The 1,055,842-nt window shown below is 41.1% G+C and overlaps 11 protein-coding genes and 1 long non-coding RNA gene across 58 annotated transcripts; 7 read left to right on the top strand and 5 right to left on the bottom strand.

Annotated features, from left to right (window-relative positions):
- Nucleotides 1-23,190: 23,190 nt before the first annotated feature.
- On the bottom strand, nucleotides 23,191-31,185 carry LSM5 (LSM5 homolog, U6 small nuclear RNA and mRNA degradation associated). Its single transcript, XM_037890095.2, has 5 exons — nucleotides 31,051-31,185; nucleotides 27,352-27,447; nucleotides 27,069-27,096; nucleotides 25,847-25,919; nucleotides 23,191-23,447 (listed from the first exon to the last, which is right to left on the bottom strand). The coding sequence occupies exons 1-5, from the start codon at nucleotides 31,094-31,096 to the stop codon at nucleotides 23,415-23,417; spliced, it is 276 nt and encodes a 91-aa protein (XP_037746023.1). The 5' UTR covers nucleotides 31,097-31,185; the 3' UTR covers nucleotides 23,191-23,414.
- An 11,600-nt stretch (nucleotides 31,186-42,785) lies between these two features.
- On the top strand, nucleotides 42,786-111,165 carry AVL9 (AVL9 cell migration associated). 3 transcript variants are annotated; one of them, XR_006288879.1, is made up of 16 exons: nucleotides 42,786-43,053; nucleotides 56,696-56,816; nucleotides 65,351-65,436; nucleotides 75,015-75,086; nucleotides 76,510-76,599; nucleotides 77,004-77,070; nucleotides 77,848-77,888; nucleotides 79,127-79,165; nucleotides 82,490-82,559; nucleotides 83,470-84,017; nucleotides 91,801-91,935; nucleotides 93,236-93,455; nucleotides 95,705-95,811; nucleotides 96,776-96,829; nucleotides 104,119-104,207; nucleotides 105,172-111,165. XR_006288879.1 is itself a non-coding variant. In XM_037890094.2 (16 exons), exons 1-16 carry the CDS (start codon nucleotides 42,958-42,960, stop codon nucleotides 105,264-105,266), a joined length of 1,941 nt encoding a protein of 646 aa, XP_037746022.1. In that variant the 5' UTR covers nucleotides 42,786-42,957; the 3' UTR covers nucleotides 105,267-111,165. The 3 variants fall into 3 exon arrangements, 2 of the variants coding, with proteins under 2 accessions (XP_037746022.1, XP_043396575.1); XM_037890094.2 differs by having other exon boundaries at nucleotides 95,705-95,822; XM_043540640.1 differs by lacking the exon at nucleotides 105,172-111,165 and having other exon boundaries at nucleotides 104,119-104,212.
- Nucleotides 111,166-130,607: 19,442 nt separating this feature from the next.
- Nucleotides 130,608-149,620, bottom strand: KBTBD2 (kelch repeat and BTB domain containing 2). Of its 11 annotated transcripts, none has more exons than XM_043540634.1 (6): nucleotides 147,631-147,750; nucleotides 143,645-143,752; nucleotides 143,151-143,200; nucleotides 141,526-142,051; nucleotides 133,883-134,048; nucleotides 130,608-133,323 (listed from the first exon to the last, which is right to left on the bottom strand). In XM_043540634.1, the coding sequence occupies exons 4-6, from the start codon at nucleotides 141,693-141,695 to the stop codon at nucleotides 131,788-131,790; spliced, it is 1,872 nt and encodes a 623-aa protein (XP_043396569.1). In that variant the 5' UTR covers nucleotides 141,696-142,051; nucleotides 143,151-143,200; nucleotides 143,645-143,752; nucleotides 147,631-147,750; the 3' UTR covers nucleotides 130,608-131,787. The 11 variants fall into 11 exon arrangements, with proteins under 11 accessions (XP_043396569.1, XP_037746014.1, XP_037746018.1 ...); XM_037890086.2 differs by having other exon boundaries at nucleotides 147,531-147,732; XM_037890090.2 differs by lacking the exon at nucleotides 143,645-143,752 and having other exon boundaries at nucleotides 147,631-147,926.
- An 8-nt stretch (nucleotides 149,621-149,628) lies between these two features.
- LOC102934788 lies at nucleotides 149,629-158,792 on the top strand. Of its 11 annotated transcripts, XM_043540627.1 has the most exons (7): nucleotides 149,662-149,709; nucleotides 149,931-150,011; nucleotides 150,742-150,897; nucleotides 152,619-154,538; nucleotides 156,625-156,750; nucleotides 157,417-157,542; nucleotides 158,470-158,792. In XM_043540627.1, exons 3-7 carry the CDS (start codon nucleotides 150,750-150,752, stop codon nucleotides 158,505-158,507), a joined length of 2,358 nt encoding a protein of 785 aa, XP_043396562.1. In that variant the 5' UTR covers nucleotides 149,662-149,709; nucleotides 149,931-150,011; nucleotides 150,742-150,749; the 3' UTR covers nucleotides 158,508-158,792. The 11 variants fall into 11 exon arrangements, 10 of the variants coding, with proteins under 10 accessions (XP_043396563.1, XP_043396567.1, XP_043396561.1 ...); XM_043540628.1 differs by lacking the exon at nucleotides 149,931-150,011 and having other exon boundaries at nucleotides 149,629-149,709; XM_043540631.1 differs by lacking the exon at nucleotides 156,625-156,750 and having other exon boundaries at nucleotides 149,665-149,709.
- On the bottom strand, nucleotides 158,198-172,658 carry RP9 (RP9 pre-mRNA splicing factor). Of its 2 annotated transcripts, XM_043540639.1 has the most exons (8): nucleotides 171,087-171,118; nucleotides 169,814-169,844; nucleotides 169,099-169,228; nucleotides 168,726-168,817; nucleotides 166,590-166,651; nucleotides 165,066-165,245; nucleotides 162,498-162,571; nucleotides 158,198-159,090 (listed from the first exon to the last, which is right to left on the bottom strand). In XM_043540639.1, the coding sequence occupies exons 1-8, from the start codon at nucleotides 171,101-171,103 to the stop codon at nucleotides 159,041-159,043; spliced, it is 636 nt and encodes a 211-aa protein (XP_043396574.1). In that variant the 5' UTR covers nucleotides 171,104-171,118; the 3' UTR covers nucleotides 158,198-159,040. The 2 variants fall into 2 exon arrangements, with proteins under 2 accessions (XP_043396574.1, XP_037746021.2); XM_037890093.2 differs by lacking the exons at nucleotides 158,198-159,090; nucleotides 162,498-162,571; nucleotides 171,087-171,118 and adding an exon at nucleotides 172,318-172,658 and having other exon boundaries at nucleotides 164,003-165,245.
- Nucleotides 172,659-172,786: 128 nt separating this feature from the next.
- Nucleotides 172,787-196,008, top strand: LOC114020508. Of its 3 annotated transcripts, none has more exons than XR_005223955.2 (5): nucleotides 172,787-174,938; nucleotides 176,737-176,804; nucleotides 184,921-185,026; nucleotides 195,016-195,203; nucleotides 195,951-196,008. It is a non-coding gene; the product is annotated as an uncharacterized LOC114020508 (long non-coding RNA). The 3 variants fall into 3 exon arrangements; XR_003565344.3 differs by having other exon boundaries at nucleotides 195,016-195,179; nucleotides 195,951-195,984; XR_006288878.1 differs by lacking the exon at nucleotides 195,951-196,008 and having other exon boundaries at nucleotides 195,043-195,207.
- A 3,149-nt stretch (nucleotides 196,009-199,157) lies between these two features.
- FKBP9 (FKBP prolyl isomerase 9) lies at nucleotides 199,158-233,473 on the top strand. 2 transcript variants are annotated; one of them, XM_007064350.4, is made up of 11 exons: nucleotides 199,158-199,334; nucleotides 199,420-200,316; nucleotides 204,057-204,202; nucleotides 206,015-206,204; nucleotides 208,579-208,724; nucleotides 210,274-210,463; nucleotides 213,955-214,100; nucleotides 215,411-215,597; nucleotides 219,295-219,440; nucleotides 225,656-225,819; nucleotides 230,426-233,473. In XM_007064350.4, the coding sequence occupies exons 2-11, from the start codon at nucleotides 200,069-200,071 to the stop codon at nucleotides 230,606-230,608; spliced, it is 1,746 nt and encodes a 581-aa protein (XP_007064412.3). In that variant the 5' UTR covers nucleotides 199,158-199,334; nucleotides 199,420-200,068; the 3' UTR covers nucleotides 230,609-233,473. The 2 variants fall into 2 exon arrangements, with proteins under 2 accessions (XP_007064412.3, XP_043396556.1); XM_043540621.1 differs by lacking the exons at nucleotides 199,158-199,334; nucleotides 199,420-200,316 and adding an exon at nucleotides 200,918-200,936.
- A 2,884-nt stretch (nucleotides 233,474-236,357) lies between these two features.
- On the bottom strand, nucleotides 236,358-272,051 carry NT5C3A (5'-nucleotidase, cytosolic IIIA). 6 transcript variants are annotated; one of them, XM_007064351.3, is made up of 11 exons: nucleotides 271,670-271,808; nucleotides 253,998-254,278; nucleotides 253,482-253,588; nucleotides 243,984-244,082; nucleotides 243,402-243,471; nucleotides 242,571-242,617; nucleotides 241,972-242,057; nucleotides 241,416-241,505; nucleotides 238,634-238,796; nucleotides 237,997-238,197; nucleotides 236,358-237,024 (listed from the first exon to the last, which is right to left on the bottom strand). In XM_007064351.3, exons 2-11 carry the CDS (start codon nucleotides 254,146-254,148, stop codon nucleotides 236,923-236,925), a joined length of 1,116 nt encoding a protein of 371 aa, XP_007064413.1. In that variant the 5' UTR covers nucleotides 254,149-254,278; nucleotides 271,670-271,808; the 3' UTR covers nucleotides 236,358-236,922. The 6 variants fall into 6 exon arrangements, with proteins under 6 accessions (XP_007064413.1, XP_037746008.1, XP_027682560.2 ...); XM_037890080.2 differs by lacking the exon at nucleotides 271,670-271,808 and adding an exon at nucleotides 248,003-248,067 and having other exon boundaries at nucleotides 253,998-254,031; XM_027826759.3 differs by lacking the exon at nucleotides 253,998-254,278 and having other exon boundaries at nucleotides 271,670-272,045.
- Nucleotides 272,052-272,080: 29 nt separating this feature from the next.
- On the top strand, nucleotides 272,081-704,756 carry BBS9 (Bardet-Biedl syndrome 9). 16 transcript variants are annotated; one of them, XR_005223953.2, is made up of 24 exons: nucleotides 272,081-272,569; nucleotides 274,671-274,793; nucleotides 277,313-277,463; nucleotides 278,708-278,772; nucleotides 281,056-281,169; nucleotides 310,058-310,232; nucleotides 322,095-322,179; nucleotides 324,788-324,968; nucleotides 326,074-326,203; nucleotides 342,571-342,752; nucleotides 352,864-352,943; nucleotides 358,193-358,246; nucleotides 370,595-370,697; nucleotides 371,695-371,799; nucleotides 374,711-374,725; nucleotides 385,561-385,701; nucleotides 387,223-387,318; nucleotides 394,188-394,360; nucleotides 397,500-397,652; nucleotides 493,860-494,042; nucleotides 515,033-515,255; nucleotides 558,788-558,898; nucleotides 650,481-650,535; nucleotides 700,561-704,756. XR_005223953.2 is itself a non-coding variant. In XM_037890070.2 (23 exons), the coding sequence occupies exons 2-23, from the start codon at nucleotides 274,682-274,684 to the stop codon at nucleotides 700,599-700,601; spliced, it is 2,673 nt and encodes an 890-aa protein (XP_037745998.1). In that variant the 5' UTR covers nucleotides 272,081-272,569; nucleotides 274,671-274,681; the 3' UTR covers nucleotides 700,602-704,756. The 16 variants fall into 16 exon arrangements, 11 of the variants coding, with proteins under 11 accessions (XP_037745998.1, XP_037746001.1, XP_037745997.1 ...); XR_006288872.1 differs by lacking the exons at nucleotides 650,481-650,535; nucleotides 700,561-704,756 and adding exons at nucleotides 674,745-675,166; nucleotides 676,224-676,751 and having other exon boundaries at nucleotides 272,115-272,569; XR_006288876.1 differs by lacking the exons at nucleotides 278,708-278,772; nucleotides 650,481-650,535; nucleotides 700,561-704,756 and adding exons at nucleotides 274,965-275,048; nucleotides 674,745-675,166; nucleotides 676,224-676,759 and having other exon boundaries at nucleotides 272,196-272,569.
- Nucleotides 704,757-723,675: 18,919 nt separating this feature from the next.
- On the top strand, nucleotides 723,676-916,066 carry BMPER (BMP binding endothelial regulator). The gene is made up of 15 exons (XM_007064353.4): nucleotides 723,676-724,116; nucleotides 725,332-725,417; nucleotides 751,523-751,622; nucleotides 763,950-764,032; nucleotides 765,742-765,832; nucleotides 766,807-766,889; nucleotides 824,358-824,457; nucleotides 834,254-834,363; nucleotides 834,779-834,919; nucleotides 837,884-837,988; nucleotides 844,318-844,363; nucleotides 852,580-852,909; nucleotides 859,586-859,922; nucleotides 900,177-900,307; nucleotides 912,250-916,066. The coding sequence occupies exons 1-15, from the start codon at nucleotides 723,990-723,992 to the stop codon at nucleotides 912,429-912,431; spliced, it is 2,052 nt and encodes a 683-aa protein (XP_007064415.2). The 5' UTR covers nucleotides 723,676-723,989; the 3' UTR covers nucleotides 912,432-916,066.
- A 15,142-nt stretch (nucleotides 916,067-931,208) lies between these two features.
- FANCD2OS (FANCD2 opposite strand) lies at nucleotides 931,209-931,727 on the bottom strand. The gene has a single exon (XM_037891551.1). It carries the CDS (start codon nucleotides 931,725-931,727, stop codon nucleotides 931,209-931,211), a length of 519 nt encoding a protein of 172 aa, XP_037747479.1.
- A 79,539-nt stretch (nucleotides 931,728-1,011,266) lies between these two features.
- NPSR1 (neuropeptide S receptor 1) lies at nucleotides 1,011,267-1,055,590 on the top strand. Its single transcript, XM_037891550.2, has 7 exons — nucleotides 1,011,267-1,011,374; nucleotides 1,012,474-1,012,606; nucleotides 1,024,694-1,024,895; nucleotides 1,044,727-1,044,803; nucleotides 1,048,970-1,049,059; nucleotides 1,054,965-1,055,145; nucleotides 1,055,326-1,055,590. The coding sequence occupies exons 1-7, from the start codon at nucleotides 1,011,267-1,011,269 to the stop codon at nucleotides 1,055,588-1,055,590; spliced, it is 1,056 nt and encodes a 351-aa protein (XP_037747478.1).
- The last annotated feature ends 252 nt before the right edge of the window (nucleotides 1,055,591-1,055,842 follow it).

The following is a 1,055,842-nucleotide window of genomic DNA, read 5'->3' as shown; positions in this document are numbered from 1 at the left end:
TTCCCTCCTGGGATGGGAAGTGGAAGAAGCCAGCCAACAAACCCTGGACATCTTCTAAACACACACTCAACCCTTCTGCAGCCCAGCCCGACCCCTCTCTGCGCTTGGGGCTGAACAGGCAGTTGATTCAGAATTTGAGACTACAGGATCCATCCTTGATCCATTTCAGGCCAGTGAGCAGTCTAATATTCCAGTGAGGAATGGGCAGTGTAATAAAAGAGTAGAAGTATAAAAATATTGGCTAGGCCTTGGGTGGCTTTAACAGATGTGATCATTCTGCTGGTAAGACACCAGGAGTAAAGTAATATTTTAAAAATTTGTTGCTACCTTTGTCTTTCAATGTTACATTTATTGTAAAAACAGTCAAAGAAAGAGAGAAAAATAGCTTCTGGGAGTTCTGTCATGATTATAAGCAAAGAGGAAAAATAGCCCAGCAATTAGGACCCTCCCTGGGGATTTGTGAGACCTGGATTCAAGTCCCTCATTGATTACAGACTTCCTGTGGAAATTTGAAGTCACTTAGTTTGTCTGTGTCTCAATTCCCTGCAGGTAAAATGGGGAGACTAGCACATCCCACCGTCAGTGGAGTATTGTGAGGATAAATACATTAAAGGCACTAGGATACAGTGATAATGACGGGGGGAGAGGGAAGAGACACTGACATCTATCTAAGGAATGGCTAAGATGACCATAGTAATGTGGACACACGCTTTCCATACTTTGTATTATTTCTCCTGCTTCTTTACACATGCTTGCTGTGCTAGAACTAGCACTAACATTAAATCAATAACAATACAAGTACATCAACAAAAAAGAATCCCAGCTGTTCATTGCAGCCCATCATCCCCTATGTAGACTCTCTTCCCCTTTCCACTCATATAAAGAATTCATCATCTCCTAAAGAGGCTTATTTCCTTCTCCTAGCTCCCAGTTCTGAGAGCAGCAGACTAATTTCTCTCTTCTATTATTATGCTGTTTTGGTTGAGAGCAAGCCTTCCAAGACAACTCAGTACTGACGTATGCAGCTCTCAATGGGAATTTCCTTTGCTGGGGGAGTACCCTTTATCTGGACAAAAATAGTGCTTTAGTGAATAAAAAGCTAAAGGACTGGATTAGATCAACAGCCTTTTCTTTCTTTGCCCTATGCATTTAGTTAATTGTGTTTTCTCTCAATTTTTCTGTCTCTGTATCTTGTCCTTGGTTCTCCCTTCAGGGATCAGAGCCTCAGCAGCAGAGATAACATAACAGGTGGTGAAAATGTCTCCCTCCCTGAGGATGTTGCTTCACCAGGAGGGAATGTACTTTTTATTAGCACATAGAGAAGGGAATGAAAATAAATATCCCTTCGTGAATGACAATACCATTTCCCAATTTCCTTTGTTTTCAGGTGAGATGGGCGAGTTATTGATTATATTTATTTTAAAGTATTCCCGGAAAACATAAAAATTATATAACATGAGTGAAGGGGAGAGAACAAATGATCTATTCAGCATATAGCAGTGTTATAGGATTATGAAGTGGCACCTATGTTAAAGTTGCAAAGTAAAGCTTTCCAAAGTTAGGAAAGGCTAGAATTAAACTTGCCCATGCAATCTTAAATCTGCCAGTATGTCTGTACACATTGTGATACAGTCTTTAATTGCATTATCACTATGACACTGCACCCCATATTCATCACAGTGATATTATTAGGATATGATTATGACATAATTATAATGTATTTTATGCAAGATAAGTCATGTGAGAGGTCATTTAAAAGGTTATGATTTGCTGAATATGATTATCCTATTTGTATGCGTGTATTATTTTTGTATCTGAAGTTATGAATATTGACTATGTATCTGTATTTCAAATGTAGTTTCACGGGGATAACGCCAACTAGACAAGAGGCTTAAATCAAGATAGCTTGGGGGGGAAGGACCTATTCAGGGCAATGAGCCATTAGGAAAAAAACACAGGCCTTAGGAGATGTTTATCTCCCAGCTGGGGAGCCTTCCTGAGAAGGCTACAGACAGCCTCCAAGTAATGACTGCTATGACTCTACAAAGACACGTGACGTGACCATCTCTAGACTCCATCTTGGGATGTCTGTGTTTTTCCACAGACCAGTCTGGGAACCAGGCTTTGCAACAAAGGGTTCCCACCACATGCAAAAGCTATATAAGGTAAGAAGTGACATCATCTGGTGTTCTTTGCTCCCGTCACAAGAAGACTCCTGGAAGCACCTGAGGAACAAAGACTGAACTGGGGGAAGTGCTGGACCCAGACTAAAGGGATTTTTAGCCTGTGAATGAAACACCTGGGGATTCCAAGCTGTAAAGCAAGGGCAGCTTGCGACTTAACAATCTGCAGCCTGCTTGTATAATCTTTTAGGGTAAGAAATGGCTATTCATACCCAATCTAGTTAGTATATTAAATTTAATTTTCATTTTTTTGTTTATTTACTAGGTAATCTGCTTTGATCTGTTTGCTATCATTTATAATCCATCATTTGTAGTTAATAAACTTGTTTTTGCTTTACCTAAACCAGTGTCTGGGAATCATAACTCAGGGGCAAAAGGCTATTGCATATTCCTCTCCACATTGAGAGAGGGGTGAATTTTATGAGTTTATGCTGTACAGTTCCCTGTGCAGCACAAGACAGTATCATTTTGGGGTTGTACTCCAGAGAGGATGAGTGCCTGAGGAGCTGGGAGTAGCTTTCCCATGCAGGGGCTGGTCAGAAAGCCTGCTTGTAACCACAGCTGGGTATATCCCTACCTGTATGTATGCTGGTGAAAGTGCAGGCTGGAAGGCTTTGTAGCTTATCACAGCAATATGGTGTGAGAGGGAGCCCAGGCTGGTGGGTCAGAGGGCTCAGTGGTACCCCAGTTGCAGGTGGCACTCCAGGGGGAACCTATCACAATCACATACTATTTTTTCTTGTTTGGGTCATCATCATCATTTGACCCCAAGGATCTCCATATACTCAGCACCGAGTTATGATAATTGGGCCTCAAATTTACCCTAACTGTAAGATCAATTGTAAAAGATATTTCAAAATTCATAAAATTCTACAGTAATCTATACAAACAAATGCTGATGGAAAGTGGGTCAAGTTGTTTTCAATAATGAATGTTACTAACAGGTGCAAGAGAACCAGACACAGAAACTAAATCAGAGGAGAGAAGAAAAAAAGCACCCCCCATTGAAATGATTCAAGGGCTATGCTGAAGTCATGCTTGGTAAAAACAAGATGTGCAACAAGAAATGAATGAAACAACACTGATGTGTTGAATATTTGTCTAATTAGTGAACAAGTAATGAGGATGTTCTATACCACATCACTCCATTTTGGGTCCTTAAAAAACAGACAGAAGAAAGATGAAAGTATAGAGAGGCTACTAAAGCAAGTTTCACTATCATGGCTGCCCCCCATTCTCTCCTGGGACCCCAGGCCTTCATCACCCTGGATGAAATACGATGAAATTCAATAAGGACAAATGCAAAGTACTCCACTTAGGAAGGAACAATCAGTTGCAAACATACAAAATTGGAAATGACTGCCTAGGAAGGAGTACTGTGAAAAGGGATCTGGGAGTCATAGTGGACCTAAGCTAAATATGAGTCAACAGTGTAACGCTGTTGCAAAAAAAGCAAATATCATTCTGGGATGTATTAGCAGGAGTGTTGTAAGCAAGACACGAGAAGTAATTCTTCTGCTCTACTCAGCACTGATTAGGCCGCAACTGGAGTATTGTGTCCAGTTCTGGGTGCCACAAGTCAGGAAGGATGTGGACAAATTGGGAAGACTCCAGAGAAGAGCGACAAAAATGATTAAAGGTCTAGAAAACATGACCTATGAGGGAAGATTGAAAAAACTGGGTTTGGTTAGTCTGGAAAAGAGAAGACAGAGAGTGGACATAAGAGTTTTCAAGTACATAAAAGGTTGTTATAAGGAGGAGGGATAAAAATAGTTCTTCTTAACTGCTGAGGATAGGACAAGAAGCAATGGGCTTAAATTGCTGCAAGGGAGGTTTAGGTTGGACATTTGGAAAAACTTCCTAACTGTCAGGGTGGTTAAGCACTGGAATAAATTGCCTAGGGAGCAGGGCCGGCTCCAGGCACCAGCATTCCAAGCAGGTGCTTGGGGTGGCAGTTAGAAAGGGGTGGCATTTCCTCCGTCCACGGCAGCAACTTCTCTGTTCCGCCCGCTGTGGCAGCAAATCGGTGGCAGCTTCTCCCCTTTTCCGGCTGTGGGGGCAAATCGGCGGCAGCTTCTTCCTTTTGCCGTCCGCAGCGGCAGTTTTTTTCACTGCTTGGGGCAGCAAAAACTGTAGAGCCGGCCCTGCTAGGCTGTGGAATCTCCATCATTGGAGATTTTTAAGAGCAGGTTAGACAAACACCTGTCAGGAACCTCTTTAGGGCCCTTCTGAGGTCCCTTCCAACCCTGATATTCTAAGATTCTATGAATGGGCTAGATCAGTGGTTCTCAAACTAGGGCCGCCGCTTGTTCAGGGAAAGCCCCTGGCAGGCCAGACCAATTTGTTTACCTGCCACGTCCGCAGGTTTGGCCGATCACGGCTCCCACAGGCTGCGGTTCACTGCTCCAGGCCAATGGGGGCTGCGGGAAGCGGCGCGGGCCAAGGGATGTGCTGACTGCCCTTCCTGCAAACCCCATTGGCCTGGAGCGGCAAACCACGGCCAGGGGGATTCACAATCGGCCAAACCTGCGGACGTGGCAGGTAAACTTAGCAAAAATTGCAAAGACTTTTTGTCATCAATAATTTTATTTTTTGCTTTCATAGAAGATATTTACATATTAATAAGAGCCCTCACCCTGACAGCCAAGCTTCTGGCTCCTCCTACTCTTGGAATGAGGTCATCTTAACAATACGTTTATGACATCACAAGAAAATTATTATGATGCCACAAACAGCTGTGACAAGACACAGTCTTCTACACCTGTATACTCAAACAAATAGCTCTAACACCTCTATTTTGTAGTTTATTTGCATTATCTCACCCACCTCTGCCCTTGCAGTCCCATGCAGCAACTCTATTTACAGTGACATACAAATGTCATCTCCTTCTGCCAGGTAAAAAAAGATCTCTTCATGCAGAGATCTCCCTTTACCCTGACCCTACTACCCTCTCTTTCTTTCTGCCTTTATACTTCCTCCCTGTGCACCTTTCTACTCTTTCATTAATGGGTTAACTAGCTTGTTAGCTCCCTCAGCTCAGACTGGTCTAGTAATTAGCCTCAGCTTCCAGCAATCAGGCCCCTTCTTCCAGGAAAACTAATTAGACTTACAGTGACCAGAGTGCTGGTTCTGCTGCTGGTTCTCAGCACTCTGGCCCAGTAGCATTATGACTTAACAGCAGGATCTGGCAGTCAAAGATATGTTTGAATGGGTCTCTTCTCGATCAGGAAATTTTAGATGAAAGTGTTTTGCCAGAAAATGCTGATTAGACAAAACTGATTTTTGGGGGGGAATGTATCCAGTTCAATGCGAAAAGTTTGTCAGGATGGAACTGGTGTGGGGAAGAGAAAGTGAGAGTACAGCACTGTAGAATAGGCCCTAGCCTAATGGTTAGGATACTCAACTAGGATGTACGAAATCAAGGTTCAAATGCTGCGTTCATGTTGCCCCTCTCCCATATGAGTGCCCTAATCACCATGCTATAGAGTCTGTCTCAGTCTCTCTTCCACTTCATATACATAATTAAATACTGAGTGGTCCAGAGTGAGACTCGACTGTGATAACCCAGTTAGCTCTCTCTGTTATATATGTACATTGTGACAGACCCAGACCAGTGGGGTACAGGAGTCTGGCAGAAGGCAAATATACTGGCCACTGGATGAACAGTTTTCTGTTCCCTGAGTGACCAGAGCCGGGGCTGCACTAGAACAATCAAGAACCTGCTAGAACCAATTAAGACAGGCAAGCTAATTAAGACACTTGGAGTTAATTAAGAACATACTAGAATCAATTATGACAGGCAGACTAATCAGGACACCTGGTTTAAAAAGGACCTCCCATGAGTTAGGGCAGGGTGTGCAAGGAGTGAGAAGGTGAGCTGCTGGAGGACTGAGGAGTACAAGTGTGATCAGGCTTCAGGAGGAAGATCCTGTGGTGAGGATAAAGAAGGTGTTGGGAGGAGGCCATGGGGAAGTAGCTCAGGGAGTTGTAACTGTCGTGCAGCTGTTAAAAGAGACACTGTAGACAGCTGCAATCCACAGGGCCCTGGGGTGGGACCTGGAGTAGAGGGTGGGCCCGGATTCCCCTCAACTCCCTATTTCTCACAAGAGGAGGTGACCTGGACTATGGGTCCCACCAGAGGGAAAGGTCCCTGGCCTATCCTCTGACCCACTAGGTGGGTCAGCAGAGACTGCGGGGATTGTTCTCCTCCCTTTCCCCATGCTGGCAAGTGATGAGGTTAGCTGAGTGAACGGCAGGTTTGAGCCACTAGCAAAAGTGGCCAAACTGAGGGCTGCTGTGAATCTCTGAGGCAAGCAAATCTGCCAATAAGCACAGGACCCACCAAGGCAGAGGCGGGACTTTGTCACAATATATACATACACACACACACATAAAATCTCAGCTTTCAATGGTCTTGGTTTCATCTTGATGCCAAACTGGAATTTTTTTCAAAATCTCAAAATTTTTCCCAGGGCAGGAAACGCATTTCCCACCCAGATCTCTTTTCTTCCCCTCTCTTTACTTCCCTGCTCTGTTCCCCTCTCCTTTTGTCTTTCCCTTTAGTAAATCCCCTCCTAACAAAACCTCACCTCACCCCAAAAGTGAACAAACGTGATGTTTGCTGCAATCATATTGTTCACTCTTTGTATTCTCTCTCTTTTCCCACCTTTTGTCTATTTTGTTTCGTTAGATTGTTCTTCTGGGCAGAGCCATCTACTAATTCTGTACAAACACCGGTCACAATGGAGACCCATTTTCAGCTGGTCTCTTGGCACTACCATAATAAATAATATAATAAGAAGAAATACAAAGTTATTTGGTTTGATGCAGGAATCACCTACTGAAATTTTCTGGCCTATGTTATGCAGGAGCGCAGACTAGATGATCATAATGGTCTCTTTTAGTCTTAAAACCTATGAATGTTTCTGTTTCCACTTTATAGTAGGCCTGCTACTTGCAATTTATCAGTTTTAGTTGTCGGTTGATTTTTAAATAATGCAAAGGAGGATTAATTAAGCCATTTGGTCCCTTCCGCTTTGCCACTTGGGATCATTGCCATAGTGAAATTCTTTTTATAAACATCAGTCCAACAAAGACACACCAATTATATGAATTAAACTAGATATGTTTTGCCTGAATGCTTACCATGCTACCAGCCTTCCTTGCGGGAGGTGGAGGAGCATACCATATTAGTAAAAGTAAAGAATGAAGCATAAAAAAGTCAACAGCAAGAGCATGCATCCGATGAAGTGAGCTGTAGCTCACGAAAGCTCATGCTCAAATAAATTGGTTAGTCTCTAAGGTGCCACAAGTCCTCCTTTTCTTTTTGCAAATACAGACTAACACGGCTGTTACTCTGAAACCCAGCAAGAGAAGTGTGATCACTTATTTGTGACAGAGAAAAAGGGATAAGACTTAATCACTAACACTGAGTTCTTTCCTGGGAACTAACTCTGAAATTTGACTCATATATGGCATTTAGGCCCTAGAATCTAAGGGAGATACAAGGATTAGATCTAGTTTACTTTCACGCAAGTGAGTGTTGAAGTCAGCCTGCGCAGAGCTTAATGCAGGATCACAACTTTAGCTTCATCTAAATGTTCAACATGAGCTATAAAATACTCTTCTAAAATTGAGAAATGTCATCAGTTGTAAAATAATATCCTTTGCATCCTTCTGGTCAATTTTCAGAAGACTTGTATCTAATCTATTAGTTAAAAAAGTTAGCAAGGATCTTAAAGCCAATATAGGGTAGAGATATTGGACAATAATGTTTATAGTATATAAGATTCCTCCTATTAGCAGTACAGGCCTCTTCTAGAGGTGAAAAGAGAGCACTTTCCTCCCTGGTACAACAGAGTCTATTTGTGAGAGGAATTACAGTAGTAATTTAAGATTGGCATAACATTTCTACCAGGCTGTCATAGGCACTGCTGTCTCATAGCACCCCTGCTGGCTAAGCATGCCACTGCAAAGCACCCTGCCTCCATTTCCTCCTCAAAGGTGGATCCCTTCAGCCTTCCCCACGGAGTTGGTGTTTCTGATGTGGCTTAGCCCTCCAGACAAGTCACTAACTAAATCTTAAACAATGCCAGGGTAACAAAAGTCCAAACAAAAGAATTTTCCATTCTGCTTCTGTTCCTCTTCAGACCACCCTCTGGGCTCAGTTCCTATCCCTTTCCAGTCTCTTTAAGTCCACCTTTAAGTCTCTCTGTTCTGGGATAGAGCACTACCTCCAGGAGTCCCAACTTCTCCCAGGCCCTTCCATAGGAGCCTAATTTGCTCCCTTTAGTTCCTCTCCCACACTGAGTTATCTACCCTTTTATAAAAAGAAAAGGAGTACTAGTGGCACCTTAGAGACTAACCAATTTATTTGAACATAAGCTTTCGTGAGCTACAGCTCACTTCATCGGATGCATTCAGTGGAAAAAACCCTTTTATGAGCTCCAGGTGTTTACCAGGCTGTCATCTGAATCCATTTTGTCCTGCCACTTTAGCCTGGGAAGCAGCTAATTGTGGGATAGGTCACATTTCCCCTTCAAGAGGCCAGTCACCCTGTGACACAGCCCAATAGATCTACCTATAGTAAGGATTTTTTAACTTTAGTACTCTCATCCATTAATAATTTCCTTAGTTACTTGCCCTTGGTGTTCTGTATAATAGGACTATTGTTTTCTGTAAAGTTAAATTATGTGCAATTCTTCTTTGCGGGTGGTGCTCAATGTAGTAAATTGTAACTTCAATGTTAGAACTAGCTTCTGTTCTCAAAGTAGAGGAGAATATTTCTGCAAAGTTTGAAGAAAATGTCAGGTGTGGGGGGGTTGTCTTTTTTAGTAATAGGTCATCTTAACAAAATATCCTAAATTGGAGTTTTGACTTTGGTTTGGTTTTTTTAAGTCTCCCACAAATTCAAAAATGGCTTGCCACTATCCCAAACATTTAATTAAGTCTCCTTGAAAACTCATCTACTCATATTTGAAGAACACACATAATTAAGCGAAGTTAAAGATTTTTGTTATGGATCATTTGGGGCCTAGTCCTGCTTCCATGATTTCAATGGAAATTATCATCCCAAATTGGATGTCCCTGGGTTGTTGTGTTGTGACAAAATATACATTCATCTACACTTGCTAAACATAATGTGTTATCATGTGGGCAGTGTAAGATTTATAATATCATTAACTATTAATTTCCACTCAATGTTTTAATGCTTTCATATACTTTATATTTCTCAACCTCAAATTCGTAAAATGTATGATAAATGTATGTAATTAAGGCTTGATGATCCAAGATGCTGAGCACTCTGGCTCCAGTCCAGCAAAACACTTAAGTATGTGCTTATCTTGAATTAAATAGGAATACTCATGATCTTAAAATTTTAGCATGGATTAAAGTGCTTTGCTAGATTGTGGCCAGAGTGGTCAGCTCCATGCAGGACCCAGCCTCTGCTGATTTATTTCCCTATCCTATCATTACAGATATGAGAAAACCAGATTGAGATCACAGTGACAAAAGAGCAACAGATGTGAAAATAAAGCTCAATGAATGAGAGACCTGAGTTAATATTGACTTGGTGGTTGAAACTCAGGAAAGAAGCGTCATATCAGCAGAGTGGCCTTTGTCAAGTGGTAGTTGAAATGTACTCTTAAATTGTGAGGGTCCTTCATAGCTCCTGCTTCGTAATAATTACTGATAAAAAGGCTTCAGGTTCTGGATGAAATGAACAGATGCATTGTGGTAGCACCACCAAGACAGCTCTTTACTTCATGAATTAGAACACAGGGCCTTTGTTGTGTCTCCACTTCAAAACCCTGCTTCTCCTCCATTCTAGCCATTTTAAGGGGCTCCTTCACTGGGATTAAGAGTCCCTTCTTACACTAGAAATAGAGTGTATGTACTTTACTGCGGGAGAAGCTAGAGATCCTAACATAGAACAAGTAACTGATTAGAGCAACCTTGATATATAAAATGTTTGAGATGCATTTGTGTTTGGGTCAGATTATCCAGTTGCCTACGACTGTTTTTAGGATTTCTTTTAATTTTGGGGGAAAAAATAGTATGCTTGAAAAACCACCAGTGGAACAAATTCATCCCTGATGGAACTAATTTTATTATTAAAGTCATCTAATAGGAAAATTGAAAGGTGGATAGGGAATTGGTTAAAGGGGAGACTACAACGGGTCCTACTGAAAGGTGAACTGTCAAGTTGGAGGGAGGTTACCAGTGGAGTTCCTCAGGGATCGGTTTTGGGACCAATCTTATTTAATCTTTTTATTACTGACCTGGGCACAAAAAGTGGGAGTGTGCTAATAAAGTTTGCAGATGATACAAAGCTGGGAGGTATTGCTAATTTAGAGAAGGACAGGGATACCCTACAGGAGGATCTGGATGACCTTGTAAACTGGAGTAATAGGAATAGGATGAAATTTAATAGTGAGAAGTGTAAGGTCATGCATTTAGGGATTAATAACAAGAATTTTAGTTATAAGCTAGGGACGCATCAACTAGAAGTAACGGAGGAGGAAAAGGACCTTGGAGTATTGGTTGATCATAGGATGACTATGAGCTGCCAATGTGATATGGCTGTGAAAAAAGCTAATGTCGTCTTGGGATGCATCAGGAGAGGTATTTCCAGTAGGGATAAGAAGGTCTTAGTACCGTTATATAAGGCACTGGTGAGACCTCACCTGGAGTACTGTGTGCAGTTCTGGTCTCCCATGTTTAAGAAGGATGAATTCAAACTGGAACAGGTACAGAGAAGGGCTACTAGGATGATCCGAGGAATGGAAAACTTGTCTTATGAAAGGAGACTCAGGGAGCTTGGCTTGTTTAGCCTAACTAAAAGAAGGTTGAGGGGAGATATGATTGCTCTCTATAAATATATCAGAGGGATAAATACCAGAGAGGGAGAGGAATTATTTAAACTCAGTACCAATGTGGACACAAGAACAAATGGATATAAACTGGCCACTAGGAAATTTAGATTAGAAATTAGACGAAGGTTTCTAACCATCAGAGGAGTGAAGTTTTGGAATAGCCTTCCGAGGGAAGTAGTGGGGGCAAAAGATCTATCTTGCTTTAAGATTAAACTCGATAAGTTTATGGAGGAGATGGTATGATGGGATAACATGGCTTTGGTAATTTAATATTCATGGTAAATAGGCCCAATGGCCTGTGATGGGTTTTAGATGGGGTAAGATCCAAGTTACCCGGGAAAGAATTTTCTGTAGTATCTGGCTGATGAATCTTGCCCATATGCTCAGGGTTTAGCTGATCGCCATATTTGGGGTCGGGAAGGAATTTTCCTCCAGGGCAGATTGGAAGGCCCTGGAGGTTTTTCGCCTTCCTCTGTAGCATGGGGCACGGGTCACTTGCTGGAGGATTCTCTGCTCCTTGAGGTCTTTAAACTACAATTTGAGGACTTCAATAGCACAGATATAGGTGTGAGGTTTTTTTGTAGGAGTGGTGGGTGAAATTCTGTGGCCTGCGTTGTGCAGGAGGTCAGACTAGATGATCATAATGGTCCCTTCTGACCTAAATATCTATGAATCTATGAATCTAATATTAATAAACATTTATTTATATATTACACATAAGGTCATCTTTTTCTTTTCAGAGCATCCTTTTCTTGCAAAGTAGATCCGTTTTCTATTCTATAGAGAATTAAAGTTTATATTCTATAGAGAATTAAAGTTTATAAATTTTATATAGATGTACAAAGCAACAAAAACCTCATGCTTAAATCTCATGAAACCAGTCTGCAGACAAATGTTTTAACCTCACTACGAAGTATTCAGAAAATGAGCTTTTCTCCAGAGTTGTTTATACCCCAGAGTGATTTATCCTTTCAAAAGATTTTCTGAAAAATGACCAAAGCTTATACTGTAATAAAAGAGAAATATATTGTATTTTCAGCTGGTGTTTTCATATTTTCTTCTAATTAGTAACAATACAGAAAAAAATCTAGGTTGTTTATGCAAAAAAAGAAAATATTTGGTACATTCACACTATGATCAACATCACATTTCTTCAAACAGGCAAACAATGATCTCAGCCAACATCTTCTTTCATGAAGCAATATCAAATCACAAAGTACAGACCCCCACTCTATGAATATACTAATTATTGATGAATGAATGCATGAAGTTACCTCAGATTTAGAAACTACACACGCTCCACATTTTGTATATGAAATGGTCATTCTAATTTTTAGGGGTGTTATTAAAAGTGTGAAATTAAGCATTGTGCCTTCTATTTTTTCTTATTTTCAATACGTATAGCTCTGCATTTTCACATTTCTTGAGCAGCTCACTGGTGTAGAGAGGTTGCCCGGTTTGTTTCATGGACAAACATTATCTTAGCTCAACCTAACTACCAAATTCTATCAGGAGACAATCACTGTGCTCTGATTAATATTGCAAAGTCCTGAGTGGTATGAATCATCAACTTGCTTCCACCCTAATGGACAAATGCTATTTCTTTTTCCAGTAGGAAGTTTTCTACCTAACACAGATCAGATTTAGAGATTAGGCACATGCAACCTTGCCAATGGCTAACTGTCACACGAGGAAATTAACAGCTTCTGTGCTACTGGTCTGTGGGTAGGCTCAAGCAGCTTGCAAGTCTCCAAATTACAGTATGCCCCCTGTGACTCTGCACCCCATATTCTTCATAGAGATATGATTCTGGCATACCTATGATGTATTTTATGCAAGATAGGTCATCTAAGATATCATTGGAAAGGTTATGATTTACTAAATATGATTATTCTATTTGTATGCATGTATCATTTTTGTATCTGAAGTTAGGAATATTGACTGTATATCTGTATTACAAATGTGCTTACACTTGCAGAACGCCCACTAGGCAGAATGCACTCAGTTCAGATGGCTGGCTGGAGAAGGGCCCATTCAGGTTAATGAGCCATTAGAGAAAACAATAGGCCTTAGAAGTTCTTTATCTCCCATTGGGGATGGGGGAGAGGTCTTCCTGAGGATGCTACAAACAACCACTGACTCATGGCTGCTATGACACTACAGGGTCCTATGACCAGGTCAGCTGGTACTGGACTCCATCTTGGGCTACCAGTGTTTTTCCACTGACTGGTGTGAGAACCAAGCTTTGAAACAAAGGGTTCCCACTATATGCAAAATCTATATAAGCCAGGGGAGTGACATCATCGTGGTTCATCACTGACTCCCCCCTCAAAGAGACTCCTGGAAACATGTGAGGAATAGAGAGACTGAACTGGGGGAGGTGCTGGACCCAGGCTAAAGGGATTTTTAGTCTGTGAATGAAACATCTGGGGATTTTAAACTGTAAATTAGTGCAGCTTGCCCCTTAAGAATCCACAGTCTGGTGGTATCATCACTTAGGGTGAGAATTTGCTATTCCAGGCCAATCTCTTTAGTATATTAAGCTTACTTTGCGTGTTTTGTTTATTTGCTAGGTAATCTGCTTTGATCTGTTTGCTATCCCTTATAATTACTTAAAATCTATCTTTTATAGTTGATAAACTTTTTGCTTTGTCTAAAACTAGACATATGGAAATTATAACTCAGGGCAGAAAGCTGTTGTATATTTCCTCTCCACATTGATGGAGGGGACAAAGTTCAGAATCTTATGCTGTACAATTCTCTGTGAAGTGCAAGATGGTATAGTTTTGGGTTTACACTCCGGGGGTGGGGAGGGGGTGTACCTGAGTAGCTGTGGAGTGCCTTAGCTGAAGCCTCCCTCTGCAGGAGCTAGTTAAAAGGCCTGCCTGCATGTACTGCAGCTGGGTGTCCCTACCTGTATGTGTGCTGGTGAATGTGCAGGCTGAAGCCTGTGTGAGGACATGGCAGGTTGGTCACAGCAGTATAGTGTAAAGGGAGCCCAGGCTGGTGGGTCGGGGGGCTCAGTGGTACCCTAGTTCCAGGTGGCATCCCAAGGGGAACCCATCAAACCCCCTCAGGTATCAACTAATCCTAAACAAGGAGAGAAAACTTGTGCAGTAGGATCAGTAAAGACGGGAAAGACCTATCAAATCAGTCAGTCAGTCTTCCTGGATTCCACTTCCCTCCATATTGACATATAAAGGAACATGATCAGGTTCATAATCCCCTTGATGTGTCTTCATGAGTGGAGCATAGATGGGGTGTTAAATGACTATAGGAAAGTTTTTAAAGTCTGAAAGAGGTGTTATGTGCCCAACTCCCATTTGTGCCTTTGAAAATCTCCCCCTTAATTTCTTATTCGCTTCCTTGTGTGGATTGCTTTGTTTTGGCAGGATATACAGTCTAGCAAACTTAACTCAAAATTAACTCAGTCTAGCAAACTTAACTCAGATTTTGGTGGGAATGATAATGGACATATAAAAACCTCATGTTCAGAGCAGCAGATACCCCATGGAAAATATCAGTGTTCAAAACATTTTTAAGTGGTGCCATAATATTCTCTTTCATCACATCACTGGGTTACACAAATGACCTGTGGCAAGACATTTGAATTAAAGCTAACCTAATTGCTGAAACTCAATAAATGAGTCAAGTCATCAGAGACTTCAGTCTATATCATTTGATCTTTCTGGTTTTGTTTTGTTTGCTATCGTCAGTATCTTAGACATCATCATCCTGAACAGCCAACATTCCCAGCATTTCCAAGGCATTGCTCATATGACAATACCTAGGTTAAGGAGAAATTCGCATCCCTCCATACAGTCTCTCTCTCTCTCTCTGTTTTATGGCCTCTGTGCTTGGACACATAAGAAAGGTAAGTGAAAACTTTAATTTATAAATGCATGTGGGATATGATTGTGTGAGATTGTACCTGGTTTTCCATACAAGGCATGAAAGTGCAATGCAGCAGGGCTGTAAAGGATTTATTAATATGCATACACATTGAATGAGGATGGCTATGGAGCCCTGCCTCATTCAATGCTCAGTCCTGTTTACTCAGTGAAAATTGTGAAAAGAGGCAGCTGTTTGGTATTCATTTATTTTTTATGCTCAATTCTTGAATGTGTCCCCTACCTCATCACTGCACACCGATCCAACAACTTCACTGCACACCAGTGCAACACTGCAAGAGACAGGGGATACAGCTCTGCCTTATTCACTGTCCTACCTACATACTGAATAAGACAATGACCCTGCAGCAATAATTACAGACAGAATCTTGCACACCCATAGTAGGGTTTGAAAGTTAAGGATTTAGGAGCAATCTTAAGTTATGCATTTCCAGTCTATTGAGTACTTCATTTTGAAACCTTAATGTTATTTTAACAGGTTTTTTTATGGAGGGTGTGTAGGTACGTCTACACTGCACACCGCTGGTGGCAGCATATTGGGTAGGCGTAGCTACAAGGAACAGTTAAAAGTAGATTGCATCCATACCACATTGTGTAGCTACACACATCAGTGAAACACTCTAGAAGCGGGGTTTTCCCTCCAGCTGGAGTCTCACTGCAGTGGGGAAAGGCTCTGGCAGCAACCTGTGGCAGAGAAAAGCTCCAGCAGTGGGGAGGCAGCAGGACATTACACTGCTACAAGGCATTGCTTGGGCATCTCAAGTGCCACGTAGGGTATGTACTCTAAGGATTCAGGTGTGTCTTTACTTGTCTATACAGCTATTTATACTATTGCTAAGGGGGCGTGCAGTGTAGGTTTTTTCACACGGCTGTAAAGAGTACACAGTATAGATATATCCTATGTGAACTATATATGCACACATTACTATTGATGTAAATACATTTTCACGTTATTTTCATGGGCGCGTTACACAACTCCATCTTTAATGTTCAGTTTGAAGTTGGATGAATCATACCTTAGAAAGTCTGACTGGGTAAGCCTGTAAAATTATGGATGCTCATCTCAACAATCTGAGCCTAGTGAGTTGCAAAACACAGTTTAGAACCTCCAATTACCAACAATTCTTGTAATTTGGCCTGTCTGCTGCTTCCTCATTTTTCAAATGAGGAATTCGCATTTAAAAAATTTCCAACCTCAAAGGAGGTTTGGTTCAAATTTTGGACAAAGGTTAGAGTGAATCTTTCTCCTCTCTGAAGAGGTTTCCCTATCTGCACTTTTAATCTCTGACGGGTTTAAACATTTCCATTAGTTGCAGTTTCTATTGACATATATCAGTTTAACAGAAAATACCTACAGTAGGGAAAAGACAAGATTTAAGAACTGGAACACCTATAAAAAGACTTAGGGCCAGATTTTCATTTGCTCAGCACCAACAATTGACATCAGATTTTCAGAAGAAAAAAAGATGTTTTAAGGCACCTAAACTAGGGCCAGATTATCAAAAGAGCTTAGCACCCAACATGGAAATGCAGTCATTATTTAGGTGCCTAAACAGCAGATAAGATCCTATGAACGTGTCCCAGACTGTGCATGCTGAGCTCTATTGGAAACCTGCCCCCATGTGTCAGATTCAGGACTTTGGCATTCAGCATTTTAGCTTTCATGTGTAAAACATATTGGTGAAATATCCACCTTTATACAAACATTCCTCACCACCACAATCTAAAATTGCATACTCCTTCAAATCTCTCAAAGCCATGTGAAACCTTCTTGATGTGAAACCTTCCTACTGACCTCTTTATAAAGCATTTTGAAATCCGCTGATCAACAGTGCTATAAAAGAGTATTTATTATTATTCATCTCTTCACTGATGTTTCCATACCTTTATTCATCATTTGTCAGAGTACGCTTGTAGGGTAGACACCTTGTCTTTTTATGTCTTTAAAGTGCTACATACACTTCTTTCTCTAGTAGTCTGTTCACATAAGTATTATAGTTCCGTGCATGTATAACTAGGCTGATTAAAGGAAGAGTCTCCAAACCAGACGGATTATTCTGTGTATCAGAAAAGAGGGGGATGCAATGATAAATGATACCTTATTCCACCTCCATGTACACCTATACAAAAGAAAATATTTTTTCCTTAAAATTTTCCTATTTACATTAAATTTTTCTTTGTGCATGTGTGTTACCTGCAATCGATTAGAATTCAAACTCTGTAGCTGTAGTCAGGGCAGAAGCAAACTGAACTATCTTTTCTCACTATGAAGTCACTTAAGCTGCCATGCATTCATTCTACTGCCCGCTGCCTTTGAAATTAATGCATGAACAGCAAAAACTGGCTAGATCATTCAATACCAGACTGTTAAAAAACAAAAACCTGTTACAGTACCAGCTAGTCATTTCCCAACAGAATCTGCAAAATTAAGTGTGAGAATCCTGAAATTTGTCACCACTTAAGATACTAAAATTAAATATTAAACAAAAAACATTTCTGAAATTAAAATGTTTAGAAAAACATGATAAAATCACTTAATGAGGGGCATGACAGAAATACCTACTATAGACAGAAGAAACAACATTACAGGAGGATCTGTATTTTTCCACCGATAGGTAACAAGTGACCAGCTTTGTGCCTCCCACTGCATCTGGGGCATGCAGTTGCCTGGTAACTTATGTGTTATTGCATATTTATTGCATATACATATAGACACACACAGTTTACCTATTAGCTTTAGCAGACAAAATAATTTATGGGGATAGTACAGGACTTTACTTCAGTGAGTTTTAAGCACATCAGGTCTTAATTTGAATGTTTTTCCACAAAATTGTTTGTATGTGCATCTAAACTCTAAACCATAGAAGCAGCAGTCTAGAAACCAAATAGTGTCAAATACTAGTAATTTTAGTGCTCCCAGAATATCATGGGATTAAATTTTTGTAGTAAAAGTATTTCCTTACATTCTCTCTTTCAATCTCTGGGCTAGACCCTCAGCTGATGTCAAGGGTGCAGATTTACAGCAGCTGAAGATTTCGCCCCAAATTCTTACCGTGTTCCCAGTCACTGAGTGCTTTGGTTGACTAACTGCCTTATGCAAAGAGACAATATCATATTCACAAAAACAACTGTATATAGAACTATGCAACTACCCAAATAAGACAAACTAAGATTTTACCCTTCAAAATGATATTGTGGGGGTTCTACATTCATTTTGTCTCACTGATATCTAGATATAAAGTATACTCAGTTTGCAAGTTTAAAAAAAAGGCAAAAAAAAGCTCTACCAGCTTCACCAACTCAACTGGGCTATAGCAATCAAACTGGATTTCTTCCATCTGAAAAACCATTATATGTGCAGCCCTTATGCTTTTCATGTAACCTTGTTTTTTTCAGATTATATCATTAGTGACATTTGAACAAAACTTACTTACTTACCATGGGCTTTCAGTCAAGGTGGGTTCTTTCCATCTTAAGCATCATCACAACAGAAACTAAATTGGGTCATCTTATTTTTTTATGATTAAGATACTGTTTATTTCTAAGAGGCAACTAGATCACAGTGTTGAGTACAGCATATCAACCTATAGCCAGATCCTCAGCTGGTTTAAATCAGCACAGCTCCACTCCAAAAATGTGCATTCACATTTTTCTATGCTCAAATCTGGAGGCCATTCTTGAAAATTTGTCCTAAAATTCTTAATACAAAGACTCGCCACTGCACCTCTTCCTAGGCTTGCTTGATAGTGAATAAGGGTTAACAGAGCCAAGGGTACAGTAATACCTTTAGTATATATTGTATTGCTTAGTTATAGCTAATTGAAAGGGGCAAGAGAGCCTGCCTTGGTTTTACAGAAAAACTTTAATAAATCATAATATCCACAGTGAAAAGAAGAACTGAGAGTATATAAACAAGTTCTAAGACAGGGATAGTCAATTATTTTTTTGACAAGGTCTAAAATTTCTTGGTCAAGGTATATTCAAGCTTCAGACTCCAGAGAAATATAAAAAAACAACAACAAGTAAATAAAAAGATTTCGGGGTCCAAGTCAAAAGCATCTAGTGATCCGAATTTGGCCCACAGTCCACCTATTAACTACCCCTGTTCTAGGGTTTTGGATTAATGGTTTATAAAGTGTTAACAGGGTCTCTGAAACACAGATTAGCCCAGAGTGCCTTAACTGGAAACATATTTCACTCAGTTGCAAGAACACTTCTAAAACCCACTATGTTTTCTTTAAGGAAAATGAGTATCATTCTCTATTAAAATTAAGAATGTAGGCAAACCATTTTATTCTATCAGTTGCATAAGAAACAGCAAGTTTCAATATCCTAATATAAACTGTTGAAGCTTTACACAATTGAGGAAAGGATATGCACTGTATCACAAACAACTAGTCTACTCACAGGAAGATGATCAGTAAACAAGTTTTGGAACATAATCTCAGTCCCCGATAGCTACAAACATAATTCAGAACGCATAACAGATGCACAGCAGGATAACAACTAAAAATTATTGAAGATACCCCATAATGTATAAGAAGAGATTCATAGCACTGGATATTGAACTTGGGCATCAGAATGTCAAAACAAAAAAGAAATTTACAATTAGTCGATAATCATGCCTTCCAGTTATGGTTGGATAAGGCTGAAATGGACAGATGACCATAGTCAACATTTACTCTTGATGTGGGATGGTTTTGGTCAACTTTGGCTTGTTTTTAGAACCAATTCCAAGACTCCCCAAAATATTTAAAAAAAACCCTCTAAATTATATTTGTAGAGAGATTAAACTGACAAAAAATAATTGTTACCTGAAACTCTATTTGCCCTGTTCTTTTATTTTCAGTTTTCAAACAAACATCAAAGGTAAAATCCTAGTATACCAGAAATCAGTGCAGGTTTTGTCACTGATTATCATGGAACCAGGATCTGGCCTCGTGTTTCTTTTATTTTTATTTTATAAACCATCAAATGTTTCAGTCCGAGGGGATTTTCATAGCACACATTGGTATAGGAAACAGTCTTTTACCACAGAGACCCAGCCACAGCAGCTCTGTCAACTCTTGTCATTGAAAACCATAAATAACCGACCAATCCTGGCGTACATTTTGAAACCATTACCCCAATCATGTACCTGCTGTGGTTTTTCGCTTTGAAATCTAGTTGACGTGGGAAGATTGCAGACAGCTACATTCCCCAGGGCCACTGACTAGTTCTTTTCAGTCAGCTGAGTGGGGTGGGGAAATCATGTTTTTTTATAAAAATAATTCCACCACACAGCCACAAAACCATATACTCAAACTGTGTACGTTTTTAGTACGACTGCTTAACTTGCATGCAATTTGGCCATGATCAGTGATGGAGCACAGTCAGAGTTCAGCAAATTAATTGCTATGCACTTGACTAATGGAAAGCTTACATATAATTTAATACTTTGTATTATATCAGGGATCTTTTCTCTGTTTCCATCTAATTTGGTAAAAGACTCTGAACACTCAAAGAAAATGTCTCCAAATAAGAATGATCAAAAACAGAAAAATCTCTGAAGTCCTATTCAAGGGAATAAAAAAAATTTTTTTTATAAGAATGCAGTAGACAAATATAAAACCAACTCATATGAATCTTTAGTATTTGCTTTACATCTTTATCTGCTAACAAAAAGCAATATACAAGAGCTAGGTATTATTACATAAAACACTGAGATCAACTTAAAATCCTGAAACTCTGAAATACAGTTAAGACATTGGTTGGGTTTTCTAGTTCTTATTTGTGAAGTTCTGCAACTGATATGTCAAGAATTTTTTTTTTTTTGGGGGGGGGGGGGGGGGGCGGGGGCACAACTTGAGAGACAAGAAGTATAAAGAAGCTTGTGCCTGTATTAGAGAATAGTACTGTCAGAGTTTTGCTGGCTAGACAAGTTAAGGAAGTCACTACATCAGATAGCATGCAGGGAAAAAACTGGCAAAAGAAAACTGTCAATATTACTTTAAACTGTGTTCATAAAACAAAATGTATTGATTTTACCCGAGTCCTACTTTAACTTTTAAGACCAAAAAGTGCAGCCCTAATTTTAGATTTGTATATTTTATAAAGCTACATCATAAAAACCTTTTGGTTCTCAGCCTTGTATAATTTTAGTTCAGATATTGTCCCCTCTAGTGGTGACTTAAAACACTGTGTTCTGAAAAGCAAAGCGGGCTCAGATATTTCTAGGGACAGTACAGCAGCAATGTGATTGAAGTACAAGATTTCCAGAGAAACCAACATCATACATAATTCATTTAATTAAAAAGCTTATTATTTGCACTTCCAAAATGGCAATTGGTATAAATATTGTTTGAGAAACTGCACTGGAAGACAAATAATGGGTGTGGAATTTAATTCTTTAGCACAAAGTTGCAAGTAATCTCCAGAGCACTAACTCTGCTCCCTTGTAATCTGTGAATATTTAATACCATAGGTATACACACAAATATATCAAGAGGAACATATGCAAACTTCAGAAAGTGGTATACCAAAACACTCACAGAGATAACAGAATTAGCACTTCCTCTTTATGAACAGTAAGAAACTAACAGCAAAAAAAAAAAAAAAAAAAAAAAAAAAAAAGAATGAGGCAATATTAAATTTAGTTCTCATGAGAACACTCAATGCGTGCAGAGAATAGAATGCTATACATTTCACTCTTTATGTTCTGACAAAAGACCAAATGTTGATCACTCAGAACTCTCTTTGGACCAAGTTCTGCTAACATTACTCTCCCAAAATGTCTGATTTGCATGTTCAGTTTATACACATATATGCAAAACACCAAGTGCAATAAAGCCCGGTGAATACAGACAACTATTTATAGCACTTGATTTTGGAACAAGATTCTACAAAGTACCTCCTAACCTGCCAATACCCAAACGTGGGACACAGCATGTGACAGAGACTCAAAATGAGGGGAAAAGTATTTCAGGAAAACTTTAAAATGCTCTGAGATTCAGTCATGTAGCATAAATAACTTTCTAAGTTTCCTGATTCTTTATTTCCCATGTAAACAATTTGCAACAATACAAGTCCAAATTTGTGTGGAATGTAGGTATCTTTGGGACAAAAGGTAATGATATCCTTCAAAATGAGGTACAGTTCAGAGGTATGTTTTGCACTAGCCTATTTTCAGTGTCAGGAGAGTGAAGACTAGGATAGTAACTATGAGGCTAGAGAAGACTGAGAATTGTGCTGGCTGGAGCCAGTATCATTTAAAAGGAGTGAAGACAATTTTAGTAAATGAAAGAGAGAGTTTGGGGTTAAATAGCATGCAAAGGTAATCTTCTGATCAACTGAAAGTTAGCACTTTTGTAAAACAATACACAGAATTAAACCATTGTCACAGAAGAGGCTGGAGAGGGAAGGAGAGAGGAAGCCACTGAAGGATGACTGTCACAGGCCAATCTAAGCAGGACTGACAAAAAACAACTCACATTCTCAAAACAAATACACCCTGAGAAGTTTTACTGAAATAAGGCCTTTCCCCCTTTAAGATTAAACAAAGTTGCCCTCAGCTTACTTCAGCCAGGGTCCCAGCAAAGAGAGACCGTGGCTTACCTGAGTCAGATAAAGAAGAAGGACATCATTTGCTTCAGCATAGTCCAGAAGAACAATTTCTCTGGCATACTTTCCAACCTCTGGAGTCTCCTCCTTCACCAAGCCCTTCCCACTGATTCTCCTTCCCTTTTCTGGTGATACTAGGCAATTCATTAGTCACCCACACCAGGGTCCATCCCTCCCTCCTGCACATCTATGCAGTAATGGCAGGCAGCTATGATCTTTCTCCAAGGCAGGAGGAGACCAAAGGGAAAGAGTGTAAAGAAGGAATAAGCTGCAGGGGGCATACTTTAGAGCCAATCTCCATTTTTCTTGTCCATTACATTAAAGACTGCACCATTTTCTTACTTTATTTAGAAAAGCTCTAACAAACATGGAATCACATCCAATGAGCTGAGCCCTCTGGGCCTAGAGGAAAAGCATCCAGGAGAATCTACTTACTGTTGAGTGGTACTATTTTAAACCATATATAAGTGAGAATGGGCATACTTCTGAGCCACTTAGAGATTGAGTCTCAGCCTTAACTTTCTGATCTCAAGTGCCTTGTTTCTTCCTATTTTTTATTTTTAAAGATTATTATAACTGCAGATATCTTTTCTACTGCATTAAAAAAAACCAACCAGCATATTTAACAAAAAGAAAATGTTTGTTTTATTCTGAACAGCAGATCAGTCTTTATAATAAAGTCATGATTTTAACTTACAAAGTCAGCATCAGCAATGAATCTTTCCTGAATAGGAAATTTTACCTTTTATCAAATATCAACTTCAAATGTAAACAAAAACTAAAAGCACTCCATTGAGATAACAGAATATATAACAAGAGTCTTCACAGACGACAAATAAATCAATTTACACTTCAGGTCCTTCTCCTCCAGGAACCAGCTGTATAAGAAAAGGACAATTTAAGAGATACAGTATGAAGAAACATAGTACACGTTTGATTTCAAGATTTAAAGTGAGAATTGTCAGATATGGCTTTGTACATATTTATTATTAAACACTACTGAAAATATTTTTACAACAGATGGAAAATTTAAAGTAATACTAGAACATAACACATGTGTACTTTTATAGGTAAACTGACCCAATTTGAACTAAATCACCCCCTAATTCTACTCTTACAAAGAGCAGCTAAATAATCAGATAAAATGAGTGACATTATACCTTTTATAAGACAGTGAAATGTTGTGAAACTTCCTGTGCTTGCTAATCTCCTATTCCTCTTAAATTTTCTAGCCTATATTGTGTATCATTTATACCAGGGGTCTCAAACACGTGGCTGGCGGGGCTATTTCCTGCAGTCCGTCAAGTAACCCTTACACCCCCCCTCCACCCACGACCCACCTCCAGGCCAGGGGTGGGCAAACTACAGCCCCCACAGCACAACGTCCTGCAGCCCGGGGGAGGGGAGGAGAGGCGCGCACGCCAGAGGGCTCCGTGCATTGCCCTGGCTTCCAGGCACTGCCCCCCACAGCTCCCATTGGCTGGGAACGGGGAACCACGGCCAATGGGAGCTTCGGGGAGGTACCTAGAGGAGCAGCAAAAGCAGCGCACGGAGCCCTCTGCCTCGCGCCCCCCGCCCCCCCCCCCCCCAGACATGTTTCCAGCTGCTTCCCGGACGGAGCGGGGCCGGGGCCAGGGAGCCTGCCCTGGCCCCAGTGTGCACTGCTGCCACCCTGGAGCCACTCTAGGTAAGCGGCGCCGGGCCGGAGCCTGAACCCCTCCTGCCCCCCAACTCCCTGCTACATCCCAACTGCCTGCCCTGAGCCCCCTGCCTGCACCCCAACTCTCTGCCGCACCCCACACTCCCTCCTTCACCCCAACTCCCTGCCTTGAGCACCCTGCTCCTCAATTCCCTGCCCTGAGCCCACACCCCGCACCCCCTGAGGGCAGGGAGGGGGCAGACTTGGGGTGGGGACTTCGGGGAAGGGGTTGGAATGGGGGCAGGAAAGGGGTGGGAAGAAGTGGGGCAGAGGCGGGGCCTCATGGAAGGGATGGAGTGGGGGCAGGGCCAGCAAAGGGTGTGTGTCAGTGATGCAGCCCTCAGGCCAATGCACTAGTCCTCATGTGGCCCTTGTGGTCATTTGAGTTTGAGACCCCTGGTTTATACCATGACTGATTAGTACTTGAGCAGAACATTTACCAGTGTAAATGTTCTCATTTTATATATGTATTTTAGCCAACAAGTCATGATGGAATAAAACTTTTTCCTCACTCCAGTGGGAATCTGTTGCCACCAGATAAATGCACGCGTAGATATGTTTCAGGAATGAGAAACCAAGGAATGTAGGAACATTCAACACACTAAAAAGGAATGTCTAGATAAAAAACTGCTACTAATTTTCTTTGGCATTCAGTTGGTGGGAAGATTTTCAGTTTAAAAACACAATAGGACACTTTTAAAAGTAGGTAGACTATAAAGTTTGCTTCCTAAATGAGGAACAGTTTTTCTGCTCTTGTCGCCTCTTCTTCTTCGTCTTGTGCAGCAGCAACCCCAAATAGAGGTATACAGGTTGGCTGCTCATTTCCAGTGCTTTTATAAACAGACTTGCTTTGCAATGAAGAGCCTGGACATTCGCAGATGCAGTTGTAACAAATAGGCAAGACAGCACCACGTGCTCTCTTCAGAGTACAGTTTAAGAGCTGATGCTTTAACTCAATAAATATTAAAGAAAGAAATGTAAAAAAGATATAGGAACTATCATTTATTTTACTGACATTTCTTTCTAAGAAAAGAAACAAAAATTGAAGATGTTTTTTTCTTTAAAGACAATAGACAAAACGATTACCATGATAGGTATTTATTGTGCAGTCTTTAGTCCTTCATGCCCTCATCCTACAACACTTAAGCAAGTACTTAGTCCCTCTGATTACAGTGGGCCTTAAGCTTCTCTGGTGAAAAATCAGGCCCATACTCTCATAGCAGGCAATAGGAAAAATAAGATATTGGCTGCAGGATCAGACCTACAATAATCAATTACTGCTTCAGCCCTCATTCACATGCATCAGAAGTATTATGTTTTAAGTTTACTGTACATTAAGATACAACTAAGTTCATGTTTACATTTTCACTTTTGTTTTCAAAACATAACATGGAACATGTGTAATCAAGAAATTTAAGACTAGGATTACAGTATGAAATTTCATAGGATTATTCTGTCAGAACATGTGTTTAAAATTTAAAATAAATATGAGTTCAATCTTACTTGAATGAATTAGTCAATAACTGAATTCCACATATACTAAAAAACAGTCAAAAACAAGTAGTACACCTGACTTACCATTGTTATGTTATTTCCATTTAGCAAGATCTGATCCAATTTTGTGATTCTTCTTCCTTCAGGTGTGATTTCGCTGATCAAACATTAGGAAGAAAAATATTTAGTATATAAAGTTTACAAAATAAATCTGGATTTGTGGTAAGAGCTGTAGTTACACATGGCGCTATAACAGGCTGGGTTATTTACCAAGAGTAACACAGAATTTAGATGAATCACAATACAGTTTTGGGACACCCTCCACTGGCCTCAACATATGAAAAAGACAGGTTTCAGAGTAGCAGCCGCGTTAGTCTGTATTCACAAAAAGAAAAGGAGTACTTGTGGCACCTTAGAGACTAACAAATTTATTTGAGCATAAGCTTTCGTGAGCCACATCGTGAACTACATCCGATGAAGTGAGCTGTAGCTCACGAAAGCTTATGCTCAAATAAATTGGTTAGTCTCTAAGGTGCCACAAGTACTCCTTTTCTTTATAAGAAAAAGAGTTTCAACTGGCAACATGAATAACGTTGCAAGATAAGAGAAGAAAGGCCTTCTTATCCCAGACTACACCTACTTTTTAACTCTTTGTCTATGTGTCAAAGCAAACAAACTAATGGAGAATTCAACATGGAGTTCAGGGAAAAAAATCAAGGGTGCCAAACAGGAAAGGTTAAAACATTGAATATGACAAAATGCGTGGCAGCCATTCTGTGAGGCCGACTTCAGTACCCAAAAAAAAAAATTTAAAAAATCCTTAACCTGAGTCAACTAACAATGTGAAATCCTAGTAAAGACCAGGCAATTTATAGCCTTCACATGAGTTCACCAGGTTGAGTTCAAAAACACTTTCTTTGTTTGCAGTGAAGAAGAGGTACAAGATGTTTCACCTTTTGCAAAGGCAATACATCTTTAAGTGCTCTATAGCTGGTTTGCAGATGACCTGTTACCTACCAGTCAGAATAGAGAGCCAAACCACAAAGCCTGGATACTGGTGTGCTAAGCACACTCAGCACCTGACTTTGCCACCTGCCACACACAGCTATTTAAGAGCTGGCTGTACAGGATGAATTCCCATTGGATTATTTACAAATAGTTTAAATTTGAAGCCTAAATTACTCAGTTGTGTCAAATCTTTTAAAGAGGTCAAAATGGTTTGCTTCCTAATTCAATATACCTTTTCTGTAAATGGGAAAGAAAAAAAAGCACACAGTAGCCACAAAGAAACAGAAGCAATACTTACAACTCTGTAACATCCTCTAACACCATATCTGAAGTCTACCGTCAAGGAAAACAAAAAACTAAAATATCCTTGATTTAATAACTTTACCTGTATTTTAATTTTATAAAAATGGTGTGGCCTAATTTTTAAAATAATTTCAGCTAGAGTGGCATATTTATCCATGCAAGATGTAGAAGCATACATTCTAGCCACCTAATTCAAAATATCCAAACAAACAGCTAAATAATTAAGCTTATTCTAAAAAGAAAATTGGTAAATAGCAAATATTCCATTTAAAGGATACTGACGAAGTCATCAAATCCTAGGAGTGTGCCAACAATTTCTTTATCACTCTTCATCACAATGTGAATACGTGAACCTATACACTTGTCCACAAGCTCTGTAAATCAGAAAATATTTTATACAAGATTACAATCTAAATTTAAACATATACTAAATAGTCATCTTTTTAACACATTCCTTTTAAAGAATATGTGGCAAAATTGTACACGTTCAAAATTATTGCCAAGAATACTCAAAAATGTATATGCAAAAATAGTTTTTATTTTTATATCCGCTATTATACATAAGGTGCATCCTAAAATATCCGTAAAACACCTAGAACACATTGAGCACTATATATCGGCTTAGCAGAATTTAATTTTCACTTTTATAATTTTGACAGGTGTTTATTTTTAAGCTTTTTATCTATATTTTCACAGCTTTGCAAAATTATGGGCTTTAAGCATTTCCCCTCACCCCAATTTTTAATCCATTTAAATTTTCACAGCTACAGTAAATTATGGGGGATCTGACAATTATTTAATGACAGACACTGAAATTCAAAAACTTAAAGCTTTATAATGTAAAAATAAATTGTCAAAATATACAAATATCCTTATATCAAACTCTAATAAGTTCTCAAGCAACATTTTTCTTACTTTGCCCTTGTAAATTTAAAGTATCGATGGAAATATTTTTTTCATAAGTTTGTGTACAGTGAAATCAATTTTTACCTATATTTAGGGATAAAAATATAATCCTCCCAAGTTTAAGTATGCAGCAACTGACTTCGTAGTGAAGGTAGAATATTATTATTACTGTTCATCATCTGTTTTGGTAGTGCCCACAATGTGATAGGCACTTTCCGGGTATATCAATAATTTACATTTTAGGAACCTTCAACACATTTTCTGTCTGTATCCTCTTAATCATAAACCATTTTTTCTTAATGTTCCTGATTCTAGGAAATCTTTGGGAGAAATATAATCTTACATAAGGAAAAGTTAATTTGAGGAAAAATATTTATTTCTGTTGGAGAAACTAACCAACCAACCATTGGTCAGCTGCCAAGAGATTGCTCACCGAGGTTACTTTTCCTCCCCCAGCAACACACTGCTTTTTGACATCACCATCTCTTTGCTTGAAAGAGCATTCCCAGAACAGTTAAGAAAGTGCATTTTGCAGATTCAGTTTATTAAATGTTAAAAGAAAAGTTGCAACTTGTTTTGGTACTATACACAGTAGAACCTCAAAGTTACAAACACTTCAGGAAGGGAGACTGTTCATAACTCTGAAACGTTTGTAACTCTCAACAAAATGTTATGGTTGTTCTTTCAAAAGTTTACAACTGAACACTGACTTAATATAGCTTTGAAACTTTACTATTAAGAAGAAAAATGCTGCTTTCCTTTTTTTTTTTTTTAAGCAGTTTACATTTAACACAGTACTCTACTGTATCTGGCGGGTTTTTTGTTTTGTTTTTGTCTCTGCTGCTGCCTGATTGTATACTTCTGGTTCCAAATTAGGTGTGTGGCTGACTGGTCAGTTTGCAACTCTGAGGTTCTTCTGTAGTCACTCCACCCTCTTGTAACGATGCGTATGAGTATGTCTACACTAGAAATGCTACAATAACACAGCTGCAGCATAGAGACTTACAGCAACTGAAGGGGTTTTCTTACATTGTTATAGTAAATCCACTTCTCTGTAAGGCTGTAACTAGGTCTATGGAAGAATTCTTCTGTTGATCTAGCACTGTCTCTACAATGGTTGGCTTAACTCTCTCGCCAGGGCTGTGACTATTTCACACCCCAAACAGTATAGCTAGGTTGACCTAAGTTTTAAGGGCAGACCAGGCGTAAGTCACTTAAAAAAAAATAATAATTATAACACGGAGACAAGAGATTTCTCTTACTTGGCCATTAACAAAAGCCTAAACCCTGCATCAGATTCACACTGGGAAATCCCTTTTCCCATGCAGAGCCCTACTTATATCAATGGGTATATCTTACTAGAAAAAAAAAAGTGTACACTTAACTCCAGTTAAACTAGCAGTGAACTCTTGGCAACTCAGTATTTAACTCTGGCTAGCAGTTTCAATTAAAGGTTATATAGAGGAACCTGGGGTTAAACTCAAACTAGTCTGGTCTACACTAGAAAATTAGGTCAATTTAACTACTTTGGTCTGCAGTGTGAAAAATCCACACCCCTGAGCAACCTAAGTCCATTGACCTAGCTACCACCTCTCAGGGCAAGTCTACACTGCCACTTACATTGATATTGCTTATGCTAGTTAGGGGTGTGAAAAAACCTGTAATTTGCATCGCTCAGTGACCTAAGCACTGTCCATACCAGTGCTATGACAGTGGGAAAGACTCTCCCACCAACACAGCTTCTGCCTCTCGCGAAGGTGGAGTAATTATGCCACTGGGAGAGCTCTCTCAGCAGTGCAGATGCATCAGAGCAGCTGTGCCAATGTAGCTTTTAGTTAGGGATAGTCTACACTGGCAGTGCTTTAACATGGTTTGTGTAGTCAGGGCAGAGCACTGGGAGAGAGCTCTCCCAGCACTCTAAATAACCACCTCCACAAGGGGCGTGGCTCCCAGCGCTGGTGCACTGTCTACACTGGCGCTTTACAACACTGAACCTTGCTGCACTGGGGAGTTTTTTTCACATCCCCTAAGCGAGAAAGTTGTAGCACTGTAAAGTGCCAGTGTAGACAAGCCCTTAGACTAGCCCTCAGGGAGGTGGTTTAACTACAGCGATGGGAGAACCCCTCCCGTTGGGATAGGTAGTGTCCACTCTGAAGCGGTTTAAGTGTAGACAAGTGCTGAATTGATGAGTCTTCAGGCAGGTCTCTGCACGTGGGGGGTATGATTCCCCAACGGGAAGAGAGACAGTTGCACTAAATCTAAACAAGTTAAAATTGGAGCGTAGCCCACAGCCGGGCACCCCACAGACGCTGTCTGGGGACTCCGACTGCCACAGCGAGGGAGCTGGTCCAGAGTTGGCGGCTGGGGTCTCCTCGAGCTGGGAATCGCGGCCCCACTGCCGGAGGAGCCGGTCTGCCCCTCACGGCTAGCGGCGGCACCCGAGTTAAGAGCATGCTTTTGCGGAGAGGGGGAGGCACTGCAGACACGCCGGATGGGGGGGGGGGGGCTCCAGCAACAACCACCCCCACCTCGGCAGGGCCATCCCTAGCTATTCTGGGGCCCTATGCAGCCCCCCTTCGGGTGGGGGCAGGCCCCAGGCCTCCGCGGGGGGTGGGGCGCTGGCTTGCGGGGCAGGAGGGAACCACCCCCCCAGCACTCACCGGCGGCGGGGCTGGGTTGCTGCACTTCCCGCCGCCGGTTGAGAGCAGGCCCGGACCTGCTGCAGAGCTCAGGGGCGGGGGCCCTGGGGAAGCGCCGGAGCAGGGGCGGGAGCAGCACGCAGCTGCGCGGGGCAGCGGGAAATCTGGTGCCCCCGGCAGCTGCGTACTCTACGTATGGGTAAAGGCAGCCCCGCCGGCACGCGCCGCTTCGGGCGGGCGGGTCCCGGGGCCGGGCCTTGAGACGTCAGCGCCCTGCAAGTTCCCTCCTCTTTCAAAGGGCACCGAGGGCCCGCGAGACCCGCCCCAACGCGCTCAGGAGGGGAGCCCGAGACCGCCCCTCCCGCCAGCCTGCCCGACCCCGGACCGGAGAAGCCCAGCACCCCCCTGTCCCTGGGCGGGGGCGCTAGTTACCGAGCGGCAGGAGCTGAGACGGGTTGGTCGTCGCGTTGGCCGCCATCTTGAAACCAGACCTCACCAATCGCAGCTATCGGAAGAGAGGGCTTCAGCTCCCTCCGGCAGCAGCCCTGGCCAATGGATGGCAGAGCAATCGTGCTCCCGCGGGGGTGGCGCTGGGGGCGGCTGCCGCTACGAGGCTCGGGCTGCAGCGGGGCAGGGCCTGAGTGGCAGAGCTGCTGAGCACTCCGCCGCCGCCTCCGTCCAGAGTCAATGGAAAACACGGGGGCTTTGACAATGAGGCTCCAAATTAGGGTTGGCTCCTGTCCAGGCTCTCCCAGGAGAGTCCCTTTTTGGTGGTAGCTGCCCTGGGAAATCCACAAAGATGCTGGATATACCCTGCCACCAGCTGTCCGGTTTGATGGGCTCCGGGTCCTCCTGGATGGCCCAGGTTTTTGTTCCGCACGGGTGGCAATGCTACATCAAATACTCAGGCCTGGTCTACGCTAGGAATTTCCATTGGTATAGCTACATCTCTCAATCCACACCCCGAGAGACGTATCTAAACTGACTTAAACCCCCCCCAGTGTGGACAGCACTAGGTTGACAGAAGAATTTTAGCAACCACCTCTCGGGGGGGTGGTGTAGGCAAGGCCTAAACAAAAATGTCACTGTGGCCTTAACTCTGCACCTGTTACATCAATACCATATTATAACAGAGTGCCAGCTCTGCTCTAAGTTTAGGTTAAGCTTCACTTTCCGTTTAAAAATTGGCTCTTCTAAGTGGTCTAAAATTCCTGTGCTTACTCAGATTGGCTTGAAATTTGGTGTGCCTCATGTGGTTCTCTGTACACTGGTACAAATTTGGGATCATTTGAGTATGGGGTTCCTGAGATACAGCATCTACTATTTACAAAATCAACTAATTCTTCCAACTTTTTTGCGCTCATCTAGGGCTGAGACTATGGCTCTGATCCTCCCTAACCTGTCGCTCGGGATTTATCTCAGCTAGTGGATTGCACCCACTGCCCCTCTGGGACGGTTATCTTGAAGAAGTTATTTGGAGTTGTTACAAAAGTAGGTGGAGCCACAAAGAATGAAATGTGCACATGCCCATGCAGCAAAACTAGGACTCTGCTGAAACAAGATGGTTCCCAGGTAGGCTGTTGCTCCAACAGCTGGGTAGTTCAAAGGAATATGCTGTGGCTATTGAACCTAAGCTGCACCCATGCGCTGTGAATTTAAACTCTGCCTTTGTCAGAAATCTAAGAATGATCAGTGGGAATGTTACTACCATTTGTCTGCATCAAAGTGGTTTTATACTTTTGGGAAATGGGCTCTGAGTAATACAGCTATTTTAGAAGTGACTCCATTTTCTGGAGGGACCCTCTCCCTGACCCTCTTATGTGAGCTGACATTTGGAGGAGCCATGCCCCTCTGAGGGAGTCTGAGCCCCTTCCCCTCCCCCCTCATGTTAGACCCTCTCCTTAACTCCCTTCTGCCTCTGTGTGTCCAGATCGGGGAGGACCCTACCCCTCTGGATGGGGAGCTGAGAACAGGAACGTTTGGAGCACATGAGGAGGTGAAGAGTTGAGAACTGACAACATGCTTAGTGCATAGGACAGGTTCACAAGTACTGACACTGAGGAGCGGCATGAGAACACCCACTGAGATGAATGGTGCAGTTCATACATCTCAGACCTACTGTTTCTAGCTGTATTCATCTCCATGGGATGTTCTTATTCTGCTGAGAAAATCTAATTGAGATGAATGGGCTACTTCTCACCTCTCAGCCTCCTGTGCTGCAGATGGATAGGGAGAGGCCGCTCCACATATACTGGGCCCAGGTTTGAGGTAGGACTCTGCATCTCCATTCTTCTGCCCCTTGCTGTCTCTGACTGGTATAGGCACACTTCACAGCCCCACAACTTTCCCGCCTCTCTGTGGCCCCTCCAAGCTTATGAGAGGCATGGAGTGGCAAGGAGGAAAGTTGAGTTGGGGGTGCAGGGGGAAAGGCTCAAAGTGAATCATTCTTACTTGATCAATTCCAGTGGGGCTATTGCCAACTCCTGGGAGAGCAGAGTGAAGACTGTGTTGCATGGGGAAGCATAACTTTGTATTTCCTAATTTTCACATTTGTGTCACCTTAAGTTTTCATTTCTTGGTTTTCAGAAGCTTAAGTTATGCATTCTACACATTCTGTTAGGGCACGAGAGACCACTGGGCAACCTTAACTCTGCGTTAGCCAAGTTTTTTGGTCATTTAATTTGGTTAGCACTAACAATATGCATGTACACAAACTATAAACAATCCCAACTCAAAAAGAGTTTACAAGCTAAAGATGGACACAGGTGCCCCATCTTGAATTGGCATCCAAAGTGGCAATGCTTGAAGTGTGATGATGGTACTAAATATTGTGACTAGTCCTATTGACTCTGAGGTGCTGCACATCTTTCAGGAGTTGTGGATGCTCAGCTAATTGTAACAGCAGAACCAAGCAGACAACGCAAGTGTGGGAGAAAGGGTGCAGTGGAAGGCACTTTTTTAACCTTTCCTACTTTCTTGTACGTGTGAAACTTCATTTTTCATTCTTTTTTATTTTGTTATTTTTAAAATGTTTTTAAACTTTGCCTTGTCCACACTAGAAAGTTTACCAGCAAAAGTTCAGCCAATACAATGTCAACAACAAAACTATTTCAGCAGAGTGTGTTCACACTTGGCTGTTGGTGCCAGTGCATTCTGTCCAGACAGTGTCAGTTTGTACTGCAGAAGGCATACTGCACTGTAGGAAGCCATCCCAGTGTTTTCCATGCCATCTTCAGGCATACTGCCTTGTGGGAAATCATACTGTATTGTGGGATACCCACGCACTTCTTATGGAATGATAGGAATTTAGAGTTAAATGCTCACAATTTTCTCTCTGTTGACATATATACTTAAGTTTAAGCATTTGAACAGTCCAATTGATGTTATGGGATTAAGTACTCATGTACTTAATGCTCAGCTTGTGCAGGATAGGAGCCTTTGTTTGTACTTTTGTATTTTTTCCAACATTTGCCTCATTGCCTTTTTCTGTAGTTTTAACAAAATTGTAGACTTTTTCTAATGATCTTTTTTGTTTGTTTTTTTAACTGCTGCCTCTTTGGCTATTTTTAATATCCAAGTAGAGACGTTGTGTTTGTATAAAGCAAGTTTTGACTTCCTCATACTCTGTAGAACATGCAGACATACTATTGAACTCCACTCTCTGCTATCACTAACTTCCTTGTCCTTCCCTCCATTTCCCTTGTACGCTGGTGGCTGTCTCACCAGTCCAAAGAGGAATGAATGACACACCAGTCTATTTCAGGCCCTTATCTCAGGGCACAATTTGTTGTTTAAACACAAAACTCAAAGAATTCCCCTGACCAACATAGACTAGCTCTCAGAGGCTTTTTCCTGACCAGCCTCCCACTCTGTAGAACAATGCTCACCACTCTCCTTTCTGCTCACTATCTGCTCTTCAATTCCAGAAGGCAATTTTTTTGTTTTTTCACATGCTGTCCATCATGTGGCCCTTTTGCTCTCATTTCATTCATCTGGGGAGGTGAGTTAAGCCTGGCACAGGTGCAGCTGAGTCCCAACTCTTCTAAAAGCCAGCTCACCCTGTGATATGCCCTATCTCCACACATATAATTTGTCTAAACTAGAACCAAATACAAATTCTACACTAATTAATTCGGCAAATGGTCACACTACTAGCATATAAGCAGAATTACGTGCAAAGGTATATTCCAAAGTCGTTTGCACTGGAAAAGCTGAAGATAAAATTCTGCTGAATTTAAGCCTTTATCTGAGAAATAGAAATGTATGTTTGAGACTTCAACTAAGAGAATATTATAGTGGATGTGGAAATGTGTTTCTAATCAGAAAAATTTGATTTAAAGCATATCCATTAAAGAAGCATCACGGCAAATAAAAAAGGGTTGGCAATTCCTGGTTGTCATTAGTTAAGAATGCAGTAACAGACAAAGAAAGTCCCTCTAATTATTGTGCCAATGGTATAGTAGCAGTCAATATTATTAAAATATGACAGCTAACCATAAGAGGGCTATGGTTAACATATGGTTAATTGTGTTGTTTGTATATTAGCTATGCACAGAGTGAGTAAATTCCATAAGGAAGGTGCACTTTGCATGTGTCTGTGACTGTTCCAATTGTGTATATCACAGCATCCACCTCCCTTCCTCTTTCATAAGTATAAAGGTACAAAATGAATAGGGCAAGCTGCAGAATATGCAGAGAATATGGCAAGCAAGTTGCTTTAAAATATAGCAGCAGACTCCCTGTTTTATTACATGACCTGGCTTTTTGCAGAAGAATTTTTTATCCTTTCTGTTGCCTCACATAGCAGGAAAGAGAATTTTGAACAATGAAAAAAAAAATCTCATTCGGAAACAATAAGTAGGATTTATCCAATGTCTACATCACAAAATGCATAGTAGTGAGAGCAGTTTCAAACTTCATTTCTTTGCTGTACTGCATATGAAAAGTAGGTATTCCCCTGCCCTTTTTATAGTATTGAGTGATGTAGCTCATCACTGAAGGAGACAGTGGCTAATATTTCATATCACTTTTCTTTCTTGAAATTATACTAACAATCAAAAAAGTGAGACAGAAAAGGCCTAATAACTAATCATTTGGCTGCCAGGGCAGATTGTCCCTACAGACTTTTGTTCCCTAAAGTATATTTTATATATAATAGAACTTCTGTTGAAGCTAAGAAATATTATATAATTATAGGCTTTAATCTATTGTTATTGTCTGAGCCCTTGGGTATTGTGTTAATGCTGAGATTTTCCTGAAGCATTTTTTTTAATGCTTTTAGAAAGAGAGTCCTTTCATCTGATTTCCACAAAGAAGCTTAATGACTGAGAGCCTGTGTGACGCTCTGTACCTCGGGGAAATACTCTACACCCCCATGTTCATCTTTATAAAATGATTGTGTGGTATCCAATGCAAAGTTTGTCATGTTGGGTGTCTTCAGAAGGCTCATGATGCAGGCAAAAACTCTCCAAGAGCTGAGAGGCAGTTCATACCTCATCAGGGCATGTGTGGGACAAACCTAGCCCAGCCTCACAGGAACAAAGGACACTGGCCTAGACATCAACAAAATAATCTGTTGGACTCTCGAGGGAGTCACCCCCCCTTCCTTTGGTCAGTTTGGGACTGCCATGAGGTAATGCTCACCTGACTCTGGGATGGGGGTGGGGGGCAAAGCCAAGAGGGAAGAAAGGACATGATAAAAGGGAGAGACATTTGCCATGCTCTCTCTCTCTCTCTCTTCCCTCTACATCTACAGACACCACACCAAGTGACTGAAGTGCTGATCAAAGGGGAGAGCCTGGCTGAAGAGCAACCAGCCAGTCTGTGGTGAGAAGCATCTAAGTTTGTAAGGGCATTGAAAGTGTTAAGGTCAGCTTAGAATGCGTTTTGCTTTTATTTCATTTGACCAAGGCTGACTTGTTATGCTTTGACTTATAATCCCTTAAAATCGATCTTTGATATTAATAAAGCTGTTTGTTTATTCTACCTGAAGGAGTGCGTTTGGTTTGAAGCATGTCAGAGACTCCCCTTGGGATACCAAGCCTGGTACATACCGATTTCTTTGTTAAAATGGTGAACTCATATAAGCTTGCAGCATCCAGCAGGCATAATTGGACTCTGCAAGACGGAGGTTCCTAGGGTTGTGTCTGGGAACAGAGATATTGACTATTGTCATTTGTTTGCACAATCCAAGGAGCAGCTTACACGCCAGAGACTGTGTATGAACAGCCTAGGAGTGGGTGTTCTCATAACAGAGCAGGGTAAGGCTGGTTCCCAGAGTCAAGGATTGAAGTGACCTAGCAGATCACTGGTCCAGACAACAACAGAGGGGAGTGTCACAGCCTGATCCTGCAGCCCTGAATGACAATTTTACTATTGACTTCAGTGGAATATGTTCTGACCTTAAGAGAAAGCAGTTTGGTAGTATCCTGAAACCTGAAACTCCTAATTTTAAATTTTGTCTCTGACACTGAATCTCTCTGTGGCCTTTGACAAGCCACTTTACCTCTCTGCCTCATTTCCTCTATCTGTAAAGCAGAGATAATACTTACTAACCTGGGAGGCTGTTGTAAGAACTGTGGACTTGTTCTTGTATCTTTTACACATTTAATAGTCTCAAGTGAACAGACTGATTGAATTGAATGTTATTACTCATGTTTGGACTATTCAAATGACTGAGGAGCTGCAGGATGAAGCCCTGATTAGTTATTGCTTATAAAGCAACACTTTGAAGATCCAAATATTATATAAAGATGTCATTATTGAAGTTTATTAATTTTTTTTAGTCTTCAGGAAGACTTACCGTTCATGATCTTACCTATAGAGACTAAAAAGAATCTCACATCAACTGTCTCTCATCAGCCTATGGCTATGGTTCTCAACTGTGGTCCACTGCTTCTTCAGTGGCAGGCAAAGTTTGTTTACCTGCCACGTCCGCTGGTTCGGCCAGTCACGACTCCCACTGGCCACAGTTTGCTGCTCCAGGCCAATGGGGGCTGCGGGATGCCAAGAAGGCCAATGGCATTTTGGGCTGTATAAGTAGGGGCATTGCCAGCAGATTGAGGGACGTGATCGTTCCCCTCTATTCGACATTGGTGAGGCCTCATCTGGAGTACTGTGTCCAGTTTTGAGCCCCACACTACAAGAAGTATGTGAAAAAATTGGAAAGCGTCCAGCAGAGGGCAACAAAAATGATTAGGGGACTGGAACACATGACTTATGAGGAGAGACTGAGGGAACTGGGATTGTTTAGTCTGCGGAAGAGAAGAATGAGAGGGGATTTGATAGCTGCTTTCAACTACCTGAAAAGGGGTTCCCAAAAGGATGGACCTAGACTGTTCTCAGTGATAGCAGATGACAGAACGAGGAGTAATAGTCTCAAGTTGCAGTGGGGGAGGTTTTGGTTGGATATTAGGAAAAACTTTTTCACTAGGAGGGTGGTGAAGCACTGGAATGTGTTACCTAGGGAGGTGGTGGAATCTCCTTCCTTTGAAGTTTTTAAGATCAGGCTTGACAAAGCCCTAGCTGGGATGATTTAGTTGGGGATTGGTCCTGCTTTGAGCAGGGGGTTGGACTAGATGACCTCCTGAGGTCCCTTCCAACCTATGATATCATATTCTATGATTCTATGTAACCTCAGATGTGCAACAGTCTCTTCTGAAAATAACAGATGTTGGTGAAGAACAAAAGGAGAAATTTGTGAGAGGTGTCCTTGATTCTGATGGGACATGTAGCTTCTTCAACCCAGTCAAGAAATGTTGAATCAAAACATTTGCTGACATGGCCAAGAAGACCAAATTTAAGTTTGGCAAGGGCAGAACAATCACAGACACTCAGTCCAGAAATTGTTTTCCATGGAGCCCTGTCCTTAGCAAGATGCAGAGATGATGTTTCAATGGCAGTTGTTTTTAGTCACCAAATAGGACCTGCGCCTATGTCTCTCTTCCATGCTGATGGAACAATGAGAAGAACATACGAACGTGAATTAGAGTGTCAGCTGGAAGCTCAAGCTGAAAGAATCCATCAGTTAAGACAGGGGTGGCCAACCTGTGGCTCTGGAGCCACAAGCGGCTCTTCAGAGGTTAATATCCGGTTCCTTGTATAGGCACTGGCTCCGGGGCTGGAGCTACAGGCACCAACTTTCCAATGTGCTGGGGGATGCTCACTGCTCAACCCCTGGCTCTGCCACAGGCCCTGTCCCCACTCCACCCCTTCCCGCCCCCTCCCCTGAGCCTGCAGTGCCCTCACTCCTCCCCCCTCCCCAGAGCCTCCCAGCTGATCAGGAGGTGTGGGAGGGAGCAGGAGGCGCTGACCAGCCAGGCTGCCCGTGGGTGGGAGGTGCTGGGAGCGGGGGGTGGGGGGGGCAGCTGATGGGGTGTTGCTGATGTATTACTGTGGCTCTTTGGCAATGTACACTGGTAAATTCTGGCTCCTTTTCAGGCGCAGGTTGGCCACCCCTGAACTAAGAGCATGTAACAAAGAAACCACAGTGTACATCAGAGATGTAATGGCTGTCATACAAACCAAGGCTGAAGACAAAATGCACATATTTGATGAATTGGTGACTAAGTACTTGAAGCAGGTCCTAAAAGGATTTGACAAAGCTAATTCTGTAATCAGAGTCTTTGACAGATATAACAACAGAAACTGTGAAAACAGCAGAAAGACAGTGTCAGGCAGGATCTAAGGTTTGTGGAAGAAAAATGCAGTCTTCACTTTTATGTTGTTTGCAACAAGCCAGAGACAGTTTATTCTCAAGCTATTGCAAGGGGGAGTGTGTGCATGGACAAGCATTCCCCCTTCCTAGGCAGATCTCCACCCGATAAACAATTAGGGCAAGCATTTATACCTTTTGTTACATACAATAATGATCAACTGCTGAGTCTTGTTTATACATATTCCTTTCTGACATCTTACTTTTTCTCAGCAGCTCCTGCTACAGTCTGCGTTCCATTCTTATCCAACACAAGGTCAAAACAGCATCTCTTACAGTTTTCCCACTCTCTTCCCATTCGCCCAGGCCCTGCCTTAAAGTCTTGTGTTATTAGCGTTAGAGTTAACCTGACTCTTATTCTATTCCTAAGAAACTAAGATGTGTGCCTTTATTCCTTTTTTACTTCCACAGGTTGGATGAAAGAAATACCAGGTTGCTGGAGGACGCCCTGTGCCTCCATGGAAATAGTTTTTAAATGTGGTATCCAACAGTTACTTGTAAAATTCCTCTGTGACTATATGGTTCGAAATGCACCTGAGAGTGTGCAAGCTTACCCAGAACAAGAACTTCTTCTTGCTGGAGCCTTTTACAATGGTGAAGTAGCAAAATCCATTACCGGTAGAAAGTGCAGGGAGTTGAAAAAGCCCAAGAATTGTACAGTACTCAAGAGGAAGTGGACAGAAGGATACTTCTGCATGCTTTATGTGCCAATATGGCTTTTGGGTCTCTTGGTGTCAAAGGAACCATAGTAATTAGGTCTGCTGATACAGATGTCTTGGTTGTTGCTGTTCACTATTTTCCAAAAATGGAATACCTAGATAACATGTGGATTGAAACAGACACCATGACCGGCACAACTGGTGATCATTTCTTCATACCCACACATGCAATTTGTGGCACACTCACTCTTGACTTCTGCAACTTACTTCCTGTTATATACATTAACAAGATATGATTGTGATGCTCTGTACCTTGGGGAAACACCCAGGACCCCCATGTTCATCCTTGAAAAATGATTATGTGATATCCAATGCAAAGTTTGTCATGTTGGGTGTCTTTGGAAAGCTCATGATGCACTGAACATTGCTATTATAGTGATGTTATAGTAATTGTTGTTACAGTAATGTTATAGGTTATAATTTCATGTGCACAGTTATGAGGCTGAAAATGTATCCTCATGGCTTAAAATAAGCCCAGGCAAAAACTCTCCAAGAGCAGAGAGGCTGTTCAGACCTCATCAGGACATGTATGGGACAAACCCAGCCCAGCCTCCCAGGAACAAAGAACGCTGGCCTAGCTAGCAACAAAATTATGTGTGGGACTCTCGAGTGAGTCACCGCCCTTCCTTTGGTCAGTTTGGGACTGCGATGAGGTAATTTTCACCTGACTCTGAAGTGGGGGGCACGAAGCCAAGAGGGAAGAAAGAACATGATAAAAGGGAGATATGTTTGCCATGCTCTTCCTCTCTTTTCCACCTACATCTACAGACACCACACCAAGCGAGTGAAGCGCTGATCAAAGGGGAGAGCCTGGCTGAAGAGCAACCAGCCAGCCTGTGGTGAGAAGCATCTAAGTTTGTAAGGGCACTGAAAGTGTTAAGATCAGCTTAGGATGTGTTTTGTTTTTATTTCATTTGACCAAGGCTGACTTGTTATGCTTTGACTTATAATCACTTAAAATCGATCTTTATAGTTAATAAATCTGTTTGTTTATTCTACCTGAAGCAGTACGTTTTGTTTGAAGCGTGTCAGAAACTCCCCTTGGGATAACAAGCCTGGTACATATCAATTTCTTTGTTAAATTGACGAAGTCATATAAACTTGTAGCATCCAGCTGGCATAACTGGACACTGCAAGACGGAGATATTGGCTAGTGTCATTTGGTTGATAATCCAAGGAGCAGCTTACATGCCAGAGGCTGTGCGTGAACAGCCCAGGAGTGGGGGTTCTCACAACACAGCAGGGTAAGGCTGGCTCCCAGAGTCAAGGACTGGAGTGACCTAACAGATCACTGGTCCAGATAACACCAGAGGGGGAACGTCACAATGATTCTGTGTCATTCCTATTTGGTATTGGGGGGAAAAACAATCTGTGTTTCATGTCAAACCAAGGGACTTTACTTGTCAAATTGAAAGAGAGCATTGGACAAGTCAGAATTTCTGCAGCAAGGAAGTTGGTAGCACTGCTATATGACCATAGCAAGGGGGAAAAAAGAACCAAAGGGACCTGAATTACTTGTGCTTCAACCTAGCCAGCATGTAGGATAAGTTTCTGGCCAAACTCCCACCATGTGAGGACACTTTTGAAGATTATGTCAAAACATCTTGTCAAACAAAGACTTGGATGTCTTCACACGTTGGTAAACAAGATATTGGATCACCATTGCAACATGGATGGGAAAATGTGGATGATTAATTACTTCCTGTATTCTTCAAGGGCCCAATCCCTTCTGAGCTTCTTCAAGACCTTATTTGTGCCTGTATGGGTAGGGGCTTGCTGCACAATCAACTATGTCTGTAGTCTTTCCAGCACAGAACTATGTACATGCCAAGTTCAAGGCAATGAAAACCGTGGAAACCCATGCACTCTCAACAGAGATCATGATGATGATAATGATGTTAACTAGAAATGTCACCGGTCTTATTATTTTTCAGTGATTCCTGTACACATTGATTATTTGCTTATGTTTTATCCTTTGGATAGCTGCTGCGGTGCGTTGAGCTCACAAAGAAACCCAGTTGTATGCCTTGAAATAAGATATAGCATCACCCACTTAAAATAAATGACTGCAACTATTTCAGAGTGAAAAGAAAAGGAGTACTTGTGGCACCTTAGAGACTAACCAATTTATTTGAGCATGAGCTTTCGTGAGCTACAGCTCACTTCATCTTTCACTTCACGAAAGCTCATGCTCAAATAAATTGGTTAGTCTCTAAGGTGCCACAAGTACTCCTTTTCTTTTTGCGAATACAGACTAACATGGCAGTTATTCTGAAACCTGTCATTATTTCAGAGTGGTCATTTCAACCTGTTGAGGATGTCACTGTTTACCCCCGTTTTTACAGCAACGACTTGACAGCTCGTCCCCGTGCCTCATCTGAAAGTAGACAGAATAGGCTTCCAAAGGATGTAAGAGGCGGTGGGTGGGGGTGTGTGTGTAGGCGGGAGGGTACAGTACGGCCACCAAATGGGTGGTATCACATGCCGCTGGCCCTGTAGCCCCCTCTCAGCCCCCGTCCTTCTCCAGCATGTGAAGACGAGAGAGAGAGAGAGAGAGAGCGAGAGCAGGATGGAAGGAAGGAGAAGGAGAGAAACGAAGGAGAAGGGGAAGGCGAGGAAAGGGCCAGGCAGCAGCTGGAAGGGCAGAAGGACTCGCAGCAGGAGGCAGGCGGCCGGCCTGCCGGCCCTCGTGCTCTGCGCCGCCCCCGCCCCGCTCCACCCCCGCGGGGCGGGCCGGGCCGGCTGCGGCGCTGCGGAAGCGGAGGAGGGCGGCACAGGCAAGGAGAGTGGAGCGGCCCTGGCCGGCTCGGGGCTTATTCCGTGTCGGCCCCGGCGCGGGGGAGGCGGGGCGCGCAGAGGAGCCCGGCCCGCTGTAAACACCCTCCCGAGAGGCCGCCGCGGGGCTCCATGGAGACGCAGGGGAAGCCCCCGCCGCCCAGCAGCCAGCGGGGGCCGGTGCTGCACATCGTGGTGGTCGGGTTCCACCACAAGAAGGGCTGCCAGGTGAGGGCAGAGGCCCGGGCGCCCCCGCCCCTGCCCCCTCCCTCCGGCCTGCCTTGCTTCCTGCCCTGTGCTTCCTCCTCCTCCCCCTTCCCCGCCTGCCATAATTCCCCCTTCCCCACAGCCTCCCTCCTTCGCCTTTCACCCTTTCCTCCCCCCCCCCGGCTTTCACCTCTGTTCACCCCCTTCCAACAACATCTGCTTATCTCCCCAGCCTTTTCTTCCCCGCCCCCCGTCTTCAGTTCTTTATCTGCTCCCCTCCTACCCTGTGTGCCTTCCTCCATCCTTCTGCCCTGCCCTACGCACATCTTCCTTTCCCTTCATCTTCCTACCCCACAGCTAACCCCCTCCGCTTCTGGGTCCCTCTTCCTGTGTCTGTGCTTGTGTGTTTCAGCACCAGGATGAAGGATAAAAGTGTGCCTGCATTATTGTTATTTTTGGCAGGGGTCATTTGCTGGGTGTCTCACACTGCGGGGGGCGGCGAGACAATATAAATGAGATTTGGAAGTTTCACTCATTTATTGAAAATCTTGGTTGACAAATACAGCAAAATCCTTTCATCACCAAAGAGACTTTTAATGCTATCCCTAGAACTAATTTGGGTTCCTGATTTCTGTCACCCTTCCTTCCTTGAGTAGTACTTACTTTGGTGACCAGTCCCATAGAATTTAGTGTGAGTACTTCTGTGAGGTTAGTACTCTCCAGCGTGAATAAGGGTGATAAAATTGGGGCCCCAAAGGAGGGAGACTCCCCCAGATGCATGGGATTTAACAGGTCTGTTAGTTCTGTGCATTAATTATTTGTTATTTTTCAGTTCCATGTACCATACTGGTTTCTTTCTCTTTCTCTCATGCACCCTCCTCTCCCCCTCCCCTTCAATTGCAGAGACTGGTTATGACGGTACATATGACATCTAGGTCTTACGGTTCTAGGTTTTCTTGTTGGCTGCTCAGTGCTTTTTTGTCAGTGTGTATGCTTGAATTTTTTTTTTTTTTAAAAGATATTCTAGTTGAAACCAATACAAAACTTTTGTGGGTGAGGCTGCATTTGCTCTGACTGGCCTCTGAGAAGAATTAGTCCTTAGAGAAGCAATGACTCAATCTGCTTAATTGGTAAATGTTGGCTATACCAAGGTTAATATTTGTTCCGATGGATAAATGATTTTCTCTAATTTCAGACTTAAGGACTTCATTCTGAGGATAAAGTGATCTTAAACAGAGTTGGCAGAATAGGATTTGACTATGCAGACAAAAATATTTAAAACTAAAATAGCTGTTTACAATAATAGATACGGATCAGGAATGGGCTATAGGGGATGGGAGTGTCCCAAAAGGTAAAGAAAGAGATTTAAAAAACAGTATTGGAACAGATAAGCATTTATAAATGGAGGACAGCTTAAAAAAATAAGAGTTGAGTAAATTCTAGCTTACTCCACCTTCTGCCTTTGATAGCCCAATATGTCACTGCAACATCACAGGCATACCCTTAACAAAAGGATAAATAGTTCAGTGGCTTCAGAATATTAAGCTTGTATTAAATGTTAGGTATGTATATCCTTCTTCTCCGCTATGTTATGATTTTTTTTTACAGTTGTTTAATGGGGACTGTAAGGGGAAAGAGCATCATCCTTTATATTCCTTGAATTCTCTTACTTCTCCCTTTTTCAGAGCAATGATGCAGTGCAGGACTTTGGTCCAAACCTGTGTGGTATTTTGGCCTGTGCCATAAAGCAATGACTGTTTGTTCATCTTTTGCATCATCTTGTTCCATTGTTTAACTAAAAGAGCTTTTTTATCATGGTATTTAAATTTCTAAGGTCTGTATGATCGCTGGAGTCTGGAATGTCTCTTGTAGATGCTTTTGGGTATCAAAAGGGAGAATCAACATAAATGGCATGTTCAGAGTTGCTTCTCCTGTTGTCTCCCTGTCAAGAAAGACAGTGCTATGTCCAGATTTGCAATCCAGCAATTGGCAGACATTACTACATTGCATAACAGTGTTAAATGGCCTAATGCTGAATTACTGTTGCCCTGTAATGTACATTTGTTTACTGATTTTTAAAGTGAAGTTAGGTTGGTGAGATTAGTTTAGATATATCTCATCTCAAATCTTAAAATCCTGGACAACCCCTCTCATCTCTACTCCCAACAAACAACTCTTAAATAGTGCTGTCTTTTGTTTGTTACCTAAACAGTCATCAAATTAGGCTGCATTATCTTTATCTGCAGTGAGAGCCATAGTGAGACTATTTCTACTGAGTAAAAGATTTCCAAAGCTCAGTCAGTAGTTATAGTAAGCATTTTTTCAGTTATATTGTGAACTCTTGTTATGTCCGTGAAAGTTATTAATGGTTTTTCTTAACACAAATAGTTCTATCATTCTTTTTGTCCTTTTTTTTCCCTTTTTTCCCCCTCCTTCGCATTTTCTCTCATATTCACACTCTTTACAGGTTGCACTTTACCGTCAAGGTGATAACTGTTCTGTAGGCAATTTATTTTTGGCAGCAGATTTGGGGGAGGGAAATGAATTTTGTATTTCTGAACTGTTGCAGCTTGACACATAGAGTATTCCCTCATCCGTTTATCTACAGGACTGATTCAGCATGGACAATGGCATTGCAAGGTTCCCTACTCCATCAGTTTATGTCCATGCTGTCTTGGAAGGATCATTTCTAAAAATGAGAGTATAGTTCAGTCTCTGTGCCCATGCGATCTTTGCCCTCTGCTGAGACTCCTCAACAAGGATACCAGTTGTGATGGTGTGTTCTGTGATGTGGATGATTATTATCTGAGGATTGGTCTGAAGCCACCAGCTCATTTCATTAAGGCACCAAAGACCCATTGTTAATATTTTGGGATACGTTCTGAAACCACACAGTAGGGTAGGTAGAAAACAAAACAAAAAAGAAAAACTCTTAGAACTCCTCCTCTGATCTTACTAACAATGGCTGAAGCTTAAAAGCATTCATCTAGCACAAGCTCTGCTCACTGGAGAAACTTTTCAAGTACTGTGATCTGTGAGGTTCTTTTATGTTTTTTCAGAAAATTCATATAAAATTGAATCTCTTTGCAAATCTTGGTGTTATGTTGAAACACATTGGCACCTCTTCGTTGACTGTCCTTCAGTCTAAAGTAATCTCTTTTTGGTAGAAATTAAAATCTGTAATGCAAAACTGCTGCCTGTGTAGATGTACATTTTATAGATATAACACTTGGCATATATATTCTGGATTCTTTGTGTATGATTATTAATAGATAGCAAAAGTAATGGGACCTTTATGTGCTCTGAGGATAGACATTTTAATTAGATTGGAATTGCTCTGTATAGATATCTTTTGATTACCTAAGTGTCTGTCTACTCCCGTTGCCCTTGTTCAGGAATAGGAAGATAAATATAGGAAAAGTTAAGCTATATAGAATAGAAATTTAATTTATGTTAAAGATAATGCTGTAAATTATTTTTTTTTGGGTGTATTTTATTTTTTTCTAAAATTTTGTACAGAACCACAACTAGTTGTACATGAAAATGATTTATTTGGTGATTGTATAAAAAACCTCAGAGCATCAGCCCATTTGACATGATTTTATAGTGTGAGCTTATGAGGTTAACTTGTAATTTTTGCAATGCTCTTGTCTAAGCTAATTCATCTTGTGTTTTCTTCTGGGTAAAGCTGGCTTATATAACATGAGACAAATATTTACAACACATGAAATAGAGTGTTTGCTGAATAACTAGAGAAAGCTGACAGTTACATTTTCTGGGTAGTTGTGCAAATTTCAGAATTGCCACTGACCATTGAGATAGACTTGCAGTGCGTAGAAGCAGCATGAAATCAAGAATCCTGATTTCAAGAACAGATCATGGGCATCTCTCAGGCTAGTAGAGTTTAAGCATGTTGAGGAGCCGTATGTTCAGTTTCTCTGTAGCAGCAGGCATCTAAGTATACTCCTGGTTTAGCATCCATTATTGACTACTTTTGTAGTGACATTGATGAAATATTCAGAAAGAGCTACTTACCGTACCTCCTCACCACAAAGAAGATGTGGATATGATAATGACTTCTTAGAATGGGAAGAAGACACTGTCTTGGAGACTAGATCCCTCTGGTATTTGATATGTTCTGCAGCAATACATTAAGAAAGGCGATAATCTATTTGAATACTGTGCTATGATGGATTTCTGTGCAGCACTTACGGGGTGAGTCTACACAGCGAGCAGCATTGAGTCTCAGGGCCCGGGTCATCAACAAACTCAGGCTTTCATAGACTTTAAGGTTAGAAGGGGCCATTATGATCATCTGGTCTGACCTCCTGCACAACGCAGGACACAGAATCTCACCCACCCACTCCTGTGACAAACCCCTGACCTATGTCTGAGCTACTGAAGTCCTCAACTCGTGGTTTAAAGACTTCAGGGTGCGGAGAATCCTCCAGCAAGTGACCTGTGCCCCACGCTGCAGAGAAAGGTGAAAACCCCCCAGGGCCTCTGCCAATCTGTCCCGGAGGAAAATTCCTTCCTGACCCCAAATATGGCGATCAGCTAAACCCTGAGCATGTGGGCAAGACTCACCAGCCAGACACCCAGCAAAGAATTCTCTGTAGTAACTCGGATCCCACCCTATCTAGTGTCCCATCACAGGCCATTGGACATATTTACCACTAATAGTCAAAGATCAATTAATTGCCAAAATTAGGCTATCCCATCATACCATCCCCTCCATAAACTTATCAAGCTTAGTCTTGAAGCCAGATATGTCTTTTGCCTCCACTGCTCCCCTTGGAACTTCACTCCTCTGATGTTTAGAAACCTTCGTCTAATTTCAAGTCTAAACTTCCTGATGGCTAGTTTATATGGCTCAGGCTACGGTGCTAAAACCAGCTGTGTAGCATAAACCCCTCCCTTTGCTTCAGAGCCACAGCTCGAGGCTGAGCCCAAAGGGCCACTCAGCTGTTTTTAGTGCTGTAGTGCAAGCCTGAATCTGTCAACCCAGGCTCTGAGACTTGCTGCCACTTGCTGTGTAGATGCATCTATTGCAATAAATTATACGGAATGTCACTTTCTGTATAAAAAAATAAAATAGCAAATGTCATCCATCAACTTATGAAAGTTGCCGAAAGTCCCCAGTGGCATTAATTTAATCAAAATAGTTTTTTACTGTGAATAAAATTACTTAGAATATTTAATAACATCTAATGGGTTGTTTTAAAAATATTTAAAACCATTATCGTTAGTGCCTGTCTGGTCAGCCACAGAGCAGTAAGGCCGGAGGATGGATAATAGGGAGCAACCGCTTCCCCTTCAGCTTTGTTCCTGCCTCAGACTCTGTATAGTCAGAAAGACCAGCAGCACTTCCAAGATACAGCTTTATAAACTGTGCAGGCCTGATTCACTGCTATTCTGCACCTTGTGTAGTAGCCTGTGCCAATATGGAATGGATGTAAAATGTTACCATTCTGATTTGGTAGCATTTTACACCTACTTTGCACTGGTGTAAATGACTACACAAGGTGCAGGCCAGCCGTGAATCAGGCCTTGTGACCCTTTGTCTGAATCAAATAATCAAAACTGACTCCCCATAATTGCACAGTAAAGCACTAGTTATAAATATGATTGCTCCTGCTCTTCCTTGCCTTCTGTACAGTACAGGTTTTAACTTGGCAGCTCTCAGGGTTCCACTGAGACTGGTTTAGTTGTTTATTACCACAACCTACCCACACACACAAAATCAGAGCATGGGAAAAGTTACAAATATTAAGGAACAAAATCTTTCTTGGATTTCATTACCAAACAGCATCTCTGTTTGGCATGTAATTATCTAATTTCAGTTTGGGATGACATTCTAACACAAGATGACCAACTGGTGCTAATGTGTTACATTTAAGTTTTGGGAGAGCAATTATATGATGCCTGATTAAAAGACACTATTTTTTATTTGTGTGTGTGTGTGTGTGTATGTGAGAGAGAGAGAGCGAGCGAGAGAGAGGAAAAAGAAAGAGAGAGAGAAAATTTACTGCTGATGAAAGGTACCAGGTTGGCAGTCTGAGAAACTAAGCCACAGGACAGGTACAGCTTATGTAGTAGCAGTGAATGATTTCCCCCACTGCCCCATTAATGTGTTCTCCTGGAGAGATGACCTTTGGGGTCAGAAGATACCTATCTCCATGCCCAATTGGCCTCTGTGCTGGGCTTGCCAATAAGATGGACAAATTAAAATCAATCATAGTGCAGTTTTGGTGAGGTGGAAATCTTTCAACTAGGAACTGGACTGAGACCACCAAACTTCCTTCACCTGAGACTCTGAAGTCTAGGTGACTACTAACCTGTGCCAGATTCAAATCAGTGACTTAGAGAAGAAAGTAAGATATTTTTGAGCTTGCCTCTCTCCATCTGTTTCCCCCCCCCCCTCGCTCTCCATTTTTTGTTTACTTGTTTGTTTGTTTTAATGTCTAGTCTGCACCATATATAATACCAAATCTGCAGATTGTGTTCGGAGTCTATATGGATGAACATGGGAGGAGGAGGGCATAAGGAGCATTGCCCCAGTTCTTGTGTCCTCCACACAGTGCTCAGGAAGTAACTTCTACAAAGTGGATGTGGCAGGTTGAGAGTAGGGCCATAGCTTCCCCTGTTTGTATGAGTCAGCGTAGCTGGCTGGGGTAGGTAGATGTGGGAGAAAGCATTGAACAGAAGCTGCACTCCTTGGAACACCAGGAGATGCTGTGGCTGCCAAGGAGGACAGTACTGCTTGGAATTCTCACGGGGGCATTTTCTGTGGACTACAGTGTGTGTTCTGTGATCCACTCTGGGATATGGTGTTCAGATCTCAATCCCCTACTGTGGGATTGCTGCAGAGACTGCACGTTCATCCTCTAAGAGTTTTGCAAGACAGGCTTGTAACACCCTTACCCCTTCCCCTCCCAAGCTAAATGTGACTTTCTGGAAAGGCAACCTTTCTTAGCTTGTAGGAAAGTCACTGGTCTGACTAGTCTTCAAGGAAAAGTGTGCAGGAAAAGTGTCCTGAAGGACTCCTGCATTTCATTTACTTTTTTTTAACTAGTGCTCTTTATGAAAGCAAAATGTTTGAGTAACTGTAATTGAGAAATAGCAAAGAATATCCGAAAATGTTACTGGGAACATTTCTGAAGTCAAATATGAAGGTTTTGTTTGTTGGGTTTTGGGTTGGGTGTTTAAGAATATTTTATTTCATTTTAATTTTAATTATTTACACTAGCTACTGTATCTGAATGTTATATTAATATAAGAAGTCAGATTTTTGAGGGATACTCTAATCATAGAGTACCAGGGTTGGAAGGGACCTCAGGAGGTCATCTAGTCCAACCCCCTCATCAAAGCAAGACCCAGCCCCAATTTTTTTGCCCTAGATCCCTAAATGACCCCCTCAAGGATTGAACTCACAACCCTGGGTTTAGCAAGCCAATGCTCAAACCACTGGTATCTAAGTAGCTGTCCTATTTATAGTTTTGGTGATAGAGGGTGGGGCATGATGATAAAAGGTATTCAGGAAAGATTATCAGCTGTTTTTAAAGTCTGAAAGGGAGCCCGAAAGGAGTCTAAAGGGAGCACAAAGTCAAATTTATTATCTATTAAAATGAAGGGAAAACTTTAATTTGATATTCTATATATGTATCTGTCTAATAGAGTTAATGGTATTTGTGATGTAGTTGTGTAATTGTTTTCTCTGTCAACTGTTTGAAGTTGTTAACACTAATTCTATGGTTTGTTTGCCAGTACGATGGGAGGGAAATGTTAAAATAAACCAAGAATTGAGTCCAAAGTGTTTATAGACACTAATGCTACCTGGGGCTTGTTTTTTCACTCTATTACGTATAACAATTTCAGCAAGTGCTTCTGAAGGTTTAATCTGATTATTCCTCTCAATAGGAATAAAGTGAGTCTTTTGTGCAGAGCTTCTTTTCTTGACTTGAACTGTTTGTTCTACAAACTGTTAAAAGAAGATTATTAAGGTTGCAAAGTCAAGCACTCAAAACTTAGGAAATTCAGAATTAAGGTTGCCTGTACAGCCTTAGTTCGGCCCCCTTGTGCATATGCAATATGATACAGTCTTTAATTACATACTGTTTGTTCCACAGGCTCCTGCCTCATTCAATGCATAGGATGGAGGATGCTCACTTAATATTTTATTGTCTCCTCATTGTTCAGTGTGTGGCCACACACCTTATTTACTGCACATTGTTCAAACCGTGCTCTGGAGACAGAATTATTAATTTTCTCATGGGCTTGTCTGTGGTGCTCATCACAATAGTACCTGAGTGCTTCATAAATATACATTAATTGAGCTTCACAAAACCCCTGTGAGAATAGGTGGTATTATCCCCATTTTACAGATGGGGGAACTGATTCAGGTCAGAGAGAGATTAAGGTCAAAAGCTTCCACTAATTTTGGGTGTTCAGTCTGAGACTCCTATGAACTGATTTTTCAGACCACTTAGCATTATTTTTGTGTTCAAAGCACAGCTCCTATTGACTTGAGTTGTAGCTCTGAGTGCTCAGCACATTAGCAAATCAGACCCCAGGATATAAGATGGACACTGAGCAAATGAGGAACACACAGTCTGTGGTCATCTGTGAAAAGTTAGTTGTAAGTGACTTGCCTAATGTCACATAGGAGTTCTGTGGCAGAAGTAGGAATAGAAGCCAATTTTCCAGGGCAGCATTCAATTATGAAACCATCCTTTCTGTTCCTGCAGTTCCTAGCCTCATTCACTACACACCCTCCGCCTTCTGCAACAAATGAGGCAGGGATCCTACACGCACCAGTCTCCTTTGCTACAGAACCCTCATTTATCCCCAGGCAGGTCCATCCAGTACGCTGAATGAGGCATGGGTCCGTGTGATCATGTAACTAAAGACTGTATCACAATGCATCCACACCTGGGAGCTGAATTAAGGGGTGTCACAGAGAGCATATGCTCCCGGCTCTTAGTTCTGGTGCCTGTTCCCATACCAAACCTGAGCAACTGTGAACAGCTGTTAAATGAAAAAGCACTTATGCCCCCATAGCCCTGAGCTGGAGCCTACTCAATCTTTCTGTGGGAATGGCACATGCGTAGTCCAATCACACATGGAGACAGTGAAAGGCTTGAGAATGCTCAGCGTGGACAGAATCTTCAGAGTTCTAAGAAATTTCTTCTGCGCATGTGCAAACTACAATTTTTCATGGGTTTATACTTGAGCCAAATTTGGGCAGATTTTCATGGGGATGGCAGAATGTTTTTCCCTGGCACAAAAATCAGCTCCCTTCTCCAAAGCATAGAAGAGCTAGAGAAAAGATCTATTTTTTTTTTTTTTAAAGTCTTATTCTTGGAAATGGCTGAAATTTTCTAACACCCCCCCCCCCCCCCCCCCCGAAAAAAAAAACAAAAAAAAAAACTACCTCAGGCAGACATCTGGCATGAAAAATTCCAGCGCAAATAGATACACTTTGGCAAGCTGATTATAAGCAACTGAAAATAGAGTCTCATATTATGAAGTGTTGGGCAATCTTATTAATAAGCTATGCTACCAGTCCTGTGTATAGTTAAACTACTAAAAATGTTTTTTTTTTTTTAAATTATAATTGAGCTGTACATGGCTTTTAAACTTCTGTTCTATAATTGTTAGATGGCGCTAAAGTCAAAATATCAAATGTAGATATTAAGGTGTGTCTTTAGATATTTAATAATCACTATGTACACATTAAGTTCTTTTGCATACCAATACCAATTTGAAATTTTACTCCAGTGACACGTAGGCACCCAAAAAGTCTCTTAATGTAGAATTTTAGTCCGTCCAACTTTTGTTTTTAAATTATCCATTTGTCTAGTTTTCTCTCTCTCCTTTTTATTTTGTCAATAGTGTTTGAGGTTATTCCATCATATAATTTACAATCAAACTATATAGTTTTAAAGTTCTTCAGTTTGTTTTGAAATTAATAAGTCCATCACTTATAAGCAAGCAGAGATACTGACTTCCATATCCTTACTATAGTATATTCCTTGCGAGGAACAATGTTGTACAAACATTTGTGTATTAAAATTTATTTTTTGCATTTTCTATTTCCAAGGTTATATCGTGAAGGCAAACGACCATATTCCTCATTCCAGTAATATTTTTGTTAGCAGTTACTATTTGCAGCCAGGATATCTGAATTTTGGAACACAATCAAATTATACATTCTAAATCCCTTTCTCCACTGTAACTGCTCCAGCACTCTTTATGATGCTGTAATTTCATGGTCTATAACTTGGAAGGTATATAATAGACTATGAGTTTTTACTGACAATCTATCAAATTGCAGACAATTGCTACCTCGTGGATACACTATCTCATTCTATTATTCCTCTTTCATTTGGAAGCCAAATGCTTCTCCCGTTTATCTCGACTGCTGAGTTTGAACAAAACAAGCAATCTTTTATACATTTTCAGTAGAAAGGAGTTTTAAGTAGAATCCTGGAATACAATTGTCTTTAAATCAGTTATGTTTTCTGGTACGTCTTTTCTCTCTCTCTCTCTCTCTCTCTCTCTGTCTCTCATGTACTTTGTGAGAAGATTGTAGTGTTAAGTGCAGGGCGGCTGTGACCATAGGAAGCTTCGATTTTTCTCTGGCATTGCCTGGAGCTATTCCTTCATATGATGGTGTGAGATACAGTATGAATCGGGAATAAGCGAATTTGAAACCAACACTGCAATTTGTAAGGCTGTTTTTTTTTTTGTGCCCCCCCCCCCCATATAGATATGTCACACAACTCAACGACATCTGGAGTAAAGGTGACATAATGGAATTCCCATTTTATTTTCTTACTGATTTCTACTACTCTTGATTCCCCCTTGTCCCTCCCACACCATTATTATTATTATTGGGGTTTAAATTTGATTATCCATTGTGATGGGGCAAGGCCAGATGGCTATAGAAAAATAGTGGGAGATAGATATATTAGCTCCAGGCTAAACAAATCCCTGGTACCAGGTTAAGTGAAATGGAAGCTGCTCCAGGTCAATTAAGACACCTGGGGCCAATTAAGAACTTTCCAGAAGGCAGGGAGAATGCTAGGTTGATTGGGACACCTGAAGCCAATCAGGGGCTGGCTGAAACTAGTTAAAAGCCTCCCAGTCAGTCAGGTGGGTGTGCATGTCAGGAGCTGTGGGAGGAAGTTGTGCTGTTGGAGAGGCTGAGTAGTACACACCACATCAGGCACAAGGAAGGAGACCCTGAGGTAAGGGTGAAGTGGAGCTTGAGGAAGTGAGGACTGTTGTGGGGGAAGTAGCCCAGGGAATTGTACATGTCATGTTTCTAAAAGGTCAGCTATCATAGCTGATACTATTAGGGTCCTTGGGCTGGAGCCTGGAGTAGAGGGTGGCCCCGGGCTCCCCCCCCACCTTTGCCCCCTGATTAATCACTGAGACTGGGAGACAACAGAGACTGTGCAAGGAAGGATAACTTCTCCTCACCTCCCTCGCTGGCTTATGATGAAAACAGCTCAGTAGACTGTGACCCTTGTCTCTAGAGAAAGAAGGGTTACGTGGAGGGTCACAGTGAGCCTCTGAGGCTAGTGAAATCTGCCAGGAAACGCGGGACCCACGGAGGCAAGGATAGAGCTTTGTCACAACTGGTGTCAGCAGTGGGATTTGGTAGGGTCTCAATGCTACCTTGGCTCCAGGGATCGTGCGGATACGGTGATAGGTCTCAGTCGTCCGCCCTGGTTTTGTAGAGAACACCTCTCTGTTGCAATTAATCATGTTGGCTGCCTCGATCTTTTGGATCAGCGTCAAGTCGGATGATATCCTCACTTGCTCGTGTAAGTTATTCTCCTGAGGAAGGGTCTCCTGCATGACTAAGCATGCCTCTTGATCGTGCCTTAACCTGGTACCAGGGATTTGTTTAGCCTGGAGCTAATATATCTGTCTCCCACTACTTTTCTATAGCCATCTGGCCTTGCCCCGTCACACCATATACTATTGAAATGATTTCCTACATGATTTCTTTTGCATGCTCTTCTATGGAAGTTTACAATGTTTGAAAAATACTGTACTTTTACAAGTTTGACAACTGATTGATCTTCAGCTGAACATCTTCTATCAGAAATTATACTTTCTCCCTTAATAACCTCTGCTCTCTTTAATGATAAATGAAGATTTGGCTAGAGCTCTCACTCCCTCATTGTGACAAGTTGATTTAACTATTACATTTAGAAATTTCTGTGGGATTTTTTTAATTGGCAATATTACATTGAGTCACATTTATTATACTGTTGAAGATAGTACCCATAATGTCAGTGACTCTGTAAAGCAGAACCTCCATCTCACTCACTTTTCCAGTGATTGCTTGATTAGTCTGCACTACTCTTACTTTTGTAGAGTCTTGCATTTTAAGGGTCGTCCTTTCTCTTTCAGTCGCTGACAAATTGATTTGTGTACTTGAATTGAAAACATCTCCTTCCCTCCACCCTCAAAACCATATAGTAGGTGTAGATTTCAAATGCACAAAACAAGATGCTTTGTTCATTCTTCTACATTCTATTTTAACTATAACCAGTCAGGCAGAAGACCTAGGTGTCACTAGATAGCTTAATGAAAATATCTACTTGATGCACAGAAGTGATCAATAAAAAGTTAGGTTGCATAAAAAATGGGAGAGAAAGTACTGACTATATTATAATGCCGTTATATAAATAAATGCTATGTTTTTCCCCTTGAATGTATTCTGTTCAAGTCTAGTCAACCCTTCTCTAGAAATACACACCAAAAAAAAGAAGGGGTCCAGAGGTGGGCGATAAATGATTAGATGTATAGTGAGACTTCATATGAAGAGAGATTGAGAAGATTAGGATTCTTAACTAGAAAGATGATGAATAGGGGATACGATTGAGGTATTCAGAATAATGAATGAGATACAGATGGTAAATTGGAAGTTCCCATTTATCTCTTCTCCCAATACAAGAACAAAAGGCCTTCAAATGAAATTGAAAAGCAACACTTTTAAAACTGATAAAAATAAATACTCTTAGCACACAACTAACCTGTGGAACTTATTGCACCAAGAGATTACTGAAGGCAAGGGCTTAATAAGATTCAAAATAGTACTTAGTTATAAATATAGATATAGTAGAACCTCAGAGTTATGAACACCAGAGTTACCAACTGACCAGTCAACCACACACCTTGTTTGGAAAGGGAAGTACACAATCAGGAAGCACCAGAGAGACCCCCTCCTCCCCAAAAAAGGGCAAGTACAGTACTGTATTAAACATAAACTAATAAAAATAAAGGGAAAGCAGGATTTTTCTTCTGCATAGTAAAGGTTCAAAGCTGTATTAAGTCAATGTTCAGTTGTAAACTTCTGAAAGAACAACCATAACATTTTGTTCAGAGTTACGAACAACTCCCATTCCCGTAACTCTGAGGTTTTACTGTAGTGACATCATCCACAAGTAGATGGTATAAAGGATGTAGACCCTCATGCAGGTTGTTCACAATGGAATTTCTTGCACCTTAGTCTGAAGCACTTGGTTCTAGCCTCCAGTGGAGATAAAATTCTAGACTTGAGGCACTGCTGGACTGATCAGGTGTGGCAGTTTGTATCTATTTCTGTTTTGAATAACATGGCCTCCCCCCTGCCCCTTTTCAGGTTGAATTCTCCTATCCTCCCCTCCTCTCAGGAGAAGGACATGACAGCCACAGTTTACCAGAAGAATGGAAATACTTGCCTTTTCTTGCCTTGCCAGATGGAGCTCACAACTATCAAGAAGGTAAGAAAGCAAACATGAGGTTACAGCATCTGAGTGGGGATCTGTGGCAGTAGCTGAAGACACTGGGTCCTCCTGTGTGCTTCTACTAGGGGGGAAAGAATCCTGACACTTGAGCTATTAATTAACCAGGCTTCTGACTACTTGAATTCTATTAATCTTTATTTTGTAATTTAGTCCACAACTGCAGAAATGGATTTTACAGAAATGGAATCTGTAAAAAGAAGCAACTTAAAATACTTGCGCCTTTAAACTGAACCCTGATCACGAGAATGCATCCAGCAGCAGGAAATCTTCACTGGATACAGGGGGTTCCTTTAAAGGTTACAACCTCACTTGCCTATGGTTATAAAATAAAATAACCCACAGTCCCCAAAACCTTCATTAAGGAAATCTGGTCCTGTAAATATTTATGGAGGTAGGAGAAAAAGTATTCAAAAGTGTGTGAACAAAGCAATCTGTTTTTGCTTAAATAGATCTGTGGTTCTCAAAATGTGTTCTACAGATCCTTATGGACAGTCTGCAGAAATCATATAGTGAGAACCAACCAATGAGAAGGGCAGGAGGACTTGCTATGAAGAGTAGTGGCCTTCAGAATGAAAAGGTGGGAGAATCATTTTGCGATGTTGTTACTATTTAGGACTTAGCCAAGGCATAGCAGTCTACAGGTAAATATATCTATAGATGGTTTTGCTCTGTCTATAGATGGAAAAATTAAATATTTTATTTAACATTTTTCTCTTAATCTTGCTTTATGCTTCCTCCTCAAGAAGACCAGGTCTCTGAGAAACCAAGGATTAGTTTACACAAGTCCTATTGTCTGGGACATGCAGTTTCAAATTCTGAATCAGTATCAAAATAGCACTATAAGCGCCGGAGAAACAGGGATCACTTTAAAATGAACACTTGAAAGTGTTTTACTTTTACAAGTAATGCCAAAGGGTCCTATAACTGAAAGATTAGAGGGAAATTTTTTTTTTCATTTCAGATTTTTTGCTTTGTGCATTTGTGACCATACTTCTTATGTACCATGGTACCTTTCATTGTGTACTGTGGTGCCATGTACAGTCAATTGGTCTGTTTCTTCTTCGAGTGCTTGTTCATGTCAGTTCCAATCAGGTATGCGTGCACTGCGTGCATGACAGCCGGAAGATTTTTCCCCAGCAGTATCCGTAGGGTTGGCCTGGGTGCCCCCTGGAGTCGTACCTTCATGGCGCCCAATATAGGGCCCTGCTGACCCGACCCCCATTCCCCTCCCCCCCCCAGTTCCTTCTTACCGCCGGTGACGGCTAGCTGGAACTTCCCTCACTCTTGCTTTTGCAAGTGCCTTTAGTAGTGTCCCACTGTCAGTTGTATATAGTTAGTAGTGTTAGTAGTTTCTCTTAAGTTTCCGTTGCCGGGGCCTCTCCCCCCCGCCCCAGTTCGTTCCCCAACACTGGGGCATGCCTCGGTTGCCAGAGTTCAAATCGTGTGAAGTCTGTGGGAAATTGACGCCAAAGAGTGACCCACATACTTCTTGTTTGAAGTGCCTTGGTGAAAGTCACCAAACGGACAAGTGCCGCATTTGCAAGGGGTTTGCGAGGACCCTTAAGGATCGCGAGCAGAGACTCAGAATTCTCCTCATGGAGGCAGCCCTCCCTCTGCAGTCCAACCCCAGATCAGCGGAGCCTGTGCCAAGTGCCGCCGCCTCTGTGCGCAGCGCACCGGTGCCGACTGCGTGTGAGCTGGCACCAAGGAAGGAAGCTAAGAATTCCCGGCACCGAGACGGCGCTGAACATAAGACTTGTGGCAGGCGCTGATCTTCATCCCCGGTGCCCCAGAAGAAAAAGAAGCGGGAGAGGGGACGCTCTCCCCCTCCTAAGCCTAAGGAGCCAGTGGCAGCAAGGGCTCAGCCCATCCAGCTGGCTTCGGGCCCAGTGCCTCCTAGGGGCTCGTCGACTCCTGCCCTGCAAGGGGTCCAATCAAGCCCGGCCTACTACCGTTCTCCAGACTGTCATGGCTGGGACATTGAACTCCCCTCGACTATGGAGACTTTTGAGGTGGTGCAGGACCTTATTTGCCTGACGGCACTGCCTTCTCCAGGGAGGGACGAGGCACCAGTGATAACCCGGCCTCCTATCCGATCTAGGGGCAAGCCATCAATTATGTCACACCGCTCCCCATCTCCACTGCACCACTCCCCGGTGGCGACCGCCCACATTGGGGGACTGCATCAATCCCCAGAGGCTCAGCACCACCCCGTACCACTCCTCCGTGGTCTTCTTTTCCGGAGACCTCGGAGTCTGAGGTGGAGTCCTAGCACTCAGGTACGTCCAGCAGCAGGAGGTCTAGATTCTCCAGCACCCTGGCCACCTCAATGGCAACCACCAGCTCAGTGGCCTTTTAGGCCCAGGGAGTCCAATCATCAAGCCCAGGGTCAGAGCCGGGCTTCAAGATCCAGGTCAGTGTTGGTTGTGTCAGCATCCTTCACCCCCTTAGAGCAGATGGCACCGGAGACTATGCTGATACCTCCGCCTTCCGCTCGGACCTCAGCGCCGGCACCCATCTTGGTGCCGGCCTCTGTGGCACCGACCACCTTGGCACCAGCAATAGAGTAACCTTACGAACAGTGTGACCATCTTGGTGCCGAGGGCAGTGACCAAGGCCATTGCCGGTGCTATCATCCTTGTCCTCCCTAGATGAGGCCGTTGAGGGCACTTCAACAACCCTGGCCTTGGAGGATAACAGAGTTCTGCAACAGTTGTTGCGTAGGGTGGCCCAGAACCTGGGGATCCAGGCAGAGCAACTGGTAGAGGATGCTGATCCCATGGTGGACATCCTCGCCCCCTCTGGGCTCTCACATATTGCGCTCCCACTCATCAAGTCTATAAATGAGACCACAAAAACTTTGCGGCACACTCCAGTCTCTTTGCCCCCTACAGCTAAGAGAAATGAGAGATGCTATTTCAAAGGGATACGAGCATCTCTATTCTCATCCTCCACCCAACTCTTTGGTGGTGGATGCTACAAACCAAAGGGAGCATCATGGGTTTCAGGGACCCTTCCCTAAAAATCGGGAGGTGAAAAAGGTGAACTTGTTCAGGAGGAAAGTCTACTCCATCGATTGTTTACAGCTCCACATTTCAAACCAGCATGCCATCATTAGTAGCTACTCCTTTAACACCTGCGGAGCAATGGCCAAGTTTGATGAGCTATTACCACCAGACTCCTGCGGCGAATTTAATGCTTTGGTGGAGGAAGGCAAATTCATTTCCAGGGCCTCTTGCAGTTGGCTCTTGACGGTGCCGACATGGCCTCCTGAACCATGGCTACCGTGGTGGCCATGAGAAGGTCCTCTTGGCTTCAGGTCTCTGGACTCCCTCACGAAGGACTCCCCTTTGAAGGTCAGGCCCTATTCTCTGAAAAGACAGACAGGAGACTTCACAGTTTAAAAGACTTGAGGGCCACCCTCAAGTCCCTGGGCATACACCCCCCCGCTCCACAGTGCAGGCACTTCAGGCCGCAGCCTCCTCTGCGGTTTTACCAGCAAAACAGACCATATGGTTCCCGGAAGAGGAATAGGGGAGTCAGGAAGAGGCCACGCTCATCCTCAGGCCAGGGCTCTGGCCAACCCAAGCTGCCCTGGCCCCAAACCGGCCTTTTGAAGATGTGGTTGAGGACGGCACACCAGAACAAGAACTGGATCTACCCTGCCTCACCTTTTTGTCCCGGCTGTCCCTTTTCTACTGTACATGGTCCCGTATCCCTTCGGACTGCTGGGTGATCCGCACGGTAGAGAGGGGATACTCCATCCAATTCTGTGCCCCTCCCCCCCCCCCCCCCATTGCCTCCCTTCCCCATCCCTCTTCATGGACTCCTCTCACGACCAACTCCTTATACAGGAGGCGCACTTGCTCCTTTCGCTAGGGGCAGTGGAAGAGGTTCCTCAGGAGCAGACGGGCAAGGGTTTCTATTCCCGGTATCTCCTAATACCGAAAGCCAAAGGCGGGCTCAGGCCCATCCTAGACCTGCGAGAACTCAACAAGTTCGTGACGAAGCTCAAGTTCCGCATGGTCTCTTTGGCCTCCATCATCCCTTTATTGGATCCAGGAGACTGGTATGCCGCCCTCGACTTGAAGGACCCATAATTTCACATAGCAATAATTCTGTCCCACAGAAAATACCTCAGGTTTGTGGTGAACAACACCCACTACCAGTTTACAGTCCTTCCATTCGGCCTGTCGCAGCACCTAAAGTGTTTACCAAGTGCATGGCAGTCATGGCTGCGTTCCTGCGCAGGCAGCAGGTACAGGTGTTCCCGTACCTCGATGACTGACTCATCAAGGGCCGCTCCAGGTCTCAAGTGGAGGCACAAGTCGACTTCAAAAGAACAACGTTTGACAAACTGGGCCTCCTTCTAAACGAGGGGAAATCAAAGTTGTCCCCGCTTCAGAGGATAGAGTTTATAGGGGCAGTACTGGACTCAACACAAGCCAGGGCATACCTCCTGAAAGCAAGGCTTCAGTCCCTCGGCGACACCATACAAGGTCTCAGGCAGTTCCCCACCACCGCAAGGAATTGCCTGAAACTCCTGGGACACGTGGTGGCTTATACCTATGTAGTACAGCATGCCAGACTCAAACTTTGACCTCTTCAGTTATGGCTAGTGTATCAGCCAGTCTGGGACAACTTCAACAGGATTGTAACCCTGCCCGGTACTTGACTCCCTCCTGTGGTGGCTTGACCCACAGGTAGTATGTGCAGGAGTCCCTTTCACCAGCCCCCAGCTGTCTCTCTCGCTAGTGATGGATGCGTCAGCCTTGGTGCTGGGGAGCACATTTGGAAGACCTCAGGACACAAGGCCTCTGGTCTCAGGCGGAACTCGCTCTCCACATCAATGTCAGAGTTGAGAGCGGTGTGCCTCGTATGCCAGACTTTCTGAGCCCACTTGACAGGGAGATGTGTATCAGTTATGATAGACGACACCACGGCAATGTTTTATATCAACAAACAGGCGGGTGCATGCTTCTGTCCCCTGTGCCAGGAAGTGGGACTTCTGTGTAGAGCATTTGATACATCTGAAAGCATCGTACCTCTCTGGAGTACAGAACGAGTTGGTGGACTATCTCAGCAGGTCATTCCATGGCCACAAGTGGTCCCTTCGCCCGGATGTTGCAAACTCAATCTTCCATCAGGTGGGGTTTTCCCCAGATAGACCTGTTTTCCACGTGACGCAACAGGAAGTGCCAGCAGTTTTGCTCCCTCCGGAATCACAGCCCGGGTTCCATCGCAGTCACGTTCAGCCTTCCCATGGGAGGAGGCTATCTCCTATAGGTGTTTCTGCCTATCCCTCTCGTTCACAAAGTGCTCCTCAAGATACAGAGGGAACACGCTTCGGTGATATTGATATCCCCAGCCTGGCCTCACCAGCACTGGTACGCATCACTCCTGGAAATGTCCCTGGAAGCTCCAGTCACCATGCCGCTCTTCCCAGACTTACTAACTTAGGATCATGGTCAACTTCAGCACCTGAACTTTGAGTCGCTGCACCTCACGGCATGGAAGCTCCATTGCTGAACCCAACGGAGCTCTCTCTTGCGCGGACCCAGTTAGACAAGTCCTCCTTGGCCGTAGAAAGCCCTCCACCAGGGCTACCTATCTTGCCAAGTGGAAGAGATTTTTAATCTGGTTGGCGCAGCATCGTTCGTCCCTGACACTCATCTCTGTGCAACTTATATTAGACTATCTTCTCCATCTCAAGCAGCAGGGGCTGTCCATGTTGTCAATAATGGTTCACTTGGCTGCCATCTCTGCCTTCCACCCAGGCTCAGAGGTCCGGTCAGTCTTTGCCAGCCCTATGGTCAGCCGTTTCCTCAAAGGTCTCGACAGGCTATATTCGCAAGTCAGGAAGCCGGTCCCAGCCTGGGACTTCAACCTGGTCCTTTCCAGATTGACGGCGCTGTCTTTTGAACTGCTAGCGACATGCTCCCTGCTCTACCTCTCGTACAAGGTGGCATTTCTGTTGGCAATAACCTCAGCCAGGGGGGTGTCTGAGCTCAAGGCCCTAACATCAGAGCCCCCTTACACCATGTTCTGTAAGGACAAGGTTCAGCTCAGGCAACATCCAACTTTCCTCCCAAAGGTTGTCTCCCAATTTCACATCAACCAGGACATCTTCCTCCAGTGTTCTATCCTAAGTTACACTCGAGCGGCAGAAAGCAGAGGCTTCATTATTTGTATATCTTCAGACCCCCTGTCTTTTATATTAAAAGAACATAACCATTCCGGAAGTCCATTCAACTATTTGTGGCTGTGGCGGACAAAAGGGTCTTCCAGTCTCTTCCCAACAAATTTCGTTGTGGATCATGTCCTGCAGTTGACAGTGCTACAACTTGGCCCAGGTGCGAGCCCCTTCAATCACTGCACACTCCACCAGGGCGCAGGCCTCTTCAGCAGCTTTCCTAGCTCCGGTTCCTACCCAGGAAATATGCAGGGCAGCAACGTGGTCTGCAATACGCACTTTCCCCGCACAATATGCGATTACCCAGCAGGCCAGAGACGACGTGGCCTTTGGTAGAGCGGTATTCTAACTGGCGGACAACTCTGACCCCGCCTCCTGAAGGGCTTGTGATTCACCTGCTTGGAATTGATATGAACAAGCACTTGAAGGAAAAAACGGTTACTCACCTTCTCGTAACTGTTGTTCTTCGAGATACGTTGTTCATGTCCATTCCAATACCCTCCATCCTACCCCTCTGTCAGGGTACCCGGTAAGAAGGAACTGATGGGGGGGGGTCAGGTTGGGTTGGCAGGGCCCTATATTGGGTGCCATGAAGGCACAACTTCAGGGGGCGCCCAGGCCGACCCTATGGATACTGCTAGGGGAAAATCTTCCGGCTGTCATGCACACAGCGTGCACACACCTGATTGGAATGAACAGCACATCTAGAAGAACAAAAGTTATGAAAAGGTGAGTAACTGTTTTTCCTCTGCACAGCAACAGGGGAGAAGAAAACTTTTAAAAAGAAGAAATTGTAAAATCCACAAAAATACCCTGGTGCTACTTTTAGTTAGGGTTTTGTTATGTTTCTAATTCAAATTGTGTCTGACCCTCAAAATTTTAGAGGTATTTCATCTGGAATTGGTAGCAAAAGTATAGGAGTTGTATCAAAAGAATTTATCTTTGCATCAGTAAAAGGCCACTCCTTGACTCTGTGTTGGGTCCTGACTTTGTTTCATTTCTGTATAATTAAATATCAAATGATCTACTGCGTGCATTCTAAAGCAGGAAGTAGGAGCAGGTGAGTGAAATTGTTTCTGCATTGGCTCAGTGCCACAGTCCTATGCATGAAAGCTAAATAGTTGACTTTCTGTCATTTCATTACCACAGCAACAGGTCATTAATGCATATTTTGAAGTAAGAGAGATTGCTTCAAAGCTAGCATAGCAACAAAGCAACTAAACCTGGTTAGGTGTATATCCTTGAGTTTTATGGCCAGAAACACACTAAAGATTTCATTTGGGATTACCAAATGTATTTCAAATTAAGATTACTGTAAATTTACTATAACATATTGGGCCTGATTTTCCTGTGCAGGTTATGAGTAATTCACAGTGTAGGAGTTACTAGGGTTCCATGAAATGGGGAATTAGGCTACTTGTTTATTGGCTTGGAGAGACATTTATTAAAAATTCTACTAAACCCCTAGCCTATCTCTTTAGAATGCAGTGAAATCTAGAAAAGGGACTGACAATTTTTAGTACCTAGATCCTTGTCTCAAGAGACTACTCCATACTTTTAAGTACAGTTCTGTTTCATTTCATTATTACAAAGTCAGTAACCAATTTTAGTCACTCTCAAGACAGGGTTTGCTTCATAGTGAAATGTTGTGAACTGCAAAACAGAATTCTTCTAATGACTGCTTTGCCTTTGCTGTATCTGTAAATTAGCAATTAACACAATGGCTCTCAAACTTTTTTACTGGTAACCCCTTTCACATAGCAAGTCTCTGAGTGCAACCCCCCTTATAAATTAAAAATTCTTTTTTATATATTTAACACCATTATAAATGCTGGAGGCAAAGCAGAGTTTGGGGTGGAGGTTGACAGCTCACGACCCCCGCAATGTAATAACCTCATGACCCCCAGTTTGAGAACCCCTGAATTAACCGTTAGTGGCAGTAGTATATCTATCTGTTTGCATAATTATTAAACACTGTATAGCTTTGAAGTAAACCCTATAGGTTTAATGAAAAGCTCTTTTTTTTTTTTTTTAGTGCCCTTTGTCACGTCATAGCATAAATATTGCTTATTTGGCACCTTTGTATGGAGACAAAGTGAGTTGTTTAGTAGTTACTTGAACAGTTGGGTCACAGGTTTAGACAAAAAGACTTCAGCTCTACTTACAAAAGGGTAGAGCTGGTAGAAAGTGCAATTTCTTCAGTAAGGCTTTTGTAAATGAGAGTAATGTTGAAAAAGATGACTACAGAGCTGAAAATACAAAATGTTGATATATCATTCTGTTGGTGGCTGATGAAGCTTTTTCTCTCCTTTCTTAGATACTGTGTTTTTCCACTTGCCACCAAGATGTGGAGATCGAACCACAATATACGGTGTCTCTTGCTATAGGCAGATTGAAGCCAAGGTAATTTATAGTTGTAAATATGCAAGAGTAAAATTGTAGGCTTGATACAGAAATGAATGGGTGAAATTATATGACCTTCGTTATGCAAGAGATCAACCCTAAATGATCAGAATGGTCCCTCTGGCCTTGAAACCTATGAATCTGCAGAGTAGGCACCTTCAGAGCTGAAGAAGTCTGTCCTTTCACCACCAGGATCATTGTGGTCCATGTCAGTCTCCCTACACATCCCATTATATGTTTTGGTTACAGCGAATCTACCAAGCAAGAGCTCCCAGAAGCTGAAGTAAGCTGGAAGAATCTTTCAGACTAGCTAAGAATTTATATTGCCAGGGAAGTGCTGAAAGCAGGTTTAAATTATTCCACTAGCAGCCCTTAGAAGATCTTTGGGTACCTCTATTGTCTATTGCACAGACACAAATTCTTCCTTCATGTAACTCCTTTATTTCCAGAAAAGATATTGGTCTCCTTTGCAAAAAGTAAATTTTCAAGGTGGATCAAAATTCTCCTTTGCACAGGTTTTCCATTAAATGTGGTTCTCTATTGTCCAGACCAGTTAGATTTTCAGGGAAGTATTTTGGGGCTGTAAGGGCAGTAAGGAGGTTGTAGTGTGTATTGTCCCACTCTCTTTGGGGAAATTGTCTTGTACTTGATCTGATATATGTGCAACGTGCCAAGATTTTAAAAAGTGGTGGGCACATTATAAATGTTTGTAGTTATAATTACTCTCTAATGTTATTACACACTTATTTTAAAATATGTATAATAACCTTTCCAATGACATGCAACAACCTTGAATGTCTAATAGTTTTTAGAGGGAGTTCTGGATAACTTTTATTTCAGAAGTGCTAAATGACATGCTCTGTACTTTATATTGTCCCCCAATCACATTTGGAGTCCGTTAAAGTCTGTTTGTTAATTCTTGTACAATATTAAATGCATAATTGCAATGTTATTATTATTTTTGTATTGCTTCTGGTTTATTCAGTATTTGTACAATAGGGCCTTATTGTGGTAACCTGTGGTTAAAGTCTGTCTGTATTTAACTGTATGGTTGTTTTAACTTAGTTTTGTTATACTGATGATTTCAGTCTCTGCTGTTTACTAACCACTAAGAGGGTAAATAGATTTTAAATTGAACTGTTTTGGAACAAGTGGAATATAAAGCAATATGTGTTTTATGTAGCAACAACTTCAGAATTCTGCCCAATCTGGCTCTTTGATAGATATGTGGGCTGTAATCCACATTGTTGCTGTTTTGTACAGTATAAGAGAATCATTTGACTATATGATTTCTGTCTCTACCCTTTCTAGCCCTGCTGATAAATGTTAGAACTATTTCTTCTAGCTGAGAGAGTAGCTGACGCCACAGGTGTTGCCACTTCCATTTACAGCTGGCTAGAAGAAAATGCCCGAGCATGACACACTCTTTCCAGGCAAAAGCTTTTCAACTGGTCCCTTTGTATAGGTATTGTGTCAGAGAAGGAGGAGGGAGAGGTTGTGGCCTTTTGCTTGTCAAATCACCTGTTTCTTCCCCATCCCATTGCCTTCTATTTATGCTGGTGCCTTTTCAACAGTCTTCAGTACCAAAGACTGTGCATAGCATCTCAGTAATACTCAGCAAATTAGTCAAATGTGGTCTAGATGAAAGTACTATAAAGTTGTTGCATAATTGGTTGAAAACTTATACTCAAAGAGTAGTTTTCAATGGTTCACTGTCAAACTGAGAGGGCATATCTAGTGGAGCTCCATAAGGATCTGTTATGAGTCTGGTACTATTTAATATTTTCATTAATGACTTGGATAATGGAGTGGAGACTCTGCTCATAAAATTTTCAGATGACACCAAGCTGGGAGGGGTGCAAGCACTTGGGAGGACAGGATTAGAATTCAAAATGATTTTGATAAATTGAAGAATTGCTCTGAAATCAACAAGATAAAATTCAATGAAGACAAGTGCAAGTTATACATTTAGGAAGGAAAAATCAAATGCACAACTATAAAATGGAGAATAAACTGGCTAGGAACTACTATCCCACAAAAGGATCTGGGGGTTACAGTGGATCACAAATAGAATATGCAACAACATTGTGATGCAGTTGTGAAAAAAGGCAAATGTAATTCTGGGGTGTATTAACAGGAGTGTCATATGTAAGACATAGGAGAGAATTGTTCCAATCTGCTCTGCACTGTCAAGGTCAGCCTGGAGTATTGTGTCCACGTTTGGGCACCACATGCTAGGAAACATGGACAAATTGGAGAGAGTCCAGAAGAGAGCAACAAAAAATGATAAAAAGGTTTAAAAAAAACCTGACGTATAAAGATTAAAAAAACCTGTGTGTGTTTAGTCTTGAGAAAAGAAGACTGAGGGGGATGACCTGATAAATGTCATCAAATATGTTAAGAGCTGTTACAACGATTAGTTGTTCTTCTTATCCATTAGAAGTAGGACAAGAAGTAACAGGCTTAATCTGCAGCAAGGGAGATTTAGGTTAGATATTAGAAAAAACTTTCAAACTATAAGGGTTGCCAAAGGAGATTGTGGAATCCCCATCTTTGGAGGATTTTAAGAACAAGTTTGACAAACACCTGTCAGAGGTTGTCTAGGTATACTTAGTCCTGCCTTAGCATCGGGGAGTAGGGCTTTTTGAGGTCCCTTTCAGCTTAACATTTCTGTGCTCTGGTCTACACTACGGGGTTAGGTCAAATTTAGCCACGTTAGGTCAATTTTAAAATGAACGCGTCTACACAACCAACCCCGTTCCATCGATCTAAAGGGCTCTTAAAATTGACTTCTGTACTTCTCCCTGGCGAGGGGAGTAGCGCTAAAATCGACCTTGCTGGGTCGAATTTGGGGTAGTGCAGATGCAATTCAACGATATTGGCCTCTGGAAGCTATCTGATAGTGCTCCAATGTGACCACTCTGGACAGCACTTTGAACTCCGATGCACTAGCCAGGTACACAGGAAAAGCCCCGGGAAATTTTGAATTTCATTTCCTGTTTGGTCAGCATGGCGAGCTCAGCAGCACAGGTGACCATGCAGTCCCCCCAGAATCGAAAACGAGCTCCAGCATGGACTGAAAGGGAGACACTGGATCTGATTGGTGTATGGGGAGAAAAATCTGTGCAGGCCGAACTGTGATCAAAAAGAAGAAATACTAATATATATGCCAAAATCGCACAGGGCATGGTGGAGAGAGACTACAACAGGGACACACAGCAGTGCCGCATGAAAGTTAAGGAGCTGAAGCAAGCCTACCAAAAGACAAAGGAGGCAAACAGTTGCTTGGGTCAGAGCCCCATACATTCTGCTTCCATGATCAGCTGCATGGCATTCTGGGGGGGGACCCTACCACTACCCAACCACTGTTCGTGGACACCTGCAAGGGAGGAGTCTCACGCAACAGTGTGGAGGATTTTGTGGAGGAGGAGAAGGCACAGCAGACAAGTGGTGAATCCGTTCTCCCTGGCAGCCAGGACCTTTTCATCACCCTGGAGCCAATACCTTCCCCAGGCGGGATCCCCGACCCTGAAACTGGAGAAGGCGGCTCTGGTGAGTGCACATTTATAACTACAGTACAGGATTTAAAAGAAATAGTGTTTAATGTTTGATTTGCCCTGAAGAATTGGGATGCATTCACGGCCAGTAGAGCTACTGGAAAAGTCTGTTAACGTGTCTGGGGATGGAGCGGGAATCCTCCAGGGACATCTCTATGAAGCTCTCTTGGAGGTACTCTGAAAGCCTTTGCAGAAGATTTCTGGGGAGGGCTGCCTTTTTTCGTCCTCCATGGTAGGACACTTTACCATGCCAAGCTAGTAGCAAGTAGTCTGGAATCACTGCAGCACAAAGCATGGCAGTGAATGGTCCTGGGTTTTGGTCGCATTCAAGCAACATTCAGTCTATGTCTTTCTGTGTTAGCCTCAGGAGACTGATATGATTCATGGTCACCTGGTTGAAATGGAATTTTTGTAAGGGAACAGTAAAAGGACCCCGTTCATGCTGGGCTGTTCGCGCTTGGCTAAAATGGACTATCCCAGAGAATAGCAATGCGGTTGGGTGGGGGGAGATGTGTGCTGTACAATCACCCGAAAACTGCAGCCCCTCCTTTTAAATGGCAAACCCAACTGGCATTGCTTGCTATGGGAAAGGATGGCACTGCAGTTTGAAACCATTCTCACATGTTATGAAGGCATAAGTAGCCAACCCCGTGTACCAAAAGGCTTACCATGGCTGCCTGGAAACCGAATTCTGTTGCCCAACCATGTGTGATGTGTCAGCATACCGGCAGGCGCTCAATATAAAAGGCAAAATGCGACCTTGTACCTAAAGCACATGTGCTGTCTGCTGTGAATTGCTTGATTCACTGTGAAAGAGTCTCCCTTTTTATCTCCCCCGCCGCACCCCCGGTGCAAATGTTTCTATGCTCCCTCTATCATCTCCATCCCTGAGGTTATCGCAGATTAGAAGGCAAAAAAACGATGACATGTTTTCTGAGCTCATACAGTCCTCCCGCACCGGTAGGGCACAGCTTAATGCATGGAGGCATTCAGTGGCAGAGGCCAGGAAAGCATTAAGTGACCACGATGAGCAGAGGCAGGAGGCGATGCTGAGGCTAATGGGGGAGCAAACGGACACGATGAAGCATCTGTTGGAGCTGCAGGAAAGCCAACAAGAGCACAGACCCCCGTTGCGTCCATTGTATAACTGCCTGCCCTCCTCCCCAAGTTCCATATCCTCCTCACCCAGACGCCCAAGAACGTGGTTGGGGGGGAGGCTCCGGGCACCCAGCCACTCCACTCCAGAGGATGGCCCAAGCAACAGAAGGCTGTCATTCAAACAGTTTTGATTTGTAGTGTGGCTACAATAAGCAATGTGCCCTTGTCCTTCCCTCCTTCTCCACCCCACCCCACCCAAGATATCTGGTCAGTTATCTCACTTTTTTTTTTAATTAATAAAGAAAGAATGCATGGTTTCAAAACAATAGTTACTTTATTTCGAAGGGGGGAGGGTGGTTGGCTTACATGGAAATAAAATCAACAAAGGGGGTGGGTTTGCATCAAGGAGAAACGCACAACTGTCACACCGTAGTCTGGCCAGTCATGAAACTGGTTTTCAAACCCTCTCTGATGCGCAGCGTGCCTAGCTGTGCTCTTCTAATCACCCTGGTGTCTGTCTGCTCAAAATCAGCCACTAGGCGATTTGCTTTAACCTCCCACACCGCCATAAACATCTCCCCCTTATTCTCACAGATATTATGGAGCACACAGCAAGCAGCAATAACAATGGGAATGTTGGTTGCACTGAGGTCTAACCTGGTCAGCAAACAGCGCCAGCGAGCTTTTAAACGTCCAAAGGCACATTCTACCACCATTGTGCACTTGCTCAGCCTATAACTGAACTGTTCCTTACTGTTGTCCAGGCTGCCTGTGTATGGCTTCATGAGCCATGGGAGCAAGGGGTAGGCTGCGTCCCCAAGGATCACTATTGGCATTTCAACATCCCCAACAGTAATTTTCTGGTCTGGGGAGTAAGTCCCTTCTTGCAACTGCTCGAACAGCCTGGAGTTCCTAAAGATGCGAGTGTCATGCACCTTTCCTGGCCTTCCCCCATTGATGTCCCTTATGATACACCAGTGCTTGCAGCACCATTGAGAAGTACCTATTGCGGCTTACATACTGGTTGGCAAGGTGGTCCAGTGCCAAGATAGGGATATGTGTTCCGTCTATTGCCCACCCCAGTTAGGGAACGCCATTGCAGCTAATTCATCCAATATGACCTGCACGTTTCCCAGAGTCACTACCCTTGTTAACAGAACGTCAGTGATTGCATTGGCTACTTGGATCACAGCAGTCCCCACAGTAGACTTGCCCACTCCAAATTAATTCCCTACTGACCGGTAACAGTCAGGCATTGCAACCTTCCACAGGGGTATTGCCACTCGCTTCTCAACTGTCAGGGCAGCTGTCATCTTAATATTCCTGCACTTCAGGGCAGGGGAAAGCAACTTTCAAAGTTCAAGGAAAGTGGCCTTACGCATGCGAAAGTTTCGCAGCCACTGTGAATCATCCCATACTGGCAACACTATGCGGTCCCACCAGTCTGTGCTTGTTTGCCAGGCCCAGAATCAGCGTTCCACTGTATCAACCAGCACCACTGCTGCCATGATGTCCCAATTGCCACAGCCCATGCTTTCAGGAATGTCTGTGTCCATGTCCTCCTCACAATCGTCCTTGTGCTGGCGTCTCTTAGCCCAGTTCTGCACATACTCCAGTATAATGCGCGAGGTGTTTACAATGCTCACAACAGCTGCGGTGAGCTGAGTGGGCTCCATGCTTCCCGTGCTATGGCGTCTGCAGAGGTAGCCCAGGAAAAAAGGCGCGAAACAGTTTTCTGCCGTTGCTTTCACGGAGGGAGGGAGGGAGGGGCGACTGACAACATGTACCAAAAACCACCCTCGACAACGTTTTTGCCCCATGAGGCATTGGGAGCTTAACCCAGAATTCCAATGGGCAGCGGAGACTGCGGGAACTATGGGATAGCTACCCACAGTGCACCGCTCCGTAAGTCGATGCTAGCCACGGTATTGAGGACGCACTCCGCCGACTTAATGCTCTTAGTGGGGACATACACAATCGACTGTATAAAATCTATTTCTAAAAATTGATTTCTATAAAATCGACCTAATTTCGTAGTGTAGACATACCCTATGATTTTGTTTGCAACTACTGTCTGCGCAGCGAGTTAAGAACAACTGTGACCAATTGTTCTGACTATTTGTAGTGTTGTAAAGCATATTGCCTTAAGGTCTGATACTGCACCATTGAAGTCGATGGAATTTTCAGTGGCAGCAACATGGGGGGAGGGCCATAGATAGCAATGAACTAGGTGGAGTGGCATGCTGTCTATGTGTGCAGCACATGCATTGCATGCCTCAGAATTCACAAAAAATGTTTTATTCTACAAGCATATGAAAGCCTTGCACGTAATTAATCTGTTCATGTTGGCTGTTGTCTTGTTTTGCTGGCAAGGCGTGCAGTGCTCCGAGTTACATCACATTGCCTAGGCAACGTGACTGTAGGCAGCTGACTTCCTGACCAGCTGTGCACTGGAAAAATTAGCTTAGGCATCCAAGTGTAGAATTGTGTCATCTGTGATTGAACAGAGCTAGCAATGTCAACTCCTCATCAGGATGGAAAGTTTTGTGCCAAATTTGTTCAATAATTCATTTAGTGCAAGAGACTACAACAGAAACACACATTATAAATAATGGAAGCCCAAACCAAAATTGCAATTAGTGATCTGAAACTGTATTTCTGTGAAGCTGTGTATAAATGTGAATGGATCTGTGAGTGTGTGAAAACAAACAAACTATACTACTGACCCTGTCTACTTTTCATCAATGAAAAGAATGTATGGAACAAGGCAGGATACAACAACCTAAAGAACCATTATAAAGCTTGTGGTTGTCACTAGTAGCCAGCAACACCTATACAGGCTGTATACAGTTACGAACATTTGGACAAGCTTGCACTGATCTTCAGTTAGATGAGCTGTGGAGAAGTGCTGTGAGACAACACAATAAAAAGACTGTCAGAATCAGGCTATTTGCAAAGACTAATTTGTGTTTTATGTAACCTCATAGAACAAGAGCTTGTGTTTTTTAGGGATAACTAAACGGATGACTCCCTGAATCATGGCAATTATGTAGAAACCTTAGAATTAGTCAGGGAGTTAGATCCTTTACTCAAGCAGCATTTGGGAACCATCTACTTTATTTTCTGGAACATCGAACAATTCAGAATAACCTCATCAAAGCAGTAAGTAATACCCAACTTAATGCCATTGCCAAAGAAATTGAGGAAACACCATTTGTTGCTATTTTACTTGATAGAAACGTCAGATAGTCCCAATAAGTCCAGCTTTTGACTGTACTGCATTATGTGACCAAGAATGGTGATGTTACAGAACACTTTGTTGCTCTTAATGACATTAGTAACAATCAAACTGCAGCTGACTTTGCCAGCATGTTGAAACTGTGTGCCAGAAGTCTAAATTTGTTGACAAGGTTTGTAGCTCAGACATATGGCAGTGCAGCAGTAATGGCAGGTGACGTAGGTAGGTCTCAGAAACATGCTCATGAAAAGTTTCCTTGTGCACTTTTTGTTCATTGCTATGTGTGTTTTTTAAATCTTGTCCTCAATTTTGCAGCAAACAGTAGCAGACTGATTTTCTTCAAAAATTTAGAAGGAATATCTAGTGTTTTTCCTCTCAATCTTCAAAGGACTGAACTTCTTGGAAACCTAGTTAAACAGAGACAGCCTTCTGTTTGTACCACAAGGTGGAATTTTCATTCAAGGCTTGTACAAACTGTAAAATGGGCAGAGAAGCTCTGACCGAACTCTTCAAAAGTGTGGTGCAGAATCCAGTAGCTTGGGATGATCAGTCTTTTCACTCAGCCATGGGTCTGCTAACTGTGCTTGATAATTTTCAGTTTGTGTTTCTCCTTTGCCTCTACAACAACGTTTGAAGTGACAGAAGTGATGTTTCATGTTCTTCAAACCAAGATGTATGATATTGGGTTTTGTATTCAGCAGACTCCCGAGACGGTCAAGCCTATTAGTCGAAAGTAACAAATTTTTGACGAGTTTTGGAAAGAGGTGTCAGAGTTAGGTGCATGTGAACCTTGAGGGGGAAAAAAGAGCAAGTGAAGGCCAACCAATGTATAAATGTCTCTTCTTTGAGGTTGTTGACAATGTCAGATAATAGTTATTGGTACAATTTGAAAGTGTAGAGAAACTTTAATTTGTACAGTTGCTGAATCCAAAACAATTCAAGGAGTTCCAGACACATTTTCTGGTTAATGCTCTCGAATCTCTGGAAGAAGCATCTTATCCGAATATTTTTTACATTAGTAGATTGCATTCCAAGCTGTGTACAAATGAGAACAGTGGCACGAGAAAGGTACATTTGACTTGTATAGAACTATTCATGTGCTGGATTTACAAACTTGCTTCTCTAAGATCAAAAAATTGGCTACCTTAATTCTGATTATTCCCTACTCTGCAGCCACAGTGGAAAGGTCTTTTTTCAACTTTAAAGTGCATTTAGACATTCACATGCAACACCCAGAGTGGCAAACACCTGTCCAGCTTGGTTTCACTGACCATCGAAAAGGAACTGCTTATGTACTTGTGCAGCTTACTAGATTTTTATGACTTTGTCACTGAGGAGTTTCTTACAAAAGATAGAAGAATGGATTTTTGATTTCAGTAGAAATGTTAGATATGTATTAGTATAGTCTCAGGTTTCATTATATTTGGCTTACTAGTATTTGGCAAAAAAATGTATTTGGTTTATTAATCACAATCTGTACATTAGAAAAAAATCTTTTTTTCCGTCATCTAAAAAGTTATTGCATACCTTATTAAAAATGTCATTTGTATGTCACTGGGTAGGCCCATTCTGAAATAGCACATTCTGGGTTTTGTTTTTGATCAGTGGTGGTTTTCTGGTAACTGGCTTTAAAAATAATTTTTAAAATACATATATGTAAAAATATTGTAATACTTTTTTCTTAGGCACTGAAAGTGCGGCAAGCAGATGTCACCCGAGAAACAGTACAGAAAAGTGTCTGTGTTCTAAGTCAGCTGGTAAGAGAGTGACTAACAAATATTTAAACTTTTGTTTTTAAAGAATACACACAGAAAACAGGTTTGACAAATTTTTGTTTGGAAACTTTCATTATTTTAAATGTTCTTTGTTAGAAACACTTTAAAATGTAACAAAATGAGCACTGAAATCACAGCTGTGTTAGAAGGCCAAGGCACTCAAATTTTATTATAACTCCTTCAACTGGAGGGACAAGGTGAGTGAGGTAATATCTTTTGTTGGACCAACTTCTGTTGGTGAGGGAAACAAGCTTTTGAGACACAGAGAGCTCTTCAGGTTTGGGAAAGGTACTCCCAGCTTTTGCTGTGACACTAGGAGTTCCTTCTCCAGACCTGAAGAAGAGCTCTGTGTGGCTCAAAAGCATCTCTCTCTCACCAACAGAAGTTGGTCCAGTAAATATTACTTCATCCACCTTGTCTCTCCAAAATCCTGGGGCTGACATGACTACAACACCACTGCATGGAAAAATGCATGTACTTTATCGTGAGTCTTGATGTGATCTATTTGCATTTTTAATAATTGTTCCAGGAAGCCTGTCAGTAATTGTATATTCCATTCAGTGTATGTCTATGCTGCAATTGGAAGTGTGGTTGCAGCATGATTTGATGTATCCATGCTAGCTTTAGACTTGCTACTATGGCTAAAAATAGTGACACCATGATGGCACAGATTTCAGTGCAGGCTGTAGAAGCATGCTGGGGACCCTGGGTATGTACTTACTTTGCTAGCCCATGCTACTATGTCTTCACCGCTAGCTAGATTTAAGATAGCATGGGTATGCCAGCCAATGCTGCAACCATACCTCCAACTGAAGTGTAGATATGTCCATGGTGATACTTCTTATGGTGGAGGGTGGGAGTTATACACTATAAAATTACTAGTTAAGTTATCAGATAATGAAAAACCTAGCAATGGACAACTGTGAAATGAAGCTTCTTTCTAGCGGTTAGTGTAGTATGTTATGTGGAATATGACGTGTCTTCAGAATACATTAGTTGTAGCTCTCAGTTATCTGGGAGTCTACATTGCGATGCAAGCTGCTTTTTACGTTCAGACTATGCAACTACACTTTACAGGGAAAGAAGAGAATTCTTTATTGAGAGATGAATTCAACTGCATGAGCAAGATGAAGCAGGGAAGTTCCCGCTTATTCTATCCCCACAACACTACTGGCAGGATATTGAGTGATAATGCACTATCTGCCAATGAAACACAAGATAAAATTGTTACCTAATTAAAATGCACAGTGAGGGCTTTTGTCTTTAAAAATTACACTTTCATCTATCTGTATTAGAACATAAGGACAGTTGGGGGATATGGAGGAAGGACACTGGAACTGGAAACGTGCTTTTTTCATCTGCCTTTCATTCATGACATAACATGTCCATTTCTCTGTCTCACAAGCCTTTGTATGGATTACTTCAAGCAAAGCTACAGCTCATTACTCATGCCTATTTTGAAGAAAAAGACTTCTCGCAAATTTCAATTCTTAAGGTAACTTTTCAATATATACTAATACAGTATAATGCCCCTTGTGTATGACTATAAAAAATGTTTATAACTTAAAATCTAATCAATGTATTCTTGTATGTATTGCATTTTCATAGGTGATAATTCTATTCAGCTATTTTAAATAATTACATGAAATAATATATTATCCTATTGTGAATCTGAGAAAGGAACAGATTTCTGATTAGTAAAATATCTAGAAACAATATCTTCAATGACACCCTTAAAGTAACAATCCGGTTATAAGCAAAAATGTTCTTTGGTCTGTCCATCTCTTTGAAACAAATTATTTTATTTATTCTGGTCCCTTGGGTAGCTTTTTAGAACAGGTGTTACTAATTGGATGTGGTATTCATATGCCATTAATATTTTTTATTTAACTTCTACAGGAACTTTATGAGCATATGAATAGCTCTTTGGGCGGAACTACACTGGAGGGGTCACAAGTTTATCTTGGTAAGGGACGTTTTTACAAGCAATAATATATAATGTTATATCAGTCAAATCATTCCCTCTAAACTAGTTTGTTTATGTGCATTAAAATTTAGCACCATGGGTTTTTGTGCCTGCATGGGACTTTATTATTTTCCCTTTCATTTATGGAGTTAAATAATTTTCAGGTAAAATACCCTTTATCTATTTTTCCATAATATGGATCTCATTTTAGGTTGTAATCCATGATAGTTCAGTCATGCCTCTTGATATGATATACATTTAGTGAGTGAGCTGTTCAGCTCCTTCTGAAAACTATGCTGCTTTGAAAATTTTAATTGTGGAGGAAATTTTCAATGGCATAAATGGCAGTTAGGAACCCAGTTCCTCTTGACTTCCAAAGGGAGTTGAGCACCTAACTGCCCTTTATGCCTTGAAAAATCTCCCCCTACATCCTTTGCTCCACATACCACAGGAAGAATTGTGATCTAGAAAGAGAAATAAAAGTCGTTGTTTAATCAAATGCTCCCGTAGTGAAATGCTTTGGCTTCAGTATGACAGTAAATAGCCATCTTCTGGAATGCAGAGTCTCCATCTTACTTTCAGCTCTCATTCTTAGAAGGAAGAGAAGGTGGTTTGAATTCTTTTAATGAAATCACTAGCATGCTTTCCATGAGAATGGGAAAATATTGTGTGCCACTTTAGCTTATGTAATTTGGTCAATAGAAAAATGGGGGACAGGAAGAAAGGAGTTGATACCCTTGCAATGCTTCACTAATGGATTTGTTCTCAATGTTTTAGGTCTGTCTCCTCGAGATCTTGTCCTTCAGTTTAGACACAAGGTACGCTTTCTTCATAGGCCTAATAAAGTACACCAGCAGCATGCTTTTTTTACATGGTAAAAATGTAGGTTGCATGATGAGCAACTGACAGTTAAGCGCGCGCGCGCACACACACACACACACACACACACACTTTTTCATATTTTGAGGTCCAGACTCTCTGCTGTACCTAAGGGGTGCTGCTAAGGAGCTGGATACAGCCTCCTGGGACTTTCTGGCCTCAGATGCAGGTTGATGCAACCTGGGGGTTGTTGTTTGAGGGACCATATATCATCTGGAGATATGTTCCAGCCACTCACCCTTCCTGCCACCACATACTGCCCATATTTCCTTGCCAGGAGTTGTGGGGAAGGAGGTGTAGCAATCTGCTCTATTGGCCCTACCCTTGTTAGGGATTCTCTCCCTCTCCCTCCCCTACTAGAAGTATCTCCCGTACTAGAAGTAGGCAGGTTTCAAGTACTCTTCACTTCCTTTATGCATATATCACAAAAAAAAAACCCACAAAAAAACCCCCCACATACACCAAGGAGTAGGAAATGGTGGTGCCACCCCACGTAAACCTGTTATCCCAGTGGTTAGAGGACTTACGTAGGATGTGGAAGACTCGGGTTCAAATCCCCACTCTGCCTGATAGGAGCAGGGTCTTGAACCTGACTCTCCTACATCTTGGGCTGGTGCCCTAACTGCTGGGCTATAGAATCATTCTCATTCTCTCTCTGGCTGAATGAATATTTTGTTGTTTTATGCAAAGTGGAACAACTTCAGTAGTAGAGATTGAGAAACTTGCCTCAGAATATACCATAGTGCAGTGGTTAGAGCACTCCTTCAGGAGGTGAAGACCTGGGTTTATGTCCCTGTTTCTCTCAGGCAGAGGGGGATTTGAGACCAGGCCTTCCACCTCCTGGGTAAGTGCCCTAATCACTGGGCTATTGCATAAATTGTGGGAATTAGGAATGCTTAGAGCAGTGGTGGGCAACCTGTGGGCTGCATGTGCCCCATCAGGGTAATCTAATTGCAGGAAGCGAAACATTTTGCTGACGTTGACCATCCGCAGGCATGGCCCCCCGCAGCTCCCAGTGGCCATGGTTCGCCGTTCCCGGCCAATGAAATAGCTAAGGGAAACATTTTTAATGAAAGATGAACTTATGTGTATTACACACGTGTACACACATGTAAATGTGTTTTTCCACCCGTTTGTTAGTCACTCACCATGTTAATTTTCCCTTCTTATTTTGCAGATCTTAATTCTTTTTAAATTGATTCTTCTAGAGAAAAAGGTAGGGTCTGTGGGATGAAGGGGAGGATTGAAATGGAGATGTAATTGTTTATATGACTCTATAGAGCGTGTGTTAGTGAAAGATAAACACTACACTAAATATGTCTGGAGTAAAACCCAATGCTCAAGTATATTTACATGCAGGTATAAATAAAACTGGAAAACTTTATCCTCTTGCTTAACTGCTCTGTGTGTGTGCTGGTGTATAAATTCTTCTCACACACTATTAATTTTTTCCATTATTGACAGGTACTCTAGAGTAAAGGCAAGTAAGATTTGGTATGCTTGAGTAGGGAAATTTTCATAACAGTTTTTAATATCAGGACCTAAATAGTGCCCTCACCATTGCAGAGTGAAAATTCTTGGTGCATAAGGTCCAGCAAAATAGAATTTGATTTAAATATAAAACAAATAGTAATATAAATACCAAAGGAAGCAAGCTTTAGATTTTTTCAAGTTTTAGATTTTTGTGAATTGTATGGATACTTATCTGAAATATATATTTAGTGTCCAAGCTCATGTCTCTCTAGTCATGTTAACTTTGATTCACAGTCAATAAAAATAAATATTAAAATAAATAAGTCATCCTAGTTTAAATTCACAGAGAAGTGTAAGTCTCAATTATATTTTTCTTCAGGCTGTCTTACTGCCTAAAAGAGGTTCTGTCTTGGCAATTTAAGAGGAACCTGGAACATGTACAAACCGATAAGAAATAGAAACAAAAGAATACCAATTTGTAAATTCAAATGTTGGGTCAAGATCTTTCAGTAAAGTGACTGAATATCAGCTCACAAATACTTGCCCTCGGGGATCCTTTTTTCCTACAATGGTTTTTTTCATGTTAAAAGGAAAAATCTTACTTTGCTCCCCCAGTGAACAAGCTAAATTATAAGTTCATCTCCTTGATAGAAATGACTTGTAGTTGCCTTTATAGGACAACTACAAAAAAATCATTCATTGAAGGGCAGGAAGTAATATCAACAAATCAGACGTGAGCACAGTTTTTATCAAGGTTGCACAAAATAACTGAGAATTCAAGAAATGCATATATTAAGATTGCATGCACAACTTTAACTCTGCCCTATATGCATTGTGATAGCTTATAATTACTCAGATATAATACCACATTTTTTTCTACATCCTCAAGCCTTTTCTGTACAAAGAGCGTACTGTTTTCTCTAAATCAATTTAAAAAATGGATCTAGTCAAATCAGCTCAAATCTCTAATGTAAACACTTAAACCAGTTTAACCCTTGCTTATATAGATTTTTGCTTCAGTTGGTAACTTAATGACTCAAGGTCAACCAATATAAGCAAGGATAAAACTGGTTTAAGTGTCTGTTTTGGAGCTTTGCCACCATTTTAACTAGATTTATTTTGAGTAATTTAAAGTTGTAGAAAAAGTATTTTGGAAAACACGAAAGCGTAATTAGACAGGAAATGCCTTCATAGAAGTGGGTAGAACTAAGATTTGATGTGCAACCTTAACTGGAGCATTTTATACTATTTTTTTCATTGCTTAGCCTTGTTAGTTTAACATTCTTTCAATGTAGTTTTTTAAATAGATATTTCTAGTTTTAAAATAACTAACTGCTTAAGAACATGAGAATTAGTGGCCATATGTGATGTTTGGGTGTTTTAAACAACTCAGGCCCAAACCCTGCAATTGGATTCAGTAGCATAGATTCCTTTGTCCAAGTGAAGCCCCACTGCTTTCCTCTGGGCTATGTAAAGGCAAAGGCATCTGCCCTACCAGGCCTGATTGCATGATCAAGATCCCAGTGTCTCATTATGTACTTTTTCGTTTGCCAAAGCTGACGTGTTGAGTTTAATTCCAAAAAAGTGAGTAGCAGTGCCACATGGTAATCTTAGCAACAGTCTCAGAGTACACCAAAAAGCCTGTCAGTTTAAAATTACATATATAAACTCCTACATTTATTGTGTGTTATAAAACATTTAGTTTCAGTAATCTCAGTGTAATGATGGGGTGGGGTTTGTTTCACTTTCCACATTTACACTGGTCTGTTGAACAGTTTCCCAAATATTTCAAAAGTCTACTACAAATATTTTAAACATTAGAATTAAAAATAATTGTTTCACTTTACATTGATACAAGAAATGTTTTAGAAACCGCCTTGCCTATTTGATTTAAAAACTGATTATGGTAGCATTTCATAATTACAGCTAAACATTGTAGTTACATTAGTACTGAGCTACCATTCCATTCTGAAGGTGTACAGACCACAAGAGACACATTCACAGGAAAAGTGGAGAGAAAAGCTTTCCCAGGCATGCTCAAATGACTCAAACACATGAGTCTAGTCTGAAAAAGCTGGACATCTATTGAATAATGTGAGAATTCTTTCTGAATTTAGAAGTAGAAAGTGAACTATGGCATCTGCAAAAAGAGAGAGAGAGCACACTGTTTTCCTGTACTGCTTCTGAACAGCTGCTAAGGTTCCAGAATAGTTGTGGGGAAGCCTGTACAGTCAAAGATCTTAAACATACTAAGCCAGTATGCCCAATAATGCCACCCATTCTTGATCAGAAAGATGTCTTTTGTTCTGTGGCTCAACTCCCATTAATTCATGGGTTGATGCCTGTCCCACAGGTAGGAGGAAGCGTGTCTCAAACTCCAACTACTGCTGGGTTGAGACACCATATCCAGATGGTAGCCATTTGGATATTTATTTCCAGGATCACGTTATTTGCTGGCTTGTTGCAGGGGGAAAGGGAGTCAATGTGCACCCAGACAAACTAAAGGAAAAAAACACACTAGAATTATGGAAAGCACTAATCTTAAATATATAACGTACCATGCCACAAACAAAACTTTGGCCATGTGTGGGAAGAAGAGGTATTCCTTCACATGGATGGGTTTTTAAAACTGTTCTGACTGCCTGACTAGGGCAATTCTCCAGTCAGCTAAAGGCAATGTGGTATCACTCCCATTTTTCAACAGTGAGCACCAGCAAGGACCAGATTGGTTGACTGAATTGCAAAAATGACCTTCAGCCATCATTAAGATTGTAGCTAGTCATTCTCACCACCTCTGAAACTGATCCAACCAACCAGTATAAGATTGAATCATCCAAGTATAGTAAATGCCTTGTTATGCCATCTCTTTAAATATTTATCTGAATAAAAATGTTATGGGGACTTTTATCGAAGTGAAATTCTCCATGAACTGATTTTTTTTATTTTTTTTAGATAGATAGATATGGGTATTAGATGTCCTCAGATTCTCTTGTTTGTTTGTTTCTGTTTGTTTTTCTCTCTGACTTAAGCTGTCATTTTAATTTGCCCTTCATCCCCCTGCCCACAGGTGTTGTTTTATATTTCTCCAGTAAATAGACTGGTGGGAGCACTGATGACTGTCCTGTCTCTCTTTCCTGGTAAGTAAAAGCAGGTTTCGGCTATTTCTTGCTTGTGTAATTTCTGTTCATAACTGAAACTGACAGTGATATATTTGGGGCAGGGGGAACTTACGTGATACGGGGGCTGTATTGGTATATTGCCAGAGTACAATAGCCACAATGAATTCACACACAAAGCTACATAATATTTTCATGAAGCACACATGCGCACAACCTGATAACACTTGATACTTATGGAGTGCTCCTTACTGTAATAATAAGAAACTAAGTCTATTTTATCTCTGCGGGCTGCATATTGGACACCCTCGATATGTCTGTGAATAAGAAGTCATTGGTTCTGTGTTCCTGACCAAATGTTTATCAAAGTTTAAATAACACTTGCCAAGGCAGAAGGTCAGTACTGATCCATTTGGGCCGAAGTCATAGGCGCCGACTCCCTGGGTGCTCCACGCTGGAGCACCTATGGGAAAAAATGGTGGGTGCTGAGTACCCACCGGCAGTCTCCCTCCCTCCCCCCAGCGCCTCCCACCCGCCACGATCAGCTGTTCCACAGCGTGCAGGACGCTCTGGAGTGGCAGGGGAGGAGCGAAGTTGGGGTGTGCCCAGGGGAGGGGGTGGAATGAGGCAGAGCAGGGGCGGGAAGAGGCAGGGCGGGTGTGGGACCTTTGGGGAAGGGGTGAAGTGGGGTCAGGGTCTGGGGCAGAGCGGGGTCAAGCAGCCCCCAGCACATTAGAAATTCGGTGCCTCTGGCAGAAGTGGACTGGATTTTTAAAGTGGTAACGAAAATGCATGACAGTTTTTTTTTATATATATATATATATATATATATATATATATACTAAAAAGCATTTCCTACTTCGCTATTATCAAAAATCACTAAAATCTTTGGTGAGATGATATTGTGTGTGTTTGTGTGTTTGTCCTCCAGGTATGATTGAACATGGTCTTACTGACAGTTCACAGTACAGACCAAGAAAGAGTGTATCAGAGGATACTGGCTTGCGGGAAGTTACTCCCCCTTTAGATGATTATGTTTCTGTGTCTGCTGCTGACATTTCAAATACAAACTCAGGAATGGGTGAGGAAGGCAGGAAGCTATCAGGAAACCATGTGCGGGAGACTCAGAAAACAGATGTGCCTTTATCCCATTCTGAAAAGAATTGCAATGGATCACAGTCCTCCAATGGCACTGGACAACTTTTGAAACCTCCTTCACGCACTTCTCCAGAGTCTTCTGAAAGCGACTGGGAGACCTTGGATCCTAGTATTTTGGATGATCCCAACTTGAAAGAAGGAGAACATGAAAATATGACATCAGAACAGACTGAAATCCTTTCAAAGGAATGCATAACATCGGAAAGCCCTCCAATTACTGTGCAACCTCAGGCTAAAACAGGACATGTGGTTCTTGTTCCAGGACTGATATCGGGGTTGGAGGAGGACCAGTATGGCATGCCATTGGCTATTTTTACTAAGGTAAACATTTTGATAATTATACTTAGTAAATATTTACCAACACTTTCAGGCCTAAGTTTTCAAAAGTGACTAGCAATTTTGGGTGCCCAACTTGAAGCCTGTTTAAAGTACTGCTCCATATTCAAGTGGAGACTCTGACAAGTGACTTTATGTTTGTATAGTAAAAAAAACCCACTTTCCTGGATGTACTTTCCATCCCACATGCATATGCACTACTTCTCATGATTTATGACTGTTCAGCACAGCTGAAATTGGAGACACTATAGTTATGTGCATAGATGGGAAAGGGTAGGAGGGTAGAAGGAGTGTATCTGAGCATTAGGTGAGTCTGACCTTAGTTTTGAATCTCAGGATACTCAGCATGTCTATTTAAAAAGGCTCGTCATGTAATAGGACACTGATCTGCCATGACCACTTTTGCCTGATTTCTGAATCTTAGAAATGAATAACGTGAACACAAACTCATATTTTAGCATCATCCTTTGCAGCTATACTCTGAAATTCTCTGCATGTTGACAGAGCCTTGAGATGAGTTATGTCAGATATCTAAAGGTTTTTTGTTTTTTTTTAATATTTTGTGAATGTAGATGGGAAGTCATGGTAAATATCCAATCCTTTTAAAAATGGCTTTTGTGATGGGAGTTGGGACTGATGTTGATGATGTTATATCAATGGCTTTTTAGGGACTAGTGGAACTGTTTAGAATATCTTAAACTGGTAGTCATAGAATTAGAAGTTGATTTTATTAAAATATGTTCTCAGTGTTCTGATCCCATTGGATCGTAACTTATATTAGTAACTTATATTAGAAGCAACATGTTAAATTGCCCAAAGCTAACAGCTGAAATGCAACCTTCTCTGCGCTGCCATAACTCATAATAAGAAAAAGCTCTTTATCAGTGATCCACAATTAGGTGCTTGACCAAAACAAAAGTGTCAACCTTCAACGCTGGCTCTACAGACAACCAGAGATGCAAATTACACAGCCAAAGATTTGCCACAGAAAACTCAGTCTTTGATGTTCCGGAGTTAAAATTTAAGGAATGTCAATACAAGTGACCTGAAGCTGCAATCATGCCAACTAACATAGATATATAGAGGCCCTATGAAATGACAACCAAATGCAAAGAGACAAGGTGGGTGAGAAAATATCTTTTATTGCACCAACTTCTGATGGCAAGCGAGACAAGCTGTCAAGCTTACACACAGCTCTTCTTCAGGTCTGGGAAACTTACTCAGAGGGCAGGTTTACACTTAAAAGGTTGCATCGGCACAGCTGCACTGCTGTAGCTCTTTAATGAAGATGCTGTATACCGACAGCAAAGAGCTCCCCCGTCAGTGTAGTTCAGGGGTTCTCAGACTGGGGGTCGGGACCCCCCAAGGGCTCGTGAGGTTATTACATGGGGGATCGCAAGCTGTCAACCTCCACCCCAAACCCCACTTGCCTCCAGCATTTATAATGGTGTTAAATATATTAAAAAGTGTGTTTAGTTTATTAGGTGGGTTGTACTCAGAGGCTTGCTGTGTGAAAGGGGTCGCCACTAAAAGAAGTTTGAGACCCACTGGCGTAGTTAATCCATCTCCCTGAGAGGCGGTAGCTATGTCGATGGGAGAAGCTCCCCTACCGACATAACGCTGTCTGCACTGGGGGTTAGGTCAGTATAGCTACGCCACTCAGGGATGTGGATTTTTCACACCCCTGGTTGATGTAGTTATACCAATGCAAGTCTGTAGCGTAGACCAGACCACGGTGTCGCAGCTAAATACATAGAATCATAGAATATCAGGGTTGGAAGGGACCTCAGGAGGTCATCTAGTCCAACCCCCTGCTCAAAGCAGGACCAATTCCCAATTAAATCATCCCAGCCAGGGCTTTGTCAAGCCTGACCTTAAAAACTTCTAAGGAAGGAGATTCTACCACCTCCCTAGGTAACGCATTCCAGTGTTTTACCACCCTCCTAGTGAAGTAGTTTTTCCTAATATCCAACCTAAACCTCCCCCACTGCAACTTGAGACCATTACTCCTTGTCCTGTCCTCTTCTACCACTGAGAATAGTCTAGAACCATCCTCTTTGGAACCCCCTTTCAGATAGTTGAAAGCAGCTATCAAATCCCCCCTCATTCTTCTCTTCTGCAGACTAAACAATCCCAGTTCCCTCAGCCTCTCCTCATAAGTCATGTGTTCCAGACCCCTAATCATTTTTGTTGCCCTTCGCTGGACTCTCTCCAATTTATCCACGTCCTTCTTGTAGTGCGGGGCCCAAAACTGGACACAGTACTCCAGATAAGGCCTCACCAATGTCGAATAGAGGGGAACGATCACGTCCCTCGATCTGCTGGCTATGCCCCTACTTATACATCCCAAAATGCCATTGGCCTTCTTGGCAACAAGGGCACACTGTTGACTCATATCCAGCTTCTCGTCCACTGTCACCCCTAGATCCTTTTCCGCAGAACTGCTGCCTAGCCATTCGGTCCCTAGTCTGTAGCGGTGCATTGGGTTCTTCCGTCCTAAGTGCAGGACCCTGCACTTATCCTTGTTGAACCTCATCAGATTTCTTTTGGCCCAATCCTCCAATTTGTCTAGATGGAAGAGATTGTTTATCGTAAGTATTTAACACATATTTCAAGGAACCGTGAAGAGGCCCATTAACACCCCTCCAGTCATTGGGAGGAAAGGAAGGGAATGGCGGGAATGTAGCTGTGGAGGGATTATTAGTGAGTTAAGGATTGTTGTAATAAGCCATAAATTCAGTGTGTCTATTCAGTCCTTGATTTTTAGTGTCTAGCAAAGTTATGAATTTAAGCACCTATGCTTGTCTTTTAAAGTGTTGTGCAGGTTACCTTTGAGGATGAGGACTGAGAGGTCAGTTATAGAGTGATTACTTTGTGAAAAGAGTTCACCAACAGGTGATGTGGTGTTTTTGTCTTTTACCATTTTCCTGTGAGAGTTCATTCGAGAGCTTAGTGATTGTCTGGTTTCACCCACATAGTTATTTTTATTGGGGCATTTAGTGCACTGGATGAGGTACACCACATGTTTTGAAAAGCATGTGTAGGACCGAAAGATCTTGAAAGGTGTGTTGTGGGGGGTGTTGATCAGTTGGTGTGTCCTGGTCTGTGAGCAGTTTGCTTCTGATGATCACAAGAGGGAGAGGTTGGGGGGTTGTTTGTTTGAAGGCCAGAAGAGAGGGCAGGAAGGATTTCTTCCAGCCTGGAGTCCCCATTCAGTATGGGTTGTAGTTGTTTGAAACCCCGTATGGGTTCCAATGGGGGGGTGGCAGGTGACAACTAGGGGTGTGTGGTCAGAGAGATGGTTTTATTTCTGTATTGAAACAGGTTCTGTCGGGGTATTTGGGTGACCTGTTCCATGATGCAATTTACTTCTCTGGTGGAATGTCATTGTTCTGTGAAGGCGATTTTGTGTGTGTTCAGGTGTATATCCCAGACTTTCTCTTTGGAGCATGTTCTGTGGTATCTGAGTGCCCAGCTGTAGATAACAGATTTCTTGGGGTGTGTGGGGTGTTTACTGGATCTGTGAAGGTAGTTGTGGTGATCCGTGGGTTTCTTGTACAGACTTGTAGAGGGTTCCATTGTTGAAGCTGATTGTGGTGTCCAGGAAGTCGATGCTGGTATGGGAGCATTCCAGAGAGAGTTTAATGGACAGGTTGTGATTGTCAAAGTTGTGGTAAAAATCTGAGTGAGTTTTCATTGTCTGTCCAGAGGATGAAAATATCATTGATGTATCTCAGGTATATCATTGGTTTAATGATAGACAAATGATATACCTAGGATACATCGATGATATTTTCGTCCTCTGGACAGATGACTGAATAAAATGGTAAAGGACAAAAATACCACATCAGCTGTGGGTTAACACTTTTCACAAAGCGATCCCGCTATATCTGATCTATCAGTCCCCATCCTCAAAGGAAACCTGCACAACACCTTCAAAAGACACTGGATTTATAGTTTATTACAAAAATCTATAACCCACTAATAATCCCCTGCGAACTGCTTTCCTCCCTGTGACAGGAGGGGTGTTAACAGGCGACTTCATCTTGAATGGTCCCTTGAAATATATGTTAACTACTTATGCTAAACAATCTGTTCCATCTTGTGTTTAGCTGTGATACTCTGAGTAAATTTCCCAGTCCAGAAGAAGAGCTCTGTGTAAGCTCGAAAGCTTGTCTGTCACCACCAGAAGTTGGACCAGTGAAAGATACTACCTCACCCACTTTCTGTCTCTAATATCCTGGAGCTGACACGGCTACAACAACAGCTTTGAGCAGGGGGTTGGACTAGATGACCTCCTGAGGTCCCTTCCAACTCTGATATTGTATAATTCTAACAATGCATACAAGCAAATGCAAATTCATGTTTACTAGTTCAATTAGAAATACCAGTTTAAAGGGGGAAATCAGTGTTTTTTTCATTTGGTAAAAGGACAAAATCACTAATGGGGGAAAAAAATCTTGATGATTTTAAGATGGGTTTTAAAATGGAGAACTAAACAATTTAAATGTAAAAAGAAAAGGAGTACTTGTGGCATCTTAGAGACTAACCAATTTATTTGAGCATAAGCTTTCGTGAGCCACAGCTCACTTCATCGGATGCATACTGTGGAAAGTGTAGAAGATCTTTTTATATACACACAAAGCATGAAAAAATACCTCCTCCCACCCCACTCTCCTGCTGGTAATAGCTTATCTAAAGTGATCACTCTCCTTACAATGTGTATGATAATCAAGTTGGGCCATTTCCAGCACAAATCCAGGGTTTAACAAGAATGTCTGGGGGGGTAGGAAAAAACAAGGGGAAATAGGTTACCTTGCATAATGACTTAGCCACTCCCAGTCTCTATTCAAGCCTAAATTAATTGTATCCAATTTGCAAGTGAATTCCAATTCAGCAGTCTCTCGCTGGAACCTGGATTTGTGCTGGAAATGGCCCAACTTGATTATCATACACATTGTAAGGAGAGTGATCACTTTAGATAAGCTATTACCAGCAGGAGAGTGGGGTGGGGGGAGGTATTTTTTCATGCTTTGTGTGTATAAAAAGATCTTCTACACTTTCCACAGTATGCATCCGATGAAGTGAGCTGTGGCTCACGAAAGCTTATGCTCAAATAAATTGGTTAGTCTCTAAGGTGCCACAAGTACTCCTTTTCTTTTTGCGAATACAGACTAACACGGCTGTTACTCTGAAACCTGTAATTAAAATGTAGCTGACAGTATGGTTTTTAATGTTTACCTTCCATCCTACAAAGGCACTCTCTCATTCAAGTTTAACTAATGAAATCAAAGCAGAGGACTGGAAATTTCAGATATATCAGTTTCTAGTGATGAGCATCCTTCAATAACGTCTAGATCGGGGTGGGCAAACTACGGCCCGCGTGCTGGGTTCAGCCCATCAGGGCTTTGGATCCAACCTGTGGGATTGCTGCTCCCGGAAGTGGCTGGCACCACGTCCCTGCAGCGCCTCAGGGACGGGAGGGGGCAGAGGGCTGTGCACGCTGCCCTCACCTGCAGGCACCGCCCCTGCAGCTCCCATTGGCTAGGAACGGAAAACTGCGGCCAATGGGAGCTCTGGGGGAGGTACCCACAGGTGAGGGCAGTAAGGGCCTCAGGGATGTGGTGCCGGCCGCTTTTGAGAGCGGTGCAAGGCCAAGGCAGGCAGGCAAGGAGCCTGCCCTGGCACCAGTGCGTGCTGCTGCCACCCTGGAGCCGCTCCAGATAAGTGGCACCGGGTCGGAGCCCGCACCCCAACTCCCTGCCCTGAGCCCCCTGCCTGCACCCCTGCCCTGAGCTCCTTGCCGCACCCTGCACTCCTCCTGCACCCCAACCTCCTGCCTTGAACCTCCTCCCTACACCCCTGCCTTGAGCCCTCTCCCGCACTCTGCACCCATCCTGCACCCAACCCCCTTCCCTGAGCCCCCTTGTACACCCCACACCCCTCCTCTACCCCAGACCCTTACCCTGAGCCCCTCCCGCACCCCAACCCCAGCCCTACATTCATTGCCCTGCATGCAATTTCCCCACCCAGATGTGGCCCTTGGCCCAAAAAGTTTGCCCACCCGTGTTCTAGATTGTCTACTCTGAGCAAACAATTTAATTTAACATGAAACTGAACTCCATTTTAGATCTGGCAATTTTTAAATCACGAATGGATATTTTTCTAAAAGATATACTCTAATACAAGGAAATCTTATGTCCTGTGTTATACAGGCAGTCAGACTAGATGATCACAGTGGTCCCTTCTGGCCTTATAATCAGCGAATCTCTTTTGATAGGATTATTTACTAGTTTGTTTTCTTGTTTTTGTTTGTTCCTTCCATACTATGGAAAGAAAGTTTAGTCCACCGGACCAAACTTGGATGAATGAGATTGTGCCGAAAGGTCATGAACGGGCTTAATTGGTAATGCATTTCCTAGTATAAAAGAGCACAAAACCACAAGGAAAAAACAGGTTATGGATTTTTGTTGCTAATTTTAGTGCCAGCTGTATAAGGTCAGATGCTCATGTCATTTACACCAGTGTAAATCAGAAGTCGTCACAGTTGCATGGTGAGTTTGGAATCAGGCCCTCTTTATTTTAAATGGCAAAGCATTTCTAAAATTTTACAACTCGTCTGGTGGTTAAAATTACATGACAATTAAATATTGCATTGTCAACTTCCTTAATATTATTTTTCCAGAAACCTAATACTCCAGGTTGGTGACTCTCTAATACAGGACTGTTATTCTCTGACAAAGACGGTTCTGTTTTAGATGTTAGTATTTTTCATCCGGATAGCAACCCCCGTGTTTAATCTAGAAAAAAGGAGTAGTTGTATTCCTTTCCTCCCTGTGTTTCAAATTGCCATGTACTGCATGCTGATATACATTCACTCTTGTTGTTTTGTCCAATATGCCTGTCGTCCTTCTGCTAGTGTTAGTGAATGAACTGGACAATGCTTTATGTAACTGAACAGCTGGAATTGGGCTAGAGTTTCAAGGGGTACATTGATTCTATTTTAAAATGAAAACTCTAATGCTTCCAGCTGTATCACTAAAATGTGGGTGTAACCTACATCAAAGACTTAGACTTTCTTTAAATAGCAAATTTTCCTGGAAAGCATTGGTATAATTAGTATCATAAGGACACAGTGGTTAAAAAGCACAGAGCATCGTCTTTTTCTCCTGCTGCTTTTTTTCTTTTAAAAGCAGGCATGCACATGCTCACAAAAAGTTATCCCTGGAGCCTGAAAGTCCCTGTCCCTGAAAAACATGGATAGCAACAGTGCAAGAGTCTCTTAACTGTCCTGGAAGTATACCTGAGTCCTGCCAGAAGAGACTGCTGTGGAAGAGAGGATAGTCTGCCTGTCCGTTCAGTTCTTGTCCTCTTTACTGTGCATGCCAAGGACACGAGAACTGGATTGAGACCACCAAACTCATTTCACATTTGTCAACTCTGTTACCATCTGAAGGATGTTTGGGCTGGATTTCAACCAGTCACCTAAGAGTGAAAGCCGCCATAAGCCATTACCAAGTATACGCCATTTCTGTGAAACCTGGTTTGCTTAATGTAGCAAAGCAACATCAGACTCCAGTGGCAGTGTAGCTAGGAACATGGTGCAGAGCAATAACCAGGCTTGTTCTCTCTGTGTGGGGGTGATGTTGCCTTTGTTTAGCTCTAGCTAGGACTGTGGAGGTGGGTAAGTACAGTAAGATTGGTTTTGTGGGGGGTGTTTTGCCCTTCCCCTTTTCCTACTAATTATTTAACATTTCCATTATCTTAGGGTTACCTTTGCTTGCCATACATGGCACTGCAACAACATCACCTCCTCTCTGATGTAACAGTTCGTGGCTTTGTTGCGGGAGCCACCAACATCCTGTTCCGTCAGCAGAAGCATCTAAGTGATGCAATTGTGGAAGTATGAATTCTCTTCTTAAAAACTTTTTAAACTTAAAAAGTGGTTGCCTTATGAACATGTTTAAGTCAAAATAAGAGCCTTTGTTTACTAATGAAGTTGTTAAATACATTATTTTTATTATTTGTATTGTGTTGGTACCTAAGAGTTCCAGTCATGGACCAAAACTCTACTGTCCTAGGCTCTGTACAAACACACAACAGAAAGATAGTTCCTGCTCCAAAAAACTTACCTGCACACTTTCTTTTAAAAGAGCTTTTGTCAAAAAACAATATGTACAAAAATATTCCTAAACTTCCAGTTAGGGTCACTGAAATTTTCTGTACTTTGTTTAAAGTGGACAACTGAACAAGTTTTTATGATGTGTGTTCAGTTACCTATCTATGTCCTATGCTATGGGCTTGTCTTTCAAAGGAAATTGACCGAATCACCTGTGTGTCCACACAGAGAGCTATTCTGGAATAGCTATAGTGCTATAGTAAATTCACACCCTATCTTATTCCAAAACAACTTCACTCTGGAGACAAGCCCTTAAATACAATAGAGATGGAAAAGTCTCACACCTATGACGTTAGAATTCTGTATACTTGCATTTATATAAGTTATTAAGCAGGAAACCTTAACTTCATTCACTTTCAAAAATATTAATAAGTTTCTGGTGTAATACATTATATCCAGTATTTACACTTTATAGAATATTTTTTAAAGCTCCATATGACTCCTTGTTAGTCATGGTTTATTTTTCTCATAGTGAACTTTCATGGCTGCCTAATAAGATCTTAAAAGTAAATGTTTATAATTGAGAAGCAGACACAGTTGTGATAACATAAATATGCTCTTCCTCAGATTTATTTACTTTATATTTAAGCGGCAATAAAAAATGCCCAAACAGAAAGCTGTAGATGCCCTAAGAATTAAGTTTACAATTGCATAATGTTGCACAATGACCACCCAACAACATTAAAAAATTATATGCAGGTAGCAAATTAACTCAGTCAGCCAATAAATCAAAGTCTCAGAAAATAATCTCTAGGAACATACTCTATAAGAATGTACCCAAAATCCTGACAAAGAGCTTCCGCAGGTTTTGCCAGGAAGTTCATCAAGTTCAGGCTACTTCAGACCATCATCTCATATCATGAGAACAGTTGAAGCATAATTTGGTCATCAGTTTCTCCTTACCTGTGGTTGTGGTTGTGGTTATAGGTGCGGATGACTTACTCATTTGACCAAAAATAGTACAGGTTATGTATGCTGAAAGTCTTATTTAGACTGTTTCCCCCCTTGGGATTATTTCAATCAGATAGAGGAAGCCCTTGTCCAAATCCATGATCCAGAACTCAGGAAGATCCTGAACCTCACAACTGCTGACCTGAGATTTGCAGACTACTTGGTGAAGCATGTAACTGAGAACAGGGATGATGTTTTCCTCGATGGCACCGGTTGGGAGGGAGGAGACGAGTGGATCAGGGCTCAGTTTGGTGCCTATCTTCATGCATTGCTTGCTGCTGTGCTGCAGCCAGGTAAATTCTGGTAGCCTCTTTAGGGGCTGAGGTGAGGATGGGCAGGGGAGACTGAATGCATAGTAAACAATTGCTCCATTGCATTTTCAGCTTGGCTCATACTCATCCTTTATCTCAGTTGAAAATTTTCTTTTTTTTTTTAATCCCTTGACCATCTTCATTAATTTCTTGCTTTATTCTATGTTGTTAACTCTCAATGATTTAGCGATTATTATATTCCCCCTTTGTTATCTTCTTTTGGGTATTTGTGTTAATTTCCATTACACTTTCCTCATAAATAGAAGTACTTGAAATGTATACATGCAGACATCCTGCTAATTTAGGGTCTCTTTGTGGATTTTAACTATTCCCAATTGTTTATGCAGAATTTAAACAGCTTTTTCTCTGAATCTTTTAGGAAAAGTTCTGTTTGCCCAGTATTAATCCTTTTAATTGCCCTCCCCTTCATAATTATTCTCAGTAGACTGCCTGTCAACCAATTCTGTGTCCATTCCATGATATTCCTGAGCAAACACTGTATCAAGCTTCACTTCAAACATAGATATATTACATTCTCTGTGTTCTCTGTATCTCCAGCTTTGTACTTTTATTTAAGATTACTAACTGTTTGTGGCATAACATGCTTTTCATGAACCCCATGATAGATTTTACTTTTCCCTTTTGAATATTCTAGATTGATTTTCTGTATTTGTAAATATATTGCTAAAGGGTCATTAACATAATACACCAGTAGTATATGATGGTTCATTAATTCACACTTTAGTAACTCTCAGCTTCACCCTCAAATTGAATTTGCAGTTTAATGTAGTACAGTAAAGCAGGGTTCTGCTGTTAGGGCAGAGGTGGGCAAACTATGGCCCGCGTGCCACATCCAGCCCGCAGGATCCTCCTGCCCCGCCCCTGAGCTCCTGGCCCCGGAGGCTAGCCCCTGGCCCCTCCCTGGCTGTTCCTTCTCCGCCGTAGCCTCAGCTCACTGCGCTGCCGGCGCAATGCTCTGGGCGGCGGGGCTGCGAGCTCCAGGGGCAGCGCAGCTGCAGAGCCCGGCCTGAGCTGGTGCTCTGTGCTGCCCGGTGGCGTGGCTGGCTCCAGCTGGGTGGCGTGGCTGTAGTGCCGCCAGCCACCGGTGCTCCAGGCAGCGTGGTAAGGGAGCAGGGGGGGTTGGATAGAGAGCAGGGGAGTTTGGGGGGTGGTGGTCAGGGGACGGGGGTGTGGATAGGGATCGGGGTGGTCAGAGGGCAGGGAACAGGGGGGTTGAATGGGGGCAGGAGTCCCGGGGGGGCAGTCAGGAATGAGAGGTGGGGTTGGATGGGGCGGTGGGGGGCAGTCATGGGACAGGGGGGGTTGAATCGGGAAGGAGTCCCGGGGAGAGGCCATCAGCAGGCAAGAAGTGGGGGAGGCGGGGGCTGGGCCACGCCTGGCTGTTTGGGGAGGCACAGCCTCTCCTAACCGGCCCTCCGTACAATTTCCGAAACCCGATGTGGCCCTCAGGACAAAAAGTTTGCCCGCCCCTGTGTTAGGAGAAGATCAGTACAGGTGATATCATGTTCTTTGACTTGTTTCCTGCTGTCGGGTAATGCCTTGCAACAGAGCTAGGCCACTTACCTTCACTTTCAGATTTTCATGTGGTGGCACAGTGCAGTTTGGGTTCATTATATGGGGATGTTTAACAGCTTGATATCAAAAAATCAAAATAATTTTATTCATATTGATATTTTTTAAAAAAAAACTAAGTTGTATCTAAACTAAATTGTCAGTATCCAAGGGGTAGCCTTGTTAGTCTGTATCCACAAAAACCATGAGGAGTCGGTGGCACCTTAAAGGTGAACAGATTTATTTGGGCATAAGGTTTTGTGGTAAAAACCCCACTTCTTCAGATGCATCTGCGGTTCTTCAGATGCATCTGAAGAAGTGGGTTTTTTACCCATGAAAGCTTATGCCCAAATAAATCTGTTCGTCTTTAAGGTGCCATCGGACTCCTAAGTTGTCAGTGTTCCTTTAAATGAATTTCTTGGTTGTCTGAACTCCATTTTCCTTTCCTTAACTCTTTGTGTTGGGCAGTGGCATTTTTTTAAACCCAGAATAATGAGCTTGTTGCTTTGCTAATGTTTATGGAACTGGAACCCTGTGTTCTCTGGTTGACAAGAATCGAAGAAATTTCTATTTTCTTTCAAAACCTCCCTTTCATTTCTTCTTTTACATCCTCCGTGCATTGCTACAGGTTCATTCACCTTCTGTCTTTTATTAATCAGATAACGAAAAGATATTGTCGGACTTTGGAACAGCCTTTGTAGCAACTTGGAAAAATACACACAACTACAGAGTATGGAACAGCAACAAGCATCCTGCTCTTGCAGAGGTAAATTCTAGGTAAGAAACCAAGTTCAGAAAAAAGGGGGGAAATAAAGAGTTTATTGTGCTGTTCTTATATGGAATCAGAGCGCTTTTGTGTGGGATGTTACAAGGTTCTCTTTCATTGCTCCTCCCTACAGCCTATATGAGGTAACTCTGGGAAACTTTGAGATATTCAGGACTGAAATGCTATAAAGTTTCTGGAGGTACCTCCTTTTCTCCAGACCAGGGTGATGCAGCCTCTCTCATTACTAGCACCTGACTCAGATTGTGGGGCATAGATGAGAAGAAGCTTGCTAAAGCTCTGCCTGAAAACAGAAGTGAAGCTGGTAGGAAGTCTCTGAATAACTTTGTGAGAGTTGGCTGTCCTCCTTATGGGGGAGGGTAAGTGTGCAGAGGCTTCATCCACCTTTCCTTAGAGGTTTACAGTCTGCTGGTTCCTGTGCATTTTTGGTTGCATCTATTTTCCAGGGAGTAGTAGTGGCCAGGATCATCATTTGACAGCAGTGTTGTTGGTTCAGAGGTTGTATTCTTTCCTTTTTAAATGTAGACTTTGCCATAGTTTTTAATGCCTTGTCAGTTTAAAATTGCACTAGTTAAACCTAGACTCCATATGTTGCATTGGCTGTTGTTTGAGTTCAGTTTATGGCATTTTTTTTTTTTTAAATCTATGAAGCCCTACATGGCTATCCAAGACACCACTTCTCTCATTATGCCTCATCTTGTCAGCAGGAGGATTGTCTCAGCTGCCAGCTTTTATGAGGTTTGAAAAGAAGATGAAACGTGTAGTTTGTAAATGGATGGCAGATTACAGGTGATTCGTCAAAATCCTACAACTGAATCACAACTGGGACATGTATAACTAGATATTTTCTTTGTTTCAGTGGAGGACAACCAGCAAATAAAACCATTCTGTTTTTTCATTATGGAAAAAATGGCAAAATTAAAACACTATATTTTTCCCCTTCCAGCCACCCATTCCAGGGCCAATACTCTGTATCAGACGTAAAGTTAAGATTATCACAGTAAGTATATAATACTTTGATATTTTATTGTCTGTTGCTAAACTGAGAATATGTAGATAAATCGAGATTCCTTTAAAGATACGGGAATTGACCCTCTTTGTGAAATTATATGCTGCACTAAACTAGCAACATATAAGGATGTATACCGCAAATTAAAAAACACAGTAAAAGAACTCAAAAAGAGCCACATTGGCTTAACAACCATGTAAAAGAAGCAGTGAGAGATAAAAAGGCATCTTTTAAAAAGTGGAAGTCAAATCCTAGTGAGGTAAATAGAAAGGAGCATAAACACTGCTAAATTAAATGTAAAAATGTAATAAGAAAAGCGAAAAGGAGTTTGAAGAACAGCTAGACAAAAACTCAAAAGGTAAAAACAAAATGTTTTTTTAAGTACATCAGAAGCAACCAGTGGGGCCCCTGGACGATCGAGACACAAAAGGAGCACTTAAAGACGATAAAGTCATTGAGGAGAAACTAAATGAATTCTTTGCTTCAGTCTTCACGGCTGAGGATGTTAGGGAGGTTCCCAAACCTGAGCTGTCTTTTGTAGGTGACAAATCTGAGGAACTGTCACAGATTGAAGTGTCACTAGAGGAGGTTTGGAATTAATTGAGAAACTTAACAGTAACAAGTCACCGGGACCAGATGGCATTCACCCAAGAGTTCTGAAAGAACTCAAAATTGAAATTGCGGAACTATTAACTATGGGTTGTAACCTGTCCTTTAAATCAGCTACTGTACCCAATGACTGGAGAATAACTAATGTAACGCCAATATTTAAGAAGGGCTCTAGAGGTGATCCTGGCAATTACAGACCGGTAAGTCTAACGTCAGTACCGGGCAAATTAGTTGAAACAATAGTAAAGAATAAAATTGTCAGACACATAGAAGAACGTAAATTGTTGCGCAATGGTCAACATGGTTTCTGTAAGGGGAGATCATATCTTACTAATCTGTTAGAGTTCTTTGAGGGGGTCAACAAACATGTGGACAAGGGGGATCCAGTGGACATAGTGTACTTAGATTTCCAGAAAGCCTTTGACAAGGTCCCTCACCAAAGGGTCTTAACGTAAATTAAGTTGTCATGGGATAAGAGGGAAGATCCTTTCATGGATTGAGAACTGGTTGAAAGACAGGGAACAAAGGGTAGGAATAAATGGTAAATTTTCAGAATGGAGAGGGGTAACTAGTGGTGTTCCCCAAGGGTCAGTCCTAGGACCTATTCAACCTATTCATAAATGATCTGGAGAAAGGGGTAAACAGCGAGGTGGCAAAGTTTGCAGATGTTACTAAACTGCTCAAGATAGTTAAGACCAAAGCAGACTGTGAAGAACTTCAAAAAGATCTCACAAAACTAAGTGACTGGGCAACAAAATGGCAAATGAAATTTAATGTGGATAAATGTAAAGTAATGCACATTGGAAAAAATAACCCCAATTATACATACAATATGATGGGGGCTAATTTAGCTACAACTAATCAGGAGAAAGATCTTGGAGTCATCGTGGATACTTCTCTGAAGACGTCCACGCAGTGTGCAGCGGCAATCAAAAAAGCAAACAGGATGGTAGGAATCATTAAAAAAGGGATAGGGAATAAGACTGAGACTATCTTATTACCCTTGTATAAATCCATGGTACACCCATATCTTGAATACTGCGTACGGATGTGGTCCCCTCATCTCAAAAAAGATATACTGGCATTAGAAAAGGTTGCCCCCCCCTTCATAATCTCTTTGCTAAAATGAACAGTCCCAGTCTTTTTAATTTCTCCTCATATGGAAGCTGTTCCATAACCCTAATAATTTTTGTTGCCCTTCCCTGTAACTCTTTCAATTCTAATATATCTTTTTTGAGATGGGGCGACCAGAACTACACATAGTATTCAAAGTATGGGGATACCATGGATTTATATAGTAGCATTATGATATTTTTGTCATCTTATCTATCCCTTTCCTAATGGTTCCTAACATTGTTAGCTTTTTTTGACTGCCGCTTCACATTGAGTTGGATGTTTTCAGGGAACTATCCATGATGATTCCAAGATCTCTTTCTTGAGTGGTAACCGCTAATTTATAGACCCATCACTTTGTATGTATAGTTGGGATTGTTTTTTCTAGTATGCATTAGTTTGCACAAATCAAGTTTGAATTTCATCTGCCATTTTTTCACCCAGTCACGCAGTTTAGTGAGATCCTTTTGTAACTTTTTGTTCTTGGTTTTGGATCTCATTGTCTTGAATAAATACCTTGCAATTTTGCCACCTCACTGTTCACCCCATTTTCCAGAACATTTATGAATATGCTTAACAGTACACATCCCAGTACAAATCCTTGGGGGACCCTGCTATTTATCTCGCTTCATTGTGAAAACCTGACCATTTATTTCTACCCTTTGTTTCCTATCTTTTAATCAGTTACTGTCCAGGAGAGCACCTTCCCTCTTATCCCTGACTGCTTAGGTTGCTTAAGAGCCTTTGGTGGGGGACCTTGCCAAAGGCTATGCCTACACTGGAACATAAATGCAGAGTTCCAACTCGGGCTCAAACCTAACCCCCCTTCCGTCTACACACATATTGGACCCAGGACCCTACAGGGGTCTGAGCCTGAATCAACATCGTGCCATGGGTTCAAGCCCTATTGCTTTGCAGTGTAGATGCAGCCCCACTGGACTCGTGCTCTTAGAGTCCACCAAGAGTATCCCACAGGCCAAGTTCCTTTGTCCTCTGGAGAGTCAAGTTTGATGGACAGTCAAGTTTTCCCACTCTGCACCACAAACAAAGGGCTACAGCGGCTACATTCTGGTTCAAAGAAGTCTGGGATATGGGTGGACTTGGGCCCACATAATACTGTGTAGGTGCTGGAGCCCCATGCTAGAACCCAGAGTTCACCAATTCATAACTTGGGGTTACAAATGAGCATAGGTGCTAAAGCCTTAAGTTAACAAACCCAGGATCTGCTAACTCAATTTCTACTAACCTTGGGCTTACATTACAATGTAGACATACGCTGAAAGCCCAAGTATATTATATCGACTGTATCACCCTTGTCCACATGCTTGTTGATTCCTCAAAGAATTCTAATAGATTGGTGAGGGATGATTTCCCTTTACAAAAGCAGTGTTGACTCTTCCCCAGAATATCATGTTTATCTGTATGTCTGATGATTTTGTTCTTTATTATAGTTTCAACCAATTTGCTTGGTACTGCAGTTAGTTTTACCAACCTATAATTGCCAGGATTATCTCTGGAGCCTTTTTAAAAAAACACGTTATATTAGCTCTCCTCCAGTCATCTGGTACAGAGGCTGATTTAGGCTATAGGTTACATAACACTGTTAGTAGTTCTGCAGTTTCATATCTTAGTGCCTTCAGAACTCTTGGGAGAATACCACCCGGTCTTCGTGACTTATTACTGTTTATCAGTTTGTTTCACAACCTTCTGTAATGATACCTCAGTCTGGGATAGTTCCTCAGATTTATCACCTAAAAAGAAAGGCTTAGATATGGGAATCTCCCCCATGTCCTCTGCAATGAAGACTGATGCAAAAAAATTAATTCATTTAGCTTCTCCACAACAACCTTATCCTCCTTGCATGCTCCTTTAGCACCTCTGTCGTCCAGTTGTCCCACTGACTACTGCTCCTGATGTACCTAATGGTTTTTTGTTTTGTTTTGTTTTGGTTTTTTTGCTGTTAGATTTTGTGTCCTTAGTTACTTCCTTTTCAAATTCTTTCTTGGTCTGCCTTCTTATACTTTACACTTGACTTGCCAGAGTTTATGCTTCTTTCTATACTCCACACTAGGATTTGACTTTTTATCTTTAAAGGATGTCTTTTTGCCTCTAACCATTTCTTTAACTCTGCTGTTTAGCCATATTGGATCCTCTTTCTCTTTTTTATTATTATTATTTGGTGCAAACATTTAGTTTGAGCCTCCATTATGGTGTATTGAAATAGTCTTCATGTAGTTTGCAGGCATTCCACCCTTGTGACTGTTCTTTTTAATTTTTCTTTAACTGTTTTTCATTTTTGTGTAGTTCACCTTTTTGAAGTTAATTGCTACTGTGGTGGGTTTCTTTGGCATTTCTCCCCCATACGAATCTTAAATTTAATTATATTATGGTCATTATTATTAAGCAGTTCTGCTATGTTCACCTTTTGGAGCAGATCCTGTGCTCCACTTAGGACGATACTAAGAACTGCTTCTCCCTTTATGGGTTCCAGGACAAGCTGCTCCAAGAAGCAGTCATTTAATATGTCTAGAAATTTTATTGCTGCATCTCTACTCGAGGATCATAGTTGAAATTCCCCATTAATATTGGGTTTTCTACCTTTGTATCCTCTCTAATCTCCCTGAGTATTTCACAGTCACTGTCACCATCCTGGTCAAGTGGTTGGTAGTATATTCCTACTGCTATACTCTTATTGTTCAAGCATGGAATTTCTATCCATAGAGATTCTATTGTAAAGTCTGACTCATTTAAGATTTTTACTTTATTTGACTCTATGCTTTCTTTCACATAGAGGGCCATTCTCCTACCAGTGTGACTTACTCTCTCATTCATATATATTTTGTACTTGGTATTAACACATCTCACTGATTATCCTCATTCCACCGAGTTTCCATGATGTGGATTATATCAATATCTTCATTTAATGCCAGGCACTCTCGTTCATGCGCTTTAGTACTGAGATTTCTATAATTTGTATACAAGCATTTGTTCATTTTGTCAGCATTCAGTTGCTTGCCTTTATATGTTATATATATAAATGAGACTGTTTTGTTTGACTTTTCCTCACTAGCTCCTACCTGTACTTTACCAACTTCTTTCCTATCCCCTTTACTAGGTTATAGAATTCCCCCTTCAGTAAATGGTAGGAGAGAGGTCCCTGAGGCAGGGCCGGCTCCGGGCACCAGCTTTCCAAGCAGGTTCTTGGGGCGGCATTCAGAATAGGGCGGCAGACGGTGTCCTGCGGCAGCAATTCGGCGGCAGGTCTGCCGCTGTTGCGGCAGCAGCAATTCGGCAGCGACTGCTTGGGGCGGCAAAATTGGTAGAGCCACCCCTGCCCAGAGGACAAATTTAGGCTGCTAGGTAAGAGATTAAAGCCCAGGAGCTCCATGGTAGCACTCTCTGAAACGCTTCCAGTTCCATTCACAGGGCCAGAAAGACAGGCAAAACTACAGGGTCTCAATGCATGGATGAGACGATGGTATAGGGAGGAGGATTTAGGTTTATTACAGGAAGGATGGGCTCCATCTAAACCAAAACGGAACCAGATTGCTGGCATGTAAAATTAAAAAGGTCATAGAGGAGTTTTTAAACTAAGAGCTGGGGGAAAGCAACAGGTGCTGAGGAACACACAGTTTGGGTGGAGACATCCCACGGGCTCCTCCCCAGCACTGCACAGAAGGCTGTCTAAATGTCTCATGAGACATGCAACTTTTTTGCACCTGGTAGGCAATTTACTATGTTGGTCTCCTGGTCATCACAAACCCAGCTATCTTTATTTCTAATAATTGAATCCCCCCTTACCGTTACTGACTCTTCCTAGTAGCTGGGGTTCCCTCCCCAGGAGGGGTATCCTTAGTGGCCTGTGTTTAGAGTGTTTGTTAGGAGTATCTGCCTCTCATACTCAGTCTCTAAACTCCCTTGCAAAACTCCCGTTTGCTAGCTCTTCTGGTTGCTTAGGAGCTGGCTTTTTAAACCCCTGTTCTCCTTGAGTTAGCGCCGCCCTTCCCCTCCCGCCCCCCTTTAAGGGATCCTAACTGGGTTAGGGATCTTAAGGTAAGCTGGAGCCTCATTAGTAAGCTTTCAGCCCTTGGCTCAGCAAGTGTATGGCAAGCAAGCAAGCACACAACAAACAAACTCATTCAAGGGTGTCTCATCCTTCAGCTGGAGAATTCTCTTGTTTGCTGCTCTTGTTCGCTAGCTGTCACTCTTGTCACTAAAGTTAGCAGATGTGACTTTCTAAGAAGAGGGAGAAGATCTATGGAGGTACAAAGGTATCATTTTTACAGTCAATTTTTTAGTGTAGAAATAAAACCTGACTTCAAGGGACAGCTCGAGAGAGAAAAGGTTTGGTCCTTGTTGCCTGTGCTCATCGTAACAGTGGCTAGGTTTCCATGATGAAAACTGAGATCAGAAACCCATTTCACAAAAGCTACCTTACCATAATAGCAGTTGCTATCAATTTCAATTTAGACCTTGTTTTAGCCTGTAATCTGGAGATAAATCTTCTTGTAACTCCTTTCTAATCCCCAAAGCCATTGGTGTCCCCTTTTTTTTTTGATACAATTTTATCACCTAAACTTTTTTTTGAGAGGAGACATTAACACTTTGTGAAACTCTAAACTGAATTTAAGGGGATCAGTAGTCCTTAAAGTATGATTCTAATGAAAGAAATATTCTTGCAACAACATATTTATTCTCCATAAGTGACAGTGCTGTGAAAAATGCTCACCTTATCAAAATTAGACTTTGCTAATCCAGCCCAAACTGGTAACTGAAAAGAATCTGCTCTTTATCCCTTATACATCAACAATAAAGATTTAAGTTATTTGACAATTTGCCTGGAAGTGTTTTAAGTGGAATAGAACGCAGCTTGCTTTACTATAGCTGTATTGTTGAAGGTTTTGATACGTGTACATATATATGGAGTGGATGAGGAAACTGACGTTTTTATTTGAATGTTATATTGTAAAACCAAATGAGAGGATTTTACAACTGCTGCCATTTAAAATGAATAGAAACGAATTGCTTTATGCTTTTTTTTTTCCAGTGATAGTAACATAATTCTCCCTTCCTTGTTTGAAAAAGCATGAAATGAAAGGCATATTTGTTCAAAAAGTGGATTCTTATTGATAGAATCACAAAATAAAATTAACAGTTCTTCTGAATGGACAAAGCAATGACAAACATTCAGAACCAGCCCACCAGCCACATGCTTTTTAACAAAACTTATAGACTAAGGGTAACATTTTCAGAGGTACCTAAATGTAGATGCTGTAAAATTTTGTCTTGTAATCTACAACAGAAACACTTCCCACAAATGTCTTCGGGTCTTACACCAAAGAGCACAGTATGTTCCATAATGATGAATCTATTGTCCCCTTCCTCCGCCATGCCCAACACACATGTTTATGTGTGTAACTGGTCTGTGGTGGAATGAGGAGATAGATCTGAATCTTATGAGCTTGATTATACTTAATTGATATTTTAGACTAAATGTTGTCCCTTGAGCTGGTAGTGAGTCAGTTGACTAATGCACTTGCAACATTTCTCGTGCTTAGCTCTGTCCAGAACAGTGAACGTGGCAAGAAAATTGGAACTGCCATGGTCAATACCAGCCGGAATGTTATGCAAACAGGAAAAGCTGTAGGTAAGAAATTTGTCTGTAACCAGGTTGAAAGCATGTGCAGCTAGCTAGATACTGCAAGCATGATATGCCATGGTTATTTAATAATAGTGTATTACATTTCTATAGTGCATTTTATCCTAATGGGCTTTACAGATATATCTACCCACCACAGAAATGCAGCCACCTCTGGCCGGGGGGAGGCGGGAAGGCTGGCAGACAAGTTAATAATTGGGACACAGCACAATACACAACAATAGGACAACAGGATATTTTAGATAAGGACACCGGAGTAAACTTCTGTTTAAAATCCAGGCTTTGCCCAGAGTAGATATCTGTTTTTTAAGCTTTCAGATGAAAGATTGTTCATCCTCAGTAAGTGCCTAAACTATTAAGCCATACGCTCCAGCAATAACAAATTATTCTCATTTTGTGTTTCTCTGACAGTGCCTGATCTAAAGACCATTGAAGTCAATAGAAAGGCTCCCATTGACTTCAGTGGACTTTAGATCAAGTCTATACTGTTTTGATTGTCCAGCATGACCTCATCAAGTGGTGAAAGAGAACACAAGGCCCCCAGTTAAGGAGCTTCATAAGTGCTTGTTCTCTTGTGGCTTTGCCAAAGTTCTTGAACTGATTATTCAGAATGGAAGTGATCTGCCTGATCCCTCTTTCTCTCTTGGAGCCTCTGCTGCTACTGTTCTGAGATGAACTTGGGCCCTGAGAGCCTTTCGGGCTGGGACCTGAAGAGGCAACTTAAAGACTATAATTATTGCTGGTTAGCACAAACCATTTCTTCTAAGATGCCATCTTTAAATTCTTTGAGTGTGTCTGGGTATTTACATTTTAAGTTGCAAATTAAACCACTGAGGTGTTTGTAATCATTCTGTGCTGTCTTTTATATGTTATGGTGTATATACTATCTAGAAAAATCGTATTACACTTTCATGAGTAACTTTTTTCTCTTTTTTGTTTGTTTATAATGCAGGTCAGTCAGTAGGAGGGGCCTTCACAAATGCAAAATCAGCCATGTCTTCGTGGCTTTCCACTTTTACCCAGTCAACACAAGGCCTCGGGGACTAAAAGTAGAGTCTGAATACAGACTTTGCACTCTGCTGTTGAGTATTTCAGTTGTATCAGTTTCTCTCAGCTGTACAAAGACTGCTCCAAAATGAGGTATGGAGACTTCTTAGTCATGGAGGACCAAAATGCAGTGTGTTTGTTTACAGAGAAAAATGGAATGGTTACCCTTTGGTTTTACTAGAAGTATGAATGTCTCCAAACAGAGCATGAAGAATGGCATGTAAAGCTCTTTCACAGTACATTGGTTGTGTTTTTAAATGACTACTTTTGTTTAAATCTGAGCCTTTATACTCTAGCAAACAGGGTTTGTTGCAAGCAAAATGATAGGTTTGAATTCAGATTTGTACATTTTGGATGGTGATGATATCTATGTAAATTAGCTGTATTTTACAATTCAAATAGTCAAACATTTGCTGTAATGTTTGTTAGGATGAAGCAGTATAATAATGCTGATTCACATTTTAGGTTGGATCTGAGGGCATGTCTGTGAACTTAATGATGCAAGCCACATTGAAACCCTTCTTAGTTAAGCTTGCTTTAAGTTCCAAACTAAATTCAACACTGGTGTAGATTGAGACTGTTTCTGATTTGTGACTTTCTTTCCCCCCATCATATACATGTATTGTATTCATCTGTATCTAACTTTCTTCTCTGGACCTGCAGACGTGAGAGAGTAGACAATTGTGTAATCAGTTTTTTTTATATTGTCCTCACTCATTTCATAGGGCAGAATATAAAATCTCTTTCCTAACACTGCATAGTGTTGCCACCATACTTACCCTAGGACATAAGAGAAATTCCAGCTGAAGAGATTTATTTACATCATTCTTTAGGGAAAATGTCAACAAAATAGTTGGTTCTCTGAGATCAAAAATTAGAGCCATAGGCAACTCTGTGCAGACCTGCTCTATTTATGAATACAGTTTGTGTGTGTGTACGTACATACATACTGTGTTAAAATTGTCCCTAAAACTAACACAGTAGTTAAGAAACTCTTGAATTCTTTTTGTTGCAAGGCAGGCCATGAAGACCTTCTGAGTAAAAATTGGCCAGGTAGAGGACTCTTTCATTTAGTCAGGGAGTATCCATTTCACAAAACTGTTTTTGCATGAGGAAAGAGAGGCCTCTATTTTAAAAATAACTGAAATAGCTGAGTCACAATATTAAATAAGATAGCATAGCTCTTTGTACTACTTAGTGTGATACTCCTGTATTTTGTATACACTCTGCATGTGTTGTAATCTGTATGGGTATTTATCCTAAAACTGGAGCATTTCCTGTTCTTCAGACCTGAATCTTTACTATTACTTCCAATGATATATGCCTGCTAGAACCTTGATATGATACCTATTAACATACTTTCAAATTTGTATTTTCTAAATTATAGTAACAAAAATTCCCACGTTAAATAGTGAAGAGATTCTCATAGCATGAAATCATGACACCACAAAGATCAGTGGGAGTTTTGCCATTCTCTTCCAAGGGGCCAGGATTTCCCCGCACATTTATCTTGGACATCCCTACTCTTGTAGTTCTGTAAGGAGGCATGGGCTGAGTTGGTTGGAGCTTCCACGAGCTTTTCACCTGTCATTTTTTGGGGTTAAACAAAGAAAGTATCTAATGCTCCTTATGCAACTCTTTACATAAGGAATTAAAATTAATAACTTCTGTCTGAAAAGCTGTTGAAAGCCATGCTTTCATCGACCAGTTACTTTTCCGCCAACTTCTCTGTTCCAGTGTTATTGTTGTCATTCTATCTTTAGCTTTGCTGCTTCCCTTTTAACAGTCTAAAATAACATTATAGCTTTTTTTTAAAAAAAAAGATGATCAATTTTTTCAGCTAAATTACAAGTAGAAGAGCCATAGATTAAACTGAAAGCTTACAGCTACGTGAGTAGTTTCATTTGAAAAGCAAAGCAAATAATATCTCTAGAAAGCTGTACAATTTGTTTTTTTTCTGCTTGTCACACCAGCAAACATCTACCTTCTACTGAGATACAACTGGCACATACAAATAAGTGTAAACTTTGTTGCTTTCAGACTGTATATATAAATTTTGTTCTGTAACTTCTGCCGCAGTATTTGGATATTGTTCAGCTCCCTGTACCCTCTTGCTTTCTTTTGCATTATTCAGTCTTCCCTTAAAAGATGCTTTTATCTTCATAGAGACTGGGGCATACCCTATGCCACATGCATATCTCTGATAGAGTTAGTTTAGGTGTGTGATCAAAAAAGCTTTTCTTGGTTCCTAATTAGTGTCTACAGAGTTTTCCAGTTTAGGCTGGAGATTAGAAAACAACAATTTGCTATTGGGAGACACTTTTGTGAAGCAGTAAACAGTATGTATACTGTTGGCCTGTCTCTCTCGTAGTTGAACTTTTTCTGATAGTAAAGGCAGTCTGTGGCCTCTGGAACTTGAGCACCTCTGGGACCTTGTGTTGACCACCTCTGGGACTTAAGCATTCTAGTGCAGTTTAGGCTAGGAGCTTGGCAAGTAGCTAGGATTTACAGGTACAAAGCGTAGAAACAGAGGCACTCTTCTCTGTATTTTTTTTTTTAATACCCTTGTGTCTCTCTGCTACCCCTCCTTCACTTTTCTTCCTTCTGACCCAATCCCGTGTCTCCCCTTCCTCAAGAACAGGGGCTCAGAATGTCTGAGGACTGCTCAGAGCTCTTTATTCTGTGTTGTTTCTGGTCGATATCCTCTGCAACAGCAGGCACATGCTGCTGTGTAGTGGGACTTGCAGTGCTCCAGGATCCTGCTGTCATTAGCAGTCATTGTCTAGGACAGGTGCTCAAAACAGCTTCCCCCTCCCCACAATCTTGCCAGAGTTATGGGAATTAGGGGTACAGGCTTCATCAAGAGTATTTTCCTTTCTTCTATCCCTCAAAAGTTGATCCAAGATATAATACTGACAGCCTTCATTTCTGCCCCTAGGGTGAATGATGCGTAAGAAATAGGAGGAAGCTATTATAGTATATATATATTTTTAATCCTCTTTCAGATGAGCTTCCTTCTAGCAATTTGGACAGTATTTTCAGACTTATTGCAGTGGGTGTAGGTGAAGTGATTATTAGCACGTATTCTCATTTGAACAGCCACCTTAATTCCTTCTGGGCAGTAGAGCATGCAGCCACCAAAATTAACAAACTATACAAATGAATAAGTCCTTAAGCTTTCTTAAATTAACAGTTGTAGTAACCACTCTAGTAAATCTTAGACAAACTCCAAACTGTGTTTCCACCCTTCTATTTATTTACATGTCTTAAATCCCCAGTATGAACATAAAACCAGTCCAAAGAGACTAATGAAGTGATACCTCATATTGAAGAGCTGGAGTGCCATTTCTTCATTACCTGGTTTCTGGGCCACAGTATAACTTTGAAGACACTGCTCGTAATGACTGAGCTGTGACATTGTCATTTAGCATGTCTGGATGTCACTCCACGGTTTGGTGGCTGTCTGTGATTCCCCTCCAACATTTTCTCTCTTCCCACTTCCTGGCTATGTGAGTGCTCTTGTATGTGCCAAAAAGCATGGGGAGCTGTCCTGGTGATCAGACCTATAGGATATATGTGAATCACATACAAGTCCTAAAGAGAGAGACTGAGTACCACTGACAATGAAATTCTGATGGACTCAAATGTTCACCTTTCTTTCATCAGTCACTTGATGTCATAACTATAAAATTTTTGCACATCTGACATTAGATCATCTTAACTGTTACTCCATTTTAATAAATAGCATTTGAGAATCAATCTTCTAGTGCAGGGGTTCCCAAACTTGTTCCGCCGCTTGTGCAGGGAAAGCCCTGGCGAGCCGGGCTGGTTTGTTTACCTGCCGCGTCGGCAGGTTCAGCCGATCGTGGCTCCCAGTGCCCGCGGTTCGCTGCACCAGGCCAATGGGAGCTGCTGGAAGCGGCGTGGGATGAGGGACGTACTGGCCGCTGCTTCCAGCAGCCCCCACTGGCCTGGAGCAGCAAACTGCGGCCAGTGGGAGCCGCGATCGGCCGAACCTGTGGACGCGGCAGGTAAACAAACCGGCCCGGCCCGCCAGGGGCTTTCCCTGCACAAGCGGCGGAACAAGTTTGGGAACCACTGCACTAGTGTATTTCCCTCATTTCACCTTCTACAGTGTTTTAAGCATTGTTGTAATTTAAACTTAGTGTTTTACCTAAATAAAAACTTCTGATTTCAGCCAAAAAATTATTAGCAGATAAACTGTTCTATGGAAGTATTTAATTGTAAAAGTGAAAGTGTAAATGGAATTTTTAAAAATGAAAACTTAGTATTTGATAACTCTACACATGAAAAATCACAACCAGATATAGTATATATGTGTGGCTTGGAAATAAATATATCAAGCCTGTTTAAAAGCTTTTACTGTCTGCTCAGAAAGCTGTTTTATTGGAAGAATTTATAAATACCTATAGATAAGTCATTTAATGAGATTAATACTTGGCACACTGATAGTTGTCCATCATTCAATGATTGATCTTAAGCCATTAATCTCTGAAACTGGTGAAATATGAAAATCAACATTAGTTTTACTGATTATTCTTGTAATATCATAATGAGGCCAACTTGTGAGAAACTGTAGCTTATAGTCCATTTATACTAACTACTTGGTAAGAGATTGCTTTTGCAGATTTGGGGTAATAGGATAGTTCAGTGTGACTTATTTGAAATGTAAATACTTGTTTCATCTATTTGTGAGCTAGTATTTTTTTCCCCAAGTTTCCAGAAGTGACTGAACTGTTACATCTCGTCAAGAGCTTTCCACTGAAGAGAAGTAAAACAATTTAAAACTAGATACAGCCTCCTAAAAGTTAACTTTAAATTAAACAGCCTCATAAAAATGTAGAGATTATTAAGCATTTTAAATATCTTGTCAAATGCAGGAGGCTCCAAGTGACTCTTGGCAATCAGTACAACTTGCACTGGGTTGGCAGCAATAATGTTCTTCCCCCTCATTTGCTTTATGTAACATTAAGGGTGTCTTTTTGTTGTTGTTGTTAATTTCTTCAAACATGCTAAAGACTCTGATCAAGGTAAATCTTGAAGCCATTCTCAAATATATAGAGTTTTGATAAGTAATTCGTTCCCATTAGGAAGGGAAAGAAAATAACTCCCTTGAATAACAACTTCCAAATCAAAGATATGCATGCATAAATAAGTCTAATATTTTGTAAAATGGTGTTGCCTTTGTATTTGTCTACCTTTCTACTGACTCTCTGAAAGAAAATATATATTTAAACTGTGTAAATGACAGGGTTATAGCTGTTTTTTAGTATATTTATAACTGATCTCTTGCATGTATTTTTCATTATTGCACATTTCAGAAATGTAGAGAATGTGCACCTATCCATTTCAAGCCAGAAAAAAATTCTGCACTCCATTACAATTCCCAGTATTTCAAGTTTTCATAGAGAGTCCCTTCATAGAGATATGATAAAGTGCTAAGTTTTTTTTAATGTTAATATGGAATGGAAATTAACAAAAAGGCTTAAGTGATTCTCCGGTTTTTACTGTTTGAATTTCTTCTTTTATTTGTTACCAGATACACAGGAAGTAGTTTATTAAAGAAACATTCTGCAAATTGTTAAGAATTCAAAGTCACTGAACAACTGTCAATTTAAATCTGATCACTTTATTGGGTATAAAGCAATGTGTGCTGTAGTATGAACCAGTTACCATGCATAACATCTGATCATAAAACAGTTTAGTATTCTTTGCTGCTATTGTAATTTTAGCTAGACAGTTTGTCAAATCCTTTACCTCTGACTATTTTAAAATCAAATCATTGCCTAAATCATATACTGTGTTGAAATGATTCCATTGTATATTTTGTTCTAAAAGTGATAGAAAATAAAATTGTTCTGTTTATGCCCTTCTTGAATACGTTTTACTTGTATTTATGAAAGCACATGTTCTTATAGTTCAGGTATAATTACTGTGTGTCTTTGGCAGTAGTACAGGTCTTCTGTTAAATCTTCTTAACTTGTCTGAGTCTACAGCTTACCAAGGAAATAGTTTCTTTCTGGAGCCAGTCCAGCATGAAGAAAATTAAATTTTTACTAGGAACTGCCACCCAGCCTCCCTCCCCATGACTAATATCCTGTTGTAAATGTTTAGATTTCTGATGTTGTGTCTAAAGTTGACTGGAGCAAAGTACCTGTCTTCTAAACTTTAGTGTGCTGGTCTTTCCTCAGCTTTGCCAGTAATGGCAAAAAAGAGGTTAAAGATGACAGATAGGAGCCAGAAATAATGCCTGGCGAATCTCCAAACGTAAGCATGTAGTTGTCTTGCTGTCAGTGTTGAGCTTTAGCTTACTCCAGTCAAAGTTAACCTTAAACCTCAGATGAGATCTACCTCTACCACCACCCATGCCCACATATATTTATTGAAAAAACACCGTGCAAATGTTAAACTTCAGTACGCTTTGGGATCATTGAGTAATACTGTCATTGGGTATCTAAGGTAACTTGCCTGAGGGTATACAGAGCTGGGATTAAAACCCATCAATACCTGGTTTCAAGGCTTTGCTCAGTCAGCACATCAGAGTTACTCATAGAATGGCAACTTTCTTCTTTTACAGCTGAATAATTTACTAGTTTGTATTTTGCAACTGCTGTGGTGTTTAGATAATGGTATTTGGCTGCATCTGTTCAGTACATCTAGTGCTGTGTAACATCTGACTTACGTTCTTCAGACGACTTAGGGAAAATGAACCATGCATGTAGTACCCCTACTAAGCAGATGCTATTTGACTGGATATTCCTGACTGTGATACGGTTTTATATATGTACATATTTTAAAGCACTAGCTCACTTGTGTCTTCAATTGAATAGTCATAATTTTGTTCTACATTAAGAAGTGTGAATGACACTTGAGTACTCATTTGCTCAAACAAGGGGCAAGTAAACAAATTTTGCATTACAAATAACACCAAACCAACCACCAGGTTTGCTGAGCTTAAGCACTACCATTATCTGTACCATTCTTTTTGCCATCCTGTCTCTCTCAGGGCACAAGGAAAGGAGAAAGCATTCATCAGTATTTCCATTACTTCATTCTATTGGCTCATGCATCCACCCTTTCAGATCGTTTGCCACTGGTCCTTTATCTTTCTCTCAAATCTGTTCTCTCCTCCTGATCCTGAGATCAGTGTAGACCCAGACTATCCCATTGCCTGCTTTTTCAAACTCTTGGTCAGTCCCATAAGAATCTGCCTTTAGGAAAAAGAAAAGGAGGACTTGTGGCACCATAGGGACTAAAATTTTTTTGAGCATAAGCTCACAAAAGCTTATGCTCAAATAAATTTGTTAGTCTCTAAGGTGCCACAAGTCCTCCTTTTCTTTTTGCGAATACAGACTAACACGGCTGCTATTCTGAAACCTTTGGAAAAGTACCTGACAAAGTGAGTCTGAACTTTGTTTTATTAAACTGACACTAGAGATGCATACATACCTGTAACATCTGTAGGCCCCTTTAACTGTGCTCAGCCAGCCAACCGCTCCTTTTACCACAACAATAGGCTCTTTTAAATAAGACCTGTCTTTACTACCTAATAGCATTGGACTCCTGGTTAAGTACAATAGGAGAATGTTAAAATCATTTGAGCCAAATTAAATACAAAATTTCATATCTAGTCAATTGGAAAAAGAGTTTCAGGTAGTACTGCTGCCCTACAGTTCCACCGCTCCTAGAATCACCATTTTCAAATTGTCTTGTCCCTGTTGAATCCAGATAAACAAGGGGAAAACTGGCCATACACATGTGCTGTTAAACTAGTAAAAGAGGGGAAAAAAATCTAGCCTCATGGTTAAAGTAATCTTTTTTTTGTTAAGCAACAATCACTGGCAAGTCTTTGAGATGGTTTTGGGTTTTATGTAGTGGGTATCCCATGACGAGATTACCATTAGTGCAGGTCTGACATTGACTTGAGGAGAGGAAGAATGACTGTAGAGCACCATCTCATCTATTATCTTCCTGCATAATATTTTTCATGTCTTAAATGATTGCACTGCTCTGTAATAAGCACCTGGTGTCTAAGAGACATCTTATGGCTGACTTGGCTCCTCAGACTATAAGCCCCTTTGAACTGAGACCACATCTTCCTCTTTTCTTTACAAGGCCAAGTAGATTTTACTGCCCTAATTCTACCATTTGAGTATAAATTCAACTTGCTTTAGACTGTAAAGCCTGGTAATTATAAAAAAAATAGGTGATTTTTGTGACTTGGGACACATTAAACGCCTTTCCTTTATTATACTTGTCCAGGAAACATGATAGGATGAAGTTTAAACAGGAATTAAGAACTAGGAAGTGCTCCCTGTAAAAACAAATATAAATAGTTTTTTGCAGATATAATGAAATTTCCAGGGGATACATGCCTGGCTTGGGAAACTCATTTTCATCTATACACATACTTTTGGGAGAGAGATTCCAATGTGTTCAGTATTATGATGTTAGACTGAATATTAATAAGATACTTTTTTAAAATGTGCAAGCAATAGTCTCTCAGATCCTTCCCGTCTCTCTGTAACTGTGGGTCACAACTGAGGATGTCAAATTCAGGACAAACTGCTGAGAACTAGGGCAGATACACCTCAATATTGGTGGCTAAATCCCCACAGGATCCAGCAACAAAAGTAAACTTCTGTTTCACTACACTGGCTAACAAGAAGTCAGAAAAGCAGTTTCCTTAGGCATTCCAGTTCTTATATAACGACCAAAACCACTGGTTTTAAAGAACCACTCACCTCTAAATTCAATCTCTTCAAATAAAAGGTTCTTCTGACCCAGGGGACCAGCCACACACCCAGGTCAATATATAACTTAGATCTTACCCAAAAATCACTGATGCCAATCCTTCAGTATCAAAAGGTTTATTCATAAAAAGAAAGAAAGGTGAGTTAAAATTGGTTAAAGGAATCGAACACATACAATAATTGCAAAGTTCTTGGTTCAGGCAGTGATGGAATAAACTGCTGGCTTAAGTCAAGTCTCTGGCTGCTTCCAAATCATTGGAAGATCCTCAATTCCTTGGTTAAAATGCTTCCATTAATCTAAGTTAATAGTCCAGAGGCTGAAGTGGAAAAGAGGCTGGAGCAGGATAGAGGCAAAATGAATGGGTTTCCAGGGCCTTTTATATCTTCTGCCATGTGGAGGGAAACCCATTATTTTTCGAGTGCTTGCTCACGTCCATTCCAATTAGGTGTGCATGCATCGTGTGCACGATTGTTGGAAGGTTTTTCCACTAGTGGTACCCGTCTGTGGAGCCCACTGGAGTGGTGCCTTTATGGCGGTGTATATCGGACCTTGCCGACCCGCTGCCTGCTCTACTCCTTCTTAGTGCTAGTGACGGTTTTTGGAGCTCCTTGGTCTTGCATATTGCAAGTGCCTACTTTAGCCCTCTTTCTTCAAATAGCTGTTGTAAATAGTTCCCCCAGCTAAGTGCTATTCAACTAATTAACACTAATGGGTATCTTCCCCGATTTCCCTTTTCCCCAGATTGGGGCATGCCTCGGTCCCAGGGCTTTAAGCCCTGTGAGAAGTGCCTCAAGCCTATGCCACATGGCAATCCGCACAACTCCTGTCTCAAGTGCCTCAGGGAAGGTCATCAGGCAGATAGGTGCAAGATTTGCAGGGGGTTTAAGCCCAGAACAAAGAAGGAGAGAGACTCTAGGCTGAAGCTCCTCCTAATAGAATCTGCACTTTGCCCACAGCCAGCGCTGGAGCCAGCACCGGCAGCCTCGGTGCGCAGTGCACTGGCATCAGTGTGGGAACCCTCAGCATTGAGGAAGGACTCCAGTAAGGAGCATGAGCACTGTTCCCCAGCCCCAAAGCCCAGCTCCACCTTGCAGCACCATTCACAATTGCCGGTGCCACATAAGAAGGTGGCGGCGGACAGGGGCTGCTTGCCGGCATGGCACACCAGTGGGGTGTGTCCTGGGTTGGAACACCCCAAACCTGGCCTGCAAGTCCCAGAGCTGTCAAGTCAGGTGCAGGTGGACTCTCTGGTACAGGAGGACTTGGAGGGAGAAGATCTCGATCTTCCCTCCACACTGGACACATTTGAAGCAGCATGGGATCTAGCCACCATGACTGCTCAATCCCTGGGCCCATTAGCACCTACCATGGCAGCGACATCAACGGCTCCAAACAATGACGGCACCGACACCACCCCGATCAGACATTCGGGCAAGCCCATGATAAGCCATCGCTCATCCTTGCCCCAGCACTGATCTCCGGCACCGTTGGGTGCTGTTCGGCCTTGCTCCGCATCTGAGTACTCCTCTGAGTCGAAGGTGGAATCCTACGCCTCCAGGCAGAGCTGGTACCACTCTGGACGCTGGCCCCATTCCTGCCACCACTCGAGAAACGATGCACCCCAACCGGTGCCAACAGTGTCATGGCCTCTCCAGTGGCAGGGGCTGGTGCAGTGGCCCTTCTGGAGCCCATGGGCCTACCATCAGGCCTAGGGGCTGGGACCAAGGGCGACTTCGGTGGCCTTGGGACACTGCGTGACCCTGTTGGCCACATCGGTCTCAAGGGATGTAGGAGTGCAGGCTGTGTCCCAAGAGGAAGACCTGGGGCAATCTGACCCTCAGATGGGAGCTGTCGCCCCACCCTCAGTGCAAGAAAGGACACCTGAAACTGCCCCAGTGACCATCAGGTAACCGAAAGGCAAAAGGACCCAATCTCTCCCCAGGCATCTTCCTCCTCCTTACCCGATGAGGCGGTGGCAGGGACGACTACCTCTCTGCCAGCAATGGACACCAGGGCTCATCAGGACCTCCTTCGCCGGGTGGCACAAAACTTGAACCTATAGGCTGAGGAGGACACAGAGGATTCAGACCCAACAGTTAATATCCTGGCTCCTGAGGACCCCTCTAAGGTGGTCCTTCCTCTTAAGACTATTGTAAATACAACTAAAGTGCTCTGGCAGACTCTGGCCTCTCCCCCTCCAACAGCTAAAGGGGTAGAATGACAATATTTTGTTCTACAGAAGGGGTACGAGCACCTCTTCTCTCATCCCACGCCGGGCACATTGGTGGTGGACCCCGCCAATCACAAGGAGTGGCAAGGACAGCCGGGTCCCACTCAGGAGACCAAGAAGCTGGACCTCTTTGGTCGCAAGGTGTATTTGACCGGGAGCTCCAGCTTTGTATCGCCAGTCAGCACGCGGTTCTTAGCCGGTACGCTTACAACTCCTGGGCCTCCCTGTCCAAGTTCCAGAAGTTGTTGCCCACGGACTCCTGTTTGGAGTTCACCACAATATTCGAGGAGGGTAAGATGGTGGCCCAGAACTCCTTCAAAGTGACCCTGGACTCAGCGGACTCAGCTATGCAGACCGTGGCCACTGCAATTACTATGCGCAGAAATTCATGGCTTCAGGGGTCGGGCCTTCCTGCGGAGGTCCAGAATACCATCTGGGACCTCCCCTTTGACTGTGCTGGTCTTTTTGCAGAGCAGACAGACTCATGGCTGCACAGTCTGAAGGATTCTAGGGCATCCCTTAAGTCCCTGGGAATCCACACCCCTCTCCACAGAGGAAGCCCTTCAAGCCCCAGCCTCCCCAGTGCTTCTATGTGGGGAGCACAAGGCAGGACTTAACTAGAAGGCAGGCAGGAACACCACAAGGAGGCCATCGAGATCCTCCTCTGACCAGGGCCACGGTTCATCCAAACAGCCTCCTGGCCCTTAGCCTAATTTTTGAAGGTGTGCCTGAGGACGGAGCACCAGTCCATCTCCTGGATCCTTCTCCCGCCTTTGTGAACCATCTGTCCCACTTCTGCCATGCCTGGGCCTAGATTACCTCAGATCGCTGGGTACTGAGCATGGTAGAGGTAGGATATTCTATCCAATTCTGTTCCCTCCCTTCCCAGTCCCTCTTCAGGGACCCCTCTCATGAGCAACTCCTTTTACAGGAGGTGCAATCACTCCTTGCTCTCAGGCCAATAGAGGAGGTTCCTCAGGAGTTCGGGGGAAAAGAGTTCTACTTCCGATACTTCCTCATCTCCCCAAGGCCAAGGGCAGGCTCAGACCTATCCTAGATCTGCGAAACTTCAACATATTCATAAAGAAAGTGAAGTTTCGCATGGTCTCCCTGGCCTCCATCATTCCTTCCCTGGATCTGTGGGACTGGTACGCCGCCCTGCACTTGAAGGACGTGTACTTCCACCTCTCCATCATCCCAGATGCTTTCTCCGGTTTGTGATCAACACCCAGCACTACCAGTTTATGATGCTCCTGTTCGGGCTCTCGGCAGCCCCTTCGGTATTCACAAAATGCATGGCCATCGTGCTGGTCTTCCTCTGTAAACATCGTGTCCAAGTTTTCCTGTACCTGCACAACTGGCTCATCAAGGCCGGCTCACAAGCACAAGTAGAGGAGGCACCTAGCCCTCACTCATGGCACCTTTCTCAGGTTGCGCCTCCTGCTAAAATGTGCCCAAGTCCACAATAACCCCAACGCAGAGGACAGAATTCATTGGGGCTTTCCTGGACTCCACGCAAGCCAGGGCATAACTTCCCGAGGCCCGCTTCCAAGTTCTCAGGGACATTATTAAGAACCTCCACCAATTCCCCACAACCACTGCCAGAAACTGCATGAAACTGCTGGGGTACGGCGGCCTGCATATGGTGGTCCAGCATGCCAGGTTGCGTCTCCGTCCCCTACAAATGTGGCTGGCGCAGGTGTACAAGCCCAGTCGGGACTCTCTAGACAGAACAGTCTCACTCCCGCTTCTGGTTCTAGAATTCCTTGGTAGGTGGTTGCAGGCTCAGGTGGTCTGCCGGGAGTACCCTTTGCCAAACCGCAGCCTTCTCTAGAGAGTTAGTCACGGACACCTTGGCAGTCAGGTGGGGAGCGCATCGGGGCACTATCAGGACACGGCATGTGGTCCCATGCAGAACTATCGCTGCATATCAATGCCAGAAAGTTGAGGGTGGTCCATTGGGCATGCCTGGCGTTCCAACCTCACCTTTAAGGCAAACTGTGTGTTGGTACTGACGGACAACACCACAACAATGTTCTGTATAAACAAACAGGGTGGTGCTCGCTCCTCTCCCCTGTGTCAGGAAGCCCTCAATCTGTGGGACTTCTGTTTTGCCCATTCCATCCACCTGAAGGCATCATATCTGCTGGGAGCTCAGAACGAGCTAACAGACCAGCTCAACCACTCATTCAACAGGCATGAACGGTCCCTCAGAGCGGATATCACCCTGGACATCTTCCGGAGGTCAGGCTTTCCCACTTGGACCTATTCACAACATGGAGCAACAGAACGTGTCAGCGCTTCTGCTTCTTCCTGAACCACCGCCCAGGTTCCATCGCGGATGCGTTTCACCGGTCATGGGCGAATCACCTGCTCTGTGTGTTTCCGCCCTTCCCTCTCATACACAAGGTCCTCCTCAAAGTCCACCTGGACAGGACCTCATTGATTCTCATAGCGCCGGCATGGCCCTGCCAACACTAGTTCATCACGCTGTTGGACCTATCAGTATGACAGACCCATAGCCCTTCCCCTGTTCCTGGACCTTATCACACAAGACCACGGCAGGTTACTACATCCCAACCTGGAGTCCCTCTACCTCACAGAGTGGAAGCTCTGTGTGAACTTCAATGCTCTGACTTAGCTCAGGAGGTCCTTCTCAGAAGCAAGAAGCCCTCTACCTTGCCAAGAGCCACTTACCTCGCCAAGTAGAAGTGGTTCTCAATTTTGTGTATGCAGAAGGGTACTCATGCACGACAAGCCTCGATCCCTTTTATTTTGGACTACCAGCTCGACTTGAAATGGCAGTGATTGGCAACCTCTTCAATCAGGATTCACTTGGCCGCCATCTCTGCTTTTCACCCGGGGCAGAGCGTAGGTCAGTCTTTGAAAACCCGATGTTAGGCTGCTTCCTCAAGGGGCTGTATAGACTGTATCCACAGGTGAGGCAGACTCTTCCTCCTTGAGACCTCACTAGTTCTCGCCAGGCTTATGGGGCCCCCCCTTTGGGCCCACGGTGACATGTTCCTTGCTCTGTGTGGGAATGTAGCTTTCCTCGTGGCCATCGCCTCAGCCAGAAGGGTCTCTGAACTCAAGGTGGTGACATCCGAGCCCCCTTACACTGTATTTTATAAAGACAAGGTGCAACTATGCCCACACCCTGCATTTCTCCCTAAGGTAGTCTCTCAATTCCGTATAAATCAGGACATTTTCCTACCTGTGTTTTTTCCCAAGCCGCATGCCAATAACAGAGATCACATGCTTCATTCCTTGGCTGTGAGACAAGCCCTCACTTTCTATATCGAGCGCACAAAGCCGTTTCAGAAGTCCTCACACTACTTCATCACTGTCACAGAGGATGAAATGGCTTTCAATCTCCTCCCCGTGCATATCATTCTGGATCACATCGTGCACCAGGACTTCCTACGACTTGGCCAAGATTCCAGCCCCGACATTGACGGCGCACTCTACAAGAGCTCAAGTGTCATATGCCGCTTTCCTGCTCAAGTGCCTATTCAAGATATATGCAGAGCAGCCACATGGTCCTCTATCCATACCTTCACCTTGCATTACGCAATTTTGCAACAGTCCAGAGATGACGCAGTGTTTGGCAGGGCAGTGCAGCAATCTACGACCAGATGAACTCCGACCCTCTCCTCCAAGAGTATGGCTTGGGAGTCACCTAATTGGAATGGACATGAGAAGCACTCACATTAAAAATGGTTACCTACCTCTCGTAACTGTTGTTCTTCGAGATGTGTTGTTCATGTCCATTCCAAATCCCGCCCGCCTCCCCTCTGTCGGAGTATTCTGGCAAGAAGGAACTGAGCAGGCGGCGGGTCGGCAAGAACCTATATTATAAATAATTTCCCAACTTAAAGTGTTGCAGCCCACACAGGGGAGTTCTTAATTAGATCTCATCCGAACCGATAAAGAGAACTGATCGCAGAACTAAAAATTAATGGTAGCTTTCGTACAAGTCATCATGAATTGATCACATTTATAAGGTTCAAGCAGAGTAAAATCCAGATCAGTAATATATATACTTGGTGCTTTAATAGGGCCCAGTTCACAAACCTGAAAACAACGGAGAGCCAAGTCAGCTGGGAAGAAGAATTTAATCCAAAAAATGTGAACGATAAATAGGAGTTCTTTAAGAATAGCTTACTATAGGGGTGGGCAAACTTTTTGGCCTGAGGGCCACATCTGCATGGGGAAATTGCATGAAGGGCCATGAATATAGGGCTGGGGCAGGGGGTTGGAGTGCAGGAGGGGGTGTGGTGTGCAGAAAGGGGCTTGGGGCAGAGGAGGGGTGCAGGCTGTACGAGGGGGCTCAGGGAAGGGGGTTGGGGTGCAACAGGGGCCGTGGAGTGTGGAAGGGGGCAGGAGGTTGGGGTGCAGGAGGGGTGCAGGCTTCGGCCTGGTGCCGCTTACCTGTAGTGGCTCTGGGATGGCAGCAGCATGCACCGGGGCCAGGGCAGGCTCCCTGCCTACCTGCCCTGGCCCTGCTCCACTCCCAAAAGTGGACGTCCCTGTGGTCCTGGTGGGAGAGGAGGGCAGAGGGCTCCATGCACTGCCCTCTCCTGTGGGTACCTCCCCCAAAGCTCCCATTGGCCGCGGTTCCCCGTGGGCCGTAGTTTGCCCACTCCTGCTTTACTAGATTACCAGAAAGCCACAATCAAGGAAGAAGGCCAAATAGGTTTTAAAAAAAGACCTTATTTAGAGAGGAAGTGAAGCTGTAAAAAATAAACTAACAACAAATGGAAGAAAAGGGAAATTGACAGTAATGAATATAAATGAGAAGTTAGGAATTGTAGAAAATAGATAAGGGAAGGAAGGGACACAATGACAAATGGCAGCAGCATTAAGGACAATGAGTTTAATTTTGTTTCTAATATTAAAAAATCCTGATAAAGGTATTGGTCCATTACTAGATGGAAATGGTAGAATTATCAATAAGGCAGATGCTTTCAATAAATATTTTTGTTCTGGGGGGGGGGGGGGGGGAACAAATTCTATAGTCTTGCTATACGGCGATAACACATTTTCCATTCCACTATCGTCTCTGGAGGATGTTATTGGAATTTATGAATATTAATCATACAGGACACCACCAAACATTAACCATAAATTCCTTTATAAGTAAGTCCAAATGTTATCTAGTCTGTTGCTCTAAACACGCATAAAGCTTAGCTAATAAACATTACTACATTCCATACAACAACAAAACATACTACAGTACATACTTTCAAGAGGACCAGATGGGAGAAAATTCTTTTCACACTGGTTTTCTCAGCATAATTGGACTGGATCTAATAAAGAACTTTCAGCTTCCTGGCTCTCTCTATACCCGTCAGCCCACTTGCTAGCTTTAGCAGAAACACAGTTTGAAGCAGTTTATTTTCTCTAAGCCTTTTTTCTTTGTCTCCTCCCCTCTCCTTGCTTACCAGTAGTTTTTTGTTTTTTGCTTCTGTTGCCATTGGTTACACATAGGCCTCACTTTAAGATAGTACTGGTATGTAAGAAAAGAACTGGGCTTGCTTTTGAGAAGGGTTCTTCTTTGTCTTGGTTATTGCAGCTTCCTGTTTTATTAGTTTTTGAACCAGACATTCTTTCCTCGTTGCATTCTGGTCTTTTGACTTGTTATTCTCGTGGCCTTCCTTTACTGGATGATTAAGGCCTTATTCTGGTTACAAGCCACAAACTATAAAGCAAATATATTATTTCCTTAATCAAACTTAAGCTCACTTTAATTATTTATTTTAATAAATATCCCTACAACTGTTAAACAGAAGCTACTAAAGTTACATTCTTTGAGATCCACAGGTCTGGATATCTTTCATCCAAGAGTTTTGAAAGAGATGACTGAGAAGCTCGTTGGACTGTTACTGTTGATTTTCAGTAAGTCTTGGAGCACTCGGAAGAAAGCTAATATTGTGCCAGTTTTTCAAAAGGGTAAAAGGGATGACCTGGGTAATTATAGGTCTGTCAGCCTGACATTGATCCTGAGACAGATAATGGACTTGAGGGTAATATAATTAATGCAGATCAGCATTGGTTAGGGAAAATAGATCTTGTCAAACTAAATGATTAATTTTTTTAGATACAAGTTTGGTTAATAAAGATAATGATGGTGGCATAATATACTTAGATTTCTATAAGGTGTTTGACTTAGTACTGCAGGACATTTTGATTAAAAACTAGACATACTGTATATACTCGATCATAAGCCAATTCGTTTATAAGCCGACCCCCACAAGATGAATAAGTAAAAATGGAAAATTTTTTATGACCCATTCATAAACCGACCCTATAATTCAGGGGTCGGCAAACTTTGGCTCCTGGGCCATCAGGATAAGCTGCTGGTGGGTCGAGATGGTTTGTTTACCTCGAGTTTCCACAGGCACAGAGGTAAACTTAAGTAAACAAAGTGTCCCGGTGCGCCAGCTGCTTACCCTGACAGGCCAGGCCAGCAACTGGTGGGGAATTTTTTTTTTTTTTTTTTTTTTGGAGGGGGGGAGAAACTGGGGGTCAGGGGAGTAACCCATGACCGCCCCACACATGACCCCACCCCTAGCCCAGGACCTCCACACTCTCCCCATCTTATCCCTTCCCACCTTATTTGGGGAGGGGCAGGGGAGGATGTGTCTGGCCTGGCTGGAGCTGCTTCAGCAGCCTGGGCAGCACAGCCAGAGCCTCCTCCAGAGGGCCAGACCGGGCGTTGCAGCATGTTCCAGCAGGCTGGGCTGGGCAGCAGAGCCGCAGCCTGCTCTGGGGGTGGGGCTGAGTGGTCACAGCCTGCTCTGGGGAGTGGGGCCGAGCAGCACGGCTGCAGCCTGCCAGCCCCAGAGCTGCAGCTGCTTCAGAGGCTGTGGGGAGAGCAGCGTGGCAAGAAGCAGAGACACTCTGGCCCCACCTCTTCCCTTCTGGCTCTGCTGCCTCTCCTTGCTCTGTTGCGGGGAGGGGCTGCGTCCCACCTCTCCCTATACCCGTTCAGAAGCCGACCCCCTTCTCTGATGCTTCCCTTTTTTACTAAAATTCAGCTTATGAACAAGTATATACAGTATATAAAATTAACATGGCTCACATTGACTGGATTAAAAACTGGCTGATAGGTTTGAACATGAAATTGTAAGTGGAGAATCATTATCAAGTGGCTGTGTTTTCAGTGGAGTGCTAGTTAGCACTTTTATCAGTGAGCTGGAATGAAACAAAATCAGTGATAAAGTTTGCAGATGACACACAAGTTGGGGGAAGTGGTAAATAATGAAGAGGACAGGTCACTGATTCGGAGCAATCTGAATCACTTGGTATACTCAGGTGCAAGCAAACAATATATGTTTTAATACAGCTAAATGTATATATCTAGGGCAAAAAAATGTAAGCCAAACGTACAGGATGGGAGACTCTACTGGGAAGCAGTGACTCTGAAAAAGATGTGGGGATCATGGTGGATAATCAGCTGAATGTGAGCTCCCAGTGTGATGCTATGGCCAAAAGAGCTAATGCACTGCTGAGATGCATAAACAGGAATCTTGAGTAGGAAGTGAGAGGTTATTTTAACCTCCGCTGCAAAAGATCACAAGAAATTTAGGGGTAAGATTTGGGCCAGAGCCATACCTGCTTCAACCCTTGGGTAATTTGTTCTCTGTATTGTGTTCAAACAGTTCTTGATTTTGAACACTGGTGGATATAACCTGAGCCTTACTATGGCTACTAACAGCCATTTCTTAGGACTCTGGCTAAAGAGGGTAGATCAGAAGGAAGAAGAGTTGTGTACAGGAATTGTCTTGTACACAGCTACTCACTTTGTCAGTCATAGTAAAGATTTTGTAGAAGAAAATATTTGTTTCTTAGGAAAGATCTGCTTCTGATTTTTGCTTCTGCTAGGGAAATAAATACTTCTTGAATAGCCTGTATTAGAAATCTATTAGTTGTTATTATGCTGGCTTTTATAGTGGGGGGTGAGGCCTCTGCATTCTCAGTTACTAATTTGTTTCCCTTAGCTTCTCACCTGCAAACTAGGAGGCCCAGGGTATCAGTTTAGGATGACTGATAGCTATGCATGAGTGTAACACAGCTTCCTTGCCCCTGCTAGGAGCCATTGCTTGTCACTAGGTTTTGACTATAAAAGAACCACTAACATCTCATTCCAAGTAAAGAACATACCCTAGGTCCATGAGCCATTTTATTAAACATAGAAAAATTTTTTTGGTCTGAATGGCTTTAGCTGAGGCTTTGAAATGTGTGAGGCACATCTACACTTACGATTCTATAGCAGGGGTAGGCAAACTTTTTGGCCCAAGGGACACATCTGGGTATGGAAATTGTATTGTGGGCCATGAATGCTCATGAAATTGGGGGTTGGGGTGTGGGAGGAGGTGAGGGCTCCAGCTGGGGGTGCAGGCTCTGGAGTAGGGCCAAAAATTAGTTCAGGGTGCAGAAGGTGGTTCCAGGTTGGGGCAGTGGGTTGAGGGCTCCAGCAGGCGGTGCAGGCTCTGGGGTGGGGTTGGGGGTGCAGGAGGGTGCTCTGCATTGGGACTGAGGGGTTCAGGGCTGGGGGTAGAGGCGTGGGAGGGGTTCAAGGGTGCAGGCTCCAGGCAGCGCTTACCTCAAGCAGCTCCAAGAAACAGCGGCATGTCCTACGTGGAGGTGTGGCCAGGCAGCTCTGCATGCTGTCCCATCCACAGGTACTGCCCCTGCAGCTCCCATTGGCCATGGTTCCTGGCTACCCCTACACTTAGGAGCTGGAGTGGGGACATGCCACTGATTCTGGGAGCCATGGCACACATGGAGCGGGGCAGGTCCTGGACCTTACTCCCCAGCAGGAGCTCGAGGGCCTGATTAAAACATCTGAAGGGCCATATGTGGCCCCCGGGCCATAGGTTGTCCACTCCTGTTCTATAGGATGTTTTGGAAGGAAGTCCCCTTCTGAAGGTATGCCTGTCTCACTGGTGGAGCTGCAGCTGCACCAGTCTTAGGTTACTAAAACTTTTGAAGTTACTTTGTTTTTATACATTAGGCTTTTGGTTAGTATGTGCACAGTACTTCCCCTGCCTTTTTACAGAAGGGAGAGAGCATGCCGTGCAGCCTGGTCTGAGGATCCCTCAGCCAAGGGGAGGTACTAGTACAAATAGCTTGATTAGGGGGAACAGACTGCTGGATAGTACCAGGAGCTTTCTTGTTTCTTGAGGCTGGCTAGCATCCCTAGAAATACTTTAGGGAAGACTTACCACCACTCCAAGGTTTACACAGAAATTGGGAGTAATTTGAATATGAGAAGGAATTTCTCACTTACCTCCTTGTAATCCTACAATGGTGCAGCTGCATGGAGAATAGAGTCCTCATCTACCTTTGTTCTTGTCACAGACTAACTGAAGTGCTCTTTATGCTTTAGCGTGGAGCCAGCCTATTCAGAGGTGCAGAGAGGGAGGCCCCTTTCCCTGGCAGAGCAGGAGTTCATGGGCTGAAAACCAGCATGCAGTGAGTTAGATAGAGCGCTGACTTTCTGAGGAGAAAAATCTAAAACAGAGGTTCTCAACCTTTTTCTTTCTGAGGCCCCGCCAGCATGCTGTAAAAATGCCATGGCCCACCTGTGCCACAGTAGCTGGTTTTCTGCATATAAAAGCCAGGGCTGGTGATAGGGGGCAGGAAGCAGGGCAACTGCCTGGGGCCTCACGCCACAGGGGCCCCTGCAAAGCTACATCGCTCAGGCTTCAGCATTAGCCCTGGGTGGTGGGGCTCAGGGCCCTGGACTTCAGCCCCATGTGGTGGGGCTTCAGCTTTCTGCCCTGGGCCCCTGTGAGTGTAACACTGGCCCTGCTTGGTGGACCCCCTGAAGTGTGTTTGTGGCCCCCCCAGGGGGCCTCAGCCCCTTGGTTGAGAACCACTGATCTAAAACTCTGGGGAGGAGGGGGAGAGAAAGGGTTAAAAAATATCAGGGTTTAAACCTACATACTCATTGGCAAGGTGAACTGCCGCCTGATGGCTGTTTGTTTCTCTGAGACTCAGAGCCTCTAGGGTTTGCAAGACTGACCTGAGCAGGCTGTGAGGAATTTCTCCTCCCCCTGGGCATGCTTATGCTCCTGGCTGAGCCTCCTCTGTGGAGTCATGGCTTCAGGCAGAGGTCAAGGATTTACAAACTGTCCAACTGAAAACCTGTGTGGACAGCTTTCAGTAGCAGGGCATGGCTCCCCTCTGAGGGTCCTGAAAAGCTGCCTATACCACCTTTAAGTTGACCTAGCGCTTGTGAGGCTGCTGCAGTGAGTGGCAGAGGAAGCCTGCCCAAGGGGTGTACCACAGATGCCAGAGGATTACAGCTTCACTACATTGGTCGTTCTTCACCTCCGGAAAGTGAGAGGAGCTAGAAGCTGAAATGAACTAGCTACTCCACAAAAAAATTAGTTCTAAAACAAAGTGGTTGGGAGATAAACCACCAACTAATTCCACTGCTGGAGGCAGAGAACAGGGTAGCCTGAGGCGAAGGGCAGGGCTGAGTCCTGGAGCCTCCACCAACATTGGACTATGTGTGAGTTCCATTAAGTGGGAAGTCTTACCCATTAGCAAAGATTAAGGAGACGCGCCACACAGCAGAAGTTAAAGGTCATTTATGCTTCCCTGAACAATGCAGGTTTAAAAAGCCAGTTCTCCCTTCTGCTGTAGTTCTTTTAAAACTATTTAAAATTGTAATTTGAAAGAGTCTTCTCATAACAAAGGAATCCTCTCTGGGTCTTGACTGATGGATTAACCACACCCACAAAAGCAGATGTATGTCAGTTTCCATGCCAGACTGCTCCTCTATGAACATACTGGAACTGCATCAACTTTCCCCTGCCCCCCTCCTCCAGTTGAGATAGTGCCACAGCTTCATATTCTAGAAAAACATACATTTTCCAGGCTGCGCTAAGAATAAAGCTTGGATTCTGAGTGAGATTTATTTAGGAGATGATAGAGAAGGAATAGCCACAGCTGTTAACAGAAGATAGTAATGAAGCCTTTTTTCTGTTGGGACACCACTATACAGCAGCACAAGTACTCTCATTTAGTCTGCCAGGAGACCCTCATGCCTAGCACCCTCTCAGGGAAAGACCCTGCAGGCATGGAGCATTCACCAACCAGTAGTCACACCAATGAACGGTCAGAATGTGGCTGCATGCTCTACAGACCCTGTGTCAATGTCTGGTACCAAAGTTGGGAGCACAGCACCCCTATAACTCCCTGAATGGTCAGCTGTTACTGATGACAAAAACTGAGCTGGGCCAGTTTGACTGCTACCATGGATTCAATAGCTCTGTTGGTTCACAGATGCAAAGGGTCTCTCTTTTGCTTATGATCCAGCCACAGGACTTACCTTTCTCCATATCTCCGCAGAACCTCACTCAGCTCTCTTCTGAGACTAGACCAGTCATTTAATCCTTAGATAGGCACTCTGGACTCTGAAAACCTCTAACAAAGGGTGGCAAACCAGTCTTTTTCCATTAGGGCTCAACACTTTTGCTACCGAGGGTGCAGGTATCACCACTATTTCTTAGGACAGCTGGGAAGAGAAAATGTAAGGGTTTACATCCAATAACCTGTTGAGCAGAGCAGCTGAAGACAACTGTTGCAACTGCAGCAGATCAGAACGGTGAAGCAGTTGCAGGGCTTATACAGGGGAAGCAATTTAGGCACCATCACACTAAGGCCTGCTCTACACTTACGTTTTACCAGTGTAATTTTTGGCAAAGAAAATGACTGTTTGTTTAAATAAAGTTAAACTGGTCATCCTTGGGCTTTTATAAGAATGTTTGTAGGAGTAGAGCTTACTCCTCTTCCCCTACAGGAATAAACTGTACAAATACAGTTATACCAGTATAACTGAATCCATGCTAGTTAAAGCAGTACACCTTTTATGTTTAGATGAGCCCTATGTTTTATTTGCTTCCAAAGTGTTCGTTAATCCATCAGTCAGATCCCAGATCAGAAGATTCTTCCATGAGACTAAAAAGTTATTAAATATTGTATAGGAGAAGCTCTTCAGGAAACCTTGGCCTCCAGTGATTGATGGCATATTGAGAAATGCCCTTCTGTAGACCTACAGTTACCCCGGTTGTATTGCATCAGAAAAAAGGGCTGGATATTATTGCAGGCAGTTGTAGGTTATTGAGATCAGCCTTTTGTGAATTCCTTAAAAGGTAGGATGAAAACAAAAAGCTTAAACAAGTTGTCCTTTAATGTATGATCCAAAATCAGCATGTCTTAAAAAAGCTCATTCTCTCTACTTTGCGTGGAGATAGGTAACATGTATGGAGTCTCATTGTGAGAAGAATCAATCCTGCCCTCCCAACACCACATGAATTGAAATGACCTACGTAACAATAGTCTTCATTGCTGTGTTATATAAGCCCTTACTTTTAAGGAAAATCACAACTGAACCACACTAAAACAGTATCCTGAGTGAAAGTTTGCACAAGTTCAAACTATCAAAACCAACTAACCAGAAAAGCAGACAAGAGAGAATCCTTGTTAGAATGTTTTGGGAACCGATTTCCCACTGAATAGGGCTGTTACTCATGTATTAGTAAAAGGTTAAATAAGGCAACCAAGAAACTAAGTTAAAAGATCACTAAGGCATGGTTTAAAAAACACAAAAAAACCCTATGGTTATCATATACTGTTTAAGGACCATCTAAAATCCCGAGTTCAAAGAGTTGAGTCACAGATGGAGGCTTGAAATGTAGGCCAGATAAATTAGAGAGAAATGCGTATTTTCTGAATACAAGGTGATGCACTGTAGCTGTTATCAATGTATGCTTTGGATGTATTGGGGAATCCTGCAATGTGACATCTGAGGAGGAATATTTCGTAGAATACCTTTTACACAATGTTAACATGAATAAAGTCAGTAAGCGTGACAGAGTGGTGGGGCTGGGGAAAGCCAGATGACTTGGTTATGGTCCACTGCATCCACCCTAAGTATCTAAAATGCCACTGCTTTCCCCGCAGAGGCCCTGACTAAGTAAAGCCACGCTTACTGCAAATGACCCCAGCTTATGAACTCCTATGGTTCACCAGGTCAGCCTTTCAGTGTCTGCTGAGGCCTATCTCCCTAGTTCAGCAAGCTGTGTGCAGAGCACAAATGCAGTCAAGACAGTACTGGAGAATGAAATAGCCAGCAACATTAAAGTTCTTCATCAGCCTCTATTAGACCGAACTTAAGACAAATGAAGACAAACAAATCTGGGGCAACTAGTACAAGTAGTATGTTCCAAAAGTGTGGGTTTTAAAATGTCGCCAACACAAACATTAGAAAGGGGAAAAGATTGGTGAGACCATTACAAATCTATTTTTGAATAATTAAATGTAGCAACTTTTTAATCCATAAAAATACTTTGGAAAATTCTTTTAGGTTTGCCAAATTTGGTATTAAGCGCTTTCATTTTAGTCTGAAAGATTATTCAAATTGCTACTTTAAGTAAAAAATCTCAGTGCAACCTGAACTACAGAGCTACTACCACCACCTCTATCTACAGTAAGTGGTATGGTAGTTATTTATTCGGCCACAGTATTTAGGACAAGACCTTCATAGTTATGTTTTCCCACATGATAATGTTTTGCAAACAAGATATAATTTCCTGTAGTCCATGCTGGTTTGGTACTTGGAAGCTGCTCATTAAGTTTGAAATATCTGGTTCATAGGGGATAAAGTTAAACAGCAAAAAAAAATCAAAGGGACAGTGTAGATATTTCTAAGCCCCCAATCTGAAATATTAATATGGGTGCAAATGCCAAACATTAACACTGGATAGAAACTGCTTTATATATGTTCTATATATGAGCCACAATTTGAATTTTAACACCAACATTTTAAGAAGCATATCTTGTCTCATGAATGGCTGGAAGAGTCAAGGGTTACTCTACTATACCAAAAACGTACACAAGCAATGTAACCAAAAATCAAACTGTTGCTATTAAAATGTATACGTTATTTCTTGAAATTTTTACCTTTATTTCTAATTCTATTTATGAAGATCAAGGAGTCTGTCCCCTGACAGTGGGACTGTATAGTAGGACTTCTGAATTAGCATTTTATGGAGACCATTCCACACAACTTTTTCTTCTTACATTTGATAAGCATTATATGGTAATTTGGTGTAAGCAGACATGAATTTACTAATCTCAAATATGTCATCAAGCTGAACTTCCAGTTTCACTGAACAAGTACAGCTTTCAAACATGCACGGCTCATGACTCATCTTAACAGCCATTAAACAAGCTAACTCCCTATCACCAAGCCAACTGCTGAAAGTAGAGAAATTCATAGCTATACTCTTTCCCACCACAAAGCACACCAAAACTCATTTAGATTCAGTCTTTTTTTTAATAAATTAATGTCATTCAAAATACAGTGCCAGAACATGATGCAGCTGAACATGCTAGTAAGGTTGTCATGAAGCACCTGTGTTCATGTTAGATTGGCGGCGCCCCGCTACTGCTAGTGGTTCCTGGGATTAATGCCAGAGCAGCACTAGTCATCTGCTCTCCTGCACACAGCGTACAGAATATTCCTGAACAATTCGCTCCCCCCCAAAAAGTAAAAAACCTGATAGCTAAAGGATATCTATACACAATCACACTACAGTAATGCTTGTTATTAAATTAACAAAAAATAAAGACCTGGTTAATCCACACTAAAACTTTGTTTTACATTGGAAAAATACATCAGCAGCAGGAAGTATTATACATGAGCCAATGTTACTGTAATACAGAATGTGGAGGCATTTATTGATTAAAGCTCCACACAGACCCGCACTATGAGTGGCTGGCAATTCCTATTGCAAGCCCAGCAATTTAAGTCCACATCTGGTAAACCACCAGCTGCTTGGAAGACCTGTATTCTAAACAGACAGGTATAAGTTAGTGAAAATAGAATACATGCACTTAATACACCTTGACTGAACCCGCAGTCATTTTGCCCTGCATGTTACCATACAAAGGAAGATCTACCCTTCCTACCACAGGTAGATCCATGGGATTTGTTTATTTTTCTTTTAAATGACGTTACTATACCGATACGGATATTGGTGTTAAGTGCAGCACATTCCATTACTTAGGCCACATTGAAAATTATATAACGAGCACTAAAGTAGAATATCCAGAAGTAGTTCAAATATAACTGGAAGATATTTTCAGAACAATTGTGACATACCATCCTAGCAACAGTAACTGCTGTGATTCTTCTTGAACTGAAAGACTTCATAGGACTAGAAATTAATTCTTCAGACAGTAGTCAGATGCTTAAGCTCATGATATACATATAGGTTTCTCTCAATTATCAGATAGTATCTCAGATTATGGAAGCATATCTGCTTATAAAAGTCAATGATTCATACTGAATGACTGCAAATGTTAAGTAGGGCATAAAAATACAATTATGAAAAACAGGTTTAATGTTTCAATTTCCAGCCCTGTTCTTTCATTAAAGTTTCTATTTCAAGGTAACTGAGCCCAGAAGCAGGTGTGCAGTCTCTAATTTGGGAGCTATACGGGTGGCAGGGTAACCATCTCCCCATCCAGCTCAAACTCATCAGCCCCATCTGGTGAAAAGAGATATGTTGGAGGTTTCCATGGGGACTCTTCAAGGCAAGATGGGTACAGCTTACCTACAGTGCATCGGAAGTCTTTTCCTAAGTCCCAGAGCACACGTTCTGATATATGCTGTCGTAGAGACCACCGATCAAGCTCCAGATCATATTGGTAGGTGGCATACTTGGCTCTCTCATTCATGTGGGTTTCTCGTATGAAGACACATAAAGAATTGGAGATTACAACAGCTCTAACACAAGGGTCAGAATACCGTTTGGCAGGGATATTAGCTGCCATTCTCCATTCATTTTTATTCACATCATAGACTTCCACAGTTACGGAAGACCCATCTACAGTGCTAGTTGGGAGTCTTATACCAGAATTGCTGCCAATATGCAATCCTCCAATATAGAATATTTTGTCACCAAAAGCAGCAGCAGAAGCAAAGCATCTACTAGTTTGTCTCATAGCCATTTCTATCCAAGCATCCGACCTGGGAAAATAACAGTACATCAAGTTGTGGGCCATTACATAAATGCAGTTATGAACCGCTACTGCTGTACTCCACTGCCATGCACAAGGCAATGGGCTTACCATGGTCCATTCATCTTTCTCAGTATCATATCTTTCCACAGTTCTTCTGTTGAGTTCTCCACCTACGCTATCTCCTCCAATTGCATAGATGTATCCTTCACAGCAGACCAAGGATGGCTTTATACGAACAAACAACATTGGAGTCTTTGGAAACCAAGTGTTTTGCTGTGCATCAAACCAGTAAAAGCAATTCACAGTTCTGAAGGCAGCCTGAAGTTTGCTAGTTTTACTGTGATTGGTTTTTGTGTTTTTCAGAGGAACTTGCCCACCTGCTATATAGATATCATTATCAGGAGTTACAAGTGTTCCAACCTTATGCAAGTCAGCAGGAGGATTGCAAAGCTTGTAAACTTTTTCTGCCTGGGGGCTATAACAGACAGAAGAGTAAAGACTACCAGGGTTTTCAGCAGCAGCTTCAATGAATATCATCATCTCCTCTTTAGTCATACCAAGTCTTGGTTTGAAAAATTTGGGCATAGATTTGTATAATCCTTGCACCACCACCGATTTATCATTAGGTGGTAATCCTTGAAACCAGGATCGCTGTGTTACTTCTGAAAGTGCATCAATTCTGATTTGGCTAAGAACAGAGGACAAATACTGTGATCGTGATTCTGTGTTGTATTCCAGCCATAACATAGCAGCTTCACGAACTGTCTCCTCTTTTTCCACATTTAAGTTGTCACTGCTTAAAACATCTATCAGTAGATCATGTGACAGTTGCATGAAAGCATCTTGGTGGTACACAGCAGTGAACTTGTGCTCTACCATTCTCTTAGCACTTTGTTTTAACTCTTCACAGCTGAAGAGATCAGCAAAACTTAGTAACCGCACACAGTTCTCTGCATTTATTTTTTTAATTAAATATTCTCGGCATCGCTGTAACACATCTTCTACCTGTAATGCAAAAAAAAACAAAAAAAAAAACAAACAAAAAAGACAACTTAAGCACAGTAGACAAAGACCTATTCCTTTACCTACAAACAAGATGCAAAAAAATACAAAAAAGAAAGAATGCTGCACTGACACTGCTAGTCACAACAGGTTTCTGAGCCAACACCACGTCGTTCCACCCAGAAAGATACATGAAATTTGACTACACAATATGATTTTTTAAAACACTGCCATGTTTACCTGACACGCAAATTGTTTGATCCTCTACCTGTTTGTGCATTTTACTTAGCTTCGTACAAAAGTAAAGTGCTAGAAATTGTGTTTAATTCTATTCCTTCAGAAACCATAAAAATAGGTAGGCTGTGGGATTATTCTAGTAATGGCTGCCCACACTAATATGAACAAACTTGATAGAATAATTTTTAAAAATTACTCTTTTTTTAAAAAAAAGGAGACCGATGGGTATTTAATTGAAATTTAAGGAAAAAATTAGAACCAGATATTTTGGTACCGAGATTGAGCAGTTATACATTTTTACTCGAAATACACATGATGTTCCTACCTGTAAGAAGCAAGCAGTCTCATAAAGCTGTTCTACCGTGCTGTCACTTATTGCCAAGTTACCCGTGTATGCATAAGTTATTATAATTTGTAAAGTGGCTGCATCCACATTCCTTAGATGTACATGTGTTTGTTTACTTTCACTTAGCCCACTCATGAACATGGCCCTGAAGAGAAAAATACCACATTAAGACTGTAATCTTAAGTAACTGCTTTTAGTTATTTAGCCACTCCAACCAAAAAGGAGAAAGACGCCTAAAAATTTCTTGTCATTTCATTCCAACTTTAAAAATTCCTAATGTGATTTTCCATTTACATTAATGTAGTACTTACCTTAGATCACGCAGCATTTAAGATAAATGTTTTAACAAAGTTTTTCCAATTATATTAGTAACTTCCATGTTCTCTATACATTAAAATATAGTACTCAATGTTTATGTAAGCTACCACATCATTTTTACTCCCGCGGGAATTCTGCACCAAAAGATTAAAAATTCTGGGAACAATATTTTAGAATTCTGCAAAATTCTACATATTTTGTCAAAATAACACAATATAATCATACCAGTTTCAATTATTTTTGGTCATTTCAAAATGTTTTTTGACAAATAGATTACTCACTAGGCATATTAATACAGAACTCTGAGTAATAATTCATTTAAACTACAATACAGAACCGCATTTCCTGCACCCCTCAGAAACAGTGCAAAGGCTTGAGGGAGTCGGGGTAAGGGAGGAGTTGAGGAAGAAGGAAGCAAATTGCTGGGAAGGAGCCTGGGTGTGAACTTGGAGGGTTGTTGGGTATGGGCGGGAAAAGTATGGAACAGATTTTTTGGGAGGGGATGGGGAGGGATTGTTAGGGAGCTTCGCCCATGCAGACACTGGCTGACCCCTAGCCTCTCCCATTCAGTAAGGCACATCTGCCCCTGTCCCCATGCGTTCGTTCACCCCCATGTGTCCTTGAACCCTCTGTCCATGTGTCCTTCCACCCCCACTCAGACACCTACTCCCTCCATCCCCCTGTGGCCCTGAATCCCCTTGTGGCTCTGTGCCACCTCCCAGCCACTCCTCAGGCCCTATGTGGCTCTGTACCCCCTCCCCATGTGTCTGTGCCCCCACTAAGCCACCCTGTCCCTGGGTGTTCCTGTACACACTCCCCCTGTCCCCATGTGTCTCTGTGCTCCCACTGAGCCACCACCTGTCCCTATGTGTCCCTGCATCCCCTCCCCATGTCTGTGCCCCCACTGAGCCACCCTCTGTCCCTATGTAGCTCTGCACCCCCACCCCATTACTGTGTGACCTGGCACCTCCCTCCCCCCTCTGCCTCCACTCTCATTCAGCCCCTGCCCCAGTCTGTCCTCCTGCACTAGCCCTTATGAGCCCCTGTCTACCCCCCGCCCGCCCCCCAGCATCCCACGGTGTCTCCCCATAGCCCATGTCCTGACCTGGCATGATAGCCTGCCTGCCTTCGCAGTGCTTCTCTCTCTTTCCTAGCTGGCCAGGAGCTGCTGCTGTGTTCTATTGCAACAGTGCCCTCTTGTGGGCAAAAGGTGGAACTGCAGCAACATTTCAGCAACTTTTTTTCTCAGCCAAAAAAAATGCGCATGGCTCATTAAATATGTACATGCGCAGTAGTGCAGAATTCCCCCAGGAGTACATTTTAAACTATAAGCAGGGACTGACGTGACATGGTTGCATACTTTGCCAGAAAAATCTAGAAATATTTTATACTTTGTCATCTTACAACAAGGACAGGCGCGTTCTCCAGCAGAAGCTACTAGACACAAATGCAAAAAATGCTTTCTGAAAAATACATGTGGTTCTCATTTTGTTTTTTAAAGAAATTCATGTGGCTCAACCTTAACTTATGTTAGGTCAGGGGCATAGAAGGGTGCTTGGGTCAACAGAAGGGTACAACTGCCTTCCATGCAAGTCTTATGGCTTATTTACTATTTGTTAAACACAGTGAACTCTTTTCAGATTTGGAAGTCTGGCATATGTTTTTTCCTGCCACTGTTTTTCAGAAATCAGTATTTGCATAACTCCCTTCCTAAGGCTGGAAGGTCAGCTTTAAAGTTTTTAAAAAGTGAAACAGTTACTAAGAGAGAATGGTTTTGTATCTTTCTTTACATATATAATACATACCACTTACATTACTTGCCTAATTTAATTCTGACAAGTGTTGTAAGCACCACAAATGCTATGCTTAGTTATTGTACTTACTGGCAGCTGATGAGACAAAAACTTAAGTGTTCTTTTATTAAATCAGTATTTACAACAAAAGAGTACAAAATTTTGCTTGTGCACAGTGTAGCATTAAGGGTAGTGTTGAAAACTTGAATATGTGAATGTTTGTCTTTAGATCAACCTTACCTTTGCATTATAAAGATTTGATTTAAAAGACTATTTAAAATGAAAGCCAAGAAAATAGGGAAAGAGTGACACCATCACAAAACTTACATCCCTTCCATAGCTTGTGCCCAACTTCCCATTCTAATATATAAATCAAGCACATCTTAGAAAGAGGTCTGACTGCACATTCTAATCAAATACTTTATGAGGGCTTTCATAGTTTCCAACACTGGCATCTTGTCATTACTAACCATCCACAATGTGCGTTTGACCAAATTTAATGGCTTGTTATTTCTAGAATTGTTGCAACTCTGGAGCCAGTGACAAATACCATCTAAAAGCAGACAGAAGCATTATTAGTAGGCCCGTCGAGCGATTAAAAAATTAATTGCACAGTTAAACAATAATAGAATATCATTTATTTAAATATTGTTGGATTTTTCTACATTTTCAAATATATTGATTTAGGACTACCAATAGGGTAGTCCTAAATCTGCACATCAAAAATTGTTGAGAGACAGAATTGCCTTTTCTCCTCCACTAATAGGAGGCAATGGGTGGGGTGTGATAAGCTCCCCATTCAACCCCCAATCTTCCAGAAGCCAGAGAGATTCTAGGGCTTTAACATCTAAACAACCAGAAACTGAGTCCATGAGCAAGAGTCAAGGACAGCACCTTGTTATAATTTCCTTCTCCAGCAACTTTACCAAGGGAAAGAGATATGATAAGATTCTGGGCAGTAGGGCTTCCCCATCAATTTTTGGATAGCAAGTTTAGTCCTTTTAGGTGACTAAGCTTTTTGAATCCTGCAGGTGACTGAACAGCTATCAGGGAAAGGAAAGATCAGAAGTTACAAAACAAAAAGCATAATATTCTGCCTGTGTAAAACAGTTTATCTAAAAAATGGAAGGGGGCACAAGTAAACAATGGAAGAATGTAGAAGACAATGCAGGAAAAAGGCAGACATATGAAAGTCAAGATTGGTGGTATATTGCATTTAAAAATTTATAAAATAGATAAAATGTACATATTGTGACCAAGTTCCTGCTCTACCTTGGTGGGTCTTGCGCTTATTGGCGGATTTGCTCGCCTTGGAGCTTCACAGCAGCCCTCAGCTTGGCTGTTTTTCTGAATTCACAGTCCAGGTCGACTCCTCCTGTGTCTGACCAGGAGTTGGAAGGTTTGGGGGGAACCCAGGCCCGCCCTCTACTCCGGGTTCCAGCCCAGGGGCCTGTGGAATGCAGCTGTCTAGAGTGCCTCCTGGAACAGTTGTGCGACAGCTACAACTCCCTGGGCTACTTCCCCATGGCCTCCTCCCAACACCTTCTTTATCCTCACCATAGGACCTTCCTCCTGGTGTCTGATAATGCTTGTACACCTCAGTCCTCCAACAGTCCGCGTTCTCACACTCAGCTCCTAGTGCCTCTTGCTCCCAGCTCCTCACACGCACACCACAAACTGAAGTGAGCTCCTTTTTTAAAACCCAGGTGCCATGATTAGCCTGCCTCAATGGATTCTAGCAGCTTCTTGATTGGCTGCAGGTGTTCTAATCAGCCTGTCTTAATTGTCTCCAGAAGGTTCCTGATTGTTCTGGAACCTTACTTGTTACCTTACCCAGGGGAAAGGGACCTACTTAGCCTGGGGCTAATATATTTGCCTTCTATTACTCTCCTATAGCCATCTGGCACGACCCTGTCACATAATATTGTACCCCTTAAAATTGTTGTGCCTCCTTAAGCCATTTCCCTTGCAACCAGTAATTTTCACTGTGGATTGTAAGCTTTTTTTTCAGGCTAGAGGTGATTTTATTCAAGACAATCTTAATTTCAAGATTAGGGTCTGTTTCCTAATCATGTAGAAAAAACACCACTGTACTTTGTTCCAGTGGACAGAAAAAACCTCCCACACCACTTTTCCCCTTTCATAAATCAGCTAGCTGAGCAATAGAGGTTGGGGAAGAAGTGGAAGACACTCCTTTAGAGTAGTTTGGGATCTGATATTCCCATTTTGTTAGGAAGTATCAGCCAAGATAAAACCATGTCAGGCTGTGTATGAGAGCGCGCCAAGCACTTCATAACTCACCAAGACTGCCTCCGACTCCCCCAAAGGGACGGAAGCAGTCACCAGCAGATTTTGTTGCGGCCACATCAGCCTCCAAAGCATGGGCAGAGATCGCAAATAGCAAAGATCACGAACAAGGTCAGCTCCCAGACTACTGCACTGGGCAGCACAGCATGGGGAGGAGGCGATCAGTCCTCTGTGGAGAAAGAAGTGGTTCGGGACTATTTAGAAAAGCTGAACGAGCACAAGTTAATGGGGCCCAGATGTGCTGCATCCGATAGTGCTAAAGGAGTTGGTGGATGCGATTGCAGAGCCATTGGCCATTATCCTTGAAAACTCATGGCGATCCAGGGAAGTCCCGGACGACTGGAAAAAGGCTAATGTAGTGCCCATCGTTAAAAAAGGGAAGAAGGAGGATCCTGGGAACTACAGGCCAGTCAGCCTCACCTCAGTCCCTGGAAAAATCATGGAGTAGATCCTCAAGGAATCCATTCTGAAGCACTTGGAGGAGAGGAAAGTGATCAGGAACAGTCAGCATGGATTCACCAAAGGCAAGTCATGCCTGACTAATCTAATTGCCTTTTATGACAAGATAACTGACTCTGTGGATGAGGGGAAGGCAGTGGACGTGTTATTCCTTGACTTTAGCAAAGCTTTTGACACACTCTCCCATAGTATACTTGCCAGCAAGTTAAAGAAGTATGGGCTGGATGAATGGCTATAAGGTGGATAGAAAGTTGACTAGATTGTCGGGCTCAACGGGTAGTGATCAATGGCTCCATGTCTAGTTGGCAGCCGGTATCAAGTGGAGTGCCCCAAGGGTCAGTCCTGGGGCCGGTTTTGTTCAATATCTTCATTAATGATCTGGAGGATGGCGTGGATTGCACCCTCAGCAAGTTTGCAGATGACACTAAACTGGGAGGAGAGGTAGATACGCTGGAGGCTAGGATACAGAGGGACCTAGACAAATTAGAGGATTGGGCCAAAAGAAATCTGATGAGGCTTAACAAGGACAAGTGCAGAGTCCTGCACTTAGGACGGAAGAATCCCATGCACCGCTACAGACTAGGGACCGAATAGCTCGGCAGCAGTTCTGCAGAAAAGGACCTAGGGGTTACAGTGGGCGAGAAGCTGGATATGAGTCAACAGTGTGCCCTTGTTGCCAAGAAGGTCAATGGCATTTTGGGATGTATAAGTAGGGGCACTGCCAGCAGATCGAGTGACGTAATCGTTCCCCTCTATTCGACATTGGTGAGGCCTCATCTGGAGTACTGTGTACAGTTTTGGGCCCCACACTACATGAAGGACGTGGAAAAATTACAAAATGTCCAGCAGAGGGCAACAAAAATGATTAGGGGACTGGAACACATGACTTATGAGAAGAGGCTGAGGGAACTGGGATTGTTTAGTCTGCGGAAGAGAAGAATGAGGGGCGATTTGATAGCTGCTTTCAACTACCTGAAAGGAGGTTCCAAAGAGAATGGATCTAGACTGTTCTCAGCGGTAGCAGATGACAGAACAAGGAGTAATGGTCTCAAGTTGCAGTGGGGGAGGTTTAGGTTGGATATTAGGAAAAACTTTTTCACTAGGAGGGTGGTGAAACACTGGAATGCGTTACCTAGGGAGGTGATGGAATCTCCTTCCTTAGACATTCTTAAGGTCAGGCTTGACAAACAAAGCCCTGGCTGGGATGATTTAGTTGGGGATTAGTCCTGCTTTGAGCAGGTGGTTGGACTAGATGACCACCTGAGGTCCCTTCCAACCCTGATATTCTATGAAAGCAGCAGCTCCTCCCTGAAGTGCCCAGATGTTGCGCCTGAATAGTTGTTACCAAGGGCAGTGAAATGGGCTGCCTTGGTGTTTGTGCTGGGGACTCTGGGCAGCTCCTCTGGAGACATGTAGGGCCAGCGTGCATGGCACAGGAGGCAGCTCATCAGTGGAGGCGGCTGCAGCATTCGGTTGCCAAGGCATTCCCCTGGGCAGCTCCCCCACTTCCGACTGGCCGGGGCATGAGGAGCCTGGGACTCCGCAGACAGCTGGTGAGTTCCCAACCCACCTTCCCCAGGGCAGGCTCTTGTTGAAGGGCCATGGAAGGCAAGGACAGAGGGTGAGGTTTGTCAGACCAGCTACCAGCAAGAGTTGTTGGCCGCACTCTAAGGCCACAAAAGATTTTGTTATGAGAACCCCTATGCTACAGAGTACTCCAGAAGCACATCTTCAGAGATCACTGCCATCTTTGGCCAACCCAATTCTAGCTAGCTATAAAGAAAGGATGTATGTGACCTCCCAGGTTGGCAACCAGTGATACAGAAGATCCATGGTCATTACTAACTTATCAATCAGTTCCAGATTCTAGTTTCAAGGCTTTCACTTCCAGGGCTAGACAGACAGAAAAATGTTTCAGTGGCATCAATATGCATGATTAAGCCCTGCTCCAAAATGCCAGTATAGGTTAGTTCTTCTTTCTAAAACTTGGTATGGAGAAATCCACAAAGATAGTATGAGAACTAAAAAATGCACCTAAGAGAAACCCCTTTTAAGAGGGTAAACATAACAGGACCTAGTGGATTTAACACTACACTAGCAACACAGGAAAGGATTAGATAGCACTGGCACAGTAAGAATATCAAGATTAAAACAATGCTTAATCCTCCATCCCGATGGATGAAGTATTAAGGATTACATGAAGTTGTAAGCTTCCTCAGAAATCCCTGCATTTAAAAGGAGCAGAAGACACTTGTTCAAGGAGCACAGAGAACCAGGAGCATGTTGGGCGAGGTGATGAGGGGACAGTCTCCTCTCAGTGGGGAATCCCTAGTCACTTTAGCCTATTTTAGAACAGAAAGGACAATATATACTAAATGTCTAGCTTATCTGGAAAAAGCTGTTCCACATGCTGAAGACAGGAAATGAACTGCATTACACAGCCTGAATTAACCCCAGAATGGGGCTGCGGATGATGAAAAATTATTTCCTTTCTCCAAATGCTGGATGGTGATGCAATGTCCTTGGCTGGAATAAGTCATAAGATGCTAGAAAACCCTACTTTGACCTTTTAATGTTACTATTACTTGAAATATTTAAGAGCTCTGCTATTCACTTCAGATTTCCAGCACTAACAATCTTTAAATGGGCTGTACATTCATTTTTAACTATGTACGTCTAGCATTGCTTACAAAACAATACAATATGCCTTTAACTGAATGAATGAATCATGATTTGAACACTTACCTGAAATAAGAGCTGCATGTTGCAAGAACCATCTTATGGCAGGGGAATTCAGTGCCCTCAACAATCAACACTATGTCAGTTAGCAATTGCTGTTCATAGAACAATTTTAACTGCTCCAGCAAGGATACAGCATATTCGGTATTGATCTGCCTTTCGTCCTGAGTAGACATGACTGTGTTCCATTAATATTTCCAGACTAGATTATAGAAGCAAGGATCTTTCTGCAGGAGAAAGGTCAAATGAATGTTTCTGGTATAACAAGAAGAAACTGCAGGAGCTGCTTGTAGCATTTAGAAATTATATCGATACATTAGGCAGTGTTATCTTGGACTGCTGTATCACGAATGTTTCAGACTTCAACCTAATACTAGGTCATCACGCACTGATTTGGTGTCACAATCTGTTCTCTCGAGACTTTTTCAAGAGTGTTTGCAGAGCTCCTGCTGAGATCTGTAATGGTGCAGCACATTAATGAGCAAAAGTGAGGTCTGAGGTAGATTTCGTGGAAACATCTCATGATCAGTGGCTGCAAGCAAGAAAATAAAATTGGTTGACAAATTAATACCTTTTAAAAGCACAATTTCTTCTTTCACAGTTCTCCTGCCTAAAATGGTTGCCGTTATTTGAAATAGAATTTTAACCACAACACACACATTTCTAGAAAAAATACTGAAACAAGTATAAAAAACATCTAAAGGTTAAAAATAAAGATAGAGAAAGGCAGAATAGTTTGTACATGATTTTTCTTCAAGTTAGGATCCTAGATCTATGAAATAGAACAGAAAAAAAATTTTTTACGTCAATACATCTCTACAGTTGAAAAGTGAAAATCAAAGTTGGATGACAAAGTTAAGATTCACTTGACAATACTGCATATTTATGGCTGTATTCCTCTTTCAGGAGTACCTTACATTCTTAAAAAAAAAATTAAGTGGTAGGAACTCCTTTATTTACTCCAGCTAATAGTAAAGATAGCAACCATCTATAAATTTAGGATTTGTATTCTATCCCAGCATTAACAAAACTCTTTTGTCTGCATTATGTGCTTAAAAATAACACAGCAATATTTTTAACATTAGAGATGCTAGCCTTTCCATATTTAGGAAACTAGCTTCCTATTATTACTCGTCATATTTCCCACATCCCACCCACCCTTCAACAAAACTACACCCGTCTATCTGTTTTGCATGCCAGATCTAATCTTTTCAGAAAAAAATTATACTATAGGACAAGTGGTACTTGGGACATGGGGTTAAAATATACTCTTACTTTTTTCTAATTTTCATTTGGGTCACTAAATATCTCCAAAATGGCTTCACCTAACTTTACACTTGACTTATCTTTCTAGATTTCAAGAAGTGTCTCACTATATGAGGAAAAAAGTTTTAAAGAGTGGTTCAAGGCAAAGAAGTTTCTTAAGGTATCTCAGGGCAAAAAAAAAATCAAATTAAGGTTGGAAGAATCACTTCAGTTAAGAAGTCATAAGAATGCTATTGTATAGCATAATAGAACTTCTCATATTAAAGAGCCTGGAAGTACCAAGTTAAGACTCCATTTTACATAAAGAAATGTAATTGTACCATTAAGGTCACCTAAATACCCTTAGTAACAGCCTTCCAAATTACCTTATAATCTTAAAAATTGTAGAAGACGTGTTCAGTTTTCAGGTAGAATACTGAAAATGAAAAGCACTGGTTGAATAAATGCATCTACAATACCAAGATGATGCTTTGTTACTACATTAAGTGCTACAATTTTCAGATCTGGGCTTAGAACAGGGGTTCTCAAACTGGGGGTTGTGAGGTTATTACGGGGGGCGGGGTCGCGAGCTGTCAGCCTCCACCCCAAACCCCGCTTTGCCTCCAGCTTTTATAATGGTATTAAATATATAAAAAGTGTTTTTAATTTATGGGGGAGGGTGCACTCAGAGGCTTGCTATGTGAAAGGGGTCACTAGTACGAAAGTTTGAGAACCACTGGCTTAGAAAGTTTGTATACATATACAACTGCTCAGATGCAATGGCGATGGTCATTACAAAAAACTAAGCTATACAAATGGCCCAACTCCTTTAATGAGGAGTCTTTCTCTGGTCTGAGTCTCTGGTCTCATGACAAAATACCTAAAGAGGCACTGGTGGGGAAGAGTTGAGAGGCTAGAGTGAACTGGAAAGCATATTCAAGCAGAATGACCTCAGTTATCCACTGATCCACAGCAGTTCCACATCAAGCTGCAACAAAACCAACCAAGTGACAGGATGTATTAAAAATAAGTGACTTAATTAAAAAAATCTAATACATTTTTCTTTTAAAAACTGCTTAACTTTGACGTTTGACAACCTATGTTAAAACTAATTTATTAAAATCACTTAAATTAAAGATATGTTGCATCAATGAGCTCTCAAAACTTTAATGAGTTAAAGGGTGCTGCTTTTTTAATTTATATAACTTTTGGTGATCAACTCAAGTTCTGTGTTGACATGTCACTGTTATGGATGGCATTAAGTATCTGTTATTTTCAATCTTTATAATGGACCAAGTGCCGTGCTGAACAGAAAAATATTTGAATTTATTACCTTTGGTTTCAGTTTAGACAGGTGCAGAGAAAATATTTTCTTTGTTTGGACAAGTTCAGTTAAAGTTGAGTAACAGACTGAGTTGAAAGAGCAGGAAAGCCTGTTTTCCCTCTTCTCATGTATGAATAAAAACCAGGTGGGAGAGGATGAGATCTACTAATTCTAATAACTTGAAAACCATGGAGCCAGATTTTCAAAGGTATTCTAGGTGCCTTAAACATACGCACAGGCATCTAATGAGATTTCTCAAAAGCACTTATCCATATCTTTAGGCACCTTTGAAAATCTGGTCCAGGGTGACCAGGAACAATCCATCAATTCACTAACTACAATGAATACCTCCTCTTCTGCTTAATAAATCAGTTTTAAAAGCAAAATTTATGTTTTGACCAGCTTGGTTTTTCTTATTATCCAGCACATTTAAGACAATTAAAATAAATTTCAGTTTTCCCTTTTTAATAGAATTCCAATTTTCATCCAAATGCAGCTCACAAATAAGCAAAAAAAAAAATCTAGTAAATAAGTATGTCATTCGCCATCTTCTAACATAATGTAAGAGTTATGTGAATAAATGTTGAGCTACATAACTGCTTAAATAAGCCTGTATAGCTGTAGCTCATGAAAGCTTATGTTCAAATAAATTTGTTAGTCTCTAAGGTGCCACAAGTACTCCTTTTCTTTTTGTATCTTCCTAGTTCACAAAGTATCACCAAATTTGGTATAAAAGCTATATTTAGTTGCAAATCAACATGCTTTAATATAGTTATACCAACCAATAAGAAGGAACCTCTCAATGAAAATACCTGAAAAAATACAAATGCTAAATAAGATTAAAATTGTTCATTTAAATCAACCATGCCAACAGATCTCCATGACAAAAAGTGGAGCACAGGGAGAAGCAGAAGTTAAAACTAGCTCTGAACACTTGGGCAATATGTCAAATACGCAGCCTCGCCACTGAATAAGAAATAGGTGATTGATGAAGCAGTTCCATGTCTTAGATGTTTTCCTCTGCCTGTTCTGATACTGCCATGGCATCAGTTCTTGTAGAATTGTGTCCTAAAACCTGAAGACACCAGATAGATTGTGATACTGAAGGAGGAGGACATGGAGTTCCAAAGACCTAATAGTGGACTTTGAGACATCATATGAGCCAGAGTATCTGAAATATTATACACACCACTCTTAAAACATGCTTGGACGTTACTCAGTGGTTGCCAGTTTCTTCACTGTCTTTTTCTCCTCCACCTGGAGGAGGTTTACTAGAGAAAAATACCTCTTCACAAAGACGAAAACAGGAGAATACTGACAGCTTGGCGACTGGCCACAGAGATTACATCAAGAGGAGACTTTCTACCTCCACAAGTGAATCTTTCTAGCATTCTTATCCAATGGGAAGATCCAACCTGCCTAGGGATGTAGTTCACTGAGTCAGGATGTCCAGAACTGGCAGCCCATCATTAATGGGGAGAATGAATTTATCTTTCCTTGAGCTCTAGGATATTAACAGCCAGTCTCTTCTTGGCTAGCTGAAGTTTTCAATTCCAGAACCTCCATCATATATCTTAACTTCTGGAACTGTCCAAAACAGTATGATGATGAGACGAGAAATCCAAACATCTGAGTACAGAAATTATCTTAAACTTTGCCGTCAGTGATGTCCTAGAAAAATTTGAAGATTGAAAACTATCTTATCCTCCCCATAAAAGACCTCAGATTGTAAGAGCTAAAATAATTTAACAGCAACTGCACCAACACAGCCCTTCTTCACAATCATACAGCCCAATTAAAAGATTCACCTTAGCAGAGTGGAGTTTGCTATTTGTTTAGTGTCCCAATCTTGTAAGGTAACGAGGGTAGTACTCAGCATCTTGCAAAATTGGGCCTTGAGTGTTCATGAGCCGAACAATTACCCAAGTATGACTGGAAAAGAACTAAAGTGTCTCCACAGGCATGCCTTCTATGACCAGATCAGGTTTTATGACTTGCAGAGATAAGGTAATTAATACACAGTATGGAATTTTCAAATGCTTCTGTTTCTTGATAATTAACGTTCACTATAAGTTTCCTGACTTTTTAATGATGATCTCCCAACTCCTTAACTACAACATTCTTGTAAGGCTCTTTACCCTTATAGCCTCCCAGCCTTAATAAAGTTTGAATAGGAATAACCCTATTTGCTCTTCAGTTGAGCCTTCCCAAGTACATTTCTGAAGTAAAGAGACCAACGGAAATTTTAAAAATAAATCTTTTGAGCTTTCATTATATCACAAAGCAGCAAAAAGAGTCAACTTTTTTTTTTTTGGCTTTGCAGCTCATCTGATAAAAATAGAAGAATTAGAAAAACAGATATAGTGTTATAAATCATAACCAAGTTTCAATTTTTTTCAAAAGCCAATAGTGCATGTGTCCAATCATTTTCTGTCTGCTGAAGGGAAAACTCAAAAGTTTAGGATGGGGAAATAATTTGCACATGATGGAAGACATCAAAACTATTCTACATCTTGTGCTAGACATATTGTATGTTTAAGCTGTGTAGCCACATCCGAAAAGGAAGCAGTATGTTATATTAAACAGCAATCAATAAGAGTCCAGTTAAAGCCGAACACTACTAGCAATCCCTCAAGTTACCCGACGCTTGAGCACTGAGGGAGCCTGGACGTCACCGCAAGCAGCAGCCCTGGGCATTGATGCCATTCGAGGTCCTGCCTACTCCAGGGTCGCCATTAGCTCCCAGCGCCCTTCGCTCCAAAGGCTCCCCATCACCGCTTTACAGGCAAGAGGGTCTCAAATCAAAGTTTCACATCCTCCCCGCCCCCCCGGACAATGGGCATCCTGTGCACGGCACCCTGCTGCGCCCGCCCCACTGCGACGCTGAGGGGTTACCCAGGCACCGCATCGCCCACCCGCCGTGAACCTACACCTCTCCCGCCAATGGCGAGGATCCCCCGAGCGGCCGGCCCTGTCTCCGGGCACAGCCGGGCCGAAAAAGGGGAAAGCACACGACGACCCCTCCCCCCACTCTTCCCCCCGGGGCCCGCCGCGCTGGGAGCCGGGCTGGGGCGGCCCGCTGCCTCCTCCCCGCGCTGGCGGCTGTTATTGCCGGACTGTTCCGGTGCCCCTCGCAGCCGCCACGCCGGGCGGGGCCGCACCCAGGCCACAGGCCGCACAGAGCCCGACACAGCAGCGGCGCGGGGGCCTCCCAGCCGGGGAGCATCGCCAGGGGGCCCTGGGCAGAGCCCGGGGGCTACTCCCCAGAACCGCTCGCACGGCACAGGCCGCGGCGGAGCGGACGCTGCCCGAGGGCGGCGGGGGCTCGGTGCTGCGCTGTGGCAGGTCCGCAGTCTCCTTTCTCCTTCCCTCCCGTGGGAGGAGGGAGGGGGGGCGAACGCAGCCGCCGCGTCCCCCTCCCGCGCCATTTGCCCGGACAAACCTCCGGCCGCCGATTCCGCTTCAGCCTCAGCGCCCGCGGGGAAGGATCCGGTCAAACCCGGGCTGCGGACGGAGGCGGTCGCGCGCGCGTTCGTTCTCACCTCCTCCCTCAACGGCCGTTAAGATCGGCGGCGCACGCCCCCGCCATCAGGCGCGCGCTCGGCTGTGGGCGGCAGGGAACTCGAGCCGCGCTCCCACCGTCCCGCCCTCCTCGCGCACTTCCGTTCCTCGCGCACATGCGCGAGAGAACCACCGCCCCCCCAATCCCATCCCTTTCGCGCAGGCGCTGTTTCTCACGCGCGCCGGGCTGGGACCCAGGCGCCCAGCGCTACTGTTGACCTCCGGAAACCGACTGTTTTTGGGAGACTGGGCAGAAGCAGGGAGATGCGGGCAGCTCATTGCGGGGGTTGCTGGGAGGGAGGAGGTCACAAGAAGGGACCAGTGCGCCTGCGCTCAAATCAAACCGGCGGGCGGGGTAGGGCGGAGAGAGCGGAGGGCGCCCCCTGCTGGCAAACAGCGCCCCCTGCAGCCTGTGGCAAGCGCGTGACGCTGAGGTTCGCTTCGATTCCCGCCCGCTGGCGGGGGCGGGTCGCTCCCCGTCCTCAAGCCCTGCCTGGGCGTTTGGCGGCGCAGTCTCCGCGCTGCTTCCTCCCCCGCTCCTCGCTTGTCTGGTGCGGGCACATGATGCCGCAGAGGGAAGGCGGGAACCTCGAGGGGAGCGATAGCTGGGGTGTCCCGGAGAGAGGAGGCAAGGCACCTGCAGTGATGGCCCAAGGATGAAAAGATCATGAACTGGGCTTTAAAACCGGCCGATTTTTCAAAATAATAAATGTTCGGTGCTCTGTGTCTACCCTCTGGGGTTTGAGCCTTCAGGCTTCACATTTTCCAGCTTTCCTTTCTGCCCAGAGGAGGGCCAGCGATTTACTTTGGAAAACGAAATGGAAGCGGAGAGTCTCTTGCATGATCACATGACTCCAGGAGTTGGGGCTTAAAAAATATCGTGAGACTTGTGATCAAAACAGCTGGAAACACTGGAACTAAGGGACAGAGCGAGCCAATGGGGAGGTATGAGGAGAGTGAAATCATCATTCCTGCCCATACAAGAGCTCATTTCATGACTGGGGCCTCTTTTGGGGAAACAGAGCTGACCACCATAGTGTGAGGAGACAAGTTAAAAAAAGTAGGAAGAAAGTTCCCTACTTAGATATAGGCTTTGTCTAGACTGGAACCTGAAAGGCAAAGTTGTCATTCAGAGGTGTGAAACTTCTTACCCCTCTCTCCCCCCCCCCCCCCCAACAAAAGTTTTGCCAACGAAAAGGGCCAGTGTGAACTGACAGGAGAGCTGTCCTGCCAACAAAGCTACCACTGCTCTTTGGGGGTGGAAGTTTTTTGTCAGCGGGAGAGCTCTCTCCTGCTGACAGACTGGCTACACTGTGTGCCTTTTAGTGGCACAGCTGTGTCACCAAAAGGTGGGTAGTGTAGACATAGCCACAGAGACTCCAATTTATCCATATCTCTCCCTCCTCACATCATGTTTCCCTTTTTCCTCTCATTGTGTCTGCCAAGAATAATAGCTGCTCTGTGATTCACTGATATGTCTCAATGAAGTGACAGTTAAAATTCCCACATTTTTAGAGACTTTGGATTTGGATCCCAATCATTTTTTCTATCATTAATTTTCATACATTTCAAGTTGGAGCAAACACACCTCTTGCTTAAGCAGGTAGGATGTGAATTTTAGCTGTCTAATTCCCTGTGTTGACATATAAAACCACTAGTCTCTTACTTTTGTTAGTATGAACAGTGACCAATAAAATCAATAAATAAAATTTGACACAAATGTTTTTTATGCTTTCTGAGGACTTTTTTTCACAAAAAGATTCTGTTTTGAACTACAACTTTAAGTTCAGGATTGATCATATTTTGTTTTTGCCTGTGATCTACATCAGTTAGTTCACAGTTCTTCTACATATTGAAAATAAAATGCATGGAGGTGTTTGCAGGATTTGGGTACTGTTACCTGGAGTCTTCTGCCTGTGGGTTGGAACACTTGCTGCTCTTCCTGCTCCCTCCATTGGCTACCACTCCCATTGATTGATGGAAAAGGTCCCTTGATCCCTATTAAATGAGCCGCAGGTGGTGAAGGGAGTGGAAAGTGGTAGTTGTGTTCCATAAACAAGGTGAGGTGAAGGTGTGGTTAGTCTTTTGCTGGGCTGTAAGCAGCAGCATGGACCTTAGTTTTGTGAGGACTTTGGTGGGGGAGGAATAGCTCACCTTTGTAGGGCTTGCTTTCTTCAAAGTTCAAACTAGCTGTTTGAGTGTCTGGTCTTGAAGAGTGGGTGCAGTAAGAGTGCAGTAGGTTCATGGTGGCTAGTTAATCTGTGTTGAAACTGTGTTCTAGATGGAATCTGAAGAAAAGAGGACTCTGCCCTGAGTGCTTCTCTTTCTCCTGAGGAGTGAGCTGTGTACCAATCTGTAACAGGTTGTTGGTTCAACTTTTATTGTCACTTACTTTTATGAAGTCTTTAGCTCATCAAAATGTTTGCCTCACTGCATACCAGCTAGTGCCTATTGTCTTACTTTCTAACCCCTCTTTTACCAGTTGTAAGTTAATTGTGGACAGCAAGGTGCTTCTTGTGCAGGTTGTTTCAGAGGGGTCTGGTGATATATAATTTATAAGAAGGCTTAACTCTGCTCATCTAGAAAAGAGAAAAATTCTGTTGTGGTTTTGTTTTGGCTTCTCTAGATTCCAGGGTGTGTGTGTGTTGGTGTTTTTTTTTTTTTTTTTTTTTTTTTAAGAGTGGATGAAGTGGGTTTTTGTTGTTTGTGGGGTGTTGTTTTTTTTTTTTTTTTGGTTATATGCTCCTAAGTGGGGTGCATAAAGACTGTCTTGATTTTTGTCATGTGGCTTCCTAGTAAGACAAATGACAGCTGAGTGCCAAACTTCTTGGCTTGATAGAAAAATCAGGTTTCCTATCTCTAGATATTACTGTGGACTTTGTATCTTCTCTCCTAATGGGGGCAGAAATGAGGGCAAGTGGAAAATTTTCAAGATGGAGTTGCACAAGTGTAGGAGAATATTTTATTTTTTTAATTTGGACACTTTAGTCTGTTCATCCCTGCAATACTGTGACTTGTTTAGAAGTGTGGGATCTGTCATGTCCCTTAGCACTTTTTAAAGTGGCAAATCCTGATCACTTTTTGTCTTTCAGCTTAAAAAATGAACACTGCTCCAGCTTCAGAAAATGGACCATATTCCACAAACCACACAAGACCCTTTTTTTATGCGCAGCCAACAGCACAACAACCTTTCCCAAATCCATGGTACCTCAGTCATGTATATAATCCATACTGCGTACCTGCCCCAGGTAAGGCAAAATAGAGCCATCTGACGAAAACATGCTTTTAAAATTACTACCCGAGTGAAGGAAATGCAAATTTTATATTAAAGCACTTTTCATCTGTTGTGTAACTTTTGTATTTCCCCTAATATCATGGAGGCTAGAATTAGTGTATAAACTGAAGGCATCTCTCTTAAAATGTGCTCTCCTTGTCTGTTTATTCAGCTATATTGTAAACTGTTTTTTGATGTCTGTATCACGAGTGGGACAACACCAAATGAACTGGACAAGAAGAGTAAGTTTCCTAGGAAGAGTTTGGTAAACAGAAGCAGGCAGCTTCAGCAATTGGCAACAATAGGAAAGCCCATTTATAATGGGGATCACTACTATATCATTTGCCTATGAAGAATGTTGTGTAAAATCAGTTTGGCTAACTCTTTAGTCAAGGCAAAAACCTTGACATAACTCAGAGCTGAACTTGTAAGATAGTGCTGGTTTTGAAACCTTAATGGATATTGAATGAGTACCCTTGTGTGGTAAGTGTCTGTTCTTATTTACAGTTTGTGGAGAATGGGTGTTGATGAACAGACTGTCTTGCCCGAGGTCCTACAGGAAGAGTGTGGCAGAGCTGAAATAGAAACTGTCAGTCAACTTCCAGTCTCCAACCAGTTTCATGTTTGGGACACTTCTCTCACTGTGGGGCCTGTTAAAAGGTTCCATGCCAAAGCCTGCATTGTCAGGGATTTTAAGTGGAGGAAAATGTCACTTGAGCATTGTCTGGGAGTGTCTACTAAGATTTTTAGCTTAAAAACTAAACTACTGCTTTGACATCCTATCAGAAGTATGACCTCATAATGCACATTCTCCCTAATAGGCACAGGGACTACTGTTGTGGGATATTGACTACTTGCTACTGGGATAACTTAGGGCTCAAGAGAAACTGCAAATGCTTCATTGAATTGTACAGCACAATCCTCCAAAAGTCCATTGCTTTAAGCTAATGAAAAATGGGGGGACTATATGGAGGCTTCTAAAAACTGAGTGGGATTTTTTTAAATATCCTGTGTACTGTAATAGGAGGGAAAAGGGAGAGTTGAGAATGTTATGCCTGAAGCTTAGCTTCACTTGCCTTGTGCATTTAGTTAGTTCAGTCTTGTTTCTAGTAATTAAGTATAAATCTGACTCCATAAGAGGCTTTCAGTAGCTGTTTTTATAAGTATTGATGGCTTTCTGATTAGTCTTGGCTAATATGAGATTGCATAGTTTCAAGTAGAAACTTCTAGTGAAGATCAGATCTTATTAAAGTGCTCATAACATACTTTAAGAGTACATACTATTGCCCAATAAGTGCTTAGCAATGCACATATTAATTACATTTCTAACTGTAGTTAGAGATGTTCTTAAAAGGCATTCAATAGACAATAACTTAACAGATAAAAGCTCCAGCAGTTTGGATGGAAAATTTAAATCTTATGCTTCAGGAATTAGGAAGAAATGTAACCTATATGCATATTACCCTGTAATTGCCAACCTATGGAGTTCTTGCACTCTCCTCTTAAGTATTTGGTACTAGACAATGTTGGAGGTGGGATATTTGACTAGATAGCCCACTGATCTGAGCTAGCATGGCAGTTCCTATGTACCTAATGAATTCAGATGACTTTCAGCTTTTATTTCAGAAGATAATGCTGTTTATGTAGACAAATGCATCTCTCTCTCTCTCCTTTTTCCCTCTTTAATATCTGTAGGTTTCAGAAGTGGAAATCCATATTTTCCATTTTATTCTGTTGCACTACATGAGTACCCTGGATATCTTGTTCCACAACATCCCATGCACACAAGAGTTAACAGAAGACCTTATTTTAATGTTCCCCCACCCTCTCCTCTGTTTTATCATGCAACAAGGTTTAGACATTATAGTGGCCCTGGGAAAAAAACAGTGACCAAAGAAACACAGACTGATCCTAGACAGCCTGAAAACAAACCAAAAAAGCATCAGGATCTCCGTATAGAAACGAAAGGCTGTGAAGCAGGAAATATGGCCTGTGTTTCTTCTGGTAAGGGTACAGAAACTGAAAGTACTTCAGTGAAACAAGATTCATCTGGATCTTCTCTTGTGCCAGAAAGAGACCTTCAAAATATGGGGTCTTCCAGCTCTTCACAGTATAGAAACATTCCTTCAGGAAGCTATGCTTTTGAGAAAGAAGAGGTCAGAATAGAGTATGGAAATGGCTCGCCTGCAATTCAGCTGTGGAAGTCCTTTAAGGAAACTATTCCTCTGTATGATGTGGCAAGTGGTAAACCAGTCCCAGAGAATATTGTGCAACGTGACTTGTTTTCTGTTAGCTCTTGTGAAGGGGTAATATATAGTCCTCATGAAGGGGAGGAATTGGTGTCATGCACTTCTTATTCAGATGAACGAAAAACTGCTCTCTCTTTGAAGCAGAGTGGTGACGATGGGCAGGAAAAAGAGGTCCAAAATAATGAAGTAAAACTAGACGCAGAAAAGCGGGGAAATGCAAGCCAAAGGGTAAAATCTCCTCTAGATGAAGCCAGGGCAGTGCAAATTGCTGAGCTGGCCAGAACTGTTTGTAATGATCAGCTAGTGGCAAGGCAGGACACACTTTTTAAAAAATCTAGTTTGAAAAGATCTGCTTCAAAAACTTCTGAAGAGGAGTCCAACCTTGTTCAGCAAGCAGGATTATTTCCATCCAGTACAGAAATAACACATGACTCAAGTCCACAGCAGAAAAAGCTAAATCAGAGCCACAGTTCAACCAATGTAACGGATAAAAGCTTATGGTGTGAAGAATCCATGGAGAAGTATGTTCCTTCTAACAGCTGGCTAGCTTGCGTGGATGGCATGGACACTAACTACAACTATAATATTTGTTTGCCACAAAGGAATCGTCAAAGTGTACTCAGTTTGTCTTCTGATGAAATGTCTTCTAAAGATGAAGGATCATCAACTGATGATGATGTACCAGTGTCTTATTTTGTCCCTGACTATGTGCTTCAGAAGAGCATGTACGCTTTCCAAAAAAGTACAGAGGGCTCAGAGAAAGAGAAAATTAAAAGTGGTGGCTCCCTTAATGAAGATGAAGTGGTAGGAAGGGAGCAGACCAATATTGTCAATAGCCAGAACTTCAAAAGCTGTTCAGAAGTGAAGATTAAAAAGATGGCCAGCAGAGGTAGAAAGATTGGGGTCCTCCCTAGATCTTCTGGTCATAAGAAAATCTACTCCCTAAAGAAAAAAGCTGCTAAGAGTTTGTCTCTGTCAGAGGCTGAAGACTCTGAAGAATATTTTGTGGCAGAGGAAGAGGGTGACAGCGAGGATGAAGATGATGAAGTTGAATATTTCTTTCAAGAAGCCGCTCCATATGGACCCTTGATCCCTGATAAAGGCAGTTTCTATAGACAGATTGGACAGAGGGTGCTTTGGAAACCACCTAAAAATGCCATACCAGCTCACTTGATTAGCTGGCCTGCTCGGGAGAAAATAAAAACTAAGAGTGGGTTCTGTGAAAGCACTGGTCTGGCTTATAAATCAGGTGAGAAGGATCAGGATGAGGTTGTGTACAGTGATTACGGGTACTATGGAAAAAAGAGGCTTACAGCAAAACAAGAGGGATCTGAGCATCCGAGAACTTCACAGAGGTCTTCAAGAGGTGAGTTAATATGACTGGGATAAAAGTGCTGTGGGATCATAATTCAGAATACTTTGCAGCATGTGTTAATGCTCTAATTCTAAGTGCTAGCTGTATTCCTAAAACTGTGAAGGCTAAGAAAGAGAAAATGCTGTCACTTTCCTAAGTGACTCTTAGAGAATTGTAGCACTTCTGGCCTTTAGTTAAAGAACTATAGTGAACCTACTAAAACAAAAGGAAGTGGTTTTTTTTTTTTTTTTTTTTTTTTTTCTCCACACAATGCACGGTCTGTGGAACTCTTTGCCAGAGGATGTTCTGAAGGCCAAAACTATAACAGGGTTCAAAAAAGAACTAGATAAGTTCATGGAGGATAGGTCCATCAATGGGTATTAGCCAGGGTGGCCAGGGATGGTGTCCCTAGCCCAGTTGTGGGCAACCTGCAGCCCACAGGCTGCACTTGCCCCCTCAGGATAATCCACTGGCAGGCTGCCCGCAGCTCCCAGTGGCCGCAGTTCACCGTTTCCTGCCAATGGGAGCTGTGGGCGGCCACACAAATGTAAACGAACTCTCTGGCAGCCCACCAGCGGATTACCCTGACGGGGCTGTGTGTGGACGGCAGGTTGCCCACCACTGCCCTAGCCTCTGTTTGCCAGAAGCTGGGAATAGGCGACGGGATGGATCATTTGATTACCTGTTCTGTTCATTCCCTCTGGGCCCTGGCATTGGCTACTGTCAGAAGACCGGATACTGGGCTAGATGGACCTTTGGTCTCGCCCAGTGGAGCCACTCTTACGTTCTTATGTACTATTTTTGCCTTGTGCATAGCCAGCAAACTTTTGGCTAAGGCTAAATTTGAAATCTTTAATATTAGTAGACAGAGTAGAACTTTTTTTTTTTTTTTACACCCCAGGTTGAGCTTCAAGTGATGTCAGCTAGTAAACACATAACACTGTTGTTTGATCCCCATTTAATCTTTTTGACTTGGATAATATACTTGTTAAATAAACAAACAAGTTAAGTTTATTGAAAGACATTCTTGTTTACCACTGTCAAATGGCATCTTGGAAATATAATCTCTTAAATTTGTGTAAACACTGGCTACCATACCATTCCTCCATGTTACAAAATGGGCTTAGCTACGGTGGGGGAACTTTCTTATAAATTGATGACACAAGTGGATATAAACATGTTTCCTGTATCTATAGTAGGGGAGTAGAGGCCACTCAAATCCATGTGCTCCCCTCAGATTTGGCCCAACTGTTCCTCTGTAATGACTACAGCTGAGAGGTGGAGAATGGCTAGGCCAGATTTGAGTGAGTGGTGGTGTAGTCTGGCATACAGGTTTATAATGCAACTCAGGTTTGGCTCAGCCACCCCTCTGTTATGACAGAGAGGTGTCTGGGCCCAGTCTGCTGCCCTCAGCAGTTGCTTAGCTTGCTTAAAACTAGAGGAACGTCTGCAGGAGAACCAAAATATTGACACTTCAACAAGTTAGATTAAAAAGGAAGCAGTAGTTTATCTGAAGATCACTAAATAGTTCTAGCACACTTTTAAAAACCTAATTTAAAGTTTTGCTAAACTCCTCTTGGCCTGGGAGAGAATATTTCCTTTAGCTAGAAACAAAGACAAGCAAAGTCAGCTTCAGATAACTGAGCTCCTGTGACTAGCTAGTGATCAGTCTATTAATTACAGTAATCTGTTCTTGCTTTTTTCAAAAGCACGTCCATAAATGGCCATGATGTACTAGTATAATCAAGCAGTAACTGGTTCCATGTGAGGTTTTGCAGCCCTTTCACAATATCTATCAAATTTGGTAATACACAAAGGTACAATATGATAAACACGCATATTGAGTCTAATGAACAACATTTTAAAACGACAACATAAACTGCTGCCCAGCTATCAGTGATTGGTATCCATATAAATATTAGATTAGAGCTTTTTTTTTTTTTTTTTTTAAAAAAAAGCATCTTCAAATACTGGCCTCAGTGAACTACACATTTTGCCTCTGTATTGTAGGTCAACTGTAAAGTCAGTATGGTAATGTTGCTTATAGTAGATGCTTATTGATATTATTCAAATGTTTTACTATGTTGGTTTTAATTAGTAAGGTTACTAAAGGAAAACAGGGCGATGACAGCTGATGAGTACTGGATTAGAAGTGGCGCTAAACCCAAATTTGCCAGCCTGATTCATGGTAGCCTATCACCCCCAACCAAAAGCAAACAACAAGGTACAGCTGATTTCTTGTCACATCTCAGATCCTCTTCCCTTAAATATTCAAATAAACTGTTTTCAGCAGAATACTTTGCTATTTGGGTGGGATCTTTAACTATTGCTTTGAAGGAAATACATGTTTGTTTGTGTTCTTGCCACTCTGATGTGGCTCAGATAATCTATAAATCTGGCTGCTCTGAAGGAGGAGGAGTCTGCATATATAGAGAGTTGGGGTGGTTGTGGTGGACAAAACTTTTTTTCATTTTAAAGCTACAGCAGTATATCTTAATGTGGCAAGAAATGATGCCTTGTATCAATGCAGACTTTACTAGGACAATGTATTGCTACATAGTTAGATACTCTCTAACCCTGTCCTAACTAGACGCAACTCTTCTGTGCACCCTCAGCAGCAGTTTATTACTCTCTTGACAGGTGAACTTTACAGCTAAACCTCATGTTAGCCTATTCAGATACTGCTTTTAGAGAATGTTGGCTATAGCTGTTGATCCACGCTAATTGTATAGTGCGGCAGAAGAGTGTGTAGAGAAGAGAGAGAATCCTTGCTTCAGTAAAGAGAGTAAAAGTTATTAAATACTATGAACTTAAGTGAACCTGTTTTAAGCGAAAATTAAATATTCTGAATTGCTTGAAAAAGTAATGCTACTTTTATTTGGTCATTCAGGTAATCTGCTTTTGGATAAACCAAAAAGGAAAAAGATAGGCAAACCCCCTTACAAACGTAGAGATACAAGATGTGAGGCAGAAGACATTCAAGTGTGGGAAATGCCTAAACCCAGTGCACGCAAAGGTTAGCATACTGTTACATGCCATAAACACTAGATGTGTTCTAGCAGTAACTCTAAGCTTACTGGTGTGGTGGTTTTTTTGGTTTTGTTCTCCCCTCCCCTTCTTGGATTACAGTAACTCCTCACTTAATGTCCTCCCGCTTAATGTTGTTTCAAAATTATGTCGCTGCTCAATTAGGGAACATGCTCGTTTTAAAGTTGTGCGGTGCTCCCTTATAACATCATTTGGCTGCCTGCTCTGTCCATGGCTGGTAAGATTTTGTGGAAGAACAGCTACTTTATAAGGAAGCATTGCACAGGTTCCTCTTCGCCGCCGCCGCCCCCTCCCTCATAGTGCTTCTCCCACCACCAAACAGCTGCTTGGCAGCGCTTAGGACTTGGGTGCAGGAGGGAAGGAGCAGGGATGCAGCATGCTCCAGAGTGGAGGTAGGAAGAGTTGGGTCTGAAGCACTCCTGATCCTTTTTAGGAGGAGCATTCTCTGTCAATTTGCACGTTCCAAACTGCCTCCTGTATTTCCCTGCTAGTGCCAAAAACAGCCCATGTTTCCAGCCTGCTGCCTTCAGTTTCTGCAATTCATTTGTGTATTCCTGATAGTCCTGCACCAAGATTAAGGCACAAAATAAGAAAACTTAATATCAAACCAGTAATGCAAGGAATTTTATATTAACTGATTTATTTTAAAGATAGTTTGCTGAATATTTAATCAATTTCCAATCTTCTGTACTAGTGCTATGTAATCCAGGATCTGTGCTGCAGAACCTAGGTCTGCAGAGCTGGTGGGACTTCAGTATGTCTCAAACTCCTAGTTTACTACCTGCAATAGTATACCTCACTTGCTAGTTGCCTATTTTAAAGGAAGACTTTACAACAAGCATCGATGAAGGGAAAGTGCATATGTTAAAAACAAACTCTCAATTTTTTTTTTTAGGGTGTGGATCAAAGAGGTCTCTCTACAAAAGAAGATAATCTGATTTACAAATGAAGGGGGGAAATATGATTATTGTTACAAATGCTGGGGGAAGAACACAAACATACTGAGGTTGCATGTCTCAATCTTTCAAATGAGTCAATCAGTAGCTTTTTTTTTTTTGTATAAATCTTTCTAAGCTACTATGCACAGTTAAAGGGCAAGACGTAACACTGTAAAGAGTTGAAGTACACTATATTAAATGAAAGGAACACTTGAAATAAAGCACTCTAAATTGTACATAAGCACACTTGCTTAAAAGCAATAAAGCTAACAGAATTGCACTGATGTGTGGGTTTTCTTTCCTGAATACTGAAGTAAAAGCTTAAGGTAGGGATGGGTTGTCTGTACTGGTAAGCAACAGCACTTACCTGCCTACCTTCCTACCATATTGTTCTAAACTCTGTGCTAACTGCAAAGCTTGTTTTTGTAACCCTAAATTCAGTGCTGCTTTTCAGAGGTCAGGACTTCAGGTAACGAAATTTCTCTATCTTCAGAGAATAGAACAGAGGGGATGTTTGTCAGTGTTCTTTCAGGAGTACAGCCGTGACTTTCCCTGGGGTCCTCTCTTCTGTAGGAAAACTAGATGAAGGATTAATCTTCAGTGGAGAATACTAATGACAAAACAACTCTTCAGAATTCCTGAACCAAAGAATTTAATATACAGTAAATAATTCCATATCCCTTGGCTGCTTATGTAATGATTGCCTGGCAGATGTGGAGACTGTAGTGCTCTAACAGTTAAGTGATCCTCAGCATTCTGGTTTTAAGTGACAACTTCTTCAGCTGTTTTAGCATCTCCACTGCTGCAGCTATCTGTCTAATATGTCCACTACATTTAATGCTGAATCTGGGTACACCTGGCCTAATACCACTTTTACCTCTTAAATTCTCTTGTTATCCTAAAAATGACTTAATTCTGGCATCGCTGTAAAATGCCATGTCACTATACATGTACTCCAAGTAGCTTCCCTGCATGTTAAAATACCTATCTCTGAACTGTCTTGGTAGCAGTCTGTATGGGAATAAAACAAATTACTGGGGTACTTCAAAACATCTCTGATGCAGTAGATTCTGGGAGCTGAGTAGATACATGTGAAAAGAGATGCAGAGGGCCTTTCAATTTAAATGGCTCAGAACTGTGCTAGTGTGGCTATGGACCAAAATTGCAGTGGTTCAGAATAAAGCCATTATGATGTTCCTCTAGAGCAGTGGTTCCCAAATTAATTCTACTGGTGACCCCTTTCACATAGTAAGTCTCTGAGTGCAACCCCCCCACCCCATAAATTAAAAACTCTTGTCTATATATTTAACACCATTATAAATGCTGGAGGAAGAGCAAGGTTTGGGGTGAAGGCTGACAGCTTGTGAACCCCCCTCCATGTAATAATTTCACAACCCCCTGAGTGGTCACAACCCCCAGTTTGAGAACCCCTGCTCTACAGCTTTCTGAAGTGTGTCTGATTCAGCTAGGTACCTAACCAGCTTGGTGTGTCTGTTAAATCACCTTGTTGACTCTAGTGTCAGAAAATCAGTTGAACAGCCTGTTTGTACAGACTTCTCTATACTGCCATTTTAGGCAGTAGTGACTCAGATACAGGCTTATAACTACTGCTTTGTTGCATTTTACTTTTGGGGACTTCAACAGACTATGCAAGAAACCCTACACATGTAGGACTGCTGAAGGAAAAAAATCCCCTTTTTTGGCAAAGGAGGATCAAACAGACCCCTGAGATTCCACCATTGGATGTCTTGTTGGACAGACTTGTTGCCTGACTCAATTTCTAAAAGTTATGAGTTGCTAGCTAAATCTTCTGTCAGACAGTGGGTGGGGTATAATCACCAAATCTTATGGCAGTGGTGGCTTGACATGTCAAATTTGAATTCTGCATTTTCACATTCAGAATGTAGAATTCTTATGTATATTTGGTGTTATATAATTTCTCCCACTTCAATGTTGATTAAGAATTGTTTGTTCTTAGCAGCTGGGTGAAAAGATCAAACTACAGCTGTTTCAATTAAATACAGAGAATGTAAGAACCACTTACAAAAATACTCTTTGCATGCTGACTATAGATCTGCTAAGGAAAGACAGATGTATGTAAGACACAAAGTTCTTCCACAGCACATATTCTCTGTAGCTGGTTTGTTGTGCTAGCTGGCTATTAATCAACTACTCTGGAATGTCAAAAGTCATCTCTGACCTCTCACTGAATTTTCAGTAGCTTGTTATGCTCGAATCTTGTCAGTGCATACAGAACATAGATATCCCTGCTCCAAACATCTTTGTCTTCTCTACAGCTCTCTAGTAGTGCCACAACAGTTCAGGAGGAAAAAAATATTTAACTAAATAATCAGACCCAGAAAGTTTGCTAGGATGACTCATAGCTCTATGAGCAGGTAAACATGTTATAGCTACACTCCTCTTGATTTGTCTAGTCATGTGAATGTTTCATAATTCTAGCACTCATAAGTAACATGATAAACCAGAATCTACATGCACTGGAGGCAAGAAACTTGTTAAAAGCTTCAGTCTCTGAAGTAAATAATTACCAAGATGTCAAGTGCCTTAAATAAGTAAATGGTTAATCAAAGGTAGATGCTGGTTTCTCAGTTTAACACTTTATGGAACAATTCAATTGTTGTTGGTTTTTTTCCTCCTCCCGAGAGTAGAAAGGACCATTAGTTGTCTATTCTGACGTGCTTACCAAACCTGCCTTTTGCCCAACTTGTGATTGAACTTGAGAATCTTAGACATCCCATTTTTATTTTTAAAACTCTAAAATGTACCACATACCTTGCCAATTAGTAACAATGCCTACTTACACTGTTTTCAGTTTGAATTTGCATGACTTAATTTTTCATCCATTAGATTTCATGTGCTAAAGGCCTATCAAACATCTTCTCCCTGTATAGGTATATAAAAACTGCACTCAAGCTGCCGCTTAACTTTGTATTCAATAAACTGATTGTGCTGCTGTAGCCTCTTGCATTGTATTTCCTGGACAAGAAGTTAGTCTTGTTGCTCTTCTAAGCCTGCTCCAAATAATCATTTTTGAAGCACAGACGCTATAGTCCAGGAAGTGATATTAGTCATGTTGTCTACAGCAGCCTGTTTACCCTGTCATAGTATCACACTGGAAGCTCATGTTTGGTTTATGTACAGTGGCTCCTATATCCTTAACTGAGCCGCTGTTTTTAAGAATACAGTTCCCTACCTTGTAAATACTATGTTCTCTATTCCTATAGGTAAAGCTCTTTCATTTAACTCTATTAAAACGTGTTTGAGTCACATCACTCTGTAGCAGTGACTTGTCATCCTCATTATTTACTTCTGTATCATGTATGAACTTTTTATCAGTAACTATGATATATTCCAGGTCACTGATTAAAACTGTAAATAGTAGTGGGTTGACAACACATCCTTAGGGGGAAATCACATTAGAAACGACTACCTGTTGATTCCTAGTAACAATTGTTTGGTCAGTGAGCCCCTTCTTTTCCATCACTATTAAGTGTTCCACAGTGATGTACAGGGAGAACATTCTCACTTGCATATAGAACAATAATTATTCTGATAAGTTTATATGGCCAAAGATATTTTTTAAAAAGTGAGTGTAGCGAGAGATAAAAATCTTTCTAAATATTTTAAGGAAAAAATATTAAAAATAAATGTTTAACAAAGCTTAACCCTTATAGTAGAAGAAAGGCAACCAGCACCACCTCTATGAAAGATAAATACCCAAGGAAGTAGCAGAAAGGGATGGGGACATTAAGGATTAATGGGAAGAAGTTTTATAAAGAAACCTTAGTATGGCTTTCAGGATAGACTTCCAAGCAAAAACTCTAAGGAAAGATGCAATAACCACCATAGAGCCTCTGTTACGTTTTAAAGATTGGCTTTGCTGTAGCCACTGGTAGGAAGTTATGGAGTTGTTGCAAGACATCTCCCAGAACCTATTTGTTGTGTGGTGGCTTCTCATACCCACCTTCCCTCAACCATGCTGCAAACAAGCAAGCAACTGGATGCTCTGTTGACCATTCTTGTATCTCCACTGCAGCACTGTAAAGAAGGAGATCAATCAAGCCAAATCTCAGGCAGTTCTGACTGCTAAGGCTACTGACAAAGAAACTGCAGTTTTAGCCAGCTGTCACAGTTACCCTTTCATAGAGCATTCCTGAACTGTCGATAGTCACTAATAAGTAACATTAACTTTGCATATAAACAACTTGTTTACTAAATACTATTAGAGAAGATACTCTGTAGCCGCTTTTGGAACATTCACTTCTGGGACTTAATATAGAATGCAGATAATGTCATCTAAAAAGTTACATTGCTGTGATTTAAGAGAGGATTATGCACAGTTGTGATGACGGTGACATGGTCTATACTTTAGATTTGGAGGATGTCTTGTAAAGGAGAAGAAATGGATTTGTCCCCCTTTTTATTCCCTTTGCTTCTGTTGATATAAAAATCTAGCAAGGAAAAAAGTACAGGCCTCTTCTTCTAAGTAGGGTTTTTTCAACCCTGTTTCCAGTCATCCACAGTATCTTTCTGGAAGAACGGTAATAGCAGGTTTATGCAGACTTCACCTACTTAGTATACTTCCCTTCTCAATATTTATTCAGATTGTTTAAACTATTAACTCCAATGCCTGAAAATTATGCACAAGGGGAAAAAAAAGTATTTTGTTAGAAGTTCACCATTCTCACCCCCTTCCATTATAGGCTCAGAAAGCTTTCATGCCAAGAAGAAGTGCAGTTTTAACCTGTACTAAAGTGTTAGGGTGAAATCCAACCACCACCAAAGTCAACACTGTCAGGATTTCACGCTTGCCCCAAACAAGGCTTTACCATGTGATAGCTGTTCAGTGTAAGTCCTAATGGGGAGCCTAAGTTTGAGTCTACCTTGGGCAGCTACAACTGCCTTGTTCAAGTTCATGTTTTAAACACACCTTTTTCCTCCCAATGAGGGAAAACTCCAATTCTGTATCTGAGGTCTCTCACAAAACAAAGAAAAACCAGCTTTGACATTTCTGGTATTTTCAAAGTAAAACACTTTTCAGAGCTTCTTTCATTGTCATAAAGCAGTTCCAAAGAGTCCACAGGACAAACCCCTTTTTCTCTTGCAGGTTACTTTTAAACACCTAGACTTCCTGCAACCATAGGTTCACATCACAGTGAGATCAGTCTAGCCATTCATCTTGCAGGGGCAGATATATCTGGTATTATGCTGTTTACTGTTGTACAGATCTTTCCAGTCCTGTCTGCCTTGGGAGATTATTAGAGATCCCATGGACCTTTTTTGTAAAAGGAGGCATTTGTCCTCATGTCCTTGACCAAAGTATCCTTGTGTCCAGCCTGCTTTTTCTTTGCTACATTTCTATAGTACCAAGTGTACTGTATACACTTGTAAAACATCTGGAATTCCTTCCATATATTGATACAAGAATATCCTTTGCATTTTTCCGTATTCACAATGATTCACAAAATATTACTGTATTAAATATTTTACTAAATATGTAAAATTAAAACACATGTTTGTTTCTGAAAAGGTTTGGGGAAGTAACTTTAAACGTATCAATACAAAACAGATAGTGAACCATGCTCAGAAGAACATTGTTACCCATTCCATTTCCAACATGAAAATTCCTTTCTAAGCAACTAACATGGTAGCTTTTGTCAGCAAAATTAGTGGGAGAGTTTTATTATTATTTAGCAAGAGATTTTCACACTTGGAGCCCAATTTTGCAGTTCAGAGGATTATTTTAACGAGTAGGTGCTGGTCAATGCTGTAGAGTGGGGCTCAGAAATAATGTTGAAATTACAGAACTGAGCTTTTCTTCAAGTGAATAAAAATAAACCCTGCTAACAATACACTTTTGCCTGAAAGTAAAACCCCTTCATTAACATTAATAGGTTTTTCCTTATGTCACACATTTTAAAGCCTTGGCAGCTGCCATTCATGGGATGATCAGAGTGACCATCAGCATGCGGGGAAGATACACTACAGCCTGATTACAGTTAGCTTGGACATGGCAACATCCATTGTTGTTTGCTGTAAATGGGAAGTCCTAACATGTTTCAATGCTTTGCACAGTACAAACTGCAATTCCCATTACAGTGAAGCTCTGTGTGTAATTAAATTGTTTTATGGGGTAAACATTACCTCACTAGAGGGCTCTGCTGAAATATGTAAGCAGTCCCTTAGGGGGTGGCTGTTTTTTTAAAACAGGTGGCAGCATAACAGAGGTTTTATCAACCATCAAGGTAGATGATCATTAGCCAACGTTTCACAGTACATAGGTATGCTCAAGTAAAACCATTCCTTGTTAAACAGCCATAACTGAGCTCATCCCTTGCTTAGTGCACCACTGCAGAGAGGCAGAAAAGGATGGCACAAATGGGACATTAGACGTACCCGTTTGTATGTTCTCCTAGACTATTACAAAGCCCTTTTTGGTTGTTTCTTCCTCATTCTTTGGATGTTTCCTTACAGTTCACAATCTGGGGTCAAGAAGCACTTAGCAGGTGACTGCTGTCAGTCAGACTCTGACCTTTCATTTGATTTAGAAGATTTGTGCTTTCTTTTCTTTTTCTTCTTTTTTTCCTTTTTCTTTTTCTCCTTCTTTTTCTTCTTCTTGTGTTTTTCTTTACATTCTGAGGAACTGGAGCTGCCACTACTTTCATCTTCATCTGAAGTAGAGTCTTCCAGCAGTTGCTTCAATTGCTGTATCCTAAATACACAAAAATTAATGTGAAGGAGAATCCTTTCTCCATGTGTGCAGCAGTATGCTGCCCCCCCCCCCCAAAAAAAAAAAAAAAAAAAAAGTGAATGATGTAGTAGATTTGTGAGAACTGGTCACCAGATTCTCTTTGGGGAGGATCCCCGGCTATGCAAATCACTCCCTTCAATGTTCAGTCAGAGTCCAAGTTACGGCTTTGTGAGCTCCCGTTTTCAGCCAGCCATTTGTCCAACTCAAGGGTTTTTCGATCATGTGGGTGGGGTGGTTGATAAGGGGAGGGCCTCTACTACTACCCAGCAAAAGAAGTTATTTGATGTTTTTATATTAATATGTATACAGTGTACTCAGACGCAACAGCCATCAGTGTGCCCCCATACCAATTTTTATACTACTACTAACTGACATGCAGGGGAATCCGGGATGAATAAATTATGAGGTTCTGTTACAATGATGAAGAGGGGGAAGTCACTAGTATCACTGACATAAAAAGCAGGTTCTCCTTTCGCAAAACAGGTAATTTCTCCGGCAAAAGTCCCCCCTGTTTAGTTCCATACTAAGATGGATTCTTAACAGATAAGGAAAGTCTCCTTACTTGCTTCATTACTTCTATTTGGTACCATCCATTTCAACTTGGTGTTTATTTTTTTTAAACACATGCAACTGGTCACTTGCAACTATACTGAACCCTACCCCTTAAGCTCAAATGTTGATTGGACATTGCTCATCAGTGATGCTTTCCAGTGCAAGGAACAAGAAAGAGAATTAAACGCTGCTGCCCTATTTACTGAATAACGATTTAATAGTAGGAATAAAAGCCACATTTTTCAAACATGGGTACCTAAAGCTAGCTTCCTAAATCCTTACAGAGGTATCTAAATAAAACCAACCTGGTTTTCAGAACTGCTGAGAAATCTCATTGAAGTAAATTGGAGCTGCGAGTGCCCAGCACCTTTAAAAATCAGACTACTTTTACTAAAGACATAAAAAAAAATAGATTTAGGAGCCTTCCAGGTTTGAAAATGTTGGCAAAAATGAACATGTCTACTTTTTGAACAGGCAGTTCTAGGAATCATTAAATATAAATCACTTCAATTTATGAGCGAGAAGCAAGTAAAATAGCAAGTATTTATTAAAAAGGGACAAATGACATCTCCTCTTCTGCATTAGCTGTTTATTAAAATACAAAGCTTACCATTAAAAATTAACTTTTGTTTGGAGGTGATGAGCTGAACAGTGAGGGAAATTTTGCCCATACAATCTAATTTTCACAGCATAATATCAAATTAAAGTCTTACATTTTTTTTTTTTTTTTATTTACTACAAAGACATACTTACCTCATTTCCTTTTCATGGCGTTTATTTTCCCTTATTACATCATACATAGGGTCTTCATGTGCCTTTGAAAAAGAGGAAATTAAAAGCCCAATATCAGTAAAAGAGACTATCACTGGCACATATATTTATTACGCTTTCCTACCATTAAAATATCCAATCCAACAATAAACGTTTATTACAATAGAAGGGTCCCAATTAATCCCAAACTCTCAATTCACAATGATGCACTGATATTATTGCAAACCTTTTGATGAATTTGGGCTGATTTTTGACATCAGAAAAGGTTTATGCAACTCTAATCCAAAGACTATGTAGCTGACTGCATAGGGCTCTCCTTGCCCACAACACGTCTCCTCCTAGAGCTGAGGACTATCTCCTATAGATGCTCAACTATTACGGTGATATGAGACATAAAACTGGTTATAAATAAATTAGAACTTCTGCTGAACTCCTGAAATAATCTTAAATATGCCTCTAACACATTTGAACCTTCCCTCTCCATTGCTTCCTTTTTCAGTCACTGGGGACAACACTGACATCCTGCCTGTGAGTCAGAACCATAACCTGGATATCATCCTCTACTCAGACCTCCCTCTAGGTCCTCATATCCATGCAATGTCTAAATCTTGCAGATCTCTTTTCTCTAAAACATGACATTTCTGATCCAGCCACACAGCTACAACTCTTGTTCAGGCTCTTTTTATCTCATATCTTGATTACTGCAACATCCTTTCCTCTGGCCTTGACAAAGGCAATCTTGCCCCAGTAATATCCATTCAGAATGCTGCTGCAAAGATAATTCTCCTAGCTCATTGCTTTGACCATGTCACGTCCCTCCTTGTATCCCTCCACTGGCTCCTTCTTTTTTATTGCTTCAAACATAAGTGGCTTGTCTTCCCTTTCAGGATGTTCTTCCACCCTAATTCTATCATCTCTCATTCACTGGCGTCAGTTCCCATCTCTGATTAGCCCATGATGCAAGCCTCCACTGCCCACTTGTTAAATTTGCAAACAAACACCATAGTCCTTTCTCCCATGCTGCCTCTCATGTTTATGAGATGCTCCCTGTAAACATCTGCAAAACTCCTCATTATCCTCCTTCAAAACCCTTTTTTTCTGTGATGCCTCAAACAACTTGACCACAGTTAGTACACTGGTGTGCTTAAAACACAGCCTCCCATGTTGAACAATATCATCTCATTGTTTCCTCGTACTCCATCTGTCAGTATTATATCCTCTGTTGTCTCTTGGCTAAGCTTCTGGAGGCATGTGTTTGTACAGCGCCAAGCACAATGGGGTATTGGTCTATAAAGAGGATTCCTAGGCTCTATGGTAATAAAAATAATCTTCCAGTTTTTTCTCTACCACTATTTCTATGGTCAAGTGTATTGCAGAGACACCTATACATTAGCATAAAGGAGAATACCTACTAAGCACCAGCACTCAAATCCCATATATGGAAGGCATTTTGTCCATCCATAGTTAAGGAAGAAGCTAGCTTTCTATTTTAAATTTGATTCCCAACCCCGCCCCTTCCTATTTCTACCTAAACAATCCCCCTGAAATTTTACATACCCTATCTTATCCCAGGATAGAATTTTTCTGTGAAATGTATGCCAAATTATATGGGAGTTTTACAGATAAGGTATTTCTAAAATTTCTGCATCATTCACTCTTTGAACAACTTCCTAACTTTCTTGTGGCTCCTCATAGCTTGGCCTACAAACTCATTTGATGCGAGGTACTCCAAATCTCTTGATGTTACCTGGGCAACTCACCGCTGATTATTTGTTAATAGAGTTTTAGTTCATTGATATTTAATCATAAATAACTGATGTTGAAAAGATTAATGAAATATAATGGTTGAAAGTTTCTTGCAGACTTATAATTTAAATGCAAATAATTATTATCTTCCTTTTAAAGAGTGGGTTTTCTGCAAATTAGTAATATATTTAATCACATCTGTGTATGAAGAGAGACATTTTTCTCTAATAAGAGGATTATGGTCAGGTTTCAACATCAATATGATACTAGATACGGCAGATAGACCATAACCTAATAGACTTCTTTTCACTAGCAAGATTAGCCATCATCATTAATGAAAAATACAACCAATACTACAATATTTGTACTTACTACTCTGAATTGTTCCAATTTCTGATTGCCTTTAATAAAGAATGGGCATTCTTTATCTCCTGTTCTGTGTCCATAACGTTTACATCTCCAACCTTTAGTAAAACAGAAGCAAACTGAATCCTTGAGTCAGCTCACAACCGTTTAAAAACATTAATGGAAAACATCTTTACATAGTTGAAGTACAGTAAAGAGAAACAAACCATTAAATTCAGTCTGCAAATCTACAAAAGCCTTCAAGATGCTGGCTGCTATTATATCAATATGAAGTCAATATATCTGGAATAGTCACTTATTGCCAAGATTTTTTTGCCTGAAGTCAAAAGATTTATAAAAGAAAAAGGCACAATGAAATTTGGATGCTTCTTGCCCTTACACTGCATAACTTTGACTTCTTTTCCTAATGGCATCCAGAGTCCTTTAGTTGGGGCATGAGCCAGGAATTCTCGGGCATGTTCATTGCCTGGTACATCAGGAATGCAGTCTTCTGGCTTAGTTTCATCTTCCTATAGAAATGGTAAGCAAAACAAAACCCCTATTTCATTTACCTTTTTTTAAAGCAAATAACCCAAGTGTATATGTCATCATTTACTAATGGACCTACTTTCTCCCTTATATTCCTTTCCTCTTTTATATCCATAAAATAACTTCATTCTTTAACCCCTTTTAGTAACATTAACTCATTTTTCTTTTTTGCTACCCTTAACTTTTCCCTTCAAGCCTGAATATTCTTGCTGAATTGCTTCCCACCTGTTCCATTTAGTCCAATGATTACATTTCAACTTCTATTGATTTTCTCTTCTTTGTAATTGAATATAGCCTTTACAATACAATAGCCTTTATATGCGGCAGTTTTTGTTTAAGTTGCAAACACTAAATTATGACTCTTTGAATCTGGTAAGAGGAATTCCACAAAAGATCACATACTAATTTAATGTGATGTTAATGGCAAGGAGAGAGGGAATCATACAAGGTGGATCTGGTTCCCCAAAAGCCAATGGAAAAACTCCTATTGACTTTAATGAACCCAGGATTCCACCCAGTGTTTACAATTTCTTTTAAACACCAAACAGTTATTACAATTTACTAACCTTAATTAGCCCTGGAGGAGGTTTCTCATAGCTGGAAAACAATAAAAATATAGAATCATAGAATATCAGGGTTGGAAGGGACCTCAGGAGATCATCTAGTCCAACCCCCTGCTCAAAGCAGGACCGATCCCCATTTTTTGCCCCAGATCCCTAAATGGCCCCCTCAAGGATTGAACTCACAACCCTGGGTTTAGCAGGCCAATGCTCAAACCACTGAGTTGTATTAACATTATTTTCTACAACTTCGCATCAGACTTATATACATGGACAAAACAAAGCCGTTCAATGCTATAAAATTAAAAATTTCATATAATTTAAACGTACTTAGCTTAAAGCTTTATTTAATTACACTCCTTAAGAAGTGTAGCAGCCACAGTGCAACACAGAGATGCAAACAGAGTGAAGTGATGCTTGTGGTGTTTCTAAACAGCCAAAAAAAAAAGTCTTCTGCAAATCACACAATTCACTCTAATTTGCAAACATGCTTTCATTTTGTGTGTTTGCTTGGAAATGACAACTTCATTACGCTGCTTTACAGAGATGCTTCGTGCATCCAATTGAGCCCTAGCTGCCAGAAATTCACAACTCTCTCATCTTGAAAGTCTAGCTATGGTAAGGAAAATGACATCTTGCCACTCCATATTTATTTTTTCCAACACTGTGTCATAAGTATACTCAACTGACAATGTCAAAGCAAGAATTTTCTTACTGCCAGCACTACAAGCTCAACCTAATACAGGATAATCAAACTGTCTCTCTAGTACATTCATCATCACCAATAACTAATCTGAAGACAGCATCAGTGATAGTTTTGTTGATGACTCAGGAGGCTGTTCTGCAGCCATGTTGGATCAGCAGTGTTGACAGTAGAAAGAGAGACTTGTTTTTGTCCATACAGTAGGCAGATCTGACTTGGAAGACACCAATGGAGACAATGCACACATGGGTGTTCAATGCCACGGTATCATTTGATCATCTTCTTAACAATAGCAACACTTTAAGCACTGTCTGGAGTAATTCACAATAAGAAATCCCTACTCTCACTGTGAAGGAATTAACATTAAATTATGATTGCAGCCCATGATATTTCCATCCCTCTCAACCCCCTTTTCATAAATTAAGGCACACACATATTTTACAGGTTTCAGAGTGGTAGCCGTGTTAGTCTGTATCAGCAAAAACAACGAGGAGTCCTTGTGGCACCTTAGAGACTAACAATTTTACATATTTTGCAGCATCAGAGGAATCATTCAGCACATCTTAAGTCTTTTACATCGTACATTTTTTCATTCACTCCAAAGGGATCCTGCTGATCATGCTTTGCTGCCAAACTACAGGTCCCACGCTTTCTTTGAAATGACACTTAAAAAACAAACAGGACAGATACAAAGTCAGGGAAGGAGTTGGGGGAAGGACTGGTGACAGAATTTTTTTTACCTATCTTCACATGGACAGGTATATAGAGAATGGACAGACTGGCTGCCTTCTGTAAAATGTTCAGAGAAATTGGTGGGCATAGCAACAACAAATAATCCTGGACCTATTTCTATGCAAAATGGGCCATATTTGGAAGGTCACTGCACACAGGGGCCCACTAGAAGACTTGTGCACCGCAGGTGAAACACTGGCTACGTTTTCCACTCTGCTTCAAGTTCCCTGACCCTAAAGAGACCAGAGGCTGCACTACAGCCAACAGTAGCCACAGAGTGGTACACCTCTCACTCTGCCAAGGCCCAAATGTACAACACAAAGTGTGACAATGGCTCAAATTGAGACCATAAAAATATTATTCACGCAACAAAGTTAACAAGCGATGGGTTTGATTCCTCAGTGTAGAGAGCTCTATAGCATCAGTTTAACGATTCTGCATTTCTAACGTTTATAACTTTCAACTATAAAAGTGAAGGGACAGATTTTTTGGGGAACTTAGGTAACTTTGGAACTAAGTTGAGTGACATTCCTCAAAAAGAGGAACATATGAGAAGCATTTGCTGGGATAGGTCCCACTGGATTTTGTAAATAAAACTCCTACTCCAGCTTCATACACTGATTATTCCTGGTTACCTTTGTTCCTGACAGTACAAGGTCTTGGGCTGCACATGGGGTTACTTCCAGACAGGATTTTATTGGGAGCACATGAACATTGCTTTTGCAACATGTTTAGAGGCAACAAATGCTGCCCTCAAGTTTCATCCCGGATTTCCAGCGCCCTCCCGAGGACCCAGTTCAGCAGAGTGTTATGATTTGTTTGCAAACGCACCGGAGGCGCTCAGATACCAGGGGGATGGGCTAGGGTTTGGGTTCAGCCTGTGACAGAGGCAGGGGCTAGCCGTGAAACGGAGAGCTGCCTGCGGCGCAGGCCCCATCTCTGCAAGGACGGCTCAGCAACGGGTGGGGGCACTGGCGGGCAGCTCCCCAGCCCAGCCAGAGAGGGGCTTGTGGCGGGGACTCTCCGTCTGCTCCCCCCCCCCCGCCGCCGCCGCCCCCCCCTCCGAACCCCTTACAAGGACTCCAGGTGCTGGATCTGCTGGATCTGCTGCACCTCCCGCTTCTTCCTCTTCTGCTCGTGCCGCTGCAGCTCCCTGCCGCCGCCGCTGCTGCCCGCCAGGGGCTCGCGCTGGCTCCTGGGCCGCTTGTGGTGGTGGCGGCGGCGCCTCTCGGCGGCGGCGGCCTCCGCCCTCTCCCGCGCCCCCCGCCGCTGCGACATGGGGGCCCCGGGCGCGGGCGGCCCGCGGGAAGGGGAGGCACAGAGCCGAGCAGCAGCAGCTCCTGCGCCGACCGGCGCCTCCCCTCCCCCTGCGGCGGATTTCACTTTCACTTGGCTTCCCATCGCCGCCGCCGCTGCGGGCAAAGCAGGGACTTCCTCTGGGCGGCCGGGCCTGGCTAATCCCGGGCAGCGCCCCCTCCTTCTCCAGCGCTCGCGACGGCAGAGGGGCTCCCGGCCGAGGGGTGCGGCTGCTGCTCTCCGCCGGGCACAGAGCGGCCCTGCTGAGCTCAGCCCGTGCAACCGGGGCACCGACTTAAAGGGTTTGCGGGGGGGGTGGGGGCGAAGGGGAGGCGAGCTATTGCCTCCGCATTAGTTAGGATCAAAGCAACGAGCTAGCGCAGGAGAGCCAGGAGGGGGAGAACTGGCCCCACAGAAAAAGCCACGCAGCCCAGTCTGAGGCCCTGCCCCTGCAATCCCAGCTCTGCAGGTGCGCCCCAGCAAATCAGGAGCCATAGGTGCTGGAACTAGGGGTGCTGCTGCACCCCCTGGCGTGACGTGGTTTCCATCATACAGAGGGTTTACAGTTTGGTTCAGTGGCTCTCAGCACCCCCACTATACAAATTGTTCCAGCATCTCTGTCAGGAGCCCCCTCCTCCGTCCCTCAGGATCAAGTTGGAGATAATGGCTCCCTGCTTATAGTGCCCGTGCTCCTCTCATTTTCTTTTATATTCTTTGGTCTGCTTTATATTTTAAAAGCTATAAAGGCAAGCGACCCCAGCAGAGTTCATAGTAACTAATAACACTTAGCTCTTTTATAGCACTTTTCATCCACTGTCTCCCAGCATCTTACCGAGGGACACAAGTATCATTATCCACATTTGACATAGGAGGAAACGGAGGCAAAGAGCAGTGAAGTGACTTGCCCCAGGTCAGAAGCAAGTCCGTGGTGAAGCCAAGAATAGAAAGCAGGGTCCCAAATGGAGGAGGCTCAGGCCAAGCCCAGGCACAGAACTTTGCCACCTCTGTAGGAGTGTGAGTGCAGCAGGTCTGCTGGAGGCAAGGGGACATGTCGGTGCATGCAGGAGAGGGCATGGACACAGGCTAGGGCAGACCTGCATCCCATTACTTTTTCATTCCTGAAAGGTCCTGAGTGTGTGCTGAGGCTTGAAATCCTCCTCTACTACCCCCCAGCTTTTGAATAACCACCTCTCTTCTCTCCCTGTACCAGTGTCTACACCAGTGCAGGCGTGAATCTGCTTCTAGGTTTCCTGATTCCGAGCCCCAGCACGGCCTGTCCATTGCATCACACTGAGGATAAGGTATAGGCTGGATTCATGAAGGTTGGATCTAGATCACAACCGTTCCCACACCCCAAAGTTCTTGGATTTGGGGGAGTGATTGTAAATCAGTGAAATGCAAAAACTAAACAAATGTAAGTAGAGAAAGATGAGGTACCGTTTTAAAGTCATTGCAGTTTTAATAAGGTATTAAATAGGTGTGCTAGGTGAGGGGAGCTGTTCATTGATAATTGTTAATAAAACACCACACAGTGCCAAATTTATATAAGAATAACATGCTTCTGAGAAAACATGTATAGGCAAATATTTGTTTCTTATATCAGTTCTTATATCATGTATGTGATCTTGACCTTGACACTGCACTGGCGCTGCTGTAGTGTATCAGTGAAGATACTACTACCCTGATGGGAGAGCTTTTCCCATCCGCGTAATTAATCCAGCTCCACGAGAGCTGATACCTGTGTTGATGGGAGAAGCCCTCCTGTCAACATAGCATTGTCTAGATTGGGCGTTAGGTCAGTTAACTGCATTGCTCGGGAATGTGGATTTTTCACACCCAAGCGACGTAATTATATTGATATAAATGTATAGTGTAGACCTGGCCTCAGTCACTGCACTTGATAAAGGGAGTGCTGCTTGTCCTAGCAGGCACGGTAACAACTTCATTAACGTAAATATTTCTGAAAAGGCAGTGTACATTTCACTCCACATGATTTTAGGCTCTATTTGGCACAGTTTGAAGTCTTTGGTGCCAAAGATCATGTGTTCTGTTTTTCCACGTGCATCCAGTGAATGATTGCCATTGTAGCTCTGGGCTGTGGGTATTCATTTATTATCCAGTTACTTCTACCATGGTATATGGAAAGGATTTAGAGGCAAATTTAACTTTTAACAAAATAATCTAGCTTGTTGCATATCCTGGAGGCATAATCTCTGTGATCATGCTTAACTTGGAGATTTATAGAATTTTTAGGTTTGTTGGCAATGAAAAGACTACAATGACCATTCTGCTGCAAAGCCAACACCTGGAATCATGATCTTGCAGAAATAGTTCTTGAGAGCCCAACTTCAGATCTTCATAAACTGATTCCAGGATAGACCACAAGCATTAGATGGACAGGTAAGGGGTGGGAAAACCTTTAATGTGCCCTGAGGTATATAGTTTGTTAGCTCAGGGGAGAGGGCTCTTGTGAGGTTTTATTCACACCCATTTAATAGGCCTAAACTGAGGGACTTGAGTGAATAGTTAGTATGTATGTTCCATCCCCTCTCTTTCAGTCAGAGAGCGCACCAGCCCTCTGCGGTCAGTTAGATTAAGGCACCAGTATAAGCAGGACAAACATTCTGAGGTGGGGCAATTACAGTAAAAATATCTGGAAGAATTTAGACTAGAGACAATATCAACTTTTCATTATATTTATTTGTACATAGAATCAGGTGTCATGGATAAGCAGCTGATGTAATGATAATAGCTAAAAGCGATGTACTAGCTAGGCTGATGCTCACCAGATGGAGATCTGCGATTTGCATTAGTTTTGCTGCCATGTTTAGTGCTGGGATTGAATGGGACTCAAGTGGTGGATTGGGCTTTGTGCAGGTCCTCTTCATTATGATGAATGTCATCCATAAGTACTGAGGAAAATTTTACCAACATTTTGCTAATTTTAAGTGTCTTTATATATATAAGGGCCAGCTCCTCAATTGGTATAAATTGTCATAGCTCCATTGACTTAAATTGAGGATCTGGCCTAAGATATGTAGGGGTCAGATTCTGCACTCAGTGCTTTACAATGTCAGGAGAAGTGCATGAGTATAAGTGAGCACAGAAGAGAGACCATGGTAAAGGGTCCCATTCCTGCTCCCATTAAAGTCAATGGGAGTTCTGTCATTGACGTCAGTGAAAGTAAGATAAAGCTAAATATGTGTGGCATGTGCCAACATACATGTATTTAAATACGAGTTTTGATTATGGCCCTTACGTGGTAAATAATGCTGACACTGGCACACAATCCCCATAAAACAAATTCAATGGCAGCAGCCTGTAGAAAAAGATGATATTTTTGACAATGAGAGCTATGGCCTTAATGTCTTCCTTGCTTGCTGCCTTATTGGGATCCAGGAAGTGCCTGCCCACTGCTAAAGGATCCCCCCCAGCCTAAGAGAGGGGTCAACAGGACCTGGAAAACCAAATAATTGTGGGGGACAACTAATGAACAACAGGGACAGGAGTGCGGTCAAAGGGTCAAACGAAGGAAACCGGACAGGAACACCGAGCAGAGAACCGTGGACAGCACCCACTGTTCCTCGAAGGCGTCAAGGAAGTCAGTGGACGCCGCCCAGAGGAACTCTGCCCGGAGGCGTGAACGGACGGAGGATTGGAAATAGGCCCCACAGTCACAGGAGACTCCATCGGCCAACCTCCTCACCCTGATTTTATAGATGGCCCCTTTAGCAAGGGCCAGGAGGAGGTTGACCAGGAGGTCCCGTGACTTAGTGGGGCCACGGATAGGGCGTGCATAGATAAGGGGGTGAGGGGAAAAATGCAACCAAAATCTTAACAAAATATTTGTGAGGAGCCAGAATAGGGGCTGCAGCCTGGCGCACTCCAGGTATACGTGCGCCAGGGTTTCCCTCACACCGCAAAAGGGGCAGGTGTCCGGGATTGGGGTGAACCGCGCCAAGTACACACCTTACTCGCTGCAGCAGGCACAAAATCCAGACAGAGACTCCTAGCTCAAAGGCTGCTAATCCAAGTTCTGCTGAGTCCACTCTGTAGGCTCATGCCAATCTTTCAAGCTAGAACCAAAATGGAAAACAATTTTTAATGCTGTATAAACATCTCTTTATCCTTGTTTAATTGTATACGCTGATGGGCACAGGACCCTACAGAATCATATACTGATGTTTTTCCAAAACAGTGACAGAGACGGAGAATGCTTTGAGGATGACATATAAATGCTGAAAGCACTGTCTTCTACAGGACCAGGTTAGACTAATAAAATTAATCTAAATTACACAGGATGGTAGAATTATGACACCCCTGGGGATAACATAACATCTAGGCAAAATGGCAGTGGGTCAATGCTTGCCATGGAAATAATTTAAAATTTTCTGGTGGCCTGGGTGAAATGAGTTGTTAATTTCAATCCAGTTCCTAGTGGGCAGGTGTGTGCCTCGCAAGACCTGTCAATTAATTAGCATCCTTCCCCCCAGCCCGCAATCTCAGAGAAGTCAAAGATCAAAGATTCAGTCTTGCAAGGTTCTGAGCGCTCTGTCCAAACCAGTAAAGCATTTAAGCACATGCTTAACTTTTAGTATGTGAATAACTCCATAGGCATTAATTGATTGTCAGTGCTTTGTAAATAAATATTTTTACTTAAGCAAAGATGTTTAATAAAATGTGAAAGGAAAAATACAGTTAATAAATAAAGTAAAATAAAAGGAACTTACATCACTGGTGTCATGAGGAAAGGGGCTCTGAGGTGATCTAATCAAAGCAAACTCCAGAGACTAATAAATTGTTCAGTCACTGCTGTTGTTTATGCTCAATATTATAGTGACAAAGTGACATTTTTCCTATAGACTATTTAGTGTTTTTCATTTGAGGATCTCAAAGTGCATTATCAGCATTAATTAACTGAGCCACATAATGCCCTGTGAGGCAGATATTATTATATCCATTTTACTGATGGATAAATTGAGGCATTGAACAATTAAGTGATATGCCCCAGGGAGCATCAGAAATAGAACCAAGTAGCCTTTGTTCCCTTAATTAATGACAGGTATTTGTGTAGCCACTTATTCAAAGTGTTCCACAAACTGATTGGAAAGCAGTGTTAATAATGGTCTGAAATTCTAAGACTGTAAAATGTTTTATGAATTTAAGCTGGTACCTCACATTTTCCTATACTTGGCTGGGATAAGTACACCCTTAATACCTGATCTAAAGTATTCTTTAAGTATTGACTTTAGTGGACATTGGATCAGGTCCTAGGTTCAGTCTGGACCAGACAATGAACAAGTTTTTTCTTTTTTTATCACGGGTCCTTGGTTGTATTACCTCTCTTCTAAGGAAGGTTCACAGAAACCATGACTGACTGCCTGTAGTGTTCATTTGTTTTGGCAGAGTTTTCCTTGATCTCTAAGAACTCATCTTTGTCATCAGTAGAGTGTTTTACCTGAGAGCCATAGAATTTGTCCTTGTGCTACATCCTTGGATTCTGATGGGTTGTAAATATAAGCACTGATCCTGCAAAGGCCATGGCACTTGCTTAACTTTGTAACCTGCAGGTACTCAGTATGTAAAATTAAGCATATGCGTAAGTCTTTGCAGGATGAGGCATTAGAATGGTTGTTTCTTCAATTTGATTTGAATAGTTTTCTACTCGGTTTGTTCATAGATGTCTTATAAACATTTAAACACATTGTTTTGTTTCATCACACTGAAGCGACATTCAGAAATACATAGATGTGAAGAGAGTCTCCCTCCCACAAAAATCTATTTAGAATTTTACATTCATTTTTTTCAGGTTTTCTTTTTATCCTTTGCTGAAAAAGCCCTGGATTCCTCTGGTACTGTGATCATTACACTTACCCAAGGAACTGAGTGTTTTTTCTCCAGTATAAGTAGGGACAGTCCAGATATAAGGAACTGTGAAAAACAAGACAACAGAAAATGTGGAAAGATTACTTTTATTGCTATACATTTTGGAGCCAGATTCTCAGCTACTGTAAATCAGGTAGCTCCATTAGCTTCAACTGATTTACAGTAGTTGAGGATTTGGTCCTTCTGAGCTAATTTCTTTCATTGCTAAATAATGAAACGAACAATTAAGGATTCTTAGTTTTTATGTAATGTTATTGTTGTTTTACCATAGTTGCACACCACCATGGTGTTCCAATTCCTGCTTCACCAAAACACCCTAGTACAAACATTGCAATTGCAATGGCAGCTTGAAAAACCTACAAGAGAAATATTATATTTGTCAGTTGTGGAACGAGGATTGGAAGCTAAAGCCATTAAATAGGAGACTCTCCACAACCATCTTTAGCTGAAAAAAAAAAAAAAAGCTGAATTTTTCATCCATAAGTTATAGGATAAGGGCCAAGGGCTTCATTGAGATTCCAGTAAATTCAGCGCAGAATGCTCCTTTATTTAAATGGTCTAGAATTGAGCTCAAATCCTGCCTCAAATGTCTGGGTGCAGCTCCTATTGAATTTAATGGAAATTGCATGAGCATATCAGAGGCCAAAATTTGTTTGATTGTGTATATGGACTGGGCCAAATTCAGTTGCAAATATAGCTTTGTAGTCCCAAAGAAGCTGATAGGATTGCATGGAGATAATTGAGGGTGGAATGTGAGCCTGTGGAGTTACACGGTGATGAATCTGTTTTCCTGCGTATATTTCTGGCTGGATAGAGCTCTGGAATGGTATCTGACTCAGATTATTATGTGGCAAGTACTAAACACACACATCTAAAACAGATTCTAATTTTGTATGCAATCATTTTGTTTCTATGCCTGTCCAGATAAGTACATTATAACCATATCTTTAAAAATTCAGATTAAGGGTTAACTATTCTTGTGGTCACTACGTGGATTTACAAGGTAATCTTTAATTACTATTAGGGCTGTCAAGCGATTAAAAAAATGAATCGTGATTAATCGCGCTGTTAATAATAGAATACCATTTATTGAAATATTTTTGGATGTTTTCTACATTTTCAAATATATTGATTTCAATTACAGCACCGAATACAGAGTGTACAGTGTATATTTATTTTTGATTACAAATATTTGCACTGTAAAAAACAAAAGAAATAGTATTTTTCTATTCACCTAATACAAGTACTGTAGTGCAATCTCTTTATCATGCAAGTTGAACTTACAAATGTAGAATTATGTACAATAAAAACCTGTATTCAAAAATAGAACAATGTAAAACTTTAGAGTCTACAAGTCCTTGTTCAGCCAGTCACTCAGACAAACAAGTCCGTTTACATGTACAGAAGATAATGCTGCCTGCTTCTTGTTTACAATGTCACTTGAAAGTGAGAACAGGCATTTGCATGGCACTGTTGTAGCCAGCGTTGGAAGATATTTACATGCCAGATGTGCTAAGATTCATATGTCCCTTGATGCTTCAACCACTATTCCAAAGGACATGCGTCCATGCTGATGATGGGTTCTGCTTGATAACGATCCAAAGCAGTGCGGACCAACACAGATGATGAAAAAGAACATGAGTCAGATACCACCAGCAAAAGGTTGATTTTCTTATTTGGTGGTTTGGGTTCTGTAGTTTCCGCATCAGAGTGTTGCTCTTTTAAGACTTTTGAAAGCATGCTCCACACCTTGTCCCTCTCAGATTTTGGAAGACACTTCAGATTCTTAAATTTTGGGTCGAGTGCTGTAGCTATCTTTAGAAATGTCACATTGATATCTTCTTTGCATTTTGTCAAATTTGCAGTGAAAGTGTTCTTAAAATGAACAACATGTGCTGGCTCATCATTCGAGACTGCTATAACATGAAATATATGGTAGAATGCGGGTAAAACAGAGCAGGAGACATACAGTTGTTCCCCAAGGAGTTCAGTCATTAATTTAATTAATATATTCTTTTTTAACGACCATCATCAGCATGGAATTATGCCCTCTGGACGATAGCCAAAGCATGAAGAGGCATATAAATGTCTTGCAACGCCAGCTACAACAGTGCCATGCGTACACCTGTTCTCAATTTCAGGTGACATTGTAAACAAGAAAAGGGCAGCATTAGCTCCTGTAAAAGTAAACAAACTTGTTTCTCTTAGCGATTGGCTGAACAAAAAGTAGGACTGAGTGGACTTGTGGGCGCTAAAGTTTTACATTGTTTTGTTTGAGTGCAGTTACGTAACAAAAAACCCTACATTTGTAAGTTGCACTTTCATGATAGAGATTGCACTACAGTATTTGTATGAGGTGAATTGAAAAATTCTATTTCTTTTATCATTTTTACAATGCAAATATTTGTAATAAAAAATAATATAAAGTGAGCACTGTACACTTTGTATTCTGTGTTGTAATTGAAATCGATATATTTGAAAATGAAGAAAAATATCCAAAAATATTTACTAAATTTCAATTGGTATTCTATTGTTTAACAGTGCGATTAATCGTGATTCATTTTTTTAATAGCAATTAATTTTTGAGTTAATTGCGTGAGTTAACTGTGATTAATCGACAGCCCTAATTACTATGTAGTTCTTTAGCATTTTATTAAGCTGTACAAATTATTATACTGATGAGCCCAATTGGTAATACAATGATGACTAGCATTTGCAAATATAAATAAATACAAAAATATAATTTGCTGCTTTGGGGCTCAATCTCCCCTAGATGGATTGCTCCTATATAGGAGAATGGAAACTGCAAATTTCAGCCTAAATAATTTCTGCCATTAAGTGGGGCAATCTGTCCCTTCCCTTTCCTCTCCACCTGTGAAAAAGCCAAGGTGCCACTGCCTAGCCCTGTGAACCCACAAGATCCATGATAGTCTTGCGAATCCATCCAAGGCCTCTCACAATCACAGTGCTGCTCAGCTCCTTCCTGCCCCTAATTCCCTGCAACTCCTGGATGGAGTGGCTCCTAATGGAGCCATGATGTCAGCAGCTCCCCTGACTTTAACTGCCACCTGGCTTTGGTGGTGGGGTTTCATACTGTCCATGCACGTTGCTGTAGACTTTGTCCCAGAAGGTCTGGGGAGAGGGGAAAATCCAAACCTGTTCTCTGCACACAGATCTGGATGCCAAGGTGCCCCACAGAAAGGCTTCCTCAGTGTTGGAGTAAAATGATGGAACATATCATGAAAATGTTTCTCAGTCTCTCCTTGCTTCCACTAGCCAGATCCATGATCCTGGCTTCCCTCTGCTTGCATAGAGATTTTATTTAGAAGGCATGATAATAGACAAAGACTATGCAACAAGTACTTACAACAGGTATGATTGGATGCTGTTTTGTAAATTCTGTCTTCCAGACTTCTGGTAGTTCATTGCTTGTGTATTCCCCCTCCATCTTCTGTGGAGATTTTGCCTCAGTAGTTATTTAGTACATGTAGTGGTAGTATCAAAGGATCTATTCCAGATCAGAGCCAAAATGTCCAGCTTTTCTCCTTGAGCCACCACAGGCTGAAAAAGCTCTCTGTTTCTGAATCTTTGTTCGTCATTTTAACCAAACTCTGAGGTTCTGAACTACCTAAATAACTGTTGTTTCCATTTTTGTGAGCCTTTCCCTTTAAGATTCTAATTTTTATCATTAAATATAAATTACTATAATCAGTCCAAGTCATTCTGTATAATTATTCAGGAATAGTTGCTAGTCTAAAACTTGTAATATTGTAATTGGTAGGACTATATCTATGTCCATCTCCCTTCCTGTTAATACTAAGTCAAAGATTATAAGTATTTACTCCCTTTAACTTCAGTGCAAGTTTTACCTCAGTAATGATGTTGAAGATTCCAAAGTGCTTCACAAATTCTCGGTATGCAACAGTAGCACTTAAATGCAAATAGCCCATTGCACAAAAGTGCAAGGGAGTTGAAATGTTAGCCGAGGATACTTGGGCAACCCCTGCCAATCTCTTATGAAATGTACCAAATGATCATTAGTGTTCATGCTGAGGAGACAAGACCTTAAAAAATGTAGGCTTGCTCACAAAGTTAATGAGAGTTTTTCTATTGTCTTCAGTGAGGACTGGAGCCAGTTCCATTGTCTGGTAGCCAGTCTTTTACAATTGCAGGAAATTCCTCCTGAGCTTTGGTAATTCTTACATCAGTGATCAATTTAAAAGATCTTTTCTCCTTCCAAAGGGGATTTATAATTATCTGAAAACATACCAGACAGTGGCGATAAAGCACCTCAAGTTTAAGTCATGCCTAATGTGTTGGTTAAATGGGGCAAAATCCAACTTCAGTGCCCGCATCTGTAGTTGGTATGTTCTTAACAAAGTGCCAGCATTCTAGTGGAACAATGGGTGATGTGCTTAAAAGAGTACCACTGTCTCTAATGCATCATAGAAACGGCAGTGGTGCGAATTTATTATCTAAATGGTTTATAGCATTCCTTCTTTGTTCTCCCATCCATCTACATTAAAGCAGAGAAGATGGGTAATCGTTACAAGGTATCTGTTTGGTTAGTTCCACGTATAAAAGATGTACACATATAATAAATGTTGGTCCAAAAACCTATCTATAACAAGTTGTCCTCCTTCGTCACTCACAAAGGACTCACTGCCACACCTAGAGTCTCTTTCCAGGAAGTTCTGTTTTCCCTAGATTGGCAAAGTTACCAAAGCCAGTTCCTCAGTCCACCTTACGCTACAGCTCCCAGGGGATTTCCTCTTTACCCCTCAGTCCTTCGTTCTTCAAGGCTTCCTGCAGGAATGTTCTGTGCTCTGGTCACAAAGCCCTGGATGCCAGGTCTTCACTCCCTGAAGGCCCCTTTTCCTCCAGCATGTTCCCACTGGAACCTTGCAACCCAACAGGACCCGACTACTAGTGTTGGGTTTGGATCAGGTCTGACAACAACGCAGGCTCAGCTCTAATCACCACCTCCTGTTCTGGCATCATCATAGGGACAGCTGTGTGTCCCGCTCCTGCTGGCCACCACTACCTTGGTGCTGTGTGTGCACTGTGAAGTGAGTGTGTTAGTGAGTCACATCGCCTCTCACGCTGCAGCACACACAATGCGGTGGGGCGGCCGGTAGGAACAGGTCATGTAGCTGCCGCTGCTCTGACCTCCCGGAGAAGGAGGCAGCCAGAGATGGCCATGGGCATGGAGCATGGGAAGTCCCTGAAAGGCCAAGCCCCAAGGATGAGGAAGCAGCACTGACACAGGTTCAGGGGTAAGTGTTGGGTTTGGGTTGGGTCTGAAGTGACTCAACATGCTTGGGTCAGGACCGGTTAACTGTGCTCAGGTTGGGTTAGATTTGGGTGCAGCTCAGGAATTAGAATTGGACCTCTAGTTCTCATTGCCACTCCCTCCCAGGGGACTTCCTGCTGGTCATGATTTCTTGCGGCTCCTGGGCTCTGACTCACTGGATCTCTCTCAGCAGGCAATTGAGATTTTCCCAGGGGACTCTGGCAGTCAGGAACTTCTTGCTTCTGACCTGTCTCCCTATTCCCTGGGTCATGTCTGCTCTCTTTGCCCCTTTCCTGACTGATTCTCTGGCCTGAGTCACCCAGGCTTCCCTTTTCTTATAGCCCAACTGCAGGGTTGGCAATGTCTCAAGAAAAACTAGTTTAGGACATCCGTTTTAAACCAGGAAACTGGGTAAATAATTGCATCAGTGTCCAGTAAATTCAGCAAGCATAGAACGAATCTCTTCAAACTTTGGATCAGTCCATTCAAAACTGAGGAATAAGCTGAGTCTATCCACAACATCCAAGTTGGTATTTTGCTACAGAACGTTGCATGGCCAAATGGACCTGGACTGTAGTCTGCAACTCTGCACGCTTCTGATTGGTCAGTGCTTCAAGCCTACAACTCTGCCTTGTTGTTGTTTTTATATAATCAAATGGTTTCAACTTTTATTTATATTATATTGAAAACTGAAACCTGTCATGACATATATAACTTCCTTGAGAAAATACCAAACCAAAATGTAGACAGACATTTTGATGTTCAGTATTATGTATTAGTATTATGCCCACCTCAGTTTTACTTTTTATTTGTACAACCCAAATTAATGTACAACTCTCCTGCCTTATGTAACCATAATTTAAATATGTAACTAAAACTAAGTGTAATGTGGCGTGCATTAATAAAACAGTTTTTAAAATAGAAAATGTCTTAAACTGGGATTAACTAGTTTTTCTGAGGATGGTAAAAACCACCTCTTGTAAATATCATGCTGTCCCTCCCCAACTGGGGTTCAGTTGACCAGGCATGAGTCAATTCACCCAGCTCCCTCTTTAAGGGACACTGTCCAAACCTAACACCTCTTAAGCATTACGTTAACGTACTTGCAATATGTCAGGTTACAGCAGCTGTTTCCTATGTAGTGAAAAACAAATACACTGAAACTCACAGTTCTGTTGTTCTCTTTTTCTTTCTGTCTTACAGGAAGAAAATTCTGAATGTCGAGAGCCGCAGAGCAGGGTGATGAAGAAAGTTCTTCACTGACAAAAGCAAATCTATTACTGAGTTGACCAGGAAGTCTTATGATTAAGTAAGGAACACATATGTCATTGGTGTTGAAATTTTTTTTACACAAAGTGCATATAGAGAACATATCTCAAGGGAAGGCTGAAAGCCATTTGCTTTTATTTGCCGTTTGACAATTTCATCATGAACTACAGCTTAGAATCATAGAATATTAGGGTCAGAAGGAACCTCAGGAGGTCATCTAGTCCAACCCCCTGCTCAAAGCAGGACCAATCCCCAACTAAATCATCCCAGCTAGGGCTTTGTCAAGCCTGATCTTAAAAACTTCAAAGGAAGGAGATTCCACCACCTCCCTAGGTAACCCATCCCAGTGCTTCACCACCCTCCTAGTGAAAAAGTTTTTCCAATATCCAGCCTAAACCTACCCCACTGCAACTTGAGACCATTACTCCTTGTTCTGTCATCTGCTACCACTGAGAACAGTCTAGATCCATCCTCTTGGGAACCCCTTTTCAGGTAGTTGAAAGCAGCTATCAAATCCCCCCTCATTCTTCTCTTCTGCAGACTAAACAATCCCAGTTCCCTCAACCTCTCCTCATAAGTCATGTGTTCCAGTCCCCTAATCATTTTTGTTGCCCTCCGCTGGACTCTTTCCAATTTTTCCACATCCTTCTTATAGTGCGGGGCCCAAAACTGGACACAGTACTCCAGATGAAGCCTCACGAATGTCGAATAGAGGGGAACGATCATGTCCCTCGATCTGCTGGCAATGCCCCTACTTATACAGCCCAAAATGCCATTGGCCTTTGTCATAAATATAAAGGGAAGGGTAACCACCTTTCTGTATACAGTGCTATAAAATCCCTCCTGGCCAGAGGCAACATCCTGTTACCTGTAAAGGGTTAAGAAGCTCAGCTAACCTGGCTGGCACCTGACCCAAAGGACCAATAAGGGGACAAGATACTTTCAAATCTTGGGAGGGTGGGGGGAAAGCTTTTGTTTGTGCTCTTTGTTTATGTAGTTGTTCTCTCTTGGGACTGAGAGAGGCCAGACAGAAATGCATCTTCTCCAACCCATCCCAATCCAAGTCTCCAATACTGCAACCAGTATAGGTAAGCCAGGCAAGGCGCATTAGTTTATCTTTTGTTTTATGTGAATTTTCCCTGTGTTAAAAGGGAGGTTTATTCCTGTTTTCTGTAACTTTAAGGTTTTGCACAGAGGGGGATCCTCTGTGTTCTGAATCTGAATACCCTGTAAAGTATTTTCCATCCTGATTTTACAGAGATGATTTTTACCTTTCTTTTTTTTTAATAAAATCCTTCTTTTAAGAAAAAAAAGAAAAAAAAAGAAAGAAAGGTAAAAATCATCTCTGTAAAATCAGGATGGAAAATGGATTAGGATGGGTTGGAGAAGATGGATTTCTGTCTGGCCTCTCTCAGTCCCAAGAGAGAACAATTACGTAAACAAAGAGCACAAACAAAAGCCTCCCCCAAGTTTTGAAAGTATCTTGTCCCCTTATTGGTCCTTTGGGTCAGGTGCCAGCCAGGTTAGCTGAGCTTCTTAACCCTTTACAGGTAACAAGATGTTGCCTCTGGCCAGGAGGGATTTTATAGCACTGTATACAGAAAGGTGGTTACCCTTCCTTTTATATTTATGACAGCCTTCTTGGCAACAAGGGCACACTGTTGACTCATATCCAGCTTCTCGTCTACTGTAACCCCTAGGTCCTTTTCTGCAGAACTGCTGCCTAGCCATTTGGTCCCTAGTCTGTAGCGGTGCATGGGATTCTTCCGTCCTTAGTGCAGGACTCTGCACTTGTCCTTGTTGAATCTCATCAGATTTCTTTTGGCCTAATCCTCTAATTTGTCTAGGTCCCTCTGTATCCTATCCCTACCCTCCAGCGTATCTGCCTCTCCTCCCAGTTTAGTGTCATCTGCAAACTTGCTGAGGATGGGCAAAGTTTTTGGCCTGAGGGCCACATCTGGGTATAAAAATTGTATGGCGGGCCATGAATACTCACAAAATTGGGGGTTAGGGTGAGGGAGGGGGTGAGGGCTCCAACTGGGGGTGCGGCCAGAAATGATGAGTTCAGGGTGTCGGAGGGGGCTGGGAGGGAGTGAGGGGGTGTTAGGGCTCTGGCTGGGTGTGTGGGCTCTGTGGGGTGTGTGGGCTCTGTGTGTGGGGATGAGGGATTTGGGGTGCAGGAGGGTGCTCTGAGCTGGGACCGAGGGGTTCAGAGTGCGGGAGGGGTTGGGGCGCAGTTGGGGTTGAGGGCTCTGGCTGGAGGTGCAGGCTCCAGGCAGTGCTTACCTCCCAGAAGCAGTGGCATTTCCCTCCACCGGCTTCATGTGGAGGCGTGGCCATGTGGCTCTGCATGATGCCCCATCTGCAGGCGCCACCACTGCAGCTGCCAGAAGCAGCAGCATGCCTGCCTACGGCTCCTACACAGAGGTGTGGCCCCAGCCATGTGGCTCTGTGCGCTGCCTCATCTGCAGGCACTGCCCCTGCAGTTCCTATTGGCTGTGGTTCCTGGCCAATGGGAGCTGCAGGGGGTGGCGCTTGGGGGGGGGAGTGGCGCGCGGAGAGCCCCCTGGCTGCCCCTACAAGTAGAGCTGGAGGGGGGACATGCTGCTGCTTCTGGGAGCTGTGTGGCAAGCCCCAGACCCTGCTCCCCGGCTGGAGCGCTGGAGCAGGGCAAACCCCTGACCCTGCTCCCTGGCGGGAGTGAGAGGACCAGATTAAAATGTCTGAAGGGCTGGATGTGGCCCGTGGGCTGTAGTTTGCCCACCCCTGCCTTAGAATGTTTATTCGTAATTGCTCTCACATGAACATCAATAACATAATATCTGTCAGTTCCATAGTATCTTTCACCCTAAAGGATTCCAATGCACTTTACAAACAGAACTGGGTTATAGCTGACACTTGCTCACCTCGTCAAATCAGGGAAGGGCATAAGGAGTTTTTGATTTGGCTTTCCCCACAACATGGCTCTGATGTACTCTGGTCCCAAGCCAGTAAAGTAATTCAGCTGGTGTAGTTCTCACGTGGCGCTGGTGCGAGCTGCAAGTGCTCAGCACCTCTAAAAATCAGGCCACTTTTATGCTGAAACCCAACAGGAGTCTAACTTTAAGCACACACAGAAAATCTGAGCCTAAAGCTGTTGCTCATCCTTTGTAAGGAAGCTGCTCTATAGATAAACACTGCTTTGCTGAGCAAGCAGAAATACAGAAACACTCATAAGATCCTATGCTTTTGTTTCCTGAATATGACAGTTTGGGAGGATTAAACAGCAATCCCCAGTACAAATCGGTCACAAGACTTGCTGTATATGTATGTAATATCAGGATCTGCAATGACTACTGAAAATTTTAAATAATTTGTAATAACAAATTATGCAGGCAAAAACTTTCATACCTTAAATGGTTAATGCTCACTAGCCCTGATAGATGACTGCAATGATGCCAAGATATTGTTTAGCATTATTTTATAATAAATTTATACACAGTGGGCCAGATTGTGAATGATGTTTGTATGAAAGCTCAGAGCGGGAGAAGAAAGTTTGCAAAGAGTCCTCCCTCCCCACATACCTGTGCAAGATTCACTTACAGTTATTATTCTTGCATTCCAAGAAGTGATTTGACTCTCCTCACTGATCCCCCTTGGGAACAGACAGAATCTCAGGCCAGGTCTACAGTACCACTTACTTTGGTATAACTTACGTCACTCAAGGGTGTGAATAAGCCACCCCCACCCCAAGCGACATAGGTTACGCCAACCTAAGCACTGGTGTGAACAGCGCTATGTTGATGGGAGAGCTTTTTCCACCGACATAGCTACTGCCTCTCGCGGAGGTGGATTTATTATGCCAATGGGAGAACACTCTCCCGTTGGCTTAGAGCATCTTCACAGATGTGCTACAGCAGTGCAGCTGCATCGGTGAAACGAGTCAGATGTAGACTAACTTTCAGAGGAGTCAGGGAAGAGCATAGGAGGCGGAACTAGGGGTGCTGGGGGTGCTGCTGCACCCCTTGGCTTGAAATTGTTTTCATCATATTCAGGGTTTAGTTTGGTTCAATGGCTTTCAGCACCCCCACTATACAAGTTGTTCCAGCACCCCTGGGGAAAAGGAGGGCCCGTAGTTTCCATCCATGGAAAAAGTTGGTTGTACTTGGGGGAGCAGACACTGATGGAAAAACTTGCACAGTTCCCTCATGCACTAGGCCAGTGGTTCTCAACCCGTGGCCTGCGAGCTGCTTGCGGCCCAGTCAGTACACAGCTACGGCCAATGTGACATCCTCAGGGACATACAGGTAGTACACGTATTGTGTGGATGCAGCCTACATAATAAATAGGGAGCTGCATATATGGCCCACAATGGTAAATAGGTTGATAACCACTGCACTAGGCTATTTGGGGAGGAATTGTACCACCATCAGCACAGCGGCTGTAATGCGTGTCAGTAGTCAAATGCCACAGTTTGACCTAATGTGAGTCAAGTTTTCACAAAAGTGAAAAAGGAGAAGAAGGATGTTTGCTCCGGTGAAACTAGAAGATAATTTAGCCTCGTGAGTAATCAGCTGACCTACTAGTACAGTATTATTTGTTAGTTTGCAATAATGCCCACTATCTGCTAGGGCTAGATGCAGTGTAAACACAAAAGAAAGCATGGTCCCTGCCCAAAGAGCTTACACTGTAAGCCTGATGTTTGGTTTCACATTGGAATTTCTATCCAATAAATGATCATAAAATCATATTTAATACTTAAAATCACTATTAGTACTTTGCACCTCTATAGCTTCTTTAATCAGAAAATCGCAAAGTACTTTACAAACATTCTAAAGAAAGAAATTAATGTTGAGTATAATTTTTTTTCTTTCCTTTCCCCTTTAAATTCAGTTCAGAACTGACAGAAACATAAACTAAGAACTGTTCCTCAGAGTACCTGTAGAAAAAAAGCAAGAAGAGTTTTAAAGATGAGTAGTATTTGAGATCTGTGCAGGAGACAAATAATTTGAGTCTCTTCCCACAAGTCATTTATTTGCCAAAGATTATCACAAATATCATCTTTCTGCACATTACGTTGGGTGATTAGGATACTTACAGATTTTTCATCTGGCATTTATATCAGTTCAGAGGAAGTCATGTTTCTCGTTGCTCTCTCTCTTTTTTTTTTTATGTACCTCACAAATATCTGTTATAGCTCTTACATTGGAATTCCTTATCTAAATTTGCCTGTCACAGTTTATACTTATATGCAGCATGCCAAGCTTGACATATCTTTTCTAAGAACAAAGGACTGCTTATGTTCTGCCAGCTCTGTAGATTACAGAGCATTCTGAAGACATTAAAAGTTCAGCCAGTGTTTTACTGTCTCCGCCACATTACCCACATAGCATACACTGCACACAAACTTCAGGCATCAGGGGAATTGCCAGTCTTGCAATCTTTGCTATATGATGGGTTATTAAGAACCACTGGTGGTTGAATGCTGGACAAATCCACAAGCTATGCAGCAGAATATCTCATAGATTCATCTCCCATCTTGCTGGTGTCAAACTCTCCTATACTTATCCATGTGATGTGTTACAGGCATTTTCATTTACACTAGGGTTACCATCTTATTATAGTCTTGTAGTTCATTTCAAGCATATTCAAAAACACAGAACATGATCTCAAGTAACACAAGAATGATATCTTTTCATACTTCAGACTCAAGTTGGGCATTTAGTTCCCTTTCCCATGCTAGCATAAATGATTCTTCATGCTGAGAAGATTCATCAACACAACACAACACCATCTGTAGTTTCCCTGAAGGTTTCCAAACTCAGTTTGTGTAAGTAGCATCTGGAGAGATTTTCAGAGGAGCAAATGTCAGTTAGCTGTCTTAACTTCTTGCCATGTGCCCTTTTGAAAATCTCCTGTGAACTCAAATGGTAACACTACTCTCTGGTACATAATTTGTGACAGTGGATTGAGTAACAAAACATCTGTAACTATGAGAAGGGTAAATTGTCTGTTTTACTTTCTTTCTTACCTGTTCCAAGGAGAGAACGCTTGCCTCTCAAAACAATCGGGGCAGTGTATCAGCCCTTTGAGCTCCATTTTGGTCCCCTGCCTATTATATTTAAAAATCAAAACCAGATATTGTGCCATATCATGGTGGATGGGCTTAGGTTAGCTTGAGCTTTACATGGAATGCAAAACCGTGGCTGGGATGTGGTGGAGTGAATTTCCGCGTGTTTTTGGGCGTTCTTTTCATGTAACAGCTTTAATTCTTCTACCCCTTTTACTCCTCATTCCATGTCTATCCACTGGCATTCCTGAAAGACAGTTTTCCAGGAGAGAATGCCCTCTAGCTGTGTGGTGTTTTGAAGTCTGGGAATGACAATCCTCCTGTTAGGACAGGTTTCTGTAGTAATTTCAGGGCAGGTCTGTGCTCACCTTCCTGCCCAAAGGAAATTAGTCATCATTGTGGTTTTCAGGTTGGTGAAGAGTATGGAAGGCATTACCCAGAATAGTGGCAGGAAAGCCAGTTAATTTGCAATGCATTTGTTCTTCCTAACCAGCATATAAGTAGGGGTTTCTAAATGTTTTCCCTTTGAGAAACTAGTTAAATGGGTAAGAATAATTTCCCTTACAAAGATACTGGACATTTTCTATTCTGGTCTAGTCCCTTTATGCTGCCTGAGCAGCACTGAGGTGTCAGAAAGCAGCCAGATCTGTCCAGCTGAGAAATCCATTGATGTAGGGAGATGCCACTCCCTCTGTTTGGCCTTAGCGTAGGGCATGCCAGATGTGGGGAGGAATTGCGTTGGGGCATGGTTGAAGCATGTTGCTGACTATGCTTAGCTGACACATTGTCCTGTAAGGACCAATGCCAGCTAGTGTAAGTTACAGCAGTTTCCAGGCTTCCTTAATGTACACCATTGCACAGACCCTCCCTGAGAATCTGGGAGCAGTAACCATTTTCCTGTCCACCTTCCTATCTGCTGCAGTGAACAGAAGCTGGGTCTTAGGCCTTGTCTACCTCACCAACGGTATAAATTTTAAATGTAGACCAGGCCTTAGAGTGAATCAGCCATATTATGTAACATACTGGATGTCTGGCATAAGAAATATCCCAACAGTTTAACCTCATTCAGTGTCTACTGGAAAGATGAGATGGATAGAGCCCTGCAAATCCCTGAATATCCATGGACCATTTTTGTGGATCGTGGATCAGATGCAGATACAAATTTTGTATCTAGAGCCCTGCAAATCTGCAGATACCCTCTTTATGTCTGCAGATTATTTTTACGGATTGGCTGTGGATACAGATTTTGTATCCACGCAGGGCTCTAGAGATGGAGTAAATACAGAATTTTAAATCACCCAAAATCAGAAGAGAGAGGACTAGAGACTTTTTTTTATTGCATATTCCCAGGCACTACTAAATAGTGATGAGTGTGCAATAATCCTTTTGCCTAATGTCTAACTAACTTGAACATCATGGCTTCAAACGTTCAATTCAAAGTAAAAGATTATTGCATTCCGTTATGAAGAGAGTGGAAGAAAAAAAGATAGGCACAGAATTGAGCAGGTGTGAAGCAAATACTAAGGCCCTGATGCTGAAAGGCATTTAGGATCCTAATTTCCACTGCAAGTGTGTTTCTGTTGGAAATTAAGAGCCTAAACACCTTTGAGTATCTGGGCCAAATGAGGGACAAAAATTCTAATTAAAAAAAATACAGTGGCCAAGATTTGTGGGTATGCAGCTCCTTTTAACTTCACCACTCCTAGCACAATAGGGTCTACAACCTGATTACCCCCTTTGGGTGCTACTGCACAACAAATAATATCTGATGCATATTTTCTCTTTCTTTGGTATTTTTCCTTATCTTAATAGATCATCTCTTTTTGTAAAGGATTTTTAATTGATGATGATTGTCATATTTTGTAATCCTGATTTTATGCTTTGTGATTGGTCCCATTCTTGGTTGCCGAGTTTGGTTTGCGACTTCAGCAATCTGCCAGTGAGATGTGGTGGTGTTGCTGGTGAGGTTGATACCACACACTGGATGGGATTGTTGTTGCAAGCAGGTTGTGATTTGTGACCACAAATATGGCAATCTTCAAACAGCTGCCCCCTGCTATTTATCGATTAGAACCTAACAACGGCCATACTGGGTCAGACCAACGGTGTATCTAGCTCATTATCCTGTCCTTTGACAGTGTCCAATGGCAGGTGCTTCAGAGGGAATAAACAGAACAGAGAGTGTCAATCCCAGCACCTGGCAGTCAGTGGCTCAGGGACATCCAGTGAATGGGGTTGGATTCCTGACCATGAACTTTTCTAATTCTTTTTTGAACCCAGTTATAATTTTGGCCTTCACAATATCCCCTGGCAAAGAGTTCAACAGGTTGACTGTGCGTTGCGTGAAGAAGTACTTCCTTTTGTTTTAAACCTGCTGCTTATTCATTTCATTGGTTGACCCCTGGTTCTTGTGAAGGGGTGTGATGGGGCAGCTGCCCCACACAGGTAGACGGAGGGTTAAAGCAGTCCTCAGGGAGGCTGTGCAAAATCCAACCAATGGGAGGAGGGCTTGTAGAGAGCCAATCAGGAGAAGATTTGTTGGAGCCCATCAGGGCCAGGGAGGGCCCTATAAGAAGGGCTGCTCAACAGAGCAGTCAGTCTCTCCCTGGAGTGCAAGATAGAAGGACTGGCTGCCTTAGAGGAGTACCTTAGGTAGAGCAGTGCTGGGCAGGGTCAGGGGAGCAATAGGGAGCTCCAGCCTGAGGATTGCCAGACTGAGGCCCCGATACAAAGGGCTGGGAAGGTGCTAGGGCTACGGGGAAGTGGCCCAGGGATATATGTGGTAGGAGTTGGAGGAGTGGCAGTACGTGGCCGCTGGCTATAGGGTCCTTGGTTTGGGACCAAGAGTAGCTTCCTTTCCCCGCACTTGCCACAGAGCGGGTGACCAGTATTCGGACTGCAGTTTATACCTTGAGGTGAGGGGCTAGACCGAAGGCTGCAGTAGGCCATAGTGACAAGTGGATGGACTAGAGACAGCTAGTTCCCCCAATGGGGGGAGAAAGTGGAGTGGGGCACAGCCGGAGGTGCGTGCCCAGTGTTATACCAATAAAATAAAAACCAGCAGGATCTTATTAAAGGGGAAAAGGCAAAATGCCACATTTATTGTGAATACAGAAAGAATCATAGTAAGCAGTTAGTTATGGCTATAACATTCCATTCAATTTCATATGTATTCACACATTCTTTCATACACACACACACAGAGGTTCTTCAAGGTTGTTATCATAGTTACCAGCCTTAGAGTTGCTTATGCCGAGCCACTGGCCAGGTGGCCTGGACATGAGGAGGGAGCAGGGCCTTGTCAGATGCTCATCTGATGCTCCTGGAAGTTGGTTTGCAGAATCAGACCCCAAAGTTCTCACTTTCTAGAGTCCATTTTTATAGGAATTTATTCCTATGCCAGTCTATGGGAATTGATTCATCATGCTGTTGCTGAATCAATCAGCAGATGGCACATTCCTGATGGCTCCGTGCTGCTAGATGTTATCTTGTTCTTTGGTTCTCCCATCCTTGAGGCTGTTGGGTGGATTCCAGTCTGCCCTCCGGGGGTCCTCTGGTTGTTTCCACACAACGCCTTCTTCAGCCGATGGACACAGGATTCTTAGGCTGGAACCTCCCCGATCATTCAGTTATTATCCACACCAAGCATCCATCCACATACATCCTCTATCTCTGTTTTAATCACAAATGTTAACAAAGCGAGATAAATACAACAAAAGGGTGGGAAGTCTCTGTGTGCTGGTGCTGTTGCTGTTGTTACAAAGTATCACTTTGAGTCTCTCTGTGTGTGACTAGTTGTTACAAAGTATTGCTTTGAGAACAGACTCTGTTTTAGGATGTACTAACACAATTAGCAGCTTGCAAGTTTCACACAGAGAGGGAGAGAAACAGTAAAAATAAGAGACCAAGAGACCTCTTAATTAGTGATACCCTGGAATTTAAACTATGGGGAATCAAACTCATTTGTGATTTTAATACAGAACTTCTTTAATATGATCCAACACCAGAAGAGAATGCCATGGTCCAGGGAGTGACGCGGGTCTCAGAGGTGGAGCAGAAGTGACGGTGGTGAGATAGCACTAGAGGAAGGATCACCGGCAACCAAGAGCTAATTTCAGCACGGCCAGCAGGAGGTGCCAAGGTGGTGAGTCCCGCCCTGTCACAAGGGGTAAATAACACTTCCTTATTCACTTTCTACACCATTCATGACTGTATGGATCTCTATCGTATCCCCCTTTGATCATCTCTTTTCCAAGCTGACCAGTCCCAGTCTTTTTAATCTCTCCTCATATGGAAGCTGTTCCATACCCCAATCATGTTTTCCCTTCTCTTTGCCTTTTCCAATTCTGATACATTTTTTTTGAGACGGAGTGACCAGAACTGCACAGTTTTCCAGAACTGTATGTACCATGGATTTATATAGTGGCATTATTATATTTACTGTCTTATTATCTCATGGTTCCCAGTGTTGTAAGCTTTTTTTGACTGCCACTGCACATTGAACAGATGTTTTCAGAGAACTATCCACAGTGACTCCAAGATCTCTTTCTTGAGTGATAACTAGTTTAGACCCCATCATTTTGTATGGTTAGTTGGGATTACGTTTTCCAATGTGCATTACTTCTGCATTTATCAACTTTTAATTTCATCTGCCATTTAGTTGCCCCGTCAACCCAGTTTTATGAGGTCCCTTTGTAACCCTTCATAGTCTGCTTTGGACTTAACTATCTTGAGTAATTTGTTATTGTCTGCAAACTTTGCCTCCTCATTGTTTACTCCTTTTTCCAGATCATTTATGAATATGTTGAACAGCACTGGTCCCAGTACAGATCCTGGGGAGACCCCGCTATTTATCTTTCTCCATTGTGAAAACTGACCATTTATTCCTACCCTTTGTTTCTTGTCTTTTAACCAGTTACTGATCCAGGAGAGGACCTTCCCTCTTATTCCAGGACTGCTTAGTTTGGTGAGGGACCTTGTCAAAGGCTTTCCGAAAGTCCATGTACACTATAACCACTGGATCATCCTTGTTCACATGGTTGTTGACCCCCTTAAAGAATTCTAATAGATTGGTGAGGCACGATTTCTCTTTACAAAAGCTATGTTGACTCTTCCCCAACAAATGGTGTTCATCTGTGTGTCTGATAATTCTGTTCTGTATTATAGTTTTAACCAATTTGCCTGATACTGAAGTTAGGCTTACTGGCCTGTGATTGCCAGGATTGCCTCTGGAGCCTTTTTAAAAAAATCAGCGTTAAATTAGCTATCCTCCAGTCATCTGGTACTGAGGCTGATTTAAGTGATACATAGCATAGTTAGTAGTTCTGCATTTTCATATTTGAGATTTTTCAGAATTCTTGCGTGAATACCATTTGATTTTGGGGACTTACTCTGTTTAATTTAGCAATTTATTCCAAAATCTCCTCTATTGACACTTCAGTCGAGGACAGTTTCTCAGGTTTGATTGATTGGCAGCTCTTGTTTCCGAGCACTATGTTAATACCCTCAAAAATGTTGTACAGTTGTGCAGTATCTTTAAAGCATTTAATGTTTGTTTCACTTCTGTAGCTGAAATGATGGTGTTAACCCAGTACAGGGTATTACCAAAAGGAGATAACGATTTAACCACAACGCCCCCCTCCACACACATACAAACTACAGATCCATTCGCCCTCCCGTATCTGTCACCAGGGGTGATCAACACTTTAAGAATACTAAGAAGCTAGGTATAAAGTACAAACAGGTATTTATTAAACAGAACCAGCCAACAACAACAACCAACAACAAACAAGTATAAACATATAACAAAAGCACTCAGCTGTTAACCCCACAGATTGGCTTGAAGCCAATGACCTCAAAATAACACAGGTAGGTATAAAAACAAATCAAGGCGATCAATACATCACCATATCTGATGCTCCTACGGAACAAGGACTACACACAGGTTTGGGAGCACGACAAAACCACAGGGAACGCCAGGAGACAGGTACACAGGAACAATGCATGGGACCAGGAACGACAACACGACGGGATCAGGAACAATGGGTAAACAGATCTTCTTTTATTGACTCATAGTCTTGGCTAGGACACAGTACGCACTGGGCTGCCACTGGGGCGGACAGCCCTGTGCGCACAATCCTTATATAGAGTCTTATCTCTGGGCAGATTACATAGATCGGTGGTTTTCCATTTTTTTTTTCTGGGGACCCAGTTGAAGAAAATTGTTGATGGCCGCAACCCAATGGAGCTGGGAATGAGGGGTTTGGGGTGTGGGAGGGGCTCAGAGCTGGGGCAGAGGATTGGGTTGAGGGCTGTGAGTTGGGGCCATGAATGAGGTGTTCAGAGTGTGAGAAGGGGCTCTGGGCTGGGGGTTGGGGTCCGGAAGGGGGTCAGGGCTCTGGGCTGGGGGTGTAGGCACTGGGGGGCCTAGGGATGAGGGGTTTGGGGTGCAGGAAGGGGTTCCAGGTTTTGGGGGGGGATCAGGGCTGGGGCAGGGGATTGGGGCACAGGGTTGGGGCGCAGACGTACCTCCGGCGGCTCCCGGTCAGCGGTGCAGCCGAGGTGCAGAGGCAGGCTTCCTGCCTGTCCTGGCATTGTGGACCGCGCTGCGCCCCTGAAATGGCCAGCAGCAGGTCCGGCTCCTAGGCGGAGGCGTACAAGCAACTCTGCGCAGCTCTCACCTGCAGGCACTGCCCCTCCCCACCCCAGCTCCCATTGGCTGGGAACTGGCCAATGGGAGCGTGGAGCCAGTGTTTGGGGCAGCGTGCGGAGCCCTGTGGCCCCCCCGCCGAGAAGCTGGACCCACTGCTGGCCACTTCCAGGACACAGCACAGTGTCGGAGCAGGTAGGCATTAGCCTGCCTTAGCTGGGCAGCACCGTCAACGGGACTTTCAACATCACGGTTGGCGGTGCTGACCAGAGCTGCTAGGATCCCTGGGTGCTGAGAAAGCTGACCCAGGGCCTTACATGCTATGACCCAGTACTGGGTCGCAACCCAAACTTTGAAAACACTGATCGCATGACACTGTTCCCATCTTGAACAGAAAGGGCGCCAACTGGCAAACAAGAAGGGGTAACAATATGGAGGGCAAACTACAACTCAGGCAAAACAAAATGGTGAATTGGAAAATTGACCTTACAGTGGAGTCAGTGGGAGTTTTGGGTGCACAAAGAATGAGGATTTGGGCTCATAGTCCCTGATTCTACAATTTACAATGCACATGGACAGTCTTCTGCCTGTGCACCAAGCCCCACTGATTTGCATGGGTCTCTGCTTTGGCACAAGTTTAAGTTGCAAGACTGGGCCTTGGTTCTACCGTAACGATCAATAATGAAACGTATGATCAGTGAACACCAAATAAAGTGAGCTGTAGCTCACGAAAGCTTATGCTCAAATAAATTGGTTAGTCTCTAAGGTGCCACAAGTACTCCTTTTCTTTTTACCAAATAAATAGCATTGCAAAGTGATACTGTACCTGAAGTAGGTACCTATTCTAGCCAGAAAGCTCATGTTAGAAATTGATGGTTAGTCAAGTAAAAGGGATTATCTACCTTGCTTTCTCTTTGTGTGTGTGTGTAATAATAGGTCTACCAACGTTTTCTGCAGACAAAGGCCCCAGTTCTGCAAACACAAATGAACATGTTTAACTTTACCAATATGAGTCATTCCATTGACTACCAACAATGCATAAAGTTAAGCATGTGCATAAGTGTTTGCAGAATCAGGGTGTAAAATAAATAAGCAAGTGTTTACTCCTTCTCATAACACAAGAACTAGGGGTCATCAAATTAAATTAATAGGCAGCAGGTTTAAAACAAACAAAAGGAAGTATTTCTTCACACAGCGCACAATGTCTGTGGAACTCTTTGCCAGAGGATGTTGTGAAGGCCAGGACAATAACAGGGTTAAAGAAAAAACTAGATAAATTCATGGAAGATAGGTCCATCAATGGCTATTAGCCAGGACGGGCAGGGATGGTGTCCCTAGCCTCTGTTTGCCAGATGCTGGAAATGGGTACACCTGGCATTGGCCACTATTGGAAGACAGGATACTGGGCTAGGTGGACCTTTGGTCTGACCCAGTATGTCTGTTCTTGTGTTCTTATATCTGGCCTTAATTCTGATTCCAGCTTTGACACATACTGCTGTGGCCTTTGTCAAATCATTTAATCTCTCTATCTCAATCTCCACAGCTGTTTAAAACACTGGGGATTGTAACATTTACCGAGCCCAAAAGAATGTTCCAAGGATTAGCTAGTGGTTGCAATGGAATCTGAAGTTGAAAAGCAGTATTCAAGCGGTAAGTTACTATGAAAAATATTGCAGTATACTTTTGGGGGTCAGTTTAAGTGAAAATATTATTTAATAATTTTTGGTTTTTTAAGGATGCAAGAACTAAATATGGTACAATGCATGAATACATCTGTAAAGAAATGGAGACAAATGAAGGTTGTGATCACTTGTTCAACATAGTAGTTAAAAGTGTATGTTGGAGGAATTAAACCAAACCAAACCCTTGATCTAAAGCCTGAAAGAAGCAAAGGCACATGAGGTGGGGAGAGCAACACTCCACTGCACTCAGAATCAACGCCACGTAGCACCATGTGCACCCAGCCTTTCCTTGTGAAGGGTTCTGGGGATGTGCTGTGATGCCTCTTCTCCCTCCCTTTCCCCCTGGACTTTGAGGCCTGGATTCTGGCCTGTTCCCAGGAGAGCAGCGAAACTTAGGAACCACATGGAACAAAAAGAACTTGGGCGGGAGCGTAGCGCCTAGAACAGACCTTAGCTACCCAGTAGCAACAGCAGCGGTGCACCGACCACCCCGCCTGGGCACCCCCCTCATCCCCCCTCGGCTGCTGTCTCCTCCCTCTTGGAGGCAGGAGGCTGGGATTTTTTTTTTTTTTTCATCCACCACGTTTGCAAATTTTACAGCAGCCGTAGGAGAGGCCGCACGGCGCTTGGAGGCCGGGAATCGCTCGCAGGGCCCCTCGGATTCTCCCCCTCTCAGTCCTCCCTTCTCTCCCCTCTTGCTGCATGGCGGGCTTGGGGATGCTGCCGAGGCGGCGCCGCTGCTGCTCGCTGCTGCTGCCCGCCCTGCTGGTGAGCTGGGTGGCGTGCCAGGCTCCGCCGGTGCCGGCCGGGGAGCAGCCCTGGGACGGGCAGGATGTGCACATCGAGCGCAGCTTCGTGCCGGAGCAGTGCGCGCGCACGGTGCGCAGCGGGGACTTCGTGCGCTACCACTACCACGGCACCTTCCCCGACGGCAGCAAGTTCGACTCCAGGTACCGCCCGGCCCGCCTGGGGCTGCCGGGACAGGAGCCTGGGGTGGGGGCCGCAGGGAGAAGGGGCTGCCCACGGGGAGTTTGGGGTGTGGAGGTCAGCAGTAGATGGGGGGTCCGAGAGGGGAGTGGCCCTTAGGAGTTTTCAGAGGGGGCTGGAGTGGGTTATGCAGGGGGTGCTGGGGGCTGGTGAGGGGGGCTGGGTTGTTTTGGGGGTGATATGTGGGGGAAGGAGATCCGGTGGGTTGTATTTTTTTTGTGGGGGGTTGAAGTGGGGCCCTTGAGACCCCAGGAATTCCCAGACCGAAACAGACCCAATGTCCATCTAGTCCAGTATCCTGTCTCTGACAGTGGCTGGTATCAGATGCTTTGGAGAGAGGCGCAAGAAGCAATCCCCGTAGTGGGCAGTTATGGAATAAGCTCCGTCTAAGAGTTTCTCTCTCTCTCACTGCCTGAAGAAGTGGGGTTTTTTTTATCCACAAAAGCTTATGCCCAAATAAACCTATTAGTCTTCAAGGTGCCACCGGACTCCTCGTTGTTCTCTCAGCTTGGTCAGGTTTATGCTCTGAAGAGTGAGGGTTTATATCCCGTATAACATATTTTTTCTCTCTCTCTGATAAAAGGTAGGTGTTTGGCGAGCTCCGGGGAGAGTGCGGGGTTTTGGAGAAGGTGGTTTCCAGATGGGAGTGGGTTGGGGCTCCAGGGTTGCCTTGGATGAGGCAGTAGTTTTGGTTCATTTACCCGCCCCCCTGCAATCCCCTGGGTCATATGAAGTAATAAGTCTTTTTGCACTGCACAAAGGTGTGAGAGCTACATGGAAATATGGGACTATTGTATGTATATAAACTGTATAAAACATATATTTTTAATGGTTTCCAATTATTTCTGGTTATGGCTGAGGAAGCACCTGTGAAATGTGAAGCAGAAGGGGCTATCCATCCCAAATACACACCCATCAGACACACTCTAGGCATGTACTGAGGGCAGCTAGCCCCTCCCGCTGCTATCACTACGCTCAGTTTTTAGTGTGCTAACTTCATCAGAGCTCTTGCAGGCATGTTGCCTCAGGCTGGTAATCACACCCCCAGCTTGAATCATAGACATGCCCCCTGTGTTTATAAATCCCCAGCACAATAGAGCCCCAAACCTGTCTAGGTCCTGTGGGTGCTATTTTAATAACTAGTAAGCAATATTGATGAAAAGCAACAATCTATGTAGGAATATATCTGACAGAAATAAATGTAGAAAGTAATTGGGTCTATTTGTCTGTTGTTTTGCTCTAGATGGTAGTTTGTGGCTTACACTCTTGTGGTTTACTAATTTATAGTTTTAGAGTAATTTTAAACGTAAAAATCTGGCATTCCATCAAGTAATCAATTCTAGAAAATGAAGAGTTTTTTTATTGTTGAGTAGATTATTTGAAGACCTATTTTTTAAGGTTTTTCGTAATACCTTTTGGTGTTCATGCTTATTGTATAGGAATTAAAGATTGATTGAATCAAATATATACTTACGATTTATTTATTACCAAGTTTCTATTATGGTTCTTATAGCTGCTAGCTAGTTTTTTAAATTAAAGGTGCAAGAGAAGACTACATTAATGAAATAAGAGCAACTATATTCAGGTAGTGATTTGAAATTGCTTTATAAAAGACCTCTGTAGCCTAAATAGAGGCAGGCTTCTATGATGGGTAATTGTCAGTTTTATTTAGCTTTCTGCTTCAGTGATGAAAACTTTCATGAAACTTGGAAGCTTTTACTGTACAGCTCTTTCCAAGTTATGTCTCCTTGCTACAAATCACGTTTATAAAGACTTGTAAAATGTATTGCAGAAGTAACTGTTACATTCCATCTATGTTTTAAAAACAGAATTCATGTCATTTTGTTTCTTTTTCAAATATGTGTGCTTATTTCCATGCCCCTGTAAATAATTTGGAGTTTTAGGTCTGTCTTTAACTATAGAATATTGAAGAAATAAAACATATGCCATATGCGGAAGCTGTCAGTAAAATTAGTCATGCAGATCTGTTCTGGTCTGGTATAGTTTTGCTCAGTTCCACTGTGGAAACAATTTTTTTTTTTTTAAAGATACTGTGGATCTGTTTTGAATGCATAATATTTTTATGTGTTTTACTATTTTAAATTGATCCTTGACATAGTCAGTCATACATTCCCCAATTGATAAAATATGACAAGTATTGATTTCTCACTTAGAATCTTTAACGTATAAATTTAAAATCTTATTAATTGGGCGCTTGTAGATATAACAGCATTTGCTAGGAGCTTGTTTAAATTGTGTTTTCCAGCATAAGTTCTCTAGAAATTTCTGGGAAATATTGTTCAGTAGAAAGCAAATGATGTGTATCAAGTAATGTCTGCTCTAAGAAAAGTTATTGGCTGCTGCAAAATGGTGGAGTCAACAGGGAGATCGAATTTACAAGCGGTTTAGGAATTCTAGGCCTGGGACTATTAGGAGCCTCAGTGTGTTGTGGAAGTGATGTTATGCAAACTCTTGAAAGTAGAGCCCTGACTATAACAATATCCACCTCCTGGCTGGTTTTGAGAATGCTGCTTGCAGGCAGAAAGGAGGACATATCAACTTTTTTTTTGTTTAATGCTCTTGTTATTTGAAGAAAATGGCCTGAAGACAACATAAAGGCTTTGCAGTGGCAGGGGAGCAACGCAGATGGGGAATGTTTCAGAGGCTTCACTGCCTTCCTGTCATGTTTGTGTGTTCCCATTTTCCGTTAAACAAAAACAAGTGCAACATTTATTCATTCAAATAAACTGAGCTGAATTACTACATCAAAGCAAGTACTTGGTATTGAATTTAATGTGGTTAAGCTTTTGCCGCCCAGGCTTATACTGTTGGGGGGAGCCTCATATTTACAGTGCAGCTGTGACCATTTTATGGAAAACTTTATTATAAATCAAATTTACCCCAAACACTCCTACATCATCCCATTGGAAGATAAGTTCCCAGTATACGTCACATTCTTGGAACTGGCAAGCTTGCTGTATAAAGCAAATCTGTAAATTTTTGATGTTCGTCTAAGTCTTAATATCAAAGAAATGGGTGTGGAGGAGAAAAAATTAGCTAATTAGCACATCCTACAATTAGCATCAAAAATAGTGTCCCCCCATTTCTCGGGAAAGATATCATAGTAGCAATGAAATTTCATGTTACTAAGGCTTCATTATTTTACACAATATATTACATACATTGCACTTAACAGTATTTTTTGAAGTGTTATAAAATTAAACTACTCTTGTCAAAATAAATGAACAAAAAGTATATTATGTGGAACATTTTACTTGCTTTTTAAAAAAGTGTTTAATTTGCTTCTTAATTCAGGTTTCAGAGTAGCAGCCGTGTTAGTCTGTATCCACAAAAAGAAAAGGAGTAGTTGTGGCACCTTAGAGACTAACCAATTTATTTGAGCATAAGCTTTCGTGAGCTACAGCTCACTTCATCAGATGCATTCAGTGGAAAATACATGGAAGCATGTGTGAGGAAGCATGGGTGAGGGATAACAAGCTGAGATTGCATCGGGGTCAAATGAAGGTGTGAAGTTTAGGAGATGCTTGCATTTGTATAGACCTTTTTTCCATAGCAGGTGTGTGTAAAGTTCTAACTGGTTGAGCTCGGAACAAGATAAAATTAAACTAGGACAAGAGATGGACACAGAGCAGTTTGTAAATAACCCATTTATGTTTTTCTTTCTCTCTGTCCCTCTCGTTAGCTATGACAGGGGTTCCACATTTGATGCGTTTGTGGGAAAAGGCCAGCTTATTGCGGGGATGGATAAAGCTCTGGTTGGAATGTGTGTGAACGAGAGACGTTTTGTGAAAATTCCACCCAAGCTTGCCTATGGGAGTGAAGGAGTTTGTAAGTACAGCAATATGGTTATAAATAATTTGGTTGCATAGAATATAGGAGATTTAATTAAATTGATAAAATCTGAGGTTATAAGAAAGAATTGTAAAAACTGCACCTGATTTGATGTTTTTTGGGTGGGTGAGAGGGCGATTTTCAGATACCTGCCATTCAGTGTTAAAGAATTAAAATACAGGGGCTTCACCAGTGAAGTCCAGGGTCAATGCTATGGTAATAAGGCAACTTCACTCTGCATACTTTGCTAGACACAGACAACACTGCATCAACTTATTCCTGGGTCATATTTGTTTGGAAAGTTGTATCGACAACCATAAAGGCTAGAATTATTGTAAAAATGAGGATTCAGCTTAAAAATCAAACTTTTACGTGAATTTTGTTTTTATGTACTATTTTTACAAGTAACACCTTTGTTTACCATAACTGGAAAATATTAAAGAGAGCGGCTTTGATCCTGCAATCAGTTAAGCATGTGTTTAATTTTTAAGCATGTAAACATTCCCTTTGACTTCAGTTGGAGCACTCAGATGCATAAAAACTTGCAGGATCAGGGCCAAAATATTTTTCTCTATTTTTTGAGATTGCTTGCTTAGCATATTTGACAACATTACATATATAGTCAGTTTCTCCCTGTGTGGTTTTTCACACAAAACAGGAGAGAGGAGAACATTATGCGAACACCTGGCAGGGATGGTCTAAGTCGGGGTGGCCAACGTGTGGCTCTTCAGAAGTTAATATGCGGCTCCTTGTATTGGCACTGACTCCAGGGCTGGAGCTACAGGCGCCAACTTTCCAGTGTGCCGGGGGGTGCTCTCTGCTCAACCCCTGGCTCTGCCACAGGCCCTACCCCCACTCCACCCCTTCCCGCCCCCTCCCCTGAGCCTGCCGTGCCCTCGCTCCTTCCCCCCTGACCCCCGAGAGCTTCCTGCATGCCACGAAACAGCTGATCGGGGAGGGAGGGGGAGGCGCTGATTGGCGAGGCTGCCGGTGGGTGGGAGGCTCTGGGAGCAGGGTGAGGGAGCTGATGAGGGGCTGCTGACATATTACTGTGGCTCTTTGGCAATGTATATTGGTAAATTCTGGCTCCTTCTCAGCCTCAGATTGGCCACCCCGGTCTAGATAATACTGAGTCATGCCATGAGTGCAAGGGACTGGACTAGATGACCTATTGAGGTCCCTTCCAATCCTGTGATTTAAATGGAAAAAAGAAAATGTTGAAAAATCACAAATTGGCTGAAGACTCAGAGCCACTGTTACTACCTGAAGTGACTTAATGTTTTTAATTTTTTTTTTAACTGACTAGATTTCAAGTTGACTGTGTAATTTTATAAGTAAGCCCCCAGTTTCCTCAAGTAAAGCTTCTTACTCACTGCTCATGTGTAAAATTTTCAAGTCCCAAATGGAGGAGAATATTCTGAGTATCAAATAGTTACTTGATCTTATAAAGTGTTAAGTGCCCTCGTCTGTAGCAAAGGCAGAATTCTAGCAGAGTTCATAGGGGGTTGAGGAGCTCAGCAACATTCTGGATTGGGTCTTTACCAAAGATTTAATTTTGTTCGCTGCTTTGTTATCCTGGAGGTATAATTACAGCCAGTTAGTAAATATATGAAGTTATAAAGTATAAAGGTATAAGATTGTAAATAAATATAAAGCTATTGTTGGTTACCTTTTTTTGAAAACTTCTTTGTGGGTGGCAGACGTGTGATGCTCTCAGTGGCCCAGGTAAAGTTAGATGATTTTATATTCGTTTGGTACCCTGTGAAAGGGTAGCATGATAATAATTTGAACTTTTTTTTTTGTTTGCAGCTGGTGTAATCCCCCCAAATGCAGTGCTTCATTTTGATGTACTTCTGATAGATCTCTGGAATTCTGAAGATGAGGTTCAAATTCAAACTTATTTGAAGCCTGAAAAATGTACTCGGACAATCCAGGTGTCTGACTTTGTAAGATACCATTACAATGGAACTTTCTTGGATGGGACTTTGTTTGACTCAAGGTAAGGAGTTAATAATTTTCTGTGGATTTTTTAAATATATCTGTTCTGGGCTACTTAAAGGAGGCTTTTTCCTTTTTTTCCCAAGTGCATAATATAACTGATGTTAATTACTACGCTGTGGAACAAAGAGGAGGATTCAGAGTGGTAGCCGTGTTAGTCTGTATCAGCAAAAACAATGAGGAGTCCTTGTGGCACCTTAGAGACTAAGAAATTTATTTGGGCATAAGGTTTCATGGGCTAAAACACACTTCATCAGATGCAACATCCGATGAAGTGGGTTTTAGCCCACGAAAGCTTATGCCCAAATAAAAGAGAGGAGTTTGCAAGTCTGTTGAAGCAGCTTGGCTTCATAAGAGTTATATACATCTGTTTCTAGGGGATTATATAAATGTAGTACTGTCTTAAACCAGTAAAAGTGATATCCTATTACTCCATGCACATTAGGCAGCTTCTCTCCCTTTTGCACCCCATGATGACATTATTCTATAATAAAATAAATGAATAGGTTTTGTAACAATTTTAATATTGATATTTGTATGTGGTGCTAGTTTTATGTACAAAACTGTACAGGGTTGTTAAAGAAAATAAAGTATCATCTCCATTTCTAAAATTCCTCAGCAGGCAGGAAGCCTGCGTACTTCACTAGGGTTTCATGGAGGGTATTATTTTAATAATAGTCAGAGTTCATGTTGGGACATTATGCTGAGTGAGAATTGGAGACCATGGCAGGAATGGAAGTTGTTGTGGGTGGGCATTGGGAGGGTTATGTTTTAAAGTTAGTAATATTTTGTCAGTAACTTTTGTCTTCTTTTAGGTTAGTTATTTGGAACTTTAAAAATGGGGTTAGCCTGGTCAAGGTCTTCTGGTTTTTAACTACTCTTTTGGGAAGCCTTCCAATGTGTGTTGCTTTCCAACCGAGGATTGCCTGGAATATTGGCAGAACTTTGTGTGAAGCTTTTGCAGTGACTGCCAGGCAGGGTCTAGCCAGTGCAATTAATCCCACGCTTTCAAGAGCCAAACCTATTTCACAGAAAAATGAAAGAAATTTTGTGCTGCCAATGTCTTACAAAATCTAGGCTATTCATAAATTGTTTGATTAGTAAATTTAAGGCTTCCACCAAAGCTGGTTTTAGTGTTTTCTAGTGCACTTGCTTGTATGTATATGTACCAGCATTCTTTATAGGATCAAATGTCAGACTTGCTCAAGTGTGTGTGTGTGTGTGTGTGTGTGTGTGTGTGTGTGTGAGAGAGAGAGAGATTCTTCCCTTCTAAAGGCTTGTACTACCAATGCTGAAATATAACAGAGGGTAAAATATTCACAGGTATCTAAATCCTATACAGAAAATTCAATGAGGCACTTAAACTCCTAAATCTGACTCTGAGATTAATCTTCTAAATCACTTCTGAAAAAGAACTGAAGCTTCTAAATCAGGGGTGGGTAGACTACGACCCGGAGGCCACATCTGGCCCTTCAGATGTTTTAATCTGGTCCTTGAGCTCCCGCCAGGGAGCAGGGTCCTGGGCTTGCCCCGCTCCGAAGCTCCAGCAGAGGGCTTGCCCCGTTCTATGCATGCCGTGGCCTCAAGCAGCTCCCAGAAGCAGCAGCATGTCCCCCCTCCAGCTCCTACGCATAGGGGCAGCCAGGGGGCTCCGCATGCTGCCCCCACCCCAAGTGCTGCCCCTGCAACTCCCATTGGAGCCACAGCCAATGGGAGTTGCAGGGGCGGTGCCTGTGGATTGGGCACCGTACCAAGCTGCCTGGCTGCGACTCCGCGTAGGAGCTGGAGGGGGGACATGCCACTGCTTCTAGGAGCTGCTTGAGGTAAGCGCCTCTTGGAGCCTGAACCCCTGACCCCCTCCTGCGCCCCAACCCCCTGCCTCAGCCTCTGAACCTCTGATCCCCCTCCCACTCTCTGAACCCCTTGGTCCCAGCCTGGAGCATCCTCCTGTACCCCACCCCCTATCTCCAGCCCTACCCCAGAGCCCGTACCCCCAGCTGGAGCCCTCCCCCTTCCCCTCCTACACCCCAACCCCCAATTTCATGAGCATTCATGGCCCGCCATACATTTCTATACGCCATTTCCATTTCTATACCCAGATGTGGCCCTCGGGCCAAAAAGTTTGTCCACCCCGTTCTAAATCATTTAGGCACTTGGAAAATGTTACCCAGAATGTCTCCATTAGCTCAAGTTGTAGATGCCTGTGTTTTTGGAACAGAAGGTTGTAAATTGTATTCCTTGTGCCAAATGCGAAGAGCTCTAGTGACTCATTGTGATGCTTGTATGTGTGGCTTTTGGTTATTAATTTTCCTTATTTTTTTGATTGACTCTGTGATATTAGCTTTTCCTTCTTAATTCTTTGTTTTAATTTTTAGCCACAATCGGATGAGAACTTACGACACATATGTGGGAATTGGATGGCTGATTCCTGGTATGGACAAGGGACTCCTGGGAATGTGTGTAGGAGAAAAGCGCATCATCACAATACCTCCTTACCTAGCATACGGAGAAGAAGGAGATGGTAAAAGCAGCCCCTCTTCCAACCCCAAACTCTCGTTTTCTAACACAGATCTTTGCATTACATAGTTGGCATTGTGAAAGCACCATTATTTCAAATTATATATGGATGGAAAATATTTTTAGAAAAGTAATTCAGGATGTGGCTTATCAGCAAAGTACAGGTATTTTTCTCTTTCGTAAATAGGCTGGTTTATTGACAGATGAGTGCTTAGCATTGACTTAATTGTAATATATAACACGCATGCTGAAGTTTAATTTCTTCACAGGTAGTTTTTTCTATGAAGAATAAATTCCATGTGCTTTTTAAACTGGAAGTCAGGGGCTTCCTTATTTCTTCTAGACAACTTCCACAGCAATTTGACTTCTCTTAATAAATGGAAAGTCATCTTAGAGTTCCCAGTTTCTGTTTATTTCTTGTTGCTAGTCTCACTAATTAGCAGTCCATAGGTAGGCTGTTTCCTGGGCTCCACTCACACATATCTGAGCCAGTGTTTGTGAATCCATGCCCATCATTGATGGTAAAGAGTTGTCCGTGTTACTTCACAATATATCCCAGATCAGTTCTGGAATTTCCATCCTGGATCAGACCTAAGGTCTTCCTTATCCATCCAGTCTCTGGCAGTGAACAGTACTAGATACTTCAAAGAAAGAGGCAAAAATGCTGTAGAAGGCAGATATGGGGCACCTGTCCCCCACATTAAGTCTCATCCGAATCCTGAATAGTTAGAAATTGGCTCTAGCGCTGAACAGTGAGGTTTAATATCCCTTCCTCGATTTTTATCATCATGAATTATAACTCTGGATATTCTTCTTATCCATATAACTATCCAGTCTCTCTTTGAAACTTGCTTGACTTCAACGACTTCCTGTGACAGTGAGTTCCACAGCCTAATTATGCATTGTGTGAATAAGTAATTCCTTTTATCAATGTTGAATTTGCTGCTTTTAATTTCGAATGACCTCTTAGAATCATAGAACTGGAAGGGACCTCGAGAGGTTATCTAGTCCAGTCCCCTGCACTCAAGGCAGGACTTGTCCTTGTCTTATGGGACAGGGAGAACAGAAGTTCCCGTATATCTTCTCTATCCCATTTGTTGTTTTATATTTGTATATACACACCCTCAAAAGTATGGTGGAAATGCTCACTAATTCAGAAATCCTGGTCAGATGCATACACTGTACATAGACTTCTGTCATCTTTAATTGGAGAGACCAGTATTTTGGATGACTGGGTGTTATCACAATGGGCTCAGTATAAATATACCTAGAATAAATAAATTAATGGAATTCAAAGAATTAGAGGATAACCCCACCCCCTGATGGAACATTGGATGGATGACTGAAAGCAGATTTGGCTATGTGACAGGGGGCCATAATTCTGCAGTAAACTTTTTTTTTTTTTTAAATTCATTGTCCTAATAGCCAAATCTGCTATCTGGGATGTGAAAACAAAATATAAATAAAAACATAATGAAATAGATTGATCAAAAAGTTGAATTCTTTCTAGAACTATTGCTCTGACTTAATTGCTTCTTTCCCATCTCATGTAGGTAAAGAGATTCCTGGTCAGGCTTCTCTGGTTTTTGATGTGGCTCTGCTGGATCTTCATAACCCAAAAGATGGCATCACTGTTGAGAACCAACAAGTGCCTGAATCCTGTGAGCGAAAAAGCCAGACAGGGGACTTTCTCAGATATCACTATAATGGCACACTGCTGGATGGCACATTGTTTGATTCCAGGTAACCAAGCTACTAGACATTATATGGAGAGAGTGCTGGACTGGGACTCAGGAGACCTGGGTTCTATTACTGGCTCTGGCTTGCTGGGTGACCTTGGGCAAATCACTTTCCCTCGCTGTGCCTCAGTTTTTCCATTTGTAAAATGACGATAATTCTGGCCTCCATTGTAAAGCACTTTCAGCTCTGGTGATGAAAAGCAGTATATAAGAGCTAATTATTATTACTTCCAGTTTATATGTGTACAGTATACTCTGTGTGTGTGTGTATGGCTTCTTATAACATTGTCATAAGCAATCTTAGTGAGTAGGAATGCTCTGCAGTTCTTCCCATTTCCTATCCATTTGTAAAGCGTCTGGGACCTGTGGGTTTCAGGTGGTAGTTGGGAAGGGGGAGGGTTATCTCCTTATCAGAAGTAATTCAAAACTTTGAGTGTGTCAGTGGAATTAAGAGTTGTTGTTAATGCTTTGTATTGCAGTATTGCTTAAGAAACCACCTGAGGTTAGGGCCCCACTGGACTAGGTGCACTGTATACACATAGTAGAAGACAGTCCTTGCCTCAGAGAGCTTATACTCTAAACGGAGAAGACTGACAAAGGGTGGAAGAAAAAAAATATCCCCATTTTACAGTTGGAGAACTGAGGCACAGAAATTAAGTGACTTGCTCAAGATTACATGAGAAGTCTTTGGCAGAGCCTGGAATTGAACCCACATCTCTTAGTCCTAGTCCTGTGCCTTAACCACAAGAGCATCCTACTTCCCTCCTTTAAAAAATACTAAAATCAATAACAAATCTCTGTGATTAGAAAAAAGGACATAAATATGGGTCAGTTTATAATTAATAAGATGAATCTCTGTGTCCGGGAACACTACAATTTATAAAGCCATATAGTGAAAAATGTGTGCAAGGTTAAGTTCTTATCAAGAAGATGAAAGATGGCAGATGAAATTCAGTGTTGGCAGATGAAATTCAATGTTGATAAATGCAAAGTAATGCACATTGGAAAACATAATCCCAACTATACATATAAAATGATGGGGTCAAAATTAGCTGTTACCACTCAAGAAGGAGATCTTGAAGCCATTATGGATAGTTCTCTGAAAACATCCAGTCAATGTGCAGCGGCACTCAAAAAAGCCAACAGAATGTTGGGAATCACTAAGAAAGGGATAGATAATAAGACAGAAAATATCATATTGCCTCTATATAAATCCATGGTACAATCACATCTTGAATACTGTGTTCAGTTGTGGTCGCCCCGTCTCAAAAAAGATACACTGGACTTGGAAAAGGTTCAGGGGCAACAAAAATGAATGGCTGCCATATGAGGAGAGGTTAGTAAGACTGGGACTCTTCATCTTCGAGAAGAGATGACTAAGGGGGGATATGATAGAAGTATATAAAATCATGAGTGGCATGGAGAAAGTAAATAGGGAAGAATTATTTACTCCTCCTCATACAAGAACTAGGGTCACCAAATGGAAAATAATAGGCAGCAGGTTTAAAACAAACACAAGGAAGTATTTTTTCACACAGCGCACAGTCAACCCTTGGAACTCCTTGCCAGAGGATGTTGTGAAGGCCAAGACTATAACAGGGTTCCAAAAGGAACTAGATAAGTTCTTGGAGGATAGGTCCATCAATGGCTATTAGCCAGGATTGTCAGGAATGGTGTCTCTAGCCTCTGTTTCCCAGCTGGGAATGGGTGACAGGATGGATCCACTTGATGATTACCTGTTCTGTTCATTCCCCCTGGTGCACCTGGCATTGGCCACTGTCGGAAGACAGGATACTGGGCTAGATGGACCTTTGGTCTGATCCAGTATGGCCTTTCTTATGTTCTTAAGTTTTTTATTTTAAACCTGGCACAAACAGCTAAAAATTGCAACGAAACCATTGTAGAATAAATAGAGCAATACTACTTTATGCGTCTATGGCGTCTGTAATCTGATCTCAAAGTGCTTTCTAAACATAGTATTAATTTGTCTTCCCCAGGGGGAGATATTAATAGAATTATAGGATATCCACTTTACTGAGATACCGAGAGATTGAGTCATAATTAGTGACAGAGGTGCAAATAGAATGCCAAAGCCCTGAGTTGCATATTCCCCACTGGAGTACACTGTAGAGTTTAAGCATAGCATAGGAACAGTGTTACCTGTCAAAATTTTTATCCTCTTATAAAAATGTAAACTGATGTCTCATCTTTTCTGTAGTAACTCAGTTTTTGAAAATTTCCTTCGCATTTATATCTTGGTTATTGTGACTAAGTATTGAGAGATGTTGTGTAACCCTGTGTGTCTGAATAATTGTACATCATATTAGAGCTGACAAACATTAGTTATTCATTAAAGTTATTCATTAAAATGGCATGCATTCTTACAATGCCACTCCTCTAATTTCCTGCAGAAGTTACAAGTAAGGACAATATCTAACGTGTAATTAATCATCCAAAAGGAGCCAGCTGGGGGGACTTTTTCCACTGGCATAGGGAATGTGTCAGGAGTGAAGCTGGGGGTAGGAGATGTGTGTTAGGAGTGGGGCTGTAGTAATTATCTCTACACCCATTCTGGGCAATTCTAAGTTGTAGGGCTACTCACAGGCAACTCAGCCAGGGTTGCCTAAATTACACCAGGGGCTGCACTGTCATCTAGCATCCCAGGGCCATTATGGTGGCTTAACACCACTTCTGCACTTCCTCCCTTGGGCTGTGCATGCACTTGGCCTCCAAGAGGTGCAGCCTGCAGTAGCATCTTTTGTGGTAGATTTGTTCTCTTTAGTAACAGATGTTGGTCCAAATGCTTGGGATTGGCCTTTTGATGCTTGGCCAATAGTTTAGGAGGGAGGGATATTACCTGTTGGAACTTATTCATCTCTCCATTCCTCTAGTAGATGATTCAGGTGGCAGTCACTCAGATACCAATTTATTCTAACAGTAGTTATTCATTGCTGTTACAAAATAAGACAGTATGAGGGATGTCTGGTGAAAATGAATCCAGTACCTTATTTATAAAAACTGATTAAAGCAGTGCTTGAACTGAGGGGGAGAAAACTGTTATTTTTATTAAAATTTAATTTCATTTAATTTTATATACATAAGGAGAGAAATCTAGGGAGGTAATTCTTGACTTTTAATATTAACTTTTTGTATCCTGCAGAGATGTTGTTGCAAAAACGTTCCACAGCCAGGGTTCCTCAGTATCTGTTTATCCATCATAAATAAGCAAAATATGCACCTTTGACTGTCTAAACATTATGGGCCAGATTCACTGCTGCACAACAGCTGCTTTGTGCCGCTACAGCACTAGAACAGTCATGTATCTGGAATTAACTGGTTTAAAAAGAATGCTAAAGTTACACAACAATTTAAAAGACTACAGTCACAAAGTGGGACGAGGAAACACACACGTGTGTAAGTTTGCTATAGTGCTAGGTAAGTTACAAAATTGCTGATACTGATAATAGGGTCACTAAAACAAAATATTTTCTATAGCTATTCCCGGAACCATACATATGACACCTACATTGGGAAAGGTTATGTGATCGCAGGGATGGATGAAGGTTTGCTTGGGGTATGCACTGGGGAAAAGAGAAGAATAATAATTCCACCTCATCTTGGATATGGAGAAGAAGGAAGAGGTGAGCTCAGTTTTTATTTCAGTACAGTCTTTCATAGGAAGTATTGCTTCCTTTGTTCTTCACAGCAATTAAAACTAGCTAATCTCTGAAGTGTTTATCCCTTTCTTTTGGTATTCAAAAGGTGTGTGTATATTAATATAGTAGTCAAAGGGCGTAAAAGTCGCAGAATTAGGCCCAGAATTTTCAAAATGATTTTAGTTAGCTATATATAATTATACACAGTCTCAGTTGTCTGGCTGTAGGTGGGGACATGAAAATTATTTGGATAATCTATGGTTCAGACAAATGGGCTACTAGGGGGCCAGAAGTCTGCAAGTTTATAAACTCTGCAGTGAGAGCGTGTTTCCTGTAGATCTTAATAAACTGTGTCTGCTAAAGGATTTCTCTGTGTTAAGTTTTCTTCCCCATAGCTTCCACAGCCACAAATTTGTGGACAACTAAGCCGCCGCTGTAAACAGTGGATGCATGTAACAACAAAGGATGTGTGTATGTATAACATACAATTAACATTCTTTTGTGAAAACTCACTGGCCTCTAGGAAGGGTATTGCTAGAGTGTGATATGTCAGTTTCTCTAGTCAATTGCAGCTGTGTGCTTGTGTTTTAAGAAGCTTTTCCCAGTACATAAAACATTATTTTCCATTAATAACTTTTTATGAAATGTTTCATCTTTGTGACTACATTCCACTGTGCTAATTGGGAATTAGATTTATAGCAAACAAACCTATTGGTGGCTGTGGATGCATCTATCGCTGTTGGTAACACAATCACGCAATACTTTGGGTGTGAGAAAAAGCACATACTTGTTAAGATTTTTCAAGCAGTTTAACCCTTTTTCTGCTGCTATTCAGTTGCCAGTGTGTGGTGGAAGTGTTGATGTTCTGATACAATTTTGCTGCTTTAATAGTGACTTGGTAGGTGAGGTACCAATCAAGTGGCTAAGTTGGTCACAGGAAATGTAAACTTCCAACTTCACTGTGCTATTAAAAAGGCAAAGTAGAGTGCATAGTTTTGAAACTTTGAATTATGGAAATGTTTTCCTTAATTCTTGAACTGACTGCTAATATAGTACGTTTTCATTGGTGTCCTCTACGTTTTAAGTGTCTTTCATTGGAAGCATCTTGTATCTATGTTGTTGTGTGCAAAGGTGAAGCAGTGCTTTAATCCTGAGAAATGTAAACTTAAACCAAGAACAAAATCACTCAGTAGAAGACACAACATTTTATATATTCTCACTGCGTGAAGTATGAGGTCAGTATGTACTTGCGTAGATGCCGTTTGTTTCTCCTTATATGATTGCTTACGATTTAGGAAAGATTCCAGGATCTGCAGTATTGGTTTTTGACATCCATGTGATTGACTTCCATAACCCTTTGGACTCTGTCAACATTACTACTCGTTACAAACCTTCCAATTGCACAGTATTGAGTAAGAAAGGGGATTACCTGAAGTACCACTACAACGCCTCACTCCTGGATGGCACATTGTTAGACTCAACGTAAGTACGTCACTTGGCATATGTAATATTCTATGTAACTATGAAAGCGTGGGTCAAAATGAATAGCATACAAAGCAATTAGGATATTCAGAAAGGAAAAAGGTTAACAGTGACGTTAAAATATTCATGTTAACATGGGACCAATTTATTTTTCCTGTCTGACAATGTCTATAAAATCTTTTCATATAGTGGAGGAAAAAAAGGGGGGAGAGAGAGCAACCAAAGGGAAAGAGTTGGGGACAGCAGAAATAGGGATGTGAGAGAGGAACATAGAAATTGTCACCACAATGATAAACAAAATACACATGAATTAGGGTGTTTCATTAGGTTCTGTTGCAGCTGAGATCTTCATGGAGAAACGGTTGGATCGTGATCATGTTTGTGGTGGGTCAGGTTGGGGGACAAAGGGGTTCTGACAATGTTTACTTCCTCCCTACTGTACACATTAGGAGTGTGAATGGAGGCAAAAGCTGCTGGCAACCCTTCTCTCCTACGTTCAAAGGTCAGCTGAATCTCTTTGCTGTACTGATCCCTGATCCTTCTTGTCTGGTTTTATTTCCTTGTTGTGACATAAAATAGATTATTTTAGATGAACCACATTTTGGATTGAGCTGAAGTAAATTCAGATAGTGTTTGCTATGACTGAATAAATTCTCTTGTTCTATTTTTAGTTCTGTGCACACCTCATCTTTTTGAATAATATTAGTACTGTTAAATTTCCCTTATTTGTATTTTATTTGGGAGGTGAGGTAGGGAAGGAATACTTTTTAACAGAAGAACATAAACACCAGAAATAGTCCATAGTTTTCATTATAACTTGTACTGCTCAATATCTATCTCTCTGTGGAATTTATATGGTAATGGTGGCCATATATCTCAGCACCTCAAATATTTAATGCATTTATCCCCACAACATCTCTGTGAAGTAGGGAAGTGTTGTTATTCCCATTTTAGAGATGCAAGACTGAGGAATAGAGTGGCTAAGTGACTTGCCCATGATCACACAAGAAGTCCGTGGTGAAGCAGGGACTTGAACTGTGTCACGGTTCAGGGCAACTGCACCTGTATTTCCCCTCAGTGGTTCTGCAAGAGCACCCACTTGCAGGCTTCCAGCACTCTAGCCATTGCCTCTCTTGGGTGGAGACCTATATCTATCTACCTCCTGACCCAGGTATTTCCAGGCTGAACAGTTAGTTCCCTGTTTTCATTATGTTATTCTCAGCAAAAGACAGTCTGCCTAAGTAGACCTGCTTGCTTCCTCTTCAGAGACTGATAACAGTGCAATTGCGCACTGTTAAGCTACCACACAGCTCTTTCTATGCAAACTTATTTATTCTTAGGATAATAGTGTTACAGAGAACATACTAAACACCATAATAGAACCTACATGCATGCTAATAAGCTTACTAGAGTCCCCCCTCCCACCCCCAGTCTCCACCAGGGCTCTGGTCCTTGTCAGTCCTTTGAGCCCATCTCTAAGGATTGTGTCCATCCATGGACCAGAGGTCCTGTCCATTTGCTGGATCAGAACGAAGGCCCCGAATGTGTTTAAAACCAGGCTGTTTAAACAGAAGTTCTTTCTTTGTCTTTTAGTCCCTGAAGAATCCAGATTAGGTCTTTGAACTGTCCTACTGTAACAGGTGATCAGCACAGCAAAGGTCCCCTCCTCAGGGTAAGGGCTGAGTCAGAAGGTGGAGGTTTGCAATAGCGCAGCCTCCCCTCCCCCGCCCCCCCCCGTACCTCCTAGGAATTCTACTCTTATACATGCTGTCCCAAAAGATCAATTTGTCTCTGCTGTGTTGTTCAGCACAGTCTTTTGAAGTTCACCTTGTCTCCCAGAGATTGCATTAAATCCTCATTCCTCCTAAGTGGTGTTCCATACAACCACAAAATAGCATACAAAAATTTGCATTTTCAATACAATGGACCCCAGAGATATTAAACGTAATTCAGTAAGGTTTAACTTAATTCCATAAAGTTTGCCCAGGATTGTTGGGGTTTCCTCCCAGAGCCCCTTCCACTTGGGTCCCCAAGAACTCAGTTCAACTCCAATTTTGTCACTCAGATTCCTTTATTTGGAATACAGCAAAACTACGCTTAGTTGATCAGAATCAAGCACAGTGGATATAGGATGTACCACACATCCAGACCTACACAGTAAAACCTCTACCTTTGTATACATGTACGCAGTGCATTGCATTTACTATACGCTGCATGTTATGTTTTGGGATTGTCTTGGTTGCTTTGTAGGAATCAATTCCCGTACATTATGCTCTTCCACACAACGTCAATGTACAACTTTCTCTTTACATTCCGAATTTATTTTATCCATTGTAAATGGTTCCATGAGTGTTCTCCCCTTATCTTAGCTAGTACAGACATTCTGTTTCCAGCCAGCTGATACATTTACCTCCCTAATCCTATTTCCCAAGAAATGACACCTCACCCACCTCCAATGACACATGTCAAGCCAGGCCTATAAGGCTATTGCAGGGCACTGTCATATCTGTTGACACACAGGTCTTCAAAGTGCTAGGGTAGTGCCCTAATCACAGGACCATCCATCCTTTCCTTATAGAGGCTCTATACTTAGGGTCACACAATTCAGCAAAAAATGACAAAAGAGACTGACAGAAAAAGGGGCACTCGGATGCCGCAAGGACAGGTGCCAGTAAAAAGTCCTAAGATTGCAAACTTGCCTTTTAGAATTATAATGTATATTTAAGAGAGACAAGGTGGGTGAGGTAATATCTTTTATTGAATATATTGGGGATGGACATGGGTCTTAGAGATATGTGCATTGGAAAGAGATGGACAGGTATTATTCTGCCCTTTCTTGGTTATGGAGAAGCTGGCATTGGTAAGTAAATGAAACCTAATAAACAACCGGCGGTATAATTATTACCTCCTGACTGAAAGGTACAGAATCTCTCTCACCAACAGAAGTTGGTCCAATAAAAGATATTACCTCACTCACCATGTCTTTTTAATATCCTGTGACCAGCACAGCTACAACAACATTGCAGACAAAGTATATATAATGTATTTATCACTCCACAGAAATACATCTCAGAAATAAGACCCCAGTAGCAAGTCATAATTTATAACATGATAGGACTAAAATATTAGCAAGATTCTTAGAAACGATAAAGACCTCAGTTGCCTTGGGGTTCAAATTAGTTACCTCATATACTAGACACACAAACTGGGATTTGGAATGGAGCCTAAGGAAGGTAGGTGACCAAATCCCATTGAATTTCAATAGCAGTTTGATGCGTGGTTCCCTTAAACTCCTCTGAAAATCCCAGCCGGATTTATTTAGCCAAGGGGATTCCTCGTATGAGTAAATTTACTCATGTGCTTAAGCCTTTGCAGAATCAGGCCTGTGGCTTACAAAGTGTTTTTTCCCAAAGATATTTGCAAGGCAAGAAGCCCTTTTTTGAATGACAAAGTATTTCAGAGTTTGATTTGATTTGGGAGGATTAAAATCCTTAATCAGGTTTAATTCAAGTGACGATGATGTCTGTAAGAGATAGGAGCTACAATCTGTTACCTCAGCAACTACACCACTTGGCTATTTAGAGGCACATAGAATTAGGGGTAAACTTGATTTTTGGCCACATAGGGACTTTGATATAGAAACTGTACAGTTTGAGTGATAACTTGGAAGTAGTAAAAATTCTTTTTTATTTTTCAGGCTTAGTCTTGGTAAAACATATAATATAGTTCTGGGATCTGGACAGGTTGTTTTGGGGATGGACATGGGTCTTAGAGATATGTGCGTTGGAGAGAAGCGAACAGTTGTTATTCCGCCCCATCTTGGTTATGGAGAAGCTGGTGTTGGTAAGTAAATGCAACCTAATAGACAACTGGTGGTGTAACTTATTACCTACTGAGTGACTGATGTATATGTGTTGTTAGTCTTGTTTTTCATTATTTCTGGGGCAGGAGGGTACGAGTGGCTTGAAATGGTAAGGAAAAATACTATTTTTAAACGTATGGATTGTTTTTTTGTTTTTTTGTTTTTTTTAACATTTTTAAAATTATCCAATAGTGTTAAAGTGCTCTCTTTGGCGCTTTTCCAGGCCAGTAATTTAACAAAACAGTGTTTGGTTGAAATAAACTTTCCACCTTTAATAATATAGCTCTGAAAATGTGACATTCTGGCCAGTGTGCTGATTACCACGGGACACTACTGAGCGCCAGTGCCTCCATGTGCCAGGAATGTTTCTTTGTCTTAATGGAATGCTGTCGGCAGAAGGGCTAGATTCACAAAGCATCTTAGGGTATGTCTACGCTACGAAATTAGGTCGATTTTGTAGAGGTCGCTCTTTAGAATTAGATTTTATACAGTCAATTGTGTATGTCCCCACTAAGCGCATTAAGTTGGCGGAGTGCATCCTCAGTACCGTGGCTAGCATTGACTTACGGAGCGGTGCACTGTGGGTAGCTTTCCCACAGTCTCTGCTGCCCATTGGAATTCTGGGTTAAGCTCCCAGTGCCTGATGGGGCAAAAACATTGTTGCGGGTGGTTTTGGGTATGTGTCGTCAGTCTCCCCTCCCTCCCTCCCTCTGTGAAAGCAACAGTAGAAAATCGTTTTGCACCTCTTTTCCTGGGTTACCCATGCAGACGCCATGGCACGGCAAGCATGGAGCCCGCTCAGTTCATCCTGCTGTTGTGAGCATTGTAAACACCTCACGCATTATCCTGCAATATGTGCAAAACCTGGCTAAGAGACGCCAGCAAGAGGACGATTGTGAGGAGGACATGGACACAGACGTTCCTGAAAGCGCAGGCTGTGGCAATTGGGACATCATGGCGGCAGTGGGGCTGGTTGATACAGTGGAACGCCAATTCTGGGCCCGGCAAACAAGCACAGACTGGTGGGACCACATAGTGTTGCCGGTATGGAATGATTCCCAGTGGCTGTGAAACTTTCGCATGCGTAAGACCACTTTCTTGGAAATTTGAGAGTTGCTTTCCCCTGCCCTGAAGCGCAGGAATACCAAGATGAGAGCTGCCCTGACAGTTGAGAAACAAGTGGCGATAGCCCTTTGGAAGCTTCCAACGCCTGACTGCTACCCGTCAGTCGGGAATCAATTTGGAGTGGGGAAATCTACTGTGGGAATTGCTGTGATCCAAGTAGCCAATGGAATCACTGACGTTCTGTTATTGAGAAATATCTGGGAAATGTGCAGGTCACACTGGATGGCTTTGCTGCAATGGCGTTCCCTAACTGTAGTGGGGCGATAAACGGAACTCACATCCCTATCTTGGCACCAGACTACCTTGCCAACCAGTACATAAACCGCAAGGGGTACTTCTCAATGGTGCTGCAAGCACTGGTGGATCACAAGGGACATTTCACCAACATCAACGTGGGATGGCCGGGAAGGGTGCATGACGCTCGCATCTTTAGGAACTTCGGGCTGTTTGAGCAGCTGCAAGAAGGGACTTACTTCCCAGACCAGAAAATTACCGTAGAGGATGTTGAAATGCGAATAGTTATCTTTGGGGACCCAGCCTACCCATGGCTCATGAAGCTGTACACAGGCAGCCTGGACAGTAGTAAGGAGCAGTTCAACTGTAGGCTGAACAAGTGCAGAATGGTGGTAGAATGTGCCTTTGGACGTTTAAAAGCTCGCTGGTGCTGTTTGCTGACTAGGTTAGACGTCAGCACAACCAACATTACCATTGTTATTGCTGGTTATTGCTGCTTGCTGTGTGCTCCATAATATCTGTGAGAGTAAGGGGGAGACGTTTATGGCGGGGTGGAAGGTTGAGGCAAATTGCCTGGCTGCTGATTTTGAGCAGCCAGACACTAGGATGATTAGAAGAGCACAGCTAGGCATGCCGCACATCAGAGAGGCTTTGAAAACCAGTTTCATGACTGGCCAGACTACGGTGTGACAGTTGTGTGTGTTTCTCCTTGCTGCAAACCCGCCCCCTTTGTTGATTTTAATTCCCTGTAAGCCAACCACCCTCCCCCCTTTGATCACCCCTGGCAAAGGAAATAAAGTCACTATACTGTTTTGAAACCATGCATTCTTTCTTAGTGAGATAACTGACAAGGTAGCCCAGGTGGGGTGAGGGAGGGGGGAAGGACAAGGGCACATTGCTTATTGTAGCCACACTACAAATCAAAACTGTTTGAATGACAGTCTTCTGTTGCTTGGGCCATCCTCTGGAGTGGAGTGGCTGGGTGCCCAGAGCCTCTCCCTCCTGTGTTCTTGGGCGTCTGGATGAGGAGGATATGGAACTTGGGGAGGAAGGCAGGCGGTTATACAGTGGATGCAGCGGGGGTCTGTGCTCTTGTTGGCTTTCCTGCAGCTCCACCAGATGCCTCATCATGTCCGTTTGCTCCTCCATTAGTCTCAGCATCGCTTCCTGCCTCTGCTCCTTGCGGTCACTTAATGCTTTCCTGGCCTCTGCCACTGAATGCCTCCATGCATTAAGCTGTGCCCTATCAGTGCTGGAGGATTGCAGGAGCTCGGAAAACATGTCATCGCGAGTGCTTTTTTTTTCTCCTTCTAATCTGCGATAACCTCAGGGACGGAGATGATAGGGGGAGTGTAGAAACACTTGCACCTGCGGGGGGGATAAAAAGGGAGAGTAAAATTTAAGATGATACATTTCTGAGAACAAAAGGGAGACTCTTTCACAGTGAATCAAGCAATTCACAGCAGACAACACGTGCTTTAGGTACAAGGTCGCATTTTTCCTTTTATATTGAGCGCCTGTGGGTATGGTGACACATCACACACGGCTGGGCAACAGAAATCAGTTTCCAGGCAGCCAGGTAAGCCAAAGGGTACGCGGGGTTGCCTTTTTCCGCCTTCATAACGTGGGAATTGTTTCAAACTGCAGTGCCATCCTTTCCCATAGCAAGGAATGCCGGTTGGCTTTGCCATTTAAAAGGAGGAGCTGTGGTTTTCGGGTGGCTATGCGGCACACACCTCCCACTGCATGGCTATTCTCTGGGATGATCCCTTTTACCCAAGCGCAAACAGCCCAGCATGAACGGGGTCCTTTTACTGTTCCCTTACAAAAATTCCATTTCAACCAGGTGACCATGAATCATATCAGTCTCCTGAAGCTAACACAGAAAGACATAGACTGAATGTTGCTTGAATGCGACCAAAACCCAGGACCATTCACTGCCATGCTTTGTGCTGAAGTGGTTCCAGACTACTTGCTCCTGGCTTGTCGTGGTAAAGTGTCCTACCGTGGAGGACAAAATAAGGCAGCCCTCCCCAGAAACCTTCTGCAAAGGCTTTCAGAGTACCTCCAGGAGAGCTTCATGGAGATGTCCCTGGAGGATTCCCGCTCCATCCCCAGACATGTTCACAGGCTTTTCCAGTAGCTGTACTGGCCGCGAATGCATCCGAATTCTTCAGGGCAAATCAAGTATTAAACACAATTGCTTTTAAACCCTGTTCTGTAGTTACAAATGTGCACTCACCAGAGGTGCCTTCTCTGGCTTCAGAGTCCAGGATCCCACCTGGGGAGAGTATTGGCTCCAGGGTGATGAAAAGGTCCTGGCTGCTGGGGAGAACGGATTCACCGCTTGCCTGCTGCGCATTCTCCTCCTCCTCTTCCTCATCCACAAAATCCTCCTCCTTGTTGCATGAGACTCCCCCCTTGCAGGTATCCACAGACAGTGGTGGGGTAGTGGTAGGGTCCCCCCTAGAATGCCATGCAGCTGATCATAGAAGCGGCATGTATGGGGCTCTGACCCGGAGCGATTGTTTGCCTCCTTTGTCTTTTGGTAGGCTTGCCTGAGCTCCTTAACTTTCACGCATGTCCCTGTTGTCGCCTCTGTCCACCAAGCTCTGTGTGATTTTGGCATAAATATTAGTATTTCTTCTTTTTGATCGGAGTTCTGCCTGCACAGATTCTTCTCTGCATACACCAATCAGATCCAGTGTCTCCCGTTCGGTCCATGCTGGAGCTCGTTTGCGATTCTGGGGGGACTGCATGGTCACCTGTGCTGCTGAGCTCGCCACACTGACCAAACAGGAAATGAAATTCAAAATTTCCCGGGGCTTTTCCTGTCTACCTGCTAGTGCATCGGAGTTGAAAGTGCTATCCAGAGCGGTCACATTGGAGCACTCTGGGATAGCCCCCGGAGGCCAGTACCGTCAAATTTGCACTACCCCAAATTTGACCCAGCAAGGTCTATTTTAGCGCTACTGCCCTAGCTGGGGAGGAGTACAGAAGTTGATTTTAAGAGCCCTTTAGGTCGACGGAATGGGGTTGGTTGTGTAGACGCATTGCTTATAAAATCGACCTAGCGCGGCTAAATTCGACCTAACCTCGTAGTGTAGACCAGGGCTTAGACACTGAACTGTCACTTGAGTGAGGAACTCCCAGGTGAGTACCGTAACTACAGAGCTAAAAGTTATGAGGGAGCTCCTCCTCCTCTTGTAAGAAACCCCTTAGGCGCCTGATTCCAGGAGAGGGTTCACAACTGTGAATCCAAACTAGATTTAGGTGCCTTCCTGCAGTCCAGACTTGACTCCTAACTCCCTGTGAAAGGCAGGGCTTGGGGCACATGCCTTCCCTTTGCATCTCCCATTGGTTAGCTCGGGCGATTCCTCACTCAGCGTGCTGCCTCTTGTGAATCCCATTCTTTGGTGCCTGTCTTTTCCCATTCGTTATACAGGGAGCCTAGGTGCTGAACCCAGGATTTGTGAATCCCAGTCATTTTTCTAGGTGCTAAAAGTGAGGCATTATGATGGATTGTTTGATAATTTTGTACTTGGGCCTGCACTTCCGCTTGTCCGTGTGCACAGTCTTATTGAAGTCGGTGTAGCTCTGCATGGGATAGAGTTAATCTGCAGGAGGAACTTCATGGGATTGAGACTTTAATTTGGCATTATAGGGCTCCAAGAATTGATTATAAAACATAGAAACTTCAGAGGACTATCAGCTCCCAGTACATGGAGTTGGTATTGGCCTTTTAAATTAAAAGAACTTGGTGAATGGTGTCCTAATGATATCAAACTCTAGGCTCTGATGGAAGAGGATGCATCACCACAGCCCACTCTGACTTTGTTGATTTGGATTCCTAAAGAACATAGACAACTTCTGTTGTATAAAGATTCAGCGTCAGGCATCACACTGAGTTTAATGTAGAATTAATTTGAGAGATTAATTGAACACCTCTTTGATTTGTACGTGAATCCAAGACAACCACCATAAAATTATTAATTAAAAACACTATAATGTATTTAAGAATTCTACAAAATTATGTGTCGTTGATATTTGACACTATTGAGATTACATTGGATATATGGTCTGGAGTAAATGCTAGCATGATTCTGAATATATTAGTATTTTCTTACATATCTGGTGGGACTCCTTTATTCATTTTGGAACAGAAGTTCCTTTTTGATTTGTTTTCTTTTTTAAAAAAAACCCAATATCATGCAAATTCAGTCTCCTCAAAGAAGAGTCCCAGTGGAGGAAATATATCAGACAACAAAGGCAGTCTTGTATCTGTAGCTAGAGGCTATATGCAGCTGCCATATATTGCCATATACCTTTTCTTTTTTATTAATAAAAATTTGGGACACAGTTATTAAGGAAAAGTTAACTTTTATATTAAGTGTCTGGATTTAAAGTTGGCTAGGCCACCAATTCAGAAAAGCATCCCTATTCAGGAAGGGCACCTAAGCAAATGCTTAAGTTCCATTCAAGTGCTTAAATTAAAGGTGTTTATGTGCCTTTCCTGAGTCAGGGCCTTTAAGATTAAAACTCACATTACATATGTCACTTATGGCAAATATGTAGTGCTTCATGTGTCTCATATAATAAAATACTGTATGGTCTAACCCCAGTTTGCTGTTTATATAAGGCCTGATCCAGTTCCCACTGAAGTCAATGAAAAGACTCCCATTGATTTCATTGGGCTTGGATCGGACCCCTAGTGAAGCACTTGTTTGTTGTTGCACTTTAAGTAATAGATACGTTTTTTTAATTGTAAAAAAACCTAAATTGTCCTTTTGCCACTTAACTGAAAGTTAATACTTAACTGTGCCATTTGTTGTGACAGAAGGAGAAGTTCCTGGTAGTGCAGTATTAGTTTTTGACATCGAACTGCTGGAACTAGTGTCTGGTTTACCTGATGGCTACATGTTTGTCTGGCATGGTGATGTCTCTCCAAATCTCTTTGAAGAAATCGACAAGGATAATAATGGAGAAGTTTTTCTGGAGGAGGTGAGTTTAGGGGTAAAACCACCTGCATAGATTTTTTTTTTCCTCCACGCACCCCCCCCCCCCCACCCCCTTAGCTCCACCACCATCAAGCTCATGGATAAGTCAGGTTTTGTCTTTAAGTTTTTGAGTTTATCCAGCCCAGGCTATGGTTATTACCAAGTTAACAGGAAGCTGCCATTTTAAATGAAATTTACATTTTAAATTTTCAAAAAACCCTACGAAGAACAATATGGGCTGTCAAAAGGCAGAAAGACAAGTTAAAAGAATAAATTCCTTTCCCCCCTTCTTCCTATTATCTCTCTCTCCCTCTCTCCTATCGCTGCTCCATTCCTACCCTTACAGTAGGGCTGAAAGGCTCTTGTCTACAGAATAGATGTAATGTACGTTGTGTTTCAGAACTGAATGGGGAGGGAGAAGCTTGGATGTGATTGTTGGTACCTGAGCTCGATCTATAGAGGGGCTGGCGGGGGGATGTGAGAAAAGGTGTTGGGTCAAAATGTTTGTAAATGTCGAAAATCACATTTCTCTGTGAAGTTTTGTGGCTGCTATTGTTACAAATAGCACCTGAGATTATTGTAACTGAGATTAGAGGGGGAAAATGATCTAGTCAGTCTGTACAATTGCTGCATTGGACAGCAGTTTGTGCACAGTTTCCCTGCCTCTGTTTGTGTCAGTATTTTAGATGGTAACACGTAAGGGACATTTTTTGTTTTTTAATGGAAAATTTGCTTAAAAAAAGAGAGTCTAGAGGGCTCAAATGCAGGTGTAAAGCCTGAAACTATTTTTAATTCATTATTTGAAGCTGAGCAGATTTGATGTTACTGTCTCTCTTTAAAAAGCTTTCAGCAGTGTGATAGTTCCATTCTCTTTGCTCTCTGTTGTAAGACTGTGATCCTAAGTAACCCTGTATTTACACCCTACACACGATTGTAATAACCTTTCTACAATATATGCCTTGGGAGGTATCATTTGAAAACTAATAACTTATTGAGCATTAATTTTCTTGCATAATGTGTGTGTTAAGAGATGGATATATGTTGGAATTAGGACTAAAGTGTGATTAAATGAGGCATGTCAGGGGAAGCTGGTAGCCAGGTCTGCCTTAGACAAACGAATGTTTATTTGATTCTCTGAGCAGCCTGGTTTTCAAGAAAAGACAGTGAAGGTCCATTTTTACATATTAGGTAAACATAGTTATTAAGCTAACAAGTGCGGGAAGAAAGAACATGAAGTTTCCTTCACCACCAGACTCCATGTCTCCTTCCTCACAGCTTGAATAAACCCTACTTTCAGGGGTAATCCTCAGAAGAATCCATTTTAAAGGTTTATTGGCCTATAAAGACAGGGTGGCTGAACCTCAAGTGATAATCAATCGAATCAACTGCTGGTATACAATATACAGTATTATAAAACTGTTCGGAGTGTGGTCTTTTCTGAATGCTAATGGCACAGTAGTGATTAATATCATGGTGAAATATAATATATATATAATATAAACACTATAGGAGGAAATATGGATAAATAATATTAGGTGTTAAAGTCTGTGGCCAAACAGGAAGGAACAGGTTCCCTCCCAGACACGAGAGATGGCAGCTATTTACCTGTCTTCTATGCAAATTCAGCATGGTGGAATCAAAACAGTGGAAGCCCCACTTACACACACAGGGATGAGGAGCCCACAGGAAGGGAAAAATAGCATGAGGTCATCCTGCCTCTTAAAACAAGATCATTTCAACTTTGGAAGATGTAAGCAAAGACAGAAGCCATCTTTGGCATTCATCACTAGAGAGACACAAGGGAACAGAGCTCTTGCAAGTTGAGAAAGATGGGCTCTTCAACCAAAGAGGGGCAGGGGTTTGAAATCTCTAGAAACTGAATATAGGTGAGAAACCATCTTGAAAAAGCTTGTACCTTGCTAGATTAAGTTTTAGATGTTTAGATGCATGTTTTCACTTTTATTTGCTTGTAGCCCTTTCTAACTGTATTCCTTTTACTTGGCATCACTTAACCTATGTCTTATTGTTAATAAATTTGTTTTATTTTTACTATAAGCTAAATGCTGCATTTAAATAGAAGTGTGTTTACCCAGTAGGTTAATAAGCTGTGATATGCTTTTGTGTCTTTAGAAGAACAAATGAAGATATTCTTTCGCTGAATTGTCCAGAAGAGGGCTGGGGGTATGTTGGGGTCACCTTGCTGGTGGTAGCCAAGGCTGGTGGAAGCCAGATGGGGCTGTACAGCTGTAGACAGGCTGTTGGAGTCAGAGTTGCTGAACAGCACACGGCCACTCAAGGTGTGACCTGCATGCTTGTAGGCTGGCAGTCAGCATCTCAGGCTGGTAGCTACCACAGCAAAGCATTTAAGGCACCCAGGGTTGTAGGGCAAATAGTGACACAACCCTTTACTGATCTGGATTGGATCCCAAATCCCATGACAAAGACTACCTACAGTTGCATGAGAAAAAACTTTACGTTTTAGTGGCCTGATCCAATGGAAAAGTTTCCTTTGAACTGGGGCCTAGTTTAGGGGAGTGTGTGGTGGCATCTCTCTTGTTGTCAGAAAGCTTGGAAGTTCTCCGTTATATTGTTGCCTAGTCATAGAACTGGTTGTCAGCAGAACTGGCAGCTAAGTCAGGGTGTGCAGTTTCCGTGAGACAGCATAAAATAGGCTAAGGGTATAAGTACATACCCCTTTTAGTCACCCCTTATTTACTCTCTTTCCACCTTTCACAGCAGTTGCAATACCAACGATCCTCTTCCTTTCTCTGTTAGCTGACATAATTGCTTGCAAATAGTTCTTAAACAGTATAGTAATTTTTGTTTAAAAAAGGTTCACAGTTTTTAGTTAAAATTTGTGGGGGTTTAGCTGGTTTCAGGAAAGTTTTCTTTACTTTTTTTTTTTTATAGTTACTTCTTCAGCTTTTGAGTGATCTTAGTTGTGGCAGCATGGGCATGGATGCTCTGGTTCTCAATCCCTTAAACTGACAATATGGCGACTGGGATTCTAGGGCAGGATGTCTCATACTTATCTGAAGGGAGCCTGTTGGAGTCCTGAAAGCCTCCTACTAGAAAAAGTTAGCGTCCTATGGAATTGGTTTAAAAGATTTGCTCAAGGTAGAGGCCTTGTCCCTGTTTTTTGTTCCAGTTATTTGAGATTCCCTTTTGTCTCTTGTGTTGTCAAAGCTACCCCTGGCAACTGCAAAATTGTACTTAAAGGTTAGGAGGGTCTCAGAGTTGTAGGCCATGATAGCCAGCCAACTTTCTCCCAGAGTCTGCAAAGAAAAGGTGGTTCTGAGGTCTCCAAATTTTTAACCAAAATTGTGCTATTATACTGGACTTGCATCTTGATCAGTCTGTTACTGGCTGTTTTTTTCCTTAATCCCTCCGGGGAGGTGAGGTTACAGAATATGGATGTCAAAAGAGCAAATAGTTACTATTTAGGGAAGCCGAAGCCTTTTAAAGAATCAGACTTCCTGGAGCCTTTAGACAAAAATCTAAAGGTTACCTACTTAGCTCAAATGCCTGCATTGGAATATTAGATTGTGTTAGAACACATGCTAATTTACATGTTAAACAAGATTTCATCCCAGGGTTAACGATAACTAAGGCTGCGATTTAGTTACAGAGGTCACGGAATCCGTGACTTCCAAAGACCTCTGTGACTTCAGCCAGTGCCGGCTGGTAGGGGGGACCTCTGCTGCTCCTGGCTGCCGCTGGCAGCACAGGGGACCCCCACCACTCCCAGCCAGCAGGGGGGACCCCCAGAGCTCCCAGCTCTATGCAGCTGCCCAGGCTCCCCATTTTGTCACAGATATTTTTAGTAAAAGTCCGGGACTGTCACGGGCTTCCATGAATTTTTCATTATTGCTCGTGACTTGTCTGTGACTTTTACTAAAAATATCTGTGACACAATCTTAGCCTTAACTCCATAACCAGTTGATATGGTAAATATGACAGTCTTTACCTATACTGAGGCTCACAATTGTGTTAGAACAACTATAAACACACACAGCGGTTTTCAAACTTTAGCAACCCAAGGATCCCCATTTTGATTTAAAATTTTTCCACAGACCCCAAGTCCCCTGCTCAGCCCTTCTATGGCTCTAGGTATATGTTTTTTGTTTTTTTAAAGTCATAGGAGAAGTAGTTAAAGATAAATGGATTAATAAATTGTGTGAGGAAAATTTATTGAAATGTTACCTTTGCACTTGCTTCCATGTCAATTTTTACACTTGGAATTCCCTATACTTGTACACAAAACCAAACCCTCTCTTTCATTCATTTCCCTTCCCAAAACTCTTCTTATGCAAGGTCCTTCTCAGATAACCCATCTTCAATCTGTATTGTGGGTGAAATCCTGGCTTCACTGAAGTGAATGACCAAACTTCTGTTGACTTCAGTGTAGCAACATTTTACTTCATGTCTGATCTGTCCAATTTAGATTGTAAAATCTTAGGGTAATAACATATATGTTCTCCCGCCCCTCCAGGGGTTAGGACCCTGGTAGTTAGTATTGAGCAGTATGGGACTAATTGTTGGTCTTTCTAAAATATCCATTTAGTCTGTTGTTTTAATTATTCTATTGTGAACCGTTTTTTTCTCCCTAGTTTTCAGAATACATTCAAGCTCAGGTTGATTCTGGCAAAGGAAAACTAGCTCCTGGCTTTGACTCTGCAAAGATTGTTAAAAATATGTTCACAAATCAGGACCGAAATGGAGATGGCAAGATTACAGCTGAAGAATTCAAACTGAAAGACCAAGAGACCACAGAGGGACATGATGAACTGTAAAACAAAACAAAAAACCAGTGAGCTGACCTACTGTCACTGTGTGTGTACTGGAAGATGTTTGACGTACTGTGCATGTGCGTGTGTGTGTTTGAAGGGATGGTATTTGGAGAAGGTGTTTGTATACAACTCTTCATGTATGCATGGCGGTATATGTGGAGTGGGTTATTACACGAGAGAAGGTTTTCAGCTAGAATGGGTAGTTACATTTTAAAAAAAAACATTAAGGGCCTCAGTGTGGGATTTATAAAGAGATTGAGTGTACTGACAAACATGGTTGTGTGAACAATACGGTTAATTTTTATGCTTAGAATCACAATTTTATTATTGAATGATGTACTTCACTTGGTTGGATGAAAAGTAGAAAATATGCAATTGTTTTTTTTTTTAGTTCTTTAAAAAGCCTTTTTGTATTTAAAGTTATTCTACAGGTATGTAAACAAACAGAAAAATGTGTCCCACTAGCATACCTGCAAAATAACAAATTGCTGCATTAACAGATTAGAGTTACTGGTAGTACCCCTTTAGAAAGCATGTGTTCTTTTCAATAACTGAACAATCCCCTTTTAATAATCTCCAGTAGGATCTATCATTTGCAGATTACAAACAAATAAATTATTAGACATGCCATTGGAAAATTCTGGCAAGCTGTGAACAAAATGAGTATTTTAAGTTGTGCCCACATGTGTATGATGGGGTTTTACTGATATGTGACAGAAGTTTGCTACATTCCTACATCTTATTTAACTAAAACACTTCACTCTCAGAGGACTGTTAAAGCACTGTCAGGGTATGAATACTAAATTTTATATCATGTCTACTGTATGTTAAAGCCAGTACAGTCACCCAGTTGATCTGTAAATGTAGCAAGTTGTTTTAATCAAACAGACCAAATAAATACAATTAGATTAAATATTGTATTTTCTGGAAAATGACATGAACTTTCCTCAACACACACAGCAGAGAAATACCTCCCTAGTCATAGAAGAGTACAAAGGGAGGTGTATGTTTCCATTATATGCTTTGAAGTGAGACACCTGCTTCCTTGATCTGTACATGAATGGTGCTGGTTTTACACTTTCTGGCACACTCATTTGAAAAACTGCTATTTTTTAATTACAGAAAATGCCATGAACTTTTGTTGGGTTTGATACATGCTGATAATTGTTTTTTTTTGTTATATAAAATATTGATCAACACAGATTGTACTCCCCCCCCCCCCAGGGCTGGAGGTTTTAATAGATCTTGATCAGAACAAGAACCTTATACACACACCATATGCAAGATTGCTATCCTGAATCTATATACAGTTTCATTATTGGAACTAAAACCCTGATAAGAGAACACCCCTTTGGGCTGACAGTAGTTAAATAAAATAATTCTAACTGATTAGCTATAACATATTTCTGTTTTGTACTTCATATTAATAAAGGTTCTTTGGAAAGTCTGGAGTTTCTTAAATTGATCTCACCATTAACAGTCCCTGTTCAGAATGTGCTTTGACGTTTGCTTGTACTGAAAAATAAACACAGTTCCTCTAACTTTACATTTATATATAAACACCACCCTTATTAATGTCTCCATGCCCAGTGAAAGCCAGACTACCTTTATGTCTGAGGTTTTGCCTTGTGGTGCTAGGACCCTAGTTAAAAACTACAAGGAAATCCTGACTGACTACTTAGATATGGACTAATTTTAGCCCTTTAATGGCTGGTAGAAGATCCTAGGTATTAATGGATTGCAGTTGGAATCTCATGCATTATCATACAAATGGCCCTTCAGAACCATTAACATCTCACAAAAGCAGTGTTCTTATGGAGGCTTTAGTTCCTGATGTTGCACAGAGTTTCCTCCTCTATTTTGTTTCAAAATACAAAGATAGCTCACTAGTAACTGTAGTTCAAATATACTGCTTTTGCATATTTCACAAAAGGTGCCTTTGGTACACAGGAGCTATACAGCAACCTTCAAGGGAATCAGGGCACATTGGCTCCTCTTTTTGTGGCACTGAAAATGTGGGGACAATTGGGGAGGGGGAGAAAAGGGGAAATATTGGTTGTGCATGAAAATTTAGTTTAGGAATTTGGAGTATGAATAAACTCTTCCCCTGAAACTTGAATAAATAAATCATGCAGCTATCTTAAGTTATAAGAACTAAACTAATTTTTAAAAAATTGCTGTTTAAATTATAGGCACAATTTTAAAAAAAATGAAGTGTTTCAGCACCTGATGGGGCTCTGGAGATGAGTAGTATGTGGGACAGTTGGCTGGTCATACAATGCTGGTTCTTGTTTCTAGCCATCAGAATAAATTGGAAAAGGAAGATGGAAGCAGCTAGTAATTTTTTTTCCTTCCAAAAAAGCAAAAAAATACATAAGTATGAGTCTTAATCTTCCATGTAGCAAGATTTATGGTGCCACAGCAATGTTAAGAATTATTCCTGGGGGGAAGTCTGTGGCCATTACATACATGCAGAATTCATGTCCCCTGCACAATATTTTTTCTCAGCAGAAAATACTTTCTGTGGGAGAGGTGATGCAGTTACACCTTTTGCCCACCTGGGACTGCTGTGGTGGCAGAACAGAGGGCAGCCACTCCTGGTCAGGAGCAGCTAGCTGCAGAGAGAGGAGAGGGAGAAGAGGCTGTGTTCCTCACAGTGCCCTGTGCATGGGGCCAGGTTATATAGAGGGAGTTGGACAGCATAGGGCTGTTGGGGCTGGGGGGTTACACTGGGATGGGGGCCAAATGGAGACAGGGATGACTGAGTGGGGGTGCAGGGACACAAAGGGACAGAGGCAGAGGTGCCTGACAGAGGCTAGGGGTCAGCCAGAGTCTCCATGGGAGAGACTCCCCAACAATCTTCCCCCACCCCTCCAAAAAAATCCCGTTCCATTTTTCTCCCACCCATATCCGACAACTCTTCAGGTTAGCGCCCAGGCTTCTTCCCAGCAATTACTTCCCTCTCCCTGAGCTCCTCTGTTATCCCTGATTCCCTCAAGCCTTTTCACTGCTTCTGAGGGGGAAGCATGTGTCTGTATTGTAGTTTAAATGAATTATTACTGAAAGTTCTGTATTAATATGCCTAGTAAGGAATCTATTTGTCAAAAACCATTTTCTGAATCTTTTTTTGTTGTCCATATTGTTACAGACATACTTGCTGACAGATATTTTGAAATAAATTACCAAAATTATTGAAGCTGGCTTGATTATATTGTGTTATTTTGACAAAATATGCAGTATTTTGCAGAATTTGAAAATATTGTGGGCAGAATTCCCCCAAGAGTAAGTGATCGTAGAAGGAAAGTTTCAATTTATTAACATGCAGCTCTTCTTATGGAAATATTTTTGAACCCCCCATTTAGCATGTACTCAAGGAAAGAATGGTTGCTTATCTTACAGTAATTGTTGTATTGCCTTGGTGAGCCTACTGCCCTTGGAAGGGTGCAGAACATCCAACAATTTGTGGTCTCTTGTACCACCCCCAAATGTAGGTCAAGCTTCTGCCATGCGTTTTAACATCTTGGAACCACTTAAATAAGTCAACTGGAGAAGATGGTGAGGGGTTCACTGCCTCATCAGGGGCAGATGAGGAAATTGCAGGTGAGATGAATTGTTCTCCCTTGTCTGATCTTTGTCTCTAGTATCTGAGGCTGTTTTAGTTGACCTGCCTGCAAAGATCTATATTGCCTCTTGGGAGGGGAGTTAGCCCTGGTAGGGGGCAGTAGCTACTGGCTCACAGATATGGTATTGCATATCTTAATCGGTAGGGTTATAGGTTGATAAGCACATGGCTGGGACATAGACTGGTGGGACATAATGGAGGACAACAAGCGGCCTGTTCTTGGAAATCCTTGCCATGTCCTTTTGAGAGAGCAGTTCATGTTTCTCAGTGTGATCCCAGGGGAGGGAAGATGAGTCCCTACTGCACATCAACAAGGAGGATGAAAAGGAGTACACTTCCTCCAATGGTGGGGCTACTCTTTTCAGGTGTGCTGGGATGCTCTAATGTCCACTCTAGAGGGAAATGAGTCAGTAGTGAGGTCTCTGTAACTGATTGCTTACCTAGCAAGGGTGGCTGCACTATTGGGCCCACAGAAATCACTTCATACTGCATATGCGCTGTGCCAATAGGGATGGTGTCAATGAGCAAGGTATGAAGGAGCTCAGTGCAAAAGAAAGGGTGGTCCACAAGTTTAGTGGGTACCAGAGGCATATGTTTAACAGGTAGTACTAATGCACCAAAAGGACCTAAGTCTGGCCATTGGCTACCTTTTGCCTGTTGAGTCAGAGCCAGGGTGACTCTTGTGTTTGGATTTCATAGGCATGGCAGAGGATAACCAACATCTTAACCTGACTCTGAAGCTGTGTTCCTTCCTACACCTCTCAGGAGTCATCAATGCCAGAATGGAAGTGAACAAGTAGGGTCTCTTGGTTGACAGAGCATGGGTGCTTGGGGTAGATTTTTGAGGCACTGGGGCGCACTATAAAGGGAGGGATGTGATAACTGAGGTCTAGCTACATCCTTCCTTTTGCTATCTGAAGGCTTGTACAGAGCACTCCAAGAGAAAGTTTTAGGCAAGCCTCTCTAGCTTTTTGTTTGATTAGAGAGAGCATATTGAATGAGTGCCCAGCTGTAAGCAGGCACTGAAGTGTTACACAAGGAGCAGGTTAACAACCCTGGGGGTTTTGCTTCTATCATAGTGCTGGATCCCTTATACTTGTCTAGCCTCCAAGCCAAATATCTGATTGTCATTTGACACAATAGAATTTAAAGACTACAACTCACTCCTGAACTAATTAACATTACTAATACTAACAGTGCATAGAGCTGCAGCAGTGGTAAGAGAACAGAGGGATGGTTGGGCCTGCTTTGCGCTTGAGAGGAGACAGATACAAGGACACCTCGGAGTGGCCTCACTGACACTGGTGGCCAAAACGCACCAATCCTATGTGCATGGGGGACATGCAGATGAACAGTGTAATCCATATGGCCAGTCACTTCAAGAACTACCTTTACTTTGTGGGTGGGGAAAAATACAGACTGCCAACTCACTTATTGTTAACAGGAGTTGAATATATGTAGCAATCATCTATACCGTACTGGGCTCATGTTGCAGTCAGTTTGACAATGGGTGAACACCATGGTTAATCCTGTGAAAGGAGGATTTACATAATGAACTGTAATGGCACCGCTAATTAAACCAAAACTTAAGTTCACAAAAGATAATCAATAGGATAAAACAAGTTATGTAGGTACACTACTTGTCACTTTAGAGGTATTTAGAATCATTGTTATAACATGGGATGTGATTTACTACATATAAAGCAGCATAAAGAATGAAGCCCTGAGAGGGGGCTGATGTGCTAGTTTGTAAAGTTATCCTTACAGTACTGAGAAGTTTCCTTTGACTCAAGTGTAGTACTGATTACACCAGAAAAGCAAGCTACCTGTGTAATTCTCCCACTGCACAGCTGAACGTAAATAAATGTTAAAAGGTAACCAAAAGAGCAAACTGCTTCCCTTAACTGTATTTTACAGCCTGCCATGGGAGATTTTTTTGGGTAGCTATTCTCTGAAGCTGTTGTGCAAAACACCCAAAGCCAGTCACCTGTAAAGTTTATACTTGACTAACACTTAACTTTCAACTGTTACTGATAAGGCAGTGCTATTTAGTTAAAAGTAAACTTTAGCAAGTTTTTGAAATCATTAATTTGATTTAAAATAGTGTGTAAAGTGATACTAGAGTCCATATACAGTAACATTTTGTCTGAACCACGACATCTTTATGTTGTATCATTTTCACCACAGGAAAAACCCAATATATTATGAAAACTTACTGTGACACATTAAAATAACACCACTGCCCTCAAGTGCAACTATGATTCTTGAATATAGCTGTCTGTGTGAGAGACAACTCAGGACTGTACAAAATACAACACAGACCCCTGCACATTAGCTAATCACAGAATGTTTACATCTTAAATGTTACAAAATATCTCCAATTTCTAAAACACCCCTCTCATATGCATGATTAAAAGAACAACTTGCAATGTCCTCTAAGCCGTAAAGTTAATTACATCTGTTAAAACAGAGCAGGAGGTGAGAGACAGTGAGGGGTGGCATAAGAACAGTAAAGCTTCCAGTTGACAATGGATGCTGTATATTACTTTTAGATACCAAAATGATCAACATTTTTAAATTACGAATTACAAGAGTTCAGAAAATATGGATAATAAACACATCTCTAAGATAGCACAAGTGTGCTCTTCTGTCCAGTTGTCCAATTAGGAAAAGTAGAGTGACTTCAGGATGCAATTTACAGGATCTTCTGTAGGATGGAATTGGCCACATCCAAAGATTCATCTTTCACCAAAACAATATCATAAGAGTCCATGTATTTTTCCAGAAGTTCTTCTACCTTGTTAGCAGCATGAATGAAGGGGGGAAGAACACCCAGTTAACAGGTTTTAATGTAGAAAAGTCCGCCACCATTATAAAACTAGTATCAAGTCTCCTCCCGCCCCCCCCCATTATCAAGGTGAAATAAGCATATCCACTGCTAGCTACTGAGGGTTTGAGTTCCATAGTTTGTGGAAGTGAGACTAAAAGCAAGTTTAAAATTTAAACCACTTATTTAAGAGTATGTATAATAGGCGCTCAAGTACATGTGGCTTTTTTTCCCCCCAATATACATTTATGGCAGGCCGTACTCAAGACTTCATGCATAATGATGTTGTCAATGAGTAACAAACCAGGTAGAAACCTGTCGCAGCTCCATGACAGGAGGAGGCTGTGGAATTTGGGAATGGACTTCTATTGTGTCATTAGTGGATGAGAAGAAAATACAGGCAGTATTTTATACCCCTTGAATATGTTATATATATTTCAATTTGGAATGCATTTTCTCTTTGGAAGTGCCTTTTAAGTTTTGCAGCCGAAGTCTTGGGTCTCATCCAAAGTAGGAGAAAGTTTCTTGCTTTTAATATTGCAAGTTTGCTCAGACACAGATGTGGGACTGAAGGAAAAAGGGACAAGATTTAAGGAGAGAAAGAATCACTGCCTATGAAGGTGATTGATTACTTTATAGCCTTTCCCCAGCCCCTGAATTTCATATCCCAGCAAGACAGCTGCTTCAGGAGAAGTTCCAGTAAAGAGAATACTAAAGGATGGGGGAAAGTTAAGCTTGTGCTTTAACAAGTCATTGGTGTGAGGTGAGGAAACCCTTTCAGGGTCAACTCTTTGGAATACATTTGAACTGTAGAAGATATTAAAGTTACCCCTTTAGTAGGTACTTAATGCTTTATAGAATGTCTTTATTTTGCTGCTCCACAGTATGTGTGATTAGAAGGAAATATCCTACCCCAAACTTACCAATATGTAAACTACTTACTTTATCATTTAGATAGCCAATCTTAAGAATGTGTTCAACATTTGCAACTCCATCTGCCATAGTTAAGTCTCCCTGTGAATCTCCAAGCAATATGATGTTGCTGTTGTCTTTTAACTGTTTGAAGTACTCTGTGTTCTTCAAGGCACCATCATGTTTGTTATAAACATGAATCAATTCTCCTTTAAATCCCTTTAACACACCCTATTAAACAAATGCTAAAAGTTATTTCTAATGTTATGAGACCAGATTAAATTTCAGAGTGACATGTTTTATTTTGGGCAAATATTTATTCTTTTAATCCTCTTAGGTTTTATGCAAGACTCATTACTATCAGAGCTAAGGGGTTAGACTGTAAATCGGTGATCTGCCGTGAGCAAAAAAGGTAGCACACCATTGTGCTGCCCCAAGAACGGCCCACAAGTAAGCTATCAACCACACTGGTGGTTATCCTCTATTTGCTTTGTGCCGAGGACAAGGACTGACTACACAGTGCTCCTTTTCCAAATGGCAGGGCAAGTAACTGCATCTGCTGCATTAACATGCTCAATTAGAGTGGTATGCTGGATTATATGGGTAATACATACTTTCTCTCTCTGCTACCCGTTTCAACTCCAGCAATGTAGTATTTCATACTTACATTCTCATCAAAATCCATGAAATTGGATACTACTTTGACATTAGAATGGTAGACGCCAGCCTGATGGATGACTTCCTCTAGGATGTCTCCAATCCCAGCAGAAAATATGAACACAGGAATATTATGTTCACTGAGCTTATCAAAGAAGTTCTCATATCCTTCCCTGCAGAACAGGATGTAAATACAAGCTAAAACACAGAAAAAAATTGCCCAAAACATGAAAAGTAAATTTTCAAAAGACTTTCCCATCTTCATGGGGAAATTTCCTTAGGCATTTCACTGTATTTATGTTTTCATAGTTTTTTTAAGGCCAGAAGGGACCATTATGATCATGTAGTCCAGGGGTTCCCAAGCGTGGTTCGTGGCTTGTTCAGGGCAAGCCCCTGGCGGGCCACAAGACATTTTGTTTACCTTAGCGTCTGCAGGTACGGCTGCTCGCAGCTCCCAGTGGCCGTGGTTTGCCATTCCTGGCCAATGGGAGCTGTGGGAAGCGACACATCATAGACTTTCACCACGTAATTCTTGCACTGAGCCATAACTTCTGATTTAGCGAGAATATATCTTTTAGACAGACATTCAATCTTGTTTTAAAGGCTTCAGGTGCTGGAGAATCTACCACATCTCTAGGTAAATTGTTCCAATTATTAATTATTAGGGCTGTCTAATTATTAAAAAAATTAATCAAGATTAAAAAAAAGGCCCAATTACTTGCAGTTGTAATTGTTCTGTTAAACAATAATAGAATACCATTTAATTAAATATTTTTGGATGTTGGAGGGGAAGTGTGTGTGTGTGTGTGTGTTCGGGGAGTGAGACACTGTGTTTGTGTGTTAGATTGAGTGTGTTCAACACACTGTCTCTTTAAGCACTGCACTCACCAGCCTGAATGCTTGCTCAGACAGCAGCAGCTGCTGGCAGCTCCTACTCCTAACCCAGAGGCAGCAGCAGCAGACAAGCTCCCTGTCCCCCAACCCCAGCTCAGCAGAGACCAGGTACATGGGCTAGGAAATGGGGACACCCCAATATCACCCTCCACCCCATGTGCACAGGAGGCTCCTGGTCCCAAGCAGCTTTGCCAGGGGTGGCTCCAAGGCAGGGGTGAGGGAGTGTAGGAGCAGGCAGCAGCTGCAGACAGCAGAGCAGGCGGGGGGAGGAGGTGCCCTCCCCCCTGAGTGCGGTGTCCTGGGTGGTGGTCCAGCCCGCCCACTCATAAGGCCAGCCCTGCTCATGAGCCAGCAGCAGACAGGCTCCCTTTGTTCCCCCGCTCAGTGGTGACCAGGTACATGAGCGGGGTAGGGGACACACCAACATCAGCCCCTTTCTCCTACCCCACTCTGCACAGCAGACAGGAGGCAGGCTCCTGGTCTGGTGCAGTTTGACCACGGGCAGCTCCATGGGGAGGTGGGGGAGGAGCAGCAGTGGAGCAGGGCAGCGGGAGGAGAGGCATCCCCCTGAACATGGCGCCCTGGGATGGGATCAACGCTCATTACAAATAAATGCATTAATTTATTTTAAATTAATTGCATGCGTAAACTGCGATTAATTGCCCTCACATGGAATACAGTGCAGACTCTTCCACCATTGGATCCCGTTATGCTTTTGTCTGCTATATTAAAGGGTTCTCTAACTATTAGAAATCTTCTCTCTAGGTACACACGATTAAGTCACCTCTTAACACCTTCTCTTTGTTAAACTAAATAGGTTGAGCCTCTTTAGGCTCTCCCTGTTAATACAAGTTTTCCAGACTTGAATCATTCTTGTAGCTATTTTCTGAACCTTTTTCAATTTGTCAACATCTTTTAAAAAGTGACACCAGAACTGGACACAATATTCCACTAATGGTTCAACTAATGCCGTATATCACTTTCCTGCTTCTATTCTATATGCTCCTGCTTGTACAGCCAAGTATAGTATGTTATAGGTAATGCCTGCATTCTGAAAGTGTTTTGTGATGATGCAGATTCATGCAGCTGAAACTCATTTATATATGTGCACAGATGCTGCACGTGCATTTCCCTTTAAAAGCAGAGTCTTAATATAATGCTTCTTTGTGGTTAAAAAAGGTTTTTCTTATCTGATGCAACAGTAAAAAACAGTACCATAGGCAAGAATAAATAAATCCAGACAAATTAAATTCTTGCATCCTAAGGCTGATTTTTAAAATAACACCACCACACATTCCAAACTTACAGCCAGCTCTCTGGAAGATCTCTTTGGAAATGCTGATAGAAAAGCACAGTATATAGGAGAAAACACTGGAGCCTCAGTAATAGTAAGGACACTGGGGCAAGAATGCTGGTTATTAAACTTGTCTTTCTTCTTAGGGACAGAATAATATTCCACTATTTCAAAAATATATAGACATTCCTAAATTGTCTTGTTGCTAGCTTTGTTAGTATTTTCAAGGGCTTAAAGTCAAGTGCCTAAATCCCTGTGGTACTGTTGAAAACCTCTCCTGTATGTATATTTGTGAGGCAGAAAGTTTATAGGAATACCAACCATGTAAGACACCATGTCAAAAGTTGTCTGACACAGTAGACTATCTGTAGTTGCAAATATCTCAAGTGTTCATTCTAATACATCTTTGATATCATGTTAATGTATTTTTCAGATGCAAAATAGACACGAGTTATGTAATATTCACATCCAATTTCTTCTGAAAATATTATGTATTTACAGTTTTCAACAAAAATGGTTTCCTGATATGAGCAGTAAGCATAATAGCAATAGTGTGGAGTCCACGGAAACACTTTAAATAGATCTGACATGCAAAGAATCTTACTTCAGCATAACATCAGATTCCCGCACGATTTCTGCAAATTTATCCTTTTGTAAACCTTGTTCAACAAGTAAAGTATGTGATTTATTGTACCTAGGAATAATAAATAAAAAAAAGAGTCAAACTTCCATTGACTTAAGGATTGTAAGGTTTGCATTTAAGTCTGAATTTCATTTGTCTGTAGTAGCATACTACATTTAATTCTTGGTAAGATTTTTAAAATGATCTACTAATGTGAGAAACTCTAAAAATACCCTATGACCAAGTTATGATTAAATATGTATCCAGCCAAAACATGGGGAATTATATTTAGTGAATTTGTTCACAAATGTATCATTGATTTTTGAGGAGGAATACATTATACATTGTTCAGGATGCCCCAACTGAGCAGCGTCAGCAACACCAAAATCTCTTTTGTGCAACATTCCCCAAAGAGAGGTGAATTAAATTAACTGAATTAGCAATAGGTCAACTTTAGCCCGTATATTTTAGAAAGACTTTAAAAAAAAAAAAGTTAAATCTTACTTCATTGTGAAAACTGTAAAAAATAAACTCTTACCATTCAACCATGTAAGGATATTTTTCTTCAATGGTAAGATCAGGGTCAATTTCAATAGCATAATAGGTTTCTTTCAGCTGCAATAACTGAAAAGAAAACCAGAACTTTTAAGATCTTTCAATTATAAAAAAGCACTTAGGTGATTATTCCATGTCCAACCTCCATGCTTTGATCTAAATAATCAACTCAGTTTATCTGTGATTTTTACTAATTTACTTTACTAATTGTTTGTAATGGAATCTGAAATGCTTTATATTGTATTTTGTATGCCGATGTACAGATGAGTGCAAGAAGTTAGTTTGTATACATAAAGATGAAACATAAGTAAACTACACATTTTGTGAAACTAGATTATTTCTAGTTTTGATAGGAATATACATTTACTTACATTATGCGAGGTTAACAATTTGAGGGCTTGGTTGGTAAACTCCTGACTTCACTGAAGTCAATGAACAAACTCCCACTGAATTCAGCGGGGCCAGAGTTTCACTTCTGGTTTCTTACAGTGCAGCATAAATTAGATCACACTAGAACTAAAATATAACGTGAAATGAATCAGTCTGTACCAGTGATCAATGGCTAACTGATTTTCTGGTTACCTTTTTCCGACATTCTTCTGTGATGAGCTTACAGTTATCAATGACATCTGAAAAGATTATTAAAAAAAGTTACAAGAAGTTCCATCAAAAGGACTGAATTTCTCTCAACTTTTTATTTTTTATGCCTTGTATAATGCTGAAGAGCAATGTTTGAGTATGTACTACTATACCACAAGTTTGCTCACAACTGTTCATACCAGAGCCCACTAGAATGCATACTTGTCTTTCAAGAGTTTGGATTGAAAAAGAACATTTAATTGGAAAGAAAAAAAAACAAACCCAAAATAAAATACTGATGTCCCTTATTCTAAATTTTTAAATTGAAAAGTTTCTCAACGTATTATTGTAGCCTGACAACTTTAGCAGCTCGATTTCATTAAGACATATTACCTCGTTTCCTCTGCTTTAAGAGAAGGGTAAAGCATAAATTTCCAAGAGCTGCAGGGGGTTTTAACCATATGACTCTTCCTAATGTCATTGTTATAACCTTAGACAACTCTAAAAATGCATACCACGACATATACAACCCTGTGACCAATAAAAATCTTCTTCAGCAAGTCTAAATTATTAATGCAATGATAACGCTACTGGCGTTGTGCACTGTAACTTCAAGTCTGAGTTATTTACATTTGATCTCTTGATATACTGAAACACTGACTGAGAATTGTTTTTAAAGTGGAGAGCAATTAAGACATTCTAAAAACTCATTTATTAGACCGTACAACTCAAATAAATCAAATGCAGGTGAAATCTCCATATAACAGGGAAAAACAAGAAAGAAAACTACATGCAGTAGTTAAAAAAAAATCATTTAATATAAAAAGTACTCACTGTGACATGTTGGACATCTTTTTCCATTGTAAGAAAATCTACTTAATGTCATATCAAAATCTGTAATAATCTATTAAAAGAAAAAAAGTTATAAAACAGATGCACAGTATAGGTAAATGCCTAGAATCTGAATGATCACTACCGATAGCTGTGAGGACAATAGAGCTATCACAAGTCTCCTTATAAAGACTCTACTGAAATACTTTAGTGTGACGATAGAGAATTAGAACAACAGTTATGATAAATAATTACAATTATATAATATCATATTATAATTAGAGTAACGCATTGAAATAACATGCTTTTTGCATCCTGTCCTGAAGCTATCCTTTTACTATCCACAGTTTGGACATCTCCTGACTTGGCTACCTTATGTCACTCACTATTTAATGACATTAATGGAAAATGGTTAAGTTATACACTTGAATTTAGGAGGTGTTCTGAGATAGTTCAACAGATCTCCCAACTTTGAAGACTTATTGAAACTTGGCTCCTGTCATACACACATTTCACTTTCTGGCCTAGAACAAACAGCATGATTGTTTGTTCATATCTTGCACACATCTTTATCCCATTTTTCACCTGAAGTTTGGCAGCTCCACCTTTGATGAGTCCACAGATAATTTCTTCTACTCTTCCTGGGTCCTTGATATGGACAGTCTTCTTCTGAAATTCTGGCATCTATAAGAAATAGAACAGAGAAGGAAATAAATTATAAACTAAAATACAGATGTTTAATTGTTAAACATTAAAGGGCAGGTACTGCATATAGAGAGTTCTGTGTAACGTTGAGTAGGATAATGGAGAAGTAAAAAAAAAAAAAAAAGCCCTAGGACTGCTAGTGGTCCCCAAAGTGCATACAATCTCTGTTCATCCTTGTCAATGCTGCTTCCCAAATGATTTGTCCTCAATTAGCCACTCCTCCCTTTCCATGATCCCCCATGTATCAACTGAAAAGTAAGGGTTTCTAAGGAAGAAGAGAAACAAGATATGCTACTGCAGCACCACCTAGTGGCTGCAGTAAGGCACCAAGAAATAGAAAGAGCTGGGTTTAAGAGTGTGTCATGTGCTGTTGTATGCCCTTAAGACTGATGGTTTTATCATGGCTTTTAGTTGTTCCTAAGATGTTCAGTTCACTTATAAAGACTGACCTCAGAATCCACCTCATAATTGTGAGGACTGTGTACAAAACATTACTTGTTCTCCAAAGGTGTGCTTACAGTAACCCATACAGGGCATTCTATGATACAACAGGTCACATTTCAGTACTGCTGGAATGAATGTAAATTCAAGGAAACAAAACTTAAGATGGTACTGTTAGGAGATGGCACAGAAGTTTTGCACATTAACTTTTGAAAAATTGGAAGGACTGAGCAGTCTTACTGGCAGAGTTTTCAACTTATTCAGTTTTGGGGGAGAGGAAGAGACAGCTCAAAAGAACTTGACTTTGGGGAGAGGTAAAGTACAGTAAAAGTTAGTTCATTTACAAGTTTTCATGAGTTAGTACAGTGTTCCAACTGCATGGGTTGCACGCACTATTGGGGAACATTTATATTCAAATCCAAATCTAGTTTCAACTGATAACCCCTTGAGCATATTTGCAGGTTGTCTCCACTGCCAGTGATAATTTACGTTAGCGGCAAAAGTACCGATCAAGGTGTGGTGGTCATTCCAACCTGGTGAGCAGAAGTGCTCCATATATGTGTTGTTATGACTCTAAAGTTAGTAGCAGAAGCTGAAGCACTGCTTACACTGGTGCTTTTACCCTGTGAATTCTCTGTTCACTGCCCAGCATCATTCCTACCATGCCCAAATCCTCTTTTTCTTGCAAAGTCCCTATGCACCACCTATCACATGCACAGCAATATCACCTGCACCACCTATCACCTGCATCTGAGGCTTTCTGTAACCACCATGGGGACTAAGGGATGTAACTGGCCATGAGTTAATGTTTTCATTCACTGTTCAAACTCAGCCTGCATCAGTTCATGCTTAGCTCATTATCTTTGCCACATAAAAGCTATAAAATTTTTTTAAAAAAGAGCTTAGATTCTCAAGTAACTGATGGGGCTTCCAGAGAAATTCTTATTTGATGACTGATGAGCATCAATCTAATCATGCAACACTGATCTTCTTTCCTGTTCTTGACAATAATTTCTCTCATACTGTACCCTCATCAATGAGCCCTCACAGTGTGTTAAATATATAAGTCGCTGTAGAAATAAAACCCAAATAAAACTAAGAAAACCAACCTTCTTAACAGAACTTTTGTCATTTTCACCATGATGAAAAGTTATTTTGTTCGGCGGGGGCGGGAGGGGGGGAATAAATCTTGCAAACGCTGACAATGTAACTGACAATTAAGATGACTCTTAGATTTGTATTTAGACAGAGTGAAAGCATTATCCTCTGCTGCCAACCTTCAAAAATCACAAGACACTGGCATATATTGCCCCCAAACTGCACTGTTTCCAATTTGCTTTGTGATTAGACTGAAGACTTTAAATCAAATGGGTTTTGATAGCTGTTAGGAGGGTAACACTTCTTATTTTAGGATTGAAGAGCTCTCATTCTTTCCTTCTCCAATCATTTTTCTGCCTCTCTTGGGCCCCTCTCCCAATCTCCATTTGTAATTTATTTTCATTCTTCTGCCTCATGTCCCACAATTCTCTCATACCCATATTTTTCTTCCTTTTCCTTTCACTTGCTCTCTCAATCTTCCTTCAGTACCCACATTCCCTGGGCTCTCTCAGTTTTCAAATCATATAGCTGAGAGGGCAGATTAGTTTCAGTTCCACTGGAAACAATGAAGAGATGGTAATCACTGTTACTAGAGGCAGACCACCTGTAAAGACTATAAGGAAGTTGTATTCACCGTAACTGAGGTGAGTCTGCTTTCAGTTCCATCAAAAGTTACAGGAAATGGCAGCCATTTTGAATAGAGCAATGCTACCAGTAATCAAAAGATTTGGAGAAACTTTGGGGAAAAAAATGGACACCTAAAATTGAGACTTGCAATAATATCACAGTAGGGCAATTGTTGCCCGAGATTAACAGCAATTTACGAAGCAAACTACAAATTTTTTTTCCTGTGGTTGAAGGCGCTCCTCAGAAGTTAATAAAAATTTCAAATATTTATTACATATACATACTGAAGCCAGTTACACCAGCTCTCCGCTATGTGTGTAGGATTCTATACTGAGAGCACATTATAGGCAAAATATTTCAATACCAGTTGAGAACTGGTAGAACTCTGCACTGCTACTCAGATGACAAAAATCCATTTCCAGTTGCTCATGCAACAGGCTGGTTCCGGGTGGGAACACTGCCAAGACAGAACGCTCAGATTCTTTTGTAGGAAGTTAGAACTGTCTTGTTTTGCTCACAAGTGATCACTATGGCTCATGAAATTAGTTTTGGTGAGGAACGTCACTGTTAACACACACATATACACACCCACCCCCTTCTCAATTCAGATTTATTTTCTGTGTGGTTTCAGTGTCATATGCTGTTACCTTCATGAGCACTACATAAAAAAGAAAACTGTCTGGACTGGACTGCAATCCGGATGCATTTGTTTTGTACCATCACCAACAACACAAAGTTCTGTTGAGTAGTAAGTAAGGTGCCATTTTTATATAGTCACATTTCAGAAGAGAACCACTCTTTATACAGTGGTGCAGTCTAACTCAGCATCTGGACCTCTCTTGTCCCTTTTAAATGGATGGATATTCAGTGTTAGATAATCTGAAAGTTAAATTAGGAAAAAATAAAGAATGGGGAATCATTAAAGTTCTGACAAGGACACAGTAAACTCTTCATAAAAAATGCTTGTCAAATCTGTTGGTTAATCAAGAATCCTCTTGTGAGTCCTTTGAGAGTCACACCAGAGTTGCATATGTAATTCAGCTATAAAAAAGTATTCACAAGAACTATTGTCAGTACATCAGGTGAACTAGAGTCTTATGGTATGAAACAAAACATTGCAATTTTCAACTTTTTCTGAGGCATTTTACAGAACATATTAAAATTCATTTTGCAGTTTGTGGATTGCTGATAGACAAACTGGAATAAATGGGTATTTTTATGCCTGAGCAAGAGAATTCCTACAGTATTTGAAAGAAAAGAGTTCCTCAGTCTTGATCTGTGGTTCTTTCACTCCAGGAATCTGAAAGATTACTCACCTCTGAATCCTTCCATTTCAATTATATAAAATGGATGTGCATGTTTAGAAGGGAGGGAATGCAAAAATGATATAATTGTCCTATGCAAGTAATATTTCAGACATTATTAGGCTGGGTTACTTACCAAGAAGAGAGGGAAAGAGATCGGAGAGAGGTACATTTAAATTTCTTTTTAATTCCCAGCGATTTCTCTGGGCATAGTTCGAATATCTTGACACTGATAATGCTTTGCTTTGGACTAAACCAATTTCTTTTTAGGTTTCTGAAATACTTTTAAAATACTAGGTTTATTTTTCTGCCCAAAAAAGACTGTTCGTAAAGAAGAAAATGTGATTGTTTCAGTGCATGACATTTTCAGCAAGCATTTCTGGACATAAAGAAAGCATCATGCCTCATCTATGTTGCAAAGTGGCTTACCTCACTCTCACTGGTACTAATTGATGCTGAGAACTTGTGCTTCTCCTTTAGTTCCAATATAGCTTCTACATGAGAATCAAGGAAGAAAGGCAGATTCAATACTCAATATTTCAGAACAAAAGTGCCACTTCCAAAGAGAGGACAACTCATATTAGTTAATAAAATCCAAATTGTGTAATGTAGATATTTTCACAGGCAGAAGCAGGCCTGCATCATGGGTACAATCTGTGTCCTTCAATAGACTGGAAGTCTCTATCAGGCAGCCTTATGTTAGATCTTTAAATAGTTGAAACCAACGTCTCTACTTATGAAAAAGCAGTGAACTAATCACTTAAACTATAAGTGATAATTTAATTACAAATAAGAATACAAGCTATTACATTTTGACTAAAATATGTTGACCACGGAATTACTTTAGTTTTAGTACATTTTAAGTGCACTACTTTTTATAAGTGATCACTAGCTTCCTATTGGGTACTACAGAGAAAAGTATGTAGGACTTATACTTCAGTACCTTCCCCCCCATGCTCCCGACTATGGAGCTTATTGTTTTTTGCTGCATTTGTGTTCACGTTCTTCATAGCTGGAGTAGATAAGAGGATCCAAGTTGGGAGGAATTCAGAAGACATACAGAAATGAACTAACATAGGAATGCAAGGTAAAGCCCATAAAAAAAGTCATGTGAACACAGAAATTCTGAATTAACTGTAACCACTCAGGAAAGCTCTAGGAGTTAGCTCAATATACACAGGCGCATCAAAAGTTCTGATGTATTGGTTGGTTGAAAAAATAAGATGTTCCAAGAAACAGAGAACACTTATGAGCAATTGTATAATTGATGGTATATCACCATCTTGAATCCTGTGTTCAGTTTTTGTCACCTTGTCTAAATAGAAAGCCTAGAAAACAATGAAGATCATAAGAAACCAGGGGCTTCAAAAGGATTAGAAATATATGAGAAGTTAAGGTAAGTTTTATGGAAGTAGTCAGTTAGGCTCTCCTATTTAACACTTATAATAAAGATGTGAATGAAGATCCACAGCCCTGGAACATTCTATAGCGGATATGCAGAAGTTACTGGAGTAGCCCATCAGGATACAGTTATCTTTTGGGTGAGGGTGTAAAAGAAGGTGATGGTGTTGAAAGGCAATTCTGACATTGCTGAGGTAGGTTGTGTGTGAGCCTACATGTTGATGAATGAGCTCTAATTGACAGCACAGATTCAGAAAACTGTCAGTCTTACAGAGCCATAGCAGAAGACAACTTGTATAAAGAAGATATGGAGACAAGTTCTGAGAATAAGGGTAACAACTTGCAGGACCATTCTGTACTTTAGATCTGCATCTCACACATGGGTATGTAGTGAGAAGAATTACTTAATGAGAAAGACAGAGTTTTAAGTTTATTTAGTGTTTAATTTATGGAGCATGATGCTCCTGTTCTTTTGTTTGTTTTTACATAGTGTCCAAGGTATTTATATATATTATTCATGTTTTTTTCCATCATTGCTATTGCATATAAATAAGTTACATTACCCTGGTAGAATATGGTAGAGAGGGGTAGAGAGAAACTAAAATTAGATCTGATCACAAAATTCATACTAAATTTAAAGGGCAAAATCCTGGTTCCACTGAAGCCAATGACACCAAGTGTAAGCTTCAAAATAGAATAAAAGAGCTTACAGGAATCCAATCTGCCTGAAAAGCAACAAATAGAAACAGTACTTCTAGTGACAGTTGCTTTGTTACATTACAAAATCTACTTAAAAAACTGGTGGCAGATTTAGGTCTCCCAAAACTTTGTTTATTGAAAAGAGAGAGAGAGAGTTCTTAAAACTACGGGGGAAATCTAGAGAGCTGATCCAGGAGATGAGTGATAAAATTCATTTTAAGTAGTGCCAGCCTGACAATATTAGTGATGTGTTCATCCATCTAGGTTGTTTGACTGTTATAGTAGGGAGAATGTTAAAATGGACTAGTTTTGATTTATTGGGAATTTATATTCCCAGATATTGATCTTGTTTGGGCCTATATAAAAGGGGAAAAAACATTCATTAGTGTACAATCCTCTGCACAAGTACCTCTGGCTTATTTAGGATTTGCTTGCAACTGGAGTGATCCAATTTTATCAAAACTGATTCAAAATTCAAACCTTCAGTACTAATTTGGGAATGGAATACACAGGATAAGTAAATATCTCAATAAATCATCCTCCAGGCATGACTGTCAGTTTCCTCCACCAATTCCTTTTTCTGCTTTAATAATACAACGCTCTATTATACTTATCTGAGCAACACAGTCAGACACATCCATATTTTGTGTCCTGAGAGAACAAAGAGTGGAGTAGTTTTCCACTAACAAACAAGTATCTGTGGGACTGTGCAATTTCCTGATTTTGACATCATCCTTCTAGGCCACATTTAGTTAAGGCCTCAAACACAATACACTAAAATATTATACTTGGTCAAAGACCTTTTCTGCATCCACTGAGAATCATGAAAACGATTTGGGTTTTGCTGAAGTGGTGTATAAAATCAAGACATTTCTCCTGGCAGTAAATGTTGATATGGACTTTACAACTTGTGGGAATAATGTATCTGGGTCAGAGACTAGTATTTTAACATCTATTTTAAATGAGACTTGCAATTACAATTCATACTTTTGAGACAAATATGCAGAACCTCTATGGCTTGAAACCAGAGCACTGAGAGTGGCCTGGGGAGAGAAGGTGAGAAATTGCTTCCCCACCAACCCACTACTCTAGGCATGTCTTTCAGAATCTCCCAAGTGTTCAGAGAGTACCCACAGGAGAGTTATCCTTCCCTTCCCTCTAAATGAAGCTACATCTTTTTGGGGAAAGGAGAAGAGTAGGGTTTGCTGCACTGGTCAATATATTGGGGGAGGGCTACTGACAGTCACTGAAGCCAAGAGCAGGTATCTGAGGGGAATATATTGATTTTAAGGGGGAAGAGTAGGTGAAAATTCCACAGCAGGTCTCCCTCTACCTTTTGCTGGAGTTTTGGGGTGAGCATAGATCAAGATCTTGAGGGAGGTTCTTGTTACTGGATAGGTCACTCAATGAGAACACTGCTGGTCGCTTTACATTTTGAAGGCTATTGTCACAAGGAAGGCTTCACCCAGCTGTTTAAAAAACTAAATGAAAAATTTAGATAAAGTGAATCTTTTAACAACTGCAATGTTAATGACAGATATATAATCCCCAGGGGGGAATTCAGTGTCCCCAAAATTAAGGAATTCCACTTTGGATAATTAATTATATTAAAGCATTATTAATATATGTGGGGTTCTGTGCACATGTTCTCATTGAGGCCTAGCTAAACAAACTATTTGAACTTTACAGACCATACTTTTTATGTGTTAAGAGATCTCGGGTAGGGGACACAGTGTGGAGAATGTGAAAAACCTCAATTTCTTTTAAGTCCTACAACTCAAAAACAGCTTCTCAGATTTATTTCAGGCTTTCCAAACAAATCCCATTTGGCCATTGACTAATCAGGGGATATTTCAGGCTGAAGGAGGTTTTTCTAAAAATTTTATTACCTGTAAGTGATAGGAGCTCAAAATCTGACTTGAAACAGAAAATTATTTTCAGTATTAATTGTATGGAGACATAGAAGTAATTCCACAATTAGATCTAGGTGAACATCCTGAATAAGATTAATCATAATTCAGATTTTCATTATCAACTAGTCTACGATTATAAACACCACTGTTCTGGAGATACCCTGAACGAGGTCATGGAAAAATGGGCAGTGTATTTTTAAACTGATAGCCTCGTAACTCTACACTACTTAGTATATATAAAGTTCTTGCTTGTTTTGCCAAGACTAATTGTTATGCATGCTTCTCAAAAAGAAGAGCTGCTAGAACCCTCCCTCCTCTCCTGGATGGTATAATGATAAAAATAGAAGACAACCTGAGAATTGTACACAGGTTGTTTTATGGAGTAAGGTCTATTTCCATGTGTGTTAGTACTCTTTGTCAAGAGTCTTAGAAATTAGCTGTTTTCTTACTAAATTTGTTGAGAGATGCAAGCTGGTATGCATTCGCTTTGTAAACCTATAATAAAACTAAGGCAACCATATGGCCACCAAAAATGTTAAGATCTTGGACAAGAATTAAATCAGGTAAGAATTAGTTGTGTTTTAATGTGTATGAATGTTACTAATCTCATGAATTTTAACTGCTATTACATTTGTTTTCAGAATTGTGTGATACAATTTAAGCCTCAACAAAACTAGACAATCTTCCAGATTCTAAATCCATTAACAACAACTTTTAATTCAGAGGAAACAAGAAAATCTACTTTGATTCTTTATGCCATTTCTGAACAAGGAAGCTGCAACAGAGTTGTGAGGACTAAAAGTTAACTGCAAATTTTATTTTTATGCTGTGGTGGTGACATCCAGTAACATTTTAAAAGCCAAGAGGAGCTCTCACAGAGCTCAACTTGCAAAAGCAAACTAGTATTTTAAAAATTACTATGTGATTAGATTTATTGAGGGAATTAAAAATATCCTGGTCCAAGGCTTGGCACTTGCTATCGTATACTCAGTTATGTACCAGTACCAAAATGATAGCGCAAGATACCAGTGACAGTTTCAAAATCTGATATTTTGGAAACCATGGTTAATGCCACCTAAAAGTTGGAAATCTCATTTTCCTGATGACCTACAGTAATTGTTTCATGAAATCTGACGTAAAAACCCCACATCACTTTGATTACTTTCATTTAGTTTCTCCTAATCCCTTTTCACATTTGATATGATTGCAGGGACATTATTTTGAAATATGCTAAAGCTATAAACCAGTGCTGTATCTGTAAACTTAGACTGCAGCTTTCAGAAGGCATAAAGCCTCAGTTTCTAACTTCTAAAGTTTGAAAGTTAGTAGCTGTAAAAAGCCAAATTGGAATTTAAGTGTGTGTAGTAAAAACAAGAGTGCAGTAAAAAAAAAAAAATACGATTTTGAAGTAAGATACCTCAAATACTATGGCAAGAAATGCTTTGGTGACCTAGTAAGCTTTACTAAGTCATAGTCTTAGACTGCTGATCAAAGAGGGAAAAAACCCCGATCTTTGCAATTATGACACTCAGATATCAAAGCGCTGATTATGCTAATTTGTAGCATATTTTGCAACATTACTAGAATCCTAAAAAGTGTAGCATAACGGGACAGGGAGAAGTTTTTATTTAAGACCCAAGCATACTAAATATCGGAATAAGTATTTTAATAAAAAATAGAAGAAATAAAAGAAAACAAATTTGAATGTTCAGGAAATTAGTCAAAAGCGTTTTCCCCCATTTCAGAATTTTGTTTATAAGATTGATTACAAATTTCTGTGCTTACTGCAGCACTGGACTCTGACTTGGACATTTTTGGAAGAAGTGCATGATTTAAGAGGTTATTCTTGGACAATTGACTGACAGCACTTTTTCTCATGCATTTAAAAAGAGTACCTGTGCGTTGAGCTTAGGGCACTCTTGCTTCTTCTGTCCTTGATTTTGTCCTACTGCAACAGCATAGGTGGTAAGCAGCGTCCAGAGATGCAGGGCTTGCATACAGGCTGCCAACAAAAACCAAGTAAACCTCTTAAAGAAATGGTCTGCTACATTATCTGATTTTTTGAAAAAATAAAAATAAAAAATGATTTTTTGCTGTATATACCTAAAGACATGGACACTCACAGTGTATATTTAGACCAATTTGAAATTACCCATATTTTAAACGATACCAATGCACATTTTAAATATTCCTCTTCATATAAGAAATTAATCTATTAAATAACTAGATCAACCATTTTTTATTCCCTTAATGCTGTTTTGAAGTCTACATTATCAGACATTGATTTTTTAGAAAATGTATTAAGCTGTCAGAATAAGCAAGCATAAGTAACACACAACTGATAATACTGGCTTATAAAATGCAGACAGAAGACAGTGCCATTTCTGTTTACATGAATTGCACACACTTACCGGAGGGGTTTGCCGGAGCAGCTGAAGGAGTGAAAGAAAATTCTTCTTGCTTGGGAAACACTAATATAGCAGCACAAGGTGCAGTTGAGGGCGTTTCCAAATACAGCCTGACTAATCCCTGTGCAAAAACCCAGGGTCCTGTGACGCACATCAGCAATGCACAGCACTTTGTTATGCTCAGCGATACAGCTTACAGACGATCAGCTGGTGCACCAACAACAGAACCTTTGACCTTCACTGAATGAACAGCTTTGATGGATGCAGCAGGCAAATTTGGATTTCTGTAACAGAGTAAGGCACTTCTTGTTTTGCAAAGCAAAAGCCTATTTCTTTGGTATATTTCCAACCTTTTCCTACCAAATCTTTTAAAAGTGCCTTAGGACAGCAATGAATTCCCTACATCTCATTAATAAAAGGTATATGCAAGTTATTTAGTAGAAGAAACAAATTACAGGAAATTAAGTATTTACAGAGCCATTACTTATCTATGCAATAATGAAGCAGGAAATCCAGGAGGATTGTTTGTTAGTATTTGGGAGTGGACAGCCTCTATTAACATGCTTTAGCAATTTTGTCATTAGGAGCATTGCCAAACTGGATGAAGAAAAAAGTAATTGGGTGGGGTTGGAGAGGGAAATGGGATTGAAAAGAAATTATTTTCTTCTTGTAATGCAGTGGTTTTCAACCTTTTTTCATTTGCAGACCCCTAAAAAATTTCAAATGGAGTTGTGGACCCCTTTGGAAATCTTAGAGAGAGTATGTGGACCACAGGTGGAAAACAACTATTGTAAAGGATAAATATTTTCCCCCCCGGTCTCATTTCCAGACTCTTTAGAAAAATAATTGTCATGTGAATTCTATGATCGTGAAAGGTTCCAATGTGACAGCACAAGTGCAAGCTTCTCTATTGCCCCACCAAAATCTGCATATCCTTAGGTTTTTGGTGGCTCTTTCACACCCTCAGAACTTGTCCCGTAGACATCAGGGCAGTTGATGGTACAGCCATAGGCTCTACAAACACAATGTTAGAAGGTGCTGCAACTGTCACAACGGGAGAGAGAACAGCAGCAGCCAGGCAGGTTGCAAAAATAAAATTCTAGAGTTTCATCTAATGCCAAGTTTCATTTAGAGTAAGTCATTATTTTCTTCATTTTAAAACATATCGATACACATTTTTCAAATAGTAGAGTGGATCAGTGTATGTTGTATGGTACCATTCCAATCTCAGGTTTATATGCACGCATTAGTCAGCCTATTTACCATTGTGGGACGCATCCAATACTACCCTGAGGATGTTACATGGGCTGCAGTTGTGTGCTGATTGGGCCGCAGGTTGAGAACCACTGTTCTAACTAACCCAAAGGGACTACCTGCAGGATAGGCAATGGTTCATTCTTTGTGCCCACCATGCCCTGCCTCTGAGACTACTAACAAGGTCCCTAAGTGGTTATGTGGTCATTCTATCCGTTAGGAACTGAATAAAACCAAAACTTATTTCTCATAGGTTAGTGCACTCTTACACAAGCAGGAAATTTGTTCCAGGCCACATTCAAAATATAATGCATCCCTTCCAAAGGCTACACATTATGATTTAGAAAGTTAATTTGCATTGATGTTTACAAACATTTATAGCTTCTATAGGGTCCAATATCGATTTGAGAGTGTTAACATGCTTTTGGTTTATAAATGGTCTATAAGAATGTGTTTCAACTGAAACATGGTATACATAGTAATTTGACCAAGTCTGATTTATTTAATATAAAGACAGACAACTTTGCAGCCCATAATGGAGACAAGGATTTATATTTTAAATATACTTATGAAAACTGTGAAAAGTTGTCTAGTATATGAATATGTATTAAGGTAAGGGCTTCACTCTATATACTTTTAGTTCATCAGAAATGAATCAAGATTAACTAAGTCTGTGTCACCTTGAAGGCATGTTAAAGCTCAATGGTATGGATTGAAACAGGTCTCACAGGATGTCATTATCAGTGTGCTGGAGTCAGATATTGCAAACAATGGAAAAAATGATGGGATATCAGTACCACTAATGCTGCTTGGGTATTGTTTAGAGGGGAAAGATAAACCTCATGATACCAAGAATTTAAGGAGGAAAGAACGCTAGCTTGCTCCCTTAAAAAAGTACTACTGTACTTTATAAGTGAGCTGAAAGTCGGGCTGAATTAAGATTGAGGGGAAATGTTAAAATTAGCTCTTAATTTGTACATTGTCTAAAAAATGTAATACTAAAATATAAAACCAGCATAATCTTGATACATTTCAAATAAAAAAGCTACCATGTTATATTAGCAACACATTTCAAATTAGTAAGAGTACCCAATCTTAAATTTTTGAAAGGATAACTCAGTTGTGTTTTCACATTATGCAAGTGGGATAGCTAGAAATGAAAGACCTACACTACAATTAAAAATGACCTTGTTTAAAAAAAATAGTTGCCAGATACACCTGCTACTTTGACACAGGGTAAATGAAATAAAGCATCGCACACAGCAGAGGGTAACAGTAGAGCAACACGGTTATTTATTACAGACCAGATCCTGGTCACGCTGACTTCAGGAGGACCAGGATTTAGCCTAAACTTCCTTCAAACTTCTGTACAGAGACAAAATTAAAATCACTATCTGTTTATAACGAGATATGAACAAAGCCCAGCATGACCTCTGTACAATCTTTACTCTCTCAGTACTGAAGGTCATTTTAAAATAATTTAAGTAGCACAGAGGGAGGGATAATTATTTCAGCAGATAGAGGAGGTTAAAATAGAACCCTTCTGGCTGAGTACTGTAGTAGTACAGATTTTTCTGGAAACACACTTTCACTACAAAATATTCTGGGAAATTAATTAACAGAAAAATAAGTAGTCAGAAATGTTTGGTTTTTGCAATTAATATTTTAAAATTATGAATATGTTTTAATTTGAATTTTTACACTGTTGCTCTATGTCAGTGTTTCTCAGCTGGTAGGTCAAGATCCAGTGGGGAAAAAGGGGATGGGGTTGGGGCAAAGTTGGCATCATGATGGCACTGTGGGGTTGCTAGGCATTAAAAAAAAAAAAAAATTAACAGTCTGAAGCAAAGATAATCTGATTTTCCACATCTCTTTACCCTTCAAGGTCAGCTATTCTGTCAACCTCTTGAAACACATACCCACAAATTATGTAGATGGATCAATTTATCATTTTTTGCTGTTTTGATTTTTACATTTATAGTAAATTAAAGTGAGTTGTGAATATTTGGCTCTGAATAAGGAATTATCAACCTGAAAAGGTTGAGAATCACTGCTCTATGTAAGATTTACTTTTCTTTTGGTTAGAATCAACTTATTACCTTATGTTCAGTTCATGTGGTATTTTGAGATTACTGAATTTTGTTTTTAATACTCCATTTCCACTCAGTAGCTGTACATTGCTTTACTATTTTTTCTGGTGGATATACTATAGTTGGACAACTGAGTATATCCATATAGATATATTAGCTATTTTCACATTTCTTAAATAAGACAATATCATTTCTTGCTTTCTGTTGCAGAGAATTTTGTAATACATTAAGAAATTAGATTATGATCAGAAAACATATTTCTGTAAACACAGACTAAGATTTGTGTACATAGTTTTCAAGAACTTCATAAGAAACAGCTATTAGCAAGTGGATGAATTTCAGATGCTAAGAAACTGCTTGAATTATCATTTCCAGAGAAAGAAGAGTGCCAACTCAGCCTTACTATTCTAATACCAAATTCAAGCAAGAGAAAGAATTATAAAACAAGTCTATAAGAAGCCAATCTAAAACCGTATCTTCCCTTCAACCTTAATGGATAAAACAGATGGAATGGATATGCAGTAGTAAACTTGTATCTTGATACCAGCAGGATATTTGATATGGTTTCAGTTGACAGTCTCCTAGGGAAATGAGATGCAGGTTAAGTAACTGGAGGTAATATAGAGCTGCCAACGGGGTTCTGCAGGAGTTCTGGATCCAAAACCATTACTTTTTTCTACAAGAAAATTGAAGTGTGGAACAGAGATTACGCTAGTCACATTTGTGGATGATTAGATGCTGGGAGACACTAACGATACGATAAAATTTAGCATAACCTTTAGAGAAATAGGATGAAATCAACAAGTTACAATTCAGAGAAATATGAAGTGGCTCAAAAGTAATAACCAGACTCAAATACAGGTGGAAGATACTGCGTAAGTTGAAGGACCTCACAACTTAAACAAGCAAGATAATTCTGCTCTACTCAACACATTGTATGCCTCATTTAGAGTAAAGGATTCAGTGAGTGGCTCCAAAAGAACAGACAAATGAGAGAGGCAGATTTCAAAAGAAATAAACACCAATAATAAGATCTCAAAAAATAAAACCTAAAACGTGAAGCAAACTAGGCACATTAAACTGGGAAAGTCTGGATAGAACAGTCCAAAAATAAGAAAGGATGTATACAGAAGAGAGAGGTATTTTCATTAATCAGTAAAATCAAAGTATGATGAACGGATTAAAAGGTGCAGCAACAAAATTTTAGGTTACATACTCAGAAGATGTTTATATGCCACTAAACCATTCAAGAAAGTAAAACAAGCTACCAGGGGAGGTGAGGAATCTCCTTCACATGAGGTATTAAAAATTATATGCAATATCATTTTATCAGGGATAATAAAATTCCATCTCCACATATGATGCAGGAAAATAATCAGGTGACCCATTAGTCGTCCTTTCCAACTTAAATGACTGTATGATCATAAATGAATTAGAGAAGACATAACCATAAAAGCTATTCCCATTATGGCTGATTTTAGACATTAAAATTTTGGCTCAGTATGTTGTATATAATATGCCATTTTCCCAACACAAATTTTGAATCATTTGGAATTTCCAGAACTATAAGTCAAAGCACCACTGTAAAACAGCTGATGAAAGCAGTTGTGTAATCTTACAGTTGGTCAAAAGTTACATATAAATATTCAAGATGAATTATTATGTCATTTGAATGCCTTTTACATTATCTGTACTAAAGAAGAGAAGAGTCAGTTATGCATAGAATCATAGAATATCAGGGTTGGAAGGGACCTCAGGAGGTCATCTAGTCCAACCCCCTGCTCAAAGCAGGACCAATCCGCAACTAAGTCATCCCAGCCAGGGCTTTGTCAAGCCTGACCTTAAAAACCTCAAAGGAAGGAGATTCCACCACCTCCCTAGGTAACCCATCCCAGTGCTTCACCACCCTCCTAGTGAAAAAGTTTTTCCTAATATCCAACCTAAACCTCTCCCACTGCAACTTGAGACCATTATTCCTCGTTCTGTCATCTGCTACCACTGAGAACAGTCTAGATTTATCCTCTTTGGAACCCCCTTTCAGGTAGTTGAAAGCAGCTATCAAATCCCCCCTCATTCTTCTCTTCTGCAGACTAAACAATCCCAGTTCCCTCAACCTCTCCTCATAAGTCATGTGTTCCAGTCCCCTAATCATTTTTGTTGCTCTCTGCTGGACGCTTTCCAATTTTTCCACATACTTCTTGTAGTGTGGGCCCAAAACTGGACAGTACTCCAGATGAGGTCTAACCAATGTCGAATAGAGGGGAACGATCACATCCCTCGATCTGCTGGCAATGCCCCTACTTATACAGCCCAAAATGCTGTTAGCCTTCTTGGCAACAAGGGCACACTGTTGACTCATATCCAGCTTCTTGTCCACTGTAACCCCTAGGTCCTCTTCTACAGAACTGCTGCCTAGCCAGTCAGTCCCGAGTCTGTAGCCTTGCATGGGATTCTTCTGTCCTAAGTGCAGGACTCTGCACTTGTCCTTGTTGAACCTCATCAGATTTCTTTTGGCCCAATCCTCTAATTTGTCTAGGTCCCTCTGTATCCTAGCCCTACCCTCCAGCGTATTAACCACTCCTCCCAGTTTAGTGTCATCTGCAAACTTGATGAGGGTGCAGTCCACGCCATCCTCCAGATCATTTATGAAGATATTGAACAAAACCGGCCCCAGGACTGACCCTTGGGGCACTCCGCTTGATACTGACTGCCAACTAGACTGGAGCCATTGATCACTACCACTGAGCCCAATGATTTAGCCAGCTTTCTATCCACCTTTAAGTCCATTCATCCAGCCCATACTTCTTTAACTTGCTGGCAAGAATACTGTGGGAGACCGTATCAAAAGCTTTGCTAAAGTCAAGGAATAACATGTCCACTGCTTTCCCCTCATCCACAGAGCCAGTTATCTCGTCACAGAAGGCAATTAGATTAGTCAGGCATGACTTGCCCTTGGTGAATCCATGCTGACTCTTCCTGACCACTTTCCGCTCCTGTAAGTGCTTCAGAATTGATTCCTTGAGGACCTGCTCCATGATTTTTCCAGGGGTACACAGTGGGAGCCGCTTAACTGCTGTGACTAATTGTGTGGCTCCAAATCAAAACAGACTCTCCAATATACAGTGAATAGTTTAAAAAAAATTCTTAAATGACTGTGGGAAATGTAACAAACAAATAACGAGTTTTCTAGTTAATTGCTGCTCCGTGGAAAACAGTTTCTTAATAAATTACTTAAAGTTATAAAGTGATGTTACGCACAATGGTGCTGGAACTAGGGGTGTTACCATACCCCCTGGCTTGAAGCAGTAATAACAAACCATGGTTTCCATTAGCAACACCCCTCTATAAAAATTGGTCCGTCACCCTAGGTTACACATGGATATGGGCCCTGGTTCAGCAAGGTAATGACGCATGTGCATACTTTCAGAAGGTAAGTAGGCCACTGATTTCAATCAGCCTAAACATGTGCTTGAAGTACCTTGCTAAATTGAGGCTATAAGGAACCTCAATTAAGGTCACAGTGGTGACAGGAGTTACTCTGTGCTTGAAGGATGACTGAAGATAGTTCTTGGTTTGGCAAAACAAAACCCCCCAAAAACCAACAACCCTACACTGAGACCAAAACAAAAAAAGTTATTAATCAGTGACTGTAGTTAAAATAGATGTGGCCCAATTGTCCGTTCAAAACCTTCTAGAAAGCAACAAGTGTTGTGATTCCATACAGAGCTCATGTTATCATTTGAAGGCATAAAAAAGGACCACAGCATTAATGTCCCTCATTTCCTTCCACTTACCTAGAGCTTGTAATAGAATCTCTGTAAAAGCAAGGATGGAGCTATACTGACAATCAACTTGAAGAACTACAGTTTCTGGGAAGAGTGACCTTTCGTTCTCCTTTGGGTATTGACAGTATAGAGCCCCATTCTTGGTAGACTTATTAGCAGTAGCCACCAAAGGAAATAAGGATGAGAACTAGTTTAACTGCAGGATTTCTCTTCTGAACTGGGTATTACACTTAATTACCAAGTCAAAAGAACAACACACTGTTTGAACTGAGCTTCAGGTAAGTTTGTATGCAAAATTTTAATCCTCTACTGCTCTCCCTGAGCAAGTAATAACTAAGGCTCTAACCCTCTAATGAGCTCCAGATGGGTGAGCCCCTGAACAAGGCCTCACTGATTTCTTCAAGAGATGGAGTTTGGAATCTCACTGGCTGTGAGAGTTCCATGGGTAAGGCTCAAGAAGACTAAGGGTGAAAGCAGTGTGGATATGGCACAAGACTGAAAGTTTGAATATCTGGTTCTATTCTCAGGTCTGACTAGGTGACCCTGGCATGTCACTTCATGTCACTCTGTACCTCACTTTCCCTCTCATCTGAAACATGGGGATGATTATATTTTGAGATCTACTAATGAAAACCAGTATGTACCCTTAGTGATCAGTAGACATCTGGGAGTGACCTTTACTCAGGAACTGTAAGTATTGGGAATATTGGTCAATAAGTGACATTTTACCAAGCCACAATGTGTATCGCTTGATGTTTAGGAAAAAAAATTACTGGATGGCAACAAAAATAACTGAGCAAAAGCAGAGAACCGTGGCCAGGAAGAAACTCCAAATGGAACAGAGCTAGAGTTAACTACCGAGACCAAGGGCTGAAGGGTATGACATCAAGGTTCTGACCTTCACCCAACTGAGGCAAGAAGAAAATGAGCCATACTTTTGGCCCTTGGGTCTCAACCTTAGGCTTCATGTATATAGTGCTATCAAAGTAGGTTCCTGTGCAGCACCAAAGGCACAAGCCCCAAGAGTATGAATATATACAAAAAGTAGGTGGTTTAACTTTCCCTTTAGAGACAACCATAAATGAAGAACCTGCTTTTATGCAGAGACTTTCTACTCCATTTCTCTCTTTCCCCCACCCCCAACTGTGAAATTCAAAGAAGAAACTTCTGCTGGGCTTTAATATTTATATTTTGGAAGGTGACGCAACTCTCCTTCCTCCTGTATGGAGACAGGAATGCTATGATTTTTCTGGGCATGGCTTCACTTTTTAATTATTCCCTCTAGGTTTGTTCCCTCTTTCTTGCCTCTTCCAGTCTTTCTTCTAACAGATTACTCCCTAACATTCAAGTTCTCTGCATTTCCATCCTTGCCTGATCAATACTGAGCAGCTCCCTTTAACGCTGCTATGGTAATGGAGCAGCAGTGTTAGAGAGACCTGATCAGTTCTGACCTTTAGTTAGAGAACACCAGGTCTTTCAAGGAGAGAGGGAATTTTACAGCCAAAGAACTTCCTCCATCCCCCAACCAAAAACATGCAAACACAAAAAAACCCTGTACTGGAGGTAAATTTACATTTAAGGTTGCTACTGTGAATAAATGCTTACATACAATATTATAATATTAAAAACCTAAGCATGGAAGTTACAATTGGAAAAGGTAATAAGTTATGTAAATATTCTACTGCCCTTATAAGTCATATATTTAATTACTAAGAAATGTGAAAATTCATCTTGCACACTAGAAAAATGTAATTCTGACCCACACCGCGGCTTATGATCGTTTTCAGCACATAGATTGCTAATTACATATGGTACTTGTCACAGACCAAATTAAACATCTATTTGTTTGTATGTTGAAAGAGTTTGTAAATGCATTTTACCTAGAAAACACACCTCCAACACAAGACTTTATCTAGAGTGAAATTTAGATTACCTAAGGTCTGCACAGAAATGGTTGTTGCTGATTCTCTTTTTCTCTTATCTACCAGTAGAAAAAAAATCTGCTTAAAATCACTGAGTCTAAGAATGCTGTATCTAGATCAAATAAACTCTGACCCTTGAAAAGTAGAGCTGCGAGACTCAATTTGGAACTAAAATCCCCAGTCCAAAGTTTAATCCACAATGCAGTCCTAGACATCAAGCTTCATGCTAAATACTTGTGTAGGAATGTAATGGTGCTAACATATTACAGATAAAGTTACCTACTAAGGCTATCAAATTAGTTCCTTTCTTATCTTTTAGGATCCCTTATAGTATGTCTCCTTAAAAAGTTCCTTCAGATAATCCAGTAACACTAAGGGTGAATTTCACACTTCCCATGAACAAAAGGAGTACTTGTGGCACCTTAGAGACTAACAAATTTGTTTGAGCATAAGCTTTTGTGAGCTACTCTTTTTGCGAATACAGACTAACACGGCTGCTACTCTGAAACACTTCCCATGCCGACTCCAAGGAACCAGGCTCTGTGTGGTTAGGATGGTGATGAAATGTATCCCCTCCACCGCTTCATAGGTATCCCTGGTTACTTGATCCATGAAAGTGTGAATGACTCTGTAGTACAATAGGGCACCCACCTGGGGAGCAGGAAATGCTGAGTCAAGTCCCCCTGCTCCAATCACTCTGTTCTGCCTCTGAACACTCCCTCTGCAACCAGCTATTCAGAACTGAAATAGAGCTTGCCTTTGTATCACGCAGGGAGTGCACAGGGGCCTCTTGAATTGCTATTCTGCCTGGTCTCCTTCTTCCTCTCCAGTTTCATGACAATTTTTCCATGCTCAACTTCAACAGAAAGACCCCAGTCCATTTGAACAAAAGGCCTGAGATTATCCTATATCTGCATTTAAAATGGTATTACGGGTGCAGAAAATATCAAAACAGTTGACCATAGTAATGCAGTTCATTATTACAATAATTAATATTTAGGTTGCTAAATGGTAACTAATATGTTTGTAACAGGAAGGGAGAATATTAAAAGAAGCAGGGTTAAGGACAGAGACATTTTTATGGTATTCACTGTATATGAATATCTCGGCTACTTCAGCTATCTTAAATGCCAGAAAGTCTAGAAATAATTAAGTGCTACAGGGATTTTTTGCTTTTAAGAAATAAATGTTGTAAACTAATAGAATATTTACAGTTTTAACTATCCAACTGTTTTTTATCTAGGAATACATAGAAGCAGAAGACACATATTTCTTTCTGTCACCTTTCCTGCTTAAAACCATGATATCCAAAGAAGACTACAACACAGATATCACTATTTAAGGTTGTCTGGGTGCGGGTCAGCAAGAATTGTCTACTTGTATGCATAATCATTAGGTGTTAAGGATAGTGTCAGAACTGTAGCTTACTATGAGCATACTCTTAATTTTTAGTATTTTTAAGCAAGCGTAAAGATATGTCTTGCTTTGAACTGCACTCTAGAGCCTTAACGATAAGTTAGAGCTTGACTGGGAATTGGAATTCAGTCTGATCTGCTTCCAACATTTGAGAAAATAGCAAAGAAAATATTCTGTTACCAGTACAGAACTAAACAAAATCAAGAAAAGCCATTGCACTCTTGATGAGGTACAATTTAACAGGTGTCACATGACTGGTCCTTCCCAGGCACACACCTTGTTCAACACAAGTGTCTCCGGGTTGCTAAAACAGCATTTCTACCCCTCAGAACACTCACCTGTAAATATTGGGCAATCCCGACTGCTTCTCTTAACCCTATTTCAAGGGCCCTGCAGATCTCTTCAAAACCCACTGATTTGACTATACCACCGACTTCTGGGTTGGAAAAACCATTCAACTTTTATTTAACCAGATTAAACATAATTTCACCATAACAACAGCTTTCAGTAACCCTTCTACTTCTTACTCAGGGACTGGGAGGGAAAGCCTAGTCTTATCGGAGCCCCACAGTGCTTCCCTTCATGGTCAGTCTAGCTCGCTGACCTGCTCCCTGTCTCCAGGAGCCAGCCAGCGATCCTACAAATTCAAACCCCCCAAAGTTCCAAACGGGCAGCCTGGGTGCAGTGTCCATCCAGCAGTCCAAGCCTCTATTAGCCCTGTAGCATAAATTCTTTTTGGTTCTCAACCCATTCCATTATACAACAACATCATATCAAATAATTGCAATTTAATATAGTCCCTTTTCCAGGGATAAGCTGTATGTGAATGATCAAAAAGTCACTATTCAAAGAAGGAAAGGAGAGAGACAAGGGGGATGAAAAACAGGCCTTGTTCAAGACTCAAACATATGTTACGCTGACAAGCACTAGAACTATCAAAGAAGTCTTACACCAAACCATGGAAAGGCTCTACAAAGAACCATTTCAAAGTTCACATAGTAACAGTATTTGTGAAGCTCAACAGATCTTACCAAGTATTACACTGTTTAAGCATAACTGACAAGATGTAGGTCATGGACAACCAAGTGCATTATTATTACTATGTAGTCTCAGAAGCTCTGTGTCTCTTGGTGCCAAAAATGAACAGGATCTTCACAGAAACCAGAGGAAACCCGAACTCTTACCACATTATTCCACTCTGATTAGCTGTAATTTACATTGCTGGAAATATAATTGTAAATAGTCATCATTCTAGATTCTTTTGTAATATCATCTTTGTCAGTGGCTTTTTTTTGCCACTTGATATCCAATTCACGTGACATTTCCAACTATCTAAGAAAGTAACTCCATAAAATAAAATAAAAAATTTTTTAAAAAGCATGAGACCATTTTTTCCTCTTCCTGCAGTCTCTGGGTTCATTCACCACATACCTTCCAGCTTCTGCAATAAGCAAGGTAGGGATCCTACAGAAAACAGGTTCCTTCACTATATAACCCTGATTCACCACATTTCCAGAGTACAGTCCATCCTTTACAAAATCCGTATTTGTCTTTGAAAACTGAATAATACTCTCTCTTTCCAACATAAAAATAACAGCTCCACCCATCACCTTCAATAGGAACTAAAGTGAATACATTAAAGCAAGAATTACTGCTGTAAGTTTGGCTTATCTACCTGAACACCTCAAAACTAAGTATTTCAAGTTTTAATGTTATCTTGTTAAAGAAGGTGGAAAAACCCAGGCAAAAAGGTCTTAGTGAAATGGAAAGAGAGAGATAAGAGATCAGGATGAAAATTCAATAGAATAGGTTCAAGTTTTTAAGTGATGGTAATTAAACACAAACAAACAATTTACTTAGAGGTGTGGTGGTTTTCTATCACTGAAAGTCTTTAAATCCAGACTACGTATATCTCTTTAAAAGATGTGTTATAGCTCCAACAGAAGTTATGAGATTGATGCAACACTTACTTGGTGAGGTTCTCTAGCCTGTGTTATATAGGAGATCAGATTAGTTTATAATAGTCCCTTTCATCTTTAAAATCAATCAGTGAATGAATTCTCTGCAGCTTAATTCTATCCAGTGAAATTATATAACTTAATACAATAGAATGATTCAATTTTATTGATTCTTGATAAAACAGAATAAAATTCTTTTTTTCCCTATGTATTTGCAAACCTTATGCATCTGTGAGTGTTAACTGACAAATCATCATGGAAAACCTACAGTTTATAAAAAACAAAATTTAACATTTCAAATTCTATGTTTTAGGACTTAGTTTGCATCTAAAAACCTCTACTCAAGGATGTATGCCATCAAATATATAAAAATATCTTTTGCATAGTTGGCAGAGACGTGGGGAAGGAACGTACATTTCTTTAATGACAAGTTTTATTTTTTTTGGTTTAGAAGTTGTACACCTCCATAAAATATATATGGTGAAAGTGGTCATATTAGATTAATACAGTGTATCATAAGGTTTTAAAATTCAAGTTGGTACCATCTGCTGTTTTATTGTGTGCACTGCACCTAAGCCAGCTAGTGAAAGGAAAACCCTATATTTTAAAAAATTAATATCTTCCTCTGATTGATTAAAAACCACAGAATCCAGTAAAGAACTGATAATATGCTCTTCCCCGTCATTTCAGCTTAGCTGAGATTTCTCCAAAACTGCCTAGTTATTTTTCTTAGAGTGGAGTATCAGGACAGGAAGCAGTAAAGAGTCAGACATCTGAAAGACATACTACTCCTATCTGAAGCATCTGAAATGCTGGTCAAGTCAAGTAGCATAGGCACCAAATCAATGCAGGGAGGAAGCTGATGTATTCTTCCTCATGCAATGAATAAAAGTTATAAATGTCAACAGGCTGGCACCTCAATTTCTAGAAATAGTGATCTTCTCAGACTAAAAGTCTAGCAGATGCTTTAAAGTACCTTAAACACTGCATGTGCATTTAAAGCCACTGACTGTTTAATCCGCAAGGAGTAGACTTTCCCCCACAGCAATGTCACCTACAATCACCAGTTCACTTCCACTGACAGTAGCTCTAGTACAGACGAACTACCGTGATCTGAACCTGCTTAAAGTTAGGTGACATACTGATTTAAACACTGGCAGCTGGTCTACGCTAGCACTCTCATTGTTACAACTAGTGGTAAAAATCAAAAGGGGGGTGGGGAGAAGCCTACTGTAGAGAATGACTTTGTTTCGCCACAGCAGTTTTTTGCCTAAAGCTTATTCAAGAAATAATGTTTATTTTCATGAAAAGAAAATTACTTATTTAAATTTACTTTCTATCATTTGAACATAAATTTAAAAAAAGCAAAACCAACTAACATCCATTTCATTCATAAAACCTAGTCATAAAAGCATTGAGATAGATTTCAACTTAGTTCCTGCATTAGATTATCACCTGAATAATTCAAGGAAAAATGGAGCCAGTGAGTAACTTATTACAATGCAACTGCAATTAGCAACAACAAAAAAAATCTGAACTGATGTGGTATATGCCTAGAACTTTTTTTTTTAAACTAACATTATCACTGAACATTGAACAGTATCACTGAAAAAATATTTTACTGTTTTACAGACATATCTTCTACCCTCCTATCTCTTTCACCAAAAATGTGTTGGTAACAAGTTAGTAACGTTCTTTCAAAAAAAAAAAAAAAAAAATCACATTACTGTATGCACTGAATCCTGACCTTTACTATTTGGAGCTCAAATTGCAAATGTTAGCACATTTTATTGATAATTATTAAGACTACAGGAATCAATTTTCAAAGAAGATAGGTCAGTAATGGTGATTTCATCAACCCTTCCAGGTTTTATAAGAAGCTGTACTTCAAAACTGGTATTGAGCCAAAAAAGTTTAATCAATTTCATTTCTTGACTGGACTAAGTTCTATTGTAGAAAGAGAAGATCAAACTGATTCTTTAGTTGACTGTGGTAAAGAAAGTCCTATCTGAGAAAATATGAATAGGTTTTGTACCTATTTTAGAACAAACCCCAGAACTCTGGCATTTTGTTTTGAGGCCATATTTTTCCTCCCATAGGTCTCTAGAACTTGACAAAAATGCCTAAAAGAGCATTTTGGACTCTGGACCACAGAAACAGAATGTCTGAAGTCTCAACTCCTAGTTGGACCCCATCTAGAATGGGTGGAAAAAGCCAGTTAGGAGAACAAATGTTTAAAGACAGTTCATGCTAATATAGTGTAAATATGCTTTTCCTGGCCTGAATAGACCAGTTTTACAAACCATTTTCTAATTATCTACTCGACATGGGTCTTAGAAGAGTCTTCAGGCAATGCCAAGTTGTTTTAGTTATGCATGTCTTTGGGAATGTAACATTCAACACAGTAAAATGATTATTCTAGGTAGGCGCTAGTCTAAAATATAGTTTATAAAATGGTAGTGCCTGGTCTCCACTGGCCAGCTAAACCATGTTTAATACTGAAATGAAAAACATTTAAAAACCGTTCTGTTAATACTCTATTACCAGTAATGAGAGGGTTTTAAGGGTCACTGCTGCATGAGTGGGTCCAACATTAGCTCCTCAAGAGATATTCTCCAAATCACTACTTGAATCAGGCTCAGAATCTTCCCCTTCACAATTCTCCTTCTCTCAAATGGACCATCTTATTGGACATCTTTCAAAGTTCCCATGCTCTTGACGCCATGGTCATGCTAATCGGAGAGGGAGTGTGGCTACTGCAGGAGAGTAGGAGGCAGAACTCCCACATTCTTTTTCCTGATTGCCACTCACACTGGACAAGTGATTTAACCACTGCACCTCAGTTTACCTATTTATCAAATTGATAGAACAATGCTTATTTACCTCAAGGAGTGTTGGGAAGCCTCATGAATCTTTGTAATTAAGTTTGAGATGCTTGAAGGGTAGATGTTATGTAAGTGTGAAGTATTATACATTCCTTATTTCAAACAGAATGAAATAGATTGATTTCATCCTGCACTTACGGAGGTCTTCAAGCTCCCCTCACGCTAATGTGACATCATTGTTTCCATCGTAACTAATGTACATCAAATATAAAAAAGCGCAGACTAAAACCCACAACACAATACAAAAGGAGAAACACTGAATAGCATAAACAAAATATATGGTAGTGCGGTAGAACATTATTGCTACTCATTTGGGAAGACCTGCATTCTTTGGGGCAGAATTACTTTGTTTCGCCACAATTGACAGCTAACACAACTCTTCCCAAAAAAAGTAGTGTTACCTTTTTTCTTCCCCCCCCCGCTTATTTTAAATACCTCAACACTTTTTATACTTCACATATACTCATTATTCATATCCATGGAATACACTCCTTTACCTCTGCAGCCATGGAATGAACTGTATCTCTGACCACCTCACTTGCCCTCTTCTAACCAATTCATTTGCAAAACTCTAATTCTAACATTCCAGAAACTTATGTTTTCCTTCAAACACTTACAAACAAAAGTGACAAGCAAAAAACAAAGAAAAGGAGTGTTCTTAACCTGAGTTAGCTAACTCGAAGTAAAGTCTTAGTAAAGACAAGGGAGTCTGTGGTTTTCACATCAGTTAGTAGATGTAATTAAAAACTATACGCCCCCCTGTAAAGACATAACCCAACAGCGAAGATTTAAAGGGAAAAAAAAAAAAAAAAAACTATTTTAGCCACTGATACTTAGGAACATGCTTAACTTTAATCACAGTCCAACTGAAGTCAATGTGACTATTTATGTAAGAAAAGTTATGTACCTGCTTAAGTGTTTGTGGGTTCAGGGCCTTAATTTTCAGTAGTTTGAATTTTACAAAACTGCTATAAGCAATAAACAAAGATAACCTACCAGTAACAACATTTAAGAAAAATAGCATTTATAATTTAGTTTATTAATTTTAATTTACAGTGTCAATAGCACATTTTACAAAGCCTTATTTAAATCCTCCTACCCTCTTTCCAAATATTTTAGGAAAGTAGAGCTATCTGAAGCTACAAACCTCAACTTCCATACCTCCACAAGCAGCTGTAACAGGAAACCAAAACCATACAAAACAAAAACAAAACCCCATACTTTCTATACATTGCATGTGGCATGTAAAGATTTTTCACTGGGGGGGGGGGGGGAATGAGATGGTTCAGGGAGATTAGTGATAGCACACAGTGGATTTTTGCTGATATTCATGTTTTGATAAACATGTGATTTGCACATACAGATGGGAGTAATTGCACAGTCAAATGAACAGCTGAACATTTTACTATTTGCATGTACAACTGTGGTAACTGTTAGAACCAATTATGTATGAATAATTATAAAAATCTAGGCCTTAAATCGAATCTAGTGGCAGCAGTCCCCTGATACATCATACAGGGCTGGTGTGAAATACGTTGGTGGTCTCAGTCCAGTTCTTAGTGGACAAGTGTCCATATCACAAAAACCACCTTAACAACTGGTACTTTTGTCAAGTGCCTCTGTAAAAAGGCTAGTTACTAAATATACCATGGGCAGCAAATGACAGTTACTGGAGCTGGCTACTCCAGAACGAGCCTGAGGCAGTATGGATGAAGCTTGCGTGGATAATACACTTATTTGTACCAGTTTCGCACTACACTTTGCAGAGCTGTTGAGCGGACGCCTTTCACAAGCATTCCATTCACCGCTTCCTCATTTTTCGTCTCACCCAACCAACTCCACTGCAAAACTGCAACCAGTCTAGGTGCTGGAACTAGGGGAGCTGCCGCAACCCCCTGGCTTGAAGCGGTTTCCAGCATACACAGCATTTGCAGTTTGGTTCAACGGCTCTCCGCACCCTCACTATACAAACTCTTCCAGCACTCCTGGCGACCAGTTTGCAAACAAGCAAACCACAAAAACCCCTCCTAGTCTGATGTTCTCACATCAGCGCCTCAGAGCCCAGCGGCGGATCCCCCCGCTAGGACTCCAGCCGATCCCGTCACGCCAGCGTGAACCTGGAAGGACTTTAATCCCCACACACCTGCCTATGTAGACGTACCGAGCGATGGATTCGGACTCCCCCTCCCCACAGACTCAGGGTGAGCAGGCTTTGAAGCTGCCCGAAGCAGACGGCCAGGGGCACATGGGGGCTCAGGCGGCTGCCACGACGGACAAGCCCAACCCCGGGGGCAGGAGCCCTCCCAGGCCCCGGGCTGGGGGCAGGAGGGTGTCCGGGGCGCCGCGCGGTCCCGCTGGGACCTACCATCTCGATGATCTTGGTCTTCCTGCCCGTCTTCTTCTTCATGGTGAAGAGGTACTGGGCCAGGACGACTCCCCCCACCAGGGCGCACACGCTGGCGCTGGCCACCGCTCCCATTTTGGCCACCGCGGTCCGGTCCATGGCGGCTCCCCCCTCTGCGGGGAGGGTGGGCTGGGAAGTCTCGGTGTCCCCGCGACAGCAACACGGGGGCCCGCGAGCGGCAGAGGCTGAGAGATCCCGACGCTACCACACAGGAGGGGACGACGTTGGGAAAGACCATTCAGAGGGGGAGTTTTATCAGCCTCCCTCTTCCCCCCTGGCAGGTTGTGGCGCTTCCATACGGCGTCGTTTTCTCCATACGTCAAAAGAGAAATGCAGCTGAAATGGCTCCGGGTCTGGCTGCTCTCGGAAGAGGGGAGCTGCTCTCCCCTCCCTCAGGAAATGGTACAACCCCACCCGCCCTATCAGGGCCACTCTCGTGTCTTCCAAACTACATCTCCCGGGATGCTCCGGGGCAGACCGCCCTTCCGCTTCCGGTCCCCGCTCTCAGGGAGCGGGGTTGGTTGTTAAAGTGCTATGACAACGGGCGCGAAGATGGCCGCTGCGGCTGGCGGAGAGGGGCAGCTGGTGCCGCCTGCAGCCTCCCCTTGAGCAGTGGCTCCCCCTCCTCCACCCCGCGCCCTGTCCCGTCGGCGGGGCTGCGAGTGGGGAGGGCTGAGCCGGCTGGCGCCTGTTGATTTTCGTCCTCGGGGACCCGCTGAGCCCCGGGGCCGGAGCTTGGGAGGGACCCGCACCTCTCTGCTCGCGCACACCCCTAATGTAGACGCCTCCTCCGCCGTGGCTGCTGCTCAGTTTCCAGGGCAGGTACTTGGGGGTGCAGAGGCCCCTGCTTGGACGGGTCTGGTGAGTAGCCCGCTTGTCTCATGCAAGGCAGTGGTTTGTGCAGTGCCTGGAAACTTGCAGCCCTGTCGCTTGGGAGCTTTACAACTAGAGTGGACGAAGCCCACGCTCGCAAACGTACGGGTTCTGCACTGGCTGGGTGATGGAGATGGAGGAGCCCTGTGTAGTGTCACCCCTTCCCATATCTATGGAAAATATAAAGTGGTGCTTATATTTTCCCTGTTATTTTCGCTCAGAAATTCTCTACTCGCCTTACAGTGAGGAGAAGCAGAGGCAATTATCAAAAGATGTCAGTAGGGCATTAGGGGAAAATAATTCCCAGATCATCCTACTTAATCCCCATCTTCTGCTCTCTCCCATGACTGTGTTATTAACCCAGTAAAATGCCCTGCAGTACTTTTGTATGAATGTTGATTTATGTAAAGTAGAAGTTTATCCAGTTTAGTTAAAGGTTTGTATGTGTTTTGTTGCTAGTCATTAAATAGTTTATATTTTGGAGCTTTATACCCTCCGTACAGGCAACAGGCCTTAGGTTGGCTGTTTTGGTTAGCATGGTGTTGTTTGTATTTTTAATTAGAATAAATAAAACTAACAATGCTTGAGTGCCAAGGCAACAGGCATCATAGCAGTTTTTTTAAAAATAGTGAAAATAAATACTAAAAAAAGTTAAGAAATAATTCAAGAATTGTTGTGTATTCTGCATGGTGTGTAACTAAATCTAATTATTGAGATTCAATCTTGTACCTAATGCTTTAAAAAGACAACATATGGATTTAAACAATGGCAATCTTATACATATCACACTGCCTACAAAAGAATTATCTTCTCTCCAGTCTCTTCCACCCCCTCCCGACCCCTCCACCCAAGATAACAGCAGGCAGGTAGGGCACAAATCGGCTTTTCTACTATCAGACAGAGTCCCTCACTCATGTAATGAGGGCATCTTCTTCAAGGCGATTATACAGTGGAGGTCTTGATGCTGATTTGTTTTTATCTTGGTGTGCTCTGAGAAATAAGCTGCTGTTTAGGAAAACTAGACCAAGCTGATGATTCTTCTGATCCCTTGAATCAGAGGAGAAACCTCCTTTGGAAAGATCCCCTCTCCTGTATGGTGTTAGGCTGGTACTCTTTTAAAGGGACAGCTACCTTGCCAAGCAGCTGCAAGGATAATTCTTTGACATATAAAAGGTGCTAGAATAATGCAAGGAGTCTGCTTAGATTAATTTTCAAGAGCGCTTTTTGGAAAATGGTTCTTGTATTTGACTGAGAATTGTCTTTTGTTAATGATGTCCAGGTCCTGAAATGGGTTCTGTGATATAATCAGGTACAAGGAGCCCTGCAAAGACAGTAAAATCATTTATGGCTTGATCCATTTCATAGTGTTTTTAAGCTGTGTGATTGAAGTCCCAAGAATAGATATAACAGAACTTTTATACCTACCAAGTATTTTTTTTTTTTTTTTAAATTTTGCTTGTCGGATTTTGTGTGGACTCCATCTCCCACCTTAAGTTTCTATAATATGCTGTTAATTATTAACAACTTATGAATCTTGTACAAACTAATGTTTCTGAAAAATATGCTCCATTTGTATACCTTTGAAAAGTGTATGATGATATAAGAACGGCCATATTGGGTCAGACCAATGGTCTGTCTAGCCCAGTAGCCTGTCTTCTGACAATGGCCAATGTCAGATGCTTCAAAGGGAATGAGCAGAACAGGGCAATTACCAAGTGATCTATCCCGCTGTGGTCCAGTCCCGACAACTGGCAGTCGGGTGCTTAGGGACACCTAGAGCATGGGGTTGCAACCCTGACCATTTTGGCTAATAGCCATTGATTGACCTACCCTCCATGAACTTTTCTAATTCTTTTTTGAACCTACTTACAGTTTTTTTGGCCTTCACAACATCCCCTGGCAACGAGTTCCACAGGGACATCACCTCACAAATATTTAGAATTCTTGATTTAATTTGTTTTTGTGCTGATCTGATGTGGAATCAAAGCAAAAATAATTTAGGTTACTATGCTTCCTAGAAAAGCTAACATGATCTGTATAACTTGATATGAAAAGTATGGATTTTACCCCAGAGTCTGTTTCCTTTTAGCGTGAAGGAGAATGTCTTTATTTAAAGCCCGAGATTGGTGGTCAGCAGCTCTTGGAGAAAAAGAAGAATTTGATCAAGGGTGTTTATGTGTAGCTGATGTTGACAACAGCGGCAATGGACAAGGTAAACAGAAATTCTGAGTTGGCGTTCAGATTTTAAAGGTGACATAAACATGCCTGAAAATTTTATTGACTCCAGCAACATATGCTAAATGCTTATTAACGAGATGAAGTAGGAGGCATTTGGCATATACTACTACACTTTGTCCCCTGCCCCTTTTCTTTTTGTTTTCAGAGTTCACTTAGATATTCTAGAATGCATAATTTCATTTTATATGATGTCATTGCTTTCAAGAAACCCTGCTAGAGCCTGGAACATGTAAGTGGCATTTTTTCACAAGTATGTGGCACCATTTTCATATTTTTAATATTACCTTAGTGTGTACAGTATTAAAGAATTGTTGAAAACATTGCCATACACTTGAAGGGGAAAAACACTTATCAAGTATAATTGCAAAATACAGTTTTGGGCATCTTTTGGTGGGAAGTTCAAGAAAGCAACTGCTAGTTTAATGAAGCTAGTGCTAGCTCAACCATGAGAGGTTATGTTTGATGTCAGCTTGGGTTTGAAGTAGCTAGGGTTGCGTTTGGGACCTGCTACCAAGAGTTTTAAAGTGTTAGTTTTGACCTATAAATCCCTAAATGTTTTGGGATCTGCTTACCTGAGACTGCCTTTCTGTGCCATTCTGCCTCAGCTGTAATCAGAAAAAGTCCTTGCTCTTGATCCCCCCCCCCGAACTTGTTCTTTCAAAAAAAAAAAAGAAAAAAAGGGAGCTGCTGACAGAGTGTTCTCCTTTCCTTTGGTTTCAGAGTAGCAGCCGTGTTAGTCTGTATTCGCAAAAAGAAAAGGAGTACTTGTGGCACCTTAGAGACTAACCAATTTATTTTGGTTATTCCTTTGAAATGTCTTGAAATAGCTGGAATTTGTTAGGTTTTGTAGCATGCCCAAAAATCATCTTTCTGAGCAGGTATTAGCTGAAGCAATTGAAGGTGGAATTTCCGTCTAGTGGGAAAGTGCTGTTGCTGGGGGAGAAGAGCTTAAACCGTATAGGTCATATTACTGGATATTCAATAGTGCTAAGGTGGGAGGAAGAAGTATTGCTACTTTGGTTAATCGTTTTACTTTGCATTTACTATGTTCCATTGTCTATAAATATGTTATGGGTGGCCAGAGCACTTGATGGGGTACCCTTTGGTATGGAATTTGATCAAAAGTAAATAAAATAAGAGGTAAACCTGACTGCCTGCACATCTGGATGAAGGAAAAAAAATCCCTCTTTAGGCAAGTTTATCAAATGTAAGAAAAATATTTTGTAAAGAATGTGTAAATGAGGTAGCTTTAGGGAGCTAAGGGACATACAAATGTCTTCATGACTGCATCTTCATCTGTCAGTGTGATATACAGATAAATTGTGACAGAAATGGATGAGGTAGAGTTTAGAGAGCAAGGGGCAGAGGTCACGCTCTGAGTTGAATGAATTGCAGCATGAATGTTGTTTGCTACAGTAGAGGTGAAGATAGCTGCCTGCTTCTCCACCTGTGTGAAATGGGGTCCTGTGGAACTGTTCCAAATGGCTAAAAGCCTGGTAAACCTTGGCTGCCTCCACTCTGAAACAGTCAGATCTTTTATATTATGAGTATGTCCATGTAACTTATGGACAGGATTTATTGGATACATCTCAGATGCAGATCGATGTCTGGAGGAGATAAATGTTAGTGACGTCTCTGGAGGTTGTGAGCAGAACTGATCTCCTGAGGTACAGGGGACGTTCTGTAATCACTTTTGTTTACTTACTTCAGATTTGTGTTTCTTAAAAATCTTTGCTGACTTTTATTAAATACTATTTCATAATAAATATTATTACTATAGGAATCCTGAACCAAATCCACTATTTCTCCCCCCCCCCCCACCCCCCTGCTGTCCTGCTGGTAATAGCTCACCTTAAGTGATCACTCTCGTTACAGTGTGTATGGTAACACCCATTGTTTCATGTTCTCTGTGTATATAAATCTCCCCACTGTATTTTCCACTGAATGCATCCAATGAAGTGAGCTGTAGCTCATGAAAGCTTATGCTCAAATAAATTTATTAGTCTCTAAGGTGCCACAAGTACTCCTTTTTTTTTTTTTTTTAAGTCAAGGGGGGTTTCACCCACTTATGCCAAGCCTAAATTTGGCCCATTCTACGTTTTGGATACATTGACCTGAAAAAGTAATAATCAGACTTCAATTTCTCATCTGGATAGCATCTATAACATTGTTGTTACCAGATTTTTAAAAGTCAACATTCTGCTGCTTGTTTGGTGAGAAGAGCGTTGCCAAATCTCTAAGACTTGAGAACTGAACATTTGGAGGTACTGGCTACACTCAGAGTGGATTTCGGAGACTGGACTGGAGTTTGAGAACTATCGCTTTCTCGTTCTCACTGTTGAAATATTTAAGTCAGTTCGGTATTTAGGCTGCAGAACATCAGCATAATTATGTGTAAACATCCCATCATTTTAGGGGTACACTTTTAAACACATATGCAGAACATTTATTTCTCTATTTTTAATTTTCCTCTTGTTGGACATTTTTCTGCAGATAAAATAATTGTTGGCAGTTATATTGGATATCTTCGAATCTTTAATCCTCACCCTGTCAAACCTGGAGATGGAATGCAAGCTGAAGATTTGCTCCTGGAAGTGCAACTGCGAGATTCAATACTCCAGGTGGAAGTAGGAAAATTTGTTTCGTAAGTAAACAGTCCATGTTGCTGATAATGATTACGCTAATTAGGAGGCTTTAGGCTAATTTGTCATAGTAGCTAACTTGCCTCCCTAAAGACCATCTAGATCAATTTTGTAATGTGCCGGGGGTTTGGTTTGAGCTGTCTCATTTGAATCCACATCTCCTTCTTGGCACTGCAGTGTTTGACTCTTACAACCATTTAAAAAAAAAATCATGAACTCTGAATTATGCATTTCATCTGCTTATTGATTTATATAGTATAGAGCATAAATGGAAAAAAATGTTTATGCTCATTAAGGTAAAATCTTAGTCTAGGTTATATTAAAATCCCCAAATGTCCTCCACTTATGTTCTGATGCTGCATATAAACATTGCTGTGCTTCTTTAAAAAAGTACTTGTCTACTAAGTATGCAGCAGCCATGTTGCTTTGCAAGCTATTTTATTTATTATAAGCCAATTTAAGAGTAATGCCTATCTCTGTTCTTAACACCATTCATTTCTTAATTGGGTGTTCTTGAAGGTACTGCACAGATGCAGCAATGTCTTATCGTATTGGAACTAGCCAAAGGTGGCTGCTGCTGCTATTATTATTACTTTTTAATTATTTATTATTAATTAATTATTTTATTATAGTGCAAGAGCTCTTTTCTTTGCAGTAAATGAGATTATTTGTGTATTGAGGACGGGCACAGAATACAAAATATTGTGACTATCTTAGTATAATGAGGGTTTAATTTTGTATTGTGGATTAACTGATTCAGTCTACTGTTACTAAACTGTGTCTCATACAAACTGTAAAGTAGTATCCATATCTATCAAATGATGCTCATCTAAAGTGACAATCACACATTTGCCCCCTACTATTACTCTCACTGGAAGTATTAGTAGTAGCTTGTTAGATAACAGGATCACGCTGAATCAGAAAAAGCTTGCTTGCTTCATGTGCTCACATCTGCAAAATGTCTCTTAGGGATCTACTGAGAACTTAACAACTATTAGCTATCAAATATAATTTCAGATGTTTTAATTCTGAGAGATAATTTAGTTGCACAATATTTCATTTGGCTGGTAATTAACATTTGAGAATTTGGGGGCCTGATCCAAAGCACAGGGAAGTCCACCAGGAGGCTTTACGTTGACTTTAGTGTGTCTTAGATTAGGCCCTCAGTGCTGCAGTTTACTGGAAACTCACTTGCAAATTTTCTCCTTTTTTTTTCTCCCCCCCCCCCCACCCCCCTCATTGTCAGTGGTACTGAACTACTTCATCTGGCTGTACTGCATTGCAGAAAACTGTGTGTGTATGCTGTCTCAGGTAAAAAAAAAAACAAAAACTGCCCAGAATAGCTGTCTATCTCTCTGTCTGCCTTTTTTGTGTGCTATTGATCAGTTTAGCTATCTGGTCTGACTAGGCATATGTAGTGAAAAGTTTCTCTGGTACTGACAGTGCAAAGTCACAATCAAAGTGTTTGAAGGACTCTCAACATTCTGGACTGATGTTTCTTCTCTTACACACTCTTGGTCCTTCTTTGTCATACAGTAGCAATTATGTATAAAATGTACCCTCTGGCTAATAGAGAGCAGGCAGCTTGCTCTGAGCGTGCTGAATTGTTCTGTGCCAAGGCACTAATGAGTTGTAGTTATGTAGACTGCGCTCTTCAAAGAGAAGCACTAGTGTTACCTCTGCAACATTCCAAGTTCTCCTTAGCTTGAAGAGTGATATTGCAGATCTACCTTGTGGAAGCAGTTGCTCTGCTGCTGAACCATTTGGCACGTTCTGAGCTTTGTAACTAGCTTTACCATTCAGAGGATTATTTTAGAGCGCATGTGGAAGATTAATATTAAACTTGTGCATGGACAAGCAAATGTGTGTGTTTGTCAACAGAAGTGTGTCAATAGTAGTGTGTGTTTGTCAATAAAAGCTTCTTATGTTACAACTTTGAGTACAGAAGCTGATGCACAGAGCTCTAATGAACAAACTGTTGGCAGATAAAGATGCCCTGTAAATATAATTGTTTTAGAAAATGAACTAAATTGTATTAAACATTAAATGCTTGATACTTGCCTTAAAATAAGAGAGGCTCTGGGGAAGATGAATTAGTTAAGGCAAGGAGGCCAGAATAGCAAAATGAAAGGGTAAACCTGCTTATTCTTCCCCTCCTTTAGTGTGTAGAAGGTCTGAATGTGACAGAACTGATGCAGCTGTACTGTTTGCATTACGTAATCAAATATGAAACTGAATTCTTGGATCTCTAAGATGCACAAAACAAAAGAAACTTCTTTTGCTGGAGTTCTGCATAAACAGGAACAAGAGGAATTTGCCTCATTTTTCAACATTTCTTACATAGTTGCTAAACATGACTTCAGTTTTAGAGATTTTTGAAATAATCCCCAATTTGTAGGCCAAAAGGATCCTCCTTAATCTTGACCAGACTATATTAACATCTCACAAAGGATTACAGAAAGTTAGGTTTATTACTGTTCTTACTGATGGATCCACTGTCAGGTAGTCTGTAGCTGAACAAGTGGTGGTGTACAGGTTTGTTTACTATTGGAAACTTTGTGCTCACTTTGTTGGTGTAGTAGAGCTGGGTTCTGGGGCAGTTAATAGTATAAAATGGGGTGGGAGGAAACTTTTGGAGCTGCAGGGCTCAAGGCAGAAAAGCTCAAATCAACAATGGTTGGATTCAGTTTAGATGATGCAGCATGGAATATAGGCACTTCAAATGATGCTAAGGTCCATTTTAGACTACATTGTCCTTACATTGTTGAGCATTGCATCAACCACAGTTCTAAACTTACTATTCTGGTTCTTAAGAGATTTTCCAGATTTTGACAGTGTGATTTTTTTCAAATTTTATTAATTCCCCAAATATACCAACTTTAAGCTCTTGTAGATACCTCTGAGATATAGATTATATACTTCTGAAATATCTCCAGGCATCTATCTGCAGGAGCTTGAAGTTGTTATTATGTCTGGGGATTAACAAAATATGTATATGGCATCTGCAGCGTCCAGCACTACACTGAGTTACTACTTGGGAAATTATCAGTTTTCTGTCAACCATTAGAAACATACTGCAAAAATAGAGTCAAGAGCTGATGTGGCGTAATTTAGAGTCTCTCTTAAGGAGATTAAGATGTTTTGGCTGAAACAAATTGCGAGACATACTTTGTTTGTTGGATCCTAGAACTAGAGAATCGTAATGCAAAACATTTTGTTTTGCCTTCTTTGGGTGAGTAAATTGATTTCTGATTACATGGCTGAACCATATACTGTGGAAAGATGTGAGAGTCCTTTGCTCAAATAGTCTTCTTCAGGGCAGGCACTGTCTCTTATTTTGTTTTATACAGTGCTTAGTATAATGGAACCCCACTCCTGGTTTTGGCCTCTAGGTACTGCTGATGTACAAATAATCACGTTTGCCACTTTCCTAAAAATATATCATTGTCAACCCTCAGACCCATACCAAAGCAACTAATAATAGATAAGGCCTCAGCATATAATGTTCTTAAATCTAAAAAAGTTCCTGTTTTTCCTTCATGTGGACCACAAGTTAAAAATTAGACATCTATATTGTTCCTTGTTTCTTCATAGGAACTTTGGGAAATGTGGAACATGGGAACCAGTATCAGATCAAACTTATGTATGAACACAATCTTCAGAGAACAGCCTGCAACATGACTTATGGACCATTTGGTGGTGTGAAAGGTAAATTAATTCTAAGTGAATTTTAGCCTGTGGATTAAAGTTTATTCATTGATCAAGAACAACGTGGGCTTGTGGCATATGCAAGCTTTCCCACTTTGGGTCTATGTTACATTTAGCAGGGAATGTGTAGGAATCGAAGAATACTTAAAGCCCTACTTCAATTGCGGAATGATTGTCAAATAATTGTGGCTGAGTTGCGTACAAGACATGGAAAATAGCTGAAAAGTAATAATAGACCTTTATTAATTGTGGTAATTTGAAAAAGCCAGAGAAGATCTATTTGTTTAAGAGAAATTTTCTGGAACAATATAAACACTCAGGTATTATGTTATGCCTACTAATTTTTTTTGATAACAGGACATTTTGCTGCAACAATATTAGGGTCATTAGTGCCTGGGGCTCCGGCTGACAGCAGGACCCCCAGCCTCCCAGGCAGCTGATGCAATATTAGGCTTCCACCACAATTTTAAGATTCGCAATATTGCAAATTAAGTAGGGCCTCAAGAATAGTTCATTTTGATGCTCATTCAGTCCTGGGCCTCTTCTGAAAATGCTAGTAAGCTTCTGTTTTGGGAGTTTTTGTGGTGCTGCCATCTTTAGATTAGTAGTTGGGATGGGAACAGTTAGGAAGTATCATTTATTTTGCTTTTGTTTTTAACACATCAGTGAACCTAAAATAAGAAAGTTAAATACAGAGTATACTAGGGTGATTAAAGGTCAAGTGTTGAAATAAGGATATTGGCTCATGAGGACACTTATGTTAAAACTATATTAAAAAAACAAATAAAACCCAAATTTTCTTTCCTTGTAAAAATTCAGATGTTGAAAATGTCTCTTGTTTTAATACATTTAAGTCATGCTATGCATTTTGCCGAGATTGGACAATGAAAATAGAGTAGTCCTCTTTACTCTCCGGACTGCTCTGTGTGTGTGTGTGTGTGTGTGTGTGTGTGTTTTGGCTTCTCCCCTTTCTGTTCCATCTGCCCTATTAAATCTTTTTTAAAAGAAAGTCTATGTAATGTTATCCTTTGAAATGTTAAGCAGACATCTTGTTGTTCAGTATATTACAGTCTTCAGTTAACTTCTGCAGCCAAATTTTAAATGCTTTGCTCCTGTTATCCTGGAAGTACTTTTTTGCACATGCTTTATTTATGCACATATGTAAGTGTTTGCAGGTTTGGGGGCCTTACTGAACCATTATTTGCAGAAATCAATTTGACTACTTGTGAAGTTAATGCTACTCATTTTGAGTAGGGGGTATCAAAATCTGACTTTATGTAAATATACATGTGTTTAACCACTAGAGGGCTCCTATATTTTCCCCTGAATGAAAGGTAGTGTGAATTATAGGATGAAAATAAAAAGAATTGAAACTAAACAAATTGTGGTTTCTAACTTGAGGTTGTATACATAAATTTTTCTAGATGACTATTCAATGTCTAGTCATCCATTCCATAAAATAACACACACAACAATACATTGTTAAGGGCTGACAGAAATATTCAGGGGTAAAATGAGCCCAAACCTCTCCAGTCCTCTCCTTGAGAGGACCCCCCCCCCCCCCCCCCAAAAAGGCACTTTCCTGTATGTCTAGAAAGTTGACAAATTTGAGCTCACGCCCCAACTTGTTTGATCAGAATTCCAAAGTGGAAGACCCCTTCTGCAGGGCACTGCCAACCACTTTCTCCCTTTTAGTGGGGAACTCCAACTCAAGCTTCTCTGCTGATGGCAGTTGTGGTGGAGTGACCCAAAGAAAGAAGCAGCATCAAAATAACAGATGGTTTGAAATCATTATCTTGTATTCCGATTGGCAGCTAGTACAAGTTGTGGAACACCGGCATAATGTGCTGCCAGTGTGAAACTCTGTGTAATAATGACAGGTTTCAGAGTAGCAGCCGTGTTAGTCTGTATTCGCAGAAAGAAAAGGAGTACTTGTGGCACCTTAGAGACTAACACATTTATTTGAGCATAGGCTTTCGTGAGCTACAGGTCACTTCATCGGATGCATTCAGTGGAAAATACAGTGGGGAGATTTATATACATAGAGAACATGAAACAATGGGTGTTACCATACACAAGTAAAGAGAGTGATCACTTAAGGTGAGCTATTACCAGCAGCAGTGGCGGGCCTTTTGTAGTGATGATCAAGGTGGGCCATTTCCGGCAGTTGACACACTACAAAAGGTTCTCCCCTCCCCTCCCCCCTGCTCGTAATATCTCACCTTAAGTGATCACTCTCCTTACAGTGTGTATGGTAACACCCATTGTTTCATGTTCTTTATGTATATAAATCTCCCCACTGTATTTTCCACTGAATGCATCCGATGAAGTGAGCTGTAGCTCACGAAAGCTTATGCTCAAAATAATTTGTTAGTCTCTAAGGTGCCACAGGTACTCCTTTTCTTTCTGTGTAATAAGTGGTCCACCACATTTTATGTGAACTTCACTTTCTGCATGTTCTCAAGGTGTTGTCTCACAAAGAACGCTTTACAGCAAAGTGTCTCAAAGTCACAAGGATATGGATAAGTGTGGTAAGGTGCACATCAGAGAGAAAAGGCATGACTCATCTTGCCAGGTGGGGGGAAAATATGCTCCAGGCAACCGCTATTAGCTGGGCTTCCAAGAGAAGTCAGTCTCTAATAATAAACTTCGATTATATGCTTTTACAAATGGCATTGACTCTCTTTCAGTTATGAGCACCAATAAAAGCTTTACCAACTCTCTGGCTTCTTCCCCCAACCTACGAACTTTATCTCTGTCTTGTCTGGACTAAGTTGCAGTCAGCTAGCCTTTGTCCAAGCCTCAAACTCATGGTAACATTGGATTATTTATTGTGTTGATCTGGCTCGGTGAGATGTGTTGGAGAAGTAATTTTATATTGAATACCGTACAGCCCATGTTTCTTTACTGATGCTGTCAGCCTCATATACATGTGGAATTGGTGGGGTAACAGTGGTGGGGACTCTTGTGTTATGCTGTAGGAGAGAAGTCCTGGGATAGAGGAAATATTGCCCGTGACTGTCCTCTGGGTATAAGAATAGAGTCATTCAACAGCAACTTTATCCATTCCTATCAGGATTTACTAGTGAGTTAACAGAACTTTAGTATTGTTATCAAAAGCTGCTGACTAATCTAAGAGTCTGCTTGGACACATTTTGTCTTCATTCATTCCTAGGACCAGTGAATCAATTAATGCAACCACTTTAGTTTCTGTCTCATACCCAGGCCTATCGCCCAAATAATCAAGTTTTCGGAACTCTGCAGACTCAAGAAGCTGCCACAGTTGCCCCTCTACAAATTGATGATTTATTTCTAAGGAACAGCAGTGTATATTTATATTTGCCTTAAATAGCTACAGCACAATGGGAAGGGCATGAGATGTGGCCCAGCCACCACTAGATGGTCCTCTGGTTACAGTCAGTGGTTTTGCTACACTTTTATAACACTACTTCCGATGGTCTGGTTCTACAGGTGCATTTACTGTAAGACTTAACGAGGTGTGGAAAATACAAAAATACTTTTGCTGAAAACCTGCTCCGCAGAAAGTATTTTATTGACTAAAACCAAATGTTTTTCATGGTTTATGGGGTTTTTGTAGAAAAGGGGAGGAGGTGAATTTGACTTTCACCTACTGAAAAACCATTGGCGGGGAGGGGGGAAACTGTTGCAGATTTGGCTAGACTTCTGCTCCAGAAACTAAGCTTTCATTTTACCCACACCTTACCTGCCTCTCACCTTTTTGGTTGGAAGTATAATCTTCAGTATAAACTGATGCAGTGATGTCTGCCTAACTCTACCAGCAACTTTAAATAATATCTCTGAAAGTGGCTCCCAGGACTGTTAGTGTGGTGTTCAGTCTGAATTCTAATAAGAATAATTTAAATGTCAGTATTGTTAGTTATTTCGCTTCCAGTCATTTTAGGAGAATCCTTAAACTGAAAAACCCCATTATGGTTTGTAGTGCCAGAAATTAGTATGTGTATGTGATATTGCAGGTTGCCATTAAGTCTTGCTTGGGTGAAGAATGAAGAAGTCCTCCACCTCCTCCAAAATTGTAACCTCACCTCTGCCCACAAAGGTGAAGTGAAGGATGAAATACATCCCTTCCCAAGAAAGCCAAAGAGCTTCAACAGGCTCCTGCTCACCAAAAAACAAAATGACTTGCCACACCTACTTGAGGCTTTTAGCACCTAAATGCCCTGTCAGAGCTGACACCATTAACAGTGTGGCTATGTATTTAAAGAAAATTTTGCAGCATCTTGGAAATGTTAGGGAGAGTAAATTGAAATGAAATTTAATTTGAAAATAAATAGATGTTGCACCGATTCTACTGCAGTGCTGCATAATTTGAATCCAATATACCACTTGGGGCAGTGGCCCTGAATATTAGTAGTTCCATTTGCTAATTTAAAGCCATTGTGGAGTTTTCTATACAACAGCTGGGACATGTAATTCCCAATGTGGGCAGACATACACGCATGGTAGCTCTGCTTGAGCTACCACTTAAAAAATAGCCATGGCTGCAGTGGCATAGGCACTGCTTGGACTCACTTGAGCCTTCCCGGTCACATTGCTATTTTTAGGAGCTAACTGGGACATATCTAGCATGTGCCTGTTTACCTGTGTTGGGAATTACACCTTCCAGCTGCTATGTGGGCATAGTCTGTCTGCCACACTTGGAAGCACAGGAGATATTCCGTTTAAATGATGGAAAGTGCTTAACTGAACCTTTCAGCATGCCAGATTAGTGTTTCTTTCAGCATGCCAGATAGTAATGTTGATGCCCAATGTTAAATTTTGTGGCTCTTGTTAGATATAAGTTTCTAAACTCTGAATGTTTACCTTGATAAATTAATACAGTGTCAAAGTGTGATACAGCAGTAATAAACAACCTTTATGTGTCAATATCAATTGTGATAGGCTTGTGAGTAGGCAGTAAAGATATCATACTAATATAAGAAATTTAGCTGGAGGAAGGATAAACTTGCTTCTTAATGGAAAAGATGAATCAGAGGGTGTTGGCACTAAGTGAGACTTGTTCTTGGTTCAGGGCACGATGCATATGAGGACTTCAAGGTCTGGTGGAGCAGTGTTTCCTCTAATATTTTTCCTGAGGATGGAACAAATGACCATCCATGCCCAAGTTTTAGATCTGAGTGTCCTCTCCCACACACTCTGTCCTCTGCATTCACTTCCTTCTTTCCTCTGCATTCACTCCCTCTTTATTCATTCCATACTCCCCAATCATTATCACCTGCTCTCCATTCATTCACTCTCTCCCACTTTCACACATTTGCATTCTTTCCCACTGTACTCTCTTACTCTTTTCTCTCACTTTTACTTTGTATGAGAGAAACAGACAGAATAGTTCTACACTATAACCAATTACACATACATGGTTAAATAATACCACCTCACTCTTATATAGTGCTTAAAGTACAAATGAGGGTCCACATAGCCATGTGGAATGAGCAGAGAAGTCCTACATCCACAGTATAGTGTTCTCTTAAGCCTAGTTACAGTGTCCTAGAGATATTTATCTTGCAATGTACTAGACAAAGATGGGAGGGACAGCATCCTCTTACTGTCTCCCAGGCCTTGTCTTCTCATCTTTGTCCTGCAGTCCTCTTCCCCCTTAAAAATGCCCATTGATTCCATTTATGCCCCTCCAATAAAGCTCTGGAATGACTAATTTTCCTCTCCATGCCTAATAGGAGGCTACTTGCTGTCCTCCTGCAGCAGACCCCACTTATGGGTAGCTGAGAACCCCATTTTAACAAACAGTAGGTGGTTTCTCAGACCAGCACTTGCAACTGGCAAACCAGCTGTAGTTTGTAAGCTGAGAATATGGGGAGCTGGACCAGGGAGTCATTAATGGAGTCCCTATGCATAAAGAGTTCGTGAACTCTGGTTTTAATTAAAGTGTGGGGGGGTGGGGGGGAAGCACACTGGAAAAAATGCCTTTCAATCAAGGATTTTAATTTTATATTTTTCAAATTAGCCTGTAATATTACTAAAAGTTTACTGAATTTTACTGACAGTTGTAAAAACCCTAATAATTTTGTGTGGCTCGTAGACAACATGGAATATGTTTATTTGGTGTTTATTTTCAAAGCAGCCCTTTATTTTTACTGAATAAGCCTTGGTGGCTGTCTTTTTTTTTTTTTTTTTAGGAGGATTATTTTCTAGTTTAGAGAAGGTCTGTATAAAGCAACTGGCCATGCACTGTGTTAAAAGTGGATAGATATGGGCCATGCATGCAGTTCACAAGCAAAAGCTCTCCACTGATAATGTAAAGCTTCCACAAATTTCACTCTGAGGCCCTTCAACTTTACTGTTACTGTTTGTTAGCTAGGCCCTTATCCATTAAGGGCTTTAAAAGGACACCAGGATCTTGAAATCATCTTGAAAAGTTCATATGGTTGGTGTTCACTTAACATGTTGTGAGTATTATATGCCTCTATAGCTGCTTCAATTAATTTTGTTTTGTTTAATGCAATAGAGGAGACTATATAATTGCAATTATATTCTTTCCCCCACCTCCCTTCAAAATGATTTTTAAAAAGTAGTGAAATGTACTTCAGAAAAACTCTGGCATACAGATGTAAGTTTTAGTGTGAAATTTGTGCATATTTCTTTCTCGTCCTGCATAACTTCAGAATCGCTCTTATCCACTATTCAGCCCTATTTCTTGCCATTCCTTTTGCCTTATTCCTCCGCTTTTGTCCCCTACCCCACTTTATTTGCTTTCTATTTCTTACCTCTATGATTTTGCTCCTGTGTTAGGAACAGTCGTCCTGTCCTTATCCATCACACTCTCTCCTCCCTCACTCTGTTCAAATTCTTCTTTAACTCTAAGCTTTTCACACAGTCCCTTGTGCCTCTTTATCTGTAATCTCCACAGCCTCTAATCTGATGCTTAGATACCAGGTTAAGTGTCTTCTGAGAACAATACTTAAGATGGAAATAAATGTTATTCTGTGTCTTGACTTGTTTGTCTTGTCTTACTTAGGGCTAAATTGGCAGTGTGTGATCTACTTCATAGTAAGGGATGGAGTGGTGGTGTGCTTCCCCTGGAGCAGTCCTGGAGGGAGATTGTGGCTTTAGAAATCAGTCTCCCAGTTGCTCCAGAAAGAGTAAAATGCCACAACTTTATACTTGTCTCAGCATAGGCTCCTTGACATGGTGGGAAGGGGTTGGAATCAAGGCTCATTCCACTCTTATCCTTTCCCACAGATCTTAAGGGGGATATATATACCAGATCCGTGGACCCTGCTTCCCCTTGCATATAGGGAGTGGTAGTAGGATGCAGTAGAAGTAAGGGGATGCATATAGGGATGCATATAGGATGCATATATATGCATATAGGATGCATATATATATATATATATATATATATATATAATCATATATAGGATGCATCCTACTACCACTCCCTATATGCATATAGGATGCATATAGGGAGTGGTAGTAGGATGCAGTAGAAGTAAGGGGACATCTTATGCCCCCTATACTACCTTGTTCAGGACAGGCCACAATCTGCCCATTAGACCGTAAACTCTCCGGGCAAGGGATGTGTTAACTGTCAGTAAAGTCCTATGTAATGCCAAAGTATTTTATAAATATTTTTAATAATAGAAAACGAGTTTGAGATATTGATGTTTCTAAGTAAGATGAACAGATTTCTGATGAAGATGTATGAAAGAGTGCAGAAGCATTTTTAAATCATGAAATGATTGCTTGAAGTTTCTATAGGCTTATATATTGTGATATAAATAAAAATTCCTAAAATCCATGCAATCAAAGATGTGCCAGAGCAAATAGTAATCAGGAAAACAGCCAGTACATTTATAAACTAAAAATGTAGTGAGAATGTAATAATGAAGAACTGGATACTGAGATCCTGTGCCTTCCAAAGTGATTCCTAATTGTCTGACTCCTAGGTCTCTATCTAAAGTGCCTATGAAATGTGGCAATGGCCATATGCCATAATAGGAAGCAACATTTCCCAAGTGTCAGATGAGTTTTATGATTTTTGCGAGGGGAAAAAATGATACGTTGAGCTGCATATATGAACATCTTGAATACTTCATGAATTTAAAAAAAAAAAGATTATAAAAGTTTAATGTTGCCTTGATTCTAAGGACTAAATAGATAATGCATTGATAGCTCATGCCCCACTAGTGGGAATTGTTGACACTTAAGATAGAGCTCATTTTCTCTGTGTACATAAAGTATATTTGAAGTTGTTTTATAGTGATGTATATTAATTCTATGCATAATGTCTTTATTTTCACTGAAAAATGTTTATACTCCATTTTTATTTAGCTGCACAAAATGTGTTTGTACTAAATGGATTTAAAATGATCAGTGAATTCAGCTTGCTTCATATAGCTTCTTGAAATAAGTTGATAAAGTCTCTGTACAGGTCAGGTTTCAGAGTAGCAGCCGTGTTAGTCTGTATCGGCAAAAAGAAAAGGAGTACTTGTGGCACCTTAGAGACTAACAAATTTATTTGAGCATATGCTTACGAAAGTACTCCTTTTCTTTCTGTATAGTTCAGTCATCCTAGTGATCAAGTGTGTACTGATTTTGAAATTAGGATTCCCAGATCATAAAATAGCTTTCAGAACTGCACAGATTTGTTGGAAGTTATTCCACAGGTCCTGCATAAATAAAAGGAAATAATAAAAACAAAGTGTTTTAAAGAAAGAATATTAAAAATTATAGCATGAAAAAATTACAAGCAAAAAAAGAAGGCAAAAAGATTTAAAACCCACTACTCCCTCCCTCTACCTAGCTTTTCTCAGCAAATTGTCTGAATTCATTTTACTTTTATTATAGTCCTGGCCTAGAGGCAAAGTATATTTGAGTGTTACAACAAAGAGGGTGCTATAAGGAGGAATTTTTTAAATAATAAAATACAACATATGTGTAAACCATGCAACCTTGTAACAGGAAACTTTATGAGAAGGGTGGACTGTACTTAACTTTTCCACAATTCTGCAAGAATGAATTTTATTAGGTGCTAGTCAGAAAAAAAATTATCAACTGACTTTTATGCTGTAAGGTTAAATGATTCTTATAGCTATGTTTAAATAGAGCAGTGATATAAATTTGGACACTGATTTATCGGCTAGTTCTCTTAAGAAGCAGAGTGTTTAACTATTACCTTCCTTTTAAATTGCTTCTGTATAAAGAGAGATTATTCGTATACTCATTCTTTTGTGAATTTTGTTTAAAGGATAAATCTACCAATCTCTGCTCCTGAATGCCTCCCCATATAACATAACTTTGAAAGGCTATTAGCGGTGTGTTTTCTCTTTGAATAATGATGATATAACCTTTTCTGTAAGTTGAGCATGTGATGGGGAAAATAATTAAGGAAGATCCTCACTGCAGGAAGGAAGAGGAAGATCCTCACTCTTTCCAAACAGTTCCCCCTCTCTTCTTTTTTATTTTAGGTGATGGGTGAAATTTTGGCCCTGTTGAAGCCAGTGGCAAAACTCAAATGAAGTTCATTGGGCCAGGATTTTATCTCAGCTGACTATATAATTAGAGCCATCATTCATTTCAGCTGCTATTAATTGGAGTGGTAATAATGAAAACAGACTAAGTATAAGCTTGATAAATACAATGTACAAGGAAATGTGTAAAATTGAGTCTAGGAATCCATGAACTTGTGTGTTTGTTTTCAGGTCCTATCCAGAATAGTATGATCCTGGGCTTTTGTGCTGAACATATATACCCTTGAAAATCCTACATTCTGACTTTGTGTTAGATCAAACTATCCAGAAAAGGAGTTAGCTTGTCATGACAGCTGCTCAGTGGGGATGGATGGGAAACATTCCTCATATAACCTCCACAACTCTGCATTCTCAGGAGTTCAATGCTGGTCCTGTTCTGTATAGAAACAGATATCACTTTGCATGGCTATCAGTCTGGTACCTCTCACAAGTAGTAAATTCACTTTAAAAGCATCCCTTGGAATGATGCAGCATTATTTTGCTGTCTGATTGTTATTATAGGGTATTTTATGCTAATGTTTAATCCCAAAGTGTCCCATTAAAAAGAACTAGATAAGTTCATAGAGGATAGGTCCATCAATGGCTGTTAGCCAAGATGGACAGGGATGGTGTCCCTAGCCTCTGTTTGCCAGAAGTTGGGAATGGGTGACGGGATGGATCACTTGATGATTACCTGTTCTGTTCATTCCCTCTAGGGAACCTGGCATTGGCAACTGTTGGAAGATTGACCTTTGATCTGACCCTCAATGACTAATGAAAATAAATTATTCCTATGTCTTTATCATAGATGTTTTTCATATTTTAAAATAATTTAAGGCTCATTTGTTTCTCTTATCTCTAGAATGAAAGTCAAATTATTTTACCCTTTCCTCATTGGTCTTATTTTCCAAACCTTTCATAAATTTAGTATGTAACTGTATACTGCTTTGTAATTTTTCTTTAAAAATATTGTGTCCAAATGTGAACAGTTGGTGTACATTGCTAATGTGAAGGGTACATTATTAGTGTGCAGTTTGCCTACAGAGTTCTAGCTGTTTGAGTACTCAGGTCAAGGCCGAACAAGTGCCCAGAAGAATAATTCTCTCATTTGTTTTTAATAGGATTTGTCTACTAATATGACCCAATATAGCATCTGTCTTTTTGGTGACATCATTATATTGTTGACTCATATTTAATTCATCATCCTACTCTAATCCCCAGATTCTTCTCTCTGGTGCAATAGCGTAGTCAATCTTCTTCATTCTCCAGTTTCTGTGAGACAGTTGTGCAAGATCATATCAAATGTCTTACTAAAGTTTAGAGATGCTGTCCACTATATTTCCTTTATCCAGTATATTGTTATCCTGTCAAAGAAATAGTTACTTTGGCATGATTAGTTTTTGATTACTTCATACCTTTTGTATATCACCTTATTTTTTACAAATTCATTTCCTGTTTATCTGTGTTTTGCAATTTAGCAAGTATCAGATTTGCTGTAATTCTGTGGGTTGCCCCCTTCCCCCCCCCCCACATATAAAACAGGCACTTTTTCCTCTTTTCTAAATCTCTGAGAGCTTATCCATCCTCAAAGGACCATCAAAAGTAGGTTTGTAAAGATAGCAGTACATCTTCTCCTAATTCTTTTAGTACTCATCAGTGACTATCCTTAGGCTCTGTAGTACTTTTTTATTAAATATGTCACAGCTGTCTAGATTTTTTTTTTTTTAAACTGGTGGTTATCAAACCATGGTTCATGGTGGTGCTTCTCTCACAGTACTGATGCATCTTCTTTTTCAAGCAGTGATACTTTCTGATGGTTGTACTCCAGTCTAGGATTATTTTGTGGTCTCGAGGTGTTTTGGCCAGCTAACCTACCAAAAAAAGTGCATATTTTGGAGGAGATAGTGGAGTGATTCTTTTTGGTCACTGAGGTTATGTCTTCACTACTGCCTATGTTGTGGAATCTTATGTCGCTCGGGGTTTTGAATATTCCATCCCCCTGAGCGACATAAGTTACACCGACATAAGCACTAGTGTGCACAGCGCTATTTTGGCGGGAGAGCTACTGCTGACATAGCTTGTGCCACTTGTAGGGGTGATGTATTTTTTATGCTGACAGGAGAACTCTCTCCTGTCATCATAGGGCGTCTTCACCAGACATGTTGCAGCAGCGCAGCTGTATCAGTACAGCTGCAGTGCTGTACATGTAGACATGTAGATGGTTGGATATTAGGAAAAACTTTTTCACTAGGAGGGTGGTGAAACACTGGAATGCGTTACCTAGGGAGGTGGTGGAATCTCCTTCCCTAGAAGTTTTTAAGGTCAGGATTGACAGAGCCCTGGCTGGGATGATTTAGTTGGGGATCGGTCCTGCTTTGAGCAGGGGGTTGGACTAGATGACCTCCTGAGGTCCCTTCCAACCCTAATATTCTATGATTCTATGACATGGCTTGCTTGTTTTGTGGCTTGTGTGATTTTTAGGAGCTGAACACAGAATTCTGTTCTTGATTAATGTTTATTTCAAAGTTTTATTGGAGGGTGAGTGTCAATAAGTGATCTTAGCATACGCTCAGAATGGGACAAACTTTGTAAAACGAAGACAAAAATATACAGCTTCTAGATATTAAAGATTGTGGGGACACTAGGGAGAGGAGTTTTTGGAACTAAAAAAGCAAAAATGAAAGCATGTCTGGGTCACCCAGGGCCTTGAGGAAAACTCTCATAATGCTACACATGTTCAGATTGCTGCTGATTGTGGCATCTGTCTGAATGTGTCCGAATATTGTTTGAAAAAACCTTGTTAAAAATAAATTGTCTTAAGGCCAGTGTGGGTGGCAACTGGTAATTTTGGACACCCCATCCTGGCAGACTACTGACCATAATGACACTGTGTTGGGCCCATCACTGGACCACCAGGGACTTGAGGGACTCAAAAATTGCAAGGTAGGACATGTGGGTGGAAGAGACCTGTTTTATATTTCTTCTTGTTTGGGCCTCATGCAGTTTTTCCATTGATGGAGGTAGAGCAGCTGATACTGATATAACACTGCCATTTTTGGTTGCGAAATGAGTGTTTACTTTGGGGAAAATATTTTAATAAAAATAAAACCTGGTAGACCAAAACCAGAGAATTTTCTGTTGCCCTAACTCCTGACTATTGCAAAAGCTTTTTATAACGAGCATCCACAACCTCAAAATGTTGATCCCTGGGAGTCTTCTCATTCTTCACGTAGGCCGTGTGCAAGTTCCTCACATCCAGGTTATGTCTAAACCTTGCAGATTTTTCTGCATCACATCTCTAAAATACAGTCTTTCCAATCCATCCATTCAGCTATAACTCTCATCCAGGCTCTCGTAATCTTGCATGTCGTCTACTGCAACAGCCTTTTCTCTGGCCTTGGCAAATGCAGTCTTGCCTCACTCATCCATTCAGAATGCTACTGCAAAGATAATTTTCTTAGCCTGTTGCTTCGGTCAGATCACCTCTCTTTTTGCTTCGCTCCACTGGCTTGCTCTTCTCTATTGTATCAGACATATGTACTTGTATTCACTTTCAACCTACCAGTCATCTCTCATTCAGTATCTGAGGGTGGACTCCTATCTCCGATCAGTCCGTGACTCCAGCCTCAGTGGCCCACTTGTTAAATTATCAAACAAGCACCTTTTGTGTTCTCTCCCATGCTGTGCTTCACGCTTGAGAGGAGCTCCCCATAACCATCTGCAAAACTAACTCGTTATCCTCCTTCAAATATGTCCTCAAAACTTTCCTCTGCTCTGATGCTTATAAACAACTTGACAATGGATAGGCTGCTGGTGTGAAACCACAGCATACCATGCTGACCTATATTGTCTCATTGTATCCTTCTATTCTCCTATCGCTCTCTCTGTATCCATCTGTTGTCTCTTATACTTAGATTGTAAGTTCCTTGGGGCAGGGATTGTCTTTTTTGTTCTGTGTTAATACAGTACCTAGTACCATGGGGTCTTGGTCCATGACTGGGGCTACAATAATACAAATAATAATATCAGATGATAAGAATAAATTAATCATTGAAAGAAAAATGCTTGATCCAGTGCTGACACACCCTTATTCAGTTCCAACACACATTTAATATATATTATTATTAAAGTGGAGTATTTGCGTATTTAACTTCCAGTATTAATGGAAACCAGAACATGAAGCTATTTCACGGTTTAAATTAAAATGCTATCCTTGGCTGGGGATTTTTAAGTAAAGTAGATAATTTTTTACATTGCTTTTAAATTAAGTAGTGATGAGATAAACTAGAGATTAAACAATGTTTAGGTAGAGTTACTAGGTGACTTAATTAGTTTGGTATGTAGAAATGTTAAGCAGCTAAGCCTTGGGGGAAAAAAGGTTATGGTTTTAAACAGCTTTATTTCAGTGTCAGTGTGTGGAGCGAAGTGCTGACTTAAGATTTTAAGAATGGATCAAATGGATGATCCATTTAGCTGAATAATAGGCTGCATGAAGCAAACTGATGGACACACTGTTACGAAAATCTGGTGATGATTGTTTACCTAAATGAGTATAGCTGGGTTAGAATTTGATATAGAACCTCAAAAGAGTTGGTGAAAAATGCTGATGTTGGATGATCACAACAGCAGAATCTGAAGCGTAAATTACTTCATTTATTGTGGCTGCTAACTGGCTTTTCGCCCTTTTGTGGGAATAAATATTAAATAAGTTGCAAGTACATGCATTTTGCCAGTCCCACTACTCGAAGTCATGTGGCTTAGGTATCATGAATCTTTTAAAATATTTATTCACTATTGACTGTTGGAGTCTTAAAAAGAACATTTGTAGATTAATGTTGGGTATGACTTCAAATTTTTATTTTTCAATATGTGTTGTTCGTTTTCTCTTTGTTATGCTACTAGTGCCTTTTTTCTAAATTATACGTTTAGTACTTCTGAAAATGTGCTGGATTGAAAGAGCTGGATGTTGAAGTGTTCTGTTGGTCTATAGGCAAAGAGTTACATTGACAGTGATAAGTAATTATCATTTTTATAGTGCCCAAAAATATGCCAGGTGTTTGCAAAGGGAAGAAGATGACATGACGTGGTCTCTGCACCAGAAAGCTTGTAGTCTGATTGTAAGCATGATTTAGTGAATGAAAGCTACAAAAAACAGGGGAGTAGGGTAAGGTACAGTAGGGTTAAACAGCCTTGAAAAATTGCCATGAAAATTTAGCTATCCAGACATAAAATGTACTCATTTGCCACCTAATTCAATTGATAATGAAAAAATCCATGACATCTTACTGATCTGTCAAAATAATTACTGTCATACATGCATGGGCAAACAGACCTTTGCAAGGCTGGACTACAATAATAAGATCATATGGTTATTTGCAATGTGCTTCTACCCCATTCTGGAGGAACAAGGTAAAAAATTGTTCATTGCCCATTAAATCATGACCAGTCAGACTACCAAAAAGGTAATGAATAGTGATGGTGGTGATTGTGATAAAGACATAATCCACCAACTCCTTTAATATTTAGCCAGCAAGCAGCTGTTACTCCATTCTGTTGGTTATTACTATCCTGGGCTATAACTGAACAACTGACCTAGATGTGAAAGTGTCTGTATTGATTACCTGTTCCCTCAGTTTTATCTCTGTCTAATCACATTGTATGATTTGTTTCTAATCACAAATGTCTTGGTTTGGATATTCAAAATTCCTTTAAAGTGATATTCAGGCTCAACTTAAATCACTTTAATTTAAGGTGGCGCTTTTTTCCCCCCATTACAACTGTGAGAGAATGTATTACAAACTGCCTTTTAAAGAGTTCTTCTGCTTTCACTATATCCACAGGGGACAATACTCCTTTAGAAGAATGTCAGTGAATCTGTATTCAAAACTGTGATGTTTCTTAGAGAACCTTGGACTGTGAGTCACCCTGTTACTCCCTTGACTCCAGCAAGAGGGAGTCTTGCTTGTTCTTATGTGGGTGTTCAGATCTCAGATCCCACTAAACAACCCTTACTTTGCCTTGCAGGTTAACAATAGATGTACCCACTCCTTGAGCCCCTTTGAAGCGTTCCCCTGTAGTGGTCAGCCCCTTTTCCACTGAACACTATGAGAAGTACCAGGTCAGCTGTCCGCAAGAGGACATGTACACGCTAGTTTGTATGAGTCAGCTCAGGATTAGCACCTTGTTTAATACCACAACACTGAGATACATTTGTAGTGAAAATAACCATAAGTTTATTATCAAAGATTTGAGCGAGAATGAGTAAGGATAATGGAAACAAGTTACACATAAAACAAAATTATAACATGTTTTCTGGAGACTAGACTTAACTTAGCAGGATCACCTCCAGTCTAAATATGTTGATCTCGCCCCAAATATCCTCTGCAGCATTTCAGCCAAGGCTGATTTGACATCGTGTTTTCATGAATGTAAACATATTGCCCATTTACTTCCTAGGTGCATGATAAAGTGGTGACTTTTGCCTTCTTGTTACATTTCCCTGTAGCTTATTCTTCTGTCTCTTATTATTCTGTGCTGTCTCCCTGTAGATTTCACATCTCCCTATTGATTTAGTATGTAAATGATTCTCCATTGTGTTAACTTACAAGGCTTAATTTATGTGCCAGAGAGATAAGTGACTAAACATTATTATTATTTGTCAGAAAACGTATATGTCAACTCTGTCTTTGTACAGGCTTTAAAACATATTTTCAGGAAACATACATAATTCCTTACATAGTATCTGTACATTCATTTCACAACAATACTGAAGAACGACCAACATTTTAATTTAGACATCATATGAAAATCTTTGATGAATCAGAATGTGCATATCAGGATATTATTGTAATCCTTTTTTCTAGTTGGCATTGAAGGGCCTATGGGTCACAGAAACAACTAGGTGAAATATTTCTTTTTAATAGTTGTTCCTCAGCAAAACTATCACAAAATGGCACACGAGGTATATTGGGTTCATCAGACTTCCCACCTTCTGAGAAAGTGGAGATCTGCTACTTGCTGGCGAAGAGGGACAGGAGATGATAACGGATCCTGTCTTTGAGCTGCGCACTTCTCCTTCTGAGAAGAAGGAAAGGAACATCAGCTGAGTTCACTCTGCTCCAGTCTCTCAGTTTACAATTCTAAGTGTATGTGTCTTTTGGGTTTTAAAGATGAAGAAACATGAAAGAATATGTAGTTTTAAAATTTCTTTTGTGAACAAATTCCCTTGATGGCCTGGTCAAATATGCAACAAACCCCCCAAACCTCACTCGATGCTGTCTTCATACACTTATATATTAAGTGCCCCAAATTAGATTTCTATTTATAAAGCCAGCTGAGCTCAGAAAATAGTAATTGTGTCCCACTCCATAAAGAGGGAGGACCTTATCTAGAAAATTGACTTCTACAACAGCTTTGTGAGCCACCTACAGTCAAGGAAGCCTGTAGTCTCAGGCAGTGGTGAGGAGAACCACAGCTATATGTAAACTCTCTCCCTTGATCATGTTTAAGTCACTTTTATAGACCTGCTTCTGTTATGCTGTGTACAGTGAATCTGGTTTGACTTGTATTAAAAAAAAATAAAATCCGTATTTGATGTTCTTCGTTTTATGACCTCTGCCAATCTGAATGTCTTTTCTGAGAGTGTGTGCTTTGCCAGGCAGAGACTCTCTTCTTGAATGTCTGAAAAATGCTTAGCCTATTGTGAGGGCTACCATAAACAAATAAATAATAACTAAAACCTATTTAGATCAGTGGATGTTTTGCTTTTCTCATGGCTGTAGAATGCCAAATGTAGGGATTCTTCCAGTAGACACGCTTTCCTCAAAGCTGGAGATTGACTCTGATTGCCTGTATTGCATTCAGATACTTAGAGCACATTTAACCTGACTAGTAGTCTTTTCCTGTCTGCTAATGAATAGGCTGACCTGTTGCAGAACCAACATTTGTCCCTTGTTGGGATTTATGAAGACTCAACTAATTCAAGTTCCAATTCCATAGAAGCAGGCAAAAACTAGAAAATAATTAAAAATGTTAGTTCAATACATTAATTTCCTCAGTATCTGTTTTTCCTGGGTTGAGTTTTTTCTTAAATCCCATCAGCTCCTCTTATTTTCATTCCCTTACTGCTTCAGGGGCTCATGTTGTAGTAACCTGTGCTCCTAGCAGAAATGGACTCAACCTAGGTCCCGCAGGAGCCTGTGTACGGTGCTCCTTGCATTATCCAGGGGGATTGCTGGTGAGTGGCATAAGGCATTTTTCCTTCCCTCCTCCTATGTGGTCAGAGCACTGCCTCAGTAATGTTCTCAACTTCTGTCTGCCTGGAATGAAGAAACCCAGCTGAAGTCCTGAACTCTGATCCCCTTTGTGGCGGTGCACTGTGCTGCCATTAAACCACCAAGCTTGTCTTGTTTAGTATTCTTTCTGAATGCTCATGGACATGTTTCCTGGTTTGGGTTGGGGAAGTAACCTAAGATTTATTTTTTACTAGGCATAGTTTGTTTTAAGAACTCAGTGCTAAAAAAAACCCATTTTCCCATGCCAGAGCATGTGACTGCCTTCTCTTCCAGTCTGTGTGTGGGAAAGTAAGGTCATAGTTACTTTTGCATTGGTTCATGGACTGTAGGTTTGCCTCTTCCTGTGTAAATTAAGGCTTGTGATGCTTAAGGGAAGCACTCTTTAAGCCCTTAGATTCAGTATTAGCTGTGAAGAAAATGAACTATTACTATGTGAAAATGGCAACTGCTCTTTCCTTTTACCTTGAATATACCATTCTTTTGTCTTGCTTGTAGTGAGCTTTTGACTGACACTTTTGATGAGCATTCCTTAAAGAGTTGTGGAGTTATCTGATCTGTTGCTCGCCAAAAAGCTATAACTTTATGAAGCTTATTCTGATTTATAATTTATCCCATTTGATGCTGCAGGTTTTCTTACGGATTGTCACATGGTGCTCAGTCCTTGTGATTACATAATGTATTTATTTTTATGAAAATGCTTTGGTGCCAGGGGGAAGGCTGAGAGCACAGGAAATCATTCACATACAAGAAGAACTCCAGATCCAAAATAGCTTTAATTACAGGTTTGTTTCAAAGAGCTACCACCTGTCCCTTATATTGGATTTTCATTAAAATTAAATTATGTTTTTATAAAAAAAAAAAACAAAAACCTGTGACACAAATATATTCGTTTCATGCTAGAATAACAAACTACAAAACAGTAGTAGCTGGACTAATACTTAAAGTAACACTTGCTGGCTGAGGGACATTCCTCTTGAGGCTGGTGAAACTATGTAGAGTACACTAAGTGATTCCATCTGATCTGTAGAGAACACTATGGGTTACATTTTCACTTTATAAATATGTCACTGGCAAAGCCAACTGGCTGCAGTAAGCTTTTTTGAAATGGACATTTCTGGCTGAGCTTTTGGAAGACTGCTTTTTTTTAAGTGAAACATAAAAAACCCATTCACTGGTTACACATTAAAAACAAATGGCCAAAGGAAACAAAATGAACTATAAAAAGTTGGAGTATGAAGAATATCTAATTTTGTATGAACTTTTCATTTTGTTTTACTTGTAGTAGTTTTCATAATTGGAGTTTGTCATATAACAGAATTGTAATATTGTAAATTTGCATTTTAACTAAACTTGAAGTGAATAATATAGACGATGCAAGGAGGACAAACAAAAAGCTTAGTTGCTTTAGAACTTGAGGCTGCATCCCTGAAGTCAGTGGGAGTTTTGCCACTGACTCGTTGCTGGATCAAGCCCTATATGGATTAAATATCTTTTACTGCTTCTTTAACAAATACGGGTTACCTGCTATTCTACGTGCATTGAAGATCCCTGAAGACTCTAAGCACCTTGTCGTAAATATTATGTGGCTTTCAACCTGTTATATTACTGTACTAACAAGACATGTTTCAACAATGGTGTTTGTGTGAAGGGGTTCATGTGGGAACTGTGAGGATAAATATAATATCCCCCAATCACTGTTATACATATCTATTTATCTATTACAAGAGTGTTCTGTAAATCTTATTTCCACTCTTAGTGATTTATTATTTTTGTGATTTAACAGATTATGGTAAACATACATTTTAGATCTCATCATTTGCGTGAGATCAAAACTTATTGCTACTTCTGACTTGCCCTAACAATGTGGACGAACAACTGTGCAGACACCTATTTTTAATCTATTAAAGTAACTGAATAAGCGACTGTACAGTATTACTGCTGCCTGTAGTGTATCTGTGTGTGGTTTTTAAAGTGTTGTCACAGAAACAGAAATAATTAAAAACAAAACTTAGGGTGTTCGTTAGTTAAAGGATATAGCAAAAAATCTCTTTAGCTGCTTGCGGAAAAAGCCCCCCATTATTCACAACCAAGAAATATTGCTCTTTCACAACTGTGACGGCATAGCCAGAAATAGAAATAAATGCCTTCCTTTAAAATGGTAGGAGAGTATGAAGTACAAAACGTTAGAATGTGTACTATAGAGAAAACACTTCTGCTGTAGTAAGGGGATGGACCATATTATCTAATGTCTTTTCTATCTCTTATTTCTGTGATCTTCAGGGCAACTTTTATAGTATTTTAAACAATAGAATTATAGTACGTCAACAGACTGATTTCATTTGTATTGTAATCTAATAAACTTAAAAAAAATATTTACCTAGGGGGGTGTGTGTGTGTGTGTATTTATAAACTTTGTACCAGTGTCCCCCACCCTCCTGCATATCTTTTGTGTGGTTTTAAATAGTTATCTGCTATTTTTTAAAAAAAATCTTGTGTTATCATTCAAATACAAGAAAAGACAACAAAACTATTAATATGGCGTAAACACATATTTCTCTGGATTCTGATCACTTGAAACCAGGTTTATTTTTGCAGTTACCATACCTCATTGGAATGTTTTGGTGCATGTGTGTCTGATGCCTAAGACAGTAGCTCAGACACCTGTATAACAGTCTCCTTAAGAAGTAGGCCAAATTCTGTCCTATGTTACACCTGTGCAGCCCTGCTGATTTCAGTGAAGCTTCATGGGGATAACTGAGGGCAGCATTTAATGCAAAGTATAAATATTGAGCCAGAGTTAGCTGACAAGGTGGACAGAAATAAGATGCTCTACCTACTATATGTTTTCTCTTTGTGCATACTGATTTTTAGAAAGTTAAAACTGAGCAGTGTGGTTATGCCAACTGAGTTTGGACTAACTTCTGTTTCTTTCCCCCTCCATATTGTGGAAGGTCTCAGGGACAGTGATGGTAAGAGGACACCCAGGGAGCACAGTGATGTTGTCAAGGGGCAGCCAGGGGAAAAGGGAGAGAAGGCAAGAGGATGAACCTCTATGGAGACAGCCCTTGATTCCAGTGAACCCCAGAGATCCTTGAGCTTAGGGGCTGAAACCTATGCCGCATTTGTGGGAAGCTGGGGATGCAAATTCTTCTTTTTCTCCCCACAGATGGAAGAATAGAAAGGACATTCAGTGATTGAAACTCATGGAGTTTCTACTCCCCTGACCAGGAATAAGCCAAGATAGGAGCACAGAGCACCGAATAAAAAAAAAATAGGATTGTCCTAGATTATCCTATAGTGTTTCCTGAAAAATGCTTTTGTAATAAGCCAGTAAGACAGAGGAGAAATATTAAATAAGTGCTTGAAAAGTTTCTGCCCTCTCACTGGGGGAGATAGTACCAGAGATCATAGTGAGTGGTTCTTACTGTGACATTGTGCTATCTGGCTTCTAGAGCTTTGGGAGAGATACTGTGTGAGCATGCAGTCTTTTCTCCAACTTTGTGTACTTTGATTTCTTTTATTATTGCAAATATATGTAAATAGTTTTTTTTTTAATTTGAAACACCTACCCACCAAACCCTTGGAATTAATTGTATTTCAGCCAAGTTGATTGTCCCCCCTTTATTTAATTCTAAAATAAAAAATAAGTATTTTCTGTTCTTGGATGCCTATAGGATGTTCGCTGAGAAAAGTTCAAAAAGAAAGAGGAAATAAATGTTCATACTGCAGTTGATGCCTATGCAGGCAGGCAGTTGGAAGGACCTGATCAAACTAAGAGTCACAAGCTGATTGTCTCTGAGATTTCTGTGTCGGGGAGCCTGTATACATGTAGCTCCTACTCTTCTCATGGAAATGGTAACCTCTGAGATGCTGGGGATCTTAGCATGATCTTAGCATTACATGCACCATCACCCCAACAATCCCACTTACATTAACGCAACTGAATTCCTAATTGCAGCACATATGGGCTCTGCTTAAAAGTTCACATTATTGCTTTTTCCCCTGTAGGGTGCAATTGGTGGAGAAGTCTTTTGTGGCTAGAGATCAACGCCTGAGGGCACTGGGGCTGGTGTAGAAGCACCTGGCCTCCAGTAGAGACTTCAACCCCAAACTTCTTCCATGGAAGGGCAAATCCTGTCTTTGGTAATGGTAGAATTCTTAGGAAACTCCATGATGGGAGTGTCTGAGCTAGCATTGATACAAGTTTCTTTAGGGGTTATTATAGTTAAGGATCAAGGATGTAAAATGAACCTGGAATTTGATTGGTCACCAAGGTAGAAAGTTGAGGAGTTGTTCAATATGCTTTTGTCTGGCCACTTTATATGGCAGGTGGAGTAGTGAGTGCAGACTTATTTGTAATTTTTGAGTAGCCTTCTGTATCTTTTAGGGAGAGCACACATTGCAGTAATCTAATCTTGAGATGACAAATGCTTGAATAACAATAGTCAGGTCAGCATCTAAAACAGAAGGGCTTGCTTGCCAACTAGCTAAATATGAAAAAAACACTGCTGCTCTCTAATAGTTCTTGAGTAGATTTTAGTCCAGTTGGACTTGGAGGTTGTGTACCACCTTGACAGTGTACAGATGCCTTTTATTGAAGGTGTTATAACAGTTCGTGTGAGTTCCTCAAAATTCTTCCCCTTGCCAATTGACATCATCTCAGTTTTACCTGAACTGTTTCCAAACCAAGTTTTTTTTTTAAGAAAATTTTTCATTTTTTTAGACTAGGACTATCAAACGATTAAGAAAATTGTGATTAATCAGTTTTAATTGCACTGTTAATAATGGAATACCAATTTAAATTTTATTATAAATATTTTTGGATGTTTTCTACATTTTCATATATATTGTTTTTAATTACAACACAGAATACGAAGTATACAGTGCTCGCTTTATATTTGATTACAAATATTTGCACTATAAAAACATTTAAAAAATAGTATTTTCAGTTTACCTCATAGAAGTACTGTAGTGCAATCTTTTTATCATGAAAGTGCAACTTACGAATGTAGAATTTATTTTTTTTTACATAACTGCACTCAAAAACAAAACGATGTAAAACTTTAGAGCCTACAACACCACTGAGTCATCCTCCTTGTTCAGCAAATTCCTAAGACAAACAATGTTTCCATTTATAGGAGATAATGCTGCCTGCTTCTTACTTACAATGTCACCTGAAAGTGAGAACAGGCGTTTGCATAGCACTGTTTTAGCCGGCGTTGCAAGATATTTATGTGTCAGATATGCTAAACCATACACATAATGAGAAGAAAGTTCTGGTTTCAAAGAGCTTTCAGTCTAAATTTTCACTAATCAAGAGGGGAATGACTAGTGAAGTTCTCATGTTTTGACAGATTTTCCCTAGTTGTTTTAGAATCTCTTCTTGAGAGACCTGTCCAAATTCTGAGACTATGGCAGAATAGAAGCCTGGCTTATTGGCATTAACACTTTGATCTTCTCATTTCATTTTTCATTTGGTGCAGGTCATTGGTAAATCATGGTGATCTATAAGAGATGGTGTATATGTAAGGGGGCAACTAGGGAGCAATGTATTCTTAGCTGTGGACAGGAGATGGCTTTATAGCCTACCAGTACATCAATATCATGGTCCACTGGTTAGCCATTTGTTTCAGGGCATTCCAGAATGCCCTATTTGTCTCCAAAGATGGACCACTGCAGTTTGCCCATCTCCAAGGCTAGGTAGAACAGGACCAGGATATAGGCATATTGCTACTTACCTGAATAACAAGGATGTTGTGTATCTTAATTCATTAAAGTTTGTAGAACATTTTGATGTTCATGGATGGAAGGTACTACCCTAGTGCAAAGTACTTTATTTACCATGATGGTTGATTGGTTTATTAAACCGACAAAAGCTAGAACAAAGAACATCGTCTGCCATACTGTCTTTAGCTTAAATTGTGCCATTCTCTTTTTTTTTTCTTTGAAGCAGCATTAGTTAAGAATAGTGTCAGTGTTAAAATGAAAAAAAAAAAAATTGAAAATTAAGTGAAACCCTTAATATTAAACAGGTTTTAATTGAATTCAGGCACCTTGGTTATGATTTTTTTGTTCAAATATTGCATGTTACTTTATTAATATATAATTTTTCTTTTTGAATCATATGTTATTGAAATCATCTGCTCTGATCTTGGCTAATGCTTCAGAGCTTCTCGACCTTTAAACAATGAACCAAATGCTTCTCAGCTGTGATCAGTTCGGTTGACTTAACCCTTTGAATACCACATATCTCAAAATATGAGTGACAAATTATTATGAATAAATCATAAAATGAAGTGTTTGATCTTTTGAGCCATATAAATAGTATTTTAAGAGGTTAAGTAACTGGAAAGGCTTTTTAATAAAACCACTTCATACACAATTTCAAAAGAAACTTGTTGGCTGTCCACATACGGGGTGTGTGTGTGTATGCATATATAATGTGTACAATATAAAATATGTTTCTAATTTTATAAACAATAAAATCTAGATTTGAACAGAAGCCATAGACCCTGCTTTATAATTTAAAAAACATGTGTTTCAGTGTAAGAAAACCTGAGGAAATTCATAACTCAAAAACAATTGTACTTTTTGGAAAATGCTATCAGGCTTTTACATGTTAAACACATACCGTAATTCTATTAAAATTATTGAATTTACTAATAGGAAGCATTTGTTCGTTGACTTCAAACTGTTAACAGAATTAAAGAAGTCACATTTCCTAAAAAGGTGTGTGACTCTTATCTACTAAAGTAACAGGAAAGATTAATGTAGTACGACTGTTTGGAAACATGAAACAAACTTTAATATACTATAGATTAAACCTGATGGGACCAAATCATCAACTTGAAGTTGTCAGTGAACCTTGCAGCCAATGGCTTAAATGGTATGATATATTGTGTCTTTATCGCTTGCAGTTGTAAAGAAAGGCATTAGTTTGGCTTACTTCAGTAGCTGGCAGAATGTTAGTCTGAGAGCTTTTGAACATTGCTGTAATGATTTCCATGTTACAGATGCTTTTGTACAAAATATAGGTGATCTGTACAGATCCTAGCATGATTTAACTTGAGAAGATTGGTTTTCATTGTTAGCTTAGCTAAATTTCCTTTAGAAGCCATCATAGACCTCTTGATTAATGGACTATTTTGCTCTGTTTCATGTTTAATAAGGGAAATGGGATTTTTTTAAGGTTGAAGAAAATTATTCTCTATATGTTGATTTATGATTTTGTTAAACCAGAGTGCTATTGCTGCCTTATTAAAACAGTTGGTATAAGACAAATACGTTTTGCATCAGCAGTCAGTAAATCATCCCCCCAAAATATGTTGTGTTAAATATAAGACAGATCTTAGGTTTATGGTTTTAAGAAAAGAGACAATGAGGAGTCCGTTGGCACCTTAAAGACTTTAAGGTGCCACCGGACTCCTCGTTATTTTTGTGGATACAGACTAACATGGCTACCCCTCTGATAAGAGAGAACTTCTGCTTGAATAAAATATATTTTTTTTTATTTAGAAATCTATATTTAGGGTAAATAGGCCATTGCGATAGTTCAGATTTGGTTGAAATCCTATCATGATCCCCCCCTAAAATTACATTAATTTAAAAAAAAGTTGTGCCCATCTATCTAGTAGCACCAGTGTGCTTCCCTATGAAGTACTGCAGTTTGGTTCCCTTGTTTCTTAGGAGGTTGAGAAGCTCAATCTCTGGGAAAAGAACAAGACCGTATTTCATTCTTGAATGTCCTCTCCATCAAATGTGTGCAGCAGTGTTAATGGGAATTGAATGAATTATGTACAGATCTTCTTGGTGGGAAGGATGAAGGGACCATTTTGAGAGTAGTATAGAATGGGCAATCACAAAAGGGGGGAAAAAAGGGACCCAGTGTAGCTATTTACCTTCTGCTCCCCTTACCCGCCTCTGATGACTTGCCCTCAGATTCAGAGTTTTTACCCTAGTGATCCAAGTCTTGGGGGAGAGAATACTGATTCTCTTTTTTTAGTCAGGAGGTCAAAGATCAAGTAATAATGTATTAGTAATTTAGGTGAACTATTAACCCATTAACTACTTAGCATGCTCTGCTTCTTTTTAAATAACCATTGATATGCTTCTAATAATTTCTCTGAAGAATCAGAATACAAGGAGATAATTTTTCCATATGTATTTTACCTCCAGTGTTGCCATATATTGAACTGTTGCCTCTGTGAGCTTATATAACAATACTTGTCTAAGTGGGAAAAAGACATGATTTTTTTGTTGTTGCCTATATCTGAGGCCCTATATTAGAGGAGTAGGATCTGAGGGGAGGACATCAAGGAGGAAGTAATTTTTTTCTCTTTAAATCAAGATCCTGTTTTAATCCTGTATGCATAGGCTATAATCCCACAGACACTTGCAGATGTGAATAACTTTGCATGTGAATAGTCTTGTTGAAATAAGTGACACTATTTACTTACATGTTTGCAGGATAGGGGCTTGATCCAATACCTACTTCCATTGTGTGACAGGGTCGGGCCAGATGGCTATAGGAGAGTAGTAGAAGGCAGAGATATTATCCCCAGGTTAAGTAGGTCCCTTTTCCCTGGGTAAGGTAACAGGGAAGGTTTCAGAACAATCAGGAACCTTCTGGAGACAATTAAGACAGATAGGCTGATTAGAACACCTGAAGCCAACCAAGAAGCTGTTAGAATCAATTAAGGCAGGCTAATCGGGGCACCTGGGTTTAAAAAGGATCTCACTTTAGTTTGTGGTGCGCGTGTGAGGAGCTGTGAGCAAGAGGCACTAAGAGCTGAGAGTGAGAACGCGGACTGTTGGAGAACTGAGGAGTACAAGCATTATCAGACACCAGGAGGAAGGTCCTATGGTGAGAATAAAGAAGGTGTTGGGAGGAGGCCCTGGGGAAGTAGCCCAGGGAGTTGTAGCTGTCGCACAGCTGTTCCAGGAGGCACTCTAGACAGCTGCATTCCACAGGGCCCTGGGCTGGAACCTGGAGTAGAGGGCGGGCCTGGGTTCCCCCAAACCTCCCAACTCCTGGTCAGACCTGAACTGTGGGTTCAGAAAAACGGCCAAGCTGAGGGCTGCCGTGAAGCTCCAAGGCGAGCAAATCCGCCAAGAAGTGCAAGACCCACCAAGGTAGAGGAGGAACTTTGTCACAATTGGCTTTAATATTTTCATAGATTTCAGTGTGTGTTTGATTGGACCCTTTTGTGGATTTCTTTATATGAATGGGTGCTAAAAACTATATGCACATTTGAATTAATGTTCTTTTATGTAATGCTAAATCCACAACCTGATTCTGATCTCAGTTGACTTCAAAGTTATTGCTCTGAATTTATATCTATGTAATTGAAATCGACATGTGACCAGTAGGATCTTGCTGCTATTGTAGCTGAATTCTTGATTTCAGTATTAACAAGTATTTTTAACGCCTCACTACAGACTTAATATTTTTTAATCCTCGTTTAAAAATATAAAATAAAGGTAGGATAAAAGCAATGGGAAAATGTAATCGCTATAATATTAACATTGTTTTCATGATGATTTCTATTTTAGACCATTTAAAATACCTGGAATGAAATGATAGATTTAACAATTTGATTTTAGGGTCTATTTTTATTTTATTTTTATTTTATTTTAATAATTGTGTTCCCTCAGTTAAATTAGAATGTTAACTTAATCAAATCAGAAAACTCATTTTTTTGCTATCTTTTGGTTTCTCTTAATGTATTGTTATTTACGTAAGAAAGGAAACAGTTAACTAGTTTTAGTTTTAGCAAATAATGTTTTTACAATTTTTGGAGGGTTTAGTTTTCTTTGTTCTAGAGGATTATTTATACGTTAAAAAAAATCTGTTTAAGTAATAGGTTTGTGAGCCAAACTGGCAAAATCAATGAAATGCAAAGTACAGATGTCCTTCAAGTCACATCAGTTTACTTGTGGGTTAAATTATTTTATGGAAAGAACAGGTGGGGAATAGGATGAGCAGTGGTTCTGGGAGTTGTCAGGAATTTCCTTCCCCCACTCCCTGGCAAGAGTTTGGGATGGGGTGTAGGGCACCAAAGCAGGGAGTAACTTCTTCCAGGCATTATCTGAAAATGGAGAGGGATTCTCCCACTTCATGGGGTACCATATGCCAAATAGCTTTCCGGGGTGGTGAGAGTAGCACTCCTTGAGGTAGAGCCAGGTGGGAACCACCCATTCTCCATTTGCAGAGTGATTTTCACAGTTTGGACCCTTGTGAAGACATTGGATGTGGCTTTTTCTCTATATGCATTATGGATATTTTCTTCTCTCTGCCAAGATTCACTGTTTGCTCTTCCTTCCTTCGCTATCTCTTTGCTACCAGCATTGTTCTCATTGCCACTTTTCCTTTCCCTATCCAGTTTCCTTTCTTTATTACGTAGTCTCTTACTCTGTTAACTAATCCCCTTGTGACTTCCTCTGCTCCTATAATATATATTTAAAAATAAAATAAAGTAGAACTAACATAAAGTACGTCAACCATCACCCCATCATGTTACTCGTGTATTGTTTCCCTTTCCTCTATGCTTTGTCTATCTAGTCTATTTCGAATGTAAGCTCTTCAGGACAGGGTCTGTATCTTCTTTTAACTTTATACAGAACTTGACACAATGGGTCTCTAACTGGACCTTTGAACACTAGCCTCATATAAATAATGCTAATGGAGCGTCAGCCTCAACTTTGAACATTTTGAGTGGAATCCTGGCTCCACTGAAGTCAATGAGAGTTTTACAAATGACTTCAATGGGGCCAGTATTTCACCTCCTCTTTGTTTTGTGTGGGGGTCACAGCTGTTCTGTGTTGTTTATATCTAACTGTAGTGTAACTTCATTGTTAATTTCTGTAAATAACCTGGGCCTGATTTCCAGTTACTCTAAGGTCATTGGCAGCGTAAAGGAGCCTTAAAGTGGGAGTAAATTACATTTATTCCTACTTTAAAGCCCCTTGATGCTGCCAATATAGTAAATTAGTATTCATATACATTTAGTGTAAATGAGAATTCAGGCCTGTATATTTTCATAAAAATCTAATATGTGATTAACGGTGCTTTGTTTCCTTTTCTTTTAGGTCGAGATTTGATATGCATACAGTCCATGGATGGCATGCTTATGTTGTTTGAACAGGAAAGCTATGCTTTTGGCCGATTTCTACCTGGTTTTCTTCTGCCTGGTCCGTTAACTTACAGCTCTCGAACGGATTCCTTCATTACAGTCTCTTCCTGTCAACAAGTTGAGAGCTACAAGTATGTATAAATATTAAATAAGTAATTGTGGTTTCTTTTAGGACTGCCATCATATAACATGAATATACTGAAGATAAAAAATTAGCACCACCTATGAAAATATAAATAACTATAATATTTTATTTGCTTTTACTCATGTTGTACCACATATCTATTTTTTAAAAGAGGAAAGAACAGATGCCTTTCTTGGTGCTGTCACCTGAAGCTCAGACTTGAATTGTTGTTGTCCGGGTATGCCAGAAGGACGACAGGAGACACTGGATGTGTTTAATTAGGCCGCAACTTTATTACTAAGTGTATGGGAGTACCTGCCAGATAAAACTGTACAGTGCAGGTAATTCCATAATTATTTACATGTATCTTGGGGGGCTGCTGGCAGCCCTCCCCCTTACCCATCCTGATCCCCAGCTAAGACATTGCTGGGACCTTGCTACCTTCTTCCCCTCCCCCCTTGAATGAGAATCAAAGGGTATATAAAGGAGGTGGAGCTGACTCCCTGCCATACCAGTCATAGGAGCCCCAATTCCCCAATGGGAATGAGGATATGGAGGTAGACATTACCATATTTGAGGTAGAAGCGAAACTCAAACAGCTTAATGGGACTAAATCGTGGGGCCCAGATAATCTACATCCAAGAATATTAAAGGAATTGGCACCTGAAATTGCAAGCCTATTAGCAAGAATTTTTAATGAATCTGTAAACTCAGGGGTTGTACCGTATGATTGGAGAATTGCTAACATAGTTCCTATTTTTAAGAAAGGGGGAAAAAAAGTGATCCAGGTAATTATAGGCCTGTTAGTTTGACATCTGTAGTATGCAAGGTCTTGGAAAAAATTTTGAAGGAGAAGGTAGTTAAGGACATTGAAGTCAATGGTAAATGGGACAAAATACAACACGGTTTTATAAAAGATAGATCGTGCCAAACCAACCTGATCTCCTTCTTTGAGAAAGTAACAGATTTTTTAGACAAAGGAAATGCAGTGGATTTAATTTACCTAGATTTTAGTAAGGCATTTGATACCGTGCCACATGGGGAATTATTAGTTAAATTGGATAGGATGGGATCAATAGGAAAATTGAAAGGTGGATAAGGAACTGATTAAAGGGGAGACTACAACGGGTCCTACTCAAAGGTGAACTGTCAGGTTGGAGGGAGGTTACCAGTGGAGTACCTCAAGGATCGGTTTTGGGACCAATCTTATTTAATCTTTTTATTGACCTTTTTATTGACCTTGGCACAAAAAGTGGGAGTGTGCTAATAAAGTTTGCGGATGATACAAAGCTGGGAGGTATTGCCAATTTAGAGAAGGACAGGGATATCCTACAGGAGGATCTGGATGACCTTGTAAACTGGAGTAATAGTAATAGGATGAAATTTAATAGTGAGAAGTGTAAGGTCATGCATTTAGGGATTAATAACAAGAATTTTAGTTATAAGCTAGGGACGCATCAATTAGAAGTAACGGAGGAGGAAAAGGACCTTGGAGTATTGGTTGATCATAGGATGACTATGAGCTGCCAATGTGATAGGGCCGTGAAAAAAGCTAATGCGGTCTTGGGATGCATCAGGAGAGGTATTTCCAGTAGGGATAAGGAGGTTTTAGTACCGTTATACAAGGCACTGGTGAGACCTCACCTGGAATACTGTGTGCAGTTCTGGTCTCCCATGTTTAAGAAGGATGAATTCAAACTGGAACAGGTACAGAGAAGGGCTACTAGGATGATCCGAGGAATGGAAAACTTGTCTTATGAAAGGAAACTCAAGGAGCTTGGCTTGTTTAGCCTAACTAAAAGAAGGTTGAGGGGAGATATGATTGCCCTCTATAAATATATCAGAGGGATAAATACCGGAGAGGGAGAGGAATTATTTAAGCTCAGTACCAATGTGGACACAAGAACAAATGGATATAAACTGGCCACCAGGAAATTTAGACTAGAAATTAGACAAGGTTTCTAACCATTAGAGGAGTGAAGTTTTGGAATAGCCTTCCAAGGGAAGCAGTGGGGGCAAAAGATCTATCTAGCTTTAAGATTAAACTCGATAAGTTTATGGAGGAGATGGTATGATGGGATAACATGGTTTTGGTAATTAAATATTCATGGTAAATAGGCCCAATGGCCTGTGATGGGATATTAGATGGGGTGGGATCCGAGTTACCCAGGAAAGAATTTTCTGTAGTATCTGGCTGATGAATCTTGCCCATATGCTCAGGGTTTAGCTGATCGCCATATTTGGGGTCGGGAAGGAATTTTCCTCCAGGGCAGATTGGAAGAGGCCCTGGAGGTTTTTCGCCTTCCTCTGTAGCATGGGCACGGGTCACTTGCTGGAGGAGTCTCTGCTCCTTGAAGTCTTTAAACTACAATTTGAGGACTTCAATAGCACAGACATAGGTGTGAGGTTTTTTGCAGGAGTGGTGGGTGAAATTCTGTGGCCTGCGTTGTGCAGGAGGTCAGACTAGATGATCATAATGGTCCCTTCTGAACTAAATATCTATGAATCTATGAATTCCTTCACCCCTCCCACTGTTTCCACTCCTTAAAAGAATACCTCCTTAAAATGGATTGGGAAAGGGTTTAATCTGATCACTATCAATTCCTGCAGAGTACCTGCGCTGGATATCTGCCCCAAGTTTACGTAATGATTTGCAGCATCATAGCCTAACTCCCCTTTTGTTCTTTTCTCCCTCAGGCCTCCTACCCACTGTGGGGGAAGGTGAAAAAACCTACCTTGTGTTGGCCAATCTGGTGGTAAGGGAAAAATTCCTTCCCAGCCCCCTGAGAAAGGAGCAACTAATGTTATGCCCACAGTGGATAATAATACTTTCATGGATGAGAGGGTGGGTGCTGCTTAACCTGACCTTAAAAGAGGGCTTTCACTGCTCAGATGTGGGCATAAATATTCCCCCTCTCTTCTGGTCACCTGCAGGGGGGATGGGTCAGTGTCCCCATGCTGACCTGGAATGGGGCTACCTCCATGTTGGAGGTAACTCACTGGCTCTCTAGCTGCCTTTAAAGGGGCAGCTCACCTTGTCTGCCAAACCTGACAAAGGTCCCCACTGCTTAATGTGTGGTGAGGTCATTCAGCTTTGGGCACTCATGCATTAATCTGGTGAGGTCTGAATATGTCCTAGATTGGAATAGTGTACATTTTGTCATAATGTAGTGAGGTATAGATCATTGCTTTTAAGTATGGAGAGTGACTGAGGGGGAATGGCATCATCTTTGGAGTGAGGTGCTTTCTCAGTGAGAACTGAAGTGGCAGTAAAAGGGAGATGAAATTGATGGGTGAAGAAAGAAAGTGAAAGACTGATGTGGGAAAGAGAGAAAATATGTTGTTGCTGTTTCATTGGGTATCATTGATATGCTTGGTACTGTACAAAATACAGAGGAAAGCACCGTCCCTGCCTCAGGGAATTAACAGTTAAACAGAATGGTTTAAGGATGTTACACACCAGATTATCAGAACAATGTTAGATCTGAGTGCAGCATGATGGCTTTTTTTAGTGTTGGGTCGTGTACAGAGGATGATAGCTGTTTGTATTAGGATCGCTGATTGTATTATTGGCAGTTGAGTGAAGAGAGGGTCACTCACTGGTGGAAGGAAGAAGGGAGCTACAAGCTCAAGGGCCGTTATATACAGAGGCTTAAAGAGAAGAGAGTGTTTACAAAGGTAAAGGTTAAGGAGGAGTTTTGTATAGAAAAGGAAATGAGGAAGAAACAAGAGCAGTGATTTTGTGAATAACCTTAAATGGGAGAATCAGAAGAGATGTAATAATTTCACAGCCCTAGCTGATGTTAGTATTTTGCATTCAAGTTTCCAAGCAACACATCACTGGGCTAAATAAAAGGGGTTTTCTTATGGATGTGTTGGCCTCATGGTTCTATTTAAGAATGAAGTAGGCATCTATGAATTGCTTTAGAAAGCAACAAGAAACTATTGTGTGAATCTCAAGGGTCCTAGTACTTCAGCTCTTGGTATTTAGTTTTGAGTAGTAACAATTTAGCACAGCTTCATTTTTCCCTTATAAGTGACAACATACCTTTGTGAATCACTATTGTAGACAGCTACCAAAGAATCTATTATTCAAAAGCCCTTCAAAATTTGAAAGTGATCAGAGCCAGGCAGAAGTCAATTTAAGCAGTATATCATCGAGCCACGTTGCTTGTGCAAGCTCACAATAAAAGTCTGCTCAGTGGAGATGACTGATTAGCAACACAGCTAGTGGTAATAAATTTTAAAATATATATGTTATGAAAGATTGAGGAAAAGAGTTATACAAATGGTTCAAGTCTGCCAAAAAGTTAAGCAATGCTATGAAGCTGTGCCATTCAACTTTCCAAACATGCTGCTGCTAAGTAAACATGTTAGTACTGTAGCATTACCCCAACAATACAGACCTGTGATTGCCAAGTGCCAGCCTCCACCCTGACTTCTGTACAAATGAACACACTGTACACATATCTTTCTGTTAAAATCCTCTATCCTCTACTTTAGCCTTTTAACAGGAGTTAATTCTTATCTGTTAAAATATTAACAGGTTGCCTGCATCCCAAGTCCTTGGGTTTAACTATGCAGTTGTTGTAGGTGCCAATTTGCCTACGTCTTGTTGCCATACCAACAAGTTTCCCTCTTGACTTTTCCCTATGGAGGGAATTATACATGCTGCTGCTTTAATTATATTCTGGTAGGACCCATAAACCCCATGCAGGATAGAAGACCCGTGCTGTATAAACACAGATGAAGACCGAGTCCCTTCACTGGGAAGCTCACAAACTAAGTTATGTAAGATCCAACAGTAGGTTGGGCACATGGATATAACATACAGATAAATGTGTGTGATCATGACTGGCGCAGTATGATTAACTTCGTTTTGCTCCTGTTTGCATATTAGTGGGAGTGCCTCTAACTCGTGCCCTATATTGAGGCCTGTCCCTACCAAGATGATGTGGACATATTCCTAGACTCATGTTTCTGAGACCAAGCTTGGATTTGGAGTACTGGGCTAATAGAATTACCCTTTAGGAAAGATAAAAGAACAAAATTATATCTTTATTTATACAAAGCTGACCAATCCTGCTCAATAAGTTTAACACTCTATCTACCTGGTGGTGTGAATGGTAGCATTCAGAGTGCCTTCTGCCTGCAGGCTGTATATCAGGTATGCTCAAGGCACTCATGACTACAACAGTTCTAAATGAAATTGTGCCATATTTTTGCAGGCCATATCCCACCAGAGGTGACAATATCCTTTTTATTACCATCGTAAAGTGCTAGAGAATACCAGTCTCCCAGCCTTTCACATGAATAAATAGGCAACAAAGCACGTACTTTCCAGTGCCAGTGCTTTGATAGACCACACTGTTTTCACATACGCATGTATCCCTGTCCTCTGGTCAGTTTTTTAGAAGGGGAGGTGTGAAGTATGCTCCTTTTTGCCCCAGAGTCCTCTGAGATCATCAATTGATACGGTAATGGCGATGTAGCATCCTAATAAATGCCTAGTCAAGCTCAGGAGAAGCACATCTCTGTAACATCAAAAATAAGTTATTGTGAAGGGATCCTTAAACAATAGATGCTTCTATCCATTTAACAAATATTTGCTAAGGCCTTGAGATAACACCTGCAGAGAAGGTATGCAAATAGATCAGTGCAGATCCTCTGTGAGTTTTGCTCAGCTCCCATCTTGCCATCATTCTACACCCCAGAACTCTGTATTATGGGTTGGGGATTGCAGCCAGTATTAAATAAATAAATAAAATAATATTTTATACTGAAGTAGTACCTAGAGGCTTATGTCAATAACAGTTCAATACTGAGAAGTGTTAAAATTGGTGCTGGACTGCTGGCCTTTCTCTTTCAGAGAGGGATGCATAATCTGGCAATTGAGTGCTAACAGATGTGATGCTGGCAGCCCGAGTACCAGCTGTGGCCAAGGGCTAGACATTAGCTGAGAACTGACAAACTCATAGCTGGAAGCCAGGCCAATTCACTTGTGTATAGATCAAAGTGATCATTCAATGCATAAGAATGTATTTGCAGTGTAATTGTAGTTGTCAGTCCCAGGATATTAGAGAGACAAAGTGGGTGAGCTCTGGGTGGCTCAAAATCTTCTCTCTCTCACCAACAGACATTGGTCCAATTAAAGATATTGCTGCAGACTTTGACTTGCCATGTGCTAGCCCAGGGGCCGGCAGCCTTTCAGAAATGGTGTGCCGAGTCTTCGTTTATTCACGCTAATTTAAGGCTTCGCGTGCCAGTAATACATTTTAATGTTCTTTAGAAGGTCTCTTTCTATAAGTCTATAATATAGAACTAAACTATTGTTGTATGTAAAGTAAATAAGGTTTTAAAAATGTTTAAGAAGCTTCATTTAAAATTAAATTAAAATGCCAGGACCCAGGCAGCGTGCGTGCCACTGAAAATCAGCTTGCGTGCCGCAGGTTACCTATCCCTGTGCTATACCATGACGCTGCACTGGCCACCAGGGATCCCAGGAACATAGGCTAAAAAATCCTGTGTGATGAAACCTGCTTGCTCTTCTTTCGGGGAATGCAATCTCCCTAGTTTTGTGTGGGACTGACCCTTAATTAAAAGCACCTGCTACGCCTGATAAGTCCTCCGATACTTTGCAGTGCAGAAGCACTGGCCTGCAGAAGCACTGGTTGCATTGAAGGGAGCTGTGTTCTTTATAAGCCCTTGTTACCTGACTGAGGCAGTCTCTCAAGTTCTCCCCTAAAGGCAGCTAAAGCCTCATCTACTTGACCGCTTTCTTCCCCCAGAAATTACAGGACCTGCATTGGCTGCTATGACTTCTGGTGTTTGGTATACTGAAACACTCAGCTAGGGGGTTGGGAGTACTGGTACTAGTAAATTTATGGAAGTGCTCTTGCCTTGCATCTCTTTCACTCTCCACCCCTGTAAAGGGATAATTAAATGGATCTGGAGAGCCACAGTATTCACCCTATCAGACTGGTGATCTCTTCCCTGTTTTTGTGAGCCAGTCTGACTGCAGTTGTCACTGCTGATCTGTTGCCATGTCCTACATTCTTTTGCTGCTTGTTACTGAGAGTAGTCAAGAACTGCTTCTAGAGCAGCTCAGTGACCTGGTGCCATTGCTCAGATGTCAGACGTGCGTGCTGCCGGGGTTGACCTGGTGGCCGGATGGGAGCCAGGATTGACCTGGTGGCTGAGTGGGGACTTAGAGAAATTTCCGACCCTTTCCTGGGGGTCGACCTGGTGTCTGCTAGAGTCTTCGGGGTCCCACCTCAGCAAAAATGACCTGGAAGGCATAAGAAAGTTCCTGTCCGCAGTAGAGGAAGCAAGTTTCCTGACCAGAGGTCCAATGTTTCTTCTACTACTGAAGTAGCTGTCCTGCCCATCTCCTGTCTGCCTCATGGGCTTCCCCTGGGAATACTGAATATTTCAGCAAGTTGGAACGGAAATATTCCCTGCCATCCCAATGATTTTTAATTCCCCTTCCTACTACCCTATGCAGTGCTGGTCAATCATAGCAAGCTGCAGATTATGAATCTGCTAGTTATGTAGTCTCTACCTACATGTCACTAGTTCAAGTCGCATATAAAGCAAAATGTGCTTCCTGCAAAGGAATTTGGGCCTGATTACATCAGTGATATAGTTTAAGGGTAGTGTGATTAGTTTAGCAATTTTCTTTTGGCAAGAATTAATCTGCATGAAGCATACAGATTTCTATGAAACTCCTACCCAACATTCCAATCTGACAAGTTCATCTGCTTTCAAGACCAAAAATGCACATTTTCCTTCATCATAAGGGCTTATAGCCAAAATGCATCATCTTTGTGAGGGGGAGGAGGAATGAAGATTTTAGAGATAATCATAACCCAAAGGATTTAGAGGAATATAGCCATTTTTTTCTGTTTTGCATTTTATGCCTCAAGAGTACAATTTATCTAATGGTAACACAACCTGGTTTGAGCTTTACTGCCATAATAAATATTTACTGCTCTTGCACCAGAATTTCTATTATCTCTCAGACAACATACTCAGTTAATGGAGCCCTTTATGCTTTCTACTAGTGGGAATATTTTGTATTGACTCCTGGATACTAAATAGGCTGTAAAGTTTGTGCTGCATTGACCGGGGGAAGGTATAATGGTATAAAGATGTGAAATAAGTAGAAAATTGGCATGAGTCAGTTCTTTCCAAGATGGATAATTGATAGCAGTAGAATTTACTGTTTTTGTGAATTTTCCAGATGAGACCTTTTAAAAACGGACGTCTTGGTTTCTTTGGCTAAACTTTCCCTCTGTCTGCCTGGCTGTCACCATTCACTTCAATGGTGGCTTTTATCACAGTTTCAGGATTAACTGTGCCTTTGATCCCTCCCTCCTACCCCTTGTCTTCCTGGAGGGCACCCTCTTATGGCTTTAGGCTTCCTACCCATCACCTCTCTTGGGGTGGAGACCCAGTTGTCTCTCGTTTCAGATTGGGGCTTGCTTGCAGTACCTCTGTATCTCCTTTGTGATTTTTTTTTCCAGCAGGTCTAACTGAGGTCCAGCACATGTGGTTGTTAATGCTTTCTCCTGGGATACAACAGAGCACACTGGTTACCAATCAGCTTTCCCAAAACAAACTGCATTTATTCTTAGAGCAAAAGCGTTACAGAGAAAACCTATAAAAACAATAAGTTCCTATATACATGCAAAAAGCTTACCAGAGGTCATCCATCAATCTTATGGTATCCTGGTAGGTCAAAGTCTTTCCAACCCTTCTGCAAGGGCTGGGGCTCTTGGACAGAATGCCTTGTCCATTTGCTGCAGAAAGAAAACTCTGAGTCCATTTATACACAGCCTTTTTATGCCAAAAACCCCTTCTTTGTCTATTGGTCTCTGGAAAATCCAGTTTGAACCAGTCTACACAAACCTTCACAGGGGGTCGTACCTCTCTGAAGGTGTTTACAATGTGAGCAATTCATCTTAATCATCATCCATCGTTTTCATTTCTGTCCTGTGGAGTAGAACAGAATCATACATGCTATCACTGGCCTGCAGTGATACATAAACTTAATACAATATGTTCCCCCAAAGATACTGCATGTTGTTGCAATATCTGTCACAGGTTTGTTTTAGTAGTGCTGTATAGTTTGTGAAGTACTTTGAGATCCTTCAGGATTTTGATACATGTAATGTGCCACAATACTTTGAGAGAAAGACATAATGTAATATAATTATTGAAGTATTATGGTACATTGCAAAGTAGGATTTACTAATATTCTATCTAAACTAAGGGGAGGATACTGGAAGGGAGTTACACATAAGTTATATCTCAAAGCTGAATGCACAGTTGGGCCCTGAAAGGTGAGGGAGAAATAGGACCCAGCTGTAGCAAAGCACAAGAAATTTCATTTTTAATGTTTTACTTTGAAGAAATGATGTGTCTTTTTGATTTTAGCAAACTGAACATGCCGCCATCCAGACTGGTATTTTCTAACATGGCAACATGGAACAATTTGTCGTGCTCTGAATTTCTCTGCTATCCTGAGATTTGTACAGTACAGTGCCTTCACCGCAGCAAGCAAGGGTTATTAAATTGATTCTTATTTTCAAGCTCTGAAAGTTACCTCTCTCTCCATGTTTAAGTTATTTTACATGTGATGTGACATGAAAGAATGCTAAATAGCTTGATAGGTTTGTTTTGCCCTCTGTGGGTTCTGTGGTTTTAAGATTTTAGTGTCACAAGGAACTGTCATTCAGTTAGTCATTTCATAGATATCAATGCACTTTTGTGATTTGTGTGAGACTGGTCTGAAAAATGGAGATCACCCCCATGTTATATTGTAAAATAATACTGTATTTGGTCCAGTGTTTCTGCTTCAGTACTTTGAACAACGAAGTCAGGTTCCTAAGATCATGTAATTAAACACTTGTGTGGTGAAGAGAGATCCCTCCCTCCCCCACCTCAGAATCTGCAACATCTATTTTAAATGTTCTGTAGTTTGAAAACTTAGTGTTTTTGCTTGTGTGGAAGCAAAGTTGTAAAGAGATATGGTAATATTTGTGTTGTAGCTCCAACAACAATTTATTTAGTTTTTTATTTAGGCCATAGAAAAATTGCTTTTGAACAACTGTGTTTCTCAACTTGAATAGAAATTTTAAAATCTTCTTTAGTAATAATAAAATAAAGTTAAAACTACTAAGAAAAATCCTTTAGCAGCCATTGCCATGAATACAGAAATAAACCTGAAATGTTAGCATTGATCGTGTTAGTATTTAACTTTGTCTTGGAATAAACTAAAATATATTTAATATGATGTTAAGTTACTGAAATCATCAGGGAGAATTGTGGCACTTGGAACTCTCTGTTGGCCTGAGCCTGATTTTACTAGGAGCTGATTCAGTATGTTCCCAGTAGTGGGCCCTAATTTATAGGTACAGCTTTACAAAAATTATTAAAATACATTGATTAGTTTTTGTGGGGGAGTGTGATGTCTTAAAAGTGGCCAGTTAGAGTATTAAGAAAATTATCGACTTGAAGGATTGTGCGCTAAATGATAAACATAAGGGCATTTAGCATGCATGCCTAAAATCAACTATGTGCTGAATACCTATTACACTTACTTTTCGATACGTTTGGCTCATGATATTATGATAATACTTTACACTTTAATCTCAAAGTGCTTTAAAGTGTGCTGCTTCTCTGAAAAGTGATTGTAAAACTGGAAGTGTTACTCTTTCCCATCTATCCCATGTGTGTTAAGAGTAAGATATTAGTAACATATTTTTTTACTGTTTTTTATTCCTGTTGGATCTGCAGAGCCAACTGAGAGAGAGAGTGTTTGATTCAATTCCTCGTGCAACAGGAACAAGGTTGTTTACTAAGTTACACCAGTGCTAACCCAGGAAGGAAATGGAATTGTATAGGTCTCACTGAGGGCATAATTTGAGCATTGTGGGGGTTGCATAAGTGTAAATAAGGGCAGATGTAGGCCTGCATAATTTTTATTACTGTTGATAATGAATGAGTGAGAAGAAAGAAGCCAACTTGACTCAGTTTGCTGGGCTGTCTGTTATAAAATGACACCTATGCAACTCATCCAGTGCCATGTTTACAGAGACACATTTCCGAGTAGAACCATTTAATTCTCAAACATGTCTCTAAGGTAGGCAAGTGTTACTTTGTCTGAGCTTTAGTTTAAGTTTTTTTTAAAATTAGAGATTATTTGAAATGAGGAAAGTTTATACTTTTTCTCACTGCTGTAAGGTCCTATTTTCAAAATGCTATAATAAATTGTCTCTGGCCTCTCTCTCGTTTATAGCATCCACCTCGAACATTTAAATTTAAACAAACAAAATAAAATCTGAACTTTTTTGTGGAAAAAAAGGTAATGTAAATGTAACCCATGCACCTTCTGGGTGTGGTGTTCTGTCCTATCTAGTGGCACAGAGACCACTTAAATAAAATAGGTCTGCTCTACAGCCTTATCTAACAGGCGTTGGCTTTTAGCTTATGCTGTAGAGGCTCATGCGCTAAGCTCCACAGGTCCCCGATTCAATCCTGCCCCCGACAGACCGTCGGTGTTGCATAAAGTTAAAAAATTGAAATCTTCCACTACTACTAGATAAGGATGTATCCTTAAGGTAAAAAAAATCTGAATCTGCAGCATGTTTTAAATACTACTTTAAAATCCGTTATCTAGATACTATACTTCAGTGCGTGTGCGCTATAAGAATGATGATATCAACAGATACATTGTAAAGTAGATTTTCTGACAACATTTTTGGATTCTGCTTTTTCCATAAACCTTATAGTGAACATTTTTTAAACATTTGATGTAAAACTGATAAACTGCAAAGAGATACTATCTGTATTTTTTTTATAACAGGTACCAAGTGCTGGCATTTGCAACAGATGCTGATGAAAGACAGGAGACAGAGCAGCAAAAACTGAGTTCTGGAAAAAGGCTTGTTGTAAGACCTGTTTGTTTTACATAAAATATAACCTACAGTGCATAAATATTAAAAAGAGAGAAGACTAGCTGACAGATTGAAACACTGTGTTGTCACTAAGGGCCAGATCTAACTTCCATTTAAGACCATGGAAAGACTCGAGTAAATTTTATTCCTATTTGGATTGGGTCCTAAATACTCATTAAGCCCTCTGTTTTAAGAGAGGAGAAATTAACATAACAGGGTTAATTCCATGTTAATTCTTATCAAGATGGAAAGTACTGAAATATGTGTAAATGAAATTTTGCTTAGATTTTAAATGTAAAGTTTTTTTATGACTAGTTTATTAGATTTCTAAAATGCACCCTGTTAAAGTTGGGGGCTCATGTATATTGTTAAATAGAACACTATTTTACTAGGAAAAAGACATTTCCCCAAATAGCCAGCTCGCCCATCCCCGCCGACCCTTGCAGTGAAAAACCTGGGAAATTAATGTCTCTTACATCGTGCCTTAAGGCTAACATACTCAGGCCATTTTGGACTAGTGGGGAAAAGGAATTCCCGCCTCAGTGGTACTGCACTGACAACTGCTTGACCATTTAAGATACTCCAGAAAGTGCTAGCTTAAGTAGTCCAGCTGACCTCATCTTCCATTATGGCACATGGGGAGAGAGGTGGTCTCTGGAAGAGTCAGAACTCAAACATTTTTGTACTATATAAATCAAAGTCAACACCTTGAATTATACATGGAAGCAAGTAGAGAACCAGCTCTTGGATAACAAGTCTCTATGTTCCCTTTGAGTAACACTGCTAAGTAGGTGAGGACTGTATTCTGTAATATGTTTGGCATCAAAGAACAGTCTTCAAATGTAACCCCACTTAGAGTGCATTGCAGTACACTTTACCATAAACAATACCAGCTGATAATGTGTACAAGTATCCACACAGATGGAGAAATGCATAACTAGTGCAATTGCCTCTGCCTGTGAAAAGAAAATGAAAGAATATTATGTGCAGATTGCTGAAGATGTCATCCAAGAATGCAGAAAAAGGTACAAGAAGATCTTTTTTGTCTGAGGCAATAAAAATAGGACAGAAAAAAATGTGAACTTTGCATGTTCACTCATCCCAAATTTCTGATGGATGGGTGTCCAGAACTCTTACCTAAATCATGTTGAGAAAGGAATAATTGCTAACACAGTTCTAGACCTTGCCTACTCTCAGGGGTAGCCTCAATTCAGCAGCTGGTGGCCAGCAATAGGTGTAGCTGCACTGGACAGGGACATGAGGGATTTGCACTCTTAAATTAAGAACAAACAGTGCTAAGCTTCAACTAGCTCTATCAATGCAAATCTCTTCATGAGCTTGTGTAGGCTCTGGAATTCAGCTACATTGATTGTTGATATAGAGCCGTTCTTGAGGGTAGACAAAAGCCATGAACTACATTGTGAGTGTTCAAAAATTCTTCTGTAACTATCATCAACCTTTGTGTTACTTGACTGAAAAAGGAGGATTGGTGCCCCATGTTCCTGATGGCACTTGATAGAGCTTTCAAAAAGATTATGAATTCACCTTTGATGCCACTACCAGAAGTACGTTGAAATATGTGTTGAACGGAGGATGATACAATTTTACCAATGAGGGACTGTAAATTAAACTAGACACTAAACTTATAAAAGTAACTGAAGGACCTATGGGGGTAATTTCTGATAATTCTTGGTTGGAGTCTTAATGGAAATCTGAATCTATCAAATTAACAAAGTACTGGAATGTCACAGGGCAAAAAGAAAAAAAAAATCAAACACTTTATGGAATCTTTCTGTTTACCTATCATATTGCCTAGGTATCAGTTGATCCCAGAACAGAAAGAATTTTCCGAAAAGTGGATGATGTAACATAATCCTGATTTCCCTTGTTTTTAGCATTTTAAAATGGAAGGTGCACGTTATTACCTCAGCTCCACCAGTATGTTTGTGAAGGAGGTTATTCCTCATTTTTTTAATCACAGTGGTGGAAAGTTGTGATTCAAAACCACAAAATACAGGACAGTTGAACTGAGAATTTTATCAGCTCTCCTGTTAAACCAGCTTGGCATCAGTCAAGTGTTTGTTTAGCACATTTGGATTGGTTTGGATATAACTTCGCATAGGAGCTGATAAACAAGTTGGTGAAACGTATCAGTACCTAAGGGCAGACACAAAGGAGGTGGTAGACTTTAACTAGTTAGTAGAATGGGAAACCTTGTGTTTTATTTCCAGATTTCAAAGCTTTTTTTTGTTTTGGGACAATGTGTGCATTTTTATTTTTTTGAACAATAAATATGGTTACAGAGTGAATTGCATAGCATGTGTTTATGGTTTATTTCATAAAATGTTTGTGGGCTGGTTTATTTCCGCTTCCCCCAACAGTGTTTTATTTTTTGGAATCAGGAAAATCACAACATTCCTGAAGATAATATGCATCTAAAATGTAGAACATTTTACCTCTTTCCCCCTTACCGCCCCAAAGTGTCTTTTCACTTACATTGCTGAAAATTCATTTGGTTTGATGTAGACTGAACCTTCTTCTTAAGCCTTTTATTATACACATAGCTGTTAACTGATCTTTTGTTATGTTTTCTCTTTTGAAGATGGATTGGGTTTTAAACATTGGAGAGCAAGCACTGGATATATGCGTTGTTTCCTTTAATCAGACCTCCTCTGTTTTTGTGCTTGGCGAGAGAAATTTCTTTTGCCTTAAGGATAATGGGCAAATTCGATTCATGAAAAAACTTGATTGCAGTCCAAGTTGCTTCCTTCCTTATTGTTCAGGTTTGTAAAAGAAAAATTCAACTCAGAATCTTTGACCTAGTTACACTTAAAACTAAGAATTTTTTCCATTAGGAAGATACAACCTTTTGAATATATTGTGGATTAATATAAAAGCTTATGTAGAATTCAAATTGTACCTGACATTTTGTAACTGCAGTGGATAATTTTTCAGAGAACAGAAAGAATCAAGTTTCCTTAAATTTGGGTTCTATTTGCTACTTTTTCTTGCAAGTCACTTATGGATAAATAAAAAGAGCAAAATCTTGCCTGGATTAGAGTATAAGGCATGTAAGGTAGGGTTTAGAAGAGAGGTAAAGTCCACCAAGATTAAGCTATTCAAGCATGTTGCGTGGTGCCTCAGAGCAGCTGAGATCAATTAATTTTTCAGGGCTTCAAATGTAGCAAGAATGCAAGAGAGTCAGGGGTCTTGTAAGGATAAATGCTTGTGAGGTGCTCTGATTCTGTGGTTGAATGGTATAAAGCTTGGCTGACAAATTGATAAAGATCAGAATTAAGAATCTATAGTTCCATGTTGGTACCAGAATAGCAAAGAATAAGTTTTAAAATCTTATATTAAATTAGTTAATTTAAACTTTACAAACAATCTCATAATCATCTTTATTTTACTTTTTGTAATTTCTTGTGTAAACATGTGATAGACAGATGATTGATTAAAATTACTTAACCAATGTGTGTGTGTGTTGTGCCATGTCTAAACCAGTGCATTCATAGGGATGATGACAAATCCATGATATTTTACTTTTTGGGCATTCAGGGACTTCTGGTACTAACGCTTATGAGTGATAGTTCTGGAAGTAGCAGAAATGTCTCCGGCACTTCTTTTTATATTTCACACACTGATATAATTATAATCGGTGTCCATGATTAATCACATATATTTTTGGTTATTGTCTATGTAATTTTCTTGGGGTTTTTTGACTGCTTAATAATCTATAAATAAAAAGGAAAACAAATCTGTTCACAAATATGCAATAGTGGGTTCCCCTCCCCTCCCCCAAAAATGGAAAATAATGTAAACCTGAAAGGAAAACACTTGCTCATGAAAACATCTGTTGTCTTAAAACTGTTTTTATGTTTTTAACAGTGTCTGAAGGAACAATAAACACTCTGGTTGGAAACCATAATAACATGTTGCATGTTTATCAGGATGTGACATTGAAGTGGGCCACTCAGCTTCCCCATATTCCTGTAGCCGTAAAAGTGGGCAATTTACAGTAAGTAACTTTGTAAAAGTTTCATTTTTTTAGATTAGTTTCCAGGAGAAAAAAAAAAATTCCTACAGATGCTAATAAGCATTTCTATAGTATTTAACAAAAAAAAAGGTAGTTTATAAAAGGAAAAAATATAGTTTTGGGTATGTTGTGTGGTATATTCACTGGATCAATTTATGCTATTTCTGATACATTTGGAATAATTTTGTTCAATTATTAGTATTACTTTACATTTGTGTAAGTGAAGGCAAAACTTGGCCTCTGTTTCTGACAAAATAATGTCTTTTATGAAAGAATGATAGATGGGTCAAAGATTTCAAGAGAGCACTTCAGTCTAGTATGATCTTCTCTGAGACAAGAAAGTAGGGAGTGTCTATGGGAATTTATTTTTCATTATCAGTCTAATTTCAGCTGAATTACAGAGGCTATTGTTGAAATGGATTATTGTACTCTAAAGCTAGTTTTTAAGTTAATTTAGTAATCTGTTTAAATTATTCAATTTTGCATTCACAGCAAGAAAAGAAACTGTGACACCATTGCTTGTATTTGTTTCCTATCACTGACACACAGCAAGCAGAGCAGAAGAAAATGGGACACAATTGTTGAGTAGCCTTATTTCTTGACTTGTAGGTTGCATGTTTTTCACAAGTGCAGAGGCTCACAATCAAGGGGAAATGCAAAGTCTGAGTAGCTAGTTTTCTCATTAAGATTAAGATATATTAAGATTGGGAATCTGTGAAGAGGGCTACAAAAGCTTTTTGTTCTCTTCCAGTGGTTACCTAATGCTTTTTGAATAAATGAAAATTACAAAATTAACTTATCGTGGGACATGAGTACAAATTGTGATCTCTTTCATCAGGTGAGTGTTAGGTGTAAAAAGATCACTAAGTATCCTGCTGGGCCACTCAGTGTAAAATAAAAAAGTAAGTTAATGATACAGCATATTCCAGAGTAGCTTGTGTCTAAAACTTTTGAAGTCTGGGATAAAAATCTCAATCTGGTAAGAAATACATGAAGCTGTTAAACATTTATTTTTATGACAGGAAATCAGACTAACATTTTAAAAATAGAATACAGTATAGACAGTTGTGTGTGCATACAAACTTTATCCAAATGTTGGTTTTAATTGTGGCAGGAAGAAATTAGTGCAATTTTTAAAAACTTTTTTTTTGCTAATTTTTTGTCTGTTTCATGGATTTTGAAACCTCAAGATTTTGCTTTCAGTGAATTTTTGAGGAACCAATAATTTCCCCCAGATTGTCTTGCCAAGTACACTTTCACATCAATATTTTGTACTTTCACATATTCAGAATTTCCATGCCTGTCATCTTTCTCAGTATTGTTTTATGGAGAGAAGAGGAAGGTATACAGCAACAGTCACATGCATCCATTTATAATATATATTGTGTATACAGTACAAAGATATGAGAACATGCACATATGGACATTAGTTGAGGCAGAGATGGGAGAAGTTTGAAAGCATATGCATTTTGGTTCCACCTCCAGAAGCAGCATAGGATCTGTACCAGGATCTCTATCATGTGGTTGGCTGGGTAAAGGACTTAACTGAAGCATTGAGGTTTAAGGATACACAATGGCTTGCCAGATCTTTTCCTTGAGTGGAAGCAGGAAGTGGTCCAAATGAGAGTTGACTTCCATTGATTTGGAGCTCTTCTCAGAATGACTAGACACTGGAGGACTCTGAGCAAGCCCTAGAGATTATTAGTAATTCTGACTACTCAACAGGAGCTACAGATTGATTGGGTGTCCTTTGAGGTGGAGGCAGTTGGCCAGGATATCACATCTGCTGCTCCCATTACTGCCCTTACACCATGAGCTTCTCTTCTTCCTTTCCCTTACTATCCATGAGATGCAGCAAGCTCCCAAGAGGAGTATTCAGTCTGTCTTGCTCTTGAGGTGGAAATCTGGGGGTAAAAATCTGGACAGTAATTTACTCTCACGTGAATTTTTATAGGTATTTTATCCATGAGTGAAAGCACTGTACTTTGCCCTTCATGGGGGAGGGATTCTCTTTAAGCAAATGTAAAAGTAAACTCACAGAACTAAGTATTAAGAATTAAGTATTAAGCATTTTTAAAATTTCAGTGCTCCTTTTTAGACGGGGTAACAGGTAAGAACAAGTCAGTGAAAGTTACTAGAGTACAAGCTTCTACTTTCACTATCTTGCAGATCAATATAATTTTATTTAGTAATGGAATTGTGTGTTCACTGAAGAATAAATAGAAAGCATTTATTACCTTAAAAGAAAAGGTATCTATAGAACTTCTTAAAATATTAAATTCCCAGATGCAAATTTTTTTAAGATGGAGTTAAGGTAATAAATATGTATCAATCGTTTTAGGTGCGGAAAAACATATTTCTTTTTAAAAAGTTCAAATGTTTAAAACTCATGAAATAAAAGTAGGGCATATACTTTAAAAACAAACCAGGACCGCTTAAGAAGGTGAAACCAGACTTAATTCTCTACTGAACTTCAAGTCTGGCTATATTTGTCGCCTGAAAAATGGTGCTGTAAAAAATGACATTGTGGGGTTCCATGTTTATCTCATTGACACTGTATCAAATTTGCTTAGTAAACTTGCAAATAAAAAATCTTTCCCCCCTAATTGCCAACCCAGCAAACTCATCCTGGCATCTGAAAGTCATTTGTTTAGTCAATTATTTTCTGTCTTCTTCAAGTATGCTCTCACTTTAACTTACTAGTCAGCCTTATCTGTGCTTTATATCCTTACTCACCCTCCACTCAACTCCAAAAGACCACCATAGTCCTCCTGTACATCTTCTTTATCAATGGGATGAGCCATAACCCATATGACAGTGTGCCGTACTTAATGTATGAACACCTGCAGCAGCCAACCACTGCATGTGTGTCATCTACTCAGAGGCTAGTGTGTTAATATTTTAGGTCATGACTCTGTTTAAGGAATAGTAAAAAATTAAGCATCTGTTTGAAGTTTATAAGTAATATAGTAAAAACTTTGATGAAGAATTTTTTTACAGACTCAAATGTAGAAATGCAGTGACTACCGTATCACTTAAGAATTGTTGGCTGAAGAAATCTAAAGTAATCTAAAGTAGCAATATGCAATTTTATAACTTGTAAGACAACAGAAAGTTTTCAGATCTGAAATTTCTTTCTAATACTATTTATATGGGAAAGATTTTTTTTTTTTTTTTTGCTCTCATTTTATGTCTTTGTCACAAGACATTGGGTAGTAGTGGCTGTGCTATAGCATCTCCTTTTACCGGCTCTTGCTCTTAACTTTGAGAAAAGTTAAAATAGTTCACACAACTGTAATTCTCCCATCTATCCCTTAATAGAATTTACAGAAGGACTGAATATTCTTATGACCAGCATTGTAATTAAACATGATAAAATAAGGCTTGCCGTATTTTGTGCTTCATGGTACCAGTTGATCACTGCATGTGTCAGGCAGGAATTTCCCCTTCTCTGTACATATTGTAAAATCAGCTAGGTGCATTGCAAGAAGAGTTGTAAGGCAACTATTGGAGACAAGTACCCAATTTGCTGGCATGATAGTCTGCTGCAGTAGGCCAAATCATATGTTCTTCCTCCTACCAGCTGCTTTCCTTTTGTGATCCTAGTAGCTTTCCCCAACATCAGCATCATAACACTTATGGTACAACTATGAAAGAGGCAGGAAGTCTTGTCCTCAGCTCTTCAGTCATCCAACCTTTTTTTGTTTGGAGCCTCCTTTTGGGGTGAATATGTGCTCACCCTTGCACCATGCCCTTGCTGTTGCTACCTCTCCTCTTTTATTTTTGACCATTTTCTTGTTCTCACATGTATCATTCTGCCTGGTTTGATTTTATTTTTTTTCATTTTTGTTTTCTGTATGTATGTGTTTGGTGCACACGCTCATTCTGCTACTTGTTTCTGGTTTTCTAGCCCTGTTGTCCTCAGTCGGGGGCATCCATCAATGATAACCATAGCCAAGCAGAGTGCGTATGGAATGGAGAAGAGAAGCTTGATATCTGTCATCATGTGCACTATGTGCACATGATGTGCTTATGGGGTTGATTGCCTTATGACCATGAGAGCAGGGAGAATGACTGGCTGCTTTCAAGAATCTTCTTGCCACTTTATCTGCAGGTTCAAAAGCCTATTTGTAGAGGAGAGGTATGTTACCCTACCCGCCTGCTCCTGTCCTTTGCTTCCTCCTAAATCCCCAGACTAGTCTGGCACTTGCCCTATGAGGTTGGGTGATACTAAAAAGCAAGACAAATTGAGTACCTTCATCCAAGGGACTAGTACTGATAGTTCTTCCACTGAACTTAAACTTACATGTATGTTCATTTTCTTACATGTGGAAGGGAAACAAACTATTGAGAAGAAACTGCTATAGCATGTGATAAACTTACTACTTGCTCTAAATTAAAAAAAAAAACCAACCTGTTCCTATAAGTAATTAATTAGTAACTAGGAGATTACTTTATTATGTGTCAGTGGCTAAATAAAAAAAAGTTGCTTTCTTGCAAAATTATTTAACTAAACTTTGCAATGTTTTAGACTCCAATAATTTTTATTCCTAGAGCTACATAACAAAATTGTCTAGTAAATCCTGTAATAATTTATTTCTGTATTTTTTACTTAGAACAAGTAAAATGTGTGTGCTTCTTTCTAGACTTTTCAGTAGCCACCCAGAACGAGGCCTTATCTCATGCATATGATTATAACGTGGGCCCTGACAAGGCAAACGTTTAAGCACGTACATAACTTTATGGAACTACTTGTGAGTAAAATTATGTATGTGCTTAAGGCACCAATTCAGCAGCCTATCCCTGTTCACCAAAGCACGTGCTTAAATTCTTAGCTGAATTGAGGTACGTACATCTGCAGGATTGAGCTGTAAGTTTGAATCTGAATTGTAGCCTAGCAATTTGACTAGCACGTTTTTATGGAAAGTTTTAATCAAAATACTGTAGTTCAGAAGTATGAAGTTTAACTGTTAGTTAAAAAAATCAAATATGCTGGGTTTTATGGAGTTTAGGCTTCCAATAATTTTTTAAAAAGAAAATTAAAATGTGTGATTAATTTATGAGTGAGAAAATGTAAACCTGGTCCAAATTCAAAGTTGAAGTTATGACTTGTTCTCTACTGCAAAAATATAGTGGACTGTGTGGTTAGGTGAATGCATTGTATGCAGCTGTGTGTCTGCAAACACCACAAAGGCAACAGGAACTGAAGTTAATGAGAAAAATATGAAGAAAGATTATGGTTGAATGAAAGTATAAAAGATGTAAAAATGCAATCAAATAACGGGTAGTAGTGGGTGGAGTTAAAATAAAAGCACCACTTATTCAGTTTCTACAGCTATCCAGATGCTAGAAAATACTTTGTTCTTCACTCCAGCCCATCTGTTATTCCTTATTATAACTGACATCACCACAACTACCACAACTGCTAAAGCATCACCATATAAAAATGGCAAAACTTAACACTTACTACACAATTTGATGGAAAGAAAACTGCAGGAATCAAAGTCTGTAGTTTGCTGAAAGATTTTCTGTTTTTTTTGCAGGGTGGTGCTATAACAGAAGTGATGCCAGTTATGACACACAGTATGAACTGAACGGCTGTATTTTTTTAATTTGAGTATGCCATAATAATACGTTGTCTGATCTGAGAAGTTAAACACAAGGATTTTTAGAAGCTCTCTCTACATTTACACCTAATTCCACTTTAAGGAAATGTTTGGTAGGAAAGAAGAAAGTGATTAAATTTATATTTTTCATCAATTACTACCATACTGGCTAGAGATGTACAAAATATTGCCATTTTTAAAGGCTTCTTTGAAAAGATTGTTTTATGTTGTTTATAGTGCTACAAAATATGTGGTGTGATTGTATTTCTTTAGCTAAGTAGGGCTCTGAGCCTGCAGAAAATTCCATATGTGCCTAACTTTACACTCTGCGAATTCTCTAATGTCTGAGGACTTTCTGGAGAGGTAGAACTTGAAGAATTGAATGGGCCTACTTGCCGTGTGTAAAGAATAGCATCCACTGTTGCCAACTCTCCTGATTAAATTGCATGCCTCGTGATATTTGATGTTTTTTCTTAAAGCCCCAGCTCCTAGAGTCTTGTGACTGTGTGAGATTTTCAGCTTTTATTTAAAAAAGAAAATAAAAAAGCAAGTTCCTAGCTTGATCTTTGCAGGGGAAAGCTTGAAGAAGACAAATAAAAAGAATCCTAAATTTAATATTTTTAACTTTTTAAAATTGCATGATTTTTGAATGTTTGTGGCTGGCAGTGTGACAGGATGGCACATGTCTGTACCAACTTATGAACTCCACTTTGTACTAAGTGTTGAACACTAGGCTAGACTTGCCTAAGGGCAATTTACTGTAATGTATTTCAGACAGTTGTCCTGCCCTGAAAAAAATGCTTGGACACGTTGTTGAAAGACTATCACTGAGAACCATCTGGGGCTATCTATTTTGAACAACTCTTAACTACTGGTTCACCACTCACTGAACTACTCACTGAACAAAGTTTTTTCTGTACAGGGTCCGCAAGGTGGTGCAAGCATGATGAAAAAGTGTGTAATGGAGCATCCTACTGATGTCAAAGGGATAGAGGGTCTGTTTATACTCCATGGCGTGATTGCAGCTCAGGTAGAGATACCCAGGATAGCTTTACCCAAGCTAGCATTGCTAAAAATAGTAGTATAGATGGGGTGGCACAGACTTCAGCTACACAGTAGGTACCCAGGGTTCTGAGCGGGCTTGTACAGCCCACACTGAAGACTACGTTGCCACATCTATACTGCTAATTTTAGCCATCCAAGCACTGATAAAGCTAGTGCAAGTATGCCTACCTGAGCTGCAGTCACAGCTTAGACTGCAGTACAGGCATAACTTAAGTGCAGGGCTCTGCCTTTTGCAGGGGAGCCAACCATTGCCACGTATAAGCAGGACTTGCAGGAGAGAGAGGGCAGGATGGACTCTGCCCAGCCTGAAATGCTGACAAACTTCAGTCACAAGAAGGATGGGATCAGACTAGGGGAGGGTGTGTCTCAAGACTTTTGTTGTTTCAAGGACCTGCAACTCCTGAGTGCTTTAGAGTATAGTTTCTGTGGTTAAGGAATTCTTTTGGTAAGCCTGTGCTCCTTTCTTTTCTGCCATGTTGTCCCCAAAAGAGTTAAACTAGAAGCCCAGAGACCCCCACAGCCTCGGTGGAGCTCTGGGGGTAGTGTTTGTAAGTGGCTGGAGGAGCTTGGAAGGTCTCAGGTAGTGGTTTCATGGTCTAGGGTGGCTTGGTGGAAGTTCCACACAACCCAAAGAAGGGTGTCAAACGAGTTAGTGCCTGGGACTGTGCCCTATACACACAGAGCTAGAAACAGGGACTAGACTCTACTCAGATCCAGGCGACCAGGATGCATACAGGACCCACTGATTGGGTCCACTTTGAACAGACTGGTGACAGTACAGCGTGGTACTGGGTAAGTTGTCATAGGCAATACTATGAGTCTTTTCAGGATTAGGGCCTACGATGTAATTGTAAAGTAAGTGCACTAGTCATTGATTACACCTTTATTTTAAAATATATAATTCATTTTCTTTGTATCTTATATCATGTCTCACATAGAACATTACCAAGACAAACTCACAACTGTTTTTTTGATGTGTATTTATTTTATAGTGCTTCTAACACATCTATGGCTCATTAAGAATATCTTTTATGGTAAAATGTACTGACGTAATAGTTCTTTCGTCATGGCGGCTCTTTGTGAATCAGAATGTCCTTTTCCCTGGCCTATTTATAGCTAGTTGTTTAGTTTTGCTAGTGATATTGCTTAACATTAAAGAGCTAATCTGTTATCAGCAGTTAAGTGAGGTTTTTGTTATAATCAAAAACTCTCAAACATTGTGCAGGTTTTGCCAATCCAATATTTTACATCTCGTCAATTCCTTATAGCAAAAATGCCCAGGGTGTAGTGGATGATGGTAGTAACTGAATTATAGAAGGAGGGGGAGACTAGAGAGACAATGGATGGATGATATTTTTTTTTGGAGGTAGCTGATTATTAGGGGCTAATGGGACTAGGACCCACCAATGAAGTACTGCATACTGTGATTGATCTGCTATAGGGTGCATTACCACATGCTGCCACTAGGGGACTCCTGGATGCTGTAATACACCTGACTGCCAACTGGGGACTTCTGGACCTACATCACAGATTGTAGGCAGCCGAGGAAGAGGCACAGATGAAGGAATACTAGTTGCTGTGGGGCTTCCCACAGAGGCAGAGCGTAGGATTGTTTGCACATGCTCCCTGCTGGGTCTGCTACTACTTTTCCAAACCCAGCAACATGAGAAGGTGAGGCAGTGGGAGGTTTTCTTTAGGTATGTCACAGTTCTTCTTTATTTTCTCCTCACTGATAACTCCAATGTTGTCCTGGATAACACCACACTATAATTTTTATTTTTGTCCTGTTTCTTGCACGGTTAGGCTGGTGGCTCTGCTCTTTGTTAAAGTCCTCATGCTTTCTTATCAAACTGCATATCTGCTTTCACTTCTACTAATGCAGCTTACCCTCTTAGCTACTGCACTGCAAGTAGTGAGTGATAATCTGAAATATGATGATGTCATGAGCGTTCTGCTGAATTAATTATATTTTGGAACTTTGACTTTTAAATGTTAACTCTCAACATCTGCATAACTTTTTGCAAGATCTAGACCTTAGCCCTTAACTCATATAGACAAAGAAACAAAAAAGAAATCATAGTTTAAAGCTTCATGTTTTCTATGCCTTTGAATTTCCTGTCTTTTCTCTACTTTGTCAGGTTGTGTCAAAATCTTAAAGCAAACCAAACTTTTTAATCTGAATACACAGTAACCTTTAATACAAGAAACCACACATGGTAATTTTTTTCATTCCGTAAGTGTCAATTAAGGGCTAGGTTGTTAGTTAACAAGCTACCCAGAGTAATGTAGCTGCCCAGGAGGAGGGTGATTCTGAGTTAGGTAATTGAAATCTCTTTCCCAGTCTCCTTGCTGCTCCTGGGTGAGAACAAATAAGTTAGATTTATACCTGGTACAGCATATGTTCTCCACTTTGCCAGTGGAGCTATGCTACCATCTCCCATCTTCTAGAGTGGCTCTGCAGACCCTGTTACTCCCTGTGCACTCGCTGTGGAAGTGATTGTACACTAGAGCACATAGATTGTACACTAGAGCAAAGATGGGCCATAGTCAGGCCTTAGATTTGTCCACTTGAAGGACTAGTCAACTGCACCTTAAGTGAACTAGAAGAATGTTCTTTGTATGTTTCAGCTTATAAATGACAAAGGCTTGTCTTTCTGAAACACTTGGAGGCTGGTAGGCCGAGCTCCTTCTGGAAGTAATGTATTTGGCTGAATTAAAATCCAGTGTTTTCAAGAGGGGATCAAGACATGATGTAAAATTAACTACATTGGCATAAGTAACATTGTCATAATGCTTTCTTTTTCTAACAAGAGGCCTTTTTAATTTGATACGAGTTTTAAAGCAGAGGAAAAATGAGTGGTCTTTTGTGAATTTAGATAAATATTTTCATGGAAAGAAATACATTATTACATTTGGTTTTTTTGAAGTTTACTGTTGATCACTATATCGCTAATTAAGAGCGTGGTATATAAAATTATCTTTAATTTGTAATGTAGGCTTAACATCACTTGCCTAATCTGCCAGTGTTGTGTCTATTGTTCCAATGGAAAATATTAACAGGTTATATATACTGTATTGCTAGAATTTCATTACTTATAGATTGTCAGACTATTATACTGATCTTGTTTAAACAAATGAAAAATCCTGTTACTCATTTAATTTGAAACAGCAGGCATTTTGCATTTACAAGTTGCTTTATTTGTCTCTTTGGTTCCAGGCAGTAGCGTGGAAACATTTCGTTACACGGTATAATATTATGATCACCAGTAGACGGCAGTAGTAATTTGGTCCATGACCCAAACATAACAGGATTTTTTTTTTCAGTTGATAGGAAAAAGGGATGTCAATTCCCATCACTTTATTTTCTTCTGTCACTTGGAAAGATTTTTTTTTCTTTTTTCATCTTTCATTGAACGACCTTTGGTCTTGATGATTGAACTGCAAATTTTAAAGGCTCCTGGTGCCTGCAGGTGCCCTATCACAAAATAATTCATACCTGATTTGGCACCTCAGTGTGGTATGTTTATAGGCAACTACTTCTAATTCAACATTTTGTCATTATTTAAGAAATGCGTAATGCACTTGCCAGAAACAAAAGGTGGAAAAATCATATGGTACCTGAAAATGTTACTGTCACTTCACTTGTGGTTAATGTACCCCAAGTTCCGTGTTGGACTGAAGAGAGTATTATAATAGAACTGCAAGTTGGAGAGTCTTGCTGGCATTCCAAGTCGTGACATTTTGGCCAAATTCTGATCTTGTCCCCTTGAAATCTCTCCCTTCCCCATTCACTGGGCTTACATGTGTAAAAATGAGCCAAATTTTGCCGTCACTTTAATTAGTCATGACCTTTTATTCTTAACTTGACCTCTACCTTTCCCATGCTATGTGACATTATCATCTTCCATCTCTCCTTTTTTTTCTTTCATCAGGCACAACCCATGTGTCTCTTTAAGTGGACTTGTTTCTGGCAGTCTTTGAAATCACTACTCAAAAGCTGCCATGTAACCGAAAAAGTGGACTAGTCAAAAAGCACCACTTCAGTGCTACTCAAGTATTGTCTGTGCCTTGTGCTGGCCTCATCACTGATGTGCATTTCATCTTAAATACATAATATAAGTATCTTTAAAATAACTCCAATGTGTGTGAACAAATGGATTTTTTTTAAGACTGTCTCCATGGAACAGGATGGGGAAGCCTTACCTATGAGAGCATTTATTTCCTTCCTTTTACTAGAATCTTTCTCAAGGACTTCTCATAAGGAATGGGATTTTCAAAGGAGCCTAAGGGAGTTAGGTACCCAGATCCTATTAAATTTCACTGGTAGTTGGTGCTTAACTCCCTTAGGTCTTCTTTGAAAATCCCAGCCAAGGGTTCTAACCTCAGAGAGTATCTCAGATGAACAGGTTGTTTTGAGTTGAAGCCTCATTTTTTTTTCTCCCATTCCTTCATGGTAGATAGCCCTTTTCTCTCTCCATTCTTCTGATCTTTATCCTTCATTTTATCAAACACTTTACCCAGCTGTAGTTAAAGTGGTGCAAAGTGGTAGTGAGGAACTTTTCTGGGGACATTCTGGATACATGGTTTGTAGTATCTATAATCTATCTATAATTTTCACTTACACTGGTGTAAATCAGGAGTAAGTCCAGTGAGGTCAACAAGGTGACCAAAGTGAGAGGAGATGATCTGGACGAGCTTGTAAACTGGAGTAATAGAAATGGGATAAAATTTAATTGTGCAAATCATGCATTTAGGGACTAACAAGAATTTTTGCTGAGTTGGGGACATATTAGTTGGAAGTGACAGAGGAGGAGAAAGACCTGGATTTATTGGTTGATCACAGGATGACTATGAACTGCCAATGTGATGCGGCTGTGAAAAAGGCGAAAGCAGTCATAGGATGCTTCAGGCAAGATATATCCACTAGAGATAGGGAAGTGTTATTGCCATTATACAAGGCACTGGTGAGACCTCACCTGGACTACTGTGTGCAATTGTCTCCCTTGTTTTAAGAAATATAAATTCAAACTGGAACAGGTGCTGAGAAGGACTACTAGGATCATCAGAGGAATGGAAAACATACCTTATTAGAGGAGACTCAAAACGCTTGGCTTGTTTATCCTAACCAAAAGAAGTGTGAGGGGGAGATATGATTTCTGTCTATAAATATATCAGAGGGATAAATACCAGGGAGGAGAGGAGTTATTTATATTAAGTACCAGTGTGGACACAAGAACAAATGGATATAAATTGGCCATCAATAAGTTGAAATTAGGTGACGGTTTCTAATGATCAGAGGAGTAACTTTCTGGAACAGCCTTCCAAGGGAAGCAGAGGGGGCAAAAAACCTGACTTGTTTCATGACTGAGCTTGATAAGTTTAAGGAGGGTGTGGTATGATGAGACTGCCTACAATGGCATGTAGCTGGTCTACAACTGCTAGCAGCAAATATCTCCAATGGCTGGCGATGGGACACTAGGGAGGGCTCTGAGTCACTACAGAGAATTCTTTCACAGGTGTCTGGTGCATCTTGCCCACATGCTCAGGGTCTAACTGCTTTGTCCTATTTGGGGTCAGGAAGAAATTTCCCCCCAGGTGAGATTGGCAGAGACCCTGGGGTTTTTTTGCCTTCCTCTGCAGCATGAGGCACGGGTCACGTGGAGGTTTAAACTAGTGTAAATGGTGAATTCTCTGTAACTTGAAGTCTTTAAATCATGATTTGAGGACTTCAGTAATTCAGCCAGAGGTTAGGGGTCTGTCACAGGAGTTGGGTGAGTGAGGTTCTTTGTAGCCTGCAATGTGCAGGAGGTCAGACTAGATGATCATGTTGGTCGCTTCTGGCCTTAAAGTCTATGGGAATCAGACATAAAGTCCTTGAGTATTGCCTAGGAATTAATTTCTGAATTCCGTTCTTTATAAATGATAAATAACAACAATCAAAAGTAACACCACAAAGCATTTTCTAATTTAGCAGTTTACAACTGCCATCACTCAAATTAACAAAGCTGCTTCTGTAATTCTTGAAAGACTGATGTGAAAATAAGTGATATTGACTATTAAACTCTAAATACTTTAAAAAAATGTAAAAATTGATTGTGGCAAAAGTGATGGAGTAGTGTTTTAGTTTGTTTTTAAAATAAGAATCAGAGTAGTTGAATCTGTAATTTTATGAAGCCAGCTATTTGAATTACAGATTTGTTATTGTATGACTGGAAATATCCAAAGCATTTAAATTTGTTAAAAAATATGTTGTGAACAATTTGTTTTGTAAGAGAAGACCTACAAAAATATGCCATTATTATTGTTCAGAATCCAATAAAAGGTAGATTTTCAAATTATTCCCATATGTGTGTAGGAGTTGCTTTGTTTAGTAATGTTATTTTAAATACCAAAATAATTTGTTTCATATTTTGAGTTCTTCACTATTAGTGTCCCTTCAGATTCAGTGTTGCTTTGACTGTTGTGTGATGTATAGTAAAACAGTCAATAAAAGAAATTTAACAAGTAATTGAAATCGCAGATTGAGTGTAAAATGTGCCAAATGAAGCAATGGCCTTTGCAGGATATTGTATGGGTGCAGTAGCTATGCGGAAACTGCTATAAAACTATTAAATACATCTTTAAACAATATTTTAAAAGCCTGAGAAAATAAAGCAATCTGATTGGATGACTAACATTCCAACAGAAAAATTAATACATCATAATTCACTTGCTACAACTCATTAGCTACATCCCTGTTGTCATATTAATGTACCCACAAATGCACAGAAAGAATTAACAAGAGAAAAATCGTTAAGAAGGCTTTCATATAATTGTAGATATTTCATTTTAAATAAATATGAAACACCACAGATTTTAGGACCCAGCAGGAGCATAAAGCCGTTTCAAAAAGCTAGCCGAAGCAAAGGAAAAATATTGCTTGTTATGCTGCTTTCTTAAAACAACTCATTTGTTTCTGAGCCGTAGCAGCTTTAAAGGACTTAATGACTGAAAGAGCAGTTGGCCGAAATGGGCATAGTTTTATTTTTAAGGTTCAGATATTCAAAAGGTTTTTAAGTGAGCTGCTAAAATTGTGCTCACGATTTTTTGTGTATAAATATCTGGGTATACCAGAATTTGGCTATGTGAGAGCAAATTGCATTTGCAAAGGCAACAGTCTACTTAAGTGTGTAAATGACTGATTTGTGTGTTCAACTTTGGTTTGGCTCATAAATTAGATGTCAATAAAATATGTGGTTGCCAAACATAAATGTACCTAGGGAGAGCTACAGTTTCAGAGGCTACTTTTGAACATATTATCCCAGGTCCTCAGCTGTTTATATTGACTTAGCTTCATTGATAATAATGGAGTTGACTCAAACCATTTAGTACTTTAGACCTAGTCCCACTTAAGTACTAGTCCTTAGTATTTTACCCTTGAATAACTCTTTTCCTTACCCACAACCTGCTTCCCCCCCTGAAAAAACCCCCAAAGGTTAAACAAAATGTGTAAGCTTGAACTTTGTCGTGGATGCAAATGCCCAATTGTCAGAGAAATACCATTATTTTTGAGTTACTATTTTTATAAACCCAGAATTTTTTAATGGAAGGTATATTATGGTAGGCTCTCAAATGGCTGTCAAATACAGTAACTCCCCACTTAACTCTCGCTTAACGTTGTTTCGATCTTACGTCCCTGCTCCATTACAGAACATGCTCATTTAAAGTTGTGCAGTGCTCCCCTATAATGTCATTTGGTCGCCTGCTTTGTCCACGGCTGGCAGTCCCCTTATGCGCCTCCCCCCCCCAGGACCTCCTGCCTGCTGGCGGACCCTGCAGATCAGTGCCTTCCCCCTGTTCCCCCCGCCTCCTGCCCATGGCAATCAGCTGTCTTGCGGCATTCAGGAGGCTGGGGGGAGGAGCGAGGACGTGGTGCGCAGCCTCCTCCCTCCCTCCCCTGCCTCCTGAATGCTGCAAACCAGCTGATTGCTGCGGGCAGGAGGCAGGGGACGGAGGTGGAGGCTGCGCGCCGCGTCCTCACTCCTCCCACAAGCCTCCTGAACGCTGCAAGACAGCTGATTGCCACGGGCAGGAGGCGGGGGGCACGGGGAAGGTGCTGATCCATGGGGTCCACGGGCAGGAGGCGCTGTGGGGGGGGGCAGGTGCAGGGGAGCTGGTGGGGGGGCTGCCAGCCTGTTTAATACCTGTATTAAATTGCGTGTTTAAAATATGTATAATGCCTTTTGTCTGGCAAAAAAAAATTTCCCTGGAGCCTAACCCCTTTCCCCATTTACATTAATTCTTATGGGGAAATTGGATTTGCTTAAAATCGTTTCGCTTAAAGTCGCATTTTTCAGGAACATAACGACAACGTTAAGTGAGGAGTTACTGTACATGATTTACAGTATTTCAGTCATTTCTTAAAAGTAATATTACAGCATGAACTTGGTATAATGAAATCTTCTAGGCAGGCCTAGGTAGTATAGTGGTATGGTACATTAGCCTTGATCATCTAAGTGAAGCTTTGAATCTAGGAACTACCTGAAGTTTTGGTAGTTTCATCCTAGTCTCTACACCAGAAAATCACCATATTTGACAGCAGTGTCAATGTCTATTTTGGAGAGGCCTAAGGCTTGAATAAGAATATATTGCAGGCCAAGACTGTGGTGACTTATCATGATTTTTAAAAATACTAAACCTTAAAGTTGGTTTCACATATAGAATTTAAAAGTAGAATGGAAACTGGTTTATTATCGCCTTACATTAAAAGGATTGCTTTACTGTTTATTTAGTACATGTTGAGAAAGTCCTCTTCCTACCTATAACAAATTTCAAGTTAAGCAGAATGGGTGACAGCTTTCCTTTAATTACCAGTGACTTATTAAATACTTTTCAAAGATGTTTTATATGTATGGTACGTGATTAGATGGAACAAAATACAGACAAAATATTTGGTATACTAGTTGCAGAAAGCAGTTCAAGTAGGTATTGCTGCTCTGGGAGTGTGGAGGGTGTAAAATGGGGCCCACCCAGGGCCACCCGCCCCCCCCCTCCCCCAGTATCCACTGGACCCAGAACAGTGCAAGTGAGACCTCCTGGGGGGCACTAAGACCAGTATAGGGCATTTCCCTCCAAACAGCCAATTGACATTTGGGAAAGAAACTGCAGATAGTATCTTGCCAGAGACTGCCACTCTGAGCAGTCTCTCCACTGATTGGCTGTTTGTGCCAACCTGTCTCATTCCTCCCTTTCCTTAAGCTTTTCATTTAACTAATCCTCCTCCTAACCTAATATCACTGAATGGATTTAAATAAGACAAAACCAAAACAAACATGATGTTTTTCAACCATCTATTATTTACTCTGTTTGTTCTGTCCTTTTCCACTACCCTGTATTTAGTTTGTAAACTCTTTAGGTCAGGGACTTTATCATATTCTATGTATGTACAGTACCTAAAACGGGGGCAGTGGCAGCATTCTTGCTTGGTCCCTGGACAGTGTCATAATAAACATGATTGTTTTTATTATTAATGTGAATGTAACAAGTGTTTGTTTCTTGTTTGGTCAAATGATCTTAAAGAAAGATTTGTTTAAAATATCATTATAGCAGCAGACTGTTAGAAACAGTATCAGAGAGTTTTATAATTGATTGTGTGATTCCTCTCAATTTTTTAATGAGCTTTTGTCTCTCTTTATGCAGAGATTTGAAAGGTGTTATAGTTACTCTGAGTGACAGTGGGCACCTGCAGTGTTCCTACCTTGGTACCGATCCTTCTCTGTTCCAGGCTCCTAAGGTTGAATCTAGGGAAATAAACTATGAAGAACTTGACAGAGAAATGAAAGAGCTTCAGAAAATCATCAAGGAGTCCACAAAAACACAAGGTACATCCGTTCTTCATATAGTTGTACAGTACCACCACAACCACCTAACTTTTATATGGCAATTTTCAATACTTTTGTCATCGTTCTACTTTGACCATACTTAACAGTGCACAGAAAATGTAATATTAAATGTATTCAGGTCAAAGCATTTCACTGTCTCTTAATTATAAATGTGCAAACAAAACCATACTCTGTGGCTCTTGGACACATAAGGTATTTGTTTTCATCATGCCTGTTGGATCCTGTGGTAGGCCTATGTCAGATCTCAGAGCAAGCTTATTAGTGCTGTGCTTCAAAGAAAAAACTGACAGTGGGGTATAGTCTCCTATAAAAAGGCAAGAAAAATTCAGTAATTTCACAAATATAGTCTAGTGCACTTCTCAGGCTTCAGAAAGAACAAAAGTGTTGCCAGTTTTCTGTTTTTTATTAAACATGGTTTCTAGAATGTCGTGAAATTAACAAAGAATGAATTGTGTTAGTCACATTTCTGTTACCTCTTTCAAAATCGGAAATACTTGAATATGGCAAAGGAGTTACAAATGTGTTGCACTGCACTAAAGAAGCGATCATTTCAAACTGTGGAATTTAAATGCACACCTAATTACTTGACCAAATGTAGTGTAACTTATGGCACAGCATTTGGAAACAGTTCCATCCAAGGTTATATTTTTAGTAGCTGAGTTTTTAAATTACTCAATTATCTTGCCTGGAGAATCACAAGCATACAATTTTACTGGGAATTGTGAAAAAATAGTCTCAGCTAGACTTATGAAAGACAGTATTTTAAATACGTTTCAGTGCCTGCCAGGGTCAGGTAAATGAATTCTTAAAAATACACTGAAGAAAATCGTTCCTATTAAGGAAAATCAGAAATGAAACCCTGGTACCTACACATTACTGGATTCATGTTATATATAGATAACTGTATATATACTGCAAGTTATAGATCAGGAGTCGGCAACCTGCGGCATACGTGCCAAAGGCGGCATGCGAGCTGATCTTGAGTGGCACTCTGCTGTCAGCCAGGGTCCCGGCTGCCGGCCCCGCTCAGGTTGCTGCCCGCCTGGATGGACGGAGCCCTGGGCCAGCAGTGGGCTGAGCGGGGCTGGCGGCCGGGACCCCTGCTGGCAGGGGCCGGCGGCCAGAACCCCAGACTGGCAGCGGGCTGAGCAGCTCAGCACGCTGCGGGTCTGGGGTTCCGTCTGCTGCCTGCGCTGCCGGTCTAGGGTTCTGTCCGCCGACCCCTGTCAGCTGGGGTCCCGGCTGCCGGCCCTGCTGAGCTTGCTGTCAGCCCAGGGTTCTGTCCATCCAGGCCGGCAGCGGGATGAGCGGGGCCGGCGGCTGGGACCCCAGACCGGCAGCGCAGGCAGCTGAGGGAAGCCCAGACTGGCAGCACGCTGATCACACTGCAAGTTGTGAACCTTCAGGTTCAAATCATGTCTCCTGGAGAAATGTTAGTGAGGTTTTGATCTTGTTTTAATTGCATGTAAAGCTTCTCAGAAAATCCCTGTTAAAACAGAAATCTTTCACTTGGGAGGGGTATATAAATGCCTTTTAGTTTTTGCATGTTGTGGGTTACATTTAGTTTTTTTCTCATATCTTTGAAAAAACTCTTAAAATAACTGTTAATCAGGGATAGTTGAGTACCAAAGATTCTGGAACATAGGCAGTCATTCATACTGTATACATAACCTTTAAACTAAAGTGAACCATTAACTTTTCTGTCTTGTGGTTTCATGTGTGAGCAATGGTCTTGTGTTCTTTATTACTTTAACTGTTACATTATGTGAGAGCCTTCTGGATGGTTCAGATGATTGAGAATAGAGCCTTTCACATCTTAGCCACCAATTGAGTTTAGCCCAGCTGATAGTGACCAAAAGTTGGTACCATCTGACAGCTATTTGATGATCTGTGTGAGGTGGATTTGTGGTCTCAGTCCAGTTCCTAATGCAGAGATGACCATATGATAAAATTCTCACCATTGTAATGGGCACTAAGAAGAATGTTTTTAGAAATCTTAGCAAAAAGAATTGAATAGGCATAGTGAATGAACTGTCCTCTTATCCATACAAGTGGTCACTATAGGGCATACTTGAGTTCTACTTGTAGAAGAGAGTTGGGAAACTTCTTAAGTGCTGTCTTTTCCCCTCCTAGATAAAGAAAGGACTTGAATGTGACATCTCCCATTGGCTCTAAAAAATGAGCATGAAAATTGAATTGACACTCCTTTCTTCACCAAAATCTTTTTCTCTAGGCTATGTTGTCAATTAAGTGGATCAGGTAACTACATTTAATTTGTGGTACATTTGAAACATTTATGCACTCTAGATGTTAGAGTTTTTACAGGATTATGGAAGTATTGATACCCCATAATTAAGGTTATATTAATTTTTTTTTCCTGTTATGTGAGGGTTTCATTTTTTGTTTTTTAGGAAGGTATGCAACCTATTTTTTAAAATAGACTTACTATGAGGGAATAAAAGTAATTCTGAGAAAGATACAAGTAAATACTTCGAAGAGTTAGGAGTTGTCAAGGTTCCATCCCCACTCTGAACTCTAGGGTACAGATGTGGGGACCTGCATGAAAGACCCCCTAAGCTTATTCTTACCAGCTTAGGTTAAACACTGCCACCACCAAAGCGTTACACAAAGAACAGGGGAAGTGCCCACTTGGAAACGTCTTCCACCCCAAAAAAATATCTCCCCAAGCACTACACCCCCTTTCCTGGCGAAGGCTTGATAAAAATCCTCACCAATTTGCATTGGTGAACACAGACCCAAACCCTTGGATCTTAAGAACAATGAAAAAAGCAATCTTAATTAAAGAAAAAGTAAAAGAATCACTTCTGTAAAATCAGGATGGTAAATACCTTACCAGATAATCAGATTCAAAACATAGAGAATCCCTCTAGGCTAAACCTTAAGTTACAAAAAGACACAAAAACAGGAATATACTCCCATTTAGCACAGTTTATTTACCAGCCATTTCAACAAAACAGAATCTAATGCATATCTAACTAGATTGCTTACTAACTCTTTCCAGGAGTTCTGACCTGCATTCCTGCTCTGGTCCTGGCAAAAGCATCACACAGACAGAGAGAACCTTTGTTTCCCTCCCCTGGTGCCCCAGCTTTGAAAGTATCTTGCCTCCTCATTGGTCATTTTGGTCAGGTGCCAGCGAGGTTATCTTAGCTTCTTAACCCTTTACAGGTGAAAGGGTTTTTCCTCTGGCCAGGAGGGATTTAAGGTGTTTACCCTTCCCTTTATATTTATGACAGGAGTTAAAATTACTTTTTAAAAAATTGGGGCTGTCTCACCATTTTAAAGATGCTGCAACTTAAAATGCCTTCTTTTAACTCTTAAATCATACTATGCATGTTAATCTGCTTACAATTTCATACTGTACATTATTATTTATTACTACATCCCTTTTGTGAAAATAGGCACACAGGGCAGAAACTAGTCTGTTGCATTCCTCTCTGTCATTTGCTGCTGCTTCCATCTGCTCTGTGTTGTTGTGATTAGACTATTTTGCCCTCCCTGCTAAAAGTTCTTCTTAAGGTTTCTCTTGGGCATTCTCACTTCCTCACATCAGTTGGTTTTCACTTGACAGCTTCATTTGCGAGTCGGTGTTTTGGGATCTGGAGTACATGCCCCAAATACGTTCAATGCTTCCTTCTGATTCTGGTGGAAATGAGCTTATGGTTGGTGATTTCATGGATCTCTCCATTGGTAATAGACTTTCCAACCAATGCCCAGAATCTTTCCTAGACACTTATTTTTGAAGGTGTCTAGTTTTCTGTCTTATGTTTTGGTAGATCTCCAGCTTTTGCAGCTACATGTTAGCACTGAGATTATGTTTGAATTGAAAATTCTCTCTTTTGTTCTGATGTTATAGATCTTTGATTTCTGTATACTGTTAAGTTTAGAAAATGCAGTGGGTGTCTTGATGTCACTTCCTTTCTAAGATCTCCACTGGCCAATATGGTGCTGAACTATTCTACTTTCTTGATATGTTTGCCTTCTAATGTGATCTTCTTAGAGTGCTGTCCCTGTGGGTGCTCCACTTCAAGTGTTGGTGCGTCCTGGCGCCGTCTATCAGAGATTTATGGTAGCAGTGTCCACCTGGGTTGCACATGCGCAGTAGGTGTCTCGCAGTGCTGTGGTGCCCTGTGTAGTGCGTGCATGACTTGAGTCCTCCAATTCCTTCTCAGCTGTCCTCAGCTAAAGACGGAGCTCAGGGACCATGTTCGTTACTCTCACCAAACCTTTAAAAAAGATAGAAGTGTAAATAATTAGTTAATCTTTTACAAATTATAGTTAGTGTTAGTGATAGTTTTAAGGGAAAAAAAAGTCCCCACTCCGGGGTCAGTTAACCGTCAGAGGTGCCTGACTCCCCAGGCTTTAAGTGATGCGGCTCTTGCTGTGAAGTAATGCCGGTTTCGGATGGATACTCTTTGTGTCTGATGTCTTGGGGAGACGCGTATCCTGCAAAAATGCACCCACTGTGGTAATCTGAACGCGAGAGCCCGGCGTGACCAAGATCTCTCCTTGAAAATGATACTGATGAAGAAATCTCTCCAATCAGAGCCAGACCAGTGGACCTCCTTTCTGGGCTCTCCTCCCGGGAGGCACGCCTTCCTCTAACATACCGAGGAAGAGCGCACAGACCTCTCCGCAGAGAGCATCATGGAAAAATAGGCAGTCTCCTGCCAGGTTGCTACCCCCGATGCCGACACATGGTTTGGTGAGCACCTATGACGGTCCTGGCTCCGCCGAGTCCCGAACAAAGGAGACTGTGTTGAGCCATAGATGGCAACATGCCTCCTGCACAGCACCGAATTCACCCATAAGGGACCTGGTGCCGAGTGTCTCCTCAGGCATCATGTGTCCGCTCCTGGCACTGATATTGCGGTTGGCACTGACTGAGAAAACCAAGTTAGCACCGATGGCGCCCACTAAATCAATGCTACATATGATGGCACAAATGTCAGCACTGACGAGAGTGACCCCACCGGTGCTGACAGAAACTACCTGACAACAACAGCAGCAACAATATGAGTACCAAAGACATCGTCAATGGTCGCAGTGATGGAGAGCACCTCAAGCTCAAATGTCTACTTCTCAGTTGGCTTCACCCAAGCCAGAATTTTGACGTTTTGGTCGAGGGTCTGGACGACCTCCCTCACCAGGCAGTGCTTTCACCTGATCCATCCCCATGCTTTTGACACCGCCTTCGCCCATTCTACCACATCTGGGCATCAATAACCATGGACCAATGGGTGTTAAGAGATCATACGATCGGGATATACCATCTCTTTTACCTCCCGACCACCTACCCCATCCCTCTTCAGGGACCCTTCTCACGAGCACCTGTTACGACAAGAAGTTAACCATCTTCTACAACTAGGTGCTGTGGAATGAATACCTTCGCAATACATGGGAAAGAGGTTCTACTCCCACTACTTCTTGACCCAGAAGAAGAACGGGGGATGGAGACCTGTCTTGGATCTCAGGAAAGTCAAGTTCATATGCACTCAAAATTTCAAAATGGTGACACTGGGCATGATACTTCCAGCGCTGCAAAAGGGGAACTGGTTTCCAGCCCTTGACCTCCAAGATGCTTATTTTCATATTACTATACACCCAGATAACAGGAAATTCCTGCGTTTCACGGTAGGACATCAACTCTTCCAGTACAGAGTACTACCTTTTGGGCTATCCACCGCACCAAGAGTTTCCTCTGAAACGCTAGTGGTGGTAGTGGCATATCTGCAAACAGGGAATAATGATTTTCCCTTACCTGGACGATTGCCTTCTCAAAGGTCCAACTCAACAAGAAGCACTGGATTTGGTCTGGATGATGATCATGCTATTCAGGGATCTAGGACTATTGATAAACGAATGAAAATCCACTCTAGTCCCTGTCTGGTCTTCATAGGGGCACATCTCGATGCCCGGAGCCCTTTCCCCCTGCACCCAGCCCTGAGCCCCCTCCCACAGTCCGAACCCCTTGGCCCAACCCCCACCACATGAATTTTGTTATGTGCACCAATATGGAGTTGATGTGTCACACATCACCTCCTTATTGGTGCACATAACAAAATTCATTCTGCACATGGGTGGGAAAACTTAGAGGGAACATTTTCAATCTGGTGTTCAAATACCTCACCAGACCACCATTTGAACCCTTAGCCACCTGTTCCCTGCTGCATTTATCCATGTAAGTGGCCTTTCTGGTCACCATTACTTCCGCCAAATGGGTGAGTGAGATCGCGGTGCTCATGTCTGATCCTCCCTACATAATATTCTTTCAAAGACAAGGTCACGTTATGCCCGCACCCAAAATTTTTACTGAAGGTGACATAATCCTTCCACATGAACTAACCAATCCATCTTCCTATGTTCTATCCCAAGCCTCATGAGACTCCACCAGAGACCATTTTGCACATATTGGACATCAAGTGAGCATTAGCATTTTACCTGGAAAGGACCAAAGCTTTATGGAAATCTCCTAGACTTTTTGTTACCGAATGTTTGAAAGGCTACATAATATTCACTCTGACATTGTCTAAATGGATCTCCTCCACGCACATTCAACACAATCTATTTCTACCTCGATAGTGTTCTTCAACAATGTTCCAATATTAGAGATTTGTAGGGCGGCTATTTGGGCCTCTGTCTACACATTCACTGAGAAATATGCAGTCACTGAAGACTCCAGAGCTGACTCAATAGTTGGCCTAACCGTACTTACCTCTGTGACTCAAATGAACCCGAAGTCCCTCCTGCCTTCTGAGGGCACTGCTCTACAGTCACCTGAAGTGGAGCACCCACAGAGACAGCACTTGAAGAAGAGAAGGTTACTCACTTTGTGCAGTAATAGAGGTTCTTCGAGATGTGTGTCCTTGTGGGTGCTCTACTACCTGCCCTCCTCCCCTCTACCTCGGAGTTCGCAGTTTGGACTCTGTGGTAGACAAGAACTGGAGGTCTCAAGTCATGTGCATGCTAGATGCGGCACTAATGGCACTGTGAGATGCCTACTGCGCATGCGTGAGCCATGCAGACACTGCTAGCATAAATTTCCAATCAATGGCGCCAGGATGCACCAACACCTGATGTGGAGCACTCACAAGGACACACATCTTGAAGAACCTCAGTTACTGCCCGAGGTGAGTAACCTTCTTGTACTGCTTGATATTTGTCTTTCAAGGATGTTTGTTTTAGCATAACGAATTTTGAACCGTGTGGCCTGTTTTTACCAGGTTGTCTGTCTTTACTTGTAATGTTTTGAGGGTGTCACTCAGCACCACAATATTGTCAGCAAAGTCTGTCTTCTAGACATTTGCCATCTTACCACCTTATACCAGTTTTTATGTTGTTAATGCTGTACACTTCTTCATTACCCAGTCTGTGGCAATCCCACACAACAGCAATGATCATAGGCAGCTCTGTTTCACACCAGTGTCCATGTTGAACTAGTTTGTTATCTGGTTGTTCACCCCTACAGGGCACTTGGCATTTCTGTACATGGCTGTGATGATGTTGACGACGTTAGGTGGGGTCCTGTAGGACTGAATGCAGCCTATTTTTCTCCTCAAAGCTTTGCATCCATTGCCTGTGTCAATCTGTGTAGTGTGTCAGGCTTTTCCTACAACGAAGGGTAATGTGACTCCTCTACAGTTGTTCAGTAAAATCACCCTTTTTGATACTCTGACAATGATTCCATGTTTCAACTGGTCAGAAGGAGGTCTCTTTTTCAAAGACTTCATTCCCCAGCTTGTCAATTTCGTTAAGGTGGTGGTATCAAATGCTTTTAGCGTCTCTGCTCTGATTTGATCATTGCTCGTCTCTTTGTTACTTTTCAGCTTCTTGATTGTGGCCTGTACTCCTGACACCTTTACTTGACTAAAGTTCATGTGAAGGTGCTCAGGTTTGCATGTTTCATTGAAGTCTGGTGCTAAAATGGGGCTGGATGTATTGGGGATTTCTTTGAAATGCTCTGTCCATCTACTTTTCAGTTCTGTCTCAGTTGTTAGCATTATTTCATCTTTCCTTTTTATTGGCCCATTTCCTATTCTGAAGTTTCCTCATTGGGTTATAGTTGCTTTGTAAATGGCTCTGTGACTTCCCATCGTAGCAGCAGCTTCAGGTTCAATGGCTAGGTCTTCAACCTCTCTTCATTTATCTTTCCCTGCATCACTTTTCACTGCTTTATCTTCTTTCTTGTACAACTTCTTTGCTTTTTTCCAGTATTTCATTGGTCAGATATCATGTCGTTACACCCCATATTCTTTATGGAAATATGATTATGATATGGATATAGCATAACTGAGATATATTTTATGCAAGATGGGTCCTGTAAGGTATCATTAGAAAGGTTATAATTTACTGAATGTGATTATCCAATGTGTTTGCAAGTATCATTTCTGTATGTAAAGTTAGGAATATCGACTATGTAACAATTACAACTGGGTGTGTATTTGGGAAACACCCCCCAGACAACAGGCAATGAGCCTTGATGAGCAATTAGGAAGAAACAAGAAGACTGTGAAGATATTAATCTCTCTCATTCCTGAGAGATGTCCTGGCATGTAGCTGTGACACTACCAGGTTAGGTGGTCCTGTCACCTGGTACTAATATAATTTTGGACTTGTAGTAATTTTCTACCAAAAGGAGGAGTAGGAGGTCAAGACTGGGAAACAAAAGATTCCCGCCTTATGTAAATCTTATGTAAGGCAGGGGAATAAGGCAAACAGGACTCTTGTCCATTGCCTTCCTGCCCAAGAAGAAAGATTGCTGAAAGTACCTGAAGAGACAAAGGATCGGAGCGGTGGGAAAGGCAAGAGCTGAGTCCAGACCAAGGCAGGAGTCTTGTCTGTAAAGAGAAATAACTGGAACTCTAAGCTACAGAAACTCTGCAACTTGCCTAAAACAACATTTAGGGTGATAAATTACTTCTTGAAACCAGTCTCTTTAAGATCTTAAGCTTAGAATGCATGTTTTGTTTTATTTGCTTGGTAATCTGCTTTATTCTGTTTGCTATCCCTTGTAATCACTTAAAATCTGCCCTTTATAGTTAATAAACTTGGTTTTGTTTATTATTAAACCCAGTTTGTGCAATTTCTAACTGGGGGAGGAGGGGAAGAAGTTGTGCATATCTTCCTCCACATTGAGGGAGGGGGCAAATTTATGAACTTATGTTGTATAGATTTCTCTCGAGTGCAAGACCATTTTATTTTGGATGTACTTTCCAAGGGGAGCTGAACTTGAGTGCTGGGTGATTTCCTAGCTGAGTCTTCTCATAGAGAGCTGTTTGCAGACTCTGTGATTCTACAGCTGGTGTGTGCGTGCGTGCTGCTGGAGGTCGGAGAGCCTAATTCAGCAAAACAGGGAGAGGGAGCCCAGGCTAGTAGATTGTGTGGGCTCAGTGAAATTCCAGTACATCAGGTGGCATCCCAGAAGGGGGGTCCAACCCATCACAGATATATTAGCAATGTATGTGATTGAAACAAATATTTTAAGCCTTTACTGTCTTTTTATAATCCTTGAGGGTTAGAGTTAGGTGGTTGAAATATCTGTTATGAGATGTATCTAAATCCTTTGGCATCCATGAACCAGGAAATAAGGCAATCTAGTAAAGAGATCCAAGATTAAATAAATAGATACTGGTATGAATCCTAGAAAGCTGGAAGGTTTGCTTGGTGGAATATTCAGACAATCCATGAATGCATTTTTTTTTTTACAGACTTTTTTTCTCTTACCCCAAAATAACAGAATATTTTCCAGTGAACTGTGAGCATTATTATTAGTGAACTTGAACATCCAGCTCTCTGAGCAGTACTGTCAGGGCAGTCTTGTGGACTTCAAACATGTCACCTTTATAGATCTCTACTTGTTTGGGAAGAAGTGCACTTGGGATGCCTCTGAAGTCCACATTTTTGCTGATGAGCTTTTTGCTGTAGGTTCTGCTTTGGGAACATTTAATTAAAAAACAAAAGTGCTTTTTGTGCAAGGTTTGTGCCATTCACTGTAGAAATTGCTTTTAGGAATATAACTGCACACAATCTATTAAAGTAAGGTTCATTGTCTTTTCTTTTCTTCTTGCAGATATTTTGCCCAAATCTGAAAAAGATTATGATGATTTGAGAATCACGGCAGAAGTTTCACCTGACTTGGATGTAGACTCTGTAAGTAAATTTATAAATAGGAAAGTCTTACAAAACCAGTTTTTCTGCTCTGTTACATCTCTGAAGCAGCAATTTATGTTAGTGGTCTTATGTTATTGCAATTATGAATGAGAAGAGAATTTGACCCATAGAATGGTTTGTATGACTTCAGCTCAGATATTTGGGGAATGGCCAGTAATACAAATACAGACAAGGAAATTACCTTAGGCTCGGGCATTAAAAATAAATTGGTGGTAATACAATAATAATAATAATAGTTAGTGATTTAGATATTCCTAGCACTGTACAGATATTCATCCTCACAATTCCCCATATGAGATAGATGGGTAAGTGTTGCTCCTAGTTTACAAATAGGAAAACTGAGAAAGGAATGTGTTAATTGTTGTAGCCAAGTGGTTTCAACTGCTTACTAATATTTGGAAAAATAAACAATGTTGCAAACTATATAAAATGGCAATATTAACCTATTTGCAACTCTTGACAGAATGTTATAAAAACTTGTATTTTGTCCTATGTTAAGAACCTAAATAGATCATAACCAGGGTCACTTTATGACCCACTTGGTTTGTGCTGTACAAAGACTACCAGGAGTAGTTTAATACAGTTGCAGAGAAACCAACAAGGGAGCAGTTTGGCATCTAATTTTACCTTTCATTTGTATCACATGACCAAAACTAAACCTGTAAAGCTAGTGCAGGGACCATAGTCTTGTACTTTAAAATGTGGTTCTACTATGACAAGTGATTACAAAATATAAAAAGATAATGCCCTATTGAATAAATCTGAGTTCTGTATGAATTTAGTCTGGTTAGTAGCTATCACATCTTTTTATTACTGCGATTAGTGCTGCAAGAACAGCACAGCTAGGGGGGAGAGAGAGCTGGATCCTAATCTGGCTTCCACAACATCTACAGAATTAACTAAGCCCTGGTCTACACTGCTGGGGGGAATCGATGTAGGGTACACAACTTCAGCTATGAGAATAGCGTAGCTGAAGTTGACATACCTAGATCGACTTACCGCGGTGTCTTCATGCTGGTGAGTCGACTGCTGCCGCTCCCCCGTCGACTCCGCTTGCGATTCTTGTGGCGCTGGAGTTCCGGAGTTGACGGGAGAGCGCTTGGGACAGATTTATCATGTCTAGACTAGATGTGATAAATCGACCCCCGATATATCGATCGCTGTCTGGCGGCTAGTGTAGACCTACCCTAAATTTCAGTTGCCAAATTCTTTTCTCTATTACACCATGATCTTCAATGAGCTCCATTGTTCACAGATGTAAATGACGGCAGAATGGGAAGACTGTGAGGCTACACAGATGCAACTTAGGGCAGAATTGGATCTGCAGAATCTTTATTGCTGGTGATAATGCATTAGCTAGAAGGACGCAAATTTTAGTCAGTTTTACTTATAAACTAAGAACATTTGATATGGGGGTTATTGAGAGGAAATAAACATGAAAGCCCCAAATGACCTTTTATATTAATGGCCTACTTTTCACACAGGTTGAGTACCTGCAGCTCCCACTGACTTCAGTGGAAGCCACAGGTTCTCACACTTCCACACACAAAAAACGTCATCAGGCCATGCAACTATGCACTTTTCTGGGTAGGAAACACTAGTCCTACCAGAATAACTCCAAGTCTTCCTCATTTACAGATGGGAATTTGCAGACCCCATGAGAAGCTTTATAAAACTCACAAATTAATCAATAGGCTCCATAGACTTAGTCTAAATATCTGTGAAGCAATATGTGGACCTTCTTGTATAACAGACCAATCCAGATCTAGAAGGTGTGGTGAGGGGCTTGAAAATCCACATACGTTCCAAAGTTATTACAAATCTGCCTTTTCAAATCCCAACATTGGAAGAGGAAGCAGGGATATTTCTCCGGTGCCTTCTGTTCCCATGATGCTACCAGCCAGGAAAGGATATCAGGAGTAAGTCTAGATGGGATGTATGTGTAAATGCATGGTTGGGTACATGCTGGTGCTCTTTTAAAAACTAACAGTATATTACCCTGGCTAGAATATGTTGGCGATGTCACTGTGAACACTTGGCAGCTGACTACTCACCTTAGCTGGAAGATGATGTCCCCTTGGGACTGTGGAGTGTTGGTAGGTGCAATAGCTGAACACCTCCCCTGTGTTGAACATTAGGTACAGCAGGAAAATTATCATGCTGCTACACAACTAGTAAGCTACTACTTTACCCATCCCCCAGAACAGTAGAGTACCAAATGTGACCTCAGATGACTGCAGGTCATTTATATCACACTTGGACATCTATGACAAACTGCTACGTCCAGCTGCAGAATAAGATATGTGTCTCCACCCATTTAAGAATAAACCAGATAGGAAACCTGTCCTAGACCACGTTTATAATATAATGACAGCTGAAGGTATACAACATGACGGCCAACATCTTAGTAATTTTTTGTTAGTTTGTAGTTAACAAATATATGAAGTGGTTTTGCTATCAAGTTCTTTTCTGCCATTTCTGTCTTTACAATCTTTTCATGAGAATTCATCAGTCCAGGTGCAAAATCTGCTTGCTTCCCTTTTACTGTGATGATGACATTGCAAGAAACTAAAGATATTTTTCTTTGTATAAGTCGAAAAAGAAAAGTGAATGAATAAATATGATTTGCCCCAGACAAGAGGGCAAGTACAATTTTGAAAGGCTGTCTTTGTAATACCAATTTCAATAGCATTTCAAGTTGCTTGTGTTCACTATGCACTGGTTACTTTGGGTTGCATTCTTTTTGTAGGTTTGCTTGAATTGATACTTTTTTATGCTGAATTACAGATGGTAAAACTCATGGATAGGCTTTGAGGAATGGTATTTATGTGAAGAAATAGAATATGTGCATGTGTCAACAAGCCTTTTTGGCTGTAGAGGGATTGATTACGCAGGGTCTGCACTAATGTATGTGGATCCTTATTGAATAAAATAGTACTGGTAACTTTTATCTGCATTCCCACAGATATGAATGAGGCATTGAAGAATGTTGCCAAATATAACTATTCACTTATTTTGTATAATTGAGAGAGAGAGAGAGAGGAAAACAGATCCACTTTTCAGCTTGGCAAGCATCCCAGTTTCTTTTATACAATCTATCTTATATAGCATATAATCCCCTAAAATATAGTTAAAACCACCTCAGAAGTATGACATATTAATGTGTGTTAACTTGTGTAACTGACAGAGATCTTGTTGTATTTGATGCAAAGATGTCAATACATTGCACTTTGATTAATATTTTTAATTAAAATAACTGTGTTTCTCTATCTTAGCCCTTAGAAATTGGATGAAACTGAGCAAAGGAAAATTTTAAGATGAGTTTCTGGAATAATTTCCTAGTGGTGAGCTCTGTTACAGTATGTTAGTAGTCTGAAGAGAAACTTAATGATCTGAAGAGAAATAGCAGAAGTCCCATTACATGGGTCATTTGAAACTGTACTACACAAAGCATTCACAGATACCCTGTAGGGAGTGATCCTGCTTTGGCAGCGAGATTGGCAAGATGGCCTGATGGACCTTTGCCATTCTAACTTCTGTGATGCTACAGTGCAGTTTAACATATACAGAAGTGAATCAGTCATCTTGTACTGTTGTAGTGTTCCAGCCTACTGAAATCTCTTATGTCCAATTTTATTTTTTCCCACTAAAATTTAATATATAAACCTTTCAGAACATAGAATCATAGAATATCAGGGTTGGAAGGGGCCTCAGGAGGTCATCTAGTCCAACCCCTGCTCAAAGCAGGACCAGTCCCCCCAACTTGTTAATTGTTACATGTACAGTGCCAAAATAGCTGTTAACTAGTCATTTCTGGCTATGTATTTCGGCAAAACTGTGTTTACTGGGATTACTTGCTATTTGAAAAATATAAATGGAACTGCATTTTTAATATTTATAATTAGAAGTATAACTGTCATATTCCTTATCGAAAATGTTTTAATAGATTATTAATATATGCTAAGCAATGTAGGTTCCGTTTCTTTGTCTTAGCAGTTGTCCATAGGAAAGACTTCGTGCAAAAAAGAGGACAGAGATCTGGCAGCTTGGTCTTGCCTAGTTGTGATAATAACCTTGCAGATTTGGGATTCCTTAGGTCAATAGAAAACTGTCATGTTGTTGCACTGATGCATTTAACCTTTTGAATGCAAACTGATCTGCTTCAACCTTCTTCTGCAAAGAGAGCTGTGATATTGAGCATGGTCTTGGAAGCAGTTGTATGTCTTAGTTTCATGTGAGGAAAAGAGTTTCATGGTGGTTCTCATTGTGGTCATAAAGAGTGAAAATGCAGTAAGGAACTACATGGGAAGGAAAAAAGGAAACATATCGAAGTCCAGCACCTTTTGGATCCTTGCATCCAGAGGAAGCCCCATTGATTTTTGAATTCTGCACATGCACTGTGGACACTGCTACTGAATCCCAATGCATGGGTTAGGGAAGTAGCAGACAGTGTATCTTGTTTATGATGGCAGAAAGCATTGTTTTACTTAACCTTTTACCGTATGAAGGTATAATCTCCTGCAGTATATATTAGTATAATCACCTTTCAGTATGGTTAAGTTTTGTAAGGATTCTTTTGTGTGTGTGTGTGTGTGTGTGTGTGTGTGTGTGTGTGTGTGTGTGCACGCACAATATTGCACTATAGGGTCAAGCTAACTTTTGCTGTGGACATGGTTGTTTATTGAAATAGAAATAAGAAACCCCAATAAAAAAGCCTTCTCTCTCTCTCTTTCTCTCTCAAATTCAGGACATATACAGTATGCTATTTTATTTTGATTATAAGATAGTGTGTGGTGATTATGCATTATGTGCTATGGTGTGGTGTATATATACTATATGTAGGCAGATTGGAAGTCGCCTTTCCTTACTGAATAACACAAGGAGTTTCCACAGTTTGAATAAACTCTCAGTAGAAGGAACCATCCCAGACAAAACAGTCCCAAATATTCAAATACATATATAAAAATGTATTAGCTTTTTATATTCAAAATATTCATGGTCGTTGCTTATCCTTTTTGTGGGCAGTTTTAAACAGGAATTTTGTCTTTTCTAACGAAGGGGCCCAGAAATCTATTTTGTGTATTTCAATCTGTCATCAGAGTGATAAGTTCTTTACAGTTAACTCACTATTTAGCTAGTTGGTGGTGGGAGGGTAATACTGCATTCATTGTGTTCACTCATTCATGTGTGATACTGCATTTGCTCCGTTTTCATCTTTTTCTTCACAGCAAGCCATTGACAGTGAGGTGAGAGCAGAGGCAGTTCCTTCAGTCACAGTAAAGGTATTGTGCTTAGCTCAAACTGTAACACTTAAAACAGTAGCAACAAATCTCAGCAAACCTTTCACATTTGTTGTCCCTTTTACTTATGTCATGGAAATGAGAATAGAGCTTGAATGCCATATATATATATATATATATATATATATATATATATATATATATATATATAGTAAGTTATATATATATCTTCTGTGTTAATTTGTTTCTAAGGAAAAGTCAGATAAAAGATATGTAAAGACTATGGAGTTGAAAGAAGTAGTTTTTGGAGTTTTTCATAGTGGCAGCGTACTCAGAGTTTTAGATCCTTAACTACATTCTGTTGGAACCCTGTGTTTGTTTGCTCAGAAATTTTTAGAAATTCACCTTTGCACAGAGAAAACATTTCAGTTCAACAGGTGAATTTTTTTTAGAAAGTTTGAGCAAAATCTCTTCTAATGTCTTTTTAGTTATGAAAGAGTAAAAATAAATGAATTTGTCCTATTTGTAAAAAGTTTTTATTCATGCATTTACTTATAGCTACAGCAAAAATGAGAGGTTTTAATTTGAAACAACATGGTCATAGTCCTCAGTGAAGATTAATGTTTGTGCTTAGTTTTGAAGAAAAGATTTGTGTGTGCACGCAATACGTTTCTTCTGAGCATTAAATCAAATTGATGGTAATTTAGCTTCTGAACATGCCACAGTAACTTCTAAGATTATTAGCAGAGCAAAATGAAGGCCTTGCTTTTTTGTATCTCTGCCCATTCTTTCTCTCTCCAGACTGAGAAGCACAGGGACTGATGAGAACAAATCATAGGCTGGATTCTGATATCTTATTCTAATTAAGTAGCACCTTACACCATGAGTAGATGACTTTTGTAGAGTAAGGTACTCTGAGGAAGGGTTAGCAGGATCTGAGTCTACATAAGGGAGATTTTAAACATTTCATTCAAAACACAGGCAATAAAATTTGCAACAAAACTGTCTTAATAACAGCAAGAGGAGAAAATCATGTATGATGAAAAAAACCACCGTTGCCACAAATTTTATGGTCTCAGTAATTTCTGCTGGAATAATCTGTAACTTCTGAACTTTCACTTAAATAACTTTTCTATTTTTCCCACCTCCTCCTCCATTGGGGGCTTTGCCATTGACTTCAGCATGGCCAAGATTTTACCCACAATCATTGCAATGTAAACTGTTAGAAAACTATCTCCAGCCAAGCACCAGTATTAGTGGTAGAACTGGCCCCTCTCCACTTCTAGTCATGTACACTGAAGTGTGCACATCAAAGTCTAATTGGGGCTATTTAAATTCTAACATTGTTAACCACAAGCAATTCCTCTTTTTTTTTTTTTTTAAAATAAGCAAACCATCCCACCCCACAAAATTACATGAAAAAAGTTGTTGTTGCAATATTTGTCTCAACTACAAATAATAAACAGTTGTTGCTGGCAATTGGCGCAGCTAAAATAGCGCTGAATAGTTTGGCTGCTGGTGTAGACAAGGACAAACTATGTTTAGCACCAGTTGCCGTTGCTTACAGCTACAGATAGTAATAGGGAACTTCTGTAGTGTAGACAAGCTCTTTGGAACAGCAAAATCAGAAAAAGTGTGGAAGCACAGAAGATAAGGTTCCTAGGTTACCATGTTGCTCATGAGTAATGTTTTCTGTTCTTGTTTCTCTGGCCAAATGTGTAGCCTAACAGGATATTGTTTGTATGCTGTTGATAAGTTTAATATTAACTCTAGACCCTTAACTTCTGCATTTTTGGACTTTTTCTGACATTAACTGTTATAATATTAATGTTGGGTTAGCATAGCTTCTAAAATTTAATTTATGCATAGAGAAGCTAGGCTAATACTGGACACATTATGAAAAAAGATAAGCATATATTAAAATAAGGAAATAGCCATACTGATCAAGTCAATCCGTTCTGATTCAGCAAAGCTCTTAAGAATGTGAGTAATCTGTATTTATTCAGCCAAACATTTCAGGACCTGGAATTTAAGCATGTGCTTAAGTGCTTTGGTGAATATGGATACAAGACTCATGCTCACGGTAAATTGTATATCTATATATTTTGCTGAATTGGGATCTATATTAATATTTCTATGTGGCACCAAATATGAGAGACTTGAAAAAAGGATAATTCTATAAAACGAGGGATAGATGGCAGTCCTAGGTGAGATAAAAGATGTTTTTCCACCTTTAAAACTGCAGGACTAAAATATTAGATACAGTAATTTAAGGGTAGAAATCCCTCAAGCATTTTTTTCTGAGCAATAATCAATCTACTCTATATTTTGGGGGTGGGAGGTGGAAGCCATGGCCTAGGGCCTTTCCAAAGTCTATTGAAGTCAGCGGAAAACTTCTTCTGACCTGGGCTTTGGATTTGGGCCTTAGTGAACATTTGGATGTTTTTATTAGCCTTAGAGAACCACGTCAGGATGGCTGGGTTCCAGTTCATTTAGTTTACGCTGGTGCATAAATGCATCCCTATGTTGGAACTTAGAAGAAGACAGCACGCCATCATAGCTAACCAGTAAACTTTTTGGGAAAGGGTAGAGGAGGACTGTTTTGTTACTGGGAGTGCAGATAACTTTTCTTGTTCCTCTTCATCTAATCAGAACATCCATGCACATAATATAACTTAATCTGGAAAAGCCGAACACCGTTGGAAATCAGTACAGATTTACAGATTGTGACGGGACAGGCCAGATGGCTATAGAAAAGTAGTGGGAGATAGATATGTTAGCTCCAGGCTAAACAAATCCCTGGTAGCAGGATAAGTTAAACGGCAGCTGCTCCAGGTCAATTAAGACACCTGGGGCCAATTAAGAACTTTCCAGAAGGCTAGGTTGATTGGGACACCTGAAGCCAATCAGGGGCTGGTTGAAACTAGTTAAAAGCCTCCCAGTTAGTCAGGTGGGTGTGCATGTCAGGAGCTGTGGGAGGAAGTTGCGCTGTTGGAGAGGCTGAGTAGTACACACCATATCAGGCACAAGGAAGGAGGCCCTGAGGTAAGGGTGAAGTGGAGCTTGAGGAAATGGGGGCTGCTGTGGGGAAGTAGCCCAGGGAATTGTACGTCTCAGGTTTCTAAAAGGTCAGCTACCACAGCTGATACTATTAGTGTCCCTGGGCTGGATCCCAGAATAGAGGGTGGGCCCAGGCTCCCCCTCTTTTCCCTCCCACCCCCCCAATTAATCACTGAGACTGGGAGACAAGAGAGACTGTGCAAGGGAGGATAGCTTCTCCTCACCTCCCTCACTGGCTTATGATAAAAGTGGCTCAGTAGACTGTGACCCTTGTCTCTAGAGAGAGAAAGGTTATGTGGAGGGTCACAGTGAGCCTCTGTGGCTAGCGAAATCCTCCAGGAAACGCGGGACCCATGGAGACAAGGACAGAGCTTTGTCACAAGATGTATTTATAGACTCTACGTGGTGGGTAGATTTATAAATTTCATTTAAGTTTTATTTGATGCTGTAAATCAATCTAAATTACACAAGATGTTGCAATAAAAATTCCCAGGAGTAACTTTAGATCAATTAGAATGTATCAAATTTTCTTACAGGACAATTAATAGTTACTACCAATCATATAAACACACTGATGTCCCTACATCCTACTTCACTGATTTTTAAGTAGAAGCTCTTCATTCAAAATAAATATAGGTGATGGAAAAGCCCTTCTTAATTAATGGAATTTCATAATTTTATGATTAAAGTTATCAACCTTGGCTCTTATCGCTGTAAGAGAACATAAAAACTATTCACACATTACATTTGTACATAACAAAACATGTCAGATTAATTCAAACAAGATGACCTCCTGATTGAGTTTGACAAGTTTATGCACAATTTTCAAAATTAAATTTCTCCTTGGGTTCTGTTACAACAATTACCCCACAAGTTTGTGGACATATTTTTTTCTACTAGAGTTCTAAATAAGGGTTGTATTTAATTCTTCAAAAAGCCACTGGCCCAGCAGAAAAGACTTCTAAAATAGATGCTTGTAAAAATAGGTAATGGGCAAAATCCTCACCCTTGCCCTTTATGCCATCAAAAAGGCCAGAGAAGCATAAAAAGAGCCCTAAAGGCTTCAACTGGGAAAAGATTCCCAAGGTGCAGGCTGACAGCCTGACAATATCCTGTAGTGTCCTGGACAAATCTTATGGAATTAAGATAAACTTTACTGAATTAAATTAGATCTTACTGAATTAGGGTTCATACCTTTTTGGTCCATTGTATTAAAAATGCTGCTGTTTGTGTTGTTATGGAATTGTTTGTCTCTTTTCTAGAAGGAAGGGGATGCTATACACCTGGAGAGGTGTATATCTACTAGTTCAAACTGGATTCTCCAGGGACCAACAGACAAAGAAAGGATTTTTGGATAAATAGCTGAGTCAGCTATCTCAGGGCCTTTTTCCTTATCCAGCAAATGGACAGGACCACTGATGCCCAGAGAGCCCCAATTTTTAACATAGGGTTGGAAGGACTGGACCTTCTGAGGTCCCATGAAACTGGGTTCTTGTTCTGGCAACATCATATAGTGCTTCATGGATTCTTGTCAGAGTTTCAGCCCATTGTGATAAACTTGCAACCACAGGAATCCCCTTGGGTGGGGATTTGAAGGACTGCTCCTGTCAGAATCTATGTTAGGATGGGGGTGAACTTTGGGTACGCTTATTAGCATGCAAGTAGATGTAAACATCTTTTATTGTTTTTAATATGTTTTCTCTGCAGTCCTTTTTTACCTTAAGAATAAAATAGGCTTGTATAGACGGAGTGGCATTTGTAACAGTTGACAATCATGCTGCTATCAGTCTCTGAAGAGAAAGAAAGCAGGTGTGCTTTGGCTGCTTGGCTCTCTGCTCGTAATAAAGCATTGATGGCAGGTAACTGTGCAGGTTGGAAGTACTGTGGTCAGAAGGGAGTGAGACGTGGGTCTTCGCACAAGAAAGAAAATGGTTGGGAAGCTGGAAGTCTTAGAGTGGATGCCATTGCTGGACCATTGAGGGGGAATACAGGTGCCATTGCCCTGATCTGTAACACAGGCACCATGGAAAGTGACTGCCTCCAAAAGACCCATTTGCAATATGTGATGGAGGGGTGACTGGACTTGAGGTGGGCACAGGGCCATCCCTAGCAATTCTGGGGCCCTCCGCGGGGTGTGTGTGTGGGGCCCAAGGCCTCCGTGTGGGGGTGGCTTGGGAGGCATGGGGGGACCATCCCCCAGCACTCACCAGGAGCCTGACTGGGGCCGGGTCACTGCACTTCCTGCTGCTGGTGAGTGCAGGCCCAGCCCTGCTACACTCCTCAGGAGTGGGGGTGGGTCTGGGGCAGAGCAGGGGTGGAAAGAGGCGGGACAGGAAGAGCTGGAGCAGCACGCAGCTGTGCAGGGCATCAGGTGCCCTATGCAGCTGTGTACTTTGCGTATGGGTAAGGACGGCCCTCGGTGGGCAAGACATCAAATGCAAGGCAACATCATATAGTGCTTCAGGGATTCTTGTCAGTTTCAGCCCATTGGATAGCCCTCAGAGGTTGCTATAATTTAGACAGAGCTGTCTAAATTTACGCCAGTGCCCTCTCCAGCCCCCGTAGCTGCCCAGGATCAGGAAAGCGCAAAGGTAGTTTAAAATATCTTAGGTTTCAGAGTAACAGCCGTGTTAGTCTGTATTCGCAAAAAGAAAAGGAGTACTTGTGGCACCTTAGAGACTAACCAATTTCTTTGAGCATAAGCTTTCGTGAGCTACAGCTCACTTCATCGGATGCATACTGTGGAAAGTGTAGAAGATCTTTTTATACACACAAAGCATGAAAAAATACCTCCTCCCACCCCACTCTCCTGCTGGTAATAGCTTATCTAAAGTATCTTAGTCCCCATTCCTCTCCTGTGGGGTTGTGAATTCTGGCTGTACCTTAGCAGCACAGGAGAGGATCTCACCCAAAACATGAAGAAGAGCTCTGTATAGCTTGGATGCTTGTCTCTGTCACCAACAGAAGTTGATCAACTAAAAGATATTACCTCACCCATCTTGTTCTAGCCCTGGTCTACACTACGAGTTTGGGTCGGATTTAGCGGTGTTAGATCGGTTTAGCCCTGCACCCGTCCACACTACAAAGCCATTTTTTCTGACTTTAAGGGCTCTTAAAACCGGTTTCTGTACTCCTCCCCAACGAGTGGATTAGCGCTGAAATCGACCTCGCTGGGTCGAATTTGGGGTAGTGTGGACGCAATTCAACGGTATCTGCCTCCGGGAGCTATCCCAGAGTGCTCCATTGTGACTGCTCTGGACAGCACTCTCAACTCAGATGCACTGGCCAGGTAGACCGGAAAAGCCCCGCAAACTTTTGAATTTCATTTCCTGTTTGGCCAGCATGGTTAGCTCATCAGCACAGGTGACCATGCAGAGCTCTTCAGCAGAGGTGACCATGCAGTCCCACAATTGCAAAAGAGCTCCAGCATGGACCGAACGGGAGGTACTAGATCTGATTGCTGTATGGGGAGATGAATCTGTGCTATCAGAACTCTGTTCGAAAAGACGAAATGCCAAAAGATTTGAAAAAATTTCCAAGGGCACGAGGACAGAGGCTATAACAGGGACCCGCAGCAGTGCTGTGTGAAACTTAAGGAGCTCAGGCAAGCTTACCAAAAAACCAGAGAGGCAAACGGCCGCTCCAGGTCAGAGCCCCAGACATGCTGTTTCTATGATGTGCTGCATGCCATTCTAGGGGGTGCCCCTACAACTACCCAGCCCTGTGCGTGGACTCCATCAATGGACTTTCACGCAACAGTGATGCGGATTTTGGGGACGAGGAAGATGAGGAGGAGGTTGAAGCACAGCAAGCAAGCCTAGAAACTGTTTTTCCTGACAGCCGGGAACTGTTTCTCACCCTGGATCTAGTACCCTCCCAACCCACCAGAAGGCGGAGAAGGGACCTCTGGTGAGTGTACCTTTGTAAATATAATACACGGTTTAAAAGCAAGCGTGTTGAATGATTGATTTGCCCTGAAGACTTGGGATGCATTCGCGGCCAGTACAGCTACTGGAAAAGTCTGTTAACGTGTCTGGGGATGGAGCAGAAATCCTCCAGGGACATCTCCATAAAGTTGTCCTGGATGTACTCCTGAAGCCTTTGCAAGAGGTTTCTGGGGAGGGCAACCTTATTCCGTCCTCCATGGTAGGACACTTTACGTGCTGCTGGCCTGCTGTGGTAGTCTGGAATCATTGCATAACAAAGCATGGCAGCATATGGTCCTGGTGTTTACTGGCATTCAAGCAACATCCATTCTTTATCTCTCTGTGTTATCCTCAGGAGAGTGATATCATTCATGGTCATCTGGTTGAAATAGGGGAATTTTATTAAGGGGACATTCAGAGGTGGCCGTTCCTGCTGGGCTGTTTGCCTGTGGCTGAACAGAAATCATCCCTGCTGTTAGTCATTTGGTGGGGGGAGGGGTGAAGTTATCATCCCAGAGAATTGGGTGTCTGTGTGTGTGTTGGGGTGGGGGTGGGGGAGTTAGTTGGGTTTGTGCTGCACGTTAACCCGAAAACCGCAGCCCCTCCCTTTAAATGGCCAAACCATTTTAAAGGGCCAACGCTACGGGTGCTTGGTATGTGAAATGGGGGTGCTGTTTGAAACCATTCCCACATGTTAGGAAGGTTAAAGAAGCCAAAAGACTGTGACTTACCATGTCTGCCTGCAAGCGGAATTCTGATGCCCGCCAGCCCTATGTGTGTAGTCTCTCACACCATACCGGCAGGCCCTCAATATAAGAGGCGAAATGTGAACTTGTAAAGAAACAACCACACGTGCTATGTAATGTTAACAGCTTAGTTCACCATGGAAGAGTCTACCCATTGTTCTCTAAAATGTCTCTTTTTAAAAACTAATCTCCCCTTTTCCCTCCTGCAGCTGCAAATGTTTCAGTGCTCCCCCTATCATCTCCATCCCAGAGGATATCAAAGATTAGAAGCCACAAAAAATACACTCGCAATGAAATGTTCTCTGAGCTCATGCAGGCATCCCACGCTGAAAGAGCCCAGCAAAATGCCTTGAGGGAGACAATGTCAGAGTCCAGGAAAGCACAAAATGAATGCGAGGACAGGAGGCGTCAGTGTGATGAGAGGAGGCAGGATGCAATGCTGAGGCTACTGGAGGATCAAACTGATATGCTCCGGCGTATGGTTGAGGTGCAGGAAAGGCAGCAGGAGCACAGACCGCCGCTGCAGCCCCTGTGTAACCAACCGCCCTCCTCCCCAAGTTCCATAGCCTCCTCACCCAGACGCCCAAGAATGCAGTGTGGGGGCCTCCGGCCACCCAACCACTCCACCCCAGAGGACTGCCCAAGCAACAGAAAGCTGGCATTCAGTAAGTTTTGAAGTGCAGTGTGGCCTTGTCCTTCCATCCTGCCCTACCCCTCCCGGGCTACCTTGACAGTTATCCCCCCATTTGTGTGACGAATTAATAAAGAATGCATGAATTTGAAACAACAATGACTTTATTCGTTCTGCAAGCGGTGATCAAAGGGGGAAGGTGAGGGCGGTTGGCTTACAGGGAAGTAGAGTGAACCAAGGGGGAGAGTTTTCATCAAGAAATCAACAGAACTTTTACACCGTAGCCTGGCCAGTCATGAAACTGGTTTTTAAAGCTTCTCTGATGCACGGCGTGCCCTGCTGTGCTCTTCTCACCGCCCTGGTGTCTGGCTGCACGTAATCAGTGGCCAGGCAATTTGCCTCAACCTGCCACCCCGCCATAAACGTCTCCCCTTTACTCTCACAGAGATGGTGGAGCACACAGCAAGCAGTAATAACAATGGGAATGTTGGTTGAGTTGAGGTCTAACCAAGTCAGTAAACTGTGCCAGCACACTTTTAAACGTCCAAATGCACATTCTACCACCATTCTGCACTTGCTCACCCTATAGTTGTACAGCTCCTGACTACTGTGCAGGCTGCCTGTGTACGGCTTCATGAGCCATGGCATTAAGGGGTAGGCTGGGTCCCCAAGGATAACTAGGCATTTCAACATCTCCAACAGTTATTTTCTGGTCTGGAAAGTAAGTCCCTTGCTGCAGCAGTTCCCACAGACCAGAGTTCCTAAAGAAGTGAGTGTCATGTACCTTTCCTGGCCATCCCACGTTTATGTTGGTGAAACGTTCCTTGTGATCCACCAGTGCTTGCAGCACTATTGAAAAGTACCCCTTTCGGTTTATGTACTGGCTGCCTTGGTGGTCTGGTCCCAAGATAGGGATATGCGTTCTGTCTATCGCCCCACCACAGTTAGGGAATCCCATTGCACATTTCCCAGAGTCACTACCCTTGATAGCAGCAGCTCAATGATCGCGTTGGCTACTTGCATCACAGCAGCCCCCACAGTATATCTGCCCACTCCAAATTGATTCCCAACTGACCGATAGTTGTCTGGCATTGCAAGCTTCCAGAGGGCTATCACCACTCGCTTCTCAACTGTGAGGGCTGCTCTCATCTTGATATTCTGGCGCTTCAGGACAGGGGAAAGCAAGTCACAAAGTTCCATGAAAGTGCCCTTACGCATATGAAAGTTTTGCAGCCATTGGGAATCGTCCCGGATCCACAAGTCTATGCTGTCCCACCAGTCTGTGCTTGTTTCCCGGGCCCAGAATCGGCCTTCCACGGCATGAGCCTGCCCCACTGCCACCAGGATGGCCAAATTGCTGGGGCCCATACTTTGAGAGAAGACTGTGTCCACGTCCTCATCACCCTCCTCACCGCGCTGCTGTCGCCTCCTCGCCTGCTTTTGCAGGTTCTGGTTCTGCATATACCGCATGATAATGCGCGTAGTGTTTAGCGTGGTCACAACTGCTGCGGTGATCTGAGCGGGCTCCATGCTTGCTGTAGTATGGCGTGAGCAGAGTGGCAGCGGAAGCAGCGGGTGGATGACGATGCTGACAGCAATATGGCGCCTGCACGGAAAAAGGCACAAAACGATTGTTGCCCGTTGCTTTCACGGAGGGAGAGAGGGGTAGGCTGGCAGCAGACGGTGCTGCTGGCTGGGAGAGCTATCCCTCTGCCAATATTCCAGGCAGGACTGAATCTCTATTAGACAAAACTTAAAGAAGAGAATGACCTGAGTCACTCCCATTTATGTGCAGGTGCCCCTGACAGACTTTACCGAGGTCTGCCAGGAGCACCCATGTCTGCCCAGACGCCCCCGGCAGACCTCACTGAGATCTGCCAGGAGCACCCATGTCTGCCCAGGCACCCCAACTGCCAGAGCACCCAGGAGATGACGAAGACAGCTACCAGATGTACTGCACTGTCTGCTGCCACAAGGCAATGAGCTGCTGCTGTGTAGCAATGCAGTCCCACATCTGACAGCACTCAGGAGACATGGTGACGGTGAGCTGAGTGGGCTCCATGTTTGCCGTGGTATGGCGTCTGCACGGGTAACCCATGAAAAAAGGCGCAAAATGATCGTCTGCCGTTGGTTTCATGGAGGGAGGGAGGGAATGGGGGCCTGACAACATATACCCAGAACCACCCGCAACAATGTTTTTTGCCCCGTCAGGCATTGGGATCTCAACCCAGAATTCCAGTGGGCAGCGGAGACTGCGGGAACTGTGGGATAGCTACCCACAGTGCAACGCTCCGGAAGTCGACACTAGCCCCGGTACTGTGGACGCACTCCGCCAACTTAATGGTCTTAATGGTTTTAAGTGGGGACGCACACAACTGACTGAATAAAATCGCTTTCTAAAAATTCGACTTCTATAAATTCGACCTAATTTCGTAGTGTAGACATACCCTTCGGAAAAGTAAAGTATTTGCAAAGATATTTCTGTTTTATAAGCATGGTATTCACATATAACTTACCACTGAATTTAGGTGTCACTATTTTCTCTAACTTTCGCAATGTAAATAGATATACTCAGGCTCAGAAAACTAATTAAACTAACACCAACAAAGACATTAACTCAGCCCTTTCCAGCTCTGTTCGTTTCATTGAGGTTTACACTTCAAAGCATGGAGCAAACTTTGCCTTTTTATGAACGTTGCAAACATTACTAAGCATGGACAATCTCCACACAAAACTTGCACCTTTTTCATCAAAATAGTTTTAAAGATTGTTTTAGCTAAACCATTGCAAATCTCTCCACGGGGACTTTTATGTCAGTTTATAAGAAGGTTATATCTGTTTAACTTAGTTTTGTGCCATTTTTGTGTATAGATATATTTAACTGGAGTTGAAGCACATTTTAAAAACATTGGGCTAAATTCAGATCTAGGTCAACGACTGCAACTTAAAGTTGTACCTATTTCCTGAGCTTAGCTCATTACCTTCATCTTTATCCTCTTCATGGCTAATTTTCCCGTTATTCCAGGACAGTTAAAATGAGCTTGGACACTCAAACTAGCAGCTGAGACAGCTCCCGCTCACACTAGCTTCTTGCAACTGCTGTCTTGAGTGTTCTTGGTGGAGATCCCTTTATTCTGGAATTTGCTTCCAGCACTAGTCAGGTAGAGCCTGAATCTGGAGACCTTTAGGACACTGTGAAAAACTCATTTGTTTTTTGAAGAGCTTGTTTAAAGAGATGGTCTGTTTTTTGTGGGAAATATCCTTATTTTTCTGGAAAAAAGGCAAAAAATATGTTTTTATATATGCTAACTATGATAGGATGCATTTTATAAATCTAAAAATCAGAATAAATACAAGTTTTTATTTTTTGTCAATACATTTTATCTGTGAACTTTACTTTGAATGATGTTAGCATGGTTGCTTGAGATGTATATGGTTTCCCCAGACTGAATCTCCACATTACATGTAATGAAGGTATGTTACATATGCATGTTGGGGTAATGTAACACTGGAAAATAGCTTCTGCATGAGGAGTAGATTCTATCGTTGCCATGCCATAAAAAAAATAAGGATTCCATGATTTGGTGCTCACTGAACATAATGGCTGCTGAACAGAGTCCTTTTGGTGAAATAAAAATATAGAGTAATACCTTATTTAAATAATTGCCTAATTTTTTACTATTTATATTGACTACTGCCATTATTTTACATTGAAAAACCCAAACAAACTGGATATTTGCAAAATAGAAAACAAATCTAATGTATTGCAATTGGATAAGATAAATTAGTCTTGCGTGAATATTACCAAGGAATTTTGATAAACCATCTCACTTTTTTCTTCTCACTAGCTGTTAAGGCCTACCATTACATTTTCATGGAGTTTTCTTAGCTGCTTGTTATAGTGGAATTGTGCAAGTGCAAATCATCATTGAATGTGATAATTTTTGCTAATTATGCTGGTTTTAAAGTCATATGTAGATTAATGTGGTGCTTGTGTATATAAATACTTTTTTACTTTCAACTTCAGATCACACTACAGAGCAGATTGGCTGTGCAGAAAACAAAATTATCAATATGTGTACAACCTCCTTTAGCACTGACCCATGACCAGTTCATCTTTGATGATATAGGTAGATTCTTCTTTTACTGTTACAAAGTATTACAATGTATTGCTTTATCTGGGATTGTTTGAGCCTTATTCTAAGATTTACTTAGTGACCCTCTAAGTAGACATGCACCAAGCTTAACTTTTGACATGATGATGATGATTATACTCTGTTTTAGAAAAAAAGAAACGTCAGTTGCAGTCACAAAAACCCAACAGAATGTTAGATTGTGTGCAAAACCAGAAAGATAGAAAATAATGTTGAAAATAGTATACAATCAAATAATGTAATGGTACATCCTAATTTGCAAGCCTGTGTCCAGTACTGGTCACTCTACCTCAAAAAATATGTAATATTGTGGTTACTGTGCCAGTACAAAGAGCTTCTGCTGAGCAACAGGAGGGGAGAGAAGGTTCAGTTATTTGTGCCCAGTCAGGCATAAGCTTCCTTCTCAGCACTGCCCACTCTGACTTCCTTACAGCCTCTTTGAAATTCTGTCAGCTGCAGGCTGGATTGCTTTGAAAATTGCAGAGGGAGCTGCAGGCCCCAGAAAAGTGTCCTAGGGCCTGGATCTGGCTCGCGGACCATATGTTTGACAACCCTGCCCTAAAGCATCTAGCATTGGTCACTGCTGAGACAGGATAATGGAATTGATAGATCTTTGGTCTCTTCTGGAATGCCAATTCCTATGGTACTACCGCATGTTCCCTAAGGAACAGAGGGCTGATGGCCCTGATGCTATGACCTCAATATAGAATTGCATTTGTATTGAGTCTATCTTATATTTGCTGCACAGAGACATTTCACAGTTGCATTTTAAGAGAGTTTTGAATTGGAGCATCTTGTTTTGCTTTTAATAATATATATTGAAGAAAAAAATTATGTGCAGATTTGATTTGAATTAGTTCAATGGAAATGTATAATGTAACTTAACCTAAAAATATTTCCTTAAATATTGGAAAATGTTAGGTTTTCTTTCAATTGGCCATATTTATTTAATGTACTTTGTTGTTATTTGTAGAGTCATGTGGATCTAAAGCTGTAGCCCTGTCTGTCTTTCTGAAGGGGAATTGTCCACCAGCAGAGCTGGAAGGAGATGCTGTGGCTTCCTATAGCACACCCACAGGTGAGCAACATGAGATTTCAAAGAGTTTTTTTTCTTTTTAAAGGTTTTGATTCCCTTATGGCTCTTCTTTCTTTCTTTTTAATTTCTTTAAAAATATTTTAAAGTTAATAGTACTGTGCTGAAGAATTTGGTCTCTTTTGTTTTAGTTAATATTTTATATAGCACCATTAACTTGCCTGACCTGTTTACAGAGTTAACAATATACATTTACAACTTGGGAAACAAGCTTCCCATGTGCTGTCTCAGCAGTTTGCTTCTATCCTGATCGGAGAGGGACCTCCTTTGGGTGTGAGAAGTTAATTACCTCTTTATGACCATTCAGTCCTTGACCTCACTGCAGAGGCTGCCATCAAAAGTGACAATTACTCTCTCTGCACAGAGGAGGAGGATTAAATTGTTGCTGGGACTGATTATTCCCTCACCCTGTTTCCCTTTTAGTCTTTGGAATAGCATTTATGATTGATTTACTTGTTTAGAATAAATAAGAACAAAATGTGAATTGTTGCATTTTATAATGACCTAATCACCCCAGGCCATCCATAGTGACACAACAGGTCAGTTTGCTCTGACATCTGTTGTCTTTGCACATCTTGCTGGCTAATCAGATGTCAAGGACAAGGAGCTAAGTTGAATGATCCATGTCATGTCGGGACTGTCTCATGTTTAACCACTACTACACACACTGTTTAATTCTCAGTCAGAACGTGTATGTCTTGGAGAAAACTGGGTGACATTTTATACTACTGGTAAAAGTGAGTATGTGGAAATACATTGATTTATATCAGCTGAAGATTTGGCACCAAGTCTGCTTTCTCTTTTCCTCCTTCCCCACTGGTTGCAGGAACAGAATGGAGGGCATTTCTCCCACAGGGAATCTTTGTTTCATGTGCTCAGTACTCCCCATACTACCATGCGTATGTCAGGCAGTATGGGAAGCAGCATTCCTATAATGGGTGTTTTTCTTGGTCTCAGGAAGCCTAAGGACCATTGGATTCCACAAGAACCATAGCCCTCTTCAGAGGTTCTGAGAAATACATCTACACAATACTAAAAAGTGTTGAGGACAACATCTTTTGTTTTCCTTAAGAAATTAAACATGATGTCATCCAAAGCATTCTTCTGGCAGGCCTGGGATTTACTTTCTGAAGGACCTGAGTCTGCAAAACATTTTTGCTAGTGAACCCTTAGCTATGGGATTTCTCTTCTCTGATGGGCTATTAGACCCTGAGTTAGCAAAGCATAATATATTGGTTAAGCATTAATTTGAGAATGGATCATCACTGGAGAAGTTTTTCCTGTGATGGGTTGGGACAGTTCAAGGAGACATGCTGTGTTTGTGCTACCTATTTTGGCAGTTAGAAGTGCAGTTTTATTTGTAAATCTGACTATAAAAATGGCTCATTGTAACACAGATCTGTCCTCTCCAGGCTAGATTAGCTGGGTGTGCAGAGGGTAGAGAGCAAAGGATGCCGCCCCATGCTCCAGATCATCTGTGCAAGCAGCAGACACAGTTCCAATTCCTGCGCTCTAGGGATGTCAGAGATTGATGGCTTCTAGTGACTGAGCATGCAGTACCTTCCTAAGAGCTCTGTCTGGGACCATGTGGACATGTCTGCGGATAACCTCTAGCACAGAGCTATATGTAAATTGCACAGTCTGGTCTTGGGTTTCTTGAATCATACCCCCTGATTTTAGTGATGTGCATTTTTACTGCTTTTTGCTCCTATTAGCCCTGCAGAGCCAATATAACAAAGAGAGAATGAGCTGAATAGTTATTTCTTTGCATTATGTAATGAATTATTTACTTTTTTTAATAGTTAATAACAATGAAAGAAAAAATACCAGGTTAACTTTCAGATGTTGAGCTTGTAGGCCTTGCAGTTAGGAAACAAATACTTGTAACCTAAGGGTACATTTGACCTGAGATCTTTGAAATACAGTAATCATAGAACACTATTTAGCCATTTCATACAGAATCGCTTTAGAATAGGACCACACTTGAACATGTTGTGTTTAATTGTGGAATTTGCCCAGCACAAGGAGCATAAAATAATTAAATAAAATAAATGACTTAATGGTTCAGAAGTTCTGTTGCATCTTAGGCTTGGCTAGTTCAATAGAATTGTATACAAACACACTATGCCTGTTGGAGTTTGTAGAATCAAGTCCTCAGATAGCACTTAGGTCCATGAAAAAATATTCTTTCATTGTCTCACTATATCTGAATAGGAACCTTTCATTGGAATGGATTTTTGTTTGTCTAAATCAGGGGTCGGCAACCTTTCAGAAGTGGTGTGCCGAGTCTTCATTTATTCACTCTAATTTAAGGTTTCATGTGCCAGTAATATGTTTTCACATTTTTAGTTCTTTTTCTATAAGTCTATAATATATAACTAAACTATTGTTGTATGTAAATGTGGTTTTTAAAATGTTTAAGAAGCTTCATTTAAAATTAAATTAAAATGCAGAGCCCCCCCGTCCCCCGTCCCCCCGGACTGGTGGCCAGGACCCGGGCAGTATGAGTGCCACTGAAAATCAGCTCACGTGCCGCCTTTGCATGCGTGCCGTAGGTTGCCTATCCCTAGTCTAAGTGATCCAGCATTGTGGGTCAAATTTATGGTTGGTGTAACTCTGTGGAATTCAATACAGTTGAATTTAATTTGTTTTTACTGAGTTGGATGGAGTTACATGAGGGATGAATCTGGCCTTTCCTGATTATTTTTGGTTAGTGTTACGTCTTACATATTTAGACACACTAAAAAAAACACTTATTGGATTTTGCCTCTAACAAGTTACATTTATTTTTTCTAAACTGTTAATTATTACTTCTCTTCTTTGTTTCCTCTTTAAATAATATCTTACATATTCTTGCTTTTTTTCTCCCTTCTTCCTGTCGCTGATTATGCGGTAGATCTCAATCCTGAAGGTGAGTGAAAAAAAAGATATTAAAACTGGACAAAGTGTTATAACTGACAGCTGATTATCATTGAAGCAGAATTGGAAGTGAACTGTGAATGTAAGGAGGTGACTCTTACAAGCTTTTATATCCTCCTTGGAACAATGTGCTGGCTTGGCACTGCTCTAGGGATGACTGCTGGGAATTATGGGAGAGATTGAGGCTTAGACGTAAGGGGAGAGTTATCCCTAGGAAAAGTAGAATGCACCAATGATGATTTTTTAATTGACTTATTATACATTTACACCTGCATAACATTGGAATCTATAATATTAAAGTGTTTTATTCTATCTTGAGGACAGTGATGGCAAATACAGTAAGCAATCATAATATAATTGTATCTTCAGCCACTTTTCACCTTACAGTGCTATCTGTTGCTCATCACCTTCAGCTGAATTTAAGCATTATTTCATTTAACCTTTCTTATTGTGAAAAAGCCTTCAGGATTTGAACTGGTGCCATGTTATCTGTGCAAAGAGTGAAACAGTAGCTCTCAGAGTGGTGTGAATTGCCTCCATTCATCCCAGTTCTTCTTAGAATTGTCTTATGGAAATCTGAAAGTTGATTTCTAGATGATTAAAAATACTAGCACAAATGTTGTTCAAAATGTGGCCATGATTATGACAGGTATCATGGCTTCAAGTGGTGCCCAGCTATCAAAGTGACAATACACAGGAGGATAAAAGAGGGATAGAAAGGTAGCTAGCATCTAGGTAGGCTGAAAAAGAACGGTTCTTGAATTTTGGAGGCTCCCTGTTGTCTGGATATGTTTAAAGCATATATTAAGTCCCTGTGGGATATGCATTTATTTTGCTTATTTTATAAGAAATTTATTGGTTGTAAATTCCCCATTCACCCAAAAAAGTAAGAGAAACCCCAGTTTCTGGGAAGGAAGGAAGTCTCCAGCTGTTCGATTTCCCATTGGAGATAGGGTTGCTTAATGGGCATATGTTTGAAGTCTTCTCCTTCTCAGCCTCTCTTTCATTACCCATCCATTTTTGAGCAGTCTGGGAGAGGTAGAGCTGAAGCTGCTGCAACTAGTGAGTAGGTAAATGAGACTGCTAGTGGCTGCCTTCCTTCTCTGTCTCTTTTGCTCCTGGTTTTGCTGAAGCAATAGAAGCACTGCAAGAAATAGAGCGGCTCCAGCCCGGGGAACAGGCTGAGGTGCTATGCAACCACAATTCAGCCACTGCAACACTCCCTACAAACCAGGAGGAGTAGCTGCAATGAAAATACTGTTCATTTCCACCTGTTCTGGAGTGTGAGGTCAGCTACATGGGACCCAGGATGGAGAGTAGAAGCAGGAGTATTTCAAACCATCACTGCTGCTAAGAATAGTTCTGCCTTACTGCATAGATGTGTTTATTTTAAATGCAATTTGATAGGATCAGACATCTCTTAGAAATGAAGAACCAGATCCTGCAACCTTTACTCACATGGGTAGTTTTTACTCAAGCCAGTATTTCCCTCAGTTCAAGCATGAGTAAGATTGCAGAATTTTACCTGAGGATGTATTTATGGTAGGATTTTATTTGGGCTACTACAATGAGTACTGCAGTAGTTAAATTCAGCTCAATCAGTAACAGAAAGGTCATAAATTCTTTGAATATTTAACATCCTGAACGCAGACTCAGCTATTTCTTTCACCACACAAGGTCTTTTTATAAAGGTATAATTAAGATTAATGCATTTACTTATATCTTACATGCACACAGTGTATCATATTTCAAACAAATAGTATTTATATGATCTGCTCTGGTTACATTACCAATGAGCAATTCTGCTTTTATACACGGGGAAAAAATTGTTATTGCATATGTTTTGTTATCCATTATTACTGTGTTAAAGTTACGTGACATGTGCAAAGTATAATGTAACAGTAGATGAGGATGACACAAGGCCTCTTACCAGACATAATAGAAAGGGATCAAGGCAGTTCTGGCGGTCAGAGTTTGGTGCTTCTTTGGATTTCCTTGCTCCCGTGTAAAATTACTCTAGCACGCCCAAAGAAGTGTTCTGAAAGAATTCTCCAATATAAACTTTATACTCTAGTTATATATTTTTTTAGCAGCTTTTGGCTCTGCTTCCCTTTGATTCAGTGAGTTTTGGACTCTGTCTGTATATGCCAGAGATAATTGAGATTTTTGTTTCAGAAAGTAAAGTTCTGTCATGTTTAGTTTTGATTTACATTTCCTTTGCACATGTTGAAAAATATTATTTATGATGAGGCAAACTGAGAATTGGAGATCCAAGAGTAATTGGCATGATACTAGAAAAAAATAAACTTGCTTTCAATATGAAAGTATTTCAAAATCTTTGTGGCAAATTCTGTTAAGTATTTCTTGTTGGCAACCCTCTGAAATGTTTCAAGATTTAATATCAAGACTTTTGTATTATGTCATTATTGAGAGAAACAAAAAGATTTTTCACTAATTTTTCTAGTAGATTATGGAGAGATTTGTAAGAAAGTTATGTGAAGTTTGTTCAAGTCAGCATTTTGAAAATTCACAAGTTGATTGAGAAGCAAGTGTCCTGAAACCCTGGAATGCCCCAGTTTTTAAGGCTTGTCTCTGTGTCCCTGACAGTTTTATGTAAACAGGTTTTATTGTGATTTTTGTAAAGTGCTGGAGACACTACCAGCCAGCGGCTCTAGTGAAGTTAACAACAGGCCAGCTGAATGCATGTGTGTCTGTTACTTGGTCTTGATACCTAACCTGATTTTCAAGGCCTCCCAGTGACCTTGCCTCTGCACAAGTCCGTGAAGCAGCCCTTCCTTGCATGTAGAGCCAAATCCATAGGTAGCAAGAAAAAGAGGTGAGATGGAGGGGGATTGTTTGGCTGAGGAGAGGAAGGTTGAGCTCCTTTTTCTTTTATTACCTTCCATGCATGCTTCCCTGATGACTATCATAAATGTCACTTTCTTGCCTTCACATCTTTTCTGTTCCCACCCCAGCCATGAAAGGGGTCTTAGTTTATTCCCCCTGAAAATCTGGTCATGCTAAACGTTTAGGCTAAATTAAGACCTGACCAACTAATTGTCTGGAATGGTTTTGGAGATCAGGGGACTTAGGAGAGAATGGGTGATGTTACTGTGAAGCTGATACCGGTATCAGTATGGTAGAACTTTTTGCATACACAGGCTTTCCCCACATGAAAAAACAAAGATTCCCCTGATGGATGTTTTGGCAAAGGAAAGTGGCAGCTGCCTGCTCATTAGACCAAGGGCTTCCCATTTTATAGCTTCTAGGACTTCCATCATATATTATATATTCTATTCTATTATAGCTAAGATCAAGTGTTATATTTCAGACTTGTTACCAATTTCAAAAGCATTGAGTCTTGGTTTACATTTGTGCATATTCTTGACAATTTCTGATTTGCATTTGAAAATAAATTAAAAGAAATCATATCTATTAAGAAAAGTGTGTATTTCTGTTATGTAGTATAATTTTTCTCCCATTGTTGCTGAGTCCCAATAATGCCAAATGTAATTTTTCAGCAGTATGTTTCTAGCCAAAGATTTTAGCCAGTTCTGTCCATCTCTGCTTCTTTACTACGTTACCAAATGAAAGATAAACTTTAATATGCATTTGAATAATAACTCAGTATTGAAGCTGAATAAAAAGTGACTTGCCAGTTTCTTCAGTGCCACCATTCATTTAATGAATGGTTACCAACAGGAACTCAGTGTTAATTGAATGTCAATTTTAATGAAAATTCAATAGCTTCCATTGTTGTTTGCAGTGTTGTTGTAGCTGTGTTGGTCCCAGGATATTATAGAGACATAGTGGGTTTGGTAATATCTTTTACTGGACTAACTTCTTTTGATGAAAGAGGCAAACTTTCAAGCTACAAAGAGCTACACAGGCCAACCAGTCTTCTTCATGCTTCCCAACATATACAAACAATGGCTGCCTCTGTGAGTCATTAAAGCATGTAAGGACATGTGATATACTCATGTGACTCAGGACTCCATCTTAGGCCAATAACTTTCCACAGACAGGGACTGTGGGCTTCGTTTGAGTAAAATTCCATACATATGGCAGAGGATATGAAAAGGGACAGCTCCATTTTGTCTTCATTTAGTGCTTCATTTCTCTGGACTGGATTTCTAATAAGGAAGCTCTAAACAAGGACTGATGACCCCCAATCTGTTTGCATGATTCCAGATTATCACTGCTACAAACTTGATATAAGGACTTGGCAATCACTTGTGTATACATGATCTATTAACCATTTATAACTCTCTTCTTAGTTTCCTTTATTAATAAACCTTTACTTTTTACTTACTAAGGGATTGGCATCAGCATGATTATTGGGGAAAATCTGAATTACATATTTACCTGGCTACGTGGCTAGTCTCTTAGGATTGGAAGGACCCTCTAACTGATTAAATTGGTTTTCAGTAACCACTCATCATAAAGTCTAGTGTCTGGGTGGTGAACCAAAGGTTGGAATGCCTAAGCAGGCTGTATTTTTGATGTCTTATTAACCAAAAATGTGGTGATCCAGAAGTTCACTTTTGTTACTGGCTTGGTATAATCTAATGATAGAATAACCACCAGCTTGGGTGTGAATCTACCCCATTTCTCAGCAGTCTGTCCTGAATTTGGCATCCTCAGCTGTGACCCACTGAGGCATGGTGACACTGCCTGCCTCAAATATCTACAAGATAATGGACAATACTCAGATATCCACCCAAAGCATATTGCCAAACTCACCCATTTCATCCTCACCCATAACAATTGTACATTCCATAACAAACACTTTGTCCAAATCATGAGAACAGTCATGGGTACTAGAATGGCTCCCCATATGCCAAACTCTACCTGGGCCACAGTGAAGAAGAATTTCTGGACAAATGCACCACAAAACTAATGATATAACTGAGCTATATCAATGATATTTTCATCCTCTGGACAGATGACCCAGAGTACCTCATAGATTTCCACTAGAAGTTCACCAAGCACCACCAATCTATCAGATTTTCTCTAGAACACTGCAACACCAGCACCAACTTCCTGGATACCACAATCAGCTTCAACGATGGAACTTATATACAGTAAACCCGTGGATCACCACACCAACCTTCACAGATCCAGTAACCACCTCAAACACACCAAGAAATCTATTATCTACAGCCAGGCACTTAGATACACAGGATATGCTCTGAGGAGAAAGTCCTGGATCCATACCGTAACACACTTAAAACCATCTTGTAGCAAAGAGGCATGGATGCCCTTGGAGATTGACAGTGAGAGATGGCCAGATGCCCCCTGGTGGGTGGAACCAGGAAGGACACGCTCACCACGCCAGAAGCAGAGGGGACAGGAACAGGAGGTATAAAAAGCAGGTCCCATAGCTCAGTTGAACAGCATCTGCCAAAGGAGACAGATGTGTTCTCCCCACTGCTGATGCAGGAGTTCACAGAAGACTTCAGTTACCCTGAGGAGTCGCCCAAGCTGCTAGACCCAACCAATGCTGGGGAGCTGTTGGGTTTGCCACTGGCGGTGTACCCCGAGGAGACTCCAGGCTCTCACAATACTGGGGTGCCACCTCCTGGATCATTGCAGTGGAACTCCTAAAGATCTTTGCCTGGGTGGGCATGCTCCGTGACATCCTCACGGACCAGGGCACAAACTTCACATCCCAACTTCTCCGAGAGGTCTGGAGCCTCTTGAGGATCAAAAGACTCCAGACATCCGTATACCATCCACAGATGGATGGTTTGGTTGAGCAGTTCAACCGAACATTAAAGAGAATGCTCTGGAAATTCCCCCAGAAGAACTTCGCCAATGGGACCAACTTCTTCCTCCCCTGTTGCTCGCCGTTTGGGAGGTGCCACAGGCTTCCACTAAATTTTCTCCATTCGAGCTGTTATATGGCCACCAGCTGCGGGGATTGCTGGATTTCACAAGGGAGACATGGGAGCAGACCCCATCCTGAGCCCAGGGCATACGCCAACATGTACTGCAGCTCCATGAATGCCTGGCTCATGTAGGGGCCCTCATGAAGGAGAACCTCTGAGCTGCCCAAGGAGTCCAGGTGAGAGGATATGATCAGAGCACACGTGTGCGGACCTTCAAACCAGGAGACTGAGTCCTTGTACTGCTCCCCTCAGAGGAGTCAAAACTGCTAGCATACTGGCAGGGTCTGTATTAGATCATCCACCAGATGGGCCCCGTCAACTACAAGGTCCAACAGCCCTGACCGGAAAAAGGAAGTGCCTGATTTACCATGTTAATCTTCTGAAACCCTGGTGCGAAAGGGAAGGGCTGTTAATAATCCTGTCCCCCACCCCCGGAACCTGAACTGGGGCCACAGGCCCCCATGGGAACAGGACCTGAGATGTTCAGGGATACATTCTCAGAGGACCAGCTAAAGCAGGCCAGATGTCTTACTGAGGCTTTTCCTAGGACTTTTACTGCTGTGCTGGGAGAGACCACCCAGATCCACCATATCATCTACACCAAACCCAGAGAAGTTGTCTGTGGAACGACCTGACCACTCCTGTGCCACATGCGGGACACAGTAGAACAGGAGGTCTAAGCTACGTTGGAACTTGGGGTCATAGAGCAGTCCCCTAGTGAGTGGAGGAGCCCTATCGTGCTCGTCCCTAAACCGGACGGGACCCGTTGGTTCTGTGTAGACTTCTGGAGGGTTAATGCAATTTCTTGATTTGATGCCTACCCAATGCTATGGGTAGACGAGCTCCTTGACCTCCTGGGGGAGGCATAGTATGTTACTAACCTTGATTTAATGACGGGATATTGGCAGATCCCACTGGACAAACTTTCCACTGGAGCCCAGCTCAAAGGAAAAGACAGCCTTCGCCACCCCCAGTGGACTCTACCAGTTTACCAAGATGCCCTTTGGTTTCCACATAGAACCATAGAATATCAGAGTTGGAGGGGACCTCAGGAAGTCGTCTAGTCCAACCCCCTGCTCAAAGCAGGACCAATCCCCAATTTTTGCCCCAGATCCCTAAATGGCCCCCTCGAGGATTGAACTCACAACCCTGGGTTTAGTAGGCCAATGCCCAAACCACTGAGCTATCCCTCCCCCCCCCCAAATAAAAAAAATATGCCTCCTGCAATGTTCCAGCACTTAATGGACCATCTGCTGCAACTCCACGGTGAGTATGATGCAGTTTACCTGGACGATATGGTCAAATACAGTCACCACTGGGAGGACCACCTGAATCAGGTGGCGGCTGTCTTGAGGACTCTCTGCGGGGCAGGTCTCACTGCCAACCCCAAGAAATGCCAGGTGGTAGGAAACAACTTACCAAGGATACACCTTGGGGTGAGGCAAGCTGCACCCCCCTACTCAGAAAAATCCAGACTATCCAGGATCACTCAGCCTCAACCGCTATGAAACAGGTCTGGCAGTTCCTGGGACTAGTGGGTACTATCGGCGCTTCATCCCAGACTTTGCAACCATTGCTGCTCCCTTCACTGGGCTGCTTACCAAAGACCAGCCACTGTGGGTGCGGTGGAACCCTGACTGCAAGGTAGCCTGTCAGGCTCTGAAAGACCATCTCTGCAGAGAGCCCATACTATATCGCCCTGATTTTACATGCTGGTTCATCGTTCAAACCGATGCTTCAGCGGTGGGAGTAAGGGCTGTCCTCTTGCAGGACATTGACGGTGAAGAGCACTCGGTAGTATACATCAGCTGTAAGCTGTTCCCGTGGGAGCGGAACTACTCAGTAATTGAGAAAGAGGCTCTACTTGTCAAATGGGCCTTAGAAGCGCTTTACCACTACCTCCTCAAGAGCCCCTTTATGGTAGTGACGGACCACGTGCTGCTGAAATGGCTCCAGCAGATGAAAGATACCAACACCCGGCTGATGCGCTGGCACCTGACTCTATATCCATTCGCCTTTACCATTCAACATTGAGCTAGTAAGGAGCACACCAATCCAGACACGTTGTCACGACTGGGGGAAGGGGACCTGACCAGTCCTGGAGACTGGGAGCTGGGTTTGAGGGATGTGTGTATAGCAAAGAGACATGGCTGCCCACCGAGATTGACAGTGAGGTACGGCCGGATGCCCCTGGTGGGCAGAACCAGGAAGGCCATGCTTACGACACCAGAAGCAGAGGGAACAGGAAGTATAAAAGGCGGGCCCTGTAGCTCAGTTGAGCAGCATCTGCCAAAGAAGACATATGTGTTCTCCCCACTGCTGATGCAGGAGCTCGCAGAAGTCTTCACTTACCCTGAGGACTCGCCTAAGCTGCCAGACCCAACCAATGCTGAGGAGCTCTTGGGGTTGCCACTGATGGTGTAGCCTGAGGAGACACAAGACTCTGACTGCACCGAGGTACGAAAGCTAGAGAGAGTAGGAAGTAGCCCAGGGAAACTAGACAACAGTCTGGTAAAGTGCAGGCCTGTTACAAGGTCAGCGGGTGGATCCCCGCTGATCTAGTGGCGGGCCACTCTGCCACTGTTAGGGCCCTGGGCTGGGACGCAGTGGAGTTGAGTGGGCCTGCGTCCCCCTTTCCCCTGGGGTAGCAGCCTCCCCAGCTTCCGCCAGAAGGCCTGTAAGAGTCTACTGTCCGCTGAGCTAGGATGCTAGACTGTGTGGGGTGCTCACCCCTTGCCAGCGCCCCCTAGACTGTGTGTGGCGCTCATGCCTGCTTGAAGACCGGGCTCCTAGACTCTTACCTGCTCTACCCTGCCTGAGGGTTGGAGCTCTAGACCAGTGGTCTCAAAACTTTTTGGCTCTCACGCCCCCAGGGTGACCTGCCGCAGGCGCGCTGCCGACGGAAGAAGACCAGAAGACCCGCCGCAGGCAGGCCGCAGGAGGGGAACACCAGCCGTGGATGTGCAGAGCAGCTGCCGATTAAAAAAAAAAAAACAGCTGCGTGCCGTCCGGCGGTACTACTGCTGCTGCGCACCCCCTGGGATCATCGCACCCCAGTTTGGAGACCGCTGCTCTAGACTGCTTGGTGCCACGCCCTGCCTAAGGGCTTGGGCGCCTGAACTGTTCACTGCTCTACTGTGCCTGAGGGTTAATTTCCCCCTTGTACAGACTGCCATTCTAGGTGCATGACAGCAAAGAGGTGTGGCTGCCGTCGGAGATTCACGGTAAGGGACTGCCACTCACACCTACACACCTTTACCAAATAAGGACACTCTATGAGATAAGTAGATTGCATTATGGAATGGGCTACCCAAATACCCTGGGAAACTGCTTCGATACAGGGGAAAAAATACTGGTTGCACATGTCATCTGTAACCCCGCACTGAAACCCATACATGGCATCACCAAACAATTACAACCCATACTCAATGGGAATCACATCCTGAAAAAAATCTTTCCTGAACTCTCTCTCTCTCTCCTATCTTTCAAACAACCCCAGAATCTTGCCAACCTCATCAGAAGAAAGCTACCCACAGACCAGGGCCTATCAACTCCAAGTGCCACCAGCTCCTGCCAAACAACAGATGCAAAACCTGTATATGTATCTCCACTGCTATGATAATCAATACTTCCCATGCCACACGTTTCAAGATCCATCAGTCCTACACATGGCTATCACAACATGTGGTGTACCTCATCCAGTGAACTAAATGGCCCAATAACAACTAGGTGGATGAAACCAGACAATCACTATGCTTTCAAATGAACTCACACAGAAAAATGATGACTGCAGAGGTGTTAACAGGCTACTTCACCTTCAGTGGTCTCTCACAATATGTGTTAACTGCTTATGCTAAACAATTGATTCCACCTTGTATTTAGCTGTGTTACTCAGAGTACCTTTCCCAGTCCTGAAGAAGAGCTCTGTGGAGTTCGAAAACTTGACTGTTTCATCCACAGAAGTTGGCCAAGTAAAAGATATTACCTCACCAACCTTGTCTCTTTAATTTTAATTAAGAATTTTATTTTCAACTGGATTGTATAACTCACTGATGTTGAGGTGCGAAGTTTCAGGATGAGGAAAGTGGATGCAGCATTCTTTTACACTGGTTTAGCCAAATGTAGTACAGCATGGTGTGCAGTGATAATTTGCGATGTCTTATTGCTTATTCTGCAGCTCATTGTAGCTATAGTTGTAGCATGCTTAAAGTTGACATTTAATTTTTTAAGTATAAATGTCTGTTTTTGTTAGAAATTGCACCCAGCCCTTCATAAGCAAAAATCAAAAGGTATCTTTTCAACGTGCTGCCTTCTTTCTTATATATTCTATCAAAGGTTAGACAAATGTTAACATCTACTGGACAGTATTTTATTAAGCCAAAACTTGTTGCCATTTGATGGAGGACAGATTTTGTTTAATGGTATGACAAATAAACAAGCATGTACGTTCTGAAAAAGTGTGTAGTTGTCATGATAATTGAGAGGAGTGCATAATACATTGCTGCTGTATCCATACACTCCATTCAACGCATGAGGCATATGCCGTACAACTCGCAGTCATATTAAAGTGGAATTATTTGGCTGAAGGTCTGTACAAACATATAATATTCTTTAGTGCTACATAGTCACTATGAATACAGATATACAGCTTTAATTGATTTGGTTAATACTATTTTCATGGAGTCTGAAACCAAAACATTCAGTTTTAATTTGTCATTACAAGAGTGTTTTTCATTGTTTAGTTTTAAAACCGTGTTTAGGTTGAAAATTAACCTTAATCCAAAAGTTTGCATGGCTTGACCATTTTGTTTTAATGAGTTCCTGATCTACACTAAAAATATATATAGCTTTTTGATAAACAATGTCATGAAATGTCTTGCCCTCAGAATACAGATATTGTCACTGTCAATGCAAACTATCTGTCCTGTCATTTCAGGAATACCAAGAGTTGCTCAGTGCAAATTTAGACTACCCTTGCGGTTAATTTGCTTTCCAGCTCAACCTTCAAAAACAGCAAACCACAAACTAACTATCGATACCAATAAACCTCCTGTCAGTCTTGTGAACCTTTTTCCAGGTAGGACTTTTGATGGTGATGTGTCTGTAACATAAGAAATGTTAGGAATTCAGATCGGAATCTTTCATCATGAAGTAATGATAGGGTAATTATAAGATAATTGCCAAATGATAAATACAAAGCTGAATATTTTTGTTTGGCTTTAGTTTTCAAAGGTATGATATGTATTATCAGGATATCAATGTAGGGCTTTAAATTTTGTTAAAATATTATAATAATTATTATGGTTTACTGCATGGAAACCAACATATCAAAATGCTTCATTTGTGACTGTGATGTTGCATTACTTCAAGTTTGAATATTTTCCCTTTTATTTATATGCAATATAATGTATGTATTGATTTTCAAATGTATTTAAGCTTCAGGTAAGTAATTCTATAAAGACTTGCTTTTCTGGGTTTTTGTGTCTTCTGCGTTTAGGTTTCAGTATAGGTTCCAGTGTTACCTGAAAGCTTTGAAAATTTTTCCCTGTTATGAGTTTCTGTTTTATAGATATTTTTTAAAATAGTGCATTTTATTTTATAATTTTGCGATTCACATCAATATTTTATTGATCAAATTGAAAAATGTGATAAGACTGTTTTCAAAAAGAGAAATCTACATAGAGCAACATTTACAATTTGTCCAAAGTCGCAAAAACAATTTGTACTGGTTCAGAACAACACCTATAATTACAGTATTTAATTAAAACTTATGTTGCAGACTTGTGGCCAAAAGGGTGCATCAAATTGTGTAGCTTTAAATTCATCTTTTTTTTTACAGTGGCTGAATAAGGAGCTGAATAGATCCTCTGTGATCTATGAGGAAACTGGGTTTGTGTGGGTTCATTAATGCATATTGGCTATTGTCTCCTCTCCTCCTTCTGATTTTTTTGCGATTATGGTGGAGTTATGTAATACCCTTGTTCCAGCCCTTTTAAGACCAGATGTGCTTTACAGTGCACTTCACACAGTAATAAAATTGCATAATGGCTAATTTAACAAGGTAGATAGTTAAGAATGACTACGTACTGAAAGATGAGACTGAACTCTTAAAATCTAAAGGTCTTTTTCCAATAGGTTATACAGTTGTGGGGCTCATCTGTGAAATTTCCACAGAACTTTGAATAGAGGGCAGTGTGGAATTGCATCTCCCCAGGGGGAGCATTCTGGAGGTACAGTCTCTTCTGGGGCTGCAGTCGATTCGCCCTGTACTATCTTAGGGGATGTTGCAGATTGAAACAGTGCCCTGGTCATGTTCTGTGGGCTGGTGCATTGGGAGAAGGGGTCATGGCCATGCTTCATCTCTGCCGCTTTCTGGATTATTTACTTCCTGAAGGCAGCATGGACCAAGCAATCTCTGCTCACAGGGATGGCTGCTGTTCTCTGCCTTTGTGTGGCTCCCTTCGTATGCAGATCTCCCTCATATGTGTTACCTGTGCAAATACAGTCGAGCCTTTAATGTGGATCAGAAGTTTGCTGCAATCTTTTGTTGAATTATAGCAAGATACTTATGTAGTTCATTTTGAACTTTCTCTTGTAGACTTTGCTGATCAGTCTGATGAAGATCAGGTAAATGTTCTGGGATTCCAGTTCTTAACTGGTTCTAGAATCACTCTTCTTGCTTCAAAAACCTCACGTAAGTAGTATTGGAAATAATTGAATTATGGATTAAGATAAGATTATGGGCCAGATCATAAACTGGTGTGTGTTGATGTAGCTCCATTGAGGTCAATGGTGCTATGCCGATTTCAACGAGCTAAGGATCTGCCCACATGTAGTATACTAGTTGCTGCATGAGGAATTTTACGCAGAAGTTCTCTTACTGTGAATAGTAGGTCCCTGAGCAAATTCCCCTCACCCTCCAATAATATTTTAAAGAAGCAAGGAAATGCTGAAACTAAACAAAATCCTACTTAGTTATTGTACAGTAGTTTTCTGAAAACCACTAAAAGGGCGCCAGATAATTTTTTTTTTAAGTTATTGCATATAAATTTTATAATGTCACAGGTTTTTATTCAAGACTGAAAAATCTCAGAGAGAAAATGGGCTTTTAGCCAGGTATTTAGGTGCTTCAGGATGCAGATAGGCATCTGGTGGGATTTACAAAACACGCAAGCACGCCCCTTGACTTCCAGTGGGAGTTAGAAAAACACCTAACAGATTAGGCACCTGTCTGCATTTTTACATGCCTAAATGCCAAATTTCAAAACTAAAATACTTGTTGCACACTACTGAGTTCAAACTGGAGGACATAGAATGGATGATATGTGAACACTGTCTTGGTTAATGACAGACAGTAAAGCTAGTTTGTTGATCTGCAATATTTTTATCCAAATAAAATTACAGTAGAAACTCAGAGTTACGGACACCTCAGGAATGGAGATTGTCTGTAACTCTGAAATGTTCGTAACTCTGAACAAAATCCATCTCTGGCTCCAGCAGTTCAAACTCTGGGCCAGGTTCCAGAGGCAGCTAGGCAGCTTCCTTTCAGACAGCGTCTTTCCCTGGCCTGGACAAACTTGTACCCTCCCCCTCGCCGGGGTGGAGGGGTGAAAATAGTGCGTTCCCCTCTGGTGGGGGCGAGGGTGAAATCAGCATCCACGTTCTACAGGAAAGCAGTGCTGCTCCTGGTCTGGCTGTCTTGGGTTGGCAGCAGGGGCTCACAGCTTTGCCTGTGAATCACAGCATCTTCACTGTCTAGCTGTAAGTGGGTGCCCTGTGTGTGGGGATGGCGATAAGGGTGGGGAAAGGCAGCCCATATGTGCCTACCTTTCAGATGCAATACAGGCACTGTACAGTATTTGGTTGGGTTTTTTGGTCTCTGCTGCTGTCTAATTGGTTACTTCCAGTTTAACATGGTGTCCGGTTGACCAGTCAGTCCGTAACTCTGGTGTTTGAATCTTTGAGGTTCTACTATAATCCAAATGACTAAGAAATATGTGTTTTTAAAATCATTTATTCAAGATGGCTTTTACAAATATCAGTGGCATCAAGGTAAGGCATTCTAAACTGTGAGAAAATACTTAATACCTTTTTAACACCATCAAAGCCATTAAAGACTGGAAACATCTGGACAGTGGTTATTAAAGACCTTTTACAATATCAGTCATTTTACATTTATTGGATTCGTATTTGTTTGAATTAGGTTTGTGTGCAGTATTTGTGTGCTGTGTTTTATTGTTTGTTGACTTTTAATATTTAAGTTGACAGTAGAATTTAAACAGTTTGAAAGAACTGGAACATTCAGTAATAGTTTCTAGGAACCAGAGATTTTAAAGGATATGTAAATAGAGTTTTACTTATAAACTGAAGTTAAAATCAGTTACTTAGATTCCTGTTTTATGGAATTGTTGTATTACATGAGTTGATCTGACTGGCTAGGCTGAATGTATTTTAACATTTAGTGAGGACATGATTTTCAGTCCTTCCACTAGAACCTCCAGGTTTTTCCTTTCCATTCTGATTTTGTTTATTCACAAGCTAGGAATGATGCTTACAGTCTTAATATAAACTTTCCCACACTGCCTTATTTGTTTCCTAGGCCTGACCTGTAAGGATCACACTACATAGAAGATTTAAAACATTTATTCTTCCCCCTAATCTGACTAGGCATCATTTTTCTTGTCTTGTCTGGGAAGCCTTTTGAAAACGAATGAGGTGTTTCATGCCACTTTCCATGTAGCAACCTGTTGTATGGCTAATATCTAATTCACACTGGCAGGAGTAGCTACAAAATACATCAAATCTTTTTTGGTTAAGTTGTATCTTGGAAAAATATCTTTAATGTGTATGAAACACTTTGAAAAAATATTATGCATAAGGAAAGTCCATGTAGTGGTATTTCATTCTCAGGGCTTCTATGAGCAAAGGTAATCAATAATAGATTTAAAAATTTTATTAAAGTTAATGTTTAAAATCAAAGCTAAGAGGGAAGGTACTGTACATCTGGGGTTGGGCTTGGGTTATGCGGGATTGCAAGTATCGGTTACAAGGTTCACGAGGTACATATATATCACACAACCAGGATAGATCCAGATTGGGGTGTGGGAGTTTTCAAGTGTCAGTGGATATAAAATGGGCTCGGGTACGTCACCCATGGGATATATTAAGAGTCCAAGTCAGCATTGGTGTAGAGAATAAGTACATGGGTGGGGTGCGTCCCTCGGTTCGTCAGGGAAGGAAGTGGGTTATTTCCCTGGTCGGCTTTCTCAGTTACTCAACCTGGTGCTGGCAGTGTCCTGTGATGTGTTCCATGTAGATGTGTCTGGACCATCTGATGGTGTCGGACACCATGAGCTGTCTCATGAGCCGGGTGTAGCGTCGGTTGACTCTGCACACTCTCAGTACTGGCTCATTGTGGGGGTCCCATGCGCCCAGGGCTCTCGTGACCAGGGCGTGGATCTGCACCTCGTAGCCCTGGACTCTGAGTGTTGGCCAGTGGGGTGTACTTCAGAGCCTTCCGTGCTCGGGCCTCGTGGAAGGCCTGTGACCTGTTTTCAGATGGCACAATACAAATGCATTTAAAATTATGCTGTTTGGTAGAATTTCATGCTATTAAAATGAGTTGTGTTTGAATGGCTAAGTTGTGTGTGTCCTAGAGTGCAGAGTGAATGTGTAAGTGTTAGGGACTGCTCATTATCCTGTCACATAAATCATATATTAGCTATGTTTGTTTGTATAATAAAATTTTCCTTTTCAGGGAGATCATTTGGAAGTTTTCTTTTTTTAAAAAACAAAACAAAACAAAAAATTTGTAGAGCAAGTGACCTGTACCAGATGAACTGATGGTCCATGGGAAAATAATAGTGCCTTGAGACAAAGTCCTTTGCTGATGGAACAAGTACAGCATGGACAGAGGAAGTGCAAACTTCTCCTGTGTTCCACCACAAATGTGTCTCAATCCTGATCTGGAAGGACTTGGTGCAGTGGTGGTGAAAGTCTTTGTACCCATTTAGTTTATAGCTTCTTTGTTAAGGCTGCAAACAAGGATGCTAGCTACTGTGTCTGGTTTTTACAATGTATTAGCTAATCCATTTTAACTAAGAATTAAAAAACCCTAATGTAGAAAAAGCACGTCAAAATGAATCCTGGGGAGGAGCTGGAGTTTCACCTTGAATGTATGTTAAAATTCAGCTTGCCCTGTTTGCACTGAGATTTTAAAATGTGTTAGCCAAAATATTTTAAAAATTAAACCTTTTTATCCTAGTTGAGAGAGAGCCTATAGTGCTAATTGTGTTGGCATTTTTTGTGATATGGGTTCTTGTCTCCTACGCACTGGAATGGAACTCCTTTCAGATAAACTACCACTGAGTTTTAAACACTTTCAGTTACTCTCATCCTAGGTTGGATATGAAAGAGTTTGTAATCCATTAGTCCTCGGAGTGATCTGCTTTCCCATGTCAGAATTTTCTGAAAGAAATGTACTCATAACTTGCAGTGGAAAAGCTTTTTTACATTTAAACGTTAAATTGGTTGACTATTATAAAGGCACTTGGAAATACAGCTAATTGTTACTGCTTCCATTGAATTTCTATTTTGAGAGCATTGATATGGTACAATTAAGGCTTCTCAGTTCCCCTTGTTCATATATACTTTTTCAAATCTAATTAACCTTCTCCTTCAGCCAAATAGCTTACTAAGTCACATAGAGTAAATGACTACCTTGCCCCAAATAAAGTTAGATTGTGTTTGTATTGACCAGCAAAAAATGTATTGAAACTATTTTAGGGAAAACTAGGTGGGTGGTTCCCCACCCCCACTTTAACCCATTAATGTATTAGTTATGTCAATTATAAATGAAGTGGCTGTTGTTTTGGTCTGAAACTTTCCAAGCTCATTTCATTAAAAGGAAAGAAGAGGCAAAATCCAATGCTATATCCAGTAGGCCCAGCCATTTCACTGTGAGATTTTAAAAAATGGAAAGTAGGTTGAATGTTATCTTTAACAGATGGTGTTCTTGTCTTTTAATAGACATGTTTTTAAATAAAACTTGCTTCTTTCCTGTAACTTTGTAAACGGAATTTGTCATTCTCCCTTCAGTGAAATGTGTATTCTGGGAATGACGCCAGTGTTAATGTCAAACAGTCTTGGATTACTGATCCTTGAGAAAATGTTTAATAAGTATACTAATGTTCTAAAAACTCCTGGTTCATTTGATTTTACTATGAACTTTGCTAACAAGTAAAAAAAATTGATTAAAAACAATCTCTATTTTTCTGTATCCAAAACCTCAGTGCCCTTTTGCATCACAGCTGCGCTTTTGTATTTCCTCTCAGACAGTGTATTGATGGATGAATAATGAAAAGAAATATGGCAGTGTTTAAAAATGTCTCTCTGGATAACCATTATTTTTAAAAAAAAAAAATGGTTTTCAACAGCATTTTCTTTTCTTTACTTTTAGTTAGTGTTGATTTGCTGTACAAGAAACTGGAGAGAAAAGAATTGCATACAAATATGATGTAGAATCAAAAGTGGTAGCTTCTTTCTGTCAGCTGTATGATTTGCAACTTATTAAAATATTTAACTATGTGAATTTGATGTTAAGGATGACATGGGCTAATGCCAATAATTGGTTTTTGTCTTGGTTGAATATTTTATTCTTACATTAACACCTTTTATCCAGCAGGATCACAAAGCACATTACAAATTATTTCTATACATTGATATAATTCCCTATTATCTAAATTAACAACGTTTGAGGTGGTGCATGCAGCCATTCTTCATTAGGAAAGCAACACAATGTTTTTTAGGAGTTGAAGTGAAGAATGCTTTTCTGCTTGAAACTGTTGTGAGAATGTCGATGTAATGTAAAATGTAATTATTCAAAATGAAATTGCCATGACTTATATATATATTTATTTAAATGAAGGTTGTCAGGACCTTAAATGAGATGGGGCCTGGTTATGTCTAGTACCACAGCTTTGCTTGTATGATACTGCAGCAGTTTAGGTCACCAAGAGTGCTCAATCTTAACATTTTACCTGATTTAATCATGGTGAGGCTAGAGTCAGTGAATTTTAAATGGGGGATCTTCAGCTGGTAACTTCTCTTTCCCAGCTGGCTTATCAGAGCATAAATGAGCCAACACTGATCACACTGCAAGTTGTACCTGTTCTCCAGGGTTTTATCTGGATGAATATTGTAGATGGGTGATGGTGCTCAGAAAGATTTAGTTTTGAAGGGATTATCATATACTGATAAAATGTCATGGTGTAGTTTTTATAAAGATTGTGCACGAACCCATCATTTTAAAAAATGAGATGAATAAATAAATAAGAGAAAGATGCCGCCTCTGAGCACAGTGCTTCCTAATAAAACTGAAGTGAAACTTGGGGAAGGAACTGGAAGATATGGCAAGGTTTGCATCTGCCCCTCTTATTGAGGGTGCATATCTGTTGTTTATTCCTAAAGTTCACATTCTTGGTGCATTATTAAATTTCTAACTGCTGTTGAACCGCTGTTTACCAGTAATATCTAGGCAGGGCGCTCTTTCTCATTCTGTCCAGAAGATTTCAGCTGTTTCTTACAGATACAGATTTCAATACCATAATCCATGCTTTTATCAAAATTAATTTACTGCAATGCATTCTGCTCTGGGATCTATACTTGTTGCGTGATGGTTTCTGGGTAGAATTTAATTTGTTGGTTTTATCTATATCTTTGGACATACAGGTCTGAGAGAGCCACATGTTTGTTTCCCTGATTCTTGACCCACACCATAACTCAGAGCATCCAAAAGGCTACTTAACATTTCATTAATAGAGGTTCTGTAGGGATCACTGTGCTGGTCTCTTGTTTATTGGAGTGCATTGGGTTTCAGCTCTCATCCTAACCTGCACAGGAAAGCTCATTAAACCTGGGTGGTGGGAGTGAACAGCATAAAGCTAGTTGTATTAACTCTGTACCACCACCCGAGGATTCCCCATAAATTAGGGTATTCCCCATACATTAGGGGAAGCCCTGGCTGCCATGTTAGGGCAGTTCTCCATCCCCTTTGTGCTCCATGATGAAGCCCTTAGTTTACAGTAAATAGCATTCAAGCAATAAATACTTTGCTCTTGGTACAACAAAGTCAAAATATGGAGGTAAGTAGTCTGATGTTGCTCTTGTAGAATTAAGACTATAACATGACTAAAAAGAAATAGCTTTTAAGTTGTGTACTTATTTTGGTGAAATCATACTTTAGGGACTTAAAGTTCTGCATAAAACAACTGACCTGGTTCAGGTCCTGGAAACTTGGGAATCTGGCTGCAAAATTTTACTATTAAGTGTTGGAAAAACATGGATAAAATCACAAGGATGGGTAACTTAGAACTACCTTAGGTAGATGAAATATCAGAAATACTTAAACAACACTTACAAAAATTGTTTCTTTTATGAAGAGTTCTGTTAAAGATTTTGGAAGTATTTTACAACTTGGACTAATTTTTATATAATGACTTATCTACAGTATATGAACTAGTATATATGGCTTTATCTTTCTTTACTTCTTTTTTGTTTTTAAAGAGCGGTATAGAATCCAGAGTGAACAATTAGAAGACCTTTGGCTAATCACAAAAGAGCTCGCTTTTCGTCTTGAAGAACATTTCAAGAAGCAAAATAGCAAAGACTTCACATGTACCTTTTCTGGTTCAGTTCCTTTACAAGAGTATTTTGAACTAATTGATCGCCATTTTGAGGTATGTCTCATAATATTTAAGCTGTTGATAGATAAGTCATTACTTTCTCATAGTCAGTTTTGCTCACTATTAGTTGTCCCTAATCCCTACTACAGTATTTCTGTTTTTTTCAAATGTTAACCAGGGCAACCCCTCGCTACTTTAATGATGGGCTTCTGATCTAGTGCATTAGAGCCTGCAATTCAACTGTATTGAAGCTTGTCTTGTCTAGTGGTCTGAACTCAGGAATGGGAATCAGGATGTCTTATCTCTGACTCCCTTTGTGATGTTGGGCAAGTTACTTAACGTCTCAGTCTCAGCTTCCATATCTGGAAGATGGATATTTATGTCTCTGCATACTCTCACAGTTCAAGGCAACTACACCTGTATTCCCCTTCCAGGGTCCATCAGAGGCATTCACTCTAGGCTCCTGGCTCCTCAGCCATCACCTCTCTTCCGTAGAGACCTGCGTGTGTCTCCCTCCTCACTGGGGTTTTGCCAGGCTTCACAGTTCCCTGCCTACATGGTGATCTCCTCAGCAAACCAGACTTCCTAGAAGGCTAGCGTCTCCACTTCGCTTTCTCCTTAGAGGTTATGAACAGTGTAATTTCCCACAGTTACAACTTACCACACAGCTCTTTCTAAGCTAGCACATGTATTCTTAAGGTGAAAGCATTGCAGACATAACATATTAAAACAATAAAAGAACCTACGTGGATGCTAAAAAGCTTATCAGAGGTCATCCTAACTCCAGACTTGTGTTCTGGTGGGTATCAGTTCTTCAAAATCCACAATGGGTTTTCCCTGCAGTTACAAGTTCATAACTGTCTCTAATTCAGAATCAGAACAACCATGAATAGTTTGATTTTTCCCTTATAAAGCTTGGGCCTTTGATCTTGGTCTCATGTAGCAGGTGGCCCATTCCTCAGGGCATAGCTTCAAAAGGCTGGGATTTTGCATAATCAAAGGTGGTGTATTCACCTCACCCTAGACATTCCCCAGGAAAACCACTTAACAAGTTTTGTTCCAAAAGTCCCTTGTTGTCTGTCATATTGTTCAGTATAGTCCTTTGAACCCACAGGTCTAACATATGTCCCATTTCCCCCCCTGCCCCACCCCATCCCCCGGTGAGAAGTTATATGCAATCTCACCCCACAATAATACATAAACCATTAATTTAATACAGTGGACTGTGAAAAGACTTAAACTTAATTCTGTGAGGTCTCCCAAAAATATGGCAGGAAATTGCCATATTTCTCACACCTAGATCTCAGAGCTCTTAAGATTAATTAACTTTTTTATAAAGGTCTTTGACGATGAAAAGGTCTGTATTAGTGGTAAGCATTTATTTATTATGGAAGTTAATTTCTGAATACAAAATTATTTAAATCAATGATGTTTAAATATAATAAAGCCTAAAATTCTCTAGTAGCTCACTACTTTGGCCATTACTATCAAAAATTGTAAAGTGTTGTTGAAAATTATTCTAAAAACCCTTATTTTGTGTTTAATTTCTGGAAGGTGGAGCATGTGTTAGCCTTGAGCAGTCCTTGTGATTGGGGGAGCATATGGTTTCACTGGGCAAGTAATACAAGTGGGGATGATACTCTGTGCACTCTCCGTATTGTGCCTATGGTCAGGAGTTGACCATAATCTGGCTCTAAATTCCTCATTTATTCACATCATTTTAATGGTGAGACTGTCGCTGTCTTTGATCTGTCGCTGGTGATGTGCCAATTTACATTTGCTATTTTTAACAATTTAATGCCATGAAAATGAAGCCATGAACATTTGTTTTGACCGACTCATTTTGTTAACCATAAAAAGTCCCTTTAGACTGAAAAATATTGACTTCCCTTTACCTCTTTTGTTAAGGCAGCATTGCAAAATCATTACACACATTTTTTTGGCCCAGGCACAAAGCCTGCAGTTTTCCTCCTTACCATGAGAATAAAAAAAATCCCAACCTTTTAGCTAGCTTGTGTAAATTAAATAAATAAAATAAAATAAACCAAATATACTGTCCACCGCCCCCAGGTAAGTTAGAATTTGGCAAGCTGCATGAAAGAGAATAGCTCTTTGAATACTGTTTCTTTTCAAAGGTAAAATACTGCAGGGATTCTCAACCTTTTTCTTTCTGAGGCCCCCCACCAACATGTTATAAAAAAACTCTGTGGCCCACCTGCGCTACAACAACTTGTTTTCTGCATATAAAAGCCAGGACCAGCATTAGGGGGGTAGCAAGCAGTGCAGTTGCCCAGGGCCTCATGCCACAGAGGCCCCCAGGAAGCTAAGTTGCTCAGGCTTTGACTTCAGTCCCAGGTGGAAGGGCTCAGGGTCCCGGGCTTCAGCCCCAGGCGGTGGGACTTCAGCTTTCTGCCCTGGGCCCCAGTGAGTCTAACACTGGCCCTGCTTGGTGGACCTGCTAAAACCTAAACCAGTTTTTAGAATGTCTTTCTGTGATGTGATTGTTGTGTTATAGGGACATGTACTGGAAAATAACAGAGAGAGATCATTATACAGATAGCTGTATGAATTCTTATTGGCTGGATATTTGATATATCATTTTGCCAAGTTTTTGTGGTTATTTCAAGAAAATTGGCTGCACCACTTGGCCTCTGGCTATTTAGGGGGTGGGGGAACGTTTCCCCAAAAGAGAAAATCTAATCTCAGGAAAGGCAGAATGTATTACTTTAAATCATGTTCAAAGACAGTCATAACCCTTCTCTTTTTATGCAGTATTATATTTAATATGTTATAGGTATGTGCCACAGACACAGCATACTGAACTAAGGAGAAGTCCTCATATGCTAGTGGTGACAAGTTAATTTCACTCCTCTCATAAAACCTCATGAGATTTTTGTGCCTTATCACAGATTACCGTGGCTGTCAACAATTATTTTCAGTTTCAGTAATAGCTGGCATTATTGCAACCCATTGGTAGATCTCATGATGAATGTGAAATTAACCACACCAATAGAAGCTGATATAGTCATTGTGACCATAGAAGGCGGCTATTTGAATTTATAAATATTCTTAAGTCTTCCAAGAATTTTATTATTATTCTACCATTTCATTATAAATGTGTGTTTTGAAGGTAAAAAATCTATCTACTGGATCAGACTGTTAATCTGAATTTTTGAAACTCCATAAATTATAGCTTCGCTTGAATGCTGAAAAATTTGAAGAACTGTTGTCTGAAAGAGCCATACAATTTAGAGCTATTGAACGACGATTACTAACTCGATTCAAAGACAAAACACCTGCTCCCCTCCAACATCTGGACACCTTGCTAGAAGGAACTTATCGACAGGTCAGTGCTGTTTGTTTATGAACCTACTACATTGTTGCTAAAACTCAGTTTCAAGCATATAAGCTGTATTTTCCTGGTTACATTTACTAGCCAAGAGGCCAGGAAGCTGTAATTTGTTTAACCTAATATTCTCTGCAAGTTTCCAGATGATTTGCAGTAGTTTTATTTAATCTACAACCACAGAATTTCTACTCCTGGGTCACACCAACGTAACAGCACATCGTTCTTTCCAAACTGATGTGGATAGTGTAAATATTTTATAGTTCATAGCTTGTATAAATATTTTATGGTGCACTGTAAACCGGTGGGAATGGTTTGGCTGGTGAAACAGTCACAACAAAATAATCTGAGGTTGACCATGTTGTTCCTCAAAGGTAGTTATTTCCTGAAGGTTTCAGAATGCAAGAGCTACAATAAAAGTAGTAAAAACAAATAACACCAAATAACACCAAACTGGGCTTATCCTGCCAGAAAACACAACAGAAAAACCCCAGTTTTGGTTACTACCTGAGCCCATATTGCCTGAGTCATCCCTGTCCCAAGGCATGTTCCTCTTCTCTCTCCCAAGCAGTCACTTTCTAGGCATTTCATGCCTTTCTCTAGAAAACCTGATTAGTCTGTCATTTCCAGCCTGCCTTGTTGTTGCCTCCTGGTAGATGCATGGCTCCGAGATGTTTTTAAATAGCATTATTGAATTCTAATTTTTAAAAGAACTATCAAACTAGGGCCGATTCAGCACATGGATGGAACGCTGCACATATTGAAGTCAATGTGGCTTCGCATAGGCAAGCAGCCCTCCTGTGTCCTGAGAGTTGCTGGTTCGAGACCTAAGAATGTGATCAAAATAAAATAGTCTAAATGAACTGTATTTGATCTCACATTCTGACTTTATTCTTGTGTGGGCAATCAACTCAATATCACATTTCTGACTGATTTTTCTTTTAAATCTGCTATGTTGGAAATTATATGTAGAACTACTGTAACTGAAGGAGAGCAAAGGAATATTTCTCTCTTCAGTCTATATACTTTGTATATTTGACAGCATCTTCTGTATAAGCAGTTTCACTGTTTCCCCTGTAGAGTCAGTCAGTTGTTTTCTTTTGTTTGTGTGACTCTCACACTGCCCAGAGGAGAGAGGCTTTTTTAAGTTAGGAAAATATGGTACTAAAATCACAATAATTAGCATAGAGATTTGGGCTGGGTGTGTTGTTGAAAAATTACTAGATTTATTTTGTAAAATATACTGGCATCTTGGACAGAAAAGGTTATAACAGCATTCTTATTAACAGAATTTGTCTTGAATTAAAGTTAGAACTAAACTTTGGTGAAAGTTTGGTTCTTGTTAGACATGGTGTAGTGAAAGGACTTTCCTTCATAGAATCATAGAAGATTAGGGTTGGAAGAGACCTCAGGAGGTCATCTAATCCAACCCCCTGCTCAAAGCAGGACCAACTCCAACTAAATCATCCCAGCTTGGGCTTTGTCAAGCCGGGCCTTAAAAATCTCTAAGGATGGAAATTCCATCACCTCCCTAGGTAACCCATTCCAGTGCTTCACCACCCTCCTAGTGAAATAGTTTTTTTTTTCTAATATCCAACCTAGACCTTCCCCACTGCAACTTGTGACCATTGCTCCTTGTTCTGTCATCTGCCACCATTGAAAACAGCCTAGCTCCATCCTCTTTGGAACCCCCCTTCAGGTAGTTGAAGGCTGCTATCAAATCCTCCCTCACTCTTCTCTTCTGCAGACTAAATAAGCCCAGTTCCCTCAGCCTCTTTTCATAAGTCATATGCCCCAGCCCTCTAATCATTTTTGTTGCCCTCCGCTGGACTCTCTCCAATTTGTCCACATCCTTTCTGTAGTGGGGGGCCCAAAATTGGATGCAACAGTCCAGATGTGGTCTCACTAGTGCTGAATGGAGAGGAATAATCACTTTCCTCAATCTGCTGGCAATGCGCCTACTAATGCAACCCAATATGCTGTTAGCCTTCTTGGCAACAAGGGCACACTGTTGACTCATATCCAGCTTCTCGTCCACTGTAATCCCCAGGTTAACTTTTGTGTTAATTTGTTGTTGAAGCCAAACGTGAAGGACTGAGCATGAGTTTTAACCCTACATAGGCTGGAGCAGGAGACGTGCCTTCTGCTCATGTAATTAACCTGTCTAGGTATTTTATCTGATGCTCATCACCACATCTTACAAGAAAGTAAAACATGGTTCATTGCCCACTTCTGCAGTTATGGTTTTGTAATGGTTTAGACTAAAACTTTTCAAAGCATCTGTTTGTTCAAACCCAAAGCAATACTGATATCCTATCTAGTCTGTCTGCTGGTTCTTTAAACTGGTGTAAGTGATGATTGGTTGAGTCCTGAAGCTCCCTAACGAGTTTTGCTAGAATGGAAAGCAATTTATTGATTGATGTTTTTGTTTCATTATTTATTTTGCCGTTTGGGTCAGGGAAGGAAACAGTGGGTGAAAGTGGAATTGTTTGGTGACATTTTCTATATTTGCTTTGACCTTGCTTCCCTTTTCTTCTTCTTTGCAACTTCTTCTCAATCCTTTGTTTCTCTGGACTACTTGAGGAAATGTATCTAAGTAATAACAATTACTTAAAATATTGGGCAGAGGGAAGGTGATGTATCACTAAAAATGAAAAAGTCGAGCTGGGTAAATAGGAATAGCATCAACCTCACACTGTAAGTCCCCTTAAACGTGATCATTGTGATATTGGAATGAATGTTACAATACTTTTAAAAAATTTCATTAGAAATTTTAAACTAAGAGTAAATGTGTTTAAAATTTTCTTTGGGGGAAAAATTATTTATTTGAGGACCATAATTTTTAAACTATTTGGTAACGTTCTTTAATGCAGAACATCTGCCATGGGACTGAAGAGTGGTGGCCTGATTCAGCATACAGTGAAGTCAATGGGAAGACTCCCATTGACTTCAGGGGGCTTTGGATGAAGCCTTGAATGAATGAGGAAGTCAGCACAAAAATCTTAAATTTCTTTGTATCACAGTATATATTCTGGTGAAATGCCACTGATGAAGTCATTCAAATACTTACATAAAATAGGGTTTATTATTCTCATTTGCTATGTTTTATTAATCATCTCTCTCCTATTTATATTAAATCCACTAGGATAATATGGGAAATAAGATTTAAGTGCAACTCTGTTATTGCAGTTTTGTTGTAGCTGTGTTGGTCCCAGGATACTAGAGAGATAAGGTGGGTGAGGTAATATCTTTTATTGGACCAACTTCTGTTGATGAGAGAGACAAGCTTTTGAGAGACAAGCTGTCATTCTGTTGTTCTTCATTGGTGGTCAGTCACAAATGAAGAGTTTGTTTGCATTTTTTTTTATTGCCCTGTCTAGTTGGCATGTAGGGATAGGAAGGCGGTTCAGTTGCAATGCTATTTTTTCACAACTATGTTATCATGCAAACCTTTCATTATAATAGGGGTAGAAAAATTGAAAAGAATGAGAGCATCATATCTACATGTTGACAGAGTTAATGAAATCCATAGGAAAAAATATAAGCATTTGGTCTACACTGCTTAGCCCTTCCATAGAAGCATAGCTTGGAGGTAGGAGTAAGGAGTTTCTCCTTTCTGCTTTAGGTGGTTTGGGTAAAAGTGGAACAAAATTTCAGTGCCTGCACTTCTCTCTTATTACTGCTCTAGGGTTCATGGTATCCCAAATGGAGCAAGCAGTGGTGCAGGTAGAAATCATTTCTTGCCAGTACTGCACCCATGGGAGGGACACAAGGGGGAACATGTTACTCCACCCCGCCCCCAGACCGGGGCCCCGCCTTCTGCCAGGTGAAGGGAAATATGTTCTCACTGTGAAAGATGTGTTTGGAGTCACATGGGCAAGTTACACGTCCATCACCCCCACCCGCATTCTAGTTAGAGCGTTCACAGGAAAAGTCCATTAAGTATAGACAGTCGTTTTTCAGGGTCCTTTGTGAGCTAAGTGTTCTTTAATGGGCCATTCAACTTGACTTGTCCCTTCAAGTGCTGGCGAAACACCTTGTGAGCATTACCACAGGAGCAAACATGTAGTAAACATAGCTAATATTCATAACTTCAGATACCAAGATGATACATGCATAGAAATCGCATAATCATAAGTTCCAGCTATTTAACGTACAAGACTATTCCCAAAAGAGATTCTGAAAAATCACACCACTTACCTGAGACCCTATGTGCCAGCACCATGCCCCATTGGAGTTTTGTTATCTGTTATGTAACAACAGAGATGAAGCCAATGACACAACTCTGTTTAGCCTAAAAGGGCAAGGTTAATTTTTAGCTGTTCAGGTGTGACTGAGCCTTTAATCAGTGAGGGCACACTGGCTGGCGCACATTCAGGTTAATGGGCTTAAGCGTTCCTTTGCAGTTAACTTTTTCATGTTCATAAACCGGGTGCTGAGGTGGTTTAAAGCAGGGGTCCTCAAACTGGGGGTCGGGACCCCTCAAGGGGTCACAAGGTTATTACATGGGGGGTCGCGAGCTGTCAGCCTCCACCCCACACCCCGCTTTGCCTCCAGCATTTATAATGGTGTTAAATATATAAAAAAAGTGTTTTTAATTTATAAGGGGCGGGTCCACACTCAGGCTTGCTATGTGAAAGGGGTCACCAGTACAAAAGTTTGAGAACCACTGGTTTAAAGCATAACACAGGTTTTTAGGTTTGCAAATCTGTGAACCTCTGCTTCCTAGAGATTTTATTGTTATTATTTATTTTATTTAATTGTTTTGCTGGTCATAATGTGGGAGGGTATCCTCTGTGCCCTCTGCTCATGAGGTTATGTATGTGTTATGTAGCACTCTTCTGAATACCAGTTGGAAGCATTTTTTTTCCCAGTAGGTATGGACTGATTCCTTTCTCTTAGAAGGCATGTAATATTTTCAGATACACACTGATTAACAGCACTAATTGTTTTCTGTGTTAAACTTTCTTCAAATTCCATAGAAAATTAAGTTCAACTATATTTTCCAGTACAGTGATGAAATGGGTGTTTGTATATACAAACCTCAACATGCTTAACTACTCACTTTCCCCCCAAATATGTAGTATTTCTGTCTGTTTATATGGAATATGGGAGTTGGATGAGGAGCCATTTCAGCATATGTATGACTTATTAAAAGACAAATTTTAAATAGAACTGTATCCTAAACTACATAATGGTATTGTACCCACACATTGCATTTCAATGGGAGATTCAAGTTCCTTTATAGGAACAGAACAGACTCTTGAAACTCTTACCACAAAAGTGGTCCGTAGTCATGCAGATAGTCCCATTGTCTTCAGTGGGGTTGATCAAATGATTAAGGGTTTACAGGATTAGATTCCAAGTTTGTAAATTGTTCTGGATGAAACGGACAATGCCTGAGCTGTCAGATCAGAAGGAGCTTCATTCGAATAAAGGTGGGCAGATGTGTGATAAGTCTTAGCTCTGTTGCTAAGATGAGGAACATATTTTCAGCAAAGTTCTTAGAAGATTCCTGAGGCAGCTAGTTTAAGGCCATCAGTGTCTGGCATTATAATCTTCACTTATAGTTCTCTCACCGACAAAGCTGGAAAATGAGGCATTTGTTTTCTTTGTTTTGCTGCTCCAGTTAACAAAATGTATGTTAGCCCTGGTCTACACTGGGGTGGGGGGCGGTGGGATCGACCTAAGATACGCAACTTCAGCTATATGAATAGCGTAGCTGAAGTCGGCGTATCCTAGGTCGACTGACCTGGCCGTGAAGACAGCGGCGAGTCGACCACTGCTGCTCCCCCTTCTACTCTGCTTCCGCCTTTTGTGAGCTGGAGTTCCAGAGTCGACGGGGATTGCGTTTGGGGATTGATTTATCCTGTCTAGCTGAGACGTGATAAATCGATCCCCGATAGATCCATCACTACCCGCCGATGCGGCGGGTAGTGAAGACCTGCCCTTAGACTACTTTGGATGCAAAGAAGAATTCTATGTACACTGGGGACAACATAGGTGATTCCTGTCAGGCTGCAGAACTGGGCTGACATCAGAATCTAACCATCCTCTGGTCCGTGCAAGCAGAGGGATTCCTCTAATGATGTGGACTTGATGTGATGCAGTATGAATGTCATGGATAATTCAGACCAATGGAGAGAAACAGAATCAAAAACACTGTTTAAACACCTTCTGTCCCCACTCCCCTCTCCTCCCCTCTTGAGGTCTCCTGACCATCATAACAGCACAATACATATGCTAACAAACTTAAACAAAGCCTTTAAGTCTGTTAGCATATGTATTGTGCTGCTAAAGCCATATAAAGAATGAATGTCCTCGCAAGCCGCGTTCTGCTCCTTTAGTCTTTCCGGTACCCCGTACCCACTAAAAATCTCTTGCCCGTACTGCGTACAGGAGGGTACCGCTCTACTTGAACTACTGGGGGCAAAAGAAAAAAGAAAATGAGAAGAACTCCATGTCACCTGCACAACTTCCAGGAGTATGCTGCATGCATGTGAAGGTGCAGCAGTGCACATGTTGTCCCTCTGCCCCAGGAATGCTCCAGTAACTCTGCACTGCATCTAACTCAAAACTGTTTCCAAGTGCCACACTCTGGCCTTTGACTTTTCCCATTACCCTATAAAGATTTGGGGGGAACGGGGAGAGGATGATTGTAAAAACAACAGCTTCTACAAGTATTCCAAACTTTTTTCTCTAGAACTTGGCAATTTAAAGTTTGTGAGAATAGCTTATTTGGTATTACCCATTATACACTTTTTCATTCACTCTGAGACAGAGACTGTTTTAGCTGGGACATAGACCTGGACTGCTTAAAGTTTTTGTACTGTGGTATAATTATTTTGATTATGGATTGGACTTTTTACTGAAATAGTTATACTGGTACAACACCTACTGTAGATAGTTATAAAGGTGCCTTATAGTAGTATAGCTTATTCCCTCTCCTGTATGAGAATTGCTATACTGACATACATATAAAATATATTAAGACTGGGGGGGGGGGGTGTGTGTGTGTGAGAGAGAGAGAGAGAGAAATATAGGCCTAATGATGATTCGTACAGTTTACTTCCCAAATATGTTGGTATCTGTTTTAAATGAATTGTGTGTAATCTTTTATCTTTGCATTCCTTTTATGTCATTGCGTATATATTCAGAATGAACTTCTAAATCATGATTTCCATAATGCATGTGGAATTTAAATGCTAATTTTCAGCTTTACAAATTAATTAGATACAAAGTTACTTATTTGAGTGAAAATACAATCTGCTGAACCAGAGAAAATTAATCAAACCACACTTATTTCCTTTGTAAAAATACATTTTTATGATCTAATCTTTTTTTTATTAGTCCTTGGAGATGTAGAACTTGATACATCCTGCCTCAGTGTATAATAAAGCTATTAATGGGTCCATTATAAGGAAATGGCAATCTTACCTCTACATGATGGGAGAAAAACATATAGATAGCCTTCAACTGTCTATAATTGTGAGAGGTTTTCTTTTGATTGTGTTTTCTGTCTTCCTGTTTAATCTTGTCTGGTGTAATTATTCTTTTTGTATTAGTGTCCTATAAATGTAGTTCTAATAGATTTGATTCAATACTGGCAATTGTAGCAGCTACATATCTCTCTTAGACAGGAAAAAAAGAGCTATTACACTGGAAAGTATAAAATCATTATGAACAACAGAAGAAAAAAATGTCATTCTCTCATGAGGTTACCATGAAAATAGTGGGTCACAACTGATGGATTTGTGTGTCTGTGATTTATAGTGCCCTGAGCAGTGGTTGAAAGGACCAAACACAGCAGGATACGATATTAGCTCTCATTTTAAGAAGGGATTTTGTCTGACAAATGTATAGAAAACTGAGCAGCACATGAGGTTGTGTAAAGGTCTGTCCGCTTAAAAAAGGCTATGAATATGGAACAAGACTGAAACATTCTGTGTATATTTTTGTAAATTGTGTGTGTTGTTTGTAATACTCACTTGCGTCGTGCGTTTGCTTGAAAGGGTAATGTGGTCTTTATAATATGTTTTCAGCCATCCAAACTAAAAGCTTTTTTTGTAGCTTGATAATAGCTGAAGTCTTAATTGCCAGACAAGGAACCAGATCTTGGCATCTTGACATGCATTGTTAGGATTTTCATGTGTTAGCGGGAGTCACTAATAGATGTCATGGCGGAAGTAATGGATATGCCATTTGGTCCTTTTAGTCCACATGGATTTTAGCCCAGTAGATCTAAATGGTGTAAGGGCCCATCAGCCATGTCTAGAATGCCCATACAATGCCAATTTTGGGGGAAGCGATAGGGAGGATTATGGATGCTTTACTACAGAGATCTTTTGTGAGGAGTGGGATAGAGTCCCTTTCAGTGATATCTCTGCTATAGTCGATCCTGTACAATCAAGCTGAAATATTTGAGTCTTTGGGCCTTCTGTATTTGAGTAGTGTGTCACAGGAATTTGTCTCAGAATTCATAACTTCATTGTAAAGATTTTAATCATACAGAATGTAGGGATTTCATGGCAACTTAACTCTGTTCCTTTGCACATCTTTCCTCGCATAACCATAAAACATAGACTAAAACTTAGGAAAAATTGGCTATTAAAAGGTAAGCTTACCTCAGTCTTAACTATAGTGGTGCTCCTGGCCCACTATAAAAAATGAAATACTACCTAATGTAATGGTTCTCTACATTGTTTGACTGGTAACATACTTTAATTCACACATTTTAAGCCGTTCCTTTCTAAATTTAAAAGTCCCTACTTGCCATTAGTGGGGAAACCTAACTTGCTTTTTTGTTAGAGTTGCTAGAACTGGAGTTCAGTGGCTGTTAGTGCAAACTCAGTTGCTTTTTCCAGACTTCAGTTGTTCTCTTATGTTGTTCTTTATTTCCATCCTTGTTGAAAAGCTAATCTCTCAGGAATACATAGTTACAAACAGCAACACAGTAACACAGCTTGAGAGATACAGTTTCACTGTGTTTTCTCTATAAGCACCTAGAATTTGTCCAATGCCATTCGCTCTACTTTATCTTTAGCATATGCTCTGTTTATCTTGGCTAGTTGTTTTTGCTCCTTGAGGGAGTCTGCACGTGCATCACAGCTTGAACAGATTCATGTATACATGAGTTTCTCACCTAATATAGCTCTGTTACTTGCAGTGATGGAGAGTTGGTCATAGATTACGTTTCCAGTGTATCTCCAGGTTTCTCCAGTTAAGTCTGCATCAGCAGCGAATGGGAATATATCTGATTCCAGACTTCCGGCATCTAAATGTCATCTTCAAAAAGTTAATTTCATATGAAATCTACCATATGTCTAAACTTGCATTGAGTTGGTTCACATAACTAGCAGTATTGGCACCAAAAAATCATCTATTAGAAGGTCAACAAACATTGGTTCTTCCTGAAATACTATGAGTTCTCCCTTACTTTGAACAAGGAACATTCCCCAAGAGAAAGCCATCTTACTTCTGTATGTAGTAATTAGCTCTGATGGCCTGTTCCTTTATGCAACAAACCAAAAATGGTGAGGCTTCTGGTTGTTTACTTTTTGAGGCTGTCATTTTCACAACTGCCCAAACACTTACCTAAGTTCAGTGGGCACTGTTGTGGTAATACAGCATTTAATATGAAGAATGCAGCGAGTCACCAGTTTCAATGGATTTCTTTTTCTTTCCTTCACCATTGATCCCAGTCCCTTCATGTTCCTGTCGTTATAGCCATTCCATCTGTCCTGACAGCAACATAATTGGCCCAAAGAAGTCCTCCTTCTTTCAGGTTGTGACACTTCTTGGGACACCAAGGGCTGTGACTCATCTTGTTTCCACCTGTCTCCAATGTAAGGGAGTCTTGCCTGTGCCAGCTGGGTGTTAGCTTTCAGCCACTCAAGTACTCTTTCCTATCTAAGGAAATAGATTCTCACCCCAAAGTTCAGTCTCTTGTAGCATTTGCTGGCCCCCAGGGGCCATGACCCAATTATTTGTGAAGCACCCCCATTCATTCAAGGTACCTCATCAATTAATGGATGTTTCTCTCCACCTTGTGCTATACTGAATCAGCCTTTTATCTTTAATCACAGACAGGGCTATTCCTTCATAGCCATAAAGTTCCTTTTCACTTCCAAGCAGTTTCAATGTTTATAGTTTCTTTGATGGTTTTCCATTGACTTTGCTGGGTTGGTGTAATGATGGACAATTGAGCAAAACATTATGTAATCCACTGACTAGGAAGAGGTGATAACTCCCTCCCAATTGAATGCCATCACTGAGACATACTGTTCCCTAGCAACTCACACTAAGACCATATGGGCATAATTTTTAGTGTAATTACATTATTCCTTAAATATTCCCTGTATATGCATGTTGCAATGATTATCAGTATTGGTAAGTGTCAAGCTTTGAGATCTCACATACTACTCTAGATAGATAAATACCATGAAAGTGGCATATTAGGTGTAGTGAGTTTGTCAAGTCTGAGACATGAGTTGCTTGTAAAGAACGGTGAATCCTTTGCCAGTTGGCACCAATGGGCCTCTGTAACACAGGTAGACATTTGTTAAGGTTTTGAAAATATTTGCAAGTTGCCCACTCTGATGATTCCTTGCAAAAGAGTTTAGCTTTTTGATGCTGTCCTCATTCATGTCCTCACTATTTGAGGCCTATCTACGCTTATCCACAGATTGGTCCAATAGAAGTGCAGATCTTCTGGCAGTGCTTCTGTATTGTGGGCTGATGGTGAACTCTGCACATGTCTTCAGAGCACTGACTGATTGTGTCATTAAACAGTGGAACTTTAGAGCAGGCATTTATTTAGATTTACGTTTCAGTGAATTTAACTTTACACTTGAATACTTTTTTGCACAAATAGGTTATGTTAATTAAAACTACTGTTCTTTTAATCATGCACAAATAAAGCCTTAAATCTCCAACCCCACCAAACATCCATGTTCAAAATAGAACATCATGTGGTCTGCTGTCAAAATCAGCCAGTGATGAAAAGAGCATCCAGGTCCATAGGTATCCTGAAACCAAGATCGCTGTTTAAAAAAAAAAAAAAAAAAAAAGTCTTTATATGTTGTTGCAACCCTATATTCCTCACTACTGGTATCAGTATGTGAAAGAAGAGAGGCGAATGAGGGTTATTTCAGAGCTCAAATATCTCTCCATCCCTATTAGATATACCTGACCATTTCCCATCTTCATCGAGAATTTCATGTGATGGAATGGATATTGTTCCAGGGTACAGTCTTGACTTGCTCCCTAGCTTAGACTACATATGGGAAAGAACAGTTCTTTTCTTTGTGTGTGTCTTTCTCACTGAACTTGAATCTCATGGCATACTCAAGTTGTATTGGTGGCATATGGTTTGAGAACCACAGACTTAACAAAATACTTCTATGGTTATGTGGGGAAAGTGAGTTTCTTCATATTATTTGCTGAATGCTATGTGATCTTGCATGGTATTTTTTTAGTAATGTAGTAAGTGTCCCCCCACCCGTTTTAATATACATGCACTAGGCCAGAGTGTGTGTGTGTGTCTAGAAATCTTGACTTTGAACTTCCTGAGACAAACATGATTTAAATGCAGACTTTACTCATGATGGGGTACCAATTAATATCATGGAGAATTTTACTTGAGTAAGGACTGAGTAATTGGGCCTGTAGTGTTTTTTGCATGATTTCCTTTTAAAAAAAATCAAGCGCAAAAGCATTAAACAGATAAGGCATTATAGAGTTCTGATGGAGACAGTGTTTCCACTCTTACCTATAGCAACTCTGTTTCAAAGGAACAATTCTCTAGAGTTTATATTCAGCATGGGATAAAATTAAATTACAAATAAACAAAAGCTAATCATACATAAGTACATTCCGGCAAGAATACATAAAAATCACTAAGCCTTTTTAGGACAGTGCAGAATACATCAGTGGCCAGATTTTGATACTCTTACTCATGTTGAGTATTGCCTTACTCCACTGAATAATCAATAGTCCCAGTGGCCTGAGTGAGATTATGCTGCAAACTATCTTGAACACTGACAGTCAAATTCTCACCTGTTGTAAATCAGTGTAGTTTTATTGACTTCACTGGAACAATGCCAATTTGAACCATCTGAGGATCTGTCCTAGAAACTGAGCAAATTTGTTAGCCAAAAAGGATGCCCGGAAAAATGTACATAAACCTGGATATTTGTCAACAATTAATTGAATATTGTTTTTCAGTTAAAGATGCCAGATCTTCAGAGTTGTCTGATTCAGCTTCAGACTCAACATGTTGTTTGACATCCTGATAATGACTTGCATCCGAAACTAATTTTGTCTGATTTTATATCAAGTTTAGTCATGAAATGAACAAGAATTGCCACATGGCATTTTAAATATTAAAATACTTGCTTGACAAGGTTTCAACAGTCTTGCTTGTTCACAAATCTCCTTGTTAGGAATGCTAATGGAAAAAATGCTGTAATATAACAAGGCTAGAATGAAAACTCCCTGCAGTTGTTCTTGTTAAACAAGGTGAGTTCAAAGAGATCCTAGCTATGTATGTTCTGTCCAAAAATTCAGATTAATTTCACATTCTGCTCAAATCTCAAGAAACATAACAAACATTTAGTGAACTTCCTGTGGTGCCTCTAAAATTAACTTATTCATGTGGACTCAGAAGGGACTATTTTTGCTCCATAGATCTAACTTTGAAAGCTCACTGTATCATAGCTTTCTCTTTCTGGAGACTTTTCTAAAAATCCATTTATTCTATATTTTAGTATGAGATGAGTGCTGTTCAGGGGTGCGGAATTAATGAACTTGATTAGAGTTGCAAGCTAGATCATAGTTGCTTTATATCAGGTTTCAGAGTAGCAGCCATGTTAGTCTGTATTCACAAAAAGAAAAGGAGTACTTGTGGCATCTTAGAGACTAACAAATTTATTTGAGCATAAGCTTTCGTCACGAAAGCTTATGCTCAGATAAATTTGTTAGTCTCTAAGGTGCCACAAGTACTCCTTTTCTTTTTATATCAGGTGTTTTCTTAAAAAGCCAATACTATGCATTGTTGTTCTTTAAAAGTGAAACACAATGAAACTGCCATGTCAAGCAGTAGATGTGATATCTCTCTACTTTAGTAAGGCTTTAGGTATTGTGTCATGTGACTCCCTCATAAACCAACTAGAGACGTATAGCCTAGATGAACCTATTATAAGGTGAGCACACAACTGGTTGGAAAAGTTTTCTTGGAGAATAGTTATCAGTGATTCATAATCAAGCTGGAAGGGCATATCAAGTAGGGTCCGGCAGGGATCTGTCCAGTTCTGTTCAATATCTTCATAAATTATTTGGACAATGGTAAAGAGAGTATGCTTATAAAATTTGCAGATGATATCAAGCTGGGAGGGGTTGCAAGCTTTGGAAAACAGGGTTAGCATTCAAAATTATTTTGACCGATAGGAGAAATGGTCTGAAATAAATAGGGTTAAATTCAATAAGGACAAAATCAAAATACTAAATTTAGGAAGGAATAATCAAATACAAATTGAACAAATGCAACATGACTACCTAGAAAAGGATCTACGGGTTATAGTGGATCACAAACTAAATATGTCAACAATGCAATACTGTTGCAAAAAAAGCAAAAATTATTCTGGGATGTATTAGCAGGAGTATTGATAGCAAGACACAAGAAGAAATTTTTCCACTCTACTCAGCATGGATAAGACTGCAAGAGTAGTATTGTTCCGGTTCTGGGCACCAAACTTGGGGAAAGATGTGGACAAATTGAAGAAAGTCCAGAGGAGAGCAACAAAAATGATTAAAGGTCTAGAAAAAATGACCTATGAGGAAAGGTTGAAAAAACTGGGTTTGTTTAGTTTGGAGAAAGTAAGACTGAAATGGGACATAAGTCTTCAAGTATGTAAAAGGTTGTTATAAAGAGGAGGGTGATACATTGTTTTCCTTAACCACTGAAGACAGGACAAGAAGTAATGGGCTTAAATTGCAGTAAGGGAGATTTAAGTTAGATGTTAGGAAAAACTTCCTAACTGTAAGGATAGTTAAAGCACTGGAAAAAATTATCTAGGGAAACTGGAATCTCCTTCATTGGAGGTGTTTAAGAGAAGTTTAGAAAACACCTGTCAGGCATAGTCTAGATAATACTTAGTCCTGCCTCAGTACAGGGGACTGGACTAGATGACCTATTGAGGTTTCTTCCAGTCCTATGATTCTATGCTAACATACAATTTTATACAATCTTGCAATGTAGAGCCAGCATAGAAGCTCCCAAGTGCCTGACACCTGTTGCTGGCACAGGGATTATGCCAATTCTCTGTCTGCTGTTTTGAGCCAATGGGGCTATTAGCAACAGGCATAAGTTAGAATAGCCCTCAGGCTGCTCCAGTTTGTGCCTGGTATCCATGCTGTGCACACAGCATGTTATTCAGTGGGTCACAGCTGAGAATGCCAACTTCAGGAGAGATCACTGAGAAATGGGGCAGACTCACTGAATGCATCCGATGCTTATGCATCAAATAAATTTGTTAGTCTCTAAGGTGCCACAAGTACTCCTGTTCTTTTTGTGAATACAGACTAACATGGCTGCTACTCTGAAACTCAAAATGATGGTTATTCTATCATTAGATTATACCAAGCCAGTAACAAAAGCGAACTTTTGTCTCACCACAGTTTCCTTGGGCATTGCAGCCCTTGGCTCACCAACCAGACACTAGACTCTATGATGAGTGGTTACTGAAAACGATTTTTATTTAATATAAGGTCCTTCTAATCCCAAGTGATCAGCCACTTGGCCAGGTCAATATATAACTCAGATCTTACCCAGTAATCACGCTGATGCCAATCCTTTAGTAACTAAAAACTAATGGTTTAATAATAAAAGAAAAGAAGAGAGTTAAAAATGGTTAATAGATCATATTCAGTAGAACTTCAGAGTTATGAATGCCAGATTTACGAACTGACCAGTCAGCCACACACCTCATTTGGAACCAGAAGTACACAATCAGGCAGCAGCAGAGATATCCCACCCCACCCCCCAAAAAACAAATGCAGTATTGTGTTAAAAGTAAATGTCTAAAAAAATAAAGGGAACGTGTAAAAAAAAGAGACTTGACAAGGTAAGGAAACTGTTTCTGTCCTTGTTTCATTTAAATTAAGATGGTTAAGAGCAGCATTTTTCTTCTGCATAATAAAATTTCAAAGTTGTATTAAGTCAATGTTCAGTTGTAAACTTTTGAAAGAACAACCATAACGTTTTATTCAGAGTTATGAACAACCTACATTCCCAAGGTGTTTGTAATTCTGAGGTTCTACTGTACATACAAGTGATTTTTCAAAGTTCATAGATTATAGCAGTGATGTAATAAACTGCTATCTTACAAGAGTTTCTTTGGAATTACTCAAACGTATTGGGGGTCATCAGTCCTTACCCAAAGCTTCCTTGTTAGAAATCCAGTCCAGAGCAATGAGACAAAATGGAGATGTCTCAAGTATCTTTTTATATACTTTACCATGTACTGGAATTTTACTGTCTCAAACAAGGCTCACAGCCCAGGTGCCTGGAAAATTACTGGCCCAAGATGGAGTCCAGGCTCACATGAGCATATCACATGGCCTTACATGGTTTACTGAACCACAGGGGATGGTTGTTAACCCCTTGAGTCTGAGGGGTCTGCAGGAAGAGCTGTCTGGGCAGAACGAGTTTCTTCTATGGCTTATTGTGAGAGCTAAGTGTCATTGGGCCATCAATACATAGCTGTCTGGCCTTAATGTAAATTCTATCTGCGGGGTGTTACTCAGGAATACAACACATATATAAGATACCAGTACATACCAATATTCCTAACTTCAGATACAGAGATGATAGATGCATGTAAACAGGATAATTGTACTTAGCAAATCATAACTTTTCCACTGATACCTTACATGACATTTATATAAGTTTTGTTGCAATTGTATAAGAGTGGTAATATCAGTGGTATTCAATCATATAGCGTCACACCACTGTACTGCCCCTGATTGGATTTGGCCCAATCATGCATGCTGAAGCTCAAGAAGCTCTAAAAACTACAACCTAGGAAATGCATCCTGGTACCCACTACTAATTGAAATAGTCAATGCCTTCATCTGAGAAGCATGCCTTCCAAACTCCTTGAAAAATGCAGTAGTTCACCCAATCCTCAAGAAATCCTCATTCGATCTTGAAGACCTCCCTGACTACCATCCTCAGCAAATAATTGAGACATTTGTACTTCTCAGGGTCAATACAAGTTACAGAACTCAGGACAAAGCATGTAAGAGCTGGGGATAAAGCGTTCTTCGTAAAGGGGATCTGGCTATGGAATAAATTTCCAGAGGAGATTAGACCAATCCATAGCTTTTAGGATATGTTGTAGAACTTCCTTCTTCAAGAGGGCCTTTCCACTCACAACAATGATACCCTGTTCTCCCCAAACCAGTGCAATAAATAAATAAATGTTACCCTTAAACAAATCAACCTTAAAATGAATAAATCAAAACCCTACCTCAGGCAGAGTTTTTACCCTGAAAAGGAAGAAGTGCCAGAGATTCCATGAAGTCCACTAGGATTTCGCTATTGTTATTGGTTTTACATTCCAGGCACTAAACGACTACCATAATGGGGGTAGACAGCAGCTTCCAGATTAGGGGAGTAGAAAGAGGAGCTTTATGCCAAATTTACACACACACTCCCTTTCCTTGATTTATGCTCCATTTTCCACTGGCCTTATATGATCTAGGATGATAAATAACAGTGTGTAGGGGAAGGCAAAATTGTAAAAATAGCTTATTTGTTCCCTAGCTACATCATTATTTTTCTGTTTAGTTTTCATGACACTTGACTTCAGAATGAGAGTTCCTATTATAGCTTAGGCATGTAAACTATCAATTCTCTGACAAATGACTGAGAATCTTGAGAATACAAGAATCATAAACATTCATGGAATTTTCCTTTTGCCTTTTATTACATTTTTATTACACTTACCAAGCTGCTGTACTGGACTCAGATCTTGTGTCCCATGTGCTCTTGGCTTGCTGCGGATGGGCAGAGTTTAGGCACTGTCTGTCTGGCTCTCTGTGTCTAGATACGCACTCCAGGTGCGGATCCTGTGTGTGACACTCCCTCTTGGTAGTGGAGACCAGTTTCCAAGGCTCTGAAACTGGTGTTAGCTCTCACAAGCCTCCCAGTACCTGTTGCCCACTCCCAGAGTTCCTCTAAAACTGTGGACCTGCTGGTTTACTATTTCCCTCTCCATGGACTATGTAACAGTGAAAGCAAGCAACACACAGTCTCCTCAAAGAACCTTATAAACACATACACACCCTTTATCTCTTGTGCTGTCTGAGAGTATACACAGATCCATGGAAAACAACAAAACCTGCACACAAATACCGGCTCACTTTCCTCACCATACCAAGAGCCCTTTGGATTTGGTCAGTCGGTTTTCAGGGGGTTCAGGATTCTCAGCTCCTGATCAACCTTGTTTGCTTCTGGTCCTGTTTCTGCTCCACTTTCTAAGATTGCTGGGAAGAGAGCTGCCCTGTTAGAGAGTTCCAGTCCCACGCTGTCAGGTTACTCTCCTCAGTGACTTCATGTTGCTTGTCAGGTGATCCATTGCTTGGTTACAAGCTGACTTAGTTGAACTGGTTCCTCAGCGTGGGGACAGTTAGCTCATTGTCTTAGGGAGGGTGCTTCCATTTGAATGGGAGTCCCTCTATATTAGTGGCCTGGGAGGTTTCCATATAAAATGGACGTTAAAAGGCAAAAGTATAGGCACAGCACAGTCTTACAATAAAATGGCGCTCACAAAACAAAATGGAGTTTGTAGTTTCCTACATATGGACATCTGTCTCACCTTTGTTTTGGTCACCATTTCTAACTCAGTTTCTAAATCTGTTTTCTCAAACATCCCTTTCTCAGCATCATACATCCGGAGATTAGAGCCAGTAATTTACTACTTTGAAAACTGCTGCTAACTCAACTCCATAATCAGCTGACACAAAAGATGTTACAGGTGTGAATCAGGAGCATCTTTCTTTTAATGATCTTTCTTCTCACCTTGCTTGCTTTACTAGCCATTGATTTCGTTCAGGAAGATCCTTATGTGCCTATATCTAAATCTCAGTCTCTTAGAAGGGCAGTGAATGGTGGTGCTGGCGAGATGTCAAATAAGTATGTGTCACCTACAGTATTTTAAACAAATGCAGTTAATCTGTCTGTTTTTAAAAAAACAACAACTTTGAACCATGGATTATTATCCAACTTCTGAAGTGCTTTAAAATAGTTATTACTGGAAGAGTATAGAATAAAATAAGCTTCAATGATGAATGTGCTGTGATTATTTTTTAGACCTTCAATGCATAGGACACTGAACAAAAGTTATGGGGGTGGTTAGAAAAATCATTACATTTATTCATTAAAATAAATTTAGAATGGCAGTAAGGTCCATAATTCTTTGCCCAAGCCACTTAACTCCTTTACTTGTCTATTAATTGACTGATAAAGACCTCAGAACCAGTCATAGATGATTGAGTAGTCTCTGTAGATTCATACTTTTGACACACATGGCCCCAGAAACATGCCATTGTTGGAATGATTCATAGTTTGATTAATAAGGACTTTTACCTCAAAGGAAAAGCATTAGAGTTCACCATGCATGACTCAAAGGCTATCTATCACACCCGTTGGTGTAATAGTCATTTTCCCCTGATAATATCACTGAGATCTACACCTAGCACATAAATCGTCGGTTCAACTAAATATGCAGTTTTTTTGAGGAGTTATGTATAGCTTCTCTTGTTTTATTGCTTTTCCTGCTAGATATAGTATTTTAGTAGCCACTAAAAGTGGCTTAGTGGGTATTTAAAAATAATTAAAATATATTTTACTGCATTCAGAATAAGATTATATTTCTTTTTGCATAGGATCTATTTAGCTTTAAGTATGGCTTCATTAGGATGTTATCAGAGTTTCCCCCCCACCCCAGTTCCTTCAAAAGATATTCAAAGGCATCCAAAAGATGCTGGTCACTCTTGAGAAGTATATATCAAGATGGCTGGCACAAGAATTCTGTATTTTATTCCAGTAGCAATTACTTGCTCCAGTGACAGACAAAACCTTCACATAACATTCTTCAGCTTGCAATGCACTATCTTCAACTGATGAACAGTACTGGAGCAAGCAAGTATTTTGTTATGAGGAACATGAGACATGTCCAACCACTGAAAAGCAAGGTATTCTATGTGAAATGTACCTGTGTTTTGATGGCACAAAATGTTAGAGCCTCAAGGCCCTGGTTACAGTTGTTTTGCATCGCTAACCCTGTGTGGGTTGAAGCACTGTCGAACCAATGCATAGATGTGCTGAGGCACAACATAATGGTAACCACTTTTAAGGTCAAATCCTGTACCAAAGCCTTAGACCAAGCAGATAGACTGATCAATAGGAATCACTGCAGAGATTGGGAGAGCTAAATCCTGTCTACATTTGATGGAGTGAAAAAGGAACTAATCTGCAGCTCCTATAACAGTAGCTCCCAGGAATGGGGCATCAGAGTCCGTGACGAGAGGTTTCAGAGTAGCAGTCGTGTTAGTCTGTATCCGCAAAAAGAAAAGGAGGACTTGTGGCACCTTAGAGACTAACAAATTTATTTGAGCATAAGCTTTTGTGAGCTTCAGCTCGCTTCATCGGATGCATTTCTTGATGAAGATTAGCATATAGAGTGCCAAGTTTAGGACACTGCTGAAGCTTAAATTATGGACAGGAAACATTCAGTGCTCCTTTTATTGTGTCAAAATCAGAGGAAAAAGCTGTTACTGCCAGCAAGGGAAGGCAGAAAGTTTTGGTATTCCATACCAACTGCACAGTCTCAGCTCTAATATATTAATTGTTCCAGCAATTCACTGCACAGAGTAACAAAGGGATGTAAGTTTGCATTAGCTTCAGCCTTCAGGAATTTGGCAAGCAGTATCCATGTGGCAACTTTTTACTTCAAGTGAAGTGTTTGTAAGTATCACTGGGCATACATATATCCTCAGTACCTTATTCACATAAGAACTCAGTTGCTGTTTATCTCAGACATAACTGACGTGGAAGAACCAGTCTCAAGAACACCGGGTGCACTTTCACTTAGACATACAGAACATGATATTTCCATCAACAGATACGATAGCTCATCTTACTTCCTATTTCAGGAAGCCAAAAGATGGAGTTGAGCTGCGTACAGTTAATCCGTTTTAGTGACTACCTTTTTAAGGAAACTAATCTCCATAACAGACTAACTAGACTAGCGGTATCCATAAGTAATCTTTCATTTGCGAAGTGGGGATGAAAGAACTCTGTCATCTCCAAACAAAATATTACGGTGTTCTCTGCTCAAAGTCCAGGAAGTACTGTAACTGCAATGGATTTTTTCTTTCTTTAAAACAAGACTTTTGCACATGATTTCCTTCATTTAATCTCTTTGATATAGGGAGATGTCAGTATTGTGTAGCCTCCACAGTCCCTTGCTTGATATGAGAATTTGAATGATCACTACAAATGAAATAATTTTGTCAGTCACTCCAGGCTACAATCTTACTACATCTGATCACCGTACAATTAGAACATTGTCTGTATTGTAAACCTGGCTCTTTATCTCTGCTGGAATGGACTTGGTGAGCTGATGTTTACAAGGACTAGGTGCTCCAACTCCTCAGAAATACTTGGAAGGAATAGACAGAAACTGTGCATCTTCAAATGGAAAATGTCTGTAACCTGGCAGAATTTAATCTCCGTGTATCCCTCCCTGTGTTGCTTGAAGGAGCTTCTACACCTGTCTTGTGGTGGTATATGTTCTCCAGCTGTACTTTCACAATCTTTTTTTTCTTTTTTATTGAACTAGTGAGGATATTCTATGTTTATCATAGTCAATTAATGAAATATAAATACATCAATTAATGAAGCATCTTTTGGAACCACTGTATTTTTGTGCCTTTGTGGTGTCTTAGAAGTTATCCCTGGCAGAAGGCACTGCATCTTGTAGAATGAGTGACTTTTTTCCTCTTGTGACTGATGTGTTTTCATGAAGTGGTGCTGTGGAGTCCTCCTAAATCCTCCCAGAGCCAGTTTCAAAATTCCATGTTAATCTGTCAGTTACTCATCTAAAATTTTTTTTCCTCCTCATTCTAGTGTGTGCTTCTTGATTATGTCATTGATTAAAGGTCTCTCGGCTTCTGTCTAAAGTCTTACCCAATTTCTTCCAGTTTACATATTTCAAGATCAACACTTTGTTCAGCCTTGTCCAATAAATGTCTGTCTTTGTATTGCTTTTCTAGGTTATTAACCAGACTCATCCTTCAAAGATCAGTTATGATTTATTCTATGATGATAACAGCCTCAGGAGTTTTATAATCAAGTGCCTCAAGGAATTCTTGACATCTGTTTTCAATAAGTTAGTAATAATTCTAAATGGTGGCACAGTGGAAGATTATATTTCAATGACAATTTGATCTGTATATTGTAGTAGAGTACTTTGAGGAAGATTTTTAACACATAAGTAGGATTCTGACTCTTCCAGTCAAAGATTCACTTTGTCTGTTTTAATTCCAACCTCTTGAGATATGGCTATGTTTAATCTGTAGTTCAGGGACCCAGTTATGTCACCATGAAATTTTCATTGTCCCTTTGTCTATTAGTAGCCTGAAACAGGGCTAGATTAATTGTATTTCCCTTGTTAATTTTCAGGAAGTGTTAAGTTTTATCATTTTATTCATTTAGCTTTGTGGAATATGCTGACATTTAAAAATCTTCATTGCTTAGTGTTTCTTTAGACAACCGTTCATGCAGTATTATGTATGAATCATTATGCATTAAGTGTTTTTTCCCATTCTCTGAAATGATTTCTTCATTTCATTGGTTCATTGTTTCCCCATCCTTTTTTCTGTGACTCATGTTTTAATATATCCAGTATCACAAAAAATGAATGAATTCTACCAAAGAAGTTAGCTGCAGCGGTATTTGACATAGAAACACAAATTTTACTCTGTTACACAAGAGTAAGTAATTCTGGAGTGACTACAAAGGAATTACTTTAGATTTATGGCAATGTAAATGAGAAAAGAATTTGGTCCAGAGAATGTATATCAATATATTCAGAATGCCATCTCAACTAATTTCCCCTAAACTTTTTAGGATAACTCCTATTGAAAGAGCCTTTCGGGTGTTTTGGCCTGAAATGGTAATAGCTCTCTTTATGCTTGTATTGGAGATTTTTGTGTCTTTTATGTACTCATTCTAGTAATTGTGACAGTACTGGTTCTATTACCATAGCAACTAAGTGCTTCAGTTGCAAAAAATGTTTACATAAGTTACTAATGCTACCTCAAGAGGGATGGATACACAAACTGAAACTGCAGCCTCAGTAACTCTGACTAGCAAGTAGTGGGAAGGTCTTTCTGATACAAAATGCAGAACAGCGCAGCAGAACCAGAACAAAGCAAGCAAACAAAGTAACGTATACAATAATGAAAAATAAAATAAAGAGCAGACCAAAACATTCAATCAAATGTTGAATAAAATAAAGGGGCATTTGCTCATTTCCTGAAGCTCACTAAACCTGGGTTCTGTTGGATGCTGAAGAAAGGAAATTTCAAAGGCAGAGATGCTTCACTGAGCAACAGTCTACAAGTGTCCTAGCAACCATTAACTGCTTTGACAAGCTGTTAGGTTGGAGATGGTCTCTCAGGTAACCTGATTCCATAGCACGAAGGGTTTTAAATTTAAATAACATCAATTTATCCCTGCTGTTCCTAGGCGGAGGATTGGCCACGGGGGCACCAAGCGCTGCCCCTGCCCCAAATGCTGGCTCCGCAGCTCCCATTGGCTGGGAACCGTAGCCAATGAAAGCTGCGGGGAACAATGCCTGCAGGCAGAGGCAGTGCGCAGAGCTGCCTGTCTGCGCCCCTGCCTAGTAGCAGCAGAGACATGTCGCCACTTGTGGGGAGCACTGCCCGGATCCCGTGCCCCTGCCCCACACCCCCTCTCACGCCCAAACCCCCGGTCCTGAGCCCCCTCCCGCACCCAAACTGCCTCCCTCCATTGGTAAGTATAATTCTTAGTTTATCGCAATTTTTGACTAACCAGCACCCGCCATTCCCCCAAATGCTGGATAACAAAGCTTTTCCTGTACTTAGCAAGCATCCAAATTATGATATTGAATGGCCCATAATAATATATGCAGAGTTTTTAGTCTTTATTTTTCCCCCCAGAATTGAGAATTACTCAGGTTTTTTTCTAAGGTTTATTGCAAATAGATATTTAATTTAATGGGCAAATCCACGTCTTTTATGAGAATGGAATCAGAAAATTGTTGCTGCATGTTGGCCAAGCCGGGCAGAATGGTCATGGAAAATCTCAGACAGTGGGATCAGTCTTCAGTGGTCCCAGCCATGGAGAACAGCCACTGCTCCATGGTAATTCTTTTTATGCTAGCATGCAAAGGGATTTTGAGGGAGTGGTGGAGAGGCCCTTGTGATACAGTAGCAAAGAAAAACATTGAAACCCATCAGTTTTGACTTTCTGTGATGTATTCTGTTTAATAGTCCGTGGTAGGTGAAAAGAAAATTAACAGTAAATGAATAGATGTTGCATACTCTGGCATCTTGCCAAAGCTGGATAAGTTTGAGATGAGGGAGTCTAAACTTACTCCCAATATCTGTTTTGTGTCAAGAATCTGAAGCAAATCTCCTTGTTTGATACTTATTTTCGCATGACTGCATGCAGAGGGGAGAACACCATAATAACAGGCATTTTGATGCTGGAAGATGGGCTGCTTTCTATTCTAAGGAGACAGCTGCGTGGTCTGCTAAAGCAGCATGGATGGAAAGTGTAGATGGGCCACTAACAGGCTGCCAAAGTATTAAAAACATTTTAAACTCACATTCACTGCAGTAGAAAAGCTGATTCTGTAGCGAGGGGTGTATGTAGTATCATTTCAAGACTTTACAGAAGGGGAAACTGAGGCAAGGAGATGTGACATGACTTGCCCCAGGTCACCCAGCAGACCAGAAAATAGAACCCAGATTTCCTGATTCCCTATCCAGTGCTCTAGCTCCATGGTATATAAAATCATGATTATGGCACTCATTATGGGTACCCTAATAGATTTTGCTTCTAGTTAATTATGAACAATGAATTTTTCTTGATGCCACTCCCCAGATGCAGCATAATCCGGGACTATGGATCCTTGAAGAAAAACATCTCAAGAGAACTCTCCGTAGGAACTAATAACCCAACACTTACCTATTATGAACTACAAGAAAAACAGTTTTAAATAGCAGATTTTGCTCTACATTTATAACATATTTTGTCTTCCTCTGGTTCTGCATTCCTTAAAATCAGCACACTCTCAGCTCAAACTCCTGGTCTCACCACTACTTCTCTGAGGAAGAACTTAACTTGTGTGGTCATTTTCCCAATTTAGATCTTTTAATAAAAAGAAAAGTTTATGTTGGAGCTAAAATGTCAGTTAAATCTGTAAACTGACCAAAAAAAAAAGGGGGGGGGGGGCGGAAGCTTATTCTCAATTTATTTTTGCCAATTGGCATAGTCTAACAGACCTAACTCATATTTTAGGTGTGCTTGACAAGTAACTTTCATATTGTTAGTAATTCCACATTGGGAAGCTTTTAATTATCCCACTGTGGACAATTTTAGACAGCATTTTTTTAAAATAAGGTTGTTAGTGCTTGAACAGTGAGTGCAGTTCTCTGATGTTGGGGGCTGAGGAATAAGAAAACAAACTGAACGGTATATCCCATTATCTTTGTATAATTGCTATATTAAAGTTTTTGTGGAATAAAATATTTTTTTCTATTCTTATTTTTGAGTGAAAAATAAACCTTTAAAAATAAACTTACTTGCAGTTAGACATTCTGAAACGTGATGAAGGATAATGAGATTTCTTGATGCACTTGCAAGAATGCTACACTGTATTCAAGATGCAATAATGCATAATTCAGTACTGAATAATGTTGCTTTGCAATACATTTATTGTATGGTTTCGTACTGAATAATTCTTACAACCTTTTCTTATTTACACTGAATTACTTAGACCTGAGTTTTACTAATAAGTCATCAATAAATGATTAAACGACCATATAAGCCTTCGGGTACTCTGGATGTATTCTCTTCTCTCAATGTGCAATAAATTCCTGTTAACATGGCTTCTTTGAGCCCATAATTAATTAATTTTTTTCCCCTGATAATTCATTGTGGTGCAATTTCAGAACTAGTGAAACTTCTTTAAGTTAAGCACCTACTTAAGTGGTTTGCTGGATCAGGGCCCTAGGTCAACTGGATTTGACTGTGGTGTGGAGGCGCCTCTATCAGGGAGAGAGAGTACTTCATGTGTTTTGCAGAAAGCCTTTTAACCAATCTAGAAGGTGGTGCATATAGGCTTTGAAGGGAGTCCTCTCCAGTCTAAGTTGCTGTAGCATGTGGTTAGATAGAGGGGGATTGATGAAGAGATGGGCCATGAAAATCAGAGGAATGGGGGAAATCTTTTGTGAAGCTCCTTACAAAAGTCTGAAGGTAATTTGATATGAACAACATATTTTTATCTTGTTCAGCTACACTTTTTGCACACCTTTTTTTTTTTTTTAAACTTGTTAGGTACCTTTGAATTCAGAGTCTTTCATGTTACAATATGTCTATTTACAGCTGTCAGTAGGCCTATAATATGTTTAGCTTGAAGAGGTTAACAAGCATACCTTGGAGTGTTACTTTTATTTTCTGATCTGTGACACTTAGCAAAATCCCATTATACAATTGAGTCGTATTATAATGTTTAAATGTTAATTTGTTCTGCATTCCATTAAAATTGCATTTTTTTTCTTGTGCATTGGCCCATACGTTTTAAATAAAACCTATAATTTAAACACCTTACCGTAGAAATATCCTAAATAAGTAACCTTTTGCCCTCGCTACCTTAATTACCCCTCATTATTTAGTCTTTCTTTAAAGAGCAGAGTTTTAGGCATGGGTTAAATATTTGCTAGTTAATTAGAATATTTGTTATTTTAAAGAAAACAGTAGTCCTTGTCTCAGTTCTAATTTTAATTGGATTTTGGAATTTAGAGAAAAACTGAGCTAAGCTTTTTGCATGTAATCTTCTATTTTTGTTTACTTTCCCCCCTTTAATGAACACATTATGTTCTAATAAATGCATAAATTGTTCTTTAAATAAACTGAAAAAACTACTTTACTTTAAAAAAAGACTGTCTAGCTTGAATATATACTATCTTCTTATTACGATTCTTTTCAGTTTTAAAGATTATGTGAAGCTCTCACAAATTATTTTTACTTTTATAGAAACAAATATAAAGCAGACTACATGTAGGTGAATAACTCTTTTTTTATCTACTCTTCTTTGAAATGTCTGGATATTTCTTTGGTTGTAGTCATTAGGTATACAATTTATTAAAATGTCTGAACAATTATTTTTCCATTTTTTTAAATGTGAAGACCACAGTTTTGTGTTTCATCTCAATTTCACATCTATTTTAGTTTGTTGTGCAGAAATATATGCAGTCATTATAAACCACAATGTACAGCTTGAAGTGGGTCTTGACAATATTACCCAGCATATACTGTAGTGTATTATTTTTGCATTCTCTTTTGCTTTATCTAGCACTATCTTTTACTGAGCATGACAAATGTTTTAGCTGATTGTGGTGATGTGCATCACAGTTTAGATATATTTCTTCCTGTGGAGGCCACATTTTTATCAAGAATTCCACTGTGTAGAAGTACCCAAAATGTTTAAAAGGTGTGCAGCCACACATCTTGCTCATCACTCTTCTGAGATGCCACTATGAATCCATAGTGGTGGAATCTCTTGTTTGCTGCAAATCTGCATTACCTCCAAGTAATAAGGTGTGCTTTCAAAGAAGGTAGATGTCCTGCCAAAACCCACTCACCATCTGTGTGTTGTAGTCGTGAATGCTCACATCTTAAGGGAACAAGCAAACAGGGCCTCTTTTGGAGGTTCATTCAGACATTGGATGAAGTGAAGCCACCACACCCTATCAGCAGTAGTACTAATCTGACCCCAATTCCCCACCACTCCCTGGAATGGAGCAGCTCTGCAATTCCTTGTACAGGATCATATTCTCTTTCCAATTCAGCTTCAGTCTCCTCTGTGCCTCATATACATTAATTTGTTCCTCTGTCTTCTCCCTTCCTCATCCTTCCAACTGCATACCTATAGCTTCCCCCCATTCATGTTGGTTCCTCCCTTCCTCTTCCATTCCCTTGAGCTCTCCTTAGTTAGATTTGCAATATGATTAAGCTCCCCACCACTACTCCAGTTCAGTACCCAATCTCTGCTATCCCTAATCATTCCTCTAATTGTTGGCTGAATGTCCAGTTTGCCTTTAGAGGCTCAAAATCTTGTTTTGCCCTTCTATCCTCTGCCATTCTTACATGTTGAGTGGGGTTTTATACTTATACTTTCAGTGCAGGCAGAATTTCCTATTTGGAACAGGAATGGAGCATGCAGAGAAAACTACTGCACCTCATTCATATGCTGTTCTCCTCCAGCTCTGATTCTTTCATGGAGCAGAGGAACATTTTGCCCTTAGTGTTTGGGTTTGTTTTTCTGGGAAATTGTCTTCGCTGACTGAATTAACTTACATATGTCTTGTTAAATTGTTTTATTAGGCAAAAGAAATAGGAACAAACTCCCAGCTGTGCATTTACAGAAAAACTGCTTGTCTCCCCAATTTTAGGTTGGTAGTTCAACCTCTGAAGCCAGTAGTTTCTCTGATTAATATTTTTGTCATGTTCGCCTTTTTTACTGGCACCGTTTTCGGGTTTGGGTAGCTGTAATCGTTGAGGCCGTTTCTTCAATCCGTATATGTTTTTTGTGTTTTGTTGACCCTTGATTGCATTTGGTCTGCTTTTTGAGTTCAGCAAAGAAATCTGTGAAGAGGCAATTTTTGCCTCAGAGTTCTTTGCAAGAGAAATGTTCCACGGAAAACTTTCTCCATGAAGACTCTTTAAGAGATTTATGTAGATTATGTAGTATAAAGTATAGAGTCATTTTCTTTCCAAGCAAAGAGGCCAAGACATAATTTTAGCAGGTATTAGTAAAAATTGAGAAGTATGTCGTGTGTCCTGGGACCAGGGCCAGTGTGAAACACCATGACAGGACTCAGGGTGAAAGTTTTTTCTCATTGTGCTCAGAAGCTTGCTGAAATAAGCTTGCCATGTTTCTGTTCCTTTGCATCTGTTATTTATTTCCCCCTTTCTCATGAAGTTCTGGGCCAATGCAAATAGATTTACTTTTCATCAGAAGATATCCACTCCTTGTTTTAACACAGATGCATATTTGTGGGTGGGAATGTCAGAAGGAAGTTATGTTTAGTTTGAGACATGGCATGTTTGGGTCATTTCAGATTCTCAGGTGGAGTAAATTGTAATAGAGCTTCATTGAAGTCAATAGAGCTATGACCATTTAAACGAGCTGAGGGTCTGCCTCTCTGTCTGTTCCAAGCAAGCCTCATCAGGTTTTAGTTAGTAATATAGCAAATGGGACTAAAACTTATATCTTGCATAATATGGTCAGTGAAATTTAGTACATTTTAAAAAGATTAAAGTCTGGCATCAGCTTATGTAAAAATTAAGTCTATACTGATTTGTGAGCATTCACTGTTATGTTTTGGGGTAGAATGAGAAGTTGTTTTACATGTGTATGTTACTTTTTTTTTAATATGGCACGTTTATCAAATTAAAAAGGGATATTCAAAATGAAAGATAAAAGGCCAACGTTTTCCCATCTGAGTGCTTAAAGGACTTAAATGTGGAATTTAGTAGTTTTATTTTCAGAAGGGCTCAGCCCTCTCAAACCCTATTGAAGCTGATAGCACCTGCAGGGGTCTCAATACCTTTGAAAACTGAGCCACTCTTATTTGGATACATAAATATACATTTGGATGCCTAATTTTGGGCACCCTTGTTTGAAAAATGTAAAATGCTGAAAATAAGTCTAATTTCCCATGAGAATTGAGACAATGAATTACGTTATTCTCTTTGACTGTGCAATTTTACATTGTTTATTAAAACAATATATGGAGCACCACTGTTTTCACATGGAAAATGCAGTGTTCCAGCAGAGTGCAGCAAAAGACAATTATAGCAAAATATAACCTTGCTTTCCTTTCAAGTGCTTGCAATGTTGTGGAAGAAGGAATTGGAATAAAAGAAGTTCACAATTTATAAAATATCAAAACAAGTACAGAGATCCTCTATCAGAAGAGTGATGTTAACTAGGTTTTCTCTATCGTATAGCTTGCTGAAACTCACATAGAGAATTTTTACCCAGAACGAGCCAGGAGAAACAGTAATGCAGAAAAACTCATTTAAAGAGTTATGAATTTCTAATACTTAGCATGTTAAATCTATAGTGATCTATTCAGGTGTGATAAATACTAATACCACCTGTGTGTTCTAGGTAACTAAGCATTATTATTCCTGTATTACATGCACATGAGGTAATTTATCATAGACTACGAGGCAAATTGGTGGTAGATTTGGGATTAAAATTCAGGAATTCCTGCCTTCTTTTCCCACACACAATATACTAGACAATACTACCTTCCATAATCGTGGGCTACTTCTTTTTCATTTTAGCTACTCTGATGCCACTGCATAGAATTTATGATGCATTGTGTAGTACAGGGTTAAATGTCCTCACACCAGGCATCCAAAGGGGTTAGTGTTGGGACTGCTAGCTAATCCCCTCTTGCTAAATTGATAATTCAACCCACTTGTACTATCTCTTATCTTTATTATCTCACCTACCAGACTTCGAGGGATGCTGTGAAGAAGGAAAATAAACCTGTTGCCAGGCTTGCCTGGAAGGACATTTTTTTTCTGGTCCTAAAAAGTGTTCTGGTCAGACGTAAAACAAATCTGGAAACCCAGCTATAAATACTATACCACCGATAGGTCAGAGTAGGCTGACCAGCTTTAAGCAGCAAGAATGGCTGCTGCATGCCTGGAAATGCTTAATCACCAGTCATCTTCCTTTCCTCCCTGATGAGGCCAGTGGTGGCTAAGGGAGCTAAAGACTCCACTCCACTCTCACCAACCTGATCCCCCACTCATGCATGATGTGCATGTGCATTCTTGCCATAAGGAGGAGAGAAGGAAGGAAAGTCCCAGTGCAAGAAGGGATGCACTTCCTCTAACTAGGACTTCAAGGCATTGTCATCCCACTGTCAGTCTGACCAAACAACTCCTTCCTCTGCTAAGACAGGAAGGGGCATTTCGTTCTTTTATATAAATGTTATTTTGATGGTCACTATTATAGATAGATACTACAAGAAATAAATATTTAATGATTTAATGATTTTTTAATTTTTATTGGGTATTTACTTTTAAAAATGTATATGAGAGAGAGAATGGCAGTCCTCGTTCCAAGTAACTTATAATATGTAGTGTGAGAATAATGGGTTGTAGGCTGAAATGCATAGTTTGAGCCTGACCTGCTAGTTCTAACTCAGGCAAAATTTCTACTGACAAAAATCACCTCTTATATGAACTTTATTTCCTCCTTGATCTTAAGTTACTGAAGATATATGTGCATAACTGGCTTTGATGTTGGGCATTAAATACCTGAATCGAGAAGATATTCCATAGAAATATAGTCTTCTTTATCTTATTAAAGCTAACAATGGCTTTCAGGACATTTTCAAAAAAGAAATTGGGTCTTAAAAGGCATTTTAATAAGTGTTGGAGGTACTTGGTCAGCTGAGGAAAATTACATATATATTTTTGTCCAAAATGGAAAATGATAATGTGTATGCAAAAAATCTCAAAGGAATGTCCAGCTTCAACTGTACTTTCCATGAATCTACCCATTAAGATAATTATATAACTCAAATCTAGCCAAATGTTCATAATTAATATTATTTATATTACAAGAGCTCCTAAAGACCCTAATTAGGTTCATGGTCCCATTGTGCTTGGTGGTGTACAAACAGAACAAAACACGGTCTCTTCTCCAAAGAGCTTACAGTCTAAACTTAACACAATGCATCTCAGCGTGTCTAGAAAACAACAGGGTGAGAAAGAAGGAGGACGAAGGTTAGAGTGATAAGAACATGCAGATATTTAGGATAGCTATTACACAACATGATGATTTCAGATTCAAGTTCTGTAGTTGCTGATGTGCTGTTTATCTAAGTTATTGGATTTATCCTAGTCCCTAGTCTGAAGTGAATGAGTTATTGACCTTTCCCACACCAATTAAAACTTGACAGAGCCAAAAGAAAAGTGTTAAGATCATCATGTCTTATTCCTACCTCAGCTTTGTCCAGACTTTACAGATTTAGAGAAGGAGAAGGGAGGAAAACATTTAAGAATCTTTCAATCACTAATGAGAAAATGTGTGTGCTGTGACAATTATTTTTCATATGCAGAAGATAATTGCTTGCTAAGTTTTATAGAATGCATTGTACATCTAGTTGAAAACAGAATCTGGAAAGCTACAGTGTGGCTCTGAAGAAAATTAAATACTTATACTTTGGGGTGTTTTCTCTCTCTCTCTGTCTCTCTCTCTAAAAACCCAAAGTTTAAATAATATTATTATAATTACAATATTGCAAAATTATACAATAATGTGCAATATTATATAATATAATCTTGTGTGTATATCTGTTGGGCCTAGTTCATGGGTATAACTCCAGCAGAAATATGGCACATTTTCCCTAGCAATGTAGTGGGTGTACACAGAATGGATGGAGTGCTCTGTGGTATTCTTTTTCCATTTAATTTTAATTCTTTGATACTGTTTTAAAAGGTACTTTTATTACTGTTTTTATTAGTATTATTCATTTGCATTATTGTAGCGCCTAGAAGCCTTAATCATGGCCCAGAACCTAAGCATTCTAGGTGCTGTATGAACAAAGGCTAAAAACACCATCCCTGTCTCAAATGATCTGTTGTACTGTTCCTTGCTACCAGCTGTGAACAAATACTCACTTTGAGTTTGAATTTGAACAAACCTCAAAATCCAAAGCAAAACTTGCCTGAAACCACCTAATTTCACTAGCTTTCTTTCTTTCTTTATCAAAACTATGCAAAGCCTTGAATTTCACTTGCTTAAAATGTGAAATAAAAATTTGGCCCAGGCTCACTTGAAACCTTTGAGGCTTTCTGTGAACCCGGTATTAGCTTCAACTTTGTAATGAAATCAGTCAGAAGTGCTTCCTGTATTTTGGTTTTTGATGATAGTTGTGCAAAATGTTAATAATTAGTGTCCCTTTTAATTACCCCTCTTTTCCAAAAACCACAAATGATTGCTACTTTTAGCAACACATTAGCTTTAATCCTGACCATGTGTTTTGGCTAAATAGGGGGAAACCGTTCACAACCAACTTTATAAGAAGAAAAGGAGTACTTGTGGCACGTTAGAGACTAACCAATTTATTTGAGCATAAGCTTTCATGAGCTACAGCATCCGATGAAGTGAGCTGTAGCTCACAAGTACTCCTTGTGGCACCTTAGAGACTAACCAATTTATTTGAGCGTAAGCTTTCGTGAGCTACAGCTCACTTCATCGGATGCTGTAGCTCACGAAAGCTTATGCTCAAATAAATTGGTTAGTCTCTAACGTGCCACAAGTACTCCTTTTCTTTTTGCGAATACAGACTAACACGGCTGCTACTCTGAAACCCAGCTTTATAAGGTAGCTTCTGTTTGAGGACTTTCATTCTTGTCTGTATTTCACATCTAAGCAAGGGCTTTGGGCTTCAAAGGCTGCTAAGAATGCTTAATAAGTGTTTAAACAGTTACATAAATTGTCTTTCTTTTAATCTAGGCATGCAAGCAACCTTACAAAATAATCATAAAAAGTTCTATATAAATAGGGTGACCAGACAGCAAATGTGAAAAATTGGGACAGGAGCCTATATAGGAGCCTATATAAGAAAAAGACCCCAAAATCAAGACTGTCCCTATAAAATCGGGACATCTGGTCACCCTATATATAAACTTGCAACACAGTATTTTTGCAAAATTATTACTTTTTGTTATAAAATAATTTTAAAATTAGACAGTTGCTATTTTTGCTGTGTTCCTTGTTACTGTTGCTATGTTCGTTGACATGGTGTATGGCATTATAAAGATGTCCTTTATGGAAAACTGCCACTATTGTATGTTCTGTCTTCGAAAGAAAGAACTGTGACTCATGGGGTTGTGGGATGTTCTCAGTAAGGAAGGAAAGTATAGGACCTCTGCTTAGCAGGGAAGGAGAGCAAATAGCTGATGACATCAAGAAGGCTGAGGCGTTTAATACCAATTTTGCTTCAGTCTTCACAAAAAAGGTAATGGTGACCAGATACTCAACACAGTATTAACAAGGGGGGAAGGAATGCAAGCCAAAATAAGAAAAGAACAGGTTAAAAATATTTAAATAAGATATATTCAAGTTGGCAGGGCCTGATGAAATTCATCCAAGAGTTCTAAAGGAACTAGCTGAAGCAATCTCGGAAACGTTAGCAATGATCTTTGAAAACTCCTGGAGGATGGGTGAAGTCTCAGAAGACTGGAGAAGGGCAAACGTAGTAACTGTCTTTCAAAAGGGGAAACAAAGAGGACCTGGGTGGAGGATATTAGGGTTATAAGGAATAGCCAGCATGGATTGGTCAAGAACAAATCATGCTAAACCAATCTAATTTCCTTCTTTGACAGGGTTACTGCCCTAATACATGGGTGAAAGCAGTACACGTAATATATCTTGCTTTTAGTAAGGCTTTTGACACAGTCTCACATGATATTCTCATAAGCAAACTAGGGAAATGCGATCTAGATGAAATTGCTGTAAGGTGGATGCAGAACTGGTTGAAAGGTCATACTCAAAAGTAATTATCAATGGTTTACTGTCAAACGAGGGGGGCTTGTCTAGTGGGGTTTGGCAGGGGTCAGTCCTGGGTCCAGTACTATTCAATATTTTAATTCATGACTTGAATAATGGAGTAGAGAGTAAGCTTATAAAATTAGCAGATGATACTAAGATGGAAGGGAGTGCAAATACTTCGGAGGACAGGATTAGAATTCAAAACAATCTTGACAAATTAGAGAATTGATCTGAATTCAGCAAGTTGACATTCAATCAGGACAAGGGCAAAGTAGTTCGTTTAGGAAGGAAAAATCAAATACACAACAACAAAATAGGAAATAACTAACCAGGAGGTAGTACTGCTGAAAAGGATCAGGAGTTACAGTGGATCATAAATTGAATATGAGTCAACTATGAGATGCAGCTGTGAAAAAGGCTAATATTTTGGGGTGTGTTAACTGGAGTATCATATGTAAGACATGGAAGATAATTATTCTGCTATATTTGGCACTGGTGAGGTCTCGGCTGGAGTACTGTGCTGAATTTTGGGCACCACGCTTTAGGAAAGATGTGGACAAATTGGAGAGAGACCAGAGGAGAGCAGCAAAAATGATATATAAGATTTAGAAAACCTGCCTACGAGGAAAGGTTAGAAAAACTGGGCATGTTTAGTCTTGAGAAAAGAAGACTGAGGTGGGCACCTGATAAATCTTTAACTATGTTAAGGGCTGTTATAAAGAGGATGATGATCAATTGTCCTGCATGTTCACTGGAGGTAGAACAAGAGTAATGGGCTTAATCTGCAGCAAGGGAGATTTATGTTAGATATTAGGAAAAAACTCTCTAAATATAAGGATAGTTAAGTTGTGGAACAGGCTTCCAAGAGAGTTTGTGGCATCTCCATCACCGGAGGTTTTTAAGTTGGGCAAATGCCTCTCAGGGAAGATGTAGGTTTACTTGGGTCCTGCATATCTCAAGGGATCGGACTTGATGACTTCTTGAGGCCCCTTCCAGCCCTACATTTCTATGATCCTGTGATAAGGTTACTTTGAGACATACAGGACCTCATGCTCAGCTAGTGTAAATCAGAGTAGCTCCACTGAAGTCCATTGAGATTATATTGATTCACACCTCCTGAGGATCTGGCCCCAAATCTAAGTGGGTGGTGCTCTAAATTAGTTCATTTTTTAGAAGTCATGAAAAAAATCTCTACACAGATTTTTTTTCATTATCGGCAGTTATTATTCTATGCTGATTATGTCTATAGAGACTTCTCTCTAGGATTTTGGTCTTAAGGAGTTGTTTACCTGCAAAAAGGATTCTTTGAAAATATTATGGATCTACGGTCACCCAGCCCTCCCTTAGAGAGTTGAACTACTCAATAATTTAGGTCTTGGTTGAAAAGGAACTGACAGTTATGTGACCGAGACAGGTCTATATATCCCTTGAGGCACATTATATCAATCAACTAGCCACTTTGCCTAGAGGCCAAAAGCTATGAATCATTTCCTCAAATGCCACACTTTGGAAGATGAGTGATCTGGGGAATGTGGATACATAACAAGTGCTAAAGGCCAGTGGTATACACCCTTTCCAGCTTCAGGACTACCCCTATTATTTCAAAAAGAACAAAGGGCCTCAATCAACCCCTTTGGGAGCAGATTCTGGGGCATGGATGGGGGGAGTGAATGTACTATGCGTTCTCGGGGACCATAGCCCGCAGTGGAACTTTGGGGACTCTAGCCACCTGACACAAGTTAGACCGGCCCAGGCTACTCCGTCCTGCCCTAGGACTGGGATTGGGGCAGCGCAAGGACTGCAGGTGGCAGAGGAAAAAGATACAGAGCACTATTTCCATTAGCACCACTGAAGTGGAGTATGAGGTTGTTGCTGCTATTATTATAGGTGGCACGGGTAGCAATGCCTATAATTAAGGTATCCCAACATTTTCCATTATTTTAGCATTTATTTTGCAGTAGTGACTCGTAGCCACAACCAGGTTGGCCCCAAATAGCTTACAATCTAAAAAACAAAACATTACAGGTGGATGAGCTGAAACAAGCTGATGGAGTGCTCTGAAAGAGAACCAAAGGAGGGTGGAGTCACAAAAGCCTAGGGATGACAGGATTTTGAGAAGACGATTATGGCTGACATTGTCAAAGGCCGCCAGGGCCAAGGAAGGTGAAGAGGGAGTACTAGCTCTGAAATTTGGCCAGGAAGAGGTCATTAAAGACTTTAGTGAGAGTAATTTGAGTGGAGTGTATGGGTGGAAGCCAGATTTGGGGTGTGTGGGGGCATTTTCTAGAATGTAACAAGAGGACAAAATTGAAGACCGCAGTTGTAGACAGTACACTCACTGAGTGTAGAGATGAAGTGGGGCAGGGAGATGGGGTGATAATTTGAGTGAGAGGGTGGGGTCAAGGCCTTTTTTAGTTTAGTTTAGTTTTTCTTAAATGATGGGAGAGACCACATGCTCCTTCCAATCTTCAGCCCCTTGAGCCATTGTAGCACATGGGCTGCAAGTAGCAATGGGGAGGAGGCACAGAGCAGCAAATACAGTCTTCTATTGGACTGTTTAGACCACAGGGCTCCTTGCAGCCTCTGCTTTTGCTTCTCCAGGCACTGTAGCATATGTGTGCTGAACTGAGTAGTTTTGAGCTTGGTGATAATGGGTGTCAGGTAGGAGGGGAAGGAGTTCTGAGCCTGAGGATGAGTTTTCTGAGGTTATGTCTATGCTACAGCCAATGTTGGCATAACTTATATCGCTCAGGGGTGTGAATAAACCATCTCCCTGAGCGACATGAGGTACGCTGACACAAGCGCTCATGTGCACAGCACTGTATCGGCGGGAGAGTTTCTACTGTTTGCAGAGGTGATTTTATTATGCTGACAACAGAGCTCTCTCCCATTGGCATGGAACATGTTCACCCGATACAGCTGTGCCGCTGCATGTATAGACATGGCCTGAGTCTGGAAGATGGGGGTTTTGGCGTTGGGTGTTCTGAGCCTGGGGTTGTTGGAAGGGAGAGAGTTTGGAACTGTCTGTGTGGTTCAGCTGTCGAGCTGTTAAGTAGGAAGAGGAAGGGTTCTCAGCCTGAGTGTGTATGTTTCTGGTGTGTTGGGTAAGAGGGAAGTGCGGGGCAGGGAGCTTCCGAGGCTGAATGGGGATGGATTGAATGTGCAGGATCGAATACAGTGGAGAATAGTCAATTGAGAATGAGAGTGAGATAGAAGGGGGAAATAGGAGGGTAAGTGCTAAATTGGAAGTGGGGAGGTTAGAACTAGGAGAGAACAGCAAACTTGGATCACCAAGGGATAAATACTGGTTCCCCAAGCTGCCCTGTAGTGTAAGTTTTTCAGTCTGACATGGGAAGACTGCCAAGCAACTTCCCCCATTTCTCCCTGGAAAATGTTCTTGTGGGGCCACCCTTCCACTGAACACAGTGTCCCACTTTTTCACTTTGAGAGTTTGTGTAACTTGCAGGGGGTATTAGGAGGTGAGGGGCAGCTTGCTACCTGCAGCTCCTCCAGTAATGTATGGCACCAGCTGCCATTGGTCTTGAAAGGGGATTTTCAGAACCAGAATGATTAGAAACGATTTTAGAAAACTAGGAAAGCTTAGATTCTTTAAAAAGCCGCTAGGAATAAAATATAGAGAGGGCAGAAGCTAACCCAAGCTTCAGAGCAATAATAAATACTACCCTGGATGATTTGTAGATGAATAATTTGGAAAGGATAAAGTAACATTTATATTGCTTTTACATTCTTTTGTCAGCATTTCAACAGTTCCTTCTTGTTTTCATCCAGGAAAGAAAATAAATGAATTAACATACAATATTTGTGTTCAGAACTTCTTCCTCTGTTTTCCTGAAGGATATTTTCCATCAGTCCATTACACTGTAACATTGATTGGTGCATGTAATGTATTATTCATACTGTTCTAGTTTCATCCCATTAGCAATGCCAATATTATGCTACAGAGGTAATCTTTTGTGAAGAGCTTTGTAGAGAAACTTACGCTGTGGTTCAGAACCCATTTCACGTTTAGTGACAAGACAGAGAGAGCAGCAGCACCTTTTTGGTAGTACCCAGACTTCCTCCCCACTCCCCCCCTTTAGTGCAATGAGAATCAGAAATGAAGTGTGATGTAATAAACTAAACTATGAAAGGCAGACTGTGCCTCAAACCTGGGTTCGTTTTTGGTCATTATTCTGTATCTCCATCTTCCCAATAGCTCTCATCATCAGAACAGACAAGTAAGTGAAAGCATCACATTACAAAAATAAGAAAACAGAACTGAAAGCAGCATTCTGGTAAAAGCAGTCTGACGTTTTGGTCCATCCATATAATCCTTACGGTATAATTATGATCACTTAAATTATGTAGGTCCCTGGAGCTGACTGCATGATTAAGATATACAGTAAAGCCAAGCACATAGAGTGGTTACAACAATACTGTAGGTCTGCTTAATGCCGAAATGAAGAAATTAGAACTTCTTCAATTTGAATAATCATTTACATTTGATTGCACCGAGTATCTTCTCTTCCAATCACATTATCATTAGTATCACAATCATTAGTACTATATCCTTCTTTAGTGCACAACGGATCTGAGCCAATGCCCACTGAAGTCAGTGGCGGTCTTCCCATTGACTTCAATGTGCTTTGGATTTGACTCAGAGTGGTGGATTTTCAGGAGTGCTAAGCATCCACATCTCTGAAAATCCAACCCACAAATCAGTAAAATCTCTTGTTAACAAGATCAGTCTGAAAAGTTGCAAGTGGATAGCTTAAGAAATTTGTTTGAAAGTTTAAAAAAAATTACAAAATTTGTTTCTCTTCTCCAAACAGCTGTATAAACAGTGAAACAATCTCTTCCTGGCATGTGCACTAAAAATCTCTACCAAGTTTTAAGATGCACAGGTCATGGAAGGACAAATGGTTGGCAGCCTTGAGACTGTGCTTCCTGGGATTTCATCTCGGGAGGCAGGAACAGGCTGATTTAGAACTAGAGAGCTGCCTGGGAGAAGTAGGGAGCATATGCCCCAAAAGATCTCACTCACTCTTTAGGGATATGTGTACCCTGTAAAAAACACCCGTGGCTGGCCCATGTCAGCTGACTCAGGGTCGTGGGGCTTGGCTATGGGGCTATAAAATTCCAGTGTAGATGTTCAGGCTCGGTCAGTGTATCCTGGATTTGAGAACCCAAGTCTTGAGTATTTACACTGATTGCCAACCCTAGGTTGAGAATTTTTTAAACCGGACTGGGGCTCCGGCATCCACACTCCATTATGCAGACCAGAGTCGAACCAACTGTATCCCATACTTCCTAGCACCCTCCCAAAATGTGTCTGCTCTAGCCCTTTGTTCATGGTGCAGCGTGGAACAGCTTGACTGTCCTTCCTGTAAGTTACAGGAAGTTTGAACAGTCCGTCAACACATTAAACAGCCTGCCAAGCCATTATTTTGTTTTGTGTGCACTCAGCAACCGGAGCCAGCAACACGGAGGAGGCACCATTTGAAGAACTTCTCTCACTTGTGCTTTCACTCCCATTTCTGGAAATGGCCAGAGCTTCTGTGAGATGCTGGTGGATATTTCTCTGGAATTTTCTGCCTCTCCCTAGGCACCTGACAGAGCTAATGATGGAGCAGCAGGAGGAGGACGAGGATGCAGACATAGCAGACTCAAACTGGATGCTGCTGCTCATGACACTCACTGTAGCTACTGGTGCCCCCTATGTAGGCTATCACTTCTGGAAAAGGACAGAAGCACAGACTGGTGGGACCACATCATTTTTGAATACCTGTCACGCCCAGCAGTGCTACCAGATCTTTCGCATGAAAAAAGTTATATTTTTGGAGCTCCATGAGCATCTTGCCCCGGCCCTCCAGCATAAAGACACATGCATGAGGGCAGCCTTGCTGGTTCAGAAGCAGGTTGGTATAACCATCTGGAAGCTGGCTGCTCCTGACTGCTATCGGTCTGTGGTCAACCAACAGTTGACTGTGGATAAAGAGGTGGCGGAGGTTTCTGAGGCAATCAGGTGTGTGGTTTATGCCAAAGTGGTGGCATAACAGATATTCCTGAAGTTATTGCTTGCTTTGAGACAATGGGGTTTCCAAATTGCACTGGAGCCACTGGTGGGACTCGTGCCCATAGTTTGCCCTCCTCAAGGAGCACATGAATACATAAGCTGCAAAGAGTATTACTCCATTGTTATGCAGGTCCTCGTGCACCACAGAGGCTGATTTATGAACATCAACCTGGGCAGAAGTGGAAAAGTTGATGATGCCAGGGTTTTTCACCAGTCAGGAGTTTACATTCATGGACAGACTAGGACACTCTTCCCACCAAATGTCATTGTTATTGATGGAGATACTGTTCCCACGATTATTCTGGGGGACCCCGCCTACCCACTAGTGCCTTGGCTTCTGAAACTGTACCCTGATATCAAAGGCCCTGGCAAAAGGAGGTTTAATTACACTCTCAACAGGTGCAGAATGGTTGTTGAATGTGTGTTTGGCAGATTGAAATCTCGTTCAAGATTATACAGATGGACAAATTTTAAAACCCCAGTCGTATTTGGGACAAATTATTTAATCACCTATGAACTGCATGGACTACATTTAACTCACACGGACTAGATTTGTAAGTGGAACACATTTCTACACTCTCTCCCTTCTAGTTCAGTGTTTTCAGGCTGCTCGTTACACGGTTAAGTGATTACACCATTGAGAGAGCAGTGTACTCACAAGGATGGCAATGTAAGTTTATTATTTTAACAAACAGGAATGGGCTTGCAAATATGTGTGCTTTTCTATTGAAAATTCACTTTTCAAGGCATTTTTTTTTACAGTTTACATTTGCCAATTGCCATTTTGAATTCCATGTGATGGTGTGTGTGGGGGGGGGCGAAATGAAGGGATGTCAGCATGCTGGTATACAGCCTGCCATTATCAGATACATGCTGCTAGCTGGGGCTTGTAATAACTTTTTTGCGTTGATTCATTGAACAGAAATCTCTCTCATTCCTATATTAATGATATACATGAAAATGGAGTCCAACATTTACTAGGCTCTGGGGCAGTTTCTGCTATTTCTGGTGCAGGTTCCTCAGCAGGCTGATCCTTGGGCATCAGAAGGCTCCTCCAAGTACGGCCCCAGGATGTATTGTGGTTGTTCCTTCAGCAAAGTCTCTTCTGGGACCTGTGTCAGCAGCAGTGTCACTTCGCTGGGCTCATTCATTGCCTGCTGCTGCCTGCCATCAGTTCCCATGCTGGATTCTGGGGCCAGCAGATTGCAATTCCGGCTAGCTGGGTCACTGCTGTTGGCTCTGTGCGTGGTGCAGTACCAACACCCTGTCAAACTCATAAAACAGGCATGATGTCAGCGAGTTGCCCCAGGTGTGGCTCTGGACTCTTGTTTTCCTGTACTTGGTCTTTAGCCACTTAGTCCTCTCCCTGAGCTGGTCACCAGTCTGGTAAATTCCCAGCGCTGCCAGCTTCTTTGCTATTTGCTTGTATATATGGTCATTCCTGGTACCCGTATTAAAATCCACTGTTTTATTGGCCTCACACTGGAGATTAACCAAAATCTGGCTATGCTCCTGCAACCAGGGACAAGGCAAATCTGATCCAAACACTCCACGAGATTTAATGTGATTGGGAAGGGAGAGGATTAGAGAGAGCTGGGGAGAGATCTTGTGGTGGAAGAGAAATGGACTGTAGAGAGATTGAAAAGATTCCATGGAGGGATAAAATAGGTTTTAGAGAGAGAAAGAGGGGTGTCTGTGTCCATTCCCTCTGGGGAAAAAGGAATGCCTGTACCCTGCCTCCAAGAGGGGCTTGGCGATGGAACATTTGTGCATTCTCCCTGGCTGTAAGGAACTTTTGCAGCGTGAGCAGGGAATGTAATTGAATTAGTATAGTCTGCCCACCTCAGCTATATAAAAACTCAGCTTGTGCCAGTCAGCATCTGCTCAACACAGCAGCTGGCTGGTTCCTCAGCCTCTAGTGCTGCATTATATTCTCAGAATAAAGCCTGACATTGCTTCAGCTGAACCAGAATCTGTTATGAGTGTTCTCTTGTTCCAGGACATTGGCCTCCTGGAGAGATGGGGGTAGGGAGACTGAAAAGTCTTCCCTTGAGGTATTCTCGAGATGTACTGAATGTCTCATCAAAATGTTACTCAGTTTATTTTTAGATGCTTTGGGGGAATGAATCCAGATGGTCTCTACATCACTTTACCCCTTTTTCATTTTCCATTTGTGTTTTTCTGCATACAAGTTTCTTGGTTTAAAAAAACAACAACTTATGTTAATGAAACACTGAGGTTGCAAATTTAAATGTATTTAAATGAAAGAATGAAGATGCAAAAATTTAGATACTTATAGCCATTCTAGTTTTTCAATATTGTGGATATCAAATGTTTGCTTACTTGTTATACTCTTTAAATAGACGCTTTAATACAGGGTGTATGGGTAAATTAATTTGCTGCAAAAGTCTTACCTTCCCCCCCCCCCCCCCCCCCCACATTTTGTTGATTTGCAACCTTAATGTTATCTTAGGTATTTTTTGTATTTAATTCGTTGTTTAATTATTAGTGAAGAGGTATTGAGTTATTGAGTGTTTTAAGAATGCAGGATACTTGATCCTGATAAACTTCAGCATGTATACATGTAATTTCAGAAAGCTAATTATAACTACAGATTTTGAAATAATGTCTCAAAATCCTAATAAAAACAATGCAGAATAAGCCATGTTATAAAATTATTTGTACAAAGAGGAAAGATGATCCAACAAAATGGTTCAAGAATCAATAAACCACCAATTTAGTTGATATTTTTACTGCTTCATCTCTAATGAGATCCAGCAGAAGAGTGGAAAAAAAGCATAATTTTATAATGTGTTGTGTAGCATGTGACTTTCATATAAGCAATTACTTCTGAAAGTATTTCATATGAATAGGAACCACTGTCAGGAGTGTTACCTGATCTATTTTTTATGCATTAGTTAGTTGATCACTTAAGAATTCACAATTAACACTCTGAGGTTTAGGTTCTGGTCCCAGTATCAGGCCCAGTATCATTAGAATTACTGTTCAGTTAGGAACCCATAACGTACACGGTTGCAATACTCACACTTAAGAAAAGCCTTTTGAATTTGCAATAGTTGAATTAACACAATAATAAAGTCACAAACACTCCAGTCCATATACTCATGCCATCCCTGGCAAAAGGACCCAGAGTGTTAGTCGTCATCCTCATCACCACCAGTGGTCATCATCCTGGCTTCTCCCAAGAATTACATCTCCCAGGGCACACAGGCTAGGATATAACTATGCCCAATACATACTCAGTTGGGGTTTCACCCCTTTTCCTTGTATGTATTTCCTTACCCTACTAATGATAGGATGCCCTTCTCCCATAGGTTACTAGTTCATTTACTTCAAGCTTATTACAATATATGCCAGTTAGTTACCATGGTGCTTTGTGATCGGACATCTGCTGATGTTCCTAACTTGAAATATCCCAAGCAGATATAAACTAGCACCTTGTGGTTACCTGTCAGCAGTTTAGTCCTTACAACATTCTGTCTTGTGATAACTTATGATCTAGATCACTCCTGATTATGCAAAAACTTCTTGCGCTTTATGCCTTGTTTATCTAACTTTATTGTCATTATGGGCCTTGTAGGCACATTACGCTACTTCCTTAACTTATACCTGTGCCTTACCTAGCAAATACCTATGCCTATAGGCTACAGGGGCAAACTATTTAGAATCTGGCCAGTATAACATAGAAGCTTGTAGGATACGCCATAACAAACCACCATATTGGCTGCCTTCTCCCAAACCCCTCCAACTGCTCCTGATCAGCAGGAGTAAAAATGTCTGCTTCTAATTGATTGCTTTTGCCGCCATTTAAAGCAACAGGTAGCAGTAGCCAGCAATCCTGAGAATCAATAAGAGGAGTAAATGATAAAATAAAAATAAAGAGAAAATAATAAACTAAAAATAAGATTAAAAAGGGAACAGTCCACTGGAACCAAAACACAAGGGGGTTCTGTGCAGTAACTAAAGGGGAACCCCAGTATGGAAAACAGGAGAAACTATTGCTAGGACCTTGAGACCCACCTTTAATGTTGCAGCTAGAGAGCCACCCGGTTTATACATCCAAGGGATTGTATTAACCCTTTTTGCCACAGCATCACACTGGGAGAACATGTTGAATTGCTTGTCCTCTATGATCCCTAAATCCTTCTCAGAGTCACTGCTTTCCAGGACACAGTCCCCTCTTCTGTAGGTATGACTTGCATTCCTTGTTCCTCGATGCGTAACTTTACATTTGTCTGTATGAAAACACATTTTGTTTGAACGGGCTGACACAACTCAAAGATCCAGATCGCTCTGTATGGTTGCCCTGTCCTCATAATTATTGATCAGTCAGCCAATCTTTGTATCATCCACAAATGTTGTTAGCAGTGATTTTATATTTCCAGCTCTTTAAAGGAAATATTGAATAGCATTGGGCCTACTACCAATCGCTGTAGAACTCCACTATAAACGCCCTCAAATTCAATGATGATTCCCCATTGAAAACTACATTTTGAGGTCTGTTAACCAGTTTGTACTTCATTTAATGTGTAATTTATTGATCTATAGTGCTAATTTTTTAATCAGAATGTCATGCAGTCCTAAAACAAAAGCCTTACAAAAGTCTAAGTATATTACATCTGTGTAGTTACTTTACAACCAAACTTGTAATCTCATTAAAGAATTAAATCAGATTTGTTGCTTTCTTCCCACTAGCTATAGTAAAAACCCAGTCTTGTGTTACTGTGACTTGTGGGTGGTGGTATAGTGTTTGTGCGTTCACTGGGAGTCAAATGAGAAGAGTTTTAATGAACTTTTCTCTCTTCAGAGATGTGAGGAAGCAGTGGAATAAGAGAAATTTTGTAGTGTGATATGGGATTCAGAGTAGGAAGAAGAGTATAATATATAACAGTGGTCCTCAAATGTTTTATATCGTGCCCCCGCTTACCTGTAATGGAATCTGTCTGCCTCCCGGGAGTGGGGCCATCGGAGCTGGGGTCGGGAGCGGAGCCAGAGCTGGGAACGGAACTGCGGCTGAGGGTGAGGCTCGGGCTGGAGCAGAGCAGGGGGCAGAGTGGGGCTGGATGATACTCCCTCCCCACCCTGTGTGGGGATTGGCCCAGGCCCCTCTGTGTCGCCCTAGGGGGTACGCCCCACAGTTTGGGGACCACTGCTATATAAGATGTTTGTTTAGCAGTGTTCACAGCTCCCCGTGAAAATGATCAGTGGCATCACTCAGTTGACTTAATAATGCATTTATCCTTAATTATTCTGTTTTACTATGGCGTTGCCTGAGGGAGAAATTATCAAAAGTATGCAGAGGATGTTTGATGAATGACTTCTAGGAGGCAGCGTAGTGCAGTAGTTAGACTCTGTGACTAGGAGTTGGGAGACCTGGGTTTTGGTTTCAGCTTGGCCACTGGCTCACAGTGTGGTCTTGGACAAGTAACTTTACCCTTCTGTACCCCAGTGTCCTTTGTAGTTTCCTCTTTCAGATCTGTGTAAGATGCTATCTAAGAGCTAAGTATTAGTATTAATAAATTACAATGAATGGGAGAACTGGTTCTTTTAAAATAAGACCTCCCCCAACTTTCACCCTTCCTCTGAACGAAACCTTTTATTTTATTTTATTTTATTTTATTTTTGAGCTTTGGGAAATCTTCCCTATTACCCATCTGCCTTTCTTCACACTGTTCACTTTCTTAATTTTCTTTTCACTTCCTCATCAGTACACACACACACACTCTCTCTCCCTCTCTCCACTTCTCTTTCTCCAGTTTTTATTTCTTTGTAAATCTCCCCTCTCTGTTTTACAAGTTCTGTTTCATTAATTAATGTTTGTAACCTTGTTAGGCTCTGTCTCCATCGCTATGTTCCTTACCAATATATTATTTATGAATCTGAAATTAGCCTCTAATTCCCATCAAACTCTTATGCTGAGTCCACCACCAAAACAGAGGTGTCAATAGGAAGGGATAGCTATTGCTTTGATGTGAAATTTTAGGTGTGCCTTTTGATCCCCAGCTCTTGTGTTATTTTGCAGCAGTCCTTGTGTTTCACAAGGTTATTTTGGTTGCTAAAGTGTTGGTGGTGATTTCACATCATGTTGCATTGGCCCAAAGCTATTTAAGGCAGAAGTTTAAAGTTATGGATAACATTAGTTAAAGCAGTAGGTCAGTGGATTAAACTGTTATATTTATCCTCTGAATATGGAAAACTTGACTGGATTCCCCAGTCTTGTCTTTTCATTCAAAGAAGACTGTCTGTAACTTTCAAAAAAAGAAAAGGAGTACTTGTGGCACCTTAGAGACTAACCAATTTATTTGAGCATGAGCTTTCGTGAGCTACAGCTAAAGTGAGCTGTAGCTCATGAAAGCTCATGCTCAAATAAATTGGTTAGTCTCTAAGGTGCCACAAGTCCTCCTTTTCTTTTTGCGAATACAGACTAACACGACTGTTACTCTGAAACCTGTAACTTTCAACATTCCTTTTACTGTGATGGCAGTTGTGTGTGTGTGTGACTCCTTACTTCCTCACAATCCACTGCTGGATCACACGGTAAATTAGTTGAAGTCATAACCCCAAACCCATAATGCAATAGAAATGACTATAACATTTATAACAATAAAAATTGCCCTTATAGCTTCACAGGAGGCCGAAGTAGGAGCGGAAAATGGACTGAGCAGGGGTGAAATGCTTGTTTAAATACACACATCACTTTTCCAGTGTCACAAGCAATAGTCCATTCAAAAATGGAAAAATGAAGTTTTAAGAGATTAGGCTGACCAGATAGCAAGTGTCAAAAATCGGGACAGGAGGTGGGGGGTAATAGGTGCCTATGTGAGAAAAAGACTTAAAAATCAGGACTGTCCCTATAAAATCGGGACGTCTGGTCACCCTATAAGAGGTGGTCTGTTAATGCATGGTGAGGATACAGTGCTGAAGGAGTGGGGTTGAACTGGCCCATGAAGAGCTTTGTGGGTAGTGTAGTTCTTGTTGAGGGATTGTTCCATTTGTATTCCTATGCATTTTTACTGCAGAACTGGCAGAAATTCACGTATTAGGAATCTTCAGAGACTTATAGATGAGATAATAAGAGAAGCTGCCACAGGGACTATTTTTAGGCTGCTGCTGGTTACATTAGAAAGAGGGTTGCCTACTAATGGTTATTTGCACTGAAAAATACTGTACAAATACTTCCAGTTGGCCATATAGGACAGGAGGTGGTCACCTAGAAACGGTAGTTCGTATATTTTGGGATTGAATCAGAAACCATTTTAATACTTATATTTTCCTTTTTATCCTACCACTTTATTTAATTTTAGCTTTTCCACCTTCATGTCAGATGCATGGGAGTCCACCCCACCTCTGTTCCTTCTTCTTCTTCTGGAGGGAGCACTGCTTATTTTTCTCAGTCTCATTTTTATTTTCTACTTTCTTTTCCTCCACCATCTCTCAGTCTTGTCTTTGCTATTCTTCATTCCCTCTACGTGCTGCTTTGTTCTACATCCTAAGGTCTCTCCCTTTCAGAGTGGGTCAGAAATTTTTTGCTGGAAAATGCTGGTTCACTGAAGCCGAAACTGTTCACAGGGATAAGTCCATTCCAGTTAATTTCACATACTGAAAAAAATTCAAAATATTTTCAAATGAAAAGTTCCTTTTTTGGGGAAAAAGAGCTTTTTGTTGTGAAATTTAAGTTGATTTGTAGTAAAAACTAAAAAATCAAAATTGAAACAAAACAGTTCAAAATTATTGACATGAAATCTTTTTTTTTTTATCTGACCTGATTTGATTTGATTTATTTTTCCTGTTTGGTTTAAATTTTTTTTAAAGATTTTGACTTTTTGACCTGATTTGGGATGGGAAAATTTTTTGAAATCATGAAAAATCTTGCAGGATGAGAAAAATGTTCCCTGCCCAGATCTACTCCCTGTCTCATAGTCTAGCCTAAGAACCTTTCTAGTTTTACAGTTTTATCTCTCAACAAAAGTGCCCCAGTCTTATCAAGTTTTGCATCCAGACACCACCCTGTGATGATATTCCTATCCCAGCCATGAAAGCAATATGAACTGTGAGTACATGTGCTTGACTACAGGTGGGGAAAAGACATAATTTGGAGGCTCACAAAAATATTAAGCCTAAAATGTAGTAGAACTGATTTAATTGGAGAGGGATTTATTTTCTGGAGCAGCACTCTGCTGTGGTAGAATATATTGGAGTAGCAGCCGCAAACTGTTCCACCTTAACTTCTTCATTGAGGAAGATATAGAACACAAAGAAGTGTTAGTCAGCTTGCTATAACTAATGTAAACTACTGGTGCTTTGTTCTATCTGATAATCTTTTGAAGCCTTTGTTTACAAAGGAACAATTGCAGGTGTCATTCTACTCTTTTTTAATCAATGACCTTACCCCTGGTATAGTTCAAGGTACTTTTGATATTTAGTCCTTCTAACTCTTTTCAAAGAGTATCCTTCATATCTTCCGGACAGTTGGTCGATCAATCACAAATATTTTCCTGCATTACTACTAGAATATTCTTTTGAGCAATTTCAAGACTCAGTCAGTTTGACAGTTGAATCTGTGACATCTCAGTCCTACAGCACTCAGTCCTAATTACTATATTATGTTTGTCAAGGAAAAGGAAATAGATTAAGATCAAAACTACTTGTTTCCATAGTTCATGTCATAATATATAGTATATGAAAAGAAGACTGTGGTTTGTGGTATCTAAGCTATTTGCAATATAGAAGTGTTTGAACTTCTAAAAAATTTCTCAAGAGAATACTCAAATTTGTGTTTGAAATCTTTCATATACTTTGTTTGAAACATTTCCCCAAATAATTAAAGTTTCAAAAGAACAGCACAGAGTGATAAGTAAACAAGTAGAAATTTTGCTTGGATTCAAAGACCATATTCAAGTTGGATAAATGAGCAGTACAATAATTCCACTGATGTCTGCCAAATTTATTATTCTAAATAGGATTAAAATAATACTTTGCATTTATATCTATCTCTCCTTTTATCCATGGATCTCAAAACACATTACATGTAAATTAATTAATAGAGCTGCTCAGAAATTTTCAGATGAAACATGTTCCTGTGGGAAAATGCTGTTTTGTCGAAATTGAAACTTTCCACAGGCCCATGGTGCTTTCAGTTAAATTATGTTTTGAAAAAAAATTGAAATGAAGAATTTTAATAATGTCAAAATGTTCTAATACTTTTTGAATGGAACATTTTGATTTTTCATTCTGAAACAACTTTTTGTTTTGGACTGTCTTTTATATTATAAATGATTTTTTCTTAATGTTTCTAAAAGTTTTGTGGGACATTTTGAAATAGTTTTCATTCAGATTTTCAATTGCGTGTGTGTGGGGGGGTGAGAAAACCTGGATTTGTGCTGGAAATGGCCCACCTTGATTATCATGCACATTGTACGGGGAGTGGTCACTTCGGATGAGCTATTACCAGCAGGAGAGTGAGTTTGTGTGTGTATGGGGTGGGGGAATGAGAAAACCTGGATTTGTGCTGGAAATGGCCCACTTTGATTTTCATGCAGGTTGTAAGGAGTGTGGTCACTTTGGATAGGCTATTACCAGCAGGAGAGTGAGTTTGTGTGTGTGGTTTTTGGAGGGGGGTGAGGGGGTGAGAGAACCTGGATTTCTGCAGGAAATGGCCCACCTTGATTATCATACACATTGTGAAGACAGTATTCACTTTGGATGGGCTATTACCAGCAAGAGAGTGAGTTTGTCTGTGGGGGGGCGGAGGGTGAGAAAACCTGGATTTGTGCTGGAAATGGCCCAACTTGATGATCACTTTAGATAAGCTATTACCAGCAGGAGAGTGGGGTGGGAGGAGGTATTGTTTCATGGTGTCTGTGTATATAATGTCTTCTGCAATTTCCACAGTATGCATCCGATGAAGTGAGCTGTAGCTCACGAAAGCTCATGCTCAAATAAATTGGTTAGTCTCTAAGGTGCCACAAGTCCTCCTTTTCTTTTTGCGAATACAGACTAACACGGCTGTTACTCTGAAACCTAAATTTCCTGTGAAATAGAAATTGAAGTTCCTCAAAGTGCTATTAATTAAATCTTTCAACACTTGTGTTAGGAAGATACATTTTTATACTCATTAGTCAGATTGGGAAATTGAGGAGCAACCTTCAAAGCATATAACAAGGCAGTGATTGAGCTAGAAATAGAGCCTAGTGCTTGCTCCTATTTCTCTGCTCTAAACTCTCAAGGACACTCCGTCTACCTCTTGGTTTCTGAAAGGAATCCAGATGTTTAAACTGATACACTGAATACTCATAACACATTTCAACTACATTAGAGCTGGAAAGACCATAGATAGCTATCTGTCCCTATCTTCACTTCACACTACATTCATTTTGATGTTAACATAATTGTATTCATTACAGTGCTAGTAGTCATACTGTCTGAGATGGAGGGAGACGTTCTTCTGTAAGCAAGGCTTTATAAACAGGGAGGCTTCAGGGGTGTCTCATAAAGCTTGATGCTTTGAGTATTGACCAAGGGATTACAGAAGATGCTTTGTAGACTGTTCTGTTTAAATACTGCTGTCTTTAACAGTCCTGTATTTATTTGGAATTGCATTAGCATTTGGTACATCTAAAAAGTGGATAAAGTTTAAGATGCCAGTTGTGGCTCCAGGGTTAAGGATGAGATGAGTTTTGCACTTAAAACAAGGATTTTATTTCATTATATATGAAAAATACATAGGCAGTCACCATCTTTGGGAACAATGAGAGATGGTGTAGATTTTGAAAGAGGGCAATTGTTTGAGTTTCTCTGAAGGAGAAGGTTTCACACAGCAACCTCTGCTTCAAACTTTCAGTAATGAAGTATAATGGAAAAATAGCTACTAATTCTAAATATTTCTTTTCAAAAGATATCCATTGCACTACCTCTGCTCAACAGGACGGAGGGGGGAAAGTAGTGAATGTAGGTATCTGCAAGCGCATAGGAATATGAAAGTGTAGAAGGGAGTGGGAAATCTGTGTGTGTGTGCCGATTTGTACATGGGAATGTAAGTGGTGGAGGAAGGAGGAAAAAACGGTGATATGTGCAGGGGATTGTGGAGGACAGCGCAAGGTGGAATTTGGGAGTGTGTACAGGGAGATGGAAAAAGATGCAAGAAGCATGGGGAATTTGGGGGACAGGAGGGAAGGGGGAAAGTAGGGTGTACTACTTTGAGGAAAAAAAGCAGCTGAAAACCCAGTTTAACTGACCAGTATGCTCTGATGACTCTGTGCTGTATCAGAATGGGGTAAAGCAAAAAGCTTGATTCTTCATATCATTAGAGATATCCCATGGGTACAGTCTTTTTGAATTTGTTGTTTGTGTTTCTGTATGAAATTTTCAATATAAGACCCTAAATTAAGATGTAGTTAAGGTTGAAAATACATATCAGTAATCTAGGGTACAGTTAATTACAACAATGTTGCAATTATCCCCAAACCAAGCAGGAAATTCAGAGTTAAGTTTAATTTGAAAAGAAATCCAAGCAGGCTATGGAAATGTACAATTAAAGCATTCAAACAACTTTGACTCTGACCTGTAGTGACTTCATGAGAGAGAAAAGAAATCTAATGTGTTTTTAAAAATCTATAGTGCCAGATTGAATTAACTAACACAAAACCCCTTAATCATAATCATAAAGTTATTGTACGATGATACTAAAATGCCATACACACACACACCCTGCTCCCCTTATTGATTGTTCTGCATTTATTCTAAGATGCAGGGTTATATATTTAGATATAGTTTGTGGTAAGCAAAGATGTATATAAGGAACCTAACATATGAAATAGGAAAAGTTAGCAATAAAGCTCAAGGGATTACTGCAAGAAGGGAAGCAGGTTGTGTGTGCCTGGCACTTTGTGGACATTTAAGAACAACAAAGTCCTTATCCTCTGGAATTGAATGTCTGAGGAGCCTTTTTGCAGTGTCTTTTGCATCCCTACTCAGGCATTCCCCTTCCAGCCTGTCTCTACATTGGTATCACTGCTGAAAATCTTAGCTGTTCAATTCAAATCCTGGTGTCTGTGGGATAGTAACACAAGTTAGTTTGCCACATCACCAAATGGATATTCAAACATAATTTTCAAAATGAAAATGACCATTATTACTGGTTCTTTAATTAACTAATAATGCCTCGTGTATATAAATTGTTTTCTCCACTTCCCATTATATTTGGAAGGAAGTTCACTCAGTCATCCAGTCAAGTAGCACTGCCATCACTGTAGTGTCTAAGAATCTCAAAATAGATGTTTTTCATCTCTTTCTCGCTCTTCCTTTCAACTCAATAGGAGAAATAGCTTGATTAGCATAATGGGATTTTTGTTTGTGTGTTTAATACCATGTGTGGTTGTACTGAGTGTAGGTAACTATAGGAAAACCAAGCTGAAGAGCTGAATTTTGCATTTTGTTCTTAAAGTGATGAATCCTGTGGTCATTCTCATCTCCTATGGCAGTGAGCTCCATAGTTTAAGGCCAGCTCCTGTGAATCATCTGTCAGCAGTGTCATTGTTCCAGTGGAATATTGCCATGTAAGAGGTTATGGTTATAATGGGAGAGTCCATCTTTCTGGTAGTTAGGGTTAATCCTATGGTGGGCTTTGAATGGCAGGGCAGAGACCTTGAATTAGATTTTGTATTCAATCTGGAAGCAGTGCAGAGAGCTGAGCATTGGAGTGATGTGGTCACAGAAGTCTCTGCTGCTAAGCACATGCACTGGTGCATTTTGTATCAACTGCAGCCTGCTTTCTTGTTTGCTGAACTGAATAACAATAATGAGAAATGTTTGTCAGAAGAGAATATATATTAAATAATACAATCTTTGGGTCTCTTGCCATGTTTTCTGACATTTGGGCCATCTGCTTGTATCCAAAACACCGAAGAGAGATTTATAATTTATTAAAAGAAAGTGATCAATTTATAAATTCAGCTTGCTGAGTACTGTAATTTGAAATACAATGAAGCCTTTAAGTAAGGGCCAGGCTCTGTGTAAAGCTGTCTTGTGGCTGCTAAACTTTCACATTATACTGAAGTCGGATATAAACACCCCTTTTATAACTTGTATGTCACTATAATACACAGATGTCTTGGCTCTGAAAGCACATTTATGAAGCGAGTGCAGTGCTGGAATTTAGCCAGAGCTGAGACTCAGTAGTTTAAGGAGGAGTCCCAGTACTTCTCAGGATGGGAGGTCAACTAAATGCTAGTGAGCCTCCCTAATTCTGGCAGCAGAATTCCAACCCTGAAAGTGTGTGCTATAGATATATTGGCTACTTTCGCAAAAAATAATTTGTGAAAAGTCTGGTTTGTACTATAATACAGCTTTGGATGCCTCCTTGAAAATAGCTTCTTGGGCTTAGTGTAGGCTTGATCACTTATTCAGCATACTGAGAATATTTAACAATATTGTCTTAATTTTACAGGCTTTATCAATCCACCAAAAATATAATACACATGAATATAGATAGCCAATCAGTATATAGATTTTTCCATTGCTTATTTTGATAAGAATGCCTCTTTTATAGAGCAGATTGAACACACACACATTATAATATATGTTAAAAAAATTAAAATGTGACTTATAAAGGTGACACTGCAGGGGATCACTGCCAAAGTACACAATTTAGTTTGATTTACATAGCAGCTTTTGTATACAGGGTATTTTCAGGTACTTCACAAATGTGTGAATTAAGTATTCTTAATTAAGTAAGCTGCTAATATGCCTAACTAAACAAATAGAACACCCAGTGTCTGCAGAAGCTCAGCCTTCGATAGTAGAACCTCTTTTGTTGAGAGACAAAAGGTATTGTGGGGTTTAACAGAAATGTGATGTGATTATTCATTTTTCTATAGTTCAGATTGTAATTTTGTCTGTTACTTGAGATTGGGGTAGGAATTGTAGGTATTGTTACCCCATTTATTTCACAGATGGGAAGACTGAGGCATAGAGATTAAGTGCCAAGACCACCCTGTGGGTCAGTGGCTGAGCCTGAAGTAGAGTATAGGAATTCCTGACTTCCATTTGAAAGCTCATTCCAGAGTAACCTCAGTAACAATGCCTAATAAGTGTGATTCTAATATTAATGTTACAAACATATGTCTGTATTCCAACATTGTATATATTGGTCAGATCTCTGGCCCTAAGTGGTTGCTTTGTGCTGCTCCAGTAGTGCAAAGATGATGAATAGTTGATGGATCTGGACCTCTGAGGTGTCAGCCCCCTAAGATTTTCTGAGGGAAGTGTAGAGTCATTCTCTGTTTTGGACCCCATCATAGGTGCATGGCCATAGCATCTTTATGCCCTCATGACATCAGGCTGCCTGAATAGCCCCCAGGGAGCTGTGGGTAGCTGGTAGTATGTGGCTACCTTCATTTATGCTGAGATTTGAGCTGGTTCCAAGATCTATGAATCTGAAAAGTATCTTAAAATCCCATTTGGTCCCAGCCCCTAATCCTGTGTCAATTGCAGCTCAGCCAAAGTAGAGGATCTTACTCCTTGTTCTTTATTTATTCCAAAGTGTATGTGTGATCTCACAAATGTATAATGTAATAAAATGATTCTTCAGATTTCTTACATTTGACACTATTTATAAGTATTGTACATTTAAAAAAGAAGTAACATGTATAGTTTTTGGCTGAGAAGCTAGTGGTTGGTGGTTTATTGTTTGTATCATTTTTGTTGTAGCAGAAAAATACAATCAGGGTCGGATTAAAGCATAAACTAAGCAAGCTACAGTTTAGGGCCTCGCAATATGAGGGGCTTCTAAAAAAGAAAAAACGGACTCCATTTTAAATTTTATCTAAATCGGTTGATAAATAAAGGAGATATAGTAAAAAGAAGATTCTCTCTAAATATAGACATTTTTGTTCAAATATGGCAAAAATATACACATCTGGCTACACAAATACCCTTACCCTTCACTAATTATTCATTATTGACAGGCAGGAGGCCAGGGCTCAGAAAAAAAACGATAATTGCACTTGTAAAATTAGTATTTCTACGAGTAAGTCTGCTGTCAGTCTCCTAAAGCAGCGTTTTGTTGGCCAGCTGCTACTGGTAAAATTCTGACTGTGCCTTCATAACTTCTTAAAATAAATAAATAAATCTCACTGTCAATAAAATCGGGAAAAATGTGAGGTCGGAGACAGCAGTGTCATGAAGCAATCCTGCCAAGCTCATAGTAGTATGGGACTTGTCCTAGGATTGGCATCATGTACAGCGTTCCCCTTGGCTGGTAATAGCCGGAAAGCAGCCATCTTTTGTTTATGGTTCTGCATGCTCAGTTGTATAATGCTTTCACTCCTGTTCTTTGTTTTCTCAAGTATTAATATGTTCTTTCTTTCTTTTGATCTGTACATACATACAATTGTGTATTTTAGTGCGCACGCCGCTTCCTTCTTCATGTGCTATCCGTGGTTCACATGATTGAGTTTTCAGGTAATCGTTTTATGGACTTGGGTCGAGTGGATCTTGAGGAGGATAAATTTGTGTTGGCTTCCCTCCATCAGTGTCGGGAACCTTCACAGTAAATATCAGTGTGTGCTGATGAAAGGATAAATAGAGGGTTTTGAAAGAAGTGAAGGGGTGGGTGTGTGTGTAAAAATATTCTGAGTACTTGGTGAGCAAGTTATTTCAAACTATGTGCATATATGATTTATAGGCTATTAAAGCCTATAATAATTATATTTGCTTGAATATAGGCTTATTCTTCTTCAAGTGCTTGCTCATGTCCATTCCATGTTAGGTGTGTGTGCTTGCTACATGCATCAGTGCCAGAAGTTTTTCTCTCAGTGGTAACCATAGGGGACCGGCTCTGGAGTGGCGCGCACATGCCGCGGTATAGGGGGTGCTGCAGGCTCCCCCCACCCTCAGTTCCTTCTTGCTGCTAGTGACAGTACCGAAATGTCTGCTGCTTTGGCTAGCTTTTTTGCTTCCTTCATTGTTACAAACTTTTCTTGTAAAATAGTTAATAATTATCCCTTAGTGTCTTAGTGTATTTTACTTGGTTAGTCCCAAACGGGACTCAGCCTAGGGACGGGGCATGCCCCAGTCCCCAGGCTTTAAGCCTGCAATCGCTGCAAAAAAACCCGATGCCCATCTGCAATCCGCATAAGAGTTGTTAAAGACATCTGGGCGATTTGCATATAAGCGACAAGTGCCATATCTGCATGTCCTTCAAACCTTGAACTAAGGAGGAGCGAGACATCCATCTCAAAGCGCTTCTAATGGAGTTGGCTCTCACTCTGGCACCGGAGCAGTCGAGGTCTGACTCTGCCCCGAGCACCGCAGCGTCTGTGCGGAGCACACCACTGGTGCATTCAACAGACCGGCGCCAATCCCCCTCCTCGGCATCTGCCAAGTGGCAAAAGAAGACCAGGAGAGGAAGATCTCCTACATCCCTAAGGGGCAGGAGGGGAGCCAAGGCCCGAGGAGGGCGGCTCGGTACCTCCAACCAGGAGTCGGGCCCCAGCTCAGGTCGAGTGGTCTAGCCCTTTCCGACCCATGCCTGCCACGCCGGACAGTGACACAGGCCTTCGTCATTAGAGGTCCTGTCGACGCCCAAGGCCCTGCAGGCAGTGCAGGATATCCTGGTGCTACCGGTGCCATCCACACCAGCTACGGTGCTACCCTTATCCAAGGGTAAAACCGCCTTGGGACCTTTTTGTAAGTCCCTGTCTCAGTGTTACCACTCCTCCTCTCAAGAGACGTCCCACCAGCGCTCGCAACAACCCAGGTATGTCTATGTTTGCTGGATCACATGGCAGCATGTACGTCTGTTGTCTGCCATGCAAGGCTCAGGATGCAACCCTTGCACCAGTGGCTGGTGACAGTCTATTCCTAGTCCAGAGATCACCCGGACAAAGTTGTTACCATTCCACTGGTGATACTTACCTTCCTGCAATGGTGGACCGACCCCAAGACTGCCCTGGAAGGAGTTCTGTTCGACAGCCCGCGCCACTTGTCCAAAGCATCCGATATCAGTTTGACCATCGGCTGGGGAGCGCATCTAGGCGAGCTACAGATCCAAGGGACATGGTCCCTGGAGGAGATGACCTTGCACATAAATGTCAAGGAGCTCAGGGCGGTACATTTGGCCTGCGAAGTCTTCCAGCACATCTGTCAGGCAAGGTGGTGAGAGGGTTGATGGACAACGGCCTTGGTGTTCTACATCAACAGGCAAGGGGAAGCGCGCTCATCTTCTCTCTGTCAAGAGGCTTTCTGGTTGTGGGATTTCTGCATCAAGCACAAGATCCACCTGGAGGCCTGTCACTTCCCTGGCATCAGGAACACGCTGGCAGATGGCCTCAACAGGTCCTTTTTCTCTCACCACGAGCGGTTGCTCCATCCGGAGGTGTCCTGATCGCTTTCCCAGAGGTGGCAAACTCCCCGAGTGGACCTGTTTGCCACCAGACAGAACAGGAAATGTCATCAGTTCTGTTCCCTGCAGGGCCTTGGCAAGGACTCCCCCTCAGACGCCTTTTCCTTCCGTGGTCAGGGGGCCTGATGTACGCCTTCCTGCTGATCCCACTCATCGGCAGAGTCCTGTCAAAGATCAAGAGAGACAAGGCCCAAGTCATCATGACCACCCTGTCATGAGCACGCCAGCATTGGTTTGGCACGCTGATGGATCTGGCGGCAACCTCTCCCTGGCCCCTTCCTGACCGACTGGATCTGATTTCGCAAGATCATGGGCGCTGCCTGCACCCCAGCCATGCCTCCCTCTAGCTCATGGTGTGGATGCTGTGTGGTTGAACCAAGAGGAGTGAGCCTGCTCTAACGAGGTCCAGAAAGTCCTCCTGGAAAGCAGCACGCCTTCCACCAGAGCAACTTACCTGGCCAAGTGGACGAGGTTCTCCCACTGGACGTCTGAGCATAGCATCTCTCTGTTGCACTCCTCCTTAAATCTATCTTAGACTGCTTGCTTCATCTTAAGAACCAGGGGCTGGTCCTCTCTTCCATCAGGGTGTACTTTGCGGCCATCTCTGCTTTTCACCTGCTATTCCAAGATCAGACGGTGTTCTTGCACGACATGTCACTCAGATTCCTGAGAGGCCTCAAGAGATTCTTCCTGCAGGGCCAGGCTCCTGTCCCACGACCTTAACTTGGTTCTTTCTAGGCTCACAGCCTAGAGCCTATGGCCTCCTATTCCCTTTCCCACCTGTCATGAAAGATTGCTTTCCTTGTGGCGGTAACATTGGCGAGACAAGTGTCAGAGATTAAAGCCCTGACATCGGAACTGCTGTATATGGTGTTGGACAAGGACAAGGTTCAGCTGGGATCCCATCTGGCCTTTCTGCCAAAGGTGGTGTCTTCCGTCCGTGTCAGCCAAGGCATCTTCCTCGTGGTGTTTTGTCCCAAGCTGTGCACCACTAATGAGGAAAGGAGGCTACACACCCTGGACATCAGACGTGCCCTGGCATTTTATCTGGAGCGGACCAAGCCTTTCCGCAGGTTGACCCAGCTCTTCATCGCGACAGCAGACAGGATGAAGGGCTTTCCGGTGTCCTCGCAGAGGATTTCCACCTGGATCACCTCCTGCATCCGGACCTGTTACGAGCTAGCACAGGTCTCACCGCTGCCGATCGTGAGGGCCCATTCAACCAGAGCTCAGGCATCCTCAGCGGCCTTCCTGGCACACATTCCCACTCAGAGATTTGCAGAGCCATGATGTGGTCTTCAATTCACACGTTCACGGAGCATTACACCATCACTCAGCAGGCCAAGGATGATGCTGGGTTCGGCAGAGTTGTGTTGCAATCTACACATCCATGAGCTCCAACCAGCCTCCATTGGTACTGCTTGGGAGTCACCTAATATGGAATGAAAATGAGCGAGCGCTCAAAGAAGAAAAAACAGTTACCTGTTCCGTAACTGGTGTTCTTTGAGATGTGTTGCTCATGTCCATTCCATGACCCACCTTCCTTCCACTGTCTGGGTTTTTCGACAAGAAGGAACTGAGGGTGGGGGGAGCCAGTGGCGCCCCCTATACCATGGCATGTGCGCACCACTCCAGAGGGTGCCAGAGCTGGTCCCCTACAGATACCACTGCGGGAAAAAATTCCCACACTGGTGCATGTGGCAAGCACACACACCTAACATGGAATAGACATGAGCAACACATCTCGAAGAACAACAGTTACAGAACAGGTAACTGTCTTTTTTTTTTTTTTTTTTTTTTTTTCCCCCCTCACTTTCTCAATGCCTGTCTAGGGATTACCAGTCTTTTTTCTGGTAAATTCTTTCTTTCTCTTTTGCACATATAGCTTGTTGTCACTCTGTGTGTCCGAGGTGTTTACTCGAGTTTAATTAATGGACCTGGGGGAGACAGAGGATAGAGAAGCAAATGCAAAGAGAGTTGTCTGCCTAGAAAATGCTGCAAAAAAAGCTGTCTGCCCTAAGTATTCTGTGCATCAAAACTGACAAACTCTGTAACTTAACATTTGAGGATATCGTCAATGACTTTGCTTACCAAAAATCACGAAAGAAAATGTTTTAAATTTCAGTGTGAAAATTAATGTGATGTGCAAACAGACATACTGCAGGTTGTACCTCTTCCATTAAGTAAGATGGTCTGTGTAACTGTAACTGCTTTTGTGTTGCTGTAGATATAAAGTTTTCATATCTACAAATTAAGGAATCATAGACGAAAATATGTTAATTTGAAACTGTTTTATAATGCAAACAGGCATATTGCAAGACATGTTTTGGTTAGATACTTACTCTATTTTTACAACTTTGCCTTTGTATATATGCAAATATAAAGCTTTCGTGTTTATATATTCAGTTTCCTTTCTGTGAAAATAATAAATTAATTTTTTAAGGTTTGGGGCCTCTGACACTTTTGACATAGCTTAGGGCCTCAGAATGTCATAATCCGCCCTGAATGCAATTAAAGTATTTGTCCTAATTTTACAGCTCAGTGTGCTAATATGTCTGTTTAAAACCATTTTTGCAACGATTCAAGAAATATGTGTATATTTTACACATAAAGATAACCAAATGATTGGGCCTCAGGCTGTAGTAATAACTCACAATCAAGCTGCAGCAGTAAGCCAAAAAAATCATGAATGCAAGACTCAAGGATTACTGTAATACCAATTTATCTTTTGTAAACAATTCTTGTCCATTTGGAGATACTACAGTTTAGTTTGAGATGTCAGAAAATACATAGAGAGGAGTGGTATGGAACTGATTTTTGGTAGTGTTCTTTTTTCTGCTTGGTCTTCTTAACCTGTAACTTCCTAATATGTAACTTTTGCTTTCAGGTAGAAATGATTGTTTTAATTTTCTATGGCTTTGCTTTTTATAAAAACTTTTGAGGGGCAAATTCATATCATAATGAAAATGTTTTTCATTGACAAGTGGGGAAAAAGAGCCTATACAAATTATTTTAATAGATAACTGCATCTGTGCACTGGGGGAGAGGGCAAACCTTAAAGAAGAGAGAGGGTCCCATTCATTCAAAGAATAAATAAAATGATGGCCATCAATTGGGTCTTCTTAAAATAATTCAAGCAACATTTTGAGAATAATATTCTCTTTCTTAGAGGGCTTTCCTATATTAATTTCCATTAGTTTAAAAATACAATTATAATTTAATAACTGGCACTTTTTCTTGTGCTTTGTGCTTACAAAGCAGAAGGTAAATGTGAAGGGTTTTTATGTCAGAAAGTACCTGGCAGGCTCCAGGGTGAAGCAGATTCTCAGAGATTCTTGGTTGATATTGGATGTAAGCTGCAAGGAAGAAAAGCATAAATGCTTTATGGCAGGTTTGCATTTATATGTTTCAACTAATTGAACAGGCCTAGCAAAGAAATGTCTAGATACTTGTTGCCCTAATCAGTCTGAATTTTTTTAAAAGTAATTATTGACAGACCTCTAAATTGAATCGGATTAGTCGATGCTGTATCTGGCAATTTGTTGAGATTAAAAGTAGGGATAGGTGAACTGTTTCAGATAAAAATAAGAACCCAGCCTTGAACTTTGCCCTTTTATTTGGAGCTGAACTCAAACCAAACATTTTCTTTTCTGAGATTCTGAAACATCCAATATTGTGTTTTCACTTCTGCTTTCTGTCTGGCAGCTGGACTCAAAAGCACTGAAATACAGTGAAAGAGGCTGTTCTCATGCTCTTTTCATCTGGGATCAGGAACAGAGGTGTCAAAAATACAACAAAAAGGCTTTGTTTTAAAATATTTCTAGCCTGGATTTGGAGACTCAAGAAGGTTAGGATAATGTGAGGGATCTGCAGATAAGCTTCAGATAAGCAACTGAACATTGGCTGGTTCAGATGTGCATTCAAATCTTGGAACCTTTTGAAGTTTGCCCAGCTCTAGTTTAGAAGAGAGATGACTAATTTGCTAAAGTGGACATCGCCAGGGAGTAGTAATTATTCCCCTGTAGCAGGGTGTCTGGAGTGCTGGGGTGATGTGAGATTTCCCATTTGGTCCATTTTTTTGCTCATGTGGCCCTCAGGCATTGGTTATGCCAGTTTTTCAGATAGATTTGATAATACGGTGACAGGCCATTTCCCTAAATTAGGTGAATGTCTGACAGCACTGAGCAACAGAAAAAAAATGATTCTATTTTAACCAATATATTTTAAAAATATATTTCTTACCATTGTTAATATATATTTTTTGGAAAAGACTGTGGAAATACTGGGGTTGCCAAAAGGTAAAGTCCCCCAATGCTCTTTTGAAATATAATGTCTCTGCTTTCCTAGGGTAGAGAAGGGGATGTGATATCATGGAATAGGAACCTCTCGAACTAAACTTGCTTTTTATGAAATTGTATAAATTATGTTAATAGAGAAATTTCATCTCTTTTGTAGTGTCAAAACGCATGCAATAATTAGAGATAATATATGTAGAGCTGGGGAAAAAAATTCAGAAAAATAGTTTTATTTGCTGAAAAATGCAGTTTTGGTTGACCCCAAACTATTTCAGTTTGCTGAAAAATTCTGAACATTTTTGGAAACAAACATTTTCTTTGATTTGGTATGTACTTTTGAGAATTGATTTTAGTACTATCTCCTCCTAACACTTTCAGTGATTTATTATATCAGATGTTTCTGTGAGCAATGGCCTCACAATATTTCTTTTCAGATTTTAAATTAGACTGTGTTAGTCTGGATCTGTAAAAGCAGCAAAGGGCCCTGTGGCACCTTATAGACTAACAGATGTATTGGAGCATAAGCTTTCGTGGGTGAATACATGCATCCGACGAAGGGGTATTCACCCATGAAAGCTTATGCTCCAATACATCTGTTAGTCTATAAGGTGCCACAGGACTCTTTGCTGCTTTAACAGTTTAAGTTTGACCAGTAAATGATGAAGCATCAAAAACTAGCTGTCAGATGGAAATTGAAGAATCATTACATAAATATGAGATCAACAGTATTCCACAATAATTAGGTACTCAAAATACTGTATATTCAGTCCTTTGGTCTTGCTGAATTCTGGTTGGCACAAGACTTGAGGCGAGGGGAGAAAGGTGATGGTATACCACCATTCTGAACTCTCCTCTCCAAATCCAGGAGTTGACCACGGACCAATTTGGCCCTTGCTAAATTAGAGAAGCATTAGGATTGCTCTAAAGTGGTCTGGCTGCACTGGCCCCAATGGGGCCTTTGGTTCTGTCAGGATTACCAGACTCTGGCTATACTGGTGTCATAACTCCAGTGCTTGAGGTTGAGGATCCAAGGGCATGGCATAGAGCTGACTAAAGTGGCCCTACATCTCCCATGCTGGGAGAATACAGTAGTTAACTTGCAGTTGCTATGTGCCAGCTGACCACCAGCAGCTGCATGGGGTCCAGGATCTGGCCCCATATCTAAAATTATGTATCAGAATGTTTCATCAGTAGTTTTTTATTTTTAGTGCAATCTATTAGCACCAGGAGGTGCATTTAAACAAAGAGAAAACTCTTAGAGAAATGGGTGTTATAAAAATGAATGTAAATCTAACATATGCTATGAAAATTTAATTATAGTAAAAATACTGACACCAAAATTTTCAAATTTGGGTGCCCAAGTGTAGGTTCAGTACCTCTGAAAATCAGACTACTATTTAGAAGCCTACATATGGATTTAGGAGTCTGCTTTTGGAAACCCAGCTTTGAAAATTAATCCAGTGTCATGGTACTTGTCACACACAACTTTTTGGAGTTCGTTAAAAAGTAATTTCAGCCTTTGTCTATGAGTGAATCAACAAAAAATAGTGAAAATAAGCTTTAGTGGTAAAAAGATGATTTAAACTGCATACCTGAATCAGAAGAAAATGCTATTGATGATACAAGCTACATGTCATCCATTGACGCATATTTCTCAGAATAAAATGTTTTCTCTACGATGTGCTGACATATTTATTTATTCTTTTGATATTTAAGAAAGGATTTGGTTACACTATAAATGTGTATGACATCATCATTGTATCAATTAGACTTGCTGTATATGAGTTAACTTACCTCATTCATTTGTAGGTTTTGAGGGTGTATTTTTGTTAACTAAACTTGTGGCATCATTTTTCTGTGTGGAAAATGTGACTGCTGTCTCTTGCTTTCTATTTTCAGGCACTGTTTTAAAGTAGATAAGTAGTGAGAAACTAAAGGTTGCAATTAATTGTCCAGAACATGGGATTGGAATGCCAGTCCTGGCATAATCCAAATGAGTAACACTGAATTTGGCACAGAGCATAAAAGAAGCTGAAGTCACTTTTAATAACATGTCCTCATTTGTAAACAGGTGTTTGCCCAAGGGGAATACATCAGCATTACTTTTCAAGTGTTATGGAAGAGTGATTCACGGGAATATGTGAACATTTCTAACCTGCACACCCCAAATATATTATGTCAATCCTTTTAGCACTTTGTGTTCAGTAAGGTATTGCTTGAAGCAGTGGAAGAGATTGCATTCCAGAAATTGTGGCACCCTTTTTATCTATTAGCCTATTTAATGAATAGCGTTTCTAAATTTGATTGGCAGCTTCTTTTCCCATCCTAATTAAATTGGTCCTTTACCCAATGTCTTTGAAGGACAGAGCCTTTGTTAAAGATGTCAAGTTAGTCTTTTATTGTTTGTTTCCATGGGGAGTGCTTCTTGTTGACAACAGTTGAAAAAAGGTGTGGAATCAGGAATATACTCGTTAAAATACTCATTAAAACTGTCTTAATACCAAAAACCAGGACAAAGAGGAAAATGTGCCTAATGACATTACCTTCTCCTTCACCCTGAGAAGCTAAGAGCTCATAACATTTCAATTAAATTAAATTCTTTCTCCTAGACAAGGATTAAAAAGCAGGCAGTAAGTTTGTTCTGAAAGTATAAAGACAGCTAAGAACAAAGAGCAAACAACTCAATTAAAAACTATTATGTTTCTTTCTTTTTTCTTTGGTGCTAAGGGGGCAACCTGCACTTTATTTCCTTAGAAGAGAAAAGAATGTAATGAACTTTACAGAAGCACATCAGATTTGTTCAGGGGCAAGTTTATTTTATCCACTAATTCAGCAAAAGGTGGCAGTTTGTCTGTACTTAAAGGGGGGGGGCAGAGTTGAAGCAAAGAATTTTAATTTCACCAGTAGCAAGTTATTACCATGATCTGTTGAAATTTACACTTAGGAATAAACTCATTTGTTCCCCAACCACACTGGGCTTCTTGTCACAGTATAATGTTTTCATTTGCATTTGCAAATGATGAAGCTGAATTGCTCCACATAATACCCTAAATTCCTGTACCTTACCCTTTATGATGTCAGTGGGTTTTCTACATGCAGGGGTACCTGTAATGGTCAAAACAAGGCTGCCATGGCAAGTTTGTTGGAGAGAAGCGAATGAGATACCAAGAACTTGTCCTAAATTAAAGAAAATAAAGGAATCAAAGTATGAACAATTAGGACCAAATTGTGCTCTCAGAAATGTGCTTGCCATTCACACTGACCTTCAGTAGGAGTAGTAGATCTCCACTTCAGGTGAAAAATGACCCTTAAGGTCTTAATAAGATAATAACTCTGCTAACGGGTTGTAGAAAATATGGCTTACTTCCTGTTATCTATATTGCCAATATGTTAAAAAAAAAAAAAAATCCTGTAACAGCTCTGCTTTACTAAAATCTATAGTCACACTGCTTGGCATACTTCATACCTTGGACATGTTTTACATTTGCATTTAAAACCAACCAATTCTTTGTTTGCAATCATGTTTTAACTATGGTCATGTGCAAAATTTTTGATAAGGAACGTGATGCCACTTCAGGAAATGAAGTCATATAATTGCCCTCAAGGCTTGGCAATAAGGTATGTACTGCTTCAGTGAGTTTAACACTTTCTTCTCCCTGAATCATAATAAACTGTTACATTAGATGCATATGTTTCCAAGCATATTTCTTTTATTATTTAAGCAAACATACCCAGTATTTACAAAACCTTATAACCTGACAGTGAAAGTAAGCAGCATTTAGTTGAATGGGCCCTCATCTAAATCATGTACTAGAAACTGCATTAGGATGAGAACAAATCATACTTGTGACTCAGTCTGCATTGTTTCTGGCAGTGCCATGGATTAAATTGATAGAGGATTGCTGCCCTTGAATTAAACTTTCTTTCTTGGTTCTGTGCCTAAAGCAATATAAAATTGTTAGTATGGAATTATGAAAAAAAAGATTAAAAGATAACATTTGTTTTTTAAATCAGGAGATTTAAAAGAACTTTGTGAGACCCAAAGGAGTCAGAATAAGGTTGGATAAAGGAGGGGAAAGGTGCTACTAAAACACATGCTTTTCCTGCTGTCCAAGAATTAAATGGCATAGTGCACTAATGCACTAACTTTTCATTTATGGGAACCAAACTCAGCTCATATGTGAAATGTATTTGTTTTGAATTTTTTATTGGTGTCTATGGCCAAATCACTGCACAATTACATCAACAAAAGTAGTCGCAACAGAACTTAGAACAGAGCTTCCTTCTTATTAGCAACCCTCTTGTCCTTTATAAAGCTGATCAGAACCCTGCCCAAACAAGCAAGTCTTATGCTTTTCCCTGAAAGTTGTCCAAATAGAACTCTAACAGTCCTCTAGAAAGAACAGGTTTCAGGGCTGTTGATGTGCCACTGAAAGTATCCTCTCTAAGCTGTGGAGAAGCCAGTTCCAGGAATCAACAGCAAGACCAACCAGCAGCCCCATGGCAGGATATGAGGAGAATGAAAATCTCCCAGTGAATTGTGTCCCAGCCAATCTGGAGATTTATAGATCATAGCCAACATTCTGAACTACACATAGAGGTAAACAGGTAGCCAGTGACAATCACAGAGCAGTGTTATGGGCCCATAACTGCTTGCTCACTCCAGTGGTGAGACATTGCATTCTGGTTTAGCTGAAGCTTCCAAATAACCATCAGCAGCCGAAATAGTATTAATTAAGATGCAAAGCTTAGCAGCTATCTGTGCTATGAGCCCTTACGCTGATAGTGTCCAAAATAATCTTCCATTTTATCAAGAAGTCTGCCATCAGCATTACAATCATTAATGCCAAATGTGCTTTCAAATACATTTCACAGTGTATACATGGTATGTTAGGTTTTTTCACTGTATGAAATATACTCTGTGTGCATGCATATGCGTGGGCGTGCTTCTGTGTTAAATTGAACTTTAGGCTTTAAAAACCAAAGCACAGATTAAGGGGAAAGCTTTAAGAGCTTTCAGGTACAGGTGTGGATTGTCTTTCATAAATGGCTCTCTGTGGATTACAATGACCAGAAGCAGTATTAGTCAGACTAGAAACACAGGATGGCGATAAATATAAAAGGTCACTCCACAATAGGGAGGAAACCTATTGATTCTCCCCTCCACTTAAATTAGTTAGCAGGATAGTTTCTCTGCAGATTACTGCTGGTAGGAAATCAATTCCTCTGTAAGGAGCCCTTCCTTTGAAATCCATCAGTTGGCTGTGCTAATGTTCATCAGTTCTGGGTGGTTTTAAAATACCTATTTAAGATTTAAATTATGTCTCTTTGGATGAGATATGTTGCTCTTCTTCACTACCAGCTTTGCTGTTATACCATAATAATAGAGAAGGCAGAATTGTTCAATAAACATTTCTGTTCTGTGTTTGGGGAAAAAGGCAAATATTGTATTCATATCATGATGATGATGTTATATTTTCCATTCCAACAGTAACTAAGGATGGTGTTAAACAGCAGCTACTAAAGTTAGACTTTTTAAATCAGCAGTTTTGGATAACTTGTATCCAAGATTTTTAAAAGAGTAGTCTGGGAGCTTTTTGGACTGTTAATGTTGATTGATATGTCCTGGAAAACCAGGGAAGTTCTAGAAGACAGGAACAAAGCTAGTGTGTGCCAATATTTAAAGAAGGTAAATGGATGCCCCAAGTAATTACAGGCCTGTCAGCCTGACATCAGTCCTAGGCAAAATAGTGGAATGGCTGATGCAGGACACAATTAACAAAGAATTAAAGGAGGGTAATATAGTTAATTTCAATCAACATGGGTCTACGGAAGATAGATCTTGTCAAACTAACTTCATATTTTTTGATGAGACTACAAGTTTGGTTGATAAAGGTAATAGTGTTGATGTAGCTGGACTTCTGTAAGGCATTTGGTTTGGCACTGTACACATTTTGGTTAAGAAACATGGTACACATTAAATGGATTAAAAACTGGCTAACTGACAGGTCTCAAGATGTAACTGTAAATGGGAAATTATCATGGAGTGTGTTTCTAGTGGGGTCCCACAGAAATTGCTTCTTGACTCTGTGCTATTTAATACTTGAATCAATAACTTGGAAGAAAGCATAAAATCATTTCTGATGTTTGCAGTTGATTCAAAGCTTGGGGAAATGGTAAATACCAAAGAGGACAGGGGCACTGATACAGAGCAATCTGATTGCTTGGTAAACTGGGTGCAAGCTAGCAATGTCTTTTGATACTGCCAAATGAAAGGTCCTACATCAAGGAACAAAGATTGTAGGTCATTCTTATAGGATGAGGATCTCTCTCCTGGGAAGCAGTGACTGTGAAAAAGACGTGGGGGTCAGGATGGATAATTGACTGAATGTCATTTCCCAGTGGGATGCTTGTCCAAAAAGGCTAATGCAGTCCTTGAATTCAGAAACGTGAATATTCAGAAACAGAAGCAGGAGGTTATATTACCTTTATATTTGGCACCAGTACAACTGCTACTAAAATATTGTGTTCAGTTCTGGCATCCACGATGCAAGAAGGATGTTGAAAAATTGGAGAGGGTTCCAAGAATAGCCATCAGAATGACTGAAAGGATTTGGAAAACATACCTTATGATGATAGACTCAATGAACTCAATCTGTTTTTCTTATCCAAAGAGAAGATGATTTGATCACAGTCTCTATACATACCAATATGGGCAATGCAAATCTGAATATAGAGGGCACTCCATCCAACAGACAAATTTACAATAGGATCCAATGGCTGGAAGTTGAAGCTAGAGAAATTCAGAGCTGAAATAAAGAGCACATTTTTAACAGTGAGGGTAATTAACAACTGGAAAAACGTACGAAGGGTTGTGGTAGATTCTCCATCTCCAGAAATTTTAAAATCAAGATTGGATTTTTACTGAAAGTTATGATGTAGCTTAACCACAGCTACTGGACTTGAAACAGGAATTAAATCAGGAAGTCCTATCGCCTGCCTTATACAGGAGATCAGACTAAGTAAGTAGTTCCTTCTGGCTTTAAACTCTATGAATCTGTGAAAAAATATATTAAGACAATGCCTAATACTGTGGCTTATTTAGTACAGTAGACAAACAAATATCTCTTTTAATCCTTAGCACTTCTGAATTTGTTGTTTGATTCCATTCATCTTTAGGATGTGCTAAACAGTGCCGCAGTAAATGGCTGAATTTCTTCAGATGGTGGTGCCTGGTCTGTTGCCCACATTGTGAAATGTCTATAGTAGAAATGTTTTAACTGCTAATTGGACCTTCTATCTTCAAAATACCCTTTAATTGTTGAATTGTTGAAATTGTTGAAAGATGGATACAAGTAGTATCCATGGTAGTAATTGTTGAAAGATGGATACAAGACAAGAGCATATATTGCTGAATTCATACTTCCTTCTGAACCAGGCTCTAAGTATTGGCTTTTTGTAAGTAAAAGTGTATGGTTTTTTGTGGAGTTCCTAAATCAAGCTAACACAAAGGAAAAAAGAAAATCTTAACATCCCATCTTACATTGGATATCCTCTGGCTAGTCACAACCCACTTAAAAACTATGGAAAAAATATTTTCAGACCTGTTAATTATAAAGGTTTTTTATATTGTTATTTAAAAAAATTTGCCATCTTATTTTAAAGTGGTTTCCCTATGTGAATATACATTCACCCTTAACCTTTTACAGTAGATCAGTGGTTTTCAACCTGCGGTCCACGGACCCCTGTCTGCAGCCTATGCCTAAGATTTCCAAAGGGATCCACACCTCCTTTTGAAATTTTTTTGGGGGTCCTCAAATGAAAAACGATTGAAAACCACTGGTATAGATGATTCTATAAATACAGGGTGGCATATTCAGTCTGTGAAGAGCTGGCTTTATTTGAAATGTTGGCACATCAAAGATGAGTAACTAGGAATTTGGTGCCAGCTGTACAGTTTGCATGATATACTGGATTTGAAATGTTTCAAGGAAATTGTTATGCTTCTGTGTGTTTTACTTCTGCACTGAGTGATGACTCAGTAGAAAAGACTGCTGAAACGATATCACGCACAGATTTTTCTGCATCAGTTTTAGTCAAGCATTCCTTATTTGAAATTCTGAGAACATTCAGCATAGGTTGTTTCTACCTGTGTGCCATTCATGGGCAATAAAACTGCATTACGCTGTGATTGCTTCAACATCTATTACTTATTTGGTAGTTTGTTTACAATATGCAGTTGACCATTCCCTGAGTTAAATAGTGGACCCATTGAAGTCAGTGGCAAAATTCCCATTGACTTCAACTTGTCAATGAAGCCAGAGTTTCTCCTACTGAAGAGTCTTTCATTATTTCCCTATAATATAGGGCCTATATGGTCAGTTGGCGTGTCTCTCCCTATCTGAAAAGATCTGTTTAAACAGAGAGAAAAAAGTTTGTAATGTACCTTTTACTGCTTAGGAGATATGGTAAAAAGAGATGATTGCAGGATATAGTGACAAGCAGGTGTATGTTTGACTTAACACAATTTATGAGCTTATATGGACCAATGGTGTCTTCTTACCTCGCGGTTCATTTCTCCCTGAGTGTTCAGTAGCATTAGCAGCATCCTCTGAACCACTACTGCTTCCCTCTCTAGTGAAAATATAAACCGGATGGTTAGTGGAGCCATATGATAAATATTGTCAACCATGGCAGTGACCATAACCATATCATAAATTGTTTTTCCTCTTTGTCAAAAAAGTGAAGAATTGACTCATCCCAGACATATTCTTAGTGGGGACTGGATATTGATTTTTGTTAAATCCAATTACAGAGGTTTTTAGAACACTTTTCTGCTTTAGTGCAGTTATTATGGCAGTTAGGATGGCTATGTACAATATTTCCATTCCTGAACTGCTTGCTATTTTAATTCTGCTTACCATTGCTTGTGATTAAATGTCACTTTCAAACTGTGGCTAATTTCTTTCACAGCATCATAAAATCCATGTGCCTTCATCACAATCTAGTGTTTATCAATGGAGTAGATTTTTTTTATATTAGGAATGTATATAGCATTTTGTGGTCTGAGAAGTAAAAAATAAATTAAAAATAATTCTATGTGGTTGTTTATACATTGTCTTTGATAATATATCTTTTAGAAATAGTGGAATGTTGTGTTCCACAAATGGTCAGTAAGAATCCAAGTAATGGCCCTCATATTGTTGATGTTCTCTTGAAGATAATGATTTAAACCCAAGTAACCCAAAGCTATTTGTTTGCTTTGGGCAACTTTTGATTTTGTTACAAAAATGTGGTATGTAAATTTAAGTTAGACAGTCTGGCTTCAGTGGGAAAGGAAATATTCCTGCTTAACAATTGTAGAGGGAAATTTTTAATTTGTTTCTGACCAGAATTGTTTAGAGATCTATGGATCATGAATCCAAAACAGAATATACTAAAAATTATTTCCTATGGGAAGTAAAAATGTATGTGGTTACTTTGGACTGAACCACTTTCTTGGCTGCTTTTGCAGTTTTAAATAGTCTGTTATTCCCAATAAGGGAAATCATTGTGTACTTAGACCTTTAATACAAAATTAATTACACTATATTACATTTTGTAATTCTATTTACTGTTAGCATTGTAGAAGCCTTAAAAAGACATTTGTCAACTGTTACCAGATAGATGCTACAGAAATCTCCTATGCTAAGTGTAAGGGAAAGCTGTAGTAATGGTATGTGTGGAGGAGACTGCCATACAGTAACTGTTAATAATTGATGGGTTTTTAATAGCGAACCTGTGCACTGTTGTTCTATCATTCCTAAACTCCTTTTCCATCTATGGCTAGCGAATACACCACACCTTTATTTCCGTTGGATAAAGACTTAGCTATGATGATCCACACCTGCATACTGTGCCACCCAGAAGCTAAAATTGGTACTGCTCGCTAAGTGATGATGATGCATTTTATGCGATGGCCTGAGTAAGGGGCAGATGGAGAAAAGCACAATGCCTCTTCCCAGGCCACCTTGTATGCACCAGAGAGCATAGGTGCTGGAACTAGGGATACGGGGGGGTGCTGCAGCATCCCCTGGCTTGAAGTGGTTTCCATCATATACAGGGTTTAATTTCGTTTCAAGATCTCTGAGCACCCCCACTATAAAATTGTTCCAGCACCCCTGCTGTAGAGTGTGTGAGAGGAGGGGAGAAAAGTTGACTGCTACCGTATTTTTCAGGATGCAGCTTACTCTCACTGCACAGCCAACTAGTTCTGCTTGCTAGCAAATGGGGGGGATAGGCTTCATCATCTCCTTGCCCGCTTTCTTTCTGCATGCTTGCTGGAGGTAGCATCTGGCACACAACCTCTGTGCTCCTCCCAGTAACCAGAGCAAAGACGTGGCTGACCAAGTAATCATTATTCCCTTCCATTCCCGTGTATGGCTGTGCTAGGATTATTCCACAAGCGAGTCCTAAATGACTTGGATCCTCGCTGTTTCTGTAACAGCTTTTTACTTTCCACCTCAGAATGATAGCTGTTTTCAGGACAATTTGTCCTGTGCTCAGGAATTTTTGATTGGCAGAGACATACCTTAAAGGGGCCAGGGATAGAGTTTTCTTGGAGGAGGGCCGACGTCTGGGGAATAAAGTTCTGTGAGTGATTTTGTTGAGCCTGACCAACCTTAGGGGTTTGGTGCAAGCTGTACCTATTTCTGCATTCTCCAAAAGAAGGGGGCAGGATCCTTTTGTGACCACTTGAAGTCTACCCCCTATAAGAAGTGGCTATGGGAAAAGGTAGTGATGTGCTGTTATTCCTGGTAGTGGATAAATGTATGTGACAGCACACACAAACTACAGCAGAATACAGCACTATATGTAGGGTCAGATTTTCAAAGGGGAAGGGTCCTGAGGTAATTAGGCATCTAAATTCCTTTGAAATTCTATCACTTGGGGTAAAATCCTTGCCCTATTGAACTCAATGGGAGTTTCACCATTGACTTCACTAAAGCCAGAATTTCAAACTTGTGCTCCTTTGACAATCCCAGACATAATTTCTTGTTCCTATCTGGGTTTTAATATTTATCTTTTGTATTTTATTTTTGTAAAATGGGTAAGAGCATTGGAAAGGTTCTTGAAAGAAAGCTAATAAATAATAGAAAAATACATTGGTGGACATGTCACAAATGCATATAATACTAATTGATTTTTGGAGTGATTCCCCGACAAGCAGTTTAGCAAATGTTGCTAATGGTGTTGCGAACTGTTAATGTCATATCAAAAAGTTGTCCAACTTCTGCAGAAAAGGAGATGAGACCTGCCAGAGAGTTTTTTTTTTAAAATGCAACAAAGTGATCTTTGAATAGACCTTTTGAAATAAGTATTATGAATGCTCACAAACTAAAGGCATGGCATTTAGGATAGTATAGTGTATGAATTTTTTTTTATTTTTTTTTTAGAGTTCTTTTCTAGGAGAGGATTTTTACTGTAGACAGAATAATACCCACTTTAATTCGTCAAGGAAATTAGTTCAAGAAATACAAAATCTGCATTCATAGATTAATATATTATAAATAGCTATTAAATTGGTCTTTGCTTGTTTATGTGAAAATCTGATCTCTGTACAGGGCCATGAAAATATTCTTCCTAAGGCCCGGAGGGGCTTAATATCACAGATTTTATTCTTGCTTTACTTCTATGATATGTAGAAAACATTGTTAGCATTGGAGATGGAAACCCAACCCAACTCTTTTGTCAAACGTTGAAGAATTAGGGTAAAATTTTCAAAAGTGCCTAAGGATCATTTTCAGTAGCACTAAGGCCCAGATTTTTAAAGGTCCTTGGGCACTGCTGTACTAGCATTGTAATGGCTAACTTGTTTAGGAGCCCAAATTTCATTTTCAAAAGGGTTTTTGGCACTTAGGAAGCTAAATCCCATTGATAGTTGACATAGGCTCCTAAATCAGTTAGGTGTTGCAATGCTGAGCACAATATCTAAATACCTTTAAAAATCTGGGCCTAAGCCTCACTGATTTTCTGTGGGACGTAGGCTCTTAAGTTATCTAGAGTATGTTTACATGGCAATAAAAAACCTACAGCGCAGAGTCTCAGAGCCAAGTCAGCTGACTTGGGCTTGCAGGGTTTGGGTTGCAGGGCTAAAAATAGCAGTGTAGATGTTCGGCTTGATCTTGTTCAGAGATCCTCCTCCCTCATGAGGTTTCAGAGCCCGGGCTCCAGCTTGAGACCAAATATGTACACTGCTATTTTATAGTCCCGCAGCCTGAATCCCATGAGCCTGGGTCAGCTGACCCGGGCCAGCCGCAGGCATGTCGTGGGTCTTTTATTGCAGTGTAGACATACCTGTAGGCGCTTCTTAAAATTTTATCCCTAAAGTTCATATTGACACTTTCACAGTACCATTATTATATTGATATAAAGAATGTAATCTAAGCAAATAACAAGCAGTCTTGCTGGAATGTGTTATTTTCTTTCTTTAGTGATATAAAGTAGCTGTTGGCAGGGGAAAAGGAAGCAGAGTATCTATGCAGGCTGTCTGAGCTGTGCTAATTCTGACAAATCTCAGAGTGTGCTTATAACTACCCAAGTCTCAGTAGGATGTTCTGCATGGGAAAGAACTTGGGGCTTTAACAGTAGGGTTTCCACATAGGAAGTAATGGAAATACCTCAAAACAGTAATTAAAGTCTGAAAGCATACTGTGCTTAGAATAAAAAAGTTTACCAATATGTATATTCCTAAAATAAGTACTTTGTTGTGCTAATTTGTTCAACATGTGTTTTGGTACTTTTTTTATAAACTTAATAACATACAATGTGGTATCCGGTTACTATTTTTAAAAAGCTGTTTTGAATGTCAGTACTTTAATTTTAATGGAAATTTGAAAGATTTTCCTAATTACATGAGTTTTCTGATAAATGAAGTGTATTTATTAGTCATTCCATTTCTGTGTTCAGTAGGTTTTGCTTTTGTCCTGAAGAGAATACTAAATGGTATAGAAAATACTCTCTTTACTAAGCAAGCACCTGTATTATTTATCATAGGTATTTCATCAAGCACAGTAAAGTGCTGTTTCTTGAAAATCACTAGGCTCTCTCATTAGTGTTTGTGAAATGACCACAAGTTATGTAAACAAATGCTGGATAGATTATAACTAACAAGCTTTTCAAAAGCAAAAATAATGTAAATGGCCACTTTTGAAGATGTTTTTGAGGAGGAGGACAGGAGCGGAAAAGGAGCAAATCTGGAAATGTTCTAGTGTGAAATACAATACTTATGACTTCTTAAAAACAGAGACTTTACAGAACCTGTACACTGGGATATTTTACCATATGTCAGCATCTTATTTAGAAGTCTGTTACTTAGCTGTATACTATATTTATTTCCTGACAGTGTAGTTTGAGTCTAATGAGATTTCATTGTCCTTTGAAGGTATTTCACATGGATGCATGCCACAGGATTATAAACAACTTCCTTTATGTGGATCTTACAAATACCTGGGGAGTTTTAGGGTTTGGGTTGGTTTTTTATTATTATTATTAATAATAATCTGTGTTTGAGTGCCAGCATTTCTAAAACTGTTGCCTGGAGAAGAAAGGCTGATGTCTGAAAACATCTGTAACATTTGCAACCTGTATATATCATGTAGGGACTCTGCTGAACTTGGGTGATTATGTTTCAGTGACCCTAGCACCATGGGTGCAATGCAGCTGAACACCAGAGTTACGAACTGACCAGTCAACCACACACCTCATTTGGAATTGGGACTGTGCAATCAGGCAGCAGTAGAGACAAAAAAAAAAAAAAAAAAAAGGAAAAACAGTACAGTACTATGATAAATGTAAATTACTAAAAATAAATAAAGGGAAAGCAGTGTTTTTCTTCTGCACAGTAAGCTTTCAAAGCTGTATTAAGTCAGTGTTCAGTTGTGAACTTTTGAAAGAACAACCATAAAGTTTTGTTCAAAGTTATGAACAACCCCAATTCCTGAGGTGTTCATAACTCTGAGTTTCTACTGTACATGGCATGCCAAATGGTTTGTACCCCTATCTGATATACTGTAGTGTCTTTCAGAATCAGAAAGGACAATGCCAGTCTCTGTTGTGTTGGATCTACTGCTCTGGTCAAAAGTTATACCTTGTATGTTTCTTTTCAGTCTGTCTTAATAGAGGCATAGATATTTAAAGCAAAGGTTCCTCCTACTGGAATGTTTGCTGGACCCACCACATTCTCCTCAGTCTCTTTGCCTTCATATGGGGGAGCAGGTTTTTTCCTCTTCTGTTCTGCTGAGAGAGCCTTTTGCAAATTTTTTCACCACCACCACCTTTGAGAAATTAGTTTCCTTTTATATTTTCCCTTTGGAATTTTGCATTTGAAAAGGGGCATGGCCTTTGGTTCATGTTCCCTTAGCACAACAGGTTTTCCTAAGGACTTGTTCCCCCACAAGTGGTGTTCAGTAACTCATCACTGGGTCCTCCAGTTAACAATTTAGCTTCCTCCTGCTTTGCTGTACAACAAATTGGCCTCAGTAAAGTGGGTTTGTCACCTGATACTGGTCCTATGGACCACCATTATTCCTCCATTGTGAGGCATCCCTTCGTTTTGTGACATATGGCTTAAGATTACCAGGGAGGCAGAGCACATTTTGAACCAACTGCAGTCTTCTTCCTACCAGGACGTCCATGAAACCACAAATTCTGTGCATTTAAAATACCATCCCCATCCCCTGTACAGTGACAGGTGACAGCAACATAATTATGAGCCCTTTCCACTTACAATGGTGACAAGCTACAAAATAATAATAGAGGAAGGCTCAGAGCTCAAGGAAAAATATGGAAGATCATAGAACCTTGTGAACTCCTAACAAACTTCCTTCCATAGGCTCTCCTCATTTTTATCCCTGTTTTAATCATGCTCTCTCTCCAAAAGATGAATAGATTCTCTAAGGTGAAAGAGAATGCTGCTCTTACGTTAATCTCAGGAGATGCTAAAGAAAGACCAAGTACTACTCTTCAACAGACCTAAGCGTATCTTTTGGGTCATGTTCCTGAGTTCCATTAACTTGGAATAAAAAAGGACATGAGTTAACTCCTGAACTTGGGCCAAATTATTCAATCACCCCAATGGGCAATACTTTTTTCTGAATTTTTTGTAGTGTAGAGTAGTGGGTAGCCGGTAAATGGCTAGCATACTTAGTGTCCAGATGTCTGTTGATAACTTTGATACAGTACAATAAAGAGAACATGAATGAACTCTTGAATATTATTATGACCAGTAATGGGTGAAACAAAGTTAAAACTATTAGATTTGACTGAACGAGAGCATGAACTTAAAATGTCAGGGAAACCAGATAAAAGTGTTCAAATTGTACTTAACTTTTTTCTAGGATTTAAATTCTTCTTATCAGAAAACTTATCTCAGCCAAAATAATTAAAAGCATTTGTTGCCAATTTAGTGGTTGATGTGTGTGTGCATACGCAGACAGACAGACACAAACACAGAGAGAGAAAGAGACAGAGGCCTTGAAAAATGAGCCCTTTTCCCCATTCTACATAGTTCAGGGTACTCTTTGATGAAACATATCGATATGGTCTTTGCACTGAGGGAACTGCAAAAAAAAGTGTCAAGAACAAGAAAATCTCTCTGCATGGCCTACCTGGATCTTACAAAGGCTTTTGACCTGATTAGCAGAAAGGGCCTTTTCCAGTTGCTAGAGAGAATTGGTTCTGATTCGATCCTTCCATGATGGCATGAAGGCTACAGTCCAGTATGATGTTTATCAATCCGACAGATATGAAATCCTCAGTGATGTCAAACAGGGATATATTTTGGCATCAAAACTCTTCAGTATATTCTTCTCTCTGCTGCTTTGTAATGCTTTCTCATCTAGCACTGAGGGTGTAATCTCCATTCAAGATCTTATGGAAAACTCTTCAACAGTACTATCCCCCTATGATGCATCAGTAGAAGAGATTTTAGAACAAATTGATAAATAAAAACAGTAATAAGTTACCAGGACCAGATGGTATATACCCAAGAGTTCTGAAGGAATTCCAATATGAAATTGCAGAACTACTAACTGTAGCATGTAACTTATCACTGAAAGAAGCCTCTGTACCAGATGACTGGAAGGTGCTAATGTAACACTGATTTTTGAAAAGACCTCTAGAGGTGATCCTGGCAATTACAGGCTGGTAATCCTAACTTCAGTATCAGGTAGAAACTATAGTAAAGAACAGAATTACCAGACACTTAGATAAACATGGTTTGTTGGGGAAGAGTCAATATGGCTTCTGTAAGGGGAAATCGTGCATCACTAATCTTTTAGAGTTTTTTGAGGGTGTCAACAAGCATTTGGATAAGGGTAATCCAGTTGGTATAGTGCAGAAAGCCTTTGACAAGATCCCTTATCAAAGGCTCTTAAGGAAACTAAGTGGTTGTGGGATAATAGGAAAGGTCCTCTCATTGGTCAGTAACTGGTTACAAGATAGGAAACAAAGGGTAGGAATAAATGGTCAGTTTTTGCAATGAAAGAGTGAGGTCCCTCAAGATCTGTACTGGGACCTGTGCTGTTCAGTATATTCATTAATGACCAGGTAACCAGGAAGAACAGTGAAGTGGCAATATTTGCAGGTGATACAAAATTATTCAAGCTAGTTAAGTCCAAAGCTGACTGCAAAGAATTACAGGGGGAAATCTCACAAAACTGGGTGGGTAACAAAATGACATGAAATTCAGCATTGATAAATACAAAGTAATTCACGTTGGAAAAAATAATCTTAACTACACATATATAATGATGGGTTCTAAATTAGCTGTTACTACTCAGGAAAGAGAACTTGGAGTCATGGATAGTGGATAGTTCTCTGAAAACTTCAGTTCAACAGAATGTTAGAAACTATTAGGAAAGGAATAGAAAATAAGACAGAAAATAACATAATGCCACCAAATAAATACATGGTGAGTTCACACTTTGAATACTGTGTCCAGTTCTGATCGTCCCACCTCAAAAGGATATTAGTGGAACCGGAAAAGGTTCAGAGAAGGGCAACAAAGGTGATCACTGGTATGAAACCACTGATGTAAAAGGAGAAACTAAAAATATTAGGGCTGTTCAGTTTAGAAGAGAGAGGATTTAGAGAGGGATATGATAGAGAGATAAAATCATGAATGGTGGGGAAAAATGAATAGAGACGTGTTATTTACCCTTTCCCACAACTCAAAACCAGGGGTCACCCGATGAAATTAATAGGTAGCAGCCTTAATACAATTGAGAAAAAGTACTTTTTCACACTATGGACAACTAACCTGTGGAACTCATTGCCACGAGATTTAACGATGGTCAAAAGCATAGGTTTAGAAAAGAACTAGATAAGTTTATGGAGGATAGGTCCATAGATGGCTGTTAGCCCGTATGGTCAACATGCTCAGGGTAACCCTAAATTTCTGGCTGCTAGAAGCCAGCCGTGGAAGACAGCCGTGAATCTCTCCACAATTGGACCATTGGTCTGATCCAGTATGGCAGTTCTTATGTTGTAACATTGCACATCTAAGAGCAAGAAGCTCAGTTAAACGTCTTCTGATGAGAAAACTTCTTGTTGCTGACAACTCTGTTCACTAAACACCTTTCACACCCTCTATCTTCACCATATTCTAAATGTTAAGTGGGAAACCAAAATTTCTGCTACTGAAGTAATTGAGAAAGCAAGATTGTCAAGTCTAATCTCTACTCTCAAACACAGACATCTCAACTGGCTTTGTCTTCTGCAACATGTGAACAATAGATGTGTTCCAAAGGATTTCCTGTATGGAGAACTTGAGGATGCTCTAAAGCCACTGGACCGACCTAGGTCCAGGTTCAAGGACATTTTCAGGAGGAACTTAAAAACTTTCAACATTGACAGCCCAAGCTGAGAAGATACAGCTAGGAACAAGCCACACTGGAGGACTGTTCTGCACCAGGAAGTCTAAGAGGCTGAAGAGAGGTGAGCGAAGAGGAAAGTACAGTAGGCCTCAAGCTCTAGTAGTACACTGGCTTCTTCATCTGGCCCTGCACCTTTTGACTGCATTATCTGTGGTATGGACTGTCATTTGAGAATTGAACTTCTTAGCCAGTCACAATGTTGCAATATGTGCACAATAACTGAATTGCTTTGGCACTTACAGCATTGTCTTTTGAGATGGCCTGTTGCCATTGGATTTGTTAAAACCAAAAATTATGCAATAAAACTGTTCCTAAACCTTCACTGGGCAACCGGGAGGCTTGTACAAAACTAAAACGAAGGGAAACAGATGGAAAGTTAATATTTGTAGTTTGTAGCCATTTTCAAACAGTGGTGTGTACCTTCCATCTGCAGTTCCCACCCATATATCCCTCCCCATGAGACTTTTTCTGGGCAGGCAGGTCAGAAAACCTGGAGACCCTTTTAGGATTGCCAGCACTTTTTTCCTCCCTTCCTCCTGGGTACTGAGCTTCCTTGTGGGCTTAGGAAGGGATGCGGGGCTCCTTGGCTGATTAGCTGGATAGGACAGTGCAAAGTCCATTGACTCCTGTGTACCCAAGGATAAGCTCTTTTCCCTGCTCAAGGCACTGTTCTATGCCTTGGAGCAACAGTTCTCTCTTTTTTCCCCTTGGGATGAGAGTGTGGGGTGGGGGTGGGGCCTTGCTGTGGGCATCATGCTTAGTAGCTTTTGGAGGTCTGAGAAGGAATGTTTCCCTCATTGCTAGACTGGCCTTGGCAGTGTTTTTTGTTTTTGTTTTTTTTCCCCTGTCAAGGACCTGTTGGGTAGGCTAGGTAAATCCTAAGTACATCCAGGGCTGGCCTTACATAGAGGCGAACTGGTGAAGGCTGGGGGCACCTCCGGAGCAGGTATAAATGGGGCACCTCCGGAGCAGGAGTGCCCCTCACCCTCCTGCTCTGCTGGTGTCTGCAGCCCCGTGGCTCCTGCCCCCTGCCTTGGAGCCGCCCCGCAGAGGCTCCCGGGAGCTTCCTATCTGCTAGGGGGAAGGGACGGAGGGGCGCTGATGTCAGGGTGCCCCCTGCTGCCCCTGCCATGTACCCCATCTCTGCTGAGCGGGGGTATGCGTGTGGGGACAGGGCTCACCAAGAGAGAGATGGAGCTGCTGGCAGTTGCTGCTGTGTCTGAAGGAGTTTTCCTTCAGACTGGTGAGTGCCATTGTCTTAAAGGGGCAGCACGTGGTCTCTCACGTACTCCCCCAACTCTCTCACTCCCTGAGCTCACACACTCTTTCACACTCACCCCCCAACACATACTTATATTGTTGTTGCTGTTATTGTTACTTGTTGGTACTTCTGCAATGCACATACATTCTCTGTAATTTTATTCTTTCAAAGTGCTGTTGTTTTAATTTTTTGATCGGTCTATGCCGGGGATTGGCAACCTTCGGCATGCGGCCCATCAGGGTAATCCACCGGTGGGCCGCAAGACATTTTGTTTATGTTGACCATCTGCAGGCACGGCCCCCTGCAGCTCCCAGTGGCCATGCTTCACCATTCCCAGCCAATGGGAGCTGCGGTAAGCGGCGTCCAGCACGTCTATGCGCTTTATAATTTTATTTCTTTCTTATGCTTACATTTAATTCTTTGAGTAGTGAGTTCTAAAATGCCTAACCTGTCCTGGCTAGAGTAATTATCATTATTACTTTTATTATCATATTGTGCTTTGTCATTCATTATTTAAAATGGTACAGTCAAATAATAGTATGCTTCTAGAATGTAACTTTGGCTTGTACTAACCTTAGCAGCACCAGTTTAAAAAACATTAGCTAAACACACAACTTTAGACACTGGGCAGATGAAGATTGCTTATTTTCAAATTGTATTTTTACTTATATTTGTAAAATAACTTAAAATTTGCATGAAAATAAATGCAGTTCCATCTATGATACCAATAGCAATGACGGAGTCAAATGTTAGTGAGTCACATACATGATTGTGATCAGTAAACATAAATGCCAAAATAATTATAAAAATAAATTCCCTTTCTTAATAAAAGAGAAATAAAACCCTTAATTACATGTGTTAAAATTATGTTGTAGTGAAAAACAATTGACTGAAATAGAGTAGATAACGGTAGTAACACAGAGTGCCTGTTAGAGAAAGTAAAAAGATTTTATTTATTTTTATTTATCTCTACTGAAGATAGTGTACAAACTATTAAACGTGTGTTTCTAATATCTGTGTTACAGCTCCAGAACTGATACCTCAAGGCTTGGGATTCGGACTATCTTGATGTATTCTCTCCTAATTGTTCTAAATTTAAATATAAACTTTAATCGTGGCTTTAATTGGAGTTTGTATATATTTTTTCTTTCTTTATATAACAATTAGATACAGTGTTCCTGTCAGCTAATTCCTAAGTATTTATCTGCAAAAACCTTGAGTTTTCAAGTGCATAAGTAGTCCCTGAAATAATGATTAAAGTTTCCTCCCTCCCTACCCCAAATTTGAAATGGGGCCCTGGGTGAGCCAGGAGAGCTGTGGGTTCTGGCAAGATGCATCCCCCGTGTGACAGCGTGAAGCCTGCCTCAAGCCACATGCCGGCATCAGGCACCACGAGCCACAGCAGCAGTGCAGAAAGGTGGCAGTACACCATATACCATGCCAGCCTTACTTCTGCACTGCACAGGAGGTTCAGAGCTGGGTGCCTGGCCAGCACCCGCCAATATCAGGCTGCCCTGCCAGTGCTTAATTTGTGCCAGGGCTGAGCTCTAGCCTTTGGCATCTCTTTCAATATAAATTAAACACTGGGAGGCAGCGGGGCCCAGAGGTGATGGGGGGACGGAGGGGTAAGCCCAGGGAGCTTGTGGGGGCCAGGAGTGATGGGGGTGGCACCAAAATACAAGTTCACCCAGGGTGCCATTTTCTCTAAAGCGGCCCTGTAGGTCATAATATGTTCATGTTGTCATAACTTAGCAACTGTCCAGTACAGAGATTCCAGTTCCCCGATAAATGGGAATTGGAAGCAGGATTACGGGAGGGCATTCACTAAAGAAAGGGGTATGAGGCTGCAGGCCTTGCTAGGGGCCAACCCCAATATTCTCAGTCATTATATGCCTTTTTTAAATATCTTTTCACTTTTGAGAAATCCTAAGTATATCATAAAATCCTATCATATGACATGAATTTTAAGTATGTGGAAAGCCCCAAATGTATTACAAATAGAACAATGAAAATATGTGGAAGTATGGTGGTAGAAACTAAGGCCCTGATCCTGTGAACAGATATGTGTGTGCTTAATGGTAGCATTTAACTTACTGCACAGCAATGGGCACCTTTTTATGGCGAGGTGCAGAATTGTTCTTTCAAGTGACCTGGTGGTAAACACATCTGACCACAATGAGATAAATGCTAGCCTTTTGGCATGTGTCATTGTAGCACGTAGACAAACGTGGTTTTTTGAGTACTACTTGAAATCCAAACTCAAAGATTTAGAAGACCAAACACCCTGCATGCTGGGTTTGTTGTGCAGCCAGTGCAGGTGTGATGTGAACTGAGCTGCATCTGATCCTGTTCCTGCTGGCTTTGTTCTTGTGAACCATTAGGGAATTGAAACAAGAATTTTCTTACTCTGCCAGCTTACAAGAACAGAGCTGAAAGAAGGCGCAGTTCCAGAGGGATGAATGAACACATGTCATGTGCATGATTGTATCAGGAGAGCAAGAGACCCAGTGCCCTGAGTGTGTTTTCTTTTGATTACCAGCTGAAGAACTGTTATTAAGACTGTTGCAGCTGTTGTTTCACGTAGGGTTTTTCCCCCCCCTTCATTTTCTGAGATTTTTTTTTTATTATTTTTTTATTTTTTAGAGAGGCTGGATAGTTTAGGGAATTGATAATATGGATCATCACCTCTAGATTGTTGTTTTGAATCCAACTCAGGTAGGCTGAGTGAAAGATACTACCCTCTGATAGATCTTTGGGGGCTCATGAGTTAATGGTCCAAATCCCAGTGGACCAGTGTCAGCGTCACAAAAATGAATACCACCACAGATGACACTAATTGGCAGACTTATTGGCAGAGAGGTCAAGTATTGTGTGGCACAGATGTTGGACAGTTTTCCCACCCTTAAAGGGAGGAGTTCTGGGTCATTATTTGGACATTACTAGGGAGTCTGCACTGTCACAGTCAGTGCTGTAACTGGTCTGTGGATGGATAAAAGACTTGAGGCTGGCTGTGGCTGTCATTCTGGCATTAGCACCAAATTCACACTTTTATTTAAAGGAATATTTTGAAACCATTTTTCTTTTGTTACTAATACATTTTAATCTAATCTTCTTGCTGTGTTATTTAAGTTTTACACAGGTGCTGTTTTCTGTCTTACACTTTTATTTAAAATCTCCATTTGACCAGAGCATTCTTTGTATTGAAATGGTTATGCTTGCGACAGGAAAAAACAAACAAGAAAACAAGTTATGGGAATACTTCTTATTTTTCTTCGAGTAGTATCCGTGTGGGTGCTTCACGTAGCACGAGACGGGAAAGCGCATGTGCAGCCCTAACGGGCCCTGCTAATAAAAACCTCCGATCCTAGGCCCAGGGATGCAGATACACCTAAAGTGGAGCACCCATAGGGACACACATCTTGAAGAACCGCAGTTACAGCACAAGATAAGTAACCCTCTCTTCTTCTTCAAGTAGTGTCCCTATGGGTGCTCCACTTTAGGTGTATTTGTGTCCCTGAGCCTAGGATCTTTGTATTTTCATTAACTTGCCGAGGACTCTTAGGTATAGAATGGGCCTCCAACTGCCATTCTTTATTTGAAATAGGAAATACAACTCATGGAAATGCTCAGGTTGTTACAGCATGTGGTTCGGGGGTTGGGGGTGGGAGGCATCTTGGGGCCTTGACCAAATTCTCAAAATTGCCTGAAGTGGAGTACCATTAGGAACACACTTCTTGAAGAGCCTCAGTTACTGCACAAGGTGAATAACCCTCTCTTCAAAGTCAGGTATTCAAGCAAGCAAGAAATAAGTTCTTGTGCACTGATATGAGAAAACCCCTATTTCCAAAAGTTGTGGCACATTTTTTTTAAGCTTCTACTAACAATACTGTTAGGTCAGATGACCTGAAAAACAGCTCAAAATAGGGGGGGAAAAGCTTTGTATCATTAAGAAAAGAGAAGTCCTGGATATAGTTATATTTCGTAGAAAATATTGAGCTTCTAATTAGCTTACTGCTCTTTCTTTAACTGCTAATTTAAAAAAAATGTTTCCAGTGTACTTTTTTTAATTTAACAGTGGATGAGCCTTGGTCTTACCTCCGGATACTATATTAGGAACCACAATATTTTCAGTTCACTTGAAATTATATGGTGTTCAGCCCACATTGGAAATCTTGGGAAACTTCTCAGGTTGTGTAGCATAAGGCAGAAGTGAAAAAATTTCAAATGAGGTTGCCTTGGTGGGTGTAAAAAGAATTGGAATTTAGCCCGTGGACTTCGGTGTTTAGCTGAAAGGAGCCTGTTTTCTTGATCTGGCAGCATCTGTGCATTGATATTTTCATAATTTCATTAGGGTGGAATAGAAATAGGGTTTGTTTGTTCGTGTATGTAAATGAAATTATTGGTGGTATGTTACTGCTAGGGTTTGTTTGTATGAAATCTTTTAAAGGACTTGCTGAGCTAGAGAATACATTTATCCTATATTTATACAATACGAGTATGAAAAAAAAAAAAGACTGCTTTTGGAGATAACATTATGTGCTAGACACCCCTGTGAGACACTGATCATCTGTTTATTTAATCTCCTTTTTTATACTGCACTAGCACCCAGATCCTGATATCTAACACCCTGATTCTGCAAACACTCATGTGTTCCACTTTGTGCACATGAATAGCCCTATTGAAGTGAATGGGATTACTCATAGGGTGGTATCCTGGCCTCACTGGGTATGTGTACACTGTTCTAAAAGACCCACAGCACAGCCACAGCTCTCCCAGGTCAGCTGACTTGGGCCCACGGTGCTTGGGCTGTGGGTTGATAAAACTGCAGTGTAGATGTCTGGGCTCTGAGACCCTGCGAGGTCAGACCTGGGGGGACTCTGCTGATCTGAGTCTTGGTGCTATAGATTTTTATTGCAGGGTAGACAAACTCCCTGAAGTCAATGACAAAACTCCCACTGACTTCAGTGAAATCAGGATTTCATCCATAATTCTTAAAGTTAAGCATGTGAATAAATGTTTGTAGGATTAAGGTCCAAGTAACAACCAGGAGGTATCAAGCACCCTTAACTTGTAACTACCCATTCTTCATGGGAGTTGAAAGCATTGAGAATTTTGCAGAACTTAACACACAGTGAGAAAATATCTCTTTTAAATTCATTGTCTGATTTGACAGATTTATAAATAAAGCAAAATACTTTAAAATAAAAACAAAACCTCTTCATTATTACATAAGGTCAGAATGTATTATTCAGTGGTATAGAGCCATCTGATGTTTGGTTTATCTTTTTTTTTTTTTATTAGATAGCTGCTAATTCAGATACCAACTCTGCAGTGAAAGTCTCTCTGTCCTCTATGTTAATTGACTATTAGAAGTTCCTTTCCATGTATGTGTGTACATAATTTGGCACATCCCAGTACTTAACATTTTTGTTTTGAAAGTATAAGTAAAGGATTCATTGTAAGTCACTGGCTTCTCAAGTTCTATATAATTTGTACCAGATGTTCTTTTCCTTAGATAAGCTACTAATTTTATAACTCCACCTTTCAATTTGGATATACAGTAGAATTCACTTTTGAACGTATTGGGAAGAATTACGTGTATTTTGGAATAAACTATATCCACTGCTTTATTTTATAATCTATTTCCATTCTCCCTCTTTCCCTTATTTTAACAATTAACAGGCATTTGCCTGCTTGCAGGCTGAGATACTTACTTGTGGATAGGCTGGCAAGAGGGCGCTCGATATATTTATTAGTATTATTATTATTTATATTATTATTATAGTGCCTGGGAGCCCTAGTCAGAGCCCAGGACCCCTCTGTTAATTGTTCAGACACAGAACAAAAAGGGTCTCTGTCCTAAAGAGCTTACTCTAAATGGACAAGATAGACACAGGGTGGGGAAAGAAGTAAAACACATAAGCAGAGTGAAGAATAGGATGGCAGCAAACAGCATGTGAGTTCCTTGATTTATTTATTTATTTACTTATTTTGTGGGTTTAGTTAGGAGGGGATAAGCTGAAGAGAAGGGAAAGTGAGGGGAACTGGGAGGGAGAAGATGGTTAGAGGAGTGATTCTGAGGTAAAGAGCTGGTGATGAAGGGGTAGGGTTGGAGCAAAAAGACAATCAGCACAGAGCAGAGAAAATTTAGTCAAAACTGTAGCAAGTTCTCCAAAGGACTCCCAAGGTCCGTGCTCTGGCTGCTTCTGCCCTACCGGCTGGAGTCTCTGGCTGACTCCTGAATGCAGCTTTTTCCCAAGTCCACTTGTTGGCGGTGAGGAGAGAGACCACTCCTAGTGCCCCAGAGTGTGTGTGAGTTCTCCCCTTGGGGTCCAGGAGGGTAGTGGGGTGGGGGGCTGTACTTTCCCTCCTCTCCTCCCAGTGCACAGTCCCTACCTTGGCAGGTTCCTCTTTCAAGTATATTTATATTATACCTTCTTAAGTCACCCCCTTCTACTCAAAAACCCCAACCAACCAAACAAAAAACAAAACAACCTCCCCCGCAAAAGCCTCTGAAATAAATAATCAATTACAAAAAACATAAAGGTAAATGAATAAAATTAAACATAAGCCCCCAAATCCTATCTCAAACAGTTTTGCAAAAAGATGTGCCAGAGAGACTCCATGAAGTCAACTGGAGACTTCACTTTTGCTATTTATTTTACATGGAAGGCACATAGATAGTATGGTGATGGGCAACAATATAAAATCCTAAAATACATTTAAAAACCAAACCAAATATACAAGAAATCCAAGACTTACGTTGCAAGTGCTTTAGTATTGCCCACATGTAAATGGAACATTTCTCATTTTTTTATTGATAGGTAGAGCAGCACAGCAACACCTACTTTAGGTATATACTTGGTGCCACTGGTATCCATACATTCACATAAGGTAGAGCACGCCAGATTTGTTTCATTCTTGGCTTTCACTAGCCTGGCTTGTTTATATCCCCTGGTCCAGCCATAGTGGAGACTTCTTACTGAATTGCTTGACATCAGTCTGTTAAGTGAGTTCGTCTGGGTTTTTACCAATCATATCCCTTTTTTCATTCCACTGAGTAGAATCCATCTCTGTCCTATAGATAGTATACAATACCCCTTTGAAATCTTTCTAGTGATACCAAAGAGGTTTGAGGAATAAAACCTTGTGAATGAAAAACTGTTTGCTTGATGATTGTTCTTAAATAAATAAATAAATAAATAAATAAACCGAAAAAAACCGAAAAAAAAAGACTGTAATGTGCACTGCTGTTAAAGCACGCAGATTGTGTCACACCTTCAGATTTTTGTAACCTCTTTCTTTGAATGGTTGAAATAACAGCTCAGTCATTTTATCCAAATTCAGCTGCTTATTAACATCGCTGCTACTAGTGGCATTTCCTAGGAGAAATGGTTGATGGTCTATCTGGTTCATAGTGGACATGTGCTAACATCTCAAAAAGCACCATCACAGTTGTACTAACTGGCACTCTTATTTCACGGTCAGGTATTCATAGGCTGAAGTCCCAAATGAAAACTTAGGCTCATATGTAATGCAGTGCAGTACTATGGGAATGTTGAAGTGTTGGTAGTACTCTCCTTTGGAAATAATATATACATTAATGCCTGAAGTTTGTGGGCTGGGTGTAGATAAAGATCACTTTTTGACTATGGTGTCCTGGCCTACATTTCATAAAGCAGGTTCAGATGTCCAAGGTGCTGTGCACATTAATTGTTGAGTCTGCTTGTCTACACAGACTCTTTCCAGCTAGTGTTCATCTCATTGCTTTATAAACAGCTTTGAGTATTCTGCATGAAAGCGGCTAAGGAAAAATAAATTGTATTCTGAAGTAAAGGGCATTAGAGCTTTTAAAAATAAATTACCAATACTATCAGACAGTCGTATCTGTTCTAATAGTATTTATTTCTAGTGTGCCAGTCATAGTAGTTAGGTGCTATATACACAAATTGAACATTAATTCGGCAGAAAAAGATCATAGTTTGTGACCCAAAATGCCACTAGATGTGTAACACAAGATGTGTGACTGGTAAGTTTTTTTAGAAGAGCATGGAAAAAATTATAGTAGGACATAGTATTGAATTCTTTTTCCTTCTCCAAAATGTCTAGTGATAAATAAGTGATCTCTTTTCATAGGAATGAACTGGGGAATCTCTGACATACTATATTCTCTACTTTTATGCTTTCTATTAGCATAGGTATCAACAAAATCCTAAGTTCTGAGGTGCTTGACCTAATTATCTTCAAACATACTAGAAAGGGGTTGGATCAAGGAGATATTGGTGGTAGGTATGTTGTGAGGAATTAGTCTAAGAATAATTCTCAAAAGAGATCTATGAACTCATGATCAGTGTTTCAGCTTGCATGACTGTTTCCAAACATAGAATGACTTTGCCTTCTGAAGTAGCGTGAGCAAATAGTCTTCCACATAATTTCAGTTTTAATTGTGGGGCACTGTGACAGGGTGTACCAGACCTTTGTGGCCCCTGCTAGAGGTCCCTCTGCTCTGCTACACCCCATCCCAGGAAGCAGTGAGGTGGGAAGAAAAGAGTAGCAAAGATGGGTCCTCCAGGCCTGCCTAGAGAAACTTCATGAGGGCAGCCATCGTGGAAACTAGAGAGACCTGGTCCTCCAAGGGTTAGCAACAGAGCCCAGCAGGTTCATATAAAAGGAGCTGCAAGGCCTTAGCAGATCAGTTCCTGGCTGTCCAAAGGAGTCTGAAAAGTAGTCAGAATGTAGGGCTGGCTGAGTTTACACTGAGACTGCAGAGGGAGAAGAACCTGAGGATGTTGGCCCTGAGATAGGTCTGGAGCTAAAAGGGCACAGTAGGAAGTGTCCCATGGAAATAGCATCAGAGGGTTGAAGTTGAGCCATACATGGCAGCTGTTTATAGGGTCCCTGGGTTGGAACCTGGAGTATTGGGTGGGCCCGGACTCCCCTACCATCATAAATAAAGTGGCATAAACCCCAAAAGGGACAGAGCTTATTTGGGAACCGTACCAAAGGGCTGAATTTAAAAGGCCCAGAGCTGGGCTGAAGACCCTAGGGAGATCCAGAATCCTGGATTCTTTAATACCCTGGAAGGGGTTCATTTGGACTTTGTGACTTAGCCAAAGCATCAAGCCACTAAGGAGCTACCAAGGCCAGCCTGCAGGGGACACCAGAGGTGAGAAAGGAGTGCGGTACTACACCCGGCCACTAGGAGTCCCTCAATAGGCCGTGAGTAACACTGGTTGCAGAATTAATCGATACTCAATAACTGTTTGTTTTGTAATGGGTGGGCCCATGTCTCATCAGAATAATTATACTTCTAATGCATTCCTTGATGAAGACTCTTGCCTTACATAAATAACTACCAACCACTGATTCTAGGAAATTCCAGATACCTACAATTCCCATTCACTTCTGTGGAAAATAAGCACCTACCAGAACTGGCCTGTGTGACAGAAATAAACATTCCTATTTGGAGAAAACAGAACTCCCTGTGTGTATGTGTCTGTGTGTATATGTATATATAATATAAATACACTCAATTTGTTTTGTTCCAAAAGTGATTTTGAGTACGTACATTTAGGAGTAGGGGGTCTAGCTCTGAAAATCAGAACCTTTTAGGTGTCTTAAGTTGGGCAACCAAAAATTGAAGCACCCAAAATTCACTAGTCATTCTTCAAAGGACTAAAGGCAGTGCTTAATTTGTAATGAAAGAGATGCCAGGGATCAGGCAATTTGTTTACTTTCATAACTGATGCAGCAAGCCTAGAGGTGCCGGGACTACAAACTGCCAAGACTAGAGGTGCCAGGGCTTGGCCCTGACAAGCCCCGGCACAAATGAAGTACTGACTAAAGGTGACATGCAGGAAAACCAAGCAGTTAACCTTTGACACCTCTTTCTACGTGGATATGATATACAGAAATCATAACAAAGTCTCTTTACTTAGAAATTATTTGGAACAAATCTTGTTGGTATTACTCATGGAGGGTGAAGTCTATGAATTTCTCAGAATATTATAAAAACACTTCTGGAGTCGAGCTTTGCCCTTGCCAACTGTGAATGTGAAATTTAATGGAAGTGTGTTAAATGCATGACCTTGATGTAGAGAATATTTATTCTTGGGTGTTGTTTCTTTTTTACAATGTGCTTCCATTAATAACTTTTTTTAAAAGCAGGATTCCGCTTTACTGTAGATTGGTTTATTGGAACAGGGTTAGAATTTGGTCAGCCAGAAAAGAGTTCACACAAAAAAGGCCATAAATAAAAAGAAAATTATGATCAACTTTTAAACAAATATTATACGAGATGCTATGCTTTTGGCCTTTGCCAGTGCCTCTTTGATCTTTGCTTTGCCAGCCATTTTCCCATCTTCTACTGCTTTGAGTATGGAGGTTTTGTGAAACCTGTTCTTTTGGTTATCTTTTGGGTGAAGCCTTTGTGTTGCTAAGAAATAAGGGGACTATCCAATAATGGGCCCTGTATTGAATTGATGGATTTTTTTCTAGAGGTTGTATGATCAAATGAAAGTTCATGTACTACAGCTGTATTAGTGGCAGTAAGGGACAATGGGGCTAAAGCTTGCTTGCAATCATGAAGAAATAAGGGATGTAGAAAGGCCTCTACTGTAAGTGAAGAAGCGGTTTCCTTGCTTTGTTACTTTATGTATGTTTATACAGAAGGTAAAGAAGACATTATCTGAAACGATGAGCAGATGGAAAAATTGATAAACTAGAAGGTAGTTTAGAAATTAGAGAGAAATCACAGTGGAATCTAGGGAGACTGTAGAATCTCAGTTTGCAAAGACAAAGATTCTCATTTTTCCCCTCATTGTAAAATGGTTATTAGAAATAACATCCAGGTGAAGAGGAAATAGTAAAATGTGGAAATTACTTTGAGATTTTGGAAAAAATTCTAAGAACCTGTACTTTTAGAAATTTCCTAAGGGTCTGAGTAAAGCTTCTCAGAAGAACCTTTAAAGACATTTACCTGATGTCTTAGGAATTGTTCAAAGAAATTTTCCTCTCTAAGCAAAGGTTTATTTTTTTAATCCTATACATTGAGAGTGAAACCATGTGTGGATCTGGATGAGGATTGCGTTGCAAAGATTCTGGAGACTGTCCCAGCTGCTTTCTATATTATTAAGACATCTAGTTCAGAACAGACCTCAACGAGTATTCTCCTTGTAACCTTTGCCCTATCTAATTATAGAGATTGGGTTTTGAAACTGAGATTGTCAATGTAGACATATATTATTTTATGGTAATAAAATCTTTATAATCCCAGATGTTTCAGATCTTGTGAAGCTACATGTTTGCAATTCCTCATCTATAAGCAGAAGATTTTAGACTTAAAAGCTGTTTTTGCCTTTGGTTTCTCTGTAAGTGCTGGGTGGAATAGTGTATAATACATGATGGTGTGGTATAAAGATTTCATTGGCATGTGTTTGAGGGTTGCAACACCCCAAGACCACCCTGCCTCCTTAGGAATTTAAGCCTTTCAGTAATGCAAAACCAGATTGCATATTGTGATTCTCAGAACAGAGTAATTTTTGGACAAAGAAGAAAACATTCTTGTGGCAGGTAGATTTTTAAAAAGCTCCTTCTTAAAACTCTTCAGAGATTTGGCATGTTAAAAGTAGTTCTAGGGAGGCGGATTCATTTATTTATCATTGAATTCTTTTCTATTCTAGATATTTATTTAGATTTTTAAAACATAAAAAAGTATGCATCCCTTGCTTTGGACATAACTCACAATTGTATCGGAAGAGGCTGCCTCGCCTCATTGACAAATAAAACATCAAACAATAAGACCCTTTCACTGTAAGCAATGGTAATCAAGCCGCTCTAAGATTCAGCTCATCCCACTCTGCAAATCCTTGGAAGTAGATGAACCTGGTTGTCTGACTAAAATTTTACAAATGTGGGTTATTTTGAGACAAGTTTTAGAGCAAATTCCAAAGTGGAATATCCCTCATGTAGAAAACCAAGCCAACAGGTCCTTTTCATTTCTATTGAAGGGCTCAAACTCAAGTGAATCAGATGATGTCATTTGAGGCAGGATAGCCCAGGGTGTAATTCAGATAACCACCTCCCAGACTATTTAGGGTCTATAAGTTAAAACCAGCACCTTGTTTTCTCAAACAGCAATGTGCTGATGTTTGTGCTTATCCCAGAGTACTGGTCTGAAACTCCACTTAGTAAGTGGGATACTTCATTTTGCACTAGCTTTAGTTTTCAAGTGGTCTCAAAATGTAACTCATTACAATAGTGGTAATATTGAAGTATCGTTTTGAAGATAAAGCAGTAGATAACCGTGGCAAGATCTGTATCAGAGAGGAAAAAAATCCCACCCTGTTCATTTAGTGCAAATAAAAGAAAGTGATCTTGCCCACAGCTACTATCTGGGCATCCATGGGCAACTGCTTGGGATCTAATAAGGTACTCACATTGTGCACCGGTTACAAATGGCTGACACACTTTCTCAATTATGGGTGTTGATAGATTTGTCTTCTCTTCCAGCTGCTTCCTCCAACCCACCAACATTAGTTGCATCTAATCTAGGTTAAGTCATAGCCCTCATCCAAGCCCATATAGACTGAGTTATTCATTACACAACATTAGCCCGGTACGATATGATAGCGGCATAGTGCTGGGTGTCATAGAAAATACATCTCTGCTCCTCTTTCCTCTCTTTCACCAGTCTCAAAAACAATTGAACAGGAACGGTGAAAAAACAGATCCCTTTAGTGCCCCTGTGAGAGGGTTCTTGAGGCAAAGGAACAATTGCCTACAGTTGTCGTCTCAGAAAAATTAAAAACAGAGCCACTCTGGATTAATGGGTGAGGCGGTCAGATGTGCATAACAGTGCTGCATTTATCACAGAGTGCTGGCTGTGGTCCTGGGTTTGCTTTGTACCTTTGGAATGAGAGATTCTCTGTATTAAATCCTTTCTGAAGGATTTGAAGGAAATACTAGGCTTTTCTTGGTGTGCCCCAGACACGTTAGGGTTTGAGATGGAGTGAACAGGAAGTGGTAGTGAATGGGAAGAGTCTGACAGGATGTGGGATAGATAAACTAGTCACCTGTGTAGAGGATTATGCACAAGCATTCCTCTCTTAAAGAGGCTGCAGACAGAACTTTCATTAAAGTCCTGGGAACTGTAGCAACTCCAAAACTGAGTAAAATTGAAATTGGAGTGAATACAGAGCAAAATGCAGTTATGAGTGATGATGGGGCAACAAGTGCAATGTGACTTAAAATTAATGTCCAGTTCTTGAGAGGCCTGCTGAGGCCTCAGAGCACGTATGTAGCTTTTACCCCACTGTTCATCTTCAGTGACTGAGTGAGCATGTAGATTTTTTTTACCTGGACATATTGCTACTCTAGCCTTGTGCCATCTTTCTGTGGTTGGCTGGCAGTTGTGATGTGGTGACTGTACTGCATGCAAACAGTGCCATGAGATTGAGGTAAAGGAACTAGATGTGACCCTGTTCATACTATATGATTAATGTCTACGATGCTGTTCCTTTCCTGTAACCAATTTTAGAGCATATCAGGGCAGTTCTCACCATTTGGGATTAATATCACTCTACTTTTTGTGAGTTGAGCTTCTTCCCTTAGTGTAGCTAACTGGGTGTCTGCCTCATTATTTGACTTTAGTTAATATAGTGTTTGGACTTGGATGTCCTTGGGGTACTCCATGTTATTTGGAAACGTACACTTTAAAATAAAACAAAAGCAACCAACACTTTTTGTTTAAAATAATTTATATTTATTGTTTCCTAAAATTCACTATATCTTCAGTTCCATGTTCACCTGTAAACCCAAAGGGAACACCCCCATCTGTACTGCCAGTGTTGCACATTAAAAATAGTTTTCCTTCACCAAAGGCTCACAGCTGGTTGGATTTGTTTTCAGTCTGAAGATACATTGTATAGTATTTGTCCTTTTCACATAATGCTGAACTTTAATAGGTTGAGCTATCCTAGCTTTCCTTTGTAAATTAATTCTGTTTCAATACTAATTACACTTTGCACTTATATAGGGCCTTTTATGAAAACATCACAAAGCACTTTACAAAATTAAGTCTAATGACATCCCTGTTAAGTAGGTATCGTCTCTTTGCAGATGAGTAAACATAAGAAGAAAGAGGTTAAGGGCTTGATTTTGAAGAAGTGCTGTGCATTGATTTAAATGGCAGCTGCAGATGGTCTGAAAACCAGCCCTTAGTAGGCAATATGTAATGTCAGTAGCTGAGATTAAAATATGTCTTGGAAGTTGTGGCTCAAACCCTACTTTTAGCCTTAGCCACCAGATAATGCTCATTTCCTTTAAATTCAATCTATGTATAGCATGGAAAATCTGTTGCTGTTGCATAAAATTACATTGAAATGATAGGAAATTATCTTGAAGAACGCAATCGTAAGTTGCATAGATAGAGCCCTTAGGATTCTACACCTTTGTAATCTATATATAAAACAAATATTTTTCTCACATTTCTGCAAGGTAATGCCATGCATACATTTGTAGAAAATGGACAGTAGTGTCTGTAATGACAAAATACATCTAATATTAGTAAAATTCCATTGAGTAGTTTCAGGTTTTCCTCTCAGGTTCTGCTTCTAGCTTTTTCCACTGAGTACTGAAGAGGATAAAAATATCATGGCAGTTTACAGGAAAAGGAGCTGATATTTAAAGCAAGCATACACTGAATTTTCTTTTCAAGGTGTGTGTAGTCCAGTATTTTACATTGGTATTAAAAATGACATTACCCAACCAATCACATACCAGAGCATCTACATTATTGGTATAATGCTGAACTAGCCCATACTATGCATACAACCCCACCTAATAAAATAAAAACATGGCAGTTTTTTCCATATAGAAATAACTGACATATTAAATTACACTTTAAAAGAAATAAAATAAATGTAATACTTTTGACTGAGTTCTACAAGGATGTTGGTCAAACAGTGATTAACATCATGTGTGGTATAATCCTCAATGTTTACAGTTGGTTAGGGACTATAATATTACATTAGGTGATGGGAATCAACCTGGGGAGTGCCTTATTGTAGAATATGCATTAAACAGAATTCTCTCTGCACCGACTGAATTTATTGATTAATCCCACTGCCACATGGATTTTAAATTACCTTGACAAATGATAACTTATTTAATACCGTCTGTGACTTGTGTTTATGGAAGACAAAGTTCGTCGGGTCCTTCTAAAGAAAAACAACAATGTGCCAAATGTAATTTTAGTGTGGAGTGTTAAGAATGGTATAATTATATCTTACAAAAGTATGTGATTTTTTGCAGATAATAGCTCTAGCAGATGCGGCAGAGGAAAACCAAACCAATATGTTCCAGGCATTCACAAAGTTGAAAAGTGCCACCCAGCTGGTGATTATGCTGATTAGTCTGTGGCAGAAGCTCAGCACTGACCAAGTTGCTATTCTGGAAGCTACGTTTTTGCCATTAATGCAGGATACCCAAGAGCTGGTAAGGATCTGTGAGATTTACTGAAAATCTGGATATGTGGAAAAGTACGAACTGATCAATTAACTTGGTTTTCCCAATGTGTTCTGTAAATGGCCGTTCCTTATAATGGAATGTAATATTTCCCTTCCCACTATACTGTATTGAAAAACTTTATTTAAAAGGGTTGTTTTAAGATTTGGTTGAGTCTACTTTAAATCCATTCTTCCTCATCAACTGCGGTGAAGCCTTCGATTTGTACATCTCAAGGTTTGCATTCTACCAATTAACTTTCAAGTTAGCCAGTCCTTGCTTGTCAAACCAAATGGAAATATTTCATATATCTAATATAGCTGTATATACATCTATTTAAATGCTGGTGGCAATTGTGATAATAGTTTTGTAGTTTGTTGTTGTTTGAATGAGTTGTAATAGGTCTTATCTGCATTGTGGATTTGCTGCAGTTATAGTCGGTGTCTAGCCACCAGTGTAACTGCACTGGAGCAAACCCCTACTGTAAATAGGCAAAGTTGCTGTATATTATGATTTACCCTGGTTTTAAGCTTGGGGTAAGCACCACTTGTGCAGATAGCAGCTTTTTTAGACTATACCAGCTACATCATTGGCTGTTACTAAGGCAAATCCCCAGCCTACTCAAGGCCTTAGATTAAAATAGCACATCCTTAAAAACACATTCCGGATACGGGAAAATGGCATCTTGTTTTAAAAGACCTACTAAAAAGCATGTTTGAAAATATTGACTATATAGACCATATTGCTGGCATAGCGTAGTCTATATTTCTGTTAATTTTTCCTTTGAGCTTTTGCCTGTAAACAATCTTTGTAGTAACTTCCACAGCAGTCAATTATGACATCACAGACCGGATTTAGGATTACAATTTCATGTGGAGAATAAACAGGAGAAGGTGAACTCTTGAAAAGAATGTCATAAAAAAAGGGTTATTAGTGACAAATGGAGAAGAAGACCAGGTGAATTTTTAAGGAACAAAGGTTCTGTTAACGGTAATATTCAATATCTTATTAATAAAGCACAGGAAAAAGATTTCCTCTTACATGCTACTGATTATGATAAGTGCTTTACATTTTCAAAGCCTTTCACCAGTATCTAATTATTCCTCGTAGCACCCTACAGGATAGGTAGATTTTATAGATGAAGATACTAAAAAACATAGATGTTAAGTAGCTTGTTCAAGGCCACATAGAGCCTTAAACAATTGTGTCCTGAGGCCCATTTGTGATTCACTACTCTGTGTCAGCAACTTTTGTCAGGCTTGACATACTCACTGCACCGTTCACACTGGTGCCATGATATTTATTTAAAAGGTGATGTAATATATTGTTTGATATCTAATAATACACTGGTCATTAATGTCACTGTGAAATGTTTGTTCCAGTTCTACAGGTAAATTATGGATATTCTCTGATATTATGTCCTGTAAACAGACAAAACCCTCCTGCAATTTTGTAACAGGATTAGGTGTGACTGGGTAGATTGCTGTGTTAGAGCTGCTTAACCCAGCGACACTCAGTACAGACTAGTATGCTGGCTGGCAGCATCCTCATATGAGAACTACAGCAGCAGACCTTTTTAAGGCGCTAAGGGTTACAGAGCAGGCAGTGACATAACCCCTCACTGTCATGTTCTGGATTGTACCCCAGAATGTGACAATATTATCCTGTGCTTTATTAATAAGAAATATATATGGCACAATTTGTTTATATAATAGATATGAGTTACAGGACACAATCTTATTGAACAGTAAAATTCTCACGTCCAGTCCATACTGTGAATATATCATCTGTGTGCAGATCTCTATTGTATTCTGTACTTGTTTAATGTGTATAACTGTCTGAGTGTTCTATGGTTGTGTGTAAACATACAGACCATGCACTAGAAAAGCACATTACCATTAAGAAATCCATCCTAGAGTTTGAAGAGAAGTTTGACACACATCTCTTTTTGAAATGGAGACAATATTGTAAAACTCCTGTCAGAATTGAATGGGGAAATATATTTAATGAAAACAGAATGGAAAACTAAAAAAAAAAAAATCTAAAAATCCATTTGAATATTAAATTGCATACTCTTAATTCACAATTACATTATAATAAGCTGTGCTGATCTATTACAATGTAAACTGAATCCAGGTTTCATTATATATCCAAATTTTGGGCTGGTCAGTAGCCATTTTAGCAAGCTTGGGCTAAGTTCCAAACGCACCTAGGAATACTCGTTGTTTCAACTAGAAAACAAGTGAAACTTGGTGTTTCACATAGTTTTTACCCCAAACCTGGAAAAACAGTGGGCATTTGGGCTTTGGTGTTTGGACTTACTGAAACCTGAAACTCAAAGTAAAAAAGTCAGGGGTGTAAATTCACATGAGCTAAATCAGCAGAAGGTTCATTTGAGTCCCCTGAAAGTGGAAACTATCTGGTTTTGCATGGCTCACTTTTATTGTCCCATTAGGGCTTATACTACTGTATTGCTTTGACACACTTTCTGGTACAACATGGGAAAATCTGTTATGTATCTTAAAATAAGAGATACCACTTTAATATATATCTCGATGTGGTTTTGATATAGTAGTTCACAATTTTCCACGTTAAGATGCAAGACCTCACATATAAATGTTGTGGGGATGTGAATCCTGCAGAGAGGCTGGGATGACAAATGTAAACTTGAAATAATGGGTTGGAAATTTAAAAGAAGGCTTTACCGAACTATTGAAATGCATCCCATATTGTAGTTATTATGGTACTACAAAAATCTGAATGTAATTTAAAGAGAAGTTTAGATGGGGGGAGGGAAGCTTCTGACATACCAATGGTATTTACAGACAGAAGCTCCCAGCTAGTGTTCAGGTTTCCCCACAAGCAGTTGAGTGGAATGTGGTGAAAGAAAGTACTCTGAAGAATTTTTATTTACTCTTCAAACAATTCTGCACAATGGTTTGTTGTATTTTTATTTGGGTGGAATGTGTTAGAAGATAGTTTGGATACAATATACCTCTCTAGAATATTTTCTGCTTCATGAACATGAAACTCAGAAAGTGCTTTTTTAATAAAGGGAAAATGTTTAGAACATACCGTTACTGTAAAAAAAAAAAAAAAAAAAAAAAAAAAAAAAAAAGTTCTTCTAACCATAACGTCAACATTATTCTCATACATGCCATTCCATTTAGAAGAGATTGCTGCTTGTTTTCTGGACCTGCCAGGCACTTCATTTGGACACTTAGCATAAGAGTATTTCAGTGTTTCGAGTTCCCATTGACAATAAATAGCTTCTCAGACTAGTAAACAGTTCCTGTTGCAGACTATATCATGGTTCACATACTCTTAATTGAAGTAAAGTCTGGTTTTGCCACCTACAAAGATATATCAAAATAAAAAGAATAGTGCATTCTTTGAAAATAAAGTTCCTGAAAACTAAGGTTGTGCTTTTTTCTTGTGCTTTGGTAACCAAAGGGTCTTTAGGTCTCTGAAAATACCTATCTTTTCCCCTTCTCAATCCCTAAGGAGCTTTGGGCAGGCCTGTATTACCACATAAGTCAATCTAACTTACGTCACTCCGGGGTGTGAAAAAGCCCCCCCCCCCGAGCAACGCAAGTTTCATGCTGTCCACACGGCACTGTGTCAGCAGAAGACATTTACCTGCCGACATAGCATACGCTCCTCTCCAAAGTGGAGTAATTATGTAGATAGGAGAACTCTCTCCCGTCAGCATAGTGCATCTTCACCAGATGCACTGCGCCGATGTAGCACTGTAGTGTAGAGTTTCCCTGTATCATGGCTATCATTATACTTTTAGCTAACTTTATATACTAATACTAAAACTCCATCCATCCAGCCAAGGAGTGCTAAGTGAGATTCTCTTGGACATCTTCCTGAGTGGAAGTAGTATCTAGTTTGATACTAGTAAAGCAAAACTTTTCTCTGTGATTCCTTCTTTTATTCCATACAACTCCCGACATCTGCTTAGTCCAAGGAACATAACATCAGGATCTGTACCAAATTAAATGAGTTGGCACTAGAATGAGGCTATAAGGCTGTCCTTGCAAGATGCATGTTAAAAATTCAGTGTTATTTGACGTGATAAATTTGCTTGTTTTGTCTGACAAAACAAACAGTGTTGATCTTTCTCCCATTGAAGCTGAAGGCAAAACTCAATAGAGGGAAATCATGGTTGAAATCCATTGAAATCAATAGCAATTTTGCCCCTGGCTTCAATCGGAGTAGGATTGAGCCCATATTTAAGATATTGTGGAAGAACGTATATGCAATTAAGAGTGCTTCAGTTAAAGTGGAGCTCTATGGTACACCCTATTATACTTTAATATATATAATCTATGCTATTTTTACTCACTATTTTACAAGTTAAAATGTATTTTTTAAAAACTGTGTTTTGGGGTGGTTTTGGAGGAAAAAAATCTGACCATAGTATGTTTATTGATGTCTTGAGGTAATAAACATTTGTGGGTTTTTTTAATAGAACTGATGAATATTTTGCAGAGCTATCTCTTTTATTATTAGCTTACTAAAGAGGAGAACAAGAATATGGATGGGGGGGGGGAAATAAAAAAAGAAAGCATGGAGTTATTCTTCCACTGATTTTTTTTATTGTCTTGATTAAATTGATCTGGAGAGAGAGAGATTCTAAACATGTTGAGTTTGTGATAGAGAATATGTTTACAATAGGAAATCCTTCTGGGAGGGCAGGATATTTATCCAGGCTAATTTAAAAGGTTCAAAGGGTTCATACAGTGCAGGATAGTTGTGATATTATGGTTGTATGGCGTCTGGATTGAGTGATGATTCAGATGTCTTATCACTACAGTTATTAAAAACCTCTTTGTTTATAAAATTACAAAGGAAAAAATTCTGTCACTATTAACTGCATAATTTTATGACTGATAGAGGACCCTCATAAATGTAGTGGTTTATTTGAATCTAATCAAAGAATAAATATTTTTATGGTTCCCATGATGTTACCAAATAATGTCATCATAGGAATTTCACTGCACAAAATCACCCATTCTCTATTATAGTCAAATTTCTGATGTTATAGTTAACGTTTGCTAGGCGATGCCTTTTTGATTTTTGCTATCTTTTTTTTTTTTTTTACATTTGATATAGCTACCAGCTAAGTTGTTTCCACACTCAACCTTTAATTAATCTCATATTACAGTTTTAATTTGGGGAAAGAGAAATGTTTGAAGGTAGAAATAGTTATTTTTAAAATAGTTGACTATGTTATGTAATGCTGTGAACTTGAGTTAATGATCTTACTGAGTTACAGAGAAAATATGGACACCGTATATGTTAAAGCAGAATAACATGAGGAAAACACTGTGGCAAAAGGCCACAATGCCAAATAATAGTCCTATTGAAATTAATGTCAAGTGAAGTTAGAAAAGGATTTGGGTGTAAGTGGGAAAGAAAGAGAATAGGATCGCTAATTTGACAAAAAAGCAATCTCCTAGCATTTGTACATGATACAGGCTTTTTGTTTGTTGCATATTTTTGTTTCTTTAACACAAAGAGCTCCACTTTGTGAAAGTGGATCCCTTCGTGACTGAAAGTTCTCAAGATTAAATATAAGTTGTAAGTGGATTCATTTTGAGATGTACAATTTTCTCAAGGCTGCTAATGTTCAACATTTCTTGACTCCTTCCCCCAATGTTTGCTGCTGTTAAAAACTTGTGGAGAATGATTTAAACTTTTTGGACAGCAATGTTCTTTGCATAACCCTTTTTTTAACCTATCAGGAATCGCAGCTTTGCTGTTTTCACTAATTAGCATATATGTATAGTCCAGACTCTTGAGTTCAGTTGAACTACAGTAAATCCGGACCAAGTCCCTGGGATGTCTCCACCCAATTCATGTCTTCTATAACAACTTTTTAGAATGGAAGAACCAAAGCTGTCATGCATAGTGTAGTGAGATGGTCTTTTCCTGATTTTTTTGCACCATTCAGTTTCTGTCAACTCCTCTTTAGTCCTAGTTATTTTAAATTGTATTTCTTTTGTCCATAGGCCTATAGAGATTACTTGTGGTTTTTGCAAATATTTTTCCAGCACTCCAAAGATATATCACTAGGCAGTGGCAGTTGGTAATGTGGGGTTAACAATTATATACCCCAGATGCTGGAATTGCTGTCAAAGCAAAGTCATTGTAGACTTTAACATCTTTCTTGGAAGTCTTTTCTTCTTCCATTGATGGAAGCTTATTCAGGGCTTTACGTAATTGTTGGCATAAAAGACACTCTAACTTGTCTCTTTTTATTCCTTTTAATCTTTCATATTTGCAGTGTTCAGCAAGACTATGAACTGCAGTAATAAAAACATCCTGGCTCCTCCTATTAAATTTGGTCCTTACATATATCATATTCTGTCTGTGTATGAAATGGGCATCTAAATCCTCTTTCACTTTGGTTTATTCTTTCTTTTCCTCGTCGGTGTGGCACATAGGATATCAGCAGCAATCTCACCATTGGCAAATATCAGGGAATTTACCTGGTATTCTTGTGCTTTGCCAGTTAAACCCAAAGCCACCTGGAATTGCTCAGCTCTTTGGATCCAGTAGGTCAGTTGCAGGAGTTGCCAAAATTAAATTTTGATTACGTAGCCATGGGCTCCATTGCTGCACTGATACAGGGCTCTGTCTGCTTCATGGAGCAGCTTTCACAGGTCTCCTCCCTGATTTTCCATTTTCCCCACTTACTCACCACTCTGGTAGTCTCTTTGCTTTCCCAAATTCCTTCTTTAAAAAGAGGGATTCACTTACTTCTGACACCATATTAGAGTAAGGATATAACACAAAAAGCCATGCCTTAAGCACTAGCTAGTGAACTTCCTGACTGAGAAGTTCCTACATATATTAAGCTTCCCCTCCAAGACATCATGATTTTCTTTGCTAACTATGGTGGACCAGGCACTCTAACCACTACACAGTGTGTATTTGATGTATATATTTGGCAGGAGCTCTGTAGAGGGGGAACTTCACCACTTATTTTGAGCACAATCAGTAAATGCCAATAAATATCTGTAAATCATTCTCTTTTGACAGTTAATTTGCTTTAAGAGAAAATGGTACACAACAGAGGTTTGAGTGAGGTAGGACAAACATACCAAGTCAAATCACTCTGATTCTTAACTATGAATTTCATGGACACAGTTGAAAAGGACAAATTCTCTGCAGGGCAAAAAAGGAAGGATTAGTAGAACCCGTGAAATCCTGTGGTGACTTAACCTGTATTACAATACAGTTTCACCTGCTGCTTCCTGCCCTGAAGGGTTTACAAACAATCCTTGCCCTCTTTGGCTATCTCCTCTGGTATTTTCCAGTCTTTTTGTCATTCATCTGCTATTCTTGCTGTGGTTGGTACAGGGAGGGGGAAAAGTATATTTTTTCCCACAAGTTGTCTTGGTTTTGCCTGCTTGCTATAAAAAATATAATTAAAAACAAACTTTTGCAGGCATCAAATTAATTTGGTATTGTTACAGGGTGGCTGTGACTGGGTTGATTAAAGTAGGTCCAGTTCCCTCAGCCAGAGCAGATGCTCCTGTTTGGCCAATTAAGAGGGCGGGGCAATATCCAGCTTATAAAAGGTCAGGGAGAGACCCAGTGAGACAGACCTGGTGAATCGGAGCTGGCTGAGTGAGCATCAGGCAGGTGAAAGCTACTAGGGGAGTGTAGAAAGTCCAGGTAGGAAGCAGAAGATGTTTCCCAGTGGAAGGCTGAAAGCAAGGGGAACAACAAGAGGGTTTCACTGGCTGACATCTTCAAACTAGAGCTTGGGCCAGAGGGCTTCACAGGGTTGAAGGTAGGAGTAGCAGCAGAGGGCAGTGGCTGGTGGCTGTAAGCTGGAGTGCTGGAGCTAAGGGCTAGAAAAGGCTTAAGACGGGAGTAGCAGCAGAGAGGGGCTTACCTGCTGACATCTCCACGCTAGAGAGCTGAACCCAGGGGAAGAGTAAATGGGCAGAAGGGAGTGAGGGATGCTCACCTGGTTAAGGTGACCTCCCAGCAGAGAGGCTGTGGGGGTTCCTGCTATGAAGAGTAGGGTTTCACTCCACTCTTGAAGGGTTGGAGTGGCTGTCTTGGCAGAGAGACAGTAGAGGCCTAATGCCAGGGCGGCATGTCCTGAAAGCTAGAGCATGGTGAGAGATGCTGGGCATGTACATTTCATGTACTATTTGGGCTATGCTGGAGAAATTCTGTACGGTGATTGTGGGACTCTTTTTATGGCTTACATACATTGGCCTGTTATAATAAATTAACCCCACAATAGCCATTTGTACTAAGAAAAACTGGATTGTTTGGGCATGGGGGCAGACTCTGAAAGGGGAAAATGAGGCAAGTGCATCTGTCATGCTGCGGCCTGTCAAGGGGGATCATTCCAGGCAGGGCCACCCTATGACAGGTATATAGTTTTACAACTGTTATTACCAAAAGGGACGATTATGATCATGCAGTTTGTGCTCCTGTGTAACACTGTGGTGCCTGCATCAAGCCCATAACTTTTGGTCGAGTTAGAGCATAACTTTTAGACCGACATCCAGTTTTGATTTAAAGACTTCAAGTGATGGAGAATGCACCACATTGCTTGGAAAGAAGTTCCAATGGTTAATTACCCCTTACTAAAAATAAAAGCACCTTAGTTCTAATCTGATATTTGTCTAGCTTCAGTGTTCAGCCATTGTATCTTATTTCTTTGTCTGCTAGGTTAAACAGCCCTCAACTATCAGAAATCTTCTCTGTGTGTATTTACTTAACTGTGATCAAGTCACTTCAGCCTTCTCTTTGTTAAGCTAATTAGATTAATCTTCTTTAGTGTCTGATTTTACCTAAACTACAGAAGTGTAGTAACTGCTGAATGTGCAACGCACCGTGGCATTTCACAACAATTTTCATCTAGACTTCTTAGTGACATCGCTGATGCATTACAGTGAACAACAATTCTCTTTCCCAATATGTGCTTCAAAAGATCTTCATGCATTTGCAGTCCGTAATGGTATCCCTTTCATTTCTATTGATTTCATTTATTTCAAAGAAGTCAGAATAATGTCAATGGAGAGTCCTGTGGATATTTTTTTCTTGACTGAATGATCTGTAGATCCAAGGTAGGGTCAGCAGCATGATCTTGTACAGTATATTGCACTGCTGTTTTAAATGAACACTGGTTAAAATTAGTATTAAAAACACCCCAAAAATTTCCTTACCTATATAATTAACATTTTTAAAATAATTAAAACTGAAGGTACTTTAAAACATAACTTTACCCTTCATGTTTTGCATGCAGTTAGTTTACTTTTTTGCATTACATTAATCGCGGACAATGAAAGTAGACTGGTCAGTTTTTCTTTCTGGCTGTCTCACGCTAGCAAAGTGCTGCAGTACTTTAATTGTAAATATTGCCATGGAATGTTAACATCTAAATAAAATTGGATATCTTTGGCTTTGTTTGAGAAAATAAGATGGAAACATTCTCAACAATCTTGTGAAATTTTGTTTCATGACTGTTAATACACCATGGCTAAGTAGGTCCTCTCTTTCGAGAACCAAAGGCAGTCAGATCTGTTTCCAGAAGGCCATATTAGCACTCAGTCACCAAGGCACCTGTCTTCAAATGGTCTTCCCTTAACGGCAGGAATGATTAAGGCAGCAATAGGCTACTGTTTCTTTTGTAGGGTAAATGGCAGGGATTCTTAGCCATCCTTTTGCTTTAAACTCTCCTTTGGTTATTTTCACCTCTTTTTAGGGACAGATTTTTTCCCAACAAATGTTTATCTAGGAACATGTATCATGCATCCCCGTTCACAAAGACAGTGTTGTCTGCCAATGAGGCCAAGGAAGAAGCCAGGTGCTCCCCCCATCTCAGCCTTGCTTTAGAAGATCAGGCAAACATTTTAGTTTGTTAAATGATCCCTGAGATCATAGACAAAATTACTATCACTTATTTTCAACAAAGCGCTGCCATTTTTACAGATGATACGATGGGAGATTCCTTGTCCGCTGGTCCATGGAAAACATCTTTCTTAATTTCATAAATTAATAATGATGTTAGTTCTCCCTCAAGTGTCTGTAGAGTTGGCAGGGAGATTGCTGTACGTCAAACAACATCAACAGCCCCAGCAAGACAAAAATTCAATGGACTTGACTCAGCAAATAAAACTAAGAAAACTGAAGCAGTCCTTGATTGCCTGTAAGGATTTCTTGACTTTGTAAAATAATCCCTTCAGTGTTCTTCATGTGACCTGGGAACGTATTTGGGTGTACTGTCCTCTTTGCACTCTCACTCTGGCCCAAGCCAAAGAACTGAGACGCTGCCAGGACCATGGTACAACCTATTTCAATAATTCTGGACTGTATCTTTCAACAAAATGAGATTTCGATATACTCAGAGTCTAGGCTTTCTACCCAGCAGGTGAAGCAGCCGATTAAATTTAGAAAGGGGCCCAGGAGAGCCCATGGCTACCCCCTAAGCTCCAGGGTAGCAAGAAACAAAGAAAAAGGAATCTAAATATAGCAAAACCCACAAATCTAAGAAGTCCTAGTAAAGACATGAGACCAGTTTGGCATTCTCCTTCACCTTCTCAACTGAGGAAGGCGAGACTATCAGAATCAGAACCAGGAGAGTCAGACGCTGAAACAGTTAAAAACTATGGCTAAAAGCGCTATAGGGGGTCTGGGAATCCAAACATATACTTTCAGAGGATTAAACTGCCAACAGGTAAATGCTTCTCTGAACTCAAAGGGAGAAATAGGGATTCCCTGTGGCAGTGGAAAACGCCATGAAATGGAAATGGGAGCAACCCATTAAATCCAGATGTCTGAGTCGGCAGTGTTCCAAGTTTCACAGGTCCCAGAAACAAAGAAACTCATACATCATGCTTCCTTAAGTAGATGCTGTAGTGATGGTCCAATAAAGAATATTATCATAATAGAAGGGAAGTGATTCCCTAAGGACACCACTGCCATGAAAATAAAAGCTGTCCTGAGATGCATTGTGAGGCCTCAGGAGTATCTTTTCAAGTATCCATTTCCTCCAGTTGTTTCACCAGAGTAAATATATCATGGTCCAACAGGTGTTCTCCAAGTCAGGAAAATCTCACCGAGCATCACTGAACTTGTGGCCTCATTTGTGGCAGGCACACTGCTGGATGTATTGAGTTCTGCAGCAAGATCTAGAACTACCAGCATGTATGCATGCAGACCTCTTTGATGGTGGCTACAGAAGCCAAGCGGCACCTCACTTCAGCCAAATTTACCAGCATAAGGCTTTTTGGAAGAAAAAAAAAAGATAAATGAGGTGTTAGCTGATTCCAGTGTAAGGAAGCAAAACAAGATAGTTTGTAAGCCAGCTACAAAGAAGTTCAACACACACATATTATGCAATGAATACAACAGCTCCTTTTGTCCATCGCAGCTCCGTTATCCAAAAAAAGGACCAAGGATACTAGAGAGGCAGTACTAGATCAGGGCATTAAGAGAGCGAAAAGTCAATCAAAATATAGCCATAAAGCTTCCTCTAACCCTAGATCCATGCAGTGACTGGCCAATGAATCTCAGGAGACAGATACTCCTGATATGGGGTAGTCTGTCATGATGGACTCGTACTATTGCAGTTATTACCAAAGGCATACAAGGAACTTACCTAAAACGTTGCAAGGAGATACCTATAATTATCAGTATTGAAAGACCCTCTCATACACTCACATGCACATCAGCCACTCAAACATTTTAATCACTATTCAGTATCTGCTAGAAATGGCCCACAAAAGCATTTCCTCCAACTGGTCTTTAGGAAGTACTAAATAAATATTCTTCATGCTCCAGCAGAAATTAGGAAATATGAAAACAGTCCTGGACCTATAAGAACAGAGCAAATACATGCACTATCTCAGATACCTGTAATTAGTTTTGACATTCATAACTAACTTAATAGCCTGGATCAACCTTAAAAAAAAAAACAACTGGAACTAATTGTTCTCATTCTAGACTGTTCGCATGGATAGAAAAGAACATCCTATCAGAAAGGCAGGCCATGTAATAATTTAGCCACAGTTATCCAAGAACATTCAGATAGCTTTGCAAGGACCCATAAAATTACTATCTAGACTGGACCTTGATACATCAGGTTCCGATTTGTCACTCAGTCCATTCATCCTTGAACAGATCACTGAAAGGGAGAAGAGAATGGAAGTATAAACCTACTCTAGAAATGTGACTAACACAGTCTTCATTTAGAAAAAGACTTGCTACGTTATAGAGGGCATATGCTCTGATTTGGTTACCATTCATTGTATTGGTGCACAGACCACAGCACTAGCCAGAGAAAACCTACAATCTCGAATATCCATTTGTTTCTAGAAGTGGGACTTTCTGCAGGACTGTGTACCAGATACTTAATAAAATAGCAGCTATCAACTTCATGATAAAGGCTTTACGGTACTACATGCTATCTAGCCATCCTCATATTACTAGAGTTCTAAAAAATACCTACAGTTTGCACACTTCGGAAATTATCTGATGATCTTAGTGAACTGATTTGCTCTTGAACGTAAATATAGTTGTACAATACCCCTTTTTGAGCTTACAAGATTTTTCCATCAAGGTCACTAAGGTATTCCCATAAGGTATTGTTTTCCCAACAAGACCACTTTTTCGATTGGCAAAACAGCAACAATTGTTTAGGAGTTAGGGGCACAGTCAATAGAAGGCTAGTACTGATCTTGTATGAGAATAAGGTAGATTTAAGAATGCCACTCTGCTTCCTAGCCAAATTGATGCTCATCTTTCTGCTCATTCTCAAGAGAGGCTCTGGGACAAAGTGGGTGTAAAAAGAGCACCCAAAATACATGTCAGTGGACTAGAGCCCTTCAAAAAATATCTGTCTCACTTCTCGTGTCCTTACAACTGAGATCAAAGAATACAGTGGACCACAAGTTGCTTCTTAGAGGAGAAAAATACCAGAACAAAGATACTGATAAAAAGTAAAGAACACTCCCCAGGAAAAAGTGAGTCATATGCATTTATATGCTATGTATGCTCCCCTAGACAAAAGATGTAGTGCTGCCATAGGCATTCGTACACATTTTATTAACAGGATGAATTCATATTTGTCAGCTTCCGGAGATTGTTCTTCGCGCTGTGGTAGAAAAGGAGTGTTTTCCCATTGGACAGATCATGATTCCATTCCCTTTCTAATCTAGGACTAACTGCTGATTACATCCCAGTTGTATAGAATTGACAGGCATATTTCTGATGGAGGGGAAAAAAGCGTGACCTTAATCCCACTCCACCCAGAATTCTAGGTTTTACTGTTGGAATCAGATTCCTTGAAATAGTATGAAAATAGTTACTCTTGAAGATAAGTTTACTTAATAGCTATGCAGAGTACTCATGCGATTTAAGCAATGTCATATACCAATTCAGAGTATATTCTGGCAGGAAGGTATTAAGGGAATTCTGACCGCCTACGGTTCAGACTAGGCCTCTTTTGTAATGATCATTTGTTCACTGGTTCTTAATCTGTCCTTCCTTAAGTCTCCTCTGCCATGATGCTTACAAAAAACTTGACAGCGGTTAGGTAGTTGGTAAGTTGTTGCTGCTGATTTTTCATGATAACCTGTATTGTCTTCTTATTACTGTATACTTCCCTGTGGTCTTGTAATATTCACTTGTTGCCTCTCGTCTTATACTTAAAGTGCAAGCTCTTTGGGGAAGGGATCATCTCTTTCTTATATGTTTTCAGAGTGAGGCACTAATCCATGACTGGGCTAGGTGCTACCACAATACATGTAATTGATGATAATATGGTAAGACTTCAGATCTGATTGTCTGAAAAGAAAATGTTCCAATCTTCAGGTGTAGTTTTCCTCTGAGGTATAAATGAAAATGAAATATTATTGCTGCTATGTTTGATTAAAGAAATTTATCTGCAACCTGCTTGCTCTGTTTTGGACTATTATGCCAGAGTTTTTCCTTCTTTTTCTCTTGATTTTAGTTTGTCTTACATGACTAGGTTTATCCTCACTTTAATATAATTGATAATGCCACTTCAACACCTGTTGAAACCGAGTCAGAATTTAAACTAAGTAATAGTCTATTATTCAAATTCAAGTAGAAATTCTAATAGCTAAATGATATTATGGATAATGGCCATCTGGTTTGACCTCTAGATCTGATCACAGAGTAGAACTAGTGTAGCTTTCTGCTAGTGCTGCCCTTTTTTGCTGTTAAGTGCTATCTGTAATTGTGTCCATGAATATACTTTGTTCCTTCCCCCTTTAAACTATCAGAGATTATCCTGGTGGAACTGGAAAGCACCAACACTTGGGCCATTCAGCTGTATCCACATCAAGACCTGGAGTCTGATACATGTACAGTGGAAAGACTTAAAGAATTCTGTTGGTATGAAATATTCTACCAGTTCCAGAGATATCCCTTATCTTTAAAATGGGGAATTCCATTAGACCTAGTAAAATCTTTCAAACTTGTAGAACTTTTTAAGTGTGCCTATTGTATATGTATGGACTTGTTTTGAGGAAAACCCACATTCTACCACTGCAAAGAGGAAAATCCAAAAACAGCATAACCATCACGCCACTTGACTCTTAAGATAAAAGCTTTTTGTCATGAAAAATAAAGTTTGATTATACTTATCTTAACATGACTACAAACTTTGTTACTCATAAATTTCTCCAGCAACTTTTTCAAATCCAGGTATGTTATTTCTAACCTTGTTTTCTAATTTCAGCACTTACTGTATTTTATTCCCGTTTCCTGCATTATTTTTGCGGTTTACATTGTTAACAAGCATATGGTTTATATTGAGATTTTGCTCTTTATTTGCATTCTCTAAAAAGAATTCAGCTTGGGGGAGGGGGAAGAGATTCCAGCATATACATATATAACAGCCAAACTTTTAAACAAAGTGTTGATGTAGTTCTTGAGTGATAGGGATATCTATTAAAAATACATTGTTATACAGTGAACTGAATAATTTGTCCGTATTATAGACTTGATTGTGAATAAGCCTTTGATATTGATAATCTGGTGGGCAAACGTTTGTGTCTGAAGAGTTTAGATCATTCCCAAAGACATGATATCCGGTCTGGGCATTTTGTCTCAGCAGACTTTCAGGAGACAGTAACAAACAAAACAATCTTCTGTTTGTATTCTTCTTTCAGTGTTACGCTATCACAAGAGTAGGGGAATGCAGAATAATGTGGTGTTTTCTTCCAGGGCAAATCATTAGCTCATTTGTCTTCATTTCTAATTTTTGGCTCTTAAAACATCACTGCTATAATCTGCAAGCTAAATAATGAATTTTCTTCACTTGGCGTTTACATGTTTACTTTCTGTTGCTTTATGTTCCACTTTTATCTAGTTAGAAAGGAGATTCAAGGAAGCCTTTTAATCAATTTAGTATTGAATTGTACAATGCTTAATTCCATTGACCTGTCAAATAGTTTTCATGCTATATTAAAAACACTACAAAATGCAGTGGAGAGCAAACAGCTTTCATTCAAACAGGAAATCCTTGCTATTATTTTCTGTGAGGGGAAAATTGTAACAGTTGGCCAAAATTGAGTCACCTTGATTATTATCTATGTTAAAATATAGCAAAAATAACCAAAGTTAATATTTTAAACTGATATTTACTGTAATAAAGTCTGATCTGGCTATAATTATGAATACAAATGATTGTCCTTTAAGACTGGTCAGTGGTTATGTGTTGCATTTTTATTTAAAAAAATAATTAAACTAGCCAAAGTTTCTAGCTTCACAGCACACAAAATAAAAATGCAATTTCCCTGGTTTTAGCTTTGGACACCCTGTGAATCTCCTGTGCTTCACTGAACTGGGGACCAAAAGATTTTCTGCACTCTTTCCATAGGTCACAGTCTCCAAATGGAGAGCTAACACGCTTCATGCACACCACTTTATTGTACTTATGGAACGCTTTCTTCATCTGAGAGAAGTCTAATGACCAGGTCTACCATTAATATGTCCATCGCTGTTCAGCAAAGCACTTAAGCACATACTTACGTCCCAATTAACTCTGAAGCTCAAAGTGAATGAAGTTATGCAGTTGCAGTGCTCAAGTGTTTTGCTGAACTGAGGCCTCTAGTATCAGTGCTGTTGATGGTAGCTCTTTCCTATAAAGAAAATAATACTGGGTTTACAAATTAGAAATGTAGGATGTGGCTCTGTAAATGGGCCTTCGGAGTTTCTGGTTCAAAGGAAAGAGGCAACTGCAAGACTGGGGCATACCTGAGGATGGGGATGTCGTTTTATTATTGCGTATCTTTCTTGAAATAACTAAATAAATATAGGGTTATTTTTTTTAAAAAAATGTATCCTTTGCTTTGTGTGGTGCCCATATGTCTGAGGCTTGAGGCTTACCAAAATGTCACCTGGCATCCGTCTCCTTCACATTGGAGAGGAATGGTATGCCCATGTCACCAGATGCTTATGCCCTTATCAAAGGTTCTGACAAATCTGAGAGTGGCAAGTGTAATCCTGATAGAGAAATGAGAGTGGCTCAAACTATGAACTGAAAGAGTATGCAATAGTAAGATTCTCACATACCAATATATGTCCAAAGGTTTTAATGATATATTTTTATGAGTAAGTTGTATGTTCCAGACCAAGAAAACTTTGGATGCAATTAACTTTCAAAATTTCAAATAATTTCTGTGGTCAAAGAAGATGAATTGTGTACTTTGAACTGAATAATACAATGCATTGTGCCAGGCATTCTAAAATATACTTCATCCACAAATAGGGCAAATACCTCTTTTTTCCTTTCTTTCAGCCACTAAATTAGGTGGGTAAAAATTTTCAAAAGTGCCTAGATCTCATTTTCAAAAAAAATTTAATCCCAGATATTTAAAGCTGTATAGTCTTTGTGGCACTCGGGGTCGCAACACCGAAAAGACTTTTGAAAACAGGACTTAGGTTCTTAGATCACTTAGACACTTTCGAAAACTTTATCCTGAGCGTCTAACCATTTTGGTGACCTTCTGTATACAAATGTGGGTAGCTTTTAGTCAAAACAGATCCTTTGGGATGTTTGTAGGGCTAAGCTTTATTACTTTTGTTCTATTGATATCAACAGAGTTTAAAGCGCCTTAATGTCTTATGGTTGTATTCATTTTAGACTTGCATATATTGTTTCCTTTAAAAACTTGAAAACTGTTGTCTGGAAAGTAAATTTCTACATATTTTGCATCATTACAATTTTTGCCTTCCAGGAGCAAAAATCTAGCCAAAACCTGTAGTATTTTACTGGTGTGTATTCAGTGTCATGATTTGTGTCCTTTCAGTGGGGATGTAGTGCAAAGTGCTTAATAGTATATGTATGTGCACAAAGCTGTATTGCTTGTGGTCCAGGTACCAGGTAACGAAATAAAAGGAAGTATTGTATTTCTGGGAGGTTTTTAGCTATCTCTTGTAATCTGCTGTATCAATCTGATTGTCCACCATTAAAATTTTTCTTTAAGATTGTCTTGTATCCTGTGCCTGAAAGTCTTTGGTTTGAGCAACTGCTATTTTAAATGATCAGTGAAAACGGACTCTGCCTCTAACGGAGATCATTAGTAACTGTGGGCTCAGCTTGGCTGTGTTGATGCTGATTAGGATAGTCTGAATGGTGTTAATAAAGTTGAAACCTTTAGCTCCCGTGTGGAGCACTGATAAAATCAAATAGTTAAATACAGCATTAAATAGTATGGGATGGGTGGTTTATTGTTACTGTTTACTTATGGTTGTCTGCATAAACTCAGCTGAAACTTAGATCCAGTTAGCCACTTTTTTGATAACCACCTTTAAGATTAGCAATTAAAAAGCAACACATGTAGGTTCTTTTAATTTTCATGTTAAATGTATGTAGGATGGATAGTAAATAAAGTATCTTTATTAGGAGGTTTTTTTATAAAAGTCATATGAGACAGCTGGATCATCATATCTCCTTCAGTCTGTCACTTATCAGCTGGATCTTTTCTGTGTGGATGCAGGAGGCAGTTCAGCCCTATTGCTAGGGAAACTCTGGGGCACAACCATGCTTCTCACTTCCATGTGCCAGAAATTCTGCCTCATTAAACTCAACAGGAGCTGTTGAGTGCTAAGTGCTTTTGAAAGTTAGGCCAATTTACGAGCTTTGAAAGTAAGGTGCTTTCATAAACGTCAGTCTTGGTCCATATAGAAACTCTGTATGATGTAGGTGAACAGTTTCTACACGGCAACTCCAGCACAACAGCTACCTAACTTCCTCCCTTAGCACTTCATACATTAGAGTGATCTGTGAGTAATGTATATAGAGGCAGGAGGCATCTAGGAGTGTTTGAACGTTGATGATCACGGATAACAGAGGTTTGAAATGTCTCACCAGCTAGTCCAGGCTCCTGTTCATAGGGGATTCTGTTTTATTTCCTAGACTTTTGGAATACAGAAGGATAATCATCTACCTAAGAGAGAACATCATTTTAGATCTTCCACCACGTTAAGAGAGTGGGAAGGCCTTGATGTCATCCAAAGGTTATGCATCTAGGATCCACCCCCATGCCGAAAACCAGATCCACAGTTCATTAACTTTCACACATAGAAATCACCTGATGGTTTATATGGGGGTTGTGAGATGTATAATAACATATACTGATGAGTGTAATTCATTGATTTATGGGCTCACAGTCTTGCATATTATCACAGATCCATGTTAAATCTCCAAATTCTAGATTTGTATCTCTGATTTGGCTAAAAAGTATTAAAACACTATTTTACCTATTTTCCAAGTGAGCTTATCATTATATCTGGGCACAGAAGCAAAAGGAAGAAGACAAACCTTTCCCTGTTGGCTACAAATCAGAGGACGCTTGGTAGCATTGTTTTTTCCAGCAAGTCTGGAACAAATTATATTCAATAATTGGGTCTTCCTGATATGCCTGTTTCAGATGATGATAGGAAGAACTTGTGTGCTGTGCCTAAGCCTCTCAACAATGCCGCCTTTGTGATTCTGCTGTAACAACTGTGGAAAAGTTGCAGATCTGGCAATGTTTTCTGGAGGATAATAGACTGCCCACATCTGACCTGCCTAACATAAGTGTTTGCTGTGAGCTCTCAAACATATAGGTTATTTAAAAAATCAGAGTTCTGTGTTGTGAGCCTGAGTGTTGAATCAGACCTTTCTGTGGGGGTAATTATATATAGTAGTATAGCACACTTTTCCCTTTCAGACCTCAATTGTTTTTCAGCCCATACATGGTGGTGTATTCCCACTTCCTTAGTCCTCCATGCTCTTTCAGTTATAAAAGTTGCTAACAAATACTGTATTATTCAAGACAATTAATTCTTAATTGAACAAAGTCACCTGAACAACAATTCCATAGAGACATTTCATTTAGAGGTAGTTTTCATATTCCTTTGCCAATCATAAAGGCTCTTTTGCAGTTGACTTGACTTATTAGGTCAACAATCCTTGAATTGGAAAGAGTGGTTTTATGGTCTATTAAAACACCAGGTTTACATGGAAATTAAATACAAAAACTAGATTTACAAATTATTAAGGCTGTGAGACAAAATAAAACATACCTGTATGAGCTAAGGACAGAATGCTAACCACTTTTAATTTCCTGAGTTTAGTTGGTTTGTGTTTTGGTTTTCTTATGTAAATGATTCTTTTTTATTGTATTTCTATAACTTATTTGGATGGAAATACTGGACCCGATCCTCAGTTACTATAAATTGACACCAGTTCAGGTTCTGGCCCTTACCCCAGTTGTTAATGCTTGGGCTCAGAAGAGGCAGGTGATATGCTTAGGACCTTCCCAAGATTTTCATTGAACCAGTCTAAAAAATTTAGAAACTTTGGTGATGTAGAGAAAGATGCACACTTGACAAGAATATAACTATGGACATCTGTGTCTTCTAGTGAATCCTCAAAATGTATAACATTTTGTTCTATAATTTGTCATGTTTTGTAGCATCTCTGGAGGGGCTGGCTTTAGTGCTTTTTCTATCCCAACAGTGATTAGATTTCAGTGCCCAATATGTGGGTCAGAGATGGAAGAGTTTTATAGAATAGATTTTCATGATGAGATGAAAGCTCTAATATTTTATTTAATTTCTAAGAAGCTATATCAGTGGTTGCACATTCTCCCCTCGTAATATTTTTAGTCAAAGAAATCATTATTTTTTTCGCTGTTCATGCAAAAGAAATCAGGTTCAGAAAACCCTGGTGTGGTTTCGAAACAAATTCAGCCCTTAGTTTTACTCATGCAATCCACTGTACATAGGATTATTTGGGTACAAGTCAGGGCAGAATTTGCTCCAAAGTCATTTAGGCAATGTGCTTTATAAACTTCAGCACTAAAGAATTAAATGAATTTTTCTTGGAGGGGAGGACCAATGGGATAGCTATGAATATACTTTCCCGCTCACCATGTTGTTCCTGCTATTTACAAATATAAATTACATAACCGTTTCCTCCTAAATTTGTGGAATATTAGCTGGTAATTCCAAAAGCAAAATAATAGGGTGAACACAGCTCTGCCCTTTCCAATTTTTTTGGTAAATATTGTAACATTTGTGTTTACATATAATTTCTTCTAGATCTGTTTCTAAGTTTTGCTTATAGTAAATTCTGATTTTTATAATTTAATGAATATTCAGTTTGACCATCCTTCTCATAATTTTCCTGTGCAGATGATATTTGTCTCTGATTTGAACTATTTCTCTTTCTGACCCCATTTAGTTTTAGTGTTTGAGATAAATTTCATTTTTATCAGTTTTACTACTTATTTTTTTATTTCCACAAACTTTGAAAATTCTGTTTTCATGGCAGTTCATTAAACCAAAAAATCTATTTTATGTATTAGTATTGTCTAAAACTTTTCTTTATCATTTTGAGTTTTATTTATTTGTCAGTATGTTTAAAATCAGGAGGAGGATTTTACATTTCATTTTATCTAGTTTCGTTTTCCTTCATCCAGGGTTGGGAAGAAAGCGTGGATGCTGCCATCTCTCACTTGCTGAGAACATGTCTGTCCAAGAGCTCTAAAGAACAGGCCCTGACTCTCACCAGTCAGTTGAGTATACCCAAAGATACTAGCAGGCTGAAGAAACACATCACCTTGCTCTGTGATAGATTGGCCAAAGGTGGTCGCTTATGTTTAAGTACAGACACAAATATTCAGCAAACGATGGTCATGCCAGGTAAGATATTACTACATGTTCTTCATTCAAAATGTGTGCATATATTCAAAGTAAAAAAAAAAGTACCTTTGGTTAGATTTGGAGTTTATTTTACACTGAAATGAGAGAGGCCAGGAGAAATGCCTTTCCTTTCCCTCTCAGAAATTCCAGGATAACCACTGAATAAATATTCTTCTGAAATTTTGATGCCATGTGTTTTTAGAACAATATGTTTTCTTTTTCTGTGGTATTAAATATAATATGATCCATTATGTTTTTTTTCTAACTAATAAAAAGTGATTAGAGAATAAAACTATTTCTAGCTAAAGTTGGTCTAAATTTGATCACTAGCTACCATTTTTAAAGTACTTTGAAAGCTACCAGGTTCTCATGTTGGAGATGATGATACCTGGTAAGGATGCATGTAAGCTTATTTGTTGCATTATGATCTGTTTTCACTGTAATGCTTTCGTTCTGAATAGGTAATAGTTTGCTTTATGAATACTGGCTGTTTACTAGTTAACCCTGTCATTTCCTGTGGGAGGACAGGATGGCAAGTGCTGAACTAAAGACCAGCCTGCTGACATTATCACAGTGAATTGCAGAATAGCCTAAATCTTGGGGAAGAGAATTGGGGGACAGAGCAAGGTGATGGCTAGAGGTCTAATACCTAATTGGGGTGCCCTCAGGAGACTGTAACTGGGTCAGAGGTTCAGTTACCTCAGGAACTGAGACCTGGGTCAGGGGAAAAGGCCAGGTGTGCTTATGGAACTTATATTGAACTGTTTTATTGTGTTTGAAGAATAAACTGTACCTTGAAGGAAGGGCATGATCAAACTTTTAGGCCTGCCATTAGTCCTTCCTGGGCTGGAAAAATAGGCCGACAGCCCTATATGAATGCAATCAAGATAACACAAATTTGAACTGTTTTAAAGGAGTGTTACTTCTTTTGGGCAAGTGGAAGATGAAATTCAGTGTGTTGCAGGGTGGTTTCCGTTTGGATGAGAAATCAGTGACAAGGAGTCAGGGTATTTTCTTAGTATAATTCATTTATGTACAGTGTGTTTGTACATGCACACGTGTGTGTGTGTGTGTATATATATATATAATCTGTGTGTCTCCTGTTTCCCTGGACAGTGATAGGAACAAAACTGTATCCAGACAACTCTTGTTTGCAGAAGCCTTTGGGATAGGATCTTTGCCCTGTCAGAGTTAGTTTTCTGCCTTTTTCCTTCTCCAGAGACCCAAACAGACTTACAGGAAAAGTCAGACTCTCCTGTGAGCTCCCACAGAATATTTTTGCAGGTCCTGGGTTTAAAATGTTAAAAAAACCATTAGCTCCACTGTCCCCTGGGGGCCGTAGGATCTTGTCAGGTGGCTCCAGCCATCAAGCCCCTTCTTTTGTAGTAATTTTTACTACACTAAGTGCTTCAGTTGAGCATTTAGCACACCCATTTTCTTCCATAGGGTCAGTGATCCCTTAGCTTCTGAGACTCCCAGTGTCGGGCTATTAACACCATTTTCATAACAAGCATCATTGAGACAGTATTCAGTGCTGAAGCCCCCATGAGGCTGTGTCTTCCATAACTGATCCTGTTATATTATTGGAATCTTAGTAACAAAATGAATGAAAGCCTGTTATTATGACTGATGCAGCTCTTGCTGAATGAGTTTTCATTTGACCCTTAACAGTTATACCTGTCAGAGTAACAGTGAAAAGTTAAAGACAGCTCTATTGATGCAAGTGCTAGGAAAGTCTTCATTTAGACACAGGATCAGGCTAACCTAATGTTTCTGAGTTCAAATTAATCAAACTCAAAATATTAGGCAAGTTTTAATGATCAAATTTAAAGATTGACGCCTGATTGGGATGAAATAATATTGGGAGAATGCTAGTAGAAGGACAGTTTTCTGGTTAAGGTGGAACTTGTGGAGTAGATGAATCAGTTAAGTATGGAACTTTCTAATTCTAAGCATCCAAGCTACTACTAGAAACTTCTAGGACATGATCTAAAGCCTATGGAAGATGAGGGGAGTCTGTACATTGACTAAGATCTTTAATGTGCATAATTTAAGAATTTTGTGGCATGTTGTTGAATAAATGCCGCTCACTTACTTTTGGTAAGGTATAGGGCCATATTGTGGCCTATCAGGATGGGAGGGGTTCATATATTAGGAGTGGGAGATGTAAGGATGCTGTATTTGAAGCTGGAGCTCTCAGGTAGAGGGTTGGTGAGGTGGTTCAATGGGTGAAGGGAGGATGTTGGGAAGCAGAATTTAGTGTGCTTATACTTCGAAGAAAAACCAACAGTCATGTAATTGTGAAGATGCATGCCTATCATCAGCCTGAATACTTTGTTTGCATGTTGTAATCTCCTCCTCCCTCTCCACCCCCGCCCACCGCGGACTCCCTGTTCATTTGTCTTTATTTTTGTAGTTTGTAGATTCTTCATGGCAACCACTGTGATCAAAAAGTGTATAGCTCAGTTTGGGCCCTACCTTAATATAATAATAATAATAATAAAGTAATAATCTTTGTGGATATCCTATCATTTTGTTTTGTAATATCTGGCATTCATTCAAAGTCATTCCATGCTATGTGGAATGCCAAACATATATGCATACACAAATCTATAGATGTCTGGATAGATATAAATATTTCTTTGAGACAGGGAACATGTCCTTGAAAGTGTTCGATAAAGTTGCACAAAAGAGCCTTGATTTGATTAAGGACTTTGGTTGTTACTGTAATATGAATATCAAATAATAATTATGGAAATAATGTAATTTGGTGTGGTAAAAGGCTTAATCTGCATGAATATGGGATATCCTCGTTGCTCATGAATGATGTAGAGAGGTAATTCTAAAAAAGTGCTAATAAAATCTGCTCTGAAAATATCATAAAATTATGCATTCTGTACTGCACATACTGTATATTTTAAAGAGTAACTGTTTTATAAATGTTACAGATAAAATAAAGTACTGATACTTTCATAGCCATCTGCTTGAAGAGTCAGACTTCATTAGTTATCGTGAATTCACCTGTATGGAGTCCTTGGAGGAAAATTGTAAATATATAAATTATCTAAAATAGTTTTTTCATACACAGTAATATTGCTTAATATGTTTTAAGGTCCTAGGTTGTATCATGCCTGGAAGCAATCACTATACGTCTCAGTTGACAATGGGGAAACTGAAAAATCATTTTTTTATCTGACTTTTAAAAGGTCACCAGTATAGGATGGAATATTGACTGTCCTGAGGCTTGGCTTAGGGTTCATTTTGGGGGGGGGGGGGGGCAGAGAGTTGGAGAAGGGGTTCCACATTTTGGGAGGCGGGTTAAAATAGAAAATTTTTTCTGTCACAGGTTGTTTTATTCTTTTGACATGTTGGTTCTTTGACACTGCTCAGAGATTTAGAACAGAGATGAATTAGTGGGCAGAGCACAGATGAGATAGGCAAAAGTGCATAAAATGCAATTTATTAATTTATTAATTAATTTATTATGCAATTGCATAAAGTGCAATTTATTATATAGTTGTGCAATTTATTTATTGAATATCACCTCAACATATGTGGTATGTGTATATGTGAAATGTGTATATTAATTTCCAAAATATTCTATTCTTCAGCCACGTCAGCATGTAGTTCCCTTAAAGAAGTCTTGCTGGAATAAATAAATACATAAGCTTTCAAAACAGACTACCTTGAAGAGCTCAATTAATGGAGTTATGGAGGTTTAATGTCGGAATAATTAATAAAATAGAAAGAATGAAGTTGGGGGAAAATGGTTTGTTTGAAAGACTTAGTATGTCAAGCACTTAGGGCAAAAAGTGCTGAGAAGCCATTCTCCAGTGTGCTCATAGAGAACTGCAAGTCACATCAGGCTGTATCTTGCACTTTGTTGGCTTTGGCAAAGCCTAAACAGCTGGGGTAGAAGGAAGCTGAGGGGTTTGGGGAACTGTGCCAATCCTTAGTATGGGTCAGGGCCAGAGAAGTTCTGTTGAAAGGTGGTGTAGGCCACCCAGGTTGTTATGCACTAAGTTTAGTGGGTGGGAGAATTTACAGTATAAATCCAGGTTACTTACAGTGAATAAATTTTGTAGCTTTTCAAGTTCCTTATAATACTAATGTATTTTGCAGTGTTGGTTTTTAAAGTCCTAAGCAGTGTCAGCCGTGCCTGTAGTGAAGACTTCTTTGGGCCTCATTCTGATAGGAGCTGTATTTACAGTCTCATACCACCCACCACCATGACTTCGTTTTGGTCAGTGATCCTGCCTTTGCTGTGGTCCCGAATGTGTAGAAATCTTCCAAAATACATTTACTTCGATTCAACTCTCCCCATAAAAAATAATCTTTAAACTATATGCTATTAAAGGTGAGGGGATTATTTTTGTTTTTGACTAGGACCATCCTTTTTCTCCCTTTCTGTTTTGTTTTGTTTTTGTTTTATTCAATCAAGTATTTTTCTCCTTTGTGTTGTGTAGTAACTTGCTTTTAATATTCAATTTGACATGGCTGGAGCACTTTATAAATTATTTACTGAAACTGGAAGTCAGCTAGTGTGAATGTAACTTCATTAAAGTCTATGGAATTGCACTTGTGCCAGGTGTGAGGTTTACCCAGTTGAAGATAGTCTTTTCCTAGGGTATTTGATGAACAGACTGTGGACTCCTCAAGACTGAAAATTTAACAGTATGTATTATAGCTGCACAGTAGTTTCAGCTTTATTCATCTTTCCATAGTTATAACAGGTATCTTAAAATATAACTTGATAATGGCTTTCTTTAATTTCTTTAATCATAGATGAATGGTTCTTCCATCTGTATCTTTAGATGAAAGGAACAGACTTCTGGCTAACATATAACTAAGGTGTTCTCAAACTTTTTCTGTAGTGTAGACCTATTTAAATGTAGGTTGCCTCATGGATCACCATCCCTCTCATTCACAATTGCACAGACTGCCTGCTCCCATTTATGATTGTAGAACATCTCTGCAGGAACTCTTGCAGTTGTTTACCTGGAAAAGTAATATTAGAAAACTATTTAGTGTTTTATTTTTATATAAATGCTGTTTAGCAGTTTCAAATAAGGCAGAGAGGCCACCACCATGGACCAACCAACTCTCTGTAGACTACTAACAAGTACTCCACAGACCAGAATTTGAGGTCTTTTCTAGCTGAAGTGTTATTGCTGAATCAATGTGCATTTTTATTTTTATGTTGTGTTCTACATGGGTTCTGAGAAGCATCTAAGAGTGCTAATCTGTTCTTAAAATCAGGCATCTGACCCAAATAGAGATTACTTATCTCCCAAGATACCTACTCCCCAGTATGAAACCGAATTCCCCTTTAAAATCTTTTCCATATGTTTTCTGGAAAAAAAATGAATGCCAAACATTTTTTACTTTTATAACTCATCCCCCCCGCCCCCGCGTCTTCAGTTTATCACTTCTTCTTTAAAAAATAATACTTTAAAACAACCCCTATCCCACCCTCCACCCCTGGTAAATGGTTAATATTTGTAGAATGGGATCTGATGCATCAGTCCCTTTGTGGTTTGCTCGCTGCTGTGGCCATGCAGAAATACAGTTCTACTTCTGCTGCATCATGTACATTGTAGCTAAGACCTGATTGGCTATTTGCTTCCAATAAAACTCTTTTTATTGTACCCATTAGATTTCTCTTCTTAATTAATATCAGTGCTACTGTCATGTACTGATATGTATTGTTATCAGTCCAGATTTTTTTAATCAGTTCATTCAATTTACACATTAAATGCTTCTGGCAAATTTACTTTAGACTGCAGTATATTTTTTTGCAGGAGTAGGTTGTCATCTCTTTGATTCATATCCCATTCTAGCAATTCTTAAAGTGTGTTGGAATACGCTAAAGATTAATGTAATAAATCATATTTAAAAATTGTCTACTATATCTAGTTAAAGAAAAACTGGATTTAAAATTTTGTTCGCAAAACTATACTAAAATATACATTATTAGACTTGCCAGTGACACTGTATAATATAAGGATTTTGCATGTAAGGAGGCTGAAATATACATGACGGATGAAATCCTGGTACATTGCAGGCAATGGCAAAACTCCTAATGACTTCAATCTAGGCAGGTTTTCATCTGTTATTTCTCAATGTTGCTCATCCATTTTTATCATCTTATTGAATAAAACAAAGGGTAACTTTTGCAAAAACTCCTAAGTGACTTAGGTTCTTAAGTGAAAGGTACTTAGGAATTTAAGGCTTGGCCTACGCTACAAAGTTAGGTTGACATAAGTTGACTTTTGTTGACGGATATATGCATGCATCTGCACTGAGATTTGTCTGCAACTGACATAATCACCCTGTTACAACACAGTAACATTGTGTCCCTGAACATTGTGGAGCCCTGGTTAACCTACTGAGGTTGATGCAGTGCGAGTGTAGACATTGTCTGACCTGTGTCAACCCTAAAACTCCACCAGCAGCTGTTCTGCAATGGCCTGTTCTCTGCAACAGGGACTGTTCTGGTCACAATTGTTAACTCCACTGGCCAAGGGCCTCGAAATTCACCCCTCGCTTTCCTATTGTATGTGACCCAGGTCACGGCACCGTACAAGAGAGCAGGAATAACAACGGCCTGGTACACAAGAAGCTTGGTTTGATTCTTGATGTCATGATCTTCGAAGACCTCTTTTCTCAAGCATCCAAAAACTGCACTGGCGCATTGAAGGCAGCGTTGAATTTCTTTGTCAGTGTAAGCTTTCTGTGACAGAGAGACTATCACTAAATCAGTCCTTAAACTCCAACGTGCAACGACTGTGCCCCGTGTGCCCACTGGTAAGAAGATCTTCAAAAAATAGTCAACACTTTCTCCGAGGCCTACAACCAACTCAGCCTCACACTTAACACCAAGAAAACTTAAGTACTCCAGCAGCAGGCTCCGAATCACCAGGATCCTGCTCCCATAATTCAGATAAATAAAGAGACCCTGGAGAACGTCGAGCATTGGATCAGTATCTTAAATTTGAAGTTGGCAAATAGAGTACTAATAACTCATTTACAGAGTATGGTGACTGTGATCAGGGTCAATATCATAAGAAGATTAGAAAACCTTTTGTGCCATGTTTACTTTCAAACAGCTAGTAATATAACATTTTACATTTCTTTGGACACTGCTCAAGTGGCTCACTTACTTAAAGTATTACAATGGAAACTCTCACTCATTTTTGTTTCCAGCATCCTTTAAATCATATAACTTTGCCAAGACAGAACCTTGAGGTTTCCCACGGAAGAGGGATATAATCTTCAGTACATTGTAAAAAACCAAAACCTGTTCTGTCTTGTACATTCAGCTGATACATATGGTGGTGTTTCTGTGCTTATAAAATAAAGATAAGACAACTAATTTTTGTTCTAGCATTTGCTAACTATATTAAATAGACTTTTATTCAGACTGTACTATACTGAAATGTTCTCATGCCTTCTCTTTTGTTGGATTAAATGTTTAAAATCCACACACACACATCAGTGTGTAATCTGAAAATGTGTATGTTTATATTTTACCTGTTACATACTTTTGTCACTCATTCACCTCTAGACATATAAGTTTAAGAGTCAGGTTAGGAGTGCTTTGTACAGCTGTGAGAAGAAGTAGCACAGTGCTTCTCTGCACTATGCCTGGCTCTACCGGTACAGTCAGCTTCTCTCACTTCCAGAATTCTTTGGCATGCAGTGACCTTAAAACAACATTGGAACTGCTCTTCAAACTATCCCAGTTTGTCTCACCTATTAAGGACTAGCGGATCTCTAGTATTGAACTTGTTTTGGCCTTCACAAGGTGTGCCAAGAACAAACTCTCTTGAAACATAGTGCAGTCAAAAAGGATTGTAGCTGGAGCATCAAGGTGGAGTTGATTTAAATCAAATTGATTTAAATCACTAGTCAGGAAGACTCAATTTAATCATGGATTTCTACATAAAAGTCCATTCTTGTTGGCTGTTACCAGTAACTGAAGATCCTGCATGTTCAGACATGTTCCTTTCATCATCTTCAACGCAGCTTCCTCCTGAGAAGGAACACTTCTCATGATGCAAAAAAAAAAAGGAGTACTTGTGGCACCTTAGACAGGAAAGCTTATGCTCAAATAAATTTGTTAGTCTCTAAGGTGCCACAAGTACTCCTTTTCTTTTTGCGGATACAGACTAACACGGCTGCTACTCTGAAACTTCTCATGATGTTATTTCATTTGGGCAACCAGGCCTTGCATTTCTTTGTTGCACTGTTTGCATTTTGTACGCATGCCTGTCTTACCCACAGGTAGAGGAACTTCATTAATATATTCCCAAACTGGGTCTCTTTTACGGCCCGCGGCCATTATAGGTTTTCCCTTCTAGTGAGAGTATGATAGGGTAGATCTCAAATCAATGAAGGCTATACTCAGAAAGACCTCAAGACTTCTGGAATATGCTGCTCAAACAGTTTCACTTTTGTTTTTACTGCCTGTCCCTCCCTTCTCACATTTATCTCCAGACTTCTCCTTGTCCAGATCTATTTCGCCCCCAACAATCTTCTATACATTGAACTTTTTGAAACTTTGCACTTTTAGAGAGAGGTAAGGGATTGACTCTGTGTATATAAATTTGCAGAGGGACAATAGGGTTGAGGTCTCTTATTTCTCATCTCTATATTTTATTTATTTATTTAAAAACATTTTTGCTGTTAACAAGCATGTTATCTCTGGAGACACAAATCCACAGTTTGAGAACTGCAAAACTAAGCATCTCTGATGGTATCTTCCAGACTCAGCACTGAGTCCCATTGGATAGATAGAAAGATTAACCTAAATAATCTATACAGAAGCCACTGAACCCCATAAGATTGTGTCCCTAATCCATGAACTATTGGAACTCATTTACAAAACTTTTCTTAAACATTACATGAATATATTGTCTCATACTATAGAATTAGAATTTATAATGCCTATTCCATGATGAGATATCTTTGAGCTATAATGTATCTTAATTAAAACTATCTTTGGGTAGGTTTTTTTCCTCAAAAAGCATTTTATCAAAAAAAAAATCTGATTTAAATTTTAAAAAATCCAATTTTTTTTAAATCATTGATTTTTATCTACCCTGTAGAGCATTTAATTTACTGTACTAACAAAGCTAGAACACAGTAGAGGAATCATGAAAATAATATGGATTATACAGAAAATATATTAATTTTCTAAATCATTTTGGTAGTACAGTTAGAAAATGGAAAATGTAGTTAGAAAGGTAGAGTCCCATTCTCTTCGAGATCTGATCTCTTTTTTTTCTTGACGTCAGAGCACCTTTATCTTTTCTCCGGGAGAATTTAACAGTCAGGTAACCCTCTCTTAGGTCCTCTTGGCTAGTAGTGTTTAAATTACCTCATTTTGGGATTATCCTCTGGGTGTAGTATGCAAAGAAAATTATATCTCTTAAGTGGAATAAAGGTATTTTCATTTCTTAGAAGTCACCCATTTGTTTGTGGATTGCTCTTCAGTAGATCTAGGCTTTGAGTTAATGAAGTCTCTTGTCAACGAACTTCAATTTAAGTAGCTCATATGCCACAGGTATAGCTAACAAGTTTTGAGGAGCGAGTTAAGTAAGCAAGTTTGTTAACAGGCTAGGGTTCTGTGGAATGAGTGTCTCCCCAGGTAAAAATTGTAGTTTTGCACCCTTCTCTGTAGTTTGTGCCCTTAATTATGTTCCTCTTTACGCAGTTATGTTCTATTTCCCTCAATTCTCCAACTCTTCTTTACCCCATCTCACATATTATGCTCACTGTGATAAGGGCATGCTCAAACAGGGATATTACACCTGTGTCTGACCAGCTTCTTGATACTTCACCAAAGGGGGAAGATCATGTATGGTCTCTGACGAAAGCTAAGACTTAGCTGATTGTCATGGTTATTGCGAGATGTTTATGCAGGAAATATTGTAAGAGAGATGTAAAATGTAGAATATTATGTTCCTAAATGTTGGAGAAAATGCATGTCACCTAGGTGACGCAGGTATCCACTATCTACATCAAGAATGTGAAAAATAAACATCATTTGACCCAGCCTAGCCCCATATTTACGGTCTGGGGGAGATGAAGGGCTAAACATTTACAGAGACAAAAAGACTCTGAACTGGGGATCCTCAGGACTGAACTGAAGTTAATGACACCCCGATTATAAAAAGAAACAAAAAGTCTGGGATTGTATAAGAGAAGAAGGACCACAATATGTTATCCATTATGGTGGAAATATTCTCCCAATGTCTTATAAAAAGTGAATACCAGCTCTCTGGACTGGACAAGCGCTGTAGGGACTGATCATTGGGTGAGAAATACTTTATTAGACAGGAAAGTAACGTCCTCTTTGAATAATTGCACATGTCCATTCCATTGTAGGTGTTTGTGTGCTCCAGTGCACAGTTATTGGAGAGATTTTCCCTTAGCAGGACCTGCCAGGACAACATGAGTGCCTGCTGCTGCCTGGCACATCCTGTGCAGAACTAAATGATCAAGCTGTTCCCTCCTGCTGCCCATGATGGTTGTTGGAGTTTCCTTTCCTTGCTTCTGCAAGTCTTTAGTCAAGTGTGTAAATAGTAACTTATGTAGTCCTGTATAATTAGTGTGGTTTAGTAATTTAGTTAGTGTGGTAAAAAAAAATAATTTTGTTGTTTGTGTGGATCTGGCCCTGGTACCAGAGATATGTTGTGTTCTCCAGGTTTCAGCATTGCCACTCCTGCAGTAAGACAATGCCTAACAGTAAGGCTGTGATTTTATCATGGAGGTCAGGGAAGTCATGGAATCCCCTGGGAGCTCCCAGCCATCATGGGCAGCAGGAGGACCCTGCAGCTCCCAGCCACCGCGTGCAGCAGGAAACCCTGCAGTTCCAAAACCCCAGTGGTGGTCGGGGTCCCCGCAGCTGCCCAGCCACCATGGGCAATATGGGGCCCCCACAGCTGAGCTCCCCATTTTGTCATGGATATTTTTAGTAAAAGTCACAGACAGGTCATGGGCTTGCATGAATTTTTCTTTATCGCCTGTGAGCTGTCCGTGACTTTTACTAAAAATATCCAAGACAAAATCTTAGCCTCACCGAACAGTAACCCTCAGCCTAGCTGCCTTAATTTCTTAGGGAGGCTCATGTGCATGACAAATGTGCTACTCCTGAGACTTTGAGACCGTGAGAGAGTTGTTAAACTTCTTGGTGCCACTGCAACCAACAGTTCAGGATTCTTTCCCATCTCCAGGGCCCAAGGTAGTGGTGTTAGTGGCTTCACCTCTAAACTGGGCAGGTCCAGCTGCTTCAATCATCAGAATACTGATGAAGATGGTACCATCCAGGGGAAAGCCACAGATGATCTCCCTGGCTCCCCTTTCTTCAGAGACTGAACCGTCCTCATCAGTACCAACAGGTATGACTCCACCATGCTCTCAAGAAGAGTCATTTCTTCATCACAGTGTGAAATTGGATCTCTGTGTCCCTGCCTAGCCAGTCTTTCCATTAAGAGTATACCACTGCAAGCCCTGTATTCAGCCTCACTAACATCAAGGGGCTTACCAAAAGGACCCTTGGTCCACGCACAGTTGGGGATGAGGGCTATATCATTGGCCCTTTTGGAACTTGTGGGGGTTCCCCCCACAATTGAGAATGTCCCTGCATCCACCTCAGCTGGCTCCATCTACTGCCTGTCAGGAGCATCAATGCCTAAAGCACCCCAGTGTTAGTACCAAGCGCAACACCAAGCACACTCAAGACCCCTCTCAGGACCAGCCCCTGTTATCGCTGGCATCCTCTTTATCATCCCCAATTGTGGCAGAACCTATTTCTCTGCCTACTGAAAATTTTTAAGACTCATCAGGGGATGTTGAGGAGGATGGCTATAGTCATGTTCATCCACCCAGAGGAAGTTTAGGAAAAATCCTACAGGCTGGTGGACATGATAGGATCTGCTACCCCAGCTAGAATAGCTCTCCCTACTAACTGTGCTATTTTAGAGCCTACCAAGTTTCTTTGAGAGATCCCAGCTTCCTGCTGCCAACTGCAAAAAGGATGGAGAGGAGGTATTATAATCCCCTCATGGGTTCAAGTGCCTCTATAATCATCCCCCTCTGCAGCAGTAAGAGAGTCACCAGGCATCAACCCCAAAGAATAAAGAGGCCCAGAAGCTGGACTTGTTTGGGAGGAAGCTTTATTCCACAGGCGGGTTACAGCTTTGTATCAGAAACCAGCAAGCTTTGCTGGGACACTACAGTTTCAAAGGCAAGCTCCCATATAATGCAAAACAGGCATTCCAATCAAGAAGGGCAAGTTGGTTGCCAGAACAGCTCTGCAGGTGAGTTTGGATGCGGCAGATTCTGCAGTTCTTGGCATAGCCTCAGCCATCACGATGAGGCACGCATCTTGGTTACGCTCTTCTAGGCTCCCTCTAGAGGTGCAGCAAACAGTCCAGGACTGGATGATGTTTTGTCCTCACCAATCCCTGTGTTTTCAGGGGTTTGCCCCTCGAACCCAGGACCTGCCAAGGAGAAGAGGTTACGAAAGATGCCCACTGCCACCCTCTAATTCTGCAGCTGCCAGTTCATCAAGGCAGGCAGCATCCTCCAAGAGCTCATTTTGATGGGTGGCTCAACAGCAGACTACCTGTTCTTTTCTTCCACGTTTTTTGCAAACTACCTGTTTTACTTCTGTCATGCTTGGGTCCACATCACAGCCGGTCGGTGGGTTCTAAGCATGGTGGAAATGGGAGGTGCACTCCAATTTATTTCCACTCCCTCAATTTTCCCATCCCTCTTCTGTGACCTCTCTGTCGTGAGGCAGTGTTACTACAAAAAAGACAATCATTTCTCCTGGTAGGAGCTATTGAAGAGGTCCCTCTGTTATTCAGGAAAAGGAGTTTTAATCCTTATATTTCCTGATCCTGAAAGCAAAAGGGGATCTCAGGCCTATTTTAGATCTAAGACAGCTAAACACTTTCCTAAAAAAAATCAAAATTCTGGATGATGACTCTAGCTTCCATTATCCCTTCCCTGGAGCCAAGAGACTGGTATGCTGCTCTTGACTTAAAGGACACTTACTTTTATGGGGCAATTCATCAGAGCCACAGAAAAGTTCTGAGATTCACCATCAGCAGTCATTATTATCAGTTCACAGTTCTCTGGCTTCCTGCAGCTCCCATTGGCCGGGAACGGCGAATCGCGGCCACTGAGGGCTGCAGGGGGCCATGCCTGTGGACGGTCAACGTAAACAAACTCGCGGCCCTCTAGTGGATTATCCTGATGGGCTGCATGACGAAGGTTGCCGACCCCGACCTAGAGGCTTCATGGTTAACGTTGGGGGACAAGTCCTGCTCTAGAGAAGTTCAGGGTCTGTTCCTGAATAGTAGGAAATAATCAGCTAGAACTACTTACCTGACTAAATGGTCCAGACTGAAAGGGGTTTCCCCTGTTCTTAGCCTAGCACATGCTGAATAGAAACATCTTCTGTCCCTGAAACATCAAGGATTAGCTTGATCAGAGTACAGCTAGTGGCTATATTGGCATTTCTCTCACTTGTGGATAACTTTTTTTCTTTTCCACCCTGATGGCTGTAAGATTTTTAAAGGGTTTGGGTAGACTGTTTCCATGCGTGCAGAATGCTAGTCTACCATAGAGCCTAAATCTAGTCTTACCAAAGCAGATGAGTCTTTTGAGCCTTTGAGCCTCTAGCAACCTGCTCTTTGTTGTACCTTTCAGTGAAGGTAGCATTTTTAGTAGCCATTACGTTGGCCAGGAGAGGAGTTGAGGACTCTAGTATCAGATCTTCCCCATATGGTTTTCTGCAAGGACAAAGCCTGTCTTCATCCTCACCCAACCCATTTGGTTACGAAAGTTGTCTTCACTTTTCTTATTAATCAAACAATTTTCTTAGTGACTTTCTTCCCAAAGCCTCATAGTAAGAGAAGGAGGAGAGGGGAGGAGAGATTGTATGCTGTAGACGTTAGAAGAACTTTACTGTTTTTCTGGAATGGACTAATCCTTTCAGGTCTTCCGCTCAATTATTTATTACATTTGTGGACAGAATGAAGGTCAGTCTTCTTTCGCCACAAAGGATTTAATCCTGGATATCCAGTTGTATTCACTGTGTTACCAGTTGGCTAATGTGAAGCTGTCGGGTAGAGTATTGGGTCATTCGATTAGGTCTTAAATGACCCTTGCAGCTTTTCTGGCCAATTTCCCCCTGTTGGACATTTGCCCAAAGCAAGCCGGTCATCATGTCACTTGTTTGCCTCTCACTGTGCTATCTCTCAACAATCTAGAGACAATACTAAATTTGGGCAAGTCCCTGTTCAAATCAACTCTGAACCCACCTCCAGTTGGGACTGCTTGTGAGTCACCTACAGTTGAATGGATATGGACAACACATCTCAAAGAACAACAGTTACTAACCTTTCCAAAGAGAGAGCAAGAGAGTGACTGTATGATGATTTGGGTACTCACGTGGGAGGGGGAGACCCAAGTTCTAATGCCTCCCCAATACCTTTAAATAATATCTAAATTTTCTTTCTTTGGTGTTTGGTTTGAGGACAAGCTGTAAATTAACAACTTTGTGTAATAAATTTCTAAGGCAATGCATTTTTGTGCTCCAGCCAGACTGTAAACTATTCCTACATCACTGTGTGCAACTAGATTGTTGCGATTTTAAAAGTGAAAAGCTAGGATACCTGACACAGAAAGAGAGAGAGGGAGGATGTTCAGGGGACTGTTCAGATAAGTGTGAAAGAAAAGAATTTCCAATCCTCCCTCTCCTCAGCCAAGCAACCTCATTCCCTTCCCTTCATCCTGTGGATTTGATTCTGCGTGAGTGGGAGATATGGTTCAAGGGCTTGTACGGAGAAAGTTCTGGAAGATTAGGTCAGCGGGGGTAAGTTTTTAACATGAGCCAAATTTGGTGGGCGAAGGTCCTTGATGCACAAGTGTTTAGCCAACTACACGTCAGTTTGGTGGGGTCAGCTGGCAGCTGCTCGTTCAGGCGAGATCAAAAAACAGGCAAAACATTGTTTTTTGACAGACGAAGGTGCAGGCCCCGAACAAGGAATGCTGCCAGCTTTCTGGGAAACACACAGCCACCCTGCATGCATCAGATATAATTATTATGTTACATGCCTGATTTGAGTCTGTCCTCTTCCTCATGCAACTTTCAAGGATATGTATCTTCCCAATATTCCCCTCATGAAAGGAAGTAGAGAAGGGTGGAAGGGTAGCAAGACACATGAGTATGCAGTATCATGAAAAGCTTTTTATTATGTTGTTGGAAAAACAGTCCATTGCTCAGCTGATATTACAGCTAGCAAAAGCTAGAAATTGAAGGAATACAAAGGTTAAAAGGGCTAAAGCAATAACTTTTTTAAAAAATGAATAATTTAAAGAAGAGAGAGTCATGCATAATGAATAAAAGAAGAAATCCTGCTTGAGATTTGGGATTCAATCATTTGTTGTACTATATGAAATTTAGTTGGCAGCTCTGCAATTCCAACTCACCTCATCTAAGTACAGTTCGAATCAATGCATTAGTGCCTTGGGGTGTGGAATCCTATTGCTAGCTCTGTGTTGAAACCGATTAAATATTAATATGTCCAGCTTAAGCATAAGTGGTCACAAATGATTCATAATGTTGATACAGGCTTTCAGTAAAAATAATTGTCAGTGAAAGAATTTTTTTTCTAATAACCAAACTTGTCATTATGCTTTATTTTTTGTAATATTTTGTTTTCTTGGGAGACGAGGAGCAAATGTAATGTTGAATCAGAAGCAACAATCTAATTGCTCAAAACCACAGAAAATCAGCATGGTGATAAAGAATTTTATTACTCTGACTCTCTATTTCAGAATTCTTGCTGGTAGTAACCAGAGATAGAAAACATGGACAGTTATTTCAGAGGTGGTAACTAGTGAGGTGATCTTTATTTTTAAACTAACCCAAAATTGGATTTTAATAATGACTTCTTCATTTTGTTAAGGGCATGTTGCTAACAAGGGTGGTAGACATGCTTGTAGGATTTAAAATAACAACAAAACCCAACAACTTTACTGAACAGCTCAATGTAAGAGTGGATCAAGTCTGACAAACCAAGTATTCACCAGTCAGCAAAGTACCCAGGACTGACTGCAGACCTCTTTGGTGATGCTGGATTCCATTTTTTTTCTTGCTGTATTATTAAGATTACAGAGTTAAACACCCAGCCAAGGTAAGCCAAGGTTAATAGGCCAGATCCTCAGTTTGTATAAATGTGTGTAGCCCTATTGACATCAGTGTAGCTTTGCCCATTTACATGTAGTATCTGACCTCGTGATCTCCTAATAATTGTAAGTCATTCATTTTGCACAAAATTAAGGCAATGAGAATTGTCTATGCATATCTCAGGATGCAAAGGGTCTACTGTATATTAAGGTACACATCTAACCTTATAAGTATAAATCCATCTTTATGGGAGTGATGTGGAGGAATTGAAATTACTATGATGATTTTAGCTTTTGAATAATTGTCCCTACTGAAGTCAGTGGAAAATTTTCCATTAAATTCAATAGGGGCAGGATTTCACGCAGTGCATTTAGGGGAAAAATCTATAGTAATTTAAATAGTATAGTGTCTTATCAGATATATTGGAAGAGAACAGTGAATTGCACTAATCTGGTATTGAGTGGGTGTTCAGAACAGTTCTAACACGGATTTGACATTCTGTGGGAACCAAAATAGCAGCAGCCTAAGCAGCTACAGTGCTTGCTGAAGTCAACGAGAGATGATCCCATTTACACCAACAGATGTATATCTAGGAATCCAGAGATGATGCAGTATGAGCTAAAGTAGAGTACAAGAAGTCTTTTGTTAATTATTTTTCCTGGGACAACATCTTTTTCTACCCCCTTGACGTGTGTATGTTACATTATTTTGCATATCTAATTTACACAGCTTTGCCACTTTACCACCACTTGTTCATTTTCTGACCAATTTAGGTTCAGTGGGCTTGATTCTTTTCACTGTGGTGTAAACCAGGAATCTCCCTGTTGAAATCAGTGGCGTTACACCAGTCTAAACTAGGTGCAAGTGAGTGCAGAATAACCCTCAATTTTTAACTTGCAAAATTGTTTACATCACCACAGAATTTGGCCCAGAGATTTTTGATGGAAATTTCTTACTCCAAGTTTTATTGGACCTCAGTATTTAAAACTGCAGCTTTAACATTGCATTAATTATTTCTATCTTAATCCTGTGTTTTTTAAAAAGGTAAAAAATTGTGTTCTAGTATCTCTTCTGATTTAACTATGTACTTGCCAGGAACAACCTTAGCCATTTTGTCCACAAGGGTAGAGGACATTTTTTACCTCCTTCTTCCCCTTCACACAGAGGCAGAGCCAAAAAAGAAAAAAAAAAATGCTGGCCAATCAGAGCCTGGAGTGCAATAAAATAAAATAAAGGCTGAGCCACACAGTGGCGTGGTACCCCCTGGGAGTTGGCGCTTAGGGCAGCCTCCCTACTCACCGGCCCTTAGATCTGGCCCAATGCATAATGGAAAACATATGCAACTGTGAAATTCCACAATGAAATAGCAGCATAAAACCACACCTATATAACTAATGTAAATGTAATGTATTTGTCGTTCCACAGAGCTATAAAATAGCATCCTTCTGTAAATTTGAATTTCATATTTTGTTCATGTGCATAAAACTAATTTTTTCTATTACTTTGAACTCTGTTAGCACCTAATTCAAAACCTGATTAAATCAACAAGAGTCTTTCTATTCGTTTCAATGAACTTGGCTCAGGCCCTTAAGTATATCTACACCAGTGGTTCTCAACCAGGGGTACGTGTACCTCTAGGGGTATGTCAGGGTCATCCAGGGGGTACATCAACTCAACTAGATATTTGCTTAATTTTACAACAGGCTATGTGAAAAGAATTAGCAGTGTATAAAATTATAAAATTGCAGTGTAAACATTCGAGCCCGGGCTGGAACCCAGGCTCTGAGACCCTTCCTCTTTGCAGGGTTTCAGAGCCCGGGATCTGCCCTGTGCCCAAATGTCTGTGCTGCAGTTTTAAGCCCCACAGCCTGAGTTAGGTCATCCAGGCTCAGAGATTTGGTGCTGTGGGTGTTTTATCACAGTGTAGACTTAACCTCTATTTTTAATGTTTTCAGATTGGCTTGCCAAAGATTCACAGAGAGTATTAGGAACCTGGAAAGTTTTAACTTGTAAAGTGCAGCTGCTTTTGAGGTGTGTTTGCAAAGAAAAGGGTTCCTAATGGCTTTTTACAGCAGAAAAAGTATTTTTATGTCTCATAACTCTACTGGGTGAAATTAAACAGAAGTGGGACGACCCTGATTCTTTATTCATCTTCTCCTGCCTGGATGTGGAGAGGGAGTCTTGTCATCTTCCCATCTCTGGAAGGAAAGAAAAGGACCGTTGCTTTTAATTTGCTCCCATAGTGTTTGGGTAGGAGGAAGGCAATGGTTTCTTCCCTCTATCCAGGAAATGTCAGGTTCAGTTTCATTAGGTTTTACACCATAGGGATTGAATTCATAGCTTTCCTTATTCTTAAATAAATAAAGCGTATCCTAAAACCATTAAGAGTTAAAGGTGCACTGATGAGCTTTGTTAGCAAACATCCCTGCCATTTGCTTCTGCAACTGGTGTAGGTGCTTTCAGGCCCAGTATTTCAGGGTGGGAGTGCCAGGCCCAGATCCGTGAATCCAAGAGCGTTTATCCAGATTTGGCCAGTTCTGACACTTTAATCTGGCATTTGAGCTGGAAATGTAATGAAGTCAGGGATGTCGCGGAAAAATTAACCATGCGTTGTGTTTGGATCAGAACAAACCTGAGGTTCCTTTATTCAAGCATGCGCATACAGGGAGAGTCAGCCGGAGCTGCTCTGGCGTAAACAGAAAATACAGGCGCTTATATTACTGAAAACCATAATTTGTCAAACCCACTTCCTTCAACAGCATTTTCCTTATTTGGCATATAAGGCAAGCTTCAACAGTAGCTTTGCCTTACTTGGGGTTTAGCAAAAACAAGCTTTTCCTGTTATTGACAACTTGTTCTTTTGTGGTTAATGGTCTTTCCTAATTTCTAGCTGTTAGGGTGATATTTCTTAAGCTATGTTGCTGCAATTGCCCCACCCTGGAATTTTCCTGACTCTCTTTTTATGCTCTATATACACAGTTAGCTTGACCAAAGTTTTAGGCCTGCTTGGGTCCACTGAATTTTTCCTCACAGGCATGAGGAGCTTCTTGATTCTGGCACATTTGAACTACATCAAGAATAGCCTTTCTCATTATACTTTTGTAGTTCTACTCCTGACTGAAACCACAAAGTAGAGAGAGAGGGTGAAAAGGGGTGGGAGGAAGGGTGAGGGTGAGAAGCTGAACAAACCTGAATCTCAATATTTTTGATTTGGTTCAGTTGCAGTTCAGGGCAAAGATTTAGTTCACCCTTCCCTAATTAGAATGTTGCTGAAACACGCGGTAGTAAAAAAAAATAAATGTGTGGTTAAATTAACATTATTAATTTTAAAATAATTTCTTGTAGAGCTATAAAAACCTTCAGCTAAATGATGAAAACCGCAGATTTGATGAGTTTCATGTGATTAACATGGGAGGATGCCCCTCTGCTGGGTGTTTGCAGTATATTATAACTTCAAATACCACAGCAGAGTCCATTGCCAGTAGCTCTCGGTGTTTTGATGAAAGGCGTGCTTTATTAATTCTGACCTCAACTGAAGGCTGAATGTTGTTGCACTTGAAGAAAACTAGTTGACTGTAAATTAGAGTTATCATTGAAAGTGGTGTAACTTCAAAGTTGGGCTGTGATTAGGGGGATGTTCCACTATATTAATTGAGTTTCCATTTTAATGACATACTGTCTTCCATGTAACAATAAGCAGCTGTGCCATGCTGTGCATTTCAAAGAACATTTACTCAGCCCTTAAATTTACCACTGGAGATCAAAGAGAGAATCTGATGTGAATGGAATGACGAAGGATGCCTCAGTTCAAATGGATGGTTGGGCTGGAAATGTGCAACTAGAGGGTGATAAATATTATGAACAATCATTTTAAAGGTTTCAGAGTAGCGGCCGTGTTAGTCTGTATTCACAAAAAGAAAAGGAGTACTTGTGGCACCTTAGAGACTAACAAATTTAGTCTCTAAGGTGCCACAAGTACTCCTTTTCTTTTTGCAAATAAAATCATTTTAAAGTTGTCTGGCTTACTGGATAGTGGGTTATATTAAGTTTTACTCCTGCACTAAGAGTATTTTTATGATGTATTTTAAAGTTATGTCAGGGTACCTCAAGGATATGGATAGGTACCCCTTTTGTAGTATTTGCATACATTTGCAAATAAATTTTTAAGCCTAAAAAAAAATCCCATCAGCTACATTTTAAGTTCTGAGTTCTTGTTGCCTGGTGATAGATATTCTTAGAAATAGATGGATGCTTGAGCTACATCCAGGAATTGCTCGGTGAAATTTCATGGCCTATGTATGAGATCAGACTAGATGATCACAGTCCACAAGTACCTACATGGGAACAAATTTAATAATAAAGAGCTCTTCAATCTAGCAGACAAAGATATAACAAGATCGAATGGCTAGAAAATGAAGCTAGATAATTTCAGACTTGAAATAAAGTGCAAATTTTAAACAGTGACTAACCATTGGAACAACTTACCAAGAATTGTGATTTATTCTCCATCAAGATTGGAAGTTTTTCTAAAAGATCTGCTCTGGTTCAAACAGGAATGAATTCAGGGAAGAGACACACGAGGTCAGACTAGATGATGGTCCCGTCTGGCCTTAAAATCTATGAATCTATTAAATAAATTAAAGTATACTTCACCCCGATATAACGGGATCCTTGGGAGACAAAACATCTTACCGCGTTATAGGTGAGACCACGTTATATCGAACTTGCTTTGCCCCCCCCCCCCGTTCCTTGTTCCCTGACTGCCCCCTCGAGGGACCCTCATCCCTAATCACCCCCAAGATCCCACCCCCTACCCAACCGCCCTGCTCCCTGTCCCCTGACTGCTCCGACCCCTATCCATGCCCCTGCCCACTGACAGGCACTCACCGGCAGCGGTGGGAAGTGGAGCAACATGGCCCCAGCCCACTCCACTCCCCACCTCCCAGCCATGGGGCTCTGCTTCCCGCCACCGGTGAGTGCGGGGAGGTTGGGGAAAGGACGCCCTCTGCACTCAATGGCGGCGGGAGGCGGAGCGACGCAGCCCCAGCCCACTCTGCTTTCCTTGCCCTGGCCCCAGCCATGTTGCTGGACGGGAGTTGGGGAAAAGTCCTGCACTCACCGGCGGTGGGAAGCTGAGCGCCACGGTTGGGAGCTAGTGGAGTGGGCTGGGGCTGGGCTGCTCCGCTTCTGCCGCTGCTGGTGAGTGCGGGGGGAATCCCTTCCCCCAAGCCTCCTTCCCTGAGCGACATGGCTGGGGCCAGGGTGAGGGAAGCAGAGCGGGCTGCTCCCGGCCCCCCGCTAATCTCCTGGGCCACTCTGGGACGGCGGGGCCCCCAAAAGTGCCCCCCCACAGCTCCTGCCTCCCAGACCCTGTCCCCTGGGGGTATCTATCCAGACCACCCCCGAGACCCTCTGCCCCTTATCCAACCCCTCAGCCCCACCCGGCACCCTTAACACGCTGCTCAGAGCAGCGTGTAGGAGCTTTCTGCGTTGTATGCGAACCTGCGTTATAATTGGTTGCGTTATATTGGGGTAGGGGTGTAATTGGCTACTACTGTTTCAGTCTGTACTCTAAAACTGATGAGCTTTATGTAACTGAAATAGCCTCTGTGGATGTTGGGCTATTATTTAGCCAAATAGGGATCTACACTGGCATTCTTTCTTGAATTAGTAGTTGGATAATACAACCAACATTGAGATTATAGTCAAGATGTATGCCGTGCTGTTGGAGGTGATGGGATGGGTCTTCTCCCATGTAAGTCCGGAGTAACTCCATTGAAATGAATTGGAGTACACTGGTGAAAGTGAAAGTAGATTCAAGCCAGCTGTCTTCGTCATAAAATGTTAAACCAGTCCTTTTTGCTCAGATCTATATAATAATCATGTTGCTAGTTATAGATAAGAGATAACAATGATCTCTGGACTAAAATTCCTTCTAACAGTAAAACAGGTTCTTATAACAAAGAGTTATTGCTGTATAGTAACATATAATGTCTGCCTTGTTTCCTACAAAGGAACTGCATTATTTAACTAATTACTTTGTAAAGCTCTCTGAGTATGAGGAGGACTATATGAAACCAATTTCTTTTCTGATTTGGGCCATATCCCACATCATTTTAATCTGTGATCAAGGCATAAAATTTGTAGGGAACTTGTTCTTTCAGGTCAGCTGTACAATAGATTCCCAATATTTCAGAATAAAAACTGTGGGCCTTTTCCTGCCAAAAAATACCTTGTATTTTGATCCCTTTTCCAGCACATTAAAAGCAATGTCTTGTGTAAAATTGATTCCCGTGTGGATAACTCGATCCTCTGTGTCTACTGATTTGCACGTAAATGAGATCACAATGTAGTTTCAGTGTATATTGTAAGTCATAGCTATGTGAAGGAATGTATGAGGCGTACAGTATAATATCCTGGCTAATCTACTCTTAGTACTAAAATAGATTAATGAGACCTAGAACAAAAGCTTCTCTTCCAAACATTTACTGTGAGATCAATAAAAGATAAGGAATTCTAAACTAGTAGGGAAGTTAAGATTTAAATTGTGTGACCTGTCATTTCCAGTCAGAGAGAATCTTCGCTTTGTCAATGAGCAAATGTTGCCCTTTTTTATGTAGGGTTGCTCGGGTAGAAGGAGTCTGGCAGGGGACCCCAGAGCTCCTACTCACTGCAGGTGGCAGGATACCCCCTCAGAGCTCCCTGCTGCCACAGATGGTGGGGCCCCCCAGAGCTGCTCAGCCACTGCACGGAGTGGATTCCAGAAGTCCCACTAACCGCAGCGGCGAGGAACCCCAAGCCCCAGCAGCAGTCAGTGCTGAACCCACCTCCCCATTTTGTCAAGGATATTTTTAGTGAAAGTCAGGGACTGGTCATAGGCTTCTGTGAATTTTTGTTTATTTCCCGTGACCTATCCCTGACTTTTACTAAAAATATCTGTGACAAAATCTTAGCCTTACTGTTGTTTAGCCAAAGGAGTTCTGCTCTCTCTGACTTTCACTGACTGACTTTTCATATCCTCTTCTATTCACAACTTTGCTTTTCAACTTTAGTGGCAGAAATCCAGGCCAAAAACAAAGCAGTGGTCCCTACATTTCTCTAATGAAATACAATTATTGTCATGTTTGAGCCAAATGGAAAACTGACATGAGGCCAAGACATTTTTTCTTGTTTTGTTATGATGGACAGTCCTATTAATTATTCAGCCAAGCAAGTGTCCTATATAGTATTGTTAGCCAAGATTTTTCAAAAGTGGCTAGTGATTTGGGGTGTGTAATTTGAAACATCTTAAAGGAGCTTGATTTGCACACACTGTTGCACACCCCCCTTCTGAAAATCGGGCATCTTAAAGTGTCTCAAGTTGGGCTCCCAGATCTCTAGCCACTTTAGAAAGCCTTGACCTTGATCTTTTCAGACAAGAGAGGGTGGTTTAACTTGGTAATGTCACCAAATGAATTTACATCCACTAGTCCGAAAGAGATAAAGGACATGTAGGGAGAGCTCCATACAAGACAACCTGCACAGTTTGGTAAAGCAATCTCTGTTTTTATAATAAAATGCCAAGAATGAGACAAAGTGGCTTTTTGTATGGGGGGAACACAGGATTTACTGTACTGCTTCAACTTTTATAAAGTTGACAGCGCCTCTGTTGTACAAAAGAAAAATAAATTGAACAAATGACAGTGCAAGTAGAGTAAAGAGATGCTCTTTTCCAGCTATTTTCATGCCATATGCTCGTATAATTCACCTAATTCAGCTACTTGGTTTTCCAGGACTTGCTTTTAGCTCGTTGTTCAGGATTTTTTATTTTATTTTACTAACTGAAAGAAATAATGGACTGGAGCTATAAAACAGAAATAAGACCTTTGCTAAAACTGTCAAAATTTGCCTTTTTGAGATTGGAAGCTCTTTGGTACAGATAACCTATGCATCTGTACAGCGCCTAGCACAATGGGGCACCGACCTCTTTGGGGCCTCTACGTGCTATTGCAATACACATGTTAAATAACAAGAAATGATGATGATGAATGTTTACTATCTTTCACAAAAATGTGCTTGTAATCAAAACTGTTTTCCTTCCCTAAAAACATACAGTGTGTCACAGCAGAAATGATGCAAAAGGATGAAATTGTTCAGTCATGTGGTCTCAGTCTGAGTACTACCTATAAGATCATCAGTTAAAATCATATATGAGATGGTATCCAGAAGATCCTTTTTTAAATTGTCACTACAAAATAAAAAGGACTGCAAAAATTCAAGCCACATTTGAATTTGGGGTTTATGGTGTGCAGAATGATTTCTGATACATTTTAGTATTTCTTCAGCAGAACATCTGATAATAAATTTGCCCCAAGTTCATGCCATCTTACCTGCAGTACTCCAGTTAGTCAATCTGCACTTAGATTTTAGGCTGACTGAACATTCTGGAGGCCCTAACTACCATAACTTGCTCTTATTGGTTGAGACGTTAACCCCTGATTTTTTAAAGGAGAAGATAATACCTTCTAAATGACACCACCACCAATAAAGTGGCTCTTCAATGACAAGTCTGGTTTGTGGAGGAAAGCTGCAAACAATCAAGTTACTAAACTCTGTGCAGTAGACACTTGAAATCCCATTCACACTAGTATTTTTAAACCAGGTTAAAGAATTCACTATGGTTTAAATCTGGGTTGCATGGTTTATGTCCACAATGCACAGGTTTTAAATTGTGCTGCGTCTGTGTTACAGAACCATATTTAAATACTATCAGCGTGTGGAAGGGAATGATTCAGTGTCACATTAGTTAGTACATCTGACATTGGTATTGGAAGACTCGTAAAACTGTTTCAAACCCTGGCTCTCTTTTCACTAGCATGAACATGGTTTCAAATCCGAAAGTAGCTTCCTGTGTGTCATGAGTCTATTGCTTTGAGAATTTTAGTGATGTCCCTTCCTATATATTGGTAACATTACTACTTCCTGCCAGTTTCTTCAATTCCACTCCCCTCAATGCCCAAAAATGAAAAATCATGCATGCTTTCCCTCCTGCTTGTGCATCACTTCAAAGAAACTAATCTGAGACACTTGCATCTGGATGACAAAGCCAATATTTTCACAGAACTGCAAAGTTTGCTGTTTAAAAAAACTGCAGTTTTGTAACACAAGATGGGCATTTTAACAAATCTGATTGACATAATTTTACTATTTATAATTTCTCACATTGCACAAAACTCACATAATTTAAAACAGTCCCACACTTTTTGAAAGTCTTGCTCTGTTTGTTAATCCTAGCAACTCTTCTTTCACATGAGTCCAGCTACCACCATGTTTCATTCTGAATGTCAGCACATTTTCTGGTCATATTTTATTTTTCACTCACTGAGGGCCGAATTCTCCTCTCTGACACAGGGGGGAGAACTCCCATTAATTCAATGGGACTTCCAACCATTTATCAAAGGGACAGATTTGAGAGAAGATGATTTTTTAAAACTCTGCCTAAATACCAGACCAAGTCGTCATGTATTACAGATGCTGTGTTCTTGAATAGAACTTTGCCTTTCAGCCAAGCTTGCTGATGATCTGCAATATATTGAATCTTTTTGGTATTTTGAGTAGACGTATGAAACAAGCCTCTTTCAAACTCTCTTTATTTTTTACATAACTCAGCATATTGACCTGAGATGCAGAGTGAGCCACTGACCATTTCATATCAGGAAAGAAGAGAAACTCTCTGTGTCCCTTTGATCTGTCATAGAATACCGTAGACTGTTGTGCTGGCCCCTTAGTTCAGAATGAGATGTTTCAGAGGATGAACGTATTGGCCACTGCTACAGAAGCCTCCAAAGGACCAAGTTCATTCCAAACAAAGAACTGAAAATCATTGCTCTTCAAAAATGACTAATTTGTAATTTTGCCATTAAAAAAGGTACATATTTGCTACACTTTGGCCTCAGTTAATGTAGAAGGCTGGTAATTTGAGGCTTCGGAGTTTTGTATAGTTTTATGATAGAGAAATTAGCGATATATCATGTCTGATGATAGAAAACCAATGAAAACAGGGAAGGAAAAGAAAGTAAATTCACACTGACCATGTTTTCTTAGACCCTTTGAAAGCTTTTAAAATTAGTTCATGTCCTCGCACTTCAACATCTACACTATAGGGCTATTTTCTGACTTTCTCATACTTGCATGCAGATATCCTTTTCTTCCTCAAGTACAATCTGTGCAACCAGATGAGCATCTAACATACAACACATCCTGCCACATGCTATCAGGGACATTGAAAATGTGAGCGTATGCTGACCTGCGATGAGATTTTAAGAGTTATGTAAGTTCATCTTAACTGAGCATTAATTTAAATATATTGTCAGGCAGATTCCTTCTTCTCCCCCCAAGCCTGATCCACGGCACCTTGAAGTCAGTTGGAATCTTTCCTTTGACCTCAGTGGACTTTAGATCAGGCTCCAGAGGAGCACATATTTGATTTGCAAAATGTTACAGCTCTACCTTCTTTTATAACATGAGAAATTACACATCAGGATAAAGGATGAGAAGAAATGGGGTGAGGGGACCCTGCAGCAGCCCAGCCCCTGCAGGTGGGGCAGGGAACCCCAGAGCTCCCACTCACAACAGGTGGCAGGGTACCCCTCCCCCCCCCGAGCTCCCTGCTGCCACAGATGGCGGGGGCCCCCTCAGAGCTGCTCAGCCACTGGATGGAGGGGATTCCAGGGCTCCCACTGACTGCAGTGGTGAGCCTTGTGAGTAGGGTGACCACCTGTCCCTAATTAGGTGGGACAGTCCCAAAATGTACATTTCTGGTCCCTGGCTGAATGACTCTGGGACAGCTCCTCCTCTTCTCCCTGCAGAGGCCCTGGCCAGGGCAGAAGCCAGAGCTGGGCAGTAGTAAGTAAGTAGTAAGAGCCGCCCAGGAACAGGAATGCTGGGACAATTTTTATAGTGGGGGTGCTGAGAGCCTTTGAACCAAACTGCAAACCCTGTATATAATGGAAACCACTTAAAGCTGGGGAGTGCGGCAGCATCCCTTGCGGAAGCACCTATGCCCAGGGAGCGTGGGCTGCTGTAAGGAACCCCAGAGTCCTGGACCCTCCACCTTCCCTGTGCAGTGTGCCTCAGAGGGTGGGGACATGGGCCAGGCTCTGCTTTTGTGCCCCTGGCCCCCCACCTAGGGCAGGTGAAGAGTCCAGGGCTCCCCACAGCAGTCCGGGCTCCCTGGGTGGCTCCTATCACTGCCCAGCTCCAGCTTCCGGCCTGGTCAAGTGGCAGGGCCTCTGCAGTGGGAAGAGGAGGAGCACCGGGCAGGGCCACTGAGGGGGCCAGGGCTCCTGCATGTGTCCCGTTTTTGCATTTTGAAAAGCTGGTTGCCACAGAGGGCCTGATTGGCAGTGCTTCCAAGGTCTCTGATTGGTCCAGGCATACTACTTAAGCCTGCAGGGGACATTAGGACGTTGCCTGTACAGTTAGGTGGATCCCCCAGCTGGCTGTTACAACAGATCAGGCTCCAACCTCCAACTGCGGCTCCGACACTTGGCTCTGGGTCCTGGTTTCTGACCCTTGGCTCTGGCACTACCCACTAGGCATGATGACCCAAGCCCTGGCCTTGACAAGCTAGAAGAAAATATCCTCGCCACAATGTTGGGTCAAAAAGGAGCAATTAACACCACTCACCACCTGACGATAACCACAGCATACATGAAGGAGGTGGGTCATGTCTCCTGTGCGTAATCGGCCACCAGGCAATTTGCCTCAACCTCCCATCCCGCCATAAACGTCTCCCCCTTACTCTCACAGATATTGTGGAGCACACAGCAAGCAGCAATAACAATGGGAATGTTGGTTTCACTGAGGTCTAACCTAGTCAGTAAATTGTGCCAGCGAGCTTTTAAACGTCCAAATGTACATTCTACCACCATTCTGCACTTGCTCAGCCTATAGTTGAACTGCTCCTTCCTACTGTCCAGGCTGCCTGTGTACGGCTTCATGAGCCGTGGAATTAAGGGGTAGGCTGGGTCCCCAAGGATAAATACAGGCATTTCAACATCCCCAATGGTAATTTTCTGGTCTGGGAAATAAGTTCCTTCCTGCAGCTGTTCAAACAGACCAGAGTTCCTGAAGATGCGAGCGTCATGCACCTTTCCCGGCCATCCCACGTTGATGTTGGCGAAACGTCCCTTGTGATCCACCAGTGCTTGCAGCACCGTTGAAAAGTACCCCTTGCAGTTTACGTACTGGCTGCCAAGGTGGTCCGTTCCCAAGATAGGGATATGTGTTCCGTCTGTTGCCCCACCACAGTTAGGGAACCCCACTGCAGCAACGCCATCAGCTCTGACCTGCACATTTCCCAGAGTCACTACCCTTGATAGCAGCAGCTCAGTGATTGCATTGGCTACTTGGATCACAGCAGCCCCCACAGTAGATTTACCCACTCCAGTAAATTGATTCTCGACTGACTAGTAGCATTCCGGCGTTGCAAGGTTCCAGAGGGCTATTGCCACTTGCTTCTCAACTGTGAGGGCTGCTCTCATCTTGGTATTCTTGCGCTTCAGGGCAGGGGAAAGCAAGTCACAAAGTTCCATGAAAGTGGTCTTATGCATGCGAAAGTTTCGCAGCCACTGGGAATCATCCCAGACCTGCAACACTATGTGGTCCCACCAGTCTGTGCTTTTTTCCCGGGCCCAGAATCAGCGTTCCACAGCAGGAACCTGCCCCATTACTACCGTGATGTCCAAATTGCCAGGGCCTGTGCTTGGAGAGAAGTCTGTGTCCATGTCCTCATCACTATCGTGATCACGCTGTCGTCGCCTCCTCGCCTGCTTTTGCAGGTTCTGCACATACTGCAGGATAATGCGCAAGGTGTTTACAATGCTCACAACAGCAGCAGTGAGCTGAGCGGGCTCTATGCTTGCCATGATATGTCGTCTGCAGGGGAGCAGAGTTGTAGCGGAAGCGGTGGATGACAACGGATGCCACGAGAATAGATATTTATACAGAATGATGAGAGGACCTGCGAGGTGGATTCATGGCACCAGGAGAGCAGAGTTGCAGCGGAAGTGGTGGATGACGACAGTTAGCAGTCCTACTACACCGTCTGCTGACAGCAGTATGGTGTCTACACGCAAAAAAGGCGCAAAACGATTGTCTGCCGTTGCTTTCACGGAGGGCGGGGCGACTGACGACGTACCCAAAACCACCTGCGACAATGTTTTTGCCCCATCAGGCATTGGGAGCTCAACCCAGAATTCCAACGGGCAGCAGAGACTGTGGGAACTGTGGGATAACTACCCACAGTGCAATGCTCCAAAAGTCGACTCTAGCCACGGTACTGTGGACACCCTTCGCTGACTTAATGCGCTTAGTGGGGAGGCACACAATCAAGTGTATAAAATCACATCCTAAAAATTGACTTCTATAAATTCGACCTAATTTTGTAGTGTAGACATACCCTTACAGAAACTTTTATCCACCCCTTCATACTCTCAGCCCACCAAATACCGAATCAAACATGCCCAAAAAGTCATCAAATTCTGGCTATTTCAGGCCAAATTAACATATGAATCTGTTCTTGTGTAGTGATCTGAATAGCATGATTTGGCATTGTGTGCTTCCCTAATTTAGCAGCCATACTGTTTGTCCCTTGACACTGATGCAATGCAAAGTAGACTATGCGTAATCAGATTCTAAGTGAGATGGAAATACATGTTAATAGTTCTAGGAGAATTTAGAAGTCATGAATTTAGACTTTCTGCGAGTGTTGTCTTTCTAGTGCAGCATGCAAGGGAGGACATACAAGTATGCTGAGAAGCCAAGTGATGATGATGATGATGATATAAATCAGAAGAAAAAAGAAAAAGCTGCCATCCCCTGAATTTTTTGTGGTGAGAAGTCTTGTAGGAAGAAGTGATGCAGAATTTGATTCTCACGTTGAGAAGAAGTAATATTTTGTATACTGTTTGAGACGACAGTAGAAGCAGTACAGAGATGGATGCTACAAAGGAAATTTCTGAATTATTGTTAAGACTTCTGGTTTTGAGGGTGGGGGTTATTTTCATTTTGGGGTATTTATTTTAAGCAATTTTTGAGCTTTATGTAGATTTTCGATGATCTTGGTTTTTCAGGGCTTTCTATTTGTATATACTATGACGAGTAATCGCTTTGTAATATTCCTTAGTGCGCTTTAACATAATAACAAAAAGCAATATATTAAAGCACACTAGGGAATCTTTATTGCACGTTAGCAGAGTTTACATAGACTTATTAATGTGCAGCATGTTAATGTGCTTTAGAAATTACACCTCCATAATGTAGAAAATCCCCTAGATACAAGTAACCATTACCAGAGTTTTTCCAGTGTATATTGGTTATATTTGTTTTGTATTGGACATGTTTGATCAGTGTCTATCAGTTAAAACAGAAAATTAGAAGCCCTAATTTACCGTGTGTGTGTGTATTAGCCAGCCATTTTTGTAGTGCAGCTAGCCAGCAAAATTGTGTGTGCATGCTCTCTCTTTATATATACACACATCATATATATATATACACATACGTGTGTGTGTCTGTATATATATAGTGTACATATACTACGAAAAGCCAGACCTTCATGGTATAAAAGTTATTATGGGAGACTACTAAAAAAGTTGACCTTTCCCTTGTTCCCACCACCTAGCCCCCCCAAAATACAGCCATCAGGTATGGTTTACGTAGTTGAATGAGCAAAGTTATGCCCTGAAAATCCGTATCATTGAATTTGCTGGCAGTAATATTCTCTTACTTCTTTTTCCATAGTATTTCACATTTACGAAACAAGCCCTACACATTTTATGCTAAATACAAAATATAGTTGGGGGAGAAGGCACTCTAAAAATAAAGGTGGAGGGCCTGAGTCCCAGACCACAACAAAAACTGGGTGTTTGTGTCAGACAGTGCACTCTGAAGGATACTGTGAGAGCTTTATGCTGGCATTTGTCAAGAGTTATTGTCTGAGCTGATATTCCCCTTGACAAGGCCTCATTGTAAACTGATTTTTCATGCCATTACACAAAGAAAGGTGGGACTCTTCCCAAAGTCCTGCACAACTAAGAAATATTTACCTTCCCCAGCTCAGACGAGAACACAAGGAACTTATTTTCCAAGCAGTGCATGATTGTCAGGTGAATGCATTGTTGGATGAAACAACAGACTTATGTGGCTGAAGGGAGCTATCATTATTCATCCTTTTTTCAGAGCTAGTAAGAAACTTCTTTTGCTAGATATTGAATGGCTAGGTAGATTAAAATTATTCCACTCTCAGTGATGCTTTACTAAGGGTACTACAGAAAGTTGATTTTGGCAGAGTTTTTTGCATGATGTCCCATAATGATTCTTTAATGAAAACAACTGTTAGATCAGTTTTTAGTGGCATTTCCCAATGCCATTCCTATGACTTGCATACCACATGCACTCAACTTCTTCCTAGAAAAATGGCCAAGAGGATTTGACAACTTAAACAGCATATGTGCTGTCATAAGAGAGTTTTCTGCCAAAATCCCCTGCACTGATATAGGTTGAGGCAACTTATGAATTCAAAAGAAGTCATTGTACCCAAAATACATCTGCACATCACACAAACTTGCCAGGCTCTCGCATGATGGATGTAGATTATCTTCCCACTATCCAACCTCAGCAGTCACGCAGGTGAGATTGGGAGCAAGGGGTCAATTTCCCATCATGCAAGTTTCTGCATCCCATAATGTCATCTATATCCCTTAATTTCTCTTTTTAAAAAAACTGCATGAACCCGCATGGCCCTCCTTGCTGCCTGCCATATTTGACAAAAGCATGGAGCCTGCACACTTCTGCACTATTTTCATGAGCATTGCAATCACAGAATGTACAATCCTGTGATACAGCCAAATCAGCAGGGAATATGACAATTTTTGTAGAGGCCAGATTGCTGTGGAACATAGCAAGAACCAAGTCAAAGTTGTTGGTATCATTTATGGAGCAGCTACAGATCATGGAGCACCACTTCTGGCTCTGAGAAATGAGCACTGACTGTTCGGGTCGCATCATAATGCAGGCTTGGGATGACGAGCAGTATCTGCAGAACTTCTGGATTCACAAGGCCACATTCCTGGATCTGTGTGCCAGGCTCACCCCAGCTCTCCGGTATTAAGACACCAGAATGAGAATTGCACTGATAGTAGAGAAGCGAGTGGCGATTGCACTGTGGAAACTTGCGACACCAGACTCCTACGGGTTAGTGGGAAATCATTTTGGAGTTGGAAAATTCACTGTGGGGGCCATTGTCATGCAAGTGCTCAGGGCCATTAATGGTCTCCTGCTACACAGGACTGTGACTCTAGGCAACATGCAGGACATAGTGAATGGATCTGAAGCAATGGGGTTCCCAAACTATAGTGGAGCGATATATAGCACTCATATCTCTATTTTGGCACCAGTCAACCAGGCCACATAGTGCATAAACAGATGGGTTATTTTTCTATGGTTATGCAAGCTTTGGTGGATCACTGCGGATGCTTCACTAACATCAGTATTGACTAGTCAGGGAAGGTGCATGGCGCTTGCATCTTTAAGAACACAGGACTGTTCAGAACATTGCAAGCGGGGACTTCCTTTCCCAACTGGTGGGTTGCCATTGGTGGTGTTGAAATGCCAGTGGTGATCCTGAGGGACTCAGCCTACCTCTTGCTCCTCTGGCTAATGAAGCTGCATGCTGGCCAGCTCGAGAGCACGAAGGAAAGATTCAGCTACCGGCTTGGAAGTTGAACCTGCTTTTGATGGTATGAAGAGATGCTGGCATTGTTTACTCACAAGGCTGGATCTAAGTGAAAAAAAATCCTGATGGTTATAGCCGCCTCCTGCGTCCTGAATAATATCTGTGGAGCAAAGGGAGGAAAGTTGCTGCCGGGATAGAGGGTGGAGGTGGAGATGCTCTCTGCTGAATCTGAACAGCCAGACACAAGGGCTATTAGAAGAGCTCAACCCAGTGGCGTAGCCAGGTGGAGAAAACAGGGGGAGCAGAGATAAAAAAGGCGCCACCCGCTAGTACTCACCCGGCGGCGCTCTGGGTCTTCGGCGGCGGGTCCTTCACTCGCTCCGGTCTTTGGCAGCACTGAAGGACAACCGCCCCGCCACCGTAATGCCACCAAAGACCAGAGTACTTCGGCGTCGGAAGGACCCAACGCCGAAGTACTGTCAAAGACCCGGAGCGCCACCTGACCCGCTGCCCAAGACCCGGAGCGCCTCCTGATCCGCCGCCCAAGACCCGGAGCGCTGCCGGGGAGTAAAAATTTAAAAGGCGCCAAAGAATTAAAAAGGTGCCACTTCTGCTCGGTGGGAGAAGCAGCCACTGCCCCCCAGCTATGCTACTGGCTCAAACCTGAGCTATATGGCTCAGGAAGGCTTTGGAAGAGTACTTTAACAGCAAGCCACAGTAATGTGGTGTGGTGGACTGTGCTCTACCTGGCTCTGCAGTTTGGGGGGCATTAGGAATTGTGTGGTGTTCGGTGTACATCGATAAATATAATGCTGTCAATGCATGTATTAATTTTGTGGTGCTTGCTATACATTCATAATTATTACCCTGTGTTTGTCATTGATCCTATGAGTTGTGTCACACTGTGCAAAACCAAGTGGGTGCTTTCAGTACCGCTATGCACTCCGCAGCATATGTTGTGAACTAATAAAGATGAATTATTTTTCAAAGAATAGAATTTTTTTTGAGTAACAAAATCAGTCCAAAGAAAAATCTGTGCAATTTAAAAGCAAATACATTTAAAACTTACTAAATTAATGAAACTGTAGTTAATAAGGGGAAGGAACATTCATGTCCATTGTAGCTACACATGTAACAACTGTGGCTCTCTCAGGTCAGTGTATGTGAAGCTGAAATTGTACTTATTGGCCCCTGGTGTGAAGGGGTAGAGATGTGGCCTCCGGTGCCATGTGAAATGTAGGGGTGATGGTGTAAGGAGGTACTGAAATGGAGTTCTCCATAGACTGCAAAAGGAGATGAGCCCATGACTGTTGAATATGTAGGTCCACAAGAGTCTGCAACATCTGTATTTGATGCCAGAGAAGCCCCATTATGTCTTGATGCATCTCCCTCTCCTCTTCCTGTTGGTACTCCTGCAGGGGTGCTGGAACAATTTGTATGGTGGGGGTGTTGAGAGCCATTGAACCAAGCTGTAAACCCTGCATATGATGGAAACCACTTCAAGCCAGTTCCAGCACCTATGTACTCTTGGGCCCTTCTCCTGTCCACTCTTTCCTTTTCCAGGCTGTCTACAATATTCACCCTCCAGGCCATTTGCTCATGGTCTGATGCAGCACTGGCTTGCAGGACCTCATTGAACAGATCATCTTGAGTCCTCTTCTTTCTCCTCCTCATCTGGGTCAGGCATTCTGCAGCTGTGGAGAGGGAATCCCTCAAGGCTTCAATGGCAGCAGCTACAGATAAAACACACACAGGTACCATTGTCAGTATAGTCAGAACAGTAAGCGAAACTTAAGATTCAGAACTCCCTTCCCTAAAGTTTTGAACAAGACGTGCTTATTGACACTTCTGCTCTTCAGAGCCAGCCATGGTAAGTATGACCCAGGAGAGGTGAGGGAAGTGAGGAGGCAATTGCTTGGTTACATGAATCTATGAGTACAGGGCAATGGCAATGAGTAATGGCACCACGTTTCAGCTGCTCCTGGTTTTCCAAAGTCACCTGGGCCCTTATGCTGCTAGACTGTTTACTGCAATAGTGCCTGCTGAAGTTCTCACTGACTGGCATGGGAAAGTGTCCTACAGTGGAGGACGAAATAAGGCTGCCGTCCCTAGAAACTTTGAGAGAGAATTGCAGAGTACCTCCTTGAAAGTGTATTGAAATCTGTAAGGAGGACTCAAAGGACATAAACAAACTGGTCCGCATGGCATTTCCAGCCCCCACCTAACTCTGCAGTTTATTGAAAAAGAGATAATGCTATATTTTTTAATATGAGTAAATCAAGGAAAAGTTGATAGAGGTGTCCTGGTAAGTTGGGGGCATCATTAGTACATCACTGCAATGGGAAATACATTGATACACTTACCTGAGACTCCATCCCCTGAATCAGGCTTGCCCATGCTCGACTGCCGTGACTGATTGGACTGCAGTGGAGTCTCAAAGGTCTTGGCTCGTAACATAGCTGGATCCCCCGGTTGCATGTCAAGTATGGTATGCAAATCATTGTAAAAGTGGCAGGTCTGCATCTCGGCAACGGATTGCCTGTTGTCCTCCCTGGCGTTCTGATATGCCTGCTGCAGCTTCTTAACTTTCACATGGCACTGCTGCTGATCCCTGTTGTACCCCTTCTCCTGCATTCCCCCATGCAACCTGCTTGTAGACGTCCACTTTTCTATGGCTGGTCCATAGCTGTATCCCCACAGCCACATCTTCCCATAGGCCCAGGAGAGCCCAATATCTCCTGTCTGCGCCAGGCCAGAGCACGTCTGGAGCATGTAGCCAGCATAGTTAGCTGGGCAGTTGCACACAACAATGAAGAGCTGCTAGATGTGCTTGCCAAGGTGGATAGTCAGAAAAGGGCATTTCAAAAATTTGGGGGGTTTTAAAGGGTATGGAAGGGCTTCAGGTCTGTGACTGGGCAGTGGAGTTCACATTTGTGTCCCGAGTGGTCAATGTCAGGCATTGTGGGACAGCTGCTGGAGGACTGTTAGGGTCAATCTAGCTAACACAGTCTCACACTGAATTGACCTCAGTACATTGACCATGGATCAGTGCTTGCTTACACCAGTGGGAGTCAAATTTAAGTGTAGACACGTGCACGACTAGGTCGATGCAAGGCAGCTTACATCAACCTAACTTGGTAGTTTAGACCAGGCCTCAGTTTTCTACAGAACAATCTACCAAAACTACTAGTACAGGCTACGTTAATCAGTGAACAAACCAGCGAAACAAGGAAACAGCAGAACCATTTCACAGTGTATTCCCAACTGGAGATGTGTTTAGATTGTCCACAGTAATTTAGGACTATATATTTAACTCAGCAGAATGTTTTAATTGCACAAAAATTAGAAACATTTTCCATGAATCATTTGGGAACAGTGGGAAAAAACATTAATTTGTCTGAATTTGGTTTGTTCTGCAGTACCTAACTGATTAATCAGCTATTCCATTAGCATTTCCCTCACTGAAACTTGATGAGAAGACCATTTTCCATTAGGCAGATGTAAAACTATCTTTAAAAAAATAAAAATCTTTTTGGAAAAGCTTCCCATGCTTTTTCTGTTTCTTTACAATTGCAAAGAGACTATGCTGAAAAGGAGAAATCTCTAGAGTGAACAATCTGTTCTCTTCTGCTCCCCAAACAGTATGCAACTGGAGTGACCATTATGAACCCTTTAATGCATCAGTGGCACCTAGACTATAACACTATTGAAAACTGCAGTTTCTTTGCACTTTGAGAAGGATTACTGTTTTGCAGGCAGGCCTAAAAGTAATTGAATATGAAATTGCCCAGAACTTTGGGAGTTCTTCTGTGAAATAGTTTTGCTATTCAGTTTATCTCCAGTGGTGTACATAGAAAGGAAAGATCTGCTTTTTACAGAGCTTTTGCCTCATGTGCTGGCTTTCTTGCCACTGAGACTGAATGTGTAACATTTTTTTTTCTCCCTTCTGTAAGAACTCTTGTAAGAGTTAATCTCAGAAGGAGAATTCAGAAGAGAAATAAGAGTGGAAATGGAAACTCCCAGAAAAGAGATTTGATTCTGACTCTGTCTGTTTTGGGGAGTTTAATAGCTATGTGAAAATTTAAAATAATAGCACATGTCCAAATATCAAAGATCGTTCTTCTGTGCTGTGAAGAGGAGATCTAGCTGGAGGATAATAGACTGCACTTTTTGTTGATGAAGGTTTAGATATTGATCAACTGGAAAAGAAAGAGGAAACACAAATAGTCATTCCTGCCAAGCTCCTTTACTTACTACAGCTGTTTACTACTTTTGTTTTCCTGTTTTTGAGCTTTAAGAACCATATTAACGTGTAAAAACATTGTGATAGGACCCCGTAGCAAAACTATCAGTACTTCAATTAAAGAAAAAGTAGATATCATATGTTTAGGTTTCCTTGTGGGCGGGGGGGTGTCTCTTTCCAGCTTAAGAACTAAATGTGTTACAAAAACAGATGTAGTGAAAATAAACAAGAGCGGTCTCATTTCCTTCAGTGAAGAAAGCTCACAATTACTTGGCCGTAACATCGTACCCTAACAAACAATTTTGCTGACCACAGTTTGCGTGCCCAAAGTGCTGGATTTATCACAACTGATAAAAGATCTGAGGTGTCAGACAAGAATTCAGCTGCACAGAAAAGGGGGAAGAGTGGGTCATAATGCAATAACATATTCTAGGTGCTGTTCTTGCCAACAGTTAATGGGGAAATTCATTTCATAAAGCACTGTTTATAGACTGACATCTGGAGAACTTCTCAACCTGGATCATTTCCAATCTGTGAGATTTATATGCTGTTCTTGCTTTTTTGGTAAATAGCTCACTTTTCTGCTTGATATAATTTACTTAAATAATTATCAATGGATGTGAATGATTATGCTACTATGATTTTTTTCAGTCCTTGGGATGGACAAAAGTTCATAATAGTAGGTTGCTAAAATAGATGATCAGTGGGAACCCCTGAAACAACATGGACTCACACACGCAGGGACACACAAACATGACAATTTAAAGATAACTCTCTGAATGTAAAGATTAAGATCTATCAGATTTAAACGTGTTGACTAGCACTCATGCAGTCCGAAGGTGTGAAGGACTTGGAGGTGTAATGATATTTTCAGTTTGGTGATATTTGCCCTGTGGAGTGAAAAATGTTTCCAAAGAGTAAAAACTGAATCAAGTGCAGTTTAATCCGTATATTCACCTCCGTGCACGTGGGGCCTGATCCAGCTCTCTTTCAGGTCAGTTGAATGACTACCATGGCCTTCAGTGAAATTTAGAGCAGGCCGTTTCCATTTTGAAATGCAGAAAGAGAGACACACCATATATTAATAATTCTGTCCTGTGTGAGTGGAGGTATAGACATGTAGCTTCTAGGTGGATTTGCTCTGCTTGTGATAAGAACAATATATGTTACATGAAAAAATTTATTTATCCAAGCAAATCTGTAAATAATCCAAGGATTTGGTCCCACAGCATAGCAGCATTACACATTCAGTCTTTAATAAAGACCCCTGTTAACTAGTGTTAATGAGTTAAAGCCCTACTTTAAAAAATGTGCTTTATGAATAAAATTGTATTCCTTTTAGCACATGTATACATAAAAATGAAGTATTTTTTTGACACAGGATTGACATTGGGTAAAATTTTCAAAAGCATTTAAGTCTCATTTTCAGAAGTGATTTTTTAGGCACTTAGGAGCCTAATCCTATGTATGTTCAATTAGATTTAGCCTCATAAATGCCTAAATTGCTTTTGAAAATGAGACATAGGTTCCTACACTATGTAGGCACTTCTGAAAATTTTCCTAGTAACCATATAGCAGTACACGTTTCCCTCCTGTCTCCAGGAAATACAAAGGGACTGATGCTGCTGCCATTAAAGCCAACAGCAAAATCCATCTTGGATTTTACAGGGATGGGATAAGGCTCATAGTAAGGATGCATATAACAAGCAAAGTACAGCTATCTAATATGCAAACCATTGGATATTTTTTACAGGGAGCATTAGTGCCAAAATCAGTAGAAATTGAATCCATATGGTAGGGAGGCAGGATAAACCATAGAGAAACAAAAGAAAGTCAGATTATAGTATGTATGCATTCAGACTGGGATTTTCACAGCTGCCTAAGGGAGACAGGAGCCTAGCTACCATTGAATTTCAATGGGACTTTCTTAGTTGCTTGAAAATGCCGGCATCATATGTCAGAACACACTTGTTAATAGGGGGTCTTTTATAACATATCTAAAACATTGAAACAAAATAAATATTTACCAGGGTGGACACCTCTCCTTTCTTGAAGGTGTCCATGGCAGACAGAAAGCCGTGTATTCTTGTGGCGATAGAGTTCAGTGGTTCTGGAAATGTGGAGCACCATAGTATTCTACAGAAGATCTCTTTTATGTGTTAAGAAAAATTTGATCTCTTATTGTGTGATATGGTGGGTGTCGCACTCCCCCTCCCCTGGTACTTGGCCACCCCAGGAATTGCTCTTCTTTTAGTGTCCACTCTGTATAATTTATTCCCCTTCACCAGCACCTGCACAGTGCAACACTCCAGTCCTATTCCCTGTGAACTTCAGCCCCTGTTCATCAGGGCCCTGTGAGGAAAAGAGATCTGTCTTCCTTGGGATGGCCTTCAGTGTGGGCACAGTTAGCACTATCCTCCCACATCCTGATGCTTTGTTCCTGCTTTTTTATCAAGCTCATCAGCTGATGGGCCAGTTAGTTCCTTAACTCACCTAGCTTCCTTGTCTGTTTAGCTACTTCTTCCCTATTTCCTCAATCAGCCGTTGCTGGGAAAACTAATGGAGGCTACTGTGATCAGAGTGCTGACCCATCTATTAGACCTGAGCACTCTAACATGCTGAAGAACGAAATTCTCAATTTTTTCCCATATCTTGCCTCTTCCTTCCTTCAGTGATGCCAACCTCAGTGCATCTGTCATTTCGTTCTTCTGAGAAATCTGAGGTATAATTCTCTGCCCTTCCTGATGCACAAGTTTCACACTTTGTCTTCATTCAAATGCCTTCTGAAAATTCACTTTTCATGAGCTGAGCAAATTGTAAACCTCACTAATATAATACCACCATCATCGCAGTGTGTGGAGAAAAATTTCAGAGTTAATGGCATCTCCATCTTTTATGGTGTCTGATCTTTAACTTAAATGCTCCTTAGTTCAAGGATCAGGGGTAAAATCCAGCATTACTGAAGTAAATAGCAAAACTTCCATTGACTTCAGTGAGACCAGGATTTCACCCCCATGTTTTTGTTTGTGTCTTGTACAGCTGTGATCAGTGTCTACACTTACAATATTGTAATAATGTCTTGTTTTTATAAAACAGCAGGTAAAGTGACCCAACATAAAATACTGGTATACTTACAAATTCTGTTGAGTAGAGAATATATTAAATTTATGTGTTGTAAATGAGGCTGATAGTATGTTTTCCAGTTCTTTCAGAGCCTGTTTGCTTTGTGTGTAACCTATGCAGTCCCTCAAATTAAATGGTGAAATTCCATTTCTCACTGTTCTCTATCAGAAAAGTAAGGTAATGGAAAAAATGAATTTTGCTTTTAGTGCTGGTACATTTTGACAATATCAGTTGACAAGTAAATCTTAACAAACCTTTGACATCAAAACCAACAGCAGGAAGTCCCGCTTCCTTCCAACCAATAGCATGGGGTGCCTAAGGGCAAATAGACATTTTCCGACTCTGATTCAGTTACCATCAACTGGAAAATAGTGCTAATGACTAATGAAATAGTTTGGCATCAAAAGCCATTAATTCTCAAGGCCACATAACCTATAGAGTTTCAGTTTTTAGAGCAAACTTTTCAAAGTTCTTTTGTCTCCAGAAACCCAATATGCACTAATGGGTTATGTGATTTTTCACTCATAATCTCAATGTTTAATACATGATACCACTCTCAGGTTGTTATTTGTATTGATCTTGAATGATTTATCATGTGTTTACAAATTAGTGTTTAACAGGATAGATTTTATCTGAGGAACAAAAATTACAAGTATCCTAATTTGAATGTTAGAGGAATAGTTTCTGCTGTAGCTCACGAAAGCTTATGCTCAAATAAATTGGTTAGCCTCTAAGGTGCCACAAGTACTCCTTTTCTTTTTGCGAATACAGACTAACACGGCTGTTACTCTGAAACCTTCTAATTCTTTGAGTCATATAGTTTACATTTTACAGTCAGAGTTTGCAGGTGGGATTAGATGTGCTGGAGATTAACAAATACTTTATTTTCATTGGATGTATGTATATTTATATTTAACAATGTGTTATTCGGTAGCAATGTATTGCAATATATTAACATATCATAGTGTTCGTATTTCCTGTTATCAGATTTGCTATCCACCACAAAACAAAAGGTGGGAGGTTTTAGGAATCTCTGCTTGTGCTAATACCTCTCTTTTCACATTAGGTTTACCACCAGCACCCAAACCTCCTCCCTGAACTGAAAGGATAGGAGATTCAGCCACCTCTGAAACTACCTATTGAGTCCATGACATATCACAAATCGGCTGGCAGGGCATATTTGGTGTAGAGTAGCTCATGCCTTCTCCTGTTCCTGAAAACCAAAAATGCTGGGTCAGAGTTTCCAGTGGTGTAAATCAGCATAGCTTTATTACACTGAGCCATCTTGATTTACACCAACTGATATTACCAATCTTCACTGTGTTAAAAAGCAGGGGTCTCCAAGTTGCTGGAGAAGCTGGTTCTTGTGCCAGGCAGTATGCTCTCCAATGGCACTGGGCTGGCATGTTTAATTTTTGCAAATGCTTTATTCTTTTCTTTTGCAATGAGAGAGATGCTATATTGCCACAAATCAGGTATCCCATTCATGGGGCATGGAATAAAACATTTCTTTTCACAACAGTGGAAATGTATCATATACAGTAAGTATCTTTGTTGTTTTGAGTTAGGAGTTAATATGATGCTTTAAAAAATGCACACTTTCAGTAGACAATAAAGGATGATTTTTCAACACCAGGCGAAGAGGTTTGTTTGCTTGCTAGTGGTGATCTCGGGAGGGCACTAATTTTCCACTCAGAGAGTGTATTGTACATTTATTGATCCCTCAAAGCACTTAAGCAAAAGCTTAACTTTAAGCTGGTGACCATATGCTTGCAGTTAAGCACAAAGCCTTTCATGGACTTTTGATCAAGTGTTTGATTTGAAGCTGCTGAGCAAAATGAGAGGCCTGCACAGCTGCATTAAAACAGAAAATGCATAAAATATTCATCGCTTCTGCCCTGAGAAAAGTTTCAGAAAGACCACCATCTCTGAGCTGGGGTTAAAACCCAGTAACTTCATAAGTTCTTCCTTTCTTCCAGATCTACATGGGCAATGGAAGCTGCTCATGTAGCTTTCTACTGAAAACAACAAACAGCATGTTCAACATTCATGCTGTATGCTATCTTATTAGCTATGCACATACTCACCTTCTCTCTGCTGTTGGTCCATCTTTGTAATCAAGGACATGGTGTTGAAACGTAAAAGGATAGTGCTTGCTGTGTGTGATATCGTGTGTGCATCCAGTGCTTTGTGATGATGCATGGGTGTTCATTTCTGTTTTAGCCACACACATCCTGCAAGGAAATGTAAAACGTGGAAGTATATTTCTCCCATAGTCCTATTTCCATTGCTCTGCCCCTCCTCCCTTCAGCTTGTGGTGTCTCCTTCTCCTTTGTTTTCTGGCTTTCTTCAAGTCTCCCTAAAGAAGAGACAAGTGTGAGCCAGCAGGTTCATGCCTTTTCTCCTTTCCCAGAGGCACTGGTAGCAGCTTTTTCAAACAGACTTAAATCATCCTAATCCATTTCAAACTGCTTGCAGCTAGCTCCAGGTGAGCAGTGGCACTGGTAGACAGCTGGTTCCTTTGTGCTCGGTGATACTTGTACTAGATTTTCCCTTTAACATTTTTTAATAACCGTTTATATGTGTTTAAAGAGATAGTTGCAGGTAGTTACTTAAACATGCAGTGAAGTAAACAAGTAGAATATCTACATGAAGTCATACAGGTAAATATTGCAAACTACAAAAGAGAAATTATGTCAGCCTATCCTGGGATCACTTCTGACTTCAAGCATCCCTCATGGCAGTATGGTGCTGGGCAGTGCTATATGTCTTGGTGCTACAGTAGAAAGTATTGAAAATCAGTGTGTATAATCACACATCCAAAAAATATCATCCCAAGACACCCTTGATTGCAAACTAATGGTCTTTGCAGGCTTTGCTCACTGTAGAATTTTATTACTATACCAGTTTCCAGCGATGTGATACTTGACGCAATTCATTCTAAGACCTATTTCTATCCTTTTATATAAAGTGAGTTTTATTTATGCTATAAGTTTAAAACATTCCTTACATGGCACAAATGAGTAAAGTGAGGAATCACCAAGGCATAATCAATATACTAAACAGAATGGTGGCAGCTCGTTTTCTATTCAAAGTATTTTTCACCCAGGGTTAAACTGCAGACCATTCCAATTTTATACATTCTTTGGGACTCTTGCCACTTTGTTTATTATCTCTTGTTCTTGTTTATGCTCTGGTTGCCTGTGCACCACATGAAGGTATTCTATTCTATTTTCAACTAGGTGGTTGTACTCCCATCCAAGAATCTGACCTGGAGGAAAGGACAGGTGTACAGGATTCCACAACAATGTTTACCAACCACAGGCACCTCACAAAGCAGAAATCCAAAACTGGTAAGAGAAGGAAAATTACTCACTTGTATTTCGAATACAGAACAAATCTAACTCATACTTTGTGTCTGCAGGAAAAGGAGTAATTGACTGAGGTGTTTCCAGTTATGTTTTTTAAGTTTCTGGTTAGTAAATGAACAGCACTTTTCTAGAAATACTTTTAATTTTTTCCTGGTTCAATCAAATCTGATAATTTTATGGGAATCTTGTAATTCTTCAGATTTTTTTTCCCAGGGCATTCCCTTCAGAACTGCTGGCAATAGAGTAGAGACTTCTAGCTGAAGTGAATAACTTCCCCTGAATTGAAAAGATCTGGTGCTACAACACGATATGTATGAGGTAGCTGAGGACTTTAAACCTGACCTCCTTTCTGAAAGTTGAAGGTTAGGTAGAAATGCAGGTTAGGATATTTCAGTTTAAGGTTTTTGTTGTTGGGACGTAGTGCCAATTGATTAAACTTTGGTCATTATTTACTGTTTGTGGGAAGACTTCCTAGAATTTCAGAAAAAATATTACTGGATATATCAAACAATATTATATTGGATATAAAATACATTGCATACAGTGATACATTTTCTTAACTTATTTTGAGAGTAAGAATGGTAAACAAATGCATTGTAGTTTAATAAAGTGCCCCATAAGATGCTTTCCATTTTATTTACTAAATTATGTTTCTGTTAAGTGGCGTATATCTCATGATCAGTCATTCTAAACATAGGAGATCCTAAACGTGATTTGTTTATTATTGTATTTATTTTCAGGTTTCTCTAAAATATAATCAACTCTTTTTAGTGAATTATTTTATTTGTGTGTGTAGTTTTAAAACAAGGTAAAATTTACTTCATCAGAAAGGTAATACTGAGAGATCTGCTTAGAATGATTTTTAAAGTGGGACAAACATGTCAGCATTCTTTTAGTATACACATATGTATGGTATCTAATTTAAATGTGTACTGGTCATTCATACTTTTCTCCACAGCATTGCATTGAAAGTGGTTTTGAATGTTAGAATTAAATAAATTTACATTCATACTACCAGGATGGTGTCATGGCACAAATCTAAATGGATGATGAAGGCGGGGAAGAAGAATGGCAAGTGCACTCAGGAGTTGAAAGGCTAAGACCTGGTCTATACTTAAGACAGGTCAACATAGCTATGGCGCTCAGGCATGTGAAAAATTCACACCTCCTGAGCACTGCAGTTAAGCCGACCTAACCCCCAGTGTAGACGCAGCCAGGTTGATGGAAGAAATATTTTGTAGTTATTGCTGCTTGGGGAGGTGGATTGCGTACAGTGAAAAACCCTGTCCACAACTGGGGGAACCATGTACGCTACAGCGGCATCACTGCCGTGCTGTAGCTGTGCCACTGCAGCACCCGTAGAGTAGACATAGCCTAAATGGTGATACATGGATAGATACTGTGACAGGGTTGGGACTCACCCCTGCGGCACCTCCTGCTGGCACATTTGGGAATTAGCTCTGTCCTCTGCGGGGCAGCTTCTGCTGGCGGTGTCCCATCCGTCCCTTGCCCTGGTGGCGCCTGGACCCGCGTAGCTCCTCGCTCGGCGGCGTCCTCCTCAGGACACTGCCCTCCGGCAGTGCCCCCAAGTCCACACTCACCCCCTTCCAGGGGAGGGTTAACAGCAGTCTTTCCAGTTCGCTCCTGCCGCAGTGGCCAACCACAACCCCTCAAGTCTAGCCCCTCTGTTCGTGGGCAGGTTGCAGTCTGTCACGGCCACCCTTCCATGGCCAGCTTCTGTACAAGGAGGAAGGGGAGGACCCAAGCCTGCCCACTACTTTGGGTTCCGACCCAGGGACCCTCTAGTGGCAGCTTCCCTGCCCTCCTTCTCTCCCCTTGTCTAACTGTCGCTGGGCCACTTCCCCTCTGGCCCTTCGCACCCTCTAGGCCCTTTCTATCAGGGCCCGCAGTCTGGCAGGTATTAACCTGGAGCCCTTCTATGCTTCCCCAAGCCTGCCCAGCACTGCTGTGTCCAAGGTGCCTGTTTCCTGCTCAATAGACAGACCTTTCCCCATGAAGGTCTGGGACAGACTCACTGCCTCTTGTCTGGGCAGCCTTTATATAGGGCCTAGCCTGGCCCTGATTGGCTGCCTCTTGCTCAGCCCTGATTGGCTCCCTGCAGGCCCTCTCTGATTGGCTGCCTGTCTGTGCACCCATTCTGGCCTGTGATAGCCCAATGTGGCCTTTTATAGATACCTATAAAATCCTTGTGCGGTTAACAGAAACAGGTGAATTATGTGTGCAAAATAATATTTGTGTGCACAAAATGTATACTTACAAATGCATGATTTGTTTGGCTGACCAACAACTGTTTTGTTCACAAATGTATATTTTGCATAAACAGTTATCCCGTGGTAAGCAGAGTTTAAGGGCTATTTTTTACCTTAAAATATTTTAATTGGAAAACTTGTAATAATAGACAGGGAGGGAAGATGCAACAATATATAATATGATAAAAGTGAAAGATACAATGGGAGGAGTCCTGCATGTAGGTCAGCTAATAACTACATAATGTTAATTTTATTTAACATGCCGAGAGCAGGATGACGTTACATGGCTCTGTAGAGAGCAATACAGCTCACACATAACATAATTGCTTTGACAAAACCAAGATAAGAAAGAAGAGGAACATGGAAAATATAGAATTCATTTGATCAGGTGGACCACGTGGATGAAATAAGCAAAGGCTGACCCAGACTGGTCTGGAATTGGTAAGATACATTTAGGTGGCTATTTTTTTTTTAATTTAGCCCTCCATGTCTATAAATAATTAAGTCTTATGCAGTATACTGCAGCAAAATTTGTCCATATGTAACTGAACTCCAGAATTCTGAACTTCAGAATAACAATCTACTATGAAAAGGACAACAACAAAAAAACCTGTAGAAGGCTTAATGTACTGATTTTCCCTGTTGACTTCAGGGCATAAGACAAAAAGATACTGTCAGGGTTGACAGACACTCAGTTTAACCTGTGTTATGTTTTTAACTGTCCTTCTGATCTTGGAGAAATATATCAGCTCTCCAGAAGAAAGTCTGCAACCCAGTAAAATTCCACCTTCGCTGTTAGGAGACTACACCAAACTTAGGACATGTGCCAGGCTCTCCCTTCTCTCTGTTGTTGGTCCATCCTTCTGATCAAGGACATGGTGTTGAAATGTAAAAGGATAAGCAGGACGAACTCAAAATGCCAGTAAATAAAAACAACTATGACATAGTTGGCATCACAGAGCATTGGTGGGATAATATGCATGACTGGAATATTGGTATAGAAGAGAACAGCTTGCTCAGGAAGGACAGGCAGGGGGAAAAGGGAGGAGGTGTTGCCTTATATATTAAAAATGTATATACGTGGACCGAGGTTGAGATGGAAATAAGAAACAGACTTGTTGAAAGTCTCTGGGTAAGGATAAAAGGGGTAAAACCAAGGATGATGTTATGGTAGGGGTCTACTATAGACCACCTAACCAGAAGGTATAGGTGGATGAAGCTTTTTTTAAACAACTAACAAAATCATCCAAAGCACAGGACTTGGTGGTGATGGGGGACTTCAACTACTCAGACATCTGTTGGGAAATTAACACAGCAGGGCACGGATTATCCAACAAGTTCTTGGAATGTATTGGAGACAGTTTTTTATAGAAGGTGGAGAAAGCTACTATCGGAGAGGCTGTTCTAGATTTGATTTTGACAAATAGGGGGGAACTGGCTGAGAATTTGAAAGTGGAAGGCAGATTGGGTGAAAATGATCATGAAATGATAGAGTTCATGATTCTAAGGAATGGTAGGAGGGAGAACAGCAAAATAAAGACAGTGGATTTCAAGAAGGCAGACTTTAGCAAACTCAGGGAATTGGTAGGTAAGAACCCATGGGAAGTAAGTCTAAGGGGAAAACAATTGAAGACAGTTGGCAGTTTTTCAAAGAGACATTATTACGGGCACAAGAGCAAACTATCCCACTGCATAGGAAAGATAGGCAGTATGGCAAGAGACCACGCTGGCTTAATGAGGAGATCTTCAGTGATCTAAAAATCAAAAAAGAGTCCTACCAAAAGTGGAAACTAGGTTAAATTACAAAGGATGAATATAAACAAATAACACAAGTATGTAGGGACAAAATTAGAAAGGCCAAAACACAAAACAAGATCAAACTAGCTAGAGACACAAAGGGTAATAAGAAATCATTCTACAAATACATTAGAAGCAAGAAGACGACCAAGGACACGGTAGGCCCATTACTCAGTGAGGGGAGAAAAACAATAACAGAAAATGGGGAAATGGCAGAGGTGCTTAATGACTTCTTTGTTTCAGTTTTTACCAAGAAGGTTGATGGTGATTGGACATCTAACGCAGTGAATGCCAGTGAAAATGAGATAGGATCAGAGGCTAAAATAGGGAAAGGTTTAAGTAATTTTTAACTTGTTAAGTTAAATGTCTTCAAGCCACCAGGGCTTCATTAAATGCATCCTAGAATACTCAAGGAGCTGACTGAGGTGATATCTGAGCCATTAGCGATTATCTTTGAAAAGTCATGGAAGATGGGAGAGATTCCAGAAGACTGGAAAAAGGCAAATATAGTGCCAGTCTATAAAAAGGAAAATAAGGACGACCCGGTGAATTACAGACCAGTCAGCTTAACTTCTGTACCTGGAAAGATAATGGAGCAAATAATTAAGCAATGAAGTTGCAAACATCTAGAAGATAATAAGGTGATACATAACAGTCAGCGTGGATTTGTCAAGAACAAATCGTGTCAAACCAACCTGATAGCTTTCTTTGACAGGTAGCAAGCCTTGTGGATGGGGGGAAGCGGTAGACATGGTATATCTTGACTTTAGTAAAGCTTTTGATACTTACTCACATGACCTTCTCATAAAAAAACTAGGGAAATGCTACCTAGATGGAGCTACTATAAGGTGGGTGCATAACTGATTGGAAAACCGTTCCCAGAGAGTAGTTATCAGTGGTTCACAGTCAAGCTGTAAGGGCATAATGAGTGGGGTTCCGCAGGGATCAGTTCTGGGATTGTTTCTGTTCATCAGTGATTTAGATAATAGCATAGAGAGTACACTTATAAAGTTTGCGGATGATGCCAAGCTGGGAGGGGTTGCAAGTGCTTTGGAGGATAGCATTAAAATTCAAAATGATCTGGACAAACTGGAGAAATGGTCTGAAGTAAATAGGATGAAATTTAATAAAGACAAATGCAAAGTACTCCACTTAGGAAGGAACAATCAGTTGCACACATACAAAATGGGAAATGACTGCCTAGGAAGGAGTACTGCGGAAAGGGATCTGGGAGTCATAGCGACCACAAGCTAATTATGAGTCACCAGTGTAACACTGTTGGGAAAAAAAAAAAGCAAACATCATTCTGGGATGTATTAGCAGGAGTGTTTGTAAGCAAGACATGAGAAGTAATTCTTCTGCTCTACTCCGTGCTGATTAGGCCTCCACTGGAGTATTGTGTCCAGTTCTGGGCGCCACATTTCAGGAAAGATGTGGACAAATTGGAGAAAGTCCCGTGAAGAGCAACAAAAATGATTAAAGGTCTAGAAAACATGAGCTGTGAGGGAAGATTGAAAAAATTGGGTTTGTTTAGTCTGGAAAAGAGAAGACTGAGAGGAGACGTGATAACAGTTTTCAAGTACATAAAAGGTTGTTACAAGGAGGAGGGAGAAAAATTGTTGTTCTTAACCTCTGAGGATAGGACAAGAAGCAATGGGCTTAAATTGCAGCAATGGAGGTTTAGATTGGACATTAGGAAAAACTTCCTGTCAGGGAGGTTAAGCACTGGAATAAATTGCCAAGGGAGGTTGTGGAATCTCCATCTTTGGAGATTTTTAAGAGCAGGTTAGACAAACACCTGTCAGGAATGGTCTAGATAATACTAAGTCCTACCATGAGTGCAGGGGACTAGACTAGATGACTTCTTGAGGTCCCTTCCAGTCCTGTAATTCTATGATTGTGCTTGGTGTGTGTTTCAGTGAATAGCTTTCTTGTATGTTTGAATAACAGTCAGGCTGATAAGAATACAGCAGACAGGCAGAGTAGAGAGATGATGCAAAGTGTATGTGAACATCCACAATGGCAGTAATATGACTTGCATGTCCTGATGCAGGTCCTAATCCTTGACAAAAATTCAGCCTTACATTATATACTTGACTTTAGTTGATTCTTGATAACTTTCTATGAAGGACAGGTGATCCATGCAAAACTGAGTGAAAATTTTGAAAGCTTTAAATTAGTCTTCAGTTTATAACTGTGTTATATAAATGAGTTTGATTCATTCTTGGTCAGAATGGACTGCCCACCGGCCATGCTGCACTATAATGAGCCTGAAATATTTGCCACTGAGCGGTCTGGAAATTCTAATTGCTCCAAGTGCAAGAGCCAAGGGAGCTGCTTAAATCATAAAGTAACACTGAGAATGATATCACAGCATTGCAATGTTGTTCTGTACATGGTTTTTTGGACTGAATTTTAGCCTGAGCATCAGTGACAGAGGCCAGACCAAGGTGCTTAGGTTAAACTCTAGATGAACATTGTTTGCATCTTAGGTGTCGTCTTTGTGATTTTACATTGAGTTTTTTTAACTCTGATCAGCCAGTAAGAGATAGTGAGAGAAGGGAAAACCCTTTTCTCATTTTATTTTTTCCTTTCTATGAAGGAGCCTAAAACAAATATTTGGGCATGAGTTTAGGTGCTCTACTTTCTGTCTCCTTGGAGATTTTGTTTGTTATACATACATAAGGCTACATTTTAGACATAGGTATTTTTAGTAAAAGTCATAGACAGGTCACAGGCAGTAAACAAAATTCACGGTCTGTGACCTGTCCGTGACTTCTATTATATATCCCTGTCTAAACGTTGGGTGCTCTGGGGTAGGGAGAAGCCCAAGGCTGCGGTGGGTGCTCTGGGGAGGGGGCAGGAAGCAGGGTGTGGCCTGGGACCCATGCTGCTGCTCTGGGGGTGTGGGTAGCAGTATGTGGCCTGGGACCCCTGCTGGTGCTGGGGGGAGGGGCAGGCACTTGTGCTGGGGCTCCCTACCCAGCTCCACGTGTCCCTGCAGCTCCTAGGTGGCACAGGGGCCAAGGGGCTCTGCGCACTGCTCATGCCACAAGCTCTGGCTGCACAGCTCCCATCGGCCAGGAACCGCAGCCAGTGGGAGCTGCGGAGGCGGGGCCTGCAGATGCAGGCAGCAGGTGGAGCCCCCTGGCCCCTCCAGCTAGGAGCAGCAGGGTCATGCCAGTAGGAGCCGGGCAGCCCCTGAGCCAGCACTGGCTGCTACAGAAGTCATGGAAAGTCACGGAATCCATGACTTTCCATGACAGACTCGCTGCCTTATAAATACACAGAGACAGCAAAAATGATAGCACAGTAGCTTCTATTCTCTGCAATTGACAACTATGTTTCATTTAATATATCAACTTCAAGTTGCATAGAATCTTATCATACGTAGACATCTCAAGGTACTTTATAGAAAATCTTCAACAGTTTAATAATTGAGGATGTGGTGCCAAACAGTTGAAAGCAAAGGAGAGAACAAGTGTCTGTTCAGCTTTGGAGTGAACAGGTGCCATGATGCCCAACATTTCTATTCAGGGAATCCCAAGGCAAATGTTTGCAGTAACAGACGGCACTAGGAGGTGAAGGTAGGAATGAAAGGATTGAAGTGATCAAATCCAAGGTGAGATATTCCAAAGTGCTCTGTAGGTCAATTGGGAATCTTGAATCTAATGCAGACTCTGACCACCAACCAACGAAACTGAGCCAACCTTATCGTAATGTACTTGCTCCATGTGGTACCAGATAGAATCTTAGCAGCTGTGTTGTGTACTGATTGAAATCTACTAATTGCATGCATAAGGTGCCCAGCAAAAGGGTAGTGTAGTTGGCTAACTCTCAGTACGAGGACTTCTGCATCAGGAGAAAGATATGTCTCCAGCTGGAACAAAGCTCAGTTCTCAAACATGAAATGACAAAAACAAAAGTTGGGAGTGAACTAGAGAAAATAAATGCCCATATCCACTGAAGAATAAATTTTAGGGCCCTTTCTATATGATAATGAATGAACTTACACCAGTTGTCATTCACAGAATCACAGAATGTTTTTACACACAAAACAATGTTACAATAATGTTATTAAGGTTGCAAAAGTAAGGAAATGTCAAAATTAAGATAATCTGCACAACCTTAATTCACCTCCCTTGTGTGTATGTTTTATGACACAGTCTTTAATTAGGAAGAGACCTGGCTCCCAGTCTCCTTGTCCAACCAGTTCCCCCAACCCAACAACTCCCAGTCAGTTTCTTCCCCAACTCCAGTCCTAATCGATTCCTTTCCCTCCCATTGTTCAGCATTTGTCTCATCTCCATTTACATCAGACTGCTTTGTTCTCCACGCTACCTGGGTTCCAGCGGGGAACGCTCATTGAGAGCACCGGAAAGAGAGGCTCTCTGCTCTCAGTTCCAGTGCCCAGCCCCACCCTGGGCCAGAGCTGTTGGAAAGCAGCCTTTATAGGAAAAGTCCTTCTGAGTCCACATAGTTCTGGGGTACAGCATGCTCAGTCATTCTGTATGGATGGCACATGCACAGTCCCGTCAGCACCAGAAGCTGTGAGAGGATCAACTGTGCTCAGTGAGAATGGTAGTCTTGGGAGATTTTAGCCATTTAGCTCTGGCAGATGTCTACTGAGCATGTGAGAACTGATTTTTTCAAAGACTTGTGAATTAGCCAAATTTGGGTGGATTTTCACAGGGATGGCAAAAAGCACCCTGATGCAAAGACCAACCCAAATTTCAAGTCCTTGCTCCAAAGCATGGGGGCCGTAGAACAGTTCAAAGAAAAAGTGTCAATAATTTTTTAACATGGAGAAAGCATAGTTTTTCCTTAGCTTCATTCTTGGAAATGGCTGAACCATTTTGGCGGAAATTTCAGTAATAATAATTCAGACTGAGACAGACAGCCAGTATGGAAAATTTCACTCCAAATGGTTAAAGTCTGGCAAAGCTATAAGCAGTGGAACACAGGATCTTTTAATGGGGAGTGTAAGACAACTTGGGTAATAGGTGATAGTATTAGCCCCACCCTAATATCACTGGCTGAAGCCAAAATAGTCCCTTACTGGCAAGTCAGTGAGAGGAGGGAACAAATGGTTCTGGCTCCATCAATGAGCCACTTTGGGAGGCACATTTTGCTACTAGGATGCGCTCACTCCTTTCTGTGAAGCAGCTGTAAATTATCCACTAAAAAAGAAAAAAAATAGACTGTTGAAGGCTAGCTAATAAATCAACCACTGGACCGAATTCTAATCTCACACTGCTTTTTTACAATACTAGTGTGTTGTAATTCCACAGCTGAGGTTAGAATCAGGCCCACAGCATCATTAATGGGTGCTGATAATTAGTGGCATAGGTTTTGTAACTGGGGGAGCGAAAGGGTGATGGGTCATTGGTGGTGGCCTGGAGAGTGAGCCTGCTCCGTATATACCTGGCTGTGGCGGCTCCTGTCCTGCGGGGCTGGGCCCAACTCCGAACTCTGGGTACTGCAATCTGGTTTGCAGGGTCACAGTGCCATTTAAGTTTGGTCCAATCACCTTGATGGAGGGAGGGGGGGGGGGGCTGAGCCAAATTTGAGTGAGTGACATTGCAAAATGGTGAATGGGTTCACAGCACCTTTACACCCTGTGCACCATGTTGCAATGCTGGGAGTGGGCAGCTGGGCTTAGCCCCATGGGACAGGAGCCATTACTGCCAGGTAAGTGCAAGAAAGGCTCGTTCTCCAATCCCATGTGAAAATTCGTGCTGTAAACCTTCTTTTGTCAGTTATAGGATAGGCTTGGAAAGGCACACATGCACCTTAAGGCTGCCAGCGGGGTTGGTCACCCTCTCTACTAGCCCCTCTACTGCTACTACTGTAGTTTTGAGGAAGATGCACTTTCCAGTGGTTTTTGCTTTGGATGGGTGCAAGAATGATCAGTGAAACATTTTATAGACAAGTGATAGGAAAACAGTGCCTTTTCCTTTACTGTGCTGGTTTTTAGTGCCTTTCCTCCAAACTCTGTTTTTGTCTTGTTTACTTTCTGCCCTCTTTCATTTTCTTTCTGCCCTCTTTCATTTTCTTACTTTACTTTCTTGCTAGGCTCATGAAGAAATTGGTGCAAAAGCAATTTTATTTCAGGGAGAGGTTTTCACATATTCTGGAAGGTAATAGGACAGAGTTCTGTGAATCTTAATTCTCAAGCTTTCAGTCAGCTGTTACTGTGTAATATTTCTTTGACAGTTATCAAGATGAGCTGCTGACTGTGGTTTGTAAAGGATCATGATGGGGAATGATTCTAAATGTATGCCTGGTAAAAAAGTATATTTGAATATAGCCAGCGCTCTTGATGCAGGTGCTATTTGAAGAGTGAAATCATCATAAACAGATACTGAGTCTGAGAGAGAAATAAACAGACACATTATGATTGTAGTCATCAAGACTAGCTTGACAAACAAGTTTACTGTTTTCAGTTTATGTCAGCACAACATGTTGCTTTATGAAAGACTTTTAACAGCACACTTTGAACAAAAAGGACCTGATCCTCTTTTCCCACTAGTGTAAATCAGGAGTAACTTCACAGAAGTCAGCAAAATTTCCTTTGAAAAAGCAGTGTGAGCCAGAAGGTCATCTTTACCTCCTCACCAGCCATTCAGGATTTCTCAACATTCTGAAGTAGATTTGTTGAGTGTCATCTCATGCAGCTGTTTAAATGTTCACATGTGGTACGGTTTTTCCCCCCTCATTGCAGAAAATTTCACCAAAGCCTCCTCTAAGTATTTTAATCTAATCAACAAAATACAAATATTACTCTCAGATTTTAGGGCCAGATTGTGCTACCCATACTCTGATTGGTAAGTACTATTCCTGGTAAGGATGGGACAGATGTGGCCCATCATTTGCATTTTTTTGTTTATACAGTATAAAAATATTTAGCTGGAACTACTTAGAAGAGCAAGTATGACTCTCAACCCCAGTGAGAATCATAAAATCAAGCCCTAAATTAATACTTCTATCCAGAACTTCAGAGTTTGCACTTGCTACTGTGCTACCACAGTTTCTAGTTAAATAACTGTATTTTTCCATCATGAAAATATTTAGATGACGTAAAGATTAAATTTCAGAGTTCTCATTGGATATGTTTATATTTCGTAAAATAAATATCATTTCATAATCAGTGTCTCTAAGACCTAAAACAGTCTCAGAATTTATTGTTATGGACTGGAATAGATTTTTAAATCTCTTTAATTTGAAGCATCTGGCTTATTACTTTTGATTAAACACACAGACAACTATAACAAAATAATGGTAAGGTTGAGACATAAAACCCATAAATCAAAGACATTCAGGGCCTTATTTTCAAAGTAGTGTCCTAAATTGCACTTAGCAAGTATGCAAGTACAGTAATTTGTATGCCTGTTTACATACACTGTCACATTTTATTCACATAAATGCAGGGTAATGTTCATGCAGATTCTGTGGATGCAATTTAAGAGCCTCTTTCAAATTTGCCCTTCTAAACAAAGATTGCCTTGGACCTTCACTTTTCCTTGCTGTGCCTAGACAAGACAAATGAAATTACAGTACTTGGTCTGAATTCAGCAAGATAGTTATTCACATGCCCAACTGTAAGCATGTTTGTAGTCCTGTTGTCTTCAGTGGAAATACTGACACACACAAATTTAGGTACATGCTTAAATGCTTTCCTGAATCATGGCTTCTCAGAATGTCTAGCGCAGTATGATGCTGCAGTCCCCTGGATGGTTCATTAAAAAGTGACAGTACAGGATGAAATTTTGTACCCAGGATCTCATGTATTTGAGCTCTGAAAAGGATTATCCTGAAGTATTAGCTTTTGTGAAAAACAGCTGGAGAGCAGGAATCTTGAGGACAAATTCATGTGTCTGCTTGCCAACTGTCCAGATCCTCTATTGATTTACATATTGCACCTCCTTACTGGTGTATGTTACCTGAAAACACCGAAAGAGGCAGACTCTGAGGATACTTAAAAATCTGCTCTCAAGATTATTTTAATCTTTTAAAGATCTCCTTTTTTATAAAGAAGACTGATCTATAAAGATTTCAGTATTAGCTATATATTTAGATTTATGTTATTTATATGGGCTAAATTCTGAGCTGATGACATTTCAAATGGCAGAGAGAAGGATCCATAAAAGCTTTACAGCAAGCAGCTCAACTGGAGCGCCCTACGATTGCCATTATAATTGCCATCATAGCTGCTACAGTAGGTGTTGAGCATATTTGAGATTTTTACCACTGATACACATAGCATAATTTTCAATGTATGTAAGGTCAGTGGTTAATTTGTTCAGATTAGAAAGCATATTTAGAAGTACAGGAATCAGTCACATCACAATGCTGCATTATATGTCAGACGGAGTAGAAGGAAAGATTTGCTTAACCTGGAGAGCTCTTTGGAAAAATGTGCTTGCTGTCCAGGATAGTGTGCCATGTCTATAATGAGCTGGAACTTTTCAAAACAGTCAGTTTAATGAATATGCATTCTTAGGTTGTATGGCATTTGACCCCATTTTAAAAGATGATAGCCACAGTTTTTAAATGTAGGTTTTCTAAAGTTAAGCTATCAAATTCATGTTTCAGTTCCTTTAAAAAAAGGCCTGATTTCAAAGGTACTGAGGACCTGTAGCCTCCTTGACTTGATTCTTGAAAATTACTGAGGGCTGAATTTATCCCTGGTGTAACTCCAATGAAGTCAGCAGAAGGATGAATTTAGCTCTGATTGCATTAGTTCAATCTAGAAGCATTTTGAGGGGTGGGTTTGAACAGGATGGATTTTGTTTGAGTTAGCCAGGTGTCTCAAATTAGGATTAGAACAAATCAAGCACTAAATGTTGAGACCTGGGGTGACTCAGGTGAATGACAGCTCCATGAAGAAAGACTTAACCTTTTTAAAAGCCCACTTGCACATTTCCCATTGATGCAGTACCATGAGACTAAATCCTTTTGCCACCTGCCTCCAGGCCATCTCCACTCCTTCCCTGGTCTACTTCATCTAGTAGAGGTTGACATCAGCCCCATCAAGAGCAGCAGGATGCCACTTCTAGTACTGGGCTCGGTATCAGACAGGAGCCATCTGCTCTGGTGAACTTTCCCATGGAAGAATTGGAGGAGGCTCCACCTGAGCCAGCCTTGGCTTCCTCTTCCTCATTGTCCCATGAGGCAGTGGTGTCAGAAGGTTCCTAACCTCTGCTGGACATATATAGGGCCCATCAGGACCTTTGGAAGAGGATGGCCTCCACGTTAGATATTCAGGTGAAGGGTGTTCAAGCGAGATCTGACAGAACTGGTTGATATCTTGGCTTCTGTGGGGCCTTCTCAAGTAGCACTCGACATTAACAAGGCTATTCTGGAGCCTACTAAAATGCTGTGGCAAACTCCATCTTTCATCCCATCCACAGCAAAAAGAACTGAACAAAGACAATATGTTCACTCCTAGGGGTTTGAACATTTTTACACCCAACCTTGTCTGAGTGGTAGTCTCAATTGTTAATTGCTCCAGGGGCAGCAATCATCTACCCCAAAATCAAAGGATGTAAAGTAGCTCGATCTCTTTGGCAGGAAACTTTATTTAACAGCTGGGCTACAGCTCAAGAAAACAGCAAGCATTGCTGGGACTGCTATGATTTTAACCTCTGGGCTAATGTTTTGCAACATATGGACAAATTGCCAGAGGAGGCAAGACTGGAGTTCTTCCCCTACGGTTGATGAGGGAAAGTTAGTAGCCAGGATCTTGCTTCAGGATGCTGGGATGCTGCAGACTCTGTGGCTAGAGACATGGCATTGGCCATTACAATGCACAGATGTTCCTGGCTCCAGTCATCGGGTCTTTCTCATGAGGTCCAATAAACTATCCAAGATCTTCTTTCTGAGGTGTGGTCGCTGGTCTCAGAACAGACCAATGACAAGTTGCATCTCCTGAAAGACTGTAGGTATACACTCAGATCTTTGGGCATTTATATCCATGCCCCAAAGAAGAAACAGTTATGTCCCCCAGCAGTCTCATTGGTATACTTCATTTATGCCGCGTCACCAGGACCAAGCTAGAAAGAAGAGTAAAAATTAAAGGAGGAGACCACCCCCTTCTACTTCTTCAGTGGCCGCCAGTTTGCCCAAACAGCCTGGTAACTCCAAGCAGCCATTTTGACGTATTTGTAATGGACAGCTTACCCGTGTCCAGTTTGTCAGATTCTCCTACTCTGGTGTCTCTTACAGGCGGTCTCACTTCCTCAGTACTTGGACCCTCAATCACCACAGACCAGTGGACTCTAAGCACTGTGGAATTGGGATAAACCCTTCAGTTTATTTCTGCTCCCCCATTGCCATCCCCCTTCCCAGTCCCTTTTCAGGGATCACTCTTACAAGGAAGTTCTCTTTTGGGAGGTTTATTCTCTCCTCCAGTTGGAAGCTGTAGAAGAGGTGCCTCTACTTTGCAGAGGGAAGGGGTTTTATTTTCACTATGTTCAGATCCCAACAGCGAAAGGATGCCTCAGCCTATACTAAGCCTTTGACAGCTCAACAGACACCTAGAGAAAATAAAGTTTTGATTGGTCATCTGGCTTCAAATATCCCTTCCCTGGATCCTGGTGACTGGTATGCTGCCCGTGACATATAGGACATATATTTCCACATGAAAATATATTAAAGCCACAGGACATTCCTCAGATTTCTCATCAGACAATTTCACTACAAATTTACAGTGCTGCCATTTGGTCTGTCCTCAGCACCATGTGTGTTCACAAAGGGCAGCGTTCCTGAGGAGATCAAAAGTTCACGTTTTTCCCTGCTGGGACAGCTGGTTGGTGAGAGGCCATTCCAAGGTGCTGACCAGTGTGGCCATTATTCAGTCCACCTTCAGAATGCTAGGATTGCTCATCAACAAGGAAAAATCAATTCTATCATGTGTACAAAGGATAGAGTTCATAGGAGCGCTCTTGGACTCTATGGAAGCTAAGACCTTCCTCTCTCCTCTGTCAGGCCAGGTTCTAGACAATTCTGGCTATTTCTTTAGACCTGAAAGTTCAACAGTAAGGAATTTCCCCAGACTTCTGGGACACATGACTGAAGGGGGTTGAGTGGCTATGCCTTTCATACTATCGCACAGCAGCATGAGGCAGCAGAGGACACATGCACCACCCCAGCAGTATCTCTCAGGGAAAAATCTCCGACAACAGTGCACTGGATGTGCACACACCTGAAGTGGAATTGACATGTGTAACACATCTTGAGGAACAGTAGTTACAGGACAGGCTAGTAACCATTCCATATTTCACTTTTATGCGGTGATTCAGGCGAAACCTCATAAATTGTCTGCCTTGAGAAAATGAAGCAGATGACAGGTTGTAGATACAGAATCTCCACCTTTTCCCATCAATGTTGTTAGCAGAGATGGGCCTCAGTTAAGACCCAGTCTTAGAACTTTGGGATGTTTGGAATCTAATCCAAATGTTGTGGAATGACTGAATCTCTACATTCAATAGAAAAAATAATATTTACATAAGTAACCTTTGTTATCTGAGGATTAATAGGGGCATTCTGAAAATTGTTTGCAAAGCACTGGAGACAGAAAAATGAGAAACTGTGGGGCACAAAGAAACTGAAAACATGATCGGCCAATCCAAAGCTCACTGATGTCTCTGGAAAAAACTTCCATTGATGTCAGTAGGATTTGGATCAGGCCCTATATGAGAGAGCAACAGGGTGGACAATAGAAGATCCATTGTACATGACAGAGAGGATGAGAGGAAAGGAGATGCTTTTCAAAGAAAGAATAGGAAATTAAAAAGAAAGAAAATGTTATGGGTTAGGGATAGAAGAGGCCAGGCATGGATAGAGAGAAAAGAGGACAAAGAAATAGAAGAAGGTTAAAAAAAAAAAAAGGAAGAAAAGACTTTTAGGTAAGTAAATGATTTTGAGTTTAGTTTATTGCAGTTCCTTGGCAGACATCCCATATATCTGTATGGTTGTGGAAAGGGATGGATTGGCTATGAACACTTTTTTGCTAATATTTATTGAAACTGTTACTAAATTACAGTAGAAGAGTACCCATCCGATGCTCTGGGTGAATACGACAATTTAAATATACACTAATAAAAATGCTAGCTTCTGGGCTCTGTAGATACATTATTAGAGGAAAAAACACCAACGATTCACCTAGAAGTCACCAGAATGCCCACCGAACATTGCAGCCAAAGAGGGTTTAGTGATTGCCAGGGGCGCAGTTTGTTTCCTGAACTGACCCTTTGTAAAAGATTTTTGAACAATGGCAATTGTGCATGGACCCTAACATAAACTTGATGGGCAGAAGAAGGAAGTGGCTGCCTACAAGCATTATACCATATCTGTTTATGTAAAATGATTAATTTAGGAGTTGATATTCAAAGATACAAACTGGAGTGAGGCATCCAACTTAGGCCCCATTGAATCTTTGAAAATCTTAACTTTAAGTTTTAGGAAATCGTAACATTCATTTGGCTTAACCAGAAGTTTTGGGCTTGATGCAGTAATAACTGGGTGAAATTCTGAGGCCTGTGTTATGCAGGAGGTCAAGCTAGATTATGACAACCGTCCTTTCTGGCTTTAATATCTGAGTTTCACCAACCTTCCTAGAATCCTGATGCTGGTTCCTGTGTGTAAATGTGTGATTATGGTGGACAGGCATTGGTTAAGTTTAGAATAGGTCTGGAAAACTGCTTTACCGGATACCACAAAATGCCAAGGCCGCCTCTGTATCTTGTCAACATTGGCCACTGTACATGTACACAAAGAGAGAATAACTAAATCCTTAGGAAATGTTTGCTGGAAAAAGGATATTGTGCAGGTGCTGTAGCTTATTTTCCAAAATAGCTTCTTTCAGAAGTCATGTTTTTTTCCCAGATTCCCACATTATGAGCTAATATCTTAAATATTTATTTTTTAAAAGCCATTTTTGAGATTGCACAAAGGCACCTGAAGCTACTAAAATCTATTCCACTCTGCAAGGGCTGAGCATGCTCTGAAATGCTCTGAAAAATAAGATATTTGAATGGAAATATTGACTGTCTCTCAAAGAATTATTAGCCTGCCTGACTGAGAATGAGGGAGCATGTTCCCACATGCTCATTGTTGGAGTGGATTATTGAAATTGTGAATAGGTTTTCCACTTCATTTTGTAGGGAATCATCAGTGCCATTAAAAAAGCCAAACTGAGCATTGTCGCTACAGCTTTGTGATGACATCATCAAAGAATTGACAGCGGTGATATTGGGAATGATGCTTCCAGAGCATGAGATCTTCAGTGAGTATTACTGTGAATGATGCAGAAACATTTCCAAAGTGCAATTTAGGTTTTCAACAATTATTTCCTTTAACTGTTGGGAATACAAGATTGCAATTTGAAAATGTACTGTAGCACTGCAGTACTACTGCCCAAGACTTTCATGTCTAGGCAACAGGATTCCCATTGCTATACAGTCAGTGGATGCTTTCCTGCTATATCATCAAAGTCCGAGGGGGACACTGAAAAGCTGTTTCATATGTTCTTCTCTACAGCAGCAATTGTTTCTGACACAGTTAGTAACACTGAAGCCCTATCACCTGAGGCAGTGATCTTGTCAGACCTCATAAACAGAGTAGGGCTACTACTTGGGTGGGAGATAACTTAAAACTTGAGGTGCTTTCAGGAATTGATACTGAGTCAGGCTTGAAATAATGCCCCAGCATACCCACAAGATGTGAGGTGATAGTATAGTGCTGGTGTTGCCTTCTTTCCAAGGAGATTTAAATTCTAAGGTCCGACTCTCTGTGGTTGTTAAAAATTTTCTGGTATCTTGGAAGGCAGGGAGGATTCTGACCCTATTTCAGTGATTACATAATTGTGTCTGTATATGTAAAATGCATCCTTATAGTTACAGTTGGCTAAGGTATTCACTTGCTGTTCTAGATCAAAGTTATACGTCTCATTGGTGCTCTAAAGCAGTTATTACACTTCTCCCGAAAGATGGTTCTATTTTGTGTGCAATGTGATATATAATTTTTACATGGATCTGAGATGTCTCTAAAGTACTTTGGAATCCCTTTTGCAGAATCATGCTTTATGACTACAAGATCATCCTGCTTTGGTCAATCTTAAAGCAGTAATTTCAAAGATGTGGGACAGAACCAAATGACAGCCTGGATGCTGTGTGCATGAACAGACCTCTCAGATGTGCTATGGAGTCTCCTCTTTTTTTTTTTTCCTTTTTTTCCCTTTTTTTAAATGAAAAAAACAAGAAGTAAATCTCTAAGTGTTAGGATAGTGGAAAAAAACCTATTGCAGTATGACCTGAGTGCAGTGATCCAGGGAGTTCTTCCTGAGTTTGCAGAAAGCCGGAAACTATAGCTCTGAAGTATGAACAGCTCCGTTCATTTTACTGGTGCTAACTGATATGCCAGTGATGGTACTTTAGATGTCAATGTTGTTAACTATTTCACTGCTCATCAAAGCACGTAAGGAGAGAGAGAGGAAATATATTATGAAGATCTAAACCAGCATTTCTGAAAGTAGGGGGATTGGAGGATAGCTGAAAGACTGGCTCGGAGTGTGCAAAAGATATATAAATTCAGATATGTAAGCCGTTAACATCATATGGTGAGGTTGCACTGGGTGCATGCATGACTCGCTTCAGTTTCCTCACATAGGGCTCAACTTTCAAAAGTTTGGGAAACTCTAGCATAGAGAGAGAGAGAAAAAAAAGGAAATTTTAAATAGCAGACCAAAGTAAAGGATTAGTGTCTGCATTAATGTTCTGGCTAGCCTTATGCTAACTCCCAAGCTGCACATGAGCAATAATAGGGAGCTGTGCTACCCTGTGAAAGCACATTTACTTTTCTCATGCACAAGTTAATTGCAGCTCAGGCTGCCTTACATAAGAAGGGGAACATGTCCAGCAACAAGAATCATATATTGCTTAGCCTACTACTTTTTAAAAATAAGGATGGTCAAAAGTTTCTTGTCATCAGTTGTGTCAAATAATCTTTCAACTTGATTTATAGCTTGTATTTAGTAAAACAGCAAATAAAATTGATTACTTGAGGCTGTGTAATCAAATTCGCAAAGCAAATTTAAACAGGTAAGTGCTCCCATTCAGGTCAAAACTTTGCAGAATCAAGTCCATAATGACTTAGTGTGAGCACTTAGACTAGAACCCAAGATGCTATTTCTATTTCTCTGCTCTAACGGTTGTACGCACAGCCTCAGTAAACACAAGCATAAGATGTGTTTATTGTGGACTGAGTTTGTTACAGAATTGAATCATTGCTGTAAATACAACGAGCCTGATTTTTTTTTCATGCCTTTGTTTTTGCAGTCACCAGCCACTTGTGCCAGAACTAATTTATGCATTTTCCTGGCAATTTCTTGCAAGTGCAAAATTGTGGACACAGGCCCCAATCCAGCAAAGCACTTAGCACATGCATAACTAAACAGAGGTGTAATCTTATTGGACTCACAAGGGCATGGGGTGGGAAATCTCTAAACAGCCTTCAGGATTCCTAGAGTAACCTTGTTTTGTTTTTCCCAGAAAAGCATTGATTGTAGGCCTCATGAGAAACTCAAGTTGGGCCAGCTGCTCCGCTCATCCTCCTTAGCACTATGACATGCACTCCAAATGAGGGATAGGTAGTGGCATAATGAAAGATGAGTCTGAACCAATGCACAAGTACCTTAAAATAACGGCTCTAACATCTCTGGATTGTTATAGCCAAAATCTTAGCTTTTGGTTAACAAGATGTGTTGCTTGGTCCACAGACTCAATTTTTTTTCTGGCGGGGTAACAGACATCTGAGTGTGGACTGAAAATCAATCTGGAATGGTCTGGAATTAAATTACTGCTCATTGTTTTCTGATTCCCTTTGTAAAAAGGACATTGTAGCTGAGCTGCCTGATGCCTACAATGTAATACAATAAACTAAACAAACAAAAAACCAAAACATCTTAAATTGTATTTGATTTCCAGAATTTTGCTGAAGCTGTTATTGACTTAAAATAAACTGTCACATCCAGTGTTTCATTAGTTTTTGCAGGTTTACAAATACTTGCAATGTTAGCATTCAAGTTAGTGGATTCCAGCATGGCAGGGCTGATGTATAAAATAGAATTTTCAACATAAGGGCAAACTTAAAAACACAGAATATTGACACCAAAAGCAATGTATGGTGCCAGCAATTATCTGTATTGCCTGTTCTGTGTGTTTAAGAGCTTTTTGTCCTACCAGTTAGCTTCTCTTTGAGGTTGATCCTGAACTGAAGCTATGATCTTGTGGGCATTGTGTCATGTTATGTGTTTATTGTCACATAAAGGATTGTGATACAACAAGGATTGTGATGGCAACTTATTTATTTATTTAACTTATTTATAACTATTTATTTATTTATTTATTACTAGAGGGGCGGACACTGTGTTGCATCTGTAGCCTGAGCTCATTATGTACACTATGGGATCCTTGCATCTTTTCGTTCTCCCATATAAGCACCCTATGTGCCACTCTTGCATCCCCTTGTATTTCAGAGATTCCCTGCAACTCCCACATTCTCTCCCTCATGCCAGGGGCTTTCTGTATTCCCATTCTTCCCTCCCTCCATACCGGGGTCCCCCATTATCCCCCCTGTGCAAATGGCTCTGTATGCCTCCAATACCTCCTTCCCTTCCATACCCCCTATTATGCCCTTCCCCCACATCAGGGGTTATATGTGTCCCCTGTCTCCCTTCAGACAAATTTCAAGAGCTATATGTGTCCTCCATTCTCCCGCTCCCTATGCCAGGGGTTCCGTATGCCCCACGCTGTGTATGTGGAAAGCTAAGTTTGAAGTCCTAAACATGAGTATTTGCACCAGAAATCTGATTCTAGAAGTCACACCTTGCAACCACGGAACAGAAACACTACCAGATAACGAATCAAAACTGTAGCTAACACAGCTCAAATTTCAAATGTTGAATACTCAAAACGTGCAGCTGGCTCACAAACAATCTATAGACCAGGAGTTTATTCTCAGAAATTATTCTGCAAATAATTTCAAGTAGTGAAAAAGCAGCTCACAGACAATTCATAAATTAAAAGTATCTGATATATTCCGTGCAGTGAATTATCTTAAATACATTATGTGTCAGTCTCCAGCTCTGAAACTCTCTGGATGTCTTCCACCTAGACTCTTGGTCCTCAAAGGTGAGGATTTAAGATCCTTTTCCCAACAGCTTCTCCTTGACTTCCAGGTTATTACTAAACTTTGCGTTGTGGATTCACTCATTTTAAAAGGCCTTTTACAGCAGGCTTTCCTCCGATATCTGCCCCTGGAATTCTGGGAGAGGCAACCCCCTTGAGCCCTGTTTTGAATGTCAGCAACGTGACTGCTGTAAGATGTAACTTTATCTCTTGCAGCTAGTAAATATTTATTTCCTGTTATGGGATTTTTCCTCATGGCTTTCTCTTTTTTCATTTCTAAAATGGTGAAGGAGCCTCATGACTCCCTTAACGGAGGTGTTTCTAAAGTGCTGATCCTCCCCAGCTTCCCCAAAAGAAATAGGAAGTGGAGTGTAATTCTTACGACATTTGTTTCAGTGTTCCAATGCCCTTTCAGATTTATGTACTTGACGTCTGCTTGCTTGATTTTACAATACGTGCAGTGTTTGGTTATCAACTATAACAACAGAAATCCTTGTTGGCTATTTTTACTGTAAACAGAATAGATTTAAGAAACTACTAACATACCTGCAGTAACGTCTGCTGCCTGACTTTTTGCCACAGGAAAGTGTCTTCGAGGAGACTACTTTTGGCAGGCACTCCCAAATTTGGAGTTAGGATCATGGTGAGAGAGATCCCTGGGGGTCTGCTCTCTTCCTGTAGAAAAGTAGAATGTGCTTTCCTGTAAAAACATCCACAGGCATCTCCCAACACAAAAGATCTGTCCCCTCACTTTGCTTTCGTCTCTCCCTCAGAAAAAGTCTGTGCTGCACATGTCTGCTCTCCTCCTCCTGTGAGGCCTCCTGTTTGCTTCTGCCATCCTATTAGAGAATTCAGTCACTCCCTTGAATTCTTTCTGTTCTAAGACAGACCCTTTCCTTCACGAGATAATGTCTGTCTCATTTTAAGCTGAATTTAAGAAAAAAAAATGACGTGAAAAATCAAATAACTTCGATTTTGTGTTTCCAGCATTCCAGGTCTGACGAAAAGAAAAAGAGACAAATTTTATAATATTTTTTAACTTTTACTGAAAAGGTGGAAGGCTACTGAGACAGAAACAGTATTTAGACCAGGTTGCTTAGGGTATGTCTACACTACGAAATTAGGTCGATTTTATAGAAGTCGATTTTTAGAAATCAGTTTTATACAGTCAATTGTGTATGTCCCCACTAAGCGCATTGAGATGGCGGAGTGCATCCTCAATACTGTGGCTAGCATCAACTTACGGAGCGGTGGACTGTGGATAGCTATCCCACAGTTCCCGCAGTCTCGGCTGCCTATTGGAATTCTGGGTTAAGCTCCCAATGCCTGATGGGGCAAAAGCATTGTCGAGGGTGGTTTTTGGTACATGTCGTCAGTCGCCCCTCTCTCCCTCCCTCCATGAAAACAATGACAGACAATCGTTTTGTGCCTTTTTTCCTGGGTTACCCGTGCAGATGCCATACCACAGCAAGAATGGAGCCCGCTCAGCTCACTGCTGCTGTTGTGAGCATTGTAAACACCTCTCGCGTTATCCTGTAGTATGTGCAGAACTGGGCTAAGAGACACCAGCACAAGGATGATTGTGAGGAGGACATGGACACAGACGTTCCTGAAAGCACGGGCTGTGGCAATTGGGACATCATGGCAGCAGTGGGGCTGGTTGATACAGTGGAACGCCGATTCTGGGCCCAGCAAACAAGCACAGACTGGTGGGACCGCATAGTGTTTCAGGTATGGGAAGATTCACAGTGGCTGCGAAACTTTCGCATGCGTAAGGCCACTTTCATGGAACTTTGTGAGTTGCTTTCCCCCTCCCTGAAGCACAGGAATACCAAGATGAGAGCCGCCCTGACAGTTGAGAAGCGAGTGGCGATAGCCCTGTGGAAGCTTGCAACACCTGACTGCTACAGGTCAGTTGGGAATCAATTTGGAAAGGGCAAGTCTACTGTGGGGACTGCTGTGATCCAAGTAGCCAATGCAATCACTGACATTCTGCTGTCAAGGGTAGTGACTCTGGGAATTGTGAAGGATATACTGGATGGCTTTGCTGCAATGGCGTTCCCTAATTGTGGTGGGGCGATAGACGGAACACATATCCCTATGTTGGCACCGGACCACCTTGCCAACCAGTACATAAACCACAAGGGATAGTTCTCAATGGTGCTGCAAGCAGTTGTGGATCACAAGGGACGTTTCACCAACATCAACGTGGGATGGCCGGGAAAAGTGCATGATGCTCGCATCTTTAGGAACTCCAGGCTGTTCGAGCAGTTGCAAGAAGGGACTTACTCCCCAGACCAGAAAATTACCGTTGGGTATGCTGACATGCTAATAGTTATCCTTGGGGACGCAGCCTACACCTTGTTCCCATGGCTCATGAAGCCGTACACAGGCAACCTGGACAGTAGTAAGGAGCAGTTCAACTATAGGCTGAGCAAGTGCAGAATGGTGGTAGAATGTGAATTTGAACGTTTAAAAGCGCGCTGACACTGTTTGCTGACTAGGTTAGACCTCAGCGCAACCAACATTCCCATTGTTATTGCTGCTTGCTGTGTGCTCCATAATATCTGTGAAAGTAAGGGGGAGACGTTTATGGTGGGGTGGGAGTTTGAGGCAAATCACCTGGCTGCCGATTTTGAGCAGCCAGTCACCAGGGCGATTAGAAGAGCACAGCTGGATGCATTGCGCATCAGAGAGGCTTTGAAAACCAGTTTCATGACTGGCCAGGCTACGGTGTGACAGTTGTGTGTGTTTCTCCTTGATGCAAACCCGCCCCCTTTGTTTATTTTATTTTCAAACCATGCATTCTTTCTTTATTAATTAAAAAAAAAAGTGAGATAACTGACAAGGTAGCCTGGGTGGGGTGGGTTGGAGGAGGAGGGAAGGACAAGGCCACATTGCTTATTGTAGCCACACTACAAATCAAAACTGTTTGAATAACTGGGCCATCCTCTGGAGTGGCTGGGTGCCCGGAGCCTCTCCCCCCCCTGCGTTCTTGGGCGTCTGGGTGAGGAAGATATGGAACTTGGGGAGGAGGGCAGGCAGTTATACAATGGATGCAGTGGGGGTCTGTGCTCTTGTTGGCTTTCCTGCAGCTCCAACAGATGCTTCATCGTGTCCGTTTGCTCCCCCATTATCCTCAGCATCGCCACCTGCCTCTGCTCTTTGCTCTCACTTAATGATTTCCTGGCCTCTGCCACTGAATGCCTCCACACATTAAGCTGTGCCCTATCAGTGCGGAAGGGTTGCATGAGCTCGGAAAACATGTCATCGCGAGTGTGGTTTTTTTGCCTTCTAATCTGCGATAAAAGCCTCAGGGTCGGAGGTGATAGGGGGAGCATAGAAACATTTGCACCTGGGGGGAGATAAAAAGGTAAAATTTAAGATGATACATTTCTGAGAACAAAAGGGAGAGACTTTCACAGTGAATCAAGCAATTCACAGCAGACAGCACATGCGCTTTAGATACAAGGTCGCATTTTGCCTTTTATATTGAGCTCCTGCCAGTATGGTGACACATCACACATGGCTGGGCAACAGAATTCAGTTTCCAGGCAGCCATGGTAAGCCCTTTGGTATGCGGGTTGGCTTCTTTCGCCTTCGTAACATGTGGGAATGGTTTCAAACTGCAGCACTATCCTTTCCCATAGCAAGCAATGCTGGTTGGGTTTCACATTTGAAAGGAGGGGCTGCAGTTTTCGGGTGGATGTGCAGCACACACCTCCCCCCCCCACCGCATGGCTATTCTCTGGGATGATACCTTCACCCCTCCCACCACCGTGTGGTTATTCTCCGGGATGATCCCTTTTAGCCAAGTACAAACAACCCAGCGTGAACGGGGTCCTTTTACGGTTCCCTTACAAAAATTCCCCTATTTCAACCAGGTGACCATGAATGATATCACGCTCCTGAGGCTAACACAGAAAGATAAAGTCCAAATGTTGCTTGAATGTGATCAAAACCCAGGAGCATTTGCTGCCATGCTTTGTGCTGCAATGATTCCAGACTACTTGCTACTGGCTTGGCATGGTAAAGTGTCCTACCGTAGGACAAAATAAGGCAACCCTCCCCAGAAACCTTCTGCAAAGGCTTTCAGAGTACCTCCAGGAGAGCTTCATGGAGATGTCCCTGGAGGATTCCCGCTCCATCCCCAGACACGTTAACAGACTTTTCCAGTAGCTGTACTGGCCGTGAATGCATCCGAATTCTTCAGGGCAAATCAAACATTAAACACTATTGCTTTAAAACCTTGTACTGTAGTTACAAATGTGCACTCACCAGAGGTGCCTCCTCCAGCATCAGGGTCCGGGATCCCGCATTGGGAGAGTATTGACTCCAGGGTGATGAAAAGGTCCTGGCTGCCGGGGAGAACGGATTCTCCGCTTGCCTGCTGCGCATTCTCCTCCTCCACAAAACCCTCCTCCCTGTTGCGTGAGACTCCTCCCTTCCAGGTGTCCACAGACAGTGGTGGGGTAGTGGTAGGGTCCCCCGCTGAGAATGCCATGCAGCTGATCATAGAAGCGGCATGTATGGGGCTCTGACCCGGAGCAACCATTTGCCTCCTTTGTCTTTTGGTAGGCTTGCTTCAGCTCCTTAACTTTCACGCGGCACTGCTGTGTGTCCCTGTTGTAGCCTCTCTCCACCATGCCCTGTGCGATTTTGGCAAATATATTAGCATTCTTCTTTTTGATCGGAGTTTGGCCTGCACAGATTCTTCTCCCTGTACAGGAATCAGATCCCGTGTCTCCCGTTCAGTCCATGCTGGAGCTCGTTTGTGATTCTGGGGGGACTGCATGGTCACCTGTGCTGCTGAGCGCGCCACACTGACCAAACAGGAAATGAAATTCAGAATTTCCCGGGGCTTCTACTGTGTACCTGGCTAGTGCATCGGAGTTGAAAGTGCTGTCCAGAGCAGTCACAATGGAGCACCCTGGGATAGCTCCCAGAGGCCAATACCTTCGAATTGCGTCTGCACTACCCCAAATTCGACCCAGCAAGGTCGATTTTAGCACTAACCCCCTCGCCGGGGAGGAGTACAGAAGTCGATTTTAAGAGCCCTTTAGGTCGACGGAACAGGGTTGGTTGTGTAGATGCATTCATTTTAAAATAGACCTAATGCGGCTAAATTTGACCTAACCCCATAGTGTAGACCAGGGCTTAGTGTCTAGATGCTATGGTGATGGGTGCATGAAATATATCTAAGTTGGAAGGATCATACTAAACACTCTGGGCAGGAATCTCCACTCACTGATTTTGTTCCTCCATCAAATTAAGTGGAATTATTCCAGATTTATATCAGTATAAGTGAGATCAGAATCAGGCTCTCTGGCATGTGATGGTTAGTAGGCCAAAAAGGATGAAGGTTAACCCCGTTTGTGTGCTTGTTTTCTCTACTTGATTTTGTTGTAAAATTAAATTTGGCAACTTGTTAGTCCATAAAAAGACAGAGAAAATAATATTAAAAATATTTAATAATTTATCAGGGCCAAACTAAATACTAACATACTTTGTATGTATTTTCAATACATCTGTCCTAAATAACAACAGAGCTTTGCCTGATAGCGCCTTCAGGGACCCTCTGGTGTCATGGGAAACAAGAGTTTAATAACCTTTTATGAAACATTTTGTTTTTTTAAATAATAAAAGGGAAATTATATTCAAATAACTATATTTTAAATATAGAAAGCCATGCAATTCAAATCTGCCCCAAATTTATGCCAGTCTGTGGGGGTTTTATTTGTTTTTGTTTTTACCCCTAAGCAGTGTGAGTTAAGGCAGAGCATCATTATTTACCTCAACGATCTGGGTCTCCCCACTACCACCTTTGGTCATAATGTGATTTTTAAAATATATTTAATATGTAAGTGCATAGTGTTGATTAAGTACTTGGGAGGTCCTCATGGGAGCAGAATTTTAGGGCTGCCAAAAGTTGGTTGTGATGCAAGGGTCATAAAAATGCAATTTATTTATGAATAAAAGGGATCAGATTATTTAAAGGAGAAGGGGACAATCAATAGTGAAGTTTAAATCCCCTTCCAGAATCTGCAAATCCTGTGCTAAGTGAAACGTTTGCAGTCTGAATGTATATTTAGCCAAGTATTTAGTTAAGTGTACACCACAGTAAAGGAACTTGCACATACCTGTGTGTGTACAGTTTCTCTGCTTCTCATACCTCCATGATTTGAAATGCTTAATTATAATTCTTTTTCTCCCTCTTCCTATTCTACTGATCTCACAGGAGTGGAATGTATGAATGAAGAAAGGCTGCCAATATCTTAAATTTCATTCATTAAAACTTTAAAGAAAAAGGTCTTATTAAATTATAAACATTTTTAATCTTCTCTGGAATGAAACTCCAAGCTATTCTAGAGACAATTTATACTTGAGTGTTTTGAGTTTATGTAAATAGCTTTTCATTCTATATCTCGATCTATTTGAGAATTATTTAGAATGACTTAAATTTACTTGGAATGTTTCTCCAGCAAATCAGGTTATTGACATCATCCATATTAGAATTAGAAAGAAAGAGACTTGTTCCTTTCTTTTCCAAGGGCCAGATCCCTCAACGTTCCACACGCTTCCTGCAAGGAGGTGAGTATTGTCAACTTCTATTGACTTCAGTGGGCCCGACAGGCTGAACTGTGGGTCCCTTTGAAATTAATGGAACTTTTGACATTGCCTCCAGTGGGCCCAGGAATTAGCCTGTAGATAATAAATAGGTAGCTAAATCTTCTCTTATCTGAATTTTAAGGTGCATATTACTATGGTATATAAGGACATGATCCAAGGCCACTGAAGTTAATAGAAGGGAAATCACGTCTCAGCAATCTACTAGAATTCTTTAAGGTGGATCCAGTGGATATAATGTACTTATATTTTCAGAAAGCCTCTGACAAGGTCCCTCACCTCTTAAGCAAAGTAAGCTGTCATGGGAGAAGAGGAAAGGTCCTCTCATGGATCAGTACCTGGTTAAAAGATAGGAAACAAAGGGTAGGAGTAAATGGTCAATTTTCAGAATGGAGAGAGGTAAATAGTGGTGTCCCCTAGGGTCTGTACTGGGACCAGTACTGTTCAACATATTCATACATGATCTGGGAAAAGGGATAAACAGGTGGAAAAATTTGCCGATGATACAAAATTACTCAAGACAGTTAAGACCAAAGTAGACTACAAAGAGTTACAAAGAGATCTCACAAAACTGGATGACTGGGCAACAAAATGGCAGATGAAATTCAATGTTGAAAAATACAAAGTAATGCGTATTGGAAAACGTAATCCCAACTATACATATAAAATGATGGGGACTAAATTAGCGGTTACCACTGAAGAAAGAGATCTTGCAGTCTTCGTGGATAGTTCTCTGAAAACATCCACTCAGTGTGCAGCAGCAGTCAAAAAAGCTAAGAGGATGTTGGGAATCATTAGGAAAGGGCTAGAAAATAAGACAGAAAATATCATATTACCTCTATATAAATCCATGGTTCGCCCACATCTTGAATGCTGCATGCAGATTGGTCATCCCATCTCAAAAAATATATTTTGGAATCGGTAAAGGTACAAAACAGGGCAACAAAAATGATTAGGGGTATGGAAAAGCTTCACTGTGAGGAAAGATTAATAAGACTGTGACTTTTCAGCTTGGAAAGGAGACAACTAATGGGGAATATGATAGAGGTCTACAAAATGTTGACTGGTGTGGAGAAAGTAAATAAGAAAATATTATTTACTCATAACATAAGAACATGGGGGGTCACCAAATGAAATTAATAGGCTGCAGGTTTAAAACAAACAAAAGGAAGCATTTCTTCACAGAATGCACAGTCAACCTGTGGAACTCTTTATCAGAGGATGTTGTGAAGGCCAAGACTACAACAGGGTTCAAAAAAGAACTAGATAAGTTCATGGTGGATAGGTCCATCAATAGCTATTAGCCAGGATGGGCAGGGATGGTGTCCCTAGCTTCTGGTTCCAGAAGATGTGAATGGGCGACAGGGGATGGATAATTTGATGATTATCTGTTTTGTTCATTCCCTCTGAAGCTCCTGGCATTGGCCACTCTCAGAAGACAGGATACTGGGTTAGATGGACCTTTGATCAGACCCAGTGTGGCTGTTCTTATGAAAATTTTACATGGAACAGTTTTCAACTGGAAAATGCAGTTTAGTTGAAATAAATATGTTTCACAGAAAATTGTCAACATAAATTGTTTTGAATGTCGTTTCATTTCAATGTTGAAACAGTTCATTTTGACATTATTGTTTAGTTTCATTTTGGTTTGACTTTTATATTAATTCTAATACCATATTAGTTACATTTAATATTTTATCTATTATTATGTTCTGACATCGGAATGAAACTGTTCAATGTTTCCAAATCAAATTTTCTGGTTTTGATTTTTCAGGATTTCTTTTCTGTGAAAAATTTTGAAATTTTGCCTTTTTGTTCCAACTTGGAACAAAAAATGAATTTCAAAATGTTGGCATTTCCCACATTTTCCAACCAGCTCTAGCACTGAGCTACTTTTATACCCTTTACCATTCCATTACAAAATGACTCTGGCAGGATTTCAACATTTGTTTTTTGGGAGTCTAAGTATTTCAGACCTGAAGCTGAGGCCAAAATATACGTTCACTTGGTATGGCTGTGTGTACATCTGCAGACTTCGATGATGACCACATTTCTTTTCCCAGTAAACCCTTGTGAGAGATTTGTGCATCTGTGTCTTTTCTCTTGTATGTGTGTTTATGTATGTATAATATCCAGTCCACTTGAATAAACACCATATAATCATAATCCGTTCAGGTCAAGAGTTTGGGGAAGTGAAATGCATGCTGTCCACTGTGTATGGCTGATGTACTGCCCCTCTCTTTCCTTCTCCCATAAATTTCTGTTAGCTGGAATGTCAGCTTCAGCCCATCCTTACCAGTTAGCACTTAGAGGCTTCTGGATTTGCATAAATTTGAATCCTATGACTCTCTGCTCCCCCTCCAGTCAACCTCCACCAAGGTTTTTGCACTAGTGTATGAAAGAGTTGGCACAGGGACCATTTCCATAGTGTATAAGGGGCGCACAGGCTACACTACATGGCTTCTGCCCATATTCCATATAGATGCACTCTTTGTAAGAAGTAAGTTGTGCTGAAGGCCTTGTACATGATCCCCAAACCACAAGAGCATTTCACCCTATGATTCTATATATGAGTAACATACACACATGTTGCTGCTTATATACTTGTGTAAGCCCAGGTAGGATGTAGACCTGATATATATTTATCTTAATTGTTCTTCTTTCTTATGCTCCTGTTGTCTTTTACTTTATACCTTTTTAGGCTAATCAGTGTTTTGTTTTCTTCAAATCTGATTTAAAGGAACTTGTGCCCATGGAGAAGGGGTAAGAGTGCAGCTATGTCTCTTTAGATTTATGTGTCTACAAAGTGCTGATTTAAACAACTTTTCTTTAAACAGGAATTATTTTAGGAGAAAGTGTTTCTTCAATGGCACTCTCCCTTGGACATTTGTCTGATAAGCAGAGTTCTTTGTCAAGAGAATGACATCTCCTTAATGCAAGGGCAGGCTCTCCTTTAACTCACTTTTTCCTGATCTGAACTGAAGGCTCAGTGGTTTTTTGTTATGTCATTTTACATGGAAGGGTAAAAGGAGTTATGAAAATGATACCGAAAATGGAGATTTCCAAGTCTAATTTTTTTGATATATATATTTTAAAGTAATCATTCTAGTTTATTCATTTAAAACATGTTCTTGGTATTTCCCAACAATACAGTTTTTAAGGAATTTATTGTGTTGGGGGTTATTTACTGAGGGTTGTGATAAAACTTGAGGTCTAAAGTAAAGATTTGTTTTTTCATATGCAGTTGTAGCTGGCTTGCATAGCTGATTACAGCCCTTATTCTACAAACGCTTACCCATGGCAATAACTTTATGCATACAAGTAGTTTGAAATCAAGGGTCTACTCACATACATAAAGTTATTCAAAGCTGGTTGTTTCCTGGATTGGAACCTCAGCTAGGACCTATTTAGGGTTTTTTTAATATATCTTTATTTTCCCATAATTTTTGGATTTTAAACCTTGGTTATTTTTTAGTGAACGAAAGAGGTTATTTTCCATTTCTGGTGTGCGTGCTCACATGTGCGCTTGTGTACACACGTATAACAATTATTTTAATCATTTTGCAGCTGGAAAATAAAAAATATTTACATTTTTTTCTCTAGTCTTCATAGTTTATTCTCTCAAACATGTACCATTATTTGTTGGTTTTAATATTGCTTTGTTGAAGAATTCAGGTTTTTTTAATTGTCCAGGAAAGTAATGATCACAATAAGAACAAAACAAAGAAAATTGGGAAGAAATCTCTTTTTATACAGTGGTTCAAAGTAACTTTTCGTTTAGCTCTGAATACAAAGACACTAACTGTGAGGTCTATTTTGCACTGTTGCATTGATAAAATTAGCCTCTCTACATGAAATATTAGCTCTCTTGTATACATTTCCTCCTTACTACGTTCAATTATCTTAATGCATGTTGTAAATGACACTGATTCATGGGCTTAGTGCAGGCAGAAGTTCAAAGACCTACATCAGGAAAAGATCCGGGAACCAAAAGAAAAAACACCCCCGACTGACTCTATAATTAATTAACTTCACCATATAGCTTCATAGCTCTTACTTGACAGAAATTAGGGGGTTGGATAAAGAGAGAGATTTTTTTTTCTTGTGCTCCTCTTCGCATTGGACAAGTTGTGTGACTGTGTTGGGACTTGCAAAGAGACTAATTAAAGAATTCATGGGTTTATGGAATTGCTGGCTTGTAAGGAGAATATATTACATCTGTGCTAGGGGGAGGAAAACGTTATTTAATAACTTAAATCCAAAGTGCAGGGGGGTGGAAACCTCAATTAGAGTTACTATTTAATCTGATTTATAGATTAATTTGGCTCAGTTAGATCAGATTTGTGTCATCATAAAGCTATACAGCAGAAAAAAAACATACCTGTTACTAGCATGCCTCCGATAGCATGTCCTTTTCATTTTGAATTATTTTATTTGTTTGTTTCAAATTTCCTTCGAACAGAAAAGCCCTGTGGCAGCGGGTAAAAGGATCTGTTGTTTTGCAAATTTTAAGGAAAGTGAAAGCAATTCTCCTTTTCCCCTGAGGGGGCTGCTTTTGAAAGACGGCTTCTAACTTTGTAGGGGAGAATTTGCACCTGCAGTTTAATTGTACCCACATTGTTTTGCTCCCTCAATTAATTGAGCAGACATAGTTTGGGATTTGGCCATTTAAACTGCTGATGACACCTGCTGATCAGGTAGTTAGATGGCTAAACCCCATAATTTGCTTCTACAGGTGCAGGTGTAGAACTTCATGAGTGATTGGACGGAGGCCTATTTAAAATTTAGAACTCAGTTTCCACTCCTCCCCCCACTTATTTTTCAAAAGTTTAGGTTAAGGCTGCTTACCCTAGTTTTATTGCTGTATCCCCTGACCTTTGCCTTGGTAAAAAGTAATTTTATTGGTAGATGTTATGGTCTTATTTGCCTTGATAATGTAATTTGAAAAGTCTTTGTGTGTGGTATATTTAATTCAGATAACGTTTTATTTTCCATTTTATTTACGTATTTTTTGGTGGTATAGGTATGGTATTAAGTCAGACAAAGGGTGCTGGGTAGGCTTTCTGGAGCAAAATTGCATTCACTTTGCATTACTGGAGTGATTAATACATGTTGGCAGTACATCCTTGAAAGAAGAAAATAGCTTCTTGTCTTCAAGGCTCCTGATTGATAACTCCATTATATTAAGCATTGTATTAAACATAGCATTTCTTATTTATGCTGATCTTGATCCAGGAACGTGTAGTGAAACATCTGGCAGTGGGCAGACCAGGGGCCTGAGCCTGTGAGGGCCATCTTTGCACAGCAATAAGAAATTGCTTGATAATTCTGGGGCATATGGCAGCTTGTGCACACATAACTCAGCAAGCTAGCTTTCACCTCAGAGGCATACAGGGGTGGTTGAAGTCTGTTTACTGTTCATCTTGTCAACCAGTGGACATGTTCACTCACACACCTTCAGGCATCTTGTAATCCCTAGATAGGTGGATGGACCTCAGATTGTATGCAAAGGGGGTCTCTTTGTTCCTCTCCGCCCTTCGTGATTCTGGTCACAGATGTCTCCTCTCTAGAAGGGGGAGCTCATCTGGGGGACCTCCAGACTCAGGGACTTGGTCAGATCAAGAACTCTCTCTCCCCGTAAAGGTTTGAGAATTTTGAGCAATTCACCTAGCGTGTTGGCTTTTCCTTCTGTGCATCAGAGGTTGTACTGTGCAAGTCCTTGTGGCCAACACTGCTGCTATGTTCTACTTGAACAGGCAGGGAGATGCCAAGTCAGATTGTGTTTGTCAAGAGGCAGTGGAACTTCGGGATTTTTATGCCGCAAATTATGCTCACTACCTCACATCTCCTGGTGTTTAGGAGTCTCTGGCGGATCATTTCAGGAGAGCATCCAGCATGAATCACTAATGGTCCCTCAGAACGGACAAAGCCAAGTCCATTTTTCATCTTTGAGGAACACCACAGATAGACCTGTTTGCTACACAATTGAACAGGAAGTGTCATCTATATTCTGGTCCAGAGCAGGTCACAGTCCGGGCTTTATCTCAGATGCTTTCATTTTATCATGGAAGGATAAGCTGCTGTATGCCTTTCCACCCATTACTTTGATTTCAAAGATGGTTATGCAAACTCAGAGAGGCTCACACCGCTCTACTCCTGAGAACACCAGCCTGGCCTTGATCAGATGCTGCACCCCAACGCTTCCTGTCTCCAGTTTGGATGTTCAATGGTTAACACTTCAGGAGACTGAGCGTTCCGTAGACTGAGCGTTCCGAACATTCTGTTGAATAGCAGAAAATCATCCACCAGATATAATTACACGATGAAATGGAGATGTTTTTCTGTATGGTTCCAGCTGTGGCGTTCTCCTCCTACACAGTCTTCTCCTCAGTTTATTCTGGAATATTTACTCCACCTAAAGGGAGTAAAGGGCTCTTTGAGAATTCACTTGGTTCCTGTTTCCACATTCCATTCTCCTTTACAGCGTAGATCTGATTTTTTTTTTTCAATGATAGGATTTTTGAAGGCATTGAACAGGCTCTGTCCATCCGTGAGAGTACCCACACCTGCATGGGATCTAAATTGAATGGTTTTGGTCTTAATAGATCCACCTTTTAAGTCCATGGCTACTTATTCATTTTTGCATCTCTCCATGAAAGTAGCTATTACCTTGACCAGGAGGATAGCGGAGCTTCAAGCATTATTTGCCGACCCTCCTCATGTACGGCCTTTATAAGGACAAGGTTTAGTTGCATGTTCATCCTAAATTTCTGACTAAGGATGCTGTTGGACTTCCACCTTAATCAGTCTATATACTTAACCTTTTTTCCAAAGCCTCACTCTCATAAGGATGAAGAGAGTCTCCATGCTATGGATGCCTGCAGTGCATTAGCCTTTTACATGGGCAGGACTAAACAGTTTAGAGTGTCCCCATAACTGTTCATTTCTTTTGCTGACAGAATGAAGAAGGGGCAACCTGTTTCTTGGCAGAGAATATCTTCCTTGATCTCATCCTGCATACTGCTGTGCCATGACATCACTGAAGTTCCTGTACCTGAGAGAGTTTCAACACATTGTACAAGAGCACAGGCTGTATCATCTGCACTCTTGAGTCAGGTCCCCATCAGTGATATTTGCAGGGCTGCAATTTTGTCATCTGTATATACTTTCACTGGTTGTTATGCTATCTCCCAAGTCTTGAGAGATTATGCTAGATTGGGGATAGTTGTGTTGCAGTACTTGTTCAGATGGACTCTAAAGCCCTTCTCCATTCTGAACTACTTGGGAGTCACCTGGGTGGAAAAGACATGTGGAATCACTCAAAGAAGAATTTACCTGTTCTGTAACTGTTGTTCTTCGAGATGTGTTGCACATGTCCACACTATGACCCATCCTTTCCCCCTTTTGCACTGGAGTCTATGCTTACTGGATTCCAGTTTGAAGGAACTGAGGAAGGGTTGAGGCAGCTCTGCCATTTATGCCATCAGCTGCGAGCATGAATGTACACAGGGCACATGCATTGCCCCAACGGCTGCCATTATGGGGGAAAAAAATCTCTGGGTTGATGTGCTTGGTGCACACACATCTCCAGTGGAATGGACATGTGCAACCCATCTCGAAGAACAACAGATATAAAAAAGGTAAGTAACCATTTTTAGGAAAGGTAACCTCATGATCTTAGTTAAACTGAGGCTCTCCTGTCCTTAGAATAGAAAATTGCTATGTTATTTCCAGTGCCATAATATTGTGATGTTTGACAAATGATGCCTTTCTCATGACTTCTCTACTTTTTAAATTAAAATAATGATTTGTTGATCTTGGTGTTCATGATGCTGTATAATCATAGATGATGTGGTCCCTGTATTCAGGAGTTTACTAAGTCCCCAATCCTGCAAAAACATGTATGCATGCTTATATTTAAACACCAGTGGTTCCATTGACAGACATCTCTCAGAGTAAAGAAATTTATTTTGGGGTTCTAATCTCTTAGTTGTCCAGATTTATTTTTTAGTTTGTTTTTTGTGTGTTTTTTTGTGTGTGCACATTCATGGTGGATTATTGTTGGAAAGCTCTTATGGTAGAAATGAGTTTGAGGGAAAGATTTGAATTAAGAGATGGAGGTTGACCGGGCCACAAGAAATGAGAGGGAATTCCAAGTCTGGGGGAACTTTTCAAGAAGACATGAAACAGAGAAGGAAACAAATGAGACGTTAAAGAGAAGGAGTTTTGGGAGGAGTAGGCAGCAAGAACTGTCTAGGAAAATATGTGAAAAGGTGAGATCCACATGCATTCATTGCAGCCTGTTTTCCATTGCTGTGCTCTGCCTTGTTCTGTTTCATAATGATTTTCCAAGTACTACATAGTTTTTAAAATATCAGCATTTAATTTTAATTTGAGCAGCTGCAGTGCTGGTTTATTTTTTAAATACAGCTGCTGAGAATCAGTTGAGTGTTTAGGCATTTTTATGTTTTTCTTGATGAGTTATGGTCAGCTTCTTGCCAGCTAGTGTGTACACAACTTCAAAATGCGGTTTGTCATAAAACTATTAAAATGCAATTGATGAGCAAAACTGATATTTCACATTGTTTTGAATATGGCGTGTTTTCTCACATGGCACTATTTCAGACTGAATATTTTTGGTGGTTGATTTCCTCTGTGAAAAGTAGATGGACATGTCTGGAAGGGAGCCCTAAATGACATTGTAGCTACATACAATAATATCCTTCCTTGTTATGGAAAAGTTAAGTCCTACTGGGGGAACAAGCAAAAATAATAAAAAATCTAGATAATTTTGCACAAGTTTACCACCAGCGGAGTTCCTTCCATCATTGCTATTACTGTGTTAATCATCAGTATGGGAATGGGCCTGCTTTTGTGCAACTCAGTAGAAAGACTCCCTTTGACTTCTATGGGAATTAGATCAATCTCTATGGTTTTTAAAGGTAGTAGAGGCAAAACATTCAAATTTTGCCTTCCTTACAGACAATGTTATTTTTTAAATTCTCTTTCTTGGTTTCATATTTAGCACTCTTTGAAACAGTGCTACATACAAAGTCCTATGTAAAGGAAAAAATACTGATTCAGAGGTCTGACTCCTTCATAAAGCCATATTTCTACCAGTATTCTGTGTTTTCCTATGTGTAGTCCTTTATCGGGAAAAGATCTGTTGTTCCTGAGTATACAGGAAATGCTATGTAGTCAAAATACCACTTGACACTTTATCCTCCTGCAAGCAGCAGTGTAGCTGAAGTTTGACTATATCATGCATGTATGATTCTTGACAATTATATTACCAAGAATAACAGTCTCTGTGACAAAACTGACAAATTTATAATATGTGTTTAATCAGCTGCCCATAAGTTAAATAAATATCCGCTCAGCTAAATTACTTTCTCTGAAAGTGTCAGTGAGAGAAGATTTGCATTGCATTTGGCTTTAAACCTCAAGATCTGATTAGCTTCTTGTGTAGTCAGTAGCGAATAAGGCTATTTAAATGTGGCCTTTTCTGTTACTTGAAGCTTTGTAATATTTGAGTTTTGAGTTTTCAGTGTTCAACAAATCATCTTACATGATGGTTGTCCAGCAGCAGTAAAGATTTCAAAAGGAACAATGTACTGTATCTGACTGGTGTGTAGGTTCCATGTTTTAGTAAAAAAAAAAAAAAAAATAGCATTAGATTATTGGTTGCGAAGATTTGGAGGCCAGTCCAAAACCCATTGAAGTCAATGGAAAAACTTCAATGGGAATTGTTGAATCAGCATATGGTAAGCAATTCAAGTAGATCCTGAGGCTCGGGCTATCTCTTTATTAACATTATTGTAGAGCAGAGTTTGGGCATCCATATTGTCTAGGTGTAAAATACAAGATTTATATGTGAGGGGGCTAAAGAGCCATAAAGGGAGATCTAATGTTCAGTAATTGTATGAAGGAATCAGAGTGCCTATGTCATCAAGTCAAGTTTTAGAAGAATTCCCATAAATTAGTTGGGGGAGGAGAGAAGAAAGTTAAATATGGTGGAAAGACTATGCTATGTCACAGCAGTTCATTCTTGCTTTCTGTAGGGAATGGTGATGTTCTCAAGTAGCTGGGGCTTGGGATCTAGTGTTCTTTTTATCTTTCTTGGAAGGAAGTTTCCATAAGAGTTGAGAAGAGATGAACACTTATGACCTTGATATCTCCCTAGCACTGGCAATTAAAAAAGGCAGTATTTAATCCTCCCATGCAAAGGTAGATGTGATCATGCAGAATACCTTTTAGTCCACACTCTGTTTGTATGAATCTTGAATAAGTGGATATCAGACACCTCTCTAGATTTGCTAAAGCACGTTAGACTTTCCATATTGGAACTGAATCCATTTGAAGAACATGTAACCTTGAAAATTGGAAGAATTCCTTTATATAAGGAAAATATGAGACACTTCACTCTCCCAATTCAAACTGCTCAATTCCTCTTTGTGGAGTTGTTTATAGTATACTATATGCTACTTTCTTTAAATCTCATCTGGTAGCTAATTCATAATTATGCATTTCATAAAGTATTAAGAGTTGTGCATATTTTGGCACAGTCTCTATGTATTTATTTTACAAATTTGCACATTTTGTAAAATTTAAAATATAAAACCTTACCATTTTGAGATATTCCTGAATGAACTGAATGTTGTGATCTTTACAGCCTCATTCTCATGACTTGTAACAAGATTTTCTATAAAGTGTGATGTTCATCTGGTATTTTTTCTGCCGTAGGAGATGTCTTGGGTTTTGTTTTCAACCATTACTTCAGCTGTTAAAAACAATAACAGTATAAAATAAATAACTTTTTACTAGCTATCAATTACTGGAAAAGCCAGACCTTTCTAGTCTATTATATATTTTCTTTCTGACATGATACTACATGACTAGCTCTTTGGGAGATTCAGTTCAGCAGTTCTTCCCTATTCAACATTGCATTTAAGCAACTGAAGCCAATGGTACTTAGGCATGTGCTTAACATTAGTCATATACAGAAGCGCTTTGCTGAATCAAGGCCTGGTGCAGGAACTGTCTCTTTTTTTTATTATTGTGTGTGTGTGCAGGGTTTAGCCCAACTGGGCCTGGATCCCTGACTGGTACATCTAGGTGCTCCTGTAATACAAGTACTAATGTTCTTGTGCAGTAGCAACTTTCACTGGCATGTGGTTAATTGGAACCAAAACTTTTAGTTTAAATAGACTAACAAAACAAAAAAGAAGCTAGAATTAATTTCTGTTCTTGCTTGATGGTAATCTTTATTTCACACACCTTCAGTGCTACCTGAAGTGCCTTGGATGCACCAGAGCTCTGAATACTACTAATATATGAAACCATATATAGCTAGCTAGCTAGCTAGATATATATAAAGCTAACTACAGTATCTCACACAGTGTGAGAAGGAATTTATACCATAAATTTCCTTTTTAATGTTGGATATGATCAGGCTGCTACTCAACACTCCGTTTTTCATAGATCTGTCTGATGGCAGTCTGACATCAGAATTCCAGTTCAGCTAATCATTTATATTTTTTCTTTGTGTTTATAACTATAATTTTTCTCTAGGTATAACCCAAAGCAATTAAGTCCTAATAAAGTCCATTTAACTATGCAGTGTGTCCAAGACAACATTGTTTAAATGATTGGGGGTGGGGGTGTTGCACTGCTTATTGCTTTTCACATAAGAGTAAAAACAGAGCTGGTTCAGTGGGAAGTGTGGCAGCAAAAGTAGTTAAGACACCTGTTAAAATCATCAGCTGCACTGAGACTTGCAAGGCAGCCAGTCAATTCATTGCATACTTTCCCAAATGATATTGTAGTGACACTCAGTTTCCCAAAGTTCCAAATGTTCCTTGGCTTTGTTTTTGGTCTCATCTATTTGCAGAGTTACTGTATAAAAATTTAGAAAAAATGTCCTCATAGCCATCTCTGTTTCTTTAAAAATCTGTTTCCTCCCAGGGAGGGTTGCCAATTTTGGTTGGATGTATTCCTGGAGATTTCATCACATGACATAATCTTTAATTAAAAATGAATCTTTAATTCCTGGAGACTCCAGGCCAATCCTGGGGGGTTGGCAGCCCTACTACCAAGTATGCTAATAGCCTGATCCAGCAATGTGCTGAGTACCTTCTGTGTTGTCAGTGGGATCTGAATGCTTCTAGCAAATAACAGGAGCCAAACAATTGGGTTTGAAAAAATCTACCTAACCCCTGAATTTTCTGATCCCAAGCCATTTTGGGGTTTTGAGCATTTGGAACCCACCAGTGCTGCACTTGTTGCTTATTACCGCTACTATATCCTAGTATATTTGATATTAAGAGCACAAATAGGAAGTCTCCATAAGAGAGCACACCTGTGTCAGTCTGTACTAAACAGAACATAAAATAGTGCCTCTCTCTGTAGATAGTGCAGTCATTACATTTAAAGTTCACATAAAACAAATGTCTAATAATCACATAGATAAACATACCACACTCTCCACCAGGTTTCTGCTGTGTTCACAAATGCTTGCATTGCTTTTGGTCTTAGGAGATTTGAAACTTCAGTCTGGATCCAGATTCGCAATTAGGGCCCACTTCATCCCTTCAACCTACCTTTTAGAATGAAACTCATTAACTACATTACTGCTTTCCTATGGAAAGAGTTGTACTTGAGAAAGGCACACATGCAGATGTTTTTCTGTACTGGCTTTCAACTCCTAGCAATGCAAAAATGAAATTAATAATTGGCAAATGGACAAAAGCAATTTTTGTGGATGTCTGTGTCATCTGGTGATGGTGACTTTTGTTTCTCTTTAAATTTAGCATGTTTTTTTCCAACACCTCTTCTCATCAGTCTCTGAACATGCTTTGCCTTTATTATCTGCAAAGAGTGGATCTTTAATCACCTATCTTAGCTTGCTAAAGTAAATGTTAACACTGCACCTTTTTTGATCTTTGCTGTTTGTACGGAATAACCATAAACAGTAGCTCACACTCTTTATTCGGAATAACAGTAATCCTAATAACAAACCCTTTGAGTGAATGTGTGGCTGCTACTCTGAAACCAGTCTTTATGTTATTGCTGAAAGCAGTCAGTCTCTGATGTTTTCATGAGTGATCTGTCAAGTATTGCCCTGGTTGATGCAGTTTCCTTGTTCAGCTGCCCTATGGAGCTACTATAAATAGCCTGCAGTTTAAGACAATAGTTCAGTTTTTAGTCCAAGCATTTGGGCTGGAAATCTGCATTGAGTTTGCAAGTTTTGGAATATAAAGAAGAGGGAGTTGATCTTTGTAATGACTTCTGAGCAGTTCATAAACAACAACTAAGAGCACCTCAGCACTTACACCAACATGCCACCCACAAGAATTATTACTGGTCAATGTAAGTGTATCCACTTAGACAACTAAAAACTACTAAAGTGGAGGTGCATTAAGCTAAATAGCTAAAATTAGGTAACACACTGCTTAGGACAGCTGATTTGTGGGACGTAGGCATATTTATATTGATTTTATATTTCAGCCTGAAGGTGATGTGGTTATTAATCAATAATTCTCATGATAGATTTAAAGGAAAAGGGGGGCAAATAACAGTGAGAGGGCCTGTGGTACATAGCTCCCTTAATAAATAACAAAAGGTTGCACTTTGATTTAGGTTTAGAAGGATTAGATTTTTATCAGTAAATGTCGGTAAATGTCAGTTTTACCATACACACACAAACCGACGAAAAATATTTCCATTAATAATAACCAAAATTTACAGAGAGGAAAAGTAAACAAAATGCTGCTTTGGAGTTTATGAGAGATTAAGGATATTTAATTTGTGTATTTTGACATGTGAAGTTGAAAATTTGTGTTTGAACGGTTATAAAGCCTCAACTTTAAATCTACTCCCATTAAATAATTATTGTCTGCCCTCCCCTCATAGTTTCCTGCAACTGTGAAAATGTATATTGATAAAAATAGAAAAAAATGCTTAATACCCATAATTTCCTGGAACTGTAAAAATTTAAATAGATAAAGATTAGGAAAAATGCTTAAAAATAAACATCAATATTACCCATTGAAATTGTAAAAAAATTAAAAATTGAATTCTGCCGAGCCTACTTATATTGTGCCTTTCATCCAGAGAACTCAAAGATTTACAAAGATGGGTAAGTTATACTGCTCTCATTTTACAAAAGGAGGAACTGAGATACAAAATTTAAGTGACTTGTGCAAGTTCACACAAAGTCAGTGGCAGAGACAGGACTAGAACCCATGTAACAGGACAACTCCTTGTTGCCTTGTTAGAACCAATGAGTAGATCATGCTACCTCCCTCACATGATTTCACGTCCTAAAATAACAAACTTTAAATGATAAATCAATACATTGAATAAATAAAATAGTGACAGTTCCTTGAGGATCAAAAATAGTTGTTTGGACCAGTTTCTACCATCTGTATTCTTTTTAAGTAGTACCTTGTTGAATTAATTGTGGTGGGACTGGTCATGGAGTAAGGTATTACTCTATGAGTGAAATCCTGTCCCTTTGCAGTCAGTTGGAGTTTTGCCATTGATAGCAGGGGGATAGGTTGGCAGAATCTGGTTCATGATCTTTGGAAGCTGATGATAAAAATTGTGTACTTTATCCCTTCCAGAGAAGAAAATTATTTGGGGATCTAGATGTCCTATCACTTCCTCTGCTGTGTTCTGAAAGAAATGTCTCCTCCTCATGAGTTCAACCAAAGCAATAAGTAAATGACTTCAATCTAAAGTAACAAGTAATTTTGAGTGCCTCCATTTTTGGGTGCCCAGCCTGAGAAACCTGAAAGAGGCGGTTTTGCCCAAAAATGTACATGTTAGTTTGGGAAAAGAAAATCTGACTATCAAATTAACAATGAAATTGTATCCAATTCTCAGATCTCTTTTTAAGATTAACTCATTTTAACTCAAAATGACAAATTTCATAACTCAAAATGACTTTGAAAACAATCATATTTAACATTTATTTCCATAAGAGACTCATTTTGCACGCACCCAGTATTTGTGTTAATTTTAATTTGTGTTGTACTTCCATGCGTAAGAACATTTAAAAAATTGGAAAAATGTACTTTTACGTCTTCTTTTAATTTTTAAATTAAAAGATTCTTGAAGATGCTATTTTGTTTTGCAATTCTGAGAGCCAAAACCTGAAATAGTAGATGAACTGAGGCTTGCATTATCAAAAGGAATTAGATGCCTAAGTCCCAGTTTTAGGCACCTAAATCCCATTTTTGGGACCTCTGCAATGCACAAAACTCCCACTGAACCCCAGAGATGCTTAAACTCACTCAACATCTAAATTTTTGCTGCAAAAGTTCTTTAAGTGCCTGTGTTTCTGCTTCTGAGCATGTGCAATACTGCCTCCTTCTAGGTACCTGAATGCCTATATCCCACTAAGCCCCAAAGTGATTCACCAATCAGGGGAAGACAAGCATTTGGCCACCTAAGTCACACGTGGCATGGCCTGATCTGGTAGACATGGTCAGAGGGCCTCACTCATAACTTTTTGCCCAGTGGCTAGGGTACTCACTTGGGATGTGGGAGACCCCAGTTCAAGTCCCCCTCTCCCTGAAAGGAAGAAGGCATTTGAACAGGGATCTGCCACCTTTCAGGTGAGTGCTTTAACCATTGAGCTATGGGATACTCTGATTTGGGGTAGTCTCTCCTGTTGAAGCAGTTGCACTCTGGACAAATAATTAAAGTCATTCTATCGGGGGACAGGGTCTTGGGTCTCCCACCTCCCGGGTCAGTGCTCTAACCACTAGGCTAAAAAGTCACACTCTCTGACTCATTTTGGCCAGAGTGAGAGAAAGAGAGTGAGTGCACAAGTGTGAGACTCTCAATGCCGAACTCCTTTTGTGCATGGTTTTGGATGTAAAACCATGCTCTGAAATGTCCTTAGCCTCTGTTTGCCAGAAGCTGGGAATGGGCGACAGGTGATGGATAACTTGATGATTCTGTTCTCTTCATTCCCTCTGGGGCACCTGGCATTGACCACTGTCAGAAAACAGGATACTGGGCTAGATGGACCATTGGTCTGACCCAGTATGGCTGTTCTTACGTTCTTATGGTCGTATTCAAGCATGAGTCTTTCCTCTGCCAAAGACCTAGGTTAAAGTGATGGAGAGTGAGATATTTGGCATGAATGGTACCTGTGTTTTGCCTGGCCTTTGCATTAATAGACTGCACTGTACCACAACCCATGTAGTCCATTAACATTCATATTCACATCAGCTATCCAAAATGAAAAGTCACTTAAAATGCTGTTAACAGATGACTTTGTAGTTTCTGGTTCCCCAGATGCTCTGTAAACTTGGTTGAGGATTGCCTGATGGTCTAGGTTCTTTTTGGCAATTTAGACAGCAGAAGCAAGTACATAATAGGGCTGATGCTCAAGTACCCAGAAAAATCCAATCTAAAGAGCAAAAGGTTCAAAGTCTTTTCTGAATCTTTGCATCATGAATCACGTTCGCCTCATGTGGTGACAGCCTTCTATATGATATGCAGAGTCATATGCTTTGATACTGTGTTGAAACTGCCAGGTCATTAGCCCATTCCAATGACTTATGGCTTGATCCTGAGAGTTGCTGAGCACTCACAGCTCCTAATGAAATCATGGGGAATTGCTTATTATACCTCACACCCATCAGGATAAATCAAGCCATTAAAAATGAACTGAAGCTCTTTCTGAGCCTGGATTTGTTGTGTGGTTCAGGATCTTTTATGTAGCATTTAGCCATGAGAACAGACTAAGGGCCTGATGCAAAGCCCATTAAGGCCCTTGGAGTGCCTAATACATGTCCTGAGTAGTAATCAGGGCATCAACAGAGCAGGCACAGTAACCTCAATATCAGATATAAAAGCTGATACCTAATTGTTTTCCCCCACTAAAGTGCAATTCCTCTTTGTACAACATTTATTCAATTCCTGTATTTTTAGGGATGACCAAATATTTACAGCTGTCAGATTTAATGTAGTTCTTAGTTTTGTGCAGCACAATAATATCAAAGAGAGGAGCTTTGCTTAGAATTTTCTATTAAGAAGATTATTTCAAAATCCTGCCTTAAGCTGCCATTACTGCAGCTATTTGCAACATCTGCAGCTGAATGGAAATATTTGATTTTATTTATGACTCTTAACATTGATAAAATACAAGTCCAAATCAGACCTTAAGCCCCCATAAACAATGGTAACCACTGGTTGCATTGCTCAGTTTGCTTACGTTACTTAGTAGTAAATTTTAAAAATCCCAACAATTTGACATTGCTCCAAATTAAAAAAAACAACAGTCACTCTGTATGTCCTGGCCTGCCCCCCCACCTTTCACTGAGGATGAGAAAGGGTTTCTGTAATAATATTATTCACTATAACACTATTCATATTCAAAGCTCTTTATGGGCCTTATCTAATTGATTTTCAAAATAGTGCTGTGAAGTATCTATAACGGGGTAGCCAAATCGCAGCTCGCCAGCTGCGTGCAGCTCTTTTACAGTTAAAGTATGGCTCACAGAGCCCCTTATGACCCCTGCCCCATTCTCCGCCTACCAGAGTGGGGGAGGAGCTCTGGGCGTCTGCCCTCCATCAGGTTAGTGGGGTGAAAGACTTCTGCCAGAGATGACTGGTGCCTGCTGAGAGTGGAGGGGCACAATTTCAAGCTTTGCCCCTGCAACAGCTTGAGTCATGGCCCCCCTCTTACCCTCAGCGGCTCCTCCCTACAGCTCCCAGGTGTTAGCTGCCTGTGGAGAGGCAGCGGCAAACAGCTGGGAGTTGCAGGGATTGGTCACTGCTTTAGCTCCACAGGGAGAGGCAGCAGCAAAAGCAGCAGCTCTCCCTGCAGCTCCCAGCTGTTTGCCCATGCCTATCTCCATGGCTGCAGCTCCTAGCTTGCTGACTTTATCAGCTGCTGTATAGGGAGGGGTCCCAGCGGCACCATGAGACTGAGTGGGGCCAGCAAAGCCTGGCAAAAAATCAGGGGGGGGAACATGACCCCCACGTCCCCGTCCCCCCCACGCTGCTGCCCAGCAGGGAGGGGGGGTCTCAGGGCTTCAGCCCCATGGGGCACATCTGCCCAGGCAAGCTTCAAGGATCAGGGCTGAAGCCCCAAGTCCCGGCTCTAGAACTTGTGAAGATTGTCGTATGCAGCTTCAAGGGTCAGTAAGTTTGGCCTCCCCGATTAGGATAGTCACCAGAGAGGTTAAGCAACTTGCCTAGGGCTGCAAAGGGAATCTCTGGCAAAGCTGCTGTTAGAACTCTGGTCTTGTGGATTCCTAGCACTATGCACAGACTAATTAAACCATACCCTCTCCTCTATATATATAGAGTGAAGCAAATCGTTCAGTTAAAAAGCTGAAATTTAAGGCCATGTTCGCCAAAAAGTTTTCCTGCGATCTGTTATCATTTCGGCAAACCTTGGCTAACATATGTTTTCACATGGAATCCACACGCAAACTCAGTTAAAGAAAAATATTGTCAACTCTGATGATAAATCTGCATTTTTGATGCATATAGAAAAGCTGTTTCCACTTTTTCCTGTAGGCAGGATCTTTAATTGGTACCAACTGCCTTCTTTTAGCGTGGGTCAAGGTACCTATATCAGGAGAGATTAAAATCTGATTCTCTTTGCCTAGTGCCTGTCTCTCTCAACTCCCATCTTCTAAGACCCTCTTTCTATTCCTAGATTAAAAGATGCTGCAAGTGATTATAGGGAGTTGAGTGGTATTATGATGAGATTCAAAATGTACGGTATATGTGGTAGGGCCTTTTGATGTAGATTGAACCCACTGTTTTATCCAGGGTTAAAGTTAGGCACAATTTTTAAAAAAAACTCTCAGCTAAATCCTTGTCTTCTGCTCCAGATGGAAGGCCCAGAGTTCTTATACAGTTTGCCCAGACTTGGTACTCTAACATTGCTATCTAATTAACATTACCTGTTTTTTATAACTATTTTAGGACTGTGAATGCAGACATTTTCTTTTCCCCAGTCATACAAAGTTTCTGATCTGTCCATTTTTTTTTTACTGTGTCAGTCCAGTCTATCAAGTGATTCAATTTGGTTTCCACATTGGAAATCGTGTCCTGGATTCATTTGTTTTATTCTTTCCGTCTTGGAATAAATAGCTGCCTTTCTAGCCAGAGAAGGCATGCACTGGTTGGTGTCTTGTCTGGCCTCAGAGCATTCATCTTGCAGGAGGCTGCATTCAAAATACACCCGTGTTCAGATTGCGACTTGAAATGGAGCAATCTTCACATTTCCCGTTCATCACTCTGTCATCTAGGTATAGAAAAGGCAAGGCTTTAAAGGCTTTAAAACAATCGTTAAAATTTAAATTTATCTAAGGCCAAGCCTACATTTGTCTGATTTGCTCCAGAACTAAGCTTTTCTTCCAGAAAGTCGGTTACAGTCATGAGCTTGATTAGATTACTGTTTTCCTTCACACTGAAAGTCACTTTTCTTTCCTCAGCTGATGTTTTCCCTCCCCGAGGCCTGATTCAGGAAAACATGTATGCTCATATGTAACTTTTCTTTAGCTCTGTACATACTTAGGACCAGCAATATTCAGTAAAGCACTTAGGTATGTACTGAAGTCTCATTGACTTAAGCAAATGCCTAAAGGCTTTACTTAATAGAGATGCTTTTCTGAATCATAATCTAGTCACATGGGGCCTGATTATTCACCATTGAACCTAATGGGAGATTTGCAATTGATCTGAATGTGAACCACACTCAGATGCCTTTTGTTCCCCACCCAATCTCTCCTCACTTAGTCAGTTGTTTCTCCTTCTCTGCCACCATCTCCTTCCACATCACCAGCAGTGTCTGAGAGCAATTTTTCAGTACTTTTTAAAAATGGTTTCACCAAGTCACCACTGAGTTTGCAAATTATGGTAAGCCTGTGTTTTTAAACATACACCTTAAAATGGTTTTCTAATACTAGTAAAACTCCAGTGTAGACAGAGACTTAGTGTTAAGTTCCATTAATTGCAGGGAATATAGTATAAGCAAAAGTTCAAATGTCCTACAGGAATTCACAGACTGGGAAGGATATGGATTAAATTTTATATTTTGGAAAAGTGTTTTCCCCAGGGAAAAACACCAAGGACCAAATTGTGGAGTTACATCAGGGATAGATTTGGCCCAGTGCCTTGATTTTAAGAAACTGGGGCCAACCTCTCATTGCTCTGGTTTCTGCTTTGAAAATGAAAGTATATAAGGGTGAGACAACAGAGGTTACATATCACGAAAGTGTGTGTAAATGTAGTTTTGAAACAGTCCGCTGACACAGTATTAAATTTCAAGTCCTGGTCTCTGTATGAAAGCAGTGAATATTTATAATTACATGTTTTCACATGTGTTTCCCTGACTGTTGTATATTTTGGGCGTTGTTACTATATGTGAAATCTTTAAAAAGGACAAGTAAATTAGCAGAGACCTAAGATTCAAGTCAGCAGTGCAAGCTCAGTTTTTCAACAGCAATGAAGTATGGGGGATGGATAAACTAAGAATCATCTAAAATGGGAAAACTGATTTATTCCTGTTGGGAAGCTTTATTGATAAAGGGTTAACTGAACTGACCCCCTCAATGAAAATGAAAATCCTTGTAAAATTTGCTTGTAGCTCTGCAAGTGTGCTCTCTTTTACAGACAATAGCTCTTCACTGAAACCTTTTCATTTCTTTTGAAATCTTCAATGATAGTAGACATTGTGAAAATGCTGCAATGATTTCTGTCAAGAAGAGGGTGGTGCTAGTTAGGTCCAGGACTCACACTTACGAATAGTTTGTACAGTGACAGCTTAATTAATGCTTCTGTGTATTTGGGCAGTGTAGTAGGCATAAAAGGGAGGGAAAATCAGACAGATTTCAAAAGGTATTATTCCTTTTATTTGCTGTAAACTCACCCAGAATCTTAGACGGACAAAGTGAGTGAGGTAATATCTTTTAAAGAGCTCTGTGTAAGCTCGAAAGCTTGTCTCTCTCACCAACAGAAGTTGGTCCAATAAAAGATATTACCTCATCCACCTTGTCTCTGTAATATCCTGGGACCAACATGGCTACAATAACACTGCACTTTTTAGAATATGTCAGAAATCTATTTTGTCTGGAGAAAAGCTGATGAGAGAATGCTCCCAGAAAGATGGTAACTTAACACATACATGATATTCCAAATTACTATTTCATGAAGGATACTGTGTGATAGTTGGTGAATCTTCAAATAAAATGATACCCAGTGTACTACATAGTCCTGTGTAATAAAATTCACCTTTTAGAAGAACTTTAATAAAAACTTGTAAAAATTTAATGGATTGTTTCTCCTTTTGCTATTAAAAATCTGCAGTGAGGAAAAAATAGTGAAGTAGACACAGACTTAATGAGGTTATCTGTTTTCACTGAAATGCAGTTTTACTGTACAATAAAGATTGGAAATTAAAAGGAAGTTCATTGAAAGCACTTTGTGTTGGATTATGTTTTGTTGCTGTTTTTGTTTGCAGGCTGTTCAACACCTCAAAACTTTACACCCAGTTCTGTTACCCTTACATCGAGTAATATCTTACTTTGCAAGTACTACTGTTATCTTAGTGGACCATCTTGTAGAGAGAGCCTCCAGTCCAAGAAATACTTTGGATGGGATTTTTAAAAGTGCTCGGTGTTGGCCTAAGTCTGCTCTGATCAAAGTTAATGGTTAGTCAATTGATTTCAATGGGAGCACATTTAGGCCACCACTGAATACTTTTGAAAATTTTTCATAAATTTGCCCACGTAAGTGTTTGCAGATCAACACCAAAGTTACTATTCAAAGTGAGCAAGATTTACAGATTTGGGCCTTTTGCATTTGGATCTGTATCCAAATTTTGTTGCTGACCTGTGTCATTAATTAGCTAACCAACTTCCACATATCCACATCCAAATGTTGCAGTTTGGATTAATCTCTAGTCATGACTACTTCTGAGTGGAAATGAGCAGTGTCTGAGTTGCTTCCTGATCACTATGAAAAAGAATAATCTGAAAAGAATTGCACTTTATTTATAGTGTGCAGTGCAGTTTGTATATAGAACAGATTTTTGCTTCTTTCTTTTGACACACCCTAGGCAGTGATTTGGGAAAGCTCTGAAGCATGTCTCTATGAAACCCCTATTAGTTTAATATCTATTCAATTCTGTGGGACATTCCAAAGAAGATGAAAAATTCAGACACAGCAGTAGTACACGTTTTTCCATATTACCCCACCACTGTGTATTGAACATGGCCTGGACGGCATCTAAGATTGCCAAGAAGGGTGCAGTTTTGGTAGTCCTGTTAGCAAAGTTCTGTATAATTTAATAGGACACATACCATTAAAGTTAAATAGAAATTGAATAAGCTCATGTCTGTTTTTAGAACAATTTCTATAGAATGCAGTAGAGATCAATGTCCATTTTTAGGAGGTGGGAAGGTTGAATCATTCCATAGAAATCTAAGCCCAGAATATAATTTTCTATTAAATTCTATCAAATGGTCTAAAAAGCCCTTAGAGAAGTTCCTATTTTCTGTTAAATTCCTTAGCACTGTTCCATAAGACAGTATTGTTGTGATGTGGTTACTTGTCCACTGGGATTGTAGACTGAGGCTACCAAAGTCATTTGAATAGGTCACTGAACACCCAAATTTAAGACGCTACCAACCAAGGTCAGATTTGAACCAATCACCTGGAGGGGAAAAGTGCTATCGCCCATGTCTAGTCCATTTTAGCTATCCAGTCTATTGCCAGTGGGGCATTTTACAGTAGTTAGCTGTTATACAAACAGGCTACTTATATACTGCCTGGTTTTTAACTGGCCAGAAATCAGTGTGAATTTGAGAGGTGGTTGAGGAATTCATTTGAGAAATAATGAAAACCATAATAACCTTAAATGCTGACTTGTAATGACATTGAAGAGACCATATGCATGGCAATAATCAAGGTTTTAAAATGTTTTTATATCATTTCTTTTTCCTTTTAGTAGGTAGAAAATTACATATAGAAATAAATGTAAAAGAATGTGCATTATAACTTGTGTCTCAAGTCCCTTGTGAATTCTCTTTTTCATTGGCTAGGCTAGGAAAATTATTTACGTTTAAAAGCCCATTTTGCTTCCTTTGGGTCACCTTCTGGTGTATATTTCTTCCTTAAACTAAACTGATCAATCCATTATGATTGACCTCTGAAAGAAATAGGTTTTGATATTAATATGTTTTCAAGTAGGAGAATGACTCACCAAGGGAGCTATGCTTGGGAAAGAAAGAGTGCTGCTGTGGTAAGGAATCTGCATTTCTTCCCTTTGCTTGTTTTCTCTGTAACCCTTGGGCAGACCTACCACAGTCTAGGAGGAATTGAAGAAAGGCTAACTGGAAGAAAAGGCACACAAAAGATTGTTTCTGGATATATAATATGTGATGATTTCTACAAGTTTCACATGCAATCCAGAAAGCTACCTCATTAATGACTACCAATGGATACCTTACCATAATGAATTTTCTGTAAACTAATAGGGCTTTTCTGTTTCTGACTTATAAGATCTTAAAATGTTAGAACTGACAACTTTCCTTTCACCGAGGGATCTTGATGCCCACAAGGAATTTTAAACCATATTAATGATTTTAGGAGGTGAGGGAGAAGGACTGCATAGATGGGTCATCTATTTCTAAAGCACATCTCAAGTTATCGACACTTGAGTTAACTCCTCTCAAGTTAGCCTAGCTTGGGTGGGAGGAGTGGCTATACTGAAAAATAACACTCCAGCTATACAGAGTGGTTGTGTTAGCAGTCAATGAGTTGTTCAAACTCAAGTTGTGGCGGGCCAGCCAACTTGAATTAAAAGCACCACCGGAGCTAAGCATTTTTGTGTGTAGGCAGCATTCAAGTTAGGGGAAACACTCAAGTAATAACTGGAGTTACCTCTGTAGTGAAGACTAGCCCTCAGATGACATAGTGATTACAGTTATGGCAGCAGCTGGTAGCCTGTCTAGATTAGCTCTTTCCAGGTTGCCAGCACTGGTGGAGATGAAATGATGCAAAAGACCCATGTCCTCAGGAACTTTTAAAAGGTCTGTGTCAGTGGCAAAGTTCCCATTGACTTCAGTGGTTCAGGATCTAATCCACGGGTGTCCATTTTCACTGCTTCTTCAGTCTCTCCCTTTTGCCTGCAAATGAAGAAGGTGGCAACTCTCTCCATGGAACTCCAGCACTTCAAAGGAAGTCACGCTGCACAGGAGTAGCAGCATCAAAGCAAAAAAAGGGTCAAAAATTCTTCATAATCAACCTTTGTGAAAGTGCTATTATATTTCAGTGCTTTTTGGTTTGAGAAATAAGGCTGATATTAGCTTAATGAGAAAGTGGGGTCTTCCATAGCCGCCTCATTATTACTGGGATCACTCATTGGGTTTGCATTCACAGCGCTGATTCATTTTGTTCTTTACATTCTTACTCCTAAGAATTTCTGTACAAACACTACTGCAAAGACAAAGAAATTCAAATGAAACCTAATAAATCTGCCAGAAAAATATGAACTAATAGATTCATCCGGAGGGTGAGGGCTCTCCCATTAGAGGCTCCTGTGGCTTTTTTATGACTATTTTTTTAATGTTTGGTTCCTTGCTTCCATAAATTGTGCATGCTGGATTTTCATTAACTCAGAAGGCCAAAATAATTCTTGGTAAAGGATGCTTTAGTCACACATGATTCAGAAGTTCATAAAGATCAAAGACAGTTAGCATTGTGGCTGGCATGACACGGCGTATTTCATGTAAATGCTTCAGCTCCCTGCATTTTGATTTAGATTTTTTTCTAGTTTTGCATCTGTTTTTTTTCCTGCTATTGCAGGGGCCTCAAGCACTGGTGCATCTCAATCCCTCCTTTTCCCTCCCTGTGGCACAGAATGTCCAGATTCCTGTGGGCTGTAAAATTTGGTTTAATTTTGATTTTTGGGTTTAGTGTGCAGATGCTGGGTGGTATTGGTTGTCTGTCTGTGATATTCAGAAGATCAGACTGTGTGATCTAGTGGTTCCTCCTGGCCTTCAACTCTATTTTGCAGGCAAATTGGACATGCAGATACATTTCATAAAGGCTACCATCCGAAAAGAAACCTATAGAATATTACTCACAGTGGAAATATTTCAGTGAATCTGACATGGAAATTTGTTGTGTGCAATAATTATTTTTCACTATGATAAGCATTAAAACAATTCATTGTTCAAATGTCTTCAGTGTTGGTAGAAGGAAAGGATTCATGGGTATGGTAAAAAGGTGGGATTAAGAGCAGACAAAATAAAGCAAGACTATTAATGCTGGACAGGTCCCCCCCTGTAAGACTTCAAAAAAGTCTTACAATGCTAAGTCTTTTAGTGGAAAAATATGTGAAAATGGTGTTTGAGGCGTATGAGGAATAGCATGATGGTTCTTGCAATTTAAAAGAAAGCAATAGAAAGGAATTAAATGCCTTGTGTGTCAGAAAAGGAAGAGAAAGTTTTCTGTGCCATGAGTACAAGAAGAGATTGATTACAGCATATGTTTGGTAAAGAGATGACAAATTGCATGCGGTCTGGGAGAAAAAGGTCCCTAGTGTTTATATGCCTAGGACAAGGATTATAGTGCGTGTATGTAGAGCAGAATGATTATAGTACCGGTGATGTAGGATAGGTGGACTCATTAATGTGTATGACATGCGGGTTGGGGGGCAGCTAAGGTTATAATGCTCAGAGTAGTGAAGTTTAATAGCACCTGCAATAGAGAATGTGGATGTCCTTGGGCAGTAGCAGAAGCAACAACAAATGTCTTTTTTTCTATATGTTTATGTTCTTTAATGGCAATATCTCCTCATTCTGAAGTACCTGTTGTTTTGTTTTCTGAACCAAACACTATTAAAGTATAATTGTCAGTAGTTAAAATAAACCTATACCAAGAGCCAATAAGTTAATGGAAAGACACTTTAAATGATAAATACTAGTAAATCTTGCTGTAAATTATGAGACAAGATAAATAGATTCTGTACTCTGAGTGAAAGAAAGGACATGCTAAGTGTTGAGAAGGTATCACAGGATCATAGCTAATTAGGATGCCAGATGTTAGCATTTTTATAATTCATAGTAATATCCTCACTATAGGTCACTGTATTAATATTTTTGTTTAACAGCTATTTCCACAGCTCAGAAATTATGATTAAACTTGCTGTGTTTTTCATTGTTTTGAAATATTTATTTAGGTTGGCAAACATAAATGGGACCAGAATCTGCAATGGTGTAAATAATATACAAAAATGGTTAACTTCCACCCTCCCTTCCAGGTATACACAAATCTAAGGACTTGTCTACACCAGACTTTACCGCACTGCAAGTCAGGATGCAAATCTACAGCAGGGGTATAAATCTAGTACCTTAACCACAAGAGCATTCTTTCCCACAGCAAGGCTTGATTTTTGCCTGTGGCGCTTTGATGTGTTCCCTTTTAAAAGTTAGAATGAATATTTTTCTTGCTACATAAAATTTAAAATAGGTTGGATCAAAGTCACCCCGATATAACTGCAATGCAGTTACACCAGAGATAACTTTGGTACTTGATTCCTGACTGAACAAAATTTGCAGTTACCGTCTTGAGTTCCTCTGTCCTTCAAAATCCTCTCAACTGTAATGTCACTTTTTCTGTCAGCAGAATTCACTGTACAAATGAGACTGTATTATTTTACAAGTGTCTACAGCACATCACCTGAAAGGAGAGTATTTATAGTTGGGGTAAATCTTGGCAGTTGTCCTCAGTAATAATCTATACAGATCACATATTTAATGCTCTGTAATTTACCCATAAGATTACCCTATTAAACAAATAAATTGCAAGGTTGTATAAAAATAACATTGGTATCAAGTTTTTAGTTTTATAATTGAACTACTGTGTACAGAAGAGACCATCAGTAAAGATGTAATATGAAAAGGTCACCTTCGGTTTTCCATCCTTACACAATGGGAGAAATTCTGCTCTCATTGTCACCAGCATAAATCCAAAATAATGTCATTGGGCCTGGGTCTTCTCTCACTTACACCAATGTAAATGAAGAGTAACTGCATGGAAATCGCTGTAATTAGACCCATGTGAAACAGCGGTAAATGAGAGGAGAGTCAGGCTAAGTAGAATTATTACACTGATGTTACTGGGTACAGAATTTTATTCAAGTTGTGATGTTGGATGGAATAACTATCAAGTTTTGAAATTCTGGCACTGCCAGAATTCAAAGGTTTGCAAACCCGTAGGGTTATCTCAATCCTTCATCCTTCTTAGGCACATAAAGTGAACACTATACACTTTACTGTGTATAGACCTTTTGGCTGTGATTGGGCTGAAACAACCAGTACAGTCCCTATATGCTAGTTGTGCAGGATCCTGAGGCCACTGCATCTACATAAAGTTAAATCTGAGGTCTCAGGCAACCCCATTTGTGACTTTCTAAATGGCACTATGTGAGGCCAGCTCAGGCAGCTTCCTACAGAAAATAAGAGAGCGCAGAGACATCCTGCATGGCTCCTTCACTAGCTGATCCCTACACAGTCTGCATGTGGAGCTTAAGTGCTTTGGAGAGCCTTGAATTTCACCTTAGAGCACATCTAGAGAGGTTTTAGAACATTGCCGAATATTGAGCGTGAAAAATGGTCACAGCTTACCCCATGAGAGAAGAAAACCATGCTGCTCATGTTGGTAAATGTTAGCACTATTCAGCACTGTAGACGTGACAGATGACCAGATATTTATGGAAAAGTCAGAGTTTTAGGGAGGGGGTGAGTGAGTCAGGAGGAAAATGCTAACTTCTGTCCATCTGGTGCATTTTTCACCAGTTGGCTGCACACATGGGGCTTCTTCCAGTTTCCAACTCTGAGTAACTGGGTATCAGGCTCCCTGTGTACTATAGAAAATGTACAATTCTACACTGGTTAAAGGGAGATGATCCTAATAAACCCCACAAGAGATGAGAAATGAGATGCAGTGACAGGTCAGAGAGAGATGTGTATTGGGACAATGTCGGGTGCCATCCATATTTTCTGTTTCTATACCAGCTGAGGCTATAGACTGTGATAAATTGTGGAACACAGCGATACCGTAAGCCTTTTTTACTACATCACCTGTACTCTGACCATTAATCCATCTCAATATCCCAAATGCTTAAGCAGCTTGAAAGAGTTTTATTTACCACAGCCCGCCATATAAATATTTTTTTCCCCTGAAAAAATTGGAGCTACAGTATAAACAGGTATTAAAATAAGTACCATGTGCTGTTTCTTTTATGACAGTATTTGTGGTAATGGAAGTTAAAAAATTGCTCTGATACAAACTGTGCAGGCAATACCTTGGTTATGACTTGTCATCCTTTTCCTCCTCCTCCAGACTATTTAATTTCTGGCTGTCATAATAGTGTTTAGGATGTCAAACTGCTCTAGCAGTTTGTAGGATTTTCCTTTCTAAACATCTGTTATATTAGATGAAATGTCAAACCTATATTATTTTTGAAACAAGTCTGGTAAAACATTAAAAAACAGATAATTTCAATGGTCATGTGAAATAATGCAATGTGAATTCCTATAAGGTTTTTAACTGCAAATATATTATCAAAATATATGGGTGCATTTATTTACGTATATCTATATTATAAACCGAACTATTTAAATGCTTAATCCATTGCAGATGTAATGGTCAGTGAACTATTTCTGTAAGCCACTTCTGTTGGCATTCTGAGCTTCCTGTAGTATTGATTCAATTTTGGCCAACCCACTCAACTTTAACCAGAATAAGCTAGTGCCAAACTATGCATCAGTGGCATATGTATTCCTCGGAAATCCCACACAATGGCAAAATTCTCCAGCCAGTATGACCACCTTGTAAATAATTAGACTAGACGTGGTACTAAAGAGGAACCACAAACACAGCAGTGTGCCCTGATAGATATTAATATAGTCCAGTCTCTGAACAAAGTGAACAATTGCCCAAATAATGATTTCCTGCTGTGGGCTTTTTATGCTTTGTTTGTTAAATCCTATTTTCCTTCCTACTTTCCTGTTGACTGCAACAGAATTGAATTTTGTTCAGCCCATCTCTCACTGGGTCAGCAAAACTCTTCGCCTTTGTGGAAGACAAGTTAACTCCTTGAGTGCTGCCTGGTTACAAGTATATCTCATCAGAACAATTGGCTTTCAAGTTCCACCTACCGGCAAAGGGAAGGGGATAATACAGTGCTTTATTAAATGTGGGAGAAATGGGAGACTGAGATACATATTTGCTAATATGTTTAAAGCCAGAATCACAGTTCACTGTACCATGGTTTGGTTTGTTTTCAATTCCAAACACTTTGTTAAGAAAGAAGTGACTGTTCTTTTTTTTTTTCTTTTTTTTTCCCACAGTAGTTGATCATTGACTTAATTAACAATTGTTAATTGTTAAATGTTGTGCTAAATGTATATTATTGGCTATTAATACCATAAAATCACTGTAAGAAGTGAGAATATGATCGAAGTCACTTCTATGAAATTCCACATATATTTCAGTGAAGAGAATGGTGACATCTCTTCATATTTGTTGTGCTGCTAGCATTGGAATACTTAAGCCAAGGTCATTTTCTATCAGTTACAGAATTAGTCATGTTGAGTCTAATTGGTATTTAGAAAGTGCCTGTCATTATTATCAGTGCTGGGCAGAGAGAACAATATTTTTATTTAAATTTTTAATGGTAGCAAGCAATATTATTATACACAAATTTGAAGCAATTAGCATTATTACTGCCACTTCCCATAATTTTTGTATTCACAGCTGGAAAACTAAATGGATTTCTGGTAACTGGAATTACTGTGTTTGAACAAGTGGGTGTAGATGTTTCAAATGCAAGAAAAGGAAAGGGAAAGATCAGAAAGCTACTAATTTGATCAAGAACACTTAATCAGATTTTGATACTTTTTAATTATCTTCCTCATTCATAATAAAGTCCATATTTCCATTCTGTCAGAATATGACAAATGGCATGCTGAAACTGCTTGTTTCAGTAGAAAACTCTGTAAACAGTAGGCCAGTGTCAGTGAAAATGGTACTAGCTCTTTCACAGAAAGATCATCTAAAAACTATTAGATGGTCTCTTTGTGTCATTCTTACTTACCTTGGATTTTATTCTTAATTTTTGGCTGAAATAAAACCATGTGCCTGGCTTTCAACCCTAGTAATCAGCCTGTTTATAATCAACTGATGATAAATGCTTCAAACTGTAAAGTTAAAAAATGTAAACTGGTTCACACTTTTTCATATTAAAATCAGCGTTTTAGTGGGGTGGGGAGAAGTACCACCATCAGTAGAAATGCTCTTTTCTAAGCATTAAGGATGTGTTGAAAGTAGTTTCTTTGGTATTCTTGAGAATGAGTTTCACCTCATGGCTTCATCTGATCTTAAAAGCTACACAGAGACATCTGTGTCACATTCCCATTTTACCAATGTTTGCAGTATTTTCTGGGTTCTTTCATCTGCTCAGGTGGTATTGCCTGAATGCTGAGCTGTCTGATGAAAAAAAGGTTTGAGAGACACAACAAAGGGAAGGTCACTGATTATGTAGCAGAAGAAAGTCTAAAGCTAAGCCTCCCCAAATTGCTTCCAATATGGTGGTAGTTGCAGATGCTGTTGAAATTGCAGTAGCATTTTTCCCATAGTCTTCAAAAACCCTTTGAAAGATGAAACAACACGTGGCCATAAATTTTGGAAAGCTTGAATGAAAAATTCCCAGTTGCATAAAAATTATCACCTCCTGAATCAATTAAATGTGCTGTTCAGTGCATGTCAGAGGTAAAAGTTTGAATTTCCTTATTTAAAGCTACAGTTCAGCTGTTAAGTGAATGTCTCTATGTGTGGGCTTGTATAGGTATGTAGAGCAGGTTATATTGTCATTATATGTTGTCATGGCCAGAACATTGCTGTATTGCTATAGCCAGAACTTTAATTAGGATTTTTGAATGGGCCTGTGAATCCGTTTCCCCCCACCTCGTAACCATAATCAACTTTCGTCCACCATGAAAACACCACAGTGCACAGAGCCACCCTGCGGATTTGGTTGAAAGTAAGGTAACATCTATTGGGTGTACAAACTGACTGTAATTGCTTCATTTTCTATAAACGAGTGAGTATTGTGTATGTGTTGGGGGCATCTTTATTTCCCTCCTCAGTCTCCTACTACACAAGTGGCACTACCTGCTTGAAACTGTGCATAGCTGCCAATATTTAAAAAACTTCTGCAAGAGTTTGTTGTCCAAATAAATTAGGTCCTGGGGGCCTAGCAACCCCCATGATTTTGTGAGCATTCTGCTGAATATCAGCACTGACATCAGCACGTACAGACATTAATTAATCATGACTGCCCTCCCTTGGCATAGGTAACCATTATTATCCCCGTTTTACATATGGGGAAACTAGAGTCAAAGAGGGGAGTCAGTATCAGCAGGGATTAAAATGCAGGATTTCTCTGTCTTCAGTTCTGTGCTTTGTCCACGTGACTAGATCACTGTGTTAACTGAGTTGTCCCTCTTTGAAGCCAGCAGTTGCACTGACTGCTCAGCTACAGGCAGTTGCTGGGAGAGAACTTACAGTGCCCCTAATTAATGGGGCCTCACCATCAGAAGCTCATATGAGATCTTTCCAGAACTTCAAAGGACCTGTGCCCATGACTTTTACTTATCTCAAAGAATTTTTTTCAGGAGGGGGAATTGTGAATGACTGATAATATTTAGGAAAAATCAGTAATAAACTTTCAACCCTAGCAATAAATGTATGTTGCAAAGACTATCTTAGAGAGGGAATGGCTATAAACCTACTTTAAAAAAAAGAAGATGAAATTAGCCCTAACATTTCAGGTCCCTTGAAGTTGCAGGTTTATGGACCCAAAGGCTGGTCTGATTATGACACTTCTTTAGCATGTTTCGTTATCTGGAGAGTTTCCTTTCCTGAGTGGGAAAGTTACTCACGTATTGAATGTATGCTGCCAGAATGAGTCAGCCTCCCTACTCCCCACTGGAATATGCAGCTGATTTTATGAGCACCACGAAGAGGCAGCTCAAGGGCCTAAATGTCAGTTCTGGAATAACTAGACTCTCTGGAACCTCAGATTCAAATCCTGGGAGAGGTGATTCAGCCTTTCATTTTTCTGAATTATATAGAGTGAGTACGATGCCATTTGTTATATGGCATTCCATTGTAGATGAACCCCCCCAAAACTGCTCTTGGTTGACAGAAAAAAATGCTGTTCTGAATAGGAGGGGTTTGCGGCTCCAAATTTCCCCACCCTCAATGGTTCTGCCTCATGCCATGCACTGATTAGATGCCACTCTCCACCCCAACAGGGCTGCATTTCAGTGGTGGTGTTTGTGTGTACAGGTGGCCTGATTTTGGATCTTACAGGTGTACATCAGAGGGAGCTCTGTTTATATCAGTGGACCAGATTTTGCTCTCTGTTACGTCTGTATAACGCCAGCAAAACTCCATTCGCTTGGATTTTCAGCTCTGTATCTGAGAGCAAAGATAAGATCAGAATCAAGCCCAGTATATGATGTGTGGTGTACTTTTGTAATCATTGAGCCTATGAAAGGAACTATACCAGTATAAGATATTATGTAATTAAAGAAAATGAAGGGTAAGTTTAAGGGATTTTTTCTGGATTTTCTTGTTAATAAGTTTTTTTTTAGCTGTTGTTCAAACATATATCTACATTTTAATAAGTGTGTTCTCATTTCCTTGAGCCTTGGTAAGGCTGTCATACTCAATGGAGCATATATACCTGTCCTCAACAGACAGACACACTGTTCATTGAGTGAAAAGCCCATTGGCATCGAGTTAGAACACGCCCTCCATGGCACAATCATCAGCTAATCACATAGATGTTATATGGGGAAAGTATATCAGAACCTTTTGCTCTAAAAACCTGATGGGTAAAAGGAGCTAGCAAAGAGATCTGATATGCACAGAAAGTGGTCTGCCATTCTATCCAATAGAGTGCACTGATACACACATGTACACTAGCCAGCAATTACACTCTGATGTATAGAACTGGCTTGCACAACCTCTAGCAATCCTGATTAACTGTATATAGCAATGCTAACTCATCCAGTCATATACTGGACTTGGATCATTCAAAGGCAATCAGAGTCTCTTGGTTTTCAGTTTCTTTTTTTTAGATCATTTAGATTCTGAAGCCTATAATTTTTATTTTTGGTTTGAAGTCACCACCTTCCTTTCTTAAAGCTGGTGAGCTGTATAGTGTTTTTTTTCTGCTAGGGAATGCTGACTGAGTCCTGCTTTGTTTTCCCTGTGGTTTATATGATTAGCAATGTGAGACAGAGCACAATATTTTGCATGACTGTCTAGTCTGGGAATGATACCGTGAATGGCTCTAATAGCTGATTGTTACATTTATTAGATTATCAATGTAAAGTTATATCCATACTACACATTTCTAGTCAAATTTTAAATAGAAATTAGTAAGACCTTATTGATTTTCAGCTCTGAATAGAAATTAAAATGTTACTATAGGTGAGCTCCTCAGTGCCTCCCTATTGTGTATTCCACGAGTTTTGCTCTCCTGACTATATCCAAAGCTTAGAAACAGCCTTGATGAACCTTGGCAATCTCCATTCAAGCCATGGGTGAGACAGAATAGTTCAGACACAAACCTGACCTGTATCCAGGCTGAACAGGAACAGAGTAAGTCAGTTTCCCAGATTAGATGCATATGGAAAGTAAATGGAAAATACACATTCGTTCATTCTCCTTAATTGTGATCAGATTTATGATCTTCACATGTTTAAAAGCCCTTCTCTATCAGCACTGCTGAAATGAGACATATCTTTGAAAGTGAGAATAAGTTAACTGTAAATTATCTTTAATATGGCATAAAAGTTTGAATGAGGAAATTGTAACTTGTCTCTCATCTTGATTATGCTAGCAGGTTACTTCTCGAATTTCATTGGTTTTGCCCTGGTTTTTTTTTTGGGGGGGGGGGGGAGGTTTGGTGGTCAAAAGGAGGTGGCTTTTTTTTTTAATATTCAGTTAAGATTAGCTGTAAACATTTTTGTTCCTCTCTCCCTCCAAGACAAGCTGTTGTTCTATTCTACAATTTTTAAAATATGGAGTACATTGATTGGCAGGCATATGTTGTCACCTGAGGCTGAAAATAAAAACTGGCTCTCACCTCATTTTCCTTGAAAATATCTCCAAGTGCCAAATGTGCCCCAAATTGAACGCCGGGGAGAATACATAGTAGGGAGTACATTCAAGAGTCCAGATCCAAGCAGCACTGAAGTTTGGAAAATTCACATCCAAATGCTGTGGCTACTTTCTAACTTTATAATGAGCCAAACCAAACCTCAAGATAAGAACACCATTGAATTCTGAAAAATTTGACTGGAAGTCTTCACTTTTGTGGCTCAGGACCATCTGCGGTAAAAACAGTCTGGGGAATAGAGCAGCAGGCTGTAAATCATGAGAGCTGGATTCTGTTCCCATCTCTCCCATTGGGCCATTGTGTGATGTTAAGTTACATAGGCCAAAATTTTCCTAAGTGGCCTCTAATACTGGATACCTCAATTTTGGGGTGACAAACTTCAGAAACACTTCAGGCTTGATTTTTCAGAAGTGCTAAGCACCCATAACGCTTATTTATGACAGTGAGAGGAGCTGGTGCTCAATATATCTGAAAACCAAGTTGGGCACTCAAAATCTGAGGTCCCATTAGAAAATTGTGGTTTCTTTGTGTCTCACATTTCCTATTTGTAAAATGAGAACAATAGTGTTAACTGTTTTTGTAAAGCAGCTGGAGATCTGGTAAATAAGTACTAAGTAGCAATAATATTACACAATACGGTTACGTCTACACTGTGGATGGGGGTCTGATTTGCAGCTTGTGTAGACATATCCACAATAGCTTTAATTTAGCTAACTCACAAAAATAGCAGTGAGGATATGGCAGTGTGGGCTTCAGCATGGGTTGAATAAGCCTACCAGGCCCCTCTATGTGCTTGCATTGCTAGCCTGCACTTATTTTTACCAAGCTAGCTAAATTAAAGCTAGGGTGAATATGTCTGCACAAGCTGCAAATTACACCCCTGGTTGCAGTGTAGATGTAACTATAGACATGTATACTCTTCAAAAGTGCAATATGGGGCAGAACTGGCCAAGCTGAGCCAGAAGATTAATTTAGCAGGACATATGCAAAACATGCATTTCTTCACCTTTTCAGTGCCATTTAAATGCAGCTTGCCTGGCAAGTAGTGAGTTGGTTACATTTCACTTGCCCAGGCTTGTTTTTTGATTTTCCCAGGTTGCCTGACAATAAGATCTTTTCTAGCCTGGTACTAGTTTTTCCTTAACACAGTCCAAATATACAATAGTTACCAGCACTGAAAATAATTCTAAATTTGTTTTGTTTTGTTTTACCCTGGAGACTACAGCAACTATAACTGAACCCAGAGACAGGGCTAAATTGGTTACTTCCTTGTTCTGCTTTGCAGCTGAAATAATTAGCCAGTTTGTGGCAGCAGCAACAACAACAAAGTTAGCATTTTCACATGGTAAATGGCCATTTATTAAATAGAATTGGGGCATACTAATTGCTAGAGGCATTTAGAGATTAAAGCATTTTGTACCAGCACTGGCCGAGAATAATCACTCCACCAAACCAGTTTATTAAAATTGTGTTTGAATCCATCTGGCAGAGTTAATGGTGACTAATCTTTTCCCTGAGGCATGCAATGACACTTGCCACCTCTGTTGGCTTAGGCTGCAAAACAATATGGCTCCTTCCAGAGCTGGTTTGAGACCTTTGTAGCTTTTTTGGACTGACTGGCAGAGTGCACTCAAGGTGCATTTTTCTCACACTAGTCAAGACACTGTGGCGCTGATTCTGATCTTACCTAAGCTCTACAACATCCCTGACTTTGATGATGTGGCTCTTGATTTACACCAGTTTGAGTGAGATCAGATTCACTTCCTCTGTGAGAACATCTTTTTTTCCACTTCTGTCAGCCACTTCAGTCCACTGCTGGATCTTCTCAGCATAATCACTCTTAAAGTATTCTTTGCTGTTTAGTTATGAAAAAGTGACAAAGTCATCTTTGACTTAGAATATTAGGGTTCAAAGAGCCCTCAAGAGGTCATCTAGTCCAATCATCTGCTCCAAGCAGAACCAACACCAGCTAGGCTTGACTTAGGTACAACAAAGGCCTTTGTCCTACTGAGAGTGGAATTTCCTAGTTGTTTTGTGGTACAATAAAAAGCTGGAGCCAACAGATTCTCCTTACTACAAAGATCTGCTACTTTCTGACCTGCTTTTGAACTTGACTTTAGTAGCTGCCACTTCCCTACTATTTGCTGTTGTGGACAGACTGAGCTAGATAGATGAATATACAGCACTTCTCTGGGGTGCTGATGTAAGGTTTTGACAAATTCTGAATACATCAAAGATTAAAATGGGAAGAACAGCCAGTACATAATGGCCTGTCATCATTAAGCAAACACTCTTATTATCACATTAAATTAGACGATGGGCAAAAGTTCAGCTGACTCGACATGCAGCTACTGAAAACACCATTTCTTCCATTCAGAATAGAACAAAATGTAGAGATGAATGAGGAAAATAAACCCACTTGAAAATCTGTGCTAACCGCTACATCTGCGTTTGTCAATAATAATTAAGAAGCGGAAGCATATTGTCAGGGAGATGGGAAAAATGCTTTTGTTTGGAGTTCACTAGCTTAGTATTAGACTTTTTGCTACTTGCATAGAATCAGAACTGGGAATTTAAAGAGGTACTCGAAAAAAGTATTAAAAGTAATTTATTTTGCCAGTAAGTTTCTTTATTCCTCTCATTTTTTAGCATATGAATCTTTATATGTTATAAAGAGAAACAAACATTCAGATGCTCTTTGGTATTTGGGGAAATGTGAGTGTTTGTACAAAACCAGCCTCGCTATCTCTTGTTCCTTCTGAGAGGGCACAATCCTGTGTCTGTGTCGATCAAACATGGGTTACAAAACTATAGTTCTGATTGATCTGTCATTTAGGGAGAAGGTGGGCTGAGAGGATCTGTTTTTGAAATAACTTCCCAATAATTTTATACTTGTGTAATTATTACATTATTTATAAAGAAGGATGAACTGGACTCTTAATATACTACATGGGGTCAGCTCTAACCATAGTATTGTTCAGTGTTTCAGAATGACTTGTTATAAGGGAATGGACAATATGGATGTTACCTTTTAAAATGCTGTAGTTCTATTTTGTCTGCTGTTTCTTCTCTGCCCCTCCATAGGTACCTGCTGTGTGTTAACTGCTACATCTGTGTATAACTGTAGGAGTCCGAGAGCAAGTGTTAGTACTGTAGGGAGCCTCTCAATGCAAATATCTGTTCTTATAGTAAAGAGCTGAGAAAGGTATTCGGAAATTCCTTGTTGCTGCTGAAAAAATTTGGTTTAGTCTGCATCTGGCTCAGCACTGCTGTGAACGTTGTTTTTCTGAAGTTTAGGGCAGCCTACTGTGAATACCAGGAACTTCCCAACAATCTTCACTTACTTCTGTTTCGCATGGGATTACAGGTAATCCTTCATCTCTCAATTTAGCCTTCCTGCCTCAGACTGAATACCTGCACCTGTTAGGGCAGACAGAATCTTCCATGGCCAGTAATGTTCTGTAGAATCTATAGGCTCCATTGTCCTGTAGAGATGGTACATCTGACCTTCTAAATACACTTCCTTCCTTCGGACTGAGATCTCTTGTATGCATTGTGATTTTTGCTATGCTCTCAGAGTAACACAGGACCCGAAGTTGATGTAGCTAGAGGTTCAGAGACAGCTGGTGTAAATTATTAATCACCATTGTAGATATGACAGTTTACACCATCTGAAGATCTGCCTCTAAACATATATCATAAATAAAACCAAACCTGGGTAATTGGGATTAATAACTAGCTAATTCACTGCAGATGCAAATTTTGCAAATCAGTGTGATCAAATCATAGATTCATAGATTCCAAGGCCAGAAGTGATTGTTGTAATCATCTAGTCTGACCTCTTGTATAACACAGGCCATAGAACTTCCGCAAAGCAGATCTTTTAGAAAAACATTCAATCTTGATTTTTAAATTGTCAGTGATGGAGAATCCACCATAACACTTGGTAAATTGTTCCAGTAGTTAATGACTTTCTCTGTTAAAAATGTATGCCTGATTTCCAGTCTGAATTAGTCTAGCTTCAGCTTCTAGCCAGTGGATTGTGTTATAGCTTTCTCTCAGCAGCATGCACAAGGGAGGGCAAGCAGGGGCATGCCTCCCTCCCCCAATAATCAGCAGGGGCACAGAACTCCTCCAGTCCCGAGACCGAGGTGGGCAGAGCGAGCTCCTCCAGCCCCAAGGCCAAAGCAGGGGCACAGAATGCTTCCAAAAGCGGTCAAATTTTTATTTCTGCACACGTCCCTGCTCTCTCTGTTAGACTGAAGAGCCTATTATTAAATATTTGCTCCTCATGTAGATATAGACCATGATCAAGTCACCCTTTAACATTTCTCTTTGTTAAACTAAATAGATTGAGATCCTTGAGTCTGTCATTATAAGGCTTGTTTTCTAATCTTTTAATTGTTCTTGTTTTCTCTTTTGTGAACCCTCTCCAATTTATCAGCATTCTTGAATTGTGGACTCCAAAACTGGACACTATATTCCAGCAGGAGTCACACCAATGCCAAATACAGAGGTAAAATAACCTCTCTGCTCCTACTCGAGATTCCCCAGTTTATGCTTTGCAGGATCACATTAGTTCTTTTGACCACATCATCCCACCAGGAGCTCTTGTTCAGCTGAATATCCACCATGACCCCCAAATCTTTTTCAGCAATGGATTCTCAGGAGAGAGTCCCCCATCTTATAAGGATGTATGGCCTATATTCTTTGTTCCTATATGTATATATTTACATTTACCCTAATTAAAATGTACATTGTTTCCTTGTGCCCAGTTTACCTAGTGAGCCAGATCCCTCATAGGAATGTAGGGCTGGAAGCGACCTCAAGAAATCATCTAGTCCATCCTTCTGCTCTGAGGCAGCATTAAGGGTTAAGTGATGAGTGAAAGAAACTGCTTCAACAATCAAGGATAATGCATCACAAAATGTACTTAGTTCATTTGTTTTGACAAGCCTACTTTACATCTGTTTTCTACTGATAAGTCCCTCATGCAATAATATCTGAGTGCCTCACAAACAACAATGAGTTACTCCTCTAAATGCTGTGAAGAAAGGGACTTTTATTATCTCTGATTTACAGGAAGGGAACTGAGACAAAAAGAGTTTAAGTGACGTGCACAAGGTCACACAGCTTGTGGCAGAGCCAGAATTAAATCCAGGTCTCCTGAATACCAGGCTGGTGCCTTAACTACAAGGACATTCTTTAAATGTGTTACTTCATTTAATATATTAAATATTTTTGTCTTAGCAATAGGCTATCTCAATGCAACCCTCTGTCATTAAAGCTTTGCTGAGAGGCAGAGGTGGTGAGAATGCCTGTTTTCCTACCAGTGGTCACCAACCCATCGATCATGATTGACTGGTCAATCCTGAGGACTCTCCCAGTCTATCACGATCTCCAGTGGTGTAGCAGGACTGCCACTAAGGCAGTTTTCCTGCCTACCATGGCTCCATGCTGCTCCCGGAAGGAGCCAGTATGTCGGTGCGGCCCCAGGGGGGGAAGGGGGCAGGGTCTCAGTGCACTGCTCCGGCTTGCAAGCACCGCCCCTGCAGTTCCCATTGGCCGGAACGGGGAACTGTGGCCAATGCGAGCTTTGGGGGCAGTGCCTGCAGAGAGGGGCAGTGCGCAGAGCCAAAAGCCCACCACTGTCCTAGGGTCCGCGAGGCATGTTGCCGGCATTGGCCCTTTCCGGGAGTGGCATGGGGCTGGGGGAGACAGGGAACCTGCCTTAGCCTTGCTGCGCCAGTGACTGGGAGCCGCCTGTGGTAAGTGCTGCCTGGCCAGAGGCTGCACCCCAACTGCCAGCCCTGATTCCCCTCCCAGATCCAGCACTCCATACCCGCTCCTGCATGCCGAACCCCCTCCTGCACCCCAAGACTCAGCCCTGACCTCCCTTCCAGAGCCAGCACCCCATACTCCGTCCTGCACCCTAACCCCTTGCCCCAGCCCTAACCCCCCTCCTAGAGCCGGTATTCTGAACCCCCTCCTGCACCCCAAGCACCTGCCGCTGCCCTGAGTACCCTCCCAGAGCCAGCACCCCAACTCCGCTCCTGCACCCCAATCCCCTGTCCCAGCCCTGACCGCCCTCTCAGAGCCAGCACCCTATACCTCTCCTGCACCCCAATCCCCTGCCCCAGGCTCAACCCAGAGCCTCTTCCCACACTGCGAACCCCTTGGCCCCAGCCCAGAGCCTGCACCTCCTCCCAAACCCCTGCCCCAGCCCAGTGAAAGGGAGGGAGAGAGAGAGAGCAACAGAGTGGGGGAGGGGGGAATGGAGTGAGCAGGGCGAGGCTCTGGGGAAGGGGTGGGGCCTTGGGGAAGGGGCGGGGTAGTTCCTGGGTTGCCCTTAAAGTCAAAAAGTGGTCTTGGGTGTAAAAAGGTTGGAGAACACTGTAGACATTTAGAATTTTGAGAGTAGTGAAGTGAAAGTTAGTGATGTTCTACTTTAGGGGCTATTTTGGGCGTATTTACCTTTCTTTGGCCTTCTGATGAATTATTTTGTTCTATGTGATAATGAAACATAGCTCATGTCCTTTATCCCAAAGAGTATTACTGCAAGACAGGAGGGACTCATAAAGTAGCTTGAAAAACAACTCAGTACAATAAAGGAGTTTCAGGCTTGAATTAAATCAACATTTCTAATACTTTTTAGAAAACAGTTTTCGTTATCATTGTAATTCAGTATTCGATTTATATCTTTGGCACCCTATTCTGCTCTAGCAGCTTTGAGAAATTCATTTGTCAGGCTCTAAGTATTACAACAATTCAGTTGCTTTTCCTAACTCAATCTCAGTGTGTTCATTTTACACACAGATTTACTGCTATGCACCCCATGGTCTCTCATATTAATAAATTGTCTCATCTTCAAAAACACATATAAATAGATCCTTTGGATATTGCTTCATAGCTCTGTTACAGTTACATAGCCTCCATGTGGCCAGCACACGAGCACAGACATTCCTATTGATGTAAGAGCCAATTCAAGATATTGCCACTGATTGTAAGTGGACTCTCTATACTGTTGGGTTTAGGATAGCATTATCCTTATTTCATCTTGTGCTTTCTTCTATGTCAGAAAACTATTAAAAGCAGGTAGGAGGAGGCCTTTGTGGCAGAAAGTATTGCAGAAAGTGCTCAATTTCATCTTCTCAGCCAGCAGACATCTTTCTCTTGCACACTAAGTTTTATTTAATTTATTTTTATAATGGCTGACTTCGATGGCCGCCAGATGGTGACCACAGATTCTGAACAAGTCTGGTTTTGAAACCAAGCAGGAGTTATTCATTAACAGGTCAATTAAAAACAAACCAACAAAGCCCCGTCCCAACCAACCTTAGTTCTCTTTTTTTTAAAAAAAAGTTAAATTTCCCTCTTGTACTTCAGAAGAATTATACATTAACATCATTCCAGGTATTGGGGGCATTCTAAAGGAATCCTCTATATCTAATTGATTCCATTTTCAGGTTAAAAAAAGAGGATTTTTCTAATGGTCAGATCTGTAACTCCAGCCTGGGATGTGATAGTGTTCTAGATTCTTGCTGGCTCATGCATCATCACTAGTAATAAAGATTCTGAAATCAGAATTTAGCTGATATTTTTGTTAGTGGACATTTTTTTGATGATGTGGAAAATCCGCTTATCTATAAGTACGGCATATTGACTCTGCAGTGCCAAGTTGTAAAAACGTGGTTTTGTCACAGATATGACTGAAGGACACACATGGAGAAAAGAAGCTGTATGGAGGAGGGTAGAATATTTAGGACAAAAGCCTTTCTTTTTTCCTCCAAAATTACTTTTGGTCAAGTTCACAAAAAATTGAAAAATGAGAGCATTTTGCAAAAATTCTAGATTTTTTGGATGAAATTTAAAGTGAGAATTTTTAAAAAAATATTGGCTTTACTGTTTCTGGGCCTCAGTTTCTCCATCTGCAAAACGAGGATAATGTTACTTACCTATTTCATAACTAGCATTTGTAAAGTACTATATACGTCTACAGATATTCATTATCATTATCCTTATTCCCTTTCTGGGGAAACATACACAATTGTGTTGTTAAGACTTGTCAGTAGCAGGACTGATTTACTCCAAAATTTCACAGAATGCATTTATGACAAATTTTGCATGAATTTTTCACTAAATATGTCCTGCTCTTTCTTGAGAAAGAAGGTTCTTTCTTAGTCATTTTTCTGACCATCCCCACACTTTAAGCAATTGCTATATGTCTGAATATCTAATTTTATAAGAAAAGTTGCTAGTCTCAGCTTCACTTGTTTCTTTACAGCTGCCGGAATTACTCCTGTTATATTTAAACCATTGAGGAGATACCAATTATTAATTAATGGCATAAAGTGAATGCCTTTAGTCCCTTCAAAATGGGCAAAGCAAAAATACTGTTCTATGATAACTTGATCTTGTTATCCCTTGGCAGTTACTTGACACAGTCAACCATGCATTACTAGCTGCCTTTAGGTCTGTGTAAAAGCATGTATTATGTTCAAGTGGAAAGGATAACGGTTCTCTATTGTTCTGCAATGAAACATTGATGTATCACTTGTGTACCCCCACCCCCAAAAAGGCTAGACGCCAGGGAGACACTATATATAGTTTTTTCTTTGACTGCTTAAAAAGATAAGTGAGCTGAAAAAGAGACAAGTGTTATTTCTCTATAAATTGTGTGCCAGCAAGTTTATCACTGAACACTGCAGATTATGTTGAGTGGAGTAATCAGGAGGAAGAAAGGGAGGCTAAAATAACAGAGCGATAGGACTATTTTGACTCCACAATCAAACCCTCCTTGACTTCTGCCCTTTGGGTGGAAAGTGCTTATGTTTCAAAACAACATGAGGTTAACCTCCAAATACTGCTGTTATTTTCTTACTGGTATTTACTAAGACAGTAGTTGTCAAATATATTTCCATTCTTTGTTGTGTCAATGTTACCTGATACCACTGTGTGATGAGAATGGCAGCGGCTTCCCCTACAAAGTTTAGGTGACACTGAATTTAAGGATGAAAAGCTACTTGTTAGGATTAATGGGCCAATCCCAGTCATGTTCGGGAGACATCCTGAAAAATGTGTGAGATCCCATTTTCAAACCACCCCTTTCTGCAGAGAGAGTGAGCTGTGTGTGGCAGTTTATTTTTAGAGCCATTAAATCAGTACAGTTAGCTTGGACACACACAATTCCCCTAATAACGTCCTACAAAAATATTATGTTGAGAACATAAATCAAACCTTTGTAGTCTTGAGTTCCTTCTGAACTGTTACCAGCTCGTGGATAGAACTGCTTGATTAGTGATCCAGTGGTAGATCCGTGATGTGGAAAGGTGTGGGAGCCAAAGTGTAATTTTTGTAAAAGGCCATGGGACAGTGGTGGGGGCCTCTAACGGGAAGCAATAAAGTTGTTATTAAGTAGTGACTGTGAAAACATCATATTCAAGTATAAGGTTAAGTTGATACATGTAAATCATTGAATGTAAGAAGCTTAAATCCTCTCCTAACTCCTGTCCGCCACACACCCCTTTTATTGGGGTTTGGGGTTTTGGGTTTTTGTTTTTTTTTTTTTGGTTTTTTAAAGTAGGCCTCAGATGGTTACTTTCTTGATAAATGACCCCCAGGCCTAAATGTACCTAACCTACATTAAGTCATGGTTTGCAAAGCAGTCTGAAGAAGTTGGTCACTCAAATCCCTGTGAAATGAAATGGAATTTGGGCACCCAGTTCTCATACACTCCATTGAAAATGCCAGGCTAACTGGCTTGTTTACTTACGTTAAGTTTCATTTCTGAAGTTAGGTGACAAGAAAATTTTGATGTGTTCAATCATAGTATAAAAGTAACAGATGCACGCACACACTTGACATAAAAAACAGTCTGTGGCAGAAACTGACAAAAGCAAGCAAATTGAACGATTTAACAAGCTCTCCTTGTTGTGTCTAAGTATGGTAGTACATAACATCAACCACACTCTTCTGAAGCCCCTGCACAGGGCATATGGCATGACTTGAACTTTAAGCTTTGGATCTTTATTTCATAACATTCGTATTACTTAATTTTATTTTTATTTTATTTTTTTAAAAGTGAAAATAAATTGTAAATTCCTGGAGGCTGTCCTACGGCCAATGATATGAGACTTGAGTCAGCAAGGTATAACTTTAAACATGTGATAGGTCCATTGGCTTTAATGGGACTACTCACTTGATTAAGTACCTTGGTGAATGGAGGCCTTCAGCATAAAAGGACTTTAAGCATATATTTAACTCTTGAGCATGTGAGAGTAATCCAGTCCCTATTCAGCAAAGCACTTAACATGCATAAAGCCCATTGAAGTCAATGGGATTAAGCATATGCTTAAATGCTTTGCTGAATCAGTGCCATAATCCCTGTGTATTTATATATGCAATTTTACAAATGCTACCTTGGATTTTTGAGGGATGTAACCTTTTGGCTACCTTTGAGGTTTTGAAAAGCCTCTTTCTTTTTTCTTTGCAAAAGCATCTTTGAACATTGCCCATGTACAAAGAGGCTGTTCATAATTTTTTTAAAAACACTTCTGAACCAGCCATAATTTCCCCTCTTCAACATGGCAGTTTGGTGGCAGGCTCATCAGGAGGCTGCAAATTCCTACAGTTTGTCCCTTGGTACCATCATTCCTTTCGCAACTCTGTATGTGTACGTTTATACACACAGGCGCATATATGGGGGACAGATTTTTTTTATTCTCTGGGCTTGTAGCTACAAATCTTACCCTAGAATTTTTTTAAAGTTTTAATTTCTCTTAGGTTCCAAAATATTTATAAAATAATGTGTGTTTGTTAGATGATGATCTTGAACATTCTACTGTGATTTTCCAATGGAAACCGTTAAGATATTTTTTCCTGGCAAAACCCAGCACTCGTCAGGACAATGTTGAATTGTAGCAATATTTCACATTACAGAAATGTGAAAGACTCGCAAAAAGTAAAGACAAAAAGTTTTCTGCATAATATAATTTACAGATGTACCTGTACCGTCTCTGAGAATTTAATCTGCTGTGATTAGAGTGTAAATGATACTGTACACATCAGCTGTCTGAACCTGAAAATTATATAGCACTATAACAGCTCTGAAATGAACACAATATAAAACAAACTGAAACCGTCTTTTAAAAAGACAGTAGGATTCCACATAGATTTAAAGATGATTTTAGGTACTATGTTGTTTGACTGGGTGTTGATCAGTGAGTGCATGTTGCTTTTGTATCTGACCACACCCATAGCCCAGTCAGATTTTGACACATTAATTGTGTAGAATAAAGAGAAAATATAAGGGAATTTGGGTTCTTCCAATTACTTGGGAGGGCAATAGCTAAAGTGCAATTCTTAAATTATGATTCATTCTGCTAACTTTTGTCTTTTTGTTGTTGTTTTAGAAAATCTTACACTTTGTTTTCTTTTTATTAATACATGTTTTAAGTTATGAAGTCCTCTGGTGAATTTCAAAATGTATCTGTACGGTTGAAATAGAAGGAGAAATACCTGAATCAGTATTATACAAACCCATATCATCAGCACAAAAATGAAATTTGAGCTTGTTATCACATTATATTATTGCCGTACTATGTAAACTCAAGTAGGCTTAAAATAGAGTCTTGGGAACAGATTTAAACTGAGACACAAAACCATCAAATTTAACATATTGCATCTGGTGATTTAACCAACTGAGACAAGACTTGATTCCCAAACCCAACCTGAGATAACGTGTCATAAGAAATCACAGACAAGATTATCAACTGCTTTAGACCAATTCCATAAACGTTTAAATGCTGCAACGTAGTTTTAATTTCTCTTGAAAGCACTGATGAAATAATTTGTCAATTTAATCACAGCTCTAGTCACAATCATGTTTACAAAATGAAGACCGGTTGTTGAAAAATATTATAATTGTATCAAGGGAAAGAACGTTTAGTGTCCCGTTTCTATTTTTCAGACTTTGATACAAACCAAGTTCTTAAAAATTGGAGGAGTTCATTCTGAATTGCTGCCACCTTAAAACAAAATAGTTGAATGTAAGAAGTCAAAATAGACCAATTATACAAATTCATTTGTAGTTAAAAAATAATTGCCAAAGTCAGATTGAGTCTTATAATCCATAATCATCTCACAAAACCATTCTGTTTTAGATGCTGTAGGTTTCTCAGTTATAACATAGGATTAGTATTTTTGGGTACCAGATTTTTGTTTTGCATTTTAAGATATTGAGTACTATAAGAAGCTACATATTTGTTGTCTTACTGAGATTCATTCTAGACTAAGCCAAATTCAGTAAAACAATAATTTCAAGAAGCTATTGCTTTTTATAACCTTCAATAGATTAGATAACGTTGTTTAGACAAGTTGATTCAAAGTAATCCTTTGGGTAATTCAATTGAAACTAATGGAATTATTCCAGCAATTTATTGGGTTTATTAAATTTAAAGCTACTTGTTAATAATGATGGGCCCCATGATATATGTCCAGTTGAAATTTGATTTTTGCGAAAATTATTGGAAAAAATAGAGTCTGTTTTGTTAGAATTTTGTCATTTTCTATTTTTTTAAAAAAGTGTATTTCAGTTTTTTGGTTTCCCTGTCTCTCACTTTTTGAGAGTGAGAGAGGGAAAAACCTAGCACTTTCACTTAGGCTCTGGCTACACTACGAGGCTTTTCGTGACCCGGCTGTGCCGCTATGGCTGTGCCGCTGCAGCTGTGCTGCTAAAAGGCGCACAGTGTAGCTGCTGTTTGTCGGCAGGAGAGAAATCTCCTGCCGACACAAAACTTCCACCCCACACGAGCGGCAGTGGCTTTGTCGGCAGGAGAGCGCTCCTGCCGACAAAGCGCTGTTCACACCGACACTTTTAGTTGGTAAAACTTTTGTCGTCCGGGGAAATGTTTTTTTAACACCCCTGAATGACTAAAATTTTGCTGACCAAGTGCCAGTGTAGACAAGGCCTTAGTTTTTAAATTCCCATGGGGGAAAAAAAATTAAGTAAGAGATAGGGGAGGGGGGAAATCCCAAAACAGATAAAATGAAAATTTTCAAAATGAAACCATCTTTTTGTTCCTTTTTGGCTTGGAATTTTTGGGTAGAAGAAAAATGAAAAAACCAAAACCAAACCAGAAACAAACATTTCCTGTGAAAAATGGTTTCAAAGCCATTCTTTCTCAGAATCTTAGGCTAAGTCTACAGACTTCTGCCAGCACAGCTATGTTGGTTAGCTGTGTGAAAAGGGTGTGATCACTGACTGACATAGGTGTGCTGGCAGAAGTCTCTGGAATAGATGCACCTATACTGACAAAGCAGCACTTTTACCACTACAGCTTGTTTTACCAGTATAGCTGGGGGGTGGTTTTACTATACAAGTCCAAATCAAGGCTTTTCAGGTATAGCTGCATCTCCAGTAGGAATGCTTTGCCAGTATAATATTATTCCAATACCAGTAAAGCACTCTTAGGACTGGTCTACACTAGGAAATGAGGTCAGTATAACTATGTTGTTCATGGGTGTGAAAAATCCACATCCCTGAATGACACAGTTAAACCAACCTAACGCCTTGTGTAGACAGCGGTTGGTCAATGGCAGAATTCTCCCATCTTTTGGGGAGATGGATTACCTGTGCCGATGGGAGAGTCTTTCCCCATGGCATAGGTAGTATCTTCACTGAAGCTCTACAGTGGTGTAGCTTCAGCAGTACAGCTTCACTGCTGCACGCTTTTAAGTGTAGACAATCCCCTAGTGTAGACATGAACTTAGACAAAAAAAAAAAATTCAGCCAGGTCTAGGCATAACACTACAATGAATAGAGATGGTATATTGGCCAAAGCCATCAGGTTTAGTGAATTGGATTCGCCCATGACTTTATCATTAAAAGGAGCTGCTATCTATTGCTTGTGGGGTATGAGGTCTCAAAAATGAACCCCATATTGCTCTAGTCCTGTTTCTTTCTTCGGGAGTCAGAGAGGGGTGCTGCCAAGATAATACTGAGGCAAAGTGTATGATGGAGAGTAAAATACTGATGGGCTTTATAGAATGAACAAGAATGGGGAGGCGACAATATTTGAGGAGGATGAAAGTCTCAGGGAAAGAGAACATCCAACTGGAGGGGATGTTGGGACCCTCCTTCCAGATGATGATGTGGTATCTTCTCGCACTGAGGATACCTCTCCGGGGGAGGGAACTCCAGTTATTAGGAAGAGACAGGTATTAGTAATGGGCGAGTCAGTCATTAGAAACCTAGATAGCTGGGTTTGCGATGACCAGGAGAACCACATGGTGACTTGCCTGCCTGGTGCAAAGGTTGCAGATCTCTTGAGGCATCTAGATATACTGATGTATATTGAGGAGTGCTGGGGAGGAGCTGGTGGTCATGGTACATGTAGGTACCAATGACATAGGGAAGGATAGGAGAGAGGTGCTGGAGGCCAAATTTAGGCTGCTAGGTAAGAGATTGAAGTCCAGGACCTCCATGGTAGCATTCTCTGAAATGCTTCCAGTTCCATGCGCAGGGCCAGTTAGACAGACAGAAAGGCAGGGTCTTGATGTGTGGATGAGACGATGGTGTACTGAGGAGGGGTTTAGATTTATCAGGAACTGAGGAAACTTTTGGGAAAGGACAAGCCTATACAGGAAGGATGGGCTCCACCTAAACCAAAATGGAATCAGATTGCTGGCACTTAAAATTAAAAAGATCGTAGAGCAGTTTTTAAACTAAGGGCTGGGGGAAAGCGGAGGAGGTGCGGTTCAGATAGAGACATTCCTTAGGGGAGCATCTATAAATGGAGATTCTCTATGTCCTAGTAAGGAGGAGAGTATGGAAGATGATAAAATACAGGTAGGATCTGATGAGAAACAGTCAAATGAAAAATATTACATCATGTAATGGGAAACAGCTAAAAAGTAACAAGTTTTTAAAGTGCTTATATACAAATGCAAGAAGTCTAAATAATAAGATGGATGAATAAGAGTGCCTCATATTAAATGAGGATATTGATATAATAGGCATCACAGAAACTTGGTGGCATGAGATTAATCAATGGGACACAGTAATAGCAGGGTACGAAATATCTCGGAAGGACAGAACAGGTCGTGCTGATGGGGGAATGGCACTCTATGTGAAAGAAACGGGCAACAAGCATGTGGACAAGGGGAGTCCAGTGGATATTGTGTATTTAGATTTTCAGAAAGCCTTTGACACGGTCCTGCACCAAAGGCTCTTAAGCAAAGTAAGCAGTCATGGGATAAGAGGGAAGGTTCTCTCATGGATTGGTAACTGATTAAAAGATAGGAAACAAAGGGTAAATCGTGATTTCCCCCAGGGGTCTGTTCTGGGACCAGTCTTATTCAACATATTCATAAATGATCTGGAAAAAGGGGTAAACAGGGAGGTGGGAAAATTTGCAGATGATACAAAACTACTCAAAATAATTAAGTCCCAGGCAGACTGCGAAGAGCTACAAAAGGATCTCTCAAAACTGGGTGACTGGGCAACAAAATGGCAGATGAAATTCAATGTTGATAAATGCAAAGTAATTCACATTGGAAAACATAATCCCAGCTATACATATAAAATGATGGGGTCTAAATTAGCTGGGACTTTTCAGCTTGGAAAAGAGATGACGAAGGGGGGATATGATTGAGGTCTATAATATCATGACTGGTGTGAAGAAAGTAAGTAAGGAAGTGTTGTTTACTCCTTCTCATAACACAAGAACTAGGGGTCACCAAATGAAATTAATAGGCATCAGTCTTAAAACAAACAAAAGGAAGTATTTTTTTACACAGTGCACAGTCAGCCTCCATTGCCAAAGGATGTTGTGAAGGCCAAGACTATAAGAGGGTTCAAAAACGAACTAGATAAATTAATGGAGGGTAGGTCCATCAATGGCTATTAACCAGGATGGGCAGGGATGGTGTCCCTAGTCTCTGTTTGCCAGAAGCTGGGGATGGGCGACAAGGAATGGATCACTTGATGATTATCTGTTCTGTTCGTTCCCTCTGGGGCATCTGGCATTGGCCACTGTCGGAAGACAGGATACTGGGCTACATGGACCTTTGGTCTGACCCAGTATGGCCGTTCTTATGTTCTATGTATTAACAGTCTGCCTTGGCCATTTGCAGCTAAAAGACTGATTGCCCTTTTTCCTTCTGCAGCCCCTCAGGCAATTTTGTTATTCTTCTAAAGAGTTCAGCTCTATGGCTTCTGTACTCCAGCATAAAATGATTAGAAAGAGAAACTTATTTTGTGCACAAATAGCTCTTTTCACCCACACATCAAATCACAGTAGGAGTCTATAGGTAAGAGCAGCCCCAGGGCTGCTCTAACTTATGTCTGGCTGCCTGTCACCTCAAAGGGCTGTTCTGGCAGCTGAGAACACCCTGAGCTCAGCAGCTCTCCACCAAAGCTTCCTTCCCCTCATCTCTGAATCACCTTGAACCCTACACCACCTAGGGACTGTCCCTACACCAAGGGTGTTGTGGTAGCCTGATCCAGAGGAGTTTAAGGGGGTCTCACAAAATGGAGGATCAGTCTTACTCTGTTAGTTATAAGCATCGCCTGGTCTCAGAACTGGAACTCATATGTATTATAAACCAGCATCCAGATGAAAAACATTTTATTTGTAATTATTCTCATAAGCCCGAAAGCTGCTGAAAGGGCCATTCAAGAGAGCGGGATATAGGAAGTGGGAGTTCTGGCATTAAAAGCTTGTTCCTTCACTGTCTCTCAGCCTTGATGCAGATGATATAAATTGGTGATTTGAAACTGAAAGACATACATTAAAATGGAAGTTTGAAAAGAAAAATATACATACATGGTATGTATTTACCTAGTCAGTTCCGGACAAGAAACTTTAATTTAGAAATATTATGCTGTTAAAGATAAAGTTTTCAACAGTATAGCTAAGTGTTGAAATGTTTAAGATTTTTCCAACTCTCCAGGAATACTGAGTAGCTGAAAAATAAATAGCAAATGGTGAGGGAAGGAAATGGATTTTTAAGCCCCATTTAAAATTAAACCTAGTGTTTATTACTATCAGTATGATAATAGTAATACTTTTGTATGAATCGCCAGCATAGAACCTTTGGGCGTAGAGTGGATGTGCTGCTATCCAGACAGCTTCTGTGGCTTAGCCATTTTCAAAAGACATTGTAAACTGGGGCTTTTAAACGTAACTCATTTATTATTAAGGATGTGCAACCTTAAATAACATAAAATAAATTCCCAAATACCAGCCCATCTGGGGAACCCAAATGTTTAGGAAAACATTTTTGTATCAAGTATTTGGATTGCATACCCTGTCCCTTCTTGTGGGACTCACCACTTCACACCATGGGATCCTTGCTTGTCTTTTATGTTTTCTGAGGGTGCTACCAACTGTCCTACAATTTAGTTCAGGAAAAAAAGCAGAGCAGAAGGATGAAGCAAATGTAGACAAAGACATCAGTATTGGAGATATACTGCTATCTCTTCTCTGTTCCCTCTTCTCTCTCCCATCCCTCTCCACATGCGCCAACCTCCACAAAACTGACATAATTTGTCTATATGCAGTGTCACCGGCAGTGGAGGAAGTACTGCATTGGGGCTCAGTGCAACACTTCGTCTTGCTGATTGACTGGAGACCCTAGTGCCATCCAAGGCAGCTATTTCAGCTCAGCACAGAGCAAAGATACTTCAGTGGAATACTGGAGAATCGTGTAATAATGCACTTAGGGAAACGCTAAGTGAAATTCCATTGAAAGCCTACATCCTAGTTCTTTAATTTTGGATAGGCAAAACAGTTATGGAGAAATGAAGCATCTTGAACTTTGCCTGGCCCTAAAATGTGAACACAGTGCATAAGGATGTATCAATCAGCACCTCGTTCCGTTTCTGGAACCTGTCATTGGAACATCCATGGTATCACAGCATGAATTGTCCTCATTAATGAAATAGTCAAAACAGAGGTGTATTGGCACTAAATGTTAAAATAACATGGACAGCATATGAGAAAGTTAATGTGCACCATATTTAATTTTTTTCAGAAGGGCAGACTCAGTACTGCCACTGTATTCTTAACTAGACTTAAGAGTTTATTTCTTTTTAGTTTGGCAGCTATTTGACACACTTTTATAAATGAAAAGGAAAACTATTGCATTTATTAGCTCTACATCAAGAAATACATTTCCCATATGGGAGGTTTCAACTTGTAAACATCACAGATATAACAGAGGAAGTAGGAAATGTTGATTTATTATTTAGCTCAAGTAGTAATTGTTAAATACAGTGTCAAGAAAACAAAAGAAACATTGCAAGTAAAAGAATTTACAATTTGAACAGAAGAATGACGAAGTAAGAGGTTGCTTTTAGAGGTGAGGAGGTGGGCTTTGAGGGCTTATCTGGTAAAGTCTTGACACAGGTGGTAATTTGGAAACACGTATCAATTGTTAAATCATATGACAAGAGTTTTGTCATAAATAATTATTCTTAACACTGATTAATCAACATTTGTACATCAATTCCTGTGATGTTTCCATCTGTTCTCTAAGCTTTATTTTGACATGATGAGTTCCCAAAATAATTTTATACAATAGGGCAAATGCTCCTAGTGGTGCATTTTCTGTTGTAGCTAAATACCTTGTCTGCCTCAGCACTTCTCCCATGGGTGGTGGTGGGGCCTGGAGTAAATCAGTCTGACTCCAGAGAGTTTTTCTCTTTACTCTGGTTTTATTTTCCCTGTTTACATGGTAGGCCTCAGGGTAGGTTCAAGAAGTTCTCTTAAGCAAAACAACCCACCCCCAAACCAATACTTTTCCCTGCCCCCTCTCTGGGGGGTTATGTTACTATGCTGGTCCCAGTGGTCAGTCTTTCCCCAAGCAGTTGTTAGAATAGTTTTTTTCCCTATAGGGAAGAGAGACAGTGTTCCACTCAGGGGAAGCCTTTCCTTCCTGCTGCCACTACCCCTGCTGCAGCTTGTCTCTCCACTACTCTCACTCACCAGAAGAAGGGTTTTTGAAGGTCACTAGCAGCCCTTAAGTGGCCTCAAGTGTCTCTAGTTAACCTGAGGTAACCTTTTTTCAACTCATAGGGAATAGGGCCTTCACCATTCTAGGGTTGATATATCTGCCCTCACCACTCTCTTATATCTGTTAGCACTGACTTTGTCACACTGTGTTTAGAAAGGTTTCTGTCAGTGTTCTTCAGATATTTCAAAATCTTTCCAGTAGCAAGTGGTTACACTGTGAAAAAGAGAAGGGCCCACACAGCAGAGTTTGGATCCAAATATGTCCTTTCCAAAGGTTACAGGCTCAGATCTCAATGAGTAGAATCATTGTAGATGTAGAAAGTCCATTGAGCCACATCTGTTTCCAGCAGCTGAAGATCTAACTGCTTGGGCCTTCCATTTTTTGAGAGATAATCCCAAGACGTGGACCTACGCCATTTTCCACCAGTGGAGGATCTGGCCCAGGGTTTTAATATCCAGGGTGTTTTGTGTAGCCTGATGAATGGCCTGATCCTCTCTGGTGGAAATAGCTGTAGCTCCATTGACTTTATTAAAGTTATGCCGATCTATGTTGGCTGAGAAGCTGGTCCAAAATTTGGATTATGATCTCTGTTTGACCTAATTTATCAATGCTCAGGCTGGGTTTTTTGGATTGGGCCTCATTGCTACATTGAGCTACATTCTATGAGAAGTTTGGCTACCTTTTTCTACATCAACAGAATAGACTGCTAGTAATGAAGGAAGGGAAATAGCATGGTCAGAATGTTGTGTATGGAAAATAGAGCATAATTTTCAAAATCTCCATATTTGTGCTCACAGTTTATTCAGGCTTTTTCCTGGCAAGTCAATACAGGTGCAACTTATGCCTGAAAAAACAGAGACTTGGTTTGAAAATCAGGTTCTAAATTGTACTCAGCTGTATTTCTTCTTCTTCAGTTTATTTGGGAAACAAAGCCCTTAATTCCAAGTTACAGCACTTTCTATGAAAGGGGATAATGCTTTCATTTGATTTGTTTTATTTAGATAGGATGTGGGCTTTCATATTTGGCTGAAAATTGACAAATGGAAACCAAAATGTACTGTATTGTAGCCACGTTTAGTCATTTATATTTAAAAGCAATCACCAAAGCAAAAATGAAAGTGGAGTGAAGCACAGGTTTGTATGCTGAGTGCCTCTGCTAACCAGTTGTGAGAGGCATGCAGCAAATGCCTCGTTGTGTGACATCATTGGTACCATCAATTTTTTGTTGTTGTTAAACTTTATCTTCTATACTGCAAATGTCTTAGGATGTGTGCACAAAAGTTAAATAAATATTCATGATTGCTGCTTAGTTAAACAGCATCAAGGAAAGAAGATTCTCCATAAATATTTTTTTGCAATCAACAGTCATCGCATCTCCCAGACTACCTTCCCAGTCAAATGATTGGCTTGAGAAAAGAAAAGGTCAATGGCCTCTGGCTCTTTGGGACTCAGAGGGAGAGCAAATTCCTGAGACAAGGGCCCTACACTGAGAACTCCTATAACCAGCTGTTCATTCTGTAGCCTGCTAGATCAAATGCCTCTGATGCATTTTTGGCACATGAGGAGAAAGACAGTCACTCAGGTACCCAGGTGATGCCTCTGAATTGCACTGAGATGCAAGTAGGAGCTAGTGGTATTCCAGGAGAAGTTGTGTAATGTGCTCCTTACGGATGACAGCACCTCACACAGTGCTGTGTTCTGTAGCATCTGTGAAGTCTTCAAGGGTAGACACAAATGCGGTGTTCTGCATTAATGTAATCTAGGAGTTATGGAAGCATGGGACCAGATTGGGGGGGGGGGGGAATCCACAAGGTCTAATCAGAAGCAGATGAAAAAAGGGGCTATTAGCCACTCGTGCTGCCTGGGATCCCAGGAAGAGAGTGAGCTTCTCCCAAGTTGTAAAGCTCTTAAACTTGGGGCAGTCAAGATTGCTCAATAATGGGACAAGAACTAGGTCCCTGATTCCACACAGCACCTAAGCATTTGCTTGTCTGTAACGATGTAAGTAGTCTCATCAAATTGGATTATTCACGTGCTTAAATTAAGCACATACTTAAGTGTTTGGCTTGATCAGACCCATCCTTGTAGTATCCTCATTTCTTTCCCTGTGTCACCTCATTGATCTTCGGATTTAGCCTCAGCCTACTTACTCTCCTCCAGATTTTGAACTCACTCAGGTACTAGGAAATTAGACATTGCACAGTCTGGGTCTGATAGAAATGATCTTATTTGGGTGCAATTTAACAGCCAGTATTTCTGATTAAGGATGTCCAAGTGCCATAAAATTCAGATCTGGATCCAAAGTTCAGAGGTTTTCAGATCTAGGAGTTGATTTGATCTGTTATATGTAGGGGCATTCTGCAAATAAATCTGGTTACCAGTATGGATCTCCAATCAAAATATATTATAAATCAAGTATAAGTTAAACAATCATCTTTTGAAAGAAGCAGTCAACTTTCCATGTTATAGTTGTCTATATTTAAAGCTAGAGAAGGGGGTTTAACATATACACAATGGTACAATGGCACAGTTAACATTCATGTGCACCAGGAAATCAATATAATCCTAATACAAACCTTGTCTGTGAATAAAATACATATAAACACAGTATATAACACGTTTTTACATAGTTGGCCTATTGAACGTTTGCACATGGTTTTCATTTATGTGGGATTGTTCTCTCGTAGTAGATTCCATTCCATTTTTTTAACTCGATTTAAATGGAACAGACACCTTAAAAATCTTAACAAGCATAGCTGACCTTTAAATGGAATTCTACAAAAGGGATTGTATGTAACTGTGGTACCGAAAGTGTTCTTAGATCTGATTTATGGAAGAAATAATGTAAAAGAATTTACAGAGACGTTTGTGTAAAAATGTATAGCATAAATGCCAGACCTAAAGAAAATATTGGCCTTAGTGTAAGAAGTATATTAGTGATGCATATAATTTCCCAGCAGCATTAACATGCCACATTATACTGGTTAGCTGGTAACCAGAAGCCATTCTTTTTCTTTGGAAAGCAGAAACATTAACTCCTAGCATGTCAGAGGGACATGTCTATAGTGTAATAACATAAACATATGTCACCAGTGTAATGTAGGAGTGAAATGAAGATATTAAACTTGAAGGATCCTAGAACTATCTTTAGGGGGTTTCAAAACTGACAGTAGACCTTCCAGTTGTTTCAGGGGCTTGCTTTAATTTTGAAGATATGTCATAGGCACAAACATAAACACATACACATCAGCTGTACCTGCCACCTGAACTTTACCAATAATGTACAGTACATTCTAATTGAAGTAAATGTACATTTTATTTACATTATATCTCCTTCTCGGCCTTAAAGAGACCCATTTGAGTTTTCTACTATTCTGCACTCATCAAAATCCTTCTTAGATTTCCAAGAGTACATTATATACCTTTTTCAGCTCCCCTTCCCCCCCAAAAACAGAAAAACAAAAACCAGAACTTTACTTCAAATTATTGGTACTAAAAGGAATAATGTATATATATTCTATAGAACACAGATAGGGAGAATTCCTATATTTTGTTAAACAAAGACATTAACTGATAAGATATATAATGCACCCTATTTTAGTATTTTTAAACATAGGTTACCGTTTTTGAAGTGTCGTCGTATTTTTCTCTTATACATCGGTGCTTCATTATGACTGCTTTGGTGTGTATTTGACTGAGGGTCCCAGCTCTCAGTATGATGAAGTTCTGTGTTGTAGGCATTTTTAGTCATAGTGGGGTGTAATTTCCTATTCAAAATAAGACAACATCTTTTAAGTTCTTAAAACTCAAAGCAGCTTTCATCTAAAAGAGAAATAAAATTGGGAAGTGGTTCTGCTCTAATATGGTCGTGGGAGGAATGCTGCTTCTTCCATGTATATAAGGATTTTCAGGACAACAAACGTTTTTAAAAAATGCACATCACAACACTGTAAATGTGAAGTACACCAATAGGACAGAACTCAGCGTGCGGGCTCTGCAGGTTGCCTCCAAACTGTATGTGCCTGCATTCCAGACAGTGGAGGCACAAAGCACTACTAGTGCTATTTTAAAGCAGCCTATTTATCAGAATATAATATTTGTACATAGGCTGTGTACAGACTGCGATGCTTTGAAAAGGAAGTGGGCTCTTGTTCCGAGATGTTCATGGATATCATTTTTATTCAGAAAGGATCTTTATAAGCCAGCTATCAGAGTTGCAGCCCCCTTGGTGTGGAAATAGCTTTGGAGCTTGATCACACAAGATCCTGAACAACTCCTGGAGATGCTGGCCACACTCAACTCCCACTAAAGCCCAAATGGTCCTGCACACAGAAGTAGAGACTGTCTTAAAAAACAATGTGTATAAATAGATATAAACTCTTGCCCAAACTACAGAATAACAGCTAGGTCATGAGGGAACAGTCTGCCCTGAGAAACGGAACACACACTATTGTGCTGTCCCTGGAGCAGCCTGTGAAGAAGATTGTGACTTGGTTAGTCACAACCTCACCCCAGTCTCCCTGCTGCTCCATGGAAGGAGTAAACTGCTCCAGGTCAATACCCAGTGCAGTGTACGTCTGCCAATAGGCTGGCACAACTACAATACTGACTGGTGTATTGGGGGGAGTGTGGGGTGGAGCTAAGGCTTCTTTTCCTCTCCTCACCCCATCCACACCCATGTACCTGCATGGTGGGGATGGGAACATAGTGGCTTTGTGGAGCTTCTTTCCCCTTCCCAACTGCAAACAGCAGTATGGGTAGCCAGTTCAAGTTAATAAGGGGTCACCTTATGCCCCTGGGCTTCCATTTGTGGCTGTGAAAACTGGACTACAACCTTTCCCTAATCTTTTTGTGTAAGGTAGGTGAGGGGTTGAGCCATTGAACTCAACAGAAAGACTCCCATTGGAGGCTTTGGCTCAAACCCTTTCTTTTAGGGTCTAAAATTGGCATTGAAAATTTATAGTGTAGGTAAAGAAACAAGCTCCAGCATCTTCTAAAAGTGCTCACATAGCACAGATGGGAGTAGTCCAATAATTCCAGCCCTTCATATAACAGACTTCCAACAGTTTCCATCCGAGTGCTGCTACTGGAACTCCCAAATCACCGTTCCACACTGTAATGGTACAGGGCAATTTAACTAGGTAATGGCAATAAGTTAAATCACTTTCATCCAGTGCTAGTTAGTCTACTGATGGCTAATGTTCTATACTAACTGGAGTGAGCACCCATGAGGCAAAATCATAGGAAAAGCTGATTATATATATAAAACCTGATAAGATGATTAGAGGTCATTAGGGAAGAAGAATTACTCTTCCTGATGGAAAGCCTAGTGAGTGATCATAGAAAAGCAATGGGAATGTGTAGCTTTTTAAAGAAATGGTTAGGATGGACATAAGATTTCACAGCAGATCAGTTTTCCCATGGTGTTTCTTCAAATGAGGCAGGCTGTATTATGGGAGAATATCATGAAGTTCAGGATGACATCCAAGGGGTGCTGCTGAGTCGGGCATAGTATTACAGTGGTAATCTCAAGATTCCCATGTGTGGGTGGAAGGGTGGGGTGTGTGTGTGAGTGAATGAACTGCATCTACTCCCAAGTCCCCAAATTTGACTGTCAGGGTTGAGATGAATGTGAGGAACAAAGGGCTTAAGCTTACACAGTGCTAAGTGCTCTCAAGTCCCAATAAAGTCAATGGGAATTGAGGATATGCAGCATTTTACCGGATCCTACCTCCAAATAGATAGGTCCTGCTTAGAGCATAAACTTCCTCCAGGACCCAAACAGAAGGTCAGTTAAAAACGTCACGGGAGAGCACACTTCTGTCAAGGGATATATGACTCCCAAGTCACAGCTCATGCTCACGATTACTATAGGAGATGATAATGAAATTTAAGTTGATGCTAATTATAATATTTGCACTTTGTATTCCCTCTGAGGATGTCAAGGCATTTTACTGACATTATGTGAATTGAGTCTCAAACATCCCTATATCCGAAGTATATTGGCTTCCATTAAACATGCATCCTGTATTATGTCCTGATGTTTGAATTCACTGTAGTATTTTTGAACTTCCTTTAGCTAGAACAGTTGAATATTCAGAATTATCCCCATTTTACAGAGGCAGAGAGAAGTTAAATGGCCACTTAAGTTCATATACCATCTCTGCATCAGATTCTGGCATACATCAGAGAGTCCTGGGCTTATGAATCCAAGCCTTTTTAGAAGAAGGAAAGAACCTGTGACTTGTAAATGATGCTATCTTTATGCCATTACGCCCATACTGTAGTTAACCACTTTTTAAAAATATGTTCAAGCCAAATAATTATGGCTGGTAATGTTGGTTAAGTTCAAGAGTAAAAATTAGGCTTCTGTCTCAGGTTTGTAATGATTGTTACACTATATTCTGCAGGCCTTCTGAATTAAAACCTCTATTTGCAATATACTGAATTAGCCAATTTGCCTAAGTTCAGCCAACTACCTAATTCTGGCTTTCTTACAATGTCTCTGACAAACTACTGAATGAGACATCAAAGACTAACTGTTCTATTAATTTTGTGGTCTCACACTTGACTAGTCTCCTTCCCTATCACTCTAGAAGATCGAGGGGTTGCGAAGGGAGGACCAGACATGATTCATCCCCTAATATACAGCGTCGCCAAGCGACACATGAGCTCTTTTAAATAAATAGAAAAGCTGTGACTGAGAAGTGCAGAATGAAACTATCAGCAAGTTTTGTGCAGGCAGCAGAACACGAAGAACGTTAGAGCCTGATCTTTCAATCACTTACGCAGATGAGTAACTTTACTCATGTGAGTAATTCCACTGATAAGTCAAGATACTTGCATAAGTATTTGCATGGCTGAGCCCCTGTAAATGCCAAACCATTTTTGAAACACTATTAATCTCTTTGCCTTTTTGCAATGAGGTGCTCAGGCTGATTACTCTGGGAAACAAGTTAGAAAACCTTCTTCCTGCAGATGAAAGTCTGTACATAGGAAAGGAGCAGCTATTCATCACCACTCTCTGGGTTCTGCCAGAAAGGAATAATTGGAGCCATGTTAGCACCTCACCATCTACTTCCATTGTATCATGTAGGCTGGATACCTTGTGAATTACCAAGTCACAATACTGTAGAGAGGTCTGGAAGAATTAGTATGAAGATACAGCCTGTATGTATATCCATAAGGAGGTTGTCTTCTAGTGCTACTAACACTATGTCCATGCTGTGCAGTGCTCTGGAGCATGATTTGTGATGCAACCTAGCTGTTGGCAGATGTCGCAACTTGTTGGAGTGTGGTGCTTTTTCAACAATTTTGCTTAAGAATGGAAGTTTGGAGATTAAGCAATAGTTCCAGGGGGGTAGGGGGTATGGATCAGCGTTCACGTTGCACTTCCCATCAGTACTCGAGCCAGGGAAGCTAATGATCCAACCAGTGGATCAAATTCGGTGATGAATCCCTGTCACGTGCAACCTGAAGCAAGTTGTGCATATGCTAAGAAGAAGACTATTGCAGGGAGGTTAGTAGTTGTGTTTCTTTGAAGGTGGTGTTAATGATTTCCATTAGTAGTGGGCCTAGAGGCCCATGTGCTGTCAGGGATGGGAGAGTGGACAATGAATTCTGGTCAGGTTTAGAGTTTTCTGCCTTGGTTAGTTTCATGTGGTTCATATTTTATCAATTTTATCCCATTTTGAATATTTTTTGTTTTTGTTTTTTATGTTCTCTGCATCAGAGAAACACATTTTACTAGTTGCTGTTTCACTTATAGCCTGGCTTTGCATAGTGCTTTAGTTTTTGGTTTTTTTTTTCTTGAAACAGTATAGGTTTAGGAGAGCATAAACTTCTTGACTGAGCAACTTTCACATATGCTGGAAAGTAAGAAATAAAAATGGCTATTCAACAGTTAAACTAGGAAAAAAAAATGCTTCTGTTTGTTTCATATCCATTTAGTTGCTTCCTCTGATAGTTTCTACCAAAAAAGTTTCACATTTAAAAGTCTATAATCCTCTGGATTAGGATTTTTTTATTAAAAAAGTGAGTTTATCTTGAAATGCCACTAGCTAATATAAGATGCAGCAATGACCTTGCCTACTATAGAACTTTTGTTAACCATGTTTATTATCCTAATGCTAATGGTATGTTATTATAAACTTGCTGTGACTAATAATTTTTGTAATTTATACCACGCAACAAGGTGTGCTTTAAATACGGGGTATGTTTGGCTGCATGACTTAAATGAACTGAGAAGTAAGATTCTCATGTTCAGACACACAAAGCGTGTTCATATTGTTGTAATTTTTCAAAGATAAATTATTTTAAATGGGAGAAGATTAAAAAGTAAAAAGATTCCTTTGAATGTAATTTATAATCTATTTGTGATGGAACGTGCTGTAAGCAACTGCCTTGATTGTAATTGTAATGTCTGCTCTCATTTTATTTTTTAAGTGAACTTATATGTATATATGTTTTAAGTAAATTTTAGCTTAAAATTGAAACAGGACAGCCTTTAGGATCCTGTATTATATTTAAGGGGTAAATTCTATATTCCTTATTTGTTTCAATGAGAAGCAGTCACAACGTTGAATTGAAAGGGAGTTTTGCTTAAGAAAGAAGCATGAGGCCAGGTCCAAAATCTGGCTTGGAGGAGGAGAGCGGAGTTCATACTGGGATTACACCATGTATATCCACATCCACAAACTGGTCACCATGTTAGTCACTATCCAACTCAGCCGGGCTAGGAGAGGAACCTGGGACAGATTTTCAGGCGAGTAGAGAAAGTTGACAGTAGCTTAAACAGAGGGGACTGGGAACCATTTGAGAAAATATTTGTTACCAAATAACATGATCTTGCTTCTACTGGTGCTGAATTTTGAAACTTGAAAACTCTTCGTGAAAATTAGTGACATTGGGCTTGATTCTGCACCCACTTTGGTGAATGGTAGTATTTCCTATTGACTCTAATGGATACAGAATCTGGCTCACTGGGTGTTACTTTAATTACACCTTTCCAGTTTGATTATGCACCCTAATATGTGTAACTTTTCAAATATACAGAACATGCACACTGATGCAACAGCATCAAGTGAATTTATGTTTAGTGATAACAATGGAGCAAGTTCTATGTAGGTTGAAGTAGTGCAGAGGATTGGTAAAAGTCAGTTATTTCATGATGTGATAGCATGGAATGAGCTGTTTGTTGTTTCTGCATTACATAAGCTAAACACTGTAATAAACCTGAAAGTTTCCTTCTTTTTGCTCTAAGTAAATTGTGGAAAAGTAAACATGAAATAGCTTTTCAGATGCTTCCTTGCACAGTTACCCTTTTCTTTACATTGATGTATTAGGAACATTATCTACATACAGTACATGATGAATGACATCTAAAGGACACCTTACCTTGTTCCCTTTTATAATAGTAATTGATAGTAAAAGAGCTGTGGGCCCCAAAAACATTATAGGCCAGATCCTTCATGGGTATAACTCTGTGTAGCTCCATTGAAGTCAATGGAACTATGCTCGTTCACATGTGCTGAGGATCTGATCCTGTGCTTTGGAGCCAAGTGTAAAAGGTCTTTCCTTTCACAAAGTTTACTTTAATTCAAGCCCAATGGAAACATAACGGTGGACTTGTTACAGTTGCGTGCCAGTCAGTTATTGAAATTGGCATTCACTAGCGTTGTCTGTGGAATACGTAATAGGCTTGCTAATTGTATGTTGCTTGACCCATACCTAACTAGATAGAACTATGGACAGTTTTTGGCATCCAAGTGGTAGTAGGAGACCAAAATGTTAAACTTTAAGGTGTATTTCACATTTAACATTAAATATCTAGAGAAGTATGTTTCACTAACACTGTCTTTGCAGAATTGAGAGCCAAGTTCTGCTCTGCATTGAATGGAAATCAATTTATGAATTTACATTCATTTAAGTGAGAGAAGAATTTGGCCCTAAGTTTTATGTCTGTACTACTGATAAACCACTGGTTGTCTCAATCTATTGCTATAGTCTAGACTTCAGGCTTGAGATTGAATTAGGGAAGGTGAGCCGTGGAGCTCTCCTGAGTTTTGGATGGTGTTGCAGATCAGTCCTGTTCAGTCAATCCACATTTGTTAACATCAGAAAATATGATGGACTGGATTTAAATGAAACCATCAAGTTCTTAAACAGGATGGTTCCTTTTTAAGTTTAAAAAAAAGTTTAAACCACAGGATAAAATTTTGTGCCAATTATGCATAAACTTTTATACCACTAGAATAAAGGAAACCATAATTCAGTGAATTTATATTTTATTGAGATCATCTGTTTTCATTTATAAATAGAGAGAAAGAGAACAAGAGACTCTATAGTGGGGGACAGTGATATAATGCGGCTTCTAGCCACTTGCAGTGAAATGAACCATAACCCACACCTTCTTTCTTTGACAGGTTGAAAAGATTGAGAAAAGGCAAAAATACAAGATTGTCAGTCTTAGAAGTTACGGTAAATAGATGTTAAAATCAGCCTGAATGAAAGTACATATAACTTGTTCTGTAAAGAGGAGTTTCTGAGAGAGAAATCTTTCAAGAAAGCCTGTTAGCTCACCACTGTTAAACTCTGTATTTTGCTCAATACTGTTAAACTCTGTATTTTAGGAGACTACTTGAATATGTAGTATACACTGTATAGGATGGGTAAATACTCAGATAGGCCTATTAAGGACAGCCCTTCTATTTTCACAGCTTCATTATAATGAACTGATTATCAGTGTAGACTTGTATCAGGGCTACACAAAAATATTGTTAAATTGTCATCACTTAGTCATGGGATTATTACAGGCATATGTAAGGCACTCTAGTCACTGTGGTATCTGGGAGCATGTTATATAGATGTTACTTTAGATCAGGAGCAAGCAGCCTTTTCTCCAAAATAAGGTATATGTACTCTGTGAGCCTCCAAAGAAAGCAAACCGACTTCCTTGAAATGCACAGGTCTCAGGGAATACCAGTTTATAGACTGAATCACAGTATTAGTTAATACTTAGAGACAGTCTTGTTCAAATACTTTCAGGCCTAGTCATGAGGGGTTCTGAGCAATCTCAGTTTCCACTGGCTTTCTGTGATATTTGAAGGCCCCTTCTGGAACTGGGCCCTTAACCGGTCTGTAGTGATTTCAGTCATGGTTAAGAATATCTACTGATTGATACGGTGTGCATATATGATATCTATCTATCTATCTATCTATCTATACTCTATAAAATATGGTGATGTTTTGAGTAGCTATACCATTTTTATTGCTACGAGTGAAGAATAACTATATTACTCATGGCTTTAGCCAAAAGAGCATGTTCTCAGAGAAGTGTTTAAACCCGTGGGTAATATTTGACTGCTATTGCCCTTGAATCCAGTCAGTGGACCAAATCCTGAAATTTTTACTTTGTCTTTATTTACCTAAGCAAAACTCCCAAATGCGTGTACAGTGTGTTTATTACTTACCTGGATTGCCAGCCACTGATGTTATCCTCTTAGCTCGTCAGTAATTTTTGATGCCCAGAATCACTTCCCTCAGGGCAGCTCCAGTTTACATACAGCTAACCTTGACCCTAAAGGCTGTTGCAGCAGCAGCCCCCTTAGGGACACTCCAGCCATATCCTTTTCCCCCCAGCAAATCCCACTCCCTCCTCATGACAGGGGATGGCATGGATAGACGTGCAGAAGCCAGTGTGCTGGCCTTACACTGCCAGAGGATTCCTTTTCACGCAGGGAATCATCCACTTGCCACTCAAGCTGATTTTATTACCAAAGTGGCACAAAGCAGCCTTTAAAAGGTCAAAGATCTGACTCTGTATCTTACTGTCAGTCACTTTATTGAGCCACTAGGCAATAATTTCAACCTAAAGGGTCCTAGCTATGCATATTCAAGTGTCATATATTACTGCATGTCTAACACCCAATTTGTATTTGCAAATATTGTACAGACTTTATGTGCAAAAACTGTAGTTTCTTCGAAAATATGGCCCCGTGATTTGCTGTTTAGTCCACACGTGCTGGAAAGAGGTTGATATGAACTTAAGGCCAATTAACCTGCCTGGAGGGTGGGCTTGGCCTAATTAAAAATAAAGCCCAGCTGTGGGAGAGCAAGGATATTTTGCATTAAAAACTGGGTGATCCCAGTCAGGAGGAGGAGACCCAGAGGAGAGGGGGTAGAGAGCAGCAGCCTGAAAGAAGGATGGGAAGAGCAGAGGTGAGCTGGGTGCTTGACTGGAGATAGGGGCTTTGAGGCGCTGTAGCTTGCCTGAAACCCTGAGTGAGGGGAGGAGTGTGCTGGTCTGTGGGGTTTGTCCCCACAGAAGCCTGTGGTAAGAAAGGAGGACAGCCTAGAGCAGCAGAGGCATGCTGCAATGAGGTGGCGCCAGCTGAACCCAGTTAGGCTGGAAGTTTGGTTTATACACATTTCTGTTGGATATAGGAAAAAGGACTTGGTGGCCCCAGAAGGGGTGGGATTCTGCAGAGTGGTCTGGCTGGAGGGCCAGGACACTCTTATGGACGGACTTGGCCAAAGAACATTGGGGAAACTGAGGCCATGTCTACACTACAGGCTGTGGTCGATGCAAGTTATGTCGGAGTAAAGCTGTTGCAGTTAGTCTGTTGTTCCTGTGTGTGCATATTTGACCACATGTGTTGGCGCTGCATGTACACAACAGGATGCAAAGTGCAGTGTACCAGAGGTAGGTATCCCAGTGTGCCACTCCCCTCTGCCCAGCACAGTGCCTTTTGGGAAATTTTTGCAATGCACTGTGGGGCAGAAACAAGTCACTCAGACATGGCTGGAAGCAAGGGGTCAAGTGCCCATCATGCAACTTTCTCCATCCATGATGCTTTTTTTTAAATCCCACAAACCCACATGGCACTTTTTGCTGTTCTCCATCTGTAACAGAAGCATGAAGCCTGCAGGGCTCTTCAGTATTGTCTTGAATGTTGCAAACATAGGACAAATGATCTTCCAGTATTTTCAGAGCCTCAGGAAGAACCAGAACAATGGAAGACATGATGATCTATTTGATCCTGATATTGTGAAAACCAGTTCAAGATTGTTGGTTGAATTCCTGGAACAGCTGCAGATGGCAAAGCACCGCTTCTGGGCCTGAAAAATGAGCATTGACTTGTGGGATTGCATCATAATGCAGGTTTGGGATGATCAACAGTAGCAGCCGAACTTTTGGATGCAAAAAGGCCACATTCCTGGATCTGTATGCCAAGCTTTCCCCAGCCCTCTGCTGCAAGGGACACTGGAATAAAAGCTGCACTGACACTTGAGAAGCAAGTGGTGATCACACTCTGGAAATTTGCCATGCTGGTTTTCTACTGGTCAGTGTGAAATTATTTCAGAGTTGGAAAATCCACAGAAGGGGCTGTTTCCATGCAAATTTGTAGGGCCATTAATTGTGTCCTGCTATGCAGAACATTGACTCTCGGCAATGTGCAGAAAATAGTGGATGGATTTGCAGCAATGGGGTTCCCAAACTGCGGTGGGTGATAGACGACATACATATCCCTATTTTGACACCAACCCATCTTGTCACAAAGTACATCAACCGAAAGGGCTACTTTTCTATGGTTATGCAAGTGTTGGTGGATCACCAGGACGCTTCACCAGTATCAGTGCTGGCTAGTCAGGGAAGATGCATGACACTGACATATCCAAGAGCACAAGACTGTTCAGAAAGCTGCAAGCAGGGACAATATCTCCCAATTGGCAGATCACCTTTGGTGAAGCTGAAAAGCCAGTAGTGATCCAGGGAGACCCAGCCTACCCCTTGCTCCCTTGTCTCATGAAGACATGCACTGGTCTCCTTGACAACACCAAGGAAAGACTACTGCCTAAACAGGTGCTGAATGAGAGCTGGATGTGCTTTTGGTAGATTAAAGGGATGCTGGTGCTGTTTACTTTCAAGATTGAATCTCAGTGAGAAAAACATCCCAGTGGTTATAATTCCCTATTGAGCCCTGCATAATATCTGTGACACAAAGGGGAGAAAGTTGTCACTGGGGTGGAGGGCAGGAGTGGAGTGGCTGTCTTCTGAGTTTGAACAGTCAGGCACAAGGGCCATTAGAAGACTCTATGTGGATCTATATGACTGAGGGAAGCCTTGAAAGAGCACTTTAATGGTTAGCCATGGTAATGTGGTATGGTGGACTGTGCTCTACCGAGCCCTGAAATTTGGGGGTCTGTAGGAATTGAGTGGTGTTTAGTGTACATTTATACTTATTACACAGTGTTTTTCACTGAACCTATGAGTTCTGTGGTCCTATACAGTTAAGGTAGTAGGCATTTTGAGTAAGCATTCTGAGGTATGTGTTATGAAGTAATAAAGATGAATTTATTTCCAAAAAATAGAAATTTATTGCATACCAAAAGCAATACAAAAAGTGCAATTAAAAATACAAGACAAACTTCTAAAATAAACTAACAGAACAGAACTTTAAAATTAGAAAAGAAGAAAACATTCCTGTCAATTTCAGTCCATTTTGGCTATGTATACATCATGTGTGGCTCTTACAGCTCAGTGTAAGTGAAGCTGCAGTTGTCTTTACTGTCATTACAGATGTAGAGTGGTAGGGATCAGGTTGCAGCCCATGACGTCACAGAATATTGCAGTGCATAGAGAGCTGTTAAAAGGGAGTTCTCCATTGACTGCAAAGGGAGTGAGCCTGTAGGTCCACAAGAATCTGCAGTATTTGTGTTTGCTTCCTGAGAAGCCCCATTATGTCCAGGTGCAACTTGCTCTTTTTTTCTTGCTGGGACTCCTGAGCCTTTCCCCAGTCCACTCTCGCCTTTTCCAGGTGGTCTGCCATATTCACCCTCTGTTCATGGTCCAATGAAGCATGGGCTCGTAGGATCTTGCTGAATAAGTCGTCCCTAATCCACTTCTTTCTCATTTTCATCAGGGTCACACATTCTGTGGGTGTGGAGGGGGGACCCGTCAAGGCCATAATGGCAGCATCTACAGATAAAACAGACAAATTTATCATTCTGTTTACAGTTAAAACGGAGAGCAAAAGAGAATTTTCCAAACTCCCTTCCCTTATTCTGATTAGGGTTTTAAATAAGACATGCTTATTGATGCTCCAGTTTTGGAGTCCACACCCTAGAGCAATGTAGTTAAGCCTTGTAGATGGCTCTAGGTTGATGGAAGAATTTTTCCATCGATCTAGCTACCACCTCTCTGGGAGGTGGAGTACCTATACTGATGGGAGAATTCCTCCTGTCAGCATAGGTAGTGTCTACACTGAAGCACTACTGTGGTGTAGCAGCAGCTGTGCCACTGTAGCATTTTAAGCGTAGACAAGTCCTGAGTACTATTTTTCACAGGTGGTGGTGATTTTAGCTGATATTTCACTCCTGAGGGTCACAAAGTCACATAGAGCACAGCTGCTGATGATGTCCCAAAGCCACCTGGCCCGCATGACACTAGCCTGTTCACTGCAATTGTGCCTGACTGAGTGGAGTGGGAAGGTGTCCTACTGCAGAGAATGAAATAAAGCAGCCATCCCTAGAAACCTTTGGGAGACAACTGTGGAGTATCTCATGAAAGTTTCATTGCAATCTCTCAGGAGGATACAAGGGACATCTATGTACATAAACAAACTGTTCTCCATGTCTTCTACTCCCACCACTATAGGGTAATGAAAAGCGGATAACAACTGTACCTCTGTACTGGTATCCCTTCTCATCTGAGTAAAACAATGAAAAGTTATTATCTCTGTCTTGCTAACTTGAGGCTAGGCTGGACACTGTCTTTATATTTAAACATTGTAAGGAAAAATGTATATATACACTTCCCTTCAGCGGGCTCATCCATGCTTGTCTGGTGGGACTGGCTAGACTGCAGCAGAGTCTGAAAAAGATTCTGGCTCTCGGCATAGCTGCCCCCTGCTTGCATGTACCACCCTGCCCACTGTTCATGACAGAGTTCTGTGTTTTTGGCTCCTAGGAGGTATCCACGGTATTCTCTGGGAGATCTACGGTTGCGCTCTGTCGTGATATGCCTACCACAGTTCCTTTGCTTTCATGCAGCGCTACTGATCCCTGTTGTATTCCTGCATCCCCTGTGCAGTCTCTTCATAGATGTCCACATTCCTACAACTGGTCCATAACTGTACCTCCACAGCCTCTTTTCCCCATTGGTCCAGGTGATCCAATACTTTCGATTTGCTCCAGACAGGAGCGTGTCTAGTGCATGGAACTGGCATGGTCAGTTGGCCAGTTGCACACAAGGGAGAGATGCTAGGTGCGCTCACCAACCTGGGAAATCAGGAAAAGGCAGCTAAAGGAGAGGAAAGAGGGTGGCTTCTATTTTCCATGATCCCTTCATAATTGGGACCATAGTGTCACTATCGGACATTGTGGGACAGCTTCTGGAAGATTGTTAGGGTTGACATAGGTCACAGAGTGTCTATACTCCATGCTGCATTGACTTCAGTAAGTTGATCCCAGTTCAGCGCTGTTCAGTGAGGTGGTGTTACTGCGTCATTGCAATGGGGCACTTACGTTACAGATAAATGTGAGTGTAGACACATGCACAGATAGGTCAATGCAAGGCGACTTATGTCAACCTAGCTTTGTAATGTAGACCAGGTTTGGGGTGAAAGTGCTGCAATGCCACATCCAGCGATAAGGGAGTGTGTTGGAGCAGCAACTTTGCTACAGGCCCACATAATTCTGTCTGGAGACACCAAGGAGTATGGAAAGAAAGAACAGGAGTACAGTGAATTGTTCTCTTAGGGGCTGATCCAACTCCCATTAAAACCAAAGGGCGCTTTCCCATTGACTTCTGTGGGAGTTGGGACTTATTGAGACTTTAATATAAGTGTAAATAAGAGAGTAGACAACCTTCTGTTTAATTCCAGAGGAAAACGTTTACAGTCTTCAAGCCTTAAAATCCAACCTTCCTATGGAGGCATTTCTCACTGTACAGAGGGTATTCCACTGAATTTCCATTTTAAAATATGCCAGCACAGAGGAGTTGTAGATAGGTTCTTGCCCGTCCCGCCCCCCCCCGACCCTCCAGTATTATAGGGCACAGTTCAGCATGGGACTTCAGCACATGCCTAAATTCAAGCATGATTGAAGTCAAAGGGACTAATCACAGGCTTTAAGTTAGGCATGTGCTTAAGTATAATCAGAACATTAATGATCTTAGTCTCTCAGTTTGTCATGAATGACAGTTAATTAACTATCTTAGGGAGCTTTCCAAACCAGTTTAAAATGACATTAAAAATTTTAAATACTGCTAAATCAACAGCCAGTTATGTAAGTTTCTAAAAATGCTATCCATATAAAATCATTGTCTTAATTTAATTATAAGGTGAAAGTGTTATCAGTATTTTTTTTAAGTTATTACTGTACCATCCTATTTCTGAATAATAGAAAAGTGTACATTTGCACATAATTGTGTATTTCTTTCAGTTTTATATTGGAAAAAATTGGTAGCCCTTTAAAACAAAGTATAACATTGGCAGTTAGTAGTGTTTCAATTTCAGTGCACTCACCCATTATCGGATTTTGTTCAGCTAATGGGTTTATCATCGTGATAATTGTTTGTTTTTGATGCAGTTCTTTTGGAATTTATATTTTTTTTTTCTATTGTTTATTTAGGATAACAAATTCTGTGGCATTGAAGCTTTATATATCGAGTTGTGAGAAGTCAGTTGCTATAGTTTTGGTTATCTATCTCTTGTTTAAAATTCCGATCTTCTGATTCACTGTGCAGTTTTTTAATACAAGCGCTCAGCTCTTTCACAGAGTGAAATTACTGATTCATATCTTTATCAGTTTATCAAGGCCTGTTTTACTTACAGATGAGGTCTGAATATAGCATCAACCTGATAGGATTATTACTCTAAAAAGTGAATGCTATGTTGCTCCATCCAACGAACTGAATAGCATAATAATTTTGCAACCTCCAGACAAACATGATATTATCCATACTATCAAGATCATAGATATTGCATATATTTTCCTTTGAGAGACAGGAAAGAACAGAACACTGTATTCACAGAAGCATCTTTGGTCTCTTCAAGATATTTTGAAATATATTTGATGTAAGCAATTTGAATTCATATTCCGCTTAATCATTTTTTATAATTTACATTGACATTTCAGGTCACTGTTAGTTTTCAAAGGAAAGGATTGTGCTTGAATGACTAACGTGTAATCTCACATGAGCTCCAGGAGCAGGTGTTTTTCAGCCTCTGTGGCTTTGTCTATACTACCATTTATGTCGGTATAACTTATGTCGCTCAACCTGGTGTCAACAGAGCTATCAGTGGGAGAGCTTCTCCTACCAAAATTGCTACCACTGCTCCTGGATTAATTAAGTTGATGGGAGAGCCCTCTCCCATCAGCTTAGAGTGGCTACATTAGAGAGCTTACCGCGGCATGGTTGCATCGGTGCACACGTAGCCATAGCCTGTATCATGTAGGGTTGGAAACAGAGGGAATAACCCTATTCACATCTAAGTTTGCTAATATTTATTTGAAAAGTGTGCTGTAAAGATTAGTAAACAAAACAACCTAGTGAACCTTGAGAGGCTCTAGATTTTGCACATTTCTTCAAGTATTTTTGGAGGTTTGAAATATTCACAAAACTGGTCTGAGTCTTTTTCCTGTAATTTTTGTATATATTATTCCTCACAGGTGATTCAGTTTAAAAAAAATGTTTTCTAGTCGAAAGGCAGCCTTTGCTATCTATGTGTAAAAGAGGAACCCCCACAAGCCCTCCCCAAAAAGTGAGGAGAGTTCAACTGCATGGCATTCACGGTATGCCAAGTGTATTTCCATTAGAATATTTCTTCCTTGCCATTTGTATTTGTTTTTCACTGGCTCTCTCTGCTCCATATTCCCTGTGTATAACGTTCATTCTTTTCTGAGCACAGTCAGAACCAATTATTTATAGAATATGGCGGTTGGATAGACATCATATCTGACATCATATATCAAGATGTGGCAGGACAGATGGGTTGGTTGACTGGCTGGCTGACTTTCCTGAGGAGGCATTTCATTCCTCCACCAGACTATAGATAGGTCCAACCAAACCCCAGATCTGCACACTCCTAAGATTTGGGGAAATGTGTATCTCAATTCAAATCTGAAACGTGCAGCTCTGGCCAATCACGTACGTTCCATACTGTATGAGCAAAATGAGATCGGTGTTAATTCTTGAGATAGTTATGCTTTAGTATTCTCTGTTGTAATGAGGAAAAATATCCAGTGAAACTTTTTTTTACTCATTTGGAGGACCTGGGCTGCCATTGACTAGTCCTGCTAAACTCTACTGAGCATGTGGATTGGTTTGGAGCACTGTCAGTTATCCTTTCAAAAGCCAGCAGCGAGTGGTGGCAGCTTCATATTCTTCTTGTCTCCCAGACTCTCAATCTCAGTCTCTCACTCCTCGTCTGCTCTCTTGTCCTTATCTTGTTAAGTTCCAATACTTTTTTTCTCTATAACATCACCTAAATCTCCTCTTTTCTTCATGATCTACAGTGCTAAAATTAAAAGGAGTACTTGTGGCACCTTAGAGACTAACCAATTTATTTGAGCATAAGCTTTCGTGAGCTACAGCTCACTTTATCCACATTCTTATCTTATTAACTTGACTCTGATGACTGTCTCTGGCCTCCCTCTTATCACCTCTCCCCACTTACAAACTGTTTCTGACACAATTTTCCTCTCCCATCACTCTGACAACATCATCCCATCCTACCTCCTTGAATCCCATTATTACGTTCCTGTCTGTTACCACAGTCAGTCTCTCTGTCCTCCACTTTTAAGTCTCTACCTTATATTGCACCCATCTACATGTCTGCTGTCGCTTTCTACTTCACCCACCCTCACTCTTGAGGTTCTTCCTAATCATCTGACATTACCCATCCCCTTGTCTCTCTTTTGCACTTATGCCCCCAATACCAGAAATATTCTGTTGCTGCTTGTCTGCCAATCACCCTCTTTCCTCCTTTAAATATCTCCTAAAACTTCTCCTCAATAATTCCCCACATCCTTCTTCTCCTTATCTATTGTTCCATGCCTTCTCTTACCTCTCTTAGATCATAAGCTCTTTGGGGCAGGGAACATGTCTGACTGTATCTAGTATATCATGTTGTATGCATAGGCCCAACTGTCTGTGTGGAGTTATATGGACTTTTTATTTGTGTCTTCAGGATAAATGCTAATATTATTTGTTATTAGGATTGCAATGTATGGCTTTAGCCATTGGGCTTGGTTGTCTCAGTATCAGGGAATAGAGTCTGCACCTTCAAATGGAGCGGGTGTGTGCAGGGAATTAATTAGAGGATTGTCATTTTTTCAATCTTGGGTTGAGGGTATGCCATTCCTGTGGATTAAATATGAACACATCTTCTGGGCTGAGTGGAGTAAGTTTGTGGGAGCGTCCTATCTACTTGTGTCAGATATAATGATATTCTAGCTCAGTATCCTGTGGCCATATTCAAGTGTAGGATATCTAGCCCATGTGCGGCCCAGGGGAAATAAATCCATATTCTTATGTACTCTACAGTATGTTAGTGCAGAAAGACTGGAGGTTCTCCTCTTTTATCAGTTGCCAGGATTTCCAGCCTGTAGGGCTAGCTATGTCATTTATTTCAGTCATATGGCTGCTTTTTCAGATGTTTTATAAAACTCAAAATCCAGACTGGTCTCATTCATGTGAACTTTATTTATCTTATAAGGAAAGAAATGTCTTCACTGTAGTAAAGAATATAATGAGCATCTTTTTATTCATTCATTCATTCATTCAGTACCAATACCATTTGAGTGAATTTTTTTGGACAAGAAGCATAAAGAAATGCATGATAAAACAAGCTTATGCTACAGTAGGTTATGGTTTATTCAAAAATATATTTTGTTTATGATGTTGTTTTGAGTATCCATACAGATCACCCTGTTGTAACCTCTAAATACAGTACAACTGTAACACAGAGCATGTCATTGAGGGCACAAGTAATCTAACAACAAAAATGCCTGTGTTACAAAGTTTGAGTTCAAATGTTCAAGAGTGGAATTGGCTGTAATGGTATCTCTGTGGAAAAAAGTAAGCGTGTGGTGAAGTTGGAACCCCAGTGCCAAAGCACAACATATAATTGGGCCTAATTTTTTCCATATGTATCAACAAAAACAGCCCTTGCTTCCATGAGAGATGAAAGCTTCCCTTTTTGTCATATTTTTATTTTGTATATAATTCTAAACTCTTTGCAATTTGGTAGGCTTTCTAGAAAAAACATATCTGGATTTAGGGGGAGGTGAACTGTCTCCTTGGAATCAAGTTTATATTTCGAACAGAACCCCTACCCCTTTTTTGGTGTGTGTTTGCGGGGTGGGAGGACGACATACATATCTTTTTCTTCCTCACCACCAAAACAGGGGTTTTCTAATAGGGTATATATAGTCATTGTGAACTCTCCAAGTGGGAATGGAATAATCCTTTTGTGAATTAAATTAAATGCCTAATTGAAAATAAATAAACTAGTAGAATTTGTATCAAATTTTAACAGAACCAGCAGACTATTTAAATAGACTTGGTGGCGCAGGGGGAAGGCAGTGGTGGTCAATAGGCTTTAAGCCACCTTTCTGTTCCATGGACTCTGGGACTGCGTGGAGACTTGCCTGGCTGTTGTTGTGAGTTGTAGCAGCCTTAGGGGTGCTAGAATGTGTGGTTTGTTTCCTATAGCCTCCATCTGTCCTAGAAAATATTTGTAGTGTGGTAGACTCCAAACAGACTTCTTGAGCTGCTAGTTTTCTCTGTGTTATATGATAGCTGCTGTATCAGAAGTCATTCACAGAATAGGGAGGGGAATATACAGTTTATCCCCCTCAAATCCAGCTAGAGGACACCAGGTCCTGGAAGCCTGTCCCTATGTGCCGCCACCACTGATCGCTAAAACACTGCTGTGGAAGGCTTGTAAAAGGCACTGGATCCTCAGTAAGATTCCAGGCTAGGGAGTAGTGAGGTGAGGAAAGCTCTTTTCCCTTCCTCCTGCTCCAGCCCAGCTAGGAAAGCATTCTGTGGACACAGAGGGCTGGTCTTCACTACATTGTCAGATTGACATTCCCTGCATTAGGCTGAATTTAGAACGTGCATGCCTACACTACAGAACCCTTCCTGCCGACCTACAGGGCTTTTAAAATCAATGCCTGGACTCCACCTCAACGAGAGCAGTAGCACTAGATTCAACCTTCCTGGGTTGAATTAGGGATAGTGTAGACACAGCACAATGCATTTCGTCTTGTTTGGCCTCTGGGAGGTGTCCCAGAGTGCTCCAATATGTCTGTTCTGGATAGCACTTTCAGCTCCACTGCACTTCAGCCAGGTAAACAGGAAAAGCCCTGGGAACTTTTGAATTTCATTTCCTGTTTGACCAGCGTGGAGAGCTCACCACCACAGCTGACCATGGCTGCCCAGGTACGCAAATGCGCTCCAGGGTGAAGCACACAGGAGACACTGGATCTGACTGCTGTGTGGGGAGAAGAGTCTGTTCAGGCAGAGCTCTGAACCAGCAGAAGAAATGCTGACTCTATGCCAAAATCACACAGGCCACAGGGGGAAAAAGGCTACACCAGGGACACACAGCAGTGCCATGTGAAAATAAAGGAGCTCAGGCAAGCATACCAGAAGACAAGGGAGGTGAACAGTTGTTCTGGTGCTGAGCCACAGACATGCTGTTTCTATGAGCAGCTGCATGCAATTCTAGGCGGGGACCCCACCAGTACCCCAACACTCTCCCCGGGGGACCTGGGCGGCCACAGGAAACAACAAGGAGGGCATTGTTGATGATGCTGAGGAGGAGAATGCGCAGTAGGCAAGCAGAGGATCCATTCTCCCTGACAGCCAGGACCTTTTCCTAACTCTGGAGCCAATCCTTTCCCAGGACCCGCTGGTGCTGGACTGTGATGGCGGGGAAGGCACTTCTGGTGAGTGCACGCTTGTAATAACACTACAGGGGTTAAATGCAGTTGTGGTTCATGTTTAATTTGAGGTAAACAATTGGGATACAGTGGCGGCCAGTGCAGCCACGCAAAGGGTACTCCCCGGAAAAGCCTGTTCATGTGCCAAGGGTTGCCACACTAAAAAATGTCCCCGGATGTGCCCTCACACTGCCTACCCTTTCATGTGTGCTTACCATGCCTGCCTGCAGACTGAAATCTGCGGCCTCGCGCTCTGCCATGTGTTGTACCTTACTGGCAGGCTCTTCTTATAAAACACAGAATTTGGCTGAGTACCTCAGGGAATGTATTTACTGCTGTGAATTGTTTCATTCATTGCAACAGTTAACGTTTTGTTTTCAACAATGTAGGCTTTTCCTTGCAGCTGCAACATTTTCTCTGGGTGCTTCCTCCACTCCAGCACAAAGACTGTCCCAGATTAGAAGGCGAAAAAAGTGGACAAAGGAAGACATGTTCTGTGATTTGATGCGTTCCTCTGAGGCTGACAGGGCCCAGCTGAATGCATGGGGGCTCACAGAGAGCATGCGCTCTTAAGAGGGCAGGAAAGCAAGCAGGGAACACGAGCGTAACATGCAAGAGAAGATGTTGCGGCTTATGGGGGAGATAACAGACATGTTGAGGCATCTGGTTGAGGTACAGGAAAGGCAGCTAGACCTTAGAGTCCCTGTGCACCCTGTGATGAACCAGCTGCCCTCCTCACCAAGTTCCATATCCTCCTCTCCCAGACATTCTAGAATGCACGGGCGGGGGGGGGAGAAAAGCTTCGGTATCCCTTGAACTCAACTCCAGGGGATGGTTCATGGAGCAGAAAGCTCTTATTCCCCCAGCTTTGATTGCTAGACAGTGCAATTGTAATAAGCTATGTGTCCTTGCTCTTCGCTCCCTGTGTTATCAGGCCCTTAACTGGTTATCATTGCTGTCTCTGTTCAGTGTTTGTTAGCATAATAAAAATGCATGCATTGAGTACAAGAGGCTCTTTATTCACTGTGCACACTGTGGTTGGTGGGGCTTTAGTTTACAGGGCAGTGCATGCAAAAAAGGGGGCAGGTTAGTAAGGAACAACACACAGAACTGTCACATCAGTGTTGGATCATTCATGAAACTGGTTTTCAAAGCCTCTCAGAGACGTAATGCGCCTCGATGTGCTCTTCTTATTGCCTTGGTGTCTGGCTGCTCATAATTGGCAGCCAGGCAATCTGCTTCAGCCCCCCACCCCACCAGAAAATTTTCCCCCTTACTTTCACAGATATTATGTAGAACACAGCAAGCAGCAACAACAATAGGAATATTGCTTTTGCTGAGGTCTAACCTAGTGAGTAAACTGTGCCAACACCTCTTTAGACATCCAAAGGCACATTCTACCACCATTCTGCACTTGCTCAGCCTATGGTTGAACTGCTCCTTACTGCTATCCAGGATGCTGGTGTACAGCTTTATGAGCCTGGGAGCAAGGGGTAGGCTGGGTCCCCAAGGATAATTATTGGCATTTCAACATCACCAACAGTAAATTTTCTGGTGGGGAAGAAAGTTCCTTCTTGCAGCTTTCTGAAGAGACCAGAGTTCCTAAAGATGCAAGCATCATGTACCTTTTCTGACCATCCCATGTGGATGTTGGTGGAACGGCCCCTGTTATCCACTAGCGCCTGCAACACCATTGAGAAGTAGCCGTTCTGGTTTTATGTACTCTTTGGCAAGGTGGTCTGGTGCCAAGATAGGGATGTGCATTCCGTCTATCGCCCCACCACAGTTAGGGAACCGCATCATGGCAAAGCCATCCAGTATGTCCTGCACATTTCCCAGAGTCACTACCCTTCTTAGCAGAAGTGAATTGATTGCCCTGGCTTCTTGGATCACAGCAGCTCTCACGGTAGATTTACCCACTCCAAACTGATTCCCGACTGACCAGTAGCAATTTGGTGTTGCAAGCTTCCACAGGGCTATCGCCACTCGCTTCTCAACTGTCAGAGAAGGTCTCATTTTGATATTTCTGCACTTCGGGGCTAGGGAAAGCAATTCGCAAAGTTCCATGAAAGTGGCCTTATGCATTCAAAAGTTATGCAGCCACTGCTCCTCATCCCATACCTGCATCATGGTGTGGTCCCACCAGTCTGTGCTTGTTTCCCTGACCCAGAAGCAGCATTCCACAGTGTCAACAAACCCAGCTGCCACTGCCAGTATGTGCAAATTGCTCTGTTCCATGGCTTCCAATACAGCTATTTGCGTAGCATCACATTCTTCCACGCGGCTGCTCCTGGGTAGGCTCTGCAAATACTCCAGGATGATGCGCGAGGTGTTTGTCACGCTCACAACAACAGCGTACAGCTAAGCGGGATCCATGCTTGCTGTGCTGTGGTGTCTGCATGAGTAACCCAGACTTAGGCACAGAAATGATTGTTTGCTGTTGCTTTCAGGAAGGGAGGGAGGGAGGAGCCAAGTGCATCATGAGAGGCTGACAATATGAATCCAAAACACCTCACGAAAATGTTTTTGTCCCATCAGGCATTGGGAGCCTAACCCAGAATTCCAGTTGGCAGCAGGAATGATGGGATAGCTGCCCACAATGCATCACTCCGTGAGTCGATGCTATCCATGGTAGTGAGGATGCCCTCCACCGACGGAATGTGCATAGTGGGGACATACACCATCAATTTTGTAAAATCGGAGGCTACAGGTTGACTTTAATAAATTCGACCTAATTTCGTAGTGTAGACAAGTCCTGAGTGACCCCAGCTGCCAACTCGCACCAGTGGCGGCAGCTCGCTTCCAGGGACATATTTGAAATGGGTCAGCTACCCCAGAAGCAGGAGTCACTATCCAAGGAGCAGGGAGGTGAGTGTTCACAGCCTCCAGTAGTATTCTTTTCATCTTGTTCACTGTTCCTCTGATATCACTTGCTCCCAGGGGAGAGCTAAGACTGTTGCCTCATCTTTTCATCTTTACTGGATCCAGTCCAAATGTACTGCACAGAGGGCTAAAAATCCCCATACCACCACCTCAGCCACACAGGACCAGGACCCTAGGGATGAAGAAGCAGACCTGCCTCCCACTTCAGATCAGAGATGCTATTTGAGCTGCTGTGCTAGCCACAAAGTCCCTTGTGCCAGCTCAGTACTAGTTCACACCACCAGGCAACTCATCACCCCAGAACTACCTCCCACACCCTCATAGAATCATAGAAATGTAGGACTGGAAGGGACCTCAGTAGGTCATCTAGTCCAGTCCCAGGCACTGAAGGCAGGATTAGGTAATAACTAGTCCATCCCTGACAGATGTTTGTGTAACCTGTTCTTAGAAACCTCCAGTAACCATATCTGATTAAATTCACCCGCATATCCTGCATTTCACCAGCTGATTAACTCTCTGCTATCACTTGTTTAATTGCCACCCATTGATTTTACATGCTCACATTGCCCCACCATGCCACTTGAATTTGTCCTCCAGTTCCTTGCCTCCACCCTTTACTCTCTCTCCCTTTCACTTATACTGCCATCACTTTTCCCTATTTCTTCTACTTTCCTTTATATGATCCCCTTCCACTGTCTCTAGCTCCACTGTTTGGGTGTCTCATGCACTGAACCTTGTCTAAGATTATATTGTAAGATCTTTGACACAAAGTTACTGGGTGAAATCCTGGGCCCCATTTAAGTCAATGGGAGTTTTGCAATTGACTTCACTAAGGCCAAGATTTTACCCCCTATCTCTTCTTTGTCTTTAAAGCCCCTTACATGCTTTTGGGTGCTATCTAAATAGTTATTGTATACTGATCTTGTACTACACTGGTGGACTGCTTAAGAAAGAATAATCTACATCTAGTTCACGTTAGCATCGCCGTGTAGTCTGATGATGGCCACTGTAGACTTAAAAGAACATTAATAAATGTACATATTGTTTTGATTACCAAGATTTTAGAATGTCCAAAATGCAGTACAAGATGAATAACAAACATCAGATGTTTGCACAGTTAACTCGATAGAAGTCAAGGAAATAATGTTTAGTAGCAACTTGTTACAAAGACTTCATATTTTTATATTGATGGAAAATGGCACAAAGATGCCCTTAAACCAGCTCAATATTTGTATTAGTAAGTAACCAAAACTGTGTGTCAAAGTACTCACACACATACTAATCACTTGCATTTGTAACTGCTTCCTCTGTCTTCCTGGCAAAATATCAGCATTAGGAAATTGTGACTAATGGTAAGACGAAAGAACACTGGAACACTTATCTTAACAGGCACTGTATCAATAAGATCTTTAGAGGTGCCAAATTAAAAATTAAATATGGTTTGATTACCCCAAACAAGATAGGGTATGAATGAAGCAGGTGAGTTCTGTGAAATGAAGTGAAAGTGACAAAAAGGCTCCAACAGAGTTTGGTTTTATTACTTATTATTTTTATTGCATTTGTTAGGAACATGCACAGCATATATACTAATTTCTTCGGGACAGAATCAATCGAGTGCATGTGCAATGCATAAGGGGGGGCAGGAAGTCTTTACAATGTTGATCTGTTTTGATTTTTGGATATTTTTACTCTTTTTAAAATCTAATGTTCCTGGATAAAATTTTCATCTCTTTGTTTCCTTGTTTAAAAATAATGGGCTTTTTGTGTTGTTTTTGTGTTTAATAATTAGTTATGGCGTCGGATTGTATGAGAATTACTCTGTTGTTTGGGCAGCATGACAGTCTGTTGTGTCCGGAGGATTTTTTTTTCCATGCAAATGGCTTTTGAGAATGGCAGCATTTCAGGATTGTGAAACTGCGGCTGATGATAATGGTACTGTGATAATTAAACTGTCTGCAGTCTGCCTTTTTCTGAAACTGAGACAAGGTAGTTGTGATTTCATCAAAGGCTTTGGATGAGCTCTGTCAGCAGGGAAGGCAGAAAACTCCCCGTCCTGAAGAGTCTCCATTATACCTTTCCTTTGTCGGCTGAATGTTCTGCACATTTCATCTTTGCCCATCTAATAACAAGACTAGTCATCTTCTTGGTATTCTTTGTTGACAGAATTGCCAATTTGTCCTTCTAGTGGTACAATATTGAAATTGGCTCTTGGAGGCATCTTAACCAGCTGTTAACAGGTATAAAAGTCCCAAAGGCAGGAACCACATTCTCCTCGATAGTTGCTTTCTTTGCATAAACTTTTGTCCAAGGAAGCACAATAAACCAAAAGGTGCACTAATATTCAGCACAGGCTAGCAACCAGCATACATACCCATGGTCCCTGGGGGTTATGTCTACACTGCAGCTATGAGGTGTGATTCCCAGCGTGGATAGACAGACTTGTGCTAGTACAGCTTGAGCTAGGATGTTGAATACAGCAGTGTGGATGTTAACTTAAGCTAGCCACCCAAGTTCAGCCCCAACAGGTCAGGCAGGCTTGGACTCACGAGGCCAGCCTGAGCCACCACCTGTGCTGAGACGCCCACCCTGCTATTTTTAGTGCACTAAGTCAAGCTGAGCTAGCGTGAGTCTGTCTAACCATGCAGGGAATCACGTCTTATGTTCTCCCAGCTGCAGTGTAGATACTTGCACTGCTAGCCTGTGCTGAAGCCTGCACCTCCACCTCTACATTGCTACTGTTACCTGTGCTAGTTAGATTAAAGCTAGTTTGTGCATGCCTACTTGTGCTGCAATCACACCTTCACTTGCAGTACAGAGCTACAAAAGGCCCTTTTATTGCAGCTGTTGCTTAGCTGCTGTTCTCTCCCTTCCCACCAACTTTTTCCTTTTCTTTCAAGTTTGTCTGCTAAAACAGAGTAGCTGGCTCACTAGATAAGGTCAGGGAGGGCCAATAAATTGAGGATGTAATCATCTTTAAAAATCACCTCTGCTGCCATGCCTACAAAATACTTGACAATTAAGAGAATTAGCGAACCACAACGCTGCTTATTACACTAATTTTTTGATTTCCGTGATTCTGCAGTCACCTAGTTGTGCAACCGTAGATAAGTCACTTAACTTTCTATCAGTGCATCAGATTAGCTGTCTGTAAAATGGATATATCTTACTTGCTTTGAAAGAGGGGTATTGTAAATGGTTACTTAGTTCATGGGGTGGAGTGACATTTAATTGGTGTGTATTATGTTCTTTGAGTTCTTTGGATGAAAGGCATTCTATAAATCCTGTTTGTATTAAAGTTGAAAAACCTTTGGCACACTGATTACAATGTACAAATTCAGGTATCAAGAATAAACTGGGGGAAATAACTGTGGCTCTGTGTAGAGGCACATGTTGTTTTAAAAGAGGAAAAATACAGAAAGAGAGGTTACAGCAGAGCAAAAGGACAACCAGAATAATGCAGTGATTCAGGGGTCTGTTACTCAAAATATGCTAGAGGCACTAAGTATGTGTTCTTTGGGAAAGAAGGGGATCTCACTGAGGTAAGAGGGGATCCCACTGAAGTTGACATAGTTCTTAAGGGAATTGAAATAATGGATCCTCTAAGACTATTCTGAGCTAGAGTCAAGAACAAAAATAAGGGGTTACAAACAAGCTTCAGGAAAGGCAGGGTAGCAAAGGAATTCAGGCAGACTTGCTCTTTGGCACAGATGGTTATTAATACTGTGCAGCCTCCAGAATGAAAGTAACAGAGAAGCAACTGATATAAATAGTTTTTGAAAATGCGATGGATGGGTATTTGAAAGAAAATATGTGGCAGACATGTGCTGGCTTAAAGGAGGGGACTGTCCTAGATAGGTCTTCTGGCTTCCTTCCCTACATCCTGCCTTTCTGTGAACAGAGTTGTCTAGACAGATGTTTTGCAGCCCACAGTGGCAAACAGCGAAAGATGTGCCAGATTGTGGTAGAGGCACCGTTTGTTTCGGGGCATACACACCAAAGCAGTATATTGTACAACCACTATGGCAATCACACCCATGTTCCACCCTTAAAGTTGCATCTATATAGAACATGCTGTGTCTTGTTCAGCAATGCAGTTTACTAAATGTCATTTTGGTTTAGTGTTTAGGTGGTAATTGATACTTCAAAATTTTTCACTTCACGCACAGCATGATACTATGTGATTGTCCTCTGTTCTTCAAAACAGGAGGCATAAATATCTTCAGTCTATAGTCAATCAGACCAAACATCAATTTGTATATGCAGTTACGCTATGTGTATATATAGAGAACAAAGACTGGGATTTCCTTCCTTTTGATCAAGCCCTCTCCGTCCTCTATAATTACCACACAACATATAGGCACCCAAGCATTACTAAGATTAAAAATGGTTTCCCACATCAGTGCTATGCTACCATAATTATTTTTAAGTTGATGTCATACCCTAAAATGCATTGAAGGAATTTAAACACTCTTGATCTGCACTAAATAGAGTGATGCTGGAATGGAGAAGCCACATGGTCAGTCAGGCACCTACACAGTCTGGTGCCCTGTGGCAGATCATAGGATTTTGTAGTTTTCTTCTTCAGTATTGAACTCAAAGGGAAATAGCAAGCGACAGGCAAATCTCAAAATAACTAAAAGTTTGGTTTACTTAATTTTTCACTGTTTAGGATGTTTTTCCATATTGCTTTGATTTGCAAATCAGGCTGGGAATTTAATGAGAACAAGCTTTTTCATGAGATTGCTGGAATTTAATTAGCTTGTGTGGCAAACTGTTTGATATGAGTTTTTACATGCTATAACATGATTTTAATAATTGGTGTACTGTGTGTGTGTCTTATAAATATATCTGTCTTCAGCTATGGGGCATATAAATGACCAACCTCATTTGCATGGTAATGGAGTACTCCAAAAGGTGACGCTTATAACTGTTAGTCCCATAAAGAATCAGGCCTCTTTGAAGTGTCTCAGTTTAAGCACACAGAAATTGAGGCTCTCTAACATCACTAGTCACTTCTTAAAACATAGGTTGTAATCTTTAGATTTCACAACAATCCATAAAGATAACTAAGGCAGTGCCACTTCTCAGAGCTATTGTTTCTTGCTGTCTGCATAATCGAGAAGACAACACTATATCACTTCAAACTTGGGTCACGTTATCCAGGGTTTTTTCCAGCTATGAGGGCTAGACATTTAATTTTTAAAATGAAAACAGATTCTGGAGTACAATTCTTCAGCAAGGGATGGATTCTGCTGAAACTGTTGAGCTACAAAATACACAGGCCCTTGATTATTAGTGAGTTAGTAATTTTGCTTTTAGAGCAGCTCACAGGAATGGAAAAGGCCATGATTTTCCAAAGCAATACCATGAAACAGCTTGTGAAGGCCACTGAGAGTACAAATAAGGTAAAGGGACAGAAGGGGGATGGTATAAGGCTTTGTTACTCCTTGTTTTAGCTGATCATATTTTGGTTCTTCCAGCTGAAGATGAAATACTAAAGTTGAGAAGTATTTGGAAATGAAAACAAGAAGTTAATTGAAACCTTAATGAGCTTTGCTTTGATTGAAGTTTTATGAAGGTTTTTAGTTTATCCAAATTGCCACCCCTACAAGGTTAACAGTACTTTGGATTTCTGTAGCACCTTTCATCTGAGAACCTCCAAGCACTTTGCAGACATTAACTTAATTAAGTTTCACAGCACTCCTGCGAGCCAAGCAATATTTAAATAAGGATCACTTCACCAAGCACTGAAATGTAGCCATCCTTGGGGTGGAATGTGGTAACTATTTAATAGCGCATAGCACGCCAGTTTAGGTGGGAAAGTGGAGCAGAATCTATCAAATTGAAGCTGCAGGGGAAATCTAGCTAGGTACCAGGAATTACCTTTGTTGGAATTTGTTCAGGATACCAAGGTGAACACCCCTCTTCTTAATTGCATACAAAGTGCCGTTAAATCTTTGGCTACAAGTGATCAGGAACTTGCTGTTAGAGTTATCCAAAATATGGCTACATTTTAGTGCTGGGAGAAGTGCTCCTTTTGAAAACATGACTAGCTCACAGGAGTGCTGTGAAGCTTAATTAAATTGATTGTGTTTACTAGAGGTAACAGATCTCTCTCTGACCTGCAAGCCTCAATATTGGTTTGACACTAATTCGGAGAAGAACATGTTACCTGCTCTGTCATCAATAGCACTACCTGCAGCACCTAGTTTTCATTTGGAAATTTGCCATGCGGTCCAACCCTGCTGAATTTATGACATCTGACGGGATCATTGCACAAGGTAGTACTACTCTCTCAGATAGCTTTACATTGCAACGGAGGATGGACTGTAGTTTCTGAGGGTTTATTTAACTTTCACATTCAAACCTGTATGTGAATTTACCATTACTGCCATGTTAAACCCACAGTAAAGGATTTTGGGATTCTGTTGAGTGCTACACAATACAAACAAACTTTCTGGTGTTTCCCTTTTGGGGGCATAATTTTCAGTGATCTGTACTTTTAATGTGCACCCTACTACTTTTGTCATGATTGGGAAACTTCACTGAGGAGGGGTGGGGAAAAGAGGGATTGTGCCCATGGTGATCCCTGCTTGCTTCAGAAAGTTGAATTAGAACATTCATAGGTCAGCAATGCAGTGGCCTTTGAAACTCACTGTAGGTAGACAGAAAGTTTTTCCTACTCTGCCCAGTGATGACATCTTCTTTACATAAAAAGAAACTGTTATGTAGACCCTAGTTTTTCTAGATTTCATTTGCCTTACATTTAGCGTATGTTTTATTTTACTAGTGCATCCGGGTGCTAGGCAAACCAACAAGCAAAAGGGTTCCTCTGTGTTTACTTCCTTCTTAGGTAAATATTTTTTCTATTAACTTACTTTTGCTTTTTAGCAACTTATTGAAAGCCGTTTAAATGTGGGATGCAGGTGATATTATGGGAAACTCTGTTCTCATCATAATCAAGCTTGCAGCTGGTTTTCCATTATAAGCCAAGTTTGGATTTTCTCCTCTCCCAGCAGCTTCTAGACCAATTAGATCAATCCACCCAAAATGTCATGTTCCTAAACTTTTGGTTAGGGAATGCGTGGAGGAAATGGGACAAGACATTGTGAGATATGGGGATTACTTAGATGGTTTGTGTGACCATTACAGGAACAGGTTTGTGTTCAGTTAGGAATTCCATTTGGTTTTATGAACGCTAGCTGTACTTGTAAAAGTCACTGTGAATTAGATCATCCCTTTGGTAACAGGAACCTGGCATAGTAAGGAGCTATGTCTGCAAAGGTATGATAAAACACTCAAAGAGCATCAGCACTGAATGGCTCTCACCTGCTTAAACAATGGGGTTTCTGCCAGCGGGGTCATTGCCTTTAAGTGGATTATCTCTTCACAGAAACCTGTCTGGGGAATGGGGGCTGGAATCCTCCTTGGCTACAGCATGTGACTGGAAAAGCTACAATTTTATCCAGCTGTCCACCTTACAAAATTGGCAGACGGGGTGTGGGGGTGTGCTTAAAGACTGTTTTAAAGGGGGGGGGAGGTTGAAAGTGCAGTCACATATTAGATTACAACACTTAAACCAAATTTTTCAAAATTTTGTGTCTAAAGTTAGGCTCCTTAATTCATAGATAGACCATTTTTATTGAGGTGCCTGGATTTTCAGGAGTTCTGAGTTTCCAAAAAATTCCTAAATTGAAGTCCATAAAAACTCGAGGTATACAGCACCTTTGACAATCAGGCTGCTTGTATTTGGATTCCTAAATGTGTATTGAGCAGCCTAACACTAGGCAGCAATATGTCCTGTTATGCTCAGGGTTTTTATACCAGGTACATCACCATGCTAACTGAGCACCAAGCCTGGGATTTTCAAAGAAACATAAGGATGATAAACACCCATTGAATTTCAATGGGTTTGGACTCCTAAATTCCTTGACCTCCTTCGACAAACCCAGTGCAACTCTGAAAATGTTAGCCTTTGAGTTTTCTCATTTCGTGTGCAGTATTGTTAAAATTGCTCACCAAACACATTTGTTTAAAGGGGCATGTGGAGAGTGGGTTATGATTAAAAACTCAAGACTAATTGCGGAGAAAGAAAGAATCTTAAATTTAACTAAGTTGTTTTGAGGAGAAACTAACTTTGAGATAACTTTTAAGTATTACATTGGATCGGAAGAGAGCAGCTGTTTACAAAATATATGCACTAGTGGAAGGTGGGAATTATTATTTATTATTATTATGTATTATTATTTATTTGTATTATTGTAGAACCTACATGTCCTAGGCATGGACCAGAACCCCATTGTGGTAGGCGTTTTACAAACACAGAACAAAGAGACAGTTCCTGCCCCAAGGTGCTTCCAGTCTGGGGCCTGCTCTACACTATTAAGTTAACTAAGTCGCCTTGCAGTGACCTAGCTGTGCATGTATCTCTGCTCAAATTTATCTCTGGCCAATGTAAGCACCCTATTATGGTAACACAGTAATACTACCTCCCCAAACGGCATTGAGCTGTGGTCGACCTACTGAGGTCAACGCAGTACAAGTGTAGATACTGTGTGACCTCTTTTAATGTTAAGTCTTCCCACAGCTGTACCATAATGCCTGACAGTGGCCTCTCTGGTCACAATTGTGAACTCCACTACCCAGGGTTCACGGAGACCGGAAGCCACCTCCCCTCCCTTTTTTAACTTCCCCTCTCCCGCATATTTTTGAAATGCCTTTTCCTGATTGTCCAGCTGGGTGAGCACACCTACCATCTCTCGTTGCATGCAGCTGCCCAACCAACCATGCCAGCCTCATGCATTAGACACACTCCTGCCTGGAGTAGACAGGAGATGTTTGATCTCCAGGATCTGTGCGGGTACAGCTACGAACCAGTCATAAGAATGTGGACATCTACGAAAAGATCTCACAGGGGATGCAGGGATCAGCAGTAATGAAAGTGAAAGAACTATGGCAGGTATATCACAAAACCAGGGAGGCCAGTAGTTGATCTGATGCCCAGCTACAGACCTGTCACTTTTACAATGAGCTGCATGCCATATTTGGCAGAGACCCCACCATCCCCCTGCAGACCACTGTGAATATCTCGGTGTAGCTTGAGACACAGAACCCTACCGTGAACAGCAAGGAGGAAGAGAAGAGGGAGGCCATGCTATGCCAGGGAACAGGGGGCATCCAGCTACGCCATGTTTTTATGAGACTTTACTGTAGTCTAGCGAGTCCCCTCAACCGAGAACAGATGAGCCCGATGAAGGGGAAGAAACCTTGGGTAAGTGTGTGCATGCATTTTTCCGTCTAATGTTTAAATGTAAAGATGGTGTCCAGTCCAACCCCAAGTTAACAGGATTCCTGTATTAACTTTTCATCATTTTATTCATGTTAGAGGAGGTGGTGGTACAACAAACAGAGATTAGCATTGTTACCTGCTTTTCATTCCCCCGAAGTATTATGGAGGGGTGTGGGGTGTTGGGGGGCAGGATGCAAACCAGTTTGTTTCCATATATACAGACATAGGCGCCGACTTCTACTGGCACTGGAGGGTCTTCGACCCCCCTCTGCCCCCGGCCCTGCCCCGACTCCACCCTGCCCTGCCCCCTCCTGCCCCCATTCCAACCCCTTCCCCAAAGTCCCTGCCCCAACTCCACCCCTCCTTGCCTCTATTCTGACTCCTTCCCCAAATCCCCGCCCCGGCCCCACCTCCTCCCCTGAGCGCGCCACATTCCCGCTTCTCCCCGCTCCCCCCGGAGCTTGCTACAGCTGTTTGGTGGCAGCAAGCACTGGGAGGTAGGCTGAGGAGCGGGGATGCGGCACGCTCAGGGGAGGAGGCAGAGGAGGAGGTGAGGCCGGAAGGGGAGCTTGGCTGCCACTAATTTTTCCCTGTGGGTGCTCCAGCCCCTATGAATACAGATGTCCCTTGTATCCTCTTGAGAGATCCTAATGAAACTAGAGGTGTTTGCAATCCTCTCCCAAAGGTTTCTAGGAATGGCAGCCTTATTTCTTCCTCTGCGATAGGACATTTTCCCACGCCACTCTGTGATGACTTAAACTGGCACCATTGCAGTAAACAGGCGAGCAGTATACGGGCTTTTTATTATTTCATGCAACCAAACAATTTCCTCCTCATTTCCCCTCCCCCCCCCAATGCCTGGTGGGTAATACTCACCATGGCTGGGGCTGCAGAGCAGGGCTGTGCAGAGGCACTCCGTAACTGAAGTGTCAATAAGCATTTCTTGTTTAGATTATGGGAACAAGGGAAGGGAGTTCTGAAACTTATCTTTCAGTTTCCATTGTCAATCCAATGATATATCTATCTGTTTTATCTGTAGCTATTGCAGCCTTCAGGGGTATCCTTTCCACACCCAAGTGGAATGCTTGAACCTTGATGAGAGGAGAAAGAAGCGGACTAGGGAGGACATGTTCAGTGAGATTCTGCAAGCCAGTGCTGCACTGGACTGTGAACAGACAGCCTGGAAAGTGAATATAGCAGGCAGCCTGGAGAAGGAAAGAGTGGACAGGAGAGACCCAGGAGTCCCAGCAGGAGAAGGAGATGCATCAGGACATAATGGGGCTGCTCAGGAAGCAAACATAAATGCTACAGACTCTTGTTGGCCTGCAGATCCAACAATCATGGGCTCACCTCTCTTTGCAGTCACAGGAGAACTCCATTTTAGCACCTCCCTGTGCCCCCCAATGTTCCATGTGACACTAGCCTGTGGGAGCCCTGGTTGGTGTATGTGCATCTGAAATGGTCAGGAATGTTTTCTATCATTTATAATGTTAATGTTGTATTTCATTAATTTATTTTTGAAGTTTGTATTGTATTGTATTTCAGTTACACAGAATTGTTTTGCACTGGATTGTTTTGTACATCCCTCGGCCTGCGCCGCTTCCTGCAGCTCCCATTGGCCTGGAGCAGCAAACCGTGGCCAGTGGGAGCCGCGATCAGCCGAACCTGTGGACGTGGCAGGTAAACAAACTGGCCCGGCCCAGGCAGGGGCTTTCCCTGCACAAGCAGCGGAACAAGTTTGGGAACCCCTGCATTATGGGATAGAGACATTTTCGTGATGGGAACTGACCCCTTGCTCCCAGTGACCCCTGCATAAGTTGTTTCAGGCCCACCATGCCTTGCAAAAATTTCCCAAAATTCAGTGCGCTGAATGATGGGAAGTGGCACGATGGGATACCTAACCATGGCGCATTGACACAAGCACGCCTGGTGAGTATGCACAGCGCTGACACAAACAACCAAATATGTGAAATGCCAACAGACCCTGGTCATCGGCAGGCAGGATCAAACCTGGGACCTCAGTGCATGAGCCTCTACCGCATGAGCTAAAACCCAACTAGGTGTTAGCTAATGCTGTGGGGCAAACTCATTTAATTTTCTCTAAGTGGTCTCAGTGCCACTAGATGGGAAAGAACACCACACCCAGAAGGTGTGTGGGTTACATATGCACACACATGAATAATATACTAATGGTGGCAGCTTTAAGTTGACATAATTTGCATTGACCAACGTTTGTACTGTAGACATGGCCTAGATATTAGACAAGAAACAACAGATAACTATGGACAGATGGGGGAGTACAAGTAAACAGTGAGACAATATTGGTAAACAGAATAGGCTGTGGTCTCTGCACACTAGCAGCCGAACTGTTGTCAAGTTTATAGGCATCATGGCAAAGGAAGGGTTTGAAGATGGATAATGAGGTACCTTTGCAGATGTTTACAGGGAGTGCCTCCCAAGCATAGTGGTGCTTGTTTGAAAAGTTCACACATGGGCAATGGAAGCTGGCATCATGGGCCAACTGGAGGCAAGCATCAACAGCTTGATAGTGACTGAAAGGTGATAGGTAGGGTGGGGATTTTTTTTAATTCACCAACCAACTTTTTTAAAATTAATAATGGGCCTGAAATAAAACTCTAGCTCCAAACACCTCCAATCTTCAAAGAAGTTCAGACCATGCTCTGAATTTCACATGTCTGACCCATTTCTACGTTTGCATATATATTTATGTAAAAGGGCAGCAGTGGACAGACTTACAGGTGCAAACTTAAGACTCTTCCCAGTTTAATTTTCTTGATATGCCACAAATAACTGGCCTCTGAATCACTGGTTTTGAACAAACTTTCACATTGTTTACACAGCTGTCTTTTAATTCAGTTTCCTATTTCAGTGATGGGACAAATCCTTCTCATTGAGAGAATTCAGCATATGAGTCAAACCAGAAAGATTGGGTTAGCTGGCAACCACTTTGACTGTGGTTTGAGCACCAGAGGATGCATTGCATCAACTCTTAGCCTTGCTGGTTACAAACTCTGTTGTTTGTCCTTCAGGGGATTTTGTTTATTTTTATTTTTTTAAATCAAATACAAAACAGGTGTTGTAAGAATAAATAGCCAAACTAAAACCAGGAAGTGGTTAGAAACAAGTCAACAGTAGCTAGTTGATTTTGAGCCAGGGAAGAATGATCAGATGAACTGGTCCCACTGTCAGTGTATTCAATTTTGAAGTTGCTGGCTTTTGGTGTTGTAATAGTGCCCTCAGTAGAGTAGCTGTCAGAATCAGCCTCAGGGTTTTAGGCCTCTAGTGAGAGATGACTTAGTCAGGCTTCATTGTTCCTAGTCTGTGGATGAACAGGGTGACATGTTGTTCTTTATAAAATTGCGCAAGATGCTTGCACTTGAGTATAGCTCAGCTCACCTGGTCTCCCGCCTGCAGCTCTTTGTCTCCTCTTACATGGCCCCTAACTCTGGAACGTCCTTCCTAGTTCAATGTGCCATCCAACCTGTCAGTCTTTCTTCAGAGCACTCCTCAGAACTCACTTTTGGTTAGTTTTCATCTCTGACCTTCCTTAATTCCTGACACTATGGGGAAGGTGCTAACAGGATCCTTTCTTAACAATAAACCAGGACTAGGTGAGTGTTATATCTCAACTTGAACTCTGAGCTCTTTGGAAAAGGGACTTGTCACTTTTATGTCCTTCTACTGGAGAAAATTCCCAGTTTAATCAGTGGGGGGTTTCTGAGTGTAAATCCACAGGATCAGCCTCCAGCTCTTTATGGATCCAGGATTCTCAAGATCTCAACTTTTCAGTCTTCCAAAGGATTGGCATACAACTGTGCTGATGAGAACTACCTGACTGGTATTCCTTATGTAACACCTGGGAAGTACTCTGTTTAAAAAGTATACTGGTATTTTATGTTGGAAATTGTTTGGCAATGAATGAGTTAATAATCCAAGATTCTGTGTGGATAAGATCAACTGGCTTTCAGAATTTTTTTTAATAGGCCTTGTAAGGCCATTATTGTGCTTTGGAACAAAAAAATCCACTGCACCTACGTGCAGAGAGTTCATCTGGTGTCATCACTTATCTCCTTGGATCCATCAGCACTCACTGACAAATGATGAAACTGGATCCATGTTGGGCATAATTTGCTCAGATATGTATTTTGTCTAGATTTAATCCCTCTAGTATTGACAAATCGAACACACTGACTAACACAGCAATGACAGTTTCAGTAGACAGTGTATGTTAGATTTAGGATTATTATCCTTCACCCTGGAGATACAACACTAGAGATGGAATTAAGTGGTCTCTATTATAAATGCCTCAAACATCTTTTAGTTCCTCATGACTTTCTCTTACATTTGTTTTATAAAAATATAAAACTGATCTGCGTAAATACAGATTAATTATTGTAGAACCAAGCCATAGTACATGTCCGTGGCTGAAGCTAGAAAAATTCAGACGTAGAAATAAAATGCACATTTTGAACAGTGCGGAACAATTTACCTAGGGATGTGATGGATTCTCCATTACTTGTAATATTTTAATCAAGATTAAATGTCTTTCTAGCTCAACCAGAAATTACAGGTTTGATGCATGAATTACTCGGTGAAATTCTGTGTTCTTTATTATGCAAACTAGATGGTCATAATTTAGATTATCATAATCCAAACCCTTCTGGTCTTAAAATATGTGAATATAGAAAGAGTAATGGCATGTGTTATCATACCACTCTGGTGTATTCATTAGTCAGTTTATCTTTTTATTAATATTGTTATAAAGGGGGTTTAATAATTCAAAATACTCATTTAAAATAGTAAAAAGTCTATTTCTAATTATATTTCATTCTTTACAGAAATAGTCTCTAATGAGATCTAGCCCTTTCACACTGCTAAGGCAGCATTCTCTGCTGGCTTCAGATTCCCAGCAGAGAATTCCACTGGCATAAAGGAACTCTCTGCTAGATGTTACGATGTCTGACCCATATCTGCACCTCTGTTCTCCTCACAGTTCTCCCCACAGGACCCTACCTAACTGGTGCAATTTAGAATTATCTGGCAGCATCTCTAGGTGGTGCTGGGGCTAGGGCCACCCTCAAAATCAAGCAGCTATTCATAGCTCCCTGATGTTGCCCCCTGCCTCCGCAGGAGAGAATCAGGCCTATAGGCTCATTTAGTGCCTGATCCTGCACTGCATTTTGATCAAGAAGGCTACATTCTATGTTTTGACATTTTTGATTTGAAACTCATTCTAATTTTTGTTTCGCCAAAAGTTTCAATATTTTGACTTTCCATTCCAATTCAGAATGGAAACTAGTTGGGAAACGGTGACATTTTCCATGGGACAAATACACAATTTTCTGAATAGCTTTACTCTTAGGGGTTCGAACCAATACCTCTAATTCAGTTTTAGTGAGTACATATATGTTGTAGGCAATGTAAGCAGTGACAGTCAAACTTCTGGATAATCATCTGAGCTTGGTTATTCCAACCTCTTGGATCCTCAAAACTGATCAAGAAAACTCAAAAGAACAGCCTTTTTCCTGGCGCTATTTATATATCCTGCTTCCTGTCAAGTCGGAAATATCTCAAAACCAGCTTCTCTCACTGTATGTCAGCATTTTAATTTCTGACACCAGCCCGCAACAAGAATGGGAGATGAGAGTGAAAATAAAAAATAATGAAAAAATTAACTGGACTTTTTCATATATGCAAAAAGGGTCAGTTCTAGTTATGTATGAAGGTTTGGGTAAATTCTTATTTTATTTGAAGTAATCCAGCCATTTCTAGCTTTAGCATGTGCCACCTTGCTTGATTTTTTTTTTTTGTTCTGAGACATTTCTACCACAATTATTAGTTCTTTGCTTTTCATTTTGCAAACAATCTCTTATCTCCTGCTTCGTTTTTAAGTTAGCAAAAAACAAATGCAGTAAAAGTTTTGCTGTTGAGTTGTTAATCTTTAATGAGCATTCCAGATGGTAGCATATAATGTTTGCAATTGAAAAAAATTAGGCTTCCAATTATAAGATGAAAAATAAATAATATCCATCGAATAGACTTTGGTAGTCTGTACATGTGTGTCTGTGTGTACACAACTTACATAATTATATATTATAGTGTGTGTATAAATACATATGTTCTTAAGTTCTATTGTCAGTATAATATTCTTTTAAGTTTGTACCAAGACTGAAGTAAAAAATTGGAAGCAGTTCTGACCCCCCCTTCCTCCCCCACTTTCCTGTTGGTAATAGCTCACCTTACCTGATCACTCTCATTACAGTGTGTATGGTAACACCCATTGTTTCATGTTCTCTGTGTATATAAAATCTCCCCACCGTATTTTCCACTGCATGCATCCGATGAAGTGAGCTGTAGCTCACGAAAGCTTATGCTCAAATAAATTTGCCACAAGTCCTCATTTTCTTTTTGCGGATACAGAGTAACACGGCTGCTACTCTGAAACCTTTAAAAAATCTGTTTTTCTCTTTTCTTATCGATAATGTCTATTTGTAATGCAGAAATCATATAAATACAGCACAGTTAACTAGGAAAAGGAGCTTAGTGTTCTCAGTTCAGTCCAAGTTGGACAACACATAATTTGGCATAATTTGGTGGCTGAGCTTTAAAACAAGTACAAGACTGAGTAAGCATAGGAGACTTTATTATTTTTAGTGAGCTGAAGTATATGGATAGAATGGATGAGAAATCCTGGTCCTGTGCCCCACCTGCTTTCAATCGCTATGCTTTCATAAGCACTGCATTTACACTGCAAATGTCTCACGCAGAGATGCTATTGCTTCATATTACGTATAGAAGGAATACTGAATGGCATTGCCTTTTCACCTCCTGTATCATGTAGACAAAAATGTGGTTCAGTTTTCATAAGAACATAGTGAAAACATTTAGTAAAGAACATTATTAAATTAAAAAGATGAAGCCACTTCTTAAGAAAACTAATGCTGAAATATTTCCCATTTGATCTCCAGCTAATTTTTCTCTGACATTTCTGTGGTATCATTCTCCATACTGAACAAGGTCTATGTTAAGTTATTAAAGGGGAAATTTTCTTTTCTTTGTCTAATCTTAATAAACGAGTGGTGAAATGTCGGATGGCTGTCAAGGCATGGGTACGCTTAAATACACTGTGGAGGCTTTCGTGTTTTTATCTCATGTGGATTCAAGTGCTTGGAGGGTGAATTTCACCCACTGTGTTACAAACCTTCCAAAGCTCTTCCATGCGATCAAAGGGGCAATGTGTGGTGGAAGACTGGCAATGTAGGGTGATGTTTGCATCCTTTGTGTGTCCCTGAAAGGGGCTCATGACTACCCAGAATATGCTAGCAGATGGCAAGGTTCAAAGGACAAGATGTTGGGGGGGACGGGACGGCGCGGAGGAGTCAAAGATCCAATAAGTCTAACAATCTGCTTAGACATGTGACAGCATCTGATATTTCAGATTATGGGCTGGGATAAAAAAATGTGCAAGTATTGCATTGCAGCCAGCTCACAGCTTGAGGAGGGGTAGTTGAGTTTCATCCCATACAGCTTTTGCTCAGGTGCTCTGCAGATTTTGGGCCCAATGTTAAAAGGTGCTGGACGGCCCTGGAGAGGTGCTGAACATTCTCCACTTCAGTTGCCTTCTGGATGAGGGAAAGGTAAATTAACACAGTTTAAGTTTTAGCACAGTTATAAAGTGTCTGGTGAGAGAAGTATAAGGCCTTCTTTTGAGATAGTTTTGGCCTTTTCAGACCTGCCAGAGGAGGAACTTTGATATTAAGAGTGTTGAAAATATCTAGTAAACCAGAAGCCAATCCTAATAAACAGTCTTGGATGTGCTGGGAATGGTTTAAACCATGGTCTGGATTATTGTTGCTGCACTAAATCATAGCACTCAAAATGCCAAGCATTGCTTTGAATGATTAAGTGAAGTGGCAATCAATGAAAAAACTCCAAACTCTGTGGCAGACGCACACACAGGTGTGGTTATAGTAAGCTCTCTCAAACATTGCTTTGGACATTGTTACAGATACAGAACAGGGTGTTATATGATATTTTCAGAATCTGGCAGATTTTAGTTTGACTTGGATATTTATTATGTATTTTGGCAGACACGCATATCCCCTCATCCACAGAACAATCTGTATTAATGGCTGAAGTAACACCTACTGGTGAGGCAGAGTCAATCAGCTACAGACTGCTGTTGACTCATGACATCATTTGACGCATAACCCACTGAGCTTTGTAGTCCACTCTGGAGCCAATGCCAGTTTGTGTCATGATTTGACAACTCACCAACTAACATAAATTATCCTAGCTAACAGTGTGGAAAACTTGTTTTGTGGCTGAAGTGTGGACAGATAAGATAAAGCCTTTTATTATTTTAAATGAATTAAAAATCCTTTTTATTTATAAAAGCACCTATCCATGGCTCTAGATGCCGTATCCTTATTTAAAACTCAATAGGTCAAAATGGCATAATAAAAACTTGCCAAAAACAAGTTCTTCCTTCCTCTTTCCTTCTGGAAAAGCCTAGCTTATTACTTTAATTTACTGTTTCTCGGTGAATTCTGTGCTGTGGCACAAAGGAAAGACTAAAAGGTAAAAAATAAATAAATGAGATACAAAAATCAAAGTCAAATTAAGACTAAACATTATTAATATGTCCAGAAATAAGCTTGGTGAGTATAGGTCTCTATCCAGCACCTGTTGAAGTCAGTGGAAAAAATTCTATTGATTTCAATGGGTATTGGATGAGGACCCAAGTAAACAAAATGGAAGCACTCCAACAACCATACAAGCATCAGCAAAGACAGAACTTTTGAGGGAAACCACAGCAACACAGATACTCTCTTAACAGGTCTCCTGCTCTGCTACTTCTTGTTGCATCTATCATTGACCTGCACTCATGGGCAAGTTTGTAAAGTTTAACCATTTGTGGCAGAGAGGAAAGTTAAGACTCAGGGGCATGGAATCAGGTCTACTGTGTTTTCTTGTGTGTCTTGAGGCCACCTTTAAAGTATTTATTCCATTGCCATGAGATATGTATTTTTGAAGTAGAATTTTGCAGTATCTATGATATTGTTTAATATTAAATAACTAATAATAGCAATCAACTACCATGAAGCAAGCAAAACCTACTTAATAAAGCACATAAGATTATTGCTATAACTCCTGTCCTCTCACACACTTATCTGTCATCATTTCTCTTATATTTAAATTTAAACTACTGTGGTATGGGGTATGCAGAAATGCTCAGTGCACTATGGGTATGTCTGCATTTCAGCTGGGAGTGAGCTTCGAGCCTGGGTAGACAGACAGAGGGGTTTGAGCTGGCAGGCTAACAATAACTGTGTAGACATACCCTATAAGTACGAAATCTCACACAGTGTGTCCTGTCCCATGACAAAGGCTCTTGGGGACTCCCATAATAAATGCTTTGAAAATTCTTAATATTTTATAAATAACATGGGCCAAATCCTCTCCTGAGTCAAGTGGGGACAAAGCCAGTTTTGCATTCCTCTGATACCTGGGACTATTTGGGGTCAGTTTATCCTCCAGCATAATTTAGAACCTAAATGCTTCCTTCTGTCATGCCTCTTACATCAGGAGGGTTCTGAGGGAGTTCCGCAGAGCTGGCTATGTTAGCCAGCAGGAGATTCCCCCATGCTTGGGGGAATCCTCAACTAACCTGCCTTTTAGGTTAATGCTTTGGCCCTTTAGTGCCACACTGAGCAGGTGCCAGTCTCTGCACCTATTTCAAATGGACTTCAATATTTTTGCCTCTCTGATTGGGTGGGGAAGGGAAAGTGCTAAATAAAATTAGAATTTGAATTGATAAATACAGTTTTTGCTTCATGTTACTGCTTATTTGTGACTCCTTTGCACATTATTTCTATGTTTTATGCTTGTTGTGTGTCATTTGTATGTATATAATATCGCCAAAAATGTAATTTGCTTCTCTTTACCCTCCATCTTCACAGGCTGTTAGAATAACAATTTAATCTCAGGATTAAAAAGGCTAAAATACTGACTCTCACAACTTCACTTTATAATATTTAACATATGTGTAATGCCTTTCCTTCAATAGGAACATAAAATACTGTGTTTTACAGCAACACCACCTCTGAACTGCAACTGCTTCTGGGAAAGAGAGAGTAGCATCTAGCACATTAGAAAACAGTGGTAGGGGGATTTTATGGCTAAATACATTGGGGCTACCACCAGCTAGATTTTGATAAATCTTCATCTACAGTACTTGTATTTCATTTTTGTCGTCATGTAATCTGTCTCAATGGATCTCTAGTTACATCTTTTCTTAAACTGTCACTCTGAGAAACTCCAATGGAGCCTTTAGAGTTCTTTGTGAACTTTGATGTAAAAATCTCCTACAGTGAGACTTGAAATACCATATGTAAAACCCAAGATTCCTTTGAGAACAGTTTAGAGAAATAAAAGCCTCAGTTCCCACAGAAAGCAAGTTTTAAACAAAATTATATTGTGTTCAACTTAATATATATGTGGTGGGTATTTCTTAAAGGAACACCATCAAGTTTTTTAAAGTTAAAAAGAAAAAGAAACCAGAACATATCCTTACCTGCATTATTAATAAATTGCTTTGTGCTGTAAAATTTAAGGAATATTAAAAAATATAATTTGCCTTTCATCACTGTCTGCGCATGGTTTGCAGTTTGCATTTCATTCTGCTTGGATAATAAATCTAGACTGATTAGTTTGCATTTGTTCCTAGTCTCTGTTACATTTTCTGGTTCTTGTGCTACACTCAAAGGTAGTGTTCTAGTTTTGGGTTTTTTTAGTATTTGTCATCAGTGAAATTGGGGTGGGGGTTAGCACTGAAAATATTACCAGTTGTAAAGATTTTCTAAAAATCTTTATTGTTTGTAGAGCTGAGCCGTCAGGCCCCTATCCTGTAAAGATGTCCTGTTCGGGCAGAATCCTGCACCTATGCAGAGCTTAGCTAATTTCAGCAGAGTTCTGTGTAGGCAAAGGCGTCCACCTATATGGACAAACTTGCAGGACTGAGGCCTTGGCTTGTGACCTGAAAGTGTGCTCTTTGTTCTTTCAACTTTGTCAATTTTATAAAAACAAAAAACAAAAAAAGTATTTCCTAATGTTATGTTGATATCAGAATTTTAAAAAAAATAAAATTAGTTAACTGATTTTTTAAAAATACAAACCACACACTCCAACTGGACTTTTTAAGTTTAATGGAACTACTCATGTGCATAAATTTAGGGTAAGTGTTTGCAGTTCGCAGCATGCGTGTAAGTGTTTGCAGTATGCAGGCCTGAATTAAGATTCATATTTTTTTCTCCTTCACAATTTGTTTTGAGACATTTTAACCACAGAGTGATTTGGCATCTTCCTAGGCTGATGATGATTTTCAAAAATCCACTAAAAAAATTGAAAATAAATGCAGCGTTATTGAGAAATTGAAGAGCAATAGGCCCGCTGAAGCCTGAGTTTCACTATATTTTTTGGAAATTGTTTCCAAAATTACAAGTTTTCTGTTGCCAGTTAGTTCCATTTTGCTGGTATTTGGTAAATAATCTGTACCTTTGCTTTGTTAGAGAGACAAGGTGAATGAGATCATATGTTTTATTGGACCAACTTCAGTAAGAGAGAGAAACTTTTGAGCTTACATAGTGCTCTTCTTCAGGTCTGGAATATTTACTCAAAGTAGTAATAATATTTAGTCCTGCCAGCAGTGCAGGGGACTGGACTAGATGACCTATCAAGGTCCCTTCCAATCCTATGATTCTATGTCTACACTGCAGTTAGACACCTGTGTTTGGCCCGTACCAGCTAACTGAGGCTTCTGGGGCTCGGGCGCTGTTTACTTGCAGGGTAGACGTTTAGGCTCGGGCTGAAGCCTAGGCTTTAGGACCCTGCAATAGGGTAAGGTCCCAGAGCTCACGCTACAGCCTGAAGCTGAACATCTACACTCGCAATTAAATAGCCCCTTAGCCTGAGTCTGAGTCAACTGGCAGGGCCAGCTGCAGGAGTCTAATTGCAGTGTAGACATAGCCTCAAAGTGTCACAGCTAAATACAAGATGGAACAGATTGTTTAGCATCAGTAGTTAACACATATTTCCAGGGACCATACAAGGTGAAATGGCCTATTAACACCCATCCAGTCACAAGGAAGAAGGGAAGGGAGCGGGGGTGGGGGGAGAGGGAAGCAGATGTGGTGGTGGGGTTGTTAGTGGGTTATAGATTGTTGTAATACATATTAAGTTTCTCAGACCAGAAGAGCTTTGTGTAAGCTCGAAAGCTTGTCTCTCTCATCAACAGAAGTTGGTCCAATAAAAGTCATTACCTCACCCACCTTGTCTCTCTAATATCCTGGAACTGGCATTGCTACATACTTAATTCACATTATTGCTTACTAAGGAAATAATCCTGAACAGTTCATAATCAGCAAAAATCTAATTGTTTACTCTTGTTCTTCGCAGTGTTGTAACTTAGCCAAACGGCTTCTTTTTCATGGCAGAAAATATATTGATAATTCTGGTCAGTGCTGTTAGTGGAAAACATATATTTGAAATCAAGCTGCATTTGTTACTGAAGTTACTGAAGCAACTGTGAATGTATAAGTATTTAAATTTTGTAAGCATTGAATTTGTTAGCTCAATAGGGCAATAGCCCTTCTATAATAGCTGGACTTATTTCTCACAAAATTCCACCAACCGATAAAAGTTATATTGCTCCCCTGCATGCTAACTCTACTAAGCTTTTATTGTTTCCTGTGCCTCTGAGAAAAACCATGCTGCATTTAAAAATGCTACTTTCATCATTCCCGAGACTTATGTGCAGGCCCATTGGCTTCCGCTAATTGTTGTTTTTGTCTCAGCCAATCTTATGCAAGTGCTAATGAGCCTGATCTTGCAAAGTGCTATGCTCCCTCAACTCCTGTTAGCTGTGATGGGAGCTGAAGGTTCTTAGAACCTTGCAGGAGGAACCCAGGATCTCACAGATTTGGGAACTTCTTAGTTGGATCATCATATTTAAGTAACCTACTGCTGTTGTACTGTGAATATTGAAATTGGCAGCTCGGACACTGGCACCAAGATTTAGTTAGAAATAAGGGGTCTGATTCTCCTCTCACTTACATGAGTGAGTCAATGGTGTCAATGAAAAAGTGGTGCAAGTGAGAGGAGAATTAGGCTCTCGGTCTTTCAGTAGACTGATTTTTATGACATCGTTAATAGGGGATATAATATGATAACAAAAATATAAAATGTGTTGTTATTGGTTTTGTTCTTAAAAGCATAATTCTATCACCCTTCATATTTGCAAAAATAGGATTTTAGTCAAAAATCATGGTATAAAAAAAGCAAACAAAAAAAACAAACAAACAGGCATAGTATTTGGAAAAACAATAGAAAGAGGCTTGTTTTAAAGTCTCTGTAGAAGAATTCTCAGCTATTACTTTAATGTGTGCCTTTTTTTTCTTTTGCTTTTAAGCCAACACTGGAACTTATCAAAAGATTGCATTTGGAAAAAGGTCTCGGAGCATTTTTCTCATTCCTTTTAAGCTACAGTATATGTGTGAAATTCAAGATGGGAAAATATTACAGAAGTATTAGTTTGCCTTTGTTATTTTTTTAGACACATTTTCCCCCAAATCAGCCTCCCTTCCCTCAACCTTCCCACCCTTCCCAAGATTCCAAAGGAAAAATGACATCAAATGGTAAAGTCCTGTTGAATGTTATTTCCAGAAGAATCTATGGAAATTTTGAATATGATTTTAGCACTTGCACTATAATGTATCATTGTTAAACAGAACAGCATATTGAAGAGTATTCACTCCCTGAAAACTTGCTGGTAAGCAAAAGCTGATGTTTCTGTGCACATTACAAAACACTTAGGAATTTGTAACACCTCGGATTTGTTAAATGATATGTACAGAAGTAAGAGCTGGAAATCTCCTGTTAGATCATCTTGACCATCTCCCTGACACTGCAGGATTGTTCCCTCCATTATGGCACTTTGTCTATCTAACTTTTAAATGTGCCAAACTATGTGGCTTTCATCACCACCTCCTTGGGGAGACTCTACTTGCACATTAGGCAACCTAAATATGCCTTTTCTTGAATTTATTTCACTGCTTCTAGTCTTACCCCTTTGCATAATACTAAATTCCTAGATCTTTCTTTGCTATTCGGTTACTTGATTTCTCCCCCTCACATATTTTAGTGTTTCCTAATAAATCAGCCACTCAGTCATGAAGTGAGCTGTAGCTCACGAAAGCTCATGCTCAAATAAATTGGTTAGTCTCTAAGGTGCCACAGGTACTCCTTTTCTTTTTGCGAATACAGACTAACACGGCTGTTACTCTGATATCAGTCATTTATGGTGCTTGTTTCTGAATTTCTTCCAGTTTGTCTACATCTTCTGGTACTGGAGGGTACCTGTGGCAGGGGTACTCACTGGAGGTGGGGAGGCAGTGACGCTCTCTGTCATGGTGGCAGGGCAGCTGGCACAAGCCCAGGATTCTGCAACAGCTGTCAGTCACACCTCCCTGTGGGAATCCCTCCCCAGGGCTGGGACCTGGGTGGGCAGGCGGGCTTCGGCAGCTATGGCTTGCAGGGGAATGGACCAATCAACTGTGGCTTGCAGACCAATCAGGAAGTGGACCAACAGGGGCTCTTTCCGAGCTGCAGCTTGCCTGCTCTGCAAAAACCCCAAACATTTCCTGTTGTTTGAAAAATCCACCCGGACAGAGAAAGGAAACTCAAAAAAAGAGGCTATGTCCTGGAAAACCTGGACGCATGGTAACCCTATACTTAGGGCATATCTACACTATGGGCACTACAGTGGCCACAGCAACGGTGCTTCAATTATGACATTGTAGCACCATAGTGTAGATACTTCCTATGTTGACAAAGTATTTTTCCATCAATGTAGGTAATCCGCCTCCCCAAGCAGTGGTAGCTAGGTCAGTGGAAGATTCCTTCCATCAATCCACCAGGGGCTAGATTGGCTTAACTATGATGCTCACACCCGAGGGTGAAAAATTCACAACACTGAGTAAAGGAGCTAGGTCGATCTAAATTTTAAGTGTAGAGCAAGACTTGGATGGATGAAGAGGGTTGTAAGACTTTTTAACAAGGAGGCCATAAGTTTTCAAATGTCACTTCTGAAGTGCAATCAGCCTCCATGAACGGAAAATTTCTGTATGTAGAGTTGTTGTAGCCGTGTTGGTCCCAGGATATTAGAGATATGAGATGGTGAGGAATATGCTTCTCTCACCAACAGAAGTTGGTCCAATAAGGGAAAACTGCTGTAATTCACATATCCTTAAGGGGTCTTGACTCTTCCTTCAGGCAGGCACTGGATGGCTGCCTCTACAAGAAGCATTCATTTCACTGCCATTCATATGGAAATAGTGGAAAATCTTGCCCTCAAGGTAACCAACCCCTGCAGTTTTTCCTATCTATCATAGGGATCACTTGTCTGGGAAGACAAAGCAGTTGTTCATTGTCAGATGTCCAATCTTACACCTTTTTGGTGAAGACAGTAAACCATCAGAACAACCAATAATTAACAGAAGTAAGATAGCTAATATATTATAACTTCTTCCAAGGAAAAGACAAAATTACATATGCACTACAAATGCCTTACTCTTTGTGCCTGTCTAATCGAGGCATATGTGGTCCTCCTTATTATATCTGATAACTATTTATTAATTAGACAATAGTTTCTTATAAGGCTTATCAGCAATTCTGAATGGTATTGGATGTGAAATATCATGTGTAGTGAAGTATGATGGTGATGTTTTTGTGGCCACATTTATGTTTTTAGAATTATGTTATGCATATTGCATAAGCCCTCTGAGTGTATTTCCAACACTTAACACAGTTAAAATCCGCATTAGCTCCAGACTATCCTCACATTAAATACCAATATCAACCAACAACCAGAATAATCTCAACGTTCACAAAACCAGCATGGGAAGCAAACAAAAGGCTTTTCAGTCATTCCAATGCAAACTCTTTGTATTCATTTCTGAGGCATTTGTAACTTGGAAAAAACTATTTGTTCTAGTTGAAACTGGAAATTAAATCTGGGTCTCCTGTGAAAGCTGTGGATGAAAACATTTTTTTGTTTTGCTTGTTTTCCATCAGATTTTCTCGAAAAATGTTAAGGTTTTAATTGAAAAATCAAAACCCTGAAAACTGATTTTCATTTGTTTTGGTAACTGAATTTTTTGATGACAGCCCAAATACCTTTGATGAAAATGGAAAATTTTCAACCAACATTCTTGCTTATTTGAAAAGCCACTTTTGTTGCATTTGTGCCTCAAACTAAATGTTTTTCAATGACCCAACTACTGCTTCCCTTAATCCTCTAATTCATTCCATTGTTATCTTCAGATTAGATTGTTGTAAATGCACTCTAACTGGGGCAACATGTGGGGTGTGCGTATGCTGCAGTCTGAGGTGTGACTGCAGCACATGTAAACATACCTAAGTGAGGTTTAATCTAGTTAGTATGGGTACCAACATCAGTGACACTATGGCAGCATTGGCTGTAAAAGCCCACCTGGGACCCTGGGCAGTTACGTGGGTGGCTGGCCCATTCTACATCCTGTGGTGCTGCAGCTTCACTGCTATTGGTACTTGTGCTGTCTACATTAAAGATAGCTAGGGCATGTCTACATTTGCCGCAATCAAACCTGTGATGGCAGCCTAAACCTATCAATGTGGTGGCCCACTTCTTAAGCAGAGTATCTTGCTACAAGCGTATTCCACCACAGCTCCATGATCTGCACGGCCTGTCTGTGGGTTTTTAGGTGGAGTTTAAGGTCTTTTTTTTTTTCCCCACCTATAAAGCCCTACATGACTTAGCACCATCCTCCATGAAACATTGCCTCTCTCCTTCAGCTGTACTTCCACATTTGAGATCTGTGGAGTCACTAAAGCTAGACCCATTGTCCTTGGTATAAGGGGGCTGCTGGCAGGGGGTTTCTCCAAGAGAGGCTCCCTTTCTTTGGAATCTAATCCTTGGTACAAAAGAACCCAGATCTGTGGACCTTTATGGCATCCTTCAAGAAAGCTTCAGAAGAAACCCATGCTGCCTGAAGGCGATGCATAGGTAAAGTGAGGGATTTACTTACGTGGCTGCTGTTCATTTTGCTTTTCAATATATTGATTGTATTTTTAACCAGTTGCCTAGCGTGTTATAAGTGCCTCTTACTGTTTTTATAAAGCCAGATAGAAGAAGGCCCCAATCCTCAGTTGTGGCATCTTTATATTAAAATCGTAAGAAAAAACAGACAACTAAATCAACAGATCACAGTAGATAATGCCATATGGTCACAGAAAACTGCATGAGGCTACGTATATCATGTATATTAAAAAAAACCTGGGCACAACAAATTGACTTTTATAGGCAGAATTTCAGCCTTAAACCAGAACTTAACTCCCTTTGTTTACATCAAACCCTTAACATTGTTTTAATGTAGTTTAGCATGTCATAGCTGATTTTATTCTTATCATTTTATGGTATTATATAATAGGGATGGAGGTGCAGGAGTACTGTGCTCAATGGCAGCTCATTAGTTCATACCTGGTATTTTGCCTAAAATGTTACTGTGCTTCTAGTTTAGGGGCGGGCAAACTTTTTGGCCCGAGGGCCACATCTGGGTATGGAAATTGTATGGTGGGCCATGACTGCTCAAGAAATTGGGGTGGGTGGGTGAAGGCTCCAGCTGGGGGTGTGGGTTCTGGGGTGGGGCCAGAAATGAGGAGTTCAGCAGTGCAGGAAGGGGCTCCGGGCTGGAGCAGAGGCATGTGGGGTGGGTGAGGGCTCTGGTTGGGGGTGCAGGCTCTGGGCTGGGGCTAGGTATGAGGGGTTGGAAGTGCAGGAGGGTGCTCTGGGCTGGGACCAAGGGGCTCGGAGGGCGGGAGGGCTATCCGGTCTGGGGCAGGGGGTTTGGGTGCAGGAAGGGGTTGGGGTGCAGGCTCTGGGTGGCGCTTACCTCAAGCAGCTCCTGGAAGCAGCAGCATGTGCAGCCTCCAGCTCCTACCTGGAGGCGCGGCCAGGCGGCTCTGCGCGCTGCCCTGTCCACAGGTGCCCTCCCTACAGCTCCCAGTGGCCTCAGTTCCCTGTGTGGCGCCCCCTGGCTGCCCCTACGTGTAGGAGCCGGAGGGGGGACATGCCACTGCTTCCGGGAGCTGCACGGAGCCACGGCATGCGGAGAGTGGGGCAAGCCCCTGACCCCGTTTCCTGGCTTGAGAGCCGGAGCGGGGCAAGCCCTGGACCCCACTCCCCAGCGGGAGCTCTAGGGCCAGATTAATATGTCTGAAGATCCGGATGCAGCCCCCAGGCCGTAATTTGCCCACCCCTGTTCTAGTTGCTTTAAATCAGGTCCCTAAATTGTGTTAGAGGAATATAAACAATGTGCAAGGATAGTAGGATGCGCTCCAAACAAGCTTTTAAGAAATCTTAATATAGGCTGACTTGCACTGATTAAGGGATGAAACTCTAGTTGTAAGGTGAGTTTCCAGTGGAACATCGGTTAGTCAGGGAGAACAGAATAAGGAAACTCATGATAAATTTAATTGCTCCAGTAAAGGATCTACATTTTAAACAGAGCGTCCTCTAAATATGCTGAAAAAGATGACCACATTTCTAAATACCTGTCATCTTTTTGGTGTTTCTTGTGTATGTACTTGGTGGGAATGTTTTTCCATTACGAGGACAATCTCTATTTTGTTATGCCACAATTCCAGAAGAAGTCATGTTTTCCCAGCAATGTACAATACAAAGTCTTATTGCTAACGAAAAAGAAATGAATTTGTCACTCTGTTTAAAATGTAGATCCTTTACTGGAGCATTGAGTAAGCAGTTCAGCAATCTCTGGGAAGATGGCATTTTGCCATAAGATGAATCTCTCTAATTTGGGGGTTCTGCTGTGGCACAGCTGCACTCACTGACTGTCTGGCAACTGGGCAGGCAAGTTGCAGGCCCTCATTGCTCACACCATTCAAGGTGAAGTGGGCAGTTAACACCTCTGCAGTTGTAGGACAAAGCTACACTTATTACAGAGTTATGAAACACCTTTCACAAAACAGTCACTCATATCTGACCAGTCAGCCTTCATCCTCAAAGGAAACCTTCACAACTGCTTCAAAAGATGAGCCTGGGAGCTTACCTTCATAACTACTAAAATCATGGACTCAGTAAAGACACTGGATTTATGGCTCATTATAACAATCTGTAACCCCTTAACCCTCCTTTGTCCTACAACTGCAAAGGTTTTAACTGGCCATTTCACCTTGACTGTTCTCTTGCAACATGTGTTAACTCCTTATGCTAAACAATATATTCTATCTTGTGTTTAAAGCTGTGACACTCTGAGAACCTTTCCCAGACCAGAAGAAGAGCTCTGTGTAAGCTCAAAAGCTTGTCTGTCACCAACAGAAGTTGGTCCAATAAAATATATTACCTCACCCACCTTGTCGCTCTTATATCCTGGGATCAACACATAGATACAACAACACTACAAATATCAAATAGTCATGACTATCAGCTGCAGCTACCATAGTAGTTGCATTCAAATCAGTGACCAAGAGATGAAAAACACTGTATCCTGTTATCCATATTATGGTCTATCCAGTCCCCTAAGACAGACAGAAATGTGATGAATGAAGACCTTGCTCTCATTGCCACCACTTCCCAGACCAAAAGTAAAACAAACACTTTGAATTATACAGTTCTTTTGTGCATGTGGCAGTCTTGCCTTCCCACTCCTTCATCGAGTACCATGTCCCTTTCAAATGCAAAAGCCCTCACCACACTATGATGAAATCATATATCTATAAATTAATATTATAATCAATCAATGACTCAAAGAGGGTGTTGTTCACTCTTAATCAGTTCTTCCAATAATATGGTATTGAACACAGATCTGAGTCCTATTTCTATAGACGTTTCCCTTAAAGAAGTAAAGGAAACAATTGGTAAATAGCATGGTCTTATCCATCACCATGAGCTATCTTCATAACGACAGTAAAAATCATGAATTTATATCAATCCCCTAGGCACTTCAAACTACTCAGTCAGTTTTCTTGGGATTAATAAATTATTGTTACTTTCTTAGGCTTGCTGAAACACCATTTTGGCATATGTCCATGGGAGAAAGATTACATGTTAAGGAAAGGGAAGTTAAATTTTTTGCTCACACAGTTTTATAGTGATAATGAAAATTATGAACAATAGATGGATGGAGTTCTTAGAAGGAAATTATCATGATGATTTCAAGCATGGCTAAAAGGTGCTGGGAAAAGTCTAAGTTTTATCTTGCTAACAAAGAAGCAAAAATAACTATTATTAACTTTGGTCATTTGGTACCTTTGCCTTTTTTCCTCCTTTTACATATGTTAAGCAGTGACTTTAAAACTTTGGTTTATTTGGAGGCTATTCATGTATGGTCTAGGAATAGCGATAGATAAACTGTCTGTGAAATTGTGTGTTCCCTCCCCTTTTGTGTGGGGGAAGTGGTGACTCCTTTCTAGAACCTAATCGAAAACCAAAATAGCTTTTTGTTCTCCTGTTATAACTGTCCTGCCTCTGAGTCACCATACGAAACAGCGGTTGGGAAGTATTGAATACTGTAGATTAAGCACTTCCAAACCAGCTTTTGGCTAAGCTTTATGCATGCTATGAGCAAACTAATGTGCACGAGTATCCAGGATACTCAGCCAGTAATTCATGAAAGTCCAAAATATTCTGCTTGGAATGAATCATAACAGCATAGATGATAGGGTTGGAAAAGGCCCCTCAGGTCCTCCAATCCGACTCCTCTGCATCTTCTATGATAATTCCACTAGAATTTCATCTAATGAATCTTTGAAAACCCCTAATGTAGGTGACTCAGCTACCTCACTAGTCAGTTTATTCCATTGCCTAATTATCATGACTCTTACATGTTGTCTCATGTCTAACCTGAATGTTTCAATCTTAACTTTTACACCATTATGCCTTGTTTGACCAATTCATGACTGCAGAACACAGTCCTTTCCTCTCCCTTCTGCAATATCACTCAAGTATTTGTAATTGGTTTAAAAGGCTTTTTTCCCACTAGTCATATAAATAATTCTATCAAGTATCTTTCAGATGTCTTGTAGCACTTTTCGAGTGACAAGGTGAGTAAGGTAATAACTTGTGAGCTAATATCTTTTATTGGACCTCACCCACCTAGTCTCTCCAATATGCTGGGACCGACACGGCTACAACAATGCTGTATTCTAGCACTTTTCTCATTTTATTTGCCCTTCTTTGAACTTTCTCTCACATTTCAGTCTTTTTATAATGAGGGGCTGAAAACTGCACTCCATATTCGAAGCATAGATTTATTGTTATTACAAATGATATTTCTGTAGTTGATGACGACCTTTAAAAATATTTCAGTTAACGGTGAATTAACATAACTGCGGTATTCTGAATACTTGCTTGTATATGAAATATCTAGAGAACAGTGTGAACATTGTGGGGACATTTTCTAGTTGTCAAATGCAAAAAATGGTTTTCAGGACGGTCACTGAGCAGCTGAGGATGGCATCTCTTACATACTATTATGTTCAGTTTTTGATAATTGGAACTCCCAGCGTACTCCTTTAAGGTGAAAATCATATATGCTCCGATTTAAATCACTCCCATGCTTAAGCCCTATTTTGAGGATTTAGAGCTGGCACAGCACAGGGGTGAATTTCATCATTACTATTTCCTAAGTAAGGGTTTCCCAGTTTGTAGCTGTGTAGATTGTTAATCTTTGTATGTGAGTTAATGTAAATTTATCCATGACCATGTTTGCAGACTGTTTTTGTGGGAGATTGGTGGTCCATGGATGCTTTCTTGGTAGTCTGCGGAATGAAACATTTTGAGAACCACGCAGTGGGGGGACTTGGAGGGTGGAAAAAGACTTGATCGAGGGGGGTGGGGGGGGACTCTTTCTAAATGATCTGGAGAATCACTGATCTGTAGTATTTTAAATCTTACAACATATGTGTTTGTGTTTCTGCATAAGCTTGCCACAGCATGCTGATGATTAACCTCCCTGATATTAATTATCCATTGTATCATAATTTATCATATGCCGATTTAATCAATGGCATGTTACATGGTTCTTCAGGTTAATTAATACTGCACATAGAAAAGTATAGGTCATAGCTGGCAAGACTCATTGTTGAAGGACAAATCTTAATACACCGTTCCATGAGACGGTTGCACAATTTAATACCAGACATAATTTACACCTCATACATAAATGCACCTCACCCGTAATTTATTTATTGCATGATACTTTTAGTCATACAGCATCTAAGTTCTTTAAATTTGTATTTGGTGCTGTGTCAAAAAGGTATGTGAAATCAAGATAAATTATGCCCACTGAATTTCCTTTGTTCTGCATACCTATAATTATATCAGAAAAGGCTAGCACCTTTGTCTGAGATAATCTCCTATATATTTCCGGAATTTACATTGTTTATCATTAACACTATAATTTATCATGGCCATTTTTAGAAATAACAACATGAAGAAAACAATGTCATGAAAATATAGTTATTGAGACTCTTGGGTGTTACTTTATATCCCAAATAACGATTAATTTTCCATTTTTTGCACAGAATCAGTGCACAGAATCAGTCAAGACACAAAGAAAAAGATGTATTAAGTCATTCAGTCCATCTCCCTGCCAGTAGACCTGTCCCCTACAGTCAGACATTTTCTGGCCTGCATCTTCAAAAGTATCTAATGATTTTGCAGGACTCAAATTCTGGGTGCTGAAATAGAGACCTCTTAAATGAGCCTGATTTTTCAGAGGATGGGTGCTCAGAACTTTCTGAAAAATCAGACACTTTTAAGGTGTCTCAAGTTGGGCACCCACAATTCCTAGTCACGTTTGAAAATGTAGGCATTTATGGTTTCTATCCAGTCTAATTGAAAATGTCCAAATGATGAGTCTTTTCCCTTGAGGAACTATTCTGAAGACTACAATATCTCACTGTCAGGAAGTTTTTTCTGATATTTAGCTAAACGTTCCCTGTCTTCATTACATGCCACTCCTACTACTTATACCCTCCTGTCCCAAAGTAAATAATTACTCTCTCCGTGCTGTTTATGCCCTTCAGATACAGACTATCAAGTTCATATCCACCCTTTTGTTGTTTCTGAGCTAATCTACTAGATGCATAATTAGCTTCTGTAAGATTGTTCCGAAGCAGTGTTTTCAGTCACCAAATCATATATTTGTTGTTCTTTGAGGGCCTGGGCTAAAGCCCACTGAAGTCCCTGGAGTCTTTCCATTGATTTCAATGGACTTTGGATCAGGCCAATTTCTGGATATCTTTCTGAAGCTGAACACAGTATTTCAGGTGTGATCACAGCACAGCCATCCATAAACGGTCTGTTAACTCCCAGCTCCATGATGCGATGCCTTTGCAGTTCTAAATTGCATTGGGACTTTTTTTGGCCTACTATCACGTTGCAAACTTTTGTTTCGTTTTCTGTAATCTGTTACCTCAAGGTCTCTTTCAGCTGCTGCGTCTCTATCTCCCAGAAGCATGTGTGTTTCAGATTGTTTATTCCTCAAATGTATTTCAATTTAAATCTGACTTTTTTTTCTGTCCCTCTTGTTAATCTCTCTAGGCTTCATTGCAGTGTTTCTTTCTCCTCTCCACTATTTGCAGCTCATCTCAGTTTTTGATAATCTGCACATATAATTAACATGCTGCTCACTTCCGCTTCTAAATCATTAACGAAGGCCTACTGCTGATCCCTGTGGGTCCCCAGCATATGCTACATGCTAACAGTTTTGAACCAAGGAGCTACTAGGCCAGAGATGAGCTTTGTAAACCCAGATCAGCTCTCAACATGGAATTTGTAATTGTCCTCTTAAACAATAGACAATTTGGTGAGGGGAAACTTCATAGCTCCTTGGGGAATTAAAGCTCTTGCTAAGAAGCCTCAGTTTTGGTCTTTTATGTCACCAGGGTCTTATCCCCGAGCTCTTGCTCCCTGTTCGCCTTTCAGGCATTTTGAGGCTTCAGTCTCAAGGCTCTGAGTCTCAGTAAGGTTCATTCAACTTCTTGCCCTCACACCCAGCCATTCATTGACATGTCAAAATCCCCTAGTACCAAAAGATATAGCCAACCTAAAAAAATGAAAATCTGAGGGCTTGTCTACACACAGAGTTACACCAATTAAATAAAAGGTGTGTAATTTTAAACCAGTTTATTTAAACAGGTGAAAAAGGTTGTGTGGACATGGTTATCGAGGCGGTGTATCTGAGTGGACAAAGCAAAGCCTGGGGTATGTTCCTGACTCTGCCTCTGGCCTCCTGGGAAAATCATTTAACTTATCCGTGCCTCAGTTTCCCTATCCATTGCATGGGGTTAGTGATACTGACCTCCTTTGTAAAGTGCTTTGAGATCTATGGTTGAAAGATGCTATATAAGAGCTAGGCATTATTATGATTATTTATTTCTTTTATTTTGGCTTGAACCAGGTTTAGTTTGGTTTTAAGTTAGAACACAATAAGCTACTTTGAAGCTGAAATAAGCGTAAACACACATGGGTTTGCTCTGGTTTCACTAAACCAGTTTAATTAAACCATGCAAGTTTGTGTTTAGACAGGCTTTAATTTGATTATTCACTGTTCTCTTTTTCCACATTTACTTCAGTCTGGAAATTTTTGACCACTTACTCCCAGATTTCTGCTTTCCTTCAGGTTTGCTGTGGTGTGAATTTAGATCAAATTCAAATTTGACACACCTCCTGTTGTACTGTTGACATTTGAAAACAAAAGCATCAACAATACATTAAACTTCTCCAAGACCAGTAGTTTGCTACATCAGTCTCTCTAAAGTGTCAGCCTTGAATATACATATAGCCATTTAAAAAGATGCATTCTATTAATAAACGAAGTGCCTGATTCTCCACTGCTTTGCAGCTTGTGTAGGCATTTATACCTGGGCAAATTGTGGGTAAAATGCTACCAATTGTAGAATTTTATATTTACTTGACATGTGTGTCCTGTGTCATTGTTTCCTGTGGACAAAGTGGTATGTGATCATGTAAGTTTAAGACTGTATCATAATGCATATGCACACAGGGCTGAATTAATTTGCACAGGCAATCTTAATTCTGGTATTTCCTAACTTTTGAGTGCTTGATTTTTCAACTTTAACATTCTTTTAGCAAAGAGTTTTTTGTATGAAGTAAATTATTTCCTCTAGTATAACCAAGACTTTTCCAAACTGTGGTGGAATCAACAATGTATTGCGTATGCTTGCCAACTATAATCCAATTTTTAAGTATCCTTATCTATCTTTCTCTCCTTTAGATTTTCCGCAGGGTGCACTAGAGGAAGCAGAAAAGCCATGAAAATCTGAAGAGGATCCTCAGGAGGATTTTTCTATCTGATGTCAAAAGCATTTACAATGCAGCTGTACCAATCCATGTTACTCTATTCTGAATGGAGCCTTCAGAAGGAGAATGTCCCACTAATTGTACAAAAAAGTTTATTCCCATCAAAGTGATTAGATTTTCTTGCCAACCGTGAGTCTTAGCATCCATTCTGTGGATAAAGCCTAACCACTTATCCCTAACCACAAACTGTTATAGCAAATGTTTGTTAATCTGCAATATCAGCCCGTAATAAAGATCCTGTTGACTGATCAAAGACTATTTTACACACAGTTAAAAGCAACCTTTGTTTCATGGTATGTTTTATCTGATTTTTTAGATATTCTGTACTCCCTGTCCCTTTGCGGTCACCCGTTACCATTTTCTCATAATGTCACAGTTTGGACAAAAAATAGCTATCTCCTTCCCACCTCTGCAAATCAATCACAATTTCCACACAGGTGAATTCACCACGAGAAGAAAGGCAGATAATCCACCAAGGCTTCTCTAACCCCCTCCTCCCTGATTTATACTTCTGCTCTCAAGAGATACAGTGTAAAATATGGTTATGTCAAGGGCAAAATGTCTCCTTCCCTTTTCCTGTTACAGAAGTCATGTGAATAAGGTTTACATTGTAATTACCGTAAGCACACTAACACATGGATCTTCTTACTGTGCTTTTTACTGACATATTAAGTATGCTGAGACCCGTTATTCTTATGAATCAGTCTGTTCTGGTTAGGGACAAGATTTTCAGATGTGACTAGTGATTATGAGTGAACCCAATCTGAGACAGTTCAAAGGGGGTCTGATTTTCAGAAAGTTTGACCCCTTTGAAAATCAGGTCCTGTTAAGGTGTCTACAAATGGGAAACCCTAAAATAGAGGCACCCAAAATCGCCTTTGAAAATCTTGGCCTAGATTTTTGAAATGTCAGGCGCATAAATGAATTACTGAGAGTAACATGGATGCAGTGTCAATGTAAAGATGTATGGAAGGGTCTGAAAATAACTGAGACCTGGCTCCAAGTGTAGAAGATATGCAGCCAGCATTTGCTTCCTTTTGGTTTGGCCTCACGGTGGATCGTACAAAAGTACAATTTCCAGCCTGATCAGCAGCATATATGAAATGAATTGTTGATCTCAGCTTATTTCCTAGTGCACAAGTGTACACATTGCAAAAGCTGTCATCAGACTTGGCACCTGTGTTGTTTAGGCTATGTCTGCACTATCACTTTTGTCGGCAAAACTTTTGTTGGTCAGGGAGTGTTTTTTCAAGCCCCCGACTGACATAAGTTTCACTGACAAAAGGGCTGGTGTGGACAGCGCTACTTTGGTGGGAGAGCATCTCCTGCTGATGTAGCTAGCGCCACTCGCTGGGGGTGGTTTAATTATGCTGGCTGGAGAGCTCTTTCCAGCCAGCATAGAGCGGCTACACAGGAGACCTTACAGCAGCACAGCTGTGCCACTGTAAAGTCCATAGTGTAGCCAAAGCCTAAGTCAGCATAGAGATTCACTGTTCTAACTTCTCACCCATACAAGAGATTCCCTCAGCTCAGTTGTGAAATCTGCTGGCAGGGGTTGACAATTGCAAATTTATATTACTACTATTTGCCCCGTATCTGTGGATAAAGAGGGAAGTTTATTCTCCAGGACTTCCAGTCCAGTAACTTTCATAAGCACAAAATCTACTTTCAACCCCCTTCCCCCTCCCCCTCTCCAAAAATCATTTCCTCCTTCCTGTACCAATTGTGCATTGTCCATTAGCCTCCCATGCAGTTCCATGGTGCTGCTCCATCAGGAGTATCAATAATGTTTATATCACTGCAATTGTACAGGGTTGTCTTTTTTAGCCGACTTTTTAAATGGAGCCAAGCAGCCAGGGACCAGGTGGCCCTGGAGCTGGAGTGAAGCTGCAGGGCTTCCATCCAGATGGCCCTGTACCCTGGCAGCTGTCAGGGAGCTGCAGCTCATGGGGGCCAAAAACCTCCCTGGGGGAGAAACTCCACCTCTCTGGCATGGAAAGATTCCCCCTCCAGGAGTGTTCTTCCCTCTCTGTCCCTCCCACATGTTTTTCCCCAGGAGAGCAGTATGTGACCCATTGTAAGGAGACTCCACTGCTCTGCTCAAATTGCCCAATAAAATAATCTCCTGTAGTCTCCATACGCACCTCTGTGACCGAAGAAAATCCATGGGGAACTGATCAATTACTTTAGCTATTAGGCTTAAACTTTAACCACAGATTTCAAATCTTCTTCTGTGCTCTCAGTGGCTGCTAGGTAACCTAGAGAAATCAACTGCAATTACTATTAAAAATCCCTTCACTGTTCTGTAGAAGTGCCATTACACTGTAGAATCCTGCCAAAGAATCCTGTACTATTATATACATATATACCATATGTGGGAAAGAAAACCATAGGGCTTTAGTGGGATATATTACAAGGTAATAATTATCATTATTAGATCTGATCCAGTCACCCAAAACTGCCATTGACTTCATTGGGAGTTTGGGGTAAGCAGTGAGTAGAGGTTCGGGTGAGGTATGGGAAATGCTTCTTTTTATATTGCATTTATTTGACATCAGTGAAACATGTTTGTGTTGGTATTGCTTCTGTTTGCCTATTTTACTCCTCGCTGTGGGAGGGGAAGGTTCTGTAGAGAGTCAACCCATAACACTGTTGAAGGGGGAAAATCATATTGGTTATAAAAGAAAGAAAGAGAAAATTGTGCATAGTAGTATTTTATGGGCTCTTTATAATATGTTAAATTATGCCATTCAATAGTATCATCGGGATTTAAAGCAGAGATATTTGCACTGGGTACAAAAACCATTTGTTTTTCCCATGGCCAAATGATCCAGGTAATTCAGAGGAAATAAGTCACTGCAATTTAGTGGTTTAAAGAACAGTGCAACAGGAAATAGTAGGAAGAAGCTCTCAGTAGTGCTGAGACTTTCTATGAATTTTTTTCTTTTAAATCTGATCTTTGTGGCTGGGGGAAAAATCAAGGCGAAATTACAAGATACTTTTTTAAAAAAAAAGTTATCCAAGCCAAAAATACGAAGGAAGCACTACTAATTTCAGGGGACCAAATGTTCAGTTCTCAACATCAATGTTTCTGAGGCAAGGAAAGATCTTACTGGCCATGTCATTCTATAATGCACAGAACTTTGCACCAATACCCTGTCAGGTCTCTTGCTAATAAGTAGACCACATTATTTCAAAATGAGGTTGGGATGTAAATACAATTTTCTTATGTAGAATCCTAGTTATTTATACTATAAAATGAATACTCCTAGACAACTTCTTATTTTCATTCAACCAAACTTTAATATGCAGTGTGTCTATGCTTCATCAAGTTATTTGAAGAGAATGTTATATTTTGTGTGGTTGTTAGAGCAAAACAAAGTTTAAGCAATCATTTTGTTAAAATCAATTTTAGACAAATCTAAATGCTGAATTAGTGAGTGCATTGTGACATTTTAATACCATCCTATCAGCGGTACCAACTATTTTTATTGTTAATAGCTATGGCACTTTTAAATGTGTTTTCTAAAATAAATCATAATATGAAATGAAATATACATTAGATTTTCTTTGAACAGTTGCACGTTTTGTAAAATTTATTTGCTGAACAATATTTGTCCAAGGACTTTTACTTTTTTTTTTTTTTGCCCTTGCATTTTTAGAACAACACACTAATAGGATTATTCATCTAATGACCAAAATCCAGTTGAGTTTCTGAAAACTTGGGCTCAGTTTATCTTTTGGGGTTTGAATACAATCCTGAATTCAAACCAACAGACCCTTGTGGTTTGCGTGTTCCCGCATTGATTCTTCTGTCCAAATAGTATTCAGCTAAGACAAAGAATAACAAAATTTCTATTTTTCAAGGAACTGAATTTCACTTTAATAATAGTATGTGTTTTCTCCTCTTCAACATTTACTATACAGACTGTATTAGTGGTTTATCTGAATGTTCTTATACTTGTTCTTGTACTACATATGAAAAGTAATTTACTGCCATGAACTAAGGAATGCTGAGCAGAGATTGTAATTTCCATGTGAAATCCTTTCAGTAGAAAAAAAAATTACAGTCTATGCATCATGCTTAATAAATATCTTTCCTTATCAAAATATCCTGTTTACGAAGTCTATATTTTTAAGAAAACAAGCTGCAAAGGTATTTGCACAATATATGGCACAGTTCTGTTCCAAACTTCTGTTATAGCTTTGTTTGAAATTAGTCTTGAGTTTGCTGTTGCTTTGTTTACAAGTACTTTTTGACACAAAACTTTCTGTACACTGCCTAACCTGTAACACAGCATCCTTCCATTATTTATACATTGTTTTCACATGCATGCTGTAGTGGACTTAATGCCTTTGCAACCCTAGAGATCCTTAATTTTGCAAAGTGTGGATCATGTTTATTCATATGAATCATGATGTGACAAGTTCACTGAGTGCCCTCAATTCCTGTTGGAAGCTGTGAAAGATTTGGGGTCGTCGGCATCTCACAGAAGGCAGGATTGGCCCTATGATTAGCAAATGTGATCCAGAGCTTCCCTGTCTTCAGATACATCAGTTTTATGAAAACGGGCCGTTCAGATGCTGCTATGGATCATGAATTAAAGACAGGATGGCATTGGCAGGGGATGAGACTAGATAACCCCTGTGGTCCCTTCTAACCCTATGGTTCTATGATTCTGTAATTCATGTAAAGTTTGAAAGACATGGTTTGGTTTAGAGTCTGAAATCACTTCTCTAATTCATCTTCCTCTGTATTGTAAGTTCTTGCAATTTTATATAATAAACAATGTCAGGAATTGCTATACCAACCCTCTAACTCCACATTCTTCCAGGTGAAAGGAAGTTTAGAACCTGAAATATCAAACACGGGATTAAAAATAATGTTCTGAAAGCTTATTTATTTTGGGGTCTTGGTATATCTGCTTTGCTGATGTCCTGTGTGCCCACATGTCTTAACTGTGACCAACAGATCACAGCACAGATATCTTGCAGTTTTATTAGCATTAAATGTAGAACAAGTGATTTAATTAGTCACAGGGTAGAAGCATAACACAGTTACGTGATTTGACCTGGTATCCTCTGGCAACACGTCTTGGCCACCGTAGTCTGTACATCTGCTCTGGTCAGGAGCAGAAAAGAAGTGCACAAAAGCAGAGATATATCCTCACTCTTTACTTGTTATTAAATACTGTGGTATTTCCCAGATGTTTCAGTGTTGTAGGAATCTGGATGGGCAACATAACACACTAGTAGTTACACTCAATCATTGTTACAGTTCGAAATTTCCTTCATAGTCACTGCTTGTGACTACAGTAGCATGCTCTCTCTCTCTCTCTCTATATATATATATGCACACACACACACACACACACTACATTTAAAGTTTCAGTCTAAAATCCAGTTACTAAAAAAGGTGGAAGAAGGGTTGAAAAAATGAACCAGTTATCATAATAAGGACTAAATAAATAACAAAGAGTCCTGGAAGGGATATAAACCCTCAGGTTTCAGGGCATAAGTCAAACACTAACAGGGGTTAGGAAGAAACTTTTCCTCTAGGCAGCTTATTTCATAACTTCCTATTACAGCACTTCTTCCTCTAAAGCAGCTGGTATAGACTAATGTCTAAGAAAAGCTATTGAGCTAGAGGGACCACTGGTCTGATCCCGTATGGCAATTGCTGTGTTCCTCTTCAGTCTGCCAAAACAGCATTTTCCTCATGGGAAACAACCAGTCTGCTCCAATTTCCTGTTTTAAAGTTAATCTAACTTATTTATCTGCCCCACCCCACCCCGGTCTGTAATATTTAAGACTTGGTATAGTGCAACTACAGTATATTTCTGCCGTGCCTATCAGCACTGCTGCAGTGCTACATTTTCATTATAAAATCTTTCTTTGGAAAGTCATAGCACCTGTTTTTGAAAAAAAAAACAATTGAGTCCAGAGGAAAATTACACAGATAACAATGTTTGGTAAGAGCTTTTAATTCATCGCCTGGAGCAGGCTAGAGAAATGGAATGTTTCCTTAGCAGGAGTAACCAGTCCAGACCATCCTTCTCAAAACACTACCCACAGAAGCTGCCCAGATGGGTACTGACTGATACTGTATTCACCTAATGCAACATAAGCTACAACCTTTGTTCTGATTATGAATGCTATTGGCCAATCTGTGAGCCTGAGAGGAGGACATCGATATGAAGCCACTACTGCAAACTGATTGAGAGCCCAATCCTAGCTCTGCTGAATTCACGTAAGTATTTTGCCATTGATTTTGATGGAAGCAGGAGCAGGCCCAAACTCTTCTTTCATTGGTGGTGAATGTCACAATAGCACAGCTAGAAATAAATATTAGTCCTAGTTATATTTTGACATAAATAATGAGGGCCACTCAAAAGCGCAGCTCTCCCGGGTAAAATTTACAACAGGATGTCAAAGAAGACAGTAGAAGTATACTGTGGTGCACCATTAGTCAGTTACTTCATTCCACCTCAGAAGTGGCTGCAGCTTAATGGGGGGAAGGTTACGTTTTCTGTAGACCCTATTAGCCTGAAAAATTCCAAACCCTGGTACAATCTATAAGATGTATAGGAGTTACTTCACTCGCTCCTGAAACAGTCTCATTTCCAGGGTGGAATATGGCGCCTGCTGAACAGCAACAGCATCACTATCCAATAGGACAAGTTAAGAAGAATATCTTCTTCCATCTGAAACTGTGGAAGGAACCTATTTGCAGGAGGAAGGTTTGGTAAGCAAAATGCAATGGACCAATTTAGAATTTGGTCAGCACAGCAGGCTGATGCCTTCTATTCTAAAAATTGGCACGGTTCTCCTAAATAAACACACCCGTTATTAGTGTCTCGGTTTCATGTGCCATGCCAAAGATGGCACCTCCATCAGCACAATGCCATCTAACATTCAGGGACGTTGGCTCGTTATGGATTCAGAGGGAAGAGTGCCACTTATTGAATGTACTCTCAGCACCACTGCCTAAAATGCCCTGAATTTTCCTTAGGGGTCGTTCATCCACATACTAGCTAAGACTAATCCTATTTAGCTTGCTAGTTCTGATGAGGTGGTGTGGCAAAGTTTACAATGTGTTTTGGAACATCTGAAATGAAATAAATATCCTATTAGTATTGTATTCATTTACTAGTATTGTACTATTCCTTAATAGATGTACTATTTTAGCTGGGGAATATGTTGAGAAGTGGGTCGATTGATGATGTTAATCCAATTCATTAAGAGGCAAACATTCAATAATTAATAGTTACTTAAAGTGCCCACAACATATTTTAACCATGGACAGAATCAATTGCCAGACACATAAAGGAGTTTATTGTAAGTATCCTTCCCCTGATGGTACAGTGAGGTGGAGACAGTTGGGATCCATAAATATCAGTTTATTACATATATTATCAAGTGGGGTGGGGTGGGGGCTGTTTTTCTAGGAGCCTGAATAAAATTACTTCTCTCTGCTATGTTGTTAATTGTAACCAGAAACTCTTGCTGAAAAACACAAAGCTGCACGTGATGTGATTGAATATGTAACAATACAAAAAAGAAGAGTACATGCGAGTAACATATTTGACTTCTGTGTTTAGGAGCTACCTAGATATTTTGTTTACAGGGTGGCAAAGACTGGGCGTTTATCTTGCTTAATGGAGGCTGGGCAACTTCTTTGTAGAAATTATACATGAAGGTGTTTGTGGCCATGGAGGACTCCCTAGTCCTAGTGGCAGAATCAGTATTGTTTTGCTGTGCAGGAAGAGGAGGGGTCGGGTTTGGGCAGGAGTGTGCTTTGCTCAGCTATTTGGGATTGTATTGTGCATTTGGCTGTAGGACTGTGACTGGCCCCAGCATTGTGACTGGAAGGGATGAGAGAAGGGAAAAAATAGACAGATCCTAGGAGGTGCTGAGTGCATTCACCCATTTATCATCTTGCAAGAATGAAACTTTCCCTTATTGACTGCTTCACAGAACTGCAATGACTGTTGTCCCAGGACAAGACGAGGGAATGTGTGTCTCATCTGGACAAGACAATTCCCCCAGAATCAGTGGGAAGAAATCTTAAGACACCAGCCAACCTAGTCTTCAGGTTGGCAGCAATGGGCAATAGAAGAAGACACAAAATGGAATGCTTGAGTGCGGCCAAAACAATGACACATATACACAAAAATACAAATAAATTGTTCCTGTAAGATATTTTAAATCATTTACTGTTGTCGTTCGGGCTTGTTCTCTCTCTCACATCCCCACCCACTCACCTTCCTGGTTTTATACAGTGTCCATTAGAATGGATAGATGCCTGGGGATCACAGGAAATATTAGGATCCTAATAACGTGTGGTAGGAGTGCCAGAAAACCAACAGTTTTAATTGATTTTTGCTTACTAATTCCTAATTAAAGATCAATAGAATTGACGATCGTACCAATTCTTTTCTTACATAATTATTAAAAAGGGTGAGAAACACAAGGTGTAAGGTTATGGGGCAGAGTTGAAGTAGTATAGCTTCTTATGTGCTCCAGGAGGCACCACTTGTTTTTATGACAGTACACCAATGGTTTTGTTTTGTACCAGCTCATCTGATTTGGCTCATCTTTCTTCATACGGTTCAATTGTTAATCTGATAAAGGCATCAAGCCCCTCAATGGCTTTCATTCTTTTATTCTGGTCAACTACATTTCCATAAATGGGGATTTGCTTTTGCAATCATCTGACTAATGTTAAAAAAAAAAAAAAGTTTCCCATTGAACATAAAATGATGATTTCACTGATCCACCACAGTTTGTAGATGTATTTTAAGGCTCTGAAAGAAAGCAATAGTCTAGCTTACAGTAAAATGAAGACAGCATTTTGGTTAAACTTTAGCAATACAATGTAGCTATTCTTCTCTCTGATGAATAACATTGCTTCCAGCATCAGAAAAATAATAAATGTCAAACCAAATGAGTTCTAAAATAGTACTTTTCTTTAAAGGGCTGTGGCCCAAGTATGTCATCCAGCAGAGGAAAATTGGTAGCTGCATTGTTTTTTTGTAAGCCAGTTACGGAGACAGTGAACTGGTACCTTTATTGGACTAAATTAAAATTAGATCTGATCAGATAATTCCTACTGAGTAACAGAGCTGATGAATTGAACCATGCTTTCTGCTTATTAAGGCCAACATTTTCAAAACTAGCTACTAATTTTGGGTTCCTCATATACTGAGTTCCCAGCTTGAGAAATGTATTGAGAGGTCCTGATTTCCACACATGTTCAGCACACCCTGACTTAATCTGGAATATTTTTGACAGCCAGGCCCTATGTGTCTCACAGCGGACACAGACAAATGGAGAGACCCAAAATTAGAGGAGCCTTTGGCCCTGATTGTCCATTGTTCATATTTTTCTCAAGTTATTAAAATGATTGCCCAAATCATTTCTTCAAATATTTCTTGTTCTCTACACCACTGGTACTCAACCAAGGGTACTTGTACCTCTGGGGTACACAGAGATCTTCTGGGGTTACATCAACTCATTTAGATATTTGCCTAGTTTTACAACAGGCTACATAAAAAGCACTAGCAAAGTCAGTAGAAACTAAAATTTCGAACAGACAATGACTTATTTATACTGCTATATATACTGTACACTGAAATGTAAGTACAATATTTATATTCCAATTGATGTATTTTATAATTCGATGGTAAAAATGAGAAAGTCAGCAATTTTTCAGTAATAGTGTGCTGTGACACTTGTATTTTTATGTCTGATTTTGTAAGCAAGTAGCTTTTAAGTGAGGTGAAACTTGGGGTACGGAAGACAAATTAGACTCCTGAAAGGAGTACAGTAGTCTGGAAAGGTTGAGAGCCACTGCTCTACACACTGTTCACAAGCAAGTTCATTGTGGGTATTCAATTATACAAAATGTGAACCGTGTTGGTTAGATTTTAGGTCACATGTAATTGTTTCTGTTCCTCGATTGGACTTGAGTAACTTAAAATCAAGATTCCAGTACAAATATTCTTGTTTACAACTTTCATAATTTCCTTTCCATAAATATAGACTTTAAAACCCTAAGCCTGCAAAGATTTATGCGTGTGCATAATTTTAAACATGTGAGTGGGCCCTTTGATTTGAGTTAAGCATGTGCTTAAATCTTTGCAGGATTAGGGCCTCTGAGCTGATCCTGATCATTGACTTTTTATTGTAGCTCTGGGTTTGTTTCTTTCTCTGTATTGCACTCGCTCATGTAAATCTTCAGGAGCTCCCACAATAACTGCAGCTGGAAGACAGATCTTTTACAGCCTGCAACACTTTTGCTCTGGTTTGTAGCTACTTATACGCCCAAATTCAGCAGTGTCTTAGAAGATGGGGTAAAATGCGCAATGGATGTAAATTGGTCAGAAAGTGACTGTACGTGGCACAATCGTACGCCATGCACTGATTCAGCATTCAGTGGGTAAGGTAAATGGGAGTCACTTACTCACCAAGAAGGTGCAAAAGCAGTTGTAGCAAGAAAAAAACAACCAGAGGGTGTAAAATAGAGCTGCACCCTGCCACACCTTCATTTCTTATACCTACCTTTTCATTGCTTAGTTATATAGGGCCACACCGTTGCTGGTTGCTGGCTCTGTGCAGAAGTTGGGGCTGAGGGATGTGAAGGTTCAGGGGACAAATCCTCATCGGATATAAATTGTCATAGCTTTGTTGAAGCCACTGTGGCTATGACAGTTTACACCAGCTGAGTAGCTGGTGACCAAATGTAGGCAGGAGAAATAGAATTTGGAGGCTCATGGGCCTGCACGTCTTTTGGCCTAGCGAGCGGTGGGTGTCCATACTGCACTTTCGAGAAGGGTGAACCTCCACTTCCAGAAGGTGACTCCCCTCTGAGGAAACAGCTGGTAGCCAGCTGCTGCCAGAATTTCTTCTTATTCATCCAAAGCTCTCCAAGGACTCCTTCTGCTGTGTGAATCTCCCTGTCTGACATACAGCAGCCATTGGTATAAAGTCATAGCCTGGCTCTTATTGACTTATTTTACATGCTCCCATTACTTACACCACCAAGCATGCTTAGTAAATAATAATAAACACTAATGCCAGTTTATATCACACCTGACAGTGGCCCTTTGCAACCATTCACAGCACTCTTGAGTGTGCTCCCCCGGGGAATTGCTATGTGTTGTCACAAATTTTCTCTTTTGTGATAGGAATAGTATAACACCGCCATATTTGTGTCTAGCTCAGTCTCTGTTCTGCATCCACTAGGGCCCACATTTTCAAAGCTGAAGTTGATTTAGTTTTTAGGTGCTGAGCTGGAGACAACTTGGCCAAAAACCTGCAACTGCAAATGAAATGAATGGGAAATCAGCACCAAGGAAACTCAAGCTGGGCACACAAAAACTGAAGGACCTAAAATTAGGGGCCACTTTTGAAAATTTGGGTCTAAGTGAATTGATCTGGCTGTATTTGGGGGCGGGGGTCATCTGTCTATCCGCATAGCATATCTTTACTGCACATTAATATTCCATTGTATTTCTTACGTGTGTGAACGAATACTTAATTTGCCTCACCTGTTTTTTGTCTGCATAGAGAGACTAAACTATAGTTTCCAGATACCTGTTTTCTTGCTTATTTCTTCAGTCTTCTCGTAATCCTTTTCTGCACTAGGGCCAGCAGCAGAAAGACCCGCCTAAGACGTGTGCATTTTATCCCGCATATATCCTGTCACAATCGCTTTAAAAACCGTAGAGACTATTTTAAAATAAATGACCACTTTTTGAAATCCTATAATTATGAAGCGGAAGGGTGATTGCTATCCTTGGAATGCTTCAGAACAGCAGAAAAATTCCTCTCTTTTGGAAATTGTACTGTCTATTCATCCTACTGGAACTGATCCAAAAATGGAGTATTGAGAAGTTGCCAGTGGTAAGTACTCACTGAATGCTAGTTTGAGCAATGTACTGTCACTTCCCAAAATGTTACAGAAGTCAATTAATTACCATTTGGAAGGGGGTTAGTCTTGGTGTTTTCTTTTTTTGTTTAATAGTGAGATGCGTAAAGATGATCTTCAGAAAGTACAATTATGTTCATGTCACTGTACTAATGAAACCAGACGCAGCCCTCTTCTTATCCCCACAATTCGGTGCTTGATAGTTTGATTTTATGTTATATTTTAAAACATAAAAATGAACACATGACCTAAATGAAGAATATGCAAGGAATTAAATATGAATCTCAAGGAACGCACATGCAGTATGCTGAGCGGTACTGATAACATCCTGTGAGCGAGATCAATATCTCAGTCCTGCAATGTGCTGATTGCCTCTTGCAAAGTGCTGTGATCACCCAAATCCACGTGAAGTCAATAGACTTTGCGGGCACTAAGGTAGCATCTTGTAAAATGTCTTCAGCAGACAGAAGGATCGAGCCACATGTGATTTGTAATGCCAAATAGCTTGATAGATTTTAAGGGGCTTTGGGGCAGTTTCTCTTATTATATCTAACACTTGGATAAGAAATACAATTTTCAATTATTTTTTGCTTAGCATAGCTTTCATGCAACCCCTGCCCTGAATCTATAAACCCCAGCCCCTACATTGGTGTGCATCTGGCTTTCAATAACTTCCTCCACACTGTTCTACTGTATTTTGTACTTTTTCAGTGTGCAATTTTGGTGCTTATGAAGGAAATGTGCTTCAGGAGGTAAGTCACTGAACTATGAGTTGGGTGATCTGTGTTCTGTCCCTGGCTGCTATTGACTTGCTATATGACCTTGTGTGCCTCAGGTTTTGGGTGTTTGATCTAAAGATAACTAAGCCCACATTTTCAGAGGTACTAAGGACCTACAACTCCAACTGAAGTCAGTGAGGGCTCAATGGCTATTAGCCAGGATGGGCAGGGATGGTGTCCCTAGCCTCTGTTTGCCAGAAGCTGGGAATGGGTGACCGGGGGTGGGGGGGGGCGGATCACTTGATAATTACCTGTTCTGTTCATTCCCTCTGGGGCACCTGGCATTGGCCACTGTTGGAAGACAGGATACTGGGCTAGATGGAACTTTGGTATGACCCAGTATGGCCGTTCTTATGTTCTTAAGATATTCTGACAAAGTTTTGGGGTAACTGTCTCTGTATTTCCCCCTCTGTGGTCCACTACAGGAGAGGCCTGTCAGGTCTCAGGTTTCTAGGCATCACCTGTCTCTGGGGAGGGACCCTTCTCCCACTCCTTTCTAAATGAGGGTTTTTAGGCTGCACACATCCCTGCCATCCACCTGATATCCCCAGGTCTCAGGTTTCTAGGCATCACCTGTCTCTGGGGAGGGACCCTTCTCTCACTCCTTTCTAAATGGGGGTTTTTAGGCTGTACACATCCCTGCCATCCACCTGATATCCCCAGCAAGCCAGTCTGCCAAAAGGCCAAACCTTGTGCATAGCTTTCTCTCAGAGGACAATGACAGTGTTTTTACCAGCGATACCACACAGCTCTTCCAAGCAAGCATATTGATTCATCGGGTATTATAGAGAAAACATTCATATAAAAAATAAACAGATTGAAACCCACTTTAAACATATCAGAAATCATCCATCTTCCATACGGGGAGTCTGATAGGCCAACATCCCTTCCAACTCTTCAGCAAAGGTTGGGGCCTTGTCATGTCCATTTGTTGAATCAAAATGAAGGCACTGTGCCAGTCCAAGCACATCCTCTTCTACCAAAAGTCCTTTCTTTGTCTCCTAGTATCTGGAAAACTCAACTTGAGCCACTGTATACAAACCACACTGGGGTAGTACCTCTCTGGAGTTGTTTAGTCTCAGAGACCCACTTTAATCATTCCCCCCCCACACTTTTAACTCCTACAGGAGTTAAACTGCTCATAAATTTAGTACAATGGTCCCCAAAGATAGTGTGGAGTTGCAATAGCTGTCAGTCTCGGTATCTTGAAAAATCAGGCCATATTTGTCCCAGCTTGAGCACCCATAATGTGGGGCACCCAAAGTCGGTGGGCACTTTTGAATATTGGCCATAACCTCTCTGTGCCTGTATGTACTTTACACATTTTTTCACATTAAGGCCCTGATCCAGCAAACACTTGCATGAATACCTTTTCACGCATGATTTGAATAGTCTCATTAAACTCATTAGGGCTGCTCATATATATAAAGTTATCCAGGTGTGTAACAATTTGCAGGATTGGGGCCTAAATTATTTAGTCAGCTAGCTGGGTGGTCAGTTTTTAAAGTGTTCCCAATGTAGTAAAACTGTTTTGTTTAATAGTAGCTATGTTATTTACTATTAAAATTACCATAAATGTAAAAATTAGAATAACTCCCTGCAGGATGCTCTGGATTTGACCAAAAAGTATTAACAAAGTCAGACTGAACTTTATGACACTCACTGAAAAATAGTTTTATAGGTTATTATTCTCAAATCTAATTTCATTAAAATATGAATTCACTTCTAAAGAAAGTTTATCATTAAATAAACTTTTATAAAAATCAGAGAACTTTGAAGATCTTTCTTTGAGAATTCAGCCTATATTTAAAGATAAAATAAATAGCACATTCCACATGTAAATACATACCCAATTTTAAAGTCTATAAAACCTTAAACTTGTTAGTTAATTGTTTGTATCAGTCACAAATAACTCAAATGTCACTCTTGAGTTTAACCTATTCATGTGTTACTAATCTCACTTTTTTCTTTATCCGTTTATCTATATTTACAGATTTGCCCTTGGGAAAGAATTTAGGGTTTGGGCCAAAGCATCCTGAAGACCTCCATTCTAAAGAGGCATTGCAAGCCCTGTTCCAGCACAGTTAGTGATCCCTTCATCCCAACCTGACTGAGAAATGTTGTGGCAGAAAAGAAGCTCAGGCAAACCACACCAACTTTTTTAAAGTACATTTTCCTTTTCCACAAGTTTTTATGTAGAAAGGGATGCTCTAGGCTTTGATGAATAGTAGAGAAGGGAGTTGAATATAGCTATTTTCCTTTCTTTAGTGTATGTAACTATTAATTTCTAGTTCCAGTTTTGTCTACCACAGTCCCAGATCCACTCATGTATTGCATAAAGCACAGCAATTAGAGATGGAAAAAACCAATTAGATCGACCTATTCATCCCCCTGTAAATGCATAGTGCAGTCACTCAATAGGCCATATCAGGACTTGATCTAAACCAAAAGGCCAACAAGATTAGGGTGGCAGGAGGGATTGTAACAGTCTTTATTTTGTTTCTGGCATAAGATTACATATACTATACTACTTCAAGGGCAGTAAACCTGAAAGCATCTAGCCTTCAAAGTCAGATGAGTTAAAAAAAATAGTAAATCTTGAAAATAAATCAAGAGAGCATTTTTTTTACCCATGTAGGAATAAAACATTGGCACATTTGTATTAGATTGTTACAAACAGAACTGTGGTTCGGGTTAACTGTGGAAGCAGCTCCCTGTCTGCTCTGTCATATGGCTGCACAGAGCTAAGCCAATGGCTCCCAACACTGCCATCTGCCAGCAATTCTAACACACAACAGGGTTTTGTCTTTGCCTGTTAATATCAGCAAACGACAACTTTTTATTCTATGACTTAAAATTAATCAGCCTATTTGTCCTCCACTCAATTGGGTTCAAATCAGGAGACCAGTGCAAACTTGGCATGAATGAGAAGAGAACCAGATCCAATGTATTTTATTACTGGGGCATCAGCTCAGCTCAAAGAGTTTTTAAACCTTCAGCTGTCAGTCAAAAAGACCCCATAGAAATTCTTCTCTTCAGTACTAGCTACTGAATGAAGAAAAGAGAGATGTGAAAACTGACTTTAATATATCCTGAAAAATAGTCACTTGATCTACTGAGGCTTTTAAAAGCTGTATATGACTTCTCTTTGGCAGGAGTAAGAGCTACTGCCTTTCTGCAGTTGCAAAAGGCTGCTGCTGCTGAAGTTGCATCCTGGAAGGAGAGAGAACATGCCTTGTTTCTTATGCTATGGTGACTTCCAAGCGTGTGAGGAAGCTGTCATTATACAAAGCTTCCATAATAATCTAAAATAGCTTAACCTTCCATGCTAGAAAGCGTTTCTAGATTGCGCCTCACCTGTGCCATTTGTTAGCTCATTTAATATCTGGAAAAATGTAGACTTTAGTCTGTCCTGCAATTTCGGAACAAAGAAGCACCTCATTCACGTCACTTAGTGTGTTATTTCATTAACTCTTACCCTTTATCAGACCCACCAGATGCTCAAAGGTAAAACTAACACAAACACATGTAACTTACACAAAACACCTTTTATTATCCCTGGAAGACAAACTATTTACAGCAGCTAAGTAACAAAAAGAAATACAAACACGCTCCAGCTTATTCTGTTTGTTTTGTCTGCGGCCTATTTAATGGCATCCGCTAGCACTTCTAGTTAAGATTGCATCAGCATTTCTCTTATCATACCCAGTTTTCTGGGCTCTGTGAGTGAGAGATGTAAAAGGACAACTATCCATTGTCTCCATATTGACGTGGTTTCCCACCCCCCCTAACCCCGACTAAATCAAAATCACTTTTCTAGTTTAATATATTGAGGGGGTTTTTATTTGATTTTTTTTGCATTTGTATAATTAAAAATTGTAATGATTTCAACAATTAAATTTAGCAAGTAACCCATCCCTCTTGGGGAACAACTGCTTTTTGGTTTCCTGTAAAATATAACTAAATCAACCCATGTATGTAACTTTGAGATATACCTATACATTCCTTGGACATTGAATAGTATTCGTAAGGATTTTTAATACACCACTATGTATTTTTAGAATTAGATGTTGTGTAAATGCCAGATGTTTGTTCAAAAATGTCAGTATAAAAAGTTATTTGGTATTATTTACTAATATTTATTCAAGAAAGTGGCATTGGCAAAGGCCCTTTCAGGGCTAAGATGTTGGTAGTATCTTCATTTCTGGTACTCACACTTAATTTAATTGGATTAGTTTCTGTGTAATTTTTGGTCTTGACATAGTTTTCAGCAAACCATTGAATATTCACTGGATCACATATGAGTTTATTTCTCTGATTATTTCACAGGAGTTGGAGCTATATCTTCAACTCCTGTTATGTTTCAGAGTAACAGCCGTGTTAGTCTGTATTCGTAAAAAGAAAAGGAGTACTTGTGGCACCTTAGAGACTAACCAGTTTATTTGAGCATGAGCTTTCGTGAGCTACAGCTCACTTCATCGGATGCATCCGATGAAGTGAGCTGTAGCTCACGAAAGCTCATGCTCAAATAAACTGGTTAGTCTCTAAGGTGCCACAAGAACTCCTGTTATATATTTAGGCCTTTCTCTGTGTTTATAGGCTTTCTGTCTTGGAGAACAAATAGTTATGCAAGAAGTGCTGCTCCTTCTTAAATATGGTGTAAGGCCCTGACCATACAAATGCTTACAAATGCACTTACCTTGAAGTACATGAGTAGTCCCACTGAAATTAATGCACTATTCATGTGTTTTAAGTTAAGCACGTGTGGAAGTTTTGCAAGGTCATATCCCAGATTAGTAGTACTCAGCCATGAAGACCTAGACAACCACTTTGCCTTCTGGTGGAATCACACAGAGAGCCACAGAATAGCTAACGGGTGATGTCTTGCATGGCAGGGTAATGTTTACATGATGACAATTCATTATTACATATCATTGTTGCCATGTGTTGATGAACCACCACAATGAAAATATCACCAAAAAAGTTGGAATGCTATGCCTTGATTTTAGTGGCTAAAGATTACTAATAATTTCCTAAATAAGAATTTGACAGCATCTGACAAATCAATAATCCACATCTTAACAAATATCTACCACCCTCTCTTTAAATACTTATTAAAGCAAATAACTTCTCTGGTTAACAATTTCTGTTGATCTTTAATAAAAAGTTAGTAATTAAAATAGCTATAAAAGCATCATATGCATTTACTCTGTACATCATCACATTTGCTTTTTAAAGGACTGTAAATACATGGTAATGCAGTGGAACAGAACTCTGAAGCAGCCTATTGTGTCAGTATCCATAGCCTTCTACAAAATATTTTTCCTGGTGATATATTTCCTCCTTTATTTGGAAAACTACTATTTTGAAAAATAAATAAGGTACCTTTAAATAACACAGTGAAGATAGATATTCCTTTACTTGCATGTCTGATATATAAGATCTTGCACACTATATGATCGTCGACAGTGCCGCTACACAAGAGCCTTGCTAGGACAACAGAAATCCATGGGCACAAGAAAAATATATGAATATTGAGGGATTCAGATTTTCCATGAGATTCTGCAGAATGCTTGAGAATCTAAGAATGAGGTATTCCTAGCCATTTTGTTTTTGAGTCTGCTGACTAACCAGATTCACACTTAGGAAAGTATGAACTTCCTTTTTATTTTTTAATTTAATAATACTTTTAGAAATAATCTGTCACCTTTAGATGGGTGTTAACTTTGAAGCTGAATTAACATAATCTAATAACCAACACCATTAACAATTTACTGATCATAAGGAAAACATCACTCACAAAACATTCAGTTGATAGATGTATGTATATATTATGTCAATACCTAAAATTCCATCAGTTTGTATGGCCATTCCATAGACATAAAGCTGCATGTTTCAAATATTTGTTCTTCTGAATGTATGTTTTCTTGTTAGGGTGAAACTCTGTTACTGCCCCTACAAATTAAGTAAGTGGTTACATCATTAGATACATATGAATACTCTGTGTGCATCTGATAGCAGAATTTGGTTTTTAGTGTCAGGCTTTGATTCTGTTAAAAGGTATCACTTCCTGAATGTTACTAAGAAACATGAAATTCTGTTCTCACACGCATGCATCTTCAAAAACTAATACAAATGACAGTAGCATTTGAAATGTTATGTAATGTATTATAATACCAAAATAGGAGTAAAAAGGGCAAGATGTTTGCCTCTGATAAGGTAATAAGTGTGGGGAAAAGATGTGACTCTGTACCACGGAAAGGAGGAAGACAGGGGAAGTGTCACTAATATGGCATAGTCCTCTCCCACGTTGGGCTGAACCTTAACCCCAAGAGCAGCCACTCTGCATGGCATGCTAGCATCTGGCACCTTTGGAAATATCCCTGGGAAAGCTGGCAACTGATGCTACTTCTAGCGGCATTTATTTCCATTCCTCACAACTTAAAGAGGATGTAGGCACTTCTTCATCAAGTGAGTCAATAGCAGCATTACTTCTCAAAAAACCATGCTATCAGGAGGCTCTCAGGAAGTAGTGTAGATGTGTTGGTATCTGTAGGGTTACAGCTTCACTTCCTCATAGATCCTCTGCCTCTGCAGAGTTGGAAATCCACCACCCTGCACACTTTGTGCAAACCTCAAATGCAACAGTCTAAGGAGAGCATCAGTCAGGACTGTGAATTCAGCAGGGTGAACTGCATAGAGTTCCTATACAACCTTTTCTTGTTTCAGAGGTTGTTTCATCAGAGAGGTGCATTTAGGCCTAACTAATGTGCTGAACGATCTTCAGGCAGGATCATTAATAATTATTATTGTATTGTTTGTTTATATTACTGTAGCACCTAGGATCAAATATTTTTGGCCAAAGAAGGTAATTCTGTGCAACCAGTTCATTTCTTTTACTTCATTACTGCTCTCCTTCAAATATATGATGTTATATGCTTTATTTTAAGGAGACAGAGATGGACTTGCTCTGTTTAACAGAATGAGTTAAGTTGTGAGGTAAGTGTGCTTCCTCATCTACCGTTACTACCTATCAACAGCAAAATTTTATGAAATGAGAGAACATTTTCTCTTTAATCAAATTCTTCACTGTTACTTGAATATCACTGATGTTTCTATGCAACCTGAAGGTAGAGGTGCTTTAATTACTCTTTTTATTCATTTCTCACACCAGAAAGTATTAATTTTCAGTGAATGTTTAGTCTGTAAGGAAGACAAGACCCATCTTACTTATACCCAAATATATAAGTAATTGCCAGTAGTAGCTGTCACTCAAGAAGTTATCAGGAGTACATATGCTATAAGATATTTTAATCAACTTTCTACCATGCTGCTGCTTTAAAAATATTGTTCTTGTACTAGAATGGGAGCAGTGGAATGGTAGGGGCTGATTATGAATAGAAAGCAAAGGTTTGTCAAAAGCTTCTGTATATCTGTCCAATGGAAAAACATTCAGACTGATGAAAACATCTTCTAGAGTGCTTCTAGAGCTGCATCTACAGAGATCTGCAGTTAAACTTCTGTGAACTACTAAACAGCTATTTCCAAGAAATATCTTACATGCATTGCATACACTAAATTTACATAAAGATCACTTTTGTTACATAATATAGAGTAATCTTTAAATATTATTATGGACATTTAAGTTTTAGGAAAGGAAAAAGAGTACCTTAAAAAAACCCCTGTCATTGGGTTTTCCCATAATGGCACCTAGATTAGTATATCCGTCTAAATAGTTCTTGAGGGTGAATCTGATTCAGACTGAGGGTAGATGATATGGGTTTAATATTTATTTGTTGAATACAGTGGGGTTTTTGATAGTGACCATTGTAAGATTACCAATAACATTTTTAGACAGTCCCCATCTTCTGCAGTTGTAGATTCTGACATGCCTTCCAAAGTGAAAGGGAAAGAGAATATTTCTCTGGATGTGGGGAATAAATCCTATGCTATGAATAATTTCAGATTGTCCTACATTTTATAACAAAGATTCATGCTTCCATAGTAATTGTTCTTGCTTTTTTAAAAACAAGCATGAAAATCTGATAACCGTGTATTTTACTGGGTAACAAAAAGTCTTTCTATCCACACAGCCTGTGGTCATGCACCTGATTTGCTGCTACTCAAATCCCCCTTTTGCGTAATGACATTGAAACTCAGAACCATTTGAGAGGGAAAAAAGAGAGACGGGAAAGGAAAGGAAAAGGTATATCAAGCCGAAGGATCTTTTTCAAAGTGTCATCAAACGAGTTTAAGAGGTTTCCTTTCCATGAATGAAACATCGCAGTTGGATGAGAATCATTTGTGAGATAGGTTGCAAGATTCTTCCTAGAAGAAAACTATGTATTACACATACTACATGTATGTATATGTTTATATTATACTGTGTGAATGTGTATACTTCATCTGAGGTTATGCTAATAATAGCAATGGAAAATGTTAAGGAATAGCTCAGAAGATTAAGAATGGCCATGGAGTGAACTCAAAGCACATGGTCAGTTTTAGGAAAGGAGAAATTATCATCAGAACCTACCTATCTGATCTGCCATTGCCCTGCCCCTTGTAGGGTAACTCACACCCAGGCAAAGTGAGTGTTAAACGCTCCTCAGTCAAAACAACAGTATTTTACCCCCCTCTTAATTTGGTGTAAACGAGTATACAAGGTATGATCGGCAAACCAGGGCCAAAGCCCTCATCAAAAGCCCAGCTTTCTTTTAAAAATAATCGTCGTCAAGGAAGGACAGAAGGAAACATTTCGCAAAAGTATGCGTGCTAATGCTGCCTTCCTCCAGAAAGGACCGACTGGGTTTGCAAAGGTGCAGTTCCAGCCCTCCTGGCTGTGGGGGGGTGGTTAGAAATTGGGCTGTGTCAGGTTTTGTTGCGTCTGTAATGAGAGAGAGGGGCAGCGCAGGCAGCGGGGAGTACAGTGGGAGGATCCCAATGGGTAGACGGGGTTGTGAATGAATATTCCCTCTCTTGTCCTCTCTCTCGTGTCCCCTCTCGGCTGCTGATGTGCTAAATCTCTCCGGGTTGGAGCAGCTGCGTGGAGTAGCTTTTCCCTTGAGAGGCCGAGTAAATAAATGACTATTGTGGAATTTAAGAAGTCAGCCCCTCTCTTCCCAGATCTCTTGCCTTCTGCTCACTGAGAGCAAGCAAACCCACCCCTACAAACCCAAACCCAGCCGAACCAGACTAGGAAGAAGGGGCTGAGGATGAATCAGACTGACAGAACCAAACGTGACCTCCTCCTTCACCACAGCAATCCCCGTTTACACTTGCAGTGGGGATCAAACCGTTTCTCCTATTTTTATTTCACTTTAGTATAAATCTCGCCCCCCACCCCATCTTTAGTGCTCCAAATGCACATGGAAGGCATAGGGAATAACCTTCAACCCTTGGACCCGCAAAGGGATGGGGATCTAGTAAAGAGGGTTCAGGCAGAGGAGCAGGTGTGGGGGTGCTTGGGGGAAGGGGGGGTCTGTACTGGCAGAGAAGCGGGGTGTGATATGCTGGCAGAGGAGGGTGGAGGAGGAGAAGGGGTGTCAGGAGGGTTGCGGGAGGAGAGGTGCGGGCGAAGGGGGACTGGAGAGGGGAGAAGTGGAGAGGTGCGGGAAGAGGGGGAAGGGGGAGTGGAGAGGTGCGGGAGGAGGGGAAGGGGAGAAGTGGAGAGGTGTGTGAGGAGGGGGTCGGGGGAAGGGGAGAAGTGGAGAGGTGCGGGAAGAGGGGGAAGTGGAGAGGTGTGTGGGGAGGGGGACGGGGGAAGTGGAGAGGTGCGGGAGGAGGGGGACGGGGGAAGGGGAGAAGTGGAGAGGTGCGGGAGGAGGGGGAGGGGTGAAGTGGAGAGGTGTGTGGGGACGGGGGAAGTGGAGAGGTGCGGGAGGAGGGGGACGGGGGAAGTGGAGAGGTGCGGGAGGAGGGGGACGAGGGAAGGGGAGAAGTGGAGAGGTGCGGGAAGAGGAAGAAGGGGGGAGTGGAGAGGTGCGGGAGGAGGGGGAGGGGGGAAGTGGAGAGGTGTGTGGGGACGGGGGAAGGGGAGAGGTGCGGGAGGAGGGGGAGGGGGGAAGTGGAGAGGTGTGTGGGGACGGGGGAAGTGGAGAGGTGCGGGAGGAGGGGTGCGGGTGCCAGGGCTGAGCGGGGCAGGCGCTGACAGCTGCTTCCCCAGCCCCGTGCAGGCAGAGCCGAGAGGACTGACACTGACCCCCAGGCGCCCGAGCCCCCGGCGGGGCAGTGTCCCCTGCGGAGCCGGGCTCTGCCTCTCCCGCCCCCGGCGCTCTGGGGGCCCGGGGCAGGCGGAGGCGGGGGAGGCGGCCGGCGGGCTGGGGCCGGGGGCAGGAGGGGGCGGCGGCAGCTCCCTGGCAGCGCGGGCTGCCCAGCCACTCGCCCTGTCAGCGCGCGAGCCGGGATCCGCGCCCCCTGCCCAGCCCGGCGGCGCCCTGCACAGCCCACTCGGGCGGGGAAACGCCGCGCCGCCCTGGGGAGACTCAGAGCCGCAGCGGCAGCAGCGGCGGCGGCGGCGGCAGCAGGACCCCTCCTCCCTCCCGGCATCCCCGGCCCGGCTCCCCTCCCTCCCCGGCTCCTCACCCGCCGGGAGCCCCTCTCGCCGCCGCAGCCCGGGCTCGGCTCCAGGGGACGATGCTCTGGCTCCCCAGCGGCAGGGCTCCGGCTCCGCTGCTCCGCTCCCCCGCCGCCCCCTTCGCCGCCTGGCTCCTGCTCAGCCCCCTGTGGGTCCAGATGTCTCTGGCTTCCTCCTTCCTGACAGGTAAGGGGGAGACTCGCCCCGCTCCGGTCCCGCCGCCCACGGGCAGGGGCAGGGTGAGGCGGGCGGAGAGCGGCTCTTCGCCTTGCCCCGCCAGGGCAAAGCAAAAGCGACTCACGCCCGGCCAGCAGGGGCTGGGGAAACGCGCCGGGGTTCTGCGCCTAGCAGATGCATGATCCCTGGGACGGGCTCCGCTCTGCATCCCGGGGGGACGCTTGGTGCAGGTAGAGCCGCAAGAGAAGCGGTGCCCATTTACAAAGGATTTTACTAATGACGATGGGCAACCTTGACCTGCTCAAGCCCAGAAGCTCTTTGACATCAAACCAGATTCCCACCTCCCAGGGCTCTTGGAGTAATGACAAATCCTAATAATAAATGAGTGCCGTTGCTTTGTTTGTTGTATTATGTAGTGCATTGTTTGCTGAACGTACTAGATTTGCCTTACGTTCATTTGTTTTAAAAATGCAGTTCGGAAGAAAAGGTTCGTGATAGTAGGATATAATTACATGTATTCAGGCAGGTGAAGACCTACCTGCTGCTTCCCCCCCCCCCCCCCCAAGGACATACTTTACTGACACCTGGTGCATAAAGGAAAATGTTGAGTCAATTTCGAGTAAAACAAGCAAGACGTATTAGGTTTCAAAAAGTGATTCCAACATGAGATAATACAGGACAAATCGGGGTAGAGACCATATCTCTAATTTGACTCCTTTTGTAAATTGACTCTGATGGCAGTCTGTTCTTCATGGGTCAGAAAAAGGTGCTGTGTTGAGTTGTTGGTACTGTACTAAGGGCCTGACCCAAAGCCCACTGAAGTAGATGGAGTTATTTCCACTGATTTCAATAAGCTTTGGATCAGGTCATTTACAGAAGTATCCTATTATTAATGAAATATTCATTATTGCATCGGTCATCTGAGAGGAGAAAAAACATCTCTGCTGTAAATGGGGCACAGTAGGAAAGTCTAGATTTTGTACAGAATAAAAAGGCTAGTCATTTACCAGCTCTCATCAGGATCTTATAGAAACTGCCCCTTTGAAACTGAATAGTTTCTGTGCATTTGTTTCTGGTATTCTTGGTTATTTAGAGCAGGTGAGATTTAATACTGAAGGCTAGGGGCTCTACAGGAGTTTAAAACAGAATTAGGAATCTGGATACTGAAGAGAGCCAGTGAATTAAAATTTGAAAACATATTTTTTATTTTGATTTCTATCTCAGGATCTGTTGCAAAATGTGAAAATGAAGGGGAGGTTCTACAGATACCATTTATCACAGACAATCCTTGCATAATGTGCATTTGCCTGGTAAGTTTGGATTTCAGGTAATAAGAACACTAAGGGCTGTACTAAAAGTAACTGTACAAAGAAAGGAATACATTGTATAATCAAATCTTGGGTATTTGTTGCCTTTATGCAATGCAAGGTTATCTCAGTGCTGAGCTAACTAGAAAATATTCCAGTTCGCTATCTTGGAATCATCATTTTGACTTTAAACTCATAAATGACTTTAATATGACATTGTGAGACTCACTGATTACTACATTCATCATGTGCATACATGGTGAGAATTATTTTCACAAAGTCACATGTGCTCTAGCACAAAAGATTTCTGCATAGCCAATACCTATGAGCAGAGCAAAGAGGTTGAAATGTGGAGTTTGGGGGTGCTATTGCTTTCAACCTCCACAGATACTGACTGCTGAAAAAATGGGCCAAAATGAGGGATGCAACAAGTTAGTAAAGCAAAAAAATGCAGATGATTTAAAGTCCAAAACTTTAGTTTTGCAAGTACAACACAGTATATTTTCAGGCACTCCTGACTAGACTGATTGTAATAAGAAGACAATGCGAACACACATGATACTTTTATAAAAGTGTCATTCTGAGGATGTCACTGCCGTTTGTGCTGGGAATTCAGCTGCCATAGTCGTTAACAATTACACTACTTTGTAATCCTTTCCTGAGGAAATATCCCCTGTTCTTGCACTGGCTTTCAGTGTCACAGTTAAACATTTTGGATGCTTTTTAGTTGAGCAAACCTAATGAAGTCAATTAGAGTCTTTCCATTAATATTGATGGATTTTGGATCAGGCCCAATGATAACTTTTTAGATATCAATGACAAAGGGGGGAAAAAAGAGAGGCATGGAGATGAAAGAAATAAAAGGAAAAACAAAAAATACATGAAGATGGATTTTATAATGCGTCCAAGATTTTATGTTTCCCAAATATCTGCCACACAGCTCTAACTAACAGAAAGGAGTTAGTAGCAGTGAAGAAATAATTTACGAAGAAGTTCAATGTCAGACTAAAAGTAACACATTAGGGAAAAATATTTATATTTTTAGACCTCTTTATAGTTTGTAACATTGACTAAGTCGATGCACTTTTAGAAAACATGGATTAACATAGCATGAGCATATAACATAGCATCCAACAAAGTGGATGAACATTGCAAAAAATACTGGAAGAATTTTGACTCAAACTGGTCTAAAGCAGTGGTTCTCAACTGGGGTCCAGGGACCCCTGGGTGGCCGCAAGCAAGTTTCATGGGAGTCCGCCAAGCAGGACCAGTGTTAGGCTTGCTGGGGCCCAGGGCAGAAAGCCTAAGTCCCACTGCATGGGGCTGAAGTCTGGGGCCCTGAGCAACTTAGCTTCACAGTGCCCCCTGTGGCCTGAGGTCCTGGGCAATTGCCCTGCATGCTACCCCTTAATGCTGGCCCTGGCTTTTATATGCAGAAAACCAGTTATTGTGGCACAGGTGGGCCATGGAGTTTTTATAGCATGATCAGGGGGGCCTCAGAAAGGAAAAGGTTGAGAACCCCTGGCCTAAAGAACAGTTTCTCTCAGGCAGTACATGAACTAAAAGATTTTATATCTTTCCACTAAGTGAAATCTGATAAATTACTCTTTTGCTTTTGTGACAGGATGGAACTACTCATTAGTATTAAGTGTTTACAGGATCAGGCAACTAATCTGTAAAGAAGCAAAACTATGGCATTATAAGTGACTATAAACACTAGTTTCAATATGAGTTCTTACACAAAAATACTATGCATTTCTATAATGTCTCCCATTTAGTAATCTCAAAGATCTTTACTAACATTAATGAATTTAGCCTCTGCACTAATAGCCTCAGTTTTGCAGACAAGAAATGTAAAGTACAAAAGTCTCACAAGAGGTCTGGGGCAGAAGAGGGAATCGAGGCCAGGTTTCCTAGTGCCCACTCCAGTGATTTAACCACAAGACCATCTTTTTCCATCCACAAGACTTCCCTTTGTGAGCTGATATGGAGAGTATAGTGGCAGTATTAGCAAACAAACATTTATTTTCTCACCACAATGAAGGACAAATTATACCGTTAGTAGGACATTTTGGGGTCTGCTGACTGAGATCACTTTTAAGTTCTGGGTGGGCAAAAGATGGCTTTATGCCAGCTGTGTGACTTCTGGATTTTGAGAGCTTTAACTTACGTTCGGCTGGCAACATCCTTAAAGTGCAGTTCCATGTGTTGGGATAACTGAAGTTCAGAGGTGCTCTGACTTCCCCTTTGTACTAGCAACTCACCCTACATCTGTGGCCCTGTGCCTCCTGGGGAATACATGTATGTCAGGAAAATTCCAAATCCCAAGGAAGCTGTCTTGCTTGCTGTCTGGTTTGTGCCATTGGAGTGGTGCAAAGCAGGCTGAAGGTAACTAAAAATAGTTACCTCTGCTTTCTTGTATATGGCGGCTTCGGCAGTAACTGGAAAATGTAATGGGATCTGGACTTCTGTGTCAAAACAGTGCAGTGGACTTTTCCTAACACTAAGAAATGATAAACAGGTGAAGGTGACTGTCTATATCAGAAGTTAGTAGTAACAAAGATGAAGTAAACCAACCTTCTGAGAAACAACAGTAGAAAAAATATCGTCACTGTAAATTGAAAATCTACAGGAAAAATGATTACTCACATTTTACACAAGAAACCAAGTGTCCCTAGATGATACTGTATGTTCTACTGAATTATACCAAAAAAAAAAAAAAAAGAAAGATGGTACTTATTAATGAATTTGGCTACAAAATCAGTTTGTACTAACTTAATGCTTGAAAATTAAAATGTCCAAAATATTGCTCTTTCTGAAAACAAAAGCTGTGAAACTTTGTGGACCCTACGGTTGACCAGAAGAAGTCCAGGCTTTAAAGAACATGTATGAGTTTAATGCGATATGATGGGTAAAGATATATTTGATGATATTCAGATGTATACCAGCAAAGTATTGATTCAGTTCAAGGGGGTCATTTGTTTTTGCCTGCCATTAAATTCTTTAAGACTTTTGGGGATTATAGCTATAATATCAAATGTAAAATACAAGCTGCAGAAATTCCATTCTAAAAATATCTTCACAGATCTGTGGAAATCAGGTTTATTAATGTGAAAAAAAATCACCAAACCAAAAATACTCAGAGACTAAAGGACTTGATCATGCCAGGTAGTACGACCTTGTAACTTTGATTCAATGGACAGAACTATAGTATTGAGGCTACTCAGGTACAGAGGTGAAACCTGGGCTAGTGAGAAGTTACATAAATATGAAGACCTATCATGTAGGATACTGGTTTGAGTTTTTCAGAGTTCAGATATGTACTTTAGACTCAAGATTTTAAAAGGAAAGTGAAAAACCGAGTACTATTACTGAATGTAAAGGGAAGCTTAGATTAGAATTTGCTAATATGAATGGTCTGTATATAAAATGTGCATGGAATATTTCAAGTTAAACTATGTTATAAGTAAAGTAAATGGGCAAGTTTAACTCAGTTTTTGTTGGTCCAGAGTTTTGGCTGAGAGTGGTCTAAAGCTGAAAATAGGCTCACATCTGATATCATAGTATTTTCTTTAAATATATATATATATACTTCAACATAAGCTTGGAAAAGACATAAAAATGCTACAGTCTGGCAGAAATAGGTGAGAGGAGAGCCTGCATATAATTATAGTGCAAAAACTTAAAGTCCAACGGAATCAATTTATCCTGAATTAAACTTTTGAGCTCTGAATTTTTCAAAGGTGAGATGAGCTCATGGCAGCAGTGGTGGTGGTGGTGATGATGAGGATGATGATGGATGTTTGTGGTGGTGAAGAGAGCCGTGTAATTTCATTCTCATTCATCATCGTCTGCATATACCCAAACACTTTGCCAGAAGCAAGGAGGGATCCAAGAATAACCTTATTCGTTGGCTGGAGTCAGATGGATGTAATTTTAAAGTGAAAAAAAAAAATTAGCATACTAGTTCAAAGGGATAGGTGAGAAGTGCCTGTTGTTCTTAATTACAATGAACTGGGTGGCTAAACCCTAGACAGGTAATGATAAATTTGTTAGTCTCTAGGGTGCCACAAGTACTCCTTTTCTTTTTGTGGATACAGACTAACACGGCTGCTACTCTGAAAGATTGCCTGATGGTTGCAGGAGCTTATCTCTCATGTATTAGACCTACAGCAAAAATGGTTCTTATGCTATCAAGAATACTAGGGTTTTAGTGTGGGGGTGGAGTATTTTTTCCCCAGGATCCGTAAGAAAAATGTGTATGTCACGTATGAAATAACAGCTGATAAAAGCCAGTGGTAACCTTGACGAACCACATCTAAACCAGCTCCATTTCTTCCCTCCACTCTGCTCCCTGCCTTAAACCTGCCAGCTACACCTGAGGAGTGGTAATTGTACTTCTCAACCTTTTATCACCTAAATCCAGAAGAGAAGGAAACAAATGTGAGCCAGAAAGTCTAACCCAGTGATGGAAATCTGAGAAAAGCTTTGAGGCAGGATCTCAGGAAACTAGAAATCAGAGCTTTGCTTGGCATGAGTTTTATTTCGGCTTTTAACTCCAAATATGCAGTATAAGAATTTGACCTTTGCTGATAAAAATTATGTTAAATTCAGTGTTATAAGAACCAGTATTCTACCTAACTCAGCATGTTTTTGATCCACATATTAAATTAAACCAAACAAAAATAACCCACCCAAGAAAAAAGCAAGAAAGTTATCCTACCTGGATTTTCGGGATTCTTTACCTGTAAGTATCCCAGTTGGTTTCTATTGCACAAATCCATATCTGAGAGTGGATGGCCAGCAGGAGAGCAAATGTTCAGCACATGTTTGATGAAGATGGCAGTGTTTTACTACATCAGGATTCAATTTTTATTGTGTCAAGCTATAATGTAGCCCAGATGAATTTTAGTGGAAAAGTGTATATTAAAAAAAATCATCAAACAATTATTTCATACCTATTTTATTTAATATAATTTCAATAGTTTCATCTAAAGAACCTACCGAAAGAGCATCTTTTGTTAGTTTGAATGATCCTCTCCCTTTATTACTTTATTACCTCACAAAAACAACGCCACCCAAAGAAACAAAAGAGCCTCACTCACAGTGGTTTAATAGTAACTCTCATAGACTCATAGTGAGAGAATGTTGTTTTGATCAGTATTTGAAAGGCTCTTCCTCCAGCGCAAACTTGCCCCTACATAATGCTGGGTTTTATTAGTTTTTATCCAATTTAAAAAAAAAGGCAAATATACATTCTGTTTCCTAAATAGAAAAATGGTGTCTGGTGCAGCTGAGTGTCTGTGTATTTTTTTGCCAGAGACGTTGGAGGCCAGTGTGTGTATATAAAGATATTGGTGGGAGCGAGGATTTACTGAAATCATAAACTAAGGTTAATTACATGCTGTAGAAACAATTTGGTTTAGTAGACTCTGCAAAGGGATGAGTTAGCAGTTAGCTCATAGACTCTACTATAATTCTGCTACCATATACAGTAAGTCAGCGTAAGGCTAGATTCTGGCTTACCTGGGTGCATAGGCCAGAAAAACAGCACACAAACCAAACCAGCACTCTTTAGAAACACACGACACAATGTGGCCCATCTAGTTCCGGCTCTTCTGAAAACATATGGAGAAGTCTGCTCCTTGGGACTTCCCCAAATGGAGTTGAGGAGAGGTGTGATGTATATGTACTACCACATACAGATATGGGTACCCTAACCAAGCCACGCTGCCTGCATACAACCTCACATGTAATTTATTTTGGTTCTGAGTGAGAATATATTATGCAGCCAGACCTGTTCATAGCCAGTGTAGAGTCATAAATTATACTGCTTTTGTGACATAGTCCTTTGCGGGATTGGACCTATTTTCTGTTGTCAGCTAGTATTTGGTCTGTAATATCAGTTTAAGTTTGTAAAGTGCTTTGGAATCCTACCTGATGAAAGGCACTATAAAACTGTAAATGGTTAATTATTGTTATTTGTTATATGTTACTTGATGGAGCGAGGTTTTGATTTTTGTTATCTCTGTGCCTCACAAATTTTAAGTTGCTTCCAATCATCACATTTCTCCCTGCAGTGAGAGTGACACTGAGTCTTGCCAGGTGTCTTGAAAAAAATTCAAGTACTAGGTGAATTGTGGTGAATTTCCCATTTGCCCTGCTCTCATCAGTCGGATCCATTTCAGATTGACTCATTGCTTTGTACTGCCTGGTGAGATTGCACTCCCCACAAAGATGTGTTTGCCTTTACATTTCAGTTTATTATTCTGCATCATGACATTCACTTTTGTGATTTGTTGCAACAGGATGTAATGCATCATGAGTGACACAACGTGTTTAAACTGTGCCATAAATCTGCAATAACAGATACGTGAGGCTTGAAGTAGCTATTTCACGTTATCCTTGGACTATTTGGGATAGTGAATAATTCACTACTTGCACATCACTAACAATGAATTTGCTGCACTGAGCCAAACACACAGTGCTGGATTGGTTACAGATCTTGGCACAGTCCTACTGGACAGAAGCTGACAATAGAAACGCAGCACGTACGTCGAAGATTCAGTATAACAATTATGGGAAAAAGCTTCGCTGTCGCATAAGTAAAGGCTCTGAAAACTTGAGTACAAAAGATCATAATTAAAATGAATAAATAATAATTCAATAAATTGTGAGGGGCACAGAAATGCCATAAACTAAATGGAAAAATGTAATATAAGTTGCAAGTGTCTTTGGAACGTTTCTGTGGTAAGTACAAAATGGATCAGTCTATGTTAAGGCACTTTTTTTTAATTGCCAATAAGAACAACATTATTAAAAACCTGGTCCAATATCAAAATGGAGTTTTAAAGGCATACAAGTATCTGTACATGGATTTGATAGGCTTTCAAGTTTCTTCCATTGAGTTGTTAAAAGTCTTTTTAAAAGTGTGGTCCTGTAACGTAATGACTCACAGTATCAATGTTTCTGGTGTTCAGTTTTGTGCTGCCATACTGTGGGGGAAAAATATTTTTATAACTGTTTTTAGTTTCCCATCATGTTTAAATAGAAATTTTTGAGGGAAGAAAAAAGTTAATTTAAACAAAAATCAAGTGAAATGGAAACCTAGTGCTTGTGGGGGGTTGTTTGTTTTTTACATTAAGCTCATAGTCAAATAATGTCATGACAATACAAATTATATTGTGTAAAAATCTTTACCTGCATTACTAAACAGTAGGGTATTAAAAAACGTATTGTACTTGTATGCAATCATCTTGTACCTCATTACAATTATAACTGCTGCCTCTCATGCTTCCTGACTTTTCCTTCTATCTGGCAGGCTGCAGCTAAAATAATGTTCCTTTTAACCTGCTCTGGCCCTTCACCTTCACTGACTCCCTGAACCTCTCTGTATCAAGCTCAAACTCATTGTCCTCACTTTCAAAGTGCAGCCTACATCTCTTCCCTTATATTGCCCTACTCCTTGACTCATGACCTATGCTGTGCTAACTCTTCTAGCTTTCATATTCATTTTGTCTCTTTCTCCCAGTCATATCTTGTGTGTGTGTGTGTGTTTGTTTGTTTCTTAGTTAGTTTGATCCTCTGTGTCTGGAACAGTGTCCTTCTTTCAGTGTGCAACACATCTTTACTCTCAGTCTTCCAATCCAGGGTGGCCAACTTTCTAATTTGTGAAAACCGGACACTGAGAGCCAGAACCTTCCCCGCCCCCTGCTCCACCTCTTTCCCCCTAAGGCCCCACCACCCACTCATCTTCTCCTGCCCCCCGTCACGTGCTGCTCTCTCCACTTCCCTCCTGCCACCAGCTGAGCAGGGCTCTAGAGGTGGAGGGGTGATGTGGGCAGGAGGTTCGAGGGCGAGCCACACTCCAGAGGGGAGGGGTGACTGGGGCAGAACAGGGCAGGGAGAACCGCGCTCTAGGGGTGACTGGGGTAGAATGGGGAGGGAGAGCCATGCTCTGGAGGTGGAGGGGTGACTAGGGCAGGATGTGAGGGCAGAACTCCGGGACAGGGCACAAAAGAGGCTGAGAAGGGGACTCAGGTCATGAGTCTGGCCACTGGCCCCACTCCTCAAATGCCACAGGCTTCAGGATCCCTCCTCCTGGATGTTGGCTGCCGGTAATTCTGTCCGCCAGAGCCACGCAGGTCCTGAGTGCTCCTCCAGCTCCAGCAGCAGCTGCTTGTCCTGCCTTCCCTATGGCAGAATGGAAGCCGACTGCAGACGGTTACCCAGGTAACTGGACTTTTGGTGTCCGGTCAGTAGTGCTGACCAGACACTGTCGGGTCCCCATTTTTGACCAGACTTTCTGGTATAAAACCGGACACTTGGCAATCCTATTCAAATCTCTCCCTAAAAAACACCTGTTCTAGCTAGCATTCCAAAGCTGAACCCTATGCTAGTGCTATGCATTTCTCTCTCTTTATACCTTATTTTTAAATTTTAAAATGTCTTCATGCACATTTTACAATACTCCTTTTCTTTATTTGTTGTTACCCACAGTTCCTTGTCCATTCCCTACGCTCTCCCGGTCTGAGGTTGTCATTTCTTATGTTCTTCTATTTTAGACTTTTTTTTAGAAGAAGATACCACAGCGTTTTGCTCCTGTAATTGGCCAAGCAGATTGATCGTGCTGTTAATTAATATTGGAGTTGGAAATGTGTTTTGTTACAGTGAAAAATGTTGATGAAAATGAAAAAAGGTTTGGTTTTTGCTGAAGTTTTTCTTGAAATGTTTTTGGATTTTTGTTGAAAAACTGAAAGCCCCACAATGTCTGTTTTTTGTTTTTGTTTTTGACAAAATAATGTACAATTAGAACTGGCTGGAAAATGCTGAATATGTCAAAATTTGGGTGAAAGATCGAAGAATTTTCTGTGGAATTTTCAGACAATTTTCCTCTCTGTTTAAACCAGAAAAATCTTGAAATTTATAAATTTCAGTAAAAAGTGAGGGAAAAAGTAGGAACCTTTTTGCAATTCCCTCCCCTTTGCTCCTCCCTATCTTTCAGCCAGTTCCAACAGTAATAAAACTAGAGATGGGGTCAGCTGTGTAATGTTCAAGTTTAGTTTAGAGTTTGGGTTCAAGGATGAATCAAGTTGAGGCCAAGTTTAATGACGTCAAAATCTCGTAACTTGTTCTCATGAGTTTTCAGCCCAAAATGTGGGGAAATCAGACTCGACACATATTCATTTTTATTATGACAGCTGAGAATTTACAGAAGCTCTATAACTGTCTTGGGTTCCAGTGTTGCAAATACTTATTCAAATGAATAACTTTACTCACATGAGCAGTACCATTGACATAAACATTATCAGCATCAGGACCTTCCCTTTATCATTATTCACATACATCCTTACTATTAAGATAAAGGCAATAATATAATCTGGAAAATTTAGACTATCAAAACGAGTCCTCTATAATTTTGTCAGTCTCAGCCATGAACTATTTTCAAATAATCTGTAGAGCAAGCATTACTCACTGAAGAAATTCACAAGTAATTCTGAATAGGGAGTACATTTCAGAAAATTGCAATCTGCTCACAGACAATTCACAAACAGAAAAAAAAGAGATGATATTTGCATTATTATTTGCACACTTTATTTTTAAATTATCCACTTTCATCCCAGAGAGGTAGTGGTCAAAAACAACAGAAACACCACACTTTTAAGACTCTCTACACTGGAATATGTTCAATTTAAATTCTTTAATGATGATACCTGGTAAGGTATCTAGGTACTCAGGTCCCAATCCTGCAAAGACTTAAAACACATGCTTAGCTTTATGTACTGTGACTATTGTTTAAAGTGAAGCACATGACTAAAACTTTATAGGATCAGGATCTTAATAATGAAATATGGGAGTGATGGCCTGATAATTTGGATTTCTGACAATCCATAGGCTAAAACTTCTGGTTTTATTTGATCATACTCACTATTATAGACCTTAAATTTAATGGGAAATGGATAGGGCCCAAAGGCTGCAAACACTGTGCCTGATTATTCTGTTCTTCTGCTTGTTTGTGTATTTGTTTATTTATTTATGTGAGAGAGTCTAGAAGTGACTGGAGAGCTACAAAACAAGGAATTAAAGATCTTGATTGTCTTGATCTTGTGCTTTGTTTCTTTAGTCTGACTGAGTCATGGCTAGTGATTATGTATAATTGAGGAGGGGTGGAGAAGAAGACGAATTAATTGATAAACAATTGCTTGAAGGCAGGGTAATGATGGTGTTTTCATGATACCAGTTAGTGAAGCACCTGCAGGCTGTACCTTTTGGAATTCACTGCTACAGGAGGGTATCATCATGTCAAATGTTGTGGCTGGAATGGATTTTAAAAAGGACCATTAACTAACATGTAGCTGTGCAAGCTAAGACATTGACAAGGGTAATCAAATCACATACTTCAGAGTATTATTTAATGGCCTCTGGGGAAAGAAAATGTTTTTTCCTTTATAAGGCACAACTAATTTTCATGTTTATCACTTTTTTTTAACATCTGATGTTGGCTACTGCTGAAGTCAGTCTAAAAGAATTGGTGGATCAGTGATCTGAACTGGTAAATGCTTTCATGCTAAAAAAATTCATTCTGGGCTGCAAATGTAGCTTGCAATAGTTTAGCCTGGAAACGAGGATTTTTTTAAAGTAAATTTTTGAAAGAATTTTGGAAAATTTTAAAATTTTACTTTAAAATAATGAAAGAGTAACAGGTATGAATTTTTTTTTTTTTTGGTAAGACTTTTGCTCTAGTCTCATTAGGCATCTATGGGGAAAGGAAAAACATTATGATGCTGAGATTTAACAAGTAGCTAGTGTACACATGCAAAAGTATGGTTCGTTTAACTTTAACATTAGGAGTTTTAGGACACAGTGCTAATGCACCATCTATACAGTTGCTGGTACATAGTTTGATGGAAGTGCGGTAAGGTCTCTAATCCCCAAACAAAGAGCTCTGTTACCCCGATGCTAGCTGTGGCAGCAGCATTAAGAATTTCCAAAATTCTACCTTCTCTTCATTACACAGGTTGATGTGTTCAATAGCCAGAGTTATGTTCAATATCTTATTGTTTATAAAAGTAGGGGTCTCTTTGTCACCCTCAAATCTCTTGGTGTGTTAAACCAACCCACATGCTGAAATGTACAAATGTCAGAGTCAAAAAAGGGAACCCTATAACAAAGGGAAGCTCACTGGAAATCAGCCATTTTTGAGGGATGAAGATGTGTCCCATTGGCTCCTGTCTGATCACTGCTATCTGTTTTGTCCAGGCAGCATAGGAAGCTTTTTAGAGATTGGCATAGTTTCAGGCATACTGAGAAGAGCTAGATGGGACTTCGCTCCATGAAAGTTCTGTGTGACTCCAGAACCAGATGTTGAATAGCACTGTTTCTAAGGATTTTAATCATCTTTTCAAGATTTTACACTAGTCTTGTGTGTTTGTGGGTGTGATTCTTATATGACTAGGGCCCTCATTTCTTTTGGCTGAATGTTAAAACGTCTAAGGGGTTCTCATTGTTACACACCCCATTTAACATACCATTTAATGTCATCTTAAAGTTACTAAGGTCTCTTGTGCACTATTATTGTGGAATCTCTGAATTTCAGACTGACTTTTCCTCCTCCCCTTCCTTCCTGCGTTTTCCTTTCTGCTTATATAATAGTATTGCTGTGTGAATTCTGGCTCTTCAGACTAATCTGTGCCATTCCACACGGTGAAATCATTGGTGGCTGGGTTTCTAGCTCTGTGGATTTTTGGCCATGCGTAATCCCCTTTCCCGGCATTTGAGGCTTATTATTTGGGCTAACAAGATGCTATCTGCAGTCAATACCTATGTAAATATAACCAGCTAGCAAAGATCTTATTCACACCTGATATATCATACAGCCTTTACAACCATCAAGAGACATAACTGCAGGAGCCAGTTCTAAAGCAGGTTGTGTTCTCAGTCTCACAGGGCCCCTTATAGGCTGTAAGAATTGCTGGTGGTCAAGGCCAACCATGCAGATGTCTTTAAAGTGTCCCACCGGTGACCAAAAGTCACTTTGTCAAGATGACAAATGGGTTGTGCATAGCTCATTCATGCTGTTGCTTCAGTCTGATGTCAGCTCCATTTACTTGTCAAAAACAGGTATTTTTGTTACTTCCAGCAGTGCAAGTGGAGCCAGGGGTAGGGAGGAGGAAAAGGGAACACAGTCTATGAAAAATATATTTGTATTGCTTCTGCTCAATATATTATGATTATTGAGATTCATAAGCTTTAGACATTCTAGACTCTGTTTGTACATGTGTGAAAGAGAAGGGAATTTGCTTTCCAGAAGTGAGACTGGCCCTGCAGGGCTGAGATTTCAACCACTGAATTTTTCAGGCAGAACATGGTTGTGCAATATTAGTTCCTTCTTTTAGACACGGTAACTTTCTTTCCAGAGAAACATTTACAAATAAAAACGTAATTACCTGGGTCTGCTCAGCACCACAAGGCATTCTGAATATTTCTCCTTCAAAGAGCCAGATTTGAGCCTCTTAACTCATACTGGTGGTTTCACTGACGGCAGTGAAAGTACTCGTAAGGTCTGCACAAACTAGCCCAAAAGTAGCTGTGGCCCAGCCACAAAATGTGGTCATGAAGCAGAGACACACAAGGAGAAGACATGTCAAATAAGGTGTCATTTTTACATAGTCACTTTTCTGACCATGACCTCATTTGGGCCCTGACTCTGATCTCATTATACCAATTGGATGAGGATCGGGCCCTTTGAAAAGCCAGCCACCGAGATAAGCTATCCATGCAGTGATTAGCTCAACTGCCTCAATGTGACACTAATAACTGCAGCACAAAGCTCAGTCCTGTTTGACCTGAGGTTATGAAGTGCACAGGAAGGAGGTACTGCAGGGTGAAGGCCAGAGAGAAAAGACCCTGAAAATTCTTGCCTCCTTCAAAAAGTCCAGGTTGAAATGGCCATGTTCCTTGTACCTCCCTTTTAAACTGCTCCTCTATGGAAACTGGCACAGCACTGCTACCCCCTTTGTCTCAACAAGCCTCAGTGAATAATTATTTCTTTTTGTATCACAGGCAAGAAAACAAAAAGCAGGGTCAGCACTTAACAGACTTGAAGAGGGCTCAAACAGCAGTGTCTGGAGGCCATGTGCTTAGAAAACAAACTGTTGCTACTTTCTTTTGGACTACCATTTTTATTTATTGGCTGTTCCTCAAGCACTTTCGTCCTATTTGAAAATCTGCTTAAATGAAGAACTTCTCTGATGTTGTCCTGTTTTTTTGTAATCTACCATTTTTGGGAAATTTTTAGGACTCTTCTTGATTTTTGGGGTGGAGGGTGGGGTATGTGTATTGTGGGACTCCCTGAACAAAACCCAAAACACCATACTTTTAAAAGTCTTTTTGAAATTATTTTTAAAGGATAAAAAGAACCCCTTATGTATCCCCTGTTACTGCTTTTGGCATACATCATATTTTAAAGGATACAATACCATGACAACACTGTCAATTAGTGATGTATTGGGGTAATATATCATCAGAACATCTTTTCTTTAGAGGATACGGGCAGTAAAAGACCAGGCAGATCAGCAGGGAATCATCTTTTTTTCTTTCTTTTTCTTTAATCTAACTCTGTTTTTGGGTTGTACAGAAGTGAATTTCTTCATGGGATATGACTTGTTGCAAAATAAGCTAGGAGGCCCAGTGGGCTTTGTAAACCCTTTTAAAACTGCATGGCTTCAGGGGCTTCTTTGTTCAGAGTTTTTCATACAGGCTCTGGCCTTTAAGAAAGCCCCAAAAGGCCACTACCTGAATCTCCAGTGTAAAAGCTTAGCTAAGCAGACGTCAGATACAAAAAGCAATAAAGGTTGCTCTCAGACACAATGATGGGTATGTCATTGTTCAGACAATATATTTATACATTTATTTCATTAAAATAACTTAGTTAATGGAACTGTTTTAAATAAATGTTCAATAAAGTCACATTACAGCACTAAAAGAAAAATTAAGGACTATCCACTTGGTGTACATAGATCAAACAGAAACACAATGTCTGGCTTCATCAGAAAAGGGAAATCTTGAACTTGAGGACAGATGCTGATGTGTTTCTGAGCGTTTTCTGTATTTTCATGGTGGTGTGCTTCACTTTACTGCAATAAAGCCAACCCAGGGAAATAAACAGAACATGGGCAATGGGGCCAAGATGGGAAGAAACAGAAGTGGAAGGGTTGCTCTGCTGAAGGGTCAGAGTTGACGGAAGGTTTAGAGATTGAACAGACCTTGAAACTTTGGCTTGGTCAACATTAGAAAACTTGCACCAGTGTAACTACATTGGTTTTAAACCAATCTTATTAAACCCAAATCCCTAACATAGAAACACATCGAACAGTTTAACCCTTGCTTAAATCAGTTTAGTGTAATTTGGAACTTAGCTATGTAAACTTCAAAGGTTATTCTAAGCAAAGGTTAAACTTGCTTAAGTTTATCTACATTAGGGGTTTGTATCAGTTTAGCTAGATCAGCATAGTTGTACAGTATACGCAAGAGACACACAGCTATAACTGGGGAAAATATAATTTACTTTCTTAGTCACAGACTTAGATTCAAACTGACACACGTCCTATCTGACCAAGGTTCTACTTGTCTTACTGACTGCTAATTTGCATAAGATTCAGCATTGACAAAGAGCTATTTAGTATTTACTATTACTCCTTTCATAATGCTAATAACTAGCACTTTTATATAGCCTTTTCCAGCAGTAGATCTCAAAGTGCTTAACAAAGGAGGTCAGATGTAGACTTTAATAGAAATATAAAACATATTTATATTTAATTTTAAAAAATACCCTAATGGAAGATTGTAGCTAAGAATTTTAAATGCACACAAATCAGGAAAGTCAAAGGGTTGGTTCCCACAGAACCATAACATCACCCCCCAACTTTTACCTGCCTTCCAGTTTATATATACTATTTTGTGTTACTGTATATGCTGTTAAGTTTGCACTGAAACCTGAGGTTCACGTCCCTATTGACAGAGAGTTTCATATTATATTCTGTTGAATGGTGAGAAGCTTTGCTTTTGACTTCACTGGGACAAAGATTTGACCGTATCACACGGAAAAGGTTAAAGTGAGGAAAAATGTTTAAGTGGATAGGGCACTGACCTAGGAGACCTGGGCTCTATTCCTGGCTCTACCATTGACCTACTATGGGCAAATTACTTCACCCTTGTGTGCATTCGTTGTCTGTCTACCTTGTCTATTGTAATTATAACTCACCAGGATAGGAGCCATCTCCTAATATGTGTTTGCACACTGTCTAGCATAATAGGCTCGTGATCTCAGTTGTGACTCTAGGTGCTACAGTAATACAAATAAATGATCATATTAAATGAAGCTCCTCCTACTCATGGTGCTACAATAGCAGGCCACTGGGCTGTCTTCAGGGAAAATCAGGCTTGCAACTGACCACAGAGGTCAATTTCCCCAAGCTGGTGAACATTAGGTACATTGCAGAAATGGTATGTTTGGTCTAAAGGAGGTTGTGAGTGGTGAGTACTGAGCTACTTGTACATAGTACTGTGTTTTTTGGTTGTGGTGGGGAATACACATCTGCAGTGAAATTTTTGGGTCTTCTTTCAGCAAGCAAGGGCTTTGTTTTTAATGGTGCTTCCTGGGGGAGAACTGAAGTTCTGAAGGGAGTAGTTGATATTGGCAGAGCTCCACCGCGGAGAGATCTGTAGCACTATCCCTGCTCAATGTCAACAGTGGCCTGCTGCTTTGGGCATTGGGGACATAGGAGCCTAAGAGATTATGAAAATGTGGAAACAAGCAAGAAACTACTGTGTGCTGTATTTGGAAAAAAAGGTGGTTTTGTGTTCACAAGAGGAAAAATTTTGTTTTTGCAAGGACTGAGTTGACCTATTTGATTCATGATGAAATATCATTTGTATCAATATAACACAACTTTATGCTGAAAACCTGGTAACATTTTTACTATGAGCAAGCCCCCAGTGTGCAACATTTAAGCATATGCTTAGTTTTACTCATGTATGTACTCCTATTACAGTTAATGGAACTAGTCACTTGCATGAAGGTAAGCATATGCCTCAATGTTTGCAGGGTGTAGATTTGAATTTGTAAATCAAGACAATGTTATTGTTTTTTGCAGAAAATTGTCTGTTTCACAGACAAATATTTTTTCCATTTTGCACCATAACAGTTTTTTAGTATCCTTTTTTTTTGTTTTAGTGTCTTTTACCTGCAGAAACTTTCATTTGTTTAATTGAAACTAGATACAAGTTTGAGGGGAAACAATGAAAATGAGAAATTTTTCTTACCCCACTTGTCAGTGGTGAGACATTTTCTTACAGTCCACTGCTTTGTGAGTGCTTTCGCCTCCGTTTTCTCACTCAGGGCCTAATTTTTCAATTCTTACTCATGCAGAGCAGGGCTTACTGAAGAGAGTAATCCCACTGAACTCAAGAGGGAGTACTTGATTGTATAAGTGGTACTCGTGAGAGAACGTTGTAGAACTGGAATCTGAATCATAAGCTAAGCAACAGTACCAAATGATCAAGGGTGGGATTTTCAAAGGCACCTGACTTTGGAGCAGTTGTCCCATTGATTTTATATGGGAAGTGTGCTCCTAAGGCTGTGTCTATATTAGGGAACTTACAGCAGCGATGCAGCTGTACTGATGCTGTAAAGTCTCTCATGTAGCCACTCTACGCCAATGGGAGAGAGCTCTCCTGTCAACATAATTTAATCCACTCCCAATGAGCGGCTGAAGCTATATCGGTGGGAGAAGCTCTCCTGCCAACATAGTGCTGTGCATACTAGTGCTTATGCCAGTGGAATTTATGTCACTCAGGGGGGCGGATTATTAACACCCCTGAGAGGCGTACATTTTGCTGACATAAGTGGCAGTGTAGACATAGTCGAATTTATAGGTACTTTTGAAAAGTTCACCCCAAATTCTTGAAGGACAATTTTTATCCTTGTTTGAAAGCTTTCAGTGTGACTTACATTATTGTTTCAGACGACAAATGCACACACTTAAGCTCCTATTCTTCAAAAATTTAAAAGCATGTCCTTAATTTTATGTTGTGTGGGTTATCCCACTGAAATCCAGGCATAAAGTTAAGACTAGACTATCTGAAGAGTGCATTAGTGTGACCAGCATAACGTAAATAGTGGTTGGAAGTAACTGCAGGATTGGGCCTTAATGTCAGATCAGATTTCTATCCCATGGTATCAACCTTCTCAGTCAGTCTTCTTTGTTCTCCCTTTCTACATAGATTTTTTTGTTTTTATTTAAATGAAAGTTTAGGTAATATTTTTCCTGTTCAACAAAGAGGCAAAGATTAGATATTTAAAATCTACATGATTCAATATAAGCCTCAAAAACTAACAAACCAGAATGTCACAGTGGAAATTTACCCTTTGACAATCAGCATCAGTGATAACTTTACAGCCAATTCTACCCCTATATTGGCCAGTAAAACAATGGACTCAGAACATAGTCAACTGGATCACTCTGCAAAAAGAACAAGAGTACTTGTGGCACCTTAGAGACTAACAAATTTATTTGAGCATAAGCTTTGGTGGGCTACAGCCCACTTCATCGGATGCATAGAATGGAACATATAGTAAGAAGATATATATATATATACACACATAGAGAGAATATGAAAAGGTAGAAGTAGCCACACTGGTGCATCCACCAAGAAACAAGGACTCCTGATCTTTTTCTCTTCCAAGCCAAATGCAGGCTACAGAAAGTAGTCCTCCTAGTGGTTGTTCTGTGAAAGAGCAGAGACTCAACAGGGAATCCAGTAGGAATTTGGCTGCTGCTTCAAGCTGTGGTTTGGCACAAGTCCTGTGCAAGGTCTCTGCCAAACATTCAGTTGTTTTTTACTCTTTCTTTTCATGTTGACATTTTATTTTACTGTACCACATGAGCTTATGACTGTTAGTCTTGATATACTTTGTCGTTAGAATGGGGTACTATGCACAGAGTTCTTTGATGGAAGGTAAAAATATGAGCTATAAGTTGCAGATGAACAAATTATGGTGAGAGGAAGCTTCAGAAAAGGCAACATGAAGTTCTAGCCTAAAATAGCCTCTGGGTAACTTATCTTTTATGTAAATGAATTTTCATCTCCTTTGCACTTACTTTGAAGAAGAGAATTTCAGTGGCAAGTTTTGGGAGACGTGAGAAAAAAAAAAGTGGGTTCCAAACGAAATATTCTAAACTTCTCTTGAACATGTTAGAAATATAATTCTCCAGGTGCTGGACTCAATTAATACAGGAAAGAAGATTCAGTCAGACTCTGCAGCCCTTCATGAAGTCCTTTATTCCATGTGAGCCTGAGATTCCGAGCATGAACCCTACATGTCTTTGCTGTGTAGTCACAAGGGACTTACATCAGATGTGGCGGTATTGTTATGAATCAGCTTGACTCCTTTTAAAATATTGCTTTTTCCCCAAACCTAATAAAACAAACCTAGATGCAGTCTAGTTATGTTCTCTCCCTTTCTCTCTGAGTGTATATGAACATTAAATTAAAAAAAAAATCCCAGATGTGAATCCATAAACCATCTGTTTAAAATAACTATTGTGTAGGACTATAATTACAAGTTATTTATTATGAATCTTGGGATCCTATTATGGATTTTGACTGACTCCCAGGTTTCTGATTTAGCAAATGGTTTATGTATATATATGAGCTATGTGTCTCTTCTGCACTTTTCAGGGCCCAAGTGCATGTCCTTTTAATGAAACAAACAAACAAAAAAACACTCTTATAAAAGCTGGCTTCTGCATGTTGCAGTCCGATATTGCTGTTCTTAAGAGAAAACCTCTGAAAGTATCTGAGAGCTTTCAACAGCTTCAGAAACAATGTTGACAACACAGATGCAGATTTGGTAGTATAGCTCTCCTTCATGCTGCTAGTTAACAATTCCTTAAATGTATGGCTTGGACAAGTAATGAAATGTTATGATTACTAGAGGGTGGAACTTATTTGGAAGGAAAGGGCTTGCTGTTAAAATCCATTTGGCTCAATTGCTGGCTCACCCTGCTGCACCCTTGCAAAACTAATGGGGAGGAGAAAGAGAAATTTAAATAAGCAGACTGGTGGTACATGTTACAAGCAATATTTTGGAAGGGTGGGTGAAACCCCTCACCCCCTCAAGAATTCCTCCTTGTTTGGTAATGTTTTATCTTCTTACTCTTGCACACCATGGGCCTAGGAGATCTGCATTGTATAACAGACTACAATAGACTAAACAATGATTTACCAGCCCTGCTTTATCTTCTGTCTTGTATGAATGATATGAATAGTGTTAGCCCTTTCCTCCACATCAAGTCCCCCGGGTCTTGAGTTTTGCTAAGATGTGCTCTTATATGAAAAACTAAAGAACTATAACAGTATATTCAGCAATAGTTTAAGGGCTAAAATCAGTCATGGAAGAAACAAGTGCAACTCCATGAGCTTCAGGGGAATTATGCTTGTTTATGTTGAAAACAAGAGGGCTTTATGGTTAAGGCACTGGACTCAGGAGATCGGTGCTTAATTCTTGGCTCAGCCACAGACTTCCTGTCTGACCTTAGGCAAGTTGCTTAATCTGTCTGTCTGTGCCTCGATTTTTTTCCATCAGTAAAATGTATATAATAAATAGTCCTTCCCTTTTTCCTCCCTTTGTCAGTCTTGACTATTTAGACTGTACACTCTGTTTTATCTCTTAGTGTGTGTTTGTACACACAGTGTGGCCTGGATCTTTCTTGAGGCCTCCTAAGTCTAGATGCTACTGTAATAGAAATAATAATAATAATATCACAGCTGAATTTGACATAAGATGTTTGTCCTTTAGAATTTTGATGTTAGTGGTGCTTCCCCCCTTTCTATGTGCATGGAGAAATCTGACACACAGGGAGGCTTTCAATAGTATATGTTATATCATTACTTTGAAATTCAGAAAAAATTCTGTAAAATTCTATGTTGGGACTATCTTTTTCTTCTCGATTATTTCCCAGATTTGCTAATATGCCTTTTCTAACTCTCATATCTAAGAAGTGATCTTGGAATGTGAAGATCATCATAGGTTCTTATCTGCCTCTTCCATCATCATCATCATCATCAGTGATAAAGATTCTACAATCATGATGTAGCTGAAAATGTTGATGATGCATGAAGAGAATAGGATGCAACTTGTCCTACCATTGTTTTATTAGTTCTATGGTGCCAATGATAATAAAAACTTGTCTTTGGCAGTGAAGTAAACAGATTTAAATCAGATTTGTGGGGCCAAATATGAAGTCTTTAATCAGGACCCAATTGTACCACCTTTAAATGCAAGCAGAAGGCTCATCCTTACACCCATCTCCAGTCCTCGGCATGGAATGGCTGGGCAGCCACCTCCAAACTCAGAGGAAGGTCAGGATGTATGTGAGAGGAGAGGGAATTAGTGTGCTCAGGGGAGGAGTGGGTGGGCAGGATGTAGAGTTATGGTGGAGGAGATGCAGTATTCCCCTGGCAATCAGGAAACAAAGGTAATCCAAATTGGGGTGTAATCCTTTTTGGTAACCCTCCCTGCCATCTGCAATAGTGAGTCCCCCTTTAAATTGGGGTCCCATGTGTAGTTGCCACCTGGTGATGCTTTAGTAGCATGGCTCCAATGGAGCTATATTGCCACAGAGCAGAGGAGGCCCGTGGATACAAAGGGTCTTCCTGGATTGCCCTTTCCTCCTGCAGATACCCTGAGATTCATGAAGTCTATAAATCAGTTTATATGACCTGTATTATATTTGGGCAAATCCTCTCTTACCCCCATTGCCCCCAATGAAACAATTCAGCAGGAAAATTTCTAGAGGTCTAGTGTAGAGATTTTCTTCCCTTCAACTCCTCCAGTGGATATTTTTTCACAGGAGGGGGTGATGAAGCCCTCAGTTTTAACTCAGCCTTTTCTGAGGCAAACTTCCATTAAACTAAATGAGGATTTGCCTGAATTGTTTTGAATATGGATCTGAGGATTTGGTTCACAGGTAGCAGATACTGTAGGTTTGATTCTGTTCCCACTTACACTGATTTCACGCTGGATCAAATCAGTTTAAGTCAAGGGTGTTACATTGGTGTAAGTAAAAGTAGAATTTGGCATATTGCATTGAATAAAGAAAAGGAGTACTTGAGCTTATGCTCAAATAAATTTGTTAGTCTCTAAGGTGCCACAAGTACTTCTCTTCTTTTTGCGGATACAGACTAACATGGCTGCTACTCTGAAACCTGCATTGAATAAGAAGTTGTCGAGCCAATTTCACTAATGTGCTCTGATTGCTTTGTGTCAATCCAGCATTGCAAAACTGCCATAAACTCAGTTTAACTGGCCGATTAAATCCAGGTTTATGGTTGCTTTGCAACACTGGAGAGGTGCAAAACTGGAGTAGTGTGTCAGTGAATCTATCACACTAGTTACAATCTGTTACAATAGTCATGTTTCTGACTAAACTGCATGTTAGTTAACAACTTTAGGGCCTGATTCTCATTTGTGCTGATTTCGCATTGATTTAACTAGTTATTCCTGGTTTATGCTGGTGTAAGAATCAAGCCCTTTCTACTCCCTGCCAGATTAGACAGTGACTGTGAGAAGAATAAAGCTGTGATTTTAAGTCCAAGAGGCTTGTAATAAAAGCTTTATATCTTCCTTCACAAGCACCTTGAGCAAGACCACAGGAAGCAAAAGGAGGCAAAGGGGTGATGTGTGCAGAGCCTCTTGTGCTTCAGTTTTCTGATTGACATTTTTCTACCTCTTTGATTCTTTTCAGTCTCTAATTAAGCCATAAAATCCATTGAGAGAGACACTAGCATCTGGTAAATGGCTACCTGTGTCATTTAATGAACTGGACTAGTAATTATAGGTGGAGTTCACTTCAGAGGGTTAAATTTAAGACAGGAATTTCAAGTAGCAAAATTTTACTTTAAAAAATAAATGTGTTTGTTTTCTACCCTTGTTCAGTTCTAGGGTTGTTCAGTGTGGTTGACAATCATAGGGGAAAGCTGAAGGTTGAGGAGCTACTATTAACTAGGCAATGGAAAAGCTCCTTCGTTTGCAGTTTAAAACAATTTTTACTGAAAAATTCCTGGGTTTTACAAAAAGTGTTCTTCATTTTTTTGTGATTTTTCACCCTACTTTTGTATCATTCAAACATGTAAAAATAACTTGTTTTATTAGGAAAATACAATACAGTGCATGAGATATATGTATTACGATAATAAATTAGTCTGTGTGTATATGCAAAGCTGCCTGTTGAAATAAGACTATGTATTTGTCTAGAAGATGCACACAATAAACAAACAGGCACGCATGCAAGCTCTGAAGTGCGTGCGCATCTAAATGTACTGATGAATCTCACACCCACCATGTACATATTTCAAGCTGTTGGCAGATAACAGTTTAAAGATTTGACACTCTAAAGTGGGAAGAAAATGAAAATCTATATCAGAATACGTTTCAGAACACAAGGAAGTATTCAAAAGTTTAAAAAAAAACTAAAACAGGAGAAAAGGATGAAGCTGAGTGTACATGCTGCAAATGGTGTGGCCCAATTATTAAATGTAAATATTTATAGACCAATAGTTATAAGTCTACAACAGGAAACTGTTTATTCAAATGAAAAGTTTTATTTGGGGATTAGATACATTGTTTTCTTAAACTCAGAGTGGCATTGTGTTTTGAGTTCTGTTTTAGTTCTGCAGCAAATGACATTGATGAACAGAATTCAAAGCATTAATCCACTGAATATTCCCCCCCCCCCGTCTTTCCATCCATCAAAATAAACCCTGATATTTACCCAGAAAAATTATTAATAGTTTTTGACACAGATTGTCACCTGTTTTTGTTGTTGTGGCAATAAACACTGATAAATACCTGAGAAAAATTGAACAAAATAATAACTGAAAACGAAGGGCCCTACCAATGGATTACCTTGTGCTAAACATTCCTGTGTTAATTCTTCTTAGTATATTCAGTGGTATCCTCCAGCTTGGTAACTGACTTTTCTTTATAGGATGGTGGCAGTATAATATGCAATTATTTTACCCTCTTGGATAGTCTGATTTCTGAACAGTTTGAGGACAAGACATAAATCATAACAACCTCTTACTAAGAAAGGCTGGGATATTGCCAAGAATGTTTATCAACATTGGAACATGGCAAGAGGGTTGTGTGTTTTTCTTTGGGGTGCAGACCTCTCCACCAGTATCTGCGCTTTTGTCATTTTAAAATAGGATCACTAAAATGTGCAGTGTATGGGACTACGTCTTGAGAACCTCAGGAAATTGTAGAGAGTGCAGATTGTGGCTGCCCACTTAAGTGGGATTTCCCACATGGAACACATCAAATATGTGATCTGTGGTGGTTACCAGTTGTTATCTAAGTGGAGGTTAAGCTGTAAAGCCCTATGTAGTTTGGATCCTGAACAGTTTAGGAACCTGCATCTCTCATGATCCCAAGGCAGATGGGATAAACTGAGGGGTCAAGCAAACAGCTTCCTGATTTAAATGAGTTTGGGACTGCTGGCAGGTTGTTAAAGGAAGTTCTGCACCAGCTTGGTCGCTTGGAATGATAGATCCCAGATCTGATGGCCTTCAGGTCATGTTGCAAAGCTTATTTGTTTTCCTAGGATTTTCCTGAGGGGATTGGGAGTTGAGAAGGATTTCAAAATAGATAGTTTGGGGGACGGGTAGGAAGGGAGAACCTTTAACTGCTTTTGTGCCAGCTCATATCTGAACAACAAAAAAGATAGAATAATTTATTATATATTTCTAAAGAATTGTTGTTCTTAATTATTTGACCATGCACTGAGAGATGATACATTAGAACATTTTGGGCCATTGGTTGCTCCATTGAAGTCACTGTCATCACATTAATTTATATCAGCTGAGTATTTGGCTGTGTGTGTGTATGCTATGCAGTGTATAAATTAATATATGTATTGTAAATGAAATGCAAAAATAACCCTTGGAGTGGTGTCTTCTGCCTGGCACTTTGTGTAGTAATTTACATCAGTGAAGTGTAGGTGAAAGGCAGTGGAGAATCAGAACTCCTATGTTAACACAATGTAGAAACTGATATATTTAAACACAAAAATGTTAGGGAATGCAAAAGTTATACTTGCAAAGTAATCTTATGGGCCCAATACTGGAAGGTATTGAGTTGCTCCTGAGAAGAACCAAACCCCTCAATTCTCATTGAAATCCAAGGAGTTTTAGTTTACTCAGCACAGTGCAATATTAGGCCCTAAGTGAAGAAAATGTTTACTGAATACAAATTATTCATTACATCATCTTTTAGTCTTTATTTGCAAATTATGGATTCAGTGATTGAATCTTAGAATCTCCCATGTATGACAACTAGTTAAACACTGATTAACCCTTTAGCACTGGACAAATGAATCACCAGTAAATGGATTTGTTGTTGTTCGGATCACTCTCCCAATTAAGCAGCATTAATGATCATTTACTCTCATGAGGCATGAAATCTGTTCCCTGGGAGATGTTCAAACAAAGCAGCAATCCCAAATAAATGTAGCTGTATTAAGACCTTCATTTAGCAGAGCACCTAAGCATGTGCTTAATCCCATACCTATTTAGCAAATAATTGAGTAAGTGCTTAACTTTAAGTATATGCTTAACTCTCATAGACTGCAGTGGGACATAAGCATATATTTAAAGTTAAGCCTGTGCTTAACTTTATTAGGCCCTACGTGCATTGTTATGTGTGTGCAGGGCTTAAATTCTCCCTGAATGTTTCCCAGAGCCCTGGGGCTCAGGGCTTCAGCCTGTGGGAGGCACCGGTGCTCCCATGGGTTTGAAAATATTTACCGGAGCTTTGCTCTGGATGGCTCCAGCTGAATTTAAGCCGTGTGTGTATGTGTATACAGTAGAACCTCAAAGTTATAAACTAACCGGTCAACCACACACCTCATTTGGGACCAGAAGTACACAATCAGGCAGCAGCAGAGACCAAAAAATAAAAAGGGGGGGTGGGGTGCAAATGCAATACAGTTAGGGTGACCAGATGTCCCGTTTTTAAAGGGACAATCCTGTTTTTTGGGACTTTTTCTTATATAGGTGCCTATTACCCCCCACCCCCGTCCCATTTTTTCACAGTTGCTATCTGGTCACCCTAAGTATAGTACTGTGTTAAATGTAAACCACTAAAAAAATAAAGAGAAAGTTTAAAAACAAAGATTTGACAAGGTAAGGAAACTGTTTCTGTACTTGTTTAAATTAAGATGGTTAAAAGCAGCATTTTTCTTCTGCATAGTAAAGTTTCAAAGTCAATTATTAAGTCAATGTTCAGCTGTAAATGTTTGAAAGAACCACCATAATGTTTTGTTCAGAGTTACGAAACTTCAGAGTTATGAACAAGCTCCATTACTGAAGTGTTCATAACTTTAAGGTTTTATTGTATTTAAAACTGCTGTCACTTTAGAAATAACAGCAAATGAAAATGCTTGAAACACTTTTGTTAATATGGCCCTATTATCAGAGAGCTGTCCCTGTGCTATGAACTTTTCATAAATATCTCCTCACTTGGCATTTATATTTCTTTTTTGTTTTTTAAACTGAATCCATTCAAACCCAACTGAGTTATTATTTGGCTTGGAACTTTAGACGGTTGCACTTTAATTCACTGTACTACTCGGGACTGTTGGACAGTTGTGAGCAAATATTTTTTTTCACACAAGGAAGTCTTGGACAAGGTACTCTAATAGTTTGAAATATAATTTACAAAAATATTATCATTTCTACAGTATACCAAAAAGTAATATTAGAATGGGAAAAGGAATCACACGTTTCCTTTGGCATTACTTTATCTAGGTTAGATCTCCTTTTAATGTTGTGCTTTCCGCCCCCACTCGTCCTCTCTTCTCAGTATGTACTATGAGGGAAAAATACTGTCTGTTTCTATGAGGGAATTTTTGATTATTTTGAATCACAAAGGTCTCTTGTCAAGCAGGGAGTGACTTCCTAAACCCATATTTCAATTTTGGAGTGTCATGAAATGGAGAATAAATGTTTGATTTTTGCTTTCAACAACATTTGCCTTTTTTGCCTAGAATAAGGAAGTGACATGCAAACGAGAGAAGTGTCCGGTGCTTTCCAAGGAGTGTTCTCTGGTCATTAAGCAGAGAGGAGCCTGCTGTGAGCAATGCAAAGGTGCAGTTTCCTTCATATATTCTCTCTCTTTATTTATTTATTTTTTTTAAGTTTCTCAGTTCTTGAATTTGTTTTGCCAGATGTAGAGTGAAGTCTAAAGCTTTCCATCTCTGGCTACTGGTGGCCCCCAAAATGGCAGTAATTTTAAGAAATCCCCAAGTTATGGGGAGATACATAGTTTTATAATATAAACATGTAAATTAGTTAGTTTCCAAGATATCATAATACCTTAAAACACATTTTTGTTTCTACTTCATTAGTAGTACTTTATTATTATGATGAAATTATATTATTATTCCCAGAGGAAGGATGCCAATGTGAGGCTAAGCACTAAATGGAAACAAAATCTTAATAGAGTTAGTGAAACAGACTCCAAACATTTGGCAGGACTGCCAAATTTCCCTCAGAAGATGAAGAGCCCTTGCTGCTGCTACTTTATTACCCATATTCACTACTTTTCTATCCTGTCTTCCAAATAATTCCCCATTTGATATGAAGGAATTCACCCTTCCCTTTCCAAAACTTGTTTTCTGCATGTTTTCATTGTTTGTTGTCACGATCAACCAATGTAAAGAGTTGGCCAGGATGACCCCTACTCACCCCACCCAACCATCATTCCCACCACATCCATAAGAGATTGTTGTGGTCAGAAGTGAAGTGATAGCTGGTTTGAACATTCAAGCAGACCTCTAACCTTTCTTCCCTGTATTAGAGATTTCACACCTACGGGCTCATAGGTTTCTGGCTGGCTGGTATTCTTTGCTGTCTCCTACAAGTGAATAAATATGCAGATGCTTACTCCTTATGCTTCCAGAAGCACCCTTATCCCCTCTTTTTCAGTGAAGAAAAAGAGAAGTGCAGCTTAGAAAATAGCATGGCAGCTGCTGCTATTTCTGCATTTCTGTATAAAACAAACATCCCCCTCACCAACACAGTGTATTTTATGTTATTGAATTCTATTAATATACATGATAGCAATGAGCCATAAATCTTGTAAAAAGTTTAGACTTTAGTAAAAACTACTTGCATCTGGTGATAATTTAAACTAAAATGTCCTAAAAAGGGAACTCGGCAACAATGCAAACAGTACATGCTTAGTTCTCAGCTATAATTTTTCTTCAAAGTGCTTTAGAAATTGAATTAGCTAATTATTAAATTCCCACTTCTTCTTCTTTTTTTTTTTTGGTCCTCTACTATACAATAAACGGATTGTGGTAATAAAGAAATATGTTTTTTACATAATTACCATACTGATACAAGTAATACATTTTGTAATTAAAATCAGTAGAAAGTGTCTTTTTTTTTAATAGTGACACAGTGAGGTAATGTGCCATAAAACATGGTAAAACTGTTGAGAGACTGCTCAACAGTACTCAGCTGATGAAGTAAAGAATTTCCGATTCAGCCAGCTTTTACTTTCTCTCTCTTTCGCTCTCTTTTTTTTTTAATTTATCTTTTTTATTCCCCAGGGGTGGTCGGGGTGACTTTGGGAGGGAAGTGGGGTAGAATAAATTTCTGGGGAATTCTAAATCCAAAACCCAATGCAAACATTCTACCACCCTGCCGGAAAAAATATAATGGCAGGAAAACAGACTACTCTATAATTCAGGCAGAAGAGACATGATGGATATGTATTTTTCCTGGATGACTAAAGACATATGATGGCTGATCTATTTATGCTTTGCTTCTGTGGTCCAGTTTAGATTTCTGAACATGCCTGGCAAACCCAAATTCGTAGATTTGTCTAAAACTTTGACACTTTTTTTTTTAAGCCAAGGAAAGGGAGAGGCCCACCTTAAAATGACACTGAAATTAAACTGTTTCCTAAAAACGTATGAATTTATAGTTACAAGTTTCATTGACACGAACTATAAATTATATTTTGCTTTAGCTTTACAGCATAAAGTTCCTAAACTATGTTTTGAACTGATTGGAAATCCATTCCCCATGTTCATACCAGATGCATAGATGGTCGCTTTCTTGCATATGAAATTATGAAAAAACATTAAGATTATGAATTCAAGGACTCAAAAGTTAGGAAGTACAAAATGTAAGGTTGCCCATGGAACCTTGATTTTTCCCTCCTTGTGGGTCTTTGCTGTGTAATGAGTAAGGCAGTGGTTTGGTGAAAAAAGTAGTATGTAATTTAAAACTTGATCATAATGCATATGCACAAGGGGAAGAATTATGTTTGTAAGGGGGACCTTAAATTCTGGAATTTCCTATCTCTTAAGAGCTTGGCTTTGCCACTTAAATAACATATATTATATTGTAATTTCTTAGTATTTTAAAAGTTTTTAAAAAAGGTAACCCCTACTGTGTAAAATTGGAGTGACCCCCCACAGCATACATCATCAACAAGGTTTGAATCCTGAACCTTCAGCACTGCTTGAGCTACAGAACTAACTGGATTAGCTGGTAGCAAATAAAGGCTCTTCTGCCTGTTTGGGGAATGGGGGGCGGGGGCAGGGGAGGAAATAAGCCTCTGGGACGTGTCTTTGTGGGGAGCCTGTTTTCTTGCTTTATCTCTCTTTCCCTCCACCCAGGAAGCTGGGGGGAGCTCCTGTCTCATGTGGTGGCCCCCAAAGGGGTGTGTGATCTGCCGGGGCCATGTAGTGTGTCTGGGTGGAAGTTGGGGATCCCACTTCCCTCTCTCTTCCTCTACAGCTCCCAGGATGTACTCCTGTTTTGGGGGCAGCATGGGACATGGCCTCAGAATATTTGTATTCAGATATTGTTTTGGTAGGCTGTTTAAACCCCCCCCCCGCCCCACTCCCCCCAAAAGTTCCTGAGCAACTCAAGCAAGAGAAGTGAAATGATGATTTTTAACAGTTTATATCTCAGTTAAACCTGAACAACATTTCCTGGGACAAAGAAAAGGCACTTCTTGATTTCTCCAGTGGATTTCTCCATGCCTAATTTCAAAGGTCTGGTGCAAACAATAGTGGTGTTAAAGTTTCTCAAAAAGTCACCAGAATCTTTTATAATGGAAAGTGTTGGCCAACTGAAACATAGGGGTTGTTACTCATTTCCCTTGTAATATTCTTTGTTAATGCCAGTTTCCCAACCTTATGGAGAAATGGACTGTTGGCTATTGTCATTTAAAATATATAGGGGTCTATAATATCATGAACAAAAGGTAGGGAGTACAATTTCAAAATTGGCTTTGTGTATGAAACAAGAAGCCAGCTTCAGACAATTTGTGATGACCATAAAAATAGGCAGGAAATCTGGTTGTTTTGTTTTATTATGTGGGAGGCCACGTCGTGATTGGATTTGGGGGCTGTAATACTTCCAGTTGTGTAGTCCATGTCACCACAGCAGTTTAAAATGGGATTTTATGCATTTGATTGTGCATCAAGCTGAGCACTCTGCTGCATACCTATGCACACACAAATAATCTGAATTCAAAACATTGTGGGAGAATTTTTCCTTCTTCTAGCTGCATACTGAGCAGTGATCCCTTGCTACTGATTGCACGCTTGTGTGTGATATTTAAATGTCTTCTAGCAGTTCTTCTCCGCTTTCACTGAAACGTCAACAAAAACCTTACCTGCCTATGCAATGAGAAAGAAAATTAGTAGCAGGTGAAAGCTGCTGAGATAAAAACAATATATTACCCTAAAACCAGTGGTTTTCAGCCTCTGGACCCTGGTGGTGGTGGTGGTGGTGGTGGGGGCAGTCCGCAGATTATGCGGTAAGGGGTCTGCGAAAGGTTCTTGTTACCACAGAACAGTGGTTTTCAGCCTGAATCCCAGTCCAGTATGTCCTGTCACTGTAGCATTGTGGGTGGGGTGGAATTGCCTTTCCTCTTCTCTCATTTTATTCAATACATTTAATGAAAACATATGAGGTCACTGAGGATTATAGAAATGGATTTGGCAGATTTTTCGTATTTACCTGGACAGATGTCATTTTAATTTGGGGCTCTCTCCATTTCTAAAAATAAATTATTTTCTCTCTGAATAAGAGTTTGTTATTAGTGGATCAGAGATGGATAAGATGGGTGTACTATAACTGTGAGCCATACTCAGCTTTTTGTTCCTGCTAATGTGCATCTCCCCTGGACAGCTATGAGAGTGCCATGCAAAGATGTAGTAGCTGGGAGGGTGAAGGGGGTTTGTTACTCTAATTATGTTTTAAGTTATTCTAGGCTGAGACTGGTGCTATCTTTTACTTTTCTTTATATGCAATTTGTTCTGTCCTGCACTTGTTCACTGTTGATGGTTAATTTTATAAATATTTGGTAATGATTTAACTGTTTGTGACATATATGCTCCATTGATATTCATTAAGAATAATCCTATTTTGCCACAGAAGTGGATTATAGCACAGACAATGACACTGCAGGCCTTCTCGAATATCAAAATATCTAGAGTTATAATTCACAAAAACAAAATTTTTGGAAGGGATATTAAATTCCACGATTCAGGGCTTAAGATGGGCTGTAACTATTAGATATTAGAATGAGTCCTAACACTTGTGGGTAGGAGAGTGAAGGGGGTGGGCAGATTATCCTACATTTGCCTACTGTGGTGTTTTTACACCTTCTTCTGAAGCATCTGGTTCTGGCTGCTGTGGGTAGGTCTACACAGCAATTAAATACCCATGGCTGGCTCAGGTCAGCTGACTTGGATTCATGGGGCTTGGGCTGCAGGTCTGTCAAATTGCTTTGTAGATATTTGAGTTTGAGCTGGAGCCCGAGCTCTGGAACCTCGCGATACTTTTGTGGTAAGACTCTTACAATCTTTGCATGTGGATAGATCCCATTTTTTTGTGCAGCCCATACTGTATGAACTGTGAAATTCTCCATTGTTTAGAGACTGTACAAGTTCAGGAACTATTGGAGCTCTAATCACACATTTTGTTGTTTTACTGTGTTCATGTCAGATCATAAAAGAGTGGAATTCATTTGACCCCACATACAGGTGAAATACAGGGCATCTGCGAAAGTGAATTTCAGCTGCCGAGAGAATGGGGGCAGAGGGCAGACCTATATATCTGTTATGTCTACTTTCACTATGGTAGCAGCTGTAAGATCATTGAGCTTCTTGGGCAATGTTGTGGGGCCATGTAACGCAGATCCCATGGTCTCTCTCCTGACCCACCCTCATCATTGCCATGCACGTTGTACTACGCAGGGCTAGTGTGGAGAACTACTCCTTGACACACAGGACTGCAGAGGGCTCTTTATCAGTGGCCCTCATGCAGCCCCAATTCAAATTGAAATGTTGTGGTCCTCTGCACTAGGGGTAAATATGATCTCAGAGCATTCTTAAGCCAAATCCTCTGTTACCCCACACTGGTGGCTGGGTTTGGAGTTGGATATATGTATGGTGAGCTGAGGTAGCCTTCATAGATTACTACTGGGCAACTCCCTTGCCAGGAGGAGGAATAGTGAGGGATTTATGTAGATTAAATCCCTAACCCCATCCCACCCATGTGCTGGCGCCACACCCAGGTGCTGTTATGCTATGCTATTTACCCCGTATGTGGCTCCCCCACGTCCACATTCTGCATGCAGTGGAACTGCACTGTTTCAGCTGCAAAAAGGGACTCTGTGGCTATGCAGGAGGGAGCTGGATTTGTCTCTTTAATGTCGGGTGTAAATGGTGTGGAGGACATTGCACAGGCTCTCTGCTCTGCATGTATATCACACCAAGTGAGGTATAAGCAGCAGAAACAAATGAGCCTCTAAGAAACATGTTTTTTGCACATAAATAAAAAACAGAAGAGGAATACTAGCTACATTACTTATGCAGAATTTTCTCTACGTAGAATTTCAGCATTTGCCAGGAGGTGTCAGTGACTCTTTAACATTATGAAATATGTGAAAATAGATTTAATAATATCCACATATGGGATTTGCAGTTCTCTTAACTTGGCCGACAGGTTTAATGTCAGTGACATACAGCTGAATTTGCAAGGGGTTTTTGGCTTGATCTGATATTTCTGTGCTAGTTTGTCTGGGCTTTTCCCTGAGGAATAATTTATCAAAAAAATAAATAAAACCTGTCTTATGACTGTTTTCTTTATCCTGATGTTTATTTTTCATGCCAATAGAGAGGTTACTTTTTAAATAGAAGGGGAGGGGAAAAAAAGAAAAATAGGAGAAGTAGGATGCTTTAGAAACGGGGGACATGGAGCCAACCTACAGTATGTTAATCTGATATTTTCTCCTGGGACTATGGGAAATGACTTGTCTATAGAATTCCCATTAGCCTAAAATAAGCACAAATTCCTGCTGGAATCTTGTTGGGCACTGTCAAATTGAGTAATAAAGTCCTATTTTTAATGAACTTTCGAGGACACTGTCTAAGCCTTAGTATGCTAGTCCATCTTTTCCAGCCCATTTTTTCTCTTTGGAGTACTACTGTCACGTGCTGCTGGGGAGCAGGAGGAAAAAAGTTCCATTCAAATTCTTATTGGGGGTGGGATGATGAGTGCCTTACTGACTGTCCAGTTTGTCTCCATGATAAAATGGAACAAAAATAACTCAATCGGTTGTAATTCACATCTTTAATTATATCTGTTCAAATCTATGTGAGAACATGCTTCTCTTGGAATAAAAGCGCCCGATTCTTTATTTAAATGGAAAACTGTAAAAAATTGATCTAAGTTATTTCAAAACAGGGCACTCTCATTCCAAAATAAGCATGCCAACCCACACAGGGTATATCTGTATCTGGGAGAGGGCCTCCCAGCCTCGGTCCACAGACTCGCGTTAGTGGAGCTCAAGCTACCAGGCTAAAAATAGCTGTGTAGACATTGTGACTCCGGACTGGAGCTCGGGCTTTCAAGCCTGGGGGGTTGGGGTGGGTTGGCTTGAGAGTTCACGCTCTAGCATGAGTGACAATGTCTATACATCTGTTTTTAGCGTGCTAGGGCCGCCAATACAAGTCTGTGGACCCAGGCTGAGAGGCTCATTCCCAGTTGTTAGGTCCCAGACCAGATACTGGCCTGCTCCCTGATTAACTTTGCTGCTAGGCAACCAGTGAGCCCAGCTACACTGCCTTGGAACTGACAGAGTGGCCACAGCTCTGACTGGCTGCTAGTTTAGCAGCCATGCTTATATAAGCCCGGCCCCCACAGCACACCAGTGGCTGCTTAACCTCTACCATGCCTGCAGCAGTGCTTGCCCTTGTTCCATCCCCAGCTCCCCTCTGGCTTCTGACTCCAGTTGACCCTATCGTTCTAAAATTCGGCTGCTGTCTCTCTGGTATTGATCCCTGGCTCTGCTTCTGGTTTACACTTCTGGCTCTGGCCAGGAAATAACTGAAGCTATAATAACTGAAATTACAAGCGGTAATTTAGCTATATTGCCTCCATTTATTATGTAGATAGTCTAGATTTCGGTCCTTATCAGTTTGGCTTTATCAGGTTACTTTAGCAGCTATTGAGTAGTTTTCACTTAATAGACCACAATGGACCAACTTCAAAAGATTCAATGGTTTGGTTTGGTTCAGATAAGCAACTCAAAGCTTGTATGCTTATCCAAGACTTATCTGAACAATTTGGACCCAGGTAGCTTATAGGAACAAAACCACAGATAACGGAAAGTTAATATTTTACATTAATAATACACCAGCATTTCTAAGAGAAGAAATAGAAGGGACTGTAAATTAGGTCAGAATCTTAACTGGGTAAATCAGCATAGTTCCATTGAAATCACTCTAGTCTGGTCCTTTATGCTGTCCTTTAAGTATGTATTTAATCTGAAATAACTAAGTATTTAAATACTTAAACTGAATATTTAAGTTGAGCTCTGGTGTTCCTAGATTTTTATACATGGTTTCCTCCCCTCTTCAAATAATAAATGGTTAGCAAAAGTTGACTTAATGGGGTTTCCTGGTGAGAATTATTCTTTTAGGATCTTGAAGAGGGATTCCATCATGGTGTGTGATTGTGTAGAAGGGAAAGCAATACCTTCACTGATAACATTGCATATATTCAGAAATTGCTACTTTCTGAGCTAAATATGATGTGTGTTCAATCATGTAGTAGGCAGAATTCTACCTGGATGAATAAGCTTATTGAAGCAGAAAGGGTTTTACTCAGCTGATTTCAGGAGAGTCTCAAACTTCCATAGTATGATTAAGTGGATTCAAAAGGCCCTGCTTTGTGTTTGTAGTGTCAGCTGGAAGATGTATGTATTGAAAGTAAGGGTCTGGAACACTAGCTGGTATGTAGTCTGTTTTCTGTTAGTTTTGAAGAATGTGTTATGGGTGCAGTTTTGGGAAATACAAAGGACACAACTATGGGCAAAGGGGCATGCCTCGGGTCAAAAGAATATGAATATCTCACCTGGGCTATTGTAACTATTTTCTCTCCAGCCTTAATGATTTTATCCCATCTTCAAATCTTCCCAACATTCAGCAGCTAAAACAATCCTACCTTCCTAATGCTCTGACCATGTCAACCCTCCTTTGTTGGCTCCTTGTCTCTTTCACTTACAAAATTTTGGTCAACTAAAACCTCTGTCTGCATCTCACCTCTCATCACTGACACATGCACTCTGTCCACTGTTCTGCAATGTGGAGTAGTCGAATAAAAAACAAACTGGGATTAAATCCAAATAAAATTATTTACTGGTTTGTTTGCAGATATGTACTGAAATAGGAGTAGTATTTGTCACTTGGGTTCCTAAGTGAGAAAAAGACTGAGGGTGAAATCCTAGCCCCACTGAAATCAAAGGGAGTCTTAATTTAAAATTGCTAAAATTTTACCCGTTACCTGTAGTAATTTCCTAATTTGTTTTCAGATTTTGCACAGAAATATTTTTCTACTAAGAAGTTATATGTTTAAAATGCTCATCCATAAAGAAAAAGATCATTCCCAGTCTCATTAACTGTACATACAACACACACACACACACATATAAAACTGATAAGCAAATAGCCGGAGTTATACTGCAGCTAGTCACACATTCTGATATAGAGCTCCATTGTGAAAGGTGCTGAGCACTCTGTCTTTGGTCCTTAGCTTGCAGGATGTGAATGGTTCCATTGCAGTGCTTGAAATCAAGCACATGCTTGAGTGATTTCCTGAATGGAGACCAGAGTGCTCAGCAATATGTAGAACTGTGCCCATATTGAACTTCCAGAAGTCAAGAAGGCTGAAATGCTAAATCACTTAAGTACTTTTGAAAATCCCACCTTTAGGTGGCAAATTATGGTTTTAGGAGCCTAACTTTAGGCTCCTATTTTGAAAATGTTGGCCTCTGTGTACAAAACAGTTCAGAATAACAATGTTAATGTGTTGAGTCTCAATAAGTTCTCATTGTTAACACTGAGGCAATTTATTTTGAAGTGACAAAGGTTTTATGTCACGAAGACATTTTAAATAAAAAATACAGTTTTAGTCCCAGATGCTGCATACACTTATGCACATGTTAACTTTAAAACAATGGGACTATTCATCTGAGTCCCTTTCACATGAGCAGAGTTTCTTATCCGCTTAAGTGATTGAAGCATCAGGGCCTTCAGCTGCAATATTGTCTTTTTTGCCTATCACAGTTTTATGAAAGACAAATAAGAGACTGTACCAGTAGTGACATTTTAAAGAGGAGTATTTATAACGTAATGCATTATAAATGTTAATCTAAAAATGCCATAGCTAAAACTTTAAAATTAGCTTTACAAAACTCCAACCCTGATTTAAATCAGTGATTTAAACAATAAATAAATAAAAATCAAATTATTTGAAATTATAGTTAAATCAGTTATTCAAATTGCTCTACTTTGCCTGGTATTTCTGAGAATGGGTGATCGCCTCATGAAATACTCACATGAAATAGATTTATCAGAAAACAGAACAGCTCCCACCCATAGTACTGGCAATCTTGCCCACTGACACTGAATTGAGTGTATTCCCTAAAAGAATCCCAGGTTTTACTGCTGAAAGTTTTTGAAAAGAAGAACAAATTTCCCAAATTTATAAATAACCATTTTAGTGGAATTTAAGGAGGAAGGGCACAGATAATCTATGTCTGTTATGTAATGTATTTTCTTTCATTTTATTGTCTCTGTATATTCCTCTTTTGCTGTCCTGCTAAGGCTTTTCCACAGCTCTTTGGGAGTCTTTCCATTGATTTCAGTAGCTTTGGATGAGACTTTATCCTTACAGATCTGCTTTAAAAAAGTGTATGTTTGAAGAGACCTTCCCCAGCCCCCAGCAATCCTGTATATTTCATATAAAAGTCCCCCTCTGAGGCAACTGATCAGTGAGAATCAGTATTGTGATGGGCCCCTATTTTCATAAAAAGACCTGTCATTTCTGTATTGCCATAGCTTCCAGCTTGTTCTACACTAGCACTACTGCAGGGAAGCAGCAGAAGACTGGATGGATAAGTGCTTTAAGGGATTCTCCTAAAAAAGCATATGATCTTTAACAAACAAGAAAAGGCTGTTTGATCCTACAAGCCTGTTCAATTTTTGAGTGACATTGACCATTCCTCCCTCCCGCCGCCACCCGGCTGCTATTTTGCTATATCCTAACATCCTTTGCTCCTCCAGAAAGACTTCTCAGTTGTCCCTTAAATCCATTTTATGCCATTTACTCCAGCGGCCTCTCCTAGAAACTAATTCCATATGCACATCACTTTTTGAGGGAAAACATGCTGTTTAGATTCCCTATGTATGCTTAGCTTTCTATTTTTAATTTTTAAAAAAAGATTATGCCTCTTGAGTTATTTTTTTTTTCACTTTTCATCTGAGTAAAATAATTGCCTGGATTAAAATTATGAAGGGGACTGATAGTTAAAGACTTCTCTTTATTTGACTTTAAACCTCCACATTTACAAGGAAAACAAGTCCATCCTCTTGGCATTCTTCATTGCTTGGATTCTTGAGACAAAGACTTGAGCTTCTTTGCCCTGGATCCACATTTCTTCCATGGTTGGCCTGTGCTAGTGATTTTAGACCAGATCCTCAGCTAGTTTAAACTACCATAGCTTCATTGATGCTAATGGAACTATGCTGATTTACACCAACTGATAATATGACCCTTTAACTGTGACAGCAGTCCACATTACCCAGGTTTGTGATGCTATGCACTAGGGTATTATCTTTATATGGTTCTTCATTTAAGGTGACGCTAATGTTTTAACCTGATCCTCTTTGCATCTCCTTGGGAACATTGCTAAACTCCTGCCCATGATATTGTTACCATCTTTACACTGGCCAATCTGTGCATTGTAAATTCTAAATTAGGTTACTTGTTGATTTATGAACTAGAAGATGGAACTATTTATAGGTTTTAACTCTTACAAAATATTGCTTCCAAGATCCTTACATATACTTTTTTTTTAAAGAGATATCTTCAATTACTACAGCCAATTCCTAAACTAGTGGTCTTAAAAACATGCCAGTTTTATCTGTCCACTTCCAGACACCAACTACTCCCAATCACCCTTCCCTATACCTTTTCATTAGGTTCTCTTATAACAAAAGGTCCTCTTGCTATTTTCTTTCCAGGCTATTGAGAAAGTTCACCCTCAGTATCAGTGGGAAGGCTTCTATAGAAGATGCCTTCTTATCCTTAAGGAAAAGGGAGGGTGGCAACCGATCCTGGTTCTAAGGGTAGGTCTACTCTTAAAACTCTGCATTTGCACAGCTGCACCAATGCAGCCTCACTGCTGTAGGGCTTAAGTGAAGACATTGGTATGCTGATGGGAGAGAGCTCTCCCATTGGCATAGTTAATTCACCTCCCTGAGATGCAGTAGCTATGTTGATGGGAGAAGCTGTCCCACTGACATAGTGCTGTCTACACAGAGGGGGCAGTTAAGGTTGGTATAATTATGTCACTCAGGGGTATGGATTTTTCACACCGTTGGTAGTTATACTGACATAGGCCTGCAGCGTAGATGTGGCCTAAGACACCTCATAAAGAAGCTGAAATTCAGGAAGGCTACTCTGGCATCAGTAATCCCCACTCTGGAATCAAGGGACTGGTTCCCATCTTTCAGTCTTCAAGATGCATTCTTCAACATAGCTATAATCCTATCACATAGGACGTACTAAGATTCATGGTGGGCCAAGAACATTATCAAAATAGGGTGCTTCCCCTTTGTCTCTCAGCCACCCCAAGGGTGTTTACCAAAGTACTCATAGCATAGCTCAGGAAGAGAGACACCACAATGTATCTATACGTGGATGACTGGCTGGACTTGGGGAGATCTTCTCAGTAGGCCTTGAGCTCTGTCCTCCTTATACGAACCTTTTCTGCAGCTTGAGCTTGAAAATCTGTCTATAGAAACCTACCGATTCCCGTCCAGAACATCATGTGATCATAAAGTAAGAGACTGTCCTGCTTCTCTCTTTCTCTAGGTTGCACTTTTGAAGGAAAGAACTACAACAGCTCCATAAAATGGCAAGCCCCAGCTAATCCATGTATTGCATATCAGTGTCAGGTAAGGGCTGGAAGTCATGAAGTTAACAAATGCAGAATTGTTTGCTTTCTCTCGTGAAAGTCTGAATCTTTTGTATTAAATCCAAACAATATATTTAAAATCTTCAGTTTCTTAAGTCAAGAAAAACAAGAGATCATGTTCAGAGTTAAGGCTGCTGCTTTGTCCTTAACTCATCCAGTTGTGACCAGCTATAGTGCAACATTCAGAACAACAAGGTTACTTATCTTAAATACTGAGATTCTAATCTAAAACATACCTGGATGAGCTAAGGATGGAGGGCTAGCCTGAACACTGGAATTATTTTGCTTTTCTCAGCAATCATTAGACTTTTAACAAAATATGAGTGTGCACCTGTTTGTGAGAGACACACCAATGTGGAATACTAATTAAAATAAGCTAACAAACAACCCATTTCTTTTCCCTGAGCTACTGATTTGTCAACATAGTGGGCTGCATTTCTGATAGCCTTCCTGAGTTGCACCAATAAAATCCACAAGAGTATTCATCTGCAGACACACACATTGCATTTGTGTACACAAGCCAGGTAACTGACAAATTGATGTTTCTGCAGTCTCTAGGTTTGTCCATACAAATGGATGTGATCACGATCTTTCGGGGGTAAAAATACAAAGTTCTGCTAAAAACCCTTTACTAAGAGCTGCATTTTCTTCGGACCCAACATTGATGTCAGTACTGCCTTTAGAAATAAGGTAGATGCCCAAGTTTAAATACTCTGCACAAATATTTTGAAGGGGACTGGAAATATTCAAAGGGATCTTTCTGGGTACGTTTTGGCACCAGGTAGTCAGATACTAGCTCCTTTTTTGCTAAGGCCCGCCTGCTACATTAATGATTTTCATGGGCATCTAAAACTGGCTGTGTCCACAAAACCTCTTTAGAGAGGAAAAGTAAAAGGAAAGCATGCCCAGTTTTTAAATGTGCATACATTGAGAATGTTATGGGCTGCAATTAAACAAGAGCAACATAGCATATAACCATACATTTTCTTTATAATAAGATGTTCAAAGCTTACATTTGGATAGTCTGATCAGTGTTGGGCATGTGAAATGAGTACCTACTTGTCTAAGTGCCAGTCTGAATGTCCAAAATGCAGAACTGGGTAATCCTATTTACCCTACGTGCTCAAGATTTGAAAATTAGGCTTCCTGGGTTCACAAAAAACAGACTTTGCATCCAGATACTCTTGCCCAGATTCATTCAGCAGGACTTTGGCTTCTTCAACAAGAAGTGCAGGAAATGATAATTTACTAGTACCTATCAGGAGGTGCATCTTAGATAACAGGCTCTCATCTACAGAATGAGATGCTTTAATCTCCTTTCTAAGCCTTTTTTCTCTGAGGGGAGAGTGTAGGGAATGCTTTGTGTCTGTTCTGTTTACATCAAAGCTGCATGGCAGATTATTTCCAAGTTTCCTATGGGTGGGGACCCCTGATAAAGCAGAATTCCTTTTCCTAAGAAGGTTCTTGGTTTCTTACCTGACGCATTATAGGACAAATCTCATGGTTGGTGTCAGGGAGATTCAAGTGCTCTTTTGAGTGTGGATTAATCTGAATCCTGATAGTGACCTGCAGATACAGAAAGAAAGAGGGATTTGAAAAGGTTTTGCTATACAGCATATATCATGTCATTAATTGTGCATCCAGTTTTGCTCCTTATTATAGTGTTTGGTTTGGTTTGTTCCATTTCAGGAAGGAGTGGTAACAGAATCTGAGATGCAGTGTGTTGTCCATTGCAAAAACCCTTCTGAGCTGCCGGGAATGTGTTGCCCCACTTGTCCAGGTAAGATTTCCTAGGGATTCTACTCTTCCATCTGTGCTCAATATTTCTAGTTATTAGGATTTGGTAAGTATCCACTATAATGGAGAGATTAGGAAGGAAGTTACTGAAATGTGGACCAGTAAAATAGAATGTATTGAATGACATAAGGAATAGAGTGAATAGATATATATTTTTTTAACACCCATATTGGGACACATTTTTTAATGCTGTGGAGTAGGGGAGGGAGATAGTATAAGAAAGAGTTTAAACAGTTTAAAATGCAGCTTGTCTGGTTTTTCATGTGTGAGGTATTCCAGAGGTTTGGGCAGCTGTGCAGGGTCTGGCTGGGGTTCATGTTTTAGGGATGAATGTATAGAATGCGAATGGAGAGGGGCCAGGAGTCACATGTCACAGCATTGATAGGAAGGGGGTTGTTTTGGGAGTAGGAACATGGGGATTATGTTGAGTGTGCAGGGGATTATTTAGGCCTAACATATGATATGACAAGGCAATAAAGGAAGGAGATAGTTTGGAGGGTTGTTTTGTGGGTAGTTTTGTCATATTAGTTTTTACAGGACTATATAACTAGGAGACCATTGCTGCTCTAGTGGTATAATTGGCTTGGTATGTTTAATTTTTTATTATATCTATCCAAATTTAATGTGGATGAGCACCTTGTTAAAAAAGTGAAATCTTCTGTAAACAGAAGTTGATTAAAATGGGAGTCCTGGCACAATGTGGCACAAACTATCTGCCATGAAAGAAATTTTCTATGTAAATCCATGAAAGCGCTTCCTTCTCCATCCTGGCACCAAACTAACTTTTTAGGGCTCCCAAGGCTTACACAGGTTACTGCACTGCAATGCACATTTTATTGTTGGATGCATATCACTGAAAGGATAAAGTAATTCCTTTCCCCATAATTCTACAGTACGATCATGTAACAAACAAAGTGTCCCGATCTAAGTCACACTTACCCAAAGTCTGCTTTTCAGGTTGTATATTTGAAGGTAGACATTACCATGAAGGAAAGGAATTTCAGCCGGAAGGAAACAAATGCACCAAGTGTTCTTGTATTGTAAGTATCTCTCTCTGATATTGTAACTAACATTACAGTCTTCAAAAGGCATATTATTATTGTCATAACTTGCAAAATATTTATAGGGGAGGCAACACTAATGCACACTCTTCTCTCCTCTTATTGTTGGAGGTCAAGCTTTATTAGAAGATTTCATTACGCAATTGCTTTCTATAGCACTACTTCCATTCCCAAGTTGGCATACTTTTCATGGCTATGTGTAGTTGAGACGGTAGAGCAATGTATTTGGGAACTGGGGATTTGATGGTCCAGATGGGAGGCTGGTTCTGAGTGAGAGCTTTTTGTTTCTTGTTGAGATTGGATTATAGAGAGATAAGACAACCGTAGACAGGATTTTCATATGACATCTATTGGTCAACATCTGTTGTATGTGTCCTACTGATCTTGCATGGGATTTCATATCAGAATCATATGGCAAGGGGCATAAACTTATCCTGTGGGTTATGTTGCTTAATGAAAGGTGGATGGCTAATAAAGTCCTCACCACTATGATTAAAATATGGGGATGGCACCTGTCTTTGCTTGCCTTTTGTAGACCTGACTGTATAATTCTGTTGGTTTTGTGCTGGCACAGCTCTCACCAGTGAACTAACTGGCTCAGCATAAGCCTTCTGAGGGCAAGGAATAATGTATGGTTGTGCTTTTAGCATCCTAGGAATTGTCCCATTACAGAGAAAGTCCTCTGAGAGTGTCCATCTACAGTGTAAAGCCCCAGAATAGAGTTACCTTCAAACTTCCCAAGTTGTAACGACTGTCCTACTATCCCACTGGGTTCCTGGCTGAAATGACTAAACTTTTTTCTAGTTCATCCTTATTGTCCATAGTGTTTATGCAGATAATGCTCCTATATGTTGACTGACATCTTATAAACAGTTAACTTTTATATAGTGCTTTTTATTTGTGGGCCTGAAAGTGGCTTACAAAGGGGGTGAGTGTCATTACCCCATTTAACATGGGGAAAGTAAGGTGTAGAATTTAAGTGGCTTGCCCTGCATCACACAGCAAGTCAGTGTCAGAGAAAGGATTAGAACTTAAGTCTAGAAGCCAGGAGACCCATGTCCAACTGCTCTTCTTGGGGCTAACCCAGAGGGATTTTGATCTTGACGCTTATGAAAGGGCATACTCTGGATCTCGTCCTTGTCTTGCAATTGTGTATATGGAGATTAGCAATTGCATCCTTGTCATGATGAGATTATATACCTCCTTAAGGAGGTTTGGGAACAAATTGATAAATTAAAGAGTAATAAGTCACCAGATGGTACACACCCAAAAGTTCTGAAGGAACTCCAATATGAAATTGCAGAACTACTAAGCGTGGTGTGTAACCGGTTACTTAAATCAGCCTCTGAACCAGATGACTGATGGCTAGCTAATGTAATGCCAATTTTTAAAAAAGGTAATTACAGTCCAGTAAACCTAATGTCAGTACCAGGCAAAATTGGTTGAGACTATAGTGAAGAACAGAGTTATCAGACTTAGATGTACATAATATAATGGGGAAGAGTCAACACTGCTTTTGGAAGGGAAATCATGCTTCACAAATCTATTAGAATTATTTGAGGATGTCATCAAACATGCAGACAAGGTCAATCCAGTGGATATAGTGTGCTTGGACTTTCAGAAAGCCTTTAACAAGGTCCATCACCAAAGGCCCTTACACAAAGTAATCAGTCATGGGATAAGAAAGAAGGACTTCTCATGGATCAGTAACTGGTTAAAAGACAGGAAACAAAGGGTAGGTATAAATGGTCAAATTTCATAGTGGAGAGGGTAAATAGCTGAGTCCCCCAAGGATCTGTACTGGGACCTGTACTGTTCACCGTAGTCATAAATGATCTAGAAAAAGGGATAAAGAGTGAGGTGGCAAAGTTTGCAGATGATACAAAACTACTCAAGATAGTTAAGTCCCAGGCAGACTGCGAAGAGCTACAAAAGGATCTCTTGTGACTGGGCAACAAAATGGCAGATGACAGTCTATGTTGATAAATGCAAAGTAATGCACATTGGGAAACATAATCCCAACTATACATACAAAATGATGGAGTCTCAATTAGCTGTTGCCACTCAAGAAGGAGACCTTGGAATCATCGTGGTTAGCTCTGTAAAAACATCTGCTCAATGTGCAGCAGCAGTCAAAAAAGCTATTAGAATGTTAGGAACTATTAGGAAATGGATAGATAATAAGACACTAAATATCATAATGCCACTATATACATGCATGGTACATACACACCTGGAATACTGTATGCAGTTCTGGTTGCACCATCTCAAAAAAAGGATATAGTAGAACTGGAAAAAGCACAGAGAAGGACAACAAAAATGATTAGTCATATGGAACAGTTTCTCTATGAGGGGAGATTAAAAAGACTAGGACTCTTCATCTTAGAAAAGAGACTATCAAATGGGCATATGATAGATGTCTATGAAATCATGAATGGTGTGGAGAAAGTGAATAAGGAAGTGTTATTTACCCCTTCACATAACACAAGAACTTGGGGTCACCCCAGGAAATTCATAGGCAGGAGGTTTAAAGCAAACATAAAGAAGTACTTTTTCATACAACGCACAGTCAACCTGTGGAATTCATTGCCATGGGATGTTTTGAAGGCCAAAGGTATAACTGAGTTCAAAAAAGAACTAGATAAGTTCATGGAGAATAGGTCCACCAATGGCTATTAGCCAAGATGGTCAGGGATGCAAACCTCATGCTCTGGGTGTCCCTAAACCTTTGATTGCCAGAATCTGGGACTGGATGATTGGGGATGGATCACTCAATAGATTGCCTTTTTCTGTTCATTCCCTCTGAAGCATCTGGCATTGGTCACTGCTGGGAAGACAGGATACTGGGCTAGGATAAGGTCCATCTAGGCTAGTGTCCTCTCTCTGACAGTGGCCTGCACCAGATACTTCAGAAGAAGGTACAAGAGCCCTGCAGCAGGTAGACCTAGGATAATCTGTCCCCCATCTAGGTCTCATTATAGTCTCTAATAATTAGAGGTTGACTTAAACCCTGAAGCATGAGTTTTAATATCCATTACAAAGAAGGGCTGATGTATTTCATTATAACAGCTGCCGATATTTGTGATATCCATACAAAAGTCCAGTCCCTTTTGAATCTTGCACACAGTAACAAGGCAGTGTTCCTTTTGTAACTCATGCTCATTGTTATCTCTCTCACTCCTCCACCCCTTCCCCCTAACTGCTTCTTGCCTATTTTGTTTTCTTCAGAATTTGGGGCCATATTACCTTCTATGTAATTTAAATTGGAGGCGAACAATGGACCAGCTTAAGAACTGTGATAGCAGTTTACTGCCTGTTCTGTGCCCTTTTCCTTTAAAGAAGGGGTTTGTAGTGAATCTCTTATCTGAGTGGTCAGCGGATGTCTTATTTAAGATACCTATCTAGTCATGCGATAGTATGGGAACAGCCTTGTGAGTGATGTGCTGTAACATGTGAGGACTTTATTAGATGAAAGGTATTTCCTCACTCCTAATTAGATTTCTACTGTGAAGTGAGATTGGAACTATTCCACATGGCTTTTGGGGAAGAGGAGTGGAGATAAAGTGAAAAAAAGTTTCTGCAAGGATATTTTTTGTAGTGTTGACAAAGGACTTGTGGATATAAACACCTTGTGACAATCACATTTCAGTGTTAGACGAAACTAGGGACTAAGAACGTAACTTTTTAATGACTTATGGTAGGGGGTCCAGAATATAGATCCATCAGAGCTGGTAGGATAAATGGCCAGGGGATTAAAGTTAACTATTAAAGTTGGGAGAACAAGAATGAGTATTGTCTTCTCTGAATGATGGTCTGCACTCAGTAAATTCATCAAAAGCAGCTATACTGATATTACTTCCAAAAATCTACCTTAAAAATGTTAAGGTTGGAAATGTAAGCACTCCAAAGTTAGGAAAAGTCAGAATTCCTGCACATCTTCACCCAATGAAGTGGTGCAATTCTGTACTGTTTACAACAGAAGACTGCCTGTTGAATATGGCTGAGCCCAAAAAGCATAAGAGAGGATAATTATGACTTGTTTGTTTATTTATTTATTTATGTGAATTTAGTGCCTGAGAATAGTGCCAGATTGAGTGCACTGGAGACCGAAGTGTCCTTTTAATCTGTAGAAAATATACAGAGTAGGCAGCGGCTGAGCAATCTTCTTCACACTGCTATGCCCATGTTTCTTAATTCTGAACTAGACAGAATCCATTTCCATGGGTGTATAGGTAGTTCAGTCTCCAAGGATATTCAATCCTTATCCTCTCTGCTGAGCTCACTAATAAGGCTCCCCACTTAGCCCGATTTGTGGTGTTAGCTATTCTCTACTTGAAATTGGACCGAAACCTCCAGATAGGTTCCATCATACATTGGTGTATGGGGGAGTGAGATACCTGATGACCTGGTGAGTATATGGAGGAGCAGCGGGGCTGGGGGGTGGTGGTGAAGGAGCAAAGCAGGGAGAGGGCAGGGAGATGGGGAGCATGTAAAGGGCCGATGGGTGGACAGCAGAGGCGACACGTAACCAGCTGGCGTCTGCCCGCACTCACCAGCCGCTACAGTGCGCAGCATGCAGCCAGTGCCAGCTGGAAACGGGACAGGGGGGCAGGCTCCTTCTGGCCGAGAGCTGGCATGCAGTGGGGGATGCGCTGATTAACCAACAGGGGGGAGTGGCCTGGCCCCATGCACTGCAGTTCTGCCCCGCCACGCCACCAGCCTTGCACCCCCTCCCGCATCGTCGGCTACTGGACCCCCACTGCTGGTGGGTGGATGGCTGGTGAGCAGGGATCCGGCCAGCAGCAGGACCCACCAGTACTGATGGGGGGGGGGGGAAGAGACAGAAAATATGGGACAATTTGCCCATTTTTAAGAAAAGTAGGGACACCTGTAGAAGGGCTTAAATACGGGACTCTCCCTTTAAAAACAGGACATCTGGTCACCCTAATACTTGAACTTCGTGGCCTAATATGATTATCACAGGACAAGACAACAACAACTACCATCAGATTCATTTCACATGGGTCACTAAGCAACTACTAGCTAATAACTTTTGGGTTGTTGTTGAATCAGTCTGTATTCATAGTGCTGACATGGAGATGAAAGACTCTGTATTCTATTACCGCTTCACTGAGCTATCTAGTCCTTAGGGTGACTCATGTTTTTTGCTGAAAATGAAAATGTATCACCACTCTATTGCCTGTCAGGAGTGAGCTGGCTTGAAGTGACTCACTTTCTTTGGGGAAAAAAGTGATCAGGATAATGTGGATCTCTTCTCACATAGACTGAAACCCAGCTGTTGTACTGTAATTCATCTGTCTAGCATTAGTCTTCATTTCTTGATTTAGGCCAGTGGAGTGTTTTGGAGAAGACTTGGAGATTGTCCCCCTCAGTGAGCACCTATTTAAGTGAAGGACTGGTGACTGTAATCTGTTATTTCTCAGGTACTACTTCTACAAGACTGAGAGAGTGAGTTCCTGCTCACATACTGAAAAAAAGTTGGCTTACATGTTTGTTTTCTTACAGCCTATATTAAAATAGTCAGACTCTAATTATCTTAAGTGTCTTTTCTTTTGAAGTAGCAGGTTTTTTTTAAGCGGGGGCGGGGGAAGGCTTGGCAAGAAAGTGACTCTGTGTGAGAAACTTCTCCATGGTTACCATTATCTTTAAATAGTAGTTTTCCAAACTCATAACTAGGTCCTTTTGATTGCAGAAGCACTCATATACCAGTGTTACCCAGACTCTAGGCTTTGTGAGCTCTGGCATGTGAGGTATGTGGAGGTATGAGGTACCACCATGCTGAGAGAAGCAAGAGCTATTGAGTAGCGACAGATGAGGACCAGTTTTACATGAAATGTCCTGCTGGGGGAGAGGGAGAGAGGTAATAGGTTACCCCATAAGGAAAACAACTGGAGGCTGAATTACTGCATTGTTGGGATGGCTGAGTGTTGTACTATATCTGAACTGGGAGGAATGGGGAATAGGTATCTTCTATGGAATTCACAGGGAAGCAGTTACTGATGTTGGTCTTCCAAAAACATATTTGCCATTTGTTTCCATGCAGCTAAGTTTCACACAGGCAATACCCACCTGCTAAGTCAGTCTTCTGAAGTGATTAGAAACAAATGAAGTTTGACTGTGTTAAATTACTTAAACTGGGGCACATGAAATTGGAGCCTATAAGGAACAGAATTTAAAAGTGGCCCGAACCCCAACCTCATTTGTGCATGTGTAAATTTTTCACGCTATTTTTACCAGTTTGCAGAATTAATATGTAGAAAACTAATTTGCTCCTGATTTGCATGTGCATATGTGAGTCTGTGCAGGAAATGTGTGACATTTATGCGCATGAAATGCTAGTGTGCAAAAATGGTGTGAAGAAAGTTGTGCACAAAGAAATGGAAGTTGCACTGAGAAAATTTGGTTCTAAACCAATTAGTAGGCCACATATATTAACATTTTAGACATCTACAGTCAGTTAATAACTGATTTATAAAGTGCCAGGATACCATAATGGTTTGATTTTACAAATATTGAGAGCTACCGAAAAGTGATTCTTTTCCCACAAGAACTGAACTTGGAGGACAGGGGATTCTAAGAATTTGCAGACATTTTTTTTTTAAATCCCTATAGCTGACAACTGAAGGGGGCACAAACTGTTCATAACTCCACCTTTCAACTAACCCCCAATTTGGTGGGAGCAGTTTCAGATGTCCACCATATTGTTGTTGTTGTTGTGCCTAAGACCATTGCTGACTGTTCCATTCATTGGGTGTGCTCTGATGCAGCTCCAAATTGTGTGGATCTTTTGATGTATGGGGACAGAGAGCTTAGTGCAGAAATGGGACAGTGACCAGTTGGGTTTTTGGTAAGAGTAGAGTATTCACTTTCCATCCATCAGAAATGTAAGTATAAAAAAGATTTATATAGAAAAATGAGAATGGAGAACAATTAGCACTAATACCCGAGATTCTAAGGGATTTGCAGGGGAGGGAGGCCTTACTAGGATGTAGGGACAGCGTGAGTCACTCAAGGGCTGTTTTGGACCTTATGTAGCTATGTAGATACACACTTGCAAGTTTATTTTTCTAGATAGCTTCATTAGGGACCCAGTCCTGAGAGCTGCCTCTAATGGCTGAAACGCTCTGAATGTAGAGCAACCTGCAAGGTGAAGGGTTTAGTGTGCACTGTAATCAGCAAAACAAAAAATGCCCTCCCCCCTGCTCCCCAAACCCCCTCAAACAGTGAGCAGGAGACTTTCCCCTTGTTTATACATTATTTGTTTATTCAATAAATTTTCTTCAAACTTAGAAAAATATGCATTCCTCCCTGAAGACTCCCTAGTGTATGTGCCAAGTCTGAAATTTTAAATCCATTAAATTTTGGATATATCCAAGTACAAAAAAATGTTTGAACAATCTTTTCTTTAAAAACAAAATGGCTGGAAAAATACTGATATATATATTTTTTTCATGTTTTAGTATCTGTTTAGCCATTCAGACTGCCCTCAAAAATTCAGTGGGGTCTGAGAACAAGTCTGAGAACTTTTAGTCCAAAAGGAATCTTTGGAGAAAAGTTAAAAACCAAAAAAATAAGTCCATAGAGTAAAAATACAAGCAAAATAAACTACAATTTATTTGAAACACAATTAAACACTTTAATAATAATGCATAGAATCATAGAAATGTAGGGCTGGAAGGGACCTCAAGACCTCCCTAAGTCCAGCCCCCTGGGCTGAGGCAGGACCGAATAAATCTGCTACTTAGGCCATCCCTGACTGGTGTTTAGCCAACTTGTTGTTAGAAACCTGCAATGATGGGGATTCCACTACCTCCTTTAGAAGCATATTCCAGAATTTAACTACCTTTATAGTTATGCAGTTTTTGCTAATATCTAACCTAAATCTCCCTTGATGCAGATTAAGCCCAATACTTGTCTATCTCCAGTGTACATGGTGGACAATTGATCATCATCCTCTTCATAACAGTCCTTAATGTATTTGAAGACTGTTATCAGGTCCCCATTCAAGCTTCTTTTCTCAAGACTAAACATGCTTTATAACTTTTTCTCATAGTTCAGGTTTTCTAAGGTTTTTATCATTTTGGTAGCTGTCCTCTGGACTGCTCTCCAGCTTATCCATATCTTTCCTAAAGTGTGGCACCCTAATTGGACATAGTACTCCAGCTGAGGCCTCACCAGTGCAGAGTAGGGCAGGACAACTACATCCCATATCTTACATACAACAGTCCTGTCAATATACCCCAGAATATGAGCTTTTTTTGCAGCTGCATCACTTTGTTGACTGATATTCAATTTCTGATCCACTATAATCCCCAAATCCTTTTTGGCAGTACTACCACCTTGACGAATATTCCCCATGTTGTAGCTGTGAATTTGATTGGTTTTTCCTAAGTGAAGTACTTTGCACTTGGCTTTATTGAATTTCATATGTTGAATTTAGACCAATTATCCAATTTGTCAAGGTCATTTTAAATACTAATCCTTGCCTCCAAAGTGTTTGCCTCCCTCCTAGCTTGGTGTCACCTGCAAATTTTATAAGCATACTCTCCACTCCATTATCCAAGTCCTGAATGAAAATATTGAATCGTACTGGACTCAGGACTAACTAATCCCTATGACATTCCCACCCCTAGATATGCCTCCCAGTTTGACAGTGAACCACTGATAACTACTCTTTGAGTGTGGTCTTTCACCCAGTTGTGCACCTGCCTTATAGTAATTTCGTCTAGACCACATTTCCCTAGTTTTTTTTATGAGAATGTCATATGGGATTATCAAAAACCTTACTAAAATCAAGATCTATTACATCTACTGCTTCTCTCCTATCCACTAGGCCAGTAACCCTATAAAAGAAAGAAATTAGGTTGGTTAGGTATGATTGTTCTTGACACATCCCTGTTGTCTTTTCTTTATAACCCTATTATCTCTAAGTGCTTACAGATTGATTGTTAATAATTTGTTCCACTGTCTTTAGACATATTGAATTTAGGCTGACTGGTCTAATTCCCTGGGTCCTCTTTGTTTCTCTTTTTAAAAGATAGGTACTGTGTTTTACCTGTCTCCAGTCCTATGGGACCTCACCCATTTTTGATGAGTTCTCAAAGATAATTGCAAAACATTCTGAGATTACTTGGGCTAGTTCCTTAAGTACCCTTGGATGACTTTCATCAGGCTCTGCTGACTTAAATACATCTAATTTAGCTAAATATTCTTTAACCTGTTCTTTCCCTATTTTGGTTTGTATTTCTTCCTTCTTGTTAATATTGTGTTGAGTATCTGGTAACCATTAACTTTTTTTATTGAAGACTGAAGCAAAATAGGCATTACACACTTCAGCCTTCTTGATGTCATCAGTTATTAGCTCTCCTTCCCTGCTAAGTAAAGTACCGACACTTTACTTTGTCTTTCCCTTGTTCCTAATGTATTTTTAAAAAGTTATCTTATTGCCTTTTATGTTTCTTGTTAGGTGTAACCTTAGCCTTTCTGATTTTTGTCCCTACATGCTTTTGCTATTCTTCTGTATTCCTCCTTAGCAATTTGTCCATGTTTCCATTTTTTTGTAGGATTCCTTTTTAATTTTCATGTCATTAAAGAGCTCCTGATGGAGCCAGATTGGTCTCTTACTAGTCTTCCTCTCTTTCCTTTGCATCAGGATAGTTTGCAGTTGTGCCTTTTAATATTATCTCCTTGAGAAACTACCCACTCTCCTGAACACCTTTATCCTTTAGATTTTCTTACCTACTGGTTCTCTGAGTTTGTTGAAGTCATAGAATCACAGAATATCTGAGTTGGAAGGGACCTCAGGAGGTCATCTAGTCCAACCCCCTGCTCAAAGAAGGACCAACTCCCAATTAAATCATAAGTCCATTACTTTATTCTGCTGCTCACTCCTTTCTTTTCTTAGAATCATGAAGTCTACCATTTCATGTTCACTTTCACCCAAATTGCCTTCCACTTTCAGATTCACAACCAATTCCTCCCTGTTGGTCAGAATAAGTCTGAAATGGTGTCCCCCTCATTACTCCCTCCAGATTCTGAAACAAAAAGTTATTCCCAATACATTCCAAAGACTTATTGGAAATTTTGTGTTTTGCTGTATTACTTTTCCAACAGATGTCTGAATAGTTAAACTCCCCTCCCTTATTACCAGGTCTTGTGTTTTGGATATTTCTGTTGTTTGGTCAAGAAATGCCTCATCCACCTACTAGTTCTGATTTGGTGGTCAATAGTAGACCCCCTACAATGATATCACCCCTATTTTCCCCCTTTTATCTTTATTCAGAGGCCTTCATCTGGTCTTCCTCTCACCTCCTTCAGGACCTCAGAACAAGTGTTTTCTTGATATATAATGCAACGCATACTCCCTTTTTCCCCAAACAAGCTATCCCCCTCTATACCAATATGCTGGTCATGAGATTTATCCCAACAAGTCTCTCTGATGCCAGTCAAGTCATAATTTAGGTTAAGTACTAACACTTCGTGTTCTTCCTATTTATTCTGAATACTCCTCGCATTTGTATATTGACAGCTAAGATGTGGAGTAGATTCTCCCAATCATTTCATTCTTGTTGCTCCTGTGAGCCTATTGTAATTTTCCATTTCTTCCCCAACATTAATAGTTTGTTTTAGATCACCTTGTTTTTATGCTTACCTGTGGGCTTTTGTCACCTGCCCCCTTTGAAGCTAGTTTAAAGTCCTTCTCACTAGGGTGGTAAGTTGGTGCATGAAGATGTTCTTCCCCTTCTTGGATGTGTGGACCCCCTCTCTTCTCATTAATCATCTTTCCCACAGCAGCATCACATGGCCAAGGAAGCCGAATCCCTCCTATCAAAACCACCTGCACAACTATGCATATATTTCCAGGATGCATCTCTCTGCCTGTGACCTTATGCTCTACTTGTGCACCCCTGACTCCTCCACCCTCACTCTCAGAGCCCTGTAGATGCTACTGATCTGTGCAGAATCAGACCAGGCAGCATCATTAGTCTGTAACTAGACATAAAGTGCCAGCATTTAAAAAAATGCTGAATGTGTGACTGCTGGTAAAGGGTTAGGTATGAGAAACAAGTGATTAATTATTATTACCCCAAATTGTGGTTAATTAAAAGGTGATCAGCAGTTCCCTCCTGCTTTGCACTGAACCATCTTTGTCCTCATCGCTTCCATTAAGAATTTCCCAGTCTCATCTGCCACTAAGTGGGGGAGAAATGCGTTTTTCAGGACACCAAAGCTATTCACTTATCTGGAACAAATTTGGTGAATACTTTTGGCAAATAAAACTTTTGGAAATGTTGAAACATTGCGTTTTGGCATTTTCAAAATGAAATCTCAGAATGGTTCATTTTGAAAATGTCATTTCAGATTGACATTTTGTTAAGAAAAAGTTGTTTTGAAACTCCATTTGAAATATTTATTCAACCCAAACAATATTTTTTTGTTTTGTTTTGACAGAAAAAAAAAGAAAAATTGTTACAAAGTGAAACTAACCAATTTTTTTTTTTAGATATTTCAGTTTGGCCGCCAAATCAGAAAATCAGTTGTTTGCTCAGCTCTGTCTGTCGCTACAGCTGAGTCATCTGCCATGTTTGTTTTTTCAGGAAGGTGTGTAAGAAAGTAGTTTTACTCCCATCTTTCATAGTGCCTCTCTCACAACTTTATCCATGGCCATTTATAAACTGGATTACACTCTGGCTATCTTTTACAGAGTGCTCTTTCCCATGTACTTATGGCCTACTTGGTTTTGATGAAGGCTTGTTCTCCACTCTTGTTTACCTTCACAATGGGACAGCCATTGACAATGTGAATCACTGCATCTTCCTGGACCACATATAAGCATATTTGATTCAGCTCCTACCCAAACAAATCTTTTTGGCTCTATGGACTTTATTCTCCTTTGTACTAAGGCCCATTTACGTTGCTCCAGTAGTGTAATTTTCATGAAGTGGGTGTGTTTTTTCCAGTAGGGTCCCTCAGGGACTGGTTCTTGGCCCTATGCTAGTTAACATTGTTATCAGTGACCTGGAAGAAACCATAAAATCATCATTGATAAAGTTTTCAGATGACATTCACAAATTGGGACAGTGGTAAATAATGAAGCAACAGGTCACTGACTCAGAGTGGTCCAGTGGGATGACATGGGAGAAAGCCCGGAGGACTTTGAGGGAGAAGCTGAGTGGTGGACAGCAAAGGCTGGGTACACTGGTAAAGTAAAGGCAGTGGATTGGAGCACCAGCTTTGTCCTCTTGCTATTGTGAGAAGAGCATTCGTCTTTTCAGTTCCTGCCTTGTTGTATTGTATTTTTCTGCCTCAAAGCTATCACAAATCTCATCTGAAAAAAACATTTCTCCCTTGCCTACACCTCATAATTTCTGTCTCACTCTGCATTGATCTTGATTTTAGCTTTGGCCCTATCTACATTGAGAGAATTCATGCTGGTGTAACTATATTGGCAATAAGAACAGGAGTACTTGTGGCACTTAGAGACTAAAAAATTTATTAGAGCATAAGCTTTCGCGGGCTACAGCCTACTTCATCGGATGCATAGAATGGAACATATAGTAAGAAGATATATATATATATATACAGAGAAGGTGGAAGTTGCCATACAAACTGTAAGAGGCTGTAATAGATACAGACTAACACGGCTGCTACTCTGAAACCTGCCATTATATTGGCAACGTGTCTAAAGCAGATACACTGCAGTGACACAAAGTGGTGCCGACACCAGAGCCGTTTTCTTCAGCATGTTACCAGATAAATCAGCACAGCTGTCAGCCCTGCTTCGTGGTAGCACACCTCCTTTAGTGGTTTGAAGCAGATGTATCAATGTTGATATAGTTACATGACTGTAAATTTCCTTCATGTAGACAGGACCTCAGCAACCATGTTGTTTAACTTGCTGCAGCATTGTGGGCTATGGCTTGCATGAGAGACACTACACAGAATGCAGTTTTATGGGGTTTAAAAACTGAGATATAAGTGACCTTTGCTTGTTCATTTCATTTAAACCTCTGAAGGATGCTATAGACAAAATGAGTACACAGGGGAAGATACTTTTATGTTCTTAAAGTTTATTAACTGAATGCCACTTGAAAATTTAGGGTATGTCTACACTTAAAACACCACAGAAGTGCAGCTGCAGCACTTCAATGTAGATATTTCCTATTCCAGTGGGAGGGCTTCTACTATTGGTGTAGGCAGTCTACCGCCCTGAGAGGTGGTAGCTAGGTCAATGGAAGAATTCTTCCATCGACGTAGCAATGACTATGCAGGGACTTAGGTCGGCTTAACACTACCACTCAGGGGTGTGGATTTTTTGCACCCCTGACCAACATAGTTAAACTGACCTAATTTTCTGTGTAGCCCAGGCCTTACATGATGATGCTAAAGGGCAACAAGTCCTATGGGCAGATCCTCAGTAGGTGTAAGCTGTCGAAGCTCCCTCAGCTTCAACAGAGCCAACAATTTATGCCACCTGAGAATCTGCCCAGTCGTTTGTAAAACTTCCGAATTAACAAGCCAGAATTGATTGCTCTGATTGAAAAAGAAGAATTAAGTACACAAAGTTTTGGCCATAAAAGTGGGCTGTTAATAGGCTGCCTGTGATGAAGAGGATGCTTTTCATTGGCTTCCCTGAAGACGGCAAACACCTTTGCTGTAACTTCTGAGACAGTGTAAAAAGCTGTCTCCCAGAGAAAACAAAGCAGAAAGGGGGGGGGGGCATGCAAGTGAGGAAACCATGGGACCTGGTTAAAAAACAAACAAACAAACAAAATAAGACCCTGAAGCCAGCAGGGGATGGAAGGCGGGCCTTAGATGTGTCCAAAAATCGTAATGAGTTTATATTTGGCTGCAGTAGCACTTTTAATAAATTGCTTTAAATTGAATGTGTATGACATCTCAGGGGACAACTTGTTTGTAAAATTGATTTAGGTCTAAAAGATTCCCACAAGTTGTGGTAGGAAGTCATAAAAGCAACAGCTTGTCAATTATCAGAGCATTTGTTTGCAAAACATTTTATAAAGAGTCCAAGAGCCACTTGGCTGGTATTATACTGCGGTTCGGATACATTTTAAGATTCACATCTAGCTATTTGTTTTTTGCTTTTTAATGGCAAAAGCACTGTGCGAGCCACTCTACACTGTGCTAGACACTCTCCTTCCCCTCATGAAAAGTACGGTAGAAGCTCAGAGTTACGAACGCTAGAATTACGAACTGACCAGTCAACCACACACATCATTTGGAACTGGAAGTGCACAATCAGGCAGCAGCAGAGACCCCAGGGAAAAAAAAAAAAGCAAATACAACACAGTACTATACCGTACTATATGAAAACTACTAAAAAAAGGGAAAGCAGCATTTTTTTTCCGCATAGTAAAGTTTCGAAGCTGTATTAAGTCAATGTTCAGTTGTAAACTTTTGAAAGAATAACCATAATGTTTTGTTCAGCATTACGAACATTTCAGAGTTATGAACAGCCTCCATTCCCGAGATGTTCGAAACTCAGAGGTTCTATTATATGAGAGGGAGAGACCCTGAAGTGTAAGAGTGCTTGTTTCGTTGTCTGTTGCCATTGTGATTGAAACTGAATTTGTATTTCTTGAATCATAGAATCATAGAATATCAGGGTTGGAAGGGACCTCAGGAGGTCATCCAGTCCAACCCCCTGCTCAAAGCAGGACCAATCCCCAACTAAATCATCCCAGCCAGGGCTTTGTCAAGCCTGACCTTAAAAATATCTAAGGAAGGAGATTCCACCACCTCCTTAGGTAACGCATTCCAGTGTTTCACCACCCTCCACTGAAAAAGTTTTTCCTAATATCCAACCGAAACCTCCCCCACTGCAACTTGAGAACATTACTCCTTGTTCTGTCGTCTGCTACCACTGAGAACAGTCTAGATCCATCCTCTTGGGAACCCCCTTTCAGGTAGTTGAAAGCAGCTATCAAATCCCCCCTCATTCTTCTCTTCCGCAGACTAAACAATCCCAGTTCCCTCAGCTTCCCCTTATAAGTCATGTGTTCCAGTCCCCTAATCATTTTTGTTGCCCTCTGCTGGACGTTTTCCAATTTTTCCACATCCTTCTTGTAGTGTGGGGCCCAAAACTGGACACAGTACTCCAGATGAGGCCTCACCAATGTTGAATAGAGGGGAACGATCACGTCCCTCGATCTGCTGGCAATGCCCCTACTTATACAGCCCAAAATGCCATTGACCTTCTTGGCAACAAGGGCACACTGTTGACTCATATCCAGCTTCTCGTCCACTGTAACCCCAGGTCCTTTTCTGCAGAACTGCTGCCGAGCCATTCGGTCACTAGTCTGTAGCGGTGCATGGGATTCTTCCATCCTAAGTGCAGAACTCTGCACTTGTCCTTGTTGAACCTCATCAGATTTCTTTTGGCCCAATCCTCTAATTTGTCTAGGTCCCTCTGTATCCTATCCCTACCCTCCAGCATATCTACCTCTCCTCCCAGTTTAGTGTCATCTGCAAATTTGCTGAGGGTGCAATCCACACCATCCTCCAGATCAGTTATGAAGATATTGAACAAAACCGGCCCCAGGACCGACCCTTGGGGCACTCCACTTGATACCGGCTGCCAACTAGACATGGAGCCATTGATCACTACCCATTGAGCCTGACAATCTAGCCAACTTTCTATCCACCTTATAGTCCATTCATCCAGCCCATACTTCTTTAACTTGCTGGCAAGAATACTGTGGGAGACCGTGTCAAAAGCTTTGCTAAAGTCAAGGAACAACACTTCCACCATTTTCCCCTCATCCACAGAGCCAGTTATCTCATCATAGAAGGCAATTAGATTAGTCAGGCATGACTTGCCCTTGGTGAATCCATGCTGACTGTTCCTGATCACTTTCCTCTCCTCTAAGTGCTTCAGAATTGATTCCTTGAGGACCTGCTCCATGATTTTTCCAGGGACTGAGATGAGGCTGACTGGCCTGTAGTTCCCCGGATCCTCCTCCTTCCCTTTTTTAAAGATGGGCACTACATTAGCCTTTTTCCAGTCGTCCGGGACTTCCCCCCGATTGCCGTGAGTTTTCAAAGATAATGGCCAATGGCTCTGCAATCACATCCGCCAACTCCTTTAGCACTCTCGGATGCAGCGCATCCGGCCCCATGGACTTGTGCTTGTCCAGCTTTTCTAAATAGTCCCGAACCACTTCTTTCTCCATAGAGGGCTGGTCACCTCCTCCCCGTGCTGTGCTGCCCAGTGCAGTAGTCTGGGAGCTGACCTTGTTCATGAAGACAGAGGCAAAAAAAGCACTGAGTACATTAGCTTTTTCCACATCCTCTGTCACTAGATTGCCTCCCTCATTCAGTAAGGGGCCCACACTTTCCTTGACTTTCTTCTTGTTGCTAACTTACCTGAAGAAACCCTTCTTGTTACTCTTAACATCTCTTGCTAGCTGCAACTCCAGGTGTGATTTGGCCTTCCTGATTTCACTCCTGCATGCCTGAGCAATATTTTTATACTCTTCCCTGGTCATTTGTCCAATCTTCCACTTCTTGTAAGCTTCTTTTCCTCCACTGAGCCCTGTGATCATAAACGGATCGGGAGTAGTTAATAATTTGAAACTGGTACACATCACTTCTGAATTGCGCCATGACATTTTAATAGCAGATATTGCTACTAAATTGAACTTTCATATATGAACTAAATTCACTATATAGTTCATATCTGATTTCTTTTGATCTACACAGATTAGAAAATTTTAAAGATTAGAGGAAATACACTGTTGTTTGGGGTGTTTTGATTTTGTTTTCACTAAGGCTGATCTTTCTAGTGCTTCATATTTATTTTTAAAGCATATTTGAGTAAATGTAGGCATTGAAAATGTTCAGATTTAAAGTCTTTTGTATGAGACATAAAATGCAACTTGTCCACTTGTAATAATTAAAATTCCCATATATAAGAACGCATGTTATGCTCTAATGTCAGGGCCAAATTCCATCTTGTCATTACATTCTAGCTACTTAAATTCACATTGTAGTTTAAATTGGATACTACTTTTATTCTTTAATTTTCAGTCTTATGAGTGTTGTGTGCTGTTAAATTACTGCTGTGTTCCAACCTTGACATAGCTGAATGTTAGTCTAATCTATGCTAATAAAGCACTTTGAGATCCATGGACATTTTTTTTATGCTAACGCATTTATTCCTGATTTTCAATGCCTCTTTTAATGATGGGAGTCAATAAGTATTTGGGAGCTCAGTGGAGGAAAATAGTGTAAAATTAATGTGCCGGAAGATAAAGGTTGTTTGCAACATGCTATAACTTTGACACGTAACTGATCCTACCAGTCTGGCTGAGAGAGAAGCAGACAGAATTATTCAATAACTAATGAAATAGGTAAGAAAACAGAGAAGAAAAAAATGGCTTCAGTACTTGACAATAATTTGATCTTTCCTCTTTGCACCTATCTTGAGTAAAGCTTGGCTGCCAGCTAACCTAGCACAACACATTTGGCATTGAACTATTCTTGCAGTTCACTGTAGGTGTATGTGTCTGAAGGCAAGATATAGGAGCTCACAAGTTACTTGGTGCATGGCTTCCATCATCTTACTTCCTTTATTTGTTTCTCTTACTTTTCTCCTGTTCTATCTTCCCCACTCTGAGTTCCATGGCCACATTACTGTTGTTGCTTTTTCACATCACCGTTTAGCTCATAATTAGGTATATTGTCCATGGTTATGAAAGTTCAAGATACAGTACTGGGATTTTGTCACAACTCTCATCCAATGAAATGTCAATGACAAAAAGTTCAGTTGTTTTCAAGGCGTTCTAGATTCAATTCTTCTACATTTATTGTATTGTCGTCTCTGATTTTATCCAACATTAGGTTTTGAGCTGGTTGGAACATGTTTGTTTTTTCTGGCGAACAAAAAAAATATATACAAAATCACTTTCATAGAAATTTTCAGAGGAAAATTTTGACTTATTGAAAAAACAAACAGGTTTTGGTTGTCTGCTGGAAACTTTTATGCAATGTTGAAATTTTTTTACTTTTTCACAAAAACAGTGTCACAAACCCAATTATTCAAATAAACTTTCAACCAGCCCTAGTTAGGTGTCAAAATTAATGTTCCAGAACTAGAGAAAGGGCTGAGTTCTAATTTCAAGCAGGTTCAGATCTCATATTTCAGTTTGCACCCATATTTACCCAGAATAGGCAGGGTTTGGGTTTTTTTTCCCTCCAGAGTATAACACCTGGAAATTTGCTGTGAGCAGGATGAAGTTTAAAATGCCCTTTTCAATAACATTTTTTCACTGGAAAAAAAATGGGGGCTAGTCTAAAATCTTAACATCGAATAATTATGATAATACAATTCTTTTTATGAGCTTCATTCCCCCACCAGAGCATTCAGGGTGCTGCACTGCAATTTAAAAACAAAGCAATCTATAATCAAAATAACCAAATCCAAATAGTATGAAGAATTAGTGTCCATCAGCACTTTGGCCCCAGACTGCACAGTGTAATTCTCCTTCTCCTGAATAGCAATTAATCCTAACAATCCTAATGTAGCAATTGCTGATGCACTATTTCTCTCAGCAACCAGCCAATGGTCTCTCCTGAAGGCAACTCTTAACTCCCTTGGACTTTTTGCACAGTTCTGTGCCCGTAGGCTTCCTTAGATTTACATCAAGGCAAGGGTGTGTATGTGTTTGTCCTTGTGTTCAGCAGACTTCAGTCGTGATAGCCTACAAGTACAATACATTGGTTAGTCTCTCCTGTAATGTCTGTTTTTGACCATGAATCTGTTTCTATCACGTCAAACATTTTGTGAAATAGCTGAATGTGAACAAGAACCATAAATTTTGGCACCTGGAGGAAACCAAGCCAGCAAGACATTTTCTTTCACTTTGTTGTTACATTCCTGGCGGTCAGCTATAGGATTACTGCCTTCTGAAGTGCAGGGAGTGGAATTGTCCCACTAGTTTTACATAGTGTTCAGATGGGCATTACCTGAAGTTTCAGCAGTTGATTCCTTTGACAGGGGGTAGGCAGTGATATTGAATACTGAGGTAGTGAGTGTAGCAAAGATTAAAATACTGAACAGTTATACTCCTGAGTCTTCATAATAACAGTGAAGTCAAAGGATAAAACTTGCTTGGGAGAAGCTATAGGAGAACAATAAGCCAGATATGGTATCAAGTGTTTAATATTTCCGTGAGATGACTGCTTGTTTTGGCAGCATTTTCCACTGATATTGTGGCAAATTAGGGTATTTATAATATGTATATTGACTAGAAAGGCACATCAAGTTTGCATAATGTATGGTTAGGTACGTATTTCTACGTATCTTATTTTATCAAACTGCTGTCCCTAGAAGTCAGTTTCTGTGAAATCCTCTAAGGGTACGTCTACACTTCAGGATTCTTTCGGCAACATGTACTGCGTGTACATGCATAGCCTCCCCCTGGCACAGGTATAAACAGCAGTGGAGACTGTGAGGCATGGATTAAGCCAGTCAGAGTAAAGGTATGCCTGAAGGGTGCAGGTGTGTACCTGGAGTACATACTCTATGTGTTCTCTACTGGCCCAAGATGAGCCTCCCCTCTATATTGCTATTTTTAGCAGTGTAGTGTCCCGCTGCAAGAGTCCTTTCCGGTACAGGGAAAAGTTTCAGTGGGCAGGGAGGGGGAGGGATAGCAGGGAAGCTCCTCCGCACGGAAATGCTCACACAGTGGGGAAAGGCTGAGCCTTTCCCCCGCTGCATCCACGCGGCCTTAGTGGGGGAAAGGCTGTGGCAGTGGGAGCAGCTGAAATCTTTCCCTTCTGCTTTCTCTTTGCCATATAGCTATGCACTGCAGTGTGTATGTGGTTTGCTTTTCAGTGCTGCGGTCTGTAGTGTGGACACAACCTACAACATTGTTCCCTCAGACTAGAAGTTTTAGGGAAAGAGACAATGGTGGACACATTTCTGTTCCCAAACTGAACGGGGATTCTGCTTGTCTGCTCTCTTTCATTGCTCTGATGACATGTGAGGAGCAGTTGGGTGTGTATGCTGCAACAAAATTTCCACCAATATTTGTTCAAACTTCTACATGAATTTTCTTTTACTGCATTTGCTTCCTATGAATATTTTAGTGACCAAGTTTACTGGCTGTAATGTTTACTGAAACAGCAAGTTTTAAGTAAATATTGAAAAATATTTGCCAAGCACATTTCAAATTAACAATCATTTTTATTCACATAGGATGCCTGATCCTAGGGATGACCATTGCCAAATCAGAACACAGAAGAATAATATGTAATGTACCAAGTGTGTCCAGTGAAAACAGCTCAAATTTTGCCTCTCAAACACTGGCAATAAATCTGCTTGTGAATAAGCTACAAACCAAGAATGAATTAAACAAGTGATTTTTGTAGAGTGGATACATTTGAGTAAATCACACCCTTTCACAATTTATGAGCAATAATGGCCAAATTTATAAAGCATGCATTCACGAAGAATTATATTCCTGGTTCTAGTTGTATCAGAGATAGCATCAGACTCCAGCCTCTCTCTCCAACCTGGGAGCAAAAATAAGATTTGGAAAGTATCTATTCATTCTAGAATAACATTTAAAATGTAAATAAGCAACTACCCTCTCATCAAATATCCACAGTTCAAAAGTGTTTGGATAAAAAATTTAATTTTTATATGTGGTCCTCTTTACAAACATCTAAAATTAATAGTAAAGTAATCCCAAATCAAAAAATTGTAGAGGCATACATTTAAGGAATGGCAGTTTCTCTTTTAGTGGCTGGAAATTAGAATCAGAGTGCCCACTCCTCTCTATAGTATAGGAAAACTCTCAGGTTTTCCTTTAGCTTATTAATAGATGGAATTGCTTAGAGAACACAAGGTTCCAAAATTTCAGCGGAGAGGAAAAACACTAAAAAAGACTAAAGCCAACAGTTTTAAATTTGGTTGCTTAAGGTTATGTTCTTAACTCTACATTTAGATACCAAAATATAAAAGGCCTGATTTTTTAAAAGAAAGAGAACACCTTCAGCTCTTGTTAGAGTTGATGGAGTTCTGCAGCTGTAGCAGTAAGATGAGGAATGAAATCTTGGCCCCAATGGAATCAATGGCAAAATTCCCATTGACTTCACTGGAGTCAGGATTTCACTCCTTCCTTAATGCAATTCCCTTCTGTCTTCTTTTGTTGGAGTTTGAAATGTATTTATCTTTTACCTTAGGGAAACAACATGGCAACAAAGAGATCAGAACAGTAAAATAAAAATGGCTCCTCTAGTGGAATATTCCAGCATTTTAAGATTAATTTTCTTCGTCAACATTAGATTTCAAAGGCACAATGGATGTTATGAAACTGACAACTAAGTAAGCTCAATAATATATAATTTTTTATTACATATTTCTGACAGCCTAACTAGGAAAAGAGATTGGTAGTCACTAAAGAGTTGTCTATGCTATGTCTAGGTTATAAAAATAGGCCATTTTGGGAAATTTGAGCACAAAACCTCTGCAAATCATTGAGACAATTTAAGCCCTGGTTTATTACATTAATTTCAGTAGAGTTAATTCAGGGATGAATTGGATTTAGAATTTTAATTTATCGTTTTACTATCTGGTAAAACAAAAATGGGCAAAGCAAATGTCAAACATTATACAAAATCTTTAAAAAATTACTCGGACTAAATGGAGCATGGAAAATTTTGATCTGAAAGGATTCTTTTGCCAGTTTTTGACTGGTTGAAAATACACTTTTTTATATAGAGTATTCTTCTTGACTATAACATTACTAGTGCAATGCTAAATATATATATTCATGCACACATTGCATCTACAAGATGAGGACCCAGAGACTTTCTCTGCAGAGAGCCATGTATGACCATCTTGTTTTCCAGCACCACCTAGTGGCCTTCTAATGAAACTATCTTGCTCTCAAGGGAAAGCTGATTATCTCACCTTGCTAGAATGAGAATTGTTGCTGGTAATGAGGCTAAGAATTATAAAGAGAATAAAATGCAGACCAGACCAGATTGAAAGGACAAGGTGAAACCGCCCACTGTCTCATAACGGAACAGCTTAATCTCACTGACTGTAGTAAGAACCGCCCCTGTCACCTTCCCCTATATAAGGTTGGTAGGCAATGGAGACCCCATTCTGGGATATATATGTGTCCTGAGCCGAAGTCCAGAAAGAAAAATTTTAAAAAGGTTTTATATGCATAAAAATTAAGAGGTTTTAGTGTACACATGTCATTTGGCTAGTTTATTGCTGCTCTTAAAGCAAAATTAAAACGAATCAAAAAGGCACTCAATGGGCTGCACTGCACCATTCTTTTCCTCTTAATTTTAAAGCAAGTACAGAGAAGGATAGAGATTTGTGTGGTTTTTTTTTTTTAATACTGCCAGTCTTTTTTTTTCTTTGTATGTTTTAAAGGATCCCTGTGCACCTATATTAAATAATAAGACACATATTGCCATTTCATTATTGTTTTGTAATCATTTTATAAAATCCAAAATAAGGAGTGTTTCAGTGTTTGTTGCACATACCTAATGATTCTATTATTCATTTAATGAAAAAGATTATGTCCAAAGGAGTTTATGGGGTTTGTCCTTTTTTTCTGCTAGCGCCTTATAAAAGCTAAACAAAAGGATTTTAAAGCACTGTACAAATGTTACTGAACCATTTTCCCACATCACCACATATTTTTAACTACTACATTTCAAAAATGCTTTAAAAACATGGAGCAAATACATTTTATTGTATCACTTAACAGTATTCAAAGGCTGGAAAGGAAGGGGAAGTAGTTGTCCATTATCACCTTTACTTAGGCTCCCATTCTGCAAAGCAGTTTAGGTACATGCTTTAGTTCCATTGTCTTCCAGGGGATTTAGGCACATGCTCAAGTTAAGCATGAGCATAATAAACAGTACTGTCAACTGCAAGCATTCAAAACCATGAGTCAGGGGCCCAAAATTATAGAGATTATCATTAAAATAATGAGATTTAAAAAAATACATTTAAAATTTGCTTTCAAGTTTGAGTTTGGAGACTGACCAAATTCATTTTCACTTGCAATCTAAAACCAGTTTAAATCAAGATCTACAGAACTGAAAGGCACTGTACTAACTTCTGACATTTTTTCTGATGTGTTTACACTAATTCCCTTGTTTTAAAATGTTATCTTATGCATATTTGCACCTTGCTATTTGAGTGATGCTTTTTAATAGTCCTTTCCTCTTCCTCTTCTTTTCTCTAACAAGGAAATTCAAAGGTTGGCCCTACAAAGTTGTTGAATTTGATTACTAATGACACTGGTTTTTGAAATGTGTAATTTTTAATATTTAGGCGGATAGTTGCAGCATTGGAGTGCGGGGAATTAATATATGGGCTTCAGGTTTCAGCTACATTAAAATTAAAAGATGACAAGTGGGAAGGAGATATCAGCAACTAGGAAATTAAAAGGCAATATCTACATGAATTCTAGTTACAAGTATTGAGTTAAAAAAGTGCACACTGTTTTTATATAAATAACACTAAATTAAATCAGTAAATTGTTAGCATAAAATGGTTAAGGGTGAATTGAAAAACATAATCCCAACTTTACATATAAAATGATGGGGGGCTAAATTAGCTGTTACCGCTCAAGAGAAAGATCTTGGAGGCATTGTGGATAGTTCTCTGAAAATATCTACTCAATGTGCAGCGGCAGTCAAAATAGCGAACAGAATGTTGGGAATCATTAAGAAAAGGATAGGTAAGACAGAAAGTATCATATTGCCTCTATATAAAGCCATGGTACGCCCACATCTTGAATACTGCCTGCCGATGTGGTCGCCCCATCTCAGAAAGATATATTGGAATTGGAAAAGTTTCAGAAAGGGCAACAAAAATGATTCGGGCTATGGAACAGCTTCCGTCTGAGGAGAGATTAAAAAGTCTGGGACTTTTCAGCTTGGAAAAGAGACGACTAAGGGGGGATATGATAGACGTTTATAAAATCATGGCTAAAGTGGAGAAAGTAAATAAGGAAGTGTTATTTACTCCTTCGCATAACACAAGAATTAGGAGTCACCAAATGAAATTAATAGGCAGCAGATTTAAAACAAACACAAGGAAGTATTTTTTCACACAATGTACAGTCAACCTGTGGAACTCCTTGTCAGAGAATGTTGTGAAGGCCAAGACTATAACAGGGTTCAAAAAAGAACTAGATAAGTTCATGGAGGATAGGTCCATCAATGGCTATTAGCCAGAATGGACAGGGATGGTGTCCCTAGCTTCTCTTTGCCAGAAGCTGGGAATGGATGACAGGGGATGGATCACTTGACGACTACCTGTTCTGTTAATTCCCTCTGGGGCACCTGGCCTTGGCCATTGTTGGAAGACAGGATACTGGGCTAACTTGACTTTTGCTCTGACCCAGTATGGCCATTCTTATGAAATTTCCTAGCAAAGCATAATAACAAGACATGCAAACAGGTACTGCAGTATACATAATTGGTCCCAAACTGTGGCTGCTTTGGGCATAATTGTAGGAAGATAACCTCAATATCTGTCTTTACCGAAGAGTTCCTTTCAAGTTAGACTAGCTTGAGTGAATGCAGCCACACTGTAAAATGACGTGAGCTACAGAGTGATTGGGTTAGCAGCTGACTCAGCTGTACTAACTCACGCTGTAGCTTGTACCCCCAGACAGGTCAGCCAACTCAAGTTAAAAGCACCATGGCATACACAATTAAGGGGTTTTTGTGTGTGGACGGGACTCAAGTTAGGAGCAATACCAGAATTATAAATCAAATTAACTCTGCAGTGCTGGCAAGCTCTAAGTAGGGCTGCTGCAAGGCTGGCAAGGGATAGGGAAATAAAAAGGAAAGGTCCCTCTTTCAACCCTTCCCCTCTTCCCGTAATGTTTGGAAAACAGTGAATGATCAACTACTCACAGACCATCACTGCTCTACCCTCTCTAATCAGTCCCCTGTTTACGACTCAGGGAGAAGCTGCCTTTCCTTATTCTTTTAAATAATCTGGCTGGAGATTCCAACACATGAGTTAATTAATCAGTGAACCACTGATAGACAGCTTCAGACATACAATCAGACTCTAAACTAAGTGAAATATTTTTACTTTCTGGAGTTTGATTCTGTCAAGCAGAGACTAGAGCTTTGTTGAGCACAGAATTGTGTGACAGATGACTCTGTAGTCCAGGTGATATTGGGGATTCAAATAATCTCCCGAAAATAGCTGATTGTGACTTCTAAAGTTTAGCCCAGTGGGAAATCATTTATTAAGCAACTTCATAATTACCACTAATGAGGCTAGTCAGTACAGGGACATAACTGACATATTAACAGAGTTGGGGGAAATAGAGCAGTGGACGGCACTGGACTGGTCATGAATGAGGCCATGTCTCCCTCTAGTGGCTTGTCTCAAACTACACAAGCCTAGTATTTCACAGCTAGAGGAATGATCCGTGGATGGTAAAAGCCTGCGATTTTTAGTGCTGAAGGTCCTCAGTTTGATTATCATTTATGACTGAGGTGGCTGTAGGTATATGTGATTGTGGTTTGTAACACTGGTATATATTGGATGTATAATTACCATAGCTGTGGCTTGTAGCTTGTGTTGAAAAGCAGATATAAACATGTTAATCAGTAATCAGTCTGTAATTCTTTTACACAAGCGAGTGTTAGACCCTGCCCTATCACAGCTACTGTCAAGTGAGAGCTTTCCTGTATCTCTCTGCCTCACTGACTCCCCATAATATTCAGTTCTCATCTGATAATGTATATTTTCTCCCTTGCACAGACTTCTTCACTTCTTTCTCCCTCTGCTTTAATTTGTATAGTGTGACTCTGAAATTGTGTAATTTGATTCTGTAGCTCTGTTATTTTTAACATTGGCGGGGGGCTTCGTGGGACATCCAGAGCCTGCATGCTCAAATGGAATACAGGTGCATATAACTGACACTTCTAAAACTATCAGTTTTGTCAGTCTAAATATGAGTTTTGGGTACCCTATTAAGGCAGCTGTACTGAGAAAACTGGGTTGTGCAATGTTTTGAGATACAGTTTCTGTGAAACAAAATAAAGTGACGTTGCATTCTAAGGTCCCAATTTTACAGATGCGTATGTGTGTTTTTATGAAGACTGCATACTTTGACCCTAGACTAAGGCCAAGCTGTAAAAAACCCTAAATGCCTGCACAAGGCCAGTTTAAAATAGAAACAATGGGTAAGATTTTTCAAGATGTTTACATTGCAATAAAAGACCTGAAGGTCACGGCTGGCCGAGGTCAGCTGACTTGAGCTTGCAGGGCTTGGACTGCAGGGCTGTAATATTGCTGTCTAGACCAGTGGTCTCCAAACTTTTTGGATTGCGGGAAGTGGGAAAAAAAGCTCTAGGGAAGCGCAAAAAAAAAGAAAAAAAAGAAGAGCTGCCACCGGCGTGCGGCCGAAGAATCAAAGGTCCGGGAGCGCGGCTGCTGCCATGACAGCAGCGCTCCTTTGGCGGCGCTCCTCCTGCCGCACACCCCCAGGCATGGTCTTGCTCACACCCCACTTTGGAAACCACTGGTCTAGACTTTCAGGCTTGGGCTGGAGCCTGGGCTTTCAGGCCCTGCGAAGGGAGTGGGTCCAGAGCTTGGGCTCCAGCCTGAGCCTGAACATCTACTGCAATTTTTAGCTACCCAGCCCCACAAGCCTGAGTCAGCTGACCCGGGCTCTAAGATGCGGTGCCATGGGTTTTTTATTGCAGTGTAGACATACCTTGAGTGACTTAGGCATCTAAGTTCCATTGAAAGTCAACAGAATGGGAAGGAGACGGTGATCAGCTAATGGAAAGTTTCCAGAGGAGAACTACTCACTCTCCTGCAGTTGTGAAGTAGTAGTACTACCATGGTAGCTTAGTGCACTGCCTCGTTGGGGAAAGGACAAGTGACCAAGGGATTAGTTTACTCTAGGGCTCCACCAGAGCCAAACTCTGTGCAGGAGGAGACTTGTATTATTTCTCCCCATAAACGGCAACAGCCAACTGAAGCTGACTATATGCCTCTGAATGTCATGAAGTACTTTTTAGGAAAGAGGATTTTTCTCCCCTCTCTGTTGGACTTGAGAAATTTCCTTGGACCAAAGCCCCTTTACCCGGGATTTGCTCATTTGTCAGTATATAGGACCTGGAAAAACCTCATTGACTTCAATTAGGGTTGGTTCAGGTCCTTAGCCTTCTTCTGTCTGTGCTCAGGGAGACCCTTGCCAGCCGTTTTGTGGCATTATTTAGGAAGAGATGCTTTAGCTTTCTCCATGCCCATGTACTTGTACCCAGACAGCTTCCTTTGCCTTTGTTCAATGTCCTTTGAAAAGCTAATGTACTTTTGCTTTCTTGGAGTGCACCAGTCCTTGTAAAGTTAACCTATCCCAATTTGTTGGTCAGAATCAAAATGCATGTTTATTGGCAATCTTACAGAAACAGAGAGCATCATAAAATAAAAGTTAGCTAAACACAGAGATGTTTGTGTGGAAGTTTGCAGAAAGAACCACTAAGCTGGTCCTTGCCAGAAAAGAAACTCCTTGTGCACATATCTGTGGTTTAGCCCTAACTATCAGTTGTAAGACAGACCATTCAACTCCTTTCATATGGAGGTGTCCTTTCATTACACCAGATGATTGTTTCCTTGGAGTAATGTCTGCTGGATAATAAGACAAAATATATTCATTTTTGCATATCATTTTGTGCTAGCTAACCATGTGATACATGTTGCTGCCCTAACCACTGAAGTTGCTTGCATATTAATGATCCACCTTTTTGTTGCACTAACAATTCCACAACAACATCTTTGAGTAATATCTCAACACATTTGCAGAACAAGACTTGGCAGGAAGTGTTGGCATGCAACAGAGCAACAGAAAGAGTTATAAAGATATCAGGTATCATTAAATATCTAGAATTAAATCTGCCCAAGTGTGACATGTCTCTGACACACCCTATCATAATAGCAGAGAACAGCCTTGGATTAAAAGAAACTTTTAAAATATCACTTATTCAATTTACAAGAGAAATAGAGTGTTCAGAATCAACTGTTTTGAATGTTCAAAAATTCAATCTTAACTGCGGAAAATGTAATCTGCTGCTGTTTGGAAACACAAAAGTTTTCAAGTTACATTAAATTACAGGCCTAATGAAGAAGACTTTGAGGGAGTAGGGAAAGGTCCATGTGAATTATACCCTAGTTATATCCCTGGACTGGAAACACCTTCTCTGAAGAAAATAGGCACCAAGCCAACTGAGCTCTAGTATGAGCTCACCTTCCACCGGGACTGGCCCTTCCTGACTTCTTGAAAGGCATCTGCATGCAAGGTCTATTTGCAGTACTCTTTCCTCAGTTGTGGCTTGTCTTGTGTGAGACATCAGAAGAGACCTGACCCTTGCTTCACACCTTATCTTTCTCCCCACATGAAGATCTTGTGAAGTCAGGCAAAGAGCCAGCAGGAGAACAGAAAAGTACATTTCATTCTGGAATGCTTAATCGCTTTACATTTTCCCATGGTCTCCCTTTTAGTGTGCTTTCTGTCTTTCTTTTTTGGTACTTAATAGTGTCCATTAATCTAACATCCTTGAAATGTCCAAAATGAGACAGTTGTAGCAATTATAGCACTATTTACCTTGTAAAAAAGAAACCCCCCAAAATAGCAGGACATGTTACAGAAACAACCATTTGCATCAAGGTATTTAATCATAGAATCATAGCACAGTACACAGACGGATCTATCAGTAGCAAATGAAGCAGACATACTTAACCAAGCATGTTAAGGGGAGAAACACATCTATCTTCTGGTAACGGAAGGCACATAATTTCTTTGCGATTTTTAAAGTGTTGCCTCATCTGCATGGTCCTGTGGCATATAGTGGGGTGTGACTGGTGCACTCTGAAGGAAGGGAGGACTGGGAGGAACATACAGGCAGAGAACTACTTGTTTAGGAGACAGAACTGAATGTTATTGCAGTAAGACTGAAACAGTCACTTAGAGAAATGCTGCTTGTTGTTCCTTAATTTTCCTGGGCAGAGTTCACCTTTCTCTACAGAGGACTTCAAAACCCTGACTTGCCTGGAACTCCCTGTAGATTGGACTTCTCCAGCAAAAGGGAAATAGACCCCAGTTATGTTGAAGTGCTCAGTCATCTCCCCATAACCTTGCTAATCTCTACTTCTGACTCCTTTTTTTCTTCCTGGCTCAGTTTTTCTGTCCTTCACTCACACTCATGTTTCCCAAAATGGCACTGCTGTTCTGCCAGACAAGAGCTATACAGAAATTCCCCACAGTGAGTCTAGTTTGGAGACATCGGTCCCATTTTAACTCTCTCATAGATACTAAGGTCAGAAGGGACCATTATGATCATCTAGTCTGACCTCCTGCACAACGCAGGCCACAGAATCTCACCCACCCACTCCTGCAAAAAACCTCTCACCTATATCAGAGCTACTGAAGTCCTCAAATCGTGGTTTAAAGACTTCAAGGAGCAGAGAATCCTCCAGCAAGTGACCTGTGTCCCATGCTACAGAGGAAGGCGAAAAACCTCCAGGGCCTCTTCTAATCTGCCCTGGAGGAAAATTCCTTCCCGACCCCAAATATGGCGATCAGCTAAACCCTGAGCATATAGGCAAGATTCACCAGCCAATTGTACAAACCACTTAATTTAACACTGCTTTAAACTAGGATACAAATCTTACTGTACTCTGCATAAAAAACACTTGTACTGAAACTTCCAGGATCCTATATTAGGGGCTCTTAAGACTAGCACCTCCTGCATGGCTGTGCTGACCTACCTGCTATTCCTAGGTTGATCTAGGAAACAGGTCTGTTGGGCTGTCTGATCTGTGGAAATTACTTTTATTTTGGCTCAATTAACGAGGAACTGAATGTGAGTCTCAATTCTTGTACAAGTGATGTGAAAATCATAAATCATCTTTCTGCTGTACCATGGTCTGCTAAATGCATAAATTGACCCAGATGCTAAATGAATTCTGTTAAAAAGGCCTTGATAAGAACAAGAAGTTTTAGTACCAATGGTTTGAGAAGAGGACACCTTCAAGACACCAATCCTGGGGTCCACAATAGAAATGTTAGTTGAGATTAAAATAAGAACCGACCTGTCCCATTGTACAGAACTTCAGCAGAACCTTTTATTTAAACTTCAAAAACAGGGTTGAACTTATTTTTAATTTTTCACTTGCTTCTGCACTTCCTGGTTACAGCTGGAGATGGAATAAAATAATGAGAGAGACAGGCTGCTCTTTCAATGCTGCCCTCCCAGCAGAAGCAAGCAATACTTTCAGGGCAAACTTTGAGAGCATAAGATCAGGATTTTTCCAGACTGAAGAGATTTAGATAAGCTTTGGATAATAAATAGTCTCACTTAATGTTTACCAGCTGTGCTTACTGTACAAATGTTATAATATAATTAGAACTCTTAGGTAGAGATTGGCCTGAGCTTCTAAACTCCAATCAAGATCTGGGTTAGAACATGGAGCTGATGTTTTGGTTTGGGTCCATCTCTGCTCTTAACAAATGTCATTTAGCAGTGGTAGCATTTCCTAATGCATGATCCATGGGGCAACACAGATGTGGGGAACATGACATGGCTAATGATAGCATTAGCCTGGTATCTGATAGGCTTGTCAAATCCTCGGCAGTGCTCAGGAGAGGGCCCCAGAGGGTTAATAAACAATGGCTCTACTTACATATAGACGCACTGCTTGACAACTCATTTAATTACTAGCTGGAAAATGTTAAACTTGAGGGAACATATGTCATGGTTTTTGGAAAGAAAGCACTCTGAGGGAATTGCATCATTATTACCCTACATCTACAGTAGAATGCAGCATGGGTAAGGCTCTAAAGCCATGTGGAATATTTTTTCCTTCCATTCTACGGTCTTATTTACAGTGTGGCTCATCTAGACTAGCACTGCATTCAAGAATCAGTCAGACACGCCATTTTCTTAGAGACTGAGCAGATATTTGTATTATTTACAGAAGTGTCCCATAGGATGAGTCTGAGGGTAAGTCTACACTGGAGCTAGAGGTGTAAATCCAGCTTCAGCAGACATACCTATGCTAGCTTTGATTAAAAATAGAAGTGTAGCAGCAGTGGCATGAACAGCAGGATGAGACAGTCGCCTGGAGTACGATCCTATCTGAGACGGTAGGTACATACTCAGGCAGCAAGCCCCTTTTGCCTTTTGTCCTGCCTTGACTACACCAATATTTTTAGTGCGCTGGCTCTAGTGTACATACCTGTAGAAAGAGAGTGTTGCCTAGTGTTTGGAACACGAGACAGAGAGTCAAGAATTCTAGGGTCTGATTCTCAGTTACTCCATTCCTGTGCTTGGGGCAGGGATGGGGAAAAAGTAACTTTAAATCACCTTTGTGCTCCCCACATTCTAAGACTGGGCAAAGAGTGCCTGATCCCCTGTAACGAGAGCAACCTCTAGGCTGCTCTAACTGGTGTTTCTCATGATCTTATATAGAATATTTCTAGTGCAGTGCAGTCTGGCCGCACTCCCATCTGCTCATTACTCCAGGGGCTGGGAACAAGTCTGGCATATAACCTTTACACCAGATCTGTGCTGACTGGGGAGGCTCTTTTTCTGAGGAGGTTATATTCTTTTGAGGTGGCTGTTTCTGCTCACTTTACTAAACGTAACTGAAAATAAGGCCTATGGGTTCTATTTCTGACTCAGTCATGTGACTTTAATCTGCCTGTGCCTCAGTTTATCTACCTGTAAAATGGATATAAAATTACTTACCTACCAAGCCCCACAAGGATATTGGATGCTTTATTAACTCACAGTTATAAAGTGTTTTGAGATTCCTGGAGGAAATGTCCTATCTAAGTGCAAAATATTATTCTAATTAAGCCTACTGAATTCAGCTGTTTCCATACAGCTGTGTAACGATCATACAAAATCCAGCTCCTATGGAACAGACAGTTCAGTGAGAGAAAACAAGGGCCCAGTGTGGCACGGTGGCTGAAGGACGCAGCTAGAGGGCTGACTTTCAAAGCTGATTGTGGCTCAGTTCCCAGTTGTCCTTTTGCCAAGACACATTGGAAAGAGCTCTCTGGGGTTCCACAAGGGAGAATCCTGCAGCGATGTTGCTGGATGACATACTACTACTGGAAGTTACTCTGGGCAGTGCAAAGAGAACAGCTTAATACTATGTTTCATCCAAATGAGAAAAATCCTAGGGATGAATGATAAAATAAAATCAAAATTGAAGTTTATGAGGGAAAAACTATTGTGAAGAACACAGAGAGGGAGGGGGCGCAGAGAGAGAGAGAGGATGAGAGAAACATTGTATAGTAGTCTTTGGTGTAAATAATTTTATGTAGAGAATCTGAGCTTTCAAGTTTTCCTTATGTGTGGCTCATGATTGAGACAATCTGGTGAGTCCAGTATTCTGTGGTAAGATTTACAAGAAATCCTTTTGCAGTACGTGTATTACAAAAGCCCAATACATCACCTTCCTACTCAGCCACCATATTGTCCTACTGTTTTTGGGCAAAAATCGCCCTCACTAGTGTGCACTCCTGAGGTATCCATAGAGAAAGTCTCTATTGCATATTGTGCTTCATTTCCTGTCCAGAATTTTTGTTGCCTTCAGTAAGAGTCAGGGACATGGAATGTGTGAAGATCATGCAATAGAGATCCACCATTCAGATAAGAAAAGAGCAGTGATGATGGATCATAGAGGAAATGTATGAGGTTCTGAAGGCCTCCTATGTCAGGCCTTCAGAACAAGGAAGTGTCACACAACCCATTGACCACTGAGTTTTCAAAGTCATCTACATATAGAATCTCAAGTTTCTGAGGGGATTATATTCTTCTGAGGTGGCTGTTTCTGCTCACTTTACTAAATGTAACTGAGAATACGGTCTATGGGTTCTATTTCTGACTCAGTCATGTGTGACTTTAACCTGCCGGTTCCTCAGTTTACCTACATGTAAAATGGGTATAAAGCTACTTATCTACCAAGCAACAGGAAATGGAAATTTATTCCATGTTCCCCCATCCTTGCCATTCCATTTAATTCGTTGCCATCTAAGGAACTGTTTGGTGTATGGAGAGCTTTTCTTCACAAATCCTGGTGCAGCAGAAACAGAGAAGTGGATGTTGCTGATCTCTTTTCAGGCATAACTCTTGGGACCATGAAAAGGAAGTACGATATACTGTTTTGTTTAAGTTCACATAGTGAAACATTGCTTTACAAAACATTTTAACAGTTAACTTTATTATGCTCAAGGTTCTGCTAATTCCTGATGGATGTTGTGAGAGAAGTTTTAGTAATTCTATACTGCATACTCTAAGCAAGATTTCTTATTTGTCTAATTGGACTTAAAAATAGCTAGACATGTTGGATTGCTGTTTCATTATATAGTTCTATAATACCATTGAGAAGCCCTGTTTGTAATTAAAAAGCTTCACTATCAGGAACGAGCTCTCTCTCTTTTTATGGATTTGTAAATGTGACAGATGCATGCTGCAATCTACAAAGAATTTATACAAAAACAGTAGAATCCTTTTTTAATTGGTTTCTTAATGTTTTACAGAGGTTTGTTTTCTTTCTCTTTTGCTTTAGAAAGAGCAAATGGTGAATATTTAATTGAAAAAAATTAGCCTTGTTGTAAGTGACTGTAACTTCGTTGTGTTCAAAACAGACTTTATTAGAGTGGCACCTGGTTACACGGGTTTAAATTTGGCCCTAAAATTACACTGGCACACACTGGAAAGCATCATGCCTCTTCATAAGAATTCCCTGCATTAGGAAAATTCCTGTCAGAGGTCTTCCTTAAACAGGGTTCCATTGTATCTATTTAGCGGTTTTGGGGGGCTTTTGAAAAAATCTGAGTTAAATTTTGTGAGTGTTGCACTAAAACTTGGATGAAGATGGAAAGAAAGAAAATGCCTGCAAACATAATTCAGCCCTGTCTTGACTAAACGGATTATTATGGAGTGGACTGACTCCTTTAGGATTTGCCAAAAAATAAACAAAAGCCATAGGATCTATCAAACTAGGGGAAAATATACAAGGAGTCCAGAGTCTGACTGAGATACAGTAGTTGCCTCATGCTGTTGGTAGTGTTAACGTGACTGATCATCCTTCCTTGTTTCCTCTTGGACGGAAAAAAAAAAGAACAGTAATATATCTTCTGTTGCTAATGTTGATATGTGATTTAAAGGGATTTGAGCCAACTTGGAAAACTCTTTGAAACTAGCAGTAAAATGAATTAAGAATGTTTGAGAGGGCCACGGATGGAAGAGATAACACAGAGAAGGCTTCATTTAGCTTTGAAGAAGAGCCCTTCCGAAGCAAGTGTTTAACATTTGGGGGTGGGGGGAGAGGGATGCATAATAATTCCTCTTGCTTTACATTTATTTCAATTACTCCAGATTGTTTAAAACAGAGCTAGAAAAAAACAAAATGTTGTATAGAAAGAGTGATGGGATCTATTCAGTGCCCTTAGTAAAGATTTTTTCTCCTTTTTTGCTTCTTGTATCTGTATATATTTTTTGTATGTCTGAAGGAGGGGGCAGCATTTTGGGGGAGGCTTTCAGCATGAATCTTTAGTCCTTGTATTTTTTAATGTCTGTCTTCTGATCCATTTGTGCTTGCTTCAGCACTCATGTGATGAAGCAGCGCTACCCCACAGCTGCTCTGCCTATGTCATCTCTCTTGCTAGTGCCAGTTTCAGGTCCTCTGGCAGCGAAGAGGTAGTGGACACTTTCCACCATTGCAAAGCTTCCCCCACATGCTGGGAGGACCATGCCAGAGTAGATCTTTGAGTAAATCTGACTCATCGGCTTTACAGTAGTCCTAACTGGCTCAGGGAAATGCAGTTTGCATCTGGCAATCTATATTGTAGAGGCCCTGGGAGAAACAGAGAACCCAAAACACATGGTAATATTTTTTTCCTCTCCCCAAAATGTCATGTTTTTGCTAACCACCTGACTCAGAGTTAATGGTACCCAGGTCCTTCTAGGACCATGCTTTATACATACAAAAAGCTAAACCTGCCTCTCAGCAATATGAAAGTTTGTAAAGCAAAAAGCACTTCTCTCCATAAGTAAATTGTTACATGGTTTTGAAAATAGACTTTTAAATTGCAATTGACATGTTGGAGCCTTTGAAATACAGTAAAAGGCACTGTAATCCAGTGTCTCTTGTGTTTGTTTTAAATACTGCTTTAAAATTCATCAAAAGAAGTTAATTTTTTAAAATATTAAATGTTTCATGGTTGTTTTAAACAGGCACTGAAATAGGAGATTTGCCAGTGCTAAACATGATTACCACAAAAAGGAAACTCTAAAATGTCAATTACAACTAATATTTTAATATTAATTTCCCTTGGACAGGAAATCACATAGACCCTCCTATAGAATCCCCTGATTCCTATTTAAGCCCGCTCTTCTGCCACCTACTACTTCTACTTCATCTACTTCTAGACCTATCTTTAAAAATACACTTTTCCCAGCAAGCCTGTAAATGCAAGTAAAGGAAAGACACCCACATAATTAATTCAGACAAATAAAAAAACTAAGGCACTAACATGACATACACATCTTCACTGTTCAGTTGCACTGCCTTCCATTTCCCAGCCTTTGTTTTTATATTGTTTATTAAGACTGTAAGGCTCTTCAGCGATGTTTGGGCCTCCCCTCTGTCCCCATGAGTTTTCCACCTGCTTGTTTCAGATTGGTGAATCAGTGCTTGCTGAGTTAAGTGATGCTGTACAGGAATGCATTCTCTTCAGACCATTCTGTAAAGCACTTAGCACACTGTTGATTTATATATCAATACATTAATAATTTACTGAGGAAGGACTGCAGGATTTGGCCCACTCATATTAACAATGGAAAAGGTCTGCTATGTCATCTTGCTTCACTGCTTCTTTCTAGCATCTCTTAGAGTGCTAACCATACCAAAAATGTGCAGTCCTCTCCCCTTGACACCAGCCAGCAAAATGTCCAAAATGGTGGGGAGTGGAGAATATGATCTAGCCGCTACGTGCATTCTCCCTCCTGTAGAGGTTGTGCCTCTTAGAGGCAAACCAAGCACCATATTGCTCCCCCACAATGTGGTCTGGTGCCTTCAGTGCACAAAACCAGCCCTGTGTGTTCTGTAAAGCACTATACAAGTTTACAGCTCTCTCTAAATTATTTATAATACTATTACTACAATAAAATAATATGAAAATGATAACAGACTCTTAGGCCAAGCTAAATGGTTAGGCTTCATCTTAACCTCGGGCGAAATCTAGAGTATAATATTTTATTTGTGCTTTTGCAAATAACCTCAGGAGTCACCCAGTGGATTCCTGTACAAGCATCCCTTAATTCAGCAAATACTGACTCGCAAGTCTCAAACAGTCAGGTGGAAAACTCATGGGGGCAGGGAAGGGAGGGAGTGCAAACATCCCTCATTTGGAGAAGAATGAACCTGTTGAATCCAGCCACTTTGTACATCTAACCAGACCTAACACATGTAGCCCCAGTGACATACTAATAAAACTGTCAGGCCTCAGTATCAGTAATTCACACCAGTATTTTTAGATTCTCTGTAAAAAGTGGGGGAGACCCTTCTTCATAGATGAAAAATGAAGTGCGAATCTGAAAGGCTAGGAGGAAAAAGAGCAGATGCTGACATCTTGAGTTAATATATTTCCCTTAAAAACAGATCTGTCATCAGCCTCCACTCAGATGAGGAGAGGAGCACTTATCTAAATAAATATGACAGTGGTTTCATACAATGGACCTGCCTTTTAAATAGTGATAATAATTGTTATATCATTACGAAAGATATGCCCTGCCATTCACCATTGACTTAAAGTTATGGGATAGAGCACATAGCTCCTCTCTCTCCCTTTTACAATAATTTTAAGGGACACCTTCTCACACTATCAAGAAAAGCATTAGCACTGCTAGACCAAAACTAGTAGAAGGAGGGTTAATAATGGCGAGATTATGCAGCTGAGAATACTACAAACACTGAAAACATGCAGGGGGAAAAAAGAGGGAAATTCTTTTCAATATTCAATTAAACTAAGAAAAGAAAGTCTTCAAGAACTTCTGTTGTGTACATTTGTACAAATATTATATCTGAGTAGAGCTACTTACCTAAGAAATAGGGGTATAAATGAGTGGCATTTTTAGAAATATGTCCTACTAATTAAGATTACCATTCCAAATTAATACATTCTGGCAAAAAATTTCATTTAGAAATGTGTGTATCTGGTTCTGTTTCTCCTTATCTGTGCCAGCTATACAGTACTGAAGGATTCATAATGCAAGGGGATTCCTCAGCTGGATACTTACACTGGTTGTTGTAAGACCACTTCACACTACCATACTGGTGCAATGCAGACTTTACAAAGCAGAAGAGGCTCTGATCCCACAAACCAGAACCTAAGTTTGTTTCCCTGTTTGTTACCTGTATTAGGATTATTATTATCTCATGATAATGAGGTCATGGATAAAATCTGAGAAATGTTTTATTGTAGTTTTCCCAGTATTTGCATTTCCTATGATATGTGGCATGACCCCCAAATCCTAGACATTTAAGGAGGAGTGTAAATTGGTTGCATATGTACAAGTACACTTTTGAGGTGCTCTGCTTTGGTCTAGCCTGGTGACAGTTGGCTAATGCTCTCTTTGTATTAGTATGCATCTATCCACCTGCTTATCTGAGAATCTCTTAATTCTAGGTGCTTGGTGTGCTGGGTTGGATCATAGAAAACCCCTTGGGAACTGCCAGCTGATATGCTGGGACTACCTCTAAGTCCATTTTCCCTGGCAGCTTGGGACTTCAGAACCCTGCCTGGTTGTGCCAGACGCGCTAGCCTGCTACAAACACAGACCCAGGTCTGAACCACGTCCCACACAAGCTGCAGGCTTAACTGAAAAAAGCTTAAGAAATGCTCCTGTCTCCAACACACAGTGCCCAGTTCCCAATGGGGTCCAAACCCCAAATAAATCTGTTTTACCCTGTATAAAGCTTATACAGGGTAAACTCATAAATTGTTCACCCTCTATAACACTGATATAGAGAGCTCTTTGTCCCCCCCCAGGTATTAATGCATACTCTGGGTTAATTAATAAGTAAAAAGTTATTTTATTAAATACAAAAAGTAGGATTTAAATGGTTCCAAGTAATAACAGACAGAACAAAGTGAATTACCAAGCAAAATAAAATAACACATGCAAGTCTAAACCTAATACAGTAAGAAAGTGATTACAGATGAAACCTCACCCTCAGAGATGTTCCAGTAAAAGCTTCTTTTACAGAGTAGTCTCCTTCTAGTCTGGGTCCAGCAATCACTCACACCCCTGTCCTTTGTTCCAGTTTCTTTCAGGTGTCCTTTAGGGATGGAGAGGCTACCTCTTGAGCCAGCTGAAGACAAAATGGAGGGGTCTCCCAGGGGCTTAAATAGACTGTCTCTTGAGGGTGGAGACCCCCTCCTCTCTCCTATGCAGAATCCAGCTCCAAGATGGAGTTTTGGAGTTGCATGAGAAAGTCTCATGTCCATGTATGACTGAGTTCCTTACCAGCCAGGCCACATTTCCGGGAAAGCTCAGATGTGGATTGGCGTCTCCAAATTCATTGTTAGCTTAAAGAAAAGGAGTACTTGTGGCACCTTACAGACTAACAAATTTATTTGAGCATAAGTTTTCATGAGCTACAGCTCACTTCATCGGATGTATTCAGCACTCCTTTTCTTTTTGTGAATACAGACTAACACGGCTGCTACTCTGAAACCTGTTATTGTTGGCTTAAGTGTTTCTTGATTGGGCACTTACTGAGAATAGTCTTTTTTCAGCAAGCTGACCAACTGCTTCACTGAGGCTACTTAAAATTAAACAAGTACATAGCCAATATTCATAACTTCGAATACAAAAATGTTACATGCATACAAATAGGATGAATATATCCAGTAGATCATAACCTTTGCAGAAATATGTTACATGGCATATCTAGCATTAAACATATTCCAGTTATGTCATATTTACTTTCATAAGCATATTTCCATAAAGCATTATGGGGTGCAATGTCACACTTGGGTTGGGATTTTCAAAGATGCCTAAAGAAATTTGACTTTCAATGGGAGTTGGGCATCCATCGTTCAGACAGTCTTGAAAGTCCCGGCATTTGGAATAGTAGCTTTAAATAACATTAAGCAATGTGCATATGTTTGTGTTAGTACAGTGCACACCTTAGGTATTAATAAGATGGACAGCAGCACAAAGATATTATGGAAGTGTTTATCCAAAGGGTAAACCTCTTACGATTAAAATACTGCAAATGAGAAATCGGTAAATCAGTAATTAACAATATAATCCCAACAATAAACTATCAATGATGAGTGGACCTAATGTGATGATATATTTGAGAAGCCTTTGAAAACTTAATGGGAAGAGGAAAAAGGACACTGTAGGCCAGATTGTGACTTGGACCAGTCAGGGTAGTAAGAGGGAATAAGAACCCCCTTTACTGCTACATGGTGTACCTGGATGTTATATATGGGCCTGAAGGTTACTTCCTTCCCTGAGTAGCTGGTTTCAGAGTTGGCAGTGAAGGCAGAGCCTTGGTTCCCCTACCACACATACATTTCTTGTCCAGCATAGAAAAATGTTATAATTTGCTGCTGGTACAGGCTAGTAGCAAATTATTACCCCCTAGAGCAAGGAGGAATCAGCGGAGGAAATTGTGACTCACAGATGCATTTCTTCGGGCTTGTCTTTGACTCATCACAGTGTGGCCTATGGGGGTGGGGACTACAGCACACGCTCAAGTGTTGCATAGTAACTGACCACAGTAGACCCTGCTACAAACTGGACTACATTAACACAAACAAGGCTAGCAGGGTCTACAGAAGGCATTGCTTCACACCCCTGTCATCCACATTGCCTTGGTCCCAACGCCTCTCAAGGCTAATCCTGAAGCACTGCAGATTCCACAGCATCCTTTGCTCAGGCCTGTATCTAAACCAAAATCAAGCTTAAATTTTGCTACTTCACCTTAATCACATCCTAGAGCGAGGGTAGCAGTAGAAACAGCACCTGCCCTCTCCCAGAGTTAATGTAACCCTTGTTCTTCGAGTGTAACCGCCCTAGTTAGTGCACGATGAAGCAATTAGACACAGTCTATACTAGTAAGGGTACTGTATGGACTGTCTATAAATCCCATGGTGTTACATAAAATGTAATCATATACATTTCAGATATACTGTTCTTGATTCCTGAAGTTATTTTTGTGATAATTGTTCTATAGATCTAAGGAAGCTGGGTTTGTACATGTGTCAAAGATTCATAAAATATTCCAAGAAGTGCTTTGTGTGTTGCATTTTCTCTTGGTGAAGTAGGCATAACACTTTGCAGTGTATTTTTACCTCTCTCTTTGCTAAGTGCTTGGAACAAACAGGATTTCCTGTTATTACAACCCTTTGATGGGTGCATTAAGGAAGCAGCATATATGAAATCCCATATTTTATGAGGTTACATCAGTAATATGTGTGGAATACAAATGTTTTAAGTGGAGCGTGTATAAATGTCCTTCATCATGTCATAAGCACAGCATTCCTTTTGTTATATACAAGGCAGACCATGCACAAAGAAGAGAAATAGCTAAAATCCTATAATCAATAAGAATGTTCTGGTTTTACATACAAAGAATTGGGTACCCTAGCTTCAAATCCTGGGGAAAGGTAATCCACAAAGCTGTGGAAAGGGCAAGTAGAATGCTGATAAATGCAAAGTAAGGAACACTGGAAAAAATAATCCCAACTATGCATACAAAATATTGGGGTCTAAATTAGCTGTAACCACTTAAGAAAGATCTTGGAGTCATCATGGATAATTTTCTGAAAACATCTGCTCAATGTGTAGTAGCAGTCAAAAAAGCTAACAATGTTAGGAACCATTAGGGAAGGGATAGATAATAAGGAAGAAAATATCATAATGCCATTATATGAATCCATGGTATGCCCACGCCTTGAATACTGTATTGAGTTCTGGTTGCCCCAGCTCAAAAAAAGATATATTAGAATTGAAAAAAGTACAGAGAAAAGTAACAACGATGATTAGGGTTATGGAACAGCTTCCATATGAGGAGAGATTAAAAAGACTGGGACTGTTCATCTTAGAAAAGAGATGACTAAGGGGGGATATGATAGAGGTCTATAAAATCACGAATGGTGTGGAGAAAAAATGTTATTTACCCCTTCACATAACACAAGAACCCAGGGTCACCTAGTGAAATTAGTAGGCAGCAGGTTTAAAACAACATAAATGTACAGTGAACCCGTGGAACTCATTGCAAGGCGGTGTTGTAAAGACCAAAAATAAACTAGGTTAAAAAAAAACCCCAGTTCTGTATGTTCATGGAGGGTAGGTCCATCAATGGATATTAGCCAAGATGGTCAGTGATGCAGCCCCATACAGCAAATTTCCCTAAACCTCTGACTACCAAAAGTTGGGACTGGACAACAGGGAATGGATCATTTGATAATTGTCCTCTGTAAGGATCTATGGGACTAGAACTTGGGTCTGCAGAGCCCGGGTTAGTTGAGGGTCCCACATCGCCACCAAGAGGCTATACATAGGGGGCTGCGGGAAGGGCGGCCAGCATGTCCCTTGGCCCGTGCCGCTTCTCGCAGCCCCCATTGGCCTGGAGCAGTGAACTGCGGCCAGTGGGAGCCGCGATTGGCCGAATCTGTGGACGCGGCAGGTAAACAAACCGGTCCAGCCCGCCAGGGGCTTTCCCTGAACAAGCGGCGGACTGGCTTTGAGAACCACTGGTGTAGACCAGGCCTCACTCCAAAACTCTTTTTTTCTCTTAGAGGGGGTCTTGTGACTTAGTTATGTAAATTGAAGGGTGAGTTCACAGACATCAAGAGGTCTGTGATTCATCCAGTCATTAAAAAGAAAAGGAGTACTTGTGGCACCTTAGAGAAGTGAGCTGTATACAGCTCACGAAAGCTTATGCTCAAATAAATTTGTTAGTCTCTACGGTGCCACAAGTACTCCTTTTCTTTTTGCGAATACAGACTAACACGGCTGCTACTCTGAATCCAGTCATTAGTATCTCTCTATTTAACAATACAAAGCAACAATGATTTTTAGGAGGGCCTGTAACTTGGGAACCCCTTGGTCAAATGACACCAAATTTGGATTACCAATGCTACTCTATGCCTCCGTTAGGCATACCACATATCAAAGCAATCCAACTCTCTATTCGGATTTTTAAAGTGCTTACAAAAGTTGATCTTTAAAGAATATAAAATGGCAGGAATGGAAACCAATTAGTGGTTTTTCTGTACTGGTGGATGCACAGTGTAAAAAATATACATTTTCTTACATACCATTCTCAATTTGGGTCCCCAGAGATTTAGTGGGTGCCATGCACTACCTTGGGTAAAACTCAACAAATTGAGACTATTTTAACTTGCATCACATCAATAGTTTGCTCTTTAGCTGTGAGAAAAAGAAACCCTACCTAAAACTTCTTTGTAAATGGCTATTCTTCAATGGTCCCTATATGTATTCCAAACGTGGGTGGAGCCGGAAGGCTTTTGTAGCAGTGTCTGTGGAACCACTGGCTGAAATGACACTAACTCTGCCATGCACCCTCTTGAGGCATACTACATTTCAAAGTTATCAGACTAAGCATGCAATTTTAGAGGACCTAGAAAAGTCGACCTTTAAACAGATGTCGTGATGCAACATTAACTATTGTGATGCTACCACGCCATTATGATATACTGTAATTTGGGTGGTTTGCCTTAATGTTGAATTTACAGGAATAACGTCTGCTGTGATATTAGCAAAAGGCTCTTGTAAGTGCATATCACAAATCTTATACCGCAGTGAGGTAGATGAGTTACCAAAAAATCCTTGGAAAAACAACCTTTTGCACAAGTGAAACAGAGTGCTACTCATATACATATATTGTGACAGTGGCTATCACATTGTAAGTATCAAGTTAGTCTTTTGAAACTTTATGCAAATCCATTGAACTGTACTTCATGTGTTCCTATTGCCAATGAAAACAAAGTGTTCTCCAAATAATTCAGGGGAAAACTCACTGCTGGGAGAGGCTGGTATCTAGTTTTCAAAGCCACTACTTTGCTGAGCAGCTAAAAACTGAAGCTAGAGGAGTCTCTCTTGGCTTTAACTCTAACTTTCTCATTATCTGGAGGGGGGTAGGAGTAAACTGAGCAAGCTTTTAGTGGTTTGTAGTCATTTCTCTGTCCACAGACAGCTTCTAATATAACGTGTTCTATTACAATTTTATAGAAACAGTTCTCTTCAGAAAAGAAATAAATAACTCTGCAGTAGCTCATAGTAAAACACCAGATATTTCCGGAGTATATGGAAGCAACAGTGATATTAATCACAAATAATTTAGCTCCTCCCTCTATTTTCACTGACGTTTCTTAAAACATTTATTAAAATGTCAAAATAATTTTCCTTGCCAGCATCAGTCTATTACTTGAATGTCTTCTCTACGCCCCATCCACATCAATCTAAAGTTCTTGGTTCTTGTCTTCAGGGCCCTGAATAGCTCTTCTTGTGCCCACATTTTGGATCTCATTTCCAAATGCTGCCTCACCTTGTTCCCTGTCTCCCTGTTCAAGCTTCCAGTCTATAACTGCTCCTCCTTCCACAGACAAGGTGGGTGAGGTAATATCTTTTATTGGATCAACTTCTGTTGGTGAGAGAGACAAGCTTTCAAGCTTACAAAGAGCTCTTCTTCAAGTCTGGGACACATATTCAGGGTGTTACAGCTAAATACAAGGTAGACCAGATTGTTTAGCATAAGTAAACGCATATTTCAAGGGACCATACAAGGTGAAGTGACCCATTAACATCCCTCCAGTCATCGGGGGGAAAGCAGCATGGTGGGGTGTTGTTAGTGGGTTGCAGATTTTTGTAACAAGCCATAAATCCCATCTCTCTCTATTCAGTCCATGGTTTTTTGTGTCTAGCAAAATTATGAATTTAAGCTCCCAGGCTGGTCTTTTAAAAGTGTTGTGCAGATTTCCTTTGTTCCTGAACACCACTTTGAAAAGATAGTCGGAGAGAGGCTGTGAGGAGCAGCCAATCAGGGCCCAGCAGGTGCACATAAAAAAGGCCACAAGGCCAGAGGTAGTCAGTTGCTGCTGGGAGCTCAGGGATTGAGGAGCGTGTCCTTGGAAGGCTGAGAGAACTGCAAGTACCTTGGACAGAGGAGCTGCTGTCAGGGTCTGGGGGAGTGAGAGGGAACTCCTGGCTGGCTGCTGGGACTGAGCACCTGTGTGCCCTGAAGTGAGGCTGAAGAAGGTGCTGGGGGCCATGGGGAAGTGGCCCAGGGAAACATAGCGGCATTGGAAAGAGTTGCAGCTTGAGGCTGCTATCCATAGGGTCTCTGGGCTGGAACCCAGAGTAGTGGGCGGGACCAGGTCCCCCTCACTCGCCACTGGGGAAGTGGCATGATTATTGCCTGAGACACTAACCCTGGAAGGGGGAACATGGATGCTGACACAGCCGGAGGGCTGAGTTGTGAAGAGGGCACCGTGGTTCCTGAGGTGGCAGGCAAATGCAGAGATGGAGTGACAGTGTGTAAGCCATGGACAGGTGGCGTCAGCCTTGAGGTAATCTCCAGAGTGACCAAAAGGAGGCACCAGTCTGGAGGTGAGTGACATGCCCCATGACAGTGAGCAAGACAATGTTATCAGGATTAATATCCGAAACACTGGAACAGCTGAATAGGTGTTTGAGGAATACTGGATCCTAGACAGAATGAGACTGTAGAAAGGATTTTTTAACCCAAAACCAAGAAGCAGAAGTGGGAATAAATGCTTACATTATAGAGCTGAGAACTTTGGCATCTACAGGTAACTTTGGAGACATTAAAGATTCTCTAATTAGACACAGGATTGTTTGAGGGACATGTGATTCCAGCTTACAGGAGAGATTGTTGAGGAAAAACAGATCTAAACCTGGAGAAATGACTACAAATAGCAAGGGTAGCGGAACTGTCCTGGGAAAAGATCAAAACAGTAATAGCCACTAGTGCAGAACAAGTACACAGGCTCAAGCTAAAGGAAGCCAGGAGGCAGGTTAGAGACAGTCTGGCTGAGAATGCAGACATGGTCCAGTGCATATACTACTCCTGGGGCAAGTCTGTGCCAAAAATTCTGCGCACAATATTTTAAAATTCGGCAAATTTTATTTGTCAGAATAACACAATATAATCATGCTCCCGCTCTCAGCCCTGGATGCCTGTGCCAGGTGGTGTGGGGAGTGCTAGGGGGAAATAAATAAAATTTCATATGGAACATTAATTCTGCGCAAAGTCTGCATTGTTCAGTAGCGCAGAATTCCAGCAGGAGTAATATACTGTGAAAAGTAACAAGAAAGGCAGAAAGAAAAATTCCCACCTTATGGGCAACAGTGCAAGAGGCTTGGGAAACAAAACCACTTTCTATCCCAATGTTGCTACCCAGGAAGAAAAAAGCAGCATTCCATCAGTGACTGAGGATTTAGAGACTTCCAGTGAAGGAGAATATCTGCATTGTGACTTTAGTGGATCCAAAACTCTCAATATATGCACTGCAGAAGAAGGCTGCCAACCATTCAACTGCCATATTTGTAACTATGCTATTAGATCAACAACCAATTCAATTCCAGCTGGATTGCAGAGCCAGCTGCGATGTACTCCCAGCAAAACTGCTAAGCAGCAATATTAGATTGGAGAAATGTGATTAAGTGCTGGTGATGTACACTAAAACCATTCTGAGGCCAGTGGACAAATGCACGTTGTTAAAATGACCCACAAAGAAGTCTCCATGGAAGACTGTATCACAAACATGTTCAAGAATTCTAGGAACAGTGAAACCTTAGAAGCATTGTCTCTGTTTGCATTCAAGTAAAGGGAACTACTGTGTAACCCAAAGGCTTCATATTTAAGAATGCTCTCTTCAACTCGGAGCTTCAAGATTAAGCAACTATGCTTGGCCTTATCCATCTCTCACTTATGCAGGTGTAATGTTACTAAAGTAAATAAAATTACATCATTTTTAAACAAGAGGAAAGAATCAGGTCCTTTGGATACTGACAACTGTAAGATGGTAAGCATGGAGTGCCAGACTGGTGTGCCACAGGTTAGCTCCACTTCTTTGCTAAGAGAATAGTTTAAAGTTCTGAGGATGCATTTTGCAAGGAAGTACCAAACAGCACTTACACCTGAAAAGTGCTTTTTTCTCTCGGCCATCACCGAAGCACAGCTCTTGAGAACTGGACGAGCTGACAAGTGGCTGGATTGATTTGGCTCTTGGTACTAGCCACTTCATACACATTGCTGTTGGTTGTTGGAAAACATGACTGTAATTTAGAGGCTTGTCCTGATCTAAATTACTAGCTAATGGATAATTTAGATAATTCCTCAGCAGCTGGATGCAGCTATATAAAGATTAATTCCAAAAAAAGAAGGCTTGTCAGTTCATAGTTAATTTAAGTCAAGATGTCCTAACTTTGAGATATCAAAGACCACACCGGCAACTTGCTAGGAACCTCAGGAACACAGCTAATTTGCATAAAATGGAGCCAATTGGTTTAACTTTCCTATTAATACAGCCAGGTGACACATTTATCAATATGACTGGCTACTTGCATCAAAATAAAGCATTGGGATGATGAGGCCAGATCCTCAGATGGTGTAATCAGCAGAGCTCCATAGATGTCAGTGAGCTATGCCAATTTATACCAGTTGAAGATCTGACCTGTTGTCTCCACGGGATGCACCTGAACATTAGAGAGAAGGGCAGCTGTGATCCCCATTTTAGAACTCCATGGATTGCCTTTGGACTGCACTTTGGCTGCCTCTGCTTTAGATTTAAACTTAATGACTGGGGGAGGAGGAGTAATAACAGTTTGCTTCCTTTGTTCAAAGTGGTTTATTGCAACTAATAAATATGCTGTGTGGGTAGTACTACAGCTTTACTATCTGGCAGCATGAATACCAGTTCTCACAGATTTTTAAAAATACATCACAAGCATTTGATACTTCTAAACAAATGGCTTAAATAGTATTTTAAAATTCTGAAGCTATAACTTGTTTACTTGTGACTTGAGGCAGCTTTACTATTAAAAGCACTCTAATGTAAGTAGAGTGGTTTGGTTTTGTTTTTCCAAAACTTTGTCATGCAGGTTTTGGCTTTGCAAAACCAAACTTGTGAGTTATCCAGATATTGATCCTATTTTATCCATATCCCCCCAATAGTAGGAAAGCTCAAGTAGGCTATGTGTTAAACAAAATGTTACTCTTGTTGGCTCATCTCTAACTGTATGTGCACGTCTGAGTATACATAATTCAATATTACCTTCCTTCGGTCTATATAAACTATATAGACCATGGTTATTTTCTGTGTTCCACGAATGGTTAGTAAATCTTCCTGAATTATATCTTTTTTAACTCTCAGAAGATGGTAAGACCAGTGATAAATTTGTAGATAAATATTTGTAGATGTGGCATGATTCTGATCTATGTTCACCTTGTCACTGTAGGGCCAAATCCTTACACAGGCAAAGTTCTCATTGATTTCAATGAGAATTTTGTTGGAGCAAAAATGTCAGGATTCAGCCCATGATGATCTGTTACACATTTGTTCTTAGCTTTCATTCTGGAAGAAGTTTGAAAGGTTTCATGTGTCACCAGATAAGTTTTCTTTACCTGGAGGGAAAACCTATTAAAGTAGCATGATTCTAACCTCAGGACATACATACATCTAGAGATGCAGAACAATGTCAGATGCAGGCTATATTCACAACAGGTGTCGATGTACAAATTAAGACAGATCTTCAAGCTGTCTTGGGCTTTGCATAAGGATTTTACTCAGCTAGAGACCAAAACTAGCTTTTGATAGGCAGGGCCGGCTCCTGCTTTTTTGCAGCCCCAAGCCGTGGGAAAAAAAAGAAAAGAAAAAAAAAAACCCGATTGAGGGGCTGCTGAAGTGCCACCGAAGTGGAAGGGAGGGAATGAAGGACTCGCCACCGAATTGCTGCCAAAGATCCGGACGTGCCGCCCCAATAACTGACGGAGTGCCGCTCCTCTCTATTGGCCGCCCCAGGCACCTGCTTCCTTCGCTGGTGCCTGGAGCCAGCCCTGTTGATGGGTAAAGGCTCAATCAGGGCTCACTCCCAAGTGAACAGGCTCACCCCCAAGTAAGTGGCTAAAAGAAGCCCAGTGAATCTGAACAGATTAACCAATCAGATTGCTGTTCATTCTAAACTGCTCCCAGGTCCTTGCAGGGGACTAAAACCTATAATAAATATATGTTAAAACAATGCCAATTTGACAACATCAGTGGTGTAAATGTGGTGAGTGGAATCATGCTGATAGGGACATAAGCAAGTAAGAGAAATCTTCAGGTGGGATTCAGGTAATGACAGTATTCCTACTTTGGAAAAAAAAATCCAGACTTACAGGCAAGAGCATTTGTAACTCCTGTTTCATTAGGCTTGCTCCATTCGCTGATATGTTTGAGGGTTGAGCCCTGCGCAGATACAAAATTTGTACCTGCAAAAATGATCCATGAATTTCCGCAGATTTGCAGGGCTGTACATTTCAGAAACAGGAACAAGCTGGTTATGCAGAGAAGGCAGCTCACTTCAGCTACCCACAGATGGTTAAATAGTGCTCACGCCCTGAGCAGTTATTCCTTTTCTCTCCGCATGCCCGATAACAGTTCCATTAAATGGGACAGGGGGTTATTTTAAGCATTAGCAGGTAGTTTTGTCCTGAGAGACCCCTTATAATCGTATCTTCTTTCTCCTCTCAGGAGCTACAGAAAGTTTACACAGACTTTTATCTGTGTTGGGTGACTGTCTAGGGGTTCATATTTTTTTTAGCTTTGTGAGTTAAAGTCCTTCAGCCAATTCATGAATTGACAATTAATGTATGTTTTTAAAATGATAATACAGTCACTTAAAGTGTTTCTGCAGGTTTGAACCTATTTACCTGTTGTTTAGATATTTCTTATACATACAGTATGATAGGCCATACCGATAGAATCAGTAAACAGTCTCAAACACTTTTAAAGTGAGACCCTTGTACATGCACAAATGGCCTGATTTTCCCCTCACTCCAGTTTTATACTATTGTAGCTCCATTGACTTCACTGCGTTTCCTCTTGATTTTTATCAGTGTAAGTGAGAGCAGAATCAGACCCCAATTAGATTCTGACCAGCATTTTTCATAAATCTAATATAAATATATTGTTTATCCCACAACATACTTTCCTACATGATTAAAAGCTTACTCTTGGATTTTGTCAAAGACAGGTTCACTTCAGCAGAAGCTACTGTGTGAGGAATTCGTTAGCTAGTTCCACCTTGAAGTTAGCATCATTCACAGAGTTATAGAATCATAGAAATGTAGGAATGGAAGGGACCCTGAGAGGTCATCTAATCCACCCCCCACTCCCCATGCTGAGGGAGGACCAAGTAAACCTTAAACATCCCTAACAAGTGTTTGTCTAATCTGTTCTTAACCCCCCTCCCAGTGACAGGGTCTCTTCCTCTGGGGGGGTCTGCTAATAAGGGGCTCCACCGGGCTTTGCTCTCTGGTCGAGGACCCTGGAGCGGACATCTCGCCCATAGCTTCCCTCTCCTTTCTTAGGCTCTGTTGTCTAGGGGTTTTCTGCTTGGGGGTCTCTACCCCCTTCCTCAGGGAATCTCCCCTTTTTCTTATTTTGGGCTTTCTCCCTCTGCCCACCTTCCCTTCTGCCTGGGAAGGGGTCCCAATCCAAATTCACTACCACCGGATAAGACAGGCCCTTTACTACCCCGACCTGTGGCCACTTAAACCTGCCCCAAACCTCAAGGGGCACCTGGGCCATAGGGTATTGCCTCCTATCCCAGTGGATGCATTCTACATCCATCTTCACACTGGGAATCCACCAGTGCGGCCTCACCAGCTTCCTTTGTACCAGAGAACAGGCTGAGGCCAAGTTTCTTCCCCACCATCACTGGAATGGTGGACAGCTTCCACCCCTTCCCTCCAGCATTTGCCCAGCCACAAAACTCTGCCCACCCGCTATCCAGGTGTGAGCAGTCCCTCTTCTTGTGTCCCAGTTGCCTGCACTGCCAGTAGACAGCTGGTCTGGATCCTGTGGGAGCCCCTCAGGTGTCTCCAGTTTGTTCTCCGGGCCCTTCCCAGGCGGGGATTCTCTGGGCCTTCTCCCAGGCTCCACTTCCTTGCTCGACCGTCCCACCTTCCTGGGGAAGTCTGCCTCCATAAGCTTTACAGTCACCTCAACTGTATTTGGTTGGTGCCTCCTCACCCACACCTTTATGTTCTTGGGGAGGCCTTGTAAGAACTTCTCTAGGATGAGCACATCCATGATCTCCCCCACTGTGCATTAACTTTTGGGCAAATGCCCAGGGCCTCAAACCCCCCCGCCTCCCCCCATCCACCTCACCGACTGGAACTTCTGGTGGTAATTCTCTACGGACAGCCCCACCCAGGGCTGGATTAAGACCTTTAGAGGCCCTAAGCACTGAAAAGATTATGGTGCCCCCATATGTAATTCAAAATAAAAACAATACTATACTGTAAAATAAAATTTTATTTTTCGAAATGACACAAAACGTACATGTATGCTGAAATTAAAATAGCTTCTTTCTAGATTTTCTGATTGCAAAATTCTGGATCAGTTCATTGAAGCTGACTCGATGAAACATGTCCGCTTCCATACACAATAGGGAAAGTGAATCAAGTCTGTCCTGACACATTGTTGTTCTCTGAGGGTTTTTTATTCTTTTCGGCTGAGAAAAAGAGCATTCTGTGGAGCAGTTAGTAATCATCAATGTTAGAAAAATATGTACTGTGATCTCTACATTTGGAAATACACATTGTATTCCTTCTTTCAATATTGTGTCATGAAGATCAATATGACTGAATTTCATTTTTCCTGTTTCATTAACTTTGCGCTCATATAACAGTGAAACTGCTGTACTTCTCCACAGAGATTCATGTTCAAGTCAACAGGGTAGGAGTCAACTAGCTTTTGGGAACCTTGTGAATATTGTTTGTCAGATAAGCCCATATCGTTTAGAAAAGAAAATCTACTTGATACTACTTTGTACACTTCACCTATCCTCTTCATATGAGCTTTAAGTGAATCAATTATAGTGTAGTAAGTAGATACGTGAAATTACACAACATACACTATTTTAATGTATATATATATATGAATGAAAGAAAATGAATCAAGTATGTATAACTCAGAAGAATATATCAATAATAAAACAAATTTATTGCACGACATGACAGGATCTGATTTCCTTGCATTATTTCAGTCTACGTTAGTAGGACGCCCCCCTGGTTTAGGTGGGGATAAGTAATAAAAAGAGAAGAGAAAAACGGGGGAAGAGTGTGTAGTGGAGTGTAAGGAAGTCTAAGAAAGTTCTGATTTTTCTCATGATGACTACTTCGATGCTTTTTTTGAAATATCAAATATCAAATGTTTTAAAAAAAAAACTCTCATTTTTTTTGTGCCCCCTGCTTTGCTGGTGCCCTAAGCATGTGCTTCGTCTGCCTGTTGGGTAATCCAGCCCTAGCCCCACCCAAACCAGGACAGCTGCCTTTACTGCTTCATTCCTGGCCTGCTCTTCACTTACAGCCAGTAGGCCATTGGGCTTTGCTGGCTAGGTAGGAAGCCAGTCGCAGGGCCCAGGTTGCCCTGTCCCATCCAGCCCCCACGGCTACCTGCTTAAATGTGCCTAGGAAGGTGTTAGGGTCATCTGTTGGGCCCATTTTACATAGTCCTAAGCCCAGCGCCTGGACGCCATCCCCTCCCGTGGGACTCACCACTTTCTGCAGGAGCTGCTGTTCGATGCCAGCCTGCTCCCCAATGAAGTCCTGCAGGCTCTTCTGCTGTTCTGCCTGCCAGGTGAGCAGGGCCTGTCTCTACAGCTGGTGGGCTTGCTGAAAACTTTGCATTGCCTTCTGCACTCCTCCTGCTGCTTGACCAGCCACTGCATGGTCTCCTCCATCTCCAGGCTGCCAAACACTTGCTCTGTCACGGGATCCCAGACAAGCCCCCCACATGTGGCAGATTGCAGCAGGGCCCCTTGGCTCCTTTCTCTGCTAAGTCCACAAAATCACTCTGAGACTCTGGGGTTAGTATCCACTGCTGCAGTTTATTCACAGGCTTGTTCCCACCACCATTTCACCATGTACAGTTGGCCCTTCACCATCAGGAGGGCGAGAGAGAGAGAGGGACTCCCTGCTTTTTCCCTTTCTTTCTGCCTTCCCCAAGGCTTTTATACAGTCCCAGCTCTCTCTGCCTCCCCAGTTAGGGCCACATTATCTCCAGGCATCTCTAATCTAGCCCCCTAAATGGGAGCTGGCGTGACGGAGAGCTGAGTCAGCAACCCTTTGCCCAGCACCCTGTCACAGAATGTTATATGGCTCAGTGTCAAATTGAGATAAATCATGTCTACTGCTTCCCACCCCGTCCACTAAGCCAATAATCCTTTCAAAGAAGGAAATTAGGCTGATTTGGACTGATTTGTTCTTGACAAATCCACGTTGGCTATTTTTTATAACCCCATTATCCTTCAGGTGCTTAAAAATTAATTCTTTAATAATTTGTTTGAGCATGTCTCAAGGTATCAAAGTTAGACTGACTGGTCTATAATACCCCAGATACTCTTTGTTCCCCTTTTTAAGTTTGCCTTTCTTCAGTCCTATGGGACCTAACCCATCCTCCATGAGTTCTCAAAGATAATTGCTAATGGTTCTGAGATTGCTTGAGCTAGTTCCTTAAGCACCCTAGGGTTGAATTTCATCAGGCCCTGCTGACTGGAATACTTCTAACTTCTCTAGATAGTATTTAACCTATACTTTCCCTATTCTGGCTTGTATTATGGATATAGCCATTTGATTTTGTCACAGCAAAATAATTTGTAATTTTCTGTAGGAATTTTCAATTAATCAAAGTTAATACTGGGAAAGAGGACAACAAGCTATTTTCCATTTGCTTTTTTCTTGACCTATTGTAGCAACATATTGTATATGTACACAACTTCTTTTCATGCTGTTTGAAGCACTGGGGACTCCTCCTGGGATTTTGAACTCAGGACAAGTAATGCTACGTGTTTTTAGGAGAATAAAGGTCCAGATCATAGCACTGTACAGGTTTTGATGTTTTCTTAAAGCTTGAAACTCACCAACTCTCTATAATAGCTGAAGACCAGGTGGAGTTACTATTATTTTAAATTAAATAGGTTGATTTGTTTTATGTCTTTTTGAACATACACCATATGATGACATGTAAGTCTGGAATATCTATCTTGGGTAGCAGAGACCTGGAATGTTGCTTCACTCTTAGGACCTAAACAGCATAACAGCTGGAATCAGAAACCAGTGATAAAAAGCCAGACATGATTCAGTTTGAGAGAAAATTCCTGGATGGGGGAAAGGAGAGGTGAGCAGAATAGAAAAAGGTGCTGAGCACAAAGGAACTAAAAATAAAAGGCAAAAACAAACAACCATTTAGCATTACTTATCAATAGGACGCTACCAAATTCACCGCCATGAAAAACACGTTGCGGACCATGAAATCTGGTCTCCGCCCATGAAATCTGATCTTTTGTGTACTTTTACCCTATATTATACATATTTCACGGAGGAGACTAGCATTTCCCAAACTGGGGGTCCTGACCCAAAAAGGAGAGGCGGGGGAGGCAAAAGGTTATTGTTGGGGGGGTCCACAGTATTGCCACCCTTACCTCTGTGCTGCCTTCAGAGCTGGACAGCCGAAGAGCAGAAGTGGCTGGCTGAGAGCCCAGCTTTGAAGGCAGCGCCGCTGCCAGCAGCAGCACAGAAATATGGATGGCCTGGAATGGTATTGCCACTCTTACTTCTGCGCTGCTGCCTTCAGAGCTGGGCAGCCAGAGAGTGGTAGTTGCTAGCCAAGGGCCCAGCTCTGAAGGCAGCAGCGCAGAAGTGAGAGTGGCAATACCATACCATGCTATCTTTCCTTTGGCACTGCTGCTGGCAATGACACTGCATTCAGAGCTGGGCTTCCGCCCAGCAGTCCTGCTTTCTGGCTGCCTAGCTCTGAAGGCAGCGCTGCCATGAACAGCAGTGCAGAAGTAAGGGTGGCAATACCTTGACCCTTCTACGATAACCTTGCGACTCCCCCACAACCCCCCTTTGAGTCAGGACTCCTACAGTTACAACACCATGAAATTTCAGATTTAAATATCTGCAATCATGACATTTATGATTTTAAAAATTCTATGACTGTGAAATTGACCGAAATGGACCGTGAACTTGGTAGGGCCCTTCTTATCAAATGAAAACATATTTCTGTTTGGTGGAAAACACATGTCCTAGGGCCTTTTCTGAACAACATTTTGTGAGATTCCTGATGATAAAATATCCCCTAGACCTCTGTGTAATATCCTATATATTGGTTATGTTTAGTGACAATCAAGATTTACAAAAGTGGCTAGTGGCTTGGGGTGCTTTAATTTCTGGATACCCAACTTGCCACACCTCTTTGGGGGGTTGATTTTCAGAAGGAGGTGCTTTTAGGTGTTTGGGGGGATAATACCATCCCCCCATTTAATTAAGGTTCAGCTGGAAATAACCAGACCTTCTGTACCATGTGATATAATTTAAGCTGAGGATGTTTGCCAGTTGTGGCTTTGCGGCAGCCAATCTTGTTGAGGAGATGAACTGAAGCTGTTTTGTAAATGTGAGCCAGGGCTGAGGTGATCTGGAGGAAAAGAGAACATTTATGATTAGAGGCTCCCCCTTTTTTAGGATCTTCCTAAATTCCTGATTCACCAAGGGAATTATAAATCAAATGCAGAGATGATGAAATTTATTTGAGGTAGGATGAACAAAACTGCATTAACTCCCTTACTCAGCCCTGAACATGGGCTTGACAGGCTAACCTCAGAAACCACACAGTGGGTTAAAATATATACACACCTAAACTCTTCAATGCACTGTGAGGAGTGTAGTATAAAAACCTAAGCAGAACAGAACAGACTAGAAAGGGGTTTCTCCATGAAGGATTGCACCTGAGTTTTGGCTTGATCAGTCAAAGAAGTGGGTCTGCAAAACAGTTTGAGGGATGTGTATATGCAGAAAACAAAATCCGTAGGTGAGGCTGTGGGAAGGGGCCCTTTCATATTGCAGGGCTCTGGTCAACCAAGCTACTAGATCATTCCTTAACCCCCATCAGTGTTCTTCTCCCTCCCTCCACCCACCCCCATCTGATCAAGGGCTCCATGCTCTAATTACTCATTCACATTATCTTTTCAGGATGGGTTCTGTCTTCTATGAGCTTTCCCCTTGGTGGATTGACAGCACCATTTCCGTGAGCCAGGGAGAGAGATTTATTCTCTCATTCTGCACCTGTGCCTCTTCCTAAAGAGCTATTCCCTGAGCATCAGAAGAATCTTCAGTGAAGGAATTCATTTAGTTTTGTCAAAGTTTCCTGTCTGATCCATAATTTAGATCAGCAGTTTCAGCTTGCAATAAACTCTGTATTCCTGGATGCTGCAATGAAAGAATGATGACCAGGCCATAGCCATGTGCATTCAGGATACTTCACTGGCCCCCTTGGGGCAGATGGGAAAAATGTTCTTTTCAGAGAGTTCTGAGTCTGAAATCTTGTTACGGTATGTGATACAGACAGTACATTAATTTTTTTCGTAATAGTATCAGAATGGATTAGTCTGCTCTTGCTACATAAAAGCTAACTCATAGTTCACTGTACTATTGTACTGTTTGGGGGTGGAGTCTTGTACCATAATTTCAAACAGTGAACTCTTAAAAGAATGGCTTTTTCCATCTGTTTCAAGGGAGGTCAGAGAAGAATCCTAAAGGAATATGGCTGTGGACTACTCATAAATCTTTCATTGCAGCATCCAGGAATACAGAGTATATTGTGGATTGAATCTTTTGCTCTAAATTATGGATTGGGCAGGGCATTTAGATTAAACTAACTGAATTCCCTTCATGGGACAAAGGTGGCCAGATTTTAAAAGTGAAAAACCTGGATACCAGTCCTGGGTGTGGAGGACATTTTGGTTGAGGTCTTGAGATGTGCACAGAAAGGTTTTGGCAACAGAGCGGAGAGCGGAAAAGTCTTTCTTTCTCTCCATCTTTAGCCAAAATATCCCCTCCCCGCTAGAGTGACCAGATGTCCCAATTTCACAGGGGCAGGGGCTTTGTCTTATACAGGTGCCTATTACCCCTCACCCCTTGTTCCAATTTGTCACACTTGCGATCTGGTCACCCTACTCCCCACCATCCCCTACAAATCTCCCTTTTAGAATAAAAAGCAGGATATTATTTAGACTGAAAACTCTTTGAGACACAAATGGTCTTTTCTTACTATATGTGTGTACAGCATCTAGGACAATAGGGCCTGGCTTCCAAACTAGGGCCTTGAATCACTACTGCATTACAAGTAATAAATAATGTTTCAGTAAAGAATATTTATCTGTCTGTCACCTTCACTTTTTTTCCTCCAGTCCCAACGCTTTTGCCTCTTTCTCTACCCTGTATCTGGAAGACCAACTTCTTTTTCCTTTGAAATCGCCCCTGAACCAAGTCCTGCCTTATTTCTGCTCTTTCCCCCTTGTCACTATATTGTTGGTTGATTTCCTTCAACTGATTTCTCTATTCTTACACTTTCTATGCTGTTTCTCTTTTGCGTTTTTCTCGTTTTCTCCTCTACTTTCTCCTGCTCCTTCAGTATACAATTCTTTCCTCTCTCTTTCTATCTGCCACACTCCTTCTATCTCATTGACTACCTGTTCTTTGTTCTCTGAACAGTGCAGACTTTTTGGGTGTGCACAGTTTTACTGAGAATGTGCTTTCATGAATGATTGTGGCTACTTGGCATTCCTGAAGTGGTGGAAATACTTGGAGAATACCCATCCTCCTCTTACTTTTGTTGTTTAACTCTGCTTCCTATCCCAGGCAAGCTCAGAAGTCCTATGCAGCGGCATATGCGGTGAAAAATAATGGAAAAAAGTGTTCACTGGCTTTTTGGAACCTCAAGAAAGGTTCATGGGTTATGCTTTTATTCTACCTGATTTTCCCACATCCGTATTGAGAAATCAGTTAGCCAGGCACTTCTCTTTGTGCAGCTATCACTTGCTTATTGTTTACCAGAGTGAAAAACAGAAATACATGTAGAGATTCTGCAAGGAATGTAGGAAGTGCTGTATGACAGTTGCATAAAGTCTCTGTGCCAGGTATGAATAGACATATATGTGGGTAAATATTGCTTCTGCTAAGGCTTCTGTAAGACTTGTCACCAGTGTGTGTGTGTGCGCACGTGTTTTTTCTTTTTTCTAATTGAGCCTATTTTCCCATAGGGAGGCAGGACAAAGTGTGTACGAGAAGTCTGCCCCATTCTGTCATGTCCCCAGCATCTCAGTCACATTCCTTCTGGACACTGTTGCCCCAAGTGTTTAGGTGAGTTGTTCTTTTCACAGGCATAATGTAAGCAATGCAATATATTTCTGCATAGTGGCTTTCATACAAATATTTCACAGCCAATAAAAAGCAAAAATTAGTGATGCTTAGTAGTAAAGGCTACAATCTGCTTTTTATACAGGTAGTCTCAATAGACATGGTAGTGTCTTGAAGAAAGATACAAAGGACAAATTTTGGGAGAGAGGCTGGGAAATTTGTTGTGTGTGAGAGAAAAGAATGTTGCCTTTATCACACGTTTTGCAAAGCAGAGTGAGATTGGGGGAGGTGGCTCATTGAAATGTCCATAAATCCTAGAAAGATGCTTCACCTTTTGTTATTTTATTCAAGCTGGTTTCCCCATATTTGGTTTTGAGGAAATAGCGATCGAAGGAAGACCCTCAGCTGAAGTGTCGTTATTAAAAACTATTATCAGAATAGATAGGGACCTATTAATTTGTGTAATTGTTTGCTCCCTGGAGGGGCATCATAGTCTGAACTGGGAAGTTTTTCAGTTGGATTAAGATAACTCAGTACATGCTTTTGCATGAGATGGTTTCTTTTGCCCCAGAACATCAATCAATGTAAACAATATGAAATTCTGAGGGAGGAACATCTGCCCTCCAGTTGTTGACACTGGTGGGAGCCCAATTTGGACCAGAAAGAATCAGTCTGGCCATTTGTCTACATGCAAGGTATTAAAGTTAAATTAAAGATTACAGGGATTGGAATAGAAATGAGTTGCCCTTAGTAAAGTATTGTATGAAGTATTTACCTCTAATCTCAGATACTCCCCACCTCAGCTCACCTCTACTTTTGGTTCCAGAAGTGGTATCGTGATCTTCAGGTACAGCCTGGGGAGAGAGTGCTGTTTCCTTCTAGTGCCAAGAAAGCTTTTTAGAATTGCTTTGCCATCATTCTAAACGGCCAGCACCTTGAAAAGAGTCCAGAAACCCTTTCCCTTGAGGCTGAGGACAGTTGATGTTACCTAGTGGTCTCTCAGCTGGGCTCTGTTACTGGATGTCTAAGAAGTCGCAGAGCACATGCACTCTGGGGCTTCCTACACATTTGGGAGATGTCAAATTTAAGAGGAACAGCAGCAGGTTCCCGAAAAGAGACTTCTGGGTCTAAAAGACATCTTTGATGTGGAGACTCAAGGACTGAGCCAGACTCCTTTTGGAAAGGCAGACTGTTCCAAACCACACTGAATCTGAAAAAGGTTAAGACTTTGGCTTGCTCTTATTTTGTTCATACCATCTCCACCCACACCTTGATTCAATAATCCTCAGTGTATCACTCTAATTCAGATGCAAAGAATAGCAACAAGCTATCATGAAGGGAATCTGGGTTTTAATTTTGTCTGCTCTGTCTGACAGAGTTGGGACCATTAGAGACTTGATACAACTCCTCTCACCCAGTTAGAGGGGATTTTATTGTCTCAGCCATATCCCATATTAGAATCTTGAGCCTGTTTCCAGGGCTAGCTTAGTGAAAGGACACAAAGGGCCATGGCCCATGAGCCTCCAGGCCTGTAGATTGTTCCAGAATCTCATAATATTTAACATGTTTTGCCTGCTTGAAACACAGCTTTTTGTTTTATTTTATTTTATTTTATTTTATTTGAGAAGCTTTATAAATATCTGGCTTGGACATAAAACTGCAGCACCTGAGAGTATACCCCTGGTGTCACCTATCACACCACTGGAACCCATGTGGGATATCATCAAACAACAACAACCATACTCGATGGGGACCCCATTATGAAAGAAATATTTCTTTAACTCCCTCTTCTGGTCTTCAAACAACTCCCAACTTCTCAGCATCAGAGTCAAGCTCGCCACAGACCAGGACACACCAACTCAAAGTGGCACCATGTTCTTCCTGAACAGATGCAAAACCTAGAGACATATCTCCACTACTACAATGATCAACACCCTCTGTGACCCAGGGTGCCTCAGGCAGCCCACACTGGAAATGCCAAGGTCAGGGCAGGCTGCAAAAGGGAGAGCAGATACTCCCAAGACTGGTGGGTAACACTGAAGTTAAGCCTTCCAACCAGTCACAAACTGTGCTTCTGATCCCTCACACTGGTTATTAAGAAGCAAAAAAGAAATCACACAGCCTCCTTTATTGCATTCCAGTTCCCTGGCTCCCAATCAGCACCTAGGTCCAGTACAGTGAGAAGTTATTTTAAAACTCTACTGTGACGGGGCAAGGCCAGATGGCTATAGAAAAGTAGTGGGAGATAGATATATTAGCTCCAGGCTAAACAAATCCCTGGTACCAGAATAAGTTAAATGGCAGCTGCTCCAGGTCAGTTAAGACACCTGGGGCCAATTAAGAACTTTCCAGAAGGCAGGGAGAAGGCTAGGTTGATTGGGACACCTGAAGCCAGTCAGGGACTGGCTGAAACTAGTTAAAAGCCTCCCAGTTAGTCAGGTGGGTGTGGATGTCAGGAGCTGTGGGAGGAAGTTGTGCTGTTGGAGAGACTGAGCAGTACACATCATATCAGGCACAAGGAAGGAGGCCCTGAGGTAAGGGTGAAGTGGAGCTTGAGGAAGTGGGGGCTGCTGTGGGGAAGTAGCCCAGGGAATTGTATGTGTCAGGTTTCTAAAAGGTCAGCTACCATAGCTGATACTATTAGGGTCCCTGGGCTGGAGCCCGGAGTAGAGGGTGGGCCCGGGCTCCCCTCCCCAACTCGGTTAATCACTGAGACTGGGAGACAAGAGAGACTATGCAAGAGAGGATAGCTTCTCCTTACCTCCCTCGCTGACTTATGATGAAAATGGCTCAGTAGACTGTGACCCTTGTCTCTAGAGAGAGAAGGGTTATGTGGAGGGTCACAGTGAGCCTCTGAGGCTAGTGAAATCCGCCAGGAAATGCGGGACCCACAGAGGCAAGGACAGAGCTTTGTCACACTACTCACATATAGAAAATGTTCTTCTGACCCCAAAGGGTCAGCCACATTACCAGGTCAGTATAGGGTTGGATCTTACCCAAAATACCACACTACCAGCCAATCCTTTAGTGTCTAAAACTAAAGGTTTATTATAAAGAAAAAAGGAAGAACAAGAAGAGAGATGTTGAATGGTAAAGCAGTCACATACATACATACATACATATCAGTCTTCATCCTCAAAGAAAACCTGCACAACACCTTCAAAAGATGAGCCTAGGAGCTTAAATTCATAACTTTGCCTAGTCACTAAAAATCATGGACTGAATAGAGACACTGGATTTATGGTTTATTACAACTATCTATTTCCCAATAACAACCCTCCCCGCAGGTGCCTTCCACTTTTTTTTTTTTGCTTCCCCCTTCTGACTGAAGGGGTGTTAATGAGCCATTCTTTTTAGGTGACAAATCTGAAGAACTGTCCCAGATTGAGGTGTCAGTAGAGGAGATTTTGGAACAAATTGATAAATTAAACAATAATAGGTCACCAGGAGCAGATGGTATTCAGCCAAGTGTTCTGAAGGAACTCAAATAATGAAATTGCAGAACTACTAACTGTGGTATGTAACCTATCACTTAAATTAGCTTCTGTACCAGATGACTGGAAGATGCCAATTTTTAAAAAAGACTCCAGAGTTGATCTTGGCAATTACAGGCTGGTAAGCCTAACTTCAGTACCAGGCAAATTGGTTGAAACTATAGTAAAGAACAGAATTATTAGACACATAGATGAAAACAAATTATTGGGGAAGAGTCGACATAACTTTTGTAAAAGGAAATCATGCCTCATCAATCTAGTAGAATTCTTTGTGTGGGTCAACAAACATGTGGACAAGGGTGATTCAGGAGATATAGTGTACTTGGACTTTCAGAAAGCCTTCCTACGAGGTCCCTCACCAAAGGCTCTAAAGCAAACTAAGCAGTTTGGTTAAGAGGGAAGGTCCTCTCATGGATCAATAACTGGTTAAAAGACAGGAAACAAAGGGTAGGAATAAATGTTCAGTTTTCAGAATGGAGAGAGAAAATAGCAGGGTTTCCCAAGGATCTGTACTGGGACCAGTGCCATTCAACATATTCATGTTCTAGAAAAAGGGGTAAAAAGTGAGGTGGCAAAGTTTGCAGATGATACAGAATTACTCAAGATAGTTAAGTCCAAAACAGATTGCAAAGATTTACAAAGGGATCTCACAAAACTAGGTTACTGGGCAACAAAATGGCAGATGACAGGTTTCAGAGTAGCAGCCGTATTAGTCTGTATCCACAAAAAGAAAAGGAGTACTTGTGGCACCTTAGAGACTAACGAATTTATTTGAGCATAAGCTTTCGTGAGTTGCATCCGATGAAGTGAGCTGAAGCTCATGAAAGCTTATGCTCAAATAAATTTGTTAGTCTCTAAGGTGCCACAAGTTCTCCTTTTCAAAATGGCAGATGAAATTCAATGCTGATAAATGCAACGTAATGCACATTGGAAAACAATCCCAACTATACATACAAAATGATGTATGTTTGACACTCAAGGAAGAGATCTTGGAGTCATCATGGATAGTTCTCTGAAACCAATGTTCTCTCTAATTTTTTCCATCCATGTGTGGAATGAATTTTGTTATGTGGAGCACCAATATCGAGGTAATGTGCAGATGTGTGCCACCAGTAGAAACAAAAAACCTAGATATAATATATATATTTAAAAAGTTACCATAGGTATGGAAGAAGAAGAAATAATATTAAAACAGGGGATAATTAACAAGGTGCACTACTTAAGATGTTTGTTTAATATGAAATCAAATAAAAAGAAAATTAACACTGCAAAATTTTCAGTAGTCTCTCTCTGCATCATAGCCCAGGGGCTGGGGGGAGAGGTGTCTCTTCCCACCGCAGCCCTAGAGCTAGAGGAGAAGAATCTCTCCCTGCCACAGCCCTGGACTCCCCAAACTCCCCCATCACTGCCCCCCACCACACCCCACAGACCCCACCCAACACATATTCCCCACCTAACCCTACATATCCTCCAAGCCCACCTGTGGCTATGCCTCTGTGTGCGCGCCTGTGTGGCTGTACTAATAAGGTGTGTGGCCCTTGATGGGCTCTTGTGTGGCCGTGCAGGCACATAGCTTAGGAGGAACACAGCTGAAAACATTCCCTCAATGTGCAGCAGCAGTCAAAACAGCTAACAGAATGTTAGGAATCAGTAGGATAGGGATAGATAATAAGACAGAAATTATCATTATGTCACTATATAAATCCATGGTACACCCACACCTTGAATACTGTGTGCAGTTCTGGTCACCCCATCTCAAAAAAGATATATTAGAATTGGAAAAAGGACAGAGAAGGGTAACAAAAATTAATAAGGGTATGGAACAGCTTCACTATGAGGAGAGAATAAAAAGACTAGGACTGGTCAGCTTGGAAAAGAGGTGACCGATAGGGGGATATGATAGAGGTCTATGAAATCATGAAAGGTCTGGAGAAAGTGAGTAAGGAGATATTAATTACCCCAACACATAACACAAGAATGAGGGGTCACCCAATGAAATTAATAGGCAGAATGTTTAAAACAAACCAAAAGGAGTACTTCTTCACACAGTGCTCAGTCAACCTGTGGAACTTGTTGCCAGGGGATGTTGTGAAGGCCAAAACTATAACTGGATTAAAAAAAAGAACTAGATAAGTTCATGGAGGATAGGTCCATCAATGGCTAATAGCTAAGAGGGTCAGGGATTCAACCCAATGCTCTGGGCATCCCTAAACTTTCGACTGCCAGAAGCTGGAAATGGATGACCGGGAATGGATCACTTGATCAATTGCCCTGTTCTGTTAATTCCCTCTGAAGCATCTGGCATTGGCCACTGTCAGAAGACAGCATACTGGATGCACTATATGGCCGTTCTTATGTTAATGGGCCACTTCACTTTGAATAGTCCCTTGAAATATTTGTTAGCTACTTATGCTAAACAATCTGTTTCACCTTGTATTTAGCTGGTTCTCTCAGAGTACATTTCCCAGACCTGAAGAACAGCTCTGTGTAAGCGTGAAAGCTTGTCTCTCTCACCAACAGAAGTTAGGCCAATAAAAGATATTTCCTCACCAATCTTCTCTCTCTAATACCCTGGGACTGACAGGGCTAAACACTGCATTCTTTGACAAGAGCGTTCTTTTAACAGGGACTGATTTTAGCATTTGTGAAAATCTCATGTTAATTAAACAGATATTCTATTATCTGTTTATCTTTCTATTTAATCTTATCTTTGGACAAACTGGAAGCCTCTCGTTTAAGTGGTTTTACTCCTTTACCAGATATTAACTAAAAAGAAATTAATTGCAATTTGGAATATAGTGGAGAGCTATTAGCATCCCAAATGCCAAAATATGGGTTTCTCACCACTCTGAGAACTAAATTAATGGCATAATAATAAGTTAGTGCCATGCTGCACTTATTTGCAGTAATAATTTTATTCCTTGGAAATGACAGACAGATTTCTGTCTGACAGATAGATAAACTCTCAGAAGGTTACAAGATCAGAGCTTGGCTCTCACCAAAGAAAAAGTAGGCGAAAGCATGTTGTTGCTGTAGGTTTGCTTTGCTCAAAAGGGAAGATGAGGTTAGTGATTTTATTTGAGTCTTAAGTGGATTTTTGTTCATATCAGAGAACCAATATATTGTCCATCTGTTCAAAAGAATTCAATAAAACAGAATCTGAAGAACAGAAGAGAGACAGGTGGAGTAGCAAGACTGCATTGCTTGCAGAATTGCAAGGTGTTGGAAGACTGAGTTGTTGCAGAGCTTTGGGAGGGAATTGATGCTTCTCTAAACTTTACTCTGACTTATGCTGTCAGGTCCCTTACTGTCATGAGAACAAAACATTTCCATAATATTACCGTTCCTCCACTCCTTCCAAAGCCATGTAATTTGCTTCATGGAATGTATATTCTCCACACTGATTTCCTTTCCTTTATTTATTTTTTGATGGTTCCATTCTGATTAATATAGGTAACTTTAACATTCTGTAAATTCCTATAATTTCTGTAGACATGTTTGAGCATAATACATAAAGCTACAATAAATGAGTGTATCAAACATCTTTACAGAAACTAATCATTTAGTGGCTGTCTAGCGCATAGCACTTTTGCGCCAGTGTAACTAAATTGCAAACTCCTAATAGTAAACCAGTTTGAATCATGCTTTAACCAGTTTAGTTTAATTCCGTAATATACTGAATGAAGAAACATAAATGCAGTTTATTTTGGGGTATGGACTGGTTGATTTTAAATTGATTTAGGTACACGGGTGCACTTGTATGGTGGTGGGGCGGGGGAAGGTTTCCTAATAGAAACATGTCCTAATTCATATTAAAATCCCCTCCCTTAGGGGAAAAGTAGTTCTTCAAGTGATGGTCCCTATTGTATTACACTGAGCATTTACACATATGCACCATGCATCCAGATCCAGAGATTTTGAAAGTAGTAGTGTCAGTTGCTCCATGAATCTGCCTGGGCTCTCCTCATGGTTTCATCCAAGGTGATAAAAGGTGGGACAGACCAACCTTGTCTCCAGTTCCTTCTCATTGCCACATGGTCTGGGTCAGAACTATTAGTGTCTTGTTGCATGTGATGCACTTTAAAAATACACGATTGTACATAGTTAGTTTTAGAGTGGTTTACTGTTTTATTGTTTTTTATAGTAGTTTTTAGTAGTTTGGTAGTTTTAGGAGTAGAAGTGGGGGTCTTCTGAGGTAGCTTAGTTCCTTGTGACCCCCCCCCCCGGCCCCGCTTTCCTGCCCCTATACCCACATGCAGGTACTGGACTCTGCTAAAAATCCCAGGCTTTAAAATCTGAGCCTCCTGCCCATGTTCTTTCTCGGTCAGAGACAAACATCAATGCTGCCTCTACTGCTTAGGAGAAGCCCACATTTCATCCATATGCAGTGTCTGCCAGACTTTCCCCAGCTGTACCTGAGACCTCCGGAAGCACCTCATGGAAGTTGCCATGAGACCTGATTCGGACCCTATTCAGGCAACCCCCGTCCTTCCCCCTGTATATCGGTCTGAAGCCGCCAGGAGTGCACCTCCAGCTACTGAATCTGAGGCCGGAACTGGCAGTGCCACCAATATGGACCCTATGCTGGGGCCTACTCAGGAGGTAAGGAAGCATGCACATAAGCATGGCAGTAAGTCTTCCTCTAAGCCTAAGAAGAGAGAGACTCCTTCCACAAGTTCCAGTCATGGGGACAGAGTGTGCCCTAAAGCACACAAACATGTAAAGGAGCCACACAAATTGATGGATCCACTGGTACCAGGTGTGGACCCGCACATGCAGTCAACATTGGCATCCATCAGAGCTAGAGAGCCATCTTCTCCGGGAAGACCAGTGCTCCTGTACTTATTCCGGAGACTGAAAAAGTATCCTTGACTCCTGGGAGGTCTGCAAAAGCCCCAGAGCTCCAGGAAGTGTTTGCGTTGGGAGAACCAAAGCCTTCATGCTATCTGGGGCCCCCTACTTCCAAGTAGAGTTTATCCTCACCTCCCCCCTGCGGGCCCCCCCCCCCCCCCCCCCGGCTCCAGCTGTGTATTCCCTTCTGTCGGTACTGCCAATGGAACTGGTCTCTGCGTTGTTTTTGAAGGAATCAGATGAGGGACAGGCACCATCCATCCCTTTCCACCACTACAAGTACCAATGGAGACTTTCTACATTGTGGCAGTATTCCCCACTCCAGCTGCCACAGAGCCACTGGCTTACTATGTCATGAGGCCCTCTGTAACACCCTCTGGATCTATCATGCTGGCCTTATTGGGGATTCTGGCCCCAATATCCACCCTTGGAACTCGTCTGTTACATCAGTTAGGCTTCACCTACTTCACTGTGTCGGGTGCCTTTGAGTAGATGCTCGGAACCAATAATGAAAGATGAGCCACCCAGTGGGCTCTGACAGTACCCCTGGAACAGGAGAGATTCCTGTCATCCTCACCAGATCCTGCAGTGGCTTTGGCTTCCCATCCATCCCCTGATGACTACGGCCAGTCCCAGGAGCTCCTGTGTAGAGTGGTTGGAGAGCTGCACATTCCCCTGGAGGAGATCCAGCACACTCAGCGTAAGCTGCTGGACCTACTTCACTCACTTGCATCGGGTAGAGGCGATCTACCAATCAACAATGCCATCCTTGAGCCAGGTAGAATGGTTTGGCATATGCTGGCCAAATGTAGGCCTACCCCACGGGGGCAGAAAATTGTTACTGTGTACCAGCTAAGGTCTGAGTTTCTCACATCCTCTTCCGACTTAGGTACTGCTTGTTAATCACCCTCAGTGGAATACAATACACACTACCACTTGAAGAAGAAGAGGGGGTTACTTACCTGTAACTGGAGGTTCTTTGAGATGTCTGATCCCTATCTGTATTCCACTTCCCATGCTCGTTCCCCTCTGTTGTGGTTTCCTTGGATTTGCAGTGGAGAAGGAACTGGAGATGCAGTCAATCCAATTATCACCTTGGACAAAACCGTGAGGTGAACCAAGGGCACATGCATGGACCAACGGACGCTACTATTTTCAAAATCTCTGGCTCCAGATGCATGGTACACATGGCTAAACCCTCAGTGGAATACAGATAGGAACCACACATCTTAAAGAACCTCCAGTTATAGGTGAGTAACCTCTTCATTTTACTCAGATTAATATCTGCTAAATGAATAGGGAACTGTTTAAAAAACTTTCTAGACACCCAAATGGAAATATATAGCAAATGTCACATTGCATGTGAATTTGGGCTGGGAACAGTAAGCTGTGTTATTTTTGTTGACAACAAGGCATCCTTTCAACCACATTCTGTGTCTGTTGTTTGTATTCAGGCCAGAGGAAAGTGTTTGACCTCCCATTTGGAAGCTGCCTCTTTCACAGTGATGTTTATGACAATGGATCCTCTTTTGTTTATGACAACTGCACTATGTGTACCTGCAGGGTAAGTCAGTAACAACATTCCTATGCTGTGGGCTGTGGTTTTTATTGCCTAGGAGAGATGTTTGTAAGATTTGAGAACTACAGGGCCTTACTCTGTACTGATAAGTACCTTGTGTGGTCATTTACGTCCAGACAAAGGGAATGTAAAAGGCTACCAAATCAACATGGTTAGATTTTACATGACTACAAAAGCGCAAGTTCAGAATTACGCCCTGCTTGCATTATTAAACAAACACACTCTGAAAGATTTCCTGAATTCAATAAAATATTTTATTCTAAGCAGATCTGATCAAAGTAGCTATTAGCTACATTGGGTGGAAATGATTACCACAACACACGCAGATGTTACGATTGGGGGTGAACATTTTCCTAATAAATTAGTGTCCCCTTTGCTTTTCTTCTGTCCTTTTGCTCAGAATTCTACAGTGGTATGTAAGAAGAAGTGCTCACCTCCTGGAGAATGCAATAAAAGCAAGGAACACTGCTGCCAGGAGTGTGTCTCGTACGTCTCTCCTGACGAACTGAAAGTGTGCAAATTCGGGAACAAGATCTTTCGGGTAATGTTTTGGGTGTGGCTCAGTAATAGGTATCATTGTAATAGCTGAAATAGCACTGGATTACTGTAACTTAGTGTTGGGGCTTGCTTTTTAGCAGAATTTTCATTATGCTTATTGCCAACAGGTGCACATTTTTAATAGTGAGACTAATTAACCACTGGAACAATTTACCAAGCGTTGTAATGGATTCTCCATCACTCACAATTTTTAAATCAAGATTGGATTTTTTTCTAAAATATATGCTCTAGGAATTATTTTGGGAAGATTTGTGGCACTGTGGTATAGGAGGTCAGACTAGATGATCAAAATGGTCCCTTCTGGCCTTGGATTCTATGAATTTATCAACAGAATAGCTTGGAGGCAAATATTTGAAAAAATTGCCATCTGCTGTTGTTTTTTTATGGTTGTGTAAGTTCTGCTGACAGAAAAAAATTAAAATTAATTTCTCCTATACTTGGCATGCTGTCTCCCTCTCCCCAAACAGAGAATAAGGTGCTGCTTCACGCCGAATAATGCATTTTTAATCAGAGGGTTGTGCTTCCCCTTCCCAAACAAATTCTGATAGTCATAGAAAAGGTATTTTTCAGTGGTCTTTATCAGCTGAGTCAAAAGGGAGCCTCCTCCAGGTTGAGCCAGTAGGAACTGTGCTAAGCTTGTCGCAGCTGGAAGTTTTGAATATATCATCTGGAGTACTGTGTCCAGTTTTGGGCCCCACACTACAAGAAGGATGTGGATAAATTGGAGAGAGTCCAGCGAAGGGCAACAAAAATGATTAGGGGTCTGGAACACATGACTTATGAGGAGAGGCTGAGGGAACTGGGATTGTTTAGTCTGCAGAAGAGAAGAATGAGGGGGGATTTGATAGATGCTTTCAACTACCTGAGAGGTGGTTCCAGAGAGGATGGTTCTAGACTATTCTCAGTGGTAGAAGAGGACAGGACAAGGAGTAATGGTCTCAAGTTGCAGTGGGGGAGGTTTAGGTTGGATATTAGGAAAAACTTTTTCATTAGGAGAGTGGTGAAACACTGGAATGCGTTACCTAGGGAGGTGGTAGAATCTCCTTCCTTAGAAGTTTTTAAGGTCAGGCTTGACAAAGCCCTGGCTGGGATGATTTAATTGGAGATTGGTCCTGCTTTGAGCAGGGGGTTGGACTAGATGACCTCCTGAGTTCCCTTCCAACCCTGATATTCTATGATTCTATTACAGTTCACAGCTATGTTACAGACCGTGCTTCCTACACCCCACATTGGAAGGCCATGTAGCAATGATCTCCTCCTTCTCTCCCAACCAAAATTTGTAGATCTTTAATGATTTCTTGCAAAACACTTCTTATATTGCCAGGTCGCTGTTTGTTTTTTCAAGCTGGTGCAGCTTCTTTCACATTGTGTTGGAACAGACTCTGTCACCTTGTTGGCTATCTGTGAAATAAGAGAATCAGATCAAATGTTAAATCCCTTGAGTACACTAAGTTTACTCATTCCAAATTGCTTTCCATTAATTCTATTTTACTTGTATGTAGCTGAAATGTTTATTCTGTGAATTATATGTGAACAAACACCATGCTTAATAGGTGCAAAGAAACTACATTTGATCTGACTAGAACTTAAACAGTGGCACTGTTGTATTTCAGGTATGAATATCTACTTCTTGAGCACCCAAATGAAATTCTCTGCTTCTTGTGATTTATTTTATTTTGCTAACAAGTGTTTACAAAAACACAAAAAAGGGGTGTGTGGGAACTGGGTCTGATTTTTACCTTTTTTATACAACTGTTGGGAATGATTCTGTCTAAGTCAATGGAGTTACATAAGTGTAAAACGGGTGTGAGATCACAATCAGGTAACGGTTGTGTCTTCTTTTAGTTGCTCTCCTGCTTGGAGATCATTTCTTTTGCTCATGGTGTCTGTCAACTTACGCTGCACCAAAACGGTTAGGCAATTCTGCATCACCTCAGAATAAAAGACAAAGCAGGACAGCCCTTAAAAATCATGCTGTGCATAAAAAATCATAAAATTTGAGCGTGCTTTTCCTCTGATCCCAGCACTGAGAAACTCGAGTGTAGGTGGATCCACAATCACTTTCTGTCCTCTTGGACTGCCTCTACTCTCTTTCTGTCTGCCTGCCCCTCGCCCTTCCTCCTCAAGCATCCTGTAAACAGAAGGCTTGCACAGCCAGGCTCTCCACGGGCTAGCACAGGACTGTATGTGGGTGAGGTGGAATGCTTTAGAAACTACACTTGGCAAATGCCAAGACATGTAGAAAGGAGCCAGGACAGTTCCCCATACTTTCCTGAGTATGTTAAAAACAATATGAAGAGCATTCTGCTGCCCACTTAATACATTTTTAGAGACACAGGCTGTCTTCTGGAAGAATACCATTCCTGCTATACATTTGGGTAGTTTAGGATTGTATCTGTTCTAAACATTTTCAGATGTTTAGCAGATCCAGGATCTGTGAAAGCACTGTAAGTAATCTGAATAAGAATGCATGATTTGTCCATTCCTGTGGACCCAGAATGATGCCATATCTGGGAATAAATTCACTGTATTCTGGCATCTTAATGAAATGCTTTCACATGCAATAACTTAAACATGTCAGTTATCTGAAGGTAATGAATCAGAATTTTTTAATTATGTCACCTTAAATGAAAATTCACAATAGGTGTGATCACATCCCACTGGTGAGAGAAACAATACAACTAATCAGGTCATTCAAGGAAAAAGAAAACATGGACTTGGAAGAATGATTTTCTAACCTGAAGGATCAGAGGGAAGAAATCCCTGCTCATCTTCATCTTTAATCGGACTGGGTGTGGATGAGCACCTCATAATAATTTAGACTAAACAATGATGTAACTCCAAAAGGGAATGCAGTGCTTTTCTGTGCAATGAAAATGATACATTGTTGGAATAGCTTCCTTCCGCCACCCCAGCTGATAGCTATATCATGTTCTCCCTCCTGCAGGATGGAGAGATGTGGTCCTCTGTTAACTGCACCATCTGTGCTTGTGTGAAAGGCAAGACAGAGTGTCGCAAGAAGCAGTGCATTCCAGTCAACAGCTGCCCTCATGTGAGTTTTTAATGGAATATGTTCTCCCCCGCGACCCTCATTTATCTTTGTCAGTGTTTCTCAGTCAAACTGGTGTACACGAAGCCTGGGGAAGAGGGAACCGTCAAAAATTCTAGGGTCTATAGTTGACTAGAATTCTCAATTGTTTTGTGCAGTGTTGTTGTAAACTGTGTTGGTCCCAGGATATTAGAGACAAGGTGGGTGAGGTCATATCTTTTATTAGACCAACTTCTGAAATGTTCTGTATAAGCTTGAAAGCTTGTCTCTTTCACCAACAGGAATTGGTCCAATAAAAGATATTAACTCACCCACCTTGTCCCTAGAATTCTCAAAGCACTGTAACATCTCTTTTCAGGCTAGTTCTGTCCTCAGGCCTCTCTCTTTGCTCTGAAGGCTCCCGTGCTTTTGCTCCCCCTTTTATATCTGAACCAAAGCTGCTCTCTCTGCTCCCAGGCTTACTTCTCTCTCTCACATATTCAATAGCTTTATTGGTGTAGCAAGGTTGCCAAAGTCAATAGATCATGCCTGTGTACTATGGAGATGTGCAGCAAAGGTTGTGTTCACTTTTTCAATACAGCTGGGGGTAATCATTTTGTTAGGCATGAAAACAGAGAATGAGCTCAACCAAAACTATGTCACTTTCTCCTAAGGTGGAGACTGATTTTTTTTTTTTAGTGAAATTTCGAAGTGAATCCAAAGATTTTAGTGTAGTCTCCTATTATTTAATTACTTTAAAAATGATTCTTTAATAACATTTGGGCTGATGTCTAATGTTTTGTGCTTTGGATGCCTGTCATTTGCATATTACTTAGTTTTAATAGTGCAAGCTTTCAGGAGAAGCAGAGCTAAAATGACATCTTATGCAGAGAATCGTTTTAAAACAACCTGCTGAAGAGCCCTCCAAGTTATTAGCATTACTCCTTCTCAGTGTTTCCTTCTCTGTCATGGAAGCCAAAAGGAGAAAATATTAGTCACAAACACCTGTGTATAAAATTTTCAGTGAGAAACTCCTGTGAATAAAAATGTGTTTTGGTGAGTTTTTGACAGCCCAGGGCAACGGTAGAGGTGTTTGCTTGTACTTTGGATCTCCAAATGCTATAGAGGCAGGGTCACTGCACCAGTGAACCTTCGGAACTCTCTGCAGTAGAGGCAATCTTCTCCTGCTCATTTTTGGTGGTTCACAAGAGTTCAGTCCTTCTGCCATGGGCCTCCTAAGCTTCACAAGAGAGGAGCTCTGCTACTGTATACCTTAGAAATTGTGCACTAATGCAACGCTTCTGGGAATATTAGGAGGTCCCTCAGGCAGTTCTTAGGGAGTGCATAGGAAATGAATACCTGGGGCCACAGAAAACTTTTTATCTAGCCCATCAAGTTTTCTATGAGAATTCTTAGGAGTGTGGCAACACAGAAAAAAATTGGTGCCCCTCTGTAGTGTCCTACATTTACCCAATTTAAGCTTTTACGGCTCCTCAGAGCTCAGGTTGCTAAAGTAATTTAATACGACCTGTCTGCAAAATACAACATTACATTATATTTCATTTAAATAAACTTAAGTATTGAAAAGACTGGAAATGATCCATTAAGGTAATAAATAAATGTACTGTTGCCCTTGCTGTTCATACAATCAATTAAGAAAAACAATGCCACATGAAAATTCACCTTATACATTCCTATAATAGCTTTAACTCTCTGATCTATAAGGCACACTTACATGCTCGTTCAACATTTTCATACTACAGTTCTATCATGAAAGGTGTGAGTCCTAGACTCATAAGTGAAGTCAAGGGAAAAAGAGCAAAAAGAGTTAGAAGTCCTCCATTAAAAATATAGAAAATAAAGGATTTAAGAAGCATAGGAAGCATGTAAATTTAACTTACAAAATGCCGTTAGCAGCTTCATAAGAAATAAACATCCCTGTTAGGATAGAAAGGCTTTTACCTGAAACTGTTAACTAAGTTGTACCAGCTCTGGGTTCTAGCTGGGGTTGGAATCTCAATCCAAATTAAGCTTCTGAAACTGGGATGGGTTCTCAGGAATGGAGTAAACTCCCAAATCTAGAGTAAGCTTCTGAACTAAACTAAATTCCTAGGCTGCTGCAGGCTTCCGAATAATACTAAACTTCCAAGCGGGAGTGAACTTCTGAACTATGGTACACTCCTAGACTAAAACAAGCTCCGGAGCTTAAACTAAACCCCCAAACTGAGTTCCCAAACAAGAGTCAGCTCCTCCTCAGGGCTAAAAAAGAAAAGCTGTGCCATCCCTCCATTCCTAATAGGTTCTAACCAAGCCATCCTGTCCCGGGATTCAAAATGGAGTCTCACAGTCTGCAGCAAACACTGTTGCCTTTCCCAGCTCCAAAACCTCCCAGCCAACAAACCAACCAAAAAACCAGCCCTTCACCAAAACATCACCCTCATGTAAAAACACATTATTCTCAGGTTTTTTTTTTTCAAGATAAAGAATATTAGAAGGAAGAAAGGAGAAAGCAACCATATAGTGTTGGGTTCTAATTTTCTCTCTCTCCTTAAGGAATTTTAAAGCAAATAACACGTTACTCATTTGATCCTTTCACAAACCTACCTTGTGTCGAGGCTGTTCTGTCACAAACCTATACTTTGCATAATACAAGACATAGATTTGGTAGTGATCTGTTTGCTGCAAGTTTGTAAGTATACTATGAGCTAGGCTGTAGAAAAATTGTACAAGATAATACTGTATTGTTTAAGAAAAAATATGGGTAGGACCTTGATTTCCTTACTAGCTCTGAATAGCACTCTAGACCATTAGACCCAAGCTTGTGGGATTACTTGTGGAGTAAGGCACTGCTTGGTGCGAGTAAGAGTGGCCTCATGTGAGCATGCCATTAAATCCTGTGTCATAATGCACACATACAAAGGTGAAAGAGTTAAGGATTTGCAGGCAAGCTTACATATTTATACCTTGACTTATAAAAGCTTAACTCTTCAGCTTTAGCATTCTGTTCATGAAGTTTTCCTGATGCAATATTGATTCATTCATCAACCTAACTCTAAATTAATTAGGACTTTTCTATATGACTCGGAACAGGCTTCACACCGGTAAAGCTGTATATGTTTTTTATACCCAGTAACCACTTGTATTATTGTCTGGACTGGGAGCAGATTGCCACATTTTGTGAGACATTGCTTTCATTTTTCCCAAGGTTATACACATTTTTTCTTACTTTTTTTTTTTTAGTATCAAATCTTTTACTATTTCTGATAATTTCAGGAAGTGCCTTTCTGAGTTTCTTTCATTTGCACACTGAGGCAATATATGTGTCTCTATTTTAATGCCCTCCAGCAACACTGATAGCAAAGTCAGCCCTGCTTTGGGTTTCCAGTGAGCCTTTTAGCTCATGGTTTCTGTTTCCACTTTCTCATCACTGATTCTGCAGGCGCACTTCCTCTGTTTCCTTGGACTTCATTCTGCAATGTACTGAGCATGATCCTGCAAAGCATTTAAGCATGTGGGTAGTCCAGCTGAAGCCAACAGGCATGCACATATGTTTAAAGTTGAGCATGTACTTAAGTGCTTTACTGAAATGGAGTAAACTCATCCTCTTCAGGATTGAGTCCCTGTAGATATTCTCTAACCCTCTTCTTTTCTAAGGCCAGGTCTCCACTACAAACATATATCAGTATAACTACATTGCTCAGAGGTGTGAAAAATCCACACACCTGAGCGATGCAGTTATACCAACCTAATCCCCAAAGCAGACGGTGTATGTAGACGGTGTATGTTAACAGGAGCTTCTTCCGTCAACATTGCTACCGTCTCTCGGGGAGGTGGATTAACTACACTGATGGGAGAAACTCTCCTGTCAGTGTAGTAGCGTCTTCACTAAAGCACTACAGGGCTCAGCTGCACTGCTGTACATGAAGATAAGCCCATATTCTCCTTACTTACCCCTTTCTCCTCTCCACAGTCTTTACTCTTCCAAGTTCTTTGCTTCCTTTATACCAGCTCCATTCTCTCTCTCACTATCGTTTTCTACCTTGCTGCTGTCCTCCTCACACCACCAGGACATATCACACCTCTAATTAGTGATACCAGCCTGGGCTAAAGCTGAGTTGCTATAGATATGTTTCTTCCAATGCGACTATGAAAGCACATGGTGATTTTGAAGCATAAAATTGTCTTTGAGCACCATTTCCACGAAATAGTTAATCGAGCTAAGTTCATTGCACACGAAGCCTTTCAGAGGATTTGATTCTGTGAATAAATTTTGAACCCGTGAACTTCATGTGAGTTTAAAATTTATTCACAACACGTTCTCCCTTCCCAAGCACAGACAGTGTTTAATTTTATACACATCTGTTATTATTACAAACAAAAAGTTGCTGTGTTTACTGCAGTGCCAAATGAGGCACAAAAAAACAACAGCTGTTGCTATTGCACAACCAATCAACCCTCCTCCCCTCAAGCCCTAATTATTCTTGCCTTTACAAAAATCCCCCCTCAAACATAGACTTGAAAACTCATGAAAAAGAAGAAAAATCCTAGAAAATAAAGAGGCTTGAATGCAGTCTGCTTATAAATATTCATAGGTAAAAATGGGATCACATCACTTATCCCCACTCCTAAGGGAACCCTCAGCGCTAACGAACTCTTGCAGCACATGTTAGCAATAATGGGCTTCCTTATTGTACAAGACAAAAACAGGATCCCATGCCAACATAGTGGCTCAAGTAACCAGGCTCAGCAGGCTGCCTTGCAGATTCCAATTTCACTTGAATTCCTGCCATTTCGAGCTTGGCTGATGATTTCAACTCTTTTATTGAAATGGAGAGGTAAGAATATTAAGTATAATGTATGGGCATTAAGCTGCATGTCTCCCATTAATGCTAATAAGGGTTGCCCAATGAAATCTCTCTGTATATTATTTTGGGGGTTTATATGGCGTTTAGTTAAAGGTGTTTAAAAGTATTTTATTATAACAGGTGCTTGAGAGACTCAGAATCGCAGTCTGGTCCCTGGTTGTCCCAATTTTCTGGGAAAGAGGTAATCCGCATGAGCTCGGTACCTGCTGCTGATTACTTCTCCATTCTCGCCAGTTCTTCTGCTCTGGCTGGTGCACTGAGAAGGGCAGAGCCAAAGCTCTGCCTATTCACTGCCCAGTTGTAAGACAACCAGAGTAGCAGCCCTACAGAGGCTGCTCTCCCCTTCCATGAGCTGTTATCAGTGATGTGGAGAGCCAATGCAGGGGAGTAAGGAAGTTCCATATGCCTCTTGCCTCCTTGCATGGGTATGCTGGGTGACTTACAAAGCAGTTTCAGTTATAATCACCCTAGGTTTCACGAAGGGTTTGTCTACACAAACAATTAGTTCATGGCAAGCTGGGCTGTGAATCTACCCTGCAGTAGCCTGCTGCGGACTAACTCTTTGTGTTGGACAAACCCTCAGAAACATCCACCTTCCAGGTTGAGATGTTCCATGTTTATTCTCAACTTGAAGGTGAGTGTCAGCAAATTTGAACTAAATCAACCAAACTAAATTTTTTATTCAGTGAAGATTTTAAAAGAACACATACACGCGTGCGCACACAAACAAAAGCTCATATTTCCTAATTCTAGCAACTTCTATTTGAGACAGAACTATTTAAACACACACACACACACACACACACAACCCAAAAAACCTTGGCCTGGGCAAAGTGCATTGAGCCTTTGCTCAATATTACTAATATTGGACCAAAGTCTTTGCTGATGTAAATAGTACACCCATTGGCTCCAGCAGAGAATTTGGTTCACTATTTCTAGTTTAGTTTAGTCTAGTTTCTAGTTTAGTAACATGATTTTGTAAGGGATATCACCGTATTTATCCTTGGAAGAGAATTTGAATAAACTTGATTTGTACCAGTGAGATCTCTTCCTTGTATTTGTAGCTGGATGAATGAGTCTCTTTACTAGGGATTTCCCATAAGCAACTGAAGGGATACAAGCAATCTGCATCAGAAATGAACCATATGTATTTTATGGGGAAAAGGTTGGAGTCTTAGTTATATAAAACAACTAGTCTACTTTAGATAGCCATGAATACATGCGTACGAATTCCCCCCCGCCCCGCTCTCTCTCTAAGAGAAAAGTAGCAACAGAGAACCCTTTTAGTATTTTATTTCTTAGGGGACTGCCAGGAAGCTTTTTGAATAGTTCTGTCTGTTTTTAGCACCTGATATTTGAAGCTGTAACCAGGGCATTGAGTTCAAACACAACTTGAACTATTTTCAAAGGTTTATCCAGCCTTACAACATAACAGTCATTGCTCCAAAAACTCTTCCATTAAGCCAGTCTATCTTTTTTCCCAATTAGGGTAAGATCCTGAACAGAAAAGGATGCTGTCCTATTTGCACTGAAAGTGAGTAAGTTCCTTCTTCACATTTTAAAAATTCTCTTTTATTCTATCAAGAAAATGTTACAGTTGAAACGTGCTCGCATTTCATCTCCCTCTTTTTTGAGGAGGCATAGGCAGGCGCTTTTAGCAGGGGACAGAGTTAGTATAATATCTCCCATAAATTAAAAATAAAATATCTGTCAAAGGGAATTTTTAATCTCCCAATTACCACTTTTTGTGTGTGTCAAATTAGAGGAAACATTTCTCTCTTTGCAGTATAAATTATAGTTTTCCTGTGAAATTTGTAGCCAGAATGAATCAAATAACATTTGCAGTTATCTAAGCTAAGGTAGTTATATGAAGAAATGCAAAGCATAATCAGATATCATGCTCCAGGTCCTTCATGTTGATTTGTGGGAGTCAGAAAAGGTTTGCAAAAGTCAAACAGGAAGTCTGTGGCAGAGATAGGGAATACAAGGGAACACAGGTCTCTTGATATAATTCTGTGCTTTAGCCATAGCATCATCCTTTCCCTCTCATAGCCCTATTATCAAAATATTTAAGCATCCCTATTCAGCAAAGCACGTAAGCCCATACTTAACTTAAAGGTAGGCACATGGTTAAGTGCTTCACTGAATAGGGATGCACTGCTGAATCAGGGCCTTAGTACTTTATAACAGAGCAGTCCAAAAACTAAACATAATTTCTATGGAAAATGTCTGTTTTTGTCTAAATTTTTTAATTTTTTGAAATTTGCCATCAGCTGTACTTTATAATCATTTATGTTGGCTGCTATCAAATTATACAGATGATGTACAGTAAGTCATTACTTTTTCCACTATGCATCTCAAACGTACTGAGGCACTCTTAACATATTGCTGTTAGACATGTTTAGAGCAATTGTATAAACACCACTTGGCCTTCGTAAAGGAATTTATGGTTGAATTGGTGTCGTGGTAATATCCTGTATTTATAAATTAATCCAACATATCTCTTACCATATGTCCAGTTTTCAGTACTCCAAGGCTAGAATGAGTGACATTGATAGCTCAGTGGTTTGAACATTGGCCTGCTAAACCCAGGGTTGTGAGTTCAATCCTTGAGGGGGCCTTTTGGGATCTGGGGCAAAAATTGGGGATTGGTCCTGCTTTGAGCAGGTGGTTGGACTAGATGATCTTCTGAGGTCCCTTCCAACCCTGATATTCTTGACATTGGTCATAGAAATATGTGACATAGACTCAGAGTGAGAGACAGTAAAGAGGAGCAGATGGAAGGATCTTGAAATGAAGCAGGTTTTGCTTTAACAGATATAAATTTTCCATTTCAAAGGCACAGAAACTTTCAGAGACCTGGGTTCAAATACAACCTTTCACAAGTGCCATGAATTTGGTGACTTGAGTCTTGCCTCTAGTGGTCACCTTGTCAATTACAAAATCACAGCATGACTTGACGGTATGGGAAGCTTCCTGTAGAAATTCTTAGTCAATAATTAATAGTAAGGCAGCATCAGGATCATTTGAGAGGGAAGTAAATTAAAATCTTAAATGGATGATGCACCCCGTAATTCACTATCGTTGAAAGCCTTCCTGAGTTGAACTAAAAGTATTTGCAAATGGACAGTGTGCCCTTCTTCTGGAGATGGATAAAGGGGAGAGGGTGAAGTCATTTTTTCAGAGCTATTTTCATTGAATTACAAGGTGTTCTGTTCTCCAGGTGCCAGGGGAATTGCTATTTTTATTTAAAATAAAAATAATTAAATTAAGATTAAAATGACTTTTGAAGGTTACAAAAGACTCCGTGGTGATTTATGTAAGCAATAACCCTCAACACAAGTGAAACTAAAGGCCAAGTGCCTTCACCAGTGAAGAAGAGTGTGAAGCTTATATACCTGCTGTTATTGAAGTACCAGCTGTAGCTCATCAACTGACACCTTACTTAAGAACAGAGTCAGCCAGGCCCTGGGAAAGTACACAGACAGGGGAGTGCTAAAGAAACCATGCCCCTCTTGCATTTTGGGCCTGATTCAACTCCTCCAGAAGTCAGTAAGTGTCTTTCCATTCACTTCAATGGACTGTAGATCAGGCTTTTTCTGTGCAGGGCTCGGGAAAACGGCACTCCCTCCTAGCAGCTGTAGAGTTTCTAGCCAAAACAGACAGAAGGGGAGTTATGGCCCCATCCCTCCTGCCCACACTGGCTGGCAGAGCTGCCTGGATGCAGAAATGGGAGCATTTTACATTATCCTAAAAGTTGGTGCAGTAGGCATGCTCCTCTGGGCCGACTAAAAGTACAATTCTTCTTGGATCTCCCTTTGGGATGGTGTGTCTCAGCACTGGCCCCAATACTGAGGGGGAAATATCAAGCACAACGTAGCTTTTATAGAATAATTTTTTTTAAATTAACTAACGAGTTCCGAACTGTATAATTATAATGCAAAGTGCCAGATCATCAGAGGTCTTGCAACAGCAGCCTGCTTCTGATAAGATAAGATGTACACACATTACACCTATTAATACACTAGACATTTCTGGCGGTTCTAGCAGACGTGACTTCCCAAAGCAAAAACAACACAGGAGGTACAAGAACACACTGTGCTCAGGAGAGCTGAGTACTGATGTCCATAGCCAGTTTCTACAAACTGGGTCCAAAATAGTCATTGTTAAAAGACATATTTTTTTTTTAGTTTAAAATGTATTTTTCAAAACAGTTTGTGGCAGAGAGAAAAAGTACCTAGTCTCCTAAAGGGGTAGTAAGTCCCTTTTGTCTATTGCTGCTAGGATTAACTGTAGTTAGTTTTGGCACATCCTTTCCTAAACTCCATGGCTGGTGTACAGTTATTACTAATTAAACACAGTGGTCAGACCAGTGGAAAATGTCGTTTAGTTCAACAGTTTAGTTTATCCTGTTGTAAAAGTGTAATGAAATATGGTCTTTTGGGCCTGGTTTACAAAAAGTGCCACTGACGTCAGTTCCATAAATTAATAATCCTATGTTATACCCAGATCATTTTCATATACCCCGCAACCACCACTAAACTACATTCAAATGATATTAACAATCTAACCTCAACCCAAGACTAAAGGCAAGGAAATTTGGAATTCAGGTTAAATCTCTCATCCTTGCTTGGAAGGACTCACAACACTTGCTAAAGTTGTAGAGGGCATAGGCACTGTGAAAGCTTCCCACCACAGCTCTGTGGATATGCTTTAATCCTGATCAGTTATCACGTCTGTTATCATGACTGAGTCACAACCTCTCTGTACTTCAATTTACCTGTTGTACCTGCCACAATTTGGTGCTGTGTGGTTTCATTAATTAAGATTTTTAAAGCCACTCTTAGATCTTCAGATGAAAAGTGCTATACAAGTCTACTAGTATCGTTTATTTTTATTCCAGTTATAGGCCTTTTCTGGGCAGAGTGTGGCAGTCATGCCAAATCACTCTGTGATTTTGTAATTGACAAGTCATCACTATAGGCAAGAGTGAGGTCACCAAATTCTTGTGACATGTCATATTAGAATCCAAGTCTCTGGTAGTAACAACTGGTACCTTAATTTAGTATAGCACATAGCTCCCTTTTATAGTAATCACTTTTTAAAAAACTCCTCTCATGGAAGTGTGTATCAACAAAATAGACTGCAAGGCTAAATACCTAGAAAAACTGCATGTGATTTACCGATACAGACTTTTCAGCTGTCATGGTCTACTGCATGAGTACGTAATTAGACAAATCTGAATAGCAATTTTATTTATGAATTAGACCATATCTTCTCCTGCGGAGTTTTGTTTTGTTTTTTCTTTTTTTTTTTTTTTGACAAAAACACCCTACAATGTACATTATATCAAGCTGTACCATGGGGCAATTATGATGAAAGTATTATAGGGATTAGCATTTTTAAATTAAAAAATGAAATTCTGTTGTGCATGTGCCGTTAATAATTTGCCCCATTTAATTTAGGGCTTAGTTTACCATTTGCCCTAATTACATTCAAAGTTTCATTTTGGTTTTAAAAAGCTGAGTCCTTTATGAGTTATAGATGTACAAATAAATCACCTTAACCAGTAAACTTCTATTTTTTCCCCTCTCTCTCTTTACTTTAGAAATGTCCAAACCAGTTTCCTCAGAGCTCACTCCAGTGGCTAAATAATAATTTATTTAGGATATCTGCTCCCCACTGCATGACCTCTTGCTTTATGAATGCCAAATTTAAGCCAGTCTGCTAGGAACTGGAACGATCTAGGTCACAGGCAAATTTTAGATCCTTTAGGTGGGTGGAGACTGAGTATATTGTATGAGATGTACACAAAGGCCGCAATTTTCAACAGCAGAAGCCTAATGGTAGGCTCCTAAGTCCATGTTTAGGCTGCTAAATAAGTGATCTTATTTTTAAAAGTGTCAACCACCCAGCAGATCTCACTGAACTCAGCAGTTGGGAAAATAAGGTAATTTATTTAGGAGTCAAAATGTGGGCTTAATTTGGGATTTTCAAAGGACCCCAAGGGAATTAGGGATGCAACTGGATGATAATCACCTAACTCTGTTCTGCCCTTTTGAAAATCCCAAACTTTCTGAAAATCCTGGTCAAAGTCTTTAAGAGGTGAGGACCAAATGTGTGTGCATGTAAACACGGGGAGTATGCTAGTCCCTTTACATGTCCAGTTGTTGGTAGATCCACTGAGTGACTTCAATATTGCTGAAGAGGGCTGCTCATACACTGTTAACTAAAGAACCACTGCTTCCAATAGGTCTCATGGGGGATATCTTTGAGGGGAAAAGAACATAAACAATCTGTGATTGAAACCCTTCTGAGTGAGGAGGAAGGGGAAGCAAGCTACAAATGGTGGCTGGAACCCTTTTTGTGTCCTTTGCCCTTTACAATCCTGCTACACTCTGCATTTAAGCTTTCTTTTCAGGCCAACAGTCCTCCTTGTTGGCTCGTGTCTGAGGAATCTCTCACACACTCATGCAAACTGTTGATTTTTTTAAAACACATTTCTAACAGAACTTTCAGAAATATTTTATACAAAGGCACTGTAGTAGCAGATAATTTAGACTATTCCTCGGTAACTCTCTTTTTAAATTTCAGTTCTTAAAGTAAACAACAACATTTGCATCAGACATTGAATTGTCCAGCCCAGAATATATTCTTTTTTTATTGTAAGTGCACTGCACCAAGTTGACATATGATGTGACACGATGTAACATAACATAAAACAACATTACTCTGCATAACATGTTAGAAATTAAAAACAAATATTTCTTTTGGATCCTGTCAGTACTAACAATTTAGCTGGCACATATCTAAATGATGTTTGTTCTCTGTGTCTTGATTCTTAACCATGTCTGTCTTAGCTGAATAAAAAAAGACACTAGGTAATAATATGTACAATAACCCCATATTCTTGGCCTCCAGAAACACAGACAAAAAACAGTTCTTTTCACGGAAATTTTCCCCATGGTTTGGGCTATTTGTTGTTGCTGATTTCCTCATTTTCTTAGAAGTTCCCTGCCCACATGAATAGAAATAATATCTAATTTCTTAAAACAAATAAGGAAATAAATTTTATGCAAATAATTGCATTGGTACCCAGGCAAATGAAGACAAAATGCTAATATAATACTTACCAGTAGCATCAGAACCTGATGCTATAATTCTTTAAATGGGTAACTATCACTTGAAATCAATAGAACTAGTCATCGGTAAAATAAGACTCCTTTGAGGTGAATAGTATTATCCTTATCCTTTTCAGATGAAGAAACTGAGGCACACAGAAGTTGGTGCCCACATTTTAAAAAATGCTCCTTAATTTATTTATTTTTAGTGCTCATTTGGTAATTCGTAAGGCATGATTTTCAGAGGTGCCGAGCCTCTACAGCTCTCATTGACTTCAGCTGGTGTTGGGGATGCTCTTGTCTTTGGAAAATGTCAGACTCAAGGGGTCCTCAGCTGGGCATCCAAACGTAAAAAAGTGTGACTTAAGTGGCTTACCTAAGGTGGTAGCCGAAGACGGATGTATGGCATAGCTCCCAGCTTCCGATTCTATGTCTTTTCCACAAGGCCATTCTTCCTTCCATCTTTGTAGGTTTGTATTAGCCCATTTTAGACCCAAGAGGTTGCATTAACCAGATGGATCATTGATGAATGGTTTTTTTTTTAACTTTTCAAAAGATAAATGGTATTTATATAACTTCTTTATTCACTTTCATCTTTTAATGAATAGTTCTAGTGATAACTGCTTGATTGCTATGGGTAATATTTTGTTATTGCACCAAGTTCCCTCCCCAAACAAGTGTATGTTGATGCTTCAAAAGCAGCATTAATGTACACTTGTATTTTGTTGATTGCAGCACCATGTACATCCTTGCTATGCAGACTATTCCTGCCAGAAACTGCAGTAATCAGCTGATGGTAGTGTTACTAGTATTTATTGTTGCATCAGGAGGTGGAAACTCTAAAATATATGAGCCATTCCCCTTAATCCCTAGACCCTGCCACTGAAGTCTCCTCTATATCTCTGGTCATACATAGCCTACACACAGCCTCTCCATTGGAGGGGAGTTAGAATCTGTGGGCTGGTCTTCATTACGGGGAGATTGATGCAGCTGCAATTGATGCAGCTGCAATTGATGCAGCAGGGGTCGATGTTGTAGGTCTAGTGAAGACCTGCTAAATTGATGGCAGAGTACTCTCCAGTCAACCCTGGTATTCCAGCTCCCCGAGAAGAGTAAGGGAAGTCGACTGCAGAGCATATCCCCTCAACGCAGCACAGTGAAGACATTGGGGTAGGTTGACCTAAGCAATTTGTAGCGTAACTTAGGTGGACTTATCCCTATAGTGAAGACAAGCCCTTCCTTAGGCTATATCTACACTACAAATTACTTCTGTATAATTCACATCGCTCAGGGGTGTGAATAATTCACATCCCTGAGGCATGTAAATTATACCAACCTAAGCACCAGTGAATAGCTACCGCCTCTCGCGGAGGCAGGAGTTATTAAATTGATGGGAGAGCTCTCTGTCTGCTTGAACCATCTTCACCAGAAGTGCGACAGTGGTGCAGCTGCATCAGTGAAGCTGTGCTGCTTAGCACAGTGGGGTGCTAGTCTATGACTGGTTCCCCTATGTGCTACAGCAATACAAAAAATCTATAAAAATAATAGTCGGGGTGAAAAAAATGCACTTTGCTCCCCATTGACCTGTGACTTCTCTGACACCTTCACAGACGAAAACACCAGCCAGAAATTTGTCCTACATTTGTAGAAAATATTGATGTAAGTAAATCACACTATTAGATATTCACGAAGTGCTTGTTTTTCATCCAATATTGACTTAAACCAGGTATCAACAGAACCATATTGACTAAAAAATCAAAGTGGATAAATTATATTAGTGGTTAGATTATGTTTTATAGAATTATATAGTGAATGTGAGAGTACATTTTATGTGTAGGAATTAGATTCACTGGTAGGCAAATTTACAGCTACTTTATGTCTCTGGAGCAGAGCAGGCCAGCCAGAACAAACAAGTGAATCTGGCCAAACAACTATATCTGTCTATCTCTATAATATAAATGTTATGTATATAAATATATAGGCAAGTAAGGCCAGATCCAGAAACTGCTGAAGTCAATGGTACAATGCCCATTGATTTCAATGAGGTAGGATATAACTTGTTTATATTTATAATTAAAATTATATCATGGAACATATATATGTTCCATATTTCTGTCACTGTTAACGCCTTCAGCCTGCAATAAAACCTACATGCCCAGACCCTTGTGCCTGCCCAAAGCCCCAGTGATTCCACTAGGCTGTGCACAGAAACAAGGATTTGGGCACAGGCAAAGATTTGACTGCAGGATCAGGGCCTTTGGTTGCTGGAACTGAAATTTTTTAAATAATCTAACAGTTTATCTCACCTGCTTATTTCTTTTCTATGTTTCATTCAGCTTGAGTGGTGGAATTAGACTGGTCGGTTTGTCTTTTGTTTCTAGCTAGTTCCACAAATGTTGATGTTTATTTTCCCAACCCTGAAAAGAATGTTTAAATTGAAAAAATAGAAAGCAACAAGCTTGTCATTCAATTAAAAAAAACATTTATTATTATTAGTTGCCCTCCACTTCCACGTAACTGTGAACTTTTGGGTATATAAGGGTGGGCTGTGTCTCTTAAGTTCCTATCAACTGCTGCTTTTCAGACTTCAATTGGTCTTGATGTGCTTTTGTTTCTCACTTACCTGCAGAGCCTGGAGTTTGCACTGTATTTGGAGACCCCCACTACAACACTTTTGATGGAAGGACATTTAACTTTCAGGGAACATGTCAGTACGTTTTGACGAAAGACTGCTCCTCCTCTGCCTCGCCCTTCCAGGTGCTGGTGAAAAACGATGCCCGCCGGACCCGTTCTTTCTCCTGGACAAAATCTGTGGACCTTGTGTTGGGCAGAAGCACTATCAGCCTCCAGCAGCACCTCACAGTGAAATGGAATGGGACCCGGATATCACTGCCTTGCGAGACTCCTCAGTTTCAGATCGACTTGGATGGTTACTTGCTGAAAGTGACAACCAAAGCAGGTGGGGCTTGCTCCAAATCAGAAACATTAGAAGAAGCATAAAAGATGCTAATATGGTGGTGTCTCCCCTGTATCTAGTGAAATCTCCAAATGCAACAATTCCAGAATTGCAAACATGAAGAAACAATAATTTAGTGGCAATAATCATGTGCATTTTGTGCTTATGATGAGCTTTATGCTTGAGGATCTCAAAAAGCTCTATCAATATTAATTAATTCAACCTTACAACATCCCTTTGAGGCATGCAAGAGCAGAGATTCATCTGCAAATTACAATTTGTATGCAGATTCTCTTTTCAGAATGTGTTACTTTCTGCAAATGGCAACCCTGTCCATGGACAGTTTATGTATGTAAATGCATATATGAATTTCACTTCCAGTGACTTCTAAATGGTTTGCCTATGGTCACCATGTGACATGCTGTAACACTGAACAATAGGAAGCTGGTTCTCAAACAGGACTTCATGTTTTCAGTGACAGCAAAAAATTGTGCTCCATGTTAGTGTGTATATAATCACAACTCCACACCTGCAGTGAATTGCTAGGCAAAGACTAAATGAGTTGCATATGCAAAATTGTGGACAAAATTCACTGGGCATACCAAATTATGCCCACCAAAATGGAGGCTCCAGTTGGAAAACCAGGCCCTGGCTTGCTGTATTACCTCAGCTGCTTGCAGGGTTCTTTCTTTATCTGAATGAGAGCATATCTGTGTGGAGCTGTGATCCAGGTGTTTGGTCTCCTTTGTGTTGTTAGACCCAGAAGTGGGAACAAATGGGAACAGTCAGAACATCTGGTAACTTTTGTGAAGGAATAAGGAAGTGAGAGAGCAGATACCCAGGTCTGCTGAATCCTAGCAAATATGTTAATAGTCGAAATGTTGGACCATTGGGCATACAGCTGTTTTGATAAACTGATCTGAGACTGTAGAACCCCAACATAGATAAACAGAGGGTGGAAGTTAAGAAATTACTCATTAGCACGTGTCAGGTAGGTAGCAGTCCCGGGAAATTTCACTTATACAGTGGAGTACTGTTTCAGTGAGAATAATATTTACTGTTAATTCAATTAAATGTCATGTGAAAGCAGTGAAACCAGTCCCTCCGATAAAGTGATACAGTCACAGACATGAGGCACAGTGATACTCATTAGCTAGCATGATTATTTTACATGTATCATAGCATCCACTGCTGAGATGAGAATTGAGATCCCTATTCACATATCCACTGGAAATGTAACCCTGCATAATGTGGATCCCAGCTCTGGGCTTGTTCCTCAAAACGGCAAGGCAGATTTTTGTGCCTGTCTGTAAAATGTACACAAGATGACCATTACTCAAAAGTTCTAATTTAAAGCATCTTGAGGGTTTCTCTCTGCAGTCAGCTGAACACTGTGAATTCTAGTGATGTGGAATTCATTAGCCAACCACAGCCCAGAGAGAGGTTCTGAATCAAAGACGACTGGCAGCTAATCCTGCTGCTGTTCCATTTGTTGTTGACATAAGGCCAATAAACAACTGCATACATCTTTGTCCCTGTGGTGGAAGATGTAGTGCAAATATGACATTTTACAGCGTCCTGAATAATACGTAATTGCTGCAAATTATAGTCCGAATAATTCTTCCCTTTAATGGACAAGGATCAGATTTCTTTCACTGAACACACCACTAAGGGCCAATTCCTCTTTGCCTGGGCAAACAACATCTGAAAACAACAGAACTACCTGGCTCCTCTGCACAGTGGCAGAACTTGCTACAGAGAGGCTGTGCAGGGAGATGGAAAGTATTGAGCACCAGGAAGCAGCGATTCTGGTGCCACGCTCTCTAATGGTGCAAATAGTTGGTCAAGTGTACTGTAGTGGATCTGTGGTTTTGTAGAGACTTTGTCTAAAATTCCCATGTTGGAAACAGAAGGGAGCACAGCTGATATTATGTGGGAATTCTACTATCAGGATGGGAGAGTATTCTGTCTGCACAAACCTTGCACAGATCCTCTGTACAAATCCTATTTGCTGAGGCTTTGTGTACAAGTATTTGGACCTAAACCCTTAGAGCAGAATTTTGGCTGCCAGATCCTGAGGATGCTTTAACTGTGAAAAATCCTGCAGAACAATTGATGTGAGCCTCCAGCAAGTGAGACTCAGTGTGGGACATGCATAAATGAACAATGAATTTTTTACAATTCAGTATACTGTGCCAAGTTAAGCTGAGTAACAAGTTGGTTTAGCATCCCTCAAAAAAGGGAAAATTGGAAAACCCTAAAACGTAACTCAAAAAATGTTCCTATGCTGCACATCCCCAGATGGGACAGATGCTGCATCCTTTGGCTTCAAATCCTGCCAATTGCTTATACCCTGACTCCCATCCAAGAGAATGGGAAACTCATCTATTCAGTGAAAAAAAAATAGGCACCAAGTAATACTTTCAAACAGTTTCTGTCTGCCAAGGAGACCATTTCAAACATTATTCCATAGAATAATCCCTTTTGTTAGTTGGTTTATTTAAACAAATGAAAATTTCCACATATGCACCAACAAAAAGATACACATTATACAGTGTAATCAGGCAAGAATGAAAATATCCTGTATATTACAGTATTAGCTAATGTCATAATATAAACACGATTCCTCCTTATCCAAAAGCAGAAAAGGCTCCATTAGAGAGAGAAATCTTTATTTTGTTCATCAAAACCAAAGAAGCATCACTGAATGGTTGAAAAATAATGAATCTAAAAATGTAGCATTATACAGTTACAAAAGGTTCATTAAGACCTGAAAATTAAATCAGGAGATAGTGTAATTAAACTAAATGCAGTTTTAGAAAAGTCCTGTTTTACTAGTGCGACAGTTGCTATCTTGGTCAACGCTGGGAACCGAACCAGGAACTGACACATTTAGAAGTACAAATGTCTACAGCTTGTCTTAAAGAGCCAGAATTTGTAGTGGGAGACTGTAACTGACATCTTCTCTGGATGGGGCTCAGAGAGAGGGGGGCATGAACACACACTGACTAGCTCTTTAAAATATTGTAAAGCAGTGGTCTCCAACCTTTTAATGACCAAGATATCTTTCTGAATTTAAGGGCAACCTGAGATCTACTCTGCCCCTTCCGCGAGGCCCCACACCTTCCCCAAAGCCCCGCCCCACTTACTCCATTTCCCGCCCCTGTCATTTGCTGTCCCCCACCCTCACTCACTTTCACCAGGCTGGGGCAGGGGGTTGGGGTTCAGGAGGGGGTGTGGGCTCTGGGCTAGGGCCAAGGGGTTCGCAGTGTGGGAGGGCGCTCTGGGCTGAGCCTGGGGTAGGGGGTTGGGGTGCAGGAGGGGGCTCTGGGCTGGGGCAAATTGTTGGGGTGCAGGATGGGGTACAAGGGGGATGGGATGCTGGGTCTGGGAGGAGGGTCAGGGCTGGGACTTGGGGTGTAGGAGGGGCTATGGGGTGCTGGCTCTGGGAGGGGGCTCAGGGCTAGGGGTTGGGGTGCGGCCTGCCTCCTGCCGGGCAGCACTTACCTCTGGTGGCTCCTGGTCGGCAGCATAGCGTGGCTGCCGCTAAGACAGGCTCCCTGCCTACCTCAGCCCCACGCCACTCCCAGAAGGTGCCAACGCGCCCCTTTGGCCCCTGGGGGAGGAGGGGCTCCATGTGGCTCCACATGTTGCCCCTCTCTGTAAGCACCACCCGCACAGATCCCATTGGCCACAGCTCCCCATTCCTGGCTAATGGGAGCTGCGGGGGCAGTGACTGCAGGCAGGAGCAGCGCGCGAAGGGAGACCCCTGCCCCTCCGCTCCCGGGGCTACGCTGGCCACTTCTGGGAGCAGCATGGGATTGGGCTGGCAGGGAGCCTGCCTCAGTGGCTGCCCCACTGTGCTGCCGGAGATCACGATCGACTGGGAGATCCTCTAGGATTGACCCGTCAGTCACGATCGACCGGTTGGTGACCACTGTTGTAAAGGATACAGGCACATTTAGAATAGTTTATTTAGGGCTGGGCTGCACAAGCCTTATTAAAGCTGGTAATCATGAGTAGTTCCACTGACATCAATGAATCACTTTTTAGACATCAAATTGCTGATGGAAAATAAATATGAAATGCCTTAAAACACCAAGTTTAGACACCCATTTTTCAGAATTCAAGTGCTCACCAACATGAGTAAGGGCTGAGTAATCTAACCCTTTCTGAATTAGCATTACTCCTGAACTAGTTGGGTGTGGGCCATTCTCCCTTCCTGTCCCTTTGTGACTCCACTTCAGGTCAGCAGCCTCATGAAGCTCATTAAGGGAATGAGTTGAGCATAAACTCTTAAAGTAGAGTTATGTTCTAAACCAAGATGAACTAGAACTTAGATTTGGGCACCCCAAACTTTGGTGACGTTTCGATTTGGATTCAGATCTGTACTCTGTGGCTCGGTCCTATCTCTAGCTCTGAAAAATTATTCTGCAAACGTGATCTTCAATCTTTATTCTATGTCAGTGACTCTTCCATATGGAAAAGGTTCGGTTTAAACGTCAACGGCAAGATTTTTCCAAATGCCAGCACGGCAAGCTTTGTATGGGGTCTGAAAATCAAGCTGTATTTTATTTTGTGCAGTGTCGTCAGAAACAAAGATGGCTGGAGTGGTCTGGCAATCTTGTTGATGCATGAAGCAGTGTAAAAGAACTTTTTCCTCCTTGCTGCTCTGCTGGCTCTTTGTCAAAAATAGTGAAGCCTTTTTTTTTTTTGGTCAGCAAACTGCACAATAAATACATAGCGCCCATTATAGTGCTTTTTCTCGGTAAATCTCAAAGCACTTTACAAAGGAGGGAAGTATCGTTAACCCTATTTTCCAGACGGGGAAACTGAGGCACAGAGAGGGGCAAACAAGTTGCCCAAATTCACCCATCAAACCAGCAGCAGAGCTAGGAATAGAACCAGGGCTCCAGTATTTCGGTATATGGCCCTAGCCACTAAGCTACACTGCCTAGTGAATAGAACACGGCATGGAAACTAGAGTGCCACTGTGAGAGGACACAAAGGCCCTGTCCATGCTAGAACTTACAACGTCAGGAACTGTTTTCAGACATGATTAGAACATAACATTTTTGTAACATTGTTTACTTCCACACTAATGTGTTAGAGCCACAATAAGAAACCATACTATAGAAACAATCTGTGTGGGGAGGAACATTGGGCAGGTACTTGCAAAATCTTGCTTGCCAACTGTTTCCCAAAACCATTGTTGCTTACATGTCTCAAGACAGAGTGTGGCCAAGGCAATATATGCCAATGACAAAGCACCTCTTTTGCAGCCATTGTTCTGACTGCAATAACCGTTTAACCATATCCTGTTTTATTTGAGGGCTATGCACATTGGAATTGTAGTGTGAGCCAATGAGAACTTTTTACAGAAGAAACTGTGCCAGTTTTGAATGGAGTGATTAGTTTTTTTAGTTAGTTGTATACATAAACATGGCGGGGAATACAGATGGCATTATGAGTGATAAGACTGGGCGTAATGAAATCCAGGTTGTCTTCTGGACTCTGCCACTAACTTCTTGTGTGAATTTGACAGTCATTTATTCTCGCTCATGTCTCATTTCCAATAAAATAGGGATAGTGATACTTACTTTCCTCAAAGGGATGTTGGGAGGAGAAATTAATGTTGATTGAGTGCTTTGTTCTGCTTTCATGGAAACATGCTACATAAGTGTAAAGTATCTGTAAAGTATGATTATCGGGTGATAGTGGCTATAAGAATTAAAATAAAGGTTAAGAATTTCTGGTGGGAGTTGAACCTTAGCAGCTCCAAATGTTCTTTTTTTATCCAAAATAATAACAAAATGGTGGGGATTTATTATAATACTTTCTCATAGAAAACAATTTAAAATTCAATGTCCTGAAAGGGCAAAATCTTAGGTTTAAGAAAGTGCTGTCAGACACAGAATGTAGCAACCCACCTGGATCCCAGCTGCTGGGTGAGTGTTCGGTCCCTCTCCCCCTTTCAACTGGGTTGGTAATTTATGAAGATGAGTTGGGTCAAGGATTGGTAATGGGCTTACAGACCCCTTAAGCCCTTTTAGTTAAGTATTTTGAATCCATTTCAGGTTGGCACTGTCTGAACATTGTTACCCATCGGACATATCTTTATTGACCTGCGTGAGATGAATTGTTGGACTCAGACTAGATGTCCCTATCCAAAGGAGTTATCAGTCGGCAACATGAGGAGAGAGGGCACGGATTGAATGCTCTTTTAGAGCAAGTGGCTTCTCCAGAACTCGTTGGTGATGTGCTGTGGTGTAGGCAAAGTTTGTCCAGTGCTGTACCTTTTCCTACATAATGAGTGAAATCCTGGCTCCACTGAAATCATGGGAGTTTTGCCATTGACTTCAATGGGGTCAGGATTTCGCTTACAGTACTTCTGTTTCGTCTCCAGATCTGTCAATGAAGTACCTTCCACCAGAAAAACAAACATATCCAAATCCACCTAACACTTACAATTCCTTGTAATCATCTTTGATCCAAGTAATATTGCACTTACTGTAGAGGAGGCCCTTACTGAGGCATGTATAGATTTCATGAAGGAAACCAAATGTTTTCACTTAGGTTCCCTTCAAAACTCGTTTAAACGTAAACGTATAAACTCGTTTATAAACACAAATAGCTCTTAGTTATTAACTTTTCCCCCTCTTCTTCCTTTCTGAAATAGGCTTGGAAATCTCCTGGGATGGAGACAGTTTTGTCGAAGTCATGGCTGCACCACATCTGAAAGGCAAACTCTGTGGCTTGTGTGGCAACTATAATGGGCACAAGAGAGATGACCTGGTAGGGGGTGATGGTAATTTCAAATTTGATGTGGATGACTTTGCTGAGTCCTGGCGTGTGGAGTCGAATGAGTTCTGCAGTCGCCCACAGAAGAAAGCTGTGCCTGAACTGTGCCAAGGAACAGTGAGGGTAAAACTTCGGGCCCATCGGGAATGCCAGAAACTCAAGGCTTGGGAGTTTCAGAATTGTCACTCAACGATGGCTTACACTACGTTCTATCGGTAAGTGCAGATGGCCGAGGAGTGAGGGGGGGACTGGTGGAGAGCTGTTGTGTGGGAATGTGGTGATGCAAATTTGCACTTAGTTGGCCCTGATTCAGGAAAGTACTTAAGAAAGTGCTAACTCTAAGCAGGTTCTTAGCTCCAATTGACTTCAGTAGGACTCAAGCACATGCTGAACAGCTTTCTTGAATCAGGTCCTAGAACTGGAAATAGGAACAGAAAGTGCAACAGAGCAGCTACAATTGAAAAAGAAAGCTTTATAATTGCCAGATTAGAAGCCTGCTGTTTGAAACGCCCACAGAAGAGAGCAGGGGTAAATGCAAGGCCACAGAACATATTGCTGGAGTCAGTTGTAAAACTCCTGTTGACTTTGATGGGACCAAGACTTAGTTCACAGTGCTCCACGTTTCCCATGAGCTTTTTAGAACTGATTTTGTTTAAGACAGTTGTACCATCATTTCCTGACTGACGAAATGTGTGTGTTAGAGCTTAAAAGGATACAGTAAATAGAATGAGCCTGGTCTGCCTGTTTCACCCTGGGAGCAAAGGAAAAGGGAAGGCAACCAAGACACTTGGCTGGAGTAATTTATCTAAGCCTTTTTATCATTAAAACGCCCCTGGCCTAAACCACCGAGAGATTATTTCTGCTCTTTAATTGTCGTGAGTTTATTTGCTCCTCTCCCAGTAAATAAAATCCTATTTTCTTTAGATCGCCTGACATAAAAGATAAAAGCAAGCTGGGTCAGAATTGCATGATTGTGGATGGAACTGACTAACTTCATAGTTGCAGCTCTTTGTACTTGAGCACATCTGCTGAACTACTGGGCTCATTTATAATGGCTTTTTAAAATTACTGTATTTCCCTTATGAACTGCCTTTCTTCCTCTTCTGTGAGGAGACTGAAAGCCTTTTATCTATTCTAACAGAGTATGGCTGGGTGCTGGGGAATGCTAGAAAATTCAGCATATCCTGGTTTCCAGGCTGTGTCTGTCTGGGTCCTCAGTCTATTGCCTGGCTCACAAGATAGGGAGATAATGTAAGAATGAGGGAGGTCCTATCTGTAACTTTTATAATGTTTAATTTTGTTGTTGTTGGTGGTGGGAACACCAGAGAGTATTAGAGATGCTAACACACACAGTAGAAGTGTTGAATGTACTTCGACAATATTCCTATCTCACTTTTGCCATTATTTAAAGGTAAGTGTTGAAAATGAAAATAGAGAACAGGCACAGAAAGTTTAAGCTAGATTTTCTCTTTCATTTCACATTTAGTTTTTTTCTCTTTCCTTTAAAGTGGCTTGTGATTAATTTATTGCAATGCACTCTCTGAGACCATGAAAGAAAATGATTTATATCTGGCAAGGGCAGCCAGGAAAGATCTTTGAATCCTCACACAAAATACTATGGTGGATTTCCTTTTCTTGCGTTAGAAAATAGTATTGTGTCAGATCTGGAAACACAATGAAAGTTTGCTTGATTTAAGTATATGTCTTTTGTAGAAAAGGCTGTTTTACATAGAGCTGTGTGGGAACCTGAATGTCTATCCCATGGAAAATTTCACATTTCTGAAAAAAAATTTCATTCCTATTTGAAATGAAAAGTTGGCTATATGAATTTTTCCACTGTATGGACAGTTTAAAAAATTCTGGTTTGGGGGTTGGACAGCCCAGTGAGCCCAGGCTAGTTTCCATTGACAAGTTCCTGCAGAAAGTTTTAATTCAGTCTAGTTTGCATTTTCTGATAGAAAAGTGTTCTGTCAGCAAATTTTCTACCAGCTCAAGTTACACAGTTTAAAAGACTCTAATTTGGAATGAGCATCAAATTCTTCCGGAGTTCGTTTCCTGAAACTTTGCATTCATATTTTCAGACTTTAGGGTGACTCAGATACAGCTATGAGAATCAAAAGCAAAATGCCTAATGAAACTCAGTGCAGACATTACCTGTTACTAGAACCAAGTGAAAAGTTTGCTGTGAACAATTTATTAAGTGGATTTGGCACTTTTACATAATAGCAAAATTTCCATAACCAGATAGTGACTTTTGGAAATTTGTTCATTATTTGAAAAATGTTTGAGAAATGTTTTGCAAACAAATTTTAGCCCATGGATTTCTCATGAACTAAGAGGATTCCCTTGATCATTCAAATTTGTAAAATAAAATAAAAAATTGGTATTTTATATGATTAGTTCCATGTCAATTAATTTCTTTTTTACCTGACCCACACTACAAGATGGCCATGTGAACCTTTTCAACATAAATCTTCACCCTTCTTGAAAATTTATGGTATTTCAATTTTCCAGGAACATTCTGCTAAACAAAACATTATTGGCAAATGAACAGTTACAGAAATCAAATTATAAAGGTGTGTAAATATCACCAAAACAGTTTGATTCAGAATTAACAAAAATATTCACAGAATGCACATGATTCTATCCACAACACCTGTAAACAGAATTTCATTGTAGGGTTTTATTCAGATTTTTCCATCTGTGCATTTATAAAGAGAAACAAGGTTTTCTGGTGGACTATAAATGTGTCTGCTTGTTTCTTTCCATCCAGCGCTCTTTTCAACTGAGTAGCTTGGACAGATGGATTTGCATATCATTGCCTTCATTCTTCTCTATCATCATGCATTACATAACTTCTCCATTTGTAATATCATGTTCACAAATGTTAACCTTTTTTGGTCATTCTCATCTTCATCATTAACACTGCCTCATTTTTGGTAAGTTGCTCTTTAGCTTATCTGCTGTTAATAAGAATTCTCAGAAATAAACTCAGCAGGAACACTTCAAATTAGGGTGTGATTTCTTAAAAAAAAAAGGCTCTGAAAAGCGTGTTTCAAATGTTTATCTCACCCTGTGTTACTGAAAAGATTTCTCTGATGACATCTCAAGTTCAATTTAAGATTCCTTTTTTCATAGCTGTAGCTTATGCTATTGTTAGCTGTTCAAAAAACAAACTCAGTCTATTTGTCTGAATATGGGATGAGGAACCACTACTGAGTTCTGATCCTGATCTTTACACACTCTTGGTGTCCCATGGGAAGTCACTGAGCACCTCTGCCTCATTCCCACTTTATTAGGGTGTTGCGGGGATTTAGGTTTATTTGTAAACTATGCTGAAGATTAAAACTTTTCCTTTAATATATTGATTTGCAATAATCCTGTAATTCTTTGTTTTGAAACAAAAATATTTTATGGGCTCTTTGTTGTGGTGGTTTTGAAGCAGTGCTAGTAGTTCACTGCTCCTGAGCAACCCCGTAAATATCAGGGCTATTTGTCAGGGTTTGAGCACCACAGAGGAAAATTCATTTAAGTAGGGAAACAATTTCAGATTTCCAAGAGATGATGGTAAAGAATGAGTGGAGAAAAGATTTTTTTAAATGATAGAAAACACCTTTGTCATTTTAATCTATTTAACTGGATATTTGTAAGTGTCCTGGGTAACTCAGATGCAAAGTCAAAATGGAACTATACCGACTTAGGCTCAGATTTTTAGATATGTATATGATCTGTGCTTGCAAAAAAGCAATGCACACTGTTTGCATCTACAACTACTGTCATTGTAAGCATGCACACATGCCATGAATGCAGGGGACTGGACTAGATGCCTCTCGAGGTCCCTGCCAGTCCTGTGATTCTATGATTGTGTACTCAAATGACCAGTTAGATAGTATATAACAGTTAGTGGCTATGGTAGCATGCAAAAATCATGAAAGTGTGCATTACTAAATATCTGGGCCTCAGTGTACAATCAAATCTTTTACTTCAGGTTATACAGATTGTACAAACAAGCTCTTTAGGTTTTTTAAAAGACTTAATATTGTAATTTAACCATAGGCGAGAGCATACAAACTGACATACAGTACCTATTATTGTCTCTTGTGTAAAAGAAATTGCCATGAGACTAAGACCTGATTTTTTTTTTTTACCTTGAATCTCTATTTTTAATCATATCCAGTCTGGTCTAGAAAAGCAGTAGTTGATTAACAACATGGTAATTGGCCTCATTTGATTCAATCAGTTAATCAAATACATTCAGTAACTGCCAATTTATTTAATTATGACCCTTGTCATAAACATTCAAACTGACTGTGCTGATATTACTCAGTCTTAACTCTAATTAGATGATTTCCTTCAATGCAGTTAACTTTGCAGACTTTGCTGTTATTCTAAGAATTCCCATGTAACAAGAGAGAAGATTGTTATTCAGAATTAGAACATAAATTATAGGCATAATTTTCATCTTCTTATGCTATATGGGCACTCCAGTGATTAGCCTACAAAGAGTGCATAAGCCCTAGCATTACTTCAACTAATGATGCGTTTTCTTGACATTAAGTGGTAGTGGATTGTGGTTTTGAAGCAAAAGGTCCTAAATTCTAGACTCACGGTTGACCATGAAGTTCTATATCTGATGACTGATATCTGTGAGGCAAAGGAATCAATGCTCTATGCTCATCCAGTGGAACGGTGCAAAGGAAAGTCTTGTTGGAAGAGTGACTATAAACAAGGCAGTATCAGGAATTAAAGGATTGGGAAGAATTGGTGTATCTGTAACACTCTGTGTCCTGATAGCTCAGGGAGTACTACTGGTACTTGGTAAGTCTGACCAAAATTTTACATAATACCCAAAGTACTACCTCTGAAAAGTGGATGTTGCAGAGTTTGCCATCTAGGAAATTCTGGCATGGTGCTGCAGTTCTTTGGAGGGGAGAGTGTTTCCAAGATCATAGAGTCTACACTGTTTATCAAAGCAAATGCTCATAGTTGTCTCAGGCTCTTTGATCTCCCATACACTTGAAGCTAGCTGCTGTATTACAACTACACTGTAGCTGTGAGTCTCAGAGGGGGCTCTTGCTATGGGTCTAAAAATAGCAGTGTAGAAGTTTGGGCTCAGGCTGGAGCCTGGCCTCTGAAATCTGGTCTGGAGGGTCTCAGAGCCTGGGCTCCAGCCTGAGCCTACACTGCTATTTTTAGACCCATAGCATAAGCCACAAGAGCCCAGATCAGTTGACCCGAGCTCTGAGAGTCACTGGTGTGGGGGTTTTTTAAAATGTAGTTATTTAATTATTTGCAGTGTAAACATACCCTAGGAGTCTTCCCTATGTGGCTCATTAAGTGCTTGATAGTTCGTTTTCTTTAGCGAAATATAGACTCTGTTTTAAATCATTCTACTGATTTGCAGTGATTCTTTGCAGACTGACATTGGTGAAACGTGCAGTGGAATAAATCTGAGTGTGTAGGCATTTGAAGAGCTGGTGTTCACAACCCCTCTAGGAATCCTGTGGTTCAGAGTAATTTTTTTCTGGTGACTGTCCAGCTTGACCATCTTCTCTAATTTGTGATTGAATATGAATTCAGATCACTTTCAAAACCACTCAAATGCCAACTGTTATGGTCTGGCTGCATACTGGCAAATATCATATTGTCTTATTTATATATAGGCCTGAGGTACCATGATATACAGTACTTGCAGTAGGCTAATAATGCATGGAGGGGAAAACACAAACTTTGTGGGATCAGATGCATTTAATAAATTCCAACAGCAAGCATCAAATTCACACACCGAGATGCTGCTAATGAAGTGTACTACAGATATACTTTATTACATGTATATCAAACACAGAAATCACCACTGTTGTAAGCATCCTCCTTGCAGCATTTTTCATTTCATTTGACATAGCCAAGACCTGCCAGCAATACTGTTTAGATTTAAGGATTAGAAGTTTGGACTTGGACAAATAGGCTGAGTGGGCAGGGAAGATAAATCAACCTGAGTTGAGATCAATTATCCACAGATCATGACTCCCCTTCATCTTTTCCCCACACCCCTCCCCTGGTGGGGTATTATTCCCTGTACTGAGTCCCACACACTTGTATCTATTTAGAAAAATACCTCAGGAATCTTGGGCTAGAAAATACTTTTCTCTTTGGTTATTACAGCTGTAAAACATTGAAACAGTGCCAGAGGATTCGCAGATGTCTCCCTTCCTCCTGAGGTCTTGGGAGTGGGGTGGTTAGAGGCAGGGGGCTGGAGGTAAGGGGGCGAGAACTTTGGAATCTGACAGACTATGGTGTTGGACAAACACCATTCACCTGGGACTGTCCATGGCTCTCTTCCAGTCTGAAAAATGCATGCTTCTCTGATTACCCACTCTGAGCTTCCCTATTTGGAAAGATTTTTTTTAAGGAAAAGATTTTATAGGAAAACCAGATGAAACCACATACTATTCTGTGATTCTAATCCAGAGAAGCTTCCTTTGCATGTCTGGAATGTTTTTGCTTTGCTTACTCTAATTACATTAATGGGGATCATACCTGATACAATGCTCATACATTAAATGAGAGGTTGTTTTCTAATAGGTTGTGAGTGTAATCTGAGGCATTCTCTTTCCACTGGTTATTTCAAATAATTATGTGCGCAGTTTGTATGTGATTATTGCAAAAGACCACATATATCCAGTAAATCTTCACTGGCTTTTGGTTTGTTACCTGATTCAGTGAAATTCAAGTCAGGTGTTTCATAATAAAATGATGTCTCACTGGTATCCTAGTGTCTGACAGATGTGAGGATGTATATGTGGATGTGTAAGATCAATTTGAATAAGAGCAAATTGATCCTGATGGTGGGCGAGGGACGACATCTACAGGAATAACCTGGGGCCATGACTGCACTTTCTGTTCCCAGAGTGTTTCCCACTATGATTTGTAGTCTTGGAGTTATACTGGTGGTATTGCTGTTTTTGGATGGCCTGGTGACAGTGGTGGAAAACAGTGATTTTTTTCCTTCTACACTTGGCTTGGAACCTGTGGGGAAAAAACTGGCACATTTTAGTCAATTTGAATTTTGCTACTGATTTCAGTGGGGCCAAGATTTCACCTTGCGACTGCTCCTCTCCTATGCAAACTTTGTTACACTCATCCATGGCATGTTAGCCCCAAGTCTAGCTTTCTACAATTTGCTGTACTGTGGGCAATCTTTAAAAAGATCCAGCGGGTACAGAAGTGGATAGAACTCTGCACTGGGACTCAGGAGACCTTGGCTTTGAAATTGGCCTGCTGGGTGACTTGGGGAATTCACTTCCTCATTCTGGGCCTCAGTTTTCTCCATCTGTAAAATGGGGATAATGATACTGACCTTTTTTGTAAAGTGCTTTGTGATCTACTGATGAAAGGGGCTGTATAAGGGCTGGGTATTATTTATTTATTTTATTTATGTATTTATTTATTTATTATTTCTTGAGTGGAGTCAGCCTCTGTGAACACACCTCTAGGGACCAGTGCTGAGCCCAGCTACTTCTTTCTTTCTGGATGCAATTTAAGGTGTGGCTTTGTACATTGTAATCCTTACGTGACCCTGGTACCCTGAACAATTGCCTCTTCAACTACTGTGTATCCAACTTGGTTCCTGAGTATGAACTTCTGGTTCCTGAGAGCAAGGTGCTCACAGTGGAAAATCTGCACTTCTGTAACTTGCTCCATATGGTGGTCTTCCAAAGCCCAATTGACGGGCTTTTAAATGCCCTAGAAGCATTACTGCTACCAGTATATTAACAGGGAGCTCCCCCACTTGATTTTTCTCACTAAGGCTCCAATCCAGCAAAACCCTTATGTCGCTTCAAGCAGATGAGTGGTCCCAAGGATGGATGAAACACATTTGGCAGACAAACTTTATGTAAAGTACACTTACTGGAAATATTTATTTCTGATAAATTTCCTTGGTGTCCTGGTAGAATAGCGCAATATCCAACTTGTATAGCTAGATAGCATGGAGGGAGAACCTTGTAGGAAATCTTTGGGATAATCTTCCCCTCTGAAAAATGTTTTTTTTTTTAAAAAAACTGCTAATTAGTTCAATTTGATCCATACCCAAGGCAAAAGTATTTGCTGTTCAGAAGTATTGTTGCTAGCTGCACGGATAAATGTCATGGCTGACTGGGATGATTTAGCACTATCTGGAAAAGGGGTGAACATCATCAGAGGCAGTGAAAATCACCCCAAGTCTCCCTTAAATGTTTTAGAAGACTTTTAGCTACAGCTGCTAGAAACCCCAGGTTGTGGGCTCATTTTAAATTAACCTCTGTGACACTTCTGCCGCAGGGAATTTTTACTTTATTTTATTTTTATGTGTTTAAAATTTAATTTTAGACCTTTCTGTGGTGCTTTCTTGGGGCATCTGGAACAGGTAAGCCACTGTGTTTTACCCTTCTGCCTCAGCAAGAGAGAGCTTTGCTGGAACCTAAACTGAGTGTCAGCTCCCTGCCACACCATTCTGTCTGCCTCACAGGCAAACTTCTCAAGACTCTGCCAGTCATAACCTTGCTTTTCAGGTAACATTCAATGAACCCCAGTTCCCGAACCCCTGGAAGAGAATTCCTCTGCAGTATCCACCCCTATCACTGGGCACTCATAGAAATTAGCAAGTCCACTGCCTCCGAAGAGAGAGTGCACACACGAGTTTGTTAGTATAGCTGAGGACCCACACTGTACTTTAATACTGAGATGATTTAGGGTCAGACCAAAAGTAAGTTTATCAACAAAGAACAGAGATGTAAGTGATGGTAAGTAAGGATAATAGAAACAGAAAATAGTTACAAATAAACCAAAAATAATACATGTTTTCTAGTGTCTAAAATTTAACAGATTACAACCCTGGTGTCAGGCAATTTCTCACTTAGTCAGTTCTCGCCATCCTCAGCCCACATAGCTGGGGGATCCACCTTTCACAGATTCCAAAAGTGCTTTGTCCCTTAAGTGATGGATGACAAAATGGCTTTTCGTTTCTCTTTAAATTTCCCAAAACTTAGTGTTTTGTCCCCAGAGTCAGGATGACCCCTTGCTGTTCATCTCTTCCTGTTGACACACGTGTAAATGGGGCTTCCATAATGCTTAATTTACATTAGACACAGGGAGATAACTACCTTCCCTCCTGCCTGGGAGAAAACCTGTTTCTGCCTTTGTTTGGTCACAGACTGTAAAGCATAATTTCACTAGGTAGACATAATTCCACATATACTGCTTATAAATACATTTCACAATGATATTAATCACCAGTGTGTCATCCCATTTCATAAGACCTTACTCCAGTGGTTTTCAGCCTGTGGTCTGCAGTCCCTTGGGGTTCCACAGTCTGTGTCTAAGATTTCCAAAGGGGTTCACACCTCCATTTGAAATTTTTTAGGGGTCTGAAAATGAAAAAAGGTTGAAAACCAGTGCCTTACTTGATACACTTGTATAGTACAATAATATTGTATACAATCAGTTGATTCAATTATTCTGAGGTTCAGACCCGTTGTTCTTCCATGAGGTGCCTGTACCCTGATTGTCACACTATATTTTAAGTTGAAAACCCTGTTGATTCTAAATCTAGGGATGCTGAGGTGATGGGCACCATGCATAAATCAGTAAATAAATAACCATAGGGTTCACCATACCAAATGTTAGCACATCAAGTTCACTGTCCTTTCTCTGGTAGAGGCCAATATCTGGTGCTAGAAAGGTGAAGCCCATCCAAAATGTAGCTGACCAACTGTGTGGTGGCATACATTGGAGAGAAAATCCATTTCAGGCCTCTGAAATAAACAGTTTACATCTCAAAGCATGAAATTTTATTACCTTTCCCTTAATATGCGTAACTGCAAAGCCACTATATTTCAGCCCCTATTTAAAGCCAATGTATTGAGCAGCTACAAAATAAACTCCCAAAAGGAGTAGGGAAAAGGCATACAGGAAATAAGGATCTATAAAGGTAAGGTTCTTATGTCCAAAGTACTTATCTGTTTAAAGTACTTATCACCATGATATCTAATCCTTGATAATATAATATGTAGCATACTCATACATTAAAGGCTGAGTCCTGCTCTCACCCAAATGGAATGGGAGGGTTTTGCAGTGAGGAAGGATACATCATCATGTATGTGGTAAAATCACCTACCTCACTTGTCGCTAGTTAATTTAACAAGATTCTAGCATGGTAGCTGTGCATATCTGAGAGCAAGATTGATACCTGAGGTCTCAATATTCAGCAATGGAGACTATTTAAGTATCCTCCTGCCTCCCATTTAGCCCAGTTGAAATTAAATATGTTGGGGAATGTGAAAATGTTGAGAAGGGAGTTGAAGCCATACATGCTCTTGCATTCCTGTGTACTCCTACAACAAATGTTCTGTGTATATAATATTTATGAAGCATAAAAGCTAAAACAAACCCAGCATGTGAAAATTAATATCAAGTCATTTCTCATATGGCCAGCCCAGAGAAAGCTGTTGTAAGTGGTAAGGTATTCAGACAGCTGATATTTGTACATCATCTCTCAAGTGAGGTATGCAGTTTAGAGAGATAGTGAGTGGTTAGGTTAGGTGCTGTATGTGTATATCAAGAGTAAAAGACTGTGGAACAGAGTGGGTACCATGGCAGTGAAGAAAAAGTTTACAAAGTTCATTTCCTGAGGGATCATACTTAGCACCTTAGATTTTTAGACTGTTGTGCAAATATTAATTTATCTAGTCTCAGCACACACCCATTTTAAAGTTGGGGAAATTGAGAATGAGAGCCTAATGCTGCCTCCCTTCCCTGCCACCCCCAGCGGAAGTCAAGAGCAGAGCTGAGATTAGAATACACGTGCTCCTAGCTCCCAGCCCAAGGCTTCAGTCCGCTAGATGGTTGCGCCTGTCATTGCACAGCACAGGGTACTGCTATTTCCACTGAGAAAATCAGAGTCCCAAACAGCCACACTCCTAACTACTTTCACCCACAGAAATGTTCTTTAAGGAGTAGGGAAGTGCTTATCGCACCCACAGCAAGATGGATTCTTTTGCGTCTGGAGGAACCTGAATTCTTTCTAAATCCTTTGGCACAGAACATTGGTTTTACTGATGTAGTAGTAATAGGATTCTCAGGACCTGAGTCAAATGCTCTATTAATGTTTAATTAAAATCCCTTTAATTAAAGTTGTTTTTACCTCATTGTCATTTGAACAGAGAAAACCAATTCAGTGTGTTTTATGGTTTTTATTTAAGAGCTTAAACAATGATAAGGCTAAATAATTTATTACACTTCCCTAAAATACTAAAGGAATATGAAAATCAGATTGAGGTTACAACGTAAATGGAATTAATCAAATCAAAAAATTAACAACAGTACATTTTAAAATTGGTTAACTAGTATGAAAACAATTCAAAACCAACAACTGATAATATCATTGCATGAGCCTAGTCAATAATCATTTAACCAAAACCAATATAATACTAATGATTACATGTCTTAGTTAGTCTTTCTATCTCTATGCAGTTTACTTAGCAGCTTATACTTTCCCTTGTGGAAAGAATGGGTTAAGGTTAGAATCTTTACATACCTAGGGTGACCTCTAGTGATCTGTGGTAAGATTTGCTTTGAACCTAGGTTTACTGATGTCCACTGGTACTACAAGGCTTACACTTTCTTAAGGCCTGAGAGACCTCATGATCACAGTAAAAAATTACAGAACTGTCACCCTGCCTGGGGAAATAGGTAAAAGGTTATTTTGCTCTATCAAAGCTGAAAGCCAAGCTGCTCCAAAAGCTACTTGTTAGATCCTACAAACAGAAACTTATTAAAAGTACATCAGGTTAAAATTTATATTTAATGTCTACATAACAACAGGCTTATATGTCCTACGGGAACCGAAACCTTTGTGCTCCACTTACTATGCATGTTTATGGGTTATGAAACTTCCCAGGACTAGGTGAAACGTCAAAAATGAACAGATAAATGACAAATTACAGTGTGTGTCATAGGTGCCAGTATTTTAACTTGGGCACAGTTTGTTACAATGACACAGTAACCTTATTCAAAGGCAGTAACCTGTCCCTGGTAATTACCCAGGTGCTCCAGGCGTGGGCCATAAAAACAGTTGCTCTAAGAACAGGAAGAGAGACAACCTGAGAGAATCCTGGGGCTCTGAATCCAGGACTAGGGTGGCTGAGTTAGAAAGCCCAAACTTTGGAACATTTTTTCTACGTATATTGTGTTTTGTTAACTGTTGTTCTTTGGCTGATTTATAAAGCTGTCCTTGAGAAAAGTGACATTACCCCTGCTGACTCTGAGGGATATTTTTCTTTTGCTCAGTTGGCTCACCAGCTTACAATCACCATACAAGGTAAGCTAAGCACATATAGGCCCTGGTTTTCAGAGATACCAGCAATTTCCAGTGATTTCAGCTGGAGTTATGGTGCTCAACACCTCTGAATATCAGGCCCATGCTTTATATGGTGTGAGGAATATATGTCATGACCTTTGGCTCCAAAGAAAAAGCTCTTTAGCTGGCACAGTGAAGGAGCATCTTCATTTCAACCAGTGAGGGGACTGTATAAGGAGGTCTGAAGTAATCTGTCCAGTAGAAAGAAGTGCAAAAAGATTGCAGTACATAACAGTGGTTCAAGTCATTACATCTGGCACTGGAGTTTTCAAGGTTTCACCAGCTTCTGCATATCAGTGAATTACAGGTTATGTTTCACAACGCATTTGAATTTGGCAAAGATAATGCCTGTCATTTGAATTCTGGATTCCTAAAAGTTCAAGTTCAGATTCTCTGTTTTAAATATTTTATTCCAGTGTATCTCCATTGTCTTCAATGAAGCCCACTATTGTAAACTTGGAGTGATGCAGTGGCAAATCAAGCCCACAGTACTTCATACTTGGTTTGTCTTCTGATTCTTCTCTTACTTGCCTACACTGATCTCCACACTGCAGTCTTGGCCAATAAGAGAGATCCATAATCATAATCTTTGTTACAGGGTGTCTTGGTCAGGACAGTGGGTTACTATGTGATTTTGGAAGTTTGCCCTATGTGGGTCTCCTACCAGTCACATATAAATTTTGCAGTGACTAGCAGTGTGAGAATGTCATTTATCCATCTGTCATATCTCTTTTTGCTCTCAATACTGTCCATATTTTTGTCTTTGTAAATGAAAAAGTGCTTATATAGGATCCCTTTCTGGTAACCAAATACCACAGGGATTCTTGTCAACATTCTCCATGTATCGGACTAACAGTTTTATATGGGAAGGGGGAATTTGGATAAGAAACTGGAGTTAATTATTTTAGCATAAAAGAGAGGCTATTTATTACCTATACTGTCCTCACTGTCCTTAGAGTACATACAGTCACTGGTTTCAAAGTCTTATCCCAAGGTAAAGAACCTGTGTATGTACTAAATAATTGTAGGTGGAATATACCTATGTTCTATAATCAGGATGGGCCCAAAGGCAAGCAGACTATTCAAAATGGTTAAAAGCTTTTCCATATGAAAAGGAAACCAGGAGATTGAAATCTTCCTTCAGCCTTTATAATCAAAGCCAAGAAGAAGTTATTAAGCAGTTACTGGTTTCTATTCTGTGGTCAAGATTTATTGACTTGAGAACCAACATTGACTGTGGGGGGAACCTAGTTCATTATTTACCCTAAGGCACAATAAATATGGATCCTGACTGAAAACAGCAGTTTGCATGCTATTGCAATCTGTTTACAGTATAATTAGTAGTTCCTCCAATTTTCAGAACTACTCTGAAGTTTGCTGTACTCATCTGTACAACATATATAACATAAAAACCATGGCATTGCAATGGGGAGTCTTTGAAATGACAGCAACTACTGCAGGGCTTACAATATTTATTTTCACACTAAAAGAGGCTGGTTTAAGAGCAAAAGTACTATCCATTTACTGGTTTTGAGAACAATAGTGAATGGTAACTTTTTGCTCTGGATATGCAAGTTTCCTCATTTAAAAGAAAAAAAAATCTTTACTGAGGACAATATTTTCACATTTCTTAATTAGGAAAACAATTGTTTTAACACCCTTTATATGTGTTACTGTTATAGATCTACTTTAAGGAGCCTTTCAAACTGGGATGTGCAGCTTTAAGATGTATTTGTTAATATGTTACTTTTAGAGCTCATGGAAGGTGCTGTATTGGCAGCCCTGGAGCAAAAGCATCTATTTATCCTCAGAACAGGTACAATATAAATAACAGTAATGTAAGCTTCCCCACGCTGTCCTGCCATTATGTTTCATCCTTACTCTGTGAGAGGAATATTCAGGCCTGGTCGACACCTAAAACTTAGGTCGCCCTAGCTACGTTGCTCAGGGCTGTGAAAAATGTCACACCATATACAATGTAGTTAGGTTGACCTAAAGCCCACTTGCAGATGCAGCGAGGTCGATGGAAGAATTCTTCCATCTACCTAGCTAACGTCTCTCAAGGCTGGGGTCAGATGGTAGTTCACTCTCCATGCCCAGTCAGTCCTTGACCTCTTCTGAGAGTTCCAGCAAATGGGCCGATTAGCATCAATTATGGTGATGTCCAGAGCTGGCTCAAGCTTTTTTGCCACCCCAAGCCAAAAAAGATCCCCAAAAAACCTTCTGGAGAGCTGCCGAAGCGCCACCCCAATATTGGCCGAAATGCTGCCCTTTCACAGGGGCCGCCCCAGGCACGTGCTTCCTTAGCTGGTGCCTGGAGCTGGCCCTGGTGATGTCAATTCATGTTTTATAGGAAGCAAGAAGATACAACTGAACTCACTTCCTACAGAACAATGCACAGCTAATACCAGATAATCATTGATCTTGCTCCTGTGCTTGAAGTTTTATTTTTTGAAAAGCTGAACGCAAGATGAGCTTGAGCCAGGAATTCAGATCATGAGCTTATGAAACCAATGTATTACTTAACTGTCACTCCTACATATGTGGCACATGTATTTTTATCTACTTCTGACTGCTGCCTGAATTATGTACATTGCTAAAGATCTGAGCACAACTGTTTCTCGCATTCTCTATTAACATAATTGCTCACAGATGTTGGCTTGATGCTGGCAGCATTCTCCATTTTCAGGCTTTGCTGCTAATGAAATTCTTGAGTCTGCTATCCATTCGGATGTGAACCAACTCTCCAATCTGATGTGAACCAACTCTTTGATTCATCCTTTGTGGGGTGCTGAGAGCAGGGCTAACCCTAAGCAAGTGGATTGTTTGGGGGCTTTGTATTTTGTATTGTATTTTGTGGGCTAAGCCAACCTCCCATTCAGTAGCTGGACTGGGGAGGCAACTCATTCAGTAGTTCCATGACACCTCTTTTCCCAGGCAGCTTGGGACCTGCTAAATTATAAAGTCAGCCCTGTGTTAGAAAGAATTTAGGCTCCTTGATGATTGAATGCAGGGACTGAGTTGTTCTTTGAGTGTGGAATGATCCGGGGAGGTTTATTGCATATATGTGCAGGAATCAGCTGAAACCATCATGATAATATTGGTGTGGGGGTTGTAACAAACATATTTAGATCCTTTTCTAGTGGCATAACGAAATTGGCAAAGGGACGTGTGGCTTTTCATAAACTGATTTTTTTTTTTTAATGCCCAGTGTCTGTTTTGAAGAGGAGTGTCCTGCAGAGTTAGGGTGCTTCCAAGTGCCTCTTTGTTGCAGGAATGTGCATTTACCCCTTTCCTTCTGATGGTGCCTCCAAAAAGCTGTAATAACTATTCTTCCTGAGAAGTCTAACATGAGACCAGTTGCCTCGACTTTAAAATTTATCCCCTTGATAGCTTGTAAACTTTAATGCTGGCCTTTCTGCTCCAAAGCATGCAGACTATACAGAAATCGGCCTGCAAGTATCAGAGAGTCACAACATTTTTCTTTTACTGCCTTGTTTTGCCCTGTTTCAGTACTGATGTGATGGTGGTGGTGGTGGAACATATTTACGAGTCTGTGGGACTGCTGGAAGGAGAGATCCCTCCCAGGGTTATTCACAAAGTGAATCATTTGCCTGACGGTAACAATAAATACTACCACAGAGAACATGCAAGGCTCTATCCAAAGGTCAGACTCACCCAGAAGGCTTCTCTGTTGAAAGAGGCTCGCAGCTGTGTTAAGATTAAAGAGTGTTAGAGAACCACAGTGTGTGTGATTTGTTCACTCTGTGTAAAATATGAAGTGTTTGCCTAAGAGCCCCAGCTGAGAGATGCTGGTCCTCTGGTCCTGGGGTGAGACTGTCTTGGGGCTGCCATGCAAATTTCCACTGTGGTTTTAGCATTCAGGAATAATCTCCCTTTTGATGCATTGGTCAGACACATCCTAAGAGCCTCCAGTACCAATGATGTGATCTTCCTCCCGCTGAGAAAATTTAAGCAGCCATCATCAGGAAAGGGGACTATAATGTGAACAGCTTGCACAAATGATTGGATTCAAATGATAATTGGGTCCCAAACGTGGAGCTAGCCTAAACGAATCACTCTGCTTCTGTCCTGGATCTGTCTAACAAGCAGTGAGCCCGACTGTGGAGTCCTTACTCACTCCGGTGAGCATTTACTCATGGGAGGCCAGCTGGCTTTACTGTGGTGGTTCATCCATGCCTGGAAGGGCTCCATGTTCTAGCTCAGAGGTCCCCAAACTGTGGGGTGCTCCCCGCTAGTGGAGGCACTGAGGAATGTTTGCCTGCCCAGCCCCTCCCCTGCCCCCAGCTGTGGCCCCAGCCTAAGCCCCCTTTCCCTGTCCGTGTCCTCCCTTCCCGGAGCCTCGGCCCCGCTCCCAGCCCTGGCTCCAGGGGCGGAGGGGAGGTGGACAGGGTTAAGGGGGTGCATGAGGTAAAAGGTTTGGGGACCACTGATCTAGTTCATTGTTTGAATGGAAACATCTCAATGGCTAATCTATTAATTTGATTCTCCTCTTACTTAAAATGATTTAAGTCAGGAGTAACTCCGTTGCTATTAATGGAGTTTCACCAGTTTAAAACTGATGTGGGTGGAGAAGCAGCACCTACATCTCCACTCGTGCTCTACCAGTCACACTAGTGGTTCATATTATAACCCACACATACACCGTGGGGATCTCTACTGACCGCTATTCCTACCTACGTGCCTCCGGCTTTCACCCAGATCACACCACACGATCCATTGTCTACAGCCAAGCTCTACGATACAACCGCATTTGCTCCAACCCCTCAGACAGAGACAAACACCTACAAGATCTCTACCAAGCATTCTTACAACTACAATACCCACCTGCTGAAGTGAAGAAACAGATTGACAGAGCCAGAAGAGTACTCAGAAGTCACCTACTACAGGATAGGCCCAACAAAGAAAATAACAGAACACCACTAGCCATCACCTTCAGCCCCCAACTAAAACCTCTCCAACGCATCATCAAGGATCTACAACCTATCCTGAAGGACGACCCATCACTCTCACAGATCTTGGGAGACAGGCCAGTCCTTGCTTACAGACAGCCCCCCAACCGGAAGCAAATACTCACCAGCAACCACACACCACACAACAGAACCACTAACCCAGGAACCTATCCTTGCGACAAAGCCCGTTGCCAACTGTGTCCACATATATATTCAGGGGACACCATCATAGGGCCTAATCACATCAGCCACACTATCAGAGGCTCGTTCACCTGCACATCTACCAATGTGATATATGCCATCATGTGCCAGCAATGCCCCTCTGCCATGTACATTGGTCAAACTGGACAGTCTCTACGTAAAAGAATAAATGGACACAAATCAGATGTCAAGAATTATAACATTCATAAACCAGTGGGAGAACACTTCAATCTCTCTGGTCACTCGATTACAGACCTAAAAGTCGCAATATTACAACAAAAAGACTTCAAAAACAGACTCCAAGGAGAGACTGCTGAATTGGAATTAATTTGCAAACTGGATACAATTAACTTAGGCTTGACTAGAGACTGGGAGTGGATGGGTCATTACACAAAGTGAAACTATTTCCCCATGTTTATTCCCCCCCCTCCCCCACACACTGTTCCTCAGATGTTCTTGTCAACTGCTGGAAATGGCCCACCTTGATTATCACTACAAAAGGTTTTCTCCCCCCCACGCCACTCTCCTGCTGGTATTAGCTCATCTTAAGTGATCACTCTCCTTACAGTGTGTATGGTAACACCCATTGTTTCATGTTCTCTGTGTATATAAATCTCCCCACTGTATTTTCCACTGAATGCATCTGATGAAGTGAGCTGTAGCTCACGAAAGCTTATGCTCAAATAAATTTGTTAGTCTCTAAGGTGCCACAAGTACTCCTTTTCTTTTTGTCTCCATCTAGTGGCTGGAATATATAGTTTTATGAGTCTGCTACTGGTGATGAAGTAACAAACCTGGCATAGAGGCTCATGCTTCCAGATCCAGAGGTCTTGTCTTTGGTCCCTGCTGCTGACAGCCTGCCCAGGGACATTTGTGTTCACGAGCATGGGGAAGAGAGAGGAGTCTGAGATGTAGCTGTCCAATATGTTTTTTAGGAAGTTAATGAATGAGGCCTGTGGTTAGCACTCCATTTGTGGACAGTAAAATTAAAACAGATGAATTTTTACATCTGCATTGTAGAAACGTTAGAGCCTGACTCCTAAGGAAATTAATTCTAACCTTAATTGCCCTTTGTCATTTCCTGCTCTTTACTCTTTCCTTTTTTTCTCTTATCAGAGCCCCCTCCCCCCCCCATGAGAAATATGTGAGAGAGTCTGAGAGGGAAGAAAAGGGCTGCATTCTCCAGGTTCTTTTGTTCTTTACAGTTTGCCAATGTACATTGGAATTACGCTGGGTCTCAGCGCACTTATGTTTTAGTCTCACATTTCAGAGGAGTTTTAATGGGTTATATACATATAAAGGTAGCTACCAGTAGTACCCAGAACAGCTCGCACCCAAACCACGCCTATTGGAAAGTCAGCAAGAACATTTTATTATCCGTTAGCAATAACAGGAACTGGAATTTCAAAAATGAACACTTTCAATAATTTAGCCAGGCTGGGTGGTTGTTCAGATTTGAATTTGTATTATATCACAGATATCCCACACAGTGTTTCTTCACAAGTCTGGCCAGGCTGATCACATCTGTATAAGAGATGGGTTTCCATATGGGATATCAGCCTTCAAACATGGAGGACTGCCATCAAAAAAACACAGCCTGAAGAGCAAGAAAAACACCTGGAGCTGAGCTGGAGTCATGTTTCTATTTGACTTCCGAAAAACCTAACTCCATATCCAAATTACATAACACAAAATAGTTTAAGTCTGTTGTTTTAGCTTGGGATGAGCTCCTAAGAGGACACTGATGCAGAGCACACAGCTTTTGGCAGAAAACACAGGGGAGAGAGTTGTTTGTTTTTTTGATACAATTGAAATCCAGGGCTGAGTTATTTAGAAGAGGAGATGAAAATTACACACTTTAAATGTAATAATATTTACCCTGTGGTACTAAATAGAGAATAACATAAGCAGAGATGTGACTGTAGTGTAGCTAATTAGAGACGGAAAAGGAGAGAGTCCCAATTCATTTTCTCCAAGTTCCCCAAACTTTAAACTTGAATCTAGAATAGGAAGTTTTTCTCCAAACAAACACACAGTGTGTTTGTTCCTTACATAAAAGGTCTTTAGTAAGCATCACTTCACAACAGGGTGTGTGGTCTAGTGATTGAAGCACAGGTGGTCTGGGTCCTATTCCCAGCTCTGGCACTCATCATGTGAACTAGGTCAAGACGCATAAGGCAAAATCTTCAGACTTAAGTTTGCAAAGTCAGGCACCTAAATCCATATTCAGGCATCATTGGTTGGCTGTTATTTTCAGAGTTGCTGAGCACTTGCAGCGCACACTGACTTCAGGGGTATACACCAGTCAGGCAGTTGCACGTACAAACAGACACTTAGAGCCGTGCAATTACCTCATTGAGTGCAAATGCTCATTTATACTCACTGATACAGGGTTTTGCAGATGCACACATTGTGCCAGCAACTGACAATCTGGGCCTGAATCTCCAAAGCAAAAAGCACTTTAAAATGTATTTTGGATCTTAATTTATACTCCCTCCCTCCCCTTTTCCTCTGTATTTCTCTGAGCTTCCAGCCTCAATTTATACATGCAGACAAAAAAAAACCCCCTCTTTATCATGAGACCTTAAAGCAGTGACCTTCTTGTGAACTCTACAGCATGGTTTCCACTGGCTGTCATGCTTGGAACAGTTTGATATTTCCTGGTGGCTTATCCATTGGCTCAGTGCTGGGGTTTTTCACACCATCTTCATTGCCCATCTAGTGGGCAAAGGGCAGAAGTGACTTCGCACATATGGAGGGGGCTTGTTCTCCAGAGTTTAGATCTCTGGTAACAGCTCCCAACTGCTTTACATGTAATTATTTTTTCTTAGTTTTACAGCAATGGAGTGGGGTTGAGGAGGGAAAGTGGGAAAGGTTATTTATACAGGTTAGATTCTGCATCCTATTCAGTTTGATTACTGCAGCGTTGAGGTTAATGCCAGACTGTAAAGCCTCTAAGGGCTGGGGAGGGGATGTAGAGTTGAGAACAACAGCTGGGTGCCTGATCTGGAAATCACAACTGTAACATATTTTTTACTTTTCTGATCCTTGGTGTGTCTATTTTCTGACTTATGTGCTGTGCGTTCCTGTGATATGGAAGAAGCAATAAAAATGGATTTAGAATAGAATGGTCCAGTTCTGTTGTGTGACTGTTCAGAGTGTGATGGATTTGCTGAACAGATTTTGGGAGGAAGGTTGATACAAGAGCAAAAGGTGTTGGTGTAGGGTTTTTGACTTTACAGTCCAGTCTAAATATTAGGACGCTCACTAGAAATGAGCCCTAGAAAATGATTAACAAATAAAGATTCCTATTAATCATTGCTGGCTGAAGGAAACCTCAATCTATACAACATGGGCCACATTGCTCCCCACTAGTGTGGGTGCCTGGGAAGGAAGCAAGGATCCTCAACTTCCCCAAACATACCACACAAGGACCAGATCATTCCAATAATTATTAACGGGGGAGCACAGGGACTGCTTTCCCAAGCATTTCTAGATCAGAGCCTTGGTATCAGAGTAACAGCCGTGTTAGTCTGTATTCGCAAAAAGAAAAGGAGAGAGTGATCACTTCAGATAAGCTATTACCAGCAGGAGAGTGGGGTGGGGGCAGGTATTTTTTCATGCTTTGTGTGTATAAAAAGATCTTCTACACTTTCCACAGCATGCATCCGATGAAGTGAGCTGTAGCTCACGAAAGCTTATGGTCAAATAAATTGATTAGTCTCTAAGGTGCCACAAGCCTTGGTATAATTACTCCTATTTCTAATTATAATTACTTCCTACTAGCTACTTCTTGCTGTCCCAATGCAGACCAATAACTTAGTGACATAATCTCGCCCAGTATAGGTGAGATTGTTCTGCCTGGCCCCTATTCCCTTATGCATGTACTTAAATCCATCCATATTCAGAATAGCACCTAAGTACATGCCTAAAGTTAAGCATGTATTGAACTGCTCTCCTGAATAGGGATGCTTTCTTGAATCAGGGACCCTGCAAAGTCAGCTGTATAATATGATATAATGCTCTATTATTTGTACATGGACAAAGAACTACACCTAGCTTGTTAGCCTTTCACCTTACAGTCCCCTGTTTGGTTCTCATGTGGAAAAATATCTGTATGATTAGATGTGGTTTATTGACCTGCACAGAGGACAGGGAAAGGAAAATTGGTGTTGGGATTGCCATCATGACTGATGACGCTTAGCCAGTTTAACAGATTTTTACAAGGTTATTGGAAAAATGCAGCCTTTTCTATTCAGGCAGCACTAGCCTCTTCCATTGTCAAGACAAGCCTTTCATTAAGAGTTCAGCAATAGCCCTAATACCCACCTTCTTACTTGGACAATCCAAACAAGATCTGCCTAAAATGACACGCAGGATTCAGCCAATCTGATGAGGTGTACCAGGCCTTTCCGGCTCCCTCCAGGGGCCCCCGAGGCTCTGCTATACCCCGCCCCAGGAAAGCAGCAGTGGAGGTGGGTCCTCCAGGCATGCCTAGAGAGGCCTCACAGAAGCAGCCAATCAGAGCCCAGCAGGCTCAGATAAAAGAAGCTTCAGGGGCTTAGCAGGGTGGATCCTGGTTAGGGCCGGGGCCGGCTCCGGCTCCGGCTCTAGCTCTAGGCACCAGCCTAGCAAGCAGGTGCCTGGGGCGGCAAACGGGAAAGGGCGGCACTGCGGCGGGTTTCGGTGGCATGCCAGCGGCAGCTCCTCCCCTTCCCTCTTTGGCGGCATGCCTGCGGCAGCTCCTCCTCTGGCTCCCTATTTGGTGGCATTTTCCTTTGCCGCTTGGGGCAGCAAAAAAGGTAGAGCCGGCCCTGGTGAGCGCCCTGTCCCACCCCTGCCCCCCGGTACTTGAGGGATAACGCGAGTTTGGTTTTTGCTGCACTTGCTTATGCAGGAGGAGAGAAAGGACTTGAGACCTTTAACCCTGTGGTGTGAAGATAAAGGTGCCAGATGAGAAGAAGCAAAGGGAAGAAGCAGCAACAAATTGAAGTGAGCAGGACATGGCTGTTGTTTATAGGTTCCCTGGGCTGGAACCTGGCGTATTGGGTGGGCCTGGGTTCCCCTGCTGACCACAGGTAGAAGTGGCGTAAACCCCATGAAGGGGGCAGGCTGGTTAGAAACCTGAGCAAATGGCAGTATTTAAAGGGGCCCAGAGCCAGAACTAAAGACTCTTATTAAGAGCTGCTAGTTTATCAGACTGCTTAATGCCCTGGAAGGGGTTCATTTTGGCGGGAGACCTCCCCCACCCCCTCTTCCCTTCCAGCAGCAGCAGATCTTCCGCCTTCCCCCTGTAAAAGAGGTTTAGGTATGGGGAGGAAAGTGGGAAGGGTCACTGTCTCAGGGGGATTCTGAGGGGGGATTCAAGCTCAGTGCAGACTTTGTGTAGAAGACCTGGGGCTAGCAGTCTCATGGGTTGGTGATATTTAGGACAGTCTGTGTATGATGTGATTCCCCCCTAGCTCCCCAGCCCTGCTGCAAAGTTACTCAATTAGGGAAAACAAATTTAATGCTTTATTGTTAACCCAGCATTTGGGCAAGGAAAGTGTGGCAGAGATCCCAGCCTGGAGCTTCAGAGAACCTCAGCCACTTTTAGTGAAACTGGGCTGATTTATGGTTTAGGGTGGAAACTAGAACGGACCCAACATACAAGCTAGGAATCTGGATTCAGAGTCAAACTTCTGAGGATCAGCCTTGCATATGTGGAAGGGATGGGGCTGGTTTTGTCTGTTACTGAGATAAAGACCAGACAAAGTGTTTGGATCTAGATGTAGGTGTGGGAGTGCTCTTGGATCTAGGGTTTTGGTTCATGTCCCTCTGTCACAGGGCACCTGGCCTCTGGGGTGAAGTACCGAGCCTATCTGTAACAGACTCCACTAAGGAGAATGAGCCAATCCAGATCCACTTGTGGATGGTTAATTGCCTAAGTAGCTGGGTGGGAGTTAATTACATGGTAAGGAGCACCTTGCCTAGTTACATAAAGGCTTATGAAGGTTCAGTTAGGAAGCCCCAGAATTGAGAAAGCTCTGGAGGTGAGGGAGACACTCCTCAGGGGGACTGCCGGGCTGGTTAGGAAGCTATGCCCAGTGGGGTCTCCCTGGACAGCAGAGGCTCACAAAAAGGAACTGGTCCAGAGAGAAAGTGCTCCCAGGCAACAGACTGGAGGAGCCCAGGAGAACTAACTGCATGTGGGACCTCCTGTGGGACTACTAGGGACTTGCTTAGCAAAGAGTGATGCACAGTCTGGGGATGAGTGGCATCTGGACAAATGCCTGGAGCTTGGGTCTCTGCTCGGAAGGGAATTCAGCCTGAGAGCGCTCTGTGGCTATCGGGGCAAGACATAAGACTGATTAGCTCAGAGGTGGAGGCTTTCCTGTGGCATAGCTGAGTGAAGCTTTCGTTGTTTTTGTTCTGTCCTTTTCAGTTAAATAATGAGACCCTCTGAGGAGAGGATTCTTTAATACTGGAAAGCCTGTTGGACTTGCTTATGCCTTGGTAAGGGGGAATTGAGGCAGGTGCTCACCTGCAGTGCCATTCCTGACCAGAAGGGGGCATGCTCGGATTACCTCCATGCCATCACATCCTGCCTAATCGAAATGGTGCAACACTATGGTTTCAACCTGAATGCTCTGGTTTCAACACTGGTGGTTTCAGCTGTGTTACTCTGAGTTCTGGGGTTTTTTTGAACCTGAAACTCAAAGGACACAAGTATGGAGAACAAAACTGGAAAAAATAAGATTTGTATGAACTCCGCTGTGGACCAAAAAAAGTTCACACAGCTTTATTTGTGATATCATGAACCATTGCAAGGGAACTTAGATTTTGGCAAATATAGCAAAATCTGGAGGAGGAGCTACTTTCCTAATATTTTGTTGTAAAGTGTATTTTTAATGAAGAAAAATCTTTTTATTGACAACTTCAAAATATAGTTAAATTTGTGTATAGTTCATACACAAAATGAACATTGAAAACCAATGTGCAAGAGAGAAAGAAATAACAAAAACAACCAAATGAAAATACACTAAAAAGCCCTTTATTCATCCAAAGAACATGTTCATTTTATGGAGTATTTGAAGCTAGATAGTTGCTCCTGTGCTTCTTCAGGGCTCAGAGGGGCTTAGTAACTGGTACAGATATATAGCATGCATCACTTGAGAAAAGGAGGCAGTGATTTGGCTGGGGGCAGCTGTTACAGACTGCTTGTTTCAATGGGATGAGGAAACTAGGTATACAGCCATGGTATAACCACTCTTCTCCATGCCGGTGGGATTTTTCAAAGGCTCTCAACATTGGTCTAACTATTCTGCTGCTGAAGTCAGTGGAAGTTTTACCGTTGACTTCAGTCGAAGTAGAGTTAGGCCAGCACTAAGCACTCTTGAAAATTCTAACCATGAAACAAACAGCATTAGTCTCCCAAGCAGCCAACTAATGTAATTTCCCTGAACACCTCTGCGAAAAGGGGGGAAGCTGAGCTGAGGCTAACCACTTCATCTGATACCAGGTATTGCCCCTGCACAGGGTATATGTGTGCGAGAGTTAATAGTTTAACTTGTTTCCAGCTGCAGAATGTGTGAGATGCATTTGATAGCCAAAGTACCAGTATGTTTCTTAGCATTTATAAAGTATTAGCAACTACCTGCTCCCTCCTATACCACACTTTACTGCAACCTATACCCAGAAAACACAGAGAGGACTTTTAGTCAGATCGAAATACAATAATTTTTTGGATTTGAGGCCAACATTTAGGATGGTTTCTCCTGCACAATATTTTGTACAATTTTTCCATTAGTACTTTGCACCATCTGATTGAGAGTTGGTGTGCATTTTACATTGCCTGTTACATCATCACGTTCCTCATCACGGTCAGACTGCTTCCTCTGCTAACATTGCTGTTACCCTGAAAAGTGGTTGTGCTAAGAAGCAGACAGTGGAAGTCAGATTGCTCCCTGGGGTGCTTGTCTTTGGTAATTAAATAAATACTCTCCTTTTTGTTGTCTCCTCCAACTTCTTTTTTTTTTCTGCAGCCTTGTAGTGACATATATTCCACTCTCACAAACTGAGCAAGATCAGACCAGGCTATTACTCAGGTAGGAAAACCCTAAGAAACACACACAATGCTGTAGGAAGTGGGGTGAGTGACAGCATTCTTCCCTGAAAATCTGGGTTGAATCAATACCCCCAGTATGAGGTTGGGAGCCTGAGTGATGGTGGAAGTGCCTTTTAGAGGCTGATGTAAAGAACTATGCTAAGGGAGCCATTTGAAATGTAAAAAATAAGTTTTCTTGGTTTACAAAACCCAGAAACTATGTCATATGTTCCTGAGCACCATCTCCTGGCACCTCATCTATTAACTATTTACTAGTTACAGATACCCAGGGCTCTTATTGAAATGTCATATGACATAAAGCCAATGATTGACAACTTGTGTTTGTACTTCCTGTAACAGCAGAAAGGGGTTAATATCCACGATAACATGGCTAAATTTCAGTTCTAGAAATTACATTCTGCCTACCTAAATTTCTCCTGCTGTTTGAATTAACTATGGAACTTTCCTTACTTCCTATCCTGAAAACAGTTTGGTTGTGCTGTCTGTTGATAAACAGGTGTTGCATTTCACTCAGAGCCAGCTTCATTTCAGTGCTGGATGAAAAAAATCCTTCCGTTAAATATCTACCTTACAGTGGTGTTGTGAAGCTTAACTTGTTTGGAAAATGCTTGCAATACTCAGAGGAAACGCACTGTAGATATTTGAAGTATTGATATTCCTGCACAGCTGGTGGGCTACACACTGCAGATGTTTCTCCCATGTTGTTGCATGGTTACTTAAGTGGCTTCTTCCAGCAGATGTTCCCATGAGTGAGAGCGTGCATCCTCCTTCCATCTACATTTTTCAACACAAGAGGCAGATTTTATTGCTACCGGACTTTTGATCTCAAAGAATATTTCTACACCAGTCATGTTGGTTTTCTTTTTTGGGCTGCTGGATGCTACATGGGTGTGTGCTTTCCTCCTCACTGGTTCAGCCCTCACCACAAACAACTGCATCTGCAGATGTTTACTATGGGCCTTTCTATTTTAGCCTCCATTTCTTTCTGTGTCTTTTGTTCCCATGGTGTTTGACTCTGAGGACTCTGCCCCTTCTGCTAGTATCACATCAGTGTCACACTCTTCACATTTTGGAATTGTACCTTGATAATCAACTGTACCTTGATAAACAATTATCAATGCCTTAAAGAGATGGTAGACAGCTGGCTTTCCAGTCAGAAAAGCTGCCTCACACTTGGCTATATCAATACCTTCTGCCAGCAACTAAACCTAGTCAACCCAAATGCAAACTCTTTTTGACTTCACTGGTTTACTTGGAGAGAGAGATGCTTAACATCTCTTGTGTTCATGCCCTTAACAAGGAAGTCCTTCTGCCTTTCATTCTCCTCTTTTTTGCTTTACTCTTTCTCATGTTATGAAATATGTCCCATTTCCCTCTTCCTGCCCCACCTATCTGCTCATTGCTCTTTCCAGCCCCACAAGAACATTAAATTGTAGCTGCTTTTTATTTTTAACGAGTCTTAACAAATGAAATGGGAGAGCCATCAGCGCATGTATGTTACCACAGCTCTCCCTGGAACTGTGACAGTTCACACTAACTGGCGCTCTGCCCCTAAAACTCTAAACTCCTAGACACACATGAATTGAATGGTAAAGAACTGGCAATTTTCCCTTTATTTTAACATTTTCCTGAAGTGCTCGTTAATATTTTTATTGGTGCTTATGAAGTTTTCAAGAAAGGCAGCCCTGGAGAGCAAGCCCTCTTTTTATCCACACAACCAGTATGGCACTACAAGTTTCTTGACTTCCTAGAACCCCATTAAATGTACCTCAACCTTGTTCTGGGTGGAACTTGGCAAACGTAGCCAGCACTTACCCACTACTCCCTCCCAGCATTGCCTGGTGTCCAGGAACGTGGCCCTGCCCTCATCCCACCCTTTCCAGGGCTTCTTGTGTTGGTATTTCTTCTCTCCCTAATGCAATGCACCTATCTAAACTCTGGCTGTAAACTGCATCAATAAATGGGGTTGGAGGGAGGGGGGAATGAGCTTCCAGCAATCTCTCCTGATTCTAGCTCACCTGCCCTTGACCCATAAACTTTATTTCCTCTTCTTTTCTGTGTGTGGGCTTGTTGGTTGGTTTTCTTTGGTATCCCATCTGAGATGTAGCCACCATGTGGATAAGGTTAGATACATCCAAATGTTACTTCAGCTTTGTTCTTCAGCACTGTACCCATTGTGAGGTGATCACTTAACAGCCACAAAAAAGCAAACTTCTTTTGCATGTGGAAAAAGCCAGTTAAATTCTTGCTCTGAAAATCAGTGGCAGAAATTAGATGTGGCTGTTACTCCTGCCGATCTGGATGGAAATGTTTCGCACACAGTAGCTCTGCTAGGAATAAACTGGGCTGCCATGCTAACATAATAAAATGCAGACCACCCTGAGGGCATGAAGGAATTGCATTCCAAAACTTGCACTGCAAGGAACCAAAGTTTAATGGAAAATGCTGAAAAGACCCTATTTTTTTTTTTAAATTCCTTCTATTTATCATACTGTATTTTATGTTTTTTCTGTTCTCTCCTCTTTTCTTGCTAGGGATATTGGCATGAAAACAGGATCTTTGTTTTCAGAGAGTTAATCTGCTCACGATTTCTTGGTCACATGGGCCCTGAGGCACCCCACCTGTGGAAAAATCCATGGGAGCAGCAAAACTACTGCCTAGTTGGTACCACATGCACACCTTTCATCTAAGGTGCTCGATGTGCTTCATGTGTAGCAGTGAATTAAGTTTAACACCCCCACAGGGAAGTAGATTAGTAAATAAGTATTATAATCCCCATTTTACAATTGGAGAATCTGAGGCACAGAGAGATTAAGTGACTTGCTCAAGACCCTGCAGGAAACTAGTCAGAACTAGAGCACACAAATGGTTGAGGATTAGAATTCAGGTAAGCAGGATCAGATGGACTCTTATAATAAAAGATCCTGTTTTCAGTCAAATATTCTGAATATAGAACAAAGAATGAAACAGCTTTTAAAATACAGTATGGGCCTGCTCCTGCAAAGGCACTGGGAATTTGGCTTTTGTTTTCAGTTGGAGCAGGATCAGGGCTTATCTGCAGAAAGAGATAGCTGTCTAAATAGAATTTCCATCTGGAGACCGTGGCTTTTTAAATGCTCTGCAGCCACCTAGAGGAAGAATAAGTTTGATTTTCATTAATTTTGTGTGGGTTAAGTCAGGGAGGGTGCTGTAATGAGTAATGACTGTGAGACTTTAAACTAGACAACCTGTTTATTATTACTATCGCAAGACCTCCTAGGATATGAACACAGTGAATCATCATCAGAAGCTGATGATAACTTCAGTTGTGTTTATATTTTGGAAACAGTTCTCGCTCCTTGCTCTCATTTTGCTTTTCATTGCATGTGATGTATTTTTTGTTGGGCACTTCCAGATACTGCACCATTGCTTTTTTTTTTCTTTTTCTTTTTTTAATGGAAATAAGGAAATGATCTATTGTGACTTTTTTTTAAAATAGAGGATCTAAACTTTGCAGTGTTCTCACTATGGCAATAATCTCTTTATTTTGTTTATATTTCTCTGGAGCTGTGGCTTTAAAAATCTCCCAGCAATTTCTGAGGCTTTAAAAATTGTTTAGAAAAATCCTGAAAAATCTCTGGCTTTTGTCATCGTTTTTCAAATGAGTGCAGCCCTATACACTGGTGAGCTTTCTGACTAGTAGAATAACTGGTGCAGTGATAAGACTTGATTGATTTCCACCATGTTTGCAGAGTGTGAAAAAATTGTATCTTTTTTATGCCTATGAATATTTATGTCTCTCTCGCTCTGTAGATAGCATGAGTTTAAAAAAGAGCTTCTAGTTGTACCTGCAAAAACCCTAAGCCTGCTTTAAAAATCAAGCCAAGATGAAGAGAAAAATATAAAGTTATACATATTATGTACTTCCAAGGCTGCTTAATATTATTGATTTTTTTTCCCTGGCAGAGAAGACTGAAAATTTCATTATGTTGCAGTGGCTCTGCATCTGCAATGCAATTTGCGATAACAGCCTTAGTGTTGAGCATATACATATATATGTAATATAAGACCCTGAGACAGCAGAATAAGTAATAGGTAACTTTGATTGGTATAACACTGCAAAATAATTGCGTGGGGGGGGGGTTGTTGGGGGTGGGCAGGTTTGTCCAGAAGAGTCCAGCAATTATTACAGTCCTAGTTATACCCCCAATGAGGAAGTGATGACGAGAAAATACCTGTCAGGTGTGAGAAAGGGGTACACCTGGTCCTATGGAAGACCTATGAAAGATCTTTAAGAGCTGACCTATGTTTTTTATCATTGAACTTAAATATGCTTTTATATGCAATGCTCCCTCCTATCATTTTTCCTCCATGTGGTTTTACAGATGGACATACTCATCATTATCTGCATTACCAGACATAACATTGGAGCAGTTTTTACCACATTTTAGGATATATACTTGCAAACAGATGAACACAGATGTGAATTAGCGAAACTGATATGTGGTTTGCAGACACTGAGTTCCTGTATTGCAGATGGGAGTCGTAAAATTCCCTTCTCTTTCTTTATATTGGTCTACATATCCTATGCATGTTGCCTTTCTGTAACAAGATCAGGGAGATGCCTGCTCCAAAGCAGACTTATTGAGGTCCTTTTACTCTTCATCTCAACCACACATCTAGGTTGTAGATGAGTTCAGAGGGCCAAATCCTGTTTGCATTAGTTACACTGAAATTAATGGGACTACTTGCATGAATACTGCTAACAAGATTAAGATAAGCAGGATTTGACTGGCATGCTGCAGAGTGCCCAGCTATTGGCCCCTTGTCTGAAAGACGTTAAGATATGAACTCTACAGGCTTACTCTAGTCCAAAAATGTTCTTAATGAGGAGCCCCTTACGATGTTTCTCCCTTTAAGAGCTAGATTTTGATCAGCCCTACACCAATACACACAAGGAGGAAGAGGGCACAAAATGCCTCCTGTGTCCTGAAAAGGGGTGGAATGAGTGTGGGACCATGGCCCCAGACCTCCTGCACCCCAGTTGATGGAGCTGGCCGGCATGGAAGTAAGTGCCTGATGGACCGTTTCAAAGGGTGGTGGATCTGCTGCTGTACTGTGTGTTTCCCTGCAGCTCCAGAAAACATTCTGACCGAGTCAGGCAGAATTCTGCCTGAGGCTGAGTGTAGGGACCTGATTGTCTTCTTCAGCCCAACTTTAAGTGTTTTTTACTGAAGAGCTTTTATACAGGCTTTGCTTTTCAAGAACCTGGATTTTATAGCACAAAACAGACAAAGCCCACCCAGTGCATCATGGGGAGACTATTATGAGAAAATGAGAGGGCTTTTCTTTTCTTTTTTGTTTTAACTGCCTTTAACACTGGCTCCAGATTCAAAGAAGATTGAGGTGCGTGTTAGGGTTGTGCAATCCTGAGAACTTTATTTTGTGTGGTTTTAGAAAATGTTCCAGGGCATTTCATTATTCATTTTATAAGATTAATGCGGAGTATTGTTGGTTAAAGCAATAAAAGCAAATCTGGCTCAGAGTTCTCATTGTATAAAGGTTAATAATACATATATAATAGTTCTTGGCACTTTTAAGAAAGCCTTTGGTTAATATTTTTAGTAGCACATATTGTAGGTTTTTAGGGATGGGTTACGCAGCATACTATAAATTTAAAAGGTTTTACACTGGCCTGCATTTATTGCATTGAGTTGAAAAATAGCATATTTTCTTACATTTTGGATGGGAAGTGTGGGTTCTGAAATTGCACACCCAGAAATATGTTGAAAGGAATGGCATGTGCTGAGAAATCCAAAATGCATTGTAGGTTTTTTCCAGGACTTCGAAGGTTAAAAAAAAGTATCATTGAATTTGAATATACCCCTATACCCCAAATTACAAAACTCCTTTAACGAACATATTTGGAAGGATCCTTTGGCAGTGGAAGGGTGAATAGGGGCATCTTCTACAGTTTTAACTCAGAGTGCCAAGTGTATATATATATATATATATGGAACAGGAAGCTTGGCATTCACAGAAAGTTACATTAGAACTGTAGAAAGTATATTCGTGTAACACACATGCCCAGGAAACTTCAGCTCAGATGCAGCATCCAGTTTATAGTGAGATTCTGCATCTCACCAGATTTTTCATCTGGACTGTCTGAGGCACAAAGAGTTCAAGTAACTTAGCCACGGTCACATAGTAAGTCTGCAGTTTAGATAAGTTTGAATCCCAGACCCTTCTGGTTCCTAGCCCATTACTGTAACCTATAAACCACGGCTGCCTTTGCAACCTGGAATTCCCAGGAACAGTCGCAGAACTCTCAAACATTCTAGCCAATGCCCCTTTTTAAAAGAATGAGAGCTCCCTACAGTAGACATCTCTGGGCTGCAGTTTTCAGATCTGGCCAAGCCGTGCTCAACACAGGAGTCAAGGAGAGAGAGGTTGCATGAAGCCTTTATGCTCCCACACTCCCAGTGAGCAAGTTCAGCAACCTGGTGGCTGGGGGTCCAGAAAGGGGAAGTGAAGATTCAGTTATGCTGGCTTTATTCCACCTGGGGATTCCCCCATTTCAGAGGAATCCCTATGTGATGGATATACAAACCCCATACCAGGTAAGAAGGGGTTGAGAAGCAAGCAGCCTTGCCCCAATGCACCTACAGGCATGCTAGTCTTGGAGGAGGAGCCTTGAAAAGGAGAAGCTGAGTTCAGAAGGCCCCAGCCTAGGGAGGTATAGATCTCTCAGCTTCTGCTCCCAGAAAAGAGCATGGGAGAGAGTCACAGCTATGTTGGGTGGCCTGCAAGCACTGAGTGGTTGGGCAGATGGCTGGAGGATCCTGGTAGGATAGAGAAGTTGGTGCTGCTCCTATTTATGTTAATTTAATTTCCTTTCCTTTGTTGCCTTGAGAACTAGAACTAAGGTCTGAGCCCTGGGACAGACAACCCCACCCACCCAACTGAGAAATTGAGCTCCCCGAGGCGAAAGCAGGCTGATGTAGGAAGTAGCTCAGGAAAGAAGTGTGATCAGGGTGCCCTTAACCACTTGCTACAAGGATCCCTGGGCTAGAACCCAGGGTAGAGGGAGGGACTGAGTTTCCCTGCAGCCTTACCGGGAAGACCCCAAACACAAGGGGACAGAAAGAATATTGGGCCTGGACAGGGCTGTCAAGCTGGTGTGAAGCACTGAGATTACCCCGAAAGGGGTGAGACCGAAGGTGACCCGGCTGGAGGGTGAAGTCCCAGGGCAAAAGGGGACCACCAGTAGATCTGGTTGGCAGGACTACAGAGAAGAAACCTTGGAATGCCATACTTAGCCCCAAGATGATGTGCTGGATAGCGAGTCACTTTGCCACACCCCAGTTGCTTGATGTAAGGCCGGTTTATACTGTTCTTCAGTGTTGGAGCTGCCCAGACGGGATAAAGATCTGGCACTCTAGTCTTGAAAGAAATGACCCATGAAAAATGACTAATCTTTCGCGTACTAGGCAGTTCTGTTCTCTAGGCAGGTGTTTTGAATGCATTGGGAATGATGTAATGACTTCTGTATTTTGCTCAGGCTCCAAAATTACCTTTCAGCATGAGTTATTTGCTGCTCTGGTGTTAGTGTCAGTATCTTCCTGAGAGAGACTCAAGAAATAAGTATCTTCAGCTCCAAACACCAAGCTTCAGACTTGAGTAATTGTCCCCCCACTCCACCCCACCCCCACATACACACCCAAAAAGAAAAAGGGGAAAAGCCACACATACATACACAGTTTACATGAATAAAAGCGAAAGAGTGAACATTTCTATTATATTTTGGGGTGTGGCATCCTCTTCCCTTCTGAGCTTCCTTCTATACAGCACTTGGTAACAACAAATAATGAAAACCCTTGAGAGGCCTTTGTTTAAAACAAAAACAAAACCCACCAAACCCTTATAACAGTTTTAAAACAATGTTGATATTGATAGAAACCATTTTGTTTTCTTTTTTTCCTTATGAGGGAAGAAAAATGAGGTCTCATTGTGGATCAGGGGAAAAACTCCTGCATCTTCCTGCTGAACTGTGAGCACTGAAATGTGATTAAGGCAGTGACTTGCTTGGCTGCCATATAGACTTTGGATGTCTTCACTGCTGGTGTTAAATTAGTTGAGACAGCCACTAAATCTTGGATTGTGCAGTCTAGTAAATGGAGTTCTCCTAAGACAACTATCTCCCAGGATGCTGGGCTTGCTGAATGATCCTTGTCTTTGAAATGGTGGCTCTTCGAACGGTCTTCTCAATTTGTAAATGTGCAGCTAATCCCATTTTCCACCCATCTAACTGAGGTATGGGTTAGATTATGGAAGGCTACACACTGTAAAGGAAATGTGGTGTTTAAAATTTAGGCCTTCAGTTTGGCTGGTATCTGTTTTTAAATCCAAAATGTTCATGTCTTTTAACTTGACTTTCATGTTGCCTTTCATCTATGCAGTGCCTTTGCTTGGAGGTACTGATACGTTTTCATATGTGCTACACACCGTATCAGTGTTGTGAAAGGAAAGGAGTAAAATATTAAATGAAAAAGACATTCTCTCTTAGTGATTGATTTTTTTTTTTTGACTTCTTGTTCCCTGTGAAGTAAAGGGAACTGCAGATGTTCAGTGAAAAACACCAAACATCTGCAATTTCAATACTGCCCAGCATTGTAAGAGGCAGCAGCAACCACTGTGCTGCTCTTCTGTTCTGTTCTTTTCTTTTTTAATAGTACATTTAGCATAGGATTCATTTCTCTGCCCTCTTGTGGGACTTGGACACTTTCCATGGTTTAATGTGAAAAAGGCCTTTAGCTGAAGAAGTGCAGTCCTCTGGTTTGCTTTGAAGACGTGGGAGCAATGTGGGCTGTCTAATGCAAGGGTGTGTCTGACAGCTGCCGGATGCCTTCACTTTCATGGATTTCCCCTTGCAACAGTTTGTGATTATACACACCCTATTAGTGCCATCTTTCTCTCTCTCACACACACACAAAGTATATACAGCATCAAAAGGAATCCAGTTTGAGATATTTGTCCCCAGCAAAAGAGTAAACAACTGGCTGCTCCAGGCCAGTGATTTGAAAAGGGCCCCAGTTTACTCGGAAGTATCCTCAATATAGGAAGTTAAGGCAGAAAAGAATAGAGTTTAGGTCCTGAATGAACCCACTTCTTCCTCAGCCTGAACAAAATGCAAGCAGATTTGAAGTCCTGTTGTCTTTTCATTCTGAACTCTATTTAGTCTTACTCTCACCCTGTATAATACCACTTCCATACTTGGTAGACCTAAAGATGCATTCCACTGCAGTCTCATCTGTAGTAGACAAGAGAAGGGGTGTATCTTTCTAAATTGATCAGTCCCACTCCAGCCGCGGGCACCAGTCCATTATTTACATAAGCCCACAAATTAATTAATCACTTCTTGTTATCAAGAAGGTTCCTTTTTGAAGAACAGCACATCCAAACTGAAGTCGGAGAACACTGCAGGGTATACCGAAGGTTATAGGAACAGAATGAGGAGTTTCACTGCCCTGTTTGAATTCAGGATTGTTCTGATGCTTACAGAGATCATCTTAATGAATTTGGACACAATGTTTCTTGTAATATCACACAAGTGCCTGGTGGTTTGACAATAGGTGGTTATTTGTATGTACAGACGCTCCCCGGGTTACGCAAGACTCGACTTACGCAGATTTGCACTTGCGGAAAAGTGCATAAGCTAGAAATAGGAGTTAGGTTTTTTTGTTTTTGTTTTTTGCGTAACGTTTGGGTATATGTTTCCGACTTATATTCCGCAAAATTTGAGTTACGCAAGGCTTTCCAGAACGGAACGATTGCATAAGTCAGGGAGCGTGTGTATCCAAAAATAAACTAATTATATTAATTTACATAAGGGCAGTGTGCCTGCTCTTTCAACCAGTGCGTGCCCCTGAACCACCTTGTAGTGTCATCAGGGAGCTGTTTTCTAACCCCCATGTTGTGTAGTTTTTGATCCCTGTGTAGGATTTTGTCGTACTGCTAAAGGTGGTGAAACTGGGGAGCTGGGGTGGGGAGAAAGGGAAGATATATATTTAAAACCCTAATGTGTCTTTAAAATCAGTTTAATGTAATTTAGGACCACAAATACTAAAATGCCTTTATCATAATCATATTTTTATTGCATGGTGTCACTACAGCGCAAAATTAAGGCTGTTTTGGTTGCCTTACTGCACTTCCTTACCTGACACATTTGGATTTTTTTTTTAAGTGTAACCTTAACTCTGAATTTCCTGGGCTTGGTTATGGGAATGTTACAATACGTCTGTAATGTTTTTATCTTAGGTTACTGATATGTACTCTCAGGGCTGGTCTAGGGGCAGGCAATCATGGCCATCAGCCTGGGTGCCAACTTCTAGCTATATTGCTGTGCCACTTGGGTGTGTGGTGTGTGGCTTTTGCTCCACTGATTGACTGGCCACCTTTAATTTATTTATTTAGACTTGGTTGCTCTAGTGGAATAGGGGAGGGACACCGAAAAGGTTTTCTGCTCTGGTTGGCAAAATGTCTTGGACTCTTCCTGTATACACTCAGTCTTAAGTCTAATTAAACAAAAGTTTTCCCCTTGGAATAGAATTGGAACACTTCAGAGGACAGCAAAGTCAAAATGTTCCATTATTAGAGAATATACTATCATAAGAAAATGGTGTTTCTTTGGGTGAAACTGGGCTTCAGTTGTAGGGCATGGACACTCCCTAAGCCTCCAGATACATCCCTATAGCTATCTGTTTATTAGTGTCTCCTAATTTATTTGATAGAATCAGAGGAGATGCAAAGAAGAGATGGGGGAGGTGAGCGGAACTTTGAAATCATTCACTGGAGTGCAGGAAATGGCTCAGCAGCAAAATAGAAAAAAGAAAACAAAAATCAGTGTCTACATCACAAAGATTTTTTTTTTGACACAGATCAGCATTACAACTTGTAAATTGCATTCAAGAATCTATGGTTTGTTTGTTTTCTGGGCAGGGAGTAGGAGGCATGCTGCTTGTTTGGCAGGGGAAGTTTCAATAACTAAAACAAACCAAACAAAAACACAAACTCCCAATGGAAATCTAATAAGATTGAAATTAAGAATTTTACTGACATATAAGAAAAATATTTTTTTTAAAACTGACGCAGAGTATTTACCCTATTTTCTCTCAATCATTCGGGCTTCAGAGAAAAAGCATTTTTTGCCTGAAGTTCTCCCAAAAAGCTGCCCTTTCAATCACACAAAGGGATTTCCTGGAGTTCCCAGCTTGGACCACGAGAGGGAAGTAGTGACTGTATTTTGCTATCTAATAGGTCAAATACTTTCTCCCTTGTAGCTTCAGAAGTGATTTTTTTAAGCAAACAATTTCAATATTAATGTATTACTTTTGTTACTAAAGAATCTCATTAGAAAAAATGTCTCTATTTTGATGATGGACGAATATTAACTTTTATGCAGTTTTGCTTACTTTTAGTTTTGTTAAATAAGTACAAAAATGATCAGCAGTGATAATTAATTAACAAAGCAAAAACAACACACATACCCCTTGTGATTGTACCTCAGCCAAACCAGAGGATTGGGCCCATCAGCTCTTCCCAGGATTATACAACTCACGGAAATAGAAATAACTTGAAGCCAATAAGAGTGGAGTAAATTAGAGAACTGTTCATTCTGACACTCATATGTTATCTTTCTTAGGGAATATGTAATGTTACCCATACCAGCCTTGATGCTTATCCAGGCAGAAAGGAGTGGCTAAGAACTAGAGCTGTTTGGATCTGGATTCAAACTAGTCCAAAGTCTATGGGTGTTTGAAACTGGAGTTGTGGGTTTGGCTCATTTAGACACATTGTTTTGTGCATGGAGACTTATCTTTAACTTAAGGCAACTGATCTGGCTTGGTGTTGGAACTGGCATTCTTCTCTGTGGCCAGAAACTCTCACAGCAGGAAGCTCTGTGATTTTTGTGTTCTCAAAACCAGATGAAGTGACTCAAATGTAACGTTTTATAAGTCCCAAAGTGGAAACTCAGCATGCACACAGCCAGCCTACCATAAGCAAGCATGATCCTACCTCCCCCACTCCCCAACACCTTGGATATCAATAATATAATAATTATTGTATGAATAATTATACATAATAGTAAAAGCTGATAAGGCAAGGTTAGTTGAGGATAACAGGATGCCTAGGAGAGAATAAAACTATCTTGATATCTTAACAGGTCTTCAGGAAATACAACAGACTCTCTTTGCAACAGTAATTTCCTGTGATAGCACATCAGGAATCTTCTTTGTGAAATGAGATATATTGGTTGCCACATGTCTGGTTTTCAACTGGAAAGTCTGGTCGAAAGGGGACCTGTGCAGCTCCAGTCAGATGTACTGACCAGATACCAAAAGTCTGGTTACTGCGGGTGGGGGAGAGGTGCAGGCTCATCATCCCGCAACAGCCCCTGCTCAGCCAGGGCCACCTCCAACCTCCATCTTGTGGGCAGGCAGGCTCTGCATCAGGGGCTGCATCTCCTGACCCAGCCCTGGAGCAGAGGGAGCCCAGCTGGTGAGGGCGGGGAGAAAGGTGGAGAGGATCAAGTGACAAGGAAGGGGGAGAGGGAAGCAGCCAGGGATGGGGAGAGAGGAGTGGGTGGGGGCGTGGCCTTGGGGAGAGGCGGAGCCTCAGGGAAAGCGGCGAGGCAGGGACAGAGGGAGGTTCCTGTGCTCCTGCTGTGGTGTCTGGTTTTCGGACATTAGAAAGTTGGCAAGCCTTGAGATATACCTCCTAAATGATATGGGGAAGATGGAACCACTTTTGTTCAGTAACAGTGCCTGATGCATTCAGAGCACTGCTTTGGGATGTCAATGAAGATTTGCGGGCATGCTGTGGTAGGACGATACTCATCAAGGGGAACTTGTTCAGTGAATCGTACATAGGGCGGCAAGTCTGTCACGGAAGTCACGGATTCTGTGACTTTCCGTGACCTCCATGACTTCTGCAGTGGCTGGTGCTGGCCCAGGGGCTGCCAGAAGCAGCAGTTTGGGTGTGTGAGAGGGGTCTCAGGGATAGGGGAAAGGGTTTGGTGTGTGTGTGTGGGTGCTTACCTGGGGTGGGGGGGCCACCCTGAAGCTCCTGCAGGGCCTGCCCCTGCAGCTCTCATTGGCTGTGGTTCCCCGCCAATGGGAGCTGCAGCAGCTGGCGCTTATGGCGGGAGCAGCAGAGGAGCCCCTGCCCTGGCCCCTGCCTCCACCATCTAGGAGCTGCAGGGACAGAGCTGGTAGTAAGCCCCGCCAACCTCTCCCCCAGTACCAGCGGGGGTCCCAGGTCACCTCCCCCAGCACCCGTGGCACCCCTGGACTCCTCCTCCCTTCCTGAGCACCGCTGCCCAAGTTTTAGACATGGTGGGTATTTTTAATAAAACTCATGGAGAGGTCACAGGCCTGTGAATTTTTGTTTGCAGCCTGTGACCTGTCCATGACTTTTACTAAAAATACCCGTGACTAAAACATAGCTTTAATCCTACGTGAACAAAATAGGGGATGCACCTGAATACTAAAATGGGAAATGATTTTCAGATAGCTGAGCACTGCCACGGGCTCCCACTGACTTCACTTAGAGTTATGGATGCCCAGCACCTCTGAAAATCAGTCCCTTAACGTTTCCAGCACACTGCAACAATATAAAGCATACACAAACGGCAAACTTTGCAAATCCATTGCCTCTTATCAGTTCTTGTATTTTCAGCCTGTGCCTAATTGACACATGTTCTAGATGAGCTAATTTTGTATACAGACATGTGCAGCAGCAGATTTACTTACTCCAATGGTTTATGATTATTCAGTGAAATAAGATGGTTGAATTGAGAGATGAATGAATAATTGGTTCTTAGGGAGTTGTGTGGCTTTTGGTTTTGGGGTTTCGTTTTTTTTTCATGTTTTGTTTTGACTTGGTGATCGACCTGAAAAGTCCAGAAAAAAAAATTGATTTGTTTCAAGCCAAAACTAACATTTTTCAGTTTTTCTCACTGAAACAAAATTTTTTTTTTCAGGTTTCTAGCTGTTACATTTTTGAGGTATTTGTACATGTAAATCTCTTTAAAACCAACTCTAGGTAAATTTCAAAACAAAACATTTCAAAATGAAAAATAAAAAAATGTCAAAATGAAATATTTTAACATTTTCAAAATTTTAATTTTAATTTATCTGGCCAAAAGTATTTGCCAAATTTGAGCCAAATTAATTAATAGCTTTTGTCATCCTGTAATTGCATTTTTCAGTGACTTTACTATTCAACTGAAAATTTTTGCTGTGCTCTAGTTGTTTCATGAACCCTGAGGGCTTCATAGCATAGTAACTGTGTGTGTCTTCATTGCTCCTTATAATGCTCTTAAATCTGGGAATTAATCTTAAATGTTGTTGCAATAGACATTCTTCAGGAGAGCTGAGATGGAGCCTTTATGAAGACAAAATTGTCTTTGCTACAAATTGTCTTTGCCTTGCTCCCTAATTGCAGCGTACAGCCTTGGATCCTCATTGCATGGCAGCTCTTGACTCTCATGTTCTGGGCTCTCTACTTTGATATGACTCTCCCGTTGGTGTAATTGGGAGCTCTGAGCATATAGAATAGAGTGTAGCAGAACTGCAGAGATTAGATCCTCTATGTGGATTTGGGAGTAAAAAGTGTTCAACCTGTTTGCCATTTCTCCAGCACAGGTTATTGCAGCTTTAAGCTGTATATGATTATATAAAAAAATAATTCCAAACCTTGAGGGCTGTTTTTCAAAACTTTTTTTCCTTGTTTGTTTCTGGGCTGTTTTTTGCAGGTCCTGTGTAACAGATATGTGTGAGTGTCCAGTTCATAAAAACTGCTATTGCGAGTCATTCCTTGCCTATGCCCGAACCTGTCAGAGAGAAGGGGTGAAAGTCCAATGGAAACCTGAGCAGCATTGTGCAGGTAAGCATACTCTGATTGCTTTGTTGCAATTTAATGCACAGTCTGAAGGAAAGAACATTGAAATTTTTTATATCATTATAATGCTGGAGGGGAAAAAATAGAAATCAATAAATGGCTAGGCTAAAATTTGATAAGCAGCCAGCCTACATTCTAAGCTATAGGCGTGTGTCTATAAAATATATATAATCACACACTCTCTCTCTCTCTCTCTCTCTCTCTCTCACACACACACACACACACACACACACACACACACACACACACACACACACACACACATATTAGTATGGCATGTTTCACACACACACACACACACACATATTAGTATGGCATGTTATCGGTATATTGAGAGAGAGAATCCCAGCCTGTCATGGAAATATATAGTGTTCATGTGCATTAATTTTGGTCACTGAGGCAAAGTTCCCACGTGATTTGCACTGCTTTAATGGCAAGTAATTGTTTCCACAAAGAAGAGGAAATTACCTCCTGTAACTGGAGGTTCTTCGAGATGTGAGATCCCTATCTATATTCCACACATGGGTGCACGTGTGTGCCTTGTGCCTGAATCCGGAAGTGTTTCTTAGCAGTGTCCGTTGACCCGCATGTGTGTTATACGTCTACTCATGCTCCCAGCTGAGGATATAAGAGGTCGTACAGATCAACACCTCTCCAGTCTCTCTCTCACTGTAATGGAATGCAGTCCTCAGCGAAGGGGATGGAGGGCAGGTAGTGGAATACAAACAGAGACAACACATCTCGAAGAACCTCTGGTTACAGGTAGATAACTTCTCTTCTTCGACTGATGGTCTCTTAAGTGTATTCCACATTTGGGTGACTCACGAGCAGTGATCAGTGCGGAGGTGGGTGCGAGGATTCCAAGGGAAGTGCAGTCTGCAGTACAGCCTGGCCCATGGGATGTGTGTTGCTGCTGCTTGTGCGCTGGGATAGTGTGTCATGAACAGGTGAACGGAGCGCCACGTTGCTGCATGAGAGATGCCTTGTCAGGAAGCGTCCACCCTTGAGGCCGATGTGGGGGCTTGTGCTTGCATAGCATGTGCCATGACTCTATCAGATGTGGGTATGTTGGATTAGTTGTAGCTCGGGCTGTCAAGTGATTAAAAAAATGAATCGTGATTAATCGCCCTGTAAACAATAATAAAATACCATTTATTTAAATATTTTGGGATGTTTTCTACATTTTCAAATATATTGATTTCAATTACAACGCAGAATACAAAGTGTACAGTGCTCACTTTATATTTATTTTTTATTACAAGTATTTGTAAAAAAACCAAAAGAAACAGTCTATTTCAGTTCACTTAATACAAGTACGTTAGTGCAATCTCTTTATCATGAAAGTTGAATTTACAAATGTAGAATTATGTACACAAAAAAAACTGCATTCAAAAATAAAACAATGCAAAATTTTAGAGCTTGCTAGTCCACTCAGTCCTACTTCTTGTTCAGCCAATTGCTCAGACAAGCAAGTTTGTTTACATTTGCAGGACATAATGCTGCCCGCTTCTTGTTTACAATGTTGCTTAAACTGCAGCAAGGGAGGTTTAGGTTGAACATTAGGAAAAACTTTCTAACTGTCAGGGTGGTTAAGCAGTGGAATAAATTGCCTAGGGAAGTTGTGGAATCTCCATCATTGGAGATTTTTAAGAGCAGGTTAGACAAACACCTGTCAGGGATGGTCTAGATAATACTTAGTCCTGCCATGAGTGCAGGGGACTGGACTAGATGACTTCTCCAGGTCCTTTCTCGACATTATGGACATTATGATTCTAATCTCACCTGAAAGTGAGAACAAATGTTCTCATGGCACTGTTGAAGCTGGCGTCGCAAAATATTTATGTGCCAGATGCGCTAAAGATTAATATGTCCCTTCATGCTTCAACCACCATTCCGGGGGACATGCATCCATGTGGATGATGGGTTCTGCTCGATAACAATCCAAAGCAGTGCAGACCAACGCATGTTCATTTTCATCATCTGAGTCAGATGCCACTAGCAGAAGGTTGATTTTCTTTTTCGTGGGTTGGGTTTTGTAGTTTCCGCATCTAAGTGTTGCTCTTCTAAGATTTCTGAAAGCATGCTCCACACCTCATCCCTCTCAGATTTTGAAAGGTTCTTCAGATTCTTAAACCTTTAGGTTGAGTGCTATAGTTACCTTTAGAAATCTCACATTGGTACCTTCTTCGCCTTTTGTCAAATCTGCAGTGAAAGTGTTCTTAAAATGAACAACATGTGCTGGGTCATCATCCGAGACTGCTATAACATGAAATATATGGCAGAATGTGGGTAAAACAGAGCAGGGGACGTACAATTCTCCCCCAAGGAGTTCAGTCACAAATTTAATTAACACATTATTTTTTTTAACAAGCATCATCAGCATGGAAGCATGTCCTCTGGAATAGTGGCTGAAGCATGAAGGGGCATATGAATGTTTAGCATATCTGACACGTAAATATCTTGCTGTGCTGGCTACAAAAGTGCTTTGCAAATGCCTGTTCTCACTTTCTGGTGACATTATAAATAAGAAGAGGGCAGAATTATCTCCTGTAAATGTAAACAAACTTGTTTGTCTTAGCGATTGGCTGAATAAGGAGTAGGACTGAATGGACTTATAGGCTCTGAAGTTTTACATTGTTTTGTTTTTTGAGTGAAGTTATGTAACAAAAAAAATCTACATTTGTAAGTTGCACTTTCATGAGAAAGAGATTGCACTACAGTACTTGTATGAGGTGACCTGAAAAATATTATTTCTTTTGTTTATCATTTTTACAGTTCAAATATTTGTAATTAAAATAATATTCACTTTGATTTCAATTATAACACAGAATACTCTCTCTCTCTCTCTCTCTCTCTATATATATATATATGAAAATGTAGACAAACATCCAAAATATTTAACAAATTTCAATTGGTATTCTATTGTTTAACAGTGCAATTAAAACTGCAATTAATCGTGATTAATTTTTTAATCATGATTAAATTTTTTGAGTTAATCGCGTGAGTTAACTGTGATTAATTGACAGCCTGAGTTGTAGCATTCACAGATGTACCTAAGACCAATTTGGAAATGCAAAAGGGTTGAATCCTGGGGAGGCAGAGCACCAGTGCACGTCAGACATCAAGGGAGTGCAAGGCTTTTTCAGTAGGGGAGGTGTGTGGTTTGGGGAGGAAAACTGGTAGGTGTATGCACTGATTTAGGTGGAATTCAGACACCACTTTTGGGAGGAATTTAGGGGGCAGCCGTAAGACCACCTTGTCCTTGTGGAATATTGTGTAGGGAGAGTCCGCCATCATAGCTGTGACTTCACTGACTCGTGTGGGCGAGGTAATGGCCACTAAGAAAGTCACTTTTATCTAGAGGTGGGAGAATGAGCATGTTGCTCAAAGGGTGGCTTTGTGAGGACAGAGAGAATGAGATTATGATCCCATGGCAGCGTGGGCTTTAGTATTGGTGGAAAGGTGTTGAGTAAATCTTTCATGAAGCTGATAGTGGTGGGATGCATAAACACTGAGGAGCTATCCATAGGAGGCAGAAAGGCAGTGAGTGCTCCCAGGTGCACTCTAATAGAGTTGAGGGCCAGGTCTGACATCTCGAGGGCAAGGAGATAGTTGAAGACCAGTGGAATAGATACCGTGCTCAGTGAGTGGTGGTGGTGGCAACGGGCCCATGCATAGGCATCAACTTCTGTTCCTGCGGGTGGTGCTTGACCCCCCATCTGCCCCCAGACCTGCCCCACTCCACCCCTCCCAATAGGCCCTGCCCCCTTTTACCCCTGCCCCGCCCAAATTCCGCCCCCTCGAGTTGTTTGGTGGCGGCTGGGTGGGAAGTGCTGGGAGGTAGGCGGAGGAATGGAGACACAGCGCCCTCGGGTGGGGGGGAGGAGGTTGGCTTCCAGTGGGTGCAGAGCACCCACTAATTTTTCCCCATAGGTACTCCAGCCCTGGAGCACCCACGGAGTTGGTGCCTGGGAGTGTGCAGAGGTGGAGTGGTGTGCAGGCGGACAGTGTGAGGAAGTCCGTGAACCAGAACTGACAGGGCCAGAATGGGGCTATGAGTATAATGGTGGCTCTGTCCTGGTGAATCTTGTATAGCATCTCTGGCAGGAGGAGAATGGAGGGAAAGTTGTAGCGGAGGTTGCCTGTCAAGGGGAGGAGGAGAGCATTGCCCTGATAGTCCTCTCCTAAAGTCCTCCCTCTGGAGCAATAGAGGGGCAGCTTTTGGTTCTCGTGCGTAGCAAAGAAAATGGGGAATGCCCTACTTCATGAAGAGGTACAGGAGTGTGGCATCAGGTAGCTCTCACTCGTGACTGAGGTATAGAGTCCTGCTGAGCATGTTGGCCCAGGAATTCTTGGTGCCTGGTAGGTACACAGCTTGAAGGGATCAGACCATCATGCGAGGGAGGACAACATGGCCCTGGGAATGGTCCCCCTGGACTCTATATGGTCTCTGTCGGGTCTGTAGATGGAGAAGAGCCAAGCTTGAAGACAATGCACATGGAGATGTATGTGTGGTGTCATGTGAGGGCAGGCTGCCATATGACCAAGGAGGGAGAGACAGTGGTTGACTGTGGTGCGTGGTCTGCGACTCACATCTGCGATGAGGGCTGTCAGTGCTGTGAAGCGGTCTGCTGGGAGAAAAGCCTCACCATGCTGGAGTCAAGTCGCCCCCACCCCCCATGAAATATATCATCATGTAGGTATCAACACTGACTTTTCCTCATTGACGCAGATATCTAGGGATGCCAGGAGATTGCAAAGACAGAGGATTGCATAGGTTGCTTCCTGTTGCAATAGTGTGACCAGGAGCCAGTTGTCGAGATAGGGGAATACCGAATAGCCTAGGCAGCGCATCTGGGCTGCTACTATGGCAAAGATTTTTGTGAACACTCTTGGCATTGCCGCTATGCCACATGGGAGGACCCACAATTGGTAATGCTGATGCCCTACCTGAAAATGGAGTAACTTGTGGTGGGCTGGGTGAATGTCCATGTGGAAGTAAGCGTCTTTCACGTTGAGAGCCATGAACCAGGCTCCTTCAGGTAGGTAGGGGATAATCAATGCCAGCATGACCCTACCTTATTTGGACTTTTTGATAAATGCATTGAGCATTCGAAGATCTAGACTGGAACGATGCCCTCCGCCCTTCTTTGAGATGAGAAAGTATGGTGAGTAGAAGCCTTGCCCCCTGTAGTGAAGTGTGTCAGGCTCTGTTGCCCCCTTGAGGAGCAGAGCATACGCCTCTTGTTGGAGGATCAGTTGATGGGATGGGTCCTCAAGGAGGAGGCGGCTGGGGGGGCAGTGGTCCAGCAGGAAAGAGAGGAACTCTGTGGTGTATCCATGGTGGATGATCTCCAGTACCCAACTGTCCATGCTAATCTTGCCCCAATTGTGGGTGAAAATGGCAAGATGCTCCCAAAGATGACATGGGGCACTGCCAGGGATGACACATGGAGGGGAGGCACATGGAGATGCCCAGCAGCAATGAGGCAGCTCTCCCCCGGCAGTGGCACTCTCCCTGTGTCCCTGCAGCCTGGGGGAGGGAGGAAGTCTTATAGTTAAGACTAAGATTTAGTCATGGGTATTTTTAGTAAAAGTCATGGTCAGGTCACGGGCAGTTAACAAAAATTCATGGTCCATGACCTGTCCATGACTTGTACTGTATGCCCCTGACTAAATCTTGGGTGTTCTGGGGCAAGGGGTGGCCTGGGGACATCACAGGTGCTGGAGTGGGGGTGGCAGTGTGACCCAGGACTGCCACTGCTGCTGGAGGAGGGGCGGTGCGGGGCGGCCCGGCAATGCCCCTGCAGCGGCGGGTGCGGCTGGCCCAAGGCTGCTGCAGAAGTCCCGGAGGTCCTGGAAAGTCACAGAATCTGTGACTTCCGTGACCTCCATGACAGACTTGCAGGCTTAATTATAGTTTAGAAAGATGAGTGGGATACTCTCTGCTGGTCAAAGAGCTGTTACTCTGCGATCTATTCTGGTGATTGTGTGACTCAATGTCTACCCTTGCATCATAATTTTCCATTACATGGAGGATACAATAGCAGGAAGGGATGAATGAAACAGATAAATATATGAGTGCTCCTGAAATCTCTAATTATTCTTTACAAAGGAACAGAGAAATCCAGAGAGAATGTGCCTATGTGAATGTACTGCTCCCTAAATGTGGCACCAGAAAGCATTAATGACATGTGTCATTTTAATCCATTGATGCATCCAGTAGCAGGTCAGACTGGAGCCTGAAGAAAACAGCCCTTGCCTTGTTTTCATGAGCTGCCTGGATTCTCTTTACTTTTTATTATTGCAGGACTGCCTAGGATCTCTAGTAATAGACGAGGACCCCACTGTAATAGGCTCTGTCCAAACAGAACAGAAAGATGGCCTCTGCCCCAAAGAGTTTACAATCGATCTATCTCCTATTTTATACGTAGAGATAGAGTGGGGAGTATTAGGAACCAATGAGACCACATTAGTCGTCATGAGAGGCAATAGTTTCAGCACACCAGTGGCCTAACCTAACTTTTACAATCGTAGCAGCTAATGCTCTCTTGCTTCCTTTGAGACAAATGGGAAACTAATGCAATGTTCCCTGTAAGCATGAGCCGGTTGGAATGGTGCTGTATCAGTGAAAGAGACTCCTTTAATAAAGGGATGTCTATAGTGATAGAACGTTTTGCCTTTTTTTCTACAGTGTCATCAAAGATAAGAACTTTCCTAAGGACAAAACACCCCTTGAGACAACATTTTGAGCAAGGGGTGTCCATAAATCTTCTACCAAGGCCTTGAAAGGCTATTAGTCAAGACAACCCTACACCCCCCCCATTAAAATGGACATTTGTAGAAACTTCTCACCTCTGTAACATCCCCTCAAAAACACTAGCACCCTTTTCGTGCTTTTTTGGTTGAAAATCCTTGGGGATCTCCTCAGGAAAGTAGCATGTGTTTAAGTAAGGTTGCACTTGATACTCCATTTGGAAGGCGAGAATAAAGTATAGGGGCTGGACTTTTCAAAGTGGGAAGTAAGGCCATGTCTCCACAGACAGCGGTGCGGTGGCGTGGCTGTACCAATGCAGCTGTGCCGGGGCAGCACGTCTGGGGAAGACAGTCTATGCTGATGGGAGACATGAACACTTACGTTGGTGTAACTTATGTTGCTTGGGGTGTGAATAAACCACCCCCCTGAGCTACATAAATTATGCCAACATAGGCTGTACTGTAGACATGGCCTAAGACACTCAAATCTCATTGGGATCTGGGCCTCCTAGCCAGGACTGAGACTTTTTTCAAAGCCAGTTTGGTGATCTGTACGTGCGTTTTTCATTAATTGTAATGGAAGTTGTGTCTCTAAATTCCCTGGGATTTGAAAATCTCAGTGATGGCTCTGATTTGCAAAAGGACCTAAGGGGGCCCAAATCACAAAGGGCCTCTACAGTTCCTCCAAAGGGTAATCTTGTTCCCATTTACAAATATCCACGGGCCAGCAGATACTCTGTATTTGATCATCTGACCTTTATTTCAGCTCACACTATCAATATCTGGGTGGTGTCAGGATGGTACATTTTATACCACAAAACTGTATGGACTGCGCAGGGACCTCATAAAAATAAAGTGCCTCCATACACTTCTTATGGTAACAACAACCAGTATCAAGGTTTTAAGCTTTAGCTGCCTTTTGTTCAACCCTACCATTACCATTATTTCGTCCTATTTAGGGATAAACATTTCTAGTTAGGAAACAATATATATATCATAAAATTTAGTAATCTGTGACTTTCATTTCCTGTTTGACATTTCATAGACTGCAGGATATTTGGAAGGCTCGTGTTCTAATGGGAATGGAGTGTACTTATTAATAAAGTCAGGTTTTAATTATTCTTTTGTGTGTTATAAAACACAGGTCTCATGTGCTTGCCAATTCTTATACCCAGAATGCTGTATGCCTAGCTCAGGGCTAAATAATATTCTTTAGAATACTTATGCTGTCTGGACTGTCAGCCAAATGGGATGCGCAGGAGACTAAATATATGTTCTGTTCTCTACACACTTTTCCCCCCTCTAACCAGAAAGTGGATTCATTTTCTAAATGAATAGCACATGTTCACTGCTGTTTAAGGCATACAGTGCACAGGTGATCTAAGATGACACTAAGAGAAGGGTGTGGAGAAGACATTAGTGAATGGGAGATTTGTTACAAAAGGATAAAAAGGAAAAAGATGGGTTATGGTATGAAGGGGTTGGTGAGACCAATGTGTAAATTGAGAAGATTTGGAAGGGCAGGAAGGGGTGTGTGGGAAGCAGATGAGTTGAGGGGAGAGTGAGAAGCTATGAGGATGGATATGGGGAATAAGAAAGCATATGAGGGGAAGAGTAAGGAGCTCGGGATGGTGAGAGAAGGGGAGAAATAAGGGAAGGAGGTTGAAGAGGATAGAAAGAGAAGTGAGGGGGCTGGTGAGGGAATGACAGAGTGGGGAAAAAGGAGGTGACAGAGAGAGAGTGGGGCAGATGAAGACAGAGGAGAGGTGTTTATGGGGCTGAGGAAGGAAAAGAAACATCCCAGCCAGGATGACTGAGGGGAAGGCAAAGGTATTTGGGCAGTGGAGTATTAACTTTTAGCCTCTGGAGCTCAGAAGACATATGTAGAAGATTCAGTCTGGTAAGGGGGAAGTAATTCCCTGTGAAGGGGTGGCTGTGGCAATACTAAAGAAAAGGGAAGGCATGGTTTGGGCAATGATAAGGAGGGAGGTGCAGGTAGTAGAACTGAGAAAGCCACTTCATCCAGGGACTGGCTCTCACGAGCTCTTGTCAGCTAAGTGATTTTCTCCTTTGATTCCTGTGTATTAAGGGTTGTTGTTAGAGGGTGATTCCAGATGGCATCATTTCCACTTATATGTTGGTTTCAACCAGCTGTTTTGTCCTCCTGGTTCCCTCTCATTTGCAGAATTTAAGTCTAAAGTGCACAATTTTTTTTTCCCCAAATAATTTTGTCCCTGGTGGAATTTCTCCTAGATCTTACTCTAGTCAGTTTCCTCTGTGTGCCTCTGTGAGAGAGGAGATAGCTTCTAACTTTTTAATGAACATTTGATAGACGTTGGAGCAGTTAGAAATACAGGCAAAACTGTATAATTAAAGGGCTTCTTCAGGTCCCCTCCCTTCCACAGGCAAGAATGGCCCTGAAATGATGAATCCAAATTGTAAGCAGCAAGTACCATGAATGAGGCCCAGACTGGATGTCCTAAGAAACACCAGGAAAGGGAAGGCTGGGCAACAATAACAGAAAAAGCAGCACTCTGTAGTCATTTGGAAATCCTAACTCAGAAAGTTCGGTAGACTTTAGAATGCAGAAAAGCAGCTGGAGGCCGACTTGAGAAAGGCAGCAGTTTGGGACTCTTATTAGACATCAGACATTATCTTAATTAGATTTGTCAGATATCAGTGAAAAACAAAGCAGTTCAAAAGTTCATATTTGATATCTGTGTTTTTGTGCAGTGGAACAACAAGAGACTTTCTCTGCAAGTGGGTAACTAAAAGCTGTAAATTCCCATTAATGCAGTAATAGATACGGACAATTAGCAGCTAGTTGTTAAAAGCCTAAAGTCAGGACCAGATTGTAAGCAGCAATGCCAAACATATGTTTTTGAAGATGAGTGGAAAAATGCTAGTGGACTGGTAATAGTGCAAAATGCTGTATTATTTGCAACATTGATAGTAAGTTTTTGTTTTGTATTAACATATTAGGAAAGTTAACATCACTAGTGTTCAAATTTTTAAAAAGTATTTGCATCAGAAGGTGGATATGAAAGCATCCCTTCTGTTTTCTGTGTCTACATGGTAATGACCCATGTCAAGAATCCAGGGGAGGTTTTTAACTGTATATTTAACTTTTTTCCCCCTTTTTTTTCTTTTTTTTTAGTTGTTGGTCGACTTAAAGTCAAAGTGGAATGTTTTGGATCAATCACAATTTAAAATGTGAAATGCCCAAACAGGTTTAAATGTCAGCTATTGTATTTTTCAGTATTCCACTTGCACAGCAATTATCATTTAATTCCCATGCTGTGCCTCCCCCACCCCATCATGTTTCCTCCTGGGTCCTTGTGCCTGCCCGTTTCCTATACAACAGGGAGTGCGAGCAGGGGGGCAGGGCAAGGGGTGGGGTGGGGGGAAGAGACAGTGGGCAGCGAAAGGGGGATGGGGCAGGGGAAAGAGAAGGGAATGGGGCAGGGGACAATGGGCAGAAGAAAGGGGAGGGGAAGGGAAGAGGATACATGAATGGGCAGGGGGGAACAGGGGCCTGGCATGTGGCACCCCCTCGGCAGTAGCACGAGCAGGGAGGCGGCCACAGCAGCACCAGAGCAGCAATGTTGCCACAGCAGCTGGTGCCAGAGTGACCCCAGCCAGCAGCAGCTGGGGCTCCATCATTAAGCCGTCCCATCCCCCTCCCCAGACCGCCAGCCCAGGTGTCCAGTCCAGGTGGGGGGAGAGATCCAGTGAGCCATGGCTACAGTGTGCACATGTGTGTGTGCAGGGGCACACCCATACTTTGCACCTCCCCCACCTCAAAATATAGAGTCAAACTACACCTATGAGTTTAGGTCAGAATTTTTCACCCCCTGAGCTATGTAGCTGGGTCAACCTAGCTTTTTAGTATAGACCTGGCCTTAGTGATTAAAGTCCTAACCTTAGCATGACAGTACTACAAGATTTTATATTTTAATAAGAGTATCTCTGCTTGCTTTTTCTTTGCGAATAACGGCAATGCTGTAATGGCATTCTAAGCCCCATACATGGAGAAAATTAGCCCTGTTCTGTCTCTAACAGAATCGGTGTGACTTGCATTCTTTAAAAAGTAGTGGACCTGTAATACCTCTCAAGAGAGAAGCAACCTTTTTTGTGCAGCCACTTAACTGTAAATAGCAAGATAGGATTCTGGATACTTGTGAGTCTATTGCCATTTGTAAACCGCTTGATGGTGCTTTCTTCAGCACAGCCCTCTGAAAGAATAATAGACTTTTATTTATTGTTGAGCCATGTATTATTCTCCATACTGGAATAGAGTATACAATGTTAAGAGTTGAACGTTCTAATCTAGTAGTGGTAGCTTAGCCCTGCATAGTCATTTATATTGAAAATACATTGAAATGTCAACTGCATGGGGCACATACTGGCCTCACCAAACATAAGAAGCATTGACCTCAGTGACCCCTTGATATAAGTGGATAGCAGAGTTTTTCCCCCCCAACATGTGGTTTTGCTGTTGAACTCACAGCACTGTTTTGACTTGCTGCAATGTACAATTCTATTAGTGAAATTAAAAGCAATGCCTGTGAGTTGGAAGACTTGTCACTGTCAACTTTGCCACTGGTTGTTAATGGAAATTTGAGCAAGTGACTTCACCTTTCTGGTTCCTTGGTTTCACCATCTGAAAAATGGACATCATGAGGTTATTTATTTGCCTTTGTAAAATGTTGCAAGAATCTCAGATGAAAGGCATTATACCATCTATACAGTCAAAGCAGAGATAAGCCTAAACTATAAAATTCAGATCTGGTTCTAGATGTGAACTTTCCCCAAGTTTGGAGGTATTCTGGATCCAGAATTTTGTTTCTGCACTTTATACTGATAAAGACAGCTCTGAAGTTAGGATCCGGATTAGAATTCTCACAAAGATCAGGATTATTTTAGATATCTGATTTTGGTTCACGCTCATCTTTAGCACTATATAGCAGAATCTCTATATAAAGCACTTTTTCATATGATTGTCTCTGATGCTATGATGTTCTATTAAATATCTGCAACTATGACTAACATGTTATAGAGATAAAGGACTGCATTGTGGTTTTAAAAAATGTAATTAGAATGGCATATCTTTAATCCTAGTCATGTGATCTTTATCAATCACGTGTTTTGTTTTTTTAACTGCCTTTCAGCAACCCAGTGTAAACATGGTGCAGTGTATGATACCTGTGGCCCTGGATGTGTCAAAACATGTGACAACTGGAATGAGATTGGTCCATGCAATAAGCCATGTGTTGCAGGTTGCCATTGTCCAGCAAACTTAGTTCATCACAAAGGAAGATGCATCAAGCCAGTCCTCTGTCCACAACGGTGACATTAGTTCTATATCTGAGGACTTTAATGTTGGTATCTTTCATATCTTTGAAGCTCACAGCCAATGAAGGACTGCACTGTTTGTATGCAGATTCTGCAAAGTACACACATACTCAATGTTTGTGTATATATGTGTGTGTATGTATATTTATGTGTCTATATATACACACACAGGCACATATATGCATTTATTTATATATACACACACAAACGTATATACATTTATTTATATATAATGTATACTGTGTGTGTGTGTAAATACACATCTGTACACCAAATATAAATACAACATATATATATATATACACACACAGAGAAGTATACATCATTTATGTAAACAATGGAAGGATGAATTATTTTATGTATATTTTTTGCTATAAAGTTTATGTATTATTTGTAGGATCCTAATCTGTAAGCCATTTGAGTCATTGTATAAATAAAACAGGTGTTTTTAATACAATATAGTGGCATGAAAACATTGGATGACTTTGCCATTACATAAACTTGTAGTTTCCCAGGAAATTTTTCTAGGGCCAGAGCATTGCCAGACTGGATTATCTTCAACAGAGAACCTGGATTTACAGTTATACAGGAAACACGTTTCTCTGGAGATGGAGGATTTATCTAGGAATATTTCATGTTTATCTCAGAGCTGTCTAGTGATTGGTGACAGGGTTTAATGGTGCAGAGAAAGCTAGGGATTGGATTTTATGCTTCATTGAATCACTGTATAAAATGATTTCCAAAACTGGATTGGCCAACTGCCAAGAAAGAGAGATTTGTTTTTGTAACAGAACCAAAGAATCAATGGCCAGATTCTCAAAAGTGTTCAACATGCAGCAGCTCCCATTGAAAAACTGACCTCTTATTATTTAATAAATTAAATATCCTATATGTGTTATATTTGGCATTAACTGGGAATGAACAGTAAAGAAACAGGAAAAAAACTTTAGCCCCCTTGCCATGTTTTAAGCCATTGGTTTTGTTTCAGACATTCTTAGAAATATTATTGGATTAACAAAATCTAAATATTGTGAAGTGAGATGCAATTTGATTTTGCTGCAGCTTGATACTTAAAATAATGTTGGCTCCCTTTCTTAGTAACTCATTTAATTGGTCAGCATGTTTAGAACCTAAAGGCAAATTCTCCCAAAGAACAATGTAGAAAATATTAAATGATAAATACCAGCAGCTCACCAATTTCATCTATCTTCATTAACTTATAGATTTGTGAAGTTTGCTTGACTGCTGAAATCTTCCCAATGGAGATGCAGTGAGATGTGATTCCACCAGATATCATAATTTATGTTGTACGGCTCTCTCAAGCTGGGGAGCAGGGGGAGGGCAAGTTACACGTCCCTTACCATAGAAACCTCCAGTAGGGTCTGATCAATGGGAACCTTCAGTAGGCATTTGATGTGAACTTATAATGAAGTAACCTTTTTTCCCCTCAGCGCTACTTCACTATAATTGAAACTTCTCTAACTTGAATTGAAATTGCACTTCATAATGCCTGGGAAGAAAAATCAGGACTTTAATCTACTTCAACAGCAGCTTCACTGTGTCTGAATTCACTCTGAGTAAAAGGGCGTAACAGTTTCTAGTTATATATGGTTATGATGGTGTCATGGGTGAAGCTATTTGGTAAGCAGATCTAACACAGCATAATCATATGCAAAATGCTACATACACTAGTGTTAAAGAGAGCTGGGTCAATAAATCCAAAAGTTTTCCATGAATGTTTGTCTAAAATTTTTTAAATTTGACTTGGTCACTTCATGAGCACTCTGTGTTTGTTTTTTCTGTGAATATTCAAGTGATTAAGTTTTACAGGCAAAAAGCGTTTATGGAAAGCAAATTTCAAAGCCACACATGCAAGTATTTGTGGAAACCAAACTGTAAATGTGCAAGTGCTCATCCAGTTGGGACACAGAAACAATACTGTGTGACTTATCTAACCAATCACACAATGTAGCAATGCTGCTGAAATTCAGAATGTTTGCAATCAGTCCATAGAGTAAAAACATGAAATGATATTTGCTAACAAATTCAAATATAAATTAAATCTGAGGAAATAGCAATCTGTTTGGGATATTCCACGGTGGGGGTGGGAGTGAGGCTAATCCATTGAACATGTTATTTGCCCTGCTCTAGTATTAAGTGGGTATTTTTTATTTTTACAAATCCATCAATAAAACTTACTTAAAAATGAACAAAGGTTAAGCACAACACACACAAACTGCTCATGGTGAATACTGTGCATCTCCTGAGGATTTTTCATCAGATTTTGTTCTGAATGATCACAATGAATGAAAGGTAAAGAGACATGTCCTCAGTTGCTATACGTCAGTATAGCTCCACCGGTAAATAAAGTTAGGCCAGTTTACACCAGATGAAGCCTAGGTGTGGCCCAAAGTTTCTATGAAAAAACAAACACTTAGGCTAGACTGCTTCAGTTTGGACCCTGACCTGCGTATCATCTCAGATACATCGTAGCTTAGCTTTGCTTTGTCATACCTTCCTAGTTATTACACTCTGGGGCTGTAGGGTACCAACAGTTCCTTTGCCTAGCACTCAGGGGAATGGTAGGGCTGTACTGTGCCCTTCTCATGGGGGGAAAGAGGCTGCTTCATCCTCCCCTGAGACCCATGCATGACTGGGCAGAGTATCACTGTTAAGGTTCTAGTCAGCAGAACTTCCACATGAACATCTGTAATGCCCTGCGCCCAGCTGAGGAATTCAGCATCAATCTCAGCTGAGAATGCAGAAGCTATTTGCCTTTCCCCTTCCTCCCAAAATATTCTGGGGCTGCAGTCTTGACTTGCTTGAAGTCAATAGCACAACTCCCATTAATTTTACGGGAGCAAAAATTTCACCACAGATGCCTCCTTAATAGAGCTGCTCAGAGGTGCTGAATTCATTTGACTCCTGCCATCCTTCCGCTGTGAAATATTAATCCTGGTACACTAGAGCTGGAAACTTCTGGTATATGGCTATGGATGTTGTTTTTGTCATTTGCAAAGCAGATCCAGCTTTAATATGCCATGACGATAGCATATTTTTAGCCATTGGATCAGGAACAATGTACTGGTTGCTGTTTTGATATTCTTGGATAGAAATCATACTCCAATACCTGCAGCAAGTTTGTGCATTAAAACCTTGATATTGCTTATGCCTATCTGTTAGTGTGCCTTGGTGCAAATTCAAAGGCTGCTGCCTGTTTCAAGAGAGCACAGGTTCTAATGAAACAATGGTCTAAAAGAAAAGCCCATGGAGAGGCACTGTAGTCCAATGGGTGGAATAGAGGACTGGGAGTCAAGAGACCAGAGTTGTATTTTTAGCTCTGCTAATGACTTGTCATGTGACCATTAGCAAGTCATTTAATCTCTGTGCCTCTGTTTCCATCTCAAGAAAATGGAATTGATATTTACCCATCTTTGTAAAGTGCTTTGAGGTCAATTGATTAAAAACATAAATATAATATAAATGGTATATTGGTTCTCATTGGTAGACTGCAGAGTGTTATTTTACCAGTGTAAGAAGATCTGCTTTGGGTTCAAGCAATCCCAAATTTTTGCCATTGCCTTTGTTCCAAAGGGTCTCAATTTATTGACAAAATACATTAGTATAATTGTTTTTTCTTTCTGCTCTTTTTTGATCTAATCGGTGTCATTGCTGGGAGTTGTGAACCATGGAGAGGTAATACTATTCAAAATGAATAATTTGGGTGTATCACAAACCTCTGTAGATGTTTCAGTATTTCCGGCAAGGTCTTTCACACGGAAAAAAAGTTGTGAATCTGCTAAAAGTGAAAAGATGGTAATGAAAGGGTTCCTAATATCCTACCCATATGTAGCTATTTCCTTGCAGGAGATGAGACATTTCCAGCAGCGACCCTAGAAGATATAACTTGCTTCTCTGGTGCAGGAGAGGTACAAACACTGGAGAGCACCAGCTGGCCTCTCACAACACTTTAGTGTTACTAAAATGGACTTTGGGTGTCTGGATAGAAACCTTCTATTTGCCCTTCTTCAAAGTACACTAGGGGTCCATTGCAATGCATCACAGAGCAATGACAGAGTAACGTGCCATAAATATGCAGAGCCAGAAGAGTAGAAGAAGGATCAGATTTAAGCAGCAGAATTTGGCGATGCAGTGGTAAGATGGTCAAACCTTGGAAGCTCCTTTCAGCCTTGTTAGCCTCAGACGACTCTTACCTAAGAACGTATTTTTGACAAAGTCTCTACATTTGGGAGATGTGTTCTTTACTGAAACACATAGAATTAGGATGCATTTCTCCTGTGTTCCCTGATTCCACTGTTTCAGGAAGCCTTGTGTTGAGAGAAGAATGCTTCAGAGGGTATGCAAGGTAAGCCCATGCTGGAGCCCTGGCTCAAGGCTGACCCCTCTTATGGCTACATTGCAATTGACCCAGGGTCCCAGGACCCTGCAAGGTCCAAGCTTGAGTCAAGCTGGGAGCCAGGGTTCAAGCCCTATTGCTTTGCAGTGTAGCTGCAGCCCTGCTTCACTCAGGTCCTGGGAGTCAACCAGAGGTATCCCACAATTCCATGTGACAACTTCCTTAGTCCTGTCTATCCGAACAATCTGCAATCCACTCTATTGAAAATGGAAGCACACACACCTTGCCCCACCCCTTGGTGAATGGTAGCAACTCAGGTCAGCGTTAACCCATTGTGTTCTGATCACCCATCTGCAAGCACGCTATCAGAGAGCCTCCTGGGTTTGCAATGGAGAGCAAACCCATCTAGCCTTTTGCAAAGCAAACTGCTTCCTGGTAATGTGCAGGGTGAGCAGTAAAGATTTCCCACAGAGCTCCTCATTCCTAGGGCTAGAGCGGTCACATTTAGGGGGGAAGGGAGGTGCTAGGGACTCTGGGATATGGTTACTTTGACATGGGTCTGCACACTGCAGTGTGGATGCCTAGCCCAGAGCATGGGTCAGAAAAGTCTTAACCAAGGGATAAAAAGACAATGTAGATGCTCAAGCCCAGGGTTCCCTAATATGGCTCAGATGATTTGAGTCCCACTAACTCTGGGCTTACATTGTAGTGTAGACATACTCAGAGAGACATTTTCCTGTGTAATTTTTTTTCCTGGAAAAAGGCCTACACCTGTATGGACACTACACAATGCTTTTGTTCTCATCTTCCTGTCCCTAGCCAATGAAGATAGTTGTACATATTAGGAATTTTTAGTGCCTTTGTCACTGTGGTATTTGAGCTCCAAATACCATATTTAAGAATTGCATAGAATTATCCGCAGTAGATTGTAAAATCCAGACCATACCTGGATGCCTGAAATAGCCTTGACTCTGTGTTCAGAAGATGGTGCAATAACATAAGGCAATGAGAGAAGCAGCAGCGCAAACTGAAGCAAGGGGCAGAGAAGAGTGGGGAAAAAAGAACTTAAGTCATTGTAATCGGATAATTTTCCTCATCATGGTTACACTGTCATTCTCAGAGAATGCGTTCAATTCAGATCTGAACATGTGATTTCCTCTTCCATAAATGATACGTGACATACTTACGTTCTGCTGTGAGCTGGGATTGTGACCAAACATAGGAACAAGAGATCTGAAGTTAGGAAAAGGGTTTTATTTCCTGGGTCAGGATTAGGCATATGCCTGCAGAATTCAAAGAGGGCTGCCTGGTGCTCCCCCTATATAACAAGCATGTTTTGGTTCTCTATGGGATATATATTTCAATGATCATAAAACAATCCCCAATTGTTCAATTATAATTACAATAAGAGCTCACAAGTTTTTCAGCAATGCAGATCTTACTTTGCAGCTGTTAATTTGTACATAAAGCTGTATTTTAAAAATTGTAAGAGATTTTAAGTGTGGAATTATGAATCTGTATAGTCATTCATTTGTTTTCAAAAATCTTGTTATGATTTATGCAGATCCCTGTGAAGGGGATCGGTGGCTTTCACGGAGAGCAGAATATTTTATGGATTGGTACTATTTACTATGCCCCCATTTGATTCCTAACACCATACGATATCATTCCAGCAGCATCAGTATAATTCCTTTTTTGCACGTCCAAGTGAAATTATCGGAATATAAGAATTGCCAGACCTGACAAGCCAATGCTCTATATACTCCAGTGATAGATAGTACCATATTTCAGAAAAAGGTGTGTGAAACCTTTTAGGACACCCTAACTCCAGGTAAGTAGTTGGACCCAATCCTACAAAGCACATTTAAGGATGCACAATTTTGAGCGTATAAATAATCCCATTGATCATAGAATCATAGAATATCAGGGCTGGAAGGGACCTCAGGAGGTCATCTAGTCCAACCCCCTGCTCAAAGCAGGACCAATCCCGAACTAAATCATCCCAGCCAGGGCTTTGTCAAGCCTGACCTTAAAAACTTCAAAGGAAGGAGATGCCAATTTGGATCAGGGCCAGAGTGTTCAGTTCCTGGCAGGCTCAAGTCCTAAATTCTTGGGCTCAATAATACCATGATAGCTTGGTATCTCATTATTATTTCTATAATCAGAGCTTTTATAGGTGCATGCCACTGAGACCTGCTAGAGTATTACAGCTCTGCAGGTGTTTTCTAGCTTTAGTTGGCATTAAAGTTGTAAAGGGTTGGAGAGATTGCACCTGATGATTTTGTGCTTGAAGGTTTTGGACTGCCTAATTTCCAGCTTTATTTTCATACTTTTTGCTGATGAAAAGTAAAAATATAGTGGGCCTAATTCTGCTCTTGCATGGGTGTAAATCAGGAATAACTTCACTGAAGTCCCTGTAATTACACCAGCGTAATCTGGTTTGAGTTGAGAATAACACTACCATGGCTCTAGTGGAGGACCATCCCAGTCTTTGTAGTACTGCAAGTAATCCACACTACTGACCTGACTGCTAAAAATCCAATTGTCTTTCAAGAAATCACTTGGCTTATTAAGGATAACTGGCTTTGGCTTCTTGCCAAGCCTGAATCTCTGGTACTATTCCAGTGGAATAAAAATATCTCCCCATCCAACTCAGCGTATAGTTTAGAGACTAACCAATTTATTTGAGCATGAGCTTTCGTGAGCTACAGCTCACTTCATCGGATGCATACTGTGGAAATTGCAGAAGACATTATATACACAGACACCATGAAACAATAATGTCTTCTGCAATTTCCACAGTATGCATCCGATGAAGTGAGCTATAGCTCACGAAAGCTCATGCTCAAATAAATTGGTTAGTCTCTAAGGTGCCACAAGTCCTCCTTTTCTTTTTGCGAATACAGACTAACACGGCTGTTACTCTGAAGCGTATAGTTTGTTACCATCATTCTTGTTGTGGCTGAATTCCTCTGTGTGAGCGAAAGAAAGAGCAAATATTTTGAAAGCAATTTGCTATATTTAACTTATTTTCATGAAGGTGAAATGGGTCTTCAATTAATATAATAAGGAAGAAATAGGTGATATGTGTAACTTTAAGAAGGAAAGAGGATTTTTGAAACAGGAAATTAATTGTTTTCATTTAGTTCCAGTATTAGTCATCTTCATGGGCCTGATCCAATGCCCATGGAAGCCAATGGAAATACTCCCAGTGACTTCAATGAATGCTGGCCCGGGCCCTAAATGGATGTGTAATAGTGCAGAGGCAAAAAAGGTGAAGCAAAAGAATGGGTGTGGAAGAGAAACTGTCTCCTCATATGAAGGATTTTGGCTGCAGGTTAAGCTCTCAAGGGGACTTAGGCACCTAAATACATTTGAGAGTCTGAGCCTAAGTGTATATAGGAATCTGAACTCCACCAAACTGAACTTTTGTCCTGATTCTCCTTGCACTTACACAGATATAAATGAGGAGTCACTCCATAGGAGTCCATGGAATTACACTGGTGTCAAATCCGGAGACTGAAGCTCTTTGTGTCTCCCTGTTGGTTTAGAGTAGCTGTTTATTACCCTGAGAATGGTTAACAGAAAGAGAAAATGGAGGGATAATTACAGTGTGTACCATACATCTTAGATGTCCAGAGCCACTAATGTATATATTGGTTACTTGAGATATTTTACATGCAGTTTAAGGTTAATGCCCAATAATGTCAAAGAACATTTTTCTGGGATGTTTACAATTGAACGTTTAAAGTCGCTTATTTTTCTTTTGCTAGAATTTTAGTGGTATCTCCTGAGATTCATATAAAATGTATTTAAAATTTTACTAAATCTCCTTCTACAGGTTGTCAGAATTTATATCTCTGTTGAATTCTAAGTGATTATGTAGATTAAGGTACTGGATATGTTACTGTACAGTTTTCAAATGTAATTTGACATTAGGTATAAGGCTTGTTTATAAGTGTCTACGCAGTTTTGGCAGAATATTGTACAAATGTGATTTTGTAAGAATAGGATTATGAGAGCATGTTTGCAAAAACATTATTTATTCCCTTATAAATGTCATATTTATTATCTTTACACTGATAAAAATTGTTGCTTGATTATTTCCTACTCACCACCTACAACAGCTTTTCCTATTTATCTCCATAAAGGCCCTGATTCAGCAAAAACAACAACCCCCAAGCAACAAATGATACTATTTTCCATCAAGGATTTATGAGAAATTCTAATAGATCTGTGATGAGGTTTATGTATCCATCTCCTGTGAGAGGAGGAGACAGCGTGATCCACTGGTTCAAACACTGGACTGGGAGTTGGGAGGTCAGGATCCTATTCACAGCTGTTGTTGGCCTGCTTGGGTCACGTCACTCTACCCTTCAGTGCCTCCATTTCCCCAACTGCAAAATGGGGAATAGTTATCCTGGGGAATAATTATATAATTGGGGAATAATTATATAATTATATGTTGTAATTATACTGTTTGAGATCTAAGAATGAAAAGTCTTATATGGACATGATCTAAAGCTCATTGAAGTCAATGAAAAGATTGCTATTGACTTTAGTGGGTTTTGGATTAGGGCTTGTAATTGCTATGTATTCTTTAAAAAGAAAGGAAAATACCTGCCCTATCCCAAAGGGAGTGTAGGAGTCATAAGTCTTGAAGGCCAGAGCTGACAGTTGAGCCCCGTTAGGGAAGCAGGCCTTTGAAAGGAAATGTTATGAAAGGAACAGACTCCACCTGCACTAGGAGGGACTTTACCTACAGGGTTTAAGGCTGGATGACATAGAAGGTAAGAGACTCACCGCTTCAAACTCATGTGCCTGTTGGTATAGCATGTGCTATAGAATTAGGGACATTTGTTATTAGATAAAACCTCCAGTGAGCTTGGAATCATTGTGTCGTGCCTGGGAGTGTTAACCCCGGTGTTGGATGAGCCCCAGTGCCATGTTGGGGCTGCTCCAATACCCTATGAAATATTGTGTATGTTATAGGAAAGCTTGGATTGTGTTACCTTGTCTTATTTTCCCCTTTATCTGCTATTGTATCTAAAAACCTTGATGTTAAAAAATGTTAAGGCTTCAAAATAAGGCACTCAGGTTTGGGAAATACAGCCATAAGTAGTCATTATACTGGCACACTCTTTAATTGCACGATCACTTTCTTCCCCCTTGTCCCCTCCCGAATCCCTGCCTCATTCAGCAAATGAGGAGTTAATCAATATTCCTTTTAATCCGTATTCACTGTGTGTGGTCCCTGCCCTGAATACAGATTAATTTCCCCCTGTTTCTGTGGTGCTCTCAACATAGTACCTGATGGCTTCACAAACAGTAATAAATTCATCTTCACAACACTCTTTTGTTGTAATATTATTTCCGTTTTACAGCTGGGGAGCTAAGGCATGGTGAGATTAAGGCCAAAATTGTCAGGAGTGTCTGATTTTGGGGGCACAGTTTGACACATCTTGGGCCTAACTTTTCAGAGTATTTACACTTTTTTCGCTCATTATCTATTCAAAGCACAGTTGTAATCAATTTCAGTAGCAGCTGTGAGTGCTCAGTGCTTACGAAATCAGACCTCAGGTGTCTCACGATAGGATTCCAGAAAATGAGGAATACCCAACTGAGGGCCACCTGTGAACATTTTGGTTTAAATGACTTGCCCAACATCACAAAGGGATTCTGTGGGCAGAGGCAGGGACAGAATCCAGGACCACATTCAACTGCCTTAGCCATGAGACTCTCCTTTCTCTTCCAGCAAGCCGCTGCCTCATTCATGACACACTTTCCAACTTCTGCATGAATGAGGCAGGGTTCTACAGACACCAGTTTCCTCTATTACACAACCCTCATTCATCTTCAGAGCAGATTCATTCAGAGCGCACAATTCATGATGAGTTTTGGAAACTGGGGGGCAAGAAGGAGCAACTCACCGGCGAAGCCAATGTGGGAAGGGGAGGAGTCAGGTGATCCAGAAGTGGCAACTGGGCTCCCTGCTGACTTCTAGTCCCTGCCGTACACCAGGCTCCAACTCTACTGCCTGGTTCAGTTTACCAGACCCCATGCTGAACCTGGCTTAATGGTTCCAGTTCTAGTCCCACTCAACCCAGCCCCATTTCCTCTATCTGGGAAAAGCCTGGTGGAGGTAAGCTGGAGAGCTCCACAGGGAGCAGGTTAGCCTCCTGGAGGATGTCTAGAGATAAGGCCTGAAAGAAACAGAGTGGTTCTTGGGAGAAGCTGCCAGAGTCCTTGGAGAGGGGAGGCAGTTGGGTAACCTGCTATGAAGAATGACCTCCAGGGAAAAGCCCTGTGAGGCAGCGTTCAGTCAATGGAGCAAAGAAAGAACTCTGCAGTGCTCAGGAGTAGGGGTGAAGAACAGGGACCTTTAATGCAGCCCGAGAGGGGTGGACAGAATGTTTGGATGTTCATCTGGACTCTGTTAGCCTGGAAGGTTCACAGAACTGGAAGGAGGTGACCTGGCTGGAGGGTATAGCCAAAATAGGCCATCACAGGGCCAAAGAAGACGTCAACAGGAAGTGCTAGATATAAAGACCCCTGCAATGCCACACCCTGACACTAAGGTTTGCTATGGTGGTGAGTGGAACCTCTTAGATAGGGCAAATAATTTGCCTTTTTAAAAGGGCATCTGTTTGTCTTTATGGTGCTTTCCTTGTCATCAGTGTGTGCTGTCTATATTGAGTAAAAAGATTTGCCTTTTAACTGTTCTTTATGTGTATTTATTCTTGAAATAATTAGGTCACTCAGACTAATAAATATGTATAATTGGTTTTATTTTTTGAAGCACCTACAATTCCTAGTCAATAGGATCTGTAACTACACATTATTTTTTGACAATAAGCCAGGCCAGCAGGGTTGTAGGAAAGATCTTTATTTAGCATGCTGAGAGGCAAGTCTTCTGTGCTTAGACTTTAGAATCTGTATGCTAGCAGCTTGGCCCCAGCTTCTATTCCTGAACCCTGGTGTCACACCAAATTAGGTCCCTCCTGAAAGCTGGCCCACATTCCCCAGTTCTTTTAGTCATAGTGCACTCAGAAATGATGGGCGTGGTTTTCAGAGGTACTGATATTTATCGCTTGTCTTCTGCTACAGCACATGGAATTGTGTAGCATTGCTTCCTTCTATCAGTGCACCAAGTCTATCCATTCCCATTCACTTCGTTGTCTTTCTTTTTCTGTCTTTCTTTTATTTAAATGAATAATACCAAAAGAGGATTGTATAAATATATTACACTTTCAAGATGTGCAAGTAATGTATTGGATAGTATGAAGGAGACTTTAAATTACTTTATTTTAAATTAATAAAACATATGGTATAGAATGTGAACATTATGGTAACTTGGATTTTTAATCATTATTTGTTACTTTCCATTACTGTTTAGTATATACAAGTGCCATCTCGCATACACTTCTGAAATGGCAAACGAAGGTCTCTGAACTCAATGGGACTACTCTGCATAAAGGAACACAACGTGTGTAAATGTGTGCAAGCTCAGGGCCTAACCATGGACCTTCCAAAACACCATCTTGTGTGATAGGTCAATTTACTGTTTGTTGCTATTATCAACTTTTAGAAAGAAATTAATCCATAGGGAGAGTGTATTTCCCCTAATTTTGCTTGTTCCTCCAAAATCTGTTAATCAGGGTTAACTAGTATTATGCCCAGAGCCCCAGATAAGTAGATGATGGGTCATGCGTCGAAAATGCAAATAAATGATGCATACCAACTCATTCAAGCAATATAACTAAGTAGTTTCAAATATCAGTTCCATTTTACTTCACTAAATAAACTGGAAGAAATATGGCTGATGCATGGGTGTACATTGACCCCTTCTGGATTCTGGGTGGGGGTGTCTTTGTCTTTGGTACACCACGAGTGGATCGCACTCTTACACAATCACTTTCCTTTTTCTGATTCCCATTAGCAAGTTAAGGATGGAGCTGCAATTTTGAGAGATCGTTTACATTCAACAGGGTCGAAAACTTGAGATACATCTTAAAATATAGCAGCTGCCATTACATATTAACATACGTTGCCTTGAGTGAGAGCCAAAAGAATGTTAGGAAAGGCAGTGAGTTGGACTGTTAGTGAGACTTTAATGACACTTTTAGTTTTCGTACAAGTTTTATTGATTCTGTTTTAAAAATGAAAGTTCCTAGTCATTTTTAACTGAATTTATTTTTATGAGAATTTACTGCTGATGAAAGGAACCAAACTGATCATCTAGGAGAGAGAGAGAGAGAGAGATTATCCATCACAGAATCTGAATTAGCACTGGCAGCAGCAGTGCGAACATCCTCATCATCATCTTCTGCTATTGTATCTCAACCCTGACCTGCAAGGATCGCCTCTTGACATCAGAGGGTATTTCATTAGTGGTGGACTGCTCCGCAGTTGGTCTCTGCAGCATCTGCCACCAAGGTTGCTCGTTCTGATGCTGGTATTTGTGAAACACAGGCCTGCTCACAGACCATCACCATCACATTCGTTTCACAAAAGACACCCAGCAGCCTGATTCTCTTCTACCTGGTTAAATGCCAGTGGAATTCCATATTTTTAAACACTCTCTACATACACATTAAGTAGTCAGTAATACTCCAGTATTAAGCCTTCTTTAACTACAGTAATAAAATCTAAGCATTCCTTCTGAGTTATAGTAGTTTATCTGTTATTTTGGGCCAGATTCTGGTTCCTTATGCAAGGGCTGAGAAAATGGGCTTTGCACAGAGGATCTCCCCAGGGGTGATAATAGATGCAGCACAAACACAGCTCTTGGGCAGTAGCAGCCGATGCTATCTCTTTCCTACCCTTATGCAAGAGTAATGGGTTTGGGAAGTCCCTAAAGATACAACTTGACAACAGTGAATAGATCAGTGATGACGGTAGCTTTAGGAGCCTCTGAATTTGCACCAGTAATTCTTGCTCGTGTGATCACTTCTAGAAAGAAATGGCACCTGCATGCAGGTAACATAATCTTAATTTGCACGCACAAGTACTACTTGCATACACAAATCTAGGGTTTGGGCTTGTGGCAGGGTGGACTATGCCCAGAGGCCCTCTGCTGGAGGCCTCGTGGCCCTGCATCACCCTGTCCCAGAATAGAGCAGAGAGAAGTCCTCCAGGCAGCCAAAATGGCTGCACAGGAGTGGCCAGTCAGAGGGGTTGATGGAGCAGCCAATCTGGGGCCAGAAGGCCGTATATAAAACGAGCAGCAGCACAGAGAAGTTCAGTTGCTGTGTGGTGTTTGAGGAGTGAGGCTTTGGTGACTGGCTGGCAGAGCAGCAGTACCATGGACAGCTCACTGCAAACAAGACTGAAGCCCAGGGATGGCTACTGAAGATTTGGTGCCTGGCTGGTGGGAAGAGCAGCAGGACCAGTGGAAGGTCAGTGCAGGTGGGCAGGCTGAAGCCCAGGGGGACTGAGCACAAAACTTGTGCAGGCCAGCGAGGGCACCGAGATGGGTCCCACTGGTCTGGTTGAAGACTGAGTCCAGTGAGACCTGCTGAAACCCCACCAGTTGTGGGTACTGAGATGGGCCCTGGCTGAGTGGTCGAAGAAGGTAGGCTTCTCCCAGAAGCCCTAAGAGCTCCAGCCCCATACCAGGGCTGTGATAAGACCTTGGGACTATATACCCTGGAAGGCAGGACAGTGTGTGCAGCTTGGCTGGAGGGCTGAGCTGCTGAAAACCAGGCAAGGGAACCATCAGCTGGGGCGGTGCTCACAAGAGGCAGCTGCCGCCCTGATATAAGAAACAAGGAAAAGCAGGCTCACACCCAACCAACCAAAGGGAGCTGCCCACGAGAAGTGGGTGCCACCCTAGTAAAAAAGATGGACTGTAGATATATCGGGCAGAGAAAAGGGGGCGCTCATGCAAGGTGGATGCTGACCCATTACAGATACATACATACATACATACATACTAATGATTGTATTGCAGATCTAGTGGCTGGGTTAAGATTTATTTCAGAAGTAGTGTCTATAAATTTGGCTTAAAATTTACCTTATTTACACTTCTTGTATGTTAATGAGAAGTGTGCTACAATTAGACTTTTCCTCTGCATCTGCCTACAGATATGCATGATGACCTGCCAGTTGGATTTGGATTTAGAAGTCTAATATCTGCAATAGATTTGTGTCCAGAAAATGAAGGATTTGAAATACAGTCAAAAAACTAGGGGTCAAATCCCTTAGTCATTAATCAGTTTTTACTCGGGCAAAACTCTCACTGGCTTCAGTGAGTGTTTTGCATCAGTAACAACCAGGGAGAGTGTGTGGGTGAGGAAAGGGGAGGGGGGAATGAGCAACTACTTAAAGATTTACCTGATCAGATCAATTTTGAAAATAGAGATGCTTTAAGCCCTATCTAGATATGGGGGGTAGGGGGGGCAAGAGTCCAGGATTTAGAGCAGCAGCAGACTAGTCTATTGAAGCCCGAGACTCTTGAGATTTTATTGGAAAAATCTGCCCTAGATCCAGCAGACAGGCTGGGTATCTACGGGGTCTGTATGATACAGCTGTATGGAGGGGACCTGCTGCTTGCTCTGGAGTTGGAGTCGGAGAACTGTGCTTGTGGTCAATATGCTGCTAGCATCTCTGCGGTATGCCAGGGGATGAATGGCTTAGATGAATGTGAAGATAAGACAAAACATGTTAAGATCTCAGCTGGATCCAAACAAAGGTCAAATTTTCTGCTTGTGTAGATTTGTAAAATTACACACAGGTCAACAGAGCTCCAGCCACTCTCACCAATAGAGAACTAAAGGTGGCTCTGATTAACATTTCTGAGAGTAACTTGGGCAAACCTATTAATGCTTATTTTTCACTTGTTTGCAAATGAACCTGCATCCAATCACCATTTGCAATTGCTGGATGATCTTGCCCCTTTGTTTAAATCCTGTTCTCCTCAGGTAACAAAACAGCACACAAGGGTCCCTGGTGGGTGAATCACAGCACTGTTAGGCAATAATCAATAATGCTCTACTTCACTTCACTGTCAGTTTGTCACTGCCAAAGCCAAGTCTAATCCTTCTGACATTTTGATAGATGAAAGTATCAAAATGAAATTGGGAAACACATTGTGTCATTTAAGTTGCAGATTTCCTGTGACTATAAAGCTGTGCAAACAAATTTACTGATGTGCCTATCTGCAATTTGCCATCCCTACATAACACACATTCACAGTTGTGTGGTTTTTGTTGTTAACCCCATTTTGTAAAACTGCAGAGGAATTCCAGACCTGACTGTGACAGGACTATTTACCAGCTGCAATCAAAAAACATTATTGGTGTAATAAGATTTCTCAGTGCACTCTCTCTGGTGTATATGTGCTGCAGGGAGAAGGGGAAGAAGTAACTTTAGCTCAGGCACTCAACTGGGAACTAGTGCTAGGAGGCAAATATCAATCACTCTATTTCTATCCTAGCTAAAATAAATAATTTCCTGTTCTGATCTCAGCACAGGTGTAACTTTGGTTCTTTTCAGAGTCTGATGGCCATGGAGAACACTGCTGTGGTTAAGGCCAACGCAGCATTAAAAGATTAGCTGATCATGACTGTCATGAATCGGTAAAAAAGCCACTCTTTTCAGTTGTCTGTCAATAATTGATAGGGTGGTAGAAACAGGTAAACTTTAACATTAAACTTGCCACCCATCCTGCAGGTGTTTATGCTCTGCCACAGTTCCTGTTATCTATGTGTGGGTAGCAGCAGAAGTCGAGAACCAGTAGCAGAGACAAGCTGGGAATACAGCCAGGCTAGATTACAGCAGCATGACTAGTGAATGTATAAAGTAAACAATCCTTTGTTAGTTAAATTATTCTAAAACTTGCCTCAGTCATTACTAATTAAATCCATTCTGTAATATTTCAGCAACGTGGGGACAGGTTGGTTCAGAGTTTCAAAGGTATTTAGGTGCAGACAAGTGCCTAGTGCGATTTTTTTTTTTTCTTTTTTTTCCCCCCACCCCAGCACCTGTCTGTATCTTTAGGCACAGCTTTAAAAATGTGTGTATAGCCTGCATATTTTCAGAGAAAACAGTCTTGACCTGACAGCAGACCAGATGAGCCCAAAAAGGAGGCTGCCTCTGGCAGTATCATTAGGATCTTTGCTAAACTTGTCTTGTCTGGTAGCATACAGTAGCTAGCATACCAACTAACATTACAAATTGTATGACTGAAGCGTGCAGGGGAAACTTGGAAGGGAGGTATTGAAAGAATACTGTTCCTATTCCACCTGTACAGATATTTTCAGGTGTAATAATAGATACAATATGTGTGTTTTCACAGCATGCTGATACCATTTTCCTCCAAAGCAGAAATGGTAACTGGAGTAGGGGAGTCTGATTCAGAGCCAAAAGGGCCTATTCCTTTGCAGCTTGATCCTGAAAACATTTACGTACATGCTTAACTTTACCTCTGTGAGTTATTTATTTTAGTGGGACTACTCCCAGTGATAAAGTTACGTGTGTGTGTATGTAACACATTAAATTTCTAATACAGAAATGTAATATGTATTTTGTTTAAATACTGAGTGGGGCTCCTGTACTGGATACATGTTAGTGACTGGCTCTAAGGTATATCTGGCTTAGGGGATAGACCAGTATTGTTGGGCTAAAGGGTGTTAATGACTGCCACTGCCAGAAAATGCCCTTTTGATCTATGGGCAATCACAGGAATAGGTCTGGAGCCCCAATGCCCCCTAAGTGGGGTGTGGGGGGGAGAGTCCCTATAACTTACTGAGCAGAAAGTAAGAGGTGAGCTGTTGATAAAAGACATTTTAGTTGATAACACCAACATGGCTAGCACACAAACACTGAAGAGTAATTATCTTGTCAACTTGTTACATGCATAGTAACTGAACACATTAAAGCTTTTCCCTATGAATGAAAGGGAAAGGTGTATTTATAAATGTCATACACCTTTGATATAAAACAAAAGTTGCACTTTTAATAAATGGCCTGCATTGGCTGGAGACAAATCACAACTATTTTTACTTTGACTGTTATAAGATAAAGGTGCTTTTCTTCAGGGTTGTATCCATTCACTGTAAACAAATTATCAGGACTCTTCTTGGAATGTTTTAAGGCAAAAGTGCATTTCTTTGTAAATTACATCCATTAGCTGTAAACAAGTCATAAGGAATGTCTTACAGATTTTAAAGTATAATGATGCTTTTATCAGTTGCATCCATTTAGATGTAAACATAAGTGACTTTGAATACATAGTAAATTGTTTTTATTCATTTGGTTGTAAGTGCCTCTATTCCTTAGGAACAAATATTTCAATATGAGAGTTGTTTACTTCAATGTTGTAAGGTAAAGGGTGCATTTCTTTGTAGGTCTCATCCATTAATTTTAACCAATTCATAGAGATTTTACTTTGAACACTGTAAAGCAAAACTGAATTTCTTGTATGTTCATAAACTGTAAACAAGTCATAACAATTTTTACTTTGAACGCAGGAAGAAGCCACTAACTTAACTCTTGTTAGTCTTGGTGTTTTGTAAGTTGCCGTGAACGAGTAAGGATCCTTTAAATGTTCTATGTGAAAACTGCATGTCTAAGATGTTCCAGCTGGACAGTGAACTCCTTCATTCATTAGTAGCAAACGATAAAATTTATTTTACTATGAATGTTGCAAGGCAGAGGTCCAGTTGGTTGCAATTTGAATATTACTCTTACATGTTGTAAGACAAATTCGCACATTTGTATCCATTAACTAAAATATTTCATTCTGTAAATCTGCATGTCTGTCAAGTTGGAGTGGTTCAATCGGTTTGATTGTGAAGTCCTTCCTATACCAATTCTGAACCAAATTAATAGTATTCAGTTTGAACATTAGAAAGCAAAGTTACATGTGTAGGCTTCATCCTTTTGGGTATAAACAAACCATAAGGATTTAGACTTTAAATATTGTAGGGTGCACTTTATGCAGGGAAAACTTGTGCATGTTAGTTGCCAGCATATTTTAAAATTCCATCTTGTAATGCAAACCTTCATTTCTTCTAGGTTGCATGCGTTAGCTGTAAACCCAGCACTGTTGGGCATTGTATGGTAAAAGTAGGAATTTAGCGCACTCCCCCCGCCCCTTATATCAGTTTCAACTTGACTGGAAGCGCCTTCAAATTAGCTGTACACAAAACTAGATGGCTGCCGTTGGACTAGCGCCTTGCAAAGAGCCTCCGAGGCGCCAGGAGGGGGCTTGTAACGTGAGCCAGGCCCGCCGAGGCGCTCGTGGGGCGGGGCAGGGCAGCGTTGCGGCGTCGGTCAGCGGCTACGATCCAATCGGCGCCTGGCCCTGCGGGGGCGGCGGCCGCCTGGGAACCGGCCGCGCGGTCGGAGCAGCCGCGTGCGATGGGTGCGGGAGCGGCCCGGGGGAGAAGGCGGCGGCGCCCCGGGCCCGGCCGCTCAGCGGGAGTGCTGCAGGGCGAAGGCGCACTTCTTGTAGGCGGCGTAGAGCAGCAGGATGGCGCGCAGCATCTGGCGGCACATGGCCACGGCCACGCGGACCTGCGGCTCGCGGAGCCCGCGGGGCCAGCGCTGCCGGGGGCTGATCACTTGGCAGAAAGCCGAGCGCTCCGACACCCGGAACGAGCCGGTCCAGCGCGGGGGCTGCGCCGTCACCAGCCGCCCGAAGACCGAGTCCAGCCCGCTGAGCCGCACCGCCTGGGGCTTGCGCAGCGCCGCGCTCCGGCGCGGCTCCCCCGCCGGCAGGCCGGGCCCCTTGGCGCCCGGCTCCAGCACCAGGCTGAGCCCCTGGAAGCAGAGCTGCACCTCCAGGTCGGCCGCGGCGCTCTGCGGGCAGCCGCCGCGCGGCGCCGCCCGGAACGGGTGCTTGGTGCACGGCCGGGGGGTGGCGCCCCGCAGCCACTGCAGGGACTCGTCCAGCGGCGACCAGGGCGCCCACAGCTGGTACCCGCCGGCCATGGCCGCCACCCCGCAGCGGCTAGCGCCGCCCGCCCCGCTGCATCTTTCCTCCGCCGGGCGCCTGGCAACCCATTGTGACGCCGCGTTCGGCGCGGAACCCGCGCTCCCGCCCCATGAGCCCCGCCCGTCCCGCTCTGACGGCTCAGCGCGCGCCCTGCCGCCCCCCGGGTCTCCCGCGCCCCTAGCTGCTGCCACCCCCCCGAGGGCTCGCGTTTGCTTCCTGCCCGCTTTCAAACGCCTGTCTGCTCGTCGTGCTGGCTTACTGGAAGCCTCCTCACTCTCTCGTGCCCGGTGCTTGCGCCTCATCGGCTGAGATCTTGAAGGGTTGTGCTCCTAGCTGTTCTGGCTAAGATGTATATTTTTAATGTGATGCGTTTCTTCTTTATTTCTTAAACCAGAAGAGCAGTTAAAATGACTGCCTGCCTCTGACTGTAGCAAGCCTGGTCAGGTACAGGTCAGGACGCCTACTGCACTCTGCAAAGATGGTGCATGTGGTCAGAGGCAGCCAGCATCCTCTTTGGGGCCCGTGCATAACTCCTTGGACATCTGAAGGTGCCAGGGGTTGTGTGGAGAAATCATGCATGCAAATTCTGCACCTATGTGTAATTGCCATTTTCTGTGTAGTTAGCAGCATCTTTAAGGTCTCAGCCACTCACCCAGTTTCAATACCATTTTCACACTGGTGACTTAGGAATTTACCTGACAGTTCCTGACTGGTCTCCATCTATTTCTGCATCTCTCTCTAACATATCATCATAGATATCTCCCTGCTAATATGGGCAAAAAAGCTGGCTAGATCGTTGGGCTCATTGGTGTAGTGATCAATGGCTTTATCTCTAGTTGGCAGCCGGTATCAAGTGGAGTGCCCCAAGGGTCAGTCCTGGGGCTGGTTTTGTTCAGTCTCTTCATTAATGATCTGGAGGATGGCATGGACTGCATCCTCAGCAAGTTTGCAGATGACACTAAACGGTGGCTGGGAGGGTGGGGGAGAGGTAGATACTCTGGAGGGTAGGGATAGGATACAGAGGACTTTAGACAACTTAGAGGATTGGGCCAAAAGAAATCTGAGGTTCAACAAAGACAAGTGCACAGTCTTGCACTTAAGACAGAAGAATCCCATGCACTGCTGCAGACTAGGGACTGAGTGGCTAGGCAGCAGTTCTGCAGAAAAGGACCTAGGGGTTACGGTGGATGAGAAGCTGGATATGAGTCAACAGTGTGCCCTTCTTGCCAAGAAGGCTAATGGTATTTTGGGCTGTATAAGTAGGAGCATTGCCAGGGACGTGATCATTCCCCTCTATTCGACATTGGTGAGGCCTCATCTGGAGTATTGTGTCCAGTTTTGGGCCCCACGCTACAAGAAGGTTGTGGAAAAATTGGAAAGTGTCCAGCAGAGGGCAACAAAAATGATTAGGGGACTGGAACACATGACTTATGAGTAGAGGCTGAGGGAACTGGGATAATTTAGTCTACAGAAGAGAAGAATGTGGGGGGATTTGATAGCTGCTTTCAGCTACTTGAAAGGGGGTTCCAAAGCAGGTGGATCTAGACTGTTCTCCGTGGTAGCAGATGACAGAACGAGGAGTAATGGTCTCAAGTTGCAGTGAGGGAGGTTTAGGTTGGATATTAGGAAAAGCTTTTTCACTAGGAGGGTGGTGAAGCACTGGGATGGGTTACCTAGGGAGGTGGTGGAATCTCCTTCCTTTTGAGGTTTTTAAGGTCAGGCTTGACAAAGCCCTAGCTGGGATGATTTAGTTGGGGTTGGTTCTGCTTTGAGCAGGGGTTGGACTAGATGACCTCCTGAGGTCCCTTCCGATCCTGATATTCTATGAAAACTGGCCTTACTCTCCCTCCACGTCCTCTTCTCTACTTATCCTCTGACAAGCTTCTGAAAGTAAGACAGATGTTTTCTATCAACTAGAGATCATCTTTGGTTTGTCACATCATCCAAATATTCTCTAAATACTGCAGATTCTTCCTCCAGAATATCTCTCATATCCATTCTCTTTCTATCCCTACAGCTAAAATTCACCATGTCCTGTCTTGATCATTGTAACTTCCTCTTCTCTAGTCTCCCTGATGCCCATTGTTACAGAGTCACCGGGCGATGCTCTGGAACTACTCCATACAAAGCCAGTCAGGACTCTGGGGGAGCATGTCTCCTTTCTCTCTGAGCATACTGTCACCAGGGCAAGAAGCGTACACAGCTTTGACCTTGCTGGGTCTGACCTTGGAGCATTCAGCATCCCCTTCCACACTGTGCCCTACCCTCAGCAAGTCCACCTGGGCTCCTGGGGAAGCCAGACAGGCCTGTACCCCAACTCTGCAGTCAGATGTGACTCAGCCAGCCAGTAAAACAGAAGGTTTATTAGACGACAGGAACACAGTCTAAAACAGAACTTTTAGGTACAGAGAACAGGACCCCTCAGTCAGGTCCATTTTGGAGGGGTCAGGGGTTAGGGAGCCCATAACCCGGTTCTGGGCCTCCCTCCATTTCCTCAGCCAGCTCTAAACTGAACCCCCCCAACCCCTCCTGGCCTTTGTCTCTTTCCCGGACAAGGACGCCACCTGATCTTTGTTCTCCAACACCTTCTGTTGGAACCTTTGGCCTGGGCCCCTCCCCTGCATCAGTTGCCAGGAGACTGTGTCAGCCAGTCTCTGTGCAGACCCCTGCCCACCACCTAGATAATTAAGAAATGCATAGGGGAAACTGAGGCACCCACACAGTATTCAGAGAAAACAAACATTCCCAGTTCGTCACACCCATATTGCCTTCCTCCAGTCCATACAAAATATAGCCACTTAGGGCCTGTCTACACTGGCATTTACAGCGCTGCAACTTTCTCACTCAGGGGTGTGAAAAAACATGGCTCCCTGAGCGCAGCAAGTGTCAGCACTGTAAAGTGACAGTGCACCAGCGCTGGAAGCCATGGCCCTCATGGAGGTGTGTTTGTGAGGTGGTTTTTAAAGAGCGCTGGGAGAGCTCTCTCCCAGTGCTCTGCTGCAACCACACAAGCCACGTTAAAGGGCTGCTGCAGATGAAGAAGATGAGCATTGATGAAGATGATCTTAGGGCTCAACTCCTTTTTTGCTCCAGCTTCCTAAAGTGAATCTTCTGCATCAAGTTTTAAACTTTTTCTCATGCCTTAAAGGCCCTTGCAAGGTATTGAATCTCTACCAAAACATTTTTCCCCAAGAGTTTTAGCTAAGCAGGTATTACTTTTTAGTCAGAGTCCTAAAAACTTCCCTCCCAAATCAGATTTCATTTCCTGCATGCTTATGGGAAGTGTAATCTTTAACTCTCTATATCCAAAGAAAAAAAAAGGCAAAGGGTATAAACCAGGTTATTTTTCTTTACTGCCCATCAGATGTGCCTAATATCTGTAGGGTCAAATGTTTCCATTATAAACAGTTCCAGGCCTTGCGTACAGTAAAAGCATTGGGGTTCTAGGCCTAGGAGGAAAGATGCTTTATGGATTTGTGCTGTATTTGAGAGGTGATGCAAATGGAGATGAAATTTGGTGTAACTATACATGCTGGGGTTTTTGTTTTTGTTTTTTTGTTTTTTTTTGCTACCTCCTCCAAATGAGCAACTAACAGGAAGAATGTGTGCTTTTTTTATTTTAAAAAATAAAGCATCAGCATTAGCTTTTCCCACTACTTCATTTTGCATGCCTGTTAGTTGCTGTCGCTGCTGAACCCCTCTCTTCTGCCCCTTCAGTCAGTGTGTGTGCAACGGCACCCTACACTTAGTCACGTCAGTTTACCACTGTGGGACACCCAGTGTCACCTCTGAATGTGACCCAGTGTTCTGTCTTTCTTTGATTTGAAGGACATCCAGATAAATGTAAGAATCACCTCAGTCTTCACCAACACTGGCCCTAGTACTATAACCTTTTCTTGGGAAAAATTCCCTCTGACTCCAGTAGCTGTTTTGCATGAATAATTTCCAGATCAGGGTTTTTTCTCTCTCTCTCATCTCACTAGGTTTGGAGTGCTTTGACTAAAATGTTCTTTCACAGCTGACATTCTCCTTTTCATCCATATTGGGGTTACTGCAGATAAATCATGGGAGTTGTAGGGTGTCCTTTAAAAAAGCTTATTATACAGATGGCTACATTCCCTGGTTCTGTACAGATAGAGAAATGTTACAGTAGTTGCTGTAGAGAACAACAAAATGGTTGAAAATAACAAAACTCAGAAACGAATTGGCTCTCAAATGCTTATCTGGCAAATGCACAAACCCAGATAAGGTGGTGCCCAGGGAAGTTTAATGCCATACGTGATGTGCCTCAATTCATATTCAAGAGGGAATGTTAGATGCCTGTTTGGATGTGACTGGATGGCTAGAGCTGTGCTATGACCCTGGGCAGTCACAAAACTAGTATCAGTCTTGGCTGGCAGCTGAGCTCACAAAGGATAACTAAAAGTTTCCAGGGAATAATTTGCATAATTTAGTCAGGTTTGTTTTGATTCAGTGTTGGCTGGGTTGCTCACCACCATGAGGCTGAATTATTTCAAACCTTTTTCGAAGATCTTGTAATCTGTTGCTGTCTGACACACACATACTTGTAACTATCAGGACATTTTAGGCTACATCAAAAATACTCATGCCATTGAAAGTATGTTAAGCGTCCCTTGAAAACACAAGCACAGGAACATCTGAAATACTGCAAATCTCTATGCCTATGAGACAAAGTGAGTGAGCTAATATCTTTTATTGGACCAATGGCTGTTGGTGAAAGAGAAGCTTTCGAGCAACACAGAGCGCTTTCTTTCACCACCAGCCGTCGGTCCAATAAAGATCTTAGCTCACCCACCTTCTCTCTCATATCCTCTCTCAACATGACTAAAACACTGCAACAAACTTAGTATATAATTATTCACATTCCTAAGGTATATTTTACCTTCCATGTGATATCCAAACAGAACCAAACTACTTGACAGCAATGCTAGGATATTCTACTCTTACGTATTTGGCCACTTTTCCAGAAAATAGTGTAATTAGTCAGACACTGATTAAGTATTAGTCATAACCTGCCTTTTACTCATAATCAAGAATACGCTAATATTTAGTTTGAATAAATTTGTTTTGAATTTCTCAGGGGAGAAACTAATTTATTGTAATACGATGTAATTTTGCATTCAACATATCTGCAGATCAGTGCAAGGCAGGGGCTTTCTGTAAAAGCAATTGTGATATTCTTCTAAATGTTTTTTGATGTCAAGCATAATATGAATACTTCAGTATGAGCAGTACACTTTCATGACCCACAAATTAAAATATGAAGTACTTCAACTTTTACATCAAGATTTGTAGGACATACATGGCAAATTTTTAAATGTTTCATTTTACCTATTTTCAGACACATACACTCTTTGCTTAGATCAGTTGGTTTCCCCATGATGAAATATAGGTCACTGAAACATGTTCTACGTGCTTCATACATTTACTTAACTGCTTCCTGTTTCTCCATGCTGACTGCTACACACATGGCCTCTTCACCTACAATTCAGTCTTTTTTTAAACCTTTCCCACTGGAGAGACTTACTCATGTGAAACTGACTCTGCACCTCATCGTAACCTGATGGGTAGCCTTCTTTCTCATCCTTACCTCTCCTATCTCATATGAAATAGAAAAGACTATTTTATTGCCGCAATAAGTCTTTTAATGCTTTCCACAATTTTCAGTGACATGAGGAACAAGGTGCAACCCAAAAGTGATATTAGGAATCAAATGCATGGAGACTGGATAGATCAGGAAACTGGCAATAGGATATGAAACTTTTAATATCTAGGCCATACTTGCTTCTATGTCCAAGTCAGTAGTAACTTTAAGCCCAGATCGACAAAGGTACTTTGGCATTGCAACACTGAGCGTCAGAGCACCTAGAAAATCACAGGAACAACACTGATCCACAAAGGCACTTAAGCTTCCTATATAATGGATGGGGAGAGGTGGGTGCCTTAAACTGATCTACAAAAGAAAGCACACTAAGCAGGGAGCCACCTAAACCAGTCAGTGGGAGTTGCTGACGAGATCAGTGGCTCCTATCTTCAAGAAAGGGGATGGACTTAGCACACAAAGTCTGGGCTTCAGGGAGGCACCTAACCACAAATGGCAACCCACCACTTGGAGGTGGCTTAGGTGTGAAAGATGTTTCTTGTGGAAATGAGTTATGAGCCTGCCTCACTCCACACAACAGCCAGAGGAGGAAGAATGGTGTAACCACCAGGTTTCAGAGTCAATCTCTCTCTGATGCAATGATTCTTCCATTGTGGGTAAATAGTCACTGGTCCAGAGGGAGACTCTGTAGTCCAGTAGTTAGGGCATCTACCTGGGAGGTTGGAGGCCTCCCACCTCTTTCTCTTCTGCTGGCTGATTGGGGGAAGGGGGTGAATTGAACCTGGGTCTTTCACATCTCAGGCAAGTGTACTAACACCTGGGCTAAAAATTAAGAGATAGGCACCAAACGTAGAGCAGGACTGAATAAAAGTGGTTGTCTGAGGGAAAGATCACCCTTCTGTGGCTCGGTCTATCTGCTATGTGGCTAAATAGGAGTTCAGAGCTGATACCTTTCATGAGCACTAAATACACAGATTTAAAAGACAACATGCAAGAGAAATGAAACGAAAAGCAGGTGGCATTGCTAAGCCTGAGTCTATAAAGCTTTCCATTTAACAAGTTTTCTAAGTATTAATTATTATAAATGTCTGGGCTTTTTTTAAAGCACGTTGAAATCCTAGGGTAGTTGGAGGGTGTATCCAGGAAAAGAGGGGGTTGGGTCAAATGCCACTGCTCCAGCTGCTGGAACAGTCTTTTGAGGTCATAGGCAACTGGACATTAGATCATCCCTTAGCTAGCGAATTTTGCCAGGGACTGAACTGTTCAGCCTCTGGATCGGTGGACCGCAAAGGGGGTGTAATGCTACTTTTGTCCTTAGTCCCTTGATTCTATGCTGAGCATGTGTGGCCAACCCAGAGTATAGTTACTGTTCAGAAGCTAACAGAGCTGACCATGAAATCTCTCAAGAGTTTGGATCTTCACAGGAAAGTGCATAAATGCTGGAACTAGGGATGCTGCAGCATCCTCTGGCTTGCAGTGGTTCCCATTTTATATAAAGGGTTTACAGTTTTGGTTCAATGGTTCTCGGCACCCCTACTATAAAAACTGTTCCAGCACCTCTGGGAAAGTGCCTGACAGTTCAGATGTGTCTGGATTTCTTCCAAACCTTTTAAGGTGTCATCAAAGCTTCATCCTTTCTGTCCTTTTTGGATTCCCATATAGCCACCAGATCCTCTCTTCATTCCCATTTTCTTTCTCCCCAAATCTGTTACCCTTATTACGAAATCAGGAAAGCTCCATTTTCATAAACATCTGAAGCACAGTCCATTGAAATAATAGGGTTGTTTAAGTGTATGATCTCATGAACTTGAGGACATGCAAATGTATGCAGTTGTTTCTTGAATCTATAGGACTGTCTAAACAGTGTGTTCTACTGATTTAACTAGATCTGTTTTAGAAACAGATACATTGATGCAAAGACTGCATGGACAGCCCTTGGCTTTCATGGTTAAATTAGCATCCACCATGTGTGGTGGTGGTTCTTCTTCAAAGAAAATTACACTAACTGTTTCAACAGTTTTAAAAGCTGATACATAGCTAGTGACATGGGCTAGGAGGCTGAATTTCCTCCCGTCTCCCTCACATGCACACATTGATCAGCTCTGAGCCACTGTCCACCTATTAGTAAGTATTCCAGGGCTTGGCTTATTGTCATCAGCTCGGTCAATGTATTTTGCTTCCCATTTAATTCTATACAGGCAGTCAAATTCTGGTGTTTCTGTACTTTTTTACTTTTAATGGGCTAGATTCTTAGGTTCTTATTCGTCTTTCAGTTAGTCCTTATTCAGAAGGCAAAATACTTGTTGACCTCGAGTTTTGCTTGATTAAAGTGTGACTAGAAACTGGGTAAGGTCTTCAGGTTTTGGCCCAGTGTAAATTTCATATTCACATGAATTATTGGAGGTTCATGCATCTGTTTCCTTTCACAAATGTCCACTTTATTTCAGTTATTCATGTCCATCACTCTTTTTTCACTGCCTTTTGTGTGATGGGAATCCTTCCAAGACATACTCCTCAGATGTCCACATATGTAGTCAGTTTGTGCATTGATGTAGGTTGCCAGGTCACAGAGATGAATTCAGACATGAGAGCCAAATGACTTTGTGGACATTAAAATGGCAGCTGTGGGCTTCTATGAATCCCAGTTCTGTTCCATCTCATTAGTTTTCCTTGGATCTTATCTGTCTGACCATAAGGGTTTTTGGAACTATTTGGTTAGTTCAAAAGCTGTATCACCGTTGTGTTGCTCTTTGCAATTGTTTTATTGATTCTATTTGCTTTGACAAGGCTCGAGCTCCTGTTTTTCCCACTTAGGTTACATGAAAGCCATGTGTGTACTGTAATTAACTAGCTTTATTGTAGTTACCACTTTACCAACAAAAGAAGTCTATTCATATTTGATTCTTGATGTTCAGGCTTAATTTATGTTGACATACTAATTGCTGAAATCTCTCATTAACTTAACATCTTGGCTGTGCAACCTAAAAAGCAAACCTTTTCATAGCTAGAATCTGCACTCTATTGCAAAAAAAAAAAAAAGAAAAAAACATGTTTATCTTGATCTGTCATGTTTCGCTTCTTAATGGCTTACCCTTAAATTGTTCCATTTGCTTTGATTTTGACTTGGCTCAAGTAACCGATCTGTTTTTGTTATTCCAGTTCCCTAATTGTCACACTATCTGGAGTGGTTCATGACTATGAGTGCCAACCTCAGGCAGACTGTCAAAAAAACAGGGCAGACATCCCAAATTGATGGTGTTCTATAATTAGATTTCACCAATGCTATAACAAATGTGAACTCCTGGATCACTAACAGTTGTGGGTTGGGTTGTGTGGTTTGTTTTTAAAACCATGGAGTCTCAGACTGAAGTTCCCCAGGGGACTATCTTGCCACCCAGGCAAACTGACCTTAGTGATAAATGGTCACTTACACCAAAGATAACAAAATATTCATGTTGTGCCCAGTCTCAAGAGACCAGTCACTAACTTGAGGTCAACTTGTCCCTTAGGTCTCACACCAAAGACAACACATGTAGCCAATCCTGCAATAAACTAACTAAAGGAAAAAAGAGTTACAGGTTAAAGCAAGCAAACATGTAATATACATTATGTACACAAATGAGTTTGTCTGTGATTCAAAAGGTGCTAGAGTTGTCTTTCGGGGATCTCTTTGCTTATGTATAGAAATCTTTTGCCCTTCAGAGTATAGACCACATAAAGGAGATTCATGGCAGGTCTGCTCTATAATTGCTACATTGGCGCAGCTGCCCCACTTCTGACGAAGATGCTCTAAGCCAACCGGAGAGAGCTCTCCTGTTGGCTTAGTAACTCCACCTTGGTGAGAGGCGGTAGATATGTCAAGGGAGAAGCTCTCTCACTGACACTGTGCTGCTTACATGGGGAGTTAGGGTCGGTACAAAAATCCACACCCCTGAGCAAAGTGATTATACCAAAATAAGTGTCATGTAGACCTGGCCTCAGTTTTTCTTGTCGGGATTTTTATCCTCTCCAGAGTCAAAACTGATGAGTTCATTTGTATGTCCCTTCTTCCTGAAGGGAGTTAAGAATGCAATCAACAGGGCTTCTCTCCTCTGATGCTCCACCAGCCTTCAGTGGGCCATCTTGTACACAGGATGAGCCCTTCACCTTAATAATTCTTTTCCTGTTTGAGTGACACAATTACAGAGATTTACACAACAAATACTCCTAACTTTACACCATGGGCTAGAGAGGTTATAAGCAAGATCAATACATGCAGCCCCTACAAGCATTTTATAAAGTCTAAACACTAGACACATTCTTATCAACTTAACCACTAATATCTAGTTTTATAATGGTAACACACACAGGTAAGCACAACTGGCTTCCATCTATGCATGAGCTGGCCCTGGTTTCCAGTCTTGGCATGAGCTGGCACCTGGGCTGTCAGCATCAGTTGTTTCTTGGATTCCATTAGTAGTAACCAACCTGTTCGATCATTCATGCCAATTCCCTGCACCCAGTGTAGAATTGCCCACAATAATATATTTCTAGTGCTTCATCTAGTTTAAATTTTTTTAAATTTATTTTGGATTGCATGTGCTCAACTTTACATGTTCAAACACTTGTGTAATATTACTTTTCAAGCACTATCCCCTACACAAGGAGATGATAGCTTTGATCACTTGCAGGTGTAAATGGTAGTGCTTGAAAAGCGGGCATGCATATGTTTGCACAACCAAAGCTGCATGTGCAAAATAGAGGCTAAGATGAGGACCCTTTGAAAATTAGTCCTAAAATGTCAAGCTGTATGTCTTCCAGCACATCCCTAGTCCCCGCACTGAGCAGCCTTCAGCTGAGGGGCAAGATGATACACTAGAAAATAGCTACAAGAACAGAAAATCATGGCTCTAATCTGTGAGGACCAATGTAAGAAGGATTCTGGAAATGAGAGAACTAATGAAAGGAAGGCACTGGGATACTTGTTTGAGATGCAAGAATGGCATGTAGGGTTGGTTGAAAATCTTCGGTTGAAATGATTTTCCACAGAAAATGTCCATGTAAACTGAAACATCTTCTCCCCTTCTCCCCCCCCCCCCCCCCCCCCCCCCAAAAAAAAAATCCCCTTCAATTTTCTTTTAGAATTATTGGGTTTTTTGTCAGTGAATCTTTGTTTCTGGCAACTGAATTTTGGTTCAGACTTTTTTGGGGTAGGTGGAGGAGGGGGGAACAAACCTGGAAATGCTGATTGAAAATGAATTCTTCATTTTGAGATTTTTTTTTTTTCCTCCCACGCCCCTGCAAATTACCCAGTCTGCTTTAGTGGTATGGAGATAAGGTACAAAGCAAAAAGTGGGAGAAGAGAGTGAATACAACTGAAATACCTCTATGGCTGTAAACATTTTTTTTGTCTCCTTGGCATTTACCCCTTTGAAATACTTGTAGATTGTCACCCTTCGTCCTCATTTAACCAAGGAGTACTCTTCGTTAATTATTCCATCACAAGTCAGCCTTTCCAGTCCCTTAAGAATTTTTATTTTTTCTTTAGAACTCCTTCCAAATTATCTACATCTCTCCAGCAATGAGCCCCCCAGAAAAGAGTTCCATATCCACATACCAGAGAGAACTATTTTAACCTCTCTCATTTGTCAAGACCCGATTCTCTCTTCTCTGCACCTTGTGCAGTCACTTGTCCCAGTGCAAATAACAATGGTAACTTGTTTTTAAACCAGCAAAAAGTGGTTATATGGCCACTCAAGTTGCAAGGCAATGATGGAGAATCAGGATGACTGTCTCTTTACCAGGCTGTCATGTTGCAAACCTTGGTGGGGTGGCTACAGTGAATCTTTATGGGCCAGATTCTCACCTGGTGTAAATTGGCATGGCTTCATTGAAATAAAGCTCACTTCACTGGAGCAATGATAACTTGTGCCGGCTGAGGATCTGGCCCTATAAGTCACATGTAGTTTTTAATTGGAAAACTGTTTTAAAGGGGCAGATACCTCCCTGTTAAAGGGCCGGGGAACAGCCAGCCTTGTTCTGGAGAGAAGCCCAGCAGGCAGGTGCTAGGAATCGCCTGACCTAGCTGGACCACATCTAGTGACTGGGTCTGATTCCCAGCCTGGGGATATAAATGAGGGTCTCAGCACCATGAGGGAGCCTGGGTCCAGGAGATGGCGGAGAGTAGGCACCACGGAGGCCTCAGCAGAAGGCTGCAAAAGGGTAAGCAAGCTCTGGGGACTCTTCGCTGCTGTGCCACCCCCCGCCCCCCCAGCCCGCAGCCAGGCTGTCGAAGATCCAGACTCTAGGTCTCCAAAGATCTATAATCTCAGTTGAGAACTGGACTGTTGCTTTTTGTTTGTGTGCCGAATAAAGGGCTATACAGGGAACTGGAAGTGTTTATTCCAGGCTGGTGCTTGGGTCCACCATGCCTACAGAGAGACATGATAACTTGCTCGGTCAACTCCCCCTCCCCCTCACTGTTTGACCAAGTGTGTTTTTTCTAAACTTCACATCACATTTCATCCAAATTAGAGCATAACAAAATAAAGAACTTGAGAGCTGAATATGTCTTAATTCATTGGTGCTGGAAAGCTGGCCTGTAAATTGCACCCTTGACTGATTAGGGAAAAAATACAGCAATTCTAGGGTATCCTTGTATTAGAAAATGAAACTGTCAGAGACCAATAAAATTAAGCTGTTTGCTTCTTTCCACAAAACTGTGTGTGGAAGTTTGAATCAAATAACTATTATGAAAACTGCTTTCTATCATTTCCTTAATGACCTAACCTCTTAACTGAAGGGAAAAAATTAACAATGGTGGAGGCAGAATCTGGTAGGAGAAATCAGAATGAGGAGGATCTTCCAGGAGGTTATACAATCCTATTCCTGTATCTATAGATACTAGTCAATTCTAGAATATTAACAATGAAATTAATACCATCCCTGAACAAGGTTATAGTTACTCATGAGGAAGCCTAATAGAGACCCTTAGAAATGTAGTAATTCCAGAGCAGTTTTTGTTGTCAATCATAAAATACTCATAGATTGAATCCCCTCTAGGCTTGATTAAAATCACTGTGTGAGCAATTGGGTATAATTTGTGCCAGGGAGGCAAGATGTGGACCATTTAAGAGTGACCCATCCTATGGGAGACAAAAGACCTTGCAGACTTGATTGCAACAATGCCATTGAACTAGTCTTAAAGACTGACCAAACTAAATGAATTGCTGAATTTGTGGGTTTGGATTTAAATTTCAGTTGTTTTATTGAATCTATTTCCTAGTGCCACAATACTGATTTTCTTCTCTGCTGATAATGGTATACAGAACTCTTCAGACTGACTTATGCTATTCTGTTTAATCCTAAAATCCCTGCTTGTCACTCTGATAATCCAGCGCAAGAATCAAAGTCAGGAAACTTCTGATATAGGGAGATGACCGTCATGTAAATTGTCAAAATCCCTACTAAATCTATATCTAAAGACCTGGATTTAGTGATTAAAATTTGGCAGTTTCTCAAATAAAACTAGTCTAAATCTGTTTACCAAATAGTGCCCCTCTGCTCTTTACAACAACTGAAATATCAATTGGAGAATTAAGTACACGTTCTTGAGGATATATGATTAACTCCAGATTGTTGAATAGAACATACAAAAGGCCTGATAATTATCTTAGTTAACTCTGCTGAACCTCACACTCTGGGACACAGTAAGAGCAATCAAAATTAATAATATATTTGAAATGTCACCAATGCATATTCCAGCAATCTATTTTAAGCAATTAGAAAAGCTCATGTTCAGCTTGTTGTGGACTATAAGAAGGCCAGAAGTTTATATTTTGAAAAGTGGTGCCATCATATGGTTTTCAAATGTATGTAACCTACACGATACCAAATGTCCTTTAATCCTACACAAGTTTGCCATTTATCCTGCCCCTTACGTTCTGGAAAGGGAGAGCAAAATGGTATTAACTACAGTACTTGGAACCATCCTGCAGGAGTATTACAGGGTAGTTCATGTTGACCTTAGGGGAATATGTGATGGATGAAATCATGGAAGTACGGTTTTCCAGCACTGGGTTGTAGATGGGAAATTAATGGAGTTCATTGGCATAAAACTGGTACAACAGGATGGAGAATTGGACCCATATAGATGAAAGGTGGAAGCTGGTTCAGTTGCCAGTCTAAACAATCTTGGAAATCATGAATAAAATCACTTTTTTTTGTGTGTGGAATGTTAATGTTTAAAAGGGCTTCTGATACTGGCATATCAGGTGCCAGCTCATGTCAAGGTGTCCATGCCTTAGTTGATTCTGGCTATGTATTTGTCAATATTCAATCTGGCTCACCTGGGTGTTAATGTTATTAAAATAGGTCTTAGAATTATAAGAATCTGTTCAGTGTTTAGACTTTATTGAATGTTTGAGTTGCTGGTTTCATTTATCTCACTTATAACATCGGTATCCCATATTGTAATACTTGAGCATTCACATTGTAAGCCTCCGCCTGTGTAAATCAACAGACAGACATTAACTTGTGTGAAATGCTGGCCTCCAAAAGAAGGTGTTACGTGCTGCCTGACAAAATGTCCATTGACACTAGATGGACTAGATTGGAACACTAAAGAAGACGAGACTTTGGCCAGGTCTACACTATCAACTTACATCTGTATAATTGTCACTCAGGGGTCTGAAAAATCCACACCCCTGAGTGATGCAGTTATACTGACCTAACCCTCCCGCCCCCATGTAGACAAGGGGACTTCTCCCATTGACATAGCTACCACCTCTTGGGGAGGGGATTAACTATGCCAATGGGAGAAGCACTCCCATCAGCATAGCAGGGTCTTCCCTGAAGTGCTACAGGGACAGGAATAAAAACACTTAACAAAGAGGAACTCTTTCTGCCTGGACTCTGGGAGCAAGCTTTCTAGGCATAAGAAAGAGAACTCCAGCTGTTAGCCTGGGTTAGCACTAAAGGACACAGAAGCTTCTATAATAAGCAAAATCCATATTACAATCTTAAATTTCAAAAGGTAACTCATAGAATATCAGGGTTGGAAGGGACCTCAGGAGGTCATCTAGTCCAACCCCCTGCTCAAAGCAGGACCAAGCCCAACTAAATCATCTCAGTCAGGGCTTTGTCAAGGCTGACCTTAAATCCTAAGGAAGGAGATTCCTCCACCTCCTTAGATAATGCATTCCAGTGCTTCACCACTCTCCTAGTGAAAACGTTTTTCCTAATATCCAACCTAAACCTCCCCCACTGCAACTTGAGACCATTACTCCTCGTTCTGTCATCTGCTACCACTGAGAACAGTCTAGATCCATCCTCTTTGGAACCTCCTTTCAGGTAGTTGAAAGCAGCTATCAAATCCCCCCTCATTCTTCTCTTCCGCAGACTAAACAATCCCAGTTCCCTCAGCCTCTCCTCATAACTCATGTGTTCCAGTCCCCGAATCATTTTTGTTGCCCTCCGCTGGACATTTTCCAATTTTTTTCCACATCCTTCTTGTAGTGTTGGGCCCAAAACTGGACACAGGACTCCAGATGAGGCCTCACCAATGTCTAATAGAGGGGAACAATCACGTCCCTTGATCTGCTGGCAATGCCCCTACTTAAACATTCCAAAATGCAATTGGCTTCTTGGCAACAACGGCACACTGACTCATATCCAGCTTCTTGTCCACTGTAACCCCTAGGTCCTTTTCTGCAGAACTGCTGCCTAGCCAGTTGGTCCCTAGTATGTAGCGGTGCATGGGATTCTTCCATCCTAAATGCAGGACTCTGCACTTGTCCTTGTTGAACCTCATCAGATTTCTTTTGGCCCAATCCTCCTCCAGTTTGTCTAGGGCCCTCTGTATCCTATCCCTACCCTCCAGCGTATCTACCTCCCCTCCCCCCCCCATTTAGTGTCATCTGCAAACTTGCTGAGGGTGTAAGCCACACCATCCTAGAGATAATTAATGAAGATATTGAACAAAAACAGCCCGAGGACTGACCCTTGGGGCACTCCACTTGATACCGACTGCCAACTAGACATGGAGCCATTGATCACTACCCATTTAGCCCGACAATCTAGCCAGCTTTCTATCCACCTCATGGTCCATTCATCCCGCCCATACTTCTTTAACTTACTGGAAGAATACTGTGGGAGACCATGTCAAAAGCTTTGCTAAAGTCAAGGAACAACACATCCACAGCTTTCCCCTCATCAACAGAGCCAGTTATCTCGTCATAGAAGGCAATTAGATTAGTGAGGCAGGACTTGCCCATGGTGAATCCATGCTGACTGTTCCTGATCACTTTCCTTTCCTCTAAGTGCTTCACAACTGATTCCTTGAGGACCTGCCCCATGATTTTTCCAGGGACTGAGATGAGGCTGACTGGCCTGTAGTTCCCCAGATCCTCCTCCTTCCCTTTTTTAAAGATGGGCACTACAGTAGCCTTTTTCCAGTCGTCCGGGACTTCCCCCGATCGCCATGAGTTTTCAAAGATAATGGCCAATGGCTCTGCAATCACAGCCGCCAACTCCTTTAGCACTCTCGGCTGCAGCGCATCCGGCCCCATAGACTTGTGCTCATCCAGCTTTTCTAAATAGCCCCGAACCACTTCTTGCTTCACAGAGGGCTGGTCACCTCCTCCCCATGCTGTGCTGCCCGTTGCAGCAGGCTGGGAGCTGACCTTGTTTGTGAAGACAGAGGCAAAAAAAGCATTGAGTACATTAGCTTTTTCCACATCCTCTGTCACTAGGTTGCCTCCCTCATTCAGTAAGGGGCCCACACTTTCCTTGCCTTTCTTCTTGTTGCTAACATACCTGAAGAAACCCTTCTTGTTACTCTTAACATCTCTTGCTAGCTGCAACTCCAGGTGTGATTTGGCCTTCCTGATTTCACTCCTGCATGCCTGAGCAATATTTTTATACTCTTCCCTTTTCATTTGTCTAATCTTCCACTTCTTGTGAACTTCTTTTTTGCATTTAAGATCAGCAAGGATTTCACTGTTAAGCCAAGCTGGTCACCTGCCATATTTATTGTTCTTTCTACACATCAGGATGGTTTGTCCCTGTAACCTCAATAAGGATTCTTTAAAATACAGCCAGCTCTCCTGGATCCTTTCCTGTTGAGGATCCTGGTTCAAATACAAGACAGAACAAGGCTTTAAGCAAGCAAGCAAGCAGGCTGGTCTGCCGACGGGCTGGTCTGCCTGTCAACTTTCCACCCTCTTTTATTTCTCTCCCTCCTGCGCATTACATACTCCAACAGATAAAAGGAATACACTGGCTTTGTTTAATATTCTTATTTACCAATTTCTATCTACCACACTCCTTGCTCTCAGGCCTTGAGCCCAGTCCTGGGAGGCTTCCCACGGTTCATGTCATCTGGGCGAGATTCCAAGGTTCATGCCCTTGAGAGGAGCCGTGTGTGCACTGCTCCTACACAACACTTCGGGTGTGCCCTGAATGTTGCCAAGTGCATGAACCCCGTATGAATCCTACACTTTCCCCCTCATGTTGTTCTCCCAGGGGATCCTGCCCATCGGTTCTTTGAGGTTGTCCAAAGTCTGCTTTTTCTGAAGTCCCAGGGTCCATATTCTGCTGCTCTCCTTTCTTTCCTGTGTCAGGATCCTGAACATGACCATCTCATGGTCACTGCCTCCCAGGTTCCCATCCACTTTTGCTTCCACTAGTAATTCTTCCCGGTTTGTGAGCAGCAGGTCAAGAAGAGCTCTGCCCCTAGTTGGTTCCTCCAGCACTTGCACCAGGTAACTGTCCCCTACCCTTTCCAAAAACTTCCTGGATTATCTGTGCACTGCTGTGTTGCTCTTCCAGCAGATATCAGGGTGATTGAAGTCTCCCGTGAGAACCAGGGCCTGTGATCTAGTAACTTCCGTTAGTTGCCAGAAGAAACCTCATCCCCCTGGTCCGGTGGTCTATAGCAGACTCCCACCACGACATCACCCTTGTTGCTCAAGCTTCTAAACTTAATCCAGAGACACTCAGGTTTTTTTGCAGTTTCATACCAGAGCTCTGAGCAGTCATACTGCTCTTACATACAATGCAACTCCCTCACCTTTTCTGTCCTTCCTGAACAGTTTATATCCATCCATGACAGTACTCCAGTCATGTGAGTTATTCCAATCACATCATAATTCCTTGACTGTGCCAGGACTTCCAGTTCTCCCTGCTGGTTTCCCAGGCTTCTTGCGTTTGTGTATAGGCACTTGAGATAACTTGCTGTTTGCCTCATACTAAGAAAGCAGGACAGGAGCCCTCCCCTTTCGCACTCCCCTGCTTGTGCTTCCTCCCGGTATCCCGTGTCCCCACTTACCTCAGGGCTTTGATCTCCTCCTTCCCCTGGTGAACCTAGTTTAAAGCCCTCCTCACTAGGTTAGCCAGCCTGCTTGCAAAGATGCTCTTCCCTCTCTTCGTTAGGTGGAGCCCATCTCTGCCTAGCACTCCTTCTTCTTGGAACACCATCCCATGGTCAAAGAATCCAAAGCCTTCTCTCCAACACCACCTGTGTAGCCATTCGTTGACTTCCACAATTCGACCATCTCTACTCTGGCCTTTTCATTCCATGGGAAGGATGGATGAGCACACCACTTGCGCTTCAAACTCCTTTATCCTTCTTCCCAGAGTCATGTAGTCTGCAATGATCCGCTCAAGGTCATTCTTGGCAGTATCATTGGTGCCCACATGGAGAAGCAGGAAGGGGTAGCAATCCGAGGGCTTGATGAGTCTCAGCAGTCTCTCCATCACATCGTGAATCCTAGCTCCTGGCAAGCAGCAGACTTCTCAGTTTTCCTGCTCAGGGTGGCAGATGACTCAGTCCCCCGAGGAGAGAGTCCCCGACCACCACCACCCGCCTCCTCCTTTTGGGAGCAGTGGTCGTGGAACCCCCATCCCTAGGACAGTGCATCTTATACCTTCCAATCGGCAGAGTCTCCTTCTGTTCCCTTCCCTCAGATGTATCATCTAGTCCACTCTCTGCATTAGTATCTGTGGAGAGAACATGAAAACGGTTGCTTACCTGTAAACTCATTTGTGTTTACCTGTTTTAACCTCATAAATAACTCTTGTTTTCATTTTCCCATTTAAAAAAAATCTTTAAAGTGTTTTTTAAATAGGATCCAGTTGTCTTTTTGGTTGTGAAGTGTTGTCTTTTTGGTGTGAGATCTAAAGTGCAATTGATCTGGGTCCTGGAGTAAGTGACAAGACCATTGGGACTGAGAGTAACCTGAATATTGCTGTGGTCCGTGCTGTAAGGCAGTGGCTCTCAACCAGGAGTACGCAGAGGTCTTCCACGGGTACATAAACACATTCTTCTAGTTTTACAACAGGCTACATAAAAAGCACCAGTGAAGTCAGTAGAAGCTAAAATTTCATACAGACAATAACTTGTTTATACTGCTTTCTATTAAACACTGAAATGTAAGTACAATATTTATTAGGGCTGTTGATTGATTGCAGTTAACTCGCATGATTGAATTAATCACCTGAGAGCCCTAATTTATATTCCAATTGACTTACTTTCTCATTTTATCATAATTATAAAATAAGCAATTTTTCAGTAAGTATGCTGTGATATTTTTGTGAGGTGAAACTTGGGGTACACAAGACAAATCAGACTCCTAAAAGGGGTATAGTAGTCTGGAAAGGTTGAGAACCACTGCTGTAAGGAGCCATCTGTCAGAAAGATAAGCTCAAAATAAGCAAGACAGATCAGAGTACCTAAGGGGACTCCAGGTTAAGGCTCTTGTAGTGCCTGAGGAGTTTGCACTTGATTGGTTTGTGAATTCTATAGAATTCACAATCAGTTTGAGGTTTGTGCCTTGGAGTTTAACAGTCTGCCCTGAGGTTGGTACCTGGGCTCTGAAGCCACTGTAGGACAGCTTGACAGGGCCCTGTTATAAGAAGAACCCCCTTTAGTCCCCAGCAGCCATATCACATCAATAGACTTTTTTTTTTTTCCTGTTCATGCTCCATAGCTTTTCTTCAGGACATCCACCTAGATTCTCTTGAATCTAAGAACCTTCCAGAAATGCCTACTTCACCCCTCCACTCTTACATATATACTGCCAGATCAAGCAACTGATACTGAAGATAAATGGGTAGAAGATGATATTGCAGGGGCTGATGGACAGGAGCTTCCTGCCCTCAAGAGAAACATGGGAAGGAACTCCAAGAAGCAAATGTGGCAGGTTAAGCAGGTTTCTCACCTTTTTTTAGATTCTCTTCTCTGAAGGGCACAGTCAGGTTCTATGCTCCCAACTGACAACCCCAAAATGGACACTGCTCAGCACCAGTATTTGGGGAACAAAACTAAAGAGGTGGGTAGAGCATTGATCAAGAAAATCATTCCAACTTCATACCACCTGATGAAGTACAGCAGAGACTAGTGTCAAAACAACTCCTTAATATTGAGTCCTATTGCCTATTATGCTAGAATACTGAGGAAAAACAAATTAGTCCTTTTGGAGGGAAGAAAAAAAGTTGGAGGGTTTTTAATTCAGATGGTGTCTCCTCCCATATACATTCACAGTGTGTTTCTATTTCCTGCTATTTTAATTTCCTGTTATAAATGCAGCACTCCTCTTCAATCACTTCCCATAAATCTCAATATTCTCTTTTTCCTGAAAGTGCCTGGTTCTTAATCATAGAGGCTCCTCCTCTGCCTCTCCACCTCACCCCCCTTTCTTGATGCTGAAGCTGTCTGGAGAAAAACACAGTTGGTTGGTTTTGTTTTGCACCCCCTTTTCCCCCATATCAGAATGCATAGAAGTATTTGGTCTGGTAAATTAGATTCTGGCTTTAAAGACTGCTTTGCCTACATGTGGTTTATGGGGGAGAAATCACTCCATGTCAGTGTTTACCCTGCCAAATTACTATAAGGTTTCTGTGACAGGATCCCTGGGTGCAGCCTGTGACTGACTGTGGGACTGCTTTGCCCCCTTTAACTCTCCAGCCTGGACTGTCTCTCACAATGCTTTGCTAGTGACAAGCAGCAAACCTCTCCGGGCACTGTTATCACTCAATACAACTGCATGTGGAGTCCCACACCCAGCTAGATTGCATTAATGCTCCAAGAGCCACTCAAGAATCACACGGAGAAGGCACCAGCTGAATCCCCCCCAGCCTTGTGCCTCAGGAATATACCATCTTGCACTACTCAAGATAAGCAGTGCAAGTTTTTATTTATTGGTTCACCACTTCATCAATGGAAAGTAGATATACACCAGCCTTTGTAAACCTGAGCAGATTTACCAAATACTTTAGGCAAACTCACTGGTAAAGATAAACAGGTAAACAAATGTATTGACTAAAAAAAAGAGATTAAGTGATTATATGTGATAGGTAAAAAGTCAGTTAGTTCCCAAAAGAAAATGAAATATAAACAGTCTAAACTCTCAACCCCATTAGACTGGGCAATATCTAGATTAAGCAGTTTTTCTCACCCCCCTGGATATTGCAGTTCATAGGACACCACTTTCATCCTTGAAACCTGGGCCAGTCTCCTGTTGGAGTCTTCAGTCTTCTGAGTGTCCTTGTTGCTTGGAGCATAGGTGAGGGGAGGAGGAAAGGCCGAGCATGGGGCCACTGTGTTCTGTTTTTATATCCTTTGTCCATGTGCTTGGAGAACATGAGTCCAGGCATGCCTGGTGGGTATTGCTGTGTCCCCAGGGAAGGTTGAGCAATTCCCCTGGTGTGGCCTTATACAGGTGAGTCATTGAATTGTAGCTCTCTTGCTGGACAATGGCTGTTCCAGGTTGTTTGACACTGGCCTGGACATTGGTTACTTTCCTTGCTGTTGTCTCTGGGGAGCTAATATTTGGCTGATTCCCCAATTTAAAGCATGTTTTAGTGACCACCATACAACACCATTTTCATAACTTCATATGCATTAATGATCTACATATTTAGATAGAACAGTGACTTTCACCTTATCATAACCTTTTCCCCGATACCTTACATGGCATGCTTTAAATGCAAGATCACAATTGTATATACATGGGGGTTACAGGGTGCTCCCCCCAAAGCATAGAATGTCACTTTCTTGTCAGAGGATTTGTATGCAGGTTTTCTGTCTCTCTTGTAAGAGACAGTAAGGGAGTGGGAGAACTTAAAGTGGCAGAGTCCTTTTTAGATTCTTATCCCTAATGGGCCTCTGTTTGGAAATGTGATTGATCATAGAACTGTAGGGTTAGAAAGAACCACAAGGGTCATCTAATCCAAATCCTAGCAGGATTTGTTGTGGCTGAACCATCCAAGAGATACCTCTACCCAGCCTCCTTTTGAAAACCTTCAGCGAAGGTGCTTCCGAAACCTCCCTAGGTAATCTGGTTCATTGTCCTTCTGTTCTCATAGTATATACTGTAGTGGGAAGATGGATAGAAAACAAATTGTTCTGGGGCCTCCGCTGGCAGTCTTGATGGAAGAATTCAGTTCTTTGTGTCTTGATCGGGATCTTAAAATAAAAGTCCTGGGCTTTGTGAAAACTGTCTTGTTTGTATTCTAACCCACCTAAAAGTGAGTCTGGAAATGCTGATAGCCTGCCTCTTTGTGCCCAGTTACCACAAGCGTCACTATCCTGCAGGGACACTATGCTAATGTTAAAATAACAGGAGTACTTGTGGCACCTTAGATACTAACCAATTTATTAGAGCGCAAGCTTTCGTGGGCTACAGCCCACTTCATCGGATGCATAGAATGGAACATAGTAAGATATATCTGTACACACATACAGAGAAGTTGGAAGTTTCCATACAAACTGTAAGAGGCTAATTAGTTGAGCTGCTATCAGCAGGAGAGAAACCTTTGTAGTGATGATCAAAATGGCCCATTCAGACAGCTGACAAGAAGGTGTGAGGATACTTAACATGGGGAAATAGAGTCAATATGTGTAATGACCCAGCCATCATGTGCCAGCAGTGCCCCCCTGGCATGTACATTGCCCAAACCAGACAGTCTCTACGCAAAAGAATAAATGGACACAAATCTGACATCAGGAATCATAACATTCAAAAACCGGGAGGAGAACACTTCAATCTCTCTGGGCACTCAGTAACCAATTTAAGGGTGGCAATTTTGCAACAGGTTTCAGAGTAACAGCCATGTTAGTCTGTATTTGCAAAATTAAAAGGAGTACTTGTGGCACCTTAGAGACTAACCAATTTATTTGAGCATAAGCTTTCCGTGAGCTACAGCTCACTTCATCGGATGCATACTGTGGAAAGTACAGAAGACTTTTTTATACACACAAACCATGAAAAAATGGGTGATCATCACTACAGAAGGTTCTCTCCCCCTACCCTACTTTACATAAGCTATTACCAGCAGGAAAGTGGCTTACGTAAAGTGATCACTCTCCTTACAATGTGTATGATAATCAAGCAGGAGAGTGGGGTGGGGGGAGAGAACCTTTTGTAGGGGGAGAGAACCTTTTGTAGTGGTGATCACCCATTTTTTCATGGTTTGTGTGTATAAAAACGTCTTCTGTACTTTCCACAGTATGCATCCGATGAAGTGAGCTGTAGCTCACAAAAGCTTATGCTCAAATTGGTTAGTCTCTAAGGTGCCACAAGTACTCCTTTTCTTTTTGCAACAGAAAAGCTTCAAAAACAGACTCAAGAAACCCCTGAGCTTGAATTAATATGCAAACTAGATACCATTAACTTGTGTTTGAACAGAGACTGGGAGTGGCTGGGTCATTACACATATTGAATCTATTTCCCTATGTTAAGTCTCCTCACATCTTCTTGTCAACCGTCTAAATGGGCCATCTTGATTTATCACTACAAGTTTTTTTTTCTCCTATTGATAATAGCTCATCTTGATTAGCCTCTTACAGTGTATGGCAACTTCCACCTTCTGTGTGTGCATACACGCGCGTGTGCATAGAATGGAACATTTAGTAATATATAAAAAAATAAATCTTACTATATGTTCCATTCTATGCATCCGATGAAGTGAGCTGTAGCCCACAAAAGCTTATGCTCAAATAAAAAAAAAAAAAAAAAAAGTCTCGAAGGTGCCACAAGTGCTCCTGTTCTTTTTGCGGATACAGACTAACACGGCTGCTACTCTGAAACCTTTGCTAATCTTTAGCTGTGAAAGAATAGGGCTATAATCTTGATATGCCTGTTTATGTAGAGTACAATAATCCTATCCTAGAAGCATGTTTAAAATACTGTAAAATTGAGTCTTGTAGAAACACATTTGCAAACCAGATTCTTCAGAGAGGCACGCAGAACCATTTGCTTGGCATAGCAACAAGATGTACTGGTCCTACAAAAAACAGGCATCTAATTTCTTGAATGGCAACAGCTGGTGCCTTATCTAGTAACTATTTACATACAGACAGCTCTCTTTATAAACCACTCTTGTAACATCTCTTCGGATAACAAAACTGAATCTTGATTAACTTAACTAGTCTCTTAAATGACCAGGCAAAAATATACTGTTCTTCCACATTGTGGCTTTATTTTGCATCCTTCCTTTCTCTTGCCATGTGCTCTCAGGAAATTTTCTGTTTGGTTGATTTTTCTGGCATCACCATTGCCAAGTCCTGAAGGTGACTAATGGGTGAGCTCCTTTCAGTCATTGCCAGTTTCCTGTGTATCTGAAGTGGGGGGATGACTCACTTCAGCACAATGGTTCTTGGGAAATGACTTGCAGCAGTAGAGCTGTCCTTGAACATCTGCCATGTATGACCTTGCTGCTGTTTTTTGCCTACATGTCTCTGCCATCTCTTGTCTCTGTTTATGTGCTGGCTGAGTTTTTTGCCCCTTCTGTCAGTCAGACATAAGATATACAGTATACTGACCAGTGGATTTCATACTTCCTATGGGCAGAGGAAGCTCATCCTACACATCAGAGGCCCACAGCAGATTGAATGCTGGGTAAACCCACACCATTTGGGCTAATACTGGGGATTGAATGGGTGACCTCCAGTGCTAATAGCATGACTCTCTATAGTTTGAGCTAAAGAGCCAGGCAGTCAAGCTGAGACATGTAACAGACCCATAGCCTTTGTCGAACAGGTAGAGGGGGGCAGAATAACATATTAACAAGATGAGAAACATTTTTGATCATGTATATGATGGCCAATTTAACTCCGACAGCTTGTTTAAAATTGGGTCATTATTCAAGATTAGATTTATGGGTGAAATCCTGGCCGCATTCACTTCAGTGGGGCCAGGATTTCACTCATGATCTACATCAATTACAGCTGGTCAAACGAGGGGAACTGTTTGCCAAATCACAAATGAGGGGAGGGGTATAAATCTGTTATCTTTTTTGAAAACTTCCACACTTTACCAAAACCAACAAAGGTTCTAACCCATGAAAGCTTATGCCCAAATAAATTTGTTAGTCTCTAAGGTGCCACAAGGAAGCCTCATTATTTTTGCTGATATAGACTAACACGGCTACCGCTCTGAAACCTGATACTAGTAAATGAAACTTGAAAAGGCTTGTGAAATAGATTGCTAATGTTTATTAGCAACAGACAGAGGAGCAGAAAACTGGTTGAAGTTTGAAGAATTGGAGACTTGGGCTCTGGGAGAGCATGTATCATGAGATAAAAACCTAAAATATAAAACTTTAAAACCACAGTGGCTGAAACAGTTGTTTACCTACCCCCCCCCCCCCCACATACCCCTTTCCATACTTTATTCCCCCCTACCACCCTGTCTTCTGGAAGTTACATGAGAAGAAAAAACAAAAAACTCTGATTTGGTTTTTCTTTGAAAATCCAGAAAGTTTCAACCAACATCAAACTTCCCCCAAAGTTATTTTGTCCAGTTATAGGCCACTTTGATCAGCTCTGATAGCACTAGCTGAACCATAGTGACCTGAGCGATTTCTTGCCAGTCATAGCTTCCGTCCACCATGGAAAGGTGTAACAAACAGTCGCAGAGCGATCAAATAACACCTAAGTGTGCTAGAGGCAGAGGGAGGCTAGGAATAATGAAGGGATGATGACTAGTGCTTTCCATCTGAACATATACTGCTTTCCAAAAGTGGGTGACTATCCTCATTTTGAAGATAGGGGAAGGGGGACTGGGGCATACAGACATTAGTGACTTGCCCAGTCAGCCAGAGGCAGTCCATGGAGGGAGTTCTATTTCCATCTGTTAGATGGCACTAAATTTGCCTGTGGCTGCTCAGACTCTTCCTGCTAGCAGGGCCACACCACCTTCCCCACTCCTGTGGCTACAATTTAGTCTTTCAAAAGGGACGGTAATTATCAGGTGAATGAGGAGAACATGGTAGCAGCTTTCTGAGTTGAGACCTCTGGGGTTTCCCAAACACTTCCCCCTTGTGCACACCTCAGTAGAAGAAGGGACTAATTTAGGACTTAAGACTCTGCTTTTTAAATTGCCTAATGAAGGCAAGATGTTGAGAAATGGTGTGAGATCTACAGGAACTGGGTACTATCTCTTTGACTGGTTTGTGAGCCTGCTCGTGACACTGATTGTGTTCTATGTTTTAGACCCTGCCAGAAATCAGCCATAGCAGTCTAGGGTATATAGATAGGCCTTGCATATTTGTGTATAGTTAGTAACATCATTATTTGGAACCCACCTGTGTCCAACTATATAAAGAGGGAAAAAGACAGTGCGGTCTCTCTCTCGCTTTTTTTTTCATGCCTGTTTGAGAACTGGATAAAACTTTTACAACCAAACCATAACCTTAGGAAAGTACACCTGATTTCAGTATGAACTCTAAACCCAACACAACACAAACTTACTAAAGTAAGGTTTCTGTTTTGTGAAACATAGGACAAAATTGGACTAAGTTACAATGGATTCAGGATAGAGTTTCAGTTAAATCTCTTCTTTCTTCCCTTCATGTCAGGGAGGGATTTGCTTTCAGGTGCAAACTATAATGTAATGGATTTTGCCCTCTCCATTAGCTGGGTTGCAGGTGAGTGTGGTTTCAGAGCCAGGGACTGGGGGCATAGGAAGAGAAGAAAGTGTCCTTGGTTATGGTGTTTCCTATAGCCAGTTCGAGGGGAACCAACCCTTCTGTGTAAGGGTTCTGACTTCAGTTACGGTTTGCAGAGAAATAACATTTCCACCCACCTGTCTTTCCCTTTATCACCTGGCAGTGGAGAGAAGTGTGGGTATGATGCCCACCTGCAATAGCTCAATTTGAGCACAAACTGTTCTTTCACTTTTAATCAAAACCTCAGTAGCATGCTCTTCTGAACCTGAATAACACCAGCTTTTGAATCACAGAACAGATTTTACACCTGCTTGCCATTTATTTTTATTTGGCTGCCCTTTTGTAGCTGACAGAGGGAGACTGTGTAGGCAGTGGCTTATAACATAGAACTTAGACAAGATTTCTCCTAAATCTAGTTAATTCATAACCACAGCATCTTTATTATTGAACCCTTGAGAAATGAGTGATCTATAAATATCTGGTCACCAAATGTCTTTGCACCATGTGCAAAGATTGGACTAAGTTAACAAATGTGGTTTATAACACCACACATGAACTTATAGAAAGTAGAAGCTTTGTTTGATTAGTTAAATATATAATTCAAACAATAGGCAAATCTTAAAACTCTCAGGATTTGGTTCAGATAAGTATCCAAACTTCTGGGGGCTAATCTGAACATCTTGAGTTTTTCTTTCTTAGCCTTCTGATCTAATCCTTCTCTAGACAGCTTATTTTACACCTTTTTGTATGCCCCAACTTTCCATTTTGCATTTCTAGAAGTTCTGTCTTTGATGTCTTTTGTGTGGGGGCATGTGGTGGTGGGGGTGGGGCATAGTGGTATCATGTTTAGGACTCACTTGATGTACTCCTGGGTTACTGTTCTAGTTAAATGTAACATTTTCAGGCTTCTGAAGAATTAGGAGGTGGAACCACAAAATATTGTACACACCACTGACCTGGGAAGCTCCAGAATGCCTACATTTGAAGACAGCAGCTGGCCCAGCAGAAATTGACAGACCTGACACAGATTTCAGCAGGAGGTCTCTGACGTAAGAGTGAGGGAAGGTACTTACCCAAACACTGTGTACCTAACAGAGTGTGGGGCCAATTCATTTTGAGATTTTGGTCAGTTTATCCACTTCTAACCTACTGTACGTAACATTTATTAACTAATAACCTGTAGTACAACTGGTAACTAATACATTGCATTTTGTCCTATCAAAGGAGCTTTGGTTAGCTGAGTGCAGATGGCAACAGTTTCCTCTTAGTTTTTGACACCGTTTAGGTATACCTACACTCTCTGCCTTCAGCATAATGTCATCCAAAAGGCCTAATCTAATATTAGAGTGGCTGCAAATAGGATCCTGATGCAATGATGGGAATACTAAGATTGCATGTGCCCCAGCCTCCTGTAAGACATAGGTGCCGACTCTGTGGGTGCTCCAGGGCTGGAGCACCCACAGGGAAAAATTAGTGGGTGCTCTGCACCCACTGGCAGCCAAGGTCCCCGCCCTGCCCCACCACCTCCTCCCCGAGCGCACCGTGTCCCCGCTCCTCCGCCTACCTCCCAGCGCTTCCCACCTGGCTGCTCTGGGGGGAGGGGAGTGGGGAAAGGAGCAGGAATGTGGTATGGCCAGGATTTGGGGAAGGGATTGGAATGGGGAAGGGGTGGGGCTAGGGGGGTGGGGGCCAAGCACCCCTATGGGGAAACGGGAAGTCAGCACCTATGCTGTAAGATGGTAGTATTGATGCTGTTATCTGATTTTTAGCAGGGGTACCCTTTACCTTTGTAGGGTAGGGAAGACCTGTGTGCATGGAACTGAAGTTTAGAGTTTTATGCTTAACTGTGGGTGAGGGGGGAAAATAGTTGGTTACCTCAGAAATTGAGTACAATTCCTACAATGGCTCAATTTTATGAAAATACCTTGTACTTTTGCAACCTTTTGATAATAAGCAGTTCTGTTTTCTGGTAACACCCAGGGAAATTGGAGAATGGGGGCTCTATTGTCCCAGGGGCTGTTCAAAAACACAAGACATGGTCCTTCTGCCAAAGAGCTTACCATCTAAAAGGGCAGCAACATATGATGGATGCAGGAGAGGGAAATCTCTAATATACCCCACTTTTATTAGAATTAAATTCCTATAAAGAAAATTATCCTCCAAAATAATACTATTTTAAGTGAAAACTTCAGAATTACATTTTTGCATCTAAATCCACAACATGCTGATATTTTGCATGACACTTTTTTACAGTGTTTTTACAACAATGTGAAATGGCCCAGAATTAAGTTGCAAATATGTTGCATAACATTTCATTGAGAGACCGGCACTATTTCTTATACAGTCTTAGGAGAGAGAAATCAAGGTACACATGGGGGTACAAGAATGGCCATACTGGGTCAGACCAATGTCCATCGAGCCCAGTATCCTGTCTTCTGACAGTGGCCAATGCCAGATGCCCCAGAGGGAATGAACAGAACAGGTAATCATCAAGTGGATCCATCCCCTGTCACCCATTCCCAGTTTCTGGCAAACAGAGGCTAGGGACACCATCTTTGCATATCCTAGCTAACAGCCATTGATGGACCTATCCTCCATGAACTTATCTAGTTTTCTTTTTTTTGAACCCCGTTATAGTCTTGGCCTTCACAACATCCTCTGGTATAAACCCATCTACAAACCTCCTTATCAGTAATGGATTGCCTAATTATAAACCCAGTCTGAGCTGAAAAGCGAGCAATCTGTCTATTGTAATTTTTGTCTATTATCTCTCTTGTCCAGTGTGATACATCTTTAGGAACAAACCTACCAGGTCCTAATTACAGGATAAGATCACCTTGGGAAGCCGAATGATTAACTATAGTTAGCGAAAAGTATTAGCTACTGCTCCTAACTCACTGATGCTCAAACTATTGTAGGCATGAATATTTATTGGGTTTAAGTTGCAGAATTCTATCTTAACATTATTTCATGAATTACTGTTATGTTCCATTTTTTCAGCTTTGAAGGGTGTAGATGGCAGGCATATTGTAGCGAGGACAAGGACATTGGACTACGTATCCCATGATCGTTGGGGTTCAGAAAGGAATTAACTTTGGCTCTATGCAAGTTAAGGGAGGCGCTGGCTAAAAAGAGATGCTGCTGCTTTGGTTAGTGATTGGGGAAACAATAACCTAATTTGGGGTGGGCAAACTGTTTTGGCTCGAGGGTCACATCGGGGTTGCAAAATTGTATGGAGGGCCTATCCCACTTCCCATGCAAACCGCCCCTGCTCCTTGTCCCCTGACCGCACCCTCTATCCAACTGCCCTGACTCCTATCCGCACCCCTGCCTCTGCCAGGCCCATCCAACCCTCCCCACTCCTTGTCCTCTGATCACCCCGCCCCGGACCCGATCCCTAACTACCCCCCTATCCAAGCCGCCTGCTTCCTGTCTCCTGACCACCCCCGTCTGCCCCCTGGGAGCTCCTGCCCCTTACCCAACCCCCTCATCCCCCACCCCCTTACCATGCCACTCAGAGCGGCAGGACAGGCTTATTGTAAAGCCTGGGAGGCGGGCGGGCGCAAGCCGTGCTGCCCGCGTGGCGGCATGGCTGCAGGGGAGGGGCAACAGCGGGGAAGGGGGGAACAGCGGGGGACTAGCCTCCCCAGTTGGGAGCTCAGAGGCTGGGCAGGACGGTCCCGTGGGCCGTAGTTTGCCCACCTCTGACCTAATTCATTACAGTGCAGTTTTGTGATCCGTATTGGACAGATTAAATTATAGAGACCGATCTTCCTTCCACTTTGTCCTTTGCTACTAGGTGAGAATTTTAATAAAGAATAAAAGTTAAGATTATATTTTGCTGCTATAGCAACTGCCTAGCAGCCACCTGGGCCTGAAATCTATTAAATAAGCCTGTTTGCTGTGTGAACTAGCTCTCCTGATGTATTTTTTTTCAGAAAATGGGAGGGTTAGCAAATGTTAGCACTGTCGCTTTGTCCATTTGACTAAAAATTTATAGTGATGGGGTCATTTAATTGTTATAGGCCCTGTCTCCTTCCCAGCAGACTTTTTAATTGCTCCACTCGAGGTGTCTATCTGGAGAAATGTTGTGTGTGGGTTTGTTTTTTTTCCTAGCACAAATATTCAGTTATGGTTTCCCTGGAGTCCTGGATGTCTAAAACAGATGGATTCCCATCTCACATAGGATATGTGGCAATTACAACTATGATTGGGTTTTCAAAACCACATTACATTTCTCATTCAGATGAAGGAAAGCTAGGGTCTTTTCACTAACACAGTTAGTTTATGGCCAGATAGACTAATACTTATTGAATTTGTTCCAGTCACACTTGACACAAATATTGGAACAAAACTTGCAGCTCACAGCTGCTCAGTAGTGGTACAGAAGATGTCACTTCCGTATCTCATTTTGTGTCCTATCAGGATGCTTGCTAAAGTGTGTGGGTGGGTGGAAATATGGTGTTAATCCATATGGCAACATTTGGTCAAGCACTTTAAATTGTAGGATGGAAAAGCAAGTGCTCTCTCCATCCCCATTAGAAGTTTATGTGAAAATGAAAACTCATGAACTCTCTACTGTATAAACTGAAGCTTCATTAGTGCTAGCCGCTTCAGATAAGTTTTCAGTGCAGCGGCAGTACTTTACTTGCTACTTGCATGTTTGACTCCTGCCATGTTCATTCCTTTTCTTTCTGCAGTGCATCTTGATTATGGATTGTCTGTCAAAATAAGCAGGCTAGTCTGATTCGCCCTCTGTAGGATTTGAGTTCTTGACAGAATGGGACAGCTCTGACAGAGGAAATGTCATCATGTATCTGGGCCAGATTCTCAGCTGCCTAGCACTGTGTGTGAGCATTTACACCTCAGCAAAGTAAGTGTAAAACACTGGCATAACAGAGAGGGAGCATATCGCACCCACTCTCATCATGTGTAAATGACTACAAGAAGTGCAGGGTAATGGAGAATCCGGCCTTATGAATCTGGCTCCATTCTGGAGTCAGTGTGAGAGCATTTAGGCCATATAACATGTTACAATACAATCTTTAATTACATGTGTGCCATGGGGGCAGAGCTAAGGTTGCACATACATCTTTTATAGTCATTTTGTGTTTGTGATTGTTCAGTCTTCTCCCAACATAGTTTTTTCACAATCTTCCTTTTTGAAAGATAAAGGATTAAAAATAAATTCTACTGGGGTAGGCATTATCAGAATGCCCAATTCCCTACAGAGTACAAAATCCACAAAGGAAACCCCTTCTGCCCACCTAAAAAGTCCTGTGGACCTTAGGGGCTGTACAGCGTTTGTCACAAGATATGCAATGAATGAGCCACATCTCATTAAACTCTTAGAAGAAATCATGTGTGCCCAAAAACACAGCCTGCAAAACTTGAGCCAAAAAGGCAGAAGTTTCAGGAAGCTTATCAATGACTGAACTCTAAACCATGGGCCAGATCATCAGCTGAAGTAAACTTCACTCCATAGGAGCCAATGAAGCAACATCAGTTCACAGCCGCTGAGGATCTGGTCCTATTTTGGAAGGGAAAAACGTATATATTTGTCTGTCATCATGCTAACTCTCTCTGATAGTGTAAAGTGAATTAATGCTTGTCCGTATCCTTTTAATACGGATCCAGCACCATCTTTAATTTTGCTGATAAATCAGGTTACCTGGAGAAAACCTTTTGGAGGGTGGGGAGGGGGTATGTGAACCCAATAGACTGTAGCAACAGGCTGTGACTTGAAATCTCTTCACAGCAGCTGCCTGACAAGTTGTTGAGAACATCTATCATTTCCTCCCCTTTATTTTGATGTCTTTCTGCTATACAAACTCCCTGAACTCTCTCTTAAGCTATGACTTGCTTGGAGCATGCTCGAAGGGATATGGGTATCATAATCAGTGCTGCACACATTCTCCAAATAACTAGGAGGGGAGAAAATAGTGCAGTGTTCCCCCTGTATGTCTCTAATGAAACCCAGGTTAAGTAACATGAGCCAAAGGCTCACCCCCACTCCCAAAAGCATAGGGAGCAAAAAACAGTGACTCTGAGTGTGCAGGTGGGTGGCATGGAAGTGGGGAATGTTGGCTCAATGGCATGTTCCTGTATTTTCTCTGGCCCTGCAAAAGCACATCCACTTGAGCTCTGCAGATGGAGGAAGGAGCGGAGTCCAGGGAGGTTCCCCCTGCATAATGAGCTCTTGCCCCCAAAGAGGGACTCCCGCAGGGACCCGTTTATGTCATGTTTTCCTGCCCTAATTCTCCCTCTGAATTCTTTCAAAAGAGGGGAGGAAGGATGGTCCTATGGTTAAGGCAAGAGACTGGGACTCAGATCTTTTTAGTTCACAGCCTTGCCGCAGGCTTCCAGTGTGACCTTGGGCAAGTCATTTAATGTATCTGTGCCTCAGTTACCCATCTGCAAAATGAGGATTTTAGTGCATTTCTCCCACCTTCTGTCTGTCTTGTCTGTTTGGAGCACATACTCAGAGCACTTAGCCCAATGTGCCCTGATGCTGGTTGGGGTCTTTGTTAAAACAGCTTCTTAACTTTTTGAAAACTTGACTGTACACTTTTCTGCAATAACCATGTCCTTAATGTTTTAAAATACACATAATTACATTTATTTTGTAACATTTTAATTAACTAGAAAGATATTATTTAGTAATGATACTTGTATTTTATGAGTTAATTACTAAAGTAATTAACCATTGGAGCAATTTACCAGGGGCCATGATAGATTCTCCATCACTGACCATTTTTAAATCACGATTGGGTGTCTTGTCTTTTTTTTTTTTAAATCTGCTTTAGGAATTATTTGGGGGCAGTTCTATGGCCTGCTACCCAGCAGGTCAGACTGGATGATCACAATGGTCCCCTCTGGCCCTAGAATCTGTGAAAATATGCAGCCCTGGTAGAGACTACCTGCATGCGGTTGGGGAAGTCACTTAAGTCTGGTCAACACTACAGACCTATATCAGTATAACTATGTTGTTAAGGGGTATGAAAAATTCACACCCTTGAATGATGATGTAGTTATACTGACCTAACACCCCTTCCCCCCTCCTCCCGCCCCCCCCCCCCCGCGGTAGACAGCGCTACGTTGGCGGGACAGCTTCGTGGAGAGATGGATTAACTTCACCGACTGGAGAGCCCTCGCCTACTAGCTTACAGCATCTTCGTTAAAGCACTACAGCGGCACAGCTGTACTGATGTAGCAGTCTCAGTGTAGACTTGCCCTTAATCTCTTGTGCCTGAGTTCTCCAGCTATAAAATGGGGATGCTACTTGTGTACCTCCAAAGGGTACTGCGTATTCATATACATTAGATTGTGAGGCACTCGGATACTATGCTGCTGGAGGCTTGTGATGGGGTATATAAACCCCACACTGGGCCCAAAAGGGTTAAGGAGCAGTTCTGAGCCCAGGCAGCTCTGCCTGCTTGCACTTGCAGAGCTTGCTCTGGGTGGAGGATCTTAAAAGGGTGTCAAATGGCTCAGAATGGGGAAGACAGGCTAGGAAGTCAGACTGTCTTAGGAGCTCTTGCGTAAGGGTCCAGCTGGAATCATGGCTGCAAGTGGCAGCTGCCCCAGGCCCTAGAGAAGGGATTAGCCTTTTCCTGCGGAAACCTTCACTCCATCTTCTGGTGGATCATTTATGAGGCTTTTGACCACACCCTGGTCTGAGAGGGTAAGTGACAGGAGTTGGCCCAGGGAGTCAGCTCTGAAGCACTCCTAGGGTCCTGGGCCAGAGCCCAGTGGAGAGGGAGGCCCTGGGTTCCTCTACCAACTCCCATTCCACAAAGGGGGCAAGAACCCCTCCTTTCTCTCCTCCAGAGCTAAGAGGGATAGAGACACTATAAATCTTGAGGCAAGGGTGTGGGGGAAATTGGCCTTTTATATATTTATAAGGATGCTGTTATCTCCCATCCCCAGGAGGGGGTGGGACTCAACTGGTGACCTGGCTTGAGGCCTGAGTCACTATCTACCAGAAAAGAAACTGCAGCTATGTCAGAATGACCACTGGCTGGGGATGCTAAAGATGGGGGAGAATCATGAGCCAGGTGCCTAACCATTATGCAGTACCACTGGTAAGTGCAGCCCATCACTGGGTCAGATAAGCACCTTAAAATAGGCTGATGTTTTGCCCTTTGAAGAACCACCTCCTGGGACTCTTTAAAGGGCACACAGGGGGCGATCTGAATACTTCCTGTACAACAAAAAGCAAGGCCATCCATCTCCAAACTACTATGGATTACGGCGTGTAGCAAAAAGTGACTTAAAAGAAACCCACTTACTGAGGTAGAAAGGGTATATGAGTGTGTGGATATGTCACCTGGTCCCGGTGAGGAAGATGGCTGCCTAGTCCCAGACCTTCTCGCTCTCCACATAGCAATTCATCTGTAATAATTGCCTTCCTAGCAAATTGGCAATAAGTTTGTCATAAAAGTTTGAAGTTTATCCAGGGGATTAATTAATTTAAGCTGACTCTGGCTTCCAAAGGAAAAATGAGAGGCAACAAAAGAGCTAAGCTTGAGTCACCGAAGCAGCTGAAGTGGGAGACCGCAAGGCCACAGCAGAACTGAGGCCAGGATACCAGGGCACTGAAAGAATTCCTCACAGATCAAGTGGCTTCAATCTCAAAAGATATTTATGGCCTCTCTAAAGATGTATGTGATATAAAATCCTGAATGGCTCACTTGGAAAATGAACTACAAAAGACTGACATTGAAGCCAGGGAAATCAAATAAGAAACTGCCTCCTTAAAGCTTAGACTCACTAGACAAACTGAAAGGGAAAACTTAGAAGACACCCTTTGCCTGTTGGGCATTGCTGAGGGTCTAAGGTTTACCTGCAGCGTCCGCAGGTTCGGCCGACCGCAGCGCCCACTGTCCGCGGTTCGCCGTTCCAAGCCAATGGGGGCTGCGGGAAGCAGGGCGGGCCGAGGGATGTGATGGCCGACTAGGTATGACCATCACTGCCCCAGTACAGATGCGAAATGTGCTGCATGTAGAACTCCTGCATGTTCCTCCGCTACATACGTCTGTTGGTTGGAAAATCAATTGTAGTCAAGGGTGTGCCTCAGCGGGCTATTCCTGTTGAGTGTCCTATGACCCTTGGACATGATCCTGTCACAAGGACACACAGGGACATGGTAACCCTGACAGGGACTGAGAGCGCATGGCTCTGGTGTGGCATATCCGAGCTCATCATTGAGCAGATTGCAGAGGTCTCGTGTGGAGTCCCAGTTCAGCCTGCACCGCCGTATGCAGTCCTGCTCAGGTAGCTGAAGAAAGCTGCTGCAAGGCCAAGAGGTGGGCGTCTGGGCATCTCCCTTCCCCACTGGGCGTGTTACCAGATTCAATTTCCCTTTGTGCTGACTTTTAATCTCTATCGGGTTTGGGGCCGGGTGGCTGTTCCACATGATGCTCTGCTCTCCAGTCTCCCTTTCCCACCCCGAGGATATCCTCCTGGCCCTACCTACCTGGCTTCCCCTGCTGCACCCCATCTAAATACCCAACTGTCCCTATATTCTTTTCTTGTTCCCTGTCCCCAACCTGCTAAGCTACAACCTCTCTCTGTCTAACTGAAGTTAGCCTGGAATGGAACCCAAGATCCCCCAGTCTTACCATTGCTCGTCTGTCAGAAAATACCCGTAAAACCCACTGATAACGTGTGTCTGTCATCCCCTCTGGTGCTGGCCCACAAAGAGGATGACAACCTGTTCTTGCCATCAGTTACTCCTTTAGCGTAAGTGTCAGAGGTCTGTGTGGTGGAGCTAGAGGTTCCAACCCTGCCGACACCTATGTGGGGGTCTAGAGTGGCACATGTTGGAATTTCTGGGTTTTTAGTCTTCTCTTAAAGGAAAATTACAAAGGAAATTCTACACAAACTGTGTTTAAAAGAACATTATTAACATTGCAAAGTAAAGTGCTTGTTAGGAAAAGCCAGAACTAAGGCTGCCTGATGCAATCTTAATGTGCCCCCTTTGCATGTATACATTATGGTATAGTCTTTAAATACGTTATCATGCACTATTTTCCCCCCCACAGAACCCTTGCCTCATTCAGTGCACAGGATGCACCTGCTCTGGGCATAAATTAGGGTCATGTAGTAAAGGAGACTGTTGTCTGTTGGACCCTTGCCTCACTTGTTGCAGAAGTTGGAAGGTGTTTATTAAATAAGGCATGGAATTGCAGGTAGAGGAAGGACAGCATCATGGTGAAGGCAGTTGAATGATGCCCTGGAGAACTGGTTTCTATCCCTGTGCCAGTGCCACAGAATTCCTGTGTGATGCTGGGCAAGCCACTCTCACCAAACTTTTCAAAAGTGCCCACAGATTGCTCACTTTATGGATGCCCACCTTGATTCCCTGGGGTCTGAGTTGCAGAAGTGCTGAGCACTCAGCTGCCTCTGAAATCAATGAGACCTGAGCTTTGAACATAGAAAGTGTCAAGTATTCTAAAAACTCAGGCCCCAGATGACTCAAACTTGGCACACAAAATTAATGGATGCTTTTTTTGACCTTGTAAAACTCAGATAACCCTACCCCCTCAAATTCAGAGACGTGAAGACAAATTAATGGTGCTTGTCAAATATTAAGATACTATAGTGATTAGCACCATTTAAAAAAAAACCCATGAGGAAACTAAGAATTCTGTTTATAGAGCAGGGTTTGCACAGTCCACGGTAAATAAGGTCTGCGGCCACACACTGGTCAATGAGGAGAAAACAAAATATTGACTATTTTAATTGAGCACAATTAGGTCTGTGTAGTGAATGAGGCAAGGGTCTTGTGGGGAAAAAATTATCTGATGTAATATAAGACTCACAATGCATATACACATGGGGGGCCAAACTGTTGACTTATGTGTTTAAAGTTGGAATCTTAATTTTCTTTTAATGTAGCTCTATGTATGGATAAAATATATCATTAAGGTGAGCCAGATCTGGCCTAATCATTCTGGGATGGATTGAGCATGTCAGTCTAAAACAAATAATTTAAAATTGGGATGATCAAGGGGTGGATTTCTAACAATACAATCTGCCTAGAGTAAAGTGCAGCAGGTAGCCCCAAGACAGATCAGGGATGAAATTGTGACTCAGTCACCATTCAGTCCCTGGCTTCCCTCCTGGAATAAAGGGAGTGGGTGGGAAATGAATCTGCATGAGCCTTTTCACAGGCATAGGTTAATTCCTCCCTCTCTTCTGGCTCAGCTGCTCTGGCCAAGGTATTTGGGTGATGGAGTTAAAGCTCTTCTAGTTCATAACCACTGCCCCACACCCCCTTGGGAGAGGAAATAATGGCCACAGGGAGACTTCTTTCCCACCGGACTAAGTCCCATCACGCAGGTAGCCTGTACAGGAAACTTCTACATAGTCACATTAGACAAGAGCCAGTCTTGCCCTCAAGGAATATAGTAAATTAAACATTGTAACATCAAACAAATGATGTCTAACTCTTCAGAGACAGCCGGGGTGGGGGAGCAGTAGCAACATGCAAATAGATGTGGTTCTAATAGACATTTTGACTGTCAGTTTCATTAAGTTTCCTGACAAGTCACTTCCCCATGAATGTATAGGAGAATAATTCCTTATGAACAGAGCCAGAGATTGATCTTTAAAATGTAAAAAGAGAAAGTTCGTTCCAGTAGCTTGTGTCTGTACACTAACCATCTTCTGCAGTGAAGCATCCTTTCTATGAAATCTCATTCTCCCACTCCAGCGGGCTTCAGCCATACAGTAAAGGATGGGGTCTCAGATCAAACCCAGAACTGCGCATCTCTGATCGGTGGGAGAAATTAAAATCGAGATCTGAACTTTGTGGTAACAGGGGCACCACTAGCTATGAGCCAAGGGGGGCAGTTGCTCCACCGAGTTTTCATAGGTCTCCCTGCTCCACTTTTTACCCCCTGACTTTGCAGCATATAATGCAATAACATAGTGTTTTATATGCTGACACAATTTTGCCCTCCCCTTCTGCTCCCCAGAATTTTTCTGAAATGACCCCTCTGATCACCAAGGGACTTTTCACCCAGAGAGTCATAATGATAGGCAATCCTTTGTCCCAGTTCACTACTACTGTACTTACTGAGGATATGCATTAGAAGTTAGCTACCCATGTATAGAGTGCCAACTCAAGGCCTCTGAACCACTTTAACCCTCTTTTAACGACTTAAGTGTGGCATATACACCCATGCTGTATGAACTGGGGTGAATTTCATCGTAACAGAATGAGATAGCAGAACCTACCAAAAAACAGTGTAGCTGTGTCTCCCAGAAGACAAGATAATGAACTAAGGGAATCTTTGGTTCCTTCTACCCAGCTACAAATGAAGATGTTTCTGAGGTTTTCTTGTTGCTTTATGTACCTTTCATATCTTATTCTTTCTGATTATGAAGAAGAAACCTGAGAGAATATGGTTAGGCTTTAACAATCCAAAGAATAATAAGAGCTCAGTGTGTTTAATAATAATAATAATAATTAATACCTGAAAGCCACTTGAAGTGAAATGACGACAAAGAGAAATTAATTATTTCAAGGCTGTAGATTGGAGCCTAATCCTCCATCATTGTTCCAGTTTTACAGTGGTATAAATACAGTGAAATCAGTGGAGTTACAGTGGCATAAAATTTGAGTGATGTTCTACCGATTCAGGCCCTTATTTACATATTGCTGTAGGATGCCCCACCATGAGGGAAAATGCCTTCAGATGCTGCTCACAATGGAAAGAAGCTCCTGTGTAGTTCTAAAAAGCCATGGGATTAGTCTCAGGGAATGATGGCCAATCAACGTATCAGAGAGGGTAGTGGGCCTAAACCTTTAAACAAAGAGAGCCAGATATTCACACTCTCTACTCCCAGATGCCAAGAGATCTCAAAGAGAATAGGTTCTAAGTACATCTTTATCTGCCCTTTGCAACATTTTTGCCAACTAGTTCGCCACTTAGACCTGCTGTGTTGTAGCTTCTGCGTAAACCATGATATCATCACACTTTCTGTATTATATTGTGGGCCATATAAACAGTGGTCAATAAATGCTATGTGTGTAAGTCACTTGGCTGCAAAGTGTTGCAAGGGAGCTTGCTCTTGGCACACCTCTGGAAAGCAAGTTATCACCAACAGGTATTCATTAATCCTCACTAACAAGGACAAACAGTGGCTGGATTGCACAGCCAGTGTCCCAAACCATCCCACGTAACTCAATACAAGCCAGTGGCTTTTGCACTAATGTGGTATAATTTTGAACATTCATTGAAGCATTTCGGCTGCTTCCTAAGGTTGAATACTGATGAAGCAGGGGGTTGTGGCATCCCACAGAGAGTATTTGTTTCTGTACTGTCTCTCTGTAGGACACAAGGCACTGTAGGGCATAACTTCAGTAATGCTGCCGGGGGTAGCGTTTATGTTACTCTGTTGCTTTCTGAGAGTTTGTTCTTTCAGCTGCAGGCTGAACTGCCAGAGACTCACAGAAGTTAAAGAACAACTGTGTAGCTCCGTAGATGTGAAATAAATATAAACTCGCTCAGCCAGGAAATACTGACCTTTGGTACTCTGCTGAGTGAGTGGTACAATCAACTTACCCACCCTGGTTCCCAGATGGGTTTGTTTATGGAGCAGTATAGATCTTGAAAGTAAATTGACTACTGCAAGATTCATTTCATAAACTTGCCCAGGCAAGATAGGCTTAGTGGTAGGTCACTGGTTATTTGTCATAACAATAAATAGGGGGAAAGTCAACAAAACACCAAAAATGTTTCTTAAAAAAATTGATGGCAGAATCCTGCTTAGTAGCAAGCAGGCCAAAGTGAAACGGACTAGTGACCGGATCCTCAGAGCCATAATTCTGGCTTAACTGCCTCCTAGAGGCTTTCTTGTATGTAAGGGGAATCTACAGGCAGCTTAGAACCAGCAACTAACGGCTTTACTCCAACTCCCTCCTAGGAGTGTGGCTGTGGACAATGGGGCCTGTCCAGTGCACCCCACTTCTTCACCTGGCTACAACGGTCCATTGGGGCTGGATTGGTGAATATAACTTAGTTCTCCAGCGTACAGCTCCTCTGTCCCTCTTAGCTGCTACTAGTGCAAAGCTAGGTATTTAGAAAGCGTGCTTGAAAAAGAATAAGATTGGGGGACTGTATACTATGTTTTTTCTGGTCTGTTGTTGGAAAGGTTTCCCAAGAGTAAATGAGCTAGATTTGTTTCAAATTGTTACAGTATTTCATTTTTAGGTGTGTTTTTAAAAAAAAAAAAAAAAAAGTTGCTGGGAAGGAAAAGAGCTATCAATTTCAAGAGCTCTCTACAGCAGGTAAATGCTACAGAACGCTTCTGGCTTGCATCCCAGCATTTGAAATGAGCTGACAGAGGAAATAAAAGAGCCAATTTTTCCACCTGGGTAGCAGGAGAGCTATCTTGGCTCTGGAGAGCCTCTCTCTCGACAGTCATATTTAATGTTGTAGCAAGAGATGATATGGGAAAGTGGAGACCTCTAAATCTAGCCTTTGCAAATAGGGCAGTAGAGTAGAATCCTGGAGTTTTATTAGTGGACCGGAGAGAAACACCTGGACAAGTACAGGCTGGTCAGATCATTGTGTGTTTGCAAGAAAAGGGGTGACTGTCAGCGTGAGGTGGCCCATTAAGGGAGTTGTGGCCTAACTGCACCTGTGTCAGGCTTTTCCCACCTCCCCAGAAGAAGGGAATGAGACCAGGGGTCACATAATGGGAACATGTGTCTCAGGGCCAGGCCTGCTAAGTTATATAAAAAGCAGTTTGAATTATGGGAGAGATGCAAAGGAGCTGGTGGGCTCTTTGGGCTGCATATATTCACTCTGAGTGAGCTTGTCCTGCAGAAAATCTAGAGGGAATGGGGAAAAAAGTCCTCCGTACCAGCCAGAAGGAAAGGCCTGGCTGGAGCTACCTGCAGTTAGGGGCAGGACCAAACCATTAAGAAGGGTGTAATGGACTGCTGAGCTTAGGAGGAGGGAAATGAACTGGTGAGGCTGGAGAAGAGGGCTAGGCATTCCTTCTTTTAAGATGAACTGTTTAGATATTAATAAATCAGTACTCAGAAAGGGAGAGGAATTATTAAGCATTAGTTTGTGGTGGCTTTGTTTCACTGTGGAAGTGAGGAAACTGAAGAAACAGTGAGGTCTGACCAGGGTGAGATTCTGTTTCAATCATGCTCAATTGATGTAACGAGATTTGGGATGACAGTGTGAATTAATACAATACATATTTTGTAGATATTCAATCTTCAGATGAAAAGCTTTGTGTAAATGCACTAAACTCTGCAAAATGGGGTAGAATCACTTCACCTGGTGAAGGCAAAGATACTTTTTCAAGGCTGCAGAATGAATTGGTAGCAGAGGTGAGGTTTCCTGACAACAAGTCCCATGCTTATCCATTAGCAGATACTGCCTCCCCAAGGCAGTAGGGCTGTGCAAAACAGTTTGAGAAGAAACCAGAAATCTCACTAAAGCCACTTGGTTTCATCAGTGGTTTGTTCTTCAGATGTTTTACTGAAGTTCCTGAAACCTTTTTAGCAAATCTGAAGCCATTTACAGGTTTGCTCTGAAATCCTGGAAAACTCCCAGTTTTAACATGGTTTTCCAGAAAACTAGGTGGCACTTGTCACTTTCAACATAGTTTCACTTAGAATATTGGAGTTTATTTCAAATGAAGAGAATATTTGTGTCAACTCTGGAGAAGTGAAGCTGCTGAACAGACTCCAGATGCTTGGCTTTATAAAAGTTCTTAATACATTAGCATATAAGTGCTAGCATCAGGATAGTAAATGTGGAGAAACTCTCCTCAGAAATGTAGCCTGATTGAAGTAAAAGAATCAGGGTAAATGGAAACAGACTAGGTAGGATAGAAGTGACAAAGTGGAATCCCTCCAAAATCACTGTTAAGGCAAATCTGTTTTGCACTCTCCTTTGCTAAGGAAGAAATGCAGAATCAGGCTGTTAATCTGCAGACATGAAACTGACAAGCATGTTCAGTAATAGAGAAAGAGCTTATCTGAAAGGAACCTGGATATAATGGGGGCAATGGCTGACAAGTAACTTGTATGGCTCTACATTTTTTAGAAAGTAGATTAACAATTATATTCTAAATAGTTGTGTATATGGTTGTGTATATATTAGTGATCAAAACTGATCTATTAATGTCAGTGGACCAAATTGTAAAATTATGTCCTTCAGCTAGCTACTATAAAAGGATAGAACTAATAAGGCTAGTCTGAGAGAGGTTATAAAACACATTAGTTAAATCCATTTAATTAAACTAGTTGCCACTCTACTAGATCTCTTATTGTTCATCGGATCAGTGTTCCTTAGCTATAAGGCAGACTGGAGAAATAGTATAAATGTATGAGTTTTACTACCCAAAAAAGCTTTTAAAACACATAAAAATCATAGCAAAACAAAGATGGTTAAATGATAATGTTCACAATGTCAAAAATTAAACTCAATGTGGGCTGTTACAACTTTCAAGAGATAATAAATCAGTTCAGTTAATTTAAGGACATCACAATCTTATTACAAAGGCAAGCTTTTATTCTTTTACACTAGTCTGAGTAGTGATTTTGCTGCCAAAATGAAATGATGGATTTTTAAATAAGCAGCTATATACCAGTGGAAATAAAGAACTGCTTGTGTCAGTTCAATTATAAAGTAGGATTATAAAAAATTAGACAAATTACTTAATTATCAAAGAATGTCTATACAGTTCAAAATTACTTGCTAAGCTGAATTTGGTAATCAAGCTTTGCCTTACATATGCAAGATTAGCACACATTAAACCCAAAATAAAATATGTGCTCTTCTTGTTGTTTTTCTGGAATGTTACCATACTGTCTTATGACACTTTAACCAAAGGTTCAAATCGTGGTTAATATCTTTATCTTACCAGACAATTCAAAGCTGCTGTTTCTTTTTGTCTAAGAAACTATCAATTCTCTTGTCCACATAATCTGTTTTTTTTAAGACTGAAACAGTCAGAGTGCCTTGCAGTAACTACTGCTGATGGGAAATCACAGTTTCCTGTTACAAATAGTACAAACCTAAATGTAATACGTTTCACTGGTCTCAGTGCTCTCAATTACTTGTTAGCATAACTTCTAGGCAAATTAGAAAAATACAAGTACACAGCATACATTTAAGACATTCAGAGGTTTTGGTACAGATGTGTACTTTGAGAATCATCTCGGTTCTGAGAGACATAACCAGGCTGTCACTTCAGTAAACAATAAATCTCTTGTTTTTCCCCCCTACTTACCGGTTGGAATAGAAGGTGGGCTCTCAAAGATCAGCTTCACAGTTGCAGTGAGACTGGTTTCTCAAGACAGAGAAAAGTTCTTGCAGGTAATTCACTCAAGATGTTATGCAGATGTATTCTTATTGTCTTTCTGGATTTCACAGCAGTCTCCTTAGATGGGACTTTAAAAGACCGTTCATAGAGCACTTGTAAGCAACAAAACTATTCATGGTAAATAGGCCCAATGGCCTGTGATGGGATGTTAGATGGGGTGGGATCTGAGTTACCACAGAGAATTCTTTGCTAGGTATCTGGCTGGTGAATCTTGCCCACATGCTCAGGGTTCAGCTAATCACCATATTTGGGGTTGGGAAGGAATTTTCCTCCAGGGCAGATTGGCAGAGGCCCTGGGGGTTTTTCACCTTCCTCTGCAGCATGGGGCACGGATCACTTGCTGGAGCATTCTCTGCACCATAAAGTCTTGAAACCACGATTTGAGGACTTCAATAGCTCAGACGTAGGTGAGAGGTTTATTGCGGGAGTGGGTGGGTGAGATTCTGTGGTCTGCATTGTGCAGGAGGTCAGACTAGATGATCAGAATGGTCCCTTCTGACCTGCATATCTCTGGGTCTGAGTCTAGCTGTTACCAAGAAGGGGATGCTTTACTGGCCAGGCAATGACTGGGCTGCTCACAGTCTCTCTTGGCCAGATGTTCCCACTTTGTAGTGAAGACCGATGCAACAAATTCATCTTAGCTTCTCTGCAATGGCCTTGTCTTCCTTGAATGCTCCTTCAGCACCTCGATTGTCCACTGATTGTTTGGGAGACTTCCTGCTTCTGAAATGCTTTCAAAAACTAACAGCATTTTTTTTTTTATCTTTTGCTATTTGCTCTTATTCTTTTTTGGCCTGACGTATCAAACTTTTACACTTGACTTGCCAGAGTTTATGCTCCTTTCTCTTTTCATCAGTAGGATTTGACCTCCAATTTTTAAAGGACACCTTTTTTCCTCTAACCAGTTCTTTGACTCTGTTTAGCCACAGTGGCATTCTTTTGCTCCTCTCACTTGTGGTTTTTTTAATTATTATTTTTATTTGAGATATACACTGAGCCTCTATTGTGGTGGTTTTAAATAGCTTCCATGAAGCTTGCAGGCATTTCATGCTAGTGACTGTTCCTTTTAATTTCTGTTTAACTAGCCTCCTCATTTTTGGGTGATTCCCCTTTTTGAAGTTAAATGCAACTGTGATGAATTTCCTTGGTATTCTCCCATCCCCCCAAAGGATGTTAAATTTAATTACATTATGGTTGCTATTGCTGAGCGGTTCATCTATAGCAGAGGTGGGCAAACTACGGCCTGTGGGCCACATCTGGCCTGCGGGACCCTCCTGCCCAGCCCCTGCGCTCCTGGCCTGGGTGGCTAGCCCCTGGCCCCTCCGCTGCTGTCCCCCTACCCCCGCAGCCTCAGCGCACCGCGCTGCTGGTGCAATGCTCTGGGGGGGCTGGGCAGTGCAGTTGCAGAGCCACGGCCTGACCCGGTGCTCTGGGCGGCGCGGCTGGAGCGCTGCCAGCCACCGGTGCTCCAGGCAGCGCAGTAAGGGGGCAGGGAGCGGTGGGGTTGGATAGAGGGCAGGGGAGTTGGGGGTGGTGGTCAGGGGGCGGGGGTGCGGATGGGGTCAGAGCAGGGAATGGGGGGTTGGATGGGGCAGGGGTCCCGGAAGGGCAGTCAGGAAGGAGAGGGGGGGTTGGATGGGGCGGCGGGGGGCAGTCAGGGGCAGGGGTTCTGGGGGTGGTCAAGGGACGGGGAGCAGAGGGTGGTGGATGGGGTAGGAGTCCCGGGGGGAGGGGGCCATTGGGGGCAAGAAGTGTGGGGGGTCGGATAGGTGGTGGGAGCCGGGCCACACCTGGCTGTTTGGGGGGAGACAGCCTCCCCTAACTGGCTCTCCATACAATTTTGGAAACCCAATGTGGCCCTCAGGCCAAAAAGTTTGCCCGCCCCTGATCTATAGTCATCTCTTGGACTGTATCCTGTGCTTCATTTAGGACTAAATCTAGAATTGCCTCTCCTCTTGTGGGTTCCAGGACTAGTTGCTCCAAGAATCAGTCATCAATGATGTCTAGAAATGTTATCTCTGTATCCCATCCTGAGATGAAGTATACCTGGTCAATATGGGGATAGTTGAAGTCCCTCATTGTTATTGGGTTTTCTGTTTTTTGTAGCCTTTCTTATCTCCCTGAGCATTTCACAATCACTGTCACCATCCTGGTTAGGTGATTGGTAATATATTCCTCCTCCTATACTCTTATTAGTCAAGCATGGGATTTCTATCCATAGAGATTCTGTGGTATAGTTTAATTCATTTAAGATCTTTGCAATATTTGACTCTCCTTTCTTTCACCTATAGTGCCACTTCCCCACCAGCATGACCTACTCAGTCGTTCTTACATATTTTGTCCCTGTGGCCATTACCATGTGCCATTGATTATCATCGTTTCACCAAGTTTCTATGATGCCTGTTATATCAATAACCTCATTTAACACCAGGCACTCAAGTGCACCCATTATAGTATTTAAACATCTACCATTTGTATACAAGCCCTTATAGAATTTGTCAATATTTACTTGTCTGCCTTCATGTGATGTAATTGAATGGAACTCTTTTTTATTTAACTGTTTCTCTTCCATTCCTACCTGTACTTTATCAACTTCTATCTCTTTACTGGGATACAGAGTTTTCCCCTTTAATAAATCATCCCTGAAGGATGTCTCTGTCCAAACCGTGTGCTCCTCTGCACCTGCTGGCTTTCCCCCAGTCCTTAGTTTTAAAACTTATCTACAACCTTTTTAATTTTACATGCCAGCAGTCTGGTTCTGTTTTGGTTTAGGTGGAGCCCATCTTTCCTATATAGGCACCTCCTTTCCCAAAAGATTCCCCTGAGCCCCACCTGGCATCCCAGCGACTGGAGGAGCCCCGGGCCCGCTGGAGCCCCAAGCTCCTACCCCCACACACGGCTGGAGGAGTCCTAGGCCAGCCAGAGCCCTGAGCTCCCACCCCCACCCCCATCATGGCTGGAGGAGCCCCAGGGTGGCTGGAGCCCCCCACAGCTGCATTGCGCCTCCCCTCCTGAGACCCCAGCCACCTCTCGGGAAAAGTATCTCTCTGCCGGACTGACCAACCAGCCTGAGCTCTTTATATGCTCCATGCAGGTTCCAGGGGAGCTGAGTAATCTCCCTGGAGTCCAGGGAGATTACTGATGAACCCGGGAAGCTGAGTAGCAGATACTGCCTCCTCAGCCGCCCTGGAACCTGCATGGGGCATAATAATAAACAAAAACTTTGCCCTGCAGACCCCACAACTGGTGTCCGGCATCCATGGCTGTGCCAGGGGAGGCTTAGCCTTCCCTGGGCTATTATACCCTCCACCTACGCCATCATCTTATCCACACACTGAAACGCTGCAGTTCTACCTGTCTATCTGGCCCTGTGTATGGAACTGGAAGCATTTCAGAAAATGCTACTGTGCTGGACTTTAATCTCTTTCCTTGCAGCCTAAATCTGGCCTCCAGAACCTCTCTCCTATCTTTTCCTGTCTCATTGGTACATGCATGGACCATAACCACCAGTTCCTCTCCAGCACGTAAGGCTGTTTTAGATGTCTCAAGAGGCCCACAACCTTTGCACCCAACAATTCACCATGTTGTTCTCCTGGTCATCACAAACCCAACTATCTATATTTCTAATAACCAAATCCCACTGTAACCTGTCTCTTCTGAATGACTGGGGTCCCCTCCCCTGGAGAGGATCCTATGACATCATCTGGAAGGAGGATTCCAACTATGGGATCATTTCCATCCACTCCAGCTTGATTTTTTTCCTTCAAGACTTTAATCATCCTCAACTGCACAAAGGCTGTCAGGCAGGGGGTGGGACCACTCTACTGTGTCACACAAAGTCTCATCTGTGGACCTCTCTGTCTTCCTTAGATCCTCCAGTTCGGCCACTCTGATTTCAAGAGCCCATGTTCAGTCTCTGAGGGCCATGAGTTGCTTGCACTGAATGCACACATACCCACCTGCCCATAAGGCAGATAATCGTACCTGCTGCATTCAGTGCAATAAACTGGATAGCCTCCTGACTCTGCTGCTGGACTTCAGCCTGCATTATTTTTACTCTTTTTACTACTTTTTCTTTTATTTTGTTGTGGGGGGCGGTTGTTTTGTTTTTGGAGCGGGGGTGTTTATTGGCCTAAATTTAGAACTTTAGAATGTGTTTGTTGGGTGTAGCTGGCTCTCGTACTCCCTTGCAGAAATCACCTGTTCACTCGGTCCTCTGGTCAGTTAGGAACTGTGTGTGTTTGTTTTTGTTTTAAAACCACTGTTCTCCCTGAGTTAGTCCCACCCTCTAGTCAAGGGATCTTAAAGGGATTAGGGATCAGAGGATAGCAGGCTATTCATGGAGCATCATGAATTAAGGTTCTGTGAATAAAAGGTTTAGGGTTTGAGCTATGGGCCAGATGTGATGCGTTTTCTTAGTGGTGAAGTTATCACACCTTGAAGTGGTGAATGGGGGACAGTAGGTGGGAGGCAGGACATATACACTAATAGAACACTTTCTTAAACACTTCTAACACAAGGTGTTTCTACCCAAACCGTGTTAGAATACAATTCAGTGGAAGCTAATCTCAGGCTATGTCTACCAATATTCCCTCTAACTATGCACATGGATGTAAAAAATTAATGTTATATGCATCATTATGGAGGTGATGTGTGGTGGGAGTAGGGCTGAGGGATTTGGAGTGTGGGAGGGGGCTCAGGGCTGGGGCAGAGGGTTGGGGTGTGTGTGTGGGGGGGGTAAGGACTCTGGCTGCGGGTGCGGGCTCTGAGGTAGGGCCAGGGATGAGAGGTTTGGGGTGCGGGAGAGGGCTCAGGGCTAGGGCAGAGGGTTGGGGTGAGGGCTCTAGCTGGGGGTGCAGGCTCTGGGGTGGGGCCAGGGATGAGGGGTTTGGGGTGCAGGTTGACCCAGAGCTGCAGCAGGGAGAGAGGACTCCTCCCAGCCCTCTCTGGCTGCAGCAGTGCAGGGCCAGGGGAGAGGTGCCTCTCCCCCAGCCATGGCAGCCATGGTTTCTCTCCCCAGCCATGGCAGTTTCAGGGCTGGGGCCGTGGGAGAGGCACCTCTTCCCTCTACACGGCCCTTGGTAGTCTGCTTTGCGACCACGGAGCTTAGACGGAATTTAGGTCTAAACTACAGCCTATGTCAGCATAACTTGTGTCACTCGGGGGTGTGAATACACCATCCTCCTGAGTGACATAAGTTAGATCTACATAAGCGCTCATATGCACAGTGCTATGTTGGCAGGAGAGCTTCTCTTGCTGACATAGCTTCTGCAGTTCGCAGAAGTGGTTGTTTTTTTATGCTGTCTCCTGTCGGCATAGAGTGTCTTCACCAGACGCACTGCAGCGATGCATCTGCATCAGTACAACTGCAGCGCTGTATGTATAGACATGGCCTCAGATTCTAATTCTGCCTTGAGATATACACACAAAAAGCACCCACTGAAATCATGTATTTGAGGTCAGAATTTGATCCACTGTAGCTGATATATACAGTCAAAGTGCTACTTGAAGATTTATTCTAAAATCCCATGCAGGTTCTACTGTTTGTAGTGTCACAGGCATAATGATACATTTGCACTTAGTCTTTTCAGAAATGACTGCAGAGAGCACAACACTTATTTTTCTTTTACTGGTTTTAGAGAATTTATATAGCTCAAGGGGTGCAGAGTTCAAAGCACTGATTATTTAACGTCTCTCTCTCTCCGCCCCCCTCTCCACAACTCATCCTCACTTCTGTTGCACAGTGTCCTGCTGCATTTCTGGGGCTGTAAATATTCCTGTTAACGTTCAGTTTCCAGTTTTCTTTTATAAATTTAAATTTATATATTTCCTTAGGACTCATATTTTATTCAAGGCGTTGCATTTTATGACTCTTCTCTGGTATCTTCCCCTGCAGCTGCTTGGCTTCTTATTACACGAGTGAAATATATACACTTTGATATTCACGGAGCACGTTCCACCATTACTAAGCAAACATAATGCAATAATAGACTTATGCTGAACTGCAACTTGATTTGAAGAGGTAGGTTGACTATGTACTCGGTGGGCATCAATTGTTTTGTGGATAAATTAGTCCAGTTCTATAATTTTGTCACATTTTAAAAGTCCTGTTTTTGTTAACTCGTAAATGTCGATATATTAATTGCCTGTTTTCAGCAGCAGATAGAGGTTGTTAGCTGCATGTTCACTTACCGCTGCGTTTGTGAGAAGCAATACTAATACCCAGTTTTGCAAAAGCCAAAATATTCACACCAATACTGCAGATAAAAGCTATGGAGTTTTAAAAAGTGGCCCACTGCTAACTCTCTCATTGCTACTCCGTGATAAGTTTCAAGTTTTTACTTGCGATGGTCTCCGCTAACAAGCAGTTCAGCTATTGAGGCTAATGAAGTACAGACAAATATAGAGTCCAGCTATTTTTCCCATTCAACTAAAATACAAATAGAGCTGGCTGTTCTGAAAAATAATAAAAACATTTGATTAGATGAAATGAACCATTTCATTTCAATTTCAAGCTTTTTAAAATGGTAAATTTTTTATAAAAATTGAAGTAAATTTTGAAAGTCGTTTCAAATTGAAATGTTTTGTTTAGAAAATGTCAAATCACAATGTTTTGACTTTTCTGAATGTTTTAGGGGTTTTTTTTTTTTCAGTTGAACCAATTTGGTGAAACCCACACAATTTCATGAAATATTTCGGCTGATATGAATCTCTATTTTTTGAGGTTTCAGCTGAAAAATTTCATCCAGCTCTAATGACAAATTCCCACTGACTTCAATGGAAGCAGGATTAGGCCAAGAGTTAAGTGTATTTAAGTACATATAATATGCAAATTAGGTGTGGCTGTTAGGCTTCCCTCAAGTTGTCAATAGGAGCCCTGATTCAGTTGTACCATGGATAGCTCTGGGATGTCCCTGGTTGTGTAACAGCGATATAGTGTCTGACAGGACACTGGCATGGAAAAATTAAGAGTGAGAATTATTTCAGCTGTCTCCTGTCGAATCTGAGCCACTGTGAATAAATAACAAAAGAATCACGGGGGCAAAGAGAGCAAGCAAGCAGGAGAATGAGCACTCACCTGGGAGGTGGGAAACCCAGGAAGAAGTTCCCTTATGCCACTGACCAATTTTATCCACAGTGGAACAGCTTCAACAGGAGTGTTTGAGGGTGCTCCACAACCAGCTTTCCCATAGCCCCATGGTTAGACCACTCACCTGAGGGGTAGTCAATCTCAGTTCAAATCCCTTCTCCCCCTCAGGTGGAGGGGGGACTTGAACCAAGGATCTTCCACATCTCACGTAAATCCCCTAATCCCTGGAAGTTATGAGGGAGGCTGTGATTTTCCTCACATCTCATCCCCAGTTGTAAGCATGCCAGTAGGGGCTCAATTCAGTAGGTGAGGTCTGAGAATGCTTATTGGATCAGACCCAACGGGTGAGTTGGCAGAGGAACGCCTATCTTCCCCCAGTTCGTGCATTGCTCTGGGTCTGGATGCCTGGCGTGGGGCTGCAGTGCACTTTAAGGGCAAGTTTAGGCTCTTACAAGTTCAGGGATAGCTGAGTGGGGATTCCGTGAATGTCACTGGGTCCTGATTCTGGGATTTAGGTCCCTTAAGTGGCAGTTGGCTACCTAAACCCTTTTGTGAATCTAGCTCTTCTCTCTCTCACTCTTTCAAACTACTTTTCTCCATTACAGTCTTTATTGTAATTTGTACTTTTAGTTCAGTAAATAACTTTATTTCTTTTGAATATTTAAGAAGTCCCCCTAAATAATGGAAAGGCTAAATGCTATCACCATGTTTTGGTGAATAAGATAATTCTGTAAAAGACCTAAATGTGAGAGATTATTGGAGCTAAATACGAAAATTGTAATGAAAGAAAAGCTGTTTTTTTAGAAAAAAAGAAACCCAACAAACCTGGAGTGATAGGTTCCCCGCGCTGTGCCATTTGGAACTGGGGTACCGCTGAGCTCGTCTGATCCACCAGCCTGGGTTCCCTTTACACTGTGCTGCTATGACAGGCTTTCAAGCTCCCTTCTAGCGCGCACACGCACAGGTAGGGCCACACCCAGCTGCAGTTTCACACAGATGCTGAGATCAGCTCTGCATGGGAAAGTCAGCTAAGGAATAGCCCAGTACTCAAGTGCACACCCCCTCTGGAGTGTAACCCACAACTGTATCATTTTGCACTGCGCAGAGAACTATACAGTGCAAGCTCATTGAAATTCACTCCCTTCCCTCAATGTGGAGGAAGATATGCACAGCTTTTTGCCCCCCAGTTATGAATTCCACAAACTGGTTTTAGAGAAAACAAAACCAAGTTTATTAACTACAAAAGATCAATTTTAAGTGATTATAAGGGATAGCAAACAGGTCAAAGCAGATTACTGAGCAAATAAAACAAACACGCTAACTAAGTTTAAGGTCGCTAAAGAAACTGGTACAAGTAGCCAATTCTCACCCTAAATGTTTTAGGCAGATTGCAGAGATTCTTGAAAGCCAGATGCACTGGCCTGCAGCTTAAAGTTTCAGATACTTCATTCACAGGCTAGACAGCCCTCCAGCCTGGGCTGAGCTTTTCTCCCCCTCCCCTTCTTCCCCAATCTTTGTTTCTTAGATGTTTCCAGCAGTCATCCTGGGTGGGGATTCAGGGAAGAACGAATCACGATTATGTCACCCCCTGCCTTAAATTGGTTTTACACATGCCGGTAATCCTTTGTCTTCCAATATGATTCCCACCCCCAGTCAGTGGGAAAGTACTAATTTTATCATGGAGTCCAGTGTCAGGTGATCACATGACCTGCAGCCATAACTCAGTTATTTGCAGCGTCCCCAGCAAGACTTCTCTGTGGGTGATAAATATCTTCTGAGACCTATTGTTCTCTCTCATGGCTCTTCCTCACAGTGGGCCATCTAGACTGATTGCATTCTGTCTGGTGGATATTCCCCAGGTGTAAACATGCTTGTAATTGATACATAGCCAATATTTCTAACTTCAGATACAGAAATGATACATGCACACAAATAGGATAATCATATTCATTAAATCATATCCTTTCCAATGATATCTCACATGACCCATCTTGCATAAATACATCTTAGTTATGCCATAATCATATTATAACAATATTTCTATGAAGAATATGGGATGAAGTGTCACACCTGGACACCTGTAGCAGGGTGGTCACCCCGCTCTGGCCCTGAAGGGGTTAAAAGAGCCCTGGGAAAGGGCTGCTCCAGGGAACCAGTAGGGTAGGCTGATTGGGGAAGCAGCCACAGTTGGGACCATGCCCCAGTCAGGCCAAAGCTGGCCCTATAAAAGGGCTGTGAGCCAGGAGCTGAGACTCTCTCTCTCGCTAGCTAGCTAGCTCTTGAGAGAGGAGGACCTGGCTACTTGGGACAGAGCAGTGCTGGGGAAAGGGAGGAGGAGCTGTGGAGCTCCAGCCTGGCAAACCCCCAGGCTGTGGGCCTGGTCAAAGGCCAAAACAGGTACTAGGGTTGCAAAGGTGTAGCCCGGGAATAGGCAAAGGCAGCAGGTCCTACCCCATTACCAATGATGAGTGGTTTACAGACTGCAGTCTGCCCCAGTGAGCAGGGTCTAGATGATGACTAGCAATAGCCACTGAGGCAAGGTGGGTTTAGAGGGTTGGGGGTTCCCCTGGGAGGGGAGACCCAGATTGTGGGTTACTGCTGGGGGAAGAACCCTGAGGTAGAGGGGCACTGGGGTCTGGGAGGGAAGTGGGTGCCAGCGGCAGGTGAGACACTGGCCTGCAGAAGGGCGTTCCTTAGGCTGGAGAGCTAATTCCCGAGATGACCAGCAGGAGGCGCCGCACCAGTGAGTCATTGCCTCACTACAAAACCATAGAAAGATTTTATAACATACAAACGTTTGGATGTTCTAAGTGATCATTTCCTATATTTTATATATGAGTTTCATGCAGCATTGTTTTCCCTCAAATACCACATGAAAATTACTGATATGACAGGAGAAAAGGTTTAGCTTTACTAGCTCACTGATATATTAATGGCTTTTGAAACGTTCCCTGAGCAAAATCAGCTTTAGCTGACAGTGAAAAATGACCACTTGCGAGAATGCCGCTATACAAAGTGGTTTTTAACTCTGCCAGTTTCATTTGTTATCAACTCAAACCTGTTCATTTGTCTGACTGCTTGTGAATTTCCCTGAATATATTAAGTGTCTTGAATACTCTGATGGAAATAATCCAAAATGTCATTGTCTTTCCTTAGGCACTGATTCAGTTAAACATTTAAGCACACTCTTAATTTTAGACATATGCTTCCATATGCTAAGCACGTACTTACGTGCCCTGCTGAACAAGGCCCTTAAAAACTACTTTTGTGCCTTGTCTACCAATTCAGTATTTTTTCTGACTCATTGCTTGTGTACAGTACATCTGTCCCACATTATTTTAACTCTTTCTTCAGACATGTTCCTAGCACTGTACAAATAGCAATCATATGAGTTCGAACAGTTGCTATTAGGAAACACTTTTTTATATCTTGTCAGTAAGCTGCTAAGTGAAAATAGTCATGATTAAATAACATACTTAGTGATATATATTCTGTTTTATTGCACTTAACCACTTCCTCTTGTGACTTGCTTAGGACCGCAGTTATTGAATGGGAGTGACTATCATTGCATTTAAAAAGAACGATTTGTTCAGAAACACTGAATAGGGCAGTTGACTTAACTGTGAGTGCATCAGACTTCAGAATCTTTGGTTCATCTTCTGTTGATGGACACAGGCTGTGGATTGGCTTAATCCCTTGCATATATGCACAGATTGGAAGGCTGAAGTATTGGCTTTGCTCTGGGAAAACATGTAGTATGAAAAATGGGAGGTGTACAGAGAGGTACAGCAAAAATATAGAAATGTGAAAACTAGGGCCAGTCAGAAATTGTCTGATTGAATATTTCTCCATCAGAGAACACCAAATTGTCAAAAGTTCTGTGGGACCTTGTTAATTCTCATGGAAAACAGGCAGAAACTCTTCCTGGTTTCTTGCCAGCTCACCTGCCCAGCTCCCTGGCATCCTACCTGCAGGCTGATAGAGACCTGAGGGCTGGGTTCTCAGGCTCATGAATCTTTCACAGCCCATGATTCCAAGGTCCCCAGCTCTAGGGAAGCCCACCAGGCAGACTGCCCAGATCCAGGGTTACCTGACTTTGGGCTGCTGCAGAGCCAAGGCTCCCCTGACCTCTGGTTCCCAAGGACCCCTTGCTGCTTCCCAAAATTTCCCAATAAGAAAAAAATCCCCCCCAAATTTCCATTCCACTACAGAACAAACTTTTTTTTCAAAAATCTCAGAATGTTTTGGTGAATGGAAAATCTCATTCCATCTCAGCTCTAATGAAAACCTACGAATACCTTAATAGAACAAACTCCACTAACATCAGGAAATGTATCTTCCTTCTCTTTAGGCTGACATATTTTGATATTTTATTATAGACTTCACAATCATTGAGAAGCAATTTGCTAAAATAAACACAGCTTTATTTTGTACACTTTAGGAAAGTTCTCGAGCACAGGTTGAAATGACTGGAATTACTTACTCGGAGAAGAGATGTGGAAGGGCAACATGAAATAAGAACAGCCATACTGGGTCAGACCAAAAGTCCATCTAGCCCAGTATCCTGTCTTCCGAGTGCCAGTGCCTCAGAAGCAATGAACAGAACAGGTAATCATCAAGTGATCCATCCTGTCACTCATTCGCAGCTTCTGGCAAAAGTGACAAAAGTGTATAAAATAATTAATGGCATAGAAAAGGTAGATCAAGGAGCTTCTGTCCCATACTAGCACAAAAGGGAACTGACAAAATTAAATGGAAAGGTGGCAAATTCAAAACCAATACTTTGCCACACAGCATAATTAGTCTATGGAATTTACTGCTACAGGATGTCACTGAAACCAAGAATTTAGCAAGATTCAAAGAGGGATTGGACATGTATATGGGTAACAAGAATATCCAGTTAGAATAGTTAATTCTTAAGAGTTTTGGAAGGGATATAAAATCTCACGCATCAGGATTTATGCCAATTGACTATTTGGGGTTAGGCTGAGACTGCTTAATGGGAGGCATAAGCTCACATTTGCCTACTGCTGGATTGTTTGGATCTTCCAAAGGATCTGGCATTGGCTGCTGTCTGAGATATGACACTGAGCTAGATGCACAGTACATTATGTACAACCGATATTAAATCTCCTCGAAAGCCCGCTCCTGCTGCCACTGAAGTCAATAGCAGTTTTGCTACTGAATTGAATAGGAGCGGCAGCATGCCCTCATTATGTGTTAATTCATCAGTGGCTATTAACTTACAGCAGTATCACACCAGTGTTCCATGTTCTGTATTGACTGCTTATTTTTTCCAGGTGGAGTTTACATTGTTTATCTATAAAGCCATAAATGGCTTGAGACCAGCATTCCAGAGAGACCGGTTTCTCTCTCCATGGGATAATGCCACAGTTGCCATCAGTGAAGACATTCAAGCTGGATTTCTCTTGGTCACTAAGGGTACATCTACACCGGTCCAAAAAAAAAACCCAACCAAAAAACAATGGCAGCAAGTCTCAGAGTACAGGTCAACTAACTTGGGTTCATGTTACATAGCTAAAAATAACGGTGAGGGGTTCTCACCACAACATTTTTGGTGGCCTCAGAGTGCAGCCACCAATTTTTGCCGGTGTACAATTTTTCCAAGCTGGAGCCTTGCCACCCCCAGGAAGGTGGGTCAGGAACTCACTGGCCCTCTGCAGAGTCCCAGGTTCCTCCGGCTCTGTGCATTACCAGGTCCATGTGTCTCCAGAGGCGTTGCCCGGAGCTCCTGAATTAGCTAATCATCTGCTTTTAAAAGCCAAAGTAACGCAGTTGTTGCAGACAACTCAAAAAGATGTAAAAAAGCAAGTTCTCCAAATAACACATACAAATAAAAATATAATGAAAAGAGCTAATTCTAAAAGAAAGCTTACTGCAGATCATTGGTATAATGTTTTTACAGGCTGGTTTCCCACTTCCAAAGGTATATTGTCAATTACGCTTTATCCATTGTTAATTGTGTTGGTATTATCCAGCGTTTGCCTAATTAAAATGATACATATGTGTTGCTAAATAAAAAAAAAAGTTGTTAAATTGCAACCACAAGCTCAAATTGTCTCTCAATATGTAGCTATAAAACAATTATATGACCCAGTCAAGAATTGTTCTTGAGGGGTCAAAAGGGGGATATGTAGGGGTAGGATTTTATATTTGTATCAAAGGCCATAGTTTACCCTGACAGCCACCCTTTTTGAATAGCAAAAAGGGATGACCCTCTGGGGCACTGTTTTTAGGATAAGCTGTATTATAAAAGATGGGGTCTTATTTTCTGTATGCATTATAAACTTCTCTTTAGTCATTTCTTTGTTTTAAAGTTTAGTGAGTAAAAGACAGGGTCATGTATTGTGTCTATGTTAATAAAATTGGAGGAATGCTAAAATTAGAGGCCCAAGCCACAGTGTAAATTGTTTTAATTATAAAATTTCGCAAGTCTTAATTTACAATGTCTTTTGCTTAGTATAAAACACTGCTGTTTGTATACCTTTAAAGGTCTCTGTAAAAGACTTTGTGTAAATAAGAAGTGCATGCACCGCCCCCCCCCCCCCAAAAAAGTGTAAAGGCTATTGTCCAAGCCAGATGGTCAAGGGAGAAGAAGTAAAAAAGTTTAACCAATTTATCGATGCCAAAAAACCATCAATGCGCATCCATGACTGAAAAAAGGCAGATTAGGGGTGCCAGCCTCCACTTTAGGGTTGTTAAAGACAAGACAATTAATTAAACCAAAAGAACAGAATGGCCCTCTCGAAGGTGCTTTAAAATGTTAACATCAGAAGATCATACTGATTAAGGAGTAACCGGTCACAGACTGACACAGCAAAATCCATAAACTTCAACGGAGAAAAAAAGACTGTAAGAACAGGGTGCTTTGCCATGGGACTTCAGGTTCGTCTTGCCACTACTCCAGGAGCATCGGATCACCACCAACAGAGCCCGGCTCCCCTTTGCAACCAATCTGACTGGCCACTAGATTGATCCAGACTCTGAACTGGTAACTAGAAACATCGACTTGTGGGACTGTGTGCATGGTGGGTGTGTGTGTGTGTGTCTGTGTCTGTGACTAAAAAGCATATGCTAACTGCTGTATTCTCAATAAATGCGGCGTGTTGCCTTCTCCCCTATAAAAAATCTCATGCGCTTTGTATAAGCATAACAAGGCAACGTGGTGCAGGGCGCTGATCCCTGCTGGTGGCACCAGCAAACACCAAGACGGTACATCCACGAGAAATAGCTGGATGCTGCAGGGAGGGGCTGCTGCTTTGTCCCCATCCCCCTTCCCATCTCTGCCTAGAAGGCTGTTGTACCTGCAAAATATCTGCTGGTGGCTGCATTTGAGAAATGCTGATGATGCTCCAGCCCCAGTGGGAACTTCTATGTTGCTATATTTAGCCCTGTACAGCAAGCCTGAGTCAGTTGATCTGGGTTCTGAAACTTGCTGCTGCAGGTTTTTTCAGGTATAGATGTTTCCTAAGAGAAAATTGCTGTCAGAGTGTCTCTATGAGTGTATTAACACTTCCTCATTGCTGGTCCAAAATAGCCTCCAGATGCGGAAATATAGAAATGCTAAAAGATTCATCATTTTCTCTGGCTTTTGGGGCAATGGCTGAGATTGGTATATTTGGAAAGGTGGGGTATTTTAAGTTCTTTGGTTATTGTGCCTTTGTGGGAAGGATAGGTGCAGTTTGGTTTTGTTTGTAACGTGCTAGGTAAGATTTTGTAGAGCATAACATGAGTACTTTTTTAACAGGCCATGAATACTACGTATCTGTATATTTAAGGCAACTGTTACTGTATTTGTTAAATAAGTACCAGACTTTAGAACTGTTCATAATGTTATGAACAACAAACCATCAAAAATGGGTTGCTCATAACATTGTCTGAGGGCTCCATCAACTCCTTTTCAACTTTGCCTGAGTTTTGCCCTGGTGACCTGTCACCAGACTGCTGTGGTGACCCATCCTGTAGATCCCATGTGCTTCCAAGCCAACTGGGTCTGAGCAGTGCCTAGAGATTGCCTCTGTTTCTGGATCTTGCACCATCTCCTTGGGATGTGGGATCCACAGTTCAACTGTCCTCAGCCCTGGGACCAGAGCTGAACCTCCCCAGTGGCTTATGCATGCTCCCCCAGAGTTCCACTTCCATGTGCACTCCAGATTATAGCTCCAATCTCTGGGGACCATGTGACAGGCAAAACAAGGAATACCGGCTTCTTAAAGAACACACACTCTACTCTTTAAAAAATACATGAGTGTCAGCCCTATGCAAAACAAGCACCTGAACACAATCTCTCCCTTTGGGGTCCTCAGGACTTCTGGGCATATTTGTGGTTTTGGTTAGTGTTTTTCAGGGAGGCCAGGAGCTGCCTCCACTTCTCACTGAGTCATCTGCTTCTGGTGATGATCTGCCCCCTGTCATAGAGAGCATGTCTGTTTTGAAAGTCTGTTTGACATCTTTTCCTACTCCTCTTCTTATGTTGGGATTTTTCATGCTTCAGCCCTAGGAGGGTCATCAAAAGTCAATGGCTTGGCTGATACCTTTCCCTGGTGGCACGATGAGGGCCATCAACCTCAAATGGCCCCCATTTCAACTTTTCAACCATAGCCAGTTTTCTGCTACAAAATGGATGTTGTAATCCACCCATAATGACTGTTACCATTCCGAATAGTGGTTCATAAAATAAAATGGAATTCATAAATGGACTATAAGGTGGATAGAAAGCTGGCTAGCTCATCAGGCTCAACAGGTAGTGATCAATGGCTCCATGTCTAGTTGGCAGCCACTATCAAGCAGAGTGCCCCAAGGGTTGGTCCTGGGGCCGGTTTTGTTCAATATCTTCATAAATGATCTGGAGGATGGCGTGGATTGCACCCTCAGCAAGTTTGCAGATGACACTAAACTGGGAGGAGTGGTAGATACGCTGGAGGGTAGGGATAGGATATAGTGGGACCTAGACAAATTAGAGGATTGGGCCAAAAGAAATCTGATGAGGTTCAACAAATACAAGTGCAGAGTCCTGCACTTAGGATGGAAGAATCCCATGCACCGCTACAGACTAGGGACGGAGTGGCTAGGCAGCAGTTCTGCAAAAAAGGATCTAGGGGTTATGGTGGACGAGAAGCTGGATATGAGTCAACGGTGTGCCCTTGTTGCCAAGAAGGCTAATGGCATTTTGGGGTGTATAAGTAGGAGCATTGCCAGCAGATCAAGGGACGTGATCGTTCCCCTCTATTTGACATTGGTGAGGCCTCATCTGGAATATTGTGTCCAGCTTTGGGCCCCACACTACAAGAAGGATGTGGAAAAATTGGAAAGTGCCCAGTGGAGGGCAACAAAAATGATTAGGGGACTGGAACACATGACTTATGAGGAGAGGCTGAGGGAACTGGGATTATTTAGTCTGCGGAAGAGAAGAATGAGGGGGGATTTGATAGCTGCTTTCAACTACTTGAAAGGGGGTTCAAAAGAGGGTGGATCTAGACTGTTCTCAGTGGTAACAGATGACAGAACAAGGAGTAATGGTCTCAAGTTGCAGTGGAGGAGGTTTAGGTTGGATATTAGGAAAAACTGTTTCACTAGGAGGGTGGTGAAGCACTGGGATGGGTTACCTAGGGAGGTGGTGGAATCTCCTTCCTTTGAGGTTTTTAAGGTCAGGCTTGACAAAGCCCTGGCTGGGATGATTTAGTTGGGGTTGGTCCTGCTTTGAGCAGGGGCTTGGACTTGATGACCTCCTGACGTCCCTTCCAACCCTGATATTCTTTGATAACTGAGCGCAGAAATCCCCCAGCCTGTCACAAGTTCCAATCAAAATTGCAACCTTTTGTCCAGAAATGGAGCCTTTTGGCCACCTGTCTCCACCAGAGGTCATGTCCTGACTAAGTGGTAGATAAATTGAGGAACCACAAGGCTGCAACAGTATGAAGCTGATGAAAGGGATTTGGCTCCATCCTTCAGCACTCAACTGAGGCACTTGGCGAGAGTGATGGTTCAGTGTAGGCCACATGCTAGTATGGGGAAGCTGTGCCAGTAAGCCTAGTTCTGTTGAATCAAAGAAGACTTTGTTGAGAGTGTCTCAGACTATTCCCTCCTATCCTGGTCTGCCTTGTATAGATGTGTGCTCCTCACTACTTACAGGCCCTCCATTCCCCTTTCACCTCAGTCCCAGTGTTTCAAAATACTAACTTCCCTTCCCTCAGGTCTGAGGTTCTCCCACATTCCCCTTAGGCCCCGTGCTTCCATGGGTGGTTCTCCCCTGCCTATTGCAATTTAATGGTCTCCTTTCTCTTTTCTTCTACATCGTTTGATGCTCTTTCTTCCCTTTCATGAGCTGGGAGAGGCCTGAGGCAAAGTCAGCACAGAGGAATTTGCCTTTGATGGGGAGCTTTTGTATTTTCACAGTGTGAATATTTTTTTAAATGTTTCATTCTTTATGAACAAGGAAAAACCTCATGTGCTTCTGATCACACCCACCAAATCAGGCCATTGCATGTGACTTAGGTGTTTGGCCACCTATCTTCTCCAGTTCATGACCTGAAAGCAGAGATATGTGCCCCCTGGAGCCTGAAGTTAGGGGTCTAGCTCTGTGAGGGAGATGGGGATAAGGACATACTCTTGTCATTGGCATCTTCTATTGGCAAGCTTAGGTGGCACCCCGCCTACTGTGATGGCTTTGTGGAGCACAGTCTAAGGCACCTATATCTCTTCATTCATTGTATAGGACCCTAGGCATCTAACTCGGTGTTGGTCTACACTAATGCTGTAAGTCAACCTAAGTTATGCTAATTCAGTTACATAAATTATGTAACTGAAGTTGACGTAACTTAGGTCAACTTACATCAGTGTCTACACCGCACTATGTCACCGGGAGATGCTTTCCCATCGACATAGCTTCCACCTCTCAGGGAGGTGGAGTACATACGTCGATGGGTAGAGCTCTCTCCCATCGACTTAGCATGTCTTCACCAGACCCACTAAATCGACACCACTGCATCGATCGCAGCAGTGCTGATTTAGCCCATAGCATAGGCATGGCCTCAGGCTTTGTGGAGTGCACTGTTGTTCCTGTGACTTTCTAGGCACCTAATCCCTTTATGAATCCCATCCCAAGTGGTTTCTAACCTTAAGCTGCCTATCTTGACTATGATATACAGCCTTGTCTAGAAAGATTTGATAAGCTAGGTGGACTTTGCCTTCTAGAATTACTTTTCATGGGAAAACTTTTTCTTGGCTGCATACTAAACAGGATATTAAGGACCTTAGGAGAAATGACTAAAAAGATTCATAGTGATTCAGTATGTGCTGTTTCTTTTCCAGAAAATCATGAACTACAAGATTGAGACAGTATATGGAACACGTCACATGTGTGAAGGTGCTGTCCTTAAGTGTTCTAACCGTGTTCAGTGCATTAACAAATAAACCCTCTTCTCAGGCTTTGTCAATGAACACTAGATGCTCTTATTAGTAGAGTAAATGTCTCATTTGGAGCATCAAGAAGCTGGTGGTTTATAGATATCAGTCCTTGTAGACCTCAGAAAGGGTTACTGATGGACGTGGTGCGATAGTGGTGAAATGTGTCTGGGGGAGCTGGGAATAAATGAAGGGGTGTGTGTGTGTGAAAGAGAGAGAGATGAGGGAAAAATTAATTTATGAAGGAATTGTGGAGTGGGGTGCCTAGCAGTCCATACAAACTTTAAGTAATTCATCCTCTTTTCCTTCCCAGAATTTATGCTGTGACCAAATAGGTAGGACTTGTGTGTGTGGTCTCATATAATCATCTGAAGGGACCCTTCCTTCTCCCTTCTGAAGTCAAAAGGAGTTAGGCCATTGGTTTAAATAGGCATAGGATCAGGCCCCTGTCTATAAAGTTCTTTGAAAAGATCCAGTGTTTTATAATAATAGCTTGCTTAGCATCTATGAAGATGGAGTTAGTAGCAGATCATGTCCTGGAACTTGCCTAGTGTACTTAAATAGAGCAAAATCCAAATGCACCTACCATTTTAGCTTTAGAAGTATGCATAATTAATACAGTATTTAAGGGAACCCTGCCAATAGGGTTACTAGTGACTGGATGCCAAGAGAACTGTGTGATACTCTCCCTAGGGTGTAATCTGGAACTGGGGTACCGCTGAGCCCTCTGGCATACCAACCTGGGCTCCCTCTCACACTGTGATGTTGCGACAAGCTGCAAACCTCTCCAGGTTCTGCACTTACACAGTCATCCTCAGGTAGGGACACATCCATCAGACTTACATGAATGCTTTTGCCAGCCACTCATGAACCAACAATAGAGAGGCTCCAACCAATTCCCCACAGCTCCCCAGTCTAGGACTTCAGAGCTCTACCATCTTGCCCTTGTCAGAAGCCTGACCAGTGTAAGTTTATTACCCAGTCCGCCCCCTCCTAAATGTGGAGAGGACATGCACCAGCGTTTGTACATGGAGCAGATTTCCCAAGCACTTCATCCAAAACACACTGTTTTAGGTAAAATATAAAACAAGATTTATTAACTATAGAATGATAGATTAAGTGATTATAAGTAATAAGCATACAGATAAAAATAAAATTGCAATCTGAGTTCTATAAATTAGACAGGATTTTAATCAAGCAATGTCTCACCCTGATGGTATAATTCCTTAATACACAGGCTGGGATTCTCCTTTCCAGCCTGGGACCACCTCTCTAGTTCTGTCTTTGTCCTCCAGACATGTTTCCAGGTGTTGAGTTGTGGAGGGAGAGAAGCTAAGTGATGATGTCACTTCCCCTCTTTTATAGTTTTTTCTAGCTTGCTGGAAAGATCCTTTGTGATGTGAGTCAAGCAATCTCCATTGTCTAGGTGCTCTCTCTGAGAAGTCTCCATTGTACACAGTCCCTAGGAGAGTCATGCGTGTGGACTCCCTTTAATGGGCCATCATCAGCATCTGGCTGCTCCACTGTTGCACCTGAAAGGCTGGTTATGGGTGTTCCCAACCTCACAACATATTTCATTAACACACTCATATTAAAACTTCATAACTTCCCATACAATAATAGCATATACAATCCAACAGGATATTTATGTTCAACAGATTTAAGCTTTTTAAAATGATATCTCCCAAGGCCTACTTTGTACAAAAATATCATAATCATATGACAGTGGTGAATTGGGGGTTCCAGGGTGCTGCTTTGGGGTACAGAGTGTCACAAACTGCTCAACTATATTGGGTTTGTCCCCATTGTATTTGGTCCTAATAGGCTATTTTTATATTTTGTTTCCTACTGTTCCTGTGTCTTGCAGGGATACTGTTCAAATTTTAGCGGTTTTTAAAACAAACTCAGTGTAAGGCTATTATTTTGTTTGCTTTTTCATAACAGACATTTCAATTCTTTTTTTAGTAGCTTTGAATTTGAAACACCCTTCACTAACTTGTATCCCAGCGAGTTTCACTTCTCCCTAGTTTAGCTCAAGAGTATTGGAAACTGTCTCTGGCTCACAGACTACTGGATGGCACCTTCTTGTCTGTTTCTTGAGAGACTGCTCTCCCCAGCCTGAGGTTATTTCCAAATGCTCATACTAACTCCAAGCCAATGATATATGAATGAGTTTGAAATTCGGCAAATTACATTAGCCATCCAGCCCTACGCAAGACCTTTCCTTCAGAATCAGTACACGTCATAAGCTGTGATCAGAATCAGGATGTCACAGTCTTCACGACACTCTATTCACACCACCTCCCAGAACCCTAGTTACTGATATGAAGAGTGATTGGCATCACCTCACCAATTACATTTCTACCTGGGTTTAACTTTCTTCCTTCATAGTGACAATATGACTCATTAATATCAGGATGAGTTTAGAATTCAAAACAAGAAGAGAAGACTGCATAATAAAAGATTAACTTTCAATGACTGTCAGTGTAATTTCCTATGTAGCATATTTCTTTTTCCTCTAGCCTCCCCTCCTATTGTTACTTTGCCTTGTGAGCACAATTACGAAAGGAAGTTTATGAAAGGAAACAGAAAATGTGACCATTCACTTTAGTTATTTAATTTAATTCATGTATGTCTCAATTCTAGTAATTGCTGAGTGTCCTCTGTTTGAATGGGAGTTTGTGGGAGTTGATAACACTCAGCATCTTGCAGGATCCTGCTGTATGGGGTAAAATCAGAAAATGTTCAGATGTTTTTCTAGCACAGCTAGTTGAATCTTGTATTTTGACATATTCCTGAGTTTGAGCCCTGGTGTTGAGCTTCAGGGTAATCTTTTTTTTTTTTACTTAGGCTTTTCCCTCCTTCATTGATTAAGCCCATCTGAGGCTTGACTGCATGACCATGTTTTGAAGTATGGCCATCCCGAAAGGCCACACTTGAGCTTGGAAGTCAACTTGGCGTGATTCATGCTTGAGCAGCCCAGCCCACCTTTTAGAACTTTGTTACTTTAGCTCCTGTATCACCTGTGTCAAAGAATACTCAGAAATTGCCTATAACCATCCCAGGAGAATCTTCCACTCAGAAAGGCTTGAGTGACTTAATTCCCCCCTTGTAGAACATGCCAGGTGTCTTTGGCAGCAGGCATGTTCCCAACATAAAATTATGTGGAAAATGCCCATTAAACTTCAGAATAACACCAACATCTCATCCCCAGTGCCTCCCAAAAATCTTACTAATTGGCAAAGGCCGTTTACAATGAGGAATCTTTATAGCATCCCCACTGAATTCTGTGATACAGGCCTTTAGCGGATGTAAATCTCAGTAGCTGCGTTGACTTCAATAGAGCTATGCTGATTTACACCAGTTGAGGAACTGGGCCTAAATTTAATGGCCAAGCTGCCTGTGATGCCATGTATAAACCCCACACTGGTAGATAAAGAGTTAACAGGAGCTTCAAGGTTCAATTAGCCCACCTTGTTACCCCGGATGGTGTATCAGGCTTAATTTCTTATCAGACCCAGCTGGGGAGGAGTTAGACTTATGTAAGGAAGGAGCTTAGCAATGAAAGAAAAGACCCAGGAAAGAAGGGGTCTAGAGCTCCTGCTGTCTAGGAAGAGAACTATGGGGAAAGTTACAGGAGTGGAGTTAACCCTGTGGTGGGCCCTGAGTGAAGGGCAGGGCTCCAGGGAGGTGGGACTATGGGTTGGTGTTCTGGAAGAAGAACAAGGAGCTGGGGAGAACTCAGGGAGATTAGAAACAGAAGCCCAGGGTTGGCAGCAGTGTTTTAAGATGTGTTTGGTTTCATGCAGGGCCAGATTTATACCTTACGTGCCCCTAGGCACAGCACCTTCAGCGCCCCCAGCCTACAGCTGACCTTCGCATTGCGCACTGTTTTAGAGAGGTAAGGCACGCCTAGAATGCCAGTGCCCCTACTGTGCCTAATGGAAATCCAGCCCTGGTTTCATGTAGGTTTTTGAATTCTTCTCGGGAGAAGATTGGCAGCCTGTTTCACTGAAAGAAGAGTGGGATTGAAGATGAGCCCAGGAGGAGTGCAAGATTTTGTACGGATGACTAGTATTGTATTGGACATTGATGCCCTGGAAGGGCTGAGACTGTATGTGACCTGAGTCACTAGAAGAACTAAATCACCAGAGGGCCTGAGCAGCCATCAGAAGGAAGCCTCTGAGGGGAAGGTCCTGCAATGCTCCACTTAGTCATGGGGTGGGGGTGAGCTTGCTGGTAAGTCACTTCTACGTTGCTTCTTGCACGATATTTTCAATAGAAATATTGGGTAGGCTTCAGGAATGAGACACCTTAGAGACACAGGGGTATTTCTGTGCAATCCATTTCTTGTTAACTTATCTATAAGTTAACCCCATTTTTCAGTGTAGTAGGACTGAAGTCCCAAGTTGTTCCAGTGTGCCAATTTATAATTGTAGTTGTAGTGAAATTCCACTTATAGAAACACTGGGTTATTTTTGGGGGGTGGGGGTTGGGGAGAATGGACTTCACAATGGAACAAATCCCCAGAGCTGTTGACTACAAGCATCTTCCATTTGGCCACATTCTGAGAATCTACAACCACCATTCAAATTGATAGGTCTCATACTATCCCCATTGGCTTCAATGGGAGTTTTGCCATTGACTTCAAAGTGAGCAGGATCAGGCCTATTTGTAATTATAGATGCAACAGTTCCATAGTATTGTATGGATTGTAATAAATACCATGTTTTGTTGTCAGGGGGTGGTTCCAACTCCCAATTTGTAATATTGCACATGTCAATATGAACTAGATATACCCTGTACGGTCTGTTTTATACATACCTTGTCAAGGACTGAGATTTGTTTAGGTTATTTTCAAAGCCTTTCAAACAGTTTTTGATAACCATATACATGTCAGTTTTGATGCCCTTTTAATCATTCCTTGCTTACACAACATAAATTCACTAAATTTATGTACTTTCTGTTCTCATAAAACCCCCCTAACTCTATTGAATCTCTGCACAGATTTTTTTTTCTATTTGATTTCTCAGCTAGTGCGAGTTCATACCTCAGTGGAGCTATGACAGTTGACACCAGCTGAAGATCTGCCCCAGTGCACATCTTGTCTTAAATACACTTTCTCTTTTTTCCAATGTTTAGAAAATGCTAATGATCTGTATGGGAGAGACAGTGGAGGCTCACAAGACCGGGGCTCTATTCCCAGCTCAGCCACTGGTCTGCTGAAGTGACTTGCCCCAGGTCACCCTCCTCTCTGTGCCTCAGTGCTTCGTAAAGCAGACTGAGGCCAGATCTAGAGTACCATAATCCTCACACTTGCACTCAAAGTATCTAATTTGCTTCTTAAGGAGAAAACTGGTTGCAAGAATTATTGGGCATTATCAGTGAAATACTCACATTTCATTGTGATGCCGAAAGGAGCTGATGATCTCTGAGTCACTGTACCAGTGCCCGAGGATATATCTAGACTAGGAAAAGGGCTAAACCCAACCTCACTACAACATTTTCCTTAGTGTAGACATTGATCAACTCTCTTTTCTTCAATCAAACTGACTTGGATCAAGCCTAGGAGGTAAAAGATGGTAAGCTGAGTCAGCACTAGGGGAAAAAGACATGGTCGGGGTCAGGTTTAGTTAACACATTAGCTAACAATTACCCAAACTCCACTGTGCCATGCCTATAGTGTGGAAGATTCCTACAGAATGGCAAATAGCATTAACAACTAAGGCTGGTCATATCTGTTCTATTGAAACTTATTTTGTGTGTGTGTTTATTTTTTGTTTTTTAGGTTGTTACGTTTTTTACATAATATGGAAAGTGTGATTTCCTTTCAATTTTAATCAGAAAACTGAAATTTGGGGGGGACAAATGAGCAAATTTTCAGATCTCAGTTTTTTGATGATGAATCAGTTTTTCCACTGAAAACATAAATGAAATTTTCTATGTGTGGTGTGGGAGGGGGAAGAAATCCAGCGAGGACTATTAACAAGACAGTTTCCGGTTGCATTTAGGGACATAAGGCATCTATATTAGGGGAAACTGCCCTCTGCTGTTCATTAGTGTCTGTGGTGAATTTCAGTGCTGTGTCTATTGTAATAGTGGATAGTGTGAAAGAATGGTATGTTGTGCTATGAAATAGCTACAACACACATAATCTGTTGCAGTTATTCCTGTTTTTGACGGGGGAGGGTTTCCTGTTTCTGTCAAGAACTTGAAGTGCCTCACACAACATGTATGGCCAGGCCTTGCCTGAAATAACAAGGGCTTTCCAACGAATTCCTCAGTTTAGAATATTGGGGTGAAGGGCAGGGGGAAATAGTGAAAGAACATATACATAAATGCTGACAAGAACTGCTTCAATTAATCTATCAGCAGACCTTAAATATTTTACATAGTGTTGCCTACAGTTGCTCAAATCTAACTTAAATTGGCATTTCAAAGGGGAGGTCTATCATAAATTAATAAAATAAAATGATGATTAATCTTCTCAAGAAAAGGGAAGAGTCATGAGAAATAGCTAAACAACATTGATCAATGTGTACGTCCAAAAGAATAAACCGTAGAGAAAAATCAAAGACACTATATACACATGATTCCCCCCCCCACCCCTTTTCCCTTCTGAAGTCAAGGATGTCTAATGAATCCTCTTCCTGAGGAGGATATTAATTTCTCATCTTATCCCAGAGCAGTACTTCAATTTAGAGTTCAAAGTTTTCTCATTTTCATAATCATAGAAACCCCTTCTCCTAAAATTGTAACCTATACTGGGTACAAGTTCTGCCGCTACAGAAACCATTTACTTTTTATCACCTTATATCTCCCTGATTGGACCTGTGACCCAATAGCAATAAAAACATTTTCTTTATCTTTAATTTCCCCCCCTAAAAAATCCTGTCTGTACCAAGAAGAAAAGCTAAGTAACCATGATTGTGCTGCATCATTCTGTGGCAGCTTTTCCCCTTTCAGTGATATGAGAGACTTTGAGAACTTAGCTCAGGGCAGGATAAGCAACACATTGGCTCAAATTATATTTCTAAAACTGTTTAACAAAACAATGTATCCTTTTTCCTGTGTTGGATTTTCCTTTTATTACTTTATGCTGAGAACCCTTTTGGTTTTACTCTATTTACTGTACAAGATTTTTTTTATCACTTCCGTTTATCTACAAACAGAATTTTCCTTAAATCATCTTTGAAATGCTTTTAATATCTAGTTTGGTTTTAGTCATAACACATCTTACAAGCAGCAAGTGTGAACACTTGATTATCCAAGGTTCAAAAACCTCATGTTTCTGCTCATACTATTCCTCCATTACCTTATTATATTCAAGGATGGTTTACAATGTGCTCTCTTGAGCACTGGTACTCACAGTTCATAGCTTTTTGTTTAAAAGGCCAGGAGAGAGCTAATCTGACCGTCTGTATAACACAGGCCATAGAATTTCATCCAGTTACTCCTGTATTGAGGCCAATAGCTGGTTGGGCTCCTGTACTGAGCCCATTTCAGATTTCCATAGATAGGAACGGTGTTTCTTGGACAGAAAGTGTCTAACTAGAAAGAGTCTGTGGAAATATGCTATTGCACATACCCAGCATAAGCACACAGGAACAGAGACTACATCCATAGCCATCTCTGCATTTCAGATGGATCCATCAGACAGTGTTCATTCAGTTTCCCCCGCTCCTGCTACACAAACCAGTGCATGTGAGCGACACTAAGTGGAGCACAAAGTCCTTACGACAGCCATATCTCAAAAATCACGTCAGCTTGTTGCCAGTACAAGTTGTCCCCCAAAGAGAAATGACCACTGCCAATGTAGGTCACATTCTGATGTCCAGGAGCAGTTCCAGCCTATCCTGAGGCTGATTTAAATTGCGCACAGCTTGTTCCCTGTTTATGCACTGTTTGTGGCGTGGAGCATACCATTATAAGCAGGCCATCCTTCTCTCTGGAAGGCCTCTCCTACTCTGCTTATAAGAGGTAAACAAATTGTGCACATCACATTATATCCCTCATCCCTCTTCATAAGAGAAGTATGGTGACATTTATTTTACTAACTTATGTTTTACTAAGGGAGGATTGAGCGGGACCTGCTCCCTTCTGTCCAAGCACGCTTATTCTTGCTATTTTGGGAACTGTGACAGCGGAGGGTAACATACTTAGTACTGCAGATTATTGGTGCTCTGGCTAGGCACGGTTTCCGTAGCCTTTATACAGTGGATATATAACCTCTCTAGTTAATGCATGATAACTAAACAGTAGGAAAGTTATGCAACTTCGTCTAATCGCTTCCCTTCTCCATTGTACATCTATACTTCGGCTTTCAGTTTCTCATCACAAAAAGATGGATTTTATTCATTACCGCTCCAGATTAAATGTCTTCCTCAAATTAGAATGAGGAGTTGGAGTCTCTTATCGCATCTTCGCATATTCTTGGCTCCTTGAAGTTTGTGCAGTTCTGAAGCTGGAGACCAACGATTCTGATTGACACCTATAGCAGAACATATCCTCATTTTACAAAGGAGGAATACACGCACTGCCACACATTCATAGCAGAGATCATGGATGCCTTTTGCTATGCTACACATAGACATACTAAGACAATCCCTGCCCCAGACAGCTCACTGTCCAAATAGGATAATACTTCCTTCCTCCCAGCCCTTTGTCTTGACCATCTTCCTTTGTCACATGGAAAACTATGTGACAAATGTGGTGACTTACACAGGGTCAGAAAGGGAGCCTGTGGCAGAGCCAGGAACTCAACAGATCCTTCCTGAATTCCAGTCCGCTGCCTTAACCATAAGACAGTTCTCCCCCTCACCATGCCATTGGAGAGTCCACCAACACCCCTAGCCCCTGCTTAAAGTACAGAAAGTATCTGTCAAACCAGTCAAATCTTTGAAAATGAATCAACACTTTAAGTGCAACTTCTGTAAGGTGGGGAGAGGAGGCAAAGCATCTCCCCCTCCCCCTGCAGCATAGACAGGCTGCAAATGATATTCTTGCTTCATGATGTAAAAATATTTTGAGCCCCGTTGAGTGGGATTTATCAGCTTTAACTGTCGACTTTTGCCATCCACAATGGAAAAGAGAGAAGGGTATCTGCAGCTGTTTTCCACTTGGCAGATCATATTTGGGATATTTTCCATTCTGGTTGAGCTGCATAATAAAATGTCTATGGAATTGGGAGTGGGGGATCATTAAAGAAAGTGCTTCTTGATTGCATGTGTGATGTATGTGAATGTATTCCATCTGTTAGGTGGCTATATGTGCCCATATCACTGTCAAGATCTTGTGTTTTGTAGAGGAGGCATATAACGGAACTTGTATTAATTGGCTGCCTAATGAGTTTATAATACTGTACTCAGATATCTGAAAGCATGAATATTCTAACTGAATATACAAGTTCCTCTACATTTGTTCTCTGTAGGTTATCATGGTTTCAATTTTCAGTTAATAGGATAACAACAAGCCATCAGCATTAATGAATTTTGTTATTTATCGTCCCTTTATATGATAGGTGCTGGAACTAGGGGTGCTGCTGCACCCCCTGGCTTGAAATGGTTTCCATCATATCCAGGGTTTACAGTTTGATTCAATGGCTCTCAGCACCCCCACTATAAGATGGAAAATCATCCCTTTCAAAGAATACAATATTTCTGTGGGTGTCTGTGAGCTTTGGCAACCTCCCATTCTTTGGATGTCTGTGAGCTTTGGCAACCTCCTAGTCAGCAGCACCCAATGGGGTTACACAGGCACTTTCTCATGCCGTACATTCATAGCAGAGATCATGGGTGCTCAGGTCTGGGGGTTCTAAAAGGGTCACGTGGCCCCTGCCATCTCATCTGTGGGTAGAGGCACAGATCCAAAAAGGGACTTTGACGTTGTGATGCTGAGTGTCTCAAAGCCTAACTTTTAGGCACCCAGGAAATCACTGGAACAACACTGCAAACCCCAAAGCCTGAGTTAGGTGCCTAGGTTCCCTGTACAATGCACAGGGAGAGAGACGTGCCCAAGAATAGGATCTACAGAAGTCAGTATGTTAGCCAGGGAGTCGCCTAAACTAGCAACAGGTGCTGATGAGAGGGGTGTGCCCGAGGCCCTGCCCCTCTCATAGAGACAGTCACCTAAGTCTTGGCTGCAGCGAGGCACCTCTCTCTGCTAGCCATTCACAGCTGGGAACCCCTGTCCTGGAATGAGACAGGTTAGACACCTGTCACTTCTTGTGATAAGGAGTTTCTGAACCACTGAGCACATATCCAAAATGGCCTGTGGTGGTGGTGCTGCCCATCCTATATGTTTTAGCCCTGTGGTTAGAGCATTCACTTGGGACGTGGGAGAACCCTGTTCGATTCTCCATCCCCCCGCCCCCCGTTTGGTGATATAAAAGCTATGGGATAATCTGAAGTGGGGCTCCCTCAGTCTCTCCTGTTGAGGCTGTTCCTCTGTGTATAGTCACTGGAGTGGGGAACTGGACCCTGGGTCTCCCACTTCCCAGGTGGGTGCCCTAAGCAACAGGCTATAGTCATTGTTTACCCACAGTGGAACAGCTTCAAGAGAGATTGAGAGAGCCCCCACATCACAATATCCCATAGCCCAGTGGTTATGGCACTCTCCTGAGAGGTGGGAGATTGCTGTTCATATCCTATCTCCCCATCAAATAAACGTGTGTGCGGGGGAGAAGTGAGCCCAGATCTCCCTCATCCTGGATGAATCCTCAAACTCTGTGGTTCAGGAGCCAAATTAGCCACCAACATTACCCAAAAGAGCCACAGTCGTGTGAATTCATTGTTTCATTTCCTATAATACTATGTTCATATTTAGCTTTTTAATATATAAAATTATTCTTACAGCAAAATGACTGACCAAGTATTATTATTTTTATTGACTACAGTTGGGTAATAACGTAGTAAAAGCCTCCTGATTGGTTAATAACTTACGTTAATAATTAGTGTTTTAAAGAGGCAGCAGCAATCAGCGGCGCAGGCGAGGGAGAGAAATGAGGAGCGGCAGGTAAATGCTCACTGGGGTAGCAAGCGATTAGGGAAGCAAGTTATATGGGCCTGTGTTCCCGGGATCCAGGAATATTGTGGGCCCGGGGCCACCAATGATTGGGGCCAGGTCTCTCCCCAGACAAAAAAAAGTTGTTTTTAATCAGGAGTGGTGCTGACTGGATTTTGCACTTTGTGGGGCTCTGAAGGAGAGGAAAAGCTTCTTTTTAAGAATGTGGCAAGCATGGCAGTGAAAGGGATGTTGAGAATGGAGCTGATAAGAATGAATGCATTTTATCAAGTGCAGCTCTGTTTTTTCCAGCGCTGTACCATGTGAATGTAGGGAACAGGTTGCGGTGTCTGTGAGATAATGAATGACATCCTTAATTTAGATTGCTTTGGCTGCTGTCATCCTTTATATAGCACTTAAGTTCAGGCTGCATACATGCCATACTTCTGTTATGATAGCTATGTGGTACCATTCAAGTTCCCAGTATAAAATATGTAAGTAGAAATATATGCAGTATTGTGGATGGCAGGGTATTTCTACCTTTGAAAGCGATCTCTTTGCCATCATGAATTCAGACAAGTAGATTGAGGTACTCATTTAGATAATGATGAATGAGATATAGATGGACATGTTCAGAGACAGATTCTGATTGTTGACAGACCAGTGTAGAGCTGGTGTAACTCCAGTGAAGCCAGTAGAATTAGTCTAAATTTCCATTAGTGTACAAGAGATTGGACTGTAATCCTTCCTGTACAGCCTGGTGGGCTGCCCTGCAGCCAGGAGCTCAGGTTCACCATCAGTCTGCCAGGTGGGCTGCTCAAGAGTCTGGCAGACAAGCGGGCTGGAAACCAGGAAGGTTTGCACTGGAATTTCATCAAAACAGTCAGTCTCGCAGACCATTTCGGGAAGGAATTTTCCTCCAGGGCAGATTGGAGGTTTTTTGCCTTCCTCTGTAGCATGGGGCACGAGTCACTTGCTGGCAGGTTCTCTGCTCCTTGAAGTCTTTAAACCACGATTTGAGGACTTCAATAGCTCAGACATAGGTGAGAGGTTTTTCGCAGGAGTGGGTGGGTGAGATTCTGTGGCCTGCGTTGTGCAGGAGGTCGGACTAGATGATCATAATGGTCCCTTCTGACCTTAATATCTATGAATCTATGAAAATCAGAATAAACAATGAAATATGCAAATCATTTCCAGGGGCTATAAATGAAACAAAATAATATAGATAGGGCACTGGATTGAGACTTGGGAGACTCTGGGTCTGACACCGGTTTGCTGGGTGACTTTGGGCAATTCACTTCACCTCTCTGTGCCTCAGTTTCCCCATCTGTAAAATGGGGATAATGATACAGACCTCCTTCATAAAGTACTTTGAGATCTCTTGATGTGAAGTGTTCTGTAAGAGCTAGGTGGCATTATGTTTGTTCTATCATTGTTATTGTGATTTTGGTAAGTTATTTATGTCATCCATGTGGGCAGGAATATGCTTCACTTCCATGAGAAGGACCTAAACAGAGTCAATTAGTGAGAACTGCTTCAGCAGTGGGATGGGCAGGATTGGGCACAGATTTTGGTTTTTGAATTATGAATTTAGATGAATCACGGAATCATTTGTGGTTTATTCATATGGTTTATTCATCATCCAATTTATTTCCCTTAATATCGATCTAACTCTCTTGAAGCATGTATCGACCTCAAAAGAAGACAAGGAAAGAGTCCCCTAAGTATTTGATAAATCCCTCAATTATTATAATAGTAATAGAACATTACTAGCATGAGTTAAAAATCAATAGGCCCAATCCTCCTATGGTAAGGCACCACATCAAAAACAACGAGTGACCTGCTGGGGAAAGAAAATTAAACAATTCGACTCAGGAACAAATTTCAGTGAAGTGCTAAAATGTCAAATGCAATGGGTGTGCCCAGAAACAACACCAATGTACTCACTGTGTCCCTGTAAAAGAGTGGGGGAAACACATTTGGGAGGCTGTATTATCTCATGGACAGAACCCTGGACCAGGGGCCAGAACTCCAGAGTTCTAATCCTGGTTCTGACCATCAGTCTTGATGTGGCTTTTGTCAAGTCACTTTTGATTCTCAGTCTGTGAATGGTGGCGATGACATATATACCTAGTTTATGGGCATTGTCAGAATAAATTAGTTTGTTTATACAGCACTTAGAAAGTGCTAAGTAATAGTGAAAGTATTGATGTCTAGAAATACTTTATTTCCATGTATGCTGCTGTGTACGTTTGTGCATACATGTGAATGTGGATTTCTGCAGCAGCAATAAGTACAAGGGAATTTTTCTGAGTGCACTTGTTAACCAGGATTGACAATTTCATTACAGGTTAAGTGCAGGTGTGACATGTGGGCTAAATTCCTTTATACTAATCTACACACTTTAGACCTGTTTATACTTACTCACACATCGGTAACATAACTGTAAGATGGACCAGCGACTGATCCAGTATATCTCTATTAGCTAATTTTCGAAAATGTAGAAATTATGTAATTATTCCTTGAACACTCACTACATGAAAAGATACATATGGAAAAAGAAATGCTGCTTAGTTGCTGACATTCAGAAATGGAACAAGTTATCCTTTTCCTGAAGGGTGCCTATGTGGAGGGGTGGGGATGGGTAAATCATCTTGCTGGAGTAAGGCTGTCCCCATTTACCGTCCATCTCCTACCCAAACACAGCAGAGTGGCACTTCTGATCTAGGTATTGTGAAAATGAAATTGTTGACATCTATTACTGACAGATATTTCTGTCTTTCTATTCCAGTCACATCCTGTCATGTGAGACAAAATGCCAGGCGCTGTTTTAGTTGTTGGAGAGCTGCTGCTTTTTCTCTACTAACAGTATATGTACTACCTTTGTCTAGACCATGCTGGGGGCAAATAGAGCGAAGACCATTCGTTTTAATTAGAGCATCACCAAAAGGCAACTTAGAGTAATCAAGTTATGCATTTTACTTTTGAGAGGCACCCTGGTTCAATAGGTGGGTCATCGGACTGGCAGGCAGAAGCCCTGGCTTCTATTCCCAGCTCTGTCACTGATCTGCTGTGGGTCCCTGGGCAAGTCGCTTCACTTCTGTGTCCCCAGGTATAAAATGGGGATAATGATACCTACTCCCCCTTGTAAAACACACTGAGCAGAATCAAATGCTGTACAGTGGAAGAGCTAACATACTTCCAAAATAACCACAACGATCCATATGGGGCTTGGTCCTGCAGTCTTCATCCAGGCAAAACTCCCTGAAGTCAAATGGAATTTTGCCTGAATACAAAATGCAGGACAAGGCCAATTGCAGCGTTCCCCCTTGTTTCTGATGCAGTTTTCTAATTTGGTTCATGGGCAAAGGTTGCTCTTAATCATAAAGTAAATTAGCAAAATATTCATAGCAGCTTCAGGTGACAAATACTGCCACATTCTAACTCCATCTCATAGAGCAGTAGTAGTTACAATAGATTACAAACATCCGTGAGCTCCTGACTGCCATGCTCAGCTTTACCACTGATTGGTTTTGTGACCTTGGCCATGTCACTTAATTAATCTGTGTACCCATCTGTAAGCAGTGGCTGATAATACATACCTACCTCAAAGTGATGTGCAGATTAATTACAGCAGTCACCTTTTACAAAATCACCATTTGCCAAGAGTTGCCATGCTGTGGTATAGGAGACAACCCCTCCAACCCACCCCCCGTTTTTTTTGGAAGAATAAGTAGTAATTGACATCTGTTGGGAAATAATTAATTTTTAATGGAGACCATTTATGCGATGTGTGAATAATTTTCAGAATCTTAGCCAGAAGTTACTGTACAAGTATTTTTGTTAAAAAGCAAACAAGTGAATTACATGAAAAGCGGCTATGTTTATACATCATTAGCATGGTAAGCATAGAGCCAGATGCCTCCCTGGATCACATTGATATCAATGGGATGCAGTTTTGAATGCAGGCTGAAGTCAGCCTGCAAAGGCTATGATAACTAAAACAGAACATTGTTGACCCTTAATTCATATTAGTGTACCTGTTCTGTTTTCTTTCAGTGATGTAAATCCCTGCTGGACTGAAGAATAGAAGCTTTATTTCTTGATTTGATTCCTTTGTGTAATCTTAATGTCAGGCAAACATTCCCTTTTGTATTCATCTTTCATTTAACTGAGTTATTATCCGTGTGTGGGTAGTTCTGTTGTCCATTTCCATAGAATACTGAATTACAAACAGTCAGGTATTGCTCCTTAATTAAGCAGGACAGGATTTATATGGCATTTGTTCTTCTTACGCTCAATGAGTTTTGTACTCCAGATGAACGGGCCACTTCATCTTCAAATCCACATTTATTTCTTCTGGCAAAACCTCAAGAAGATTTTAGTAACAAAGGCCCTGATTCTGCTCTCACCGTCACCAGCATAACATCATTGATTTCTGAGGAAATATTCCTGACTTGCACCACTGAAAGGGAGAGTCTCATTCATAGTTCATATGGCAGACAGTCTCATTCATAGTGCATATCAGTTCCCAGCAAGAAACACTATCCTGAACTCACCCCTTGTGTCAATCTCTTGTCCTCAGTAACAAATATGAGCTAATATGTGAAGGTTACTTTTCACCAACAAACATCATGGCAAGCCATAAAGAAACCAAACAGTAACTAGCGAATTAAAAAGTAGGGGACAGGACTCAGGGCTGCTGGAACCTTCCCAAAGGTGAGGGGGCCAGGGGCTCCCACCCCCTGGGGCTCCGCCCGCAAAGGCCCCGCCTCTTCTCCCAGAGGCTCTGACCCCTGCCAAGCCGGAAGCTGGAGAAGGGCCAGGGAACCCACCCCCTCACCCTGGGGTGGGGGTAGGGTGCCGAGAGCAGCCCCCGGCCCATGTCCCCAGGCCCTCAGCCCAGGTGGAGAGTCCGTGGCTCCCCACAGCTGACCGCGTCACTGCCCCTGCCTCCCCATCTGGAGCCGGGTCAGGGAGAGCCATGCCGGCAGCTGTGGGGAGCTGGCACAGATTCACAGACCCTCCACCTGCTTTGGGCTGGGTGGAGAGTCTTGGGGGCAGGGATACAGGCCGGGGGCTGCCCTCAGCCCCAGGCCCAGGCTCCCCTCCCCAGCCGGGCTCCACACTAGCCTGGCTGGGAGGGTGGGGTCTTGGGGGGAGCGGAGGGAAAAAGGGCAGGGTCAGCCTTGGCAAAAAGTGGGAGTGCCATGCCTCCCCCTCCACGCCCAGTTCTGGAGCCACTGACTGGACTAGAAGACCTCTCAAGGTCCATTGCAGTCCTATGATTATTGTCTTCTATCTAGTGAATAATGAACCAGTTCAGACACAGAAGATGCAAGCCAAACCCCAAGACACAAGTTTAGAAGGAGCAAAGCTTCCCCTTTTTTGTAGCACTGCTCCGTGGAGTGAGATGCACCTGGCCTTGCTCCCTTCTAAACTTCTATCTCCACTCCCATGGCTGAGTACTTCCTGGCGGTGGTCATCAGGGCTTGACTTCCCACTTTGCTCCTCCCTGCTCAGCTGTGGTGTAGAGAGGTATGTCAAAGAGACGTTTCCCCTCTGCTCTGTGCTGCTTAAAGAACTTTTTTCCTGCAGACCTTCTCCTGTCCCCATTCCCACCAAGCAATTCAGGAGAGCCACTAACACTAGCAGCAACCTCATGTACCCCTTCCCCACCCTGCAGCCTAGGCAATGAGCAGCCCCTCCCCTCCAGCAGTTCCTCAGTCTCACCAGAGGTGGCTACAAGTTCAGCTCTTCGTTCATCTGCAGCTCATCACGTCATTTCCAGCTGCCGGTGCCCTACGTTCTGGGGTTGCAGCTAGTGACTCGGGGAAAGGAAAACCAAAGTTTCATTTTCTTTCTCTTGCCTAGGTTAAAAACCAAATCTCAACTTGTCCTACTGCCTAAGAACTGCCTGAATTTTAACATTATCATTTGGGTTAAAATCCGGACCAGCTGTACTTTTGTAACAATGGGAATTGTGTGAGTAGAGAGGCTGGGGAAGATTAGATCACTATATTTTGTTGTCACCACATTTTAATCCCTTGTTTCATCATTCCCACCAGACAAGTTATATACCATGAAAAGTTCACTCCAGTATGAATGGGACTGCAGTTAACAGCCAGTGTATTAAGAGAAGCTATCAAAGAACAGCGCAATCCTCCTTTGGAGTACAATCTACTTGTCATAGGCAACGTCATAAGTGGCAAGGTTTTTGTGAATGAACTGTTTGTGTAAATACTATGTCTGCGCTCCATTTTAATCCCATTAAACACCAGGTTCAGTGCTTCTTAAAACTAAGAACTGAGGGGCATGGCCATTAAAAGAAGAAAACATGATCTTTGTGCTCCCCAGTGACTGAAAGACATTTTACTAAAAAGTGGGGGTGGGTGCAGAAATTGTATTCATATCTCAGCATGAGAAAATGAGTTAAAAAAAACCCAGATTGCATACACAAGCATTTCTCTCTCCCTCACCCTTCCGTCACTTTTGTTGCTCAATCTTTGAGGTATTGAAAGGTTTGAATAACCTTTCTTTCATTTCTATTATTTTTACACATACTACCTCTTGGAGGCATTTTGCCATTATGTATTTAGCTGAACAGCAAGATTCCACTAGTACCAAAGGCAGTGTTCTTTTTTTAGACTTAGTGCCCGCCTCTTACATAATTAGTTGATTTTTATGATGTACTTGCATGACCCATACTTGCTTGGGTTAGAAAGCAAAGCATTTTATTTCCCTAGTTTCTTCAAGGAAATTTCTTTTCTGTAGTCAGACAGACTTAATGGTCCACTAGAGCAACATAAGAAAACTGAAGGTTGCTTCCCATTTCAGTGATAAGGAGTACTTGTGGCACCTTAGAGACTAACAAATTTATTTGAGCATAAGCTTTTGTGAGCTACAGTGTATGCTCAGATAAATTTGTTAGTCTCTAAGGTGCCACAAGTACTCCTTTTCTTTTTGAGAATACAGACTAACACAGCTGCTACGCTAAAACATTTCAGTGATACTTGATGATGTACTTCTGATGGCTTTGTGAAATTATTACTCCCACCCCACACACTTAGCTGCTATCAAATTAAAACCAGGACTTCACTGTTCTGGTTTTTTTAAAAAAACACTGCTGCATTTTAACATTTTCTGATGAAAAATAGACTTTTTGGATTAAGTGACAAATCAATTGTCAACTCATATTTAAACCCCATTGTATTAATTCCCATCCTGCTTGTTATAGCTAAGTCTGCATCACCTTGTTTAACCAAGTCACTTTCACTGATCCATTTGCGTGGTTTCTTTTCCCCCCATGCAGACAGAACAGCTGGTTACTCTTTGGATTCTCTTTATTGTCACAGTTGCTGGAAACTCCATTGTGCTGCTCTCTACCTGGAAGAGGAAGAGGAAATCCCGAATGACCTTTTTTGTGACACAGTTAGCCATCACAGGTATTGTCTGGGAAGGGGGATATGGACTGGGGTGAGGGGTAGGGTTAAGACCAGCAGTTTTCATTACTTTGATATGCAAATGCAAGATGAAGGGTCAATAATTGAGTTTCCATTTAGACTAAAGACTTCTCTTGAGGGCAAATTCAGCCCTGGAGTAAGCTGGTACAACTCCATTGAATTCAATGCAATATCTGTTTGAACTAGGCTTGAATTTGGTCCTTGATCTAAAAAGACACTCCACTAGCTGTGATGGACACATGTGCCAATTTGACAGCTTAATGGAGGCTTATCTGGGAGTATAAATTTGTGCCACTTCCCTGTTCCCAGGTGTCATCACAAACCTATTTATATTACACTGGAGTAGAATGAGTCTTCAGTGCTCTTCTGCTAAAACCTTTTAAAAGATTAATATCCCTAAATGCATGCCTGCACTGCTGCAAGAAAACAGCTTCCTATCTGCAAGATCAGGGGTTCTGGTTTGTCACAAAAATGTGTATGTGGAAGTGCTAATGGGAGGAGGGAGGTACTGTTTTCTAGACTGGGAGAAAAGAGGTCCCATCTACAGCTCAGTGGAAAAAGACTCCTAGTGACTGCACTCAGCTTTGCATCAGGCCCTAAATGTATAAAGAAAGTTGATAGGAAATTGGTGTTTGGTAAAGTAGTAATCATGCCAGATAAGAATGAAATCAAACCACGACAATGAAAAGTGCACATATGGTCCACACCTGTATCTAAAGAGCACTCTTTCGTGGCCCTCAGAATGACTGGATTCTAGGTATTTTAAAAAAAAATACTCCACTGAGAATAGAACCAGAACCCATAACAAAGTCTTCCCAATAATCCCTTCTACAAAAGTCAGAGCAACGGCAGACAATCGTTCCGTGCCTTTTTTCTGTGCAAACGCCAATCAAAGATCTGCTGATATCAAGGGAAGTGACCCTGGGAAATGTGCAGGTCATAGTGGATGGCTTTGCTGCAATGGGATTCCCTAACTGTGGTGGAGCCATAGATGGAACCCATATCCCTATCTTGGCACCGGAGCACCAAGCCGGCGAGTACATAAACTGCCAGGGGTACTTTTCAATAGTGCTGCAAGCACTGGTGGATCACAAGGGACGTTTCACCAACATCAACGTGGGATGGCCGGGAAAGGTACATGATGCTCGCATCTTCAGGAACTCTGGTCTGTTTCAAAAGCTGCAGGAAGGGACTTTATTCCCAGACCAGAAAATAACCGTTGGGGATGTTGAAATGCCTAAATGTATCCTTGGGGACCCAGCCTACCCCTTAATGCCATGGCTCACGAAGCCGTACACAGGCAGTCTGGACAGTAGTCAGGAGCTGTTCAACTATAGGCTGAGCAAGTGCAGAATGGTGGTAAAATGTGCATTTGGACGTTTAAAAGTGCGCTGGCGCAGTTTACTGACTCGGTTAGACCTCAGCGAAACTAATATTCCCACTGTTATTACTGCTTGCTGTGCGCGTAAGGGGGAGATGTTTATGGTGGGGTGGGAGGTTGAGGCAAATTGCCTGGCAGCTGGTTACCAGGGCGGTTAAAAGAGCACAGGAGGGCGCAGTGCGCATCAGAGAAGCTTTGGAAACCAGTTTCATGACTGGCCAGGCTACGGTGTGAAAGTTCGGTGTGTTTCTCCCTGATGAAACCCCTCGCCCCTTGGTTCACTCTACGTCCATGTAAGCTAACCACCCTCCCCTCCTCCCTTCGATCACCGCTTGCAGAGGCAATAAAGTCACTGTTGCTTCACATTCATGCATTCTTTATTAATTCATCACACAAATAGGGGGATAACTGCCAAGGTAGCCCGGGAGGGGTGGTGGAGGAGAGAAGCACCGGGAGGGGTGGTGGAGGAGGGAAGGACAAGGCCACACAGCACTTTAAAAGTTTAAAACGTTAAAACTTATTGAATGCCAGCCTTCTGTTGCTTGGGCAATCCTTTGGGATGGAGTGGCTGCATGGCCGGAGGTGCCCCCCACCCCATTCTTGGACGTCTGGGTGAGGAGGCTATAGAACTTGGGGAGGAGGGCGGTTGGTTACACAGGGGCTGTAGCGGCGGTCTGTGCTCCAGCTGCCTTTCCTGCAGCTCAACCATATGCTGGAGCATATTAGTTTGATCCTCCAGCAGCCTCAGCATTGAATCCTGCCTCCTCTCATCATGCTGCCGCCACCTTTCAGCTTCAGCCCTTTCTTCAGCCTGCCACTTACTCTCCTCAGGCCGCCACCTCTCCTCCCGGTCATTTTGTGCTTTCCTGCACTCTGATATTGTCTGCCTCCACGCATTCATCTGTGCTCTGTCAGTGTGGGAGGTCAGCATGAGCTCAGAGAACATTTCATTGCGAGTACGTTTTTTTCGCCTTCTAATCTTCACTAGCCTCTGGGAAGGAAAAGATCCTGTGATCCTTGAAACACATGCAGCTCGTGGAGAAAAAAAAGGGACAGTGGTATTTAAAAAGACACATTTTATAGAACAATGGGTACACTCTTTCACGGTAAACCTTGCTGTTAACATTACATACATAGCACATGTGCTTTCATTCCAAGATCACATTTTGCCTCCCCCCACCACGTGGCTAGCTCCTCCCCCATCCCCGTGGCTAACAGCGGGGAACATTTCTGGTCAGCCACAGGCAAACAGCCCAGCCCCAGGAACGGGCACCTCTGAATGTCCCCTTAAGAAAAGCACCCTATTTCAATCAGGTGATCCTGAATGATATCACTCTCCTGAGGATAACACAGAGAGATAAAGAACGGATGTTGTTTGAATGCCAGCAAACATACACTGCAATGCTTTGTTCTACAATGATTCCCGAGTACGTGCTACTGGCCTGGAGTGGTAAAGTGTCCTACCACGGTGGATGGAATAAGGCTGCCCTCCCCAGAAACCTTTTGCAAAGGCTTTGGGAGTACATCCAGGAGAGCTGCAAATGCCAGGGCAAATTAATCATTAAACGTGCTTGCTTTTAAACCATGTATACTATTTTAAAAGGTACGCTCACCAGAGGTCCCTTCTCCACCTGGCGGGTCCGGGAGGCAGTTCTGATAGCACAGATTCCCCTCCCCATACAGTGATCAGAGCCCGTACCTCCTGTTCGGTCCATGCTGGAGCTCTTTTGCGATTCTGGGACTCCATCATGGTCACCTCTGCTGATGAGCTCTGCACTCACCTGCAGCTTGCCACGCTGGCCAAACAGGAAATTGAAATTCAAAAGTTCGCGGGCCTTTTCCTGTCTACCTGGCCGGTGCATCTGAGTTGAGAGTGCTGTCCAAAGTGGTCACAATGGAGCACTCTGGGATAGCTCCCGGAGGCCAATACCGTCTAATTGCGCCTACAGTACCCCAAATTCGACCCGGCAAGGCCGATTTCAGTGCTAATCCCCTTGTCCGGGGGTGGAGTAAGGAAATCGATTTTCAGAGCCCTACAAGTCGAAAAAAAGGGCTTCGTCGTGTGGATGGGTGCAGGGTTAAATCGATTCAACGCTACTAAATTCGACCTCAACTCCTAGTGTAGACCAGGGCGTAGACTTGCCGGAGCTAGCTTTAATCTGGCTAGCTGTGGTACCAGTGCAGGCTGTACAAGCCCACCCTGAAGCCCGGGTAATTACTCAGGTGTCTAGCCTGCACTGAAGCACATGCTGCTGCAGCTTCACCGCTCCAGTACCTGAGCTAGCTTGGGTATGTCTACACATGCTGCAATTACACCCTGTGTTTGCAGTGTAGATAACCAGAGTCTCATTGACTTCAGTGGTGCTACCTGCATGCTAGCTTGCTTCCTGAAAATCAGAGCCATGACCAAATACAGAAATACAATACAGAATCAGGAACATCGATTTGCCACTTCTCCTGAACTGCACCACGCAAGTTTCATTTTGTTGGTGACAAGAGTTATAAAAATATTTAGCTACAAAAGATAGTGAAACTCAATGGCCATGTTGTATCAATGAAAAAATTCTGCATTAAATTCCATCTTAATTACTATAAAATAAGAGTTAACATTCAGGTCTCAGGTGTGAGTCTCCCTTTACCAAATGTAATATTATTGGATCAGTCTTCTAATCAGAGATTTAGTTCAAATCTTTGTCTTGAATTGCTTTGAATTTCAAATTAAGTACTGAATCCTATGAGATGGCTTCATAATTAGTAGGGAAGATATTTTATAGATTCATAGATATTAAGGAAAGGTCCCTCTCTCACACTGCCAACTTCTTCAGTTATGAAGGGCTAGAACATGGTAGAAGAACTCAGCACATAAGCAGTTATGCATTTTCTGTATCATTTAGTGAAGAGAACATCTTTGGTTCATGTTAAGTTTTAACTTACTACCGTGGCTCTTCTTAATTTAAACCAAGCACAAACCTCCATCCCAGAACAAATAATCAAGGTATCCATTAACATAAAGTGACTATTACCTTGCTTCCCAAAAAATCCAACCAGGAGGCTAATGGCTCTGTATAGCATATTAAATGGCAGACTAAAAAAATAAAAATGCAATGGGTTATATCCAGCTTTCTTCTGCAGGAAAGGGAGGGGTAAGATTTGATAAAACTCCTTCCCCTTCCATGCCCTCCCTGAGCATCAATGTACCAAGAGCAAAAATAATATCAGGGAAGAAAAGTAGGACAGCTTGGAAAAAATAGAGCAATTTTGTCCTGGGATTTGGGAGCTCTGGAGTCAATTCCTTGTGAGCTGCGGCAAGTCACTTATGGTACATCAACACAACAAGCAGCAGCCTGCTGCAGCGAGTCTCAGAGCCCTACTGGGTCTACTGGCTAACGCTGGGGTGCTAAAAATAGATGTGTAGACATTCAGACTTGAACTCGGAAGCTTAGGGCGGAGGGTGGGTTCAGAGCCAGAGCCAGAGCTCCAGCCCAAAACCACACAAACAACAAAGCAGCACTGTCACTCTGAAATCAGGAAGGGCATAGCTATGATAATCCGTTGCATATTTATAGTACCTTACATCCAAGGATCTCAACATGCTTTACAAATGTTCATTGATAGCCTTACACCATAGAAAAAGTATTATCCCTATTTTATAGATTAGGAGACTGAGGCACAGACAAGCGACTTGACTAGAATTACAGAGGAAGTCTGGCAGAGCCAGCCACTGAATCCGGACTACCACTCACGTTTCTTAACCACACAAGCATCTACGTTCTCCCTAATCCCTAAAACTACATGTCATATAATAGCAGACGACTCTGAGGATCTGCATGCTGCCTGATTTTTCTTCTTCATACAAAGTTTTTTTTAAAGTAGCTGTTTCAGTTCATGATCTATATGAATGCATCTGCAGCTGCCTGTATATATTACTCATAGAATCACAGGACTAGATGGGCCCTCGAGAGGTCATCTAGTCCAGTCCCCTGCACTCTTGGCAAGACTAAGCAGTGGAGGTTTACAGCTGTCACTTATTCTTTCCTAAAAACTAAGTACAAAAGTATTTTTCTGGCTGTTTCCCCCATCATGCTGTCTGAAGTGGCTCACAATCATGAGTGCCTACCTCAGGGCAGACTGTCAAAAACAGGGCAGACCCCCCCAATCTGGTGGTGTGTTCTATAATTAGATTTCACTGAGGCAGTAACAAATGTGAACGCCTGGATCCCTATAACTGTCATACCATGAAGTCACGGACAGTGCTTTTAGACTCTGCAGTCTATCTTGCCACTCAGACAAACTGGACTTAGTGATGAATGCATGGGTGACAGGTATCATAGGCTGGGAGAGGTTGTGCCTCCCCAAACAGCCTGGCATGGCCCCATCTATGCTCCGCCCCAGGCCTCTCCTGCAGTTGCCGGTGCTCTGCTCTGGCCCAGGCTGGCTGGGGCTGGTCGGCCTGCCGCGGTGAACTCAGGGCAGCTGACGCTGGGGCCGTGCTGGGCACCCGGTGCTCAGACCACAGTGTCCGGCCACCCAGCACTGCGGGACTGGTGTGCTGCGGCCATGCTTCACAGTGGCCTGGCACTGGGGGGGTGTTCTGGGCTCCTGCAGGGAAGGGGTGGGGGAAGGGAGTTAGCTTCCCCCAGTGGCCATGTCACTGGCCACCCATGGATGAATGGTCACTTACACCAAACATCACACAATGTTTAGGTTGCTTCCATTCCCAAGAGACCAGTCACTTACCCCAAATACAACACCTGTAGGCATTCCTGTTATAAACTAGCTAGACGTGTATTAACTAAGAATTATTTACAGGTTAAAGCAAGCCAGAGCCCCCCCAGGCCCCGCACCTCCCCCCACCCCCAGCGCCCTGCACAACACCACCCTGCCCATAGCCCCACTACAACTGCCCAGCACCCCCCCCATGGGATTCCCCCACTCCCTAGAGCCCCAACACACACAGCTCCTCCCCGCCCCTTCACAGCCCAGCACCCCCCATAGTCCCCACAGACCCACTCCCCCAAGGCGACTGTGTCTGCGGGCTGAGCCAGCAGCTCAGCCAGGGCTGGTCCCAGGGCTGGGAATTGCTCTGGCCACTTGAGAGTGGCACAATCCGCCAGGCCAGGACCTGCCCCGGCCGGGCTCCCTCAAGACACACTTGCCTGGAGGGGCCCAGCCAAGCCCTCTGCACTGTCTCCCCCCCACCCACCAACACACCCTGGCTGAGACTGGTCAGGCTTCTGCACCAGTCCCAGGTGGCTCAGCTCCGGGGAGCCAGGCGGGGCCCCTTAGGTGGTGGGAAGCAGAGACTGGGGTCCCGCCAGGGGACAGAGAGGAGTCCTCAGCCAGCCGGCAGGCCGGCCGAGAGGAGCAAGTGTTGGGTGGGGGGAGCCAGCAGGGTCTCGGGGTACAGTGCAAGCTGAGCAGGCCGGGGCCCCTTCTGAGCATGGGCCCGGCTCCAGGGAGCCACTGGAGCCATTGTAAACCCAACACAGGGTGAAGATGCAGTGTGCAGGTCCGGCCACTCCCCCGCTGGTCCATCAGCGCAGCCCCCCCTGCATGCAACTCAGTCAACAGGGACCCCCGCCTCCCCAGTCCCATTGCTGGCTGGTACTGGCTGCGAGCTGCATTGTTTGGCTAGTGCAGGCAAGTGCCAGGCGGCAGCTGGTTACGTGTCACCTCTGCTGCCCCCCCATCGACCCTTTATGTGCCCCCCCCTTGCTGTCCTCTCCCTGCTTAGCTCCTTTCCCCACCCCCCCCAACCCTGTTGCTCCTCCATATGCCCTCCCAGAGGGGCGTGTCCCACTCCCAGCACTGTGTGGAGAACCAGCCCCTGGCCGGCAGGCTCTTTCCTTCCCCCACTGCCTCTGGCTGGGCCAGCACCCAGGAAAGCCCAAGACCCTCCAGCCCGGGGCGCTGCACAGCGCTGGCACGGGGAAGCTTCTCTGCAGCTCAGCTAAGCTCTGGAGTGGTGGGAGATTTCCAGCCTGTTCACACCCTGGAACCTACAAGCTCCACAGCAGCCCCATGGGCAAGGGCTTGGCACCCTCTTCACCCCAGGAACTGGGGGGCTGTGCCATCGCCTAGGCACCCTCCCCTGCTGAGCCACCTCTCTGGCCTGGTTGGCTGAAGCCCCTGCAGTCAGGGGTCCTGGTGCACAATGCGGCCTTAACCCCTTCCTGCCTGCACTGTAGCCGGGGGATAGGAGGCAGCTGGGTTATGTCGGTGGTCAGCAGCAGCCTGGAAGGGTTAGCTGCCTTTCAACCTGGTGCGAGCAGGAAGGGTCAAGCTGCACAGGGGAGCGGAGGGTGAGGGAAAGAAGATGAGCTCTGCAAAGACACAGGCCAGGTCATCACTCCCTCCTTGTGGCTGGAAGCAGCTCTGGTCGGGTCAGTCGGTCACACACACACACACACGTGTCAGAGAGGTGTACGAGAATGTGTTTGTCACCTCTCCCCCGTGAACCCTAAAGCCTTAAAGATAAGAAGGAAAATAAAAAGAATCCAATGATTCAGTATTTCTTTTTAACTGGGGCTCAGTCAAACTGATGTTAATTTGAACATTTGTACTGCATACTTCTGATGGATTTCTGTTGAACTTGCTTGAATACGAGTAATTTTCCCAGGTGTCCCATACTCAGCATAGGGAAATATGGTCACCGTATATACCAGGGTGGACAAATCTTTTGGCCCGATGGCCACATCTGGGTATGGAAATTGTATGACGCGCCCTGAATGCTCACAAAATTGGGAGATGGGGTGCAGGAGGGTGTGAGGGCTCCGGCTGGGGGGGGGTGGGCTCTGGGGTGGGGCCAGAAATAATTCAAGGTGCGGGAGAGGGCTCCAGACTGAGGCAGGGGGTTGGGGTGTGTGTGTGGGGGGGTGAGGGCGCCGGTTGAGGGTGCAGGATCTGCAGTGGAGTTGGGGATGAGGGATTAGGGGTGCAGGAGGGTGCTCTGGGCTGGGACCGAGCGGTTCAGAGGGTGGGAGGGGGATCAGGGTTCACAAGTTCAGAGCAAACAATTTCAAAGTTAGAAAGCAAAACTTACATATTTTATTATAGCAGGGAACATTGACATTACAAATGAGATTAACACATGCAGCAATTTACAAGCATTCCATAGAGTCTAAACCCTAAATACATTCTTACAAGACTAATACCTGTTTTGAGCAAAACTAACACAGATGAACTGGTCTGATCGCCAGCTATGAGTTTGTCAGTTTTTAGCCAATGCCCGTAGCCTGGGCAACAGCTGGTGTCTAGCCTGCCAGCATCTCTCCCCTGAACATCTGATTGGGAAAGAATGAATGCATGAATAACCCCTTGTCCCCCAAACAATTATGTTAGTTTGTATCCCAAGCTGTTGCTACTGAAAGCCACTAAAACTTTCTGAAATACACTAACTATGACTCTTGGCTTCGAAAAGGTATTAGCAGCATCTCTCATTGCGCCTTCTCAATCAGAATCTCATTGGACTTGCCAAGTGCACACCATGAGCCTCAACGTTAGCCTTTGAGGCTCATAATGTGCAAAAGTAAGTCATCCAGTATTAATTAAGGACCAACTGCAGGGGGTATATATTATAATTTCCCTGAAGGATCCTCTCAAGCGCTGCCAAAAACACACTTCTGTCAAACACAGGAGTCATTACCAGGAAAAAGAGTAATCGGGAGACTTGTAGGTCTTGAGATGAATGTCGTAAGTGAACAAGTCCCCTTTCCAGGGGTTCACGCAAAGATTAGGAATCCAGTCATTACCAAAACAATAAATACATACATACATTCAGTAAAAGCTCAATCAGAAACTCCAGTTCTGCCAACAGTGCTGTGATTTGCCATCTGTGGCTCCCAATCACAAGTGATGAGCCAACAGTTCTGTGCAGTTGACCCTGTGGCACTTGACCGCACCTTTTGTTGTGCCTGTGCTTTGTAGTACACAGAAATACGCCTGCACAGAGGCCCACACTAAAGAACTGACAACAGATGGGAGATGCATGCATCTGGCACTGAAGAGGTCACAAGGAATCTAGGGGCTGGAGTCTCATCAGTCCACAGCAGACAGCAAGCCACGTGCTAGGTGGCTGCACACAGCTTTAAGTATACGTCTCCAAGTGACAGAAAAGCTGGGTCCATCAGGAAGAGGCACTTACAACAATGTGTGGGTTATAGCAGGAGCCTCCGTGCAGAGTGGGGGTGGGACCTGGGGGGTGGAGCACCCCCGGGGAAATCTGGAAGTCAGTGCTTGTGATGGGAAAGCTGCTAGAAATGACCAAGAAAGCAGTTTGTACTAATTACATTTCCTAAACAGGTTGGCACTGTAAGTTACATCATTAAAAGGAAACACAGAAGTACTCCCCATGGCAAGACAAGATGGATTCTTGTTCTATTTTCTAGACCCAGGAGAACATTGTTCAGGAACAGCTTGAACCACATATCAATACTTCTGAATTTAGAGCAGGAGGGCAGCAAACTGTACTCCTACTGAGAGGAAATTATATGCTTCAGACGTTAATGGAGAGATACTTGTTATTTTGGGAAATAAGAGCATTGCAAAAGACCCTGTATGAATGTATGAGCGCAGGTCTTCTGAGAATATAAGGAAGTGAAACATTAACAGTTACAATGGTGTTTCTTCTTTGTCTAAGACACTTTACATAGATGTTTCTGCAGATCCAGGTTGTAGATGGTGCTGCTTCTGAAAGCCCTGTGATGTTAAGATACTTGACTAGACACAGACTTGCTGGATCACTGGTCAGCCGAAGGACAATATTTTAAAATGTGGGTGCTGGAACTAGGCACCAAAATAAAGGTTGGGGATTTCTTTCAGTGTGGGGAGCACCTACAGCTTGTTTTCATTTTAGTGGAAAATGTTCTACCAACCTGGATGTTTGGCATTTTTAAAAGGTACCTAAATAAACACACAGGGGGCAATAAAAGGAAAACCCTTTAAAATGCAGGAGCTCAGATGATTCTCCACTGCCTTGCACCTTTCATTGTCATTTATGTATGTGCAAAGTGAACGCAGAGTGCATTTGATGGCACTGTACACCTCCTTTGTACAACACAAGGAGCAAAGCAGTGGAGAATCAGGACAAATATAGTTCCCTGCTTTCTCTATGTTCACGTAAACAGAATGAGCTCTTACTAGCTTAGACCCATTTTTCAACAGGTTTTTTGCCTCCGTTTTCTTTAAATACATATTTAAGTTCCGTGTTTCTGGTTTTTAAATAATGAGTTTCAGAGACTAGTGGAGAACATAATTTGCTGCCTCTGGCATGTCTAAGACTTTTCCCTCTAAATTAGTCTGCTATTGAAGCTGGCTGAACAGCTCCTGCTCTGGTTGTTTGAGGCTGATTTATTCTGTAGTAAAAGCAGAGTGATTTTTGAGTAACGTCCAGGCTATTTTTAAATACTCAACCTGTCCTATACTAGGCTCTAATCAATACTGGTAGATCTCATCTTTGTAGTGAAGTGCAGGAGAGAGATGATGTTTGGCTGCTTACCACTATACAAACCCACTCAATTTTCAAGCTTTTATTCTCTGTGCCTTATTTCAGAACAAATCTGCTAAAGGGAGGCAGGGGATTATGTTTGTATGCGAGAAACAGATAAGCTTGGATCAGCTAGTGATGGCTGGATTCATGAGTGACCTCCTTGAAATCAGAGGGTGTTCACTCAGGAAGTCACTCTCTCTTTTGGATCTGAGCCCAAACTCAGTGCCAAATCCTGAGGAGGTCCTTACTCAGTCGTGAGTTAGAAGCACTTTTACTTAAAATGTGTCACTTTCTGGAAGGGAGAACAGAGCTTGTGGAAAATCTGCCTCAAAGCACTTTAGATAACCAAGCTTCGATTGTGCTGATCATGTGTAACATTTAAAAGTAAGGGTAAATATTATAGCTGATGTTGGAGGCCTCCAAAAATTTTTTAAATGCTTCTATTTACTTTTATAGTGCTCTTTTGAAACGATTGAGCTTCAAGGAGTATAGATTTTAAAAATAGCCTCCTGCTGGGCACAATGTAATGGGATTTTCTACTTCCGCATACAGTCAGTCATCTGGGGATTTAGAACAACACTTGTCAAAATATGTGAGTGCCTAGGCAGTCTGAGATATGATTTTCCTATAGAACTTCCTTCCTGCAATCCTCCAGCATTCTGAGTAAGTGAGATCCTTGGCTGCTGTAAGTCAGTGTAGCTCCATTGACTAACTGGCCCAGTCTCTCAAAATTAACACCAGTATCTGCATCTTGCAGTGCTGGTTAAAGTCATAACAACATCCTTCCTCTGCCACCTGCGGGGTGAAGGCTTCTTTTGTTTTTGACGTGCCATGGTGTTGACCTCAACCTTGCTTTGCCCAGGCAAGTGAGCACTTCTGCACAAGTCCATACCATCGAAGAAACTTTTTTGTCTAGGTGGTATTTCTCAAAGCTTATATTTCTGACTTGTTGCCAGTAACCTGGGTCTTTGACATAGCACTTGACTTCTTCATCAATTGACTTCTGTCACAAAAGTGACAAAGAAATCAAAAATTTCAGTCATAAAATTAGCTGAAAAGCTCCTTCCATTTTCAGCATCAGCCTGGAAATTAGAATTCCCCCCTACTCATCTTTTCTTTAGGCTGATGTATATGTCCAAAGAAACATCACAGAAGGGCCAGGACCTATGCTAACAAAAATCTGTTTGGATTTGTTGAACAGAAAGGCAGGCAAAAATTCTCAGCATGGTGGCATGGAGCCTCTCTTTCCTGTTTTCGATTCCGACTCTGATTATATTTGAGAAACGGCAGCTATCCAATGGGGAAGTGCAGTGCTGGGCCGTCTGGCCTGATGACTCCTACTGGATACCCTACATGACTGTGGTTGCTTTCCTAGTATATTTCATTCCTTTGATTATCATCAGGTAAGAATCCGGTAGGGATACTATACATAATGGATACCTGCTGAAAACATCTAGCTGTTTTCAGGTGTGCAGGTAGTTTTCAAAACTAATTAATTTGGCGTTTGTTTTATATAAATGGATTTGATATAACTGATCCAGCGTAGAACTCCATACTTGTCAAGTTTATTAACGGGTCTCTCCTACTGTATGAGCCCCTGCAGTTAATATTGCATAGAATTTGCCAAGAGTAATAGTTGGAAACATTTATCTGGACAAGAATAGAATCCACAAGTGGAGGACTATCCATAACTGCAGACTTTTTAAAGGACTCTTTATAATATGCTGTCACCCTTGATATTTATTGAAGAATATTTTTAATAAAAGAACAGAAATGACATTTACTCTAGTTACCCTGAAACTTAGGGAGTGAGGACACTTTCAATTTCATATTAGTGTATTCAAAAATTAACTACCAGTAGAGGTAAGGAAGTTTTCTTCCCTCCCCCCCCCCCCCCATGATAGTATTGTACAATTGGGTGCGTAATAATAAAGAAATACAATTTTATACTATACTTGTAGACAACCTTCCACTGTGGATCTCAAAGTGCTTTAAAAACATGAATGAATTAAAATTTTTATAAGGTTCCAGTGAGGTAGGTAATTATTATTCTCATTTTGCAAGCCGGGAAAAATTGAGCCACAAAAAAGTTATGTGACTTGCCCAGTGTCGCACAGGAAGTCTGCAGCAGGACCTGGATCTCCTGATAGCCAAAACTGCACTTAGGGGACTGGATAGGCAGGATTTGAGGGTTCTAATGCCTTCCTGTGAAGCATCTGCCATTGATCATTGTCAAGGACAGAATACTGGAGTAGTCGGACTACTGGTTCGTTTCTGCATGGCAAAAATAAGTGTAAATATTCTGTTGTAAACTACATACTTTCTGGACTGAGATTAGATTAAAGTAGTGGCTGCATCACTCCCAGTATGCATTGCATGGGAGAGACAGCATGCACACTACACAAATTTCAATAGCTCTCGTGTGACCATTCATTACCTAATGGATCATCCTGGCAAATCCCAAAGGGACGTGCCTCCTTGCAGATCAAGGATCAACCAGATCGATCTCTGGCTAGCTCCTTATGGTGGTTTGGCTAGTTATTCAGTTCGTAATGCCAGCAATCTTATCATGCCACTGAAGGTTTTTTGGAGCCCATGTGATCACCAGCTCTGCAGCATTTCTTGATGCACATGCTTTGCAATTCATTGGTCTTTCATTCCAATGTCTGTACTAAGGTAGCTACCGAAACTAAGCCAGTGCTGATGGAGGCAGCATTGATACAGAGTTTATATAACTGTGGTTCTATAGATCTGCAGCTTTGTTGCAAGCTTGATGTCATGATGTCCCCACAGAGGCCATAAAAGGTCCTGAAATATGGCAGCATCTTCTGTTATATGAGCATCTACATTTTGCAAGCATCCTCCAGAACGGTCTATGATTCTGCCCAAGTATTTGATCGTTGCCACCAGCTCAATGTCCCATTTATACAGTTAATATTGGAGCTGGAGGCTTCTTGATGGTAATGGCCAGGAACTGTTTTATTCTGATTAATAACCAGACAAATGCACGCTGCTTCTTGCTCAACCAAATCCACCATCAGCTGCAATGATTTACCAGACGAGCCAACAAGACAATATCAACACAGTCAGAATCTGAAAGCAGAATGGTATTCAGCTCAATGACAGCAGCTGCCTCCTCAAACTTATGAATCAACCAGTCAGTGCAGATATTGAACAACTGTGACAAAATGCAGTCTTGCTGAACTTCCATGGAGACAGGAAACCATGTGGTGTATCTGTCACTGCCTCAAACACAGCCTTCTGTTCCATTATAGAGCTCTATCAATTACACTATTTCTAAGAATGCAGAGTTGTCTCTGCAGACCCATTCTCAGTGCACTGAATCAGAGGCTTGATGGAAGTCTACAGAAAGAGCTGAATTTAGTAAGCCATGCACAGCGATGTCAACAAGAGAGCATTTTGAGATGTGAATGGGTCCATCAGTGATTAAGTTTCACTGTGCAGTTCATGGGGATGGATATTTATTGACATGGCAAATTCCTGTGTTTGTTCTTCGAAAGCAAATGGTTTCAGGACAAAGGTGCATGTTGAGGATCTGCTCTCCCATTCAATGGGAATAGGATCTGGCCTCACATGTATTTGCTTTACTGGACCATTCCTGGGTCAAGTGTTTCATTTTTGATTATGTCTTGCTTTAAATTAGGATTGATTCTTATCTCACATTGGTTTTACTACAGTGTAACTCATTTTATTTCAGTTGAGTTACTCCTGCTTTACATCCATGTAAATGAGAAGAGAATCAGATACAAAGTAGTTCCTTTCCATTTTCAATTTCACTTGCAGTAATCACTGGGTGTAAGGCCTGTGTTATCCAGCAGGTCAGATGGGGTGTGTGTGTGTGACAGATTAAGGTCAGAGGAAACTTCTATGATTGTCTGAACAGGATATTTCAGCCATTTATGGCCTGGATGCAGTTCAATGAAGATGATACTTTATTTGTATCATCTGGGACATTGAATAGTGACTAAGAGGTGCCCTATTTGTTAGAGAAATAGAAATAGGAAAGCAATTTTGTAGGGCAATATTTCTGTAATTAACTATACTGCTATATTAGCTATTTGATCTGGTTGGAAAGGCAGGGCAGCAAGCTAACTGGCCTGAATAGTGACCCATTAACATTGTATATTGAAGCAATCTGAACAAGCAACTGGAGTGCCCCAAACGTAACTTGAAGTGATTAAATCTAATAGCTCAGAATCTCTTTAAGCACGGCAATGGATTAAGGGTACATCTACACTGCAGTAAGAGATGCGCAATATGGCTATTACTAGCTCATGCTTCGGGGCTATAAAATTGTAATATAGACATTTGGGCTCAGGCTGGAGCCCAGGATCTGAGACCCCGCTGTGACACTGCACCACATATTCTTCATAGTGATATTATTATTATGATATGATTATGGCATAATTATGACGCCGTTTCTACATGCAGGTCATGTGAGGTGTCACTGGAAAAATTATGATTTGTTGAATATGATTATCCTATTTGTAAGCATGTATCATTTTTGTATCTAAATTTAGGAATACTGACTATGTATCTGTATTTCAATCATGCTTACTCTGGGTGACACCCACAACTAGCCTTTCTGGTACAAAAATGAAGAAGCCAGACAGTGCTGGTGGCCCATCAGGAAATACAGTGGACCCTGGAAGAACTTAACCTTCCTGAGAATACTCCAGAGATCCTGTAAGTAATGGCTGCTATGACTCAGCAATGTATGCAAGGACATGTAACCAGGCCACATAACTCTGGCCTCTATCTTGGGATGTCATTTTTTTCCCCTCAAACTGAGTTTTGGCCAAAGGGTTACGGCCATATGCTAAAGCTATATAAGGCAGGGAGTGACATCATCTGTTGTTCTTCACTCCCCACACAAGATGATTCCTGGAAACACCCGAGGAACATAGTCTGAACTGGGGGAAGTGCTGGACCCAGGCTAAAGGGATTTCTAGCTGGTGTATGAAAACTGGGAGATTCCAAGCTGTACAGCAGGTGTAGCTTGTGTCTTAAGAAACTGCAGCCTGCTTGCATCAGCAGGGTAAGAATTTGCTAATTCATATCCTATCTTTCTAATATTTTAGGCTTAGTTTGCCATTTGTTAATTTACTAGGTAATCTGTTTGCTATCACTTAAAATCTCTCTTTTGTAGTTAATAAACTTGTTTTTGCTTTATCTAAACCAGTGAGTTTGAGTGAAATGCATAGGAAACCCTAGATCAAGGGGCAAAGGCTGTTATATATTCCTCTCCAAATTGAGGCGGGGCAAACTCTATGAGCTTACACTGTACAAATCCCTGTGCACTGCAAGACGGTATAATTTTGGGGTTATGCTCCAGAGGGGGTGCGCGGCTGGGGAGCTGAGAGTTACCTTGGCTGTAGCCTTTTGACTGTTGCTTCATGCAGTGAATGGTCAGAGAGCCTGTATGTAACTGTAGCTGGGTTAATGCTGTGTTACTGCTGATGGAAGTGTAGGACCGGGAGTGGGCCTGCAGCATCTCACAGCAGCCCAGTGAGAGAGGGAGCCCAGGCTGGTGGGTCAAAGGGCTCAGTGGTAACCCCTGTTTCAGGTGGCACCCCAGGGGAGAACCTGTCACAGAGCCCACAATCTGAGACCCCACAAGGAGGGTGGGTCTCGGAACCCACGATCCAGCCTGAGCCAGAATGTCTACACTTCTATTTTTAGTCCCACAAGCCCAAGTCAACTGACCAGGGCTTTGAGACTTGGTGCTGTAGGTTTTTTATTGCGGTGTGAACATATCCTAATGTCCCTCAGGTGGGGAAGTAGGAAGAATGTACAGTAAGTCACCCAAAGGAGAGTATAGGGCCAATCAGTATGGATACGAGAGGTTGGTTAGGTGGCTACCAGTAGCAGTGGGCAGATTTAACAGTCAGAGAGAGAAGACCCTGACAAAGAAGAACAGACGCAAGCTGAGTGTTTTATGAATCAGAAGTCATACTCTACTTCTTTACTGTAAATTCAGAGCTTCTGGCCTACTTAGGCAAGGCTGGATGCAGCCTTAGACCTAAGCATGTTTTGTTCCCTACATCTTTGAACTTGAGTCAATTTTCTAATACATTTTCCTTTATTTAAGTATACTTCTGGTTTTAGTCTGCTTTGGGGGATATGCCTTGTCTGTCCCCAGGAGAGGTCTATTATTCCTTAGCCTCAGAGGCTAAGACCAGTTTAGGTTCATGGCTAAAAGGCACAGCTCAGGTAGTCCTGTCCCATAAGACACTGTTAATGGCGTGATTCTGATCTACCTAAAGCCTGGGTAAACCACTAAAGAACAGGGAAAGAGAAACATTAAATAGGCTCCCTCAATACCACAAACACATGGTTAACTTCTATTAACTATTATTTTGGAAATACATACAGTGAATAGACAGATGGAATTTCCAGAGTTACAGAAGCTATTTAACCTCAGACACAGACCCCTACCTGTGAGTGAAACAAGCAGCTCCACCCTATGAAAGAGTGTGTTTGTCCGATGTGTAATTATCCAGCAGAGTGTGGTGTTAAAGACACAATCTAGACCACTGCTGCTGCTCTAGACATTGAACCACATTTCTTAACAGCTTTGAAAACAGTACAGGAAGCAGTATGGAGTGTAGCGGTAGCCATGTCGGTCCCAGGATACATAGCAGGAAGTTCTCCTGGCTAGTAGAGCCAGTCTTTGTTGTTTTACTTTTTTTCTTTTATTGTCTTCTAGTAGAAATATTCCAAGATGGTTTCTTACTTGTCTCTGTCCCTCATTAAGTTAATAGAAAAGCACAGCTGTGGCAACTTTTTTCTCCACATAAATTGGTGAGGCATCCTATATATGACATGACAGAAGAGCCATTGCGTGGGTATTCCTCAACCAATTCTCATTAAGATACAGTAGTACCCGTCTGATCTATCCTACAGATGATGCAAGAAGCATGTGGGTCTTTATCAGCTTTTTGTTTCATTACACTGTAAGTGGCAGCAGGTGATGTTGTGATCATCTCATCCAGACTGCAATAGTACGGCATAGGTAAGCCAAATGCTGTTGGTGCTGATGTAAAGTGATGGGAACATGTGACCATGTCGCTTGATGTGTTGTGTTTGTAGCTTCCAGGGCAATTAGCATTTTGTAGTTTTATTGTTTAGTCATAGAGATTTGCTCCTGGAAGCTGCAGAACCATTGACATCTCCAGTAGAACAAAAAAACCTGTAAGATCTTAGGTGGCTCAAACCATCAATTTCAGCTGAGCATCTGTCAACCAAAGCTTTTGATGATACAACTTGGCCTAAAGTCATTCTCTAGAGAAAAGCAATAACTTTTGAATTCTGCTCATGGCCACGTTAACTTTGTTAAGCCATCCATCCTCTGGGCTAGATTGAACAGCTGTAACAAAGTCAGTCATCATTTGTTCCTTTTTTTCCTGCAGCCTCAGATGGAAGTCACCTGCTGGATCATTCTTTCATCCCAGGAAGGATTGTTTCTTCTTGAACATTTTAGTGTTTTAAAGGTAGTCTAGTTTTAAATAAGAATGAAACTTGAATGAAGGTAGAGAACAAAAAAGGATAAACAAGATTCATACACAGCAATTTAAAGCATAGTGTCTTTTGTGGGTAATGTTTTAAACTGTAATTCTAGGACAAAGTTCTAGAGAAACAGAGAACTAGGGAATAATTGTGAGTTCAGGAATGTCTTAACTGCTAAAATTCAGGAAATTGTGTCTGAAATTTCGACGTCTTCCATGGGAAAACCACTACATCCTCTGTCATAGATATAAACATCCCTTTCCTAGTCATGTTGGCATGCTTCTCATTACATAGAATGTCATAGGGAGTGGCTGATATCATCCAATGACTGTAAAGTTTATGCTGTGTCTAGAGGTCAGACTTAGATGTATCTAGCTAGTCAGAACCAGAAAGCAAGGAGACTTTAAATACACCTATATTTCAAAATATAATACACTGAGACATGTTTTTAAATAAGGCTTCAGTTCAGCAAGGTACTTCGGCATGTGCTTAAATCCATTTCCATCCCTGTTCCCTGTTTAACTTTAAGCAGGTGCTTAAACCCTATTAAAGTCCATCGGATTTAAGCACCTATTTCAAAGTTAAGCAAGTACTTAGGTGCTTTCCTGAACTGGATACGTTTGCTGAATTATGGCTCAATGCTGGAAGAGACTAGATCATAGCTTTTTTTTCTTTTTTTTTTTTATCCTTTATCTGTGGAATTATGCATTAAACAAGCATACTTGAATCTAAACAGTGTTAGTTTTCTAACTTAAAATATAAATGAGAAAAGCATTACATGGGTTTCACTCCTCCACATCATGCAATTCATTAACAAATGAAATGTGTAACAGACTGACAGTATCCTGAACAAACTGTATGGAATTAAGATTAACTTTGTTGAATTAAGATAGACCTTATTGAATTAGGGTTAATATCCTTGGTGTACATCATATTAAAAATGCAATTGTATCTGAGGGGGCCTGGTTCATGAATGAGAAGTTAGGCATATTCCCTTTGTCTGCATTTCAAAACCTTATACTCCAGTCACAGGTGAGAATGTGCTTACAGGTATATTTCACAAATATCTTTCCTTTTGTTTGAATAATTTGTGGCAAAACATTATCCTTAGTATATTCTAGGGTGACCAGGTGTCTGGTTTTTGACTGGGACACCCAGTTGAAAAGGGAACCTGGCAGCTCTGGTCAGCACTGCCAACCGGGCCGTTAAAAGTCCAGTTGGCAGTGCTACAGGTCGAAGGCAGGCTACTCCCTACCTGTCCTGGCTCTGCACTGCGCCCCAGAAGTGGTTAGCAAGTCCAGCTCCTAGGCTGGGAAGCCACGGGGCAGGGAGACAAGACCAGAAAAGTGGAAATATGAATTGTGGGTAACCCTTCTGCCCGTCGGAGTTGGCAGCAACAAGGGCCAGGTTCAGTATCTAGGGGTTCCTTTTCAATAACACAATGCAAAGCCTGCTCGAGCCCCCACCCAGTGACCTGGGACAATTACATACCACCCCCCTGGCGCCTCTAAGAGGCAATGCTTCCCCTCTCGCAAGCACAGAGAGTCTGAGTGTAGCAAAAGCCTTTTAATAAAGGAGGGAAACAAAGCGGCATTATGTTGGGGAAACACAACAAACAGGATTCATAACACCAACCATGAGCAAAATACACCCCCCCACCCCCGTTTCTGTCCTTGGTCAGTGCAGCCCCCCAGAGTTCAGAAGTTCATCTTCAGAGTTTACCTCCCAGCCTGGGTGGAAGTAGAGGGAGGTATGGGGGGCATCTTATATGCTCTGCTGTTCGGGTCAATGGCCAAGTGCCACGCCTCTCCATGGGGTTCTGCTGCAGTCTTCACCACCAGCCACGTCTCTCCGCTAGCTGTCCTGCTATCCACTCCACTCTGCTCCTCTCCACTAGCTGTCCGCTCCTCTCCGCTCTCGCCATCCTGCTGTCCACTCACCAACTTGTCTTCAGTCCATCCCCCCCCACTTAACACAGCTCTCAGCAACTTCAGCTCTTTAGTGATTTCAACTCTCAGATTTTTAGCTGGTAGTAGGGAGGAAGCCTCAGTGCTGGTGCACCACTAGCCCAAAGTAGGTCTAATGCTTAGACCTTGGTGTCAGTGATTTCAGCTCTGCAGCATATAACAAGACTCCTAATGGAGCCAAAATTGCTCTATTACACTGTGGAGAGAGGAGGGGTCAAAGTAGCGTTTAGGGCCCTCAGAAGGGGCCTACACTACCAGGTACACATACCTGTACCCAGCCTCTCTCAATTCCCTGGGTTTTGGAACCCATGTCCCTTGCCTAACGAGTGCTACTTAGTTGAGGGCAAGTCCTTCTGTCATAAAATGCCAAGTATAGTTCTACTGTCCTTATTATTAGATTGGGGTAAGATCCAAGTTACCCGGAAAAGAATTTTCTGTAGTATCTGGCTGATGAATCTTGCCCATATGCTCAGGGTTTAGCTGATCGCCATATTTGGGGTCGGGAAGGAATTTTCCTCCAGGGCAGATTGGAAGGCCCTGGAGGTTTTTTCGCCTTCCTCTGTAGCATGGGGCACGGGTCACTTGCTGGAGGATTCTCTGCTCCTTGAAGTCTTTAAACTACGATTTGAGGACTTCAATAGCACAGACATAGGTGTGAGGTTTTTTTGTAGGAGTGGTGGGTGAAATTCTGTGGCCTGCGTTGTGCAGGAGGTCAGACTAGATGATCATAATGGTCCCTTCTGACCTAAATATCTATGAATCTAGGATAACCACGCTTTATTACTACTGCCCCAACAACAGAGAGACTGGGGATCCCACAGCAGCCAAAGTGACCATTTGGGCAAGCAGTCCATCATGCTACGCAGGGTGGGTGTGCCCATGCAAACGAGATCAGCCCCTGAAGTCCTTTTCCACAGCTCAGCACCAGATGTCAGGGTAGAGCTCATTCTGACTCTGCTTCCATGTGGTTTTACTCTTATTCATGTGAAAATCCAGGTTGGGGTGGGGGGGGGGGGAAATAATCACATCTTCAAGAGACACTAAAGTGCATTAAAGGAAAAGGCAGCAAAGGAAGAAAAGGACAATGAGTGAAAAGGAAATGACCAGAATCAACATGGTCTTCCATTTTAAAAAGGTGCTGCATAACATTTGTCCCTTAGATTTTGAAAGGAAAGGGCCTAATCCTGAAATGGACATTGGTATAAACTGGACCAACTACATAAATTGAAACAAATTTACAGATGGTATTTGTAATGGCATTGAGTTGATTATGGTCTATTGTTTTTGTTGAAGACACAGTTAAAGAATTAAGCAGTGGAGCTAAGTGACTAGTTCTTCTCCAAACATAGACAAACATGTGTGGGTAAGGGAGGGATCCATATTAGCTCACAGTGACTGATTTCAAGTGGTTACACTTCTTGAGAGACATTACCCTTCAGCTCTGTAGGTGAATATCCTGGTCTCTTGCAGATAGTTAATTCCAAACATAATATTTTGGAAGCCTGCAGAGAACTGGCATGTGCCTACCACATTCAATAAAAATTCTTAAAGGTTTTGGCTCAGGCCAGAGTTTGCAACATGGAAAACATCAGATCAGAGCTCCAAAAACTTCAACTTCCTACTGCTTTTTGGAGAAGGATACCACCAGGGCAATGTAGAACCTAATACAGAAATCTTCCAGGAGATTCCAGCAGTGCAACATCTCAGAAAAGGACATATGCACACACGTTATTGCTCCTCTACTGCTTTCACTATTTTTAGATCCATCAGCTGAAAATACATTTCTCCCCTGTCCATCCCTCTTATTTTATCACTATCTTTGCTAGTATAATTATATTTTAACTTTGTAACTGCATTATTTAGCTTATAATTTTGGTGGATACAATTGTATGGAAGATGCTAATGCAGTATTTTGATATGAAATCACTGAACAAAAGAAAATGGGCTATGTGAATACAACCTTAGATACTTGTGTGGTCCCATTCACCATAGTGCCCAAGCACCTCCAAATCTTCCTCTATTCTCACAAAAGCACTGCAAGGTAGAAAAGTGCTATTTCCCCTGTTTTACAGAAGGTGAACTGAGGCACAGAGAAGGGACTTGAACCTGTCTCCCAAATTCTAGGCTAGGCCAATCTTCCTCGCACACAAACATTCCATAATTCCACATACAGCCATATTCTTCATTACTACTTACCCCTGCAATACCATAAGTAAAACTCATGGCAGAAGGAAGGCCAATTCACATCAGGTTCTAGGTGCTGCAAATGGGGCTTTCTATTTACTTATTTAGTTGGTTGCCTTGCAATCAAAAAAAAATTTTTTTTTAAATACTTTTATTGCCATATCTAGATGTTGATGACATTTTCCTGTAAGATAGAGAGAGATGAATATAAACACTTTTACAGAGGATTAGCATCAGGATAAAATTATAAGATCAATAGCAATATAAAGGTCACCAAATGCCATGCACCGTAAGTTTGTTATTTTTTAAAATGTTTCAATTCAGTACTTCAGAGAACAGTGTATTTTGCAACTGCCAACCGCAAAAGCTCTTTGTGTGTGGTGCTCATCACTATGGTATCAAGCTACCCTTAGCTATTGTATTATTTCTCGAAGCCCAGGAGTTTAAAAAGCTAATCCATCTACACTAACTGCAATGTATAAACTTTGATATCCAAAATAGCTAGTGGCCATTGGGAAATAACCCTTTCTGCTATTATTAGCCATTTACACATCTAGTTGGAAGAGGAGGAGAGGAAAAGTGTTTCTCTGGGTGAAGGTGGCCAACAAAAAGTTGGATGTGGTAAATTATTACCTCCCTGTTATGAAGACTCCTTCCACTCCACAACCTTCCATGCCACAGTGATGTCTCAACAAGGAAAACGTTTGAACAGCAGCACGTTATCTTGCTCGTTCAAACATGTTTCTGTGTGGTCTGAGCAGCCCTGGAGGTTGGACCTGTCCCACATTTCTGGTTTCCTAATGTGGATCTTCCAAGATTTATGCCCTTTCTGATCTGAAGATCCTGAAGTCAGCTAGGGTCAATGTGGTGTTCAAGTATCAGCTAAAAACACAAGTTGTGGTGGCAACTGCTATGTTCTAGGCTGTCACACACAATATACAATAGGAACTACCAATGCTGCACAGTATTATAGGCATGATCCTATTTCATGCACACACCCCACTCCTCCCAAAAAAACTAATGGCAAAATTCTCATTGAATTTGATGAAGCTGGCCCTCAGTTCCACTAAGGCCCCTTTAATGCTTTATTGGGGGGCATAGAGGGGACTTAAATGGGGCCTCAAAACACACCAATGTGGAGTTGCCAGAGCAAGCTTATGCCAGCCCATAACATACGGGGCCTATCATTTATGAGGAGTGGAATGAAGGGGGAAATCTGGGGCAGGGAGGAGGTATGGCCAGAGTTCAATGTGCTCCAGCCTCCACATTCGTTGATTCTTATGGCTCATGGAGGTTGTGTGATGCAGATCATAGATTAGAGCAGTGTCAAGGTTGCTCTGACACCAGGAATTGCCGTGGCCCCCAATGACACTTGTATCCAGGGAACTCAAAATTACTTAGGGCCACCTTTGTTCCCCTCGTCCAGGCCTGTGCTAAGCATCTGGATGTACTAACTGATGATTGGGACCAATGGGTGCAGATCACTGCCTAGTTAAAGGCTCTAAGTGCCTATGAGAGCCATGTTGATGGGTTTATGAAGCCAAGTCAGCTGGAGATTCACACTTAAAGAATTTCTGAAATAACTATAACTATGCATAAAGCTTATATTTCTCATGCACGTAGGTACTTAAAAGCATTAGGCTAATGCTTTTAGATGCATGTTATATTTGATCACAAAGAAGGCACCATCTCAAAAGGAGAAGGGAGAGAGGAATTTGTATCTCATCTGTAATATTCCTATAGTACTTTACCACATGAAAGTAATTATAAAAATGAGAGGCATAATTTAGTAAACTGAACAGGGCTTTTCTTTTGTCACAGAAAAACTGTCTTTAAATCAAGATGCCATTTAAAATTCCCCACCCCCATCTCCTTCAGGACAGCTCAGAGAAACTATTAAGGTGAAAAATGGTCTTACAATTTTACTTGAAACGAAAATACACCCCACCAAACACACAAGCACAGTGTCACAGAAGAAAGGAATAGGTCTAGACAGGAAGTCAGACAACTTACTGCATTTTACTTAGGAAAAGAATTTTTACAACAAAACTAAATAGATAATAGAAAATAGGGAGAGGACATTTTTGTAATAGACTTTTGTACACCTGCTTCATCTACTCTTCAAACCAACTCTGATTCAACAACATTGCAGATACATTTGAAACATTTTTGAAGGCACCATCAGGTGCAATTCATTCTAAGTGAACTCTGTCTGAATCTCTATAAAGACTGTTCACTCTACAGAAACGTAGTGAGTAGAATGCTAGTACATTGTCTGGGAGGGTACATCCAAAGTGTAACCAAGGGATACGCTTTTACGTCTTCAGACACAATGTAACTCACTATAAATATGCGAGTTTGACTGAACAGTTTTTTCTTGTTCTAGTCCAGTTACCGTACGTATCTTTCAGGTTTCTCTCATACTGCAGCTGATTTATAGCACCCACTATTGTACTGAGCTGGGTGAAACCTTATTATGGGTTGAATTAGAATCTCGTTCAAACTGATGCACGAACAAGATACAAGATCTTCATTAAAGATACGTAAAGAAAGGGAAAGGATCACATCTAAAACAAGGCCTAACAGAATCTGCCCAGAAACTAGCACTATGTGGTCAAAGGGTTCCACTGGGTATTGTGACAAGGGTAGGAAGAGGAAAGGAGAGAACACACAGAAACAGAAACAGAGAGAGAGGCAGGCAGAGGCAAGAAAGCCAAGCAGTACCTGTGAGCACAGCGTACGCCCTGGAGAAAGCTTATAGGTCTGTTGGCCAGCGAGGCTTCAGGCTGTAAACTAAGAAATCACTCCTTTTGTTCTTAGTCCCTTCTGCATTTGGAGAAGCAGGACTTTGGTATTTTCTTTGGTGCAATCTTGTTTACAAGGAAACTGCAAAAATCATCAGTTTCTACTTCCAATGGGAACACCCTCATGGCACCGAAATTTGAGGCAATGGCAACATGACCAACTCTTTCAATTGTATCACAAGTATCAGAATAGTTGGTGTTCTCGATAATGCCCCAGCCCTTGAAGGGAACCTAAGCTTTTGTTTAAACAAAGTACATTTCTTGCCCTCCTGGTTGCAGAGAAGAGCCCCCAAAATATAACCTGAGTGTACCCTAAAGGCTCAGATACCAAACTGTAAACAAAGGTAATATCTGCATATTTCTAAAGAGTTCATTTTTGAGGCCTGGATTTATGACTTTTGCATAGTTGGGGATGGCAATACTGCAAAGGTCCCGAGTGACCTAAATCTAGAAAGATTTGTTCCTAAATTAACATCTCATCTCCTCAGAACCTCAGTCTCAGCAACCAATTAATATATTATTTTACTTTCCTCCCGTTCTATAAATTTATTTAAAGAACCACCATCCAGTAGGCAACACTTAATACAGTTATAATCTAATATGATCTATAATCTAAACTCTAATATACCTTGAGTTACAAGGTGAGTTTAGGGTTTGAACAAACCTGAACGCTCAAAGGAAAAATTTAACCTACGCTACTGAAGTTTCAATTTTATTATGGTTTTGAAGGAAAAAAAAAAAAAAAAAGGTTTTTCAACGCAAAACCATAAATCAGCCCAGGATTGTTTAAAACATTCACAAGGTTTAATGAATCTTTCAGCAAAGTGTGCTGAATTCGGAGCTTACAAGACACCATGAAAATCAGAGTTTCACAACAAAACACCAAAATGCATGAATGTTTTACTCATCTCCCCTAAGCATGAGTCAGAACCAGTTCAAATATAAAAAGAAGTAATCGGAGCCTCTTCCCAAAGCACATGAACTGTGTGTGCGTTATAGGTACTCCATTACAAAAGCTCCTCCTAAGTTATTGCTTTTTGTCAGGTAAGAATCAGACATGCCAGAACATGACAAAACAGACTATTTTCCACAGTGGGTGGCCCTGTTCCTTCAGTCATTATTCAGGCAAAATTCCCAACTATTCTGGAGGTGGTATTTCCAACCTACCTGAAACCAAGATGACCGGGAGTACCAGACAACTGCAGTAGTGACATGTCCAGGCTCATATTGGGTCTAGTGCTACAAAGTGCCATCAACCGTGACTGAAGTCACTTGCCCAGATTCTGAGAAATGCTGAATACTGCAACTTCAATAGGAATCAAAGGTGCCAATTACCTCTTGGGAATTGCCTGATATGCACACCCGTTAATGATGTGAAACAGTAGCCGCTGGTGTCAGTGGATATAGACTTTGATCATATGAATCCTTGACTCATTCATGTCATATGAAAGGGGCCAGAGATAAGGTTTCTTTCTTGTAATACTCTTGTGTCAGAGCTTCACTATAGTTAATAGCTCACATTTGAGATGTTTAGAACTTAGTGCCTTCAGAAATTCAGAATCTGTGAAAGGTTTGTGTTCAGTTTAGTGGTTTAACTCACAAATTGTCCTTTCTTGTACTTTAATCTGTTAAATATAAGAGTAGTATTAACAACACCTAGTCACTTATTTAGTACAAGTCTGAATTCACAAAAAAACAAAGTATTTTGAAATATGGAGAACAAAATCTGCCAGATTGGGGAGGTGGGGGGGAGAAATCAGAGTATCAGTGGGAACAATCAGACTGCAGCAAGGGAAAAAATAAGCAAAGAAAAAGTAAATAATCAATATTTTAAAAGAAAATGGAGTTTAAAAACAAGACGCTGGAGTGAAATAGAGGCTAGGTGAGACAAAGGGCTAGTGCGAAATCAATGAACAGGAATACAAATATCAAAGCCAGCTTATTGATCTTGATTGAGTAGTTTCTGCTTCTGAGTCCATCTAAACACCTAGAGGCTAGATTCTGACATTTATAATGTCAGCCTGACAGTTCATTTACCTATTATACCTACAATTATTTGTCTGTGAAGTGTGAACAAATTAGTCAACTGATTTACAAACACTGAGTCATTGCCAACAACCAGGAGGCATAATACAGCCATGCATTTGCATGGTGTTACACAAAGGAGAGAAAAAGGAACAATAGACAGACTTAGACGATTATTGTAAGCAATTCTACAGAAAATGAATTTAAGTCTGTTTATCAACAACATACTGGTAATGTGAGCCTCTAAATATGGAGCCTGGATGAGCTGCTACCACAGTATATTTATCAGATGCAAAATACAACAGTTTTTTTTAAAGCTAAGTAGATTTAATTTTCATTAATGTTTTCCTGTCAGATCCATAGGATCATTAACACCATAACATAACCAGCAGACATTTTATAAATCAAAGAAAAGTGATGGGACTCTCCTTCCAGAGCAGCAGCTTGCAGGGCATCCTTCAGCAAATCTCGAAAACGAGACAAAAAATAGGAACCAAGCAATTTCTGCCTACCCCAGGCCTCAGCGTGTAGTCCATCTTAGGTTCTCCTTCTGGCTGCCTGCCATCACATCCTTCCCACGGAGCAAGCACGCCAGACCACCTCTCTCCTAAGTCCCTTTCACCCAACTGCATTGAACTCCTTTCTTTTAACACCTTCCTGAGGCTGCCACTCCCTCCAGGTGTAACAAGCTGGGGTTAGAGTTCTCAGGCGCCAGTCAACCCTTTCTCAGTCAGTTTGGGATTTATAACCCCCACCACTAAACCCCCATTCAGGATTAGGGGTCCACTGTGCTAAGTACTGTGCAGGCACAGAGACAGGGAAAAATCTTGGTCCAAGTGAAGTCTATGAGTCAATGGGAGTTTTTTCCAAAGGGGCCAGGATTTCACCATAGTTCCTGTCACCACCCTGGTTGTTATGAAAGGGGCTTGTCAGATATATTAAATCTATATCAAGAGACTTGTAGAGCAAATCTTGTCTGTTGCTAAATGAGTTTGGTTGAGACTACAAGGTTGTGCGCCCATCTACAAAGTCTACTTATATCTTGACCATGAACGCTGATACAACGAGATGGTAAACAAGGTTGAGAGATGCTTGGAGTTGTGCACAGTTTGCATAAAGATGGCTGTATTTTTGTACTACATTCCCTATCTGTATTTTATTTTCTTTGTCTGCCATCTCAATCTCTCACAAATGGGAACTGTTTCCCATTCTTTGGGACTGTCTTTTCTGTTTGCTTTTCCTTCTTAAGAAAAAGGACTGTGCCTTAAATACATTCTCATTTTGCCATGGCTTTGAACACATGCAGAACCCTTCAGTTAACTTAAACTGAAAAAAACAAAAACCAATACTTCAGCTGATAACACGTGGAACTTTTTTAAAAGTACAAAACTTTACAATTGTTTATAATTCCATGACTTTGCAGCTGAACAAACACCAATGGAACTTAACAGCTAACTGTACTTATAATTTGTATGACAATAGCCCTAACTGAGATCATGGTGCCACTGTGCTCCACAAAATGGCCATCAGGAAGCAGCCAGAATGATGTGCCTCTCCTTTCCTGGGAACCCAAACTTAGCAGCATTACAGCACATCTAGGCGTTACCAATCAAGGGAGCCAATATCCCCAAATACAGCCTGCTGTATGAGTCTAGAAAAGAAACAATAAATAGAAGCATCAAAAAGAAAATCACTGATGGTATAACTATATTTGAACAAGCTACCCGCAGTGAACTGTGTCCCTGATTTTTGAATATCACAGATAAAAAGAAATATATGCACATTATGTATGATTCATCAAGTAGCTCAAGGCCTTCAGTGACACTGTTTGAAGCCACTACCTTTCAGCTGTTTACCCTTCTCTGATTTTTTGCCATGTTCTCTCATTTATTTCAACATCAGTGAGATACACAGGGGAGAATCCAGGGGGCATTAGGGAGCACAACTGAGTAATAGTAGCCATGATAAGAATAATTACACTAATTGAAATTCAGTGTACTAATTGGATGTTGTACGCCTCAGATCTTGTATACCTAGATGCAACTACATATTCAAATCCTGGCAGGGCTCATTCATTCTTGCATTCTTTCTTGCATTCATTCTTTGTCTGTAGACAAAGTAGCATGCAATTTATTTTGGGCTGAAATCTTAGAGACTCAGGGTTATCATTTCTGCATTAAAATATGATATCCACATCTTCAGTCTGCACTAGATATAAACACAGGTCTTCATACTTCTTTCCCACAATGGACATCAGCTTTGACCAAATAGTGTTCCCTGAATTAAATACAGTGCAGAGGGACATATCCTAAACAAGATTACAGAAGAGTGCTTTAGATTCTGGGATCCAGGTATTCTGACTTTTAGACTGAATACCTAATTCAGAATACCTTTCTCCAAACGAGAGCCAAAATAATTGGTTCGGCATGTTTCAGAATGCGTGCGCACACAAGAATGCTCTAGAAGCTGCTGCCATGTAATACACTGGGATGTACTTGATGACCTACAGGGTCATCATTTTCTGTAAAATGGGTGAGGCTAGGTGACAAACTAGACTATGTAGGATGTCTTCAGTGGCAAGGATTCACCAGCAGCAGACTTGCACCTTGCCCATGCTTATACAGAAAGTACCAGTACAATGTGGTGCTCTGCCATGAGATGGAAGGAGGTTCTTTATGCCATACATGTGACTCGTTAACCCCCACTACACCTGCTGCACAGCTGTTTGCCAGTGAAGGCAGAATTTGATCCTATATGTTTTATTAAATCTCATGACAAGATAACCAGGACAAACCGCCGCTCTTATGAAAAAAGTCATTTTTTATGCCACACTAATGTGCTACCACCACCCTCCATCCCATGGAAACCAGATGATTAATTTCTACAGAAATGAATCCAAAAGGGATGCAAGCACGGCCATTGCAAATCTCAAAATGAGAATATCTACAGAAAAGCCTCTTGCATTGTTCTCCGAGCTCTACCTGAAAGTGAATTGAAATTAAGACAACTTATAAAAGAAATGGTTATTTATTATTAATGGAGCCATAAGATAGAAAGGAGTGAAACACTTCTTGATCTCTATAAAGCTATTAAAAACAGTCCCAAGTTTAAGCCTAGTTCACTGTGGAGTTGCTAGAGCCAGATCCCATGCTGGGAGTTGTAGTCTTTGAGTTTAGAAAAGCTAAGAGGAAACAGGAAGTATGTGTGTGTGTTAGGGACTGCAGCTGCAACTGCTTCTGAAGCTGCATAATTGTTGTCTAATGGGTGCAGAATCAGGTCCTAGAATGGAAACAACCACATACCTGCTTTTTTCTCTCTCATATCCTTCCAACTCAGGACTCATCCCAAGAAGGTGGAGTTACAGGCAGGGGTCAGCACCATCATGTTGCATGACAGGCCTTTGACAAAATTACCAGACTTAGTGATGGACATTGGTGGGGGGGGGGTGCTCCGGGCTGAGGCGGGACTAGGGTGGAAGGGGTGTGGGCTCTGGGCTGGGAGTGTGGGTTCTGGGGTGGGGCCAGAAATGAGGGGTTCAGGGTAAAGGAGGGGACTCCGGGCTGGAGCAGGGGGTTGGGATTCAGGGGGTGAGGGCTCCGGTGCAGGCTCTGGTGTGGGGCCAGGGGTGAGGCATTTGGGGTGCAGGAGAAGCCCCAACCACCTTCACCTGGACCCCCCCACAGAGTCCCATTATTGTTGCACCCAGAACCCCCCATGCATCCAGAGCCCCTCACACCCAGATCCCCCCCGAGCCATCCACACCTACATTGTCCCACACAGAACCCTCTCAACCCACACTTGGATCCCCTCCACACTTGGATCCTGTTGGGCTGAGCCTGCCTGCCCACACCTGGTACACCTGGCATGGAGGAGCAGGGGCCTGCAATGTTTCTAGGGCAGGCATGGTCCTTGCGCTGTGTCAGGGTTGGGTGCAACCTCACCACTGAGTCCATGTCCCGAGGGGGAGCTGCAAAGTGATCTCCCATCTCTGTAGAGCCAATGGTTTGTGCTCCTTAATGCCATGCTGGAGCCTCCACATTTATTTAACAAATAAAATTTACAGAATTTTGCAGAATTTTAAGATGTGCAGAATTTTTAATTTTTTGGAGCAGAATTTTTAATTTTGGGCTCAGAATTCCCTCAGGAGTAGTCACTTGCAGGTTTAAATTAGTGTAAATTGAAGTCTTTAAACCAGGACTTGAGGATTTCAGTAACTCAGCCAGAGGTTATGGGTCTATTACAGGAGTAGGTAGGTGATGTTCTGTGGCCTGCAATGTGCAGGATGTCAGACTAGATGATCATGATGGTCCCTTCTGGCCTTAAAGTCTATGAGAATTCATAGGAAAGTGACATTTTTGTACTGAGTCCTTCCCTAAACATGAGACAACCAACAAGATGCTGGCCAGGAACTCAGGAGAAGTGGGATCTATCCTCAGTTCACCACTAATGTGCTCCATGACCTTGGGCAAATCACTTCAACTCTGTGCCTTGGTTCTCTCCCCCCACCCATCTATAAAATGGGTATACTGATACTTACCTCTCTTGTAAAGCACTTTGAGATCTCCTGATAATAAGTATTAAATTCTGATACTGCAATTAGCTCCAAACAACCAGAGCTCTCTGTAGGTGCAGAGGTCATTGCAGGACCAGGGCCTTAGTTAAGTTCACTGCACTTCATAGTCTCAATGGCTATTTTATTTCCCTCTTCTCTCCCCCAACTGTAGTGTCATTTACTTCATTGTGATTCGAACCATATGGATGAAGAGTAAACCTCATGCTGTGATTGTTTCCAACTGTATTGGTGAGTCTAGACTTTAGAGATGGGCCAAAGCCATAAAATTCTGATGTGGATCTTCTAACTTTTGATCCCCTTGGGAGCATCTGAACTCAGAGTCTTGGTATGATCCCAATGTCTACTTATTATTATTATTATTGGAGGAATTATTTTCTTTTAATGGTTGTGTCATAAATATAAAGGGAAGGGTAACCGCCCTTCTGTATACAGAACTATAAAATCCCTCCTGGCCACAGGCAAAATCCTTTCACCTGTAAAGGGTTAAGAAGCTAAGATAACTTCGCTGGCACCTGACCAAAATGACCAATGAGGAGACAAGTTACTTTCAAGCTGGGGGGACACAAAGGCTCTGTCTGTCTGTGTGATGCTTTTGCCGGGAACAGAAAAGGAATGGAGTCTTAGAACTTAGTAAGTAATCTAGCTAGATATATGTTAGATATCTGTTTTGTTTAAATGGCTGGTAAAATAGCTGTGCTGAATGGAATGTATATTCCTGTTTTTGTGTCTTTTTCTAACTTAAGGTTTTGCCTAGAGGGATTCTCTATGTTTTGAATCTGATTACCCTGTAATTACCATCCTGATTTTACAGAGGTGATTCTTTTACTTTTTCTTCTATTAAAATTCTTCTTTTAAGAACCTGATTGTTTTTTCATTGTTCTTAAGATCCAAGGGTTTGGGTCTGTGTTCACCTATGCAAATTGGTGAGGATTTTTATCAAGCCTTCCCCAGGAAAAGCGGTGTAGGGCTTGGGGGGAAAGACATCTCCAAGTGGGCTCTTTCCCTGTTCTTTGTTTAACACGCTTGGTGGTGGCAGCAAAGGGTTCAAGGACAAGGCAAAGTTTGTATCTTGAGGAAGTTTTTAACCTAAGCTGGTAAGAATAAGCTTAGGGGGTCTTTCATGCAGGTCCCCACATCTGTACCCTAGAGTTCAGAGTGGGGAAGGAACCTTGACATGTTGTTTGTACAGATAGGTTAGAAATGAGTTGTGAACAATTTCCTCTTTCCTTGGACAGAGAGCCCATTTTCACTGGGGATAGATGAGAAAAAGAAAGTCAGATCCCCTATCCCCACAAAAGCTTCCATATCTAGAACCAACACTTTTTTTAAAAAAGGCATTTGGACAATACTTTTGCTACATTTTGATATGCCTTTGCACTTCTGGATTCCAGTCAGCATCAGAAATACCCAAATGCAAAAGTAACAGAGACCTGTTCTCCTGGGAGTTTCTATCCCTATTCTATAGGCCAAAGTGGCTCCGACTGTTCTGATGTGATTTGGAAAAGTGAGAGTTTTGGGGTAGCTATTTGCTCTGAAGCCAAACTACCAGCCAGTGAATGTTTCCTACTCACTAGCTGTCACCATCTTACTCATTCCCCTACTCACAACAGTATGTGATATGAAATAATCAATTAACCCTAAAGATTAAGTGGAACCACAGTACTGAGACAGGACAGAGAGCTATGATTTAATAAAACCAAAAATGTGTAGTCAGTGACACCACCTGAACTGAGGTTCCAATTACACATAGGCCTTTGCTGTTTCCAGAGATTTACCTTCAACTCGTATTTTAAATGCTGGTATCTCAACTGTTTTTAATTATATTTTATTACAAATTGTAACATAATCTGAATGCCTGGATGGGAGGGGGACTTTATTATTATACCACTCTGATCTGCACACTCTAGGTTACCAATAATAAAATTATGCATCCAAAATTTGAATGCACCTTCTTAATGCTAGCAGATCCCACACTACATGCATAAATCAGGTAAATTCAGCTATGCAAACTTGAATATGTAAATGTACAGAAGTTTTCCCATTTATACATGAGCAATGAACACTTATGGGATAGAATCATGACATGATGATGCTTCCACAATCAACATTGCATCAGAATATCAAACCTACCAATCACAAAACTTGCAAAGATTTCCCTCCCCTCGGCAAGTCTGAACAGGGCTGGTTTAGATTTCCAGCCACCCCAAATTCAAAATGTAACAAGGCTCAGGTAGCCTGGAAAGAGAAATCCATCTTCCCATCAAAGGGGTATAGTCTCCTTTTTGGGCTAGTCCTTAGCTCCCATTATCATATTTAATGTTAATGGGATCTTTCACTGGCTACAAAGCCATCTTGATCCTTATTACCAGTTACACCAATTATGTAGCCTCAACAAGCTCTTGCTGTAAGAAGTGCAGAAGACAATAATATACAGTGTCCCATTACCAAAGAGATCATTAAAGTTTCACTTCTAAGCTGCAGTTACACAAGACAAGAGGTCAGTTAATAAATATGATCCCAAAATGTGTTTACTATATTGAATGTAATTAATTTTACCTTATAGTTGTCATGGACCCGGACGTAGGTGGTCTGCGCTAGTAGTCAGAGCAGGAGTCAGGTGTAGTGGGCACAACAGGCATCCAGGTTGGGGAATGAAGCCAAGGGTCTGCACCAGAGTCAACTGCCCATCACCACAGCCAGGGGTCAAGTCAGAATCAGAACCAGGAATCAAAGCTGAGGGTCAGACTAAATGCTAGAACCAAGGGTAAAGCCAGAGTCTGGGTCAGCAGTTGGAGGCCAGGATCAAAGCCAAGAATGATAACTGGTGATGAGATGTAAGGGCAGGAACTAGAGGAGAGATAAGGACCAAGCATGGAGCAGGAGCACAGTAGGAACAGGACCAAAGGCAGGAATGAGGCAGGAACAGAGGAAGAATCATGAACAAGGTTGGGTGCAGGAGAACAAGCAGAGTCAAATGCAACCACCACAAGAAATTACCTTGTAGCTCTGAGAAACTTCCTGTCCCTTCTTCTGACTTAAATAGCGTGGTTGGACCAATCAGTGGAGCCAGACAAATACCAGTCAGGACTCCTGTGGGTGGAGCCTTGGCTGAGGCTATAGTCCTACTAGCTTCTTATCCTAGCAGGTTTCAGCAGACACTGGGTGGAGGCCAAGATGTAGAAGCTGTCTGGGGAGGCCTCAGGCTGGGTTCAAAACCTGTGATATCACAACAGTAACAAAAGAAAAATGGATAATCACAGTAAATTCATGTATATTATAGTAATCATTTCGGTGTCATTCAATTATAGCACTTGATTTTCCTCTCAGTTACAGTAGTGTGTCTTCCACAGAGTTGCACCTGATTTACACTAGTGTAACTGAGAAGAGACTCAGGTTCATGGCTTCTAAATTCAAAGCACGTTTCATTTCTGAGAAGCTGTTCAACAAAAGTCCTTTGAAATTATTATTAAATAAACATGAATAGGGGAAAATGTATAATTGTTACCTAAGGGATAAAAAAGAGAAAAGGATTATTTAAGGGAATTGAGAACATAGCTTTTTAAAATTCTTTTTAATAAAATGCATTTAAGAAATGAATAATTGTGTTTTTCAAGGTCTTTTTTATGACAATTTCTAACACCTTTCAGAAAATATTGCATGTAAAGTAGCATTGTTGTTGCTGGGTAAGTGGTTAGCTGGGCCAAGATTTTCAAAAAGCGACTAGTGATTTGGGGTGGCTCAGTTTTTGGATGCCTTACCTGGGATGCCTTAAATGGGCCTGATTATCAGAGTGTGCTGGGTAGAGTTGGGCAGGAAACAGTGTTCCCACCGTGTGAGAGTTTTTGAGATTATAAATGTTGTTCCTGCCCCAAAAATCAGGACAAAAAGTCAAAATGTTTAATTATAAAACAAAACTAACAATCCAAAGAAAAAAAATATTTGGATTGGGTCAACTGAAATGTTTCATTTTGATAATTTTGAAACGGTTTGTTTAATTTTTGACCTTTTTTATTTTTAAACTTTTTTTTAGTATAAATTAATTAAAATTTCAAAACGAAAACTCATTTTGAACCAGAAAACAACACTTGACATTTCAAAAATGTCAAAATGGGGATTGATAATTTTGAAACTTTTGTCCAAAAAAGTTTCAAATAGGAAAATACATCACATCTCTGACCCTTTCCTGGGAAGTTTTGGTTTTTACAAATCAGCATTTTTCAAAATTAAAAATGTTTTTCAGAAGATTCCCCTCCAGTTCTAGTGCTGAGCATCTGATGGACGTGGATTTCAATTAGTGGAAGGTTGGCCCGATTCTATAACTCCATTGACCCCTGCATTTCCTGCTAGTTAATTGGGAGTCCTGCATTTGACCTTTCTCCCTCTTATTTCCCCAGATGGCAAATTCTGTGCCAGCTACACCCATCGAGGGCTCATATCAAAGGCTAAAGTTAAAGCTATCCAGTACAGCATTGTAATTATTCTTGGTAAGTGAAAACCATACAGTTGGTAGCTATACAGGTAAAGAGAATGAAAAGAGCTAGTATAGCTATCGGTAGGAGAGGGAGGCAGGGATGGATAGCTCAGTGATTTGAGCATTAGCCTGCTTAAACCCAGGGTTGTCAGCTCAATCCTTGAGGAGGCTATTTAGGGATCTGGGGCAAAAATTGGGGATTGGTCCTGCTTTGAGCAGGGGGTTGGACTAGATGACCTCCTGAGGTTCCTTCCAACCCTGATATTCTATGATAACAGAGGAATTTGACTGACTGTAATCCAGAACTTTGGTTACAATGTATTTATGGAAGAACTGCTCTTTTAGCCATAGACAATATAAATGGCTCATCAGCAAATAGTAAAGATATTTAGAAAGTATGTTTAATTGTGAATGATTTTAACTTGGAATGGTATTTGTCCACTGTATGTGTATTATTACTTCCACAACAGCATGTGTCTTCATTGTGCTTTACAGACAAATAAAATACAGGTCCCTACCCCAAACTAGTTTCCACCCTTACAGGTCTAAACCTGCACCCCTTGATGACAGTGGCCCACAGGTGCTGGACCTAGGGGTGCTGTCACACTCCCTGGCTTGAAGTGGTTTCCATCATATTCAGGATTTACAGTTTGGTTCAATGGCTCTCAGCACCCCCGCTATATACATTGCTCCAGCACCCCTGCAAGGGCCAGATCCTCAGCTGAAATAAGCTGATGAAGCACCATTGACTTCAATGGAACAAAACAGGTTACATCAGCTGTAGATGAGTCCCAAAGTGTCCCTGACTTCAACAGGAGCGGCAGCAGCTCCAGTAGTCACTGGTTAGTTGAGCTTATTGTGTCCATAACATGCAGCAGAATAATTCCAGATCCTCTTCAGAGCTGACTATGGTGCCAGAGTAGCAATAGATAAGGATGGCATTTAACTGCTCAACCTCCTTTTCAGTTGCTTACAGCTTTCCCAGCAAATGACCTTTTTAGGCTGCAATTACTGAAGAGTTCCAGTTTGCATCTGCTGTGGATGTGGGTGTAGGTTTGTTGTATTTTTTTTTCTTTTTTATGACGTGCACACCTCTTCAGTGCGGTCTGAAATAAGAGCACCACCTCATTTCCCATTAGACCATCCATCAGAGCTTAATTTGAATTGGCAAAATGATAAAGAGCTAAGTATTATGAATTATTACATTACACCTCAATATTTACCACGCCTGAGAGAGCCAAATAATCATTTACGCAGAGAGAGCCAAATAATGATTTTTAATGGCAAATGCTTTCTCTATACCACTTATATCACACCCCTGTCTAGTTTCTCATCCTATCCTCACAATTATGTAACTATTGTAATTATATTTTTATATAAATCCAACTACTGGAGATATGTTATATACACATGAACACACTCACTATATATATTCCATTCACATTTAATGACCAGCTTGGGGTGTGAGGCACTACTCAGTACAAGGAAAGCAAGCAAAATCTGACCCTTAATTAATTCACAGATAAATTAGGAGAGAGGTATAAAGGGGACTGGCAAAGAGATCATCCCTGCTGGCATAGCATTGAAAAGGAGAAAGAGGACTCTACTCTCTTTCTGGAGTTAAACAAGAGCTAAGACTTGCGCAAACATACACACACACAGACAGGCCCGCTGATGGGGTGTGGGAGAAAGGGGACAATTGCCCAGGAGCCCGGGCAATTTTAAAGGGCCTGGGGGCTCCCGGGTCCAGCCGCCAACAGTGCAGCAGGGCTAAGGCAGGCTTCTTGCCCACCCTTGCTCCGCGCCATGGCTGGCATGATACTGCGGCCCCTGGGGAGGAGAGGTCTCTGCGTGCTGACCCCGGCTCAAGTGCCGACTCTGCAGCTCCCACTGGCCAGGAACTGTGGCCAATGGGAGCAGCAGGAGGGCGGTGCCTGTGGGAAGTGGCACGTGGACACCCCTTATGCCCCCCGCCTAGTAGCCGCTGACAGAGGGGTGTGCCAGTTGCTTTCGGGAGCCGCCCGAGGTAAGCGCCTACCCTCTCCTGCACCCCAACCCCCTGCCCCAGCCTAGAGCCTGCACTCCACACTCGCTCCCGCACCCAAACTCCCTCCCAAAGCCTCCACCCCTCCCTCACCCGAACTCCCTCCCAGAGCTGGCACCCCTCACCCTGTCCTGCACCCAAACTCCCTCCCAGAGCTCGCACCCCCTCCTGCACCCCAACCCCTGACCCAGCCTGGTGAAAGTGAGTGAGGGTGGAGGAGAGTGAGCAATGGAGGGAGGGGGGATGGAGTGAGCAGGGGGTGGGGCCTCAGGGAACGGGCGGGGCAGGGGTGGGGCAAGGGTCTTCGGGTTTGCATGATTCAACAGTTGGCAACCCTCCCAGGCGGGCACGTGGAAGCCCTGGCTGCGCCGGAAGAGTGTGACCAGCAGCGCAACCGGCAGCTCGCTGGGCACCAGCCGCGCAGGTGCAGCACCACACTGCCCAAATGTCAGGAGGACGGCATCCATGCGGGCACGGCTTGTGCGTGCATGGGGGCCCACTGACTGTTCTGCCCAGGGCCCCGGAATTGCTGTCGGGGGGCCTGCACACAGAGCTAGATGTTAGAATGTAAGTTCCACATGAACTTATTTGCAGAGGAAGGATTTTAACTTGCACAGAGGATGACTTTACTAGAAGGTGATGTAGTGGAAACACACTGAGTTTTGATCTCTATGATATAAGCTCAACTCCTTTGTAGGATGAGATTTTCTACTTTATCAAAGTATCATCTGACCTCATCGTCAAAGGAAACCTGCACAACACTTTCCAAAGACAAGCCTGGGAGTTTAAATTCATAACTTTGATAGACACTAAAAATCAGGGACTGAATAGAGATACTGGGTTTATGGCTTATTATAATAATTTGTAACCCACTTAACTTCCCTCCCACCCATCCACCCCACCATCCATTCCTTTCCTCCCTATGACTGTAGGGATGTTAACAGGCCACTTCACCTTGAATGGTTCCTTGAAATGTGTGTTAACTGCTTATGCTAAACAATCTGTTCCATCTTGTATTGAGCTGTGACACTCTGATTAAGTTTCCTAGACATGAAGAACAGATCTGTGTAAGTTCAAAAGCTTGTCTCTCTCTCACCAACAGAAGTTGGTCCATAAAAAAGTATTACCTCACCCACCTTGTCTCTCCTTAACCTCAGTCATTTAAAAAGAACTGTGGATGTTTAATATCACCCCCCCTCTGCCCCCATACAAGGAGGTAGTTGATGGATGTGTATGGTTGTGGCTCCATTGGCTACAACTCTTCTCATTTATCTGATCTGCCCCCATCTCTCTCTGCATAGACCTACATGGTTATCTCAGATTTCTGCTCTGTAGTGTGCAATCATCTACTTACCCACTTCCCGAACAATGGAACTCTGCTGGTGGCACCTGCGTTCAGAGCCTTCCACAGTCCTTGCTTGTGGTGAAGTCTTTTGGACTTCATGAGCGAATGTCGGATTTATGTATTACCATTTAAATTAACAAGCACACTGGAAGATTAAATGGTTGACATTGTCTGGTTTGAGATCTCGTTTGGAGATATTTACACCCCATGGTGTTCCTGATTAATACATGCGGCATGCACGATTCACGCATAAAAAGAGACTGTGAAAACAACTGCACATCGACTTCATTTTCCACTGTTCTATCTGCTGTGACTAAGAAGTGCAGACATCTGGGAAGCAGGGGGTGAGGATAGAAAAGTTTAGCCATCTGATTCAATGCTAGAAGCATGCTGATTGCCCAAATGGGAACAGTGAGCTTTCCCTACCTCACAGCATAGCAGAGGTCTTGGGGCAGGTGTTGTTCTGCATTCATTTCCCAGGGAAACAAAAGGATATTAGTGGAATGATGACGCTGACACTGCACGGAGATAAATAAAGGCTGCAGCACCCAGGGCTTGTGATTAGCCGGCAGTGCCACACAGGAAGACAATTGTAGCCATTTACTTATAGAGCTGACACCCACGCCCGCATCTGCAGATGGGTATTTTCACGGTAGCATACTCAGAGATCTATCTACCTTTTCTCTTCAAGCTCAGCTTTTATACTGACTTATTTTGTGGAAATAACTATGCTGTAGTTGCTTGTTTAGTGCTGGCATTTGCAATGACCAAAAACAAATGTCTGAATTCTGCTTTTCACAGGAACAGGATCACAGCCTTTTTTTTTTTTTTAAACTCATCTGTGTGGCGATAAAAGAAAGCCTCTGTTCCAGTCTACTGCCACTACAAGGCTGTCCATAATAGCTGCTAACCTTACTGAATGTTGAAGCTCATGCTCATTAAAAATGTCTGACTGGGATTTTCAAAGGAGCCTCAGCGAGAAAGGTACATAAATCCCTTTGTACCATAGGTGTTGACTCCATGGGTGGTCCAGGGCTGGAGCATCCACAGAAAAAAAAATTAGTGGGTGCTTAGCACCCACTGGCAGAACAGGGGGGTTGAGCACCCCCGGGGCCCGGAGGAAGCCAGAGCCTGTGCTTTGTACTTCAATGGATGCTGGGAATTGGGGGTTAATGCCCAGCATTTACATACATATATATATATATAAAGGAAAGCAGTTTGCACATTCCTTGCATATCTTTAATGTGCTCAGACAAGTGTCAGCTGAGAAATACAACAACATTCCAAGGTGGCAAAATGTGGGCTCAGGATATGCCCTTGAGGGCAGGTCTACACTTAACACACTGCAGTGGCACAGCGACACCAGTGCAGCCACGCCTCTACAGCATTTCAGTGAAGACGCTGCTACGCCAATGGGAGAAGCTCTTCCATTGGTGGAGTTAATCCACCTCCATAGCTATGTCGATGGGAGAAGGTCTCCTGTTGACTTAGCACTGTCTGCACCGGTGCTTAGGTGGGTATAACTGCATCACTCTGGAGTGTGGAATTTTCACACCCCTGAGAGATGGAGTTATACCAATGTACGTTTTTAGTGTAGATCTTGCCTGAAATAACATTGCTTTGTTTTGAAGTATTCCTGGACATCGGGCAGTGTTCTCTTTTCTGAGCCCACAGCTAAACATGCATTCACAGCCAGTGAGTGATATTCTGTAGGGGTGAATTCCCCATTCCAATGGCTCCACATAAATCTTGACTTAGCACACTTTGTGTGGGGGGCACGACATGGTGGCTGGGTAGGACAGAATCCATTCCCCATCCTGTGGGCAGGGCAAGAGGTAATTTTGTAGCCTGTTAATATCTGTTGTGGCAGATATTCTGGACTGGAACAGGGGCCATGAACCATGCATGTTACATTATTGCAACCCTCCCTCTTCTTCCCCAAATCCTGCTTTCAGGGATGGCCTATGCTGAACTGGCACAGAGTCCTCCCATTCATTCATTCTGCAGCACCCGCCAGCCACTGTGCAGAACTGCAGTGAGTCTGCTGTGGTTTGGAGTGAGAGTGCAGAAGAGAGTCCTGTCTCTTACCCTACGTGCATTTTGTTAACATAGTGCGGTTAACAAGGAGTTAGTTTTGCGGTGACTGAGTTTACACTGGCTGTTAACACATGGGACCATTCGCACAGCCATTCACTGTATGTGATGATGTTTTAATCGGCTATCTGTTTATCCTTATGATTATATTTTAGTTGTGTAGCTCTCTCATAATGCCTAGGTGTGTCTAGGGGGACCACTTTATGAATACACTTACTGGAAGAATCACAATATTTTATAGTTATTACAATAAAAATAAAGGAGCAGATATATGAAGAGCTAATAACTAATCCCTTAACTAGGACTTTATAAATAGGGAGAGAGAGACTCTTGTGTGGAGCAAACATATATGTGGCCAATCTGTTTTATGGTAATCTTCTTAAATACTCACCCCATCTAACTTTAGCATTTTAAATCTCCCTCTCACTTTTGCAGCATTTGTACTCTGCTGGAGCCCTTACTTTCTCTTTGATATCCTGGACGACTTCAAAGCACTCCCTGAGACCAACGAACGCTTCTATGCATCTGTGATTATTCAGAATCTACCATCTTTAAACAGTGCCATTAATCCCCTCATCTACTGCATCTTCAGCAACAGCCTTTGCCATCCTTTCGGGTATTGCTTCATTATTGCAGTAGCTGCTGTATATCTCCTATCCTTTTCCCCTTAAAAAAAGTGAAGTAAAATAAAATAAAAGGGAGGGGGAACATAAATACAATTTTTAAACTTTACCAATTGTGTGTAGATAATTCTATTTTTTTATATATTTTAATTTTTACCTTTTATTTTATTTAGGAAAAGAAGAGCAAGAAACTTAGGGAGAACTTTCAGAGACCAAACTGATGGGCAGGAGATGCACGCTCTGTCCAAGCCCGAATACATTGAGAGTGCAAGTATCAAGACCCCCGCTAGTACTGCCTGGAGAATGCTGACATCTCATTCTTGCTCTATAGCATATGGATTTCAGAATGGCATTGCAAATTCTTTCTCTGAACACCCTACAGGCCAAATTCAGCCCTGGGATAAAGGAAAGTTGCGTGTTCTTATGCCAAGCATTTAACCCTCTATTTCCAGAGAAGCTGTATCAAAGTACAGCTTGTATCCAAGTGGTGTACCTGAATATCAGGATTTTCTATCTGTTTTTAAAGATTATCTTGTTGAAGCTTGTCATAAATATAAAGGGAAGGGTAAACACCTTTAAAATCCCTCCTGGCCAGAGGAAAAACCCTTTCACCTGTAAGGGGTTAACAAGCTAGGATAACCTCGCTGGCACCTGACCAAAATGACCAATGAGGAGACAAGATACTTTCAA

The sequence above is a fragment of the Chelonia mydas genome, chromosome 2 (genome assembly GCF_015237465.2).
Source record: "Chelonia mydas isolate rCheMyd1 chromosome 2, rCheMyd1.pri.v2, whole genome shotgun sequence".
NCBI lineage: Eukaryota > Metazoa > Chordata > Testudines > Cheloniidae > Chelonia > Chelonia mydas.
Note: the sequence above shows the minus strand (reverse complement) of the source record. Positions and strands in the feature narration are given on the sequence as shown.

Coding starts and splice junctions, on each gene's coding strand:
- LSM5 (XM_037890095.2), bottom strand. CDS start 31,096: ATGGCGGCCAACGCGACGACCAACCCGTCTCAGCTCCTGCCGCTCG. Junction 25,920..27,068: donor TTAGAGGATGTTACAGAGTT/GTAAGTATTGCT, acceptor ATGTTTGATCAG/CGAAATCACACCTGAAGGAA. Junction 23,448..25,846: donor ATGGAAATAACATAACAATG/GTAAGTCAGGTG, acceptor TTTCTTATACAG/CTGGTTCCTGGAGGAGAAGG.
- AVL9 (XM_037890094.2), top strand. CDS start 42,958: ATGGAGACGCAGGGGAAGCCCCCGCCGCCCAGCAGCCAGCGGGGGCCG. Junction 65,437..75,014: donor ATAGGCAGATTGAAGCCAAG/GTAATTTATAGT, acceptor CTTTTTTCTTAG/GCACTGAAAGTGCGGCAAGC. Junction 96,830..104,118: donor GTAAAGTTAAGATTATCACA/GTAAGTATATAA, acceptor TCTCGTGCTTAG/CTCTGTCCAGAACAGTGAAC.
- KBTBD2 (XM_043540636.1), bottom strand. CDS start 141,695: ATGTCTACTCAGGACGAAAGGCAGATCAATACCGAATATGCTGTATCC. Junction 134,049..141,525: donor ACATGCAGCTCTTATTTCAG/GTAAGTGTTCAA, acceptor TTTTCTCTTCAG/GGCCATGTTCATGAGTGGGC. Junction 133,324..133,882: donor AGACTGCTTGCTTCTTACAG/GTAGGAACATCA, acceptor TTTGCATTACAG/GTAGAAGATGTGTTACAGCG.
- LOC102934788 (XM_043540626.1), top strand. CDS start 150,750: ATGAACACTGCTCCAGCTTCAGAAAATGGACCATATTCCACAAACCAC. Junction 150,898..152,618: donor ATACTGCGTACCTGCCCCAG/GTAAGGCAAAAT, acceptor TAATATCTGTAG/GTTTCAGAAGTGGAAATCCA. Junction 154,539..156,624: donor TTCACAGAGGTCTTCAAGAG/GTGAGTTAATAT, acceptor GGTTTTAATTAG/TAAGGTTACTAAAGGAAAAC.
- RP9 (XM_037890093.2), bottom strand. CDS start 172,643: ATGGGAAGCCAAGTGAAAGTGAAATCCGCCGCAGGGGGAGGGGAGGCG. Junction 168,818..169,098: donor AGAAGTCAAAGTTATGCAGT/GTAAGGGCAAGA, acceptor GTTTTACTAAAG/GTTGGAGATGTAAACGTTAT. Junction 166,652..168,725: donor AATTGGAACAATTCAGAGTA/GTAAGTACAAAT, acceptor TCTTTTTCAAAG/GCACATGAAGACCCTATGTA.
- FKBP9 (XM_007064350.4), top strand. CDS start 200,069: ATGGCGGGCTTGGGGATGCTGCCGAGGCGGCGCCGCTGCTGCTCGCTG. Junction 206,205..208,578: donor GGGACTTTGTTTGACTCAAG/GTAAGGAGTTAA, acceptor TTTAATTTTTAG/CCACAATCGGATGAGAACTT. Junction 210,464..213,954: donor GGCACATTGTTTGATTCCAG/GTAACCAAGCTA, acceptor TATTTTCTATAG/CTATTCCCGGAACCATACAT.
- NT5C3A (XM_027826759.3), bottom strand. CDS start 271,946: ATGGTCTTTCCCAACGTCGTCCCCTCCTGTGTGGTAGCGTCGGGATCT. Junction 242,058..242,570: donor CAGAAGAATGTCGGAAAAAG/GTAACCAGAAAA, acceptor TTTTCTTTTCAG/TTATTGCAGCTGAAAGAAAC. Junction 241,506..241,971: donor TATCCTTACATGGTTGAATG/GTAAGAGTTTAT, acceptor TATTATTCCTAG/GTACAATAAATCACATACTT.
- BBS9 (XM_037890069.2), top strand. CDS start 274,682: ATGTCTTTATTTAAAGCCCGAGATTGGTGGTCAGCAGCTCTTGGAGAA. Junction 387,319..394,187: donor TCTTGCTTCAAAAACCTCAC/GTAAGTAGTATT, acceptor TTGTTTTTAAAG/AGCGGTATAGAATCCAGAGT. Junction 394,361..397,499: donor TAATTGATCGCCATTTTGAG/GTATGTCTCATA, acceptor CATAAATTATAG/CTTCGCTTGAATGCTGAAAA.
- BMPER (XM_007064353.4), top strand. CDS start 723,990: ATGCTCTGGCTCCCCAGCGGCAGGGCTCCGGCTCCGCTGCTCCGCTCC. Junction 724,117..725,331: donor GGCTTCCTCCTTCCTGACAG/GTAAGGGGGAGA, acceptor TTTCTATCTCAG/GATCTGTTGCAAAATGTGAA. Junction 859,923..900,176: donor GCTTACACTACGTTCTATCG/GTAAGTGCAGAT, acceptor TGTTTTTTGCAG/GTCCTGTGTAACAGATATGT.
- FANCD2OS (XM_037891551.1), bottom strand. CDS start 931,727: ATGGCCGGCGGGTACCAGCTGTGGGCGCCCTGGTCGCCGCTGGACGAG.
- NPSR1 (XM_037891550.2), top strand. CDS start 1,011,267: ATGGGACTGCAGTTAACAGCCAGTGTATTAAGAGAAGCTATCAAAGAA. Junction 1,049,060..1,054,964: donor CAGCATTGTAATTATTCTTG/GTAAGTGAAAAC, acceptor TCACTTTTGCAG/CATTTGTACTCTGCTGGAGC. Junction 1,055,146..1,055,325: donor AGCCTTTGCCATCCTTTCGG/GTATTGCTTCAT, acceptor TATTTTATTTAG/GAAAAGAAGAGCAAGAAACT.